The sequence below is a fragment of the Lepisosteus oculatus genome, chromosome 7, assembly GCF_040954835.1.
Source record: "Lepisosteus oculatus isolate fLepOcu1 chromosome 7, fLepOcu1.hap2, whole genome shotgun sequence".
Taxonomy (NCBI): Eukaryota; Metazoa; Chordata; class Actinopteri; order Semionotiformes; family Lepisosteidae; genus Lepisosteus; species Lepisosteus oculatus.
Genome location: NC_090702.1, coordinates 5970344 through 7050103, shown reverse-complemented (window position 1 = coordinate 7050103; position 1079760 = coordinate 5970344). Strand labels below are relative to the sequence as shown.

At 38.9% G+C, this 1079760-nt stretch overlaps 17 protein-coding genes and 3 long non-coding RNA genes across 61 annotated transcripts; 11 read left to right on the top strand and 9 right to left on the bottom strand.

Annotated features, from left to right (window-relative positions):
- Positions 1-1604: 1604 nt before the first annotated feature.
- dyrk4 (dual-specificity tyrosine-(Y)-phosphorylation regulated kinase 4) lies at positions 1605-67293 on the bottom strand. 3 transcript variants are annotated; one of them, XM_015353114.2, is made up of 15 exons: positions 67104-67293; positions 59591-59690; positions 19963-20043; positions 18543-18692; positions 15322-15463; positions 14249-14412; positions 13045-13181; positions 11536-11676; positions 9215-9353; positions 7622-7703; positions 6732-6904; positions 5188-5248; positions 4692-4821; positions 3800-3978; positions 1605-2440 (listed from the first exon to the last, which is right to left on the bottom strand). In XM_015353114.2, exons 1-15 carry the CDS (start codon positions 67136-67138, stop codon positions 2178-2180), a joined length of 1977 nt encoding a protein of 658 aa, XP_015208600.2. In that variant the 5' UTR covers positions 67139-67293; the 3' UTR covers positions 1605-2177. The 3 variants fall into 3 exon arrangements, with proteins under 3 accessions (XP_015208600.2, XP_015208602.2, XP_015208603.2); XM_015353116.2 differs by lacking the exons at positions 59591-59690; positions 67104-67293 and adding an exon at positions 37670-38133; XM_015353117.2 differs by lacking the exons at positions 59591-59690; positions 67104-67293 and adding an exon at positions 23300-24157.
- A 7043-nt stretch (positions 67294-74336) lies between these two features.
- On the bottom strand, positions 74337-86023 carry rad51ap1 (RAD51 associated protein 1). 2 transcript variants are annotated; one of them, XM_015353014.2, is made up of 9 exons: positions 85736-86023; positions 84690-84736; positions 83085-83229; positions 81121-81230; positions 80277-80363; positions 79248-79403; positions 77163-77336; positions 76670-76822; positions 74337-75681 (listed from the first exon to the last, which is right to left on the bottom strand). In XM_015353014.2, exons 1-9 carry the CDS (start codon positions 85750-85752, stop codon positions 75554-75556), a joined length of 1017 nt encoding a protein of 338 aa, XP_015208500.2. In that variant the 5' UTR covers positions 85753-86023; the 3' UTR covers positions 74337-75553. The 2 variants fall into 2 exon arrangements, with proteins under 2 accessions (XP_015208500.2, XP_006633776.2); XM_006633713.3 differs by having other exon boundaries at positions 77163-77330.
- A 234-nt stretch (positions 86024-86257) lies between these two features.
- ferry3 (FERRY endosomal RAB5 effector complex subunit 3) lies at positions 86258-112272 on the top strand. The gene is made up of 14 exons (XM_006633679.3): positions 86258-86448; positions 86629-86822; positions 88659-88804; positions 91191-91372; positions 91992-92091; positions 92685-92806; positions 93162-93268; positions 94452-94649; positions 97040-97168; positions 98991-99062; positions 99982-100184; positions 103861-103918; positions 104693-104760; positions 107256-112272. The coding sequence occupies exons 2-14, from the start codon at positions 86645-86647 to the stop codon at positions 107346-107348; spliced, it is 1656 nt and encodes a 551-aa protein (XP_006633742.1). The 5' UTR covers positions 86258-86448; positions 86629-86644; the 3' UTR covers positions 107349-112272.
- A 3840-nt stretch (positions 112273-116112) lies between these two features.
- LOC102686012 (solute carrier family 45 member 3) lies at positions 116113-155249 on the top strand. Of its 5 annotated transcripts, none has more exons than XM_069192081.1 (6): positions 116113-116352; positions 136821-136867; positions 140484-140779; positions 144963-145793; positions 148170-148435; positions 149417-155249. In XM_069192081.1, exons 3-6 carry the CDS (start codon positions 140581-140583, stop codon positions 149876-149878), a joined length of 1758 nt encoding a protein of 585 aa, XP_069048182.1. In that variant the 5' UTR covers positions 116113-116352; positions 136821-136867; positions 140484-140580; the 3' UTR covers positions 149879-155249. The 5 variants fall into 5 exon arrangements, with proteins under 5 accessions (XP_069048182.1, XP_015208592.2, XP_069048183.1 ...); XM_069192082.1 differs by lacking the exon at positions 116113-116352 and adding an exon at positions 116358-116449; XM_069192083.1 differs by lacking the exon at positions 116113-116352 and adding an exon at positions 125461-126292.
- A 7403-nt stretch (positions 155250-162652) lies between these two features.
- fgf6b (fibroblast growth factor 6b) lies at positions 162653-172404 on the top strand. Its single transcript, XM_006633680.3, has 3 exons — positions 162653-163352; positions 163865-163968; positions 168901-172404. Exons 1-3 carry the CDS (start codon positions 163013-163015, stop codon positions 169075-169077), a joined length of 621 nt encoding a protein of 206 aa, XP_006633743.1. The 5' UTR covers positions 162653-163012; the 3' UTR covers positions 169078-172404.
- Positions 172405-179758: 7354 nt separating this feature from the next.
- Positions 179759-182856, top strand: fgf23 (fibroblast growth factor 23). Its single transcript, XM_006633715.3, has 3 exons — positions 179759-180078; positions 180354-180457; positions 180925-182856. The coding sequence occupies exons 1-3, from the start codon at positions 179841-179843 to the stop codon at positions 181417-181419; spliced, it is 837 nt and encodes a 278-aa protein (XP_006633778.2). The 5' UTR covers positions 179759-179840; the 3' UTR covers positions 181420-182856.
- Positions 182857-191731: 8875 nt separating this feature from the next.
- Positions 191732-205027, bottom strand: tigarb (TP53 induced glycolysis regulatory phosphatase b). The gene is made up of 6 exons (XM_069192080.1): positions 204873-205027; positions 203802-203839; positions 201418-201539; positions 197774-197851; positions 196052-196162; positions 191732-193957 (listed from the first exon to the last, which is right to left on the bottom strand). The coding sequence occupies exons 1-6, from the start codon at positions 204902-204904 to the stop codon at positions 193547-193549; spliced, it is 792 nt and encodes a 263-aa protein (XP_069048181.1). The 5' UTR covers positions 204905-205027; the 3' UTR covers positions 191732-193546.
- A 4961-nt stretch (positions 205028-209988) lies between these two features.
- Positions 209989-242662, bottom strand: ccnd2a (cyclin D2, a). Of its 2 annotated transcripts, none has more exons than XM_006633681.3 (5): positions 242264-242662; positions 240611-240826; positions 233210-233369; positions 225759-225907; positions 209989-216687 (listed from the first exon to the last, which is right to left on the bottom strand). In XM_006633681.3, exons 1-5 carry the CDS (start codon positions 242456-242458, stop codon positions 216526-216528), a joined length of 882 nt encoding a protein of 293 aa, XP_006633744.1. In that variant the 5' UTR covers positions 242459-242662; the 3' UTR covers positions 209989-216525. The 2 variants fall into 2 exon arrangements, with proteins under 2 accessions (XP_006633744.1, XP_015208583.1); XM_015353097.2 differs by having other exon boundaries at positions 240752-240826.
- A 4619-nt stretch (positions 242663-247281) lies between these two features.
- LOC107078070 (uncharacterized) lies at positions 247282-511581 on the bottom strand. 18 transcript variants are annotated; one of them, XR_001479061.2, is made up of 11 exons: positions 511437-511581; positions 508770-508861; positions 467735-467810; positions 437827-437896; positions 352253-352335; positions 311100-311213; positions 284371-284399; positions 283276-283348; positions 264195-264321; positions 263976-264031; positions 247282-250596 (listed from the first exon to the last, which is right to left on the bottom strand). It is a non-coding gene; the product is annotated as an uncharacterized lncRNA (long non-coding RNA). The 18 variants fall into 18 exon arrangements; XR_001479054.2 differs by lacking the exons at positions 467735-467810; positions 508770-508861 and adding exons at positions 265296-265431; positions 276498-276730; XR_001479059.2 differs by lacking the exons at positions 467735-467810; positions 508770-508861 and adding exons at positions 265296-265431; positions 276498-276730 and having other exon boundaries at positions 283276-283344.
- Positions 511582-524703: 13122 nt separating this feature from the next.
- kdm7ab (lysine (K)-specific demethylase 7Ab) lies at positions 524704-578163 on the top strand. Its single transcript, XM_015353028.2, has 20 exons — positions 524704-524844; positions 548587-548672; positions 549792-549909; positions 553257-553417; positions 557917-558058; positions 558842-559028; positions 559800-559962; positions 563266-563353; positions 563736-563842; positions 564436-564527; positions 565410-565496; positions 566089-566298; positions 567045-567172; positions 567579-567736; positions 569040-569140; positions 569644-569792; positions 570473-570651; positions 571178-571236; positions 571631-571922; positions 573326-578163. The coding sequence occupies exons 1-20, from the start codon at positions 524747-524749 to the stop codon at positions 573412-573414; spliced, it is 2694 nt and encodes an 897-aa protein (XP_015208514.1). The 5' UTR covers positions 524704-524746; the 3' UTR covers positions 573415-578163.
- Positions 578164-578479: 316 nt separating this feature from the next.
- Positions 578480-584575, bottom strand: ndufb2 (NADH:ubiquinone oxidoreductase subunit B2). Of its 2 annotated transcripts, none has more exons than XM_069192078.1 (4): positions 584390-584575; positions 580975-581119; positions 579731-579834; positions 578480-578662 (listed from the first exon to the last, which is right to left on the bottom strand). In XM_069192078.1, the coding sequence occupies exons 1-3, from the start codon at positions 584455-584457 to the stop codon at positions 579760-579762; spliced, it is 288 nt and encodes a 95-aa protein (XP_069048179.1). In that variant the 5' UTR covers positions 584458-584575; the 3' UTR covers positions 578480-578662; positions 579731-579759. The 2 variants fall into 2 exon arrangements, with proteins under 2 accessions (XP_069048179.1, XP_015208519.1); XM_015353033.2 differs by having other exon boundaries at positions 578480-578586; positions 584390-584574.
- Positions 584576-585311: 736 nt separating this feature from the next.
- LOC107078066 (uncharacterized) lies at positions 585312-598095 on the top strand. 11 transcript variants are annotated; one of them, XR_011190045.1, is made up of 9 exons: positions 585312-585960; positions 588136-588477; positions 589013-589110; positions 589364-589505; positions 590754-590982; positions 591636-592147; positions 592227-592640; positions 593011-593148; positions 593654-593744. XR_011190045.1 is itself a non-coding variant. In XM_015353030.2 (9 exons), coding segments are annotated over exons 1-9 (1869 nt in total). In that variant the 5' UTR covers positions 585312-585747; the 3' UTR covers positions 596665-598095. The 11 variants fall into 11 exon arrangements, 2 of the variants coding, with proteins under 2 accessions (XP_015208516.2, XP_015208515.2); XR_011190050.1 differs by having other exon boundaries at positions 593011-593034; positions 593654-593727; XR_011190048.1 differs by having other exon boundaries at positions 593011-593085; positions 593654-593720.
- On the bottom strand, positions 595481-605790 carry adck2 (aarF domain containing kinase 2). The gene is made up of 8 exons (XM_015353032.2): positions 604874-605790; positions 603829-603975; positions 603342-603470; positions 602692-602787; positions 601671-601916; positions 600152-600280; positions 599326-599379; positions 595481-598623 (listed from the first exon to the last, which is right to left on the bottom strand). Exons 1-8 carry the CDS (start codon positions 605783-605785, stop codon positions 598483-598485), a joined length of 1854 nt encoding a protein of 617 aa, XP_015208518.2. The 5' UTR covers positions 605786-605790; the 3' UTR covers positions 595481-598482.
- Positions 605791-610080: 4290 nt separating this feature from the next.
- si:dkey-82f1.1 (DENN domain-containing protein 2A) lies at positions 610081-683677 on the top strand. Of its 3 annotated transcripts, none has more exons than XM_015353113.2 (20): positions 610081-610169; positions 644180-644278; positions 649414-650382; positions 651727-651854; positions 656183-656298; positions 657259-657456; positions 660683-660776; positions 661019-661069; positions 664035-664222; positions 665610-665719; positions 668933-669002; positions 670030-670107; positions 671048-671188; positions 672386-672459; positions 675807-675984; positions 677057-677098; positions 678025-678121; positions 678640-678885; positions 680339-680425; positions 682406-683677. In XM_015353113.2, exons 1-20 carry the CDS (start codon positions 610159-610161, stop codon positions 682435-682437), a joined length of 3009 nt encoding a protein of 1002 aa, XP_015208599.1. In that variant the 5' UTR covers positions 610081-610158; the 3' UTR covers positions 682438-683677. The 3 variants fall into 3 exon arrangements, with proteins under 3 accessions (XP_015208599.1, XP_006633745.2, XP_015208598.1); XM_006633682.3 differs by having other exon boundaries at positions 672311-672459; XM_015353112.2 differs by lacking the exon at positions 610081-610169 and adding an exon at positions 616505-616885 and having other exon boundaries at positions 672311-672459.
- A 3700-nt stretch (positions 683678-687377) lies between these two features.
- On the top strand, positions 687378-698610 carry LOC107078072 (uncharacterized). Its single transcript, XR_011190042.1, has 3 exons — positions 687378-687653; positions 688045-688172; positions 698521-698610. It is a non-coding gene; the product is annotated as an uncharacterized lncRNA (long non-coding RNA).
- A 34-nt stretch (positions 698611-698644) lies between these two features.
- Positions 698645-735926, top strand: LOC102687229 (transcriptional enhancer factor TEF-3). 4 transcript variants are annotated; one of them, XM_069192075.1, is made up of 11 exons: positions 698645-698865; positions 714745-714809; positions 716431-716493; positions 718454-718588; positions 720113-720156; positions 721128-721189; positions 721865-721995; positions 726037-726210; positions 731462-731602; positions 733982-734134; positions 734730-735926. In XM_069192075.1, exons 1-11 carry the CDS (start codon positions 698736-698738, stop codon positions 734841-734843), a joined length of 1212 nt encoding a protein of 403 aa, XP_069048176.1. In that variant the 5' UTR covers positions 698645-698735; the 3' UTR covers positions 734844-735926. The 4 variants fall into 4 exon arrangements, with proteins under 4 accessions (XP_069048176.1, XP_069048177.1, XP_015208512.2 ...); XM_015353026.2 differs by having other exon boundaries at positions 698747-698836; XM_069192076.1 differs by lacking the exon at positions 718454-718588.
- On the bottom strand, positions 708251-715316 carry LOC138240809 (uncharacterized). The gene is made up of 3 exons (XR_011190043.1): positions 715177-715316; positions 713855-714015; positions 708251-708558 (listed from the first exon to the last, which is right to left on the bottom strand). It is a non-coding gene; the product is annotated as an uncharacterized lncRNA (long non-coding RNA).
- A 12400-nt stretch (positions 735927-748326) lies between the features above and the next one.
- Positions 748327-755659, top strand: LOC102687436 (MANSC domain-containing protein 4). Its single transcript, XM_006633721.3, has 3 exons — positions 748327-748712; positions 750018-750152; positions 752935-755659. The coding sequence occupies exons 1-3, from the start codon at positions 748445-748447 to the stop codon at positions 753624-753626; spliced, it is 1095 nt and encodes a 364-aa protein (XP_006633784.3). The 5' UTR covers positions 748327-748444; the 3' UTR covers positions 753627-755659.
- Positions 755660-760004: 4345 nt separating this feature from the next.
- On the bottom strand, positions 760005-777360 carry mrps35 (mitochondrial ribosomal protein S35). The gene is made up of 8 exons (XM_006633722.3): positions 777181-777360; positions 776636-776688; positions 774952-775119; positions 774071-774131; positions 773295-773434; positions 770118-770227; positions 769541-769610; positions 760005-761254 (listed from the first exon to the last, which is right to left on the bottom strand). Exons 1-8 carry the CDS (start codon positions 777314-777316, stop codon positions 760988-760990), a joined length of 1005 nt encoding a protein of 334 aa, XP_006633785.2. The 5' UTR covers positions 777317-777360; the 3' UTR covers positions 760005-760987.
- A 3833-nt stretch (positions 777361-781193) lies between these two features.
- On the top strand, positions 781194-1072446 carry kcnq1.2 (potassium voltage-gated channel, KQT-like subfamily, member 1.2). Its single transcript, XM_069192074.1, has 18 exons — positions 781194-781299; positions 786516-787098; positions 808513-808603; positions 819280-819406; positions 820469-820547; positions 824212-824308; positions 827398-827538; positions 831942-832052; positions 833472-833567; positions 836730-836858; positions 844842-845004; positions 870307-870421; positions 873991-874059; positions 983762-983837; positions 986888-986982; positions 992344-992384; positions 997047-997108; positions 1069777-1072446. Exons 2-18 carry the CDS (start codon positions 786692-786694, stop codon positions 1069930-1069932), a joined length of 2055 nt encoding a protein of 684 aa, XP_069048175.1. The 5' UTR covers positions 781194-781299; positions 786516-786691; the 3' UTR covers positions 1069933-1072446.
- Positions 1072447-1079760: the final 7314 nt, after the last annotated feature.

The window sequence follows — 1079760 nt, the reverse complement described above, 5'->3', positions numbered from 1 at the left end:
TATAAAAAGATTTTTAGTTTTCATTTTATACATTTTATCTTATATGTTTGTGCAAGACATGTTTTTGTTCTTTCTTAAGGATTCAGGTTTCAACTCCTTAAACAATAATACATCCCCTCTGATTATTTTTAGGAATTATTTTTCAAATTTACAGAAAACAATGTAATACATTGCTCATCATAGTAAAGGTTGTATGAATACATAACCAGTGGCAGCGATTAATATTACCATTCAAACTTTAGCTTAGCTTGAGAGCTTAAGAGCTTCCACTCATTAGTCATTTGATGTTGCTTTGCTGCTTTCTCCCTTAACCTGCCTCCTAATGACCCTTTCCGTCACTAGAGATCCACACTAATCACCTTCCTATGTCCACATTCCTATGAAACAATTAGTGACACAATATTAAGGAAACATTTATCTTTTAAAACAAATTCATACTTTTCTGTTTTGAAATAATAAAAAACCATTATCGTTTCATTGTTTCTGCAGACAGTGGATTTCCTACAGTACTTCTCTCTGTTACTAATGTACAGTAATTCTTGTTCTTGTGATCAGTGCACTGCAAATTAATGTCTGGATTTCACCAGGTAAGGGCTACTTTTATGAAAAACCATTAAAGTGCTTTTCAGTGTTTTTCTGATTAAATTAACGTAAACCTGAAGTGGTGCAATATTTGATAGCTACCACTGATATATGTATGGTATATGAAAGTAGTTGAGTTGGAGAGCTGTGTGTGAGTGCTCACTAGGCATGGTCCTACAGTACATATTAAAGTTAATGACATTATACATATTAAAGTGCATGGTTTCTAATACTGCAAGGCACAATCTATTCATTAAAGCATTCATCTTTAAGACCAACCATAAATGACAAATATGTTGTTTTTCTCTAGAAGTCACTGGCATAAAAACAGCATTTTTATCTTTGATATCACACCTTTAAAAGTCAAACACGGCTGTCTACATTTTTCATTAACATCATATACATAAATGACACCGTGATGTCAAGCATGGTGTTCAAAACACAGGTGTTGTACTGTTGTACAAAAAGCAAAGCTCAACATTACATTTATATCATTAACTGTTGACAATTTTTTTTACAAACTATGCTGTATGCTAAGCATTAAACAATAACAATTCACATTACAATATAATCAACAAAAGATAAACAATGCACCAAAATACAGTAGCACATATACCATGCTTGTGTAATAAATAACAAAAATGCACAGGATACAGGATGAATCAGGATGAAGACTTGTCCATACCAAATCATTTGTAAGTGTTAACAAATTATTCTGGTGAAGAGAAACTATGTACCCAAATGATTTTACTACTTTTAACAGCATAATGAAAAGCCATAAATCGGAGATTGTGCTCAAAATCATCCAAATCAAGATGAAAAAGATGAGACTTTTCTTTTACTTTCACTCTTGTGTTTCTTTTTTTAAACAAAGAGAAACAACATTTGAATGAAGAGGTTGACCACTCTCCAGTTTTTGGATACCAAGTAATAATAACCACTGTAGCTGTTTCATTCTATATTTGTGTGTGAACGCGTGTTGTGTTGTAAAAAAAACTGAGCCCCTGCTGTACGCTAAAATATAAAGGCTATAAAATAAAGTCTTTATTAAAGAAATTACCTACACTGTGTCACACACAATTTGTTAAGACCTGTTTAAGAAAACTGTCACTGAAATCCCGACTTAATATTCTTAACCAGGAAAATATCACTGTTTTGAGAAAAAAAAACACTCCTGACTGATGTCACAAAAGAAACAAATTCATCCAATGGCGTGTTCATTAAAATACAAGTGATGATAACTAAGGCTTAAAATCTAACTTTTTGTTTGGCTCAGCCTTCAGGAGTCCTATTTTGCAATCTCTTAAACATGAAAAACCCCATTGTCTTTGAAGTTCTTGGGTGATTTTGCTATGAAAAAACACCCTTGAAGTCAAACAAACACAATAGGTATTGCACATTGGGGATGCTTTGGCATCCAGGCTAAAATCCAGACCAAATTCTGGTCTCTTCAGGCAGAACATTGGAGGTTATTGACCATTTCCGATTCTAAAACTAATAAAATGAACCATGTTGCCAACTACTGCAAATCCCTGAGCCAAACTGATGTGTAAGGACCAGAGAAACGAGAGCTCCTGGTGCCCTCGTACTGGCTGTTATGCAGTAGGGGGCAGAGTCTGTGCTGGCCCTCGTGGCTCTTCCTCTGCGCTCTGGCCTGCAGGCTGGGGTTTCATAATGAGCTGGACAGGGCGCTCCCCCGCTGACTTCATCCTCCCAGTGTCTCGGGGTTCACTCTCGGTGACCTCCTCCTCCGCGGAGGCCCCTAGGGGCCTGAGGCGCTCCGCCTCAGGCATCTTTTCTGCTTTTCCGGAGTTCTGCCTCCTGGCTTTGTCGGCGTCATCGGGAACCCCTTTTTCGGCTGCAACGACAGCACAGGACAACAAGAAGTGTTGCACTCGAGGCAGTACGCAAGAGAGCAGTGAAAGGGAAGCTACAAAGATCCAGATTATCCTGCTGTAGTCGTGGGTATTTTAACACCCACCCTCCACAGCAGACACTGTTCTCTGTGTATGAGATAATAATAATAATTGCTTACACTTATATAGCGCTTTTCTGGACACTCCACTCAAAGCGCTTTACAGGTAATGGGGACTCCCCTCCACCACCACCAATGTGCAGAATCCACCTGGATGATGCGACGGCAGACATAGTACACCAGAACACTCACCACACATCAGCTATCAGTGGGGAGGAGAGCAGAGTGATGAAGCCAATTCACAGATGGGGATTATTAGGAGGCCATGATTGGTAAAGGCCAATGGGAAATTTGGCCAGGAGATATGTGTACGTTTCAGACGAATATTAGTGTATCATTACCGAGCTCTGTTTCTACTTTTTACATTCCGGACCGCTACAGACACGGCTAATCTTAGCTAAGACCGCTAGTACCACTAGTATTTTTTGCACAAGGCGCATGTCAACGTTTGCTCAAAAGTAGTGTGGTTTTGCCTTCTCAACCTTCTCTCTCTTCCCAGAACGCTGCACGTATCACAACGGTCGTGGCCAATGTAAAACCGGCTTAGATTACAATATCCCTTCTATGGTACTCTCCGAAAAAACTCAAGATGAGCGTTGCAAGCATCTAGATAAACCTGATGAATATGTCACGTCATTTGCCAAACCGCTTGATACCATACAGTGTTGCGGGAAGCCGGTGCCTACCCGGTAAGCATCGAGCGCAAGGCAGGGTACACCCTGGACGGGCTGGCACTCCATCGTAGGGCAAGTGCAAGCCAATCATACATGGGAACAATTTTTAAGCCACGGTAAAGGCTGAGGGGGGGAAATTTGGCCTGGACACCTGGATAACTCCCTACTCTTATCAAGAAATGCCCGGGGATCTTTAATGACCACTGAGTCAGGACCTCGGTTTAACTTCTCATCTGAAAGGAGATCCCAGGAGGTCTCCAACCAGGTACTGACCAGGCTCCACCCTGCTGAGCTTCAGTGGGTAGCCAGTTGAGAGCTGCAGGGTGATATAGCTGCTGGCACCCTGATGAATATGATCAAATTTAAAAAATTTCTAGCGACGTTTTGATATTAAGATCACAAACACAAAACCCCATGATGGCATTTTCTTACACATGTTCATCTACGACACAAGATCAGTGTTAAAAATCACTTCAATAAATGTCATTATAGTGGAAGACAAAAGCAGTAAGACGTTGTTGAGGGGAAGCAGGAGGTGTCGTGGAAATGTGGGAGAAGGGGCCTGTACCTGTCCTGTTGCTTGGCATCTTGCGGTAGCTGTGCTCCTTATTGTTGTCTGTGATGGGGGCGGTCTCAGCGGTTCTTCTCACTGGACGCGTTTTGGGGCGCCCCTTGTGTGAACGCCCTTCCTGGATCCATTCGTGCTGCATGGCCTCGTCTGGCGTCATACGCTTTTGAGGGTCCCACCTGCAAAACACAGGACAAGAGGTCCGTTAGAACAGGAACTCCATCCCACTCCATCCCAGCTGCCACTGTCGTACGGCAAGGGCCAGCCCACCTAGAGAGGCTGTTGGCACGCATTTCAATCAAATCTGTTCCACCCCTCATCCTTACACAAGCACACTAGTAATGTAGCCAATTCATATAATTGCATATAACTCTCTGTGGTCATTAAAAATCCCAGGGCGTTTCTCAAAAAGAGTGGGGGTGTAACCCTGGCGTCCTGGCCAAATTTCCCATTGGCCCTTACCAATCATGGCCTCCTAATAATCCCCATCTATGAACTGGCTTCATTACTCTGCTCTCCTCCCCACTAATAGCTGATGTGTGGTGAGCGTTCTGGCGCACTATGGCTGCCGTCGCATCACCCAGGTGGATGCTGCACATTAGTGGTGGTGGAGGGGAGTCCCCATTACCTGGAAAGCGCTTTGAGTGCAGTCTCCAGAAAAGAGCTATATAAGTGTGAGGATAATTCATTATTTATTAATTGGTTAAGATGCAGATGTGGCAATTCTGCTAATCAAAATATGACCGAGGACTCCAGTGTTCTGCAATGATATTTTTTTGTTCAAGTCAGTCTTGAATATCTGATTGCTAGCGAGCAGAAACAAAATCAAGTCTAATTCCTTTTTTTTAAAAAATCAGCCCAGTCTTCAGTGAGTCAACATGGCTTTACGTACGTGAGGCATCGTCTCAGGAAGTCCAGGAAAAGGGGGTCGTTGGTTTTCAACACACTGGCAAGATCTTTGGAGTTAGGTCGTCTTTTTCGCCCTTTGCTATTTGTAATGTTTCTGGGGTTCCCCTTTGAGTCTGCCGGAGAAAAAGAAAACCCAACATCATCTTTTGGATTGGTTTTCATTTTACTCACACAATGTTGACTTGTTGTGTAATGAAAGTTGTTCTGAATACAGAGGCTTACTGGAGCACCCACGTGTACAGCATGAGCACACAACATGCTAATTGAAAACTTAAAAGGTTTCAAAAGCATGTTCCCAAGGATATCCCAAGTAAGGGGGAATATCCCAAGGATCTGCACATCAATTCAATTAAGAAATGTTTGCTTTTGACTAATGAGAACAGAATTTAAACGTGCTTTCAGTAGTTAAATTATGATGCTCCTGTCTTTATTATATAACAGAAGAAAATGAAGATCAGAGAAAACATTCAGCGTCTTACCAAAAAATAATCGGCGTCTTGATGCTGTTTGAAGAAACTCATTAGGAGGCAGTCCAAGTACCTGAAAAACATCACATATTCTCATTTAAAATATGCCAGCCCGAAAGACAGCTTGTCCTCCCAACATATAGCTTGAAAACAACATTTCTTAAAAGCTTTAAGAGTCTCTGGCTTTTCAAACAAAAAAGGTTGGAAACAAGGAACTTTTTGGCAAAGGTTATTGAAAACATACCATGACTTCCATTACCAAGAATTTTTTTTTTAACTGTATGATATCAGTAAAACTCATGACAAGAGAACCACATTTTAACTTATTTGATTCTGAGAAAGTTATAACATTTAAGTGGAAGGACTGAGGCACAGGTACAGCACAGCTATACATCAGTTAAAACATTTCAGCTTTATGTGTTTCTAACTATTGCATCAAAATTTCATCTTCAGTTGAAACGTGTGTTTCTACCATAAATATAAATACCCCAAGATAAGTAGGCAGGGACCAATTTTTTACATTTTAGCCCGTTATTTCAGCCTTTTGTATTTAGCACATTTAGCAGGTAAGTCTGTTACAAAAAGCGTTAAAAAATATGTCAGTATAGAAGATTAAGGTTGCCTTGTAAATCAATGCAATACAGATTAGAACATTTATTTTTAAAGACAAACGGGAAATTGTATTGAAAGAGGGTTTGAGTCAGGCTGGAGCTGCTGACAGTGTGTCTCTCTGAGCTCATGCCCCATCGCTCTTTCTGCTCCGATCGTCTGACATGGACTCATGCAAGTACAGTATGTTGTTGAGAAAAGCTCAAGCTCTGACTGAAACAGCACCTAACTTTCTATTTTGGGATCTCTTTTCTATCCATCCCTTCTGAGGTGGACTGTCTGGAGGCCCAGATCCAGAATCCAGCTCCATCTACCGGTCGTAAAATCAACAACCGATCCTCTGTAAAGCCCATCCTCGCCTACCTCTAAAGCCGATATTGCAGTCCTGCTCACGTGAGGACCTGCCAGACTGGACTCTACAAGAACTGGCCGACCCTGGCCCACTCTCCCCTGCCCCCCACCCCCGAACTCAACTTCCCAGTGAAAATCACCACCGAAGGAAACTAACTGAACATTCTGGACACTGTTGGACATTGACTGAGCTAAAAACACTAGTCTGCCTTTCCCACCATGTCATACAAAACAGACGCCTTTCATAGCTGCACGTTTTAAACCCGGTGCTGGCCAGAGGAGGATGGGCTCTCCCTTTTGAGCCTTGGTTCCACTCAAGGTTTCTTCCTACTTTAATCTGAGGGAGTTGTTCCTTGCCACTGTCGCCTTAGGCTTGCTCAATGGGGGTTCGGGCCCGGAAATCTGTAAAGCTGCTTTGTGACAATCTCCATTGTAAAAAGCGTTATAGAAATAAAACTGAGCTGAATTGAATGGAATATTTCCTTTCTCTCACATACGACTCCAGGGTTCGTTCCTGACGGTGCCACGCTATACCGCAGGGGCCCACTGGCAAGGCACCACTGCTGGATCTGATGTCCCTGAAGTACAGATCATACCTCCATGATGCAGGCAATCTGCTCCACCTCATTCTCCCCAGGGAACAGGGGGTACCCAGTGTACAGCTCTGCGAGGATGCAGCCCAGACTCCACATGTCAATGGCCATGCTGTAGGGGTGTCCCAGGATTACCTCTGGAGACCGGTAGAACCTACTCTGTATGTACGTGTACACTGCAACACCACAAAGAGTGAGAAGAAGAGCGTCAGAGCGACAGGCATGCCTCGGTCCTTCTGGAGGGCGAGACCTGACTCTTATGGTCCTTGGTTGGAGTGGTGTTTTTTCTCATTGCTTTCTCCTCTTTTCCCAGGTGTTGCCAATTCATTAATTAAGTAAGTGAGCAGACGAGGCGGGAGCATTTAGAAGGGGAAGACAAGACTGCAAATGGGGGGGGGGGGAGGGAGTGCTGAGAGATTGGTTATGGGGAACGGAGGTAGTTGAGTTGAATGAATTTGTCTTCCCAGGGGAATCCGATCTATCGACTGTTCTTTTTACGTTGCGGCTTTTGGTCAAACCCTAGATGTATTGTTAAGGTCGTAACCCTGACCCTTTGGTGATTTTTATGAACGCAAATACAAGCTTCTTCACGTTGGCATTCCGATTGCAAACGTCGGAACTAGCAGAGCAAGACTGGGCCTGGTCAGTACTGGGATGAGAAACCTCTAAGGACACCCATGTTGCTGCTGTAAGAGATGTTGGTGGACCAGTAGATATTGTGCTGTGGGGCTACTCAGGCATAATGTCTGCTGTGTGTCACTCTGCTGGGTGCTGTGCTTCCTTGGGGGATGATAGGGTGGCACCCCTGGGAGTAAGGTGTTTTCTAATCCCATTGAATGAAAAGCAATTATTGTCTGCTGTGCTGACAAAGGTAAAAACAAACAACTGCTCACCTCTTTGCTGTTCATAGCAGCTTGATCCAAAGTCAACCACTTTTATATTCCCTTGTCCTTTCTGGGACAACAGAATATTCTCCTTTTAAAAAGAAAAAAAAACACATAGGTTTTATAACCAGCACTACTGTGAAAGACAGTAAAGAACTGCTGTCTTTTTTCTCCTGCACGCCTTTGAGTCTTGATAGGTCTTCACTACAGGGACGGATTTTGGTGTCCGTACGCCCTAGGCACTTTCACTCCGACACGTGCAAAAAGAGGGGTAAACGGCAATTGAATTCCGCCGATTGACATGAGGCACTTTAAACTATTCTAATGCTAAACCACGTGATTGATGGAGCTTCGATACTTCTAGTTTCTAGAACGGCCACTAGATGGCGTATAATTATCGATTTGGAGCACCTACAGTTGTTCGCAAGTAGGTTGTTTCAGCTCCCTTTTCGTTTCGTAGTGTTTCCCTCCTTCATAGGCCCTAGAAAACTTTGTAGGCCCTAAGCACTGTGCCTACAGTGCCTAATAGGAAATCTGGCACTAGATATGATCAATGCAGCCTTGTATACATACATACACAAGCACAGTTGTGTATCATCTTCTAGTCAGAATTACAGAAAGTTAAATCTATAACTATAGCTATAACAGCTGGCAACCCTGTGGGGCCTGGGATTCACTGCAAAGGTGGCTCATAAAATTATCCACGCAGAACTCTGGAGGCCGGCAAGACCAAACTGAACATGACAGCACTGTTCCCTGCGGAGATTGTGACCACGCTGGTACTGCCATGTCCATTCATCTTAGAGAAATTCATAGACATTCATAACCATTCATACTTCATTCATAACCATTGAAAGAAGTATGGGCAGGACGATACAGTATGACTTTTTGCCTTGCAAGAGGAGTAGGGAAGAGAATAATTTATTCTGCAGGAGCCATATCACCCTGCAACTCACAACTGGCAACCCACAGAAAGATGAGGAGAACGTACAACCTCCAGAACTGAACTCAGGACCCAAAAGCTGTGAGCTGGCAATTCTAACCTCTGCGCTGCTGTTCTGCCAATTTATTTATAAAGATATAAGTAAATTTTAAATGTAAATTTTAATAAAGATTTCCCATTGGCCCTGACCAATCATGGCCTCCTAATAATCCCCCTCTATGAATTGGCTTCATTACTCTGCTCTCCTCCCCACTGATAGCTGATATGTGGTTAGCGTTCTGGCGCACAATGGCTGCCGTCGCATCATCCAGGTGGGGCTGCACATTGGTGATTGGTGGAGGGGAGTCCCCATTACCTGTAAAGCGCTTTAAGTGGAGTGTCTAGAAAAGCGCTACGTAAGTGTAATCAATTATTATTATTAATTATTATTTATTATTATTATTATTATTATTATTATTATTATTATTATTATATGACATCACAATTTAAGAAACTGCCATAAAAGCATAACAAACAATTGCATTTTTTGTTTGAGAACATGCTTCTGTTTGTTAACATACTGAAAACCAAGGATTGTCAAATAGACATATAAATAAATTAATATTACTGTACACAGGTACACAGGACCAACATGAGCACAGCAGTAAAGTATTGCTTACGGGTTTCAGATCACAGTGGATGATCTTCTCTCGATGGAGCATTTGCAAGCATTTCAGTAATGCATAGGCAAAGCGTCGAATCAGAGCCAAGCTGAATCCTTGAAAGCTGTTTTTCTTAATGAGCTCATACAAATTCAACCTGCGGAGACATCAGAGTTTCAGGGTGAAGTTCAAAACCAATTATAAAAGTGAGTCAATGTTACATGTGGTGCTGATATCCGTCAAACATAAACATGCAGTATTTTGTAAGTTTTGCTTAATGAATGAAAGCATGTATATTGTGCAATATCATAAAATTTATAACTTGATATGAAAAAAACGTATTTACAATATTTGCCTCATAATGCAACACAAAACCAAGCCACCAGAGGGCAACAAAAATTCAATAACATTCCCAGCCAAGCTTGCTCTCATTTAGATAGATAAGACTTTATTAATCCTGTAGGGAAATTGATGTGTTACAGCATTTAAAGCTGTGAACTTGAATGTAACCAATGCCTGTCTCATACCCATACTGTACTGACAGCGTTTATAATGGCTAAATGTTAGCTCAGTAAAGGATGGATATTTTCAACCTCTCGTTCCATCCACACCTAGATGTTACTGGAATTCATTTTAAAACTCTCAATTGCTGAGTCCCAGCTGTTCCACTGTTAAATCATCTTGCTTCTGAAAGTTCACTCTATCACTGTCCACTTTTGCTGACAAGGTTGGTGAATTTGCTTAAGCATTTTTAAAAGCTGTGCGTTGTAAAAAATGGTGTCACGTAGTGAGATGGTAATAATTCAAATTTGGCTTTTTTCTGGCCATGCATACCATACTGCATTCAATTCAGCCCACATCAGAATTTCAATTAGAATTCAAATTGTAATTATTCTAATAATAATGTTCTCTACAGCACTACAGATTCGGTCTTTACATCTGTTTTTGATTACACTGATCATGTGCTGTTATAAATTTATTTTAGTGCACAATAAGAAGACTAAAATTAAAATTGCTCTAGGATAATTTTTCTTAGAGTCCGATTGTTTATAGCCCTAACAGTGCATACTCGGAATATGTCTTTTTAAAGAGGGACCAAAATTCTACTTTATAACATCTCATTAGTTTTATTTTTAGCAAGCACTCCTACGTGAAAACAGCAGCAAGTTATAGATGATATAATCTTAGTAAAAATGGAAATGTGTACATTATTACAGCACTATAAACATACACACTGGGCTTTTAATTCTCAAGTGAAAGAATATTGTTCCATGGCTTATAACCATAATATTGTATCTTTTGATATAATCAATTACTGTACATAATTACATCCAAGAAATGCATTAACATCAGTTCAGAAAGCTGCATTTTTCTGGTAAGGGTTAGTGCACAAGACAGGGCTACACCCCTGGATCAGATGCCAAGAAAGACACACGACCTCTACATCACCACCACAACGTAATCATCCCACACATTTGTTCAGCATTAGCAACAGACAGGTTGAATTCATATCCTTTACGTCTTTCTATGCTGTAACTGGAACCTTCATGGTAGCAACAGGTAGAGACAGGGACCTAATTAAGGCATTAACTAAAGTATTCAGTTTCTGTAACACAATACATCATCACAATATTAGCCGTCTCATAAAGGTTGGTCCTGCTGCTAGATGTTGCCTGTTTACTTTGTTTTTAAAGCTGATGAGATCTCAGGATAAGGAAAACCTGAACCTTCAGGCCCAAGTAAAAACACTCTCACTGACATCAGTTCTTCATGTCAGTCATACACTGCCTGCTATCAACCACTACTGCCTTTTCGCGCTGTCCCTGTCAATGTCACAGCAAAACCAGGATGACTAATGGACTGATTCCTGTGTGACTTCAGATATCAAACATTCATAAGGTGAGAATCTGCATGTATTACGTATAGCTCTACGTCTTATCCTTGATTTAGCATGATATATAAAAAAAGCAACTTTTAAAGAGCATGATAAGACCAGTGCGTCTTCTTTGCAAAAATAAAATAACAAGAGCCTTGACGTCAATCAATTTAAATTGCATAAAGTATGATGCACTCTTAGATACCAGCAGCTACTGCTGCACTGCCTATGTGTTGCAGGAAGAAAAATCAACATGCATGAATGTGATATATAGAAACCTTGTATTTTAAAACTGGAGTGCTGTAACCTTATAGCAACTAATTTATGAAGAGATTAAATGCTACCTGCTTTTCGTGATCATCTCTTATTGTTTTGATCCATCAATACATATGCAGCAAACACATGCACATTCCAAGGGATAGAAACACTGTGCAGTGGGCCCCTTTATTTGAACAGTGCTTACCCTAAAAGCTCAAAGGAGATGCAGAGGTGATTGCGGAAGTAGAAGTATTCCTTCATGTGGATGACATTGTGGCTGTTCTCTTTGTCTTTCCTTCTCAGAGCATCTAGGATTTTCAACTCTACCAAGGCTTGATGATGAAATCTGTATTGGAAAAACAACAATGTGACTCTAAATGCGCATTCACTATGAGCAGACCACCAGCAACACAGTTTCTCTGTACTCTGTATCACCTTTGACAAACACTGTGTGCTAGTCCACAGTGTTGAAGGGTATGTGCATATGCAACTGGCTTTTGAGAACCACAGTCAAGGGTATCTCTTCAAGGCATGTCAGTACAATCACTTCAGCTCTTAACTGCGTGGTCAGGGAGCAAGTGTGAGGTAGGAATTGTGATAATGTGAACAAAAGCACAAATGACACATTCATTTCACACCTCTGAACAACAACACATTTGACTAGAGAGAGTTTTCTGAACAGGGAAATAGTGGGAGTGTTGCTTGTGAATATGAATCAACTGGAAGAGGGAAGACAATTAATATCAGGTCTGTTTTTTTGCAAGTACTATTTTTGTTCTTCTACAACACAATGACACTTCTCTCATGTTCCAGACAGCAATATAATACTGGCAAAAAAAACAATGAGACTCATCCAATTGAAAATATGCTTTCAAGCCTCCAGCAGAATCATTAACAGAATGACAAAAACCCACACACAGCTCCCCTGTCTGATGTAACTCTGACGTCGATGAAACTACTTGTTTTGTGCTCTGCATTATTGATTGGCATTAAGATGGAGAGCATCACTGTTAGAGGATGAGAAAATGACAGAGAGAGCCTTATCAGCTGCAAGAATTAGGCAACCTGATACAGATGAATCTTGCATGATCACAATGGCTGTATTCTTTGCCGTGAGAAAAGTGAAGACTTATGCATGATTTTATCTTGGAAAAGTGGTTGATATGATATAACTAATGTCAGGGAACATATAAATAACTCAATTTAACTGGTTGATATGATATAACTAATGTCAGGAAACATATAAATAACTCAATTTAACTGAGTCTTTGGTTTAAGTATGATTCAGAAGTACGTCCATTTTGACTAAGTCCTTATGCTTCTTACGTCAGAATATTGAAATAGCCAATTCCTTTGTTTTTCTTGCATACCCCTCCATTTGAAATAGTGCCATGTTACACAACTCATCATTGCGTTCACTGTATCAGTCTGAAGTGCACATTCATCCTCAAAGACAAGGCAAACAAAAAGTCAATCTGCTTGTTCTCAGTCTGTGATCCTCCACTGCAAACAAATGTTTGTGTTGGCTGGAAAACAAATACAGCCCCTATTAACAACAGAGGCTTTTATTAGGAGAGATGCTTAAGAATCCTCTAATTGGTATTCATGTTTTCAATTTACATTTACAATACCCAGAAAGCTACTGGGCAAAACCTGAATCCTATACTATAGATAACTGGAGCAAAGTGTTATTACTATTAACAGGTTGTGTTACCTCTTTTTGTTGCGAATTATTTTGACAGCCACTAGCTCCTTTGTTTTGTGATCCAGGCACTTTAGGACCTGTCCAAACGAGCCTTTTCCGATTACCTCAAGCACCTCAAAGCGATAAGCAATGTGGTCATGGAGAACCTGAAACCAGAAGAGTCAAGATCCAGATTCTTAAAAAATAAAATCGACTTCACATGTGGCAGATATATCGTAGAGCGAACTGAGAACTCAAACAATACTACAGTTGCAAAGGTTGTGAATTCTGGAGAACAGAAGGCAGTTCCTCACAAAGGTAGTCTGGGACAAGCTACTCATATGGTTGTCAAAGCTGATTCAAGAAATAGCTGGATGAAATCCTCAAATTATTGAGCGGCTAGTGATAATTGTGGATAGTAATATAATGCTACTAATCCTTCTTATAGTCCCTGTATGTTTAAATAATCCATTTCAACAGTCTGAAATAATACAAAATTTGCCCAGGTGAGCCAGTAAGACCAATTATGTTAATGAAGAGATGGAATGAAAAACAAACCCTGTTGCTCTGGGAACTGGGCTTGACAAGTGAGGGAACCTTATTCCAGGGTTCAACAATTTAAACATCTCAAAAACAGAAAAAAATAACTTTGGTGTGACAGACTCAAATGTGAGACTGTAAAAACCAGATGTGAGGACACCCAAATGGTACAAGACAGTGGTCTGAGTTACTTATCGTTGTGTAACAATTAAGCAAGAGCTTTCCTCCATCTTCAAGAACCTTTTCCCATCCATCTCCCTCTTAGGGATGCAGCTTCCGGTGTCACGATCGTAAACCCCTCCTCTTAAGGACGCTCCAGCCCTTCCTTGTTTTATACTTAACTTCACAACGCCGTCCTGACCATCTGGGTCCGGGATCAGGGAGCGTCTGGTCCCGTTACCCCCCTTCGATTCCCCCGACCCTCCGCCGGATCCCGCTCCGGGTTTTAACTTTGTTCATCTTCGTCAGGAGGGATCACCCGGTCTTGGACTAATGCTACATTCATGGATTTGCCTCGGACTCCCTTGGACTGTTTGCCTCGGCCTCACCTCCCTTGAACACCAGCGCACCGTGGACACGCCCCCTGTTTTCCTTCCAGCCCCTAGCATGCCTTTTTCCCCATGTTTTCTTCATCCCCCCAGATTGTGTTGTCTGCATAGGGTCCTGAAAGAACGCAGCATGACATCTGGCCTACCTTGATGTAGCTGCCCTGCTCGTCGTCATAGCCATAGTTCTGCTGCGTTCCATGGCTCCCTTCGATCTTCTTGGAGTCCAGTCCCAGGTACCACAGCTCCGAATAGTCCATTATCTCCTCCTGTTCATACTCTGTCAGACGGTCCTGGAAGTGCTTTAGCGCCTCTAAAACAAGAACAGGGTGCCCTCAAGTCTCCCAGCTGGCTACAGCCTTGTAATGCAACAAGACATCTGGCCTACAAATTTGTTTTATGATTTTTGAGTCACTGTATATCTCAATAAGAAAAGAGACAACAAAAACACCATGTTGTCTTTCTTGTTTCAGTTTTGCAGTTTTTCCCTTTTTTCAGTTTTTTTGTCTCCAAATGTTAAACTGTGTTGTGATCTTTAAAAATTCCTATACTACATAATAATGTTTTGACTTTTAAATATAAATATATATATTAACATTGTCAGGTACCATCTTTTTTTACTTTTAGGAACAAAAAAATCAAAAGGTTATTTTACAGGGTCCTTACTGGCTTACATTTTGCTTTTAAATTTTCCTGTTTCCCCTTTCAACAAAATAATGGTGAAAAAAGCCACAAGGAAAATTGTACTGTAGGCCATTGCCTGTAGGTGTGTCTGGCCTGAACCACAGAATGACACTTGTTTGGTCTGTGTCAGCCAAGCTCTCGCGGAAAATTCACTTGCCTCACAGTGAATTAAAAATTCTTTGCAGACCATTTTCACAGAACCACTCACAAAAGGGTAGTAGGAACCAAAAAGCCTTTTCTTCAGGACAAAATTAATTTGGGGGACACTGCATGGATCTGAGAACAACAATTCTCTCTGCTCAAGTGCTTCTTCCCCTTCTGTGAGGACACTCAAACTCTCAAGCAAAGCAAAAAATATTACCTAGCAATTTTTCTTTTTCTTTCTCTTTCTTCTGTCAGTCTGGATTTCCAGACAATATAAATGGAAGTTAAACAGGAGTGCTCTCAAAGATGATTAAGCTGTTCTGCTAACTCCATACTGTGAAGGTTGTTAATAATCAATCATTAACCAGAACTATAATAGATGCCCCCTCCTTACCTGCTGGTGTGAGAGGTAGCTTTTGTCCTTCCAGTGTCCTCTCCTTCTCCTGCTTGTTAGAATGGCTCTTGCTCGTGGAGTCTGAGAGACTCTCCACGGAGCTAAATCTTGTCGGGTACTGCAAGCCCTTGTGTCTCTCCTCCTGCCAATCAACAGGACAGTCATTACACTATTTTCAACCCTGGACTGACAGTCTCTGTGGAAACATTCCCCAAGCAAAAGAGGCCATATTCAAGTCCAAGTACGCTAAACATTCTATGAGCTTTAGATTAATGTCTCTTACAAAACACTGAGAAAGAAAAAAGAAATTGGTGGTACAGATGTGTCTTCCTTTCAGTCCACTACTCTAAAGACAAATAAGTATTGCTGTGATGGAGTAACTTTGCTAAAAGATAACTTGAAACTTGGCCTGTCGCAACAACAGAAAGAGATCTGCTTACTTGATATCTGTGTTTCATTGAAAATGGTATTTTTTTTAATTAACCAAAAAGATTTATATTTAACTATTCATTGTCTTTTTTAGATGAAATGGTGTATGAAGCAGAAAGAAAGAACAGTTTTTGCTTAAGGATCCGCAGCCCTCTCTAGCTGTGGCTTTTTTATGTCCGTTTTATTGCCTCAACCATCAGGAAAAGACTGAGCGGGAACTTCTTTCCTGGGAGGATAGCCAGGAAGAAACTATTGCTGTCACAATCACTCCTCTTAAGGGCGCTCCAGCCCTTCCTCGTTCTGTCCCATTACCCGCACCTGTTTCTTATTTCAGCCCCTCTTCAGTTCCACCTTAAAAGCCAGACGCAGACGTCACTCGAGGCTCTTCATTGAATCCCGTTTCGTGAGAGCCCGGGTCCTGGTGCGTCTGGCTCCGTTATGATTTTAACTTTCTGTTCCTGATCCCCTCCCGCCGGTTCCTACCCGGTTCCCGTGTTTTATTCCCCAGATGGATCGCCTGGCCATGGACTTTAGCTTCTGTCTTGAATTACCCGTTTGGACTTCTTCATGGATTGTTGGCCCTGGAATCACTACCCCTGGACACCTGCACCCCTTGGACACACCCATACCCATACCCTCTCCTGCATGACTTTTTCCTAGCGTTTCCTCACTCCCTTCCGGATTGTATCGTCTGCATAGGGCCCACAAAGAACTGTGCTTGACAATTGCTCTCTAAAAAGAAAAAAAATATTTCCCCTCTCAAGTTTGACAAAGAGCGCCTGGACATTCCAAGACCACTGGAAGAATGATCTCTGGAGAGATGATTCAAAAGCTGGACTTTTCAGCCACAATGACAAACATTTTGTGCGGCGAATATCAAACACTGCCTTCCAGCTGAAGAACAGGAGAACTTGATCTGGGACTTCTTGACTGCCTCGGGATCCAGATGGTTTACCATCATTGAACCATGTACTAGAACATTCTAGAAAAGAATGTCAGGACCTCCATTGATCAGCTCAATCTGAGCCAAAAATGGGATATGAAGCAAGACAATAATCCTAAACATCAAGCAGATCTCACAACATTTGCATTTTGAATAGGCAAAGTCAAAGTGTGGATCTAAGCTCCACGGAAATGTTATGTCAGAAGCAGGTGTGACCTGTCAAGCAAGGAAACCCAAAAATGACATCAATTTGGAGCAGTTCTGTTAGGAAGAATGGGCCAAAATTGCTAAAATCCCTTCACTTTTATTTTCTTACACTGCAACATTAGGAGAGTGCATACAACATGCTTGTTGAATTAAGAAATGAATTTGTAAAACTTGTTGGAAGTTTAAAAACGGTTTATAATACTGAAAATAATAGATTTCAAAACAATAAATCAATACCTGATTACTTAAAATTTCAAGTGACCTCCAAACAGAGTGTAAGAAAAAGTTACAGTAGAATAATTGAAATATCAGGAGCATTCTGAATCTCCTCTGACGTTTACCCTTTCAGGAAATTGTTCGACACAAACCACTGGCAGCTGATGCAGTGCATTTTCAAAACGGTTTGAAAAATTCCAGCTTTTTCTAAAAAGGGTAGAAAGCCATTGTAGAAAAGCTCTTAAAATAAAAAAGAAAAAAATCTTAAATTTGCAGCGTGTGATGGCCTGTCTGCTTTGTAGATAGATACTTTATTAATCCCGTGAGGGAAATTGCAGGAACCTCATAAAGTATAAAAATGACAAAAAAGCGAAAAAGCTTAAGGTTTACATTTCTCCTTCATTGCTCTTGGCTGTCATGCTAGATATTGTGAGAAGAGGTTCAAGTACTGGAGGTCCACGCCTGAAGAAGGCTCCAAAAACCAAAACATTGTGTCTCTTTTCTTTTCCTTTCAGCATGGAATAAGCCTTCACCTGTTCCTTTGCAGCCTACGCATGCTGACGCAGCTCCCTACTTGAACTTCTTCACCTATTTCTGCTGCAACCCACTATGCCTTCCGCTAAATCTTTTTCTAGATCTCTTCGTCATTCCTTCTCCTCCTTCCTGGGCTACTTGCCCCCTTCTCTTACTAAACCAGCATTTCGTCTCTTCACAGAGATCTGTTGCAAGACCAGGCTTTCTAACCACCTCCTACTCCTTTACAGATGTCGTTGTTATAATATAATTCCTAAAGGCTTTCGTTTGCAATTTAACACCTTTTCCTTTGACTCGGACATCACCCAGGGTAACACTCAGAGACTTCTTCAACAATTTTCAAAGAAACCGATGCTTTTTCTCCCTCAAACAGCAGATTACTCATTCTGACAAAAAAAAAACATTCAATTCACACCTGAAGAAAGCTGCACAGTCGAAACGTTGTGTCTCTTTTCTTTTCTTTTCAGCACGGAATAAACCTTTACCTGTTCCACTGTGAGAAGAGATAATGTATATCTACTCTAGGAGGAACCAGATTGTGGAATTGTGCAGAGCTCTTGTTACAGATTAATCTGCCCCCAATTTTTTAACATTTTGTTTTTGCTTTAGAGTCATGTATTTGGGTGTTTTTATTTTGTATACATCAATGAATACCCAAAGGCATTGCTTCAAAAATCAAATGTACATCAGAGCATTTTAAAATCAAAGGAGAAGAGCGGTGTCTTTAATAGAAATTTAGCAGTGATTTGGCAAGCCACCCAGGTCATACAGTAAGTGAGGCTCTAGCCCAAATAAATAAATAAACTAAATAAAACCTGTCCACACATTCACACACTCATTAGGTTGCACTCCACATACTGTACATCCTCAGCACTTGGCCTTTTGGCCTCACCTGGTGAGCTGGATACCCATTCGGTAGGCCCTTGTTGACAATGTGTGGGAGAATGCTTTCGTGCTGGTGATGGGGCTTGGCGTTTGTCACCACCATTTGCTTGATGGGGACCTCCAGCTGGGGCAGGGTGCCCACATTGGAACTGAACTTCTAGAGGTGGGGAAGCAAAAGAGGGACAGATATGATAAACCGTACTTGTCCTCTGCACCAGCTATCAATAAAAGGCCCAGAACCAGACCCCTCCAGGGTAGATGGAATTACCTGGATTAGCGTGCTTGAAAATGGAACAATGTGAGGAGAGCTTGGTCTGTGACAGACTGTCAGTCCGCACGACGTGGGAGAGCTTAACCTGAGCAATGTTTTCAGGCCTGTGAGCTTAACAACCCGCTTAACAGATTCCTGTGCCTAGAGTGCAATATGTGATCCACCATTGGACTACTGCTCCTCTGCTGTATCTAGCTGAGCTGTAGCTGAAGGCAGGTCATCAAAAAAGTAACTAAAAAACTCAAATGAAAAAAGTAAAGGTTCCAGAAAAGATGTCTTTTGTCTTTTTACTTAAAAAAATATATGAAAGAATCATTTTTGCTTCATCACATCTTAAGGGTACAAATTACATAGCACTGTTCAATCTATACATCATTCTCCCTTGATTTAAAATAGTAAAAAGAAATTAGATCACAATGAGCTTGTTTTTTTTTAAGTGAAGGCTTGTTCAATGCATTTTCAAACATTCTGTTGCTTTCGTAAACCTCTACAGTACCACGGAAAGATAACAGTCCAATTAAATCTGACACACGTTTTTGGCCTTTCTACAAGGGTTACAGAAGAAAGCTGAGAACAAAATCACAAACAGTATAAAAAAAACGGCACACACTTAAGAAAGCAGATTTTCATTTGATTAATAGCAGGTCTCCATCAGCCTTCTATATCCTCTGTTCTGTTTTTTTAATTTGCTCTGTTCAATTCAGTTAGTAATGAACACTCTGCATTTCTTTGTTTACGTTGATGAACTGATGGGATTCTTGAGACATTAATTAAACATCAAAGATGGCTTTAAATGAATTAGAGCTGCTGGAAGAAGTCTGGTCCTGGAGGGTTGGTAGATCTGTAGGTTTGTATTCCAATCTTGCTCTTAGTGACCTAAAACAGCTTTTAATTGACTTAATTGGACACATTTCCCAACTTCAGCACCTCTTAAGGAGCTGCTGTTTACAGAGACCTAGAATACCTTTAAATAAACAGTTCTCCTTCATTGGTAAATAAGTAGTTCAAGTTTCTCTCAGTGAACACACCTGAAGAAGGCTCCACGACCAAAACGTTGTGTTTTCTTTCTTCTCTTTTCAGCATGGAATAAATGTATTACTTGTTCCTTTGCAGCCTACGCATGCTGACACAGCCACCCACCTGAACTACTACATACCTGTTGGTAGGCTTTGTTGGTAACAAGTCGGTTGGTGTCAGCCTGTTGTAACCTATGCACAATGGCATCTGGTCGAGATGGCTAAAGACATAGGATGAGACAAAAATCAGAAAGGCAACACACCATTTTCTGATCTGTATTTTAAAATTACAGTACAGTATCAGACCATTTCACTCTGCCGAGTCAGGAAGCTACAGGAAAGATGTCCTTACTTTGCAACAACACTCATCACTGCCTTGTTTGTCAAATTACTTTTTGATTGTCTTACTTACAGTATGAAGGAAACCAAACCAAGTTAAAATTCAGAAGGATCACCCGCCCACAACCAAAGGTGAGGGTCCACCTGTCTGACTGGCCACAGCTGCCCGTCTGGAGGGGTGAAGTGATACAGTAGGTCTTAAAGTTAAAAGATGTAAGTGAGCCACTGCATTGAGGGCAAGCTGCCAAACGTGCCCACTGGCACAGATGGGCATCGGCTCAGCCATAGGAAATCTGTGAATTCCACAAGTCCTTATCAGGGTTGATAAGAGCAAATCAGCCACTGAGCTCGACCTGACTGGGGAGTTAGATTAAGTACTGTACGTCCACAGAAAACAGGGAAACACACAATTGTGTTCTTTGATTGAACAGTTAAATGGATTCCCCTGTGGGAGAATGCAAAGTAAGGTATTCTACAGGCCAATCTGACAAGGAGACCTGTGCACTGGCTAGCTTGTGTTTGCCTGAGGCTTAAGAAACAGCGCCGGATCCTGAATTTGCTGACTGAGAACTCAGTGACAGGCTCTGAATCTGCTCACGGGCAGAAGCGTTTATGAAGGTAGATTTCACGGGCTCCCAACACGCTCAAGATCAGAGCCCAGCCAGTTATTCATTAAAATATTTATACACGCAAGATTCTATGTAACATAAGCCTGCATGACCACAGGGCATTGGATCAGGAAAATAAGTAGGTCATGTGACAGGATCATGTTGATAGCAAAGACAGAATTTATCAGGGGATAAACGCAACGGCTGGGACACAACCAAACATAAAGGCAAAGAGTGAACACGAATGTGATTTCATGGAACTGAAAATCCATCTAAGGGTTAATTGTATTATTAAACAGAAATTGAAGTTCCCAATCATGTTAGCATTTCCAGACTAGGCAATGAAAGAGCCACCAAATGTATGTTTTTAAATAAACATGACTCAGGATCATCTTAGGTTTTCTATTCTTTTTAATTATGCATTATAATATACTTAAAATAAAGACCTCCATATAATGACTGGTTTACCAGTTTCCATCATTCAGGTTTATGAAAAGAGAAAAAAAATAGAAAAAACAAATCAGGATCAATTTATCAATCAGGGTAAGCTGATTTAACAGCCCGGTGATTTCTGTGACGTTTTAACCGATATGCGCTATGCTCTGAAAAAGGAATTTGGGTTTACACACACTGAAAGCCAAGAAGAAAATCATGAATATCAGTGTTTTGTGGTATGGCTCCTACCTCTTGTTAAGGAAAAAAAACTCAAATTAACTTAAGTATACATTAAAAGATAATGCACTACACTTTGCATTTGTGTTGGAACCTGTAAGGACATGGAATAAGTCAGAAAAATGTTAGTAGGGGGTTTAACCTAATCTTGAACCTGATCTTGAATCCTCCTTGTTGTTTTATCATGGATGACTGCTTTCAATCATCTTAACCCACTTGAACAGGGGACTGTGGTGGGTAGGGGAGGGGTTGGATGGCAGTTGTCAGGGAGTGGAAAAGCAATGAACTTTGAAGATCAATGAGGATAAAGTGGGTCAGGCTGTCTGCAGGTCGGTCAAGCACAGACATGCTTACTTACTGTATACTGTACATGACCTCAGATACCCCATCAGGAATGAATATTTAAACAAATTCACTTTTGTGGAGGCTTGTTTTTGTTATCTTCTTTTATTTTTTAGAAAAAAGATGGTTCTCAGGATACATATACTGTATAAGGGACACTCTCCTGCTCTCCCTAAGAACTTTTGGCACTGTATATTTTCTGCAACAACCCAAACAAATGTTCCGGTCTCTAACCAATGTGATTTCTTTCCTTTAAGTACTACCAATTACTTATTAACAAGCGATTCACAAACAAACATAAGGGTTGGTGAAAATGTATATTTTATGGTCGCTAAAATTAAAGTTGGACAACCGGCAAGCAAGCTTATTACAATGAAAATAACCCTTGTGTTACTTTCTCAGAAGTATTTTTCAATGTGAACATGACAGGAGGATACACAGACTTCTTGTATATGGTACCAGAAGAAGAGTAATGGCACATGCCAGAACAGGAAAAGAATTGTTCTCTCTCTATCCCATTCCCTGCCCCTCTCTGCTAAACGTTTTTGTGCTTACCCCTCATAGCTTTCGATGAAATGCAGTAACCTATAGCAGTGAAGCCCATGTTTACTGAAATCAAAGTGTCATGGAGTTCAAGCTAACTGCTGCTGTGTAGGCTATTTGTGCAACCACACTTTGCAGTCAGATGTGATTCGTGTCGGAAAAAAACACTTTGTCCCTGTAAAGTCCATCATAACTGTAATTATTATTAGTAGAAGCAGCAGTTTGATAGTTGCAGCCATTAGAATGTATTGGTCTTCGATTTGGACAAAAGCCTTAATTCCCAATTCTTGGAATTATATGTACAAATAATTAACAGGATAATGTGCGCGGTTCTTAGATCTTTGGTTTATATTTCAAACAAAAGGGGACACGTACAAGTCTACCTTAGTTGTCCAGTAAGAAGAGGTCTAAACAGCTCAATTAGGTTTCTGTTTGAGATGTATTTTTGCATAAAAACTATTAAGATTTCCTTAATTGTTATCATCGTCATCATCATAATCGATCAAAGCCATCATAAAACTAAAGACGTAAAAAAAATTGTATTTATATTTTTAAGAATAACAATTACATTAACAGTAGCAACTTTCGATAGTCTGTATAACAAGTTAATAAAATAAGCATGCGAAACTATTTAAATGTGTAAAATTATCACAATAAAGTATATTTAATTTTACTGCGAATTCCACATGATATTTTATTGCAATAATAACGGTAATTTATTTACAACTGTAATAACGTCGAAAACGTTGTGAATACTACTGGGAAATATTCAGATCTCTCGTTTCTTTGACACAAAATCCTTCTGTATTCAAAAATCGTATCTAAAAGTTAATTATACTGTCCAAGCTTCATTCATAAATCGCCAGACTGCAGTACTGTACATCTAAACTACTCGGCGGCCAAAACACAATGAGTCTCAGTTTTAGGGAAGTGATCAAACAACCGAGGATACGCGAAGACAGTTATTGCTCACCTTATTGTTTATTTCAGGTAACATGCCCGCTGGAAAGATCTATAACATCCCGGGAACAATTAACGTTGGCGACAGTTTCCAGAGGTCCCGGTGTTTCGGAATCCAAGCAGACGCACAGCGCAAAACCATCTCATCTCATACCTCCGCAGATGTGAACTTCAGCTCCTCCGGAGACAGCAGAAGGGTGACAGCAGAGTGCGCACCGAGAAACTATTCACAAACAAATGCTGTGCGGGCTGGCCAAGTGAGAGCTTACTGCTGTTCTGCACTTCGGGTTAAACAGGCTACCGTCAGCAGAAGATTAGCGAAAAAAGAAACAAGCTGTTGGTCTTTTCGCCCTGACGCGTGTGCGTCTGCAGTGGCCACCTGTTTTGTTTCCTAACTGACAGCTGGGCTCCCGATATACAGTAGATCTGTTTTTTCTCAATCTGACCGCCAGTACCGTGGAAAGAAGGCAGTGAAAGAAAACTATCGTTTCGCACAGCAATTTCCGATTGAGTCCGAAGGTGTTTCAGAGCGATGCACACCCGATAACAGTACACCCAATGATTAACACAAAAGCCCTGCTTCAGCCAAGTGTTAAGAGCGTGGCTGCTATCATACAGTATGAACAGACGCGCACTTAATCTCGGCTACAAAACACAGTGTTATTCAGGAAAACTCAAAAATGAAGTTAATATAATTTATGACTCAGCTTTACGGGTTTTTTTTTGCCCCGGTCACTGCTCCAGATGAATCTATATCATACAGTACGTGCTCAGCTCAGTGGTCTCATGGTCGCGTCTTACTTAGAACTGATTCAGCGGAAACGGACGTAACACGGTACAAAACCGAGGGACTGTCAAAGATGCGCAACAGAAAAAGATTAAGGACGGGCGGCTTATGTCTATAATTACTCTGATTTTGGACTGATAGCAAAAAAAGACCGCTAAAACCCTTCTGATACTGAGATTTCGAAATGTGTAATTAACCCTGACCTTCAGGAGATGTATAAAAAATGTTATGTGTTTAAGCAGGGAGTTCTTATTTCCAAACTATTTCTCATTATACAGAATGTCATACATAAAATCGTGTAAGTCAGGTATCTTGGCAAAAGCTAACAAAACAGAAATTCCCAGCAACTTGTTACAGTCGCTTAGTTTGCTCTTTGAATCTGTGAATGATTAATTTTTAATTGCCTCCCCCATGAAGACAAGGTGTATTCCATTTCAAGGGACAATTTTCTTTATTTTTTTTTTGAGGTCATACAAAGTCTAAGATGACATTGGCTAATATAAAGGGAAGATATTAGTATACCACAAGACCTGAAAAATATGAAATTTAATCAAAAATAGTCATTTAAAAAGGACAGGAGATGTGGCAAAGCTAGAAAATGTGAACAGATAAAAGTTGGAAAGGGGGGATTTGGTTATGTTCTCCGTGAGCCTGTAGTTATAACACAACTGTATCAGCCCTATACAATTTCTTGCATTAGAAATTCACCTTTTCGCATACCCCAGCTTGCTCTCCATGAGAGAAAGACAGGGAAAGAAGCCTGGGGTCAGAGCACAGGGTCAGCTATTGTACAGCATCCCTGGAGCAGTTGGGGTTAAGGGCCTTGCTCAGGGGCCCAACAGAGTAGGATTCCTCTGCCAGCCCTGGGATACGAACTGGCAACCTTCCAGCCACAGGGGCAGAGCCTTAGCCACAGAACCACCACTCTATTGATAGTGCCAGAAATTATTCTGACCCTATGTGTACAAAATACTTGACCATTGGAAGTCACCACCCAGCAAATACAGATACATATTTTTACAGCTGGGTGAACTGGAGCAGTAATATCTGTTTAAGGGACTGAACCCACAATCTTCTTTAATTTCCTTGCTGGGGCTCCTTGGTGCATCCTAGCCAAAATGTGTAGGGGCTGGCTGGAAAACATAAAAAGTTTGATTTCGTCATCTACAGGTTTTTTAATTCAGCCTATTAACAGCAATCTGAGAAGGGCTACCCTTATGCATTCTGAACACATTGTGGGAGTTCTTCCTGGATTTCTTTTATTTCACAATTTTATTTCACGGGCTCCACTGGGAGACCATGTACTTGTGCTGTTGCTCCAGGGCTGCGGAATGATCTCACAAGTCAGTCGCCATCTTCAGATTCCCTCTTAAAACCCACTTCAGTACTCTGGTGTAACGTCACAGAGTAATTATGACACTCACCCCTGCTTTTTCTCCAGATGACTTGAACATGAGGTCATTGCTTTTTGGTGGACTACATGTGGAGTGAATGGATGTTTTTTTTAATACACTGTGACCATAATCACCTCCTTTGTGGGAAGGTTATGAATGCACTTTACAAATACACTTTGTTCCCCTGGTTAAAAAGTAAACTACACTCAACCCCCCCCCCCTGCAGGTCATAAACAGTACACAGCAGTCAACCATGCACAAAATTACCTTTTATGAATATCAAATGGTAGTTTTGGAGCTTTATCACATTGCTAGGCAGCGAGATTGTCATTTCTCCCCAGCACGCTCAATCTCACATACTGTACCTTCTTACCTAACTCTGTTCCCAAATCTCCTAAACAAATGCAGTGTGTGCTCTTTGGCAATAACCACAAAATAGTTGATGCTACATTCAAAACTATAACCTGTTTTTCTCAAACTGTATTCAGGTTTCAATGTGGTATAACCAAACATACAAGTATGCAATCGAGTTAGGGTATTTACTTTTGAAGGGCTGTTATTTCAGACCAAGCCAATATTCAATAACAGGTATAATCCTACTACTGCAGCCAGACAATGCAGTAAAGACAACAAAAAAAAACTTTTATGTTATAGAAAAGATATTGATGTTATGGAATCTGTCCAGGGAGGATCAGCCAGACATTGTACATTCTGGGGCTTAAGGGAATTTCAAAGACATGCTCAAAGAAGTGAACTTTTCCAATGCTGAACAGAGTGGAAGTGCATCGAAAACTATCAGTACTCACAAGCCTCAAAGGCATTGATAACATCACTTCAGCAGATTTCTTCAAAGTGAACAGTGATACACGAACCCAAAAAACACAAGAGGACACAAGTGGACACTATGTGGAAGGGTGTTTAAAACCAACAACAGGGGGCACATCTTTACCCAAAAGGTTGTGGGTGTATGAAACAAGCTACCCAGCCATGCTGTTGAAGCTGATACTTCGGTTTCGTGCAGTGCTATAGTATATGAAAGTATTTCATGACATGATAATATTTTTCTTTATATGCCTGTATTTGAATATAAATGCCTGATTTTGTCATTTATCAAATTGAATTTTCCAAATATGTTTATATGCACTAAACACTAAAACTATTGGGTAATAAAAAATCAGCATATTACAATAAATGAAACAATGGATCACATTGAAATTATTGCTGTGCTGGGATGAATCATAGAATCTCCAGGCAAATTCTGAACAGGCTGCATTAGAAGAGACACTGAAGGGATTCAGGGATGACAGTCCTGATATACTGTAATAATTGGCATTATTACGGGTTGGGTATGGTATGGAAGTGAAGACAGAGGTGGATAATATCGGACAGTGCCTTCACAGATGGGGGTGATCTGATCAGAGCAGCCCCAACCAAACTGCGACCCTAGATGATAACCTTAGAGGCTGGAGTTTCCCGGGTCTAACCAATCAAAAGCCATTGGACTTTAAATGATAAATCACTAAAGACAAATATAGCATAGCACTTAAGCAGAGGTGAACCAGAAGGACAGGTGTCATAGTGCTGCAGACAATCTTTACCACTTTCTCACTGGGAAATCACCACATTGTGCGCAGGAGAGACTTGGTTAAATTTAGGGAAAGGAGATGCACTTTTTTCGAATTGTGGAAATATTTAATTTCTCTTTTTAAATCTACCAGGCACAGTTTATCATTTTTGCTTCTGTTCAAATGCATTTTTATACAGAGAGCAAATGTCTCGCTTTAGCACTTCAGCATTTAGCTTGTGTGCTTACCTGCGCAGTATTTTGCGGATACAGTCTTACTTTTTATAAGTATAAATATTTGTGCCTACGGTATGTCTAAGAGTATTAGCTTTCAAAAGATGGATGCACAGTGGTGCTTTAGGCTCTGGAAGTTTCTCCAATGGTACAGTATATAATTGTCTGTACTGTAAATATCAGTCCATGTGCATACATACCTGTCTTTTTAAACGTATTTATATTTATTTCTCAATCACCAGATTTTTCACAGAAAATGAAAGAAGCCAAGAGACTTTGCTTCGCCTTCACTGACCAGTGATGGTGTTATTTTATTATAAAGAAATTATCATTTGCTTGTACTGTATTTTTGCTGGAGTCTGTGGATAAGTGGCTAATTGGATTGCATGTCAACAGATACTACATATATACTGTAAAGTCCACTTCTATTTGTAATAACTAGTGACATAGTATGTCCTATAATTTCACACACATTTATTTTTAGATAAAAAAATAAAACATTCCTGGAGTGTTAAAATCTATTAAGTCCTGTAGGCCACCTTTTTCTAAAGATTGATATCACCTGCTACTGACTAAAACAAGTGACTGTTTAATTAAGAGAACTCTGGTCCATGAAGAGTTCTTACATTTGGGTTCCCCATGACATCTAAATGTCTCAATTTAATAAATGACCTCAGTGATTGAATTTAAAATGAAATTGTTCCTGTTTTAATGGACTGCTGTTTTAGATGGACAGTAGAAAAAACACAAGTAAGCATTGATTCTTTTTATTTTGCAAAGAACTTGAAGATAGATTTGACAGTGTACTGTACCTACATTTACATACTCATTTACAGTACCAGGAAGCACATATTACAAGCTAATTTCTTATGCATGTTAAATGGAGAAAAGAGTTTATCCTGAATAGGTGGTGGTGGGGCCCTTTCATTAATGCACCATTCATAATAATGCTCTTTAGATCAGCTAGGTGGAAGATATTTTTAGTTTGGCACAGTCATCATCTTCGACTGACCATCTGCAGTAGCACATGGATTCCTGTGTCTGTTGCAACATGACAATCACAGGCAAAGAGTCATACGTTACAGACAAACCGAAAATGTAGCAAAGTGGTCTTTCCATTTCTGGATTTGTGTACAGCTCCTGTGGGTTGTAATGTAGGAAATGCATTATTTTTGCTAAGGAATATTTAAATGTTATGCACTTTTCAGTATTGTAAGATTTGCAGTCTACACATGCTGACATAGATCCTTACTTGAACTTTTTCAATATATTTTTATTCGTTCAGTTAGATTCACAGTGCTTACCTGGGAGACTCAGATACATATGCTAAAAGAAATCTCAATAGAGAAAAAAAATACCCAAAACAAGAACTAGAGATAGAGACAAGAATTGTCAGAAGGCTACGAGTTACATAACCTTAATGTCCTGAATTCACATGGTCCAGCATGTGAAAGAGTATTTTTTTTTAATTTGTTTCCACATTTGATGCTCTTCAATCTTTTACATAATCCTGCTAGATTTCTCTGGCACCAGCATCTTCCAAATTCCACAATGCTTCTGTTTTGCTAAACACAGAAACATAGTGAAAATGTAATCATACAGTATGAGCAAAATCGTTTTGTGACTCCATGAATGTTCATGTGGCAGATTCATGACTTGCTTAGGAGAACAGAGAACAGACAGAGGTGTGTGAATTGGCTGTGATGTTACGAACGTCATTAGAAACACGTAGGAGCTGTGTTAAAAGATAAGTGACGCCAGTCATGATATAACCAAAAAATGGTGATTCTAAATTAAAAACAGAACATTGAGCGGTCATTTTGCCCGATTACAGGTCTTACCAAGGTGTGCCCCCAACACATTCCTGAAGTCCACAAAGCACTTAACGCATTGTGGTAGAGCTTTCCAAAGACCCTGCAAGGCATGCAACAGCTCTTCGATGCCCTGTGGTAGAGGAAATTACTGTCACACAGGTCAACCAGGTCCCACAAGTATTCATTTGGGTACGTAATGGGTGATCTTAAATGGCACTTACTCTAAATGGAATATTGTCTGAAAGAAGGAATGCTCTGTTTTGTATACAGAAAAGGAGGTGATAACTAAAATAACTTTTTTTTAAAGGAGAGGATGTGGTGTTACATTAAAGCATGTTTTCCTGACTTCGCTACTCATAAACTCTCTCATCATGGCTACCAGCGGAAATATAAATTGAACACACTGTTGTACTAACGTGGTAACTGCTGAAAACACTGGAACACTAAGAACATAACACTGTGGGACCCTGGATGTCATGTCAAAACAGAATGCCAAGATATACAGCAGAAAACGCAGAATCACACAACTTTGGTCCCCACACTACCAAACGATATTGTTGCTTTGGAATTAGTGTGTTTTGAGGTACAGCACATCCCTAGGCCTGAAGAAAAGTTCTACTCTGACTGGATAATTGAATGAGATCAATCTTTTTTTTAGTCTTGATCAGAGCAAGACTATGAGGGGATCTGAAGATTTTAAGTACAGCAGGTCCCTGACATCTCCAAAATTAACATTCACAGATTTTAATATTCACGATTCAGTCCTGTATGGAACAGGAGGAGAAAATGATGGTACCAAACTTATGGCTGTTAAGTGCAATTTTTAAATTAGCTGTGTAATAGACTAGGATCAGGAGATGAATCTAGCTGCTGAGTGTTTTATTTTTGTCCTGTCCAAGAACTATCTGCCCAGCATCTCAAAGTGAAGCTCAACATGGTGCTGTTTCTATATTGTCCCATACACTGCTGGTTCTGTGGAATGACAGGTTGGAGACGACTTTACACTCACTCACTGGCGGTTTTATTTCCCTTTTCATGTCACGTACAGTTCTTTCCGGGCCCTATGCAGATGACACGATCTGGATTTGTGAGGTAACACTGGGGAAAAAATCATGCAGGAGAGGGTATGGAGACAGGGGGTGTGTCCAAGGGGTGCAGGTGTCCAGGGGTAGTGATTCTGGGGTGAACAATCCATGTAGAAGTCCAAACGGGTAATCCAAAACAGAAGCTAAAGTCCATGGCCAGGCGATCCATCTGGGGGATAAAGAACTGGAACCGGGTCGGAACCGGCGGGGGGGATCAGGAACAGAAATTGAAAATCATAACGGAGCCAGACACAGCAGGACCCGGGCTCTCACGAAACGGGATTCAATGAAGAGACTCAAATGACGTCTGCGTCTGGCTTTTAAGGGGGAACTGAAGAGGGGCTGGAATAAGGAACAGGTGCGGGTAATGGGGCAGAACAAGGAAGGGCTGGAGCGCTCTTTAGAGGAGGAGTAGCGATTGTGACATTTCATTACAGTGGGCTGTGCTAGTCACAGAGACAAAGAGAGAAACTGCAGACACTCAGTGGACACCGATGTTTATTTTAGCTTATTAGATAAGCTTGTGGATACTGTTGTTTCTTATAGTTGATCAATGTTATTTTAATTAACCTAAAGCCAATACAATAGTATTTTTATTATCATATAAGGGAGGGTAACTTACTGTTTGTCATTTAACCATTCAATCTGCTGTGTATATTGTAGTGCATTTTGCAACGGTATTTAGTTGGACTTGGTTATACTGTACAGTCTGTAAATTTGGCTTCTCTGCATCAAACCGTCACAAATGTCTTGACCCTGCTATATTAAAAATTTTCAAAGGCATTGAAAAAAGGCAACTATGAACTTCCTCACAATCAACAGTGAAACAAAAAACAGAAGTCAAAACTAAGGGGAGAATACTACCAAAATGTAGAATACAAACCACTTTTTTTTACACAAAGGGTCGATGGAGTCAGGAACCTGGTACCCAGACCTGCTGTTAAAACTGATAACCTAACGTCCTTTCAGAAATAGTGGGGTAAGATTCTCATATCATTATTGGTTACTAAAAACAAAACACATTCCTTTAGACAGGCCATGTGGCATCCTTTTGTTTGCAAACTTTAAGTTGTCCTGTTTGTACAATATCTGTTTTGTCCAAATCAGTCCATACTAAAGCCATCTTTCCCTTCGGTGACTGGATTGGAAAACCAAACCAAGCAATGTATTTATTTAAGTATTTTAATCACTGAGCTGCATTTTCATTGTCTCTTGGTTCATTCTGGTATAGCTTTTGTCTGTACAAAAGCAGTCCTTTTCTTTTTAAAGAATATGGCTTCATTGTGCAACGAAAGCATTCTTTCAGGACCCTATGCAGACGACACAATCCGGGGTAGAGTGAGGAAAACACGGGGGAAAAAGCATGCAGGGGTCAGGAATGGAAAGAGGGGGCGTGTTCATGGTGTGCTGGTGTTCGGGGGAGGTGTGGCCGAGGCAAACAGTCCAAGACAAGGCAAAAGTCCAGAGCCGGGCGGTCCATCCGAGACAAAAACAGGAACCGGGTCAGAACCGGCACAGGAACAGGAACTAAAAATTTGACGGGACCAGGCGCTCCAGGTCCCAGACTCGCCTGGTACAAGAACCAATGCAGAGCCCGGAACATAGTGAGCATCTGGCTTTTATAGGACGGGGGGCAGGAGCCGGAGGCAGGGAATGAGTACAGAACAAGGAAGGGCTGGAGTGTCCTTAAGAGGAGGGGTTTACGATGACACATTGTTTCTTTGGTCAATAATGAAAAGAATTCCAATGATTAACTTTATATATTATACTTTTACTTTCACTGTACATTGTTACATACAGTATTAGGGGTTTAACAAACCAATGAAATGGAAGGACCATGCAGTCTCGCCCAGAAAAGGAATAACATGTAAGAGCTAGCATTCTGGAGGAGAAAGACAAAGATGGACCACTTAAATTGCAAAAAACTAAGATGACACACTGGAAATGTTGGGATTTGAGTGACGTGTGGGTCGTGATTGTCACCAAGTCTCTGAAAAATACTATGATTTGTGTCATAGATACAAATGGTTGGATTTACATCCACCTGCTCACTACAGCAATGCATATTTAAGAGAGTGTATAACACTTCTTGAACACTACTTTGCCTCCTCTGTGATACAACTGCAATCACATACTCGCATCCTGTGCCATAAGGCAATGTTCGCAGTTAATGCAGTCAATGTATAAGTGAATTACACACAGCTAAAGAAAGGAACCAAAGGAACATTCAAAGAGGTGTTACACAACAATAAGGCACTCCAGTAATCAGCCATGGCAGGAGTGCTATCGGCTTCCGTCAGGGCACTTAATCAACACAGTAAGTATCTTCCCGTATAAAGTGTTGGGTTTAATCAACCCAAGCTCGGACGGCGCTTATGCTTTCTGTGATTAGTCTCTTAAAATCCACACAACAACACTTCAGCTGATTAAAAGGGCTGACATCCCAAGGTGTTTATCGGGTACTTTTCCTGTGTGCATTTCTAACCCCGTGAAGCCTTGTTATGTTAATAATAATAATAATAATAATAATAATAATAATAATAAACTTTATTTTATATAGCGCCTTTAAAGGTGGCTTCTCAAAGCGCTTTACAGGATGACAACAACAATAAGAAGAATACACAACATAAAACACAATTACAATATATAGAGGAGACCGTGGATGGTGGTACTAAGAAAAGCAGAGGGGTGAAGAGTGGAACCAGTTAAGTAAAGGCTTTTCTGAAGAAGAGGGTTTTGAGTCTGAGTCTGTTTGAGACTGAGTTTGAGTCTGACCTTTCTATGTTCACAAACATTCAGAGCCGGGCAACAACAAGCTTCAGGATGGATGACTCCACAATAACATTTAATCTTAAAGGGCTGCTAAATATGTACGGAACATGAAACAGGAGTTTTTGCGATGGCTCACTTTTATAGAAGTGTGGTTCTTCCTTCTTCAGTAGAGGTGATTCCCTAACACATGTGTCCACTCTTGCATTCTTTACTCTGTGCCTTTTCTATGCTGTGACATTTGATTCAGTCTTAGTTTTACTCATTCAGCGTTCAGTGACAAAAGCCCTTCAGCTGCACTGAAAATGAAATGAACTCATGCAGAGCAGACACCTAGTATTGTTGTGTGGTAATAAATAATTCTGCAGCAGTAAATACAAAGTATGTTTGGTGAATTAAATCATACACATTGTCATGTTTTTCTTTCTAGATAATCTAATACTGCTACTGAGGATGACAGGTATCATTAGAACTTTAGGAGGATGTTGGTTAATTTTAGAAAACGCCTCATTTCATGAGGATTCTAGAAAGCTTGTGACGTCTGGAGACAAACTTGTCATCGTTTCATTACTCTGAAAAACCTGTTTCACTAGGAACGACAACACCCAGGATCAAAGCGTGATGAACTATTATGGAGCGGATATCAGCTTAACCAGCTTGGCTGAGGGCCGACCTTCTGGCCAGAGGACAAGGAGGCCAGGACCCCCACGCAGGGTGACCAAGGGGTAGCTACAGAAGTGGAGCTGGGGTGGAGGTGGGATGCAAAAGTCGTACGTGAGGGAGAGTAGGAAATCGCGTTGGTATTTATAGTGTTTGGTGGAGGAAGGATGACGGGAGCAAATGCTGATTACTGACAGCTGAGTATGACTGAGTGTGGTTGTTGTCATCCCTCCTGTTATAAATTCCATTTCTTGAGAAGGAGGATTGCAGTGTTATCTCTTGGTAGAGCTGATGAATGCCACACTCTCGTGCTTAGCTGTCTAACTACTGTAACTAAATGCGCCAAAGGCGTCACTCCAAACTCAACACAAATCACAACCAGCTTGCCTGCTTCAAGAGTCACATCTACTGAGAGTTCCTGCTCACTGACTACAGACACAATAATCTCCCTAATGGCTGAACTGACGGTGTGATTTGCCAGACTACGTAGTGTAAATAAAATAAAGAGGCAATTACCTGAAAGTCATTGATGCGAGCTTTTCCCTTAAGGGCTCATGTACAAAGGAAATGAGTGAGCAGTCAAAACAATCTCAGTACAGTATCTCATATCGCAATGTTCTAATATCTTTTTGTTATTAAGCAAAGCTCCTAGAAATCTCGTATTGCATTTCTGGTGCATGTTAATTTTTCTCAGTGAGGTTTCCCTAACCAAACTGTATTTTTGAATTGGCTTATTTCTTTTTTTTTGTCTCTTGTTAAAGTCTACATCCTCATAATCTACTTCCTCTCCATTTCATACTAACTCACCTTGCATTGACAGTGTTTCACCATGTGTTAATTCCCTGGTTGATAACTTTCATGTAATTTACTATATTTTCTCAAGGATAATACAACAGATTGCACTAGCACATGGTTTTTGCACTCCAGTTACTGTCTTTAATTTGCTTTCCAGAATTTCATATTTAAATCTTTCTCTGCAGTAATATGGAATAGCATTGAAGTTGGAGTTTCTTTTCTGACATTTTCTGATCAAACTGCTGCCACATTTCTAGCCTTTTGCTACTGTACTGTAAAGAACAACATTAAAATACGCTGATGCTACAAAGCTGGTGCTGGTTGTGTGGTATTCCAGTACACTTTTAGGACTATGTATGGTATACAGTACATTCAAAATACAGTGTTGTCCTAACTTTCTTTTTCTAGATAATGTAAATTTAATTCTAGAAACAAGCAGAAATTTGCAAGCTAGTATACTGTAGTTCACCAATAAGTATTGTACAGTACAATCATCAGCAAGGATAAATGCAACAGTATGTATATTAACATTGGAGTGTGTCCTGGAATGCTTTAAGGCAGTGAATGAAGTTCCACTGAAAGTGTCCTCTGGACGGTCACAGATTTCACTCACTGGTTGAACAAATTGCCAAACTAAAAGAGCCGGGGCTCTGTTAACGAAGCAATATATGCCAAAATTTTGCCACACTGCTGGTGAAATTACAAAGGTATGACAAGGGCCTCATGACAACAATTGTAGAGACTGGCCCACTGGCACTAAGGTACAACGGCAACAATTACAATATTTCTGAGAATTTAGAAGAAATTAATCAACAACTCAACTCAGTTGCATGAACGACTGCTTCTGCAAAGTCACTTACTCTATAGTGGGACCTCATTTTCATGCTTCTTCCAAAACAGGGGGTGAAAGAAAAGGTTCAGTATGTTTCCCAAAGATACACAGGAACACAACTCTGGCTTGGGAAAAGAGCACAAAAGACCTTTACTTAATATACTTGATGAGATCTTTTGGCTTCCTGTTGGGCTACTCTGTTATTACAGGATCCACGTGTCCTTGGGGCTTTCCTGTGTAGTGTACAACTGTTTCTTGGTGAATTTATTCATCATCGTGGACTTGGACTTTTCAATTAATGCATCTTGATCAGATATGACTATTACAGGTAATAGTATTAAGTACTTCTGTTACTGGTACTGGTACTGATGTTAAAATATGGATACAACAGAACTTGCAGAAGTTCCGTTAGATCCTAATGAATGCAATAGTGAGACAAAATATGTATAAAGTATTTGCTGTGACTTGCCTAGCAGAATGACTGAGCAAGGTAGTTTTGCTGCAGGGATGTTGATGTCAGACGTATACAGTATGCATAGTCAAGTGGAAGTGTGTGAGATTAGGATCTAATCTTCCTCCCGAACCTCTGTTATAATCTACATTCCTCCGCGGCTATGCTTATTGGCTTTCACAAATATCTACACAAAGCTAGTGGCTTTAGTGTTGGTATTGAAAGTGCTGAAATTAATCACTTGACTGAATTTAGAAACTTTAGCATTATTTTTGACCCCGTGTCATTTGAAGCTCACGCCAGGAACCTCATAAATATATTTTTTTTCAGCTGCATACTGTAATATTGCTCCACTGGAAATATTGATAGACGCCTTTATTGAATCACAGAGCAAGACTGTGTTAATGATTCACATAATTGGGTATCTGTACTGCTTCAGTACCTACAGAATTCTAGAGCTTAGATGCTAACCAAAATTGCTTTTCTTTATCATATCATGTTTGTCTTGTGTAAAGTGCTTTAGCTCCCTGTGAAATCTGCAATGGATTTAAAGGTTTCCCTGCTTATAACTAAGGATTGAAGGGTCTTGTTCCTAGTAACCATACAGATTTATTGAATGAGTTTATTCCAACATACTGTACTACTACTCAATATACAATATACTGTATTGGTTCTAATTTTCTAATTTAGATCAGACTCCACACAATGGGTGAAAGAGCTTTTTCTTTTCACAGTGCACAGATTGTGGGATTCCTTGCCCACATCCATTCGAGATTGTTCTGAGGCTGTGGACATTACAAAAAACACACTTTATATTTTTCCAATGCTGTGCAACTCTTTGAGTTTTTTTTTAATCACTTATAAATATAATTGATAAGTTCTGTAACTATAATAAAATTACAGAACAAGAGACAACCACACAGACGACACACAGAATCAAGTCTCGATAAATCAGTCCTGAGATGTGTTAATAATTAACATCCCCCCCAAGAAAGTGTTTCAAAAGACGAGAGGCTAATATAGGCTCAGATGGAGGCAGCAGAGGTCATTCTGTACTGCTATGGTGCACAGTGTTGCTCTAGTAACACAGGGCTTAGCAGTGTGATATTTTATAATTCAACCCAGATTTCCTGGCACAGACAGAAGTGTTGCAAAACCTTTCCTCATGAGTATCATAATTGAATGCCAAAGCTACAAACATACCTCCTCATCACAAAAAATGTGCTGCCCAAATAATTGAAATATTTTGCTAATTTCGAATTCTAAGAATATCTAAGGCGCCCCAACTTAAAATATTTCTCTTTGACTAGAACAATCCATCTGACAGCCCTTGAGATGGCTTGCTTTAATTTAAAAACATATTTCAGCCTGTTCAAGGACGTACAGCACTGATCATCAAAGGACACCTCATAACAGACTTTTTTAGACGTGCGTGGAAGTTTTCATCTAAAACTGTTGTCGCGGAGAATTCGTGGCACACACTTTTCATTATGCTTCTCAACCTCCATAAAATAATGAAATCACAAAAGCTTTTTAAACAGTACTAAAATCAATATTTAGGATGCATGCAAGGGCTTTATAACAAGTCCCACTGATTTTTTTCTTATCAATACAGTATTCCCTCGGGAAATCGTCATTAGGAGTCATTAACGCATCAGGAAAACAGGTTTAAAACACAATTGTCTATGGAATGAAATCCCAGAGGTTTTCTTCCTACCTTAGCATAAACGTAAAAGGCACAAAGCTCTATCACTCCAAACAAAAAAAAACAACAGAGCACACAATCCAAGATGCCCCAAAGCAGCAAGTTAAACAAAACGATGGTGTTTTCCTTTCTTGTTCCTTTTTGTTTTTGTGCCTGAGTTGGATTAATTTTTGTTTTGTTTGTTTACAGGTTCCGATCTGATGGGCACGCCCCTGTTTACGGCTTTCAAACCTGCCCGGGGCTGCCGCGAACTGGCAGCCCTCCCCGCTCTCTGGTCCCAGTCTGATAATTACCTCAGGCTGCACTCTCCGGTTTCTCCTTCTCCAGCAGCTGTGCAGGAAGCTAAATGCGCAGCAGCCCAGCGAGGTCCCGTCTCCCCCCATCACAAGGTTGCTCCATGATGTACACCTGGCCCGAAAGCTCTCCCTCACATGTCACACAAGAACTGCCGCCTTCCAGAACTTTCCGCAGGGGTGGGGGCACCTCAAGACCAGTGAATTGTGCTTCGCTGTATATTTGTTTTCCCCCCTTCTCTCTCTTCTCTCCAGTGGAAACGCAGGGAGTTCTGACAGCTTTTTCTGCTACCTAAATATATTACCTACTCCTTGTCAGCTTGGAAGATTCTTCCTCGGTCTGAGGAGCAAGGAGGGATTGCTGGTAAGCTCTGCTGGTGCATGAGGTTGTTTGGTGACGTGCAGTGGCAGCTTAGCGAGGAACTCTTCCGAGCATAGAGAACAGCCTAGCCTAGCGAGACACCCTGGTCCTTCCTTTGGGAAACAAAAGATGAGCTGTTCCTTGCTCAGAGGTGTGCCACAACTTCGTAGGTCTACAACAAGGGGCGCAGAGCAGCAGGCGCATCTTCAGAAGTTCCCTGGCAGTGCTGAATAACACATCTGCAACCTCCAGGGGACTGAGATAACGCAATGCTCCCACAGCACCGACTTTTCCATTGAAATCCCCACAGGAAGGGGTTCATCCAGCCAGATTCGCAAACAGCCACAATTAAAGAAACGATATCTGTCGTTATTGCTGAGCGCCTGTGGAACCGCCACATCTGCTTCCAGCTTCGCAGGGACTGAGAGTTTCTGCAGTCTTTAGCCATAAAGGCTATTTCAGTCCACACAGCAGGTGGATCCATACTCCTTTAATGTCTCTTGATGTAGCCACCAAGAAAGAAGATAAAAGGCTGGCCAATCTGGGCCTGAAGCTGATTCTATGCCACTCAGGTGTATTAATATGATCGTTCCCCTTCCCACTCCCCTGGCAGCAAAACATTGCATTTACAGAGCAGTGGTGAGAGTGAAAACCTGAGCTTGTCTACTGTCTGATGTCTTGTTCTCCACTTTATCGACTCCCACACTTAAACTTGGGGTCCCAAAAGAAGATGTACGCCTTCAGGCCAGAATATAGTCAGAGAGTCAATGGGGAATGAGAGCTCTGCTGTTTCAGGAGGCTTTTGAGACTGTTCTTCTTAAATCACTCTCTAAAGCCAGGATAGTTTATATTGGAACAACAGCATTTTGGACGGGTTACAAAATGTAATCATCTACAGTATAATGATGTGCTAATCAAGGGTTAACAAAATGATAATGTCACATTGACAATCTTTTCTAGCCACTTCATGCAATATGGGGTCGTGGGGAAGCCATGGGCACAAAGCAGGAGATACCCTGGACTGGACAACAGTCCATTGAAGGGCACACACAGACACAAACACACATGCTCACACCATGGCCAATTTTTCCTGAAGCCAATTAACCCACATAAAGTGCACACAGATAGCAATCCAGGTCCAGAATTGAACCTTGGACCCTAGTACTGTAAACCATGAATGCAACCACAGTGCCTCCATGCTACCCCCATATTGTCACGCCCAGTACACCTAGAGGTTGCTCTACTTCTGTCCAGTTCCTAGTTCACTGTGATTAATTATGTCTTTCTGGTGTGTCTTGTTGTGTAGCCTATTTACTTCCTGCTTCTGCTCTGCTCCTCGCTCAGCCCTCAAGTTCGGATGTCCTGAGACCCGCCAAGCACCAGGTCGCCCCACGTCCGCTACCTGAGGGCATAGGTTTCTATACGGCATTTCCTGAACAGCTGAGCCCAGGCTAATCCCTGTCTCGCCGCTACACATAGGGTCTTTTTCGCTCTCCTGCCATTCCACGGTTCGTCCTTTCCGACATCCTTGACAGAATGCTGAGCCTACTCTAGACCCCGCAAGCGTTTTTTTTTGTTTCCTGGCTTTTGGTATTTTTTTTCTTTACTCCTGGTTCTGGGCTTCTGTGCCCCCTGCGCTCCCTCTCTGTTGTGGGTTGTTTTCTATTGTCACGCCCAGTACACCTAGAGGTTGCTCTACTTCTGTCCAGTTCCTAGTTCACTGTGATTAATTATGTCTTTCTGGTGTGTCTTGTTGTGTAGCCTATTTACTTCCTGCTTCTGCTCTGCTCCTCGCTCAGCCCTCAAGTTCGGATGTCCTGAGACCCGCCAAGCACCAGGTCGCCCCACGTCCGCTACCTGAGGGCATAGGTTTCTATACGGCATTTCCTGAACAGCTGAGCCCAGGCTAATCCCTGTCTCGCCGCTACACATAGGGTCTTTTTCGCTCTCCTGCCATTCCACGGTTCGTCCTTTCCGACATCCTTGACAGAATGCTGAGCCTACTCTAGACCCCGCAAGCGTTTTTTTTTGTTTCCTGGCTTTTGGTATTTTTTTTCTTTACTCCTGGTTCTGGGCTTCTGTGCCCCCTGCGCTCCCTCTCTGTTGTGGGTTGTTTTCTATTGTCACGCCCAGTACACCTAGAGGTTGCTCTACTTCTGTCCAGTTCCTAGTTCACTGTGATTAATTATGTCTTTCTGGTGTGTCTTGTTGTGTAGCCTATTTACTTCCTGCTTCTGCTCTGCTCCTCGCTCAGCCCTCAAGTTCGGATGTCCTGAGACCCGCCAAGCACCAGGTCGCCCCACGTCCGCTACCTGAGGGCATAGGTTTCTATACGGCATTTCCTGAACAGCTGAGCCCAGGCTAATCCCTGTCTCGCCGCTACACATAGGGTCTTTTTCGCTCTCCTGCCATTCCACGGTTCGTCCTTTCCGACATCCTTGACAGAATGCTGAGCCTACTCTAGACCCCGCAAGCGTTTTTTTTTGTTTCCTGGCTTTTGGTATTTTTTTTCTTTACTCCTGGTTCTGGGCTTCTGTGCCCCCTGCGCTCCCTCTCTGTTGTGGGTTGTTTTCTTTAACGTGTTGTTTGTTCCTCTGTACTGTCAGGGTTTATTTTCGTTGTTCGTGACTTTTTGCTTGTTCTGTCTGGTTTTATTTTTGTCTTGCTCCTCCTGAGCCCAGTTTGCCCTCCCCCCCCCCACCCTTCTCTACTCTCAGCAATGGACTCCCAGAGGTTTCCTTTCAGTTAAATGAGGTTTTTCCTCCCCCCAGTGCTGTGCAGCTCTTTTTTGGGCGTCAGGAGACGCCCTTAAAGGGGGGTACTGTCACGCCCAGTACACCTAGAGGGCGCTCTACCTCTCTCCTGTTCCTAGTTCCCTGTGATTATTCATGTTTTTCTGGTGTGTCTTGTTGTGTAGCCTATTTACTTCCTGTTTCTGCTCTGCTCCTTGCTCAGCCCTCAGGCTCAGATGTCCTGAAACCTGCCTAGCATCAGGTCACCCCACATCTGCTACCTGAGGGCATAGGTTTCTATACGGTATTTCCTGAACAGCTGAGCCCGGGCTAACCCCCATCTCGCCGCTACGCATCTTTTTCGCTCTCCTGCCACTCCACGGTTCGTCCCTTCCGACATCCGTAACACATATGCTGGAAAATTTTAAATGGTTTCAAAGAAAAATAAAGCAGACTATTTTGACTGAATAGTATATAAGCATCTGATGTTGAAAACTATGTCTCTCACATCTCACAAAGCAGATTTTTTTCTGGCAGCATGTTTCTTTCTCTCTCACTGTATGTTAAACTCATCCCATAGATCTTCAAAAGTTTAACATCAGGCAGCTGGCAAATACTGTAGCAGTACAGTCATTTTTAAAAGCTGTTTTTCTGTCTACGTAAAAGTAATCCAGGTAAAATCTGCTTGAGCGTTCATGCTTTGTTAATGAATAATAGCCTTACAAAAAAACCTCCACATGAACTTATGATACAATATTTAGAATGATCAATATAGACAATAAACCTACAGTATACTGTAAGATGCCATTTTATCATTCAGGTTTTATTTCAGTTTTGAAAATAATCACATCATGCCAAACCAGACATCAACAAAGAATTTAAAAGAACTAGTATCTTTCATCACTGACTGCGATCACAGAATTCTGAAAAAGACTTAGGTGTTTATATTGGCACATTGTTTCGTTTACATCTTCTAGACAGCAGGGAAGCAATAAAAAAGACAAACAGAATATCACTGTATACTATACAGTTTATAGTCTAAAATGTAGATTGTAGAATTTTCTATCAAGTAATATTTTGTCAAATTGGTTCATTTAAAATATTGTGTACATATTGTGTACATTTAAAAGATATAAAAAGATATTGTAGCTTTGTAACCAGTCTATAGAAAAACAGCCAGATACTGTACCTGATTCACGATTCCTGGAATTTCCTACTCCGACAGGCTAAGAGAACTGAATTGTTTAAACCCTGTTATTGGATCTTTCATGCCAGGAGTTAACTGACTTAACAGAGCAGTGGTTGACAGCTTCAAAAATGTTAGAAAACGATTACCCATAGACATACAATGCCTGTTTCCATCTGTGTGCTGGTCAGCTTAGAGCTATCAGCTCTGCAGAGAGTGTGACGGTATCCTACTGTACCTCTGCATGTCTGCTGAGGTCTTGTTAACAGATAAGTCTACACCTCACTCGAGCTTTATTCCCAGTTATGGAGACACCATTAATTTTGGGACCATCATTGAACACATTGAACCATATTTTGTTTGCAATGTGTCCAAAACAGTTCCAATTTATTTACCTTACCTTTTTCAGGTAACCCCAAACTCTGTTTGAAAGAGAACAAGACATACGCCTTCTAAAACCACAAACACTGCCAGTACCAACAGACCTATCCAGTGCTTTCCAGTGGCTGAACCACAAGATTTGCTTGTTCAAAGTGCACATTGGACACTAAGGCCCTGTTAGTCCAGCATGAATGTAATCTAGTTCTTCATGTGACTGTGACCAGGCTTCCCCTAGTTTGTAGAGGGTTTTTATTGCTGTATGGGCTTGAATTAAGCTAGGTTTTGAATTGAATTGAGACTTTTGTTTGACACTTATTTTTGGCCAGCAGTCATATCACCCTGCAATTCACAACTGGAACTCCCTGAAACTATGCAGGTGTGAGCCTGGTCAGTACCTGAAACGGAGACCTCCTGGGAAAAAACTAAGGTTGCTGATAGACGTGGTGTTAGTGGGGTCAGTAGGGGATGCTCACCCTATGATTTGTGTGGGTCCTAGCTGATGTCTGGTTAGCGTACTGGTGCACTATGGCTGCCGTCGCATCATCCAGGTGGGGCTGCACATTGGAGGTGGAGTGGAGTCCCTTTTACCCGTTAAGTGCTTTGAGTGGGGTATCCAGAAAAGCGCTATATCAATGTAAAGAATGATTATTATTACATATGAGTTTAGAATGTTTTTAGTGAGATCTGTACTACCCCTCCACTTAGTAGTTTACTGTATAGCCATTCATATAGTATATACTGTAGACCTGTGCCACTCCTTCACTTCAGTATACAGCCATCTAAGGTTGAAAAGCTACTCTATATCTGCTTTTAGGAAAATAACCTATTGATAAAAAAGAACACCAGGGTAACATTTATCTTCTCACATGGGTACAATCTCTGGCAATATCCCCAGCTATCAAAGAAGGAAAGAGCATTTTTCAGATGCTTGTGAATTGCATGATGTGTAATTTATATGGGACAAATACCACAGCTGTCAATATTGACAGAGACAGTACCAACTACCTTGCTAGGTAATTGTTATTTATCTTACTATCTGGTTTGGTTTTAACATAATCTCATACTTAATAACATTATATTTGAAAACAATAATGAGTCTTGATCATCTCCATCAAATTAATTTAGCAATCCAACAATAGAAATATTAGCTTTTACTGCTGCTCATCCCTTGGCATTCATTTTTAAGAAATTGATGTGTACAGCTAAGAGCCTAAGTATTTTTACAATTACAGAAGCTCTATGTGACTATTGCACACTGAGGTGTATAATAATAACAAGCGACATGCTGGGTTTCTCTTATAATGGAAAAAACAGTGACAGGCTGTTTCTTGTTTTGGGGTTTTTATTTTTTTGGAAGTGCCCTTTACTTAAAACCTTTTTTATTTCATATTTAAAAAACCGTTTCATGCCATTGCACATCCACTCCATTGCTTCAGAAATGTGTCCGAATCACAGAGAATAATGAGTAGTGTGGCAGAATGACAGCTCAGCAGCAAAATCTATTTTAAGACTTTATCCGAATCCTATTAGGGTGGCGTAATACTCTGTAAGTGCACAGAGAAGGGACAAAAATCTCACAGTTGGCAAAACCAGGAGACAAACTTGCCATATGGCTATACTACGCCACTGGGAAAATCTCCCCACCAGCCCCAGAAATAGTCATGAACGCATCATTTCTCCTGTCAATGACCAAAATGTGTACTTACAAAATCAAGATAATCACCTAAAATACATTAAATGGTACCTTCATGTCACAGTCTCCTCCTTGCAGAGTGTAGATAGAAGATAACAATAATGATGGCACAGCCACAACTGCAAAGATATGCAATGGTGTTTATTATGAGGAACTATGTTCCCAAAGTCCACACCCCAAAAAAACAATAATATATACATTAATTATGATACAAAAAAAACACTAGATTGTTGTAGGCAGCTCCAATTTTACCCCCACAATCCCCCTCAAAATATGTACACTTCACTTTATATGCATCTAGACAACTGTATGTTCTAACATAGAACAATTCCCCCACACAATATGCCATTAACAAGATATAAACAATAATACTTGAAATGACATTACAAATGTAATGTATATGCATATGTTAGAATAAGTAAGTAGTTTACTAGTATACTTGTAGATTTTTATTATTATTGTGTGCTGCAGGTAATGTTATGGTAACTACCTAGTATACTAAGGGGCTAAAAATAAACTGGCAACTGTTTATTTTATTAACTAGTTAATTGTAATAATTAGCAGCAATACAGTTTTTAGACCCATTTTAATACACTCTAAGACTTTTATTTCTATTTTAATATAGACTTTACACGAGATAACAATATATAGGTATCAGAAAATCCAAATATATAAGTCTTAAAGTGTTTGTTTATGTCTTGTTAGTTTTGTTTTAGCCCAAAATAAAAAAACAACTAAATAAAAATCAAGATTTTGAACTGAATGTAAACAAACTAAGCAAGGCAAAACTACTGAGATGGTCACTACTGGGATGAGAGACTTCAGATGAACTACGACAAACATAACATAAGTATTATAATTTCTGTCATTTATACACAAATGTTTTGAATCACAAAGTTTTCTTAATCACAAAGTGTTTTGAAACTCTAAAAACCACCTACATATTCCCAGTATTTAAATATCTACTTCATTACAAAGAAGGCATTGCATTTCCATACACGCACGATGATTCCATCAGTACCATTTGACAGAGAGCTGTAATTTCCAAATATTGGAATTCAAATAAACTGCAGTTTCTAAAACACATTCTGTTTTAAGTTCCCCCAAGGGAACATGCAGCCCAATCCAGCATGAGTATCGAGTTCAGTTCTCAAATGCAGCAATCCAGCATATTACGTGGGTCTCTTCAGCAGTTAAACATGAGTGAAAAGGGTAAAACATTTTTGATACTCATCTTGAAGGTAGCCCTGCTACCAGAATTGGATGGGGAATAGATCACAAATCAGTTCAGAACCTTGTGGAATATGTGTCACATCCCAAGCAAACTGTTTTCACTCCTCACAGGGGCCCAGCGTGGTATTTGATGGTTTCAGATACTGTATTTTAGTGCAACAGACATAAATGCGACCCCCTGTTCTCATGGAGTTTTTCATCTCACTTTTACATTTGTGCCAGCTGACACGGAACTTGAGAGGTCAGGAAAACCGTACAACAGGCGACACAGATTCCTTTTCAAACAGCAGATGTCTGCATTTTTGGCCGCCATTATAATGACTCAAACTCATATGCTTTGCCTGTATTAAGATAATCTATCTTTTTGTGCCGCGTGATTCCCTTGGAAGATCAATCTTTATCGAGCTATCATCGGGTATATGTGCTTCTTTATAAAAAAACACAATATCAGACAGGCATAACTTTAGATATCGAGGTCAGAAATCTGGCCCACTGCTCGCAGACCTAACATAATCCTTCGGTGCTGAGTAAATTCAACCTTACATAAAGAATATTCACACACGGTATTTGAACGTCAATGTTTACAGGGGCAGACCCTGACCAAGACCTAGATATTACCATGATAAAAGCTCTGCCAACACATCGTTTAAAACTTCATTTAAAAAACAGACTTATTTTTCATGAGCCATCAGCATCATCATAACATTCAGCAGCCTGTGCTGTGATCTCTGAAAAAGTCTGTGAAGCCCGTTTGACCCAGCCAATGTCTGGCTGCGGTTGCACTTTCTTGCCCTTCCGACATTAAAGCCTCTACTTTAAAATGCAGACACAAGGTCATGAGAAATCAATAGCCCTGCTAGCAGACCTCTTGCTTGAGCAGTTGGATCCATCAGCCCCAGCGCCTCTTGCCTGCACCCACGTTCCAGTTTAAACTTACGTCAATTACCAAGCGCGAGCAGCACAAATGTATTGCAAAACAACATGCCAATTTAAGGTAGCATGGTGGTGCAGCGGTTAGTTATTCAGTTCCTGGGGTGCTGTCTGTGTGGAGTTTGCATGTTCTCCCCATGTTCGTGTGGGTTTCCTCCGGGTGCTCCAGTTTCCTCCCACAGTCCAAAGACATGCTGGGAGGTTAATTGGCTTCTGGAAAAATTGGTCCTGGTGTGAGTTTGTGCGTGCCCACGATGGACGCCCCTTGCTTCCTCTGTGCCCCTGTGTTGGATAAAGCAGCTAGAAAAGAGATAGATGGAAATCCCGTTGATGGGACTGCTCAGAGAGAGGGAGGCAGTGCTGGGATACAGCTCCAATTGTGGGGTGCACAGATTAACGCCTTCAGATTATTGTCTCAGCCTGGGAACTGAATGAACATTCCCAACACATTTATGCAGAGACGCTGACGTCTACAGTACATACATCTGGAACAGCTGGGAAACATATATACTATTTATAACAAGTAATAGGTTTATTCCATGCTGAAAAAAAGAAGAAAGAGAACACAACGTTTCGGCCGTGGAGCCTTCTTCAGGTGTGTGTACTATTTATAAGTATCATTGACTGGTATGAATGCACTGGGCTTTGAGATTACACAAGCTTTAAAGAAGTAATCCTTCACATTTATTCAGATTGAAATTCGTAATCTGATTACGTTTACTATGGTTAATTTAGAGAGTATTTAGAGAGCAACCTGAAATATTGTTGACCATACAGATTCGCAATGGCTGGAATATACTCATCTTTCATGTTGATGGTGCAAAAGCAATGGGCATAAAAGATTAATTGCCAAGGCACTACACCTCTGGAGTCTGAATTCTTGTCTTTTTTTTGCCAAAAAATGATGAAAACAATGGTGTGCATTTCAGGCTATGAATTGTTTTTCCAGGTTAAGAGATGCAAGAGGACTTTATAAAACCCACTGAAACAAGAATGATATATTACATTTTGCCAAGCTACCAAAATATGATCAGTCAGTAAGTCAGTAAATAAGCAATACAATTACATCAAAAGTGAAAAGAGAATCTCTAGAATGATACACTACTATTATCCAAGCTAAAAAGACCATAAACAGCAGACATATATGCTATAATTGAAATCATGCTCTTATACATTATACTGTATGTGTAACTGCTGAAAATATTTCCTGATGATAGAATCTTCCTTGCTAATGTTAGAGTAATTCCAAAACAAATTTAGCAATTAGTAGCTAAATTCTGCAAATGGTTTGAATGGAAAGGGCTTTTTTATGTCACAAATCAATACAAAACTTTATGTGCCCTCATGTCTTTTTGTTCCAAATTGATTTATGGTGATGTTATTATCAGTAATATTAGGTATTAACGTGCCTTTGGTTTCTTCACTGCTGGAGTCTTATTGAGGGTTTTTGTCACGCCCCCTGCAGCCAGAGGGCGCTCCTTCTCTGTCCTGTCCCTAGTTTCCGGTCTGCTGTCCTTCCGGTCCCTCTCTTTCCCTTGGGCTATATATTTCCGTGTCTTGCACTCTGTCCTCGCTCAGCATTGACGTTCGGATGTCCTGAGACCCGTCTAGCACCAGGGCGCCCCACGTCCGCTCCCTGAGGGCATAGGTTTCTATACGGCATTCCTGAACTCTTTGCACTATGAGCCCGGGCCTTTTTCCCGTCTCGCCGCTACGCATATGGGTCTTTTCCCGCTCTCCTGCTTCCCACGGTTAGTCCCTTTGGACGTCCGTGACAGTTTTTAAGTCAATCGCAAAGAAACCTGTCATGTTGGGGAATAATTTATTTTCAAACTAGCATAAAAGTAACTTAACTGCACTGGCTCAATAATACAGTATATCACATCAATTTTCTCAACTCCCCCACAGAAAGAAACTCATGCAGTTGTCTTATTAAGTTCTTATTAAATCATAAACAACCATAAACTGCTCCCTACAATACAGAAAGTACAGGAATTCTCTCACCTCGGAAATACTCTGTCCTTGCAGCACAGTTTCAGAAGGAAGGTCCTCTGAGTCCTTCGACTCTGATCTGGCCCAAGGACACATACTGAACTCGTGAGGCCTGGGGAGCACAATTCAGGCGGGGCTAGATCCCCTCTCAGGCCCACAGCATCGCCTACCCAGCAGGTCCAGAGGTGAGACCAGGTACAGTTTGAGTCCCCTTGTAAAGTGCAGGTTGCAGTGGACTCTGGTGATGTTACATGATCAAGCAGCCCTCACACATACTTGTCTGCATTCCAATTAGGCACCCTTAACTTTGAAAGAAGGGTGTAACACAAAAGAGGTAGGTCCATTTATATGTACAGATATTTTTCTACTGAACATGTTAACAGTAAGTATGATCCAGCGGAGCATGGAAAATGTCTGAATAGGTTACAGTTTTGAATGGTGTTGATGGTGGAACCAACACAGATAAAAAGCATAAGGTGGCAGTGCTTCTACTATCTTAAAATCTCTTGGTGATTGATGGCCTGTCCACACTTCTCGCGGCAAGAATACTGTCTACTCCTGCTGCACCACCTAGAGCCCAGGACATGTAGCTCTGTAAGGCGAGAAGCCTTACGTCACTTATCTCTCCAGCACATAAACACTGTCAGCAACTGAATACAAAGCCCTGAAAGGTTATCGCATTAATCAGCCGTTTCAACAGGTTCGACTGGAGGATTCCTCTGCTACTCTGTGTAAGTGAGTCACCGGAATGAGCTTTGATTACCAAAAAAAAAAAAGGCGATCAACTATTCATGGCTTAGGTACATAAAAGCATTTAAGTAAGGGGGGGAAGTTAACTGTAAATGAGCACAAAATGAACAACCAAGCATTGAATACGGCTGTGTTCAAACAAGGCCCTCCAAAATGTTGTGGGGTTGTCCTGTTTGCAAGTCGTATAAGTATCACCATATGATTCACACCCGAAGAAGGCTCTACAGCCGAAACATTGTTTTGCTTTCTTCTCTTTTCAGCATGGAATAAACCTACTGTATTACTTGTTCTTAGGTATCACCACTGTATATAAATGTCTATGTCAGGCCCTGCAGGATGGTATAGACCAATAAGTCATGTTTTGGTGTATTGGTGTAATTCAGAATTTGGGATGTCGGGACATGTGTAATGATGTTCTTTCGCAATGGGGATGGACATTATGTGGGCCTCAGGACTCAGCAAATCAAACTCTTCAGGGTTCATTTTGAAGATGAAGGTTTTGATTCTGTCAGAGTTTTTCTGGTAAATATGTCGACTGTACAACGCCATAACAGCAAATGACATAAAGACAGAAGTACTGTATGTTTCTCTTCTTGAAGGCTCTATCAGTAGGATTAATACATTAAATTAAAAAGGATTTGGAGAGAACAGGCTACCAGTTCCAGAGCTTATTCACCTCTCCAAACCTCACAAACCCTCCTCTTACTCAGCGAAGGAGCAAGGAGGCCAGGTTGAGAATAATTCAGCTGAGCCCCATCTGCCCAGGTTAAGCAGCTTAGTAACATCTGCTAATGGGTTACAGGGATCAAAGGAAGATCCACTCATGCTAATACTTAGAAGGCATCAGTTCCCAGATCTGCTTGTCCTGGTCTTGGTAACCCCAGTATCTGCCAGCTTTCAATTTAGCTGAGCACTTTTTTTTTAATCGTTCTTTGACTGATAAAACAATATTTTATCATTTTTACCTGCGTATTGTTACAGATTTACAAATACGCACATCTGCCTCATTTTACAAAACAAGAATTGATTTTAGACCTATCTCCCTTACAGAAGCTGCTCAAGTATCATGAAAATAAAATAAAAATTATTCATTTAAATTCATTTGTGGTTGTTTTGGCTTTTTATCTGTTGCCTGCTGAGAAAAAAAAGCAATAAATATTCAATCACGTAATGTACGGAATAACTTAAAGACCTGTAAACTAATTCAGGGAATCCCAGGTCCAGTTTTTGATTACTATAGTCCAGGAGGTTTCTCCTTAGCCCAAAAAGTTCCTTCATACTTAGGCAGGTGGGATACTGTACGTTAGTCCAGTTAAGCTTTAATATTCTGCATTTCCGCAGGCTATATCCTATAGGTGTCAAGATCAAAATCCATCCTCTTAAGGGCGCTCTGGCTCTTTTGTATTCTAGTTGATTTCATGCACCTGCCCCCTGTTTCGTCTGTCTTTATTTAAGGCGGGCGCTCTTGCTAGTCCGGGCTCTGCATTGGAAGACGGACGCCCAGAAGCCCACATACCATCAAGTCACCCTACGTCTTGAGGGTTTAGGCTTCCAATTGGCCTCCAGACCTGCTGAGTCTGGGGCTCGGAGTGCCTGGCCTGGTTACTGTTTTTATCCTCCTGGTTCCCTGTCCCTGTTCCTGTCCGTTCTGGTTTAAATCTTGTCTGTCTCAGATTGGATCTCCCGGCTTTCTGGACTTTGGATTGGGCCTACTTTTCCCCTTTTGGATTCCCACTGGACTTGTTCGCCTGCCCCATGCCCCCTGAGCACCAGATCATAGCCTTCACGCCCCCCTGTCTGTCACCCCGTCCTGCTCCTGCTGTGTTGTCCTAGAAGTCTTTTTCCAGTGACTTCCAGATTATACCGTCTGCACAGGGTCCTAAACTACGCATTGTAACAATAGGAAGACTGCTATGACTTCATATTCACCTATAGGCTATAGCTGGCAGAAGGACTTGTTTTTTGAGTCAATACCTTTGGAGCAAGAACCTCTGATGACTTGTAAGGCTTGTGCCCCTTCTCTTAATGCCAAAAACCTAAAACTGAGATCTGTTAAGAAATGAGAATCCATTCTTCATCATAGTAATGGTGATCAAAGATATAGAAAAGCTTCTTTCTAAATGTGTTCCAATTATTCTAATATTCTTTCTTGTGCTTTAAAGGTCCATCAGAAAAAATACATTGACAGTAGGTACCATACAGGTACATAGCAGCCAATTCTAATTTAAAGAACAGTGAGCAGACTCTGTTGTCCTACTGTATAAAACTATAGTGGTAGGAGGCAGTATATTGTATTGGGTAGGTCTCTGGACATGTGACTGGAGGGTTGTGGGTTCAAGGCCCTGCTGTGGAGTCTACTATTGCACGGTACCTTGCATGAGGTACAACAGTAGTTCAATTGTGTTCAGTATTGATCCAATCACTGAGCTGTGTGAATGGGGAGCAGTGTTTTCAGGGGGTTGGCCTTGTGACAGACTGGCGTCCCATCCAGCAGGGGAATCTTATGCTCTCTGTTCAGTTAATGCCACAGAAACCAAGATAATCTCTGGACTGATGGGCTGTTGCATCTTGAATACAGAATTACAATACTACTATGTAATACTATGTTCTGTATTTGGTATATCATGCTCATTGCCGCTCCTGCAGGACTGCTACCAAGCAGCCAAAGGCAAAACAGATGAAGGTGAGGCACAGGGTGTTAAACTAAGTTACAAATGACAACATTGGCACAAAGGCCTACAGAATTGCAAATAAGTTGCAGAGAAAGAGACACCCACTGTTGGAACATAACTTTGTTACTGTCCACAGACTTTATCTGCAGTGCTTAACCCACGATCCTGAGTTTTACACCTTTGCTGTCAACCAACACACTGGATAACATTACACCTCACCTTGCCCATCTCTGCATCCTGCCTTTGGTTTCCTCGCTGTTAAAGGAAACTTCTCTGTATCCTGATAGAGGCAAATAGAAAAGCTTTTCTCCTTAGAAGCTCAGGTTCTGAACGTAATTTAAGACTGGGATATCCTGGGATAGTCTCTTCCAATACATTATTACAAATTACAAACATGTATGTTTTGTCATCATTTTCAGTTAGCATGTTTCAGCATCATGGGTTCATCAAGTGTTGATAAAGCACTATCTATGAGCAGTAAAGATAGTGACTTTCCTAAAGGCTTTTCCAGTCAACCATCAAATTAATACAGTGGCTCACCAATGTCTGGGGTATCCTGTTGCAGTTCTATTCAGCAGTGGTCATATTAGAAGCACAGTTCATAACTGTCAGAAGCGTAATCAGAAAGTTTTCTTTATAGCGCATCAGTATTTGGACTGCAAACAAAGGAGAGTCCAGACTTGCTGTCTGCTTGGGTTAAGTATCAGAGAAACCGATACAGTTACATGTCAATCAATTAATTTCTTTTTCTTTCAATGCCAGATTTAAAGATATATCTACATCTGAAAAATAATTCCAAATTATTAACCCTAATCCAGCAGTAAGGAAAGGAATGTGTGGCTACCAAAGAGCAAACAGCTCTTTGCAAATGCAAACGTACTGTAAGTAACTTTAGATAAAAGCATCAGCCCAGATAAAACAGTAACAATACAGAAATTTAGATGTACTAAGGATATAGTTGCTAGAGGTAACGCTGTTAATCCTGCTACTGTTTAACTGCAGTTGCTATAAATAATATTGCCACTACTGACAATAGCAAATCAAATACAATGCAAGGTGCAACTAACAGGCCACAAGGCATGAAAAGGCCGTAGGAACCAAAGCTCAGTGACACTGATACAATAGTACAACTCTGCAAAGGTGATGTCTAAATAAAGTGCTCCGATTTAATTTGGAGTCTCAAATGTCAGCAATAACAAAGCATCATGAGAAACCTTACCAGGTAAGACGTTCACCTTGATAATGACTGACTTGTGAGTCTTTAGTCTCCTAAGGCAACAGCAGAATGGAAATACCCGCAGTATGAGAAAGAGAATTCCATTGAGTAACTCAATAGACCATTAGTAACTGCTGCCAAACCCTCTACCTCTTTTATAAGAAATAAAAAATTATTGGCCGCATGCTTGTGTGTGTTGAACACTGATATTGTCACTCGCATGATTTTTGTCGTTTCATCACATCTCATAGTTAGGAATAAAGCTTGAGAATTAAGACAACATGGGTAACTATAAAAAATGGGTTATTAACCCCCTCATCCCAGTGCTCTCCTTCAGTTCTCCTGTAACTGCTCCTGAAATTGTCCTGGGCTTACTTTCCATAAAGCAGAGAGGAGAGTCTAATTACAATTAATTGTTCAAATGGTCAGACTATCGTCCTTCAGCCTAGCCAAGACAGCCAAGAAAAATGCCTGTGATCTCTTGGCACACCTACAAATAAAACATTGAAACACATCGGGCCTAATTTTTCCACAGTGGGAAAAATGACAATCCACTTAATTTAAAGTTAAAAACTGAAAGAAGTACATACATGGAATGTAACCCAATACAAGCAATAATACATGGAATGCAAAAATGGTGTCAAACAAGGACCAATAAATTCTGGGATGAGGCCTTTATATCAGTTTGTTTCAGAACAGTGAATATTGCTCTGTTCAAAGCCATTGGGTTACTCTGTTCCATGAAATTTGCAATTCAGCATATTTGCATGCAAGTTTGTGGTCCTTCTCTGTTTTTTAGGGTGGTTTGGCTAAATTTTCCAAAAACCATAGAAAACAAAATCTGTTAATAAGATTGTTGCTTCAGGAGTTTGGTGTAGAGAAGCTTAATGGAGTGAAAAAAGGGAATTTCCATGAAAAGTTTAACTGAATATATTAATAACATGTTTTTCTTACCTATTGATCCCAAAACACCTTATTAATAATAGGGGACTCATTTTATCTGCTACTGTCATACAACACCCCAATGTTTTTCACTGTCTGCTCCATAATGAGATATGCCAGTGACCAGTTTACTTAAAATGTGTCCACTTTGGAAAATAAGGGAACAAGGTTTTGTGATGCTAGGCAGAAAACCTCACAACAGAGTATCAGAACTTGAATGGCACAGTTGTTGTTTTTTTTTAAGTTTTGCGATGATCAATCATATTAAATTCATTTTCTGTATGTGACTTTTGACATTAAAAACATCTTTGTGTTTTTGGAGTACATGCAGAACAACAGGACTTCCCCTTCCAACATCACAAACTCTACATAATTGTAAAAGCCCTGTTTTTTTATCAATAATTACACGTACATTTTCAAAGGGGTTGTTATACAAGACCACTCACATGTTTGCATTCCCACTAAGTTATGTGAGCAGTCACTATCAGCTCTATCATAAAGTACTATCCTTCATGTACAAATCCCTGTCACTTAATTTAGATAAGATAAGATCACTTTATTGGCCATATACAATTTCTTGTTTTAGGAATTTGTCTTTTTGCATACCCATGCTCTCCATGAGACACACAGACACACAGACAGGGAGAGAAGCTTGGGGTCAGAGTGCAGGGTCACCCATTTATACAGAGCCCCTGCAGCAGTTGGGCTTAAGAGTCCTTCTCAGTGGTCCAATGGAGTAGGATTCCTCTGCCAGTCGCAGGATAAACCGGCAACCTTCCAGACACAGGTGCAGATCCTTAGCTACAGAGCCACCGCACCGCAGTGTTGTACCCCAAAACCTGGAGGAACTTACAACCCCTATGCAATACTTATCACAAACAATGACAAATAACATTACAGGTAACATCATGTTTGGGTGTGCTGCCTTCAATACTTTGTGCTGTCAGATACTGCACATATTATCTCTATATCATAGCCATTCATTTTATTGAGGTAAGACTCTAGATAACAGATGCTGTGGGGGTCAACTGAATGTAGTCCAGCAGTCTGTAGCAGTTGAGTTAGTAAGTCTTATACTGGATTGTTATTACTTTGCAGCCTGACCTTTGAGAAATTAGAAAAGGTATTGGTGGACCAGGTGGTGGCACTGTTCCCTCTAGACCAATATTCCATATTAATGCACATTGTACACTGTGTAGTAGGAGATGCAGTCGTTCAGAGGTTGCATTAAACCAAGGTCCTAACTACTTGGACAATGGCACTGTGCCCGAACACTGGCCCATGGCACTGTTTGAAAGTGAAGATGTGTTAACCTCAGTGTCCTGGTTGAATTCCACTTCGGTCTGGCAAAATCTGGCCTACCTAATGTTCCCCTTTAATTCAACTAGTGAAGCAATTTTTCATTTTTCCACCTGTTCTGTTGCATAGTGGGGCTGTTCGCTGATATAAAATCCAGTTTGGTGCTGAACTTCAGTGGTGGATGAGTAGGTATCCTCCTTTATGTACAGTGCTTTGGGATTGTCATGGATAAACTCAAGGAATTATTATTCATTCAATTAACACCTGCAGCTTACTTGACACTCTGGCCTGATGCGGCCTGTAAAATGAAGTTCTTAGTACAAATATATTTTGGAGACCTTCAGATAAAAGAACATGGATAGGGGAAACCATGGGGAAAGCAGATGTGACTGTCACGATATTGGTTCTACCTCCTTAAGGGTGCTCCAGCCCTTTCACTTGTGACTTTATTCTGTGCACCTGCTCCCTATTCCCAGCCCACCTTAAAAGCCAGGCGCTGACGCTCATCCGGGCTCTGCATCTGATTTCCATATCGTGCGAGTCCGGGACCTGGAAGCGCCTGGTCCCGTTAAGGTTTTAACCTCTGTTCCCGTTCCTGTTCCCCGTCCCCCGGTTCCGACCCGGCCTTCGTGGTTTTTAACTTGTTCTGATGGATCTTCTGGTTTTGGACTTTCTCGTGTGTTTTTGGATATTCCCTAGGACTACTCTTTTGGATTGTTCGCCTCGGCCACACCTCCCCCGTGCACCAGCGCACCTTGGACACGCCCCCCTGTCTTCTGCCCCGTATTCCTGCATGATGTTTCCCTATTGTTTCCCCACTCCGTCGGACTGTGTCGTCCGCTTAGGGTCCGGAAAGAACTGTTCGTTACAGTGACACAGCAAAATAAATGTTAGTTTAAACAGACTGCAATGTTAAATGGCAGGCAATCACTCAAAAATGACATGAATCCATATTTTAAAACATAATTCAATCATGTGTTCAAATGTCTCAAATAGGTACATAGTTCCAAGGCTCTTAAGCCTATAACCCTTATCTACACGTGTCCCTTCAACCTTGTATGTAGGCAAGAACAAACTAAGTAAGTTTGTAACAGAAGTGTAGGATGTGGCCTTGTCTTAAGTGAGGTGGATAAAGTTAAGCCTGTACCAACATTAAATCCATAAACACTAACAATCTGGCTGGGTATCATTCTCTTGGCTCATGTTCAGTAGGTAGTTCCCAAGGCTCTGTCTGAGAATAGCAACAACACCTCCTGTTACAAGAGTGTGAAAGGATATCAGCCACTGCTTTGTGGCTCACGGTTTCCATAACAACTACGCTTATTCAACATAACTAGTCCTTTCAGCGCAAGAGACACCAGAGCTTTCCGCTGCTATTTTGCAGCAATACCTTCTCTGTGGAGAAAGCTGTTTTAACACAAAATGCTCATAGTTCCTTTGCCAGCTAATAAAAATATCCCAGCAAGAGCCGCTAATTCCATGGTAGAGCACAATGGAGTTATGGATGGGGAGGTCATGACCATTTTGTAAGGCACCGAGGCAAACTATAACCTTTCAGACAAAAAGAATACTGACCTTCAAAAATAACAGCAGTTGGTTTAAACGCTGCTAATTTTTCAGTCCTGTCTTAGGATTTTCAATTGAAAAACAGTAGTTCATAACCTGTCAATTATCTTTGAAGCCTTAAGTAAACTTTCGTTCGGCCTAGACAGAGTGAAGAAACATTTAGCTATGATTGCCAGCATCACATACAAACCACACTAATAGAATAAGGCAAAATTAAAAGATGGTTAAAGTATTTTATATAGTTTTCATTTACTAAAGTTAAGTTTGAAATTTCTCTGCACATTTCCAGTTTTTTAGCATACCTGTATATGTGATTAATATGCAGTCTTGGATTTAAAAAGATATTATCTGGGATTAAACTGAACAATGATATGCACTTAGAATGAAAATCAATTAGAATTGATCAAACGTTTTTTTCTGAACTAATTTGCAAAGGTATTTCATTCAATAACTGATCCACCATACTATCCTATTGAGAAAAACATACTGTATACTTAAAAAAAAACATACTATAAGTACAAAGAGAGTAATACCCAAAGCTGATGTACAGTAAAAAGCATACATTTTGGGAAAGTGAAGTGAAAATTAAATTAACTTTACTTCGTCCTAAAACCTATGCTTTCCTGAAATGGGGGGACTGAACACACCAAATTATTCATTTCACAACATTGTTCAAACATGGCTAAACATGTATACAAAACCAAACCCAGAAACATAAGTTGACATTCTGTACATTTGACTCATATTAATATTTTGATCTGAAACACAGTACACACTCCATTAGTACAAAAATGACCAATTTCTTTTTACTGTCCCAGTACTGTAGGTCCCAAAATATGTGAGAGCTTAGATCTGAAAGTATTTTGAATAATTTGATAGTGGGTTAAACAGAAACTTGGACTGTATGTTTGGCCCAAGGCTAGAGTTTTGTGGAAATCCATCATTACCTTTCTTACATGAGGAAGCTTCTATAGATACTTTACATATTTAACAGCCTTTATGTTTTTTTTTTAATTAACATCTTCACCGGACTCCTGCTGTATCTTTCAATTTTATACTTGAATATTGCAATTGCTTTTGCACTAAACGCAGTTTAAAGAATACTGATTATCCTTTCAAAAAACATACTGCTAAATAAGGTTATTTTCTTTAATGGAGTTTAAGTTTGGTGAATCAAGGATTAAAACAAATCTTCCTTCCTACGGTTACTATGTATTTAATTCCAGGTATGTACATTTTCGCCCTCTTTATGCTATTTATAGGATGTTTCAAGTGAGGTGATTTTATGCATCTGTCAGTATAATGCTCTGCAATTTCACTTCAAAGGAACATTACTACCTATCTCTGATAGGTACAGGACCAATTTTACATTGACGCACCCAGCATGAAACCTTAATCAGCTCAATGTCAACCTATTACTGCTTTGAAGGTCATCTGTGGGGATTAATGGTATATCTATTAATCATGTAAAAAATTATAGCCATCATGCCTGTTGAGCTCATTTCTCTATATATAGTACCAGAGGTAGCCAACTTTGGTCCCTTAATTCCATACTATTATAGGACTTTGGAATTAAGTACTAAAATTGCACCTTAATAGCACTAATCCAGCTACTGCAGATCACTTTTGATAATTAAAAATTAGTTGGAGCAAAGACCTGATTAGTTGGATGGCACAATTCAATGCCACAAGATGGCATTGAATTTTGTAGCCAGACTACACTACATCTGCTACAATATAAATGCATACATACTGTATGCATGTATATTATATACTGTATATAAAAAGAGGGCAAGGTTAAGCAGTACATACAGTATTTGCATACTGTAAAAATAAATCAGCAAGCTGACACACAATGGAGAGAAATGTTTCTTTTAAAGCAAATACATTGGTACTGTAAGTAGCACAAAAAAAAAACAGAAAACCAGCACATGAGCTCTTCAGTTCTAGAAATCTGATAACCGAGCAGGCTTTGAACAAGGAAGGGAACATTATTAACAGAAATGTTTCCTCCCATGAATTTAAATGCAACTGAAGATACAATACATTGAAGTGAAGCAGACTTTGAAAAAGACGCCATTTTCTCCATAATGTGCACATTTCCACACTTTTACAGAGGTACATTAATATAAGGGCCCTGAGCCTTTGAATTAGTCAGACAAATTTCCAGAAATTCACTGAAAGGAAAAGCAAAAGTGACAAATGTAACAATCACTATGATTTCATGAAATCAAAATATCAACATAAATATTAACGATATACTAAATCATGTAAATCATGTTACTGTTATCATTCTTTGAGTAATGTGATATTACTGTGGCTGAGAAAACCCATAGACTGTTCACTTTAGTCTTGCACATTTTTACAAGTTTTTTTCATTAAAGCAACCACCAACGTATTATCATCAATCATAACAATTTTATATCTGAACTTTTTTCAAGACTCCAATGTATTGAATTTGCAACAGAAGCGAAACAAATGATCATTCAAGTCACCATTCCTAGGTAACTATACGATCAGAATAAAATTATTTGGACATCATTTTTTGAAAGTGTCATTACTCCAAAAAATCACAGCTACTAGAGGGTCCCTCTCTCTTGATTAATGTGTGAAAGAAATAATTGAGAAATAATTGGGAAAAGCCTTCCCACTGAGCTCAAAATGGTTCAGAGTTCACTGGTTCAAATCTAGGCTTTGCCACTCACTAGTTGTGCTCACTCAGTTACCACTCACTTAGGAATCTTACTGATACTGCATATGGGTACGTCCCAACCAAATTTAGGTTTACATTAAAAGTTGCTTAATCAATTGTTGCTTAATCTTGCAACAAGTACTGGTAACCCTTCTAGCAAAAGTGGTTGAACTACATAATGTGGGAACTCACAAAGAGGCTTGTAATAGTTAAAAAACATCCCCCACGATCACACCTTGAAACTGAACTCAAACAGCAAAGAACCACCCTTTCTACCTGAACTGAGGTGTGCTGCTGTTGCCCAGACTTCATAAGTGCGGGAAACCGAGAGTCATTTTCCTTTATGAGTTTTTCAAGCTTTGCCTTCATTGCCTTCCTGTGGGAGACAAAGAAAACTATTTCAGTTTTATTTACAGTACAGACAACAGGATCAGATTTGCTGTTTTCCTTCTGTGTAAACATTGCACTTCTTTAAATCCAGAAGAAAAGCTTTTGCATTTCCCTCTGAGCATGTTTGCACAGAACCTATTGGAATTTTTTGTTCTTCAAGTTTTTGTGAACCTTATTTCAACTACTGTATATTGGTACGGGCACTGCAGTAGAGGTGATCCAGACCGGGTGGATTAATGAGGAAGAGGCCTCAGTCCTGCAAATCATTAAAAAAAGGCCAATAATATACTGTACACTTCCACCCTACCACTTTGGAAGGTGGAAAGAAACCGGAGTACCTGTAGAAAACAAATATAACCACAAGAGAAAACATGCAAACCCCACACAGAAGGTCCTCACTGTTGAACCCAGGACCCTAAAGCTGTTTACCACAATAACAATGACAGATATGACCAGGTTAAAACGAGAGTGAAACCCAATCATGTTGAGTATGTGTAAATACTATCTAGCAACATGGCCGCTGTGAATTTGACTATACATGTGCATCATTCTGTGTGGTTCATATTTCAAACATTAAACTTCATCAGAAGAAGATGGCATATACTGTAATTATATAATGGCAGGACAGACAGAACAATACTATATATTTGTATTTTTAGGAAACTGTCTCCCCTTTTATAATAAACTGCATACAGTACATACAGTATCTGTAACACTTTATACTTGGGGTTGCATATGGTATTTAGAAATGTCATATAAATAAAATATATTATACAGTATGAACAGAATGACATAAGTGCTTTAAGTGCATACATTTATAATAATAAATAAAATCTACTGTACTGTAACTTATTTTTATTTTAGTGCCAAAACCCTAATTGTGAGCACAATCGAATTGTAATCCTAGGATTACTGTTTTATAATAATTTGCCATAACTTCTTTATTAACTTGTTAATAGTTATTGTTAATTGTAAAGATATTAATATGAATAGTGATAGACAGTTATAAGAGATGCCTGGACTAATATCATGCCAACCTAAGACGTGAGGTTACACTTTACAGTGATTTTGTTAATTTTGTTGATAGTAGCTTATTGATCCCAGAATATCATTTTTATTTTTCTTTATTTATGAATTTACATACAGTAAGCAACATTTTTTTTTTCATCAACGTGGCTGGGACATCTTCCCTGATTATCAAGTGTGTAACGAAGAGCTCTTTCAGTCCTGAATGTACTTGTATTCTTGGGTCCTGAAGCAGCTCTCTCACAGCGTTGTCATTATAAATGCATATTAGGATTTGAAAGATTCAATTTTGGCAGTTCCTGCAATGTCATCACTCAAGACTAAAATAATTCGCCTTTAATATTTTGGCATAAAATTGTTCCTTACATACAGTACACATAGCACGTTTATATGTGCACCATTTCAACATGACTTTCCTTGATTTTAATACTACACTATTCACAATCAATCCTAACATGAGGAACGAGAACACTGAATTCATTAATTAAAAATCTTGTATTTTAGTGACATACATTTTGCATTTAAAATGCACACCCTAATCAACTGCATCAAATGTAACAATTTGCACTTGTCTGTATTGAATTCTGGCCAGTTTTGAAGGGTGCCAGAAGCTTTTTCAGATGCCTTTGCTGCTTCTAAAGAGTTTGCCACACAACCTATTTTTTTACAAGTCTAATAACAAAGAGGATTTTTATCTTTATCAGATTATTTCCATGACGTGGAAAGAGCTGTAGACCCAGAGCTGATTCCTGCGGTTCTTATGACCTCAACCCAATTCGATTTCTCTCCCTTAATTCTAACTTGGATTTTTGCTATTTTGCACACTACAGTATGTCTATCTTTTGTTACCTCACATTTTCCAAAATAAGCATCAGTTAACGATCAGTTAACCTCATAAATTCCCTGCTTACAATTTCTGAAATTATTATTCTAAAGATGATATTATATTAGCTATTGTTTTCCAGCCTGTGTGCACCTTTATAAGAGACAGATGTAAACCTGATTGGATTGTAGCTCCCTGTATCTCTTTAGGCTCTTTTTCAAAGAATAGCTATAACGTTCCAGTCAGTGGGAGCCAGCTGTATATTATGAGACTGTTGAAGTATCCTACAAAGGGGAGCATCTATCACTACGATTTGACATCTAGATCTAAAACTCTTCTATGAAACCTGCTCAACTGTGATGGGAGTGTTGTCATGGCCCCCTGTAATTAGAAACAAGCCCCTTCCAGTTCCTGCAAATGCTGGCATAGAAACTAATTATCCAATGACACTCATTGATCAACATCGCACCTCCCGGTTCTCAGGATACTTAAGGGAGCTTTATCACCACCACGGTGCTCAGTATTGGCTATCCCAGTGGAGCTCCTAGTTAACGTCCTCGCGTCTACTTGATTGCTGTTCAACTCTTGAATCTCTGGCTTCCTGACCTGTGCTTCCCTTTGACTACGATTCCAGATTCTACGATTTGGCTAAGTACACCCTGCTCTCTCTCAAACCCTGTGCTTGATATTGTCACGATTGTAGTCCCTCCTCCTTAAGGGCGCTCTGGCTCTTTCACTTCGGTCCTGATTTTGTGCACCTGCCCCTTGTTCCAGCCTCCTTCCAACCCCCCTTAAAAGCCAGACACCCACTCAGTTCGGGGCCCTGCACTGATTCCCATATCATGTGAGGCTGGGACCTGTAATCGTCTGGCTCCATTATGTTTTTAAGTTTCTGTTCCTGTTTCCCCTGCCGGTTCCGACCAGGTTCCTGTTTTTAACCTGTCTGTTCTCGGATGGACTGCCCGGCTTTGGACTTTGCCCATTTTTGGATTCCCCGTTTGCATTACCTCTGGATCGTTTGCCCCGGACTTACCCCCCTGGACACCTGCGTACTTTGGACACGCCCCCCCGTATTCATTCCCGATTCCTGCATGGCTTTTTCCCCTGTGTTTCTCACTCAACCCTGGATTGTGTTGCCCGCATAGGGTCTGGAAAGAACCTATCGTTGGTTACAGATATTTAACCTGCTACGGCATAGGGTCCAGTTTTACATTAATTTTTGGCCATCGTGCCATTACAAGTGTGTGTGTTTTTCCTGATATATCAATTTAAGACGCCTGCACATTAAATAAGCTACAGGTAGTTTATTTAAGTTTATCCACCCACCCATCCATTTTCTAATCTCTATATCAGGTACAAGGCGTAAGGCAGGATACACCCTAGATGGCACAGCAGTCCATCGCAGGGCACACACAGAGACACACAGAGGCAAACACAGACACAGTGAAGTAGATCAAGTAGGGAGCTGCATCAGCATGTGAAGTCTGCAAAGAAATAAGTTAAAGGTTACTTCCATGCTGAAATGAGTAGAAAGGAAACACAACGTTTTGACTGTGGAGCCTTCTTCGGGTGTCACACCTGAAGAAGGCTCCACAGCCAAAACGTTGTGTTTCCTTTCTTCTCTTTTCAGCATGGAACAGACGCACTGATACCAGGGCCAGTTTTTCCCAGAAGCCAATTAGCCTACCAGTCTGTCTTTGGACTGTGGGCGGAAACCAGAGCTCCTGAAGGAAACCGACACAAACACAGAGAGAACATACAGGCACCAGGCAGAGAGTACCCTTTGAATTGAACCCTATGCCACGCCCTGTACACCTAAAGGTTGCTCTACTTCTGTCCAGTTCCTAGTTACCTGTGATTATTCATGTCTTTCTGGTGTATCTTGTTGTGTAGCCTATTTACTTCCTGTGTCTGCTCTGCTCCTGGCTCAGCATTGAAGGTGTGGATGTCCTGAGATCCGCCTACTACCAGTTCGCCCCCCGTCCATGGCCTGAGGGCACAGGTTTCTATACCGACATCGTCCAACCCCCTGAGCCTGGGCTAACCTCCATATTGCCACTTTTTGCCGCTACACATAGGGTCTCTACTGCTCTCTTTGTCATTCTACGGCATACCCTTCCGACATCCATGACACCTTGGGCCCCGATGCTGAGAGGAACCTATGCTAACCACTGTGCCACCATGATGCCCTCTCTTAGTCTAAAGTTGTTTAAACTTTTGCTGTTGTAGAGGTTTTAAGGTGCAGTCTTTGCGCAGCAGTTCATATATAAAATGGTTCAATTAAGAAAATCACACACCCTCTTTGGTTTCACAGGTTTCCTGTGTTTCCTGGACTAAGAAGAACAAATTTGGCTGTAATTCCATTTGCGAGAGCACTTACTCATCATTGTCCATAATACATTTTAAAGACAAGTCAGCTGGAGGTTTTAGTAATCAAGGGATCAGAGTGGCGGAGAACCCTATAACCATCACCAAAAATGTCTCTAGCCTCTTTCTGTAATGAACAGTTCTTTCCGGACCCTATGGGGACGACACAATCCGGGGTTGAGTGAGAAACACAGGGGTAAAAGGCATGCAGGAAGCGGGGAAGAAAACCGGGGGGGTGGGGGGGTGTCCATGAAGTGCTGGGGGTCGGAGGAGGTGTGGCCGAGGCAAACGATCCAAAACAGAGTCCAATGCGAAGTCCAGGACGAAAGCAAAAGGTCGAAGGCCGGGCGGTTCATCCGAGACTGACTTTTAAAAACAGGAACCGGGTCAGAACCGGCAGGGGGAGAGGTAACAGGAACAGAAACTTAAAACCATAACGGAGCCAGGCGCTTCCAGGTCCCTGGATTGCAAGATCCGGAAATCAATGCAGAGCCCCGAACTGTGTGGGTGTCTGGCTTTTAAGGGGGGCTGGAAGGAGGCTGGAACAAGGGGCAGGTGCACAAAATCAGGTCTGAAGTGAAAGAGCCGGAGCGCCCTTAAGGAGGAGGGAATACAATCGTGACACTTTCAACATGGTGTTTTACAATTAGGAGAACGTAACTCTGTCATGGACAGTAATCATGAATATTAAAGTTCAGTGCTCCAGCACTTGTTTTCCCCCACAGAACTGCATTTGTTATAAATATTTATCATAGTGCATTCCTGGTTTAGCAAACCTAGCTGATATAACTACTATACCCACCCACACAAATGGTAGGTTTTGGCATCTGAGCAGCAGAATCCACAATCACAATGCACAGTAAATGAAATGAGCGCATTTCACTGCATTGTCAAAAAAATAATTAAACACAGATTTGTGTCCTCTCACAACAATGACCTTGAATTGGATGAGGAAGTTTGAAAACGGATGGATGGGTGTCACTGTTCACTTGCCATCCCCAAAAGCCCTAAAACAAATGAAAAACGAGTTCGGTGGAGAAGAACATCAGCCATCATCTATCAATGGTATACCACACAGCAGATAAGATGGAGCAGGTTCTGCTGGAGAGGATGCTGAAGGTCAACCCACCAGAGAAAGTCAGAGTTTGAATTTATTCAGGTGACCACAGCTGAGCTAATCTTGACTGTCATCTGGTCCAGAAGGCTCAAACAGGAAAAAAAAAATGGGACGGTGCAAAACTGACAAAACCTGCACACTTACATGGGCAGGTTTCTATTCATAGTTCCTAAGCAACATAAAGTCCTAGGGGGGGGGGATCCCATTTAGCAACCATACACAGTATTTCTCTGGGAGAATTATTTTTGCACTCTTCCTCTTGACTGCCAGTGCCACAAGCTCCCTCTAATGCTTCTCCCTTCCCCCAAAGGTGTACTTGTAACTCTTCAATACTGCAGGATTCATCATAACAGATTATCTGGAGTTCCGTGTACAAATGTAGGTCATGAAACAATACAGAAGAACTGCTTTCTGCCACAAAATATGCAATGGCTGATCTTCAACCATGTGCTGTTTGTCCGGCCTGATGATTTGATGAAGAATCACTGTTCAGCACGAATGCACCAGCTGCGTTCTGCAATTAACATGCCGGCAGCACTTGAAGCTTCAGGGAACAAAATGTGAAATTGATGGTCATAAATAAGTTTGTCTGTGGCTCCGTTATATCAGCAACTGATTTTCTTTTATATTTCTAAGAAATTGAAAACATTTATTATTTCCAATATCTTCGCTGTCCTTCATTGAATATTTTATAGAAGAACACAATACAAATTCTGTGGATGTGGCAAATTACAGTATGTGGTTTGATGGCACAGTGGTTAGCTTGGCTGCATTGCAGCACTAGGTACCCTGAGTTTCATTCTGGACCTGGGGTGCTATCTGTGTGGAGCTTGTATGTGGAGCTTGAGTTTTAAAAGTACTCGAACATTATATTATTTGAACCTGATTGTAATTGTTTCCCCTCAGTCTGAGTGTGGTTATGCCTGCCCACTGTAAGCGGTTTAATTTTAGACTGGAGCGTGTTTTTTTATTGTTTAAGAGTGTTTCCTCCCACAGTCTTTTTGTGGTCACAGTCCAAAAACTTATAAAGTTGGTAGGTTAATTGGCTTCTGGGAAAATTAGCCCTGGTGTGAGTGTTTGTGTCTGTCTGCCCTGTGATGGACTGGTCCCTCAGTCTAGGGTGTACCCTGCCTTGCACCTGGTGCTTGTTGGGATACATTTCCAGCTCCCCCTAGGAACCTGACCTGCCTCTCAGAGGATGGATGGATGTTGCGAACAAACATAAAAGGACTTTTTTTTATCAGTTCATTCAGTCACTGTTTTATGATATAGACAACATTCTCTCAGAGCACATCGCAGAACTACAAAGAACTACAAATGTTGACAAAATATAAAAATATAAAAATTTTATAAAAATATAATGACTAAAGCAATTTATGTATAAAAAAACCCAAGACTACCAATGACTTTATACTGCTTTGGTCACTTCATCATTTCAGAAAAAAAAAAACTTTTTCTATTGTAATGGTATAAAAATACAGCATTAAATTTACATGATTACAGTAATGGAATATATAACAAGAATATTTATACAGTTTGGTAGCTAAAGCTTTTTTGGTAGCACATACTTTGCATATATTACCATATGGATTTTTTTATTGTGGTGTTGGGGATTTTTCATTAATTTTAAAGCATAAAATTTTAAAGCAGAATGAGGACATGTTGTTTAGTTGTTTATTTCTATAGGGGGCGGACATTCAGAATAAACTTTCTTATTGACAATCAAACCACATCTGAAAGTCTAAAGGATACGGTTATTGCCTCATACTATTGCAAAAGAAACATTTACTGTACGTATATAGGCAGAAGGAAAATAAAACTGTATTATTATTATTTTAACTTGTAAATAAATTAAAACATGACATGGTAATGTAGCTTGGAAAACTCAATTTCCTAAAAACGCTCCAGTTTGATAATTAGTCAAGCAGTTAGTCAATTAGTTTTTTTAAGCAATTCATACAGGTGTGTACTTCAATTCAGTGAGACGCATGCTCCCTCTTGACGTCCAGAAACTAAACTAAAAACAGCGCACTTTTCCCTACCAAGTGCATAAACGCATTACTTACTTCCTGTCACTTCTTCTGCCCGGTACGCTCATCATTGCCAGTGCTGTGTTACAGAATGATGAGCCAGGGATTCTATCCTTTCCATAACCGGGTACCTCGCTAGGTTCTTTTACTTGGAGCTGACACAAAGGTTTGATCTGAGGGCAGGAGGACTCCTCGCGAACGCCTGTCAAACTGCGACGCGACTCCCTCTCCAGCGAGCACATGTTCAGCGCCCGGCTTGGCGACGTTTGTCAGTTACCACGGCAACGGCCCTGGACTCCAAACAATCGCGCTTGTGATGTCATGGGCGCTCCTGCTGCCCCAGCAGTTCCCGAGATGATGTACTGTACCATCCAGGATAACCACCTCATCAGTCGTTTCATCGGCAGCTGCTCCTGTATCAAGCAGGCAATGGTTCTGAAGCTCCAATGCTCAGCACGTTGTTTTTCAACGTATCATTTTTAACTTTCATTCCATTGGATGAGTCTCTTTACCATGATCCTGGCAATGTTTCAGCTCACAGACTTTAGCATTTGTTAAAGGCTTGTCAGTTCTCTGCAAATCAAGTATCCCAGATTTCCACACACCTCTCCTCAACTACTTTTAAACCATGAACATGCACTTCTTTGAAAAGTAGCTGCTACTGGTTATTAATACATAGCTTTCTTCATCGTTTGAATAAAGTACTGAATATTAAAATGAGTTCCCAAGTTATTTTTTTTCCTTTGGAGTCATTACACTATATAATGCTTGGATTTGTCTAAACCTCAAACATTTGCAATATTCCTTTTGCTGGTGTATAATAAATGTTGAGGAACGTTTGTCACAGCATTACCTGTCAACATTCACCAAGTCACACCACAAAACAGTAGAGAATATACATATACAGTACATGTCACTTAGCTTTTTCCCTTATGTTATGTATTATTACACAACTCAAGGACTAACTCGTTCTTATCACCAGGACTAGTGATAATTAATAAAAAAGCATGCAACTAACAGATGTCGTTTAAAGATGTTGATAACATTGTATTAAAATTGAACTCCTTCTGCCACATTTGATGGTTTTCTTGCAACTGCAAACGGATTGCATTGGAACTAAGTTTAAGGTCATCTTCACTTACCTACCGTATATGGAGCACTGATACGTTCGCGCAATTAATTTGTTTAATTTGTGCAACTGTGGTCATGAGGGGATTAAGGGGATTCAGATTCTTGTTCTAAACAATCTCCAAATTACTCTATGTAAGCTATCACTTTCTAAATTGTTCTCAATTCCATTGTCAGGTTATTATAATACCATAATGCTGTCCCAACAGTGCACGTTTTGCTTTCTTAATTGCTTCTAATCAACCACCATTGAAGGGCACCCTGTTACCCTTGAGTGTGTGTGCGCTCTTTCACCTTTTTTTTTGAATATCCCTAACCAAACCTGCAAGGGCAAAGGCCAAAGATGTACTTTTAAAAATTGTTCTGTTTGCAAGGGATTCCTGTTGGACTTACTGACCCCCTGAGCCTCTGAACTCAGGCTCCAGTTTCTAGGCACTCTTCAATTGTTTTCATGAATAGGTCATCAATATTTTAAAGCATACATTTGACAGCCAGTAGGGGAATTCACACAGCTGTCAGACAGGAAAAAGTAATGTAAACAAATACCGTATGTTAAACACTTGTAACTGATACAACGGGCTTCTTTCATAGGGGGAATTTCCATTAGGTTTCTGAAATCAAATCCAGCATTACCCTCCTTAACTGTGCATCAGTATCTCTCAAGCCTATTATAGGTGGTCATAGACAATTAACCGCTTTTAGGGCTTCATCTTAAATGCCACACAATACAGTTAACAAACAGGGCTTCATTCAGAGCTACAGGGTTTCATCCTCTTGTTTATTTGTTAATTATAACCTGAAAGCCCCTGAGTTTTAATTGGCTCCACACAGTAGAAGGGACCAGAGACTTCTTTTGCAGACCTTTACGGACGAATTACGTCTCCCGCCGAAACGGGAGCGTCTGAAAGTGGATGGTGAAATCGTTAAATTAAGTCTGCCACAGAGGGTTTTTGGCTGTTAAAGCTCTAATTATTGTTGTTTAAGTGAGTAACATAGTAGGCCCAGCTTCTTCAGACATGTACCCACCATGCTTGGTGTGTGTATTTGTCCTTGAACAAATACAAAGAACTGGCAAAGAGGTGTGTGAAGTGTCAGAGAGAAGAAGTTTTTGTCGTCAGTTTATGTGTCTTTTTATCTTGCAGCGGTAGAATCCAGTTTTGTGAACAAGAGTGGCCTTGAAGTGCTCAAGGACACCAGTACGCACGCCAGTAGAACAAAAATAGAAAAAAATGATTCATATGCTGCTATGGTACCCAGCTCATGAGTAATTCAACTGTCATTTTTACACCTCACTACGTCAGGAAGGCTAGGATGGTACACGGTCTTAGGTACTGCTGGGACAGCATGACTGCCCATGACATCACATTATTGTGAGTGTTTTGAAGCCCAATTTTTCAAAATTAGACCTGGACTACACTGAACATACTAAATTACATCTTGATTTTAAAGGCTGAAGCAGTAAATGTCTTACTTTATCACCATCAAAACACTTCACGTGCTACCAGTGAACTGTGCACAAAAGGTCACTGTGAAGTCAACGTAAGGCATGCTCCTTCTCTGTCCTGTCTCTCATTTCCGGTTCTTTGCTGTCCTTCCAGTGTTTCTCTGGGGCTGGGGCTCTGGGGCTATATATTTCCGGATCTTTCATTCTGCCTTTGCTCAGCATTGACGTTCAGATGTCCTGAAACCCGCCTAGCACCAGGTCGCCCCACATCCGCTACCTGAGGGCATAGGTTTCTATACGGCATTCCCTGAATAGCTAAGCCCAGGCTTACCCCCGTCTCGCCGCTACGTATAGGGTCTTTTCGCTCTCCTGCCATTCCACGGTTCGCCCCTTTCCGACATCCGTGACAGCGTGTCTACCTTGGAAGTTAACAACAGTGCGTCTGAACATTGACTGGAATTCAATTAAACTTCCTGCCACCCTAAGGCAGACTTGGGAAGACAGTGTCACAGAGCAGCTGAAGGCTTAATCACCCATAAAATGATCTTTGGAAAACAAAACAGTAGAATAAGTGGCTCAGAATAAGCAAGGTCTTATATACTATCAAGCCTAAACTTAAAAGGGTCTTAAAAGGGTTAAATTGCAGTAATGAAAGCCGATGTTATTCAGAAAAGCAAAGTAAAGCATTAATAATGAAGTGCCTTCATCAAAACAGTATAAAATTAGTTTTCTGAATCACAGCACATGTCAATTTATGCAACTGTATTACACATCGTTAACAATTTACCATCAAAATCATTCCATCCATTCATCCATTTTCTAATTGCTTCATGCAATTCTGGGTCACCTATCCCAGCAAGCAACGGGAGCAAGACAGGATGCCAGTCCATGGCAGGGCACACACAGGCACAGACACACACTCTCATCAGGGGCAATTTTCCCAAAAGTGGATTAACCTACCATTTTGTCTTTGGACTGGGAGAAAACCAGAGCACCTGGCAAAAACCCATGTAAACATAAGGATAACATGCAGACTCCACACAGATAGGAGCCTTGGCCCCAGGCGCCACTATCCTGCCCTCTGTTATTGACTGCTTTAATTTCTATCTGCCTGTGAAAAAACACAGGGTTAAACAACCAAACTTCTCTACAGAAGAACGTTATCAATAGAACAGTATTGTTATGCAAAATGTGTTGTATACAGCTATATATTCATGTTCGCCCAATGTAAATGAAAAAAGTCAATGGTAAATTTAGTCAGTTTAGTCAGTCAAAACAGAAACCATTTGTGGTAAATGAACACCCACTTAATACAAAAAACATGCCATTGGTAAAAAACTGTTTAAAATATATACTTACCGAAAATAAAAGATTTCAGAACAGGATAACTGAAGCCAGATCATACAAAACATGATTTAAATATAAGCTAGGTCAGAAAAACTCAAGCAAAGAAACAAACATTTGACAAATATTTACATTTAGGAATTTCTCTGGGACCAGATTTGCATAAATTATGTTTTAAGTCATGTCATTCCACATTTGATTTAAAAATCTAACCTTTTATTCACTTGATGCCTTTTAACTTGGATTGAAACCTGAATTGCCTGTTTTCATGCAGAGAAAACGTTTTGGTTGTGTGTCTGTATATTACCATTGCTTTACACTTTTTGTTGAAGTTCTACCACAATACTGGATGGTCTAAACTCCTGTGTTGCGCAATAACAACGAAGGCACTTTTTACTGGTATTTAGCTCATTTCACTTTGCATAAATAATGCATGACATAATCTTTGTAAGACATCCGTACAGTTTGGGTTTATACAGCACATCAGTAGGAATTTAGTATCTCACTGAAGATAAAAATGAAATATTATTTGTATTAAGACATGATACTCAAGAAACAGCACCCTCATCAGGCTGCTAACAAAATGTCAAGTTTGAATTTTCTTGAACCCAGGCTGCAGAATAATATCAGCCAATAGGGGGTAGTGTGAGCACATAGATCTTAATCTATACCATCTATGTGTAAATGACCATAATAGTAATCATATTTGCTTACACTTATATAGCGCTTTTCTGGACACTCCACTCAAAGCGCTTTACAGGTAATGGGGACTCCCCTCTATCACAATGTGCGGCCCCACCTGGATGACGCGACCGCAGCCATAGTGCACCATAACACCCACCACACATCAGCTATTAGTGGGAAGGAGAGCAGAGTGATGAAGCCAATTCATAGAGGGGGATTATTAGGAGGCCATGATAGGTAAGGGCCAATGGGAAATTTGGCCAGGACACTAGGGTTACACCCCTACTCTTCTCGAGAAACGCCCTGGGATTTTTAATGACCACAGAGAGTCAGGACCTTGGTCTTACGTCTCATCCGAAGGATGGCACCTGTTTACAGTATAGTGTCCCTGTCACTATACTAGGGTATTAGGACCCACATGGGCCACAGGGTGAGCGCCCCCTGCTGGCCCCACTAACACCTCTTCCAGCAGCAACCTTAGTTTTTCCCAGGAGGTCCCAGGAGGTCTTCCATCCAGGTACTGACCATTCCATCCAGGTACTGACATCTGCTGAGCTTCAGGGGTCTGCCAGTTGTGAGTTGCAGGGTGATATGGGTGCTGGCAAAACAAGACACCCCAGATGGGACCAATAATGGACCATTGGTGGTGGTGGAGGGGAGTTCCCATTACCTGTAAAGCGGTTTGAGTGGAGTGTCCAGAAAAGCGCTATATAAGTGTAAGCAATTATTATTATTATTATTATTATTATTATTATTATAATAATAATGACCAAAGTAGCCAGAACCTTGGTTTAACACTTCATCTGAAGTATGACCTCCTACAGCTCAGTGCCCTCCATGCCTTTACTGGAGCATTAGCTTAAAAAACCTTATGCAGCATGAACAGCACAGCCTCCTAGTACTCCATTACCACATATACCAACAAGTATAAGTGCCCTTTTATAGAGGTCACCCATTCCCAGTAATGTCCAGGCTCCGCATTGCTGTGCTTTCAAGGTCTGATATGCTCAAGCTACAGGGTGCTGTCTAAATTATTTTCCTATTCCCTCAAGAGAGAAGGCTTATCTTGCTTCATGTTCTAAAACAACAAAACATCTAAAGATCTAGGCAGATTTGACTTTCAGTCTTAAAATTACAACGTAATTCATTTTTTTAAACAGTTCCCAATGATATTCATGTTCGGCAATTGCACTATGACAGAGCTCTCATACCCTGTTTCTGTTTCCCCTTTTGTGTTGCATAGCAGGTGCAAGAGGGAGAAAAAAGCTCCATACAGATTCCGTAACTACTGTACAGACCAGTTCATAAAGCTTAAGGGGAGGGCTCTGCCTTTTAGGTTTTTTAACCTTTGTGCAAAATCAGATATACATGCATTGCACACACGTGTTGAAATAACACAGAAGCATCTGCTTTATTCACACACTAAATATAACACTCGTTTCTCTGAAGCAGGATATGCAGGAGCACTTTACTCTCATGTCATAATGTCCATAAACATTCCCTGAAGTTCTGGTGGGCTTGAGGGACATAGTGGATTAATCACAATTGTCAGGCATTTGGGTTTGGGTTATCATCACTGGGTCCTGGAAAAGAGCCTGCTCATAACATAGACGAATAGATTTTGGCTTGATACCTAATATGCTTCAAGTTATGAGTCATCAAATATATGAGAATTTAGGAAAACATCTGACATCAAGGATATTGAGGTATGAAAATAATAAAAGTAGTTGGAAAACAGTAATAACAAAAGAGAGGGGTTACATGTAGCAGAAAATAATCAAAGACAGGACTGGTCTATTAACAACACATTGATCTGACCTTGGTGGAGCAGAAAACTCTGTGGAAAGAGGTGGACATCAGTGACGATGGAAGATTGTAACCACATTCTTTAAAATGCGTGTGGAAGGTTTACAAAAGGGATGTGTCCTCTAAAGCTGACTGAACAAAAAAAGAAACATAAAAGCATTTAAACAGAAAAGTTCTACAGAGGAAGACATCCAATATGTGGCTCTTCTAGAGCAGTAATGAGCAGCTATAATATTTTTTATCATACATTCATCACTTTCGGCCACCCAGGTTATAAAATTCAGATTCATGAATGACGGGGAGTCATGTATTGTATCTAACTTCCTTGAAGGATTATCCTGTTGTGAAAATTATACTTTAAACTGATTTACACATTTAAAAACAGTCCTTTGTTCTGCAAAAGGTGCACTAAAATGCCACCATTTTATACAGATCAACAACAACAAAGATTTGCAGGGACTTTAGGGAAGATTTTAATCTATTTAACTCTATCCATCCATAATCAGTTAGCCCCTTATCCTGGCGAGGGTCACAGTACTGGGACTGAGCCTCTCCCATAATCACAGGGCTCAAGGCAGGACTGAGAGCACACCAGAACCTACCTTCTTAATGGGATGCCAATCCATAGCAGGGAGAAAGGGGCAATTTAAAACAGTCAATCATATCTATCCAGCATGTCTTTGGAAGCTGGGAATTCAGAGCACTTGATGGAATCCCATGTGAACAAAGTGAGAACATGCAAACTCCACACAGACAAACACTCAAGGCTAGAGTCGAGCTTAAGACCCTGGATCTGTGAAACCATAAAACTAACCACGACATCCACCTTACCAGTATTGATTAATAAAAAGCAGACATTTTCAATCACTATTTTTATTAGAAATTTCTCTTTCTGTACACAAAACTGATACAAAAATACAAAACTGTTTGACAAAGACTGAAACCTGCACACCTATAGAACAGCTCACACAAAACCAGAAATTCTCAGAATAGGCTTTGCAAAAGGGGCAAACTGCATTCAAGTTGAATCACTCTGCTCACACATTTTGGTTGGAAACACCAAAGCGTCTCTCATTATCACTGTTTATGAAGACAGTTTTGACCCACATATAAAAAGAAACTTTCTGTTTATGCAAGGAATTACATCCCATGTTGATTAACAAGCGCAGCTAAGTCATTTCTTTCTAGGTTGACTTGTTACCAAAAAAAGATTTACCTAAGATGGAGCATATTTGATATTACTGCTATAGAAATAAAAACATAAAAATAAAAGTTTATAAATTGGGTATAGTGCTGGTATCTAATTTTCAATTAAAAACGGCTGGTTTGTACATATTGTTATAAAAGGCCTGATTATCAGGATTTTACAGGTTTAAAACAAATCATGAAGTTTGATATACTTATTTCCAACATCAATTATAGTCTACCAGCACAAAATGGTTAACCAAGCAATGTACAGTATTACCACATGTCCGTATTCAAAATGCACTAAAAACAACTGCATTCAACTCTTCCAGCACATCTTGCCCAGTAACAAAAACCACAGAAGGTATGAACCAGCAATTTCCGATTCACCAGACAAGATACAAGGAAGGTTGTGTCAAGGCACGACATACAGTTCTGCAAACAACAAGCCCAGGATTTATTTTGACAAACATGAATCAATACTGGAGTCATGACAAAACAGCAGTGAGACCCCCAGTGATGGCTAAAAATGTTTTTTTTTTAAATAAAATAATTTGAGGATTTTGGAATTATAGTAGGAATCAGTTTGGTTAGGGATAGTTATAAAGGTAAAAAGAGATGATGTTGACACCTACCTCAGAAGCAGAAAAACATTGCCCCTGACATGATCTCTTTTATCAGGAATTGGGAACTTCAGCAAAACTATCACAAAAAGTCTGGAAAAAAGCCTTTAAAGTGGAGGTCTAGCAATAAATAATAGAGGATAATAAAACTACAGAATATACCGGGGGCTGCACTTGTTGCAGAAGCATTTCAAGAAGATGTTGTGATTTGTCTGTGCCGTGACCGGTACTACACTGGCAAGGAAGAGAGGGTCTCTGGAGATGAGTGAAGTTCAGTTCACAGCAGCACTGGGGTGCAGAGGCTTCACTCTGGCCAATCTGGACAGTCCCAGGCGTAATCCCTGCCCCGGAGACCTGGCTGGGAGACTTTTCGGCACTTCTGGGCTTTTCCCGATTTGACCTGGAGCACGAGAGGTTGGAGAACAGGACTGCTTTAGATGCAAAGATTCAGCAAGATCACAATCTGTGCCTGTGAAGAACACGTCCATCCCTGCTCACTGGAAGGGAGAGGAGCACCAGTGGTGATCCCTCCTCAGTAAACTCTGGGACCTGATTCAAACACGAGAGCTTTTCTTTTAGGAAAAGTCCTAATGTAACAAAATGAAAAAGAAAAACCTTAAGCAACAAAATCTACAATGCTTTACAACTTTACTTTCATTGGTGTTGGAATAAAGTTGGAGTAAACCATGCACTAAAAAAAACGTTCTACAAATACAGTCTTTGATTTGTTGTCTATTGAAATGAAGCTTCTTTACAAATGTTAAACCACCTCTGAGCTGCTCATTTGTCTACCACATTCCAGGCAGCATGGCATCACATGGTGGCTCTGTGGCTAAGGATCTGCACCTGTGGCTGGAAGGTTGCCAGTTCAAATCCCATGGCCAGCAGAGGGATCCTACTCCATTGGGGCTCTGAGCAAGGCCCTTAACCCCAACTACTCCAGGGGCGGCGTATAAATGGCTGACCCTGCGCTCTGACCCCAGGCTTCTCTCCCTGTCTGTGTGTCTCATGGAAAGCAAGCTGGGGTATGCGAAAAGACAAATTCTTAATACAAGAAATTGTATATGGGCAATAAAGCGATCTTATCTTATCACATCCCCACTGGAGGGGAGCCACACGCCTCACTGATACAAACCTGAGCTGGAGAGCCCTGGCTGACTGCTCCCTCCCCGGTCTCAGAGCTCAGGGCGATTCTGTTTCTTCCAATTCCCAAATTTTTTAACGCCCCCTTGCGGTCTTTGGCCGCACAACCTCATCTGGGCGTGCGCAACATTTGAGGGGCATTTTCATCTCCAATGTGCGTTCTTCGGTGACCTCGGCTTGCCTGGCCACGCTTCCTGAGGCGACAGCTACACGCACCCGACACGTGTTCTGCTGGGTTCGCTCACCTGGTGGGGTCCACTTCGGTATCCTCCCTCCGCCCGGACTCCCACTGACCGAGGACTTAGAGGCGGTCAGGGGAGGAGTAGATGGCACCATTTTTTTCGGGACTGGACTAGGCCTGGCGGCTGTGGGGCTGGGAGTCCCAGATGAAGGAGTCACTTGAGTGGAAGGAGGGATTTAGGATTTACTACATAAACTCTGGCTGCATTATCCGAAAATTTCTTTCAGACTTATTTTGGAGTGATCATATGAAAAGACCAAAGACAGTTAATTAGTATAAATGAAACAAAAGGAATGAGATAAATGATAAATGAATCAGCAGAAAACTGTTCTAGCACTTGTCTATAATTTAAAGAACTTAAACACAGCTGACTCATACTTTTATACTATCCTATAAGGAACACAAATAAACCCTAAATAAGAGCGAGAGGAATAAGACATAGAAGTTTTGATTATACATAAAGAAAGTCAATTGCCAGAGTTGAAGTTGAAAATCACCTGTTGCACGAGGTTTGGATTTTGAAGGCTTCTTTTCCTTTTTTGAGCTCTGCGGCTGTCCTTTTTTCTCCTTTTTATTTGGCTTCTTTGGCACGTTCTTTCTCACCGCAAATTCTTCGTCGTTCTCCTCTTCATTGCTGAAATCGGCATCGCTTTCTGAACCTCCATCTGAAACTACAGACAACTAGTACCGACGCCCCATCTCTGACAGCAGCTATTAAAGATACCCTTCAGCCAGAGGGACCACGTTTTCATCTATTACACGGAAAGAACAAAGCACTATATGAAAGATGATGCAAAGTGTGCTTTCAGATCTGTGCTGACAGGCATGACAGTGCTGGATTTTCTCAGACGCAAAGCAAAAAAATTAAGTGTGGTGAAGAGGTGACACTACTGGAATTTTCCTGTTTCCACCACTACATTAAAAACCTCATTTTATTAAACATGATAATAAAGACATGCAATGCACACACAACAGTCATTTGACATGTGTACATGTGAGCTGCACAGAACATGAAAAAAACAGGTCCCTTGACTGTGTTCAGTAGTTAAAAGATGCCTCTTAGTGGCAGTAATGAGAAATGACAGTGAGGACTTTTTTGTAATTACGAACTTTGGATTTAACAGTAGAAATGCAGACGAAAATTCAACAATGAAAGAAAATTAAGCGACATGCATTGGGGTTATTTCTTTCCATGTGGACTTCCTTACTGTAGTAACACTACATACTATTCAGCTTCTAAAGATCGGAATTTTATAATACAGGCAATTACAGAAAGGGTTAATAAAAAAGATGGCAATTACAATCTGACAAACTAATGTGCTATATCCACTGATTAATGTTTTCTAGACTATTTTAACCTGTTTGGATTTTATACATCATTTCTCAGCTGCATCATGTTTTCAAGGCTGTTGCAAGGACTCAGATTATGATTATTTTTGCCAGCAGCTGTGATTTTCTACAGCCTCCAGTGTGACTCCTGACATTACCACGAGCTCGGTTTTGACTATATACTGTCAGTCAGAATAAACGTCAGGACACATTTAGTAACTGAAAGATATAGCTCAAGGATCCTGAAACATCTGTTAAAGGCATATAGCTACTGATTACAAACCCCAAGATGAATAACTAGAGTGAAAAGTAAATGTCAACAGCACTTATTTTAATCTGAGGCAAAATATTTATTAGGAATGACTGCCTCGTCTTTACTGACAGCTTCTGGAAAGCTCTTTTTTTTTACAGTACCGCTTATTCCAGTAAATGTAATCTAAATGTTTTCTTACAACATCCACATTTATTCCATTGCAATATCTTGGATTATATGTATATCCAAACATATTTGTGTGTGTGCCCCACGTATAACAATTACTGTAGGTATATTATTCCAACTTTGCTAATGTACTATTTAAATGTAAAATTTAAATCAAATTCAGCCAAGTCACTTCACTTCAACTAATCAATCTCCTTCACTTTAGTCCTTTTAGAATCTTTCAAAGATTTAAACTCATTGCTAAATTTAAAAACAAGTTAATGATGACTGAGTCTGTCAAGTTGCCCATTTTAAAAGGAGAAAGAGCTAAGCATTTCAAGTCACCTTCTAAAGGGAAACTTGTTTAATATTTCCAGGTTAATCAAATTCATTTAAAGATATCATTAACCTGGGCTACAGCAAAATATCTGTACAACAAACAGGCTAATTTTTCTAAAACTAAGCAGTTACCCTAAAACTCCACCTCTTCCCAACCTTAACGGGTATCAACACAGGAAACTGTGGGGGAAAAAAGAGCTGCGAGATGAATTTTAAGTGCCATTTTTTATTTTTACAAACCCAAGAAATAACACATTGTTTATTACGCTGAAATAAATAACCTATAATGAAAGCAACCAATGCAAGATGTTCTTTAAATAGCAAAAAGCATTATTATTGTCGCAATTCTCTAAAAAATAATAAGATGACATGACTGGACTTCTCTGAAACAGAGCTGCCTAAGAACTGACCAATAAATAAAATGAAGAGTCTTAACCAGGGTGGGATGTTATAGACATGTTCAACAGTGAAAGCTTTGGTGTGTGAAGACAATTACCTGGAGTACAGGTGGGCAGGTACTCTTCATCTGCCTCAGCATCGCTGCCTTCATCATCCATCAAAATCTTCTTCTGCCTTTCGGTCGCCTTTGAGGCTGCTCTCCTCTGCCTGGGACCAGAAGTAGAGCTCTTCTCGTCTGTAATCTTATCTAACCCTGTAAGATGGGCAACAACGAAAAACACAGCCATTAACACCTGCCAGTGCTAGACCTGGGGTGCTATGTGTGTGGAGTCTGTATGTTCTCTTCATGTTCGCTTGGGTTTCCCCTGGGTGCTCCCTTTCCCTCCCACAGTCCTATTGCAGATTAAGGCTGGCCTCTGGGAAAACTGGTCGTGGTATGTGTGTGTATTTGCTCTGCAGCAGATTAGCGTTCCACCCTCCCTTGCACTACAGCTTGCTATGATAGACTGTGGCTCCCCTGCTAGCCTGTATTGGATAAAGTGGATCGATATCGGCTGGACAAAACAAAATCTCTTTCTTTTGCACCTTTTCCATTTTTTTTTTATATAATTACTATACTACCACAGCCATTTACACAAAGCTGTTAGGCATAGGATAAGGCATCCTGTACTATACAATTTAGACAATCTCCATGACAATAATAACTATTTTTGTCGTTATTATTATTATATTAATAATAATATTTAATAGTTAATAATAAAAATAATAGTAAAAAGCCTTAATTTTAACACATATGGTTAATCCTGAGCAATTGATATGCAGTAACATTTTTAAAGGGAAAAAAGAACAACAATTCAGTTGTACTGAAGAATAACATGAAGATTCTATAGCATTTAATCACTAAACATTGGTCTACTAAATCAGTTATTTTCTGTTTTCTAGCTATAACTAATTTAACTATAACTAATTCACTTTGATAGTATAGAGTGTTTAGTGACAACCAATGGCAAAACAATTAAACACACAATTACATATTTCGATAGCCACTGTAGAAGTGTTAATGGGCACACACACAAAATGTTTCTGAATATGAAGTCCTGAATTATGACAATTTAAAGAATGTTACCAAGAAGGTTGATATCCACACTGCAGTTTGAGAGTAAAGGAGGTCCGTTCATATTTTCAGATTCTCCTTCAGGATGACTCCCGTTTCCTTTATTAAATACACATATGCACATCTTTGTTGAAATTTTAACAGTTTTTTGAATAGCTAACACACTTTGAGGGAAAAGCTCTTCCATTTTTTTAATTGTACCATCTAACAGATAAATAGATCAAACCAACTGTAAAACTTTAATGAGCACTCTTTCTAAAATACTTAACACAATCAGTTTTCTGCGGCTGTAAAGCAACTCGATGGATGGTTTACATTTCAGTTTAATTACTGAGAGCACTGCTGCTCGTGCCAGCATAGTATTACCTCTCTGAAGAGTGGGACAGATATCTCTGTAAACACCTGTGCATGAATTGAAAAAGAAATTGTGTACTAAGCCCCTATGACTTATTTATGCATTGATCATATGTTTGTGAAATTACTGTGCTAAGGAGAAGCACTCAACATAAACACTGGGCAGCGAAAGAAAAAAAATGTTCAGGATATGAGTAGTATCTGCAGTACAAGTAGATGATTGGATTATAAAATACATTTATTCACTTTACTGAAATAAGAAAAATATATATGGAGCCTAAGCATATGTGTTAACCGAATTATTAAGTAGGTTTTCAGAATTATGACTAATTAAAGTTAACAAGACACTAAGTTGTCTAACCTCTTGGTTAATGGGCAAGATCATTAAACAGAACAAACAGACAATGTGCAAGCCCGCAAGAGTCATCATTTACTGTATGTTGTGTGATGAAAGACAATCTTATTGTCATATAAAATCAGGCTTAATGTCATTAATGCTTACCTTTTGCCTCAGGTGAAAGGGCCTCACAAGGTTCTTCAGCTGACTGAAGCATAGACAAGACAAGAGCTGCTTCTAAGTCTCTGTTATACACTTTGTCATGCACAGATAATCTGGAAGAGAATTGTGAATTCTAATTCAGTATTATTAATCAGTGCTCGTCCTATCCATTCTCTGCTGAAGCCTTCTGTCTTCAGAGGGCGGAGCGGTGGCTCTGTGGCTAAGGATCTGCAGCTGTGGCTGGAAGGTTGCCAGTTCGTATCCCACAGCCGGCAGAGGAATCCTAATCCATTGGGCCCCTGAGCGAGGCCCTTAACCCCAACTGCTCCAGGGGCGCCGTATAAATGGCTGACCCTGCACTCTGACCCCAAGCTTCTCTCTCCTCGTCTGTGTGTCTCATGGAGAGCAAGTTGGGGAATGCGAAAAAGATTCCTAATACAAGAAATTGTATATGGCCAATAAAGTGATCTTATCTTATCTAAAACCGTAATCCTGGTTATTTAATATTTCAGAGTATGACATAGAATAATGAAAAATAACATCAATATAAAAATAATTGCAATACTGTAAACTGTGTACACTGGTTGGATCTATTTGACTATTATCTATTGAAACAAGAACATGTATTTTTGTAACTTAATTTCTTTATACTGCTTCAAGTAGGTATTTAATCAATATACAACCCCTAAAGCTGTATATTGAAATAATGAAAATCTACTATTCTGCAAAATGAAAAAAGTACCAAATTCCAAAATGATTTCTAATCCTTTGCATCTGATATAGGAGAGCCTCATGTCTTGAGAGCCAATTATCTTCTACCTTGGACAGGACAATAACACCTCTCAGGGCCACCATTTAGTAACTGCACTGAAATCTAGCCTGCATGTCTTTGGAAAATAGGAGGAAACCACACCACCTGGATGACATACATGCAAACTCCCCCAAGAAGAAGCACCAGGCCTGAATTGAACACCAGAACCCAAGATCTGTGAGGCACCAACGATACTGTAACTGTTATGCAACCCTGTTAAGTGTTATGTTAATATTTATTTAGAACCCCACACAGACACACTGCTGAAAAAAGAAACTTAGCGGTTCTGATTAACACAACTGTGTCTATGGAGATGCAAGATGCTAGATTTCATGTCTTGTATGTAGAGTTGCTAAACTATTAGTCTTTAGCCAACCTTTTATTCCAAATTGAACGCTACTGTCACTGAAAGATCACTACTCAAAAGGCAGCCTTTCTGCTGCAGTGGTACACTCAGTGATAATATTCCAATTTAATTCCACCAATTAGCAACACTGGAGGCTTAATACAGTAGCTCAACAGCTTGAGCACTGCCTTGTAAAGCAGGGGATGCTGTCACTAGAGCCTTAATGTTATAAAGTATGTTGAAAATGCAAGTAAACATGGCTTTGGCTTTCTCTTCTCTCTCCTGGGAAGGACTGTCAAGTAGTGGTTAGCGCTCTGAATTCCTGACAGGAAGGTCCCGGGTTCAAATCCCAGGTGGGATGCTGTTGTTGTACTCTTGAAGATCAAGGTACGTCACTCAAAGGATTTCTACTCTAAATGGTTCTCCAGGTCATCACATTAAATGAGAATTTGTTCCGAATTATCTTTAAAAACGACCACCAAATGGGCTAGCTGGGCCAAATGGTCCCCTCTTGTTTATAACTGTTCTTAAATAAATATTTAAGTAGTGAAAGAGATACAAGATGTGAAGAAAGGGTTAACTGAGTCCCTTCTGCATGAGGACTGGACTTCTAAGTAACACGTTAGAGTTATGGCAGAAAAGGGGGATAACTGATAAGGATTCCAGATGCCAGCTAGGGTTACAACAGTAGCCAGGTGCCGCAAAATTCTACAACAGAGCAAAATGAAAGTGTAACGATGGAAGGAGAGAACAGGTTTTTTTACCATCATATTTGCTATGCAGGGCAAAACAAAGCCACCATCAAATTACCGCTCATTTCCATGTTCGGGCTGCGAACCGGACCCCTCATTCGAGACTCTGGCAGGCGCTTTTGGCGTTCTCTCTCGCTCCTGCTCCGTCGTTGCCCCTCTTGGCTTCTTGCTTGGAGGAGCTTTCACGCAGGCAAAATCGTCGTCTAAATGCGAATGATTCAAAAGTGGGGAATGAGCGCTTCTGTCGCTGTCAGTTCCAAGGCGACATCTGCCGTCTTCGAACTTTGGGGTCCCCAGCTCCACTCCTCAGGGCCTTGGAACCTGCGGGTTTTCTATCTCACTTGAAACCATCACCAGCTCATGGCTGTGAAGCAGAGGTCAACCTGCCCAGTTCCACCTTAAATTCCTTCAACACATTAAATGGGTCAATTTAAAGCTCTCCCAGGTGAAGAGCTGTGTATAACTTGTGGAGAGATAGGCCGTGTCCCGATATGCACTTTCCAGCTCAAGTCTGAAAGAGCTTAGGGCGTCCCATTTCTAAATTTGTGTTTCACAAAGGCGCTCACGAGCACCTCCAATGCGCCCTTCTCTGAATCCTGCATCGGAGTGGACTTCACTGAAAGGAATTACTCTTAATTCTTTGCGGAATGGTGACGTTTCATATGTTAGCCTATCAAAGTGGAGAGAAGTTGCCATGGAGATAAAAATATTCATCAAGCATTAGCAAGATTGAACTTTTTTTTGCCAATTTTGAAAGTCATATTTTACGTAAAAACTAAATTTCATTAGGCGATGTATATATTGTTGGTATGAAGTTTTGACATAAAGATTTTATTTAGTCACCTCTTTTTGACTGATGAATATTTGTTTACCTGCGGTGTATTTTGTACATGGGCTATTCAATAGTACACATATTTAATAATACAAAGCTTTGAGGTAAACTTGAGATGGCCAAGTTTACCTTATTTACTTTACTTTGAATGAACGTGTTATGGTCCTCAGACTGTCATTTTTGTACAGGGACAGACGCCATGAAATGCATGTAGTAATACAAAGCTTTGAAGAAAGAGAAAGTGGTAATGCCAAGTTTTCCTTAGATTGCTTTGCTCATTTTGAGTCGAGCCTGCTCCACATGAATGAACACGATGATGTGGCAGTACTTTTGTGCAGGTATAGACGGGATGGAATTCATTTTCCTCTGCGAGCGCAGAATGAAACATTCTTGAAAAAATGATCAGCCAACAGCCACTGGAAAAGAAGCATCAACAAAAAAAAACTATTTTGACCCTGAGCCATAACGGTGTCCCCGTTACCGTGTTTAAAATGATGACCCCTCAAGTACTCACGCACTTGAAGTCCAGAAGAAGTGTGGACTTGGAGGAAGGGGCTGAGGGCTCAGTATGAGAATTGGGACACAGCAATAGAAAGGCCCTTGAATTCTGCACCTGTCAGGACCCTCTGTCCTAACTACTTTATTAATGCAAAGCCAAGAGGAACAGCAGTTATTAATTTAAGCCTCATCAGAGAAGGCTGAAGTCAGAAGCCATCTATTTTATTACTTTTGGATTATTAATGTCACTCCAATAGCCTTGGACCAGGGGACTGCACTAAAATAAAACATGGCATTAGGTACTAATTATTTTTATGACTCCAAAATACCTACCGTCATCAAGATCCCCAAACTGTGAATAATCCACAGGTTTCTTGGTCCTGCAAAACCAGAACAGGAAAAAGGTGATCAAAATGGGCGCACAATTAAATAAAAAAAAAAGAATTCCATGAATCACAGGTCAGCCATTCTCAACTTGGGGCACTCAGAGGTAGTGATCACCAGAAACAGGGGAAAACATGCAAGCCCAAGTCTCTTCATGTGTAATAACTGCCCTGTTTATGCCAACTCCATTTACTCCATTTCAGAGCTTTGAAGATCTATAAAGAATTCAGCATTATTTATGATCATTTCAATTTAACTGAATGCGGAAATTGGGTTTTCTAATTAGAAGCTAATTGCTGCAAAGGACTGTGCTACCCATAAGTTAGTTGTGTGCATGATGGTGAATTTGTGCCTGCAAACCCAAGGCAAAGACTGTGTCCATTTGTCAAACAAACGGAACAACGCGGTGAAACTGTTGTGCAGTAGCTGTTGCAATGTAAAGTCACATCGAAAGTGACAAAACCATTCAATGAAGCCTGCGACAACCCAGAGAGCCTCACACAATTATCGATTATACCTCTTCAGAAACCAGCTCTAAAAAATGAGACGGTTACCCTTTTAAGCGCTGGTATGGTAAATCCTAACTAAGCATTTATTGGGAAATCTCATCACTGATAACAAGGCACTGGGTCAATAATTAATTTATTAACATAACGAACATGTCAAGGCAATAGGAGGCTATATGATACAGGTGACAGTGATCAGAATCTACGTTTTGGAGGCCACACATATTAACATTAATAGGCAAGATACCGTGTTTGAGCAAAATTGATGCGACTTCTATTAATTATATGCAGAAATAACTAATTTTACGTAATTACCACTGTTTAAACATCTTTGATACTATTGCTCTAAGAAATATAGTTATCGTCACCAGTAATAATTTAGAAATGGGACGCCCTAAGCTCTTTAATCTTCATAAACCCTTGTACAGCCAGTTGCAACATAAAGTTTTTTTAAGCCAGTTTAAAAAACTTTGCTGAATATTTACAAACCTTGAAGGTCTTGCCATGACTGCTTTATGAAGACCGTGGATACAAGAATTACAGAAAGCTCAACATGTCACGAAACACAACAACAAAACGCAAAGCTAACGTGACAGCCTACACCAATGATCGCCAGCTCACGGATGATAAAGCAGCCACCTCAGCTTTCAGGATGAATACAAAAAAACTATTATTATTTCGCTCATAATTAAAAGGATGCGTTTTTCCTGCACATAAAGATACTTTCCACTAAACCTTCTTCCCTGAGAAACCAGCACCGTCCCGCCTGAAAATGAATGTAACACTATTAAGTTGTGATTTCATAATTTGCAATTCGCCATTAGCTTTCAACTTTTTTAATGACACACAAAAAACTACAGAACATAAATAAACAATCAAATCTGGGTTTTCTTTTTAATTATTCATAAAATGTAAACACTTTTATCACTTTTTTGGAGAGATGCGAGTCTGAAAAGTTTGAAAAGTCGAAAGTGCTTTTCACAATCTGCAGCTTAACCAATATGTCAGCTGATAGAGTCACGTGTTCATTCGTCCTGCCGGAATTGTAAATAGAAGTTTTGTGAATTATATAGGAAGAAATAAACATTTTTTTACACCCAAGTATAAAGTGAGAAAAATCCCTTTAGTACGTTATACTACAACGTCTGCAACTTCTAATAGTTGAATGTCGTATCTCTGAGATAAAGGTTTGCATTTTCAAGGTAACTACAGTCTTTGTCGGTGATTTTTATTCCGAAGACGGTATTTGGTCCCTATTTATCTTTTTTTTTTGTCATAAATGATCATATTTCAACCCCGACAGATTTCTTCCTTGATTTAAATGTAGGAGAAAGTGTGACTTATTTTGTTTTCTTGTGCTGCTTGTTTCTCGTTCTCGACAGAACCGAATAATCAAGAATGAAAAGAAACAAAGGCAAAGGCTCCACCTCAGAGAAGGAATTTGTGTTTCAGTTCACGGCAGGGCGACAGTCCTGTACCCTTACGGTTCCTTTGAAATTCCCAGTGCAGGAAAACCTCAGCGATCTTCACGGCAGGCTAATGCTGTTGCACAGACTGCCTTGCTTCGTCGAAGATGGTGAGTTCACTGTCATATACCGAATACTCGGGACAACAGGCTTTGTTTAGTGTTTAAAAGATGCCTTCGGGGATAAAAAAATCAACTAAAATCAGGACCAATTTAATTTTGCACATACTGTTCAAATAGGCTGCAAAGGAACAAGTAATAGGTTTATGCGCCACAATTAAAGAAGGCTCCACGGCCGAGACGTTGTGTTTTCTTTCTTCTTTTATTCAGCATGGAATAAACCTATTGTTCCTTTGCAGCCTACGCATTCTGACGCAGCTACCCACCTGAACTACTGTTCAGATAGGGTCAAGTAGTGACCTGTGTCAGGAATGGGAGACTGCAAAGGAGGAAGTAGAGGTTCATTCCTGAAGAAGGAATCCTAAGAAGGCTCAACAGTCCATATCAGATTAGGCCAAACATATTATTATGGTGTTCTTCAGCCTACCCAGTCAGTGAATTAAGAAGATCTTAAGTTATTTTATTAGAATACATTTATTTTAAGAAATTGCATTTTTTTTCTCCCTAGATCAAAAAAGAGCAATCTTTTGAGGGTTAGGCTTTCTGGTGAAGCAATGAAATTCATTGCCAGCCTTCATCATTCGCTTGGAATTTGTTTTTTCAAAAATGAGCCAAGAGTTTTGGAACAAAGATTATGCACGGGTGCAACCAAGATAAGTAGTAGAGGCAGAGGATTTCATTGCCATAAGTACATGCACATTGGAACTCTTATTCGTGCTGATCTCTCGGGACACACACAGTACAACAGACAACACCACACAATGTAGACAGTACATTACATGCAGAATAAGTAATAACGACCAGAACAATAAATATGTTGTAAAACACAATAAATACGTGGTATTGAAAAAAACATGGCAGTCCATGCAGTGCAGCGGTAGTTCTGAGGCATTGCAGTTAGCTGTTGAGGATGCTCACTGCAGTAGGGCAGAAGCTGTTCTTAAGCCTGGTGCTTCGTGCCTTAATAGTGCCGTACTGCTTGCCAGAGCACGGGAGGGGGGGAGACCAGTTTATGGCCAGGATGGTTGGGATCCTGAAAACGTCAAAACTGCTGTTTGGGTTGGGACCATGGCACATTGGTTACCATTGCTGACTCGCAGTGCATTCTGGACCTGGGAAGCTGTCTGTGTGGAGTTTGTATGTTCTTTCCATGCTCACGTAAGTTTCCTCCAGATGCTCCAGATTTCTCCCGCCGTCCCAAGACATGGTGGTAGGTTAATCGGCTCCTGGGAATATTGTCTATGTTGTGAGTGTGTGCATGTCTGTGTGTGTGTGACCTGACACAGGGTACTGGGTACGGACTGGGTGTACCCTGTCATGCGCTTCTTGCTTGCCAGGATAGGCTCTGGCTCCCCGGAGATGACCCTGAATTAAAAGTGGTTCGAAAATGGATTGAATTGCTGCTATTGTTAAATTGTTCATTTCCTTTGTTAAAATAATACAAATAGATCCCGAAGTCCAGCTACAGGCTAATTTCAAAGCTGACGATTTTTAAGTTGCCCGTGTTCTTTAGCATATTGTGACAATTCAAATGCAGGCTGATTTAATGAGAAATCTTTGAACGCTGTCTGTCAGGTTCTACACTTAGTGGATTACATAGTACTTCATGTTTACCGTAAGAAAATCATGAAATTCAACATACTTTACTGGATCCGATGAGCCCTTATCCATACTAGATTACAGAGCAGTCAATCCTTAATTGTCGGAAATATACCAGGTAGCTTCTACCAATAAATAGAAAGTCTGACAACAGCAGGTAATGCACATGGTGGTTTGTATGACAGAATTGTCTAACATGTCTGATTCGTCTGTTTTTGTCTTTGTTAGATTTAAAGGATGCTCTTTGCAAGTTTATTGAGGAACAAACTATTAAGGACTATGACAGAGAGGCAGAATTAGCCTTGGAAAGACTCAGGACTGGAGACTTGGACATTGACCTACTTACCAGCGCTTGGGAGAAAGCTTATACCGAGGTAAGCGACTCAGCCAATAATAGAAAAGGCAGCATGTTGCACTCAGAACACTACCCTGTGGTTTATGGGGCTGCTTCCCAAAGAGCTTGGCTGAAGAAGATTATGGAACTCCTTTTTTCATCTTTTTAAGTCTTTAAAAGATCGGTTTTGTGCTGTTGATTGGTTATCCTGTGATTTGCAAGGACGCATTTCAGTGGAATTCAGTTCAATGCTAAGGTTCCCTTCAGCTCTGAATTTACTATGAGTGTTAATTTCAGTTGGGCAATACGGCAGCCCAGTGGTTAACAAAGCTGCCTCGCCACACTGAGGCCCTGGGTTCAATTCCGGAGCTGAAGTACTATCAGCATGGAGTTTGCTTGTTCTCCACATGTTCTCATGGGGTTCCTCAAGGTGCTCTGATTTCTTTCCACGCTACATACTGGTAGATTAAGTGGCCTCGTGGAAAATTGGCTCTGGTGTGAGTGTATGTGTGACTGTGTATCTGCCCTGTAGGTGAATCCTACACTCCTTTCTTGCCGGGATAGGGAATGGATGGATGGATGTTCATTCCAGTCATTCCATGTTTGGAATTACCTCAAGGAAAATAAATTCCAAAAGGCAAAGAGATTTGTTCTAGATTTAGTTCAATAGGTTGTCTTGTTGAAAGGAGAGATTCTTCAACCCTGCATTTCACCAGACATACAGACGCACAGATGACGGAATTCAGAAGTGATCCTAAAACGTTTCAGAAGCTGACATAAACCACTGCTCTGCTGTTTTTGAGAAGTTTTGCAGATCTGTGGTCATAAGCAAAGTAATAGGAAGATACAACAGTAAAATCGCCTTTAGTTGAGCTAAAAAGAATTAATTAAGCCAGAAAAGGTTATTTAAAGTATACCATAAAGCAATTCTGAAATGGACATCCATAGCTCCTTTTTCGCAGGCCTGTCATTCTTAGCTTCAACTCTTGTAGTTGAAATTCTGAAGCCACACGGTCAGGCACTTTAAAAAGAAAGCAGAGTGTTCCAATAAAGTCGTGTTGGCTTGCTATTGCATTCAGGATAGCTACTGCTGTTGCAAATAAATATTTATGGAAGCGATCCAGCTTATTTAAAGTGGCTTTAAATGTTTAAATGTCCTTCATGTTGCTCACGGTTAGGTTTCAAAGATTCTCAAACTCAAAAGGAATATGAAAGATTGATGGCCCGTGAATGTTTTAAATATTGCCAGAAAAGTTCATCTCCCTCTTCCTTGATCCATTTTAAAGTTTGTATTAATATGTGCCCTTTTATATAGATGTACTCTTCTTATGTAGTAAGATTAGGAATCAGATCTTCTGTTAAAGTAAAAGACTCCAGAACGTTTCTCATTTTAATTTGTGTTTCAATTCTTCGTGTTAGAAAGTTAAAGTCTCCATTCTCTTTCTTTTTTTGTTATTACTTTTTGGAATGTTTAAATTATTTGTTTTTCACTTGGAGGATGTTTGTTAAAATGTGTATAAATTACATTTATTTATTTACAATAAATGTGTAAATGAATACATTTTGATTGAACATGTTGTGATTTCAGGCAGTTAGGACACAAAATGTGTTACTTTGGAAAGGATGTGTATATCTTTTGTGGGCTGTGTTATTGTAAATAAATGGGTTTGTATTAACATATTGTTTCATGATTCAGTCCACAAAACTAATTTCCTTTATCAAAAACTGTGCTGAAGTTTTTCCTGCATGAAATATTTGTTGGAAGAAGACATTTACATCTTCTGAAGCAAGGACCTTGTAAGAGTCTTAATAAAAAGTAATGTTAACATGAGGGTGGTATACACAGGTTAGGTACTGTAAGAGGCTACCTCACCACCTCCGTTGTTAAATACTATAACATTACCAGGTAAAAAACATATTTTAAACTCCTTGTGTCTTTAATAATTCAGAAGCAGCAATTATTTTTTATTTACCAGATAAAGTTAGAATTGCCAAATGTATTTGTTTAATCATTCGTTTTTTGACAGCTTACGAGCTCTGCAGTGGAGTACAGGAAGCTCAACGCCAATTAGAGAAGATGTCTTTCACTGATGTTACAGTGGGGCTACTGGCACTTGGGAGGTCACATGAGTCAGTGCTGCACCAGCTGGCTGCTGCGCAATGGGTGGAACTGACAAAAAGATCATTTGGGATTTGCAATTTTTCTAAAAAATAAGGCATTGTTCACTGGATCTGAACAGGCTGTTCTTTGTGGTTAGGAAAGATACATGCATCTAAAGCCTCCCTGTTTCCATACGTTTGACATCACAGCGTGATACGACAGATCGGGGTGACAAAGTGGTTTCTGCACTCAAATACTGTATCGTGATTTTGCGGGTAATGCATGTTGAGTTTTCTCTACTTAATTTTTTTTATTCTTGGCACAGACTACACTGGAACACGTCCGACCAGAGGAGCCCAACTGGGATGAAGATTTTGCTGACGTTTATCACGACCTGATCCATTCACCCGCCTCTGAGACTCTGCTGAACCTGGAGCACAACTACTTTGTCAGCATTTCTGAGCTCATAAGTGAAAGAGACATGGAGCTGAAGAAATTACAGGAAAGGTTTGTTTATTGCTTAAGAATACGGCAACCATGCACAGTACTTGTGTCTACATATACAAAAGTATTGTTAAATTCTGTTTAATTGTTAATTGGAGCAGTTGGAGTTGGCAGTGTATGCTATTGGAGATTAGTTATTCACTTTGTTGGTATCTATTTCCTTTTTTAAAAATGTGGTATACAATAACATTGTAAAAACTGCTTACAGTGTCACTGTTGTATGAAGCGTACATTTCTTTTATTGAAATAGATTTAGCTAAAAACTATCATGGTTAAACTATAGTTTAAAATACTGTAAAATAGTTTTCATAGCTTTTGTTTTAGAATTTTAATGGAAAAAAATAGGTAATGTAAGATTTTTTTAACCTGAATTGTATTTTGTATTCACTTTATATAAATTCTGTGAAGCTCTGGAACTTTCCGGACCCGTTTTATTTTGTATTTAATTGTTCTTAAATGCCATTCTGCTCCGTATTGATAAGGATGATGTATAGAACAGGTATCATGAGTTCATGTTAGGAATTATATTGAAAACAAACATTGTAAGGAAAGCAATGACATACCAGTTCAGATTTTAAAAGGTTTGCTTGGATTCTCTGCGCATCTGTGCTGTGTTGAGCAGACAATCAGTAGAAATGGATAAAGTGATGCAAGAGCTGGGGAAAACGTTGAGTGACCAGGATGTGAATGCAGTTGCTGCTCAGCATTTTGACGCCCAACAGGTAGGGAAGACTGTATGCTGCCTGTATGATTCTGTCTGCTGTTCTGTACAAGTGGGGCGAAGCAGTGGCTCTGTGGCTAAGGATCTGCGCCTGTGACTGGAAGGTTGCCGGTTCAAATCCTGAACAAGGAGTAAGCCCTTTAACCCCAACTGCTCCAGGGGTGCTGGACAATGGCTGACCCTGTGCTCTGACCCCAAGCTTCTCTCCCTGTCTGTGTGTCTATGTCTCATGGAGAGCAAGCTGGGGTATGCGAAAAGACAAATTCCTAATGCAAGAAATTCTATAGGGCTAATAAAGTGATGTTATGTTTTGTTATAAGTCATGACCCTCAGATCTCAAGACAGTGAGAAAGACTGGGTTTGGGAATAAGGTCTCAGCCTGCTTAACTTTGTATACTGTTGAACAAGTATGTAGCAGAGGTTTATTCAAAGAGGGAAATCGAAGTGGATCTTGGTGAGGTACAGTAATTCCACCTAAAAGCTGCTTGTAACATGGCCCAGTGGATTTATTTAATCTTCTTCATTACATCTCCTTACTTCTTCATATGCACCTTCTTCCATTTGTAAAATGTTTGGTTCATGGTTTGTGTTTAGGATCTGGAAAACAAATGGGCCAATGAACTGAAACATGTAACAACGATCCAGAAGCAAGAGTACCAGGAGTGGGTGATGAAACTGCACCAGGATTTACAGAACCCCAACAACAGTACCATCAGGTAGGGTTTGTTGGACATCTCCCATTTCTTTGTGTTCTGCTCATACAGACTGCTGTGTTTTCTCTGCTTAGTGCTGGCTTTCAGTATATTATTACTTGGAATGAATAAACTTTGTTTATTGCTACATGTAAAATGCTATATTAGTGTTAGATTACGTCTGATAGAAGTCTTGTGTCCAACTAGTTTAGGAATGATATCATTGTAAACAAAGTATGGATTAACATAGAATATCACACTATTAGCAAGTGACATGCTAAAGAAGTTTCTGTATACAGTATCTGTGACTATTATAGTCACATTATCTGTTTAAAATCAAGATGTTATCACAACACTGTTTTCTTTTCTGTTTTTGAAGTGAAGAGATTAAGGTCCAACCAAGCCAGCTGAGTGAATCTCAGGAACCTAGTGAAAGATTGTTTGAAGACCAGAGACAACTAGAGGAGAGTTTTACAATTCACTTAGGTACTGCTATTTGCCTCAATAACACCATTAATTGTCAGCAGGGATTATTGCCGTGTTGAGAAGTACTGATCTCACTCATATCTGTGTAAATGTGTGTAATCATAAAATCATTATATTATAAAATCATAAATCATAAAATGCAGGCGCGGTTTTTTACAGTGATTATACCAAAACTACACCACACTGACAACCAGAGGATTTTCTCTTGTAAGTTTGCAAGATACTCCAGACCTGACACAAGCAGAGCCTTCTGTCCTATCAAAAATGTCAGTGCAAGGCCAAGAAATGGTGAAAAAATCGAAACGTTGTGTGGACTTTGCAACTTGTGCTACTGGATATTAGGGCCTAGGACTATTAAAGATTTCAATGTAAAGTTTTAAACATTTTAATCAAATGCAACCACTTTTTGCGAGGGGTTGCACTCAAATGATTTCTTTACAGAGACTGTAGATTTTGGCCATAAATAATTTTGCATGAGGACATATGGGTGGCAGGTTTCCAACAGTTTAAAATGGACGCAAAATCCACGATTCCCTCTTCCAGCAATTGCCTCCCACAAAAACAAACCCGACCTCACGTGATGTCCATTACGTGTTAAGAAAGGCTTTAATTCATTTACAGAGCCCATTATATTACGGGCTAATAATTATATTAGAAGATCATAACTGGCTTCCCACACCCAGATAGGCTCAGGTTCTCCTGTGACCCTGAACGGGATGAAGCCGTTACAGCATTCAGTCCAAGTCCAACAGATTACGGAGCAGCTTCTACCTCCAGGCAGTAAGACTGCTTAATAGCCAACCTGCAGCTCCTTTAGCAAATCACCTGTAATGGCTGCATGGACACACAGTTTTCACTGTATTCAGCATAACTGCACTACTTGTATATATTGCATACACCATGGACACACAGCAGCTCTACTCGTATTGAGTTTTATTCAATTTCTATTACATCTGTTTATCATGTAACCTTATTTTTGTAACCTCAGTTTTGTGATTCTTGTGATTCTTGTGATTGTTGTGATTCTTGTGAGCTCGCAGAAAAGACATTTCATTGCCAGCAACTACTGATGCACGCTGTATTGCTGTGCATTTGATAAATTTTGATTTGATTTGCAATGGATGGATGCAGGGAACTACAGAAAACCAAAATCTGACTTCCTTCTCATTTCTTTTCCTTTAAGGGGCGCAGCTGAAGACGATGCACAACCTGCGTCTGGTGCGAGCCCACGTGCTGGATTTCTGCAAACACAAGCGGCACCACCGCAGCGGGGTGAAACTGCAGCGGCTGCAGACGGCGCTGTCCCTCTACTCCTCCTCGCTGTGCGGCCTGGTGCTGCTGGTGGACAACCGCATCAACTCCTACAGCGGCATCAAGAGAGGTGAGCCTGGGTGAGGCTCAGTGGCCCACGTCTGCAGTTCAAACGTCTATCAGCAGAAAGAGCAAAGAGTTGCCTATTGCCCATCTTCCTCGCCTGATGGCTGGTAGATTGATCTGGAGTTCTTATCCACTTATTTCTCATTATTTTCCAGTGAATATGCTTTAATATTGTGGCTGCATGGCTTCTTTTGTGTTACAAATACATTTAGAGATTATAGATACAGCAGCCATATCACCAGGCAACTCACAACTGGCAGCTCACTGAAGCTCAGCAGGTATGAGCCTGGTCAGTACCTGGATGGGAGACCTGGGAAAAACTAAGGTTGCTGCTGGAAGAGGTATTAGTGGAGCCAGCAGGGGGCGCTCACCCCATTGTCTGTGTGGGTCCTAATGCCCCAGTATAGTGACGGGGACACTGTACTGTAAAAATGCACAGTCCTTCAAATGAGATGTTAAACCAAGTTCCTGACTCTCTGTGGTCATTAAAAGTCCCAAATTTCCCTTTGGCCCTTACCAATCATGGCCTCCTAATATTTCCCATCTATCAACTGGCTTCATCCCCACTGATAGCTGGTGTGTGGTAAGTGTTGTGTTGCAACACTATGGCTGCCGTCGCATCATCCAGGTGGGCCTGCACACTGGTGGTGGTGGGGTGGAGTCCCCATTAACTGTAAAGTGCTTTGAGTGGAGTGTCCAGAAAAGATAGAGAGGTAAGACTTTATTGATCCCGAAGGGAAATTGATGAGTTACAGCAGCCCAAGACGAGCAAAAAAAAAAACAGACATCAGGATAGACAAACAAATTAGAATACCTACAGTAATACAAAATAAATCTAAAATAAATAAATAAAAATAAATCCATAGGTGTGTGCAAAATATGATCATAGTCACTGTAAAAACAGTAACATGTGCAAAATGTGCATAGGTATATACAGATTGAGTGTCCAAAAAGTACAATGGAGCAACATGCTGTCCATAGACGAGCAAATGAAGGGCTAACAGTACTAGCCTAGGGCAGCGTTATACACCCTGTAAGTGCTGTATAAGTATAAGCAAATAGTATTATTATTATTGTTAATTTTATTATTATTGTTCTCTCTGCCTTAAAAGCAGCATTCCAATGATTTACACCTGAATCTGCTTGTCAGGCGGCATGATGGCGGAGTGGTTAGCATTGCTGTCTCACAGCTCTGGGGCCCCGGGTTCAATTCCTGGGGTGCTATCTGAGTGGAGTTTGTATGTTCTCGTATTTGCATTCGTCGAGTGGTCCGGTTTCCTCCCATAACAAAAGCTTACTGGCAGGTTAATCGGCTTCTGGGAAGGTTGGCCCTGGTGTGAGTATTTGTGTGTCTGTCTCTGTGCCCTGTGATGGACTGGCATCCCGTGCAACATGAATCCCACTTTGCTTGCCAGGATAGGGTCCAGTTTCCTGCAACACTGTATGAGGTAAAACGCTTAGAAAATTGATGGATGGATGGATCGCCTTGTCCGTCCTTCATCTCTAGTTCTAAACTGGCCCTGTGGGTTTTGCTATGTCAGGTTAATATCTTGGGCAGGCGCTGAAAGGTTTTCACGTAACAAATTGTTTAACAGTCAACATCCTCCATCAAGTACGATGCTTGTAATCTCTGTTCTGCTAGTATATATCATTCATGTGCTGTGGTCTAATCTACTTCCTGCTATAAAATTAATATTTTTAAGAAGAATTCAGATACCCATTTTACAATGCATTGAGTTAAGTGTATGTCTAAATGAAATAATATCAATAATTAATTTTTAGATTTATATTTAAATGTTTCAACTTTTTCACTTTTTCTGTTTTTAAGTTCCATAATAGATTCTATAACAAGCTGCATTGATCCTGTTCTAGTTGCACTCTTGAAAAGAACCATTTGTCTTTCTGGATGTGTTTGTGTGTATGAATGTGATGTGTAATAATAACGAGAGCTCAGTGCAATTGATTACAGTAACTACAGACATCGTTTAGTATTTTTAATTCATTGGTGTACCATTGTGTGTCTAAGAGCACCCAATCATTACATCAACCACGTCCATGCAATTGAGAGGATACTGCTGTAGTATCCTCTCAACTGGGGCGGAGCGGTGGCTCTGTGGCTCAGGATCTGTGCCTGTGGCTGGAAGGTTGCCGGTTCAAATCCTGCAGCCGGCAGAGGAATCCTACTCCGTTGGGCCCCTGAGCAAGGCCCTTAACCGCTCCAGGGGTGCTGTACAATGGCAGACCCTGTGCTCTCTCCCTATCTGTGTGTGTGTGTGTCTCATGGAGAGCAAGCTGGGGTCTGCGAAAAGATAATTCCTAATGCAAGAAATTGTTAAGGGTTAATAAAGTGATGTTATTATTATTAGTTGAGTGGCCGCTCTGTGTCTGTCCCAGATTTTGCTACTGTGTCAAAGGAGTGCACCGACTTCCATTTCCCTCGGCTGGAGGAGCAGTTGGAGGTGTTCCAGCAGGTGGTGCTGTATGCCCGAGCACAGCGAAACAGCAAGCTGAGGGAGCAGCCTGGTAGGTTCCTTGGATCTCCTGGTCTGTACAACGGCGGAGGATACTGCAGTGTGGGCCCCCCTCACTCTGCCTTGCTTCCACAACTGTGTGTGTGTGGGGTGGGTGTGTCGCATCGCTCCCGCGCAGTTTGGGCCCGTGTTGTGCACAGACGAGTCGATTTGATCTTTTTAAAGAAAATATCCGAACCTTAAAAGAGGGAGCGGGATAAGTCTTTCTTTAGTTTTGCAGGTAGGGCAGATTGTCTCTTCCCAGGTGTATCTGCAGTCAGGTGTCGGTTCACCAGCTTTTTGACGTTTGTTCCCCGGCCAATTTCGCATTGGCCTTTACCAATCGTGGCCTCATAATCCCCATCGATGAACTGGCTTCATCACTCCCCACTGATAGTGAGCGTACCAGTGCACTTTGGCTGCCCTCACGTCATCCAGGTGGGGGCTACAAATTGGAGGTGGTGGTTGAGGGGAGATCCTCATGATCTTTAATACACTTTGAGTGGAGTGTCTAGAAAAATTTCAGATAATGATGATGATCACTACTACTGCTAATAATAAAATCTGGACCGTTTTATATGCATCTTTATTGATGAAATGGTATTGACATATTCTGGTAGATTTAATGGTGAAGGTCCACATACAAAGCTAACAATTGTATTACATTACAGATTATGAATCGCATTCTTCATTGTTGAATTATACAGTGTTTTTTTCTCCACATTAATGAAAGGATCTGTGTAGCCTATTAAAAAACTGTTCTTATTCTTATGTATGTATTTTATGCAATGCGACATATATTAAAATATAAAAACCTACAACATCTTAAAGCATCTTAAAGTATTAGAACATATTAGAAAAAAAAACATAATTCTACTTTTTGAAATTGTCTACCATGTTGCTCTTTCATGATCATAAAGATTTGATATGATTTTCAAAAAGTTGAATAGGCATGTTGGAATATCATGAACAATTTAATTGTGATAGTTTAGGCTATCGTAATGCTACATTCATTTTAATGTTCGTACTATGCAGGTAAGTCATGTGATTATGTGATTCATTGTGGAGGTCAGTGAGTTACTTCCAGGATTTAAAGTGAGAATAAACAGTCAACCACACACCATAGTATTTATTTATCAAGCAATAAAAGAAGAGTGATGTCAGCTTTGTTGAAAAGAGAAATTTGGAAGTGGTCAGGATTGATGAGGCTTTTCTGTTTCATTGCTCGTAGGCTCTGAAAACCGCTACATAATTCTTATGACTTATTACACAATTTGAACTAAATGACTTTTTTTGTGTTTTGTGTTGGGATGTGCTCAAAACCCTGTATAAGAAACTTTTCTCTTATATGGGGTTTCGTTGTGACTGTTAATACACGTTATTTTGATTCATTTGATTTTTAATTTTGAATTCATTTTTTAAACTATGTAGTATTTTTTTACATTTGGGTCGTGTAATATGCCTCAAGTTCTATAAGAAGCACCATGTTTTGTCAGTTACTAAACCATTATCTTGAGATTTTAGGTGCATGCTTCTTTATTAGTTAAAAGTCAGAATATACACTTATGTTTTTAAAAAATATTACACATTTCCATTCCCTGGTTAGATTTGTGTATTGTATGTCATTAGGGAAACTTGTGATATTCAGAAATGAGAATGTTATTTAAATATTCAAATGAGTTCTTCTCCTTTGTTTTTCAGCAGGCAACAGCATAATTGAATATCTTTATTTTGTACTGCATTTTGACATATGCTTATTACATTTTTTGCCATTTTGTATGTGAAAAGTTTGTATGTGAAAACTGACGTCATGTTTACCTTTCTTTTCCTTTAAGATCTCTCCAGAAATGGAACCTGTGAAGATAAGTCCAAAAATCTTGAAAGAAATCCTTCAAATATTCTTCCAGGTTGGAAAGCACCTTTTCCCCCATTTGTTTAACATTTTGTAGAGATCAATTTGGAATAATCAGATTTCTTCAGCTAGTTATCACTGGAACAGCCCCAGCACCTGTCTGAGAAAACAGATGCTTGTCTTTTCAAATGTGCTAAAGCCACTTCCTGTGACACTGCAAGCAGAAAGGTTCTGTGCTATGTTCAGGAGAGGACAGTTGAGGCCCCAAGTGATCATGCGTCAATCTTTTTTATAAAAAAAAATTAAATTCACAATTTTGTAAGTTCATCTAATATAAGCCAACAGGTTGCTCCAGCAGCCAAAAACTCCATAATAGCATTTTAAAGACACTATCTAAGATATGACAGGGATACTGTACCTTTCTGGATATGTAATTCAAAGGGGGACTTGCCTGAGGCTATAGGAGCTGCCAGACGTGTGTTATGAGCTAAACTAATTAACTTGGATACCTCTTGCAGATTATTCAGAGCTGTCCATGGTGCTGAACTCTATTACTGCAATTGTGTTGCTTTACAGAAACAATACAATAAGGTCTATAGAACTGGGACAGATAGACCTTCCCTTGCTGACAGCAATGGACCACATATATCAATATGTGAATCCTATGTGATGGATAATGCTGTAATAGTTGTGTCTTCCATGTATATCGAAATATTACAAACATTTCTTATATGTGGTTTGAAGTAAAAAAAAATAATTAAAAAGTGCCTCAATACATAAAAAAAAATTATACTGAATTTCACAAATAACTAATGTAAGTCTAATTAAATGTCTGTTCTACATTTTGCAAGGAGACCCCAGAGACCTAATTATTTGAATGTGGGCTTGTGTATCTGCTCGTATAATTATCCTCACACTTGTTATCTGAAATGATCTTTTATTTCATTTATATCACTGCATCTTTTTCTTGTTAGGTGAATTTTACATCTCCCGCCACTCTAACCTCTCTGAAGTACATATTGTTTTCCATCTCTGCGTTGATGACAACGTGAGGTCTGGGAATATCACAGCACGGGACCCTGCTATAATGGGCCTCAGAAACATACTCAAAGTCTGCTGCACACATGACATCACGACGATTACCATTCCTCTGCTTCTTGTGCATGACATGTCTGAGGTGAGCAAAAGCAGACAAACTACCTTCTGATGGCATTTTAGTTAACTGGAAATCCAAATATGCTGCATTCTTCTGCTTTCGTTACAGCTGAAATGAAAATTTACAATTAACCTTTAAATACATGGCAAAGGGACTTTCCAAAGGTAAAATATATCACAAAAGAAAGACATGGTATTTCACTTTTAAGATTCATGTTGTAACCTTAAAAATAAATTTATCGGATTTAATAATGAGAAATGAGAAATTGAATAATGAGAAACTCATTAGAAACTGTGGGGATTCAGATATCAGCTGCATGAAACTATTATCAAATTACAGTACTGAGAAGAGCTGCACTGAATAGGAAGATTAACATTTAATAGTGAAGATGTCAAATTCTGAGAATTAATATTGATTAAATCTGCTGGAGCCTGTAGGATGAAACAAATGAGTTCTGTAAATTGTTAAATAGAGTGATTATGATGTTTTCCCCCTTGTAAGATGGAGGTGAAAATTCTAAAGCACACGTTTGTGAGGTTTCATTTATTGGTCTTTATCAACTGTGGAAAAGTTGTTACAAAATTTTAAAATTTTGCGCTTGGATGCTGTAACAGAGCTGCCAGGTCTGCAGTGTCACAACTAAATAAAAAAGGAATTTACTGGGCTCTTACAGAGTTCTTGGGGGACTGGCTTCACTTGCTGGGAAGCGTGTTCCCTATTTAAGGACTCAGAGACTAGTCTGTAGTTGTGTGCTTAATGTCTTTAAGAGACATAAAATTTCACGGTTTACGAAGCTGTAGCAGCCTTGGTTGTTGCCTTGGTAGCTTGTTAGTAAAAAGAAGCAAGTAAAAGAATGAGACTGGTCAAACAGTATCGAATGGAACAAGGTAGTTGCCACTGTCACTGGTCCTAAAGATCATAAAGGCATAGGGCACGCAAGAGATGGACCACCATCGGGTAACTGGGGGGGCTCTGTTATAGTTAACGTTTTTCCTTGGCTTGTGTTCTGGAAAAAGAAAAAAAAATTCAATTTAACGATACAGGTCTTCAGGTTTTCGTGTTCTTTATACCTGAAGATAAAACAACAACAAAAAAAGAAAATCGTTTGGAATTGTTTAGGGTAAGAGAGTATCATCCTATTAAATAGTCACCTACATGTTATGTGGCTGACATACGCCACCGTTACGTTGCCTGTAAGATTTCACAACATGAGTTTAAAGCTCTTGAACCTGCGACCTCAATTACTTTGCTGAAGAAAAAACAAATCAAAAGACAAAGAAACCATTAATGCATCTGACCTTTGATTCCACAAAAAAATACATTGAGCCTGGTGCCACCTACAAATAAACAATGGTTAACTGGCCAGCTGACAGGAACTCTTTCCCTTGCGGTAGATTCTCCACATGAATGTGTTTTCTGTACATCTGATGCTTCTAATTTTATCGCCTTGTCTCAATCTACGTTGTTTCGGTTACACAATACCGGCTGAAATGCAGTGTGTGCTGTGGAGAGCAAAAGCATTTCCTTATGGAGGATATCAAACACCACACCTACTTGGAAGTCACAAACTTCTTTTTTTTAATTTTTATTGACCTTTCCAACTGGGATGTGGGGTAAATGAGTATAGTGGTATGCTAACCAATCGTGGACGGTTTGATAAACTGAAGGCTTTAGCTGATGGTATTCATGATACACAGACATATATTCTGTGATACAAACCTCGAAGGTATGTCCTGAAAGCCTGTTCATAGATTACGCTGCCATCTGCTTAGCCAGGATTTGCTGGGACACATCTAAGTAACAATTTAATGAAATTCAAAATACTTTATTCACATAATTAAATACCAATCTTAAAAGTGTAGCAGCAACATGTTACAAATTAAACTGGAAAAAAATTCATGGTATCACTGCATTTCTTTGAAAAAATTAAAACATAAACAAAACATTAAAAGGATCATAAACTGATTATGAAGGCAACAGAGTGCACTCCTATTGCTAATCCTATTATTTATTTTGCCCTGTTACAAAATAGTCACAATTAGTTCTTTAGATATTTAAGAAAGTATTAATGTACATATACTTTTGTAGAGGAAGCTCATATTGCTAAAACTTTCTTTATGCCCATTGTTCGCTTGCCTGATGGCCTTTAAGTGTTAGTATTTATCAACATTGAAGTCTAACACTCGGCGTAGCTACGTGCTCCTGTGGGCTCAAGTGCTCACAGTATATTTCTGCTCTGTGGTTAAATTGACTTACAGTTTTTCACTCTGGAAGATTTTAGCACTTAACAGCTCTAGTGCTATATTACCACAGAAGGTGACAGAAGTGTGGAGTCGTGCCTTGGAATTGGGACTAACTGTGTGGTCAGGGGTTTAAGTTTCAGGTGGGTAGTTTTGTCGCTGTATGTTTGTGCAAAGTACATTACCGAGATTTCTTCACCAAACCCAATTGAAGAAGTTGGTATAAAATATGCATTTAAAGAACAGCTATAATTCTAAGATGTGTGTCTGTTTGTATTAAAATGGTAGTCCAATAACTAAATGAAGACAATGAAAGCATATGGCTTTTATCTAATGACAGCTATACATGACATTCTGAATATAGGCGAGATACGGCGAGATACGGTAGGTTCAGCCATGTCTAGTTCATTTTGCTATTAGGAACTTGGTGGTCCAGGGGTCTTTTTGAGAACCTGCTTGAATGTTTGAATTGTCCCTTTCACAGGGTCTACATTTTTGCATTTCTTCCTGAATTCCCTTGACTGTTTCTATAAACAAATGCCCACTGTTCTCAAATGTAGATGCTCCCTGACCTGGTGTGTCTGTGTTATGTTTCAAGAAAGATCTAAAGATTTTTTCATCTAGATGTGCTACTGCGGACATTCATTGTACTTCTCTTATTAAAAGTTTTCCCATAAATGCTGTTTTGTTCTTCTAAGGTAGAAATCGATTTCGAACCCACACATGCAATCTCACATTATAGTCCTTATATCACTCTTGCATTTCTCTGATCTCTATTTATCATGCATATCTTTTATATCATATGGAGATGAGAGACAACAAGAAATGTACCAAGACAAAAGCAGAACCAAGTAGATTGGCTGCTGATATTGAAAATTATGATTGTTGGACATGCAAGCTTTTTTTCAGTACTAGGAGGTGGGTCATGATTCAGACTGTGTACATGCATTAATAACAGTTTCACATACAGTCTGGGCACTTAGATTTTTCCCCCTGTCTGAACTAAAGGGTTCTCCAGAGAAGGAAGAGAGGTCTCTACCGCTTGTCTTTTTTTTTTGCCAAAAATTATTTTAAGCTTGGTTTCATTCTTAGTTTGCGGATGTTGTGTTTAAGAGTTGATGGTGGAACGATATTTTAAGTCAGCTGAGTTTCAGATTTCTTTTGGCCAAAACCCATTATTACCAGTCTAAAACCACACGGATCCCTGTTCTTCATTATCACGACAGACATGTCTTAAGTCCAAGTGGGCAGATAAATGATGAAAGTAGGTGGTGTCTTCCGGCAGTGTTTTCATTTATTATTATTGCTTTCAAACTAACATATACACAGCTGTTACAGTACAGTATTACTCATTGTTAGAGGATGTGATGCAAGGAGAAAATAAACAGAGGAAGAGGTTTTCACTTGTCATGCTAGTTAATGGCACTTTCTTTGATGTGTGTCATTTCCCCTCACAGGAGATGACCATACCTTGGTGCCTCAAACGTGCAGAGTTAGTATTCAAATGTGTGAAAGGTGAGTATCACATGAATTTGCATTGGCTGCGTTCTGAGGACAGAATGTGCTTTCTCTTGTGTTTCATCTTGTTAACAGAATGCAATGCTTAGCTTAACCATCAGGTAATCGTGTCATGTCATCATGAGGTAAATGTTTTTATAATGAGATTTTCTGTGACATCTAACTTGTGACAGGTTTATCTTCTTTTTTTGCTTAAATCTGCAAAACCGCCATAAACCAAATGCTTAAACGCTAGAATTACCCTTCTCGACCTTTCAACTTGTCTTTCAGTATTCTGTGGAATTAAGTGTCCTGGACAAAATGGTACAACATGATTTTCAAGTCATGAGTATTTTGTTCAGAGTATTTGCCATAAAATTACAGTTTAAATTTAAATTTGTTTTATCTGCAAGTAACATGAATACAGGTGTCTACAAATTGGACTCTAAGCTAAGACTTTGTTTAATATTGTAAGAAAAATATGGCTGGGGGGTTTCATGTCTTATAGAAAACCATGCACAGATACTTTCAGGTATAGTCATTAAATAATTTTCCTTGCTGGGTTTACACTTGTTTTTATGAACAAGAAAGCATCACACTGGGGTTGTAAACTGACTCAAGAGCTGATTAAGGATGTGTTTTTCATTTACTTTTTTGAAACAAATGTCCTTATTCAGAGATGTATTGAAAGTTTAGTGTTACAGGGAGATGTGTTATGATTAGAGTATTGATTGGACTGAACTCATGAGAAAAATAAGCAAATTTTATCATGATGTACATTTGCCATTTCAGGCTTTATGATGGAGATGGCATCATGGGATGGAGGAATCTCACGGACTGTGCAGTTTCTTGTTCCTCAGGTATGCCGTTTGATCAAATGTAACACATTTTACAATGAAGAAGCTGTAATACTATAACAGTGCAAGTCTGAAAGTTACAGTATATACCAGTCAGAATGGATAGTACATATTTTGCACATTGTCACATTTTTTACTGCCTTTCTGGCATGCAAGGGGAATGTCATTCTGACTTTTGTCTTTAATGAGTATATTGTTTTTCGCAAAATACTGCTATGCATTGATGCTTAATGGGATCGTATTCTGATCCAGGTAGTTGGATTAAAATGAAAGCCTTCATAGTTTAAACTGTAACAATTTTAATAATAACTTACACTGAATTAAATGTAGGTTTTAATAGTTCAGATGGGTAGCTGTGTCAGCATGCGTAGGCTGCAAAGGAACAAGTAATAGGTTTATTCCATGCTGAAAAGAGAAGAAAACACACAGTGTTTCGTCCGTGAAGCCTTCTTCAGGTTTTAATTTGCATTTTTATAGTGTTTTTTGACTATAAAAATCAGTTTTCAAGTGTGATTTTTGATGTTTTAATTGCTGAACAGTAACAGTAACATTTAGATGTTTTTTATCCATACTCTTACAAGAATACAAAAAGTATTCTCCTAACTGTAAACTTAAACATTTGATGTTCAATGACATGAGCAAGCTTTATGGACAAAATACAATTTAACCTGTATTTCAGGTTAGGCTTTTAATTTTATAGTGCTTCTCAGTCTCTGTTTGGTGCTGATCATTCTCATCATAAATTGTATTTAAATAGCTCTTTCCACTCAAATTAAAATTCAGGTTAATTGGAATTCATTTTGGATAAAATTCAGGTTTGTGAGATTGTGTAAGCTTTGTAAGATGTGTCCAGTGTGTGCATCCACAAATCACATTTTTTACAATGATTAACTGGAGTATGTGACTATTGGTGTAATCTAACATTTAACATGTTAAATGCCACTCATAATTTTATCATCCTTTTTTAAGTGAAACATTTTTTAATAAACACAACCCACAGACTTTAAACAGTAAAACTGCTACACATTAAAAGCAAGGTCAACAGTTATTCGGGAGAAGTTAGATTTATACTAACATTTCCCAAAATCCACCCCTGGGAGTTTTGTATACATTTGCATTTGAGTTTCCTACCAGCTGTTCCTGAATTTGCAGGACAACAACAGGCTGTGAATAGATTCCTGTAATAGGAACCAGAAGCCCTTGTACTCTTTGAGAAATACAGTATTAGGGCATTATGAACCAAAAAAAGGGAGGGCTATTGGAGTTCAGAGGGAAGTCATGATGTTTTATTTCTGAGAAAAAAGAGCATTTCTAAAGAAATTCAAATATATTTTCAGTTCTTATTTACATTCTCAATATACATTTGAAACCATGAAAATAGTCCTACTTCCAATGCTGAAAGTACTTTGAGCACGTTGCAACAAGCAAATGTTACTCACATTATTAGAGAAATTTAAAAACTGCTATTCAGTGGTGTGCAATAACATACAAGTACCCATATCAATCTAGAGGTATGTAAGAAAAAAGCAACATAGATGATAACATCCACAGCCCACATATTATGATTAGAATGCTTTATTAATAACTAATCTCAGTGGTGTTTTTGTGTTTTAGTGTACTGTGGGTGTTTCTTAAGTGTAGTTTTATTTATTTATGATTAGTCATTAAATGTGAATAATAGATTGACTATGAAATTTTGAGCATGACTTCACAGCATCATACTGGGATTGTGGGGCTTTAAATCACATTTGACTGGAGCTGTTTCAGGAGTATTTAGAGCAGGCGTCTGCAAAGTATGATTTAGCATGGTGATGCGTTCAGGGCCAAGGCCAGTAAGAGTCCTTACCAGCATTGGGTGACTGTAGCTTTGCTTTCTGACAGCGTTGGAAATAGAAACTGCAAAGCACGATTGTTTCATGTGTTACCCCAGCACCATATATATACAGTATATAAATTAATCTCATATATACTGTGTTAATAAGAAGAACAATTATCTTAAGTTTTAACTTGTGATTGGCTGTGGCTCACCAGTTATAGTCATGGTAAATGGGCTCTTTTCTAGGTTCACTGCAAAACAGTACGTTATGACTGTACCCACAGTATGCTGTTCCTTTGGTGTTTTATGCATGAATTCATGAATAACTCAATCCAGATATAGATTTTTCCATTTGCTAACATTTTCTTGTAATGAAAAGTGTACAATTTAAAATGTATATTATTGTCACATTTCATTGCATTTTTTTTGTATTGTCATCTTAAGCCAAGCTCCCAAAAATATCCTTATATAAAACTACAAAGGAAAAAGTAGTCCTTTTGAAGCGATGTTCTGATTAAAAAGTTTCTTGAAACATTCTGTAGCTGCTGTATGTGAAGATAGTGGATCATCGGTTTTGATTGTGCTGAAATGCCAGACATTTGCTATCTTTTACATCAGAATACCAGATACTGACCTTTTCATGAAAGTGATCTTTGCACTCTTTAATTTTCTCTGTTAACAGAGCATCTCTGAGGAAATGTTTTACCAGCTGAGCAACATGCTGCCACAGATCTTCAGAGTGTCCTCTACCTTGACGTTAACCTCTAAACGGTGAAACTGGGAAGAATTCACATTCTAAGGCAGGGTCCTGGTGTTTCAACAGAAGAATCCAGATTATTTCCAGATGCAAAGCCTGACATAGTACTGCATAGTGTTATGAAGCTATTATATCAGTAGTTTCTGTGAAGGTGAAGTATTCCACAAATCCCCCAGTGTGTCACATCCATCGTGGGTTTATGTGTTCAGAGCAAGGTAGTTTATACGTTCAACAGTAATGTTTGTTTATGCTGAGGTTTTTCACTTGCCTTTTAATTAGAAAGTGCACTGGATAAATTCCAGTATAAAGACTTTTTCCTCTGTTTCTGCACTTTAATTTGAACAGTCAGGAGTCAAAGATGAAACAAAACGGATCTTTGTCTGAAGGTGTAGCTGTGGTGCTGCACAGAGAGGGTTTCTGGTATTGTCACAGCTATTATCAATTCTTCAGGTTACTTTAATCCCAAATTATTGTCATCCTTCCCCTCTCCACCAGGGGACAGTGTTACTACCATATACAGAAGATGCTGGGTCAGTTAAAGTTCAGCAAACCTGTGACTTCTGTAATTTTCCTTTTCTTTCAGGGCTGCACTTTTAATTTTTAAGCTTATCATGCTTAATGTGTAACAGAATTTAAAACTAGTTTATGTGGTATATGTGGCAATTTAGGTTTTATTCCTCAAATTTATAAAAAGTACATGTAAGTCATTGTATCAAATATTATGGTCCTAGAAAAATAAAGATTTTATAATTGAAAGGAAACTGAGACTAATTAATTGGCCACTATTAACTTCTTAAAATGTCTAGGTACTTTCAAATTGCATTTATGTGTTTCAGTTAATTTAATAACAAAAATGTGCCCATTTTTAATAACAGAAGTAGAAGAATTACGGTCATCAGAGTATAATGTTAAAATCCTTCTAAAATTCAGTTTAACAAAAGCTCATATAAACATACAGCTGTTTTCATATGTGTTGAATCTTAATTCCCTGCAGTTTACCCTACTAGGTTGTGTAGCAAAATCAACTTGTTGGTTTTAAATAAGCAATTGATTTTGTTGTAGTTAGAACTATAGTGAAGCAGTGACATTCTTCCATGTCTGCCACAGATCGCTGCATTGCTCTGCTGTGAGTAAACACAGATAGTACAGGCTTACCCATCACCATCATCATCTAACACATGATGCAGAAGAAATGGATCTGAAGCACCTCTGTCCACGAATTCTGTAGGGCTCTGGTAAGTTAGCCATGTCAGCTTACAGTGCGTTTGCACTGAAAGGATTGAAATGGTTATAGTAATATCTATTTATGAACTACTTTATGTTAATGTAAAAAAATGCATTATTACCTGAATCTTTTCTATAGTAAGCATTTAAAATCTTTACCATGTAATTCTTTTAAAATGTGAATGGCATGCAATGCTGTATCCTGTCTGCTCATATGTGACAGACACTTGTAATCCAAAACAACAGCAAAGAGTACAGGTGAAGATCAAATCAGAGGAAGTACAGTTTGAAAGACTTGGTGCCACTTGTGAGAAACCAAAGAACCAAATGCATAATGTATTTTATTTCTCTGTAAGACCTATAGTACATTACATTTTAAGCTAAAAGCAATTGGGCAAAACCGATTACAATAATACAATACAATACCTGCAATATAATACAATGATAAAACAGAAAGCATTACAGTGACTGATAAACACAAAGTACTGTTGCTGTCAGTTAATCTATTTGGCCCACTGACTAGCAAAATGATATCCAAATCACTGTCCCACAACAGGGTTTAGGGACAGAGGCTTAAGGCACTTAAACACTTAAACAAATCCGTTTCAGCGGAATACAGAAGGAGAAGTTCATGTTAGTTATTTACTGAGGAAATCCAGACTGAAAATGGGCAAATGATATGATTATTTTTGGGCTCTATGACATTAAGTACTCAACTCCTTTCTGTTTTCAAATTGTGGAAAGCGATTCAGAAAAAAAATCTCTTCTGTCTCTCTGGACTGCAAAGAAATGACATAGATTGACAGCTGTTGTTGTTGTTGTTGTTTTTTAAAATGGCTGGAAGATGGTGGAAAGGCTTCAGAGTACTGTACATTACCATGACATATTTCTAATTATATTGTGTCACAAGTTGTCTATCCATTCATTATCAGAAAGCTGCTTCTGCTAAAGGTTGTGGCAAAATGGATTATATCCTGGATTGGGTGTAATATGACACAATGGGACCACAACCCGCAGTCCTTATACTGTCCACCACACATAGTTTAACTGATTTAACATAGTTAAATCCCAGTTATAATACAGTACTTATTCATGAAAATTACTTTTTCTATTATGTTTAGGTTATGGGGAGGCATAGTATTCTGTTGGATACTGGACTTGATTAAAAAATGTTAATTGATTTTGAGCATATAGTATAGATACATTTAGGTATAATTGCTTACACTTATATAGTGCTTTCCTGGACACTCCACTCAAAGCGGTTTACAGGTAATGGGGACTCCCCTCCACCACCACCAGTGTGCAGCATCCACCTGAAAAGCTCACCACACATCAGCTATCAGTGGGGAGGAGAGCAGAGTGATGAAGCCAGTTCATAGATGGGGATTATTAGGAGGCCATGATTGGTAAGGGCCAATGGGAAATTTGGCAAGGATACCGGGAAACACCCTAGGATGACCACGGAGATTCAGGACCTCAGTTTTACATCTCATCCGAAGGACGGCACCTGTTTACAGTATAGTGTCCCTGTCACTATACTGGAGCATTAGGACCCACCCAGACCGCAGGGTGAGTGCCCCCTGCTGGCTCCACTAACACCTCCACCAGCAGCAACCTTAGTTTTTCCCAGGAGGTCTCCCATCCAGGTACTGACCAGGCTCACACCTGCTTAGCTTCAGTGGGTTGCCTGTTGTGAGTTGCAGGGTGATATAGCTGCTGGTACAGGTATATGGATTTTAAGAAGTGGTCACAGTCACACTTTCTTTAACATGTACATAGATTACATACCTGAAACAAAACGTTCCTTTTTTGCTTAATTCCCTTCCTTTTTGGAATCCCCCTTCCTTGCTTGAATAAATGGGGGAAATTTCCTCTTCATGTATAAGTCATGTAAGGAACACAAGCTCATATAGAGCAAATAGTTCACTGTCAAAAGCAGGCCAAGTACTCAAACCCTGAGCTTCTTTTCTAGCGCTGCCAAACTCGCTGACACCTGGTTTACCCTTGTGTAGTGTGAGGAGCCATGCATAATCATTGTTCTCATTCCTGACATGCACTTGCTTTTACCTACTGTATATCGGATCATGTGTACCAAACTGCTATTCAAAAGTTATCTCATCTGAAAGGCTCACTGACATAATAGTAGCCCGGTCAGCCTGATATCCTACTACAATCATGAGCATACAAGCTGAAGTGTGATCCCCTGGCACAGGGGCTTTGAACATTACCATAGCCATCTGACTTTACACTGTTGAGTCTTGTTCCACTCTTTGGCTCTTAAACAGCATACTCAGTGACTGTCTGTGACAGACTTAAGTCTGACCTATCCCATTCAGTGCATTAGTGCAGTGTGTTTTGGCTCGACACTCTTTTTAAACGTCTGCATCTACACAAACCCACCATATGAAAAGACTAGCCTCCTGATTTAAAGCCCCAAGGTTGTGCTTTGTAGCCTTCCAGTGTGACAGAACAGACCGGAGAAAAGCTGATGACTCATACATGTATATGAAAGCAGTGCTTCACTCAGGTGTTCACAAAGTAAAAATATGTCAACACCATACCTCGGAAGGAGAGGTACAGTATACAAAGTTCTGTAATAGTATTAGCACAGAAGATGCAGAGGGCTACTAGAAACAGTCAAGATCAATAAATCCCCAGGAGCTTTCCAATTGTTATTCAGAAGCCACTGACATAACTCTTATGACAGTCATTCAAGACGTGTGGTGTACAGTATATACTGTATAATTAGTATAGCACATATATAGTGTAGATACTGCGTTTACAAATACAGGTTATAGGTAGTACCTCTGTACACAGTAGAAGCATAAACTGCAGTAACTGTGCATCTGAGGTAAAGCTAAATGATTATGATACAGCAGAGGGCCTTAGAATGAAACAATTTTTTTTAATATATTTGCTGGAGTTTCAGTTTCTCACGCTTCCTTCTGAAAGCAAGCACAAGCTGGTGATGTTCAAATGTGTGTAGGAGTTTGCTGAATGTTGGGTGTCAGTATTTGATCTCACTTAGTCAGAAATGACTGATGTATGTGTAAAATAGATTAGATTTAAAAAGCGGAAGGATATAAGGGCCACATATATATGCACTATACACACACATATACATGCATTGTCAAAACATTACCCGGTTAATTTTACTGACTCACACACAAAGACTGGATTAACCATCATATACTTTTAAATTGCAGAAAAAAAATATAAAGAAGAAATACCAGTAGTATAAATCCTGTTTTGCTGCTCACTGTTGTCATTTAAGTAGCTTCCTTTGTTTGCTTGTGTGCTAGGACACCCACACAGACAATCCCTTCTGTGACTGAATTTCAGCTTTGTATTACTGTGCGTTTTCATTCGCACAGTCATAATTTCTCAGAAACTTCTCACATTGGTAAAACTTTCTTTCCTGCTTTCCTGTCACGTTCATCCTGTAGCACTGTAGAGGGGTTGTGGTCAGGCTGCTTTTTTTCCTCTGTGTCACAGATAAATATGTACCTGTACAAAATTTACAGGTGACAATGTCTGTCAACACATTACAGTTCTCATAAAAAACACGAGGAAATATTTTGTTCGCAGGTGGTTAATAGGGTTCAATGGGCTTTCAGTCAATAATTCTTGACATGAATATGTATATAAGCTGTATTGCATATGTATATAAAATGTCCTGTGTAGTACATTAAAAAAAAACATTTTCCTGTTTCCATCATTATCTGGGACACTTGTAAGCTTCGTAATGTGGCAGTCATATTCTGTTTGAAACAGAAAAACTGAAATGCATCATTTTGGATTTGAGACATTTTAAGTTAATTGAAGACACACTGATTGAATTGTAGGCACTCTGATTTAATGTGGAGGACACATGAGAAGAATCTTATCAACCTGTGTGTACCTTTCTCCACTGCTGTTGATTGCCATAAGATGTTATTTTCTGGTGATCACATCTAGGAGAGCACAGCATTTCATGGGTGACAAATGTGTGACAAAGTACGGTTTTCCCCGTAAACTGATCCCCAAGAGTATAGTGTCCATCAGGTGATCATGTCCAGTAAAGCACAGTTTCTCTGGTGATCGCGTCTAACTGTGTACAATCTTCCTCTTCCAATATTCCACTGGTTCTATTGGTGATCACGTGTAACATGTAACAGAGTACATCATTCCTTAGAAATTAACAGTCAAGATCAACAGTATCCCGCATTCCTGTAATGACTGTGTTCAACAGCTTACAGCATTCCTCTAGTAACCTTTTCTAACTGTACAATGCTCATGTCCACCAGAGTACAATGATACTTCAGTGATCACGTCCAATAGAGTACATTGTTCCCCTGGTTATTACAGTATGTCCAACACTACACCGTTTCTCTGGTGATCATGGCCAATAGAGTACACTGTTCTCATAGTAGTTGTTTCCAACAATATACAGTCATTCTCCAGTGATCATGTCCAACAGGGTACACTGTTCCTCTGAAATGAATGGTCATGTTCAATAGTGTACAGCATTACTATGATGATTATGTTCAACAGTTTAGTGTTTCTCTGGTAAATTCTCTGGCGACTGCGCAGTCCTCATGTGCAACACTGATAGTGATAGTAAAGCACTGGCATGGATGCTGGCTGTCAGAAAATCTGATGTTTGGATTCATGTCTTTCTCTCATTTCTCTTTCATTGTAAGGAAAAATTATTCTTAACAAGTTCTGAAATATACTTCCATTATAAATAAGTTTTCAATAATGTGCAAAGTATGTTCTACACAATGTACAATGAATTCTACAAATTTGGTAAAAACTGTCAGATATAATAAAACAACGGCACTACATATAATGTCTATCCATTCATTTCATGCCCAGTGAAGAGATTTCAACAGATTATTCACTGTCATTAATGGTTTTGGTGGGATTGAATTCATGCACCTAGTGTAAATCCATTAAATTCAGATTTTGAAATCCATAGTAATCCAAGGAAATCCATAGATCTCTGAAACACACCGACAAATCATCACCTTCAGCTCATTACTAATCTCATAAAAATACATCTGAATGATCAAGGAGCACCTTATAATGATAGCATCCTTAAAGCAGTATTAACTGTAAAGGTAATAGACATGAAAAGGAGTGGATCCATGAGCTTTAGAGATATGTTTAGTTGCTTCCATTTTAGTCTTTAAAACATCATTATAGTGTGAAACCCCTGATGTCAGACATATTTCCTATCTGGGTTTTGAAAAGGTACGATGAATTGAACTCTCTTTACTTTCTTTAAGGTTCTACAAGGGAACAGCAAAACAGAAATTTAGCTCTGAGGCTCAAAGAGAAGACTTGCTATTTGTGTTCTGGTATACGAATAGGAGATACAGTCAAAGCATAATATCATTCTACTCTCCAGCATCATTTAAAGCCCTGAAGAAAGCATTATGTTGGTGATCTTTATCGACAAGGTTGTGTTTGCAAATGCAGCATTCATTAGACAAGAAAAAAATGAAGGAGTTCTAAAATGGATGCACTGATCTCATTGATCTCCTGACCTACTGACCTTAAAGCCACTGAACTGCTGTAGGGTAAAGAGACAAAACTGTGAAAATGCTACACATGTGGCTGAATGGGAGATAACAGTAATGTTCACCAATATTTTATTAAGTTATCCTTGTAATGAAGAGTTTAGGTATACTCAGGTGATAACATAATTTTTACCTACACCGCATGCATTTTTAGATGTGCTACAATTGTACTAAACTTTTTTTTTTACAGATGCCTGTTTTTCTAACGCCTAAATTATGTTTCTGAAGGGAGACAACACTTCTTTTAAATATCTTGATTGTGTTCATAGGACCTAATGTATTAAATGAAAATAAAATGCAACCAAATTAAAGCTTTTAATCCTCTTCCACCTTGTGAGACTGAAAGGTCAGACATGACACATCTTATCTTCCAGCAGCTTTCAGACCTCTTAACCGAGATAAATAGTTTTGTAAATGGTAAATCCATTCTCATTTAACGGAGAGATATGATACAATTTACTTATGAAGCAATGCTCGAAACGCTGATGTCAACTGCCGGTGAAACAGAAATATGCAAGAGCCAGGAAATTTGATATCTGCAAAAATGAAGAAGAACTTTGCAGTGAATGTCATAGAGATAGCAGCAATCGCTCTGAGTTATTCTAAAAATAAAGCATTGCTAAAAAGCTGTAATATTGCAAGGAATTGCTCGTAATGCACATTACTTTTCTTCGGACTTGTTCAGCAAATATTACAATGATCACTTCCCTTTTTTATGATTTACTCGGGGGGGAATTCTCTTTCCGATGTTTTAACTATGGCTTAGTCTACACAGTGGTGATGAAGATTTAAAATGTAGAAAATGGCTTTTCTGTGTTGAATAGTTGAATTTAGTGCTGTTTATTTAATTGCTGTAAATTGTTCCCAGTGGTTCTCTGCCAGGTATGACGAACTGGTGCACATGAGCAAGGGTTGAACACCAACAAGGCAGGAAATGATTAATGTGCTAGTTAATGTAGGAAAAATCACCCAATGTGAAATACAGAGATTTTCAACGTCAACAAATATAATTGTTTCTGAGCATGGACTTCATTTGACACCTGAAAATATTTGCATCCAGTTTTCCTAATCGCTTTTTCCAGTTCAGGGCCGCTGAAGAGCCAGAGCCTATCTCGACCAGCAATGGGTGCAAGACGGGACTCCAGCCAGTCCATCACAGGGCGCACACAAACACGCACACACTCACCCCAGGGCCAGTTTTCTAGATGCTAATTAACCTAGCAATATATTTTTGGATTGTGGGAGGAAACCGTGGCACCCGGAGATAACCCATGCATACACGAAGAGCTCATACAAACTCCACGCTGATACCAGAAATTGGACCCGAGCAATACCAATCACTGCGCCACTAAGATCTACATTTATGCTCAAAATGTTTTTTTAAGATGTTAATCGTTAATGTGCACGTTTTCTGCATAGTTATTGTATGCAACAGTTGTACTGTAAATATTGCCCCCAAAAACGGTTCCCTGAATATACTTAAGGTGTGACAACAGTGAAAATGAAGTCTGATTGTCCCAAAAAGTTTTTTCATTGTGGATTTAAAATATATAATTGAAATACTTATCATGAATAGGAATTACGAGAATAGTGTATTTAAAACATTACATTCGTATTATACGAATGTTAATGGTACGATTTAGTTAAAATATTTTTTGTGAGTTATACTGTATATGTTGTATTGTGCTGTAAGTGCAATAGAGAAATCTCTAGAAACCGGCAAGTTAAATATTGAGTTATATTACATATATTTTTTTTCCTAATTACAAATGGAAAAGGCTTAAATGTCCATTATCATATAATAATAATAATAATAATAATAATAATAATAATAATAATAATAATAATACAACTGTTGAAAGCACGAAGAAATGGAAATACATGCCCCATTTTAAGATGAGAAAAAGTGAAATACAGTACATTTAGTGAATGGGTTTGCAAGTTAGAACGATACAGTTCAATAAATCCAGGTGTTTTTCATTTAATGCCAAGGAATGTGGGGGAAAAGCGCTATTCTTTAGTTCGGGGATTAGACACGTCACACGAGAAGAAGAGGAGAAACACAATCCCCGTCCTTTTCAAAGGGCTCTTCCTTGTTCTCCACAGTTCCTCTTATTCACCCCTCTAGAGAATCTTTTCACGTCAGCGAGTCCTTCCCACAAGCTGGCCAGAGACACCAGAGCGGGTGGAAAAGTGAACAAGTTGCATGGACGAACGGGAGCCGCATTCACAAGGTAATCCCGACTGCTTCCAGTTTCGATTGGCAGGGGTTTCAGGTAAAATCTAAAAAAAAAAAACAAACAAACAAGAAAAAGAGAACAGACAATTAAGGTAAATCACGGCTCGTCGCTACGCAAGCAAGTTTCTAAATATAAATCAAAGTAGAAATACTACTTGGCTGTCGTATACTTTTAATAACTTCCGCTTCCTGCACCATGCTGTTTAGGGTATGTTGTTTTTTCTTCAGTTAGTCCGGTTATTGTTTTCTATGAGCTGTGTGTAACTTGTTAAAATGTAACAGAACTGGTAGCAAATGTTTACTGCACTACGCGCGGCGCTGGGTGTCGTGAGCCGCTTTGAATGGGATTGTTTTAAACATTTCGTACACGTACAGTCATATAAAAGTGTTTTTATTTTTATGGACTGGTGTTGTGCCAAGTGCCAGGGTGGCAGTACGCGCTTAAAGGTTATCTTGAGAAGCGAGAGCAAGCAGTTTGGTTTTCTACCGAAAAACAACCGAAACATTTTAGACAAGCTGCTGGCTTGTCTGAAAACACTGCGTTTTCTGCCTGTCTTGGTAAAAAAAAATCCCGCTGTTTTGACACATGGTACATTGGGGGTGAGTTTCGGGTTAGCCTATTTTGAGACTTTGGTGAGATTTATTTATTTTTAAACTTTGCACCTTTGCACCACCACTCTCATGTTTAACGCACGACCTACGGTACTGTATATTGTGGTAAAGGTGAGGACTGCGAACATTTATAAGTAGCTTACTCCACTCATCATGAATCGTGAGGGTAAAATTACGATGTCGTGTTTTAAAACGGAGATCACGACCATGTACCTGAAAAAGGCTTGAACCCCACATTACTCTGCTCGATGAACAGCAAGGAAACGCAATTGAGTTGCTTAGATCTTTGAATCTATAAAATGCCAAGGATTCCAATTAATAAACGTAACGACTCAGCTGGGTCGTATACCCACACGATTTCTGCATTTATACAATGCGCGTTTTGAAGGAGCATGTTCTTGGGTTGAAAACATGCAAGATATGAATGAGATTAGTAGCTCGATGCCCTCCTGATGCTTATGTGTTTAGCCTCTATGCAGACAGCAGACAATTCTCTTTTGCAGGATTTCTGCCCATTCCAAGATCCCAACCTGTAAGAGTGAATCCTTCAAGTAGACACATTTGTGTTTTCTTTCTTCTTTTTTTCCCCAGCATGGAATAAACCTATTACTTGTTCCTTTGCAGCCTACGCATGCTGACACAGCTACCCACCTGAACTACTACATTTTACATATGTCTACTGGCGTTCTTGTCTACTACAGTAACTGGTTTAGACTTGGGAAGGTTGTGATAGTTTGATTCTGACTGTTCTGGAGTTGAACAGATCTGCGCCAGCGTATAGTTACCACGAACAGTCTTTTTTTCCCTCTCAAAAATGACATCCTGCATTATAAGGCTTCTCTGAGGGTGGCTTCTGCCAGTATATGCCAGACGCACATGGAAGATCTTTGCACTAGCCATGCAAAGACAGAACACAAGGCCTGTCTGCTTAACAGACAGTGCAATGAGGACATGTCGGCCTCTTGTCTGGCCCCACGTTTTAAATCAGGAGTTCACAGCTAGAATGGTTCCTGATTTCCCAAGCATTGGGTATGTGTTTGAAGGTGTCAGGCAGTCAAGGTGTGGAGTTCTGAAAGACAAGAGTTAATTATCACTAGGCACTGACTTTTTGCATGGATCTTTAGAGGGAGTATTATATGTTTGTCACTCTGCTTTGGGGGATTATAGCTAATTAACATGAACACCTTATAAAACGCTTACTACTGGTGCCAGACGAAATTTGCTACATCAACAATGAAGCTTTTCAGGCTGTAATGGTGGTGTGCTGTTCACCGTGTGCTGGCGGGGGTGGGGGTATCAGATTTGATGTTCGTTTTTCGAACGTTTCATGGCTAGGATCTGGTCCTAAATTGCTGGCAGCTGTCTTTCCCTCACCTGTTGCCTCACGGAGGTGCACGTCCAAGCAGGTGAAAAAAGGCTGCCGGCGAGCACAAAATCAGGATGAGAAGCGGACCTGACAATGAACAAAATCATGGAAGTGTAGTGATTGGTCTAGTTTGTTGCATGAGTCTCATTGCCCTTTATGGAAATTGCTAGGCACAGAAGGCTTACTTCATCCTGCTTTGAGCTAAACTGTGACCAAGGCCTTCCCACACTAGTCATTATGTTAATTAAAGGTTAAACTATCTCCGTTTTACGCAGAACATTTTTATTGTCACTGTGGTAATGGCTTTGCCACTGGACAAAGGCTGTCTTGCAGCTGTGTGAGAGGACAAGTTTTTTTACTTTGGTTAGATTGTATTATGTATATTTTTTAGCCTCTCAGGTTTTTCTAAGTGTTGTGTGTTTGCTTTGAACAGATTTTGAAATAGATTAGTTATACTAATAATGTGGTGGGTTTCTCCATGTTTCCCAAATCAAGATGTCCCTACTGTGTTCAAGGAAAAACTAGTTGAATAAACTGCATTACCATGGGAACAGTTGATTGGTAATTATCTGACGTATGAGTCTGATTCCAGAGCAGAAGCTTTCATGAGTTTTATATCATATGCATGTAGACTAATGTGTAAGGAGTACATGAGGACAGTCTTTTCAAAGTGACTTCTCAAAATTTAAAGTATTTTAATTTTTTCTGCATCTTACAGCAGCAGATAAATATTTGTGGTGTCTCTATTAGTGAAATTGAACAATTTAAGCATCACACATACAGTTGTGTTAAACTGTGATTATTTGAAAGTTACAGAACTCAACCCAGGATGTGTTAATAAAGTATTTTTTTGTGAATGAACTAAACTAAAAAATAGCTTGTCTGTCTCCACAGTTCCACCGGCCTCTATTGAGTCCTCAAATGACAATTGTTTGAGAGGATGAAGGAATGTTCACTAAATTTGGAACATACAGAACTGTGAATAAGTTTTAGCTTGACAGCCAGTTGACATATTTCTTAGACTTAACTTAATAAGTGCCATTTTTGGGAGATAGTGAGGATGACTAGCTCATGAAGGAAGCACATTTATGTACAGCATATACAATGTTTTGCATTAAAGGTGAGATTGTTTATAATGTCGCAGTTCTGGCCATTCCGTAATTGTCTGCTTTCTCATCCTTTTATGGTTTCTTAATCCCTAGCAGTATGACCTTTAATGCCGTTTACTTGTTATTACATTATTATCCTCACTCACAATTCGAGGAGATAATTTGTTACCTGTTTGATTTGTTGAACTCTTGTTTTTCTCTTTATAATGTAGCTGCTTTGTTGAGGTTCAGAACAAAATACGAAGTCGCAATTATACATTGTCATGTAGAATATGTAAAAAAAGACTGAGTATTTAATAAAAGCCTTTTTAATGTTCAAATTTGTCTGCAATTCAGCTTTCCCAGAAAATAATTACAACTAAAAATATGCATCTCATTAGATGGTACAGTACATTGGATGCTGTTCCACAGAGGCAAGTTTCCTGACCTCAGATGAAAAAATTCCATATATGTCTTTTTAAATAGTTTCCATTCTGATGTTCAAAGCAACCCACAAACATAAACAATCCAGGAAGCGTTTTAACAGTCAGATAAGAAAATTCCAGTCATTGTGTTTTAGTGAGTATAATTAACTAATACTTTTGACCTTCTCTTCTGTTATCATGTACTGTAGGTACCACATAGTTGTCTCACACCCTGGCCTGTGTTGCTGTAATTGGACTCCTTAGTAGCATGGCTTCAGAAGTCTTGCTAAATCTGGTCAACAAATTGCCTGTGCCTATACAGCATCTTTAACACAGCACATGTGGGGGTCATGAGATCTTCACAGTCTTTTATAAAGTCAAACGGCTTTCCAGTACATTCTTCATTTAGATAGCTTTGGTTTAAAAATGGAAAGAAAAGGCACCTGACACATCTCGTAAATTTTCAGGATAGGCTTAGCAGTAACGTGTTTTTGCCTTTTACAGTATATCAGGCCACAATCACTGCTGTAGTTGCAGTGCTGTACTGTATATCCTCTCTGTGAAGCAAAAAAGGGTGATAAAAGTGACTTGAATTCATTTGATTTGAGCAGTTTTGTGCATTATATATTGAGATGGACCACATCTCTGTGTCACTTCCTCCCCAAGTTCATTTTGAGCTGAGCCGTGTCTTCAGGGTTGTAATTTAATTTTGCGACGATGATGCAGTTTCAGTCAAATCGCAAGAGGCACTTTTATGTGGCTCTTTGGATATGAAGGGCGTTGAATTTCTGATGGTCTACAGGGGAAAAACAGTAACAGTACTGTCAGCATTCTGCTAGTAATCAAAAGCATAAAGTCTTCCAATATAGATTGGTTTATGTCTGCACATCTGCCTTGGTGTTCCAGTCAATCAACTCTCTGAGACCTGTTATTAAAGTCTTTACAAGTGTATGGCTTTTGACTCAGATTGCTGTGAGACATCGAAGAAGAAAACAACTACAGTACATACAAGAACACATGAGCTGTGGAAAAAATGAGATTTCAGTAGTGTGTGATAAATGTTCTTTTTTACTTCTGAGGAGAACTGGATGAAATTCTAGGGTGTTAAGTAGTTACAAAGCTTTCATAAATTCCCACCCACTGAATGCAAATGACTAAGGCCTGAAAGTTAAACATAGCAACGCAAATGTTCTTTTCTGTTTTGGCGTTTCCGATGGACTTTAAAGAAAGGCTTCCCTGGTTCGTTTACTGTAGCTTTGGTGGTCTTTCATTTAGTTCATGGCAGTGGAAAGAGTGAGTAACTGTATCTGGGCAAGGGCCTGTTCAAGGTACTGAACATTAGTGTATTAGTTTCCAGAAATCTCAAGGGGACAGGAGTGTAGTTTGTGAGTCTTTTGATATGTGATCCACGTCTACCTGCAAATGGGATGACTTTGTGATTTAGGCGATTCTATTGCACAGCTTTTGGGCGGAGCGGTGGCTCTGTGGCTAAGGGTCTGCACCTGTGGCTGGAAGGTTGCCGGTTCAAATCCCACTGCCGGCAGAGGAATCCTACTCTGTTGGGCCCCTGAGCAAGGCCCTTAACCCCAACTGCTCCAGGGGCACTGTACAATGGCTGACCCTGCGCTCCAACCCCAAGCTTCTCTTCCTGTCTGTGTCTCATGGAGAGCAAGCTGGGGTATGTGAAAAGACGAATTCTTAATGCATGAAATTGTATATGGCTAATAAAGTGATCTTATCTTAATGCTCTGAATTATACGTACAAAAGCTTTGCATAGCCTGTTTTCTGATTAAATATTTGTTTGGTTTCACCTATATGTACGACGGAATGTATTCTGCTTTAAGTGTGTAATTCATCCAGTTGAAATTTTAATGTAACTTAAGCAGCAAAATAATCTAGATAGGTTACAAACAAGAGAAGAGCATTCAGCTATGTGGGCAAATCCATTATTCATCTGGTTACCAGTGATTCTCCTTGACTTTCGTGATGAACCACAAAAAGTGTGGGAGGTTAAAGCAGATTAATTCAATCCTTGTTATCCATTAATGGGAAGAGCCGTACTGGCAATAATGTTGTCCTGCATGTAACCCTGCAGTTCTGAAAATAGTTTTGCTGTTGATATTCCATGTTTCTCCTGTTTACTGGAATTTTCCACTCCATGGTGGCGAAGCTTTCATATTACTCAGTGCTCCAGTGAGCAGTTGTTCGGAGCCAGACCGTGAGATTTTACCAGAACTCCAACATTGCATTTGGTGGAGTAAAGAATCATTTTGACTCCCTGTCTGCCAATTAGTATGCAGAAAAATCAGTAAGTGGCATACTTCTGCAGCTTTTGGTGGGGAGAAGGAAATTTACAGAGCGTACTTGTCCCACAATTGTAGCTTCTTTTGCAAGGGCTCACCTAACTGTAGTGTTGAAATTAGACCATGCGGGAGTGCACAGTAATGATTGTCAGAATTTTACTTCCGTCTGGCTTGCCTGTGATCATGAAAATGGAAGACCAAGAAAATGGAAATGGAGAGTCACTCCTGCTGTAAGCAATGCTGTTTATAAATGACTCACCGTTTAACATGATTTGTTATAGCCCACAACAGATTAATGGAAAGGTTTAGTTAATGGATAATCTGGAGAAGGCAGTGAGGGGAACAGTGTCAGCATGCGATCTACAGAGGAAAAGCTACAGTATGAGTTAATTCCAAGCTGGAAAATATGAAGAGAAATGCCAGCTGTGAAGTCTTTTTCAGGTGTGTGATGGGTTAATGGGTAATACTTAGTGAATTTTATATTGTCTGTAACTACTGTACTTCATAATATTTACATAAGCATATATAACAGGATGAAGGGAGAATTAGAAGCCTCTTTATCACTTTAGTTTCATTTGTGATTGTATCTTAAGCAGTTTACTGACCTGAATGCTAATACTTTAAGACTTAAGTCCAGGTTGAGGGTGCAAAATGTCTTCCCACAGTGCCTTTTGCTGTCTATGCTCGTACATACAAGAGATCCTGCAGGTAAAAGGGTAGGGCAGTTCTGTGTAAAAAAAAGTAGGCTTAAAAGATACTTTTGAAGGTCACCATTTCAGATTGAAAAAGGTACATGAAACAAAAGCCATTGCCAGGTAGGAGACACTTGCTTGAAATTGTGCAAATAAACCAGTTATTCTTATTTCCCAGTAGATGTTTAAAATACCCACCCTGTCTCAGGAGGAATAAGCCTCCCCTGCCTTGTTTGCAGTTGTTTCCTTCTCTTAAGTGTTAAAATGATACAGCCTGCTCTTAAATTAGAGCATGTGTCCCATAATCGCAGTGTATCTCCTGATTCTTAACCATCTGGTTTATTTTAGAGTTCCTAAAGGATGTCTTTAGCATATATCCCTCAGGCTGTATTTTGTGAAAATACCAGCCAAAGCAAACCTTGTTGCAGGTAGCAGCAGCTAAATTTAGAGACACTGAACATTTTTGGTTTTGTGGATTAAGCTGTGAGCGCTATTGCACAAGCGTGTGAAAGATTACAAGGGAGAAGAGGCCTCTTAGCCAGTCTAGTCTGTTTAACTAGTTAACAGTTAAGGATTTAATCTGGCTGTAAGGGTATTGCCTTCACCTACATGACTGAATGGCTTGTTCCATACACCCACAACTCTCTGGGTAAAGTCATGGCTCTTGTTCTTAGTTTTCAGTGCACTTGCATGTAGTTTCCACTTGTGCACCTTAGTTGTCATTTCCCTGTTCCTTCTAAAGAAATCTGCTGGGTTGACTGTGACTTTGTCAGAGCTTTTTAGGATTTGGAATACTTGTAACCGGTCCACTCCTTCAGTCTTCTCCGTTAAAGACCAAAAAAGTTCAGTTTCTTCTGTCTATCAGTGCACGGCATTTCCTTAAGTCCTGTAATGTCTCTGGTTGCTCTGCTCTGGACAGCCTCTAGGCCTTACTATTGTTTAATACAATTTTAACATGAAATCCCTTGATTTAAATTCTGTTCTTTTAACTATATATCCTAACATTTTGCCTTTGTAAGTGCTTCCCCACATTTTCTGAAAGATGTAAGTGATTGCGTTCAACTCCTAAGCTGCCCCTGCTCTCTGTATCTATACTGTATCAGTTGTTTTTGTTACCTGCATGAAAAACCCTATACTTGTCTACATTAAATGTCATCTGCCATGTGTTTGGCCCGTCTGGTATTTTATCAGAATCTTTTTTTAAATTGCGTTTGCTGTTTCCACTGTGTTGGGTGTCATCTGCAAACTCGACTAGTTCTTCTTAGTTCAACTCTTAACAATTTGGTTAGGCAACACCTTCCTTTTCTAAATGTGGACTATTTCTTAGCATATCATTTCCATATTGGTGATCTTCTAGTTGAGTTTTTATCACAGCTTCCATAACCTTACATTCCTTGAGCACAGTTGGTAAGATAACACTGGGTCTTGGGGATTTATAAATCTTATGTGCTTTTAGTACCCAAAACACTTCTGCGTATCTATTCTTATTTAAGACGGAACTTTGTCCTTCCTGAGTCTGAAGCGTGGTGTCTACTTTTTCCTTAGTACAGTACCTGAGTGAAATACTTGTTTAGTACATCCCTTTCTTTCTCTAGAATTTCCCCATTTTTGTCTTGGATTTAATTTTCTTCATTTTTTATCGTTCTTTTGCTGTTATAGTACTGTAGTTCACAAACCTGAGACCTGCCATTTTTGTAAGTGCAGTTATTTGCTGAAGAGTACAGGGAAATTTATCTTGGCTGTTGCATCTTTATACTGTAGATGTTACACTGATTTAGTGGCAATCAGAATTCAGGTAGTGTGAGGCGTTCTGATAGGCAGATCTTCTCTTGTCAGTTGTGATATCACCTCTTTCTTTTGTTTGATAGCTGAATCTGGTTTTAAATAAAAACGTAGGATTCTCTCATTAGTCTTTTTAAAGGCAAGAATAACTCCACTAAAAAAACAGCCATCCATTCTCGGAAGGAAATAGAGAAAAACTCTCGGATTCTGGAATGTCGGTTTAATGATGTTTGGCGAAACACACAAGGAGGTGCTGTGGAAATATGTTTTTAACCTTCCTGCTTGAGTAGTTTACCTGCGAGAAAGAGACACAACAGTCCACTCAAGCCACTTTCTTTTCCAAGCTGTAAGTGACAGAGAGAGTATTTACTAAGTCTTATTTTTATTGATCAGCATGGGCTTGCTAAAGAGGTTCCTTTAAATGGATAAACACTTAATGAGGGCGGCCTGCAAATAACTTGACAAATTTACTGGAGCTTCACAAAACCTTCTGTTTATCCCCCTCCCTCCCCTACCCCTTGTATTAGAGACCACAGCGGGCTGAGCTTTGTCACAGAACAGGGTGCACCAGCGAAAATGAGGTGTTACTCAATGGCCTTGTGATGAACTGAAAGGGGAACTTTTTTCGGAGTTAGAAAGAATCAGCATTGATGAGTGCCTTTCAAACCACAATAAATGTAAAATGTACACAGTAATTCTTAAAATCTCCAATTTATGTCACAAAATAGACTAAATTTCCAGGTACGCACAGCGCCATAGTCTGCTATTCAGAATTAAGCAACAAAATGTCCGGTGATATGATGCAGCCCTATGACATTGTAAATAAGAACATTCTGTGGTGAAACGTTTCCTGCACAACCTGTACTTCTTCGCTCGTACGTCACGTGACATTAGTCATTCTGAAGACTAGTGAGCAGGAAGGGCCGCATCATGTCGCAATCTGTGGGAACTCGAACGCGGGTTTGCGTCAACACGGCGGCTCACAGTACTTTCACAACGTTTGCGATTTTGTGCTCAATTCCAGATTTGTCCATTTCTTCTATAGCGTCAACAAATTAATTTTGTTTCCGAGATTTAGTAACCGGTCTGAGAAATAGGGACTGTAGTTCCTCTTTCATAAAGACTGTGCCTCCACTTCCATGGGGTTTGATTTTAAGGCCGAGGCTGAGGGTTAATGTTTGGGGTGTGTATGTGGGGGGTGAATCAGAAGTAGTGTGAGGCGTTCCTGATAGGCAGTTAAACATGATACCAGGTCAGGGATTATTGTGCAGGGTGTTGTGGTGGTGGTGGAGGGGGAGTATGGTGGAATTGATATGAATTCACTCTTTGTTTCAGCCAAGCCTATGCTGTGAGTGCAAAACCCAACCGGCAGGGCTTTTGGGAATCTCAGGAGAGGGAGAATTCCTGAAGTGCTCGGAGGGTTTTCCCACAAGCCAGGACAGAGATTTTAGGGTTGTCAATTACAGAGCAAAGCATAAAAAATTTGCCGGAGACTGGGTCAAAGTTCCCTTTTGGGGGAGGAGGGGGGGACTGTGGTGGGAAGGGAGAGGGGGGTCGAGAGGAGTTTTGGGGGAGCATCCTGAAGAAGGACTTTCCTGCCCTCTGACTTCTTTATGGCACAAAGTGAAAAAGGACTGCAGTGCAACTCCAGCCCTTACATTGTACAGTAAGTAACTTAAGTATTGTTTAATGGTGTCATTGTAAAAGAGATTGTGACAGTTTTATTTTGTATGTTTTACAATGGTTTTCCTTTCCAGGTTTTCCTGTTTAAACAGACTGCATTTTGAGGCAGATACGGTATAAAATATGTGGTTGGGGGGTTTCTTCTATACTTTGTGTAACAATCATTTCCAATTTGTAAGATGAGACTCTCAAAAGTCCAGTACACGTCCTTTGGAACCCTCTTTGGAAGTTTATTGTTCTGGATTCATTGAAAGATTTCTCAAGTGTTAAAACATTAATGCACAAAAACATTATAATTTTAATATTATAATGACAAATGCAGATGAAGTTATATTATTACACTTAGATTAAATTATAAAAGTACTAGTTTTATGAGAGTTTGAGGTCAGCACCTAATACAACCATTATATGAATGGTCCACATAATGCATTTCCACTGCAGAATCCTGTCCTGTTTAAATGGAGACACATATTTCTCTCTACACAACTGTGGCTGCAGTACATTTATAATGCTGACAGTCTTTTTCAGTCCCTGAGTGATTTGCCAGAGGAGTTCCCTAATATTAAAGTTTATGTCTGGTCCACTTCATGTTTGGTGTTGCCACTATTGTGTTATCAGTGTTTCTCCTTTTAATTGGGCAGTTGTAATTATATTTCCATTCTTTTTCCTCTTAACATTTAATGTCATTGATACTTTTTAATTAATGAATTCTTAAAACAGTGTTAAAGGGGAACTGCAGTCTCAGACCAGCTATTAAATCTTGGTAACACAATACATTCAGTGATGTGCTAGAAAAATGTACACATTTTGAATTAAGATCAAAATCCTGAACTTTGTGAAAGTGCTGTAATTCGCCATGCTGTCTCAAACTCGCATTGGAGCTTCCACGAATTGCGATGTGATGTGGCCCCTACCTGCTCACTAGTCACCGTACTGACTAATGTAATGCAATCTACGAGCAAATAAGTACAGGCTGTGTGGCAGACATTTCTCCGCAGACAAGTAGTAAGTAGTATTTGTCCATAAAACGGTCTATTGGATTAAAAGATGTATTCACAAGCCTGATTGTTTGCAAGGTGATAGGACCACATCACATCACTGTACATTTTGTTGCCTCATTCTGAATCACAGAACATGGTGCTGTACATACAGTACCTGGAAACTGAGTCTATTTTGAAATGAAAATTGGAGGTTTTACCAGTTACTGTGTACATTGAACTTTTATTGCAGTTTGAAGTGCACTCATCAATGCTGATTCTTTCTAACCCTGAAATATGAAAATAGCATTGCAGTTTTCGTTTAAGATTTGGGTTTTTCCATTGAAAACTATTTTATTTTGTAATATTTGTTTGTAATGTCATCATATTATCCTTTTCGACATAATTTTTAACAGTAATGTTAGATGAGTAATTGGCACATTTGCACAGTACTTTGTATGTGTACTTTTTGCTGTGTCCTTGAATGGAATGCTGTACTACATGTCCTGTAAAATAGACCGTTAGTATGCTAGGTTTGTTGGGCTCTTTATTCCTGATTGCAGCTGGTCTTGTGTGGCCTCAGACATAACAACTGCTTTCACAAATGCCAGCTTTCACTTGACCCAAGATTGCTAGTGTTATATCTGAAGGAATTTATGGTATGAAGTTCAAAATAACCCAATTTTTACTCAGTCCTCTATAGAATATGTGGATATGTTTTAAAAGGCTGCATCATTTTACAAACCTATCAGTCCATCCTGTTGAATATTGATACATTTTATATAACCAAGAAAGGAGGCTCTCTCATTTGTAATTTAATGTAGTGTTAATAAAGTGTTGCAACTGAGGAGCTTAGCCCTCAATGACACTGCATTGAAACAAGATGAAACCTCTGGCAAGAAAGCACACAAGCGGCATCGTTTCTCAGAGGCTCATGTCTAAATATTTATTATGGGACTAACCTCTAAAAAATTCTAATGTTTAGATTTTTTTTCTGTCCTCCATAATTTTCGTTTACTTAGGCCCTGTCTGGAAATCTTGACCTTTTGTGAAAAATGGAACGCAGTGACCAAAATGTCAAAACCATAATCTCCTGCTTCATGCAAGTGCAAGAGCATTTGCAAAACCAAAAGCCCCAATGTATTTATAACTGTATGCAAGTGCTAAGAAAACATCATTTAAAAAGGTGGTTGCTAAGGAACTCTGGTGATTTGGGATGATTTATCTTGACTGTATAACCCTTGGAGCTGTCGTCACTGTGTTTATGCGCTATTGTTACTGTGAAGTCAGGAATGGATTTTTATACACCCATATTTCAATTAACATTTGTTTCATGTCTTTAGAGAGCTTTCTTTCTTTTGCTTAATGCTTAATTATTTTGGAATATTACAGAAGTACGCAGGACCCTAACAGCATTTCCATTGTACACAGAATGCAGTCTTGTACAAATAAAATGACATTTTAATTTTGTTATCCATCCTCAGGGGTTCAGTGTAAAGACATTGAGACATTTTTGTTTAATTTTGAATTGTACGTTGGCTGTAGATATGATAGGCCGCCACAGGAGTGGCCAGCAAATAGCAGTGGGAGAAATGGAGGGCCTGACAGGTATTGTCTGCTCCAATGTTTTTGACTCTGCAGCGGTACTGTTACTAGTGCCTTACATTTTGGCCCACTGTCCACCACTACCATGAGTTCTTTCAAACCCCGTGATCGTTACTGCATTATGATGGTTTCATATGTAGAGCAGGGGGGGTCCTCAGTCTTCATCCTGGAGGCCTGGTGTGTCTGAAGGTTTTCCAGGGTTTACTACAGCAGCAGCACCCAAGGGACTGGGAAATGCTGAAAAATGGTCAATTTAAGCCAATAATTATTTGGTTAAGAGCACAGCTGGACTGAAAACCCAGAGAGACACCAGCTCTCCAGTACCAGGTTTAGGGAACCCTAATGTATTGAGATGAACAAAACATGGTGCATAATAGTGCATAATAAGCACTGCCTTTGTAGAATTATTTGAAAGAAAGGAGACTTGTAGTAATTTTTCTGTCACGTTTACAGACTGGTTTTAGATTAAGACATTTTTCTACAGATTGGGGAAAACACTTGAAACCATCACAACAGTGGCTTGAACTGACGCCGCGATGTCAGCGCAAATCAGTAAAGTTGAGCCTGTCAATGTAATTAATCCCTTTGTGGTGCTGAAAAGAATCCTGATTGCAGTGTTCAACTTGTTTCATCGCTTTCTCGCACTTATCCATAAACAGCGCCAGCCAAAGGAAGACCCTTTTAATCAGATCACCAAGCAGAAATCAAAATGCCCTCTTCATGTGGAATTGTTAGTCCTTGCTGCTTTGATCACATTTCTCATAGTTCTCAATATGGATTGCGGATATGAATTTGTTCAGATCAGAGATCTCCCCTTGTATTTTAAAAAGATAGTGTTGGTGCAATGAGCATACATTTTCTAGTGTTTTGCCAAATAAGAATAGGATTTATTTCCAAATCTTTGTTAGTGTTGGGATTCCCTTTTTTAGCTCAGTACTGTTTATTGCTAGGCTTCTTCCCTGAAACTACGGAACTTGTTACAATTAACCATCATGCCATTACCAAGTTTATGTTCAAGGGAAGTGAAAGACCTACTGATGTTCCTTAGGGAGTGGTGGGTGTATATGGTGGCAGACCTCCCCCTCCACACCCACACACGTTTGAACCCTTGAAAATGACCTGAAGTACAGGAGGATGGCGTGATCACCCCAATTAGAAACAAAAATAGTGGATTGTTGCGTGAAGATAAAATGGTAACGTAGTCATGCTTTTCCTGTGAAGTGTTGCAGTGATCATCCATGAGCATTTGGGTATGTCTGACTCCCATGGTTCCCTGAACCCTAGGATACCCAGAACCGCATTGTTCAATGGGGAAGAAAGAAAGAAATTGAGTCCTAGAAACTCTCATTGAGAATCCAGTCAGATTTCATTCAGATGGTGAGACACCTACCACTTAAACCCTGAAACAAAGCATGTGATTTTGGGTGGAAGCACCAGAGGTGATCCCAAACCGCAGATATTTCCAGTCCAGCTGGTCACAAGCTTTCTTGGTGTCCCGTGGAAGAACAATAGAAGGGGAGACAATTTATGTTGCCATGTGTATTTAAGGTAGAAGAGGCAACAGAAATGATCAGATGCAAAGGCCCCCTTAAATAAAGTCTGGCTGAACTTGGTGTGCTATTTTGGACGTGGAGGTCAGCAGACAGCTAGGCATCAGAGCAATTCAGAGAGATGATCTTGCATAAGTGTGGGATCTTTTTTTTTTAAATAGTAGGTTAATACAACCATTCTAGCCCTTTCTCAGTGGCAGTATATGTCATGCCATGCAGAAGGAGAGCAAATTAAGTTGGAAAGGTGGATAAAAGTTAGATGGAATGCCAGTTGAATTAACCTTTTGAGGTAAACTGGAGCCCCCAACTCGTCATGCATGGCCACATGATCTAAAGCATAACCATTGTTGCTTATTCCATCTCGCCTTACCTAGAAGGTACCAAAAAATATTCTGGTAAAGATACAGTAAGTTTTTGGAACAGTCAACGCAGTGGATTTTAAGGAGACTGCAGTGTGTTTTTCTTCTGTATTACTGTCCCAGCCTAGAGTGTAGGCCACTTGCTTTGCCTTGTTTAGCAGCTGGTGGTTCACCGATTATCATATATTATGATAAGCGTGGTAAAAGCCAGAAGCATCACAGACACTTCTTCAACATAAAAGCAATGCTCTTGGATGGATAGGGCTATGTACTGTTATTTATTGCTTGAGCTGTGCTGACAATTAAAGCATATGGCATCGAGAAACTGGGATCTATATTTAAATAACTTTAAAAGCTACATTTTTGTGATTACGTTGCCCTCCACATATGGCAGGCACACTTGGGGAAAATTATTGCCTTGAACCGGTTTGTTTGATCACAGCAATTTTTGTTTGTGAGAGACCAATCTCATTCAGATAGAGATACAGTTTCACTTTGGACTAGTACCTGGCATTGTCATCTGAGGCTGTTTAAATGATCTTGTTGTAGGAGTCTGCAACTCCGCTCCTGGAAAGCTGTAACAGGATTTCTCTGCAGCCTGAAATTGTCAGTGAGCAAAGACCTAGAAAAAGTATATCGACTCCCTTCTGATCAAGCACCTGATTGATTCAGTTAAGTCATTCTGAGCTCGGCTGGAAGTAAAACCAGAAGGCGCCGTGGTTCTCCAGGACTGGAGTTGCAGATCCCTGATCTCTTGTGATTGAACTAGAAAGTGGGGGGACTTTGGACACGGGACACAGGCCTTTGCACCTTGAACAAAAAGGTATCCTCTGTTTCGTTTGTTTAAGTTAGAAGGATTTTTTGTGCCGAGTAATGATATTCTTATAGGAAAGGCTGTGTGGTGCACAAAACATCCATTAAAATGAAGTCAATAACAGCCCACAGCTTTAATTTCGGCTGTCGGATAGCTGCTGTAACATAGCTTGTGATTCTGATGTCACCACTGAGCAATTTGCTAGAGCTGGCCCAGATGGAGGCATTGCAGTTGCTTTTTACCTACTAACCCAATGTTAATAGAAGCATAATTGAGAGTGCTAGCAGTCCCAGCTAGATCAAGTTACTTCTCTGGCGAAGTGTGTACAAAGCTTGTGTTGTGCCATAATATCCTGCAGGGCCATTAAATCAGTTTTCAGGTTTTGTTGAATAGACAAAAAAAAAGGACATACAGTACTGACACAGCAAAGGAGCTAAATACTGCTTCCCGTATCAAAAAAAGAAAACTGTGAATGTTAAGATTTCTGAGTTGTCTTTTGGAAGTATTTTAGGCAAATTTAAGATGGTTGCTGGGTATGAATGGCCTGCTTTCGGTGCGCTAAGAAGCAAGGGAACATTTATGATGTTTCTGAGGCGGGGGTATCGTGTTTGGTCTGTTAACTTTATTCCAAAGATATCTTAATAAAAAACTTAACAAGAACTCTACTCTGTTATGTAAGTATAATGAGACATGTGTGAGTTCTTTTTAAAAAACACCAAAAGTGCAGATTTCATACGATGGCTTTTCTTTTTATCAGCTGTCAAATACTGTAGTTTACCCGATATCACTAACACAAATAGCGTGTTTGGGATGAAGTCTTTTCATTCACGGGTTTGACCTTGGGGATCTGATCAAGAGAAAAAAAAGACCTCTCTGCTGTATGAGTTCGGTGCCCTGGAGGGTTCTCAGAGCCGAGAAGGGGCTGGGAACTTTGTGCTGCAAAGAAATATAAAAATTGCCAATTGAGGACAGACATTTTTGTAAACGTCTCCTCACAATACAGGTCAGCGCAGCTGGTGACCTCCAGGCGGCTCAGTCTGGGCGGGGGGAGGGGGCTGTGAGTGGCCACGCAGGAAAACCCCAGGCTCCCCGATGGGCTCTTTTCAGGGCCTCTGCTGCCTGATCAAATGGGATATGACGGCTGTGAAGGGCTTTCGCTGTCCCAGTCTCGCAGATTGATCAGTATTATTTAGCCCCGGTAAAGTTGGAGAGTTCCCTTAAAACTGGTGCAACGCCTTTTTGCAGCTTTTGTATTCTGGACCTTGTCCAATATTATAATAATAATAATTCTGTATGTGTCTCATTTCATGCTTACCTATTCAGCTCTAAAAAGTGGGAATTAAAAGATGTTCATGCGGAGGCCAACAAGTTTTATAAAGGAAAGTAAAATGATGGAAAAGTGTCCTCATTTCTAGCTGATAATTTTAAGGCCTGATTTGTGTATGAGTAGATGATTACGTAAAGGTTTTTACTTTTATAACAGAAGCACAGATGGGCCCATATTAGTGGCAGGGCTTTATGCCAAATCACAGTTTTGCACTTTTTTTTTCCCTTGGTAAAAGAATGTGTTCCGCCAGTTGGGAATACTTAATACAAATTTCACACCTTATCGTCCCGGCATCTGTGTGCTTGCTGCAGCCTAGCGAGTGAATGCAACCTGGGAAGTTTCTCAGAACTTCTGAGCAGAACCTCGATGCCCATTTTGTTTCCCAGTCAAGAACATGAATTCTTGTCTTGATGACATGATTTAACATACTCCATGTTCACCAAGGGGTGACCTACAGGTATTACAGGTGTAAGAGTTTCTCCTTTCATAATGAAAGTGGAACTTGGTGTCGTGCTTTTCAGCTTCACCTTTCACCATTGGTGTTTTGAACCTGATGAAGACCAACATTAACAATGTGCTCTCTTTTCCCCCCTGAAGGTCTTCTGCCTGTGACAGATGTGTGCCATAGATTTTGTCATGAGAACAGAGATCTCTTTTGGTTTATTGATTAATTGAAATGTAATTAGCCTACCAAGTGATCTTTTTCTTTTCTGCCACTAATGCCTTCTTAATGATTTTTGTACGACTGGCGGGGGAATTCATTGCGGCTAACCCTATTTGGGAGTTCATGCCCATTTGAACATCTGCCTCAACCATTATTTTGCTTTTGCGTTTTTTTTTTGTGTTTTGTGCTGTTAAAAAAGTAGCTTATTAAAAAAAAGCTTTGAGGACCTCTTTTGGATGGAATGAATGATATTTTCCTTGTCATTATAAACAGAGTTTATGACTCTACGTGTGTTTCTCCCAGGAAATGTGCTTCATGGAACTCTCTCTTTTGGCGGTGTTATTAACACTATTAACACTTGTTTTATAGTGTTATTGTTTATCCACATGGTTTTGGAGAATGAGAATTGGCTCAGATGTTCTATTTGGGATTAAGGAAATAGGAAATAATAGAAATACTAATCTGGCCTTTACGCTCTGCTTTTAACGTGCTAATGTAATAATTTAAACATACTACTTTTTAAGCTGTACACTGTGAAATTACACTTCGTTGGAAAAACGTTACATTAATGGCATCTAATTTATTATATCGAATTGGACATTATTTTGAACACCTCTCCCCAAGGGGTGGGACAAAATAAGAGTGTAAATAGATCTTTGAGCAGTGAACTGGGTGGCAATCGTCTAGAAGTTGTCCTTCACCCTAGATTTCATTGTGGAAGGCAGTCCAAAATGTGTGGCAGGAAAAACTGGGCCTAAGCTGGTGGTGTGGTGTCCCATTACATGTGGAAAGTGAAAGCTGCATCTCCAATCACTGGTACTTCACAGAGCGACAAGGTTTGGGGGCTAGCACACCACCAGAGAAAACCCCTTGGAAGAGTGCTTGATGAATTATGTATGTCTGTTGATTTTATTATAATTGCATTTTCTGCATAATAAACCTAATGGTCAGCCCCTTAATGGTATATGTGCAGATTGTAGGCATACCATTCATCCATTACCAGGAAGCTACTTATTCCTAGTGGGGGTTGTGACATCCAAGTGACTATCCTGGCAGCACAGGGTACAAGGCAGGGCTACACCCTGAACAGGATAGGATACCAGTCGACTGTATGACAGGCACCCTCACACACGTAAGCACACTGGACTATTTTAACAATGTCTCACCGCTAACAACCACATCACCATGCAAACCTTAATACTTTATATCAAAAAAAGGACTTCAAATACAGGGTCAGTCTAAATGCCGTCGCCAAATTTGACAGTTTATTACAAATGAATTACAGTACATGGGTTACTGTGGCAAAAAAGGTTTCAAGCAAAAGCGTAAATATCAAAGTTTCTAACAGTTACCTTACAATCCTGTGCCATCTGTGGAGGAGAAAACAAAACTTTAGTGAAATAATTGGCATTTATATTTGTCGACAACATTTTGACTCGGCCTGTATATAGGAAATGTAAATGTAACTCTTAAAGTTCCTGTCCCAAGGCGTACATACTGTACACCTACTGTATTTAGTAACCTTATAGGAAACTTTGTTGAAAATCTGAACTAGTGGCAACTCCTTATATCCCAGGGTTTCAAAATTTTAGAACTGGAGAAGGGATAACATTTAAGAGGATTGAATGAGTTTTGTACACCAAACCTACACATATTGTACATGTATGTCTAGGACTGAATGGATAAAAGTGCGTTAAGGATTTAGATGTAGTTATTAAATATATGTGTTCACGTTACTCTCATGACTATATTGAATTAATTGAATAAATCATTAATCGTGCAGGAAACCCAGCCTATGACACAGCACTTTGCAATACCCTGGAAACAAATGTGTGATGAACATTGTACGATTCTTGTGTTTGTGCCATTCTTTTTCTTTTTAACAGAATTCACATTTCACCTCTTGATATTTTTTGAAGTTATCTTGTTTTACATTGTGGTCCGCTCTACATTTGTCACTCTGATGAAACATGCTTCAACAGAAATATATAAAACTACTTGGAGCCATTTGTATAGTTGTGTGTAGTTACAGCTTTTGTGTTAACTTGGGCAGTGCCAAAAGCTTTTTGAAAGATAATGAGCCATTGTATCTGCCCGCTGATTCAGTTCAGTTTTCAAAGACTTCTCTTGCTTTCTTCTAAAAATTCAGTGTTGTCTTGAAATAGATTTATTTCAAAATAGTAATATAACTATCTTTTCTTCTCCTGCCAGGAAAGCCTACCAATTTAGCTTACCAAACATGATGACATTACCTTGTTCTTTAACCGCCTTGGTTTAATAATAGAAAAATAGCATCAGTATAGCATCACCACACCTGTTGCTGTGGTGTGGGCGAAGTCTGATGGAACGGGTTGGTTTCAGCTGAAATAAAATAAGAAATGACTATCAAATTGTTCGCCTAGACAAAGTCTAACTTCGTTTTCAGCTTGTAGTGTCTGTCAATGTAACTTTCTTTATGATGGCTTTTCAAGACTGTACATACTGTGCTCTGTGTAAATTTGAAAGCTGCAAGTCAATGTTATTGGTGAGTTCCAGATTCCAGTGTTCATCACTGAACCAGCATGAATGCACTTCTGCTTAACCTGTCAAGCTAATCAATACTTGGCTGTTCCTGCAACAAACAGCCTTCATTTAAACTTTGTTGCTTTGCATTGAATACCAGGACATTGATTCAATAACACATCAACCATAGCCCTTTCCTTTTGTTAGGTTGAAGCAAAACTTTTCATTGTTGGTACTGATATGACGGGTGGGTTGTCTCTTATTGTAGAAGAACCAACAGTTCTTCTATGGGGTGAAGAAAGCACGTGTTGTAATTAGGCAATGTGGATTTCAGGCCGGTACAATATTCTTCTGTTTTCAGTGAAACTATTGCTCTTCCTAAAGTAAAGCCATGATTTTCTGGTATAAGAGATGATTCTAAAGTAGGAGGAATTACAAATGCTACAAGCAGGAAAAAAATTCTAATATACTTCAAAGTATATTTTGTATATACACTTTACAAACAACATCTTATGTAAAAGTGCAGAATATTTAACAAATATTTTTTTTAATTTGTGATGAATTGATCTTACAAGACTGTGACACTGACTTTGACTGTTATATAAGCACTAAATCGCCTCATTAATTAGAGGATGATTGCACCCAAGTGATGGGATGAATTAACCTGTTGACTGTTACTTCTGAAAAATGTTTTTTTTATTTACATTTTCTAGACAAGCCAAGTAAACGTCAGGAAGGAAAAAGTCGCAGGAAGGGACCGGTATGTACTGCTAATGAAGAGACTAATGCTTTTGTTTCATTACGTTGTTGGGTGGATTAAGTTGGTTCTTCAACATTTGGGGTGTTCGCAACCTATAATTTAAAAGATAATTAAGCCGAATAGTGTGCTTTAATGATTTGGCCATAATCTGGGAGACCATAACTCCTGGTATCCAGTGTGATGGTCTTGTCTGCAGTATCTTTTTGCTCCCCTTGCAGTAATTGATGCAACTTGATTACATGGTGCTACACATTGATCAAGTCCTGGGACATCTGTTGCTACAGTACATTTCTCTGCTACACGTCTTGATGTAAAAAACCCTCTAGCAGTACAGTATGCATCCCCATGCTGCCAGTGTAACAGGAACTTTAACCCTCCAGCAGTACAGTATATGTCCCTGTGCTGCCAGTGTAACAGGAACTTTAACCCTCCAGCAGTACAGTACGTGTACAGTAAAGTTTTGATCATTATGCTACAAAAACATCATGCTGCTCTGTATTCAGTCCAGAGGAGCAGTTTGAGATAAATTTCTAGGCTTTGAAATGTCCCAACACAGACAGACTAGAAAAACTAAACCTTTTTATTTTGCTACAGCGAAGACTATAATGAGACCTGATTTAAGCATTCAGAATCCTCAAGATGTATAAAGCCGATACAGTGGATGTACTTAGAATTAATTAAATCTGAGGTCAAAAATGGAAACGTTTGGAAATCAGGAGGCCCTTTTTTTACACAAAGGGTTGGGGGAGTCTGGAACAAGCCTTGTTATTGAACCTGATACCCTGGTTTATTTTAGGATGCTGCTAGATGATGTTCTTAAATTATTAGGAATTAGTTCCTAGGAGCAACATGAGCTTGATAGGCTCTTATTACCATTCTTATGTCTTCTCAGGTATTCTATTTTTCTATACACTTAAAAGGTTTTGTTTGCCTTTAAACTGTAAGAGGTTATCCTGTTTCATTGGTCTTAAATTGCGGAACCTAAATGTGTTTGGTATGACTGATATTTACTATACAACATTTTTTCTGTCCTGGAATATGTTGACTGCTGTTTTTTTACTAACTGACCTATTTTTAATATTTAATATATTTTTAATATAAAATAAAAGTTTGTCATTAGAAAATGTTCTTTATTTAAATCGAAGTTATTTGTGGCTATGTGAAGTTTGACCATTTTAAATTGCATAAAAAATTATGCACATACAGTGAATTTCCAACCTTTTAAGAGCAAGAATCTAAATTTGAAGTTGAATCAAGTGGAACAAATTGGTTCACTTGACAAATGGCAGCAGACAAAGTGTCAAAATTTCTTCCTCCAGAAGAAATAATGAACCTGGTTCAGATGTAATTCTTACAAGTCAGATAAGGCCTAGATGATCAAATACATAGAACTATTTCAGATGACTGTTTTCATGATTCCCAGGACAGTTTGAAATGGGCTTACAGTGCCACCTTTCACAGATATTGAGCAGCAGATCTGAGACATTTGTAATATTAATTAATGAAAATAGTGACCAATGTATCTGTATACACAAAGATCAATTAAGGAAATCTTAATATTTTGTTAGGTTGACTGTTATTGCTGTTGTAGTGTGGTATAATTAATCATATTCAGTTTGACAAAGAAGTCATTTTTTAAATTATGCAAGTTTGAAGGGTATTTTTAAAATCCATGACCTGCATTAAACGTGGTGCGCTAAATGTTGCAATCCACAGATTTGGAAGGTAAAGGCTTGTAGTGCACCATTGTACGATATTGTAATGTAATTTTCCACTGGATTATACCCGTTTTGTTTAATCTTGACAGTTTTTGAATATTAGTTTAAAGTGTGCGTTAGAGTGTCATCTGTTTCAAAGGCCTAGTGTTCTTATGTTGGACGACATGATGCTTGTTGAATTTGGAGTTTGATACCTAAGCTTTTTTTTTTTAACAGGGGCACCTTGAAATTTCAGAACAAACTGACACTCAGGCTGCTATCTTGATTTGAGCAGGAGCCTACTTTTACCACATGTTAATTTTACTGTCATTAGACTGATGACAACCAAGTTTATGAGTTTGTTAGCTAAACAGGGTTAGCTAAACAGGGTTGGGAAGAGAGCAGGTTTGGGGTGAGTGCTGCATTCTGACCAGAACTTGACCTGGCATGCCCATAAATATTGTAGTGAGATAGACATCTGGGGAATGCATGACATCTGCCAAGTTTCAATTCAATTGACGCAGTTTTACCAAATTAAATTGAAAGGTTTTTCAAATACTTTGGTCAAGCCACCATCTTGGTTGACACGCTCGGTGTCTACTCTGCTAAATCTGCTAAATTGGTTGACTTGCATTGTCTGCATCTTGATCAGATAAAAAAAATCGTTCAGATCGTAAGGTTTCAGTTTTTGGAAGCCTTAAAACAAATATGACAATATGGTGGCAACTGTTGTTTACTTTATAGATAACAGTGCACACATGATGAAGGTTGCACTGTGATTCATAATCTGGCGTCATTATCTAAATTCTTTTTGCATGAGTTTGGCTTTGAGAAGGACTGTTCATGAGCAAAATAAACTAATCCAAATATAGCTGGGTCTCAACATTTGCTAGTGTTTGATGCAGAGGACTGTTGCAAATAGCAAATTTTGCATATATCCACCAGTATTGCATCACATAATGTACTACTGGATATAGTATTTAAGGTTAAAAGACATTAAAGTACTTTTAATGACAATTAAAGTGCTAATGTATTGTCTCTAAGTGAACTGAAATAACATTGATCCCCTAAAACAAACCACAGTGATCACAAACATATATGGTAGTAATCATTTTAAATAAACAACATGAATCCCTCTTCTGTGTCCAGCCTGCACTTTCTCTCCCTGCCTCTGTTATTAACACGCCGCACTGTAATGAAAAGGGCAATAAAACTGTCAGGGAGCCTGTAAAGTCGTCTCCAGCCTGTCATTCCACATGCTGCTGACCCAGAACCTGGAGCGTTCTGTACAATATAAAAACAAGACCGCACTGAGATGCGCGTGCTAGGTAGTGGGTACTTGGGCAGGGGGCAGGGGGAGGCTCACTCACAGCCTGCATTCGTCTCATAATCCTGGTCTTTTGCTCTTCTGATTTGAAAGTAGAGCATAACAACCTTCTAATCGGTTTCGTTCTGGTTTCATCACTCTGTTCTCCTCCCCATTGATAGCTGCTGTGTCATGAGTCGCAACATCCAGGTGGGGTTACACATTCCTGGTGGAGGGGAGTCCCCATGACCTTTGACTAGAGTGTCCAGAAAAGCGCTATAGAAGTGTAAGCAATTAATTAATTAAATCCACTTTGAGTGGAGTGTTCAGAAAAGCGCTATACAGTATAAGTGTAAGGAATTATTATTAACCGAGAAGCAGTAGCGTTTAATGGAAAAAGCCACTTCTGAGGGTGACATTACAGGTAGTAAAGGATAGTGGGATATCCCAGGTAGTGGGATATCCATGGTAGTTGATTCTCACACAGTGCTGAAAATTTTTTTTTTTGACATCCTTCCCTTAACCCCTGCCGTAGGTGGCGCACGCAGAAGCTATTGAACTGCTCCCCTTCCTCTGAATAACTTCTTGCCTTTCTGTGTCTTTCCAAAACCAGCATGCCTCCTGAAGGATGGAGCTCCCGGGATGTTCAGAAGAGGTCCCTGCTTTCCTAAGGTCTCGGCCAGAGAGCACCGGAACGCTGAGAGCACCATATGGTGTTCAGAACCCCCAGTAATAGCTGCCAGCAAAAGAACGTTCTAAATATGCTTCGATGCAATTTGCAGTGGCATCTCGTCTTGCTAAATTTTCTGACCTGTGGCCTCGAGATCTGTGTGGCAGCTGGAATTACATATGTCCCTCCATTACTGCTGGAAGCTGGAGTTGAGGAGCAGTATATGACCATGGTCTTAGGTAAGCTCTCGTTACACGGTGCAAAATGAGGGGGAGTTCATTAAATATGAAAAAGGCCTTCGGGGGGAACCAGAATACCCGAATATATATTTTTCTTCATTGATTCGCAAAGATTTCCTTTTGTGCCGTTTTAAAAAAATAAGCTTTTTTTCCTCCATTTTATTAGTATGTACTGTAAAATTGAAAATTGATAATTCTCAGTCATCTCGGGGTTGTTTTTAATGATGTTGCTCCATTTTTGCTTTGAATGTGGCTCGGAAAAATACAATTGAAACTTGACTGACATTACGTTTTTCGGTACTGCATTACAAAATTCATTTCTTTTAAGAAAAAGCCAATTCTGGCTTTTAAGCTTAATATTTGTTATTGTTATAACATTGCTTGGTACGGCTGTACTTGAATGAGACTAAAAGAATACAGTCACATCTCATCTGTAAATAGTATACCACCTGATAAAATAAGATGCATTATAACCATATAATAAGATAAATTTGTGAAAAGGGCTGAACTCCATCAATAGAAAGTCCTTGTTAGCTCTCAAGGACAAAACATAAGTGTCTCTTTCATCATTTTTACCTGACTTCTCTCAACCTGGAATCTCTGCTCTTATCTTGTGACTGAAGGTACTGTAGGTCTCTCATGAGCCCTTCTGTAATCGAATGGGAAATCATGTTCCTATAATGTAAATGATGTATAAATAATTAGAAACGATTATGCATGCAGTTCTATCATGTCGTGTTGCGTTTATGAAAGAGATATTTTGGTATTTTGTAATTGTATTCAAGTAAAGGATTACATGTGCCTGTATGAATCGGTACAGAAATGCAAAGAAAATTGAAGGGGACTAAATAATATTGTTAAATTCCCTGCATTTTATCATTCTGTGTATGTTTGCTAGAAATGGAGAACTCATTTAGAATGTGGATTTAAGATTATAAGCAGTATTTTTAGAATAAACTTGAGGAATTTGGGACCTGGGCTGCTGTCTGCGTGGAGTTTGTATGTTCTTCTACTGTTCACTTGGGTTTCCTCCAGGTGCTCTGGGTTCCTCCCTCAGTCTGAGAACATAATGCTAGGTTGATTGGCTTCTGGGAAAATGGGCCCTGTGCATGTCTGTTTGTCTGTGTGCCTGCGATGGACTGGCATCCCATCAGGAGTGTATCCTTCCTTGTGCTCGCTGCTTGCAGTCCTGCTCCTCCTCGAACCTAAATTGGATGAAGCAGTTAGAAAATGGAGTGTCAGTTTTGAAAGTTGGCTAGTTTTTGCTTTGTATAAATGAATGTAAACTTACTAGGAGTGCAATAATGACGTGACTTCCTGTTGAGAACCGAGAGCAAAATGTGCAGTTTTACTTCATAAACGGTCAGGAGATTCTACAGTAGCGGCCTTGGTTGGACTTAAGGTTTTCTTGACAGTTTCTGCTTTGCTCCAGGTAGACATTTCATTTTTGTCATTCCAGTGGTTGGTGACATTTCACTGCTATTCGTTCTTGCAGGATTGTGTCTAAATGGCAGTGGGGATTCATGTGAGTAGTGAGGTTGTAGAAATTATAACAGGAAAAACAATGTTGGGCTTCTGGATGCCGTCACAATTCCAGATGTTATTATCCCTTACCTCTTTCAAGACTTAATTTTCCCTTTTTTCTAGTCTGCAAAGTATAAATAACGACAGCTGTAGCTAAAATTGTATATCGGACTCTGCTTGTATGAACAATCTTAGGCTGTCTTTCCAAACCTGTGGTGGATTTCCAAGCGCTCGGCTCCGTTTTGAGACTCGTCGTGGTGGAGGCAGCGGCAGCCAGGAGCCGCCTTATGAAGATGTGTGGAAAGGTTACAAGCCGCAAAAGATAATTGCAAATTATTTCAAGTCATCGCTGATGAAAGAACCCTAATGGAGCAGATACTCCAAGTGGCCATCTGCTTCTGGTGTGTGCTGTTTTACACAGCCTTCTGAAGGAGCTGGGCTCACGTTGTTAAAAGACATCTTGTGTCGGTTTATCAGGAGTTACTTTTGATGATATTCCTTGCTTAAGACGCACATGAAACCAAAATGTAAGGAGCTATTATTCCTTCAGTTAAGGTTAGACAGAGTGGAAAAAATGGGTCAGAGTTTTTTTTTTGTTTTCTGGAAAGGCCCATTGACAGCCCTTTTGATCAATTTGATGACGGTTTAATTAGACAACTCACCTTTTGTCAAGTGTTGGCAAGAGAGGATCTTATATAGTGCTTTCCCAGTGTGATGTGTTTTTTATAGCCAGGTCCCAGGAGAGCAGAGAGAAATGTAATCACAAGGTACAAACAGGGCTCTTTATTTACACTGCAGTAACACAAAACCAGAACCAAAACAAAGCATTTCTTCTCGTTCAGCTTCTGGCTAGTTTCTTCATGTCTCTCCGTATCATTACCAGGCAGCTCTGACTGCTTTGCCGGTTTCACAATGGAAACTCTTAAACTCAATTCAAACATCAAACAGACTTTATGGTTCCACACAAGATGATCCTCTATTCCCCCCCACAAAGAGTCTTGTATCGCACAGACTTCTGGCTCCACACAGAATCCTTCTACAGTTCCACACAGGGTACTTTTTTCTCTCTCTCCTCTTTCTCTGGTTTTTAAAGCATCGCCTGACCTGTTACCTTCCAGCTACTGGTCAGGTGACTGATAAGTAATGTAATTCAGGCTAAAGCCCTAATCTTGCCTGACTATGCCGACCTCGCACAAGGTAAATGGTTACATTCTTTCTGGAGGAACCTGAGATTTTTTCTGCATCTACTGCTTGAATACTATAAAGAAAGAAAAACTAGTGTTGAAGTATAGAGCACATATCACTGTATGTGTTATATACTGTATATAAGTCAAGAATGTCTACTTTTTTTACAAAACTTCCCAGAAGTATTCAGTCCCTGCCTGTGGTGTCCCATTTTGTGAAATTTAAAAACTTTCCATACACATTTTCTAAACTTTTATTTGAAGGCTTCTAAGGAGTGTATGATACTGTAAATTGCAGTAAATGTCAGCAAAATCTAAAAAGACCAAATTAAAATGCACTGATTGCATTAACCGATGAGTATTTGTTGAAAGCATATTTGGCAGTTACAGACTGACAAACCTTTTTGTCTCTACCGCCTTAACACACTGGCTTCGTGTAGATTTTGCCCATTTATTTCACAGATTTGCTCAAGCACTCTCAAATTGCTGGGGTATCGCTTATAGACGGCAACTTTGAAGGTTTCATCACGTTCTTGACAAATCTGACATTTTTGAGTGCATGTGTGGTGCTCATCTAAAAACCTCTACAGATCTGAATGCTAGGTTCCAGCATTGAAGGGTTCTGTTGGTTCTGCAGTATTGTGAGGCGCATTTTGGTTTGGGAGCACTAATTCCCTTAGGAGGCAAGGTGAATGCTAATCAGTACTTAATAGTATTGAGTGATGATCTTCAATGCAGATATGGGCCCCTAATGTTACTGATGTTCTCCATATCATGTTTGATTTTTAGAACTCCGAGTAAAGCATCCCTCAGTTAAAAATGGCCTTTCCTGGTTTGTGTGAGAATTTCAAAACGGAGATAGGTTCCCATTTATTTTGTTGCATTCGGGTTTTCCGAGAGAGAGATTTAACCACAGATTGTGTTCTATTTAGTTTGGAAGGCAGCTGATCTTTAATCATCTTTTATTCTGGCGTTTGTAAACACTAAGAGTTGAATACTTGGTTAGAGTCTAGGGTTTTTCTGCTAGGTTAGGATGTTAGGCCTCTGGGAGGACTTGACTGTAAACTTGTACTGTGCACAGGGAAACTCGTGCGTTGCATGTTTATGTAGTGTGTAGTATAGTGAGTGTATTGTCAATGTTAATAAATATTTGTTCAACCAAGTGTGCCTGAATTATGACTTTGTTCACCAAAACTGTGCCAAAGAACAAAGAATCCATGTGCTTCTAATTAAACCACTCTGGTTTATTCTCGGCAAAATCATTTACAAGTTGGGGGTTATGATTATTTATTTTACTTATTGACAATCGGTCAGTTTTTGATTTTCTCTGATGGCATAACCCCCCACAGTTGTAAGAATATATTAAAATGCTCAAGAAACCGCTAATAAGTCAGTCCTAAAAGCTTGTAATAGCGATATTACGTAGCGAATAAGTGAGCATGACCACACTCTTCTCCTCCTCTTTGTTTTTGCAGGAATCGGACCCGTCTTGGGGCTCCTGTTCATACCTCTGATTGGCTCGGCCAGCGACCACTGCTCCAGCCGTTACGGCCGGAGGCGGCCCTTCATCTGGCTGCTGTCGCTGGGAGTGCTGCTGGCCCTCTTCATCATCCCCCACGCCGACGTCTTCGCGTCCTTCATCGGCTGGGGCGGCCGGGCCCTGCAGGTGGCCTTCCTCATCCTGGGCGTGGCTCTGCTGGACTTCTGCGGCCAGGTCTGCTTCACCCCCCTGGAAGCCCTGCTCTCGGACCTGTACCACGACGAGGAGACCTGCGGCCAGGCCTTCGCCATGTTCTCCTTCATGGTCAGCCTGGGCGGCTGCGTTGGGTATCTGCTGCCAGCCCTGGACTGGAGTGAGAGCTACCTCTCTGTCTACCTCGGCGGCCAGGAGGAGTGCCTCTTCGCCCTGCTCACTGGCATCTTTATCGTAAGTGTCCTTGTCACCATGAAGATGTCGGAGGAGCCCGGCTACCCTCCCCAATGCCCCGTGCTGGAAACGAAGCCCTTGGAGGGCGCCAGATGTGTCCCCCGCTCCTGCTGCTATCTGCTCAAGTACAAGTTCAGGATCTCAAAGTCAGGGCCTCTGATGTGCCTGGTGCGGACATGTTGGTCGATGACCCCTGCCATCTACCGCAGCTACTGCCACGTCCCGCGGGTCATGAGACAGCTGTGTGTGGCTCAGCTGTGCAGCTGGATGGCCGTCATGTCTTTCATGCTCTTCTACACAGACTTTGTGGGCGAAGGCCTTTATCAGGGGGTGCCCAGCGCTGCCCCGGGCACAGCATCAAGGCTGCGCTACGATGAAGGTAGGGTCCCCCGGCTCTCGTCTCCGCTGCGTGAAATAACCCAGTGCCTTGCAACTTCTGGGCTGCCGTCGGAAAGTTCTGTGTGGGTCTGCTGATGGAAAGTGTGAACTTGGGTGGGCTTAAGAACTCGAGAATTTTCAGCAATTGGTCAGTAACAGATCTTTCTTGAATTGTTAGTATGTTCGGTACTTTATTAAGTTAATATTCTTCAGTGCGCACACCACCATAACTAGGCACTCGAGTTAATAGTTTTTAGAGGTGCTGTTGGCACCTGATAGTTGCTTTCTAAGTCTGATCACAGACTGGGGTGCTTCTCCTTTTTGAGTTGAACAGGTCTTGTGTATGTGCATGGTCATCATAAAATGAAAGCAGCGTTTCATCACTTAACTTGTCACAGTAGTCATCTGAGTTGCTCACTTTTTCTGAAAAGTCTCTAGTTTCCAAGTCTCGTTGATTCATTGCAAGTTGAAAGTAGTTTTGAATGGTGAGTGACTTCTTTTACATTGCTAAGAGCTCACAACATTGCGCACTTCATAACGGTGCATCATAACATTCACAAAAAGTCAGCCATTCAGCCCATCTAACTTTTCTTTAGAGTGCCATAACCAGTGCTGGTTTTATTGGTAAAAAATCTCCAGAGTATGAAATCCCCTTGAAGCTTGCAAGGGGACAATTTAGTGTAGTTGCTCAAACTGAACTTGCGTGCCTTTGGGAGATGGGAGGAAACTGGAGTTCCTGGTGAAAATCCATGCAAACATCCCCCAAAACCTTTGAGATCTAAGGAAGTATCCATTCTCTTCCACACTGCCAAAATTATTGTGTGAAATGACATAATTCCTGTTCAACGAGTTTCTTTCTGTATTGTAATACAATATAATGCATTAAGGGGCTGTGTAAGTACTGTATCTAAGAGTATGAGGATGCCTAGAATCATTATCTAAGTAAGCTTGGGTTACAAGACACTTAATTTCTGTAGAACTTTTTCGATCAAAGCCTTTCAGCCTTTTCTCTAGTTTTCCTGAAGAAAAACTTGGCAGTTCTCCTTGGCGACATACAGTACAGTATCTACAGCTGGGAAAATCCTGTTCCACACATACACCCATACAATGGAGATACCATCTACTGTAACACAAATCTCTCCTGACGTTTGCAGGATGCTTGGAAAATTAGTGTATGGCAGGTTAATGGCAGGTTTAACTCGTATCGCTCTTCAACGACTAAAAACTTTAGGGATATAGAATGGATAAAGAGAACATTTGAACTTTGTTTAACCCTTGAGTCCAAACCCACTGTATCAACATGCCTTATTTTTTACATGCTAAGAATCGTCCCTTTTAGGTGTGAGGAATAACCCGATTTTGACTTGTTTTTCAGTATTCTGATTTGGACTCCTAGCTTTCTCCTTAACGTGCTTTTTTCACTAGACTAGTTAACAAAAGGACAGGACACAAAGGGGAGCACTAAAAAACTCCTCTCTCTTTCCCACGGCAAAAGAACAGATTTAATGTGTTATTGTATATATTTAACAAAAGGCGGCAATATATTCAAAGCACTCTAATTATGTGCGAAAGAACAGAAGAAAATGAACAGGGAAAAAGATGTGAAAGGGAGCCTCATATCTTTTTCACGTTAGGTATCTATGAATATCTCTGTCCTTGAGTTGAACTTACTGTACACAACAGTCTGCAGTTTCTGAGAGACAGAATGTAAATGTTAATCTCAATTGATCTACAGTACCATTGTGCTACATTTTGGAGGCATCTTCCTAGAGTTCCTCCCATCATGTACTGTATGTGTGCATGGTTTTGTGAAAGGGTACTTCTAAGTAACCTATTACATCTCCATGCTACTTGGGTAAAGGATTTTAAAACATCATCAGTTAGAGCGATCTATGTAGTGTGTAAAATAATTCGACCATCCATTTTCCAACAGCTGTATCCAATACAGGGCTGCAAAGGAGCTGGAGCCTATCTCAGTAAGCAATAGCTGCAAGGCAGGTTACGCCCTGGATGGGGCACTAGTCCATCAGACTCATAGCAGGGCCAGTTTTCCCAGTATTCCCACTTAACCTACCCTTATGGTTTTGGAGTGTGGGAGGGAACCCACACAAACTCAGGGAGAATATACAAACTGCACACAGACATCACCCCAGGAATTGAACCCAGGGCCCTGGTGCTGTGAGGCAGCAGTGGCAACCACTGTACCACCCTGCCACCCTGTAAAGTAAATACAGTGTTTTAAAGCTTCTTAATTTACTTTAAAAACTTAATCCTTTACACTGGTACATTCAGCTGTAATGGATTGTTTTTTTAAGTACCTGTCCCCACCACAGTCTGTCCTCAATTTTCATGCTTAGTACTGTTTTACCCCCTGCAGGCATTCGGATGGGGAGTCTTGGACTTTTCCTGCAATGTGCTACCTCAACGTTTTTCTCACTGGTGATGAGTAAGCTGGTTAAACTGTTTGGCTCCAGGAGGGTCTATTTGACCAGCATGGTGAGCTTCACCTTGTCTGCACTAGTAATCTGCCTCTCGAAGAGCATCGTACTGGTTACCATGATGTCTGCCCTCACAGGATTCGCCTACGCCACTTTACAGACTTTACCTTACACGCTGACCTGCCACTACCACAAGGAAAAGGAAGTAAGTGTTCTCTCCTTCTCTCCATCTATGCAATAGTAACAAAAGATGTCATTCAGTGAGAGATAGTCATTCATTCAGTCCTTAAAACAATCCTAAAAATGTGGCACTGTCATTGAAACACAGCAAAGTCATATTTATCTGTCCTTTAATGAATAATGTTAATTACTGTATTATTACAGAGCAATCCACACTTGCTCCCAGAAACTGGTAGCTTTAACATTCAAATGAATGTCAAGTTTTTCATGTGAAAACAACAGCTTAATGGTGATTTGCTTGCTTAACGTCTGATAAGTTCAGGCAGATAAAGGAGTCAAATCAAGTAAGAAATAAAGCTACTGTCACATTAACACGTTGTCCTGGGTCTCAACCTGGAAACCTGGTTTTTGTAAGTATTTATTGCACTGTATAAGTGGGCTGGCTTGGACAAGCAGGGACTCCCTTCAGAAGTTGTGTTCATCCAGGTCAAGCAAGACAATGGAACAGAATTAAACGTATTTTACTTACAACAGTGCAATTCACCAAAATGCATGGCTCAGGGGGAAAATGCTGTATTACTTAAAATGTATTATACATTATTGTGTTAGCATTGAGCCCTGCAGAGAGCTGTGGGAAATTGTTGTTGAGCGGTACCAGTGTTATAAAAAACCTTGGATTTTATAAGCAGAACAAACTGTACCAGTGATGTAAAAAGGTAAATGCCCATGTTTATGTTTCGTATTAAAAGAGTCAACATCCTGCGCTTGCGTATCTATTAAGTGCCTTTAGATAGTAAAATATGAAATGCTTGAGAATTCTCTGTACAGTAAAATGATGTAAATTGACTTTAACATCCAAACCCTGTAATATACATACCCTGTTTTGAAGGGCATTTTGTTCTCTTACACCTGCCTGTGTGTGTATTTTACTAAACAAACTGTTGTTGTATAAGTCTATATACTTATACAACCTAATTTTTTCTCTCCCTTTGTGTTGGCCTTTCAGGTTTACATGCCAAAAGCAAAAACCAAAAATCTGCAGAATAATGGAATCACAATCACGCGGGAGTCTGTGTATCTCGCGCCAGAAGAGGAATGCACCATGAACCACCCAGAGAACACGCACCACTGCTTCAGACCAGACAGTGCCAGCTACTACACTGCTTGTAATGGTTCCGCCCCAAGTCCCAGCTTCTCCAGCGAGGCCACACTTGGCCATGGCACAGGCCTTAGCAACGGGGAAGAAGGGAAACAGGAGGATTATGGGAAGCGTGGCGTGGGGCTGGACTTTGCAATTTTGGACAGCACTTTCCTACTCTCTCAGGTCTTTCCCTCTCTCTTCATGGGCATGATAGTCCAGTTTACTGAGTCAGTGACGGCGTACATAGCCTCTTCCACCATCTTCGGCTTTATCTCAATTTATTTAACCAACCACATCGTATTTGACCAAAAGGATCTGAGGTTCTGACAGGAGAATGGAACCAGGTGATCAGCACAGTAAAATGCCAACTGATGGGCCTGACTTTTTGGAAAGGTCAAGTGTTGTTGGAACGCTTTGCTGTCTTACTATTTTTTTAAAATGGGATGCATCTCTTCCAGTTTGTCCGATTTATGTGATGTCAGTGAAATTTTGTTGCCCCTTAAGTTTACACCACCTTTTCTTGTATTTGTGTGTATGTGTGTGTGACCGTAGATGTCTACCCAAGTTAGCGTTTGTATCCAGTGTTCTTACTTAAAATTAGAATTTCTTCCCATCTTGTTTCGTTAAGCTTGGTTTCACATTATCAAATATTAGAAGTCCGTGGAATTCAGAAGGCATTATCCTGGTTACAAGCATTCAAACCTGCAGTATTTGGGTAGCGATTGTTTCTTGGTGACTGCAATCATTTGGGTGAATGTGCATGTGCTAATACAATCTGAAATAATAAGCCAACCAATACTGTTGTAGTACCTAGTCAATAATTCTAGAATGAAGAAAGTTGTTTTTTATATTTTTGTAGGAAATTTGATCTAAAGTTTGTTAGAACAGTTCTCTCTATTTTTATATGGAAATGCATATATTTCTATCCATATGGGAGGGTTTCACACAACCTTTTGGAGCAAGCTAGTGACTGTACTGTATTAGTGCCATTGCTAGCATGAGGTTGGTGTGGAGAAAAAAGAAAAAAAACACAGCTTGTGTGTAACTTATTTTAGATAGAAATATGGCCTGGTAGACATACTTTCTAAGGATTATTTTTTGCATCTTCTATTGAAAGCAAATGTAATTGTGGTTACATTAATCTGTAGTATAATCATCATACATTTTGTGGTGTTAAAGTGTAAAAATGTACAATTTTTACATGCATGATCATTCATTTTAACTAGAGTGTGAAATATTTAAAGTCCACGGTATAAAATATTTTTTAGAGAAAGTATACCATCATTTGTTTTAGTAAATGTCTACAGGATGGTCATTTTTACACAGATATCACGGTTTAGTGCTGTGTGTGATTTCTTTAAGGACTTCCCTGAGTAAAAGCAGGGGTGACAATCTGAACTGTTCTGTAAACATCTTCAGAAGGTCATGCTCAGGCTAGCTCAGAAAGTATATGTATGAGACAGACTAATAGTTCTGGAAACTCAAAAAGCAAAGAATCCAAGGCAGTAGAGATTGTTTTCGGTACTGTTTCACAAAGCAAACAAAACAAAAACATTTCTTAATATAATCTTAAATACAAGTATGCAAACATATTGCTCAAAATTGTCAGAATTTCTTTACTTGTACTTGAAACCCCACCTACTGACCCAGGCCAACACATACAGTTTCTGAAAACTGCATTCAGTGGGTTTGGATGCCAATAAATGCTGCACCAAGCTGAAAAGTGGACTTCCTAAAAATATTTTAGTTTGCTATAAAAATATCTATCTTTTAAAACCTGTTGTACTGAGAATGTTACAAATCAGACAGTCCCAGTTGAGAGAGAAGGTGCATTCTTATGCCCTTAATGCTCTTAACTGTGTCAGTTGTGTGTTAAATTGGCCTCTAAATTCTTTTTAATTCAGTCTGTTTAGCATTTATTCTGGTCCATCCAATGAAACACAAAGCAATGGTTTTTCTATGCTGCTCCAGCCTTCCAGACTTGATTAGTTACAGTGTCTTTGCAGGAACCCTGGAGGATGTAGGAAATAGGAATCTGTTAATTTCTTGCAGAGGCACCCAAGCTGTCAGTGTTTGTTTTTAAGGACATCATTTCTGATCTCATACAGCACAAAATGACTAATTTAGTATGTTTTCTCTCTTCCCTTGACGTTTGTACAGTATTTTTCTGTATGAATACAGACTAAAAGTGGTGTTTGAAGAACTGTTTCTATATACAAAACCATTTGAAAACCTATGCACTTGGCCAAATAATGTAAAAACACTGTTTGACAACACTTGACCTTCAAATATATGTATGTACATAGTCTATGTCTTTTTAAGCCTTACGTCTTGCAGGTCTTTCATCTCGGCTCCTAAATCTTTCAGTACTTCATTTTGTTATTAACAATTAATCATTCTAATAATTAACTATTTCCAGATGATATTTATAATACTACCACAGTACACATTTAATCTCAGAGACTGCGATTTCCCATATGTATTAAAATGCACTTGTGTTAAAAAAATATGAAACCTCTAGAACTGAAAGAGGGTAGTAAAGTTCAACATGTTAAAAAGTGCCTGAACATATTTCAACATATTTTTGTAAATATTTATTTATTATCATGATTATAAGCACATATTACAAACTATTTTGCCTACTTATTTTTTTTACATCTGTAAGGGTGTAAGGGCAACAAGGGCTTGTTTCTGTGAAAAGAGGTTGTTATTACTGTTTTTTTGTCTTTAGTCATGGTACAGAAGGCAGCTTTTTCAATGCTATAATTTATTTTAAAATTCATACACCCTATATTCATGCTGTCTGCCCATGATTTCAAGGTACTTTCCTGAACGAGCTAGCAATGTCCGCTGCTACAATTTATTCTGAGAGATCTCAGGAAGAAACAACCAGAAAACAGTAGGACCAATTTTTTTTACTGACAAAATACATTGAAAATTGTTGTTTGTCCTTGACTGGAATGGTATAAATAAAAAATAAAGTGTTTGTAATGGATAAATACTATGTGTAATACGGTGCTAACCAACCTAAAAATGAAAACTGAATCTTTTCATTTTAAGCCTTTAAAAAAAAACCTAAATTAAAATTTATTATCCAGTATACAGGTTCAATGATGTAGCGCTGCTAACTTGTGGACTGAAAATGATCATGAATAGGGAAGATAAATCTGAATTCAAGTTTTCAGAAACCATACATTTAGTTACATTTATGAATGTGGTATGTTTCGATTAATTTCTGTGTAAATCCCTTCTTAATGATTATATATATATATTACATTTTTGGTCACCTGCCCAAGGATATTTTTTTCCCCAAAACTTAAATCAGGAAAAAAGTTCATTTTAATTTTGTGGTACCCTTTGTTTATGCTTCTTTGATAATTCACATTGTTTAGGAAAATCGTTTAAAAGACATCCAGTTTGATTTTGTTAAAACAAAAGCCTAGCTCCTTGCTGGGATCTGAAACTAAACTCTTCAGAGTCACTTTCTGGTTGTCAGGCAGCTAATCTGCTTGCCTGCTTTCTAAAAAAAAAAAGTCCAGTTTCTTAAAACACAAATTCAAAAGCCAAAACAGGCTTTACCACTATTTCTCTCTCTCCTTGCTTAAGGCCTTTCCCTTTTGTTTCCGTCTTGGATCTGGGACAATTACACTGGTGACACTTCCCTTCAAACCCAAGGAAAGTTTTCTCCTTAATGTTCACTCAGTACCTATGGGCCTCCAGGCTTGGCCATTGAGGGGAATTTATGTGGCAGTCTGTTCCCATCTGTTAGGTGTTTCTGCCACTTATAGTGTCTTCAAAAGTACTGACAAAGACAACCCACTGGGCTTTCTCAGGATCAAGAGTGAAACACTGACCAAAGGAAACGGGTAGAAACTAAGAGAGAGCATTTAAAGGGGAACTGCAACACTATTTTTATATTTTGGGGTTAGAAAGAATCACCATTGATGAGTGCCTTTCAAACCACAGTAAAAGTAATGTATACAGTAACGTAAACAGTCAGATGATGTGTGCGGCCTTATGACATTGCAAACAGGCATGCTTGTGAATGCAGCTCTTTTAATCCCATAGAAATATTGCTTTCAATTTTGATACACTTTAGCCAATAAATACTACCTGCTTGTTAACGTTGCATGCAAATCATGTTGAAACGTTTCTGTGGTGAAATGTCTGCTGTCTTTTATTTGCTCGTACATTGCATTAATCATTACAGTGACTAGTGAGCAAGAAGGGCTGATTCACGTCGTCATTTGTGGGAAGTCAACTGCCAGTTTGCCCAACATGGAGACTTGCAGTACTTTCACAAAGTTAACGATTTTATGCCTAATTCTCAATTTATAAAATTTTTCTATAACGTATATGAATTAATTTTGTTACCAAGATTTAATAAGGAATTGGGACTGCAGTTCCCCTTTAAGAGCCAGAAAAGGCATTTTTGAACACAAAGGGTTGTGAGAATGTAGAACAAGCTAATTTCTTCAGTAAAGGGTTCAATGAGGTTCTCTTATTGTATGAACCATTCTTATGTTTTCACACACATTTGATCCTTAGCCTTAGTTTGTTGCTTACTGCCTCACTAGTAAGTATGGGATTTTAGTAAGGTGAATAAGAGGACTGAGGAAATGAAACGATTCAAAGACTCTAAAGTTTGTAATGGTTGTTTTTCTCACTTATTTCCAAAGTTTCTGTACTATTTGATTATCCTTTTTGAGCTCAAACAGTACATCATTTTCCTTTTGGCCATCTCCTTACCACATTTCACTTCTAGTTCCCATATTGAAGATCAGTGGTCCCTGCTCTTCTTCATAGTTTATCTGAACAGAAAAACAACACTTCTGTGAAAGACTTCATAGCCTATGATTAATTCAGGAGGTATTTTATCATTCTAAAATGACTGGCTAAACTTCTGGAACTATTGGAAGTTTTAAGAGTAATTTTAAAATGACTTTCTTGAAAATTATGAGACTCATTTTAGGATTTAGTTAATTTGAATAACACAAAGATGGGCAGAAAGTACTTAGAAATGTAATTTTGTTGAAGAACACAGTACCTTTTGAATATACAATTTTAGATTAGGGTATGTTACAATGATTCTGATCCTGTGTCTTTATATTCTTTAACCACTTTATCTGGATAATTTATAGTACAAATGAATTTTTAAAAATTGGCTAAAAGGCTACTTTTTTTAAACACTTTTAAATTTATTTTCAAGGATGTCGCTTAACCCTGCTTGTGTGTAACTTTTTTCTTATTCTAATTTACCGGCAGCAACTTTTTTCTCTTTTGCTCAAAGGTCCACATCAAAGTATTGTGGGTGGTATGCCAACAGCCAGTGATGTTCAAAATAGTTTATTTGATTATTTTTAATTAGTTACTTAAACGTCTGTGTTATGTGCCAGGCTGATCGAATCAGGGAACTTTATAAGAAGGGCCTACTCATTATAAAAGACCTTTAAGTTATCAAATAAGGTTGTTTTTTGCAACATGGTATTTCAAATGTGTTAGCATAACACCTACTGTCTTTCGTATTTGCAGGGTCTGTAAGTTGCAGTATTGTCTTGAAAATATTGTGGGCCTATATTTTATAGCACAAGTAATGTTATGCACAACAGCCTGTGTCATTTTGTTCTGGGTTGTCCGTACAACAATGCTTTCACCACAAATCATTTAAGTGGCAATAAATCTATTGAAATATGGAAAATGTTCTGCTTGTCTCATCTCAAGTTCATTTGCCTCTGTAAAATCACAGGATACAGGAATATAATGCGCTTTAAAAGCAACCAAACTTGATTTTTGACTACAATCTTCTGTTGCCCATTGTTTACAGGTAAGGTATATTTGCAATACTTTGGTGCACATGGTCCTCATATAGGCTACATTATAGAAGAAAGATATCAAATGCATTATGCGATTAGAAGCTGTGATGTCCCTGGATAACAATAACATTCAATTCAACTTTGTCATTATACTTACACGGGTGCATATTATAGTGAAAAGTGTTCCTCATTAGTCTCTCAGATGTAGTATATACTGTATATAGAACAGCAGACAAGACAATAGACAGAAATACAATAACATTTGATAACATGACATTGTGATGACATCATCTGGCATGAAAGCCAATCCTGTACAGATTGTGTTGTTGAACTTCTCAGGCTTGCTTTCCCATTGCAAGATCAGCTGACATCATCATACCTACAGGCTTCTGGTCAAGGATGAGATGTGTCTCAGCTGTGTAACATCTGTGCTCTGTTTGCAGATGCCTATAACTACCACATCTAGGGACACGATTATGGTGGCAGTTTGCCACGTTGCAATACATCTTAAAATGGTTTTTGATCATCACAAGGTCCTGTATGTATTGAACAGTTCCAATATGGGGTGCCCCAACATTGGTGGGGGGCAAATGTCTTTTGCTGTGCTGCTACACCCACTTGCTCTTGATTTCACCTTTGTGTGATGTGATCTTGAAGTGAAAAGCACACTTGGTTTCAAAGCTCTTCCTAGGTGATTGCAAGATTTTATGACCACTCCATCAACTTACTATACTAATGAAAATCAGAAAATGGCAGAATATATTGCCGACCTGCTGGGAAACGGACCCCAAACTGGCCGTAGACATTAATGCATGTTACTCTTTACATATGTATTCTCTGCATATATATATACACACACAGAGTACCGTATATACAGTATATTAACCTTGAAATCTGAGAAAAGCCTGAAGATGTGAAAGCGTGAGAAAGGAACCTGGAACATAGTACTGGATTTTGTAAACAAAGTCCCACGAGGGGGGAAAACAATGAATCATTAATAGACAGCACAGTGCCTTTCAGGTGTATTCAAACCCTTGCACATCTTTCACATTTTGTTGCTTTAAAGCTTATAGAGGCAATTTGTTATATAAACAACCTACTCCCTACATTCAAAGCAAAAAATAAAAAGACAAAAGCAGTGGTCGTCGAGTCGGTATCGGCTCACAGCGACTCTATGGATAGTGACGGTGGAACTGTCCATAATGGAGTTTTCATGGCAAGATTGCCAGGCTGTTCTTCCACACAGATACTGCCAACACCACCCCCCCCCCCCAAACTCCTGCTGCCCAGTGTGGGTTATTAGACCACCTTGCGCCCGACGTGGGACAGGAACCCACTGCCCTGAGATTATGAGTCTCATGCGCTACCAACAGAGCTAGTCGGGGGAAAAGACAAAAGTAGATAACATGAAAGAAAAATCACACCTGCCGCTGTACGTCTCTTCAGTCAGTGAATTTCAAGCAATATATAGCCCGTAATATCATCATTAATACAATAATCCCCTCTCCCTTATTATTCAGCTTAAATCATATTGATCCCTTTATAAATGGTTAAGTTCTCTTGAAAATACATTTTGAAATAGCACAGGAGGGTTTTGAGATTTACTGCGCCACCATACTATCAAGCAACCAGTGAGTCCAATTAAGGCTTCACTTTGGTAATTACTGTAGAATTGGATGAAATGAAAGCCAACAGGTGTATGGTCAGAACGTTTGCTCGCTGATATGTGCCTCTGCTCCTGAATTACTGCTGTCTCTTCTGGTTTTCTTTCCACCCTGGACTCTGCATGACCCGATTTGAATCATTTGTTCACTGAACTTCTCTCCATCGTGACTCAGCCATTCAGTCCTTCCACTACAAGATCAACAGCCCGGAGAACTTCCTTCACATACAATAGCACCTCTTCAGTTTCTCCTATCCTTATGATTAACACCAGTAAAACAATCTTCTTCTTGAGGCACATTTAAGACACTCCTGTATCATCATTATTAGCTTCTAGTGCAGTAATCATAATAATTATAATAATAATTGCTTACACTTATATAGCGCTTTTCTGTACACTCCACTCAAAGCGCTTTACAGGTAATGGGGACTCCCCTCCACCACCACCAATGTAGGCACTAGTTCCAATATGTATTGACTTCTCTTAGTATTTGGATTCTATCTTTCATTTGCATGTGTATAATCCAAGTGTTGCATAGTCTTAAGTACAGATGGAAAAATAGACCATTGAAGCTCTTTTCCTCACATTTCAAGAAAACCCATGGGCACCGAAATCAGTAAAAGGCAGGGCCATAACCAGATGGTGAAGCCTCATACCTGCACAATATGAAACATCACATTTTTTTTAACTTTAATGAGTATTTACCAACTGCTGTTAGACAAAGAATTTCCTTTGGCTGTTTTATTAAAGCAAGCAGCTGCTTTCATATCAGAAGTTAAATTAAAAATAAAGGTATGTTTCACACAATACAATATATTTCACACTTGTACAGCGCCTTGCAAAAGCAGTCGGACCCTTTAAAGTTTTCAGATGCTGCTGGACCACAAATGATACGTACACACCATTTTTTCAATCTGTAATGTTATGGCAAACTATGGCAAAATGTGACAGTCTCTTCAATGGTGCACAGGAAGAGGTCAACTGAAAGGCAGTTATGTCCTTGGGAGGCCAATTTCTTTCATTTGTCTAAACTTAGAGCTACCAGAGCACATGGGTCTGAATACCTATACAAGCAGCAATTCCCAGTGTTTGATTTTCTTCAAGATATCTGAAGACAAATAACCCATTTTGTCTTTAAAATTGTTCTGCTTCAGCATGTGAGTGTACAATAACTGATTGGAAAATGGTGTGTAACTATAATTTGCAATCCAGCAACATTTGGAAGCTGGTAAAGGGTCTGAATACTTTTGCAAGGCCCTGTTGAACCTTAATTGACCGGTAGTGTAGAAGAAAAAATGAAACAGAAAGCAAAAATAAAAATAATGGAATCTAATAGAGAGAATGTATGAAGAAACAACCAAACCGATGTCACTATTTATCTACATAACCCAATTCCGAAAGAAATTAGTTCTATCAAGTCCTTGCATCATGTATTAAATTGTTCTAAAACCCCACTGCTCCCCCTAGCGAAAATGTTTTGCCAGTTCAGTTAAGGCAGATCAGAAAAGGTAGTGCTGGCACATTTATGTCTCTCTATTACAATAATAATAACAACAACGTTTAACCCCTTTTAGTTATGCATTTCATTTAAGATCCTCTTATTCCTAACTCAATTACATAGGTCCATATACAGTTAATAAATTCTATCCATGCAGTACTAATACATCAGTATTTTGAATCTTATTCTGAAATCCACAGGAACCCAAAGCAAGGAAGCAAAAACAGGCAATAAATGCCCATGCATAATGGTTTTGGTTAAAACTCGTGACACTAAGTTCTATAAAACCTGAATAGTCAGCTGATAAGCTTGTCTGCATCAAAGTAGGAGAGATGTGCACGTTATGCGCAGTGGCACTTAATTTTTTTTTGTCGTATCATTTCACTTAATACAACAGTATTAATTATCGCCCAATGCAACAAAAAGCAAGACCATTTAGTCGAAAACATTTCGCTAAAATAAAAATAATCGGTAATAAAAGATAAGAAAATATTTCAAGAGCCAAGCAATTTCAGCATTTACCGATGGACAGTCTACAACTAATATTTTTAATTTTCAAACAAATCTGCAATGCATTCATGAGCAGAACAAATGGGTTAACCATAAAAAATAATACTGTTGAAATACTACAGTACATCTCCTATTAGTTGATTCAATTGCTTGAACGTTGTTACTAATAAAAAACAAAAATCCAGTTGGAATTAATTATTTACCACAGTCAATTAACATTTTTAATATTAAATTTCAGTATGCCTGCAAATCTCACTAATTGATCATTTGACCTTTTAGAGTCTTGGGTATTGTAATTTTAATGTGGAATAAATTCACTTATTACGAAGTGTTACAAGAATAACTATTGCTTTCACTGCAGATTCAGGTCTCAAGTTGTTACTTTTAAACAGTTTGAAAGCACAGTAAAATAGCAGCGAGGACAATACTGTTACTGTCACTGGCCTGACATAAATTCTGTGGTGGGCCAAAAGAAAAAGATCTCTGCTGATTTTCTGACCTAAATTGGAAGTAGTAATAACAATAATTGCTTACACTTATATAGCGCTTTTCTGGACACTCCACTCAAAGCGCTTTACAGGTAATGGGGATCCCTTCCACCACCACCACCACCAATGTGCAGCCCCACCTGGATGATGCGACGGCAGCCATAGTGCACCAGAACGCTCACCACACATCAGCTATCAGTGGGGAGGAGAGCAGAGTAATGAAGCCGGGACACCGGGGTTACACCCCTACTCTTTTCGTAAGTACTACATAAACTTTGTTCAAATTTGAACACCAGAAGCATTTCCAGAAAAAATCCCCAAAAAGTGACCTCCATGATACTGGTAAGAATATAAGAATGCTTACAGAAGAGAGGAGGCCATTTTGCTCATTTGATAGCAAATTGATCTAAGGATCTCATTGAAGCCAGGTTTTGATAGAAGCCAGGGTTATCATCTTCAACTTGTTTAACTACTCCCAGATCCCTCCTTGTGCCTTAAGTTGTGCCTCCTGTCCTCAGTTTCAAATACACTTCCACATCATTTCCAAATGAGTTATCTAGCTCTTACTTGACACATTTTTCCACTGGTTTGGCTTCATCAATGTCTGTGAGGATTCCCTTTTCAAGATATTGCTTTAAGCCTGGGAATGTATCTAGTTACTTTTCTCTGGATGGATTCTAGGAGATTTATATATTTTTATAAGTGATGAGCATAATTCTAAATGTGGCCTTACTTGTACACTTTATAAGTGATATGAGTTACAAATACAGATAAATCTCCATAACTTCAAGCGGTGGAAATCCTTACAGCTTTAACTGCACAGTGTAAAACCATCAAATCTTAAGAAGTAAATGTTTCTCCTTTTGCTTTTTGAATTAACTATTCCTTAACTCCTAATTTATTGAGGTGGGCTACTCTATGATATAGGGCGAAGCACTCCCGTACCCTTGAGTAATCACAAACCAGTTTAGAACAAAAAATCCAAATTAAGAAACAAACAGGTTTCAACAATCACCGAGTTAGCTACTATTAAATTACTATTTAAATATTAATATTACCGGAATTCACATTTAGGATCTCTGTATGCCACACATACAGTATTACTATATAACCAGAATCAGCAGATTTTTTTCAATTATTTTCTTTATTGTTATAGTTGGACAACATAGAATAAATTTAAAGAAATCTTAAACCAAAATGTCCAAGTATCTCCCCATTTAATCAGCTGCCATATCAAAGGGTAGTCCAAGCCAGACTTATATACTGTATGTGAAAATATACTGTAGTACAATAGCTCTATTGCCGTAACTCGCTATCGTCTGCAGTGTTTTCCAACATATTCCCCGTACCTCTCCAAACCGTGAATTACTTCGCAGAAGACCATGACAAACCCATTCTCCTGCATGAAATTAAATTGAAATATTCTTGATAGTTTGCAGTCACCTCTGAGTGAGATTATTTTTCAACCGAGTACACATCTACGAAAGTCATTACAGTGCAGTCATTGTTAGGGTGTCTGCTATCGCGACAGGCGCAGGTTTACAGTAGGTGTAATTCAAAAACGCTAACGTCAGCTAAAAGTATCAGCATCTCTTTTCACAATGCAAGTCTGAAGTTGCTCTAGGTGAGTTTGCTGTCCATCAAACCTAAATATACCGGGGGTTTAAGAGTTAAGACGTATACCAACCCCGTGTCTTGAGAAAAGCATTTTCAAATATATTCAATCCTTAGTTTAAATGGCGTTGGAAAAAAAAAGGTTTTCTTATTGATTCTAACGTCATGAATAACAATACAATGACTAATAGTACTACTGTATACTGGTAACACCAATACAGACAGCGGTTCTAATAAAACACCAGCATTACAATATAGAGAGAATATTAAGTATACAATCAAGGAGGTCTGTATTACAAACTTAACAGATATACGATTGCAATGAAATATCGTATTATGCACACCTTCTCTAAAACGTTTACACTCCCTTCCAACAAGTGTGACCAGATCCAAACCCATTTAACCCATACTGAAAGAATAAAATGTCGTAATTAGGTTTCAGTGCCTCCAATTAATGCTATTTAATTTTGATATGTCGTCAATTTCTTATTCGGCTTCGGAATCTGACATTGAATGTGAAGTAACTCAGCCCTGTCTTCTACGGTATATTCTTATTCCTCATGTTTTTAACCGATATTTCCCACAGAGTATATGACGAATATATTCACGGATCACTGAATAATAATATACATTCACGGATCACGGAATGGAGCAGACATAGAAGATACAGCTTCTGGTAACTTGGTCAAACGCTGTGCTTGGCTTTGCACACAGGCTCTGCATAAGGTTAACATTTATACCACGTGTTGTGGGATATTTAAGCGGTGCTGTATATTGGTGATGGCTATTTTGATATGAGAGCAGGTCCGTGTTTGCTTTGGAATACACAGAATCCTTTTGATCTTAATTTAAATTGAAATCCGATTGAATTATTTTGAGTGCCACATCCCACATTTGGGAGAAAAAAAACGTGTATTCCCTAGCTCGGAAGCAGAAGCTCTCCCAAGTAAAATCAGTTGGAGATGACGGCACCTACGCGTTTTAATTTCAGTCGTATATGAGCTAGGATCAATGGTTGGTTTTTATTAACACTGTGAAATAGTAGACTTTAAATCGGGCTACAAAGTACAACACGTCAACTGCACAATGGATCACCTTGCGCAAAGAAACAGGCACCTTTATCAATGTGGTATTATAAAAAAAAACACATTGTAGCTCTACAACATTGCAGTGTATGTGACATTCCATAAATACCTTTAAGCCACGCATTCCAAGACAGTGATTTTAACTAAAGGTCTTATTTGAACACTTTTTTTTTCAGAAGCGAAAAATGCTAAGTATCCTAATGTAAACTTACTGGATAAACAGCACAGGAAGTTGCTTACGGGATTATCATTGCTCTCTGGTGACCACTGGACTGTTTTTACACCTTCTTTCTAAATAAGGAAGCAGCCTGTCAGACATATGACCACCGGCCCAATTTGGGCTCTTCCAAAGTGCCCATCATGTCCCATGATCGCTCAAAGCCATCCAATGAGGCTCCTCTCTGTCCTCTCGCACGTGGAATGACAGCATTCATCCGAACTCCCAGAAGACTTGGCATTGCTGATCAGCGCTGCCGTTCTTGCTGGCTTGCAACTTTTACTTTTGATGGGGGGGCCGCGCAGAAGTCACCGTGATGTCATAAAAAAGATGCGGACGCCTGGCATCCTCTCCGACCGGAGCTTCAAAACATGGTAATCGTCACCAACTTAAACTCTGCCGCTCTCTCTCCGTTTCCAACTCCAACACTGCGCTCGGGCTATCGTTTCATGCCCGAAACCCTGATCTGCCTTCCAAAAATAAGCCTCTGCCACCATGCCGAAGGAAGGAAAACAAGAAGAGTGGTATTTTTAGGGCCATTAATTCTGACCACGTGCCCCGAAGGTAAACCGGATGGGCATTGCGCAAAGGCTCCTCATCAGTATGTCCTACGAGGCCAACACTCACTGGACGTTGCCTGCGATTCTTCTCCTGGGACACCTGGTGGGGATTGTGTCATCATATCCGATTCCAAATAGGACTGATGGAACGTTACTGGACAAAAGATGGGAGACTCTGTCCTCCGGCTCCATTCTTGGGATCTCAGGGGAGAGATCAGAACTGAACTGGGAGAGAGACTATTTGCTGGGTATCAAGAGAGTGCGGAGGCTCTACTGCAACGTGGGAATCGGGTTTCACCTTCAGATCCTCCCGGACGGAAGGATAAACGGTGTACATAATGAAAACCAGTACAGTGAGTTGCATCCAGAAATGTCATGCAAATGACAACGCATAACATGAGCATTCATTAATACTTATCGACATAAGCAGCACCTGTATTCTTATTTGCATGACATTTAAATGGGCCACTGGCAGACCGCGGGTGTCTTTTTAAACCAAAGACAAATCTATTAAAAAACCCAGTATCAATCAGTGCTAAATATCTTTCCAGGCTCAAACACGACATGAATGCTTGGACGAATTTAGACGCCAACTTATTTTTACACTGCCTCCTTCCACTGGCCCAGAAACGCGTCATAATGCACGCCTGAAACTGTAACTTGTCATTAACGGAATTAAACCCTTTGGATAAAAAAAAATCGTAGTTTTTTTTTCCTCCCGGTAGCAAGATTATTAATCACAATACTCCTTACCTTTATAACATCCTTAACTGCACAGTGCATGCTCACTTTTGTGAGTCACTCTGCATTATACTGCTTCGTCTTTCTTTTGCAATGTGTAACATCTGATGTTTTGTTTAATTAGGTCTGTTAGAAATCTCAACTGTAGAGCGAGGAGTGGTTAGCTTGTATGGGATGAAAAGTGACCTCTTTGTGGCAATGAATAACAAAGGAAGATTGTATGGAACGGTAGGTGTTAAACTGCATGTCTACCTTGAGCTGTCACATACTGTAGTTACCGCAGAGCTACTGTGAGATAAACGAATCATACGTTTTTATTTAAACAACACCTTCATTATATCTAGTTTCAAGGAAAGAAATACGCATGGTAAAGATATTAATTAATTTGTGTGGGGGGAAAAGAAAATTCAAATTTATGAAAAACATTACAACTTGACCATGTGTTCACAGTTTTTTTTTAAACTCTTGACTAAGGTTTAGCAAAATGACTTGTATACAGTGAAGTATATTGCATAAATAAAAATCGATATTCATTATTTATGATGTGCCTGCTTAATTTGCATAAACATACGTGAGGGAACTCAAATTTAAAAGTGGATTGCTGTACCCTTAACATTACATGGAGACAAATGTCTTATTCTGATGTACCAAAATAAGCTTCATAAGTCCAGAAAAAAGTCAAATTTAAGTTTACCAAGGTCCAATACAAGATGTTACTTAATATTAGAATACAAAGCCTATTACATGTGATAACAAGGACTCCAGCTGCATGGCAGTGTAGATTGGTAGTAGTTTTGTGGACTCCTTCAGCCACAGTTTAGATTTTGGTACTGAAACAGTGCATAGCTGTGTTTGTGTCAGTCAAGGAGCTGAAGTACTTTAGTCCGATGCCATACTAGTGTATTAGCATCCCCTCTCCTTTTGTCTTTCTCTAATTCTGAGAAGGGGATCACAAAACTGTTTTTGCTGCAGGTAAGGTGGAATAGAAACTGAGAAACCATGAAAGAGTGAGGTGAACACAGTGAATAGAGGAAGGTGTTTTAAAAACCTTAATAGTTGACCTGTTCTCCCCAGATCACCTCATCTAGTGTGTATGATAAAGACTGTATCTTATTTCTAAAGTTTATGAAATATATGAATATATATATATAATGAATGTAAATAGTCAGGGTGTGGCTCCTTCACAGCTTTAAAGTAAAAAAAAAAAGAATGAAAACCTAAAGGCTTAGCTTTGGACTAAATTGAGATTTTTGCATTTTAGCGTAAGGAATCCAACAATCATTTGTATGGACAGGTACTGTATCTAGGTACAGCTAGATGTAAAATACAGTATGTACATTTTCCATACTAAAATGTATCTAAAGTTCAGGACAATACAAATTATGAATATTACCCTAATTTATGGGCTCATGAATTCAGAAGGGTCCGTACAGTAGTGTGGTGGATAGAGTTACTGTTGGGAACTCCTGGGTTCTGAGTTTGCATTGAAAACGAGGTACAGTCTGTGTGGAGTTCACATGTTGTCACTGTTTTTTTTTCTCTCGGCCGTTTCCCACATTACAAAGACACGCTGCTTATATTCATTTGTCTCTCTGAACTGTACCTGTGTGTGTGCTCTCTGGATTGCTATAAACAATGCGCTCTCATATCAAGATAACTACAGCCCTTACCGCACCAGGAATGAATGGATAGCGTCACAAGATAAGAAATCACATGAACTGATAAACTTTCTGTTACAATTTTTTCCCACTTTCCTTCCCCTGTTCTCTAAGAAATTTGCTAAGCACACAAGCGATGACCCCAGACAGCTCTGATGTACCCAGTCAAAGTTAATACTGCTGCAAGTCTCTGTGAGACTGTATAGGTAGTCCCCTCACACACACACTGTAAGGTTACAGTAGACCTGTACTGGAGAATAGCTTGCTTTTATCATCTGAAAGACTCTGTTTCTTACATATCACTGTCCCCTTTTACTTTCTTTTTTATGTCTTTTACCTCTCACCAGTACAGCAACAAGGCCTTAACACTCTTGGTAAAGGCGTGTCATTGATAATTAAGTAACAGACATGTAAGTATATATGATCTCTATCAGTCCAAACATGATCTCGCAGAAAGAAAATGGAACACTTTTACAGTACAGTACATGTGGCCATTGTGACCTGCTGTATGTTAGTGACCAAAAACAAATTTGGGGCATAATATGTTCCACTCCGGGCAACATTATTCTGTTAATAACATAATAATAGGAAGTGGAAGAAAGAGAAAGGTGGTACCAGCAGCCGATAGTGGACAGCTCCATCCATCCATTTTCTAACCCATACTGGGTCGTGGTGGATGTGTAGTTTATCTGGACAAGCAACAAGCCCAAGGCAAACTCACAACAGGACCAATGTTCCCAGAAGTTCATTGACCTACAGTATATCTCTGGACTGTGCAAGGAAACCAGAGTACCTGGAGGAAACCCACACGAACACAGGGAGAACACACAAACTCCACACAGACAGCATCCCCAGTCTGGAATTGAACCTAGGGACCCAGCTCTAGAATCACTGCCTCCCAGTTATAAATTAAGGCAGTTTAGAAATCTAGAATTCTCTGTTTTCTTTCTAGTTTGCAATGAAAGAAAGTGATAATAAAGACAATTATAATAAGTGTCAAGGGTATTTTGTAGCTAGCACAGGAATTTGTACAGTTAAAATGTGGACTACATATTCGAAACATGATTCCATTCAATTTGTCAGAATCAGGAAAACCTAATATTGCTTCAAGTATAAATACGTGAGAAGTTAAGATACAGAATTGTTACTGTGAAATCCTTGCATGAATTGGACGACTATAGACAAACTAATCTAAAACTGCCCTGTAGAATTTTCAGTTTGCTTCCAGAAGCCAAGCATAACTATAGGTTTGTTAGTCTAGTGCAACCTTTTTCTTAAAAGTCAGTCATTTGTTAATTTATGAGTGGCTCATCCTGCAACCGATGGCTAGTTTCTGCTAGAATTCTGGGGAATAAAAATGGTGAGGACTTGTTAACATATCTGCTCTCTGAGCAATGCTTGAAGTCTGTCTATGTGACCCTTGAACTCAATGACTCCAATGTTTTGTTCAGAAATGGTTGTCATTGAATGGGAAATTTTACTTTTAAGATACAGATCTTCAGCCCTCTTTGATGAAACATATCAAAATTGTTTTATTATAATTTAGTTTGTACCAATTGTACAATATTTAATACATTGTAGCGTCCACCTGTATACTGTACATTAACCTGAGTGGCTGAAAAATGTTATCCAATGTAGTTTTATCTGAAAATTAATTGACATTTTATTTTAGATTTTTAATCTTATATTATAGGTTCAGTCTTAATGGACTGATCTTAAAGAAGATTTATTGAAAACTACCAACATTAACAACTACTGCTGTGGCTCGTAGCTTAAATCTACTGCCAAGGTTTTTATTTCAATCCATTTGGCTGATTCATTGATGATTTCGATAAATGAGACATTTCAATTTCTTAATGTTTTAGATAATTTAATTATTAATAATGTAAAAGGTACAGTTGATACTTTTATTATTTTTGATTATCTGGAATTGACCAAACTAAAACGTACAGTTCAGACTTTCTATGATGACATGATATATAAAAAAGAACAGCTCTATATCACTATGCTTCTTTGTGCTTCACAGCATTTAATATTGGAAAACAATTTGATAAAATTTGTTAACAGGATTCTGAGTAGCTAAGATAGACGGTAACTGGTTTATTACATGGTAAAAGCACAGTAGAGAACAGTGAAATTGGGATAAAGCCTATGGAAGTAGATAGGTGTAGTAAAGCATGAAAACTGAAGGAAAAAATGAAGGAAGTCACAATATATCAAGGAAATTGCTACGTACAAGAATGGAAAAACTGTGGGGTAGTGCAAAGTTACATGTTGGAAATTGATTGGGATAAACTTGCTGGAGGGCAAGGACGCGTAGCCTCAGAGAAAATCAAGATGTGGTGTTAGTGACAATGACAGGGTACTTCAGAAACGCCACAGAGAATTGGAGATATGCATGTCACCTGGGTTAAAACCGGATAACATTACTCAGACAGGTGGCTTGGACTTTTAGCTTTAGCAGAAAAGAGAGATTTATTGTTAGAGAAAGAGTGACAGAAGACAGATTGGCACCAGCTGCCATTTGTTATGACACTCAGGCAGTCATAATACGTGTGTGTCATGTATGTGCATATGCAGAAGGACCAGCTCTCAGGGTTAAAAGTGTGTATAAGAGCAAACAGAAGTTACTAGAAAAGATATATGAATATTAATTTTGTATATAATGTTTATGCATTTATTTTTAATGTCTACACAAGGATTAAATCTCTACAATTTTGCTCCAGGACCTAAAGTCCTTTTTCCATCAGTCACCATTGTTAATTTTTTTTGCCAAGCAGCCCCAGAAAGACTTTTGTCCTGAAACAAGTGATTTTTCAATCATTTCAATTTCACTTAAATCTTGTACACAATATAAAAACATCCTTATCTTTTACAGGGATTCATTTATGCACTCAAGTTCAACCTACTCTAGAATCTAGAATCAAATACAGTACATGAAGGTTCATTTTCTGGATCTGATATCTTTGAGTTTACTTTCACAAAATCATAATTCACAAAAGGCAATAATACAATAAAATGGGCATCCATGACGAATTTAAAGCACTACTTCACAGCTCATTATTGAGATAGGTAACATTATTCAGCATGACAGAGAATTGGAACTCAGTTTGAATGTGTCCACTCTTAATTACCGGAAAAACCTGGAATAATTTAATCATTTTAATCTAAGGAAGTGATGAACTCCAGTAACTTAAGAAGTAGTAGGACAGAAATCTGAATGTCTTTTATCCCTCAAAGACCAGAGTTACCTTGATTTTTTGATTAAGTAACCTGTTAACTTACAGTGCTCCCTAACTACAGAAACAAGTGATATAGGGGGAGTTATAGGACATATTGAATTGGCATTCTCCAGGACCAGAAGTGGACATCTCTGGGGTCGATTACGCAAAACAAAATAAGTGCACTGGACATACAAACATGCACACGCCACCGTACTGCTCTTTTCATTATGAAAGGCAGAGCTCATCTCCCACTGACGTTTTTATTTTCTTCCACGCAGGCCACTTTCCAAGATGAGTGCAAGTTCAAAGAAATCCTGCTGCCCAATAATTACAATGCCTACGAGTCCTCAGTCTATGGCGGCGCCTACATAGCACTTAGCAAACACGGACGGGTGAAGAGAGGCAACAAGGTCTCGCCAGCGATAACTGTGACGCATTTTCTTCCCAGAATCTGAGGAAAGCACCAACAGTAACTCATTATTTTGCACATGTGAATATTCTCCCAGGTAAACATTAACATGCAAACTGACTGCAAAACTGCAGTATTTATGATAGTATTTATTTTGTCTTTTATATGTATATTTGGTTAGTACACTTTGTATTAGAACTTGTATATGCCAAATATTGCTGCTTATAATTATATATTACAGGGAAGAGGCTTAAATGACCTCTTTAGTTTATATGGGTGCTTGCCATAACTGGTAGAGACTTAACCCTGTCATTGGGATGACTAATATACTTAGCTTTTAGGAGTGAAATGGATACTTTTTATTACCTCAAACAGCAACCTCATAATTGGAAAGGATATATGGAGTTGCGCTGAATAGAATTTCCATTGACTTTTCTGCTGCTTAACCCCTGGGGGGCTGGAAGGTTTTCTCTTCAATGTTTTAAGGGGAAATCCTGTTCCCTAACTGGGCTGGTTTGATTTTTGCCAACGCACTGTTAACACACTCGCGAGAGTCAGAAATAGGGTTGACACTCAGCCACGCATTTCTTCTGCTGCTATGAAGAACTTTCAGGTAATCTTGGCCAAATCATCATTTTGATTCACCACGAGAGAGCTGTACTTTTGTTCAGGACTGCTCGAGCAGAGCAATACCTTCATGAAAGAAGCCAAACACCAGTTTTAATATGTCAATGACTGAAAATCCACACCCACAGTATATATACACACACACACTAAGAAAAGTACATCGTTCTGTTTCATCCAAACGGACCTCTCAAATAGCCTTTTCAAACATTGTCACTTGGGTTCCATTTCTTTCTCAGAACTGCAAGCAAAAAAGCAGACTTGTTACACATTTTCTTTTTTGCTTTTCAGTTTACTTCTTATTTAGTATAATTTGCGGAAGCTGTTTTTTTTTTAAGACAATGTCAGGGAGTTGTGCGTCTGGGTGTCAATCCCAGACTTGCTGCCAGTTCTCGGTGGTCCTTTCATACTCCTGCCACTAGGGAACTGGCAGATGTGTCGTTGTGCGGGTGCTGAAACGTATAGGAAAGCAGTGTGATTTCGTAAAGAATGTGAATTGATAATACTTGAATTGTAAAAAAAAATGCATTAAAAGGAAGCCCTCAAGGGGTTAGAGACACAGAAGCAGCCATGACACTGAGATAACGTGTATGCAATACAATGTCAAGCTGATAAAACAGCAGATTCAGAAACACGGCACTATCCGGCAGGCTTAGCTGCAGATGCAGAAGCTGTTGCCAAGGGCTGACATTAATTCTGAGGCCTGGATATGTGTTGTGGGAATAATAACCTCCTCTATGTAGGGGGAGTGCTTATTTCGATACAAAGCGGTGACAGTGACAACCGGGCTGTGTGTAACATGCATTATCTGTACTTGCATGCAAAGGCCGTTCTTTGCCCAGAATAGCTGTCCTTTTTTGGAACTGGAAAAAAAAAGGCCTAATCTAGAAGAGACTTATGGGACACCACATGCACCGCCCATTGTTTGTTTAACCCCAGGAGAATGCTAGTCATGCAGGGGTGGAGGCTCCTTCCCAAATACCTGAGAAGACTTCACCGCTCGGTTGTCTCTATAAAAACGGCCGGTTCACAGGAGCTTTGAAATTCCTGCAGTAATGGGGTGCTTCGCTCCCCATTTAAACCATTTTTAGTACAAGGTCAGAGCTGTTCACGCAAGCACTGCCCATTCCTTGCAGCTCAAGGGTTAGCTCTTCAGGTTGCAGGGATAACATTACTAGACGCTGCTATGTCTTAGGGATTAACTTCAGCCTTTTTCCCCGACACTGTGTAAGACTCATCCATGAACACACTGAGACCCTCATGGTTCAGTTGTTGTGCACAGCCTATATGCATTACAAGTACTGAGCGAACGGAATTCAGGGGCTGTTTTGTAGACAGCCTTGCACCTTCAGCTGAATGTGAGAAGGATATGCTTACCTGCTTGTCAAAAGACTAAAGGCTGCTAAAAGAGTATCCATTGGTGTACCTTCCTTACTAGTGTATAACTGCTGAGTTCACACACACCCCAGATACACCCAGCAGATATTTCCCTCAGTTCAAACCTGGGGTGGCTTGAAAATAAATTACCGAAGGACGTTACAAGATAAGTATTAGCAGGCCACACTATGTCACATTTTCTGACATGCAATAAAATCTCATATGTGTACGGAATCAAATTTCTTTTCTGGTGACATGGTTTTGATGTCCCCTGAAAGTCACGTCTCCCCCCGCCCCAATAGTTTTGAATCCTGTATCTCTAATTGGACATTTAAACAGAAAAATAACTTTGAAAATAGCATAATGGTACTACGTTGGCTGTTCGGATTTTCCAATTTTTTTATTGGTCTTTGTCTATGCTCCTTTTGTGTCAAAAACAAGAAAAACACTCATTCTGATCTGTCATACCTCCACCGATTTTAAAAGCTTTCGGCAGGGTACTGCAACACTTGATTACAGTTACAGTTGAGGGCACCTCGAAATACTGATTCTTGCATCTGTTCCAAACTCAGAGGAAATGCAATTGAAAAGCTTTCAGGCTGGTCTACTCTGTGTGTCTCAACATTTGTAAGCGGGATATGTCTTTGACAGTGTGGAGTTTATCAGGGTTTTGTTATCGCAGGCGGGTGGATTGGAGTTCCAAGTTTGGAAAGAACCTTTCACCCTTTTTGAGATAATTTTGCTGTCATTTGGCTGTTTCATATGTAAAAGTAGTTTGGGGTTCATAAGTCTCTCGAGAGCCTGCAGAGGTGTTTATGAAAAGGCTAGCAAGTCCTGTAAAAGGCTTCATTACAATGCCCTACAGCCCGTTAGCATGAGACTTTGCTGGATTCTGCTTGATCGTTTTGTAGAAAATGTGAAATTACCTTGAATTGTGTGAGCAAGCTTTTTTCTTAAAAAAGTCCCATTAGGTAGAGGGCTTTAGGGATTTGCTTCACATCATTCATGGAGATCCCCCTGCACTGTGAACTAATTAAACAAAAAGGTGAAGTTTCTCCTTAGCTAGGTGCATAAAAAAGGCTTTTTTGTAAGGCTTATAACTACATAAATAACACTAGAGAGTGCAAGTGTCATGGTGAATTTTTAAAGTGGACTGTAATCAGGAAAGTCGATGTTAGTGTGATTAAATAATTGAGTTGGAATTACAAGCACGTTCAGACATAATGGCTTGAGGTAATTTGGGACAAGGCATTATAGACACAAATTCATTTTCTTCTCTGATAACACTTGTTTCTTGTAGGCTGTTTGATGGGTATTGGTGGTGAATGTGAAAAGAAGGGCATCTAATGAGTTATCGAACTGTGGAAAATGAGAGGTCAAAACAAAGTAATGGCGGGTTGTGGTGTTCCAGTTGATCTCTTTCCCTTGTTTTTCAGGGACACTCCCAAGTTAGAAGGCCACTCAGGTTAATCCAAGTTCAAAGTTGAAAGAACTTGTTCTGTTGTTGACGTTGTTCCAGTGACTCGAAAGCAGTGATTGTGCCCGAAAGCGATAACAATGATAACTGTGCCTGCTTCTGTGGTACACTTTCTCTCTTCACACAATATAAAGAGTTTGTGTTACTGTTATTCCAAAAGGTGCTTGAAAGTGCAGCAACGTAGTACAGCCACTGGGTGCCACAGAATGCTTGCTGAGTGGGGACAAAAAGGGATTATTATGCATTTGGGGACATTCTCAATAAAACCTTTGGCTTTAATTAAGTTACTTTTATCTGCACCACTAATATCCACTAAGTGTCCCACACTTAATGACTTTTTGTTGACAATTGAACAGCATACTTGCAAAACTAGGGAGTGTGTGAACAGTATGTGTAAAAAGGAGAGTGCAACCAAACTCAAGAGCAGCCTTTGTACATTATATCTCCTCAGAATTTTGTATTCCTGCACTGAAGAAGAGTGCCATCTCAAATTTCCTTTTTTTTGTTAACATATACCTCACCTTCTGCCTTAGTACTGATTTGTTATTATTGTAAATTTGTAGGAAACACAGAATTATCTGATAATTTGTTTCTAAACAAATATGTATATGAAATGTTTTCCTTCTATTTTTGTACGTATGTGCTGTGCACAGCAGTCTAATGTATTCCTAAAATAACAATAAAAGTTTGTTTTTTACGGGTTCATTTTTGTGTTATTCTCTTCCAGTACCTAACACTGAGCCATCATTTATTTTAGTATCTTACAGTATGTTAAGACCACAAAGTCTGTTTTAACAGTCATCTATCCAAAGTTTCAACACCAAATAACAACAAGGGTATACATTTTGTATTTGATTAATTAAACATCTTAAGTAAGACTGTCACTGTCTGACTGAATTGACTGACTGTTAAATTTTGTATTTTCTTTTAACAGGATATTCGAGTCATACTGTTTGACACTTTTACACTGCAGTATGTAGAGTTTACTTTAAAAGTTGTTGAAAGTGTCTTACTGTTTGTGCCATGAAGGCTTGGAGACCTTGATTAAAAAAGAAAGCAGGTAAAAAACAACACATCCTGACAGAAACATTGGCCATTATATGCGTAAAGCAAACATACACTCCAGGCCACTGCCCTACACCCCCTTTCATCACTCTGTAACAATATATTTTCCTTTCTTTTTTATGCTGTTTGACCTTTGGTCAATGTCTGGGATATTTTTGACAAGTTACTCTTGCAACTGTCATTTTGGCAGTTTTGTATGATAGGATGTTTGGTGCTTTGCTTCATTGACTGCATAACTGTAAGGTTGACCCCCTTACAGGGGTGGGGGGCAGGGCGTGAAGTGGGTTGGGCTTCAGTCAATGGGTAGGTGGAAGTCATGTCTCCAAATCAGCTGTTGATAGGGTTTTTTTTTTCTGGCAAAATAAATCTAGAGCAATTTAAAAGGGGGCTGCTGCAGTTTCCGAAAAACAGTGCCACACAGCCTCCTTTGTAGTCAATGTTTCAAAGAATAGAAATCCCCATCACATCATTTCTTGCAAGAAATTCCAGTTGATGCACCAGTGTGGCCTATAAGTCATATAACTCCAACATTGTGGTAGGGAACTTTTCACAATAACAAACAACAGCATGGTCATGATAACATTTGTTATCATACTTGACGAGTTCAATTACTGATCACATACATTACAGACTAGCTTCAAAATGTAATTACACTTTTAATACACCATCACACACTGTTGATAATTTTGCCAACGCAAGACAGGGTCATCTTCAAAGATGAAGAACTTGGAAGTGATACTTGATCCAGACTTGACATTTGCCCTACATGTAAAAAGAAATTGAAAAAGCATTCTTCCACCTCAGAAATATTGCGAGACTATGGCCTATGTCTCTCACTGGAGCTGAAAAGCTGTTTAACAAAGTCGTCAACACATTTCTAGAATTGATTACTGAGGTGTCTATATCCACTCTGAACACAATTCAGAATGTCTAGAATTCAGCAGCCAGAATCCTGAAAAGGCCTAGTGCAAGTGATCACATTACTTCTGTCCTGGAGTCCTTGTACTGGCTTCCTATCAGGTTTCCTGCCAACTTCAAACTCCTCATGCTCATCTATAAGGCTTGGATGCAGAATAGCTGTCTGACTTATTTTCTCACTACTCTCCACCTCACAACCTTTGTTAGTCTGACACTGGTCTCCTGCTTGTCACCCAGGTTCATCTACACTCTGTATGGGTGACAGGGCATGCAGGTTGCTGTGTACCCAACCACAGAACTCATATCAGGGATTCTCCCAAATGAGAGCCCTCATTGCAATCAACCCCAAAGAAGACAGCCAGTCCACCTCTGGGACTTTGAATTGTCTCTTGGGAGGGGCAGGTGGGATATAAGGGACCCTGGTGCTAGACTGCCAAGGACTGACCTCTGACCTCTCACCTGTAACCTTTTATGCATAGTCACTCCCTACCTTACTCTCCCCTCAGGAGGTTTTTTCCTCTCTCTCCACCTACTGTATCTTATGGACCGTTAGCTGTTGGTATTGTACAGTTCGTCCTCTCTCCTGCGCTCAACTCAACAGCACTGTTTGCACACACACCTGTTAATCAGTAAAGGACAATAAACCCTACTGAGCCTGTTCTTCTGCTTCGCCTTCTTTTCTCACCGAAAAGGTTGGGGAATAGAATAGGGAGAAACACCGCAGCGCGTATCTTAGCATGGGAGAAACCCGAACAATCCAAACGCGTTATTAAGTCACGCATTTAAAACAAGTTTTTCAGCAAAAGACAGTCTTTTAGTGGGAATAACAATTTAAAGTAGCTACTGCATAACTTTCCGATAAGAAAAACAGCTTTCCCACGCGAGAAAGCCAGGTCGCGCTATATATTTATCCAAAGAAAGACAGATATATGGTTTAAGAAATGTGGTCTTTCTCATACAGTACCTTTGCAATATGTTACACCTAACAAACGCAAAGCGTTAAAAAAGTCTTTACCATGTTTGGAGACCTCATACATCTGGAGAATTCAGAAACCTATCCAAACAAACAGCGCTACTACAGACTTTGAAAAATGCGAGAGCAAGCTCGAGTGGATGAAGTACTTAGCATCCTAAACCGCAAAGGAAACAAAATCGCTACAGAAGCAACTCTGAAAAAATGAAATTGAATTAAGAATTAAAATAAAAATGGAAGCACGCTCAATTAAGAACCACAAAACTCACCCTGCTGCCATTTTGTTAAGCACACCTGCGGGACAGGTGAGCGGGGCGTATCTGCTCATTAAAGGTCATTCTGGTAGCTTTTTGTTCTAATTAACAGCTGGGAATTTCACTCAAGAGCTCGATGTACTGTAGGAATGAAGTTACATTTCCTAGGATTGTGCCGTAACACACCAAATGGTGCTACATTTTCTTCCCAAATTTCTTGTTCCTGTCTGGCTCTGTAGTCGGACTTCGGTAGCGTATTTGGTCTATAAATCATCATTATTTAAATTATAAACAGGATGATGAGGTAGAAAGCTAAGGTTCTCAAATACATTTATGTACCACACAACAAGGAGAAAGTTACAAAGCTAAATATACAGTAATGTGAAGCGACACTATGCTTTAGGACTATCCTGTATCTAAAATACTGGATTGTTACTACCAGTATTAACAATGTGTGTTATGTACGGTAAAGAGCAATACAGTAAGTTAATTCAATTCTTGTAGTCAGGTATCCCAGAAAAATGCCCCCCAGGTTTTGGACAAATCTGGTAAACGTGTGCGGTTGAAAAAGAACATAATGACAAAACCCATTTTAAGTTTTGACTCTGCATCAGATATACAGTAAAAGCTCAGCTTTTGTTATTTGCAGAGTGAGCTCATCTAGTTTTCCCCGCACTGCTAACTCTCTGTACCCTGTACTGCAGGAGAGCTCTAAAGATGTCCCTGTGACAAATAAGCGCACAAACTTCGCTGTAAGCATTATGCTGTAAATATAGGCAGAATGCAAGAATGGTTGTGCATCAAGCAAAAAGTGCGAGCGTAAACCGTTCAATAAGGTTAACCGATTTATGTTTGGCTTTCATAAACGTTATTAGGTCCTCTGCTTTAATAAAGAGCTGTGGAGCCCTCTTCGTATCTAGATGTATCTTAATTAGATAATTTTCAATTAAAGCCAAATTACTTGAACACAGCAGCCGGGTATTTTTTCCTCTATATGAGAAGATCCAAAACCTGCCGGGAATTTAAAGATATAAAACTTATAGATCGGTCAAGAAAAACAAGAAACGAAGTCAAATTAAGATGCATTTACAAATCGCAAAACTGGAGGCGATCTTGTTTACTCGAAGAAATAAGGGCACACCAAATTTTGTCTGACAAAAAGACCGTTCATTTTAATAGGATTTAGTCAGGTGATGCTATGGTCTTCTCTTTTTTGTTGTCTAAATTCCGTTTAACTTCTGCATACAGCATTGTAGATCTAAATGACCAGTGCGGCACACACTCAATCAGCTACCGTACGGTGACAGTTCCGCAGACACAGCTGTATCATAATAAGTGATAAAAGACTTGAGAATGACGTTCATCTACGAATAGTAAAAGATTTTGCAATCGGATTACCATTTGCTTGGTGATATGTGTCTATAATAAAGGCAAATGTTCAATAAAATATTGTGAAAAAATTAAAAAATAGGAAAATAGATTAGCTTCATATGCGAAAAACCTGCCCTCCCATACACAAGCACATGCCGAAACGACTCTGGCATCCCCGATAGGAAACGCAAAATATTTAAATGCCGCATTTCCAGTTTATATTTTTTCTAGAACAGTTTCACGTTTAAAAAGTCTATTTTTCACACCATTAATACACTACATCGATCCACGCTGGCAAAACTCGTAGTTAAATGTGTTCCTTTTACAGGTGTCTAGGGCACGTTCCCCTGTTCTGAGGACGTTCGCCCAGTGCTGTCACTAACCAAGGGCATGGCTCCCTCTTCGGGCAGAAGCCTGCAATGAGGAAATTGAATTTGCTGGGGGTTTTTTTCTGAGGAGCTCGTAAACACACAACGACCATATGCAGTTCTGACTATAACAGATTTGAAAAAGAGAGCTACGATGAGAATGAGTATAAGAATACGTTTATAAAGCAGTACACATTTTTATTTTGCCCTGTCACTCTTTTTCCCACCTGCTTTGGAGTACTGTCTCTTGAAATATTAAATAAATTAGCGAATTAAAGCCCCCCACCCAAAATACTAGTTTAAATGATGCAATTACAGAATTAAGTCTTCAAATCTGTTAGAAACTCCAAACATACCAACTGACAACCTCGTTGCAAATGCAGGCTCTAATACAATTGGCGGTGATAGTTTGACTCTTGTCTTCTTCGCGTGGAAGATATGAACTGGGTACAGGATCTCTCCTCGCTTTCAATTAGCGATTATCCAATTCACGGTCACGGGATGCGACACTGGCAAGCATTGTGCTCAAGGCCGGTTACACAGTGGACGGGACGCCAGTCCATCGCTGGGCACACACCACACACCAGCATGACCAATCCGAGGACCTGAATGAAACTCAAGCAATTACGAAGGGGACATGCTACTGTAACCCCGCGCAGATAGCAAAGCTTAGAGCAATGTAGCATAGAAATATTGTCTTTTTTGCATAGGCGACTTACTGTATAGCGAAAGACCACACGGAACGGCGTACACAGTGTCCTCAGAGAATGACTATACTGTGCCATGACTATACGTAGAGAATGACTATACTTAGACTGTAAGATGTACCGAGCAGAAGACGGAATCTATTTCGTTTGCCGATAACCGCATGCTCAAGCTAAGAGCATCAAGATATCTGCGCTCTGTGGCGGCTAGGTGAAAGGTATTAAACCCATGGATACAAAATGGACAGTTCATAAATATAAAGGTTTCTTATAAACCCACAACATCACTATTACAACATCTATCTAGGGATTAAGCTAAATTCTGGCAGAACACAACTGCTTGCATTATCAGATCAATAGCAAGGCAAAGCTTTGGTTGTGTATAAGGTGTGTATCGTGCATACAGTATATGGGGTTCTTATTAACTAATGTGCTAATCCATCATTGCTTACTCGGGGTTCTGGTCCATGTTTTGTAAGGTACTGCATAGCTAGTTATGAAAAACCAGAGAAGTAGCACAAAGTTTGAATTACAAATTTGGACTCTTTTGGAAGATGGATTAATTAAATTACCCTTGATTGAATTTGCAGTATATAGCGCCTGTTACAATATATCTCAAAGCCCTTAATCATTAATAGACATATTGTTGGTTTAATTTCGCTGGCGTATTTTACCTAGGAAAATCCGTTATTAAAAACAAAAATAAAGCCTAACATTTAATATCAAAACCGCGATATGAAGACCGAATTAACTAATCGTCTTTCTAATGCTTTTTAAAAGTAGTATCAAAATTCTAGCGGAGGCAAACATAAACTGGCTTTCGAAAGAGTCCTATTTTATTCCTTTCGAAATAGCAAAATTGTCAACATGTCTCTATGATTGTTTATTCTGCTTCAGAAACAGTACCTGAGAAAAATAATGAATACTAAAACGCTGTACAGTAGTTACACTATTAGCCATAATTAAAAAGACTATTCTGAAAATCTTTAATAACTTTAATATTAAAAAAAGACTTTACTTAAGATTGGAACGGAAGGAAATTTGGATGTACGTAAGAAAGGTTTAATTTAAAATCTTAATATAATAATGGTTTCAGTTGATTTCATTATAATTATAAAAATCACCATACAGTATGCAGCAACAGTCTCGCCGAATGGCACATCAAGACATACTGTATGTATTTCACTATAACATTTTGTTCGTTTTTATTCTTAAAAAAACAAACAACAACGTGAATCACTTTCTTTCTACCATCAGCTATCGGTGTATGATCCCATCTTCACGCTTCTGCCCGCTGAACAGGGCCTGGCTCCTCAGGAGAGAGAAGTGACAAACTTTCAATGCAAGTCCGGAGGGCCAGGAAGGTCTGCGTGGGAGACGCCGGTAGCGTGATGTAAAACAGAGATTGCTCAATGAAACCGCTGGGCTATTGGGCAATGAAATCCAGTCGGAACCTTCCTCCCCTTTCCTCCTCTCCGTTGGCCCACTGGGACCTCCACATCTGTGCAGGGGGTTGAGAAGGATGCGGGCAACCAAGGGGGGGCGCCGGCCCGGCTTTAAATAGCAGTCACCAAAACGTGGAAGCACCAGATCGACCTCGGGCTCGGGATAAAGCAAACCAGGCCTTTGCGGCTTCAAAGTAAACCCTTGGGTCCAGACTAACACCGTACAGAATCTGATGTGGAGCGCAGCCTCTCGCCCGAACATGCACTCGTGTTTCCTTGCGCTGTGCCTGGCTGTGTTGCAGGGTTTGAAGATTGTGCATTCATTCCCTAATCCATCCCCGCTCCTCAGCTCCAACTGGGGCAACCCGAAGAGATACGTGCACCTGCAGACGTCTTCAGAAACCAGGAGCTTTTACCTGGAGATCGATGAGGATGGGCAAGTGGGAAAAACAGCCACCCAGAACGCCTTCAGTATGTATAATTTTCTTTCCAGTTTATTAATCCAGTTTATTTCAAAGTTTGATGCAAACCAACACAGTGCGTAGAAAACATCACGGGAACCACAGTTAACTGTTTTTTTAATGATTTTCTTTTCACGTTCGTACAAGGTTTATTTAAAACCTGGACACAAACATCTTTTTCGAATAGCATTACCTTTTCGCTTGAGATCAGGTACTTTTAATGTCATGTTGTGGCCGTGGATCGAAAAAGCAAGCCTATGATTTAATCTTTATTTTTTTTAACAGGTGTGTTGCTACTCAAGGCGGAAACAAGAGACCGTTTGGCGATCTTCGGAGTGAAAAGTAAACGCTTTCTGTGTATGGATGCAGAAGGAAAGACTTTCACCTCGGTAAGTGTAAAAGTCTCATGCTTTTAATATAATTTATTATTATTATTCACCTACCTGTAACAACAAAATTTTCATTTTGAACAGGCTTAATAGCCTGTGCATTAAACATCAAACACGTCAAAGAGTACTCAACTTTATTGATGAGGCAGATCAACCACCATTCCCTCTTAAATACTTACAGGGGTCTAGACAAGCGATGTAGAAACGGATTTGTGAGCTCGTGAGCAAAAGATGGAGAAAAGTAGACAGTAACGCTGAATGCCGTTCCTTTTTTAAGTACAAAATCGACAATAATCGTCCGTTTTTAGAGGCAATTTCCAAGCTAATTTAAAAAAAACAGACTGAAGAGATGTGTGTCATATAATAACTGTATTTACCAAAGGTCCTAAGGTCTTCTGTTCCCTTCGCCGAATGCCGGCAGTCTTCATGGCAATATTAACAGCCCTTTATCGTTTTGTCCATTTTAGACCATCTGCAACAAAGAGGACTGCCTATTTCACCACAAGCTTTTGGAAAATAACCAAGATGTGTACTATTCCTGCAAGAACAATCTGGTGCTCAACCTCGAAGGAGTCAAGCACATTTTTGTCCCTGGACAGAATCTCCCCGCCTATTCCCTGTTTCTGTCTGAAAAGAACACCATCCCACTGGAACACCTGTTGCACAGGGACAAGAGAAATGGCCATGTCGGTCCTTTGGAGTATATCAGCCACTCAGACCACGTCGACCCTTCAGATCCCTTAGCTTTATTCAAGCCCCGCAATATCTATTACGGGGAAACCTCCGACTCGCGGGCCATCAACACCAACCCAGAGCATGGTTTTAACGGAGAAGCTCACGTTGTGTCCCGAGAGAGCCTTGGACCGACGTACAATGAAGAGGTGGACCCAAACGATCCCCTGAGGCTTCTGGAACCCAGAGAAAACTTCAGCCCACGCTACTTCCAGAACATGAGAACATAAGAGAGGGCACAGTCCAAACCACACGTGCTCTTAATTCCTACTTTTGACCCTCCATCCTCACTGAAGTCATCCCCTCGGTTCAACTTTTGTCAGATAACTTGGAGGCCTTAAAATAGTCCAGTCCCATCCCATTCAACTCAGCTCTGCTTTTGCGGGTGAACAAAAGTGTTTCAAGGGGCTAAGTTAGAAAAAGGAATAGTGTCAAATTCTTGTAGGGTTCTTCTACAGCTGGTCTGAAAACCCACTACTGTATGTATGTCAGTAAAATGTTATCCAGAGGTGTCTGTGACATATTGTCTCTGTCTTTCAGACTTACTGATTTACCTGGACAGGCTAAAACCATGCAATTCGGCAGGATAACTTGATGTGCCATGCCTCTGTGCTGTTGAACTTTTATTTAGCACCTAGCTGAGAATGATTCTTAGAGAGTTTATGCTAGCGACAGAAGCCTCAACGTGCCTGATATCCAAGACTGGATCAAGGCCAGATAGAACAGAGAGATGTCTGGGACAGGAATCGGCTTCTCTGCCGTGCCATAAGACACAATGCACAGCACCGCATATGTTATCCCAGGTAGATACAATTTTACAATGCATTACTTTTATCAATACAGAAATGCCTTCTGAAACTGAGATATCTTCAAAAGGGATGTTTTCGCAAAAAAGAGAAAGGGAGAGAGATTAATTTCAACAGGAAATCACCATTTTCATTGTGCGTTGACAACAAAACTGTAGCCCACAACTATCCAATAAGGACAAGCTTCAATTAAGCACACACTTGCTTTCTTCTGCTATTCACTTTGCCTTGGTTAAATTTTAAACAGTAGATGGAATATAACTTAAAACTAAACACAATCATTTTCAGAATAGTGTTAAGAAGTGTTTTAAGAATTTTGCAAAAACTCAGTATGACACTGATTTTTGTTGTTGGAAATCATTTATCGTGATTTACGTTTATTAACTAATTTTTTACAGTAATAGAGTACTTCAATAGTTAGAACCAGCAAAACAGTTAAACACCTTTACCTTAGTGCTATATTAGAATGAAAACGTTTCATATGAGAACTTTTACAGTACTCATTTCTGTTGATAGCATTATTAAAAATATTGTTCTCTGCTTTTAATTATAATGGGCCTCTGAACTTAACTGTTACCTCCATATGTCAGTTTTAGATACTGACATCTTGTACTTGGTAAATCCAATGAACTATGTATGATTTATTCAGACTTAACTAGGAAACAAATATATTTATCGGTGCTGGACACCACCAGCAAATTAAATCAAAACCAAATAATGAAAATGTATTTATTTATATGTATTCACTTTTTCTTATTTATTATATTTATATAGATGCTTAATATTTATTGATAAATACGATCAGAAAACCTGTTTTGTTCCTTAAATTTTGTTCAAAATAAAAACTACTTTTTGCAATGTTTAAAAGACTGAAATGTTGTTTTTTCCCTCTAATTTTTCATAATCTGTGTTGAGAACATACAAATACAAAACTAGAAAACGAGAATAGGCAATTCATCTCACCTTGTCTTGACCCAGAGACACAACAAAGTCATCCAACAGTATTTTAGAGGATTTGTGAGTTTGAACTGAGCCCAGCACTATTGTCTATTTTAAGTGTTTGAATAGAAGACAATTAAAGCTAGTGGTTGAAAATTTTGTTTTTCAGTTTGAACAATATGGTATCAGTCAAAATACTAAGAGTCACAGTCTAAGAATTACAGTAAATGTCATTTCTGTAGAAATTTCTAAGTTATGAAATAACAAATTATGATTATTCCAACTACTGATCAACTGGTATAGGCTGAAAACTCTAATTAATGTTGTAAATTGTATACTTTCCCTAACGACATTTTATTTAGTGCCTTTCATGAAAAGGTTTGTATAAACATCTGACATGCTTCCTGTATGATAATGTTCACAGAGGTGATTAGTAAACACACATAACTCTGTGGACAGGTTTCTGCATGGGAAATCTAGAATTATTGTGAAAACTCGAAAATCTCCTCAAGCCCTAAATTCATGCATCACAGATTTTCGACAACTACCTTCTCTTAATCTTGTCAGTGGCGCTCACCCTTATAGAAAGGGGGCACATTTCTTTTTAACATGCTGACATGCCCATTGTCACACAGTGCAGTGATTGGGTCCTTAGCATTTCTTTGAGTATGAGATCTCATTTTATTTCACTTTTAACTTTTCCGCTCAGAAACTCACAGCATGGTAAGAGAATGAGATGAGACAGAGATTCACTTCCTGCAGAGTGCAGAAGTGGTCATGGGAGACTAAATGACACTATTTATTGGGCTCTTTGCTCCATTATGTTAATTAGTTCATATAAGGACTATTGGGTAAGTAAAACAATATGGAATAATTAATTTTGTTGCATTACATTGCTGTTTTTTATGTTTCTCTTTGTGATAAACATTATCAAATGGATAACAAAGCTTACATAATGTGTCTATTAATAAAATAACCTTGATGTTTATATAATACCTCTCATCATACATCATCTCAAAGTGCCATGCATTAAATCAAAACAATTGTGGACAGGAATTCCTGACAAAAATGGAAATTAAACAAAATCAAGGGCTATAGTATAAAAGTGAGTTTTAAGACAGGACTTGAGAGTGAGGACTGACAGATTTAATGTGGGCTGGGTGATCTGCCCACTGTCTTGAATCAACAGCACAGAAAATTTGGTATCCCACCGTTTGGAGACTTGACTGGGAACAGCAAATGGGATAAAGGTTTAGGATTTGGAACAAGTAAAAGTTTATTCCATGCTAAAAGAGAGGAAAGGAAACACAACGTTTCAGCTGTGGAGCCTTCTACGGGTGTGAGGTTTCGATTAATGAAGTAATGGACTGGTGGAAAACAGCTGGAAGGGGGAGTCGAACAGCTCTGGTTAGGACTGATATTGTTAATGGCGTCAATAATCGGGTTGTTGTCAGTTGCCGGTGAAGAGAAGTCATCAGCAAAATATGCTCTGAGCCGAATCCTGCGGTAAAAATGGTTGAAGTCAACTTTGGTTTGGGGGATGTCCAGCTTCTTGGGGACTGGTACAAAACCGAGCCCTTTGCTGAGAAGAGATCGCACATCCTGTGAAAGGGAAAGGTCTGAGCAGTTACAACAAGGTTAGGATTAGTGGAGGTAGTAGGGGTGTTGATGGTTTTTTTCTGTCAAAGATGAATGTTTTTTATCCTTCTCTGAGGCGAGGAACTGGTAAAGCTTGGAGTTGAGGGATCTGATGAGGTTAGTTATAAAGGGAAGATGATGAGGAGCTGTTAGCCGTAAAAATTGCTTACACCCGAAGAAGGCTCCACAGCAGAAACTTTCTTCTCTTTTCAGCATGGAATAAACCTTTATTTGTTTCTTTGCAGCCTACGCATGCTGACGCAGCTACCTACTTGAACTACTAGGTTTAGAATTTGTTCACTGTACTGATTTAGTCAGAAGCCAAACTGTTCAAGCCCTTCAGGGTGAGCAGCAGAATTTTGAATCTCATTCCGAAATCCACAGGGAGCCAGTGCAGGGAAGCTTTAACTGGTGATACTGTATATGCTCATGCGTTCTAGTTTGGTTAAAATCCAAGCTGCTCAGCTCAGTACAAGTGGAATAATACAACCAAAGAATGTGTCTGGATACACCAGCAAGCACGGCTTTTAAAAAAAACCGAGCCTGAAAAAGAACAAAAAAAGACACTATCTTTTCTGTATCAGACTGGGGGAGATGTGAAATGATATGAGTGAACACCAGCTCAAAAAGAAAGACTCCAGTCAAAGGATCTTGATGTCAGGAATCCTAATCTGAGTGATTGTACTGATTCTAGGACCATCAATATTCCAGCTACACCTGATACATTTGCAGAAATGAAAAGTCAGCAAAACTTTGGTCTTATTGAAGGTCAGATACAACAGGTTTTGTTGGATCTGTTTTCTAACCTCAGCTGCACAGTGTGACAAGGTGAATAGTGCTTAATTACGTGAGGATTTTTGTAAGCCTAAATCTGGAGGTCATTTGCATAGAAACATAAAAAGTATGCAGTCCCTTTGGAGAGTCTGACCCAACGGTAACATTCATCCATTTTCCAACTGCTTCATTCAGTTCAGAGTTGCAGGGGAGCTGGAGCGAGCCACAGACACAGGACAGGATACAGCCTGGACAGGGCACCAGACCATCACAGGAAACACTCAGACATGCACATACAGTACTCACACCCAGGCCAATTTTCCTAGAAGCCAATTAACCTACCAGCGTGTCTTTCAACAGTGGGAGGAAACCAGAGCACCAGGAAGAAACCCACACAAACCTGGGGAGAACATACAAAACTCCATATAGCATACAGCACCCAATAACTTATCCCAGGGCCCCAGCATTGCGAGAAAGCAATATTAACCATTAAGCCACCATGGTGCCCCAAATAACATAATATTCGACTCTATTACACAACCAAATTTTCATAACATTGAGATGTGAGGATGCTTTTGGCCAAAATATTTTACACCTCAAGCTCCCTATGTATTTGGTTCCAGCCATCAGTAAAGCCTATAGATGAAACCAAAAACTCCTCATATCTTGGCAGGAATTAAAATTCAATTCTCAGCCATATTTTGTGGTTCTGGGTTAAAATGATAATTCTCAAAATGTTCAGTTATAGAATCTAGAAAAAGGAATTTCTTGATATTCAGCATGCATTTAAACTGGCGAATAAAACCATTAATTTGCATTCCAGACAAATTCAACGACTAGTAAGTCCAAAATATGCATACAGTATTTATTTATTGCTCTTTTTGCAGACTGGTGTCTTTTTTTTAAACCTTTTAAATTTAAACTTGGTTATATGCAACACACAGTGAAAAAGGTCGAGAGGAGTAATGGGCTTCAATAAAAGCATTTAAATGAAGGAACAATGTCAGTTCTTCCACTGTTACCTGTAATGGATATTCCAAGTGGCCTGTATCTGTGATGTAACGGAATCAAGATTCTAATCGCATCTCGGAGAGCTGCAGAGAGTTCAGTGGACATTTACCATCTATCAGCTGCCACCTCAGTAGTAAGAAGCCACATTAAGGACCAGATCAACAATAACACCAAAAATAGTTTTTATGATCGTGCTCGTTTTATGCACGAGCTACTCTGGTCACGTGATGACAAAAACGCTGACACCTTTAAAGGACAAAAGCAGTCAACGGAAAACCGTTTGTATCAAAGTACTGCCAATATTTTAACTTTTACAAACAACTCAACACGGGCATCCAAAACTGTATGTAATACCTGCTTTTGGAATTATTCAGGTATTAGATCGGATGCCCGCTGTTATGAGCAGGAGAATAAATGTCCTGGAGTCTAAATGATACTTTGGAAGATGATCAGAAATTAAGTGGCAAAACCAGATCTCGAGAACCTGCTGACATTGTGCTCCCTGGCTTGGTGGGTAGCATTGCTGGCTCATGGCAATGGGTTCAGTTCCGGACCTGGAGTGCTATCTGTTTGTATGCTCTTTCTGTGTTCACATGGGTTTCCTCTGGGTGCTCTTGTTTACTCCCACATACTACCATATTCTTCCTCTCAGAGATATACTAGAGGTTTAGTTGGCTTCTGGGAAAATTGGCCTTGGTATGAGCACATGTGTTTGTGTCTGTGTGTGTGCCCTGCAACGGACAGGTGTCCCGTCCAAGGTGTATTCTGCCTTGTGCCTCATCGCTTGCCGAGATATGCTCTGGCTCCCCCTCAACCCTGAATTGGATGAAGCGATTGGAAAATTGATGGATATTTACAGACAATGCTGTTTCATGGTATGGGCAACAGAGATTAGCGGCGGTAGAAAGGGGCAGTTGTTTAACAGTTTTTAGAAAGTGGTACATTATTATTCCAATTGTATTACTATTCTTATTTGTATTCCACATACTTCCAAGGGCATTCAACTGGCTGCTTACAGGGCGGAACAGTTGATTGAGGCCAGGGAGAAGAGGTGGCGTAACACAACATTGAAAATGGTCACGTTACTTATTTGTTGACATCAGCAAGCATAATTTTTAGCGGTTGATAATATGCATCGATGTTCTTCGCTTTTTTAAATCAGATTTCAAAATATTGGGGGTTTGAAGGAATTTTTTTTAAAAATCTCTTCTTATTTTTTAGGTTTCTGGCCCTAACACATTATTTGAAATTATTCTTAATCCAATCAATAACCAGTCAGCGTTGCCACTAACTTCTTAGAGTAATCCTCCCAATTCTTTGTGTGTGAATGATATCCCATCAGCTCTGTTGGAATAAAACAAGCCAATGGGACAATGGGGAAGTGGGTCTGGGAAGAAAGGGCAAAAACGGAGTGGGCAGCGTTATGACGCAGACGCTACTGAGCAGTACTGAGCTGAGCTCACAGACTTAAACCAAAATGCAGGACTTCCTGCCTCTCTGGGAGACTTCAGGTAGCCGAGGAGGCTGCAAGACTGCAGTGGCTTTAGCAAAAAGAGAAGAGCAGGCAGGCTGGATTTAAGGGGTTTCATATTGGGCTGCTGGAAAGCTGGCTGCGGGCTGCCTGGATTGTAGTGAGGTAGTGAGCTACCTGGATTTTGGGCAAAGACAATGGGGCCAGCGGGTCCAGCTGGTGGAGAACTTCCGGAAAAAAACCAGAGAGGTGATTCTCTGCAGGATCGGCGCTTCGGGAGCTAGTCAGGTAGTAGTGATTGGAGAGTGAAACGCAGAGAGCCCGATGGCTCTAAGGAGCTCAATGTCAGATCGCTGATCGAACGGAAAAATAGCCAGATTAAGTGGCAGATTGGACTGACTGATTGATTGGATGACTGGCTGCCTGATTGAGAGGACAAGCGGCCTGACCTCTTCCTCGCGGGACCGGCCAGACACTGAAGGCTCATGCGGATGTTAGGGTCACCTGTGGCGATGGGACACTGTGCGCCGGTCCCAGCTCAGGCACAACAAGTAGTACATGTGTGTAGTGACCCCCCCCCCCATGCAGGAACTCTAGCTGACTATGCCACCTAGCAATTTTAAGGGTTCTAGGACCCTGTTCCTCACAACAGGCTCATAGTTTCCCCAGAACCACCACCACAGTCCCAGACCAGCACAAGGCAGTTAGACTACATTGTAGTTTTTATTTTGTACAATTCTACTGCAATCAGTTATCCCTGTCAACAGCAATCAAGAACACAAAAAATGCATCCACAAGTGGCACACACACACACATAAGCAAACATATTAATCTTATGGTCCCGAGTAACCCAAAACAAAAGGTCCCAGAATAAAAACAAAAGAGTCCAACAGCACCACTCTCACTAATACAGCCTGTCTGGGCATCCTGGTGTACTTCCTACTGCCACACCGAAGAAAGGCGGGAAACTCTGCGTTGGTTGCCAATAGCATCGCGTTCAGTTCCATAAGCCCCGAACATGGTCGTCCATTTCTCTCCCCCCTTCCTGGTCACTCTGCAACCAATAAGAGTGCAGGGAGGGAAGAAGACGATGTCTGAACCTTTCTCTGCTGCTCTCCGTCATGTCCCCCCTCATCTCTGTGTCCTCTCCTGCTTACAGTGCTGCAAAATCGTTGTCCCAAATCCTGTTCTCTAGTGCCCCCACTCACGCAGACATAAAACCTAAAAAAGTGAGGGCTGATTTGATGAACAGATTGAATGAACAGACCAGGTGTTACTGGGCATTGTCCCTTTCTCCTTTGCTTGTGTGCTTCCTTTCTTACTCCCCTCTAAGGAAGCCACTTCCAAAACCCCATGCCATTACTGACGGCATGGTAATCAACAGGCATACTAGGCAAACAGTGTTGTTCATGGATTGTGGTTTAGCAGCTATCCTACAGTCAGCGCCAGAAAGGTTTGGAGACCTTGGCTCAATGATGGAAGCAAAAGAAAAGAGCACATTACAGTAAATCTCGACTGAAACCCTGTGTGTAACATTGTATGTATACTTGCATACAATACCACCCAGCAGCCATATCAACTTGCAACTCACAACTGGCAACCCACTGAAGCTCAGCAGGTGTGAGCCTGGTCAGTACCTGGATGAGAGACCTCCTGGGAAAAACATCCAGTTGCTGCTGGAAGTGGTGTTACCAGGGGGCGCTCACCCTGCGGTCCACATGGGTCCTAATGCCCCAGTATAGTGACAGGGACACTATACTGTAAACAGGCGCCGTCCTTCGGATGAGACGCAAAACCGAGGTCCTGACTCTCTGTGGTTATTAAAAATCCCTGGGGTTTCTGGTAAAGAGTAGGGTTGCAACTCCGGCATCCTGGCCAAATTTCCCATTGGCCCTTACCAATCGTGGCCTCCTAATAATCCCCATCTATGAATTGGCTTCATTACTCTGCTCTCCTCCCCACTGATAGCTGATGTGTGGTGAGCGTTCTGGCGCACTATGGCTGCCGTCGCATCATCCAGGTGGGGCTGCACATTGGTGGTGGTGGAGGGGAGTCCCCATTACCTGTAAAGTGCTTTGAGTGGCGTGTCCAGAAAAGTGTAAGCAATTATTATTATTAACTAAGTAACTAGAGCCCCTGAGCTACTGAACTGCACCCACTTTATTCACTCCAACAGTTGTAGTAAGCACATCTGTTGCTATTGATTTTCATTGAAGTCAAACCAAACTAGCATCAATGTGTGAAAATCGAGCACTGTTGCTTCTCAAGGCCGGAAAAGTTGCATTTACAGCAAGGACTCCATGCATTAAGGGGCTTCAAATAAGCTTTAATTTAGCTCAAATAATATGTATTTTATACCAGTACAAAATATTTTTTGGCCTTAGTTCAATTTATCTATCCTGTTCTTCCTTACAAACGTACTCGTTGTTAATCTTGATTACTACATTTATTTTGGGGTCACAATGTAATACTGACAATCTCTTGGGTATCTAACAATATGTACAGTGTATTGCATTTTTTACTTTGGAGATTAATTTCCATAAGGTTTTTAAATAGGAGTCTGTGAGGACAAATACAGAAGGTGAAACAAAAAAATCCAACAGCAGCAATACTCCCAAAAGGTGCTGTATGATGATGCAATGTAATTCTGGGTTGTTAAGAATTGTAAAGAGCAGAGGTCAAAGATAAAACCTGTAAGTCACAGGAACAGAAGTTATAATTTATAACTCCACAATAGTAACATTATTTGATTCCCAAAGTATTTTTGATTTTTTAGGTCTTCTTCCATAACATTTGTTAGTCTGTGATTGGCATTGCCATTGGCTTTACACGAACCACCTGAACATCAATGATTGTTTCCTTATAGTAAGTATAGGCATATAATACTTTGGAATAAAATTTAGTATAATCGTTATACTGTAACCTTCACATGTAGATAATTTTTTACCACTCTCTCTTCTTGTTTTCTCTGCTCTGAATTGTTTTGACATTGGCTTTTGCATCCTGCAGTCAAATAGCTTTTCTGAATACTGTATGCCTGAAAAATGAATCTAAAAGCATTAAGAAAAATAAACTGTTTATATAAAACATTATATACAGTACCTAATACATGTATTTCTGAATATACTAGGTTTTCTACTAATGGTAACTATGGACACTATGTTATGTTTGCTAGACACAATTTTCTTCTATATCGAATTTGACTTTACTGACTGTATTGCATGTATTGTATTGTTATATTATTGTAACATTTCGTTACACTGTGCTGAGCTGCTGTTGCACTGCAATTTCCCTCACGGGATCAATAAAGTATCTAACTGGTTCTGAAGAGATAGGCAAACTAGGAGATATAAGAAAAAGAAAAACAAAACCACATTAAACTGTCAAGATCATCAAATACCTTTACCACTACAAATTCATTAGGAAGGCTTTTCTGAACTGTGTGATTATTCGGCCTTAAAATTCATATTTCCCACGTACTCCCTGCTACACATCTTCTTTTTGTGAAAGTCAATTTAAACATATGTGTGTTTCAGGGGCAGATGATGTAATTCAAAGATCGCAGATGGAATCTTTTTGGCATCACAGAAGAGACGGATTTAAACACATTCTGTAGACCCAAGTCACTGTGAATAGCTACTAGCAGGTTCATTCTAAGCAAACTTTGATTTAAATTGCTCGATGTGAATAAAAACTGCAGAGCAGCTCACATTATGAAAAGATTTAACAGTCGTCTCAATTGGCATAGATAACATGGTCTGCAATATTTGCTTAGCATATTTGCTTTAGATTATTAAGGAAATCTCCATTGTCTCCCCCACTACACATACCAATACCTCCTCTCTGCTCCCTCCCATAAAACACTAAAGGGAAAAACATTACTTTAATAAAAGTTTATTAAATTAAAATGTCTGGTACAGGTTAAAAGTTTTTTTCCATGAAGGAAACAAAAACAGTCAAATATGCTTTCCCCAGTGGAAATTTTGCTTAGAGCTGGGTGGAATTTCATAATTTTTTAATACATGCTAAATGCAGTTATAGATATAAACACTGGCATTCTCCATCTCCAAGCAATTGTATTCAATACTTAATTCATTACAATGTATTAAATGTAATACTGTAGTGCTTTTAAACCATATGGGAATGCTCTAAATTAGGGGTGTGAAAGGCAGTAATGAAAGGTTCATAAATGGAATAGATTAAATGTTATCAGTGTGACAACTGTAATAACCTATACTGTAGATTGATTGGATATTACAGTAAACCCTCAGTTTAACGGACTTATGGTGGTGTCTGTTATTGCTGAATGTCCATTAAATTATGAATGACATTTCTTACAATTGCAATTAACACAGTCAATGAAAATTGTTCCCACGCCTTTTTCATCATAAAGATACAATTATATCTTTATTTCATATTATTATATTCTATAAAATTCCCTAAAACATAAAAAACACAAACACAAATTGCAAGCAACTGACCTACAGTACACCTCTAGGGATATGCCTTAAACTCTACATATTGGTAGAAATTCAATGTATATTTTTTAAAATGATCGTTTAACAATTCAAAGCACAAACACACCACCCATCATGAGCAATTCACAAATTCCTATACCAATTGCAATACACCTTACCTGTTATTTTATAGACGAAATCCCTCGTTAGTAAATTTTGTCTGTTAAATCTAAAGACTGTTAAAGAGAGATTAGCTGAACCAAAGGTTTACTGTAATAACAAAAGTTAGATCTTGATCATAAACTGAATCACAATGTTTAAACACACATAGAGTGACAAGTTTATTTTGATGCTAAACATATTTAAGATACTTAAAAATCATGATATTGGAGATGGAGAATGCCAATATTTAGGTCTCCTACTGTACACACATGTTATTTTCATCGGAAAAGATCTCAATGGGGTTTAACAAGATTCCACATCTTTTAACAACAGTTTTCCTAGAAGTACTGTAGTTGAGATCATTTTTCTTTTCTGAAATCATTTTTCTAAGCAATTATGGTAAATCTAGTGTTTGGGGAAAAAAAAAAGCTTTGTGAATAGGGCCCTTTGTTTTGTAGTGCATAACTCCGATTATTAAGAATGTGATAAAAACACACTGGGAAGACATTAAAACCAACCATATGATAAAAATAACTTAATCACTTGGCTCTATGTTAAGCGGCCAGTTTAACATCAAGACACCCTAACTTATACTCCATGACAATACCTCCAAGTATTTCCAGGAAGCAGTGGGAAAACACTTTAAGATTTAGGATTTTACAACAAGATTGCTTTTGAATTTGATGGAAATAACTGAGCCTGGGCCGTGGATGGAACTGTGCAGCTTCATTCAGGCTTTAATTTCATTTTTAGAGTCGGTTTGTTTCTATATTGGCATTCCTGTGAAAAGGGTCAAATATTTAATTCAGAAGACTCCTAGTTTAGTCATCCTGTAATCTTGTTTCCACTGGGGTACGCTAAACCAACCCAGAAAACATGGAGGTGTTAATACTGTGCCAAGGGGACTCTTGAATTACATAAGAACCCGCCGTTGAGCAGAATGGGAAAGTGCTGTATCATCGAAAAGGTAGCGGACGGATTTTAATAGGGGGTGGCCAACTAATCTGAGGGCACTCTGAATTTCAAAAGTCTAACCCACACTGTTTCCGTGCTTGTTTACCAGCTGCTAACAGACAGGCCTCCGAGTTTGAACACTCAGCTATTTTTCCTCACGAAGGGCTTCGAGGTGATCAGTCCTGTTGATAAAGACGCACTGGGCCGCCGGCAGCAGCTTCTCCCCACGGCGCACAGTGATGACAAAACGGCACATCCCCGTGTTGGGGCAGGCAGAGAAGACCTGGGACATCTTGAGGTGGGGGGGAAGAGCGCACTGCAGCTCCTCCACGAAGTACTTCATCGTGTCCCTCATGTACGCGCCGTGGCTGACCACGAGGGCGTGGGGCAGCGGGCCCAGGAGTCCGTCCGCGGGGAGCCCCTCAGGGCGGGGGGCTTCCTCATTGGGCACCGTTATCTGCCCCTCTGGGGCCCCTTGGCGGCCGCTTTGGGAAAGGTGCTCCGACAACATCTGCTGGCACAGGGACTGCACGAAATCTCTCACTCGGGACCTCACCTGAAAAAGCCAAACCAAACCACAACAAGGCCTCACCGCCATGTCCAGTGATGCGCATTGTCTTCGCGGAAGATAAGATCACTTTATTGGCCATATACAATTTCTTGTATTAGGAATTTGTCTTTTCGCATACCCCAGCTTGCTCTCCATGAGACACACAGGGAGAGAAGCTGGGGGTCAGAGCGCAGGGTCAGTTATTTATACGGCGCCCCTGGAGCAGCTGGGGTTAAGGGCCTTACTCAGGGACCCACCGGAGAAGGATTCCTCTGCCGGCCGCGGGATACGAACTGGCAACCTTCGAGGAACAGGCATAGATCTTTAGCCACAGAGCCACCGCTCCACCAAAGCAGCAGCATCAGTGATGAAACTTACGGGCTGAAGCGACACGTGACTATATTTCACTTCCCTCCTCTCTGTGAGCATAAGCATGGGATTTATCCTTTGGGATGTACCCGTCATGTAGTCGAGGCTCCTGTGCCCAAGACGAAACCATATGAGGGGCCGTAACAAGCAAATCCCCTGGTTTCCTTGAACCGTTTCAAAATGATTTCTTCTAGTTTTCTAACAGGGGAGAGGATGCAGAAAGTGCACTGCGTTTCGGTATTAAACTAGGATAAAAAAGGAAAAACTGTATCAATTACCATACTATAAACGGCAGCTGTATTACTGCTTTCTATAATTGGGTGCTCACAATATGGCTGCGCTTACACTTGTGTATACTGTAGGTGTTAAAAGAGCAACTGTTTCAAAAGCTTCCTCTCTATTACCTAGGCGTCCCCTTCAGTTACTCAATATATAAATTCTTCAGCATAAATATAGAGAAGAGATCTTGCTTTCCATATGAAATGAACAAATTACACATAAAGAGTGTACAAATTCAGGCTGGTTAGGCTGTATTTAGCTTTCTTGGTTGCATATCGCCATCTTGTGGTGAATCCTGCTAAGCACCCCCACCCCCCCCAAAGTGCACAGAAAACCGTTTTTTTTATTATTTGGAAGTTTACATATGCACTATTTTAAGGGTTTGTATATTATTCAGAGCAACAGACACTATAAGAATGGCTGATTATTTTAGATCTATGCCTTGTGTTGTACAATTTTAAGTCTATTACTTCAATAAAGAAACCACAGTCAAATGGTGGTTAGCACAATTTCCTAATGGTTCCAAGGTCCGTGGCTTGGGCACTGGTCTGTATGGAGTTTGCATGTTCTCCCGCATTTGCATGGGTTTTTAGCTGGGTGCTCCAGTTTTCTATCACCTCTCAAAAGACAAGCTGGTCAAAATTATTTCAAATGATCTCTTTCGCCAAGACTCTTCCAACACACTGAGACGTCCCAGCAAAGGGGCCAGAGTGGTCCTGCTCTTGATTGTGCACCTGCGGCTTCTGGGATAGACTCCCAGAAGCCTTATCAAACATGCAGGGATGGAGGCTGACTCCAGTCAGTGGCAGCCTTTCCCGAGCGAGAGAACACTAAAAATAAAAAAAGAAGCCATTTACTGTCCTCCTCTCTACTGCCACTTCCCCGAGATGAGCAGATTATAGAACCAACTGAAGCTAAGCAGGTGTGAACCTTGTCAGAACCTGGATGGGAGACCTCCTGGGAAAAACTAAGGTTGCTGCTGGAAGAGGTGTTAGTGGGGCCAGCAGGGGGCGCTCACCCTGCAGTCCATGTGGGTCCTAATGCCCCAGTATAGTGACGGGGACACTATACTGTAAACAGGCGCCGTCCTTCGGATGAGACGTAAAACTGAGGTCCTGACTCTCTGTGGTCATTAAAGGCGTTTCTCGAAAAGAGTAGGGGTGTAACCCAGGCGTCCTGACCAAATTTCCCGTTGGCCCTTACCAATCATGGCCTCCTAATAATCCCCCTCTATGAATTGGCTACATTACTCTGCTCTCCTCCCCACTGATATCTGATGTGTTGTGAGCGTTCTGGCGCACTATGGCTGCCGTCGCATCATCCAGGTGGATGCTGCACATTGGTGGTGGTGGAGGGGAGTCCCCATTACCTGTAAAGCGCTTTGAGTGGAGTGTCCAGAAAAGCGCTATATAAGTGTAAGCAATTATTATTAATTATTATTATTATTATTACCTGTTCCTGAGTCTCCCCCCCGGGAGGAGTGAAGTGTGGACATTGCTGGCCTGCTGCTTTGGCCATATTCTTCATTTCGTTCACTGGCTTCCCTTCCGCGATCCCAAAGCTCTGCGAAGGAACGACACACGTCATACACGGGCTTCGCTAATGCACTGCCAACGGCATCTCTGGAATAAAATCTAGCCGAAACAAATGAAGGTTTTGGTGTCATTCTTTTGCGTGCTTCTGACTCACTGTGATACTCTGAAGTGACTGTTGCATAACCGATAAATTGGGTGGGTCGCTGCGTCAGTGTGCGTAGGCTGCAAAGGAACAAGTAATAGGTTTCTTCCATGCTGAAAAGAGAAGAAAGAAAACACAACCTTTCGACCGAAATGTTGTGTTTTCTTTCTTCTCTTTTCGGCATGGAATAAACCTATTACTTGTAACCCATAAATAGCCTGTTTTAGTGAGCGAGCTGACTGGGTGCAGGCGATTTAACTTTTTGAATGACAAGTGTGGCGAAAATCAAGAAAGAAAAATAAACAGGATCCAATTTGTTACACTAATTTGTGGGATGCACTTAATCATTCCTTACACTTATATAGCGCTTTTCTGGACACTCCACTCAAAGTGCGTTACAGGTAGTAGGGACTCTCCTCCACCACCACCAATGTGTACCCCACCTGGATGATGCGACGGCAGCCATAGTGAGCCAGTACGCTCACCACACACCAGCTACCAGTGGGGAGGAAAACAGAGTTCAGAGATGGGGATTATGGGGAGGCCATGATTGGTAAAGGCCAATGGGAAATTTAGCCAGGACACAGAACACCCCTACTCTCTTTGAGAAACACCCTGGGATTTTTCCAGCCCTTTTACAGTATAGCGTCCCTGTCACTATACTGAGGCATTAGGGCCCACACAGACCACAGGGTGAGCACCCCCTTCTGGCCCCACTAACACCTATTTCAGTAGGAGCCTTAGCATTCCCAGGAGGTCTCCCATCCAGGTACTGACCAGGCTCACACCTGTTGAGCTTCAGAGGGTCGCCAGCTGTGAGTTGCAGGGCGATATGGCTGTTGGCACTTGGTAAAACAGGTGGCATCTACTGTATGTCTCAGAGACCAGTCAAAACGTTTTTGTTTTTCAGGCCCTATCCAAGTAATAGGAGAGAATTCAGCAAGACTGTAATTGCTAACTGGTGTAAAGCATGCGTGAGTGATATACAATACAGCTAGCATTCCTTTCAACAATAGCCACACATGTGAATAGTTTAGTGTTAAAAGTCTCAGCCCTGTGTTGATCAGCTCTGTTGATGACAAATGTTAATTAGTCCAATTAATTTACCCATGTATGTCCAATAAAATGTCAGCACACCTGCTCCAAAAATTATTCCTGATACAGTATTAACTAAATTTGTTAAAGGTTTAAGTGGTAAATATTCTGATGCTCAGTAAACTATGAGCTCAGTCCTCTGCAAGAAACCTTTCTCTGAACTATTTCTTTAAAAGGCTATCACTTACACTTCGCATCTTTTACTCTCAATGTTTTCATTGACGTTCACAAAGACTGTACTACAAGTTATCCTACTACTTTCAAAATAACAGCACGAGTAGGGGACAATCTTTACAGGAGGTCCAGACTATATATATGACTGTTCATCTTATTTTATTATTTTTTTTATTTCAAGAAAATAAATAACTGATATAAAAAATACAAATGAAGGGTGAAGCTCACTTTTTCTCGGAGTCTGTGATCGCAGACTATTTCCACACCGTGGCTGTGTCTGCTTTTCCGAATGATTATGTCCGCTGTCTGAAAGGCAGAAATGACACATCAAATCAACAGAATGCCCTTTAAAAATGTCCTTTAAATTAAACACCTTGGGTTCTCTTAGGATTCATCTATTCCTAGTCCAGAAATTAACAACAATTACAAGAAACTCCTTTCTTTTTTTTATCAAAGTCACTTTCCATTAGGAACAGCTCTGCGGTTACAAAATGATGCAATAAAGGCACTCAAACGAAACACTATAAATGTACATGAATGTTCCTATTGTGGCTTAGAATATACAGTTGTCTTTTATCTTAAATTGAATTAACTCCTATCTTAAAAGAGTGAATTAATGTCGCTAGTTCATTGTGAACTATTACTTCCATATTTCAATTGTTCACCCAGTATTAAGAAGCCTGAGGAAAACTCTGGGGCTGTTTATTCTATCAAACTTTCCCATAAAACCTATACTTTCTTTTATAGTTTCATACTTTGTTTTAAGAGTTTCTTTAGTTGAACTATTTCTGGGCTGTTTAGGGAGCAAATCAAGAATTTGGAAAGAGGAGGCAGGTTATTTATGTGTGCATAAATAACTGGTCAATACTCTCATCCTCTTGTTGGAGTCCAGGGGTGTATTCCCCCTCATGCATTGTTTTGCATTGTGGGGAATTCTAGAACAGGTCTGGCCTAATATAAACTGATGTTCCTTAAAACATATCTTTATGCACAAAACATAAGAAACGTTACTAACAAGAGGGCCTTCTGGCCTGGTAGGAAGTTAACAGCTTACTGATCCAAGGATCTCATGTAGGCGACAGGGCTTGTTCCACACTCCCACAACGCTTTGTGTAAAGAATTGGCTCCTATTCTTAGGTTTAAAATGTACTTTTACGTAATTTCCACTTGTGCCCTCTGGTGGGTGTTTCAATGGTCATTTTAAAGAAATCTGCTGCGTTCACTTTATCTAAAAAGGTTTATTTGTTTCAGTCTGTCATTCCTATGAGTTTAAATGCTACCTTGATGGTTGCTCTAAAGGCTTCTTGAAGATGAATCTTGAAGATATTTGGCGAGTTTTTTCAAATACCAACATAAAGACACTTTTTATATATCATTGCGCCCGCCCAATGAATACGTCAGTAAGTATTTTAGTAAAGATAAATAAATCTAGAATACAAATCAAGACTGACAAATGCTAACCAGCTACTTTAATGAGAAGTCATACACTGCAAAGAATTCAACAAGAAATCCCATGATTTCAGAAATATCATAGTACATCTACAATATATTGGATAAAATAGATGAAAAGCTTTTATCTAAGCTCACTGGGTCACAACAGTAGAGATCTGTAGCCAGAAATGCAGTATCTTTGATGTATACTCTTTCATTACAAGAAGAAATGTCATTTCATTATATTGCACATACATTTAAGTTTTTTTATGCTTTCATTTTTCTATTATTATTTGGAATTTAATCTGAAACATATTTCTGTATAATGGAACACAGTTTCCTCTACAGCACACTACTTACAGATGTTTCTTGCAATTTGAATGACAGTGGTGCTGCTGTAGTTAGTATAAAATACATTTTCTGGCAAATTGCTGTTTGTACCATGGTGAATAATTACTAGCGGCAGAAAAAAGAATCTGCCTTTCCACAATATATCCCTGCAAACAGACTAATGAAAGTCAAAAACAGATAAGCCAACTAATTATTGTTTGGAGTAACCCAAAGGAAATTTTGCTAGTAGCTAATCCTTCTGTGGTGTCCCTTTAAGGTTAACATTCAGATTTTGTAGGTATATACAGGCACCAAAATGCTTTTGACGGCGCCTTCTTCACAACCACATTTCAAATTCTGACAACATATCTAAGAACAGGATGAAAAAAGGCCAAAATACTTCATTTTTTATTTTTTTTAAATCTTTAAAGGACTATACGTTTAGAGGCGTAATTAAACTTTAAGCCCTTTACCATGCTGCCCGACCTGCTAAGGTGGAAAACTTAAGCACTACGACAGCTTCTGCACTATTCCAGGGTCTCTGGCATAACACCTCACAACCGTCTGTGAATGGAAACTCTACCAGGCTTCTCACATCACGTCAAAGCCCAGTTTCCGTGACAGTTACGCATATTTAAATAAGTTAGTTGTTCTAGGCAGGCATTAACAGCACTTACGTAGATACAAATAGCACTCTGCTACCTAAATCTTTACTTTCCATCCTGGAACTGATGTTTTCTATATTTACAGATTTTCCGGGGCATGTACTGTAGGAACCCTGTTTACTAAAAGGAGGTAAAAGGTTTTTCATCAGAGCAACATGGACGCGAGGAGTCAATTTAAATTAATGTGAGAAAGGAGATGGAGCACAACCAGAGATCCTGTGGCGATATGTTTTACAAGACACATTTTCCCCATAATTACCATTGTGATGATGAAGGATATGCAAATTAGAAAACCAGCAGAAGTTATTTAAAATGTAGGCATACAAACCTGGGCTGTTGTACAGCAACTTGTATGCCTGACTTAAAACTACGTTCGACATACAAAAATATTTTAGTCTTAAAACGTGTGCCTCGTGTACCCACCAAACATACATGTGTTTTTTAAGATACAAACAGGCTTAACTCACACCCCTAATAAAGAGTAGACCTAAGTATTTAGTCTGAGGCATCAATTATTTTTATACAGGAAGAATGTCCTGTATATGAAATCGAAACACTTAAAGTAAAAGAATGTTGCATTTAATACTTAAGACTTCAGTACCAGCAAGCAATGAGATGAGAACTCAATTAAACCTTTGGACAAATTCTAACACATTTCATTGATGAGACTTCATGGAATTAACAGAGATGCTAAGACTGGCTGCACTTAAAGTACTTAAAAATATAGATTACAGTTCCAAAGCTGTTGATTTAAGGACAAATATTGGGGATTTTGCCTTTTCACTTTTTAACAGAGGCATCTCTCACAATTCATCTTTGAGGAAATTTCAGATTACTGTTCTATTTAAACATATTTTATTAAAGATACACTGTTGTAGTATATAAAAGTCATTTCTCTATTCAAAAACTTTAATTCCTACAGCTGCAAAACACCCATATCAGATAGTAAGAAATTGCGACAGCCTTGCATGTGATGAGTTCTGATCCTGACTTCCCGAAAGCAAGACCCTTCATCAGTCAGTGACTATTACTCAAAACAATGCATAGCTTGTAAAGGAAGACAACTGAGTCCTGTAATAAAAAAAACGCCAGTCTTAAATATCTATATAGTATTCACATGAATGAATCTTGCATACATACGTTGATATCTCAATGTTTGAGATTGACCAGCATTTGTTCAATCCCTAAGAACTATCGTGGCCAGAACAGTTGACAGACATCTGTCAAATACTGTTCCAAGTCAAGAACACACTGCTTGCCAAACAGAATCTACTCATTAAACTGAGAGTTCCTCATATTTGATAAACCTATAAACCTGAGTATTTAACTGTTTAAGCCTACCTATACATTAATAAAACTCTATATTTGAGCCTCCTTAGAGACTTAGTACATATCAGTGCTACTAAACCTATTGCATGTAAAAAGCATTGCATGTTTCTTACTCACCTGCTTGGCACGCTGCAGATCACTTGAGAACACATTCGTGAACTTCAAATCCTTGAGGTACTGACCTGCGGCTTCTGCTTGCCTCACCCCCAGTGCAGACAACAGCTCATCCACACCCTGACCTTAAGTGACAAGAGCAGTAAAAAGCACAGCGGTTACCAACCAGTTTAACAACGTTAAGATTCCAGACCCAGAGAGGCCAAAACCTCACTCATCAACTGTGCTCAGACTTACAAGATGTGGATATGTTCATAATTGCACAAATCATGTGCTTGTCCATACAACTGATTCAAGATTGATGATTTAAGGGCGACCCATAAACCTGCCTGATAGTAGCTTATGAGGATAAAACACTTTTTGGTCACCCTGCTTTATTCAGAGCTAGAAGTAAACTTAATGGGCTTATGTCCCCCATCCACTGCTGAGAAGACAAAACACGATTTGTCGGTGGAAACTGATCCACAAAGATTTCTTTCTGGCCTGTTTAGGGAATTGGTCAAAAACATACCTTCAGAAAATTCTCCCGAGCACAAGCAACAAAAGAGGCCAACAAAGCAGTTGTTAACTAACTTACAGTCTTCATCTGATTGCACTTTTCATCCTGAAGGATTCCAAAACTGCTGACATACAGAAGACCCACTTCAAAATTGACGTGCAGCACCCACCTGGGTGACTTGTGGCAGGCATTACGTATCAACAGCCCGACTATACAGCACATCAAGAAGAGAAGTGAGAATCCCTCATTATCTGAATTAAGGGGGGAAACTTCGATGAGCGTGCAACCGTGTCGGAAAAGCAGGATGGATCCTACAAGGATCACATCCTTGTGACGGCATGGGCATAATGCGAATAGCACTGCATGACGTGCACTTTAAGTTAAAAGCAAATAATACAACGACCATACAATGGGTTTGAGATTTTGATCCTAAGGTTTTGCCAGAACACTGCCAACACAATAGCAGCACTAGATACTGTCCATCCATCCATTTTCTAACACTTTATCCAATTCAACATCGCAGGGGAACCAGAGCCTACCCTGGCAAGTCATGGGCGCAAAGCAGGATACACCCTGGATGGGATGCCAGTTCATTACAGGGCAATAGATACTGTCCTCAGTCAGAAAACTTTGAGAGTTTCCAGTTGTCGTTTCCATTTAGATAGAAAGTTTTTTTAAAGTTTCTTATGTTTGCAGCAAAAGACAAGCAAAGGTTCCAGGGGAGACTGTGGTATCGATCAAGCCTACGTCGCTGATGCGTTCGACAACAACGTGGAACTACTTGCCATCACCAAGTTGCGCACATTCCCCAGCCCTGGCAACGCAGATATCAGTTCAGTTCAGTTTATTGTCATCTGCACAAGTGCAATGAAATGCTGATTTGCGCGTATGCTCCAATACAAAGACATTAGGGAAACACCAAAAACATAAACACAGAGCATCAGGAGCAGCAACAAGTTATATAACATACAGCTTAAAGAACAAAACACCAGTGGGAGCCAGGGGTGGGGGGTAGAGTTCAGTAATCTGCCAGCCTGTGGGAAGAAACTGTCTCTGAACCTGGATGTTCATGCCTTTATAGTCCTATAACGCTTACCAGAGGGAAGGGGAGAGGAAAAAAAATGACTGGTATCCTTAGCGATACTTCCAGCCTTCCATCCTGAGACAGCGAGTTGTAAAAATGTCAGAAATAGAGGGGAGCTGTACTCCAATGATGGACTGGGCTGACCTGATCACCCCCTGTAAGGCCTTCCAGTCAGACAACGAGCTGCTGCCAAACCACACTGTAATACCACACGTGAGCACACTTTCGGAAGCGCACCTGTAAAAGGTGGTAAGGACAGTTGGTAAGGACAGATAGCTTGGGGGTAGGACATTCTCACACAACTTGTAGGGTTGCAATGCCACTGTCCTGTCTGTTATGGCACCAGAGGAGGACATCGGGGGGGGGATGGTTGTTGACTGAAATGAAACCCATGTCTACAGAAACGTCTATAACTACAAGACTACTTATCCAGAATTGCAGATTATTGTCTCAGCTTTCATTCATATTCTTGGGTGCAACAGAATGGATTCTACTGTGGCTGGAGAATAGTTCCAACTACTGCAGTCTGAAAGCTACAAACAGTAATTTAGAGGACATCTCCAGTAAAGACAACTTTCAATTAATCAGCGAATAGGCTTAAGTGATTAGTTATACTGATGTCATAACAGGTACTCCACCCTCAACATGCTATAAAATCTGATAATCTGATATTTCCTCACGTAGAAGTCGTCATATCCATGATAATCGGCCGCTAATCCCCCAAAAATCTCTACTACACATTTACTACACAAATTTCCCCAAGAGCAAAAGTTAGAAAAAATATAATATTAAAACTACAATTACCTTGCAGCAGTCTCTCCTTATTGTACCTTGTTTCGCCACTAAGAGAAAATGATAGGACAGGAAAACAGGTCAACAGAAGATTCTATTAATTCTACTGCCAGCTAAATTAAGCCTCATTTCCTTACCGACTCCATCATTATCTCCTATACGGGAATTCCGAGTTTAAAATCACTGAATCACCCATTAATTTATAACAAGATCTTTTTATAATGTGAAAGATCATTTAAAAGTCCTATAGTTTAAAGTTCCAGTCGTGGAACATTAAAATGTCGATGAACCTCACGAATAAATCATTCTCACATTATATATAAGGAAGACAGTAATTAAAATTAATAACCCTGTGGAAGGCTGTTTTTCCCTCTAGCGTAAAAATATGCTTTAACATTGTACATTTGTTTTAAAATCACCGCCTCATTACTTTTACATACTGAAACCAAGCAACGGTCTTTCAAATCTCCTCACGTTTATTCAGATTTTTCATTCGTTTTCGGTTTGGCATACTATCGCAGATGCTTGAGGTCAAACAGAATGAAACTCCTCAATGAATAGTCGGTAAGGAAATTAACACAAAATATATACAGTGTATATATATATGCAGCCAGCTCCACATTTCGGAAGAACTTCCATTCTACGTAGTGAGTAGCAGACCAAAATGCCACCGGTTTGACAACCTGTCATTCATGTTAAAACAGGACATTCATTTGACCTTACAGCGTGTAACATTTCACAGCAACGTTGAGGTTTGTCATGCGGCTGCTACAGTACAAAGACTCCAACACGTACAATACCAACCCAATGTTGTTAACCCATGCATACGATTTAAGTATCATCGCTTTCATCAATTTGCGTTGGATATCCTTCTTTTGGGGGGGATGGGGGCTTTTTTTTTTACAAATTCATTTTCAATTTTAAAAGGAAAGCCCGAAATGCAATATTACAGTAGTCGCTCTGCGCCTATTTCTGGTTCACCTAAGGAAGCTAATCGAGCTGAACGTTCACGCCGGACCCTCTTAACCTCTGAAACTGTGTGCATTTCCTCCGAGCAGCTGCTCACTGAGGGACTGTACTTACTGTCGGACAACTGTTAAGCCAAATTTAAGCATTTTTCATGGAGTTACAATCTTGTGGAAATGCTTTTACTCCCGACCCTCTTCTCCACAGATCCCCGGTGTGGTGCAGTGCAGGGTTTGGACGGATGGACGCTTACTGAAGTTTTAGCTATTGACTATAGTCCCTGCGTGAGGTAGCCAAGCCAAAATAGACCAATTATATTAAAGGCAAAGAAGGAAGCCATTGTATTTAAAGGAGCCGTCAATTTTTTTTTATCGTGGAAGTGTGTTCAATGGAAATGCTCTGAATAATGTTGGCACTAATTGAAAAAAACAACAACACACACAAACGAATAAAAACAATGACAAATCATAGATTACGCAGAAATCGGGTTTTCATTCTTGGGTTCAGTATGTTTTTTCTGTGCTCAAAAAAGAAGCTTTGTTGCCACCGTGTGGTAACTTGTGAAACAGCAGCTGCCTGTGGAGTTGGTTTGCTTGAACTGCAATTTCAGAACGAGAGGCCAAGCCCACCGTTAGGAAAATACCAGCGAGCATTGAGATGCTTTAACATAGTCTATTTGAAAGCCCGGATCCTTTACTTTTTAATGACGCCTGTTGCACTGTGAAAATGAGTTTCCACAATTATGAAAACGAGCTGCACAGTCAACAACCTCATTACTTCGGTTTGACTGTCTGGGCATCCAGGTAACCTGGGAAGCACATTTCTTTATTGCTCTATTTAGCCAGTTAATTTAGAACAAAGTCTCATTTACAGTCTTGTCCTAGAGAGTATCTGTTTACACAGAAGGGCAATAACGTCAGCCAAATGAGTGAAGTTCTTTGTTGAAAGCTGCAACAACGGAGGAACTGAAAATGTTTCTTTGGCAAAGAGTCAAGTCCAGAGTCCTCAACAATACTCCCAAACTGATGCATTATACCTTCACCTTTTCATCATCACTCAGAAAGCAGCAACAAACATATAGTAAAGAAAATACGTCAAGAAGAAATAATGTCACAGTAAACAAGCACAGTGCAGTTAATTAATGTTGATAGACATAATAGATAGGTTTGGAAACAACACTCAGTGTAACACTAGCCAAAAACCACGGGGGGTTGTTACTGTAATTTATGGCAACACCTTTTTGAACCATACTAATGCACCTAAAATCAACAATCCTGGCACTCAGGAACTCAGATCATCTCTGTTACAGGAGCTGAGCCCAGGACATACAGCAGCTATCAGACGTATTCACCTCCCTTGTGCTTTTCCAAATCCTGTTGGTACAATAGGGAATAATCATGCATCTAATTGGGATTTTTCACCAACTGTTGACACAAATCACATTAATGTCAAAGGTAAAATAGAGTTTATCTACTGATACTCCTAAATTAATAGAAACACAAACACAACGTTTCGGCTGTGGAGCCTTCTTCGGGTGTGACACATTGTACCGAAATGCTGGGTTTCTTTTCTTATCTTTTCAGCATGGAATAGACCTTTACTTGTTCCTTTTGTAGCCTACGCATGCTGACACAGCTACCTACTTGAACTACGCCCAAATTTATGATAAATATAAAACAGAAAATAACTGACTGCACACCCCTTGAGTCAATACACCTTTTTGAACCACACTAAATCACCTGAAAGTAGCAATTCAGGTGCTCAGGAACACACCATTTTTTTTTAAACAAACATTTATTAATAATACACACAATAAGCAACACATAACATAAACATACAATATACAAGTTGCAATATTTACAAACAAGGTACTGTATGCATCTTGACTAAACAGAGATACCAAGACCACTGCCAAGTATTCAAATCCTTTTTTTTCCCCAGTTGATTCTTTATTAGAATTTACTTTCCCCAAAAGTAAAAATTGGGACCGTCCCCAAGAGACATTGCTGGGTCCTGGTTTAACCTGTCCCTCAGTCTTTAAGGGCTACATCTCTTCCAGGACAGGGTGGGAGCACATCATTTCTGTTACAGAAACTAAGCTGAGGATGTGCATACAGAAGTTCAAGTAGGTAGCTGTCAGCATGTGTAGGCTGCAAAGGAACAGGTAAAGGTTTATTCCATGCTGAAAAGATAAGAAAAACATTTAGGAACAACGTGTCACACCTGAAGAACGCTCCACAGCTGAAACATCGTGTTTCTTGTCTTCTCTTTTCAGCATGGAATAAACATTTATCTGTTCTGAGGATGTACATACTAGGATGTTTTCACAGAGATGAGCAAATGTTTGCCCTTTCACGCTCAGCGATATACTAATTCATCCATGCTTTTTCTAACCACTTCATTCAATTCAGGACTGAATGAAGTCTGAGCCTGAGCCTATCCCAGCAAGCAACAGGTGCAAGGCAGGATACACCCTGGATGGGATACCAGTTTATCGTAGGGAACACACAGACACACACCAGGACCAATTTTCCCAGAAACCAATTAGCCTACCAGTGTGTCTTCAGACTGTGGGAGGAAACCGGAGCATCTGGAGGACACTCACGTGAGTACTGGGAGACCATACAAACTCCACGCAGACAGCACCCCAGGAATTGAACCCCAAGGCCCCAGCGCTGTGAGGCAGCAATGCTAATCACTGCACCACAGTGCCACCCTGAAGTACTAGTCTGCTATGTACAGAATAAGTGTTTGCTCTATAACATAGACAGTAAAAACTACTGGCAGTGGGAAAACAAAATGAAACGGCAATCTACCAATCTACAGTCATTTAATATGGTGTTGGGCTACCATGTACCAGCTAGAATGGCCTGTATGAGCCATGGTTTACTCAAGTCTTGAAATCTCCAAGAGGGATGCAGCACCTTTCTTCCACGAGTATGTCAATCAGCTCACGCTTGATGGCAATGGAAAACGTTGTGTTGAGCATCCTTCCAAAACATTACATAAACACTCAGTATCACGCTCATCAAACCACTGAGGAAGTACGCCTGATCTATGGATGGAGGTGTTGTCACCCTGGAAGACACTCCCCCTCTTGGCAGGAAGGAAATACTGCAACATAGGGAGAAGACGATCACAGCTACCTACCTTTCACAGCTGGAATCAAGCTCTTCGGGTTTATTCGGGTTGGCGCCACACGTAAACATAGTAAAAATGACTCATCTGACCACATTGCTCAGCTTGTGCTCTTTGCAAACTTGCATTGCCAGGCGTGATGAGCGATTTGTACGCTGCAGCCCGACTGTGGTTGATGATATCCTCTTGGATTTCCACGCAGACATCAGTAAGTTGAGTTGTCTTGGTCACTGAAGCTCTTGCCAAATGCATCACAACAGTCATCCCTCTTTCAAACATGATCTAGATGTCTCCTCTTACAGACAAGTCAGTCATAATTTTAGACTACATAATTTTAGCCCACTGAAGCTCAGCAGGTGTGATCCTGGTCGGTACCTGGATGGGAGTCCTCCTGGGAAAAACTAAGGTTGCTGCTTGAAGACGTGTTAGTGGGGCCAGCAAGGGGGCGCTTACCCTGCTGTCTATGTGGGTCCCAATGCCCCATATAGTGGACATGTGGACACTATACTGTAAAAAGGCGCCGTCCTTTGGATAAGACGTAAAACCGAGGTCCTGACTCTCTGTGGTCATTAAAAATCCCAGGGCGTTTCTCGAAAAGAGTGGGGGTGTAACCCCGGCGTCCTGGCCAAATTCCCCATTGGCCCTTACCAGTCATGGCCTCCTAATAACCCCCATCTATGAACTGGCTTCATCACTGTTCTCCTCCCCACTAATAGCTGATGTGTGGTGACCATTCTGGTGCATCCAGGTGGGGCTGCACACTAGTGGTGGTGGAGGGGAGTCCCCATTACCTGTAAAGTGCTTTGAATGGTGTGTCCAAATAAGGGCTATATAAGTGTAAGCAATTATTATTTGCGTGATGGGACATTTCGTGCTTAATACATGAGCCACTCCTATGTGGATACTGTTGCTTTCAGTACATTTGGTGTCCTGCATTGTCCCAGGTGTTTATATTTTTTCCACTACCTGTAGCCTGCAGCGTTTGTCTTGGACTGCTGACCACTGGGAGAAGTCCATTTTGCAGAATCCTTATGTTGTCCTTTAAGGACAATCTATTTACACAAGTCGCGCAATATTAAACACAGATCTGTGTGTTGGTTTTCATCTTATTTTCTTACGTAAGGGCCTTAGGGGGCTTTGCTACTCAGCTTGCAACTTATATGCTTGGAAGGTGTGAAGACAAAACACTTAACCACCCCTGAAACAATCTTACTCAAGCCATCCATTTTCATTCACACTTGAATAAAATCTCAATTCTAAGACCAGAAAATATAAAAAAATAAAAATGAAAACTGCAACATAACAGAGAATAAAAATAACGAATCGAGTAACAGGCTACCAAGCAGTGAGAGAGTTAAGATGAGGGAAGAACAGTCATACGTCTCACACACAAAGGTCATGGTCCTGACAAGTGGCTTTTAATGGCGCAAATATTAAATATTTTGAAAAAGAATACAAACAAAAATAACCTGAAAGCTACACAATGCAGAATTGTGTCACAAGTTTTATACACACAGGGCATTGGCTAAAACTAAAACGTTTTTGTCTGGACAAATAATGCAATAGATATATTAAGTAATGGAAAAATTAATACTTTTATTTTATTTTGATTCTTTTTAAAACTGAAATAGTTACCATTGTAATTATTATATGAATGTATTGATGAAATAATACAGGGTTTTCTAACACTAGAATATGGTGTATTGTTACCAATACTGGAAATCAACCCCAAATACAAGCCTATTTCGCAAGGTGAAAGCAAATGCTGAAGATCGATCCATGAGGAATTTATATTTTCTTTCAGGACTGAAAACAGAGGCCATGTCCATTGTGGAATTGTGGGTGTCCAGAACAAGAGAACTAGCTAAACAAATAAAGAAGATTCTAAGAAATGAATGGTTTTTGATACTGAATGGTTTACGATAATAGCTTTTTAAAAGATTAAGATAACAGCCTTTTGTCATTTATCAGTCCTTAGTGTGGCCTTTTTAGTTTTTACTGAAATCGCTATAAAAAGATCAGTCCATCCATTTTTAACAGCTTTTTTTTTGCAGATACAAATTAACAGTTGGTGAAAAAAGGAATAAAAGCCATGTTTCATTCATGGTGAGTTTATTGACCGTACAGCATGCCTATATCCTTCACAACACTTAAAAAGAATCCCCTTAAAACAGATCAATAAAGAACTGGTTATTCATAATGAAACCTTTTCAATACTGAACATGAACTATCTCTTCCACAGAACGTATTAACTTACTACCAGGTTATGTGTAACCATTTTTATTCACTGGCCTGGAACAGAACATCTTAGGATAACAGAAAAGCCCAAATACCTTTTTATCCATTCCTCCCAGCACTGTTTAAACAAGGTGTTGTCTATAAAACACAGTCACAAGAAATTCAATGACTTAGCATTTAAACCACCAAAAACATAAGAGCATTGGGAATGAAATGCTTAAGAGTGCAATATGAAGCTTGATAATATTCTGAAGACTAGTGCAATCTTCCATTGAAATACAAGAACAATCAAAAGATCCTGTATTTTCTTATTGTCTTCATTTTTTCAGCAAAAATGATTTTAGGACCATCTGTGTAGTTATTTCCCTGTTTACAACACCTTTTATTTTAAACAGTGTCTTCACCGTGCTTTCATGGAGATGAAAAGCCAAACCTGAACAAAACTCTCCATGCACATTGAGGAATCAGGATGTTCTGTTTCTGCCCGTTTTGCTAACAGTAACAGGAAATCTACTTCTGGAAATGTTACCCACTTGGCGACACTCACTTAAAACTTTTCCTTCTCCTCCCCCTGACAAAATCCACATGCATTTCAAAACTACATTAACTTGCTCGTTACCATATTTACATCATCCACACTGCTTTGCTTTTTTAGTCACTTCGACGGAGAGAAAAAAGTGAGAACAAAATTAAACTGATATGGCATCACACTCTTTAAAGCAGACGTTTATTGAACAGAGGTTGTGCAACTGACAGTACTTGAGGTACATGATATGGTTATAGGTGGAAGGGGAGTAGAGAGCCATTTTGCTGTATCTTGTTAATGTAACACATCACAGGAAGGTGATGCTATTTCTGTGGTGACACAGCAGATTGTATGAAGCAGGACTCCCAATGTCTCTCATTCTTGCTGCTCACCTTTGTGTCTGGAGCTTGTGATTCTAGCCGAGCTTAACGTCAGCATTAATTGAACAAGGCATTCCCGCAATTGTCAAAATTCTAAACTCTTCCAGGTGACTTGAAATCTCTGCATCAAAGCAGCAAGCAATGTAAAGAGATTTAAGTTTAAATGATTAATTATCTCAATTAAGGCCTCAATTAAGCTCATTTGGAACAACATCCAGAAAACACAAGGACAACAACTGGGAACTACATGATTTTAAAGATACCAGGGTAGCCTGTTACCTCTGACTTAGTTATAATAAGGCATGCTTTTTTGCTTGTATTATGTAAGAAGTACAGTATAGCCCACTTAACAAAGACTTTGTGAGTACAATTCCTACAGTGAAGTGGAAAATGAAAACCCTGCTTCTTCAAACATCTTCAAAACCAAACGCTTTTATGGAGTTTTACCAAACCCAAATCGTCCGTTGTTCAGTGTCATTTAACCAACAGCTTAGCAGAGAAAACAATACACCTTTTTCTGGTGATGGCACCATTTGGTTTCTCAATCAGCAGATGCATATTACAACTTTAGCACCTTCAGTATTAATGACATGAACTCCTAGTTCTCTACCAACACTTTCCACATTAATGCCCATTCATTCTTTTACAAAGTTTATCGTTCACTTATACAATGGGCGCTCATTGGCTCAATATTCTGTTTGTTCCCCCCTCCACTATGTTTAAGTCCAGATGGGAGCTTCATGCCCTTCAAATCCTCTCGCTGGAAAAAAGTTTTTCCTCTTAAGAAGAAAGCGAGTCCTTCTGTTTCAGCTCGATACTAGGCTCCCTGAAAACAGTAGCTGTGAGGTATTGAAATATGGATTTTTTTTGTCCAGTAAACCTGAGGTAAATATACTGTAATTGCAGAAGGTGAAAGGACAGAAAGAAAAAAAAATACAGGAAAAAACCCAAAAGGAAAACATGCTATCAGAGCAAACTGTACAAAGAGCATTTCCAGTCGAATACTCGTTTTCATGTTCTTCGTTTACCATCTACTTCAGTATTCTGAGACTTTTTCTTAAGCAGTAAAATAATTATATTATACAAATGTTTATAAAATAGCAGCACACTCAGTGAAACATCACAGCTAAGTACTGTTAATGTGTATAAGGATGAAACAAATCATAGCTTTTTAGCAGCGCAAAAAAAAAAAAATACAGATTCTTTATTACGTCAAAACACTCCTGTCTGCACGAATCACTTTGGAATATCTAACCCCTCATAAAACCTCCATCTATCTCACCTTTTTCCCCATAAACCCCTGCACACCCCCCCAAAAAAATACACAACCCAAAAAATAAAACTGCTCATCTACTGTTTTATTTTTTCATAGCAACTTAAAGGTCTTATGGTTACCTAGTTTAAAAAGCATTATTTCTCCCATGATAATTTGGCAATTGCACGGAAACCTCAGTTTTAGCACGTGTGACGGAGTCACATCCACGTTGAAGAAATGAAAAAGGAGTGTGTGATAAATCTGCAGGCTGAGCAGAGAAGAATAGCTGACCGGTCCTTGAATTCAAAAGCTTTCTTTTGGTTTTCTTTTTTTTTACAACTATACCATTTAAAGTATAATAGTAAAACCATCTTCTGTGATGGTGGGGTCTTCACCCAGTGAATATCACCATAATTGAATTGGTGACCTAAAATGGTCACGAATATGTACAGGTGGCTGCTAACTCTGAGATGGTATCGTACTTTACACCTTAATTTCTTTGTTCATTACTTTATACTACTGTATGTCATCTGAATATGTGCATTTCAGGAAGCGAATATGTACAGGGATCAGTTTCTCTATCATTTTTACTTTCGCTCGGGCCTGAACTGCTTTCAGTGAATTCCAGAGACTAAATTTAGTTTGAGATACCTCTTAACATCGCCAAACTTGGAATTCCAGGTTACAACAGCAAAACAAGAAAGGAAATAAGATGTTAAGTATTCACAATTTTTTGCACTTGAGTGACCGTAAGACCTTTAACGAACAGCTTCAATTTTGTTTTCAGAAATCGACCAACTGTTATCATAACATGTGCAAAAACAGACAAAAAAGTTGTTGCAACTTTTTTTTTGTATATCATCCAAGTGACTTAGTCATGGAGCAGACAAAAAAATTCAAGTAAAACAAATAAACTTTATTATTTGATCAATAAAAAAATAAACCTAAAAAAAAACTAAATTAAAATTGCGAACCTTTTCGGTAGCCATTTTTTTTTGCATTGGCACATATTATCTTGTCTTTTTTCTTTATATGTAATCATTTCTTTTAAATAACACATGAAATGGTCAGACTTTTCTCTTTTTTGGAATGTTTTCAGATGGAATGTCTTCTAGAACAGGTGTTAAAAATCACTACAACACCTTGAGCTATCACCATGGGAACACCTGACATAGGAAACCAGCCCTACAAAACAGTTCAAAAAAACAAAACGAAAAAACATTACATCCCTACTGTAAGTCTCCCTCAGCAGACTTCCAAAACCCATTCCATTCATCCCTAGGGAGTTTGGTTCAAAAGTGCTTTGCTAATGAAATGGTTTGCAACATCAGTAACTGTGGACCAACACCCCGGACTACAAGAGACTAATGAAAGGTGTTCCACCATTTTTAACTGCCCAATGCGTTAAAAAAAAGAACAAGCACAAGGAAGAATATGGCTGTGTTAAATCTGGTCTGATCTGCTGCCGTTCAGAATGTGCATGTTGAAAATGGTCCAGAAAACATAACCTTAAAATAAAGGAACACAAACATACACATAAAAAAATCAGTTTATTGCTGGGAAAGGCTCTGGGACTTGAGCTTTAGCTTGACCACATCCCCACCTCTATGCCCCTTCACCTTTTAACCCAGCCACTGCCTTTAAAACCTCTTGCCCTCATTAAGCAGCATGCCCGGTGACAACCAGTGAGGGATATGACCAAATTCTGCAAAACTGAGCATTCCCTTGGCCAGCACTAACTCACGTCTGCAACCTCAAATGGAGACTTTGCTACCATGGGCGCTATATGATCCCTTACTAGCCAAGCCCACACCCTGCATGGCATAGGTACACGTTGTGGTGCTCATCTCAGAAGACGGAAAACGAAAAAGTCACCTGGATTGCAAAACCGGCAGGGAAACACAGTTCACTCCCACCCCACACAACGATTACAGTACTCCCCTCACCGTGCGCACTGCAGAGTACGCCATTCCACCACTGGTGATTACTCTGCACTCTCCTCATTTCTCCACCACCTCTATTTTCTTTCCCCTGGACTGCACAGTACGTACTGCCCCCACCCCACCCCGGCCCCACCCCCTCCCCCGGCACTCTGTGGAGCGAGCGGGCTCAGCCCCCCCCTCCCCTAAAGCGAGGTCATCTCCACAAGCCCCATTTTTTTCCCCACAAAGACAAAGCGCACGAGTGGAGCACAATGACACAGGTGCACTAACAAGCAGGCTGCAGAAGCAACCCTCGCCTCCGACACCCACCCTCAGACGCGCGCAGGCACGTAAACGCACACTGAAGAAGCAGCTATTTCCTGACACTACAAAAAAAAAAACAACAACAAGAAAAGCTTATTGAAGTCACTATTAGTGACAAAGCATTCACCGTGACAGAAGTAGTTGCTTAACAACAACAAAAAACAACACTTATAATAATATTATTAATAATAAAATAATAATAATAAAAATAATAGATTTAACATTCCGTACTGAAAACCTTTTTTTTTCTGTATCAAAAATTGGTTCAGCCCACTCAGGGGCTTTTCCCCCTGTCTGGAACCTTCCCTAATTTCTCTCAAGTCTATTGCTTCGCAATCTAACGACGCTGCAAACCGCACAGTCACAAACACACGCATCTGAGCGGAAGTTTCTTTTTACACGCAGGAGAAAAGGCTGTACTGGGCGCTCCGTTTGCACCGAATGGAAAAACACAAGGTGTCCGATAATGATGGTTACGCACACGCCAAGATAGAAATAAAACTAGGGGCCAGATGTACCCTACCCAGACTGCGCCTGTTGTAGGAGTCGCCGATGTGTTTTAAAAAAACCTTCCAAGCGACGGGCTATGCGGGCACAATGATACGTGCGAGGTTTCGAGAAATATTTCGCTGCGGCAAAATCATTCTTTGCAGTTCGATTGTATGCTTAATTTCGGGGATTCCTGTGAGGAGTTGCAAAATCTGGGCGGAGTCCACAACAAAAAGTAATTTCTCAAGAATTTGAATAAGAGGCAGTGCAGCTGCTACCAAGTGCGACACTTCAAAACGTGTCAATTTGTTGAGAACATTTCTTTTCTGGTCCCTGACCATGGCAGTTGTGACAAGTTGACATCATGTTCAGCAGCAATGGGTGAATCGAAGGAAAAAATGTATTTACTGTATATATAGGCATAGGCACTGGATAATCTACTTAATGAGACTAAAGCACAAATTCCTATTTTCCCCTATAAGCAGGTTTCACTTGCCAGCACTGAACAAAAAATCTTTGGCATGTCTAGTTTCCCCAGTGTATTGGGAGCAAAAACTGTACACATACACATGCACAGGTGCTTCTGGAACCTTCAGCTCACTCTGAACATGTGTAGAGCAATAGGAAATGCACCTAACCTAAGAGTGTGTACTGTAGGTGGTATGTGATTCAACCGTAGTAATTACAAATGTTATAATCAAGTATTACAAGTCCGCTCACAGCTTGGTTACTTTTATAAACAGATGCGTATTTACCCAGCTGTGGGAAAGGGTATGACATTTCCAGCACCTCGATAGGAAAAAAAACAACAAGATTCTTCTCCTGTCTCCCTTTCCACTTCAAGTGCAAGTTTGTTTTCCTGATCAGACGTTTTTCCAGGACACTTCTTAGTTTCTGCTCGACAACACACAGGTGGGCTAGCAGGCTATACAGTTCAGCCTTAACCACAAGTTACCTACTGCTATTCCTTTGGAAACGTGTCGCAAAGCTCTCACAAGGCTTATTAGCACACAATGTTTACTGTGCGAAGTGTCCCAACAGAAACACAATGTTTGCCTTGCAAGTGGCCCGGCCCATCTTCGTACATCTGGCCCTTAGCCCCTTCACTCATACACACAGCCTTGTAATTCTCCTGCTATTTTTTACAAGCTTTTTTTAAGCTTTTATCTTTTTTTTTTTAACTGGAACTTTACTGCGGCTATACAACTTAAAAACAATTGAGTATGCAAAATAGTTTATGGCAGGTTATCCTTCTGCAGAACCACAGACTTTATTGGTTTTTTAAATTTCATTTTAATTTTTTTTTAAATATCTAAAATAGCTTTTTTTCCCCTCTATATAAACGGGAGCACACGTTTGTTGTAATTTTTAAGGAAAATAAAAAAATAAGGTCTTTGTAGAAAGACTAGCAAGCACACTTTGTTGTTGGGGGGGGGGTCGGCTGTTATTTTAATTTCTCCAGCTCTACGCTCTCCTGTGAGGTTTCCAGGCAACCAGCTCACAGGTTGATGTCTCGGACGTCTGTTGGGGTGCTGGCCTGGTCCAGCTCGTCCATCTCCTTGCGGGGGCCTCTCGGATCCTGCTGCTGCTGCTGGCGCACCTGTCTCAAGTTGCGGACCAGAACCGATTCGATCTGCTCTTGACAAGCTTTCAGGCAGTCCTGGAATGTAAAGCAGAAAAAAGAGGTTTGTGGATGCAGGTCCCCTCTTGGAAAAAAAAGAGGCAAAATCACTTGGAAAAACAGCATTCCATTTTCAATTTACATTGTTCTACAGAAACGTCTCCACAACTGAACCTCCTTCTATTACTGTCTGCTCAGCACTTCCTATGTGTTTCAGAAAGATCGCCATACAAAGATATTCTGTGCAACTGTGGTGTCAATTTCCAGAATTCTAAAGAACACCTGACAGGACATTTCAAAGAAAGAACAATTTGTCAGGATGTAGGCCCCTGTGATCCTGCAGGAGTTTCTGCAGCAACCAGGAATATATTTTTTAGGATTTCCTCTTCCCTAAAATGCTCACACTGAATTCCTAGACAGATATGAAAAGGGCAGCCTTCAGAATACGAGAATCTGAAAGGTGAGGGTCTTTCAGTCTTACCTAAAATGGACACACTTAGTAAGGAACAATGTCAGAAAACCAGAAGCTAGCATGTGACTTTCATGTGAAAATCCACACAAAAAAAAAATCAGCAGAAAAGGATTCCAAAGTTCACTTATTCTCTTGGCTCTAAGTAACCTTGGGAAAAACACGAGAAGAATGCAGCAAGTAATGACTTGTGACAAAAACAAAAATCTTCGGAAAGCTTTCAGCAGCTGCAGAATGGCAACAGGGATATTCCCCTCCCCCCACAAAACTTCACTCTTGAAGAAGAATCAGAGGTCCTTACAGTACATCATGACTCCTGAAGTTTAAGTGTTCCATGAATTACACAAGGCTGTAAGAAGCTACAGTGTGGCACAGTGACGCAGTAGGTAGAATTGCTGCCTAGGTTCAATTCCAGGGGTGCCATCTGCATGGAGTGTGTGCATGTCTGTGTCTGTCTGGTTGGACTGGTGTTCCATCCAGGGTGTACCCTGCCTTGTGCCTAATCCCAGCTGAGATAGGCACGCCATGAGCCCTACTGGACAAAGCACTTAGAAAATGGATGGAGGTTAAGAAGCTAGAATTCAGGGGAAAAAAAATAAATATATTAATCCTTGTAAGCTCAAAGAACAGCCATCTAACTGTGCTTCTTCAAAACCCTAAATGGGTTCATTTCAAGGCCAATAATACCAGATCATTTAATGGTCAGCTCTGTTTTTGTGTAACATATGGTAGGACACTTTAATACAGAGAACAACATCCACCAAGAGACAGATTCCAGTTATACAGAATCCCACATTTGAAAGTGAACAAGAAACGGTAGGCCTGCACTCTGTCACAAGTAATAGTCAAGAGCTCGGTCAGGAGCTAGATTTCCTGGACCCTGCATTCCACAGTGACCTCCTGTGGGCAGATGCCTGTTGAAGCCTGTACAGACAGCTAGGGCTGTGCCTTCTCCTCCCAAATTCCCTAACCAGATGATTCATCATGAGAATACCGAATGTGGTTACACAATGGGATTGAAAGGCGTTCATCTATTATCCTTTGTCACTGGAGTAACAGTCTTGAGTTAGGCATTTTGATATAAGGAAAAAAAACCAGCCAATGCAGAAAAACAATTGTGTATTACATCTCAGACACTAACCGTAACGGTAAGTCACAAGCATCTTAAAAGCATTCTAATTCAAATACAAATGAGACATAGAAAACGTCATGCAGTTTTACCGGTTTCTAAGAAAGATTTAACCATCCAATTCAGGGTCACGGAGGAGCCAGAGCCTATCCCAGCAAGCAACATGTGCAAGACAGGGTACACCCTGGACAGGATGCCAGTCTGCCAGTCCATCACAGGGCAGACAGACACAATCACACAAACACAGTGTTTCCAGAAGCCAATTAACCTACCAGCATGTGTTTGGACTGTGAGAAGAAACCCAGGCGAACACAGATAGAACATACTGTACAAACTCCTTGCAGCTAGCTCTCCAGCTCTGTAATTGAACCCAGCACTATGATGCAGAAATTTTGCGTCACTGTGTCATCCTCAAGTTCCACAGTCATGAAATACTATAGTAAAAAAAACACGGTTGGCGATACATTTTCAGGCCTTCACAATACAAGCCATGTAACAACAACAGAAATAAATGGCCATCTTGGTTTGGGCAGAAACAAATCAGTTCACCATTATGTGGCCAGTGCGGGCATAAAAGTATAGTTGCAATTTATGCAGTGCAGAACGTGTTAAAATTTGTTAATGTTCAAAGCACTCCAGTTAGTGGCTCTAAAGACAGGAAGTTTGAACTTCCCCCTGCAAAACTGGCAGCCAGACAGCTGTCTTCATTTTCCAGTGGAACCCCTTTTCACAATATTTCAATTGTATTTTTTTTTTACAAAAAATGACACCTATCTAGTTTGGAGTTAATTAGCCAAGCAGGTTTCGCACAGGAGCAGTTTGTGGCACGGGGCATGTATCAACAAGAGAATACAAAGGCGGGCAGAAAGCCAGCCTGTTTTAAGCAGCAATCCTCTTTTGACACATCGCAACTTCATTGTCACAGCAATGACTCCGGACATTTTGTGGAGTACATTGGCCCAGCAGGTTTTGAACAAGTGGACTTAGCCCTTTGTCCTATGTGTCCAAAAAATGTCCCTGACACATGTTGCTGATCTGAAACAGGTTTTATTGTGATCAAACCTGCCAAGTTTCAATTTCACCAAAACTCTGGATCCTAAAACTGGTATTCTGAAGTTTTATGGGCAGTCATCTTGGGTTAAGCAAAAACCCAGTTATGACCTGTGTTTGTTGTGTTTTCAGTAAATTAATACCTACTATATTTAGAATTAAATCAAACAGGTGGCTAAGTAAAGGTAGCTAGCTACCCGATTTCACTGGATTGTGCCTACAATATTTGTTTGGAGTTCGGAACAGTTGGGATTATAAGGCATGTTTTTGCCAAGCACTTGGTGACCTGGTGTGTACGCATGTTTGTGACAAGTTCTTTTCTTGGGTATTTTTGAAGCAGACACAGTCTGAAAAGTAATTTCCCAGCTTTAGTAAGCAAGTTTGAGCTTTAACGATGCCATGTTTAAACTCAACTGTCACCAAACAGATGATATTTGAATTTAGCAAACAAAATGGCTGTTAAGTGACCACTGGTTTATGCAGGAACTCCTTTCAGTTCGTATACTGTTAAGTAAGAGGTTCAAGTGGAAAGTTGTGTCCTGACTCGAAGGAACACGAAGAGGTTAATTCCACACTGAAAAGTAGCAAGAAAGAAGAAAAAAGAGAACATTTCAACTGTGAAGCCTTCTTTAGGTGTGTGGTACACCTGGACCACACACCTAAAGAAGGCTCAACAGCCAAAACATTGTCTTTTTCTCTTTCCACTTTTTCCACTTTTCAGCATGGAACTGAATATGTTTGGAGCTAAATTTTCGAGCAAATATTTGAACATTTTTGCTTTACAGGCCACATTTTCTTGCCAAGCAGTTAATGACCATATACAGTACAGTAAGAGTGGTATCTTAACTCTAGAATTACACCTGTAGATTAGGCGCTAACCAGTCTAACAGCTTTAAAACAGACAGAGTTTGCACAATGGGTCACTTTTTTCAAAGTAGTTTATGGTCTATTGTGGGACTAAAGAATACTGTACCGATAAATCAGGCCTAGAAGTTCCCAAAAAGACTACTTTGAAAAGGTTTTTAACTACGTGGGTCAGGCCACCAATTAATTTGATGCAGAAACCCTGGCTTTTCTCAAACATTTAATGACTCATCTGTCCCAGTATACCTGCCTGGTTATGGAGCTGTGCAGCCACAAGGTCCCTCAGCACAACCCCTTTCAAAGGCGTGAAGCATAGAAGCCAAATTACGAGGTAAACACACATTTGTAAATATAAACATACATAAACACTCATGTAAGTGACCACTGAGAGGTTAACAACCTGTGTCAGGCCTACTTGCAGCAGGCAGGCCAAGCGTTACATCAGCCAAGCAGAGCTGAGTGCTTCTTGCAGGCCTGTATCCTGACCAGGAAAAAAAAAACTAGAGATTACCAAAACTATGTTAATTATATCCATGTCTTTTCAATACATAAAAGACGTTTAATGAGACAGCAGCCTGCAGGGACCACCTGAGCCCATTTATACTCACATTACAGCTTCAAAGTGAGAGGCAGAAACTGAGACGTTCCTGAGAATCTATACACCCAAATTATCCATTACCGATCCATTATGGATGACTGAAAACAACTCCACAGTTTAGCAGACGGAATGGGAACTGGGGAGGCCATGGGGCTAGAGGTGAAAGCTGAAAAGCTGCCAAAGACTGGAGGGGGTGGGGTGTGGTGTGTGACACTGTGGTCTTGTGTACTGGTTCAGATTGAAGGCTACTATAATAAGGGCTGCTGGGATATAAATGCCACCTGGATAACTCCAACTGAGCTCTTACGCATAATTACAGGTCTCGTGAATCCTGTACCACCAGGCAATTGTGGGATGCATTATATAAAGTTTTGAATTATCAATAAGAACCATACAGTGGGTGCAGCTTTTGTACAGCTTGCAGAGAGGCGAGCAACTTTGAAAATAATTAAAACATCATGGGTCACAGTATGCGTCTAGGCACTGCTCCTGCTGAAGACTGTAAGATCGGATGAAGTACAACATAAAACTGTTTTGTAGAAGTTTTCTTTTTCTGCTAGGAAATGAAGGAATTATTGGTGGGCTATTAGCCCACATCAAAAGAAGCTCCCCATTAAGAGGATCATAGAGGAAGTTTTAAAACTGTTAAAAGAGGCATTGCTGCAAGTCGTTATATCTGCAGAGCAATGGAGGTTAGGAGAAATAAAACATGGTGTCAAGGTGTACTGCTGTCACTAAGAAGCTCCAATTAATTTTATTATGGCAATGCTGTATACGCTATGAGAATAAATATGTTTTCCTGGGTACGGATGAGTAAAGGGAGGCAATAATGTCTCAAAGAGGGTGCCGACACATTACCTTTCAGGTCATCTTAAAACCAAAAGAAGCATCATAAGCTCTACCAGAGCTTCCCACTTCCCAACAAGATGTGGTCCATTAGTCATAAAAAATAAATTCCTCTGAGAAAATTAACTAAAGCATAAAACATGTAAAGGAACTGCCTGTGTCTTACCACAAAAATGTGTGCTCTTTTTTTCTTAAAAGACATTCCCTCGGCTGCTCTTTATAGAAACAGTTCGCATCCCGTGCCAAAACCCAGAGGCTTAATTCAAGAAACTTTAATAGTTTCAATGTGCGACTACTGGAAACATGAATGTATTCTTCATGTTCAGACACTTGGGTGAGTTTTGGAAGAGTTAAGAAACACGTTGGGTTTTTGGCTTTCTTGTTTTGTTTGTACTTCTGTGTGTTTTAATATTTCTAGCAGGCCTTAACAAGTTTTTTTTTTTTAAAAAAGGCTGAATCACCCATGTTAATGCCACTTTTTTCTGGATCCACAAAAAAAAAGCTTCCTTTCACTCTGTCTGTTGTCACACCCTAAGCCACGCAAAAAGTCTGACAAAACCAGTGGTAGAAATTAACTCTATAGAGAAAAGTATTTCTAGTCTTAAAAACCTCCTCTAAATCTTCTTAATGTGTTCTGAAGCCACTGTTTTTGATCTCTATGGATCGACTCACAGAAATCGCACAGGAAAGATTGAAACTTTCTAATTTATGATTCTGTCTAACACCTTTTAAGTATTTAGTGAAGGTCGTACCAAAAGCAAATTGAAACTGTTTCAACTGTGTGAACATTCATTTTTGGGGGTATGTCTGAAAAGAACAGCAGTGTGCAAGAAAGAAATTGAAACCCTTTCTCCATAGATATTCAGCAAAACTACTATTATCCAGATAGTCCTTAAATCCTTTCTGAAGTGGAAGCTAGCACTTTGTGACAACAAATTGTATTAGCCCACAGATAATCCCCATCCAAGAACTGGCCTCCAATCCCATCCTGTACTCTCCAAGTAATATACGAATACCTGGACTGCTCTTCTCCTAGTGAAAAATTGACGTCTGAGCAGTTGTAGGAGACGCACTTGCAAGCAGCTGTAAAACTCTGCTGGGGAGTTTTTAATCTCTGATATCTGACTGCCTCAAAACTAGGTCCCATCTTTGATCAGCTCGCCGTAGAGCACTCTGGGTGCCATGTTGTAAAGAGGAAGATGAAAGAGGCTGTGAATGCTATTTTAAGAGAAGAGCACTAAAACCATCACACACACACACATACGGGAACACAAAAAAGCGCAGGGCCGCACTTCTCATTCAGTTAAAATATGCTGCCTCAACTTCCTGTGTGAGCTGGCGCACTTTCAATGGCACTGCAGAACTTCCTCCTCTTTCTGAATGGGACTCTAAGCGACCCAGAAGAAGGCCATGTTGTGAGATGCATCCCCCCTTATTGTAAGAGCGCATGCATCACGCTGATTGGGGGGAGTGAACATGGTGTGTGTGTGTGTGGAGGGGAAAAGGGAGGAGGAGAGGGGAGAGGTGGGAGGGGGTGCTGCTACTGCTGTTGAGAGCGAGAAAGATGAATGAGCCTACTGGCTGCTGCCAACTCAAGCAAAGACAAACTAGGAAACCATCTCATTCTTCCCCTTTCCCCTTTGAGGCTGTTTTGTCTGCTGCTTCCTTGCATTTGAAATGCGGCTGCCTGCAACAAATAGGACAGGATGAGGGGAGAGTGAGTCTTGTCACATGCTTCCAAACCGCAGGCATTCAACACCACAAAAGCCTGGATGGTGCCGTTTTGTGTGTGTGTGGGGGGGGGGGGAGTTGTGGGGGAGGCAGGAGTTGGGGAAGTAGTGGTGGTGATGGTGGTGGTGGTGGTGGTGGTGAGGGAGTGGACTTTTTTCAGAGCCGGCCTGCTAGTTTTAGTTTTCCACATTTTTAAAGCACAGATCTCCAACTACCCTCCCCCCCCACCACCACCACCCCTTCCTCCTCCTATCCCAATGTTTTAAAATTGTACACAAAACAACTGCGAGAGGGTGGAAACACGTTGGGGGCCAGAGGTTGTCATCCTGTGTGGCCTTCATATCTCCACTGAGCTACTCAGAAATCGCTGGGATTTTAATCAATGTACGGTCAGGGACTCAGTGACTAAACTTTTGCAAGGACTAATGAAAAAGACAATGGACACAAAACAAAATCACATCCCTTGTCCACACAGGGGAACTGAACGACAAACTGCACAGCGCATACGATTAAAATATTAAAGGCTCGGCTAGTTTGAACCGTTTGACTTCCTTTTTCCAGGATTTTTACAGCGTCGTAGGGGCGGTCCTGTTGTTATTGGATGTCACACCGAAGTTCTTTGTGGGCCTCGGTATGATGTAAAATGCTACATTCAGGAGATGTGAGCTTTTCTGTGTTGCACTGCTGCACAAATGCTCTGGCTTTGGGACCAGACAGGCTGATCCATGTTTTTTTTTTCATTCCAAAGCTTTCCTAGCGTACTTTCCAATCCATAGCCCCTTGATGTCCAGGAATTTGCAAAGTTGAGGAGGAGGTCGGCAGCTGAGCCCACTGACTTCAACACTGCCCCTGAAACGCTGTTTTATTGCTGAAGCAGAGTTTCGTCTACTGCAGCGCACTTCTTCAACCAACAGGTTGTGGAGGGATCGTTTCCTGTGCTACGCTCTCCCCCTCTGTGGGACTGAGCGGTAATGTGTTACAAGGCTGTCTGGGAAGGGGGCAGCTACAGGTCAGGCCACCGCCACTTGCCAAAGCCTTTGTTTACTTTTACATGTGGCACGCCATTTCCTCTCCCGGCCAAATAGGCTTTCTTTTCCTTCAATGCCTTTTACCGGGCTCACAGAACTGGCAAACACGGAACACCTTTGCCTCTGTGGCCATCGCTATTCAAGCCTGAGGGTGCATCTTCTCCACACCCCATCACTCGACTTCACTTCCCATGACATTTCCAAGCTCCATTGTGTCGAGACTCGTAGGCCTTTGATGCCGAGTCCAGATCACAGGTCACTGGAGGCACTTCATGCATCTTAAAGTGCCACAGACTAAGGGCAGGCCTGTCACTGGAGATTCTGTTTCTAATTTAAAAAGTTTTTTTTTTTGCTTCAATCCACTATCGCAGCTAAACACAGGCCCGAGTGAAGGCTCTCATTGCTCCACTTTGCAGTACACAGAATCAGGTTGCCACAAGGCTTGTAAGGTCCAAAACAAAGTCTTGGCTTCATCATGTGAGGACTGATGAGATGTATTCAGTGAAATTTAGTACATCCATGCTTGTGGGCAGCAGGCTACAATTTGCAGCGTATATGTTGACTTCCATTCCACCACTACTTGAACATTTACTTCATGAAAACACCAAGGTCACGTGGCTGAGCCTCAGCTGCGACAGAAGAGAGTGACTGGAAAAGGAGGCTCTTACTGACAACTTGGTTCTCATTTCGCTCTGGTTTCAAATCCTGCCAAAAGGCAAAGAAGATGAAGAAGAAGCAACTAGGCCTGTTAACATAACTAAAGCTCACATATCACCCTGCAACTCAGAACTGGAACTAAGCAGGTGCGAGCCAGTACCTGGATGGGAGAGAAAAACTAAGGTTGCTGCTGGAAGAGATATTAGGGGGCCAGTAGGGAGTGCTCACTCTGCAGACTGTGTGGGTCCTAATGCCCCAGTATAGTGACGGGGAAACTGTACTGTAAAAAGGTGCTGTCCTTCGGATGTGATGTAAAACCGAGGTTCTGACTCTTTGTGGTCATTAAAAACCCCACTGTGTTTCTCGAGAAGAGTAGGGTGTTACCCCGGTGTCCTGGCCAAATTTCCCATTGGCCCTTACCAATCATGGCCTCCTAATAATCCCCATGTATGAACTGGTTTCATCACTCTGCTCTCCTCCCCACTGATAGCTGATGTGTGGTGAGCATACTGGTGAGTGTAAATCCAGCTGGGGCTACACACTGGTGGTGGTGGAGGGGAGTCCCCATTATCTGTAAGGCGCTGTGAGTGGAGCGTCCAGAAAAGTGCTTTATAAGCGTAAGGAATTATCACATTATAAGAAGAAAAGGCAGTGAAAGAAAGGTTTTGAAGACAGGAGAAAACTTCACAAAGTTCTCCGCTGGCTACAGAGGTCACATTAACTATATGTGTTACTTACCACTTCTGTGTTGGTAATTTTAGCCAGCAAGTCTGTCAAGTTGTCTCCCCACTGGGACCGGTCCCCATCGTCGAGCTGAAGTCCACAGATCGCTGCTCCGACACTTCCAGTTGCTATCATTGATGGAGGGTACATAGCAAAGCTGAAATCTGGGAAGAAAGAAGTGAAAACACACCTGTGCTGTTATTCCGAAAGAGTGACAACTATAACTAACTGGTCTGAGTCAGGAAAACAAGAATGGAAACCACAGTCCTCTCGAACAAGCAAGCAAGGACACCAAGGAACACAAGAGTCCACAAACCTTGGTTTTTAGAGGGCAAAGGCCACTTAAATAGAAGATCTGAGCGACAGTATATACTGCAAATCTGCTGGGTTTCTCAGATATGTTCTGTACCACACTGTAAAAAAAACAATACGCTCAGAGTTTTGTTGTCATCTGTTTTGCTGAATTGATTAAAGAAGTAGCTGTAAGGGGAATATCTTGATGCAGTATATTTGCCCTCTGTAAATGAGTAAATACAATAAACTTAACAAGACAACAAAGAAGAGGGAGGACTCTCAATTCAGCTCTGATGCGCTCAGCCTGCGTCCCAACACAAACACAGCTCACGTGCTGCCTCAGATAACTGTGGAATGTAGCTGAGAGCAACTTTCTATCTGTAATTGCTATGGCCTGCAGAGCATGGTGCTTTTGAAGTGAACACATCTTTGCGAAAATTATCTGGACAACTTGAAGTAAATAACTTCACTAATACTTAAAATCTAAAGCAACAAAGAAAATTCCAAACAACTTGCACAGACACACACAGCTCAATGTAATATCCTTTGGTCCTTTTTGTGTTTTCAGGAGGACGTCTGTGCTGGGCTTTAAGGCTACACACGCAGAAAAGGTTTGGTTGGTGACACGAAATTAAAAACAAAATTGTTTAAGGCCTTTTCAGCCAGTGTTGCCTTAATAGCCGACAGAGTACATGATCATTTCCCGATGATAAATAACTAAGTTTTTCATTAGGCTGCTGAGTGGGTCTGGTAATGACTAGCTGAGGCTAATGAGGGTTCACTTGGCTTGTATACAAGTTGAAAAACATCCCCCCCTCCCTCCCCCCCCATCCCAAATCCACCCCCTTTTCTTCCTTCTCCTAAGTAAATCGTGTGCTCTGTGAAAAACTCCAACCTTGGAAGGTAGAATAAAGAGCCACAGTCCCCCTGCCAATGGCCACTGCTGTAGGTCCTTTTACAACGTGTGGTCACAAGAATGCGTCTGAAAGCCCAATAACCTTGTTAGCTCCCCTCACTGTCATTCATAATGCAAATAAGACAGCTTGCAAATGGGCCAGGATCCCGAAAGGCGAGTGGAAAAAAAAAAAAAAGCCTAGGCTTTTCCACAGAAGTCTCGCAGTCTCTCTCTCTCTCGCCTCTCGCCTCTCGCTCAAACGTCCCAGTGTAACAAGCCCCACGGGTTTGGCTTCTTTATGGGTGCACATGCCCGGTCTTTGTTGTGCAGTCGGCAATGATTTGTATTAACAGCCCCCCTATTTTTTAGCATATTAATTAAGTGCAGCAAACTGGCAAGGCAAGTGTCGTGGGCAGGAGAGTGTGGCACCATTGTCTGAAGTCATCACCTCATCTCGCGCCATTGAAAATCACGGCAGTGACCCTTCTGCCGATATGGATTGAACCCGACGGGCCTACAAAGGAGAAACGGGGGTGGGGTGGGGGAGGCAGGCCACCGACTTGGCGCACATGATTTTCTAGTTTGTCTCTACAGCCTGTTAGGGGAAGGGGCAAAGCTTTTTTTCTCTTTCCCCCCCGGTTTTTGTTTTCGGGAAAGAAAAGACGCCACTCACTGTTGCCGGGCCACCTATGGGGTTGAGGACAGGACGCGGGAATGAAAAGCCCGCAAATTAACATATTGCCATATTCAATTGCAAAGCAAACTGTGTGCAATGATTCTAAAAGAGATTTTTCTTTTTTAATAAAGTACCCAAAGAGGTACCTTTGATAGCTGTGGAGACAGCCCCTTCATGGTCTTTTTAACATTCAGAACCAGCCTCTTTCTCTTCTTGTGAGTCTGTGTTGACAAATAAATGAACTTATTATACACCCCTACTGTATGTCAAGAACTGGGATTCTGCCAGGGAAGTATTTATTAACGACAAGCCTGAACAACTTGGACAAATAAAAAAGGAAAACAGCAGTATTGCATCACAATTTTTAAATACACTTGCTACATTACACATTTCATTTAAGAAACACACAGTTAAGAATGTACTCAACTGAGAGAAGCCAGAGAAATGAAAGAAGACCATTTAAAAACGCAATAAATTTGCTTCTTGAGCAGTTTCTTGTACTGGGCAGTGGAAGATAGTTATCAAACCAAAGGAATGCTTTACGCAATCAGTGCCTGTCCAGTAATGGATAATCATTGTGAAGAATGTGGCGAGTAGGACACTAGACACATCCTACCCCAATTAATAGATTAGTGATGGCAGCAGGAGCTTTAACTCATGAAAGACAAATGTAAAAGTGTCATTTCCATCTAGAAACCGAGGAATATCAAAAAAAGAGTATAATTTTTATAATGACAGGAGGACGTGCACACACTATGCTCTTCCACGTTACAGAATGTTCACGTGTGTCCTACAAATCCACTTGTACAAGGGTGTTGCCTACTACAAAATGGCAGACTCCTATCACATCAACCCTGTCCCTATAAGTCGTATGCGACAGGATTTTCATTCAAATCATCAATGAAACCACATACTACCCTATCCTCATTATTTCTACCCTTGTGAGTGAGAGAGGACAAATATGTCCTGTAATGTGAGTAATATTGTTTAACATTCTAATCAAAAGGGTTCCCATAATGGTAAACCAAAACAATAAATATGGCTAACGCAATTTCATAATCCGCAAGACCATAACTTTAGCATTTTTGCACCGCTGTTCACCATAACTCACAAATATCACGAGTGTCTCCTTCTATCAAGAGGTTTTATTTTATTGTATCAATTTTCCAAAAAAGCAATAAAAAATATTTTTAACTTATTAACAGGATACCATCCAACTTTACCAACATACTTTTATGTTACTTAATTTATGTATTAAATATCTCATTGCAGACCTCAAAGACCAAGAAAAAGCAGTCTCCTTGCAGATCAATAGCAGCACCGGAGGGACAGAACATTACATTTTTGCTGCCAGTATTGAGGGGCGCCTGTGTTGACTAATTTAACCTGGAAGTTCTTCTGTCAACAATCATTAATAAAATAACAAAACTGGAGCCCAGCTGCAACTGATTCATACTTCACAGGCTGGGGGGTCACATTCCTGGTCATAAGGTCTAAATGCAAGCCAGTCATTTAAAAGAAAAACAAATCCAAACATTATTGCATGAGTGAAGAAGCCTCCATACACAAAAGATGACAAATCTCCTTCAGCCTTCTCATAACACACAGATGAAACTGGGCCTCGCTTTTACATTTAGTAAAAATGAGGCCTCCAACCTATAATTGATTATAACTGCCTTTATGGAGCACACCAGGTTATCTCTAAGTGAACCTACACCTTTTGACCTCTTAGAAGTAAAACGGATATCACAGACAGTAAAAGATCTTTTACAAGGCCTGTACCTTTAGATTAGATCATTTTTACCTAAGCCTGGCATTATTATCTGACAAATAATTCTTTAGAACAACAACCTTAGCATAGAGTATATCTTGAAAATACCGAAAAGGAACAAGACAAGTCTCATCTTGAAAAAAGAGACAAAGTAAAGGCTGTCTGTTTGGTTTCCTGCCCATAGGTGTCTAAAAGATTGCACTGAAAACAAGTGCATTTTGGACATTTTCAACAGCTCTACATCCATTGAAAGAATAAAATGGATTGGCATTTATGGTTAGAAGGTTAGAAGAAGGATGCTTGATTAAGTCTCACAGTCTACCAAGACTGCATTCGACTATAATATAAACTACAGCAACACGTGTGATGTGGACAATCCAGACGTTGTTTGTCTATCCTTGATATCCTTTTTTTTGCATACATTTCCCAATTTACTTTTTTACACTTTACTTTACTGGAAGTGTTTTGCTTCGCCTCTGCTTTGACATTTCCTTTCCACAGAAAATCAGTTTCCCAGCACAATGGACACCTCATCTGTAGAACAGAAAGTCTGAAAGGCAGGCTTTCGACAGAGCTCAAAAGGGCAAAGAAACTGGGAGAAGGAAGGAGTTACGCTGTTAAAAGAACAACAGAACAGATACAAATGACAAAAAGCTACTTGATCAAGGAACTCCAGCACCAGGCAACTTTTTTTTTAATTTTAATCCCAGCAGATCAGCTAATGTATCATAAGGACATTGGTTCCCATCACCTGAATGTACGCACCCAGTCCTAAACACACACATACTTAGAAAATGTCTCAAATTTCTTGTCCTAGTTTCCCAAAGAAGCTAGAAGTGGGTTAACTTTGTGAGTATCTTTCAGGATTCTGAGTACCTGGATCTACTTGTGATTATGTACAGCCACAAGAAAAGCTCAAGCAGCAGACGTGCACATGGGTATCACCCCTATTTACCTCCCTGAAAGCTGCACAAGAAAACAAGAAACACTGGTGTCTCTCTTTAAGTGCTCAGTATAATCTTCCTTAATGAGCTTGTTTCCTCTCTATTATCCTCTGGCTGCCAAAGAATAGATGATGGTTCCTACAAAGTGCTCCCCCTGATCTGACCCTTACATGCCTCTGCATATAAAATGTAGGGCTGCCCATTGTCTCCTTTCTTCTGTTTTCTAACCAAGCTCCAGACAATTTGCATAGTACTGGAAGACTCCCAGAGTTATTAATTAATACTCAATCAGCTTCCACAGCCTAATAAAGTTCCAACAAGGACCTCAAACGGAACTGGTTTTTTTTTTCCCAAAGGCTAGGAACCATTTAAAAAGGGCCTCCTATTCACCCCAGAAGTTTTGTTCATAAAAGTTGGAAGAGACAAAAAAAGGAAAATACAGCTTAAAACTGAATTTGAATGGACACAAAGCTGAAGTTACGGCTACCAGCCTGCCAAGCCTTTTCAATAAAATTCTTCAGCAATTCATGACCAGGCCCCTCACATGTATATGGCTTCACATAAAGAGATATTAAGGCCTTTAGAGAAAATACGATATGGTTCTGGAACAGATTTTTTAAGAGCTACAGACAGACACAATCCTTTTAAAACCATATTCTCCTGTGCCTTGAGAGCTCATATCACCAATTCCCTTACGCACTCATAAATGAAGGGAGAAGAACATTTTTGTTCAAAGTTGCTCTGTCACAAATCGGTTGACTTTACTAAGACATAAAGCAATACAGAACCTAAGCACTTTTAATCAATTAACAGCTGAAATTTTAAGACAGGTTATGCATCAAAGCATTTCTAAATGACTTAGTTCCAACTAAAGGAATTTACTTGACCAAATATGCTTTTTTTTTTAACACGCTCCAAGTCTGGAACTAACTTCTGGTGATCTTGGCTCACTGTACTTGACACCTGTACTGGCACAGGGAGAATGAAGTCTGTGCAAGTCTCTCCACTGACTTGCTCACAGTCAAGTTGCTTGTCATTTGACAAACTGCCATGCCCGACGGTACATGATGAGTGAGTCAATACCCATCTGAAACATGATGTAGCTCAGCGCTGGAAACACTTCAAGCTCCTATACCCCCAGACTATCAACGCACATCACTACAGATCAGATCAGAATGAGAATCTGACCAATGCTCCTGACCCAGCCCCAGAGCTGCCTGGATAGTAGCACACCATCACCCAGGCAATCCCAGTCACAGCTGCATCATGCCCAGAGCGGAACCACAGATTCACACAAATCAATGAGAACCGGTTACCTGAAAATCATCGTCGAGGCAGTTTTGCCTTCGACAGCCACTTCAGGGTGGATGAAACCCTCAAACACTAAGAGCAATCTCTATCATAAACACAGCTGTCAACCACCGCACAACTAACATGGGAATCCATCCTCCTTCATTAATCTATCACTTCCAGTGCTGAGGAAAACCGTTTCTAGAACTAACACCAACGCCAATAATCAATCCACACTCAGATGCATTCCCATGTTTTTAGCTTGACAAATACATCTAATCAAATTACTTTTAAGCTGTTTGTAACAACAGCAATAAATATATTTAGAAGTTGTTTTACTTTTGCATTTTCAGGTGTCTCTGACAGGGACAGTCATTCCATTTGCCTACATGGAGATTATTACGAAACTCGCGAAAGAATGTCCAACGAGGACTCACTGCCATTGAGTGAGAATCCCATTGTTTAGGTTTGTTTAACAGCAGTGTACTGTACCTTGCTAGACAAGACGCACTGCAGCAGACAAGAGCCTTCAAGAGAGCGGAAAATCTTGCCAAAGGGCCCCAGCTACATTGCTGGATTTCATTACCCCTGCTCAAGAGGAGGCCAGCGCAGGCATCTTCACAATTGAGACAGAACATGGGAAAGTCAACGCGCCCTAGAGCTGCTGGGAGGCGTGAGAAGAGATAGATATGAAAACATGACATGCTCTTCATTTTATTTTGCAAGAACAATATCCTCCTTTTTTTTCTTCTCTTCCCAAACACATTAGATCATATTTAAGCCTTCCCCCCTCCCACGACTCCGTTTGATCTCCAAGAAGCGATCTACCTTGTGAAAAAGGAAAATACCCTCTTCCCAAGTACTAGAAGTTCAGCCACTGATCCTCGGAAAAAATGCCTTCACTGTGCTCAAGTGTGCAGTACAGCCCTTTGAAGTGTCACTGTATTAAATTCCATCCTACCTATACCTCCAAAACACAGAGAAAAAAAAAAGTACTCGACACAGTTGAAACAATGCTCACAAATGTTAATTTTGTATTGTTCCTTTCCTCACCTGCAATTTTAGATCTGTGCTGCACTTACAACCCCTTAAAACAGCACAACAAGTTGTAACATTTTATAGCAATATCAAACACACGGGGGTCACCCACCACTAATGAAAAGCTTGTTTTTATGCTGTGCTAGTCTCCACGGCGATCAAAACAGAAAGCTGTTACTTATTTACACCCGAATCTGATCCAACCTCTCAGCGGTACCGAAACTGAGGATGTATGTGTCACGCACAACATAAAAGGAGTCCGATTCATTCCCTCAACTTGCCACTGGTTGGAATCGCAAGCGCCTCTCGGCAACTACTGTTCAATGAACTGACAAGAGCACGAGAGTTTCCAAGACAATTCTCTTCCTAAGGCGTAAGGGGTAAGAACTGAAGAGGGCTAGCTGGAAGTGTGTGGGTACAGGGGGAGCGGGGGACTGCTTTCAAATTACAACAGGAAAGACAAAACAGCTGGCAACAGCGTCCCTAGAAATGTGCCCGGGTGCACTGCAAGTAACACTCGCCAGCACTTGGCAGAGCCCAAAGCAAAGCTTCTCATACCTGTGGCACAAAGGGCGATGAAGGTCTGCGCGTGTTTGCGGATTAAGGGCAGCTTTTCACTGGGCAAGGGCAGCTTTTTCATGATGTGTTCGATGAAGTCGTGGGGAGTCACTGCAGCCAGGTTCCACTTCAATTTTCCAAGGACCACCAGCTCCCACTCCTAAAATTGGGGGGGGGGGGGAGAAAAGGACAAGGACCATTGGCACCCATCTGGCAACTTTCAACAAACTGGCGTCACAGGTACAGGACAGTTTCAGCTGACTGAAGAACATCACACTTCTGCCAGATAGCATCTCAAATACATGCTCTGTGTCGAGGCCGGAGTAGAGAGAGACAGAGCAAAGCAAACCTGAACTTCTGGGGCAACAGAAACCCCACTGTAGATGAATATCTATCAGAATGAAGCCTAACGTGCAGAGCCGAGCTGGTTGACAATTTGAAGGCTTTTTTTGGCTTTTCACCATCGATAACGCTCGAGCGTAAACAGAGAAAACAAAGAGAAAGGCAGGAAATCACAGCTTGCAGATACCATAACATGTTTTTAACAGGTACCGAACTTCCCCATTTTAGGTGATAATCAATTTGAACTGACAGTCTCATGTGTTGAAAGTGGTGAAAATTCCTAAATCCCCTTTATCTTATCAGAGGGGCACCTCCTGGACATTATACCTCACAAACAGATGCCGCACTGCCTCAATTCAGGGGCATATGCCAGGGAGAGAAGCATGTGTTGTGTAAGAACTAAAACTTGGCACAAAGCAAAGGTAGCCCAGCCCACAGCAGTCATGATTACAGCTGGCACATCCAACCACACAGAAAGCTCAAGCTTACTTAACAACCTGTCACGGTGTGCCCAATTTCCCCATTTCATCAGATCACCACATGCCCACCTGAGTTCACATTTTTAACTGGTCGCTTGGAAACCCAAAAGTGCCCAATTGCACAGACTTCTGACCCGTTCCAGGTTTGGTACGTTACAGGCACTTTCACAGGTTTCTACATGTTTCAAGCTTATTACTTTATATGAAGCAAATCTGCTTTTTCAGTCCCGGTGTTGAAATACTGTAACATTTCCACCTAGGCATTTCTGCTCCGTTGGTACAATTCAGTACAGCTTGTATCAGAGCTGACATCTCAAAAACCCCTGGAGCAGATCAACTCGTTACAGAAAGGAATTCTTATGAGGTTTTGAAAAGAATTACATATTTTCCTCCTTTTTCACTTTTTCTTCGCTAACCTTCAGTACAGACCTGGGGGTGGTGGTGCTGAGGTGGTGAGGTAGGTGGGAGAAGACAAACAAAGCACCATGTCAGATGCGTGTTTTTATTAAACTGGGACATTACCTCATTTTGTGCTGTGCCCCAAAACACAGAGAAAACAGTCAGGAAAAAAGTAGAGCTCACTTAAACCAATAGCCCAAACTTTGCATCCTGGCCCAGTCCAGGCATACACTGTTCATAGTAAGCAGAGAAACAAGCTAAACCAATTCTAATGTAGGCAGGAGTTAGGACCAATGGAGACAACCACTTAAGGGTCACTCACCACAGACGGACACAACTTGTATTCACAACTGCAGTATCCAGAATACAAACCTCATCCAACCACTGCACTGTCAGTATGTAACATAATACTAAATGTGGTGATTTGGACATTTATGACCCCAATATAAAGAATGGCATCAAAGTCAAGTTTCATTACAGTTGCTAGATTAACCATACAGATATGAAAATATTCTGAATTCCCTTTTCCTTACATATGTGGATCAAAATGGGTCATTAGAGCAAAAACGTCCATTAAAAACAATCTGCTGTCATGGCAGATTTTATGCTTTTTAAGCCAATCTGGCACAAGTCTTAATTGAGCAGGTATTCTTGTCTCTGCTAGGTTTTTGTAAAGTAAATTGTAAAGTATATTTCCCCTCCTGGGGCATTAAAGTTACTTTTAGTTAGTGCTGGGATGGTGACAGCATACAGTGAACTCTGAAGTACCAGAGTATACAAAACATGAACCTGCGGGTCTTGGAAAATCAAATCTTTGCATGCATACCCTTGACTCATCAAATGTTCTAAGGTCACTTATCCAAGAAACTTTGAATGTCAGTATTATCATACCTGCAGCCTTGCGATCAGAGAGTCTACTGTATATATGTTATAAACTTTTTCTTGCACTGCAGTCCTTCCTGAGTACATCAGATTAATGCTACTCCTCCATAAGTTACTCCCAGGTAATATGATGAAGTATTAGCTTCTGTGGGCAGTCTGCGTAATTTCCATTTCTGCATATATATATAATTGCTTGCAATTGAAATACATGGTCTCTGTGCCATTATTCATATAGGAGGGTGACAGTGAACAATTAGTAGAAAAAGAACAAGAAAGCTCTAAACCCAAAAGCAAGCCATTTCTTTTGGCTGGCTTGGTTGAACTGTAAGGCATGGCTTACAGCTTATTTTGCAGAGCCCTTATCTGAAACATGAAAATTTTTCTTAACATACTATTCATTCAGAAGGGGGAGGCTTCATAATGCCAGGACTCTGACCTAGAGTCCAAGTGAACATTAATGTCAGATTCTGCAAGCAACTTCTAAAGTTCTGCAGCAGAAAAGTGTGCATTTGCACTCAAGAAATGATTCAAACCTCAGTTTTAGTATGACATCTCACGACAACTGAAATCACATGAGAAGAGATGGTGTGTTTAAAACAGGTTTCCTGGAAAACTGGCCAGAAAACCTTTAAGAACACCAATGCAAAAAAAATAAAAAAAACAGAGTAGGGACTATGAATCCATCTCCTCTATTTATCAGACTATGTAAATGGAATTTTCTACCGTCAGTACAAAATTACTCTTAGAAATGTAATTAAGGTGATCACAAAGAAAGAACAAGTATTTCTAAGCAACAATTTTGCATCATTTGCCATGATTTGTACGAAAAAAAATACTGTTTTTTTAAAAACAATTATGTCTGTTGTCTGAGGATATTCTTTTGATAGCTATAAGGATGTACATATGGCCAGCACCCACATCACCCTGCAACTCACAACTGGTAACCCACTGAAGCTCAGCAGGTGTGAGCCTGGTCAGTACCTGGATGGGAGACCTACGGGGAAAAACTAACGTTGCTGTTGGAAGAGGTGTTAGTGGGGCCAGCAGGGGGCGCTCACCCTGCAGCCTTTGTGGGTATAGTGATGGGGATACAACACAGTAAAAAGGTACTGTCCTTTGGATGAGACGTAAAACTGAGGTTCTGACTTTCTGTAATCATATAAAAATCCCAGGGCGTCTCTCGAAAAAAGTAGGGGTAACCCCCACGTCCTGCCCAAATTTCCCATTGTCCCTTACCTCCTAATAATCCCCATTTATGAAAAGGCTTCATTACTCTGTTCTCCTCCCCACTGATACCTGATGTGTGGTGAGCGTTCTGGCACACTATGGCTGCCATCGCATCATCTGGGTGGGGCTGCACATTGGTGGTGGTGGAGGGGAGTCCCCATTACTGTAAAGCGCTTTGAGTGGAGTGTCCAGAAATTATTATTATTACATGTTGCTGTATGCCATCTGATATGTCTCAGAAACCAATTAAAAACATCTAAAAAACAAAGAAATTTACGGAAAACCATGAACCTGCATGCAATTTGAAGGAATCTTCAAACTGAACACTTGTGACATGGGCACTTCTACTGATTTCATCACCAGTACACCACATCCCCTTGGTCATGAGACTGCAAAATGCGGTAACCGTTAAGTTCACAGTATCTTCCGAAGCTAAGACGTACCATCCCAAACAGCTGACAAGAGTTTTTTTAAGAGTTTCATGATGAGTACCTTGTTAGAATCTGGGTTTATAAACACCACTAAAAGTGCTGGCCACCTTGGCAATTACTTATTGTAGACAAATTCACTCAATTTACAATACAGTGCTGGATCCAGGAAAGAGACATTGAAATTGAGTCAAGAATAACTGTTAAAACTGAGCACTGTATCAAAACGTGGCCAGAATTTCAGAAAGTACTGACATGAAACCTTGTCAAAAAAGGGGATAATTTCCAAATACATATTCTGATGATCAATCCGAATCTCAAAACTGACATGCTGTTCAGCCAGGAATGACTTATTATTACATATCTCACAGCAACATTCATAACTGGAGGACTGCTTAACATCAAAGGCAGCAACTCATTCATTTTTCCTCTGCCTTACCCACTTGCCCCTGAATAAAAAGACATCCTGACCTACACTCACAAAATAGGTATTGTCAGAGATCTAGAACAACAGCTTCCCTTAAAAAGAGAGCTGGCACACCTTTACATGAGGAGACGAAAAGAGACAATACCTTAGGGCATAAATGCCACATTTTATCATCACTATTACCTTTTAACTGTTACACTCCAGCTTGACCCACATCCTTCAGTCTCTCTCTGTACTTTGCTCATTCACATATAAATAAATATCTATGTACAAACAGCACGCTCGGTATGCTTACAGGCTCAAAGAGTGAGCACTTAATAAGCATTCAAGCATGTCTGAGCAAAAAGAATACTAATAAAACATGTTTCTTAACATGCATGGAATAATAGTCAAGTGATATGCACCCCAAGCAACTGTTATTCTGGCTTGTCATACAAGTCTATCTCCCTGTTGCTCTCTGGCAGAATATTTTACCATTCACACCAAAAGAAAGACACAACAGCAGCCTGGCTCACTCCTCTTCAACTCCTAAATCACCATCTGCTTTCTTGTAGCTGTGCAGTCTGCAGTGGCCAGACCTGTCCGCCACCTCGCCGAACACTTCAGAAGCGGCATTCTACAGCGCGGTATGAACGCACAGGCTCAATCTCCCGTTTCTGCAGGGCGTCAGAAGCTGCGAAAGCCAGTCTTACTCATTGTGGGGGGCTTTACAAGAAAGCGTTGCCATTTCTTCTGCCAAATGTGATGAAATAATAGGAAGACGTGACCTGTTTGGCTGATCATCGGTTTCAGGTCTTTGGTTCTAATACTTTTAAGTCATTTAGAGAGACAGAACACTACTGGTGAATAAACCACTGTTCAGCTGGGAAAACCCCTCCCCACAACCACTTATCTGAAGACTATGAAATTCCTTGCAACTTTCAGCAACAGTTTCAAGACTATTTATAAGCAACTGAGAGTACATTCTTTCTCAACCCTGCACAGTATAAAATCAAAAGTCTTGCATTAAAATTAAGATACTGAGGGGCTCCGCGAGATTGGTACTACCCATTACTTCAACGACTGCCCAGACAAAGTTCTCCTTTAGTTCTACACAAAGTAACTGTTATCACATGTACAGTATATATTGTATCTATGTCTATCTGTATTCTGTGCATGAACAAATGTGTGTTCATTAATAATTCAGGTCAAAAGGTGTTTCAACATTTCTGAAGAGATCAATATTTTGTCCCAGAAATTATGCATGTTTTAACAAGCCAAACCTCAGCAGAGCCTCGCATATCTAATCAGAAACCATGGACAAAGGATGACTTTAAACATCTGAATTGTTTGAACTCCGAAAGATGACTCCTGTCATAAATATAATGCTATAAGCACTGAAGTACGCTGTGACTCACAGTGGGATTCATCAAACAATTATTTATATCAGTAAAAGAAAACATATACTAAAATTCAGCATTAATAGGCAGTGAATGATGTCTGGTGGATAACTCCATGGGTGGGATAGGCTGCTAACCAAAAATGTTTACAGAGCTTTAAAGAGGAAATATCTCTCTGATGTCAGTAACCAACATATTTTATTTCAAGTCCCTCATGTTGATTTATCAGACATCTCTCAGACCCACCTCCGATGTCATGTTTCCAAGATCTATAATTATGCTTATGACTAAAATAAAAATGTGCAAAGTGAAAAAAAAGAGTTCTCCAGGGATGTTACAACACTGGTAAATCAGGGGTCTTGAATGAAAAGGCTACATTTGCACAAAGAATTACATGTACGGATAGGCAGATGAACATAAAAAAACTGATGTCATGAGTCATCTAGGCAATTCACAATGAGAAATTAAGCTCTCTTAGTTCATACCAGGGACAATCAGTTATTTGTTCTCACAGAAAACAATAAAAAAACTGCATTAACAAGTAAAACTGTATTGATCGAGATTGATATCACCATATACCGGTGAGCCATTTACAGAGTATTGTATCACAGGAACTGAAGTTATAGCTCCCAGTGAAGAACATTACAACACCCACATTCCATTTCAAGAGGTTAACTGTTGTAGCCATATGAGATGTATTCCCTATTCAAAAAATCGCTTGATGCAATCAGATGGAACTACCCCCAGACAGCCCTCTATCTCTTGATTTCCGATAAACGGAGCATATCCACTTAATAAGCTCATCAGGTGAAAAGTTCTGGCTTATTTTCAGAAATTAGAGGTCACCCACTGACCACTGGCCCTGCCCTTTCATACTCTGGCCACAGAAGTAAGCAGGCAAACATTCAGCGTGACATTAAGAAATCCGTAGGGCGGAATTTAAAGATATGAAGAAACTAGCTAAACTAATTGTAGAACAAAAACCCAACAAACATCCCAGACCTTAATTACGGTTCAGCTGCTGCCACAAACGTTTAGTAGATTTCGTCGGCAAACGGGGGTTTTGACGACAGCGAGCTCAAACCCTAAACAAACAAAAAGTCCCTTAGACTTCTCTTTCGATTGTCAATCCAAATCAGTAAGCCGTGCACCACTTTAACGTGGCGGGCTATTTTTATCGACCCATTTTTAGTCCTAAAGAATTAATCCTGAATATTGTGACGCGAACAAGATTCAAGGCGTCCTTCTTTTCCGTAATCCACCTCCGGGAGGTTGGAATCCAGACACTGGCTTCCACTCAATACTGAAGTCACCACTAAAGACTTCCGAATATCTAACGCTAGATGGCAATAAAGACCGCCTCAACAAAAACACTCCAAGCCTTGTTTTTTTTAGCTTCACCGCACCATGTTTTCTTCCACGTGATTGATGGTCCCAATACATCGGACTTCGAAAAGGAAAATGCTGCTCTTATTTGCATGACTTATTTGTGCGTATAACTCTAGTTATAAATGCCTAATTGTGTGACTGGGATCAAAATGGCATTTATAAATCTATATGTAATAACCGTTACAATTAACCCCCCGATCACACACACTGTCATATACAGAAATACACAAGAGAGACATGCAACGCACACACAGGTATACGCAATCAGAAAAAGTGCAAAAAAAATAAAATGATACAGACAGGATATAGTGAGCTATTCCATTTTAAAACTCTATACTTCAAAAACCTTCATTTTTAAAACTCTTCAAATTCATCAGACGTCTATATTTGATAAAGAATTTACTCAAACTGAGCTTAAGAACTTTCTGCAGAATCAAACTGTTGCTTACCAGCAACTCCTGTGGTTTGATGGAGTTGTCAGTATAGATACAGAGTTTCTCTGCAGTTAATGGACGCGTCTCTTTCAATTTTGACGCAAGAAACATGCACACCGCTCCCAATAATTGCAGATTACACTTTTTGGTAGGTACCACTGCTAGAAATCTGTCCAAGTAGTTCATAGCCAGAGGGAAAACTTCTTCCTCGCACTTCTGCTCTTCACAAACCTAAAGAAAAAGAGAGAACGAATAGCCGGATGAACAAAAACACAGGGCACGCAAACTTCGGTATAACAAGTTTTATAGATTCCAATATTTCAAATACCTGTTAAATCAAATACAAAGGTACTTAAAGGATAAACTGAACTTGTTTTCCTTCAAAATCTCGATAGACAATATAATTTCCGTGTTTTATATTTCGTTAGAAATCGTTGTTTTTTTACAACGGGCGGATCCGGACCATATAGGGGCCAATATTATCGATAACGTCCAGATATGTTATTTTTGAAGGTTGGAACAAGGTCTCTGGCACAGACTGTCAATAGACTCGCATTCCTTCGGTTCATTCAGTAAGAAATGAATTCAAGTCACAATCACCCCAGCCAAAAAACACCCATGCAGCAGACTTCGGGAGCTCTTTTTTACATTTCGTCATATTTTCAGAAAATATTTAAAAATATTAAAAAAATATCTAGACCCCGGATTTTCACTTCCAAATGTTCGCAAAGGCTTCCCACATCATTCCCGACAATTGATACGCTTGGAAACCGAGATTAAACACGATAAAAACTTTGAAATCAGAGCATAGTGTCATGTGTTCGCCGTTGAACGTCTGGGAGCCGAACCGCAATAATTATTTCAAAAAATTATATAAAATCGCACAGAGTGAAAACATGAACACTTTTTATACGAAAATAAAGTACAACGGGTTAACTTCATTTTCTGACCACAAAAGATAAGAAATGTCCAAGCGATGGTCAAATATCGAACATAAATCTAGGCTGGCGGATTTTGGAGAGAGGATAGAAAGTAAAAGAGGAGTTAAGGGCCCGCACCCCTGTTGCGGACAAATGCTTTACAAAAAATATACAAAATATGTCCGGTTTTTCCGGGGTCAGTTTTAAGAGGACAGTGAAGTTCAACGTTTCTCCTATTGAGACATATCTAATTTAATAGTTGTTATCGCGTTTTAGTTAGTGATAAACCCGTCGGAAAAAAACACGAACTGCCTCAATAGTTCAAAACCAACATGGCGTTATATTATAGGATGGGGGTACGTATTGAACTGCATACGTGTGCATGGAAATATTTATTCGAGGAAAAAATAAAATTAATCACCGAAGCACCTCTTTCAGGGCCCCGATGATCACTTTTATTCGAAACAGACAGCCTTCTGTTCAGTTTTATAAACCCCTTCTGATCAGCTTTCCTCTCTGAACATAAGAACTTCAGAACACGCCTCGGCTCTCCGCACAGAACAGCATAAAATGTATTTAAAAAACACAGACACGTGTAATTCCGGGAAAGTCTCGTCGGAAAACAAAAAACAGACTCTTCTTCATTTTGAGCTTGAAAGTTCAGTGATATTAAGCACGAAACGAGGCTTTAAAAGTTTTAGAAGGAGGTGTGGGTTACAATGCAATTCTGCCTGCATACAGTACAAACCTCAAGCATCCAAGTTGCAACCATCTTCCGCATAAAAGGTTGAATATCCTTTTGAAAGCATTTGAAATAAGAACACTGGGGTAAAAATCTCTCTTCAATGGATAACAGGTTTTGCAAAACCCGGTCATCGTACAGAAGATTCGGGTCTGGATGAGCTCTTCGTACGGTGTCCGCCTCGTAGCAAAGGAGTTCCATGGTTTAAGCTTTAAGAATATATATATTTATTATCTATTAAATATTTATAATGATAGAAAATACAAAAACGACTGGAAATAAAGTATTTTAGAGACATATAATTGGGACTGCAGGACTATCCAGCCGAGTCCTGCCTCCCTTGAAACTTTTTTCCCCCTCTCCTATCCCTCTTGCTCTTCGCTTAACTTGTGCTCTCGTTTTGAAGCCTACTGAAGGCAGAGTGACGCAAGCTAACAGGGCCGATCTCTTATTATGTAGAACAGTTGGCCAGACTACACACATCAAAGGTTTTTTTTTTCTTGTTCAGTAAGCTAATAAGGAGCCAGAGGCCCCCAGACAGGGTACAAAATGACACCTTTTTATGGATATAATTTTTAATTCTTATAACCAAATGACTGATCTAAAACACCCCCCCCCCATCAACCACCCCCCCGCAAACACACATCTTAAGACCCCCGGACGCACATAAAAAGTGTAAAAAGCCATAAAAAACGGGAATATTGCGTTCATATGAAATTTGACGGTGAATTATGGTTGTGTGTGTGTAAAACGATATTTTTTGTGTTGGTTTTTTTTCACACCACCTGCATTTAAAAAACCGAGAGAGAATTTAGAGGTGAAGGATTTTCTGCAGACCAACTACCGAGTGATGGAAACAGGGAAACAACTCCTCAGTTGTTGAAAAGGTCGAAAACGTAAGGTTTGCAGTTTTATTTGTTGCTTATATATAGGCTGTAGCTATTTTGGTGACTTTTCTAGACGCCTGGAAACGTGCATCAGAAACTACAGGGAAACTCAGAAAGCTCGCTCTTCGGATATATAAAATTCTTTTTTTTTTCATCTTCCTGACTGCACGACTGTGTCGTTTTTCTTTTCCTCCCCACCCCCATGAAAAAGAGCTAACCAGAACTATCTTTTATATAGCAACAACTCTTGTGGTCGGTGAGATAGCTTTCTAGGAAATGGCGAGCTAGAAACGTTGTATAGGCTTGTTATAGATAGTACTATTAAGCCTTCCACCAGTTGCTAGGCAGCAGATTTTCAGGTTTTATTTGTGCAATGAATGAAAAAAAATGAGGATGTTTCAAAGCATACTTCCAAGTCGGATATTTTCTTTGGCTTTCATTTAGTTACAATTAGGGTTTCCTAAATGAAATTTCACTGTAAGAAGAACACCATAGATGGTAGAGCAGCGAATGGCAGAACTGAACAATCTAGCTTGATTATATATATATATGCCATTTCATTCTTTCATGTACACCAGTTAATTAATATAAAATCCATAGAAACCCCTATATTTCTGATATCCATTTCCTGTCAAGATTCAGCCTTGAGCTGTTGAGTTTTACATTGGATCATACCATATACGAGACCATTCATCTGAACACTTCGAGCTCTGGTACGGCTCCAGCAATAAAATACACGAAGAAACCCATGTATAAGAAGAGGGTTTTGTACTGGGGATTGGAGAAATAGTGGCAGAATAGTTCCGTTTCTATTGTTCCAAAGCCTGCGAGTTGGGTTGGATAAGAAAGGTAGAAATAATGCACGGTTCTGGTAGCTTCACACTACATTATGTTAATAATATCATCGAGGCAAACCACTTCATCTTGAAAAGACATATTCATTTAAAGTACACCGCGAGTGTACATTATTGAGCACATGTATACCTCTAGAAAGCGTGCAACAACCAAAGCTTGGATGAAGATCAGTTTGGTCCACCAGCTCGGCAACATATGTCTAGAGTTTGCAACGACGGCTCTCTCATTTTTTTTTTTTTGCAGTTTTAAAACATTAGCGACCAGAGCAAATGCTTCAACGCTTTTCATGAAGTGGGAAATGTCTCTTTAAACAAGAATTTTTTGGTTTCTAGATTGTTTCCACCCCCAGTCTCTATTTGCATAGCCAATAGCTCTTCTGCGCGCGTCCGCAGCACGCTGATTGTTACCGGGCAGAATAACTACTGGCTTTATGCATTCCTTCTCAGGCTACTAGGAGGAGAACCTACAATAACCTTAATATTAATTACCCATAAGATTAAGCAATAATCTAATGCGCACATCAATGCACTCCGACAACAGAGCGCAGGGACACATAAAACTCAGGCATACTCCGATTATTGTGCCATTTATCGCGAGGGTATTCTAAACGAAATAGTACCTTGTCTTTAAATATTCCGTTCGGAAAGGAAAGTGAAAGAAATGCCAAAATTAAGCCGGTTAATTGAGTCGATTTCTTAATCTGTGGGATCCACCACACCGAGTCTCAAGCTTCGCCTTTTAACTTGTTTCATGTTTCAATTGTGTTAATGAACAATGTACAGTCTACAGTATACCGTCTCGCAAAGAGCATGAACGGATTCATCAGATCTTAAATCACGCGCTACAGAGACTTCCTTAGAAAACACACTTTTGACTTAAAACGACTGTGTTTTACCGACTTTATATATAGTGACACTTTTACAGTCATCTTAAAGAGTCGCTTTTAAAGGGTTGGATGCAAATCAACGTGTTTTTTTTTTTGCACGTCAATTGACCAAGGTGTTTCCTGAACAGTTAGCAGTTCATCGTCATTGTTCTCAATGGAACACGGAATAAATGGAATAAAATAAGATGATACTAGAAATGTTTGATGTTTGAGTAAGCGACTTAGGAGCACTCAGTGGCAATTTAGTGGCAGAATACAAGCTTCCCGTTCATTTTCAATGCAGTAGTTCAGTGGCTATAGGCTCTTTTTTTAGCATAATTCTAGCTCTGCTCCATCCTATTGCTGTGTTACAACAGTACTGTACTGTGCCCACTGTGCCTTACATTTGAAGAGTTACGACGCGCTTTATAGCAACTTAAGTTAAATCGTAATGTGAACATGAAAAAAGAAGGGGTTTCATACAAGAAAGCCCCCTAAATGTTGTGATTCTCTGTTTAGCTAAGTGGGAATGAACCAAAACTAATCCGACACCTTTTCAACTTGAACCCTTAACGCAGCAGTCCTGTGTTTTACTCCATGTATGTATAAAGGCTATATGATGTCTGTGCCTGTGTGATACATAAAACCCCACTGTTTACACGGCAAGGATTTGTATCGTATGAGTTGATCACGATGCGATTATTTACGTTTCCTGTGGATCTATTCATTAAGGCATTGGATGATCTTATCTGTAAATTAGGCAAACCGATAAAAATGGTTTCCCAGCACAATTCAGTGACTCAGGTAACAAATATGATGCGATTTTATTGTTATTTTACTATTCATTCACGTGCCAGGGGCTTCACATGAATGCTTTTTTTTCATATTTAATGACATTTTTGAGACAGCAGATGTTTAACAGTCTAGGCTCGAAGATAAAAGTACGCCATATGCTATCCCCCCTCCAGAAACAGGGGAAAGAAGTTCAGCGCATCTATTTCAAATATGGACAATTGGGGTTAAATGACACAAAGTATAGTTTTAACAACGTAGAAGAACAGCTGTCGGTGAAATAAAATCATATAAAAAGCATTACTCGCCGTCTTATAGTATTTTTTTTTTCATTTCCACAGTCTATGCTTCAAAAGACTCGGGTTTGAAACGTTTAACCTGACATCTATGCTTATTTGGAATTTAAATCAACAACTATTGGAAAATGTACCTCTTTTCATGTATTGCGTTTGATACGTACAGCACATGATTTAATAAATTAGATGAGAAAATGTTCCATTTCCTTCCCACGTGTACTGCTCGGTACAGCCTACTGCAGGCTTGGTACAGCCTACTTTATGGTTTCGTTTGAGATAGCAACATGCTGTATTTTCGCGGATTTATGACGTCACGACACTTGATAAAAGTGGGCATGTGCTGAGAGACGGTTTTAGACGCAAACGCTGGAAAGCTTGGTTTTTCGTGTGTGATCAGTCCTGCTCGTTGACTCGTTGAAGGCGAGGTATTGATTCCTGAAGAATTCTCCCATTGAAAGTCCCCGCTCATTCAATATTTTAATGTGCATCTACCAAGTTTGTAATTCGGTACATCTGCAAATTCAAAGAGCTAAACAGCGCTATTTTACAGCACTTCGGAAACGTCTTACAATCTTATAAGCATTGAATTCGATACCTCCAGCGATTTTTAAAAACGACGTAACAAGATAGTATAATCGTTATAATGTGGTTCACCTCAGTTGTCGACTATTTTTAACCTAATGTATATTCTTTGTAACCTGGCGTGCGTGACGTCCCTTTTTATTGTATGTTTGCAAACGATGACGCACAGCGCACAAACAGCACACTTTGGTACAGCTCGGTCTGTTTTAGAAGTATTTGACTTTGACACGCTAAGAAGAATTTCGGATATCGATGGGAAAATTAAAATAGTAATTGAAACAGCCGACATTGGTTTGTTTGTTTTTTTTCTGTAAAGTTAAGGGGAAGCTGGTTCAGGTTTGTTTTTCTGTAAAATAGTTTTCGACTTTTATAGTCGATTATGTTAAAATGTGGTACTTAAATACGCATAATTTGAATGGTAAAGTTGAACATGAAAAATAAATGCAGTATCACATCATCTTGTTCCAGTGTGGATGTAGATTACAGGTACGGATTATCACCATACAATTTTAAGCATATGGTATGTCTAAGAGGCTACTTTCCTCAAATTTGATTACACTTTTTATTTTATAATTTCATTCTGAAACATATATTGTATGTCCACAATACCTCACAGTTGTTCAAGTGAATGTCAAAAAAATAATTTGTATTGAGAGTTGTATCATCCAATGATTATGAGTTATAGTATTTCTGTATACTGTATATGCTGTAAAGAAAACTGTTTTCTTGTCATTTAATAATCATAAATCAACAAAACTAAATATTACGTTTATTCTTTAGCCATTATTCATGTAACAATTCATACATATTCCATGCTTAAATGCAAGTATTGCAAAACATTAATATCTGACTTATATTCATACAACTCACAATATTCAGTTCTTATTTAATGAACAGAACGACTGTTACTTTACAACAGAAAAACAGTGTCCAGAAAGGACACAATATTCCTTACAAAACCTGAATACACATAATATCAATTTTAATAACACAGTCTGGTTATGTTTTTTTCTCAATACATTTCTGTTTAATCTAAAAACATATATTCAGACACACATTTTCTAAACGTATAGGCAAACAGCTGCAGTCTGTGTGGGTTTTATGCTGTGTTACTGAAAACATCCACATCTATGTCCTTAATTTCAAAGTGAAACTGAGCATTCAAATGTTATGTAAGTATGACAGCAGTAAAGACAGAGCAGCAGATGTGTAGACCAGATGTGTAGATTAAGTTTTTTTTATTCAAAGTGAAATAAAGCAACTAGAAAAGGCCATTTTGTATACAATATATTTATTTAGACTTTTATTTTCAAACACTAGTTTTACCAACAAATCATTATCCTTGTAAACAATGAATTAAGTCATATTTTGTGATGAATAGACTTTCCATAAGTTTTATTGAAGTGACTTGGGAAGTACATTTTAATCAGAAATAAAATACTTCACTGCTGTATAAATGTATTATGTGCTGGATGAGCTAATGGTTTTCTGTAAAATCCCTTGGTGTACAGCTTTTTTTTTAGATTGGATTTATGATACAATTTGTATTTGAATCATTCCTAAACTGAACCAGTAATTCAGAAAGTTTGAATCACTGTATCATTTTACACTTTTATGAATTCATAGATGGATTAAAATATTTAAGGGACTATACAGAAATCTTGGATTATCACTATTTTATATTGGTTGATGAGAATAAAATGGTAAATCACAGCAAATCATTGTTTATAACCCACCTGAAAATCATTATTTAAAGCCCATTACATAGCTTAACTTTCTTTCGCAGCATCTACAATGTATCCCCAAGGATACGATTGTGGTCTGAGGATTTCATAAGGAATTCCTAACAATTTTTTGACACATGTAATTCGTATTTAAAGTAACAAAATTGTTCTTTTGATTTAATTGCAATCCACACATTTCAAGAGTTTTGTTTTTTCCAGGTGAATAACATATGCATAAAACATATAGGACTTGTTTGCGTTCAAGCCAAACGGGACTATTATTACACAATTCAATTATCCTGTTTTATTACATTACATTGAACTTTGTAAAAAAATAGAGGAATGTAAAAGAACAAAGAATTTTAATTTAGGAAAATAACAATCATCAGTAAGTACAAATCTTTACTAATTTCATAGGAATTACACAAATAAAACCAAATTATTTAAATAGAAATAATAAGGCACACATAACTTTAAGATATGGTTCCATCAATTTCCTGTCTTAATGACTTAAGGTGAACAGATTGAAAAGGTTTGAGAAACAGTCTTATTTACTGTTTATAGTGTTAAAGCAGTTAAAGAAACTAACCTAACAAGCAACAAAACAGCTTCAAAGTTATTCAAAAAACAGCTCAGATTAAAGTTAATAGATTGATTTCTCTAATGGCTTACAAATTAAACATTTAATTCCATTCAAAAACTACTCTTTTGTAATTTCCTTAGTTAAAATTAACGGCATTTACCTGAATACCTGTTAGCATTTAACACAGCAAGTGTAACCCAAATCTTCTAATGTCAAAAGGGAATAAGGTGTTTTGTGACATGTTCTGAACTCGTGTAACTGTTCATTATTGAAATATTTAATCTTTCATTATATTTCTAACACTGGCACATTATCTCTGGCTTTCAGGAGGAAATCACAAAAAAGTGCGTACTGTAGCTAAAGTGAAGGGAAAAAATCGACAGTTTAAAAACTGGAAGAATAAAGACAATGAAAAGAGAAACTAAAATATCAAGGAATGGAGTACTGAGAGCAAAACATAGCTTTCACTTGTTCATTTGTGCCTTTTTTCAAGTATCTTTAATAGTCTGTTGGGTCGAAAGATGTAAGAAAATATTTGTGACAATAAATGTTAATGTGTTTACTATTACAGGGAAATAGGTTCCCCGACTGAACTCTGAGATGCATCATGGCTCTTTAAAGTTTTGGTAACCTTTCTCGTTCTGGTCTTCATCATATCCTGTGACTACTAAACCATTCCCCTTTGTGCTGAAGTCAGTTAGGTCTGTTATAAGCACCTCATCTTGCTTGTAGTCACATGCGTGTATTCACATCAAATCCTCATTCACAGAGTGGGATTTAAAAATGCGGACTATTCTCCAAAAATGTGCAGAAGTGCCCCAGCAAAATGAGCAACAGCTAATCTATTTTTATTTCACGTGCTTCCTTTTCATTGTCAGTAACACCTCAAAGCGCTCTTGACAAATAAAACAGCCTTTTCAGAAAGTTATGCAAGACCAAACAAATAGCCTTAGAGAAATCACAGAACAACTGTTGTGTCACCATCGGGATACACAACATATGTGTTTTTCATTTCTGCATTTTGTTTAAAGAATCACTTAAAACTTTATTCACATCTAATTTGAAAACAGCAAATAGCAGACTAACAAGCGCAATTGAAATGGTTATTTTGATGTGCAATTAACAGCCTTAAGACATTCTGGAATTCTTACCTGTGTGTGTTGAGTGACTATCTGAGCTTAACCTTAACTCTTAGTTTGTCTAAAATGTTTGGGGAACTGAAGAAGAATCCCATCACTGTTGCAGTCCTTCATCACACATCCCCAGTCTTGTCACTGTAAACTCCATTTGCCTCGGTTGTTGATTTGTGAATAAAAAAAAATGGTTGATGAGATGACAAAGCAGGAGCGCTATGCCCAGTTGGGCTTAAAAGTAACTTCTGCCTCATTCCATTAGTTTCTAGACAAAAAAAAAAACCTCTATATCAGGATTGAAAATTCCATCCTTCCCAGAGCTCCTGAATGTACGGTCCATGGTCCCTCAGTATCCGATGGAATCAATCGGATCCATGCAAAAGATGTGGGAGCGTGTCTCCCAGGAAAGCAGAAACATCTCTGGAGCTTCACGGGATTGTGGGATGTCTGTGCGTAATGTCTTCAGCGTGGCGGGAGCCTCCTCTCCGACACAACAGAGTCCCAAGGTATTTGCAATGTGGGATAGAAGTCTGCCGCCAAAAGCCATCCCCAGAAAGCAAAGAAGAGATTTCCTGATGCCGATGCCACGATGAGTTGGGTTTAAAGAAGAAGCACAGACAACCTGAAGAGGGGACAAGGTGGCACAGTGAGATCTTAAGTATAAAACTTTTCAGAACATCCTCCTTAGATATCAGGCTTTAGTGCTTAGAGTTCACAATACTTAAAGCTGCCCTTTACTCCCACTTCCCTGCAAATTTATACTGTGTATATACATGAACCCTCTGCATTTAACATAATAACAGAAATATGACCAAATACCACAGTATGTGACTTCTTTATTTTGATTCAGCAAACCTATATAACACTTATATATATATATGATAACATACGGACTGATTTTGTGCTGTTAATATATTACTGTGTTGGTGTTCTCATTCATCTTAATATTAGATTAACTGAATTATCGTCATTTCAGGAGCTGAGTATGTTTGTATGAAATAAAAGGGACTTTGATGAGAATCAAAATAGACTTCGACTTTGATCAATAAAACCTGAAAAACTATTAATATATAATATTAATATTAATACACAAATCTTACACTTCTTCCCTCACTTTAGATATTCTATACCTTAACTGAAGACAACATGAGGTTATTTTGCAGCAGTGCAAACTGCAGGTATGTGATTCACATGTTTTCTCTCTTCAGGTGGTGCCCATTTAAAATCACCAGTCAATAATAAAATGAATTTCTGTAATTTTTGCTTTACACTTATTGTCTAGCTTGTTTGGCAGCTTCATACTGTACTTCTACAGCAAAACTGACACAAATACAGAAAATACTTTACATTCAAAGGCATAAGGAGACACTAAAGAAAAAAAAACTGTGACAATTCTCCATTATGTTTTGCTGTGAGTGAACTAAATGAAACAGGAAGTTTTATGTTTGCTAATGCAACAAAACACCTTGAATAAACTGAAAACACAAAAGAGATGTATTGTACTGTAACTGTCACAGATATTACAATGTATCCTAACACAGCATACAAGGGCTGAAAGGACTTTTGTCTCCAGAAAAAAAATACAGGATAGGAAATTGTTTATTCCTTCATTCCGTCTTCGAAAAGCTGTCGATTCATGGCATTGCCACATCAACCCAGAGCTGATTCAGGAAGCGCAGGGGGTAAAGAGGATGGATGGGATGCCTGTCTATCATAGGACACACCACAAATAAGGCACATCAATTAACTTCACCAACAGGTTTTTACTGGTTGTCAGAAAACCAGAATAACCAGCAAAACCGGGAGAATAGGCAGACACCACAATAGAAGGTACCACAATCTAGAATTGAACTCCAGAACTAAGAGTGGGAAAGCAGGAACACTAAGCTTCACACTGCCGTGTTTCACGCAGCCTTTTCAAACAAAGTAATCCATGTTCCTTTTGCATGCAGCTTGAATGTTTGGAACTGACAGCCCAGAACGCTTTCCTCAGCTCTCTTTATCACTACGTAACATTCTGTGGGGCGTGATTGGTTCTTTATCATCTCTTGAAAGTATCGGTATGTACATCTGCTATGCACTTTGATAGGCTGAATGTTTAGAAACAGGCAGACGCCTAAAATCGTTCAAGATACACTTGCGTTTTTGCTGATTATATTAGTAGTTAAAAGGGTAGAATGAAAAGGACACTTTCTGAAAGACAGATCAACAAAATGAGGACCCCACAGAACAGGTGAAGACTGAAACATATTGATTTAAGGTCATATTTACAGCATATTTTTATGCATATTCATACCAAGTAACACAAGTATCTTTCTTTTTTTCTTGGATTGTGTTCTCCCAGTCCTGCATTCTCTAGGCCCCTGTAGATGTATTTAAACATCTGCTTACCAAAGTCAGTCATTTTCTTTAGGCTGAAAGCTCCTTTCAAATGGGACTTGTAGATTTGCAGCTTGGAGGTTGGGCCAACCCTGTGCTTTTACCAATGGCGGAATTTTAGCATGCTCTGTCAAAACAGTAGATCTTAAACTTTCATCTTAAAGGATAAAAAATATTTTAAGGAACATTCTTCCTACCTGCTGTGGATATGAATGTGTCTCCTGATGAAGAGACTTCAGATGCTGATAATGCATATTAAATAATGGTGCTCCCAGTTCACTAGTGACACAACTGCTATTATTAATTGCTGTTATTAATTTCTCAGACAGTCCGACCATGTAGCATGTAGCTCTAAACTCTGCATCTTCATGTCATCATTGTTCACAAGACTTATGTCTCCAGCAGTGTTAACTACAGGTGTTACCTTGTACCATCTATATTACCTCATAAATACACACGTGATGCTGCATGTGACGTATTTATTATTGATTTTAAACCTGGCATCCTGGAAACATACAGTGGCTTAGTTACTATCTGATACCTAAGCAGGTGTAGCATGGATTCAAAACAGAGAAGCTTTCTGATTTTTTTAAATGGAAGTGGAGTGAAGACAGTGTGCTCTGGTTTTATTTTATATCAGAATACAGTAAAGACCTGATGTGTTTTTCTACTATGCGTCACTGAAAAGCAAAATGTTCACATTCTAAAACCTAAATTCTTTTTTTTAAACGTCATTGCTTAACAAGCACTATAGTGCAGAATAGAAGGGAAGGGTTTCCCTGTTGTCTCCGGTCCTGGCTGGGGAAATGTTGTCTTGTCTTTCAGCAAGGTCCTTCATTCAGATCGCTGCATTAAAATGCTCTGCTGTCACATTGGATATAAGTACCAGCAAACTGAAGTAAGTGACATTAGCTGCCACACATTGTTAAAGCATCTGCATTAAATTTAGGCTGTCAGCATCAATTAAGTATTTGGGATCTAAGTGAAAATTATTGTTTTTTCCATTTTTTTCTTGAAGGAAAAGAAAGAGCATTACAGATCTTTCAATTTAAAATCAACACCCCTGCACCAAATACTGGCTTGAATTACCAGTGTTTTTGGCATTACAGAACTCCCTCAGACATTCTTTATATACAAAGACATCCTCCCAAATTCTTCATAATGCACTCGTATTAACTCAATAAAACAAGAAAAAAGGAACAAAGTTGAGTTGTCTCTTCTGTGCTTCTAAACAGTCAAGATGCAGTTTATAACGGGCCCATTTCAGATTGGGACCCAGGCCTTGTTCGGTCTGCCATTAGCGAGAAAGAAACAGGTAATCACAGCTGTTTGTCCGAAAAATCAGTTCTGTTCCTTCAGAGTAAGCCTGCATTATCAACTTTCTTTCCTCAGTCAAACACAAGAAGACGTCAGTGATTAACTTACCTTTTGCTAACCCCATTTGGGAATTTGTGTGACCTTCACATGTGTAAAAAAGTCTAGCATACCACTTTCCTGCAGACAGCTACCTAAGTGTAGAGTCTGCCAGTAAGCCAAATATTTCCCCCTGAGCTGAAGATACTTAGTATAAGTTTTGCTTTCTTTCTCACACTCATGTAACACAACAGCGCATTTTTGTGTCATGCGGCTCAGCTGTTGCTGTGTCTTCATCCCCCCTTCGGTCGGATTTTCCCATGTTCATATCGATAGCCCTTGAGTTCCTTCTGTCATACAACAGCTGCTCGCTGATATCACACAAGAGTCCAATTTTTTTTTCTCCCTTCGCAACCCCCAAAGTGAGATTGTGAACAAAGACATTGTTAGTGGAGGCTGATAGGGAAACAAGGACTTCTGGGTCAGGTTGTGTCGCTCAAGAATTTATCCCCCCCACCCCACCCCTCCAAAAAATGCCTGACCGCTGACTGTCAGGCAATTTAACTTCTGCTCCGAAATCAAGGGAAAATTCTTACTTTTTTACAGCTGTCCTTCTGTTACTTAACGAATCCTGCCTTTGTGATGGGTGAAGTCAAACTAAATGTGCCATATTAACCACTATAGAGTATAGAGAAGGATTCGCAAACTACAATAATTTTATGTTTGATAGCTTTCACACACCCTCCTGGGATAAAGCTGAAGTAATCATTTTTGCTTCCTGTTGATGTTTCCCATTTTTCCAACTCTGTTCCTCTTTCAAGCAAACGATACGCCTGAATAGCACCAAATGGCGATTTAAGTCCTGGGAAAATGACAATGAAACCCTATTAAATAAAATCAGAAGTAATTATATTTCACCTACAGAGTCAGAATACATGGTTCTCCAATTCAGCACTGTTTTCTGGTTACAAACTGCAATCACAGTGTCAAAGTTATCACTATCAATTTAACAAATTGTTAATTGCCAGTAACAATTTAACAGATTACAAAATGTCAATAAAAATCCACACCATAGTTAAATCTATGGGATTATAAATGTTGCTAGATTTTAGCTGCCATCTTCAAATTAGTTTTATTGAAGGTATTGCTCTTGAAAATGACAATGTGTATATTTTTCCCTTACTAGCATGTGCTCATTGAGATTTCTGTATCTTTAAAAATTTAAATCATATATGTGTTAAGTTCTTAATTACTTGTGCTATTCTGATTACATTTCTCCATAACATATAGACATACAATCAATGTCTATTTTTCCCATTTCCATTTCTGACTGGATCTGCTCTGGATCTGCTCTTGTTGCTCAGCATCGTGTATTGATATATTTTTTTATGAATGATAGCAACTGGGTCAGGTGAATTCCAATTTTACCCAATCAACATTAAAAACAGCCTAAAAAAAGGAACCATTTCAATCATTCACAATAAATTGCATGAGTTGTTATGAGAACAGAATGTCTCAAAATTGTTATGGTTAGCAGGAATGTTGTAATTAGGCAGACTGTTTTTGCTCAAAAGAGGATTTACTTGAAGCAGCCTTTTTATGATACAAAAACATGCAATACATATACGTGGTCCGCTTGAGCAATAATTTATTTCATCTGATGATCTAATTTCTTTATTGTTGCATTTGTTTTATCACTGCATTAAACACAAGTCAGTTTCAATTAGAAAATAATCTTGCTAATTAAGCAGTCAGCCACATTAATGGCTGAAAATTCAAATATTCAAATATTAAATGACAGATAGAGATGGGCTTACTCTGAGGGAAAAAAACATATCTGCTATGTTTTTGAGGTAATAGACATGTGGTAATACACATACTTAGAAGTGTATTATTTGAAGACAGAAATATATTTGATTATTTTTTTAATATTGGAGTTTATAAGCCTCACTAGCCAAATACTTTATCCTGACTAAAGTCCTGTTTGAGTAATAGTGTAGGAACTGAAAGAACTATTTGCACAATCGGAAAATGGAACGAAAAACATCAAAATGAGATTATATTCAAAATATCGCATATTTCACCCTACTTTGTCCAGTGCTTCTAAAGGAAAAACAACTGGCTGGTGAGTTTATGAATTCAGAATCATTTGACTGATTGTTACTCAGATGAGAACACTTACGGTTTCTATATACGTATTCCATTGTTTAGTATATGCAGTAGAATGCTTCCCTGCCAGTCTTTAAACTGGATTTATCTTAAACTGAATATATATTGCCAGTTGTGGAGCCAATGTACTTCCCCTCTCAGACAAATTTAAGATTTTCTCACACTTTTTTCTGGAAATGTCAGCTTCCCGGGCAATTGATAATCTTAACAACAACAGGAAGACTGCAGAAAAAACGAAACCTTGCTATTAGGTCCACTTATAGTGGAACAACGGACTTACATGTCTTCATTCATCCATTGCTTCTCTTTGTGCTTTCTCCAGTACAGGGTTGCAGGGTAGCCAGTGCCTATCCCAGCAAGCAACAGGCCAGGGCAGGATACGCTCGGGACTGTACGCCAGTTCATCGCAGGACACAGACACAAATACACACACACAGCACTGCCAATTTTCCCAGAAGGCAATTAACCTACCAGTATGTCTTTGGACTGTGAGAGGAAACTGGAGCACCCGGAGGAAAACCTTGGGTACATGGGGAGAACGTACAAACTCCCCACAGACAGCAACCCGTGGCCATAATTCAATGCAGGGCCCCAGTGCTCTACGAGGCAGCAAAACTAACGACTGCCCCACTATGTCTACATCATAATAACCAATATAGTAACTGAATAGGAGTGAGAGGCCACATCACTTATTTATTATCTTATAAAGATATACATCTTGTTAGTCATTATTTGAGTTATGATCTATTAATCCTACCTCTATCATTAACTAAGTGTTAATTATCATAGTTCCCAACATTATAATATGTCTTCAAGGTCTGTAATGCTCTGTTCTATGTGGGCAATTAAAGAAAGTAAATGACTGGATACTTCTTACATCAACGGCACTTGATTTTTCATTATGTAGAAACATTTACACACATTACAATGTACCAGTGCAACTCAATATACTTCCCTTTTACACGGTGCCTTTTCATGAAAGAATCATTCACAAAGAGAAAAAAGTCCAATCGCTCCAGCTAAAAATAAGCAAACCATGATGATATATATTTGAATTTAATTTAATATGTTCAAGCAGTATTTCTGATATGGATATGGATGGAATTTTCACAGACAGAAAACACAGCTCCCGTTTCCTGGGGCATAATCGAGTGTTCGAGATTCACAGATCTTGGTGTACAACCAGGAGCACAAGGTGTCAATATTTCCTAAACTTTTACGAACCCCACGGATGGTCGTGAAAGGGCACAAAGAAAGATAATAAAACAACACTCTGAATGTTGCAGAAAACAATTTGCCTTTCATTTACCACCTGCTTCCAATCAAGCAGAATAAGAACCGTTTGAAACAACTGATGCGTTCATCCTATCGTCCATGCATGTGTTTGTAAGTTTATGTACAGTATGTGAAACGCGGCTAAATTAAGCGCAAGAAGATAAATTTGATTTAAAAACAAACAAACAAGAGTACACAAAAAGGAGGAGGTGTGAAAGATTACACCAGTCAGCGAAATTTCTCTGTAAACGTAACAAAACAGTGGCAGACGAATATAATACACTAGGGCCTAAATCAGGAAAATACTTCCATCAGGCTGTGCATATTTGTATCAGAGCAGGTGAATGCACTCAAGGACACAAAAACAGAAAATATTAGAACAATGTCTAGTTTTTCTGGTAGTAGTGTTTCTCAGTGCACTTATCTCTTACTTTAAAATGACTCCAAGCTAGATCTTCACCTAAATGTGAGGAAGATTTTGCTAGCTATGTGAATAGAGTTGGCCCCTAGTTAAAAATTGGTTACATTCTTTTCTGGACATCAAGGATATGGAGACAGGCACCTCCAGTTTACGTACTGTAGTACTAATGTCAGCTTCTGGGCTGTTGCAACTTCTAATTCTTCATTATTAGTTTGGTTTAACTAATAGGCGCCTCTACCCGGTTTATGTTTTTATAAAAGGGATGATTAAGATACAGTACATCGATAAAGGGTGCTGGGTCCTATATTTTAACATAACTTTTGGCCCTATAGTTTAACATAACTCTCGGCCCAATCTCACTTGTCTCACTGTCTTATGCTTCCCTTTTGACATTAAAGTTTAACATCTACATCACCATGTAACACATAACTTTCAAGACTGGCATCCTAATATACAATCTTGTAGGAATTACAAGGAATATATAAAATGAAACCACTTGTTTATGTGGTTTAGGCTTTTAGTTTTATATAACTTTTATAGGCTTTTAGTTTTATATAAATAAATGCCTTCTTTTGAAACACTTATATCCATATAATGCAATGCTTTATATTCATAGGGGTAATTGCAAGAAATAAGAATCGGAACAAATATCATTTGTTGTGTTTCTAATGCCATCCAGTATATTTATAACTTTATGCATGTGCAAAGTGGGAAAAATACTGACCATGAAAAATCCACGATATACAGTATGTTAACTATAGGGACAATTGTGGTCTGTAACACAGCAAGCCTAGGAACACACTAAACCCTTACATGTGCAAACTCACATGTGCTCTTACTCTATATTTGACCTTCTCTATATTCTTTTTTACCTTCAATCTTTCTGTGCTGTAGGTGACAGTGATAGCAACACATAGCATCACAAATCACCTTCAGACATCTTCCTAATCAATGTCTGACAGGAGTCAGGAGACAGGAGTTTGTTCGGAGGTGCGCAGATATTAGTGATACTGAGTTTTACAGTGAAGAAAAAAGAATGACAATTTCTCCTCCAGCTTTTTAAAGAATCCACTCATTTTCTATGAAAGCTGCTTGTATTTGTATTGGAAGCACAGGCTGGATGGAACATTGACCATCATAGAACACACACATAGTAAAGTTTAGAGACTCTGGTTAAGACAGCCAGCATTCAGAAGGTGGGAGAAAATGGGGGGCGGATAGAGAAAAACCACATGAACACAGACAGAATGTGCAAATTCCGCACAACAGGTACCCCAACCTAGTATTAAACCCAGGACCCGAAAGCTGTGAGCCAGCATCACTAACCACCTCACCACTGTGCTGCTTCTGTTTAAAAAATAATATTTCCAAACTGTATATTTTGCCCCAACCTTACTTGGACTGAAAGTCCAGAACCCAGCAAGCTACAAAAGGAAGAGACCTTTTTACTAATTTCTTTAAATGAGGCAGAGGGGGATTAAGGGGGTGACAATTTTAAAGATGGTGATGTAAATGCAGATTTGCTGCTTTAAAAAGGGTGTGATGGATCTTATAGACTGATATGTAAATTACTGTATGAGTGAACTGGGGCTGTCCCTCCTGCTCAACAAAAGTTAAAATGTCCAAAAAGAAGAAGAGTATGAACATCTAAAATCTAATTTAAATCTAAAAATTCACTGTGATTTCCTTTATCTCTTTATCTATTTAAAAAAACACCCCATTCTGCCCACAATGGAAGATTCACATCCTGTGTTTGCCCAGATTATTAATTGGAAAAGTAACAAACAAGGAAATGTGGGAGTATGCAGAGGATATGATCTCTAAAAGCTGAGATAGTGAAACGACTTTGCAAAAAAATAAATGGTTTTCCCAGCTGTATGGGGAAGCATTAAATGTTGCTTTGAAAGTTGATATCACACCCCTCTTCATTTGTCAATTAACAGCCGTTGATTAAGTTTGCCGATTGAAAAGAAGACAAAGTTAGAGAGACCTCAGTACGTCGGCTTGTCTTCCTGTAAAGGCTGCAGAGACGGAGTGAAATTTGAATTAGACATTTTAAACTAGATGAGAAGAAATAAGAACTCAAACAGGTCAGGTTAGATTAAGAAATATAATGAGGAGCATCTGAGTGAAATATTGTTGGAAAGTACATCAGGCACAGAGCACAAAGCCGTGTGTGCAGGTTATTCTTACAAACATCTTACTACTTCTTCAGCAGCTTTTTTTAAGAAAACTTGGCAAAAAAAACTTGTCCCCTGAGCTGTGTGTTTTCTATCTTTATCTGTGACTAAACACGGCCATTATAAATCACGTTCCCCTAATAATTATTACGAAACTCTGCATGAATTCGCTGGATGACCCCATGCTTGGACAGACTGCAATAATATGATCCTTTTGGGAAACTGAAGTGTCAAAACTAATTTACGACCTTGCAGGACTTGACAACTTTCAAGTGTTTTTTTTTTCCCTCCACTAGCTGCGAGAGCCCTGGAGTCTGTGTCAGCACTAATGGCAACATGTGTCGTTTGCTATCTCACTCGCTGAGTGGTACAAAGGTAAAAGGAAGCTTAAAGGCCTGGGAAATGTGGAACAGTGTGAAATTACCTTGATCCAAGGATTCCTGGCGCATACCAGCACAATGAGCCCATAACTGCACACGCTGAAAAACAGCCGCGCTGTGAATGGATAGTTGAAACAGGCAGACAGCCACAGTGCGCAAAACACAAGACAAGCAAGGGCATCCCTCAACTCCAGTGTATTTTCCGAGGACAGCTACAGTCAGCAGATCATAATTAACTAATGCGCATCCTGTGATGAAGTGAATAACGTTCCACAAGCAAAGTCTTTGAAAAATTAACTGAATTGATTGGCATGACGTCAACTTGGATCAGTTCATCCTCGTTAGGTGTTGAAAGGCATGGTATCCTGACACTCCTGGGGATTATTTTTATGCAAAGTGCTTCTCGTGGCTGAAATGTGCTTCTGGACAGTAGTACTGTATGGCAAAACATAATATCGCATTGTTTCTGACACAAATGTTGCAGGAAAAATGCCAACAAAACAATAGCAACTCTGTGGCCCTTCGGTAGAGTAGTCAATTAAAGAAATTATATATCCTCATTTACATATAAAGCCTCTCCATCCTTTTTTGTTAGGCTGATTCATAGTTGTGGGTAAGTAACAACCTAATGAGGTAAATGAGATTCTGACATGCACTAGCTACAGTAATAAAGAAGAGGATAGGAAACATGTTATTGATAGACATTTATTTTCAACATTTGAGTTGGTCAAAAGGCAATGCAACAATATACTTTGATCGGTCACCAACCTGTGTATTTGAATTTTTAGCAGGAGCTATTTATGTAGATTTAGCAAACAAAACATGTTTTTATGTGACATGTATCTAGGAAACAGCCCAAGCTGTATTTTTCCGGCCTAGTATTACTTTTTTGTGGTACTTGTTGTTTTGTTGTACTTTTTAATGTTTTTGCAAAGTTAACAGGAAGGTAAAACAAAAAGTCAAACATGTATCCCAAAACAATACACAGACAAAACAGCTCCTCTTGAATCTCTCTGTGATTCAATCCCTATGTTCAATGCCATACCAGACAGATTCCTAGACAGTTTCACTGCACTTTAAAGCAAATCTAAGTAAAACAACATTACCGTGAAGAACAACAAAAAAACAAAGCAATTTTAATTTCTTTAGAACAATAGAACCTTTCCACAAGAATGGCACCTGTGCATTTCCACAACTACACTGTGACTGGATTGTTCCTTATCTCTTATCTCAAAACTGAATGTGCTTCCTTGTAACTGGTATTTATATCTCACTCCATATATATATACACACGCATATATATCACCACACATTGTTGACACACATTGTTAGATTTCTGCTTAACAAATTTCCGACGACGTGCTAAATTATGCGTAAATAATGACTCAAGTTGGAGAAGTAAATCGGATTACCATTTTATTTTTCTAGATTGTAAAATATCCATGCTACAAATCTATCAAGATGCAACAGCCACGGAAAAGGACAATACTAATATTACAATAATTATTTTAAACATAAATATATTTTGGTGGAGAGACAAAAGTAGATTCAAATGTTCCCATTCTAGTAAAATACTTTGAAACTTTCCCTGAGTTCCGTTGTCACATACAATTCTCCTTAATTAATTGATGGAAATAAATAAACCAAGACAGTACCATTCTCATGCCACAGTGCAGCAAAGCAAGGAGATACAAAGGTTGCTATAGAATTACTGTTATAACAGTTAGGGTTATTGGAAAGAAACAATGCAGCCAACTGATATACTGTATTGTTGGATTGGTTAACGTACGTATTGCCTGAATATGGGCAACTTTTTAAACAAGAAACAGAATTTTGGAAAACATGAATCTCTGAAGACTACACAGGGTATAAAAGGAATATAAAAGTCAAAGGAATGTTTTTTTTCCAACTGTTTAAATACGCTGTCTCTTGGCTGCCAGCTGCCATCTTAGATTTACTTACTTTGACTATTCCAGCTGTTCAGTCAAATTCTAACCATGATGAAATAAGCCTAGGAATATGAAGGGATACTTCCTTAGCTAGACGAGTCAATACCAAGTTATAAATAGGAAATGAGGAAATCTCAGTGCTGAAGATCAGCGCTGTCAAACCTTTCTCACTTATCAGGAATGATCCAGGGAGGTAGCTGCAAGAGTGCAGTAAGAGAGCAGAAGTGCGAGATTAGAATTTGATCACCTGAACTGCTGTTAAATAACACTATTTTTCAGAAGATGCAACCTTTTGAGAAGAGTAAGTCAGTCTTCCCAAGCTAACCTAATTCCACCGTGATAACTGCTACACTACAATGTTGCATGTCTGTTGTAACAATAGCACGATAAGATGTACCTACACAAATCTGTAGACTCCAGGAGATGTAGTACGGCATTGTAAATCAACATTGTATCATGGCATTCCTCCAATCATATGATCATGTTATCACTTAATTACCTATGTGTTGCGACAATAGAACAGTATGACGCTTGCGAAACACTAATTTGTAGCCTCTAGGTGACGTTTGTCACAGTATTACACAATGACAGTAAATTCCCCTTCAATAATGATATCCAAGTGTTATCAGAAAGCTGCTTATTCCTATTAAGGGTTGCAGCAATTTGAAGTCTACCACAGAAACAAGGGGTGCAATACTGAGCAGCTCCCTTGGATGGGATATCAATGCACACAAACACACAAGCGAACAGAGACACGTTAGAGAGACTAGTTAACCTAACCAACATGCCATAAGAAGGTACACGGAAACACACAAAAACAAAGAGAACATGCAAAATCCATATGGAATGCACACAATCCAGAAACAGATCCAGGATCCCAGAGCTGTGAGACAGTAATGGTAACTATTGTGCTGCCGTGGTACTGCAAAACTGTATTCTTGTAAAAAAATATTCCCATATCAAACACAGAGATCGAAACGTTGTTTTAATTAAAATGAATACAGTCATGATGGGAGGTTACCATGGAACAATCCAGCAATGACTACTTAGCTGGATCTGGGTTTTGAGGGAAAAAAGAAAGATCTTAAACTTAACTACTTACTTTCTTTATGTTTATAGTCATTAACCTTGATGTGCATTTTGCTCTTGATTGAGGAACGTAACATTGTGGGAATGAATATAACCAAACTTATTTTAAATTACAGATACCCCAAATATAATAACCATTATAAATATTCACCAGTATCCATTTTCTAAATGCTTTATCCAATAAAGGTTTGCTGGGGATACCGGAGCCTAACCTGGAAGACAGTGGGCACAAGGCGGGATACTTCCTGGGTGGCCCATTCCAAACAGAGAAACACACTCAGTCACACCAGGGGCATTTTTTCTCAGAAGCCAATAAACCTACCAGTACTGTATGTCTTTGGAGTGCTGGCCCAGCACCACATGTCCACGATACTTACCACTGCACCACCATGCTAAGCAGTGACACAATCATATTTATTAGGTATAAATATCAGAGACAATGAGGGAGAACACTCAAGAAAACATTATAGGTATTTATAGGGATAAAATATTAAAATTTATCCCAACCCACCTGACTGAGGAAACAGAAGCTTGACCCCCTTCCCTGCAAGGAATGAACCAGGGAGCAGCTGAAAAGGTGAAGATGGGGTGGAGGAAGAGGTGCAAGACAAGATGCACGCAAAGAGTGCAAGGAGGCAAGGTATTTAGACTAAGATAGTGGAAGTTGGTGAGATTGGCAATTTGACCTCCTCCTGCGTTGTTGTTCACAAACTGCATCCGTGTTCAGAGTGAGCTTCTGAGGAAGTAAGTTCTGAGTATTACGTTTCTCCTTGGTTCTCTCACTTACAAACCTCACATCCTCTCACCTGTATTGGTCTTGAAGCAGCCACTCTTCAACCGGTGAAACAGGGTTTTGTTCTCTCTAAAATGAATGAGAAGCATTCAATTATTATTATCAACAAACTTTGCACCACACAGGAATCAGACAGGATGAATGCCAATTAAATTAAGCGAATAAAAATATAATATAAATTAACTGAGCAAAATGGTGAATATTTGAAGGCTAATTGCGCTGTTATATTTACCTTCAAATGTTTCTTTTACCATACTTTTCACTTTTACCTTCCAAGACTTTTTGGGAAAAAAAAGCCCGTCTTCACTGCACATCCTTTGCAGACCTGAACTGTCCTGTGTCCGACATGACGAGCTGACCTTGAAATTTAGGAAGAACAAAAAAAAAAGAAGAAAAACCTTCAAACCACATAATTACAGACTGGAAGCCAACATTTCAAGATTCAGCATGCAGTTATAACTTTGTATACACTCAGCAATATAAAACAAAGCATAATAACCTAAATGGTCATGGTCTATTCGCTTTGCCCTCGATCCACACCAGCGGATTTCTGATAAGCCATTTCAGAGTTTTACTGAGTTATGCCCAAGTGGTGAACATGAGAACACTTAAACCCAAAGTCCACCCTCCTGTCACGGCAAATGATTCATGACAGCACCTCCTGCTAATTCCCTCACGTCATGCTTGTCTTGAAAGGAGGTCTCAGAACATACTGGCAAGCATGCTAAAATACAGAACATAAACCCAGCCAGTAATCGATATCCGAATGCAGGGTTTATGCTTGTTACAGCAAAAATCGCTCATACTAGACATAATCTTGCATATTTTGTATCAAAAATTTGGAAACTGGTTATTCATAAAGAGATTTTCTCTATATTAGCAACTAGCATCACTCCAATCTATAAAATGAAAAGTTACAGTATGTGCTGCTTTGAACGGAAAATGAATGAAAAACGTTTTTCATGAATTAAAAAGTGATTTGGGCGGCATTGCTAACCCCAGGGGTTCAATCTCAGACCTGGGGTGCTATGGAGTTTGTGTGTTCTACCCCATGTCTGCAGAGATTTCCTCCAGGTGCTCTAGTTTCCAATTCAGGCATGTGCTTATCACAACCAACAGGCACACGGTGGGACACCACTCCATCTCAGGGGATAGACTGAAGGAGAAAACCCACACGAGCACAGGGAGATGATACAAACTAGGCAGATAGCACTCCAGGTCTGGAATTGAACCTAGGGCTTCAATACTGTGAGGCAGCATTCCTAACCACTATACCATCATGCTGCCCCATATACCGTATACTGTATATACTGCATAATATACATTTACACACATTCAAATCTCTGGCCGTTTAACAATGTGAAGTAAATTCTCATCTCCCAACGTGCTGTGCTGTGTAGTGGAGTGTCAATAGCTGTCATCCAGGAGGCTCCTGTACTTCTGTGAAGGATGAATTGGGAATCCTATAGCTAAAAGAATTAGGTTGGAATAAAAGTAATACCTAAAATTACTAATATTATGCTGGCTTACACGATACCCAGTAAGTTATTCCCTATGAATATCCTAACAGGTTCTGAAGACACACACATACTGAAAGCATGAAGGAATGCCGTTTGTCTTAAATTGATTTTATCGGTGGCTACTGAATGAAAATAAAACTTGAAAAGGTATCAAGGGAAGAAATTCTGAGCCAAAGCCGGTGTACGTCAGAACTGTACATGAGCTTCCTCAAATGTAAGACCTGCTTAGCAAGGTTTTTTTAAAACAGCTAGGATTATTAGTGACATTTGTTAACACAACAATGGTAACAATGACCTTAAAACCTGCATGAGAAAATGAAAACGTGTGATTGACACACACCCCCTCTGATTCATGTCTCTTAAAACATACAGATTTAGTGATTTTTTTAATGCTCTCAGCAGTGAAGTCCATTAATATTTGGTTTTGCTTTTCTTTCTTTAAAGGTTTTTTCCTCTCTTGGCAATCTTGAAGGATTTTACTCCTGCAAGCTTTTTCCCCAAGAAAGATTGTCTTGTTTTAGCTGTAAGTCTCTGAACTGAGCCAGGGGCAACTGTTGAATTTCACGCATATCTTTTTATGAGGTACACGTTTGTTAATAAAGAACAAACACAACTTTTAAGCTGTGTGAATGTGTGCAATAAATGGCCTGGCTTCCTAATCTTTTTGCAGTAAGTACTTTATATAGTCTTGTCAGTTAATCTTTCTTGACCTATTTTGTATGAATTCCATGAATTCAGTTCTTGGGAGTGCACATCAGAGAAAACTAGAGTTGTTATTTCTCTCAATACAAAGAATTCATGAATGAATGTACATACACAAAACATAGATCTATACCATCACTAATTACAAGCCATAAAGTGTGAGAATTTATCAGCTAAGCTGAACTAAGCAGAGAGCTATGTTATTTTAATCATTACATTCACTGGTAGAATAGTTATTACAACAGTCTTCTACAGCAACAGCTTTGTTCAAACATCCACTCTATATGTTAAGAATTTAGGATTTGATATGGGAGTAAAATAGCAGGTTAAAACTCTGGGAAATTAAAATGACATAGAGGTATTGCAACTGGGATGTTGTACCAAGCACAGAAAGAGACGTCATTGATCATCTTGACCACTTGTAGGACCTTATGCCGGTGTACCCCGGCATCCTGGCCAAATTTCCCCATCGGCCTTTATCAATCATGGCCTCCTAACAATCCCCCTCTATAAATTGGTTTCATTACTCTGCTCTCCTCCCCACTGATCGCTGATGTGTGGTGAGCGTTCTGGCGCATTATGGCTGCCATCGCATCATCCAGGTGGATGCTGCACATTGGTGGTGGTGGAAGGGAGTCCCCATTACCTGTAAAGCACTTTGAGTGGAGTGTCCAGAAAAGCGCTATATAAGTGTAAGCAATTATTATTATAATTATTATGCATATGGTGATGAAGTCACATGTCTGTGCCACAGGTTTTACAGCACTTTGGGAGTAGTGGAGCCTCGAACTGTTGGTTTTCCATTTTAATGTGTTTCCGAGATGTTGAACAATTCTAATTATAATAATAATAAATGCTTACACTTACTGTATATTGTACTTTTCTGGACACTCCACTCAAAGCGCTTTACAGGTAGTACTCCCCCCCACCACCACCAATGTGTAGCCCCACCTGGATGATGCGACGGCAGCCATATTGCAGAGAAATTAAGCCAGTTCACAGATGGGAATTATTAGGAGGCCATGACTGGTAAGGGCCAATTGGAAATTTGGCCAGGACACTGGGGTTACACCCTTACTTGTATTCGAGAAACACCCTGGGATTTGTAATCACCACAGAGAGTCAAGACCTCCGTTTTACGTCTCATCCGAAGGACAGGGCTTTTTTACAGTAGAGTGTCCCCGTCACTATACTTGGGCATTAGGACCCACATAGGCTGCAGGGTGAGCGCCCCCTACTGGCCCCAATAACACCTCTTCCAGCAGCAACCTTAGTTTTTCCCAGGAGGTCTCCTATTCAGGTACTGAGCAGGCTCACACCTGCCTAGCTTTCAATGGGTTGTCAGTTGTGAGTTACAGGGTGATATGGCTGCTGGCTAGTTGTTTGCCAACAAGTTTCCAAGGGAAAATGATAAAATTACAATGAGTCAACAACAGATCCACATTAACAGTCAGCCTGGTGGTGAATGTAAAGAATGTCCTGAGATTTAGGAGTGTAGACTACTGAAGCATCTCATTTCAATGATAACCGTACATTTTTTCAGTTGATTTTGAGCTTTAACATTTCTGTGTATTCATACTATTTGTATAACAATAGGTACAGTACATAGCTTTATACTGACTGTGCACACACTTCTTGAGCTCTAAACGTCCAGCTGCTTCTTTTCTCATTTGCACTTGTCCTACAGTGGTAAGATGTCTTTTCTCAGCCCTGCCCAAAGCCACACTGACTGACCTTCTATTTACTTTGGCTCGGGAATCAATCATATTTTTATTTCCTTTTGAAGTTCATTTTGAAGTTATCATCACATTCACTAGAACTGCATTGTTGCAAACTAATTTGCCCTAAGACATTTGATAGTACAGTAATAACTGAAATTATGATGCACTAGTTTAGCAAACATAACGAAAACAAACAAGGAAAAATATATTTATGAAAATTTTAAATATTTGACCTACTTTTAGTGAATAACTGAATTCAAATATATCAATATATTTAAAAAGTAAATGCTTTCTATCTTATTATTATGTTTTGGAAACAAATCTAATTGATGAATTGCTAAACTATGTCTGACATAATCTGAATATCTATGATCTTGTCAAACTTTATCTGAAACAATGCATTCATAAGAAAAATAAACAAATATGCTGAGTGAGGCACAAATAATGAGCATCAGTTTAATAACATCAGCAAAATATGACACAAAGGCTGGTTTGCCCACCGTTAAAGCAGGACACACAAAATTTATTTTCCTGACCTGTAAATATGATTACACTTCATTTGCAAGTTCTGGGTAGCTGGGTGTTGGCAGTCTATGCTTTGTGGTTTCATGTCCCAATTGAATTCTGTACTGTGGTAGAATTGAAACACGCATGATATCTCCTTCTCTATCTGCTTAATATGTAGCACAACCCCCATCTCCCACCGCTATACGCTGATGGGCAGTAAAACTGTCATTTAAATAAAGCTACAATAAGACTTGTCGATGTTTCTTTCACTTTAGAGTAAAAACATACTTTTAAATAGAATAAGGAATGTGGCAAAGTGTTCTGAGGGACGTTAAACCGAATAAAATGATTGTTTAATTAATTAATAAACCTACAAAAGGGACAGGAAATAACCTTCTGACATTTTACTTGGTAAAACTCCTCTGAGTTACACAATAATTCTCTTACAATTTATTACGTTAGAATAAACAGTATATCGCATGCCAAATAAATTCTTTAATAAAAATGAAACTGGAACCAATTCTGAGTTAGGTAAGACATTGAGTACAATGGCAATGAGAAAAAAAGCCGTGCACATCCAAAACTAAAATTAGCAAACAATAATGTGAACAATAGCTGGGAGAACATAATTTAGAGGAAATATATTGCCATTAAGGCTCTTTTTCTATATAATCTATCGACTACCATGACACATATGTTGGAACCTTTGAATCTATATATTAAAATATCGACATTTTATGTTTTTCAACATACCCGATAAAGAAAAAATTAATATTTTTTAAGTTATGTTACACAAACACTTTAATCCTTTATTAAAGGAAACATTAGATTGATACTCATGGAGGCAAGCAGATTTCCTAGGATGTATAACAGGCATTTTTACCACAGGTCTTTTAAGAAAGAATGTAACTTTTTTTTTTCATGTGAGTAAATCTTTGCTGGCATATTGCATGTCATCATATACAGTTGCAGTTGGTGTTGGTGCAACAGGGAAAAAAAACAGACTCAAAAGTATTTTCCAATATGGGGAAGAAAAAAAAAATGTTTAATGTAATTTGCTTACTGTAGGAAATTAGTGAGTTACCAAGAATAGGAAATATTTATATATGAAAGACATATCCAGAAAGTACATTTAAGAATTGTGAAGACATGGACATGTAAAAAAAAAAATTGACAATGACAATGACAATGATATTCTTATACTCACTTACATAGGTATGTAAAAACAGATAACGTTTGAGTTTAAAATGATTGATTTGATAAGAATAATATATATGAATAATATATAGAAATAAGAATAATATATAATATGAATAACAATATTTAATACCTACACTATGTATATAGTATAAAGCTACTACAACAGTCTCAGGAAATAATTATTTCCTGATATTCACAATAAGTGAATAAAAACGATAGTTAACACATTTCAAAAGAAAAACGGTTTGCTCTGTTTCAGTTTTGAGAACCAAGTAATTTTTAAACCATCTTTATTCATCATGCAGGTAGTGGCAACACATAGGCACTTTTTCCAAGCAAATACAGCAGTGTAAAAAGCTGAAATTGCCTGATAATAATGTTGAATGTCCATTCCGTATTACGTTATTCACAGTTTAATTTAAAAAAGTACATTTCACAAGAACTATGTGGTGGAACTGCTGTATTTTCAAAAGTCTTTACAATGATGTAAATAGCAAAAAAAGCAACTCCATCATTTATTTTTAAAATAATTTCACAAAAATATGGAGTTCACATGGCATCCAATAAATAATAACAATAATGAAGTTGGTTTCTGCAGTTCTTAATGGAAGGAATACCAAGAAGACAATGTAAGGACCCCAAAAATATAATATCACACACAGTTTTGCATAGATACTGTATATATAGATATTGCAACAGAGGAATCTAGTACGAAGGTTTGATAAGTGCTATTTTATAATCTTTGATGTTTGTTGCAATCATATCCAAAGCTGACTGAGAAGAAAGACAAGGAAAGGTCCCAGACTGTTTTTGGCTGTGTCTCAGGTTGTAGGTCTTATAACTTGTACTTGTAATTGGCATGTATGTTTACAGACATTACTCATATCAACATCGTATTGAAATTAAAAAAAAATGAAATTGCAATGATAAAAATGCAACATCAGCTAACCAGCTCAAATAGTACGTTGGTTTCAATGTGACTGCAATGAGAAGGTTTATTTCACACACAATACAAAGTTAAAACATGTTACCATCAGAACACCATCAATTAAATTTATCTGTGTGGGATTTGCATGTTGTCGCTGTGTTCACATGGATTAGGTGACCTCCTGGTACTCCAGTTTCCTCCCACATTCCAAAAACATACTGGTAGTGAATTGGCTTCTTGGACAATTGGCCCTGATGTGAGTGTCTCTCTATGTCTGTGTCTGCCCTGGACCCTGGCGTACTGTCCAGGGTGTACCCTACCTTGCACCCGTTGCTTGCTGGGATAGGCTCAGGCTCCCCATGACCGTGAATTGGATGAAACGTTTAAAAGTGGAGAGATGTTACAAGAAAATTATTGCTGGACTTAAACCAGTCCAGAGAAGAGTAATTTGATACATTCCCAAACATAAAGGAGTGTCCAATATAGAATGGAACCTTCATAATCACAAACGGTAAAGATTGTGAGGAGTCCTGATTCAAGTTTTCAAAACCCTCACAGGCATTGACAAAGACAACTCAATGGCAATCTTCAGAATTCACTGTGAAGCATGAATCGGAGGACATACAGTAAGTGGAACTTACGTGCTAAGATTTTAATAATGAAAACAGGAGTCATTTATGTACACAAAGGGTTGTGCGGCTCTTGAGGAACAAGCTACTCAGCTATGGTTTTGAAGCCCATACCCTGGAGTCATTTGACTTTTGGATCAAAGCTCTCATATGTATTTTATTTCTGTTTCCATGTAAGCGTGTGTTTATAAACTTGTAATACAAGTTCCTGGTAGGATTCAGACAAGGTACCCTGACTTTTAGAGACCTTCAGTCAAGCCCAGCCTTAAAAGTATTCTTTTTGCCATGTCATTAAGATCCACTTGTTTTAAGTTCAGTGTTTACAATGCTTTTCAGTCTTAACAGTTTTATGTGATGATGCACTGATCATATCCATTCATTCATTTTTTATAATGGCTTCATTCAGTAAAGAGTTGCATGGAGCTGTAGCTTAACCCAGAAGAAAATGCATGCAAACCAGGCTGGGATCCCAATCCCTCGCAAGACAAACTGTACAGTACCCCCAGCAGACAATTTAGAGATGCCAATTAAACATGGAATGTTTTTGAATGCCACACAGAAGGTGCGCTAGGCCAGAATCCTACCCAGAATTATTTATAAAATAGTAAGTTTGACATTTTACACAGATGCTAATACATCAAGCACAGAAAGTGACATGCATAGTGAGACTTTTCCCATTAAACTATCCTGGACATAAGGCTAAGGTTCACTGTTCACTGTTTAGAATTACTGTTAATGTTAATTAATGTTAACACATTCCCTTGGTTATGTTCCAAAATGATCAAAGATCTGGTGAAATTGTTAGATGGTCAGCTTTTTATGGATTCACGAATGAGCTGGTAAAACTGTGAATTAACAAGTTAATTTAAAGATGGATTCATTTTGCAAACTGTACATGTATATACACATTTAAACTCTAAGTGTACAGTAGTGCAATTCAGATTTGCGCATACTGTAAGACTGAATTCGCATTATCACCAGTCGAGAAGAACTTGAGAATCCAGTTGTTTCCATGCAGTTGCTGTCTTTGGTACTTTGCCATGGCAGAGCTGATATCTATAAAGGGATACTGAAATTCCCAAGAAAACCTTTCTGCAGAACAATATATTACCATTGTTTCACGAAAGGTAATATTCCGTTTGAAATCGAAACTGCAACTTGATGCTTCCACCTGTCACAAAGTCAGACAGCATCTGCCGGAGAGTACTGAAAAGGAGGTCAGCTTCTTCTGAGAGCAAATCAGAACCTGTATGTGAAACTGCATAGGAATGTCTTAACAGGAAGCTCAGAAAGCTAAGAACATATCCATATCCACGCCCGCCTTCTGCCCCCTACCAAACTGAAGTAAGATATGAGTTTAATACAAAGGTTCGAAGAGGTAAAACAACAGCCAGCTTCGATCGGCCTCAGCAATCACTGCTGACGTTATTTCCACACTTAAAACATTATAAATACTATACGTGACCCCCTTCTCTCTCATGTATGTCTTTTTGCCTCCCATCTCCACCCCATCTTCACAATTGCAGCTACCCCTTGCTCTCTCCTCAATCGCTTGGTGTGGGGATCCGAGACTCTTTGTCCTACTGTGTGGCCAGGAGGTTAGCCCTCAGCCAAAGACAGCTAAACCAAATTTTGACGAAAACACTCCATAATCCTTTCAGTACACTTATAAAGGTAATGAGGAAGATGAGGGCATGTAGTGGGTTTGCGTGTTTGTTTACTTGAACAGTAGATAATGGATCATGAAATCTCACCCAGCTACGGTATGTCCTATGGATACCTTGGGTTTCTGGAAGCTTGTTCCAGACGCCTCTTTGTGTTTTAAGTTAGAAATGCCTCTCCTATTTGTTTTCCTTTGTGACACAGCTTCAAGAAACAAAAAATTAACATTTCTGTGGCTAGGTCATGTCATGGAATTTGCCAAACCGCTTTATACCATACATTGTTGTGGGGAGCCGGAGCCTACCCGGCAAGCATCAAGCACAAGTCAGGGTACACTCTGGACGGGGTGCCAGTCCATCGCAGGGCAAGTGCAAGCCAATCACACGTGGGGGCAATTTGGAGGATGAGGATGAAAATTTGGCCCGACATTACTCTTATCGAGAAATGACCGGGGATCTTTAATGACCGCAGAGAGTCAGGACCTCGGTTTAACATTTCATCTGAAAGACGGCGCCTACTACGGTATAGTGCCCCCGCTACTATACTGGGGCATTAGGACCCATTAGGACCCTGCGGTCAGTGTGGGGGCCCCCCTCGGGTCTCACTAACAGCACCTCCATCAGTAACCATAGCTTCCCAGGAGGTCTTCTATCATGGTACTGACCAGGCTCAACCCTGCTTAGCCTCAGTGGGTTGCCAGTTGAGAGCTGCAGGGTGATATAGCTGTTGGCTATTCTGTGGCTAGGTCTAAACAAAAAATCCATCCCTCTATTTTCTAACTGCTTCTTCCAATTAAGGGGTGTGGGGGAGCCAGAGCCTATCCAGGCAAGCAATGGGCGCGAGGCAGGATACAGCCTGGATGGGACACCAGTCTATCACAGAAAAGACACAAGATGCGCACACAATCTCAGCTCAGGCAAATATTCCTAGAAGCTAATTAACCAACTACAGTACAGTCTCGATTATCCGACATTCTGTTTTATCAGACGTAGCAATCAACATGTTATAAACATATATGCTATGTACTGTATGTGTGCGCATGCATGATATTTTGCCCAATCCCATGCTGCTTTGTGTCTCGGAGCGTCAAATACTGCCATTGATGTAGCTTCGCTTGTTCATTTGCGCTCGTAAATATAATTTTATTATTGGAGAAACATGACAAGTGGGAAGAGAACGAAAGTAGTTCTTTCAAAGGAGCAAAAGCTTGAAGCGTTAAAAAGACCAGACAAAGGCAAGTCCATGCAAAAACGTGCATCTGAATTCGGTGTGGGGCACGTTACAGGTGGTGACTGGACGAGGACAAAAAAATGAGATAGAAAAGTGGTGCTCTGATCGGGCCTCAGTTGAAGGACTGAGGGACAGAAAAACGATGAACACAGGGAGCACATACAGATAGCACCCCAGGTCCAGAACCGAGCCCAGGTCCCCAGCATTGTAAGGAACCAATGCTAAGTACTGAGTCAGCGTGCCACCCAAATAAAAAAATCTTAAAAAGAAAAAAAATGTTAAGACACTATGTGTTGCAAGGGCAGAATAAAATGCAATTCTTTAAATGAGCAATGAATTGTTAGAGGATTAGCAATGAACAGAATTTTTTACCTATATATTATATTCTCCAACTGTATTATTAACTGTCTTGCACTTTTTCTTGCATTCCAAATAAAAATAAAACTGTTTGGATTGCCTCCAAACCCTATCTGAAGTGCAAACCTTCCTCCAGTTCCAGTTACATAATTTGCATATCTTCCAGTTAATAGTGATTCAAACAGCATAAAGCACAATTCATTCTAGAATTTTGGTCTTCTACGTACAGTAGCGTGCCAGCAACAAAAAAAATATACAGTGGATAATATAGTTAATTATATACAGTGACAACTCCAGCACAAATGGCCAGCAGCCATATCACCCTGCAACTCACAACAGGCAACCCACTGGCAACCCACTGAAGCTGTTGCATCATCCAGGTGGATGCTGCACATTGGTGGTGTTGGAGGGGAGTCCCCATTACCTGTAAAGCGCTTTGAGTGGAGTGTCCATGAAAGCGCTATATAAGTGTAAGCAATTATTATTATAATTAAAAATGTTATGACGGGCCACCAATTTCTGAAGAAGTAGAAAAATCTATTGGCAGAAAGGTGGTAAGAGCTCTTGGTGGAAATCTTGTGAAAGTCCGTGTAGGGATTTCCTCTCCTGTAGCTATGTCCGACCGAGTTCCTGTTGCATTGCATTCGGTTGTTTCCAAGTCGACTCTGGTGTGCACTGACATGTTGTGGCTCATGTCGCTCTGTCAAACGTGAACGCAACTTTATGTTCTCATATCCTATGTACTATCTTCCCGAGACCCACGTTCCTGATTGAGAATGTGAATGCGCTTGTGTTAGCGCAAAGCAGTGGTACGAGACACTTCGATGTGCAGGTGCCCCAGCTCCTTTGAATGAGGAGTCAGGGAACAATCAGCACTTGGCTGCAATGCTTTGAGCCGCGACGCAGATGCGGGATGAAAATTTAGTTCCAAAATTGCTATATCTATCTGTTACCCATTAGTGTGGTGCAAACGCACTTCATCAACTGCTCAGCAAGGGGGAAGGGGCTTTCATCATACTACCCACCACTCACACGCGGTTCAGGGAGAACAAACGAGGATGTCTTGGCAGCTGAATTGACTCGAGACCATTATTTGCTTTGTTCTGAGACCAATTCTCAAGACCCGAGGTGGTCCATTTCTATCGTCGTGAACCCAAGCATTTAATGTTTTTCATTCTGTCTTAATAAATCACCACCAGTTTGGTCAAAATGAACACTCTTCTCCCTGACTGCTCTCCATCGACAGACAACTTTAATACCTGTAGGATTGCCTGGCTTAGGGTATATAAACCATATTCCAAAATATTTAAAGAAAGAACATCAGTGAAGTGGAAAAAGTCCAGGATTTAAAACAAAAACCATACATTCTGCCACCCCTCATCCTCTTTAAATAACAAGCTAGTCATGATCTGAAAACCGCAGAATTTTATTACATAAGTACAACATATGACAGAGTGGCATTCGCCTTTACTCATCAGGTAATCTTACGCAACATACGCAACTACATTTGAATTATTAACAGACATGACTTCTATCCTCTAATTTACTACATGTGTAGCCCGAAAGGCAGAGGCATGTAGTCTAAGCTGTACATGCTGTCTCATGTACAGGCTCAAAAAAGGATGCAAACTTTCCTAAATCAGGAGGAATGGCTATTTGTAGTGCTTGCAGGGATGAGGGAATTATAAGGCTCACATGTACTGAAGAGACCTCCAATGAAAAATAACTTTTACATTGTATTGGCTATGGAATCCTTGTCTCACAGCAGCTTTTGAAGGAGATTTGTGGCTCAGGGGAAAGGAATGCAGGGCCGCCAAAGCAGATAAAACAGGCTGTTAATGGTGTCAGCCCCTTGGCGAGCTCCCTCCTGATTTTTTTTTAACTATCCGGGCATCGTTTTGCATAAACAACCTGCCAGCTTTCAGGTCGGCCTCCATTAAGGGCAAGTTGTGTGAAGGCTAACATTCCGTTTATCACCCACTGTCTTTGCTACATCACAATTAGAAAAAAAAACATGGTCTCGGCTTAACTATGGTGGCATTCTCCAAGTTTCTGCAGGTCAGAGGCTAGACCTCCTACCTGATGAGAATTTCTCCGCTGTCACCAGGAAGAGGAAGGATCAGTCAGCCACAAAGAAGAGTTTACTCCAGTCCTGGAGGGCCGCAGTGCTGAGTGTCGGCACTTCTCCCCGTTGACCAAAATCAGCTAATGGTCACCTTAATTTGACCAGTTTTCCTAAATGTTAAACACCTCTTTTCATCCAGGAGTTTTCTAAGACTTGTGGAGCTGCAGGTCGTGGGTTGGGTACTGTGCTGTACAGAAAAAAAAACCAAATATTTCCAGGTTCACAGAGACAGAAAAAAGATAAGTTTCCATCTCAATTTCTAAAGCTAGGTTCAGTGGCACCTAAAGAGTTATCTAATATGCAAAAAACTGAGCAAGCATCCCTGTAAGTTACTGCCCTCCATAAAAGCAGGAGATAAATTTCTAAATATTGGTTTGCTGATATACCTTAACAGTATAACTGTTCATTTTCTTAATTAGCTTGATATGTTTGTCCAAAGTGTCATACAATTGCACTCATTTATACAGCATAAAATACTTGACTTCAATATTACAGGAATAATTAGGCAAAGTATCTTACTCAGTACAACAGTACTGTTTTAGCTGGGTTTTGAACCTATAACTTCCCGTTACAAGTCCAGAGCCCTAACCATTTTTCCACATAACTGCTTGCAAATATTTTCATTCTTTTCACATTATCAATTGGAGAAATCTCAGAGCTTGTTTTAATTAAAAGTACTGGATTAGCACAGCATTTTTTAATTAAAAGTCATTTAACAGAAAGCAAAGGGTTAAGAATTGCCTGGGTCCTTGTACAACATACAACTGCCATACTGCACTGATGACAGCAGTGACAAAGTGCCAGTAACAAAAATAAACAACAATGCAGGAATATAATGTGTTTCTTCCTGAAGGTCTCTTTGTCTGCTGTTCCTGTTAATCCCACAAGTAAACAAGCTGAAGGGATCATTATTGCTTTTACCATGTTTCACAAACTGACCATAAACGTGCAATGGCATCTCTATAACAGAGCAATGAAAAAAAATAGTCAATCATAAATAGCACAGAGAGTGACATTAGAGGTGTTAGTGCCAGTTCTTAATTATACCAATTACACCTTCAGCACAAATGTGCTCCTGAGCTTGCCTCGAGTGTAAGGTCAAGTATTTCCTGTGTCTCTAAATCACTTACATCAGGGGATTAGTGATACTGAATTTTCCTCACATGCAACTAACCCACTCCCAGTGGTTAAGCACATACACAGGTCACATTGTGTGTGAGTTCGCCTTTATCGTCTTCCTCCACAGCCCTCTGCTTTTTCCACTGTGCAGCTCTGTATATGAAGTGCTGAGTGCTGTACATAGGAGCCACCTTTGTGAGAGGATCCCTGATTTCTGAAGCGCCTTTCTCAGTGCAATTTTCAGGGTTATTGTCCAATAAGAAGCTGATTCTTTGAATGAAAAAAAAAGGCGCAAAACTAAAATTTAAATGACAAAGTGGTACAAAAGAAGGAACGCGGTGCGTTCAAAATTTCTGTTTGGGTTAAAAAATTTTAGCTACATTTACATTTTTTTATAAGAAAAAAATGAGCTGTGGAGAAAAAAAAAGTGCCAATAAGCTGTTAAATGAACAAATTGAAGAGTTCTCATATCTTGTAAAAAAAGTGTTATGCATTTATCTGCGATGTAATTGCCTGTCATTTTTCATAATACAGTACATTCTTACTTAGGCAAATGCCTGGTTACTGGCTGTACCAATTGGGGAAACAAACACAACTCAAATCGCACAACAATCGGGGCCAATTTTAGTCATTGTATGAGCCAACACTGATTTCTGGTTGGTTTTAGCTTTGTTGCTCATTCTGAGAAACGTACATGGGCAGACATATGATTTTTTCAGCAGTACAATGGAGGTTGAAAGACTCAAAACGCTGTCATGTAACGGAAGCCTTCCCTCAAGGCGCCTTCCATTCTAGGTGCATCTCCAAGCCACCTGCTTCTTGTCATGCTGTGGGGTTGGTGCTCACACAGGATTCTCATTTCCGGAGCAGGGTGGAGAGTAACACCACAGAGTCGAAAGTGACAGGAGCCGAAGGTCTGCAGGGAATTGGGGATTACCGTCTTCACCCAGCTGGACCTACTGTAACTTATCCAACTAGGGCAGTGCGCAGTCAGCTGTGTACTGCCCACCTGGGAGCTAAGAACCAAAGTCTATTTATGGCATGGTTGGATTTGAACCAGCAGTCTCCAGCGCTGATCCACCATGCTGACCACATTCTACTGCACCCCCTGCTCACCCGCTACAACTTGAATCCAAGTTTTTTAAAAATGTCTCCATTTTATGAAGGGATGAAAAACAGATTTGTTCCAGAGCAACAAAAGCTAGATTTTCTTACTCCCCAATATACAGATCCAGTCGTTCCAAATGTGCGAAGTACGCTGTGTTAATACACGGTAGGCGTGGCGCATCAGAACACATCATACTGCATCATACCGCATGTTATGATAATAGTATCCAGAAGCACCTTGTAAAACCGCCTGGTGGAGCTAATAAAGCTTAACATCTCACTAACAGCATACGAGCTTTCGCCAGAAAACGCCTGGTTTTCGAATCCCGGTCACTGCTGAAGGACAATCTTCTTCCAATTAAGAATTGAAGTTGTATACTCTTTAGACTTTTAATAATTTTAAACTGTGTATTACAGCATGTTAATCATTAAGCATTAAAAAGTCTGTATATTTTATAAAAGCAAGATTGCTCAGTTGGACAAAAGTACACAACCTTCCACCTTAATCATAAATATTTTAATTATGCATAAATATTTCATGCATCAAAGTCTTTACAGAGATATTATTAATAGTAATAATAATGGTCTGGCCTGAAGCATTGTATTGTCAGACAAACAGCACCCAAAACGCTGAGAATATAATTCAAGTGAGGTGAAGACTTCCTAGTGATTCATCAAACAAGTCAATCTGCAAAGATGGAAGGGCTGAATATAACATTCCAAAGAAATTCAAATTATTATTGTTAGTTTGAAAAATCATAACGTTCTACCACACTACAGGATTTTTTTTTCTCTTTTGAAATACTGCAGATGCCCTCATAGATCTGTCTTTTGTAAGCCTATATTATGGGAGATATTCATCATGTAATGGTAAGGACAGTAGTGACAAATGTACATTAACCTCCTATTTAGATGATAAAAGATTAGTGCAGAGTGACAATTGGTAAAAAATATTTGAATTCATCAATGGATAAGCATTTTTTGCTAATTCCATGCCAGAGGACAGGTGGAGAGGGTGCTGGTATAAAGACGGTTACACAGGAACCTTTCTCAATAAATGAAAGGTGTTTTTTATTTCATTCCAGAGATATTTTGAGCAGCAATATACAGTACCAATAATTAAAAACTGGTAGCAAAAGTAAAAAATTATAGTGTAGTAGCATGAAAACAGCTGTGTGTAGCAGTCAGAGTCACTTGAGGGGACTGTTTATTAATGGGGCACTCTTCTGCTTCACAGTATCCGTGTTATCAAAATTATTGTTCGCTTGTCTTGAAAAGCAGAAGACAAAGATACATATGATTTTGATTTCAATTAATACAGAATGATCTTAATTAAGCATAGAAGTAATGGATTGCACAGTGTCATGGTGGGTAGCGCTCTTTCCTCACAGTTCTTCAATCCTGGATTCAATTAAGGATAACCTTCTGTGTGGAGTTTGCATGTTCTCATCTCATTGTATGGACTTGCTTCAGGTACTCTGACTTACTTCTGCATTGCTACAACAATGCTACTTAGATTAATAGCTGTCTGCCAGGACAGACACTGTGGTGCCACAGACTATACCAGGAAAAAGCAGCTTTCTGAGAATAGATAAGTAAAAAATTCAAAAACAATAGTTTCTGAAAAATAGTGACATAAAAGGCAAATATGAAAAAGAGAAGGCACAACCCTTAGCACATATGAGCTGAGTTAGAAATTACAGGATTATAGGTTCCTTAGTCTTGAGCAGAGAGGCAACAACTCTTCTCAAGAAAGAAAGGCACTGCAGAGAATGGTCAATATGGCCCAGAAGATCATCGTCTGTGGTCTCACCGAGATTAAACAGCTCTATGAGGACCGCTGCTGTGGTAGAATTCTGGCCATCACAGAGGACAGTCACCACCCAGGGCATGAGCTCTTCACCCCACTGCCCTCAGGTAAGAGATACAAGAGCATACGGACACTGACCAGTAGATTCTTCAATAGATTCTATCCACAAGCAGTGATTGGTGAACACATTTAGCCATGCCCCTCGGACCACACCAACACCCTCTACCTCATTATGATTTCTTAATTATTGCACATCTCCTGTCATTGTTTACATGTCTGCATTGTTTACATTCAAACTGTTTACTTGTTTACTTGTACATTGTCTACTGTTTGTATATTGTCTTGATGCACCGTCTGCACTTTGTGTTTTTACACTTGTTTTAACAATCGAGAGACTTTCTGTAAGTTAGAATTCCATTGTACCAGTACATGTACCGGTTACATATGGCAATAAAGTTCAAGTTCAAGTTTAGAAGTGATAACTGAAAATAATTTCACGTGGTCAGCAGAGCAACAAAGAGAGCAAAGTATCTTTATCATAATATCCTATTGATATTCACAAGATCTTTAAAAATATTTATTTTCAATTATGCTTTCTTGGGGAAGTTTCTCTTAAAATTATTTATTCAATAAGGTTATATGAAGAAATTCAGTGTGCTTTTGAGTTCAAGAGAAAAACAAATTGAGGGCTGTTTAAGAGTAATTACCGGAGTTTTTTGTTCCTGAGTAATACCTATCAGTCTTTCCAGGGGTTTGAAAAAACAAACAAAATGAACCTGTATGAGCTATTGTGGTTAATAAAATCTAAGGTAAGCTGCAAGACCCAAAAAGGTACCCAACAGGTTTGGTTCCCACAGTCAGATCCAGTTATACCAGTCTAGAAAACAAATACTCCCACAAGCACTAGTTATTAAGTGTCATAGAGCATACACTGGACCACTCACATGAAAATACACATTCCAGAGAATATACTGGCAACTCACAGAAGCAAGCACGTCACTGCATGTTCAAAGTTGCAATTAAAGAAACAAGATATGCTAACGGATAACATGGGAAAGTCAAGGTATCTATTGATAAACCCAGACAATTTACTTCAGAAATCAAAATGTTTTGGTACACATACAGTCCAAACGTCTGCAATGAATGCAAGGTGATTCAATTTTGATTCTGTGCAGAAAACCCCTAAGGTACCTCTAAGGTAAGCAGGCAGTGCTTGGTAGACTAATTTCCAAGCACTAAATAAGCAAAAAAAAGCTCCTTAAGGGGAAATAAGATGGTGGGTATTAGGTACTCTTCAAGGAATATAAGATCTTATTCATAGAAGTTGCAGAACTGGATTTGATCATCTCTCTTGGCCAAAAAAATAGGTTTCCTAAGGTCAAATTTAGAACTGATCAAGACCTAATTTAAAAGTCTCTAAAATACCAAAAGAAGAAATAGTATTTAGAGCAAAGTTTTTCAACTGAGACAAGTTGCGATTTACAGTAAGAGACGGAACTCCAGACACTGGTAGGTGCTAGACTGAACACTATGTCACGATCGCAACCCCTCCTCTTAAGGGAGCTCCAGCCCTTCCTTGTTTATTTCATCTCCCGCACCTGTTCCCTGTTCCAGCCCCTTTTCAGTTCCCCCTTAAAAGCCAGACGCAGACGCTAATCCGGGCTCTGCATTGGTTCCCGTATCATGCAAACCAGGGATTTGGATGCGCCTGGCTCCGTTATGCTTTAGTTTCTGTTTCTTGTTCCCGTTCCCGTGCCCTCTGCCGGTCCCGACACGGTTCTGGATTTTACTCGTCTGTCTTTGATGGATCGCCTGGCCTTGGACTTTTGCCCTGTTTTTGGATTTCCCGTTTGTCTCATCCCTGGATCGTTTGCCTCGGCCACACCTCCCCCGACCACCAGCACTCCATGGACACTGTTTTCATCCCCGTATCCTGCAAGCCTTTTTTCGTAGTGTTTCCTCACTCTACCCTGGATTGTGTAGTCTGCATAAGGTCCAGAAAGAACTCTCCCAGACACACTATGGATTTCACTGGGCTGCAGTGGTAATGAAACAAGTCTTCTAGTTACTTCCGCTGAATGGCTGTACAAATATGCTGTGGAAAATTAAAACCCTTAATAACACATCATGAGTAAGCCTCTATTCTTTACGACCAGTGCTGGCAACAAGCAACTTTTATAAATGGCTAGTTGTCTATTAAAAGATAGAAAATGTATGGAAAAACATCTGTTAAGTGTCCAGAGAAGTGGATACTAATCTTATAGGATTTGATTTCAAGTTGTAGACTGAGTTATACTGTACTTTAAAACCTATATTTTAATACCGTCTTAATATAACCATTCTTAGTTTTTCAGATCTAATTTTAATTTTTACAGCTACACAATTATAATGTTAAAAATACTGCTGCTAAATGGAAGAAATATTTCTATATCACTTCAGACATTTTTAACCTTCATATTTAATACTGTACATAGTTACTGTAGCTTAGTACTTGCATTAACGGGGCCAGAGCCAGGAAAACTAGAGCTCCGAGCTCAAGTCCTTTGAGGAGGGCCATCGAATAGGGAATTCACTCAGTGTGTAAAGCCACAAAGGAACAGGAGGTTAAATTTCCTGTTTAAAAAATAGAAAAAAAAAAGAACAAAAACTCGTTTGGACCTGAAGTCATCTTTATGAGTATAAAGAAAGATACACACCTGAAACATGGTGTTGCTCCTTTTACTTCTCAGCATGGAATCCAATCATACTTGTTCCATTGATAGAATCTGCCTTCAAAAGGCTGAAGTTATTGAGATGCAAACAAAATCATGTATTCGAGTAAGACAATATTCTGAGTACTTTGAAGTACTATATGTTAATATCCTGTGTTCTATATCTTAATTAAGGACTTCATAAAGATCAGCAATGCAAACAACATTTCTAAAACTTAGAACATGTCTATGGCAGAACTCATTCCTATTTACCTGAAAGGACAAAATTTGTTGGGACTGCAGGATTTAGGAGGCATGTTTGCAAGTCCATACCGCTGAGAATAAAACCTAATTCTGCTAGGGCACTGCAGTCTAGAGGAACACAGTGAAACTTTGGGGTATGGGGTATGTCTCACAGACTGATCTATTGCTTAAGAGAGCTTGATGAATGGATCCAGTCACACATTTTCATATAAAAGAGAACTGCACAGGCTGAAAACTGTTCATACTCCAACTACTCGAGATGAACGCAACGTTGAAATGAACAATTCCAAACGATGGCAAACATATCTGTCTCGAGCACTACACTACAAAGTGGCGTAGCCTCGTGGGCTTTGATCCTACAAGCAGGCCAGCTTTCCAGAACAATCATTCTGATTGTGGTGAAGGGGTTTTGTAAATCAGTCGGAACTGTTCTCGGGAATGTAACAAAATACATTAAAACAAATGTTCTGCTTCAAGATAACTGTGAGGCTTTGAAAAGAAAGTGTTTGACATTTACCATGCTGGTCCATGGGACAGCTGGAGTGCCACTGAAATTCCCTTTATATACTATTTAACCGACAGGGCCTAGTTTTTCAAATCCTGGGCTTATCCCACGTTCGGGATTTAAAAGAAGAAGAGCTTGAAAGACCTTTACAGTTATTTTTGAAATAATATTTTACAGAGTATAACAAGGGCACTTCTCTGAGTTAACCAGGTTTGTGCAGGACAGTATGTGATAACTTGGTTATCTTGATATCTTGCTTGATACCTACAGTTGTAGCCCATGTTGGCAGAAGCCAGCAGAGTTGTCAAACAAGACACAGAATTCAGTCTTACCAGGGCACAGCTGAAGTGGAGCTCCAGTTCTAAAAGACACAAACAAAAGAACAAAAAATTTTAAGTGTCATCGCTTGTAGGATCACAGACATGCTTAATGGAAGACTTCACTCTTTATCTATTTTTAACACCCTCCTCCCTCTCAATTCAGAGGCCTGCTGAGGAGCAGATAGAGTTACAATTGTGAGCTCACAAACTGCTGCCAGAACAACATAAGTGGAAAGAAAAAGGGTGCTGAGTAGCTGAGTTTAGTTATTATTGGAAAAAATGAAAGAGGTCATTCATGACAAAAAGCCAAGATATGAGGAAACAGCTCTAAAACAGTCAGTTTCGGCCAATTCCTGCCTCAGCTGCTGTTCCAGGCTACACATTTATCACACAGTCATTCCCCCAACAGAAAAAAAGACAGCCATTCACAGGGCCAGATTGTACTGAGCATAGTACAGATACAACTTGTTTTTTTTTTCATCTCATTTTAAATGCAAGTTTTAAAATGAGCTGAAAACATGTTGAGTCTGAAGGTATATTTAGTGGCAAGAAACACATAATGATACACAAACACAAAGAAACAGCATTCTAGCTTACTAGAACTGGGGTGTCATCTCTTTGCATTTATTGGTTGTAGTCAATTTAGAGTAGTACATTTAAGGGGTCCTGCCTTACATCTGGAGGGAGTCACAGTACTTGGCCAAAATTATGAATTAACATCTTGAGTAAGACTGAAGTTACACAGAGGTTTGTTAAAGGTGCCTTCAAGCCATGCAGAACAGTCTTTGTTTTTTCATTCATTACTTTAAAAAAACCCCCACAGATAGCCTTGAATGAAGCACACCAAAGGCTAATGATTATAAGAAAGCTTTTCCAGGTTTTCGCCATCTGTCAGTTTTCCGAAAAGCGGGATAGGAAATTGGCTCTTTTGGTCGCTGCTTGCGTATAACAAGCAAGTGAAAATGATTGTTATAGATGACCTTTCAACACCACTCTCATATGGGCTTAATTGACTGGTACCCCCACACTGCTTAAGCCAAACCGAGAAAAATCAGTGGCAAATTATGACAGGAAAAAAAAAATCACAGGAACACTGTAATGAGAGGGGCGACATCCCGTCTCACATGCGGCAGGTGCAGTAAACCTTTCAGTGTTGGACCGGACTGGAAAACTACTGGAAACGAGATAGAATCTGACTCCTTTTAGGGGGCTGGAATCATTCATAAAGTTCACGTTTCATAGCAAATAGTGGCATGGGAGCCAAGGCAAAGGAGGCCAGAGACAAAACACAAGATAAAGCAAAGGAGAAAAGACTTCTTCTATAGTACATTCCAAAAATATTTATGACCACTGCGAGCAAGCACATCGGGCCATTGCACATACAGTATAGTACAGCCACACAATGTGGAGTGTACAGGAAGGAGGTACAGCCCCAGGTTTTTAGTATAACATTCCCGGTGACGTAAACAATATTAAATGGGTGGGAAATCAGTTGAGAATGGCAAGGTGGGACAGCACTCTGGCCCTGGGTTAAGTTCCTGTGGTGCAATCTGCGTGAAGTTTGTATGTTCTCCCTGTGTCTGCGAAGGTTTCCTCTGGGTGCTCCAGTTTCCTCCCACTGTCCAAAGACATACTGGTAGATCAATTGGCTACTAGGAAAATTGACCCCGGTTTATCTGTGTCTATATCTGGATGTGCCCTGCGATGGACTGGTGTCCCATCCAGGGTGTATCCTGCCTTGGACCCATTACTTGTCGGGATAGGTTCCGACTCCCCCTGCGACCCTGAAATGGATAAAGCAGTTAGAAAATAGATAGAAGTACCTCAAAATGCTCAGTAATAACATCTTCAGATTCCTTCTGAACAGCAGGACATTTCTGGATATGATATTTCTAAGTTCCCATTTATTCCTCCCTCCCTCTCTTCCGCTGGATGATGTTTGGAATGACTCCAACAGCTTTGTTCGTCCCATCCACAATATTGAAGAGCTCCTTCAGTAGCTTCTAACTTTTTAACCCTAAACAGTGGAGACACCACTGGAGGTAGTGGCGGTGAGGGGGTCAAAAATGGGCTTGCTTAAATAATGGGTGGGGATGTGGAGAAACCTTTGAATGTTTTTGTCAGTTTGTTTGATTTTAAGGGTAGAGGATGGGGGTGGGGTGATAAATCCATCTTTTTTTAACTTTCCAAATGTTTGTGGGGGGGAGTGGTATTGTGGAAGATTTTAGAGAAAGCACAAGGACAAGGAAATAGGTACATTTCAGAGAAGGGGCTTGCCCTCTTTCTCCTGCCTTTGACTTTTTAATTGCTCCTACTGTATGTATATCTTTCAATTTGTCATAAAAGTTCTTACCTTTCAGGCCTTCACTTCATTGAGGTAGCCCCAATTTAGGTATCCTTAAAAAGTTTAAGAAATGTATTGGTCCTCATCCCAGCCACTCACATACACTAGTAAGAGGAAAGGGGCTGGCAAACAACTCTGCAGCATTCCACGTTTTGCACCACACATGTCTGATACTGTGTTTCAGTCGATTCAGAAAGCTCCCCTATTCTTGTCATTCGAGGCTAGAAAAAACGGTTTAGAGAACTGCATCCTCAGAATTAAAGAGCAGAATGTTCAGGAGCAGTCAGAAACATCTAGTGACATTTCCAATGAAGCCATGTAAATGAGTGAAACATGTTTCCGATCTACACAATCTGATTATCTGTGACAAAGAATATGCCCTAGAAGTGCCTAGAGTTTATTTATTTTTACTGATTCTAGGAGTGTACGTACAACACATGTTAAAATGGATGGCCTGTTGCTTCCTGTGTCAGCGCGATCTTGAAACTTGAGCCCTCTGCACACACCATTTGCTCGGGACGTTTGCATGTTTCACTGGATTCAATATGATCCATCGACTAAAGGCTTGCGGATTTTTACTTATCTTGTTAAAAAATGTGGGGAAATACTATCAGGAGCCGGAAGCTAATTTAGTTATTATTTTGAAGAACCAGAATGACTGATAAAGACATCAGAAACCTATTCATTAAACCTAGCTTGGAACGTTATTAACATCAGCCAAGAAAATGATTAACATTAGCCAATAATTTGGTGTCTTCGCTAGTGAAGATTCATACTGGATAGAACATTTATATAATGTAATAATATTACCTACTACTGTATATATTTACTTTCGTTCTGGGCAGCTTTAAAATCCATTACAGCTAGTCAAAACCAGTTTGTTGTTTACTCCACATTGTTATAGTTTATTCATTCATTTTTATTGTACCAGAATGCACTTCCTTCAAGGTAAGGAACAACCGGTGTTAAAATAATGAACTACAAGCATATGGAGTTCTGTGTGTGCAACTGACTGTTTTTACCTAATTTTAATGCAATTATTTTTGTCGGCACTTTAGTATCTTCACGGTTATTTCAACTATAAAAGTCACCGAACCCTTGGGGAACATAAGGCACTGTACAATAACCCTTGGAGAGTCCCAATCAGAGTCGACCACAGCCCAGTAGACACATTCAAATTTATTAATGTAAGCATTCTTCTATTTACATTTAATTGCTGCACTAACAGGCAGTTTTTCCTGTTTTCTGTTTTAACATGCAATATAATTGTTTTATTTGGCAATAAAACTTTTCTGTGATTTACCCTCCCTATCCCTGAGGTCTCCTGTTTCATTTATATGTACTTTTTTACATTAATAGTTGCATGTCCAACCTGTTCCAAAAGGATGTGCATTTAAACATATTCAAATTAATTTAAAAAACAGTTAACAGTGCTTCTTTATCCAAAGATACATGGAAATATACTATTTTTAGAGCCTGAACATCACTGTTCTATAATTTAAAGCAAATTGGTTTACTTAATGTATATGCTTTATATATATTACATACTTACTATATGATAGCTCACTACAGTATATCTAAATGGTTATTAACGTGAGCAAATGAACCAGATGGATTGAATAGCCTCCTCTCATTTGTAACCTTTTTTGTTTTTCATTACGCTAAGGTTAAAAAGCATATCTGTCAGCTTTTTAAAAAAAAAAACACATTGGATTATAACATAAAAACAAATGACTTCAACACCATTTGAAAACTGATAAAAAAACTGCTTTCTCTTTTGGGACTTTCACCAATCAAAAGAGAAACCCCTTTCTTAACAAGTGTCAACTGTAGCTTGAAATTCCGCAGGGAATATGCCAAGTTCTATCTATTTGGAAATGCTGTTTGGATACTGGCAAATTCAAATTTGCATCTCATGCAAGTCATAAGACTCTATAAAACTTAAAAAAGCATCTGTAGAAAACACTGAAGATACACAACTTTAACTCTACGTACGCCTTTGAATTTAAGCTCCGGAAGCAAATAATAGCACACAGTATGTCTTTGCCTGAAATGTTGCAATCCCTCAGCCCAAAAAAATGTGGTGCCTTTTCTTCACATCTAACGTACATTTACATTGACAACCGAACCTCATAACACTAACTACTTGTACAAAGGTATCATGAAGAGCCAGACATAGAGGGCCAAGCACTGAGAAGCAAGGCAATGCTAATATAAACTCAGGCAACAGTCAATATCAATTTGCCAGTTACAAATGTACATTCTGAGAGTCATGCATCCATTTTCTAATTCCTGTCACCAATACAGGGTCGTGGTGGTGCTGAAGCCTACCCTGGCTAGCCATGGGCACAAGGCAGATTACAACCTGGATAAGATGCCAGTTCATCAGAGGTCAGCATTCTAAGAGCCAATTTTGTTTAATTAATTAGAAAACGTGAATCTGTCAGCTTCATTCTTAGGTAGTTTCCCACACATCATCGCCACAATATACTTTATTGTTTGCTGTCACACATTTCTATGCTAATAAGGAGCCTGAATTGTGTTTAAACATTATTAAACCTTTAATAGTAAGGTATTAAAAGTGCAATATTAAACAGTATGAGTGCAGTGTTAAATTATTTAATGTGGTTCAACTTGGGGTCATTTTTGGTTGATTCCAAATGACCCTAAGTTGAAAGACGTTAAATAATACAAGGGAAAATAAAAGTAAAGAGTTTCAGGGTGCTGAACTGAATTCATTTGTGTGTTTCATTCATTCCAATGACTGCAATAAACTGGTATTAATAAAACCCATCTTGCAATTTGATACTGTTCTTCTGTATCGATACGTCCAGGTGTGTGCTTTATTTTTGTCAGGAGGATTTGTATATCAATCAGTTCTTGCTGAAAAATATTCTGCAACATCTCATGTGATGCTAACACAGGCAGACATGTCTTTGTAAGATCAATTTTCTTTATGAAAGACTTAATTAGAAAGGCATTTAGCACTACCATAAAAATGCTAACATACTCAAAAATAGGCCATGTACAGAACCTAGTCGGTCTTATTCACATTTTGAAGCATAATCTTAGAATGGTACTTTCCAGGTTTTGTGAAAGAAGTACTACTTGCTGGTATCTGAATCCTTCACAGCTGGTTTACTTCAGATTGTTTATTCTTGTTTCTCTCAAAATAATTTACACAAAAAACATCGCTCTATTCTTCCCCTGGATTTAGCATGACGAACACTGCTTTTGTCACAGACATTCCCGATTAAACCACTAGTCAAATTCCTGACTAATGATGCTGTGTGATTGAAAAGAAAAACACTTACGTTTTAGCTATAAATAATCGTTAAAAAATCCCAGTGTCTCGATAACTAGAAATGTGCTACCATTTGATCTTAAATTGAAGACATACATAACAAACGCATTAGCTGAACAGATGTATTTGGTTTTTATTATTGAAACTGAAATGCATATTAATTACAGCTTTGGCTTAGGGATGCCCTGTTCTGTCACTGTGGGAAACCCCTTTCTAATGAAATATTTGCCAAAGTGCGGATTTAAACAGGTGTGCAGAGTGTGGATACAGAATGAAACATCACATCTGAGGCAAGACAAGCACAAAGCTCTTTCATACAGTATCTGATGTAGTGACTGACGGCAACCTGTTGCCTCCAGACAACCATCAAAATCAAGATATCCACAAGTTAACAACCACCACCACTACAACAATTCCTTACACTTGCATAGCCCTTTCCTGGACACTCCACTCAAAACACCTTACAGGTAATGGGGACTCCCCTCCACCACCACCAATGTGTAGCTCCCACCTCATTGATGCGACAGCAGCCATAGTGCACTAGTGAGCTCACCACACATGTCAGTGGGGAGGAGTGATGAAGCCAATTCATAGATGGGGATTATTAGGAGGCCATAAGTGGTAAAGGCCAGGGGGAAATTTGGCCAAGACACCATGGTAACATCCCTACTCTTCTCAAGAAACACTCTGGGATTTTTTAATGACCACATTGAGTGAGGACCTTGGTTTTACATCTTATCTGAAAGACGGTGCCTTTTTTTTACAGTATAGTGACTGCGCCATTTTCCTGGAGCACTAGGACCCACACAGACTGCATGATGACCTCTTCCAGCAGCAACACTAGCTTTCCCAGGAGGTCTCCCATCCAGGTACTGGCCAGGCTGCTGAGCTTTAGTGAGTTGCCAGTTGCCTTTGTTAAATACATTCTGGCTCATTTCCAATTAAATGTTTGTCCTCAGCAGGTGTTCTCCTAGTTCCGAATAAGCGAGTGACTGTAGAGAGATGGATGCAAAAGTCCTGAAATGTAACAGTCTTTGCTTCAGAAGTTGAAAGTTCTCTTCTAAACAGTTTGTTCCCAATATTAAAATCAAAAGTAACAGCTCAAATTGTATGTTGGTGGAACATCTTCGAGTGAGGCTAAAAAAATTGAACAAAGACTAAATATAATTTTGACACTTGCTTTTAAGGACCCCCACATAACCTTTCCATCATCCATCCATTTTCATAATAGCTTTATCCAATATGGAGTTGTGGGGGAGCCAGAGCCTAATTTGGCAAGCAATACGTACAAGATGGACACCAGTCATCATCTCTTTGCTTATTTTTATTAAAAATACATCCTTTTATAACCAGTTTCTGAAAAAACTGGTTTATATCCCATATTACTATGCTTGCATTCTTACATGATTCCTCAGGCTGAGGTCCAGTATAGGGTTAACCATGTTTTTTTACCCTTTGACTCTCAGCATGGGACATGACTAAGTTTCTGATTTGCGTTCACAACAACCAAAAGCACATCTTCTTTCGAAAGTGTGGGCTGGAGGGATATTCGGAGAGACTGTGCAGTGTGGTTCACTTTCCTCTGCCGTTGGAGAGCCTGAGCTCAGCTCCAGTGAGCGTCGCCCAGAACATTGTATTCCACTGTTTTTATACCGATGGAGATGGGGAGGGAGGAAGGGGGGAAACTTTAAAACAAAGGAGAAGCCTGGATTAAGTCATGAGCAGCAAACTACATAGGTTGGATTTTTAACAGATGAGATCATATCCTTTCCCCAAACTGCAAGGAACTCCTTTTCATCAGCGACCAGCAACACGGATATTCGTAACAACACAGAACATCCATAGCTGGGGCCGGTGACTTCCTGCATGGCCAGAAAACCATCAGCAATCACTCATTTACTAATTTTGCAGAGCTCCTCTGCCCAGGACGAGAGATTCACAAGATTCTCCTCCTTGTTTTCCAGCTAAAACGAATCGCCAGAGAGAAAGAGAGAGCAAGAGAGAGAGTGGACGAAAGCATCTATCTGTGCTGGCACAAATTCTCTCTTCCTTCCTAAACAGGCCCTGTTTTACAAGACTCCTGGCCAAGTACTGGTGATTGTTTCAAATGCCGATTTAACACACAGTGACATTTCAGAGACTTTCCTTAAACATGATAACTAGGCTATAAACCAGCATGTGTATTAGAAGTCACGTGAGCATGTGTCTGATGTGAATACTCCAGCGCGGAAGTTCATGTTCACGCATGGGATTTTAACTTTTAAAACACACCCTGTTAGGCAATAACCCAGCAGCACTTTTACCATAGAATTACCAGTTTACCATAGGATTTTTGCACTTTGGCTTAGATTTTATCATAGTCTTGCACTGACTTCCTATTGTTCTCAACATGTCTGTACTGCACTTTTCAAATCTAAATTACGAGCAAAAAAGCATGTAGACTAAGACAACAGAGAGGTAAACTGTGTTTAACGGGCAAAAATGGGACATAGCAGATATACATTTGACTTTATTTCTTATCCATTATGCAAACATCAGCACTACGGAGTGCAACATATTTGTTTCTTAATTTCTCTCAGCTCTCGAGAACCTAAACTGCAGCTAAACAAGTTCCTTTTTGAAGCAGCAACCGGAACCTATACAGGATGCATTTTCATTCCTGGCCCCTGATAGACATGCAAACATCACATATCAATACAAGCATGCACCCACATGCAGCGACAAACACCCACATATTCCGTCTCTGTCTCTTAGGTGGCTGCGTCAAACAAAGGTTTGCCTTTTCTGTTTACTCACAATTTGGCAAGTTGCTACTTTCTGATTGCTCAACGTGAAACTGGGCTTGGACCGTATTCCAGGAGGGAAGTCATGGCACATGCACACACACACACACAAAACTGAACCTTCAGGATTTTGATTAGCTAAATGAATGAAAATACAATAAAGAGAAAAGGTAAAGTACGTGTCGATGTCATGGCAATGGTCCCTATTAGAACTTTAAAAGAAAAAAACAAACTACGGTCCCCCGAATGACAGGACTCAAGATACCAAGTGGCTGTTTTTTTTTTCATCCACAATTTTCTCAATGTCCTCGAGTTCCCTTTTATTCATCCTGCATATCCCAGACCCTCCAGACTAGTTTTCACTTAGGGGGCCTCAAACATTCTCTATTTTTTTTCCGCTGCAAAAGCTCTCAAGACACTCTGATGGATGCTATTGCCTCAGCCTTTCATATCATTTTACAGCCCGGCCCTTTGATCTGCCAGCAGCCTTTATGTCAGGCCTGGGTGTTCTAAGAAGACAGAGCATGGACAAAATGCCAATCCCTTCCTGCCGCCACCTGTGGAAAAACAAAAATGTCTGTGGAGACCCCCAGCACGAGTAGCGAGAGTGTAGGAAGAGGGCAGAGAAAGAGGCAGAAACAGAAGGCCCGGGAAAGAAAGAGAGCAAGTCACAGGCAGGCACGGATGTGCCTGTGCAGTTAGAATTAGGAAGGAAGAATCGAAAAAAAAGGAACTCCGGTAAAGGAACTGACAGCAGTTAGCACATTTTGAATCGGAACAGGGCTGGACAGCTGGAGCAAGCTGATTGGCTGGGGCGCTGTGAAACACAGGCTTCCTGTGACCAGCTGCTGGGCTGAACTATGAATGACAAGGGTAATAATTGATTACTAGCTGGCAGCTCAATAGGAAGACAGAATGAACAGGAAAGATGAGGTACTGTACAGCTGCCTCACTGTATCCTGATTGAAAAAAAAAATCTACTTGACTCCTTTTGATTGCTTTCAATGCATAAGCTGTAATTACAACAGCGTTCTGCAAGCCCTTTTCTAAATTTAGTGCCGGTCGGGGTGCTCTTGAAATTGCTGTTGGAAAATGACATCATAGCTCTGTGAATGCATTTTAATTTAGTGCTGTTAGGACTATTAGGCGAAGACATGTAACATCTTTGTGAACTTTGTGTACAAGTCTTGCCAAAGGTGTCTGGTGATTATTTAAGTGGATTATAGTCCAATAGTGTTTAAGGTGAGAACTGCTAACTTTGTTTCACTTCTGAATGGAGACACAATTCCACTCACAGCTCTTAATTGCGCAGAGAGGTAGAGTAATTTGTTAATGACCTTGCCAACCAATTCCATAATTATTTAGTTACCTAAGGATCACAATTTATTAATTTTTCCTGTTTATATATTTACATCTTCATCTCTACAGTTTCATGTGAACATAACAATTAACATCTCCAAGCTGCATCTATATACAGTAGGAGACTGTATAACTGTGTGAAAGTATCTAATATTTATTGAAGAGGTGAACAACAGCTGTTGAGATTTAGATAGATTTAACAATAGTATAACATCTGGAAAACAAACATGCCTTTTTCAATGGAAGAAGCTTTTAATTAATCACAGCATGGATGTTTTCACCTATAGTATGTTACATATTAAAGCAGGAATCAAAGATTTACTTTGTTACAAAACCTCTTTCGTCATTATCGTCATCAAAGCTTTCAATTGCTCAGACTTTTAAAATATTTTTTAATATGTCAAAACCAACACAGAGTAAACGGAGATAACACTTTATTAAATTTCACTGTGTTCACTGTACATTTGACTGCTGGCAAAAACCCCAGTTCACTTGCTTTCATAATGAATACATTTATTTATTTAAAGTCCTTCAGGCAGGTACGTATTGTTAAGCAAAGACTCAATCCTGAAGATCAAGGAGCTTTTAAAATAACACAGGGGAAGATACAGATATGGATATATAAAGTAAAATTATTTCAAAGATTCTTAAAATCACTTTGACCATGGTATAGTCAGTCAAGAGGAAGTTGAAGGCACCTAGACTCTATCTAGATCACATAAAAAAACATCTTAATTTCCTGTTGGTGTACCTACAGTATATCTAATTGATACTGCTAATATTAGGCAAAAGGTTGTGAAGTCAGACAAGACAATACTGCAACCTTTTTAGTCTAAATGCAAAAAAGCAGTATATCTGACACAAACCCAGCTTGGTGTATCATTCCGTCAACACCATCCCTACTATCAAGCATAATAGTGGAACCATTATGTGTTAGTTCTTCAGTTAATCAGCAGTTCAACCAGTTTTGTACCATTGTTTTGTTTGGGTAATTGGCATCCACAGTTAACTAAACTAATGGCAATTCCCAAGATCAAATCACTTAATCATCACTACAGGCAAGTGACGGTACTGGTCGAGCTATTCAGGAACCCTCAGACACGGCTTTGCAATGACTTGATTTGCCATCTAATAGAGCATATTTGCTATTGCCCAAAGGAAATGCAATAAAGTGTTGCACAACAATGCAAATACCTTTGATAAAGCAATATACAGTATTAGCACCTCTGAATTAATAGCTTCACATTCTTCCTTTATAATTTTCAGCTGCAAATGTGGTCATTTCCTTTTTGAAAACAGGAAGAGGCAGATAGTTGCTTTATATACAGTACCAATAGATTGCCAGTATAATTCATTCTGCTGAACACAATCTGTGCAGGAGGATTTACAAGAAAAAACTTACAGAATGAAAATCTATAAATATGTACTTTTTTATAATTTCCCATAAATACAGTCAAGACTTACATGCAAAAAAGTTCATAGTGGTTAAACTGTACACACCATCGGATACAGCAGTCAGGAAACAGCAGCATACAGAAAGCATTTTCTTTGCTAAACATAGTCTGAGGCTTTGTATGGGGTGGGGTGGGAATTCTTAAAACAGAATTTACCTAATCTTTTGTCAGACAGAGGTGGCCTTAATTAGCCTCAAGTGATCTGTAGCACACAACGTCTCCACAGAAGCCTTTGTGAAGAAGATAAATATCTGAGTCTAATCTAGGGACACAATTAAATCTCCTTGCCTTTGGCAAGTTGCATATCTATATGCAGAAAATTAATCTTTCTCTCCTTCTCAGCTTGATCATTTTCTTTCTCTCGTATTTAAGTTTCTCATGCCCTTCTCCAAGATACCTTACCAAGAAGAAATGGAAAAAAATCACATCAATAGAAATCAGCAAAGCTCTTCAAGGTACAGCAGTGATAGAACAAAAAACTGCATTTTGACCAAGGAGAAATCAGGAAGGCACCAGAAGCTGGTTAGAGCAGTAAGTTACTGGTACATTCTTCCAGATATCCCCTTGTTCTCTAGGAACAGGATACCTGGAAGAAAAGAGTGAGTGTCCCAGAACAAGAAAGACCAGCAACTTAGTGACCAGCACACAGTAAGTGGTGAAGATGAGTCATGTCGAAACAAAATAAAAAGGTGACACCTTCTCAGAGGTTTGTCAATCCGTAGTGAGGCTAATTTCTTTGTGTGGATAATTACTGAGAGCAAGTAATTTGTATAAAGATGCATCAATTTGGAATACAACTCTGCTGGGGAATTAATATAGCTTCATTGCAAAGACAAATGCAATTTATGGTTAAATAATCCAACGAGAGAATATGAATCTAACAGGTAATCAGACTTCAACAGTGAAACTTCAAATGGAAATTCCTTCTCTTGGCATGACTCACTCCTTGTGTTAAACAATGACGGTTGCTGCTGCCCCAGCTCTGATTTCCTCTGTAATACCTCGACAAAGAATGGCTTACTCCTACACCTTTCAGAAATGGTGCGGGACATAACGTCTGAGTAATAAGAAATGTGTGATGCATGAGAAAAAAAAAAAATTACACTTGACAGAATCTTCTGTCATTAGTGCATCATTAGATATGCTTCGCAGTGAATACATGACAAGGCATGTGTAAGAGGATGCAGTTTATGCTTTATACTGGAGGGTTCTGCAAGGTAAGAAATCACTGGAATAAAAAAGGAACTCTTCCAGTTCAAAGCTTTAAATTCTTAATGTCTTGTTGAATTTTACTTAGCGCACTTTGTTTTGTACGTCCGCAATACGGTAAAAACAAAAGACAGGGGTCATTGTTGTGAGCCAAGATGTTATGATACAATTGGCAATTTCATGGGCTGGGTCTATGATACCAAACAAGTAGGTGAATTATATTTTTCGGGGGAAAGAAGGACAATAAAGGAGAAAGAAATGTCTTTACAAGATCACCTCTCTTCAAATGCTATGGACAAAAAAAAACAACAACAGCCAGTGCTGAAGTATAGCCTCAGAAGTTCCTTTTTTAGAGTAATTTCTTTTCAATAATTTAGGAGGTTTTGGCGGGGAGGGAAGGGAGAGTGTAGCCAAGGAAACTGACATTTTTTCTCTATATACAGAATGTATTCTATAATACATTTGCAGATACACAATGGTTACACAGGGGTACACTGACTGTCTGTCTGCAACTACACAGACAGGAAATCCTTCTGGTTGCAGGCCAAGTGGGGAGCCTGAGCCATCACAAGCCTTCCTTTTGATCTTGGCATTCTCACCCTTGTTTTAGATCTGAAAAGTTTGAACCTGCCCCTCTCTTGCTTCACCTCCCTAACAGGGTGTCTCTCACACTCATTTCAGTACTGCTCCACCCTGCCTCTTCTCACATCTCTCTAGGGTGCTGCAAGGCGGGGACTGGTGCACAAGCTAATAGCTTATGGGTGGTCATAGGCAGGGAAGTCAGGTTGTCTCTGAGGGCAACTTTGGGTCACAAATCTAAGTCCTTTAAGTCATTTTCAGAAGTGTGTACTTCTTTTTTTTCTTGTTAAAATGTGGGCAGGGGTGGTACACCCCCTTGTTTCTTTTCCGTTTCTAAAAATTCCTCTTGGGCTATTTAAAAATGTGTTTACAGCTTTAGTATTTTAGGGTCGAGGCGGCTGTATTACTCAGTATTACTCATATTTTTTTCTTTATGTAACGACAGGGGATTTCACTATGTATATTTGTTTGTAAACAGGACGGCTTAGTGTCAGGCGTGATCACCCAGTTTTTTAACTTTCTAATGAAGATTCTCAGAAAAATACTGGAAAAGTATGACCCACCATCGAGTACAGTTGTTTTACTGTTGGTGACTGGAAACTCTGTTATGATCTTTCCCACAGTTACATTGAAAAAAATGGCATAAAATGCTGTCTCCAAAGCAAGGTGAATGGAAAATAACAATTTAAAGTACAAATTAAAGCTACAGTATTTTTATCGATCATTCTTTAAGTAAAAAAGTTCCCATTCAGTTAATCAGATAATAACAAAACTGTTTACTTCAAAACCAGTACATAGCATTAAAGTTTCTAACTAAGTAAGTTTAGGGTGTGAATTTTTGTTTGCTGAATAAGATGTTGAAAGGCAGCTTTATAAAAAAAATATTAAGGCAACGGTATGATTTCACAGATTAATGGAGCTGTTAAACAGAAGCTTGAGGGAAGGTCAATTTGTAATCTCCCACTTCCGCTCTCTTATGCATAAATATTTTATCTGCTGGGCACTGTTTGACTGTATTTCTCCTGTCACCCCGTCCTCCATCCCATCTTCACTGTGGTAGCAGCATCCCTGGTTCATTCCTCACATTTGTGTAAGTGAGGGTTTGTTGGCTGATTTGACCTCATGGCGAATGCTAGCCGATGTTAAACATTAAAACATTAAGTACATTATCCCTTTATGTTCTTCATCTTGTTGTGACAAGTGAATTGGAATGTGACCAAACTACTGCATAATGGTTTGTTATCTCTTTTAGGAAATTAGGAAAAATATGGGATTTATTTGTAAGACTGAGCCGAAATGATCAGGCCAAAGTCTGCATAAAACGTTTTTCACCAAATATGGTCTGTTGGTCTTACACATATTAGATGCAAAGTGGGGCCATGATCTGGTGAAGTTCTATTGTCTAAGCACAGCAGACTGATTTAGGAACCATAGTCACCAGAGCTGTCTACAACACTAGAACCATAGAAACATTAAGAAAGCATTAGTTCAGACAAGGTCAAACTAATTCATATTTTTATACACCTATAAAGAGTCAAGAAATTCTTTATGTAGCCCTACTCTATATAAAACTCACAGACTGGCTCTCATCATCATAGTGTAGTTCTTACCACACAGAATCTAGAGGCACATCCTGCCCTGCTTGAAAGATATTTTTGAAGACCTCATGGCCATTGACGCCAATCAGTCTGGAAAATGTTACAACCATTTCAACCATGGGAAATGTTTAGAAACCATTTCTAAATCTCTGGGTTTCCACTGTTCCACAGCCAACAGCATAAAATCTGTAGGAATCTGTAGGATTCTCTTGAGTTGGTTACAGTCAGTGCTCTTGACACCAAAATCTGAAAAACACTGGGTAAAACTTCATGGGAGAGTAACAAGGCAGAAACCATTGCTCAATAAGAAGAACATTGATGCTCATCTCAAGTTTGTCAAAAAGCACTTGGATAACCTTCCAGACTTCTGCAGAAATGTTCTATGGACAGATGAGTTGAAAGTGGAACTTACGGGCTACATGGGTGCCAGTATGCCTGGTGAAAACCAAATACTGCATTCCACAATAAGAACCTCATACCAAATGTCAAGCTTTGTATCAAAAAACCCTGCAGGAGAATATCAGGCTGCTTGTCCGTCAGTTGAAGCTGAATGTAACTGTGTCATGCTGCAAGACAATCATCCCAAACATGCAAGAGAATGGATGAAGAAGAAATTCAGTTTTAGAAGGTCAAGGTCCAAATGTGATAAGACCTGAAAGGATTTGACATTTTTTTTAGCAGTTCATGCTAGAAAACCTGTCACGATCGGAATCCCTCCTCTTAACGGTGCTCCAGCCCTTTTGTATTTTAGTTGATTTCATGCACCTGCCACATGTTTAGTCCATCTTCATTTAAGACAGGCGCTCCTGCTATGCCTGGCTCAGCACTGGGAGATGGATGCCCAGAATCCCACCTACCAGTGGATCCAGGAGAGACCCGACGTCATAGGCTTCATCATGACGTCCTGACCATCTGAGTCCGGGGCTCAGAGCGCCTGGCCTTGTTAACCTGTTTTTATTCCCTGTCCCTGTTCCGGATCCCATCCCGGATTTTAACCATGTTTTGTCTCATCTTGGGTGGATCACCCGGTTTTGGACTTTGGACAGCTCCCCGGATCTCCCCCCCTGGACTCACTGGAGAATTGTCCCCTTGGAGAATTCAGAATTCACCCAAAAACTACCAAAAAACCCAACATTGGGTTCTGGGTGACAGAAATATACAAAATTATTTTAAAAACTAGCTACGAAAAGGAGGGGGGGGGGGGGGCAGGGCAATCTTTAAGAATGACCAACAGAGTTCCACATTGAGGATGACACTTAGATGAAATTCTCTTACAGTTAATGCAGAAGTTACAAACAGCCAAAACCAAGGGGTCTCTGCTGCCTCACATTTACACAATGAAAGATCAGTAAGAGTCAGACAGTCAGTGGGAATCAGAAGAAACCTGTGAATGCCTTGTTAGATAGAACAGAATTCCTGAATTGAAGGCACAGCAGGAGAAGCAGAAATGGAGAAAAGAACATAGGTCCCCTGAGTTACAGTTCTGGTTTCTGCCCTTTGTTTTAGCTGGGGACCTTTAACAGAGTGTGAGAAAAGTCTGGATGGTCCAAACAAATGGAGGTGCCAGCATGATCCAAAGACACATTGTCTCAGAAATAGGCATGAGAACATGTCTTGGTGATCTTTTTAAGATGGCAGAAGGAATAAGGAATACTGGTAATGAAACACCTTGGTATTATTATTTTTTAGAAGTATTTGCTTAGCAGAGATGCCACTATCCAGGTTGAATTGCAGAATGTACAATAATATACAGGTATAAAACCAAAGTGTCCATACATTCTGGTTCAAAACCCACCAGCTCAATGTGGCAGACATCCAGATTCTGGACATTTACTCCTGTTTACCCTATCTGTTTATAATAAAAAGGAAAATGAAAAATTGAAATTCCACAAAAGACAAAAAACTTTTTGGACATAAAAATGAAAAGCTTATATGTCCATTACAGTACGTGGACAAAGCCTAAAGTAAATGGTAAGGGTCATTTGCACTAACAGTCCTGTAAATTTGTATTTTACCAGTATCTAATCAACTAATAAATTATTTACACACAATTCTCATACATTCAGGTACAATAAAGCACACAAAGAACATAGATAAAAAGCAAACGAAACCACTGTGAAATCCGTCATTTGCATCACAATTTTTTTTATCGAGTTGGGGTGTTTTAGATTTAATTTTTTCACTGCAGTGCAACAAAAAAAAGAGACATTTGAAAACGAAATGATCACAGCTCTTTTTCTTCTGTTTTTGCAAAACGGGAATACCCCTGAACGTGTGAAAAAAAGCAACTGCCATTAATTCATGTAAGGTTTTGTCTTTCTGTTGCAGCCGCAATAAAGTGTTAATATGACCCTTTGACTCAACATTACATCAGAGCCCAGATGTGATGAGTTTTCACTGCAAAAGGAGACACACTAGTCACCCTGTCTTGATGTTGCAACGGTTTGTATTAGTTAACAAAAATTAATAGTAGAAATTGAATGTAACTCACAGCGTCAATTTGACAGATCATTATTTTTATTGTTATATGCTTATGTACTGACTTTGAAAAGATGAGGAAGTGATCTGTACAATGTAACTTTGTAGCTGGGATTCTTACTCTCAGTCCTTATCCTCACCAGCTATGGTGAATTCTGTTCTGCCATTATATTGGTCTCTCAGTGCTACTGAGAGGTCTATGGGGTTGTGAGTGAGGCCTGTTACATATGTCCCCAATTACATGTAGCCTTAAAGTAAGGCTATCCATTTCTTATTCACAATGCAAACTCACAATGGGAATCAAAGGGATAGGGCATCAGAGGAAGGACAGTCAGAGCACCTATTAAACTCTACTAAGTTTTGCTTATATAGCTAGATAGATGAGACTTTATTGATCCCGAAGGGAAATTGACGTGTTACAGCAGTCCAGCCCAAGACAAGCAAAAACAGACATCAGAATAGATGGAAAATTATACAGAATAAATATAAAATAAATAAATAAAAATAATATTCCTAAAATATTAAAATATTCCTTCTGCAGAAGGCAATGTTGATGGCAAATTGAGGATGCAAGGGAGATCTGTCCCCCTAAATTGTGGTGGGTGTTATCTAATTAAGCACTACCCCTGACGTATACTGTATGAACCATGGATTGTGAGATACACAGCCTGGTATTGAAACTGTACTATCCAGGTTGTGGGGCTCATTCCATAATCTGTTGAAGGTTTTTGCAATGATGGCCACATCATTGCAATAACACCAATGATCACGTCCACATCAATCAATGGCCACCTCACAACATAAAGAGAACCCCTTTATGTTCGCTGTGTAAATCCAAAATGGACGAATACTTTATCTTTTGTACCTCCGAACTGTAATCGAGAACAAGCAGGAAACTCAGCTAACCACAGCCTCCCGCACACCAGCCTAGGAGGGATGAGGCCGTCTCCGCTTTCCTCTGAATTGTGCTCCGTTCAGCCATTCGCTACTTTTCACACCATGAGAGCCACAGCGCTTAGAGCAGAGTGTGTAATGAAGTGTGTGATGTAGGCTTTACTGATAATACTGAGATCTCACATATGCCAAGGAAACCAAAGGGGTCACTGTTACATAGCTACCTGAGTGTCCCTGGCTTACCCAACTCCAGGCAGCTTTGGTGATCAATTCATTCTGAAATGAAGTCCCAGTAACAGACAGATGAAGACCAAACCCAGACCTGAATCAACAGTGTCTAGACCATAATACACAATTTGGGCTGAAAACGTATGGCTTTGCTACTAACCTCAATGGGATCCCGGCTCATTCTCCTTGAATAGATAATAAGTCTTAAACTGCCTTTCTATACAAGGATAAAAAAGCTGCTGCTAAAGAGTTTTATTTTTAATTATGGCAAGAATAAAACAAACGCACTGCTAAACGGAAAGTGTTCCTATACAAGCAGTATTAAAAAAATACTGTTCCTTCTTCACTAATAACCTTTTACAATACAGTAATCCATCTGGTTCTGTCGCCTTATCTAGGAGACTATTTATACTGGTTCCCCATGAGAAGAGTTTTTGTCCCAGGAGCTCTCTAGAGGAAGTTATGGGTTCTTCCCACCATCAAACAACGAGAAAACAAGTTGCTGGGAAAATATTTTTTTTTAACATCTTATTTTAAAATTCTCAAAGCCTTCCCACATCTTCCTATTTCTGAATCTGGTTATCGAGAGGGTGAGACCAAAAGTTTCTACTAGTGAACATCACCACCCACGTCTTGCAAAGAATAAGTGAGTTCCAGGACAAATCTGTCTGGATGTCACCAAGGCTTGGTCAGCTAAAGAAACACTGACTACTGAATGTGGGTTATCTCAAGATACAGTTCATATTTGTAATACCCTACTGCACTGGCAAACAACAGTAAAATTATAATTAAATCATAATAATATTGTGAATTCACCTCCGTGCTAGGGTCCAATCTGGCAGTTAGACTCATGCTTTGTTATACTGCAGAACATCAGCACAGTTGCATGGAGTTAAGTACAGCTGTCTCTTGCTGGATCAAATAGCTCTTAGATCCTGGGTTCAGTTCCTGGGTGGGGGGCAGCCTGTGTTTAGTTTACATATCCTCCCCATGTCCACATGTTGTCCTGCCTGTCTTGCCCTTTTTAAGATGGACTGACTACAGGTGATGAATAGGTGAAGAAGCTACAGTAGGTGGCTTCTTCACCTACTGGCAACTGCGCCACCTTTAGCTCCAGACGTGTTTGAGACGTGTTGCTTTAGTGTTACCCCCTTCTTTTGGATGCTCAATCAGACTGATAAATGTCACATTATTTTATGTTCTGACAAGCCAGCACCACCCCCTTCAGCACTGCAAATCAATACCCTGAGCAGGTAAATACTGTTGAAACCAGGCAGAGATGCATCTGACTCAGCCCTGAGATGCTATGATACACACTGGCAAGAATTACTTGAAACCCCAGCAAGAAGAGGTGGTCTCGTTCCTTGGTTCTCAGACTGTGGTACGTGCCCCCAGGTGGTATGCCAGATGAATACTGGCCTTCTGTACTGAGCATAGGTCAGATTGGTATACTAGCCTACACCACATTTACACACTACACTCACTTCTAAACAAATAAAAGTTCAAGGAAAAAATATTTGCCCATTTTATTGGTTTTGGCTTAATCTGGAATGAAGGAATACTTTACAAACTTCTTCAAAGTGGTGTAGAAGATACGGTCCATGAGTACAAAGGAGTACAAAGTCCATCTCAATGACTAAAGGTACAGTACTTGGAGAACAAATGCATAATGAAAAACCTGAAACAAAAGGACCCAGTTCTCCACCGGGGTGAGGTGAGACAGGTGTACAAGCCGAGCTCAACACTGTTTGAAACTTACTATACGCCGATGAGCTAACAGGCGGTGAGAGATTAGTCAAGAATCTGTGCCGATGACCTGGTCCTGCTGTTTCCCATGGAACAGGAACTGCAGTGTTGTCAAATCTGAACACTGACTGTTAATATGGACAAGACCAAAGTTTTGGTTTCCAGAAAAAAGGAACCATTAAACATTGACTAACACATTAGAACGCACAATCAGCTACACATACCTTGGTTGAAACCAGTTCTTTGATTTTTTAAAATCTCTTTCTTTAGTTTTGAGACGTCCAACTGGGATCGGGAAAGTGGAAGTGATGGGAGGCGATGAGCAACGCTTCTTTGAAAAACACAATGTACATCAACATTCCGGTAAATCCGGAGAATAATCAGTCTGATTAAGAACGACTTTGAGACGAGCTGAGAGAACTTTTAACAGAAGGGGCTGTTTATATTGGAGTGTTACGCAGAAGCAGTGATGATCTTAATTTAGATTTATTGTACTACAATGCATATTGTATGCCTCCATCAGTGCCCATTGTAATCCATGGCCGTACTGGAGGTCATGGCAGTGCTGAGCTTGCTGGGAGATGGCCATCTGGTGGAAGCCTGTGTATGGTACAGTTAATGAAATGGAATATGCAACAATCTGCTACTTACTAGCTAGAGGGGTGTGCAATGAGGAAATGAGCTGGCCTTCTGACCTGGTAACCTGGATTTGATGCCCCATTTTGAACACAATGACGCTACCCCTCTAGGCTGTAGCACAAACACATTTCCCGTTTTATGTTCTGTGAGGCTGGTTTTTAAAGTTTTAGTAAAGCTACTGTAGGCTGCACAAGGCGCTTGTGGCTTTCCTGCCAGAGAGATCATCAGACAGCTGTTCTCTCTGAGGCAGCAGTTGCTCTTCATACTGGACTCACACAACAACGTTTCCTCTTTAATTCCCCTTACAATCTGGCACATTAGAACAGCAGAGCAACAGATGTTTCCTTTATTTAGCTACTGATCATAGGCAAATTGAGGCTAATCTACAAAACTCTCACTGACGAAGTTTTCTTGAAACACAAGGCTAATTTAAAGGAGGATTCTGGCTGTTCTCACCTCCTATGTTATGTAAAGTTCCACAACAGGAAGTTGCAAGACATGTGTTTAGTGTCTAGTATTTGTCAGGATTCTCATTGTTGTTTGGGAATCACACTTGTTAAACCTCAGGCATTTTTCAAATGCAAGATTGATCTTTTTGAATTCCACGTTTGCTGATATGGGTATCTCAATAGATAACTCATATTCAAGACCGTCGTCAGTGCTTTCAATAACAGATACCCTTCAAGTCTTGAAAGAGATGCAAGCAGTAACAGAACTAGATTTAGTTTTCTAGAGATAGGCATCACTACAGTAGCAGTGAGGCTAAAGCTGATAAAATCAGACAAAGCTGCTGCTAAAAAAAATCTGACGATCTTTAGATAATTAATGTAGATAGAGGATATTTTTACATGCATTACACAATACATTGAAGAACTGACTTTGGCTGTAGAAACTGTTGGTATGGATTGGAGGATAAACTCCACCAGCAAAAGCCAAGGTCTTCAAAGACTCACTTTGCGCCCAAGAAACTATTTAAAAATTCCATAAAATGGATTTCAGGAAGCAGCTGCAGAAGCTAATCCATGATGAGTCAATTGTCAGCGACAAGCAACATATTGCAGTCTTCACCACTTTTACCACTTGCCATATTTGAAGGTAGCCATTTGCAACAACCAAAAACTATCTTCCACTTTCGAAGATTTCTATGATGAAGGCCTTGCTTATACCATGACTCTCATGCTATTTCCAGCAGAATCAGATGTTTGCACCTGCTTGCATGGTGAAACATCAGAAAGAGTGTGCCTTAAAGTTCGTTAAAGCACATTTACATCAATTTCCTTTATCTCTGATTTGCAGTCAGTCTGAAAATCAGGTTCATGTCTAATATATGCTTATTTGCTACATCACCTGCCTCATTTAGCCAACCAGATGTATTAACACCTGCATACCTAATACAAGCACTGTACAATGCATTTCAGAGATTGAGCCTTTAAACTTCAGTCATGCAGAACATGCGATTATCTCAAAATCTAGATTAAGAAATGTTATTGCTTAGTAAATAGTTTCATTAAACAATGCAAAAAGCCCAAACATTTTTTTCCAAGATCAAGAGAAAAGAGAGACACGAACATCAAAACCAGTTTCTATTTTTTTAAATAGATCATATGTCTTAAATAATCGTATAAAGAAGAATTCATTGAGAATTTCTCAAGGAAAGCAAGTAAGGGACAATTTATAGCAGTAAAACAACCTTTACAGCAAAAACAAAGCCTTATACTTTGGTATGAAAGCACACAACATTTAAAACTGTCACAAGTTCAGTGATCAAGTTTGTTCATAATTTATTAACTGTTAATTACACTTAAATTCAAACTATTCAAAATTTCTGAAGAGCCAAGGAAAGTAGATTTGCTAGGTAAAATGTAATTAAATTGAACCTCCCAAATTGCTTTCAGGTTTAAACTTGAAATAACGAGGTTGTTATTATTGGGGCATGTATATAGATGTGTGTACATGTACAACATGTGCGGGAGGAGGTTAAGGATGCCAGGAGTCAAACAGAATTAAAGGAAATGTCGCTGAAACAGTTACCTTACAAAAGACAGTTTAACACACACTAAAAATAGTTGCAAGGCTCCTGTTTTTTAACTACAATTTTCTATTTTTCATTTGGCAGGAAGTAACTTAATGTCTCCAGAATTTCCAAGAAGAGAAAAACTCTGGCACTGAAGAAAGGATGTTGGAGAATGTTTCATGAATGAGGATGAGTTGTTCTCAGGTCTCACAGGGGCTGCATTTCTTTCCTCCTTGTGTTCCTGAAGCTCCCAAATCGGAAATGCTGTTCACATTCTGGTGGGCACAGAAATGCCACCTTTGAAACTCTGGTCTTGGCTCAGCACTGGTGACACAGGTTAACCCTAAATGACACACCCTTTCATTCTTCTTTAACTGGCCATGCCATATTAAAATAAGCAGGCTTGATACAGAGGTAATGATACAGCAAGTGAAGGATGTGGCACAGGTAGCTTAGAGTTTGTACAGCATTGAAGATGTCCAAACAGATGTTCTAATATTTTGCTTAAGTGAATTACTATAGGTAGGGCCCTGAAAAATAAAGATAAAGACTCTTTCTTTGATTAATGATGACTGTGTTTAATTTAAGACACCTTTAATTTCTTTTTTTAAGCTCAATTAGGGACTTTTTTTTAAATTTATGCAAACGATTGAAAGCTAGTGACTCATGTCCTGGATCTACTGCATGCTTGACACATGTCATTGGCTTTATGAAACTCAGCTGTTAAGTTAATTGAAGCCTAAATTATCCTTCATTTATATTCATATATCCACAGGAAAATATTTTTTGCAGGAATAAATATGGGGAGTTTGACAGAAAAGAAGCAGAATTGATTGCCAAAGATTTGTACTGTTTCCTCAAAACAATATCGCAGACTCATTTTTTTTTGCAGAAAAAGACAAGGCAAGGCAAGACAATGACAAGACACATATAGAGTATGACTGGTATTCATGAAAAACAATTTATAGCAAGAAGCAATCTGAATTTATTCAGTACAGCAGATGTCAGCTGAAAATACCCGAAAATAGCATATGCTTTTAGTAGGTCATACGAAACAGCTCATTGACTTATATTTCTGCCAGGACTACATTTTAAGCAAATGACATGAAAATATCTGGTCTTCTATAGGGACACTGTATGTGGAGACTGCAAAGTTTTTTTTTTTACTTTAAATTAGTTCAGTTTTTCCTATGCACACATAAAACAGGTGTTCCAGATTACCAAAATATCTTGCATAAGAAAATAGGCTTCAAGGGTTATAGGTGTTACATAGCTATATAAGAGTACATTTTTTAAACAACTTGGTTTAAGGGTCAACTGAAACAGCTGGTGGAAGAGGTGCTGATCCTTCCTTGCTGGTGCTTTTGAACTCAGTATTGGATTACATTAAAAAAGAAAATGTGTGATAAGGATTTGTCTTCAGACCGTCTTCACTGCTGTCGCATTGTAAAGAAATTAGGTCCCACTGTGGCTCTCCAGATGAAACTGTCAGCAGCTCGAACCACATCTCGTTTTTCCACAATGTCCTAATGAATTAATGACTGCAACATGGTAGTCTTGTCTGTTCCAATGATGACCAAAGAGATAAGTCTCCTGTGGCTGCAGAATGGAAACTCTGCATTGCAAAATTACATGTGCATGGTAAGAATGATCATTACACTTTTGCATTACAGTATATTGCATAAATCTCCATTTCCTTTGTTGTTACAAATGCAACATCTAAATTAAACATCAGTGACTGGAATATTGTTCTTCTTAGCTACTGCTTATCCCAGAACATATTTTTGTAGTGTTTTAATCTCTCTACACCTTTAGCATGTACATTTCGTTAAAAATTGGTTTGCTCAGCTGTAACAACTTAATTCTCAGTCCCCCAAAATTGACATGAAAATCAATTGCAAATTGTTAATTGTGACACATTCTCTCGAATAACAGATTAAAATCTAACATTTATACTAAAACTGTGAAGTGATCAACAACCTAATACAACTTTCAATGCACTGTGATTAAAAACTCATGAGTTTTTTATTTGATCTTTTTGTGTCAAGATTCAACTTTTGTGCTTCAACACAAACTTCTTTCACCATCACCAAGACTGCATTCTCCATATTATTTCATCTTGAAACAGAAATCATTCTCTGTGCTACTTGAAAATACAGGCTGTTCTTATGTCAGCTCATAGTAACTGATTCTCAATATTCCTAAACAAGTAAAAGGAGTTGCCGACTGACATGGATGTACATGTTTTGCCCAGGTCAGAGTGTAATCTGTCCTGCCACGTTCCAGGAACATCTTGAGTGTAGTAGCATTGTTGGAAGGAAATGATCTTAGGGATGATGCAAGTAGACACCATCTAGCGGAGCAGAAAAGGTGAAGACACCAACCATGAGATTTACACAGCTTTGCAAAGTTTAGAGCTGGTGATCTTTTTGGGAGGGCTGATGCAGTAGCATTAATTACCCCAACAGACATTGAAGTTCTAAACACGTAGTACCTGTTGCAACAAGCAAGTCTGACATGCTTGATCTCCAGTCTTTTGTGCTTCCTTCTTGATTGTTGCTGATGTTAGTTAAAAAAACCCACTGGCTTTCATTGCCATATAGTAACAATGTTACAATGTCAAACATCTTTAACAACTCATTTCATATCAGATTCAGTACTTTGTTGATAATTTAAGTTGTAAGATGTTTTCTGCAGTCAGTTCCTTGGCTGAGGTATGTCACCAGCATGTTTATGTGCTTTGAAACCCCACTAGGCATGCCCTAATGCATTCTTAAAAATGGGTTGGACAACAGACACATTCATAAACAGCTGTAAGGTTAAATAACAGAGCTCTTTAATCACAGAGAGAGAAATGAAGGAAAACCAAGCAAAACATGAAAAACAAATTAACCAAACACATAGCTCCTTTTTGAGCTCCTGATTGACTTCTTCAAGTCCCTAACTATCATGGCTGGGCTACACAGCTACTTACTAGCTTAAAAACAGTATTTCAGTCTTCACAAATGACCTCTAGGCACTCTTCACAAGAGAACTTCCAAATGTTCCTTGGTCCACAGTTACACCATGACTTGGTTGGTAATTCTACCTCTGGTGAATGGAGCACATAAAGGATATGCCTTCTAGCCAATAGACAGCAGATAAACACCAATCCAGAAAGCACCTGCTTCCTGCTTTTTAAAGTGTCACCTGATCAGTTGTCCTACAGCAACAGGTCAGGTGACAAAGTAGTAGCTTATTCCTCCAAAGGATTCTGGGAAATGTAGTTCAGACAGGGCAGCCATCTTGTCTGAGCCAACTGAGCTCTTACAGTGCTGATTGGAAGAAATTAAAATTTTCATCTGCGTGTGCTTGAAAGGGCATTTTCCCTGTACAACTAAATACTGCAACAATATCCTTTACCAATGAAACACATTGCATGCTGCTAGCCACTTTCTCTGCCTGCTGACTAAAGACAGTGGCAGTACAATGTACAAGCAACTCTGACAGTAACATCTTACTAAGGCTTTACTCTCTGAACAAAAAACGTTATTCTGAAAACTCAATAGCGTTTTTTCCGATTCTGGCATCATCCTATAAATGTATGCAATACCTACTCGAAAGCCAAGCACTCATGAAACAGAATTAAGCTGCCCGGTAGTGTCAGCTCACTTTTAAGTTCCAATGGGAAGAGGTCACAACTACGGAAATTGCAAAATAAAACTCAATGAAACGAAAAGAAAAATAGAATAAAGCATTAAAACACATTTCCCTTTTTTCATTACTATACGGCCTTACACCCATTCCCCGACTTACATAAAAGTTACATTCCTTCAAGTCTTTACGCAACCTGATATGTACAGTATGTAATTTGGAAGCGACACTTTCTCAGCCATTGCATGAACCCAAATGGAAAATGATCAGTCCTGATATTTATCACTGCAAACAACTTTTAAAGAAAATCATTCACTTCTAGAACTTTACATCAGAGCAAGTAAACTCACAGCCGCCCCATGGTGCTGATCCTACTTTCAGAAAGCTTTTTAGCACAGCTGCCAAAATAATTACTTTTAAATTAGTTACAGTTAAAGCTTTATTCTCCTGCGTTTTACTAACGGGAACGCTCCACTTACTTGCATTTTCTCCATAAGCCAACACAAAATCATCCTTTATCATCCTGTAACAGAAGATGTTCTATCCATCCTCCGTCACAGCCCTCTTCTGATATACTCAGTTACTGCAAATATCTGCAATAGACAAGAGATACGGTTTTGAATAATCTTTACCTAGTTCTATCTCAAGATCTGTACAACCCTATGACATTACGTGTGCGGCTGTAGTCTTGTCCTTGCTTGTATTCCATTGCTTCTCTCATGCGTGCAATGTCTGCTGTGTGCTTGCTGTGTTAACCTTTTAGTCATGACCGTGTGAAGAGCAACCCAACGGTAGAAATTAAGATATGTGAAATTCCTTATTGCATTAATTTTTTGGAAAAACTCTTTGCCTGAATTACTGTTTTATTAATGTACTGCACAATATAATGTGCAATGTAATATCATGTAAATGATATACATACGTTTATACATACTATACGTTTATACATACTATAATGATATAATACTGTCACTTATTGTGACAGTGTAGGCTTGTATTATGACAGTACTGCAAAAATAATGATAAGAGTCATAAGTGTCAGTGTGTGTTCTGATGTGTGTAAACTTCAGCTTCTGTATGGTTGTACAGGAAGTTGGTATTATCGATTATGTGATAACATACTTACATCTTCCTCATAACCCTCCCCCATACCGCTCTTTAATTAATTCGATCCATAATTCATTTATTAATTAGTTTGACATGTACTGTACATTCAAAGCCCTTTCTTATATTAAAACAAGCTATAGTTGACGTGGCCTGTGCACAACAAATAATGTGGTAAACATTCAAAGAGTGTGTCAGAGATTAGTACATGTGGTTTTTTTACATAATTATGCAATTAATGCTAGGGTGGTCAAAGGGAGATTTGTGAATGTTGAAAATGCTTGCACACTTGTGATGCTTGAAAACAAATACACCACTCTCCAAGGTTGGCTTTAACAATTTAGTTAACTAGCCCTCAGATATCTCCAGTAGCTCATATGCTGTTCTTGTATACCAAAAAAAACAGGTAAAACAGTATAAATTACTATATAATAAATGCACATGTGAATCATTCATAATGGGTCTTGGAATCACTCCCATTGAGTCATGCGACCAAGTTCATAATCATTCATGCACAGCAAATAAATGATAAATTGGAAATGGAAACTATCGTGCTCAATGGTCTCTCTGAGGCTATTTACAAAAAAAAACACTTTTTCAAAAATGGATGACACTAGGAAAGACTGAGTAATCTATTTTCTTTATTGATTTTATTTCAACAACACTTCCTTTGCACTGTAATACTGCACAAATGTGTACTGCCTCCCGGGAATATATATATTCTTAAAAGAGTTCATGATTATTTAAACATGATGTACAGTATGTTAAATGATTGTGCACCGCTTCAAACAGGACAAAGCAACATTTTTGGTACTTCACTTTAATTACTGCTGCAACACTGCAGGAATAAAAAAACGCCCTGCAACACCACTGATTGCAGGCTCAAAAATGTTTTCAGCATCTGCACGCAACCAAACATTTGCACACACTTTTCTAACAGCAGAAGCGGAACTCAGAAGAAGTGTCAAAATTTCCTTGGAGACCACGTCCTGAACAGAAAACTAAAACAACCAAGATAACACATCAAAAACATTTCCCTGCGATGATTCCCACACCCCTCAATGACACAAAACCTTACAGGAGTTCAAACTTCATTCCAATGACTGTATATCATGACATGAAGAAAACACCAAAAACACATACCTTAAACGGACCTGACCTCCTCCAGATTTTCAGAAAAGTCATACATAAATATAACAACATAAGAAGCCCCGGAAAACATTTCCAATTTACATTTGAGTTCTTTACAGATCTTGCTCCAATAATCATTCTTTGTCTTCTCCTTGAGTAGCACTACAGCTTATTTGAGGTTGGCTCTCTTAATGGTACAATTAATGGACTGCCCAGTGTGTAAAAATGTTTACTGTGCAATGTGTCTGCCTGTATGCAATTTTCTGTAGTTTCATGGGAAGTTCTAACTCAGTCAAATCTCTGTTTTTGTAACCTCTGGAAATTCCCACCCATTTCAAACCAGTGAAGAGTCAGACGAATATAAACTACAACATATCATGCTGTGAACATCCAGGAAACAGCAACTTATAAAACGTATAACTTAAAAAATAAATAGCAAATAAATAGCTAATAAATTACTGTATAATGACAAAATACTGTCCTTTTTTAAGATGCGAACAGTTTGCCACCTGACTACGTGAGTGAAATAACAGTGTAGTGTATATTCAGTACATTCAGTACCTATAACTTGTTTTTTTTCTTCTGATTCTGGTCTTTGTTCAGTTACCAATATGAAGGTCTGAACACTAGAAGACCATCTGTCTGTGCTGTTGTTCCAAGCACTTTTAAAACCTGCCTTACAGTCTCTGTTTTAATTATTTCTACCCTACTGCTTTGATTTATGTAAATCTGTTTTATTGTTCATTGGTTTTAGGTTATGGTGACATGAGTTTCAAGAAATTAAAAGCACTGAATGTATTTTACACAGCTCCTTCAAAAGCAATACCTGCTTACTTCACATAAAGTCCAACATTTAGCATATTTGACATTTGTTAGGCTATTTTACATTCATTTTAATAAAAGTCTACATCAAGGGTTCCCAAATATTGTACAAAAATGCATTTTACCTAATAGACTCATACATGATTTACTTAATACGCAAAAGAACTTTCATGCCCTATTTGCTGTTCTTATTTTCTTTGGACACACTTCCATACCATATTTGATTTACTTCAGTTTTCTTGAATAATGCTGAACACCTATAGTATTCAAAATCAAAGGTTTGTTACAGTCTGCATCCTAATCTTTGTTAGAGTTATAGTTTTTTCTGGGTTTACTGCAAGCACATACAAAGAAGGAGTACATTCTGTTAAAATTTCAGCCCAATTTTCCCCCCATAATTTGACTTGAAAGCATCTGCCACATCTTCAGACATTTTTTCTGGGTGAAAAGAGCTTTAATGATCCTCTTGGAGGGAACATTTCTTTATACTGTTCCCCTCGCTGTTCTAGTGCACTGACAATATCAGCTTTAGGTGAATGATGCTGATTAGGCTGCTGGCCAGTTCTTTGCAAAGCCCTGACTCCTTATCATATCCCAAACAAACGGTATGCAAATGTAATCAAAACCTTTCTTATAAAATATTAATCATACCTGTTCTGGCAAATCACACTCATTGGAAAGCTAAATTACTAGTCCTGCTTCTTGAATATGGTTAATGGTGTTGAACTAGTGTACCTCATGAATCCTGCTGCTTCTTTTAATTTTCCTGGTAGTCCGTTTGAAATTACAGTAATGAATCATCTTGTCATTGAAAAAAGGCGGTAGCCTCAAACTCTGCCTGTTGCCTTAGCAAAAAGGTGATGGACAATGTTTACGTTCTGAGTGTAGAACACAAGTACCAGCTTATAAAACTACACAGATTCAGCTGCCTACACGTACTTTAAATTTAGTCAGTGCAAGAAAAGCGATTTCCCATAAGACACACTGTCCAGCCACTGAGTGTATAGGCTGATTGCACTGCCATGTCTGAGTCTGAGGCACACATGACAGAAACTAGTAGCTCTTAGTGTGTTTTAGAGTTATATGTCAATGTACTGACTCTTACAGTAGTTCCAAACTCTGGAATGGTGAAATGACCAAGCAGAAAGGTAATGTTTCCTATTTCGCTATGCTTTGAAGCTAAAAAATGTGGTGAATTGATGAGTGGAGGAAAGATAATTCCCCATTGTACCTTAAAGATAATCTTAGATGTTTATAAGCTTTCAGGTAACTTGCTTCTTTTTTATACTGTATGTCACAACAGAATTATTCCAAAATGACACTTTTACATACATTATATATAGTAGGCTGCAAAGGAACAAGTAATAGGCTGAAAAAAAGAAGAAAGAAAACACAACGTTTTGGCCGTGGAGCCTTCTTCAGGTGTGAGAGAGACAAGGCAGTAGGCAAAGGTAAAGTAGTGGGAGAACAAAGGCTGGGAGAGAGGAGGAGTGAGAGGTGGGAGCAGGGGACAGAAAGAGAGGCCAATCAAGAGGTGTGAAGTCAGGATAGGTGTAGGGAGGTGTGAAATGAAACTTCCAATGAATGGAGAAAATTTAAAAGAAGAGTATTCTGTCGTTAAGAGAAGGGGGAATGTGTGATCCTATCTGCAGGATAAGTTTGGTTTCGGTAGGCTTTCTGATGTATGAGTTCGGAAAACCGTCTTTGAGAACACAGACGGAGAGATTAGAGTGGTCACGGCCGTCAGAGGTGAAATGAGAAACAATGGGCTTGGAGAGATCTTTTATCTTCACAGCCCTGACATGTTCTGAACTTATATATAGTAGTATGTAAAAGTCCTTTCTTCATGCAGGTCAGTTATTTTCTAGGTCCATTAAGTGTCCCTTTTTACCTGTGATTTCCGGTGAGTATTGTACATTTTTGTGCCATTGATTTGATTTCTGTCAAGCCTTTCTTCTACGTCTCAGATTGTGTTGAATGGATTTTTGCGTCGTATTTGGAACAAAGGTGCTTGGCTTGCTTTTGCAAGGTCGAAAGTGATCCAAACCCTTTCTTTCAGTGAAATGTGTGACATAAACCATCTGCAGTTTTTTAGCTGGGAACATCAGCTGCTGGGAGGAAAAAGCCATCCTATGAACTAAATGTAAGTCAAACACACGCCTTTAATAATGCATTTTTTTTACCTTAGCTTTCATAAATACTGCCTACACACAAAGATAATTGGAGCCCAGCCTGTCTGCCTTTAGGGGTCTTAGTAAGCAGGTCAAAAAGCAACTTTAACTTCCGAAAGTTAATGCACCAAATCAAGCGAAGGAGGAGTGCCTTCATTTAACTGTAAGACAAGGTTCAGTTCACCTGGAAGCAATGCAAAAAAGGTGTGTGTGTGTGGGTATTTCTTTAAAAGGAGAGGAAGGGGTTATTATGAAACTCGCTGAAATGTAAAGCTGTCAAAACACACGCTTCTTTTGAAACAAAGTGCGACATGAGTGCAAATATAAAGACCTCAAATGAAAAAACAAACAAACCATATCTTGCTGCCACAGAATGCAGGAAATTGTTGAAAAATAAATTGTTTGGACGTCTAAGACTGATGTATATTCTTGTGTTTTGTCTCTCTTTTTTGTAGTTCTTTCACACTCCAGTGCCTGAAGCTCTACATGGGTAACATCACAAGTCTTTATGTGGTACTATCTGCAACGAGCATGACAGACATGTGCTTTCATTGCTGCACATTAATTTTATTATTAGCTTTGGCATCTTGGATTGCTCTCAGGATGACATTCAATCCTTTTAAACCTACTGCATAGATTTGTGCATGCAATTATTAAATTAGCTGAACCGTATTATGTATAATACTGTATACTCGTTTCCTCAATGGTTTCTTGGTAGATATACTGTACGTACAGTAGAACTTAGAATAAAGGTCCTTCTGCTATGTAGACTTTAGAATGAAGAATTTGAGCATTTATGTTTAATTTGAGCATCTATGCACATGTAAACGTTATGACAAAATGAACTGCAAAGTTAAAATTCTACCATGTATTAACCTAACACCAGTGTTTTGAAAGATAACACTCCCTGAAACCACTGTCTTATCCTTTTGGTTCCTAAGAAATGTCATTTCATTTCTGTTATGATAACTGATACCTCATTTCACCGTTTTTACCAAAATGATCCTTATTTGCACAGTTGTTCAGTAAACGTTGTCTATACAATGCAGTTCCCAATATCCTGGTGTTTGAACAAAGTAGACTTGCATCGGACTCAAAACATTTTCTAATTTTTTTGGGCCCTTGTCTTGCTTCTACGCAGCTAGAATCACTGAGAAAAATTTAAGAGACATGGTTCATCATGGCCCACTTGTCCGTCTACTATGCTGATCATCACCGACTAAATTTTAAACCCGATTTCCCAACACATGTATACTTAGTATATACAGACAAAATCTGCAGGCATAATATTACTCAGTATTTACTGTACATAAATTCAACTAGAAAGTAAAAAGAATTATTTTTTTTATAGTTTCTGCTTGTAAGGGACTCTCCCTGAGCTCAGAAGCCCACTATATTTGTTCTCTTATCTTTCCCTCATCATATCACAAATGAACAGTACTTTCCTTCACATATTCATTTGACAAGCGCATTTCATTCAAATAAATCTGACTTTTCTAATTATCAGAACTCTGAACAATCCCATGCCAGTCAACTACCTATTCATAAGAATATAAGAAAACATATAAGAGTTACAATCAGTTTGGGGCTGATTTGCTGAGCTCGTGTGGTTTCCTTCCTCTGTGGGAACCATTCACAGCATGTTTTCAATGTTTGTGAAGCATCACTGAAAGTGTAAGTAGACTAAGAGTTCAACAAGGACAACATACAGTAGTCTGAATTCCTGAATTCAAGATGGCACAATTTGTCGAAAATGCAGTATAAGGTGCAAAAGTATACTGCAACATTTATTGATACAAAACAATGTACAAGTACTGTATTCTGTGATGTCATACAGGGACAGTACGCATTTGCACAAAACTAAACCTGTTTTAACACAGGTAACCACAGTGTTTGTTATATGATGGTAGTCTATTCATATGAAACTTAACCAACATGAAAAGGATGCAGCACTCTTATCATAGATTTAGGAAAATAATTCCATTTCGTCCCATGTACCTAATTACTTATTATCAATCATAATATGAAACTCGTCTGTCTGCATTTCATTTTAAAATCTATACTATATTATATACAATACATATTTGAACAGATAATTCCTCGCATGATGACGTATAAGTTGCTTTTTTCACAGGCACTTAGATATTAAGGGTGAATCACAATGCTTGCAATATTTTCTCATACTCCGTGATTCACCGCATGTTTTATATTTGCACTGTAACGTGTTGCTGCCTAAATGCAGCTGCATGTCAAGTATGAGATGGGTGATTCATGTCTTTTGATACTGCAGCAATAGGAAATCTTTTAAGCCATCCTCTAACTGCTTAATCCAATAGAGAGTCATGAGGAAGCCAGAGCCTATTCCAGCAAGCAACGGGCACAAGGCAAGATACACCCTGGACAGGATGTCAGTTCATCGCAGGTTCAGACAGATACAAACACTCACACACACAGTCAATTAACTTACCAGCATGACCTACCAGGGAGACTGAGAGAAAACCCATGCAAACATACAAACTCCACACAGACAGCACCCCAGAACTTAAACCCAGGGTCCCAGTGCTGTGAGGCATAAATGCTAACCATTGAGGCACCTTGCCTGTCCAAATAGGACATAAACAACACAAACTGAATTAATGGGAGAATGCAAATCTATTCTTGGTAATTGTTCATAATTATTGTTATTTTCAAATGAATGTGCTGATTTAACCAGCAGCATTCACAGACCCGGCTGCACGCACATTTACTGCAGTACAAAGCAAATCAAATATCTAATGATAACCTGTGGTTGTAATATTATGCTGCTTTTTTAATGAGAAGCCTTGCTTATTGGACTTTGCATTGGACCTTCTTCCTTTGGACTTCCCAGCACTGGCCCACTACCCAATTTTTCCTCAACACCTTAAGATCAAATGTTTGGACAACTATGTGATGACTGTATATCAAATGTCTTCCGAGGTGCATTCATCCTCATCCTAACCCTATGGAATCCACGACCTTATCAATGTGGCACCACTCAACTTTTATTGACACGTCACAGACTTTATGAAGCCAGCACAGAGTTTCAGCCTTCAAACCGAACGTAAAACATTTTCGTGTTGAGCGAACTGAATGTCTTTTGAGGGTCTTGCAGCAAAGCATGTCCTATTCCCCTATTTCACAAAGCGGATGAATTTCACAAAACAGTTCATTCGGAGTTCATTCTGTCACACAATATGGAAAAGACTATCACAGAATCAAGTAACTTCAATGCAAAGGGGGATTTCTCAGTCGAGGAATGGGGAAGGGGAATCCACAAAGATACGAACAATGCTTTAGTTATTACTTACCATGCTTAACAAAACCTTTTTAGGCCCCCGAATGAAAGCATATTTCATTTCTTTTAAACAGATAAAGACAGTCTTATTTTTCAGGATACCCAGTATACAACTCTTTTTTTGTTAGTGGAAAGGAATGCTATAGAGCTATCCAGGTGGATGTCAATAAAGAACAGGCTACAAGGCATAAACCTTCTTAGTAATGCTTAATCTTTCCATTTAAACATTGGCTTTGATTTCTATTTTTCAAAGACACAGTAAACAGTGTCAAATGCCACCTGAGTGTGGGCGTTAAGACAGTCCGACCCAACGTGGTAAAAACACTGTCTTTTGCACATTTGTTCTCATTCAACACCACAAACGGGTTGTATCAATGGATTATAGAGGGACCATTTTGCATCTTTGTGCATTTGTTTGCTTATACCATTCCAGCGGCTTCTATGTCCAACAGATGTTGGCTGTTCAGGAAATTCATGCCGACAACTTGTGTAAATGTTTCACTTCATCAGGAAGGCTTTAAAAGGTAGGGAGGCACATTAACCATTAAGAAAAGCCACATTCCTTTGACTGTTTTTGCTGTCTCCTGTATCCTTTGTTCTGTGGGAGTAAGCACTGACACGCCACATGAAGAGAGTAGTTAAGCCTGGGCAAAGATGAGTGAGCAGAGCCATATGTTCCCGTCTTCCTCAAAGTCATAACCAGGGGTCAAGATCTCATGCTTACCAAGTCCTCTATAATGATTAGGCAAGGCGTTCCATTGGATTGGCACATAAAACACAGTGCAGTTGCCTTAGTTGTCTCCCAGCTTCATGACTGACATCTAAGCTGTGAAATGCAGTTGAGCATTACAGTACGTGTTGACGAGCTTGTCTCTGACCGAGCTTGGCCTCTTTCTACCTCGGGACCTTAACAATCTAATTTTGCTCTCCCCTCACTTCTAAACAAATCTAAGAATGCTGAGCTTCCTTAACACACTTACATCCACTGCTGACACTGAGTGTGACACCTGCTAACAAAAGAATAATTATTCTGAACTCAATGAGGGAACTTAGATTCAAACACACCAGTGTAAATAAAGCACTACGTGTCTTACAATCCAAAGGCAGGATGCAGTTTTTCACTCAAACAGATATTTACAACAAACCAGCCAACCATGCTGTGAAACCAACTGACTTAACAGCTTCCTTTTGTTTCGAACTCTCTTAAATTATAATGATCATTATTTTACTTCGAAAATGTAGTCTGTCGTGGTTTGAATGTGGAATTTTGTTGTGTACCTATTCAATTTGGAAACAGCAACTATTTTGTCTTTGTTTCGTATCGGACTCCTGCACTTGCGTGAAAAACAGGAGGACCTACACACATACCTATCAGGGCGGTTTGTTTCGGGACATACTGCAAGCTCCATTGTGCTTTGCAGGAAATTTGCTGCCAAAACTGAGGAGTGGGAGGCCACTCACTTACTGCAAGCTTGCTAATGCTTGGCACATCACAGGAATTTCAGTGTCGCCAAAAGCCAAGAGAACTAGCTTCTACCCTACACATGTGGTGCACTGCTAATGATGTGCCTCTGCTTGAGAAATTTTTATCACTTTTTTGGGTAAAAGTAACATGACTCAGGCTTGAACTCGTGACTCCTGGACCACAGACCAAAAACAACACTTTTAACGATAGTGCCTTTACTGGTAAGATAAGATAAGATATAATAAGATCTCTTTATTAGCCATATACAATTTCTTGCATTAGGAATTTGTCTTTTCACATACCCCAGCTTGCTCTCCATGAGACACACAGACAGGGAGAGAAACTTGGTGTCAGAGCACAGGGTCAGCCATTGTACAGCACCCCTAGAGCAGTTGGGGTTAAGGGCCTTGCTACATAGGCCAACAGAGTAGGATTCCTCTGCCAGCCGTGGTATTTGAACCGGCCACCTTCCAGCCACAGGCACAGATCCTTAGCCACAGAGCCACTGCTCCACCCAAAAAAATGCTTTGGGATGTGTGGAGACCCACAGATTTGAACCCGGATTCTCACCTCCCACAGACCAGCACCCTACAGGACGAGCCACAGTGCTGGGGGAAGTAATCCACTTAGGAGCCTTGCTTTTGAGTTTTTGAGGCAGCACTGTCATCTTTTGTCCAAAGGATCCAAACTGGATTCCTTGTCACGTTCGTAAACCCCTCCTCTTAAGGACGCTCCAGCCCTTCCTTGTTCTTTACTCATCTCCCGCACCTGTTCCCTGTTCCAGCCCCCTTTTCAGTTCCCCTTAAAAGCCAGTTGCCTACTCTGTTCCGGGCTCTGCATTGGTACCCGTACCAGGTGAGTCCGGGACCTGAAAGTGCCTGGTCCCGTCAAGCTTTTAAGTTCCTGTTCCTGCCGGTTCTGACCCGGTTCCCGTTTTTATTCTGTTTGTCTTGGATGGACCGCCCAGTTTTGGATTTTCGCCTTCTCATGGATTCTCCCTTGGACTTATTTCTGGATTGTTTGCCTCGGCCACACTTCCCCGAACACCAGTGCACCATGGACACGCCCCCCGTTTTCATTCCCGACTCCCGTGTGCTTTTTCCCCGTGTTTTTCTCACTCTACTCCGGATCGTGTCGTCTGCATAGTGTCCTGAAAGAACGCTTTCGTTACATTCCCAGTCACTGACTCTAAGATATAAAGACAAATAGGTTGGCTATTACCTTGGAAGGCTCCAAGAACATTCATTAATAACAAATTACACTGAAACATGATTGTGTTGGTGCACCACTTCTTCTGATCAGTAGTCAGAATTGTTCTGAAAGAAAACAGTCCAGAGAGACAAGTAATTATACATTTATCTCTCTGGGCACTGAAATGATTATGAAACACAAAACAAATGGCAATGGGGAAACAAAAATTAAACTTTCAATTCCTACATCCTGAAACCTTGCAGATTAAATAAACAGCACCTGCCTGAAACTGTAATCATTTTTTTCTGTTTGTTCAGGTTCTTTCTTAATTACTAAGGGGTTAATTTTAAATTCTTTACGGTTCATTTGGGGCTTCAGTCCAGATGTTTTTTGATAGTACAATACAAAAAAAAAATGAAAACTCCAAGTTAGAGCAAAAACAATTACAGGAAGCTGACATCAAAAAACAGAATATTTAATATTGCAAGAACATTACTTCGGTAATAGACTTTTTGGTAAGAGAATTTGAAATGTTACCTTGTCTCACAAACATCTGTTTTCGGTACATTACTGTACTGTATATACTGTAAAAATGTTCTGTACAAAGCAACTCAAGAGATTAACAACTCTAAAGAAATGGATTAGCTATGTATTTCCAAAGAACAGAATAAACAAAATCTTCCCCAAGTTTTAAGGAATAAAAAGAAATGGCAACAAATCAGTATGAAAAGTTCACGAACTCTCGCATACCCATGAGATCTGTAAACTTAAACACATCAAATCCTGATGAACTGAAGCATATTCAAGGACAGAACATTTTCAGTCAGTTCAGTTATTACTACTTTGTAGTTCACTTTTTTATCCTCATCTTTCAAGTGTTTTATCAGGTTTTTGTGAAGAAATTTGCCTGCACTAAAAGGAATTAACTGTGTTCTTAAGCTCAAGTGAAATACAGAATGGATTGTACATAATAGTACAGCAAGTCTATGCTCGTTTTCAAAGGGGCCAAATGGGAAACAAAATCATATCCTCTTAGGGCTAGGGAACCCATTATAATCTGCTCACTTTTGTTTACAAAAGTATTTTTATTAAGTTAAAAAAAATACCTACTGTATATAGCGACATTGTCTGGAGTGCTGTTAATAAAAAAAAGAGATTTAAATGATAATTACAAAACCATGTTTCTTTGTTTGAGCTATTAAAAATATCATCACAAGAGTACACACGCTGTAGCCGGGAGTTGTGGGAGGGTCAAAGTCTTGTGAAACACCTGTGGAGTGTCTCTCTGGTAAGAAATAGTCTTTTCAAGTAACATACAAACATTTAATTCATTGTTCCATTGTGTTTTTGCAGATCTTTGTCTGTTTTAACCAGGAAATACATTGTTTGGTAGAGGACATAGTGATAATAAAAAATCAAGCCTAGAATACAGACAAAAATGATATGTAATATTTCCTAGGATTGCTGATATGAGGTTTTTGTGTGTAGTTTTCTATAAGACTTCCATGAGAAACCTTTCTGTTGCTGGTCACTAAGACTGTAATTTCTACATCAAATGCAGAAATGTACCCTCCTCACTTCCAGACTTCAACATCTGGGACATAGTGGAGAAGTATGCTTTTCATTTAAAGTAGTTTAGGTTCTAGGCTGTTTCTCTGGAAAAAATTAAAGTGAGAGTATTTGTATATTGTATTAATATGTGGACTCTTTGCGCACACCCTGACACTAGTCAATTGCAAAAGGCTCTTCCTCATTTGTTTCTGGGGCCAATTTTCCCAGAAGCCAAATAACCAACCAGTATGTCTTTGGATTGTCGGGAGTAACCAAAACACCCAGAGGAAACCCATTTGAAGATAAGAAGAACATACTTTAAAAGCTCCACGTACGTAGCACCCTGGAAATTAAACACTGTGCCCTCAGCTCTGCGAGGCAGCACTGCTAACCTCTGTGCCACCATACTGCCCTTGCAATATTTAAGGAAAGTCTTCAATGATAATTAGATATTCTCTGTCTGATGAGATGCCATGTTGTGTAGAGGATAGATCTCTGGACTCATGACTGTTGTACACTGAGCGAGGTACTTTAGCTCAGTTGCTCCAGTCCATCCTGCTATATAAATAGGGACCAGCATTGCTTGAGGTTTATCCCTGTGATGGGCTGGCGTTCCATTCAGCAGGGCAGTCATGTGCTCTCATGTCTGCTTATCACCATGGTGTTGAGATCTGGGGCTGACCCTGAGCATGCCACATCTGTAAGACAGGCTGAGGAATCCAATACCTAGGTTCAGGTGAAGCAGGCAAGGTAGAGAATGCACCAGACAGACAAGCTGAGCTGGGGTTGTGTTGGGCAGGCAAACAAAACGGAATACTCTGTGTAGCCAGGCAGATCGGAATATTTGCTAATGACGCTATCTGTGGTCATGTAACTTGGAAACAGATGGGGATTCAGCTGATCGGCAGTATTGCTCAGACTCAGAATAGACGGTTTAGACGGGTTCAAACAGAGTGCAGGGCAAGTGGCCGACAAGCTGTTTCGTGTAAGCAGTACTTCTTTACACAGGGACGAAGCTCAATGACAGAGCACCTGACTGCGGACAGGACAGGGTTTTTGCATCCAGCGCTAATGAGTTACAGTAATTAACTATTAAGCAGGGGCAGGTGGCAAGGACAGCAGCCCGATCATGTCCTCACGGCTTCAGTTGCTTTGGATACTGGGGGTTGTGAGATCTGATTCCCCTGGGCTACACAAATATCGTGTATCGTGTTAACACATTCCAAGTGATGGATATTGTAACAAACAGTTCTTTCTGGACCCTATGCAGACGACACAATCCGAAGAAGTGAGGAAACAATGGGGAAAAAGTCTTGCAGAAATACAGGGATGAAAACAGGGGAGGCGTGTCCATGCAGTGCTGGTGATCCGGGGAGGTGTGGCCAAAGCAAACAATCCTAGAAAAGGCCAAAGGAGAATCCAAACGAAAGCAAAAGTCCATGGCTGCGTGATCCATCCAAAACAAGAGATTAAAAACAGGTGCCGGGTCAGAACCGGCAGGGGGAACAGGAACAGGAGCAGAGAGTTAAAAGCATAACGGAGCCAGACGAATCCAGGTCACGGGCTCGCGCGATGCGGAAATCATGCAGGGCCTTGATTGGCGACTGCGTCTGCCTTTTAAAGGGGGACAGGAAGGAGGCTGGAACAAGGGACTGGTGCGGGTAATAAGGCAAACGAGGAAGGACTGGAGTGCCCTTAAGGAGGAGGGACTACAATCGTGGCAGATATCTTTTTTTTTTTTTTTTAATCGCCAGCAAAACTGTATCCTTTAGATATCTTCCCAAAGTGTAGTGGTCAATGTATCTTTCGTAGTCAAAGGTTTCTCCACAGCCCTGTTTGTGTCTGAATATTTAGGTAGACTTAATGCACTAAGGAACTGTTATGCTTTACAACAAGAGTCTCCCTATAAAGAATGCTTCTCATACAAATCTCAGAAACAATCTCTGATTTCCCGATTTACTCCTATCTTCCATTTTAGTTATTCAACCATAAAATTTATTCATGTATGCCTGTTTTTACGTCAACTTGTTTCTTAAAGAAATTTTCTTAATCTCCAGTGTAACCAATTCACATTTTGAAGTTGTTTGTAAAAACATCTTTTTCCATTCCATTCTTACAGCCACAAGCTCAGCATAGTTGAATTCTTTACCTAGAGACTCCGCCATTACTGCAAACAGTGCCAGCCTTATAAAATCAATTTGAAGAGTGTTAGAAAAGTTACACATCAACTCAAATCCTGCTTTTAGTTCTCCTCTCAGGCATGGGATGGTCAATCTGCCTGCTGACATTTTGTTTAAAAATGTAGAAAAATGTACATACAGTACAGTATAATATATCTATATTGAGTGAGAGCCTTTTAATTACATCAGTCTCTCAATCCGATATCAAGTGACCTCAGAAATGCTCACTCAAGGCCAGTTTTAAAATCGGTGCCTTTTTCTTCCTATAAAGTGTGATGATCTTTAACAATATTGGGTTGTTGTCTACTGACCCCCATAAGGAAGATGCATTTTGAAAACTATAGGGCTATAATATATGGACTGTCACTATATTGTGTTTCTTCAAAGCCTGAGGAATCTGTAAAGACTTGGTGGGGAGGTTGGGAGAATGAAGACAAGTCAAACTTAAGCTTTGGATAGAAAGTATTTGTTTACACTCACCCTTACACTCAAGATCAATTGCTTAAACTAGTACATAATGTAGTGTAGTATTATTAATTGAGTACTAAGGAGCAGCAAACAAGACACCCTGTTCAAACTGTAACCAAAGGCAACTATGACAATAACCTTCTGAACAGATTAAAGGATACAATGTATTCTCAAACTGTGGTTCTGACTCACTAATTGCTTCAGGTACAGCATGTCTTACCATGGAGAGAGGTTGGTCCAGTTTTGTCAATTACAGGATTTTACCCCACAACGGTATTAAGAAGAAATCTTTTCACTACCATTCACAAAAGAAACATAAAAGAAATCAGCATCGCTACTTTATAAATTAATATATATAGTATATGGAATGAGAGCAAGGAATCTTATAGCCTGGTACACTGATAATCTTTTTATGCACTCTGATTCCTTGATATACCTACTCATTTTAGGTTAAAATTAATCCTTCAAACACATATGTGCATTTTAAACTAATTTTACTGTTCAAGGTTGTAACGAACAGTTCTTTCCGGACCCTATGCGGACGACACAATCCGAAGAAGTGGGAAACACTAGGCAAAGGTCATGCAGGGATACGGGGCTGAAAACAGGGGGGCATGTCCAAAGTGCGCTGGTGCACGGGTAAGGTGTGGCCGTGGCAAACAATCCAGAAGTAATCCATAGAGGGAATCCAAAAACACAAAAATAAGTCCATAGCCAGGTGATCCATCCAAACTAGGAATTAAAACAATGAACCGGGTTGGAACCGGCGGACAAGGAACGGAAACAGAGGTTAAAACCTTAACGGGTCTTGGACTCGCACGGTACAGAAACCAGATGCAGAGCCAGGATGAACGGCAGCGCCTGGCTTTTAAGGTGGGCTGGGAAAAGGGGTCAGGTGCACAGAATTAAGTCTAAAGTGAAAGGGCTGCACCCTTAAGGAGGGTGGACTATAATCGTTACAAAGGTTCAGTAGTTAAATCAAGATTAAACGGTAATGAACACAATGGAGGTCTGATATACGTAAAATGCATTTGGTGTTGCCTGGCTGGGGGAATGGTAGACTGATTGTAACGTACCCAGACCCCACTCACTCTTGACAAGACATGAGCTAGAGAGCTGCTGCAAAGGTGTAGATTGGGATGGAAGAAGGCTGTGTGAGAGATACGCAGAATTAAGTCTTGGGTGCAAGATTTATATATGCAGGCGAACATAAGTGCACAAGATTAGGATATAACATTCCTCCCAAACTTCCTTTATAAACCTAATTAATCCTGGGATAGTTTGCAAAATTGTTGTATACTCTCAAGCGGAACGCACAGTCAAAGAAATCTCCAATCATGACATAACCTCAAGTTTCACATCAAGGATATATGACTGTATGAAGATACGTCCATGTAATCAACGGGAAATGGCGCCATTATTGGGCCGATCCAGAGTCAAATATTAGAGAAAACCCACAAGAGACAGCCACTTATTTGATTTTAAAGGATATACAGAGTCCAAATGGCACTGGTGGTACTGTCTTTCTCTTCACAATGGATATCTAGTGAGCTAAGCAAGTCTCAGTGAAAGCTTGGGGTTTCCTCCTTCGGATAGGCCAGCCATACACTAGGCCCGACACAGAGGCCTCCGTCACTTGTGAGCAGCTGCAGATCAGGGCCTGGAACTGGACCAAGCATCACCCTAGCACAAAGAGCTTGTTGTACCAAACTTCAGCAGAACATGAAATAAAAAGAGATAAGCTCTGTTATATGGCTTGCCAGAACGAGGGACTTCCCAAATCATGAACAGAAAACAAGGCCTAAGACACACATTGCTGGCTCGGGCTGGAATGTCTAATTGTCCAGAAGAATTCACTGTTTCTTTAACCGGTTTATACTAAAAAGACCTCAGACAGGCAAGCAAGTTGTAGGATCAGAGATATGCAAATAAAGTCTCAGGCAAGTGGAACCTGTCCTGATCAAGTTAGAACTTGCTTTGAGAGAATGTAGTTTTATTTTTTGTTGTTTTCACAGCAATGAAATAAACCATGGGGATATTAATCAAAACAGTCATTTCGAAGGATTGATTTCCAAGCCAAGATTACAGTTAAAATGCAAAATGGGATTTTAGTAATACATAGTTTTAAAACCGAACATAAAATTTACTTTTCTTTGAAGTACTCAAAAAAAAAAAAGACAGTAGAAGCGGGATATCACAAACACTAAAAAAGACAGAAAATGTTGTCAAAAGCTGAAATTAAAAAAACAAGATTTTGAAAGATTTTCAAAGAAATGAAATACATTCATATACAAAATATGACATGAATTAATTAGAAGCAAAAGACAAGAGGTCACCACTTTGTATTGTTTCATTTGTAATGGTGAAAACATTGAAGCTGTTTCTAGAATCCACCAATAAGGATTTTCCGTAAGATCATTTTGTGTCAACTTCAAAACTTTGTGTCCCATGAAGAAGCAGAGAAATCATGTGCTGTCTTCCTTGTTTTGATCAATACAGAACTACACTGTACAGATACAGAACCAATACCATCACATAGTTCAGGTCCAAATGAAAAATTACTGAGGCAACAGTCTCAGTTGATTCTGTGTGTACAGTACTATACATATGATCTGTGGTTGACCAGTAAGATGTTATTCCAATGTAACAGATGTATGCCCGTATAAAAATATACAGTAATACAGTGCAATTCTGAGATGACTCACATCTCTTTGGGTTTGTATGAATTTGTACAACCTATTGAGTAGGCAGCTGTGTCAGCATGCGTAGGTTGCAAAGGAACAAGTAAAGGTTTATTCCATGCTGAAAAGAGAAGAAAAAAGCCTTCTTCGGGTGTCATTATTGCTATTGAGTACTCACTGCACAACAGATTGCACACAGCAAGGGGAAATGTAAAATTTTCGGCCTGCACCTTCCTAAGCACAATTCCTAGTTTCAGATTCCTCATTCTTCCAGATCCTTGAATCTTCCAGATTACACTATAACAGTTTTATAATGGAGGGCTGGAATGCAGCAAGCTGCAAAGTTGTAATGGTTCCATATGCAATGTTTGATTTCGTTCCACCAAAATGGAAAATATTAGGATAAATGAAAGTTAACATTTTCTTCCAGGCCATAAATATTAAGAATTTTCAAACATGTAGAACAGTTGTTGTAGTACATCTATAGTCGAAGCTTTGATGTGTGTGCTTACAATGCATCTACATGCTTTGTTCTTGTGCCATGCATACAAGGAGGTTAAAGACCTGCCTATGTGCCAAAGTACATAATGAGCTTTAGATATCCTGAAAGCTCGATTTCAATAACCAAAAATGTGTCATCAATGTGTCATCAGTCCTTTTTCATCCCATGGGAATGAGACAATAGTAAAAGGGTACAGCTCTAAGGAACAGGAATGATATAACACCTAATTTGTATCTCACTCCTTAAAAAAGAAAGAAGTAGACAGGTTAATCACACTGTATCTGGGACAATTTCTTTTTAAAACAGAATTCAGTGATGAGCAGGTGTTTATGAAACAAAAGACGGGTCAGTTAGGCAGAATTAGATTTCACCTCACACAGGGATTGTGGAAAACAATGTCTTACATCACACTGAAGGAAAAAGGAGAATGTTCCTCTCAGAGCTCTCAGCTGCTCACAGATATTCTGTCCTCTGTGTTACACCTTCTACAGTAAATTATGCGAACACAGATCACGTGACTCACCATATACAGTAAGACTTTGGCCACATTCAGCCATATTTCTATCAGCACATGAAAGTGAGATGAGGATTTTTGCCTTGTGCAGGTGTTTGTAGCACCTCAACAACACTTCCATCTACCACCCATATCCTGCCGGTGCTTTTATAACCCAGGATGACAAGTTTATTGTTGCTTATTATTTCAGTATTTTAACGACTCATGCAGTACATTGTGGATATCAAGTATTTTTCTACGTTTCAGAATGGCATAAACATTTCTGTTTACGATGAAAATGATTTTTTCCAAAAATGCAAACCCAGTATAAAGTCTCTTATCTTTAATTGTCACCATGACATGAAAAAACCAAAGAACTGACTTCCGACAAGATTTATTAAAAACTTTTTTTCATTTTTCCAGTGGAAGCCAAGGCACGACTTGGACTTGAATAAAACATGACATCAGCTAATTCCTAACATCAGCTAGAGTAGCTTATTTTAGTCCTTTCCTAAAAATGTATTCTGATTTCTGTCTTCAAACTACACATATTTGTATGAAGATGCTCAGTTGAGAAAAAGATATCTGAACATTGAATCCTTGGAAGACATCATTGAGATTATGTGAAAAGATAAATTGTATGGATCAGGGGATATGTAATGTTATCAAAACGACCAAATAGAGGTATATTATATATTACTGAGTAAACTTCAGGACTATCTGCACTTACTTTGCTTTTTCTTAAGACTGTTAATTTAAAAGGCTCGTTTCAAGTTGGGTAGAATGAGTAAACAGCTTTCATTCACACAGTTAATGTATCTTCACAAAATTTTACAGTGGTCGTTCTTTTACAGGCAGTAGGACCTGTTTGACATCCGTCTTGTGATGCCTGTGTTAAAATGGTAAAACGAATTATTTCAATACCTCCAAATAACGTTGCAGCACATTGACATGCACCGATGAATGTAGAATTGAAGTGAACGCAGAGAGCTTCCCCTCATTTCTCACTTAGCAGCCCATACTGTAAATGCCTAGCCATTACTAAATCTGTTCACTAGTTCATCCTCAAGGCCCTTGAAAAACCTAGGTTCTGACTATAGTATATTGTAAACTGATGTACAATCACTAAAATCATACAAATGTAACACATGTCCAAAATATAGATAAGATTTTGTGGAAATCTCCGAACACCTAAGAGATTGAAGGCACATACAGTACAATCTGGATTTATCCCGATTTGTAGAATTTTTTCTCACTGCTGTGAAGCCAGCTAAAAGCAGTCTTTTCTAAATTAAAGTTTAATTTACCTGTGAACAAGTTTCATGCCTGCTTCCTTATTTCTTTATTTTACTAAAGATAATGGTAAGGTACCATCTGAAGCAATGTGAGAATAAACCAGTTTAGGCACAACAACTTTTAACAGAAAAAAAAGGATACTCAGATTTCAATATATTGCAAAACAGATAGAATTAATAAGGAAAATCCTAAAACAATCCAGTCTTGAGAAGGGATTTCCACACCTTTTAGAAATATGCTTGTTTCTTAAAAGAGCAATACACATATAGTGTACTCTTGTGTATTCAGCTTGTATTACAGCTTTGGATACAATTGTATGATTGATTTGGTACTTTAATTTTGGCTGGTATGTTGATGTTTTTGTTTGTCAAATCTACTTTGAGAATGAAATGAAAATGTTGATCACAAAAAGTGCTGTTCATAGGAAGAAAATAAGACTTTTAATAGTATAACAATAACAACCATAACCACATGCTGATTGATGATGTGGGCTGTCATTGTTAAATGGAGACAGTCAGTGTTTTTGAAAACACATCTCTCCAACCCATTTAGTAACGATGTTTTCACTTTTGTTTTTCAGTAAAAAAGAGCAAAAACAAAGCTCTGTCCAGAGCTGCTGTGAATATGGAATGGTTTAGTGGGGGGAAAAAAAATACTTTGTATTCTCTATAACCTGAAACGGAACAAATAAAATCTACAACTCATTTAACTAAATCAAATTTGTAATGCATGTGATTATTGTATTAATGCATGTAACTATTATGACTATAGTCATGCATGGTTAACTTGTTTGATCGATTCTGTTAGTTTTAATTTTAAAATTAAAATTAGATTGCGTTATTTTCTGTTGCTGGTCTTGTTCTTACCATTTTTCAAAGAATCACACATGCAATTGAAATGAAATCATGACCGCTGATTTCACAGCTGTAGTGTAAAAACATGGTCACGATTGTGACCAGCAAGAACATACATTTCATTGGCACACTACAGCAATTTGCAGTGACCATGACAACACACACCCAATTTATCACCGTAAAAATATATCCTTATATCTATATATCTAAAAAAAAAAGTATTTCATTACCAGCACTGAATTCATTGAACATTGTGAAGAATTTGAGCTCAAAATGGAAAAAAATAAAGTTTAAGTTAGACAGGAAATACCACACACCCTCCCTCTCCATCAAAAATGAAAATTTCTGCTCTTTATTAAGTGGAGAAAGGAATGATAGAGTATGAACCTTTTGACTGACACTAAACATTAGTGGTCCAAGCTCCATTTTAATCTGTTCCCCTTAAGCAAGCGATTCAAAACTAGAATGAATGTGATATACTGTACTTTGTAAGTTTGTAATTTAGAGCACAAACTTATTATTTATTATTTAAGATATTATTTTCCGTACATTATCATATCTCTAGGTTTTATATTTTGTATCATAACTGATTTTAGCATCTTTATGTCTACCATTATTAGCTGAAACTGAACCGGTACCTATTTTTAGCTCCTTAATTCAACTTTTTACTTTTAAAGATAAATGTTCTTTGTTGATGTTTCCAGATTTTCAAACTAATACTTAAAGTTATGTACCTCATTTTTAAATTGTAATGACTATAAAACTGTTATTGTTTTTCAAAATTTTAAGAAAACTACTTTTCTCAAAATTGAATGTTCTGAAACAGAAAAAATGCAAAACATACTGTTACTTTGAAAAAGATTGAAAGCAAGAGAAATTTATCACATTTTTGTCTGTTTTTAACAGTTTATTCCTTAAAAAACACAAATCTTTTTATAATATCAATCCATACTGTAGTGAATTAATACAAAGTATAAATCTGGATTATAATCTGACGACAGAACATTAAAATCTTGTTATTAGATTTGATTAAGATTAAAGACTGCATTAACATAACAAAGAATCAATTTGTATTTCTTCCTTGAATGATTTTAAATTCACTAAACTATCAAATGTACCCTCCAGGACAAAGCTACTGCCTGTGAAACTAAAAGGAACTAATTTTGAACCATAAAACATTTGCATTTACATCAGTGATTAGTATAATACTGAGTCATACACTGTTAAACAGCTACTTTTATCTCCATGTATACAATATTTCCAAAGTACTCATACATATAAAGAACGTTATTTAAAGAATTCAATAACATGTATGCTGCCTTTTAATTTCAATTACACATTTTTCAAGTTATTGAATTTTGTGTTTACAATTGTTTTACACTAGAGAAAGTCTGTGATTCTACTTATCCTGTTAAAGTGATCATATTAATTACAAGATACAGTATATACTCACATTTTCTTTTCTTTTTTTAAGTTTAAAGTAACAGGATTAATACCAGACAACAATACACTTCCAGACAAGCTCTCAAAAACAGAAAAAAAAATAATCTTTCTTTCAAGAATATACAGAGGTAAATCAGAATCATCGAAATGGATCAAAAACGAAAAAATCTTCAGATGACTCTTTTCATGAAACTGATTAACTACAGAATATTAACTACATATTCTGAACCTGTTTTCACTTGGTATGCTTTTTATGTTAAAAAACAACAGAGGAACTTATGGAATAAGCAGTTAAAGTAAACCATATTAGAGCTGATGACAATTAAACCAACAGAACAAGAGAAAGATGCCTCTACACAGCAGTTCTAATCGTGTATTCCTGCTACACACCTGTCAGTCCCACTGTCTAATACCATTGATCCATTTCACTGCATTGATATTACTCTGCACATCTCTGTACAACATCATGTGAACTATGGAATTTTGTAACCAATAAAAATGGTTAAAAATGTCTTTACTCATACAGTATTTACACTGGGTCATATTTTCATATGTTGGACCTTGTGATTAGCTTGTAGTAAAAGCATTTGCAAATTGGATATACTGTACGTATTTCCAATATACTAAAAAAGTGAAAATACTAATCACCCACATGCTATTGGGTTTGTCATCTTTCGTGATGTTTTTCTCTACTGCTGTTGGGTAATGCTGGTTTGCTTGTGCAGAACAGTTCGACTCTCTGGGAATCTTATACCTTGTGGAAAGAAGGGATAAAGAATAGGAAACAGTTCAGAGTGGCAATTATTTTTGAGGTCTCGAACTCTTTTTGTGCCTGCCATTTAAACCTGCAAGAAAACATTGCATTATATAGTATGGAGTTTGCAGAAATGCTTGTGTTTTAACACTCTGTAGTAAACAGGGTGGAGGTCATGTCTTGAAGATCTAAAAAGATGCATAGACAACAATAATAGAAGATGCAACTACTGCATTTAAATAAGTATTAATTTAAGTATTACTTTGTATTTCTATGATGTGTATAACAAATAAAGTATAGCACACATGGTTGAAACACACTTTTTCAAATGCAATCCAGAATGGATAATTAATTGCACAGCAAACTTTCAGCTGCTTTTTAATATAATAATGAGAATGAATCTGTATGTGAATGGATTCAGTTTCAGGGATTAAGGTTATAACTGACAAATAACCTGTAAAATGTTGGTTCTGTTTCTTTTTTCAATATTTCTACTCAGTTGTAGATTTGGTTTAAGCTTTATTCTACATTGAAACACGAAATGCTTTGTCAGGCATGTCTAAAATGTATTTTATTCACAATTTTACTTATATTAATTTTCATGTGAACCTTTTAATAAAAGCATTGTTAATAGTAGTCCTAAAAGTAGAAGTAGATACTGTATATTGCACTCCCATTTTAATAAACAATGCACTACATACAGTATGCAATAAGGAACAAAACTGCAGTTTTGTTCTAACATTTAGATCTGCTTATGGGAGCAGTTATAGCACAAAGAAGACTGAGAAGTAGCAGTGTGGTATTAACGGAGGTCATGGTGAGAAATTAATTTCTGTAAAAAAAATTGAAGGGAATTTCAAAGTTCTTTCTTCAGTTCAAAATTTGACTTAGTTTTCAACGAACGTCTGAAAATACTTTCAGAAATCCAATATTTGCTTTCTTTTATTAAACGGATGACATTTCAGTTTGTTTTCCTCTTTCTGCATATAATTTCAATAAGTGCTTTCAGGAAACAGAAACACTTTAGAAAGCATTGTACGTGTTTAAAGCCATCCTTTTGGTTTGCCCTGAAAGAACAAATAAAAAACAAAACTTCTGTGTAGGATAAAAATGTTGCATTCCATATAAGATGTTACATGTCATGGTAAGTAAGGCAAATCAACAAAATACTCAAGTCAGCAGTTCCTATAAAGGTGACATTATTTAAAATAGAAAAATCCCCTTTTTGATATTGTTTTGTTTAGGGTTATCCTCAAATTAATTAGGTTTTCTCTTTACATATAGTGTAGATGTTTATTGTGGAGGAGCAGACAAAAAGGAAATTGAAAGAGCAGTCCTCCCCAGTTTTGCTTTTTAACCATAAACCTTCCTGACTACATAAAACATCAGCCAAGATCCCCTGACTCAGCAGCTCACTTGACAAAACTGAAACTAGTCTGGCCTGGTGAGCAAAATGCCAGTGATTGACTCGTGCATCTTCCTGCGCCCTCTATGGGCGTATATCAAAGTTAACTGTCAGTTTCCCATTGCCCGCAAAGGTTTTACATGAACCCCATGGCTTTTAAAACAGGATGACATTGACAGAAAAATGAATAAAAGGAGTGTTTTGTGCAACTGAATTTCATTTGCAGGTTCATCAGATTATTTTGTGCCAGAGAAACAAGAAATGAGCAATAAAGAAAAAGTTATGCAATGTGGTCATTCATATTCAGGACTTTAAATAAATGTATTAAGTGTAAGGGACTAATGTCCTATCCAGGATGTACAGTATCGTACTTTGTGCCTGTTGCTTGCCAGGATCAGCCCTGGCTTCCCCAAGATGCAGAATTAGATGAAGTGGTTAGAAAATGGATGATTAGAGTCACTAAACTATTACTCACATTGCACAGCATAGCGTAATGTGCATTTTAACTTTTGAAAGCTTTTTTTTCTTTCTGTAAACCACAGTTGAGGAAGTCCACAGCCATAACTGCTGTATTTGCGAAAACAGAAGTCTTGATGACGATCATCAGCTTAATAATTTCACATTTCCATGTCCTGCCTCTGTTTGTATGCACAGTGTTATGCTTGCTAGGCTACCGTAAAATCCATAATAGATGAAAGAGAATCCGTGTTCTTGAAGCAGGAAACAGCAGAGCAGGTGTAGTGTTTCAGATAACAATATCAACGTAACAAAATGTTGTTCAATAGCAAACAAAAAAATAAAAAATCAACACATACTGTACAATTAAAAACAACACTGAGCTCAGGACAAAATCATATGTCATCCACATGTAAGAAAGTGTCTCTGTTCGGAAAGGATTACACGTTTGCATTTGAGCAGTATTTGCCGTATGAAAACATTGTTTTTTGTGTGTGTGTGCTCATTAAAAGTTTGTCTAGAAAAAAAAATGACTATATTAAATAAAAATATTTGCAAAAGTGTTTCATAGACATATCCTGCATCAGTTATCATCTGCAAAACATTAAATGCCTGCAACTATAGTAAAAGCAGTTCATTATAAGAACATATCCTTAAGATCCCTTGGGAAGATATATTACATATTAATTGCAGGGTCACATGATAACTGTAAGTTCATAGTTTGGAAAAAAAAGGATGAACAACTGGAAAAGTACATTTGAACTGTTATTGTTTTTGTGTTTTTAATAATATCATTTAGAAGTATTCTATCTTGAAGCTCCACCCAAGTTTCAGTATTGCTCGATGATCCACTGTAAATAAGTTCTTTTTTTGGGGGGGTTCAGTGCATCTTGAGATGCCTACTGTCTCTCAGTGCCTCACCCTAACTGAACCTTGGTATTCAGTGCTGGGTGCCACTTCTGAACTGCACACACCACCACAGGACCACAGACAAACAACCCTTTTAGGGTAAAATGCTAGAGATCAGTGGGAGTGCCAGTGTGTGGGTGAGCGAGCGAGGGGGAGTGGGAGTGGGAGTGAATCTCGAAGAACTTCAAAGCTCCGGCACAGGTTGTTTCGTTTTCTTTTCAAACGTGATTTCATTTTGCGCGAAGTATAGACACTTTAACAACCTTTCAAAGTTCTACCTTAGCTCTGGGCACCAGGACAAATGACCTTTTTGCTAATCAGTTGGCCTTTGTATCAAGTTTCCTGTACATCCGAGCATAAGGCTGTTACTTTAGACAGGTGTCTTTCCTTTCAAGGGAGTGTTCTAACTCTGCTGCAGTTTTGTTTTTTTTATCGGGGACTGCACCTTATGTGTAATGGCAATAGAATTACTTAAAAGAAAGAAAAAATGGGAAATAAACAAAACCTGGGAAGAAAAATGCTGCTACAAAACACAACCAAATTATTCTTTTAATTCTATGAAAAAGACTTCGTTTAAAGGAAAACTTGTGAAAGCATAACATTAAAAATCAGCAATATTATATTAACCATCATTTTTTCCGGTGTATATGACACTCATCATGTAGTTACACCAGAACATAACAGCTTTTGACAATAGATAGTCTCCGTTTCCTGAAATTCAGAATTCATCATAAGTGATCATTTCTTTTTTTACTCAACTTGTTAACCGCAACGGATAGGTTTCTTTTTAGATTCCCATGCCTTTTAGAATGCCATTTCGTCAGTGTTTTTTCTCCTCACTTTCATTTTAGGAGAGCTCATCAATTAGAAATAGGTGTATGTCCCTCCAAAACAAAAAGTTGTATCACAGAATTAACCGCTGAACAATATCTGAAATTAAAACAAAGTAAAAATAACATAACATTCCTCACTCCCACTGCAAAAAAGAACCTAAGTGTATGCTGGTTTTCAATGACACATTCTTAAAAATGCCCCAGAAAAAAAAAAAGGTCAAGAGCTTTAGTTCCCTCACTTAAGAAAGTAAATGAGAGAAGGTGGGCGGGGATTTTACTTGCAGATGAGACATATTCCATTTGGTTAAAAAAAATCCTGAAACCTGGGATGTATCAAAAACCTCTGCATGTGAAAAACAAAAGACAGAAATACTGACCTGATCCCTAAGTTTGTTTTCATTGCCCTTGCTTCTTTTTTTCTTGCACACGATTTCAAAAGCAAATACCGTTTTCAAATTCTAAATCTACTCAAAGCACGAGTCATACCTTTTTGTTTTTCTAATCCATGCGTATCATTAACTGAAATTTGTGACAGTTGAAAATGGTTTTGGTTTGCTACAACATATTTTCCTCTTCATTATTTTTTCATTCTTACTTTTTAAAAAAAATCAGAACAAGAGGTTAGTCATGAACTTACAAAAGGAGAACCTGCTGGTGAAACTCGATCCTACAGTGTGGATTTTAATTTCTCAATCTTTTTCTCAAGTTCATTCATTTCTTAATGTTTTCATAGTATTTTTAGGAGCAGATAAACTGTAATTATAATTTAATGAGTACCTGCACATTTATACAAAGAACAAATCTTTCAACAAAGAACAGTAAAGTCGGGCATTTCACATACATCAGACATACATCCTTTTGTTTTCAGAATATTAGATTTTTTCTTTATTAATTAATTATCCTTCTATAGGTGACCAGTACAACGTTATTAATTATAAATAAGCTAATATTAAAAAATAATAAAGGTGTTATTGTATCAAGAAGAAAATATCCTATTGCTTTACAAAAAGGTGAAAACATTTTCTTCTGTAACTTTAGATTTGTTTTAGTTTGTAAGTTGCCCCAAATACAAAACACAAATAATTGTTTTACAATTGTTTACAATTACAAATAATTGTAAGTCATGTCTATAGAGTATTTAAGATATTTGTGACACCTCAAAAAAAAAAATAAGGCACATTATTTTTAAGGTGCAGAAATCTAAAAAATGGGAAAGATTAGTTTAAAGCAATAAATTACATTCATTTCTGTGACACAGAAACAAACAACATATAAAATAGTTCAGGTGGGTAGCTGTGTCAGCATGCGTAGGCTGCAAAGGAACAAGTGATAGGTTTATTCCATGCTGAAAAAAAAAGAAGAAAAAAAAACACAACGTTTCAGCCGTGGAGCCTTCTTCAGGCTCCACGCCTGAAACGTTGTATTTTCATTCTTGTTTTTTTCAGCATGGAATAAACCTATTACTTGTTCCTTTGCAACATATAAAATACATTGATGAAGACTTCCAGTTTTCTAAGGAACATAATTTATTCTATTTTAATGTGTTTATTATGATTATTTAGGCAAGATCCTTAATTTACACCTATCCAGCCATCCCATTTCAGCCTTACAACAACACAACATCCTTCCTTTAAATGAAATTTTGAGTTCTGGAGTTCTCACTGCATTCAGCACCCTCCTCTTATGATTGCGATTATCACCTGGAGAATAGAGAAGGACAGGCTTGCCAGAGTACAAAGAGTCAGGAGGGGTGAGGCCATGCCAACTGACTGACCGGTTTCTCATGGGGAATCTTTTATCACCAAATAAATTGTGCACTAGGAAAACCGTCAGGTGACAGCTACAGCTACTGTACAGTATATCACTTGCTCCTTGGGCAGCACTGCCCTGTAGCTCTTCTGTTCCTTTCTATGATCTTGTTAACGCTGTATTTCTTTTAGTTTGAAGGTGGACGGACAGTATGTTATTATTATAGCATATACTGTAGTGCATCTTTCAATCTATTACATTAAACTGCTACATTATAGCTGTTTCATTAAAAAAAAGAGTAAATATTGCGACAGAACTGAAATTCAGAGTTTTAACCGTGTGCTAATGAAAAGTGTATTTCAGATCGATAGGAGATAACAATATAGAATTTCAGCTGTTGTGTTTGGCTATTATTTTGCCCACAGAACATGTTTAGCCATGGTAGAACAATGTCATTTGTTGTGTTCAACCCCGTTATTGAAGAAGAACAAATGTAGCAGGACAAATGGCTGACAGGTGTTCCTAATTGCTGAGGTGTCCCATCTTGTATTAATTAAGAGCTGTGGATGTACAGTATAGCTTCGGTTTCAGCTATTGAAGTTACTGTAACTTTTTGAGTCTGCCTTTGAGTTAGAAGGCATAAACTAAGATGAAGACTAGAAAGCTGTCCATGACAAAAAAGCAAGCAATTGTGAAGATGAGAGCGAAGAAAATTCATAACCATGGCAGAAAGATTGGGCATCTCAAAATCAACAATGTGGAATATCCAGAAAAAGAAAGACAGTACTAGAGGAGCTGGAAATCAGCAAAGACCTGGTTATTCAAGGAATATGGCAGCAGAGTGAAGCAATGAAATTATTACTGTGCACAGAAGTCTTTGACAGAAGAATGTCATAGGCCACACTACAAGATCCTAACCTCTCTTCAACAATGACACAGAAAAGTCAGTTTAGAATTTGCAAAAATACAGTATAAAAATGAGGCACAACAATTCTGGAAGTTTTATGAACAGATGAGTCTAAGATAAACCTTACGTTTAAGCAAAAGTGTGGAGGAAGAGAGGAACCGCAAATGATTTTAAACAAACCACCTCATTTGTGAGGTCATCTGGAACTGGCTCACTGGTTTTTATTGATGATGTAATTAATGATGGAAGAGGCAGAATGAATTCTGAAGAGGAAGAGGAACTTGTACTTGTCTGTCCATGTTCAAAAACTTCTCCAAACATATTGGCGGGTATTTCAACCTACAGTAAGACAGTAACTCAAAACCCACTGCACTCTTAACCAAGGAGTTCATCTCCTTCAATCTCCGGATTTTAATCCTATTGAGAAGTATTTCACCTGTTGAAGATGAATCTAAAGTCAGAAACCACCACAAGAAGCCCCAAAAGTGCATAGTCATGTCACGCCCCACACTCTCCCTCGCAAATGCCATTACATTCCCAAACCCACTGTTTCACAACCTCATTCCTAACTGAACCCATCACCTTCTCACAGGCACCAGATTCCACAGATTCTCAGTCCTGGACCAATTATCCAACCACATCCCCCTCCCTCCAGTATTTAAAGTTCCCTCACGCACCAAACCTCGCTCACTATTGAGAAGCCTCCTTTAGCGTTCTCTAGTGCGTGTTTTTGTCTCATTGGATTTCCCTTTTCGATCTGGTCTCTTGGATTTAGCCTTTTGGATTGTCTTCTCCGTTTGATCTTTCTGATCTCTAGCTTCTCCTCTTGACCTTGCTTCTGGATTATGATTTTGGAATGTTTGCCTCTGCATCCTGCAGAATTCACGGCTATGCACGGGATCCCTGGAAAACTACCTGCCGGTTCCCTGACAAGTCAAGGATGTAAAGATTACATGTAAAGATTATGTTCCCAAATAAAAGCTTAAAAAGTTAATTTGTCCTGAAACTGGGAAGAATGTTTTGAACAGAAAAATGTTTTCGTTCTAACATTGTTTAACATGTAGGCACAACAGTTTTCAGAAATAAAAACTGGCATTAAAAATTCACTTTACTGTGCCAATATGTATTTTTTGCACTGAATTTATACTCTTTATCTGCTTCTGGGGCTGAGAGTGAAAATCCTTGTTATTTGTGAACATAAAAACACTCCCAGATTCTTGATCACATTTTGGGTGGCACCAGCTTCACACAAGTTATAAAAACGGATGATCACTGTCACACCAATGACTCTCTAGACAGGAAGATACAGAAAACATTTCTCTTCTGGATACTTTATACTATTGGCTTAGACATATTCTCTTTGGATTTTCGTTCAAATAGAATCTCATTCCCTCACAGTAATCTTTTTGCACTTAGTGCTTTGCATTAAATAAAGTGTAAATGTGCATTCAGAACTGAGCTTTAACACTTAAATTTCCCAACCCATACATATACTCATCACAGTTTTCAGAAAGGTCTCAATGCTCTAGTAGCACCTCTATGACATTTCTGATCCAGTCAATCTTCCAGAATAATTTCCATTATCCAAGATAATTGCTGCTACTGTTTTTTTATACAACTTACATTGCAGCCACACTTCTGAAGACCTTGCATGTATAGGGCTCCTCGAACTATTAAAATTGCACTGAAGCTGCAATTGCAATTGGAGCTATGATTTCATGTCTTTAAGACAAAGTGGAAGTTCACGTTTGACCTCCGTGAAAAATGTGCAAAGCCGAAACTACCTTTGACATTTCTCACGTTTTGTTTCCCCCTTCAAACTGTCTGGACTCTGGAATTTAATTTGTAAGTTATGAGAAGCAACTGAAGCACTGGAGAAGTTCACCCCAGGAGAAGGCACCACTCCTGAAATGTTGTGTTTCTTTTCCTCTATTTTCAGCATGGAATAGACCTTTACTTGTTCCTTTGCAGCCTGAGCATGCTGACGCAGCTAGCTACTTGAACTACTTTTACCAATCATGGCCTCCTAATAATTCCAATCTATGAATTGGCTTCATCACTCCGTTCTCCTCCCCAATGATACTGTAGCTGATATGTTGTGAGCATAGTGGCGCACTTTGGCTGCTGTCATATCACTTAGAAGGGAGAAGGGTGGTACAGTGCAGGTTTGAGCGGTGTGTTCAGAAAAGCACTAAAGCACTAAATGTAAGGATATTATTATTATTATTATTATTATTATTATAGCAGCCCAGGAATTGTAGCCAGGACTCCAGTGGTGAAGTAGTGATACAGCCACCTCAGTATGCTCAGACTCTACACTGGCAACATAAGCAGTGAGTCAGCAGTGCCACAAGGCACAAGACTCAGCATCCTGTTACTGTTTTGGCACTTTAATTGTAGTTTTAAAGTATCCCCACACAGTGAGCAAATAAGGAATTTCTCCTGGAAACGTAAACAAGCAACTAACAAGATAAAACAAAGACCGTCTTTACAGTTCTTTTGAAATTGATTGTTAAATGTTTCACGTCAAAAGAATGCACCGGAGATGTGCTTAAACATCCTGGAGTGCAGACAGTCTGAAATTAAGAGGACCGGTGAGCTCCAGCACAAATTCAACAAAACACAAAATGCATAATGAGAAGAAACATTGTTTTAAACTGTATTCATTTATGGTGCATTCCAGACATAACTAGGAAAGAAATCAGCCTTCGTGAAATGAGCAGTAACATCAAGGAATTTAGACCACAATTCTGACCACTGGAGGAACATCTGCCTTTTTATGATTGATTGTTAGACTGGAAATAAAGAAAAAGTCACTAAACTTCAAATGAACATGTTTTTAGCAGGTTCCTTTCCATTTGAAGTGATAGCTGTTGATTGAAAAAAGGGGTAAAGAGGAAATCTGGAAAACTTTCAGAGCAAAAAACCAAACCCCACCGGCTAATCAGGTATTCTAGCCCTGTGTAAAAGAAAAAAAAACAGTATATCACCCTTCTGTGGCTTGATTCATCTTCAGTGCACCTGATTACCGATTCCTTATTCCTAATTCATGTCATCAGCAAGGTATAATTGGAAGACCTGTCAAAATCTATATAGTAATAGAACACTCATGACACCAAAAGCAGTATTTTATTATTTATTATTTATTTATTATTATTTAATAGTAACAACAGCTGTATTTTTATTTATGGAATGGTATTTTTTTATAGCTCTGTTAACCACAAGATCATAGGAAATGTAACAGATAAAGACTGTGTGCTTCTTATCCACTGTAAACCTGATGTTATTTCCGCTGACCGCCCATTAACGATGTTTGCTCTGCAATGGGAGCTCTAAACTGACTTGTGGAAGGATTTTGTTATCGGTCTTAACAAAGTGCTGGAAACTGAAATCTAACTCCTTCAATAAGAGAGGCAAACAAAGCGCATATCAATGTAAGGTGTCCGACAATTCATAAATACTTCCCTTAACGCACTCTTGTGTAAAAGGAAGAAAAAAAGGGCAGTGTAGTGCTTTCATTGTGAGAGCGTGCTAATTGGTATGTTCACACACAGTGGTACCCATGCGCACATATTTGCAAAGTGATTGATAACAGTGCAGTAAAAGCACACAGGATAGAATTCACAGGGAAGCTTTAAAAAAATTGCTTGGGAAAGAAACGCAAAATGTACCATCAAGCATAGTAGACTTAAGGGAATGGGTCTGATTTGAACACTTCAACAAAAGTCCTTCATTTTCAAGCCACTAAAGACAGTTATATTGTTTTTTCTGCACCTCAGGTGCAGTAGTTGATGATAAGGCTTTTCAAAAACATTGTCATTCCCCCACACACAAAAGAAAACAGGTTCTCCAAGTTCTGAATATATTTCTAGGTCTGCAGATGAACAACTACAAGAAGAAAAAGAAAAGACAAACGTAATGATAACAACAGTGATTATATGTGTGCTAGCCTTCATGGTTAGAAAACAGAGAGGCTGTCAATAATAACAGTGTTTGGTTTAAAAATGTGAGCATTTGAATAGCTCAGTTTCATTAAAATGTTAAATGTCTTGCATATGTGACTTATAATAATTCCTTATACTTATATAGTGCTTTTCTGGACACTTCACTCAAAGCGCTTTACAGGTAATTGGGACTCCCCTCCACCACCACACATGTGCAGCATCCACCTGGATGATTCGACAGCAGCCATAATGCGCCAGTATGCTCACCACAAACCAGCTATCACTGGGTAGAATAACAGAGTGATGAATCCAGTTCATAGGTGGGGATTACTAGGAGACCATAATTGGTAGAGGCCAATGGGAAATTATACTCTTACTCTTTTTCAAGAAACATCCTAGGATTTTTTAAATGAACACAGAGGCTCTTCCGAAGGACAGCATCTTTTTACAGTATAGTGTCACTATACTGGGGCATTAGGACCCACACAGGACTCACTAAGACATTTCCCAGCAGCAACCTTTTTCCCATGAGGTCTCCCATCCAGGACCTGCCAGGCTCATACCTGCTTAGCTTCAACAGGTTATCAGTTGTAAGATGTAGAGTGATATGGCTGCTGGATGCTGCCATATCTACAAGGCTACAAGGCTTAACTGCACTGGCACAAGACCTATAGGAAGCAGCTATGCAAATGTATCATTGATGAGGCCAATGAAATTTCAAATAGTCTTTCAACACTATTACAAGGCAGGGGTCCTAAAGCAGCCCAAGAAGGCCACATAGTGCTGGTTTTCATTGCATGGTTTTATTGCCTAAGCATTGCTTAATTAGACCATCCATCTTCTCACCCTTTCATCTAATTCAGGGTCAGAGGGGAGCAGAAATCTATCCTGTCAAGTAATGGGCACAAGGCAGGATACACCTTGGACAGGACACAAGTCCATCACAGGGCATACACAGACACTAGCACAGACAAAGACAAAGACACGCATACAGTACCAGGTCTGTTTTTTCTCAGAAGCCAATTAATCTAGTAGTACATACAAACACCATGCAGACAGCACTCCATATCTAGAATTAAACCCAGGGATCCAGCACTGCAAAACAGCACTGCTAACCACAGCACCGCTGTGCCATCCATTTAATAAGGTCAATTTAACTCTATTTCCTAGGTCATAGGAATTTTGAAGACTCAAAACTCCTGTTAAGTCTTTACACATTTGGTATATGCTGCTTACCTGCTGGGCAGTTTCCTCTGCCTGTCAGGCAGACTTCTATCTTTGCGACTTTTGAGGTTTTCATGCCCTGTAGCAAACGTCCGAAAGAGCATCATCGACCCTGAACACGGACACACTGAGGTCTTTAAAGTTTCTTTTTCAGAGTCTACAATGCAGTCTACAATGCAGGAATTCGCCATTTTTTTAAAGTAGCCCCCAGATGTCTCCCTCAATAAAAAAGGAAACTTTTCAAACCTTGCTAGAAAACACACACGCACAAAAATTACTTTGTGCTCAAAGAGTATTTTCTAAAATTCAGGAAATTGGAAAACTGGGTCCCAATAGATGATAACCTTATTCCAGCCCCCAGCTCCTACTATATATACACTCGTTCATCCGTGGTAAAATGACTTCCAGTGAACTCGACTCTGTTCTCTCCCATTCAGTTTTTTTCCCGTTACTAGCAGGATTTCATTCAAACAAAGCAAAACAAGCTGCCTTGTGTCTCCCCCTGCTCTTTCACAGGTACCACATCTGCAGCTATTTATACCACACAGAGTCACACAGAGCCAATGGTCTCTCTCTGGAAATGAAGGGAATGTGCGATACAATCTTTTCAACAGCATAAGGACCTGGTGAGCCATCGAGGCACAAGAGGAAGTCAGTTCATAGGATCGGCTTGGAAGTATTGAATTTTTGTCTGCAGGCGCTCGTTTTTTTATGACAAAAAAACGATAAAATAATAAGCTATGTTCGTGCCTAGTGAGCTGTGAACATCCAAAATAAGCATTTGCCTACAGTTTTATATGGCACATTCTTGCTGTATTACCACTGAAGAGGAGCTGTAGTGACTGTGCTTCATCTTTGAAATCAAATCACTGACTAGAGTGACTTTTGCATTGCTTGTAACATCTTGTCTCGTGAGCCATGGGGAGTAAAACACTTCAAGAAACAAACGTCACCAAAAAGAGGAAAAAACACATATCTGGAAATAAAACATCTTTCAATGGAGACAGCTGTAGAGCTACTGGCTACTGCTTCTCTCCACTTATTGTGGCTATACAGTACATGGAACCCAGAGCACAGTGATGCAAGCACCGAAAAAGTCTTTGCTACAGATGCAGCCATTCAAAACAAGCGGGTTATACCGCGTTAAAACATGGTGCGCTTGTCGCAGTATAACACGGGTTACTGTATAATACCGTATAATCCCGCATAATACCGCAAGTAAGATAATAGTATCCGGAATTACCGCCAGGTGGAGCTTATAAGGCTCAACCTCTCATTTACAGCGTTTGAGCTGTCGCCATCAAAGTCTTTACTAATAGTATTAATAATGAATGACCTTGGACAAGCTGTAAACTCAAAGTTTTACCCTGGTCCACATTCTTTATAACTGTCTTTGTAAACGAAAACTTATTTGAAATCATATGAAAGGTGGGCTGTAAATGTTGTCAAAAAAGCATCTGATAATGTCTCTCACTACTGACACCCTCAAGAATTGATGCAGTTTTCAAAATGGAGCCCAAAGCAATTTGAGCTTGATTTCTGCACTTTTCAGTTTCTGGAAGCAGAAGGGGTAGCCATGGCTGAAGTAATAGTGATAGACACTACTGCTACTCTGTCGGTACAAAAGTATGACAATGCTTCATCAAAAGAAAACTGGTGCTCAGTATTGGTCTACATACAGTAACACACTGGCTTTAAAGAGGCCATAGATATACATGTATGTTCATCTAGAGGAACAAACATACTGTATTAACCACACTGTCCAGAAATGTTAAAGTACAATAAGAAATAGCTTTGGCACCCAATTTCAAGATCATTCCAAAGTTTTGCATTTAGTTTTGTTAATTTTTATCAATATAGCCTTATAAAGTTAGTTCACTTGAGAAATAATATAAATTTTCCAAATCAGAAACACAGGGCTGTAAACTAACCTTAAAGAACTTTTTTTAGGATGTCAGAAATATCCTGGTTTGCTCCTGTGCAAACAGTACTCTCGCTAAAAAGTAAAACTAACTGACGCATTGGTCCTGTCTCTCATCCTGCTCTGAAGAATTACTGTGGTTTAGGTAGAAAGGTTTATGATTTTTAGTTTTTGTTTCACATGTGTTTCAGATTAACTGATAAACTGAATCAAGTGAAAACACACAGTGAGCTTCCAGACTTTTTTAAAGGTCAAAACAACAACATTAACAAAAATAATTTAAAAAGAACGAGCCCAGTCCACGCTTGCTTCAGAATTTTATTAAATAAAGTGTATTAATCAATATGTTGACAAGGGATAAAACAAATTCATTTTGGTAGGAAATCTGACTAGGTTCTTAAAAGGAAACCACATACTATTAATGAAATCAAATCCTACTTTTTTATATGGTATACAGTATATGTGACAACTCATTTAGTCCTTTTACCTTGAATATAAATCTTTTAAGACTTCTGCATGAGATTGTTGCTTGAAAGCATGATCATTTTGCATGAGATTGTTGTTTGAAAGCATGATCGTTTTGCATGAGATTGTTGTTTGAAAGCACAATAATGATTATTAGAAATTAAAAAAATGAAGAAATTGTAACTTTGGAAGCTGTAATCACACACTGGAAGAAAAGGAGGCTAAAATAAACACACTTACTGTACGTACTGTAATTATTTGATATTATTTTTCTTCCAAAGAAAAGAAACCTGTATTATGAAAATGCTTACTTTTTTTCCATGGTAGGAATAACAAAAGAAGCAGTTTTCATCACATCACGAGAGTAGCATTAAGAACAATTACAATATGCTGTGTTAACAGAGGGAACCTTACCGAAAGAGATAGCTGGTGGCCCATTTAACTTGCATTAAAGTTACTGTTTTAGTTCAGCTATGCCTTGCATTTTGAGGCATTAGAAGGAAGGATGCAACTCTTAATTAGTTGTTTCTCATAAGTTAAATACATTAATACATGTACTAATACTAGATTTTGTTTTCACTGAGAATAATTTATGTATCAATCTACCAAGATCTTGCAGTAGTACACTGTTGTAATCAATATCAGGACCTGTGCTGCCATTGTATAGTGTGAAGGAAATTAGTTCTTGTCATTAGTGGTTCTTCTGTATTTTGGGGTATTCCCTGTTCCTTTATCCACAGATTTACCACATATACTAGGTCCCTGCACATGGGAGCACCTGTTATTTAGTGTTTGCTAGAACATCATTCTGCTTTTCATAGAAGTGTTATATTGGCTAAGAGCTCTAATGTAGTACCATGAGTTCATAACAAAATACCCATTTTACAGAAGGGCAGGCAGCTGCTTCCCATTACCTGTATCTAGAAGAGTGATATGCATGTACAGTAAGTCGAGCACTTTTGAGAACTAGGTCCCAGTTTGTTAACACAAAGACGTGTAATGCAATACATCAGAAATTTCGAGTCTGTAGCGGGAATTTGAGTGAGATTCGCTCACCTGATGTCTCGGTGAAATGTCTTTAGTTTATGTCGTGATTAGTTAGAGGAGTTGTAATATAGAGATGTTCTAAACTGAATGAGGTAGTTGGAAGTGAGGAAACACCGAGTGAGGCTTCCCTTGCCCTTCGGTAGCAGGTTTGTCTCGTCTAGATTTTTCAGAAACTGTAAAAAGCATCCACACAATCCAGTTCACACAAAAGGCTTTTGGCAAAAGCACAAACACTTTAGCCAAACATATTGCAGTCACAGCAAAATATTAGCTATAAGTGCAGCTGTAGCATACCATAGTGACACCCACAAAGTTAGATACTGTAGCTTGCAGGACAACTCTAGATGCCTTTCTTAGGTCTTAAAACTCTGATGTCCTGCAGTAACAACATTGACGGTTTCCCATTTTCCTAACCAGAAACCTTATATCGTAAGGGTTGCCTTAATTCACCACAAAGCTGTGAATCTCTTTACTAGATTAAAAAAAAATGTTAGAAATGAACTGAAAGAACTACAAAATCACCATCTACCAGAGATAATTCCTTGTCATTTTTAAAATTACGTGTAGAAGTTTAAGCTCGCAAGTGACCCTTTTCTTTACTCGTTAGGGAATACTGATCCTCAAAATTATACGCACACAGGCATGATCTTTTAGTGGTGTTTCAGTAGTGTGTGCTTCACTAGGAAATTGATTTTCCACCTGGGATTCTCTGTGAACTGTGGACTTCAGATCTGTGGTTCTGATTCAGATTTAATCATGTCAGACAGTGGCTTAGAGAACGGTACATTTGCTTCACAGCTCCTGGCTCCTGGGCTCAGCTCTTTGTGGAGTTTGCATGCTTTCATCTGGAAAGATGGGTTTTCCTGGGATAACTGATGTCTCTAAGTGCAGTCTGTATAAACAGTCTGTATATGTTTGACAAAATCTGTATGTGTACCCTGAGATGGACTAGCATCCTTTCCAGAGAATATGTCATGTCATGTCATGTCATTTGCCAAACTGTTTTATAACATATGGTGGGAAACGGGAAGCCGGAGTCTACCTGGCAAGCAACGGGCGCAAGTCAGGGTACACCCTGGACAGGGGCACCAGTCCATCGCAGGGCAAGTGCAAGTGAATCATAAATGGGAAAATTTGGAGGCCACGGTAAAGGCCAATTGGGGAAGTTTGGCCCTGACACAGGGATAACTCCCTACTCTTATCGAGAGATGCCCAGGGATCTTTAATGACCACTGAGAGTCAGGACCTCAGTTTAATGTCTCATCCAAAAGACAGCACCCACTGCAGTATAGTTTCCTCCCACTATAACGGCCCATTAGGACCCACACAGACCGCAGGGTGGGCACCCCCCGCTGGACCCAATAACACCTCTTCCAGGAGCAACCATAGTTTCCCTGGAAGTCTCCATCCAGGTACTGACCAGGCTCAGACCTGCTTAGCTTCAGTGGGAAGCCAGCTGAGAGCTGCAGGGTGATATAGCTGCTGGCTCCAGAGAGTATTATACATTAAAATAATTGTGTATGGGGTTAGACCCTGATTCACTGTGCCCCTGTATTGCATTAAGTGGGCATTGAAAATGGATGCCTTTTTTATGACATTATAAAGATTTGTATTATATTTTGTATGTCTGTTCATTGCGTTGAGGCACACATTACATGTACATTTGATATATGGGGTTTATATATAAATATATATTTAAATATGGTTAAGCATACGTCAGGGGTCCTTACAAATAATGATTTCTTGACTTGGTCTCACAACCAAAATCATTTGATGTCTCCCAGGTACCCCTAATATTTTTGTGATGACCATACTATTCTCCCACACCTCCTTGATAACATGCCAAGATCAAAATCAATCCAATTAGTTAATTAAATCCAATTAGTATTGTTCTACTTGTTATACACAAAAAGTGCCATGTCATACAGCAGGGTCTCTTCTTGCCTTTCCAAGAACACCACATCATTAGGCAGCCCAGGTTAAACCTTATCTAGAAGCAGTACATTGAACTGTTGCAGAAGAAAGCAATGGCAAACAACATAACTATCTCTTAATTATCAGTGCCTTTTTTTGGAAAAAATACTCCATTTTTAGTATGCTGGTGTTTAATCTGGCAGAAGATTAAAAATGTCAGTGATAAAGGCTGGATCAGGAAAAAAGGTCATTGCATTTTCCTTTCTATTTAAAGATTCAGTGGGAGCTCATCAGGGTTTCTGAGCTGTGGATAATTTGGTTAAAGGTCAAACAGGCACTTAAAAAAACACTGATTTAAATATCATTACTCACATCGCACTTTTTCTGGTTAGTTCACCCACCTTGCTTTGTGCAGCTTCTAGTGCTCAGAAACAGAATGATTGACTTCCACATCTGTAAATGAATTCCTCCTCAGATTTTCACTTTTCAAATATGCTGTTATTTTAGCTTTTCTTCTATCCCCAAGATACTAATTAATAATAATAAGTGCTTACACTTAAATAGCGCTTTTCTGGACACTCCACTCAAAGCGCCTTACGGGTAATGGGGACTCCCCTCCACCACCACCAATGTGCAGCATCAACCTGGATGATGCGACGGCAGCCATAGTGCGCCAGAACTTTCACCACACATCAGCTATCAGTGGGGAGGACAGCAGAGTAATGAAGCCAGTTCATAGATGGGGGTAATTAGGAGGCCATGAATGGTCAATGGGAAATTTAAGTGTGTAAGTGTAAGCAATTATTATTATTTATTATATCTTTACACAAAGGTTTGGAAGAAGCTACAGAACCATGCTGTTGTAGCTGATGCCCTGGACTGTCTCAAGGAATGGGTGGATGACATCCGCAAATTATTAAGATGCTAACTAGCAGGCAATACAATGAATAGTTTTTTCGTATTTTATAACCATTCTTTTGTCCTTCGTATTTATCCCACTGTCTGCAGAAGACCATTCCTTTTAACCTGAAAGGTGCTGTGCTCAGTCTACTTGCTTAAAGGATGAAAAACTGATTTTATTATGCCTATTACTTCCACATTCCAATAATTCTGTTATGGAAACGCTAACTTTAAGAAAATCCTTCCCTCGTCCTTTCAAAAACTGAAAAGGTTAACATAGGTCTCACGTAAAATTTCTAGCCTAATTTAAATTGAGCTATAATGAATGCATTTGTAGTTCAGGCCCACAATGAAAATTCATTTCATACATTGAAGTGATCTTCAACAAAACCTAACACAACTTTTCAAGATGGCACGAGAAAATCATTATCACTGCATTAAGGATTATAAAGAACAAACAGCCCAGTCCTGAAAAATACAGTACAAGCATCACATGTCACCACTTTCTACCAGAATTGTTAAATCCCATGTCTTACCTATCATGTTTCCTCAACTTATGCACAATCTTCCAAGACTTCAGCCTGTATGCACTGGGAGTGCTGTCTAATGTCGCTTGCAGCTGAAAAAAGAAATGCCAGTTACAAACACTTCCGTCATATTGAATTTTGGAGAAAAACAGTTCAACTGCCTTGAATCAATATTCAGTAGAAGCATCTCTGAGAGAAATTCCAGCCATGAGTCTTATGGGATTTGTCTCTACCGGATTTGCACATAAGGACACTATAGTTTTTGACCATCCTTCTTTGCAAAATTGCTCAGGCTCCCTCAGGTTGAATGGGGATGCAAGTGAACAGAGATAGTGAGATGGACCTCTATACACCAAAATATGCTGAAACACAAAACATACTTTATAGCCATGTCAATTAGCCATAGACCAATACTGATCCCATGAGTACTGAAGAAATTGCTCTGAACATTGTCTGCATATATGAAAGGGTAACAGACTTAGTGTAATTGTGGGGAAACTCAGTTTACAGGGTTCTGCTATAGGTTTGTGGATTCCTATACAAGTGGTATGAAATGGACATGTATGGTCTGTAACATAATGTTATATTTATGTTTACTTGTACTGTTTGTATGTTTTATAAGTTTCTATGTATGTGCTTTGACATGGTTTGATGCAAGACACATTTCTGAAAAAATCAGACAATAAAGTATTATCGCATCATATTGTATCTTGAAACTTAAATCATAGTAAGTTCTCCTCAGCGACAGTGTTCTTACTGCAAAAATGTTAAGGAGTTGTGACCTGGTTACCATATAAACTAGTATGTCAGGGTCATTGTTCAGTACTGGAACTGCAAATAATATTGATTTTCTCTAATTCATTGAAGTCCTGGGACTTCCCTGGTCACTTACCTACTGTTTACTATCAGTAAACTATCGCTTTTTAATAATAAGATTAGCATTGGTCTTGATACTGTCTGACACCAAGTTATTTGCTATTTTTCTTCAAGCAGAGCACAGGAGTTGCCTTTGCACTACAACAGGAAGTAGATACATAAACATAAAAAATAAAGAAAGTTAACAAAAGCCAAGCCTAATGTCCCAGCAGGACGACTAGGGGTATTGCACATTAAGGATCTTATGGCCCAGCTTGCTGAAGTAGAGGTGTTAATGCCTGTGTCTAAAGCTTATTTCAGCTCTAGCCTGCCTAACTAATTGGTGAAGGAAAAGGGTCCTACCTTGTATGTAATGCCTGAGACATGTACTAATTTGTCATTAAATTCCTTGGCACTCTTTGTCAGAATTTATAGCACTGTCAACTCTGGTGAAATGACTAAATTCTATGTGGTGTTTGCACAATCTAGCCTCCCAAAATTTAATTAAAACAGGTTAAGCAATTTCTTACTTCTTACTTCAAGTGCTTAATTTTTTTTACTTCAACTTCTGCGTTGTAGGACTGTTTGCACATACTGGTTGCGTTGACCAGGTATAGTAGGTGCTGACATTCAGTGGTGGCTGAAGTGAGTCCCATTCTGATTTGGGATAATCTGGGATTAAAAAAACTAAAGAGCAAGCAATCACCTTTAAATATTAGTCAAAAAATGAGAAATAAAATATGATGTTTTTTCATTGCACTTCTTTGTAAAGTTCCAAAACCCCTTTGGTAGGCCATAACGCAGTTTAATCTGTAAGATATCTGAAGTCTGTGCCTGTGTTGCAATCAGTGCAGTGAAAGACTTGCATAATATGTGGTTATAGAACTTTTTTTAAATGCCTTTCATTTATATTGCGCAAATTGCATTCAGTACTGTGCAGCATCAAAGTCGGTGAAGTCTGAAGTTGCTTCAGGTAAGGTTAGCCTCTGTTAAACTGGTCTGATAACACTGACAAGTGCAGCACTTATGCTGTAACATAACTTGTACCGCAGAATTTTATTAGTTTTTTTTATGTCACCACATCCACGAAGGAAAAAAAATAATAGTGAATTCTGTCTCTTTATTATTATCGTCTTTTTAACAACAGTGCCTTCTGCACTTTGCCCTCCTCTGCTGATTTGCACTTTGTCTTTGGCAGGAACTACAAAACACTTTCCACCCCCATCCGACACATTCTGACCCTCATTTACCATTTGGGCGGGTTCAGCATGTGGGTCAATGTTTTCAAGCAAGCCGACTGCCACAGGCAACAGGCAAGAGCAAACACATGGAATTTCCTGACTGGCTTTTTCTTTTTGACATTCAACAGTGTCGAGTGCCTCCCAGCAGCCACAGTGGCAACAGAAGCCCACAGCAGTCCCTTTCCACACACCCTGCAATACTTCTGCTGCCTACCATGAAGCTTTGTAATGTTCAAAAGCTCCAATAAAATAAACATCAATAAACGTTTCCCTCATTAAAAAAAAAATCAAATGAACAAACTCAGTTAGTAGGCACTTTTAAGTTAAAAACACAACATCAACTTTTAAGTTGATGAAGGGATGAGCAGGAAAGAATATTTGTTAAATTTCTGTCACTGATGTGGGCAAGGGCGGCACATTGGCGCAGTGGTTAGCATTGCAGCATTGCTGCCTTGTAGCACTGGGGCCTTGGTTTCAATGTGTGGAGCTGTATCTGTGTGGAGTTTGTATGTTGTGCCCATGTTTGTGTGGGTCTCCATCTGGTGCTTCGGTTTCCTCCCACAGTCCAAGGACATGCCGGTAAGAGCTTCTGTTTAATTGGCTCTGGTGTGAGTGTGTGTATCTGTGCGTCCCAGTGATGGCGTGGCGTCCTGTGCAGGGAGTATCCCACCTTGTACTCATTGCTTGCTGGGTTATTTTGTACTTGTACATGGAAATCCCATGGATTTGTTTGTATTTGTATTTGTTCGCCTGATCTCACACAGTTGTACCATGGATGGGCAAAGTGTGTATCTCACATTTTCACACCACAATAGCTGACAAAAGTCTTTGCTAGACATAAAGATAAGCTGAAGTCTACCTGAACACAAATCACAAAAATACAGCATCAGAACTTCCATCACATTAGCCCCTTGTCTTTATCAAGCCTATGACAGATACGTTACCTTTGGTTGACCTCTAGAGTGTTTCTCATGTCCACACCTGGACAATAAGCTTCAAAGGCCATTTTTCAAAGGCCATTCATTTCATGAAGTAGTTAAGTAGTTAACAAAAGTTGACAAAATTTCAATCAAGCTTGAATGCACAGCAACAGCTGGCAAGCATGAAACAAAAAGACTGGAGAATAAAGACCATACTAATCATCGCCCCATAAAAACATCTACTCTGAGAAACATACGAACAAAAAATAATGATGGAGGAATGACTGAATTTATCACATGCTGAAGAGCACTTGCAGAAGTGTACGGAAACATAATTTTAGGGCTTTTATACAAGGGTGCATGTAGAATGTGCCGAAGACTAGCTTTTCAAAAAACAAATATTCGTCTTAGCTTCTATTCCCCTTCACTACCATGAACTTCAGATGTTACTTTCTGACAGACTTGAAGGACCTGCTGGTTATCCTGCTCACCCAGCAAGCGGATGGCATAAGCTTTGTGACCAGGGGCCAGGGAAAGGAGGCATAGCCTCTCAGTCAAAATTCTTTGAAGCCTGTCACCCCTTCCCTCCGCCCCACACCTCACTCTGAGGTCTGGCTCAACCGACACCAGTTTCACTTCAATCCCAACAAGAAAAAGCATCTCTGGAAAAAAAAATCTGCAGATCTGGAGGACTGCTGGGCTCAGCAAGTTACCGATTACTGATTAGCCAGTTTTTTCCTGTGGTCCTGCTTGTCTGTCCTTGGCTGGGAAAGGAACATGAAAGGGAGCCGGCTGTTTTGAGAAGGGACTTGAAAGCACAGTAGCTATCTGAGACATTAGCCTTATCAATGGCTGGTGCACTAGAGCTGAGCTATATGAAGCAACAAGGGCACAGCATTTCCAGCAGGGAGATAACAGCACATACCTCAGCCCCAATTTGCATGCACCACGGCAACCAGCTCAACAATAAAAGTACCAGGACAATTTCTCTGCCAGCCGAGTTCCAAATGCCAGTCTGTATCCCTAAAAGACTGGCACACGGCTGATATTCAGATTAGTTGGGTCTGCTTACTCTAGCTTTGTTGCCTTTGTGCCTGTTCAGATGCAGGGAGCTCATACAGTTGAGAGATAAATGGAATGAACTCAGAACATCAAAGGAGATCCCTTTAATTTTCTGAGATCTCTCCCCCGACATGAAAAGCACCCCAAACAGGAAGTCTTTCTTTAAAACAAAAGGGTGCACTTTGATCTGACAGGTTGCAGGGGTTTTCAAGAAGGAAAGCACCATTGAGAATGTTCTGTCTGAGGCACAATGAAAGGCAGACAAAAAAGCAATATGGAAGAATTAAGTAATAATATAAAGCCCTGTTCATGCCTTCGGTTGTCACACTGTTCATCAGTGTCACCAGTTGTTAATTAACTTGACTGCACTTTCTCAGCTCCCATACAGTCATAGAGAGGGATGAAGACCAGGAACATTTCTCAACACAACTCAAATCGTCCAGGGCCATTCTCCGTTTCTCACACCGAGAGTCCAGGAGTATTTGCAGCGCAGTGTACATTCATTAGAAAAAGCAGAGCTGCTCTTGTTCAGAACAATTCAAGCCCCCGGCAAGTCAAAGGGTTTGCATTTCCACACCAATCCAAGGATATCCTGGCCGATTTTAACCCACCCAATGTCAATGGCTCGTAGCCAGTTGTGTGCAACATCTTAGGAAATACTGATCACAGCTGGCTAATGGCACAGTTGAAGGGGTTTGAACAAGGTCTGAACTAGAACACTCTACTGTTTGAAGCAGCCTTGAACCCCTGTTCAAATCACTTTCTATAATATGTTTTATAAACTCTCATCTATGAATGGAGGCATTCTGTGTGTTTATTCTAGAGAAAACAACTTTATCTGACAAACGTAGATTAGATGAAAACCGTATCCAAGAGCCTTTTTCCCCTACAGACTTATGTGGAAACATTAGGTTTTTAACTTTAGGGATTATTTTATCAAAAGGCTAATAGCACATACTGTATCACAGTGCATCTGAGTGGTGTTCACAGATGAAAGGTTAATAAACTACAGTAGATACCTCTAAAAGCTGAAAAGAATACTTCAGTTGATGAACAATACAGATACTATGCATGCCCGTTGTTGGCTGACAGTGCTCTAGCTCCTTTAGATACACTGCAGCTCATGAATCCAGGTTGAATTGTCACTTGTGTGTTTTAGTATTACTTTTAGATTTGCTCTCATGGGCTCATCCAGTAGATTTTTATAATGCTGTGTCGCCTAATACAAGTTCCCATCTATACTCAGCATTTGTGCTGTTGATGTCAAAAACAATTTCTGACTGTAGCTTGCTTCAAGAGAAGGCTGGATGAAATCCTTGGATTGGACTTTTAAAGCTCTAAAAGGCTTAAGTTCTTTTGATCCTATGCTGCTATAGTTAATTTGTATTAAGCAATGTATAAGTACATGAATGATAGGATATATTGTGTTTGACAGAGCCAACAAAATCAGTGTTATACAAAGGTGGCATTTTAGTATTTGCTTTGTGCAAACAACAGGAACAAAGTACACACAAGTGTCTCCATGGGCTGGCGCCACGTCTTACACCTTTGATAATAAAGTCTTCAGTGGTTTTCACCTTCCCAGCTGACAACAGGCACACCTTTGAAAGGACAGAGCGTTTGAATTAAAAAAAACAAAATCATCTCTAACCTATTTTGCCCTTTGCCTACACCAGATAAGCTTCTGACGCAGAAGAAACACGAAGATTTTATTGTCCAGCAGTCCTAGTTAAATAACATAAACAGCATAGCTACATAGTATAAACAAAAAACCATAAACAGTTTCGCCCAGTCCCGGTTGTGTGAATCCAGACTCTAGTGTTTAACAGAAGGATGATTACTGTATTGTTTGAGAAATTAGTTGTAAAATTACAGAACAATTGAATGTTAGCTCACATTGCCCCCCAGACTGCTGCATTATACTGTATATGTCACATTTTCAGTGTCATTGGCCTCCATGTCATTAAACTAAATGCCTAATATATAAATATAAATATAAATACAAAATATCATTTTTCGCACAAATAGAACTGTTTACTCTTTCTGACTAAAATCATCACAACTGGAAATGATCAGATAAGAAACACAAAAAGATGGCAGAAACTGTGCCCTCCTTTGGATTTTGGGGAGCAAACACAGAAGTCCAAGGCAGTTTCACTTTCGCTTTGAAGAGAGACAAGCAAGCCAAGTCAGAAGCTCAGGTTTAAGGGTAAAGCACAAAAATGTGGAAAAGTTCCATTTGTACAGTATTTCCCATTTTGTATCACAGCTCAAATGAAAGGAAGGCTAAGCAGAACCTAAACTATTATAAACACACAGGTATTTCAGGTCTTCTGTTAACAGGCGGTTTGACCACATCTCTAAAGTTTACTTCCAAGATTCCAGCAAAATTTCTTCTTGCAAATATCCTTATTTCGGGGGGGGTCGTATCAGTAAAATCTAAACATCCTGGGTATGGCTACTTTAAAACTGTCTTTTACAATTCCTCTGCAGTGTAAAGAAAAAAAAAACAGCACAGACAACTGACAGTGAAGCATCAGATTTTGGAAGAAAGAGTTACATATCAAAACCTTCACACTGACATAATGTATTGTTAATTATTGCTAATAATGTCTCCATAAATGCTGCAGAACTACAGTAAATGAGTACTAAGAATTTGTATCTTTATTTCTAAGCAATAGAAATCAAGAGGTTTGTAGATAACAACATTATTAAAAAAATAATTTAATTAATATCAGATTCACAGGGTCACACTGATGATGTTCTCTATTACTGTCACCCTGATAGAAACGCAGTGGTCTTCAGGAAGTGACATTGGACTTGTGGACTGATTTGACTGATGACGTTTGATTAACCCTTGCCAAAACATATATCAGATTTTCTTTTTCTTTTGATTGAAAAGTTCTGTGTGTAAAGGGAGTTTCGTTCAAGGGTATAATTTCCCCTGGTGCCTTCAGGTTTGACTCACAGACTCCCTCTCAGAGTTGTGTGTGGTTGAGCCAGCCTTCCCAATACTGTCACTGAGCTGCTGTGGGCATTGATAAATACTTGAATAATGGGATACACTTTATAGAATTACTCATCATCTTGGAAGATCAGTGAGTCCCACACAAACAACTATACGCTGGCAAGGTTAAGAAAAAATGCGGTCTGTATTTAACTTTAACATTCTTATAAAATCAGTACTTTGAGGCATTACCCAGTAACGCATCAAACGGAAAGCTGAGATGGGGTTCACAGACCCTTTCCTACCTGTCAGCTCCATTTTTAAGCTTCTCCCTTTGGGGAGAAGGTTACAAAGCATCAAATGTACTACTGTTCAGTTCGTAAATAGCACCTCAATATGTTGTGTGTGTGTGAGTGTAGTACAGTATATGTTTTTGTTGTTTTTTTCTGGGCTGCAAATTCCAATCAACTTTGTTGACAATAACATAACAATAAAGTATTGAATTCAATACTTCACAAGAGTGTTTCCATTTGGCAGAAGCAGAAACTCTCTTGCAAATACTGCTGCAAATTACTTGGTTTGTTATCTGTGACCTGTGGGTGGGTCAACTTTTTAATGAAAAGCATAAACAGTTGTAATTTCTTTGATTGAATTAATTTAGCTTGCCATTTGCAGTTCTGCACTGCAGATTACGCAGTATTATTGTTCTTCTTTTTTAGATCATGGATTGATTGATTCATTGACTTTCAAAATCAAGCTGTTTAGTGATAGCACACAATCTCTTTTGAGTTGTAGAGAAAGTAGACAAGTCACATATATCCTTTGATTTCTTACGATCTTAATGTAGTACTGTATGTGGACAGAAATGACCACTAGCCATCCCTGTTTTTTTTCAACTTGGAAGATATTTTTGAAAAAAATAATTCAACCTTAATGCCTCAGAGTTCACCAGATGGGCTGCTAAGAAAAATAAAACAAGTGCTATAAATTGAAACATAAGTAATGATTTTAAAAGTATTGGGGTGGGTTACACTGGGAACAACGCCATCACATATTTTCTTACTAAGCTTTTTAAGATATTTTTAAGCCAGCTGTTCAAGTCAAAGGAAGTCATGATAAAAGTAAACAATGCATTGGGATGGCCTCACTTAAAACACTTTTGAATTTTATTACAATTTTGGGCAACAGGATATAAAAAGGATATCACTGCTTTGGAATTAGTTCAAAGAAGAGCAACAAGATTAATTCTTAACTTTAAAGAAGTGGCTGCAAAATTGGTTAAATGACTTGAACCTCTTTATTCTTAAAGAGAGAATGTTGATGGTTTGATGTTCAAGGACCCTGACAGAATTATTCAAATATTATATGGTAATGACAAAGTTGCATCATTCCACGACTTTGTGAGCAAACCCAGGACTCAGAAATTAAATAAAAAGTAAGAGTGGAACAACAGAACATCAGGAAGATTAAGAACATCAAAACAATTAACAGGTTGTAGATTTTTAATCCCTGTATTAATCCCTGTATTAATAAACAAATTGTAAAATAAAAACAAAATGTTGGGTTGAATGTCCTTTCTTGTTGAATAATCATAAACAATTGTATGCAGTTTTTCTTGTGATGTGCAACAGAAAAATGAGAAATAGATTCACCAATAAGTTACTTGTGCAATACTGAGGTGAAATCTCTTACCAATCATGGCCTCCTAATAATCCCCCTCTATGAATTGACTTCATTACTCTGCTCTCCTCCCTACTGATATCTGATGTGTGGTGAGTGTTCTGGCGCACTATGGCTGCCGTCGCATCATCCAGGTGGGGCTGCACATTGGTGGTGGTGGGGAGTCCAGAAAAGAGTGTCCAGAAAAGCGCTATATAAGTGTAAGCAATTATTATTTTTAATTAAGCCTTAAGATTAATAAGCCTTAATCGCTGGGATTAACTCACTCGATTTTCATGATTGAGGTCATGAGATCCTTAATCACCAAGCAGTTAGGATCTGTGACTTAAATTAAGCTATCTTAAAATCTCCCAATGCAAAGTTGACTTTGGCATTTGTTACCTTTCTTCTCGTGTTCTTTAGTTTATTTCCTGTTTGCAGTACCAGGGCAAACCCAGAGCTCTGCTTGCAGAAGACATGCAAAGAGTTTTTTGTCAGATATTATCAAGACAGATGTCAATCTTATTCATTAAGTGACAGTTTACTAATAGTAATTATTTACTATTAGTAAACAGCCAGTAAGTAAAGGAGCAGGGCAGTCCCAGGTCTTCAATGAATCTAAGCAATTAACATGAGTTGACACACTCATTTATAGTACAGCAAACAGACCATTTGCTCCTCACATTTTCGGCAGTAAGAACATTGTCGTTAAGGAGAACTGGCAATTCATGATTTCAGTATAGGGATATAGTTATTCTATTTCCGCTCCGCCTCAAGTGTAAAGGGGAGTTTTCTTTCGTCTTGACAATTAGAGCCCCAAAACTGACCTGGAAAACTCTTACAGCTCTTGCTCAGTCTAGGCTAAAACCGTACAAGAGCAGACAGGCAAGTACATAAATCAGGATCTTATGCTTACAACGTTTTTCCCTGTTGTCAACCCATGTTGTTGCATTTCACTAGCAACAGAAAAGTGTAGGAATTCTACAATAACTTGTTTGTTCCCAACAGTATGCCTGCTGTGTACTCTATGTCTGTGACCATGCTCTAAATAGTAGCAAATGGATCCCACATCGAGTGCACTCAATCACAGTGGCAACATATGATGGCCATACATCCGCATTCACTTGTTTCCACAGCCCAGTCAATTAGTAACTATGAAAGAAAATAAACTTAGGCCTCTGAAGGCCTCCCAGCAGGCTGGGTTTAACAGATTGGCCAAGGAAAAAGATCTGTATTTAAAAAAAGAGGATTAGGAGTTCACTGATAGTAATCTGATTTTAATTTAACTAAGGATAATTAAGACCACGCTTTCAGACAAAATGAGATCTTGGCCCAACCACGTCCGCCCAAACATATATCATACAACAGACCGTGCTGTGTTTCACTTTTATGGCAGTTTTATGTTGTTTTGATATTGGGAGTATGGAGGATTGTTTGCCTCTGAGTGGTTGCGTGAAACTAATTAACATTTATTTCTGGAAATGTAAAGCCGATACAGCTTTAAGTAATGAAGTAGATTTAGGAAGCTCTGTTGGTCACATTGGACATGGAACAATATTTCAAAACTGTAGCCAAAAAGGGAGACAAAATTACAAAAAATAAATAGCTGCTGACAAAAAGTCGAGACCATCTATAGTACGTTTTAAATAATGTTTTTTTTAATTTTGATCTTTGGTGGAAACCTGAGAAAATATTTATATTTAATGAATAATATTATTTCCATTTATCTATCTGTCATTTTAGTTAGAGAACCACACTTCCCATTTTAAATGGAATGCTAAAGGAAAAGGTGTGCTTTTTATGCTTTTACATATTTACATATTTTTGCAACTTGTCAGACGTTGTGCAACTGAGACATTTCATGCCAGAGTTCTTATTGTAATTAAAATTTTCAGGTACTTAAAGGAATTTTTCATACAGTGAACATACTTATGTAAATAAATGTAAATTAATTCCTTTTATGTTAAGTATTAATGATACTGATGAAACCAGGATGCTAGACTCTTATTGGTTACCACAGAATTGTTTTTACTAAAATAATAAAAAGCAAAAGGACCCTCTTCCTGTTACGAAAACCTAACCTTAAAGCCACAGAAGTGCAATTCTTATGAATTTGAACTTGTTAAATTCTGACAGCCAGTAGGATGTTATTGACATTTTTCTGGGTGTAGAGATTAAGTTATTTTGTCATCCTGTCAGAAAATCTTCCTGGTAATTGTATTTTTTCTAAAAAGCAGAAGCTCAAATATCCCCTGCAACTCACAACTGGCAACCCACTGAAGCTAAGCAGGTGTGAGCAGAGCCAATGTTTGGATGGGAGACTTCTAGACTGACAATATAGATTGTGCAGTTGTCCATGTGAATGTAGGTCCATTAGATTCATTTCATTTAAATAGAAAGCACATGACCTCTTACATCTTAGGAACGTACAGATGGAATTTTGAGATCCACAATAAAAAGGCCAAGTAAAAAAAAAAATTTAACCATAGCTATGAAACAATTTAATGGGAACACAGTAAAAACCATGCTTTACAGAAAACCTCATAAAACCTTATATGACAAATGCTAGAAAAACACTTATAAATTTATTCCATGCGTCAGAAAATAAACATCATGAAATGACATTCTATAAGAACATACTGCATGTTATAATTCCTTTATACTGTTTCGGTAGGGGTAGGCATTTGCTTTGGCTGGGCTTATTGGCTGCCTTTATTCTTCACGGATAGAAACTGTAAATTGTGCTTGGCATAGATAACCACTAATTACTTGCAGAGAATTTATTTTATGATTTTTAAAATATGTTTTTATAAATACTGTAGCCATTGAAGTTTATTGTCCTCTCTTATGTTGATGGCTGTTTAAATTTCCTTCCGCATACTAGTCAAATAACTTTAATGCCAGATCTGTCTACTGTATATGTGAACAAAAGAAAACACAAGAAAGGTTACAAACAAGGGGCTATTCATGCCATCTGCTTTATTAATTGCTTGAAAGGAGGTAATTGACCTGAGTATCTTATCCAGCCTCACAGAACTTTTGTATAAAGAAATGCATTCTGTTGTTTACTTGTACTTAACCATAGTCTCCATCTCACTTAAGCCCTCTGGTTCACATTTTAATATTGACTCTGAAAAATGTTGTATTCACATTGTAATATGGAAACCAAAATCATACACAATATTCTAAATGTCTCCTGTACTAATTTGTTTAATTCACCAAATGTACAAACTGTAGATCATTTATTTACATTTAGGAGAATACTGGTCCTAATACAGATGCCTGGGGCACTCCACCAATGACATCACCTCAATTTGAACACTCACCAATTATCTATACTTTTTTTAAATCCAAAAATCAGTCCTCAATACAAAATAAAAGCATTACCTTAAGTGCCCATCACTTACAATTTGAGAATATTTAATGTGGAACTATGTCAAAAGTCATCTGAAAGTCTGAACACACTTGTAGTTGGCTAAAGAAGAGTCTGCAGTTCCAGCTGATTTGCCACTAGAGGCTGCTGTATAGCCTCTAAGTGCTGTAAATAGCCACACTGGGTGTCAATTGCCTGATTATTAGTGATGTGCCTAGAAATGCACATTTTAACATTGGTGAGAATAAGCCTTTGGTTGATATAATGTTTGAAGTGCATGCATGGTTCTAGTAGGGATTTTGAGTGTTGTTGTTTTGTTACATAACCTGAAGAAGCCTGCTTTACACTGATATTAATAGCATTTGTTGGTTTTATGTGTGAAGACATTTTTGACTAGCCTAGCTCATTGTAGGGTTTGTCACAATACTGTATCACTTTTGTTATTGTTGTTGCTCCTTCTTAAAATAGCTTATCAAGTCTATAAAACAAGACTTACCTATTCTAAATCTATTCTGCCTGTTACATAGACCCACTGTACCATAGTGTCATAGATATGATCTGCTAGTTTAGTTCTGATTACTGTTTCCATAAACTGAAATGTTGAAGAGATATGAGACACATTACTCTATAATTCATGATTCAGTTTTGCCACACTTTTAGCAATGAGTGCTACTTTACCAATTTTCCACTCAATGGGTACTACCCCTGTCTTGATTGACTATTTAATTTGGTAGATTTGGTAGTAGCCTATAAATACCAGGAGACATTTTTTTAAATGCTCCCTAAACATTTTTGCTTTTTTTGCTTTAATATAGAAATGTGTTGCTTATACAGGAAGACTGAGATGTGTTTTCAGTGTTTTTATTGGTAACCTCCTGATTGACTTTAACACTTCATTTATTTTACTTTAATTGTCTAAATGTTCACCATTGCTATCTCTGAGGCAACTGATTTAATCCATTAACAGTTTATCCCTTTCCTGTTGTAATCAAAACATTCATTATGATTTGTTTTTATCCTCAATTGCAATCTTAGTTTCTATTTCTTTCTTAATAAATCTCACGGTCATGGGGGGTCAAAATATGCAGATAAGGCATGTCTTTATTGTTATAGTTACAAATTGAAGTTATACATTATTTTAAATAACAGCAATAAAGGACTTAATCTGAAATCTGTCATCTTCTGATTGATCAATAAACTGCAGAACAGCTGTGCCAAGATCCATTAAACACCAGATAGATAGATATATATATATTAGTGTACATTTCATGATGAAAGTGCAAGGGATTGCACAGAATAACGACCATTTCTATACTTTGTTTTCTTGTTTTCATTAGCTATCTTGGCATAATATTATTCAATTCAAAGATCCGCATACAAGATCCCAATATAGTAGTTGTGGTTACAGTTAGATTACAAGGGTAGATATCTTCAAAAGCCCTTTAAAGGCAGAAAACAACTATTACTTTCGCTTTGCCATACATGTGCAGCAGCTTTTGTGTTTTGGGCTCAGAACCTAAATTAATGCTGTGACATAAAAACATTACAGTCCTTTAATTATAACATTATTTCAAATGATATCTTACTGTACATCTTTAACCCTAGGGCCCAGATGATTCAATTTAACTTAAGAAGTTATTTCCAGAATTCACAAGCTAGCCCTGAGGCTCACCTGACTAAAATATACATTGCAAGGAGTATTGTGTGAGTCAAGAGTTTGCAATGTCAGTTCAAAGGAGATAAGAACTAAAGATTGCAAACTAGAGGAAGCCATTTTATTTACATGGTTACTAATTGATCTAATATGTCATAAAGATTTTTTTTTTAAGAATCCAGAGAATCAGCTTAAACAACATGGGTAGTTTGCTAATAGAGGCAGTAGTGTGGAGCAATAATGAAGATTTATTTCCTACAGGTTGTTGGTTCAAATCTCATCTGAGACACTGCTAATGTACTATTGAGCAAGGTACATCACTAAAGATTGTTTCAGTTTAAGTGAGTGCAAATATAAATCACTTTCAGAAGAAGTGTTAGGTATATAACACCATTCGTGTAAAAAAGTATCTGCTGATCATAGTATTAAATCTATTTCTATACATCCTGTACAAGTCCTTGTTTCACTTGTTGATTTTGAGGTCCACTGGCATAACATTGCCAATATCTTTCAGGATTTCGAGTACTTGTGGCAATATCAGTTTCAAACTTTAGTTTCCATTTCTGTCTTCAGGGTGGACATATAATCTGATTGGAGGATAATAATAAGTCAACACACATTTCCTTAAGGAGGACAATGATGAATCACGATAAACACTTAAATTGAAGTCACTAAATATTTAATACCTGAGTTGATTTCCTTACATTTATCTACAACTTTAACACAGTCCTGAAATCTATATACAGTAGCTATTCTATAGCTTTTTGAACTTCCTGCTTCAATAATCTTTGTATTTCCTGACTTTGGTATCACCTGCAGATTTGACTAATGCTCTCTTTGCTAGAGCTGAGGTAATTTATATAAAGAAAGGACAAATAAAAAAAATCCTCAATCATCAGACTTTAATAGTCCTCAAGCCAAAGACATGCATCACCTTTAATGCCTAAAACCTTCAATTTATGAATTAATATTTTCCAAGGAAATTAATTAAAAAAATGTTTAACAAATCTAATTTTACCATATTATATGCTCTGTTGGTATATATTACTGATTCTACTGGTTTTAATAATCCCTGGAAATCAGTTAAATCAGATCAAATCCATGCTTAATATTCTTTAGAATCCTGTTACCTAGTAATCCTCTAGTATAGCTCTAGTTACAAAAAGCTGACCTGAGCCTGAGAAACAATTTGGAGCTATAACTGCACATATATTTTGCTACCATTTGCTGTCAAAATATTTGAATATTTTACATAAAAATATGTTTTTCTATCAAGGTTTGTGAGCTAAATCTAGGATTATCCTCAGTTATATACCACACAGCAAGATAAATGCCACAGATCTCCTGGGATGAAGCATTGGACATTTGATAATGATAACATTTTCTCATTTCCCTCCATCATCATTCACAAGAAAATGTGTAATATCCAGCAGATATTGTCATCAACCAATCTATGAACACTAAATGAATGAACTTTCAACCATTCAAAACTCTAAAAGATTAAAGCTTAAAACTCTTAAAGTTAAATTTATTTGACAAAAAGCAATAAAAAAATTAAACAAATAATCAAAAATATCTGAATCAAAAATCTCAACAGAATCCAGATAACACTCTCTGGACGCTGTGATTTGCTACCCAGAAAAAACACAGCTACAGTATGTAGAAATACCTACAGGGAGATCTTATACTGTAAGTCTATTGCAGTTCAAGTGAAGCATTAATAAACGGTGGATACACTAATCTCATTCACTGTGTCATTAAAAATTTCAAAGAACACACTCAATTCTGTAAAATATGCACTTAAACTGTATGGGAGACCATCTTAAACAAACTCATAGAAATTAGGGCAAGTGAAAGTTTGGATAATGCTAGCAAAAGTCATCTCTGTGATAAAGAAAGACAGGGCCAATAAAAAATTCAGAGAAGTCACCTGTAGAACTGCCTCAGAAAAGAAGTTACTACTCAGGTTCTCTCAGGTTTTGTGATATTTCATCTCAACATCATCTGGTAACATTGACCTCTTCTAGATTGTACTCTCAATTTTTCGAGTCAGCTGACAGATCAATGTTTAATAAATAGAGCTCTTGTAAATTCTTCATTTATTTAATCATATTTGAATTTCTGTAAAAAAAAGTATTAATCTATTAATCTAACTATTAAAACGATTAATCTGATTCATACAATTGCTGTGCCATTTTGTAGTCCTGTTATGGACACAGAACTTTCAACAGATACTGTATGACACAAGGGGCAGCCCCCTGCTGGTGATGGAAAAGATGACTAGTCTCTGTTAATAAACTCCTCACAGGGCCCAGAACTGAGTCATCCAATAAATGAATATATATTGCTTCTGTAGTACATGTTAAAGACAGTGCCACAGTGTTAGTGATGTAAGTATGCTTCAAATGCTGGTTTCTATTTTGATTCCATTTTTTCATACCTAGCATATTTTGACAAAACTAAAAGGGTAGCTAAGGCGTCATTAATCCCATTGTTCCCACCATGTGTGATAAAATAAGTTAGTGTGTCAGACCTTCTTTTAACCCCTTAACCCTTTAAGGGTTTAGAAATCATTATTACATATTAATAGTTCAGTTGGTGTCCTCTATGACATATGAAACATAACCTTTGATCCAAAAAGTGGACACATTACTGCAGAAGACAACCACTACAGAGTTTCCAATGTATGTTCTCCAATGTATAGTACTTTTCCCCTCCACAAGTGACTAAGCTTGCTCTTGTTACAGACTAACTACCTGATATGGCAAATGGAGGAGACACACCTGTCGTAATTCTCTCAGAAGGCAGCAGGGATCGTAGTGCCTAATTTTCCAGAACAGCATTCTCTCAATACTTTGTAACTTTCTTGTACGCAAGAAATATAAGACACAATAACAAATATAATTAAGACACAACAAAAGATCAAAGTGGCAACTCCATTCTGGAGTGGAGTGTTATTGGCTATCTTCTCATTACTGTAACACATCGTTTCTTAAGACTGCAATTTTACTAAAATGTATAATTGGCTCAAAGGTCCCATCAAAATTTACTGAACTTAAACATCTCTGAACTCTTTGCAATCTGTGAACTGGATTCTTTTGTGTTTGCTTTTACAAGAATACATATTTGTTTATACCATCCAAACTGTCACGATTGACCCGCTGAGCAATCGGGGGGATGGACCCTGTGCAGTACCTCCAGTGGTCAGGAGACGGAAGGGTTCGAGCAGGTAGCTTCCAAAGCAAGAGAAAGCTAGGAGAGTGACGTGGTCAAGGGCAAGTTCCGTGGTTCGTAATTGAAGAGCGAAGAGAAGGCTAGACATAGAAGGCGAGGAACGAGCTCCGAAGGGCGACCAATACCAGGCAAAGAGAAGAGGCTTGTGGAGGGTTTAAATATTGCGAGAGGAGGAAGGCGCGCTGATTGATGGAGCGTCGTGGTTGGCTGATTGACAGGAACGGTGTCGTTTAGAAGAAGTGCTCAGGGGTGGAGTGTTATTAGCACGAGTGTGTGACACAAACCTAATGATCCTGGTGAGTACTGTACATTATATGATTGTAGTCACCAAGTCATACAGTATATATTGCAGTAATTGTTCTTTTTTTCTGTTCAGTTCAAGATTGCCTCTACCTGTGTTTAATTCCATGTTGCTCCAGATTACAACTGGAAAACGGACTAAAAAAAAAATCTCTGTTGAAGCTATGCTACCAAGTTGTTTGGCCAATTCCTTACCAGGTACATCGCAACCAATCAAGCATCAAAAAGAGGGCAATAACAAACATGTCCACCTCATACCATGTGATGAACAGAAAGGTCGGTGCCCCCCCAGTAGAATTTTTGTGTTTCAAAGCATTTCCATGCACATTATTCCATTTTTGTAAATCATGTAATTCTCTTCAAAAGGCAACATTTGGAATTACTGACTTTTCAATTCAACGGCTATATTATGATCAGATTAGATACAAATCACTTAAATTAATAAAGAAGAAGGAAAGGTTTTAGAATGCAAATGCTTAATATTAATCTGATTATCTGGTCTAATATAATTATTATAATAATCTGTGCCGTAAGAAAACGAAGCAGATTTTCATCAAATGAATTTATGGGGGTAATCAGTCAACCGATAAATTATTTTCCTAAGAATACGATGCACTCTCCAATGCAGTCCTATTGCAGATAAAAGTCAAAATAGGTTAGTAGTGATTGTCAACAGGCAGCCCATTGAAAATAGCAATCTTGATTTTAGGTGATCTTTTTTGGTGCAAATTTCCTGTTTGTTGGTTTGCAAAAAAAATTCTGAACCCGTATTTAAGTACCTTAACAGTACATCAGACTCATTAAACAGGAACAACAACTGATATGTGCTGTACAGAAGTACTTTAATCTGTGGTTTTACACAGGCCCTATTACTGTAAGCCATCTGTTAATGGAGCAGTTATAACATTACAAGCTGGGTGGCCCTTTTTTGATCTCTCAGTCCAATGGTATATCACGCATACTGTATGTATTAATAACCAGTTCCCCAGGTACATTTTTAAAATATGTTATTTAAACAATTTAATACAGTGTGACAAAACCAAACTTAGATGGGTAGAGGTTGTCACAGCACAACCTTTGATGTCCACAGCTGGTGTACTCATTTACAGTATGTACTACTGCTACAGTACTTCAATAGAATGAAGACCTGTGACGTGGTATTTGACCCCAAATTCCTCAAATTAATTTAATGTATTTAGCAGCCAGTGGAATACATTAAAATTATTTAATGTATAATTTAATGAAAAAATTAAACTTGCTCATATGAATGACCTACAAATTTACAGACGTAATCAACAGAGCCATGCAAACCTTTTCAGATCCTTTCTATAGTTTCCCTTTTTGTGAAACTACAATATGATGCATGTGCATTGTTTAAACTTAATATTTTATTCAAAGCCTGAATGCTCAGACTGAAGACTTCTAAGGTTCAGGTAAGTTACAGCAAATGTCAACAAAAACTAAAGAGAAAAAAAAGTATTTGTGAACTCGATATTTGGTGTAAGAACCTCTCTCATGTTTTGGGGGGATGCACAACATTTTCAGCTCTTTCCAAAGATTCTCAATATAAATCAAGCCAGGAATTTGACTGGGCCATATATGACATTTACTGTTTATTATTAAGTGAGGGACAATGGAGTGGTTTGCACGGCTGCTTTGCAGTGCAGAGGCTCTGTTTAATATGTGCATGGAGTTTGTATGTTCTCCCTGCGTTTGCATTAGTCTCTTCTAGGTGTTTTGGTTACCTCCCACAAAGAAATTAACCCAGGGAAGAATGTGTGTTTATGTGTCTGCTGTATATTTGTCTGTCCGCCCCTGCCTTCTCTTCCTGTCACCTATCACAAACGCTGCTTACATAGGGCCTCCAGTATAGTAGATGACCCCTCCCACCCCTCCCATAAACTCTTTGCCCTCCTACCATCTGGCAAAAGATATCGCAGTGTACGGGCTAGCTCCGCCAGACTCTGTAACAGCTTCTTCCTGCAGGCTGCCAGGCTCCTCAACACACTGGAATCTACCTGCACCCACTCCAATTCCAGAAACAGAGTTTAAATCCCCCCAGCGTCGTGTATATATTGTATTATGTATTTACCTTGTAATTTGCACTATCTGCACTTTGGACTATGCGTATCCTGTCTACAATGTCTATGTCAATGTCCTGTCTGTATTTGCACCGTGGACCAGGAGGAACGATATTTCGTTCCACTGTATACTTGTACAGTATATGGCTAGAATGACAAATAAACGTGAACTTGAACTTGAACTTGACGTGTCCTAGGCTGTGCACCCTTTGTTTGCTGGGATAGGGTCTGGCTCCTCCTCAACCCTGAATGGGAAGAAGCAATTAGAAAATGGATGGCTAGATGGATTCTTAAACCACTCCAGTGTTTCTTTAGATCACTGCCTGGCTGAAAGGTGAATTCTTGTTTTAAGCCTGATGCGAGTTTTCCTCTAATGTTTGTCAGTACTTTGCTGCATCTTTTTTTCCCCTCAGTTTGGACAAGCACCCCTGTCTGTGACGATAAGAAGCAGAACTCGAACAAGATGCTGCCACTACCATGCTTGACAGTAGAGAAACTGTTGAGTTTGTCTCAGATGTAAAACATTCCACTTAAACCAAATGGAAAACAAGACAACATTTTTAATTTTGTCTGACCATAAAAACATTGACCACATTTGCAGTATCACCTAAATGCTTTGTTGTACACTCCATGTGGGATCTGAGATGTGTTTTCCACAGCTTTGTGGAGTGAGTGGGATATTATTGACTCATGCACATTTTCTCCAATCTCAGCCTCTGAACTCTGTAACTCTTTGAAAGTCACTCACAGTCACCCACAGTTGTGTACCTAAGGAGCTTCCTGCATAGCTGGTCAAGAAGGAGGGACAGCCATATCTAGGCAGTGCTTGGGTGGTATGATACACTCCCCACTTCTTAATGATCATTTTCCCAGTGTGCAAAGGGATATACAGTTATATTACTCAGTTGTTACATTTTTCCTGATCTATGCTCTATGCTTTTTAAAATAATTTTATCTCTGAATTGTTTTGAAAGCTCCATGGTCTTTATGGTTGAATCCTTGCACGAAATTCATTACCTGACTGAGGGTCCTTATACAGACAGGTGTATGTCTTGTGAAATCATGCAAACCATGATTATTGCACACAGAGGCAACTCAACTGACTGTGTAGCTTGATAAGGTCATTTTTGTGCACTTACATTATTTGACATTTGCCACAGCAATAGCTATGGCTATTTTTGTCTTTATTTCTTTTTCATGCTTTGAATTGTTTGGTGTTGGTTGTGTATATACTGTATCAAATATTAACTGCAACTTCAAAGTGTCAAACAGACAGCTTCAAAGCAAGACCATGTAAAAACTGTGCAGGAGTCAGAAACACTTTAAATCAGGACTTTTAGAATGTCACACCACTAAATGAATACGAACAAATTTGAGAAGAAATCTTTTAAGATTCAGATTCAGGACATCAATATTTTTGCATATATTGTATTAATATAGTTTATTACATGGTTAATTTCAGTAATTTGTCAGGATCGTAAATGAGACATTCATCACTTCTAAATGCTGTGGACCGAGCAAGGAGGGTACAATAAAACTACCATTTTATTCAAGGCTGTTATACTATAAAGAAAAATGAACATATAGGCTATTTTAAGCAGTATCCTCCCAAATGTCAATTCAGTAGTTAATTTAGATCCTAATAAATGGGACAGAGAGATGACAGAATAAAGTATTTGGCCTGACTTGCCTTGCTTAGGGACTTGCAGTGTATCTAAGAGGACAGGATGCCCAAACTCGCAAGGAGTGAGTAAGGGAGTTGCTGCAGTGATGTAGATAGCGAGGTACGAGTGAATACAAGAAGTGAAGACTTCGATGTGAGACTTTTATACGTAGGCGATTGGAACTGTGCGAAATTAGGATCTAATCTTCCTCCTGAACTTCAGTTCTGAAACTCCATTTAACAATACATTGTTTCTCCCTTAGCTAAGCTTGGTGTTCGCGTGTTGAAACCCACTAAAAATTAAACCTCACACAGTGTCTATCCTGAAAATCATAGTGGAGGCTTATCATGCCTTTTTCTGATATGATAAGTGGCACCTTCACTTCACGATTCAGGAAACCCTGTGAAATCCCAGTCTTTTATCCTGAAGCCTTTTTTTGTTTTCTATCCGAGAAATTCCAGCGTATAAAACTCTGGAGTACGGAGGAATGCCAAAGGCTAGGATGTTGAAGTGCCTCCGCACACTATACTAATTATGGATTTCAGTTCAGACAGGCTGATAAGCCTATTCCCTGCACATGTCCAAACTGATGAAGGAAAGAGGTGGAATAGTGTGAATAGTTGTGTAAACCCCGTTGTTGAGATGCACCAATGATTATACTCTGCTGGTTCATGAAAAAAGACACAGCAAAGAAACATTTGGAAGACACCGAATATCTTAGATGGACTCATTGGAAAAGGTGGAACACCTTAAATTAGAAGAGAACTGCCTACACAGCAAACCACCATTATAATTTAATCCAAACAATAAATATAGTACAGGAAATGTTTTATTTAATTCCATAAAGCCAAGTCTTAGACAGCAAAGGGGGAAAACCCTATTCACACCTGCCCTACTCATCACTAAAATGCTTTTGAAGCTGTCCTGTGCTCTTCAGAAATGAAGTAGGTTCTGACCCAAGAGGGAACATCAGAGACTGGGCTGGAAAAACTGTCAGTTTCCTTTGTGTCCCTGACATTTGGACAATTGAGCTTTTCAAAGGATTATGTCCCTTTTCTAGTGAAATTTTCCTTTTAGTTGAAAGGTTTTTACTTCTTCCTGTTACAGATGGGGCAAGATTAGCAACATAAAGGGTTTTAGCTGAGCTTTTTTTATTTTTGCTGATCTGAACAGAAGTTTTTATGAAGAAAGGTTCTTCAGCTGGGACAACAGAAGATTCTTTATCAAATCTTCCCAATCTTACTCTATAATCTTTTAACGACTGTATGTATTTAATATTGACCAGGTAGGAGGAAGAGACAAGCAGATTTATTCATGTACTAAATATAATTACTTGCTTTTTTTGTGACCTGTGGGAAAATACTCAATTTGGTTGGTTATGGAAAAGTGTAACAACATTTTAACTTAATACATTAAATACACATACAATTTTATAATGGTTTAAGTGCAGCATTGAAATACGTGTAGATCAAACAGAGTAGCCCAGGGCAAATTATATCAAGTTCCAGAATGTTATGAAGCTCCACATTTATTTTTGACATTTGCAGTTCATTTATCCCCTCAAGCTTTCAGAGTCCTTTGAGAAACGTACTGGCAACTTGTGACTAAAAAGCCAGAAATCTGATTTCTGCAGCAAAACATAGCTTGTGCGGTCCACCCAGACACAGTCATATGAAAACACATACAAAAAAATGTTACCAGAAAGGTTTTTCAAAGGCAAATGATGTTATATCAATGTGGGGCACTTAACATTTTAAGGTAATATATTCCTATTGAAGTAAGAAAAATCAGAGGAGACCTACTGATGCTTGTTGAGTGATAAAACAGTATATATCATCACCCTGAATCTAAACTTTAAAATGAGCAGGAAATAAAAAGAAGGAATGTTACCCTTATGTGAGCAGAAATGCAGTTTCTACAGTAGAAATACATGACGTTTATGAATTTTGTCATTTCAAGGCAGTTGTGGCAGCAGAACAAGGACCATGTGAAATGTTCTTTCAGGTTCAGGTTACACTCATCATCAACACATTAACTTTGGTGTCTCTTGTAGGTTTCTGTCTTCTCAGGAAGTCTACAGCTGATACTTTCTTGAAAGCACAAATGAGTAACGAAATAGTTCCTGGAGCCCTTGCCAAATGACTCTTCTATGAAAACCTAAGTATTCATTTACTTAAAAATTTGGTCCCATTATTCAGCTTGTAGTGCTATGGGTGTGTTCAACTTTTTTTTAACTTTTAAAAACATAGTTGATTGAATTCTGAGATAGAGCTGGTGAGAGCTCCCACTTATCCGTGTTCACACGACGTTAATCTGTGAAATATGTATTGTCAACAATACTTCAGGCATGGTTTATGGAAAGGTACACTGCTCAATTAGAGATTTAGAGAACAGAGAAGGTATTCAGACACTCGCTCTATGAGGCTACACAACTATAAATAAATAGAAAACGACACCAAATACAGTGCCTTGTAAAAGTATTCACCCCCTTCCAATGATGTCCCATTTTGTTGAATTACAAACGATCAACACAAATCTTTTAAAACTAATTTTTTTAAAAAAAACCTCAAGCCACACACTGCTGTGGGTGAAAGACGTAAAACTGTAAATTGTAAAAAACAATCAGTCAATTCCAGGTGGAAACAATATGACAGTAAGTACAACTGCATATCCTTTTTGGATATGTCTCTAACGCTTTTGCATACAAGGATGATACACTTTTCTCCCATTCTTCTTTTCAAAGCTCTGTCAAGCTAATTAAGGATTGTAGACGTACAGCAATTTTCAAGTATTGCCATTCATTTTCCATTGGATTCAAGTAAGGACTTTGACTGGGACACTCAAAGACATTCATTTTCTTATTGAACCACTCAAGTCTAGAGCAGTTCACCAAAAAGTAGCTGATGCTCATTAGTCTGGAGAGCATTACAAATTTCCCATTTCTAAACATTTGGAGCTCCATCCATCCCCTGAAAATATTCATGATCATGGTGATTCTACCCAGGACCAGTCAACATCCAAAACTCCCAAACAGCATCTTGTAAAATCATTCAGGAATTACAAAGAACCTAAGAATCTAAGAATTTGCAGGTCTCTACTGCTGTGACTTATGTCAGTGTTCATGCCAGAAAGCAAAGAAGAAGCCCTAGATCTCTAAAATGAAAATTGCTTCCAGTCTCAGGTTCACCAAAGAGTGCCTATATGATCCACAAGACTAGACTGAATAGACAAGTCCAAAGCTGAACATTTTGATAAAATAAGAAACATTTTGAATGGTGAAAACCAAATACTGCCTTCCAAAGGAAGAAACTGACAGCTAAGCATGATGTTGGGAGTTTTAAGGTTTGTGTCAGGACCAAAACTTCACTGAAATGTTATGACAGGACCCAAAATGAACTGTGAATGCAAGGAAACTTTCAAACGTCACTGACTTAACGCAAAGAAGGAAGTAAGGAAGAATTGGCCAAAATTCACAAAAGCCAATGTGAGAGACTGATAAACGGTTACAGGAAACATTTAGTTGAAGTCATTGCTGCTCAATTACATTACTTCATCTAAGGGTTCACATACTGTACATATTCACAGGAGGATATTTTCTGTTGGACCATTTTGTTAATTAAATAAGCTAAATATATCTCAGGTCTTTGTCAGATTATCCTCATCTTTCATTAAGACTTAATTATATTTTAGATCTAAAATACAGAATACAGACTAACAGGGTAGACACAAACACACCAAATACATTAAATACACATTGGTAGAGAGTGTATAATAAGGATATGCCTTCTGAAGTAAAGCATAAATATAAGCAGAGCAATACTGCACAAAAATAGGTGTGTGAAATAAAGGACAGGTATTCTGAAAGACAAAGGTGAGGTAGTAGAGAAAAATATGTCAGGGATTAATAAGAATGTGTGATGAATCACTCCTTTCAAGTGCTGTAAGGGAGGAATGTTCCTTTTTACCATTCTTTACATTTGAGTGTGGGATGAGCTGCTGAGAAACTGTTGGCAGCTCTCTTGGAAGGCAAGAGAGAACCACAGACAAACACATTCCAGGGAGAAGGAGACGCCCATCATGAAACATGTGATATACTGTACACAGCATGTTCCATATGACATCGGCCTCCTGGAACTGTTTAAAAAAAAAAGCATTGGTTGCCCCCTTGAGATGAAGCGGCCCACTATCTGAAGAATTATTGTTTTTAATCTTGATCTGAGAGATCCTGTAGGGTAACCTGGATTCCGGTCAAAAAGACAAACCTGCAAACAAAACAATTGCAACTGAGCACCACAGCTCAGGATGACAGCGAAGGTAAATCGGGGCCTTTCATCTGCTTCCTTCATAATACTTCTTGTTTGTTTCAATATCCAGGATACGCGAGTCACTTTGATGTTCGGGAGAAGCAGCACTGTAGGTGCTGGCTCGAAGGGGGAGGCAGGGGAACTGAGGCCTGGGAGCGCACTGCAGCGGAGCAGGAGCTCCACCAGGTTGCAGCTGCTGGGCCCTGGCTGTGCATTTGGTGGCAAGTGCCAGGCAGACACGGCCTAGCTGGAGAGAGGCCAAAGAGAGTGGGAGGAGGTATGGTACAGAAAATGCCAAAAATAATGTCTGGGCCTATATAAAGCAAAACCTCATGAGGCTGACAATGCTTAGTCATAAGAAACTCACAGACCCTCTGAAACGTTTTTACGAAAAGCACCCAGTAAGAAAAACAGAAAATATTTTCATATTTAAAAAATATATATATTTTTTTGTTGTTGTTGTTGTTGTTGTTGCTTACAATTATTCTGAATGTTGTCTTGTTAATATTGCCACTATCCAGGGGTGATTTAGAAAGACCCCAGAAGACCAAATTTCAGACAAAAATGCATTTGAGTGGTCAGATTGATTCGTTTTATTTTTGAATCAGGCAAAGTACATCACTTTAATATACATCTAATTGAACTAAACAAAAATGTGGAGTCAATTTGACTTATGTGAAATATACCATTTGCACTTCATGTTGAGTATTAGAAATGCAAGCAATGTAATGCATCTTAGATTTTATAGTATATGTTTTGTCATACTTGATATTTAAAATGAAAAGGTCGGATATTCTGGAATACAGAATTTAATTCAAATGACATTAAATGTGCATTACAACACAGTACGTATTTTGAAATAACAGCAACATAATCATCATAATGACAACTAATGTTCACCGTCAAGGGGCAACTCCAGTTTGTCCTGTCTTGTGCCATATTTGTAGCTCAGTATTTTTGCAGGATCTGCTGTATTACACTTTTTTTTTATCTGGAAATGTTTAATGCATTATTTGTCTAACAATCAAGGGAGAAAGTTTATTTTGCAGATAATTATAGCTTTTGTTGAGCTGAAGCCTGAGTTCTGAGCCATTAACTGGAGCGCTTGTTCTGGCAGATATAAACCTAGGGTTTGCAGAATGGGAAACCATTTTTGATGTGGTGTGTTTTGGGATTCCTGCATCCTACTGGAAATTCCTGACACTAGGAGGTAATTGGAGGTAACACCCTTCTGCCTGGCTTGGCAGCAGACTGCATTTCCGCATGGCGCAAGCGACACACAGGCAAAACCACACAGGGAGGAGCCCCACTAGGGCTTAACTCACAACTTCTCAAAGAGGTGTCAGGTGGGCACCATATTCAACGTCATGCTTTATGTTCATTGCCCTTTCTACAGATTTATCTGATACCCTTTCTTTTTTCTTCACCCATAGCTCGCTCTGATTGCTTGACTTGGCACAGTGCTCAACAGGTTTCACAGAGGCCCTTAGAGAATGCCCTTCCGTTTGGCCTGGGTAATTAAACATCATAGCCCACTCGAAAGCGCCATTATCCTCCATGTCACGCTGTGCTGACTTTCATGTTCAGGGAAAAAAGAAACACCCCCTCTGTGAATGTGACATACTGCATTCTAGATTCTGCGTTGCGAAATACTTCAGGATGTTTAGGGAGTCTCAGATCTACAAACCAGTTTTCCATCATTCACTTTGGGGCTATACTGGGAAATGCCTGTTTTGTGTTATAGAGTTTAGAATGGGATAATAAATTAAGTACAAAAACTCTTGTTTTGACCCCGCCTAAATGAGATTTCCATAAAGAAAGCAAAATGTAACATGTACATAAGAAATAAGACCACTGAATATGAGCATGAAATGTCAGTACAGATTCTGCTGTCAGCATTTTTGAAAAAGAACTACTCATTGTTACTCAGCTCAGCTCATAATGTGTAATGCACCAGCACAGGGGAAAAATGAGGACCCAGTGCACTCTCCTATAGGCCATGTGCCATGGGAATACTCCTGACTCCACAAAAGCTCCTGCAAAAATCAAGTGAATCCCAATAGTCAAGTCATCACCATTTGGAGCTGATTATGAAGTACCTGTGGCTGTTACCAGCTCATTGTGCAAGAGCTGACCCCTGGGGCAAGCTCAATGAGCTGTCAGAGAGAGACACATCACTCTTTCAGTTGGTGCTAACTCTCCCTTGAACTAGCACTAGGACTTGCAGCATGCAAAAAGTCAACAGTGGAGGTGTCAGAGACGGGTCTGCAAAGGAGCTCTTCCCTCCTGTGCTGGCGGAGGGGCCAGAGCACCTGCTTAACTTGATCAATAGCTAGAAAATTCAAATTGGGGAAAAAAGAAATAAACGAGAAGCCTTAATATAACTGATACTTCTACAAATATAGCTGATTATAGTGTATTACTGTAGGGCATTCCTTACAAAGCTTATACAGTACAGTACTTTCCAGCTCTGTTTCCCAACCCATGGCTATGAAATGTAAAAAGTCATGCCAAACTAGCAATCACTTCATCCCTGTGGACCTTAGGTTTCTACATTTGATCCCCCAAAGCATAAATGCGATGGTAGGCCTACCATGTAGGGTATACTGAAATTGACTTAAATATTCACAACTACTTCTTTATGAAGTGCATTCTTTCATTTTTATTGATTAGTTAATTGATTGAAGATAAGAAACTGAAAATTGTTACGAGCTTTAAGTAAATTACCATTTACTCATGTATTAAACTATTTACAGAACTAGTTTGGGAGGAAATAATCCAAGTTGGACGTTTAGACGTATTTAATTCACATTGCTCAGAATTGTCAAAATGTGTCAATGTGACCATAATAACACAAAGTATCCAAGACACAGTATAGATGAGTAGCCAACACAAGGTGATATAGTGGCTAATCCTTCACATTTACCAAACAGATCCTACTGATAACAGTACAGTACTCTATTTAGCGTGCATATGTTGCTGTCTCTAGATGCCTTAAGCTAAAAGGTTACATTTGCCATACAAAGACAGGTCTGCCCGGATCCAAAAAGGTTCTGTATAAAAGAGGAAAACGTATAAGTGAAGAATTATTTTGCAGAATAGTGTAAATTTCTTATTTTATGTTAGTGATATTTTCTAAATGGTAAACCTTTTAGTAGACCTGTCCGTGTACTTTCTATGAAATATACCTCTTCCTAAGGGGTTAAAACCATTACCAGAAAGCTCACTTATTCATTCCAGACACTTGAGTCTATGAACAGGAACAAAAAATCAAGAGATACACAAAAGTGTATCCAAAGTTCAGAAATGATATTATGCTTGAAATCTAAGGTGGGCATTGACCATGTCTGATTATTAAAACATGAGAATATTATGACCAAGCATTTCACTGACATTTTATTTATTGGAAATTGCAATGAGCTTTTTAACCCCCTAAAAAGGTAACAACAAATCAAAAAGTAAAGAGAGAAATCTCTTAAAGATGAACATCATAGTTGAATCTACAATGCTCAGAAGCTGAGATACATTTAAGACTGAAAATAAGAAGCACTCTTGCACACAGTGGGTTCTTGAGACTTGGAATAAACTACCCAGATGAACCTGATGAAGCTGAGATTCTGAGATTATTCAAGAAACAGATGGATGATATTTTGCTATAAAGTAGTTCTTACCAATCACAAAATAAGGATGAGTTGAAGGCATTTCTATCATTTGAAAGCTTTCTTTCTTTGTCATTCTTATTCTCCCATTCTAAGAAGATAATGACATTCGCTTGTTGCATTTTGACGACCAATAAGGCAAACATACTGTACAAACAGTGGCACACAGCAGTAATCTGACCACCCCATAAATGAATGTCATTTAAGATACACAAAGTATGATATGGCATAGCAGGAAAAATTCACTGTCCATTACACTTTTTGTTTTGTTTTGGAATGGCTCAATACTTAATGATTAATCACATTAAGATTTAATGAATTCACTGTACAGAAAATGCCTATCCAGGAAATGACAGCGCTAGGGAAACTGGACACATTTGGCAAGGTGTATTCTCCATTAAATGAATGGTCTTTCAAATAAGAACTGCCAATACAAAAATAACAAAGACCATGCTTCACAGCCCTAAAGGAAGGGATCTGAAAGTAATTGCTCGAGTGGTAAAAAATAAAACTGCCGTTTGACTTCCAAGCAAAACACTTGACAAAAAAAAATCAAGAGAAGGGACAATTTTAGAAATATTCATTTCAAAATAATTAGTCTCTAAAATAAATAACAGAGTGACTATATATATAAATTATGAATTAATTATATACTAACTTCTGAATGAATATGTTGGTCTCCTGCTCTCCAAATAAATGTGATGACTAATTTAGGACAATCTACATGAAGGGAAATGTCAATTAAATTTTATACTGATTGTTGTGTACATTAACTGTTACTGTAAATGTAAATATCAGTCTCTTTTTCTTGCATGATCTGTAATGATTAATATACTTTGGATGTTTTTTCAAACCAGAAGACCATTTTAATAAGACCAAATTCAAATAATTTCAAAAAGGTTTCCGATATTTTGGAAACAATCAAGAAATTATGGCGTATAAATTGTTGTCATTGAATTTCTTGAATCCGTGGAAGTGTTTAGTTTAATCGTGCGTCTTTTGATAAAAACTTTTCACTTTACAAAATGTGTGTTCAACATACACATCATGTACTGTATCAACAAAAGGGGGCTTCACTGTAAAAGTGTGAATTTTCTGTATGACACTGTATGTGCATACTGTATAATAAAAGAAAGAAAATGTTAAATGGGTCACAGGATAGAAGTGACTGAAAGGAAATTTACTTACTGTAAAATACAGTAAAGAGAACAGGTGTGCCTGCTACTGCAGTTGTATTTTGAGTCAATGTTTTTTTTTTACTTGAGTCTTTGAGGTTTTCACTTTTATTCAAGTAGTGAAATAAATACTTGTGTGCTTCTTAATTTACTGGAAAACATCACAATGTATCTAACAGATGGTGATGGTGATGATGATGATGATGCACACAAGATATGGGACAAATATTGTACTTATTTAACTGTAGGCCTGATTTATGACTTATGATTTTTGGAAAACATACGTATAATAATATATAGACCAGAAAGTAGTGGAATTTGGCAAAAGGTTTTTGTTTGGTTAAATTAACATTAACTGTAATAATGTGGGGACATTGGCTCTTGTAAACTTGTTTTTTTTTGAATGACTAGAACTAAAAGCAAGCTTACTGTTTCACTGTTCTGTCCAGCTTTCTACAATAGTTCAATGTTAGGGGAATTATGAATCACAGACTTCAATTATCTATTAGTTATTATCTACTTTGATAATGTTGTTTTACTCAAGGTGGGAAAATAAGCATAATCTTTGCTAGCCATACTGTATACTTCTGGAAGTGTGGGTTGCCTCAGAACTATCTACTTTTAAACATGTCATGTTTCTATGTATAATTTGGAATGTGTACTGTATATACATACTGTATACTATACAGAACACTTTGTGAAATTGCAAAAGCTAAATCATGTCCATTCTTATAATTTTGAGAGATAAGATAGCCCTGAAAAATGTGTTCATAGAAAGATATTGAGTTTTTAATGTCTCACTGTGGTCATCTTCTCTTTTAATATACAGTACATTTAGATACAAATATCACTGGAAAACCAAACTGCATGACTTTATTGGATAACTGGACTTTTTACCTTGGTTGATTGGTCCATTCTTTGAATAAAAAAGTTCTGAAAAAATATATTGCCTATAATCTACAATAGAAACTATTTGTGTTAATGTTGTTATATTTATTATCATTATTATTGTAGTAAGATATTTTACTAAAGGACAGTACAGTGTAAAGGCAGCTAGTGATGTTGCCTCACAGCTTTTGTCTTGGTTATTAATTACAGACCAGGGTACATGAGTTTGAATGTTCCACCATTGTTTCAACTTGAGTTTCTCCAGGTGGTCAAGCTAGTTAAGCTAATTGTTGTCTCTAAAGTAATCCTAATTTGCCCTTCTCAGGCTTGCTTCTGCAAGCCACAGTTTGGCTTGGTAACCAGCCACACCTCCACTCATTCAGTGGTAGTTACCATGGAAACACATTTTGGCAGGAAACCTCTGTCACCTGTGGGCAATTTACAGTCATGCCCACTTCAGGTGGTGCAGAATGTTTAAGGTCTGCTCAGACAAAACTTGTGGGATCTGGTACAGAGTTTATTTCCAAGTGTTGCTCAGAGTCCCCCAAGTTTATAATTCCCGTGTTTTCTCTCTTGTTCTAGCTTGGCTTTCTGGCACAGCTTTGTTCTCTACCACATCTTTCAGGTCATCCCCTGTGCTACTTATTCTCTACGATGTTCGTGTCGGTTTGGACCCTGTGTTGTCTCGTTTTGTCTCCCGCTTTGCTACAGTGTCTTCCGAGCTTTGACTCCCACTAGTGTCTGACAATAGACTCTAGATGGTTGTTTCTTTGTCTACACCATGTTTTGCTTGTGTTGCCAGCCTGCTATTGTATCGCACTTGCCTGCATGCTCAGTACTGCTCTGCCTGTGTCCCAAGTCGCTGCCTAGCAAGTGAATTCATCTTACATCTCGCAGCCTCTGCTTAATTCCACTTTAAGCAGTGGCTATGGCAGCCCCTTTTGCTTCTAGGACAGGAACAAGTAGCTTTCTGATCATGGATGGATGTATTATGAAACAGAAACATATTACTTTGCATAGTATCAGGTTTTGTTACTATGTGGACATGACGTTTTCATGCCATGAAATGCGTAACTGCACAAGGAAACTGCTTAACTGGAATTATTTAAGAAATCAAACAAGTGCAAAAAACAGTGTATAATACACGGAGCATCTCTGAGATCCATGAGCAGAACTTGAGACCCAGCCTGTTGCCTAAGACCCCTGATTCAGAGCTGTGTTTATTGTTCCTCATGACACATCCTTCTGTAGCGAATGTATTTAAACAAATCATATTCCAGATGAAGATTAAAATAGGAACTGCTGTAACAAAAATATTCAAATTATATCTGAAAATGTCAATTCCGCAAGATGTATTAGCACAACATGATATCGGCTTGAAAATGACAGGGGGTTATATTTAGCTCATACGTTAATTTTCACTCAAGCAAATAAAGCCAGTTGGTTCCCACAACTAAGCAGAAGGTCCCAATTTCAGTGGCTTGTGCATACTTTAGTAATATATACGTTAAAGCCTTTCTGATTGATCCATTGCCAAGCCACTTTCTTCTTTTCCAGTTCCTAGTGATTTTCTGATAAACTTCCCAGTGTGCAGCACCATGGAAAAACTCATTTCCTTGGGAGAAAACAAAACAAAAACAAGTCATTAAAAAAAAAAGTTTAAAGGATATTGAGGGGGAAAACAGGAAAAAATGCTTACTAAATATTATGAACAAGATGATCGTGTGTAAAATTAAGGATCAAACAGACATTTCATCAAACCATATATAGAAAGCACTTTAGGGTATTCCTTCATTTCGAAGTTTGAAAGACAAAATGGCGAGAGAAGTCCCACAGATCAAGTTTGGTCATGAAGCGCCTTGGGGCAACCTTGTTGTGAAAGGCGCTATATAAAAATATTGAATAGAATAGAATAGTAAAGCCTTCCCAGGCTGTGGTCCCAACAATATCCTAAGATGGCAAGCTTGAAAGTGACTCCCTGGAATATTACTAATAACCACGTTCTGCTAACAATGCTTTTTCCTTCAGGGACTCAATAATCTTCTCACCAGAGATCGATATTATTTGACCTGTGCTTTTCTTTTCACAAATACGTCTATCCACCCTATCTACTGTCAGACTGCTGCTTACCTTGGTAAGAGCCATGGGAACATAGGACATCAGGTGGGTATTGAGAGCACATGACTTTCTGAATGTCAAATACTGTATGACTTCAGTTAACATACAGTTAACAAATTAATCATTAATAAGGGTCACTGCCTAGCAGGTTAGTGATAAAATATTAATTTTCCCCTTCATGAAAAGGAAGTTATGAGGGGTTTACATATGACTTTGTAGCCCCTATGTTGAATTGTTTCTAAAGCTTTTGTTTTGAAAAGGTTTTGTGGAAACTAATGAAAGATCCAACTAGCTAAGAATGTCCTCTTAAAAAAAATTGTTCATCAAAACACCATTTCTTTGGGGGTCCTGGAGTGGCTCAGAATAATAATAATAATAATAATAATAATAATAATAATAATAATAATAATAATAATTGCCTACACTTATATAGCGCTTTTCTGGACACTCCACTCAAAGCGCTTTATAGGTAATGGGGACTCCTCTCCACCACCACCAATGTGCAGCATCCACCTGGATGATGCGATGGCAGCCATAGTGTGCCAGAAAGTTAAGGTGAGTCTTCACAGAGCAGTTTGAGACCAACAGTGCTGATGTTTCCAGTTCAGGTCTTTTTCACTTGCCAAATACCATCCAAAGGTTTGAACACTTGTTTGGCTGCTTCTTTGAATGGTTCTTTAATCCCACCGATGCAGTAGAAGCCCCTAAACCTCTGCTGCCTGGTTTTTAAAATGTTATCCATTTTGCTAAAGTCTTTGACCAGCTGGTCAGATGACAATAGGTGACACATCACTAAATTTTGGTTAAGGTTGAGGCAATGTCCTCCTTCTTGCCTCTTGGCTCAAACCATGGTTCTTTGCTGGGTACTTACGAGCCTGCAATGTCATAGGAAGAGAGCTGCATCACTCCTTTACTCTGCTGTAGGCGCTGTTGGATAAGGTGCATTAAAAATGCCAGATAGCTTTGCAGAAAAGTCCGCTTATTGTCACCTGCCCCAAGCTGGTCAGAGGGCCAGAATGGTAAAGCTCAGTTGATTAATACTTGCCAGAGAACATTATCAAAAGAAAAAATAATTTCTAATTCCAAATTTTAAGTAACAGAAGATGCTCTTTTCATATGGTAAAAGCTTTGAGTAAGTATTCCCTGGAGTATGGGATATGCGAAAAGACAAATTCCAAATACAAGAAATTGTTTATGGCCAATAAAGTGATCTTATCTTCAAGTGATCTTATTCAAAAATCAGTTACCAGGTAGTAAATTAATTGCCCCCTTGTTTCTATTACTAAGCTTACTATGTCTCGTTAAAGAAAAGTTACTGTCAGGCTACCCACCACTTGCTGCTACTGCTTGCTGTATAAAGATGTCTTACAGTCTGGCATCCAGGCTAACATCTGTAAATAGGACAAATCTGTCCAAACAGTGGAAAGTGAAATGGGAGTTTATAACAAAAGTTCGGGAGGGATGACAGCAACCAAGCTTAATCACACTCAGCTGTCAGTAACTAGCAATCGCTCCTGACTATCCATTCCTCTCCCAAACGCTATAAATATCTACAAGATACCTATCTCTCTCTCTTGCATGAAACACCTCCACCCCATCTCCACCTCTGCAGCTACCCCTTGGTCACCCTGCATGGGGGTCCTGGTCTCCTTGTCCTATGGCCGGGAGGTCAGTCCTCAGCCACACGGGTTAAGCCACTATTTCGCTCCCTGATGCTTTATTCTTGGGTGTTTGTCATTCCTCGTGAAATCATATCATTAAGACATTCAAGGATTGTTCAGTGTTTAAACATTCTGCAAAGCAATTAAATGTGACAAACTTCCACTTCAATAAGCTAGCTCTTTTAAAATACTCTTCCTGAAAATTGGGCTCTTCAAATAAAATTCAGCTTTTTCCAAAGCTTTGCTGTTGTGTAGTGTATTAACCTTAGTCTGTCTTGCCATCTTGTAACTGTATATTTACCACCATCACATTCGGGAAAACCTCAAACTAACTTCTCAAGCCATTCATCTATTCCAAATCAAATCATGCTTGGGGATATACAGTATGAAAACCTTGGACAACTTCAGCTTCTGCAGTGGCATCCTGAAACAGTTATTTGTATGCTCGCACATGAACGGCAGTAAGCTTTTGCTGGTCACTTTTACAAGTGGCTTAGTGGCTTGTCATTACAGAATTTCTGTTGCATTCTGCAACGCAGGGTTCACTGAGGACAAGTGACAAAACAACAGATGAGAAGCTGCTAATCCAATGAGCTCCAGAGACCTTAACCATACCTCACTGAAGCACCGTAGACTAATGTATTCTAAACTCTAGCCAGCATGAAGACAGCCTGATTGAAGGCTTGGCAAAACCCTTTATCAAGCAGACCCACTGTTCCTGCAGACAAGCCATTCAGATACTACACCGTGTCTGATTAAGAGCACCGGCTGCAATATTAGGACTGAAGTCTATAAGATGTTTGAAACAAGGTCATCAAAAAAAACACAGAAAAAAGGAACTAAATCAGCCCTTCCTGTAACCAAGGGCACCCCTGGGAACACTGCAAAGGGGAATTTGTTATGAGTTTTTAGTTTAAAACTAACTGCCTTTTATTTGAACCTTTTCAGGTCATTACCACTCAAAGGTCTAATGGCTACCTCCCTTAAAAAATATGGTTTACTATATATACTTTGGTACATAATGTCAAATTTCTTTTTTTCTGCACATACTGTAAATTTTGCTTGTGTGCTCTGTTTAGGATTTAAAGCGCAATTGCTCTTGGCTTAAATGCATATGTCATTCTATAACACATAAAAATCTAAAATCTTACAAAGCGGAATTCTGAATTGTAGGCGCTCATTCTGTTCTCTGACTCCATGCTGTCTGAATGCAGAAAGAGCACGGCAAGTAACGTAAGGCATAAAACCAAGAGTTCCTTTTACTTTCCAAGACACGTTCCAAGAGACATTTGCATATTCACATACATACTGTACCTGCAAAACAGTTCACAACTGTGAACGTTAATGCAAGGACAAGAGCTTCCACATCATGGGATGCGTAAAATAATGAGGAACGGAAAAAAAATATTTTTGGCATTTTACTATAGCAACTACTCTAGCTAATCCAGACGTTTACCAGCTGTTAAATGAGTAAATACAGTAACTGGTCCGTGCTTCTTATTGGCCTGTCAATGCGACAGCTTCTATCAGGATATTATAATTAGATATATAGGAGTATGGGGTTTTACAGTCAGCTTTGGCTCTGACATTAGGTTTCATCCATAAAACCTTCTGTTCATGGCTGCATACGCTGTAGTCCCTGGGTTGCTAATACTGCTCTGTCTCTCATTTCAGAGCCCTTCACACACACTGTCCTGGAGACTTCCCCACTCCACAGGGAATTACTGGGCTGTCCAGCCACAGTGCCCACACAAATCTTGGCTTGAGGCAAGAAAGCTGACAGACATTATTTACTTCAATGCTCGGCAAGCAAGCTGACAGTTAGTATTTATCCGGCTGCTTTGCTTTACAGAAAAGCTGTGGGGCATAGCATGCAGTGAAGCCTGGGAAAGGAGTACATAGGAGCATTGTTAACCTCTAACAGTAATCTTAAGACAGAAACTGTGCAAGGCCGGTGTCATTCCTTAAAGTAGTGCATTGCTCAGATGTTCTCCACTTTTGACTTGAAAGCACAGCATATAAAAAAGCTTTAAAAGTGTACTAAACATAGTAAAAAGTAAATATTCATTTGTGTGTGTGTGTGTCTGTGAGAGAGGGAGACCTACGTCAGATTTTGCCTCAAGCAAGTTCCTGAAAAGCTTTCTATGCTACATAAGTATGATGAACAGAGACAAAACAGTGATTATGGCTCCTTTAGAGTTTGTAAAAAAAAATTAAATAGCTGCACTTAGAAGTAATCGTAAAACACTTTTGGAAGACATATATACAGCATGACAGAGTCTGCAATATATAGTGCATATATTGTTATGAACTAAAGGTGGTAGTGTAATTTGAAATGGAAAGACTGTGTTTTATTTAATTTTAATGCTGTCGGCCTTTATTACACGTTGAATTGAGGATGCTGGCTGTGGTCAGGAAATCTGAAGAACACATGAACAGAATTAGAACACCGCAGCTGTCAGTGCTCAGTGTCAAGAACCTGCAGTCTTGGACTATAGAAAAAGTGTCAAGAACCTGCAGTCTTGGACTATAGAAAAAATAATTTAGATGCCCAACCCAAAGGTGATTTTAGTCATGATTTGGGAAAAAGGTCACCTCAATGCTTTGGTCCCTGTTTAATCTACTACGCTCAGCTCTGTGCTGCTGATGTAATGGAGGAAGTTACATTGACCTCAACATTAGGAGTCAGGAGCTATCTAGTAATATACCCCAGCTGTACACAAACAGAAAATTGGCAATATGTTTTTAAAAGGCCAATAAAAGTTTTATCATTCTTTTTCTGCTGGGAACTGGGTGGCTGCGCTTTGATCTCGGAGAACCTGGATTTACCACGTAACAGTGAAACCTTATTTTGCTCAGTAAGCTTATTCATGACCAGAGGGTAATATATCCCACAAGGGCAAAGGTCAAGACAAATGACTTCTGGAAAGCAGCACCAGTGACAGTAGAAAAGATTCACAAGCTACCAAATCTCAAGAATACAGAGCAGAGAGCATTCTGGGAGGAAGATCTCTTCAGTGGGAAAGCCAAGCTTATTGCACAGTTCAGCTGGGAAGAGTGCATGAGAAACAGACTGGAAATGCTTTGTGCTCTGCGTAGGCTGGAAGGCAACAAAAAGCTTGTTCAGTTCTAATCCAAAATAATCAATACATCCTGACAGTGTACATATTTTGTCAGATATTAAATGGCAAGCTAAAAAGCAATACAGACTGGCAACATATTGGCAAACATGCTTTAAAATCCTGAACACTAAATCCACATAAAAACTCAAAAGCAATGAATATTATTATTATCAATTATGTAATTATTAACTATAATGACATACTGCCACATCCTTACCCTAATTTTCTTCATTGTAAAGATTAAAAAATTAAGAACTGCACTGCAAATGTACACAGAAGATACTGATTAGAGTTTCAGAGTTGAAAATAGCAGATGTAATTATATATTTTATCAAATAGAATAAAATATTTTGAGTAATAATAATGACAATAGCCACAGGTGAATAAGCACAACAGTTAACACTGCAGTGAAGCATTTGAGAGGAAAAACCTTTGATTAAACCTGCAATATAAGTCTTCTTTTGTTCCATAAAAGATCCTAACATTTGAAACACCATATACAGTACAAAAGGACGATTTAATATTTGCTATAAATCAGCAGAAACAAGTATTCAAAAAGTGGTGAGATGTCTGTTCCTTTCTGAGATGAACAACCAAATGTAGAGGACTAAGCTTTATATCATCTGACAGATCAGCTTAAACTGGATCATGCCTTTTCTTGTCTGATGCTGAGAAGTTAGTTCATACCTTTATCTTGACTGGATGGCTGAAATATCATGTTTTCTGGTATTACAGGTAAGGCATAATTCAACTGTTAGGGTTTTAACTAAACTAAATGAATGAATATTACTACATCTATGATGACAGCTCTGCTGTAGCTTCAGGTATATTACAGGAATGACTTTAAAGTTTATTGCTAACATAAAACACTTTCTGCTTTACACATTCAATTCAAATGATAACTAATTCGGATGATAACTCCATACGCTGGAACCCTGCACGTACTCCCTGACATTTGAAAGTGTTACAATCTGCATTCCAATTGCACAAACAAAAAGGGAGCAGTTGCATTTTTTTCTCATGTTACAAAATGTTGGTATTCACTACCACCCTTTACTAGAAATGCTGGCAATTCTTAATATCATGGAACATTATCACAAAATATTTTAAAAAACACAAAATCATTTAACAGAGTTTTTGTTTTTGTTGCTTTAAGAAATTACAAATAGAAGAAGCAGAAAGATCAAAAAGTGGGTAGATGATTTTTACACAACATTTAACATAGTGTAATTTTAGCTTGAATTTGAGCAATCCATTTCACTTTCTCTGTATTGTAAACATATTTACATTATGTTTGTACAGTGCTTTGTCTAGTCATTATTACTGTGTATGGGTACATAATAGTGTACAGTGCTAAGAAAATGTTTGTTAACCCCCTATTATTTGAATTACAATTTCTTACCAGAATAGTTTTATTTAATCAAAACATCCATCCATTTTCTAACTACTTCATTCAATTCAGGGTCATGGGGTAGCTGGAGCCTATCCTATCAAGCAAGGCGCACAAGGCAGGATACACCCTGGATGAGATGCTAGTACATCACAAGGCAGACACACACAACCACGTGCCAGGGTCAATTTTCCCAGAACCAAATTAACCTTCCAGTAATGTCTTTTGACTGGCAGGAAACCAGAGCATATGGTGGAAATCCACCAGAATATGAGGAGAACATACAAACTCCATGCAGATAGTACCCCAGGTCTATAATTGAACCCAGAGCTCCAGTAATGTGAGACAGCAATGCTAACCACTGCACAACATGCTGCCCCTTAATCAAAACCAAAGAGTTTATGTTGACCAGTTTAATGTTTTTGAGACACAATTCTTTATGAAGCAAAAAACGATAATTAAGAATCAGTGCATGTAAATAATAACATCACTTTTTTAACCCTTTACAATTTCTTGCATTAGGAATTATCTTCTCACATACCCCAGCTTGCTCTCCATGAGACACACAGACAGCAAGAGAGCCTGGGGTCAGAGCACAGGGTCTGCTATTGTACAGCGCCCCTGGAGCAGTGGGGGTTAAGGGCCTTGCTCAGGAGCCCAACAGAGTAGGACTCGTCTGCAGGCTGCAGGATTTGAACCAGCAACCTTCTAGCCACAGGCACAGATCCTTAGCCACAGAGCCACCACTCCGTCCCAAAAGTAATAAGTAAACCCCCACAATATCTAGCATAATTAAAGCAGTAATTAGAATCAGGTGGTGAAACTATTGGGTGACAAGTAAATGAGAAATGAGAGTGGGCAGCACTCTTGTGTTTAATGGCTGTAAAATGCAAAGGAACAAGGAATAGGTTTATTCCATGCTGAAAAGAGAAGAGAGAAAACACAACATTTAGTGAAGTACTACACAGCACTGAATTAAGATAATTATATTTCTTAATTTATATCAGAGTTTGGTATATTAACTGGTATCAGTTAAACTGTAAATTAGGAACCTGCAAACACTGAAGGTGAAGGTGCAAAAAATAAATTGTGTAGATGCCTCATTGGTAACATTTGATCAAGACATGAGAAGTGTAGGCTGGCATTGTGGCATAGTGCTTAGTATTTCTGCCTTACAGCACACTACTGGGACAATACAGGACCTGGAGTGCTATCATTGCCCTGTTCGAGTGGGTGCTCCAGTTTTACCCATAGTTAAAAAACTTACTGGTAATTTAATTAAACTGGTAAAACTGGCCCCGGTGTGGGTGTGTGTCTGTGTCCGTTTCTGTCCTGTGTTGGACTAGCATCCCATCCAGGATGTATTCTGCTTTGTACCAGCTGTCACATAATATGTAAGGAAATACAGTTAGGGGGGTTGAATTTAAATCAAGGTAGTTTATAACCAAAATATGCAAATGTGTACTAGTAGTATTTAAGAATACTGTTTTGGTTGCCTCTTTTCAACCAAAAAGAACAGAATAATCCCTGGTTTTAAAAGAATGTCCTACAGGAGCAAAGCAAACAGAGAGGATTATGAGAAGACTATTGACAATGCTGGGCACCCCCTTTCCTCAAAAGGTTATGAAAATTAGGAAGCAGCTTCTGACTTCGTAAGCCACAACTGCATACACAGCAGTTTCCAATGATGACTCACTTGGACAAGAATTACAATAGCGTTTTAATGCACGGCTTCATTCATTAAGAGATTTTATTTTGGGGTGCCACAAAGACTGTCTGAAAACCGATCTTCTTGCTGATGTTAGAGCTGTCAGTCCCACTTTAACACATTTTAACACATCCATAAAATAACATTTTTGCAAAACCAGGCTGACCTTCAGATGTTGGAGAAGATGATACTTTCTCTTCTGCTGACAAACATAAGCACACAGACATTATGCAGGTGATGCAGTGCCCACATCAGACTACGGAGAAATAAGACATCTCTGACTAAGTTCCATCTGTCAGATGGATGGAAGAGGATGGAAGATATCAGTCTATTTCTTTCTTAGGAACAAGTAATAGGTTTATTCCATGCTGAAAAAAAAGAAGAAAGAAAACACAACGTTTTGGCCGTGGAGCCTTCTTCAGGTGTGAGAATTGTTTCAGATGTGAGCAAATGTTTATGTTTACTTTCTTATCAGCCTGCTGGAGGATGCTGGGAGGTTTATTTTACAAACATTTGTACCAAAAAGGCTACCGTCATTTACTACCATCAGACTTATTAAAGTCAAAAGGTCATGATGAATACCATTTGTTGGAGTTACAGAGATTGTATATTCATCTTTAAGTTATTTGTTAGACTGACTTAACAGTTCATCCTTCAGGTGACCAGAATATTAAATTATGCTTTTTTAGATGCTCTCGCTTCTTATCTCAACAAACAATTTACAATTATAAACCCAGATTCTGCAGTTGTAACCAGAACAATGCTGTAACTCAGACAAAAACATATTTACCCATGTTCTTTATAATCAAATGTATGTGTCATCTAATGGAACGTGACAAGAGGTTTTTCAAAAGGCCAATTTATTTTGATAGTATAACTATGCTTTTTGTGCTTTCTTTAGATGCAGATAACACATTTGGCTTTAGTCATTCATTTATACAGTCTGTAACCTATAAAAGAGTCTTACTAATAAGGTGTAGTAGTTCAGGTGGGTAGCTGCGTCAGCATGCGTAGACTGCAAAGGAACAAGTAATAGGTTTATTCCATGCTGAAAAAAGTAAGAAAGAAAACACAACGTTTCGGCCGTGGAGGCTCTACAGCCGAAATGTTGTGTTTTCTTTCTTCTTTTTTTCAGCATGGAATAAACCTATTACTTGTTCCTTTACTAATAAGGTGCAGACTGTGTCAGTCGTAATTCTTTAGATTGCACTGTGCAAAGGTAATTGATTTCTTGTCTTTACATTATCACCATAATTCTTTGTTCTTTACTAGAAACACTGGCACAGGCTATTAGACCAAATTTTAGAATCACTCAATCATATCATTTTTCTCCTTGTATTCCTGTTCAGTTACAATCCTCAGTTTTTAATTATTTTGGTATTAGGATTACACTTAAGTTTCCAAAAATAAGAGAAAGTGCTGAAATTGAATGAAATTAAAGCAGAGCTGTCTATTTTTGTTCTTAAAGGCAGCACTACATAGTTTTGTTCTCCATTATAAAACAGAACATATTCCCACACTAATTTCTTAGTTTTCATAATTCCTATTTCAGTACCTTGAGTAAATGAACTCTACTTTCAGAAGTAGTACTGTATAGCTGGAACAAAATACCACATTCTTATGGTTTTGGTGGTTTTGGCTATTTGCATTTTTCGGTTTTTCAGTTGAGGCTGCTGGATTGGATGGAGGGTGTCACGGTTGGATCTGGGGGCATCGAGTTAAAGGAGAGGACTTTCACCCTTTGATTGGACCCAATCATTGCAGACTCACTGGGCATTTCGGAGAAGAGGCAACCATTTCATTTGCAGACCTCAGAAATGTCTTAAGCTTTCATGAGGAACCATTTCTTTTTACTTTGGGTTCTCTGCCCTATCCCTGACTCAACCTGGGCTACACAAAACATTCACATTCTTGTTGAGATTTTTGACAACAGTACTTCAAATCCTGAGGGAAACACAAACTCTGCCTATTTCATCTCTGCTCAGCCCTACATGGTGACATGGGACGCTGCAGATGTTTTGAGATGTGAAAGCTGTGGGGCGGAGTGGTGGCTCTGTGGCTAAGGATCTGTGCCTGTGACTGGAAGGTTGCTGGTTCAAATCCTGCAGCTGGCAGAGTAATCCTACTCTGTTGGGCCCCTGACCAAGGCCCTTAACCCCAACTGCTCCACGAGCGCTGTACAATGGCTGACCCTGTGCTCTGACACCAAGCTTCTCTCTGTGTCTCATGGAGAGCAAGCTGGGGTCTGCAAAAAGATGAATTCTTAATACAAGATGTTGTATAGGGCTTATAAACCAACACTACTTTATTAAGAGAACTACACACACTCGATTATACATTAATCTATACATTATTATCCTATGGTATACTACTAGTTATAATAAATATTCCTCCCAGACGCTCTCTGTCACAAAGGTACCCATGCTTTTGGGTGAAGTGCTTATGCTGCTTAAGGAATAGGAGGCTGTTCCACGTAGGCTCCGTCTCAGTGAAGATTTCCAAGTTACTTTTACAATTAGAGCACAAAGTCTTACTGTATGTTTGAGTCTTTCAAAGCTTTTGTTGTGGGTTTAACTGCAGCCAAAAACCATTTAAGAGTTATTTTTGACTTCTTGAACCACACTGAGTTGCAACCATGTGCAGAAACTGGATTAGATATGACTGGAGCAACAACTGTGACAGTGTAGTCAGATGTTTTTTATAATGTTTTTTTTTATTAGTCACCTTTTCCTCCCTGTTTCTTTTTTGTGTGTACCCATTTTTGTATGATCTTGGGTATTGTGTATATTGTTGGATATTGTAAAATAATCATTACTGTATATGAAAACATTCTAGAGTGAGAGAGGGTGAGAGAACAGAAACTTCTGCAGCAGAAACATAACTCTTCTCCACCTACAGAAACATTCCAGGTGCAGCCATCAGCTAGGAAGATCAATTTTTGTGACAAGAATCTGAAGACACTGAGCTGTTTTGTTTTGATTTGCAAGCCACCCGTACTGTATTAACAACAGAGCTGTTGCTGCCAAATTTGAAAAATTTAAAAGACCGTGCCGTCACAGAGCAATGGCATGAAAAGATAAATCTCTCCAGATCTTGCCCCTAGCGAATGGCTTCTATTCCAAAATATGAAGGTACGTACCCAGATTCAACTTTTTTGTTTCATTTAATGAAGTCAAAGTGGCTATTTCTGGGTGGGATGAACAGCAAAACATCCACAAAAAGTGGACTTCTTTATTCTGAGGATGACACTCTACCGGGGTCACTCAAACACAGAGAAATAACATCTTTCACAGCTTTTGTTGTTTTAATAAGAATCTGAAAATCTGAAAATTAGAAAATGTTGAAATTATTAAAATTCTGTTAAACACAACTATAGCTTATTAAACTGTTTACATTACAGTATATGACAACATTGTCTGAAAATAAGTAAAGTAGGCATTAGTAAGGAATATTTCGTTTCAAAACAACATACTGTACAATGGCAATGATAATACTCACATAGAATTTACACAGTACAGTGAAATGAACGCATGTCACCAAATATCTTTTTTTGTAAAATGAACACCTTCCACAGAAGACTGAATTTTGCCATGCCTTGCAAAGCTAAAAGAATTCTCAGGTTTGATTTTAAACAGAGCTGAGAAATACGAGTCAAAAAGATTTGCAAGTAACAGAAAACAAATATTTACACGATAGAGCCTCTGACTCTCTGAACAGAACAGAACTGTGTTTTCACATCACGATTTCCACAGCAACACATGTGAAGAGTGTATGAGTGGTTATACGAGAAGGTTCACAGGAAATGCGGTGTCGAGTTGCTTTTGATTTTGTTTTAGTGGCCAAGTCGTGTCCAAGTGAAGATGAAAGAAGGAGAGCCAGTGGAATGTGTCAGAGTGGATACACTAACAGTTACACACCTGTAGAGCTGTTAACTCCCACAATCTTTCACCATGCACTGATGGTATCAAATCCAAATCTGACATCTTATTGATTGACCCCATAGGCACATATGATTCACCAGGAAGGACTTACAGATCACTACGGGTGCAGAGTGAAAGACCACAAAATGCAAGACAACAAATACAAAAGGCTCCAGAAGACATCTTCTCAGACAAAACCATCAGAAGTTGCCTGCACATTCCAAACCAAAGAACTCGTCAGTCCTGCTCTGCAAAGATGCCAGAAATCTGCAACCATGGGCAGACAGGTGCAGAGACCATCAGCTATGGACCCCAGTCAAACCAACAATCTACCAATAATCTGAGATGAGTTAAACTCACGCTCGACTTCCACAGTATCCATGCTGGGGTGTCAAAATATGCGCAGGAATCATTTAATCCTGGTAGGGTTGCAGAGGAGTATCCTCATTATTTCACATACTGTAGTAAAGCATTATGACTGGCAGATCAATTCTCTACCATTTGTCTATCTCATGTCTTTGCTGCATACTACCAAGACAAACATCATTGAGGGTTGCATGGTTGGACTCATTCTGTTAGACAACTTGCAGGTTCACGGAACATGTTCTTAATGGAGTTATGCACTTACCAGGTGTTGACCTCTTGGTAAATATCACTGATCGCTATATGCATATACACAGTAGTTGATATATGCAGTATATTTATGATTGTAAATGTACATACATACTGTATATAAAGAAATGTAGATACACAGATATCCAGGCATAATAATCATGCATTATAGCATTACTGGTGTGTACTGTATCAGTCCTCGTGTTCAAATATAAGTCCATTGCTATATGCATGTGCACATTTCCTGATTTACAATGCAAAACGCTGAGTTTTAAAATGTATTTTGCATGATTGATTTTCATTTTATTGAAAAGGATGTTGCTTGTCTTATTTTAAATTCTCTTAGCATCTCTATTGCTCTACATGTGTCCCACAATCTCCAGACTCACCCTTCTTCTCTACCTTATAAAAATAGGAAAGTCCAATATTGGTCCAATTAAGTTCAAAAATCACTTTTGTTGTCCAAACAGAAATTAAGGCTATAATATAACGAACCATCACTCTTTCTTGCAGACAATTTGTGAATAATCCATGATTACACAGATGGAAAAAACTGTATCAGATCCTTTTTTATATTAATTCTTAATTCTGAATATCAGCTTCTTCCAGAAATGTTTTAAGGTTTCCAAATGTACATCAATTGAATACAAATATTCATTTGTTCCCTTATCTATTATTAAAACAGTTAATACAAATAAGTGGCAAGGGTAAATGCAATTAGATCAGTGTAAATATATACCATACTACAGTATATACATCATGACTTTTTTGTAATGAGTTGTGCATGTATGCATGTGCAATTAATGTGATGTGTAATATTTTGTGATGTATTCAGATGTACAGATGCAATGTGTGTCCATAACAATATTCCCCTAGAGGACAATACATTCAAGATGTGCTCCTGCCTCTACCCCAGGATTTGCTTCAAGCTTGGCTCGTGAACCTAATAGCCAGCGCGTGTGAACAGATGGAAACAGAGACTCTCAACTTTTTTTTAAGTCCTCTGCTTTTTTTTTCTGGGAACGGGTCACAGGCCCCGTGCCTAGTGAAGGTGGGTTTAGACGGGACCCAGCAGCAGGGGATGTCTCTCCTGTGACACTCAGGAGTCTGAGCAGGCTGTTCTGGTCTTACACCTCTGCAGGCACTCAGCAGCCCGGCACCAGAAGTGACTCAGGCTTGTATAGGCACTTCAACTTTAAAAGCATGTCTAATCCAATCCCCAGTAGATTGGAAGCTATCTGTGTACCTCCCATACAGCATATTCTGGATGGCTTAAAACAAGCTCCCCCCCTCCCTCCTCAGTCTTTTCTGTGGTTGCTCCGTCAGTCCTGTAGCACTGATCTGTCCCCTTGGGGCATACCAAACTAATCCTATTTACTCACTCTCTCTGTGTCTCCGGCCCATCAGACTATCTTAAATATTCATAACTTTTTTTGGGGGGGATGAGCATACTAAATAAGTGTCGCGATGACTTGGAGACAAGAAGAGATTGTCTTTTAATAAGCAGATAATAAAAGAGAAAGAAATAAACAGTCTTGCCAGTTACCCCACCACCCCCCTCCCCACAGTATGGTTTGGAAGTCCCCCCTGTCCAAAAAGGAGAGTTAACTTAGTCAGTTGTGGGGTCAGGTTTGCGTGATTGAAAAGCCTGGGAACCTACCTCCCTTTGTCACATTTTGCAACGAGTTAAAATTCCTCAGCTGACCAAACCTGTGAACGATTGGAAAATGATTCTATTTGTAATTCAAATTCTGCAAGGAATCTAAACGCGTTCTACAGTAGACAAACACGGCTTCCAATATATACTCCTTTTTTTCTTCCCAGACCTCCGAGCTAACCTGTTCCCTTTTGTTCCCAGTCAAAAAGGTTCTGGGAGGCAAGATCACAGTGGGGTCACAATATGAGATAGACAGAAGATTGCTCAGATTTCATTTTCTACTCTCTTCCCAACCATCCGCTTGTGTGAAAATGTAACATAAATTGCATGGAACACGTATTCCACTCAAGTTCAATTTATTTCTTATTTAAATGATGACATTCTGTCACAACTGGTGGGTTGGGTACTACCCTGATTTGTACATTTAGTATCAACAAATATGATATATTTTTAACTATGACTTACAATCCCCTCTTGATTACTTTCTTAAATCAGAAATAATATAGAGTTGGGAGCAGCCATATTTTTCCAGCAGAATGACAGAATACACATGTTGTTCATCTAATTATTTTTTTTCTGGCATATCTAAAAATTATCTAACCAGAAGGCCTTTGAGTATGTGGATAATTCACTCTTCTGCATTTTCACTGCTCTTGTTCTTGTTTTAATTGTGTCATTACTCTTATAATGTACTTGAGCTGTTACCCCAAATACCAGAAAATCATTTTCATATTCCCCTCAATAGCATGCACCATGTTCCACAAAGTCTTCAAACAAAGCTGACGTTTTTGAATTAACTGAAGCATACTAACTTCTTTCTATAGCCATTCTTAAGTCTAACCATTTTAACCCATATTTACATAAAATAAAGCGAATGCAATCCCCAACACTTTCTTTGCTAAATACAAAAATGCAATGTATTATGATCTAGTTTATGTAACAGAGATTCTTTCATAGTTTTGACACTCATTTTTATCAAAATATTTTATGTTTCCATCTGGTTGGTTATGTCCAAAAACTGATCAGTATTATTTGTGCCTAGCACTCTCTATTTTAATCTATCCTTTAGGCTTAAATCTATCCCTTAGGCATAAAGGCCACAGACAACTAGTCTATAAATGGATAATAAATAATTGGAAGTTATGTGACACAACACAATATACTGCAAATGTTCCCTAGCACTGGGGATGCAGCAAATAGGCTTTTCTTTTTATGGAAATAAAATTAAGGCTTCCCTTCAGAGAAATGGAGAGGCTGTACTTTAATCCAGCACCACTGGTAGTGCTGGCAGTTGTGATCAAACTTGTGTCGTGAAGACTGTGTTTCCATGAAAGTGTCTGCGTACTTTCTTCTGGTCTGTTGGAAGAGCTTTCCATGTAGAAGTCATGCACATCTAGTTACACAAAGCTGGCATCACAAACAAAACAAACTGGACCATTTCTGGCTATGAGAGGCTGGGGAGTACCCTCTAGAAACAGGCACCATCTTCAGAGTACACAGCAGTCCACAGCTAGGAGTTACAACGGTGGAGACAGGTGGTCTGCATAAAACAGTCACCACATTGGGGTGATGCTTAATGGAGACAGTGAGGTGAATAGATGCACTGCTGACATCACAGTCCCATGCCAAAAGGGCACACGTCCTGCAAGTGTGTTCATCTGCTACTGTTCCGTCTGCCCTGCCTCCAAAAAATAATCCACACCAAGGGTGTTTGCTGATGCTTCAAAAAACTTGTAAAAGGCATTACAGGGTGTTTGATTCATTAGAGATAGTTGTAGGAGGAGTGCCCTTAAGACAATTAGTCATCAAAATGCTTATTTCCAGTCAAATTCAAGTTGCATTCAGTCAGTAATATTATGCGCCACAGACAATGTAAAGAATTGAGTTGATAAAATTACTCCTGGGCTTGTACAAGATATGCTACTTCCTTTAGATGCATCTGTAAAAAGAAATGTGTTTTTATGAATGGAAATATCAGGAAACTTGACACTATAATGAAAAATTCTTTCCATTCGTAATCATGTGATTTTAACATACTGTATATAGTTTCAAGCTGCTTAAGAAAGTAATGTATAGTAACTTCTGTATTCATGTCTCACACCTGAAGACAGGAAAAGCAATACAGGAACAGTATAAGACCATCAAGTTCTTTAATGGGATAGTTACAGTAACGCGTTTATAAATTAAAAGATAAATGTCAACAAAATGGGCGAAGAAAATTGAAACATTAAAATATGTTGATTGCAAAAGTGTTCAGCTCCCTGGGTCAAAATGTGTTGGAAGCACCTTTGGCAGCAAATACAGTGGTCTGTTTGGATAAGTCTCTATGAATTTTACACACCAGGATGATGCATTTTTCTCTCATTCCTCTTCACCAACTTCCTCAAGCTCTTTCAGCTTGAGTGGGTATCACTGAGGAACTGCAATTTTCAAGTTTTGTCAGGAGTTTTCCTATTGGATTCAAATCACTCTTGTGCTTTTGCCCATTGCCCTATCAAAATGTAGATTTTGATCTCCATTTTAGGTGATGCAGGTTTTCTTCTTTGATTTTCCTTTATTATGCTCCACACTGTTCATTTTACCCTCAGCCTTGACAAGCTTCTATGTCCATTCTGATGAGTAGCAGCCCCATAACATAATCCTTCCTCTACCATGCTTAACAGTAGGGTTGGTGTTGACTGGGTGACACATTTGCCCCACCCATAATGCTTTGTATTGAGACCAAAAAGTTCCAAGTTTGTCTTCCCTGACAAGAAAATATTTTGCCACATGTTTTTGGTATTAGAGTACTTAAATGTTTTGTTGCAAACTCCATGTGGGATTTGAGATCCAATCCGAAACAGCCAAGTTTAAAACTGGAACGGGAACAGTAACAAGGACAGTAACAAGGACAGGGAACCAGAAGGATAAAAACAGTTATGATCCAGGAACTCTGAGCCCTCAGATGGTCAGGATGCCGTGACGAAGCCTATGTCGTCGGGTCTCTCCAGGACCCACTGGTAGGCGGGCTTCCAGGCGGCTCTGAAGCCCTAAACAAAAAAGGGTCCAAAGGGGAAAAAATAAAGAAATGGAGTCCCGGACTTCCAGACTACCGTCAGTGGAGTCCAAGTTGTGGCTCTGCATTCTGTCACATGAACCGGTCCAAGCTCCCGCGAAGCACAGTTCAGCACACTATGCAGACGGTATAATCCGGAAGTGACTGGAATAAGACTTCAAGGGAAACACAGCAGGAGCAGGACGGGAAGACAGACAGGGGGGCTGTAATCTGGTGCTCAGGGGGAGTGGCACAGGCGAACAAGTCCTAAGGTAATCCAAAGGGGAAACTGGGGCACAGTCCACAGTCCAGGAGCCGGGAGATCCAATCTGAGACAGACAAGATTAAAACCTGAACGGGATCTGGAACAGGAACAGGGACAGGGAACCAGGAGGATAAAAACAGCAACGAGGCCAGGGGCTCCGAGCCCCAGACTCAGCAGGTCAGGACGCCCTGATGAAGCCTATGCCATCAGGTCTCTCCAGGACCCACTGGTCGGTTGGCTTCCAGGCGTCCATCTTCCATTGCAGAGCCGGGAATAGCGAGAGCGCCAGGCTTAAATAAGGAAACAAAACAGTGGGCAGGTGCACATACTCAACTAAAATACAAAAGGGCCGGAGCACCCTTAAGAGGAGGGATTGCGATCGTGACAGATACGAACCGGCAACCTTCCAGCCACAGGCACAGATCCTTAGCCACAGAGCCACCGCACTGCCTCATTTAAGTGTTCCAGTAAATTCACACAACTCTTACACACAGAGGACATTCAGCTGTGTGACTTGGGAAAATATATGTGCACACCTGAACTAATTTGAGTTTGCCATGGTGGGTATGCAATCAATATATTTTAGTTTTTGAAATTTGCCTGCAGTTTCAACTGATCTTTATTTTCTTTCACCCACAAACGTTTGAGCATTAAAGCTTCGATTAAACTTAGCTACGTCAAAAAATATGTATACATTATTTATAATTCAACAAAATGCACCATCATGAGAAGGTGATGAATAATTTTGCAAGGCCCTGTAGGTGGGTTTCTGTGAAAAGGGTGCTGCTTCCTCGAAAGATTAGCTGAACATGGGGAAATGTCTACATCAGCTTTCAAGACTGACAGGCAGTTCCTCTGCAATCCAGTCACCAGAGGTTTGCAATGTTGGCATAGTTGGCATTGCATCTCCTGTCAGGCTCATGTGAGCAATTCATCTCACAGTGCTATTGGAAACAACAACACTTGACTCCAACAATTCCGCCCACCCTCAGCAATCCCAACATCCCCTGCTCCCACAGGGACCATGCACCTTGTAGCCCACACAGCTCAATAGGAAGTGGGAAATAGGAGAATTCCTCTCTAATCTGTATTCAATTTGTCTTGCCTGCTTTATCTGTCTTTTGTTATCAATGCTCAGTCTCATGAATAGAAAAAAGGTCACAGGGGTATGATTTCTATTCCTTCCTCTGCTTCAAGCAAAGAATGTAGGGGAAAGGCCCCTCTCAGATATTTTGGGCGATTTTTTTTCTGTTCCTTTTTTCCCCTCTAAACCCAAATAAAGTGTGTGATGGATGAGTGAGCAGAGGCTAAACCGCCCCCATCAATCTTGGAAACCTGTATTTTCTGTAGGGGCAGTTTTAGAAAGCTTAGTCCCTTTACCGGCCTCAGAAACACTCCCTCACCAACACCACCACCGCTGCCACTACCGCCAACACACACACTCAGCTTCCCCCAGATATACACCCCCCCACAGCCCCAATTAGCTGAAAGCTGAATTGAAACTACATAACTTAGGTCTAACCCAGACAGAAAGGATGACAAAAAAGAATAAGACCGAAATAGGACACAAAATGGCCCTGGTTAACCGCAGCAAAACAGACGATTTGGGATCCTCGGTTCTTGGTCTTTTTGTACACCAGTACAAGCAGGCGAATTCCAAGAGGATGCAGTCATCAGAGCTATGCGAAGACGGGGAAGTGGTTTGTAACTACGGGCTTTCACATGGGATCCAGAGAAGATACAGAGGAAAGGAGACCCTGACAGCCAGAGCGCGGTTCTCCAAGCTTAATCTAATCTCAGTTATGTCACAACCAGCCTTGATCTTGTCTTCACATCAGCTCATAAACAGATAACGAAAACAAAAGCAAACACACCAGGAAGGCATCAGCAGCTGCAATAAAAGAGGGAATGAAATGCATAAAACTACAGACAGTACAGCTGTAATTTTTATCACGGCCTTCCTGCAGGACAATAAAACAGGAGAGCCTAGCTGAAGTGATTTACTCAGGACACCGGCCATCTAAGATAAAATAACAATCTTTATTTTTCTGCTCCTGGGTACTTATATTTTAATGAAATTTCAGATATCGGAGCATGATCGTCACACAAGATCAACCAAATAAAATAATAATAATAATAATAATAATTGCTTACACTTACATAGCGCTTTTCTGGACACTCCACTCAAAGCACTTTACAGATAATGGGGACTCCCCTCCACCACCAATGTGCAGCATCCACCTGGATAATGCGACGGCAGCCATAGTGCACCAGAACGCTCACCACACACCAGCTCTCAGTGGGGAGGAGAGCAGAGTAATGAAGCCAATTCATACATTTAAAGAAGATTTACTTTAAATTGCTTTGCTCCATGAATGGAGTATGTCTAAAAGTCATGGCAGTGCTGTGTGTAAAATTGAACAAAAAATACACCTCTTTAAAATAGTTTTTTATTATTGTTCTTTTATTAAGGCACTTTCCAAAAAAAAGCACGTTTATTCTTTTTTTAATTATTAATAGAACAATTCTTTCAAACTTGCCAATGGCGCGCACTGTCAACAGGACAACATAGCCATTCTGAGCAATTCCTTTTGTCTTATACTGTACAGTATTTTATCTTATATTAATCTGCCAAATTGCTGGTGGTCAAAATATGTCACCGCCTCCTCACATGTTTTAATTCATATTGCACATGTTCCCAGAATGCAGAGTGATTTCAGGAATGGACTGTACTTTCTACTGGAAATTATCTCCTTGATGGGCTGCTGCTGATAGTAACCCAAAAGAGGGTACATACCATAGAAAACCATCAAATAAATGTAGAAATACATAGTTGAACTCTAGTATTGTGATTGTTGTGTTATTTTTTTTGTGGTGATACAAAAAGCAAATAGCAGGTTCAAAAGATTAATTTCTTTGTACTGTATCATATAATGACCCTGACTTGTAGATTGAGGAGGATATACATATGAAGGATAGCCTCATTCATCAGGAACCAGCTACAAGAAGAGAAATCATGTGTAAAAACAGTCTGAAAGCACAGAGAAATATTTACATTTGTGCATATAGTAGTAAAAACAAGGATCACTCATCAAGCCTGCTTTTTCAAAAGCACTATTTACGTTTTATAAATTACCAAAAAACGTGCAATGCCTAAGCACAAACCCGACAAACACAGCTGAAGGCATAAGTTGCATGGGTATGCAATTAAAATAAAGGCTCTGCAGTCATTAAAAGAGATGAACGCTGTTCTGCTACAGTTGCTGAATGCCTGCATAAACTGTATGTAACTTCAGCCCATTTTACAGTCATTTAGGTCTGTATAAACTGCAAGGCATAGGCAGCTTCGGCAACTACTAGCATTGTGTAACTGCTTGGCCGATCTGAATACAGGAATTGTGCAAGCCCTTCACAGGAAACAGGACAGTGAGGCAAGGAAAGGGGATTTGCAGAATATCAATCCAGATTAAAGATCCATACAGAGCAAAAAAAAGAGGGACAGAAAAAAAACTGTATAACAGCTGCAAACTTTTTCCATTTGAACTGAAACATTCCTGCACACAGCACTCTCACTAACACAGGCTTCCTCTCAATGCCATGTGGTATTTGTCCCCAGCTGAGATCCAGATAATGCAAGGGAGCTGCAAACTTTCTCATAGATACCACTCAACCACACACTGCACTCTACTGAAGAAATTAATTCACACATACTGGAGCAATTCTAAATCCATAAAACTTTTTTTCAGAATGACAATAACCTCTCTGTACTTAAACATGAGCTAAAATACAATGTTGTTGTTGGGCTGTCCATTTTTCACTGTATTTACAAATACACAAATACTTTTTTCAGTTCTGAGAGCTGGAGCCTATCCCAGCAAGCAATGGGCACAAGGCAGGATTCACCCTGGATGTGTATTGCTACTCTATCCCAGGGAACACACAGACACAGACATGCACATAGACTTACACCAGATTCAGTTTTCCCTGAAGCCAATTAACATGTCGGTATGTTTCTGGACTGTGGGAGCAGACTGGAGCACCCAGAGGAAACGCAAGTGAGACCATGACAAATTTCACACCGATTCCATCCAAGTAATTGAACCCAGGGCTCCAGTGCTGTGAGATAGCAATGCTAACCACTGCACTTGTGTTGACTACAGTATACAGCAGGTCATTCACATTCAGCCAGGACTTTGATTCCTAAGGTTAACAAGGCAAATTCATTTCTCTGATTATCAACCTAGTGTGGAATCAACCCAGTCAGAGAACAGACACAAAGTGCTATTTGCTATTTCTTTTTCTATTCCAGCTGATTTATTAATAAAGTAGTAACATACATCAGACAATAACAAGCCTTAGCTGTATTTTAATTGCATGTTAGTTACAAAACCCTAATCTTAGACAATTTGCGGATGGAATGTTGTTTCATCTATACAATTTTATAAACGTGTTAACAGCTGATCTGTTATCCGTAAATAAAGTGTAATTTTGCAATCCCTAAACTCAAATGTGACCCATCTACAGTAGGACTAATTTTTGACAGCACAGATAGAAGAGGAAGCTGCTGTGGTACTAGCTGGCATTGTGCCCAGTCCTAAAGCAAGTAAATTGAAAGCGATATTAGCATATGTGTGTGGGCGTGCATACCAGCAAGTGTAGGTGTGTAGCAGTGCATGTGAGTGGCCTTTTAAAAATACGAACAACAAATAACACCCACACTGTAGCTGCTCCATGGAGCTTCAAAATCTATTTATGTTTGTGCTAGTTAATCAAAATAAACATTGATGAAACCATTGATGAAGCTATGCACCAAGCGTCAAGTGAGGGACTTAACATTTGATTAATTTTATTATTTTTCTAAGCATCATCTTTTGGACACTGCTCCTATAAAACTAGATGATCAAAGCATGAAAAAGCATGACTTTATCCCAACAGAAATGCAATATCTACAGTTGGGCGTGGCACACAGGTAGTGTACCTTTCATTCCTTGATTTCCCTATTCCCTTCACACATATTTTCTGGAATTGTGATTAGGAGGTGCTGAGTAGTTGAAGGCTGTGAACAAATACATACAAACTGTTGAATAAAAACAGGTGTAATCTAACTGACAATAAGTGAAGACAACAAGTCGAATAAATCAAGTGAGTGAAGTCGAATGGCTTTTAATTTTAATAAAATGTACTGAACAGGATAACTGGTATCAAATATACGGAAGCCTGAAATGGACAAAGAACAGATGTTTTATGGTATGTCCCTCCCTTTTTTAATGAGTCAGTTGCTTCAGTAAATTATATATACAGAATAACAGACAGGCTTCAGTAAGTTACCGGAAAATGATTTGGTCTGGGGGTTCTGAAACACCATAAACCCGAAAGAGATAAACTTCAAGTGGCTTATCAACTGTGGAATTGATGTTTTCTTGTGAAACATGCGTTAAACATAACATGCGTCGACCTCTATTTTTTAACAAAATGAATACTGCTTTCTCAAAATGCTGTGCAATGTCTCCCTGGTGTTCTGTTTTTTACGTTTCTTGGAGACGCAGCTCAGCTCAGCTGCAGTCTACCTTCTGGATTCGCCTTTTCCAAAGGCCACGTCTCTGCGTAGCCCTTTTGACTTTTCTGTCTTCCACTAATTCTGACCAGCTAAATCTCTACCATTCCTTCCAGTCTCTGTTCTCTGTATTCTCTTCTCATCGCAGTGCTTACAGTATCTCTGCACTTCACACCCCCTGACCAGGCTTCATCTTCTGAAAAATGGGCACTACTTTTGCCCACGTGTCTGTGTGAGTGTGTGTCTTACATTCACTTTCCTCTAAACCTTTAACTGGTTATTTCATCTCAGTAACAATATAAATTAATTGATGGTATTACAAAATTTTACCATTTCTGAATTAAGCATAAAACCGTGAACTTTATGAAAGTAATGCCTGGTCACCATGCTGTCACAAACCGCTAGTCAAAAGTTTGCAAGAATTGTGACTGAAACTGGCCCTTCCTGCTCACTAGTCACTGTACTGATTAATGTAATGCAATGTACAGTATGAATACTCTAAGTACAGGTTGGTCAGTAGACAATTTAACACAGAAATGTTCTGACGTGATCTGCATGCAGAGTTAACAAGTAGTATTTATCGGCAAAACTGTCTCGAAGTTGAGAGCAGTTTGCAGGAGTGCTTCTTCACAATGTAAAGTAATAGGGCTGCTTCAAGCCACCGCAAGTTTTGTAGCCTTGTTCTGAATCGCAGACAATAGTGGCAAAATGGCACTGTGCACGCCTAGAAACTCCTTCTATTTTGTGATGTAAATTGTGTAGGTTTTACACATTACTGTGTAAAGTTTTCTTTCATTGTGGTTTGAAAAGCACTCATCAGTGCCGATTATTTCTAACCCCAATATATAAATATAGTGTTGCAGTTCCTCTTTAATACCCCCTCTCTGGATTCCCATCATTCCTTTCAACATTTTCATCTCCATCATTGCGATTATCTGCATATGCTCCTTCCTCATGTTACAGCACTCCACTCTTCATCTATCAGGTTCGTATAGTAGAAGTGACTTACCATAGCTCCTACTGACACTTTTCATGCTGCAGGACCTTCTTTAAATGACATAAAAATACACTCAATATGTTGGTTTAGCAATGGACCCAGACCATCAGTTCATTAAAATACTTTTTAAGCTGGGTATCCACATTGCTTGAAGTAAAAATGTTTTGCGTCACACTTCTTTCACATTTTCTCTGAAGTAAAAGTTTACTAGGATAAGAGCAAACTTTCTTGTGTTCCTTGTAATAAAGTATTTCTTTGGTATTGTATTTCATGGTGGCTTTTAATAGAATGTTTTCCCTGTGCCAGAGGAATGACTTGATGTTAAGCAATTTTTCTGAGTTTGTCGAGTGAGCAGTGGTTTTGTATATACAGACATTGGAAGGGCTTTATCAATGTATAGTTACTGGTCTTGTGTCTGAAGTCTGACTGGTCTGTCAGTCTTCAGGGTCTGTTGTTATGCTCAGTGTATTCAGGTTGTAACTACTATTGTAATCAACACTAATTAACTTTGTAGTTTAAAACGTCCTCTATGTAAGAAACGGAAGGATTTGATAGTCATAATGTTAACAGTTGCGTAATTAATACATCTATTCACATCAATAGAGTGTCGCTAGCACAGATTCAGAACACAAAAGCAGTTTTCTGAGGAATACCACAGCCACATACAGTACATTCTTCTTACAAAACTGAAAGAACTGTGTATTCAATTTTTGATTGTGTTTTCCATTCGTATTTTTTTTAATTTTTATGTAATTTATTAGAGATGAATAAACCATAAGAGCTGTTTGCCATGGGGTTGAATTGTAAATCAATATACAGTATTGCAGTCTAAATCTACTATTCCTTGAAACGGAACGAGTTTTCATTGTATGTCTGAATTTGGAGGAGTTCAACATCATGATTCACCAGTTTCCTCCCACAGTGCAAAGACATACTGGTAGGTTAAATGGTTTCTGGGAAAATGGGCCCTGGTGTGTTTGTACGTGTGTTTTTGTGTCTGTTTCTGACTGCCCCGTGACAGACAGGCATCTGTGTATCCAGGGTGTATCCTGCCTTGTGCCCGTTGCTTGCCAGGATAAATAATAAGTAATCCTTACACTTACAGTATATAGTGCTTTTCTGGACACTCAACTCAAAGGACTCCCCTCCACCACCACCAATGTGCAGAACTCACCTGGATGATGCATCGACAGGCATTTTGCTCCAGTGCTCTCACCACACACCAGCTATCAGTGGGGAAGAGAACAGAGTAATGAAGCCAGTTCATCAATGGAGATTATTAGGAGGCCATGATTGATAAAGGTCAGGGGGTTCAAGAAACGCCCTTGAATTTTTAATGACCACAGAGAGTCAAGACCTCAGTTTTACTTCTCACTGTGACTTTTTTTTCAATATAGTGTCACCATCACTATACTTGGGTCCACACAGACTGCAGGGTGAGTGCTCCCTACTATTTTGACTAGCATCTCTTCCAGCAGCGACCTTAGTTTTTTCCAGGAGGTCTCCCATCCAGGTACTGACCAGGCTCACACCTGCTTAGCTTGAGTAGGTTGCCAGTTGTGAGTTGCAGGGTGATATAGCTGCTGGATATAAGGTAGGCTCTAGCTCCACTATGACTCTGTATTGGACAAAGCAGTAGGAAAATGGATGGCAACCAAATATGATGTTGACAATACATGTCATGTGATGTATAAGATTAAGGGTTTTCTCATCCTGGAAGTCGAGCATGAACAGGAGGAATTTATATTTAGAACTGGTTCCCAGCTCTTTTAACAGTCAACAGCCATTTGGTTTGAAATCAAGAGAAGAATAGAACACAAAACAAGAATACACTATTCTTAAATAAAGAAATGGCGGCTCTTGTTTTTACGTCCTGTAATTTGGAACAGCCAAGTCGCAATCAACTCAGTTGACCGCAGAAACCCTGCTGCTAGTACAAAAGAGGTGAAGGCAATGCTTGGAGGAGTGGTTAGGAATGTGGACTTGACTGGGAGGTTGTGGGCTCATAAATATATATAAATGGGTATAAATGTAAGTCACTTTGGATAAAACTGTCAGCCAAATAAGTGAATAATAATATGTATTCTCCAAAATATGTGCGGTCAAGACGTTCACTTTTTCATTCACACAAACGCGACTTCCACTGTATACTTGCAAGCACATCCCACAGAAGGCAATGTCATACATTAAGCCACCTACTAAGCTACTCAGACTCAGGCAATAGTCTATAGTCTACCAGTCGTCCTCTGGTGCTTTTGGAGATTTCAGATAAAAAACAGATTAACCTTTGCTCTTAACAGGTGTCTTTCTGGGCCTGCTTGTGAGTCTCTCACACAAGCGCCTTTAACTAAACATTGTTGGCTCAAGGGGTGAATTAATGAATATTCTTGTACTGAAAAAATAATAATAATTAATCGTGTGATCTTAAGGTCTGGCTCCTAGATGACACTGAATTGGAAGAAGTGGTTCGAAAATGTAAGGATGGTTTAGAAAAGGGAAGGATGTGTAGATGGAAGTTTTCCAAGAACTTTCATGCATCCTACTGTATATTTGTGTAGACACAAATGCAAGGAAAGCAATGCCTTGGGAAATTAAAATAATTTGGGTAATTAGAAAATGAATCTGCCTCAGTACACATACACATCCATTTTAACATATTTCACATTTAGGGGGCTGTTTAAAAAAAATCGGCCCACGGTGTCATTCAGGGCGAAGACAAGAAAAACTTGTTTTTAAGGCTTAAAGAAAGAATTGTTCAGTTTGGTTGAGTCAATTTGCATTTCCCCAGATAGAGGGGGAACAAAGCAGATTCTAAACCAAATATCGAGGTGAAAAAAACAACTATCAAAACAAAACATAAAAACAACAGAAAAAGAAAGAGCATCAACCCTTCCTTAAACAGATGAAGAGGTTTAGAATTCCCCTAACCTGATGGCCAAAAGCATATCAACATAAAAAAGGAAGTGCAAACCACTTTCTTCTTGATAAAAAAAGATTTACATAGACTTTAGGTGCCTGTCACAACTAATAATACTGGAGGGCTTTCTGCATTTAATAATTTTAAAAACCTTGTAGCACACGTTGGACTGACCAGTTTCACCACTAGAAATTATGCTGCAAGGGACAGGCTAAAGGTCAGAGATGCCAGAGTTAATGAATGTGTGCAATCATCCTTATTTCTTGAATATGCTTTCATTTTCGAACATCTACACATACTATATCACGTTTTTTTAGTATTCCATGTACAGTATAGCACCAGAACTCAATTATTCAATTTAAAAAGAAAATCAACAATAAGGACCCTCCCTGAAATGTGCTTGAGAGTCTAAGTGTAAGGTAAAAAGAATATGATTCCAGTCTTCACTTTTTTTAAAACTACATTTTGTTAGAAAATGTTGCAGCACATTTTACATTGTTTACATGAACAATAACATTACAGCACAACCAATGCAGTTAGAATTAGGTAAGAAGTCAAGAAACTCGTAATCATTTGGAGGTAATAGTAAAAACTTAAAAGTACAAAAGTGATACAGCCCTAAAAAACAAACTTAAAATATTAAGCCAAACTTGTGACTATTTTTATGTTATGTTTCATATATTAACATATAATATTTACATATAATCTTCAAAGACAAATGCTTGAAATGACTCATAATGCATAGCAAAATACAGCATGTTTTAAATACAATATTTAATAGTTTACTGTCAGATGTAATTAAAATAGCTGTTTTTGCATCTAACCCATTTACAAAAGTGTGACCTCTCTTTTAATTAGATATTACATATGAATTTGACTTACAATACTTATCTTTCAAAGAATTACAATTAAAAAAACTTTTTAGATATTACAAAGTATTATATACTAATACTGTGGAATGCTGCTTGAATAATTTCGATCACAAAATACAACACATCATTTTCCCTATTAAATATATAAAAAGTGATACAGTACATAATTTGGCACACCTTAATTTATTTTTTAAAACTGGAATCTAACAGATCGTATGTGGATACAACAGATATTTATAGAGAAACAGACAACATTTTAACAGATGTTAATAACTGTATATAACTAATCTAATCTATTGACAGGCACTTAATGATATTATTTTTTCCTAACCCTAGTGCCAAATGTTCCTTTATTCTCACATACATGTACAGTACAGTAAAAACTATTTATTTGCAAAGCTTATGCACACTTTATTAATAAACACTTATATTTTGGATTGTTAAATTAATGTAAAACTGTTTTACATCATGCTCTGATCTGCATTTTTACATTATGTTTGACAAAAATGCTCTTAACTGCATTTTTATTCATTTAAAAATAAATGAAAGATTTTAAAATTATCTTCAAAATATCTATGCATTCCAGTATACTTTATTCAGTATAGTAACAATGTATTATTCTTTATAATCAAAACATGGATTCTGAACACAATGATTCTAATTCCAGTGTTTTTTTTAAGTTTTAAACTATTTTAATATATGTGGTATATGTTATTGTGTTAAAATGTAGAATCATTTTGAAAAAATATTCAGCTTGTGAAATATGTAGATCTTTTTATTTTGTTAAAATTGTACAAATTCATACATTCATAATAATAAACTCCATTTAAAATATGTTCAAAAATAGCAATATTTATAAATATCTAGTTTTCTGAAAAAAAGACAAGCAATACAATTTTATCCATGAGAAAACAAAATAGGATTAAAAGCAAACTAAAAATTTAGTACAAAACAGATATGAGCTCCTGACATCATTTAAGCCTTTAAAGACCAATAACAAGAAAAAATTGTTCTTTGTGTACGGACTTCTTTACAATGTTTTTTTTCTGAATAAACAGACTTCCAAGGGAATAAAGAATTTTAATCAAGTTTCGATATAATGCTGAGCTGTTTTTAATCGATTTTGGAAAAAACAGGACTTAAGCATGAATGGTTATCAGAGTAAATCAAACTGAACTCTGCTAGAATGTTAAATAAGAACCACATATCCAGTAGATGTTTGATTTCCTTGATATGGAGAAGAGAGTGCAGGTGAGGTTGAGAGATCAATGTCAGTTGTTAATAAGAACAATAAATTGTAAAAAAAATGTTTTCTTCTACTAGGTGCATTTGGCTTTTGAAAACATAAAAACAATTCCTAACAAACATACTAAGACAAGAAAAATAATCATAACCCAGTTGCCAATAAAGACCCCTCTTCTCTCTAGTCAAAGGAATCAGGAGTCTAGGAGGAGTCAGAAGCTGCCAGGAGACTGTGAAAACTCTACCCTACCTATGGATTGTAGTATTAAACACAGATAAACAACCCTCTCACTATCACTATGAATATCAATATTGATAAGAATGTGTCATAATAAATATTATATGGCAATTTGCAAAAAATAAAATAAAAACGATTTTCCATGTCACAATTCCATACAAAGTTATTACCTTATTAACGGTGTTTTGATTCAAAACCTTATATGACATGCTAACACTCCAGCAAAATCTGCCTCTCACTGCAGAATGACATGACAACGTACAGTACACTGTATACATGTTGAACTGTAACTGTAATGTCTGTGCAGTGGACAGAAAGAAACACAACAAGCGTCCTTTGTATTCACTGACACTTCCTGGGAATAAATCTCTCAAGAAACAATCTCTCAAGAAGTGTTATAAATCATCTATATTATTATTTATCCTAATTGAGAACCATTTTGTCTGTCGTACATAAAAAGCAGCTTCTTTTAATTTTCATGTTTCCTTTATCTTATGGCACGTTCTTAAAACGTTAAACATACAGTCAAATGAACAGCATCTAATTGTATTTGCTTCTTGGACAAATGATTAAACCAAGAGTACAACATATTGGAGGTTGTGTACTAACATGCAATGTAAGTTAGAACTGAAATAGTTAGCTAGCAAAAATATTTATAAAAGTTGCCCAAAGTAGCATTTTTAAAAGGTCATCTTTAAAATTCCTAAAGTAAAGGATTTAATACTTCAGTAATGCCAGTCAGGATATGGGGTAGCATTGCAGAGAGGAGTTCAGTGCTCCTGTCTCACAATTCTAGCGTTCTGGACTTAATGGCAGACAGGATCACCTGTTTTGTGAAGTTTGAAAGTTTGCCTGCTATTCTTGTGTTCACATGGGTTTCCTACAAGCACACTGGTTTCCTCCCAACTTGCAAAGACATGTAGATGGACAGAAAATTCTTCAGCCTTTTGTATTTCAACACAGGAATGAAACCTCTACAAAGACTCATGATGAATGATTAAAAATATGTCCAACAGCTAGAAACAATAGCTAGTATAATGATATATAATTGCTAATGTAATTGTGCATTATATACAGTATTACAAATCTGAATTTCAAGAAACTTCAGTTCAGCCACTGAGAACCTTTAAATTTCCATTTGTCTCCAATGGTCAACAAATGGAAAGAACCTTAATTTGTCGTTCAGACACCTTTCAAATTATGGATTTGTCAAGGACCCTATAATACAGATGTATTAGTTAACATAATCGAAATACAACATGATATTGGGTTGGGGATATCAGCAATCTCGGATGGATTGCCCTCTTCAGAAGGTTTGGAACAGTTTGGCTGGATTTACCCAGTTGTCTGTCAGATAGGACACAGATATACATGGAAAAAGACACAGATGATCAATGTTTTTTTTTCTAATTAATGTACTCCGGTTACTTAACGTCAACACAACATTCAGTTTTGGACCGTAATTACAGGAACGGAGATACAGGACAGAAGAACAGGGAAGAGAGAAGAAGAAAACAAGAAAAGAAGAAACTTTGTTACCATTCATCATCATCCTCTTCTTCCAAAGCCTGACTCATTAGAGAGATCCAATTCAGTCTTGGAACCCGATTTTGGCTTGGAAATCTTAATATTATTCTATATAATATTATAAACTTTGTTGTCTTATTCATTTTTTTGGAAATCCCAGTTTCCGATATTATAGAATCCTAAGGCTAAAATGCTCTCCCTTGTTTTTGTGATACACTATTAAAATAGGAAAACTGGTTCCCATTCACTTGCTGGCAACTGTGGTTAAGAGAGGGAGATTTAGTTCTGTGTAAGATCCATTATTAAAAACCATGTTTCCTCCCTTTGACCAGGGCAGAATTCTGGATTGTCTAGGTCTATAAGAATTTGGACTCTGGAAGGCATCCATTTCTGTCTTAATGTGTTGCTGTTATAATATTTGGTCCTATATCTCACTTAATTGAAGCATTCGTTTAGGTTGAGTAAATGTTGACTACAGATATATTATATCTTAGCTACAATAATATGATTTCCAGCACCATCAGTAAAAGGCAAATAATCTAGGAAGATCTTAATTTTCATACATGTGTGTATGCATTATAATTGCTATGTCTGGAAATCGTTTAAGGAAACAATGTTTTATACCCAATAATTATCTTGCATCCTCTGGCTTAAAGCATTTTTTGCTTCAAAGCCCAAAGCTTAATTACAATTACCAGACAACAACTATTTAATCTTATTACATCCTATAGTTCATTCTTGGTATGAGGGAATGCTTAAAGGTTTGTTCTTAGCAATTGTCCTTTGTACAGACTTTTCTTGTAGACGTGGGAATCACTTCAGTTCATATGCTAGTAACGTGGCGCCACATTTCTGTAAGTAACCCAACAAATTAAATCTTATTCTAGAGCCCCCTTATTTTAAAAAGTGTTAAATATGCATTGTTAATATAAGGTATTTCTGGCATACAGTAGGTACTAATTATACAATGAACAAACAAGAATTCAGTTTTAAAAACTAACAAGGATTAGGTAAAGCTTGTGTGACATGTAGAGAGTACATCTTATTTCCAGTTTTTTCTTTAACTTTGCTTTTCTCGTTATAGAATCTACTGATATTCTGTTGAATCTGCCTATTTAAGACAGGTTTAAATACTGAAAATACAAAAATACTGGACTCATGCTATATACTACTGAACCATCATCTTTGTCATTCTGCAATGTCTATGTACATAACAAGGATTATGGTGCATTGCTAACAGGATCTTAGTTTTAAACTGTTACTCCACTCTCCACATAGCAGAAATTCATGGTTGTATTTTCAGGTCTTTCGTCCAATAAAAGGAAGCTTTCCGAACTCAAAATTTCTTTGACTACAATGGGAAGGAAGCAGCATCTCAAAGGATAACCCAACATCATTTCAGTATAGGGGCATCCTTAGTTATAATTCAGAACAATGAATTGCATTTGTACAGTGCTTCTCATCTCAAAGAATTCCAAAGCACTTTATATTCACTGAGGAGACCCACTGAGACCCACCACTGAAATGCAGCACCCATCTGGGTGATGCCTGGTAGTCATTAAGTGCTGACAGCTCCAATACACTGCAGTTTGAGTATACCAGTGAGCAGAGGCTTTACAATTAAATTAAGGGGAGATTTAGGCAGACCCTGCTCTTTAGAAATGCTCAATGGAGCCTTTAGTGCCAAAGTAATCAAGAACTCTAACAGCACACCCAGAGGTAAGCCCTCACCTCTTTTAAAACAGGTTCTCTAGTCACCATACTGGAACATAGGTTTGGAAATTCTGGAGGGAAGAGTGCCATCTACTGGTCTACCAGTGCTACTTACAGCAATAACTTGGAGGTCTCAAATCCAAGTATTGATCAGGTCCACTATTGCAGGCTTCTACAACCTACGATATTGGCTTAAAAGGCAGTATAACTGTATGAAGTGGCAACACTGTGTTATCTGGTAGATACTATAATTCCCAAAGTCACTTTACTAATTTACTTCACCTTGAAATCTTAAGAACTCAGCAAAGTTTGGATAATTGAAACAGGCTCTTCAGTGTGTACCACATTTTTTCCTTAGAATGTAGAATTAAAATATATATTCATTAGCATTCCCAGATGTATGGTAATAACTGAAGATTAAGACAAACCGGGACTTTCTGCAGCATGTGAAGTATCTAATTCTGTGTGCAATTAAATTACTACACTTAAAAAGCCACAAATCATAATTCAAACAATCAGTCCTAATAGTTATGTATTATGTAGGTATCACAAAAGCTGTAAGCACAGATTATTGTTGTTAAAAAGTAAAATAACATTTCCTTTACTTCTAAAAATGTCTAGTGTAGATTATGACTAAATATACAGAAAAAAGTACAAATTAGCTATGAAAAGAACTCTATCTATGAAAGAACGTGGTAACTGTTACTTCTGGCCGGCCTTAATATAAATTGGACGATGTGCGGTGTAGAGGAGAGAACTAGGAAAATGAGAGATTTCTTCAGGCGACAAGAATCCGATCCGTGAGACTGAGGTCGTGGTTTAAGGACGAGGTCAGGTTCAAAGCTGTGATTTCAATTCAGAAAAGTTTTAGCGAAGGCGAGGTATGAACTCCAGAGAGAGAGACCAATGCCGGGCACAGTGTGATGTGAAGCGAGGGTTTAAATGGGAAGTAAGCTGATGGTAAAAAACTGGGGATAATTAGTTAATTAGTAGCAGCCATAACAGTAACAGAGAATGTCTTTGGCTGTGCTTTTTTTTAAATAATTTCAAATAACGTGGAATGACTATGAAAGTATTGTATGTGTGCTGTACTTATCACAAAAAATAATTTGGTAAATCTTTGTCAGCTTATGGCATTTTACTGCTTGATTTCAAAGCACAACAAACGTTTATGTACAGTATGACAAGTTTATGTAAGGGATATTAAATCAAAGCTTCATATGATAGAGGAATCACACATACACTTTTACAATGCAAAAAATATATTGTTTTGTGGTCAGTTCTGATAATATATTTTGATCCAGGGAAGACATATTTTTCAATTGTTTCTCTTCACCTTCACCTTCACATTTTTAAATGTTAAATCTGCTGATATTTTTTTACCTTTCTTTCTTAGAAATTACATGTGTGAAAGGTATACTTTGCATATAAAGATATGTTAACCGATTGAGCACAGTCTGGTTTGTAATCTTTACCAATTTATTTGCATGCCTCTTTCAAGTCACTGAGTAGCTCTTTCAGGGTGTCACATCAGAAAAACTGATGGTACAGTAGATCAGGTGTTTGATTCTTGCTCCTGTTAACTCTGATCAGAACTTTGAACACCCTGTGAAACAGGAAAAACATTTATTCCACATCTTTGAAATGGAAAGAAGTAATCAATTAAACACAAATTAAACACAAAAAACATTTATACAGCAAGTGGGACTTCAGTGGGAACACAGTCTACCAGCTCTTTGTGTTTGGCGATCATTTGGAGGTCAGTGGAGTGAGCCATAGTCCACTGCGTTCTGGTAAAAAATTAAGGAAATATAAGTTTTGATGTTCAATAGTACAACTTCCAGTATTTCATAATGTTCTCTTTTTCAATTTTGTTGAGAAGTCGAGCCACAAAAGGTCATTGGCATGGGGTAAGAGGAAGACTTTCCGCAAAGCTAAAAATGAAGGAATGGGGGAAAATCTAAATGTATTAGACTAAAATATCACATTTGAAAATAAATAGAAACACCTGAAGGAAAGGAAATTGAACTGGTGATTCTAAGAATAGCTTAATCTTCTGCCATCAATCCAGATCTTTGAACACAAAGGCACATAAACTGAAAAAACACCTAGTTTTTCTGCTTTGAAAAGCAGGTGCTTGTGGAACAAAAGGCTGCCCCTGAGCTGATGTGCTATTTATCAAAAGACAGCCAGATAAAATGGTAAATGAATCAGACTGTAAAATACAATTGTATGAAACAAAGAAAATCAGGCATTACTTCCCTGATCTGGATATTACTTTTTCCTTTGTTTCACTGCAAATCCATTTAGGGAATACATTCAGCAGAATACAGTGTCATATGGGAAAGAGTTTCAAATCTGCATTTACCACTCATCTAATGGTATTGTAGACGGCTTATGCTAATAAACAGGGTTCAACACTTGACCCTAGCTTTAATTAATTTAACACATAAATTAAGAAATAACCTTTCCTAAATTGATTTATTTGAAATTCAAATAAAAAATCATCTTTAACAGTATTTCATTGCAATGTTTATGTTTTTTATGCAATCATTCAGTTTCTCCTCATTTTGTTTTATTTAATAATGTATCATATTACCCTGTTCTTCTTCATTTAAATCTTAAATCTTAACTCTTGGTCCTCTTGGTTTTTTAAATTTTAGTTCAGGCTGGGGGCCGATCACTTTAAAAAAAAAACTTGTGCTGTCTCTTTCCTCTCAGTTGAAAAATAAAGATGTGAACATCTGCCGCTAACATCAGCTCAAACAATATGCTAGCAGAACCCCTTAAACAGAAAACAAATAATAAAAATTTGACAGTCCTGAATTTTAATGGTCCTCTCCAATCAGGTAATACATACTGGGATGAGAATGAGAGCTTTTAGAATTCAACAATTGAATCCTTCCCTAAAGGTGGAAAGACAAAATACTTCTTGTATTAATATTTGTAACTAATACCTCCTTCCCTAAAGTGGTAAAGTATTATATTTGTACTCTTTGTATGTAAGGGAAATTCCAGTCTGTGAAACTGGATGATTGGGAACACACAGTCTTCCTTTGGGCAGTATTGCTCTGTGAATGGATGAAACAGACACAGTCGGCGATTATATGATGGGAAAGACATAAATTCTTCCCTGGTGACATAAAGGCCCATCCACTGTATACCCTGTTCATCTCCATCTTAAGATCTGGGGCACAGCACAACACAATGTGATAGACAAAGAGCTCTAAATACACCTCCATGCAAAAGATGCTAACAGGTGCGGTTTTCCTCTGCCAACTTTCATCACAAATACACTTTTTCGCAAATTCATCACAAAAAAAAACACTAGCAGAGCACCTCACTTGAGAAAAACATTAATTTCAAACATGAAATGTATGCTACATAAATGAATATGTACACTATCAAAACATGTGGTCATGTACATCTGAAATTAAATTACAGAAAGGCATACTGTAGGTATGGCATGAGTTTTGTCAAGGATAATACAAGGCTTGGACAATACAGTAGTTAAATGTAACAAATCTGAACTCAATCCAATTCTTTAGATGCAGCTTTCAGCTTTAGGAGGGGACCACTGAAAAAGCTTATGTATTAATGTATTAACGTTCAGCCATTTTCTATCTGCTTTATCCAGTAAAAGTTCACAGCGGTGACAGAGCGAGTCCCAGCAAGCAACATGCCCAAGGCAAGATACAGTCTGGACGGGATGCCAGTCCATCACAGGGTACACGCAGACACAAATACGCACACACTCACACCAGGACCAATTTTCCCAGAAACCAATTAACTTATCGTTACGTCTTTGGACTGTGAGAGGAAACCAGAGCACCTGAAGGAAACCTACCCAAACACAGGGAGAACATTCAGACTCCACACAGACAGCACCCCAGGTGAAAATTGAAAGAACCTGAGTACCTGGGACTGTACTTTGTGAGGAAATCAGTGTTATTAACCTTATTAAAAATTCCAGCCTGGGTGGCTTCTATGACTTGCATATCCAAAAATCAGTCATGAAAAGATTAGATTTACTCAACTTTTTGTCTTCACATACAGTGTATAAGTGCTACCATGGTTTATACACCAATGGACGAGTTAATCTTGCTACAAGCAAAAAAAAAACACTTCAGTTTCAGGTACTGAATCATTACCTTCAAAACACATTAGCATTTTTCTCTTTCAGACCTCACCGCAAGTCATACACAACATGAAGGGAAAAACACTGTCAGTATGGGTACAATTATCCTAAAAGGAAAAACATTCTCCGAACATCACATACTTCTTCAGGGACTTAACCTGAAACACTTCAACGTTTCTTCTAATTAATATATGGGCCACTCATAAAGAGACAGCAAAATGATGACACCCAAAGAACCATCCAGCAATATTATTGAGGTGAGTTTAACTTTGAAATCAATATGTACTTTTTCTGAATGACAATGATGTTTCAGTCCCCAGTCAGATCAATCAGATCAGCTTTTTACAGGACTACAATAATAATTCCTTTGTGAAAAATACCTTATTTATGGAAAAAAAGGATTGATTGATAAAGCACAGAAAACCACAGGAGTGAAAATAAAATGTGTTTTTAAAATACAAGCTATAATTATATCTTCATTAGAAGCAGAGACACGTTTTTAATTAGCACTATTGCCTGTTTTGTCAAATACCGGTATAAATATTAGCAGAATATGTGTATTGGACACAGAATTGAAAGATGGAAACAGAATCCAAGCTCAGTCACTGTTGTTCCAATGTTTTGAAAATCATATTTACTGTATGTAATAGCTCTTGGTAATTTGTGTTAATCAAATTTAGTCCAGAACCCCAAAGGAAACTGTCCTTAGCTGGTTTAAAACAAACATCAGAATATAAGGAAACCAAAACCGACTACTTATGAGCTGAAGTTTTCTTGTTTTTACAATACGACACAGATGCTGTTGCCGATTGGCCAATCCTTAGGTAAGTAAGGTATCGTGGCAGTTAAATAAAACATTTTTATCATGTCTAAAGGAAATTGCTCATTTTTCCGACTGACAGCCTAAGCATCATTTTTAACACTATGTGTGAACCTTTGAAGCCAGCTGCCTGCTACTCCAGGATCCCACACCAGGTGCAAATAGCCTAAACAGATGCAGCCTGACATGTTGGTAAGTTGACTGTTATTGTTTTTTTTTAAAAAGACTCATTAAAATATAAATATGCTTTGTTGTCTTATCATTAGATTATGGTTTTCTTGTTTCCTTTATACTCTTTGTAATAACACAAAAATATACACAGTACATTGCAAAATAATACTGGAAACAAGACACAGTACTCAACAGCAGTTACCAAGCATTTAGAACACAGCTGTTAGCACCTGAAGTTACTGTGTAGATGATTAACAGTTTCCTTACTGTACATATAAGGGGTACACGGACGGGGTTTCAAAATTGTTTAAACTTATGGAAATCCGAGAAATTTGTCATGATTTTATAGAGCATCTTCCCAAATCACAAGACGTTCTAATTATAATAATAACAGTACAGCAAAGGAGATGACAAACAGTAATAAACAACTGGAGATGGTTCAGCCTATCTGGTGCTTTTGTTAGCAGCTAAAGGATCCAAGTATCTCTTTCAACCACTTCTTGAAAGAAGCCAGGGTACTGACTTCAAGAGCACGGCTTGTTCCATAATCTGACAACCAGTTTGAGTGAAGAACTGACTCCAGTTCTCAGCACAGCAGTTGCCAGTATAGAAGCCGAGCAAACAGAAGCAAAGTGGATTGGATTGTTTAAAAGAAATGGAAAATTTGAGGTACCTCTGCATATTTGCAGCCGTTATGAATGTCTGAAAAGAATAAAACTACCTGTGAAAACATTTCCAGTAAGAGCTTATTTGCTGTTTTTGAAGTACAAAAGCGTCAAACCTTGCACTGAAATGTCACTCAGGGCTTTTGTGTTCTGAGTATATGACCTCTCTGCTAAATACATTTAACAGCTGAGACTTCTTACTTAAGTAAATGGCATAAAACATTCATAACATTCCTGTGCCCTGATAAAAACAATGAGTTAAATATTTAATTGAGATAAGGCAAACTTAATTAAACTGAGGCAGAACCACATCAATATTAGAGGGCAAAAATAATGTAAATGTAAACAGTATTGGCATTTTAATGCTTACCTTGGAAGTGACAGGGGAAAAATGTGGAACATTCCTGTAGTGACCATAAGATCCCATAGCCATGTGAATTGTTTTAACAAGCTATTTTTTAATTTCAAAATGAAGCATTACAATACAATACAGTCAACGTTATTACTAAAATGGTAAAGCATGGGTTATACATACAGTATGTACTGCATATATACAAACATAAGCAGGACAAAGCTGCCTAACTATTTTAGAACAGGTAGTGAAAACTGGTCATGTCATGATAAAACAGGCTGGAGGTTAGACAGGAAAATTTGCAGAGCATATTGAGTGTAATTCCATGCTGATGTTTACAGTTAGAAACCCTTACACCCTGGCTAAAACATGCTATCTTAATGAGGCATATTAACACTTCACCTATTGCTATATCTAATACAGTTATGCTGTAACATATGTTGGCACCCCACTCTATATCAGTATGAATAATTATTTGATTAAATTTCTATCTGATGCAACAGAAGAGGTAAAATTAACAGATAAACCTGGTTTAAAAAAATAACGCAATGCCATAATAATGATAAGTCTTGTTTTAAATATCAGTATGCAGGATGCCTGTATAATTATTTTTGCAACTCTTAGTTCAAAATGAAAAAACAACCCCCTCAACTGAATATACATTTTGATCAATTTTGCAAGTTGAATGGGCTTAATTTTCTGATATGATAGGCCTTGACCATTTTTCATAATGTAATGGCAATTATGAAGGAAGCATCAACTAAGTCCCAGTAACTAATTTTGTAACGACTGTCAGATATCAGATAACAAAACATTATTACACATCCATTAAGTGGAATTACATCTGACTGTACAATGATTACACTGTCATCTGGGTCATGTAGCACTATAATGAATTTGTTAAAGTATTGTACACTGTGTAGTTCTAAAACAAAGATGATGTTGTGTTTCAAAAAGGGTATAAATATTTGAAGGGAAGCACAGATCATGCACAAAACATTATATAAATATATAATCACAGCCGAGTATATGATGTTGATGCTGATGCTGTTCAGAGGTGACCATACTGTCCTCATTCATCAGCATTCTTCTCCAGAAAAAGACAGAGTAGTGCAAAATACAGTAAGTACAAGGAAAAGGATGGTTCACCTTCTACACATAAAACTCTTATCCTTGCCCCTTACAAAAATCAAAACTATGGAAGCAGATCATTCTCTCTGTGTTTAAATCAAAATAAAACCAATAAGAAGAATGGTGGAACTTCTCAAACACAGAAATAGACTTCTATACCTCGAGCAAACTATGGTTGTCAGACGTCACTGTCATAATGTCAGTTTAAGTTTTTTTTTTGTCAAGTCAAATGAATCGACAATTCAAAAATGGAAAAACTGCTTTTGCAACTGCCTGACTCAACAGCCCGAGAATGTAAGATGCTATTTCTTTTTCACTCGCTTTTGTTTCTGTGCAGCAAAGTATTGCTCGCTGTCGCATCGATTAAATCTCCTTAAAGGTGCAGTTAGTCTTGGCCCAGAGCTCACAGGTTCTTGCCGGCAGCTATATCACCCTGCAACTCACACTGAAGCTCAGCAGGTGTGAGCCTGGTCAGTACCTGAATGAGAGACCTCCTGGGAAAAACTAAGGTTTCTGCTGAAAGAGATGTCAGTGGGGCCAGCAGGGGGACTCACCCTGCAGTCAATGTGGGTCCTAATGCCCCAATATAGTGACAGGGACACTATACAGTAAAAAGGCGCCGTCCTTCGGATGAGATGTAAAACTGAGGTCCTGACTCTGTGGTCCTTAAAAATCACAGAAAGTTTCTTGAAAAGAGTAGGAGTGTAACCCTGGCGTCCTGGCAAAATTTTCCATTGGCCTTTGCCAATCATGGCCCTCCTAATAATCCCCATCTCTGAATTGGCTTCATTACTCTGCTCTCCTCCCCACTGATAGCTGGAGTGTGGTGAGCATTCTGGTGCACTATGGCTGCCGTTGCATCATCCAGATGGGGGCTGCACATTGGTGGTGGAGGGGAGTCCCCATTATCTGTAAAGTGCCTTGAGTGGAGTGAACCAGAAAAGCGCTTTATACTGTCTGATTATTATTCTCAAGCTCTAGCTTAACTGCTTCTGCGAGCTCTCCTATTGGGTGAGGGGCTGGGGATAGAGGGGAGAGGAACTGACATAACGCGCAGCAATATACCATGAGCACACTCCTATTCAGGCTCCAGCAAAGCCCAGTACATAGCAGTGGTACATCCAGGTCATGTTCAATGGTTTTCTTTAACACAACACATAACATTTTGTTAATCTGCCTTCATCTATGTCTCAGCAATATGGACTAGCTACCCCATCTCCCTCTGTTTAAAGGCATGGCAGGTAAGTCCATTTGTTCTGCTCTCTTACTCCAAAGTTTCTAAGGATCAGAACTTACTCCACTGCACTTTTTTCAAGGTTCTTAAAGCATTACTTGAAACGGCTTATATTTACAGCAGGTGTACCTTTTACAGCATTTGATGAAGGGATTTTAAAAACTTCTACTGTACCTAACGAACACCAAAGTCAGATTCAAAGAACTTCATTGGCTGATGGATTGTAGTGTTGCCAAAGCAGTGTCAATCAGTAAAAATAAATATATAAAGATTTACAATAAAACACATTATTATAAGACATTTACAGATGGAGCCAGTTTCACATGCATCCATCCAGTTTCTCAATGCTGTTCCCACTTAGGGGCATGGGGAAGGCAGAGTCTATCCTGGTGACAAAGAGAGTCAGGCAGGATACACGTCCATTGCAGAGCCCGCCCACACACCAGGGGGCAATTTACCCAGAAGCCACTTAACCAACCAGTATATCTTTGGACTGTGGGAGGGAACTGGAGCTCTCAAAAACCCATGCAAACACAGGGAGGACACACAAACTCCAAAATAGCATGGAGTTGAACTCAGGGTCCCAGTGCTGACAGGCAGCAATGGTAACCACTGCACCACTGTGCCACCCAGCCAGATATCATTTTATATTTTCCAAGTACCCATTTATTGGTCACTTGCTTTCTCACCTATCGTTATTTTTAACTCTTTGTACTGTAACCGATCAGATTTCACAATTCTTCCTGAAGTTGGCTGCTCAAACCACAGATAATACATGAAGATTTATGTTTTGAAGACAAAAAGGATCTGATTAAGAAGTGAGAAAAACCAGCCAGAGAACCAGAGGTTTTCAATAATGGAATGCAACTTCATTGGAGCTTATAAAATGTGACAATAAAAGAATATTAACGACACAAACTGCACACAATAGCTTGTGAAACATGTAACATTAATCATTTGATCAGATCAAAGTTACATGGAAAACAAATGAATATCTTATCCGCATGTTTGCAAAACAATTTTAAAGCCTCATATCCGGATTGGTTTAATTTCTAAATGGAGCACATACCATTCTCGAAGAGTTAATTATCAAACCCTAGGCCTTTATTTCTTTGAAAAAGACTTCCCCTTTGTTATGTGAATTGTCCATACCCTAGCAACTTCAAGAACCTGGAGTGCTATTGGTATTTCAGTGACTTGCTGCCAATTCTGCTACCTGGTTAAGCAGATTAGCACAGCTTTGTCCACTGTAAGGAATGTGGAATGACTGAGTCTCTGTTCACACCAGGAAAGGTTATCTTTTACTGTTAACCTGCACACTTTTCGGAGTGGGCGATTGATAATGAATCTGCTTTTGGCATTGGATTGCATTTAGTGAAGGGAGGATGAAGACTGATCATGTCTTTTTTCTGAAATATGTTGTATTCTCTGCTGCTTCTAAGTTCAAAACCCCACCCAGCTTAGTCCCTCTTCGTGAAGCCTTTTACCCTCACTGCCATTAGCCTCCACATTCATTTAAATGACAAGCCCACTGAACCCCACCCATGGCACTTAAAAAAATATGAAAAATGACCCCTGATTGTCAGGCATTCTTCTAAGCAGATGAGCCACAAAGCCCAGAGAAGCTCCAAAACCACTATAGAAAAGAGCGTTCCATTGCTGAGGGGTGAAAACTCCTTTGAATGCTCCTTCATTATAAGGAATAAGGAATGCTATAGGGGACTATAAACTCCTTTCATGCACCAGTGATTTCATTTCATTTTAATATTCTATGAGATTCTTTCTTGTTGCCTCATAGTTTTATGTTATGTTGTGTTTAATGTTTATGCTGTTATTGTCTTATTGTTTAACTTTAATGAGCACACTGTTCCTTACAACAAAATGCACAAATTCCTAACAACTAAATTGGTATGGCAATAAATCTTGAATCTTGAATCTTAGAGGTCTTTGGAGTCTCCACATTGTATCTCCTTCCAGTATGAGCTCCGTTCGTCTTAAAGGAGAGTCACCTTCAATGGAAAGAGGGGCGCAGCTCTCACTGACAGTATTAGAAGCGGATATTTCCCGCAAAACATTAGCTCACAATTCTCACTATGCACTATGCATTAAAATTCAAACATTCAGTGGAGTTGAGATGAACAATAAGGAAGGGGCTTATGGGGAAACCTGAAATGTCAGATCGTGGAAAGGGTTATTACTTTGAAACAAGAAGCCCACAATTTCTGAAAGTTACAGTACAAACCGTCATACACAGTTGTGTGTATGAAATAAAATAGTTTTTATCTATGACCAACCTAGAATACAAACATCCTCTAGTGTTGATAAAAAAAAACAACAAAAAAAAGGTTTGCTTACTTAACACTTCACTGGTTTCAAACAAGCTAAAGGGCCTAGGACAAAAGAAAACCTTCTTAAAACAGTGCTCCAGAGCCACAAAAGAATGCAGCTCTCTTTTCTGTCAACTTAAAAAAATGTGGTAGTGTGAATAAGTCATGGGAACTGGCAAATATTTTCACAGCGTGCTGAGGCAGGACTGTTCAGAAGCTCTGCTTTAACTTGCAGTGGCACCCAGGCCACCGGAGTCCTTCCTTCTAAAGCAAGAGGATGTTTTTCATTGTAACTGGAGAAGCTATGGAAATCTGACTAAAGCCCTCCTAAACTTAATAAATCTGATGAATAGTTGAAATGAAATGCACTGAGGGCAAACCGGGACAGCCCACTACAACAGAAATCTGTCTGCATTCTTTCGGAGGACTTTAAGGCCGCTGTGCATCCTGTGCTACCTGCATGTGTGGTCAGAGATCAGTAGACATTCGTGAGGCTCACAGACCCCCGTCCAGCCTACATTACTCACATGCCCAAAATGTAGGGTGAGAGGAAACAACATAACCATGACTGCACAAGGGTTTACATTGCTCTGTTTCAATGATGACACTGGTGCTCAGAGTTAACCCTCCTATTAATAAACCATTCTTTTTTTTTTTTACTTACAGGACGTGCTCAAATACCTTGTTAAATGTTTTTGAAGGCCGCCGATTGGCTGGGCTTTTACCTCATCAAAGCCGAGGCTCGTGCATTTCGGCATTAGTAACACTCACCAAATCCTTCTTTCTTTTATTGTCGAGTCCAGACAAGACAACATGTATTACACTATACTGGGGTATAAACATTAAAAGAGTTAAGTTAAGTTTTTAACCAACTTAAATCAAATCAGAACACAAACAGCTATGGGACAGCATGACAAATATTGTAAACCAAATTAAATATATGCGCATTTTCAGTAAGTACACCAGTGATGATGCAATCTACAGGCTAATGGATTCTTTTACAACAGAAAGCTTAGTGGTGAATAGCTACAATTCAGCTGATGTGGATATAAGAATTTAAAGAATTTAAAATATATGTATACGTTTAAAAGATATTGGTGCAGACTGGATATCAATGGTGCCTAAAATAAAGAAGTCAGAATATTCATTTCAGAAATATTAGGTAGAGCGAAATCAAGCAGCAACCAGTGTTGTTTTTTGCTCTCTACTTTCATTCATTTTTTCATATATAAAACAAATGTTGAGAAGGGAATTGTTTAAATTTGACAGAAGCCCTTCTTTGGCCTGTGTTGACTGATGTTCAAGCTCATTCTACTTTCATATTCAATCTTTTCATCAATCTTTCTTACAGTTATCACAAAGGCTTGAAAACAAACATTTGTTCAAGACCAAAAGAGGATCTGTTCATTGACGTTTGCAGTTTAACTCATTCCCTTAGGTCCAGGATATATCTGCCCCACTATTCTTCGGATTGAGCTTAAACGGAAGTAAAAAGAAAATAAATAGTAAAATACATAGTGTTTTGACTCAAAAGACATCTTCAGGTGTATGCACAGTATATGTAACAAGGTCACATGGTGATGTCACAGGAGTGGGGAGTAGTGTGCTTGAACAGACTGGTAGTTAGTTTCTCACTATCAGCTGCAGTACTTATGCCTTGTGCCATCTGGAGAAAAAGTCTGGAAGCCCTCCTGTTGTAATTTCTCATTGTTTTAGAAAATAAAGCTTTAAACAAGGGGTCCTGAGTGAATTGATTCTCAGCTCACACCTGTCACAACAGAGTATCACTGCTAAGTCTACCGGGCTGGAGCAGGATCTGCAGGACATCACAACTGCCAGGCATTAGTGACTCGTGACATAAACACACATCGGTGGTTTATGGGAAGTGTAGTTCTCATAGGCAATGCAGCATCTCTGAGCTACTGTACACTAGCCCAGTTTCTGGCTCTCCACAATTTATGCTATATCCGTGTAGGCAATGTATACAAGCACCCACTGCCTACTTTTGGGAAACTGTAATACAGGGTTACTTATAGATATAAGTAAAGTTTACTACTTTTTAAGTTGCTGCCAGAATATCTAATTTGCTGTTTTCGTTATGATTATGTTTATGTTATGAGCATGTTTAACATAGCTAGCAGGGGAAAACCTGGGACGTGGAAAAAAGCTGACCAAATTAAAGATGTCTAATATTCTCATTTTCTTCACAACTTTGTAGGTGTTCCTTTCACTCAGCTGGGGTCCCATCCTTCTGGGTGAAGCTTCTTAATACAGCAAAAACATGTATCCCAAAGTTAATAAAAAATGGTTATGTCTTTTTAATAACATCAGCACTGTTACAGTCAAAATCAAGGAATCAGACAGCTACCTTCGAAAGGAAATTTTAAAAAATGTGTTGATTATAGTAGACAATATAAAACCTATTAAAGCAAAGGATACATTATTGATTCTTTCTGTTTTACTTTCAGTCGACGTAAAAAATAAAAATGAATATGTAGCTATATAGGATACATAATAAATATGTGCTTTATATAATGTGGGGATTGTCCTCCTAGTTTCCTAAGATTCATTTGTGTTCAGAATGATATGGGGCTCTCAGCAGAAGGGAGCAGAGACATTCATGCTATTCTAAGAATTTCCAAGGAGTGTTTAGAAGAGTGAACTAATTTGTTTCTATTCTCCCACTGACTTTTTAAATTTTTTTAACAAAATATGAAACCCCAATTCTTTTTTACCAAATATGTACCAACCCTGTCTGGAATTGCCATTAGTTTTAATGACCCTCTGCACTGCTCTGGGGAGAACTAGGAAAGCTCATTAATATTAAAAATATTTTTTGCATTTAAACAAGAGAATATTTTGTATAAACAAGACATTTTTGCATTTATACTAGATAGAATTGTGTTAAAAAGTGATGATTAATTTGTCAACAATACTGTTATTGTTCATCAATTATTGAATCTTTAAGCACAAAAACCTCAAAGGCTTTTAGACCATGCTTATATCAAATACATCGGAATTTGGAAGTGCACAGCAAAATACAGGAAAAGTGTCATTTAAAAGGAGAAAAAAACAGTATTTCTGTGTTTGCACATCCATGAATGTGAAGTGATTTTGGAACAAAAAGAAAAACAATTCTTGAACAAAAAGGAGCGTGATGATATTCTTCTGTTTTTAAAGTCAATGTAAGTTTGTATGGGACAGTATTACTGCATATAGAGTATATTGCAAGATATTAATATAGTAGTCAATATTATTCACAAATTATCGCATTTTCATGCAATTTCGCTATCTACGTTATCTCGTATAAACACAAAAAGTATCTTGTTTAAATGCAATGCTATCTTGCTTAAACGCAACAAATATTTTTTCGCTGTGACGCCAATAAGCTTCTGTTAAGTAGAGAACAGCACAATTGCGAACATATATTTCTCTGACTGGCCTGCATGTGAAGCTGTTTGACATGTGACAGGCTGAAAGCTCCCCCACACCTTACAGGAGAATTAGCACTGACTGACGGAATGGCTCATCTGTCACTGACATCATCATAAGCCTGCAGGGACCTGGCCAGGCACAGAAGTTACTACTGCCTGCCAAAAAGCAGAGACACCCTCGGGTGACTACCATGGTGGTGCTCTGCCACATGGGTCATCCTGGTCCTAGCTGGCCAGCAACATGACTCAGACATGAACTATTGCTGTCTGGAGAATCAATCCAATCCTTGTTTGATAATAAACTCCCTTGTTATCCTATAGCCTGCTGAAAGGCATACTGGTAGCACTCGATTCCATATTGCCTGTCCTGCAATACTTCAGGACATAGTTCTCTTCAAGGTGAGAGGTGTTTCGGCTTGGGTGAAGGCGAGCACCCATTTAAAAGGTGCACACAAACACCATCACCTCCGGCATCTTTCGTTTTTTGTCAGTGTATAAGAGTAGGCCCAGCTGCTTCAACATTTCGGACTGAGGATGGTAGAATGTAAGCCGGTGGTGATTTGTCCTTCATTAAAAAGGAAAACACCTGCGAGTGGGACGCTCCCAGCCTTGCTTGGTTTTAAGAGTCCAGCTGACAGCTCTGTCAAGGGAAGCAAGTCAAGGCTGGTCAAAGCGAAAGTTAAATTCATTGCTTACACAGATATCCTCCTTCACCATGACACCATTCTTTGGTACGTTTTATGTAAGTTATCAAATGTAATGTTTGCACGCTGAAGTACCAGGATGATGTGGTCTTTTATGTATGCATGGAATGTAAGCATCTGGTTTGCTGCCTACAGGGAGGGAAAAAAAAAGCTACTGATAAGACTGCTTCTAAAGGCTAACCCCACTTTCCCTCCCCCCAAAAAATATTCCCCAGAAGGTTTTTCCATAACACAAGGGCTTGCCATAACATCTGCCAGCCTCCCTTGCAATTCTCTGGGAAATGGGCTTTTCTAAGTCAGATTCCTAGAAAGCACAGGTCCAGCCAAAAATGGTCAAACTGCTTAGGATTATTTCTTTCTGACTTTTCATTTTGTGGTTATTTAAATGCAGTCTAAGACCAAAGGACAAAGGTCAAGATTAAAACACTGGTTTCAAATTCTGTGTTATCGTGCACTGGAAACTATGCATCTTATGACTAACTGAATTTGTGTCCTTGTGTGCTGGGCTTTATACTACTGTCACAGGAAATACAAAATTGTGCCAAAAGTACAAAAGCTATTGGAACGAAGTGCAGGAGAACAGAAAACAGTCAAAACACTCAAAGGCCTGAAGTACTTTTTAAAAGAATTAACATAATTTCAGTTTTAATTTGTATATCACACCTCCATTATAGCTTTGAAAGAAAGTCAATGGGAAAACCTGACTCACTGAAAGAACTGTCAAGCTTCAAAGTAAGTAAGTATATATATATACACACTTACTCTGAAGTATATATATATATTCAATAAGTCCTAGAAGCACTTGCTGCATGTCTTCTTGCTGCTCCTATAACAATAGCTCTTGCAAGATGAGACTGATTTATAAAGACTTTGGGAAGCACCTTGTAGATAAGGGATAGATAAGATAAGATCACTCTATTGGTCATATACAATTCATTGTATTAGGAATTTGTCTTTTTTCAGACACTAACTTGCTCTCCATGAGACACACAGACAGGGAGAGAAGCTTGGGGTCAGAGCGCAGGGTCAGCCATGTTTACGACGCCCCTGGAGCAGTTGGGGTTAAGGGCATTGCTCAGGGCCCCAACAGAGTGGGTTTACTCTGCCTGACGCAGGATACAAACCGGCAACCTTCCAGCCACAGGCGCAGATCCACACAGCCATCTCACCGCCCCAACAGTAGAACATGTGGCCTCTAGGGCTCAGAGACCAGTGAACAGGCTTGTCCAGGTTCTAATTTCCATATCTGAGTCACATTGACCCATCAGGACAAAGGATACCCTCGTGTCAAAGGCATTAACTGAACAAGAGTGCCATGACTCACCTCAGATGGGAGCCTGTCTGTGGCAGAGATTACCCCCTGGAATGCTGGTTACCATTTATTCAGATGGGTGTACAGGAGAAACTAGAGAAAAGTACCTCACTCAAGGTACAACAGCAGTGTCTGCAGTAGGGACTTGAACCCACAGTCTACCTGTTAGAAGTCTGTTAGAGATTTACCCACTAAGCCAACCTGTCCCCAATGCATGTTGAAATAGTGTAAAAAATAGTTCTATTTCTTCTTTCAGGCACTTGAAATGTTTCTTTGTAATTTGTGAGAGTTCACATAAAATATAAACACTTACCGCTCTACCTCAGTTAAAAAATAATTTTACTCAATGTCTGATGCTTGATCTTGTCTATTTGCATTGTCCATTTATTTCCCATTTTTAACATTAACAACTTCTAAGAGAGCAGAATTTTGTGTGGGGGGGGGGATACCTGTTTTTTTTTCAGAATCCATCAAGACTAAAAGAAACAGAAACTCTAAATAATAGAAAAATACTGTATCACACTACAACTCACAACTGGAAACCCACTGAAGCTCAGCAGGTGTGAGCCAGGTCAGTACCTGGATGAGAGACCTCCTGGGAAAAACTAAGATTGCTGCAGGAAGGCGTTAGTGGGGCCAGCAGGGGGTGCTCACCCTGTGGTCTGTGTAGGTCCTAATGCCCCAGCATAGTGACGGGGACACTATACTGTAAAAAGGTGCCGTCCTTCAGATGAGACCGAAAAACCGACAGCCCAATCTCTGTGGTCATCAAAAATCACAGAGCATTTCTCAAAGAGTAGGGGTCTAACCCCAGCATCCTGGCCAAATTTCCCATTGGCCCTTACCAATCATGGGCATCTAATAATCCCCATCTATGAACTGGCTTCATCACTCTGTTCTACTCCCCATTAATAGCTGATGTGTGGTGAGTGTACTGGCGCACTATGGCTGCTGTCACATCATCCAGGTGGAGGCTGCACATTGGTGGTGGTGGTGGAGGGGAGTCTCCTGTTCCTGTAAAGCATTCTGAGTGGAGTGTCCAGAAAAGTGCTATATAAGTGTAAGCAATTAATTAATTACTATTTATTTCCTTTAAAATGTCTTAACCCCCAAATGACTAATGCATCTCTTAAAACCATCACTTGTCTTATCAATATGGCTGTATTATTTCATACAGACCTTTCAGTAACACTGGTCTAGCATTTAAACAAAAGCTGACCAAGGATAGATGAAACTCGAACAGCACACCATTTTAATGCATTTATTGGACTGACAATTTTATCCAAAGTGATTTACTTTGGAACCCATTTATGCAAGAGACATTTTACTGGACCAATCTCAGCAAAGTACTTTGCTCAAGCTTACAAAAGCAGTGTACCATCCAAGAAACATAATCTAGTTACATCTTCAGAGTCCTAACCACTACCCCACACTGCTCTCCTGGTGTAGCATCTTTAACTGGTGTAGTGTCACAAGTTGTCCCAATATAATTTCCTGTTAAAAAACATTGAGAACCCTTTCCAGAGCTTGTTTGTGCCAAACAACAACCGTAAGGAGAAAAAACAGAGTGCCATGCAGAAGAAAAGTGATTGGAAATGCAGCATGTAAAAAACCTCCAAGTCAACACTATATAAGCAGTTCCTTATAATAACACAACAGTGAAGCCAATGAGAAGGTGTCAGAGCTGGCCACTGAATCCTGTTTGTGGGTTGAGTTGTATTCGGACAAAAGGATGGGATCTAACCCTATCCAGATGGGCACAGGTTTGCTGAGGATGGACCAGGTCAAAACAGAAACTGGAGTATCAAAGGAACGAGCAGTAGTTCAGAAACTTGGCACTTTCAAGTAGCACTTACCAAGAGTATCATATAAACTTAACCCTGCTGTCAAAATTGCTGCTGAGAAGGAAATGAGGTGAAGGTCATGACCTGGAAAGCAGAGGTCAAATGTTGCAGGCCGCCACTCAAAGGAAGTCACTAGGTAAAAAGTTCCCCCTTAACAATAAGGTACCAGATGGCTGTTAAACCTGAGTCCGGGCTGATGGAAAAGCAGACAAATCTCAGAAGACTGTCGTCTAGGTCTTATAAATTAGAGGGATATATAAGTTACTCAGCAACTGTCACTCCAGGACCACACACTGCATAGTTATCTTCTGTTTACCTTTCCACTAAATCCAAAAACTCTAGTTGAAACTAAAAAAACCCTAGTTAGGGGTGCATCAAACCATATGTTTTGACAAAACTGAAAGCCTACATTTATACTTTATAAAGTTACATCTTATTTTTTAATCCTATCTTAAAAGGCCTAAAATATTAACAACAATAAATAACAACCTACAGAAAATAACTTTCACATACTATATTTCATACAAGCTACAAATTCCATTCAATAAAGTCCATTCTTACTGTTGCTTAAGCTATGCATTACTCCTCTCCACACAAAAAAACAAGAGTTGCTGTTACCACAGATGGCTCATCCATTATTTAAAACAAGTACTATTACAGAACAAAATACAGACATCCAAATTTTTTATTTTTCTTCACCTGTATGTCTGTGTCTAAGGAATGCATATTTAACATCTCCTAAAAGGCCCAAAGTCTTTTAGGCTCTAGGTGTGACTGCACTCAAAAAAATGGAACACACAGAACAAGCATATACTGTATAAGTAGCACTATTATCAATAATCCCTAAAGAAAACAAATGAACTCAGGACTTAAGGAAGACATAACAGCTTAGTGCCCCACTCAACAGGTCAACCTCAACAAGGGAAAAGCTAGCTGTTCTACATCTTGCTTACAGAACATCAAACACAGAATGGCTGACAAGATGTCAATACTTCAACATTAAAAGTCATGACAGAGAGACCTCAGTGGATCAGTGTATTTGCTTTTGACACCTGCACATTTGCACTAATCCATTAGGATCCTGAGATCTGTGTAACATTATGGTGACTACTAAAGATTCAGAATGTTCTGTTTTAGCTTTTTTTGCTGTACAGTCCTTTTAAAATAGGTTCTGCACAACAGTGTCAATTCCTGTGAATACAGACCTTCTTTGAAGATCAATATGGTACATTAGTTTGCTTTTCACAGAGGGATAAGCATTTCCTTGGTCAGTCTGGACTAATCCCTTATGATAACTTATTCACAATGATAATGCACAAACATCAAGAGGAACTAATCTTCACTCTTGATGAGGAATAAACCCTGGAGCCTAAACACCTTTCAGATGAGGTTTTCTTTTTTTTTAGTTTTGAAAAAACAAGAACTCTTAATGCAAGGATGTGCACATGCCACATAAAAGTATGGCTAAACAAATCAAAATACTGTTAGCAAGAGAGCAATGTTTGTATACTTTTCAAAAAACAAAAAAACTACAGTAAACTATGTTCTGAAGAAGTTCCATGTTTTCATGTAGTTTTCAATTGGAATATTAGCAAATCTTTTTCCACTTTCCTCATTCCTTTCATGGTCTTTAAAAACTGGCAGTCTGCTATGGCTTGGCAAGGTGTTCTTTATCATCAGGAAGCACAATATCTCCCACCCATTTTGGAACGATCTCCATAATGCCATAGCTTACAAATTCAAGTTTTACAACATCTATTTCGGTACAATCTGAATACTGTTTGCCATTCAAAATGTAATTACTCAGAAGATCTGAGTCCACATGGAAGCCATAGAGTTAACCAAAACACAAGAGCATGTCAGTTTTTCCACAGGATGGATAACTTACTTGTCATCCTTCTAGTAAGATCTTCAGGTCTCACAATCTCTAATCACATGTTGCTGTGTGTCAAGTAAATCTGTGAAAAGAAGACCAAAAAAAATGGCTTGCTTACACAAAGAAGTAACATGCCTGCAGTAAACAAAACTTCTTTGTGAGTAACACAGGAATGTGTCTTCAGCATTTTCCGGCTGCTACCATCACAAATGTCATCTATACAGTCAGGGGATGTCTAGTTCATGTCATTACCTCTACTGTGCTTCAGAAATTGCTTGAAAGTACATAGATGAAGCAGGAGTATTTTGGAACAAAATTTTGTGGACAGATGAGACCAAGATAAACCTTTACCATAGTGATGGAAGAGTTAAAGTAAGTAAAAAGAAAGGAACTGCACATGCCTAAAAAATACTACCATCTGCTATGATGGGTGGACTGACTTTGGTATGGTTTTATCTGCAACTGGCTCACTCACCTATATTGACAATCTAACTAAAGGTGACACAAAAATAATTACTTCTGAAGCTTACAGTGTACACTTGTCTGTTTATATACTGTAGACATCAGTGCTTCTTTACTTATTTGGCAGCACTTCACCAAGTATCATGACAATGACCCAAAACATAGTCAATGCACCCATGGAGTTCAATAGTACAAAAAGAGGAAAATCAAGTCAGTCTCCAAATTGAAATCAAGATGACCAAGAACTTCACATGCTGAAGAAAAAACTGAAGAACATCCCAAGAATAGGCAAGACCTCGAAGTGGTTGCTACAAGGGCTTGGCAAAGCATCTCGGATAATTTCGGAGTTTGGCGAGCTCTGTGGGTTGCAGACTTCATGTGCTTGTTGCATCAAAGTGATGTACAACCAAATACTGACTTTTACACTCTGAAATATGTGTCCTAACATTCTGGTCACTTGAAATCACTGGGCTGAACTCGAAATATGCTTTTTGCTCAAATATGATCAACTCTGTGCATTAAATTACTAAAAAATAAAACACATATCGTATTGAATTTATAATTCAGATTGATTAGTCATGATCACAAATTACAAACTCCAGGATTATAAAGCAAAACTAACAAATAAGACTTTACTGTCTCAATAATTTTGGAGGGTGCACTATAAAAGTTATCAAAATGTTTAAAGTTAATATGGAATGGTAACGAACATTATGAACTGGCAGACCATGACAAGTAATCATTATACCAGCACTTTAATAAGATGTCTCTGTTAAAGTCATTAACAGCAGGATTTTTACTAATTTGAGAGGAGTAAACCACACTATTCATAGCCCAGGTTTACTTAACATATCTGTTGTTTAGATAAGTCTGACTTGGCTGAATATATTCACCAAAATATATTTTTTGTGGCTGTTTTATACAACCAATTTTGCTGTTTCGCTGCTATGTAATAAACACAAGCTTATTGTTTATCATTGATTTTAACACAAATTGTAAACTTTTAACAGAAGAGTAGATTCTAAGAGAGAAAATATTTTCACACCAAGAGATTTACTGGTTGTAACCTTAGAGAAATGTTCTTAATGAATTTCACACCAGCAAGAGAGGGACAGAGATAAAAGGAGTCTTGAGGAAATGACTATGTGCTCAAGCTCTTCAATAACAACGCAGTGTATAGCTTACTTTCAAAGGGCTTGGTACTGAACTCTGCTAAGTGCACTTTGAGGACACATAATTTTATCAATGGGACATTCTGTCACGAAGTGTTCTTTCAGGACCCTATGCAGACAGTACAATCCGGGGAGGCATGAGGAAAACACGGGCCTGGAAGGAAAACAGGGGGCATGGTGGTCCGGTTTTCATGGGGGGGGTGTCCAAGGCAAACATGTCCAGGGGAATCCATAGCAAATCCAAGAGAGTAGCAATTGTCCCAGACCGGGTGATCCATCCTGACAAAGACGAACAGAGTTAAAAGGCAGAGCGGAATCCGGCGGAGGGTCGGGGGAATAAAAGAGGGGTCATGGGACCAGATGCTCCATAGTCCCAGACTCAGAAGGTCAGGACGTCATTGAAGCCGAGTCGCTCCTGGACTCGCGGATAGACGGGCTTCAGGGCGTCCATCTTCCAAAGCTGAGCCAAGATTGGCAGGAACGCCTGGCTTTTATAGGACGGGGGGCAGGAACCGGAGTCAGGTGCGGGAGATGAGTATAAAACAAGGAAGGGCTGGAGCATCCTTAAGAGGAGGGGTTTACGAGTGTGACCCATTCTTTCCCTTTCCCTCAAATTTAAGCATGCTACTCTCTGTACTGACAGTTCTGAATGTAGCTTTACCTTCTGTGTTGTGAACAATAAAAAATAAATTGTTTTTTGTCTGGTTTATTTTTTCTTACACACTAAAACTAGAATCTGAAATACTTTTTTAAAATATTGTGACAAGAAAGTTCATTTTATAAGTTAAGGGGCACACCTAGTCAAAAAGACCATTTCTTTTATTCCTTATATAAAATAACAACTCTGTTATTTAAATACAATAAACAGTGTTAAAAACACTCTAGGACCAAAAGCAGTTGTTGTGTTTTTAATGCATCTTTGGATTTTCACAAGCCTACGCAAATAGACGACAAAATACTTTTAATGACTGTTTTTAATAGAATTAAACTGTTTTTGCACAAAACAGGTGCAGCTGGATTAAAATGGCTGTCTGAGGGAGGGTGTAATTTTATGTTATTGATGTATCACCTGTATGAAGATTAACACACACTGTCAAAAAGGAAAGTCCCTGTTCTACAAATTCCTGCTAGAAGATTCTAGATTATACAGATCAGACACCACAAAGTTAATTATTATTGGTGCTTCGACTCAAGTCTGTATTATTTTTACTTTTAAAAAATGTTTTACATCCTCTTAAGAAGCTGTATTATTTCCAGACTCGTGTTTCTATTTTCATCAGTTGGACATGACACTACAAAAAGAAAGAAAAGGTAGGTGGTCTAAAAGACTGCAAATCACACATTTTCAGCTCACTGATCATAGAGGCCTGCATCTACAGTATATACACACACATACACACATCTGCCAACCCCTTCTGTCACATGGCCTAATATCCTTGATTGTATTTATCTTGCATAGCTCTTCAATTCCTTAAGTTGTGAAGAAGAAAGACATTTGTTTGATTTAATGCCCAAATAATTTTATATCTTTAATCTTTTCCCTTTTGTGGGAAGGACAGTGAAAGGGACAGAGGAAGTTTAAGGTTAAGGACAATGTTTTCTGTTTATCTGAATTCCCATGGCTAAAGACTAGTAATGAGATCTCAAAAGGGAATATGGTTTTAGTACTCACTTCCTGTGGTACTGAGATAATGCAGCATAGTTTATAAACTCCATGTCAACTCATCATACACTTGAACCCAAGCATTCCACTGAAAGAGCCTGATGATCAGTTTTCCATTTGAAAATCAATAAAAATTTCATCTGATTTTCCTGGAATGTGTTTTTTCCACAGTTTTCAGACTGCAAAGGATGGTAGAAAAAAATCTCACTTCCAATGGATATAAAGGAAAAGGTTTTTGCAGCAAGACGGAGAAAAATCATTCCCAATTTTATTTCGGTGTGAGCGTAATGCCAACAAAGACTGATCCACAGATTGAAGGGATATTTAGGAAAGATTTTTGGATAATGATCTGTCAATAGCTAACAACGCTAGATCACAGATGGCCCCTAAAGCAAGCAAGGAAGGAACACACAGTTGTCAGATAACTGTTGCTTTCAGACAATACAGAAATAGGAATAAGCTATAGATGACCTGTTTGTTGTGATCTGAGGAGATGACACGAACGGTGTTCTGTCTGTGCATTGCAGCACATGGAGCAGTGGAACCTACATTTCTTCATTGATGATTTATTGCAGGAGGACTGATGAGGCATTCCAGTTTGACCACCGTGTCGTCAGAACAAACTGTTTAGCAGCAGTCACACATTTTTTCTATTCTGTATGCTCAACCAGTTGCCTCTTGTTCCTTGGACTGATCAATGCCAGACACAAAGTAATCCACCAGGACTGTATTCTGAGGCTGCCTGATCTCAATTCCACTGAATATGTGTGGACCACAAGCCCACTAATGACCACCTGGAGCCATTCCCAGGCTGCTGACAGCCCCAGGAGAACAGGGATGGAGAATCCCACAAGAACTGCTTGTTCACTACTTGACTGTAGCTCTATCTCTTCTTTCCCAGGCTTGTACCACAGCTCACAATGACCCCCCACACTACATTGTGTTTCCGACTTCCAGGTCATCAGCAAAAAATTTCTTTTTTGCTTTTTCTACTTCTTATGTTTTTGGCATACAGTTCTGTTGACACACAAGCAAAAACTGTTCAAAATGAAAAATACTGGTGGTATCTTAAAATTGAATTGATTATTAACAGTAATAAGAAAGCACTACAGCATACAGAATGAGACTTGATGGCATAATCATTATGTCAATATGATAGAAATTCAACATATTTATATTTTGCTTTTCAGCCCAAAGGATCTCAAAGCACTTTACATATAAGAGGGGACCCACTGTATCCATTGCTGAAGTTAAGAACCCACTTAAGGCAATACTCAGCAGACTCTCTCACCAGCAGATTCCAACTGGTGTGGTGAGAAATTGCTTCAACAAGCCCCAAACTGAATTTAATCAGGAACCTGAAGATAATACCCCTAATCGCTTAACCAGCACCAAGGAATCTTCAATGACCAATTAGTTAAGATCTCAGTTTAATGAATCATTTATAGAACATCACCTGCTGCAGTGTCCTCAGTCACCGTACTGGGGCTCTGGGTTAGAAATACTGGTCCAGAGGGTAAGAGTGCTACATAGTTGTCCACTAAAACTACTCAAAGCTGCAACATGGTTTTCTACAGAGGTCCAGATTTAGCCTCTCTCAGCTTCTGAGACCTGATGAGATCAGGCTTCAAGGTGACAATGCTATATGATTTCTTCAATATGCCCAACAAAGTTTATTTAATTTTAATTATGGCTTCAGCTACACACTAAGTAGAAATAAGTAAAGAGTAGTAGAAACTGACTTTGGGAATGTCGTTTTGGCCTGAGGGGGGACTCTATGGAAGAAACTGATTGCCACATTAAAGCCTTACATAACTCCTTTTTTGTGATCTGTCAGATGCCACAGCTAGAGCTCAGTGACCTATTCACCTGTGGTTTTATTTAAATACTGTATTGCTGTTTTCCCATACATATCTTTCATATTTAAGACCAAACAAAAGAGCCAAATGTATTATTACCTCATATTTTCTAAGTGCTGAAGCCCAAATGATTTGTCTACACGTAAAACCCCAGATCTTTCCCACAGTGAGCAAAGTTTTATTCTTACTACCTGACCAGTAAAATGAATTGCTGTATTTCCTGTGTGTGATGTCTATTTTTGTATATTCTCAGTTGCAAGAACTTTAGTCTTTCTTTCACAGGAATTTCCTAACAGTTCTGCATTTACTGACTGATTCTCAGAGAAGGAAATACTATGTTAGTCACAAAATTCTAAGAATAGATTTATGTTTTATTGAGAAACATGAACTTAAAGAAATTAAGACAAAACAAAATGTCTATTAACATAGCAAATCACTTCACAGAAGGTCAATTCCTTCCTATATAGCAAACAGCTCTTCTGGAGGTCAAGTCAATTTGATGTACAGTAAGCGGTTGTGATAATAACTTAGTAATTTTCAGATCTGAGGACATTCCCCGAAATGCAGAAGGCTGAGGTCATTTCATTGGAGTGCTTGTTTACTAAATACTTAAAACTGTAAGCTTTATGGCAGAAGAAACAAAAACATAACAAAAAAAAAACATATTTCATGACAATATTTAAAGAAACTTAGCTTTGAGAAAGTAAAAAATCTAAACAAATTAAAGTGGCCAACAGTACATTCAATTAAACTGCAATCAAAAAAGAACAAAACTAGTTTCGGTTTTACTGCAGTCTACCTTAAAAAAGTTGGACAGGGAAATGTTTAAAGTGTTTTAAGGCTTCACTTACAGTGTATCTTTTCTTTCTTTTATGTGAGATCCAATGAGATTCACAGCTGAACTAGAATGACTTCAGAATGAATGTGATTCAGCCAAAACGTTAAGGTGCCCATCTGCTTTTTCCAATTAAAATGAAAAGAATGATTAAGTAATTCATGCATCAAATTTTGGCAAAAATTTAAAATATCCCCTACTAATGAGGGACAATTATGTCCATTCTACAACCGATGTACTTAAGATAAAAGCTTACAATATGACATCAGAAAAGCAAAGAACGAAAAAACGATATTCAAAGCAATACTTTTCAATTTGACAGGTGCCTTTCCATGTTAATAAATTCTACTCAAAACTCATACAAAATCTAAAGCTTCACAAATACCCAATAAATACGTGACCGTAAAACCGGCAGAAAATCACAGTGCGTTGTAAAATCTGTATTTTAACAATAGAATTGTGTCTGACCACACAAGTGACAGAAAATACTGTAGGTTTACAATTACAATCTTCAAGACCAGAGACCAAATTTTTAATTCAGTTGAATTCTAATACATACATCCTCTGTCTAGCCATTGCTGATGCATTCTGACTGTTGCACATAAATGCTTTAAAAACTGTCTCACTCTTTCTGGTATTCCAGTAAATGACATACAGTATACGTAAGGATTAGTAAAAGCCTTTGAAGGAACACACATTGATAACTAAACTTGGAAGCACAACAAATGAAATTACAACTGGTATTGCCTATTTTAAGCAATAAAATAACCAAGGGAATATTTGGAGTTAAGAAGAAGGGATGCTGATGATTTATTTCTGTTTTTATGACTCTGTCCCCTCAATGATCTTGAAGTGTACATTATAAATAATCAAATTTATGAACAAATCAAATCACTTTATGTTCTTAAAACACTTGTTTCCTATTGGTTAAGATTTTAAACATAAAAAGTGATAAAAGGAGAATTAATGGAAGTGCCCATTGCAGATGATGTGCACACATTGTTACTGACCACAAGGTGACAAATTTGAAGGGTGCACAATTTCAAAACAGCGAATGTGTTATAAACAGGAACTGTAAAAGAAATCATGCAGTTTCAAAACCATTTCCTCTGAATAACGTTTTCTTTTTTCATTTGGTCTTCTTTTTCTTTAAATACTGTAATCCTTGTGCAAGTAGTATTTGCGCATTGCATCAGAGTATGCAGGAAAGTGGAACGTGAATGCGCATGGAATATTACAAAGCCCGATGATTTATTTAATTTAAAGGCATAGTAACCAGGGACAGAAAGCCATTCAGCATTTTAATATTTCCTTCCAATGAAATCTTGAGCATTCTAAAAAACTTTCACTGCAGAATCTTGTCGTCCTTAAATTGACGAAAATTTACAAACGTAAAAGTTAATACACAAAATGTCTCAAAAAGTAAGGCTCGTTAATATACGCATAAAGTGTTTAATTATGGTTCCAATGTATTTATAGGCCTTTCTGGAATTTTGTTGCACTCTCACTCAAAACATACTGAGTCAAAAAATTGTGAATTCTTCATTAAGAGAAAAAAAAATTGCCAAATGCCTGTAAAACATGTAGGCAAAATTATTTTAGTCAACTACACTTGAAGGTATCACATTTGATGGTAAGAAGGTAAATATATTTTAAGACTCCTGCTGTTCATTTTTTCCTTTAATTTAATTAAACTAAATATGGCTTGTAGTGAAGTCTTTTAACTATCTATATGACAGTCTCATATCTCTTTCATATGTGTATTAATTACTGCATATGAATGTTGTCATATTTGTTCTCTTCAAGCAAAAGAAAGCTACTGTATTGTATGTAAACTACTGAACAATATTCTGTAGGAAAGATCATTTATCTTTTCCCCTTCATAAATTAAGAACTAAAAATAGTTTCCTTCAAAGCATTGTATCAGTGTTGATAATTATTTCTTTATCATTCAGATGATGATGTGCAAAAATGTTCATGTAAAAAAGGTATTACTATTCAAAAGATCATGTCATATTTCCTATTTTCAACATGTTGCCTTTTGTATTAAAGGCATTAAAAGCATTAAAAATTATTATAGCATTAATAGCAATTATAGCATTATAATTAAAGCATTAAAAAGAATGATAAAATAATAAAAAATAATCAGCTAAAAAAGTAAGCAACATGTATAGATAATCTTTCATTTCCTTGATGAACCAAAGTCTTAACAATGGAATTTCATTTAAACCAACAAAATAACACAAATGTGTTTCTTAAGCTATAGAAGTGAAGAATATAGAAGCTTTAAAATACCGACCCATATTATATAGCACAAGCAGTATGATATATAAATGAATATAAACATAGTTTTTGGAAAAATCACTTCCAGAAAATCAATCAGTTGACATTACAAAAACTTTTAACTTTTATTCCTGAACATTATTATTCTACACTCTACATACAGTATTCTCTGCTTTTTGGTGTTGCCTGTTATTTAAAAAGATCAATAAAAGAATGCAAAGAGATTTCACACAACAAATCAGTTGACTGATGAGTAGTAATAAGACAGCTCATGACTACTTCAGGAAAAAGTAGAGGTTAATTCAATGCAGTAAAATGACAGGGTACAATAATACAACATTTTGGCTGTGGACCTTTCCTAGCCAATTCCTAGAAAGAGGACAAAATAAAGAGTATATTAAGAGTAGAGTGTCTGGGAAGGAAGAAAATGTTGATATCACATTTGAAATGCTGTGTATTTAATTCAAACACTAGACTCTTAAGTGTGGAATTAACCTCCTTTTGACCCTTTGCAGTCCTGATGCCGGTTCAGCTCCCCTGGTACTAAAGGTACATCAGTTCTGCAGCAGCCCTATTTATGTTTACTGAGAACTGACTCATTGGAGCAGAAATGTACATCTACCAAGTACAAAGATAATTGATGAGCTTCAGAATTAAGAGTACCTAGGGTATTTTTAAGGAATTGACTAAAGGATAGTACATTGTTGGCATCCTTCAACATTACGTATATACATGTCCTCCATTCATTGGAAGTTTCATTGCACACCTCTCTACACCTATTCTAACTTCACACCTCTTGATTGGCCTGTCTTTCTGTCCCCTGCTCCCGCCTCTCGCTCCTCCTCTCTCCCAGCCTTTGTTCTCCCGCTACATTACCTTTGCCTACTGCCCTGTCTTTCTCACACCTGAAGAAGGCTCCACAGCCGAAACGTTGTGTTTTCTTTCTTCTTTTTTTCAGCATGGAATAAACCTATTACTTTTTCCTTTGCAGCCTATGCATGCTGACGCAGCTACCCACCTGAACTATTATATATATACATACAACATACTGTATTCGCAAAAGATTGGCTTTTTGACGCTGCATGTTATTTTAAAAAAGATCAATAAAAGAATGGAAAGAGATTTCACTCAACAATAAGCTGAATGTTGACACCTGAAGAAGGCTCCACAGCCGAAACATTGTGTTTCTTTTCAGCATGGAATAAACCTTTACCTGCTCCTTTGCAGCCTACGCATGCTGACGCAGCTCCCTGCTTGAACTTCTTCATCCCTCAACATTGTCAAACTGTAAGTGATAATAATAATTCCCACAATCCACGACAATTGAATGCTTATAAGCCACACCATAAACCTGAATGGAGTTCCTCCTAAAATATATGTCCTTTTCACTAGCCAAAGCTAGAAGGGTGAAGCAGCTGTGCATGGCTGCTATGTTTATACAGTACACAAAGATAGGCAGAATTAGAAGTCTCTTTAGACAATTCTGCCCTTGTCAGTGTTGTGAAATGACAAGAGATTACATGTATTCCCGCAATTCAGAGAATTCATTGCTTGAATACACCATTGGGGAGAGAAATCGACTCAGCTTTTAATACATGGTTAAGCACGCAATCCAGGCTTGGACTACATAGATCTAACAAGAAAACCCCCATAGATCAAATACAGCAAGCATTAGTGTACATACTGGGTAGTAGCAATGATCAATTTGAGTTTTAATGTTTGTTTGAGTTCACGTTTGATTACAGTTAACAGGCCATCTGTGAACTGTGACACCTTATTCTTGTTTAAAAACAGCTGTGCTGTATTCTTTAGACTCAGAGACTGCTGAAGTATTTAAAGGCAACAAAAAATACAAAAAACAGTGATTCCACAAATCCTAACAGAACGATATCATCCATACCACATTCTTTCCACACTGTAATATTCACAGTGAAACAATGTTTGATTGGGACATGTTTTTCTTGCCCAAATACCTATGTACCTGTATATTACTGAAAACAATTGCTTCCTTGTTCATACAGATGTAAGATATTAAACAACAAGCAGCATCACACAACACTCCAGATAGCTTATAGAAACAGATCTGATGCAGGTGCTCATTTTATTCTGCCAGGTCATAATTACAAATTGCACTCCCAAGTGCACCTTTCCTCTTATGTCTCAAGATATTTGATTTTCCTCAGGTTTTGTCAAATGCAGTAAATTGATAAGCCTGCCTTTTAAAAAAAAATTACACCTAATTCTGGAAATGCTGAAACATGAATTCTACAATTTCCCTTTTCTCTATGTCCCTGTGACAGTCTAGGGTGACAATCAGTAGGAGAGTGGTTGTGTGCTGTCAGTACTGTATATAATTCCCATAATTCCTGGAAAGACTCAAACTCGTCACAACTCAGGCCAGGATAAACGAATGCCAGTAAATGGAAGAATGGGCCACTCCGCTGCTTCTGAAGAAATTAATAAAGCCTGCAGACTCCAGAAAAGCTTTTAGGAGTTGCCATGCTGTAGCCAATAGGATAAGAATAACCAGTCAAATCCATAAAGTGAAACTTACTTTTCACTGTCCAGATAAAATAAAAATGTACATACACGTAAGAACCTGTGTTATGGGTGATATCTGGGTGGCCAAGAGGTGTGATGGTTAAGATTTCTACCTGATAGCTCCAGGGTTCAGCAGTGGGCTGGCATGCTGTCTGTGTGGAGTTTGCATGTTCTCTCCTTATTCGCATAGATTTTCCTTGGGTATTCTCCTTTCCTCCCACCCACCCCGCCAGGAAACATGATCATAGTTTGACCGGCTCTACTAATCTCCCTTTTCCATGGTACAAAAGAGTGTGGTCTTTTCTTCATTTATCTGCCTTTCCTTGAGTAGTGTACTATGCTGATCACAAAATTAATGGTGTTTATAACGAAAGTTCGGGAGGGATGACAACAACCACGTTCAATCGTACTCAGCTGTCAGTAATCAGCAATTGCTCCCGTCATCCTTCCTCCACCAAACACTATAAATACCAACGTGATTTCCTACTCTCCCTCACATATGACTTTTGCATCCCACCTCCACCTCTGCAGTGACCCCTTGGTCACCCTGCGTGGGGGTTCTGGCCTCCTTGTCCTATGGCCAGGAGGTCAGCCCTCAGCCAAGCGGGTTAAGCCGATATCCACTCCATAATAGTTCATCAAACTCTGATCTTGTGTTGTCGTTCCTAGTGAATTGGGATAAGATGCCGGTGAAGAAGTCGTTTTATGGCCACATCTAAACAAGTTCAATTTCAAACATATCTGCAATGACTCAGAATGTGACACTTATATATCATTATGCTGCAACTGTGATATTTATTCCAATTCTAACATCCAGCAGGGTGTCTCTGAGGGCCACATGCTCCGTATTATCACTCATATCGTTTGGTGAGATGACAGATAGTCCTTAACCCCAAAAGCAGCGCGTGTAAAAAATAAAACATTCAAACTTCAAAAGCTGAAAAATCTAATGGTGCTAAAAGGGGTGAATCTGTGTCTAATGTTTTATTTAGGTAAAATATTGTGCTTTTATATTAATCACTGTGCATCGCAAAAGAAGCTATGTTTTCCATTTTGTTAATATGGGGAGCAAGGGGAACTTTCATCCACTTGATTGCAACTCTACATTTTATGTCCAAAAACAGTTTTTCAGCTTTCTCTTTTCGTTTCATCTGTTCGAAATCTCTCATTCTGTTTTCATACATTGCCCTGCCAAATATCTTGTTTGAAGTTCACATGGTGGTAAATATGTCAGTTGTAAATCTATAGGAATTCAGTGTGTGCTTAAAATCTCTGCTTTATGAATACGGTAGGTATACAATATGGAAACGCAAAGATGTTAATGATTATTCTTGAGATAAAGACAAGCTAATCACTTAAATTTGTTATAAGATCTTATTTTGGGAAACCTAAAATTACACTTGTAGTGATTTTACTACAAATGGTTTCTACACAGGAAACCCTACAGTGCCCAGACCTCCATGGGTGAATTATCTGTCCAGATCTTAACTTCCACTCAGACAGGGATATGTTGTTACACAAACATCCAGCCATCCATTTTCCAAACACTTCATCCAATTCAGGATCGTGGCGGAGCTGGAGCCTATCCCAGCAAGCAACAGGTGACAGGCAGGATAACAATCCAAACACACTGACCTAAATAATGCCACAATTTGAAAAAGTAATAAAGGAGTAGAGGATGAGAGAGTAAACTGTGCCTGTCATGTATTTTACATTTGAGATCAGGACTTAAAATCCAAGACTAAACACTAGTGAGGAGATTACACACGTGTAATGTGTAGCAATATTATGAACACAGAAGAACCTCATTGCCTTGTGTTAGTCAGCCTGTAGACACTGTGTGTGTGGACTCTCTGAGCATAGAGGGGGTTGCGAATTAATGCTCTATGTTGCTTAACTTAATGACCTATTGTCACGATATTGGTTCCCCCTCCTTAAGGGTGCTCCAGCCCTTTCACTCAAGACTTTATTCTGTGCACCTGTTTCACATTCCCAGCCCACCTTAAAAGCCAGGCGCTGACGCTCATCCGGGCTCTGCATCTGATTTCCATATCGTGCGAGTCCGGGACCTGGAAGCGCCTGGTCCCATTAAGGTTTTAACCTCTGTTCCCGTTCCTGTTCCCCGTCCACCGGTTCTGACCCGGCCTTCGTGGTTTTTAATTCTTTGTTCTGATGGATCTCCTGGTTTTGGACTTACCCTTGTGTTTTGGATATTCCCTAAGGACTACTCTTTTGGATTGTTCTCCTCGGCCACACCTCCCCCGTGCACCAGCGCACCTTGGACACGCCCCCCTGTCTTCTGCCCCGTATTCCTGCATGACGTTTCCCTAGTGTTTCCCCACTCCGTCGGACTGTGTCGTCCGCATAGGGTCCGGAAAGAACTGTTCGTTACACCTATTTGCTTCTGCATGGTTGTCTAGTGATGTCAAGAAACATGGAGTTGTCCTAGGGTTCAGTTATTACTGGAGATGAGTGGGCCTTGTGGTGACTCAGTCAAGGAAATGTATCATCATACTTCAGAGTCTGGTCTTCAGTTACAGGGCAGTTTCTTCAGAACCACAAAGTGGCTGGATAGGCTGTCCATTAGTACATCCTCACCTATAAGCAATTGAATTACTTCTGAGAGTGAATATACAGTTTGCTAAGGTGACTCTCTCCATCGGCATAACTACCGTAGTTGCTACAATTAAGCAAGACTGTGAGACAAGACAAGGTAGTACTAACTGGGCAGTGTAGATATGCCATCTGCAGTTGTCAGAAAACTGGTTTGAACTCACGAGCCACTCACAACTGAACAACTAAACCAAATTTCCCATGAAAAGGCTCCTAGCATAATCTCAGAAGATTTTACAGGGGATTTCCAGAAAACTGTCACATGTATCGACGTGCATCTTAGTTTGCATAAGATCTTGACCAAATAAGGTAGCCATGAACTTAAAAATACTGACAGACATAATTCAATTCAATGTATTAAATATTTTTTTTGTAAATAACACAAGAAAAAATGGTTCTCCAGTACGATTCTGGAACTTTCAATTTCTGTATATTTCATCAATATTGTACAAAATAACTAAAAATACAAGAGAAAAAAATAAGATTTGAGAAAAGATGAGTAAAACATTGCTGTGAGCCTACTGCATCATTGGAATGATAATTCAGGATCTGTCACTCAATTAAAACTCAAAGAGTTTATTGTTGCACCTAGAAAAATGCTCAAATGTCTGTTACAAGGCATCAGAAACAATATTCTGCATGTACAGTACTAAAGCTGGTGAAAGAATTAATGAAATTCATCTTTATTTATTTCAGTACTGAAGTAAAAGAAAAAACAAGGTAGAAGCACCATATCAGAATACTAAGCAATTATTTCATTAATAAGATAAGGATAATAAAAAAAAAACAGCTCACTCACATTATCCACTTTCCAAAGTGTTTATGATTGCATGGATATTCATCCATTACTGTTTCAGACTGTTGGAGGGAACAGCTATCGAGCAATGTTGGCATTGAACTCTGAGCTTAAATCACTAGCATGGACTGTGGACTGTGGACATCTGGATGTCTCCCTTAAGGTTAGACAAGTATGAAACTGGTTCCAACTAATTCACATTGCAAGCTGGAGTGCGACCTGTGGATACTTGTGGATTGTGAAGTATTGCATCTAAATAGAAACATCTTAGATTCTATTTAACATTTTCAACCACCTCAATGTCTTAAATACACCATTATATATCCTGAACATTGCATTATTTAGTAAAAGGATTCAACTTTTAATTACAATGCCAAATTTTAGGGTGGGACTCCAGTTTTTAAACAGAGACCAGCTGTTGGGTATATATTGTCCTATTTATATTTAATTGAAAAAAAAAACACTTAGAGAAATTATTTTAACTGTGAACACAAACAGAAGATAACGGCAAATATATGAGGCATGCTGAACAAGCAGAATCTATTAAAAATAATAAGATACTTCCCATTTTGCTCAATGTATTCTACATTGCATAGTGTTTCTTTATTCCTGGAAGGGTGATGTTTAATATAAAATGAGTGCATCGTGTGATTTGAGCATACAGCTGCTTTTTTTTTCTCATTACACAAAACCTGCAACTTCAAGGTACGTGCAGTTTGAAAACAAGGGCAAAACACCTCAGCACCTCAGCAAAAGGGTGACCAAATATGTTGCATTTCTCTCTGGAAAACTGAGTTTTACAGTAACTTTGTTTGAGAGCTGAATCTCTCTGAAAGTGTCCCACCCAAGGCATGCAAAAAAACTGGTCGTTACCTATTGATATGCACACTCTCTCCACCACCACTGTAGGAGAAGAAAAAAAACCCAAGATAACATCAATTGCTTCACATTCGAAGAAATGTGCTAAAGAACAGAAATTAAAATACCAAGAACAGGAAGTCTGTGATGCTGGTTTGGCCTTTAGGAAAACTGGTGGTTGACATCCTTTTTACATCACTACATACTACAGCACCCACAATAACTCAGGTATGTGGCAAGGTGTTGGCTAGACTGCATTGTGTAGCCTGATGGCTATTTTTAGGCTGTAAACAGCATTTGTGGAAAGGTTATCTCAGAAAGAGGTGGGAAGTAAGGGCATGTTCCACTTTATGTAAACAAGAACTCTTATAGGTGACATACCCCTCTAAGTTGGCTTGGTGATGAAATTCATTATGCAGGCAAAACCTTTTTTTTGGGTAACTGGAACCTGTCCTACTGGATATGATGTGTACTACAACCCTTTTAGAAATAGACATTGATAAATGCTTTCTCTGGCTGGAAAAATTATCTCTCTGTAGATCTTACTGACACTCTTCCAATCAACCTGGAAAGCTGTTGCTCATTTATTAACCACATAATATTTCTTAGATTCTGGTGCTGTGACATAATTTTGTACATTGTGAAACTCTTTTATAGGGGGGTTTCAATGATGCAAACCAGAGTCTTAGCAGGAGAACCTGAGACTTGCTGAGACTCCAGCAACTTACCAGCACAAGTTCCCAGGTGCTTCAGCAGCAAAATAGCAATAAGTAGCAAGTTCATATTAAGTGTTGTGGATGATTTTGAATGAAGTGTTTCCACCCTTGAAATGTGCAAGGCTGTGCTATGAGTAATGTTTGAGAGATCACCTAAAATTAAACATCTTAATGTCGATGTTTTAAACCAGAAAATACAACTAATGCCATTTGCAATCATATTTAATATAACATTCGAAGACTATTTATAATAACTTTAGTGGCTGTGATGAACTCCTCTGGACGGTATATACAGAACAAAACAAGCAAGGAAAAGTCTTTGATGAACACTTTGGGAAAAATACTTATATTCTCCCTCTTGATCACAGCACAAAGATTTGAGATTACTATCATTTGCTGGAAATAGCAACACTGAGACTGGATTCACACTGTAAAGTCGCTACAAAGCAAAGTACAGTTAACAACAGAGTTTGTATTCATTTTAAATTATATGTTAAATGAGCCTTTGAATTTGGAGCATAGGTGGGGTTAATATTTGACTACACAAGTTCTTGTGAACTGCGTGGTTAACAAAAGGAAACAACTATGTGCTGCAGTGTGAGACCTGTGAGAGGTAGCTTTTTTTTAATCATCCAAGGCACAGAAGCTGTAACAGTTTCAAAGAAAGTGAAGCTGTCATCCAAATGCTACAACACACACTTTCCATTGATTGGTTCCAGTCTACAGTGCGGTCCTTGTTACCGCTAGAGTTTGCAGTTATCAGCTGGAAAAGTGGCGGACCTGGTTGGTCTTTCTACTGCAGATGAGGCTGTTCAATGTAGACTGAATCAGAACACTACAACTGCGTAGTGCCTTGTATGCTATGACGCCATTATTAAGAACATTTCCCAGTCATCGCTGTATCCATATCCACTGTGCATCAAATGTTGTACCACCGTATGGTGTGCCAATACATTTTGCCAATTCACATTTTTCGTGAAACAGAAGCAAAAACATTTAAAAACCACAGTTTAGGCCAGTTCCTTGCTAAAACGATTAACTGTTATCATTTCTTAGAAATTCGTATTTCACTCTTTACATGAACAACGCCACACCCCGAACATCAGTTCCTCAAGAAGAAAAGCAAAACAAGCAAAACAGAAGGGTCGGCGAAGGAAGATAATGAGAGCTTAACTGACAATGTTCAAGTATGATGCAAGACCTCCAGGGTAGAGCCTTGTTCTAAAGTTCAATTGCAACATTAGCCTACATAAAAAGAAAGTACGACTAACAACACTACAGCCCAGTCAAAAACAAGTATGATTCAGTCACAATGTTTATCATTTCCAGTACCTCCTCGGCCATTTAGCTTAGCAAAAGTTTGATTAAAAAAATGCACTATTTTGTAATTCTACATTGTGGCTACAGTCTTATTAATGAATGTCAGTTTTAATCAGGAATAATTCCAAATGCATAATATCCTTCTGCTGTGGTGCCAATGTAGGATATTGTGCATTGTTCTTTTTTAATGAATCCATCTCAAAAGGTGTTCTTGTTCTCTCCTGCAGAAATCTCTTTTTCAGGTATATGAATAATAATTTCTATTTGGAAATTCAGTTGCAAAATTGTCACTGTGTTGTAAATGCAAGCCTGCAAGCATCAGCGCAAGTAAGTTTGAATATGTGCCCTAAAAAAACATGCCTAAAATTATTTTTAAGAGCTACCATTTTACATTTTACTTTGGAAAGGCCAACTGCCCTGTAATCTACTTTCATGCAGACCCACAATCTGAAGCGACAGAATCAAAGAAGCATGTTTTTGTGAAGATTGGAGCAGTACAGCTTCTGTGTGAACAGCATGGTAGACTCAGCCTGTACTTTACTCTGATAGCCACAGGAGCATGACCAGCAACATGGGTCACTGCTGCGTGCCTTGCTGGATTTACCTAGCACATCATTTCTGGACGGAAATCATGGTGCTATGGAAATTGAGATATTAGAATGAGCTCTCCACACTGTGCAGGACACAGTGAAGTCATAAGATAACTGTTTATATCAGTTAGCAAAGCCTACCTCTCAAGATCTCCTTGAGTTGCAGCATCTCAAAACGCCCACCATCTTAGCTCAATTTACATGGAAAGCCTTAGAGTGTTTAAAAGGAACTCCTGAATAAACACTCACATGCTATGAAAACTCAAGTCTCAATTTTACACGAATGGCTTACTGAGCATTTGCAGACTGTCGTACCCACATGAGAACTGGAAATAACTTGGTACTCTTGGTACTTTACTCTTGGTACTCAGGCTGAAGCTGACCTGTCTGTGAAAGAGAAATGCTTGGAGAATTCTGCACCACAGATGAATCTAGAGAAATCATTTAATCGGTTCAATATGAGACAGTTGAGTAGGTAAGAGCTCTAGAAATTCTCATGGAGTAACAAATCCTGTTTCTGACATTGCTGTAGTATTGAACAAGGTAAAATCCTCAAATTGCTCTATTAAATACTCTACTGAACATAAGGGTACTCTTCAGTTCATTGCTGCAAATGAGAAGTTTTCCTCAATTAACTGAATAAAATAAAGGATTAATTAGCAGAACAACAGCAGGTCGCTGTCTGCTTAAACATGATGTGTACGCTTGAGTGCCATTCACCAGAAACACTGGCAGCCCAGAGACAACAATTGCATCCTCTGTGGGCCACAGCACATCTGCAGTGCTATCAGGAAGAGTATTTAAGTCTTTTATTCATCAATAAATGTCATTTTGCCCTTGACAAACTCAGACAATATGTGTGGAAACATTACAGTGAGAATTATGCTGACTGTTACACCATTCAAGCCAACAGATGGGGCAGTGAAAGTGCCTTGTGTGGAGGTTGAGGGTAACCATACTGCTTCACGATACATTAACAAAGTCCTTCTACAAACAGTGTTTCCGTTCCTGCAATATATCCAGAAGTGTTGTAGCAGGACACTTATATAACATGTTGTAGCAGGACACTGTATATAAAACCACACAGTTTTAAGACTCCAAAGGCTTTTCATTGCTCCAAGAAACCAAACTCTTGCGAAAGCCACCATCTTCTCCTGATCTACGTGCAGTAGAAGATCTTTTGGACCTCACTCACATCATCAAGAGACATCAACATCAACCAACCAGTCTTCACAGGAAGAGTGAAATGACATCCCAGAGCATTCTGTCCAGAGGCTGATTTGGTGTTAATGCTACAGGAGGTATACTCATTATAAATGTTGTTGTTTTCATTTTGTTTTGAATTCATTTTTGAAGTTTGCCCCAATTCATGCTGTTTTTCAAATTTCCTTTGATTTTGATTATTTTATTATCTATTTTGAACACATCTATGTCTACATCTTGTTTCTTTTGTTCATATGTTGAAATGTTTAATCTTATTCTAATAGACATATATTAATTTCGTTTTTTAATTTTAGAAACATGGATAATAATTGCATCTTGCACCATACAAGGGGAACAACAGCCGTCCCAAAAATATGTATTGGCACCCATTATCTGAACTGAAGTAGTTCAAGGTCCATCTTTACCTCTACTCAATAGGAAGGATAAGTATGAATTAATAAGTAAAATGTATTAAACTAAATTAATCTGTGAATCGTGAATAGTTTTTGCCTGTACATTTTTTGTACAGCACCTTGGGAAACTTAATATGTAAGACTTCATCCATTCAAGGATCCAGATTATATAGTTGTTTTAGAAATGTACTTCCTGCAGTTTGCACTCATTTCAGACATTGTGACCGGGACTATAAAGACCACAGCTTTAACAAGCTCTTATTCAAACATTCATATTCACCTGCAGCTCGTAAGATACACTCAGCTCATGACATTCTTCCTTTGTTCCTACAGCATAACACATTGACGCTGGTAAGGACTCTGAATTGTGTATTTTAAGCCTTCTGAAGCAAACCATCAAAAGAAAAAGAGGAAGTGTCATCAGCTTGCAAGGATATAAAACAAGCCCTGTGCTTGATCAGAGTTTATGATTGGGTTCGGTGACAAAGCAGTGATACGCAGAGGGGCTCCCCTAAGAAGATAGTCAACCGAAGAGTGGAGGGCAACATGGGGGAAGTCAGTTGAACGGTTAGCCCAGCTGGCAAAGGCACCTGTGAAGTATTAAAACAGATCAACATTGGATTTCTATGCTGAATATAATAAACCTAATGGGTTTGTGTGACGTACAAACTTTATGGGACACCAGAATAAAAACTGTGACTGTGGTGATGGAAAGGCAACAGGAAAATAGTCTTTGTTTTCCTGGCACAGGAGAAATCGGAAGTTATTTTAAACGCTTGCAGGAACCCCAGAGAAAACTATTTTCGATTGTTCCAGGAACGCCAATGTGTTTAAGCAATTAAACATCAATTATTTTTTCAGGTATTTAATGACCTCATTCTTGTAGGCTGGAATATAGACATTCACATACAGTACATGCCCCTGGTGTTTCCTGAAATAAACTGAGAGGCATTAAAAACACTGGAACCAATGCCACTTGTTTGAATATTTTATACCCTTCAGTACTGTATATAGGAGTTCAGAACTGCATACATTAAAAAACAACCTATTTTTTCTTGGTAGAAAAAGAAATCTTTTTCTATCTTCTACCTCTAGAAATCGTTAGCTTTTTTGTACTACTCAAAGAGCCCAGGATTCACTGTATGCTCCATTTACCAGTCTGCCTAGTAATCCATCAACTTTATGTGCGATGTGTACATATGGATCACGTCTAAAGTTAAAATATAGTAGGCTTTTGCTATTTTTTCCCTTACATAATGCTTTCTTTCATCAAAGTCATCAACTATAGTCTTACAGCCTTATTGTTGCTTTTGAAAGTCCAGCAAGGGTCTGTCATGCTGCAAATGTCTCATACGATGCAGCACATTCATTTTATATTTTTCCCAGTAACGTGCTGAATGTACAAGGACAAGAACCAAATTAACAGACACCTCTCTAACTAGTAAGGAAGGAACTACAATCATCTTGTAAAATGAATGCAGTTGTGCCATCTACAGGACAGAAGCTGGTACTTCACTCTGATAAATATTAAAAAAGAAACAACAAATGTTTTAAAAGGATTGCGCATACAAATGTAATATTTGTGTTTGTTACACCCTTAAAATGCGATTTGCACCCCTTAAAACAGAGTATTACCAAACAGTGTACATTCCATTTCATTAGAATGCATTGATTAATCTCAACAATACTATAATATGTTTTATATATATTTTTAAAATTTAACACTACATTCTTTTATGCAAAGTTACTTGTGAGTCTAACGCAGGGATCTCTGGGGATGGTTCTGTATGTCTGTATATAGGTTTTCTATCTCATCATTAAATCACCAGTTTCTAAAGATGTGGAACAATAAAGAGATAATTTAGGACCAGAGGTCTCTTCATTGTCTTAATAATCAGATTATTTACTTGATTTACCAATAACCAGCAGGCATTTCCTTAAAAATTGGTGGCCTATTAGACTAACTGAAATGTGGCTCCCCAGGACCAGGGTAGGAGACCCTTAAAAGATAAAGAAAAGATATGTTGAGTTTAACATTGTTGTGGTTAAATGCATAGACTTACATCAGCACTGCAACCCCATTGCAATTTCTCTGAAGCTTGGCCTGACTGACTCGATAATCTAAATGAAAGGAAACTGATAAAAACAATGTTCGAATTGACTTGACTGAAATTAAATATGTCTACGCTGGACGTCTGCAACGCCACCTTGCTGCATGTGTGAGTCAAACCTGTGCAAGTGAGAGCTGCCACAACTTGGGTGAACTTAGGAAATGTCACAGACATCTCTTCCCACCAGCTCAGTGGGCACTTGCCCCGGGGAAATGATGACAAAACCAACCGCAAGAACTGACTTCATCATCCCAAACAAGAGTCTAACTACTGTAGTGAACAGTATCCGCCATCCTGTCTCCATGCCATTGGTATGCCACCATGGGCAGCAGTTCATACTTTTAAGATGACTGTACACGTTCACACAGGATGAAACTGGTCTCTTTTCCTCAATACCACATACAGGGAGGGATGTTCAGTAATGTGTGATCTAGAGAATACGGATGCCTAAATCAGTAACTCCAGCAGTTTATTCTTGACTTCTATTTTCTCATTGTTTGTGTTAACACGGAATATAGGAAATATCCTTCCAGCCTGCGATAGAACCATGGTGATACAACTGCATAGTAACGATGTAGCTATTTCATAGAATACTGGATTATTCCATCATTTGTCCATGGTCTCTCTGCCCCAAATACATTTCTTGTTATTCCTGAAATATGGATCTTTTTAAGCAATTTATAAGTGATCACATTCTTTCAACTGAATGTCTATATTTCTCAAAATCAAAACTAAAATGCTTAAAAAAACAATGGTGGTCCACTCCTTTAAGTACAGCACATGAATCAGAGAGTTTGTGCATTTTTTGGAAACACCTGTCCCAGTGCTGAGAGAAAACAGTTCATTTTTCTGTTGTTCAAGCAGAGAGCTGCACCAGTGTGTGGGCTGCAAAGCAATAGAGTAAATACATGTCAATTCCTCTACTTGATCCTTCTTCGGGTTCCACTTTTCCACTCTTTAGTGTGAAATCAGCTCCTGCTTGTTCCTTTAAGTCCTATGTGGCTTCCTAACCTGAACAACCTTAATTCAACAGGAGCTGTAGAAAATCATTTCAGTTGTGGACTGAAGATTTTCAGCACCCCTCTGAGCCACCACACCTTTCTCATTAGGGTACAGGGGGCCTTGTCACAGTGCTGGAAACAAAATATTTTGCCAACATTAATTGTAATCACTAGGTAGTTTCCTTCCATGCGTATAGATAATTAATATGTGTACTGTATGCGTCTGTTCACAAGGTTACTCTCTGTACACTTTTTAACAGTCTGACAATAAAAAAGCTTTCTCCCAGCCCACAGGCTCAATTTGAAGAGTGTCCCACCATAGACTGTTTACTTTAATTTCATTGCTCTGAAATGAAGTCACTTTTGTAACGGTCAGGACTGTTTTGTATTGAAAACCATTATGCATTGTACTTTATATATTTTATACTGTACAAGTGCTTTGTAAACCATTTTGTTTTATACTAGCACAGTCCAGGACTGTAAGAAATATGAGATTTGCAGTGGGAAGCACATTGGTCCTTAATGGTGAGTAAGGGAGACTTTGAGAGATAGGATTCTGTAATGTACTGAAACCAATAAGCATGAGCAAGACAAGTTTTTTTTTAAGATCTACCACTGAAAACTTATTATCTCTCCTACCACCATAGTAGTCTAATATTTCTGTAGCTAAGCAGCTCATTTTATTTGATGAGCACAATATACAATAATAATAGCCCCATTTTCCTGTACATTTCCTGGAACAGGATTCTTTTTTAAACATGTAAATATGTTACAAATATGTTTAAAAACAGTATTCACAATGTAACCTGAGAAAGTCAATTCCTATTTTTTGGTGTTGATCACATTTTAAATTCAGCTATGGAGTACAGCACTCTGGTTCTGCTCAGTAGCCTTAGTAAAAGTGTTAGAAGAAGAAACAGAGAATGCAGAAATTGGCAAACTGAAGAAACTTGCAAAATTGTGCTGTTAATAGGTAGTCCTGTTATAAGGTAAGTATAGTCTACCTCATGGTTTTAGAGAGCAAGAGGGAAAAAAGTGCTACCTGAAAGTTATGAGCTCTAAGTATGTTCCATTCTTCTCACAGATTTAGTGATCCCTAGTTAAATTTTACGTTTTTAAATAATCAGAGTTGAATGACGGGACATGCAAATGGTTAACAACATAATGTGAGCCAGATCACCACTTCAAATCTGGCAAATGAAGATAAATAAGACCGGAAAAATATTTCATTCATTTACAGCATTTAGATCAGGTGAGATGAAATTTAAATGTAAAACATTATGCAGGAGGGTTATTTTCTCACTGGAATCTATAAAACTGTATCTCTACATCACTGAGCGATTTCACTCACATTACATGTCAAATAAAAAGTCACATTTTCTATTTTAGGAGTCCATGCCTAGATAATATCAGAGAAATCACAATAGTTTTGACAAAAGATAAAGAGATAGATAAGACTTTATTGATCCTGAAGGGAAACTGATGAATTGATGAATAAAGTTCCAATACTGGGTGTGTCCACCTCTTTCAGAAAGACCAAGTAGCATCAATGCTCATTGACCTGATCAAGGGTTCAAGTTTGACCTTAGAGAATGCCGGAGATTGAAATTCCCACATTGACGAGCTCCTACCCAATCTCTTTTAGGGTTTGGGAATAGGCTTGGTATCACGAACCTGTGACATCATGATGTCCCACAGATATGTGGCTTAGCACACTGAAGTTGGGCTTAGAGGTATGCAAGAGAAAAGTATGGTTGTGGAATAACTTAATGAGCGTGGATTTCACGTTCATGCTGATGTCATAGGACACTAGAGGCACAAACACTATTTTGATCAAGGCGTGTCAGCACCATGGATGCAACTATGAAGATGCATTTTTATAACAAAATGGACTTAGGCAGATGACATACCTCAGCAGTCATAGCTCTGCATCCCTGCACTTTGTGGCAGCTCACATGCAGGGATGCAGAGCTTTGAAAGTCTTCAGGGAAAGGGACAACTTGTATAATGCTTGTGGGTATATCTAGAAAGGAGAATCTAGAAAGAATTGGAGGACTGCAGTAGTGAGCAGGAGGACAAATCTGTGATCTGTTAAGTAAAATATTGGTGCAGGCAGGGGAACTTTATATTGCACACAAACCTTTGGTTTTCTATAAAGACGTTGGGGGCTTTGTTTCAAATTGCAAAACACAAACCTTTGGTTCCCGGCACAAAAAAACATTCTGTGCAATAATTCTGCACTCCTGGTCACATGTGGTCTCACTTGATTACCATCATCATCTGTGGCTTTAAACAGTTGCACGTTTAAAGGTTTTGCAAAGCTGAGGAGCCTATCATTTCACGTCCTGGAAGTTCATTTGTTTAATCCTCCAAAAAGCTACGATAATGCAATGACATTAGAAATGAAAGAATGCTCTTTAAAGAGCATTAGGCATACACCAAATTCCTGTCTTCACACCTTCTATGTTTAAGTTCAAAGCTGTATGCAGCCACCTGAGCTGACAGAAGAATGCATAACTGCACCTTCAGCACATCATGCTCCAACAGCTGAGTGGTGACCTCATAAGTGGGTAGTTAAAAAAATGTTCACTAGCTTTAAATAATAGGCATTGAGTATTTCAACTATACTGGGTGACAATACGTGGATGTCTATGCATATACAATTTATGCTTGTTGATTTGTTTTCTTTTTTATACACATAGAAGATAAAAGAGGGTGATGCGTGTTGTTTAATGAGACAGATGCAGCTTCATCGCTGCTATATACAGAGTTCCTGAAATTCACAAGGAATTTCTTTAGGACTTAAAGTTGGCAGATACATCTAGAATACAATGAGGGAAAGAACACTGCAATGCTAGAACAGCTGGCACGTTCACAATTTCACAAGCTAACTGTAGCTTTTTTTTTCTTAGCTTTGAGTGTCATTAATTATTTCCAAAAAAACCTAAAAAAAAAACGAGGCAGGAGAGTTTTCTAACGCAAGACTCAGTGCTGTGAGGCCGGCATTACAAAAGCACTTAATGCGCAACTGTTGCAAGATGTCAAAACCAGAAAGGACCCTTTGGATAAGAAACTCTGGAGGCCTGGAGCACATTTCACCTTCCAACAGCTGTCATTTGGACTGGGCCTCCTTTTTTCCCTCCTCAAAAGGGAAATGCTGAAGCAAGCTAGCAAGGACAAGACAGCTATGTCTGGTGAGAAGGGACTGGGTGGGAGCAGTGGAGCTTCGCTTTGCACTGCCTCACATTGGTAATGCAACAAGTCTCCCCCTTCTTGCGTTGTACAATGACATATTATTGCAAAAGAGCCCAACAGGGAAGTTGCAGGGTCCTGCACATATAAAAAAAAAAAGGCAGAAAAATTTATAATCGGATGGATTATGTAACAGGAAGCCATATCTCCATCTGCTCGACTTCTGCACTTGGAGACAGGAAAAGTTACAGTGCCCAATTTTTTATGGCTTGCAGCCAGATTTGTCAGAAATCTGAAATCAGAAATGTATGCATCTTAGAGAAACAGAGGAGAATTAAAATATAGAGAGAGAACAGCGCTTTGCCACAAAATGGAGCAGAAAAGGTTGTGGGACGTTATGTGGCATGCCATGTGTAGAAACACAATTACTAGAAACTACCTCGTCTTGCAAGCCGCTGTCTCTATGAAGCAATTTAATCTGCCTAAATTCAGCTGATTCTCTAACCAGCTGACTTCCTCCCCTGAACCACTTAACGTGAGCTAGCCATCTTCCATCTCCACTTTGTATCTTCACACTACAGGGAAACAACACTAAACAGCCACAGTTTTAGCAAGAGGGTTTTCTACAAAGTCAGTGCCCTACATTACCCTACAGATTTACAAATTAAACCTAATTTATTTGGTGATACTAAAGGGATGCTTTCCAAAAGGTCAGAGACATGCCAAGACGTGATTCACGCCTTCATAACTGCAAAAATAATTAAAGAATCACCTATGTCCTAAATCAAAATGGTCCATTTATTTACTTGACAAACGTGTGCCAAAAGAAATTCAATTACTGCAGAAGGAGATTGCACAAGTGCAAACAACAAAAAAAATCCAGCAGCAGAAACTAAGAGAAAGAGTGGTTGTATTGCACTGGAGAAAAAATATTTCCCTCATATCTCCACAATACAAATAAAAATGAAAACCCACAACGGGAACGAACTCTTAAGTTATCCACATTTAACTTTAATGCAGGTTTAGACACAATTTCTCCAATGTGACATTCTTACATTGTAGAAAATGAGTCATGTGTGTAAAACATAGTCAGCCAGCAGGATATTCAGTATTCAATGAAACTGAGATGTTGGTTTTTTATTTGTATACTTGGAAAGCATTTGCTTGTCTCCTTTTGGCACATACTGCAAGCTTCCCTTCTTCTGTTGCAGATACGCTGAATAGACAGGACCGACTGACTTCCTCAGAGCTCACAATTTTGCATCTTCTGATGCCCTGCGCTTGGCGATGCCAGGGCAAGACAGGTTCAGCCACAGCTGCTGGCTGTTCAAAACTGGGCAAAGAGAAGTTTGAAAAGCGAGAACCGCTAATCTTCTTTAACCATAAACAGATACGTATAGAAGAGAAGGAATCCGGAGTGAAACAGCTTGAAAGAGGCTTGACATGGGTGAACCCTGTAATCTGGAGAATGCTAACGTAATGCCTTACTAACTGTGACAGGATTCCCAATGGCACACTGCAGGAGCAGGCAACCTTGAAACTCTCATTCCTTTATAATGCGGGACTTGAATGTACAGTTGCTGGGTTTTACCTGCTCAGCTATTGAATGATTGATTGTTGAACATACCATAGAAATAAATGACTAGTACTGTATATACTGTACAGTAGTATAGAATAAAATTTAGGGGCCAAGATTGCCTGCTCCTGGAATTCCTCCTCTTCTATTGAATGTAACGCAAGGTCTGAACAAATGTTTTCCAACTGACCTCATGTGAACACTTCTGAGCCTGAAGCTAGGACCTTTCAGAGCACACATTTTTTACCTACAATTAGAAGAAATACTCTAATTTCTTAATATACTCTGATAGAAATCAAATAAAGTGAGCAATAGTGAGGAGTATGTTTTTGGTTAACCCCAAGTTAACCTCTTTTCCTTTTTTGACTAAGCAAGCAGACATGAGACCTTAACTAAGAATTTTTTTTTAAATGTCAGTATGTTCATTTTGACCATTTCCTTCATATAGTTATATCTGTTAGGTATTATCTGTTCTAAACAAACAAGCAACAAAATATACTGGTTCCAATTCTGAGTAATACCTATTTACATAAATATTGTAAGGGTCAAATAGACCCCTATCAGTAGTTCTAGGGGTGGGTGAAATTGCAGTAGTTCTAGTGTTAAAGGATGGTAAAATCATTTTTTAACAACAATTTTCAGATCTATGAAACAAAGAAATTCAAAAGGTCAGCTGAAACAACATGAATCAGTTTTGGATCGCTATTAAAACACATAAAGCTTAGCTTGACCATAAATAAATAAACTGGAGTTTTTTTTTTTCACAGAAGGCACAGTAAATCTTTTAGGAGAAGATACATCTTGCTTTAGCACTTTATAACAACAAAAAAAATACTTTTATGGGTAGAAAAAGGGGTATAATGTTAGTTTAACACACTGGGGCTTTTTAAAAAGGGTATTTGTTTGATAAATTATGTTTTGCAAACAGCCTTTGAAAAATGTGTGGTGTGCCATTTAGCAGAGATGTGCCTCAACAAATTCAAAGATGAACCTGGGCTTCATGAGCTATAGTTTTCAATGACTTCTGACATTAAAAGGAGCCAAAGAAAAAATGAATCATTTGATTATTCATTTAAAGAAGCATTTTTGAAGATTCTGTGAGTGTGTATTGAAGAAAACACTACCATGCAATAATCAGTTTTGTTTTGCTTAAGAATTATATACTCCTAAATTGCAATTCATAATTATATTTTAAAGCTCCAAGAAAACTTTGTTTCTGTTTTAAACAGTTTAAAACCAACTTTATTTAAAAACCCTATATTCGACATAATCTTGTTTATGTCAAGCACCTATCGTGTGTTATCTGAAATATGAAGATTTCAATTAATATTGTAACAGATTTTATATTAACAGAACAAAAAAAGCTTTCCAAAATTGTGAACAGAAATCTTGAAGTGTTTAATTCATTTGTGTTGCTATTAGCCTGAGAAAAATCTGTTGTCATGCTAATTTGTTTGATCTTGAATGGGACTGAAAACAACAGGTGCAGATCACACAGCAATCTTCAGATTGAAAGGGTGGGAGAATCAAGGTTTTTTATCTGTTTTTCTCAGTATCACTTTCCCTCAATTTAATTTCCTCCAGTTTTCCCTCAATTTAATTTCTCTTTCACAAATGACATAAAAAGTTACAAAAATCCAAACTGAAAAAGAAAAAAAAATAACCTAATTTAAATTTACATTTTTCCAGGACTATTTCAGAAAGGCATGGTAATGCAAAATATGTACGCTATCACTCACCTTTACGTCAAATACTTCACCAGAATTTCTATACATGTATATAATAGTGAAGAAAGTCTTTTTTATTTGTTCATAATAGAACCTTCTAGAAAAGCAATGTATTACCTGCAGTTAGCTGCAATAATCAGTCAGAACAGAAAAAAAAATATTTCTAAAAAAATATATACTATTCTTATGCACTTCATATAATTTTCTGAAGATCCAGTTGACCTTATTTGGTCAATTAAAATCACTATATAATCCACAATTTGCTTCATACTATATTTTAACCAAATTATTAGCCATTTGTGCCTTTTCCTTTGCAAAATGTATTCCTTTTGCCACTCAGTTCTGTACATTTTTACCTTGTACTGGTATCACAGTATAGTGACAAATGTTATAAATAATAGGTTATTAACAACAAAATAAGCAAGAGTAACAAAAGAAAAAGAACTGCATTGGCCTATAAAGTAATTAATCTTTATATGTGGCTTTATACTACTTTAAAAAATGAACTTCTTAAGTTAAGGTTTGGTTGAACTGAGTACGTAATCCATCATCATCTATTTTGCCATAATTTTATTTGTCTTGTCAGTCTAACATGTCAGTATCAGACCAACAGATATTTGTATACAGAGCATTAAAAGAAACATATCTGTTTTTGTGAGTGGGTTTAACAAAATATAAAATATATAGATTGTCGATGTTGATTAAATGGTTTGGAGTTATTTTGATTCTGACCATGGGAAAATGAAAGACCAAATAACAAGTATTATGTTAGACATTATGTTTCCATATAGCCAGCAATGGTCCATATTAGGTCTGCAACAAATTTTAGTCAAGAAGTCAGTTAACAAAACCAGACGTATTTATTTAGATGATGATAATAATAATAAACCACCTTTCCAAACCCAAGAATGCAGTGTATAGTGAATACACAAAGAGACAAAACAGTACAATAAGAAATAAAAAATGTTAAATAAGGAACTCATATCTACCTAATTGGCAAATAATCCTCTTTTTTGGGATGCTTAGAAAAAATGTCATCTGATTTTATTCCACGTGATACAATCCCTGAATAAAAAAAAAACATTATATTGGTGGGTTAAAGAAGTTTGGGTTTAATTCTAATGGTTATCCAAAGCTTTCACAGACCCTTATTATCACTTGTCCTGGACACTTTTTTGGGTTATCTCTTATAAGATTATGGTCAATCATACTCTGAAGAAAATACTGCTTCATTACTGCAAAATTGAATTCTGGGGATGAGCTGTCAAAAAAAAAATCTGACTTAAAGTGGCATCAGCAATTGCAGATGTGTAAAATAGTTTTCAGAATTTACCGACAAAATTGATTTACATTTTTAGTTCTACTATTAAGCTTTAATAATCTAGGCCAAAAGTCAGTCACTTGGGTAGATGTACTAGCCTCTAACCTAAAATACTGACTTAAAAGCTGACAACCCCCTGAAGCTAAGCAGGTGTGAGGTTGCTGCTGGAAGAGGTGTTAGTGGGGCCTGTATGAGGCTCAACATGCAGTGTGTGTGGGTCCTTACTCCCCAATATACAGTAGAGACACTATACTGTAAAAAGATGCCATCCTTTGGATGAGATGTAACACTGAAGTCCTGACTCTCTATAGTCATTAAAAATCCCAGGGCGTTTCTCAAAAAGAGTAGGGGTGTTACCCTGGAATCCTGGCCAAATTTCCCATTGGCCTTCCCACTTTTATCATCCCCATCTATGAATTGGCTTCACTACTCTGTTCTCCTTCCCACTGATAGCTAATGTGTGGTGAGCATACTGGCACACTATGGCATTATCCAGGTGTGGGTTACACATAAGATAAGATCACTTTATTGGCAATATACAATTTATTGTATTAGGAATTTGACTTTTTCGCATACCCCAACTTGCTCTCCATGAGACACACAGACAGGCAGAGAAGCTTGGGGCCAGAGTGCAGGGTCAGCCATGTTTACGACGCTCCTGGAGCAGTTGGGGTTAGGGCCTTGCTCAGGGGCCCAACGGAGTAGGATTCCTCTGCCGGCTACAGGATACAAACCGGCTACCTTCCAGCCAGAGACACTGATCCTTAGCCACAGAGCCACTGCACCGCCCACATTGGCGGTGGTGGAAGTGAGTCCCCATAACGTGTAAAGTTCTTTGAGGGTAGTGGCCAAAAAAGCATTATACAAATGGAATTATTATTATTAAACATTTAAAGATCTGTCTGTTATTAATACTGACTTAGTTTTGTTTCACAAATGGAAAAGTATGTAAGGTAAACATTGCACACTTCAGCTAGTTGTGTAATAATACTTGCTTCCTCTTATGAGGTTCTTGTTGTAGCTGTTGAAAGGGTTATCAAATATAAGCCTGGGTATGGTGTAACCAGAAGGTTTTTGAAAGTTTTTTCCCCCTCTCCCTTACTTTAAGACGAAACCTATCAAATAAAGTCAATTTGTATTGAAATGGTGAGTGGAAAATGTGTTGAAAAAATTAAGCTAAGAAATTGAAACCTTAATTTGATCACATCTGCAGACATTATCATGAATGCTTTATTTGTGATATTCATTCCATTATTCACAGTATACGTCACTTTTAACTCTTCATTCAATTGTTTGAAATTTAGTGTATTCCAGTTAGGAACATACATGTTTAAGTGTTTAGCTTACAAATAAAAATTTAATTCCCTAACAAATCCCAGTAAAATGTGCAAATTTTTCTTGAGGTGCTTCAGATGCTTTTATAGGAGTTTCAGTTAGCTACAGACTGGGCAGAGTGGAGCCAATGTCTTTCAGAATTACAGTACCTACATTACATCACAACTGGGGCCAATTAATGTCAAATCAACTAGAACTCACTGTGACAGGATCTGGATTTTCTTTATGTTTTGTGGAAAATGCAAGTCAGATGTGAAACCAAGATAAACATATTTAAGCTCAAAGATCAATATTTGCTAAGATCAGCAGCATCACTGGACACGAGTTACAGTACATGAAAGTCACCTGCTCTGTCCAACATACAGAATTATTTTGTACAGCCAGTCCCACTCTGAAACGTCAGGGGAGTCTTATGAATTTAATGTGGAATATTTTGACCTAGCTGTAATGTCTTCTAGAGAAGAAGCCACAAGTAGCAGCAGTCTTGCAGAGGAGGAAGTGGACAACATGAATACCATTATGACACTAAGGTTCTCTCCAACTGAAAGTGAAAATATTGATTCAGAAAACTGAAGGTGGGTTACAAAAAACAGAAGCCAAAGCTGAAGTCTCCCACATAACAAGAATTTACAACCTCCCACCAGCCATTTTAGGTCCCTCACATAACTAAGTGTGGACTGTAAAACATGCTGATTTGCACAATCTCATACATGCTATTAAGGGCAGGATGAACTGCACAGTACCAAGCAGAAGACATTTAGCTGAACCACAGATAAAACTGCAGTAGGCATCCCAGTACAGTGAACAATGCAAGATATATACAGTGAACAAGGCCAGCATCAGTGTCACCCTGCAATTCACAACTTGCAACGCACTAATGGCCAGAATCTAGATGGGAGACCTTGTGGGAAAACACAGCAACCAGGTTGCTGCTCGAAGAGGTATTAGTGGGGCCAGCAGGGTGAACTCACCCTGTGGTCTGTGTGGGTCCTAATGCCCCAGTATAGTGATGGGGACACTGGACTGCAAAAAGGCATGTCCTTCGGATGAGACGTAAAACCGAGGTCCTGACTCTCTGTGGTCATTAAAATTTCAAGGGTGTTTCGTGAAAAGAGTAGGAGTGTTACCCCAGTGTGCTGGCTAAATTTCCCCTTGGCTTTTACCAGTCATGACCTAATAATCCCCATCTATCAATTGCCTTCATTACTCTGTTCTCCTCCACACATGGAGCGCAGGTTCAGCTCAGGAGATTTCAAACAAGAGCGACCCATTTTGATCTCCTGCTCTTTTTGCAGTTTAATAGCTACATTAATCTAACATTTCATCCAGCTTTTTTTACTTTCTAATGGAAATTACACAACAGACTGCAGGCATGTGGGTCTGTCAGTGAGAGAAGTGCTTCTTCTCCAATTGTTAACTCGCAGTACAAGGGTGTGTTGCCTGTTACATGTTAAAAGACAAATGGCCTTAAAGTTAGATGGGATGGAGGAGTCTGCCTACACTTACCCATTCTCAAAGACGTCTGCATTTTAACCTGAAGGACATGTATGTGAACATCAGATAGATCCACCTGTACATGATTCGATTTTCCAGATTTTGTCAACTCTGGCCACAGTTTTGTGTTATAGCTGACTCTGGTCAGAGGCTGTTAGATTCCCTTTGTCCAACATTTTGCAGCATACAGGCTTCCAACAGTACAAAGAAAGCATGAAGACATGGTCTGTAATTCCATTCGTACCACTCAGTGAAAGTCACCCTGTGATGGAATTGGTAGAATATTGATACCAGCTTGGGCATGTGGACAAGCCCCTATACGGCTCATATTTTGATCCAACTACACCTCTTTCAGCAGACAAGCATTCCCACACATTAAATTTCACAGGTGGACATATGCCCATCCCTCTCTTGCTTATCTGTGGCTCCTGGACCATTTTTACATTCAGGGTGCTGGCTGAACAAGGATATATTACCAAAAAATAACAAAGACTTTCCTTTTACGTTTTCCCATAGTTCTAGCTAATTTTCCAAAATGACTCTGCTTCTTCCTTTTTATTTTATACCATCTAATATCCATCTTTGCCACAAATGTGTAACGAACAGTTCTTTCGGACCCTATGCGGACAACACAATCCGGAGAAGTGAGGAAACACTGGGGAAAAAGTCATGCAGGAATACGGGGATGAAAACAGGGGGGCGTGTCCATGCAGTGCTGGTGATCAGGGGAGGTGAGGCCGAGGCAAACAATCCAAAGAATAAGTCCAAGGGAGAATCCAAAAAACAAGTAAAAGTCCACGGCCGGGTAATCCATCCAAAACAAGGGATTAAAAACAGGTGCCGGGTCGGGACCGGCGGGGAGAACAGGAACAGAAGCAGGAATTTAAAAGCATAACGGAGCCAGGCGAGTCCAGGTCCCGGGCTCGCACGGTGTGGAAATCAGATGCAGAGCCTCGATTGGCGACTGCGTCTGGCTTTTAAAGGGAAACAGGAAGGAGACTGGAACAAGGGGCAGGTGCGAGGAATAGGGCAAACAAGGAAGAGCACCCTTAAGGAGGGGGGACTACAATCGTGACAAAATGCACATAACAGATCACACATTCAAGTTTGATTTGCCTTTAATGCCAAAGGGAAATTATAGAAAGAGCGTTCTTGGAAAAGAGTGTCATGAGTTCTATAATAACCAAGTGGTAAGGACCTGAGACCAACAACAGCAGTGTCCCCAGTCACCAAACTTCTGGGTTGTTTTTTTCCTGGGGAAAATTCAGTAACATAGGAAAGAATGCCACCTTCTCGTCAACAATCAACGTTTACAACAGAAACTCTAGGATAAACTTCCCTACTCTCGTGGAAAAAAAGCTGTAAATGTATTATATGAAAAGCACATGGAAGTCATAATTACCGTAAAGCCTATCAAGCAAGAGTTTAAAGGGGAACTGCGTTCTCAATTTCTCAGACTGGTTATTAAATTCAATAACCAAAATAAATTAATTAAAGAAAAAAATTACAAATTTCAAATTAAGCAGAAAATTGTGAACTTTGCCGCAACGTTGTCGCAAACCCGCACTCGAGTTCCCATGACGTGATGTGGCCTTCCTGCTCACTAGTCACAGTAATGACTGATGTAATGTGATATATGAGCAAATAAATACAGGTTCTACAGCAGATGTTTCACTGCTTTAATGTTCCAACGTGATCTGCTTCCGGATCTAACAAGTAAATTAGATTTGTCCAGCAAAACCATCTCAAAATCAAAAGCAATATTTCTATTGGATTAAAAGAGATGTATTCACAAGCCGGCTTGTTTACAATGTAATAAGGCTTTATCACATCAGATTTTGTTGCCTTGTTCTGAATCACAGAACATGGCGCTGTATACACCTGGAAATTTTGTCTAGTTTGTAATGTAAATTGAAGGTACTTTTAGTGTAGTTTGAAATGCACCTATCAGTGCTGATTCTTTCTAACCCCAAAATATAAAAATAGCATTGCAGTTCCCCTTTAACTAGTCTTCTACAATTGTCATTAACAGAGCTTTGGAATGTGTATGTTGGAACGTTAGACAATGCACTGACTTTTGTTGAGCCTCTTAGTTCCTCATAGCAAAGGTGCCATACAAACCAATACCAGATTCTTAGAAGAGTTGAAAATGGAGAACAAGACCACTGTGGCCACTGAAGCCAGGCACTTCTTTAATTCTTTGCTGCCACCCTGTGTACATCTTTGTTTGTTTTTTCCGAAATTAAAGTTAGATATTTTATGGACCTACATTTGTACCTTTGTCGGCTACCTTTGTCTGTATGACTTAACAAAACAAGCTGTCTACTGATTTGACAGCTGAAAATACAGTGTCCCGTTCTTACTGTCCCCACAGAACATGTGAGTTGCTTCTGCAAATACTAAACTGAATTTACTGAATATTAAATACTCCAACCCCAAGAAAAACTCCCATTTAATCTCTTGAAAAGGTCAACATTCCCTACATTAAAGGCAAAATGAATTTATATTCTAAAATCAGAGGATATATCGTGATTTTAATGTACAAAGGAAAGAAGCAACCAGAGATTTGAGATGAGATGAGAATATAGAGATGATTGTCTGTATGATGTTAATACTTTAATTTTAAGTGGGTTGTCTTGAATACACAGTGCACAGTGCCAGTGAAACAGCACCTGACACATTTTACTTTTTTAACGCATTTTCGGTCCTATGACAAAAAATAAATGCATCTGTGTATTGAAAGCATTGAAAGAAGAATGTGGAAGGAAAGGAGAGGGAAAGTTCTTTTTCTAGACATTTTCGTTTTGCTTTGATACAGCATGGCAGGGTGACAGGAACTTCACAAATGCAAGTGTTTTTCAATATAAAGCATTACACTGTGTGTGTGAGTTGCTCACGCAGCTAAAAGATTTTTCATTATTGGGCCTAATGAAATCTTGTACTTGTCAATTCATGCCTTTTGGTATTGCCCATCAATCATTTTGAAAACATCTATTGATTTGTCATTGAACTATTTCACTTTTTACTCCAGTCACTCACAATATTAGAAAAGCTGAATTAAGGAGCTCACTGCATCTTTACAGGATGAAATAAATGAATTTAACAGTATCTGGAATCCTCAATTATCTTTTCTTTAACTGTGACAGCAACCAAACAGCTTCTGTTTATGTAAAAGCGGCTCTATAAATTAAACACTGAAAACACTACTATCTTCAATGTTGGAGGGCATGGTTTTGTTGAGTTTCGTTTTCCTGCACTTGTGCCTGACTGACCTTGCTGTTGAAATGGAGATTGGAAAGTTTTTCTTCCTCTCATCTCGTCCTTTTATTCTCTGTGCACCATGACAAATGGAACACAGCTTCAAAAAGACTAGACTTCAGTGGAAATTAGGTGCCATTTAAATGACACAAAAAGTTGAGTCAAATGACTCAAACTATTGAGCATTTTTCACAACAGGCAATACAAAACGTTTGCTTATCCATTTTTTTTTTAAATTTGACCTTAATTACCCACAGGACAAAGTTTTTTCTTATCTTGAAGTAGCCAGATGACTGCAGAAAATTATCCCATTGAGCCATTGTATTGACACGGGTTGCAGGACTTTTTCCAATTGTATCCACTCTCTTCATTTAAGCAAAACTACTGTCTACTTTATGTGCCTGGGGCTATTTTTAGCTTTTCCTCTAGACCTCTCTTAGCAGGTGGTTGCTAAAACCATGTCTATAACACATGCAAGTCATTATACGTCGGATGACTCATATAACATGAAGCCTGCTTAGCGCTCTCGCTGTTATTATTTAACAGCGGAGACAAAGCAGTTGTGCCAGTGAAAGAAAGAAAAAGAGACAGCAAAAACATGAAAGTAATACTTTTGTTATTTGGTGAGAAGGCAGAACAGGAACAATGTATTAGCCTAGCCTCCGCACGAGCCATTAAGAGTCCTCTGGGGACTGTACCTAGAGGGCAAAGAACTTAATCTAATAATTAATTTAAAAGGTTCTACTTTTCTGCAGGCCTCGCAGATGCATCAAACGAACAGAAATGTGGTCGCAAATAAGTTATTTTGTATGGTATTGTTATTTTTGGATGTGCAGTCAAACCATTTTTGTTTCGCGTTTTTCTCTGGGGCTTGTTTAGCTAGCCTGTATAGCGCAAGACAGCTGCTGCCCAGGAGCTCAAGGTGTTGGTCCGGTCTCCCCCCTCCACCCCCCAAGAAATGTCTCAGGGCAGACGGCAGCTGTGCGCTGAGGAAATCAACGCCACTGGGGCACCTCTCTTCCTGTAAAGACACCTCCTGCGCCCACCTGCTGAGAAGAACGAGCATTTCAGAGTAATAACAGAAGAGGGGAAAGGAAAAACTAAAACCTCCTGCAAGTACAGTAACAGCGTGCAGATGTCAATATGATTCTATATATAGTGTGAAGGGTTTTTTAGCTACTGCCTCATATTTGATCCCAAAACCACATGGATACCAAATCATTTTCAATTTATGAACGAACGTTATCTCTGATGTCTTATAAAAAGCACAGAGACAGGTCCATACGTCTAGCAGCTAGCACATGACCTCCAGGTTCAATCTGAAGAATCAAACCCCTGGCATGGTCCAGTAGAGAAATCATTTCCTCATGAAAATTGCTGACAGGAATTTGCATTTATCTTCTCAAAGAAGATAGCTATGCAACAGTAAAAAAGAAAACACAAACAATTATTTCTAGAATTTCCTGTCTTCAGATTGCAAATTTTGCCTCCTGACTTTTATTTTACCTAGCACCCCTTGAGTACAAAGTTTTTTTCCCGTCCTTCGGATGAGACGTGAAACCGAGGTCCGGACTCTCTGTGGTCATTAAAAATCCCAGGGTGTTTCTCGAAAAGAGTAAGGGTGTAACCCCGGTGTCCTGGCCAAATTTCCCATTGGCCTTTACCAATCATGGCCTCCTAAAAATCCCCATCTATGAATTGGCTTCATTACTCTGATAGCTGATAGCTGGTGTGTGGTGAGCATTCTGGCGCACTATGGCTGCCGTCGCATCATCCAGGTGGAAGCTGCACATTGGTGGTGGTGGAGGGGAGTCCCCATTACCTGTAAAGCGCTTTGAGTGTCCAGAAAAGCGCTATATAAGTGTAAGCAATTATTATTAATTAATTATTTATGTGGACCACTGGAGTGACTTTTTTCTAGGAGGCAGTAACCTGACAAGTCTTAAAAAAAGGAACTGGACGAACCCCTATTAGATATCAAATAAAATGAGATGTAAAAGCCAAAACATAAAAGTAAATGTTTCATAATTACAATGGAAAGCACAAGCTCACTAAATTTAACTTTGAAATGTATGAAAATGAGCCCATTTATTGTTAAGGCACACAAATACACCCAGAGCCACACAGTAGACTTCTGTTTATACAGAAACTCAGTTTGGTTCACTTTGAAATAAACCATATGTAAAAAGATATGCATAAATGTTACCCTTGCTATCATTTGCAATTACTGCCTTGTCTGTTTACTCTCTTTTAACTACAACATAAGCCTTGAACTAGTTTCAGGACAGTTACTGTAACTTCCTCAAATGAGTCATTATTCCTGTGGTAATAAAGCCGCCCTAACAAGTATTACAACCATGATATGCAACTTCTTTCACTTATACACAAGTCAATTGTGTTATTTTTCTAAAATAAACCAAACTGCTATGTTGAAGCGAAACTGAACTGTTAAAGATGAACAATACATGACAACGTAAACAAAAAAGTCTTCTGTAACCATTTACAGAAAAATAATACACCTATAGTTTAATTGGATTATATTACTGTCCATAAGGTTTGGCCAAATAACCAGATGTGCCCTTCAAACCTTTCTGTTTTTTTGAGTATTATTATTTTTATCAAATAATTGAAATGTAACGCCTTCAGAAAACGCTGGTATTTTTATTATACCAGACCTTATTTCGTTTAGGTTGTTTTATAATTTACCATGTTCAGGGAATTTGATAAAATTATTTATGAAGCTATTTATGCAGGTCATTTAATCAACCCATCAATAAAGCACACTGTTAAAAGTGTGGAAAAGGCAGTACTAGTAATGCAGCTGGCAATCATGTGGTTTGTTATTAAGTAATACACACTAAGCCTATTGGCACCACATAATGTGACATTCAGACTCTCTATGTAATCTTTTAAATGGCCACTGGAAGAAAACACTAATGCCAATCTAGTGGTTTAAAACCACATTTGGCAGGTGTTGCTGAGGTTGTGTGGATAAATGTATCAGAGAATCTTCCCCTTACAAACTTCAACAACTGGCTTCTTACAGCCAAAGATAAGGTAGTTCCCTGGAACTTTGTACAAATAGAAGAGCAAAACAGAGGTTCCCAGTCTAGGTCCTGTAGGGCCACACAACCTTAATTGAATTAATAATACAATTGATTTGAAGTATTTGACTCCAGCATTTACATATAATGGAGGGTGCCTACATAAAATACAATGCCATACCTCAGGGTAAAAACAAGTAACTTGCATCCATCAACCAACTTTGTAGTTCAAATAATGTCTTCCAATGAAGTAAATAAACTTGGCTGGATTAAAAAACCAATTCAAGTGGGATCTCCCATGACCCGGTTTGTTAACTCCTGGTGAAAATTCACGAAATCCCAGCCAAGAAAGTTAATGTGAGGAACAGATTGCTGGTAATGCAGACTAATGATAATAATGATAATGTTGCTTTATTAGCCCTATACAATTTCTTGCATTAGGAATTCATCTTTTCACATCCCCCAGCTTGCTCTACATGTGTCCACAGACACACAGACAGGGAGAGAAGCTTGGGGTCAGAGCACAGGGTTAGCCATTGTACAGCACTCCTGGAGCAGTTGGGGGTAAAGGGCCTTGCTCAGGGGCCCAACGGAGTAGGATTCCTCTGCCAGCCACGGGATTTGAACCAGCAACCTTCCAGTCACAGGCACAGATCCTTAGCCACAGAGCCACCACTCCGCCCTAGATCAAAAAGCAATGGGCACAACTGTGCGCAAGAGTAGAGCATGACAAGTAAGGGTGGAAAACAAAAACCAGAAAAATCACTGTTATCTACCACCTTTAATTTTACAGTAAGAAAAGGCCGGCTATTCCCCCGTTGTGGTTTTACAATTCTTTCCCGAAAATCTGACTACTCTACAGCAAACTGTAAAAACAAAGAACAATTTGGTTTATTACAGGAAGAACTATGTTGTTTACATTCTAAATGTGCCCCACTGAGTTACAGAAATTGACTGTATAAGGAAGACAGATTTACAGTCTAAATTGGCAAGGGAGAGGTACACCTGAAGTATAACAGTTGGTAGATGTGTTATAAACAGTAAGAATGCAGTAGCCTTATACAGTCAATATAGTTTCATAATTATGATGTGACAAGAGGGGTAACAACACTGTGCTCTATTTGAAGAACAGGCTTGTGTTACTTCACCTAGAAACATAAGGTCAAGGGCTACATACACCACACTTCCTTTGGCTAGATTTACCTAGTCACTCAGTTCCTCAAGCATGTGTATATAGTGGCAGAAAGCATTCGCCCAATGTTAAATATACTGACTTTGCATACAGGCATTCTGCAAAAGCTTATATGGTCTTTAAGTATAAGCAGACTCCTTTGTCTCTTTGCCAGAAGCAATTTATATCTCCAGGAATACAAAGAGCAACAGTGCACTGCACCAAAGTACTATAAACAGATTGCCATGTAAGAGATCTTTTTTAAACCATTCTCTTCTGGTGGATTTCTGGGAAAGGACACCTAGCAACGGGAATCAAAGAACACTGAGAAACTGGAAGGCAAAAGAATTTTGTGTTTAGTGCGGGAACAAAAAACACATCATGAAGTCACTGACTAAATAGCTCCCCCTTTAAAGAACTGCAATCTACATGTTTCTTCTCGAGAAAGCAGGCTAAGGTCATCTTCCTCCATATTTGAAAGTGAACTGAAAATAAAAAGTGTTGCTCTCTTTTCTAGAGCATTGCACCAAGGGCTGGCCTGCAGTTCGGAAATGTTTCTTCAATCTGAGCAGCGTTATTTGTGGTCCGGCACCTTCTTTTAGGAGGACTGGTCAACTTATTCTGACAGAGCACTAGACCATTCTTAACTCATATTTCAGTGTTTTTGGTTTGCTTTATTAACAGGATCATTCTGACATGAAACACAGGTTTAATGTTTGTCATACCTTTGAGCAAATAACAAATTTTACAGGCCTCATACATTTTCATTGGATTCACTGTGTTAATTTTTCCAAAACATTCCTGTACTTCTCCCTTCCATTGAAACAAAATGCAATCCAACTCACTGTGAGGTACAAGCATTTCAGAGTCTCGTCCACTGGTTATAATTGCCCCAGTGAAGACAATCACTATACCTTATCTGCTCCACTTGCTTGGAAAAATCACTAAAAGAAACTGGTCACAAACAATTTGCATAAGCTCTCTTCTGCGCTTGGAACCATTTTGAACGTATCGCAAATTCCTCACTCTTGGCAGGCTGTCAGGGGTTTTCTTTTTTCCATCAGAACTGGCTGTAGAACTGTAGTCCGCATTCTGCACTAATTAACAACCTTCAGAAGAAGACCACCAAACTGGTGAACTGGCACACTCTGTACACACTTTTATTCTCTCCCATAAAAGAGGGAATCAAACATGCCTGAAATGTCTTTTTAAGGGGGAGACAGTACAGGGACTCTATTCTTTAATTTGATTTGTTAACTCTTTGTGCAACAAAAAAACCACAACCTTTCAAAGCATAGCCAAAACAAATGGTAAGCAACATGTGTTAGCCATTCAAGAGCATTTATCGCAAGATCGCCCACACCTCCTGATTTTATCAGGTATCTGACTTTAAATTAAACTGTAAAAAGGCTACTTTCCCAGCCAGAAACATAATTTGCAAATTTGGCCTAGTTGAAGAGAAAAGCATAAATATCAGTAAAAAAGACAACCATACCTGTTACCAACATATTCAAAAAGTACAATAGACATTTATAGCATTGCTCTACTGTATATGTCACGGCCACACATAATCAGACATAAGCCTCCACTAATTCCTGCTAACTCATTAGCTAATCATCTAATCGGTCACCATTGAACCAGAGTACTTAAGCGCTCTTTCCCATCATCTCGGTGCTCAGTATTGGGTATCCCACTGGAGCTCCTAAACCTTCGTGTTTTCTCGCTACCTGTGTGCTGTCTGTTTCCTGAAACTCCGGCTTACTGACCTGAGCTTGCTACGACGACGACTTCGACTTCAGATACTGCGTATTGGTTAAAGGACGCCTGGCTCTCACGAAACCAGTGCTTCAGATAATATCATTCATCGCATAGGGTCCAGCTTGAATCTTGGCTGCTGCGCCGTAACATTATAAGTAAGTGTTTTAGTGGAAAAACTATACTTACGGAAAAAACAATCACCATTAAAAACGATTAATCAATTAAAGTGGGAAAAAATATATGCATTGATGCGGTAGATCCTAGCATACATTTTTTTATGTTTGACTACTTTTCTGCATTTACATTTTAGGAATTTCAAAACGATGGCTTACTCTGCATGTCCTATTATTGTAATCTTATACATTAAACTTTAACACTTATCCCTTAGATTCTCAGAGGAAAGGTTTCACTTTTCCAGGATAACTGGAGCTCATACATATTCACAGGTGAAGAAGATCCTGTGTTCCACAGTCATGGCTGGAGACACATAGCAACATAGCTTTCAATCACAAATTCTGTTAAAAAAATGAACATTAATTTGTTTTTTAATTTATGATGCAGGTACAGTAGGTTTTTGTTCTCTAGAATAGAATAACCTCTCTCTCTGCTACTCATTCATCATTTGCGCAGGAAATTTGGTCAACAGGTACGTGCAAACATTTGTTGGGTTTCCTACTGATGTCTCTAACATAATGTATCAAAGAAGCATTAAGAGAATTATTTTACCAATTATATCTGTTGACTTGCATTAGTCCACATAACTGAGATTTTTCATGTACAGAATTGCTAAAAATAATAATATGCTTCTTATAAATAATATATTTTCATTACATGTTCTTGGCTGTACACACAAATCCTGTGTTTATATAATACATATGCTATAGCATCTTTTCATAAAACCTGTCCAGTTTTCTTGCAGTTTAAAGGGAACACTTTTTTATGTAAATAAATAAAAAAGGCCCAGCAGCTCCCAGCATATTTAGGAAATGCTTTTCAGCTCAAGCCACAACATTCTTTATTTCAGATATCGTTCCAGGGTGAAATTCCACAGAGAGAAAATGCAGTTTGCTTTCTATAACGTCTTTATTAAGTCACAGGATCTGCCTGTTTATCAGTCTCATAGGCCATATGCATACAGTAATTAATGCTCTGTTAGTCAAGATCTAAGTCAAATGTAAAAGGTAGGTTGGGTGTTCAACCAAGGTAAGCGGTCAACCAAACATCTTACATAAGGCCAATCCTGGCTCAACTTCTATTGTTCTCTGTGGTAAGTTTATCTTCAGGGGGGTCCCAGACGTGGTATCTGGCTCAAGTTCTTGAGATTACATACCATAAGTAGCAGCATATACAAACAAATATAATGAAAACAGGAACTGAGAAAGGTCAAAGGCACAAACAACAATAAAACAGTAAAAAAATAACTTTGTTATATACACTTTATGTAGAACGTTAATTTAAGACGGTATATACCTTTATCACACACATATTAAATGCTCATACTACAGCAATTACATGACACTCCAGAATTTATCACCAGGAAAACAAAAACAGATTCGTACCATGTCCTGTTTGCGTGAAATTCTTAGACCCAAAAGTTACTTACACAATCTGGCATTGTGCTACAAAACAAAAATACTTTAATATTAACTTTATCATTTTTAAAAGTATTAATCATTTGCTCATTTCTTTCTGTTAAACGTGGGTTATATGCAATTTGTTCAAGTTGTTATTACCTTAGTGCTTTATAAGTATGGAAAGAAACAAACAAACAAGCTGTCTACTAGGCTTTCTTGTAAAAGGTATCAAATCTGCTTTCTTCCATGTCCAGATGTTGTGGTTGGGATCTAAAATGAGATTACACAAAGAACTGATTAGCTACCAATTTGAAACTGTAGTGGGGTGTACATGTTGTTTTCTTGAAATGGGCACCATCAATTCAGACATTACACTGACAAGTTTCTCAACATGATACAGTATTTCTGAAAATTGAAACAATGAGCAAACTATAATCTACGGATCCCAAGTATAGGGCTATTATTTGACATTAAATTACCTTTTTTTTCCACGTATGTTCCTTGAGCAATATGTTAGAATCTTTAATAGAAAAATCTTCTTCGTTTTTGAACCAGCAGAGGGAACTTCCTGATATTCTTCTCTTTTGGTCAAAAGCTGGTCAATGAATCTCGAAGAGGATTCCCTAGTTCATACCCATTTCCTTGAGTTTTGTCCATGAAGGACACCCGCCGCTGTCGATGTGCTTTCTTAAATGTTCAAATATCGTAAGACTTTGCCAGCACACTCTTATAAATTAACCACCGCCCTTAGAATGTATACTAGCTGTTCTAAGATGATCATTAGCTAAAAGACTCTCTTCCAATTATAGTGTAAATGGGCCTCTCAGTCTAGATACTGTAAATTCATAGATGGAAGTTAGTCTTCAGAGCTCATTGTGAAGAAGCCTAAGTGAATTGAGGTTGTGAAGAGTAGGTAGGGTCTTATCTTGGCACACAACAGGGATCCTGTGGATTAAATAGCTGTCTGCTACATCACATGGCACAACACCCAGTTGTACTTGTAATGCATCGAGGAGTTGAAAAGGAGTGTAACTCTTCTGGCCCCCTGTACGTACATGAGTCGCCTAATGGACATTGAGGTTTGTTGTGGCAGTCTGGCCATTATAGCAAAAAACAATACATAGCAAATGAATTTAAATCGATTTGCTACTCTCATTCTTATGAAACCCACATCTACACTTTACAAATGCCCACTTGTACAGCTGCAAAGTGAAGAGCGAACGTTGGCCCAACGTTCGCAGGCTGCCTCCAGTTTTGCCTCATACTGTGGAACACGGGAATATCTTTGAGTGCGGCAAATGTTATACGCGTGCTCCTCTTAGAAAGCGGCATGAATTATTTCATACCACTATATTATCATCAACATGCCTCATTAGGAAAGGACAACTGCTCCAGTGAAGTGCTGCGTCCCTGCAACTACCACACAACGGCAGATGCAAACAGAATGTCTGTGGCTCTGAAAAGCCTTGGACAAAAACACATTGTGTGTGGATTTAAAAGGGCTTACAGCTTCTATGAAATGTGATTTTAAAAGTAGAAAGATTCTTCCCTCCAATGCACACTGAGAAAAAGAGGCACGCTGTACACAAAAAATGAAAGGGCTGAAATCTGATGCAACTGACACAAGTATTTTAAACAAACAGAAATGGAACAATTGAAGGGAATGAGAGAGTGATACGACTTTAAAGTCTTAGAGAATTTTAATATAAGTAGATATTGCAGATGAGCTTCTTAAAACAAATGGTACTTGAGAGAAACAACTAAACGATAGACTAGTTAAGAGTGGCAATGATAGTTACTATGGATACCGAGCAAGTAAACATTCAAAATCATAACAACACTGAGCCAGCTACCCATATTATTTTTCATCTTGTGATTTTATTTTTGGGGAGCCTAGAGAATGATGCTCTTTCAGTAAAAAGGGCATTTCTCTTCATTCTGTAAAGTATGATTCTCTGAAGGCTCTGTGTATAAGTGCTCCTTCTCCGAGGCTGTATTAGTACAGACATTTTCCATTCTGTCAGTCCAAACACATAGGCTCCTTCCATAACTTTTAGCCCAAACTCTGCGCCACTTCATAAAATGACTTAAGACTCTTGGCACAGTCAGTGGGAAAATCTATATTAACTGTGTGTGAGATCCACTGAACTCCCAACAAAGAGAGCAGTTGTTTCTGCACAGTACTTGTTAACATTTTAAGCTTCACCTATACAGCAATGCTGTGGCACTCACAGACGGCATCTGCTAGTTAGGGCTGAGGTGCTCCCAGCTCTCCATCAGCCTTTGATTATAGCACTGTACCTCCCATGCTGTAAAAGCAGTCAGTAATGAAATTTTATAAAGTGCCTGTAGAATTTCCCTTCAAGCATACTGAGATCAGCACCTTCATCAAAAATGGGACTCAGCAATAAAATAGCGACTTATTTCGTAATTAATGCACTTCCAATATCTTGGCATTTTATTATGAAGATGTTAAAACCCTAGCCTTCTGTATTATGCCTTAAGGGTAACATAGAGAGGTCTACTTTGCTTCTGGGATAGTTGTCAGCTTTTGCAACATGGCCCTGCGCAAAGCAGGCTCTGCATTTCTTTGCCAGGAATTTTCAGAAAATGAATGACTGGAAGATTTACGTCTCAAGACATTTTCTAGCTGAAAAAATAAAATGGACAAAACAAATTAGTTGGGCAAAACAAAGATGCCCAAAAAGCTTAGGGTAAAATACATTAAAAAATGGGGTACTTTATTAGACTTTGTGCACCAGATCAGTTTTTAATATTTCAAAGAAGAAAGACTGGCATAATCAATAGTAAAGATAATGTGAGCATTTTCCAATAAAAGTGGTTACAAGCCAAAAAAATCTGAGCTCTTTCACAAGAGTGAACAGGCTGAGGTAATGACAACAGATGTACGCCATGCCATCTCCTGTGCTTGATGAAAATAAAATTACATTATATAGTCCTGCTGTAGTAAGTATAAGAGAAAACCACTGTGAGCAAATGGCTGTCTTTTTCAATAATCCAAAATCAAGACAACAACCTCCAATAATCCAGTCCAACTCCTGTTAGAAAAAACACTAAAGCGATAAAGATGGTTAAGGTAATAACCATGGTAATCTCAAATACAGGCAATCAGAAGTGATCCAGGGTCTTTAAGATCAATCCCTTGAAAACAGAGATGTTGACAGATTTCCTCTTTGCGGCAAAATAACTATTATGTAGTCTTACGGTTGCACAACAAATTCTGAGGTATGGTTGCGGACTCTTTGTCAAATGTCTTTTTGCACCTTCTTACAACCAAATGTTAGCCCAAATTTTGCAGCTTGCATTTTGATAAATAGTAAAGGTTCCTTTTCTTCTGTAATAGCACTGCTCACAAAGCCACTGGCAATAAATGAGTGTGAAGGCACCAAGTTACCATCTGGAATGAGCTCCCTTCGCTGAAAGATACAGTTTTAGCTGCAGTAGTGCGAGAGCACAGGGAGAGATCCTTCTTGATTACTATGCTAAAGATCAAAACTTTGAGATGCAGCAGCTGAGGAAACTGAAAGACATTCTTCTGTGGTTCTTCATACTCGCATGACCACTTTCGACTGTCGTGCTGTCATAACTGTTTGCAGCTGCTGTTGGTCAACATTTTCTTTTGGTGGAAGACATCCCTGGCCTTCACCCAGCTGGACTAGATTGTTCTTCACCTAGATTGTTAACTTTTCAGAAGTAAGAAAAAATTCTAAAGGAAAATTGTGCTTTGAGGTGATGTTAACACTACTCAAATATCCGGCTGTCACGATCGCTCCTCCTCCTCTTAAGGGCGCTCCAGCTCTTCCTCGTTTGCCTTATTCCCCGCACCTGTCCCTTGGTCCAGCCTCCTTCCTATCCCCCTTTAAAAGCCAGACGCAGTCGCCAATCGGGGCTCCGCATCTGATTTCCACATCTTGCAAGCCTGGGACCTGGATTCGTCTGGCTCGGTTATGCTTTTAACTCTCTGCTCCTGTTCCTGTTCCCCCTGCCGGTTCCGACCCGGCACCTGTTTTTAATCTCTTGTTTTGGATGGATCACCCAGCCATGGACTTTTGCTTTCGTTTGGATTCTCCTTTGGACTTTTTCTAGGATTGTTTGCCTCGGCCACACCTCCCCGGATCACCAGCACTGCATGGACACACCTCCCCTGTTTTCATCCCCATATTCCTGCAGAACTTTTTCCCCAGTGTTTCCTCACTTCTTCGGATTGTGTCGTCTGCATAGGGTCCAGAAAGAACTGTTTGTTACACTGGCACGTGCACAAGTTGAAACAGTCTGCTAATAAAAAGAGGGTTGAGGCCTGTGTTGTGGAAGAGCGATCTCCATCCTGATTAGAGTTCCCAAACTTCTGAAAGGACAGAAAATAGCTGCCTGCATTGATCTCTAACAGAGATGTTTTCACAGGTTTACGCACGCAGTTCTGCTGGAACCCGGAAGACACATCCTTAATTTGTCAATGCGCCACTGATAATTTCTAATGAACCCCCTACCATTATTACACAATGGTTTTATGGGTCTTTATTCTGGGGCAACCGCTTTCGACTGATGTATTGTGTGCAATTTGGGAAGTTTATTTTGCCAAGTGCATGTATGAAATTTACCATTGATCCTGGAATCAACGTTGAGTATTAGAAAACAAAACCACATAATAAAAAAATAAATGCTTACATTGAAAGGACAGTCTTGAATGGCATCCAGTCATAGGAATTCTGTTCACTGGAGACTGGCAGGAACACACTTCAGAGAATGTTGTGCAGGGTCAGGAATTCATCACTGCCCACCAGTTGCCAGACTGCCTTGTGGTTCTCATATCTTGGCAGCACTAAACACTACGGTACATCTTGCAAAGGCAGCTAAGAGGCTTTCAACACATTCTAAGGATGGAAACACTAAAATTATTATGAAAAAAACAGTAAATCATACTAGGCAAGGGGCTGTGCTGTAGTTCAGAAAGATGCTTTGGACAGGGAAACAGCAGACAGATCTCTTTCAAACTGCAGGTCAAAATGTGGGGTTTTTAAGTCTCCGGGTTACTGTCGCCTTGTTTTGACCTTCCCTGAAACTCAATCAAAATATTTCCTCTAATTAATTTTGCGCTGTATAGACAAAAGGATCGGCCTATTACCGGCAGGAAGGTACTAGTTCCCCGTCTGGAGAAGGTCTGCAAGAGAGGGTTAATTCAAAACTAAAACACAAGAGTCCCACTGTGAGGAACTATGGGAGAAACAATTTAAGTTCCCAGTGCTGTTTACACAGGCTGGTAAAGAAACCATTTCAATGAGTTAGTTCAGGGCAAGCAAGCTCCTGGTGGCTCCAGCCTCTGTTTATATAGACTTTGTGGACTAATTTCAAGCCATAAGCCATGCAATATTTCGGTCATTTGAGCAAATGTATACATCTTTCTGCTGTAAACCTAGGCTGCAGTGCTCAAGTCCTGACTCTCTGGGAGGGCCTTCTGAAGATTTAATTCTGATTTTCTTTTACTTTAAGCCATTTCACCACAAAACTCAGGTCAAATAATGTGTAAGATAAGTTAGATTAAGGATAATAATTTCTTGGAGCAACTAATGATCACACTTTTTAATAAAACACTGATTAAAGCAGGCATGTACTGTGTAACAAATAATTAGTCTCTGTCCTTAGACGTTGTATTTTTTTAAGGAAAATGGCCTACTGGGATTCTAATACCCCTACTGGCAGAGCTATTGAATTGCAAATATACCTGGAGGGATTGTTTTTTTTTAGGTTGAATTTTTGGTTCTTCCTGTTAAGCTTCACAATGAATTTAAACATTGCTGCCAGACCTGTACATTAAAAAGCAGGACATAAGTGTGAACAAATTCAGTTCAAGATTCTGTCTTTTGAGTCCCTGACAAGTGCTTGAGGACTACATTTTCAGCTTGAAAAAAAGATGAAAAGGCTCTGTAAATCACTTGGTATATTTTGTTAAAGTACAATTGTCCGTTTTCCAAACTTTCACCCACAACTTACACATATTCAAAGATTACATTGCACAGTTGCCTCTATGATTGTTTGGCTTGCTCTTTTATAATTTTATAAATTAGAGATTAAAGTTTTTAAGATGACCTGTGTTTGCCACATGCTGAAAAACTGCAGAATTAACTAAACCTGTTTTTTAATGGCTGTGTGGAACGTTTATTAACGTTATCTTTCTGGCCAAGCAAAAAGCCAAAGATTCGGTTTTCATAATCCATGGAAATTGACAATTCTGTAACATTTAATATTCATAGTATGCTTACTTAAACCCTATCAAGTTCCCAGCCTTCGAAAAAGAGAAAAAGGACAATATTGTAAAGGAAGGTTTTAGTGGGAAAAGGGGTCCCCTTCAAAGAGGCTGACCTACTCAGCCTTAATCAGACTCTTCAATTTAGGTATGTTATTTTCTTTTCCAGGGCAGCATTAAGGCACATTGGTTAGCTCTGCTGCCACACAGCACTGGACCTCTGGGTTCAATTCCTTGAATGCTATCTATGTGGAGTTTGTATGTTCTCCTTGTGTTCATGTGGGTTTCCTCTAGGTGCTCCGGTTTCCTCCCACAGTCCAAAGGCATGCTGGACATTAAGTGGCTTCTGGGAAAACTGGCCCTAGTTTGACTGTGTGCATGTCTGTGTCTTTGTGTCTGCCCTGCAATGGACTGGTGTTCCATCCAGAGTGTACCCTGCCATTTGCCATATTGAGATGGGCTCCCGACTCCCCTGTGACCCTGAAGTGGTTGGAAAATGCATCTTGGATCTTCTTCTTCATTCACTGTTTGACAAGTTGCTAAACAAACCTGGGGACTTCTGCTAGCTTTGCAATTAGTAAAAATCTCTTTTGCTCCATTCACAGCCAAAACCACTGGCTGCACTGAATAAGAGGTTAAAGTTTAATACTTGTCCAAAACCTGCTGTGTTTGTCTGGCTTCCTACTGTACATGGCCAGTTGTCCATACCATTAGAAACTGCTTAATGGAAAACCTATTTGTAAAATACACCCAGAACACTGAGTTCACATCAGGTTCCCTTCTTGGAAACCGCCCTGGCTCTTGATTTTACACCAACCCAAAATGCATTTTGTAGGAGACGTAAAAGAGGGGCTCCTCTCAGGAGTTTGAAAGACCTACTAGTACCTAGTAGTTATTAATAAAACGGTATACCAGCCACCTGAATAATGCACATGTATTTGGAAGATAGGTACCTGTGGCTGAAGCCAAGTCACAGTGAGGCACTGGTCATAAGGGAGAGATTCTCTGGCACAGAACCCGCCAGACGCTGAAGAGGGGTTATTGTTGGAAGGTGGCATGCCTCATGTTGGCACAAGTAGCTCTGAGGAGGGGTAGCTAGCCACATGCTTCATTAGAGGTGCAGGTTGCCAATCCGTCTGCTTAAAAAAAAAAATATCCAGGAGTACCCAAGAAGCTTCAAGTCCTGCACACACTGTCTGTATTTGTTTGGCCACCCCGATTATTTTGTATCGTATACCCACCCAATTTGGAATCGCTGCTTACTTTAAAGCCCAGCTTTCAGGAAACCATGCCTGTGTGGACTTGGGACAGAACAGGACATGGAGAAGTGGTCGTCCAGCCCGCCCACCTTCAGAGTCATCTGTTATTGGCCACACTGTGAGCACCATGGCGCACGTCTCAAACTGAGGTCACCAAAAGCCAGCAGACACCCACCAAGCAGTAGGAGTCGCAGTAGCAGCTTGCCAGAGAAATCCCTGGATGAGTTATTCCCAGTGCTACGCTGGCGGTACTCTGCGGTAGTCGGCTAGTGACATGACTGATTGAACCGATGAAAGATTGAACCTTGCAGCGCCTAGGGCCTGTTGTACTAGCTGGAGCTGATCCTGGATCGAAACCCAAATCTTAATCCAGCTGGGATGTACAAAACGGATCAGGGTTCATTTTGAACTCAGATTCTAATCCTACGTTCAAGGCATAGCAGAAGTCTACTCTCTCAGAAATACAGAACTGAAAACTGCAGAACTAAAACTGAAGAACCAAGAACTACAGAATTAAAAATAAAACAATGACAATTTAGGTATACATAACATGACATTCAAACTTCATTGGAGGAGATGTAACAGGCTGATATTATTATGTTGACTCTAAGCACAAGACTAACAATTACTTAAATATTTTAATCAGAACAAAGATAAGAATATAGCCGTATAAAGCTGTCGTTTTTTAAAAAGTCTTGAAACAAGAGTTTTCATTCTGTGGAAAGTACATTTCTGGGAAAACCTTCACTTTCACCTGAATTCTCGAAATTCACCTGCAACTCTTTTGTCAGAAAAGGTCTATTTCCTAAGACTGATTTGTGATGTAAAATATAATATTTTTTAGCGCTATGGAAAACTGCTTTGTGTTGTATACAGACACTGCCACTGAATGTCTGCAATTGACATTCACAGTAGCATTCCCTATTAACAAGGAACAAAACTACACATGAGCAAAAGAAAAAACCTTCTCACTACAATTTTATATTTGAAGACAGGGTACAGTGGACAGAATTATATGGCTTTTCAGCACCTGGACATTTTATTCTTCACATAATACTACTACTACCACTACTACTACTATTAATGATAATAATAATAACTTAGTAGGCTGACATTTTTATCCAAACATGTATCAGAACCCAAATTACTAGATATTGTACTGGACAACATTTGAACCTACAACCTACATTTAAGAATCACAGCATATTCAATGACTTTACTATTACTGTTTACAGTGTGAGAAATCAGTATTGCACAGAAAGTGATTGAAAGTAATGACATTCTTAAAATTAGATGTTTATCTACAGTTATACAGATGCAATATGACCTAATAAATTAAGACAATCCACTCAAACAGCTTTGCCCAAAACCAGAATTTAAGGCTCCTACTCTCCAAGTCCCAAAAGATGAGTCTTAGGATCTGTATCTAAAAATAACTATACACTGTCAAAATGCACATCAGACAACGCTGGGTTTTTTTGAGAGAGATGTCATAAAAATCAGTTGCTGTTTCTTCTACATATCTGGGCAGGTATTTAAGTATAAATGCGCATCATTACCATCCATTTTTAATCTATAGGATGAAGTAATTCATGATGTTCCATGTATCTGATGTTCCATAGATCCTTACATACAACACACGGGTGAGCTCAGGTTGATCAAAGACATTCCTCTTAACGCACAAAGACAGTTTTCTTTTCAGGATTGTGTAGCGCTTCAAAGTATCTCCCGTTTTGACTCTTCCTTTAAATTCTCCCACCTGGTTGGCGACACTAATTTCCCAAATGAGAGAAACTGGTCACCAAACATACTTCCAATGGATCCAATAACCAGAGAATTAACACATTTGTTAAGCACTGATCTTGACTTCCTAAATTTCATTTTCAGCTCCATTTCGCTGCCAGTTTCATTCAGCTCTTATGTACAGATGTGCATTTGTATCATGGTTGGTGGTACAGGAAGGAGGACACCTCCAGACTGAGGTTAAGAAGGTGAATCATTCTGTTAATATTCTTAAACTTCATTTGGGCTGCAGGTTCAGGGCTACTGTATTATACATACTGGGTCTAAACAGCACCCGCTGAGTGACTTTAAAACCTTAGCAAGGTTTCATTTCTGCTTTTAAGTAACACCAGCTCAATGTCAATTACCACAGCTTGCATTGACTTACTGGCTTTTCACAGGTTCCTCAACACTGTGCAGCTCAAATGTCTAGCATTCAGCATTAGCAAAACCACATCTAGATTTCTTAATTCAATGGAATAGTGCTTCATTTTGCTTGATCTTTCACTTCCTCTGCATTCTCTTATCATTCTCTCTCAATTCGCCATTTTTGCATAACCCTTTTTCCATTAAAGAAAGAAATTTGGAACTTGGTCCCCACTTCTCTGTCACTTGAATTAAGATGGGTTGAAACTGAGCCTCTGCTGCCACCTGGTGGCTGATATTAGACATAACAGGACTGATTCCTTTGGCTGCGATGTTTGAAATGAAAATCTTATTAACCACACAGTCCCATAAAATCTCAATTTTACAGCATATCAAATTCATTTTCTATTTATATGTGTATTAAAAAACACCGCAAAAGTTATTATAATAATCTGATGTGATTGAATTAATTAACATACATAAAATACACATAAAACTAAAAAAACAATATACAGTTTTGATAAACTTTATAATAATAAGTAATTTAATAATGTTTTAGGCTGTGATTCTAAGAAAAATAGTTTCTCTTAATGCCCATTATTAAGTTAAAAATTTAGTTTTAGTTATTTTTCATCATACATTTAACAATATAATCAAACAGATTTTTAATACAATTGGGAAAAATGAAATCAAATTATATGATTATATTATTTTATTATAAATTAGTTAGAATTACTTAACACCATAAAGTTATTTCAATTTAAAGAATCAAATGCAAATGAAGAAAATTTAAAAGAGATTAAACCCAAACAAATTATTTGATCTGTTTGTTTTAGATTACTTTTCTATTTTATTTCCAGTACAATGCAGTTTATTTATTTGCTTCAGCTTCAGCAAGAAAACTGAAACAATGGCTGTGAGTTTATAAAAAAAAACAAGTTACCTAAGAAAAACTGAATAATATTACCAAGAGTAAAGACTTAACATTTTACCCATTGTTTAAATAAATCAGCTTGGTTTCATAACCAAATTAGACCAGTGAAACTAAAAGCACTCATCCTGACCACAGAATCAGTTTCTATTTTACACGTTATTATTATTTTCACTTTTAAGTCCAGCCCCTTATAGAAAACAACAAAAAAAATCTACAAATTCTACAAATGAGCTACAAAAAATACTCAAGAATTAAAAATGTTGAATAACTGACAGGGCACCTTTCAAAGGTATATTTTTCTTCAGGTGACAAATTTCTTTACTTTTTCCTAAACTGAGAAAAAATAATAATTTCTCTTTTCCACATGTACATTGTGTCTTGTTAGATTTAGGTTGAAAGGAAATAATGCACCCTGTACCTTGAAACTGAAATAAAAATCTGTTTGTCTCATTTAAGCATTGAGATTATTTTACTGAAATCAAAAAGTGTTATAACGTCTGCATCTCCTCTTTAAAGGGACCTTGCAAAAGGAGAATTTAATTGTAGAGATATTATTATATGTTTTATAGCACTACATTTATCAACCATCATATATCACAAAAGTTATGTGCATTTGTTGCAAACATCTTCAAAGGAAATCAAAGAGAAATTGAATGTAAAATAAATTGTAAATTATATCAGTCTTAATATAATATGTAGCTTCTACAGCTTAAATAGTAGAAATAATTACATTGATTTATTCTTCTGCAGCTATGACCAACACAACAATAAGTTTAATAAAATGTCCAACATGTACACTTATGAGGCTCAAAACAATTGGCCACAGCACATTAAACAATTTATTTGAAAATGTAATGATTTTAATCTATATCCCTACAATAAACCAAATCACTACATTTAATTTATAAACTAAAGGATTTAAGAAATACATACAAGACTCAATTTAAAAGCCTTACATTTTTAATGTTAAATTAATAAGCATAATTATAACTAATAAGAATGAATAATCATATAAAGAATTAATAATCACATTCAAAAGAATAGGGATTTTTACATTTTCTGCACAAAGCAAAAGGTTAATTATGTCCATTTTTCTACTTAACACTTTTTCTGCTCAATTCAGGAAAAAGGCACTTTCACCATTAAGTGATTTTTCCCAACTTCTGTCCAGGAAATGAACAAAAAATGGACATAAAACCTGTGCAGGAAATGTCAGCTAATAATGTTTGCAGTTTTCCGTCTTAACACAGGGGTCTATTAGTGACCATTAACCACTTAACCTGAGTAGCAATTAGCAAAAAAACACTGAAAACCTTTTTTGACAATAATAATCATCTCATCTGATTAATGCATCAGATAAATCTTATGTAACTTCAGTTTAATGTCCCAGGCTCTTAACTTCCAATTACAACCTAAATAAAATAGACATGCAAAATCAAAACACACATAAAGGACTTGACTTTTTGAAGGTTTTATTTTACCTTTTCAAATGGCCCTTACTTCTTTTAAATGTATCGTCACAGATGGTAGATATAATACTATACCTACACTGAATGTAGGTCACAGTTGTTTTTGACTATTGTTCCATAAAATAATAACATACAGTAAGTATGTGTGCAATGATGCATACTATTTGCCAGGGTTGAGGGTCATGACATGTGTTAAACGTTAAGCTAGGATTACGATTAGGGTCATCATGAATAGCTAAGCACCTGGAAAAGGATTCCAAAGGATTATGGATGTTATTGTAACTTGGTTATGTAGCCTCTATGAAGCTGTTGTGCAGGAGACATAACAGTACATTAAAATTAATCTTTTTTACTTGTTTGCTGTTTATACTATTTAAACCTGTAGCTTGTGCTACAGCAGTAGCAACACAAATTGAACATATAAAGAAAGATGTAAGTGGGGCAACGTTTTCTAAAAATATGTCAAGTTACTGTGTTTGTCACTGTTTCCCAAATTAGTAAAATTAGTGACTTGTTTCCAAAGCACAGGAGAGCAGTGTGTCTGCTTCTGTACAACAATGCTTGTTGAGTTGTGTATGTGTGTATGTGATTAGGTAACTTATCTAGATCTAACATATATGTCCCACAAAAAAGGGATCAACCGTAAACTCGAGTTGGACAAATGCTTTTGTTTTCTTAAAAGACTCAGAGGGGTGGCACATTTACATATAATATAAACCTACAAATTTAATCTTGCAAACCTGAAATGATGCTGATGAACGCAGTCTTAACATGAAACCACCGCTCAACAAGCTTCAGCAAAACTCTGCTGCATCAGCCTAATTGTACGTAAATACTAAATGTTGTTTCATTTATCAAAACAAGTAATAAGATATACATCCAATATATTCTAATACTAAAAGACCAAAAACTTTTTATTGGCAAAAATCATCCATGACAAATAAGGCATGAAGCCAATGGGAATTAACGCCTGAGTAACTTCCAATTCAGTCAAAATCCTCCAGGTGCCAGAAACACAAAAACAGCTGGCAAAATAAGTACTTATTTACTCAAGAACTACTGACTAAAGTAATCATTACTATTGCATACAATTCTAGTCACCTTAACAGTTTTGAAGCTAAAGATGAACACTTAATACTACAAAAAATGAATATTCCAAATGGTACGGTGATTCTTAAATATCATATTTCACCTAAAACACATCTGCATATACCGTGGTAAACCTGTACATGTCCTCTATATGCCCCGCCAGTTTAGATTTAAAAGCACTAGTTCACGTCACCTTACTCCCCCTAGAGGTGCTTGCACTAATAGCAGGGAGGGGTTTCAGGTCTGTGTGCAGATAATGCTCATAGACTCTCTACAGTCTTCCAGGATGATCTTCTACAGTGTTCCAGAATGATCTTTTTTCAGGCTTGGGCAGGTATAACATCCCAAACCCTGACCACGTATAAACAACCTGGACACTTCTCCATCCTTTCTCAAACTCACCTGAAGACAGCTTTTCTCAAAAAAAATCAAATATACGATACTACGATTTTAGATAAGTCTAAGTGAAATATAAATGGTTGCTCTATGTAGACAGACATATCTGGTCTCAACAAGAACATAATTCGGTCTCAGGAGCAGAGGATAGTACTGACATTGAGAATTATTCAGTCTTTGATTGAAAGAGTACATCTTCCACTAGATGTCGCAATTTCCTTTTTTAAGCTCTGTTGAGAAAGCCTACTGGCAGAACATTTCATCATCAAAATGTGAAAATCAGATATATAATTTACTTTTTATATAGAATGTCACATATATCACATTTCTGCAGTTCTTCATAGATGATCAGCTCAAGTCATAGACAAAAGGTAAGATCTATATCCACCCAATAACAATAATTGCTTACATTTACATAGCACTTTTCTGGCACTCCACTCAAAGGGCTTTACAGGTAGTGGAGACTCCCCTTCACCACCATAAGCATGTAGTCCCCACCTGGATGATGCAACCACAGCCATAGTGTGCCAGTACTCTCACCACACATTAGCTATCACTGGGGAGAACAGAGTGATTGGTAAAGGCCAGGGGGAAAATCTGGCCAGAACACCAGAGTAACACCCCTACTCTTTTAAAAAAACACCCTGTAATTTTTAATGACCACAGAGAGTCAGGGCCTCAGTTTTACGTCTCATCCGATGGACAGCACCTTTTTAGAATATAGTTTCCCCATCACTATACTGGGGCAAAAGGACCCACACAGACTGCAGGGTGAGCGCCCTCTACCGGCCCTACTAACACCTCTTCCAGCAGCAACCTTAGTTTTTCCCAGGAGGTCTCCCATTCAATAATGACCAGGCTCACACCTGCTGAGCTCCAGTGGGTTGCCAGTTGTGAGTTACAGGGTGATAAGGCTGCCGGCTTGAAACAGTGCAGTAGTATCTGGTATCCAGTATCTGGTCTACATATTCATACACATGGTACAGATAAACTAGAGGACACCAAAAATCATTGAAACTCTCAAATGATAAATTAAAACAATCCATTAACGGCATTCTTAAGTTTTAATTTTAGAATTAGCTGTAAGCGTTATAAAGAGATTTAACTCAAAATGGTTTAATGGTGGGATACGTTGAGACTAGGGAATTGTGTCACCTCAATCACCATCAATGGAGTTACAGCTGACAGTTTATATCTGAGAACCTCAAAGAATTGTCCAGAGGGATTTCCACCTATCTGTTATAAAGTCAAAGGCTTGATCAGAGGAAGCAGCATTTTGTTACACGTTACACATGTTCGAATGGCTTGTGAATAAAGGAAGGATGAAGAGAGTCAGTCAATGCAGTTCAGGGAAGGTGTGTAAACTATTCATAAATGGTCACCAAAAAACGCCAGAAGGAATCTATGGCATTCTGTGCCAGGACTGGGCTGTACTCTTGCAGACCAGGAATGTACAGTACGTCTACCACACAATGAGGCTAAAGGTGTACTGCAAAGTAGTAACCCTCTCATATTTGCTAGTGTTTGGTGGCACTGTGGCATCCTGGGTTCAATACTTGGGGTGCTATCTGTGTGGAGTTTGTATGTTCCAGTGTTCAAGTGGATTTCCTCCAGGTGCTCCGGTTTCCTCCCACAGTCCCAAGACATACTGGTAGGTTAATTGGCGTCTGTGAAAATTGGCCCTGGTGTGAGCTGATAACTCCTACATTGGAAACTCCAGCATCTTCCTTTCTATCAGTACATTACGTGATGATCTTAAACAACACAGCGCGTGTGATGTGTGTGTCTGTTTGCGCTAAGATGGACTGTGCCCCTTCCAGGGTGCACCCGCTGCTTGCTGGGATAGGCTCCAGCTTTTCTGCAACTCTGAATTGGATAAAGCCGTTAGAAAATGGAAGGATGGATATTTGTGTGCGCTATGGTTGGCTACCAAATAAAAAGGATTTAGTTACAAAAGTGGCTATTTATTATTTAGGTTTGAGTGGGGGAGCTGCATCAGTGTATATTGGCAGCAAAAGAACAAGTATAGTTTAATTCCACTCTGAAACGTAACACAATACATTTAAGCTTCTGAGTCTTCTCACACCTGAAGAACACTCAACAGACTAAATGCTGTTTCTTCTACTTTTCAGCGTGGAATAAACCTTTACTCATTTATCACTTATTTGAGACGGTTTGTACCGTTGAGACAGTTGGTACTTCTTTGAGATGGTTTGATGCACAAGGGCTTACCAAAACACCAGCATCACCGGTGCTAAAGTGTCTTTCTTCTCTAATTAAGCAAAACAAAAAACAATGAACACAAAACTCTGGCATGCGCTAAAGTTGGGGTTTGCACTGTGCTTTAAGTGTGACCTACTTTACCATGGTCTGGAACAAAGCAACAAACCAATGACACGTCTGCAACAAAGGAACTAGTGCAGTTATATCATATGACATTGCACTATATATAGATTTCAATTCAGGGCAAAACAAAACAAGTTTTGTTGACAGCTGTTCTTTTTTTTCTGTCACATTAAAACTCTATTAAACTGGGTACAAGTGGATGCTGCACATTGGTGGTGGTGGAGGGGAGTCCCCATTACTTGTAAAGCGCTTTGAGTGGAAAAGCGCTATATAAGTGTAAGCAATTATTATTATTAAAAGATATTTCTCTGTGCTACCTTACCAGTTTTAAAAGACATAAGAACAAGTAAAACAATAAGTTTCAGTTCAGTACTGGTGTTACAGATGCTCACTGTATGCAAACATTTCATTTCAATTTCAAACATTTCTTCACTTTACTAACAGGCTTTGAGGAAAGAGCCCGTTCAACAGAGCACATGATGAGCTGCAGGAAGCACTGATGTCATATCATTTCTGGTAACCTTCAGGTGGCCGCGGTGTACTGTTAATCAGCTGCTTCTGAGATAGCTTCACATGTCATATCCTGCTCATTGACAGACTGGTTAACCCAGGGAAATTTTCTCCAAAATCACACTAAAAAAAAAAAGAGGCACTGACATTGCTGAAAGGAGAAGCACGATTTCCATGTTTTACATTTAAACATCATTAAGTCCATTAAAAAAAAGAGCCAAAGTCTGTGTGATTATTTCAGACAAGAAAGGCACTTTTTCAAATTGCCTTTCAACCCACTGTTTCAAAATAAATTCAACAGATATCTCTATCCTTAGATTTTGAAGTTTACTAATCTTCCTAATGCTTGGGGAAAACAAAACGTGGAATGACAGAATATTTCAGGTTTTGTGATAACTTTCAAATAGAATACTGATAAGGGAACCCAAAATCAATAGGAAATTATGGTTTAAGAATGATCTTTTTAAAACTAAGACCTTAGGCTGTCTTACAATTAATTCAATTACGGATGACATTTTTAAATGGCACACTGCACTTTATACACATTTCATTCAACAACACATGCACTGTGTACGTTAGATTACAGCACATTTCAAATGCCATATGCATCAAACACAAAATAAACTTCACTTCGGAATTTTTACTTCGGAAAACTCAATAGCAATACCAATCATTATATCAATTTAATCTGAGTCTTCAAGTTGTGCTTACATACACATTAATATGTGTTTGTCTGCGTGTCTCTGTGTCCACATTATCACTATTAAAAAAGTGTAGCATTCTTGCAAGAACTAACTGATGTTAGTCAACTGCAAACAAGATTTAACTATTTCTTGTCAACAGGAATAAACTTCCCCTGTCAGTACTTAGGAACTTCCTCTCTGCCTGTATTGAACTGAATTGCAGTTTCTCGTAAATGTGTGATTTGCTCAGTCACTTCTGTAAACTGAAAGCCATTGGTAGTTCTCAGTAAGGGATGTTTTTGATGTTTATTTTAAATGGTCTTAATTGATTATTGAATGATAACAATATCACTCTCTACATGATTGAAAACTTACTAGGGGGGTTGAAACAGAAAAGCATTGGATAGATTTACCAAGTGGCAAGAGATTCAAAACTGGGTCCAGCTTTTAAGCCACAGACTCTGATTTCCAAGAAAGATTCTGCCCTTGGAAACTTCACCATACTTTCAGGTCAAACAAACATCACAAAACAGGGGAAGGCGGGGGTGTGGTTGCGTTTTTGTTCACTTTGTTCTCTTCTTTTTGGGTAACAACCCTAACATATTTATTGAAACAAAAAAGGAGAAAAGGTCGTTCAGCCCACAAACGTTTGAAATGCCGTGCCATGAAACATAAATGTTTATAGTTTTGTAAAAGGGACATATCTTTCAGTGTTACTTTATATACACAAAGATATAGACTTTAGACACTCATACATCCAGTTTCACTTTGTTTTTGACTTTGTAGCTTTCAGTCAATCTGATGCAGACAGCTCAGAGTTCAAACACTCCACAGAAGTGAAGTTGACTCTGGTTTCACACCTCAGTGGAAACTCAATAGAAAAGCCCTGCTCACTGAACCAACTAGTAACCGTCACTCAACCCTCCAGCTGTCACATAAAAAACCTGCACTTGCTATTTAATATTTGTTATATATTTGTGTGCCCTTCTGACAGCTGATAATGTTGCTTCGGTTGCTACTTCATGTGTGAAGTGCACGGAATTAAAATACTAATATTCATAGACAAGAAAACACAGCAGGAGTTACAAAATGGAAGGAAACTATTTCTGGGATTAACACTTTGTGTTTCTTCCCACACAACAGTAGTTTGTGCCATGTGCCCCTGGGATTTGGCCAAAAAAGTAAATAAATCCACCGAAGTCAGTCAAATTTCGGGGAAGCTGAAGCTCAGTAAAAGTAGCCATTAATAATAATTGCTTACACTTATATAGCACTTTTCTGAACACTCCACTCAAAGCACTTTACAGGTAATGCCCTTCTACTACCACCAATGTTCAGAATTCACCTGGATGATGCAACAGCAGCCATAGTGCGTCACTATACTTGGGCATTAGGACCAACATGGACCTCAGGGTGAGTGCCCCCTGCTGGCCCAATTACACCTCTTCCAGCAGCAACCTTAATTTTTCCCAGTAGGTCTCCTATCCAGGCACTGACCAGGCTCACACCTGCTGAACTTCAGTGGGTTGCCAGTTGTGAGTTGCAGTGTGATATGGCTGCTGGCCATAAGTGTAAAATTAAGTGTAAGTTTAAATGTCCTCAGTGTAAAAACACCCTTTTTTTCACATTAACCCAGACTTTACAGTGCCTCTTCAGCTCAGTGCAGCAATGAGCCTTGCAGACCTTGAGCTTTGGTTTACAACTGCACAGGACCATCTCATGTGGTGAGGTAGGTGCTATATTGTCTAAGGCAATCAATTGATTCCTGCACTTTCTTCTGGGGTTGCAGAAGTGATGGTTTAGGAAAGGAGGGCTTTTATATCATTATGCAGAAGAGGATTTCTCCTTCTTCTTCACTCCTAGGTGAGAGCATCACTCCTTTAGGATTGCTGGAGGTGTGCCATAATTTCCTTGACACACATTGTGCACAAGCCAATGCAAGTGAAAGTCTAGACAGATACAGGTCTACACCACTTACTATGAAACCTTATGGACTATCCCACATCATAATCGTGGGCACAATTATGGACTATCAATCAAGCAAGGGCTTATGATAAACACTGGTCAATTTGCAGAACTAAATCCTGCTACAATGCTATCCGAGTAAACATAATACATTTTTAGGCTGAATGTAATAAAATATGGAGTTGAATAGGCTAAGGAGTAGAATGTGGATTGACCAAAGTAACACAAAGTGCGGGACTTTCTTGATCACACAGGCTCAGAGCAGTTGTCAGCCTCAAAAGATTCAAAGCAAATTACAGAACTTAAAATTAGCAGAGAATGTCCATCTCAGATGTATCTCTGACTCGTACACCAGTTGCACAATTATTTGATTTTAACCTCTGTACATGGGCAAAGGGGAGGCATGATTCAGGTTCTCGTTTAACAGGGGGTTGAAAGCTTCAAATAACCGGCTGCATCAAGAAACGGTTCACCTGGCTCCGTATGCGTATTGTGTGGACAGCCAGCTGGCACTCTGGTAATACTCAATATAAGAAACCACAAACAAAGCCGTGAGAAGCAGGCGCAATGTCAATGTCTGCAGACAGCAGTTCCAGCCCAAGCTGTACAGCACTTTGCATGACTCATGTAGAGCCTTTTAACACAACAGCAAAGGTGTTAAATTCATTGTTGTTATTGACTTGGTTTCAGAGTATATTCAGGCAGTAGGTCCCAAATTTCTTCCCATTACAGCAAAACAACTCAAATTAACTACAGATTAAATTGTGAACAAAGTAATTCAGAAACCCATTTTAGTTTTATTCAGTAAATGAGCAACTGTTTTCCTATTATAATCTCAGTCACAGTTGCAGACCTTATTTTCACCCCTTAACCACCTTTTATTTTTCCGTCATGCTGAAGATAATCATAAATATAAATAACTGACTGTAAATGAACCTTGATCACTACAAGTATTTGCTGACAGGTTGTATGGAACATTAACCATGGGAGTTTTATGTTCATATCATGGTTTTAGAGAAGTTTCACTATGGCTTTTCTGTTTACCTATGAATTCACTATCTTTAGCTACACTGGTCCATAGGATATCTAAAAAGAAGAGAACCCATAGGAAATCACTGTGGTCTAAATCACAGTAAAACTGTGGCAAGAATGTTGATATTCTACAATAAATATACCAAGGTTTACAGTCATAAAGATAATGTAATCTTTGATCATAAAATGGTTTCTCAAAATCCTGCATCCTAGCACTATATGAGAAATGACATTTGAAGCCATTTTTGGGTTTTTTTTTCATGTTATCTTTACAACGGTTGCAGTTTCACATTCTATTTGTCATTTAACCCAGAAATTGGTTAACGTTTAACGGTTCTGTTGTTAATCTGGACAAATGTCACATGGCTACTGAAATTACAAAACTCTATTCCCAAGCAGAGTCCCCAGTGGGGTGTTAGGAACTATTTTATGGACAACGTCGATGATTTTACATTTGGTGTGGTGGCATGGCATGGTAGTACAGTGGTTAACATTGCTGCTTCGCAGTTCTGGAGCTCTGGGTCCAATTCTGGACCTGGGGTGCTATCTGCATGGAGTTTGTATGTTCTTGTGGGCACATGGGTTTTTCCTGAGTGCTCTGGTTTCCCCTCCGACATACTGGTAGTTAACTGACTTCTGGGAAAATTGGCCCTGGTGTGAGTGTGTGCATGTCTGTGTCTCTATGTGCCTTTCGATCGACTCTTGTCCTGTTTAGAGCGTGTTCTGCCTTGCACGCCATCCATAGCTGGAACAATTGTCCCTTTTGTGCGTGGCTGTGTTTCTGTCTGTCTGTCCTGTGATGGACTGACACTCAATCCAGGGTGCACCCTACCTTGAACCCCTAGCTTGCTGAGATAGGCTCTGGCTCCCCCCTGTGACCATGAATAGGAAGAAATGGTTAGAAAATGTGTGGATGGGCTTTCATTCTAATCCATTTCATACCTTAGCATAATACTCTGCACCTTTAACATCTGCACATAATCAAGAGACAATTATCAAGCAGACATTTACCCTTTCACAACTTCCAGACCACATTTACATCACAAGTGTGCTAACATTTTATCTATTCTGTCATTACAGCCAGGTGCCATTTTCAGAGCCATTTTTTATTCAGGAAGCAGCTTCTCAACTGCCTCTCTAAAGAGGGATCTGTAGTCGAAATATGTTCACTAAATTTATCCGTGCAAAAGAAACAGTCTGTGCTAAAGCCTGTGCCCACATCCTGTGCAGGGGTGTAAAAAACATGTAAACACATCTGCCCTCATCTCTCATCTCCATGTCGCACCAGTCATGTCAGCTGGCTGAAGTGAAACCTTGTTTGTATTTTTTTTTTAAAACATAATGTGGTCGAAACTGAAATCTTGACGATGAAAATCAGAAAAGTTTAGCTAAGCACCTTATCACAAACACAGATGTCACTTTAAATAAGTGGTGGCTCACTGCTCACATGTACACAAAGGAACATATGTCCTAATAATTGTTGCTTTAAGCAGAGAGGTTAGGTTCCATACATCGTCCATAGGTGTCATTTCTTTTTCCTCTCGTACTCTGATTGACTGCTTGCCAAATATTCTAAACTGAGAAATTTGAAGGAAATTGGAAACCTGGGACTTCTTGCAAGAGCAAGTTTTTCTTCAGTAGACTCAAACCTTCAAGCATCATAATTCTCTGAAGCAGGAGTCTCCCAGTCCATTTCTGGATAACCTAGTGTCTTCCAGTCTACTATTTCTTCCACCAGAACTCTGACACGTGTTTGAATTGCCAGGTGTTTAAACTGAATTTGAAATAGTTGTGTAACTTTAATATTTCCAACTAGGCTCAGAGGTGCTTCATAGGACACTGGATCTTTATTGAAGTGAATATTTAAAGTAACCAGCTTTCAGAAATATCCTATATATGTATAATTAAGTTAAATGTTAAATTTCCTGCTCACATCAGGCAATTAAAATAGAATACTAGGCCCTTCAGGAATTCAATCTGAGACGCCTGAATTAAGGGCTATAAGCAAACTGACACTACAAAAACTTGTGCACCAAACACATCCTTTCTAGATACTGCCCACAACAAAATGACATTAACTTAGTTATTTTGGTAGCATTGCACTTTAAAAGGAACTGTGCTGCATAAGTGCATCAGCAAAGTTAGCTACTGAAAAAGGAAGTGTAGATTAATGATGAATATTCCACTTCTTTGATGAAGTGCTATGCATTTATATTTATTTTTCAGTGCCATTTCATCCCAATCAAATCAGCAACATTTTCAGGCATTTCAGGAAGAGACCAAGGAGTCATTAAAATTGAGAACACGTTCTATTTGTAAGGCATTTTAAAAACATCATCAATTGATTGTGGGTGTAATTAATACATAAGATATTAGTTAAAATACTACTAAGAAACATGCCTACAATGATTTATAAATCTCTAAATATGATAATACTACAAATGCAGACTACTTCAATGGAACCATTCATCCTGTACAATACCAGAGAGTTCAGTGGACAAGAACTACAGTTCACACATTGGAAAGTTGTTATAGTACAGTGATTTGTTTTGTTTTGTAGACAGAATGAAACACTGGAAAATAACTATTACATGCAGTGTCAATGTCAGGTCTGCAAGTATAATGTCATTTAGCAAAATCAAATCTGAGAATCAACCCTTAAGCGAGTTAGAAAAATCTAATATGACACACATTTCTGAGTGTGATTCTGAAAAGGCTGATATTGAAGCTGTGACAAAGAGACTTGAGGAAAAATGAATGCACTCATCTAGTGACTAATTTATGAAAAGCTCTCTCACTAGTAGTGCAATGAGAGTTAGTGATTCATTTTTGCATCTATAGTACTTGCAGGTTAGGGTCATAGCTCTATTTGTTTATAGCTGTATGGTAACAGAAATGGGTAGGACTAGACTACTTTGTACCACAAATCTTCGCTCTGAAAGTGTACTGACTGCTGTAAAAGTTTACTGAGTCTAGGTTGTGTTAGCTAAAACGATTTTCATGATGACTTTGTGAAGCATGCCTCAGAGCACTGTGCTAAAATGAACAGGTTGATTTTATTATCAGGGCTCATGTGGTCTTTTTTAATTGAGGACTAGTTGTCCAATTGTAACCAGATTCCCTGAATTGTATGGACATCATGGCCAAAGGTTTTGTCACGTTCCCCAGGGTATAATCTACCTGCAATTCAGTGCAGGTTTTGAAAGTACAAAAGTTAACGTTTCTTTAAAAACAGTATGCACATTAGCACAAAACAGTATCAATCAGAGGACAGTAGCTGCTTGGAAATATTTGGAAACCAGGTAATAACACAGACTAACAAATTATTTATTCATTGGGTGAAATTTTCTTCCTAGGAGCTTCAGACTTTACCACACAATTAAAATCCTACAATGGTATCACTGCCTATACATCTAAATGCCTTGATGCAGAGTGGCATTTTCTGATGGGTTGCCTGGTAGACACTGAAGCACATTGACATAATCTGAACAGTATATAAAACTAATTTAACCACCTTTGAGAGCCCAGCCCTGTTGGGACCAGATTTCCCAGAAACCTCCAAGAGCATGAGCAGCCGCTCATGGTCACCTGACCAGTAGTAGGAATACAATTGGTCAGGTGACCATTTAAAAGCAGGAAACGGAGGCAGAGGGCAGAGGGCAGAGGACAGAACCTTTCTGTGTGCTGCCCACAGGAGGGGGTAGGACTGACTGTGGATCGAAGGAACTGGTGACTTTTCTGGGGGGTTGATAAGGTTGGGAAGTGCTTCTTTTTTGGTGAAGAGTTTTGATGGAGAAAACTGGGAATTGTTTGTTTGAGGCCAGAAAGCAGGTTTAGCTGCTTGGCTGTATTAGATAGGGACTTCAAAAAGAAGTTAATCAGAAGCTCAGAGAGGAGCTTAGGCTTTTGTTTTACTTTTTGGCTGGGGTGTATTGATTTTTCCTGCAACCTTACAGGATGTCTGAATGTTTTGTGTCTCCATTGGCCTGGACCCACCTATTTTAAAGATCCTGTTATGTCCAAAGGGTTGACACACATCTTAATACTTCATTTTACACAAAACCTATTAACTTAGTTCACATGATTTGCATGATATACTTCTGCTTTTTAACATTCCCAATACTCTATATACTTTACGATAAACACAATATGTTAATGTGATATTCTAAGCTGCAGCTGAACACATCATAGAACACATAGCATTAATGCATGCTATTAATAGTAATATTACTTAACTTTTGATCAAAGAAACAAAGCAGGTCTTTGAAATCAGGCCAGTTATCTGTGAGAATATAGAATAGAATATCTTTACAATATTTCTAAGACAGACAATATATGAGGCAGCGTGATAGTGTGGTAGTATTCAGCCTATTAGCCTCCTGTGTATTAGGTTCAATTTCAGCCTGGGGTAGGTCCTTCTGTATGGAGTTTGCATGTTTTCCCTCTTATATGGGTTTTATCTGAGTGTTCTGCTTTGTCCCTGTTTGTGTGTGATCCCTGCAATAGCCTACCATCCTCTTCAATGTGTGACCCTTCCTTTAAATTCTTTCCTTCCAGGATTGCTTTAGGTTGCTGTGACCCTAACCAGGAACAAACAGTTCATGTGTTTATCCATGGATGGATAATGCAGCATACATCTCCTCAAATTAGCTTGTATAAGGAAAAGAAAATACTTGCACTGTTCTTACAATTGTTACTTTTCATTAGTATTTCAAAGTGTGTCATTAGTCAGGCAGCCTGCCTTAAGAACTGTGCAAAACAATATCTTTCTATACATCCAGATTTAGTGGTTTGAGTGCACAGTGACTGGCATTTTTTTTTCCCTGAAGCATGACTGCTCAAAAAACGTTTTCTTGATCATAAAGTAAATGAATCCTTAGAATGGAAAATCCCCAATTACAAACAGAAATGCCCTGGTGACACAGAATGGTACAATATCTGCATCATTCTTTTACTAATCATTGAAGATTCAAAGTATGACAGCGATGTTGTATATTTGTTTTCTCCGTTGTATCAGAAACCAGCTATTGATCTAGCCTGAAGGCACTTTAAGACTGTCACTATGAAACTCTGGTTTCTGCCAGAGTCTGTCAGAGCTTGTCAGCAGCAGGCTAAGTACTATACTGTATCTTCTCTGTGATAGTCAATGGACACTGCTCGGCTTCCATGCAATGTAATAATTCTGGCAAAAGTGAATAAGGGTTTACAACAAAGAGACAATCCAGAGACAACCCAAAAGTACCAGAGAAGTCTGTCGTGATGGAAATGGAGCAACATTTCAGCTTGGGCGTAATGTGCAAGTTGCCCGTCGGTTATCTGTGGCAAGAAAAACACTCTGAGTATTGAGAATCACTGGACGTGCTTCAGTCACTTGTAAACAGAAGATCAAAAACATGGATGGATGGCAAGGTACTGAATAGTTGCAACTTAAGGAACAAAGTATTCAATAAGCTCTGTAAGGTACGTCATTCCACCTTCTACTTGATCTGACTTACAAAGAGCGTCCACTTGCCCCAGAAGGTCGTCATCTTATCAAATGCATCTGGATGATTCAAACAAGGAAAACAGTTTCTGTGAGTATTGATGGGCCCCTCAGTATTTACTCATTTGCTCATTTAAGTGAGATAGTATGTTATAAGCCGATAACACAATGGTTGCAAGTTTCACTTGTTCTATAAGTACCGTACCTCCATTTTCTAACCACTTTTTCCAATTCAGGGGAAGACGGAGCCTATCCTTGCCTGCAATGGGCACAAGGCAGAGTACTTTTGGACAGGATGCCAGTCCACCGCAGGGCAAACACAGGCACACACTCACACCAGAGCTTACATTCCCAGAAGCCAATTAACCTACCAGTAGATATCCGGACTATGGGAGGAAACTGAACCACCTGGAAGGAACCCACGCGAACACAGGGTGAACACACAAACTCCACACAGTTAGCACCCTAGGTCCGAAATTGAACCCAAGGCCCCAGTGCTGTGAGGCAGCAATACAAACCACTGTGCCACTGTACCACCCATCTTCTCTAAGTATGGTACTATAGATATAGTGCATAAGACATTTTAAATTACTATATTTATATTTACTAATCTGGTATGGATGGAAATGGTACAGACATGGTATTTTTTACAGTTGTATAGATGGTTCCAATGGCCTTCACCCTGGGGCTGGTTCACACACGCACACCATGCTTGGTTCATGTCAAACAATGTTAGCATCACTTTATTAGCCATATACTATTTCTTGCATTAGGAATTTGTCTTTTCACATACCCCAGCTTGCTCTCCATGAGACACACAGACACACGGACAGGGAGAGAGCCTGGGGTCAGAGCACAGGGTCAGTCATTGTACGGCGCCCCTGGAGCAGTTGGGGTTAAGGGCCTTGCTCAGGGGCCCAACGGGGTAGGATTCCTCTGCTGGCAGCGGGATTTGAACTGGCAACCTTCCAGCCACGGCCGCAGATCCTTAGACACAGAGATCCGCCCCCAACTAAATACATCTCTAAAAGGACTAATTGTTTTACAAATATCTCTACATAATTTTCAGGTAAGTTGGCTTGTCATAGAAGACAGAATTCACTTGGAACCAAAAGTAAATCCATATATTTTGAACTTGTCCCCGTTTTTTCCAGGACTGAATCCATTGTAATTTGCACTTGGTTTATCATAAAATGTATACTCTCATCATACAAAACATATATATTGAGAGGCATTAAAAACAAAAATGATTAATTCTCAATACCTGTTTGTTGCAAATGTAATAACTCCATATTTACTGTATATGGAACACTGACTGCAGCATTTGTGTGATGTCTCTACTTATAGATTATTTAGGATAATCAAAGTATGTTATATCACCATCATATAGGTATGAAAGATATTTCTATAGAGATTTCCAACAAGAATTATCACCACCAAACATCAAGCTATCACTGCCAATTGAAGTAATGTAAAATCATTATTTGTTATTACCTCGTGTATCCAAGTGTAGTATCCTCGTGTCTGGTTCTATGTTCATTTCAGAGTTTGGAGAATCAATAATATATTTAGAGTCCCAACAGCATCTGAGATAAAAAAAACTTTTGACTCAATCATATTTAACAATATGTGCACCAGTTCCTTTTAACATTAATCCCATTTGCTGTTCTCCTGGACTGTCCACATACTGTGTATTTATAGGCTTCCTTTAGCACTCACATAGTGCTACAACAGCCATATCACTCTGCAACTCAGAACTGGCACCCCACAGAAGCTAAGCAGGTGTGATCCTGGCCAGTACCTGAATGGGAGAACTCCTGGGAAAAACTAAGGTTGCTGCTGGAAGAGGTGTTAGTGGGACCAGCAGGGGGCGCTCACTCTGCAGTCTGTGTGGGTCCTAATGCCCCAGTATGGTGACGGGGACACTATACTGTAAAAAGGTGCCGTCCTTTGGATGAGACATAAAATCTAGGTTCTGACTCTCTGTGGTCATTAAAAATCCCAGGGCATTTCTCGAAAAGAGTAGAGGTGTAACCCTGGTACAAATTTTCCATTGGCCCTTACCAATCATGGCCTCCTGATAATCCCCCTCTATGAATTGGCTTCATCACTCTGCTCTCCTCCCCACTGATAGCTGGTGTGTGGTGAGTATGCAGTATGGCTGCCATCGCATTATCCAGGTGGGGCTGCACATTGGTGGTGGTGGAGGAGAATGTTCAGAAAAGCGCTATATAAGTGTAAGCAATTATTATTATTATTATTATTATTATTATTATTATTATTAAGAATAGAGCAAGAGTACCATTATTCTCTGAGTGTTCCATTTTTAGTATGGATAGAACATATCAAAAGATCTACAGGTCACTAGATCTACCATTAGTACTTTTCCAGCAGATCTCTGGTGTAAGAATGTGATTTTCCACACTCGCAAAGGTTTATTGTTTCTGAGAAACCACAGGGGGTCTTGAACCCTTGAATGATAGACACTGGGCTATACTATTAAGCAGTCAGTCTCCCTACTTTGGTAATCCAACAGGGTGTCTTGTTTTTTTTTTTCAAACCATCCACATCTGACAAAAAATGAAAAATAAGTAACACTAGCCTAAGTAAAGTGGAACTGGAATGATTCAATCCCTCTCTGAATGTATTAAACCACAGAAACTTTCAAATGCCTAGAACACCTATCACACTTGCATAGACAAGATATTTGAAACCTTTGCTTTAGGGAGTGAATAGGTCCAGTGTGATACATTTTTTTTAAAAGAAAGAAAATAAAGGCTGTGTGGCTAGAAAAACATTATTACGAGATGAAAAACACAACTTTTCCCCAAAACTGCATATACTGTAGAATACAGACTAACAGCAGTTATTTGATTAGACAACTCAAAATACAATTTGTTTGGTTCAGGGAGGAAAGAGTATCCCAGAATTAAACAGGAGCTTCCATAGCAGAATAAATAAATTCACAAAGTTACATTGTGAGTTCATTTTTGCTTTGAATGGAAAACCCAGTCAACTAAAAGTAAAATAAGTGCTGTTATAACTACACCATTTCCATATTCTATTAATACCACTAAAGCTACATACTAAAATGCTTGTAAGCTGAATTTTTATTTTCTTTATCACAGCCATTTATGTACAGCACCATATATACTGAAAATGAAATAAGACACGATCAGTTCATGACCTCTTAATGTCACTCATTCGATAACTAAATATAAAGCATCTGTATAAATAAATATGAGTTTAGTGAGGAAACCACAATGCATTTATACAAACCAGAAAACATCGACAATCGTACAGATTTTTTTTCTATAACCTAATTATGCCCGCTCAAAAAATCTGGCTGCATAGTAGTTTTCAACAATTTTACAAAAAAAAATCTGACGAAAGTTATAAAACATCTCGGGTTTCACAATTATTTAATGTTTCCATATTTTTTTAATATTTCGGATTCGGGATTCTAATTATATTTAGCTACAGTGACTAGGATGCACGTTTTTAATTGAAGGTTTTATAATACGGATGATGGAGATGAAGATATGAAACACCAATAAACTGTCGGTGCATAAATCAACATGCTGTAACTGTAAACCTGTTTTCATAGCTATATGTTACAACGCCGGAAAGACAACTACATTAAGGATTTGGCTTTGTCGATTTGCGCATTTTTAGGAAGCAACACCGTCTGAATGTGAAGTTTCCTACTTTTAAACAAGGTTCTATAAAAAGACAAATGACAGGTAGACAAGCGAGGACAGTCGCTTCGGCGCACAGCGATTTAAATGCCCAAGCGCCAAAACAAATTGCGCAACACCACTTGCTGGCTATGGTTAAGGTTGTAACTTAGTAACGAAAGGTCCGATATTACTGTGGAAGAAAAAAACCCAAAGCATTCAAATAAGACTATATGCATTCTGCAGTCAAGAACCTTTGGTGGAAACTAGTTTTTTTTTCCACTGAAGCCAGACTTTCTGGTCTAAACGTTTACTTCTTTTTCATCACGGAACGTCCCGGATGTCTGCCAACATCACAATACGTGCTCTTAAGCGGAGAATAACATGAGACACCAGGCAGCTACTGTTACGCGTGTTGCCTTTGTAGATCGCACGCAAGACCTTAACATACAGAAACGTGAGAGAATCCAACACATGGACTTACCTTAACGCTCCTTCGACTTCCGGACGATCCCTGTGATACTCTATTCGCTTTGTTTTAGCTGTTAAAAGACAGCGTGCAACTCCGTTGTTTACAAAGTTTCTGCCAGAACTCCGATTGGTCACTGTAATGTAAAGACGACGCCCCAACTTACTATCCTTTTTTTCCATGAATTGCAATGCACTACTGAGACAGCACGCTAGGTGGTGGTCGTCATCACATTGATGGGATCGATTTTAATCTATACAATTTACTGGCAAGCATTACCTCTTATTAAAAAAAACTGAAGCCACGACTTAGCATTTCAATGTAACTTCACAATGTCCTGTAATATCCTATACAGATTTAAAAAATACAGCAGTAGTTCTGGGATTTTTTTATTCTATGATGAATGAATTTGAACGGAAAGAGGAACTGTCAAATCAATTACACTTATCAATGACAATTATCCCAAAGCTCAAAGGATTAACAAAGTAAGAGTTCATTAAGGTCTTATCGAAATGGCATGATAATAAAGTAGTCAAAGAAGACTACTTTATTATACAAGTATGAAGTATAAAATCCAGTTATAATACAGAGCAGTACTTTTATATCACGTTGAAATAAAATGCAGGCTTTAAAGAAATGGGTGTTTTATATACAATATTTTTGTTCTGTTCCTACCTATTCTCGTGTCTGTGAAATATCCTCCAGAAGAGGGAAGATACACTTTTGCAGAATCGATAGGTTTACGGAAGTCTTTACTTGGATTGCATTTAACACATACAGGCTCATCACCACAGCAGAATAATGCGCTCAGGTGTTGAATTACAGTGTAATTTTAAACGCTCTTATACTGCAATGAATAAGGAGCAAGTCTCTCAACAAAAGTGAAGTGATGCACTAGGCTTCTTCTAGTGGCATAATCCAACTGTTAACTATTGGGATTTCCATTCCAGCAAGCAGAAAGTGTCTGAAAAAAAAGAGAAGCGACGGAATAACCATTTTATAGCATCCCTACCAGTGCAAAGTCTCTCTCGCCACCTGTTCAATTTTAGAATCCAATTTTGTGTTCATGTATGTAAGTAAACGTATATGTGTAACAGTCTATATTTTGTACATGCTAACCAGAAGCCTAATATACCAGGGCATAAAAAGTGAAAAATGCATTAAAATTAGTTTTTGTTCCAGTTTAATCATGTATACAATTTGTAAAATAACACATGAAAAGTATCTGCGTATCAGCCTCTATGAAACAAATATTTCTCTACAGCTTTAAAATCAAAGTATTTTGAAATGCACATGCACCTACTGACATTTAATGGCAGCAGAATATGAGAATTCTATTAATCATTCTAAGAAATATGACAAATATGGAACAAATTTCTTGTTGTGTTTGAAGCAAAGCTGAACATCATTTTTTGTGTCCTTCAGTTATTTTTGTCAAGTTGTTTCATCATGAAATGCTGTAACAGTTCAGACAATGATCCATTTAATGTGATATATTATTGTCGGCCTACCAGGATGAATTGAAATGTTTCTTTGTGGACAGCAGAGACCCATTATGGACAAATAATGGAAAAGTCTGCCCCCAGGTCAAAGTCAGTGTTGTGACATTCCAGACTCCATGATGGCAAGCTGAAGCTATCTGTGAAGTTGTTGTTGAGTCTCACCCAGGATTGACTTTCAGAATCCAACATCTGAAACCTGAAGCCTTCAAAGAATAACGTGTACCTGTGATCCTGTGGAGTCTCTCTAGACAATCCCTGACCAAATCCTTCACATCCTTTTATTCCTGCAGGACAACACATACGATGTGTGGTGCACTTTCTTGAAGTTAAGCTGTAGTGAAGATCAATTCTTGGTCTCATCTCTTTGGCATGGGTGATATCAGAGTGAGAACATTAGCATTTAGAAAATATATCTGAGATAGGGCACATATTTGCTGTGGTATCATCACAGCTCTTTTCTAAGATTTATAAGACTCTAAGATTTCTAAGATTTTCTCCTGAAACTGCAACATCTTCCACACCCATAAGAATAAAGGTCATTACCATTTTTTTTATTATTCTAAGTAGTAGCAGTAGCATTTACAAGCATCATTATCTACAGCCTATTTTATTAGAAGTCATTTTGAATCTTGGGATTTGGAAATTTCACATTCCAAGTCTGGGACGTAAATTTCAGGATTTGTAGATCACCTGGGAATTTATTGGCTCAGATACGCATATGACCTCGACTTCCAGTACTTTGTAATTGAGAATCTTTTATCTTCTTCCTACAGTATGTTCTTTTGAGAATGAAAGTTTCTAATTTCATACACTTTAAAATAGTCTCTTATAGGTATTATTTTAAATAGCATCTTTATAAATACCTGCAGTATATTAATATTACATTCAAGACATGGCATATATGACTTGAAATTCCTCTGTTTCTCTGCACTTTCACCTGGTTTTCTTCATGCTTACCTGCAACTCACAAATGACAATCCACTGAAGCTCAGCAGGTGTGAGTCTGGTCAGTACCTGGATGGGAGACCTCCTGGGAAAAACTAAGGTTGCTGCTGGAATAGGTGTTAGTGGGGCCAGCAGGGAGCGCTCACTCTGTGGTCTGTGTGGGTCCTAATGCCCCAGTATAGTGACGGGGACACTATACTGTAAACAGGCGCCATCCTTCGGAACAGACGTAAAACCGAGGTCCTGACTCTCTGTGGTCATTAAAAATCCCAGGGCGTTTCTCGAATAAGAGTAGGGGTGTAACCCCAGTGTCCTGGCCAAATCTCCCATTGGCCCTTACCAGTCATGGCCTCCTAATAATCCCCATCTCTGAACTGGATTGATCACTCTGTTTTCCTCCCCACTGATAGCTGGTGTGTGGTGAGTATGCACTATGGCTGCCGTTGTATCATCCAGTTGGGGCTATACATTGGTGGTGGTGGAAAGGACTCCCCATTACCTGTAAAACGCGTGTTGGTCTTATTCTTCTTAATATTATTCTATTAAATGTTTTACTCAAACACTGTTTGTGATGTGTGGCATGATGGTGTAGAGGTTAGCATTGCTGCTTTCCTGTGCTGGAGCCTTGGGTTTTTGGTGTGGAGTTTGTATTTTCTCCCTGTGGTGATGTGGGTTTTCTGCCCACAGTCCAGAGACGTGCTGGTAGGGTTATTGGCTTCTTACAAATTTTGCTCCTGGGTGAGTGTCTGCATGTCTGTGTTAGGGTCTGTCTGCCCTGCAATGGACTGATGTCCTCTCCAGGGTGTATCCTGCCTTGTGCCTGTTGCTTGCTGGGATAGGCTCTGTCTCCCATGTACTGGACAAAACAGTTAGAAAATGGGTAGATGGATATTTTCTCAGACATCTCAGACACTTTTTCAGTGGTCAATTAATTAGACACCATGAAGACAATGCTTGCTACAAAATGTACAACAAAAAAGTTAAAAAAAAATATCTCTTTGAGTAGAATATTTCCCTAGGCGAATTTCCCCCTGGCCTTTACAAATCATGACCTCCTAATAATCCCCATCTATGAATTGACTTCATCACTCCTTCTCACTGATAGCTGGTGTGTGGTGAGTGTACTGTGAACACTTTGCTGCCATCGCATCATCCAGGTGGATGCTGCACACTGGTGGTGGTGGAGGGGAGTCCCCATTACCTGTAGAGCGCTTTGAGTGGAGTGTCCAGGAGATTGCTATATAAGTAAGGAATTATTGTTAACATTTCTTTGCATTACATCCCCAGACTGTCATCGATGGCATGCAGATTTAAACAGTAGGAGGTGCTGTTTACTATTCAAAAATGTTAAGAGTAAGTCTCTCCCTTTTAAAATATCAGATTCAATTTAAAAATCAAAACCACAGTTAAAAATAGCATTTTTCTTTTTCTTGTTATTTTTTTTACCATAAAAGAAACAATTTAAATGAATCACTATTCAATGTGCTTTTATCTGAAAATAGATTGCAGCCAAGCTTTGGAGAAACTATTCCAGTGAAATAAATCTGGAACATCTGTCATTATTTTAAGGCATACATGGCTAATCTGTTAAGCAGACATCAATACAGATAACTGCAGTATTTCACTCTGATTATTTTTGTATAAGTATTACTTAGAGTCCTTACAAACACAAAAGAACACTATGGCAATATCATAGTATTCCTCATAGTGACATGCATTAAGACATCTTTAACTTTTCTACTTGTCCCAAATCACAACAACTTACATTCTCCATATACCATATATGAAATATTCTAAGTAAAAATAAGTAAGAGCATGATAGTCCCCTTGATAAACAGCAGAGTCAGAAAAGTTAATAATTTTCTCATTATTATGTCTAATCTAATACATATTATCATGCATTTTAAAGATGTCTAGTTCCTTTTGAAATGCTTGGATGTCAGAATATAAATACATACATAGTCCTATATTTTCACACTTACACACTGGTAGTATTCCAACATATAAAAAAGGTTGTTCACTGATACAAGTGAAAAAAAGCAGAGGTTTCCGTGGAAACAGACACCTGCTCAGATTATGGTTTATTTTTCAAATTTCTGCCAAGCATGAGTCCACTAATCTTTCTCTTGAAAGCAGTGAAAGGAAAAACAAAGCAATTAAGCCTGTTATTATTACAGTATGTGTGGTGTAAGAAGGCCTTTTATTTTATATACAATATGTGTGGTGCATATACTGGTGATTGAATTTACAGTATATGTTGTGTAGTTAAGACCATATATATACTAGTTAGTATATGAACAGTAGGTGAGGTGTATGTAAAAACATATATATGATATATAAACATAAAGACACCTTTTATTGTATTGTTGTTATTTACGTATAGTATGTTTGATGCATAAGAACATAAGACAGCCCATTATTGTACAGTAAACATGTATGATATGTCTGGTGTACTTAGGAATACAAAACCATTTTATGGACAAAAGGACTCTATTAATCACATCTTGCTAATTTGGCGGCTAGCAGGCAGTTGCTAATTTACAGCTGAGAAAACATACCAAAAATGTTGGTAATGTACAGAATGTTAAAAACATAATATGTATTTAAATATGCAGATTTAAATGTATCTACATACTGTACATTGTCCCCTGTTTTCCCCACTCTGACATGTCCTTTTACTGTATCTTCACAAAAGCTTCAGAAATAAAAAGTTTAATGCTCGTTAATAGGGATTATTTAAAATTCTTATTGGGTTTGATTTTTTTAACAGCTTTTGGAAGAAATGCCATTTATTCCAAAAGCAGTAAAGGGATGGTACAAATACAAAATAGATTTACTATTTTATTGCAACCAGATTTGAATATCTGTATTGATCTTTTTAAATAGCAATTAAAACACTTGAAACACTAGAACATATAATTGTTCTTGATTAGAGTGAGCAAATTAAAAACAGTCATAGTTGCAGTTCCTGTATTTCTGTTATAGTTTCACTAGCAGTGATGCAAGCTTTTTTTTAACTCCATGTTTTTTAAATTGCGAAACCATGAAAATGAACCATAAAACAGAGAAGTAATGATGTCTGAGAATAGGGATTTTGTTCAGCGCCAAACTGTTATCTTCTGTATGAGTGAAAACATTGTTTCCAACCAGGAGATTGAATGGTGTGGGGGGTTATATCTCTAAGGCATAAGCCTAACTTTGAGTCATGTGTGACCTTTTGAAAATGCTACTCAACTGGGAAACGACCTTCAAAATATAACAGGGAGTAGATTTTCTGCAGGCTCTGTGAACAGATCACTTCATGGAGCTGGAATGAGGTCCAGAAAGCCTTATTGTTTACTTCAACCACTACAGCACACCCAAGAAGATCTGGGATGGGCTAAGGATTTCTAAAATTATGTCATAGACTGGATCACAGTCTACTTGTTGAATACATTCATCTATTAAATTCCTTAACTGATGAATCAATATCCCTTAAATAAGGCATTAACTTTCAAAATCTTAGTGCAATTCCCTTCAATTTATGAAACATTTAAGTTGCAAGTTAATGGAAAATCTCAAGATGTTTTATGCAGCTGGCCGTAGGTTCTGTTCTTATATACTGAAAGGGGTCTGGAAGTTAGTGGAAGCTAGTTAGTAAGGGGTGGAGTGGTGTCACTGTGGCTAAGGATCTGCAGCTGTGGCTGAAAGGTTGCCAGTTCAGATCCTGTGGCTGGCAGAGGAATCCTACTCCAGTGGGCCCCTGAGCAAGACCCTTAACCCCAACTGCTCCAGGGGCGCCATATGAATGGCTGACCCTGCGCTCTGACCCCAGGCTTCTCTCTCTCTGTCTGTGTGCCTGTGTATTTCATGGAGAGCAAGCTGGGTTATGTGAAAAAGACAAATTCCTAATGCAAGAAATTGTATATGGCTAATAAAGTGATGCTAACATAAAGTGATCTTATCTTATCTCTTATAGACATTGAATGGTATAATGGGAGGTTGTTGGGAATAATGGAGCCATAAGACATCCAGGAGAATACCCTTGTGACTATTAGGCACCAAGATGTGATCCTCCATTTAACAGTAAGACTGCAGCTAACTGAAACTCTTCCATAAAGGTTCACAGACCCTCTTGTCTGAAAACAGGCACTTCCCTCAATAACATGCTTAGATTAGTAGGATTTTGATTTCCATAGTAGCAGAATGATTGTGCGGTGGTGAGGCACTGCTGCTTTGCAGCACTGTGCCCCTGAGTCCAGTTTAGGACCTGGGGTGCTGTCTGCGTGGAGTTTGTATGTTATGAGCTTGCATTTTTTTCTGTGTCCCGTGTGGGTTTCCTCTACGTGCTCCGTTTTCCTGTAAGAAAAGCGGAAGCCAACTGTACGTTATGAAATGTGTGGTATTTGTGATACAGATTTTAAATCGGCAATTTTAGAGCTCCTTTATTCACCACTAAAGTGTTCATCTGTCATATGACAACATGATCATTTCTGTTTGAACCATTAATTAACACGCAGGAAAATGTGAAAAAAAAATGCAATTGCTGTCCCCGACTTTTTAATTAATTGCTGTTTATGATAGCACTTCATGACGATGTATTTAGCTAGAAACTGATTTTATGATGTGATGTGTAAAGGGGTAAAATAATTCCTTCCTTTCTAGAGCAATGGAATAAATTGGAAGGCACAAAGACTGAAAATTACTCCACGTCATGCCATGCCACCATTTCTTACTGGGATAGGCTCCACCGCAACCTTGAGTTTGATGCAGCGGTAAGAAAACGGATGGTTGAATGATTAATTAGCCCACATTAAACATTCTTTAATGTTCTTTAAAATGCAGCAACTGCAAATGTAAAAAGTTCTTTAATGCAGCTCATTCGGTTTGAATTTTGACAGACAGACATGTGAAGGGTGTAGACTTTTACACTGTTATCAGACTCAGATAGTCCTACATTGCCCTCTAAAACTACTGGAACAGCAAAGTCGCATCGGCTTTTTTTTATTTCCAGTTTGGCACATTTGTATCTGTGATCTTATGATTAACATGAAAGGTAAGCAGAATAGAATGTACCGTATGTTTCAGTTTCGGCTATGTCCATACAACATTTGATCATAACGAAACAAAAATGTTCTTTGTATCCAACTAAGTGATTTGAAATGATCACGTATTTAGGAACAAATTTACTTTGAGTAGATTTCATAGTATCTGGTTAGTTTTGGACTTACTCCAAAATCAAACGGATTATAGCGTACCTCGTTCGTCCGCCCATCGATGTCGATGAAGACCATGACTTTCAAGAGGTTATTAAGATTGATTTAAATGTGTCCTGAGGTGACCGATGACTCTTATCTGGGCATGGATGTCTCTACCACCCATATGGCCTGTACGACCAGTGTTTGCTGTGGTGGAGGTGCTGACAGCCCCGGCTTTTTGTGTCTCATGCTTGCTTTCAGACTCGGCTATGCGGCGTTTTTCTGCAGCCTCCATTCCTTTCAGGATCTGGCTCCGCCATGCTGTGCCATCAGATGCACAAGGCTTTCCCAAATGTCAATGGAGATTTCTAGGCTTTTCAAGGAGGTTTTTAGACTGTCCTTAAGCATGCCCGAGTCATGTTGAATCACCTCATCCACCATCTCGAGCAAGATCTTCCCCCAGAGAGTCAATCCGGCTTCCGCGCAGGGCATGGTACAGTGGCCATGACCTTTGCAGCCAGGCAACTTCAGGAAACGTGTCAAGAGCAGAACAGGGATTTGTACACCATATTCATGGACCTGACTAAGGCTTTCGACACCGTCCGTAGGGACGGACCCTGAAAGATAATGTCCAAGTTCAGATGTCCTCACCGGGTCATCACCATTACACACCATGGCATGATGGCTCGTGTGCTGGATGATGGTGAGACCTCAGAAGCCTTCCCTGTGACAAGCGGAGTAAAGCAGGAGTGTGTGCTTGCCCCAACACCGTTCAGGATGATGTTCTCAGCCGTGCTGTCTGAAGCATTTCACAACAGTGCGGAAGACATCCACATCAGATACAGGACAGACGGGAATCTGTATAACCAGCGCCACCTGCAAGCAGTCACCAAGGTGAAGGAGACAGTTATCAGGGACTTCCTCTTTGCCGATCACTGCGCACTCAATGCCACCAGCGAGCAGGACATGCAAGCCAGCATGGACAGGTTCTCTGCAGCATTTGACAACTTCGGTCTCACAGAAGTGATGTACCAGCTCGCCCCTGGTACAGTAAGCCCTATCAGAAACCCTGTATCACAGTGAAGGGATCGACACTCAACGTTGTAGATAGCTTCACCTATCTGGGCAGTAATCTATCCAGGCATGTGAACATACATGAAGAAATTAACTGCAGAATTGCTAAGGCCAGCAGTGCGTTTGGAAGGTTGGGCGCCAGCGTCTGGGAACGTAGTGGTATTAGTGTCAACACAAGGCTGAAAGTCTACCAGGCTATAGTATTTCCAACGTTACTTTCTGCATGCGAAACATGGACCACCTACAGCAGACACGCCAGACAATTGAATCACGTCAACATGACGTGCCTACGCAAACTGCTGCAAATCAGGTGGCATGATAAGGTCCCTGACACTGATGTTCTCACCTGCAAAGGTCTGCACAGCATCCACACCTTGATGCAGAAGACTCGGGCCAGCTGGGAGGCCCAAGATGTGCTTTAAGGACAGTCTAGTGTACTTATCACACACAGTAATGTCATTATCAAAAATGTCCTTTTTTGTTGCTCAACATCCAGCATAGGTTAAACTGCATATTGATCCAAATAACTACTCCGCAGATCAAACAGTATGAACAAATGAAATCCTTGAAATCGGATCATTACTGTGTATACTGAATAGCACATTCCTTGCGCTCAGAGCTGAAGAAAAAGCCATTGTAATCATTTTTCAGATACTTATTACCTAGTGTTAGCAAATAGGTATTACTATTGTTAAACCAAAGAGGATCAATTGAAATAAGAGGAGAAGAAATAAAGTGTAATAATACGCAAATATCTCTTTGACAGGGGCAGAACAGCAGAATGCGTAAGACTGGAGGTATAAATTCCTGTTTCAGACACTGTTGTTGGCCCCTAGAAAAAGTAAAGATCTTGTGCTCTTCAGTGATGAGCTCTGGCATAATGAGCTGCTGTGGTTCTGATATAGATTGCATCCTTTTTTGACCAATTAGTACCAGATTAGTAATGCAATGATTCCAGATTCAAGATCCAATCCTTTTTTGCCATGTCAGCAAAGTTGATTGGAATTTGCCCCAATGCAGCCCAGATAAAAACAACAAAGATACACATATTACACTTACACATACTGTACACAGTACGCATTATTCAACCAATCAATCTTAACTGCAAAGTTTAAAATGAAAAAATCAAAAGATCTATTACATTTAGATTTATATTCATGTTCTTATCATGCTGGCAGCTTCCAGGATCTAAATATCATGATCTGGATGACCAGCAATATTCCTTGGAGGAAGTGTTCAGGCAAGACTTTGGTTTGACTGCACTATTGTGCATTTATCTTTCAGCAGATGCAATACGTTGAGCAAGCAGAGGTTAAAACTAAAATAGACGGGGAATTCAATTTACAGTTTATTAGCTGTGGAGACATCCTTGTCTTAATTTTTAGGGCACATCCTTGTCTGATCTCAGAAGCTAAAATAAGATGTGTATTAACTGGCCTCACTGGACTAGGAGACCACCAGCAAAAATCAGGCTGTGTCAGTGAGTGAAGATAACAAAACAGTAGGTGGCACTCTCCCCAAATTTCCAAACCAATGTCTTAGAATTGTGATATGAGATAACTGCAGTAATTACAGTACTTTTTAATTATATATCCCATAGATCCCATACCACTTTTCCTAAGAAGAACTGATGTTGCCTCACAGAGATCCACTATTATATTTCACATGGAATAAACCCCTACTTTTTTACAGTTCCCCACACTAACTTATAACTAACCCTAAGGTAAAGGTAAAAATCAATTTCAGTGATACATATAGCCTTTGTAGCCATTGTAAAAAATAAAAGTTCTGCTGACCTTTTTAATGTAAGAAAAGCGGAAGCCAACTGTACGTTATGAAATGCGTGGTATTTGTGATACATATATTAAATGGGTTCTTTAAGAGCTTCTTTATTTACCACTTCAAGTGTTCATCTGTCATATAACCACATTGTCATTACTGTTTAAACCCTTAATTACCACTCAGGAAAATGTGAACAAATGCTATCGGTGTCCCAGACACATTACCAATTAAAGACACTTTTCAATTAATTGCTGTTTGTAATAACGATTTACGGTAATGTCTTTAGGTTGAAACTGATTTTATGATGATGTAAGGGGGTAAAACAATTTCTTCCTTTCTATTTTTTTCTGACAGTAATGGAATGAATTGGAAGGTACAAAGACTGAAAATTACTTTGTGCTCCACGCTCAAGCAAGCGCGCAGAAGCTGAGAAGCTCAATGGGTGGGTTTCGGACAAGCACGAATATCACAACACACCTGTCTCTTTTGAAATGGTCAGGGCGAATAACCTGAATAAAAGCACTATATTTTTTTATACCAAGGCATCCTTTCTTTTGTATTTTGCATAGTTCTTGTGTCTGAGTCCAAGGTACAACAACTTTCTGAATGTGAGGTCAATAATTCGTTTCCACTATTGTATATATTATTCATTATTCATGGTACGCAGTGAATTGTCTATATACTTACACGTACCGATGGATAGCTTTTTAAAGAACAGATTCATGATAAAATCTTCCAGTTGCGGAAATTTGTCGGCGATTTGTTTTCTCAAGAAACACTGGTAACCACACTGCAGATCCGTTTTCGGTTACTGCCTTTAACCTACTGTGTGTGTCCGTGCTACGCATCCAGGAGTAAGGCTATCCGATACTGTACATTATCTACTGGCCACGGTCATAAAAGACAATAAAACTGGAGCAACGAGCAGGATCAGAAAGTTTAATAAAATAAAAAAAGGAATTTGTCATTTACTCGGTAACATGTTTCTATAGGTTGAATGTGTCAAACATTGGTCTGGAGATAATGTTAGATAAGTCATTCTTCTGACATACGTATGTACATTTAGGTGTTATACAATCTCGGTGTGCTGTATGAAGAAGGGGTTTGGGCCAGTTTTGAAAACCCGAGCGAAGATAAGTGCACAACTCCGCCAGACACATATGCCCCCCAGCGTCGATAACAGTTCTAGCATTTTTCTTTTGTTTGCGCTAAAAAGCTGATTTACCCTGTTACTTGTGGACTGGGGGACATAACGCGCTTCCAAGATATTTGGAGGGGGAAGACAATGGTATTGGGAGAACATATTTCATAATTCGTGGCCACAAAAAAAAAACGTGAATCATTCTAGACTGTGCATCAGGCAACGGTGCACAAGCGAAAGACGCAGTCACAGCATGACAAACCGAAGCTAGCAGACACGAACACTCCCACACACGGACGTATGTTTGCATCGCCACCCCAACCACAGGCGCACGCACAAAAGGCTGTCGCTCGGATGAAGGCATTTCACAGAAGAAGGGGAGATTCTAACGCACGCCCCCGCCGTTCAGCACTTGGTCAGTCACACACCTCGGCCTTGATGCAGGCGAGGGAGGCGTGACTCGAATCGTGTAGATCTGATGGCTCACAAACCCCCAGTGGGGATTCACAACATATAAACCCTTTTCTTCGCAGACAGGCACGTAGAACACGGCTCACACGCATGGCTGGTATCAGCGCCTACAACACACACACACATATATATCAAGACCCGTCTGCAAATCCAGGCGACCGTCACACAGGAAAACTGTCCCAGTTCAACAAAAGACGCGACTCAGTGCTTACGAATTCAGACACTGCAGCTGAAATAAGAGACTTAATATTAGAAGATAAACTACGTGCCCGAACTCAATAGGAGCGGAGAGAGTAGCTCTTAAATCACTATTAGTGCAAAATGTATAAGACGTGAAAGCAAACGCCTGGAATAGTGAAAGGCTGGTGTTTGCCTTGGGACAGAAAGCGGATAAAAAGATTACTCTTGCCTGGTAACCAGTCCTGGCATGTCTCTGTAAATCTAACCCCGGGCACCGAGTTCACAGTATGTCAGTTCCTATTCTGTCTCGATGCTGTTTGTAGGTCAGTGTACAACAATGCTATTTCGCAGCAATTCAGTAAACGGCGTTCACTTGTCCCTGTATTGATTTATTTTTGCATTATCCGCTTTACTAGGCTGACATTGCTCTGGCGTACACTTTGAAAACTTTAAAGGTAAACATTTAGTATCGCTTAGGTAAAATAAAAACACCCCTTAAACACACCAACAAATCTCATTGAGCGTTTCTTATAATTTCAATACAGTATTGTAAGTTACAGTATGTTATTTGCAATGAACGTGTTCCTGGCAATACATACGTAGTTCAGTCTCCAATGCCCTTTAAGTCTCCGCTTCCTATGTGTATTACCATTTAAATATAATAATCATCAATAGCAATTAAATCAAAGATCTGATTTAAGTTGTAGAGTACCGCTGCAGTTCATTTCGCATATGCTAATAAAAAACCGGGAAGTTTATTCATCACTTTATCAGCTCAATGGACTTATTTAATCTCATCATCTAACACTCCTATTTAATGCTGCTGCGATAAGTCATATTTTTCATAGTACAACGATTTTTGTGTTGTTGTTTTTGTTTTTGAAGGCTGCGGTTCAGAAGACAGGTACAGAAACTGTGCAGAATGGGATGGGCATGACGTCAGGGCCTGGGGCAGGCTGCCTCAGTACTTCGGGCTTCCGCTCGGCTGTTTCCGGCCCCGAGCGCTGAGTCCCGCCCCGCTCGAGCGCTGCGTTGTTTGGGGACAGTAGGAAGATGGCGGCGGCCCCGCTGTACTGTGTCTGCCGGCAGCCCTACGATGTGAGCCGGTTTATGATCGAGTGCGACATTTGCAAAGACTGGTTTCATGGCAGGTAAGGGGACAGTCCGGTTATTTCGTTACGCGGCTGAAGGCGGGGGTGAGCGTCCCTGTTTACAGCCCCGGCGAACCCCCGAGGAGATTTAATGCGATGTCAAACGCGATCCCTAGGCTTTGGGGGGGGGGGGTTCTTCGTGTTTGTATTTCATTGGCATCATCTACCCCTAATCGGAGCACAGGCGAAACTGACCGTTGGGATTTTAATATTTTATTCTCACAAGGCGATCACGAAGACTGGCGTAACCCCTCGCCCCCCCCCTCCCCAACCCATCGGTCTTAGCTTCTAGCCTGCAGTCTTTTTATTTCATATATCGCTTTTTGCCCTCGGGGACGAAAAAGAAAAAGAAAACAGCCCAACGTGATTCTGTTCTGGGGTAGCTCACAGCGTTGGTGTGCCGATCGCCGTGTAACGCGGAGCTGTAAATGTGGAGAAAGACACAGTTTGGGGGACTTTGGGACAGTTGTACCAAGTTATTGATTTCCGAGGCGCTCCTCCTTTGTAGCTTGAATGTTTCGGAGCTGTCACTGACCGGGGATGGTGTTTGTACACAGTCCCCGGGAGCTTGTGTGTGTCCCACGACCGCAACTACAAGTTCAGAAATTACTACCGTGAGGAGGGGGGACAACTGCGTCGAAATCGCCGAGTCTAGTATTTGTTTGTTCGTTCGAGTCAAAAAATAAATGGCCAAAATAAACGCAACAAAAGGATCGGGCGATCTTAGAGGGGGGGATTTGGTCAAGTGCTAACGTCCGTGATGAAACTAAGGGGGGTCTACTTGGTCAAGTTGGTAGCTGATAAAACCCCGTTTCACTGCCTCTTTTGTAACCCCCGTCGGCTGGATGTGTCAAGACGGTCGTGTGGCGATTGGAAAAACAAAACGACCCAAGTTAACGTCGAAGACCGGGGCGACCGGTTTAAAAAACGTCGAGAAACGTGCTGGACGTGTCAACTTTTTTTCATGTACGGCGTCCAGCTTCCCTTTAGAAGTTTCAATTCGGCATTGATTGACGGGGAGGCTCTACAGCGAGGCATCCAAATAAGTTGACCGGAGGTCCAAACGAAACGATTTGCCCCCCTTTTAAATTGGGGCTTTAAAGCGGTAATGATATGGTTAGCCGTAGTTCGTTTTGTGTTTTTGTTTTGTAACTGAAAGCCGCGGTTGAGCAAGGGGAGTAGGGGGTGTCTTTCTGTAGGGATTTGGGGAACTAAACAAAAGACGCGTGTGTTTTGGGAGTTGAGACGCGGCGAAAGTTGACTTTCCCTCGTCTCCTTCGGCTTCAGAACCTGTTTTTTTAATGTTTCGCGTTGTTGTTTATTTTTGTTGGGTGTGGGGGGGGATAAAAAGACGCGAGACGAAGGGGGAAAGAAAAGCTTGTTGTGATTGTTGATCTTTTTGATTGACAGGGTGGACATTTAAATACCCCCCTTTAAACAAAAATACTCTCGGGTAGACGGAGGGGCGCCATCTAGCGGCCGAAGGAGGAATGTTTAAAGAGATAGCAGCGTTTCTGACGTGTCCATGAGGGAAAAAAAAACACACGGAAGCTTCCATGACCAAAATTTATGAACTAATATCCTCCTGGCAGTCCATACCCAATTCCGTAGTACCTTCGACTTTTGACAGATAACACATAAGCCTGGAAACTATCTGAAATTTGTCAGCTTTCAAAAACGGTACAAACAAATGAAACGGGTTAGCTTGTGAAGCACTTTGAGTGGAGCCTTGTTTTGAATATGGTGAAAATTACGGCAGCAGGCTGAGTTCTTTCCAGGGGCAATTTGGAAAAGCATTTATCGCGGTTAGTGAATCACAGCTTTTGTAAATGTCGCCCTTTATTCCCTCTTTCTTGTTGTTGTGAAGTAGCAGGCGACTGACGCCAAAACAATGCTTGGAAAGTTCTCAAATATGGTCACTGACTCGCGGAACAGGTTTTCACGCCCGCGAACTAACGAAAACACGACTTCACGCCAAGAAACAATTTATCAGGTGACAAAAAAAGACTTTCAGCTTACCTGGCGCACACAGATCTCTTCTGCAGCTGCTGTCTGATTCTTCCTGGGCTGTTGTGATTTTTAAGGGATAAAGATGGTTTGGCCAATAAGGCAAATATGAAAATAACCTTAGCCTTGAGTGCCAAATAGTTTTTTTGTTTTAATTTGAACACTTGACACAAGACATTTGATTTGCTTAGGAGTTTCAGTTTTTATTTTGATTAGTTCTGGCTGATCAGTATTCGTTTTGAGGACTTTATATATTTCTAGGTAGGGCTGCATTGTATGAGGTTGCCGGTATTGTTAACTATGTAGTTTTAATGGTCTTCAGTATCATTCATCCCTTTTATAACTGCTTCATCCAATTAAGGGTTGTGGGTGAAAAGAGCCTATCTCGGCAAGTTAACGGGTACAAAATAGGTTTACAGCCTGGATGGGATGCCAGTCCGTCGCAAGGCACTCAGAAGCACACAGTCACCCCAGGGCCAGCTGTTTCAGCAGACAATTAACCTTCCAGTAAGTCTTTGGACTGTAGCAGGAAACCCATGCAAACTTGGAGTGAACATGCAGGCTCCAAACAGATAGGTCTACCAAGGTCTTGATTTGAACTCGGGGCCTACAAGGCAGCAATGCTAATCACTATGCCACCTCAAGTATCGTTCAAAGACGAATTTCAAGCAATTCCACACAAAATGAGCGTATCTTTATCGCTTGTTCATTTCTGTCAATTCTTGCAACCAGATTAACCATAGTTCAGACAGTTTTTTGCCCTGCCTCTTCCAGATTTGAGTGAACACTTTCTCGGAGTCTCTGAATCAACTGCACTGCGCACATTACATAAGTTTTGGTCTGTTCACTATTATAAGTTGTTGAGTAATTCATGCCAACAAGTTTAACCTGCTTGGGCTTTGTGAATACATAAAGATGGATTTCAATACCATCAAGAGCTTTCTGCTCCTGCCCTCTAACAGATGAACCTCTGACTTGATTTAAAATTCAAGTTAAAATTGCCTGTTCTATTCCCAAAATGGACTCGCCAAATGTATCTCTCTGTCTCTGCTCAGAGCGTTTATCCCTGGTTCCACTTGGGGAGAATGGGGCATTTTGTTTTCTGACTTGTACTGGTGATGGGGACACTATACTGTAAACAGGTGCCGTCCTTCGGATGAGGCGTAAAACCGAGATCCTGACTCTCTGTGGTCATTAAAAATCCCAGGGTGCTTCTCGAAAAGAGTAGGGGTGCAACCCTGGCGTCCTGGCCAAATTTCCCATTGGCCCTTACCAATCATGGCTTACTAATAACCCCCATCTCTGAACTGGCTTCATTACTCTGCTCTCCTCCCCACTGATAGCTGATGTGTGGTGAGCGTTCTGGAGCACTATGGCTGCCGTCGCATCATCCAGGTGGGGCTGCACATTGGTGGTGGTGGAGGGGAGTCCCCATTACCTGTAAAGCGCTTTGAGTGGAGTGTCCAGAAAAGCACTATATAAGTGTAAGCAATTATTATTATTATTATTGATGGACAGGAAGCAGGTTCCACGCTGATTGGAAGGGAGCTGTGACCCTCGTCGATTGAGTGCTGCAGCTCGCCAAATCTTGTGGCATGATGCAGGCGTCAGAACTGCAGCTGCACCTACTGCGCTTTGAAAGACAGAGTTGGTCCGGTTGGCTCGATACAATTCCAGACAGCGTTTCTTTAATGTCGTGTTTCGGCTGTCAAAATACTTTTTTTTTCCCCATTCTGAGAAAATACAGGACAGAGTCATTCCCGCAAGAATGCACTGGAGAACGTTGCCCTTTGTGCAAATACCAGATGTGTTTGTTTGAAGAACTCTGTATCTTAAGATACCAGTTACAGATAAGGGCCTGGTACTTTCACCCAAGTAGGCATGCTGTATTTAGAAAGAGAAATCAAGGAGAGGCAACGTTTTGAAAGGCTGAAAGGTTAATGTACAATAGTTAGGTCTTGTCCTAGACCTGCAGTTCCTTGATTGTGGTTTCTGATTAATCCTTAGTAATCTCTGTGGGCCATTAGATATATATATATACAATACGAGACAAAATCAGTTGCATCCTGTTCAGCTTTTACATCTAAAACACTAACTTTAAAGATCTGTCCAATGTGCGAAGATGTAGATCTGAGGTTTGCAAGCAGATAATAAATAAAAAAAGAAACGTCTACTGAAAAATCCTCCAGTGCAACTAACTGCCTGCTATAAAAGCCCCCGTAAGTATTTTTAAGTTTTTGGGCTTAGCCACTGGCCGTCAACTGTGTAATAACGCAGCGTATCACTGAACGTCAGTCTTACTTTCACTCTTATTCCTTTAAACTCAAGTCACATGCAGGCCGAAGTACAGCTGTCGGAGTTTGATTGCGGTTGAAGTGATGACAGAAATTCCCGCTGTATCACTGAAGCACGAAAAATGGATTACGACTCGTAATCCTCTACAGTAGAGCACAGAAGGGTCATACATAGTTAAGGCTCTACACAGGCCTTTGGACTTATTATTTTTATATGTGTAGCCTAATTACTACTCCTATGTTCCCGATGAGCTGGCTGTTTTAGAAGGCACTCAACCAGATTTGAGGGGGCGTCTGGTCGTGACCCATTGTGCCTTCCAAACTGAAGTAGGTTTTAGAAGAAAAGTACGCACAGCACACTGTGTACTCTTTACATGTTTGGCTGTACAGTAACCATTTGGAAATTCTATTTTGTTTGTGTTGTAATAGCAAGTCTTACATAACCAGTGTGGGCTGCCAAGAATTCTAAGCTTGGAGTACAGGATGTATGAGCTCGAAACCTCAGTACAACATTTGGCATAAGATTTGCTGAACCTTTCTTAAAGGGAAAAAAAAAACCCTTAATAGGCAGAATGTAGGAGTAGGTCTACAAATCTGTGCTCTTACTCCCATCTTCTATCTGCTTGTAAAATGGGAAGAAAGGTTTGCGCGATGCATAATTGCACAGTTAACGGAAGTTTTAATATCTTGCGCGTTGATAATAAAAAGGTTGCCCTTTTTGGTTTGGGATCATTGTAAGGTTTGCATTTGTTTTAAACAGGGGAGTTGAAAAATAGTTGGTTTTGGAGATGGCGCCCTGACCAGCCTTACTTTCAGCGTGAATGAAAGTGTTTAAATAAATGAAAATGATTTCATAAGCGGTCATCTGATAACAAATATCCCTGTGTGATAAAGATGGCATCTCTTTAGACTCAGTAACTGGTTGCACCACCTTTGGCTAAAATAACTGTAATAACTTCATTACTTGTGCACTCCCATTCCCTCTGTATATCACTAGAACTCATGTGAAGCTCTGATAGCACTCCACGATGAAAATATGCTAAAATTCAGAGCGAATACTTTTTCACCCAGCTTTACCTTCGGCCTGGTGCGGTATTATTTGGAGAAAATGGGTTTCCGGTAAAAAAAAAGTTGATATGGCTGTACTGTCCCACATTGTATTCCGCGTGTACAGACTCTGTCAGAAATGCCCAGGGTATTTCTAATGTCTTTGTTCAAACCAGACAACCTTGAGGTTGTGCTCAGCTTTGTTTCTTATCATTATTGCAATAAATATACACACCCCTGCTTTTAAAGGAAGGCTTAAAACTTCAGCCCTCCGTGAACTGATATGTATATTACGTGAATGTGTTTTTTTTTCCTTGTGCAAATTAAAAATCTCAATTTTTAGGCCATTGTCACAAGATTTGATGCTACTGAGCAAAACTGTAATTTCTTTGAGCAGCTGTCAAATTTTCAATGGTGCACGGGCTCAAAGATGGGGAACTATGAGAAGAGGTTTTTTTTTCTCTGATCACGCACTCCTTGGGAAAGGAAGTCTGGGAAGATTTCACACCCGAACAAACAGCGATGAAACTTATTCGCTTTGGTTTGATGCGTTCTTGATTCCTTGTACAGATGTCACAAAACGCTGACAGAAGCCCAAAACGGGATGTTCTTCCTTTTTTTTTTAAGCAATCAGATTGTCTACCTTGTAGCACTGAAGAAAATGTGCAGGGTGATTGAGGAGGGATTGCTTCATTGTAAGAGGATTGCAAATGAGGTTTTTTTTTTTTGCCTTCTCAGCAGCCTCCCAAAGACCTGGCCTGCTTCTGGGTAGAGTCGATTAAGTGGGTTAGGCATCTTTTGGTCCCTGTTCTTCTGCAGTGTGTTCCTATTGTTCATACTCCCTTGTCTGCAACTCAGCTCACCACCAATAGGATTATACTGTCTAGCCAGTCAGTGGGATGTGTTATTATCAGGCTGTGAACACAGGCCCGTCAGGGGTTTTGAAGGATTATAAGCCTCTTTGCAACTCCTGTCAAAGCTTAGGATGTGCCAAGATTTCTCTGTTCCATACTGTATTTATTACAGTAACACCTGGAGTATATGTCAAAGACTTAACTCTCTGTCATTGCCTTTTTGTGATCCCCAAAGGACTGGATTACAAAACGTGCAAATCGGGACTAAATTCAAAAGGACTTGATATTTCTTTTTTAACACATGCACTGTATGACCGTTTGACCTAATCAGAGAGCTTTTAAGGCATTCGATTATTCACAGTTTTAAGAGATTCTGTCCAGTCCAGTAAGTCCTATAGGTCACCCAAAATCTTGGGAATATTTGCACATTATGGAGTCCTTCAGGAACTTTTCAACTAAGGCGGTCTGATCCTTGAAGGTTGAAGTTTTGTTTCCTCTCCCCAAGGATTGTTAATTGAACACACAAGTGGCACATTTCCACAAACTGTTCCAAGTTTTTTTCAAGTAAGGAAGTGGCAATGACAAGTTTTCTTATTAATCTCGCTCTGCTGGGGCTCTCCGGGAGCCTGAGTTGGAGATTCCAAATTTAAGGCCTACAGACTGGTGGTTTCCCAACTCAGGGTCCTCTTTTTCAAGTCATACTTCCAATAGAAACTCCCCAAATCTAAAAAAGTGAACATCCAGTATCCTGCTAATGTTGGGAATTCAACAGAAACAAAAGTCAAGGTTAAGATGGCTCTCTAGAAACCCAAGTGGTTGTGGAGCGAGTCTTGGAATTTGGTGTGGGGAAATGTTTCTACTGTTCTTAAAGTTAGCATCCCCGGGTTCCAGTTAGTGATAGAGTGATAGGCTTCAGTGGTGATGGATGCTGACTTTGGTGGCATGTTGGTGCAGTGGTTAACATTCCTTCCTCGCAGACTAGGTTCAGTTCCAAGGGTGCTGTCTGTGTAGAGTTTGTATGTTCTCCCTGTGTTCACATGGATGTTCACGAGGTGCTCTGGTTCCCTCCCACAGTTCAAAGACAAGCTGGTAGGTCAGTTGGCTTCTGGGCACACTTGCCCCTGACATGAGTGTGTGGCCTGCGGTGGACTGGCATTTCATCCAGGGCGTACCCTGTCTTGCGCCTGTTGCCTGCTGGGATAAGCTCCGGCCCCCCCCCCACCCCCCCCCAGACCCTGTACTGGATAAAGAGTTTAGAAAATGGCTAGATGGAAGCTGTCATGCTGATGCGTGTCAGTCAAATCTCAAACTGGACCGTTCACAAATCTGCTCAGGTTGTGTGGGTGTCCGTGTTCCGGAAAAATCTTCTCAGAGGCGCGGTGTGCTTGTGCTCCGGTTGTTTCCGGAGGCCCTTTTGGTGTCCGGCTCCGAGACGTGCCTTTGCGATCGCACTAAAGCACGCCGCCCGCCTTGTGCAAGTTCAAAGCTCCATCCATCACAGCCCCCCGCCGCAAGGAAGTGCTGAACAGAGATGGATGGAGTCAGTCATCCATTCTCCTTAATCATGGGTTTTGACGTGCGGTTGGTTCAGTATTGGTTTAAAAAGAAACAGCAGAGCTCCAGAATGCTCAGTCCTCCTCAGTCGGTGGTTTCTTTTTAAGTCCGGGTGTCTTGTTTGATCCGGTGTCGTGCCGATTCAGTCCCGCGGCGGCACGTCCCTGCGTTTCCCTAAAATGGGCCAAGTCCTCCTTTGAATTCTCTCAGTCTGTTTCTCTCTCTTCACCAGTTGCATGTTTACCTGTTCATATCCCTGTGACTGAAGGGTGGCAGTTCGTGTTCCTGTTCTGCAGTATGACAGTGCGTATCCGATTGAGAGGCTGTGGGCCAGCCACCTTTGAAATTCATTTTTAGGCCCTTATTGCTAGGAGAAAAAAGCCTTGTTCGTTCCAGGTGTACGCTTTTGTCAGAGAGGCCTGCCGATGATGATATTAAAAAAAGATCCATTTGGCATTATCCCGCATTCCTTGCCTTTGCGACAACGATGCGCCTGGCATTCATTCCCCTTTTCTTTCTAATCTTTCTGGTTCTATGGCTTTATCCGTGGCACAATTTCCTTCCCTTTTGAATAGTATAGAACTCCGATCTGTCCCACGAGAGTTCCCTATCGGGATAATTCTACTTTCTCACAGCAAAAGCCAATTGTGCTTGAGTGAGACAAACTTTTAAGTGGTTTTGTGCCCGTCAGTGTGCCTTTACGTCCCAGAAACGGAAACCTAACAGAAACTGAAGAAAAGGACCTGCACGCTCAAAATGCTCACTGTTTTTGTGCGGTCAAACACTCCAGTGTCTGCCTCAGTGGGTTCATCGGTTCATGAGATTAACTCTCGGTGAGCTGAGGGAGTGTATACCGCGGAATACAAACGTGATTCCAAATTGAAAGTTATTTGACAGGTAGGTAAATTCTTTTAAGTTTTAACACTTACTTAAAAATGCCTTTAGGGGTTTGGTTTTAGCTCTTTAACTGTAGCTTGTACTGCGGTTCACAAATCCAAGCATTATGCATTGCTGCGAACCCAGGAATTTGCTTTCTGAGGTTCTTGACCTTGTCAGCCCAGGGTTTAGTTGTGTATCGAACAGCAAGGTTCGGACTTCAGAGGTGATGGCCTCCCTGGCACGTTTATTTTCTCAAGCCGAGCTCGAGCCTGGGGGGCTGTCTGGGTCCTGAAGAGGAAGTCTCCTTTTGTATTTCCTGTCCTCCTTCTTCGGCTCATTTCCTGCTGCACAATTAACTGTTGAACGGACTCTTTTGTAAGCTGTGCTCCACAAACAGCCTCTGTACGGAAGGACCATAAGTAATGTTAGATGATAAGAGCTGCTTTTTAGCGGGTTAGGCCAGCGGCTTCCTCGGGGATGAAGGATTGGCTCTCAAGCTTGCCTGATCTCAATCTGCCTGAACATGTCTGGGATACCCCTGGGAGAGACTGCAATATCTCAAGTACTCAAATAGGTCCGTGCGTGATCTTTTGCGACCTTGTCACACAGCTCGGTGTGATGCAATCTGTATTAATGGTGGGCCAAGAGACTTTTCTGTCTCCAGGTTTTACTTTCTCTTCAAGCCGCGGTGCAGTTTTCTGCTTGCCCGCTGATGTTTGTCAACCATACAGCGCGCACTACGCAACATGATGCAACAGCTTGTTGTCCTTCCTTAGACACACGTGTCCTTTTGATTTGTTTGTGTGTGACATTTGCAGAATGTTTTGAACACAAAAAAAATGTCCTGTATGCCACTTGGGACTCCATCAGCACACCAGGGTAAATACCAATGGTTTTACAGTCTATCTGAAGTCTTAACACTTTCATAGTTATCACCATCCTGTAGGCAGTCGGCTGTGAGGCTTTTTCAGGCATCACCGAGCTGATGGTACAGCCTCCCTTTTAAAGTTAATCTTTGTTTACTCCTGAATTGCCCTGCCTTGTGTCCTGCAGTATAGGCGCACCACAGAAACCGTACCGCACTCTACAACTTGTTAAAACTCGGGATTAGAAAAAGGCTGAAGAACTGTAAGGGGATGTGTGCATCGTTGTAAGGCCTGTGCCATAAGGTTTGGGCTGGCACACACGTCTGTTGCCACCATATCACCCTGCAACTCACAACTGGCAACCCACTGAAGGTCAGCAGGTGTGAGCCTGGCCAGTACCTGGATGGGAGACCTCCTGGGGAAAAACTAAGGTTGCTGCTGGAAGAGATGTTAGTGGGGCCAGCAGGGGGCACTCACCCTGTGGGCTGTGTGGGTCCTTATTTCCCAGTATAGTGACACTATACTGTAAGGAAGCGCCGTCCTTCGGATGAGACGTAAAACCGAGGTCCTGACTCTGTGGTCATTAAAAATCCCAGGGCGTTTCTCAAAAAGAGTGGGGGTGTCCTGGCCAAATTTCCCATTGGCCCTTACCAATCATGGCCTCCTAATAACCCCCATCTATGAACCTGTAAAGGTTGCCTGTAAAGCGCTGTGAGGGAGTATCCAGAAAAGCGCTATATAAGTATAAGGAATTATAATTATTAATTACCATTATAACACCTGCATTGTGCGGTGGCTCGAGCAGAAGCCCTGTAACCTCTTCCCACTGCGGTTTCCCCCCTCCCATCGAGTCTCAAGCAGAGTAGTGTTGTGCTAAATCGTGGTTATTAGTACAATACCTTGCAATTAATCTATCTGCTGCTGGTGGGTTGAATGGGCTGCCTGGGCTTTGTGGGAATTCTCTGTGTTGCCAGGTGTGTGCTATCTCTCAGAGATTCCCTCCTCCCTCCCCCCCCCATCTGAAAGCTATCTTCAGTGCCATCAGAGATCTTAGGCTCCTATTTCAGCCGTTGTTAAAGCCCCTGTTGTGGGGTTGCTATTTAGACAGTCAACTATTTCCCCTTCTCTGCCATTGTCAGTCTCTGCTGGCTGCCCCTGGAAAACACAATGACCCTTTGAAGCCGGGCTGCCGAATGAATAACGTGACTTCACAGATCGCTAGCTTGCCCGGCTTTCAGAGCCGCTGCTCGCCATTTGTCTTTGGCAGGAGCCTTGAATTCGTGGCGTTCTTCCCCTTTGTGAAGCGGTCTGGCGCAGTGGTTAGTCTCGCTGGGTTCCCATCTGCGTGGAGTTTGCACGTTCTTCACGGTGTTCCTGTGAGTTCGAAAGCCTGAGGAGTAGTTAGCGGGGGGGGAAAGTTGGCCCTGGTGTGCGTGTCCTGTAATGGACAAGTGTCCGATCCAGGATATACCCATTGCGCCCACTGTTTGCCAGTATTTTGACTACTGCAATGCTCTGCTCCCTGGGGTATCTAAATCTACTCTGAACAAGCTGCAATATGTCCAAAATTCAGCAGCCAGAATCCTGACCAGATCTAGTGCAAGTGTTCACATTACTCCTATCCTGGAGTCCTTGCACTGGCTTCCGGTCAAATTCCACGTAGACTTTAAAATCCTCATGCTCACCTACAAGGCTTTACATGGCTTGGCACCTCAATACCTGTCTGAACTTTTATCGCCCTACTCCCCACCTCGCAACCTCCGCTCTTCAAATTCTGCCCTCCTTACTGTCCCCCAAGCCCCTCTACATTGTATGGGCGACAGGACCTTCTCCTGCTATGCCCCCAAGCTCTGGAACTCCTTGCCCAAGGATATTAGAGAGTCACCTTCTCTAAACTCCTTCAAATCCAGACTCAAAACCCTCCTTTTCAGAAAAGCCTTTACTTAACTGCTTCCATTCTTCACCCCTCTGCTCTTCTTAATACCATCTTCCACGGTCTCCTCTATTGTTATTGTTGTATTGTTGTAATTATAATTGTGTCCTGTCTTGTGAAATTTTCTTATTTATTGTTGTAGTCTTCTTATTTATTGTTATTGTCATCCTGTAAAGCGCTTTGAGAAGCCACCTTTAAAGGCGCTATATAAAATAAAGTTTATTATTATTATTATTATTATTATTATTATTATTATTATTATTATTATTATTATTTTCTCCGGCTCCCCCCTGCAGCTCCGGGTTCAATAGAGAAGTAAGAAAATGGATGGATGGAGTTTACGTTTGACGCAAATACTCTTGGAGGGGGGGCCAAGAGGTTACTGTGGCGTTTTCCTGTATTTTGAATGCTTTTCTCCGAGGTGTGTGCTAGTGTCAATGCACAGGGAAAGCGCGGAGGACGTTTTCATGGGAGGCACAGTACTGCCAATCGTATTGCTACCTTTCCATTATTCCTTCTGGTCCGTGACGAGAGAAAAGCAGCAGAGACACATAAACAGCTACTTTTTAAAGTTGTAAGGTAGATATGAATTGTTTACCTTGTGATCTTTCTCCCAATCGTTTTACACCCCTTTACGAAATGTGACCTACTTCTGTGCTGCCGTCATGTAGTAATAATTATATATAGTAGTTCAGGTGGGTAGCTGCGTCAGCATGCGTAGGCTGCAAAGGAACAAGTAATAGGTTTATTCCATGCTGGAAAAAAAAGAAGAAAGAGAACACAACGTTTCGGCCGTGGAGCCTTCTTCAGGTGTGAAGAAACCTGAAGAAGGCTCCACGGCCGAAACGTTGTGTTCTCTTTCTTCTTTTTTTTTCAGCATGGAATAAACCTATTAATAATTATATATATATATGTATTTGATTTTTAACAGATAACCTGCTAACTAATGCTTTTGTCCAATATCAAGACATGGATATGCAGCCTTTCTTTAGTTAAATTGTGACGGGACAAATTCCACTTCTAGGCTACAAACAGATTTGGAAATCTGAAGCTCATGACAGATATATTACTTCTCCACCTCCATAAAATTGCCTGGTTTGGGGTCAGACCTATGAAGACCAGACTTCAGCAGTAGAGACTTTGTGTGTGCTTGTGGATCTTGCTGCCAAATTCCTCAGAAACACGGCCACTTTTTAATCTCATTTAAAGACTCTTCGGAGTGGCTTTTATTGTGTAACTGCTTTACTAGGTCAGTTGTGCTTTTCTTTCTTTTGACTTATTTGTACCGTTCTTGGAAGGTCTTGAAAAGTGCACAGAAACGATATGCGATAAATAAAAACTGCATCCCTGTGACAGACCCAAGAGTTTCCAAAATTGAGGTATGTGCCTCTGGCATGTTTATCCAGCTGAGGGGGAAGAGGTGTCCTGTCTTTTTATGGTCAATGGTGTCGTAGAGAAGTTCTGAAAACCATTTGTGCTTCTTTGCAGCCTTTGAGGTTGGCTTGCAAAGTGCAATCAGTCTGTGTCTGTTGTACACCCTTCTAAAAGGAAACCAAAGCAAATTGAATTGGAGTCATTCAGTTCTTCATCTGCTTCACAGACTCACTTTGGGGCCCTTTATCAGACTGAAAATATAGTATGGGAATGAGTGTTTGTAGTATCACAGCAGACAGGGAAATGCTCTGCATTTTTATTGTATAATCAGCGTGGATGATTACTGGCAATTTTCACACTGTGCTGCAGCAGCTTTTGAGTGCTTAAATAAAGCCTGTGAGGTGCAGAGGGAATTTTCCATGGCTTATAACTTAACAGGAAGGCACTGTTACAATGCAAATGGATGATAAAAATACAGAATTATGTGTGTTAACCCCCCCACCCCCCACAAAAATACCAATAATTGTTTTTTTCTTTGAGTAGGCATGTGTAAAAAAAAATGTCACATGCAAGCCTTTAATATTGTAGCCTTCAGCCTAAGGTAGCTAGTGCAGTTGCTTGAGTTTCGATTATTTCTTAGATATTTTTCTGTAATCGTTTTGCGGTGCACTTAAAAGGCCTTTCCTGATATATCGGTGAGAAATTTCCCGGCCTGTAGTTTTGCTCTGTGCATTTGGGCTTAATTCTTTCCGGTAGCTCTTGCAGGAGCATCTACTTTGCTTTAGAAATCTCACTGGGGGCAACAATAGAAAAGGAAATGGACGGTGGTTTTGATTTTAAAATAATTATTTTTTCATGTGCGGCGTATTTTCTGCCTGGAGCGGCTTTTAACAGGAAGCTGAAGTCTAAAAATAGACTGGTGTGTGTGGGTAGGAGCTGTGACCCCAGCAATGAGAGGGACAGTATGCAGTGGGTGAACAGAGCCTTTCTAGAGAAACATTAGTTAAAGGCTCCCCTCTCGCTGATGTTTCTGTGGAGAGTCAACAGGGAGAGGCTGACCTGAGGGCCACATTTGCTTTCGGGGGTGATGGTTCTCGTGTGCATGGAAGTTTAAAACCTCCAGACCCGTGTTTTGTACAAACTTTGAGGTCTGTAACATATTTTGTGAATTTTTAAAGACAGAAAATGTTGTGCAGGTTTCCATCGTCTGTGGATTTTTCTCTTCTGGAAGTAATAATAATTAATAAATGCTTACACTTACAAAGCGCTTTTCTGGACACTCCACTCAAAGCCTTTTACAGGTGATGGGGACTCCCTTCCACCACCACCAATGTGCAGCATCCACCTGGATGATGCGACGGCAGCCATAATGCGCCAGAACGCTCACCACACACCAGCTCTCAGTGGGGAGGAGAGCAGAGTAATAAAGCCAATTCATAGAGAAGTAGTGTTTTTCCTGTGCTGTTAGGTGCTGTGCCCTAAGTTAACCGATAGTTGAATTGTTAACTGGGCAGCACGGTGTTGTTCGAGTTAGCATGGGCTTGATTCTGAGAGCCTGCTGAAATGAGCTTGCATGTTCATGTCTGTTTTCTACAGGTGTTATAGCTGCTCCCTATCTCATAAAGATGCAGGATAACTTGGCTATTCGGCTGCTCTAAATTGCCCCGTTACCTGTGTTTCTCCAGGGAGTATTTATTTGTGTGTGTAGGGAGAGTTTCGATCCATCCGAAAAGAAACAAAGCAATAAATCAGTTGAAGCACAACACATTGCAGTTTATATCCGCCTGCTGACATTAAGGACTAACACTATTCAGTGCTTTAATGAAGTAGTCAATGGCTGCAGAATTAATGGAATACAGACTATTGTATTAAGTGGGCCTACTGTAGCTGGCAAACACAGATCTGCGGTTTCTCTTCCCTTAATGTGGTTGTACATTGGATGGACCCTTGTTTTTGGATATCTGGAAAAGTTGGGAGGGTAGTTCACTGGCATCACAGTGTGGTTTATACATCAGGCACCCCAGCCAGGGGAAAACCTTGTTCAGCTTCCCTGCTCCTTTTAGCCCTTTGCTTTGTTGGGCAGTCAGGTTTAGTTTCCCTAGAGCTGCATAGTATTTTCTGATTCAAGTACTCAGGGACAGTGCGTCATGCCCCAGAGCCCTGCTTTTGAAATGCCTACCTCCTCTGTGTTTTTCCGAGCGTCTTTTGGAGGTATAGAACAACAAAAAAAAAAGCATTGCACTCAAATAAAGCAGTCAATACTGTAGAAAGCACTGTAGCCCCACAGTGTTTCAAAGATGTAAAACTCTTCAGCAGCAATATCTCTGGAATTACCGAAGAGCTTTACAGCTGTGAATCACTGATACTTTACTGTAGCAGTCACTATCACCTTGTATATATGGAGGTACTGTGCAGCTTTCGTGCCTTTTTTTACACAATAAAATGTGACGTCTCTGCCTACTGACAACTATTTTTGTGTGGTCTTTTATACAAAGTTTGACTTGTCCAGAACTGATCAGTTTATTGGCTTGGTACTGTTGGAGTGTTCCTGCGCTATTTAAATGTTTCATAAGATCGCTAGGAGGTCATCCAAGAGTCACCAAATAGACTGGGACTCTCCGGTCCCCTTCCTCTATGCTGACATGGCCTAGCTGAAGTGTGGTAAAACCCTGTGAGGGCTTTCTCACTCTGGGCCTGCAATACTATGATAATAATCAATCTCCCATCTGTGAACTGGCTTCATCACTCTGTGCTCCTCCCCACTGAGAGCTGATGTTCGGGGAGCGTACTGGCGCACTTTGGCTGCCATCACATCATCCAGGTGGGGGCTACACATTGGTAGTGGTGGTGGAGGGGAGTCCGAGAAAGCACTATATAAGTGTGAGCAACTGCTATTATTATTACTAATCCTTGGCAATGGCAGTGAGAATGAGCTGAGCGGTGCTGAAAACCGTTTAGTTCCACCTTTGTTAAGGACGAAGCTGCTTTCTGGGGCCAGCAGGAAACCAGGGGGGCTCTGGGCTTGTGCGGCCTGTAGGGCGTCACAGGATTCACGAGGCTCGGCCGCTCGCTGTCCTCTGGGTGACATGTAAGCTCCATTGTTTCTGTTCCTGATCATAAGGTCAGCAGGCAGCAGGGCCAGAGGGGCACATGTCTCGGAGGAAGAATACGGAACAGCGCTTAGTGGAAGATTGCCTTTAGTTCGTCCTCATCTGTTAGGAGTATGTGTGGTGTGCTCTGTCGAGTAAGATAAGAGATAAGGCCACTTTATTGGCCATATGCAATTTCTTGCATTAGGAATTGGTCTTTTTGCATACCCCAGCTTGCTCTCCATGAGACACACAGACAGGGAGAAAAGCTTGGGGTCAGAGCGCAGGGTCCAACGGAGTAGAATTCCACTGCCAGCAGTGGGATTTGTACCTGCAACCTTCCAGCCACAGGCGCAGATCCTTAGCAACTGTGCCACCGCTCCGCTCCATATTATAGTTACTAGTAACTGCAGACTTGACTTTCAAGAAACTGCTTCAGTTTTGTATGGGTCTTTCTGCTTTGTATATTGGGGATCCCAGCGGTCTGACACTTCCTGACACTTCCTCGCAGCTTTTAAAGCTGTTTTTGTTTTGTGACTCCCCACACCCCCTCCCACCCCCCCCACCAAACACACTTCCTGCAATTCCACCTAGATCAAAGTGCCCAGAGGATTTCCGAGCTCCCTCCTCCAGGCAGTTTCTCCCTTTTAAAGAAGCCCTGTTTGAGTTTCAAAGGTAGTTTCCTCTCCTGATCGCTTCCCACCCACAATGGTGAGGAGTCAGCTCTCAGAGCTTTGATGTGGGCATCACCCCCCTCCTAGTCGATCAGTGGGGCTTCCCCCAAACCAGGGAAGGCGTGCTGCCTCAATCCCTGTAAGCCCAGTCTGGAATTTTAACTGCAACGTCTCCAAACGGATCTGATCCTTAGGGATCGGGGCCTGCTCAGTCCGGCATGTCCGATTGGCTAGCAGACTAAGTATCTGTCTGGCTAACTGGCTATCTGACAAAAAATTCAAATCAAAAGTTTCAGCGTTAAAATCAGCATGATATTCATCCTGCCCCTAATGCCTGTTAGACTTGGTTTCTTACGTGTTTGAGTGGGAAGCTGTCAGGTTGTGTTGGCAGCCAAGAAACAAGTAAAGTTTAATTCCACGCTGAAAAACAAAGTTGAAAGGCTCAGTTTTGCTATTAAGCTTTCTTCAGGTGTGAGAGAGAGACTAAAGTTGTACTTGAACTGTACCTTCCTGAATGCCGAAAAGGTTTATGAAAATCAGTGAAGAGCTAACATTACAAGAGACTCATTTTCTTTCCAAGTAACAGCCTCTTTCTGGTAATGAACCATAGTTCTACAGCTGAATTCCGCTCCCTTCTCCCAGCTTATTTTGGTGTTATACATTGGACTTATAACAATGAGTCATTCGGTTTTTGTATGTCCCTGTTTGCGAGTTGTTTGCAACATCTTAACGTTATATTTATAGTATTTAGAGATAGAGCTGCAGCTACCATTACTGTAGACATTTTTCTGAATTTGAGGAAATAATCCAATTTGAGTAAAAATCCTGTTTTCAATCCATCCTTTATTGTGTAGCGGACAGTATAACTTTGTCCACTGAAAAACCTTTCAATTTCAGAAGACATCTTTACTGTAAATGTGTGTAAGACATGATCCCCGTGGTTTTTAGCTAGAAAAACAAGCAAATACTTCTTGGATTGTGCCATGAAGCAGTTTGCTTTCATCTTGGTATGTGTGCATAATCGTTTAAGCCCCCTTTCTCCCTTGGTGAATTTTTCTCAAATTCAGAAACTTGGCTGAATATAGTGGGCATTGTATGGACAGAATAGTTATCAGTGTTGCGCCACGAAATCATTTCTAACGGCTCGTAATAGCATCATTTAAGGTTGGCTTTGTCTGCAGCACACTTTTTTCCCCGAGTGTCTGTGCTGTACAGCAGTCTTTTAAGTGTCACTGGACATACAGTTCATTTTCAGCGTGACCTTATTTCACCTGTTGCTCTTATTTCTCAGGCACGATCGATTTAGCCACAGCTAAATTAACCCTCTCCACCCTCGGAGACCTGTTGTTTGGAGAGACCAAATCATTTACTGTGGAAACGACAACAAAAAAAAAGTAGTAAAGGAGCAAGTAATAGGTTTATTCTATGCTGAAAAGAGAAGAGGAGACAGTGTATGGCTGTGAAGCCTTCTTCAAGTGTATCCGAAACATTTTTTCTCTCTTCTCTTTTCAGCATGGAGTAAACCTATTACTTGTTCCTTTGCAGATCACGCATGCTGACGCAGCTACCCACCTGAACTACAAAAAAAACAAAGTAGCTCCCTTTGCTCCCAAATTAGTGTGAAAGATGCCACAGGTGACTTCCTAGCGATAAAGAGAGCCCAAACACTCCTGTGGGTGCATGCAGTTTCTTTTCAATAAACATTCTGCCTGAGTTTCTTAGTAAATTGCTAGCTTGCCTTCAGGACAAGATCTCAGGCATGTGAACAAGGTGGTCAAAGAAGACCGAGCCAGTTCTATATTTGTTGCTCACTTGAAGGCAGCTGAAAGTGTCGAAGGAGGTAGAATCATCCAGGCATTTTTTTTTTTACCACTTCTGACACTATCCCGGCAAGCAATGGGTACATCCTAGATGGGACACCAGGCCACTGCATGGCAGACAGACACAAGCACACACTCACACCAGGTCCATTTTTCCTAGAAGCCAAATAAGCTATCAAGTATCAAGCCTCGCACCCGAAGAAGGCTCCACAGCCGAAACGTTGAGTTTCCTTTCTTCTCCTTCCGGCATGGAATAAACTTTTTACTTGTTCCTTTGCAATCTACAAGTATGTTTTTGGACAGTGGGGGGGAAACTGGAGCATCTGGATTACACCCAGGGGAGCACAGGGATCACATACAAACTCCACGCAGACAGCAGACCCGGAATTGAACCCAGGGTCCCCACGCTGCCAGGGGCTGTGCGGCACAGAGGTGAAAACCACTTCTCCTTATTGAGGACCAAACTGAATGGAAGCTTCCAGAGCAAAAAGGCTATTGTGTTCAAAAAGCTCTGTGTGAAATCTGAGCTCCTTATCTCCGTCCCTACGGTTTTATTTACCTTGCTGGTGCTTCGGGCTGGTCAGCTGCTCTCTGCCGGTGTCGGGTTAAAGTTGGCTTCAATGTTTGTCGGAGCCCGTGCGTGGAATCTGTCGGCAGAGTGGGAAATGATTTTGGGGAGAGAAGACTCGGGGCAGCAGGTGTGTGGGAGGGCAAGCCTCAGGTCTGGGCCCTAGTGCCGCCTCTCGCTTGTCATTCTCTCTGCAGCCGGAATGACGCTGCACTCCAGAGTAGAATATTAAAAAAAAAGTTTGAAGGGATGTGCGCTACAGCTCATTTCGCAGAAGGGTGTTGGTGGGTTTGCTTTCTGTTTCCCGAGCAGGGCTCTTCATTTTGTGAATGGCCTGGTGAGGGGGTCGCCCTTCCCCCTCTTTCCTTCTCCTTTAAGACTGTCGCTGTGGTGCTGGGGGTCAGGCAGGGGGGGCCCACGGGGGTTGTGACCTCCCCCTCCCCCCCCCACTGTCGCCCCAGCCTCTGTTCACAAGGTGTCACAGAAAGAAGATACTTCTGGATTTGACTTCATCCCAGGACCTTTCTCGAAAAGAGTAGGGGTGTTAATCCCGGTGCCAGATTCCCGGCCTTTACCAGTCATGGCCTCCTAATAAATCCCCATCTCAGAACTGGCTTCATCACTCTGTTCTCCTCCGCGCCGATAGCTGATGTGTGGTGAGCGTACTGGTGCTCTTGCATCATCCAGGTGGGGCTACACATTGGCGCTGGTGGAGTAGGGTCTCCTTTACCTGTAAAGCGCTTCGAGTGGACTGTTCAGAAGAGCTACGTCTAAGGAGTTCATCGTTATCATTTTTTTTAACAGTGGCTACTCAAGCAAACACATTGCTATATGGCTTTCCAGACTTTTAAACATCAGGCCTAACCAAGTGAGCTTCCACAGCACGGCAAAAAGCACAACTGGGGAAAATACGAATCTCGGCACTAAAAGAAATCTTTTTGGATTGGAAACAAGAAACAAGAAGTGTTGCATTTCTGGATTCAAATTGCTGTCTGGTTATTGGCCTATAGAGGAAAGCAGGGGTAAGGACTGAATTGATGAATGTTTTTTTTTTATCCTGTTCTGTAATCTTTGATTAAATTAGATGAAAGAGCTGACTGCATAGCTTGTAGAGAAGGAGGTGTCTTGACTCTGGGTCAGCACAGACAAGATTGTAATTCTAACATTAATTAAATAAAATTAATTATTTTAGTAGAAACACCTAAATTAGATTCGTATCATTGCCGTTGTGAATCTTTTCCGCCCAGTAAAAGCTTCCCTTCTTTTAACAAGGCACAATTTGATGGTGCAGTGTGTACATCCCAGCAGAAAAACAGGGGGGAAAATGATCAAATGAGTTCAACCGTGTTCACTAGGGAAGAGCGCTGTGCCGTATAATTGTCCACAACTGTGAAGCTCGGTCGATTAAAACCATTGAGCCCATTTGCATTTTATATATCAAAATATTCCATCTGATCACACAACAGACTTGGCAAAGAGAAAGCAGTACAGGACCTTCAGCAATCCTTTCATCCAAATTTCTTGATGTTAATGTCCTCCCAGTAAATACATCTACTGGACCTTTCACCAGGCTGTTACTGGAACTGGTGACTCCTTTGTTTTTCCACTAAAACGCGCCCCTGGTGTTGTCTTAATCTTAATCCCACTACCCGGCTGCTCTGATAAAGCTCACTGAGACCATCAGCCTTGTACTGTATGTTGTCACACAGCAGGGAGACGCTCGATATGTGGTTGATGCTTTGTTTGTCCAGAACTAAGGTGGTTTATGCTAGTTTTTGTCGGTAAAGCCAAAGACTGATGAAGCTTTGGAAATCTGCATCATGCATTTTTTTTATGTCAGTGCTATGCTGTCTTTCACTTTTGCAGCCCACTTCTTTTGCAAAGCCCTTTGTTCTCTGGAAAGTGTTGCCATTAGCTTTGGCTAAGTAAGCCCCTTTTGAAGTCCAATCAGTTTCTCTTCATTTGAACAGTAAGTTGCTGAGAGTTGAAAGTCACAGATGACTGCAGCCACAGGTCAGAGTTGATTTTCCTGTCCTGCTGTGCTTCAGAACGTGAGTTCTTGTGCCGCACAGTAGAGGACGCACTGCTACTCCTTGGAATTTCCATATCTTTCATTATGGTCAATGGTCCTTTTTCTAGCAATTTTCCTTTGCCTTGCCCCAGATGGCTGCCATTAACATGGTGTTGTACCGTGTACTTTAAAGAGTGTTTCAGTAAAGTTGTGACTAATCCGTTTGCCTTTTTTTGCTCTTCATCGACTAATACAAGTTATGTATTGAATTATGTCCTTTTCCTTGTTTTTCTCATCTGTTTTCTGCTCATGATATGTCCTTTAGTAATGCAATTCCTCTTTGAGCATCTAAAATATGTAATAAGACAAATTAGTCTTCAGTTATGGTTTATTTTATGGATAATCCCCCTACAGATAGAGCAAAAAAAGTTAATTGTATGTACTGTTTAGTTCAATGAGTATGAACATCCAGTTTCAGCTGTTGTGATTACTGTAATAAAATTTCAGTCTTCACTGCATCTAACCTGATTCACTGGTTTACTAACCCTCTGACTTGTGTCTGTGAATACACGTTAAGCCTGAAAAACTGGGAAAAGCAGCAAACCAGCTTCTGATTTTGAGTTGGCATTTGCACAACTTTTAGCATTTGAAATGACTATACAGAGAAAGCATAGCTGGCACTCATGTGGAAGCATAAACGTAATTCCAAAGTTTCTGTAAGTAGGTTGCTTTTGAAACAAGAGCTAAACCTCAACTCATTAAGACTAGATAGTACGGCCAGCAGCCATATCACCCTGCAACTCACAACTGGCAACCCACTGAAGCTCAGCAGGTGTGAGCCTGGTCAGTACCTGGATGGGAGACCTCCTGGGAAAAACTAAGGTTAGTGGGGCCAGCAGGTGGCACTCACCCTGCGGTCCATGTGGATCCTAATGCCCCAGTATAGTGACGGGGACATGGCCCCCTAATAATCCCCATCTATGAATTGGCTTCATTACTCTGCTCTCCTCCCCACTGATAGCTGATGTGTGGTGAGCATTCTGGCGTACTATGGCTGCCGTTGCATCATCCAGGTGGATGCTGCACATTGGTGGTGGTGGAGGGGAGTCCCCATTACCTGTAAAGCGCTTTGAGTGGAGTGTCCAGGAAAGCACTATATAAGTTTAAGCAATTATTATTATTATTATTATTATTATTATTATTATTATTATTACAGTACTGTAGCTTTGACGCACAATACTGTATATGTACTGTATTACACAACATTCTCTGTTTCAATTTACAAATTCTCATGGTTCCTTAGAACAAGAAGCATATACAGTTTGTTAACTTCTGTGTACTGCTTCATTTTAGTGATATCAACTGAACTTGTAAGCTTTGTTTCTGGATTTTTAGGCGGTTGGTATGCATGCATATAAACAATTCGTGACAGTTTAATGGATCTGTGAGCTACCTTGTTGATTTGCGCTGGTTGGTACTGCTGTGCCTACTAAGCTGACTGGCGTAGCTCCGACAGTGCTGTGTCTGGAAATTGGTATAAAACAGCAGCTGCTGAGCCTTAAATGGGGCAATTTTTTTGTTGTTTGGAATAAGACGGGACCCAGGAGACCCTCTGTGAGACAGAGCCCACACCAGCCAGGAAGAAGAAACGTACAGTGACTGTACAGGGACTGAGGCGATTTCATGTCTGCACAGAGACTTACACAAAAGTTAATGATCAAATGCATTCAGTTGAGTAGCCACTGTTTAGGTAAGGTTTCTCAAGTTTCATTTTAAAATCCTGTTACGAATTAACAAAATTACCCCCCCCGGATTACTCATAATTAAGATGACTATGATATTCATAATAAGATGACAGTCAAAAACCTTCATATAGGTAAGCTTTGACAGAGTGAAATGGTATTTGTCCTGTGTATCCTGATTCCTATGTTTGGACATTCTTAATTTATGCTTTTAACTTCTTCACACATAGTGGCTACAGTACATACCTCGCAGTAATTCAGTTCAGTTTGGCAGTTGTTTACGTGACTATACATCTCTTCAGACAACAGAACTGTGCAACTCAAGAATGTACTGCTTAAACATTAAACTCCATTTAGGTACTCTGTGCTGTTTAGGAGTAGTTATAGGAGTCCGTGCATCTAAGCGTAACAGTCCTCCGGCCTTCTGTATTGAATAGTTTGACTTTAATGTATTATTCAAAATTTTTAAGGCACTACTAAGATGTCCACGTAGACAAAGTTCCACATAAGTTGTTTGTAAATGAGCAAATAAGGAGAGTTCTGCTTTAATCCATTGCAGATTGCAATATCCTTTGATTACATTTTCTATAAAGCACCCGGTGTTTGGCAACATTTTTTACTTAGTTCATTAATGGGCTGTGAAATATGAACAGCCTACATACAAGTCCAACATATGGTATTTTGGTAAACCTTGACTCTTGACTACTGAAGATTTGTTCCATAAGAGAAGGGGTAGCGCAGCTCTTTGAGGAGAAGTTGGTGTTTATAACATTCGTACACACACTTTATCTCTCTTAGAATGGCATCTCATTTTGGTTTGAAAGTTGTCTGTTAACCGCCATTGTGAAATGGCGGTTAACATCTCTAGGTGGTTCACATAAGAACAGCTGTACTAATTGACTCAGTAAGACCAGATAGTCCTGTAGCTCTCTGCTACCTGCGACACTTTGGTCATCATAGCATGCTTTTGTTGTGATGGTTGTTAGCAGAATTTCTTCTCATGACTGCTTTTGTTGTTTCCCCTCTTCAGCTGTGTTCAAGTGGAGGAGCACCATGCTGTTGATATTGACGTCTACCACTGTCCTAACTGTGACAAAATACATGGACCCTCCCTGAGTAAGTGCCTTCTCTTTGTTATTCGGCGCACGCGGTAATGGTCGCAGGGGTATAACGAGTGTTAACGAGCTCTCCCTCCTTTGATTTACGCTTCCAAGAACCGGTAAGCCCTCCGAGAATCTGTCATGGGTCAGTATGAGTGAACGATGGGTAATTGAATAGCTCTCTAATCAATGAATAAGAATAAAAATGCCTTTATTGTAAAAGGGGTGGTGACTCTTCTGATGTTCACAGACCTTTTTCACTGCTTAATGATCCCGATTGCAAGAGACATAAAAAAATCCTAATAAATCAGATTTGAAGATCGTGGTACTGTTCAATGCAAGAGGATGCATGAGGACAACAATCCTTTTACCAAATAAAAAGCAAATCACCATTCTGTTCCTAATTCTTTATAAATCAAAAATCACATCAAAGTTTATTTACGAAATGCACAGAAATACAGCGTGCAGCAGTCGTTGCTGGCAATGAAATGTCTTTTCTGCGAGCTCGCAAAAATCACAAAAACACAAAAATCACAAAATTGAGGTTATGAAAATAAGGTTACATAATAATAGATGTAATAGAAATTGAATAAAAGTCAATATGAGTAGAGCTGCTCTGTGTTCAACAATAAGCTAACTGACTCTTAGCTAATTTATTTTCTCAGAAAGCCCTTTTGGCCACTGAATTATTACAGGAGGAGGAATGACTTCACAAACTGTGGACACATCTACAAAATGCTCTTCTTGGTCTAAAAAAACAGAGGAATTTTGTAGCACTCTTTTGTGTTAAGACTTTTATCTGCGTTATGTGGAAAAAGGTCCATTTGAAGAATTTCTATTCCATATTTTACGAAAAGGGGATTTTTGTTTTATTTGGCCACCTGTTATATGCTTCTTTACAGATGTCTGAATATTCAGTCACATAGAGGAATCATTCCACCACAAACTGGGACCATATTTGGAGTTTTGGGAATCTAAAAGGTCATAGATACAGCTTCCTTAAATATAGTTTTTTTGGGCTTTCCCGGTTTTGCTGTGGAATTGATTTCACCGACGTCGTTGACGTAAAACGGAGAGAAAGCGGAATGCGTTTCGCGCGTTTAAATGGAACTGACCTCCCTGTGTCCTCTTTCAGTGAAGAAGCGCAATAATTGGCACCGACACGACTACACTGAGCCCGACGATGGCACCAAACCAGTTCAGGCTGGGACCTCTGTGTTTGTCCGGCAGCTACAGGCCCGGACCTTTCCAAGGTAGGGGATGAAAGTTCTGTGCTGTTAGACCTTGGCAGCGGGGACTAAACAGCTTAGTACCCTGATACACCCTGGGATGTCATTTTCCTGCCGTACCACAGCCTTCTTTTTGCAGTAGAACAACTGAGATTCGCGTCTTGTCATGGAAACCATCACCGAACGGTGCACATATGTTCATTTTAATGGCACATTTGAAACTTTTGTCTCTCTGTTGATACATTACCACACCTGGTAAATTCAGGCTAGCAACTCTACTGATCTCTGAGTTTGACGCTTAAAAGCGTATTCCACGGTAGGCGATTTTAATATTTCTATTCCATTGCAGGTCCTTTAAACAGTCTGTACAATACTCAGTAATTTCTGGAAATGTTTTGATAACTCAGAAGCTTCTAGATGGATTTTTATGGAATGTAAAAAGCTTTCACTTAGCACAATAAATGCAGTGATCCGTTTTGAAACAGCTGAGGTAAACTACCCCTGAAAAATGAGTTTAAGACTCTATTAGCTGCCTTTACCTATAGTGTACTTATAATTAAGCATCTGATCCTGCTTGGAAGAACACTAGGTGTCAAGATGGCTTCATGCCACAACCTGCATTCTAATTCTACTTAGTATACTGCCTTTTTTGTAGCTTAACCTGTTAAGTGGGAATTGTTCATTGTAGGTGCATTTGTTTGAAAATCTGTTCCTGGAAAAAAAAACAGCTCCCAGTGCTGAAAGGTTCTTCCAGGTGCTGACAGAAATTGTATAAGGCGTCATGTCAGCTTTGAGCACATTTTTAATGAAGCTGGTCTTCAGTGGGATTCGTGTTTGCCTTCGAGTTTTCTCTGCATCTCCTTAGAAGAAGTCTTGCATCCTGTCGAAGGGTATTTGTCAGCTCTCATCATATTTGGGGACAGGTTCAACATTTCCACCATCTTTCGTAACGCAATAAAGATCAGGTAGGGAGTTGAAATCATAATTGTTCTTTTGTTTCCCTGAAGGCAAACTGGGCCAATGGCCAACCATACAGGAGAAGAATTACCCAGGCAATTTGCCCAGACATTGCCCATTGGGAAATTCCAGTCCAATTTTGATAAAATTGCCTTACCTTTTAAAGAACTGGGTGCCCAGGAGGACACTAAGGACTGGAGTTTTAAAAATAAGTTGGTAGTTTCTATCTTCCATCAGTGCCTTCTCTGTCGTTATCATACCCAAGTTCAGTTAGGTTGGGGTGTTAGCACTTGAAAGATTGAAAAAGTTGTCACATAGATACTTGTTGTTGTATCAGAAAGGTTGAAGTGGGCCCTGTCAGTTTTTGCACTCGATTTATTGTACACTCTGAGGTAGGAAGGGCCTCGTAGGGCGTACGTAGGGCGGAGCGGTGGCTCTGTGGCTAAGGATCTGTGCCTGTGACTGGAAGGTTGCCAGTTCAAATCCCGCAGCCGGGAGAGGAATCCTACTCCGTTGGGCCCCTAAGCAAGGCCCTCAACCCCAACTGCTCCAGGGGCGCTGTACAATGGCTGACCCTGCGCTCTGATCCCAAGCTTCTCTCCCTGTCTGTGTGCCTGTGTCTCATGGAGAGCAAGCTAGGGTATGCAAAAAGACGAATTCCTAATGCAAGAAATTGTATATAGCCAATAAAGCAATATTATCATTATTATTACATGGTGTTGCAATGGGCACAGACAGATTGTCCTGTAAAGGACACACCGTTTGATTCTTCGGTTGTTACAATTACTGCTGCGTAAATATCCATATGAACAGGTACAGGTTTATTCCATGCAGAAAGGAAAAGTAAAGAGACGCAACGTTTCGGTGGTGAAGCCCTTTTCAGGTGAAGTTGAAGAAGTCTCCACAGCCGAAACAGTTTTTTTTTACTTTTCCTTTCAGCATGGAAAAAAACCTTTAGGTTTTCCTTTGCGGCCTAAGCACGCTGCCACAGCTACTTAAAGCCCAGGCATCCCAGCTGAGATTCGGTGTTGAATTTGGGAGTACTAGCATATAGATTGCTTCCCTTCACTGGAAATGACTACATATTTTACTGGACATTTGCATTTCTGTAATAGTAATTGTGCTTTAAATATGATGTGCGCACCTAACAAGGAATATCCTTGTTGGCCAGAAAATAAATTTATAACTGCTGTATAAATGCCTACCATGAGGCTCCCAGGGTTCAATCTAAGATGGCAGAAAATGGGAATAGTACAGGGACTATTTTGTTTGCTTAATAGAGATGACTGCAAGGTCTCTCAGAAATAAAACAGGAGTTTTCTGTGCTCCCGTCTTCAATGTTTTGAGTGCCACGAGACCTTAACAGACAAAAATAAATTGCGTGTTTTGAGTAAATGAGTGTTTTGGGCCACTGGCTGTTTTTTTGGAAGAACTGTCTTCTTGGCATGATCCTGCCTTCAGGGAAATAAAGAATAAAACGCACAAAATAAATATTTGGTGAGACAAGTTTTTCAGTCTGGGCTCTTCGTTAAGAATAATGAAAACCAGAGTGAAGTTAAGGCCAGGGTGAACAGACATGAATGTAACAGTGTTTCTGTTAGTGTTCTAGCCATCAGTTCACATTCTCACTCCTTCTTGTTCGGGGTACACCCTGGACAGGACGCCAGTTCACCACAGGGCTTTCAGTTAGTCTTTTCATTTAAGCCAGCAGCCATATCACAATTGGTAACCCACTGAAGCTCAGCAGGTGTGAGCCTGGTCAGTACCTGGATGGGAGACCTCTTGGGAAAAACTAAGGTTCCTGCTGGAAGTGGTGTTAGTGGGGTGCTAGGGGGGCCAGCAGGGGGCGCTTACCCTGCGGTCTGTGTGGTTCCTAATGCCCCAGTATAGTGACGGGGACACTATACTGTAAACAGGCGCCGTCCTTCAGATGAGACGTAAAACCGAGGTCCTGACTCTCTGTGGTCATTAAAAATCCCAGGGCGTTTCTCGTAAAGAGTAGGGGTGTAACCCCGGCATCCTGGCCAAATTTCCCATTGGCCCTTACCAATCATGGCCTCCTAATAATCCCCCTCTCTGAATTGGCTTCATTACTCTGCTCTCCTCCCCACTGATAGCTGATGTGTGGCGAGCATTCAGGCGCACTATGGCTGCCGTCGCATCATCCAGGTGGGGCTGCACATTGGTGGTGGTGGAGGGGAGTCTCCATTACCTGTAAAGCGCTTTTAGGGGAGTGTCCAGAAAAGCGCTGTATAAGTGTAAGCAGTTATTATTATTATTATTATTATTATTATTATTATTATTAGAAAATGGACGGACTCTTAAAAACCTGACATGATTTTCAAAGTAAAGAATTGCGAACTGAAGTGATGGAACCCTTTGGTTTTTCTGTGTTCTGTTTCCCCCTGTGGTAGTGCCGATGAGATGGTGGTGAAGATGCAAGGGAGCCAGGTGACGCAGCGCTACCTGGAGAAGCAGGGCTTTGACTACCCCATCGCGGTGCACAAACTGGACGGCCTGGGACTCAGACTGCCTCCCCCCACCTTTTCTGTCAAAGACGTGCAGCACTATGTGGGTGAGTACTCTCCGATGGATTTACATGTTAAGGAAAAACAAATACAGTCCATAAAGAGGATTTCTGCTCTACTGGCAAAATATAGTGGCTATAAATAGTAGTTTTTCCCCTTGGACTTTTAAACATCCAGTTGTGTTCAGTAAGGAATCATAAAGTAATTATTTCACTTCTAAAGACAATTGGTTGCACTCCAGCTTGTTTAGGTGTGTCTTAGCAAAGGGGGTGAATACCTCAGCAGTTATTTTCTGTTTGAGATTTAACTAGGAGGATCTTTAGAATTGTGAATTAATTTCAATGGGGGGGAAAAATCCTAATTAAATACAGTATTATAACATCATAAAAAAGTCCAAGAGAGCTGAATACTCTCTACTAACTTACATCAAAAGTACTGTGACTAGTTCTGAACAGTGACTTAGTTATTCATACATGGGTAAAGATATTTATTTAGGTGTTATTTTGGAAAAAAAAATGTCTACTTTCTTGAGTCCTTCAGTCCACTAAAGTAATTTGTTTCCATCTTTGAAAAGTGTATGCTTGTGAAATTGTGGACCACCCTCTGTGGAATTCCAGTCACAGTCAGCTAGTGACATGGCTCAAACCCTCAACACCTGGATCAGAAGGAGACATTTGTACTCGGGCCACCCAGAAGGCCACTTTGATTGAAGATTTGCAGGACAAACCAGGACAATGGCGTCTAGAGCAGAGACACTTTTCTAGGGTCTGAGAGAAATGGGTCAGAATTCTGGAAGCACAGGATCTACAATCCTGCAAAGTTCGCATCATAGATTAAAGGGGAACTGCAATGCTATTTTTATATTTCAGGGTTAGAAAGAATCAACATTGAGTGCATTTCAGACCACAGTGAAAGTCAAATGTACACAGTTACATGTAAAACCTCCAATTTACATCGCAAAATAGACGGAATTTCCAAGTATACACAGCGCCATATTGTCATCATCATCTGCAGTTCAGAATGAGTATAAAAAAACAGTTTTGCTGTAAGCAAATACTACTTACTTACTCTGCATGTAGATCACCTTGGATTAGCTCAGAGGTGAAATAACTGCTGCACAGCCTGTACATATTCGCTGCTACATCGGATTACATTAGTTATTACATTGACTAGTGAGCAGGAAGGGCTGATTTAGGTCACAATTCTCTTAAACTCTCTACAGCACAGGGACCATACATTAATTTCACAACCTTTGCGCTTTTGTGCTCAATTCAGAATTTGTCGAATTTTTTGCGATACCATGAGTGGATTTATTTTGTTACTGAGATTTAATAACCAGTCTGAGAAACATTGAGAGACTGCAGTTGTTGATCCTGTTGATGACAATTATCAATGTCAGTGCGCCTGCTCCCCAGAATGCCATTATCCTGGTAATAACATAGTGCCTTTTGTTGCAATTATGAGCGATAGGTTTCTTTTGATGCTCAGTTTATTTCCTTGTTATCTTTGTTGACTCTTTATTAAGTGATTATCATTCTTTTATCATTTTAAAAAGCATACATTGAAGTTTAAACACAACATATGACAGGTGATTAAAATGTGGTGGATATGTTGTTGCCGTCTCTATTGGAAATGATACATATGGCTTAGAGTACGTAGCCAATTTTTGAAAAAAACGTCGAATAGGCTTTGAGTTCTCATAGTACTGTGCTGTACTATCTTGCTCCTCATAGAAATTGCGGTTTGCTTGAGGTTCCATTATATCCTACAAGATTTTTTTAAATCTCAGATCAGCCTTCCATTGATTTTTATCTTGAATTACAGAAGCCACCAGACAAGTACGCTCATAATAGTAATTTTTATTTCAAGGAAGCCAGGCACTGAAAGGTTTAGCAGTTCAGAACAAGACTGCACTGCACACCCACAGCTGTGAGGCTCAGTACCTGCTGGGCCTGACCACAGCTAACTCTGCTGTCACGCCTTTTTCAACAGGAAACGTTTTGATTCTGTTTTTGCTGTGAGAAATGGAACCTGCAGTCTTGCCTGCTCTGTGCTTGTTGTTTCAATGTTTCAATTGCATTTTCAGACTGAAGAAGGTTAGAGTTCCAAGCAGAAACAGTTAGTTAGGGGAGTACCTTCTGTCTGGATGCTACCCTTTTAAGTTTGGGAATGAAAATCTGTGTCTGAAGGGAAAAGGAGACCCAAGATTCTGTCTAGGTGAAAAAAGTGTAGTTTGTCACACATAAGCAGTCTGTTTTTTTTTTTAATTTGTGCTAGTCTCATTGGTTCGGAGAATGTAAAGAGTGCAGTAGCCTGTGTGAATTGTTTCCATTTTAAACTGTGGCTGCTGTAACATTTTTATGTTTTTAAATCTCAGTGATTGCCTGGTCTTCAGCCTAGAGTTGAAAAACACGAACTCGTTGTCAGGGATAGCATTTACCATTGCAAAGATAAATAGCAAGTGAACAATTCTTAGGTTTCTTGTAACCATGCAGTGTACACGTTCATGTTTGAATCCAGCGCGGACACCATTAGTTTTGATGCTTCTCAGTAAAAATGAGGTAAGGTGTCTTGAACTCAACTTTGTTTGACTTTGAACACTTAAACAACCCATCTGCTAGCCCAGCGAATACCAAACATGAGCTGGTTATATTTTCCAGGATCTATTTTTCATAGCTGTCTCGGTATTAACTATGTAGATGTACCAGGATCATAGGTTTATGCTTCATGTAGAAAGTTTTCCGTCCATCTATTTCCTCACCACTTTATCCAGTTCAGGGTCGTGGGGGGAGCTGGAGCCTATTCCGTCAAGCAACGGGCACGTGGCAGGGTACACCGTGGACAGGACGCCAGTCCACCTCCGGGCAGACAGTCACAAACACATGCACTCACTCATACCACGGCCATTTTTTCCCCAGTAGCCCGTGAACCTACCAGTATGTTTTTGGACTGTAGAGCACCCGGTGGAAACCCATATGAACATTCGGAGAACATACAAGGTCCAGAATTGAACTTGGGGCCCTAGCGCTGTGAGGCAGCAAAAAGCACTCAGTCACTGTACAACCGTTTAGAACGTTTTATTCCCCCCCTTATAATGTAAAACAAAAAGTAGCCCTTTTTCCACTTTGGGAACGTTACACAGAAAATGTGCTTAGGTGGAAACACAGATTTGAGAAACCTTGGTGGCATTCTGGGTTTGTTAAACCTTTCTCTTGGCTCTAAAAAGGGGGGATTTCAGGATTTACTGCCCTGAAATGTCAGTTGCCTTCAGTGCGTCCAGTATTTCCCTCTGCACCTCGGCCGTGACTCTGTTCAGCCTCCGAACACTGCAGTCTCTTTGTGGAGGCTTCACTCCAGCTGTTCCTGTCCCGGCTTAGGCTGGTGACTAGCTGGGCTGATCGGGGAGGCCTTTTACAGCTGCCAGCTGTCCTGTTAGCTTTACACTGGACTTGTCCGTGGTGCCCAACCTCCCTGCCATATTGATTTGCTGCTTCACAGCTGTCTACTAGTAATGTTATCTACACAAGAAGACATGTGCATGTCCCCCCCTTCCCCCCTCGCTGTCTGTACCCTTCTCATCTTTGTAAGTAATGCGATCTGGAAACATTGGGTTCTGCCTTTCATTAGATCTCCTGCAGGACCTTGAAAATGTCAGTGAGCTTGTACGAGTACTTTCCATGAGCTCCTTCAAATGTAAGCGGGGTAGATGGGCATTTCTGCTCATTTGACACAGCTTGGCAGCTGCCTGCTACATGGCTTGAGAGAACAGGGGAAAGCTTTTTTTTTTCTTTTTGCACAACAGTTGTTAAACCCAAATTATTTCTTGGCTGAGAGTGTAGGGGAACTATGCAACTCCAGATTTAAGACAAGCCCAGCTTTATCCGGTTTAATAAAGATGTTTTCGACAATTTTGATAGGTGCAGTAGGTTACACTGCGAAGCTGATCGGCACGAGCATTTGTTAGTGATATGATGTGATCATTTCTGGTGCATCGGAATCGGGTTTGTAAGAACGTAAGATTGAGGGCAGGTATTAGGCCCAGTGTGTTTTGTTTTCCAATATGTTATATGTTAGAATTGGTCATTTCTCCTAGCCTTTGCTTGGAGGGAGTCCAGGCTACCAACCTCAAAAACATGGCTTTACACTCTGTGTAAAGAAGTGCCTTCTGTTCTCAGTCTTTCACTGCCTCCTAAATTCCAGATGCGTCCTCTGGTTCATGCTACTGTTGATCTTAAAGTCTATTGGATTGACTTTTTAGGAACCAACAGGAAAGAGATTTGTTTATCTAAGCCTTTAACGAGAGCAAAGAGATCTGGATCTGATTTAATCCCCAGAAATAATGGTTGCCACAGATGGACGTCCGTCACATCTGCGAAGTGAATTTAGCCGTTTCATGCTCAACCATTTGAAAAACAGCAGTGTGTTTTTTTTTATTTTATTGGCGTGTACACTAAAGACCGATTTGCTTTTTATAATATGAAAACCTGACTTGTGGTCTCATCCTCTTTGTTTTGATAATTACCGTGGGGACGCTTGTTGTTTCCAGGCGGTGATAAAGTGATTGATGTCATTGATGTGGCCCGGCAAGCAGACAGCAAAATAAAACTCAGTGAGTTTGTGAAGTATTACTACAGTTCCCACCGGCCAAAAGTGTTAAATGTCATCAGTCTGGAGTTCTCGGACACAAGGTAAGTTCTTGCTGTGCGTTTATGAATGCAGGCCCCACATCTTGGCTGAAGGCTTCAGATATTCTGAATAAATGTAGTGTTCAGGTTAGAGCATGCTTGGCTGTTTTTCGTCTCATTTAAAGCAGAGATCCTCCTGTTCTACCTGCTCACAGTGCGTGTAATAAGCATGGCCTCACCCCTTAATGTGAGTCAGACCTGCCACCTGGTTGAAAAACAGGGATCAGTGTTTTTCCCAAGTAACCATATCTAATATAAAACAATTTGTGGTAGCCAGGGCTCGGACTGTCTCCCTCACACAGGAGGACATATTTAGTCTGCTACAATCCCTTCAACTCTACCTGCTGTCCTTTCTTTCATTGTTCTGCCAACACAATGGTCCTGATGTGTCTACAATTCAAAACTGTGACTCTCCTTGTGGATAGTTGTCTGATTTGGATTGAGTTGAATTGTTTGTATTTCAAATTCTCACTGCATAGTTTGGAGGGATGATAATATAAACGGCTTGATCATACTCAGACCTGTATTGACCTATCTATCGCCCTAATGCTAGTGTCTAATGTTTCTCCAATTAATGCTGCTCAAAACGTTGAGTGTTTGTGCACTCTGTACACCTCCTAAAGTAAACTAATATTATTGTGCATGAAGGAGGTAAAAAAGCATGTTGAGTTGCCGGTGAAATAAAAAATTTGCAAACAGTTATTAAAAGCTCTGTTGAAATTTAAAAAAATAATGTTAAGTGTAAAAAGATCAATAACTTGAATCTTCTGTCGCCCGTCCGCCCAGAATGGCAGATCTGGTTGTGGTTCCGGATATAGCTCAAAAGATGTCCTGGGTGGAGAACTACTGGCCCGATGACTCTGTCTTCCCAAAGCCCTTTGTGCAGAAGTACTGCTTGATGGGGGTGAAAGATAGTTACACAGACTTCCACATAGACTTCGGGGGCACTTCAGTCTGGTACCATGTCCTCTGGGTAAGCAAACGGACACCCTGTTGTCTAATCTTATACAAATACCGACATTTCTGTAATGGTGGAGCCAGGAAAGGATAAATTTTAAGAGGTTTCAAAGCAGGGGAGGCCATTCAACCCATCTGGCTCATTTAGTTGCCAGTCAGCTTATCTGGGGATCTCATCCTGCTGTTTCTTGAAGAAAGGCACAGTGTCAACTTCAGCAACAAAGGCCCGGCTGGTTTGTTTTCAATTCCAAAAGCCCTCTGTGTCAAGAAGTGCCTGCTAACCCAGTTTGAAATGCACTTCTCCTTAATTTCCCTTTGTCCCCTCTTTTTGTGTGTGGATTTGTTTTGTCTCCTGCTTTGAAAAGGTGAACACAAATAAAGCCAAACCTAAGCAAAGAGGGATATTTGAGTGCGAGAGGAAACAAGTGGTTTGAAGGTTGGGGCTTGTCAGCGACATGATTTTTCCAAACCTTTTCCGTGTTGCAGTTTGCCTCAAAAAAAAAAAATTAGGGTATGGAATTATTTCCAGCGGTTTAATTCTTGACTCCAGTGTGTCTTCAACTCTTAATCCTGGAGCCGGACAGGATTAATCCCTTTAATTGCAGTGCGTCATGGTAAAAGAGTTCCTTTTATAGAATAACCCCAGAAGATGAGATTCCTCACATGAAAAGAACATCCAGAGTCATTCTTGTTGCTCATTGCAAATGCAGTGGATTTGACGGTGTTTCACACTCCGCAGGAATGGTTCTTGATCCGGCGTGTATCTGTTGTTGTTGTTTTTTTTAAGGGTGAAAAGATTTTTTACTTGATAAAGCCCACCGAGGCGAATCTTGCACTATACGAGGCGTGGAGTTCGTCCCCCAATCAGAGCGAGGTGTTCTTCGGGGAGAAGGTGGACAAGTGCTACAAGTGTGTGGTGCGGCAGGGGACGACACTTCTCATTCCCACGGGTAAGGGGAGAGGCCCTCTTCCAGTCCTGTTTCTCCTGCTCCTCCTCATTGCTTTGACCTTGTACTGTGTTGTTATGATGGCTGTTCTTTTTTTTTTTTTAAATGACTGATGTGTCCTGTGCCGCCTCCTTGACCAGGTCCCTTAACTCTTTTCAGGCTGAAGCAGACGTCTTGGACGTTGTGTTTCCTACCGCAGCTCTAGGCAAGCGAAAGCAGACAGGGACTCTATACTTTTCCTGCTGAAGAATACGCATTGTAATTACTCTTTATATACCTCAGCGACGCACAAACATGTCGCAGAACACAGGCCTTTAAAGGTGGTTTTCTACTCGGCGAGGAAAATTCAGGTCGTTTGTGCATTTCGAACGGTCGAATTCCCGTGTCGCTGCCAAGGAAAAAAAAAATTTCTGGCTGGCTGTTAGATTTTTTTTTAGGAGTCCAAAGTCAAATTAAGACTATTCAGCCTTAAAGGGAACTGGAGTTTTATTTACGAAAATCTGTTTTTTTTAAATGACTAGCCTCCAGTCTTCCACAGCAGCACGGTGATTTTGTGTTAATATGGAATTCTGCAGTTCTTTTAGTTTATTGGCATTTCTTGTAAATATTTAGATTCGCACAGAGAGAGGCCGGTGCTAAGTTGTTTAATAAGAGAGTAGGTGAGGAATTAAAACAAAGATGTTTTTTTTAGAAAATCTCATGTAAATGGTGTAAAAATGCCACATCAGGTGTCACCTATGATTGTCAAATGCTGCAAACCAGTTAACCAGTTTATTTATGCTATTTTATAATTGGGTGGAATGAAAGTTTGATTCTGAAAGTAGTTGAGGCTTTTGGTAATCTTCTCATCCTTTTTTAAGGTATTTTTATTTAGGTGGGTAGTTTTTTAAATTGATGTATTTTTAAACAAATTACTTATCGAAGGGTGTCAGGGGAGTGCGATGGTTGTATTGCTGCCTCACAGCACAGGGACCCTGGGTTCAGTTCCTCGGATCCATCCATTTTCAAACCTCTTCTTCCAAATCGGGGTCGTGGGAGTACAGGAGAGGCCAAGGTGGGATGCCACAAACAGATGCACACACTCACACTTGCACTAGGGGGCAATGTTAATTGCCTTCTGGAAATAAACCTTCCAGCATTTCTTTAGACTCGGACAGTAAATTGGAGCAAGCACGGAGAGCACATACAAACTGCACACAGACAGCACCCCAGGTCTGGAATCGAACCCAGGGCCCCAGCGCTGCAAGGCAGCAGTGCTAACTACTGTGCCACAGCCCCACCAGGAATTGTAATTAGAATTTCTAAAATAGTGATCGCTGTAATGTAGAATGTTGGATTAGTAGTATTAGTATCATTGCGCATTTGTATCACAATCAGAAAATCCCAAAGTTTCACCAGTGAGTATCATATAGGCACAAGGTGGAAGCTACCTACACTTAAGTCCTTGATACTTGATACAGTTGTTGATTTTTTCTGCAGCTGGTTGTCACATTTCCTTTTGACGGCACTTGAATATATTTTATCCTTGGAGTCGCAAAACAGCAAAGCCGGGATTTGGCGCTTTTTGTGCGGCTATTTTTTTTTCTATTTCGATTCTAAATGAGGGCTCTTCTCTGCCGGCGAAGGGCATCAGTTGTTAGACAGTCGTGAAAATTGTATGAAAATCAGTGTTTCCTGCTTTGTAGCTCTGGGTCTGACCTGGCCAGGATACTCAGCCCTTCCCTGGAAGAATTCCTCTTCCCACCTGCTGTTCCCAAATGCTAACAAACAAAAATCCCGATAGCAAACAGATTTCAGTCAGAGCCACGTGGAAAGCCATCTTAAAATGTCTTCCTAACATAAAGATGGTGTTTTACTTCTGCATTAAAAATGTGCAAAATGTTGTCTTCTGCATTGAAAACCTTCCTTTTGCCAGCTAAACAAAACATGTTGCATGACTCTTGGCAAAATATTGAAAAATATGTTCCTAGTTTAATTTTGCCATGACGAATCCAGTTTCTACTTAGTGATTTTTCATTGAAGGGAATAAAATATGAAGATTTTTCTTTACCATCACTTTTAAATGGCTATGTTATTGCAGTTTTTATGTTTTTCTGTTGTCTATCTATGAGGACTATGAGAAGGCACATTGTATCAGAAGCTAGAGGGTATAATATATTGGTTTAAAGAAACATTTGTTGAGTTATCGGTTAGGTATAATTTGTTCCGTTGAGTGGTTAATGAAAAAGTGGTTAATTGAGCACTGATACCAGGACTGTCTTGTTTTCTCAGACATTGGTTATCCCAGCATTTTTGAACAATAAGCACAAAACGCTTTTTTCAGATTCAGCTTTCCTTTGACTGACACAGACAGTAACTCCCCCTACTTTTTAAATTTGAGTAGCAGGCTTTAGGCCACAGCAAGTAAACAGTACTTGTTCGAGATGGAATCTTTTCCTGAGCACAGTCAGCATGACAAACATGTGCTAAATTACTAGTGTAGTAAACATCAGCAGGGTGTCGAATTCCACTCGCCACCAACTCTTTCACGTCATCACTATAGTAAACAGCCTCCTTGGAAGCATTCATTAAGTTTACCATTATTATGGTTATTAGAATGTGTGGCCACATAAAGAAGGGGTTTAAAGACTTCAGTGCTGAACCTCTGTGCTGTTGAACTGATTCTCAACTTTTTTATTGGAAACTCCCCTCCCAAGAAAGGCTGACTCTTGTTTAAGTTGACCTGGGGCTATTTTACCGATGCTTGTCATTTTCCTGTCCACTCTTTGTCCTCTTACTTTGTCCCCTTACTTAGACATTCAGCCTACTGCAGGAGCCAGCCTCCTGACTAACAGAGATTGGAAAGAGCTTTCCCACCTCAGTCTCAGGTTACATACTAACTGGTCCTCTCTTCTTTCTGTGGAGGTAATAAAAGAACTCAAAAGGGGACCTTCACACAGCCTGAGAAATCTCCATCTAGCCTTGTCTTTTGCTGCTCAAAATGCGTACTCTGTCCTTCTGAGAAGTTACCTCATCCACATGTCCATGTTTGGTGTATTTGCAGTCTTAAGAGCCACTGAAACCCCTAATATCAATTGCAGAGCAATGTGTATAAATGTTCTGGATCCATTGTACCAGGATACACTGACAGAAATATAGGTTTCAAAATAGTCCTTTGCAGACATCATTGTGGACTTGCTTCACGAGGTAGGGAATTGAATAGCTTGAGGCTTCATAACAATCGTGTACACTGTGCATTCAATTACTCATGTCTCAAAGATGCCCACTTGGTTTTGGCGAACAACTAATGCATTTTTGTTTAAACAGGGTGGATCCATGCTGTTCTCACCTCTCAGGATTGCATGGCTTTTGGCGGGAATTTCTTACACAATCTTAATATTGAAATGCAGCTCAGGTAAGATGATGAAGTGCAGTTTTTGTGTCTAAATGTGTTCCTTTGCTTTTGTCCAGTTCTGCTGTCATTTCACTTTTCACATCAGACCTTGTCGTTAAATCTTTATTGAGTCGCTTGCAGACTTTGTGTAATTGATAGAAAATGGACTTTAAATTGGTTGTTGCATTTTAACTAAGCATTGAAAAATCTTTGTTGTTATTGCTTACAAAAATTAAGAGATATGTTTTGGAAAATTCTCAATTTTGTACATAATCTTGTATCTACAACTGCACTAGAAACTATATTTGTTTGATTTATGTATTTTTATGACTGTGTCAAGCTTTTGGTTGAGATTGAAATGTGGCCCTGTGTCCACGGTGTTAATGCCCCTCTCTCCTGGCAGGTGTTACGAGATGGAGAGACGGTTAAAGACACCTGATCTCTTTAAATTCCCTTACTTTGAGGCTATCTGCTGGTATGTGGCAAAGAACTTGCTGGAAACACTTAAAGGTAATGAAAACCCACAAATGTAGTCATCATCTGCACAGTAAAAGTCATCCATACATCCTTTTTATGACTGTTTCACCTAGTACCTGTATCACCCTGCAACTCATATCTGGTAACCCACTGAAGCTCAGCAGGTGTGAAACTGGCCAGTACCTGGGAAAAACTAAGGTTGCTGCTAGAAGAGGTGTTAGTGGGACCAGTAGGAGGTGCTCACCCTGCAGTCTGTGTGGGTCCTAATGCCCCAGTATAGTGATGGGGACACAACAGTTGCAAGAAAAAGATTGTGAACCCTTTGGAATTACCTGGATTTCTGCATTAATTACTCATAAAAAATGTGGTCTGATCGTCAACTAAGTCACAATAATAGACAAACACAAAAAGGTTTATAGTATTCACAAACAGTTTTGTATTCTTCCTTTTTTTTTAAACTTCATATACTATAGGTAACACGAGGTAGTAAAGGATTAGGGCTAAAGTTTTAACTCAGGAAGACAGCAGAGTCCTTAGAAGTATCTTTTCCAAACACATTCCAATCTTCTCCACTGTGTGTGCTGTGCAGCTTTATAAACATTGTTGATTTACCGATGATCTTGCAGAGTTGAGAGAAGACAACTGCCAGCCTCCTGCCTACTTGATACAGGGAGTGAAAGCTTTAGCTACTGCACTGAAGTCCTGGCTAAAGAGAGAGGTAGGTCACCGTGTAGAGTAACAGACATTCATGTGTGCAAGGAAGCTAGTTAAGGGGATCTGCAGCCCCAGTTTCCCAGACCAGTTCTTAAATCTCGGTCACCAAATAAATTAGTTGATGGTATCGCAAAATATGACAAATTCCGAATTAAGCAGAAAATCATGAGCTTTGTGAAAGTACTGTATGGTCGCCATGCGGTCGCAAACCCCTGATCTCTCCGTGGGTGAGAGCAAGAGTTTGTAGGAGCGAATAAGTACAGGTTGTGCAGCAAGTATTTCACCGCAGAAATGTTCCAGTGTGTTCTGCATGCAGATTCAACAAGTTAGTAGTATTTGTCGGCAAAACCATCTCGACATTTGATTTTGTGAGCTCCGTTCAGTTGCACTCATTCCAATCGGCAGTCTAGTTAAAGTATCTGAAAAACATGTTGCATATGCATTGGTTTCATAACATATGTAAATGAATACAGTAGCAAATTGTGTTTTGTTGAAGCATGTGCTTTATTGTAAACAGAAATGGATTGTTTAAAGATATTATTTTGGGATAGGATGTGTATTGAAATTTTCATTTACGTGATTATGAAGCCTATGATATGAAATTAAAATCTCAGATACTGAACCAAAACTTGAGCTCAAGCTAGGTGTCATTCCTAGCATTTTGCCCATAAAAGCAACCGATGAAAAGAGAACACAGTAAAAGGGTGATATCAGTGCTTGATAGAAAAATAGAAAATAATCTATCTTCACATTTTAAGTGATCCTTTTTTATCATAATTACCGAAGTTAAGATCTGCCTTAAATATGGTTTAGAGGCTGATATTTGTGTCCTTGAGGCTAGAGCTCTAACTCTTCCTCGTTAACCAGCTTTGTTTTCTCTCCACAGGCTACAGAGCCAACCGGTGAAGTTCCAGACCATATCAGGCCCAACCATCTCATTAAAGAACTCAATAAGGAAATCCGCTACCAAGAGGTGAGCCCTGACTAGGCTACAGTGGGAAAACAAGGCCTTAGGACCAGCCTTTACCATAAGTACCAGCATTCTGTGAAATTGAGAAATCGTACTAATTTCTCAAAACTGAGGTCCTGACTCTCTGTGGTAAAAATCCCAGGGTTTTTCTTAAAAAAGAGTAGGGGTGTAACCTTGGCGTCCTGGCCAAATTTCCCATTGGCCCTTACCAATCATGGCCTCCTACTAATTCCCATCTCTTTCATTGCTCTGTTCTCCTCCCCATTGATAGCTGATGTGTGATGAGTGTACTGGCGGTCTATGGTTGCTGTCGCATCAACCAGGTGGTGGTGGAGGAGAGTCCCCATCACCTGTAAAGCGCTTTGAGTGGAGTATCAAGAAAAGCGCTATATAAGTGTTATTTTAATTAAATTTTTGACTAAGCAGTGGTCAGAACAGACCATCTTTGGTTGTATAAAATGTCGAGGGCTTCCTGCCCAGCTTGTATTGGGCGGCACTTTCTATCCCACACACTTGGCCTTTGAGGGAGGGTCGACTGAGCGCCTAGCCAGCCGGTCAGCAGGGTTTCTAACCCCACTCTTGTGGTCGGCAACAGGAGGACCAGAGCGGCAGCAGGCCAGCGAAATCTCAGGGAATGGGGAGCTCGTGCCCCATGACGCGCTCCTCGCTGGAGAGGGGCTCCCAGGCCCGGAGGAATGCCCGGCGGCTCCGTGACCACAGCACCAAAACGCCTTCCAACCTGGACATCCTGGAGCTGCACACCAGGGAGGTGCTGCGGCGCCTGGAGATGTCGCCCTGGGAGGAGGTAGCGGGGAGAGGGCCCGGGGCCTGCACCTTTCCTGTTGACGGCTTGCAGCACACAACACACTCCTTCTTCTTAAAAAGGACAGGCCCGTCGCCTTGTCCTTTTTAAGAATTTTTTGAAAAACAAAAGAGGGTGCAAAATATCCTTCAAAGGACCAAGTTTAAGGTTTATTCCATGCTGAAAAGAGGAGAAAGGAAAGGCAGGGAGGAGGCTCTGTGGCCGAAACGTTGCGTTTTCTTCTTCTCTTTTCAGCACGGATTAAACCCTGAGCTTGTTCCTTTGCAGCCTGCGTATGCGGACGCAGCTACCTGCTTGAACTGCAAAATATCCTTGTCGTGCTTCACAAAAAGGAATGCCTGCCCCCCTTTTAAATATCCATCCCATCAGTCTAGCAACTTTCCAACCATTTTAGCTAAATGCGGGTAACCGGAGAGCATCCCTGCATGCAGTGGGTGCAAGGCAGGATACACCCTGGACGGGACGCCAGTCTATCGAAGGGCACACATAGATACAGATGCACACGAGACCAATTTTCCCAGAAGCCAGTTTCCCAGTATGTTTTTGGACTGTGGGAGGAAACCCATGTGAAGACGTGTTCTGCGTGGTTTCGTTCAATTATGCAAACACTAGCATGTCTAATTCGTATTTAAATTCCACTCAGAAGACAATGTATTATAGCATGTAGAGTGTACTCTTCTACTCTAAAAAGACAATTCTGTAATAAATTATTGTTTTATACCCCATAGGATCTGGTGTACAGCTCCAGGATGAATGGAAAGTATAATAAGGTCTTCCAGGCCACGTCCTCAACACCTGAGCGGAGAACCTTTGACAATAATCTGCGCTTAGTTCTTTCAAATGGCAGGATTATGAGGCAAGCAGAAACTTCTTGAATATCAAAGACGAAATGACATAGACAGTTCTCTGACTGACTGATCTGAGACTTCTGGGCTCGCTAAACGCATGTAGACCTTTTCTCATCAGTTCAAATATCTTTTGTCTGTGTTTTAACGTTGAAACGATGATTGGTGACATGTCTGCCTAATTTTTAGGTCTTTTATCTTTAGCTGTGAGCAGTGGTGAGAACGCACTAATTGTACTTTGAGGTTATTTAAAAAAAGATGACGCTCAGATTCCTCAGAAGTCATCAGATAGAAAATGGGTATATAGGATTACTCCCAGCCCCAGGACAATTTCTTCACTAGCATCTTGTTGACCGTATGACCTGGTTGCTCTTTCTTGATGGGCCCAACTCACCTGTGTCTGTGTCCCTGTGTCAGAGATGAAAGGCAGCAAGTCCCAGACAAGAGCTCGAGTGCTGCCGGTGGTGAAGGTAACACAGGAAGTCCAAAAGAGGCCAGCAAGATCAAGAACGAGAAGGAGGAGTGGGAGGAGGAGAGCATCGGGGAAAAACACGCCAAGCAGAATCCACTCAACAGTAAGTGCAGGACAGCGCAGACTGTAATCTCCACCGTGGGGCCTTGAAAAGCTGCTGTAGTCAAAGTCTTTCCCTGACCTGTGCAATGAGTCCTTCCTCCAGGGGACTGCAGGTTCAGATCCAGAGTGGCCAGCTTTTAATCCTCATTGGATTTCATCAGGTGCCATTAGGTCAGGATGTATGAGAGTATGTATATATACTATATTATATAGCACTTTTCTGGACACTCCACTCAACAAAGCACTTAATAAATAATGGGGACTCCCCTCCACCACCAATGTGTAGACCCCACCTGGATGATGCAACGGCAGCCACAGTGTGCACAGTGTGCTCACCACACATCAGCTCTCAGTGGGGAGGAGAACAGAATGATGAAGCCGATTCATAGATGGGGATTATTAGGAGGCCATGATTGGTAAGGGCCGGAGGGTTAACATCCCTGCTCTTTTTGAGAAACGCCCTGGAATTTTTAATGAGTATGGAGAGTCAGGACCTCAGTTTTACATCTCATCTGAAGGACGGTGCCTTTTTTCAAATGTGCTATATTGTGGCATTAGGACCCACACAGACTAAAGGGTGAGCGCCCCCTACTGGCTCCACTTCTAGCAGCAACCTTAGCTTTCCCAGGAGGTCTCCCATCCAGATACTGACCAGGCTCACACCAGTGGTCTGCCAGTGATTGCAGGGTGATATAGTTGCTAGCAATCAGGATTTAGTGTAGGACTGTGCAGTTATCAATTACCCATTTGCTGGGTTGGGATATAAAATTCTACTGTTAAAATGGTCTATTTCTATGTGGGCTATTGCTGTTTTTTTATTGACCAAGCTAATAACAGATTTGATCATTGCACTTTTGCATTTCTGTATTTAACACCCCACCCCCTGTACATTTATGTTGGCCCCATATAAAAAGTTCTAAACTTTTAAAAAGTAAAAATTTGTAAATATCAGAAAACAAATTACTGATGAAAGCTGATCACTTTATGTTTGAGGTTTTACTTATTAACCTTTTCTACAATAAACAAGTATAAATACAAACATTTTCAGTCCTCCCTTACTGTAGTGGATATGTGGATATGAGAAACGAGCCCAATTGAATGACTGAAAAGTTAATGGTATAAAATAAGAAACTACAATGTGTGGCACTTGATTGTTTATGAAGTTCATTGTAATCGTGAATACATATATTCTTATGTTATAAAGTGGCTTATTTGAATACTTGACTTATGACGGAAGTATAAAAATGTTAAGTTGCATTCTTACTGCTCTCATAGTTATAAAACCTGTCTAATTTTGCTTTCAGAGTTTTTTGAAAGTGTGAAATCTGAACTCAGGAATGGAGCATCAGGGCACTCTGATACTTCTGACTCAGAAGCAGAGTCTGAAGACAGTTGCACTATAAAGGTATGTGTCCAGACTTCATATCCTATGTTGAGATTAAAAACCCTGTCATTACCTCTGCGAAAAGGCATTCTGAGGCTGAAGCTTCTGGCAATATATAGCACTTACAAAGTAATTTTGGCAAGATTTTTAAATTTCATAATGGAATGAATATGCTGTATGTAAAATTGAATATTGATTCCCTATATAGGGCAATGGCTGGAAAAAGATTAAATGTTTTTAGATTCAGCATATGATTAGATGTGCTGTCATTCATTTTACTTTAGTGTTTGGAATTCCTCTTTTTGCATTTCTGGAATTCTTCATAAAAGTATACTTGATTAAATGCAGCTTTCACGCTACAGCTGTGCTTAATGTCATCTGGATATCAAATTAAAACACAGCTGCCTTGTTTCAGTTTTGCAGTCTTGAGAAACAAAAAGAGAGAAGCAATTTAAATGAAAGCGTGCTGTCCTTCCGAAATGCTGACAAACGGACGAAGTTACCTTTGGTGTCCTTTTCCCCAGCAAAAAGATTCTTCTGAGGAAGAGTCAGGTAGCTCTGAGGAAGACGAGAAGGTTTCCTCAAAGAGTGAGACCCAGAGAGACTCAGGGGGCATCATGGACCTGTACCAGGCCAGCCAGAGACTCAGTGACCAGGAGAAACCACTCAAACTGTAAGCATACAATGACTATATAAGGGCTTTTATCAGCTAATCCTAACTACTGTGATGTACAGCAGTGTAACACAGCCTAAAGTAGCTTTAATTGAGTTTTAGCAGTTTTCCTTTTCACATTTAAAACTGTGTGTGAGGAATCAGCAGCTGTAACAGATTCTATTTATTGTAGTATGTCCAAATAAATCTACTATATTCTTGAATTTTATCCTGCTGGTCTGAAACAATATTATTCCATCATTTTAGAATATGTTTGTATCTAAATTATTCTCAGAAGGTATGGCTGGAATACGTTTTAGGCCTGATCTAAAGGACGGAGCACAAGAGGTTAACCTGCTTAGAGGAACACAAAATTAATTGGAGACATTGAGGGCTTGAGCTTCCAAGCTGCTGGTAACAAGCCCTTCTTTAATCATGGTTGTAGTTTGTAAATGTATTCATAATGCTCCTTTCGTTGTTGTTAAAAAAAATGGAGTAAATACTAAGAGTTCTAGGCCTTTTCCAGTGCGATATTGGGTTGAAAAAAGTGAAACGGGTTTCACAGTATGTTTTTGGACTGTGGGAGGAAACCCATGTGAAGACGTGTTCTGCATGGTTTCGTTCAATTATGCAAACACTAGCAGGTCTAAGTGTGCACCTTTGTGGTGCCTTGTCCGTAAAAAACCCCCTTGTGATTACAGAGAACGTCCTACCTCGCCAAGCACAGAAGAAGCTATTCAGGGCATGCTGTCAATGGCAGGGCTGCTGTACCCTCAGTGTTTACCTGGGCATCTGGAGGAGAGTGGGAGCTCCCAGGAGCCCTGGGACTCCTCAAGGGAGCAGTGGTGGTCAAGCCCAGCTCACAGAACAGCAGACAGCGGTATGCCTCTCCTTCCACCCAAACCCGGGGGCCCACACTCCGGACACGTTCAGGGCAAGAGCCGAGACCTGGGACGAACTTGGTCTCGGCCTGTGCTTTTCTTTATTTTTTCGTTAGCGGAGGAGGTTATTTCCAGTGATTAGATAGCCCGCTTTCCCAAAAATCTTGCTGAAGCAACCAAACGCATTGAGAAGATTCACGGTTCCTAGCTTTCTTTATGCCTACTTTCCTGTAAAATAGGGACCAAATTAATAAGTTAAGAATTTGTGATCCAGGTCTGAAGGCATAGGAGAGGATCACCTCTGAGCTCTTTCTTCTCCTTGAATCAATTGACTTCGATTTTCCTCTGCCTTACCTGCATCGAGCCCTCTGACAGAGATTCTCTCCCTGTGTAAGCTGTTGAGGATGGGGGCGGAAGCTGTCTACCAGTTCTGAAACCTCAAATTCTGCCTGTTATGTGAGGCACCGGAGAGGAATGACCGGGGCTCTACGGGATCTGACTTCATTTCTCCTTGGTGTCCTTCAGGTGGAGGAGAGCCAGCGTCAGGGGAGGACAGCCTAGGTGGCTTTGGCACCAGTCACCAGGTAAGGCTGAATCTTAGGCCATAGGTTTACTGGGATGCTCCACACACCCTCCATTGGACCGGTCCTGCTAGGTTTCTTCAAGCATCATTGTAATCGGGACAAGATGTACTCTGTATAGGGTTGTTGTAAAGTTAGTTGGTTTATTCTGGCACACTTCTAAGTCTGTGAAGTAATAAACTCCGGTGCACACACGAACGGGATCACGAGGATCGTGTCCACGTGCGAGAGCACCAGCAGAGCATTCCTAAGACATAAAATTGCCGGAATACCTGTTGACGTAGCGTTCTGCCAAACCTTCCTTTCCTTCTCGCGCCAGTCTCTTAAGTCCGCCAGCGGACCTGCTGCCCCGTTCCCGCCTCACGGCGTCCTCCCTCCCCCGTGTCTCTCCCGGCAGGATGAAACGAAGGCACAGAAGCACCTGAGGAAGGAGTGCACTGCCGAGCTGAGCCAGAGAATCCAGGAGAACAAGAACTTCATGGACAGCGAGAGCAGCAGCAACAGCAGTGGCAGCGACGCCTGGGTCAACCACAGGCACCCCCTCACCTCCTCCTCCTCCAGCCCCCTGCGGGACGACTGCAGCCTGGGGGCAGAGTTCCAGTACAGCGAGACCTCCCTGTCGCCACCCCTGCACCCCTCCAAGAGGCCTGCCTCCAACCCCCCTCCCATCAGCAACCAAGCTACAAAGGGTCAGTGATGTTCATCTGTTGTGTTGTGTGACAAAGCACCAGTGCGTCTCATGAGCTTTCCAGTCCATTACCATTGAGGGATGTGAAAGACAGTGACAGGAGCCAGTAAAATGTGAATGTTAATTTCATGATTTCCCTTAATAATAATGCATTTCATTGTATATGGCACCTTTCAAGGTGCCTTCACAAAGTGCTTGACAGCAAAGGGGGAAAAAAACACAATGAGTGGAGAGAGAAAGATCACACAGTTACAATAAGGGTTTGGAATACAGAAGGAAGGCAAAGCAGAAGAGGAATTTGAGTCTGGATTTAAAGGCGCTTGGGGAAGGTGACTCTTTGATATCCTGAGGGATAGAATTCCAGAGCTTTGGGGTATAGCAGGAAATGGCCCCGTTGTCCTTAGAGTGTAGACGGGCTTGGAGGACAGACAGGAGATTTAAATAAACAAAGGTTGCGAGGTGAGGACAATACGTCAGGCAGGTATTGGGGTGTCAAGCCATGTAGAGCCTTATAAGTGAGCATGAGGATTTTGAAGTTGACACGCAACCTGATTTGGAAGCCTGTGCAAGGACCCCAGCACAGGAGTAATGTTGCTTCATTCAGACCTTCCAGGCAGTACTTTGCCCTGGTTGTATTTATCATCTAGCTGACTTTAGACCTTGCACTTTCAACTAGTAAGCATTTGATGCATCACAAACATCTAGTCTACTAGATGTAGTTGCGTGCACCGTGTTTTGGTTTTGGACGTTTTGTCACAATTTTGGCATTAATTTAATAACAACAATAATAATAATAATAATAATTGCTTACACTTATATAGCGCTTTTCTGGACACTCCACTCACAGCGCTTTACAGGTAATGGGGACTCCCCTCCACCACCACCAATGTGCAGCATCCACCTGGATGATGCGACGGCAGCCATAGTGCGCCAGAACGCTCACCACACATCAGCTATCAGTGGGGAGGAGAGCAGAGTAATGAAGCCAATTCATAGACAGGGATTATTAGGAGGCCATGATTGGTAAGGGCCAATGGGAAGTTTGGCCAGGACGCCGGGGTTACACCCCTACTCTTTACGAGAAACGCCCTGGGTTTTTTAATGACCACAGAGAGTCAGGACTTCGGTTTTACGTCTCATCCGAAGGACAGCGCCTGTTTACGGTATTGTCCCCGTCACTATACTGGGGCATTAGGACCCACATGGACCTCAGGGGGAGCGCCCCCTGCTGGCCCCACTAACACCTCTTCCAGCAGCAACCTTAGTTTTTCCCAGGAGGTCTCCCATCCAGATACTGACCAGGCTCACACCTGCTGAGCTTCAGTGGGCTGCCAGTTGTGAGTTGCAGAGTGAGAGACAGGTCACTTTTCACATCCATGGTTTTTCTTCTTTTTTTTTTTGCAGGCAAGCGGCCTAAAAAGGGCATGGCTACCGCGAAGCAGAGACTGGGGAAAATCCTCAAGCTGAATCGGCACAGCCGCTTCTTCGTTTAACCACAAACGGAGGGGACTCTGGGAGGAAAAAGGTCGAAAAAAAAGACACTGGTTTTTCCAGTTTGAGCTGGTGGGTGGGGGTGGGTGGGGAGTAGTGGGGTGGGTTTCGGGTCCTGACAGGCCCTGAGGGTTTATCTGTCCTGTTGTTGAGAGACACATGTGCTGTAGAATCACTGCCTGGAGCACAGAAGAGGAATGACCTTAACACTACACGTTCACTGTGCAAGTTTAGGTGACAGGGTATCAGATTTACACTAGCGAGCACACAGCTGCACACTACACAATTCAGACCAGACAAAGGAGAGGAAAAAAAAAGGCAGCATGTGGAATCTTCGGCAGCCGTATTACGGGAGGAGACTCATCTCGGAAATCTGTGCGTCACAAAGCTGACTCTGGGAGAGAAGAACGGATCTGAGCTCAAGGAAACATGCTTGGAATCTCTCCACTGAAAGAGGAGGACTCTGTTGCCCCTGGCTTCTACAGTGGGGATATGGAATGGAAGATGAATTCTGCTCTTATATTGCCAACTCCGTATTGATGCCACGTCTTTGCATTCTAGTCACAGGCTGCTTTCGGCATTGACTTTTTCTTTCTCTGGGGAAGATCTATGTCAGAGGAAGGGGAAAAAAACCCTGCAAATTGCAATACCATGAAAGTGCTGCGCTTTAGCCAGTAAAAGGCTGTTCTGTGCAGCCCTGAGAAACGCTACCTGAGACTGGGTATGTTTGTCTGTCACCCTGAAATTCACAGCCCTGGGCAAACAGTGGTGCCTCGTCTGTACCTGCAAGGTGCAGGGCTGGTTTAGAATGGTGCTGTTTTCTCATCCCTCATTCCCTTGCTCTCGTTTTTTGCATTCAAACCAGCAATAAGATACAGGAGAGGTGGTTGGACAGGATAAAAGCACTCCCTAGACTCCCAAAAGGTCTTCCTGCTCCTGCATCACTGTCAGTGTTACAAGTGCTTCACGTTTCCCCGAACGGGGGGGGCGACGGCATCATTTTCATTGACAAAACTAAAGCTACATGTAGAAATATAATCTTGCCCACACAGAGTCTTCAAAATCTAAATGGCTTTTAAAAATGTATTTGTCAAAATATCAAGGTGGTTTCTATCATCGAACTACGAGGTACCTGTTACTGAGACAGGCCATTCATTGGATCTGTCTTTTTTAATATTTTGGACAGTGGTTATACTGTAAGTCATGGTTGAGTTACAGTATATAGTAGCTCTTAAATAAATGCCCTGAATGGCTTTATGATGTAACTCTTCAAAGCCATACACTGCAGTTATACTATATACCATAGCCATATTCTAGTGGCAGAACAGTTTCAGAAAGCCCCAGGAGTAGACATAATTTGCAATTGGTATTTTAGTAGAGTAAGGCTACTCTGGGAAATCGTAGACGGGCTGGTTTCATTTCATCCACTGTGAAGGCAGAGCAGTGATGTCTGGGAGTGCTGCTGTCAAAATGATTTGTGAAATGGCAAAAAAAAAAAACTGGTTTACTTTTGCCGAAAGCATTACATTATAGAGGGGAGAAACGAAGCCGTGGTTTTCCAGTTAATTTATTTCAGTCAGAGTTTTAATTTTTCTGTTTGTTTTTATTTTTTTTTTTTGATGACTTTTGAATTATTTATTTAAAAAAGGTGAATGATGTCTATTTTAGTTTTCATTTTCTTTCAGGTTCCGGTTTTGATGTGAAACCTTTTCTCTTGTCTTTGGGTTTGTGGTAGAGAGAAAAATGCTTCTGTTTTTCATGCATTCATACCCAAGCTGCTGGACATGAACAGCAACTCAGTCCCTGTCAGATTCACAGAAATAATTACTGCTCATCCAGTCTTTTCTGCTTTCAACGCCAAGCCCTCCTCAGCTTGTGTAGCTGATATTTTGAATTGCTTTGTTGTATAAGCTCAGTTTTGTTCTAGGATTTTACTACTGTTTCTGTTTGTTTCTCTTTCTTTCGTAGTGAACATCATATAATCAAGAAAGCATTTGCTTAATTGGCTACCAGCCTGAAAAAAACTTGGAAGTGCAAATTCCCCTTTTACACTGTAATGAAGAGCTGAAATAAGACAACATTGAACATCAGTTCTTCAAAGTTTCCTCACTTTTTTATTTCTCCTTCTAATTGCTAAGGAGATATGTGGAAAAAGATAACCAAATGTGCTGCACTGTTAGATGTCCGATTCTGTTATTGCTCCAGTCTACAAATTTGCAAAACAAATGTCATTATAATTAATGACCTTTATTTCCATTTCTATAATATTGGATTCTTTTCTCATGGTACATTTACAGTACAAAAGCATAACTAAATGGGGAAAAAAATCTATTTTAAGTTGATTGCTCCTGAACGTCTGGAGCTTGTAAAGAGATTTGTTTTAATGTGTAGCATACATTAGCCTGCATTCTTAATATATCCCTTTTGATTTTCATATCAGAAAGCTACTTATTGCTTTGGACATTTTATTGTTTTCATGTTCCTTCTGTGACGCAGCATGGCACTGCTGCAGATCCAGGTGTAGTTCTTACTCAGTATTAGGATTTATGCATTTAGGATGCAGTTTTCAAGCCAATGTGTGCTGATTTCAGGTGATTACATTGCTTTATTAAGGTTTTCTGTTTTCTTCATGCTATTCAGAGCATTGTCTTTTGATGATGGCAGGTCTTTCTCAGGGACTGATAGTCATTGAAGAAATTCATTTTGTTGAATGAATATGACAGAAGGTTGACATTATTAAAGTCTCTTTGTTAGTAGCTTAAATGTCAGAGTGGAGCCCTTTCATCGGATTCCTGGCTTGGTTTTGTTTTCACTTTACAGTCAGAGCATCCGAAAAACTTTGATCCTCAGTAGCTGTTCCTTAAAGTTTTAAAACCATTTGTAAGCAAGTAAAAAGGATTTTTTAGATAGTAATACAGCCCTATTTGAATGAGAATCATATTCATCTTGAGTGTTATACATTTTTTAGTATAATTAGAGCATTCAAATAAGATATGAATCATTAAGATTGTATTATGTAATTAAGAATAAATTTAGTGTGGGCGGCTGTCATCCCATACTGCAGAGACACCCAAGAGAATTTTACCCCAAGAAGACTTTTGAATATTTTCTGGTAATGAAAGTTACAAGTTGCTTTGGCATGTAAGTGGATCTGTAGACTGCACAATACTCGGCTGTACTAGCTACCTTTCTAGATCTGCATTTTTAGGCACTGGTTTATCTCTGTAGGCCCTTGAAATTGTGGATTCTGTTTTAAGGAAAGCTACGTGGGAGGTATTATTTCCTTCCTACTTGATCATGGAGATAACTGCATGATGGAGGAGTTCTGGTGGCTGAAAGAAACTGTTGTGCTACGTCCATCACTTTTGAATCGTCTTTCATTATACAGTCACAACCACAAGAGAACAGAGCGAGTGGTAATAAAGCCACAAGTGTACCTGAAGCCTAGTTGTCATCCTGCATGGCAGTAATTAGTAGCACTATTTTAGTACATTCCCATCATCCCTTGTTTAGCAAAGCCTTCATTTCAGTCAGCCAGCGGTGATCATGGTAATCATGATACAAGTTTTTAACAGAACACCTGGCTCAGTTAAACATAAATAGAATGAGAACAGAAATGTGCGAAATCTTTCCATGACCAGTTGGGCATTGCTACCCTAATGGGATAGATATTTACAAGTCTTCATTGGCATAGTATGGCACTTATCGGGCCCATCTTCTCCATGTCAAGTTGTATTTCAGTATAATGAGGTTAATCAAACAACGTTTTAATGTTAGTCTTCATACATTATATAAAGGTATATATTTCCATTTTCCTAGTACATGACATTTTTGCTTCAGACGAATGTTACAACTTGATGGTGATCCTTAGTTAAAGGATGCGAGTGAGTTGTAAAAACCCACGCCAACTTGCATGAGAAAACCACAGTCATCACAATGCTTGCTGATCTGGTGCAGTCTGTCCAGATAGCATATGACCATTTGGTGCTTTCTGGTACTGCAAGTGTAGAAAATCAGTGCATTGCCTGCCATCTGTAGACCTGGCCACTTTTGAGATCATTGCGACAAAGTAGATATTAAACTTGGAAGAGCAGTTTTTTTTTTTTTCTACCTAAGATCTTTAGACTTCCTCTTTACCCAAGATGTAAAATGAGGTGTTCAGGCTTGATCACGCACTGTGGTTTTTAACTGGCAACATATATTGCACTAACTTCTCCTAAGCTTGAGCCTGTCAAGTGGCTTTTGAACTCCCTGTTATTAGGCTAGAACAAGGACCTCCTAGCATGACCTGCCACACTGTATGCTCTGTGATCACTGCTGCAATTGTCAGGGCTGTCAACTTGTTGGCCTCAAGGGAAAGGACTGGCTCTACTGCTTAGTACTGTATTGTATGCCTGCTCCACAAATCAGAAGCCTGATACAAAGCAGAGTATATATAATGCTTTTCCCATAAACGTATGCTGCATTGAAGTGTTAAAATTCACATTGCCAATTTCTTCTTCTAGCTCTGAATTGAGTTTCACTGAACACTAATTGCTTTTCACATATCACATTCAAATAATTTCCTCTTTGGTCATATCTTTTGATAGAGCTTATGTACATCAATGACTGGCCTGCAGGCAGGGTATGTATTATGCAGTACTATGAATTGTACAGTATTTATTTGGCTTTTAATTCTGTTTTTAGATCAATTTAATTGCAAGTTTTGTGTTAACTATTGATGGTCATTGTGTATTCTCTTCCTTTTTTTTGGTTTTCTAAAATTGTTTGGATGTTTTAAAGGTATTTTCATATTTTGATTTGGGAAAAAAACGTTTTAGGTCTTGTGACTTTGTTACTCATTGCAATGCATCTTTGAATATTTTAATTTTTATGTATTTGACAAAATTGCCTGTAAATATTAAAAAAGATTTCTTAGTAACCAGTTTCATTTCTTGAATCCAATTGTCACTAAAAACAGACCATTAGCTCAGTTCTATTTAAGTTAAGTAACTTTAGTCAGAAAGCAGAAAAACACACTCAATTACTGAACTATAATGTAAGAAAAAACAGCATATGCAAAGCAAGTTACAGAACCAAAATTTAATATAATATATACAATATTGAAGATCTGAAGACAGTCTGGGTGGAGGCCACTTCCTTCATTCTTCAACATCAACCCCCAGCAGGAGAATCTAAAGTAATGTAACAATATTAAGATATTTCCTATGAACAGCAGTTAAGGTGGGTAGCTGCGTCAGCATGCGTAGTCTGCAGAGGAACAAGTAATAGGCCTATAAGTAATGTTTAGAGTCATCCCTTGTTATACCATACTTAGGTGTAGGAACTACATTAAGTAGAAATCCACTCTAAATTATTCTAAATCAATGCAACAAGACTAAACATATCATTGTTTATGCTGCTATCATGTATTTGTTGGATACCACTGAAATCAAACAATGAGACTAAATGTTTTGCAAAATCCAGAGTAATACATTTAATGCAAATCTCACCTGCTGTATATATTTTTCAGAAGATTTAGTTCACAAGATTTGTGTTAAAAAAGGTTGGTAACTGAGCAGCAAGAATAAGGATATCATCAGTAGCAGATCAAAAGTGAAATATTACACAAAAACATGCGAACATGTCACTAGTATCAAATATCAAAAGACCACTACTGTATCAGACTTTTTTAATCATGCTCTAGAAAAAAATTCAAACTTCCACAAACTGTCAGTCAAGGCGTCCAATGCTTATGTAACAACAGCTGCGCAAGCACACCTATACAAAGAGATTGCAGCTTCACTTGCTGTAAACGCACATGGTTGAGAGGTGCTTGGATGTTAAGACAAATATCATAAACACCAAGTAGAGTGAGCCAAGAAAATGTGGTGACACTCAAACCTCTTCAAAGTGGCACACAAATCTGACAAATTCAATGTAATGACTAATCTAAGCAATCCACTACACCCCCTAAGAAACAGAAATTTGACAACAGCTTTATTTTTTTCTTTCTTTCCTGGAGAGCACACTAACTGCTTGGCAAATAAACTTTTTTGGGGGTTTATTTTAATCTATCTTGTTCACAAGCGTTTGGGTTAATCTATAATGCTGTCAGGCAGAGCTGCAGTGGGAGGCATGTCTTCTTTTCATCTTACAGAAAACAGAAAAGGAAAACTTCTAAAAATATCAATGACACTTTTACCCCCAAAACCAGTATGGTGTCAACAGGTGTGGCTCACAGTGACAGACATTTTGCTGGATCTCAATCAGCAAATCAAGCAGTTATAGCAAAGGAATATTGGAGAGAACTCAAGCAATACTGCAGAACACTTTTACCTTTGTGACAACTGAAGTAAGAATCTTCTTCACTCCACATCATCGGGTGGGATCCCGAGTTCCTCATCAGTCCATTCTGATGGGTCAGGCCAGGGGAAGTGACCCTAACAAGAATTAAAAAAATAACTTGTTTTCTTACCTGATCACATAACACCCTCTATACTCTGGTAATACTTTAAACAGACATCCTGCAACATACTATCAGCATCAAGAATGTCTTCCTTATCTATAATATCCACACACATTCATACGTATGTTCTCTGCATTAAGGTGTTAAGCACACTCATAAAATATACAGTGCAGTCCGTAAGTATTTGGACAGTGTTACAATTTTTGTTGTTTTGACTCTGTACTCCAGCGCACTGGATTTTAAATGAAACAATGACTATGAAGTTAAAGTGCAGAATGTTAGCTTTAAGTTGAGGGTATTTACATCTATATTGTGTGAACCATATAGGAATCAAAGCATAGTCTTCTCCTTTTAGGAGACCAAAAGTAATTGGACACATTGACATAATCTTAAATAAAATTGTCATGTTTTGTACTTGGTTGCAAATCCTTTGACCAACTGATTCAAACATCGGATTCAAAGTGAAGCCATTCCATCAATAGACACACATCCAGTGAAATGGCAGGATACGTGGTTCGACAAGATATCACTGGACAGGAAAAATGTCTCATTTTTACATAGACATATCTAGTTAGACAACTGTCAACTAGAATAGTACGCAAGAGACACGCTGCACTGAGGTATGTCTGCAGAATTCCTCAGGGTGATGGTGTCACAAGACAGATCTTGCATGTGACAACTGTCTGATAACGGAGTAAAAACAATTTACATCTTCCCTGGCTAGTCCAAAGACGTGCATCCAATCAGTACCTTAATCTTCAGTGTTTGGCAACTGGTCCACATCAACACCAATATATTCTAATTAGATTCAATTCACCCAAAATTTTTAAAAAACACAGGGATAGTGAGCTACAACATCTAGTCGATACAATACCAAGAAGAATACAGGCAGTTAGTGCAGTGAGAGTTTGTCCAAGTAAAGAGGTAACAAACAGAGAAAGGTGTTTCAGCCATCTTAGTATCTTACTAAGGGAGTTTCAACAATTAGTCTGTAACAAAGTCCCAGCTATTTTCAGCTCCACAGTGTCCTCTTTGTGTGAAGTGTGCTGCCGTTTTCTACACCAAACGGATTTTATTTCCCCCATTTTGAATCTCAACGTTAAATATAACTCACCGTCACTTCATCCGGGTCATGCCAGCAGTGCCACAAAATCCAGAACCACATGGCACCACTGATTAACTCCGCGTGGAACGTCTCCTTTCGGGAGATGTATGGGAACTCCCTGTACCGAAACCCGACGTGAACGGCTCCTCCGGCACTGAAACACAAGAACCAGCGCGGAAATCAGAAGGGCCGAAACACGTAACGCTGGAATAAATCCATCCCCGTTTCTGCGCCAGGGGTCCTGCATTCTCAAGACAAACATTAGAAAGTACTCTTATGTTCACAGGCTTAGGATTCTTAGAATTTGTTTTTCCAGTTTACACTGGTGACGAAGTGGATTTTACCGTCTTGACAGTAGGCCCGATTCTTCCGGGACCTCACATAGAAAATGAAACATATTAACACGTAGGAAATCGCGCCGGCAGGCGGAGCGACGCGCTGGTTGGAGTATTTCTCGGTCGCATTTAATGGCAGCGTCAGCTTAAAGACTGGGTTCAAACCACCAAATGGAGACGGGCGTGCCGACAAGCGGACCCTGTTGAGGCGGGATTAAACGCTGGGATGAGAGAACACGTAGGAAATCAGCCATCCATCATTTTCAAATCGCTTCTTCCACTCCAGGGTAATTGGGGAGCAACGGGCAAGAGGTGGGGTACACCTTAGATGGGATGCCAATACATTCCAGGACAGTCCCACAAACACACACTTACACCAGGGCCAATTTTCCAAGAAGTCAATAATCCTACTAGTATGTATTTGGACTGTGGGAGGAAACTGGAGCATCTAGAGGAAATCCACACAAACACGGGGAGAACATACAGATTCCAGGCGTATAGCACCTATGGAATTGAACCCAGGCCCGAGCTCTGCAAGTCAACAATGCTAACCACCTCGCTGCCTGGTCTTTATTATTTATCTCTATTTAGTGAAAAAAACTTAATTAGTCCATTTTACATGTCCTTGAATAGCAACATATCTCCAAAGAGGCAGAATTATGCACTCTAATTTGACTGTTCTGTGCATTGTGCACTGTCATAGACTTAAATGTGGTGTGTGGGAGCAACAGAGGGATGTTGTTTTTAATCCAAGCCTCATCCCTAGCTTTCACACACGTACTCACCCTTATTCCCCTAACCACCAATGAAAATACTGTAAAATTCAGAGTTGGTGCAACCTGAATGAAGGTTTGAACTGAATTATGTGTTCAGTCACTACATATTCCTCTTCCTTGATCAGTTCACATTCATCCCAGGGCCAGTTTTCCCAAAGGTCAAATAACTTTCTAGTATGTTCTTGGATTGTGGGAAGAAACCCACACTGACACAGGAAGAACATCCAAACTCTACACAGATGGCAGCCTAGGTCCAGAAGTGAACCCAGGGCTCCAGCACTGCGAGACAGCAATGTTCATCATTGTGACACTGCGCCACCCCACAGCAAATAATTCTTCTTTGGTGTTGAGTCTGAATTCACCAATACCCTCTGCACGTTGAGCTTTGCACTGAAATGATCACTCTCGCCTTTTATTAAATATTAAATATTAAACAAAATATTAAATAAATTGTATTTAAAAAATGGATGAGGAAGTTGTCTGGTGTCAGCCCAATCTGCATTTCTTTTACTGGAAACTCAGAACCAGCCATCTGAGATACAATAATAGTATTGGTTTAAGCTTGTACAATTAAACCATGTTTGTTACATGTTATCCCTATAACAATATTTGGAGACACAAACATTTTGACTGGATAGCGCTAACCATTAAAACTGCACTTTATTTTAGAAGATAAAAGTGTGCTACGAGAACTCAACATTTTTAATACACATAATCCTTTAGAGAAAAGCCTAACTTAACCCCCAGATGTACATTGTTCCTGGTAAAATGCCAACATAATTTGAGTGCCAATGTCAACTACATTCTGACCTACAGTGAAGAATGAAGAGTGTTTTGCTCTTCACCAGCTTTTCTGCTGAGGATACCACACACACACACATATATATAAAATTACAAAATATTTAAAAAGACTGATAACAATTACTTTTCTTGAAGGACAGGTAAGTATTCAAAATTCCCATGAAAATATTGAAAAAAGTCAGATGAGAAGAAAACAGTCAAGATAATAAAGAGGTGGAGGATAACTCTTCTACATGCTCTCAATGCTTTTAAAATAACCATGCACCCTTAGTAATCTTTACACTTACAGAGCATTTTTCTGGACACTCCACTCAAAGAGCTTTACAGATAATGGGGACTCCCCACCTGGATAATGCAATGGCAGCCAAAGTGCACCAGTGTGGAGGAGAGCAGAGTGATGAAGCCAATTCATAAATGGGGATTATTTTGAGGCCATGTCTGGTAAAGGCCGGGGGAAATTTGGCCAGGACACCGGGGTTAACATTCCTACACTATTTGAGAAACACCCTGGGATTTTTTAGTAACAGTCAGGGCCTTGGTTTTACTTCTTATCTAAAGGACAGACCCTTTTTTTAAAAAAATTATAGTGTCCCCATCACTATACTGCAGCTAACACCTTCTCCAACAGCAACCTTAGCTTTTCCAGGAGGTCTCTCATCCAGGTACTGACCTGGCTCACACCTGCTTAGCTTTAGTGGGTTACCAGTTGTGAGTTGCAGGGTGATATAACTGCTGGGCTACTTCACAACACTAAACCATTATAACCTATATTGTGAATAACCTTCCATAAATGTACTTTGTATTGCATTGCTGAAAAATGCTTAGCTTTTTATGATATGATTTAAGGAGCTTTATGCAAATACTTGAAATATACAGCATTCTGAATTGTCTCCAGGACATTTTCCTAAACCCCTACTACATGATCTTTAAGTATGGCATGGCACTGTTCAGTAGTGTCAAGGTGTTAACCCCAATGTCCTGGTTAAATCCAATTTCATGTTTGTAATATCGGACATGCCCAAAGCTCGCCCTTAAATCAACTGGTGAAGCAACTTCACCATCTGACCTATTGTGTAGCCAGGATACTGCACTTCAGTGGTGGATGATGTGGGTATCCTCTTATGTAAAGCGTTTTGGAATCCTAGGGGATGAAAAGCGCATTAGAAATGCACGTTGTTATCATTACACATCACATTAGAGGCAGCTGAAGCAAAGACAAATATATAAGAAAGGTGATACAAAAAAAGCCTCCTCGATAACGTTCTCAGACAATAATCTCATATCTAAAGCTTAATGCAGCTGTTGTTCTTTCAATAAACACATATTAGATGACATAACCAAATGGAAGACAGTTAATTTTTTCTTGTTAGAAGCGTATTTGGATAACTAACAACTACATTAAGGATCACACGTATGTATAAGTGTGTATATATATACATGCAAGTCGTGAAAATAACACTCCACTGTCTATTGCATTTGAGCGGTTTCATACAAGCCTTAAATTAAACTTACTTCGTCCCTCCCGCTCTCGAGGCTCCGCGACGAAACAGCTGCGCCACAGCCCTCACAAGAGAAGACATGGTGCTTTCTTAGCTCGCTCTATCCTGCTGGTTTTCAAGGGTTATTCACTCTTGAAACTCCTGCTGTAGCAAAATGTCACCTTCCTTTCGCTATTGAAGCGACCTCTCAATAACGAGCGCTGTTATTGGTCCGCTCCACACAGCGACTGGGGTCAAAGTTCAAGTGTTGAGCTTTAATAAAATCTGTATCATTATATAGGAATTACCGAAGACTTTTATTTAGTGATCTTAGGCAGGCTGTATGGTAAACGTATTTCTTACATTGTTCTCGTTTAAATAGCTGTTTAAGAAAAGGGATGGTCAGTTTTTGTTTTTAAAATTGTGTCAAGTCTTTATAATACTTTTATTAATAATAATAAACTCCTTGGGAGTTTTTAGCTCGGGCGAAATTTTGCACTGGACAAATCAAAATGTGTCCCACATCCAAAAGAACACATAAAGTTTTGTTTTGGATGCCTGTCATTAAAAATGTCATTTCTTATTGATTTTTACATTACGCCCCCGTAATACCATTGAAACGCACGTCGCATTTAAAAAAAAGGAAACTGCAAGGTGTTTTTTTTAAGTATTTCATGTTATCAATTTTTCAGGTCTCAGACTTAGCATCCTTTAAATGCTGGGGAACTGCTAAAACTCCTGACATCGCCTGACATCATTAAAATGCTAAAAACGGCAAATCTCTTACTTAAAATATGTATTATGTTTAAATATAAAAAATAATATTATGTTGGGTTTTTGTCCGTCAAAAGCCCACCTTTCCTTACTGTACCTACTTTATCACCTCCCCTTGATAGTTTTCAGTCCCTATGGGCGAGTCTTCGGTCACCTGGCAACAGTCAACAGACACACACGGCTTCAGTTCACTCAGCGACATCTGGACAAAAACACCAAGAAACATTTTTGTAAAAAGAACTAATTCCTGATGTGACTTATTTCGGAACTAGTAACGAAAGAACCACATTTACCCTATAAATTACCCCCGTTAGTCAAGCGGGACATAAAAGTTTTTTTACGAGCTCAACTCATAAAGTCTGTGTAAATTGCTAGTTGCACAAATTTGCCTGGATCACCGGTGTAAATGGGATTGTTAATTCAGGCGTGACCTAAACCCTGATGGACTGCACTCCTCTTCAGCAACAAGATCAATCGAGTCCATCTTGATGTAACACCAGATTGGGAGAGTTCACGGGGATTTTGTTGTATTTTTATTTTTATTTTCACAGCTCAGCATTCTCGGTGCAGGTTTCGGGGTGCACCCGTCCCCGTGGTGTCAGGCTGGACCCCATCGCCATGCTGGCGCATCAGCCGCTGCAGTGCCTTGCCTGCGGCCCCCCGAACCTTTTTGAGACGATTGTGGGAGATGGCATCACGTTTGTGCTCGACACCTCGGGAAGCATGTACCTGCGGCTGCGGGGCGTCAAGGAGCAGCTCGTCCGGGCGCTGTTCCGCAGGGCGGGTGCGCAGCCGCAGTTCAGCTTCAACATCGTGGAGTTCAACAGCGAGGTACTGCACACCCGCATCTGCACAGAAACATTCAAAAACAAAAAAAAAAACTTTTTGCCTTTGCTATATCCATCATGTGGGTTTCGGATTTATTTACACCGGCATTAAAAACACAGTGTTTGCCCTGAAGTTAGGCATTTCTGGGTTCTGGGTATTTCTGTAACGGGATCTACTAAAGCTGTAGATCACGGAGCCTTAAAATCTGATTTTAGATGGGCTTTTTTAAAATCGTACTTAGTATTACTTGTATTTTTTTTAAAAAGGGTTAATTATTAATAGTGCATGTACGCGTTCTCTGCATTTATGTCCTGAATGTCTGAATACTTCTAAGGTAAGTTAAACACCATGAATGATGCTATTAACATGCTCATTTTCGACCTGATGTTTTATCAGGGCGCAAAATACCGGAGCAAAACACCGTCCTCTTACCCTAAAATGACTGTTGATTTGCTTAATGTGTTTAACTACTTAAGTTTAACTACGCTCTGCAATGTGAGCGAATATCAGACTAAAAACACTTGCATCGTATTTAAGAACTACCACAGAATATTTATTGTATACAGGTTTTACAAATATATTCACAAAAGTCCCAGTCTTCGATTTCCTCACGCTCTCGTTTGGCTGATCCCAAGTCTCGTAAGCCGCCTCGACTGAATTAAGGGATTCGAGGCATCTTTAATTTCCTGATTAATAACAAGAGTATATTAAGTCACAATAGGCTGTTATTTTAAATGGAGAATCTCCGCATCCTCTATTCTGATAAAGACATACGGCATCTCCAGATAAAGGTTTGTACTGCATTTTGTTTATTTAAACAAAAATAATTGTCAGTAAATGTTTGCAAAAGAAGTGCGAAACATGAAGTTTGTTTATAAACATAATTGGATTCTTCATTTTTTTATTTACACTTTGTATTATTATACACCTAAACAGTTTCGTTGAAAGAGCAATTTAAGTTAAACTTACATGTAGTATACTAAGCTCACTTATGGGCATTGTAGATAATTTAAGGACCAAAACATGCACTCATCATTATCGTTGTCACCCGAAACACAACTAGCACATTCTGCTATTGTAATGTACTGTTTATCACACTGTAGTTTCACATAAAACACATACAAGCATTTACAGCTCACTGGCAGTTCTTCTTCTCTGATTTATGCATTAGAATTTAATATGTGTTTTGATCCCAAGTGCGTCTATAAATGAGCCTTGTTTACTTTTTTGTCTCTATGTGTTGTTTAAAACCTTTTATAGACCAATTATTTGATATTTGTACTAATCTTATTCAGTTTTTGTGTCAGGGGAGATTTGCACCTATTTTGTCTGAATGATCAAATGGATCTTCCATCTATGATCTGTTTTATTTTTAACTACCCTCCTCTAGGTTTGTGCCATTTAATTCATTTGTCAAATGGATTACAGTACACTTTATTACTCCCCAGGAGAGAAATCAAGTTGCCAGCACAGCTCATAGACATACAGTAAAAGAGCATGCAAACACTACACAGACATGACAGTTACTCCAAAACAGACATATAATGCCTTACATTGACACCACGACATGTAGTACACTCTTCTTAAAACAACAGTCAAAAAACAGTAAACGTCCAAGATAAAAAATCTTGAAAATCTCACGAGCTACTCAGGGCACAGATGGTCATGGGTAAAAATTATCTCCTAAACCACTCTGTGGTGCATCAGGGAGCTTAACAGCGACGCTGATGAGGCTTTTGTGATCCAAAATCACTGTGTGGAGAGGATGACACACATTCCCCACTATAAGTGTGGTCTTCCTCAGGTTCTGCTTTTGTACAGTGTCCTGCACAGACTTCAGCTGTGTCCCAAGGATGACGCCCGTCCTCTTAAGAAACCACACTTATGTAGATACACCAGTGTGCAAAGACAGTTAAAACTGCCGGTGGCGTGATTTGAATTTGAAGGCTGGGAGAAACACTGCAGCTCATGAGATGGAAACAAAGAGACATACAGAAAGCTAGAGTTAATGAAATGAAGGATAGAGCCTTATGCGTGTGGTCAAAGACAAGTGGATCGAAAGTACTGCTGGTATTATTTCAAAATGAAAACTTTGAAAGCCAATTGTTATTTGGAATATCTCTTTCCTTGGCAAAAATGCAAGGAACAAAACGACCTTCTCTTCTGCCGTTCTGCTAGGTCAGGAAGTGGAGGAACCGCTGTGTCCCGAGCAGTTTGCTCGCTCTGTCACAAGCTGCCTCCTGGATTCACTGCCTGGAGAGTCAGTCTGTCTCGGACTCCAGGGCCACCCTCACTGCCCTTAGAGCTGCCCAGGAGGACCCAGCCTGCCATTCTGTGTGCCTGGTCACAGATGGGCTGCCAGACAGCCCCCTTTGCGCAGTGAACACTTGGCTACAACCCAGGCCCCCAGTCCACGTGATCTATCTCAGCTATGAGAGAGGCCAGAGCTCCCCCACCTGGCTGCTGCAGGAAATTGCATCTAGAACGGGAGGTACTTTCAGTGTGTCGGCCCTGGCAGAGGTGTGTATCTCCATTTCTGAATCTCACTACTCTTACATGTGTCGGGCCTTCGCTATTGTTTTGTCTCTGTGCCCTTATTCAAAGCACACACATCAGCAAGCAAAAGAAGAAAGGCCCTTTGTGCCTCAAAATGAACTTAAAAGAACATAAACAGGATGAACTGTGCACTAATTTTCTTGAAAGGCCACATGAAGACTACGTACTTAGAATTACTACTTCATTACTATCATATCATGCACAAAATATAGCTAATTTGATTAACAGTCTGACCATTTTCAGATTATAGTTGTTATTTACATGTAAATTCTGCACATTTAGGACTTGGGTTGTACAGTGTTTTGCGGTGTATAAAAAACACAGTAGAACAAAACTTTAAAGCTGATATCCCAGATCATTAACTGATATATTTATTCTTCCTTTTAGTCATTTTATTTTCCGCTTTCCAAAACGTTGAATCTGCAGGGGGTTTGAATTGTAGATCGTGGTTTTCCTCACATGTCTGTCTTAGATCTGATTGTCTCTGTTGCCTGTACAGGGCATTGCAGTGCCCTGGGTTTGCATCCCTACATGTTGTTCAAGATTCGGTGGAGCAGGGCTGCCAGTAACAGACATGTGCAAAAGTCTCCATTCACAGTGAGTCAACTGAGAGAAGTGTCACAGTGCCTGTGGGGTGATCAATGATATCAATAGCGATGTCCTTTCTAGTATTTTACTGTAGATATGCATGTAGATAAGATATGAATGTGGTAAAACATTGCTCATCATTAGTGTAATGAAGAAAAAAAGACAAACCATAAATTGGGATGTAAATTGAGGATTTTATAAAAGCCTAAATGTTTGCAGTTCTTTTTTAACAACATTATTAGCTACATATTTTGATCTGCAGGCTGCCTGTGACTTCAGCAGTAGAAAGCTCTTCTTTTGATGGTGCCTCTGGAGGGTTCAAACTTGTCAGGGGTGCCCGCGTCCTGGCTAGGAGACACCAGGATGGATTATACTACCTTGGATACCTCTGCCAGGAGGTCCAGGTAGGCACGCTGAAATCCACCGAGGAACGGTGAGAAATCTCATCGCAGGGATGTTTGGACAAGCATAAAAGACTGCAGGGGAGGTCATGATGATAATAATAATAATAATAATAATAATGATAATGTTGCTTTATTAGCCCTTTACAATTTCTTGCATTAGGAATTTGTCTTTTTGCATAACCCAGCTTGCTCTACATGAGACACAGACACACAGACAGGGAGAGAAGCTTGGGGTCAGAGAGCAGGATCAGCCATTGTACAGCACTCCTGGAGCAATTGGGGTTAAGGGCCTTGCTCAGGGGCCCAACAGAGTAGGATTCCTCTGCTGGCTGCGGGATTTGAACCAGCAACCTTCCAGTCACAGGCACAGGTCCTTAGCCACAGAGCCACTGCTCTGCCCCATTGGTAAAGTCCGGGAGAATTTTGGCCACGACACCAGGGTAACACCCCTACTGTTTTTGAGGAACTTCCAGGAAAGTTTAATGACCACGAAGAGTTTGGACCTCAGTTTTACGTCTCATTCAAAGGATGACACAGACCTCAGGGTGAGATCCCCCTACTGGTCCCACCAACACCTCTTCCAGCAGCAACCTTAGTTATGGAAGAGGTGTTAGTGGGGCCAGCAGGGGGCGCTCACCCTGCGGTCCATGTGGGTCCTAATGCCCCAGTATAGTGATGGGGACACTATACTGCGAACAGGTGCCGTCCTTCGGATGAGACGTAAAACCGAGGTCCTGACTCTCTGTGGTCATTAAAAATCCCAGGGCGTTTCTCGAAAAGAGTAGGGGTGTAACCCCGGCGTCCTGGCCAAATTTCCCATTGGCCCTTACCAATCATGGCCTCTTAATAATCCCCATATATGAACTGGCTTCATTACTCTGCTCTCCTACCCACTGAGAGCTGATGTGTGGTGAGCGTTCTGGCGCACTATGGCTGCCGTCGCATCATCCAGGTGGGGCTGCACATTGGTGGTGGTGGAGGGGAGACCCCATTACCTGTAAAGCGCTTTGAGTGGAGTGTCCAGAAAAGCGCTATATAAGTGTAAGCAATTATTATAATTATTATTATTCCCAGGAGGTCTCCTATCCAGGTGCTGGCCAGGCTCACACCTGCTGAGCTTCAGTTAGGAGTTTCAAGGTGTTTTAGCGGCAGACATAAGTACGTTGCCACCATTCACACCCATGACATCTAAGCTGTGGGACGGTGAAAAAGGACAGACAGTAAACCCCAGGGTCTCTCTCTCCACAGGGGGTAGAAAAGCGGTTCGTGGTAGAGTTTGACCAAGGGAGGTGGTTCAGAAGCAGAGCAGGCGGTCGACTGCAGGAGATTCGGCTGAGTGACCTCCTGCACCTGGCCGAGGCCCAGCGGCACCCTGTGTCCCCAGGAGACGCTGTCCTGGCTCCCTGGGAAGCCAGCGCATGTCGGTACGGACCAGGAACTGTCCTGCTAGGGCGGGAGAGTAGAAGCCCCCTGTCAGGTACTTGTGCCGGGTCTTGCCCACCGTCTTTGTTTGGCTCTCAAGAACTAATGATCACCAGATCTAATGGTGATCCAGAACGAATGGCACCAGATTGGCTCTGGTGATCCAGAACCAGTAGCACCAGAACTAATGATGTCAGATCTGGACACATCAGAAATGGAAATAAATATGCACAATATTACCTGTAAAACTTAGGAAAACAGCATAATGTTGATGAAATTGAACATCATTTAAGTAAATGAACTTTAAAGCTACAGAGAACCCAGAAGGTCGTGACATGAAAAGTGATTTAGGAAAATCTAGACGGAGAACTCCAATAATAATCGTTAGTGCTGCGAACAAATAATATTTCAGACTTTGCTTTTCCTGTCACTTTTTTCAGGAAAGAATAAGAAGATCTGATGTATAAAGGGTGTAATACTGTCACCTATACAATATACATTTTCTAAGTTGTGTGCAGCTCTTTGCCTCCTATGGAACAGGACACTGGGGTAATGGAGATGTTTCTCAATTATGGGAATAAATAACGTAATTGCACCACAAAACGTTCACATGTACTTAAACTGAATGTTACTTTGATATGGTTATCAAGATAAATGGAAGCTTTAAATGCCTCACTGTCGCCATTATTAACCTCTGATTTTACACAGATTCGCAAGGTGAGGAGCAGGGGCTGGTGGTGAATTTTTGGAATGGGCGCACAGAGAGCGTGCCTCAGAGGAAGGCCATAAAAATCCCCCGCCAGCTGTACGACTTCCTCGTCCTGGAGCTCCAGATGCCTGCCTCCGCCAGGAGGAGTCTCCTCCAGTCCGTGCAGGATTTCCCAAGGGAAGCGCCCCCCGGGTACCGATCCTGGGGATCGAGGAGTGCCCCACCTCCGTTTGCAGGTGGCTGCCGGACTCGGACTGCCTCGGAGACGCAGTGCCGCCCGGGAGCTACCGTCTCTGATTGCCCCATGGGTTCATGGGAGATGGCCCAGTCTGTTGGAGACACGAGGGCACGGGGACAAGGACGCTCGCCTCGGGAGAGTGAACCTGACACCAGCAAGCCCTCTGTGTCTGTGAAGAAGGCCAGCGTGGTGAGATTCCAGGGGGGAAAGTCTGAGAGAGGAGTCAGCAGAGGAACAAAGCAGCAGCGAAAAGAATACAAACGCACAAAAAACGTAAATTCCCTTTGACTTACTTATTTCCTGAACATAAAATCCCATCTAAGAACATATTGTCACGAACAGTTCTTTTCAGACCCTATGCAGATGACACAATCTGGAATAGTGAGAAAACACGAGGGGAAAAGTCATGCAGGAGAAGGGAACAAAGACGGGGGGCATGTCCATTGAGTGCTGGTGATCCGGGGAGGTGTGGCCGAGGCAAACAATCCTAGAAAAAGTCCAAAGGAGAATCCAAATGAAAGCAAAAGTCCATGGCTGGGTGATCCATCCAAAACAAGAGATTCAAAACAGGTGCCGGGTCAGAACCGGCGGGGGGAGCAGGAGCAGGAGCAGGAGCAGGAGCAGGAGCAGGGAGTTAAAAGCATAACGGAGCCAGACGAATCCAGGTCCCGGGCTCGCACGATGTGGAAATCAGATGTAGGGCCTTGATTGGCGACTGCGTCTGGCTTTTAAAGGGGGACAGGAAGGAGGCTGGAACAAGGGACAGGTGCGGGGAATAAGGCAAACGAGGAAGGGCTGGAGCGCCCTTAAGAGGAGGAATAGCGATCGTGACACATATTAGCTGTGAAAGAATGATCTCTTTTACTCTAAAATAAACAGAGGCTATGAGAAAATGGGAAATAAAGCAGCAATGAATTAAGGACATGCTGTGTAGCATCTGTTATAACAGATCCAGAAAGGCAACTATATAAGACCAATTTGCTTTATATGGAGTATAAAACAAAAGCTCAGGAGGGGGTCTAACCCTAATCTCACCCACCTCCTCCTACTTAGGTATAAATATAATTTTCCAGCTGATTCACTTGCATGTTTCATATTGCAAACCGCTCTCTTCCCCCATCTTCGCCCTGGCACAGGCTCTCTTCTTCATCTGAGAAAAGGTTAATCTTCCTCTGAAAGGGAAGTGGGATTCTGGAGGCCTTTACAGACAGGTTGTCGTTCTCCTCAGCCAGACAAGTTACACCAAAAAGCTCATAACCTCCAACTTAATCGGGGTTTGTCCAGCCTCCTTAATTGAAGTTTATAAACCTAGCCTTGGGGAAGTTCATGAAAGTTAATATAACCTGCCAACACATGGAATGAAAGCCATTCTTAGTGGATGTTCTTTGACATTTTGCCATGAAAAGTGTTGATCAGCTTTGTCGGTTGCTTTGAAATAATGAGTAAATATACATCAAGTCTTTCAAGACACATGCCATCATCTGCCTAATTAATCCTGACATAAATTAGCCAACAAGGCCTAAGTTAACACTGCAAAAACACAAGGAAAATACAATTCTAAACCATCTTAAATAGCATATTCTATACGAAAGTTTAAGATTTACTCAAGAGCTATGCACAGCTCTTTATGATGATTTATTTACTTAACCTTAGAAATCAGGACAATCGGGTAAAACAGAAGACTAAAATGATATCCTTCTTCAGAGTATATTGTAGCATGGCGCCACGTTGGGTTCTGATGATGCAGATACGCTGTGAATCTATGTTCCTTGTTTGCAGAGAGAGTATGCTGCTCCTCCGGGGAGCCATGGTGCACAAAATACCGCGGTAAAGAGGGCGGAGAACAAAGGTGGGAGTCAGGGGCAGTGTGTGGAGCCCAGAGTTGAGAAGGCACATGATGAGTGGAGGCAGTGGGACTGTCCAAACTTGTCCTCGTTTAGCCGAACATCTAGTGAGGAACCTATGGAGTCTTACAAAGCAACCACAGGTAAATAACAAGACAAAGTGCCGCAATGAACCCCCTTTTCCTGAGATGTGGGATGATTCTTTCTAATATATCAAGGACAGGAGATTGTATACAGGACAAGACATTGTTTTACACATGTGGACTAAACATATACAGTGATCCACAGTGTTCTGGTGTCAGTCCATTACATAAAAAGTATTTCCTTATAACAGATGTTAGGAGTTACAGAAAGGCAAAAAGTATATCATTTAAACGCTAAATTATCTTGTTCAAATGCAATTTGTTTCTCTGCGGTGCTAATAATCTTCCTGAGCAATGCACAGAAATTGCTTCCCTTTCTTATTTTGAGAGAAGTAAACCTATTGAGGTAATTTGCCAATATCTCCTTTGCCGGGGGTTCCCATTTGGAGCCCCAAGGGCTAAAGTGTCATATGAAAAGACATTGCAAGAAACACTCACCTAATTTATGGTGTATATAAAAATTTATATTCAAAAAGTTGAAAAAGAAATATTTATTTTTATCATTGATTATCCTGTTAGTTATTTCTGTAATTCTCTATTTTTCGTAACCCCTTGTTTATAACAATATATTTTATTGAAAATCAGACAAAAAATATTAAATGCTCTGGAGGGGAACCCTGATTTATTACTCCCATTTGTAATTATCAGCATATGTTTTAATCATCTCCACTATATTTAATTGTTGGTAGGATTGCTATGGATTTTAACACAAGATTTGTTTTTCTACTGTTAAATTAGATGAACTGGTTTTCCCTTTGGCCTCCTGTGATTCATCTAATTTATTTTAAACGGCAGTGATATTATGCACACAATAAATGCACAGAAACACACTGTCCGCAGTGTTGCAAGTGATCCTACTTTGCATGTCATGCTCAGTAATCGGACTAACAAACAAGTATTGTGAGAATAAGAACATAAGAGAACATACAAATACAAGGAGACAAGGGCATGACTGTCCCATATGTTTGCCATCAAATGATTGTCCTTAGGGTCTCGTGTAGCCATTTCTTTAAAGAATCCAGGCACCACTTTCAGAGTAGTGGCTGGGTAGCCTCCTCCACATTCCCATTTTGCTGTCCAGTTCTCAGTCATAAAGACACTACTAGGTTTCCACTTCTGTAATCTTGTGTTTCACTTTTGAGAGAAGTGCCAAGTAGAAACCCACACTACGGTTTGCAATAATAGTAATAATAATGAAACTGCTTTCACTTTTATAGCGCTTTTCTGGACACTCCACTCAAAGCGCTTTACAGGTAATGGGGACTCCCCTCCACCACCACCAATGTGCAGCATCCACATGGATGATGCGACAGCAGCCATAGTGCGCTAGAACGCTCACCACACATCAGCTATCAGTAGGGAGGAGAGCAGAATAATGAAGCCAATTCATAGTATGTCACTTATTCTAGATAGATCCAACTCAAAGAGATGACTCACTTTTAAATTAAATTGTGAAAATTGAAAAAAAAAGGAGAGGAAGCCTTACTGTATTTAATGAAATGGTAGATCATTTTTAAATTGCCCACTAAATAGCATGATTTGTAGAACTTTTTGTTAAAGTGGGAAGCTTCATTTTTGCTGAAAAAACTCTATTAAAGACTGACAGGTATGAGAAAAAGTTTTTGTCAAATCAAATCAAAGTTTATTTATCAAATGCACAACAATACAGCATGCAGCAGTAGGTGCTGGCAATGAAATGTCTTAAGCTGCTAGTTTCTCCCTGGATTTGAACCCATAACCTCTCTTAAGCCATTACTGACCATGTGCAGTGAAAGTCTACTTGTAGCTGCAGTTTATTGGTTTGAAACATGTGGAATACGTTTTACTCTAAAGAAAACAGCTTCAGAAGTTGTTTTGTAGGTGTGTGCGCTACCAGCTAGTATGGAGTTGTTTGAAAGATGACCATTGTCAGCATTATAATGAGCAACAGTAGTGACTTCAGTGACAATTAAGCCTGTCTCACTCATACAAAGTTCAATAGGGGGTTGGGTCTTTAATGACTATGTTTTGCTCAATTGTGAAAAATGAATAAAAAATAATACCACATGGTAGCCTGGCAGAGGAAGACCATAGGACAGAAAAGACTAAGAGGAACAAAAACAGCGTCTCTTTCCACACAAGGAGAAAATATGACTCTGAAAAGTCTGTACCAACTGTCTTTTCAGGATTTCCTTTATCCCATGTCGAGAGACACAGACAAATGTTTGACAGAGTCCATGAGGCTCTCAAAAGGGATCAGAAAGCGATGGAGGCAGCAGTGGGGAGAGTCTTGGAAGGCAGGCCTCATTGTAAGGTTTGGAAGCAGTGACTTGGACATTAACACAGTGGCTAAAATTATACACCGCCATATGTGAAATTCAAGGAAAAGGGTTGCATTTATCGCTTTTTGAAAACTGTTTAGGGCAGGGTGTCCAATTCTGGTCCTGATGGCCACTGTGCCTGCAGGTTTTCATTCAACGTCAGTTCTTAATAATCTGTGACTGTCATAATTGATCCAAGTAGCTCCCATTATTCAGATGCTTTGGCTTTAAAGAGATCTTGAAAACCTGCAGACATTCTTGCTCTCCAGGATCAGGCCTCTATTTTGGGATATCAAGTGCTAATGCTAATGACAAAAACATGTCAGTGGGTCTGTGTATTTATTACCTTGAGGGCATATTAACTTTTCCTGTGACGGTCAGATTTGGGAACTTAGCCACTCAGGAGAGGAAAGAGCTGAACAGTCCACAGTGCTTCTAGAATAACTGGCTGAGACTGACCACTCCCACCCGGCTTTTCCCTTCTTGAACTCCTTCCCTCAGGAAGAAGGCTAAGATGTATCAAATACCGAACAGATCTGTTCCGAACGGATCGTCCCTGAGGCAGTTCGCTCTCTCAACTCAACACCGTTATAAAAGTATTAAAGTATTTATTCGTAAATGTGTAAATACTATCTTTACTGTACATGTAATGTCATTATGTATTCTGTATATGATACGTGTGTGTTATTTAGTATTTTGCTTTCTCTTGTATCTGTCTTTTTGGTATCTGTTATTTTGAGCACACCACATAAAATTCACAACAACCCACAAGTCTGTTTTAGGAATAAATCTGACTTTGTTACTTAATAAAAATATCCATATTACATACACACACATACATATACATACAAACCTATTTTTTTTTCCCAAAAAGGTCATTTTATTTATTTGCCAGTTTGCTAGTGCAACGGTTCTTGGGGTTTCCGCCCTCGCTGTTCCTGCACAGCCAGTTCGTCCCTCACAGCCTGGGTGCGAACCCAGGTCTCCGGCGTCACGCGACAGGGAAAAGACTTCCCAGCTGAGCTAAAGGAGAACTCCCCCAGCCTGGGCGGCTGAGATCCCCGTTATACGCAGGGGCATATTTATTACACCAGCTAGTACATAAGTGTTCCAAGAGTCTTTTCAAGGCATTTCCTGAAGAACAGACGGAGTGTCAGCTTTGACAGCAATGCTGGGTAATTTTTCTCACATACTGTACACTGAAAATAGGATCTGACAAGGCTACAAAGTTCGCTACCGTCTGGATCAACTAGAAGTGCAATGGGAAACATGACATTACAGTAAATCTGGAAAAAGTAACAGATTTAATAAAAGAGATGAAAACTAAAAGATTGAATTAAAAGAGATTTTTTTAGTATCCACATTCATATGAATGTACTAGTGGACTGATTTGTGGAGACCGAATGTCGGTAAAAAAGGCAAAAAGATCATAAATCTACACATTGCATAAGTATTCAGCCCCCTAAATTTTCCACTTTGTAGAAGTACCTTTGGCAATAATTAGCTTCTCTCAGTAATTTGAATAGGTTTCTAGCAGGTATGCATGTCATTTTATTCATTCTTTCAGGGAGAATTGATACAATTGTAACATGTTTATCGAGGATAGTTGATGAACTGCAATTTTTAAGCCGTGTCTCCATTTTTGACTGGATTCAAATGAGGATTTTGACTCGGGAAAATTCACTTTCTTCTTGTCAGATCAGTCCGGTGTGACTTTGGACCGAAGCTTCATTGTCATTGGTCATCGTGCTGCTGAAATGTGAATTTCCAGTCCAGATTTAGATCACTGCCTAACTTAGGCAGCTTAAGTGATTCACTCATACGTGTCCTGTGAACACACTTGAAAGAATTAGGACAATTATTTGTATCTATTTGTTTTTCTTTTGAATTTTGTCGGTTGCAAGGTAGCATTAAAGATGGAAAAATGTCTGACATGATTTATCTTGATTTCTGGCTTTACATCACAAAAACCTGCAATTTCAATAAGGGTGTGTAGACTTTTTATATCCACTGTATCTGAATACCTGACCCATCAAAAATCTCCAGAAACGTTTAATTTTCGAGGATGGATTTTGGATAACGGTGATTCGAAATCTACCTATCCATTTTTAAGCCACCTTATGCAATTAGACTTCAAGATATGCGAGCCCATCAATTAGACAAAATGACACAATATAGGCTCTTCTTTTTCTAAGGAACAGAAGCAGAAAATTAAGTTATTCTTCAGGCGAACAACCAAGGAAACGTTTTCTTTAACAAGTACTGTACAACACTCACTTTTCAGACCCCAAAAGAGGGAGATGGGGTGAAAACAGGACATTTCAGAGGGTAGAGGCAGAGTTTTTGAGCAGGAGGGGCTTGGCGATCTCCAGGATGTCCAGATCAGGGTCAAGAGATCTTCCCAGCCCCTCCAGGACCATGATTGCAAACACGATGGAGGCGAAGTTACTCTCCAGCTTGACCTGCAAGTCAGAATAAAGATGTAAGAACAAAGGTTAACTTAACTAAAATTCACATTTAGATTTAAAATACTCAATGCACAACACAGCTCAACGTAAACTAGGTCAAATACGCCGGTGTCCTCTAAAGTGATTTGGAAAGATGCTACAAAATTTTCATGCAAACGGCATGGTGATCAAGTCAATGCTGCACAGACACCTGCTGTAGTACTTTAATGATGAAGAACATTGGATCACAAAGTAAAACAGGCCAAGGACTTTCCTGGCTATGAAATATGTCAATGCGAATTGTGTCATGCATGTAACTATGAAATAATTTGTTTCTGATATTCCCGTAGACATTATGCTTCTGTGGTCCAGAAGAAAAAAAAGAAAACATAGAAATCTAAGATCAGATTTTGCTTAAAACTGCATGACAAGGGAGGAAAATATGAAGGATTGCTTTATTTTTTGTATTCTGCACCAAAAGAAAAAAAAATAACAGTTCCCTAGGTTACAAAATAAAAGTCAGCAGGACTCTAAAAGTCAGTCCATATTCTAGTCATCACTTCCAGCCAACTGAAACAATGATTGTCTCTTTTCGCTGTCATTAATCATATAATCAATACAGTATGCTGCAAATTAGCTTGAAACCGTAAATGTTTTTAAATCAATCTTTTATTACAAACTGTTCTTAGCGCTCAATAGTGTTAAAAGCCAGTGTACCTTATGTGTAATGAGCAGCTTGAAGACCCGAGAGAGCAATTTCCCAACTTGAACCTTAAGGAGATAAAAAACAATCATCTTTCAGAGAAATGTTTAAGCTTACAGCGCCATCAAGTGACCAATGGCAAGAGTGACAAAAAATGCATTTGTATACCTTATATATCCTCTTTTTCACTGCTGTGGTGAAAGTGATATGTATTTCTTGGCTTATGTGGACAAACACAGCTCCAAAGTGTTGTCAGGCTGGATACAGGATTCATCCACAATGTTTATAATGGAGGAAAATAAGGCAGCCCTGATGGTGTTTTCCAGGTGGGGGCTACACATTGGTAATGATGGAGGAAGGTCCCCACTACCTGTAAAGCATTTTGAGTGTCCAGAAAAGTGCTATTTATGTCTAAGGAATCATCATCATTAGTAGTAGTAGTAGTATTAGAGAGCAGAGAGGAGGGGTACATGTACATTGGAATTCTTATCCACGTTGATCTCTCAGGATACACACAGTACAACAGACAACACCACAATGTAGACAGTACATTACAAACAAACTCAAAAATAATAACAGAACAACAAAAATGTTGTGGAGAACAGTGGTTCTACTACTAGTGTAGGACTGAAAAAAACATGGTAAACCAAGCAAAAAATGCATAGTGCAGATGTGCATTGAGTTCTGAGGTATTGCAGTTAGCTGTTGAGGATGCGCACTGCAGTAGGGCATTATTATTACAATAATAAATAATTATAAATTCAAGAGACCACAAATACTGAAAGCTAGAAAGACAAAAGGAAAAGACAGAGGAATTACAGGCCAGTGGCTGGCAGTTACCTTGCCCAGGGTAACCGTGTTGCTCCGGGCCTCGTTCACCAGCTCCGCCATCTCCTGCTTGAACCGCTCCACGCTTCGGCACTCGCTGGCACGGGCGTGGTGCAGGATCAGCTCTGCCACCCTGTCCCCCTGCCAACCCAACAAGAGAAGGGGCCCTCATTCACTGTTGATCATTTTCCAACACTGGGCGTTAGGGGTCCACATCTAGAGGGCACTCAGGTTAGTCGGAACAGGACCGAGAAGGAAGAACGCGAAGGGTTTATTGGTATAGTTGGTAAATTCTTGTATTTAATTTATTGTGGTTGTAATTTCATGTACTTCATGAGACTTTACATGCTTGTTGGTTTTGTAATTTAATGAGAGAAGCTACTGACAAATTTCCACTGTAGAGGACAATAAAGTATCTACCCAGCGGGCATCTGAAGCAAGCACCCACAGCTCTGAAGAGAGACCAAATTCTCCTCAAAAGGAGTTAAACAGGTTACGGTCAAGACTAGTAGATTAGTAGACTAGTGCGGCAACGGAGGCCCTCTATAGATCTTCACTGTGAGATAAGAGATGGCAAAATGTACTAACAGGGAAAGGGGCTGTTTGTGTACAGGGCAAAAATGACTGCTAGTTACAACTTCCATGTCCTTAACCCTACTTATAACCTAGACACTGAATGTCCGGTAAATTCCTGCTGATTCTGACTAATTGTAATCTCAATTGTCAGTAATCTCAAGCTCCACCTCAAGCAGAACAGAGAGGCTAAGGAAGACCTTCAACACAGATCGTTCATGCCAAAACAATCGGGCAGTGCCATAATCACTGATTTATGCTCACCTGAACGAATTATTAACCAGGTGCTTCCAAAAGCCTTTTCTCAAAATATACACCACTAAATTATGAATTAAAAATGTTTTGCAAAAAAAAAAGAGGATAAAAATAAAATGAGGATGACATAGCTGCCTCGCAGTGCTGGGGCCCTGGGTTCAGTTCCAGACCTGGGGTCCTATCTGCGTGGAGTTTTTATGTTCTCCCCGTGTTCACGTGGGTTTCCTCCAGGTGCTCCTTTTTGTTTTAACTGAAGGGTTGCACGGTGGCGTGATGTTAGCATGGTAGCCGTGCCGCGCTGAGGCCATGGGTTCAATTTCTGGGGTGCTATCAGTGTTGTCCCAGCTCCAGTATCCTGGAGTCCAAAAACATACTGGTAAGTTAGTTGGCTTCTGGGAAAACCGGTCCTGGTGTGTGCGTGTCTGCATTTGTGTGTGTGGACTGGCGTCCCCCCCAGGGTGTACCCTGCCTTGCGCTCACTGCTTGCCGCAATAGCTACGCCTCCGTGACCCTGAATTGGAAGGAGAGGTCAGACGATGGATGGATAGATGAAAAAATAAAATGGACCCTCTGGAAAAATGCCAATAAAATCGTCACACGTCTCTGCTTTATATCACCGGTTAAAGACAACGGAAGCATTTCTGTAATGGAATGCCTTCGGGCGGCGGGACAGCAGGAGCCGAGACAGCTCGTGCGATTTTACCTGTCCGAGCACGACAGCCGTGAAGACGGACCGGAAGTTCTGAAGGTCCTTCTCGCTCAGCTGAGCCACGATCCCGGCGTCCAGCAGGACGAGGTGCAGGGGGGCCAGGGGGGGCCTCACGCTCACGATCACCGTGTCCCACAGGTCTGTCAGAGCCGCCGTGCCCAGGGGGTCGCAGCGTTTCTCCTCTTGGACCAGGATGTTCCCTGGGTGCAGGTCTCCGTGCACAAAGTTATCCACAAACACCTGGTCAAAGGAACGCACGTCCAAAGGACATATTCGAGTGGACCTGGGCAACCGCAGCACCACAGTTTTTAAAAGAAGCTCAGTGAGTAGACATCTAGAAAACATGTCGACGTGCACTAATTAAAAGTAAGAACAGAACTGTTCTAATTACGTTAGCTTAAACTAAAATGTGAAGGCACTGTAGCTTCGGTCAAGGCTGCAGATACCTGTGGTAGCACAGCAGTGCAAGGAAACAACCACTGGATTTGGACATAATGGTGCCAAAGATATATATTATATAGTATTTATTTTTAATAAAGATATATAATAAAAACCAGGGAACAAGGGCCTGGGCTCAATTCCAGAGGTGCCTTACGCCTGGAATCTGTATGTTCTCCCCGTGTTTGTGTGGGTTTCCTCTGGGGGCTCCGGTTTCCTCCCACAGTCCAAAGACAGACTGGTAGGTTGGCTGGCTTCTGGGAAAATTGGCCTTGATGTGAGTGTGTGCGTGTTTGTGGTGTCCATTTCAGAGTGTATCCCACCTCACACCTGTTGACTACCGGGATAGGCTTCGGCTCCCCTATGACCCTAAACTGGATGAAGCGGACCCTGTTAGTACCACTCTAAAATGATTGGGTAGGTTGGGTGGAAATTTTAAAGGGGCATTTCAATAAAACATGAGCGGCACCTCAATAAGTTCACTCAAAAAACTCTCAATTAATTCAATTCTTATACTACTGATCTCTCCATGACACTGTACTGACTTCCTTCAAAGTGTCTTCTAGATACCCCTTACCATCTTCAGGATAGTTTCAACACCCATCCTGGCTATCCTGTGCTTCAGTTCTCCTGGGACGCCTTGAGTAAGATAACTGGAAATGGGCTGACTCTCCTAAAAGAACAAAAAAGGTAGAAACTGACATCATAACAGAAATTGGATGCATATTGTCAGTCTTCTTTGTGACTCCTTCTCATGAGCATATCGGTCATTTACAACTGATTTAATTACTGACAGGTGTTTTAATTAAAGGGAGGCAACAATGATGCCTCACAGTGCGGAGGCAATGGGTCCAATTTATGGGGTGCTATCAGTGTAGAGATTGAATGTTCTCCTAGTGTTCATATGGGTTTCCTGTGTGAGCTCTGGTATCCTTCCAGTGTCCAAAGACATAGTGGTAGGTTAACTGGTTTCTGAGAAAATTGGCCCTGGTGCGAGTGTGTTCTTGTTCGTGTCTGTGCCCTGCAACAGACTGGTGACCTGTTCAGGGTGTATCCTGGATGAAGAGGTTAGAATGGATGGATATTTTAACAGAGTAAACTTCCTTTCTGCTTGGTAGACTCTGCTATGGTTATAGGGGATGTGTGCATTTAAAGCAGGTCGTTGTCTAGTTCGGGAAAAGCACCAGCCACAATTTCTGCTCTGCATTTCATGCCCAACTTCATTACCTCAAAGGTTTCTACTAGAATGTTCCTTGTCACAAAGGGCCGGAGAGGTGTAGGGAACTTCACGTAGTCCACATCCTGGAAATTTTCCCGGAAACGCTCGATGTTCTTGGCTTCGTATCTCAGGTCTATCTGGAACGCCAGGGACATGAGTTCAGAAACCATGCATCATCCAGTACTGTATATTCCACCCAATTTTGAAGGCTGTTTGCTGGCATTTTAGAAACCGAGGTAAACGATCCAGAAAGGTTGATAATGGAGATGCATAACTACTTCACACTGCTTGAGCATAGGAAGTCTAGGGAATTAATTATATGACGTAAATAACGGGAAGGCCCTGTCTATCACAGATAGGGGATGGATACTGAAATAGTGTAACCTGAAAAGGTGGAGGGAAATGATCTTCACGTGGAAAGGTTAACTGACTTTGTAAGGGTTTCTGGCAGGTAGCAATATCGCATTTAGATAAAAGAGTAAAATCAGGTTTTACCTGCCGGGTCATGAGTTTCTCAAACTCCTCCACAATCTCCAGCAGGCTGAGCCACTTCATCCCGGGAAGAAAGCCAACCAGCCTGCTACCCAGCTTCATGAGGAGCAGGTCTATCTGCACCTGGCGCGCAATCCCAGGGTGCAGGACCTACAGGCAGCCAGACAGAGAGAAGCTTGGCAAGGCTAACACCTCTCTGCACAGACATCTTGTGTAGGAGGCCAGTAACAAAATCCAATATGTGTCAAATCCTATTGATGAACAAATATAAGGTAACCCGTTTGGTTTGCTTGTCATCATTTTCATTTGCCAAACTGCTTTATACCATAAGGTGTCGCGGGAAGCCGGAACCTACCCAGCAAGGAACGAACGCAAGGCAGGGTACACCCTGGATGGGGCGCCAGTCCATTGCAGGGCAAGTGCAAGCCAATCATACATCTGGACAATTTGGAGACCACGGTAAAGGCCGAGGGGGGAACTGGGATAACTCCCTACTCTTATCGAGAAATGCCTGGGGATCTTTAATGACCACTGAGAGTCAGGACCTCGGTTTAACATCTCATCTGCAAGACTGCGGTTTGCTTGTTTTATCCACAAGTCACTGAGAGTTAATTCAATTTAAAAAGAAAATCATTCTGCCACCAAAACACAAAGGGGAACAAATCTTTAGAATGACCCACAAAGCAACCAACCACACACTATAAAAAGTCATAGAGACCCCTAACATCTTCATGATTGTCACACAATAAACCAGGAACATCTTATCCATATCTGCTTCTTCTTAGTTCTTAAAAAGGTCCACCTTTCTCATTCATTTATGGTACTTACAGTATTTATCCCATGTTTCAGAACAAGAAACAAATCAAATATCAGTACATTAAATCTTTTAAGGAACCCACTGACAATTTTCCGTTTAATAACAGTTATTCTGGGTACAGTATATCAAATTGAATAACTGTAACCAGCTTTTAAGTTATTTATCTAGGAACAAAGGTCCAATCTCAGCAGCAGAATCTCCTGTTTTTTTTGTTGCATGCTTTTAACATACCTTAATAGCTACTGGAATGAGATGCTCCTTGTCGTTGTAGCCCTGAGCAGACTTGTCTGGTATCAGGGGACGTTCGTCTGGCGGATTCCCAACCTCTGTGCCGACGCCTTCGTTGTCATCTTCTGCCTGCTTCCCCCACAGGGCCCCCCAGGACCCAGCCAGCCCAGGGATCTCCCAGGCCTCCAACAGGTCCTCCTTCTCCAGCTCCTCTACCAGCTGGTGGAACCCAGCGTCCCCCACGCTGTCCACGTTGATGGAGGCTCTGTAGACCTGGGCCACGCAGCCTGAGCCCACCGGCTCCGTGCTGTCGAAGTGAAACACCTTCTTCCAGGTGTCCCCGAAGGCCCTCTTCAGGCAGTTTTTCGTGTGGGCCCAGGCGTGGGGGCAGACGCGCCCGTGCAGCCGCGAGAACTTGTCACAGAACTCCCCCGAGAAAAGGTCCCGCCTCGTGCTGGCCCACTGGCCCAGCTTGACGAAGGCGGGACCACACGACTCTGTCACCCGCAGGAGCAGCTCCAACCAGAGAGAGTTCAGCTGTTGAGACACCAGGCACAGGGGGTACAGCAACAACAGGGGGCCGAACTTCAGCATCAGGACGAAGGCCCGGAGGCCCAGGCGCAGGCCGTAGGCTAGTCGGTGCACCTGCAGCTTCAGGATCGAGTTCTGGTCCTGCCGTCCTGCCGCAGGCTGCTTCGGAATAGCATCCTGGCAACCAGCTGCAGGAAATACGGTCTTCTCTACACCCCAACACAATAATGCAAACTTGGGAACCTGAACCAGGGTCAGGCTTTTGGTTTTATTCCAGCACAATGGAACAGGCCTGTAGCAAAGTCTTGCAATGGGAGAGCCAGTGACCTTATGGACAGAACACCTCAACTTTAATAGGAAACGTCTGGCACTTAAGGAAGCCATTATGAAGAAACGGAGATCGTGTCCGCTTTTTTTTCTCAAAATGATACCTTATTTATCATCATCTCTATCATTCGTATTGTAAGCAGTTAAACTTTAAGTTGTATAAATGCACAGTTGTTATATGTAAACGAGCTACATAGATTTTTACGTTCATTTCTAGCTAAAAACAGCGTCGAAATGTGGAATCACTTTCTAGACAAACGAATATTTACGTATTTTAATGTTTAAATCATCATGGGTGCTGTTAACACAGAGAGTTTGTATTTCTGCCAACAAACCTTAAATTCATGTCGATCAGCTCTTTCGTGCTGTCGTAGTAGTCATAATATGCACAATACGTATTCTCATTATAAGAGATCACTTTATTAGCCATATACAATTTCTTGCATTAGGAATTTGTCTTTTGTAATATACAGAATATGAGTAACTTACTGCGCATTTATTAGACTAAATGACTTAGGCACTGAAAAATGCAGCTGCCATTTACTAACATTGGGAGATTCATACATTCAAAGCTCATTCTATTTTCATGTAGCTATTGCTACGAGGTTAACGACTATAGGACTTAACATTCATTTGCAGCCGATAAGAGGTTGAAACGCTGTGTTCGGTTTAAGAGCATTCATCTGTAAACTTGCCGAAACGACTTATGGCAATTTACCAATTGAAATTAAACATGTCGTATACACTTTGCCTATAATTTTTCCGTAATAGTGTTATAACACCCCCTAACCTTTAACTTGCGTTTAAGGGCTGCTAGATAAACATCAGCAATTATTTTCCTCTCCTCTCTTTTCGTCTCCAAGGAGCACGATGGTCATTCACAGTGTGAAGTGCACAAGCGCAAACGGGTCACCGATCCAGCGTTGTTTTACGGATGCATAGAAAGTGTATACAAATGTCTGAGCAAAAATGTCCTTCGAAATGCCAAAGCTCTCCTCTTCCCCATTGGGGACACTCCACTGCGACTGGGAGTGAATTTCAGCAATGACAACAAACATGTAATGCGGAACATCCAGACACACTTTTTACTTGTTTCCTATTGCAGTTCTTCGTGGCATAACACACCATCCAGTTTCTGTAGTAACGATGAAACGCGTTTCTTCTTGCATATTTTTAAACTGCTTTCTCACAGTGTCTCTCTCCACCTACTTCCTGCACATCTAACAAAGTGTTCCGGACAGCAGCTGAAGCCTTAAAGGAGCAAGGTACACATTCATTTCTGAGAAATGTGGTTTTGCTTAATTACCACTAAAACTACTGGAAGCAATTGCCGGCTGTAATCATATAGTTTTTACACTACACCCACTGCCACAGACTTTGAAATTCTATCATTTTAGTGAAAAACTGCAGGAAACGTTTAACGTTTTAACGAGTGGTTCTTAAAATTATGTAATCGTATGCAATTATCAAAAACACGTAATCGAATGTTTATAAGCATAAGAGTCTGCCTTTATCAGAAAGGGTCAACTCTGGCAAAATTATCATAAATATAATAAAATATAAAGCAATAAAAAATGACAGATTAAAGAGAAACTCCCAAGAATATAACTGTCGCTGTAACGATAAAATTGATAAAAAGATTGTTTTTCTGACCACTGTTCTACCTGGACTCTGATATTCGTGTTTTGAAAAAGAAATCCTCTATACTCCCCAAACTCTAAATATCAAGCAAATGTTTTATGTTTTATGCTGAAATAATAAAATCATTTTTATTATTATCTCTGGATTACAAAAAAACCCATTTAATTTCATTTTTGACAATGATTTTTTTAAATAAAACATATTCCTAAAAAAAGGAATTAATAGTAGATGTCTGTCCAAACTTGCACAGTTGTGGATGGAACCTAGAGTATTATTGTACTGTATGACAGCCTCAGCTCTTCTCCAGTGGTTATAGAGCTGCCCGAAATAGAAAAGTAACACGATAAGCTGATAGAGAGAAGTGTTTTTCCTTAGTCAAAGCCGGGAATACTGTTTGACTTCCTTACATGTCTTTTTTAAGCTGTAAAGACAAAAATTACAGCTGTTGGCCACCAGCCCAGACCTGAAGGTATGGAAGCTCTCCTTTTATGGAAGATAGCAACAGCTTCTTATTTTTAAAAGAGCAGATGATGTATCATTTCAAAGACATAGGTTTATGACACTGCTAGTGTGGCTGGGTTAGTTGTGCTGGCTCACAGCCCTGGGGCCCTGAGTTTAATTCTGGAGCTGAGGTGCTGTCTGTGTGGAGTTTGTCTGTTCACCCTGTGTTCACATTGGTTTCCTCTGGGAACTCCTGTAGTAGGTTAATTGGCTTCTGGGAAAATTGTCCCTGGCATGAGTGTGTCTGTGTCTGTATGTCCTCTGTGATGGCCTGCTGTCCTGTCCAGGGCGTATCCTGCCTTGCGCCTGTTGCTTGCTCCTGTGACTGTAAATTGGACAAAGTAAACATTGTTCGTAGGCTTTGTCATAGCCATATATACAATACACAGTATACAGTAACCTGATTTTGCTCTATTTTTATTGGCCGCTATTTTTAAAAGAACTGACGCCTTTTACGTTGAAGTGAATGATATTTCACATTTTAATTTCGATTAATTAAATGTTTTTGTCCTCGAAAATCCTCGATTTTACAGGACAATCTGAATGAAAATCTAAAGGTTTGGGTGTATACAATGGTATATGCCTGAAGTTTTTAACCAGTTTTAGGGTATATGTACTCATTAGCACAGGTCTGTACTTATATAGTACATGTTTGTAAGAAAGGGGTAATGTTCTGAGAATTCTAATCTTCCTGTTTTCTGTTTTTCCAGACCGGTATCAACAAACATTACATTCCTCTCCATCATTTTCAGTTAGCCATGTTTCTAATATTCCAATAAAGTCATAATTGCCTTCTAATGTGGCACCATCTATCTTGTTTAATTTGTTTCTGGTATTCTAAGTGTTTATGAGCACTTAATTATTTAATAATCATTTTTTATTTCTCTTTGGTTCTCGTTTGGTCTTTTTTTCCAATATAACTTCCTTTTAGATCATCTTTGCCATTCTTGTTTAAATGTTGCTGGATTGGTCTGTGGACTCTTGGGCCCAGGTGACTAGTTCTCATCTTATTTTGATGTCTTCTGTCACATCCCCTCAGATGTCCTTTGCCATAGAAAGGTCTGCAGTGGCCCTGAAAGCTGACATATTTTTCTGTCCACTTTGTCCTCATCTAAGTGTTGTGCTGATGGATTAACATTTGAAAATGTTTCATTTTGATTCATTAAAATTTGACTCATTTATAAAAACAAATTCCCAGTAATGGTGTTGGGCTGCTTTGGATAGTAATGTGGATTAAGAAAATATTAGATTTGCTCTGTCTGAGACTCTGCATCTCGGTTCATGTACTGTTAAAAGAGTAACAACCCACAGAGATCCATAGGTTTGGAATATTGATGTTCTCACCTGATGGTCAATATTCACTTTTCATACAATAACAGCACAGGGTATCTATTGTTACTGTATTACATGCATCTGGGATGAATAGAAATATTAATCTTTTGGCCTGTGTGATATTTCTAGCAGGCAACAGCATGAAATGTACAAAAATGGATGGATGATTATACTATTCCAATTGCCTTCATATTGTAATTATTGATGTTTTGAGTAACTGATAATTATATAGTAAGATATGTTTCTTTAATCGTTGATACTAGAATCACAATATTTTGGCAAACAATTTTTATTGATATCAATAAAGTCACCATTTATCGCTCGTTTTATTTTTTTCAAAATAAGAAAAATACTTATAAGAAATTATAAGAAAACTAGCTTCTAATATAGTGTCACCGCTCTGTTAATAGACTGTAAGGCACATAATGGCCATTGTCAGTTCCTTTACGTATAAAACCACCGATTCGTAGAAAAAAAAACAGATTATTTCCGCTGATAGCGCATGAGTGATGATCGGGAATTAAATGACTGCTGATTACTAACGCTATAAATATCATTAAATGGCAGTAACGCTAACACTATAAGTCTCATTCAATATATGATCATAAACCAATCTGCAGGGTCAGCTCGGGATTAAATCATGCATTTAAATTTATAAAGGGAAAAAAGCGTGCCTAAAGAGATTAAACTTAATACTACGTGGAGCCATCCCAGCATTTTAATTTGAGGGTTTAATATGGGGCTGGTGATAGGACAAAACTGCATTCACTGTAGACCAGCCTCCTTCCCGCTGTCCCGCAGTCCTGCCTCACACCTGTTGCAGTGCGCTGTTTCGCCTCGCCTTTGATTGGCTTGTCCGCAGCGCCTTGCTCGCAATAAACTAGCGCGCAACAGGGACAGGGAGAAAGCGCGGGGATTTTCCATTTAATTGAAAAGATATCCGTCCTGTGTGAGGTATGGAAAACAGGTAAGGCTTGTATTTTACTTTTTAAAGCAAGGATCTCGCTTATTTTCTTGCGCTGCTTCGTACCAAAAGCGGATAGGGGAGGAGGCGTCTTAACATTACTCAATATATTTATTAATTGGAGAATTGCAAGGCATATGCAAATCAGTGTAATCATTTTTCGCATCGGCTGATTTGACCTTTTCCTATTATTTGACTATTTGACTACAAACATTACATAGGACTGTATTTTCGTTGCTCTACAAGGACAATACAAGGTGATGTGGGGAAGCTGCATAACATTAGTTTTAATTTGAGAATTGCGAAACTAGTCCAACATTCGTATGGATATATATCCATGGGTATGTATCCAGTGTACTCAGAAATTAGCGGGAGACAGCTGACATACCACGGCCTTCATGCTTTAGAGTGGGCAGCCAGCTGTTCCATTCAAAGATATAATTTGGAGGGAAGGAAAGTCGATTTCATATTTAAACATAGATCCAAAATATATTTTAAATAGCCCCTACAATAGCACTGACACCAATTAATCTACCAGAACATTGTTAAATGGACATATTCATTAACAATTTAAAGCTGCGTGCATTTCAGTAGTTATGGACTAGCAAGAGAACTATGAGTCTTTAAAACAGCTCTAGCGGTAAATTAGCGACCGTTTCAAAACAAACGTCTTTTTATTTCAGTTTGTATGACAAAAATTCAATTTGCTCTGTTTCTGTAGTTGCAATTCTTGTGTTAGAAATGTTACAACCGCGCGTGTGGATTATATTAAACCGAAAAGTAGTCTCTACCTACCTGCAGAGATTTGTGTAAAATCTTTTCTTCATCAGATGTCCAGTATTCTTTCTGAATAATATTTCGCAAGATGTCAAATTGATGCATTGATTTGGCATATCCCTATTTGCATGGCTATAACACAGGAGATGAATCTATCCCTGATTTGTGACTTGGGTCAAAATTACATTTATATGTATGGTACATACTGTAGATAGAAATATAACTTACACTTCACTCTCTTTCATAACTTCGTACACTGATATACACAGAAAACAACTAAACACATGGACCACACAAACATATTCATCCTATATGCATTCAGAGGAAATGCGATCAACTCGGATAAAAGTCACTGGATAGGGTGAGATATTCTATGTGATAACGTAAGAGTCAAATTAAGTCCCTTAAATCCTTCAGATTTGTTAGACGTTTACATTTGATCAAACGTTTATTTTAACGGAGCTCAAGAGATTTCTGTAAAATGTGACTTTGGTTTCTCAACAACTCGTGTTTGACGCAGTTGTCAGTAGTTTCTTCTCTGCTCAAGGAGCGTCATCTGTTTCAATGCTGACGCAAAAACCACGGAAACCGCACTAAGCAATAAGAGACTGCACTGTTTCTGGTATGTAACAATAGGCATTTGTCCACAACTCGGACTTCTATTTCTCCGCATTTCAGAGGAATAACTGGATAAAATAAAAAACACGGCAAACAAGTGTTAGTGTGACAAATAAGTAATTGATTGTCAGTTAGTGTGTTAAAATGGTAAGTACTTTTTTAAAGATCGGTAAACATTTGCATGTTCCGTATTTCAGTATAAAAAAAAAACTTTTTTTGTTGTTTTCCACAAGCTAACTGGACATCGGAAATAATGGGTTTTAATGGATATTGTAATTACAAGATTGGTTCTTATTTTAGAGTTGGGAATATAGTATAGACATTCAATTGACATAGCAGTGTATTTGCTCATTTAATTTTTGAAATATAATGGAAATACTGTATGTATACCCTCTGTTTTTTTTTCTCTTTATTCCTAAAGTCTTTTAAAACGTACCAATAATTGATCATAATTGGCAGTTGTCATCAAACGGATTGAGCCTGCAGGAACCTTCTGCTACTGTTAAAGTCATAAGCAAATACTGTTCGTGGCCACAACTGGGATCAATACAAGATGTATTGTATCTGTGATGCTGTTTTGAAGGCTCTTTCCCATTTCTAAATCGCGGGAATGCAGCTCATTCAATTCCAGCTCATTCCTCGAGTGTTCAAAGGATTCAAGTGTGGCGGGAAGAGGCTTCAGTGCATGTTTGAGCTGTAACATTCTCCTGTCGCAAAAAAAAAAAGCCGTTTTCATACGCGAGCAGCAGATGAGATTCCAGGACTGTAGTATATCGATACTCCGTACAGTCAGGTTGCTATCAACCGCTACAAGTAACGTTCTGTAGGAACTACTCACTCCTGTCCAGAACCCTATGCCCAATCAACATTGATTGCTCTTACTAACGAGGCGGTCAGCCATGAACAATCACGATTGTTCTCTGAATGGGACTGTAATGATTAATCAATTACTCTAAATGACGCCAAAACATTTAATCGATACCTCCAAATCCAAATCCAAATGTATCGACTTAATTCCATTTTTTGAAACTATATTCAATATGAAATAAGGAACAACTCGTTTTTTTTTTTTTAGTAACGCAGCCTAAACTCTAATAACAATTGTAATACTTAGATGTCGCTACTTGCATTTCGTTTTTCATGAAATCAGTCCAATAGATGTCTCGGAGAAGAAAAGAAATTATGTAACAGCTTTAAATTAATTTACAAAAATTACGACTCAAGAGTTTAAATAGCGGAATATTCCCGCCAGGGGGCTCCAGAGTAGATAACATTCAGACTTCATAACATCTAACCTAGAATTGTGTGTTCCAAGTGCAGTTTATTCTAGTATATCAGTAAAAACAGAACATATCGCGTTACGGTGATTGCATGAAGTGATGTGTTCTCATTTTTAGTCTTTAGGAGACAGGGTTTGATCTCTAGTTTTCTTAAAATGTCAAGTGTTAGGTATAAACTTTGGCAAAGACCACCTCGATTTACAGGACGTGCTGAAGTTTGCATGGCCCGTTGTCTCCTGTGAAAAGATACATGTTACAATTTCCTTTTAATGACTGTAGACCTCTGTTTCTTTAGAGTCTAACTGAGTAGCTTGAGTACGCTGTTCAATCTGAAATATGTAAGAGGCAAAGATCATATTCATGTAAATGAGGAGAGGCAAACCAGTAAGGTATTCTCTGCAATAGAATGCACATTTTTGAAAAGTGTCTTAAAAGAATGTCTGCCTTGCTCTTCTATGAGTTGCTGTGCCAGGAGCTCTTCAAATTAGGAAACAAATTGCACTAGGTATCAAAAGAAGAAAAGTAAGCCATTTCTGTAGAATACAGTGACACAACACGTCTTCTAAAAACCTTTTTTCAGCTATTTATACTGTTTTTGTCTCTGCTTGAACTCTAAGTTAACTGAATTGACCCACCTTGGTGTTTGTCATTCCAAGTTTTTTTTTTTTCATGAAGTTATTATTTATTTATTATCTCCAGTCATTTAATATTATTTTAAATGCCTGTGGTACACCCAGTAGTCTTTACAATTCTGTCCCACTGTAGTGGCTATACTCTGATAACCTTAAAAGTACTGTAAATGGGGGGGGAAAAGCTCTTATGTTTCTCTTACCTTGGAAAAAACTAAAGGTATACAGTAGCTAGTAAATTCTGCAAACCTGAAGGAAAATGAAGACCAGGAGCAGACAATGTACTAAAATCTATCTTAATCCAAACAGGTTAGATTGCTTCATATTTGAATTTGAAGATAGTTCTCTAGGATTTCTATTCCTTAATCAGGAATTAATACATTAAGAAGCAAAACAAGTTTCAGATGTCAGTACAATAGAATGTGACAGCATTTATAGCTTAATTTAAAATAATGTAATGTAAATTGGATCCTGATGACAATTGAAATTGAACAAATATCTTTTTGAGAAAATGCATATGTGCACTGCAAAGAAATCCAAAAAAACGAGGTCAATGATTACCCTCAATTGTAAAATAATTACTAATAGTGGCTGTGTGTGTACAGTACATAGCTATGTGTGGATAAAGTGGTATTGTACTATGTAGGCACCCCTTGAGATTCAAACAGGCCATTTTGGTGACACAATGAAGGAAGTTTGACTGCTGACAGGAACAGCACCAACAGGAAGTTCATGAGAACTGGCTGACCTTGATAAGGAGTAGACTGGCTGGACCGTATGATGTTGAGAGAAATCAGTTGTCAGAAAACAAGGGGGGATCAGTCACTAGCTTAGTTCATTCCAAACATATTTCTAACATTCACATGTCCTAGCTTTTACAGTGTGACATATGTGCAAGAAGAAGGCCTAAACATGGTGCACTAGACATGTACACGTAAGTAAATAGCACCACCAGGCAATTTGAATCTAAGTAGATTAACCGCGATCTGTCATGCTAATGGATATCCTTCTGTTAGAATTCACATGCTGGCCATCCATCATCTAAACACTTCTTCCAATTCAGGGTTGCAGGAGAACTGGAAAGCACTGGCAGCACTGGGGCTCTGGATTCAATTCCAGACCTGGGGTGCTCTACCTGCATGGAGTTTGTATGTTCTCTCATTGCTTGCATAGATATTTCTCCAGGTTCTCCCGTTTCCTCCCAGTGTCCAAAAATATACTGGTAGGTTAATTGGCTTCTAGGAAAACTGGCCCTGGTGTGAATGTCACTGTGTGTCTGCCCTCTGATGTACTGGTGTCCCATTCAGGGTGTACCCTGCCTTGTGCCCATTGCTTGCCTGGATAGACTCCAGCTCCCTAGTGACCCTGAATTGGTAGAAGCAGTTAGAAAATGGATGGATGGATTTTCCTAGGCCAAAATATACAGGATGTTACGTAGGGTCTGTTAGAGTGGCTCAAAACAATTAAAAAACCCAACTTCATTAGTGAAGTGGGCAAAAGATTCTATGCGTACAATTTTCCCAGATGCAACACATAATTCAAAATGTATAATTTCTGGAAGGAAATAATTTGAAGAGATAGGTATGAACATTTAATGTATAAACAAAACCCCTCAGTACAAGGCACAAGTATTTTCTTATGCAGTTAATTAAATTATTAGTCCCAATGTAACTGTATCTCAGTCTGGGTAGGGGGTGGTGACCCAGAGGACACTTGGTCTCATTGAAACTAAGTCTGATACAGCCACCAAAGAGTGCAAGAAATGGAAGTTTGTTTGAGAACAACAAACAATGTGATCTTCTTGTGATATGAGTTTATCATCCTTTTCATCCAGGGTCCAAAGGGCATGTTTTAGGTTTTCCCAGCACCTTTTGTCAAATCAAAAATGGGTTTAGGACAATGACTTTAACACACTGGAAAAAGCTTCAAAACAAGAGAACAAATGAACACTGCAGACATCATCATTGCCTATATCAGAAGAAAAGATACATTACATGTATGTTACTATATTCTAAGCTGGTTTCAAGTTGGCTCATATGGAATCGCAGTGTCATTAATTAATGAATTGTGCACTTTGGTATCTGTTATCTGTCTGCACTAAGCTGTACAGTAGGAAACTTGCTGTAACTTGATACTATTGTTGAGTGACAGTGAAGATATTATTTGTCAAAGTTATTCCTCTTTGACAAAATCTGCTTGTAGTTCTGTTAGAGGAGGGATCATCATCACTACAGTATGTAGTTTTTCAGCCCAACAATCTTGATCCTCTTCTTATGAGGCTTTCAATTTGGGTGACTGATTAGATGAAATTAAGATAACTTATGTAATGCTGCAGACTCAGTTCTATCTGCTACTCTCATTTCAGTCGAAGTCTGAATGATTTCTGTCCAGACCACCAAAAATCAGATCAAATTTATTTTTTTCATTTTTGTTTGAACCTGCAAAGTAGGCAAGACACCACCTCTTATTTCCAGATTCAAAAGAACGCCTTTTGTTTAGAGATAAACGTCCCGCCTCTCTGGGTTTCAAAAACTGTAAGAAAGGCTGGCAGAAGCACACATAACCACTTAATGCATCAGAGAACAAGAAAGAAAACAAATATGCCTTTCAAAAGCTCGCACCTGTGGTGGAAAAAGTAAAAAAAAAAAGTGAAAGATAAGGTGTGGAATTTTTCTCTGGCAGTGTCTGCTGGAGTAGTTTGGAGGGGAGAAAAAAAGGAGAGAAAGAGAAAAAGTAAATAATGAAAAGAAGTACTTGGCACGAAAACTGGACTTTTTAAGTCCTTTCAAGAAGGAAAACCTTCTGTGCTTTTAATTTGCTCCCAGAAGAGCCGGTTATTTATGTATTCAGTTACGCTTAGCTTGCTCCTTCCTGCTCTGTTCCTCTTTGAGCAGGACACTGGGTTTCCGTGGCAACCGTGGCTCCATTTGCACAGCCAGCTGCAGATTAGCTCTGTTGTGGGGGGTGGGGGTGGTGTTGATGATGGAAAGGGGAGGGAGGGGTGGGAAAAGTCCAGAGAAAGAAAAGAGAGAGAAGCGACGTCATAGCAAGGAAAGATAGCCACATAGTCAGAGTAGGGGAGAGAGAGAGAGAAAAAGGAACTGAAAACTAGCTGAAGCCTGAGGCAGGAAACAAAGTGGGAAGAGTCTGCATTGTTGGAATCTGCCTTGGATTTGTTCAGAAGTTGAGGTCTGTGCTTCTGTGAGGGATGAACTGGAAGATCTTCAAGTCAGTGGCAGGAGAGTGAAGAAGAAAAATAAGTTTTTCTTTTTTTTGTGGGGGGGGGGGGGGGAGAGAGAAAAAACTGCTTGAAAAGGAAATCATGCGAGCAGATGCTGCCTTATCCAGTGTCAGGTTTCAGAAAATGAGAGCCTACTGCAACTGTGCTGCTGCAGGGTCCATTGAGCTGAGAAAGGTAGGGGACCTGGGGTGGAGGAGAAACTCCCTCCTTTGCTTTGTTTCTGTGTACTTATTTTTTCCTTCAATCTCTAGACCTAAGTGTGTTTGCATAAGGCTCAAGTGGGCTCCTTCTGGTCTGTCATTTGGTGGCTAAATGCGGTGTGTTTATGACACCTATTGGAATGTTTAGAACCCAAAAAACTCTCATAAGCCAACATAACCAATGAATGTCAGTTGCTCTCATAACTTTTCCTTTACGTCAAAACATGCTTTCTTAAACTGTCTCTGTTTTGCGTGTTGTATATGCACTGTGCAGACATTCAGTTTTCCTAGCAAGCTTGATACATTTTAAAGCCATCTGTTTTAATTAGACAATTAGTTATTTAAAACCCACGAGCTTGTAAACGTTTCTTGAGTAGTTTTGTTTTTTTTAAAGCGACCAGCTTTTTCCCCCGGCTATGCCAAGGTGAGAGTTTATACTTGACGAGATGGCGAATCCTGATGAATTTCGGCTCAGTATAAATATGCTTTCATTCAAGGTACAAGATTGCCAAACAATGATAAAAGTGGGAACAAATCAATTTTTTCAATGAAAAAGTTTAGAATGAACCAATGCAGTGTATAATCCCAATTCCACCTTTACTTATTTTAAGGTGTACTGTAGGTTGTGTTGATGTAGTCTATCCAGCAGTATTGTTCCTGACACTTCTCCCTGATTTGGGATGCCAAATCCAGATCTCAAGCAGGAATGGAGGACTTGGATCAGGGATTTTTTTGTGTCAACCTTCTCGTTGTCTGATTAAATAATTTGATGTTCCCTGGACCAGAACAGACTTTGAGAGGATGATATGTGGTATGGGTTGGGAAAATCTGTCTCGTCTTACCTGGTTCTGTGCAAGGGGTCACTGTGACCCGAAAAAGCTAATTTATTCACACTTGCTTTTGTTTCTAACCTTAATTTGTTTGGAACAATAAAACTGGTGTGACAGTGCTTCCATATGGGTTTCCCACCAATATCAAAAACCTAGAATAGCACATAAATCAAAACGCACTTTAGTGTGGCAGTAAACGTTTTACAATAGGAAGCAAACTAAGCATTGAAGATAATGAAGCACAACAGAAGTTCAACCAGCATGCTAAGTAAGAGGTTGAAATAGACAACTTTTTCTATTTGGTTTTTATAACCGTTAAAAAGAAGTGCCATTCATTTTTTGTCAGAAAAAAGGCCCACGTCATCTGTTAAGCCTATCAGCTTCCAGTAATATAAACGTAATTTCCTGTCTATTCCTTCTTAATTATTGTTAAGTTCCTTGGCTTCTGTTTTTTATTTAAACTTTTTCTTTCATAGATATTACATTTCGATTCACTATAATGAAATGTACTATATAAGTGAAACGTTATTATTAATCATGATCATCACCTAGCAGGAATTGATTAATTCCTGTAACGCTTATAAATCACTTTAGGTTGTGCTTTAAACTGAGTGAAGTAAACATCGAAAAACCTCTTTAAATGATGCACCAATGTACATTTTTACTGAAGACTGTGTTAACAGTCAAATCAAGCAATTAAGAATGGAAGGTTTACTCAGGGAACAAAAAAAGATTTGTACTATATTTGATAAAAGATTTAATAAAAAATTAAATTCTGCAGTGTGTACAAGTGTTGTTTTACATTGGTCTAAGCTAAGAAGTGCTCAAGTTGTGAAAATACAGACCCCAATGAAACATGGCTTTGTGTAGGTTTTGTAGAAAATAAGTTTGTCTTAAGGATGTGATTTGCATTAAATAATACTTCATGAAAAGATTGTCTATATAATTGTTTAAGGTACATTTGACATTGTGTGTTTTGAGCTCATACTTGGTAATATAGATTACAAAAAATCAATTCCGGTTACAAGAATTTCCGGATACACTAACTTGTTAATTATATCGAACAGGTACTGTAGCTGCTTCAGGATGCGGAGGCTGCAAAGGACGTAGTAAAGGTTTATTCCGTGCTGAAAAGAGAAGAAAAGAAACGCAACGTTTTGGCAGTGGAGCCTTTTTCAGGTTCTTCACAGACTCGAAGAAGGCTTCACAGTTGAAATATTCTGTTTCTTTTCGTCTCTTTTCAGCATGGAATAAACCTTTACTTCTTCCTTTGTTAGTTATACTGTATGTTTAAGTGGCCTTAGTTTGGCCAAAAGACATGAGTCGACTAAAACTGATTTTAAAATGCATGTTTCTTTAGTCAAATCTTGACGCAATTTCTTAAAAACAGGCCACTTTTTCCTTTCCTTAATTTAACGGATTTCATCTTTAAAAAGGATGCCAAAATAGGTGCTTTTGTTGTTGTAACGACAAGCAGAGACCATCTCCAATTGCAGCTTTGGTTATTCCTGTAATTGGTGAGACACTATGGAAAGATTGTGAAAGGGCAAATTGAATTAACTGATGATAGGAGGGGAAGGAAGACAAAGAAACTGTGAATCCTCTTCCATCAAGTGGCCTGTGTTTACCAACTGCTTCTTGGAGGGGGGGAGAATTCTTTAAGAAAGTGAATTGCCTTTAAAAAATACATCTAATCCTTTCTCGGTCTTGAGAAACCAAGTCCCTGGTAGCAATATATTTTCTCTGGTTTAATTCAGATCTTCCAGCTGAGTTTTTTTTTTTTTAAGGCAATTTTAGTCTCTGAGATTTCAGTACAGTGGAAGATGTAACTTGGTCTCCTGCTGATTTAAATTAAGCGAACCTTGCCTCTCTGTCGGAGCCATCCCGCAGGAATTCCAATGTCTTGTTAAGGAAAAAAAGAAAAGGGGGGGGGGGGATGTTTCTTTGGTTGTGAGACAAGCCCGGTGCAGCAGCTTGAGCTAAATCATGAGAAGAGTCGTTTTTTGCTCCTTAATGGTCTTTATCTGTCTGGAACAGAACACAGTTCATGAGTCAGCTGAACCCTTCTTCCATTCCCTCTGCCATAACTGTACTTGTCACCCGCTCTGTTCTAACCACGTCTGTTCACAGTACACATATTTGTAACCATTTTACCACACCACTGAGGGAGTGTGGTTTGGCTGGAATTAGCTCATGTCAGTCAAGGCTCATCAGACTGGCCTTTACAGAATATTTACAGATGCTAAGTCCCTCGAGTCATGGCCACCGAGACAAAAACCCTGTCATTTTGGCTGCCTGTTGACTGTATTTGTGTGTAACCGACACATATGTTGAGTGTTATCATTGATTAACTGGCTTCATTAATGGGCTGTATTGTTTACATACTCATCCGAGAGGTTAGCTACACAGAGACGGTATGTTTGAAGGCTTTTGTTCAAGCTGCGAATCAACAGGCCCCCACAAAAAGAAAGAGGTGCGATTACTGTGAGAGATCAATGCAGGTTTGAAGAAAGGAACAAACTTTTGAAGCCCGAGTGAGAACCGTGTTTCAAAGAGCTGCTTGTAACAAAAACCAGCAAAATGGCGGAAATAACCTTTCCTCATTTTGTAGCTTTTCATGTTATTGAAATCTGAAATGTAATTTGAACCTGTACTAATCTGTTTCTGCTTTCATGTTATCAAACAAATCGCCAATAGCAAGGAAACATGATGATATCCTTTGAGATCTAGCTAGAAACCAGGATTTGTTTAGATGGTGTTATATTTATCTCCTGAATTGGCTAGGACTTTTTTGGCCATTTTCAGTTCATTGGAAAGCCAGAAGTGAACCTGTCCCCCTCTCTTCTAGCATACCACATGTAGTACACCCAACCTAATACAATCATTTATTTTCTTAGTCGACACCTTTATCTAAGGTGACTTCCAACATGCAAAAATACAAAAAAACAACTCCTTCCAATAGGGTAAAAAAATAATAATAATACAATTGGTAAGAAATGCAGAACAGAGAGGCAGGCACATGTTTGAATCACCGAGCAGAGTAAAAATGATGATCATCCAGGCAGTAATCAGATACAATAGAGGTGTGCAGTATTGCTCGGAGGTAAAAAGTTCACGAAATTCCACGAGAGATCACAGGTGAGGTCTAAACATTTCTCAATAATGCACATGGGAATCGAAGACTGTTGTTTACTGTAAAGTAAGAGAAACCCATCATTACCTCTCTTGTCTAGTTTATTTTTACCCTAGTTACCTCTGGGTGTAACCATGTGTCTTCTTGCTAACATTTCAAATTTGCCTTTGGTTCAAAGGCTTAGGAATATGTTAGAGTGGGCAGCTGCATTAGTGTGCAGTCAGCAAAGAAAGAGCAGAGGTGAACCCCTCCCTGGAAAGTAAGAAGGAAGAAAAAAAATGTTTTGTGAAGCCGTCTACAGGCGTAAAGTAAGGAGAAATGCTGCCAAAGAATTCTGAAAATGGAAGATTTGGGCTAGCCATACTTCACTGCGATAAATGCCGTAAGATGCAAGGCATCGAAGGGTTAAGCGAGTGTTGATTCACATGTGCACACTGGCCTGACAACTGGCATCAAGACCGGGCTCTGCAGGAGGCCTTCAAGGAGTGCCTGTTGCCGGGGGAGACCAGTTTGTCAAGGAGGCCCAGATGTTTCTATGGTGAGGCTGGTTGAATGGTCCCATGGCGGGCCTGAGAGTTTCGGCTCCCAGGAATTCCTGGAGTCCCCGTGCATTGTTTGCGTCAGGAGATGGCCAGATGCAGTTATTGTCAGCTCTCTGTCCTTAGCTGTCCTCCCCCACCTCCTCTCCTCGACCTTTCTCGGAGGGCTCTTCCTTGCAAGCTGTTATTGTGAGCGGGGCTGGACCTAGGAGGAGATGGCAAAATTAGTTCCCAGTCATCCTGTATGTTAGTCGCTTGAGTACCGGTAGAAGACTCTTTAAGAAAGCCTTTTTGCCTCCAAAATACCTTTTGGCATCAATTGTTTCATTTAAAAAAAGACAAATTATTATTTTAAGAAAACAAGTGTTAAACAGCTCAAAATATATAGTGCCACACAGAAGGATTTGGCAGAGTGGCTACCCACAGGGTATGTTAATAAACAGGTGGTGTAAGGTTGTGGTGCAAGACCAGATAAAAATGGAACTTTTTGGTCTATGTGGAAAATGTCTGGCACAGAAACCCAACACAAAGCATCAACCAGTCAACTCTTTCCCTGATGTCAAGCATTCTGGTATCAGCATTATGTTATAGGACTGCTTCTCATCTGCAGGGACTGGGAAGCTTGTAAGGTCTGAGGGCTAAATGGGTAGAAAAAAGTACAGGCAAATGTTAAAAGAAAACCAGCTTCAGTTGGTGCTAAAGACCTGAAACGTGGATGAAAACTCACCTTTCAGCAGGCTAGTGACCCAAAAGTTACTCTGGGCCAAAGGGTCCTTGAGCTGTATGTTAACAATCCCCAACCAACAAGCGGCAGTATATAACTTGCAGCTATATCACCCTGCAACTCATAACTGGCAAACCGCTGAAGCTCAGCAGGTGTGAGCCTGGCCAGTACCTGGATGGGAGACCTCCTGGGAAAGCTAAGGCTGCTGCTGGATGAGGTGATGGAAGTGGTGCTGTCCTTCGGATGAGATGTAAAACTGAAGTCCTCTGTGGTCATTAAAAATCCCAGGGATTTTCTGGAAATAAGAGGGGTGTCAACCCTGTGTCCTGACTAAATTTAATTAAACTTAAATGGTGTATATGGTTGAGACCTGTCCGTAAAGATTCACTCCTGTAATTACTGTCAAAGGTGCTTCCACAAAGTATTAACTCAGGAGGTTTGTGCACTCAAGATTTATTTAGTTTTTAATCTTTGTGTTTTTGTTTGCTAACCTCTCACATCTTAAACCAGTTTAGTTTGAGCATCCAAGTTTTGATTAAAAGTATTCACTGTAGCAAAGTATGTGCAGCATTTGAATTCCAACAAAATGAGACCTTATTGGAAGGCGGTGAATAAGTTTGCAAGGTGTTGTATGTAAGCATTTTATTTTTTGGAAGGCTTTACAAGTGTGTGGCAAAATGTATTATAACTGATAATTATTAAGTTATGTGTGTGCTTCAGCTTGGAAGGAATTTTTTAGTTTGGGGAAAAAAAGATGAAGAGAGTGGGATGTCTTATCCCTGTGGCTCCAGTTTTCCTAGCTTTGGCTACCTTTTAAAACGGAAAATGTTTTGAGTTATTAATGGTGACTCATGAGCGTATAGTATTTGTGATCTTTGCAGTGGTGGTTTGATGGCATGTTTTTTAAAGTCCTGTAAATGTGAACCACACTAGAGACACAAATAGATCATAAAATGTTGGATTGTTTTAGCAGATCTGAAAGTCTAGAACAAATTGTATTCGGTGAATATACTCGTATACAGTATGCCCCCTTTTTAATGAAATAGGTACTCTTGGTTGCAAGTGGGATATTATTGACTTATATGGTTACATAAAGATTTAATAAAGGTTTAAATACACAACAAATAGCCTAAAGAGTTTGAGAACGAAGAGGAAAATGGGACAGTGTTTCTCATAAAATCAACTTTGTTGTCATTGTAACGACTAAAAAAGAAGTCACAGCATTTCACACTGTAATGAAAAGGCTGATCTGAAAAACAAACTCTGGAGCTGATAACTACATTTGTTCCTGTGTAACGTTCGTCTTGCAGTGAATTAATCCATAGGGCTGTCTCCTCCTTTACTCACAAATGGTTTATCGTTAAGTTTTTTTTTCCCAGAAAAAAAAAACCTCCCATCTGTAGCTCACGTCAAATAAAGTACACTGGATTATTGTGTCCAGAAGATCGCTTTCCCAAGCTTTTGCCTTGTACAACCCTATTGGGAATAGCAGGGAATTAGAAAAATCTGTTCTCCACATAAATGCAAATTGGGGGCTTAGAACAGTGATGGGAAGTACAATACAGATCCCCGGAATAACAGAGATACCACAGGGAAGTGGTAGCACTAAACATTCATTACAATGAGGAACTGACAAGCTTCACAGAAAATTGAATTGTCCTACTTTTAACAATTCAACTTCAGGTGAGAAAAATAAGAACCTAGTTTACACAATTCAGTTGTTTTATCACTGAAACATTTTTTTATACACACAATGACTTCTTATGCAATATACTGTACTTAAGGGCTTAGTCCGTGGACTAAGTTAACATGAAGTAAAAATGTTCTAAAACTGGCCTACAGAAACTAAGCGCGTTAAAATATGTGTACTTTTGTAAACCCATACTTTAAAGGCTTGAAATTGGTGGTATTAAGAACTTTGGGATAAAACTCCTGTTTCTAGGGTTTTGTTTCCAAACTCTTTTGGAAGTGACTCTTAGAAACCTTTTGATTGGGCATGGCATTGTTTTGATCTCCAGAGTATTATTTAATAATACATTTTCTTAGAAACCAGTCATTTTTTTTCTCCCATTCATTCAAACACATAAACCTGCTTCTGTCCCTCTCTCATATCAGAATATTCACATAGATGTATATGTTGCATCTGGTACTTTAAGTAGCTCTCATGTGCTGTCTTACTACTGCTATTGAAGAAATCTAATCTTGGCAGAATAACAGTTTGGAACCAATATCTTGGAACAGAGAAACAGCTAAGGGAGCTGTTATACTGGTTAAAAACTGAAACAAATGAAGGAATGTGCAGATCTCTGACTACAGCACAGCACATTGTCTTTTAACCTGTTAGGGGCTCCATTTTAAGAATGAAATATCACTTACTGTACATAATAAATGGTAAAGAAGATATGGTCTTTAACATTTTTATTTCCACCAAATAGGTGTCAGGTACTTTTTTACAATAAAGTCAAAAAACAAAGCCGGAGAAGGAGGAGAGATTTTATTTACAGTTTTAATTAGCAAAAATAATAACCACAGCTTGTTTCAAAATTTGGCCTTTGATGTTTGATCTTGAACTCAAATCCATAGAATTTCAGCACTGTTTTAGGACTGGATTGACAGCAGCAGTTTTGGATGTTTACCTCTAGAATTGTTCTACACTTCTACTAGTTTCTGTTAACACTCCAGAAATCTGTTTACATCTACTGTCCTGCACAAACAGTAGTAAGGTCCCTCCCAATGAAGCATCACACATTACATGAAAGTGTATTGCATCTGTCGTGAGAATACCATAATCCAGTGGGTTTGTAGAATTGCTTATTATTGTTTGGCTTGTGTGTAAAAGGCAAAAATCACTAGTTCCTGGATGAATGGGATGAGTACTCCTGATAGCGAAATTAAATTTGGTCTGTTGAAAACCATAATCTCCTGTTTTACTAGGATTAGGAATGTCACAATGACATATCTGGGTGCTACTTCATCATTTGAGAACGTTTCTCAAATCATCTTGACTATAATATTTTGTTTAAACTGAAGTTATTCTCATAAAATGTATTCTTGGTCTTGTTTTTGTCTCTCTTCATTGTGTCCTTCATCTTATTCTGAATTTCAGTACGTTATGTCCATTACATAAGAAATTATCTTTTAAATGTACACTTAAAATTAATGGGGACATTTTAATTTATGAAAAGGAAAAATATTTTCTCAAGATAAGATAGAGGACAGTGGCTCAGTGCTTATCACTGCTGCCTGATGCCCTAGGGTTCAATTCTGGACCTGGGGTGCTCTCTGTGTGCAGTTTTTGTGTTCTCCCCATGTTCATGTAGCTTTCAAATGGGTGAACTGGTTTCCCCCCACATCCAAAGACATACTTAGTGACATTATCAAAGACTTTGGCAAAATGGGGGAAATAATATAGGTTGTGGCTTTTAGGAAAATTGTCCCTGGTGTGAGTGTGTGCACAGCATCCTCACTAAGTTTTTCTGTAGCAAACAAAGGTTAAAAGATCCAACGTATACAGTTATACATAGTTATACCTTATACCTTATACCTTCTTAATAGAATTTGAGTATTTTTTTACAAACCGCACTGATCAACAAATGCAGTTTGTTCAAATCCACAAACATAGGAAAATCTTGTCTTTGAATGACATATTGAATGTCTCAGGCACTGTACCTGTGCTTTATGCAAATCTAGTTTGATCAGAAGAATAATGGTTTGGGAGAATTTTATCTTGGTGTGCCAGTGAAAATTAATTCATGGGTTAGCATGTTGTCCAGGGACTGCAGCCTAGTGTACAGCTCTGTAAAGACAATATATGGAACTGTATGCATACAGAAAAAGGAAACTAGGACAAGCACTACACCTAAAAACAACAGTCCTAAAAAATGAGAAATGGACAAATTGTTCTTAACCTCTGAAGCTTCTTTTTAAACCCAAAAGCAAATTTTATTTCTGCTCCTGGCTTCTGATCCAAACTGGTCTTCACAATGCTGGGAGATTGATCTTCTCTAATATGAGCGTTCAGTATTTTTTCCCTGGTTTTTCACATGCATGAAATGGACTAAAGGAATGTCAGTGGTCTCTCTTTGATCTGGATTCACATTCTTTCCTGGCTCAAACACCAAAGGTGTCTATTCCTATACTATTGAGCCCTAGAGTACTGTGCTCAACTCTAGGGAATAAGGGAGCACTGGCTTTCTGATTTGTTTGTAGCGAGATCCGAAATGCATTTTCAGCAAGGTGAAACTGGAAAATGGTTTGCAATTTGGTCTCATGTGGCACCAAGCTTATATGCAGCCTGTAGACCCAGGAATTCAGCAGCAGGAATTAGTTTATTGGAACAAAGTGTAAGTCTTAAATAAACCCTTAAAGAACTCAACCTATGAAAAGCAAGCTTGAACAAATCCAATAAAAGGTGAGACTGTACAACTGTTTTGGGAATTGATTAAAGTCATGCTGATCATTTTCTGGTTATGGTGACTTCAAATGTTATCTTTGACCAGTTTCCTGATAAAGAGTATAATTCTCTTTGAATCAAAGAAAATAACCAAAATCAGCCAATGCCAGCAGAGATTAAATATGATTGTCCTCAAATTCTGGAGTGATTCAACATGAAGCAGGAAAAATGGTAGTGATTTTATGCAGTATATGAGCTACCTGATGGTGAAGGGTGTTGCAGGATATTTCACTCCGTATGGTTACCAAGTCCAAACCTAAAGCTTTATACCCTACTGAGAATGATTCTGAAAAAAAGATGTGAGAAACACGTGCTTACACTTACATAGCACTTTTCTGGAAACTCCACTCAAAGCACTGTACAGGTAATAGGGACTCCCCTCCACCACCACCAGTGTGCAGCCCCACCTAGATGATGCAACAGCAGCCAAAGTTTCACCAGAACACTCACCACACGTCAGCTATTAGTGGGGAGGAGAGCAGAGTAATGAAGCCAGTTTGTAAATGGGGGTTATTAGGAGGCCATGACTGGTAAGGGCCAATGGGAAATTTGGCCAGGGAACCAGGGTTACACCCCTACTCTTTTCGAGAAACGCCCTTTTTATTTTAATGACCATAAAGAGTCAGGACCTTGGTTTTACGTCTCATTCAAAGGACGGTACCTTTTTGCAGTATAGTGTCCCTGTCACTATGCTGGGGCATTAAGACCCACACAGACTGTAGGTTGAGTGCCCTCTGCTGGCCCCACTAACACCTCTTCCAGCAGCAACCTTAGTTTTTCCCAGGAGGTCTCCTATCCAGGTACTGATCAGGCTCACACCTGCTGAGCCTAAGTGGGTTGCCAGTTGTGAGTTGCAGGGTGATATTGTTGCTGGCTGAGTGGACAAGAACAGAGCACCTGAGGTTTGGTAACTCGGTAGGTTGTAGATTTAATTAATGTGAATATGAATTTCATACTGTACCTATTCATATTAATCAAATGATCACAAATACAAGTTGCTAATCTGTAAAGGTGCACAGGGCTGTCTGGCAATCACAATACATTGTGTGGCATGCAACAAATCAAGTTCCAGGTAGTGTTATTTACCGTTGTCTTAACTATATCATGTTTTCTACTCTTGAATGCTGCAAAACGTTCACAACACTGCAAAAGCAAATTATAATGGAAACATATATTTGCCTTCTATATGTGTGTGTGTGTAAAAACATCTACTTCCAAAGGATATTCACAAAGGGTATTTCATAATGTAAAGTAAAATGGCCCAAGCATATTTTCTACCTTCGTGATCCATAATGCACAAAAAAATAACTTGTCTGGATACACCAACAACAAATTTGAAGCCAATCTTTCACATGAATTTTCATCATGATGTTGAGCAGGGTGGGCAACATGGGGGTGCCGCCGTGAGACTGTACTGTATGAGGGCAATGCTAACAAACTCCACACGTTGGCACCCCAGGTCAATTCAGGAAACTGTGGTGCTATCTGTGTGGTGTTTGTATGTTCTCCCAATGTGTTTGTGTAGGTTTCATCTGTGTGTTCCTCCCACTGTCTAAGGATGTGCAGGATATGTGATATGTGATGTTCATGTGCTTGTGCAGAAAAGAATTGGCGGAGAAAAAAAATAGACCTGCTGAAAAACACCCAAGCTAGGGTTCGACAAATGAGATCATAATGCTCTAGTAGTGCAGAAATTCCATCTTAAGCAGAAGAAAGCACATTGCAGGAATGGTTTGATGGAATGTTTTTAACAGAGGTTAGGCACTGAAAAGGAGTTCACTGCTATATTAAGAACTTTGGATGGGCTGTGTGTTCGAGATATGTGTATGTTTCAGGCTTCTAAATGATTTAAACGAAGAAGACTACAGGCTTTATCTCTTAATTCCCCCATTAGCATTATTGTATACCTTAATCAATGCTCCCAATGAAAGACTTGTATGTATACCCTGTGACATAGCTATCTCCAGTTCCTTCAAAATATTCATTTATATCATTCAGATACTAGTGAATGCCTTTTTATAAAGATTATATAGTTTTTAACAAGCAAAAAAGAGCATGTTATAAGAAAGTTTGCCAACACATTCTTCAGCATATTCTGCTTATCTAGTATTATATGGCTGATGAGAAAGCTAAGGCTTTGGGGGTGACAGATGCAGTTGCCGCCTTATGCTCTCAGTGCCATTTGTTATATATCTGGGTGAGCACGCAGGATTCTTTTGCTAAAGGAAGAATTATTCAGCTTGTGAAGGCTCAAGGTACTGTGGTGGGGGGAGCAGGAGCTGCACCCAGTGTTGGAAGATGACCCACCGGGTCTGAGAAGACCTGGTTGACTTTGGAAGGCGGATGAAAGGCAATGAGCTCGACGAGCTGCCGTGGTGGGCTGAAGTCGAGCCGTGACCCTCGAGTACGGTTTTCCCTCTTCCTACAGGCCGACCACTCCACAACAGCTGAACAAACTTTCTGGCTCTCATTCTCAGGTGTAGTGGGCGGCCTTGGCGAAGATCACAGAGGAAGCAAACCAGACCCCAAGCAGTCTAAATATTATTTTTCTTCCAGTTAGGCCTTTAAAAGCAACGCTTGCATAGAATGGAAAAATAGCATAGTCTGTTAGCCAACAGTCCTTTTTCTTATGGAAACGGCTTCTTCCATTTTTCATCTTGAGATGATTTTGGGTGAGTTACATTACACAAAAGTACACACTCTGCATCATCTTGCTTGGCAAGAAAATGGGTGCTATTTACAATGGCAAATCTTAGCATCCTCAGACGGATAAATGCTTCTTTTTGGATGGAAGGATACAGTTTAAGAGAAAGAGGACACAGATTTGATTCTGTGATGTGACACTTCAGCACACTGGACGTTAAGAATAGTTTTCACAGCAGGCAAAAGCAGTGTGTAATTTGGCGTTTACTGCAAAACCTAATAAGGCAGTATCAGTCTGTCTACTGGGGCACTGCATGGGAGAAACACAAGTTTATGCATGCTGTGTTTTATTACGCTAGTGAGCAAAGCTTAGACACCAGATAACAGGTTGAACAATGAAAATTCAGGATGCAAATTTCCCAGCCAAATGCGTTTTTTTTTATTTTGATACATATTTTCATTAAATAAGGTCAGAATCAGTCCTTCAGACAAGCACAGAACACTTAATTTAAATTTAAGTTTATAATTCAGTCTTACCAAACGATTCAATTTTACTTTGTGTTAAACAAGCTGACATAATGTGTACTATACAGCACTCTTTCAGAAATACTGTAATTTAAATGTAGTCTTTTTGTGTGTTTTTAAATGCTCCATGCTTCATAACACACACTTTCCAAAAACTATTGATATAACAATGATATAAAAGAATCTGCAAAAATAAGCTACTATAGACTCTTGATGAGATTATCTGGCATTTTCTAAATCCAGCAACCTGCAAGGGTGCCGTATAATTGATGATCCACTGTACCCTGAATGAAGGGGGCTGAAAACCGAGCAAAAAAAAGAGGTAGTGAGATCTTTGGTCTTCCATACTGCCCCAGCTTCCAGTTCGCCGAAACAGTGTCAGTGCTCCTCTCTATTCCAATGCCATGATTTCTTTTGAAAGTTTCAGTAATTCCTTCCTTTCGTTAACTTAGCAGTCCCATGAAGGCAAAAAGTCAGATGAGAGCACGTGAATCAGCTGATGCAGGCACAGTCCATTCCAACCAATTTGCTAATTGGTAACAGATTGTCCTGTAGGGGGATGATTGAAAAGCAAAATACAGAGCTGTATGGGCAGCAGAGGGGAGGGGGAGAGCTTTAGCCTCCTCTACACTGTAGGCAAGTGAAACCTGATCCATTGCTCCAGATGGGAGATGGGATCGTTTCTGCTGCCACCCTCCCTCTTCCTCACCAGTAACAAGTATTCACTCACACTCAGAAGAAACCCCGCTTTGCCTTTAGCTCTGCGTGCAGTGGAGCCAATGTTTCTTTCTTTCTTTCGTCCCTGTCTTTTGCTTTGGCTCTGGAGGTCTTGCCTCGGACACTCGCTGTGCTGCGATGTCCAAGCTGTTTGCTGCTGTCTGCGTCTCTTCACCGAAACGCTGCGAAAAACCTTTGAGGACGGGGAGAATATGGAATTGTCTGTATTTTAGGGGGCTGTCAGCTGAAGTTTACAAGTTATGGTATATAACGTGGCACCTCCTAGCAAAATGAAAGTAGTTTAAAATGTCTTTATACAAAAAAAGAAAATTATGTAAATTACTTAGTATGTGATATCAGTGTGAACAGTGGCAGGGTTACAGCTGAGTTATTGTACAGCCTTCAGCCTATACAGCATTCTCTATGCAACACCAGAGTATTTCTGATGATCTCAATCTCTCAAAGAAGCTTATTAGTTTCACAGGTGTGTCGGAGTTGCTCTTTTGCCTGTTTGCAAGGTCGTAATCCTGTAACACCAGCTGTGAAACAACCTAGGAATAGAACAGGAGGACATGGGAGCATCCAGCTAGGTCCTCTAGGTTTGAGTGTAGATGCCACGGGCTTTCATGTTATTGTGATTGTGATTCCCAATAGCTTACTGAAAGTGGTGATTACCATCCGCCAGCGCAGGAAGAATCGATCCCCAAAGTGAGAGGTGAGCTACATGCACACACAGTGCTTGGCTGGGCTCCAGAAGCCAGCTATGAGACCTGCTTGGGAAATATGGGCCCCAGACCGAAAAGACCAGTCTCTGCTGAGGAGAGATAAAACTCCATTGTTTATGTCTTAACCACTCCTTTTTTAACAAAACCAGCTCTTTGCCAAACCCTGCCGGGTTAAAATATATAGAGGATATTTAGGGTTCCCTAAGGAAACAATAGCTCACATACAGCATGTGTATTTAAATCCATAACATACAAAAACCTGTACTATATGACCAACGTTCAAAATTACACCAACTTTTCTTGGTGTAATTTTAGAAAACCTACACAATGATCCTTACTAGCTGGGGCCTGCCTGCCTTCAATTTGAGAAAAAAAAGACTAATCTTTCCCTTTAGAAATGAATAATCCTTTATCAAACAGTTCAAAAACTATTAGAAAGCGCTGAGCTAAACATTAACACAGAACACTACATGACAACATTGGTGGCTAGCACTTCAGTCATCTCTAACTCATTCTTTTTGACTCTCATAGTATTGCGGAGTATTGCACTCTTCACTGTGGTTTTATAATTCATTGATGATTTATATCACTTGGCTGTAGATATTCATTTTTGAGTTCCGGTTTGATTTCATTGTGTTTTACAAGACATTATGCAGCTTTTTCCAACGGCATAGTCCGTCCATCCGTTTTCCAACCGCTTCTCCTAATTCCGGCTTGCGGGAGAGCCGGAGCCGATCCCGGCAAACAGCGGGTGCAAGGCAGGATACTCCCTGGGTGGGACGCGAGGGTGAACACACAGACACACACACTCTCGCACAGGATCAACCTTCTCAGAAGCTAACCTACCAATATGGACTGTGGGAACAAACCACAGCACCTGTGTGAGCACAGTGATAACATACAAATTCCTTGCAGATAGCACCTCAGGTCCTGAATTGAACCTAGGGCTCCAGTGCTGCAAGGCAGCAATGTTAATCACTGAGAATGCCATGGTATAATAACAAATATGAGTGATCAGAAGAAGGTTTTATTTTTGTGATTAGGTGTTTGCCATTTTAATGTATCCTAATATTGTGCCTTAGTATTTAATTTCAATGTGACTTTACCACCTCCTTGTACAAGGAAAGGGGAACTGTGCCTGTTTTTCTTCAAAATGTGCACTTTTTGGAATCATCTGCTTCACACCCCACAGTTAGCCTAAAGCAGAAGGAGCTTTAAATAACATTTGCAATACCAGAAGTTCAGATGTTCCTGCAGGTCACGGGAGTCGCTAATACACAGTGAGCTGAAGTTGCCTAGGCCAATTTAAACACACCCAAACCACAAATATAGTGCCTGGGGATTCCTGGTTATAGTCAGCTAATGACATAGCCTAGAACCAAACCAATGATGTCTGGACTACAGGGCTCAGCATATACCTGTTCTGAATAAGCAAACCCTGAAGCCTCAATTTAATGAAGTGTTTTAAACTTATGACCTGTTCAGCACTCCTGTGGCCATCTGTACTGTATATAGGCTGTCTTTGCTTAAGACACTTTCCTTGCTTACAGTGTATGGATCATAGAAAGACAAAACAGTTACAAAACATTCATAGACTTCGTCCACGTCGATTTTGTTTGTAGCACATTGTGACATGCTCACAGCCTGAGTTTCAAACCTTTAATCTGTATGGTTTCTAAACCACTAGAGATGCCACTGAGGATTGTTAAATTACATTACAGGATTGTTTTTAAACTAGAACTCTTTCTCTAATGCTACAGGATCAAGACCATAACAAAACCTGTTTTTCTCTTTAAACCCAACAGCTAAATTTCATTTGAGATGCATCTTGCTTAACGAAAACACCTTGTTCTGTCCACAAAGAGTCTGATGGATGTGAAGTGACACAAAACTTTGTTTCAGTCCTAATCTCCACTGCATGGTGGTTCACCCCCTGGTGGGAGAATAGCTTGGATGATGCACTCCACCGTAACTTCAGAGTCTATCCAGCCAGTTCCTAACTATTTCATCCAATTCAGGGTTCAAACACAAGTCAGAAGACCCTCTGGTTGGGACGCCAGTCCATCTCAGGGCACACACAGACACGCACATGCTCACAGTTAGGGTAGGTTTTCCAAGAAGCCAATTACCCTACTGTAGTATGTCTTTGGACTGTGGGAGGAACACACAGCACCCAGAGAGAACCCACATGAACATGGGAGGACTTACAAGCCCCCTGCAGGAGTCTGTGTTTGTTTGAACCCTGGTAACCGGCACTGTGAGGTAGACCTGTTAATCATAACCTGTGTCTTTCTAAAAAAAAATCTAAACAGAATTTACAGAAGACTATTTTTTTTGGGGGGGGAAAAGGTCCATTATTAAGTAACAGATATAAAAAAAAGCATCTGGTGAGGTCCCTAATAATAATAATAATAATAATAAAAAGTTTTTTAAAAAAGCAAAAGGTTTCTAAATTAATGCATGCACAAGGATTGAGAACTAGTGAGCAAAAACAATTGTAATTTTAAAGGTCATAAACCCTTACTGCGCAGATGTGAGCACTGTCGAAATGCGCATTAAGACCATTGTGTTTGCAGACAGAAAATGTGATAAGGGAATTACAGAAAGATCTGGATAAGCTTTGGACTGGGCAGGCAAGGTGGAAACATACGCTACACTTTTTGTGTGGGCAATTCCAAGTGCAGGAAGCTACACTTAATAAGGGTCTGGGTGTCTATGCAGAGTCTTGAATGTCCTCATTAAGACGATGAAGGGAAGCATTAGAAAAAGCCAACATAATGTTTGGGTATATAACAAAAGGTGTGGAATTAAAATAAAGGCAAGTTACATTCAAAGTTTACAATGCACTGATAGGACTCTTTTCTGATATATTCTGTTCAGTTTTGGTTATCATAAAAAGAAAAGGATATTCTAGCTGTTCAAAGCAGAATGGAAGAAAGATTCCTAGCCTTAAGAAGACTGCTATACAGTATAAGGACAGGATAAAGATGTGAAAACTAGTCTAAATGAAAGACGTATTGGAGGAGATTGGATCTACTTATACAAATTTCTAAAGGCAAAGTATCTGGAACATATTTCTCGGCCAGGTGATTGAGTCTCTGGGTTTCCTGCAAGAAAACGCTAGATGAAAATTTAAATTCACTAAGTTTCTAAACCACCCAAATGAGCCAGGTGGATCGATCACCCTCTTGTTTGAATCCTTTCATCTTATGTTATAATGCATACAAAACCTGTTTTGAACTGACTCATATCTCAACCTCCTGGTATAATCACCATTCTTACTTTAGATGGTGCTCCTTATCGTGAGAAATAAACAAAAGAGAAATTTGTGTAGGATGACAGACAAGCGTGTGGAGGTGTACTGGTTTATAATGTGTGGCTCCTGGGCTTATAATAACTGAAGTATATTTCTGAGGTATGTGAAAATTACAGTACTTTGTTTGCAGGATGTATGCCCCTTCTGAGAAACAGTGAAGTCATCCTGTTAGTTATTCCTTTAGGGACTGGTGTTGAAAGATGACATCTTTATTCAATGCAGATGTGAGCAGCAAGAGCAATGTGTTTTATGAAAGGGTTGAAAAATGTATTACCTTTTTCTTTTTAAGAACTGTTAATGATTTAATTGTGGAGGTTAGCAGTCAGGCAGTGGGTTATGAAATCCGAAGTGTGCTATAGTAGTCTAAACTGTGCCTGTAGTTAGAACTGAGAGACTGTGAGATATTGTAATCTGGAAAGCCACAACATCAAAACATTCAGGAGGAGCATGTAATACACTGTGTAGTACTCACTCGCATTTTCTTTCTTTTATAAGCAGCTCTGGGCATTAGCTGCTTCATTAGAGTGAAAGGATTTTGCTACAAAATTTTGCAGTGAATACTTGTGCAATATAAACTGGGAAACTATAATTATTCAATAACCAAATGTGTGGTGTATTATTAAAAAGAAACTTACATTTTTCTCTTTGTGAAATAACTTATGCACCTGATTTTCTCTCGGTCATCTGTACATGAACAAAGATTGTAATTCCCTCTTATCTGTCTGATCTTAGTGTGTTGTCAGCACTCATTTATGATGTTTGTTTTCACAAGTTTGGGTGCTGAAAAACAAAGTGTGCGGTGAGAAATGAAGAGTGGTTGAAAACAATAAAGCTGGTAGCACGCCAAAGGAATGGAATGAAAATACGATTTTTGGAAAGGGGTGTTTCAAAAAGGGCAAAGCAGTTGGCTGATTTAACTAAAGGCATGCACTGGAGCTCGACTGATTAGAAGATATCAGCTTCACCTCATTTCTACTGGCATCCTTGCAAGAAATGCTGAAAGGAAAAGTGAAATGGGATGTTTTGACCATACTGTGCACAACCATTGATAATGATCCTCTGGGTTCCTGCCACAGAAATTGCTGTGTATGAACATCAGCATTCTCTTGCCTTTGACCAAAATGATTAACACTTGGAATACTATAAATTAATAATGCTAAGAGACATTAAACCAACTTAAAAGGCAATCAGCCCATTACAAAAAATAACTTATTTCTATAACACCCATTGTTACCTTTTACATAGTAAAAAATTGAATAATGTGTAGTAGTTGTGCAATAACAGTTGTCTGTGTTACTCTTGCTCAACTATCTGTAGTCTGCCTTTCATAGGACATACCCAGCTAACACTGCCTTCCTCCCTGTTACTGATTCTTTTTTGGGCAGTGAGGTAGTTCTGTGGCTAAGGTTCGTATCCCGTGGCTGGCAGAGGGATCCTACTCCGTTGGACCCCTCAGCAAGGTTCTTAACCCCAACTGCTCCAGGGGCGCTGTATAAGTGGCTGACCCTGCGCTCTGACCCCAAGCTTCTGTGTGTCTCATGGAGATCAAGCTGGGGTATGCGAAAAGACAAATTCCTAATGCAAGAAATTGTATATGGCCAATAAAGTGACCTTATCTTATCTTTTCACTCGGTTTCAGTGGACTCTCTCTCCTCTATCCTAATGTTTCTCAATCTATCTACTCCCTTAAATACAATTATCCTACCGACACTCCCAACCTCCAGGTGTCCTGGTGAAACTCACTTGTTTCTTTCTCTCTGTCCACTGTTGTGAACATGGTTGTTTGTATCACCTTGTAGGGAACCGTAGTCCCAAGTTCTCAGGCCAGTTATCCAATTTTGGTAACAAAATAAATTCATTGACGTTATAGAAAAAAATTACAAATTTCAAATTTAAGCACAAAATCATAAACTTTGTGAAAGCACTGTTAAGTCTCCATGTTGACACAAACTCGCATTCGACTGCCTACAAATTCTGATATGAAGTGGCCCTGGTCAATAGCCCAATAAGCTACTGAAAACCAAACAAGCTACTGTAGATGGTAGAAGAGAAGCATCTTATGTCCTTAATACTTTATAATTTATATAATCTTACAGTTGCTTAATGTGCTGGACCTGGTCTTTGTTTGTAGTGGCTGGTGGCTGTTGTGGGACAGGGGGGATTTGTGATGTGCATGCAGCTGGTCGAAGGCTCAAGACGCCCACACATCTTTGCACACAAACCCTTTGTGTTGGACCGCTGCAAGTTTCTGGAGAAACGAAGATCAGTGCAAAACCCTCCACACTATCGTGCAGTGAATTCTTTTGCACAGATGCCAATGATGAGTTCATAGGTCCATAGAGGGGAACAAAAACAACCAAAGAACTCCGCACGCAGACAAGGTCCAGACGAAAGATCTCATGCACAGCCTTGAGTACTTACTCAGGTCTCAGACAAAGAACTAGATGCATAGATATTAATTTCCAGACCAGTTTCTTTGAAGGTTCTGTAGGATCCCCTGAGAAATGGCTTGATGAAGTTTGAAGCCAATAGGTTCCTTTGCAACCATTTGGGCAAGATGAGAATTACCCAATTTTTGCATTTTTTACTTTGAATACATCTACAGTATCTATTGTGCACAACCCCAGAATGTTAATACCATTTTGCATTATGTTGTTTTTATAACATGCTTTTCTTGTCATTTGATTTAGGCCACATATGGTCCATTTTTGAATTTCAACATTTTCCCATTTTGGGCACAGTTTTTATAGTTTTGTGTGAAAAGTTTGGATTTATAATGGGGTTTATACGGCTATTAATTTGATCTGCAAGCTACAATTTGAGGTGTTTGTTACTAATTAAAGGGAATTGGCCAATAACTTTAGCTAATCTGAAAATGACCGAATAGAAACAAAAATAAACAGTAAATTTACCTTTTAAAAGAATTTACCTTGGTTATGTAAAACTGTTTAAATCATTGTGCGTCTCTGTAATAACAAACTATATTTTTATCCTTGGTAAAAAAAAAATGCTAGCATTACTGAAAGCAGTGCTAAAACTCACTAAAGAACAGTAAAACTTTCCAAAATTTTTGGATGTTTCTCTGCATCAGGCCACTGAAACATTCTACTGTCAAGACCTACACACTCTGTCAAACCAATCAGATTTCAGGGAGAGGGAACAAGAGAGTGAGACAGGTAGGGGTCAGAGAGGTCAAAGTGCCCTAAAGGGTTGTATAGGCCAGAGCAGATGGTGCCTCTCCACTAATTCAGTGTGAAACAGCCCTTTTTTCTGCCATGGTGCAACAAAGGTACGTTTTAACAAAAAGGTGGCCAGGACTGGACTTATTCTCAACAGGAAAATGAAGTTACCATAGAAACAGAAGCAATAAAAATGGCAATGTTGTCAGATTTACTGCTTTACATGATTACGGGCTCACACCCTTTCCCATTCCCTTTCTTTGTATCTGATTTTCTTTTGCTGCTCCAACTCAATAACTTCCATTCCGCAGCTCAAACAAAGTTTAGTAATCTGTATAATCTCCAACCCAAAACCTGAATCGCAAACTACAGTTTTCTTCCATAATATTCAAGTATTTGATATTTAATGCTTTTTAACCTAGTCATCTACTAACGTGGCTTCAAGAGATATGTGACATTTGTCGGATGTGTTGGAGTTGCAGGTATACGTACCTTTGCTAGCGTTAAACAGTTTTAATTTTTTTTTTACCACATACTCCTGCCTTCATGTGTAACTAATGAGAATTTCCACACCAAAGCCATTCACCGTGCAACCTAAAAAACATTTCTTTCTGTAATTGTAGTTGCTCACACCCTAAGGCTTCCAAACGGAGGCCCAGCACTTTCTCTTTCTGTACCTTAGAGGTACTAAACAAACCCCCCCCCCCCTCCACAGCCTAGCATTCCAAAATATTTCTTCATTTATCTGGAGTTATGTACATTCTCCAGGCCCCACTCAACAGCAGTCTTCTGGTTTTCATTTGTTCAGCCTCTCTCGTTCTCAGAAGAGAAAAGTTTACGATTTTATCGAGCATGTGACCTATCACAGCTGAAAGCCATTTTTTCCCCAAAGGACCTTAATGCGCTGATGCAACCCTTTCCCCACTCTCAGTGGGGGCTGAGGCAAATTTAAGGAGGGTTAAGCATCAGCAGTGAGAGGGGAGGGATTGGGGTTTTCTTGACTCATCTGATGCACTGGGAAAGAATCCAGAAAGAGAGGCTGCTCACATGTTCTTCAGAAGAGGCAAAGAGAAAGATCAAAAAAGAGAGAAAGTGTTGAATAGGAAAAAAAATACTAGGAAATATGTTTTGATTAACAGCAAAAATGTAAAACTACCCCAGAATAAGAAATTAAAGAAGAAACTCAGGGCCATTTTACAGAAATAACTGCCTTCAATTTATTTTTTTAAATGTGCACTTAATGCTTTGCAGCATTTCAAAGCTCAGCGTTTTTAACACAGATGAGACTCAGCTGCAATGTGTTTAGAGGTAATTATTTCCAAGAAAGATTGAGCAGAATTTCCTTGCAGTTCATGCCAGGGTATAACAAAACAGTTTTGGTCTTCCTTTAAAATGATCTTTTCAATTGCTCTGTCCCAGCTAACATCTAGCTAAGAAAGAATGAAAGATACACCGATTCATATTGGCAGAGGCCAAGAAACATTGTTAAAATTATATTTTTTTATAAAATTAAAATGGCATTTCTTTAATATATTTAAGTATTATTCTACAGTAACAAAATGCAAGGAATGAAAAGGTACATTAATTTTAATGAATTCGGTCAAACAAAATGGGTTCTGCGGTCATTCATTATTAGATGTGGTTAACATGACATGCTCCAGCACAGGCTATTTAGCTAGATTCAAGTATGCTTTAAAAAATAACTTATTTTACCAAGTTATTTCCCAAGGTGAGAGGCTTTTGGAGAAATGTGTTTTTGGATATAGAATTCGTTAATAGAAAACAGAGTTGAGGGGAGAATGCTCAAATATTGCTAATATAATTAGTGGAGTACCATGGTACTAGGACCACTGCTCTTCTAATATATATAAAAGTTCACTGATCTAGATTCTGATAAAGTTTGGAAATTAGTCATGTTTGCAACCATGCCAATATTTAACATTGTAGAAACAGCAAATGAAATTCCAAAAGATTTAGATAAAATTAAAGACAGGGCAAACATGACAGTTAACATTTAAAGTAGACAAGTGGAAAATGTTACATTTGAATAACAAAAACATAAACAAAAGCTGCAAAAAATAGGAAGTACCAATCTTGAAGAGGGCTCTTATGAAAATGACAAGAGTTCATGTTGACATCATTTACTTTTACTCAGCATGAAGAAGCAATAGAAAACACAATCTATAATAATGATATATTGTTAAAGCATAGAATTGAATCAAAGGATGTTATACTTCCATCCATTTTCTAATCCCTTCTTCCAATTCAGGGACATGGGGGAGCTGGAGCCTATCCCAGCAAGCAGTGGGTGCAAGGCAGGGTACACCCTGGATGGGATGCCAGTCCGTCACCAGGGCTGATTTTTCCACAACCCAATTCACCTACTAGTATGTCATTGGACTGTGGGAGGAAACCGGAGCCGCCGGAGGAAACCCACAAGAACGTATTCTCCATTCAGACAGCACCCCAGGTCTCGAATTGAAACCAGGGCCCGAGTTCTGTGAGGCAGGAATACTAAACACTGCATCACCGCCCAAAGGGATGTTATATTATACAGTAAATGTACAGTGCGCTAGTAAGATCTCCTTGAGGATATTCTACACAATTTTGGTCATAATATGACAACAAAGATATGGTTGCTCTGGAATCTGTCCAGAGAAAAGCAAGCAGATACAGTGAAAAGCTTATGTATTGCAACAATACATGACATTTGTCATTTATGCTGTGTACTAATAAAATATATATGTTAGATTTTAGATCAAAAGATTAATATCTTTGCAAAAGTGTGGCATTTCTGATTTGGCTTCTGGATATAATTTTGCATACATATGGGAACATTGTCGTTTGTTGTATACAATCTCCCCATATCTGCTGAACATAAGTATAAAGATAAATCAAACTAAACTAGTGTAAATCTTTTAAGTAAAATATTCGGTCACATGCAACGACTGCTTCACTTCTGCACCCTACTGCACATCACCAGAGAACTTTGAGATGCTTTGACTAGCCTTAACTGCAGCCACTGTTGTTTCTTTGTGGGTCCTATGACAGGTAATGGGGACTCCCCTTCCCCCACCATGATCTGGTGGTAGAACCAACCTGGATGATGCGACAACAGCCAAAGTGTGCCAGAAAGCTCAGCTATCAGTGGGAAGGAGAACATAGTAAATAAGCCATTTCTTAGATGATTATTAGGAAACCATGATTGGTAAAGGCCAGGGGGAAATGTGGCTAGGACACCGGGGCAACCTTCGCTCTTCTTATTCTGGTCTCCTAACTGTCCCCCAAGCCCGTCTACATTGTGTGGGTGACAGGGCCTTCTCCTGTTATGCCCCCAAGCTCTGGAACTCTCTCCCCAAGGATATCAGAGAGTCACCTTCTCTAAACTCCTTCAAATCCAGACTCAAAACCTTCTTTAGAAGAGCCTTTACTTCCATTCTTCACCCCTCTGCTTTTCTTAGTACCACAATCCATGGTCTCCTCTATATATTGTAATTGTGTTTTATCTTGTGTATTCTTTTTATTTATTGCTGTTGTCATTCTGTAAAGCGCTTTGAGAAGCCACCTTTAAAGGTGCTATATCAAATCAAGTTTATTATTATTATTATTATTAATACTCCTATTCTTTCTGAGAAGCAACCTGCAATTTTAAATGACCAAATGACCTAGTTTTTGTCTTCAACAAACTTCATCGTCCTTTGATGATCTGGTCATTTACCAGTTGTATAATTTCTTTATTCATGAAGACATTCCGTCTTGTGGCTTTTGAGATGCCCAATCTCTCTTCAATGGATCTAAATTGAATTTTCTTTACTTTCATCCTAGTTGCTTGCTTTCCTGAGTATACACCTCTGTAGTCTTCATTTTGGTTTATTGATTTTCTCTGTACATTACGAGTCCTAAAAGAATGTTATCCATTGACAGGCTAAAATAACTAATTGCAAGTATTCAAAATCCTCAAGAGCATTGATAAAGTCAACAAATTGAACTGTCAACCCCATGGAACGTATTCAATAAAGGTAAACAATTAAAAGGTATATTTGCTGTTAGGTAAATTGTTTTACGAAGTGTTTGCTCCTTTGTCCAGGTAGGGGTTAGGAGGGAGCAATTGTTTGGTAGCAAGGTAGCATCATACTTTCTCCTCAAAGCGGAGATAGAGAATGGCACAGGTTGAGTTCTGAGTTCTTGCACACTGAGTGGAAGGCCCAGAGGGCTGAGATAGAAAAAAGCAAACTGCCTTCTCCTTTGTCAGGAACACAAGTGGTACATACAGAGTGGAGTCCGTGGCCAAACAGGATCAGCCACTGAAAGTTCGTGACCAGAAGAGTTGCTGGTAGAGTTTGGTTCTCGTGTACAGTGAAGTGTATCTGTGAAGTGTTGGAGTGGTTATTGTGGTGAACAGAATTAATCTGATTGAATACTTGAATGTCCAATTGTGTTGAAGTTACTAGTGAAGCAAGATTGTGAGCTAATCAGGTGAATACTCTAGTGTCTGGAGATTAATGAAGGCAAAATATGAAGGGTAAATGTGATGATCTAGTGACATTTGTGAGTATATCAAATTAAAGAACAACCTAGAACAAAGAGGACCATGTTGTGTTCCCTGAAAAGGAAATACTATTAAAATACTAAGTTCTTTGATGGGCTCAGAAAGATAAAGACAGACCACCTAATACACATAAAGATAAGGTGATACTTTTGCAGGGCTGGAATTAGGGTGTGTATGCTGGCATTTGTCACACTATAATTGTGTTATATAGTTGTCAAACTACATTTGTCACAATAACAGCTATAATTATAGTTGTTAAACCATCTCTTCAGTTTTATATAATTCTGTTATGTTGTAAGTGAACTACATTGTTACAATGTTCACACACCACTGATCAGTAATGTCACCATTTGATAGTATATCAATTTGCATTTGCTTACAGTGCTTTTGATGTATTTTCTAAATGTCCTGGTATGTCACACCACTATATTATGTCACACCATTGTTAATTGTACATTTTGCAGTTTTAAAATGATTCTTTACAACATCGTCACAATCACAGTCTAACATTAAGGTGATGTTGCTGCACTGCCCAGTTGCAAGTTCTGGATTGGGTACCATTTTGACATGCTAACAATGTCTATACAACAACCCAAAGTTGAATCTGTGAAAAACACTTGGCATAAAGAGAAGCAGTAGTATATCTTCACTTTCCATTTTGCATTTTTGGATGCAACATGCGAAAAACTCATTAAGAGTGACTCCATGCCTACAGAATGCAAACCGTTGTTTTGCTTTCTAGATCCAAAGAATAAGGAGTACACTTTGGCATATATTTATAAGCATTCTATAAACCTATTTAGTTCAGAGGTGTTCCATTTGACTCAAAAAAAAAATTCAAGCACCAGAAACACCAATATGTTTTTTTGTGTCCTTTAAAGTTTCTGGTGAGAGCATTTCTGGAATCTTGTTTTATCACTTTATATTGGTTTTAACACATCACTGTGCCCCAGCAACTTTTTAAGAGGTTATTGGTGATGTTACACATCACATCAGTTTAATTGGATCTACAAATCTGATGTCAGAGGCACTTTGTACTTTGTCACAATTTCCATGTGTTTGAAGAATAACTTTGCTTTGAAGGAGAAATAACATTTTATCCAACTGGCACTGCAGAGGGCTGGATGTGGTTCAGAATTAATATGTATATAATGCACTTGACTTTCCACAATTATTAAAATGCATTTACATTGAGATTGACTTGGTGTTTTTTCAGACATCAATGTGGCTTGCCAAATGCTGACTGTCATTTTCCATCACTTGTTATAATAATTGCTGTTCTATAAACCACTCTTTACAGAATTAAAGTGTGGTTTTGAATCCTGTGAGGTTTCTTCCATTTGTACTTTTACATAACTGTAACTGTTATGGTGGGGTCTGATAATATACTGATTGTTTTCCAGCACCTAACTGAGGTAGAATTTGGTTGTTTATATTTTAATGTACAAGTGAAAGAATGTAGGCTTTTAAATGTAAGCTTTTGCACATTAGTTTGAAAACCATCATTGGCAATTATTTACTTAAGATGGCAGTGCAGAGACTCTGGGTTCAATTCCTGACCTGATGCTGTCTTTGTGGACTTTGAATGTTCTCCCTGTGTTTGCATGAGTCTCCTCTGTGTGCTCTGGCTACCTCACACAGTCCAGTTACATATGGGTAGGTTAATTGACTTCTGGAAAAATTGGCCCGAGTGTAAATGTGGGCTGTGCACTGTATATATTTTGTGTAGCTTGTAAAGTACTATAAAGCAACATCAACATCCCTTCCATAGGGTTCAATTTAGTGCCTGTACTGTACCACCCATCAGGACGTCAAAATGTGTGGCAGTATTGGTACTTAAATGATACTCTTTCCCAAGACCTTAAACACAGGCTGGGTAATATGACCGTAAGTGTAAGGCTGACCTATATCTCTCTCTTTGTTTTGTACCCATAGGCGTGTGCTGACGATGCCTGCTGCTAACACCATGACTGGCGGTAGGGTGCTACTGCTCTGTCGGGATTCTGAAAATTGCATCTACCAATCTGTGAACGGGTAAGGGCAATGTGAGCATGGGAGGAGTGGGGAAGCAACAGCCTCAGAGCTCCCTTTTATGATAAAGTAAACCAAACTCGGGTAGAAATTGTGAAGACGTGCTAGAGGTGATCGAAGTGCATTCAGATGAAATAGCAGTTAAGTTTGGTCTTTTTTCAAAGGGAACTTTATTTCCTTGTAGTTTTGCTAGAATGCAGCACAGACTACAACACCATGCCTTTTAGGAAAGGTTCTGGGATCAGACTGAAGAAACTGAAAAGCACCACGATAATGCTAAAGATAATTTCACCATGAAACTACTAGGAGTCAATTATCTGAAGATGTTTAAGGGGTATTGATTAGGGAAATACCATAAGTAAGAAGCTGTTTCTTGAATAGTCCCTAAGAAAAGCTGTTAAGACTTTAACAGATTCTTAGCTTAATTGCATCATCTAGCACTAAATGTCTGAAATAAGAGCTATAATATGTTGCAGTAGTATAATGTTATGGTAAGTTTCTTTATGATTTTTAAAGAGATGGCACATTGTGGCCATATTGTGGGATACTACAACTGTCCTGTATTTTATTGGGTTTTACTGCGTTTCTATAGCATGAAGGTAACCAAGAGTAAAATGGATGTATTGAATGGGCCAAGAGTAGTTTTCTGGTTAAATATTGATTCCCAAGTATCCAACAATGTCAGCTACAGTAATAAGAAGAACTCCTATAAGGCTGTCAGGATATTGCTGCCCAGTAGCTCAACCTTTAACCTATATGATGTATACAGCACAACTAATATGATTTTCCTGCTTTCTTTGTGTTAAGATATAAACTAGCATTGACCAGTCTTATTTTCATGCGAGTTTTTTGTTATTCTCACTGATTGTTCAACTCAAATTGGCAATGCTAATTAATGCTACTAAACTATGTAATTATGTTAATACGAATACTAATACTTTGTTAATATTGTGCATCATCCAGGTGGGGCTGCACATTGGTAATGGTGGAGTAGAGTCCCCACTACCTACAGTATAAGGTGCTTTGAGTGGAGTGTCCAGAAAAGTGCTATAGAAATATAAGGTATAATTAAAGTAATTTAAAGAAGCAACATGTAACCTTGTTACACAGAATATATACACATAATACATACTAATATTATGTATTATGTATACAAACTAATACATAAGAAATATATATTAAAAAAGAAATAAGAAAAGCTCTATATAAGTGTAAGGATATGTTGCTCATAGCTTATGTAACAGGAGAGAGCAGGTTTTCTGCTAGTACTGCAGAAACCTGCAATGCAGTGTGGGAAACCCAATGTAACTATGTAATTAGCTCCATCTATCCATTTACTTATCACTTCATCCAAATCAGAATCACAGTGGAGCTGGAGCCTATCCAGGAAAGCAAGACAGGATATATCCTGGATCGGATACCAGTCCCATGCAGAGCGCACAAAGACAAACACAGACACAATCACACCTGGGGCCAATTTTCTCAGAAGTCAATTAACCTCCCAATATTCTCTGGACTGCAGGAGGAAACTGGGGTTTTCTGTTGAAAACCCACGCAAACACAGGGAGATCATGCATGCTCCACACGTTTAGAGCCCCAGGTCTGGAATCGAACCCAGGGCATCAGCATTTGCAAGGCAGCAATGCTAGACACTGTACTACCCACCATTGTCACCACTCTTGTGCTGACATTTGCTTTGTCACACACTGTAATTAGGAAGCCACTGCAGTAGTGCCTGAGTTCTGGGATTTTTCACTGGACAGTACCGCCTCTGCAACCATATGGGACATCCTTCCTGCCAGTGTTGCCCGCTGACATGCTGCTTTGTGACCACAGCTGAAAGCTTGTCCAACACAGTGCTTCTAATGTGGCTTGTCATGACCACAGTAGTTCAGCTGTCCGGCGCTGTCAACCCCCAACAGTGAGATCTGCCTAACGAGTCTGGGTTTCTAGCTCCTGTGTTTGGCTCTTGCATTGGCATCCTGTGCCCAGCTAATGTCACTCGTTGGCTTGGGAGATTTCAGAAAATCCTTGTTTACTGTAATTTCAAAAACCCTGGGAACTCTAAACTCTAAGCCAGCAGCCTTCAGCTGACCAACATAAGAGGGCTATTCCGAATTCAGATGGTACGCAGACTACAAATTCGGGGCTGAGACACTGCTGGCATTCCAGACAGATTTTTACTTTGACGCAGTAAATTGCGGAGTTTAGTTGGATAATAAGGGCCAAAGCCATTCTTTTAAAGAAACATTTCTCTTCGATTACGTACAGATTCAAAGGTGCAGTCATATTCTGAGAGGGGATTTAAAATGGGAGAATGAAAAAAAATGTGCAAATTTCAAGACTGATATCTGATGATGATATCATACAGTATAAATACCAATATGTCTTAAAAACTACTATATTGGTAAAAATGTACACCAATTGGACAAAAAATGTCCTTCTCCTAACTGGAATGCTTCAAATCTTCTATTAATTCTATAATTGCTTATTATCAAATCATGTTTTGGGTATTGAAAAAGGAGGTGTTGCCTTTTCTGTTATTTTCCTATTTGCAATAGAATTTTCTTCTCCAAAAATATCTTCAGGACATTGTCATCAGAGAGATCACTGCAAGGGAATGCGGACTAGCAAAACACAGTGCTCTGAAGTTCATCTGTGTACAGAAGCCTGGGTTGACACTGAGAATTTTCTGCCACTTCCTGCTTTGTTGCTTTGGGAAGATTTGGGATTTTGTGAAGAACTGCAGAGTCCTACAGAAAACATATGGCAAAAGTAAACAAAATGACAGAAGGGGAACATCACAGCTTCTACAAAGCTTTTAAAGTAATGTTTTCACATTAAGAAACTGGCCAATACCAACACAAAATACAAATTCAAATAAAGACATGAAAATCATGTTATAGGAGAAATTCTGATATTTAGCCTATAGCCAAACACCATTGCCATTTTATGTTATCTTTCGTGTGTAATTCACAATTTTGGACTGGTTTGGTTGGCTTAGATTGGAGTTAAAAAGGCCAAGCAAAAGACCATTTTTTCAAATGTTCTTGAGTATCGACTCTAAGCTGCTCTCAAATCCTATGCCCATTCTACCTCGACTCCCGGTAGTTCTCCTGTTATGGCCCTTTACTCACAGGGAAAGTTGGCCTTCCCACAACATCTGTTTTGTGGGCTGGACTTTTCTTTTACTAAATAGTCTTTTTTTTTTGCTGAAAAGAAGATTGCCTTCTCTCCCCAATTGTCCCCTCCCCTCTTTTTCTTGGCTGAAGCATTTGACCTAGATTTCCAATCCAGTATGGTCATCATGTCTTGAATAAACACTGGTTACAAAAACACAGAGGGAATTCACATAAACCTGATCTGCTCCCAAATGCCATTGTCTTTCAAAAATGGCAAAAATGTCCAACAAAGGGAGACACTAAACAACAAATGCACCCCATAGAAAGATACAGTTATGTCCATAAGATGTTTAATTTGTGTGGGTTTGTAATTAATGTTTCTCATTCCGTGAATAAGGTTAAATGGAACTAACAGCATGTGTGTCATCTATTGTTTTGTGAAAAGAAAGTATTCATGGCAAAACACAAGAGTAATTTATTTAGGTTTTCAGTATTACTCTTTCACTTCTTCAATTTCTCTTGCTACTTTTCATTTTTTACAAAATAAAAACTAACAAGGAGTTTCTCTCTTCTGCACTGTGTTCAGGGGGACATAGTTTTCTCCTCTGGTGTGCCCAGGAACCCCTTTAAAATTAGGTTTTTGTTGTATGACATCACAGGCCATTGTTTGCGTGTTCAGGAAAATTATCAAAAATAATCCAACAAAGAAAGTATTGTAGTCACTAGCTATAATAGAATCACACACCCTCGATATTTTGTGTGAGTGAGGGTATCTTTGTAATGGATCAAGATCTTTGTAAAAAAAGGTTACAATGTTATCAAAGCATCTCAATCTGATGGGTAAATGAATGATTTAAAATAACCCCCATAATAAACAATATTTAGCTTTTTTTTAGTTCAATATGCCAGTTTGCATTTGGAAACTAAAGAGGTTGTGGATGATCAATGTGGTGGTCCTAATAAGGCAAAGCATTCACTTTGTAATGCTTGTATTTGGTGGCTGAGTGCCATGCAGAGCTGTGAAATGACAGGAGAGGTGAAAAATGTATATAATTAATTATTTTTCAATACCTCATATTAAAATGACAGTATTCCTGAAAAAAGAATGTGGTATAAGCTGATGGAGCATACAGTTGCTTCACCACATTGCTCCAGGGTTAAAATATATTGCACATAAGGCATATATTTTATAAAGCATATAAAGATACAAATTGTGGGGTAATAGGTTTGCAAATGACTTATAAATAACCCTTAATAAAATCTATAGATTGTTTATGAAATTCTTGTGGCTTTCACAAGAACTCTTCATCAAAGTGCACTGCATGATATTTTGCAACAGGTATGGAGTAACAAGCACTTAATGTACCGCTTATGACCACAACAAATTCTAAACGTTATCAGGAAAAGTGCTGGTGCTTTTTTAGCACCAGCACTGGCATTTTGTTGAACTGTCAGCTAAACTAGCATTCTGATTTCTTATCAAAAAGGGATCTGCTATGAAAATTCCGATCTAGTGGTGTGTGCTGCTACATGCTTTGTACCATGTTTCAGATGATGTCTCGAGAGATTTTGCTCTATTGCTCCTGTAGCGTCTGGAAAAGAATGTTCCAGCTTATCCCACCAAAGGGAATGTCAGACATTCAGGCTATAACTGTCACTTTCTTATCTTGCAAACAAAGTAATTATTAAATGGGTTACATATGGATGAGCATTGTCCTGTGTGAATATTGGAGTGTCAGAATGAGCCTACAGGATGGGTGGTCCCAGGACAAGTTGAATGTAGAGCTGTGCAGTAAGATTATTATTTGTCACTACAGGGTATCTGTAGCGACATTCCTGCCCAGATCATCATACTTGGATATTCCCATCTATTGATCTACTGTATAGTACATGACAAACAGGGTATCCAATTGTATATCTACACCACGCCCGCTGACATCCATCAATGGCCAGCTTCCTTTGTGAGTAAAGGACCAATGAGCAGCTTCTGTAATGTTATTTCTGTTCTTCTTGCAGGCTTCAGTGCTGCGGATTGAAGATAGGGGAGATTCCGACTGCAGTCCCTCAGAGACAGGGCCTGCAGCGGGACGGGGAAACTAAGACCCCATTGTCCTCCTTGGACAACCTAAGTGACAGCCTGGGGCGTAGCACTATGCTTGCCCAAAAGAATACGGCCATGGACCCCCGGACCAATGAGAACGGACTGGCTGGCAGCAATAAACACCCCAAAAACGTGGCTGGTCTCAAAATTAACGCCAGCATACGAGACAAAATATCCCAGTGGGAAGGTAAAAAAGAATGTTCTGCGTCCTCTCCTCTGATGGCTAGGAAGGAGCCCGAAACTGTGCGAAACAAGGAGACCAAAACTGTTGATATCCTGAGGGGAGATAATAAGAGGTTTGTGAGCTGGGAGAGACAAGACTCTGGGAAGGAGAATGCAGGCAAGCTGGGGGATTTTAGGCCTAAATCCCCAGAGGCTCCTGGAAAGGGCAAAGAGGGAAAATTAGAGAGAGGGAACAGTGGGAAAGACGCAGAAGGCACCCAGGATAAGAAGTCCGTTCTGACCCACATCAAAAAGTTGGAGCAAGCGATGAAGGAGAGCCCCAGCAAACCTCCACTGGTATTGCCTGGCAATTACTTCAGCCCACCTTCCAAGGAAGAGCAGGAGGAGGCCGAGAGGAGAGCGGCAGAGCCTATTTTTGGGACACTGGACGTGGTGAGGGGTGGCGTAAGACGTAGGCAGGACCAGGAGAATGTATACACTGAGCCAGGGGCACCTTCCATTAATCCTCTCCCCAAACCTCAGCGGACCTTCCAGCACCACACACAGGGGGCAGCTTCAGGCTCTGCCCTGGGGCTTGGGAAAGGACGAAGGAACCTGCCCCCATTGCCCTCAGTCCCCCCACCACCACTGCCCACCTGTCCTCCGCCTAGTGTCAGCCGGAGACCCTGCACAGACCGACAGAGGAGTAATGCCAGCAACAGGTAACATAGCAACAGGGGGCAAAGCCATGGGATGGATAGGTATCTTCTACTTGGCCCTGTGCTCTTGGACATATTCGCCACATGTTAAGGAATGGCTGACATTGACAATCATTCAAGTAACTACAAGTGATCTAGGAAGCAGAACCAAGGTTCAAAATTATTTCCCTCCTGGAAAACAAAAGCTTGGAATTTGCATAAGCAACAGTCCCATTTCTGTTTAAATATTGGGCCTTTTTAAAGTACCGTTTTAAGCCAGTCGGAAATATACTTTTATTTTTAGTGGAGGTGAAAAGAAGTGACCTGTCAAACAGTATATTTCATAAAATTTTCACAGAGCTCTTCTTTGTCTCTGGAAAACAGGTTGTTTCTATTGAAACAGCCAAGCAAAACCCAGATCGGAGAGGCTCAGACAGTGAGTGCTAAAACGAGTGGAAAGCTGAGAGTGGGAGGCGCACTGCTCAAGTATTAAAGGGGAACTGCAATGCTATTTTTTATATTTTTGAGTTAGAAAAAAATCACCATTGATTCTGTGCATTTCAAACCACTATAAATTATATTATACAAGGAAACTGTAAGAAATAAAATGTACTCCGTAATTTGTAAAACTTCCAATTTACATCACAAAATTTCCAGGTATGCACAGCACCATATTCTGTGATGCAGAACGAGGCAACAAAACATCTGGTAATGTGAACAATTACATTGTAAACAACCGGGCTTCAAGTCTATCAATCTAGCAGAAATATTGCTCTCGACTTTGAGACAAATCTTGCCGGCAAATGCTGCTTGTTAACTCTTCATGCAGATCACATTTCTGCAGGGAAATGCCTGCTGCACAACTTGTACTTATTCGCTCGCACATTACGTTAGTCATTACAGTGACTAGTGAGCAGGAAGGGCCACTTCATGTCTCGCTCTAAGTGATAGTGAGATCATGAGTTTGCAACAGCATGGCCACTTAGAGTACTTTCCCTAAGATCACGATTTTGTGCTTAATTCGAAACTTTGTAAAGCTTTTCAACACCGTCAATGAATTTATTTTGTTACAGAGATTTGATAACTGGTCTGAGAAATTAGGACTGCAGTTTCCCTTTAAAAAAGACCGCGAAAGGAAACAGAGTAATAGTTCTAAAGAGATGAGGGATCAAGGGTGTTTCAGGCAGGCCTGTCTTTTTTTCTGTACAAGAAATGGCGAATCAAAAGAAAATGTTAATTCTGTAAATTTAAATAAATGACAGTCTCCAAGATTCTTACACATTCCCTCTTTAAATCGCCACACGTCTCCTTGTTTTGGCCTAATCTTTTGTGTATGTTTTTGTGCTCTCTGTGTTTTTATTGATTTAGGAAATCTTACGAGTTTGAGGATGTCCTCCAGTCCTCTACAGAAGGATGCAGAGTTGATTGGTATGCCCAGTCCAAGCTGTCACTTACTCGCACTTTATCAGAGGAGAATGTCTATGAAGACATCCTGGGTAAGTTGCTCAGTACCTTAACATCAGGGTTGATGGACTGTTTCTTCTTCATTAATATCAAATTGACATCAGGAATCTATTGTATTTCAGCTGTATATAGATGTCATATTAACTCAGTATTTGATCATTTCAAAATTGTGACAAAACTGTACCTTGGCTGTACCTTAACTGTACCTTAATTTTTCATCTGAGAAAGTGAGAATGTCCAACAAGGGTTTGTAAACTTTACTTAAATTTAGTATTTACTTAAACTTATTACTATTGATCCATTAAATTAAGATTTTTTTATGCTAAAGTATTTTATCCCTCCAAGTTAGCATCAAATTTTGATTTATCATGTTGCCCATCCCAAAAATTGGTTTATTTATAAAATAAATAAAGACATAGTACTTTAGAATAGAATTCAACATATTTTTTACTTAAACTGTATTTGCCTGTACTTGTTTGTGTGCTTGTTTTAGATTAATATTATACATAATAACTTATTTCATTGTTTTTTGAAGTGTGTATGGTAATGTCTAAATAAAATCTGCATGCAACCTTTAATATAAGGCTGTGAGGCATGGTGTTATTTTTGAATACCTGCTTTTAAAAGTGTTTAGGTGCTTACTCTCTTGTAACTGTTGTCCTCGGGCAATCCAATGAACTTGAAGGGGAAATCTAGACCAAACTTAGGTCCAACACAAAGATCAAACATAAATTGTACTAAACTGTAATTCAGAATGTATTAAGTAATTTTAGAATAGCTGTGTGCTCCAAAATTAACCAAAAAATCAGTAAAATTCCACTCAGATACTTTGGTGTTTATTTGTAAGCTGCAAATGACATGATTTGTCAGAATATGGTGGTAAAAGTACGTCTCCTTGTTTTTCTGAAAAGTATCTCTTCTCTTGGACTGAGAGAACCAATTTTTGAGATTAGCATTGTGGCATTACAGAAATCTTTTGAAGCATGTGCTTAGTATACAATACCTAATACATTTGAAACAGTAGCTTGGTGTGATTTATATTTAATTTTGTTTTCCATCCAATTTCCACTTCCAATTTCCAAAAGTTATCCACTTTTACCCCACTTCTAGAATGTATTGAACTTCACAAACCTCAGAAACCTCACCAATGCTCAACAAATTGTACTCAATGCTGTTTTTTTTCTCTGTACTTGCAAAAAAAACCCTTCTGTTATTTATATAATGATCTGTACGGTCAGCCTCTCAGCAAAAACAATAAATGTGGTTTAAAAAAAAATCGGACAACTGAGGGAGGTTTGAAATACAAACTACCAGCCTAACTGTCTTCCTTTTATCCCTGGTCAAAGAAAATAGCTGTCTGGCTAGAGTTTATGTTAAAAACAGCTTATAATTATCACTGTCTACTGCAGAGGGGGTGCCCTGAAGTAACAAGCAGTCTGGTACCTTAAAGTATTCTTCTCTGCCTGAGCCTTTTACACATTACTTAAGTTAATTTTAGATCAGACTATGCCATCACACCCGGGACACTGTCTAAATTCACCCTGTTGCTTCACTTTCAAAGTCAAATTGGTCTGTGCACAGGGGTGTGCTTGGGTTCGAGACAGAGGCCAAGCCCATGGGTTTATGGGATTTTTTTGTTGTGATTGATGTATCAAGCTCCTTCCTTATAAACCCTCAGAGAAATGGTCTCTGCTGAGCAACTTAAGCAAAAGTGAAATTAATGTTTTGCTTACAGAATTCAATTTTTTTTTACTTCAGTACATCGGAGTTAGTGTGGTTCTAGTCGAAAATATCCCCAGAGAAAGCAGTGTGCCATCTTAATTACATTTCATAAAATACAATTAGTGTGGTTCACTGCATCGCCTAAAGTTTAGTATAGCTCAGTCTTATGGTAATTACTCGAACAAATCTGAGTGCTGTGGAACTGGCATGTATTGTGGAAGTTTTACTATGATTTAGCTTCACATGTCATGGTTTTTTTATGGTTTGTTACAGTATATCAGTCTTCATAGCTGGACAGATGTTAAAGCCATTACAGTTTCACAACACACTCAGCATAATCAATTTGAAACGGCAAAACTGGAATATTCTTCAATCTGGTACTTCTCTGCATTCAGAGTGTTTGGGTTTTTATCTCCTTTATGCCCGTTGTATGGTAAACGGGGGCCATATCCAAAATGTTTAGCTTTAAACCCTTTCAGGCTTGCATTTTCCAGAATCCCTGTCAAGTACATACATTTATTGATAACAGTGTTTGAGAATGTGTTACCATGCAGTTGTGAGCTGTTTTGCTTTTTGTTCTACACTAATATATTTGCTTAACCTTGAATAAATCAATGCCTCTTGTGTGTTATAGACCAGTTCTCAAAAAGCAAATATTTTAAAATATAAAAGACTGAGATACTGTGTTGTGTAAGGTATTATTTTATGTGAGGCTGAACAAAGATGTATTTTCATGTCAGGTCAATTACATTTTTCCATTATCAGAATATTTATACCTGCTAAGGATAGTTTAGAGACAGAAGTAAACCAAACAAGCATGTTTTAAGAATGGGGGAGGAAACTTAAGCATCAGGAGTATACCCATGTAGGTGTCGGAGAGAACATGCAAACTCCACACATAAAGTGGAGGAACAAACCGTGGACTGAGACAGCAGCATTACCTGTCATGCCACCATGCTGACTGTCAGTATACATCTACAGGGCTGAGAAAATGTTAGTCGGCATATTAGTGTCTATTAGACCTAAACAGTAATCAGATCATTGTGTGTGTATAGCACAAAGCCAATAAGATTGACCATTGAGCAGACATGACTTCATGTATCTCATATCTGTTTTTATATGAATTTTGCATTCTTTTCCATGCATAACTGTTTCGGGTCTGTGACGTGAGGGTTTCCTTGCATGAACAACTTGCTTTAGATATTGCCATAACATTGCAGTGGGGTTTAAACTTTGCTCTGGCCACTCCAAAATGCATAATTTTTGTTTCCTTAGCCATTCTGCTATAGATCTGCTTGTACGTTTAGGATCATTATCTTGCTGCGTGACCCACTTTTGGCTCTGAATTTGCTATACAACCCTGAATTCATGGTTCCTTCAATGATGTCAAGCAGTCCAGGTCCTGAGGCAGAAAAGCAGCACAAACTACGATACTCTTCCCACCATACTTGATGGACGGGATGAGGTTCTTCTGTTGGAGTTTGCTCTTTTGCCAAACAAAATGTTTCTCATTGTAGATAAAAGATCTAGGTGCCCTTCGGTGGACTTGAGACATATTCTCTGCACTGTATAGAATCCAACTACACATTTATCACTAGTAACAATGAGACGACATACAGGGATGAGGTCAGGAACCCTCAATTTTTCCCTCAATGTCGGCAAATCCAAATAGCTAGTTATCGATTTCAGAAAGGAGGGTGGGGACCACATCCCTGTTCACATAAGTGGGGTGGCTGTAGAGATTGTTAGTAGGTTCACGTTCCTGGGTACCTTCATCACTAACGATTTAACGTGATCCCAGCATGTAACTAGAGCTACAAAGAACGTGCAATTGCACCCTTTACTTCCTCAGACAATTCTGCAGGTGCGCTACTGAAAGTGTACTCACATGTAGTAGTGCAGTGTGGTTTGGCAGCAACTTGTTTTCTGACCGAAAGGCATTATAGGAGGTGGTCAGGTCAGCCCAGTCCATTACTGGAGTACAGCTCCCCTCTGTTGTGGACATCTTTACAACTTGCTGTCTCAGGAAGGCAGGAGGTATTGCTAAGGATAACAATCATTCTGGTTTCTCACTGTTCTCTCCACTGCCCTCTGGTAATCGTTATAGTAGCATAAAGGCGTGTACCTCCAGATTCAGAGACTGCTTCTTCCTGCAAGCTGTCGGGTTACTGAATTCTGCCTCTACCACTGACTCGCACTGATGTTTTGTTTTTCTTTTGTACATTGTGTTGACTTTTAACACACGCATGCTATTTAACTTCGTTGTTGCCACTGCTGTTCTGTGTTTTAGCTTGGTGTTTCCTTAATGTCTTGTATTGGAACATACATGCCAATAAGCATTGTACTGCACTTGTGCATGTGACAAATAGACTGAACTGATTTTAGTGAAAACCAATCATTGCCTTATCCAGTAATTGTGAAGACTCAGAAATAATAAGAAAAGCTATTTCAAAAGGGAAGTATTGATTATATCATGTATACTTGCCATGTATACACCAGTGTTATAGTAAATTGTACTCCATGGTACTAATATATGCAAAAGTAGTGAAAATACGAAGACAGACCTAGCCTATTTTTGCTCGCATTTCAGTGCTGCTGTTCCATTGCTTAAATGTTTGCATTTTTTCCATCTATATAGATCTTCCATCAAAGGAAAATCCCTATGAAGACATAGAGATGGAGAGCCGCTGCCATGGAAACAAGTTCCCCCTTCCCCTCACGCCATCATCGCCAGCTCCAGACACGCCCACAAAGGTAACGTCTGGAAAGTATACTCTTCTTTGTTTTAGCCATGTTGTTAAAATATAAAGGTAGTAGACATTTTTGGAAGATTATTGGACAGGCCTTCATCCATTGGTGGATCAATAAAATCTGAAGGGGATAATGAGATTTATTGTATATTATATTAGATTTCACCTATCCAACCATTCATTTTTTAACCGCTTTATCCAAGTCATGGGCATGAGAGCAGGGTACACCCTGTATCGGATGCTGGTCCATCACAGGGCACACACAGACACAAACACACACTCACAACCAGGACCGAAATTCCCAGAAGCCAATGAAACTACTAGCATGTGTTTGGACTGTGATAGAAAATCGGAACACTTTGACGAAACCCATGTGAACATGCAAACTCCACACAGACAGCACCCCGGGAATTAAACACAGGGGTTCAGCACTGTGAGGCAGCAATGATAATCACTGTACCACTGCACTGGCAATATCATATCACATCACAACGAGATGGGTATGGTGCAATACTGAATATTTGAGACTATGGGATATATGCCAATATATTACTGGCACAATCACAATCTAGCAATTAATTAATAGTAAAATTAAATTACCAGGTTTTTATTGATGGGGACACCTGCAAATATTTCATGGGTACATATTGATACAAACTAATGTACAATCCTAAAAATAAATTGGTCAACTGTTGCTTGAACTCACAACAAGCTTATTTCAGTGACATTTTAGAAGAGGCTTAATCAATTGTACAGCAAATTTTGGTTTCTTCATAGAAATGAAAGTTTTGCAGTGAGGCCACACTCTTTAAAAAAGGAGATAGGGAAGTAAACAGGACAGCTTGCCACAAGCATGAGCAGACAGCTGACAGGAGTTAAAGGAAAACTGCACGTTGTTTCTCAAAAGAACTCGGTCAGCTTTGTCTGCGGCGCCTGGACATGGTCTCTCAACGTCTCTCCCCAGCTCTCCTCCAAACCCGGGTTCTTCAGGCAGAACTCGGAACGCCGCAGCTTCAAGCTGCTCGAGCTGCGCAAGATCAACCGGGATGGCGGTGGGGTGTCGCCCTCCAAAATCAGCCCCCCCTCCACTCCCAGCAGCCCCGATGACACCCCCTGCCTCTCAGGAGACCCCAACAACCGCCGGCGACGGAAGATCCCAAAGGTAGGGGGGTCGCACAGGGAATAGGGGCTGACGCATACAGGACTAGAGATGTAGAAAATTAAGAACATCATTATCCTATTTGGGGGTAAGAGCTGCAAGGCTTATATTTTAAGAGCATTGTCTTTACTTTTGTATCATCCATCCATTCTCTAACCTGTTTATCCAATACTGGGTTACAGAGAGCCAGAGCCTGGCAGGGTTCACCCCTGGGCAAACGCAGAGACAAACACTGAAATATACTCACACACCAGGGCCAGGAGCAACCTAATGTGATCCTGGGGAGAACTTGGAAACTCTGCACTGATAGCTCCCCAGGAACTGAACCCAAGGCCTCAGCACAGCGAGACAGCAATGCTAAATGGTGCGCCACTGTGCTGCCTCGCTTTTTCATCACAATCTTACAAACACTTAGCAAGTATTTTTTAATAATAATCCCTTTCACTTATATAGCGCTTTTCCCGACACTTCACTCAAAGGGCTTTACAGGTAATGGGGACTCCGCTCCACCACCATATTGGCTCCCACGTGGAAGATGCAACAGCAGCCAAAGTGCCCCAGAACGCTCACCACACATCAGCTACCAGTGGGGAGGAGAAAAGAGTGATGAAGCCAGTTCAGAGATGGGAATTATTAGAAGGCCATGATTGGTAAAGGCCAAAGGGAGATTTGGCCAGGATGCTAGCGTAACACCCCTACTCTTTTTGAGATACACCCTGGGATTTTTAATGACCACGGAGTGTCAGGACCTTGATTTTTCGTCTCATCCAAAGTTTAAAGTATAGTGTCCCCATCACTATACTGGGGCATTAGGACCCACACAGACCACAGGGTGAGCACCCCCTACTGGCCCCTCTAATCTCTCTTCCAGCAGCAATCTTAGCTTTTCCCAGGAGGTCTCCAATCCAGGTACTGACCAGGCTCACACCCTCTGAGCTTCAGTGGGTTGCCAGTCATGAGTTGCAGGGTGATATGGCTGCTGACCATAACTCGCCTCTAATTCATAATTTGCCTCTAGTTACAGTGCCTTGCGAAAGTATTCGGCCCCCTTGAACTTTTCAACCTTTTGCCACATTTCAGGCTTCAAACATAAAGATATAATTTTTTTATTTTATGTGAAGAATCACCAACAAGTGGGACACAATTGTGAAGTGGAACGAAATCTATTGGATTTTTGAAACTTTTTTAACTAATAAAAAAATGAAAAGTGGGGCGTGCAAAATTATTCGGCCCCCTTGCGTTAATACTTTGTAGAGCCACCTTTTGCTGCGATTACAGCTGCAAGTCGCTTGGGGTATGTCTCTATCAGTTTTGCACATCGAGAGACTGAAATTCTTGCCCATTCTTCCTTGCAAAACAGCTCGAGCTCAGTGAGGTTGGATGGAGAGCGTTTGTGAACAGCAGTTTTCAGCTCTTTCCACAGATTCTCGATTGGATTCAGGTCTGGACTTTGACTTGGCCATTCAAACACCTGGATACGTTTATTTGTGAACCATTCCTTTGTAGATTTTGCTGTATGTTTGGGATCATTGTCTTGTTGGAAGATAAATCTCCGTCCCAGTTTCAGGTCTTTTGCAGACTCCAACAGGTTTTCATCCAGAATGGTCCTGTATTTGGCTGCATCCATCTTCCCCTCAATTTTAACCAACTTCCCTGTCCCTGCTGAAGAAAAGCAGGCCCAAACCATGATGCTGCCACCACCATGTTTGACAGTGGGGATGGTGTGTTGAGGGTGATGAGCTGTGTTGCTTTTACGCCAAACATATCGTTTTGCATTGTGGCCAAAAAGTTCGATTTTGGTTTCATCTGACCAGAGCACCTTCTTCCACATGTTTGGGGTGTCTCCCAGGTGGCTTGTGGCAAACTTTAGACGAGACTTTTTATGGATATCTTTGAGAAATGGCTTTCTTCTTGCCACTCTTCCATAAAGGCCAGATTTGTGCAGTGTAAGACTGATTGTTGTCCTATGGACAGACTCTCCCACCTCAGCTGTAGTTCTCTGCAGTTCATCCAGAGTGATCATGGGCCTCTTGGCTGCATCTCTGATCAGTCTTCTCCTTGTCTGAGCTGAAAGTTTAGAGGGACGGCCAGGTCTTGGTAGATTTGCAGTGGTCTGATACTCCTTCCATTTCAAGATGATCGCTTGCACAGTGCTCCTTGGGATGTTTGAAGCTTGGGAAATCTTTTTGTATCCAAATCCGGCTTTAAACTTCTCCACAACAGTATTACGGACCTGCCTGGTGTGTTCCTTGGTCTTCATGATGCTCTCTGCGCTTTCAACAGAACCTTGAGACTATCACAGAGCAGGTGCATTTATACAGAGACTTGATTACACACAGGTGGATTCTATTTATCACCATCAGTCATTTAGGACAACATTGGATCATTCAGAGATCCTCGCTGAACTTCTGGAGTGAGTTTGCTGCACTGAAAGTAAAGGGGCCGAATAATTTTGCACGCCCCACTTTTCATTTTTTTATTAGTTAAAAAAGTTTCAAAAATCCAATAGATTTCGTTCCACTTCACAATTGTGTCCCACTTGTTGGTGATTCTTCACATAAAATAAAAAATTTATATCTTTATGTTTGAAGCCTGAAATGTGGCAAAAGGTTGAAAAGTTCAAGGGGGCCGAATACTTTCGCAAGGCACTGTACATAGTGATTGAAATGTATGTTGGCATGCCATACACTTCCCCTCGAAAATCAGAACCCGGCACGATGGTTTAAGGATTCTAACTTGTCAGAACTGCCTTCTTTTGTAACAGTTGCTTAATTAAATGCATGTTAATCAGGTGGGAACTAAAGTCACCGTGAATTTCTTTTGGAAAATATGGTACAATGCGGTATTGTGGACTCCTGCCACTGGAGGTCTACAGTAATCTCTGGCTGGCTCTGATCAGATTTCATAGCTTGTGTTTCCTAGGTTACCACTCTTAAAAATAACCTAATTCAATAAATGTTTTTAGAAAAATATCTCTGCCGGAAAGTTGTATAGTCACAGCACTGACTAATCGTGAAAAGCAAGCCCTGTAAAGAATATATTTCTAAATATACTGTAAAATCTTAATTTGTTTTAAGAAGTGTGTTTTGAGCTATTGATTTAAAGCTGGGATCTTTACGTGAGAAAAAGAGGCTTTCTTGGTTTTCAGAGAAGTTAAGGACATTTTTTGATCGAGCTGAGATACGTTGGATATGCGTGTCGTGTTCACGATGTGTCTCTCTGCTGGCAGCTTGTGTTGAAGATCAATGGGATTTTTGAGGCCCGCAGAGGGAAGAAACGCATGAAGAGAGTCTCGCAGTCCACGGAGACTAGCTCTGGCAGAGGTATGTGTCGGTTCAGAAAGAGCAGCAGGAGGGCCAGAGGGCCTACAAGCATTTTGGGGCCTTTCTGCTGTGCCAAAGTCAAATATCTATCCCCGAAGCAGTGTTTTAATTCTGTTTATATTCTAGTTCGAGGTATCAACCACTGAACCACTGATGTGTCTAGAACATGACAGTCGAAAAGAAATGGTTGTGGAATATCTATCCTATTGCCGTTTGTCCATATATTAACTTTTCTTTTGCAGTAACAGATGAAAACAGCGAGTCTGAGAGCGACACAGAAGAAAAGCTGAAAGGTAAGAAAAATGATCTGTCGTTCAAGAGCGCTTTTGTTCCTGGTGAGTCTTGTTTTTACACTAAGATTGAAAGCGGTGACAAACAAAAGAACTGGATTTAATTACACTTTTTTTGAATTAGCTCCAAAACCACAATACATGCATCACCCAGGTAAAAACAGAGTTAAACTGGAAAGTATGATTTACTTTATAGTGCCTACTTTCTTTCAAGTGAGAACTTGTCAGCACACAGAAATGAACCACCCTGCTCTTGAGAAACTTAACAAAAGCAGCTTAAAGAAATCTATAATGCTACTACTGTGGAATTAGTCTCATAGTATAAGTCTTGGATGCCTACAGGACAATGTGGTTTCAACACCATAAAGTAAACAAATTATTTTTCAATTGTTCCACAGAGTATTGCACATACAGTGCCTTGCGAAAGTATTCGGCCCCCTTGAACTTTTCAACCTTTTGCCACATTTCAGGCTTCAAACATAAAGATATAAATTTTTTATTTTAGGTGAAGAATCACCAACAAGTGGGACACAATTGTGAAGTGGAACGAAATCTATTGGATTTTTGAAACTTTTTTAACTAATAAAAAAATGAAAAGTGGGGCGTGCAAAATTATTCGGCCCCTTTACTTTCAGTGCAGCAAACTCACTCCAGAAGTTCAGCAAGGATCTCTGAATGATCCAATGTTGTCCTAAATGACTGATGGTGATAAATAGAATCCACCTGTGTGTAATCAAGTCTCTGTATAAATGCACCTGCTCTGTGATAGTCTCAAGGTTCTGTTGAAAGCGCAGAGAGCATCATGAAGACCAAGGAACACGCCAGGCAGGTCCGTAATACTGTTGTGGAGAAGTTTAAAGCCGGATTTGGATACAAAAAGATTTCCCAAGCTTCAAACATCCCAAGGAGCACTGTACAAGCGATCATCTTGAAATGGAAGGAGTATCAGACCACTGCAAATCTACCAAGACCTGGCCGTCCCTCTAAACTTTCAGCTCAGACAAGGAGAAGACTGATCAGAGATGCAGCCAAGAGGCCCATGATCACTCTGGATGAACTGCAGAGAACTACAGCTGAGGTGGGAGAGTCTGTCCATAGGACAACAATCAGTCTTACACTGCACAAATCTGGCCTTTATGGAAGAGTGGCAAGAAGAAAGCCATTTCTCAAAGATATCCATAAAAAGTCTCGTCTAAAGTTTGCCACAAGCCACCTGGGAGACACCCCAAACATGTGGAAGAAGGTGCTCTGGTCAGATGAAACCAAAATCGAACTTTTTGGCCACAATGCAAAACGATATGTTTGGCGTAAAAGCAACACAGCTCATCACCCTCAACACACCATCCCCACTGTCAAACATGGTGGTGGCAGCATCATGGTTTGGCCCTGCTTTTCTTCAGCAGGGACAGGGAAGATGGTTAACATTGAGGGGAAGATGGATGCAGCCAAATACAGGACCATTCTGGATGAAAACCTGTTGGAGTCTGCAAAAGACCTGAAACTGGGACGGAGATTTATCTTCCAACAAGACAATGATCCCAAACATACAGCAAAATCTACAAAGGAATGGTTCACAAATAAACGTATCCAGGTGTTTGAATGGCCAAGTCAAAGTCCAGACCTGAATCCAATCGAGAATCTGTGGAAAGAGCTGAAAACTGCTGTTCACAAACGCTCTCCATCCAACCTCACTGAGCTCGAGCTGTTTTGCAAGGAAGAATGGGCAAGAATTTCAGTCTCTCGATGTGCAAAACTGATAGAGACATACCCCAAGCGACTTGCAGCTGTAATCGCAGCAAAAGGTGGCTCTACAAAGTATTAACGCAAGGGGGCCGAATAATTTTGCACGCCCCACTTTTCATTTTTTTATTAGTTAAAAAAGTTTCAAAAATCCAATAGATTTCGTTCCACTTCACAATTGTGTCCCACTTGTTGGTGATTCTTCACATAAAATAAAAAATTTATATCTTTATGTTTGAAGCCTGAAATGTGGCAAAAGGTTGAAAAGTTCAAGGGGGCCGAATACTTTCGCAAGGCACTGTATAAGTACCTCCAATTGTCTCTAAACTCAGCCATTAACTTTCTTTTCAAAACATATTAGTTAAGTTTGTTGGATTTTGCTCTGTACAAAGATTTGTGTTTGTGACAATTCAGTTCAATAGGCATCACTCTGTCTAAGCTCAGTGGCCACTCATGGTCTTAGAGAACCGTGCCGAAGAGTTTAGAAAAAGTCACTTTCAGTTAATCAATTTATAGGTATGGGTAGCAATTATCTTGCACAATCTCAGGTGATGGGCCAAATTAAGGAATTCTGAGATCATTTATACCAAAAACATTAATACACTGCAGCTTTCCCGAGCCAGAGTTGACTCCATGGAATGAACTACTTGCTCAAGTGAATGAAAACATAAGTAAAGAACGTGTCAAGGTTTATTCCATGCCAAAAGGAAAAGAAAAGAGACACAACCGTTAGGCTGTGGAGCCTTTTTCAGGTGCGTGCCCTTCAGGTATGAAGAAGGCTCCCCAGCCAAAACTTTGTCTCTCTTTTCTTTTCCTTTCAACTTGGAATAAACCTTGACCCGTTCCTTTGCAGCCTGCACATGCTGACACAGCTCCCTACTAGAACTTCAAAAACCTAAGTTTGTTATAAATCTTCCCTAAGTAATAATTCAGGAGAACTCTTGCTTAAGACTTTCAAGAACTAAAATAGCATTTGGAGAGAAGTTCACAACATGCCCCTCTTTATTCATTTCAACTCGGAATACAGTACTTTATTTATCCCCAAGGGGGCAATTTAAGCTCATGGCTGCGCTGTGTGTCTCTCTGTGTGTATGTTTGTGCAGTGCTTCTGTAGCTGTTCTGTTAAATGCAATGTCACAATCACACCCTCTCTTTTCCATTTCATTGCCGCCCTGTCCTACTCTCTGATGACTCTCCTTCCTCTCCCTCTCTTCTCTCTCTCCCCCAGCTCACAGCCAGCGCCTGGTGTCAGTGCAGTCCATGCTGAAGCAGACAGGCCGCTACCGCACCCTGGAGAGAGACCTGATGGAGCTACAGGAGCGCAGGCTCTTTGAGTACTTTCTGGTGGTGGCGCTCCACAAGAAGCAGGCTGGAGCGCCCTACCTGCCTGAGGTCACACAACAGTTTCCCCTGAAGGTGAGAGTGGTTTGCTGGAGCTAAGGGGTTGTTGCACAGTAGTGACGTGTACAGTAATAGCGCTTTGGCATTTTGTCAGTGATGTAGTACCGTGCTCATTCACACAGGGAACTCTGTTTAACCTATCATCTATAATCATGAGTGATGGCAGAGTGGTTACCATTGCCACCTTGCGACCCCTGGTTCAATTCTGGAGCTGGGGTGCTATCTGCGTGGAGTTTGTATGTTCTCCCCAGGTCTGTGCCCCAACTAGCTCTGTTGGTAGAGCATGAGACTCATAATCTCAGTGTAGTAGGTTCGTGTCCCACATCGGGTGCAAGGTTCTTTAATAACCTGTACTGGGCAGCAGGAGTATGAGGAAGTGTTGGCGGCAGAGGATCACGTTTCTGTGACAACGGCAACAACACTAGCACTATCTGCGCGGAACAAAGGCCTGGCAATCTACCTCCGTATCCTGCCATGAAAACTCCATGGATAGTGATGGGGGAACTATCCATAGGGTCCCCTTGAGTCGACACCAATTTAACGGCACCCCAGCCCCGCCCCCCCTCGATGTCTGCTGAGATTTCCTTTGGGTGTTCCATTTTCCTCCCCCAGTTGAAAAACATACTACATAGGTTACTTGTTTCCTGGGAAAATTGGCCCTGGTGTGAGTGTGTGCGTGTCTGTGTTTGTGTCTTCTGTGTGTGCCCTGAGATGGACAGTTCAGGGTTTATTCTGCCTTGTGCCCACTGCTTGCTGGGATTGGCTCCAGCTCCCCCACAACCCTGAGTTGATTGAAAGGGTGAGAAAATAGATGAAATGAAATGCTGGGAAACCAACACTGAGATGGATTCAGATTCTTTAAGTTGAGAACTTTAACTCGCCTCCAACTAGTTCTTAAATGACGTTTATCTGAAGGTAAAGAAGTAATGGGTTTTCAACAACATACTAAATTTTGTTTCCTGAGATGTGTCCAATAAAAAATAACACCAGGATAATGTAATACTATTACCCAGTTATCAAAAAAGGTGCTATGGACTTTAAAGATTGACAATGAGCTATTTGAAAGGCATTTGTGAGATTCGATCTAGTGCTTTCTTAAGTAGTTTTGCTTAATGCTTTAAGTTTCATCAATATGACCAATGACTTATTACTGTAACAAACATAAGACATATTATAATGTTAGCAAGAACAAATGCATTCCTTTGAACAATGTATTTCTTAAGTAGGTCATACCTAAAATTTCTTTCTGAATTTTGGTTTATAGTATTTTTGTGTATGGTGACATTAGACAGCTGTTCACCTGATGGCGTCTGGAGAGAAAGGCTGCTTCTGAGGTATAGGAGTGTCAGTGGTGAGTGTGTGGCAGTGTTGGACTCATAGGAAGCTGCTTTTGTGTTAACAGCTGGAGCGAAGCTTCAAGTTCATGCGGGAGGCTGAGGACCAGTTGAAAGTCATCCCTCAGTTCTGTTTCCCTGACGCCAAGGACTGGGTGCCAGTGGAGAACTTTGCCAGGTTAGAGCTACTTTTCTACACTTCCCTCTCTCAGCTGTGGCTGCCTTTACAAAGTGTGAAATAAATCTGTGGTTAAAAGTCTTTATAGCCATCTCCTTCTCTTTCCAAAAATATCCAGCATTAATACTTGCATTTTTTGTATTTCCTCATGGCTTACATTGTCCATTTTGAACCTTTTACATGCATTCTGGGCACTTTACAAATCTGCCACTGAGTATCTGCCCAAACATTTCTAGGATCACGCAGATCCCAAATATAAATGCTATAAAATTACTGTGCTTCTTAAAAATACATCCCAAGAACTTGGAGACATAGTTTTGCTCATTTAAGATCCCATGGCATTGTTTGTAAAAGCAGAGTTTCTAACATGAGTTTCTAACTTCCGCTGTGGGCTTGCATGAACTGGCTCACCTAAAATTCCCCTTTACTTTAACCTTCACCCTTTACTTTAACCCAATTCACCTTTTACTTTAAGGTGTAGTCATTTCCTCATGGGGTTTGTAGTGGGGCTGCTGATGCATAATGGCAGCCACATGTCAAGGTGAATGTTGTTTTTTAGGCTCAGAAAACATTGATCCTCTCCTATACGTAAAGTGCTTTGGTGTCTTTTGAGATGATGATGATAATAATAATAATAATAACATCACTTTATTAACCCTATACAATTTCTTGCATTAGGAATTCATCTTTTCGCATACCCCAGCTTGCTCTCCATGAGACACACACACACACAGATAGGGAGAGAGCCTGGGGTCAGAGCGCAGGGTCTGCCGTTGTATGGTGCCCCGGGAGCAGTTGGGGTTAAGGGCCTTGCTCAGGAGCCCAACGGAGTAGGATTCCTCTGCCGGCTGCGGGATTTGAACTGGCAACCTTCCAGCTACAGGCACAGATCCTTAGCCACAGGGCTACCGCTTCGCCCCAAACAAGTTATAGAAATGAAAAGAATTAATTCCGCTTATTATTTAAATGTAATTCTATGGTTTAATGCTCAATAGCGATAAATAACAGCACTTACACACCTACATTCTACAGCACAATCTCCTGTACCTTCAGATTCTGCATGTAGTGATTTTTGCATTCTGGATTGTTAAAACTACATAAACATAGGAAAACTTATTTATAAAGCATTTGCTAAAGGGCTACAACATATTTCAACCTGCCCTCAAATAGTTTCACCTACAGAGATTTACAGTGTATGATGCTTAAAAACCTCTTTTGTTGTTTTTGTATCAGAAAATATATTATTCATATGGAGCTTACTATCTCGGCTGATGAAAACAAACCCTGTACAGGCATGACACATCCATACCAAAATAATATTTTCAGAATAATGATATTCTCCTCTCTCTTTCAGAATATGCCATTCATCATAAACTGGTTTTTTTACTTAATGCCTTTTCATGCAGTTGTTTGGAAAGATAATCTCTCCCCCGAGGAGACTGTGGAGATTGTAAATGCCGGCCTCATTTTCTTGACTGACAAAGTGTGGCTTGGTTCTCTTTGTTGAGATGATGGTATGGCTTTAAACTCAGTATTGCTTAACCTGTGGGTGACCTAGGCTTAGGAAACATTAAGAAGAGGCCAAAAGAAATACTTTTGGAATTGTTTTTTTAATATGCAATATTAGACTATTTTGGGCTTTTTTTCTGAAAATATGGCAGCAAAGGTTGGAATTGAAACTGCTGCAAGTATGAAGGAAATACTGAGCAAAATGTAGACATTCAGTGTTATGTGTCTGTTGTGTAAGCTCAGGTCATTCTATAACTGTTGCAAATGTTAACTATCAATGTTTACTAGCATTAAGTTCTTAGAAGTAAGTCAGTGTTCTCAGATTATTTTTTTCTCTTATCATTTAGATATCCAAGGAGTAGCACATGTGCGCATTGGCAACATCTGAATGAAAATAATTTATATGGTTAACTAGGAGTAAAAAGTGTTCAGAACATCGATCTTATCCACCCATCCAATTTCAAACCCAATTATCCAAATCGGGAATGCAGGGGAGCTGCAGCTTATTCTAGCAAACAACGGGCACAAAGCAGGGTACACCCTGGATAAGACGCCAGTCCATTGCAGGGCACATCCAGACACAGACACAGTCTGCGACAGTGAAGCACTACAAAGGGTTGTGGCAGGATTATAGGATATGATTCACCATCAATCAGTGAGATTCACACCATCTTCTGTCTTAATGAAGCCCAATCCATCATTCAGGATACCAATTATCCCAGCCACAGGACTGTTCTCCCTCCTGCACTCTGGCAAACGGTACCGCACTATTAAAGCACGGAGCACCAGGCTTTAAGATCAGCTTTTACCGACTGCATCCTTAACAACTCACTGCAATGCCTCGTAACTCAATGCATGTCTGCACTATGCACTTTTTGCACCATGTACTACATATTTATTGTCTCACAACATATTTATTGTTCCTGATGTTATTATTTATTATGTTCGTAATGTACTGTCTACATTGTGTGGTGTTGTCTGTTGTACTGTGAGTATCCTGAGAGATCCACGCGAATTCCAATGTATATGTACATACTGTATGGCGATAAACTCCTCTACTATTACTCTACTTTACACACACAGACTCACACCAATTTTCCTAGACGTCCATTAGCCTCCCAGTATGTCTTTGGACTGTTGGAGGAAACCAGTGCAAACACTGGGGAAAAAATACAAACTCCTCACAGGTAGCAGTCCAGGAATTGAACACATTGCTGCAAGGACACAACGCTAACCATTGTGACACTGTGCTACCCACGTCAACTTTATTTCTTTCATAAATAAGTTTAATAATTCCTGTTAAACTAAATACACAAAAGTTGAGGATCAAAGTTCAGGAGGAGGCTGGCCCCAATTCCTATCAATCACCCACTCTACTGTATAAATGGGGACTTTTAGATCAGTGTTTCCTGGAGTTCTCACTCCTTCCATCACCTCCAGATCCATGCCAATGCAACAGCATTGTGTCATATCATGGAGATGCATTCTGAAGTCCAGCCATAAGGACAGGTAGCTGTCCCTGAGGTTTTGTCTGTATCTTCTGATCTTCATAAAATGCATTTTCTTGTGCCAGTGACAGTATTTTGGTAGTGACTGCCGGCAGAAGGATATCCCAGAGAGAAATGAAAAAAAAAAAGAAGTAAATTTGACCACTTCCAAGTTGGTAGTGCACGCCAGTAAAATGGTTTTGGCTTGGTTTTTCAGCGAAACGTTCTCTTTTGTCTTGACTGGTGAGGATGGGAGTAGGAGGTTTGGATATTGCCGACGTTTACTGGTAAGTGAAAATTTGACTCATTCTAATTGAGTGAAGTAGTGATGCACATCATCTGCTTTGCCATGTAAACTTGCCACAGTGAGTTCTGCAGACAGCTGGGGAATAACTTTCCTAACCTGATGTGACAGGGCTACAGCTTCATCCATACAGAATCTAGGGCAGGAGAGTCCAATCTAGGTCCTAGAGGGCAAGTGTGTCTTCAAAGTTTCAAAGCAGCACCTGAGTAGCTGTAAGAAGCTGTTTAATTGATCAATTTAAGCCAGTAGTCAGCTGGTTTAGCTTGTTAAGAGCGAGGCTGTAATGCAAGCTACATTAAAACTAACATAAAAGTGGTGTCAATTATATACATCTTATTTCTACGATTTAAGTGGAATAAACTTTACTCTCTCAATCTCATTTGCTTAATTCTTATATGAAGACACACATATGCCCCCAGTTTTAAGTTTTCTGCTAACTTAAAACTAAACTGTAAAAGTAGTCTGCCTCAATATACATCTGTGGAATAAGTAGCCTAGAGAAATGTTCCTGCTAACCAAGCCTCACAGACATAGGACTGATAGAAGCCTGAGCACTTGCTTTGTTTTTCTGTGGGTGAAATTACTGATGATTATACAATGGCCAATGGCAAGAAAAAAAGCTCTGATCGGTTAGTCTGGGACTGAATCCATAATGGTATCCTTTCATAGATAATAACAGACTTATACTGTACATCCAGCCATCCAAAACCAAGAGGCATGAAAAGATTTGCCTTTCTGAAGGACCAGGCTTACTGCCTCTCATTTCAAATTTAGAAAGCACACACAAACTTACATTTCTTTCTTTTACTTAAACAATCCTTTGCATTGGAAGAATTCAATCCAGAGTGTATGTTGAAAAATGCTGAGTCCTAGAATGTACATCATAATGCTTGTGGTATTGTGCCCAGTGACCTAGGTATGATGTCATTATAGCACCATGTGCGTCTTGTGATGTATTATGTCTTCACTATCTCAGATGAGGTCACCCTTGTGCTCTGTTGTCATTGCAGCCCAGTGGAAAGGGAAGGCGTCTGCCTGAGGTGTACTGTATTGTGAGCCGGCTGGGGTGTTTTGACCTTTTTTCAAAGGTAATGACAGTTTCCATGACTGTCTGCAGTGCAGGTCGTATCCCCCAGAAATCGGAGGGGAAAATGCTGGTCTTTGATTGGTCTGTCTAGGACTGGATCAGTATTGTAATCCATTAATGTATAATAACATATTCACACCTCCACAACTCCAAAACCAACAGGCATGATAGCATCAATTGCATGAGGTGAAAGCATTTGTCATTTAATTTATTTGTCTAAAATATTTAGAAAGCACACACTCAAATACTTTATTTCCTTTACTGGAACAATCAGTTGAATAATAGGAATTATTTGCTTTAGGGTGTCTACTGGTGTGTTTTTTTTGGACAAACCAAAGTCAAGCAGGGGCAATAATTGCATAGGTATTTCCACTTTAATATCATGGTAACTCTTATTGAGATTATAAATGATTGTGGTGAACACCCCCCCCCAAAAAAAAAACCAAAGCAACTAGAAAAGATAAAGTCCACACTGAAAAACAGAATTTTCAAATCATGTTTTCTATAACTACCCCGAAGTTTTTTGGGGTTAATTGCGGTGTACAAGCAGAAAGAATGAGTTTCTAAACCACAGTGTTTTTTATAACATCAGTACTCATTAAAGGACTACAGTGCTTAAATATTCAATAAGGAATTATTACCAAAATGTAACATCCTTTTTAGTATCATTATCTTGTGTCATTTTGTTCTGTTTTGGTGTTTAATTTGTAATGAGCTACAAATTTAGGTTGCCGGGAAGAGCTTAGATTGCATTTATGAAAGGGAGTCGCTTGTTATAACAATAGAGTATGGTAATAGTGAACACCCGCAGAGGAAATAGAGAAATCCAGTTTCTCCCCAGGGCTGTAGCATAGTTCTTTGCAGACTGCTCTGCAGGAGGGTGGCTTGTGCTGTGTACCACTGTCCAGAGCTGAGGTGTCTGTGCTGCTCTTTCACAACAGATCTTGGATGAGGTGGAGAAGCGACGGGCGATTTCTCCTGCCCTCGTGCAGCCCTTCATGAGAAGCATCATGGAGGCTCCATTCCCTGCCCCTGGCAGGACCATTACTGTCAAGAACTTCCTGCCGGGCTCTGGGACTGAGGTGCGTGCCCTTGTGCTCCAAAATGGAGCTTGTGACCTTTGTCAAAAATAATGTCAAGGCCCGACATCTTTGTCAGTGAGAGCCTATAGCCATGTCATGACTGATATCAACAGTGATCTCTGCACTCAGTCCGAACCACCCAGGCACAATTGTGAGCAGCATCTGCACACATCTTATTCATATCTTTGCTTTTTCTTGTGTGGGGTTCTGTGTGTGGATACAGTACTGTATATTGAGTTAAAAGAGGCCGGTTCTTGCAACCTAGCCAATTTCTGGAACGTTTTGTAGAAAACCAACTGGCCATTCCTATATATCTGTATTAATTAAAAGGTTCGTCAAGTGTAATTCTTTTTACTACAAACATTAAAGCGCACGGTCTGGGATAAAAATTTAACCCTTTATTTGTTTGATGTGAGTGAGTAAAGGGTTAGGGTTCATTTTACATAAAGGGTAACAGTATAGTCCAGTAATGAAACCTTAAAAGGAGAACTGCTACATAAAGAAATACAAAAATCTATTATTATTATTTTTTTATTAATAATAAAAATAATAATAATATTATTGGGGAGGAGAACAGAATGATGAAGCCAACTCAGAGATGGGGATTATTAGGAAGACATGATTGGTAAGGGCCAATGGGAAAGTTGGCCAGGACACCGGGGTAACAGCCCTATTTTTACACACATGCTGAGCTTCAGTAGGTTGCCAGTTGTGAGTTGCAATACAAGGCAACTGAAAACCTAACATCAATGAAAGAGGTCTTGCCTACACCTTACTATAACAACACCAATTATCATCATAAGCCTATTCCATGCTTCCATGATCCTTTGTGGTCTTTTGACATACAGTAAATGAGTAAGGAGTTAAGGTTTATTTTAAAGAAAGGGTAACAGGTTAGCCCACTACTGAAACCTACATAAAGACACATGAAAACGAAATACAAAGTGACCGAAACTTTAACGTCAATAAAAGAGGTATTGCCTACAACTAATTACAACAACATTGATTCTCATCATAAACCTATTCCATGCTTCTGTGACACTAATCCTTTGCATTTCAGCTTGCATTAGACAGCTTGTGCCAGGGGGTTAGTGAATCTGCTGTGCTTTGCCCTGTCCTCAGGTTATTGAGCTGTGTCGACCCTCAGACTCGCGTCTGGAACACGTGGATTTTGAATGCCTGTTCTCCTCACTACAGCTTCGCCTCTTGATTCGGGTCTTTGCTTCCTTGCTATTGGAGAGGAGGGTCATTTTCACCGCGGACAAGCTGAGGTGAGGTGTGGGGTCCCCCAGGGGACTAGAGAACCCTTTTAATTCAGTTTTAGGGACTGAGGTGTATGTGCCTGGGCCATGGTTTTAAGACAAGCATTGGTTCAGGCAAGAGAAGGATAAATGTGAAGCAGAAACATATTTTTGTTCACTTGTGTGTCTGCAGAGGAAGTTAAGAAGTTTTTAATGCTCTTTGTTACAGGAATTATCCAGAATGAACCACGCTTCTAATTTTGGTGGATTTGTATTACAACACATTTTTTTGAAGATTATTCAGTCTAAAGCTGTTTTATTTGACCTTGTTAGACCAGCTGGTCAATGTGAATTGTTTAATCTGGGAATTTCTCTGACAGTTTAAAAGAAAGTCTGTGCAATATATTAAAATAAGAGGAATTTCACTTAATTTCATAAACAATAAAAAAAACCAATGTTTTCATCATAGTTTTGTCTGATGCGAAATTCTATTGTCAGTTTAGGAAGAGCTTGACATTCACTTTATACGGTATGTGAAATTCAGATTGTGAGAAAGTGTCAGGGTCAGTTTCACTGGGATTCAATGATATTCAACTCAATGATATTCAAGGATTGTTTTGCATCATGTACATTTTACGAAAAGGGCAAATTCCACACATTATTAGCAATGCCATTTCCTGTTATCATGCGTGTCAGAATGCCAGAAACGGGATTTTCTAAGAATTCAGCATTTCTCCTGGTTTAATGTGTGCAGAACATTCTGCAGTCCAGATGTGGAGGCAGTTTGGCTGCAGCTAAGCCGTATGATATTATTTAACTTGGCTGATGCTTTTATCCCTGGCAACTCGCAGTTTGTAGGGCAATTGCATTGTATAGCAGGGGACATTTTACACATGCGGTTAAACATGAAAAATGCCTTAATGCAAAGCTGAATGATCTTAACAGATGGCGGGATGCATCTTAAGCCTAACGTAGTGGGTGACAGTAATGAAAAAAACAAATATTAGATAAAGAAAATACATTCCGGACTGCTGGATCAGTGCAATCATTTTTTTCTCCTTCAAAGAATAAGCCCTTTGGCTGTTTGTTTCAGACTTGTGCAAAACAGGAAAGAATGTGACACTATCATAAAACGTAAGAAATGACAGGCAGTTTTTGGGGTCCTTTTTTGTTTTTTTCTTACTTCTGCCGGGTGAGCTAGGAAAGAATGCTGTTGTGTTTTTGGAGTTGCCGTGGGAACAATCATTTTGGAAAAACCACACAGAAGCCAGAGAGATGGTTTGTGAAGTGGCTCTGAGGCCTAGTGGCCAAGGGCCAGGGCAGTGGCTGACTGTGGATCTGCCTTCTTGGCAGTCGGCTGAAAAACTGGAAAATGAATTCCTTGAATTTGCACTTGGACTCACATGACATCATCATGTGTCGTTTCGTTCTGTGACATTAAAACAATGTGCCCTAGAAGAATCTCAGAGCTTTGCTGCATTTAGAAGAGATTTTTAGCAAATTTAAAGACATTTAATTTTAGTCATATACCTTTCCAGATACATACTGTAAATTGGGGACCTTGCCTTCTCAAGTCTACCTTAAAAACTGAATACTACCTGGATATGAGACCTATTCTGTACTCGCTTCATGGATCTTAAGGTGTTTTCAGTGACTTCTTATTTAAAGTTGTTTATTTATTTATTTGATGCTAGATAATAATAATATCAATCAGGTCTTCTGCAAAATTTAGGATTTAATTCACTTCTCTGAATTTGTTTTGGATTTTATTGCTCTGGGTCCTAGGCTCTAGATTCTAGATGATGGTACCTTCTGTGTGTGGAGTTTGCATGGTGAATTTTCAGTTGATGCAGCAGACCCCATCCAAATTCCAAAAACATTCTCGTGTAGCTAATTGAGACTTCTAAATTGTCTATGCATCCTGCGAGATAGTGTTCTATCGTGTGCTCTGTCCTCTCACTGATCACAAATGAATCGTTTTTTTTATTATGGATTGGTAGCATGCTGCCACCTTCTGGGGTGAAAGGCAAAAACCTAAATGTACAGCTGTGTGTGCATGTGGTTTTCATCAAGAGTTTTCAAACCTCCCCTCCCTTCAGAATGATGGGCGTACTAATACAATGTGACTGAATTGCAATATTCTGAGAAAGGAACTATGCATAACTATGCCAAATAGTTGTAATACTGCACATGAATGCTGGGTTATGAAAGCCATAGCAAGAATGTAACACACTCCACGCTCTTTTTGAAATCTGCCTCTCGCGTTATACAGGTGATCACATTTCCTAGTAAAATATGTTGCCCATCTTTTCTGCCATTTGTTGTACTGTTGCAAAAAAATGTTTGTTGCTTTATTGATTTTAGATTGAAATATACATCAGTTAGTTTCTAAATAAAGAAACATTCAGTTGTGGTGTAGACTTCAGCATTATCAGGTTACATTTAAACGTGGAGCATGTTTACCCGCTAACCTAGTAATGTTAGAAATGTAGTGTAACGCATCTTGGCTTAAGTACAGTATGTGGATAAACTGTGGTTTTTCACTTGTCATATAGAGATGGCCTTCCTCAGATATTGCAAGCATAGTGACAAATTAATGGATTGCTTAGCATGACTAGAGTGACCCCTGTTGGAAGGAGGTTTGAGGTTTCACTGGTTGAATGCCTTATGAGAAAAGATAGACACTTTATTGATCCTGTGAGGGAAATTGCAGTGCAACAGCAGCTTAGCACAGTCAACACAGCAACAGTGTAACGAAATAGTACAATACATCCAGTACTGTCAGTAAAGTCAGTGAGAAGTGCACTTAAAAAAAAGTTGCTCACGGTACAGAATATACAAAATACAGAACAGTACACAAAAAGTTGTATTGCACATTATAAATCTAAAAATATATTGCACAAGTCCCTAGCATATATTACACAAAAATCGGTTGTAAATGGGGGAAAAAACAGATGTAAGCAGAGAGTTTAATGTTTAGTCCAAAAACAGGTCAATGTCAATGTTGCCCCTGCCCAGACACACAATGGATGAGTTGTACAGAAAAGCCTTTGGACATGCGTGCTAAAATCCGCATTGCTAAAGATACTTAGAAATCGCAACCAGCACTTTTGTCTCGCGGCAAACCTCGTGCACTTACTATTTCATTACGGAGGAGGAAATCTGTCAGTAGTTGACCCACAGTGAAAATAAGAACAACCTACCCCAAAAAATGCAGCCGTCATGATAAAATACTGGGCAAAACTGTCATTATAACCGAAACTCCTTATCAACCTCTGTGCTGCTTGACTTAATGTGGAAATTAAATTCTCCTCATGCGGTGAGAGTGACCCCGACTGGCTGACGGTGACACCGTTGTCACTCCCTCTCTTTTGCAGCACGCTGTCCCAGTGCTGCCATGCGATGGTGGCCCTGCTCTACCCCTTTGCCTGGCAGCACACCTACATCCCAGTGCTGCCGCCCTCCATGATCGACATCGTCTGCACGCCCACCCCGTTCATCGTGGGCTTGCTCTCCAGCTCCCTGCCCAGACTCAAAGAGCTGCCCATTGAGGAGGTGAGTCACGTCTTCACAACGTAAGAAAGGGTTACAAGCGAGACGAGAGCAGCCTATTCTTCCTCATCCTGCTGCTTCTTGAAGGATCCCAGGGAATAAGCTTTAGCAACATGTCTGGAAATGGCTTCCTGCCAAACACCCACCACACGTTATTTAAAGAAGAGCTTCCTGTTTTTAACCCTTAATACACCACCACATAACTTCCACTTGTACCTCCAGTTCTCTGTCTCATTGCTGAGCAATGGATGTTCCATTGGGTTGACTTGCTCTCTTTGAGTTTTCCTGGGAACTTGTCAAAATCTCCTGCATTCAAGACTGAAAGAGGAGCCTTTCCTTTAACCTGTATGTGTGTAACATTCCTATAAAACTTGGCTTTAGTCTGGTCATTGTTCTTTGAAGTCTTGCCAGGTCAGCAATGTCTTTTTTTGTACAGAGTTGACCAGAGGCCCACTCTTCCCTCTCAGGGAAAAAAAGAAATGTCTCCTGCTGTCCGGAAGTACTGTTTTTGCACTGTGCACATTCCATTTCCAAGATGTTTTTAATGTAAACACCGTTATTATTTCTGCAGCTCTAAACTGACAGCTCTTGTTTCTTGCTGACTGTATAAGTAGGCACATAACCACCTTTATAATTAGTGTGCACAGTGGTACAAGTACAGTTGCAAATGGAGCTGAAATTACAATTGGATGGTATAATTCTTTGTCTTTTAACCCTACTCCAGTATTTCCAAAATATTTACAGAAGTTTCACATATATCCCAGGATTCTCTTTGACACATTTATTTTCAATTTTAGTTATTGTGGAGAGTGGGGTATTCTACATAAAGAATAAAAATAATGAATTGCGTTATGTTCACATGTTGTGCGTAAGATAAAAGGCGTTGGTTCTTTCCTTTTATGTGATCTTCCAGCTATAGGCATTGTGTACCATAGTGATTTACTTTAGACATCAAAGGTCCTTGGCTCTTTCCTCCTCAAAACAATGGCCAAGATGGGCATTAAGCACAGGAAAAGGGCTGAGTTCATTCACTCGCAGGAAATTACATAATCTTTCCTACTGTTCTAATTCCCAGGTTTTGGTGGTTGACCTTGGTAACAATCGCTTCCTCAGACAGGTAGGCTGGCCTTGTGTGTGATTCACTCTTGCTTGAGTCATAGCCAATACATCTGAACAGACACCTGCTCCCATGTCACATGCATAGCTGTTTCACATTTGTCAGGCAAACAGTCCTTTTTTACTAAAGCAGCCACCTGGAACAAGATAAGTCAGTATTTTCAATTCCATAATCACTAAAATGGTTGTTGGCAATAAAGAGGTGGTCCTGTAGTAAATGAAACTACAGGACAGGCTTCACTTGATGTAGATTTGTACACAGAACTTATTTAGGTAAAGATGGTTTTTGAACACTTAAAACCAAATTGGAATTTTGCAAGAAAAAATCTAGATTTTTTATCAGCAAATCACAAAAGCAAAGTCAGTCAAATAGTAATTTATGTTCCTATAACAGTTTACAATCTTTTCGGTCAATTGTCTCACTGAAAAGGGGAAAAAAGAAGAACATGATTCAAAGAGTTCTGTTTTAGCAGTAATATATTTTATTTACAAGTTCTATTCTCATATTACAATTTTGTCGAATTTCTTACTCCTAATTTACTCTAAAGTAAGAAATTATGACCGTTACTCTCAAACGTGTAGGTGCTGGAGCAGTATATAAAATATATTACTTATCTGAAAAATCTCCAAAAACACTTTACAAAATCATTTTTTCAGAGAAATTATTTTTTAAAATATGATTTTACTAGACTCATTCTAAGTAAAGCTGTTCAGAATTTTCTTGGACTGAACACACAATTTATGTTGAGTCAACAGTAGAGAATTCCTTTACTGTTTTTGATCAGGACTTTTGTCCACCTCAAAATTGGTTAATACAATCAGCTGGTGAGAGATTGCTGATCTCAAGAAATGTTAAGCTTGAAGTCCATTCAAAATAAAGTCTACCTGATAACTCATTCTAGGCCTTTCCTTTTATCTTTCTCTCAGATGGATGATGAAGACTCTATTTTACCTCACAAACTCCAAGCTGCTCTCGAGCATGTTCTAGAAAAGAGGAAAGAACTAGCATGTGAGACCTCAAATGGTGAGTATTTGTATTAAATATCTGACCATGTTTCAAAGCCGTTTTTGCATAATTGTTTTGGCCTTTACATTCTGACATCAAATCCAGAGAAAAATGTAGAATTGTACTGGGAGGAAATTCTCTTTTCCTCAACAAAATTACTGAAATTATTTAAATTATGTTTCAGAAGTGAAATGTATCCTTTCAATCCAGTTTCACTGTAAATCTAGGCTAGCAACCCACTTTGAGTATTTAAATTTACAGCAGCTAACAGAATTGCAATGCAGATTTTTAACAAACTTAAAAAATAAACAGTTTAAGGTTTATTCCATGCTGAAAGTGTCACCTGAAAAAGACTCCACGGCTGAAACATCGTGAATCTTTTCTTTTCCTTTCAGCATTGAATAAACCGTTACCTGATCCTTTGCATGCTGACACATCTCCCTACTTGAACTTCTTTAAAAAAATAAACACTAAGTGTGAACTAACTTAAAAATGTACTAAGTGTGACTTTCAATTTGATCCCTCTTCCCAATTAGACTCCAGCTCTCTTAGCACGGTGGTGTCTGAGGCCTTTGTGCGTTTCTTTGTGGAAATGATGGGTCACTACCCACTCTTCCTGAGCGTGGCTGAACGGGAGGACGAGGCCGCCACCTTCCAGCGGGAGGCCTTCCGCAAAGCCATCTCCTCCAAGAGCCTGCGGCGTTTCCTGGAGGTCTTCATGGAGACGCAGATGTTCACTGGCTTCATCCAAGAGCGGGAGCTGAGGCGCCAGGGCCTGCGAGGTAACATAGAGTCAGGAAAACACTGCAAGAAATGGTTGCCTAGCAGCGCTAGGGGGCTGGCTCCACTTCTGGACCTGGGATTCTGTCTGCGTGGAGTTTGTATGTTTTCCATGTGTTTATGTGGGTTTCCTCTGGGTGCTGTGGTTTCCTCCCACAGTCCAGAGACATGGTGTTGGGTTAATTGGCTTCTGGGAAAACTGGCGCTGGTGTGAGTATGTGTGTCTGTGTCTGTGTGCCCTACTGGTGTCCTGCCCAGGGTGTATCCTTCCTTGTGCCCAGTGCTTGCTGGAATAGACCCTAGCTGCCCTGTCATCCTGAACTGGATGAGGCATTGGGAAAATGGATGGATGGAAATTTTATTTGAACTGAAGGTTGTTTGAATTGAAAATTGTCTCAATTTTCCCACTCAGAAGAAAGATCGTGTGGGGAAAAAAAAACATCTATAATCATGTAATTTAATTGGAAACGTTACAAACATCAGGTGGCCATTCAACTTTTATCTAGCCTGTTTGGTAATTGATCTGAGGACCTTAACCAGCTGCATCTTGAAAGAAGACAAAATATTGGCTTCAACAACGGGGTTGAATACTTGTTAACTTGAATCAGTGGATATAAAATGCAGGTCTTATTCTTTAAAAAAATATTATATTAATATTACTCTGTAGAGCTATTAGTAAGAAGGGACAGTAACTCTTAAAAGTGATTGAATAAAATGCAAAGGTGCAACATAGACCAGACTGACAACACAGAGAGAAATCTGTACAAAAAATTTATTTTGTTGATTTAATAACATTTTATTTGAATGTGTCATAATTTACACTAGAAATAATCAGCTCAAACCTTGGTGAAAAAATGAGAGGTCTACTCTAGTTGTGAAGTATAGAATTAAAATCATGGGATAAAGTATTAAAATTGTATAAAGGCCTCTTTTAGTACAATCTTGGTCACCAGATTAAACAAAGACTGCTTTGGAACCAGTCCAGAGAATAGCAACCAGATGCATTCTGGGACTTAAAGGAATGTTCTCCACCAACATGTTTCAAGAACTGAACCTTTTCAGTCCTGAACTTAAAATACTACTACCAGGAAGCCTGATACAAGTATAAATCCTCAAAGGCATTGACAAAGTCACAACACCAAGAACTTCTTCAGAATGAACAGTGAAATACAAACCAGAGGAAACAAATGGAAACTACATGGAACTGGATTTAAAATCCAGAACAGGAGGCACTTCTTTACCCAAAGGGTTGTGGGAGTGTGGAACAAGCTACCAAGGCATGTGGTAGAAGCCAATACTATGGCTTCCTTCAAGAAATGGCTTGAGATGAGATCCCCAGATCAATTAACTACTATCATACAGTCTAGATATGTTAGCAACTACTAATTAAGTAATACTTTAATTTTTATTTTTGGCTCATCCATCTTTCACAGAACGCCATGTTTCTCTTTCCAGGCCTGTTCGAGGTGCGGGCACAGGACTATCTGGATTCCCTGCCAGGGAGTGAGCAGAGTGGAGTCAATAAATTTCTCAAAGGTCTAGGTGAGGAAGCAGTTCAAACTCCTAATTAGCAGTAGTGGTTCGTTATGCTAATTACATAATAACAAAAAAATCTAAAGATCACTTCTTTAGTAAGAGAGAAACTCGGGCTTGGCATTGCTGCAGAGGAAAAGCTGCGTGGTTATTCCACTGCTCGTAAAAATCTGTCATCCTTACGTACCAGGTTAAGCTCATTGGTCCTGCGCTCACTAGTGGTAAAGTTAGCATAATAAGATAAAGCTCATGATGAAAATGAATACCATCCCTTCTGTAAAAAATTGAGTTCTTTGTCCAAAGTACTTTATACAGTATATTAGACCCTTTATACAGCTTGATATTTTACTAAATCAATAAGAGTGCTATCCACTGTCCAAAGGTATGACACTAGTATCCCACCTAGGTTTCGCACCCCCAACCTTCCAGTTCTAAGTACAGAGCCATAACCACTCCTTCTATGCTGTTTTCTGTTCTCTGCTCCTCAAGCCCTTATTAGAACATAGTTCCCAAAGTATAACATCATGTTTTATTCAAATAACTTGTTCTGCCTGTAATGTTGCACTCAGTGGCAGAGGAGCTACAGCCTTAAGACAGGGGGTGGTGTTCAACGGGGACAAAACCCAAAGTGAACTTTGCCTGGGAAAAAAAAATAACTGTCGAGGGGTAGACCTGTGAATATTAAGAGGGCAACTTACAGGGAACTTCCAAGGGTCGTCTGAGAGCCAGTTAAGTTCGGGACATGAAAAGACGGTCCGCAAACCATTGTCAGCAATCGGGAATAAGGGACAATCCAAGAACTGAAATCTGAGTAACATACACTAGAAAGCCGCTAAAACTCGGGGGGAAACACATGCAAAGGCACAAGTGGAACTCTATGGCAGAGTGAGGGGTACTGTCTTCAGGAGGATTAAATATCCGCTGATGAACAAGGTAATTAATAGATTCATTACATTCAGGTGGTAGTGATCTCCATCCTGATCGTGTTACTATGGTAACTGGTGCAGTGGGTGGTTGCCTCGAGACTGAGGAATCATGGTTGTGTGTACCAGTGGAATTTCGGCTGTGGTTATGTACACCCCCTTTTAAAAAGCTCAAGTTTGGTACCAATTTACACTTTCAGGAAATTAACCTGAAAAATGCCACAAAAGAAAATCGCTGTATGATCTAAAATAGGCAGTTTCAAAACTCAAGTCTTTTGGTACAATGACCATTTTATCCATTGTATGAAATATATGCAAGTGTTTTTGATTTGATTTTGTAGTTTCCAGTACAAGTAGCCTTAATGTTTTCCAAATTTTCATTTCTGAAACAAATACTGACCAAACACTTGCTTTTTTTGGCTAATTATATCGTCGGAAGAAATGTCAAGGATAAATCAAGGATATGAGTAAATTTGGAACCAGCTGTGCCTAGTTATCTGTTGAAGCTGAGAAAATCACAGATTTCAAACAGTTAATATTTCAAATGATATATTAAAATTAAATGTAAAGGGTTAAATTATGTATAGAAAATCAAAAGGCTATAAAATATACTATTATAAATGACACAAATGCCCTGGCTCCCTCCTGACCCTGTATTGGATAAAGTGGTTAGAAAATGATGGATAGATACACTACAAATGCAAGTTATATGGAGAAAATAGTAGACAAAATATAAATAAATTTATTGAAATATATAATATATTATCAATATGTATCATAGCTCTGGGCTATTTTTTAAAGTACTCATCCATAATAAACCTAAAAAAAAAAAAACATTTTTAACGAAAGTATAATATGCAACGTTTGGAATGGTTAAAGGTTACGTAGCACAATCCAAAATTACAAAACAAGACTGCTGTTTGAAAATGTATGTTTTTGTGCACATTTATATTGCTTTAGGAATTATCAGGTGTTTACGAAGAACCACAGTAATACGTTCACATTTCTTTGGAATTGATTGTGTTTGCCAATACAATAATCTCTTATTTTCTTCTTGTATTTCTAGGTAACAAAATGAAGTTCCTGTCCAAAAAATGATGACGAATTGGGGACAAATAGATATTTATATGTATGGATCCTTCATATTTCTCGATTTTGGATTTGTTTTTCATCTGTAAATTGAATTGGGAAGCAGCCTGACGAATTACAATCATCTGGTTTCGATATATGGCTTTGGAGACACTGGCAATGAAATAACAGGCTTGTGTCCTGTGAAGGGATGTGTTGAGTACCGAATGAGACATGGAAGAAAGAGACAGCCCTTCTACTGCAGCCCTCCTGGGGAAACTCAGAATACACTGTTAGAGCCTTTCTGCTGTCAGCTTGTACACAACTTCTACAGTGGGATGAAGCCGAAGAATCTCTAGGAGTATCACAACGATTACAGACTAACATCTCGGATATGAAAGCTCTCCAAGTGTAATCCAGATCACAGCCTCAAATTGTCAATATGGTCCTAATTTCAGGTCTCCAGTATATGATCCCTGTCTCCAACAACGTCCCAGACTTCACCGTGCAGTGTGTGGCTGTTGCAGTTCAACAGCTTGCACTGAATATTGACTTGCTCATCATTCCACCTTCGACATCACCTCTGACAGCCATCCTCCTTCTCCGAACCACTGGGAAGTTCCTTGATCTGAATCAAAGAGTTTACCGTTTCGCAAAAGTGGGCTCATGTATAGCATTTTTCTACTAAACGGGATTTTACTTTTTAACATTGTACAACTTCTTCTGCAACAGGAGGCTACAATTTAATTTATGTTACCTTTTTGACATTTTTTTTTCTGTCCATTTAAAAAAAAAACATTTATTGTAATTTCTCACAAAGAAACTTATGAGCTTTTATTTATCAAGTCTTAGCGCATATTTGGAAGGAAGACCACTCTGGCTAGGCAATGGACTGTACCACTATGTCTAAACAAAGGACAGTGTATCTGATATTTTTGAGAATGTACCAAAGGGATTGAGGTGAAAGGAAAAGTATGAACAGTGTTGCAGTATGCTTTTTAAAGACATGTTTTAGAAATGCCTAGAAACTTCTAGAAAAAGTGGAGCGTGTGGTTGACTTAAAGAAGGTTAAATGATTTTTTTTCAGAATGAATAAGCTGTAGAGATGGGGGTGTCAGCTCCCTAAGACTTACTTTGTATGACTATTTGCCAGTTATTGCCTATTTTGAAAGACCACTAGATTTCTTTTAAACCTAATTTGATTTTAAGGAGCAAAGAAACTGTATCAAATAAACCAATTTTTAAAAAGAAAGGTGTTGACCATGGAAAAGTCTGCATTCATGGCTTTGTTTCAGAGCACTTTTTTTCATTGTACTGTACCATAAGGCTGTTCACATCTGTGGTTCTCTTTATTAACATTGTAGGATAATTTTTCATTGCAGGAGAATTTTTAAATTTAGAAGAATGGAGGTGAAGTATTATTCCTTACAGGTAAAAAAAACAAACATTGTACGATACAATCTAAGGTTCTCAGAAACAAGCAATCACAGGGTTGAAAAATTTAATCATAAATCCATGTATATCTTTAAATGACTTGCAGTTTAAATTAAATAATCAGATTTCATCATAAATGTCATGCAATTCTTTCCATTTCCAGGGGCTCTACCACTATGGATCTCTCATTATAATCTTTGAATGCGAAAACCTTTTGATATAAAAACTAGAACCAAACCACGATGTGGATAATGTTTCTCAAGAATGTTTGAGAAAAAAAAAAGAATCCTTTGCTAGTTTCAATTCTGTCTTTACAATACGGACCTGCTGATACACTGTTTTGACTCTACTTCATGAGAGGCGAGAGAAATACAAAATAAATGTGTTATTTGCTCATTTTTTGTAACTCCCGGTGAACTCGGCTTTAAAGTTTAGAGCCCCCCATTTTAAAAAAAATAGGACATTTATACAAAACAATTAAAAAAATTATGCAGATGTGCAATCAATCAGATGACATCTTAGCGATGACAGACATCTCTAAGTCCAATTGGGGATCAAAGGCTTTTGCTTATGCGGTCATAGAAACCCATGTCTATGTCACGTCCGTTTGGCCTCTGGTTTAACCCACTAATTACAGGGGGTAACTGACAGTCAGTTGCAACTCAAGGGATTATTCCTGAAATAGCTCCTTTACTATTGTACAATATAGAACATAAAAAAGGGTACTGCTGAGTAGAGGCTGTTTGAGCCGTAGATCTTTTTGTTTCTTGCAAGTGATGTGGGCGTCATTAACAGGACATCAGCTTCAACAGTATTATGCCAGCATCCTTCGCTCACCCTGCAGTCTGTGGTTTCCAAATGTCCCAGTATACAGTTGAGGACACTGTACTGTAAAAAAAACCCAGTAAACAGGTCTAAAAAAATCTTTCCTTCGAATGAGATATAAAACTGAGGTCCTGACTCTCCCTGTCAATTAAAATCCTGGGGCATTTCACAAACACAGTAGGGGTGTCAACCAAATTTCCCTGGCTTTTAGGGCTCATGGCCTCCTAATAATCCCTAATATATGAATTGGCTTCATCACTGTTCTCCTCCCCACTGATAGCTGATGTGTAGGGAGTATATTGGCGACTTTGGCTGCTGTTGCATCATCCAGGTGGGGGCTGCATGGTGGTGGTGGTGGAGGGGAGTCCCCATTACCTGTAAAGTGCCATGAGAGTAAGTATTATTATTATATAATAACACTATATAAGTGTAAGTTATTATTATTATTACCCATAATATCAATATTAATAATAATAAACATCACCAGGTGCTGTTGCATTCTCTTGCCAACCCTTTGCTTTAAGTCATTTGGATTGCTTTGGCAATACATTTGAAGGTTTTTAACATTTGAATCAAATACCCTCATAGCGTTCTCTTTTTGGGAATAAAACATTTTTTAAATTAGTGCCTGCACAATTAACATCCATTGCCGGAGCATTGCTACAGTACATTTTAAAACCCTTGATGACCAATGTTCCCCTACTGGGAATTCTCATTCCCCCAGACATTCTATAGATCCATCCAGCCATTTTCTTAATGCTATATTGAATCCAGGGTTGTCAAGGAGCTGAAGCTTATCCTACTGTAGCAAGCCACAGGCACAAGGCAGGTACAGGGTGCCAGTCCCTCACAGAGCACACACACACACACACACACACACACTCACAAAAGAGCCAGTTTTCCTAGAAACCAATTAACCAGCCATTATGTCTTTGGACTGTGGGAGGAAACCAGAGCACCCAGAGGAAACCACATATGGATTGCAAATAAAAGCCTTTCTCAATTCACAGTGAGTGTCATTACTCCCACTATCCAAGCTGTCCATCCAATTTCACTGTAATACACAACATGACCCAAACAAAATGACTGAGCTTAATGAAAGCTTCATAAGCACTTCTACTCACGTCGACATTAAACACATTTACTGCATTCATTGGAGACAGCTGAGGCCGTTTTGCCTTTTGACTTTTAATAGCCAGCAGCCATATCACTATGTAACTCACAACTGGCACCCCACTGAGGCTCAACAGGTGTGAGCCTGGTCAGTACCTGGATGGGAGACCTCCTGGGAAAAACGCTTATAGCGAAATATAGAGCTTTTCTGGACACTCCCCTCAAAGCGCTTTACAGTAATGGGGACTCCCCTCCACCACCACCAGTGTGCAGCCCCACCTGCATGATGCGACGGCAGCCATAGTGCGCCAGAACGCTCACCACACATCAGCTATCAGTGGGGAGGAGAGCAAGGTAATGAAGACAATTCATAGATGTGGATTATTAGGAGGCCATGACTGGTAAGGGCCAATGGGAAATCTGTCCAGGAAGCCAGGGTTACACCCCTACTCTTTTTGAGAAACGCCCTGGGATTTTTAATGACCACAGAGAGTCAGGTCCTCGGTTTTACGTCTCATCCGTAGGATAGCGCCTGTTTACAGTATAGTGTGCCCGTCGCTATACTGGGGCATTAGGATTCACACAGACCGCAGGGTGAGCACCCCCTGCGGGTCCCACTAACACCTCTTCCAGGAGCAACCTTTGTTTTTCCCAGGAGGTCTCCCATCCAGGTACTGACCAGGTGCACACCTGCTGAGCTTCAGTGCGTTGCCAGCTGTGAGTTGCAGGGTGATCTAGCTGCTGGCAAAAACATTCTGATTTCATTCTTATAGGTTATGAACATTCCTATTTTAAATATAACCTGAAAATTACTTTCAAAACAATTAACCATAACATTTCGCAGATATGCATTCTGCCGCTATGCAATCATTAATACATATTAATTCGGAATGTATAAAAATGAGAAGACTTAATTCACAAATACATGTATAATGTTTTTTTTTTACCGTTGACTTATTGTAGATCTATCATCATTACTCTACCACTTATTTGCAAAATAATTACCGCACCCAATAAACATTTCCGCTTTTTATAGTTTTTTTTTTCTTTGTGCCTCTTCTTTCTGGGATTTATCTCAATATGTTATTAATTTTATCTTGTTTTGGGGTAGTTTCAAATACTGTCCACTAGGCGGCTTCACCCCTAGGGCGACCTCCTAGTAAAAATACGAAAGAAATTGCTACGTCATGGCTTTCCGAAATGCTGAGATTGAAGCGGAAAAATTATCTTCGATTTGCTGGAAATCGAAAACTGGAAGAGAATAAGCGTATTTTAACGGGGTTTTTTTTTCATTTAGTTATGAAAACATTATTATAACTAGCCATTATTAAACCATCAATAAAATAAATTAGGGATTTCCTCTCAGGCGGTTATAACACTTTGAGATTCTTTTTTTTTTCAGTCCAGAGGGTAGGAATTATTCCACAGGGCCTGAATTAAATTCATTTGTTTTTCTCTGTATTCAATTGATGCAATTGTTTCTCAGTAGTAGGGTGTGTTTACTTTTATCCACCTATGACAATCCCTCCCAGCCTTGTCTGTTTTTCTTCATGTAATTTCCTTTTTTTCCCCCTGCCGGCCACGATCTCTTTTTTCCTTTTGAGATCCCGGAGACCTCCCCTCGCAAACCTCCCTTCTGCATTACGTGCTACCGGTCGATCCTGCTTCTCTCTCTCTCTTTCCTCTCCCCTCTGCCTTTCTCTCCAGCTTCATTCCATACCAGAGCTAATTCCTGAAATTCCAACCTTCATTGCGCTCCAAACGACATAGGAAGGGGGGGGGGGAGACAAAACTCCGCTATTCCATTCAAAATCTATACCCCCAAATCAATTTTACCTGGCAGCTCCCAGCTCTTTGTTCTTAAGTTTCAACAGGTGAGTTTTCTCAAAAGTTTTTATTGTCATTGATCTTCATTAAACCCATTGTTTGTTTCAGTACTAACTCTATTAAAAGTGTGAAAGAAGCACTTACAAATGCCTCACAAACTTCACTCATTTCGCAATTAGCTCTCTGTTTTTTTTTTCTTCTCGCTCTCCAAGAAATCTCGGGTCTTTGACATTTTTTACATTTTTGGACGAATCCTTGTGATTCCTTTCCTATGTACTCGTTACGTTTATGCCGGAACTGCAAGAAAGCTCGAAACGTCATCGACACGCACTTTAACCAACATGCGATGCTAATAAAAACAATGCAAATTGCTTTCGTGCGTGTTTATAGAAGTGTTGCTTCTTTATCAAATAATTGTATATATATATATTTTTTTAGATGCACAGAATCTATTTCTACATCTTGTACCTGAAAGGAGCGCAAAACTGGACACCACATGAAAATATCTTGAAAGAAATCAGCTGACTGTGCTATCGTCCAAGTGTAGTTAAGTTATTCGTCTACAGGTGGGTACAATCTTGGAATATTTTGCTGTACAGGCTTCCTTTGTGATACAAAAATAAATTCTTCCTCCTTATTACAATTATGTAGAGCAGAGATAGTAATAATTATTATTTTAAACTTAATTTCTTAAACAAAATGATTTATTTTTAGTAAAACCTATTTGTGCTAGTAACAGTTTACACAGAGATAGCTAATAGTTTATTTTGCATCATGTTTTTGTTTCTGATACTGAGGCATAAATAAAAGCATTGTGTTCGCAGGTGGGAAAGAGTTGCAAACCTTGTTTTGAAAGCAAACTGATTGTACAAAAAGTAAATATTTTCCAGAAAAGTGACGTTCATAAATTGGAAAAACGTAACATTGTTGTAACATGGGCCACATTACTGAGCTGGAAACAAAGCTCACAGCAGTAACAGCTTCGGAAGAAGTCTTGTTGTAATATCACACAGTACAAATCGTAACATGCGTTATTTTGATTTCCGTATATTTTGAAAACAACCGAGATTCTGTTATAACCACTGATGGCTGGAGGTCTAATCTCTAAAAACGTGATTATCGTATTTTTAAATTTTTATTCGGGTTTTCGTTCTCGTAAAATTTTACCAAATGAGTAAACGTAAACCTAATGCTTTATGGCTGAATTTTCCAGTAGCGATTGTTATATTGAAAAAGGCAGCGTGTGTTGATTTAAGTTTATTAAATGAAAGATCTGAAGTCTTTTTACGGGAAACTCATTGGTAAAATTTAGGTGGAGGCCTGGTTTACAAACTTTGCTTGCTCCAAGTAGATGAACTGAACTAATAACAGAATTTGAAAGTACTTTAAAACTTAAAAAAATCACGCTGCCCTTAAAAGTGTCTTGCATCAAAATGCACATAGCGCACGTGTATTTCAAAAACAGTATTAAAGTGGTGAACAATGTATTAATTGTAACGATGTCAATAAGCAACTATAAGTATAAGTACTACTGGAACTTCTGTTGAGTACTTATCCCACGGTATTATCTTATCTACCACAAACATATTGTGGATAAGAAAGCTGTTAACTGTGAATATAGTTTGCTGTGAATCCTCTTGAAGGAATACGGCTGATCAATTTTCATATTTTGTTTTCTTGAGAGTGCTGAGGCAGTTAAGGTCTGTTTTGTTTTTTTACTGGCAAGTATAAATTACATTATATACCACAAATCTGTGTTTGTGTTTGGTCCTTATGGACCACGGTGTTTCTTATTGAGTTCCCATGTTCTAAACTAAGTATTTGCTTAAGCTGACTGATTTTAACACTTCCTTAACAATTCCTGAGGTACTGTGTTCCTAGGGATTCGGAGAAACCCTTGGAACATGTTGGTCTGTGGCTCTCACAGACAGGAATTGGGAAGCAGCTGGTGTCTGTATTCTCACTTATGTTTATAATAAAAAGAGAGATTACAGAATGAAAGCTGATTTAATCTGACAATGAATGTGTCCATTTAAATATTTAACAATATTAGCAAGGAACTCTGGGGATTAAGGCATTTGGAAAGCCACTTAAACTCACTGCTTATGTTGAATCAGTTGAATTCAGTTTGAATCAGCAATACATTTTATGTTTAACGAGCTCATTGTATGTTGAACACCATTTCACAGCAAAGATGGAAGTAGAAGAGTTATTTGGGAAGCACGAACCAGTTATAATGAAATATCTACTGATCTACTGAACGCAGAAAAAAAGGTGTTGCAGGGAAAAAAAAATCTAGCACTTATATACAACGTTTTAGATTAGCTAAAATAATCAATGCATAAAACAAAAGAAACAACCCTGATTTTTCAAATTTGAAATTTCATTGTTTGGAACCGGTTAAGGGAGCAAATATTTCGGTGGTTAGGATAAGTGCAAGACGTTTAGGGAAAGTCCGAGAGAACAGATGTGCTTTAAGTTTAGATTTGAACTAGAGGGGGTAAGGGCTTCTCTGACAGCAACAGGCACAGAGATCTAGAACAATAAAATAGAAAAAAAATGCTGTGTGTGTGTTAGAGGGAGATGTATGTCTTCAGACCTTGAGGGCAGGAGTGAGTATTATGACACTGTTTCATAATGCATAGAATATCACAAGAAACTTAGCACCTTACTTACGCATGTGTGCTTTCAGAAAAATTAAGTATGTTTGTTTCTCGTCTTTTATTATGTTTTTGTTTTTTGGTGTTATTTTGATTATCCGTTACTTTCTGTATATATTGATATACCAGGGTGAGAGATTTGTGGTCACAGGTGATAAGGTGATTTATCCTGTTGTGAATGTCATTCTTGGTTAAATTTCTGTAAGAACAACAGAACTTGGAAGATCAGGAAAACAACAACAATTTTGTGCCATCAGGTTGCCTTAAACTGGCTCACTGTCCCTTGTCATCTGGGTTGAGCACAGCTGACATTTATTTCTTTACCTGGCAAGATGTGAAAGTCAGACATAGACCCGTCAATGACAGATCACGATCCGGCAGTGATGATGAGCCCTGACACCTTGCCAAGATTGATGGGAGGGCCCGAGTGTGAAGGGTTTGGCCAGGGGTGTCTAGTTTCTGCAGAACTCCATTTGTGGTGATTGATGGCAACCTGACTGAATGGCGCTATGTTGATCACGCCCTGGGACCTCACCTGTTTCCCTGCCTTTGAACTCATTCTGCCTGTCCTCATGTTGCTAATGTAAAAGCAGCTTTCTTGCAAGATGAGAATGTGAGGGCTATACTGTAATTGCCAAGACCTAAGCCCCATTGAACATCTGGAGGATGATATTGGATGACATGTGGCATCCAGGGCACAGAGAAGAGTGTTTCCAGGCTTATTTCAGGAAAGAGAGGATTCTACAAGACACCATATGAAACCTGATGTATGGCACAACAGTTTCCAACAGTGGCCACACATCACTGTGTGGAAAGGTGTGTTCACTGGGAGCACAGAGTCGTCATTTTCCATTTTCCTTTAGTTGTCCAAACTTTGCATTTCGTTTTCCTGTATGGCCTTAAACCATTTTGTGTGTGGCAAGGGATCAAACCTGTAGATCTCTAAGAAGGTTATATAATGAGATCTGGCTTGAATGAGTTACACGATGCATTACTAAATGGTAAATGATCATCTTAAATTCTTTCCTGTGTATTGCGTACTGTAAGATTCCCAGATTTGACTTTTTTTGTCACAGTTTAAGAGTTGCTCCATTTTTGAGTCAATGTGCATTTTTCTCTTAATGGAACAAGTAATAGGTTTATTCCATGCTGAAAAGAGAAGAAAGGAAAAACGTTTCGGGCTGTGGAGCCTTCTTCTGGTGGCAAGACTCCACAGCCCAAACGTTGTGTTTTCTTTCGTCTCTTTTTCAGCATGGAATAAACCTTTAACATGTTCCTTTTGCAGCCCACACATGCTGACGCAGCTACCCACCTGAACTACTTTTCTCTTAATGTCAATCAATGGAGACTTCCTGGGAATTTAATATATAAGAATACTTACAAGCAATGGCTGTTCTAGCCCGTTTGCTAGTTGGTAATTAGTAGCAGTAACTGTTTCCTAAAGGGAACCAGGGTATTCTCTTCAACGACATGACTGGGCAGCTTGTCCTATACTCTTGCAATCCTTTAGGCGAGGAGCTGCCTCCTGTTCTCAGAACAAAACAAATTCTAAACAAATGGAAAGTGGAAAGAGCTAATTCTAAATGCCGAAGAGCTTAGAACTAAGCTCCAGTAACATACATCTGCAGTGTGAGAGAATTCTGCCTTAGAAAGCCGTTATAAAAGGAACCGTGCTAGTGCTTCAAAGTTGAGTTTTACAGTTTTACAGTCAAGCCTACTATTGCTTACACTGGGAGTATCGTATAGCAACCTGAGTAAGAGACAGAGTATATTTTTGGGAAGGCCTTAGTGGCGCGTTGGTCGTTAACTGTCTGGAAGGTCCCCTGTGGTTTTCCTTTTTATGAATCTGGTTGCCAGTTAGGCTGTATTTTCCGGCGCTTACAACAGGTGGAAGGTGCCTTGGACAGAGAAGTGAGGACAGCTGTGAGACACTCCAATTATGAAAAGAGTATTTTTCTCTTTTCTTTTACTTTTGTTCTGAAATCTCTTTCATGCCCTTTCAGCTACAAGGGTCCCAGATTCTGTTTTCTTGCCTTTATACCGCAGTTCTTGAAGATGTATTTGCATAAAGGTACAAACTTTCCTTGCAGTTCTTTTTCTAAAAATATTTGCAAATGATCAGTCAATCATTATAACCAATTATTATATGATCTTCCAACTTCCCATTCAACTTAAAAAGTTGTGAAAATGAAGTCTTTGAAACACGATTACTGAATGTTATCATAGGTTTAGATTAAGTGTACGGCTTGAACAATTGTCTTTTTAAAAGACTGGATTATTATCATTACACAATTGAAACCTTAATTGATCTTCATTGGAATATTTTTATTTTTTTTCTAGTCATAAAACTGGGGCTTATTACTTAGAAAAAATGTTGTTACCTGGAAGTGCAAAGTTGGTAAATTTGCTTTGAGTACTGTTGCCAAACAGGATGAATCAATGAACTAAACAGGATGTTGCCAAAGAATGAATCATAAAATATCTACTTGCATTAGGTTTTTCTCGTTTGTTTTATTCTTCTGTTCTGCACTTCATTAATTACTTCACTATATGCTGCAACTCCAATTTGTAATGTTTAAATATTGCAAAATGTTTATGTTGGCTAAACAACATTTCTTTGGGGGAAATAATAAGTTCTGATTTTGTCACTTTAATTTAGAGGTAGATACTTTCCACCCATCCACTTATCCCGGTGAATGTTGGTGCAAGGTAAAATGTAAAAGCCTGGGATTGTGAACCACTGGTGCCCCACACACCTTCCCACATTAAGATAAGATCAATTAATTCGCCCTGTACAATTTCTTGCACTAGGAATTTGTCTTTTCACACACCACAGCTTGCTCTCCATGAGACACACAGATAGGGGGCCTGGGGTCAGAGCGCAGGGTCAGCCATTGTACAGCGCCCCTGGAGCAGTTGGGGTTAAGGGCCTTGCTCAGGGGCCCAGCGGAGTAGGATTCCTCTGCCAGCCACGGGATTTGAACTGGCAACTTTCAAGCCACAGGTGCAGATCCTTAGCCACAGTGCCATCGCTCTGCCCCCTGTTTTTTTTTTTTAAGATTATGTAGTTATCTACATTGATTAATTCATTCATATCTACATTCAAATGTAGTTATCTACATTCATTAGATAACTGAAGCCTTTAATTGATCTAAGAAATTGCTTCATTAGAATATTGGCATTTTGTTTCTTATCACAAATTTGGGGCTTTTTTCATGTATAAAATCCAACGGTTAAGATGTTTAAGAGCTGGGAACACGCAGTTCACCAGACCCAGAATTGGTATCCACTGCCATAGATGAACTTGAATCCAGGAACCTGAAACTCTAAGGCAACAATGCAACTGTATATTGAATGTCACACCGTCATGCCGTCCTGTGCATGGGGGGGAAAAAAAAGCCTTCTTATATTCACTCTAACAAAATAATGGAGTGGGAATCAAATATTATTTTTATAAATATATTGTTGATCGTGTGATAAACTGTTCATGGAGATCTTTTGTCTTCCTCTGCAAGTCCATGGTTCTGTGCATGTTTTTTGGTTTATAAGCAAGTAGGCGTTGAAACATAATTGTAATGAAAAGTTTTAAATGAACTTTCTTCTTGTCAGTGCAAAGTGAAAAAATTCCGGGCTTCAGCAGTCGTAGTTATTAGAATACTGCAGTATTTGCAGTTAGAAAGTTTATCGCACAAGCCGTTAAATGTCTTCAGTGCTCACCATCATAGTAAAGTAAAACAAAATGTGTCCCTGAACCTGACATGTTTTTAATGCTTATGTAAGATATTGTATTTATTCCATCTTTCTTTCTTTTAAGTGGCGGATTGTGGCAGTGACTTCCTGCCACAGGTAAAGTAAAGCTGAGAAGTGTTTTTTTTTTCCTCTAGACATTTCAGGAAAATCAAGTGTGTCCTGTAAAAATGTATATACAGTATATTTTGAATAAGCATGCCTTGTTAATGATTATGTGTTGCACTGCAGAATAGAAGCGCTGTTTTATTTTTGAAAACCCAAGTGAAAAATGTCTGGTTTTCAAACCCATTTCACTTGAATTCAATCCGTTTTCAGGTTTGTTGAATGATGATCGGGAAAGGCACAGAGCAGAATACAAAGCACATCTTGATTGAAAGAATACCCTTACAAACTCTTTACACAGTGGTTATTTACAATTTTTTTTTTATTTAAACAGATTTGTATTACTCATTCATTCAAGGTCATATTTAGATGTTTTTCTTCTTCTCTCCTGCCTAGCTAGCATTGTCCTCCTGTACTGCAGCAGTCCAGTGGGGTTTATGTGGTTCAGCATACATATGATTTCAGTTTGGATCTAGTTGAATAAAGTTGTTCCTGGAGCACACAGGAACAGAGACTGAATGTCGTCAAAGAGAGGCTTGTCAAACAGTGGCATAAAGAAAATTGTTTCAGTGGAATAGTTTATTTAGCAAATACAAGTTCCTGAGCCTGTAGCTTCTCGTTGGGCTGTGTTGAGGGTGTGTAGTCCTCCTCTGAGTCTGGGGGTTGGGCAGTCCTCTAGGGTGTGGTGTGTAGTTTGCTCCATCCCACAGGAGCATAGATGCTTACGCTGATGCCCCATCTATAGAGCTTGGCAAGGTATGAACCATGGCCAGTCACAGAGCAGTTCTGAGTGGACCACTCTTTCCTTGGAAGGTGAAAGCCAGGGGGTTGTGCGGTTGGGCAGGCGATGAGGTGCTTGATTGTTATGTCCAGTGATTCCCATTCTTGAGCCCAGGTGGAGTCTGCATTGAAATGTTATTGGGGAGGGTTTTTCCAGATTGGGTTTCCTGATGGCAGAGGTGTCTTTGTTAGATTAAATATCTCCTGGAGCAGTGGCAGATGAAGGGTGTTTTGGATATTTTGAGCATTTTGTGGGTGACTGCGAGTCATTAGACTATTGTTTGCTAGGACCAGGAGCCAGGAGAAAGGTGCAGTGAAGGGTTCCAGTGATGATGTGCATGGTGACATCCAGCTGGGTGTCTACTCTGTGAATGTGTGGTGATCTTGACCAGATGCGGGTATAGTATTATGCGTCTGAGAAAGACAGTGCAAAGACTGAGGTCTGGAGGGTGGTAGTGGCAGTGCCAGCAAGTTTGGAGATCAGATTGTTCCCCGATTTGACCTTAGCTGCTGTTGTCTTTAAGTACTTCTGGAAGATAAGTGTGCTTTTTAGGGTCACCAAGGAATGTTGGAGTAGGCCCCATGTACCTAGGCCCCTTGCCTGTGGAAGCTAATGATTCAAGTAGCAGACTAAATTCTAAGGGAAGCTTCAGGAGAGGAGTCTCAAAGAGTCCTAGTCCAAGTCTCAAAGCCAAGATGAAAAACAAAATGGATTAGTAAAGAGACGCTAAAAGGGAATAGTTAACATTTCTGTCCGCTTGTTCTGAAAGGTTTTCTAAAAAAACTCTTTCTGTTTCCATATTTGAATCCAGCGTGGATGCAAAAACTGAGTGAAGTTTTAATTGACTGAGTGAACAATTTGATGTTGCTCTTTCTGTGTTTTCCATGTTGGAGTATCTTCCATTTCTGTTGTTCTTGCTGCCAAACATTCTTAAACATTCTAAGAATTCTAACAGACAACTTCCAAAAATATTTTTTATAATTTCAACTGGATTCCAAGATCTATTATTTTTAGATTCATTTGTTTAGTAGATCTCCTTTCCAGATCGAGCTATTGACAAAGGATGGAATCCCAAAGACTAGAAATTAGTATAAATGGATTGGATTCAGTGCAGTAGAGTCTGTACAGAGCAAATCCCACCCTCCAATATTGTTAAGGGAAAGCGCACTCCTTTTCTGCTATTCCCAGGGTCCAAAATGAAGTAGTTCTTGGGTCCAGATAAAAAACAACCCAGCCATGTACTGTACATGGTAAATCAGGGAAGCCAGACATTTGTGCTCAATGTTTTTGGTCTACCTAAAGAATCAGTCATGACCATTGAACTAGGGATGTGTCTGAGCTTTCAGTTTTTAGCATGACAAATCCTCCTTGGACAAATCATTATCCTATCATAAATTATCAATCAAGCCTCATGGTGACTGTTTTAATTAAATAGAGCAGGCTTGGAATTTAGTAATGCTGAAATAACACACAAGTTATGGGAATTTCCTTTAGAAGATTGGTTTCCCATAACATCAATGTTTTCAAGTGCAGTTAATCATTTTTGATGTTATCATAATAAACTAGCTGTAATTTCAAAATCGAATTGATGCCACAGATTGATGTTGCCGTCTCTAAACGTCTGCGAATGCCAACTTCTTGCTCCAGCACAGCAGTACTGCACTCGGCTAAATCCACTACAAAATGAATAGTCTCTTTGTGTCCCTGTTGCAGAGAACAAATGGGCAACTGAACTGAAGTTAACACAGCACTGTCTGTCCGGCTTTACGGGAAGCACTGAGATGAGTGTGCTGAGAGGAAAAGGGTTGATTACCAATTGTTGATTGCGCTCAGACATGACGCACTCTGCCAGAGGTCTGACTCACTCCTCTGGCTGTCCCTCCCCTTACTCTGTTGTTCTAGGACCATTAACCCCTCCATCTTATCTGCATACAAATAGGCAAAAAGAAATCATGACCAGCACATCAGGACAAGTACTACACCACCCCTTTCGAAGTTAAGTATTTGTGAAGGAGCTATGCTGCCGATGTTATAAATATTTACAGTAGTATTGTATTAAAACTGCAGCATTTGCCAGTGATATTAACTTCTGGTCTTGGCGTCCTGCTGTCATCCAGTTTTTATTTTGGTAACTTGTCATTCTCAATGAGTAAAAAAAAATTGGAAACAGCTTAAAGAGAGCAAGATAAGATCACTTTATTGGCCATATACAATTTCTTGTATCAGGAATTTGTCTTTTCACATACCCTAACTTGCTCTCCATGAGACACACAGACAGGGAGAGAAGCTTGGGGTCAGAGCGTAGGGTCAGCCATTTATACGGCGCCCCTGGAGCAGTTGGGGTGAAGGGCCTTGCTCAGGGGCCCAATGGAATAGGATTCCTCTGCCGGCCGTGGGATACGAACCAGCAACCTTCCAACCACAGTCACAGATCCTTAGCCACAGAGCCACCTCACCGCCCAATTCACAAACAATTGCTGTGAACAATTGTTCACAATTAAGTGATTGTGTCTGTAGTGAAGTGACAGTTAATCACAATTAATCACAATTAAGTGAACAATTGTTTCCAATTAAGTCATAAAGACTCCAGAATTAAATGAAAACTAGAGGACAGATGACCCTCCAGGCAGATTACAATTAGGTATGATGCATATTTTATTGTAAACAATATCTATTTACTGTAGTAAACAGATGGAAGAATGCTGACAATGAAGTTTCAGTATAAACATCTAAGTATTTTTCATACATCTAAGGTAGCTTCTTTTGGCTCATTCCCAAATATCCCATCTTTAATTTATAACTTGTTTCTGCTACCTGCGTGTAACAGTTGTCTGCTTTGTCTTGAGGTTTGTCTAAATCATTTTGAATTCCCTTTGCAGTTTCTACAATGTTTGCTTCTCTATCTATTTTCTTTCCTGCTAAATTAACTAGATTACTTATTAAGTACGGTACTAATAGAATCTACATCATTGATAGAAATTAGAGAAGTAGATTTGTAATTTAGGATGCAGTGAACACCTTCTTCATTACCACTTTTATGAACTATATTATCCTTGTCTGTTTATGACAGGATAATAAGTGGATGTCTGGTTGAATCCTCTATTTTAAAGCCTCTATTTAAATAGCATGTTCTCAGAATCAGATTGCATTTAAAGATGAGAAAAAACCATTAACCTTTAGGTTTTACCTTTTTAAACCTAAACTTAAAGCCTAGTAAATTACTTTTCTCACCTAAAAAAAAAGTCATTTCTGTCTCAGGTTCGCTGAGTTACACTCCTCAGATTTTGTCCATGATCTGTTTCAAATGACCAGAAGTCATTGGGAAAGCACATGCAGTATGTACAGTAGGAAGGAGATGTAATGGGTCTGCTCCTTGAAGAACGCAATTTTAAAATCAAATCAGTTTTAGAAGAAACGGGCAGGCCTTGAAATCTTTGTAATACGGGCGTGTCTGCAGTGTGTTTCCATCCAGTGAAGCAGAGCCAGTAGTTTTCTTTTGTTATCTGGATGGTTTAGTAATAATAAAGTCATATCAGCTACATGTAGTCTTTTTTTTCTGTTGGATTAAAGTTTGATAAAAAAAAACACATGGGGCCATAACCCTCTTTCTGATCTCCCCAGGAACTCCAGTGCCTGCCCATCCCCACCTCAAATCTCTACCACCCTCACCTACCCCCGCCCCTCCTCCCCATCACCTCCACCCTCATCACGTCACCCTCCCCCCATCCCAGCGGCACCACGTCGGCAGACTGGGTCCAAGCCCCCTCTCCCGGGGGGAACAGCGAGGAGCTGAACGAGTCGCTCGACAAGCCCCTGGAGAATGACGCCGAGGGGGTATGGAGCCCCGACATCGAGCAGAGCTTCCAGGAGGCCCTGGCCATCTACCCCCCTTGCGGCCGCCGCAAGATCATCCTCTCCGACGAGGGCAAGATGTACGGTACGCCATGACCCTTATGCCACACACAGGTGTGTGGCTTTGTAACGACATAGTTCACCTAATATCTTGATTGAGGCGGACTGTGAGGCCTGTACCCTCACATCTTCACTACTGGTAGGGATTGCTCCCTAAGAATGTGTCTCATACAAGTTCAGACAGCCCTGGTTTCTGCCATTCCAGTCGATTGCACGTCCTTGTTCTAAGTGCTTTGAATTTATTTGGATGGTCTTCAGCAGCATGGATGTTAAGGGCCAGTTGCGTATCTGAAGCAGTGGATGGAAGAGTTTCATGCTCATCTGCTTTCTTCTTTATCTACTTCTCTACAAAATTCATTGAGCCGCCAAAGGTTTATTCTTAATAAACTGCTTTAAATTGAGATTAAAATCTTTACTGAGCACCATGTACTGTGTATCAAGGAGCAATGAAGTTGTGAGGTGCTGTATGTCTTTTTATAATCTTATGGTTCAAAGTGGTTCAGACTTTATGGCCAGCATGTGTTACTCAGATGCCTGGAGAGGTTGCAGCCATACTGTCTAAACTTTATCATAAACGCAGACCGCAGCATACTTCAGGCGCAGATTCCCCATGGATAGGGTCGTTGTACTGGAGTTTGTGTTTGAAGTTAGTTTGAGATGTTAGGAGACGGCATCCTCAGCAAGCTGGATTTTAAGGAAGGGAGAATGTCCTTCCACAAGGGAATGGTGATGAATGCTACGCTCTTTACCCATAGAATCTGGATTATTGCAAGTTAACGCCTGCCAGTTGTGTCATTTCTCTTGGGGGTCATAAAAAATGTGTCGGTTCACGATGGCACAAGTGTTTTATTTGGGGGAAAGAAAACGTCTAGCTTGGGAACACCAAAATTGAGAATATAGGCAGTACTTCAGCCAGGTTACAAATGAGGGGAAGACATTCAACCCATCTACTGTAGCTTGTTTGGTTGCTTGAAAGAACCTGACCTGAGAATCTCATCCAGCCATTTTGAGAAAGAAGCCATCTTTCTTGTTAAAGGCTCCCACATCACTTTGTGTAAAGAAACTCCACATGTTTAAAGACCTCGTTGGACTGTTAGTGTGCTGCTGTTCTAATAGTTGCTCTGTTTCTACTGTGGCCAAGAGAATCGGTGTCCTTCTTTCATCGCATCCTACATAGTGCTGCTTTTTTGTGTTTTAGTGGTAATAGCCTCAGTGAAAGTCATCCTGGAGCTCCTGGTGTGTATTCAAATAATTGTTTAACACTGCCCTGAGGTTAACGATTTTTATTTCAAGCCGTGTAAAGTAATGGGTTATTATATCAAAGATTATGTCCCTGTCACTGTGTTCACTCTGCACAGGTGTATGTTACAACAATAAAATATGAGCAGCATGCCTCGTGTCTGGAAATTAATCTTTCCCTTTATCTAGTTCACTATAAAAGAGGAAAAGTTCAATGGTATTTTTTATTTCCCTGAAGTATACACAATGTCGCTTTCCACTGAACATTCCTCCAATGTTTTTCGAAAAGGTATGTTGATGGTATCTTTATTTAGAGGTCGGTGTTCAAAATGCTAAATTATTGTGTGCAGGCTTATGCTGTGTAAGGTAAAATGTTGAGGTGAAATTAAAATTGACTCTTTAGTATAATTTCCTCTTTTTTAAGATTAAAGATTCATTTCTCTTCTCTGGATTCAAAAGGGAGGACCGAGGTCAAGCCAGAATGCCAGAAATGCCAGAAAGACAGAATGAGTAAAAAACGTTTTACTGCAATTCTTAGAGACTTTTTTTCCCATGTAATATTACAAAGAAAATGTTAACTTGATATCATTTAGCATCACATTCCTTACTGGAGGGGATATTTCCCTTATTCTCTATAAAACACAAAAGATTTTCAAGAGGTAGTCCCCAAAGTCACAATGCACAGCTGGGTTTATACAGTATGCCCCAAATAATGTGAACCACCTCCACCGAGTAAAACGTTCCAATTCCATTATGTACTAGGCTATGTGCTTTTCACCGTATTAAGTGAAATACACACATAAGGCATTGACCTTAAACAAAGACGTGACATTTTAACACTTTTGTGAACATAGCTAAATGCCTTGAAGCAATCAGTTAACACGAGAAGAAAAAAAACTACATATGGTAAATTACAATCAAACAGTAAAGGTTTAAGAAAATAATAATTAGGAATGTATGTATTGATAGGTAAGAAAAATGCATGGAAAAATATAAGTAAAGAAAAAAAAGCATATTAATGTTGTGTGTAAATTATTAGTTTTTAACAACCACGGAGAGTCAGGGACTCGGTTTTAATGTCACATCCACAGTAAAGCCTTTTAACACTGTAGTGTTCCCGTCGCTATACTGGGGACATTAGGACCCCACCGACCGCAGAGTGAGTGAATCTCCCTTCTGGCCCCACTAACACCTCTTCCAGCTGCAGTCTTAGCTTTCCCAGGAGTTTCCCATTCAGGTACTTGCCAACCTCACACCTGCTGAGCTTCAGGAGGTTGCCAGTTGTGAGTTGCAGGGTGATATACAGTAGATGCTGGCTGGTTAGTTACTCCTTGTGTTCAGCAGAATTCCATTGATATAGAAGTATTATTTTTCCAGAAAAGTTTACTGCGTATAATGCATTTTCCTTGGCTTAGAATGGAAATTGGGTGCTTGAGACTTAAATAAGATTGCATGATAAACACTATCACTGCTGTTACTTGTCTAAAGTATTGTACTATAATTAGGTTGAATAGAACAGACTAAGACTGTAGGAGATGTTAATTTTAGCCAACTATGCAGGTCTAGTTAGTACCCAAGATGAGGCTGTGTCAAGCAATTTCTTAGAAAAAAGATTCCTGTTCTTCATTGTCTGCTATAGTTGTCTTGAAGCTGAAGCAAGTTTAAATTTGTAATGTGTTTTATTCAATAATCTTCAATTTACTGCTTCTTCTGCATCTTATGAATCTGGTGAATTTTATGGTATTTTGCAAAGCTATGTTGACTTCTACTGGAACTCATGTTAGTATTAAATTGACTTACAGTCAAGTTGTGATCGTTAAGTTTCTTTATGATGTCTGAAAAATGTATCTAGCTGACCTCTTTATCTAAAGTAACAATTAATTACATAGTTATATAAATTGCGATTGTATGTTTAACTCATAAGAAAAGGTGTAGTATACAGTACCATTAAACTGAATCTGCTCGTGGTTGAGAGCAATCAGATAGCTGGATGAAACTAATATTGATAGTTACAAAGTGAAGGAAAAACACATTATAGGTAACCACTGTAAGTAAGATTTAAGACTACAATGCAGTCAGCTTCAATTATCAGTCAGCATAACAAGGAATTGAGTAAGGAATTGCTCATTTGTGGGTTGTGAGATTGTGGTGCTTTTTGTATGTTGCAAGGCAGAGTATTATCTGAATAACCACAGCTACAGGTCTTGTTATACTTACAGTATAGTCTTCTTGTGGTTTGGGTGCAATGCAGTGTACAGGGAAAGGATTGATCTCTATCCGATCCAGAACAGCGTCTTCATTGCTTTTAGGTAGTGAGAAGAGGTATTCCATTCAATGCTCATTTTTTTCTGGAGCTTACATCGGCTTATATTTCAACTTATCTTCAGCAAAAGGTGTCCGAGTAAATGAATTGGCCAGCAAGATCACCTGACTCTGTTCAGTGCAACCCGTGATTATTAGGCGCTTTCATCAGGAACAAAAACACCTACAACTGCGTATGTAGTACAAGATCTCACTTGACTTCACAGTTACAGTTGTGAGTTTGTGAACCCTTTGGATATATCTGGATTTTTGCATTAATGGCTCCTAAAATGTGATCTGATCTTCATCTAAGTCATAAAATTCAAGCAAGCATCATCTTCAAGCAAGACATCCCAAAAATATACATGAACTGAAACAGTTTTGTATAAAGGAATGGGCCAAAATACCTCTTAACTCCACTAGTTAGTAAATATAAGGGTTCACATATTTTTTCCATCTCTTACCTTGATTATTCAATAAAGATATGACAGTGTAAAATGTTGTATGTGTTGTTTGTTAAATAAGACTATTTATTATTATGACTTAGATGATGATCAAATCACATTTTAGGAGCCATTCAAACTGCCTTGTTATGTCATGGTAGATGTGTCTTGGTGCAGATTCATAAAATAGAAACTTCCTTCTTTAAAATGTGTTCAATTGATGTGTCCTTTTTTATTTAGAGGCCGCAATCAGTCTAATTTATGTAGTCTCCTCACTTTTCTTTTGTCTAAGTTTCCAAGATTAAACTACAGTATATTAACACTAATGTTCAATAACAGAGTGACACCACAGGAGATACACTGTACAGATAATGTCAACCAAGTCACAGGTTAAGGAAGACAGTGTCACTGGTTCCTAAATTCCTGGTCTAGCTAGTAAAGAACATTTGCAAGCATTTTTGAGCCCCTCGGTTCCAATTGTAGTACTTGACAGTACTTCTGAACCGACAGAAGTGACAAAACCAGAGGTTTTGCAAAAGCACTGTACCTTTCAGTGGCTTTTAAAAGGTTCGATCCATTTAAAAATGAGACAGACATTTTTAAAACATTTCTATGCAAATGGACAAAAACAACAATCTGAGCCAGTATGAGCCTGTAAGGAAGATGGTACAAAACCACTTGTTTTCCATCCTTCACTGTGACTTTGGAGCTCAAGGCCAGATCAGACCCTTAGTAATTCCTCCAACCTTATAAAGCCTGTAGTAATGATGGCAGTGAAGTGCCAGGCAGGTGTGACATTCTGCAATGGGGTAGGCCTTTGAGCAGCCTGCTCACACACCCCACTCAAGGGTTACAGCAGGGTGAACCCTGGTGAAGAGTAGAGGCTCATTGAGGAATGGTATGTGGTTCGAACTCGGTTCAAGGCAGCACTGGGTGTAACTCTAAACCAGAATAGACATTTACCCTTTGAGTGTTTGGTAGGGGGAGGGTGAAGCAAATAAACACCAAGGTACTTGTCATGTCTTGTGCTGTATCTGTTCCTCGCTTTGCACCTGTCCCTGTTGTGTGTCTTTTCAGCCCCCTGCTATTTCTGTGATTCACCGGCTCCCCTCAACTTCCCCTCCTCCTCACTTTGCTCTACGAGTTCCCCGTCTGCCCTCCATCTCTCTGTTATTCGCTCGGTCTGTCCGTGTCTGCCTTGTAACTCACTTGTCACTGTTTCCCGGCATTATGGGAACCCCTCTGCACTCTGAATTATGGCATTAAAACACTTTTACCACAGCATTTTTAAGCTATTCAAACCTGTAAAAATCTGTTTTGTATTTTTTTGTTCTGGAGATTTTTCAAACGGCTGGACCATCTGTTCTATGCACTGAAACAAGATATGACTTTCTTTTTGGTGCACTGGACGGCTGTCAACAATGAAACACAAGCCAGCAGACACAAATGGAAACTATGGACAAGTGCGTTTAAAACTAAAAACGTTTTTACGCAAAGGGTTGTAGAAGCCTGTATCAAGCTAACCAGCTGCCCAGACAGTTTTTGACAAGTTGATGCCGTTGCTTCTATCAAGAAAACATCTGAACTCCACAGGTTGCTGAGATGCTAGCAATCAAACACACTAGGATGGGCTGAATGTCCTCATTTTTGCTTCATCAAAACAATTTCCAGGCAACAACAGTCAAAAAACATACCTGTTACTTGTATTAGAATTTCATTAGGTTCATATATATAATGTTTCTTTAGGATTGTTCATATATATGTTATTAGATATACAGTACTGTGTAGTAGTTTGGATTATTTTAATGAAGTCTAAACGTTTGCCATCTGACTTATTACCAGTTTTTTTATAAAACATTATTGTGAACTTTTAAAACGTGAATTGTTTGAATGATGCGGATATATTATCAAATAAGTTCCTATGTAGTAGTTCACATACTTTGTATGTGCACATTTTGCTACTTGTTAAATTTACGTGTTTATAGTTTGAATTTGGAAATTCATGTTGGTGTGCAAGTAAGGTACTGTAGGTGGAGTATGTCTAGTAAAACATTCACATGTCTGGGAACTTCCTCTCAATCGTCTCAATCCCTTTCAGTGCTCCGTTTTTAAGTATATTAGCGATATGTTTTAGGTCATTGTTATGGGAAAATTACAAATAACCCAAACATTTGAATATTGGTGGTGGTGGAGGGGAGTTCCCATTTCCTGTAAAGCGCTTTGAGTGGAGTGTCCAGAAAAGCACTATATAAGTGTAAGCTATTATTATTATTATTATTATTATTATTATTATTATTACTGTAAACTAATTTCCCATTATAGATCTTTTCATTTGTGTACATATTTCTGAATTTGCAATCAGTAATTGTTTTCACTCTTTTATTGTCCCAGACAATTTGGAATGGCTGTTTCATTCTGCCATGAAAACCTTTGAGAGATGGCACACACAAATCCTCTCAGAAAATCCACCTAGTGTTTTTCACAAGCTGGGAAACGGAAACTGCAAAACTTAATTGCCAGCCAGGAGTTAGATGCACCTCTTGCTGTTAACTTGTTAAGACGGGACTGCTGTTGTACGGTAAGCTCTGAGTGCCACAGCTGATTCCACTCTCAAGCCCTGGCAGCGTTCAAGTCAGTTTGCCATTATCCACTGGTACTTTCTGGTCCCACTTAGCCAGTGACAGAGCCTCAGCTGGAATCTGACATATTCCAGGCCTGCAGGTCCCACTGAACTCCCACAGCCCGTTTCTTTTTATCAGTTCGTCTGCCAGATGTTGTCAGACGTTTTAGTGACAATTAAACATTTGTCAGGTTCTGTGTTTCTCCTTTTTGAACACAGAGTTCTGCATCTTTCCATACAATAATTGTTTTATTGCAGAAGATGGATATTTTACCTTGCATTACTTTGTGATTTTGCCACTCGTGAACTTGCTATTACTTTGCTGTACAGTATATTCCCAATTTTGTTCGCCATGTTATTGAAAAGATATTGCTGCTTTGGTATCTGTCCAGAGTAGAGCAACCAGGTACATTTTGCAACTTAAGGAAATATGCTACACCGTCAAGATGAAGAAACAAAACCCCTTTAGCTCTGAATAGAGAGGTTTAAGAGGGGACATGGTACAAGTGCTTATAATCCTCAGAGGCACTGACAAACTCAACCCAGCAGATCTCTTCAGAATGAACAGTGAAACACGGAGCAGAGAACATAAATTGAAAACGAGCAGATGTTTTTAGAACCAAGATCAGGAGGCATATCTTTACTCAAAGAGTTGTGGGACTATGGAACAAGCTACCCAGACAGGTGTGATAAAGTGAGATTAATTCATTACTAACTACCAAGTGGGCTAGTTGGGTCAAGTGGGCTTTCTAGGTTTTTGGATTTTTGGACGATGCTGATGTGAACGAATCACATAGAAATTGTTCCTGGTGGGTTGGCTATGTTTCAGGGACCCCTGTGACTTGCTGGATCTCTGTGAGCTGTCGACGAGAGCTGCATTAATCCTCCACCCACCCTGCTGTGGTAGTGTAGGTCTCTGTTTGGCGTGGGGTGAGTGGCTTGGATGTCCATATTTTGGCATAGAGGATAGATGTTGTTTTCATCAGTCTTGTGCTAGTAGAACATTCATAACTGCAGGCTGAGTTGATTGACAGTCACTAAGTGGGGTTGGAGGAATACCGGTGATAAAAATGCCAATTTTATTTTCATGACAAACAAGCTGCTGTTAATGGGGAAAACAGATGGATGAAAAAAAAAACACACCAAGTAAACATAATTCCTAAAACTGCCAAGCAGGTGAGTGCAGAGCTCCAGGCCCTTATCGGAGCTCTTTCTCACGGATGCTTAAGGCTCCTCCAGCATGCCTCCTCATCACCGCTGAAGTTGCCAGGCAATCCGAAAGGTAATGAAATTAAAGTCAGAGCCAGAGAGGAAGCAGATAGCTGGCTGCCGATAGCACTGGGGAGCGAAATAGCTGGATATTTAAAATGTGCTTGTCTGGAGCCGCTTCACTGGTATCTGAGGGGAAATCACAGGGAGCCAACAGATTCCTTCTCAGTAAATGTGACCTTTGTTTTCTACCCAGAGAGATAGGAGCATGTGGTGTGGGAAACCGTATGGGCAGCAGATGTGCATCTGTCAGAGCTTAAGCATTAATATGGATAAGCTATAGCAATAAAGGCTTTGTTACTCATAACAGGGTGTTATTATTTTATGAAAAATGGGCCGCAGATTCCAACTGTGATAGTCTTCGGCGCTTTCGCAACTGTTAGGCCATCCGCCATGAGCACATTCTCAATATGAACTTAATGTATTCTGTTTTTACAAGTATTTTTGTGCTTTTTAAGACCGTTCCTGTCTTTATAGTTTTTCCATTGTCTTGTCCTGGCTTTCCTTGAATGATTTGAGGTCTGCGTTAATATCCTAATACCTCCTTTCGTGAATAATGTCAGTGGCAATCTAGAATTGCACTGGTCATGTTCTTCTATGCTGCAGTGGTTATAAATAGGCTTGACACTGTAGTTCAGTCTCGTACATTCACAGCCCCTAGGGTTTTGCAATAATGGCCGTGATTCCCATCAATAAAGGTTAGCAATAAACTACCGGGGATTTTGCTGATCAGCATGTACCACTTTATGACTGGCTAAAAAAGAAAAGAATTGGGGGGAATAAAAGAGGATTTAGCATTTGTCCTTTAGGAATTCAGTTGATGAGATGAGAAAATAATTGTCCAAATATGTGTATCATAACAATGGTAATTTGTACAGCTTTTGTAATATTGCAAAGAATAGCAGTCTTACGCATTCTTACAAGACACTTCAAAATCTCTTTAATTTTTCTCCAACGTCTTTTGACAAAGATGAGGATTATGGCATTATAGTGATTTCATCTGGACTCATCCTCACTGAAACATTTAGCTATGGCAGTCAAACATCTGTCAACATCATCAGCACTGATAATTACACCTCATTATAATACCAAGATTTTATTAGTGGTTTCAGTGGTGGGCAGCTTGAAGACATTTGTTCAACTGAGTGTTCTTGAGGGATTTCAGCAGAATGAAATATTACATCCTCTTTATATCGCTGTACATTGTTTGCATATGTAAATAAGTGTACAAGAAACACCTGCTTCAGATGTTTTTTTATGCAGTAACTATAGCACAGACTAGGAAAATGTGCGATAACTAATAGCTTTCTTATTCGTCTTTCCTCTCGTATAAAAAAAAAACAGATTTGGAACCAATTTGGACAAGTGAATTGCTTGGAAACATTTGATAAGCATTATTTCTTGTACTGACAACATATAGAATAACTTAAAACTGTGAATCATGAGCAGATTAATAATCCTAATAATAATACTCCCACAGTATTAAAGGAGCAGATGAAATAAGTATTATCTGTGACACATAATGATGATATCATGCAAGTTAAATATTAGAAAATTAATTGGTCATTTAAAATTTAAAATAATATATACACACTAGGGCAGCAGACTGGAGCTGTTGTTAGCATTTCCGCCACAGTATTGGGTTCAATTCCTGGGGTGCTGTCTGTGTGGAGTTTGCATGTTCTCTCCTGTTCGTGTGGGTTTCCTCCAGGTGCTCTGGTTTCCTCCCACAGTTCGAAGACATACTGGTGGAAAACTTGTAGAACAAGTCGTCCTGGTCGGAGTGTATGTGTCTGTGTGTGCTTTGCGATGGACTGGCATCTCGTCCAGTATTTATCCTGCCTTGCTCCCATTGCTTGAGGGGATAGGATCCACCTGTATTGGATAAAGCGGTAAGAAAATTAATGGATGGATACATACACTTAAGCTTCATTGGCACTTAGCTGAGAGAATCACGCCGCCCCACAGCCGTTTTGTGCATTATTGCACAGACACATTTTATGTGATGTTTCACTTATGACTGGGGGGAAGGCACATGCTTTCTACACACACTCAAGACTGTGTGTGCTTTAGAGGGCATCCAGTGGGGTTTTGTGTTCCCTCTTGCTTTTAGCTGTCCTTTCTGAGCGCAGCAGATGCACTGTACAGTCAGCGGGCAGGAATGCCTGGAATGTGTTGGGGAGGACAGCGGCAGTGATGCAAAGGGCCAGAGAGAACTGCTGCAGGGAAGGAGATTTATTACAGCCTGATGCGAGTGCGCTACCTTCGCGTGACACTGCCTGAGCAAAGCAGCCCCTGCAAGACAGATCGGTGACCTTTCGGTGCCCTGGACCGGGGGTGTGATGTGTCAGGGGTTTTGGGGGGTGGGGGTGGGGGCTGAGCGTTCTACATGCCCTGTCTGTCTCTCTCAGTTTCATGAGGTGTCTGTTAGGACTAATTAAAATTTCCTTCTATAGTGAAAAGACAAAGCGCCCTGCTCTTACACGAAGGGTACGTATGGTGAAATTCGACATCTGAGAACAATGCCAGGAGTCCCATGATTAAGCAGTATCGTTAAAATGTTTTCAAATAAAATCTTGCAGATTAAGTAAAGTCAAGGGTCGCAATGCACTGTAGTTAACTGTTAGTGAGTCAGCCAATAACTGAAAGGGATTGTTCTGTTCATATGAAAAAATTTTCACTTTGTTTCATTAAACTTTTTGCTTTAATTTTTAATTTGTGTTTAATTTCATGTACTGTTAAGCTCTTTGATATTTTAATGGAACTATATAAAAGGTTATTGTTATTGTTAGTATTTTTATTGTTAGTGTTATTAATAACCTACTCTTGGCTTTAGTCTCTATTATGCAGAGGCAGTGTCTATCAAAGATCATTTTAAACTAAATCCTTAAAACAAATATTAAATGACAGTACTTATTTTTGTTCTATAGGTCTATAAAACTGGACTCTCAATGTGGATGAATTACAGAAGCCACAGAATAAAGTATCTGTAAAGTTTTTTTTGTTCATTCTAATAAACTGAAGTAAAAGTGAAATATGTATTGTGTTCTGCTGCAGTTTTACAGAGAGATGCCCATAAGCTGCCAAACATTCCAAGAATTCCAGTTAAAACTGATGTCACATGAAACAATTGTGTTTCAATAAGACATTTCTAGACCCAAACATCATGATAGGCAGTGGACTTTACAGTGTTGTCAAAGTAATGTACTGAAAACTAGCCAAAAAAGTGAGTGTCTTCAGATCTGCTGTTCTCTTGTCAGGAAGTCTGAATGGTGTAGCTTTGATTGCCTTCACAATGTTTCTAGTGCATGATATTTTGTCAAGTTCTACTGCCTTTGTCACTTTATAAATGTCTCCACTCACACCGAAGCAGCCACTCAGTGGTATACACATTTTTAAGATCTTTAATTTTTTATTATGTGCTCTCACCAGGGCAGCACAGTAGTGCAGTGGTTCGTATTGCCGCTATGCACTGCTAGGGTACTGGGTTCAGTCCTGGATCTGAGGTACTGTCTGCGTGGAGTTTGTATGTTCTCCCCACGTTTGTGTAGGTTTCCTCTGGGTGATCCAGCTTCCTCCCACAGTCCAAAAACATACTGGAAGGTTAAGTGGGTTCTGGAAAATTGGCCTTGGTCTTCGTGTGTGCGTGTCTGTCTGTGTGTGCCCCGTGATGGACTGGCATCCTATCCGGGGTGTACCCTGGCTTGTGCCCGTTGCTTGCTGGCATAGGCTCCATCTCCCACTTGATGCTGGATTGGATAAAGAGGTTAGAAAAAAGGATGGACATTCACTCCCTAGAGTTAGAAACCCCAAACTGCCATCAGCTCCAGTAAAAGTATGGGGAAAGTATGGAAGTTCCTTTTCCTCATCCTCTGTACGAATTATTTATCTTTTGACACACTTAAAACAATACGGAATCCTCCGGTATGTGGAAGCTCTAAGCCATTTGGAGGAGAGGAGTGGCCATGTTGTCACCACAAGCCAGGAGACTCCTGGGACAGAGTCATCACTGATAGTCATGAGAGCTTGCACAATTAATCTGAAATCTGTCCCAGGTGGCGATCAGCCATTTGTTGTCATTGCATGGGGGTATCCCAGTTTAGGATGTCCTGATTTTGGACATGCACTGTCTAGATTAAGGAGATCAGTTTGTCTCTTGGAAGAGAATTATCCCTTCAAATCACAAAAGAAAGCGATGCCCTTCATTTTGTTTCATATATAGAAAGTCCAATATAATACATGTTTTTTAGATGAGAAGCACACACACACATTTTAAGTGTTGTTATTATTATTATTTTATGCAAAGTTACTAGTTACTAAATTTTGCATAAGGAACAATGCTTATCCGTAACTAATTTGTCACTTAAAAGATGACGTGGATTAGCAATGTGTGGCTCATTTGTTTTACCGTGTGAGAAGGAAACCTCATTGTATAGTGGATCATTGTATCTTGTATAAGAGATCCAACCCTTTGCTTTAACAGTGTGTTCACTTCATATATGTAATTTAGACAGTAGATCACAAGAATATGAGAAAGGCTATAAGGTGTATTTAAGGCATTAAAGGCTAGTAATGCCTAGATATTACTATAGTAAGTTTTCTCATGAATCATGATAAGTGTTACACTTGCTAAAAAAATTAACATGCGGAAACATGACCCTTCAAGTCATGCATATAATAAAAACAGGAGTATAAAGGAACATTTAAAATGATTAGATATTTTATGAAGCCTTTGCCCTTTGCTGATATGAGAATCTCGTGACTATATTTGAAATAGCACTGTCTGGTATGACAGTATGATCTTCATACAGCGAACCCTGTAGGAAATGGAACAGCCTGTTTGCTGTTTACTGCAATTCCCAGTTTAGTACATCCCATCACTACCTAATCTCGGGGGGCACAGCATTCAGATAATAAAAATGCTTATGTTCCCATGTAATAAATCTCAATTTACAAAAGGTTTGTCAGTTACTCAGAGTATGGAGTTATTAAAAACCTGCAAAGTGACAGTGTTTTTAAACACTACATTTTAAAGTGAATTTGTTTTGAAACTGACAATTTTTCACATTAAATGCTGCTTAGATGTTAAAAGTGGGAGACCAAAAATTACAAAGCTCGCAATTGCGGATTTTCTGTCTTTGTTCTGTTCCAAACACTAAAACCCTTCTGGCTTTTGCAGGTAGTTGGAGACATAATAAATGCATCTAAAAGTAAAATGGGAAACATCCCTTTGCTTAAAACAACGAAGCTTGATTGCACTCTCTATAAGCCAATGTCTCACTAAGTAGATCAAACAGGAACGGTGCTCCTGCAGAACACAGGTTGAGACCTATGGCCCAGATATCACTGATTCAAGATGGGCATATCATTAGTTGACTGGACTGTGCTGGCAAGCTCACAGTGTCATCATTGAGAGATGCATTCCTCCTCCATTCATCGCTAAATATCCTATACAGGACTGTGAGGCTTGTAGCTTTTTAAAAGATGAATGGTACTGACAGGTGGTTATTTTGGAGATACTGTACATGTCTACAGGTCTTTGTTCTCCCACAAGCACTACAAGGTTGATAGTTGTAAAGCCGGTTTTAAAAACAGCATGGAGATTCTCAATTTGGAGAAATACTATTTTGCCAGATCCAATTTTTTTTAAACAAAAGAGGTCTACCAATACAACACAACACAAATTCCTGACTTTCAGAAAGTGCTTCTTTCTTTAAATTATACAATTTTAGTAGTTTAGCTAAGTCTGATCTTGATTCAAAGTGCAGTACTTTTGTAAATCAGAGGGTCATAGCGCCATAGAACAGCACAGAGTGTAACAACTGAAAATGTAAGTTTGAACCAAAAAATTCCCAGTGCCCTCAAACCATAGCGTAGAGCGTAAACCAGAGCGTAAATCTGTCATTGTTACGCTCAGTTAAATGATGTTTTGAAGTAGCTGATTTTTTCTATGAGAGGAAATTGAAGTGAAAATGACTTCTCATCTGAGAATCTGGTATAGGACTGAAGAAGATGGTTAAGGCTAATGTGATATGTTAAGTGGAAGGTCTCTTAACCTCTTAAGAGACCAGAAGCCACTATCAACTATTTCATCATCAATAATGAGCCTAAAACTGAAGTTCTATTTGAATAACAGATTTGAAAACATAGTACCTTGATAGACACATTGTCAAAGAAAAATGCCCCATCAATATCCTTACAGTGAAGAAAACAGGCTTAGTGCCCCTGAGTGACTAATCTTGTTAAAGACTGGAGTGTGTAAAGATCTCCGAGAATTGTGCAGGATTGTACTGGCTGGAGATGACTGAGAAGCCTTCACGTTACTGCTTAATGGCAATCACTGTGGTTAGATGGAGATCAGAAGAGTCTTACCTTTGTTTTAATCTCTGTGAGAAGCCACCTTTAAATCTGCTATATAAAATAAACTTTATTATTAGTTTCTTGTAGTAGAGTACATTTGATGCACAACAAAGCTGAATAAGGTATGGTAAATCATGATTCATACTGTGGGAAAACATGGTACAAAAAGGCAAGGTTTAAACACAGCCAAACTATGAAACTAATGTGCTGCTATATTTGCTACCAGTAAGAGTTTAGGGAGGTCAACTTGGTAATAGACGTCTTATATAGCGCCTTTAAAGGTAGCTTCTCAAAGCGTTTTACAGGATGACAACAACAATAAATAAGAAGAATACACAAGATAAAACACAATTAGAATATATGGAGGAGACCGTGGATGGTGGTACTAAGAAGAGCAGAGGGGTTAATATAGTTACTGAAGGTTGTGCATTACAGGTTGAAGAAACAATGGTAGGGACTAGACCTTAGTTTGCAGGCAGTTTAATATTGGTCCCCGGCACTTTGGGCTGAGGGAACTGGGGCTTGTTTAAGAGGTCTACACACACACCTCGAACCCCCTCATGGTGGGAGGGAAGAAGGCCACGTGACCGTCACACTGAACCCCCACCCCCCCTTTGAAACCCGAGTCCTGACGGAGGAACAAGCCGAAGATTTACTGCCCCCGTTAAAGGCATATTCTATAAACATTGACACACAGGCAGCTGCCACGGCCCTTTCAGCACCAGGGCCTTCATCGGCGTAAGCTCCAGCATGGCTCCTTTGAGGAGAGCTGAACCCGGGGGGATCGCATAGCAGAGAGCCTGCCACTCACCTGCTCCGCCAATGTGACCCATCTGTCAGCAGCGTCTTCGTTTGGACCAAATGATGTCTGTGAGAAAACTCATCCCCTGACGTCTCTTGTCAGTTTCTCCTGGCCGGGGAGCTCTCTTCGACAAACATTTTTAATTCCACACAGCGGCGACCAACGTTTGTCTGAAAAGCGTTAGAAAAAGAAGAGCGAGGCATTTAAGTGATGCCAGAATTGCTAATAAAGATTTCTGTATTTGTAGATGCATGTCCAAGATCCTTTTTATAGGTTCCCTGGGTTAGAAAAACATGACCCTCTTTGCTTAGAAGCTCAAACCATTACTGATTTGATTCTTAGGGACTAGAATCTTCTAAGAATGTATACTGAGGGCGCAGAAAAGCAAATGTACTCTTTTGAATCCCTATGTCTGTCTATGTAAGTGTATTTGCAAACAATAACAAGAATGAAATATGGGACACCTGGTGTTTACTGCATTAAAAAAGCTTACAGCTCAGAAATATGAACTCAGTCTGACTGATATATGCCAGTGGAATCATCTTTCCAGTCCTGATTTTATGGGGAAGTTAAGTCACATCTTTTAAATTTATTTTGCTTTGTTGGTTTTTGGGAAATTGTTTTGCATTTTATAGAACATATTGGCAAGTAAAATACAACACTGAAAACCATTCAAGTGGTAATCGGAGTCTGGGAAGTCAAAGGAAAATTCCTGAATATGCTTTTCACATTTTTGAGCCATATAGTATAGCATCACCATAAAGCCCTGGCTATAAAAATACATCATTTTGTTTGTTAATGAGGAAAATTTAATTTGCCACATGCAGTCTATCTAATATCCAGTCTAGTATCCTGAACTGCTTTATTTTGTTTAAAATATTTTCCATTTGCACTTTCAGGGCGAAATGAGCTGATAGCAAGATACATAAAGCTGCGAACAGGAAAGACCCGAACAAGGAAACAGGTGAGAAGGGAATGAAGTATCATCTTCCGTTTCGAAGTGATTCGTTTGTTAAACTGCGCATCTAGAGCAAATGCATGTGTTATACTAGTATTGGTTATTCATTGGATAATGTGTCTACCCCAGTGCACAAGTATACAAAAAAATAGGGAAATCTTCATTAACATTTGCTTTTTATGTAGGAAAGGCCTTCACACAGACGTGGTAAAGGCGCTGGGGCATTTAACAGTCAATGGATATAATCCAAATAACGTCATGAATAAAAAAACTGGGCGTTACTAAAGGTTTGCAATTCAGTAGCATGTGACACCAATTAAACTTTTGAAAGCTTGTTGGGAATTTACCAAAAAATGAAGGGATCCATACTCACAGCTGTGCAGACTGATTGTCATGAATACTGAGTGTCCCAACTGACTTTCTCCCGTTCCTCCCGTTCCCCTGTTTACAAGCGCCTTAGGGAAGGAATGTCAGCCCCCTCCTCTCTGGCACACCAGGCAACAGCTCAAAAGGGTTAGGAAATATGTTTCTGAAAAACAAGAATCAAGATTGAGGAACTGATTGAGGAACTCTAAGCAGGCCTGATTTTGTGAATATGTATGGAAATTGGCTGTAGATTTAATACCTTTGCTTTCAAAACAATGAGCGTTCATAGAAAGGACACTGGGTCTCATTAAAACAAAGGTACTTACTGCCCATGATAGTATATCTAATACATGTCTGAGGACCATGCAACTCTAGAAAAGCCTGAACCCACCCTGTTGTTTGACACCATAGTGTTATGACAGGTTTGAATCTTACGTGCTCATAGCCTCCATCAGACAGGTATCCATCTTAAGCAGGAAGCTAAAACAGCCAAAAAGTCTCTCCAGTTTAATGAGCTCAGCGCTGCCTGCATTGAGGAATGCATGAAAAAAGTCACAGCAGTGATACTCTTCTCAAGTTACAAAATAAAATTTGCATGCTGAAATAGGCACCAAAGAAGGAAGAGTTAAGTAAAGGCTATCAGTATTTGAATGTGTGTCCGTGCATGCTATCAGCTCTAGCATTTTGGTTGGGAATATATTGTTATAATGTTCCATAGTTTTCATTTTCAAATGATATTTTAACTTTTATTACATTCTGCTTTTGCATTATTTATGTTGTACATGGCACGTACCTGAAATATTACAGTGGATTTTGAGCAAATTGATTATTAAACAGATAAGAATGTATTGTGTGCTGTGATACAGTGATGAATGCAAGGTTGTTGGTCTGGCTCTGTAATACATCACATTTCAGAACAAATGGACAGAATAAAATACAATCTTCAAAAGAGTGTGACTGAGTGGAATGCTCCCTAATGTGTATCAACTCCGTTATCTACTTGCCATGAGAGATAAGGGGAGCCAGGATCTAATAATAGCGTTGCTTCCAGGACAAAAACAGCTTCCTCCTGTTTTTGCTTCTACGTCCCAGTTTTGTTACAGCAGAGTGTACTGCAGAATCTCAATGTTGTATTTTTGTAACCTTTTCAACTAGTGTTTCTCCCAATCATTCGTGTCAGAAATGATTCCAGGGTTGGACTGAGCTCAGACTGAATCATGTGACTTTTTTTAACTTGCCTTTCTGTGTCTTTGTCATCCAGGTGTCTAGTCACATTCAGGTGCTGGCTCGACGGAAGGCCAGGGAAATCCAAGTTAAGCTTAAGGTAAACGCTGGCGGCTTTCTTCAGTTCACAGTGTTCTCTTGAACATCCCACCACAGGATTTACAGTCTGTGGTGCCTTGTGGGAAGCATAGCTGATGAGACTGGGAAGAATGGCTACGTTCTTCAACTTGCATCAATGTCGTGTGCCTTGAGCAATGCGTGCACCACAAAGAGCTACAGTGCTAGATCTGCTTGCAGTATAACGTAACACAAAGTAAAACATTCACCACAAGTGGCGAATTCTATTTCTGAATAAAAATGTGCCTTTCTGTTTTATGGAGTCATTGAAGTGATTTTCTGTGAAATTGCCCTGATGTGCTGTGACCCACAATTCCTTTTGCCTTTTTTAGCCGTCTCTGTTCATAATAAAGCAGGACACTCGGTCATAGACATTATATAAGCATAACTAAACACCAGAAAAAACATCTAGCAACTTTGTCGTTTGCATAATCCTAAAGTCTGATCAAAATGGCTATCCTGAAAGCTAATATTTAGACGATGGCATCATTTATGTATCTTTTTGTCAGTGTACTGACTAAAAGTGATCATTTGATTTATTCCTATTATTCATTGCACCCTGTTCAGCCAAGAGGCCAAGAATTATGACTCTGCTCACAACTCCTAGTATTTCACGACACCAGGTATTTCAAACACCAGGTATTTCCTGGCATTTCATTAATGAATATTTATTTCCAGATTGAATTAACTGTAACTAATTACATGTTATAGAAAACACTGTAGGGTGAAGTCCAGTGCTTCACTTTCTGCAATATTGGGTAAAACCTGTCACATTTTATTATTTTGTAAAAAGGTAACAGGGCAATATTGCACTGTATTTGGTGTGTTACGTTAATTCTTTCACTATTTAAGACATTCAATGTGTTATTTAACACAGCAATCAATATGCAACAGGTCACAGCTCTGATTGTAGCCATTTCCTTTACAGCAAAGTGGTGGGTTACACTGGTTGCACTACATGACAAAAATATCAGGTCACCCCCCCCACCAATAATGTATTGGCCCTCTTCAATCAATAAGAACAGATGGAAGAGGATGTGGCATGTACCTCACAAGGGTCTGAAATTTTTGTAGTCCAATTCCATCCCTTTCTTCTTGCACGGGGATTTCACTTGAGGTTGTGATGAAGGTAGAGCTGACCTGCCCATATCACTAATTTTCAATAGGATTGAGATCTGGGGTTTGTGTTCCGGTAGGTGATGGAAGTCTGTTTAGTGCTCCTCAAGTCCACACCTTTCGTGCCAGTAGCTATATCACCCTACAACTCACAACTGGCAACCCACTGAAGCTCAGCAGGTGTGAGCCTGGTCAGTACCTGGATGGGAGACCTCCTGGGAAAAACTAAGGTTGCTGCTGGAAGAGGTGTTAGTGGGGCCAGCAGGGGAGGCTCACTTTGCGGTCTGTGTGGGTCCTAATGCCCCAGTATAGTGATGATGAGCTATAATGTAAACAGGCGCCGTCCTTCGGATGAGACGTAAAACCGAGGTCCCGACTCTCTGTGGTCATTAAAAATCCCAAGGTGTTTCTTGTGAAAAGTAGGGGTGTTACCCCGGCATCCTGGCCAAAATTTCCCATTGGCCCTTACCAATCATGGCCTCTTAAAAATCCCCATCTATAAATCAGCTTCATCACTCTGTTCTCCTCCCCACTGATAGCTGGTGTGTGGTGAGAGTCCTGGAGCATCATCCAGGTGGATGCTGCACATTGGTGGAGTGAAGTATCTAGAAAAGCGCTATATAAGTGTAAGGCATTATTATTATTAATTATTATTATTATTTTCTGCTACTGAGTGTATTAATTTGATGGAGGTTCCTCGTATTTTGGCCAATGTGTGCTGTGTTCTATAATGGACCCCTAAGCTAAATCACTCCATGTTCAGTGGCCACCCAGCCGGTGATACAATGCCCTTGCTCTTACTCTTGGCTCTTTATGGCTTTTTGCAGGACCAGGCAGCCAAGGACAAGGCTCTACAGAGCATGGCCACCATGTCCTCTGCCCAGATCATCTCTGCCTCTGCCTTCCAGAATAAAATAACATTGCAGGGGCTGCCCCGTCCGGCTTACCCCTCTGCAACTGGGGTGAGCGTTCCTGATCGCTCGGAAGACTATCGGTTCTGCACTGAGGCAATGAGGCGTCAGTGTGAAAATAAAAAAAAGGAGTGAGCAACCCTGGTCCTGGAGTGGAACCAGGAAACCCTGTTTATGTTCGGCGTGGCACATAACTGAGAAGTTGGCCTAAGGGAATACTACAGAGCCTGTGTGCCATGATCTCTAGGTTCATAGAGTATACTGCTACTGTGGCGGGATTAGGACAATAGAAGAGGCAGTGCTGTTCTGATGTGTCCCAAGTGTTACCTTGAGTAACATTAAAATACTGCCTGTCATCTATTTTCTTGGGCGGCACAGTCATTAGCATTGCTGTCTCGTGGCACAGTGGCTCCGAGTTCAATTTCAGACCTGAGTTGCTGTCTGTGTGGAGTTTGTATGTTCTCCTCAGGTTTCAGTGGGTTTCCTCCCACAGTCCAAAGATATACTGGGAGATTAATTGGCTCGTGGGAAAATTCGCTCTGGTGTGAGTGTCTGTGTGTCTGCCCTAGACACCGGCGACCCCTCCAGGATATATACGCTAACTTACACGTGTTGCTTGCTGGAATAGGCTCTGGATACCCCGTGACCCTGAACTGGATGAAGCAGTTAGAAAACGGATGGATGGATCTACTTTATTTTCTTTCAAAATGCTGATCAATTATTAATGAGTATATACTGTATATTACTATTAGCAAATATGAATACTTCCTGGCCAAAGTAAACTCCAAAATCCAATCAAAAACACTTGGCCAGCAGCACAACACCTCTTGGGAAATTTTGGTCACAATTGCTTTACATGCAAACAGGATTTGTCATTTTTGTCAACTTGGAGATCATTGCAGTTACAGAGACACTGCAGCCCTGATATTTTGACCTTGTCTGAGTCTTGGGGCGGTGACTGTTTTGTGAAATGATGAAATAAAATAATTAATCAAATGGACTTCTGTGGCATCTGCAGAGCTTGAATAATTGACATTGTTCTTTTGGGATTTCTGTGTAGATGTATTCAACAGTGGGTTGGCAAACAGAAATCACTACTGAGCAATTAAATCCCAGTTTCTGCAATCTGCAGTTTTTTTAAAATAAAATGACAGGACCAATCTGTTGTGGCTTGTTGCAAAATATACCATATTCCGTACTAAATATATTAAGCTGTTTAAGTGAATGTGGGGGTACAGAGGTCTCAATACCTCGAGATAATAGTTTTGAAGGAAAACTTAGATGTGTACAGTTTCAATCATAGGATTAAATATGTTCAAGGTTGGGCACAAAACTTTTTTTTTAAAAGTCAAGTCAGTTGCACAAAAGACAGATCTGTGTCAAAGGTAAAATACATACTGTATCTTTAAGCACAAAAAATTAAAATGGAAGCTGGGCACTAAGCATTTTGTACAGAGTCCACAGCCAAAAAGTGACCCTTTTGCAATTACTTAGCACCTGATAGGTCTTACAGTATGTGTCATTTTTGTATGTTTTTGCACATAAGCTAATGATGGAAATTTATTTCCATTTTAGTTTTGGCATGGAGCACTACCAGGACAACCAACAGCTTCTGAAGAGTAGGTGAAATGTGTGCTGTGGATATTTTGTTTGTTTTTTTGAGGTTTTTACACGCATAACCTTTAAAAATCAATAACATGATTGAAATCATCAGAGGGTGACTGCCTAAATATATTCCCCCAAGCCAATGAGCAGATAGACCAGTTTCTGTCTTTCAGGAAACCAGTACAGGTACTTTTGGGTTCACAGTAGCGACAGGCACATAGATAAGTATCATAGATAAGAGAGAGTCTTCTCTCCATTATTTTCCTCATGTACAAACGTTTCACACAGTGAGAAACTGATAGAAAACAAATTTCAAATAAAGTTTTAACCTAGTTCATAAAGTTGTGTGGCACATAAATCTGCCGGGCAATATGCTAAGCAAGGAGCAGACATGCAAACATTTGTGCCTTTTATTCAGAGCAGAATATTATACAGCAGCTTCCAGAAGTTTACATCTGATAAACATCGCTGAGATGCCAGACTTAGATATCAAGTGAACTCCAGACTTGGTGGAGAGGGAGGGGAACAGAGAGAGACCCCTAACACCCCCTGGCCACCAGTTGTCCTTACTCGGAGGGGCTGGACACCTGACTTGCGAGTGAGACAGAGAGAAGAGATGTGAAAGGACAGGGGGCATATGCAGTATAGTTTGCAATTACAATTAAAAAAAAGCTTCTCTGAAACACTGTTATTCCCTGTGTCCAGAGTCTATATTGGTCTGGAATGCCCAGTTCATCCTGGCACAGTGTGACAATGTTCTGCCGACAGCTCAAGGACACTGATGTTGTTCTCTTGAGCGAGCTACTTCAGTTAAATGTTCAGTTGTGTTATTTGGGTACAAATGTGAGAGGCTTTGGACAACAGACACATGTTGCATTCTCATTCAATATGGTCATTTAGACATTTAGGCTTTTACATTTAGAGAGAGGGGGGAGCATTATCATTTGAAGCAAGGCTCATGCAGTATTTTAACTTGTTTTTCCAGTGTCAAGCCTTTCTCACAACATAACTACACCATTCAAGGAACTGGGCCACCTACAATAACAGGTAAAGACTTTTGACAAGATAATTTTTACAAAGTATGATGAAATTATCACTCGTTGAGATGCTTGCAAGGCTCCCTTTCGTTTTGAAATAGAGTGCCCATTTGTTTCTGCCATTTTCTTCATTTTTTTTTTACCGGACAGCACATCTGCATTCTTTTTTCCTTTCTTCTTAAGTGAATCGCATGTTACAGTACAACACTGTATATTTTTAAATGACCAGGAGTTCATTTATTAATTCCAAAATTTTGGGGATTTTAGTTTACATGATTTTCTTTTTTTGTATTTGTTTTGAATTTTACTTGCTCGCGAAACACACCTTTAAAGCATTATTTTTAAGGTCTCTGTAGAAGTAAAACCTTACAACACCTGTATTTTGCTTCAGCTGGTAGGTAGAGGACATCTTTTAATCAATGTTTTATCCTTCAGTTTCCTGTTTGATGTAAAGCCTGTGAGAGGACGGTAGGTTCAGACGAGATGAAGACTTCTGTCTGAACTACATTCCCCAGAAGGGGAATAACCCGTCATCCTTAGTCACATGACCCGTTGGCACAATACAATTGGCTGGCTGACTGAGGATGACAGGTCATTTCTCACAGCCTACTGGGGAATGTAGTTCAGATGCGAGTCTCTTATCTTTTCTGAACCTACCTCTCATGCCAGCGTTCTGTCTTCACAGGGTATGAGAGCACAGTAGGCCTCACAGCATCCCCTGCTGCACCCTCCTGGCAGGGTCGGAGCATCGGGAGCTGCAAACTCCGCATGTTGGAATTCTCCGCTTTCTTGGAGCATCAGCAAGACCCTGACACAGTAAGCAGAGGCTCCTTGACGATTAGAAGTATGATAAAAGAACTCCCTAGATCAGTGGTTCTCGAACTGTGGGACGGAGCGCCCACAGGTGACGCAAGATGACCCTGGAAATGTGTTGTGTGCACTGAAAAATTGGGAATTGAAAAATGGAATAATAAAAAATTAGGTACATTTTTCATCTGTAATTGACCTAATTGGTTTCAGAAAGACGGGTTTTCATATTTTCTATTTTAATCAAGTTAGTTTGTGTGTCAGATACGCAGCTGACATACTGTACTTGGCTACGTCGATACAGTGCGCGCTAATATCTGAGTGTTCATACTCCTCTCGAGCTTTCAGAGAGACAGCTTTGCGCCACATTCGCCAACAGAACAAGTGATCGAAAATGAATACTTCGCCATAATCACGTATTATGTCATGGCTGAAAGGAATAGACGCCAAGAGTACTGACGCCAGGTCTGATAGATCACGCACACCTGTTGAGAATGAAGAGGATTATACATCAGCCACTAGGGTTACCATATTTGAACATCAAAAAATGAGGACACCCTGAGGAACTTTAATATTGCCTTATCTGGGAAGGGGGTCGGGATGGAGAGTCTTTTCAAAATATCCCACGTTTTATGTTCATTGGTAAAGGAACTGTGATGATGTTTAACTGTGTGAAATGCACAAGTCCTCCTCAATAACAGTATCCTCTGTTTTGCTGCCAGATTTTACAAAAGAATCTGTTAATTTGGTTGAGGAACTCTATCCTCGAATTGCCTTTTTATGTTTACCTGAGTCAACGTGAGCTTGCAAGTCAAGTACACCTTTATTTGCCACGGAAGCAAAAGTACCAGGCTGCCACACCAAACATTCAGCTTCCCAGTCTTCTCTGCCACTTCGAAAACATGGAAATTTAATTTTAAGTTCTGTTGTGAATTTGTATTTTCACTTTGAGGGTAGGAAAACTAGAAACAGAATAGGGAGCCTTTCGAGGGAATGCTTCTGCACTGCACAGACTGAGTAAAGACACTGGTATTGACGCCCGCTTTCGCTCTCCCATGACATAATCATACACGTACAGGACGAAAAGTGCTCAGTGCTATTTTTATTATATGTGTGTGTGTGCGCACGCTCATGTTGGTCATTGAGATTTTCTGGGGGTCCTATGAGAAGATGACTTGTAGGTGGTATTTGGATGCTTTGGTTTGATCAGGGGTGGTACTTTGTTCAAAATGTTTGGGAACCACTGCCCTAGATACTGAAGTAAGAGACAAGATGTAAAAAGGGTTAACTTAAGTCAGCTCTGCCTGAAAATTAGACTTCTAAGCAACAGGGGTTTATGGCAGGAAAGGGGGTTAACTGATAAGGATTCCAGATGCGAGCAAGGAACCCCCTGGGGGCATAATCTTAAACTGACCATTTGGCCAGGGTCTCTTAACTGGCCAAATACCATGACCCCCCACCATAAAACCGAATGACGTCAGAAGCAGCAAGGAAGGACTATATAACCTAAAAGTTTGTACCGGCACATCGAACAATACTTCGGTTTTGTTGTTTCTTGCAGGAAACAAGACTTCAGCTTTATTGTTCCTTGCATGCAAGAAACTCATCTGTTTTACTTCATCTCGGGATCCAGAACCTTATTCTTTCTTTTACAACAATACCCTAGGCAAGATTAGCCTGAGCCACCTACAGTATAATCCAGTAGGCATGCACTAGATCCACATTAAAAGACATGGTTTATGTTTTGGAGCTTATGTTTAAGGTAACATTCATTACAGCATTTTACAATCATGGTTTCATGGTGTCATGGTTTATATATTGGTTTATACTAAAATAATTAAGAAGAGCAAATAGAAGAATGCTTTTTAAATAGAAAAGTCAAACAGGTAGACCCTTGCCTGTCTTCTCTTAAAGGACTGTGAGGCTAGTTAAGCCACTGATAAGGATATTGTTATTGATATTGTTCAAATGTGGTCAGCAGACACATGGTATGTCTGAGATCTGGAAAGAGATCAGTTCAATGTACAGACCTTCAGCTGGCCTCTGATGGTGTCAGTTAAGTATCATAGGCTTATTTTACTTTCATACATTGAAAATGTGCCAGCTACCTCCATTAAGCCACATATGGACCCCTGCCCAACTGACTGAGGCACTCTGTCCTGAATGCGAACCTTCGCAGAGATGGTGTACTACTGTTTGTGTCTCCTCTTTCTGTGTAGGAGGCCTGAGTGATCGAATTTAGATAAGTTTCACTTTGGCAAAATGAAAAGTGATGGCCTCATAGATTTGCTAAAACATAGCATAACATACTAAAGGAAGACTTGACTGAAGTTTTGCAGTTTGAAGGAGAAAGCTGATTCCAGTTGTCAATCCAAATTAATCTCAACAAGCAGAGAGCAGGGAGTGTTTTTGAGTGTCCATTTTGCATCAGTTTTAGGCAAATATTTTACAACACAAGGAAATTATTATTTCATGAAATGGACTACCAAGCTATAGCCCAGAAGCTATTGTGTTGGCATTTTTTAAAATGAGTCCTTTGTATTTTATGGAATTCAGTTCAGTTTATTTATCATATGCACAGGTGCAATGAAATGCTTATTTGCATGACAAATAAACTGAACTGAACTGAATTTCATGGTGTATGGTAAAAGAGATACCTTTGAAGGCCTCGATGTCTGGTTTTCATTGTAAAATGATTTTCTTAGATCACTGATTTAATCGCAGTGAATAGCAAAGTATAACATGCCCCACTTTTTGCCTCTATGTTGTTCTGAGGAAGTGACCATTGATGAAAAGCCTGGCTGATTCTAAGGAAAAACACTCAGTACTGCTGGTGTTGGGGTATTTATTTTATAACACAGCCAGACATTGAGGCCCCAACTAGCTCTGTTGGTAGAGCATGAGACCCATAATCTCAGGGTTCGTGTCCCACGTTGGGCGCCAGGTCCTCCATGTTGGAGGTTGGGCCCAAGGCTAACAACCCTGTCCTGTAAAAAACTAATGTTACGGAAACAGCAACAGGATGTTGCTGCCCCTACATGCCGGGAGGCATAATGGGCAAAACATCCACATCCACAGCCAGACATTATTTAGGTGCTAATCCTTACTGAGGACCTTATGGTCAGCAGACAACTGGGATAGCATTCTGTTGTTCACCCACTCGTGTTCCATTGAGTTGTGTGAGTCACCTTAGGTGAACCTGTCGCCCTGACAGCGCATGTATTTTGGGGATTATACATTATAGCATTTTTTACTGTACAGTTGACTACACATGATGTATTATTCCAATACACGGACTGTTGAAATAAAATAAATAATTAAAATTAAAAATAATGTAATAATTTATATTATAATGTAATATTATACTGTATATAATGTAAAATAATGTAATAATTAAATAGATGTCATAATTAAAATTATGACAATGTTCTTTTTTTCCTTTGATGCAAAAAGGCCAGTCATTCGTTTATACTTGCTTTTCTTCGAATACTTTGAAGATGAGAAAAGTTGCTGAGGGACTCCTGTCATTACGACAGTAAATGTGATTGCAGCAGACATTAATCATATGTACATCTTTACAAACTATGGTACACGCTTCTATATATTCACAGCCACCACAGCCTCTGGTTCAGGTCAGCATTTTTCATGCAGAGCATAGAGGTGTTAAGAACTGATCAGGTATCCAAGTGTCATATTTAAGTCACATGAAATGTTATACATTAGGTTGGTGTTTTACTGTAATTCAGGGTTGTGCCCATGTATTAATCCATAACCTCTTCTTTACTCGGAGCAAGTAAAGGTTAATTCCATGCTGAAAAGAAAAGAAACACAATGTTTGGGCTGTGGAGCCTTCTTTAAGGGTGTTCTTTACTATGTACATAAAAACACTCTTGAGTTACCCAAATATTTGTCTTATAAAAAGAAGCGAAACTTTATCAAATGAACAACCAAGACTACAATTTGTTTTGTTTTTTTCTGTGATTTGTTATTTCCTCTGACGGCTCCATGACAGTTTCTGAAACAAAGTGCCTTCTCCCTTGTATTTTCTAGTACAACAAGCATTTGTTTGTCCACATTGGCCAGTCCAACCCAACGTTCAGTGACCCTTACCTGGAAGCTGTTGACATCCGGCAGATTTATGATAAATTCCCAGAGAAGAAAGGAGGCCTCAAAGAGCTGTTTGAGAAGGGACCCTCCAATGCGTTCTTCTTGGTCAAGTTTTGGGTGAGTTTGTTTCATTTGTTTGCCCCAGATGAATTGAAAATGGATGTCCCTCCTCTTTCATGTTTAGGTGTTGAGGGTCCAATTCTGAATTCTTCCAAAGGTTTAAGCTGGAAGTCTCAGTGAGCTTTTGAGTCTGTCATAAATAAGAAAAAGATATTGCTATGAACAAGTAGATTAGACTGATCTGTAGACTGTTTTTTAACAAACGTTAAAAGACATTGCAGGCAGTAGTAATTCCATACATCCACTTTATCCAATGCAGGTTTGTGGGAGAGCCAGAGCCTATCCCAGCAAGCAATGAGCTCAAGGCAGGATACACCCTGGACAGAACACCAGTCCATCGCAGGGCACACACATACTGTTCAAAAACACATGCATACCAGAAACAAATGATCCTACCAGTATGTCTTTGGACTTTGGGAAGAATCCCATGCAAATTCAGGGAGACCAAACAAACTCCACTAGATAGCCACCCATGAATTGAATCCAGCGGCCAGTGCTGTGAGGCTGTGCTGCCCTAATTCAAGACAGTAGGTAAATATAAAATTGCCATGACAAAAAGCACACATTTTTGTGTTGTGTTCAATGTTCATTCAGTAATTTTATAGTGCTTTTGACCCAGTCAGTAAGAATTGCAAGAAACCTGCGTCATCATTGAAGGATCTGAACTGACAATGTCCACCAAGTACATGCAGTATCTCTAAAACTAAGTCCAGTCGTTTAAGAGACAGGATTAAGAAGGACAAGGTTTATATATTAAAATGACCTTTTTAGGTAATTTAGAATTCATTATGACATATTTCCATCAAACACAGAACTAGAATTACCAAGAACTGCATGACAACTAACATTAAACTGAGTTGAGAAAAAAAAAATAAAGCAATGCTTAACAAGTAGATGGCATAAAGCTATAAGAGGTCAACATTTGTGTGTCTGGTTTACAACTCAGCTAAATCTGAAAATTATGTTTTAAGCTATTTTTTCTGTTTTTGGGGCACGTTTTTCTACAGCTGGTAATATAGAATATAGAATAATGGAAGTTACAGCATGTGGATAGTTTGTACTCTTTATATGCAGAAATACAGGTTTGAGGTAATTGCATGAAGCATATTGAAAGAAAAGCTTTGAGTGCGGGCAGTAATGTATTTTACTGTGTTTAAGTGAGGTCAAGAACTAGTACAGTTTACGTAATACTCTATTTCTTTACTTGTGGGGGTAGAGAATTGACACCTCGGTTTTCCGTTGTCATGGCGATGTCACAGTGCGCTTGACTGGCAGCTTTTTTAAGCCGTGCTGTGTGGTATCCCAAGGTCTGGTGGGCTCACATTCCCCATCACTACAATGTTGAGGAGCACGATGTGCGTATTGGATCAGAATGTAGCCGAGGGGAGAATGGGAGGGCTGCTCTTTGAGAGGGAAACTCGAGCTCAGACACCTGTCCCACTGCTCTCAGACTGAACTCTTTCTACACGCACACTTATTTATAGGACCCAGGCCCTGAACAAGCACAGTAAGGGGGAACAGGGACACACACTGTACAAAAGGCCAGCCACCGGCCTACTTATATAGAGGTTCCTGTCTCGACTCCTGTGTCATGTCCTCGCACCACTCCTAATCTAGCTATAGACTAGCTACACTCCTAATAAGTAACACTAGCTACACTCCAAATAAGTAAGCAGACAACAATCTCTTAAAGTGAGGGATATCACTAGGCTTTTTTCATCATATTATCAGAGTTGAAATAACATTTTTAAATTATTAACAACCATTAACATTAACAAAGATATTCTGTTGAAGACACGTGTGATAGCTATTGAATGGTGATCGTATTATGATCGTAATATTTTATATTTAAAGTAACCTTCCTTAAATAACTGTAAACTTTTATTCTCTGAGTTTTCAATGGAAGCAAACCTATATATATATTTTTTTTAGTTATATGTATTGTGATATGGAAGAGGTAAAGGTTCATTCCATGGTGATAGGAAACGAAAAGAAACAACATTTCGGCTATGAAGCCTTCTTCAGGTGAGAGGGAGAGAGGGAAAGCCAAGAAGCAAATAAATAAGGCATAGGGGAACAAAAGACAGTAGGCAAGAATCAGAATCACTTTTATTCACCAATATGTTTCAGGTACAGGAATTTGCCTTGGCACATTTGCAACCTGCTCAACACAAAAATCACACAGGTGCAAAAGGAGCATTAACAATTACATTTCCTTACATTACATTGGACAATAAATAAAAGACATAAAAGACACAAAAACACAGTCCCAATATGTGCTCACAGTACAGTACAGATGTGTGGAACATGAAGACATTACAATACATACAAGACACAAGTACATTCACATTCTACATTACAGTGGAAATGACAAACAATAGACACTATAGTATGTGTAAAATCCTTGGTTCGGTAAAATGTTTCAGGCATTCATGTGAAGGACAACAGAGCTTTCACTGGCCAATTATCAAACTTTATTGATAAAACAAAAACCAAAACTAGCTGACCAAACCAGAAGAAGAAAAAAAAGAATCAAGAATAACGGACACATTCTCGAGCCTGCATTCTCTCCTCAGCTGTCCACACCACACTTTTCCCTGGGTCAGAGATTAAATAAAACTTCACTCGCACCAAACACATGACCACACACTGAACACTGAACATGTTGACCCAAATATGTCTCACATATGTAATGAAGGGAAGGGGACAGGTGATAATGATGCAGATCCCTCCTAGAACATGTATTGTGATATAATTTTATAGATACCCATGGCTCTTTGAGTGACGAAGCTTTTCTTCTTGTTCATTCAAATTCATTCCCCTTCATTTGACCTACCTAGTTTCACTTCTGAGTCTGGAATGGTCCCCTGGATTAACTCTATCTACACACCTGTATAATTGTATTTATGTGTAGTACAAATCTCTCAATCTCCTTTATTCAAGGCTGAAGAGATCTAGATCTTTTTTTAAGATCATTCCTTGAGCCCAAGAATTATCCATAAACCTCTTTGAACTTTTATAAGGATATAATACCAATTTTGTTGTGTGATGACCATTGCTGAACACAATATTCTAAATGAAGTCATTGTAATACATTGTATAATTGAATCTAACATCCATCTGTCCATTTGCTTACTGCTTCTTCCAATTCATGGTCACAAGGGACCCAGAGCCTTTCCCAGGTGCAAGGCAGGGTACACCCTGGATGGGACACCAGTCCATCACAGGGCAGACACACAGACACAGACTCACACCTAGGGTCTGTTGTCTCAGAAGCCAATTAACTTGCCAGTTTGTTTAAATGAGAATATACCATCGTTAAAAAAATACTGAATTATTTTAGATTTGTTCTTTTTATTTCAATTAACTGGACAGAAGTACATTTAATAAATGACAATTTAGTTTTCCTTTCATTTTTTATTTTCAGAACCTCTGAAACATTCAGGAGTTTGATAAAGCAAATCCTGTGAAACGCGCTTTTTCAAAACAAAAAGAAAACAATTGTTTTAACACGGGCAAGTCACAGGTCTGCCCTCTGGGGTCCTGAGGTGTGGGTTGGCATGGTGATAGTGACAGGTTGCTGACCTACCTGGAAAGTGATGGCATTCTGTATTGAATTTCATTTTCTACCTTCCATCTGCAGAGTTGCCACTGGCCCTGTTTTAGCAGATCGTCTTGCACCTTAGAAGTGTTGAGAGAATTGGATTTCTGCCAGCTATTGTAAATTGTTACACAGGGGCTGGCCTAGGTGATTCAATTTACAAATCGTGGGGTTTTGATTGTAATCGGATGAATTCCCTTGCAGGGCATTGAAGCCCTTCTATTAAAGAGGGGTGGCCTGGGTCATAGGAAGTTAACGGGCTACAGAAATCAAGACAAATGAGCAAATTATCTGGTAGTAAAGATGAAAAGGAAATAAAGGGAGCCAGCAAGTGATTTAAAGGGCCTTTATTAAAGAAGATAACTGAGGGGAAAAGGTAAAACCTGACTATAATGTTACTAATGCCCCAGATGACACCACCTGGCTAATAGGCCAGGTCTGCAATAAATTGTAGTAGAAGCATCTGGAGACAAAGCCTGGATAAGGTCTGAGAGCCATATGGTTATACCAGTGCTAACCTATGTCAGTGTGAAGGCAACTGGAGTACATATTCCTGAGTGCTAGCCTCTTGATAATATTGGAATAGCACTCAAGAATATGTATCATTGTTCTGTATCCCAGTGAGGATATATTGCCTTTTACATATTACTATAAAGTGTAATGGTGAGAGTTTGTGCTGTATTTCTAATGTTTCCTTATTAATCTGGATCTCACAGGTCATATTATTCAAATTCGTGAATCATTGCCAATATTTTTGGTATAACATTATTTGTATTAATGCTATTTTTATTTCAAAACAGACAAAAGTATATTATTTATTATCCGTTGTTACCATTGTTTTGAAAGCTTTTTAAATACATATTTTTTCCACATTTATTGTTTGATATACATAGAATCTTTTTGTGATATTATTGAAAACTCTTTGATTTTGCTCATGTTTTGTATGTATTGATTTGGCTTACAGATCCTGTTGACTGTTTTTGGTACGAGTAGGGTGGGTCAAAATGTTAATTTACTGTAAGCCTTGCTTCTGAGCATTAGTCTTTCATATTCAGTCTGCATGTTTTTGGCATACAACACTTAATGTAACCATAGAGAAGAACTGGCTCTCCATTAAGAGGAAGTCATCTGACGTTATCAGAACCAGCACTATCTTGGTTGCCTGTGCCACTACTTTTTGTGTAAAACATTGTGCTTGTTTCTTTGGCAGATGTCCTCTATTTTGGAGTTTGATAACTTTGATCAATTCCCCTTGCAAAGTTTCTCTTTTTTTAAAAATAAAAGTATAAATAATATATAATCATATGCAATATATGTGGAAATAATATTTAATTGCACATTAAATATGCATCTGATCCAGTCTGATTTCTTAATTAATCCTTTCATTACTTCCTGCAAGTGATGAAGCAACTGCATCTGCAGAGGATGTGATTGTTAAAATCATTAGAACATCATTGAAGTCTGAAGTCCATTATTATCTACTGCATAAAGTAAGAAACTGTGTATTATTGGAAAGGAAAGGCCGATAGATTTAGCAATACCTTGGCTTCTTTGATGCAAAGATCAAAAGCTTTAAATCTTGTAAAAATGCAGCTGTAAACTGGGATTAAGATGCATTTTTGCTCTGTTCTTTTTGCAATTCTGCAGGCCGATCTGAGCATGAACATCCAAGATGACAGTGGCTCCTTCTATGGCGTTTCTAGTCAGTACGAGAGCTCAGAAAACATGATCATCACCTCTTCAACCAAAGTGTGCTCCTTTGGCAAGCAAGTGGTGGAAAAAGTGGAGGTAAGGAGGACAGGGCAACTGTGCTCAGGAACCAGCAGGTAGGTGTGTTTGTTCAGTGAGCTGCAACAGAGAACAGACAGAAGGAAAAGAAGAGTATTCTCCATTTAAAGTAACACAGAACTGCTGTACTGGAGTGAACCTTAACTTCACCTTGCTTAAGGGTTCCAAGCTTTGCTATCAGTGAAATATACCTTCTTTCTGCTCTTTATTAAATGTATGCAATATTTTCTGTCTAGATATTTTGTAGACATTTGCTTGCAAAACAAACATTAATAAAACATCAGGTGTGTAAATATTATTAATTGAATAATTTTGTTTAATTTTTTCAATTGGGGGTAATGGAGAACAGGACTGCATCATTCCAGCTCATTACTGTTCTGATTCAGAAGGAAAAGTACAGTATGATCCATTTCTCCACCATTTCATCCTCCGGACACCTCCTTGCTGTCTTAACTAACTAGAACAAGAGAAAAAAAAACAACATTTAGTGGTTAATACCTGAGGGCAAAACTATCTATTTTTAATTTCTGAAACAGCCTTTTCTAAGTAGAACAAGTTTGACCATGGATCTTCAACACCGTCCAGTCAGTCTTGTTTTGTAGGTAAAGTGTCAAAGAAGTATTAAAGTAAGTAATTAGTTCAGTTAAGACAACTTTGGTCCTTGAGGGCTAGAAAGTATTTACAGTACATTTTAGTTCTAGATGATCTCTAAATTACGTAACTCATCGGGTGTTTAATTGAAATTGATAGATATCTTTAAAATGTTGCTATCTTATAGTGATCTACAAAACCTGCTGGCATGGGGCTCTTCAGAGCAAGCTGTTACTAGACTCTAATGTACATACAGGTTCTCTGACAGCTCTGTGAAAAGCGCTTATCTACAGCACACACGCAAATACTCACATGATGTCTAATTTTGTAAGATTCTGTGAAATTTCGTTGTTGGTGGAAAACAGAAAAAAGTAGTTATGGAAACGGTTTGGATTGGCATGTGAATGTGAATTTATAGAAAGGGTTTGCAGTTTTTCACATCTGTTGTGTTACGGATTCAAAATGTATTTATTTGGATCTTTTTGCCATTGTTCAAGACAAAACTTTATATAAACATCATAGTGAAAATATATGATCTACAGATCCTCCTAAATTAATTAGGAATATAAAACAGAATACAAGCAGTTTCATATAAATGCACTCCCTACCATGGCACACCTAAATGTGTGTGAATACATTTGATAGCCACTGTATAGATAAACATACTTAGCTGTGACACAAGCTGTGTCTGAAATGCAGTACACTAGGAATTGAATGTCTGTGCAATCAGAATTAGTTTACAAATCCACCACCTTTAAACTATTCTTGATGAGACTCCTGTAGGCACTTGATTATGCCACGTGAATCGCCGTTGATTCTCGTGATCTAGGGGTCCGTGCAAGAACTGTGACGGAACGATCTGTGCAAAACTCCTTTTTTTAGACTGTTCTTCCAACTCCTCCTAGCTGCACAGTCTGGAATCAATCTAGCCTCCATGCTTAACTTGCACTGCTTTTGGCAGCTCTTAGTACTGTATATTAATCCTTAACCATTCCTTTGGTTTTTGCAAAAATATCTGATGTATGATTTGAGAATTGTTTATATTGCTCTGCAGATATTGACAAAGGAAGGAGGAAATGACAAAAGTGGTATTGAATTAGAAGGGGCAAATGGGGTTAAGTATGGCATGATACCTGTCTGTATGTTCACTATAGCACATTGTGCCTCACAATCAGAATTATATAACAACATATGTCAAAAAAGAAATGCATTTCAGTTTTTCACGACGACACTTGGCAGCACGGTATTACAGTGGTTAGCATTGCTGCCTTGCAGTGCTGGGGGCCCGGGTTCGATTTCCTGCAGTGCCATCTGCAAGGAGTGTGTGTATTCTCCATGTTTTGGCATGGGTTTCCTCTGGGTGCTCCAGTTTCCTCTCATAGCCCGCTGGTAGGTTAATTGGTTTGTGGGAAAACTTTCCCTCGTGTGCATGCGTGTGTCTGTGTATGCCCTGAGATGGACTGATGTCCCATCCGTGGGGTATCCAGTCTCGCTTTCATTGGGAGACACCAGCTACCCTGCAACCCTGTATTGGATAAAGTGATACGAAAATGTCTGTGTGGATGGATGACAGTACTGAAGAGAGGAGTCATTTATATTCTAAACTTCGTGTCTAGATTTATTAAAACCTTTTGTGTGTTTCACATCAGAACGTTCAGAGCACTTTTAGAACCCTTAGAGCACATTCTCTACTCACTGCAGCTTTGCCTGTCCATGATACTCTTGTCCAAAGCCCTGGCTGTAATCTTTCCTAAATGTAGCCTCCATCTTCCTGTTTTGTCCCGGCAGACAGAGTATGCGCGGTTTGAAAACGGACGCTATGTGTTTCGGATCCATCGCTCTCCGCTTTGTGAATACATGATCAACTTTATCCATAAGCTGAAGCACCTTCCAGAGAAATACATGATGAACAGTGTGCTGGAGAACTTCACTATCCTACAGGTTTGTAACCCCAGACAGCACCAGCATGTTTTAATCAGTTTTATCATGACGGAAACACAAGAGATCGTTAGCACTCAGCAACTCTGTTTACACATTTACACTGAAACGCCGATGCGCAATATTCTGTCTAGATTGCCCTTTTCTCTTTTTTAGTGCTTCATTTGTTTTTTGAAGTAGTGTATATTGAAAGAACTGCTTAAAGTGAATTCCAATAGTTAAGTTCTTTGCTCTAACTTTTTTTCAGTAATTCAGTGCGAACTTGCTGCTAAATGTATTGGCTGTCTGCATTTGTATATTGTATTGAACCAGTAAACAATGCATTAATAAGGCATTGAGGAGTTTAGAATATATTACGTGATATTACACTGGCCTGGTTAAAACAAACCATGTTTGCAAACACGTAGTATAATAAAGTAGTACAAAAAAATTAACTGCAGTGTTAACTGCAGCACACAGAATGCATTATTAAAAGACATGAGGCAATGAGCATGTTTAACACACAGTGGTTCATGTTTTGTATTATATAAAAAAAGATTGAAGATGTGTAGTGTTTTTGCCAGTACACAGTAGAGTAATGAACTGTACTTGTTTTCAGGTAGTGACAAACAGAGACACACAGGAGACACTACTTTGCATCGCCTATGTGTTTGAAGTATCCACCAGTGAACATGGTGCTCAGCATCACATCTACAGGCTTGTCAAAGACTGAGGCATTGTGGGACAGATATGGCTCCTCTTTTACACTCGAATGCCATGGCAACCTGCTGCTGTTGACCTCAGTGGAATCACATTTTCTTTGTTGAATGCCTGGACATTGTTTTCCACAAAAGGATAAATGGAACCAGAAATAAGAGATGGAACATTTAACGAAAATGAAGCATTTACATTTTGATAACTAATTTGAATTTTCAAATTTCTCTGGATTATTTTAGTTATGAAAGCGAACACCAGACAAATTGCATGGACTAATTTTTTTTAGTTTTATAGTTTTTTTTTCTTTTGTTGGTTTAATTCAATTTTTACACAATTGCATGTGAGGATATGCAGTGCTGGGAGTGCCCAGAAAAAAAAAGTTTCCTGGGCTACAGAAAGAAACCTGAAAGGATGTTTTCTGACCTCAGATGGATTTTAATTCTCTGACTGAAACTTTTCTGTTTTAAAACCACTTTGTCCTGCCATCTCTTCTGAATCTGTTACAAATCATGGAGCTTTGGTCTACCCTACTGAAAATATTTTTAGCAAATGAATAAGACTTACCAGGACAACCTACTGAATATCATTTTTTGTTTTACAGATTTTAAAATATATATATTTTCACATACGAAAGACAACATAATGAATGGTATTTTAATTGCCCTACCTGTCAGTGTTATTTATCGACCGATCAAGGAGGGCTTTAGCTAAACGTAATATGGAAATGAATGTCGAAGGAGAGACAACTGAAACTGGTGATGGAATTGTAATGTGTCAGCGTGTTTAGTTGTAAAGGGCTGCACTGAACCACTTTATTGATCTATCTCATGGTTTAGATTAAATCTGAGGTTCACTGGGAATGATCTAAAAACAAAAACCCTTTGCAAATATTTCACTTCAACTTCTGGTTTAAAAGCAAGTCAAATAAAGTTGAATGAGAAAAGAAAGAAATGTTCTTTCAATGTTTCAATTTGTCTGCCTATGGGATGTTTCCTTTCCAAGAAATCCATACAAAATGTTTTCGTAAGTATAGAGTTTCATAGCATATTAAAAAATGTCAACATTTGGAAATAAAGCTACAAAACTCATTCTCGTTAAATTAGTGTGTGTTTCCTGTCCAACTCTACTCTTAGCTGTTCCTATAGACCAGCTGCTGTCTTGGGCTTATACTGTCACATTACGCCAGAGATGTAGGGCTCATTATTGTTGGCTCAGCTGGGGCCGAATTGTGCAACAGTGTGAGAGCCTTGCTTATGATAGAAAGCATTGCATTTGATAAAAGTGGTAGATGTTATTTAAAGCAATACTAAACAGATCACATACATGATACTGTATGACTGACAATTATAGCTTTACACATTGACTGCCACCTTTCTTTACCTATCCTGTTGATCCCTTGTTCCCAAAAAATATTCTACCGATGACAATAAATGTGTATTTTCACATTAACTATCTTCACATACTTCACAGTTGACACAGCTGTAGAAATACATTGACTTAACATATTTTTTTGGGGGGGGTGTAATTTATCAAAGTGCTTTGTTAAATTACGGTATGACTCCCCAAGTCTTCCATTAGGAATTTGCCAACCCTGGTCATGCTAAAATGAACTGTCCTGACAGACAAAGTGACAGGCAGACGTGTATCTTGAGCACAGTTTCATGCTGCTAAAGGAACAAACAGAGAATAATTCCAATGTAAAAAAAACAAAAACACATTTTGGCTGTGGAGTATTCTTCACACACCTGAAGAAGATTCTACAGTATAGCTGAAATGTTTTTTAGTGTGCTTTACTTTTCAGTTTGGAATTAACCTCTGCTTATTCCTTCCCCTACATTTGTGTCTAGTAGCTTGTTGATGTGTGTCAGCAAGCATGCAGAAGGCAGATATACAGCATGTGTGCTAATTGATTAGAAGTTATGTGGGAAAAATTATCTGATTGTTTCTAATGATTTCTTCGTTCACATTACACACAAGTTGGTAATCAAGAAAATACTAACTTACATTTGTGTCTGTAGTGGTTTAACTTTTTTGTTAGGTCCTATCTGCTGACCTCAATGGACGCGTGGTGTTCTATTCCGAATGCTTATCCTGCTAGACCTTTTGTATCCTGCATTACAGCACTGCTGTGTGTTGCAAGGCAGCAGTGGTGGTTAGCAGGCTGAAACCCAAGCGCTAGGGCTCGGGGAGTTTCATTGGTTGCCAAGACGGGCTGAAGTCGGAGGGCCCAGAGCTCACTGAAGGCGGTCGAGGTGCTGTGAGGAACAAGGAGAGTGATGGCCAACTGGAAGACAGGCAGACACAGGTATTGAAGATGGCAGCAGGCAGGGAAAGACACCACTAGGTAGGTGCTTGCTGTCCTGGCTCCAGGCGGGTTCGGGGATTCTAAGTCTGGGGATCTGTGGGAGATTAGGGATTCCATAGGAATTGGCTGGTTTGGCCTACCTGTCCTGTGACGTGCTGAGTGCTATACTGCTACAGGTGGCTCAATGAGGGAGCACTTTTCCAGTGGCATTTAGGAAATTAAACAGAGCCTTGTGATTTTTTTATTAATTAGAAGATTGGGTGCCGATTAGTAGGTGGATGTTTATATCGAAAGGCAGCCTGAATGCGTCCCGAGAACCTTGGGAGGACAATAAGCTCTTGGGGATGTTGCGGTCTCCCGGGGGCAACTATGGGCTGTGAGCTGCTGCCAGTCTGGTTTTACATCTTCTGTATAAGGCAAGCAGCTGAACTCTATACAGCCAGCTTCCCAGTACTTCTTACCATACACTTCTTTATGGCTTTTTAACAAAAGTTCCTCTCCACCTCAAAGAACTCATCCTTAGGATTTAATGGATACATTTCCATCGTTAACTAAGCTGCATTTAGTACTGAGAACAAGAAGCACATTTTGCACAAATTAGTTGAACAACCTACAGTACCCTGACTGTTTCTAAAGAAACAGATCTTTAGATTAATTATGTTCTAGCACCTAAATGAGAATGGCGGACTGATTGGGCTCTTGTTGTATTACATTTCTAAGGTTCTAGTGTACAGTAGGAAATGAAGGTTCTTGCATTCCTCTTGCTTATTGTGTCACAAATATATCTTCCCAATGGAATAGGTTCTGTTTTATCATTGTTTTATCATTTTCTTGTTATTTTACCATCTCCCAGAATTAGTTGTGACAAAGTTTTCACAGAGCTGGACCCACCTGTGTTACAGTTCCAGCATCCTGCCACCAGAGGGCACCCCAACCTCAAGTGTCTACTTCATCTGTGCAGCAGAGTTGCAGCTCAACCCAGCCACACCACACCTCACCTCTCCAAACCTTTTTAAACCCTGCTCTTTATTCGAGCTGTGCTTAGTATTGTTTTCAAGTCTTTGAGCTCTTGAGATAGCTTTTACTGAATTCTTTTCGGACTCTTTGCCTGACTTTTGGATCTTGGCCTGTTTCCTGACCTTTTTTGGATTGTGTTTCAGGTGCTTGATACTAAAATTGTCATCTGGCTTTGGACTTTCGCTCACCTCTTGACCCTGACCTTGGAACCCGCATAGGTTCCATTCCCAGACTTCTGACTTGTGAATCAACCTAACAACCTGGGGAAGTCTTTTAAAACTGAATGACGCAGAGCACTATTTTCTTTGCTGAACATTGATGCTGTTCTGGTGCTGTGCTGGTATGTGGGCTCATCATTTATGAGCAAACAGGAGTCAAAATGTCTAGCTTTGCTTAGCTTACTAAAACCTTTGAAAGCTTTGTTCACCATAATGAAAATGGTTGAAAACAGGTTCCTATTGTTTTTACTTTTTTTGTAATGATGAGCACAAGTCAGCACTCCAGAAAAGGCTTTCCCAGTTCTACTTCATGTGACTCCAATTTCTTGTAGTTTGTCTTCCAAAAGTGCTCTTGGCGATTAAACCAATACCTAAACTGAACAAGTAAGTTGGTAATTGGACCTTTAAAAACTGTTTTCAGTTCCTTAAAAGATGAAGATTTCAAGTTTTTGTGGACTTGTATGGAAGCTCATTAGTGCCACGAAGAAAAAAAAACTCATTTATATGAGATAGTATTGTCTTTATACGAGGTTATTGTCTTTATACGAGAAAAGTATCTTGAGAAAATTGTTTAAACAACAGTTTGTGAACAAGGTCGCCTACTATATTAGTACTGTTTATTGCATTGTACTGTACAGTATATGCAATAATATTGTCCAACTCTTATTTTTTTGGGAAAAAAAAAATCTAAAGGAGCATGTGTATACATGAAGTACAACACCGTTTCAGTAAGGATTCCCACGTTAAATGCGTATTGTTTTAGTCGTTTCTGTGACAAATAGAAATGGCACAACTTTCCAAACGTATGCTCTTTTCCAAAAAAAGAGGAGTGTGACGATATTCTACTGTTGTTAAAGTCAGTGCTACTGTACTTTGCATAGCACAATATTACTGCATACGACGTACAATGGATTATACAGTATTAATATAGCAGGCAACATTAACAAATTAAGTATTGTGTTTAAATGGGATACTTCTCTCATTCAAACGCAATAATGTTCTCATATAAACGAGATACTATCTTGTATAAACAAGATTTTTTTTTCTTAGTGGTGCTAATAAGCTTCCATAGACTTGATTGGTGCAGTGGCCTAAAGGTTTAAAGTGGAAATACTTATAAAGCTCTAACTTGAGGTGCCTTTGGGTGGCATGGGCTGTAAAGTTTCCTGCTAAGAGTGTATTGTAGGACTTATAAATAACGCAGACATTGTTGGACAAAGTCAGGGCTGTTGTGCAGCTATGACTGGGATAACCCAAGCAGTGGTGCACAGCAGCCAGAGCACTGCCAGTGTTGGGCGGGCTGGAATTGCCAAAGACATCCACCGTCTGCTGCAAAACACCAACAGTTTCCAGGGTGTTTGCGATACACTCAGCTGGAATCACAATTTTTATTAAAAGTCTCCTGTTGGCACAGAGGAGTTTTCAGTTGATAAATCTGAAAGTGGCTACAGAGCAGCTAGTGTATTTGAAGAATGTCTGAGCCCTAACCTAACCCAACCCTTAGCTAGGTTTAGGGTTAGGATTCCCACAACAGGATGACATGCTATGAAAACGTGGCTATGTTTTACGACAGAAATGATATCAGGAAAATTGATACTGTATTTAAGTGTTATCTCAACTTTAACTTTCTTGCATACTGTATATGGCTATATACACAGCATTGCCTGAAAGGGAGTAACCTAAAAGCTATGGCTTGAAAGAAAGTGATTGTACTTTTGAAACTCTTGAATTGGGAATACATTGCCATATTAACAATATCAAATCAAAATGTATTGGGTATTCCTGACTAACCTACAGTATTTAACCCTGAAACCATGCTTATTGAGATCTCCACTCTCCAAATTTCCAAATGTCCATTTCTTTGGTTCGGCAAGGCTGCTTAGTGTTTTCAAATTAATGTTTCTATGCCCTGAGTTATTTTGTCCGCCCAAATGAGTAGAAGGTTATATTAATTCTTAGAAGAAAATCTAAACCCTAACCCTAATCTACCCAAAGCCTTTCTAGGGTTAGAAAACATAGAGGATGTTTGATGGTATGGCTGTGCTATAGGACAGAAAGATATTTAGGAAAAGTGATACAGTATTTCAATGTTACCTTCACATTTGTTTCTTGTGTGTGGTGTATGGCTCTATACACTGCAGTGCCCTAAATGAGAATGTTCTAAATTGCCCTAAAAGCAAGACTTTGAACGAAAGTGGTTAAACTTTTAGAACTGTCATATTTGACATTGAATGGACTGGCATTTTAACAGATAGAGCTAAAATGTATTGGGTATCCCTAGTTATTTCATACTAATGTTTTGATGTCCTGAGTTATATTTTCTGCTCAAATGACTGCAATACAGGGTTAGGGTTAGGATTATTAGAAAACATAGAGGATGTTTGATTGCATGGCTGTGTTATAGGACAGAAATTATATTTAGGAAAAGTGATGTTTTAATGTTATCTTCACTTTTTTTTTCTTGCATATATGGCTCTATACACTGCATTGCCCGAAAGGGGAAGGTTCTAAATCGCCCTAAAAGCAAGAGTCTGAAAGAAAGTATTTAAATGTTTCAAACTGTTGCATTTGGCATTGAATGCACTGGTATTTTAACAGATAAAGCTTAAATTTATGGGGTATTCCTGACTCTTAACCCATTGAACCCTGAAACCATGCTCATTTAGATCACCCTTCAACGTGAAATATCCAATAACAGAATAATTGTCAAGAAATAAAGTTGTACCATAGTTGATACATTTTCTTTGGTTTGACAAGGCTGCTTCGTTTTTTGAAACTAATATTTTGATGTCCTGAGTTATATTTTCTACTCAAATGACTGCAATACGCCTTATAGAAAATCTGAACCTTAATCCTAACCTGCCCAAACCCTAGCTAGGGTTAGGGTAAGGATTATTAGAAAACATAGAGGATGTTTGATTGCATGGCTGTGTTGTAGGACAGAAATTATATTTAGGAAAAGTTGTATTTTAATGTTATCTTCACTATCTTATCTCACAAGGTTCTAAATTGTCCTAAAAGGAAGAGTTTGAATGAAACTGGTTAAATGTTTCAAAATGTTGCATTTGGTATTGAATACACTGGCATTTTAAGAGATACAGCTTAAATTTATTAGGCATTCCTGAGTCTAAACCTATTTCGCCCAGAAACCATGATCATTAATAACACCTTTCAACACAAAATTTCCAATAACAGTATAGTTAGCAATAAAAATAAAATGTTACCGTAGCTGATACTTTTCACTTTAAGCAAGGTTTCTTAGTCTTTTGAAACTAATGTTTTGATGTCCTGAGTTATATTTTCCACTCAAATGACTGGAAGGTTGAATGAATTCTTTGAAGAAACTCTGGACCCTAACTATAATCTACTCAAATCCTTCACTACAGTTAGTGTTAGGATTCTTGGAAACCATAGAGGAACTGGTATGGCTGTGCATTAGGATAGAAATGAAATTTAGGAAATGTGATATTTCAATGTTATCTTCACATTGTTTTCTTGCATATGTGGCTCTCTACACTGCATTGCCCTAAAAGGAATTGTTCTAAAATATTTTAAAAGCAAGACTTTGAAGAATGTGGTTACTCTTATGAAACTGTTGCATTTGATATGTTCAATTTGAATGCACCGTATTTTAACTTTGTATCCTGACTACAACTGATTAACACATTAAAATGAACAACAAAAAAAAAATATTTGGTTGTATGTTTTTGGATTCCTCTAGCCAAAGTAGTGGTGGCAAATCTTCTTTGTTCCCATCCTAAAGCTTAGGATAGCAAATTCCCCTGTTTGTGAATACTTTGTGAGCTCTGAAAGAAAGACAGAAAACTTTCACTACTGCAAATGTGGCTCGACAATGATGTTGATCAGTGCAATTGCAAGATATGTCCGTGCATTTCTATATTTACTATTGTACTGTAAATGAAAGGAAACAAATGAAACAGTTAATAATAATACAGTGCATAAATATTTTAAAGAAATTGGTACATTACATTCCAGTTTATAAGAGTGAATCATAAAAAAACACATCAATACATCTTTTCTTCCACAAGATGTCCCTGTTTAACAGCAAAATGGAGGTGTGTTTTTTCTATTTACAAACACAACATTTATTGCATTTTAGAGAGTAGATGAAGTATGTACTGTATATTACTTGTCTAAAAACAATTACAGAAGCTGCTATTAAGGAAATGTAGAAAACTTGATATAAATCTATTTGGGACCTAAAACAGTTCAATCAGTGAAGCATCTTTGCAGAAACATGGAGGTTGTTAATTATTAGGTACACTACATGTATATGGTATATAGTATACTAGCATGTATATTATAAACCTGTGATCCTCATTCTTGGACAATGTACTGTATACAGAAATAGGTTTACTTTAGAATCTCTTTGTACTCCTTGCTGTTGACAGCAGTGTCGTAAATTAAACACCCTTTTACATAAACACTATGCTCAAAATTAAAATTAATTTGTAGGTTTCTGCAGGGACATTGATATGTGAAGAATTATTTTCCTCTCTTGTCTCTTGTAAGTATGGGTTCCTGTTTTTGTTTGTTTTCTGTGACTAATAAATACAATTCCTTGGTTTGTTAGTTCATTCTAAAGTCCTCACAGAAGGCCCAATCCTTTAACTTTAACAAGCAACGTTACATAAACTTAAAAGGTATTTATTGAAGGGTACTGTATATCTGATGGACGTGTGTATAAGAGGAAACAAAGTAACAGAAAACTGCATCTTAAAACTTGTTTCTTAATGCAGTACAGTTCCATCCATTTTTTAAACTGCATATCCAGCAAAGGGTTGCAGGGGAGCCAGAGTCTATCCTAGACAGCAATGGGCGCATGGCAGGACACACCCTGGAAAGGACACCTGTCCATCACAGACACACACTCACACCTGGGCCAATTTCCCAGAAGCCAATTAAACTACAGTACCAGCATGGCTTTGGATTGTGGGAGGAAACCAGAGGACCTGAAGGAAACCCACGTGAATGCAGGGAGACAATACAAAGTTCATGCATATACAGTAGAACCCAAAGAATTTAGCCAAGGACCACAGAACTGTGAAATGTATGTTATTGTTCAGAAAAAATAGGAATGGTTAGTAAGAAAAGAACAGCCATTCTCTGGAAACTGTTTCATTAGATATGGACATTTCTCCGATAAATAATGAGTTGCTGGAGGGGAATATGGTTATAAACAAATGTGCAATGGAAACGTTGAAAAAGTGCATGTACGTTTACTTTCATCGGTATCATTTGTTTGAAAACCTGAAATGGATCTAATCAGATGGTGCTCCTAATAAATGTTTGTGCGTCCAGTGAGCTCTGCATAGAAAGAAAGAAAACTTCAGTTCTAAAAAAGCTGAGGGAAATTCCTTTGCTCTGCGTTCTTTGCATTACACACCTGCGATTAGATCAGATTTCGGCCTCTCAGTGGTTTAAATGCTCGTGTTGACAGCTTCAGTGTTTGTGCTGTGGATGCAGCGCAAATGACTGTAAAGCTTCTATACCCATTCTTAAAACGGCTCTGATCTGTGAAAGGAATGTACTGTATGTGCTGTAATTAAAACAATGAACAAAGCTACTGCACAGCTCTCTTTAATAACACACTTTGGTTGCAGTTCCTTTATCATTGTAATTAAATTACAGGCATCATGCTTGCCTCTTTAAAACAAAAACAAATTTTAAATGGTCAGACACTAAAAATACAGATAAGGATCTGTATGAATGGTGTGAATGACGATCTCAGATAAGGATCTCATGAATGGGCTGAAACCTTATCTTCTTTTCAAGGAGAGCTGCTTAAAAGTAGGAAACAAAATGTACTCATTTTTAAGCTATTGTAGAAAAAAATTAAATGTTACTGAAAACTGACGATCTGTGAATCTGGGAGTTAATTATGGTCAAGTAAGACTTTATCATTTATTAAAAGGGGTGCACATCAATCATGCTGCCACAATTCTTAAACTTTAGGCAGATTGACAAGAGTTTACTTTTGTGAAGAAAAGGGGAAGAAAAATACTCCAATATTAAAGACTGTAAAAGTAACCGGCATTTGCAGAGAACAACAGGAAAGCAGGACCCTTCCTAGCTTGACAAATTCCTATAACCCACTAACCCACTTGTCAATGACTTAGCTTTATAGTTATGACTATTACACAGGAGAATGAGGACTTGTGGACTCCAACATTTCCACTATTTCTGTTTCTTGACGATGCAAGCTCCACTATGCCATACAGGAGAGTTACCAGACACTGGACGAGCACTATGTCACTGCAAGCTCGCAGACATACACAAGGGGTCGCTGTTGTGCCAAAATCCTAGTTTAGTCAGGTGATGGCTGACTAAAGGCCACCCAAACCAATTAGGGAAACAATATCTCATTCTAACCATCAACACTCAGTATAAACCCCACACCTGGCTCCTCTGTAGCTTTCCCTCAGCCCACCGATTACCAGTAAATGCAGATACAGCCATCTTCACAGCCCTCAAACCATCCGTCAATCCAATCCAGTGTTTGTGACGTTATACCCTCTCCTGGATTCAATATCAGTCACACTTGATTCAATCAATTCAATTCAGAGAGAAATACTTCCTAAGACCTGCCTATTGCTGCTTGTAGAATATTCATTAACATTCAGAGTAAGATACAGCTCTTCTCTTGTCAAAAAAGCACACATACCCCAGTTATTATAAGAAGCTTGTGAGCCTGTTCCTCGTGTCACCAGTGCTAGACCTAAAAAGAGATTGTGAGTTTTCAAGGAAATTCTGATTAAAGCTTCTTAATATACAGTAATTCATTAATAGCTCTTGTAGAAGTAAAAGTTAGGCACCTCAACAAACAGTTTTATCCCTCCCATATTTTATACAGTAAGTATCAGTTTATTGCATGTAAACTACCTTCAGGTACTGGATACTTCATGTTGGTTATTTTAAGGAAATTAGCATAAACACATGTGGAATTGAAATGTTAAGCAAGTACAGATACATTTACTTTTTTCAGCACCATTGGTTTGCAGCTCTAAAACCTGAAATGCTGAAACTATCTATTTCTGTCCCTAATCTGATTTGGACTTCAAATTCCCCGGTTCCTAAGGAAGTCAAATTTAATTCAGCTCTTCTGTTTTCCTTTAGAAGAACAAAATGCTGAGGCAGGGGCCAAGTCAGTCTCAGGCCAGCGTTTTTGGCAGACCGAATGTAGCTTAAACTGATTCCAAGCTTTCTTTAAGCAAAGAGGGTCTTTCATCTGTTTTGCGTTCTGACTTCATTGCCTGCTAAATGCTACATTTTGTAGGCTTTTTAACTGAACTCAGAAAAGGTGGCAGCTATTCAGAAGTGCCAGTGACTCTGGGGAACACAAACTGCAGAATAAAGGACACAAATGGGCACAGAAGTTCTGGAACAAAGATGGAAAAGGAAAGAAAGTAGCATTCTCTGAAAGAGCCAAGCAACTCAAGGTTTGGATTTTTTTTTAAAATCCTCCTAATCTTTCTTGAAAGAATCTGGGCTGCTGCAGATATAGTAATCCTTTCTCAGATTCCCTCTGAAAAAAACAGACAGGTCTCTTATTATTGCAACAAAGGATTGCTCCACTGTGCTTCAGCCCTGTCTTTGAAGAAGAGTGCCTTTGTGATGTGGATCTCTTTCCAGAGATTCATGCCCTTGGAGAATTGGCACCAAGACAGCTCTGGGCACAGACACAGAATAGAAAAAAACATTGGTTCCCCTAAGATGCCCTCAAAAGATGTTCAATAGCACAGAACATGGGGTTTTAAGTGGGTTTCAAGCTTTTTTTTTTTTCAAGACCCCATTTCAAGAAAGCCCTAGCAATAAGAATCTATAATTTAAACATACACCAAAATGAAATTATCACAACTGTGATGAATTTGTAATTGATTACTTAAAGCAGAATGCAGGGTAACAGTGTTGATTTTGCTCCCTGACTGGGAAACAAACTGGGGACTGGGGAGTGAAAATGTCTCTTTGTTCTCTATGTCCTAAAAGATCTCTGAGGAACATCAGATGGTTCTTGAATGTACTGTAGGCATTATTTTTTGCTGTCGGCATCCAAAGATTGAGATCCATTGCCCCCCAGGTTTTTTCTAGTTGTTGTTTCTTAACTGCACTGCACACGGGCAAGTAGCAGCAGAGTCTGACGCACTCTGTGTTCAGTGTTCATTCACTGTGTTCATTTAAGTGTTACAGAAAATCTCGTTTTACGTCTGAGCTCCTTTCAGCACAGGTAAATAAAACTTTACCTGTCCCTTAAAAGAATATGTGTTTCATGCTGAATTGTTCTGTTAAAATGACAAATAGCAAATTGTTTTACTACTAAGTTAGTTAAAACTTAGTTTTGCTACTTAGTTTTCTCACAGTACATCACTAAATATCAGTCATTGCTGTGTGTATTTGTGCCATGCTCTATCCTGTACTCGGTGCTCTTTTTTATATGACCCAATGGCGTTTTCTACGAGAGTCTGTGAAATTATCTAGATATTTGTGTAAAATCAGATAAAAACTATTTAGACTCACCTGTGGACAACATGCTGCACAAGTCTTTCTCATTGAAACATTAGGAGTGAGCAATGCTGATTTCATTTCATATTTATTATTAATTGAAAATTAATACATTCTCCATGTGTTACTAACATAACTGTTTCAAAATTAAAATATGATATCATAGGTTGTGCAAATATTTGACCATGTGTGCATATACGTACAATAGCTCCGATATGTTTAGATTACAGAGCACTTTTAGAATACAGGCTAGCATTAAGAAGGTACTGCAGTATTTAAACCTCAAAAACCCAAACACGGAAAGATGTATTACACATCTGCCTTATATTGTAAATATCAAAGTAAACCAACCAAGCTTCTAAATAACCAAGCTTATTTTAACACAAGAGAAAGTAAGAGAACATAGTGAAAACAAAATAACAAATGCTTATTTCCAGACGCGTGTAAGAAAGTAAAGATTGCAGATCATGGCTTTCACTGATCTGAGGTGCTTCCTATCTATTCATATCCCATAATTTAAAACCGTAATAACACCCAGGACTGTAAGGTCATGTATTTATTCTGGAAGCACTAGCAAAATGTAGGGCATGTTTAATACTTTGTTGTACCTCTGCCTCTGGTCTCATACAAAACAGCAGTAGCATTATGACCTTCTAGCCCGACTTCTCTCAGAAGGTAAGAAAGACTGGACCTGGTCAGTACTGGGATGGAAGGCCTCTGTGGAACTCCAGGGTGCTGTGACAAGTGGTGTTGGGACTTTCCACCTCTGAACGAAGATTTTAAAACCAAGGCCATGGTATGGTGACCAAGAACACGATGCTACAAGAGGTGTTGTTCTTTGATTGAGCTGTTACACTGAGGCTCTGACCTCATGGTGTTTAAAAAGCCCAAAATACCTTTTCTAAAATATAGGAGTGTAAACGTCCCTCTTTAATCCATTGGTGTAACAATTTCTCATTTCTCTGCATGATCTGCTGAGTAGTGGGTCAGAGGTAAATCATAGCTGTTTGTTACAGTATGCTGAGGTAGTAGGTTAAAAGCACAATATAAGCACAAGCCATTGTTATTAGTAGTAGTATTATCACATTTCTTTCCAAGAAGTAGAATGTTTGTGAAGTGATGGATTTTTTAATTTTAAATAATATTAAATAGGAAGTATGTAGAGAAATGAAATCACAGTTGAACTGGGACATTATATTAGAAAGAAAATATTCTGAAAAAAAAAGTAGTTTTAGAGGATTATGTTTTTTTTATTCCAGTGAAAGCATTTCATAATTGATTATAACTCCTCACAAAATGATAAGAGGGTGCAGGAATTGAAGTTTTCCTCAAGTGTTCTGACGTCGAATTGCAAATGAGGTTTCTGGAATCCGCATGTGACTGAGATCAGCAGGTACTGGCCAGTGGATTAACAGAGAGTGGACAAAGGCGGGTATCCATCCACTCGGCGATACATTATGAGCACACCTGTTAAAAACATCCAAAGACGTTAAAGCGCGCACCTTAGTCTAAATGAAAATAACAGCAAACGCCTGATGCCAGAGAAAAGACACGTACATGTTTTCAACTTCAAAACATGATTTGATGCTCTGGCATACACCAGCAATGACAGCTACATGGGGAGTTTTAATGATTCTAGGTTTGCTGTGCAATACGGAGTCGAAGTGTTCACCTACCACTTTTTACAAAAATTGCTGGATTCGTCGTTTTCCTGGGATTTTTATTGACCTTGTCGAGTCTCAAAGAAAAGGTGCACAGCTACTGAAGTTTTACCAGGAAGACACTGCTATGAACTGTAGTAAAGCGTGCTGCCTCACAAGAAATGGTGAGTTGGTAATTGCGCATTTTCTAATCTCGGAGAACACCATTTCATTTAAAAGCGAAAGGCTTTAAAATAATTTTACGACTTGCTGTGCCAATGTCAGTCATTAAAACTACCCAACATACTAAATAAAAAATGATGTTAAATTAAGCAATGCACCTTCGGTGGGACTTCGTGCGTACCGCTCAAGGTTGGACAGTCGCCGTGTAATCTTTCAGTCAAAACTAAATAACTCATTTTCTGTTTTTATATTCAACACATACTCTTAGCTATTACTAGCTAAGCAATGATCTAGAACTAGCAAGTTTTTAAATCTAAAGTAAAGGAATCGGATCTAACAACTTTTATTTTACATTTATTGATTTATTACAATTAATATGAACAATATTAATTAATATGAATTAATATGCTTTGTGTTTAACAAACTGTTTAAGGCATGTTGTATACTTTTTTTGTTTTACATACAGTACCATTGGTTTCAGTTATTGCAAACAATTTGAAGCATGGTGAACATAAAGCTGTTTATATTTGTTTTTTTTAAATGTTTATTTTAAAAGAAACAGAAGGGAACATTCCTGTTAACTACTGTTTACCTTTTTTATTACAGAAATTATATTTGAAAGAATGTTTTCGATTATGGCAGTTGGAATTGATGATATTTCACTAATGTAACAGCATTGACCAAAACTTTCCTGTCAATGTTTATCATTATTAGTTGCCTTTATATTTGCCTTTTTATTAATAAATTGCCTAACATACTGTCTGCAAAGGATGTACTGTGTACTTATTATTCCAAAGTAGGACTACCATTGGATCTGTTGGGATTTCAGTATACATGAACTCTTAATGACTAAAATTGATTTTATGGTTTTAAATGACCAATGTTTCCAACTCTTTGCCCGTTGAGTGTTGGAAATTGCCTGTAAAATATACAGGGTCTGTCCTGGAGTCCTAGAGTCTGTTATTACTGGCACAGACTGCATATTAAAGTAAAATGAGTAACTGGTTGACTCGGTTGTGTAGTGTCCTGAACTGGACTAAGAATAGGATTAATCTAAATACTTTGATTATTTTTAGTTCCTAAACATGTTAGAGATTCCCTTTCATAAGATCTTCAGCTTTTAAGTAGAAACAAAAACCTGCAAAGGTACCAGTTAGACAGCTTGTTTGTTCAATGAAGGTTTTTATTAAGTAAAACTTTCTTTGACTGGAAGAAAACAATCAGGTGTGTGGTGTGTGGACCCCCCAGGGTTGTCTCACTAGAATGCCATTTGAGGTTATTAAAAAACACATTTGTCTCTCTGACAGTCTCCTGTAATCTTGCGGTGTTTCATTACGAGACCACAGAGAACAGTGTCAACTGCTTCCACTTCAACTGTCCAACGCTGGAGAGCTGCATCCTGAGAAGGAGGAGCAATGTCATCCTGTACAACATTACAAAAGGTGAATAGGAACGCCAGTGTGTGCTGAATATTATTACTCCTCTTTATGGCAAAACAATGATGTCATTCCAGTCACTTTTTCAAACTGATGTCATTACAACAAGCAGTACCAGTATTTCCATTTTTTTTATCTTTGAGTGTAGGAAGTTCTTGTGCATTATTATTTACTGTGAGTAATTTTATCATCTGCTTTACCATAAAGCAGGTTTTAAAGAGCACAGAGTCTGGATTCAAAGAGAACATATTATCACATTGGAAATGATTCCTAAAGAAGACTCTAATACCCACCATATATTGCTAAAAAAAGAACTCTTGCATGGTTTGTATGTTTTGTATGCAATACAAAAGGAGATAATGTAATAAGAGATACTACTTATGTACAGTATAATACTGTATTCTGTATGTCTGGGCAGCTTGAAGTAATGGTTTAGTTTTGTTTGTTGTGTGGTTATAATAGTAATAAACATTATTTTAAATACAGTTGTTCCTTTAAGAGTAGCTTCTCAACTCACAGGCATGGACATCGAATAAATAAAAGACTTTCTGAAGAAGGTTTTGAGTCTGGATTTGAAAGTGCTTAGGGAAGGTGTCTATCCTTGGGGATAGAATTCCGGAGGTTTGGGGTATAGCAAAAGAATACCCTGCCATCTATAGTACAGTATGTAGACAAGCTTTGGGGATAAAGAAGAGACCAGAGTCAAATGAATAAAGGTAACGAGGTGGGTACTAGAAAGAGTGTCATACAGGTACTAAGATGCCAAGCCATGTAGAGACTTATAAGTAAGCATGGGGATTCTGAAGTCAACACAAAACCTGATAGGAAGCCAGTGCAAAGACTCCAGGACAGGAGTAATGCGATCACTTACTCCCAACCTGGTCAGAATTTTGGCTGCTAGATTTTGTATATACTGAAGTGTTTTCAGTGTGGATTTAGATACTCCACCGACACAACATAGAACATAATCCTCCAATTTTTCTGAGATGGAAGAATTATGTTTTTACAATATTTTGCACATGTGGCTCAAATGTCAAGCCTTCATCAAATCTCAACCCCCAAGTTCTTCAATTTAGATGAAATAATTTAGCTTGACATAGTTGATGTCTGTTGGTCAACCATAGTTGATGGTAGGTGCCAAGAAGCATGATTTCAGTCTTGTTACAATTTAAATGAAGGAAGAGAATACAGAGACAGCCACTTCAGTGTCAGGTTTAATATGGATGTAGATTTGAGTATCATCAGCATAGAAATGAGTAACTGGTCAACCCAGGTGTATGATATTTAAGAACATGTGATCTGAATAGCTGACCAAGTGAGAACATGCGGAATGGTAGGAGGCCCAGTATTGTCACGGATGCCGGAAAGGACGAACTGTAGAATGGCAGGAGAGCGTAAAAGACCCTATGCGTAGCAGCGAGACAGGGGTTAGCCCGGGCTTAGCTGTTCAGGAAATGCCGTATAGAGACCTATGCCCTCAGGTAGCGGGCGTGGGGCGACCTGGTGCTAGGCGGGTCTCAGGACATCCAAACGTTAATGCTGAGCGAAGGCAGAATGAAAGACCCGGAAATATATAGCCCCAGAGAGAGAGAAACATCGGAAGGACAGCAAAGAACCGGAAATGAGAGACAGGACAGAGAAGGAGCAACCTCTGGCTGCTGGGGGTGTGACAAGTATCAAACCCCGAGGAACAGCAGACTTAACAAACCGAACTTCAGCACTGAAACTCCCAAGAGAGACAAAGTGTTGATGATCAGTAAGGTACTGGAAGAGTTCAACCATTTAAGAACAATGTCAGAAACTGCATTTACAGCCTTAAGATGAGAGAGCAAGAAGTCATGGTTAATAGTGTGAAAAGCAGCCCTGGGGTCTAGGAGAATAACAATAGATAGAGAACTGGAATCAGAAGCCAGAGGAAGATCGTTAGTGACTTTAGGGCTGGTTCAGTGTTGTGTAATTGTCAGAACCCAAATTGGAAAAGTTAGTAGAAGAGGTTAGAAAAAAGATAAAAAGCTAAATCGTATGTCCAAAATATATGTATAAAAGTGTGTTTTCCACGTTAAATGAACTTTTATTACGTGGTACTGTTCATAATTCATTCATTATTATTAATAATTTCAATATTATAAGGACCAAATAGCATGCACTCCAGATGAGTTTTGGGAATCTTATCTAATGTAAACAAGTTTTAAAACGAAAGCTTCAAAAATGAACGTTTAAGTGCAACAGGAGATTAAATGGAGAAGACTAAAGCATCAAATAAAACAAATGTGAATGCATTGGTTTACATCACTTGGGAGTTCTACCTCCTCTAGGATCAGGTGTCTTTGACCGTGGGATAAAGATTTATCCCAGGAAATGTTTTAATTAATATAGAGATCCATTGAACTGTGGGTACTGTGGGAACATGGCTTCTTCACATGGACCTTTCTGCTATGTACTGTACATCTGCAAAAAAGCCGTTTTATATGCTTCCTGACAATCAGTTTTGTGGTGTTGTCCGAGAAAAAATCCTCACATTCAAACGTGGCTTTAATGCTGGTTGCTGTGTAACAGATTTATGACAGCAATGACCAGCTCTAGTTCGTGAATGCCAGGTTCTTGCAGCGACCAGGAAAAAGGAAATAATCCCTGATTTACCTCGTTAACTTTGTGACCTGTTAAAACACGCTTTTCCCTGACACTTATTGAGCACCTTGGAAAGATGGAATAAGTCTATCCCTAGTACTGACGATACAAAGCAGGCATCAAAATCTGTCGTAAGATTTTGTCTCATCTATTCCCACAGGCGTTGATCCAGACCTGCTTGTTTTTGGCAAGTATTTTACATCGAGCCTTCGACTGTGGCCCAACCTCTCAACCTCGAGATCCAACACCTCTGAGTCCTCATCCTTGGACAAGCGCCAGTTTCACCGGCCACCCCTTTCTTCCTTCACTTCCCAGACTTCCCCTGACATGAAGGTCTTGACATCCCCACAGCAAGTGGACTGGGGGATGAGGAAAACCACTCAAACAACCTCTATCTTTGTCAGCACGCCGCAGGCCAGTATACACAGCACAGTGAATACTTTGGCAGTGGAGGCTGTTATGGGCAATACTACACTGCAGACGATTCTGAACACCTCCCCAGCAGGGAACCTCACAGCAGTGTCTGCTGTAACTAAGCCCTACTCCAATATTGTGGTACCAGTCAATTTTGACAGCAGCAAGCAATACCCCAATGATACCAAGGGTTATGTCATGAGGAACCACACTTCTGAGGAGGCACCTGGCCATCTGAGGCCAGTCTGGGAGTTGGCCACAGGAGCGCTGCTGGCCCCAGTGATCATCTGCTCCAGTATTCTTCTGGCCTGTTGCTGCACCATCCTGTTTGCAGTAGGCTGGCGTAGCCGGAAGAGGGGTCATTACAAGACAACCTGGAGAATCAAGAGGGGCTCAATGCGTTTGATAAAGTATGTCATTGTGAGGGAAAGCTTGTGATGGGGGGGAAACCCAAGTCTCTAGTCAATAAAAAAAACATCCGGCCGAGTCCAAGCAAAACCTGGGTCTCCCACCATTTACTGCTTCCAGATCAGTCCTGTCAATGTCCTATAAACAGAATAAAGTAAATGAAAAAATAGAACAGAAAGTAAATTAAAAATATACAGTATACAATCGCTCCTTATCTTTTCATTCATGAAAGTGTGTTCTTTATCTGAGCGATATTAACTGCCGGTCCAGTATTTAGAAATGGTTGCTGTATGGAAGGAATGGGATGATTTAATGGTTCCCGAAACAGAACCTACAGTACAACTGATGATGCATCTGCAGTTTGATATGGGAAAGGAAGATCAATCCTTGATGATATTTCAGAATACACTGATGCAAAATAAAAATGCTCTAGGACCTTATATTATTTCAAATGCATGTGGTTGTGGTAAACATTTCAAGAAATTTCAAGTCATCTTCACTTAAACACTTAATTCACCCAGGGGACTTGACCTTAGATCTGGAAGGACCACCCTCAGTGCCATTGACAAGAGAAGCTTTCACTTCCCATGGTAAATTTGATATACAAGTCTTTTCTGTTTGAAACGAAATCCACTTGAAAGTGCTTTCTACAGCGGGCCTTTCCGTCACACAAGATGGCGTGTGAGTTTTCCCTGAAACTGCAAAATGAAAGGCAAAGCTGTGTTGTATTCATAGATGAAGAGGCAATAATTCCAGTGTTGTGGATCAAGGAACAAGCTTGCACTGTAGCTTTAGTCTAGGAAAAGACGGTATTTGAGAAAAGAAAATCATGTCTCACAATATTTCATTTTAGGTGGGAAAATTGTACTTTTTCATCTTCAGTTTGGGACAATCATTCTGTTGTTAGTAGACTTCCCTTCAGAAAGATTTTTAGCTGTTGTGAGAAGCACAATCTTTGTTCTGTCAATTGAGTAATACGTTAAAGTGCTCTGTTTTTTTTCTTTATTTAAAGAATCCTTTGCACTAAATCAGTGTCAGTGTTTGTAGCTTATTCTTTAAATCACTATCTGAATGTATTAAAATGTACAGTATATACTGTGTTGAAATGCTTGTTTTATTCCCATTACAGATACAAAACAATTCTAAACAGTAGAATAGTGCTATACAAATGTATTCTAAAGTACATCAGTACATCCGTGGGCTTAAGCAAGTACTTTGCTCTCTAGCCAGATTTTCATTATATTATGAATTTTTTTACTTTTAAAAAATAACACAAATGATGTAGTCATTCACAGAATGTCTTTGAAATGAAAGACTGCTGCATATATGTACAACTATAGCATGATACAGTACTTGTAATGGGCTTTTAAAGGAACCAGCCTGTGAATGGAATGGAATTGTTACATGTCTAGATATTGAAGTTACTCTTATTTACTTTAGAACTGCAAGGTTGTATATGGTGGTGTTTGTGCTGCTACTTCACAGCTTTGAGCTGTGGGATTTTATGCTAGCCTGTGTTTGGAGTTTGAATGTTCTTTTCAAGTCTCCAGTATGTGGATTTTCTATGTGTTTTCTTCTGTACTGTTTAGGTTATTGGGTGTTCCTGTCTGTTTGAGTACAGTATGTAAGTACAGTATGTCCCCTACAGTGAACTGTTGTCCTGATCATGGTGTAGTCTTGCCTTGTGTCTTCCAGGATAGCATCTTTCTGATGATAGATGGATGTTCCTGCCACTACTTCTGATGTCTCTGTGTATTGAACTCTGCTGCTTATTGTAAAGTTGCTGCTAATGACAAAGCGAGGAATGTGACTGGTTTGTTAACCTTTGGTATGGAGACTTCAATATCAAAAATATGGAAAAGAGACCTGATATTTCATGTCGCATTGCTGCATTAAATGTTTTGTTTGTGAAAAGTGAAGGCTAGCACTATACTGCACAGTCACTTTCATTTATATTGATCACTTGTGTTATCATGTTGTTGTGGATATTTTATCACAGTTAATTTTCTTAAATCCGTTACAAAATTTTAAAATGCTATTGCTACTGCTTATGTTGTACTAATAAATGTGTTTCATTACATTAAATTAAATGGAATGACTAAATGATTATTTAATTACCAGACTGAGACTTTGGTTTAACAAACCTGATGAATACACAACGGTATTCACATTATTAAATGAGATCAGCAATATTATACTAGGGTCGGGTTGTGATAAAGCAGAGTTTGGCCAGGTATTTTCTATTACTAAATAGTGGAGCGTTGCATCTGGGGAGAAGCAGAGATACTGTACTACAGAGGGTTTCAAACGTGAGATTTCATTGGCACACTGTGAAGGTCTTATTCTGGAATACCAGATTGAACGAGTCCAGTGGTACATCCTAGAGTTGAGGTAGTGGGATTTCCACAGCCACCCTGTCTAACCTCTCACAACAAGTGGGAATGACTGTGAAGTTTTCCCTAGGGTGGATGTCCAGGATCACCGACAGCGAGCGTAGCCTATGATCAAGTCTTTGAATTAGGCGGAGCGTCACTTATCAAAGATCCCCACTTGTAAAAATACCATATGCTTTTAAGTGGATGCAAAGCATTGTGGGATAGTGCCGACCACTGATTGCAGAGCTAATACCCTGACCATGAGCTGAAAATGAACATTTGGGAACATTCAGACTGGCATCCTATCCAGGTTGTTCCCCTTCTTGTGCATGTTGCTTGCTGGGTTGTGCTCTAGTATCCCCTGCACTGGATCAAGCAGTTGAGAAATAGAAGGATGGATCTAACTGTATATCAGAAAGTGGATATGAGAAAAAAGAAAGCCCTGCAGGGCTTCCAGGTGGGGGAAATAGACTGTTAGAATAACAGAGTAGCTGACAATTCAGGACAACTGTAGTGATGCCTTGTAGGCCTTATAAAGGAGGGACTGGAAGAACTGAAGGAAACTAGAGTCTTCCTCAGCACAGAAACGGTTGGACTGTGATGGGATCTCCAAGGCATGAGAACTGACCCATGCTAGCTACCCCTTTGTTGTCATGCGGGGGTGGTGGCCAACTCTTTCCATGATGACTGCACATCAATTGGGCTTGTGGTGTGAGCTACTGTAGCTGGGGCACAGCGCTGGCGATGTCCTGCTTGACCTGTCTCCCATCTCCGGGTGCCACAGGAAACGAATCACCTGGAGATTCGGAAAACCTGGAAGCAGTTTATGACCATGCCCCATCCAGGTGCTCCTTAGAATAAATACTTGGACCCCACCGAGCTGAAGGTTTGAACGCTGAGCACCTCAAGCTCTGTTGCTCTCAGTGTTTATTCCCATGCTTGACCCTTTTTTGTTACTACCACATCTCCCGGATCACCTCTTGGTTTTGACCCTGACTCCTGATACTTGACTATGACTCCCAGATTCGCCCTTGTGCTTTCTCCTAGTTTCTCCCTGGCTTTAATCCTGACTTGTACGACCACAGACTTGAACTTGATTTGCCTGCACCATGCTCTGGACTCCCTAACTAGCACCACGCTCCCTCTGGTCTCAGTAATGTGCAGCTCTGGCCTTTCCCTGTATGCTGGTTTTGCAGCCTCTCCAACTCCGCTGCCAGTTTTTCAAACAAGTGGGTTCTTAACACTCCTGGATCTCCAGCCGAATTCCACATCGGGAGCGTGACATTACAATATCTCTGGAGGCTGGGAAAAAAATGGGATAATGTGTGGTTATGGCATTATTTGTGGGGGGGGCACTGAGGAAGACTGAACACCACCATGGTTAGGCAGGTGGGTAAATGGTTCTTGACCACTGCCATGGGATCAAAGGTAAAGTTCTGTCTGTCTCTAGGGAGTAAAGGAGTAGGATGGGCTTCTCGGCAAGCCACTCGGTGATGAATATATGTGATAAATATCTGGGTGGGGAGGGTGGCCAAAACATTTGAATGAATGGCCTTGGATGGTGTTGGAGCGTATCCTGAAGAGATTTTGTGTTTATACTGCTGGTGCGATCAGGGAATGAGGGTGTGGATGTGGTGTGGTCCAGACACCTACAGTAGATCTGTGGTAGTGCCAAGGGGATACACTGGTGCTGAAATGTTTGAAGGACAGAAAAGATGAGTGCTGCCAGTCAACCTCACCACCATCTTCTTTCTTGTCTTGTCATTACAAGTCAAAGCGGGTGATGTGGCCTGATGTGTGTCAGTCAAATGAACAGAAGGGAAGGGGGTTAGTGACACTAGGCTACCACTAGGGGCTGTCAAAACTGGCCACCCATGTCAAATAGTTCATCTGTTATCTCTAATTGAATGATGAGTGCTAATTTATTGGAATGTAGGATTTGCATATGGGAATTTTTGTATAAAAGAGTTTCAATAGAGTGGAGTTAGTTGATGACAGAAAAGGATAGCAGCAGCTGCAGCTGCACTTTTTAGGTGAGTATATTCAGTGCATGTTTGTGTTGTAGCTGCTCCACCTTGTAGACAGTGAAGTGTCCTTTAGATTTAGGCTAAATTGCATCTAATGTCTGGCTGGTTAATGTATGAAGATCCCCACAGCTCTGCTCCCACATGCAGGGGTTTAGTTTAGGATTTAGTTGTTGGCTTGAGGTTTCTATGTCAATGTAATATATGGTGTAATAGTATTAAAAGAGTTGGCCTCAATGTGTAGGTTTCCTCATTACAAACCCTTCAGAAAGGACAACTTTGTCAGCCAGTTCTGACCAGTATCTGTTGGAAGCAGAACTTTCTAGGAGCCTTTATTGAATGGAGGACGCCTGCAAACTGACAAAAGGACTTTGGTGGGCTGCAATGCATAAGCTGAAGAAAATGCTGTAGAAGAGATGCATGCATGTCTCCTGGACAGAGGTAAGCCAGCTCAGTGGGAACTGCTAATGGTGTAGGCAATCTGAAGAAAACATTCTGAGGAAAATATCCTCAAGACATTTTGCAGAATCTCAACAGATGAGCCATCACTTGGACTTCTGGGAAAAGGGTGAAGGCTGGTGAAGTTAGGCCATTAATGGGTGGTTTTGCTTTACCCTCTTGGTAAAAGGAAATGAGGGGGAACTTACCCACTGGTATGACTGTATTGCACATGAAGCGGAATTGGATGTAACCTCCTACTGTGAATTAGTCTTTTTAGTCATTTTTACATGTTTAAAGTATTTGCTATAAATAATATGAGCTATATGTTCTGGTTAATCCTCTCCTAATGTATTTGCTGAAGTATCCTGTGCATGCAAACTTTTGTAACTCTAATATAAAGGATATAAATGGTTCAGTCAATGTCCTTATGTTTAAAGTTGAGAACCATTGTCAACAGATTAGTAGCTTGCTTTTCAGACTACCTTTAACTAAGTAGACCCCCCATTAAAATTGCTATTTTTGTGTAGTTGTGGTATTATGAACATAATCAATCAATCAATCAATCAATCATTAAATGTTTAAGTCAAACCAAAATTTGAGCAATACACTCAAAACTGAGTGGGACTTCAATGTATAGGCTATGTTTAAATATAATTAGTGACTACTGGGTGTAATGGACAATCTGAGTAACGGTATTTGCTGCCGAGTTTGAAATTATCATGTAACAATATACACTAATTTAAGGAGGAAATATGACGCTGTCATTACCTTTTAAAGAGAAAATTGGACTCAGGTATTATCATACTGATATCTTTGGCATTTTAATGTGGTTTTTGAGTTGACTTGGGGGAGGGGGTTGGAGAATCTAACTTATGAAAAGCACACTTGTATGGCTGAGCTGCAGAATGGTACAGTAAAACTGCATTTTTACACTACTTATCGGAGCACTTTTCTTCCATGTAGCTGCAGAGAATCAAATGCCATTGGTTTATAATGAAACGGCTGAGATAATCGGTGAACTCGAGATCTTGACTTTAAACAAGTTCTCAGTCCCTCCCACAGGTCTTGGGAATGCTTCTGATGATTAGTTGGCTATTATGCCAAGTTGACAACCTGGAGTTATTTTTATTTTGCCAGAACACCTGCTTTGTAATGATTGCTGGATATTTACAATAATGTTATCCTTAATAGATGGGATATCACAAAGATATTATGAAATGCAGTTCTTAAAAATATATACATGCTGGCAGTTTGAGACAAAGAGTAAAATATTTAATTTTAGAGAAAGATGGAGTTAAAGTTTTACCCAGCTCTAATCCTGAAATGCTGTTTGCCTGTTGAAAGAATGGAACTGCCTGTGGGGGGTGGGGGTGGGGTGGGGTAAACTAATGCTGTCATCCCTTTAAATATAGCAGAAACATAGCCCTGGAAATCCAGGAATAAGAATCCATGTTACAATTCTTTGTGGGTAAATTCTATAAACTTCCCCAGTTGAACACTATAAAAGCTTTAGTCTGTCTCCACTATGATTAATGCAGTATTACAGAAATGTTTTTTTTTAAACCCAAAAAATAAAAAACACCTGGAAAGTTCCAGAAACACCACTACTAGAAGGCTTCAATGGTTTTGGCAGCAGTGACGTAATGTCTGAGGGCTTCTGTACAGTAGATTGTTTGCATCTTCCAATCAAGATCACAAACTTTCTTCTCTTCCATGACCTTGGTAATCTGCTTAACACGGAGATTAAAGTAGCAGTATTTGTTGTTCAGGTTTGGCTTTTCTCTCTTATGACTTCCCTGGGCCTTGGGACATCAAGAGTACAATTAGTTCAGAGGACCAAGATTAAATTTCCCTCTGTGCTGCCTAAAGAGTTTGTGGGGAGTGGCAGGGAATCTCATGGGGTCTGGTGTGTATTCCACCATTGCTGAATGCATCCTTTCTTTTTTTTTCCCCTCTCCTCCCCGTTTCTTCTTACTGGGCAGCGGTAAGGGAGGTTCAGTACCGAGACTGTTGCACAAATGTGTTTTCTAGGGCTAGAAACCCAACTTTCAAATGTTTGAGAAGCTGTGTGCTATTTTAGGTCTAAAGGGCAATTAAGATAGGAGAGGGGGAAATGAAAAGCTTCACTTAAAATTCAATGCAAAAGAAAGTGAGGTTGGTATAGAAGAGTAACAGTTGTAAAATGAAGAAGCCCTGCACTGCAGAGTGAATTTCAGTTCTTCCTATATAGCATCCAACTCGTGGTCCAACCTGAGCAACAGAAAGCAATGAGTGTCACTGAAGAACTCCCCCCCAGTATATTTTTATATACAATAGAATAACTTTTTTTTTCCCAAAACCTCATTTTACTATCATTATTGTAACACTGAAAACAACATACAGGACGTTACATTTGAAGGTTCAAATCCATGAGAAAGATTGGCTGCAGGAGCCAAGACACGGTGCCTCAGGTTGGCTTCCAGATGCATCACTGTACTCTTCAGAAATTTTCCCTATAATGCACTGCTAGCTGACTAATGGGGGGCTCCAGCCAGTCCCTGTGTTCAGATGGCTACAGGCAGAGCAGCTTCTTCACAGACTCTCTGTATTGCCGGATGGTGCTCTCGCTCTCCCCCTCATTCTTTAGCTTGGTCATGGACTCTCCGTAGTCCTGTACAACCTTGGACTTCAGAAGCTCCTCCTGGGCTGCTGTCGAGGCCTCCTCTTGCCCCTTCATCCGTAAGAGAGTGTCCAGCACATTCCTCTGGGAGGTGCTGTTGTCCCAACAGTACTCCTCCATGTCTGCCTCAGTCTTCTCACTCTCCCACCCCTCTGTTTTCTGGAAAAGGCAAAACATTGTCAGGTGGGAATCTGTGGGCAATATATGCATAAACTGTTTAACAAGCTCTACTGAATACTTTTATATAGAAAACATCCAGCTACATTTCAGCATTCAGCTTCTCTCTGAATCAGGATTCAGTCATAAATCCAGAGAGCTGTTCAAAATCACACATTCTGCCCAATGAAACAATGCAGAGGTCAACAATGACTTTCATAAACCTGACAACACATTGATCATTTCTGCTTGGTAGAATCCCTGTAAATGATAACTCACAGTTGTGCTGAAGCAGGTTCTCATGCTTTATTTTTACATATTTTGCTTGATTACTTCATTCAGCAATTAATAAGAGAATGAATACAGTGCAGAGAGTTCCCTTCAAAGTTAAAAGCACTCTAAAGTTTCAAGACATATCTTGTCCAAGTCAAACCAGTCAGTGGTATTTGCAATAAAATGAATTTTAACAGGCTCTACTAGGTATTTAGTACTAGGTAATGAAGTAGTTCAAGTAGGTAGCTGCGTCAGCATACGTAGGCTGCAAAGGAACAAGTAAAGAGTGAAACTTCTCTTTTCAGCATGGAATAAGCCTTTAAAATAAATTTTAAAAAGATGGCTGGTTGTGAATAAAATTGACTGTCCCTCTCATTAGCCATGGAAGAACGTGCTCAGACTGCAGCACGGTTTTTCATATTCAACATCACCTGAATCGCAGCCTAGAGGTAAAACATTACACTCTCTTGCTGGGAAAGGTCACTCCTACATTTTATCAAGAATCTGTAATGTAAAGTGATCTGCAAGCATCCCTCACATAGAGCGAGTTTCCATTACTCACCAGACACCCTCTACCTGGGTACAAAGTGCCTCTTCATATTTCTACAGTCACGTCATTTTATACACTGACAAAAGCGCAATTGTTTGCCCTCTTATAGCGTGCCCGAGCCGCAGCTTTTTCTAGCCATCGTAATCAGAACTAATGACCATCATTACATCTATCTAGTCAGGAAAATCCTCTGTGGCGAGGGCCTCCTTCCCTTGGGATTTTGTAGATGAGGTCTGATAACGGGATTAACCTTCTCTCCTTGCCTGTAGCCCTACCGTCGGCCACTGATAAGATCAACTCAACCGGCAGAGAGAGAAAAATACAGGGCGGACAGTTCTTTTGCAGTCCTGAATTATAAAACCTTTAGTTGGAAGACCAAATCTCATGGAGCAATAAGGACTAAAGAAAAAGTATTTCTACACCCCCCCCCCCCAACCACAATAGTTTCATATTAAAAAGTGGGTAAGGATCTTTCATTACCACAACATTCCTTTCTTGCAATCTGAGATTCCTGTGACTTAATGAGAGGGGAAAACAACAGAACAGAAATGCAAAATTGATCCTGTTCTACTGTAGCTGGAAAGGTCCACAATTTAATGATGAGTTCTCCACCATAAAGGTGATCTCAATTTAAAGAGCAACGCATTTTGATCTCTTCAGAAGTTTGTAAAGGATTGTTGTGTAAAACGCTAGTGATAGGGAAAAGATTTAGTGAAGCAACTCAAAAGGGTTCGAGAGAATTTCCTATAGTAATTCCAAACAAAGACAGAAAATGGTAGAAAAATATTTACCCCTTTTCTGTAAGTTTCACTTTTCCAATAAAGTTCTTTTCACTAATGCATTAACATTTTAACTGGGGCACCCTCTCCTACAAAAATCCTCTAGTTTGATTTACCATGAATAAAACCTAACATGTTAAGCTGGGTGTTCACGGTCTGCACGCTTGTTCGATTTGACCACGTGAGCTATACAGAAAATGCAGGGGCTGTCTTTGACCAATCTCTGTAAGCTTCCTTTCTCTAACCCGATGATATAATTCTCCTGTTAAGAATTAACTGCTAACTTAAAGAATACTTCTATGCAACATTTAGTGCATTGCAGTGTTGAACAAAGCACTTTAACATCACTTCTATGAATTCTAGACTTTTTTGGGTTGGTTACAGAAAGAAATAGGCATTATTTTTAAAACTGACATCAAGTATCTTTCTCTCAATATACTGTATACAAACACCACATACAGATACAGTATTGGGACAGCAAAGGCACATTGTTGCCACTGGGAAAGCTTTCAAATTATTTTTGGTCCATCTTTGCTGTTATATCTGTAGTCTTCCTAATCGTGTTCTTTGACATGACTAAATAATATGGCACTTGCAAAACTATTACTTTCCAGTCAAGCATTTTGTGTTTTTAATCCTCAACTTAAAATAAATAAGAACTACATCATAAAAACCTGTATCCTATTAGAATAAAACCATACTTCATGTTCAACCCTTTCAAACACTCTACATTTCAGACTGTAAACGTCGGTGTTTGTTTACATTTCCCTTTGAGGAAATAACTGCATACTGGCTGAGCCACTGAGCTCTCCTGTTATTTGACATGCTTTGCCACAGAGACCTTAAGCTCTTACCTGTTCTAATGGTGAAGTCAGAACTCCCCCAACATATGCTTCAGAACCTACCATATGCTTCAGAATTAGCTTAAAATGCATAACGGAATCATTTATAAAATCCAATTTCATCATTTTTAACTTTGGATTAATGTAATTTATAATAACCTCATGATCACAAATACAACTTGCAAAGATTATAGTGTTGAAATTGCTGTTCTAATATGTTTGCAGGACACAATATAATTGTTTTGAGCATGTGATCAGTATTGATTCACACTTATGGGAAGAAATAACAGGTTGGTCCCACTCTTTGCTGCTATAAGTTTAGATCTAATTATGCTGGTACTGGAAAAGGAGTTTTTCCAGACCTATCGCAAGAATGGGCTGTAACGATCCTGATTTGTATCCCTTCCTACCACCCTAACTTCCCTGTTCCAGTTAAGTGAGCAGATGGGACTGTGATCCAGATTAGCACATTACGGATTTAGCAGGAAAGAGGGCTGTATTACACTGCAGTACGGAGTTACAATCAATCAAAGAGTACCTAACAAAGGGCTCTTTTAGTTGATTAAATTACCCTACTCCAAGGTGTTCTCGGTCTGCTTCCATCATGTTTTACCAACACCGTACCCACCATTGTATCCAAAAGGCATGAGACAATATAATGCCCATTAACCATTTCATAACATGCAGGGCTCTTGTGCCACTCAGCATCTGGTAAATGGTGCTTACCAGAAATAAACTGAATTTCCCACAAGGGTTTAATGAAGTTCCTACCTATGAACATTTTATGACCACAATGACAAAGCTTAAAATGGTGTACGTGTAGCATATGAGTTTTGTAATGGATACATTTCAGTGTTAGAAATGCTTGTATAAATCCAGTCTAGTATTAAATGTTTTTTTTTATTTCTTCCATACAAATTCAATGCCGACATTGGTAATCCAGCAGTTTTAAAAAATCTCAAAATAAGAGGATTCTATATTAAACTGAAATCGCAGCAAGGACAAAGTCAAGGTATAATAAAAATTGAATAAATCTGGCTACTGGCCTGCATATTAAATAACTTAATGCTTTTAATAGCAATTTATTATTTATTTAAGGGCAGGAGTTTTCAGTATGATACAGAATCACACGTGCTTCTGAGTGAACAGATTCCATTTTGTTTAAATCTTTATGACCATTTCATTTTTTTGCTTTATATAGATTTTATGTGGGCTACCTTATTTTCTACCGTCTCAATTTGCATTAAAGTCAATGCCTTGCTAGTTGGGAATTGCAAAACCTCTACAGCACTCAAAAGGCATAATGGTTATGCATGTGGGAAAAAATGACAAAACTGAAGATTTAAATTGATCTCTTCTGTTGTCACAAGTTTTGCAAAGCTGTGAAGCAGTAGCATATGGAGAAAGAAACCTCAAATGAGATCTAAATTAGATCCATGACTTATACTGTAAGTACTAAAGAGCTTTCCAACACAAACTTTGTGTGCTACTGTAGGTCGCATCCACTTGAGGGCAGTATACCAATTGAAATACTGTACAGTTTAATAAAGCCACAAGCACCAGATCAGGACTGACTGTTGCTCACAAATAATAAAAACAGCTCTGTTGCTCAGCTTGTTAAATGCACAGCAATATCTACAGTATCTACTGAAATTAACTAACAGTTTAAATGCCTTCAGAAGCACACCTCTCATGCTATACAAACGGCACAGACATTAGAAAATGGGTTTAAAAAATAACACCAAAATACTGAACTCTTTCCCCTCTGAGTAGTAGAAGTAAAGAAAACATTCAAATCACTCCTTGCTCTTTCACAGCACTAGAGCCCTGGGTTCAATTTCAGAGCTGGTGTGCTATCTGTGTGGAGTTTGCATGTCCCCCCCCCACGTTGGCATGAGTTTCTTCTGGGTGCTCTGGTTTTTACCCACAGTTCAAAGGTTAGAATCGGGGAAAAATCAGCCCAGGTGTGAGTATTTGCATGTACTGGCTCTCCCATGACCCTGAATTGGATAAAGTGGTTAGAAAATGGATGGGAGTTAACTTCCCCTGCCAATACAAAAGCTCCATATGTGTACCTAATCTTTCCAGCTTAATTTATCCTTTATCTTGGCTGTCGTTAACTTAACAGTAGCTACGATGGTATTGTACTAGTTAAAGTATAGAATTATGCATTCAAAGGTTTTGTAAAATTGATTTCCAAATTAACATTGTATAAAATTTTCACTATTGCCAGGCTGATTGATCAATCATTTTTACAGTTATGGGTTTTATTCTGCGAATGCACCAGATCTATTAGATATATAATTCTTTTCAGGAAGAAATTCATTTAGTTCATCACGTATGTGCATTTTATACATCATGCAACGAGTAGAATTTACCAACACTATATCCACGTGAGCTGTTATGTTTCAATGTATTATGAAACAGACACTTAATGTATGGCGTCAAACTATTGAAATTCATCAGAAAGTACCTCAATTCAACTGGTTCATGTTCAGTAACTGGCTCTTGGAATGAATCAGATTTTTTTTTATATTTCTTTTGAGTCAATGTGTTCTAAATAAATGGGTTAAGACTGCACAACGTTGCCCCCTTTTTTCTATTTGCCTGCGGCCGTTTTTTCCCACTAAATGAAATGTCGCTGTCACAAGGTCCAAAAACCAGCAGCGATTATAGTACTCTCGCATTGCTTGTTCAATCAAACAAGAGCCCGGCGCCTGACCTGCAACATGTCACTCACTTGTCAGCTCAGTAACTGGTTCTGGCACATCATTGCTGCCTGTCTCCAGTTTCTCCACTTAAATAGTAACATGCATCTTGGTGATTGAGTTACTCCTTGATGATGTTCTGCTGATGGTATAATCGCCAACGTATCCCAGAAGCATTAACACTGTGTACTGTATGCATCACCCTATTATTCTTTTAAGTGAAGCAACCAAGTAGAGTATTTTTACATCACGTAAAAAGCCCCAGCTAAATCCTTATTTGCTGCATTAATTAGAAATGAAAGTGGTAATGCACCATTGCAGCAATTCCTTACAGGAATTGTAAGGAATTACAATTACTGCACTGGGAATGGAGCCTTTCAATGTCTATAAATGCAGGACTGTACAGAATATCCATTAATTCATAATTAATAATTGCTTACACTTATATAATGCTTTTCTGGACACTCCACTCAAAGCGCTTTACAGGTAATTTGGACTCCCCTCCACCACCACCAATGTGCAGCATCCACCTGGATGATGCGACGGCAGCCATAGTGCGCCAGAATGCTCACCAAACATCAGCTCTCAGTGGGGAGGAGAGCAGAGTAATGAAGCCAATTCATAGATGGGGATTATTAGGAGGCCATGATTGGTAAGGGCCAATGGGAAATTTGGCCAGGACACCAGGGTTACACCCCTACTCTTTACGAGAAACGCCCTGGGATTTTTAATGACCACAGAGAGTCAGGACCTCTGTTTTGTCTCATCCGAAGGATGGCACCTGTTTAAAGTATAGGGTCCCCTTCACTATACTGGGGCATTAGGACCCACATGGACTGCAGGGTGAGCGCCCCCTGCTGGCCCCACTAACACCTCTTCCACAACAACCTTAGCTTTTCCCAGGAGGCCTCCCATCCAGGTACTGACCAGGCTCACACCTGCTGAGCTTCAGTGGGTTGCCAGTTGTGAGTTGCAGAGTGATATGGCTGCACAAGTTCTAAGAGAGAATTCTAAAACAAGTTCTAAGAGATAAGAGTATAGTTTAACTACAATATATTCATCTCCAACTAAAAGATGCACTTAATAGATCATTAAATGATGTTTCTTGTTTTCAGTTTTAAGAACAAAAAAGGGATTCTTTCAGTTTACTAATTTTGCAACCTTCCTCTAAAACGGTGGCTACATTTTACAGTCCCCCTGGGATTTAGATGCAATGACCACACTGGCAAAAAAAAAGCCTTGAACATTCACATAACTAAATGGATTTTCCATGTTGATACCGGCAGTGTATATTCTGTGATTGTAAACAATGTTGTGCTCTCCTTTGTTTTTACATCTTTTTTTTTTTTGGCTCGGAGACAGGGCAGGTAAGGGGATTAGTGCCGCTCCAATTTAAAAACTGGCGCTGCGGACGCCACTTCAGCTCCGAGTAATGCTGCCATCTTTTCATGGAGTCTGTTAGCAAAGGGATTACAACGACCATGGAAAAAATCACACGTGTCACAGCAATCCCAGTTAATGTTTTATGGGAATCAAACACAATTACAGGTGATTGATGCCCCTGTGAAATATTCATGTAGTTGCTGAAAGGTTACAAAAAGATGGCCTTTTAACCAAGAAGCTTTTAATGTGTATATTCAATCCCTGGGAAGCCATCAGCCAGAATGTATCGGGTAACCACGTTCTGTGTAACCCAGTAATGTTAGAGGCACAGGAAGATGACTGCCTGTAAACGAGTGCAAGGAGTAAGGCTTTCTTTCAATACCGACTCTTCTCTCAGACTGGAAACTTGAATCTGTCAGCACTTCCTACGAGCATTGGTTCCTAGTCTTTGAGCAATTAAACGGGTTTATGAACACTCTTAACTGGAGAAGGCTGCAAAGGTGAAGGTGAAAGTGTAAACGCATGGCTTATAGGTTGGAAAACAAGGTTTTTTCAAGCTAGGAAAATGCTTTTTGAGAAAAAGAACCCCCTATTTACACTTGACTCTTGAATAGTCAGATCTATGTCTTATTACTACAAATAATGTTTGTTAACTAAACTTTTTAAAAGAACAACTGTGTGTTGGTAGAATCATTACTGCTGTCCATAGCAGATTTTTCCATGTAACCAGAAATGCAATGGAGCGTTTTCATTCTCTTTTTAGGGATCTCCTAGAGTTCTATGGACCCGTTTTTTTAACCACATGGGTTTTTGGAGAAACTGCTTAAAAAGGTGCAAGCCTTCAGCTTTGGGGGGGAAATCAAAGAACAGCCATTTTGTTGGATCTGTATGGGCATTAATCAGTTTAGGTGACACAAATTAATATCTTGGTATAAGTTGTTCAATCCTGGTCTCGGTTTGGCCGGTGTCAAAGCAGCAGCTTTGAAGCTGGACCTGAAGAGCTGGTCCAGCTAAGTCCGTAACCAGCTGGTTTACAGCGTTAAAAAAAAAAAACAAGCTGAAATGAAGAACCTGCTGCCACTATGTCCCCCCAGGACCAGGTCAGGACATCCCAGGACTTCGACAATTCTACTGAAACCACTTTTGGTAACTTGAGGAGTGGTGCCCTTAAGTTTCACTGACTATCTTTATATGCTTATAAAGGACAATTTTTAAAAAACAGTTGGGTTTCATTTACCAACTTCAGTCTTCAATTAAACTAATAATGCCTGTGCTACGTACAAGCACAATACACATTAGCTGGTGTTTCTGGGTAATAAAAAGCCATGTTTGTCTACAGAAATCTTGCTTTTCTGGAATCCGTTTTTGAAAAATAAACTAAAATGTTACATGTGGTACTGTGTCAGATAGATTTAATAAGGTGATAAACAGTAGCAGTTTAGCGGTGTATTTTATACAGTATAATTGTAGGTAAATGGTTTCAGAATTTGATTTACTAAGTATTTACTTTTTGTGTACTTGTGGTAGGTGTTCAATTCCAGTTTGAGATGTAAAATGTCACTGAGAAAAGCAACCAATTTAGTGAATAACAACTGTAAGTGTTTACTTGCTTGTATAATCAAATAATACAAAAACAGTTTTCTGTGCTATACCAATACATTTGGTAAAACTACCAAATTAATATAACGTGTAGATTTAAAAAAATATTTAATTGAAGGTAAAAGAACTTCAGAGGCAAAAAGAAACATCCTTACCCAGGATTCATGATATAAAACAGTCAGGAGATACATTGCATAGTCATTATTCTGCTGTCTCAGTGGACACCTAGAAAAACAAGTACATTTTGGTATCTTACATATTCCACATTTTAGCTCTGTGAGTGATTTATGAATCTTAAAATCAACATACACAACATCAAACAGGCTTAATCTCAACAGATTGTGACAAAGCATTGTGTCAGACAAACAGAGGTTTGCCATATAATTGTAAAACCTTTGGCTCAGCTTGTATAATCAAATAATACAAAGGCAAGATATAATTTCAAGATATAATTTCATCAGGTGACTGGTGGGGGGGGTTCTGTACAATACAAATACCTTTGGCAAAACTGATAAATAAAACATTTTGATAAATGGTAAGACATGAAAATTAACATTTTGCAGGTGGGGCATAACCACACTACTGTCTTAAGAACATGCTTTGTACAGACAAATGTGGAACAAAAAAAGTTTTGTAAACTGGAGAAAACATTTTAAAAGAGCTGGATAGCATGGGTCCAGACAATCTTCCCAACAAGGTTATGGAGGTGGTGTGTGCTACCACATGTCATACCTGTCTGCGGTGATGGTAAGCATGTCTGTCTTCTTGTTGTATCGGTCTCCCACAAGTTTAATGAGCTTCTTCCGCGCATGGTCATCGATGTTCAGGCTGGACAACCTGACCTTCAAAATGCAAATGCAGTCCTGGTTCTTATTTGTTGCTCATTGTGATTTATCTGCTACGGCTTATTAATGAGTGTCAGGGTGAGTTAAAACAGTATATCCCCATACATGGTATTATTTCTTGCTAAGTGGACACTAGGGAAGACTAGTTCTATTGAAAATCATAGGACAATGGAGAGACATTTTATCTCCACAAATGTGTAAAAAAACAATCAAGCAGATAATGCTATAAAAACTTTCTGGCTTCTCCGGTTGTCTTCAAAGAATGACTCAGCACTGCTTTACATTACAATATTAAAAGGGACGCATGCTTAATATAAACAATGCATACTATTCACTGCAAAACTTGGCAGGACAAATTAAAGCTTCCATAACACTGATGTAATATGGATAGAGTATGTGGATATTTTGGATCCAAAAGCTCTTATAACACGCCTTTTTGATATCCATGAGATTGTAACAAAAATGCATTCGCTATTGGCCCATTATATGAAATAATATTTAATGGTGCATAGCACAGTGATGTCAGGGTTCACAGCCAAGAAGCTCTTTATTAATTGCATACTATTTTTTACTAGTCATGTCTTCCATATTTCTTAAGTGTGCAGGATGGATTGCTAGAAACAAAATGCTGTACCTGTGCTAAAACACTACACTGCTTATTATCTGTGTAAAACCACATGTTTCAGGCAAAACAACTACATTTAAGGACTTTAGACTTCTAATTGTTTACTTAAAGTAAAACTACCGTGCCAGTAGTTTTTAAAAGACACTGTTTATTAAGGTCAAGATTGCTACTCAAGTAATTCAGATGAGATGAAAAGATGAATATAAGGCAAAGGAACAGAATATCACATTTTATACTGTTAGTGTATATACATTTTAGAACAGTACCATGTTTTGTGTTCCATCCCCCATTTTATGCAAGCATAGTTACTGGGACAAAGTTACTTAAAGCCGTATAGAACTTAGTATTTGGTTGCAAATCCTTTGCACTCAATAGCTGCATCAAACCAGCAACCCATTGACAAACCTCTTGGTTTCTTTAGAGATGCTTTGCTGCAGCCATTTTCAGTTGCTATTCGTTTTGGGGGATTTCTGATTTCAATCTCCTTTTCAGCAAGTGAAATGCATGCTCGACTTAAATCAAGAGATTGACTTGGCCCATTTTAAGAGAAAAAGGGGTGGAAGATCTTAACTCCTTGGTTGTGTTGGCAGTTTTTTTTTAGTCATTTTCTTGCTGCATGATGCAGTGCTGACCAATGAGTCTGGAGGTATTTTCTGGTCTGCAGTTCGTTCCTTTCTCTATACTTTCAACTTGCCATCACTTTGGTAGAGGTTTATCCTGGTCTCATCTGTCCATAACACACTGTTCTAGAACTGCAATGGCTCATCTCTGTACTTTTTAGCAAACTGCAATCTGGCCTCTGCAATCTATGTTGGCTGCTGATGACGACAGAATTTTAAAGCCTACTGTTAACAAAAGACTTTGGCAGGTGTAAATTGTGACCCCTTCACCCCCGTATTTTGGAGGTAGCTAATTTCAGTGCCAACTGTTTAAAAAGATTTTCCTCACAGCTCTGATCTTTATCATCAACTGCCATGGTTTCCTAGGCCAACCTAGTCATTGACTAAGTAAACCAGTGGTTTCTTTCTCTTTCAAGATATTCAAATTTGTTGATTTTTTTTTTTGTTATGCCAGTTTCTCTGCTATAGTTCTAACTGAATTCTTTTTTTCCCCCATGTTGGTTTAGACCTACTGACCTCAAAGGGAAGATTAAAGGCTAAATCCAACACTTCACATTAACAGCTCTTTTACATGCATAATCTGCAAGACAAAAACACCCAACTGATGATAAACACCTGGCACCCAATTGCCCCAATACTTATGTTCACCTGAAATGGGGAGATTGAACACCAAAAGTGCAACTATTTTAAAATGGCATAACGTATAAGCACAGAAACACCAAGAAATACTAGGTGACATTCTGTACTTTGCCTCATTCATCTTTCACCTCATATTCAAATATACAGAAAATAATGATTTTGACTTCAGTGTCCCAATACTTATAGAGGGCACTGTATACACCTCTTGGAAATAGGGGGATAATGGCAAAGTGATGTGCCAAATGGAATATTTTCTCCAAGATTATTCCCCACAAGGGAAAATGAGTGTCTCGTATATACTGAGTGAATTACACAGCTTCCTGTGGAATAAAACCAGCTGGATTGAACCTGTAGATTAATGCTACAATCCTCTTTAAGGCAGCTGTTTTTAGTGCATAGACGATTTTAACTTAAGGTTAGCTCTAAACCTTGACCTTTGGGTTACTTTTAGCATGTATCCATGTAAACGACGTGTTTGAAAAATAACTTTTGAAGTGATTAAAAATACTCAGTGTAGAATTCTTCAAATTTGACGTTTTAATCTGAAACAATATATATGTGCATGGGAATGTCCTTTGTGTCTTAAGCTCTGAGATGGTAACAGACACAGTTTCCCTTTAAGGATGTCATATTTATAAAGGAATTCAAGAATGGCTGCTGTCACATCACTGCATAGATTTGAACAAACCACTCTTTTTAGATGGTTTCTTAGGTTGTGATAAGACCATGTCATTAACTAAGGTACTTCATGCAAAATAAAGTATTGTGGTATGACAATGGGCTCTTCACGTGTGAGCTAAGGCAAAACTTGTTCAGAAAATTCACATTTTACAGATGCTAGGGGAGAGAATCCTAAATCCCAAATCCTAAACTAGGTAAAGGCAGCACAGAGTTCCGAGAGGACCATATTTCTTTACAGTCCGTATCATCATGGCACGTGCATATTGGAGCCATCAACTTTTCAAGCTGTGAAAACTTTCATTCCAACTTGACCAGCAGTGACCAGCTGGTTACTGCCTTAATTGGACCAATTTAACAACTCCTAGCCCTTTCAGGTGCTGCTACTCTAAGGAGAACTTTTTAAACTTGCAAACACAACATCCCTCCAGGTCCAAGACACCTCTGCATTTAAACAAAGCTTAAAGCCTGCTGCCAAAAGTCACCCAATGTTTATACTTACAGTCAGAGTTACCACTCTGGCTTTTGGGTTCCTAAGAGAGAGTCCTGCCGACACATAGTCTGTGGTCTTCACTTGGATAGGAAAGTGTTCCTCACACTTAGCGCTGCTGTCCAAAGCTTCAGGCCACTCTGTACAGAACGCTAGAAATAGGGAAGTATAGATTCAGACTTACGAAGCTGTAGCTGTTGTTGCCTAGTAGTTGTAACTATAGGTCCATTACAAATTGCACCGTTTTGTGAAGAATCCTGTGGCGTCAGACTACCTGACATTACAGTTCTTGACAAGTATAATTGTCAATGGCTATAATATTATTCTCAGTAGCTGTCTCAGTATAATGAAATGCATCACCCAGAAAATTAATATTTAAGACCTTCTTTAAAACAACGGATTTTTTTAAAGACTCTGTTCCACATACAGTATATATATGTTTTAAAGAGGCCAGTAATCTAAGGCAGGGTTCCCCTCCCTAGTCCTGAAAGCCCATGTGCCTGCTGGTTTTAGTTTTAGATGAGCTTGAATCAATCAAGTGAAACCTTAATTGAACTATCAATGTGTCTGACTGGCAGATCTGAATGTTTAATTTTATTCAGAAGTATGGAATTTTCACAATATGTATGTAAATAAATGCAATAATTATGACAACCACATAATTAAAATGAAGTCTGTTAAGGGTTTATTTTTATAATTGAGAGGTTAACTGTAACAAAACAGTAGAAGAGTGATCCTCCAGGACCATGGCAAATGAGCTCTCCAAAATGATGTAAAGTTTTACTCACGTTTTAAAGCTGCGCAGTGTTTTTTTATAGCTGCTGGCGTCAAATGCAGGAAGTTTGGAATCTGAAAGATATTTTTTTGGGGTAAAAAAAAAGTAAGTACAACTGAAAGATTTTCTGTCCTGTGACTATTCACAACCTAGGCCCAAACTGGGGTCCAAAAAATAATAATCTTTGTACACAATGTCGCAATTTCTGATTACAATCCTTTCTCCTTCTGAACTTGCAGAACCTTAGGGAAACACTACAGAAGCAACAACTGTTGTTTATATGCTATCTGCATCACAATATTGCTTCTCTCTTGCTGGTCAATCTTTTTATTACTTTAAAATCAAACTAATGATGTTAGCAGCACCAGACAAATCTACTGTAACTTGGGGCAGTGGAATATTGAGAAGACCCAATGACTGCTTTCTATATTTTTTAAAGTCTTAAATTCTCAAAGCTGAAACAAAAATCAATTGCAAAGATCTCCTTACAAATTAAAGAAACATGAAAATGCAACAGCAACAAAGGATATTGGCAATATTATTCTTGTACAAAATACCCTTATGGGGAAAAAAATGTAAACAAATGTTAAAACTTAAGGACATTGGTTTTTACTGCCTTTAATAGTACTGTATTTAGTAATTAACAAAATGTGTTACATAATTTTAAGTATAAAACTGAAACAAATGTGTTAAATCTGGCAAAATCAGCAACACTAGCTTCTTTTTTTGCCAAAACATGTAAATTGAGTTTAACAGATTTTCTAATACTGCCCTCGACCAACTCATGAAGACAAAGCAAAAATGATTAAATGATGCAAAAACAGAAAGAAGGCATGAGAAAAAGATCAAACTACACAAGTATGCAACCCAGGGTGAGGGAAGCAATCCACTTACTTTAATGAGCTCCAGATTTCCCTTCTTCTCTGGGGGAACTCCCCTATTGACAGGGTAGCCCATACGCACGGGCAAAGGCACTGTGCCGTGCTTGAAAGGTGCTGCCGTAGGGTACACACTGGTCCAGTCTTGGTCCACCGCCATCTTTTCAGTCCTGGGCTCTCCAGGCTGTGCACGAACATGTCATGAATTGATTAAGAAGAGTATCTTCGTATGGTTCAGATCTCAGATCGGGTAAATCACACAGTTAATGGCTCAAAATGACACAACTGTTCTAAGGAGATCTAGTAAAACAAACAGCCTAATGCACCACATGACGTTTGCGTCTTCCACGCTATATTTTTACGTAGAAAAGAATCATTTTACAGATTTCAGTCCTCACTACATTTTGATTATAGACTCATATTAAAAGTTTAAATAAACATTAATCCACCCACAGAAGAAAGCATCTCATATCTAGAAATGCTACCAAGTGGTTTTCTGAATGTTAACATATTGTAACTGATCGGGGAAAATATATGCTCTTTACGACTGAATTTATGAAGAAATCCTTTAATTTAAACTGAGAAACTCTCACAGGTTAATTTGTGTTTATTGCTTCACTGTTCTTACCATGAAGTTGTTGTTAAACTATTTTGGAATTGTGTACTGTAGATTTTTTAAATTGGGGCCATTACTGTAATCTCCAAATCTGCATGCATAGTTCCACAAGATTAATTTAAATATTCTGCAGATTTAGTCAATTAAACAAAAGTGTTATGCAAAGATAAGACCAAGATCAAACTTAACCAAAGTTATGGAATGGTTAACATGTGATGAAAAGAATGGAACACGCTTCAAATATATCTACCTCATCTGTGAAGCATGGTGGAAGTAATGGACTGGACATGGATGAATGTCTACCTATGGAAACTGGATCACTTAACCTAATCCTAATGATAACGGAAAATAATTAGAAGAAACCACATGTAGCATCACTCAAAATATGGCCAATGCTATCGGGTTTTTCATGAGGGGAAGAAAAAGTGACAAATCTGTCTGGCCAAGTCAATACTCCGATTGTAATCAAAGTGAGAACACATTTTAGTTTTTGCTTAAGGAAAATGAAATCTGTAAACAGGCAAGCATTCAAAGGGACTGCAGTGGAGGCTTAGAACAGCATTTCAAGTTTCAAGCACAAGTTTTATAAATTCAATGGGTCACAGACTTCATGTACTTATTGCCTTAAAGGGATATACAAGAAAATACTGAGGTTTACAATCTGAAGTAGATCTGAATGTACCTTAATGCTTATGATCTTAATCTCTGGATCAAGCATGAAGTATGCTTTTGTCCTGATATGATTAATGCATGCATGGAATTAGTCTAAAAGTTGTTGCACACTTCATATTAACCTCATGATTACTTTATTTTAAAACTAACAATGTAAAAATAAGTGTTGCCCTAGTAGCCCCAATACATGCAGAAGGCACTGCAGATCAAAACTGGAAAAATAAAGGCAGTTAGAATGGATTCTCTCTCATAACTAGTTGCACATTTTGCTGAACTTGAACAGTGTTAAGACGGTTTCCGTCTCCACATGGCATATAAATCTTAGCTGTTTCCATGACTGTCAGGGCAAAGGTTTGTGGGTTACAAAACAGTGGAAGAATACAACTTAAACAACAGACAAGATGTTTCTCACCTCTCTTCTTGATCTTTGTCCCAGGTGCCCTCGGCTGCCCCTTGTTGTAACGCCTATTTATAGAAGAAAAACGTTATTTTGCTAGATACGACCATTAGTCTATACAGTGTACTTTCTGGTATCAATTTCCCCTTTGGTTTGCACAGACTACCTCAAGCGTCAGCGTTTGAAATGATTTATCACAAAGGAAGTGTTAAAACAACAGCATATAATACCGTAAGATGGTCTATAGGCAACATGCTAAGCCATAGACAGCATAAAGGTAAGAGCAATCGAAAGAGAAACGTAAATTCTATTAACTATTACGTACAACTACAGTACACAGTCTAAAATCTGACTTAAACATATTCATGCAATTAAAGCGTTGTTTCCACAAATACTCTGAAAACTGACTTCAGTCCCTTTTTTAACTCAAAAAGGACATATTACATACAGTACAAGCATATTCTTATACGGTTTTTTTTGAGCCACCACCTCTACTCATTCAATATCGTGGCAGTAAAAGCCATGACACGACCTTACACAACTACAGCTGTGATACTCACCTGTATTCGTACTGAGGAAGCGTGCCGTGGAATTAACAGAACCTCTGTAGATGGGATTTAATGTATGCATTCCCAAAAAATGACAATTTATACGGTACAAGGACGAAGCTGCTGTACACATTGTAGAAGTAGCCATTGTTGAACTACGGCAGGCCGACGCGGACAAACTTAGAAGAAAGTCTGACTTCACCTCAATACGCCCCCCAATGGCAGGCATTAACTACAGTACTGTATATAATAATAATACTTTTAAAAGTACAATTACGGCAGATTCATTTTAAATATTTTTTTCAGATAGTTTTCTTTAAAATCTAAACAAACCCACTTCAAAACGCCTGTAATCTGGTACACGACTTAATAAAATAAGGAAAGCGAATAGAAGTAGACAAATAAGTTTAACTTATGCAAAGGAACAAGTAATAGGCTTATTCCATGCTGAAAAGAGAAGCAAGAAAACCCAACGTTTCGGCTGTGAAGCCTTCTTCAGGTGTGAGCTAATAAGTTTGACTTATTATTATTAATAATAATAATTAATTAATATGTGATAAGTAACTTATTTTGCCTAACCGTTTATGGATCATCAGGAAGAATATAAACCTCTACCTAAAATTAACTACTATACCACACGTCTGCCTTAGGTTATTTGGGGAAACAAGAACATAATATGAAAAAAATATATTAAATTATTTTAAATCTCTGAAATCGACGCAGAGTCATTTTGATCGGTAATTTTTCTTAATAATTGTATCTATTTTGACACTGTTGCTGTGAAATTCATTCAGCGTGAGAATGGAGTGGCAGAGTTCCACACGCGTCTACCCGTAGTCGCCCAAACGGAATACTAATATTTTCACATAGTGCTTAATTGACCAACAGCCTGGGGTGTTTGAATTTTCACGTGGGTGGTAGATTTTTTTATTGTATATAAGGGGGGGGTTAGCTATTTACTAGTATTTGTTTGGGGAGTGTAGGTAGCTAATAGCAATGGTAGTAGCATCTATGTAAGAAGGTATTTAAGAATGGTTAGCTGCCTTATATGTTAACTAAAGGGTTAAACAAAAGTTATAAACAATCCAAAACTTAGGGTCTTGCATAGTACAGAGTGATTAATGTGTGGAGGTACCCAGAGCCTTGCTATTGCAAATGGAGACTGCCCACAAAAAGTAACATGACTGCTTAAATGAACTTGTGCCGCTTATTGATAAGACTGCCTGTTTTATGAATTCTGAGTTCTTGGCAGCCAATTGAATCCAAAACTGTGTGGCTACCCATTTCCATGCAATAGAAGGTTTAAGAGCTGAGTTCGCAACCAAAATTGTGGTTGCCTTTGGTATGGCCTGTTAATTTAAAAGCTGTAGAATGAGGGTTGAGTGTGAGACTAGCAGATGGAAATGGTCCATATTGTCCCTGAAAAAAGACAAATGAGTGAGTTATGATCCCAGGGGGGTCCTAAACTGGCCTTTTTCTCTTGCACAACTGTTAAGACACACAAAGGAAAGGTTGTGCTTTGGTAGTGTTAGGTTGGTCAAGGAACATAATGGAGTGTGACCCAGGGTTGTTACTGTACCACAACTAGTCATAAGCCATTGACATCATCCTTTTCTTTTCTGCTAAGTTTCTCCCTTCCATAACAGTCAGTTTGGGACCTTTTCTGTGTCATTGGCTTGTGAATATGGTGCCTGACAAACTACAATTCATCAAGTAAATTGGTCTCAAATAGCACTAACCTGAATAACTTAAATGTATTGAGAAAAAAACTTTATGCAATGATTAAACAGCATGTGCAATAGTTAACATATGGACAGACTGTGAACAAAAGAATATTAGAAGGTTTAAGAGGCAAAAAACTAAAGTTACGTTTTTCACTTTTGAAACGGGAAAAGAACAATCCTTTGAACTTCTGTGGTGCGTCTCTGAGATAACAGGCAGCTTATTTCTTTATTTCTTGGACCGCAAAAAGGAAATAACTGCAGTATTGTCAATTTTACCAAAATGTTTAGCAAAGAGGAAATTAACGTTGGGATGAGTAAAGGAAGATTTGTCTAATAACTTGAACAGTAGAAGTACTAGTTACTGAAGTGTCTGAAAACAATTTGATCAGACCTTGGAGATTTATGGACAATGTCTTCTTTAGATTAGTAATTGTTCCAGAAATATCTTAAGATATCCCCCAAAAAAACTAAATTTCTGTTGAACTGGAGCACTTGCCCATAGAAGTGTAGCAAAGACTTTGCTCTTTGCATGCAAGTCTATGGATGCACCTATAATTTAAATGGAATTAGGATCCAAGCAGCAACAGCAGTGGATAGAATGAATTCATGTGGTGTGTTTCCTTAATATTTTTAGAAGGCTCTTGATGGCGTTCTTCGTAAGAAACTCTTGCATGCTATAAGCAATAGGGTCAGAGTGATAATTCAGTATCTGGAATGGTGAACTGGTTAAATTTAAAATAGGCAAGAGTGCAGAGCAGGAAGTGATTTCCCAATGGAATTGAGCTACTGTACAATGGTGAGCCCTGAGTTTGAAAAAGCTGCTAGTGGTGGGAGGGGGTGGGGAAGGACTTGCTTGACTTGGTACATCAATGCAAGACAAAATCAGTCCTAGATGGGTGTGCCAAAGGGAGCATTGTTGCCACTGGAGGTTTTGCGGTCATAGGTAAGAACTTTCCTTGGGGCCTAATTCCTATTAGCTGTACCCCAGTATGTGGATGGGATGCATTGTTGTGGAGGGCGCTGCTTTTCTGATGAGATGTTGACTTCAGCTCCCTGATGTAGTCAAAGTTTCAAGACAATGTTTGGGGGGAAAAAGTAAGAGTATTAACACCAGAGTTGTGGTTCAATTCCACTTTAAATTTGTAAGTCCAGGATAACTCAACTCAACTCAAGTTCCCAACTGATAATTCCTCTCGGATCTACCTGATCTGCTATGCTATGGAACATAGTCTGCCAAGCATCCCCCTTGCGTGCTTTGCGATCCTTTGGGGTTAAAAGTTTGCATAAATGTAAGTAATTATTGACATCTTTTAGACAATGAGAAGTTTAAAAAGCAGTGTACAGTATTGGTGTATAGATCAGTCAAAAGATGTTTAATTATTACAAAGTAACAGATCTTGCATAGAATAGTGTACAGTACAATTGTTGTGTCCATGTTACCCAAAAGAGAAGTATGATTTTAGGGGTGCTCTGTAAAGCATGCATTAGTACATTGACATGGTTTTAGTGCAATGTCTTATAAGTAAAGCATTTGGGGTATGTATTTATGACAATGGACTGAACTGGGATTCTAGGGTTTCTCCAAGGGTGGTCCAGCAGTTGTTACTGTACATGTCACTCCTAAAATGAGGCTTTAAAATAGTTTGTATGCAACCCCCACCCCCAAGACAGAAGGTGCTTTTTACTACAAGGTTGTTGGGGGGTGTGGAACAAGCTTCCATGGAATAAGAAAATGGTTGCATGAGATCAAACAATCCTCACATCAGTTAGCTACTATCAAATGAGCTGGAGAGCTACAGTATCTCGCTAGATAATCTTTCTATTACAATGTGCTGGGCACATCAGAAAAGATTGCAGGTTAAGAAAAGGAAATTAACCAAAATAGGGAATTCGCCCCCCAAAATAAACTGCCTGTGACTAACTTCGAAGCTGGTGATGGTATACTTACGTTTTATTGTGAGAATTGCGTACTCGTCTTTGTAAAACTGTGGTACACAGTGACTTGCCTGTAGTTATAACCTAAAGTTAGCATTTCGAAGCGTTTTACCAGACAAAACGGGTGCAATGTCCAATAAGCACTAAAATGAAATGCTGTGCAGCTTCCTACAGTAGTTCGATGCATCAGGTACGAACACAACGCGCTGAAAAGATCTGTCCGCATGCGGTCTCTAACGTTTATCAACATCAGCAGCTGCTGATCTAGAAGATAGAAATATTACACAAGAGACCGCATGAAGAGAGGGAGGGAGATGTGTATACAACGAAGACTGCCTGGGATGATCTTTGTTTCGCTCTCCACGGTCCTGAACTGATGATTTCTACCGGTCTCAGTTTAGTCTTGTCCTGTTCCTGCGGTAGGCGAAATCATGTTTTCAGCCTCAGGAATTTGTTAAAAACACGGACGAAGGTAAATCCGTTTTCTAATAATTTATACTGTATATCTTAGATGTTGATATAATGCATATATTATGAAAATACGATAACTGATGTGATATACAGTAATTTTGGAGCAATTACCGTACAGTACGTGTGCAGGTACACAGTATACGTTTTTCATGTTTCGTTTTGTGCCTTGTTAAAACTTTAATATACAGTATGATTCACTATAAAAACACAATCAACCGAAATAAAGCTACAATCCGGTCCACTTTAATAGGATTTCGTGAACTAGTAAAGTTAGCTTTTTCTTGTGGCACACACGATTTTACATTAATTCAAAGACGAGAATACATTCACTGCCAGTTAACTCATCTTAATCTTGCATTCACCATCCATCGCATAACGTCATCGAATACATCACAGGGGATTTAGTTTTAAGCATATTGTTTGCGAGCTATAAATCCTGGGATGAAAACTCGTTTGATTTTAAAATGATAAAGATATTGACATGATACGGTTATTTCAAGTCAACTTATGAATGGGGTGAACGTTATTTAGTCCTCAGACCTCCTACAGTATGCCGCTATTTCTTTTGCAGCACGAATAAACGAAATAAGAAATTAGAACCGATTCATCTTTGTTTTAACGAGAAAGCATTTGGGCAACGCTACAGTATGTATTGGCGATAATACAACGGTTTGCTCGAAATCGGTAACCATTGATATTTTGTAGCTAGTAAAATTTAACTACTATCTCCATCGAGGAACATCTTACAGTAGATGTGACCCTCTCAATTAAAAAGTAATATCCAAATGAGTTTATGGGTATTTCTGTTATTGGTTTTGTTTCAATCGTTTAAAGGCAAAAACCGTGTCTACATACTGCTATAAAGATTTTAAAATTATTTTCCCTCTCGGATACTTTCATACTGTAAGTTGTTTGTAGACAACTTTTGAAAGAATGCTATTGTATCAGGGTAAAGTTGGGGAATGTGAAGGTTTTGATTTAACTTTGTGCTCGAAAAGCCATGGTATAGCAGCCACTTATTATATTGTACATGATTCTATAACTGTGGCGAAGTAAAAATAGTCTTATTTTACTTCAGTGGATTAATGGAAAACTGCTGTTTTCTTTGTTTCAGTTGGTGTTTATTAACCTTGCTGATTAATCGGGGCATTGTATTCGATTGTTTGACAGCCACTTTTATTGTAAAAAAAAAACAATCGTGCACGGTTTCCAAGGAATCCCTGTTGGAAATTGATCTCGCCTACAGGGTGTCCTTCACGTGTAATACGGAGAAGAAACCGAATACATATCAAAGAAAGTGTTGCCGTTAGCTGTCATCACAACGGGCAAGTTGCAGGACAGACACGCGAGGGAAAAACTGGTTTCTATTACCTTTTATGCCTTCAGTAGTACAGTAAAACAAGCCATTTGTCTTGTTGAGCCATTGCGTAGTGTTTGGGGGGGACAGACTTTACAAAGTCGTCTTTGTGCACTTTACATAATTCACTGGAACGGATGACGATTGACCACTTGTTTTGATAAAGTCTCTTATTGATCCAAACATTATTCGTGGTGATCTTGATAAATCGGGGACTACAAGAAAAAATTACCAGGACTTTCATAACTATTTTATTTTTTAACTTAACATCCTGGTTCTTATATTTGAATGAGTTTTGCTTCGTTGTGCACTTAAGCATTGTCACATCACAGTAGGCATAAATGGGCCTGATCCTGTCAGGCTAAAAAATACTTCCATTAAGTCTCTTTGATCTTTGTTGTACAGTACAAACATCATATATGAAGTATTCCTGTCTTCATTACTTGGGTTGTATTATACCATTGACTCCTTTTATAACAATGATGTTAAAAAAAAAACTATCGCAATTGATCCAGGTTATTCAATACAGAATGGACCCTCTGATAAGTTGGGGAGAAACGGAAGGCAATTTCTATGAGATATAAAAGTGTTTTCTAAGTTATTAATCGTAAAAACTTAGTTGGAATTTTTCAGCAGTTTGATAATTTGATATTGCATTAAATTGGGATGAATACTGTTTTACATCTGAGATACAAATGCAGTTTTTATTTTCTCCAAGTGAAGAGCCTGTTCTGTACAGTGTACAGCAAATGTAGTCCAATTTCAAGTACTATATTAATGAAGTTGCAAAACTCCCATCCATCCCCTACCCTCTTTAGCTATTTTGTTTTTAATTTGCCTTGATTTGTAGATGCCTGAAAAAGTCCTAAATTACAGGTTTTCCAGACTGTCATTTCCTTGTTTTTTTTTTTTTGGCAGTATCTCTTAGGTTGCATTTCAGCTGTGAGAACTGGATTATCAAAAACGCATTTCTTAGTGGATTATAATCTCTACTTCTTTGTCAGGGAGTAGAACAGCTGCCAAGGATTGCTTTGCATTTTATTTTTAACAAGTTTCTTTTGTGTTGAGTAATTTTTGAGTAGTCAATTGCATGTTTTCTTCCTATTGCTCTGCAGTGACTTGGGGGGGTGTGTCTCACTGAAGTTGTTGCAAAGTTTGCAGAGTCCCAGAAAGTTGCAGCAATTTGTGTCACCAGGAATGGAGAAGGTCCTGATTAATCCCAACCATTCCCCTGCAGGCTCTCTACCTGGGGAATCCTGGTCACATCTGATGAATGACAAGACCCAGACTTCAACTATCAATGTTTAAGACCTAGAGCACAACCAGCATTTAGAGCGAGTGGTTTTATTGATGGGATCCCTTTACAATTTCTGAAGATTTGGTTTTTTGGGAACCATTTTTTTTTTTGTGGGTAGGTAATGGTAGGAACCTAGAAAAACTCCAAATACCCATCCCTACCTAGAATGAGAACATACCCCATACTTGCAAATCTTCAAAAATCAAAAGCATAAGAATGTAATTATTTTTGCCATCATACATCAGAAACTTTTGTGATGTAACATTTTGTGTTACCAATTACCAGGAATAAACAGGCAGGTCTCTAGTTCCACGAATCTGGGCTGTGGAAAGTACCAGAAACAAAATAGTCCAAAAAGGACAGTGCTCGTAGGTGCCAGGAAAGCATGCCAGCTGATTGCTAGTGCAGGGCTATCATATTCCCAGTTGGTGCAGTACCTGTGTGCCAACTTCTTTTTTTTTTTGTGAAGTACTGTAGTTTCAGTTGAGAAATTGAGGTGGTTGTAGAAGGCAGGGGAATATTTCCCTCAAGTTTTTTTTTTTAATTTCAGAAGAGCCATTTTTGTTATACCAAACTGGACATTTCTACTTTTGTGTAGGAGGAGTCTTCCTACACATCTGACTTGAGTCATGCATGTTACAGGCTGTGAAGCCCCCTGCAGGATATTCACCAGTGATTGGGAAAAGTGTGTTCCTCACCAAAAGCAATAGCACTTGGTTGGTTGTTTTACAGTATGGTATTTGGGGAAATCCTGGACAATTATCAGTAGCTAGATCACCCTGCAACTTGCCATTTGCACCCACTGAAGCTCAGCAGATGTGAGTCTGGCCAGTATTTGGATGGGAGACCTTTGGGGAAAGCTAAGGTTGCTGGTTGAAAAGATGTTAGTTGGACCAGTAAGTGCAATCACCATGTGGTCTACTGTATGTGGGTCCTAATGCTTCTTTATAGTGATGGGGATACTACAGTATACTGTAAAAAAGGTGCCATCCTTTGGATGGGATATAAAACCAAGGTCCTGACTCTCCATTGCCATTTCCCTAAAATAAGAGGGGTATTGCCTCAATGTCCTGGCCAAATTTCCCCCTGGCCCCTAGGAATCATAGCTTCTTAATCTCATCTCTGAGTTGGCTTCATCACTCTGTTCTCCTCCCCACTGATAGCTGATGAGTGTACTGGTGCACTTTGGCTGTGATCACATCATCCAGGTGGTAGCTACACATTGGTGGTGTAGGAAAGTCCCTATTACCTGTAAAGTGCTTTGAGTGGAGTGTCCAGAAAACTGGTATATACTGTAAGTGTAAGGAATTATTAGTCTATTTGCTACTAGAAGATGTCTACTATCCAGATGGGAATAACAAAGAAAAGCCTACTGTATATATTTGCTGGTGTGTAGTGCTGTTTATACTGTATGAGTATTTATTGGTGAGGCTGGAAGATAGCAGAGAATGTAACTGAAACATTAGCTTAGGTTGAATGTTTCTTTAAGAAGTAACTGGTGGACATCCAGTTACTCTTCCTCTGAAACACCAGGGTGCCATGTAGCTGTGAGGAGGCTATACTCCATAAAATATATACTAGCTACCCTCAGGTATGTTTTAGAAAATTGGATTAAACAAATGTTTATCCATGATGGTTTTTGTTTGAGAGGTGTTTGAGAGGTGTGATTGTTAGTAAGGTACTGATGTCTTTGTGATTTCTGTATGTAGGCCTTTAAGAGCTTGTTTAATTAAAACAAGGCTCCAACTCCACGTATAGCAGTTCGGAGAAAGAGAGATTGTCTCTGGGATTTATTGTACTGTCTTAGACATCTTTGCTTTATAACAATCCTGTGCTGTAAATCAACTTTTGTGGACTAAGTATTTTATTGCAGTTGGCCACCCAACATCCTAGACACACGGAAGACAGATTTCTGTAAGGGGCTCTTGATAATCTCAATTTGGGGTCCTCCCATGTGGGTTCTTTTGCACTACAATTTTTGAATTACTCAGTATTTGAGGAACACGCAGTGAGTGGATTTTTAAATTCTAAACCACTAACACGAAGTGATCTCAAGTGAGGTGATGCGAACTCGAGCTTGGCCTGTCTTTTGAGGTCTCTGCTGGCGCTGGCCTGTCAGTCACCAAAAGTCCTTTGTGATAATTGTGTGAGTGCAAATCACATCAATTTTCTGGTTTGTTAAACTACAGTACATGTTATGCTCCCTTTTTTTAATCTGATGAACTGGAAATTATCAAAAAATTCAAAGTACTATGCAGAATACTCATCTTTTGAAATGAAGCAGTTCCAATATGTTATGAGCATCAGCAATCTGAACACGTCCACTGGTGTTTTCTGCTATTAGAACAATTTATAAAAGCATTTGTCTTGTGACTGAGTAAGTAACCTTTGACTAGCAGGTGATAATGCTGACAGGTGAAATTTACTAGTTGTATAGTCAGATCTGTGCACAGATTCACTAATTATGTATTAATGCAATATTGTCTTCCATAAAGGTCATAATAGGATGTACAGCTTTTGGTTCTTTTAATGATCTGTAATCATTGTGCATCTCTTCCTCTAGGAACACAGTGTGTTTTTGGCATGTGACACATTCTGAAGAGTCCATGTCCTACAAAAGGACTTCTTCCTGCTGTATTCTCAGAGGCAACTTGTTGGCGAAAGTGAGAAACCGGCCCCGGTTTCCTCTGAACTGAATCTACCTGACGAGGACTCTGTGGCTTCCCTAATCCTTGCATCATGGGAGATGGGGAGGGTTTCCCCATGTATGATGTTGGCTCCAACAAGGCGGGCAGCACCAGAGCTCAGCTCTCGGCCCAAGTGACGGGCCCCAATGGCCATTCCAGAAATGCTCAGAGTCCGGAGACGAGCAGGGAGCCTGCTGACATGCGGTACTCTCCTGTTTCACTGGAACAGGACCCTGCGGTGAATAATGGATCAGGCATTCCCTCTAGCCCGCAGACAGACACAAAGGACCCAGCCTTCCAGATCGACAGCCAGCGCTCATCAGCCAGTGAGCTCCGCAGGAACTACTCTCCCAAGCACTTCCACCATCCTTACCTGACCAAAACTAGCATGCAGGGGGATGTCTACAACTTCCTTGAGCGACCGAGTGGACTGAAATGCTTCCTGTATCATTTTACAGTGTAAGTAAACCTCAGGTGTTCATTTTCTCTCTGTCATTACCGAAATATTCTGTAATTTCAGAAAAAACAAACATGGCATTTATCACTTTGACTTATTGTCACAAGTTGGTTGTGCTGTGGGGTATTCAATACCTTGCTTGGTACGTTTTTTTTGTAAAATGTGAAAGCGCAAGTGCTGAGGTAAAAGTGAAATTAATTGGTAAATGAAACTTACATTTGTATGAGATTAACTGCATTTCAAGACAAAGTTCAGTGAAAAGAACTGGAGGTTGTAGAGCAGATGTGGAAGTTAAACTAGAATGACTTAAAATTGCAGGGTTGTTTTGACATGAGCCAGTTACTTGTACTTAAGTATAATCAATATACTGTGTATTCCCACCCTCATACTGCTTTGCAGAATAGAAAGTTAAAATGGAAAATTGAGATTTGTATTATGACCATTAACAATTTGCCTAAGGTCTTCACCAGACTTGCCTAATTCTACAAAAACTATTAAAGAATCGTTTTTGGGTAAAAATGATCCACACTTGCTTTTTAATAATTGCTTACACTTGCAGCGCTTTTCTGGACACTCCACTCAAAGCGCTTAACAGGTAATGGGGACTCCCCTCCACCACCACCAATGTGCAGCCACCTGGAGGTCTTTAATTCCCATTGATCAGAATCGTCAAAAACAAGATCATATCAGCTCAAGAAACTATGCATGAGCAGTCAAGTGCTGCAGCAGCTAATCTGATGCATTCTACCAATCCAATATAATTGCTGAATTGTTACTTCCTTTAACATTAACATTATTAGTTTCTTTCTAATCCCTACTATACATCTAAAAGGATTTGTTGACCCACAGAATTCTAATCTAGTAGGATTAGTAGTTAATGTGACAAAGTTCCTATAATTCCATTTGAAGATTGTCATAGAATTATAGTATTTCTGCATGAAGAATAAAAAACATTGTTCTGTTCTGTAGTGCAGTTGTCAAATGCTCAAAGATACCCCATGTCCATATTTTTCAAGGTGAAGAGAACAAAAAGGTCCACTAAAAGATGGAAAATTGTCAAAACCCTCAGAAAAGTCTCTAATTTTATCACTCTAAATTGCTGTAATCTGTTGGAGCAGAAAAGTAGCATTTTGCTAAACCTCAAGTGTTGCAAAATGGGGAGCTATTAAAGGTATCATTACATCAAATTGAGTGTAAATGTTTGTTCCAGCCTGATTAAATACTCTGTAAACTTGGTGGTTCCTCTCCACATGTATGTAACATTCAAATAGCGCAGTCACCACTTCTTTTGACTCCTGAATTTTTTAAAAACATTCATAGTGATCCCGTTAAGTTTCTTACTGGACCAATATTCACTCCTGATCCTAGATACTGTAACTGTAGACCATGGGTTTTTTTTTAGGTAACCTAAAATCCTCAGTGAGTAACAACCTGGAAATTGTTAATAGACAAATGAAGTGAACAATTCAAATCAAGTCCATAGGAGTCCAGGGTGGAATGGAAACCAGCTGACATGTCTGGCTTCTCCCAAAATTCAGGAATAAATGTGTTTTCTAAGCTTAGAACAATGGTTCCTGGTCCTGGTGATACACCTGCTGGCTTTCATTCCATTCCACCTTCATTAGATAATTGAATCCTTGCTTGATCTAAGAAGTTGCTTCCATTGAATATTTGCATTTTGTTTTGAGTCGCAAGATTGGGGGTTTTATTTTACTTGCAAAATACAATGGTTAAAGCTCCTACATGTTTAAGGGCTGAGCACAAGCAGTTCAAATGAATCTTACTTGACCTAATACACTAAGTCACTGGAGGGTTTGATTGACAAACTGAGGTTTGGACTGGAACAAATACCAACAGGTGTATGGGTCATTAGGATCAGGATCGGGGGGTGGGGAACTAACCGTGATCGTCACTGTTGGTCAGATGTGTATATACTGTAGTGTACTAGTCGCACATTAAGTATTTATTTCTAGCTATGAATCTAGTCTGTGAGAATAATGTTGGGATTGAAACTCATGGTCCAATTAAATAAACACTGCATTATTCTATAGTTCTATGGTTCCTTAGTCAAGTAAAGGTTTGATCTCAGTGAAGAGTCATTGCAGAAAAAGAAAAGGTCATATCTAGTCTTCTCTTTTATAGAGCCTCTACATTGAATTGGAAACGTGTTCTAATGCAAGCTCATCCAATTTAATAGGATCTGTTTTTTTTTTTTAAATAGCCTGTAGTCTTTTACTGAGGTTATAGGTCACATTTACTGGGCTCAGTGTAGGTTACAGCTAATATGGGCAGGTGTAAACAATATGTGTTTGTTTACTGTAACAGAAGTAGCATTGTCATTAATTGAGCTGTGTTCATGTCCAGGGCTGCCCTTAGGTGGTTATTTTAATCCTATTAAACTGACCTCTTCTTAAGGCAGGTCTCTTACACTCATTAGAATGTTATTAGGTCTCGTTCATGAAATCTCAACTCATTATATACATTATACAAATGCTAGGTCAATCCATTTGTTTTCTAAATTGCTTGATCCAGTACAGGGTTGCGTGAAAGCCAGAGCCTAACCTAGCAAGCAAAGAGCTCAAAGTAGGATACACTCTGGATGGGACAAAGTGTAATTTTTACAAATCATTGTATGACCTAATGCTATTTACAGTTTAAATAGTGAGCAGCTAGGTTTTTTCCATGGGATAAGAAATTTACTATTTTTTATAAAAATGTAAGGTGGCTATTTATAAAGAAAGAAGCATAAGGTTTCATTTCACACCTCTCTTCACCTATCCTGACTTCACACTACCTGATTAGCCACTCTGTCCCCTGCTCCCGCCTCTCGCTCCTCCTCTCTCCCAGCTTTTGTTCTTCTATGCTACATTCTTTGCTTACTGCCCTGTCCTTCTCACACCTGAAGAAGGCTCCATGGCCAAAACTTTTTTTTTAGCATAGAATAAACCTATTACTTGTTCCTTTGCAGCCTATGTATGCCAACGCAGCTACCCATCTGAACTACATTTGATATAGTTGCAACATCTCCTGCTTAAGTAATGAATTCTACTGGTAGTAACTAGTGTACGTGGAAGTGGTCTGTTCTAGAACTTCCATCTTTATTTCTGTTCTGTATGATCTATCTGCATTGTCCCATTTGGACTGCAGTGGCTACACCATGAGAAACCCCAGGAAAAAATATTCTCCACCTTAGAATGTTTGTAGCTTTGAATATGATCTGAAGGCTATAAAATTCAGCTTGCTCTCCATGAGACAGACAGGGAGGGAGAGAAGCTTGGGGGTGAGAGTGTAGGGTCAGCCATTGTACAGCAGTTAAGGGGCCCAATGGAGTAGGATTCCTCTGCCGGCTGCGGGATTTAAACCGGCAAGCTTCCAGTGACAGGCGGAGATCCTTAACCACAGAGCCACTGGTCCATCCCATTAGCCAGTTACTTACAGTATGTCATGCTGTTGAACATAATCTACTCTAGAGTAGATGGTTGTCTCCCAAGTGTTACAGTATGGCAATATTCAGACTCATAATTAGCTGATACAGTAGATCTTATTTTGATATGTCTGTGTTTATAAAAGATGGGATGTCAACCTTTGCAACACCAAATAAGAAAAGAATAGATGTTTTAACTAGTTTTCATTGCTGACCTTTTAGTATTTGTAGTTTCACAATTCCAAAGCAACCCAAATTGTGATTCACATTTTTTTTCTTGTAGAGAACAGATCTTCTTGAAGGGAAATGTACAGTACTTTGCCTATCATTTCTTCTCACAGCTCCAGCATCTCTTCAGGATTATGATGTCAAGGAATTAGTAAGAAGTGAGCCGATTAGACTAGCTTTCAAAGTTTCTATCTGGCTATACTTTATAAAGTACCTTTCAATTTGAAGAAACATGTGGACTGTCACAAGCTAATGAGCAAGCCCTTCATCAAATAGAAAACATGTATTGTGATGGAAATCTGTATAGCCAAGGGTTATTGTTTTTTTTTGCTTTAGGTTTCAAGCCACCCCTTTAGATGGTAATTGAGACTATCATATTTCATTGATTTGAATGGAGCTGGAACCCAGACGATAACAAAATTAAACCTCTGTGATAGCTGCACTTTAGGGCTCCTTTGAGTAACTCTTAAGGGTCAATGGGTATCTGTAGTGGTGGCTATACACCTAGACAGGCTGCCAAAGCAATATTTGATCATCTCGGGCAGATAAGATGGCTTTTCATTAAGCATGACAGACTAATAAAGGTGTTCATTGAGATCTCTAGTGCAGTTTTCTTATGGACCAATCTTGTCATGGGTTTGCCAGTTTTATTAGTCAATCATTGTGATGAGTTTGGTCTGTTCTTCCTGGTTTTAGGGATGCTCTACATCACTTTATAAAGAATTGTACAGAATAAGGCACTGCTGTCCACCCAAATAAGTAAAAAAAACATCTTTCTTTACTTTCTGTTATCTTTTGATTGACAATGCTCACTGTCATTAGTGTGGCTTTAAATGTGACAAGCACGCTTGCAACACTTGTTTTAAATGTGAACGTCTGATCACAAAAGCAAACAATCTGTGCTTGACTTATTCTGTTTACTTCTGCTCATTTTTTTGTTTCAGTAATGCCTAAGCACAAATGATACACAACACTTACCCTCAATTCATTTATTAAAACTTGGATGCATATGAATCACAAGTACATTTCAGATGGGTCTATTTAACCCAGCTAAGCTCACACACGGCTTGGAATAACTTGCATTCTGAGACCACAATCTGCTCAAGCGGAATTTAACTTAATAGTCAAAGCTTGGTAGCTGTATTACCTTAAATGCCTAAGCTTGAGCCTTTGTACACAACATGGCAAAAACAAATGAATAAACAACTTTCCACCAACTCTGTTAAGGACAAGAGTAAAAGTTCACCTGTTAAATGTATTTGAATTCGGTATTCACAATGTATGAAAATGACATGGCAAGGAACAAATTACTTGAATGTATGACTGATAGGCTGCTTCCAAGGGCACAATTGTTTTACTGTAAATAGCCATACTGGATGTCGGTTATTTAATTGAGATTATTGGTGATGGGTGCAAAAAGCTCATTCTGGGACAGGAGTAATCTATTTTATTTGGTATTAAAGAGGTGCACAAGGTACTATGGTGCTCTGTTTTTTTGAGTCTTTTATGATGCTTAAAAAGCCCTGCAATTGAGTCTCTTGCTCTTACTTTCACTTGGCATTGTAGCATCGGAACCTTGGGATCACTCTAGGAAAGGCAAGGCTATATGTACTGCCTTCATGATGCACAAAAAACGTTAAAAGGCAGGTTCTGGTTTGCAGGCGAGTGAGCTCTGGCTGCTACTGCTTCACCTCCACCTTATTCTTTGATTACTTTTTCTGTTTTGAGATGTTCAGTCTTTCTCCTTATTTCTTTATACTGTCACCTGTGAGCACTGAAGCTGCTTGCATGATCAGTTAGGAACTTCCTTTTAACTCTTTTCTCAATTCTGTTCCTGCCTGAATACCTGACTTAATATTTTTTGTTGCCCTCTGGCTTGAGATTTCCACTGGATTCTGTATGCGTGTTTGCTGTCATGGTTTATAGTCATTGTCAGCTATGGGTGTCTCTTCTAATGGAGAATACTTTAGTGTTTAAAATCCAGTGATGCTGTTTTATTGATACAGCTAATCCAGAGCAATTTATGTTTATGGTTCATCACGATGAGTCACTTCCTTTGTTACTATACACTGATACATAATTACTCCCACAGTAAAAAGATTGCTGTGCAACTGTCCATATCTGGTGGCAACATAATCTATACAATCATATTTCTAGATGGCAGTTTTCTGCACTATTTTATCCCATTGGCTCTGGCATTCATATGAGGTGCATGTTGTATATTGCAACTAATTGCTCTCCCTGCACTAGCTGGGCATGTGCTGCCTCTAGGCTACACCAGATTTTGGGTTATTCCCTATAGGTAGGGCAATATTAAAGTCTTGCACCTCCTGGTCAGGGTGCTGATTTTTCAGTTATAAATCACTTAGATCTTATCTAACATTCTGCACAGGAATCTTTTGAGCACTGAATTCTATCTTTTTTGTTGGTATGTCTGCTTTTCAATCCTTTTAATAAATCTCCTTACTGACATTGCATTTGTTTTTTTTGATATACCACTAATGTTTATTTTATTCCAGAATGTAACAATATAGAATCCTTTAACAAACATGTTAACTCTTTAGAAATACTGTGAAAGATTTAGATACAGTATCACCATGATCCAATCATTTGAACCAATCAAGGAAAGTTGGTACAGTATATATTGTAATAAGCATTACTTAGTGTAAAGTGTCTACTGTATATTGGGGGTCAGTGTGTGGTAATCTAGGAAAACTGGAATATTTGAATTAACTCTCGGTTTCAAACCTGTTTGAAATTATGCCCCTAAAATGTTAAAACCAGACAATACAAAGTAAGAAAATTGGCAGTACCTGAGCAATTATGAAAAGTAATAAAATAGTTGAATGGAAAAAGCAGAATCAGTAGCTCAGACAAATCTGGTAGAAACTCGGTTGAAGAACTAAAACTTTGCAGCTGTAAAACAAAAGTGAAGAGACTGATATAGCAGAGTACCACTGTACCACCTTTCTCATTTTGTGCTACCTAATTTTCCCCAAAGGGAAAAGCCAATTAAAGAACTATTAGATCAAACCCAAGACCTAATTTTTCCTCCTACCACTAATAAAAAAGGACAAATTTTGGGAACTCAACTACTTAAGCGATATAGATCTGAAAAACTAAACTGAGCATATCCCAAACTGTCTTGGTGTCTAGCAAAGTCCTATGAAATAAAGAAGATCCAAGGCTCTCTACAGCATGGTTACATGCAATGGTGAAGGAAATCAACGTTTTTTAAAATAGTTTGTGTGACTAAGTCTCATACTACATCAATGCATGTCATTGTTTCTTTGCAGTGATCGTCACTACTACAGTATGTCTTTCTGGTTTTGAGGGAATAGTTTGGCAGATGAGATTCCAAAAAACTATTTAGTGACACTATATGGCATACTGTACATCATGCTAGTGTCTCTTTATAATGACACCCTAGCATACATTAGTCAATCTGGTTCCTACAAAAATAATGTACGGTTTCTAGCTCTTAATCTAAATCTGTATTAATCTAATATCTAAAATCTGATTCAGTACTTCTTAATGTTACAGAAGACAAGACTGTGCACAATGGGTGATAGTTTTGAAGAGGTCGCTACTCCAGTCCCTTGGAGATATTAAAAATGGATCTTTTCAAAAAGTCATTCACTTGATTTACTTCAAATTGTACCGATACAATTGAACCGACTTTATTCAGTTTGGTAAAGGTTGTTTACACAATTTTAACTGATATATAATTGTTAAAGGCTGAAATACAGTAGGAGACAATAGAGGTGTTTAAGAAGCTAATTAAAGTTTGTAATGCCTAGCAATATCAACATTTCAGGCTTCAAAACTGAAGTGATGTTTGCTGAGATGTAGGGAGTCCAGAGTCTGCAAAGCATTTGAAGTTTACTTGAATTGTTTATGGCAAAACATAACTAAGAGTCAATCAACCATCCAGAAACACACCATGTAAGATGAGATCAAGAAAAGGAAAATAGGAAAGGCTTAGACCACAAGAGGAGAAGAGATGGAACTTGAAACTTGTGCCAGGTGGGAGTACCTACAGTAGTTCATGATCATCTGGGGAAAAGAAATGATTGGGGCTGCTGTCCATATTTAAACCTTACTTGAGAGGTTTTAGGGATCTTGGGTTTCCTGAGTAAAGAGTACTTTGGTTAAAGACAGCCTTCCCTGGGATGCATTTTTAGGACAGTAAGCTTAGTCTCCCATTTACTTTGGTGCATTCAGGTTTATGGAAACTTTTACCTGTAGATTGAGTTGCATTAAATTAGAAGACGGCTTCTCTCTTTGGCCTCTTGGCATTAAAGAGACAAACACTCAGTAGCACCCTGGGGTTTTCTGGGTGTCTTAGATGTAGGACTCCTTGTCTCTAAACTTGTGATTACAGTAACTTGTAATTAATTTGATATATCGTATATAATGCTTTTCTGGACACTCCAATCAAAGTATTTTACAGGTAATGGGGACTCACCTTCACCACCACCAATGTGTAGCCCCCACCTAGATAATGTGAAAAGTACACTGATAGGCTCACCACAGATCAGCTATCAGTAGGGAGAAGATCAGTGATGAAGCTAATTCATAGATGGGGGATATTAGGAGGCCATGAATGGTAACGACATGAACCAAAGTCAAGACCTCCATTTTACATTACATCTATACATTTAAGAAATGAACACTAATTCTGAGCTTGGAAACCAAAATGGCAGAAATCCAAGGCACAAGAACAACAATTATAACTTCACATTTTATGATAACATACTCATTAAGTGATGCACTAAACCATATTGCATGTGTATTAGTCTTTCTAGTTTTGCAGTGATCTGGGAGAGAACAAGAAAAACATTGATTACCCCCAAGGAATCAAGCACAGTTGTTGACCGTAACCAGCTAATGTTAGTGCTCTGAGGACACGCAAAGCCTTCACTAATTAATAGCAAGGATGAGGCTCAGCTTTGCTGCGGTCTCACTTGGCTACAGCACGAACACATGGCTGTGGGGGAAGAAAATCTATAAACAGGAAGGCTTTCTCACGTACCATTGTTGGTTAACATTAAGTCTGCTGCAGAAAGTCCCAATGGTGCATAAATTCTTTAGTAGGGTATACTGTAATTAACGGATTAAACTAAAGGATATCTGCACCCACTCCTAGCTTCATCTAAATACACCAGTTGACTTTTGAGATTGGAATGAAAGGTTTTATAGACATTATACCATAGTTACATGATGGTAATTTTTCAACTTGTAAATGGGTTCCAAATCATAGCCTTCTCTTAAATAGACTTATTTCTTTGGATTGAGAAACTGCCATACAGCTTTCCAAAAAAGTTTCTTAGTAATGGTGGGCCAAATTTTGGAGATGTTTAAGCTCCTTTCTGATACTGACCCATTACAGTATGATATGGTTGCAACAAATGAAATGGTGAATTGAATAGAAGAGTCGTTTTCAGCGTGGTCTCCCTGGAATAACCCTTTGCAACAGAGCTATTCATGGTTTTTAGTTTGAAAAATGTGAATTGCTTATTGGGAGTGGAGGGGGGGGGGGGGTTCTGCTGTTCATAATGCTGGATAAACCACCAGCTGTTTTATTTTAATCTGCCTCCAGGGGTTTGTCTAGTACTTTAAGATTCTTAAATAGTGACCTGGTTTGTTTTGAAGCCACTTGAGGGACAGTCTATAAAAAGGTTTTCTGAGTTAAGTGGGGGGAAACAAATCAGTTGGGTTGTCTCGGTAGTGGCCTCTTATTTTTGTTTTTTGAAGGGCAAATTAATCTGATTGTAATCCAATGATTCCCAATGTACAGTGCCTGGTTGTCTGTAAGGTATAGAATGTGAATACAGACAAGTGCAGTATTGCCATACTGTAGAATTCCCTGGTACAGTAGATTCTGATACATTGACTCTGACAGTTTTAATCCCTAATGAAAATGGCTAAATCTATATTCATGTAAGTAAGAATTAGAAACCCACCTAACAAATACTGCATGTCAGTGAGCACGGGGATAGAGCGGTGTGTGAGGATTAAGATGCTGATTGGTGGAGTGGAAGTTTTTTCTGTGGATTATCTCTGGTCACATTAATGCATCCCTGGAGAGAGGGCAAAATATACTGTACATACAGTGACAAAATGGATTTCTCCACAAGTAGTGTGGAGTGTAGTCAATAAAATCCAATGGGGGAAGACGGTCTTATCTCCTGATAAGTCTTGTCTAGCAAGCTGATTTAGAAAGAAATCACCAATCAGGGTATGGTCCCTTGCAAGTGGCAGTGAGTATCATCTGTCCAGCAGGCAATGGGTTCCTGTTAAAATGTGCCTTTAGTTGCTGGCATAATAAAAGAACAGACTATAAAGTGAGAAAGGGTAGCTGAATAAATCTGCCAAGTTGCTTTGCAGATCAAGTTCAAGTTTGTCATTATACTCATATACAGGTATATGGTATAACAAAATGCTATTTAGCTAGCTCTCGGACATAAGTAGTACAAAGAAAAAAAACATCAACAATACAATTGTATAACAAAAGAAAGACCGAGACAACAGGCAGTGTGCAAAAAAACAACAATGGGTAATGTGCAAAACAGCAAAAGGTAACAGGTTATGTGCAAAAACATTCATCAACAGAATGAAATAAAGGGATAGAAGTTATGAAATGATGGGGAGTGCGCTTTTGACATGTATGGTAGAGGTAGATTTTCAATGTGTGTTTTTGGGTTTTTGGTAAGAAAGAAATAAGGCACTGTGAGGTTCAGATCATAGGTGAGAGTGAGAGAGGCTTTAATAGTTTGATAGTGCGGGGGTAAAAATTGTCTCTGAGTCTGGTAGTCCGGGCCCACCGGTACCGTTTTCCAGATGGTAGCAGATCATAAAGTCTGTAGCTGTGGTGTGTGAGGTCTTTGATGATGCTTAGAGCTTTCCTCAAGTACCGTCTGTCATAAATGTCCTTTATAGATGGGAGGGCAACCCCAGTGATGGACTGGGCAGTTTTCACCACCCGCTGTAGGGCTTTGCGGTCAGCAATACTGCAGTTGCCATACCACACTGTGATGCAGCCTGTCAGTGTGCTTTCTGTAATGCATCTGTAAAAGTTAGTGAGGATCTGGGGACATATCTTAGCCTTCTTCAACCGTCTTAGGAAGTACAGGCGCTGTTGCGCTTTCTTGATCAGACAGGTGGTGTTGAGAGACCATGTGAGTTCCTCGGTGATATGGACACCAAGGAATTTGAAGTTACTGAGCCTTTCCACTTTAGTCCCATTGATTTGGATAGGGGCATGTCCGGTTTGCAGTTTCCTGAAATCAACGATCAGCTCCTTGGTTTTGCTGACCTTGAGGGTGAGGTTGTTGTCATCAAACCACGTTGTAAGGAGATTGACCTCCTCCCTGTAGGCCCTCTCATCACTGTCTGTGATCAGACCTACAACTGTGGTGTCATCGGCAAACTTGATGATGGAGTTGGTGTTGTGTTTGGCTTTACAGTCGTGGGTATAGAGGGAGTAGAGCAATGGACTAAGCACACACCCCTGGGGGACCCCAGTGTTCAGAGTTAGTGTGCCGGAGGTGTGGTTTCCAAGCCTGACAGCCTGAGGTCTGTCTGTCAGAAAGTCCCGAATCCAGTTGCAGAGGGTGGTGTTGAGACCCAGTGCACTGAGTTTCTTGACTAGTTTCTCTCGGATGATAGTGTTAAAAGCTGAGCTGAAGTAGATGAATAGTAGTCTTGTGTATGTGTTCTTTTTGTCCAGATGGGATAGGGCAGTGTGTATGGCAATGGAGATTGTGTCGTCTGTGGATCTGTTGGACCGGTAGGCAAACTTTTACAGGTCCACTGTGTTTGGAATGGTGTCTATTAAAGACACCATTCCAAACACAGTGGACCTGTAAAAGTTCACTAAAAGTGCTTCATGACCAGCCTCTGGAAGCACTTCATGATGACAGGTGTTAGTGCCACTGGTCGGTAGTCATTAAGACATGTCACTGAGTTTTCTTTGGTATTGGGATGATGGTGGTTGTCTTGAAGCAGGTGGGGACTACGGCTTGGTCCAGAGACATGTTGAAAATGTCTGTGAATACACCCGCCAGTTGATAGGCGCAGGCTCTGAGGACACGACTGGGTATGCCGTCGGGTCCTGCAGCCTTGCATGTGTTCACTTTTAGCAGAGATCTCCTCACCTCATTTGCAGACAGTGAGAGCAGCTGGTCAGCTGCGGAGTGTGCAGTTCTGATGACTGGTTCTGTGTTGTTGGCTTCAAACCGAGCATAGAAGGTGTTGAGCTCGTTAGGCAGGGAGGCATCATGGGCAGGTACACAGATGTTCTTCCTCTTGTAGTCTGTGAGGGCCTGTATACCTTGCCACATACGCCTTGGGTCATTAGTGGTGAAGTGTTCCTCTAATTCCTGTTTGAGCATGTTTTTTGCATGTTTAATACCATTGTTAAGATTGATCCTGGCTGATCTTTGTTCTGATTTATTGCCTGATTTGAATGCTGCATCCCTTGGTTTGATTAGGGTGCGAACCTCACTGTTCATCCATGGTTTCTGGTTAGGAAAAGTTCTTATTTCTTTTGTGAGTGTGACATCAGCACATTTCCTGATATAGCTAGTGACTGATGATGCATATTCCTGTATGTCGGTGTATGATCCTTGTGTGGATGCCTCTTTAAACACATTCCAGTCAGTGCATTTAAAACAGTCCTGAAGGATTCAGCTCCTTCAGGCCACACTCACCGCCCTGACCACTAGTTTCACTCGCCTGTGCAGCTGTCTGTATGCCGGGAGGAGAAAAAGAGTGATGTGGTCTGAGTTTCCACAGTGGGGGAGGGGTCCTGCCTTGTAAGCGTTCTGAATCTTGGTGTAAATGTGGTCCAGAGTGTTTTCTCCTCTCGTTGGGAAGGAGACATGCTGATGGTATTTTGGGAGAACGGATTTGAGATTTGTTTGATTGAAGTCACCCGCGACGATAAAGGTCGCGTCGGGATGTGCAGATTCCTGTTTGTTTATTGCAGTGTGCAGTACCTCTAGCGCTTCTTTGCCATTAGCGTCAGGGACGATGTAGACGGTGGTGATAACACCACTGTGTTACCGTTGTGATTACACAACAGATAATGTTGTGTAAACTAATTACAGTGACTGTGGAGAAAAGTGAACTTAAGTCTTGTGGTAACTCATCCAGTATATTAGGTTATATACTGTAGTAAACCTTGTTTACCCAGGTCTTGCTCCTGCTTTTCCTAAGCTATAGTTATCATAGTATCTTTGCTTCAAACATGAAGACCGTTTTTAAAAGCTAATGGACAGGTTGTCTCCTCTTGAATTGCAAAAGTGGTGCATGACAGCACTGGATCATGGAAAAATGCTCTTTGCTCTTGTACTAACCTGTGTGTTTATGGAATTTTAGTTGCTCCAATTTTGATGAACACCATTCTACTGTGCAAATCTTATTTTGGAAGGATATAAAAGATGCTCAGATTATCTACTGAAACTATGGGTTGCAAGGAGAAACAAAATTCATTTTCTTAAATATAACAGGCATCTGGGGATACTGTACCACAGCTGCTATAATGTATTCAGTTCTGGTCCCGCAAGCCATGAAAATGGATGCAAATTCAGAGAAGGGTAACCAGGCTTATACTGGGACTTTAAGCATACTTGCATACAAAACCGCTTTAGCCTTCTCAAGAAAATGATGCTTGGCTTTTTTTGTAACCAAAGGTTTCAATAAGATTGAGGATATCCCCAGTTTTCATTTTCACATTAGTTGGCAAAATCTGAACATGTAAGATCCATTCATCCATTTTCTCTTTGCATCTTCCAATTCAGGGTAGCAGAAGAGCTGGAGCTTATCCAGGCAAGTAGCAGGCACAAGGCATGGCACACCCTGGACCAGATGTCATCGTGTAAATCTATCAGCTGAAGTGCTGGCTTAAGATGGCTAAAATGTCAGTAGTTGACCAAACTGTTTGTATAAAGAAAAATGGAGTGGAAAGATAGAGATGATTAAGAGTTTTATTGTGCATGTGCAATACGAAAGTAACAAATTGCTTTAAGTAGCCTCAATGACCACAGAATCAAGTTTGTCCATTCTACTGTAGCATCCTAAATTGGTGTTCGACACTGTCCTTAGATGTTCCCAGTGAGCAGGAGCCTTTTCCCAGGACACGAGAAAGGAGTACACATTGTAACATTTCTGCGTTGGAAGAGCAATTTCATTCAGTTTTACATAATACCTTTAGTTTTGTGTTTAGATTAAATATTTAATGCATAATATTTGTTTTGCATAAGGTGATGTTCCTGTGTTGCAGGCTGGCCCAGTGAATGGCGTAGCTCTTTAACCTGACCAGATAGTGCAGCCAGCAGTGCAAATGGTGTATTAGCAGATCAACCATCTGGTCGTGGATAAAGCACGCTGGCCGTCTCTCCATCCAGCTTCTGTGTTGCTGATACTGTGTAGATAAGATTGATCCTGATTTTGGCATCATTAATTTCTTCATGAAATTGCATTTCAATAACTTCTAGGATTTTAACAGGATACTGTATATGCAGAGAGTAATGCATCCATCCATTGTCTAACCTTATCCCAGCAAACAATAGGCACAAGGCAGGATACACCCAGATACATAGACACACACACAGTCACTCCAGGGTCTCGGAAGCCAATTATCCTACTAGTGTGTCTTAAGTGTTACACCTAAACTCTAGAATTCTTGACTTTTTCTTTGCATGTTACTTAAATTTGGAAAACCAAAAGAAGAATATGCATTGTCTCTTATCTTAAGAGAAATCTATTCTCTATTAAGACTCATCCTAAATTAAGAATAAATAGGTTTATTCCATGCTGGAAAAAAAAGAGAAAAAAGAAAACACGTTTCGGCCGTGGAGTCGTCTTCAGGTGTGCTCCACGGCCAAAACGTTGTTTTAGTTTTTTTCCAGCATGGAATAAACCTATTACTTGTTCCTTTGCAGCCTACGCATGCTGATGCAGCCACTCACCTGAACTACCAAATTAAGAATGATGTACATCTCTGAAAACATTTGCTGACTTGATATGTAAGGATTAAAGTTTATTATCATTACTGTACTACCACACTGAGACTTAAAAATACACAGTTGAATGTGCTCTTCATTTATTTTGTGATCAGTATATACTGTACATATGATACAACTAGAACAATATCGTATTAGGCACATACCGCAGAAGTTACCAACAACAGCAAAAAATTAGAAATGTGAAAGATGAACCAAAAGAGAACACCGTACCAGATATTGCATGCTGTAGTAAGGGATGAAATTTGACATCTGTCGTCTTGAAAAATACCTATTCAAAGATCAGAGTAATTAAAGTGAGGGCATTTTAAAATCTGGTGGCAGTAGATTACTGAACCTGATCTGGAGATTTTATTTTGCTTTAGTTCTGTGACTACCAAGCAGGATCCCTAAAATTTCTGAATTCCCTCACCTTTTTTAAACAAACCGTCAACCTAATACTATAGCTTTTGTGAAAGATTCTTTTGCTGCTCATAAATTCATTTTATTTTTTACTTCCTGTCATTTAATGCTCTGCTTGCTCTATTATCGGCTGGATGCTATTCAGAAACAAAGTTTTATGAATTCTCTAAGATTTGTGTTTTAGATGTAAAATTCTCAGTCATGTCATGGGTTGGCCCTATGTTGTACGCTCTGTATAGTAATCATAAAGCCCTGCTTTCGTTGCCTTATTTTCTAATGCAAAATTATTTGATGTTGCCAGTGAGTGATTTTTCACTTTAACCAATAAGATATGAAATGAAACCATAAAGTAATGGCAACCAAAATGTACAGTAATGTCAAGCAGCAAGAATAAAAATAAATGGGGAAAAATGTATAAAATATTCCTGAATCTTTTACCACTAAACTTCCATTGCAAAATCATAATTCCTTTCCTATAATCTTACAGACTCTGAAATTCAGTCCCTTAAGGCAATATGTTTAGAATTGAAATTCTAAATTCTAATTTTTGTTTAAAAAAGATAGATACTGAAATCTATCTACTTCTGAGGACTTATTCACTAACTCCTTGGCAGTTGATTTTGTGGCTGAAGACCAAAGCAAAACATGATAGTCAAAGTTAATCTCCCACTCTCACCAGAGGTGGTGCATGCTGCACTATTTCCTTAGTTTCCTTCGGTATAGCTGGTGTCCTCTTATTGTTTTACCTGGTGAAATACTGTAAGATTTGTTGGGTTGAAAATACCTTCTACAAAATCTCACTGTAGTGTCCCTGGACTTCTGTCCTTTTATTAATGAATGCTACTAGAATGGGTATCACTGTCCTCTACTGGTGGAATAAGGCAACTGTGAGATTAGAGACCAAAGGTAAATTAAATTACTAGGATATCCAATCTTTTAGCACAATTGAAATGTGTTTAGGGAATGTATCCGATTTATTTCAGATTCCCCAGCAAGCGACAGTGTTGCCACACTGTGATCTGGCTGTTTTACATCTCTATATCCTTCAACAGCATCATGCCAAGAACACAAAGCCCCTCCAATTATGAGGGCAATGGGGGTGGGGTGGGTTGGGGGGGTAAATTTCACACATTTCTCTTTAACGACAAAGTCCAACTGCTTTACAGAGGTGCATGTTGGGAGAAGAGGATTGTATAACCAGTGTAGATGGCATCTGGTGCAATGTCACCCCTACTTAAAAAGGGATAATCTTAAATATATGGATGTATCCCAAACACACACTGCGAAATATGTAAAAATAAAGGCTCATTACAGTCCACATGTTACTTGCTTGGAATTTATGGGAAAATTGTGACTCATTACACATTAAATTTATTAGGATCACTAACTTAAAGAAGTGAGGGTTTATGTGCTTTTGAATGGTATAATCTTTAATAAAACAGCTATGCTAACCAGAATCAAAATAAGGAGCTTTTTTTATTGTTCTAACATTTGCGACCCAGACACTTTTTTATTTAAAAAAAATAGGTTGAGACCGAAGTTTAGGATCTCACATGATGAGTATGATTGAGATGGTTTATTATATTTACTGTACATGTAATATCTGGTAGCTGAGACAAATTTTAAGTACTTGGGCATACCAGTAACACAAAATGACATTCTTAAATGAAAGGCTCCCCACCTAGAAAGTTAAGGGCAAGCCCATTGTGAAACAACAGTATTAACAACAGTACAGCATTTATAACATTTACTATTATGACAGGCCAATGTACTGTATAATAAGGCTTACAAAAATCTATTGTTAAACTAAAAGGTCTTCTCAGTGCAGCTTCCTGAACCTTGAAAGATGCTACCTTCTCACGTCAAAAGGAAGAGCACTTCCAGGTTGTATGCCCATTACAGCGTTTGTGGAAACTGATATGATTGACAAAACTATCTCCCACCAAAGCTAGGGTGTAAACAGCATGGAGCATAATGATCCTTTGCGAGATACTAAGTTTTTTTTTTTTACTCATAAATTGAATCTTGGGCCCTTTGTCCTTAAATGTCAAATACTGTATCACTACCATAAGCTGTGACCTTTGGCATGTGTACTGTAAGTCTCAATGGACAGTTAAGCACTGTAAACAAAGTCTTTGTTTCCTTTTAATTTCATTCATCGTGTGAATACTCCTCTGGTTTGATTTTATGCTGTACAGTTTGTAATGAGAATTTACTCTCATTTCCCATTTTCCCTGACTTGGGAAAAATCCTGTGCAACACGTTTTCTTTGTGACAAACCTCACCAGGTTTTCCTGAATTGTCTTTGGTTTGTTCTAGCCCGTTTCTGGAATGGATTAAATACATTGTGATAATGCAAATCTATGTTAGGACTGCCCATTTCATGGATTTTTATCATTTGTTTTTATTCATAAAGTTTTCAAAACTGGCAAAAATGGCGGCACAGTTGTGCTGCATCAGTTCTTTGGTTCAATTGCTGGGATGCTATACGGCTTGAGTTTGTACAGTATGTTCTTTGAATGTTTGCACATTTCTTCTAACCAGTTTCAGTCCACAGTCCAAAGACGCGCTGGTAGGTTAATTGTGGTTCGTGGAAAATTGGCCTCATGTAAGTGCATGCCTGTCTATGTACAGTATGTGTGCCATGCGGTGGACTGGTGTCCCACTGCTTGCGGGGTTGGGCTCCATCTCCACTGCTACCCTGTGCTGGATAAAGTGCTTAGAAATTGGATGGATGGGTGGGTTTCAGTACAGACTATCCTACTTCATGCAAATGTTCTAAAGGTTTACAAGCCAGTATGCCAAAATTCATGTCTACCAATATTATAAATTCATATTTTAGTATATAACTGGGGGATTCACAACAGTATTTCTTTCTAAGTAAAAGAAAATGATTATTAACATGCAATATCATTGTTACAAAGGTTAGCAGATAGTTTGTATCTACAATGTACACTGGGGGGCTTGTACTTGGGTGCAAACATTTCTAGAGTATTACATTACCAAGGTACTGTACTGACTAACATTACTAGTATAAGAGTAAGCTGGGAACCATTACTGAGAAGAAGCAGTCCTAAAACAGGCACATCAGTGAGAGCCAGCAGTAATTTTATTCCTTTCTTTGCTTCTCTGCTTAAATTCCATTGTTCACCGTACTGCAGATATGGTATTACTAACATTCATGGTATTACTAGCTGAAGAACTAGGTTGTTAGAGCGAGGAAAAAGTACAGTTCCAGACTACATTACAATTGGTTCTACCATCCCAATTTACAGTTGTTCTATATCCCATATAGAGGAACTGAAGAAGAAGGGACTGTCTCATTGTAAAACCCTTGAGCTGAAAATAAAGATTGCGCTGTCCAAATGACTTTATTAAATCTTCCTCAATGGGACACTCTGAAGCTGATGTTCTGAAATTGAGCCCTGTCCCTAAACACCCACAACTGAAAAGCCCATTAGTAAATTTAAAATTAAGTACAGCTGGCCAACTAAAAGCTTTGGAGCTTTATCAAACAGGTTTAAGGTGGAACTGAACTAGAAGTATCAGAGAGAACCAGGAGAATGCAATTGCATAGGGTAATATGATGCGTGGACCTCGGTATGTCAAAAAGAATACAGCATTCTAGAACACTTTTGATATAATTGTGGAATCAGTGCATATGCTTTGTGTGAAGTACACATGTATTGAATTGCTTCCATCTCTTTTTGTATAAAGACACCAAAATTCCTTGTACAAGTAGTTGGCAAATAAAGTAATTCTGATTCTGAGCAGCCCCTTTACTGTAACGTTCTGTTCTAGGCAATCGCATAACTTCACTGTCCATAAAATACTATCTGCTGAGGTGCAATATCCAGAAAATGGAAAAGGTACCATCAGAACAAAAAACTGTCTGCATCTGCTTAGAATATCTGTCTGCTGTTGCAAATATATTTTTTTTGTTTTGTTCGGAGGACATTCACACAAAGCTTATTTGAAATATTTTAATAAAGAATAATGCAGTTACAAGAACTGGGAATGAACTTGGGATGTAATGTCTGCACAATCTGCTCAATTTGAACTGTCATATTATTCATACAACAGTATGTACTGTACCTGGGTTCATGGCTGTCGGTAACTAAATTACTTTTTGAACAGAAGGCTCTAGCTAAATTGAAACATGTTGACAAGACCTGATGCCAAGGTGATTTTTCTTTTTAAAAAGGACACCACGCCGGAATGCAATTGCATATTACTTTGAGAGCTGTACAATTTGAAAATATGGTGTACATGGAGTATTATGAATAGAATGATGCTGGAGAATGAAGATCTTCAAAAATGTGGAAGAGAGAGTCTGATTTAGTTAATTCATTCCTTTGTGATGATGCTACAATATACTGTACATTAACATTTTCTGTTATAAAATTTTTTTGCAGCATTAGTAATTATGGGGAAATTAATGAACAAACTGAATTAACATATCATTCAGACAATCCTAACTTATAAAAAATCCCCAGATGTGCCCCTTTAACTACCTTAGCCTTAATTTCTGTAATCCAAAGTTTTTATACTCCTTTCCATGAAGAAATTGTTTTTTCAAACAGTGAGTAAACAATGTTGACCTTTATTTAGCTTTCATGCATATGTTCAAAACTAATGGAATCTGACCTTAGCATGGACTAGTTAGACAAAAAATATCTCCTGTAAGTGCTAAAGGAACACAAGGTCATGCAGCATCTGGGAGAATGATGTAATTGCTGTTTTATAAAAAAAAAAGGATCATTTTTGTTCTTTATCTCTGCAGTAATGCAGATGGAACATTTTGATCACAAAGCTCTATGTGCTTTGCTAGTAACTCTTAATCCTAGTAGTGGAAAATACAAGCCCATCTGGCCGAATGTGTTGTAGAAAAAGGGAAATCCTACATGAAGAGAGGGAATAAAGGGTGAAATGGGAGGAGACTTCTTATATCTCATGAAACCAAGTAATTTCTAACTGTATTCAGTGTCCTCTGGCTTTTTTTTTCTGTGGTTGTACATTAGCTTAAATAGATTGTGTCTGTGATAAAGTATTTGAAATGTGCACCATGGTAGATGAGGAGAAGGCAAGGCAGACTGGTACTGTAAAACAAGAGCTGCGTTTGTTTATTTTACTAGATTGCCACTTTATAAAGAACTTCATTCACTTTCCTTTTCAGTTTCGGGTTAGCCAGAGCAGTAGGTGCAATAAGTGCTGTTTATTGAATGCTTGCTAGTGCTTGTGGTCAGATCCTACATGGGGGATCTATTTGCTGCTGTGGAAGCTGACGAGAGACTTCTCTTAACAGGCTAATTATGCAGTAATGTAAATCCAGCTCGTACACATTGCATGATAACATATATAGTACTCTCGATGGAAGCTGGCAGGCGCAAGTAAATAAATTGAATTGGTTGTTCTTAAATTAAAGCTATACTGCAAAGCAGAACCCACCCAAAATAATGACACTGGCCGTGCTTGAATTATCTAAATATATGCTACTATGGGCCAGCATAATATAGTAGTTCTTAACCAGGAATGTATTGTTCTTAACATTAACTAAATTACAGTAAGTGAAGGTTATTGCTGCACCTGGATGACTTGTTGGTATGGTGTCCCTGAATTGGATGAAGTTGTTAGAAAAGGGATGGATGAAAGTCTTCTTTCAGTATTTCCAAACTTAATGTTAATACTTAATGTTAGCTGCTATATCAACCTGTAACTCACAACTGGCAATGCATTGAAGCTCTGCAGGTCTGAGCCTGTTCAGTACCTGGATGGAAGACCTCTTGGGAAAGCTAAGGTTGCTGCTGGAAGAGGTGTCAGTGGGACCAGTAGGGGGTGCTCACCATGCATTCTGTGTGGATCCTAATTCCCCAGTATAGTAGTGGGAACACTACTCTGTAAAAAAGGCTCTGTCAATTGGATGGGACATAAAACTGAAGTCCTGACTCTCCATGGTCATTAATAATCCTTGGGTGTTTTTCAAAATATGTCCCCATGGCTTCATCCCTCTGTTCTCCTCCCCACTAATAGCTGGTGTATGGTGAGCATACTGGCGCACCTCGGCTGTCATCACATCATCCAGGTGGGGTAGCACATTGGTGGTGGAGGGGAGTCCCCATTACCTACAGTACATAAGTGCTTTAAGTGGAGTGTCCAAAGAACCGCTATACAAGTGTAAGCATTATTATTACTTTTGTTCTCGTTACCACATTTCAAAGAACTAACCCTGGTTGAGTTGCGCATTGGTGTTTTGTTCTGTAATTGCAACTGACGTGACTGATATTGCTACTATTATGAAGCTTGTGTTTCAGATGCATATTTTTTATTTTCAGGTTTTTAATGGTGCTAGTCTGTCTCATCTTCAGTGTCCTGTCTACGATAGAACAGTATGCTGAATTTGCCAGTGGCACACTCTTTTGGATGGTAAGAGCCTTTGTCGGGTAATGAAGGGCTTTTTTTACAGGTTTTAAAGGTTTTTTTACAGCATTGTCAAGGGTAAATCGAGCTATTTTTTGTCCATCTATTTCTCTTTAAATACTCTGGAGTACGTTAACGGAACTTGGGTTATGAATTTCGATAATTGCATCTTCAAGATTCGAATAAAAACAAGGCAATATTAATAAGACCTCTGCAGTTATAGCTGCAGACTTGCAGTATCTTCTTATTCACTTATTCAAGTCAGTGTTTTGCAAGTCCTGGCCTTGAGGTACCACTGTCTCTTCAGTTATCATTCCAGATGAACTGAGAGTCATACTCAAACTGAACTCTTTGTACTTTTAAAACCATTTCTGTTCTAAAAAAATTTTTTAAAAAGGCCAGGAATTTGAGTAATACTTTTTCCTGGTACTCTTTCAGCTCAAATTTTTAGCTAATTTAACTAATATGGTACAAAAATGCTAATTGAGACTCTCATTCTTGCCTGTCTGCAGCATTATTAATTGCTAAGTAATATGAGTTATTTAGAAAGATATAGGAGAGCACTGTATCTGCTCAGTTTCTTGGAAATGACTGTCCTAAGTATATACAGTACATTAATAGTTAAAAATCAATTGATTGGTTCAATTATTGATTTAATAAGCTTAATTGATCAAGACTTTGGAATGCAAAAAGTATTAGTGAAGTACTAAAAAAGGTACCAGGGGAACACTGCTTGAGACATTCCGCATAAAAATATCTTCTAGGTTTTATAATGAATCACATATTGATCTTAAGGGCAGGATATGGCTAACACAATTCTGAACTATATGTTCAGGCACTCGGAGTTTGGCCGAACTAGGTAATTTAAGATTTTGGAGAACTTTTTGTAGAATTAATGAGATGAGAGTTGAGTTCTTGGATCCTTTTTTAATGAATAAATTAAAATGTAAGAAAATGAAATGCTATTGAAAACTTGAATTCTTGGAGTTGTATACTTTATGCATGTTGCTGTTCCCAAGGTTAATATAGACTTGAGATTGACAGCTTTTCTTGATTGGAATATTCATACTGGGCATGGCTTGCTTTTTCTGACTCTTGACACAGTCCCATTCTTAATTGTTTTCTGCTTTATACTTTAAATCCTCATTTCCTTTCGAAGCTAAATGACTTCGATTTTTAAACAACACCTGTCAGTTTCTGTGTAATGTATTTTGTATTAAAGTACTGTATGTTTTGAATTCGTTTTATAAGGAGATGTGCAAATGATTGTGTATTTGTATATGACAGCAGTGTTTTTTGAGAACTGATATGGAAGTCAGAGATGTCAGTAGAACTTTTTATATTACTGTTACATGTGAATTGTTTTAGAGTTCTCCAAAAGTGTGGCTAAATTAGCACAGCTACAAGAGTAGTTTTTTTTTTTTCCTCAGGAGTAACACGTCTGGCTATAAATCTTGAGATTAAGGAATTCCTACTGTATGTAAAATACACTACATATTTATTTTATTCTGTAATACAATGAGCCACCACATGAGGGTAGCATTTCATTGGGATATCGAAGACATCCTTGCTAAAGCCCAAGCTACTGTAATTCAGAAGGTGGAGGTCTTATACTGGTAGTGGCAATGACTGCATTTGTAATAATTATAGTAATCTCAGTACAATCAGTCTGACTTGTTGTTTGAGCATACTTGTTGGCATACAGTTTGAGAGAAGGTTAGTAGCATAAAAGTCAAGCTTTCTGATTTAGTTTTAACTCAAATTGTAACTAAAATTGTGTGTATATCTATTAATAGGGAAAATAAGGCAAGGCTTTGCAGTATGTCCCATTTTGTTGAATTGCATATGATGAATACACTGAAACTTAATTTTATGAACACGAAAATGCTCATTTTCAACAAATATGGGCCAATTAAATGACATATTGCAAAGACAAATTCCACATGAAAATGTTTATTGCACAAGCATAACCGCATTTGGTATTGCAAACCTAAATTAGTGCAGGTGCACACATTTACTTTGACAGCTCATGCAATTTAGCTTGCAGGCCTCTCTCTTGCAATTATAGTTGATCACAGATTACAGTATAAATAAAAACACCTGTCTCTGCCAGGTTCCTCAGTCAAGTACTGAAGTTCAGGCAAATATTTAAGCATGCCATTTTCAAAATAATTTTCAAAACAAACAGAGGTGAAGCTGCAGAACTGCATAGATCAGGAGAATGGTATAAATGGTATATTCCTTTGAGTATTGTGAACTCAGTCATTAACAACTCAAGTATATCATACCGGCCAGTATCTTCAAACTGAGCAAATGGCAAAAATGGAACTGGTAAGGCCAATGACATCTTTGAAAGAGCTAGAGTTCAGTGGCTGAGATGAAAGAAAATGTCCATGAGTCAACAGGACTTAGGTCATCGCAGAGAGGCAAATCCATCTCAAATCCCACATGGATGTCAGTGATACTGCAAACATTGGGGAAACAGGATTATAGTCACATGAAATGAATCTGAAAAATGTTGGGCTAAATGTAAGGTCTTACATCTGCTGCAAACCTCCTGCAGTACATTAGCCAGTCAGTACCTTCCCTACTATCATGCATGGTGATGGTAATGTACTGTAGTGTGGGGCTGCTTCTCATCAGAGACTGGGAAGCTTGTCAAGAGTGAGGATGGAGCAAAGTGCAGGAAAATCCTAGAGGAAATCCTGCTTCAGTCTGCTGAAAACCTGCAACTAGGATGAGATTTCACAGTAACCTGAGAAAAAAATAAATGTCTTTGAAAGTCCTGATTTGAGTCTGACAAAGTTGTGGCAGGACTTGAAAACTGCTGTCCCTTAACAATTTCAAACCAACTGGATGGACCCGGAGCAAGTGGGTGAATAAGAAAGGGTAAACTTTGTACCATCCTGGTTTGCAAACGTGGTAGAGACTGTAACTTCTGCCAAAAGGGCAATCATTGTTTTACCTGTAAAAGTATTCAGTTTATGCCTTAATAATTTTACATATTTGATTGTAAATATTCCCCTTTAAAAAGATGCATACAGTATGCATTAATTAGTAATTCAGCAAAATGGGACATTATGTGAAGGGTGTGTATAGATTTGCAAGGCATTGCATACATATTTAGGTGACATATTCTGCCCCTGTTTTGGACAGCTACAGTACATGAAAGCAAAGTAATTGATAACAGGATACTTTTAACACACTAAACTGGAACTGGAAATCGAATTGAATTGAACTTTTTAACCCCGCTCTAAGTTTTATAGAACTGAATTTCCAAATGTGGAGAATTTTTTTTATTTTGCACAATCAGAATCCATTAAGTGCCTTGAGTTGGTCCTTGTCTCTCAAAAGTGTGTATAGTATATTACTGTATTTGCCTTGACCATATGTACTGTAAGAGGATATGGGCACCAGCTGAATCTATATAAGATCAAGGATGATACAGACTCATGCAATGAGTGCTCCTTTTAGGCACAGTAAATCTGGGATTTTCACACAGTAGAATCCTTCATTCATTCCAGCCAAAAGAAGAAACATGAGACTAGAGTTGATTTGTTTTTAAAGACCTATTGATTGTGGTTTCATGTGTTACCTCCAATCGTGTAATTGTTTTTGCTATTTTGTTTCCTTGTTGAAATATTTAAATGATAAGATTTCTTCTTATCATTTTCAATTTATGGTACCTGTTTTGCAAAAGTAAACATAGAAAATAAGGGATAACGCACATCAAAAGTTTACTGGCTGTGTAGTAACAAGTTTGGATTGATTGGATTCAGTTTTATATTCAATTTTGAATGTAATTTTTTGGTATATTCTCTTAATACTTGAGTAAGTGGATATAAGGTAATAATAACCTTAGACAAACATCTTTGTGACATACAATAAGAAACACCCCTTTAATAGAAGAGGTAAAACCGCCACTATCTAAGAAATAATGCAAAAAGTTAGTCATAGAAAATGTCGTTTTGAATGCACTCGAAAAAAATGAGGGGCATAATGTTTAAACTATCATGTGTATATTTACTACTGTTAAATTGCAAAGATTTTTTGGAATGGGAAAAGTAATGATTTGATTCAGATGTTTGAAGGTGACCAACACTTTTCTTAACCAGGCTCACTAAGGACACTGATGACTAGAGGGCACCCATGGATGTTCTATATACTGTACAATACTGTATGTACGGTATATGAAACAATAGAAGACAATTTCTCCTCACATGCCTATTATTCTCTGGAATAAACATCCATTACTCTATTACTCATCCATTACTTTTTCACTCAATGTTCTCCAAACTGTTTCCAGCATCTTTTAGTATTTTACTATATGACTTGGATTTATTTTTCATTTCTGAATTGTTTTGTTATACCAAGTTATAACATTAATGCGATTATGCTTTAATCTCACTCCAGTTAAGCAGCTTAAAGCAAAATATGGTCCTGGAACTAATAAAAAAAAACATAGTTATTTTACCTCTGCTACATCTTTGCGTGCACCTGTGAGCTGCCTATATAAGTGTTGTGGATCATACTTTGTACATTCAGGGTTAGCTGACATGCATGAATCAAAGCTTGTTTGTGTTGGATTCCAGAGAGCACGTTGGTCCCCCAGGATATTTAACTTTCAGGATGCTTGCCAAGATAAAGTTGCCTAGTGCATGTAGACATCTTATCACGTGAATATTTTTTATATAGATTAAAGATTTGTAACACCTACTGTACTGCTGCTTATGACCTGAGTGCAGCTGTGAAACAGCTAAACATACCCCAAGGCTTGTTAATCAAACAAAGTTCAAGTTGTAGTTTATGGGGTGTGTGCAAGCATTATTCAGACAGTGCAGCATTCATTTTGTAAAGATGTAATGGATTTGACAGATTCTACATATAAGTAAGTGGTATATGTTGGGGGGCATACATAAATACACTTAAAATACTTTCAGTTTTATTTCACTTAGTTTTCTAGGCAGGTGGGACAAACTTTTTTCAAGATGTCACAATAATTACAGTATATATAGATATCAGACAAGAATATTATGTGGCACACCAAAATGTACCCCTTGAAAAGATTTAATATCTGCACAATTTTCACTTTTAACTGTGTTCCATTAAATTCTCCATAAAAATTGGTGTTTGGTACTGTAGGTACAGTGTGCACTATCCCTCACTTTTCACTCATTTGTAAATATCAACATTGAGTAGAAAACCTTACAGTGCTCTCATAAATTCTTTACAAAACACAGATTTACAACCTGAAAAATGTAATAGATTTACAGTGTATACAGTGGGTATAGAAAGTCACCACCCCCTTTCAAAATGTCTACATTGTTTTGTGTGATGCTGGGAAAACAAACTTTTTGTACTGTTTTCATGTTTTTGAATGGATGGCAGAAATAATGGATTCTTAAACCGTTATTTTGTATAGCTAGGTAAATTAAATTTTGAATACATAAGTAGAACATATCGCAATGAAAGAAATCTTATGGTTTGAGTTGAACCCATTCCCTTAATTCATAATTCTCTTAAAAAACACATTTCACACAGAAAGGAGCATTGGCTGACAAAGAAATGATTTAAAATGAAAAGATTAAATGATCTTGTGCTTCAAATTATAGACATGACTTTTCAAGACAATTCAGGCTTAATTAATGTGTTAATTTGTTTGGTTGTCTGTCAGTGCTTTTCCATAATCCTTAAAAATAAATCAAACATTTCACTTAAAGCAAGCTGAAGTATTCATCGTTGAAATAGAGGATGTCAAATGTTTTACATGTCTCCTTCAAATTGCTTTTTGCTTGATTCTTCTTTAATCAAGTTTTTTTTCCTGCAGAGCAATATAAATAGTTCCAGTCATGTGCTTTATGTAAAAAGCTATTGAGGATTTTTTTTTCTTGAAAAAGAAAGTTATCAGAGGCACAATATACAGTATCATTTATTTTCAGTTTAAAAATTTGAAAATTAATTCTAATTTTTCTTCTAACATACAGTAAGTACTAATGCTTTTTAAAATATGACCTATTCTGGAAACTATTTGCAGAAATGCTACTATCGACCATTTTTTTTCTTCATGGTTGGAAACACGATCTGCAAAAAAATTGTAACTCTTTCTACTAAGAATTGTTTTTTCCCACTTTAGATACGCTATGACTTCAGATTGAAGAACTTAACACTCTGTATCTGAACCATACTTAAACTCGGGTAATGAAGAATTAAAAACTAAAATGAAGTAGTCTTTCTGATTTTAGGTTTTACCGTTGTTACCTTACTATTATCTCCTTATTTTCCAAACTTCTGAAACAAAACAACCAAAATGGAATGAATTCTCCTTTTGAGATCACATCTTCAAATAAAATACTTTTGAAATACAGTATGCTTTAAGAGGTACAAATAGGCGCACTTTAGTGGTAAAATAAGATCACTAAAAGAGAAAACGATTAATTGCATCACTGTATACTGTATATAGTATACAGTTTGCTGTATTCAGAGGTAGCAGGACATAATGTAAACATTTTTATAACATGCCCAGTTATCCTTTGAACTCTTAGAAGTGATAACTCTGTGAACTATTGTGTAAAGATGTAGTTGCATTTTCTGTACAGTTTTCCTCTTATATTCTGAGTTTGACTCAGAATTATGCCACAGTTCTTGCTTAATTACAGTAGTGAGTATTTACCAGGAGTGGACACACACTGAGTTTGCTTCCTTCGGATTCATTTCCCTCACGTTAGAAAAGCCATAAACGTGGTATTTAACGAAGGAGTCTGAAAAGGTGGGACTATATTAAAAGCATACATTGACACCTTGATTACTTCTCGGGCGATGTTAAAAATCCTGACGGTAAAACTGTAAAGGAGGAGAAGTACTGAATTTACTGCAAAGGTCTGGCTAGACACATGTGCAAACAGCACCGCAGGGACAGCTGTGAGTGCTCGATTGTTCAGGGCCTCCATTCCACCAAACCACTTCCTCCAGAGGGCGAGGAGGTCTTCAAGGCCTGTTGGCTGTCACAGGAGCCACAGACCCAGCTGTGCAAATGGTGCAGGGCTGCGTGGTGTGGGGCTTGAGAAAAATAGCCATTTATAGGAAAGTGAGCAGGGGTTTCTAAGGGTGAGGAAGATTAAAAATTAGATACAGTACACTGTACCTTTCTTTGAGATGTTTTCTAAAAATTCACGCTGAGCTTCATTACCTTCAGTCTGGCACCACCTGAGTCAAGGTCAGAAACGGAGTACAGAAACTGTATTATTATGAGTAGTATTATTTTCAATGTTTCCCTGTCGTATTTCACACTAATGTATTATGGTGAAGTACAGAAACAAAAGATTGAGCTGTAAGTCTTGGGTGTGGACCCTGAATAACTTTTTTTGTTGTATTGTGTAGTGATTTTTTTTTTCTAAAAAAAACAGAAGTCTTCTTTTTTGGCATCCCTCTTTCAGTTGGGAATAAATTAAAGGCTGTGTTCAAAAAAATATTTTTTATTCAGTCATGGAAAATGCAGAGTAAATCCAGCCAAATTTCAAGTTAACAAATGACAAATCCCCCTGCATTCTAATTATGTGCCATGCCTTTTTGAGGTTTAGATGACAATGGAATTAGGAAGCTAAATTGTTTCCATTTACATGCAAACATGTGTTCCATCTTTACAATGCTTTGGGAGGTAATGTAGCATTTTGGATTTACTGTATGACTAGCAGGTTGTTAGGTTCATGTCCCTTTTGCAGACACTTGACCAATGCAAACCATTTGCTCAACAGTTACTCAGCTGTATAAAATGAGGACCAAAATTTCAGGAAGTCAAGCCACCATTTTGTGGCAGAAAGCTTGGCAAAGGCAAAGAGGCCTAAGCCCGGCTCTACTTTATGGGGAAAGTACGGCCCTTTGAGGACCCTGCCCCTGGTGGCATTACAAAAGTTAAACCAATGAAATGCTCAAATATGTCAACTCTAAACTTGGTCAGCCACTAAATCCAAAAATACAGTCTATCAAAAGTGTTCTCCTCCGCCTTGGACTTCTGCATTTTATTGTTAAAATATGAAGTTATGATGTGTTTAATTGGGATTTTTGGCCATTGATTGAAACAAAACACTATATAATGTCAGGCAATATAGAGTTGCCGTAGGCCCCTCATTAGTCTGCCTTACTTGTGCCCTTCTCTTCCAGATACTTAGTTTTTGAGGACGCCCTGTTCTGCACAGTTTCACAGTTGGAGTTAAACTCAGAAATCTAAATGTTAAAACTTTGAACTATTTTCTACTATATGTATTATACCCATACTATAAATTTGTATTGAAAGGGATTGCAAGGGACGGTATATAGTACAACACTCTGCATCAGCCACTAATACAAACAGTGCATAAGTTCCTGAGAATCAGATTTCGGAAACCCTGGCTTAGCACCTTCCCCTATTCTCTTTGATGCTGGACCGAAGATCAGCATGTTACAGCAAGTAAGAACAGGAGACCACCCACGTAGGTTTGTTCACTGTGTCACTTACGATATGGGGCAGCACATTTCTCTATAAAGACTCTGTAGGTGTCGGATGAGATGCATGACTGTCAGAAAAGCAGAAGTTCATTTTTAAGGGTGTTTAACCACCTGGCATATGAAGTCAAGAATAAGTAATTTATTAAACAATTAATTTAAATGGGACATTGAATCACAGATTGAAACTTTTTGAAAGTCTTGAAAGTCACCTAAGATTGGTGGTTACATGTTTGCCAAAAAAGGAAGGAAGACTTTTAGCAAGCTTCTTTACAGTACTGTATACAGTATGTTCCGTAACTCCTCAAATCTAAACTTTAAACTTACCCTTTTACCAAGGTCTACTTCTGATTGCCTATGGTCATTTTGTAAAAACCTATATGCTGTTGGTTACTTTTATTGTCTTTTTTTTATTATTCAGGATGGGTTTGGAAAGGAGCTTTGTAAAGGTTATTGTTTTTATGTTCTGTATAGAACAGTTTTTTTTTTCTGAGAAACAGGTTTCATAACATTTTAATTAAAAAAAAACATTGTCCTCCAGAGTTGGCTCAGAGATGGGTAAACTGTTTCATTATAAGGTACATTAGCAATGTAGTTTAATCAAACTTGTTCTTCTGGACAATTAAGTGAAAAATTGTCATACAGTATAATGGCAATAGTTATAGCCAGAGATAAGGAAAATTCTGTTCACATAATATATACCCGTCTTGTTTTCCACAGGTGATGTTATAGTGCTTTTAATCCAATGAATTGAATCAACAGTTATGTGTTGATTGTAGAGACTAACAAAAGACAAGAATTGTACCATAATTATAACCAAACAAAATTTTAAAACAAGTGACATTACATTTATGAGAATAACAAAAATGGAATCACAAACATCACCTTGCCGGATTTCTACTGTATGAATGCAAGATTCCTCTGTCAAACAACAATCTGCCAGGATATGCCATTTTTCAAAAAATTTTAAATAGACTTTTACAGAAGGCCCTAAACCTACATTACATTTTAAGATATTAATTTACAGTCAATGAAAATAAACCATTTCTCTCATAAATGTTAGTGCAACACTCCTTCTCATTCTTCCCACTAACAAGAGTCTTTTTTTCTATAACGTTTCATCCATTCAATGGCGAAAAGTGATGGAATGAGTCAAGTGACTGTGATATGCTGGTTCCATAGTAAAGTTTTTTCAGCAACTCCCTTTCAAGCCTTGACACTTACTGTACACGGGTCAGTGAAAACTTTATTAGATAACCTTATTCACCTTTTCTGTAAAAATACAGATGCAATTGGGCTGCTGGGGCGATATACAAGTATGGTGCAGTATATTGAAAACCTTTTACAGACATTTACATACATAGTACATTTCACATCTACAGTAGTTAGCTAGAATTCCAAAGAAAATTTAATTATCTGAAAGTACATTCTATTTTTTTTATAAACTTCAACCCTTGTTGAGATAAGTGAGGAACATGCGGTAAACTGTGGCTGTTTTAAATTGACAAGTTTCGGACATGACTTTTGGGTTTTAACTTACCTAAGTTCCTCCCTTAACAACTACGTTTTCAAATGAAATAGATTGCGTCTATCTGATATAGAGTTTTTATTGCTATCAACATGAAACTCAAAAATTAGCTATTTGAGATTATCCTTTGTATTCTTACTGTTAGCAGTTTTGAAAGGCCACCTAATTCCAGTGGCACTCATCTACTGTATGCAAATTGCATATTATTTAATTAATAATAAATTTTTTCTTCCCCCTTTTACCCACTAGTTTGGAATACCCAATGGCCATTCATCCTGACTTGTGGATACAACTCCTGTGACACATTTCTAGAGATTCTAAAAGTACAGATGTCCTCCACACTATATTTCTGTTTTATTGCAAGGCTGTGGAATACCTCAATGTTTAATGAAGCTTCCGATCTCCCTAGAACTTAATCAGCAGCATTTGACTTTAGCCTGCTCTGGATTCCCACTGTTTCCAGCCCTATTGCTGCCTGTAGTCAGTGGGACCTCTTGGCTATTATCAGCTAGTGGCACAGCTAGTCTTTGAAACAGCACCATCCCGAGCTTCATGCTCTTACTAGATGATAAAATGGTCGTCCATTTCCAGATGTACTGTATGCCTGGTTTTATCTTTTTACCTTGAAACCAGATGGACTAAAAAAAGATCTGTTTTCTTTCTTTTTTTTTTGCAGGAAATAGTTCTGGTGGTGTTTTTTGGTTCAGAATATGTGGTTCGTCTGTGGTCAGCAGGATGCCGAAGTAAATATGTTGGCATCAAAGGCAGACTTCGCTTTGCCAGAAAGCCAATTTCTATTATTGGTAAGATAGGCTTTTTTTTTTTGCACGGTTGTTATGGAGTAAATTAAAGACATTTAAGGTTGTTGTAACACAATATAGAGATGGGGTGGCGCAGTGGCTAGCATTGTTGCTTTTCAAAACTGGGGCCCTGGGTTCCATTTCTGGGGTGCTTTCTGTGTGGAGTTTGTATGTCCTCCCTGTGTTTGCATGAGTTCCCTTCTGGTTATCTCCCATTTCCTCCCACAATCCAAACATATAGAGTACTGGTAGGTTAATTGGCTTCTGGGAAAATTGGCCCTGGTGTGAGTGTGCATGTCTGTGTGTGCCCTGCGATGGACTAGGGTCCCTTCCAGGGTGTATCTTGCACATTCCCAATGCTTGCTGGGATAGGCTTTGGCTGCCCTACAACCCTGTTTTGGATAAAACAGTTTGATGGATGAAATATCGAGATGTGTATATCACAAATCTAATATGACAGTCTGAGCATGAAGTGCTACAGTAGGTGCTAGTGAAACACTACTGCCATGCTCTGTGGCTTCTTCTTCAATCTTTATGCAGTGATTCACCTACTGTATAAGTTCTCAGTCCGGAGAGGTCTGTTATTCGTGACGGCAACAGCAGGGGTTCCTGACTTCAGGTCATTTGCTAGGGCCCATGCTCAACTAACCACTTTTCAACTGTCAGTTTTGTTTCTGAGTAATGCAAGCAGATGCCAAACAGTTTCCTGTTATCTGTATCTTCATTTTGACCTGTTAAGTATACATTCTGCATGCAGAGAGAGAGAGGGCGAGATCCTCCAGAGATTTGCAGTATTGCATGTACAATATAAATAGAAAATCATTGTTCTGTGCAATACAGTACAGTCATTGGTGGGATTTGGAGAACATTGTTGTCAACCCTAATGATGTGTTGTGACTGGCAGGTCCTTATGTACACAGTTAATGTGGACAGACAAAACATTTTATCTTGCTTATATACAGTATAGGGATAAAATGGTAGCTAGCTTCAGGCCATGCAAAGTCTGGAGATGTATGTGCCTGAAGTTTTCCTTTTTTCAACTGTGCTTGTTTTTTTGTTTCGCAGATTTGATTGTGGTTATCGCTTCAGTTATTGTGCTGAGTGTGGGCTCCAATGGCCAGGTTTTTGCAACTTCTGCCATAAGGTATGTGCTGCGGATTAAAAGTGACTTCATTGTGTCTCATCTTTGGAGTGCGCGTGCCTTTTGTGCAGATACTGGTTTCATGAAAGCGTAGTTTTTGCGATTTCTTTTTCTAAGCTAACGCTGACTTTGCCAAAGTAGCAGGCCTAGAATTTATTTAAATTAAACAACTGCAAGAAAAATCCCAATCAATTCAATCAAGAGCAAGGAAATAGAATTTATATTCTATTAATTCTGAAGCCACTCGCATTATAGTCTAAAAATTAACGTTTATCCTGTAACATGAAAGCCTAATCTACAGACAGATGAATACCATTTGAATACTGTAACCACAAAGCTAACCTACTTACATCAATAGGTTAAGGGGTACTGTTTATTCCTGCATTCTTTGTGCAGCTGTTCGATGCGTTTTTTCTTGCCTTGAGGCCACTTTGCAAGCTAATAGCAGCCACATTATAAAGGCTGATTGCACATACTGTAATTCAATAACTGCCCTGAAGTAATATGGAAAAAATCATACCAGAGGTTCATCTACCTAGTATGTTATAATACCCTTGTATTAAGGGGGTTAAATATGGTGAATATATAAGAGCTAAATATGGTGAGAAGCCATTTTATATACTGTACTGTACATATGTGTATTTTAAAAACTAATTTAAGGTGCTTAGTAATAATACATTAAACCTAATTTCAGATAAAGTAAGACACAACAATTTTTCTGTCTGCAGCTGTATGTGAGGTCAGTAGGTAGAAATAAATTGGATAAAATGATTAATTGAAACCAATAATTTAAGACACTGTATGACTGTCTTAAAGAAGCCAGAGATCCATGCTGAACATATCCCCTTTCTGTATTCTTAGGGCTGGCCTTACGATTTCATTACAGTGCATTACATATGGCTTACATATGCCCCTTAGTTACCTGAGCCCATACTTCAGTATGACCTTGCATGTCTTTCTGAGATGAGGTGGTCAGCTGGAGAGAAGTCTCACATTTGTTTTACATCTATATTAATATAATAGTAAATAACTATGAATCTGTTCATGTATGGTGTCAGTCCTGCTCTTGATGTACAGCATCACTAATCACAGGTGACCCGTTGCTCCTCACAATAGCTCTGTTTTAGGCTGTAGTTACAATTTTGTTTGAACTGAACCTTTTTCAAATTAAAGTTATTTCAGGATACAATCAATCCACTACAGTATTTGATTTTGACAAACCATATCAAATACCGAAGTAAAAATAAACTAGAGGAAAAACCAAAACCTCTTTCATGCAATATTTTTTTCAACCTGTTGCACACCGTGGCAACCTTCTGTTGCTAATTCTTTATCTGAAAGCTGATGATTAAATATAAATTAATGTCATGAAGGAACAAGTAATAGGTTTATTCCATGCTGAAAAGAGAAGTAAGAAAACACAACATTTCGGCTGTGGAGCTGACGCAGCTACCCACCTGAACTACCTAATATCATGATTGTTTCTTTTAAACAAATGCCATGTGCCACAGTTCACGTTTGCAAGCTCAGTCACATCTCCTGGCAACTCATGTGACTTACCTTTTCTTAAGAAAGAGAGACAACTATGCTACCCACTGCCCCTAGAAATCATGAACAAGCTGTATTTAATTATTTCAGTGTGTTAATAAAAATGAGATAAGGATACGTCTTAAGTGTACCCTTCCTGGTACCTTCCTTGTTACCATGGAAGACATAACTGGATTTGGGAATGTAACATTTTCCAGATAATACTAAGTTAGACTGTCTTAATCCAATACAATAACGTATAATACCAAAAAATCCCTATTCACTTACACTGTCATTTATAGACCAGAACACATTATTTTATTATTAGTTTTGCAGACGCATAAGTAAAGGAAATATCAATATGCACCCTTCAAGTCTGCCTTTATTTCAGGTCTCCCTTTCTGCAGTCAATGTGATCCATGCTCTGTTAAAAAAAAAGTTGTATTATGGCATGGTGGAAATATAATCAGTGTAAAGGAACTCAACAAACACAATCAAATGGATTACACAGACCAGCAGAAATACCTTCATGCTCACTTCTTTAATACGTTGTTGAAAAAGTATTTTAAATTTTTTCTTCATTATATGTTAATTTCCTTTGATCTTGTTATGCCAGATTTTCTGGAACACTTGGAGCTCTAAATATGACTGTCTGAATTTTAACATGGCCTTGAGTGATTGATGATTGACTTTAGTCTAGCCAGCTGAAGAAAGAAGAAAATGACTCATAAAAAGAAACAGGCTACTAAACGTGTGCTGAGGTGTTCTTAATTCATTGTAAAAATCGAGTGTGGATAAGTCAAGGTCTTGATGAATTCATGTATCATCTTGGCATGATTGTGCAGAAAATGAGACATGCCAGGATCAAGCTCACATTCATAAAGATGTTTTCCTGTACAAGGGAATATAATGTCAGTCATGCAGATACAGATACTGTAAGCTGTAAGTCGGGAGACTCTCCATCCATTCAGGATCGGAAGCGTACTTTTTGCTTCTGACATCTTTTTCTTTTGTTAAATATGCTTAACTTTATTATCAGGTTTTTTTTAGAAAGGTGGTACTTCACAATTCCTTGGCAAGCTTGTGTTTCCATATCCTACACTTCCTAATGGCATGAATATAGAATTTTATCTGATGCTTGCCAGTGTACAGTTGGTCTGACAGACCTGGAGGTCTAATAATTTCAAGGCTGATGTCGTGTAGTTTTAGACATTTGAAATTCTTTATAAAAGCACACAAAAAAGCTCAAATGACATGAACGGCAGGTATCCTGTTTTGTTAAAGAATGAACCTGCTATACAAGGTGTAGTAAAGGTCAAGCAGATATTTTTCAATCTGTTACCCAGCCTGTTGGTTGCAATTATTTTGTTCAGTAATATCAGAGCTCTTCTCATTGTAAGAGGATCTGGCTAAACAGTAATGGGTTTGTCATTAATCATTATGCTATTTGAATATAGCTTTTAATAAAACGGTGAATGTGGAGATGTGAAAGCAACAAAAATGTGATTACAGTCTGTCAGTGGGCCAGAGTTCCAGCCTGAGGTGACTAGATACTGTTTGGGATTTAGGAAGAGGTTTCTGGTTTGATTTCAGTTCTCTTGGGCTGTTCTCTAGTGATGGGATTCAAACAGAAGAGCTGAGTATGAAAAATGAGTAGAGGACCCCATGCCACAAGAGATGTAGAACTGTGCTTTAAATCTGCCAATAATCTGGAATGTGTCTGGGCCAAAGGTTTTTAGTTTTCCTATTTAAAACATACAGATAGACACTACATTTTAATCGTGGGACACATACTATAGTATTTAAACAGTGGCACATCAAGGACAATGTTTAAGGGGTGATGTGGTGGTAATAGATCTGTATGAAAATAAATCCTAATTTAAACATACAGTACATTCACCACTGATTTTCTTGGGGGTGCTTCGAAACCCCAAAAGTAACCTATACTAGTTCTTTACAGTGACTATTATAATCTCTAAATTATTTACAGCAGCTAACCAGAGTATTTTATATGGGCAGTTATATTAATTTCTGGAGAGATGATGCATATTGAACTTATGAATGGAATGGAAAAATATTGTGCTGTCAGGCCCTGATACATGCGTGTCACTGTGTTACAACAGTGTCACTGTTTTTTCAGGGGTATTCGCTTTCTGCAAATTCTTCGCATGCTGCATGTGGATCGTCAGGGGGGCACCTGGAGGCTTCTGGGATCTGTTGTTTTTATTCATCGGCAGGTAATACTAAGAACACTGTTTACCAAGCCCTTCCACAACCTACAGAACTAAAGATAAAGAAAAACAAGCCACATGCAAGGCAGCCAAAATCATCTTCCCATAACCAAATCTATGTACTGTATATCTCTTACTCTATATCTATATATTTATATTTCTTTTCAGATAATCTCTGTGCTTCTAAAACTTCAGCCAGTATCCAATTATGCAACGTGTTCCTCTACACAATGCTGTAGCTGTAAAGCAAGTCAACAATGATAATGATCAGAAAACATTTTATGTGGCATCTCCCATATTGTTAGTTATGTTTCTGTTTAATTTTTAGCAGTGGATGGGTGCCATTTATTTGAGTTTTTGTGCTTTTCTCATTTATAACGTCATTAGTCTTAACACTTTCACAGAACAAAGACAAAATCTTTCGGACAGATTTTGTACATTACTACTGTATCTCTGAATCAACACCACAGGCCTTTCATCAGCGAAGTGCTTAGCAGCATAATTAATTCCACATAATGTTTATTAAGTCATGAATGTTGGCCTTTTCAGTACAATTTGTTTTTGTGCAGTGATATTTAATGCAGTTGGAGGTCAGGTCTTGAGTGTTTAGACTCTGCTATCCTTCTGAATGTGTAAGTCAATGCTTTTTAATGCCACACAGTGGAACACACATTATTTTCAATGCCATTTATGAGGGCTTCAGTTATAAAAACTACAAATGTATCAACCTTTATTTGAAGAGTTTGTGTTACATTGTGCCTTATGTGCAGTAGACATGAAGTGAAGGAAAAAATTTAGATACCATTGCAGGAGTTGCTTGCAAAAATGCCACATAATACACTACTATAGATATAGAAAGTTGATAAAAGTAGGTGCAGAGTAAGTAATTGGTTAAGAACTGGATTGCAAATTTCATAACATGAAGTACAGAAGAGCATAGCAACAGTACTTGTGGAGGTGCCTAGCTGTGGAGTGCCGTAGATAACAAATGCAAAGCAAATGGTTATATGACAGTTTTGACTGGAAGATGAGAGAAAGTACAATCATTAATTTAACTGGTAGGTGCACAATAGGAAGAGGGAAAAGTGATGAGCACTAGAATATTCAGGTGCCTGCAGAAAATGTCTGAGGGCACAGAGCCTGCGGTGAGGAAGTTGTGAGCCAGCTGTCTTCTTGCGATCCCACAGCTGGGCTTGACAACAGGAAATGGTTCAAAGGATTTTGCTGTCCTTGATTTTTCTAAAGAGAGACATGGTGGTTTGGCAGTAAGTGCTGTTTTGTGGGTCTTGGGTGCAATCGCACGACTCATAACAGTTTTCACTCAGATTTCTGTGACTCTTATGGCATTAATATAATCAGCAGTGGCAGGAAAGTCGAGTTTACAGTGTAGTGGTATCACAATACAAATTCTCTGGAAGCTAAAAGCTATACCCCTAAGGTACTGTAATACTTAATATACTGTAGGAAATGCGTTGGTTTTTTTTAGGTTTTAATTGTCCAAATCATAAAGTACTTGAATTAGAACAAGTAATTCCTAGCATTTATATTTGTACTACCTCACCATTTATGGCCGGCAGAGGAATCCTACTCCGTTGGGCCCCTGAGCAAGGCCCTTAACCCCAACTGCTCCAGGGGCGCCATACAATGGCTGACCCTGCGCTCTGATCCCAAGCTTCTCTCCCTGTCTGTGTGTCTGTATCTCCTTGGAGAAAAAAAGCTGGGGTATGCGAAAAGACAAATTCCTAATGCAAGAAATTGTATAGGGCTAACAAAGAAACATTATTATTATTTATTACAGTACGTGACATTATTAAAGTTGATTAAAATAAATCCATCCATCCATTATGCAGTGCTACCCTACACATTTGGTGACAATTATTTTGCTGTAGTGATTCCTGTCCTAGACAGGATGGTGCCATTGCAGAGCACACACGGGGACAATTCAGAGACAATAACTGAACCATAATGTCTTTAGGAGGTGAAAGTAAACTGGACCCTTAGTTCAGAATCAGGATCTAGGTGCACTGAGGCAACATTTCTGAAATCCATATCATTAGACAAGAAGGAAATACACTGCCAAAGGTGAAATGCCAATGGTGATAAATTGGTTCACTTCACCTGTTTTGTTTTACCTCATTTTCTTCCCCAATTTAACTCATATCGATTCTTGAGCCAGAAAGTGCAGGACATGGACTGGTTTTGTTTGAAAGAACAACTGTCAATCTGAAACTCAATTTGTTGAAAGAAAACAAGCTATTAATATTATTTTGCTGTCATTTAAAAAAAAAGATGGCAAGAGTTCTTGAAATCTGAGAAAGGAAATTGCTCTATGTTGCTGTAGCTGCTAATGTTACTGCATGAAACTGTATGGTTTACAACTTCAAAAGTGTCTTGGGGAGATCCAATTGCACACTGGTTGTAGGGTAAATTCAAATTTAAGAGTCTAGAGCTTTTTCTGCATTTTCCAGGAGGCTCTAATTGAAATTTCTTTATAGGATGCAGCAGTCAGAAAAGTCAACTTTTATTTTGATCTTCAGAACATTTGCTGAATTTATTTCAAGCCAACTTCAAATGAAACGCTAGTGTCTAATTCATTTTTAACCTCCTTCTGCTAATTTCCATAAAGATTACAAAGAGTACACAAGGAGAAACACTTCTTTCCTTTTAAGAAGTCATTACTAGGCAGACTAAAAGAAAGAATAATAAATGTTAATTATATTTAAATATAATTACAGGATTATCTTAGCTTGAACTTAGTTTGAAGGTAGGGGTTCAGCTTCAGATTTACAAACTAAATTAAATTAAATTGCAATTTATAATTTATATACTGTTCAGTGGCTATCAAAATTATTCACCCTACATGGACTTTGAGTTACACTTTGAGTTACAACATGAAATCATGCTTTAAATTGGGATTTTCTGACATTGTTTGACTCAAACCTCTTATACTTTCAAAGTGAAAACAAAATTGTACAGAACCTCCTAAAATAATTACAGAATAAAAGTGTAACAGGTTTCAACACTAATGCATTTTCGGTTTGTAATACTAGATATTTTTCTTTTACTTTTTAAATGCCTTCCACTTCTCTTTTTAGGAACTGATAACTACCCTCTACATAGGTTTCCTGGGACTTATTTTCTCATCCTACTTTGTGTATTTGGCGGAAAAGGATGCTGTGGATGAGGAGGGCAAAACAGGTTTTGCGAGCTATGCTGATGCCTTGTGGTGGGGAGTGGTAAGTCAGCTTTCTCTCCTGTTTTTATTTTAGAGCTGTGGTACCAAGCATTGGACCGCATCGGATGGATCACCACAGGTCCCTGTCCTGAAATTCTGGAACTCATGTAGCTTCTCCTTCGTATTAAAAAAAATTGGCTGCTGGTTCAATGCTGTTAGATTAATGTTTTTGTGAAAGAAATATATATATGTAAATTGATTTACTGTACAGTAGCATTGCTGCCTCACAGAACTGGTGTCCTGGGTTCAATTCTGGACCTGAGGTGCTGTGTGTGGAGTTTACATGTTCACCCATTGATTGCAATCAAGATAAAATAAACTGCCCCAGGCATAAATCGGTCCTTTGCACCTTTTGTTCTATGACTTTTTCTTCCACAATTTCCTCTGGGTGTCCCAGTTTCCTCCCACAGTCCAAACAATAAATATACTGTAGGTTAATTGGCTTCTGGGAAAAAATGGCCCTGGTGTGAGTGTCCATGTTTGTTTCTGTGTCTGTGTGTGCACTGTGATGGGCTGACGTCATGTCCAGGATCTATCCAGTGTTGTGCCCATTGCTTGCCAGGATAGACTCTGACTCCTCTGAGACCCTGAATTTGAAGAAGGGGTTAGAACATGAATGGAGGAATGGTTTTATTTTGTACTACTTGAGGATCCTGAACTAGTTAACAGAAAAAATGGAGAAAACCCCCTGGTTTTGTTTATGCAGTCCTAAAAAGTGACTGAGTCTGTATTGAATGTAGAATAATAACAGCAGATCTTGGGCCAGATACTGTTGCACAAAATTGAGGAGCGCTGAGATCAACCTCACAGTAAGAAGCTCAAAACAAATGGGTTTTGGGAGTGATAACAGGAGTGTTATTGTGTATTTTGTGCCAAAAAGGAAGTTGTGTCTGAGAGCACAACAATCATAAGGGTCCTTCAAGGAGTTTCAATGATTCATGTGCCCCAGAGTGACTTTTAATGTTATTAATTTTCCTGTTTGCACAGGGAGTGCCAATGCTGAGTTTACAAAAGATTCAATCTTCCTCGTTATCGTCTCTCCCTCCCTCTCTGAGGGTTTGACACTGTCCTTTATCTCCTTTGCTCATGTCATCATAAAATATTAAATTAGTCCCATTAAAGTTGTTTCCTCTACTAATTAAATGGGATAGATTTTGAGAATGTGAAAAAAAGAAGAATACAGGCCAAGATTCTGTTTTGAACCCACCATCTATGTAGATACAGCAGTTGACATTTAATTTCTCCTTTCCAAAATGGAATTGAAGTATTTTAATACAGTAGATATGACTTGGGATGTCTATTCATGGATGGGGAGTTTTAGTGACTAATTGGGCATGCATCAGGATTTGAAACCTGATGCCCAGCACATTGCGTGCATCACTTGGAGTCTCAGCTATCGGATGTTATTAAATTCCAAAATACTAGGGGAAATTTGTCTTACGGCAGAGTCCAACACAGTCACACAAAAACCACCCTCACCAACGAACACCTCAGGACAAAGAAAATAAAAGACGATTATTTCACAGCATTCTAAAGTGAAATTGCAGATGGGATACAAAATACCCTTTTTTTCCTGGCAGGTTAATTTGGTTCCTGGAAAATTGGCCTTGGTGTGAGTGTGCGCAAGTCTTTTTGTGCCCCATGACGGACTGGAATCCCATCCAGTGTACCCTGTCTTATGCCATTGCTTGCATTGCTGTTGCTAGCTTACTACTTGGGACACAGAGGCATCATCCCTCTCAATGGGAGAAGTACAAATTACAGGTGTGGCACGGACTCCATAATGATGTTAGTCCTCCATAGAATCCGTTGCTTGTAGAGTGCATCTAGGTTGGACTAATTTACCACAACAATCTGGGGACAGTACTTTATTTTCAATGTTTTCCTCTACTACTTGCAATTTGCAGTAGTGATGTTACCAGTACATTAAGATACTAAGACACTTTCAATAAAAGATTCATGGATAGTATTAAAATAGTTTTGCCGCCTTAAAAAAGCTAAACTTCCTTAGGAAAAGAGTTTTCCTGAGGATGTTTTCAAAACATTTAACTCCAAACTCATTGCACTGTTCTGTGAAATCATTTAGAATGGGCTCATGATGCTGATCTGAGTTCATGAAATAGTTAACAAGGGCTGCATAGTCAGCAAATTTAATAAGACATCTATTTACATATTTGCTTTTGCAATCATCAATGTACAAAATGTACAGTAAATGGGACAAGACAGCCCTGTGGTCCAATCAATGCATTGGACAACATGCTGTACATCAATCTGTTGAGGTGTTTGCTGAAAAGATCTAAACCCCGTCTAATCAAGTCCCGCTTTTAATTCGGAATTCCTTGCGAGGTTTCTGTACCACTAACCAGTGGTTGAATCATGTTACAGGCAAGGAAAAACCATCAATGCGATTCTATCAGATGATTTTGCTTTATCAAGATGTTTATGAAGCAAGTATTGCATTGTCCACTCACTTTTCTCTATATGCAAGCATCAAGAATCTCCCGGCTGTCCTTTTCCAATATGTCACTTTACAACTCTCTCCAGACTTTTCAGAGATCAGTCTCTTGGACTCACTTGGACTTGGGTTTTTGGGATGACAATAGTAACAGTTCTCCCCCCACCCCAAACACACACAGAGGGGGTTACTTGTAAACATGAAGACACCTAAAAATGTAGATTGCTCCAGGTTATCCTGAAAAACGGAAGTAAATGCTTTTAAAAAATCCCTAAAGAAGACATTTCAGTCCAATTGTAAATCCTTCTTTAGGTTAAATATTTCCATATCCCTTGGTAATCAGTAATAAGTCCTTTAATTTGAGATGCAATGGTCTTATAATGCCCAAAAGAAAACAAGTTTATTTGGGGGTTTTTATTTTAAATCCCACAAAATGAAATACAAATAAGCTTGTTTTGGAATTATGCAGGCATCTGTCCGTTTCATATGAGCCTGTAAAACATGCCAGTTGCTTTGGCTTGCTGGTATGTTTACAGAAATCAATTAGCTATGTAGAGAAGGAAGTCTGACGGGAGAGAGGCTGTTTCCTTTCAGGCTCCTGTCAACTTGTTTTTGACTGTGGCTGCAGGTGCACTACACAGCTGCACCCATCGCAAGCCAACAGAATGAATCATAGTCCTCCTCTTGAAGTACACAATCAAAGCAGATGGAGGGTCATTAAGGAGGGATGTTTGATCTGGATCCTAACCATCTTTTGTGCACACCACATTACGGTCAAAAAAAAAAGGAAGAAAACCGAGGTTTCTTGCATTTCACAACCATGTCTGTTCTTCCATCAGTCTACACTGTCATTATTAAAGCCCCAAGGAGATGAATTTGTGTGGTGAGGAAGAGTGCATTCAAGAGTGATGATAATAACTTGGTTCATTTACACCACACACGTACAGTAGAATGTGGCCTCAGGTGGTTAAGGTCTGGGGTACAATGCCTGGCTATTCTTTCCTTATGTTAGATGCCTTTTACTCAGCAGATTTGACGATAAGGATTAAATTGCCTTTTCTCCTGACAAAGATGGAACATCATGTACTGTAGCTGTCACCCCTAAATTAAAAGGCAAACCTCCCTAGTAGGTGGTCAATGGAAAACCAAGTTCCCATGTGTACGTTTGGCCACCTTGAACTCATTGTTTAGTTCTCTGCTTGGGGGATACAACATGTTTACATTGTGTTCTGTGTGTTTAATACTGTTAGTGGTATTATTAGAACTCAACATATTGCATACTGGTGAAATTAAAATGACACAGAAATTGCTGTTCTCCACACATTTCAGATACATACAGTATACTGTATCTCCACATATGTTGGAAACGTACTGTAGGTCTGAAGCAGGGTAATTCCAATTAATATAATAAACCTGATTGTTTTGCAATAGTTAGCACTACTATTTATTTCACTTTAGGTACATTTCTGTGTAAATAGAGCATATGAACATTGTGCACGCTGAAGGTATAAGAATGGAAATCGGATCACCCAGAGAATAACCAACAAACCCAAAATGGCTACAGCAAGGCAACTCAATTGATCATACAAAGTGTTTTGCTGAGCTTGGTGTGTCACAAAGTAATTGTAAAAGCCAGTAGCTGGTTGCTCTTTGAAGCACTTGGGTACTTTTGATACGTTTTTTTTATTTAAAGTGAATGTCGCAGTACTCAGATCACCTGAAATCTGAGTTGTGCATGAAGTTTCTTTTGTTTATGGTCAAACATACAGTACAGTATGTATGGAAATACCCTGAAATAACATACATATTACATTGTGCTTATCGTTCTTATTAATCTCATTGTCAAAAGTGGAAATTACTTGACTGGAAAGCAAAAAAAAAAGTTTTGACAGCACTGTATGTTTCATAAAAACTTCTAATGTGTGATATGCTTTTACTTTTCTTTCCAGGTCACAGTGACTACAATTGGATATGGAGACAAAGTGCCACAGACATGGATTGGAAAGACGATAGCCTCTTGTTTCAGTGTATTCGCAATCTCCTTCTTCGCGCTCCCTGCAGTAATTACACTTTTCGCCACTTGCAAATCTGCTTAATGACCTTAGGGTTGCACTGTTATAAGGACCACTGAGACATTTTGCATTTGGGGGACTAAGGTAGTTACAGGCAAGGTGATACTAATTGGGTTTTCCCTCACAGGAAGAGACTGATCACTGTCCCAAATGTAAAGACAAATGGCGACCGAGAGATTGCTGTTCTGCCCATGCCTCTGTGAGAACAGTCTAGACTTTTTTCGCAGTCTAAATTTGCAATTAAAATGTACTGTATTGCTGGAGCTCAGAGTACAGGGTGATTATGATCTGGATTAGATCACAAAGTAATCCTCTCCCCTCCTGCCCATCATTAATTTCATTCATTTAACAGGAAGGAGCTTTTCTGCTTCCCAGATACTTCCATATCTCAATGAACCTAGACTACACTCCTGTCTCATTACTATTAATGCTTCTGTATGCAAATCTGTTAAAGTAGGGTGACTATATGATTGCATGTTCCCAAGCAAAGTTTGTGATACAGTTATGTAGGGATGATCACAACCTTATTCAGCCCAATTCTGGATTCTGCAGCTGAACTTTTAAATCTCCCTTAAACCAAAGGAAAACCAAAAGAAACTGAAGACTGAACCTAGCACCTCTGCTGTTAAGAAATGTGGTGCTCAATAAGCTCTTCTATTGATTCATCATGGTGGTATCATTCTGCCAAATCTTGTTTGGGAGAGTTGTTGAAATTTAGGATTATCAACCAAAAAGCTTTCTAGTCACATCATCAATTGCAAAAAAAAAGGAATCGCAGGAAATTAATAATAAACATGGACATTTAGAATGAAAGGTTTCAGCATTTTTTTAACATTAGTGAGGCCAAAGTAGAATTTAGCCAGGACACTGCGGCGTACACCCTAGCTCTTGAGTGGTGCTGTGAAATGTACTGTATAATGACCAAGCAGTCCGAACTTTGGTTTAAAGTCTCATTTGAAGGAGGGTACCTCCACATGACAGCACAGTGCTCCATATCACCTTACTTACTTACTAATTAGCAATGCAAGTCCGTAGTGAAGTGTGCCACCTACTGGTCCAACAACAGTACATACACCAATTTGTTTTTCCTTAGAGACTCCCTGACCAGTACTGATCAGCCCCAGCCTTGCTTAGCTCCCGAGATCTCATGAGATGGCATAAGTGGAGAAATGGATAACGCTGCAGTACAACCAGTTTTTATTATCAACATTCATGTCTTTTCAACAGAAAAGTTTGTGTAGTCTATGCTACGGTATGTCTTGTTTCCTCTCACTGCGCAAAGTATACATTAAGCTAAAAGCCTGGAAAGGGGTAAAATTAGTTGTCTGGCGATCCCCTCCAGAATTCAGTGTTTTTACTGATGTGGAGTTCTTCCCCAAATAACATTCTGCAAATGTTTGATTTCAGGGTATTCTGGGCTCCGGATTTGCCCTCAAAGTTCAACAGAAGCAACGCCAGAAGCATTTCAACCGACAGATTCCCGCTGCTGCTTCACTAATCCAGGTAGAGCGATAAAACATGCGAATTAGGTTTGGCAACAGCATATTGGCCTCTAGTGGCACACTGGCTGTAACTGCAAAGCCTTTTAAGTTGGCCATCTCCAAAACATGCAGCTGCTATTTCCACCTGGAATTCAACTTCATGATTTTTTATAGTCTGGGAATGTATTACAAGCTAATTTCACACCAATGCTAGAATTTTTTTTTTATGTGATGAATTGCATCCTTAGTTACGTCCTCTCATTCTCTCTAGTTTGCATAAACACTACAAGCCATGTAGTAGCCAGAAGCCAAATGCAACTGAAAATATATTTAGACCAGTATTCTTAAATGGTTTATGATGTCCGTTGCATATTATACATTTTACTTTTTATCTTCAGTTTTTATTGTACTTGTTTTGTTTTAATGTTTGATATGCATTTTACAGAAAAGGTGCTTTATATCTTCATCATTAATGGAATGGATTACATACAGGGCAAAGATGGTGGACAGTGTCACCTGTAGTCTTGATGCTCTAAAACACCTAAATGTAGTCTGTAGGACAAAAAGCACTGAATGGCTAATTCTTACTATTATCTTTTTTTATGTTCTTATGTTTTAATTATAAATAGGACAACCAGATTCAAGAGTATGTGCTTTTTAAATAAATGGTGAAGCTGCAAACTAACTACCTTGCTCTAATTACCTGATATGTAAGGGTACTGTGGTTACTACTGCTAACAAAGAATTGTAACTGCTTGAATGTAAATGAAACAAATTTCTACACTGATACAGAAATCTACATCCGTATTAAACCTGACACTGAAGTGTGGCTCTGCTGTCTAATTGCATCTTTGACATGGATGACTCAACATTTTCCTTTTATTTAAACTGCGACAAGACTGAAGTCATGCTTCTTGGCACCTCCCATCATCTACAGTAACCCTGTATCGGCAGTTGACAATGTACTTGAACTTCTAAATTGAACTAAAAAGAACAACCTGGGTGAGATAATCCAGGCCTGACATTTGACCCACGTGTAAAATATTGTAAAAGCATTCTTCCAACAGAAATATTGCCAGACTATGTCCTATGTTGTCACTTACTGTTGCTGGTCAACGCTTTCATCTTCTCTAGAAGACTCTTGACTACTGTAACGCCCTACTTGCGGGGGTTCCAACAGTACATCCACATTGAACAAACGTCAGTATGTCCAGAATTTGGCTGCTCGAATCCTGACCAGGTCTTTAATTACTCTTGTCCTGGAGTCCTTGCATTAGCTTTCTAGCAGGTTTCGTGACCTCATGATCACCTATAATGCTCTACATGGCTTGGTCCGTAATTTCCCTTCGGGATCAATGGTCTTCTCTCTCTCTCTCTAAGCACCTGTCTGACTTACTATCCTCCTACTCCACACCTCGCAGCCTTTGTTTGACTATTCTGATCCCCTGTCTTTCCCCCAAGCCTGTCTGTATCCCAGAGGTGACAGGGCCATCTCCTGCTGCAGTACTGTATGTCCCAAAGCTCTTGAAATCTATCCCTATGGATATCAGACAGTCACCCTTCCTGAGCTCTTTCAAATTAAGATTAAAAACTTTACACTTTAGAGGTGTCTGCCCCTTTGCTTTTCTACTGTATTCCAATACAGTATTGTACAAGAATATACTCCGTAATTGTGTAATTCTGCTTTCTTCTCTCATTGTGTATTGTTGCTTTCTGTACAGATCTTTGAAATGTCCCTTTTAAAGGTGCTGTATAAAGCAGTTTTTTTATTTTTTTGAGCCGATATAAAAATGCTTTCTGACTTTTTCGTTTGTCAGCAGCGACTAAAATGAAATGTCCTTTATGCTTAAATACTACACATGCTTTAGTGAGTGCTTGCCACTTGGGAAGTATTACAAACAGAGTGAATCAGAGTTGCTGCAATCTGAATGAGAAATTTTAGAATTTAGAAATGCACTAATTATTCCAGTTCTGGGCTGTGGGGGAGCTGGAGCCTAACCCAGAAAGCAAAGTGTAATGCAGGGGACACTGTGGATGGGATGTCAGTATATTGCAGGGCACTCACAGACATGCACAGGTATGTACTCACAACTAAGGCCAATTTTCCTGGAAGCCGCTATGATATTTTGGGACTGGGGGAGGAAATTGGAGCACCTGGAGGAAACCTACGCAAACCCGGGCAGACCATACAAACTCCTCACATATACTAGCCCAGTGCACCAGCACAACACTAGGTGTGCCACCCACCCTTAAATGCTAAACCAGTGGTTCTACTTGTTTAGGAACTTTGTGGAATCCCTAGTTTTTAATTCTTACTGCGACATAAACGCACCTCGACAAAATGTGACAACGCATTTGTTACAGTATGTAATAATCGTTTTATTCCATATTAAATCAAGACCCTGATCTAAATAGGGAGCAGACATTGATCCCATGATGCATTGGAGGGTGTCTGTATGTCCCCGTAAAAAGTAGAAGATTAGAATTTGGCTGAGAATTTCTTGGCTTCAGTACTTGAGCATCATACCTGCAGTATAATATGGAGGAAATATCTCTGAAGAAATACTGCATGTTCCTCCCTTTATTTGGGATTTCAATCTATTGTATGTAAGAGCAAATATACATTGATTTAAAAAGCTGTTTTAGGTGAGCAATGATTTATATGTTGGTAATTTATTTCTCATATTTAATTTAAGCAATTCAATGTGTAAAATTAGTGCTTTTGTTTTGTATTTTTCTTATTGTTGCTTGCTGTTCATGTGTGTATGGCCAATATCTGCTGTCTTGTGAACTACAAGACACCTTTCTTCCCCTTGTAAAATAGTGGTCCTCTTTTGCTGTCACACAAATAAGTGCAGTAAGCCACACTTCTGTACAGTCTCAGAACACTTTACCTTAGTCTGATAGCAAATGCATTGATTAATAAGTTTTTCATGAGGGCAGCTGACCATGTTAAATTAATGCCAACCGAGGAGCAAGGTGCTGTAGTACATTCAGAACTAAAAATCTATATATTTCCCATTACATTCAATGCAGCTGTGACACTGTTGTTTTGAACTGGGCATTCTGTGGTGTTTCCTTAGTCATTTTAGCTCTCTTTTTTAATATTGTAATATGGACATATATATTATATTACTTATGTTTTGTTATATGATATATGATGCAGTATATTGTGCTGTTCCAGACACTCTGGCGGTGTTATGCTGCAGAGAAGCCCGGCGGCTGCCCAGCGACTTGGAAGATCTATGTGATGCCTTGTGAATATCTGCCCACTATCACCCCTGAACCCTCCAGCCCCAACCTCAGGAAACTGGTAAGTGTCCTTTTTTTGGGAGAAGCCTGTTCGTCTAAAAAACACTCCAGAAATATCCGTGAGTCCATGGTTCCAGCAAGTATGTATGCCAGCTATGGGAGGCTTCAAGTGAAAGGTTTAGGGGACAACGTCTAATTTCAGTTTAATGTAATGTTACATTTACTGTATATACTGTACAGTGCCTTGTAGCTATCTTGTATATGTAATGTAGTTAACATTCCTGGGAGTGTGTGATCACTTTTTTTATATTTTCTTATATCCTGTGTTATATATTTCAAAGAAAATATAATCTAATAATAGTATCTTTAATTATATTGAAATGTATCTATTTTACATTTTTAAAGGCCGATTTTTCCCAATACTGTACTCTGGGGGGAAAAGAACTTAAAATGCATCATTGATATCCCCCTTTACTCCTCCAGTTCTTTACATTTAAAGTCTTGTCAGAAGATATTTCTCCACCGGTAAAGACCTGTAGTCTAGATATGACAGAAGTGACAGAATGCCATTTGGGGTAGTAACCTTTAGGGGAGTCAGGATATCTTAGGCATGCAACCCTGACTTTGCATGTTCTGTAGCTATAGACTGTGTATATCCTCCTGTGATAATGTATTGTTTGTGAGCTGATATGACTGATTTGCTGTGAGCTGAATCCAAACTAGGGGGACACAAAGTGATGGTATAAAAAGAGAAAAAAATGAATTTCAAATTTACAGTGAGTATTTTCAGAATTGGTTTTGCTGTGCGATTTAAGTTAACCTGGATAGTACAATTATATTCCATACTACACGCCTGATACACGTAAGTTCTTTTTTACAGATAAGACCAAAGAGTAAGACTGATTCGTCAAACAAATATACGACTGAGGTCTTAATTTCTTATTTTTCTATCCCAATTTGCATGATCGCTTTGTACAGGCAGTCTCTGTCCAGATATCTCTTGGAAACATGTTTTGAAGGATAGAGAGGGATTATGATGTGTCACTTCAACTCTGCATTTGGCAAACAAAAGTGCTGTGCTGTCAGAGGGCAGAAGTTGACAAAATGGTTTCCAAGGGCTGTTTTAGAAAGGGTCTCATTTGCATATGTGTAAATTGATCCACCATCGCCCCTCAGAGCATGGAACATGTCCAAAAATAATAGGAAATGATGCCATTTAAGTGAGAAAAGATACACTGGGGTGCAGACATAAGACTCCTAAAACTATTGCACATATGTTTTCTTATTACAGACGGTTCTGTGAACCTGTGGAAACGTAAATGTGATTTAAGAAGAAGTGCCAACAAAGAATTCAAAAATGTAACTGGCAATGCGGCAAGGGAGAGTTTTATTGAATGGATGATGTGAACTTTCTCTGTAAAAAATCTACTCGCCAATTTGAAATAACGAGCCGAAGAGTTCAAACATCTGCCTCCATTTCTTCCTCGGCCTGTGACTGAGCCGTTTTATAGCGCTACGGGTCTGGGATTAATCTTCAACAACGGGTCAGCTTAGTAGGACCAGTTGTGGAGCAGTGAGATACTGTAAATGAGGAGCATAGGAGCCAAACTGAATGCGTCCCCTAACCAGATTGGCAACGTGCTGCGATTTGAGATTGAGACAAGTAATCTACCATTTACCATGTCCAAACTAACATATCAGCCTACCTAAGTTGTTCTTTGATTTGGGAAGTCTCAGAGCTTCCTGGTGGATGATGCTCAGAGGTTAGCCCAGTACATTAAAAATACTACCAACCCACTGTGTTTGTTCTTTTATGGTGAAGCAAGCTGTTTTATCACTATCGGTTGAACCAGACAAATATTTGATATTTTTTTTCCCTGCAATGTGGGAGATGAGGTTTCTTAGAGGGATTCTGGGCTCTGCTGACGTGAGGGATCTGGCTGTGAAAAGACTAAGTGTTTTCTTCTCCATCGGCACTGCTCCCGTCTTTGTCTGACCCACACAAAGGCACAGTCAGATGAGATGATGTAATGCCCCCTTTTCTCATGGGAGTAAATCCTTGTGAAGTAAGAAAAAATAAAAAATCTTTGTTTTGCATTGTATCCATATATCGAGGGACTGAAAAGAGCTTCTCTTCTTTTTCCCCCTTTCTCCTTTCTTCCTGTTTTTTTAATCAATCACAGACAAATAGCTTTGGCCACTACTGTAGTTCAGTGTTGCCTTGACTTTGTTTCACTGAGGTGAATAAGTAACAGGATGGCCACTGTTTTAGCTAGTGAAGACAATTTGTCAGTGACATATTTATATGTAGATTCTTGTGCAGCAAGTATGAAAGCTTCAAAGCCATTTGTTAGTCCACACAACCTAAAAAGGGAATATCGACGTCCGCAGCAATTTGAACCAAAAATATCTGAGGATCAGAACACGGTGTTATCAAGTATTTTGTCCAAAAAGTATTTTCAGCAGCTGTATTTGTAGAACAGCTGTAATATGAGTAAATCCTTTTTGTTATAGAGGGCACATATTCTCCATACAAATATGCATAAACATTTTAACATTATTGGTCCCTATTTTGTATGGTGGTCAAAGTCCACACCAATGTATGTTAACTGAAAGGCCAGTTTGAACACTGTCTGCCCTGATTGTTCCTTTTTGTCAGTGATTCTATTACCATTAACAGACAGATTTTAAACTGTCAAGCTAATTAGCTCTTAAACATTTTGAATGCAGGTCCAAATGGAGGAGCATAAAACTGCTGGTGGGTTTAAATGCTGCAGGTATCTTTACTGTACCTGAATTTTTACATTAATTGAAAATTAACAACTCATTGAGATGCAGCATAACTAAAAGAACATGCAGCCAGTATTGTAAGAAATAATATGCTGAATACTTTATTGATGTATAATCAGAATCAAAAGAAGGGTGTTTCTAACTCCTCAGATCACCATCTAGATGGGGCGGCTCAAAATTTGATGAAGTTCTATAACTCAGGACTTATCTTTCCATCTCACCATGACTTGCCCTGAGGAATATCTCTGGTCCTCTCAGACAGCACGATGATGCCAAACCTTTAGATGTTAATAACTTGTTGATTCTTAGTTTAATTATTGTACATATCAAATACTGTAAATAAGCCAAAAGAGAGACAAGAAAAAAAATCCAGACCTTTCTTCAATTGAAGCTATTTTATTTCTCTGAACATTTGAAACATTGAAACATTAATTGCATGTCTCATAATTAAAATGAAATCCATTTATGCTATAGTAAATATATACTGTATGTGTTTGTTTTTGTAGTATATTATTTTACAGATGTTTCATTTTGTGTGCACAGCACATACAGTATACACATACTGTAGGCACCAGTTTCCTGTTCAATTAGAACATGTGCAGTACAGCTAGAAAATAGTGATCATGACAAGCAACAATACATTGACCTGGGTCATTCAGAACTGTACACGTGTGTAAATTAATAATTACTTACACTTATATAGCGCTTTTCTGGACACCACCAATGTGCATTATCCACTTAGAAATTATATTCCAAGTTTTACAAGAGATTTTAGCATACTGTGATTGATTATAAGGAGGAGGGTTGATGCAGAGGAGAGACTTTGGAATCCAGATAGATTAGGGGAAGTCTTGTAGAGAACCAATAAATTAGAATCTTTAGTACATCCAACATTTTTTAAATGTATTACAATACAACTGACTTGCTCCCATGAGAAAATCCACCATTTTAAATGGGATATTGTAATCCTTTGTAAAAACCCATTAAGAGATATTATCTCTAAATGTAAGTCTGCAAAAGAACATTGTAGGGGAAAATACAGTATACAGTACTTAGAAATTAGAGCACAGTCAGGTCCATCTTTGGGAAGTGGAAAGAATATGGGCCATCCAAACTTCCTAAAGTAGGGGTCCTGACAAACCGGGCAGTTAAGAAGGACTTTGGTCAGAGAAATAACCAGGGACTCAATGACCACCCTAATAGAATTAGAGAGATCCATGGCAGAGACTGGTGGATCTGTCCAAGGTTAACATATTCTGTAGCACTCCACAGATTTAGCATCTATGGCACAGTGACTAGATGAAAGCTAGGAGTTTATAATACGCCTGGAGTTTGCAAGAAGGCCCAAGGCAGACCCCATGTGGCCAAAGATTCTCTGGTCCAATTAATCAAAAAGTGAACTCTTTGGTCTGAATGCCTGGCACAAACAGAAGACAGCTCAACACCTGTGTAACCCCATCCATACCATGAAGCATGCTGCTGGCAGCAGCATTCTTTGCAGAGGTGTTAGTGGGACCAGCAGGGAGAGCTCAACCTGCGGTCTGTGTGGGTCCTAACACCCCAATATAGTGATGGAAACACTGCACTGTAAAAAAAAGATGCTGTCCTTTGGTGAAACATAAAACAGAGGTTCTGAGTCTTTGTGGTCATTAAAAATCCCAGGGCATTCCTGGCTATATTTTCCATTGGCCTTTACCAGTCATGGCCTCCTAACAATCCCTATCTCTGAATTGGCTTCATCACTCTGTTCTCCTCCCCACTGATAGCTTATGTGTGGGGAGCATACTGGTGCTCTTTGGCTGCTGTAACATTATCCAGGTGGAGGGGAGTCCCCATTACCTGTAAAGTACTTTGAATGCAGTATCCAGAAAAGCACTATATAAAAAGAAGAATTAATAACTTGGCAGAGCAAGGAAGAATAGGCAAAAAACAAACTAAAATAGTTTTGCCCCTGTAAATAAATCTTTGAAATGTGTTAAGCATTCTGATCATAACAATACTGGCAGTTGTTCAGGAGGCTGAATACTTTCTAAAGGCTCTGACCTGGCAAGGTTTTCTACGTGCAACTAATTGACAAAGAAATGTATGAAGATGAGCAGCAAGCTATGCAGAAATACTGCGTGTTGACATCCTTTTAACTGCCAAACAGCATCATAGCCATATCACCCTGCAACTCACAACTGGCAATCCACTGATGCTAAGCAGGTGTGAGCCTGGTCAGTACCTGGATAGGAGACCTCCTGGGAAAAACTAAGGTTGCTGCTGGAAGAGGTGTTAGTGGGGCCAGCAGGGGGTGCTCACCCTGTGGTCCACGTGGGTCCAAATGCCCCAGTATAGTGATGGGGACACTATACTGTAAACAGATGCCGTCCTTCAGATGAGACATAAAACCGAGGTCCTGACTCTCTGTGGTCATTAAAAATCCCAGGGCGTTTCTCAAAAAGAGTAGGGGTGTAACCCTGGCGTCCTGGCAATATTTCCCATTGGCCCTTACCAATCATGGGCTCCTAATAATCCCCATCTATGAATTGGCTTCTTTGCTCTCATCCCCACTGATAACTGATGTGTGGTGAGCGTTCTGGCGCACTATGGCTGCCGTCACATCATCCAGGTGGATGCTGCACACTGGTGGTGGTGGAGGGGAGTCCCCATTACCTGTAAAGCGCTTTGAGTGGAGTGTCCAGAAAAGCGCTATATAAGTGTAAGCAATTATTATTATTATTATTATTATTATTATTATTATTATTATTATTATTATTATTATTATTATTATAGCCCACAGGTAGTCACAACATTGGGCAAAAAAGAAAATAGTAAAGAAAAGCTGCCCAGGTTATGCTTGTGCCCAATAACATCCAAGTGTTCTTTGTGATAACTGGTCTTGCAATGTTTTAAAAATGGAATGAAGTGACCAAAAGATACTGAATGTGATACAAAAAATTAAAAAAGTTATAATTAGAAAAAGTACAAATCTGGAACTGTAGTGTTTTGCATCCTACATTACCTATAGACACATAGCATCTGATAGCTGCATTCATGTAGTGTAACAATGAATTCTCTATCACACTCCCCCTTCTGCTCTTTAGTGTTCTATCAGATAACTCAGCATGCTTTAATGTCCTCAGTTATTAGGTAGTCTTACCAGCATAGAAATCTTAAGGGTGACAGTCCAAATGCATAAATTATCATTAAGGGAAAGGAAAAACAGTTGAAAATTATTTTAATAATTCTTTAATTTAGTAGATTGGGTGGCACAATGGTTAGCATTGCTACATTCCAAGACTGGGGCCCTGGGTTCAATTATTGGGGTGCTGTCTGCATGGAGTTTGCATGTTCTTGCTATGCTCATCTCGGTTTCCTCTGGCATGGTTGTGTTCCCACAGTCCAAAGGCATAGGTAGGTAGGTTCAGTGGCTTCTGGGAAACTTGACCCTGTTGTGAGGCTGTGTTTTTGTGCATTGTGATGAACTGATCAAATGTAATACAGTACATCTATTCACGGTGTATCCTGCCTTGTGTCCAGTGTTTCATGGGATAGGCTCTGGACCGCCATGACCCTGAAATGGATAAGTGGTTATTGAAACTGATGTGGTGTGGAACAGATAAGGCCAGAAGGCTTATATCATTGACGAATAGACAGAAATAGCACAAAAGTCAATAAAATAGAATAACATAACAGGATCCGCTATGTTAAAGTGCAAGTATCAGGTGCAAGAGATTTAAACATACAATTGAAAATCCCTGCAGATACAAAGATGGGTAGTTTCAGCTTACTCTGCTCCAGTCATTGGCAGAAGCTGAGTACTGTAGCTGTTTGTGGAGGTAAAGTTTGGGGTGCACGAATCGTATAAGATATGTTCAAAATAGCCATTGTGAATTACTACAGTATGAGATAGATGGTAATGAAATTATACTTAGTGTGTACCTAGAGGAATTTATAAGACCTGACTTGTTGCTCTTAAGGGAAACAAGTATAACCACATATTGACTTTAACTTGTACAGTAATTAATGATTATTGAAAGTTAAAGGACAATCTTGCCAGATGCAGAGACATTTACAAACTGCAACTTTCTTCAACGTTGCTTACTTAAAGTAACAGTACTTGTACCTGAAGCAATATGTTTGATATGCTAAAGCTAGATGATTTATTAGTTTTTTGCTGATTTCTGAAAGAAATAGTCAAATATTGTTTTTTAGAAAGATTCGATTTCCCACTTTTCTTCTTGCTGTGTTTGTGTAATCAATAGTTTACAATAGTTTAATCAATAGTTTAGTGAGTGAAGAAAATGTCAGTTTGTAAATTGACCAGGTTAGGTAAAGCATTTGCCCACAATTATTTTACAGTTGTTGCAAAATCTTGCCTTGAGTGTTTTCACTTTTGAATATGTAACTCTATCTGATATGATGCTTTTTAAGTCCATTCTGATTGATAATAATAATTGTTTACACTTATATAGCGGGCACTCCACTCAAAGTGCTTTACAGGTAATGGGGACTCCCCTCCACCACCACCTGGATGTGCAGCCCCACCTGGATGATGCAACGGCAGCCATAGTGCGCTCATCACACATCAGCTATCAGTGGGGAGGAGAGCAGAGTAATGAAACCAGTTTAGAGATGGGGATTATTAGGAGGTCATGATTAGTAAGGGCTAATTGGAAATTTGGCCAGGACGCTGGGGTTGCAGCCCTACTCTTTTTGAGAAACTGCCTGGGATTTTTAATGACCACAGAGAGTCAGGACCTCGGTTTTACGTCTCATCCGAAGGATGGATTGATTGGTGCAGTAGATTCTATTGAGCCTTAATCTTTTTTATCTTTTTTTTACCCTTAACTTAGATTCTTCCCAAAGTCTAAACATTCCCAGATTAAATAAATGGCTACACTACAACATAGTGAAACCATATTTAATTTTGCTGTACTGTAACTCTTGTGCCTTGGTTTGTGGACCTGGGGTGCTGTCTGGGTGGAGCTTGTATGTTCTCCCTGTGTTCATGTGGTTTTCCTCCAGGTGTTCCGGTTTCCTTCCACAATCCAAAAACATACTGGTAGGTTAATTGGTTTCTGAGAAAATTGGCCCTGGTGTACATCCGTATCTGCCTGTCCTGCGATGGACTGGCATCCTGTCCAGGTTGTACCCTGCCTTGCTCCCCTTGTTTGCTGGGATAGGCTCTGGCTCCCCTATGTCCGTGAATTGAAGGAAGCAGAAAAAAAGGCCAATCGTAACTGTGCTCTACCGTTTTCTCATTTTACAGAGCAAACGGTACAAACGAAAACTGAAGACCTCACGTGACAATGGATCAACTAGTCTGATGAACCCTGGGGAAAATGCCTTATCTATTCCCCAGATCACCTATGATCACATTGAGGAGAAGGATGGCAAGAGGGAGATTGCATTCTATGTTGATGAGCCAGCAGGTAACGCGTGAAGCATTATTTTTTACCAGAGGCTATAGCCATCCACATAAAATGTAAAAAAAACAAAAAACAAAATTGAATAATATACTAGTACACAGCTTCAATATAACTATAGGTACCATGACTTTCTTTTTTAATGTTTTCCTTTTCTTTTATTCCTAAACAGTGTTGGTGATGATGAATTTGAGGTAAAACCTTTATAAATAGAGACCAATAACTCTAGGTTATAATTAGAAAACACATACTGTTACTATGATCCCAATAACTACAATTAAAAAAACCAAAGCAGTTAATCACTCACCTTTCAAGACGAGAATATTTGGACAACTAAAATGAAAGGATTCTGTCGGGCGTTTTTCACATTTTTGGTTTTACATTGCAATACTCTCCTAAGCCTCCAGAGGACAGTATAGGCACTTCCATTTTCAATTAGCTCCTAAATGATTGTGTTCCAGTTTTATCTTTCATATTTTTATTATCCCACTCTTTAGTATTATATACACATGTTTCAAGGTGAATACACCTTCAGATTTATATTTCCAATCCCTTTTTTTATTAAGCCAGCAAACAATGCTGTTCTGGCTTGAATGAATTAGGGAAATTGCACATCTTTGTTCTCTACATAGTCGTGTCAGATGCCTTTCCCAGTAGTTTTAAAAGACTGTATTGGCTAAAAAACTGTTACAGCTAGTTCTTCCTTTTACCTCCAACCTTTAACTGATTTTTTGAGTGTTACATGGACCTGAAAGTTATTTAAAAAAAATATGTAATCATTCTTCAGACCAAAAATATTGCTGAAAAAATAGTAAGCAAATGCTTTGTTAATAGTTTTCATGACATTAAAGAAGACCTTACCAATTTCTGCAACCCTGCCTTTCATACAAAATGAAACAATATTTTTGTCTGTTGGGTCTTATATTTCTACAGGGAATAAAGGTTTTCAGCCTGCAGCTCAAAGCTACAGAAACCTTTCCTTTAGACTCGACACCAGGCACTTGATATCTAGTGTGCTTGGTATTTGCTTGATAGTTACTTTAAACAGGAAAAAGGTGGATGTGATATGAAAAGAAAATAACAGTGGGAATTTCTAGGGAAGAATCCCATTTTTGACATTCTGGAAGGTGTGATGAAATTTAACATCTGTCTGTTAGTCTTTATGTAAGATAGCTTTAACTTTTTCTCCAGTCATTCTTAATGCGGGATTGTTAATTTTATTTTTACATCATGTTCATAATTCCATAAAACACTTCTTGCGTTAAGAGGTTGTCAAATGCTATTATTGCATTTTTATTTCCTTTATTTTTTTTGTCTAGGGATTAATGCTAGAAATAAAAAAAAGTGTTAATAACATTAATGTGATAATATTGTCCATTAAAAGTCCAGTTATTCTGTTGGAGGTCAAGGTCCGTAGCCCATATACAAAGTTATTTTATTTATACATTATTGCTTAGAATGTGGTTTGATGCAATACTTTGGTTGCTGGCAGAATGAATTATGGGTTAAAAAAGCAGGTCTTACTGTAAATCACAAGACAAGCCCCCGTCACATAATGACCATCAGAAGTAGACAATAGCAGAAATGACAAAGATGACAAAATCATCCATCCTGAGACTCTGGAATGTGTAGGAAAAAGTACATGTAACTTTATTAAATCAACATTTCTACAGTGTGCAGTCTTACACAAAAAAAGATTAATTGGGTCTCTTAGTTGTAAATCAGAATGAAAGGAGATTAAACTAGTTATCTCTACTTTCAACCTTCGTTCACTTTCTCTTTCATGTGGACACGTTCCTGTAAAATTAAGTCCCACTTTTGATTTTGTTTTTTAGTTTTAGCTCAAGGAAAGAAAAAAAAAACGTTTTCTGCTTTGCAGTCAGCACATTTTTCTTTAATCTTTCGGTTCAACTTGTTTCTTAGAATTAGTAAGAAAAGTAAAAACAGTACAAAATTATTTCTCCGTCTTTCAGGACGGATAGCACAAGACTTTGTATTTAATTGTCTTGTACAAAATGTCCCTGCCAAGTTCTCTTCAGTTGCAAAGGGATATTGAGAGCTGTGTCTTGGACAGTAATAAAAGTGACGTGCTAGAAATGAGGTGTGGTTCCGTTCTTATTTGTAAAGACTAATTTTCTTTTTTTGGGGTATGTGGGATTAGTTAAAGGAAACGGCTGTCACGTTATTATAATTGTGATGGTGAGATATTGAAGTACTTGGAAATATCTAAGATAATTTCATTTTTTGGGGGGGTGGTAAGGTGTGTGTGGGGGGTGGGGGAGACAGGAAAAACAATTCTAGTATCAGGAAACCCAGTGCAAATACTGTATGAGTCAAACAATGCTGACTGGAGAAATAATTCTGAAATACATATACATAAACACTGAATGTGATGATGATGCATTTCAATTTCATTGCAAATTGGTTAACTGTACTGCTACAGTATGCACTACACTAAAACTGGACCTAAAATATCAGTATATTATAAAATAAAGAATAAAATATCCTACTTTGGGGAAATTGAGAATGGAGGGGGAATCAGAAAAGAAAAAGAAACGAGCAGAAAATGTCTGGCAGTGAGAAAACACAACACTGGCATGTGTTCCCAAGGATGGGGCTGGAAATGAAAATTTGAGGACATCGATCTTGGCTCACACCCAAGAACATTAGAGGATTCTTGTAAATGTTATTACGATCTCTGCTTTATGTGGCCATCGTTCATCTTGGAGACAGCCCCCATTGTCAGGGACACAGTGGAAATACGAGCGAGCAGTGCAGACACAAGGCAAGGCAGCTCCCTCTTGATGGATAGTATCCTACAATTCAGCGAACAATCGGGCATCTGACATTAATCTCTTTTTCTCATGTGCATATCCTTTTTTTTTGCCAGGCAGTGTTCAGCGCTCAATTTATAATTTGAATGCCTGGATGTTTTAATGGTCGGCTTTTATTTTTCTACACTTCTGCTTTATATTCGTGCTTTGTGACAAAGGCGTTTGTCCGTGACTCATATGCCCACATGCTTTTGTTCTCTCTTGGTGAAATCAGTGGCGTTCGCCGTCTTTTTATACTGTGGGGTTCTGTCGGAGCTTGTTTTTTTTTTAGTTTGCACATGGCAATGCGCTGACAAAGTGAGTTTTAGAAACAAAACGGTTTCAAATACTGTTAGTCCCACCTAGAGGCTGCAGCAGTGTCTGTGAGGCTTATCATTGAGAAGTAAATTGTAATACACTTGATGAAATGGTCAGCACTTCTACTTTGGTACATATTGGAAGCCTTGGAAACACTTTAACTTCAAGTTCCATTTAAAATTATTTTTTGACCTGTAATGGATAAACAAATCAGTGTTTATGACCTATAATACCTATGCTGGATATGTCACGAGGAAAATTATCTTGGTTTGCATTGGTGAGATTAGACCATTGCCTGTCTGTTGCTTAAATATTGATACATGGTAAGATTAGACAACTGTAACACAACTTGAAGGCAGATCTCAGTATGTCCAGAAAACGAATTAATAGTTTCCTGCATCAGCACATGTGTTACATAGCCTCTAACAGCTTGGCAACGCAATATAGAATTGAGAAATATTGCATGGTAAAATTGAGCAAATTACCTGATTAAAGAAGTGAGTTATTCTGATGGTTAATGTCAAGTTTCGAATAGACATTCCTGAACACACCATTTACTCTACAAATCAACTCTAGCATCAATACGTGTGTGGACTGAGGTATGTGGTGGTGAAGGCTCTGGTAAACATTAGTTAAAAGTGAAAAGGGCATCTTATCACTTATTGAGCTTTTTTCACAGCAAAGTGAATACAAAGCCATGCAAAGAACAATAACCTACAGTATCTCTAATCTTATAAAAAAGAGAAATGACCAAATATAGGATGAATGTTAGAACCTTAATATCAATAATGATACATCTGACATCCCATTAACTATTGCTCTGTGCACACGTTCAGCAAGATAAATGTTTTTTTAAGTCTTGCGGGCAAACTACTAAGCTAGAAAGTGGCCTTAATTTAATGCATTGAACAGGCTTTCATGACGTTAGTAATTCACAAAACGGATACTGTAATTTTAGGAAGAATCATACTTAAAAAAATATAACTTGGTACAATGTTTAATTATTTTGAATGAAACAAAACCAGGGACAATCAGAAATGTTCATCTTGCATGCCCCCTCTGCTCCTCTATGCCCCCAGGGGATTCATTCAGCTTGAGATGATGTTGGTTGTTTATGAGTGTTTTAACCTTTATAAAAACAGGACCTGCAAGAGCTCTGCATGTGTAAGATTGATGCCACATGGATTTAATCAGGCAGATGGAAGTCATTACTCACCACTAGTGATTGCAGGTCATGTATACAACTCATTACTGTTGAACTTGTCAGAGTCACAAGCCCTTGCGATTGACACCATGATAAATAGTTGCTGGAAAAACTTACTCAAGCTGCTTGCCCTTTTTTCCTCACAACAGAGTGCTTTTATCTCCCTAGCGTAATCTCCCTGCTTGTTCTCCTCCAAGTGCCAGAGATAGTGGTCAGACTTTTTACTAACTGTAAAAAAACAGGTGGGTGTCCAGCTCATTGCGTTTTCATAAACCATTCTGAACGTTTCAAACATTTCACTTGAAAGTTGGTCGGGATCTTGTTTAGACATGATTGGGTATTCTTAATTATTAGTGAATTACCAGACACCTAGACACTCGATATTTTAGGTAATTGTACAGTTAAAGTTGAAATGTCAAGCAAGAAAGTTTTGTGGATTTAATCTACAAAAAATATATTTATCCATATAGATTGATGATGAAGCTACATATGTATTCATAAATATGTGATGCTATTCATGCACTGAAATGTAAAAAGAGAGAAAGGCATATATTCCTATACAGTATGTCAATATAGAACTATACTGTATATTTACTTCCCATTTTAAGCAGAAGTGTGGTTCTTTCTGCAAAAGTGTTGTCTTTTTCTGGCTTCTTCAGAACTAATTTCAACTAATTTGACGTTGGTGTAACTGATGGCTACCCTGGCTCTGAACTAGAGTATCCAAAAGCCACCTGCTTCTACCACATACCTGTAGAACACATCTCTCCTCACACTGCTGACTCACACCTGGAAAATAAGAAGAAAAGTGGATCCAAAACATAAACAAAAGTATACACATGAATTCTGATGCTTACTCAATGCAATTTCTGTAGAGACAACAGCTTGGACCTGTTGACAGCTTTGAGCACAACCGGTCACATGCAGGACAGTAGTAGGCAGCAATGTTCTGTGTTCAAACGTTCCTCACAGGTCCCTGACCCTTGATTGAATAGTCCCCCTCCCCTTGAACAGTGTGCACACTAGTTGCTTTCCACAATCTTTTCCTTCTCTGCTGTCTGTCACCATTTTGTCGGTCAGCAGAACCCTGATGCTCCTCTTGTTCAATTGGAGACTGACCTTGTCCACCAAGAGGTGCTGGGAGTGGAGCTTAGAGCATTTAACCTGGCAGTCATAGTGTGGCCATCACATCACATGTTTTTGTTTACTGTACTGTAGGTCTAGTCAGTGTAATCTTGTCTGTAATTGTTATGGTAGTTTGATTTGTCTTAAGTCTGTGCTGTTTAAGACTATTGGTAGTGAATCAGGTGGGTAGCTCCGTCAGCATGCGTAGGCTCCAAAGGAACAAGTAATAGGTTTATTCCATGCTGGAAAAAAGAAGAAAGAAAACACAACGTTTCGGCCGTGGAGCCTTCTTCAGGTGTGAGAGAGACAGGGCAGTAAGCAAAGGTAATATAGCGGGAGAACAAAGGCTGGGAGAGAGGAGGAGCGAGAGGCGGGATCAGGGGACTCTCACTCCTCCTCTCTCCCAGCCTTTGTTCTCCCGCTACATAACCTTTGCTTACTGCCTTGTCTTTCTCGCACCTATTAGTAGTGAATTACCTGCAAAATAAAAAATAAAAAAATAAAAATAAGAAAAGGCTTTCATCTCCCAAGAAGAGGATGGGATCCTTCTGAATTGCTTTAGGACTGGTCATGGTCCATTTTTTGCCAACCTCTATTGATGGGGAAAGACCTAAATAGTCTGCAGAAGCACAGTTTCGCTACTTATCCATCATTGCCTCATTCTTTTGTATACTGTATATTTTTCTTGCTCTAGGTCACATAGTTTTGTGCTTCATTTTGGGATCCAGTTTATTTTTAATTCTTTCTGTGACCACCTTTGGACTTAAAGCCAGATGGTCTGGTCGCAGTCATAGTTTGGGGACTCTGTGTAGATGTTCATACCACCACAGGACACTATATAATAATTATATTGTATAATTAAAATATTTTAAATGTTGTATTAGTTCAATTGTACCCCATCAATGTCCATAACATGAGCCATGACATTGATTGATTTATCATTGCCCCACTACATGTCCCCACAATGTCTCAAAATCTAAGCTATCTTTAAGGACCTCTACTAGATTTGCTCTCTTTAATATTCTACATAACATTCAATAATAATGTATGGATTCGCATTGAATTTATTCAGGACTGAAAAGATGATATACATGTTCCTGGTGCATAATGTTATAGTCTTTGAATGTTTGATTTTAACAGTAGTTCTGGCTTAAGAAAACTATTTTCAGAGATACTGTGCTAGCTCTGCTTTATCCCACAAACTAGATGTAATCATTTCGGTACATTAAGATAGTTTGGACTCTCCTCACTGCTCAGCTACTATTGACTTTCTAGATATTCTGGATTATTTTGACTTGTGTGTGAGAACAAATATTGGCTTAATCAGTACTTGAGTGCTTGGAACCTCTACCCCAGAAGCATTTGAACTGGACATCTCTGACTCAAGGTTGTCTTACTAAAGCTACCATCCTTGAGGTGTAAACAGCCTTTGAACTTCTATAGAATTAATTTAGCAAGTTTGACTAGTTTGGGGCAGGGGATCCACTAATTCACTGTTTTATGTATCTCAGTCTATGAAACGTGATCATGTGCCCATAGGTTAAATAATTCTGGGAATGTACTAAATAAAATTATGAAAGTGTAATAAATCTAAAAATCAGCTCTATCAGTGGAAGATTTTTATCCTCAAAATTATAATCGTTAACGATGAGGGGGAACTATATTCTGTACACAAGCCCTTTGATTTTGGCAGCAAGAATACGCTGATGTGTCAGCCAGACCTATAAAATAACAGGCTAAAATTCTTTTCTAAGGTCAGAGAGTACGGCAATTAAAACAATAACAATAAATAAAAAACACATGTAAAGCATCGCATTTCGTATTGTAGTGGAAAATAGAATGTTCTGGTATCATAGGGAGGAATTCAAATATGGGGCAATCCCCTATCGCCCCCTCCCTTTCACAATCAGACAGCTGTGTTTTTATAGGCTGGGATATGAACCATTCCCTACAATGGTTGGCACAGTGAATTGTTCTTCTGTCCTACAGGCATGGAACCTGGCGCACACTTTGAAATATCACAATAACGCGTGACCTGCCGAGATCCCCAGCTTCAAAGAACAAAAAGGAAATGTTAAAACCTGACCCAAACAACAGAAAATAAGAACCTGGCCCATGCCAAATTAAAGTAATATCCTTCTAAAATCCATTAGCTGTTGCATGAGGATTGCTACAAAAAAAGGAACAGTGACATGCAGAAAGTTTTTTCAATTGGTAGTTCATTGTGGTGAGAAAAACGAAGCTGTGAGAATGATTAGGGAATTATTATTATCAACATTTGAATATTTACAGGCAGAGTCCAATACAAAGGTTTACAGAGTTAGGACAGCATACTATGAGGAAATGAGAAAGGGGAGAAGTGAAACAGAATGTGATACAATATATTAAATATTGATTTAGTGGAGAATGCTTGGCAGCACAGATTCACCTGTGTTAACCAAAGAAGGAAATTTCTTTATCTATTAAATATTAACCAAGAATAAGCATGTGTTACAGGTACAGTACTAGACAACAAATATCCATGTTTTTTTGGTATTCTACCAATTGTACCAAAGGAAGGAAGCGTTGGTATTCATAGGTTACTAAAACTTTCAAAAAGAATGAAATGAAATTCAAAACTGAGTAAAAAAAAGATATATTTTATGGTCACCATTGAAGAATATTAAACACAAGTAGCATAAATTGTATGTGTGAAATAAGAAACACTGAGATGGAAAAGCTATTACAAGTCTTGTTACAAATAGAATGTTACAGTATGTTAACAATATACAGTTAAAGGCACTAGTAAAACTTAATTTAGCATTTTTTGGTCACCCTAATACAACAAAGATGTTTTTTTTCTCTTTAATAGATTCAGAGAAGAGTAACAAGATACATTCTCAGGCCCAAAGAATGTCTTACACTGACAGGCGGAAATAATTGAATCTTTATGTTCATAATTGTTTACAAAATGCATAACAAGAATAAACAGATGAAAAATAATAAAACACCAAAGAAGTAGCAACAGTATTTAAAACAAAGGAAAAAAATGTTTCCATGCAAAATGTCATAAAAATATTCTGTACATGTTAAGTCTGAATTAAAAAGTGCAGAGTTCCCAAAAGGGAACTGTACAGTAAGTCTTGTAAGTGATTAACAAATCATTTGTAAGAACCAGTTACATTAACAGAAAGTGACTCAAGAAATCTGGAAATTGACCATCTGGGACTATGAAATGAAGGAGTGTTAAGCTCGACTGTAAATTCAAGCTACCCCCGATGATATGTAGGTGAGCTAGAAAAGTACTGTAGTTAAATGTTCATGGAAAATGTTTCTTAGCAAAATGTGTAAGTGTATTCTTGGCATTCAGAACTTTAGGAGCCTTCATTTTCTCTTAAAGAATGCTCTTTGCATGCACCCATATCACCTTGCAACTCACAGCTGGCAGCCCCACTGAAGCTAAACAGGTGTGCGCCTGGCCCGTACCTGGATGGGAGACCTCAGAAAGCTAAGATTGCTTCCGGAAGAGACCAGTAGGGAGCGCTCACCCTGCTGTCCTATTGGGTCCTAATGCTCCAATATAGTGATGGGAATACTTTTATAAAAAAAGGTGCTGTCCTTCGGATGAGATGTAAAACTGGAGTCCTGACTTTCTGTGGCTATTAAAAATCCCAGGGCATTCCTCAAAAGGAGTAAGGGTGGAACCCTGGTGTCCTGGCTGTATTTTTACTTACCTTGACAAATCATGACTTCCTAACACTTCCAATTCATGAACAGGCTTCATTACTCTGTTCTCCTCCCCACTGACAGCTCGTGTTTGGTGAGCATACTGGCACACTGCTGTCGAATACCATTGGTAGTGGTGGAGGGGAGTCCCCATTACCTCTGACGAGCTTTAAGTGGAGTGTCTAGATATTGCGAGTGCTACAGTATTTAAGTGTAAGGAATTATTAATAGTATTTAGCAAGATTTTTGTTGTGTGGTGCATATCTCAAAAGATCACGAAACAATTTAAGTATAGAAGGGGACCCAGTTATCCTTCAGTGACATACAGCTCTTATGTGGGAGATGTGCAATAGCTGTACAGGAACCAAGACACAGCAAGTAGAAAAGATAGAAATGGCATCAGCTGAATTGAAGGGGAATGTTATGTACAGTGGGCCATTTTGTTTAATACTCCTACTCTTGCCAACATGCCATGAGATCTTTAATGACCACTCAGGACACCTGCAAGTAAAGACTTGCAGTAGTGATTGGCACCTATCCAGAAACACTAAAGAGCTGATGAGAAACTTGAAAGAAGTTTGATTTTTGTTTGTCTTTGTGAAAAGCCCTCCTGTCTCAAGCTAGCCTTTGTGTTTTTATGTATTGGAGCATTGTCCCACATTGATAGCTGGCACAAGGTTGTTTCTTCCAAGAAAATGAAAGAGATAAACAAGAAACAAGTCCTGTTGTTTGCTTATACGAATCATGACAGTGATCAAACTGGTTATTTTCCTAAGCCAAAATAATAAACACAATATGATTAAACAAATAACACAAACAGTTGTACTTTTTCTTGTACAACTGGCTCCCCTTTATCCGGTGCATTTAGAACAAAATTTTACACTTAACTTTGAAATCCCTACGCATTGAAAACCAGCAATACCGAACATTTCTCCTCACTCCTTTAGGTTACGCTCTGCTGAGGTACTGTACATCTTTTCATAGTGGCTTGGAGTGCACACTTTCAGCCACCTCCACAATTGTGGACCTCACCCCTGTAAACCCTTTTAAGGTTTTTAAATCTACTATCAAGACAAATCTTTTCCTTTGGCTTTTAATTAGTACCTTCCTTGTGTCATTTTTCAAAAATTTTAATCTATGTCTTTACTTTATTTCGCTTTAAAGTTATTTGGATTTTATTTTCTTGTTTCTGTGTGGTTTTGTTTTTACCGTGTAAAGTGCCCCAGACACTGTTTGGTGTATATGGGCACTGGGATAAATCTTTGTTAAACAAACACAAGATGATCCTTGGCTCTTCAGTAATTAAGTCTGATACCCCTCCTTAAAGGCGTTGACAAAGTCAATGTAAAGAACTTGGGCTTTTCTCACAAGTTAGATTGCGATCTCTTCTGGGAAGAAACTGTTGATCAACTGGGTGACACAACGAGAAATACTCTTCTTTTTGTGGTCCTTCTGCGATAGCATTATGGGATCTCTTAAAACAATAGGGACCTGAGTTCACATTTCCCTGCCACTAATCTCTTGTTCTGTAACTCGCAGAGGACCGGCCCTTTAGTAGAATTTTCTCACAGTTCAGGATATATAATCAAACATGACACAGCATTACTAAATTGCATTAGATTTCACAAAACTCCATGTAATGTAAAACCACTGAATACACGCCTTCATTATTACCGTTTACAAAATGAAAAAAAACAAACTTTCCCTCGTTTTCTTTTGTTATCATGGAGATCATGCTTCCTCCTTGAAAGTAAACATTCGCTGTATAATTGCGTTACTCATTCTTGTTACTTGAGAATAATGATATATTTAACTTCCCAACTGTGAGCATGAGCTTATATCCCTTGAGTTTCCCCTGTAAAACCAACTGGCTGCCAAATGAATCCTGTGTGAGGAATTTGATGATTAATAAGTTCTTTTTATGAGTTTTTTCCTTTCAAACTGCATAATGGTAAAAATAATGGCTTCATTGGAAGCTGGTCTGAGTGAGTGAAAGTGTTATGGGAAGACAAAATGGTGTCTCATTTGCTATTTAATTGGAAGTACAAAGCAGGTTTCAGAGATAATGGGGAGGAACACATGCCTCAGTGTCTTTGAACTTCGAACAAAATCACAACATGAAATAATTTTGTCAAGTATTTTCCATATAGAGGTAGCTGGTATATCTGTGTGTGTAAGCTGTGTTTACCAACCTAATTAACCTGAAACAACAAGCAAACTTCTGAAATTGCTGGAGGGTAAATGGAGCGATGTCTTGACCTTCACAGTTACAGAGACTTATGCAATAAAATGCCAGGTAAGTTAGTTTAGTGGGTTTTTTTATTGCCGTGCTGAGCTTTGAGAGAAATGACAGTTTTATGTCCAAATGCACTAGATGTGTTTGCAAGTGTTCTTATAATGCAGTAATTCCTTTTTGGAAACCAAACAAAAATCCCATAAACCCACAAATGATGATTCTTTGCATTAATCATTCAATACCTATTTTGCTTGTCTTTTTTTTTTAAATTATTACACTGTGTAACCTACCGGGCATTTGATGAATGGAAAAAAAGCTTTTACATTTCAGAATGGATTTTTACCTTAGGCAAGCTGCTGTTAGCTAACCCAATTTTTTTTCCAATCTCCTCAAACAAGCATTTGCATTGATTTTCATCTGTGTTATTGCCTTGCAGGGGTGGGCCTTAATCTCTCTTAATCAAGCTGTGAACCTGATACAGACAGAAAATACTAGAATAATCCTTATTATAATAATTATTATAATCTTTATAATAATGCTCAGAAAGCCAAGTGTCAGTTTGGTTTGTTTTTCCTTATTTGCAGTTATTTAGTGTTCGAATTTTGCATTTGGACTCTAATGACTGCTGTATACTCTATATTTATAACAAATCAAATTATTGATCCTTGAGAAGAATGTAAATAAGCAGCATCTTTATTAGTGCATGTTAGCACTGTTAAGATAAATATTGAGGATTCCTAAGATCCTTTAAAAAACATTTTTGGGGGCTGGCTTTTTAGTGGTAGAATGTGTGCTGTTTGTAAGAGCTGTGTGTTGAGAGACAGCAGTTTCAATCCATAATCTGACTATGAGATATACACATTCTTTTGTTGTTTTTTTGTGTTCTCTAGTGTAAATTACTTCAGGGTGACAGTGTGTACAGTGTGTGATTGCATTTAATTGTTTTTTAATGGCATTGCTTAATTGCAAAGGACAAAAAAGTCTAGGGTGTTGTGACGAGACTGAAATAACACACTCACCTATTTCCTTTATTCTATGCCATTTATGACATTTAAGAGTAACTATAAAAAGACTTGTTTCACCACAGACTATCCTTGATTTGACTTCATAGAGCTCCTGCTTGACATGTAGGAATAGGGAATGTCCAAAAATGGTTTGAAGAAAATTTGCCTCAAGTTCTCTTGTTCACAAAAAAGAATGCTCACGCTGAAATTTAGGTTAGGTCATATTATTCAAACCTATGGGAGCATTTAGCCACGACACTGGCTACCTTTGTAAACATGTCATGATCTTTATAGACCTCACAGGACGAAGTTGCAAATAAAGAATTGTGGTAATGATGTGAACTTGGTCAGAAACAATAAAGAGCTTGAGAAAAATTGGAAAGAAGTTCGCTTTTTCTCATTGCCTTTGTATGGAAAACACTTCTGTCTCAAGCTAGCCCTTGCGCTACATTTTTATGTGCTTTAACATTGTCCTACATTGAAAGCTGTCACATGGTTATTTCCTCTGAGAAAATGGAAGAGGACAACGAGAAACAGACACTTCTAGAAGTCCTCTTGTTTGTTTATACAGATTATTACAATGATAAAACTGGTGATGTTCCCTAAGGTAAAGGTTAGGTACTTTTAGTCCCAATAGAAAGCATTTGTCCCATACAGTATGTACTGTAGTAATGAATGTTATATTAATCCTTGAAGAGACAGAATACTGCAATTAGAATCCTTGCTTGTAGTTTGATTCTGCACTCAAGTTCAGGTTCAATTCTTTATTGCCATAACAACCAGTTGCATGGAATTTGGTTTGGAGAGCTTATACAATTAAAGCCATATAATAGAAATAGTTCAGGTGGGTAGCTGCATCAGCATGCGTAGGCTGTAAAGGAACAAGTAATAGGTTTTTTCCATGCTGAAAAGAGAAGAAAGAAAACGCAACGTTTTGGCCGTGGAGCCTTCTTCAGGTAATAGAAATAAACAACATAAACCCAATAATAGAAAACCTCCTTCTATCTGTAGGGTTGTGTAGGGTTTATAACAATAATTGCTTACACTTATAGTGTAATGTGCAGCCCCACCTGGATGATGCAATGTTAGCCATAGTGCACCAGTACGCTCACCACACACCATCTATTAGTGGAGAACAGAGTAATGAAGCCAGTTCATAGATAGGAATTATTAGGAGGCCATGATTGGTAAGGGCAAATGGGAAATTTGGCCAGGATACACCCCCACTCTTTTTGAGAAATGCCCTGGGATTTTTAATGACCACAGAGTCAGGACCTCAGTTTTACATCTCATCTGAAGGACAGCACCTTTTAACAGTATAGTGTCCCCATCACTATACTGGGGCATTAGGACCCATATAGACTGCAGGGTGAGCGCCCCCTGCTGGCCCCACTAACACCTCTTCCAGCAGCAACCTTAGTTTTTCCCAGGAGGTCTCCTATCCAGGTACTGACCAGGCTCACACCTGCTTAGCTTCAGTGGGGCTGTTAAAAATCCCATGGCATTTCTTGAAAAGAGTGGGGTTGTATCCTGGCCAAATTTTCCATTGGCCCTTACCAATCATGGCCTCCTAATAATCCCCATTTATGAATTTGCTTAATTACTCTGCTCTCCTCCCCACTGATAGCTGATGTGTAGTGAGCGTTCTGGCGCACTATGGCTGCTGTCTCATCATCCAGGTGGGGCTGCACATTGGTGGTGGAGGGGAGTCCCCATTACCTGTAAAGTGCTTTGAGTAAAGTGTCCAGAAAAGCTCTATATAAGTGTAAGCAATTATTAATTATTATTATATGGAGAATATAGACAGCATTAAAAAAAACAAATCAGAGGATGTTTTTTAATTCAAAGACTCATTAACTTTAATGTTAGTCAACATGTCCTAGAGATGGCATATAAAAGGTTTGTTGAAAGCATCCTGGCATTTAACATGACAGTTTGGTGTGGGAAACCTGGGGTTGAAAAGCAAAACCGAACTGTCCAGGATTGTGAAAATGGCAGGAAAAATAATTGGGATACAGCAGCCCCAGCTCTGCGACACATCCACTTTATTCTCAATTCATAATACTCCCATCAGGCAGACAGTATAGAGTATCAAGTTCAAATAAAAAACATTTATAAGAAGTCATTTTTCCACTCTGCAATAAAACTACTAAATGAATGTATGTAAACGTAGTCCCCCCATTACATTTATATTTATCACATACTGTACTGTTGTGGTGACTTTATGTGACTCTTATGTTTTATGTGTTGGTGGCCAGGAACTTAAAATTCTCCACCACCTCTGCAACCTGACCATCAATGACTAGTGGTGAGAGTGGTCTCTTGCTTTGCCTAAAGTCCAAGAAGATTTTAAAGAAGATTTTTTTCCTGACATGCATAGTTCTAGATTGGTGAGGCGGCACCATTCAACTAAATCAGCTCCATTCCTGCATACTGACTTGTTGTTTATGATGAGGCCTATGAAGGGGACATTTTGACTGTGTAAGTCAAAGTTTTGAGTGTGAAAGCTGTCATTTGTGAACGGAGAGTAAAGGAAAGCTGATAAGACACAACCTGAGGAGCACCTGTGCTCTGGGAGAGAGACTTAGAGTATCGTTCAGCTTTACCACCTGCTTCCTATCAGAAAGGAAATCCAGTAGCAAACAACAGAGTCTGATTGAGAGGGATGAGTGTGTTAAAATCAGAAGTATAGTCAAGAAATAGGATCTGGGCAGACCCACCAAGTTCTTTTTAGATGTTGAAATAGATCATGGGATATCCAGGAAGACTGCATCATTCACTGACTTGTTCGCTGTCTAGGCAAACTAGAATGAGTCCAAGTACATTTCAGACAAGAAATAGGCTATGAGCCGCTCAAAAACGTTCATTATATTGATGCCATAATTTGAATGCTATCAAGGGTGTATCTGAATAAATCAACAACCATACATTAGTAACCTAAAATATGTACAGAGGTATTTTTCTGTAAAAAGGATGTTTTGAAATTTAAACTTGGGACCCAATTAATTCTACAAGCTGTAAAGTATCTTTCAAAAATCTCAAAAAGGCCAAATAGTATATTTTCAATCTTTCCATCCTTGAAAACATTGTCTTATGCAGCTGGCTTCATTCAGCTTTAAGGTTCAGCAAGTGTACACATACATACACATATAAACCTCTTCAGTTTTAACTTTCCAATGAATCGAGTATTCACATTTATCCCTCATTAACCCATTTTTAGGCACAGACAGCACATTAATTACAGAGCTAGTTTGTTGTGAACTGTATTATTCTGGAAGCAAACCCAGCTCCTTCACAACGCATGGACATTTGGCTCTTTACATTACATCAAAATTGTTTTCTTTTCTCTTAACATAGACAAATTTGGGGTTGGGGGGGGGGGGGGATTAATTGGGGTTTTGGTGATAAGCAAGTTTTGTGGAACTCCACTGGTCAGAAATAAACCCAGCGTTGTTTCAATTAGTCAAAGTCCCTGTAATCACATTGCTTATCTGTCTGGCTTCCTGTCTGAAAGTTTCTGAATGGCCTTTCTCTGGCTCTCTTCTTTGGTTAGGCCTCTTGTTTTCATTGCCTAGCTTCCAAACCAACCTGTTTTTACAAGCAGGGAAGATATTAATAAGCCAGTTTTGTTTTTACAGCCGATAACCCCTTTTGCTGAATGAAAACTGGAGGATGTACTGGTTGCTTTTCTCTCCTCTTGTTTCACTCTTTTCAGAAAGCCACGGCCCAGCATAACTTATGCTTCCTGACTCAACTGTGTAAAACAAACTTTATTAAAAATCCAAAGACTATTGTCTTTGCTGGGGTGAAAATAATCGCTCAAAATGTTTCAGTTCCTCTGCTAAACAATGGACGTGCTTCAGTCTACTTTTAAAGGGAATCTGGGCACGTTCTTTCAGAAGTACTGCATTCCGCTTTCGTAGTAATTCAGTGTCTGAATTGAATATTCTATTTTAATTTGCCTTGCTCATACTATATTTTAAGCTATGAAACATACCCATATACCAGGCCATTTAAGGTTAATTCTCTAATTAAATATTTGATTGTCCATTAGTTCTTGATGTGCTGATTTGTGTCTTCTCATTTCTTAACCATGTGTATGTTTTATCACTGTATGGCTTGTAAAAGATCACTCTTTTCATTATGCATTCATCTAAAATTTTCAGATACCCTTTTAGGTCGAAGCATAGTTAATCAGATTATGGCACATTATATACTTTACACGTTCTGATTTATAATTTGCAGTGCTCACCTTCACCTGTTTGCAATCACATTTTTATGGATCTTGTTTCTCACCCCAGAAATATTTCCTGCTGCTTCTCCTCTACGTTTCCTCCCAATGGACATGAGCAGTAAAATCATGAAATAGTACAAGCACAATGTGACAAAGACACAAACGTGTCTGCACCAGAGCTCTCTAAGCCTTTACTGCACATCTAACCAACATCATTAACCCAAGTTCTAGAAAGCGCCATATAATTAATATCAAGACATGCTAGAACCTAATGAAACCAGGGAAGGGATTGTTGAGGTTTTCAACAAAGTACTAGTATTGTTTTAGCAGCTGTGAATTCAGCTGTCCATATCTACGTACTTCTGCTGCACTGAAAGACCAGTGTTGGAGTCTTTGTTTTAAAAGTGCCAACTGCCAGCAAGCAATTGTGTCTTAGAAACAGAATTGCACAAGGTACAGTACTAAGCCCAAATGGCATTACCACATGAAAATGAAGGAAAATATACTCTTTGTGGGGAAAAGTTAAATGAATCATTGTAGGGGTGGCATGATGACAGAATGTGAGGAAGCAATGCTAGCCAGTACTGGGTTCAATTCTGGGGGTGCTTGGAGTTTCTGGTCTCATTTTGTCCTCCCTCAGTCCAAAGACATACTGGTAGGTTCCTTAGCTTGTGTCTGTGTGTGTTCTATGATGGACTGGCGACCTGTCCAGGACGTATCCCAGGCTGCTCAGTGACCTTGTATTAGTTAAGGTGGTTAGAAAATGGATGAATCATTCAACAGGATTTTTAAACACATTTAAATCGTCTCAGGAAATATTATCTACAATATACTAATCTAAGCCTTATCCCAAATACTAACAGTTGCTAAAGATTTGTATGGAAAAAAAAATATATATACAGTATATTTGAAGCTAATCCTTCTTTGGTCCTGAAATCTAGTAGATGTGAGTATGAAGAAAGCCTTGTCCCTTGTCCCTAGGCCATAGAGCTGTATGCATGCATTATTAAATGGAGATCTGTAAGTCATTTGTTAGAATGTGCATCCCTTTGTTCTTTCAATTTAGAAAACAGAAAGCAACATACTGTACCTAAGGAGTTTATGATTATGGAAAACAAGTGAATTGGGATGTCATGCCTGGCATTTTGTGAACATTCCTATTAAATGGCAAGATGTAATTATAGGGCCAACATTCCATCTATGTTTTAGGATAACAAAATTAACATTTTAAATTCTACATGGGGAGACCAGGACAAGACTTTCCTGAAGTGGATGCTAAGATAAAGAACTGTCAGGTTTATTCTAAACTGGCTACGAAGAACATAAATGTTGTTTGGCAGCATCTTCAATGTTTTACTCAGCAGACTGAATTTGAATGTCAGCATTCATTTTTATACTGTATGTGGTCATTTCCTCTTTCCCTATTGTGGACTACTGTGGCTCACGGATACAGATATCAGAGTTCCGTAAATTAAACCTGATGGCATTTCCAGAACTTAAACCAGCTGCAGATTGGAGCTGAATCAAAGAAAGGGTTAAAATCTGCACACTCCCTTCCCAGCCTCAGACTAGAAGATTTTTCAGGATCAATTAAGAAAAACCCATACAAGAAATTGAGAGGGTTGGCATTGTCTTACTTGTCTGCTTTCAGACCTGCAGAAAAAAAACCTGTTGAGGAAATTCCTTTTTTGGGTGTTTTCATCCAACGTAGGGTGTTATTTCTTTCTTCTAGTACTTTGGTCCAAAAAGACCAAAGAGCATTGTGTTGGATGAAATGCTGATTTGCCCATATTGCTGTATACTTTCACTGATATGAGCTGATACATTCTAGCATCCAAATGACAAGAGAAAGGGATCATATAGCTAAAAAATCAAGCAAGAAAGTCCATTCATTTTTACAATGAAATTGCACATTTGAAAGGATGGACACACTTTTACAATTCACTCCAACCAGGCACTCACTTGATTAAAAAATTGTTTAAATGGATGGGGATGTCATGAGAAGATGAATAAAAATGAATAACTTAATATTTAAACCTTTTGACCAATCTGGCTTTTGAATCCAGGCCATGGTTATCTATGATAAAATGTAAAAGCAGTAATACAGATTTGTGTATTGACCCATGTTGTGTACTGAAATATTCAAATCATGGGTAGCAGATGAGTAAGGAGTCTAATACTGTACATTGTCTACATATGAACACATAACATCGCACAGAGAGATGTATTGCTGCCAGAAATAGGATGAAGAGTGTAAATTCATGAACTGGTTGAACTAGTGGATTCAGAGACCAAGCAAGCAGCATAGGTGAACAGGTAAAGGTTTATCCCATGCTGAAAGGAAAAGAAACCCACTTCAGGTTTTTAGAAATAATACGATAAGAGGAATTTTCTAATTCTATACTCAAGGAAATGAGCTGTCATCCCATCCAGAAGCCACTGACACCTCTCAGTCATTGAAAACAGGCGTACTACTAATGGACTGAAAAAATTATCAAGCAGTGCCTTTCTGTAAGAATGGTGACTAAAGTGAATCAAATAATTACTGAGTTCTGTTCACTCAGGTAATTGATATGGAGCTAAATTAGGAGTGTAACCTACTGTACAGCATATTGCAATCAGATAGTAGGAGCTAGTCAACATAGAAGAGGTAGAATTATTTTAACAAAAATCAGAAACAACAGTAAAGGACACACTCAGAGCATATGATATGACGTGTTTAGATGTCCAGAAGGATTTTACAAAACTTCGTAATAGATTAATTCTCAAAGTTGAAGCATTTGTCATTCAAGGAAAGAGATTTAGAACTGGCTAACTGAAAACAAGGGTAGAAAAGATAAGGAGTGAATGTTGGGGGTGATGTAATATATGGATTATCATAAGGATCTAGGTTCTGGTATATGTAGTAAAACATCAAGTTTATGGATGATACCGAAGGAGTTTTGTCGGAGAAAGAAATTGTTCCTTTATTTTTGACTAAACGGTTCATAATGAGTTCAGGCCAATTGATGATGGACACACACAGGTGGAAAAGACACCATATCAAGCAACTCCCTACTGTGGGTGATTTTCTTCTGCTTTAGTTCATTTGGTTATATTTGGATATATACAGTAGGTGATTGACTGCTGACATGGGTCCTTACAGCATTATTTACAACAAGAACTAAGAGATAATTCTAGAGTACAATCTATGTCTAGCATTAAAAAGAAAAAAGTTATCTGGAGGAGAATGTAAATACACAATATACTGTATCTACCACACTTGCATCAAACACTTCTTTAATGGTGTGGATAGCACACTAGGCATTCTTCTGCTTTGACTTGGATCTGTTGGGGATGGTACTGTAGTATATGATTTATGACATCATTCAAATCTGCACACACAACCACAGTAACCTCAGTGAGTTCCAACATGGACATGGTCACCAGCTTTTGTTTTCATGAATTCAATGAACACAAAACCGTAAAAATTAATTTGCAGCACAGAGTTGTTTTGTTCAATGCAAATTAAGAAGCAAGCACATATTTATTAGTATTTTGTGTTTTGAGACTGTATCTTAGCAAGATCTTTTTTTTCTTAACTTAATGGATCTAATTAATTAGCTCAGATTATGAGAAGTTACCTTGCATGCACTCCAGGAGTCAATAGAAACATTTGTCATAGGAATCAGAGATCAAATCTAATCTCAGGAATTCTATATTATGTGATAATATGTTGAGTAATTCCTGTCTTGCACCTGTTGCTTGCCAGAATAGGCTCCAGGTACTCTGTAGACCTGTATTGGATAAGGTGGTTAGAGAGTGGATACATTGACAGGGTGTTGAGTGAATATACAAAGCAGTACTGTAACTAGAAGAAAATAGAGATTAAAAGACAGAAATGAGTACCATGAATATCATCAGTCTCACCCAATTCCATGCCTACTCCTTGCTTCATTACAATCTTAGAGTATATATTACAGTATATGGTATATATTTAATATATACAACAATTGACATTGAAACCTTCAAGGACTGTATTCACTATATATTTATTGGTTCGCATCAAAATATGTATGCAGAAATTAGAATTGTAGATTTGGCCAGAAGATCCTCAGGTCTTTTAATGTACAGTATGTTGATGTGTATGAATTCAGAATTCTAAATTTCATTTAAGATGAAACTTTCAGTGTTTTTCCTCTATCAATGTTTTTTTTTCCCCCATTTCCTGTCAACTGATTATTTTCCTAATGCAGGAGCATGTTACCATTGCACTCTTCTGTTACCCAATTGAATGTTGCTGTTGTTTTTTTTAAATCGTTGAATCCCAGTGATTGCTTTCCAACACAATTGTTCTTTGTTTCTCTTTTCTGCCGTGTCTTTGTGCGCCTTTGGCTCTGCCTGTGCTGTCCGGGTTGTAAACAGGCCAACAGCTCTCCTGGTCTTCCTTAAGCCTTTACTCTGCAAGCTGTCCCTCCTCCCCAGGTACAACTCCAAAGTAGGCATTTTCAAAGTGGGCCTCATTGAAACAGTTTGTATCTCAGTTTTTAAGTCAAAGGGGATATAATAATATTAGTTCAGTGACTAATTTCACACTACGTGCAAGAACGTTATGTATTGTATGCGGGACTGTTTGTCAAAAACAAGCATCCATTTTTCACTTTTTTCCCTGCAGGTCCCTTGTATTTTTTGACAGACTTCAAAAACATGACTATTGTTCTCCGTAGTTATCCAGCTGCATGAAAAAAACATTTACTGTACATGTGTCCACATCTACACATGAAATAAATATTTAAATGTTTCAAAATCTAGACTTTTGAAAAAGATGTAGCTTTTAAATCCACATTTAGGTTAAATTCTAAACCTGTGTTTTTCAAAATATTGAAATCTAAAATCAGTTTTTTTATGCAAATAGCAATACACATTAATGAAGCAAAAATAACAGCTCAGTATTTAATGTTTAAAGTTTCTGAGCTCAATATTCACATCTAAGCTTACAGTATATTGACAGTATATTTTAAGCTCTATTTATGCACCACACTAAAGCAATTTTTCCAATATTATTTTTTCTGAGTAAGTGATATTTACATAACTGTTGCTCGAGATCATCTGAAAATTGAGACGATCTTTGGTTACATGCATCAATTCCTTGATTTTACCATTTCCGTCATTTGAGAATTGTTCATATCATGCACATTTCATATCATGACAGAATGTTCTACCATGTGGAGATTATTAAGCACAAGAGCACATACTGTACATTTTTGTATAAATCTGAGGGGATAAAGTATACCAAGCAAGAAGCTGTGGTAACATCTTGATTTTGTTAATTTTGAAGTTACTGGATTCCCATATACATGTATGTAAGAAACGAACACCATGATTTACAGGATAATATGCTTTTTTATCTGTAACTAAACAAGAAATGTATAATATATTAATATACTGTATGCATTCTTAGAAAGAAATGATTTTGGATATGGATTAAATGTTTTTGTGTTGCTTTGAATATATAAGATTTGCACCCCTTATCATGAGAACAATGCCTTTGTGCCATTGATACATTGGAATAATACCTTACTGTAGATCTGCTCATTATTTACAGTGAATGATCAAGTTCTGGTGTCCCATTTGCTTTCTTTGTGGGTTCATCCAAATGTAACAGCCTTGTAGCATGACACCACACAACCTTAGACCACTGATGTAACAATGTCTGTCTTGCAGTGAGATTAGTTATGCTGTGCATGCCCTACTCACTGGACCTGTTCCCTGTTGACCAATGGGGCAATATGGCATTTAGGACTCAAATAACAGACACATATTGTACTTGTTTTGCTTTTGGAAGTGGGCACACACATTGCTAACCTGGAAATTTCACAGCAGGTCCCTTTTTATTTACCAATGTGGTACAGCATAATGAATTTACATATATCTGGTCAACAAAAGTTAATTTTCTAAATTAGTCTTACAGTTTATATGTGATTAAAATTTTTTTATGTTCAGTATAGAATAGCATTTGGGTACCAACGATCCTCGATTTCCTTTTGTAAAATCTGGACAATGATTAATGTGGGCTCAATGCTGACAGGGTGATATACAGAAGTGGCTCCAGTCTTGGAGTCATATTGCATATTGTGAAGGCCTCTTACTGTGAAAGACCTGGGGCTCTGGTAATCACATCCTCACTAGTAGTACAGGCAGAAGAAAAATAACCCATTAAGACCCCTTGGACCAAGGCTGCAGCAGAATGAGTCATTCGGGGTGTTCATGCCATGGGTTCAGAGCCTGTTCTCTCAGAATTTGTATGGAAGCTTGTGTGCAGTGCTTTCTCAAACAGTCAAGCATAGGCATTTCCCATCTCCAGCCCGCTGTCAAATCCGTGTGGAAACAAGAGAATTGAGATGGGACATGATAGTGTCACTCCTTTCAGGAAGCAGGCTTAAAAGTAGTGATTTAATCACAGTCTACTTCAATGAAATATAACTGGATAGCCATATCAAGAGGGATCACCCTTCTGCTGTGGGAAAAAAAAACAGAACACTGCGGTTCTCATTGACTGAGGGTCATTGACTGATTTATTCCATGCTACACCTTCATAGACCATAGACCGAGAGCCATTGTCCACACCATGACTGGCCAGAATGTGTTTATGGCCCAAGAGCTCCAGGGATATGAGATTTACATCGCCTCCCTCCGTCGAAACCCGATGAACTAGAGAAGACCAGCTCAAGGAACACGGTGGTGGCTCTAAAGCTTCTGCCAGGGAAAATCATAGGAAGAAAGTCAGATTTATGGAGTTGGATTTGACATAAAAAATAATCTACTTTATGAGTTGAATCGGTGTCAGTATTGTAATCATATGGTACATGCTAGTCTACTTTATAATCAGATAATGAAACTAACGGCGATATTTGTGTCAGGTTAAATTAAACTGTTTGTAAAATCCCAAAGGAGGATGCACTTATTCTACCCATAAGCGAAGCAAAGGTTAGAAATGTCAACTTCAATTGCTTTCTTCTCCTTATCACAAATGCCTTGTTTGGCAGAAAAAAAGTGTTCTGCCAGCACTAGAATCTGAAGGCGGATGGATCAGCTCACAAGCACAAAGCTATGTACTGTTAATGGAAAAGTGACCCAAACACGAAGCGGAAGAAGCTGGCCCACCCACAGCCAAAGGCAGAGCTTCAAAGGAGAACTTGAAGAGCAGGTGGTGGACAGACAAGTCAAAGGAAAGGTTTCATCACCTGCCCAAATTCCCAAGGGCCAGTCCTTTTGAGGTGGCCTAAGGAAGATGAAGACCTGATCAGGGAAAGGGAAGCAGTTAATGCTTTTTCCAAGGAACATTTTGAGGATCTTTTCTATTAGCTATCCTCCATCATGATTAGTCTATTAGATTAAATCCCACATCACTAAGTTAGGGAGTAATGCGGGCAATTGAGCAATGAAAGGAACAGCAAAGCAGGAGGAAAGGATGGAATTTTCACTGACCTTTTTAATCATTGTGGACAGGAACTAGCACTACACCTCCACACCATCCTCATACGAATATGGAATAAGGAGGAAATCTGATTAGCTAAAGGTAAAATCTCATCTGATATGGGTCACATGGTACAAAAAAGTCAAGTACCCATAATGAATTAGTACCTGGTGTGCCCACCATGAACTTGAACATAGGGATCTTGATGGAGTACCATAGTATGTGCCATAGTTCATTTATGAAAAGCAGTCAGTCATTAAAAAGATCAAACTGTTTGACGTTTCTCCTATATGAATGTGCTCTACAATAATCAATCAGAGAATAAAGGTTCATCTGAAAATGGATTTGCCCATATAAAGGAGCACCATCTGCAAGTTCACAATCTGCAGTCCTTTGGTGGTACTGAATCCCAATGAAACCCTGCCTGAATCGGGCATTGGAAGCTCTGAGTCATGTGATGGCTGTAAACAGGGTTTACTTCCACAATGCCCAGTTTGTTTGCAACCATAGCTGTTGCTGTGCAGGAGTGATAAGGCTCCAAATGTAACAATCCCACATCTGAGTCATTACATGATTAATTGAGTCTGATAACAAATGCTGCTACATGGTGGACATTTATCATGCGTCCTGTTGTGACTTCATGTTGTAACATTCCTGAAGGCATTACTCTCAAAGCATATTGTCTCTCTGTCTTTCAGTGTATTGTGTTTGTGTTGCATTGTGACTGAATCAACTATTTACAGTATGGTTGCATGCACCACACTTTGTATGTGAAAACACATGTATAGATTTTTCTACCATATATTATTTTTGTGCTATTTCATACAAATGGCATACAAGTTTGAGTATTTTCTGCTGTTATATCTACATCTCTCAGACTATCATATCTCAAGAGCTCAAAGAAGTGATGGTTTGCACTGTGTGATTCGAGACTGATGAGAGAGTGAGAAAGTGTTACAGTGTTGTAGAAGTGTATAGGTACAGTACATACTAATATTCTCAATTTTTGTAGATTTTTTAAACTTTATATAATATATAAAAGTGTATCACATTAATCTGTTCAAAAAGTATAATTCTGTAATTATATATTTTACAAAAAACCCTCATACTCATCATATCGAGCCATACTCATACTCATTTACTTATGACATGTTTTAGAAAGGTAATGTATTATTTTTTTTAATTTTCCCCCATCTTGTTTAAAATAATGCAGTCAAGAAACAACCTGAGGGTCCGCCTATTGATATCTCCCGGACAAACAGCTTTGTAGACGAGATGGACTTTGTTGGTGAAGACATCCCACTGCCTGTTGTGACTGATGCTTCCCAGTAAGTAAATGTTCTCGAGGTTTTAACATTCCCTCCATTGAGTGACTGGTGAGTCACATTAATTTGCAAGTCCCAAAAGATTTGAAAAACAAAAGCGGTATAAAATAGACACCTTGTTTTTCAAATCATCCAAAGGATTTCAAAACATTATTCAGTGAAGTTTATAAATTAAATTTGTAACAAAATTGAAATAAGGATCTATTTCAGCAAACAGAAGGGAATAAGACAATAAGGAGCTTATTCACAGAGTCAGAGAAAATATTATCCTTCTTCTGAAACAGTAATATTTGTTAGTATGTAGGCTTTTTAAATACTTATTAATCTTAGTATACAGTATAGCACTAGCAGAAGAGTGTAGAAAAATTCAAGGTGAATTAATAAACTATTATTATTCCCTATAACAGTAATTCATTTTTCTAGCATATTAATACAATATGCTAATTTGTCTTTGCATCTCTACTGTCTGCTGGGATGTATCTCTGTTTCAAGGTGGTAATAAACTGCAAATAAAGTGAAAATTTTATTAAGTGAATTATTAATATTGTATCTACTTTACAGTATAACAACTCTGTAAAGATTGTTATATAGATTGTTTAGTGCAGATACTGCACATGAAACAGTATAATAACCAGAAGCAACTCAGCAAAAAATAATTTTTGGCTGGCAGGAGGTTGTTTTTGAAGATGTGGATAACTTTTAACATAATTATAAGACTTACAGTACTGTATGTTCACATTTATTGGATATGCCTTAAGAGTTTGTATAAAGTCTTGAATTCTGGAATGACAGCTTTGATTAACATGTGCTACAGATTAGCTCTTTCAGTTACTGAATAACACATGGACAATTTAAAGTGCACTGAAACATTGACTGTGGTGAGCTAGCTTTGTATAATATATTTTTACAGGCTAGAATACAGAGAACTCTATGCTTATGATTGTAAAAAACAAATGCTTTTTGGTGTTGTCTTATAACCTTTAGAATCGTATAACTTTTTCTTCTTGACCTATTCGCTATATTATGAACAAATGTCTTGAGTCTTACCTGACCTGTTATATTTTATATTTGATTCAGTGATGGCTGGTTTCTGTCAGAAATTTCCGAAAATGATCAGTCTGAAAACATGACATTATCAGCACCCTACCTGTGCAAAATAAGTTTCTCTTAAAGTTACTTTTAGATGGAAATTTGTGACAGATTGCAAAGTTCAAACTTATGCCCTGCGCTCATCTAATTTTAGTACTTGGAAATTTAAAAAGTTAAAAATTTTAAAAATTCTCAATGTCACACGACCATATTGCCTTGCTTACCCTGCAGGTGTCAAAGTTGATGGCCGCATGGTACTGTACACATTCACCTTAAAATGTGTAAAACAAACTGGCATTTTTGTGTTTGACAAGCTATAAACTATTTTTAGAATTGGGAAGAGGTTCTATAGTAGGGCGACACTTCCAAAATCAACCGTGCACAAGACAAAGATACTTTACATATACTTTTATTTATATATTCAGTACAGTACTAGCTGCTATTTGGTCCCATTTCCTGCCTCTAAATGACCCAGAAAAGATGGTTTCTCTGGGTAGGAAATGAAAGAGGCAACATGAGGCAACATTAGCCAACATGTAGGCTACATATTGGAAACCGAATTATTGCATGTAAGCTCTTGTACTATGTAGTACCATGTTAGATATGTTTCATAATTATACAGTACTTTTGTAGCAATACCTCAGGACATCATAGCCTTAGAATATGGTATTTTAGTGAAAAAGGATATTTGTAACTCAGTGATTAGTCATCTTCTCTGCTCTTAGTAATATTTTTGAAGTTATATTTCCATGCCAAACAATGACCTTGAAGTGAACCTAAATGATACTGCGATGAATGTATGTACATACAGTACTGTATGTTTGCGTAAAGTGCAATATAGAGAATTGTGTCATTTCCCCCCAAATCTTGTAATCAGAAACTATCATGTTTGGGAAATGTCTTCTTCTGGTAGACCTCCTTCTGACTTCTCAACTTAGTGTTTTTATAATGCTCTTGATTTCCCAATCGAGAGAGGGCCAAGAAAAAGCAGCAAGAGTGTGAAAAGGAAAATGAAACATGTTTCAGTGGCATTACCTGAAGATGTATGTCTTGTACAGTACTTTAAACAATCTGGTTAAAAAGAAGACCATTGAATATCTCTGAACTAGCATCACAGAAGTAGCATGTTTACTTTTGATTAACCGATTTCACAATTTACATGTATTTTTTTAATTATTGGTCATATGTATAGCATATCTGACATTCATAAAAGCAACACCTATTAGCAAGACACACGCTGTATCATGGAAAATGAAATAAAGCAGAAATGTTTACAAGCTTTGCTTGATCACATGCATTAAACATGATAAAATTAAAATGGTCAAAAAGCATACAGTATCTATTAATGTGTATACAGGTATTATTCTCTTCACATAATTGCTTTGATTTGAGTAAAGCATCTTTGTGTCCTCAAGCTCTTTGGGCTCTTGGTCCTGTTTTGTTCAGTCGTTTTAGATAACCAACTTTATTTTGCTTCAGTTGCATCGTTGTCTTCATTTTCTAAGTGTTTGAGCTGTCGGACCACTTTTATTTTTTACAGGACCTCAAGTTAACTAGAACAAATATTAAATTTTATTTGCAGTGGATCATAAGAAGAATATTTTGAGCTCCCTGAAAGATGGATGTGAGCATCCTTTAACCTCCTTCCAGATTTGCACGCTGTGTTTTTCTTTTTTAAAACCTTTTAAAAGTTAAAATGATGTGTGGGCCTTGAAACAAAGCTTAATGAGATTCTCAGGTCAATAAACTACTAATAATCAAAGAGATAAAAATTGTGGTCCCCTCCTGTTTGGATTTTTTTTGTGTTAACATAATTGATAATTTGCTAAATATCAACATCTTTAAGTAAAATATCAGGAAATTAAGTCAATACCAGTTTGAAAAGTGTCATACTGATAAAACTATACATACTAAGTAAAAGAACAAACTGAACCACAGTTTTCAGTGCTGTAGGGTGAACTAATATTTCCATAGATCTTCTTCAAGAGAGGAGGAATACTTATTTAGCAAAATCATTTTTGTTTTCTACAAATGGTTTTCCATGCATTAATATCTTAAATGTACTCTATTTAAATTGGTCTGCATTCTTATTACACATAATGTTATCTTCCTATAGACTAATAACTTTTAAATGAGTAATGTGGGAAATGCAATTGAAACATTAAAATGGAAAAGGAAGCAATTACTGCAGGCTGTTGAGTTTTATTTTTCCATCTTGCAGCCTTCTTGTTACTTTTATTTTAATATTTTCAGTGCGGCATGTTCTTCTGCTGGCTAAAACTAACTTTTTACTTAACCAGTTCTTACCATGATGCTTCTCAATGCCTATTATCGAGGCAGAAGACAGAACTGTGAACCTCACCTTACCGATCATCTTATCCCAATGTATGCAAGGGTTTTCTGAATTCCACAAAGGCTCAGTAACTTTGCCATGTTCTTAACTGCGGGTTTTTTAAAGGAAGACAAATGCTTCTCTCTTACAGTCTGTTGACAAGTCCGTTCATGGCAAAGATCCAGGATTCACTCTCCACACAGCAGTTGAATTCGACAAGGTATTTGTTTGTTTTATTTCTTGTTTATCTTGGCTTACATCATCCGATGGCTTATCAAAAAAAGTGTCATTGCTTAAACATCTATTTATATCCCATTAGATTTGTAACAACATTAAATTACATAACCTTGTGTTGTATGTGTGCAAACCTTTCCCTGCAGTAAATTGAATATTCATTTTTTGGGCTTTGACATACAGTACTTCCCATGCCAAGCTGTGTGCTGCAGTATCAATTTCTGGGTTCTAGTTCACCATTTCTTTGAGAAGCTGGAGATAAAACCGTCTCAGTTCGTTTTCAATACTTCAGCCTCTTTCACACAAGTTTCCATCAGCAATGACATGCTACAAAGTAATGAACTGAGTATTTGGAGTCAGTGCTTCTGCTTGGCATTACTGCATCAGGTGTCAAAAAGAAATATTAGATGCCCTTTGCCAGATATCTAATATTTCTTGAGTAATGTCTGTCACGTTCAATATATTTGCTTGGAATATTAGAAGGAATATTTACCTATTATTTAGAAAAAATGGTAACTGTGTCCTATGATATATTACAGTAAAGGCAAAGTGTAGGATGTAATTAAAAAGTTAATATAAGCTAGAACACCACAAAATACTGTAAGAATAAAAGGTATAAATGTTAAGGGATTCTTCTGGTTTGCAAGTGTTCCACAAAATGCAAAGGAATTAATATTGCTGTTATTGCAAGTACAATAAAATGGTGACAAAACTGGAAAAATTGTCAGCTTACCCTGAGGTTTCATGTACTCTAGTTGGTGACTGGATTTGAGAAGTTGGTGACGATGTACGACTCTGTGTGGTTAAGACAGGATAGCAAAAACTTGGAATCTGTTATTTTCATTGCAATTCAAGAAGCACTGGTAATAATAATAATAATAATAATAATAATAATAATAATAATAATAATAATAATTACTTACACTTATATAGCGCTTTTCTGGACACTCCACTCAAAGCGCTTTACATGTAATGGGGACTCCCCTCCACCACCACCAATGTGCAGCATCCACCTGGATGCTGCACCTGGGCACCCGATCCTCGCACTCCTCGATCGGCGTCGGGAAACTGGAACGGAGAGTGTAATGGCAGTCCATTAAAGGTCAAAGATCCTTGCTTTAAATTAGTGTGACAGTGTTACTACCCTGTATGATCAAGTGCCATGTTGAGTCAGATCTCTAGGTATCCGAGTCTAGATATGGATAATATAGCTTATCTTTTTTAGAAGGTCATTGTGTGCTTTGCATGGGGATACCAAATCATTTCAGTTTCTTTCTGTCAGAATATTTGATACTGCCCTGCACTTTTTGCTCAGTAACTGGTTTTATAAACAAAGGCAACAGAAGAGAGCAGATTAAAAGTGGATACAACTTGTCACTCAGCTTTGCCTTTGTAACTGTAAACCACGCGCTGTATGAGCAAACATGTCAGTGAACACACCCACTCCTCTACTTTCAAACCAGCTTTTTTTGTTGTTTTATTAAGAACCATTTAACTTCACAGGGACATGAAAAGCAAGCCTTTCTGTTTGTTGTTTTGCAGACAGATGATGACACCATAATAGGAAGCCGAATTTATTTCTGTTATAATGTTGTATTAATAGTTACAACAGTTTTACGCTCTGTGTGTGGTTATGCCTGTTAATGACAGTAGGTGGCAGTGTTCTGTAAAAGAATACCTAAACGTATTGACGATTACTGAGAACACTTGGGGTTTCTGTTTTAAAAATGGTCCTCACAAGTCAAATTAAATGTTGATAATATAAAATAAGCTACCTCACCTTTGAGTATAATCCACGACCAGCCCTTTTTCACAAAGCCTGAAGATGACAAGATTATGGGTTGCTTTTCAACATTTAATTTGACTTGTGAGGAACATTTTTTAAACTCATTTGAATTTCAGAACTGAAGTGAATCGAAGCAGATCCCATTGCTGCTGTGCAACTAAATTTAGGTTATTATACAGCTTTACCAGAGGAAACAATTATAAGCCATTTGACTATTAAAATACTTTAGATCGAAATATACTGTTTACCTCCTTTTCCTTCATAAATCTAGATATCAACTAGTACTTGAAATATTTGTGGGCATCACTGAGAACACAACCTTCATGGTTGTAGTCACTGCATGCTGTGTTGAATTGTGGACTTCATCATGTACTGTAGCTTTATAGATGTGCATGTAGTTTGGTCTTGAGATGGATCATGACCGCTTTTGCCAGGACAGACAAGATGCTATTGTTATCTCAACAAAACATTCAACATTCACAATCCATTTGTAAAAATACTGGATGTGAACTGCAAATCTTCTGTGAAGAAAGTGTTATCTTTAAAGATCAAATATGAAAAATACATGGGTACGGTTTGTCTTCCAAATGAGTCTAAATGAATAGTTAAAATATTCCCCTTTTTACCTGCTTTAATCCCTTTCTTCTTTCGGCAGTGATTGTATAAAAAGCGACATACTGTAAGATAAAGATAGGGATATTTTCTGCTTTTTATTGCATTGCGGCAAGAAACCTTTTAACAGAATCTTCCAAATCTAATTTTTATCATTACTTTCCCACAAAAGAAAATTGACCACTAATCGTATTTTGTACCATTAAAAACCGATTATTCTTTGATTAATAAGTGAAGTAAAAGGAATTGTTCTGTAAAGGGCAAACTGTATTACAATTGGGGAAAAAAATCATATTAAGATGCTTTTATAACTAAGTTTGGTCTCATTGTTTTGATATTTAGAAAATGTAATCCATATGAGGCCTCATTAATTTTACAGGTTTTGGCACTGATTTAAACTATTATGAGGTATGTTTCGCAACACTGCTAACGCACTGTCAAAAAAAGATATTGAATTTTTAGCCCATAAAAGGCGTGAAACACATCCATTCTATTAAATCACTCCAGAAACTGTTGTCAAATATAACAGCCTAGAACTACTTCAATTTATTTGTTTCTGAAGGCTAGAAGTCAACTGGGAACAACAAACAACATCATTGATAAGCACTTTTAAAATTGTTCCCGTCTCTAAAAATAAAGAATGCTGATGTGGCACGGGACTCTGAGGGATGTAGCTGTGACAGCAGTTTAGATTTCAGAGAAATATAAACAACTAAATGAAATGCATTCTCCCTGGATCCACAGATATCGAACTATACAGTAACCACTGACTTTCATTTGACTGCTGTGCCCTCTTGTACTAGCACGATACTACTGTATTCCTACAGCATGCAACAATTTATACTCTGTATGATCTTACTCTGTCTGTCTTTTGTCTATTCTGTTTCACATCGCTTTCCCTATTAATCTGGTTACAGATCCATAACATCATGCAGCTGTATATGAATAGCCAGATAACCCTAACCTTAATTCTAATTTATTTCCTAAGCCTAGTTCTACTTACTGTATGATCCTCGTTCTAACCACCATCCAAATTTAAACCCTAATTCTTCAGCGGCATGGAAGATATTAACGATAGTTTTTACTTTTCAGATACTCCAGGAGAAGTTTTAAATTGATAGTAGATCAGTAAACTGTATCATCCAACTCCACCAGAATAAGATTCCAAGGATCCTGTTGCCACAGTGCTCCTATTGATATCAAATCATTAATTTGCTGTTTTTATTCCAATTGCGTTTTTTACTCTAAATTGGGGAGCCACATTTCAACACATTGAATATTTAAAAAACAAAAAACAAACCACAGTTGTGACTGATTGCAGTTTCCTTATCTTTTTAGCCAAGAAGATGAGAATAACAAATTATTATAACCGGTGTATAACCAGGGTGTTGTTATAACTGGTCATACTGGCCTTTTGTGACGGTGATTTTCAAAACATAGAAAAATAACTTTTTACCTTTTTTATTGTCGTACAGTGACAAACAAAATGAACATGCTTGCTTTTCTATCTGAAGAAAAGTATTTTTATACTAACTGCTGTATTGTTTCTAACTATTTTTGTTAGCAAAGACCAGGACTGTAGTACTGTATAAGATCATCATATCGCAAATGGAAGTCTCTCTAATCCATGATATTTGCCCATGGAAAGGATGCACGACTCTGTACACTGAGGAAATGTTAAGTGAGCAGAGTAATGTTTATTCTGGAGTCACATTAATTCCAGCAGTTTCTGCAGGATATGAAAGCATCCATAAAAATAAGTCTGATGCAGTTCAAGTGAGATGTTCTGACAGATTAGACATCAAACGGATTTGTTCACTTTGCCTTCAGACGTGCGCTGGATTTGCCAAAGGAGGAAATGAAACAGAGAACGATTTTATTAGATTTTTGTTTTCATTCACTGGGCAGTACCAAAATATCAGAGAAACAATCATTTGTATTAACTGGTTGTAGATAAAATACAAGGATGGGGAGCACTGAAATCCTGTTTTAATGATATTTGAACCTTTTCTAAACATGATCAGAGTCAAGAGATCTTCTCGTGACTTGGGGCATAGTCACTTCCTCCCACTTCATTGCAGATTTATGTTTACTTCATACTGCTTTTAGATGTTCTGGTGACTTCTTAACACACTCATAAATGTCCGAGTGGGACGCCTGCAGCTCTGCTTTGTCGGCCTGCTAATTGGTTCCTGTGCTTCCAAGCTAGACTTAGGATTAATTGATGCCTACTCTCTGTCTACAGGGCCTTCAAGAAAGGACCGTTCACTTCTTTTTATCACAAGCACAGTTCAACTCGAGGAGTTGTTCACCCTGCAGGAACTGTCAGTTGAAATGTCCAAGGTTGTAATGAACTGCTTGTGGCAATGCGGGTTTGAACTTAAAATTGGTTCGAGTTCTCAAAGTGGATGGTGCATTTAATAATAATAATAATAATAAAAACTTTATTTTATATAACTCCTTTACAGAAAAACAAGATACACTACAAAGTGGGAGGAAATAGCAGAATTAAACTGATACACTGAGGGTTTGAAACACTGAAGGAAAGAGATTCAGAACCAGCTAAGTAAATCCCTTCTAAAGAGGGCTTCTAATTAGCTCAGGGAAGATGACTCTCTAACATCCTTAGGCATAGAATTCCAGAGCTTTGGAGCACAACAGGAAAAGGCCCTGTCACCCTTAGAGTGTAGACAGGCTTGGGGGACAGACAGGAGACCAAAAATAGATAAACCTATAAATACTGTGTAAGTAAAACAATGTTTGTTATTTTTGATGGAGGGTGAAGGCAGAGAGTAGTAGTTATGGCTCTGGACAAACTGGAGGATTGAAGTGCTGTAGTTCCCCTGTGCAAAGTAAAGTACAGGTACAGTACAGTGGGCACCATTACTGCAGGTGGGGATACACTAGATTAACATTACATTAAACTTGCATAAACTCAAGTCCTGCTTGCACTTGCTGGTAAAAGTTATAAGCAAAAAAAAGGATCTGCCCATTAATGTATACATAAGCGAACCATTAAAGCTTGCAGCAGTATGAAAATTAAATTCAGCAAGTAGAATTTGCAGTGGATTAGGATTTATTCACCCTTTCTATCCACTGCAGTTGACCATAACAGAATCACTGAAATCTGATATTGTTAAACTTCAGCTCTGTGCCCAAAGGGCTAACTTCGAAGCACCGTAAGCTTCTTCAGCCATAACTTGAATAGTGTAGCTCCGTCATTCGACAATCCCCCCCCCCCCCCAAAATAAATTGGAACTGGATAAGAAAATACAGGTTTAATGCTAATATGTCTCTGTACTAGTTATTTAAATGTTCTGAGAATAAGGAAAGGGTACACAGTGGCTCAGTGGTGGTTACTGCAGCCACATCAGATTGGTTCTTTGTTGATTCTGTGCTGGGGGACCTTTGGAGTGGAGTTTGCATGATCTCCTCATGATCGTGTGGTTTTCCTGTGAGTGTATTGCTTTTCTCTGGCATCTGATTGACTGGTATCTCGAAGTTACCCTGCCAGAGAAGGCATTTCTTACAGTACATTTCTTAAAATTTAGTGTATATCAAAAAATATGCCGAGAATATGAAAAGGGTAATAAGTTACTCAAGATTCAAGAAGATATGAGGAAATTGAGACACATGATGGTTTTGGGGGGAGTGGGGTGGGATTGATGATAATTGCTTTGAAAACCGCTATCTCTTAGACATTTTTATGTCCCGATAGATGACTCAGTATGTGCCGGTTTTGTTTCCACACGACAGCTATGATTTTTTTTTTTTATTTGGCAGCATTTCACAGGATTGTGCCATGATGTGATTATTTCAGTGTTTCTCTCTGCTGCTCTTTGTGGATTTCACAAAATAATGCAACAGTTGTACTTTAGGTTGGATCAAAATGTATTTAAATGAATTGTGCTCTCGAGTGGAATGTGGCATGAATACTTGTTTAATTATTTTAAATATCTGCAAAACAAGGGAATGGTTTTGTAGAGGAAGTAGAATTTAAAAAGGCCAGCATTCTTACCCCACGTTTTAAAGCAGTTATTTATAGTTGGGTCGACGCGAAGAATTTTGAGATAAAATACATTCCATATTTTGGACTGTTATATTGAGTCTTCTGAATGTGGAATTTTAACGTTTATCATAGACCTCCAAAATAAATATTTGAACTATGTGATTTACTGTTATTTTCATTTAAAGCATGGCCTAGAGCTTTGTGGAGTATCAGAAAAAGCACTTGGCTGGCGTGTTTTGGAATAGTTTGTGGCCCAAATGCACTATCAGTAAAAAAGTATTTGACTTTTTAAGGTGTGGTGCTTGCAGTGGACTGATGGGTTGAGTGGCTAGGAGTGTTCAGTCATTGGTCTTAAGTGGATTCTAAGTAATCCAAAGCATGTTTTCTACTACAGTACAGTATATTGCTTAATGTAAAATTTAAATGCTTTGCTGAGAGTCCTTTATGTCTTTTTTTTGTTTTTTTTTTACATCCTTTTAGTAGTTACTCGTACACACTGGAAAAATAAAGAACTGTTTGTTGTTGTTTTTTACTTTTGTACTTTATGTTCAAAGAAGTAGCTTACAGTACATCAGTTCAAATCCTTTGACTTCAAGTTTCATCAAATGAAGAAATTTGATGAAGAGGTCAACCCAAAAAAAAACGGGGAACACCAGGGGAACTTCGGGACATGGTCCGAAAAGCTCATATTTAACAAATTGTGTCACAAATTGACTGCAGATCAAGCTGTTTTTATTGTAGCATAGCTCAAGACAAGCTTGAGCTTGGAATAGCTCTAGAGCACATCTTTTTTTAACCTGATTTTTGTTTTTTTTTATTCTTTGATGACTTTGTTTAATAACCGCTTTTATTAGGAGTTTTATTGTGCCAGAAAATGATAAATCTCAAAAACACAGTCGCAGGAGACTGGTGTTGAAGGCAAGAATACAGTACATGAAGTGAAGTTATCGCAGACAACTGTGTGTAGCTGTGAGCAGATGCAATGATTAAAGCAGGAAAAGAGAGGGTTAAGGAAGCAATAAAAAGAGAGCGAGAGAGTATTGTGACGTGGAATCTGTTGGCCTCTGTCTTCTTTCATAAAAAAATTAAGAACTATTTTCACAAAGTAGTGATATGTACTGTATGTGAGGAGCTGGTCTCTGTTCCAAACAAGAACTTCACATTTTACTTCTTAGGTAGAAGAACACACTTGTCATAGCTCATTAACTGTCTACTACTAATTAGTGGACAGGCTTGGGCTCATCTGGGACAAAGACACTGGAATGTCTTATTGACATCTACAGTCCATAAGACTATTTTAGGTCCAAAACATTGCAGTCACTTAATGACAAATCTGTCGCTTAAGGTCTATAATCTCTTTGATTGGATGTTTTTTTTTTTCAAAATAAGTCCTATGGCCATGGATTGGCATCCCATTCAGTGTGTATCCCACCTTGCACCTCTTGCTTCTCTTGCCAGTACAGGCTCCAGCTCCCCCACCACCCTGAATTGAAAGAAGCAGTCAGGAAATGGATGGATGGATGAGTCCTGTGGCCATTCAAATTGTTTTGTTTTCCTGAGGACCAACAAAACTCAGCTTGGTCTGAGAAGCATAAGGAGGTAGATGGCAAACAATCATTCAAGGCTCAGTGACTTCCAAATGAGCCTTAAATGAAGGTTGGCAACTGTTTTATTATATAAAAGTGCCAGACTAAAGTATTTAAATGACACTCCATAGAAAATAAAAAAAGTAAATTTGTGCATCAGTATTTGTTGAAGTAAAGAAAAGCCTCCTCTTGTTCATAAATCTTGTATGCAAATACTCACAGCTCCCCGGGATTCAGTCACTGCTACCGCCAATCTCAGATGACAAAGGGCTCTACAAATGGGCATTGGAGGAGCTGGGCAAGTCCTCACATTTTATTCTCACATGCCACCGAGCCTATTCCTAAATCCACTGTCAATGTTAGCTTGACATGGTACAGTGTGTCCTAAAAAAATGGACAGTTCCACATATTTTTGAAATTATTTGTCACGAAAGATCAATAAGGTGAAAAAACAAGTTAACTCAATAGGTATCTAAAGGTATCCGACCAGCTATAGGTTTTAGGGGCCAGCTAGAGAGTTGATTCAAATGAATTGAGGAGTTGTCTATAAGAGGAATGTCATTGTGTCAGTTGCACAGTCACTCCCAGAAAGCACATTTGTTACAGCACACCAAGGAGCACTCTCCTGTGACAGAGAGGGTCAAGAAGAATCTACATCAGGAACACCTGGTATAATGTAGTGTTGCTCACAAGCTAAGTGGGCGGTTTAAATGGAATAGCTGACATGTTTAAGGGAAAAAGAAAATACATGGATCAAGTTACTGTCTTGGCCGATCCCAACTTTGTCATAAATTTAATGGTTTATCTGTTTCAGTTCACTTACAGAGCACATGATATGGTGTATTTAGATTTTCAGAAGACTTTTGATAATCTTCACCAGAAAAGATTTACAGTACTCTTAACTTGCAGGCAGAAGGCATTCAGTGAAATGTGTGCAATTGTATTCAGAACTGGTACTGAAAACCTAGCAAGTAAAACTTGAGAGCTACAAATTAAAAGGAATCTGGTGTGGATCAGACATACTGTAATGTAAGTCATAACTATGGGAGGCAAAGGCTTAAGAATTGTTTTTGGATAATGTACGTTGTAATAAGAAAATTACTAAATAATTTTTACTTAAATAACCGAGCTGATATAACTAGAAGAGTACTTCAGGACTAGACTAAATAAGTATTCTGGTTAGTCCCAATTGAACTAAGAGCTATCAGATTATACCTTGGTGTATCTTAATTACAAAAGCAGGTAATGTTGATGATGTAAATTACTAAATTAAATTGTGGAATAAGTAGGATGATACATACCATATACAGTTGTTGGTAGCTGCAAGTAATAGGTTTATTCCATGCTGAAAAGAGAAGAAAGAAAACACACTCACACCTGAAGAAGGCTCCACAGCCAAAACGTTGCGATTTCAGCATGGAATAAACATACAGTATTACTTGTATACAGTATATACTGATTTGAGAATTTTTTAAAACATTTGGTGGAAGTGACAAATTTCAAACATAACAAGGCATAAATAGCTGTAGAGCAAGGAAACAATATGTTTTTCAAACATCTGGTTTCTAAAAGTACTGTGACAATTAATTTAGAAAAAGGCCCACAATGAGATTTGGGAGATTTAATCCTGGTGCTGCATAAAAAAAGAGGCACAAATTTGAGCACATAAGCAGAAGAGCTTAATCCTGTAAACAAAATGAGCAAAGAGGAGCCAGTTTTATTGCAAGCCTTTCATTCCCCCTTCTTTATTAACCCTGCTTCTGTTTTTTACAGGGCTGCTCTTAAACCGCAAGAGGTAATATATTTCCAGCCTAGCGAGATCCTAAGCTAACAAACTGATGAGGCAGCTTTGGCAGCAGAATCTGTTCTTTCCCCGGTACAGATCGTTCCGTACCGCGACAAGTCTTACAAAAATCAAAAGCGGAAAAGAAAAATAAACACAGGAAGCCACTGTTTTTGCAACATGCCGTGCACAGAGCTGGATGATGTCACTTTTTTGGGGGAATAATGGTGAAATTAGCAATGTGTTTATTTGACTTTTGCTTAAGCACTATTAACAATTACAGTACAAAATGAGTGTAGCTGGAGAGCTGAGGAGTCTTAAAAAAAAGGGATTTTCGTCACCCTTTGTGTGCGGTTCATTTTAAGTAAAGTTCTGTGCATAAGATAATTGCAATATTTATGCTCTTTACTTCCTTTTAGAATCATTGTATTGTGGTTTTGACATTAAAATGACTTATTTTTGTTTTTTTTCTTCAGGCAGGATGGTCTTAGAGCAGATACAGATACAGCAGATGCTAAAACTTGCTTTGTAATCACCCCCCTACCTTTGATGGGAGTGTCATTGTTCAGCAATCTATCTTGTTTACAAATGTTTAACATGTAAATAACTCGAGAATTGCTAATATTACTGTTACAAATTGGAGTTGAAATGGGTATTTTAGTTATTAGACTTTGTGCCTTTTTTAAAATACGGGTGTCTTTTCAATAGCGGTCAAGTGTGTCGTTGGTGAGATACATCAGCCAATCTCCTGGCATCGCTGTTGCTGTGGTTTGCCATTAGTCTGGCAGGGTGATATCCTGGGATTTTAGCATTCAAGTTCTCATTCACTGACAAAGCTGGGCAGAGCGGAAAGGGAGCTGGACATTCTGGTGGCATTACTCAGTAGACATACTGAGACAACCCCTTTTTTTTTTCATTTCTGCATTTAAAACTGAAGCGTGCTACATAAAAGCTCCAATAGGAGATGACAATGTGAATGTGACCCATGTACTGTAGCACCCTTAGGGTGATGACATGGACTGCATTTTGTGCCAAAGCTGTGGGCACACATTACTGAGAAGTAAAAAGTACATGAGCTATTTAGAAAAAAGATCACTTGAATGAACAGTAAATACTGGACAGAGGTCAGCCTTTTACCAAAAGTGTTGGTAACATGAATAGTTAATGAACACAAATAACGAGGCATGTTTATATAATGGTCTGAGAGTAAAAAAAAAGGTTTCAAACTTCAACTGAATTTGGGTTTGGTGGTTGTTTTTAGCATTGGTATGCAATATTGTCCCCTTTCAAAGATATATGTGCATTACGGGAGTCTTTAAATGCCATTAAAAATCATTCCTGGTGGATGACACATTTTTTGGATTGTAATCCAATGGTTTAAGGATTGAGCTGGAACCGTGAAAGAAAGGTGCAAAATAGTTTTTTTTTGCTCATTCAGAATTATGCTCGGTAGAGATGTTTGTTCAAAACACCTGTATAAATAAACGCTTTCTTCATGGTTTTGATTTTCAGTTTTGGATGGGGGAAAAAAAAAACAAGCAATTCCGGGAACACCTGAGTTTTTTATTCATCTGCATAACTTGTACTCTTAATTTGTCTCATAAACTAATTGGGCGTTCAGATCCATTTCAGACAGTTATGCTGAGCCTTCATGTGGCCCATTAAATTTATTCAGGTGTAACCACAGCAGGAATGCCTCTGATGTAGCTGTTCCATTGCTGGGTGCCTGGAATTCCCTTCGAACATCCGTCTGAGAGCTACACAGCTCAGTGAGTGAACTGTTTTAACATTTAACATTCTTGAAAAGAGTAGGGGTGTTACTCCGGTGTTCTAGCCAAAATTTTCCCTGGCTTTTACCGATTTTGGCTTCCTAATAATCCTCGTCTATGAATTGGCTTCATCACCCTGTTCTCCTCCCCACTGATAAGGTCATGTGTGGTGAGTGTACTGGTGGCCTTGGGCTGCCATCACATCATCCAGGTGGGGGCTACACACTGAGTGCAGTGTCCAGGAAAACACTCTATAAGTGAAAGGATGATTATTTTGTGGAAACAGGAAATAAACTGAGGAATGTGAGTTTTCAGTGCGAATGAAACAGAATGAACAGTCATTTATCTCAACTGTCCTTGCTTACAGTAATGCTAAAACAGATACAGTAAGTACACTTCTGGCTATTTATTATTCTTTGTTTGAGTTGATCAAACAGTTCATAAATAGCGGTAGCTCTTCTTAACCTTGTAGCTCTCAAGCATTTGACTGAAAAACATAATTTGGAAAATGTCAAGGTAAAAGAGGCACCACTTTGTCCCACTATTCATTTTATTTTGCCTTTGTATGGACAGTCAAATGAGTACCTAATCAAAATAAGGCATTTAAATTTTAAGAATGTATGTTGCAGATTAGTTCTTAGTCTTTTTTTTTACATACTGTAAACGCATGTCTTCAGACAACAAATGGATGTCTCTACAACCAAGTAAGCTGTGGCTGAGAAATTTCAGATAGCATTACTCTTTACAAACGTGTTTTATACTTATCAACATTCACTCTCAATGCAGGGCAGAGGAGAACCGCAATTCTGCTGTAGTGATATGCTTTCTTGTACTGTATTGTACTTGTATTTGTATTTCAAAGATATTTATAAAAATATTATAAAATACTTCATCTTTAACACTTGCAAACTATAAAACACTGGACATAATAACAATGTAAGTATTATTATGCTTAAATTATTATTAAATTAAATAATATTTTTTTCCTTCCATGCTGAAAGGAGAATAAGAGACACAATAAGAAACAACTCTTTTAGTATCGGTGATAACTGATGATACACCTTCTTTAGGTGCAATAATTGATAACACAGGTGGTATGCTGGTGTAGTGATTGGAATTTCTGCGTCACTAAGCCCTGGGTTCAAGTCCTGGAGTGCTATTTGTGTGGAGTTTGTATGTTCTCCCCAGGTTTCACTTGGTTTTCTACCAGGTGTTCCAGTTTCCACCCGGAAAAAAACAAAAACAAAAGCAGACTGATAGGTTAACTGGCTCCGTGTCTTCCCTGCAATGGACTGTTTTAGTCATAATTAACTAGAGGCACAAGGTACGGTTTTCCAGACCATTATACTTAGTTTTCCATCTGTGGCAAGCTGTAGCTGTTAGTTTAAAAACTCTCATATCTGCAAAAGAAAAAGCAATATGACCATGTTCAGACTGGACTCAGGTCAATGCTTATCACAGCTATGATGATTTTTTCTTCATTTATGGCCTTCTTGCTGAATAGATTAGAGGCTCTTGGTAATTACTGGGGCTGCCTTACTGTGTCATCTACTATAACTTGTAGAATACACTCTGTTGATGTTTCTTTGTCACAGTTGTTTGTTCAGAAGTTGGTTGCATCGGCCTTGGTCCACAAAGCTCTGGTCGTGATCCAAGTTTTCTACATTGCCGTTAGTCAGATTCAGAGGTATTTTACTTCTATTATTTTTTTATTGTAATGCTAACTACTTTGCCACACTGTCACTCTCCACTCTGTATAGATATGTTTTTATTTGTAATACAGCATGTACATATTTAGTGTATGCTATGAATTACATGCTGTAATTGTGTTTATGTAATATGTATATAAATATTTACAATGTACAGTAAGTACAGTATGTGCACATTCACACACAGTCACACATCTTTTGACAAAATGCATCAGCAAGAAGCTTTGCACCAAAATCATTTCACGTGGAAATGTTAACGAGCCAAGGTGTCAGAAGTCATGCTGACCACGGATGTAATGCAAGTTTAACTAGTCTGAACAAACAGTCATATCATCCTGCAACTCAAGGGTTGCAGCCCACTGAAGCTCAGCAAGTGTGAGCCTCACCAGTACCTGGATGGGAGACCTCCCGAAAAAAAATGAAGGCTGCTGCTGGAAGACGTGTTAGTGGTCTGTAATGGCGTAATGGTGTGTGGGTCCCAATGCCCCAGTATAGTGACGGGGACACTATAAAAAGGCGACACCCTTCGGATGAGACGTTAAACAGAGGTCCTGAGTCTCTGTGGTCATTAAAAATCCCAGGGCATTTCTCGAAAACAGAAGGGAGGTAATAATAATTAAATAATAATATAATAATAATAATTGCTTACACTTATATAGCGCTTTTCTTGACACTCCACTCAAAGCACTTTACAGGTAATGGGGACTCCCCTCAACCAGCACCAGTGGTTCCACTTGATGATGCGATGGCAGCCATAGTGTGCCAGAACGCTCACCACACATCAGCTAGGTAACCTCAGTTTCCTGGTCAAAATTCCCATTGGCCTTTACCAATCATAGCCTCCTAATAACCCCCATCTCTGAACTGGCTTCATCACTCTGTTCTCCCCCCCACTAAGAGCTGGTGTGTGGTGAGAGTACTGGAGCATCATCCAGGTGGATGCTGCACATTGGTGGTGGAGGGGAGTCCCCATTACCTGTGTTCAGAAAAGCGCTATATAAGTGTAAGCAATTTATTCTTATTATTATCAAACCTTTGCTTCAAAATGGCATTGCTGTGCAAATACTTCTTTGCCCCGACTTTGAGCTTGGTAATCAGGTGCTGATTTGTTTGCCCAAGTGCTTTGTATCATGATCAGAATCATCTTATTTTGAAAAAAGCACATAGACTATAGAAACTAACATGAAAGTGTACAGCTGAACTCCTGTCATATGGCATACTGTACACCATACAGTATGTACTGTATACTGTTTGTTCTGCCTTTCATCTAACTCACACATTGGGTGTGGAATTTAATTTAAATTTTAAGCAGTAGTGGGAACATGTTATACCACAACTGACAAATACATGACTCATGATATCTACCTGTATTTACATAAAAAATAACCTGCTTCAGACAAATTTTTGTATTATTTTTGTTTTTTACCTTGTAAAATTCTAAAGAATCATTTTGTGAACTTTTGTTGGTGTGTTATATAAATGAAAGCTGAATTAATAACTTTAAATGACTAGTTGTTTGTGATCCTGAAGCCTGAAGGCTATTCAAATAACCTGTTCTTAATTAGTTGTACAGAGGATCATGAGGATAAGCAGGCCATTTGAGTAGACTGTCCGCTTATTTTATGAGGCTGTTATTGTTTGTTCATCACAAAATGTTCTTGGGTTTACAGGAACTTTATTTCTTCATAAATGTCAAGACCTTGCAGCCTGGTGGTTTTATAGTACATGTACATCCTTGATTTTCTTTTCTTGCCTTAAAAGACATGCTCGCAGGCACATTAGTTTGAATCATTAGGTTTAATCTCGAAACAGGATTGATTAAATCCCCTTATTCTTGAACACAGTTCACATTTAAAAGGATTTCTAGCACAATCTTTGACTTGAGCTACCCTATGACTTGTGGTCATGATAGATGGTTCCCGTGCCATATTGCCCGGATTATACTCATTAGTGATCAGTGTTATTTTAAAAAGGTTCATGGCACGAAACAACTTTACTTACCTAAAGTTAATGCAGAAATATTTTAGCTTTATTTTCATTGGACATAAAAGAAACCTCAGTTAATCTTCTCAGTTCGGCAGTATAATGAGATTGCAATTGAAGACTTTGGGGGTTTAAAAACTTATCTTGTGTCACAGTGTCCAGGCGATGTGGATCACAACAGTCACACTATCTGATATGTGGGTTTCTAGTGAATTTTTACCACTTTATTATTACAAGTAGGGAGCTGTGTCAACATGAGTAGGCTGCAAAGGAACAGGTAACAAGTTTATTCCATTCTGAAAAGAGAAGAAGCCTTCTTCGGGTGTCACACCTAAAGAAGGCTCCACAGCCGAAACGTTGCGTTTCCTTTCTTTTCTTTTCAGCATGGAATAAACCCATTTCTGGTTGCTTTATTATTACTATTGACAAGTACTGTAAGTATAATTATATATATCATCTGTGGTTTCCTGTTGGCAATACCATTATTTTGTGTAATTCTGTATGAAATAACAGATGTTTCAGCATTTGCTGTTCCACGAGAGCAACACGTGACAACTTTTGTATTTTGTATTTTTAAGCAATATGCATAGTAACTCAGCTCAAACTATTAGGTTCAGATCTCCAAATCTCATTTTTTCCAAGTGTAAAAAAGAAAAAGTTTCTCTTATCTCCCTATGTCACCCATATTTTATGCCTTGTCTTCTTGAAACGTCTGTTTTTTGTTTATATAGTGAAAACAATAACAACTATTCATACTTATTCTATGATACATACTCAAATAACTCAGATGGACCATAACAATCAGGTACTGTTTATAAAACATACCTTAATTTTGTACTACAGTATAAACCCAATTACATTAGATGTCTCAGCATATTTAGATTAAAAATATAAAATTTGAACATAGAAAATATTTCATCTGAGGAGATGTCTTCACAATTTTTTTTGCTCCCATTCTAAGTTCATGTCTTAGTATCTTCCTAGTAGAAAAGCAATAGCCTGGTGTCTTGGTGATCTCTATCAGAGTGATACAGTATGTTAGCTTGGAGACATGAGTAATGGCTACAGATGCTGCTGTTTTACTGCCATTTAAGCCAGATGTTAAAGAAAACAAGATCATTTGGGGTAACAGGTAGGGCTATAAGTGTTTTGCACTATTTCAGACTTCATAGTAATCTTAATTAGGCACATGTAGTCTTAATTAAAGGCAGACTAAAGGGCACATTCCTAATTGGAACCAATAATGCTCAAAACAAGTCCCTGAGAGTGATTAAATTGATTTTTGAGTTGAGTTAGAAATCTAACTTTAAAGTTAATTTACACATCTGTGCAAAACAGTAAATTTCCATATTCAATTAAGTAATCATATTACATACTTTGTCCCTAAGAATAAAAACGGTCATTTATGTGATTGAAGTTTTACAAATATATTAAACATAAAGGATATCTTTGACCTACAAAAATAGTTTGATTGACTTAATAGTGGAGTGATACTTTTTGTATTTTATGCTGTTTTATTGCTTTGGCATGAAATGACTTTTGAAGCTGCACTTTTTTCTTTATTAAAATATATACAGTAGTGTTAAACCTAATATTTAATTTCTAAGTAGTAATTAAATGAAGATTGAATTATTAATTAAGGTTTTCATAAGAGGACGAATTGGAGAAAATGGTCGAATAAACAGAATGGTAATAGAAACTGTTTACCCAAAACTGTTCTCAGGTGGTTTGTGTTAAATGCAGAACAAATTGAATTAAAGAACAAAATACTCCTATGTGGATAAGCCTTCCACACTTAATCGATGTTATACGCAATGGAGTACATTCTGAATTATTTACAGATTAGAAAAAACTGAATTTGTCAGCAATACAGGGTATTTTCAGTTCACAGTCAGTAATATAGACAGTTCTGGCTGAGGCAGTCTCACTTATATGATCTCCTTCAGCAGAGACCAACCCATTTTCTTCTGTACTGAGTTCCATTTCTGCAGGTTTTCAGCAACAATTAATAGGGTTTATCAAGCTCCAGTATATTTTCATTACAAAGTCTGTGACAGAGTTTTCTGTGGTTTGTTCCCATACTGGAGAATGTCTTACCCAAACTTGATAGAAACTCTGAATCTTTAGGTTGTTTTGCATCATCTTGAAATCATACTTTGTTTAGGCCTTTCAACACCCTGAATAAACTTTTCTTCCTTCATTGTATACAGTATGAGATGTGATATTGTTGCATTTATAGTTTCATAGCCTCCCGATGGGGACATCTTATTTAAATAAAAGGTTTTGGCTGTTACCACATCATAAGTTTACTGAAAATGACTTGTAAGTGTATTTTGTGTTTAGAAGACAATGCACAGCCAAAGCTCAAAGCGCTTTACAGGTAATGGGGTCTCCCCTCCACCACCACCAATGTGCAGCATCCATCATCCAGGTGGGGCTGCACATTGGTGGTGGTGGAGGGGAGACCCCATTACCTGTAAAGCGCTTTGAGTGGAGTGTCCAGAAAAGCGCTATATAAGTGTTAGTTGTTGTTGTTATTATTATTATTATTATTATTATTATTATTATTAAAACCCTTATATCAAAGAAGTCCACCTTAGTCAGTAAGGGTGTTCTGTCATAATTATAGATGGATAAAAAAGAAAGGATTCTCTTTTCTGAAGCGCTGTTCTGGAAACTGTAGCCGCTGAATTCTGTCAAGTCTGCAGGGAGACGACAGATTTTCACTTTGTCTTTCACTTGACCGGTCTGGCAAAGAATATCACGGAGCACGAGTTGCGTGACATGCGTCCGTCTGCAGATCAAGCTGTGGAGGCCCCAGGGGGAGTGTTGAGGCCGTCATTAATTTTCCTCTGAACTCTCCAAACTTGTGATCTCTCGGCGCGAGCCCTGTGATCGCAGCAGCGCGCATCGTAAAACCTCAGCTTAATTGCTCAGGCTTGCAGAAACTTTTCTTCGGCGCAGCGTTCAGACACAAAGACGAGCGCTGAGCCCATCCTGCTCGGACCCCCACAAGGTCAATTGTGTGGGTCAATAGGAAGATGTTACCACATGCTTGTGAATGGGAATGCAGCCTGGTTTCAGGAGACCTCTCACTGGCTCACTTAAGGATCCATTTGATTCCTCCTTGATCTGAAATTCGGAAGCTAGGATTTCGAAGCCTCTTGGCATGGGGAGCCCCAATCCCGGGGTCAGTGTAAGCAGGGCCAACCAGTTTAAAATTAAATTGAAATGTGAAAAGTACTGTATACACAAATACTAGCTCTTAACAACCTATAACTAAATTTCCCCACAATGTCTGGGTGAGGCACCTTCAGCACAGTAAAACCTTAATAAATGTATAAACGGCTTTTAAAAACAAACTAGAATAATTATTTTGATTGGATGCAAAATTCCAAACTGTATTGCAGGACAGCCCTATTAATTTAATAGCGGCATTTACATTCATGAGAGGAAATGGATTATGGACAGTTTCAGTCTTGGGCCAAAACATTGAGAGGATTCTCGATCCCAGTTCTGTTAGAATATAGCAGTCATTCACCTCCTAACACTTTCTTTCACCACATCAATGAAAACTATTATATCACACTTGGAGGTATACATATTGTTTGTGCTTTCCCTATTCTAACATTTCCATCATTATTTGAAGAATGACCTTCAGTGGCCCTTGTCAAAGCATTTGCACTGTAAGCCTCCTGTATCTATTGTAGCAGTGGATCTGTGTAACCTTTGGCCAGTATAGCGTGAGTGGTCTGTCCTTCAGTGCAGTATTTCTTACACAAGTTCAGTGGGATGTTTTAACAAATCACTTTATAGAAATCAATTTGATTTCTTCGCCAACACGCATCTAAATAAGTCTGAGTGCAGTTCTGCATCAGCATATGTTGACTGAAAATGCACAAGTAAAAATTTAATCCCACATTGAAATGTAGAAAGACCTTTACTTTTTTTGTTACTTTGTGTCTAAATAAGACCATTAGGAATCTCTGTGTGTATATATACAGTACAGTACATAACCACAGGAAGTAACAAACATAGGATTAAAGACTTTATATTTACAGTGATTCGCAAGAGAAAATAATCTTTACAGTAATAAACATTGCAAAAAACTCCCTGCCAACAACCATGACAAATCACATTACTGCACACCACTTTGTTCTCTGTCTTATTAGCAGTAGCATAACTGGTTAATTACATTATTCCAATAAAACAACCTAATTTTAAGTACTACACATTAACAACTGTAAAATACACAACATAGTTGAAAATGTACTGTAAAACCTATTGATCAGCTACATTCAGTATTTCAAGCCTCTTTATATGGAGGTATTTTGAAATATTAAATTATTTGTCACGTCAATTTTCCAAAGACTAAATACGACCTACTGTATAGCATGGAACCCACGTTTTGTATTAACAAGAGAGCTGGGTGTAGATGGCTGTTTATAATGTATCTGCATGTTTGTCTGAATCACAGAAATAAAAATGCTTGGATGAGTTTGAATGGTGTCAAATGGTTAACAGAGCAGAATGTGACTTTAACATACAGTATGCACACTTTCTAGCAAAAAACCTGTTTTTCAATTAAAAAAACAGCACTACTCTTTCAGGCCGTAAGTGGGACTGAAATAAGCATCACAGCAGAAAGTGTATGGGCTTGTGTTGCAACAGCTTTCTTTCTGCCAGCTTGCCAAGTGCTAAATAAGCTTTCTCTGGCAATCCTGTTTTATTACATCATCTCTACCACAATTGGAAATGTGACATTACTTGGCTTAAGATAAGGCTGCCTGGAATTTGAACAAAGCTTTTGTTTTTTTGCTGGTTTCTAAAATTATATAGTCGCTGTTAATCCTGTATTGGAGGTGGGGAAGAGAGTGTTAGTAGTTTAGTCTGTTTTAGTTTGAAGACGTTTCTGTGACCTGTAAGGCCCTAAAGGCAATAAATGCTTGTCAACTTCGTACGTACCTGAAGGGAATGAAGAAGCATCATCTTCTTATTATTATGCTTGATTATCTAAACTGATATTGTGTTTTTCTAAAACCAAGTCGCATATGCCCTCGTTTTGTACAATTGCAAACTGGGTCCGAAAAACAGAGTAACAGTGCTGGAGGGATTTTCTGCATATAGGAGACTGGTACAGAGTAGATCTATCCATTGTGAGGGATGTAATAAACCTATTACTTTAGTATAGTATAGCAGTAGAGTATAGTTCAGTATAGTATAGCAGTATAGTTGGTGGAACTCTGAGTTCCATCCATCCATTTTCTAACTGCCTTATCCAGGGCATGGTTGCGTGGGAGAAAATAATCTAACACTGCAAACAATAGGCACAAGGCAGGATATACCTTGGATGGGACGCTAGTCCATCACAAGGCACACACATACCAAGACCAGCTTTCCCAGAAGTCAATTAACCTACCAGCAAGTCTTTGGACTGTGAGAGGAAACCCACATGAACATGGGGAGAACATATAAACTCCACACAGACAGCACCCCAGGATTTGAACCAGGGCCCCAGCACCATGAGGCAGCAATCCAAACCACTGCGCCACGGTGCCACCCAGCTCTGAGTTACATGAACAACTCAATTACAACACATGTTTTACTACTATCTGCAGTATATACTGTGCAATGCCATAGTTTACATTCCATTTGGAAGGTTGAATGTGACAAATGAAAGAAGCTTTTATGGTGGTGAAGAAAATTCCAGGGGTATTAAAAAAGATAATTTGCTCCTGTCTCATGTAACCTTACAAAAACTGGGTTACATGATCTAGTAGTCGGGACATCTGCAAAGTGTGCCATACAGTACATTTAATTTCTGCTATGTAAGTTGGTGCAGGCCATGTTTAATGATACAATACATGCTGTATGTTATGTTCCTTGCATCCAGTTCTTCTTGCCTGGTTTCAAAACACCGTTATTGAACAAAATTATTCATGTAAAGCTCAATATACTGACATTTTTTACGAGTAAGTTTCTTGTTGTGGTTATGCACTGTATATGCTTTTTGAAGTTATTCCTTTCACAGACTCTATATAATAATAATAATAATAATAATAATAAACTTTATTTTATATAGCGCCTTTAAAGGTGGCTTCTCAATGCGCTTTACAGGATGACAATAACAATAAATAAGACTACAACAATAAATAAGAAGATTTCACAAGATAAGACACAATTATAATTAAAACAATACAACAATAACAATAGAGGAGACCGTGGAAGGTGGTACTAAGAAGAGCAGAGGGGTGAAGATTGGAACCAGTTAAGTAAAGGCTTTTCTGAAGAAGAAGGTTTTGAGTCTGGATTTGAAGGAGTTTAGAGAAGGTGACTCTCTGATATCCTTGAGCAAAGAGTTCCAGAGCTTGGGGGCATAGCAGGAGAAGGCCCTGTCGCCCATACAATGTAGACAGGCTTGGGGGACAGTAAGGAGGGCAGAATTTGAAGAGCGGAGGTTCAAATTCTGAAGGATATAAAACCTTATCATTATAGTCATTGAGCACATAGGAAAATGGCAAGCTCTGATATGGTGAATGGCCTTATCCCAATATAAACAGTTCTAATATCCTTAATAGTTTTCTCAAATATTGTACAAATTAAGAACTGCTTGGTGCATCACATTTTGTAAAAAAAAAAAGACCATGGACCTAACTTATTGAGAACGTCTTGCTAAAGTGAAAACATTTTAAGTGCCTAGAGTTCAGCTAGCCAAAATCCAATCATGTGAGGGATGCAAACTATACAATTTGTTTCAATAAGATGCAGAAAAAACAGACATATAATAATAATTCCTTACACTTATAAAGCACTTTTCTGGACACTCCACTCACAACGCTTTACAGGTAATGGGGATCCCCTCCACCACCACCAATGGAGCCCCACCTGGGTGATGCAACAGCAGCCATAGTGCACCAGTCCACTCACCTTACATCAGCTATTAGGGGGGAGGAGAACAGAGTGATGAAGCCAGTTCATGGATGGGGATTATTTGGAGGTCATGGCTGGTAAGGGCCAATTGTAAATTTGGCCAGGACACTGGGCTTACACCCCTACTCTTTTCAAGAAACTGTTTGGGATTTTTAACGACCACAGAGAGTCAGGACCTCAGTTTTACGTCTCATCCGAAGGATGGCACCTTTTTACAGTATAGTGTCCCCGTCACTATACTGGAGCATTAGTACCACATAGACCACAGGGTGAGCACCCCCTGCTGGCCCCACTTACACCTCTTCCGGCAGCAACCTTAGTTTTTCCCATGAGGTCTCCCATCCAGGTTCTGACCAGGCTCACACCTGCTGAGCTTTAGTGGGTTGCCAGTTGTGAGCTGCAGGGTGATATGGCTGTTGGCTATAAAAATAGGTGAATTTATTTAATAACTTTGACCAGACTTAGGCTTCTAAAGGAAGACTTGCAGTAGAGCTGTGAGTACCGTAGTTCATAAGAAGGTCTGGGGGTAAGTTCATATTTCCATCTGTCATCTTTCAGAATTAGTGCTCTTGAAATACATAATCATCAAAGTAAAGAACTGACCACCAGGGTGCGCTGCTGTGCCATGTTAATGCATCAGGAGCTCCCGGGCATTGGAGTGCAGATGACATTATATGATAGCATATGATGATTAATATATGCCATCTGCTACTAATAAGGTGTTTTCCCAGTGCTTATTTGAAGAGTTATGTTCTTCAACATGGATCAGTTTTGCTTGGCTGTATTATAACATATAAAATATATAAATATATAAAAATATATAAAAAACAATAAGCGTTTGTAAATATAGCAATTAACCATGGCACTCATGTGAATTCAACTGCAGCCCATAGATGGAGAAATTAATACAACAATGCTACAAATCATATGTAATAATGGAACCCCTGTGCATTTGCTAGCTAATGACAGAGGGCTGATTATAGGATAGTTAGTGTCACTGCTAATGCTATACAATAATATATATATTATTATAATGATAATGTTTCTTTATTAGCCCTATACAATTTCTTGCATTAGGAATGTGTCTTTGCACATACCCCAGCTTTTCTCCATGGAGACACAGACACAGAGACAGGGAGAGAAGCTTGGGATCAGAGTGTAGAGTCTGCCATTGTACGGCACCCCTGGAGCAGTTAGGGTTAAGGGCCTTGCTCAGGGGCCCAACAGAGTAGGATTCCTCTGCCAGCCACGGGATTTGAACCGGCAACCTTCCAGTCACAGGCGCAGATCCTTAGCCACAGAGCCACCGCTCCGCCCAGTATATAGTCTTTGTAAAAAAAAGTCCACATTTTCTTGAGATCAGGAAAAAGTTGTTGTATTGCAATACACAACAAAACTTCAAATGCATTTTTAATTATTCGGAATGCAGCTAGTGCCTCATTTTAGTAAATGTGTCCCAGTGTCATAAAGCAAATGGGCTGTAAGATCACTGAAACCTGAATAAAATATTTTAACAGATATAGGAACAAGCAGCACAAAAGGGCATTTCTTAACCATGCATGGACGTTTTGCTGGGAGAAAGCCTGAAAGCTGAGGTTCTGTGTATCAATGGAAAATGTGCTTCTGTTACATTCTGAGCCAAGACTGCTGTGAGGCTTGTGACTATTGCAGTTCAGACACCTACAGTAGGCCTCAGAGCCCTTTCCCAAGTGCAGGGGGGCCTTGATAATTATTGCAGTACCTCCAGGCACACATACATACACACACAAGATGTGACGGAAGACTCTTAGTTTCATCAAGAGTGAAGCCTGGGTCGGGGATGTGTCATCACTCTCCTTGTGTCGTCACAGCTGTCCATTTTTTCCAACTTTGAGAATCCTGAGCTTAACCTACACACCTGGCTGCTCCCAAGGACTCTCAACAGTTGTCAACAGATGCTTTATCTATCTGGGGGAGTCTTAAATTATTACATTATTTGTACAGTATATCCTTTAAAACTGCAACCTGGAGCACAGTGTTTCAGGAATGTAACATAATATTGTTATGTTGGCACACAGTATTGTTTGTGGTTATGACACTGTTGTGCTAATGTTTGGGATGCTGCATTACCGCACGACAGTTTTTTGACGGCTCAGCCAGTTTGTGTCAGTTCTTTGAAATGCACAATAAAGGGCGGACGTGCCAAACATGTCCACTACAGTCTCTGTGATATAACAAATACAAGGCCGCACTTTCTGACATTTCTAGTTTCTTCACTGACTAAATGTTTGACCTTTCTAACAGCTGTTGTGTGGTTGGGTTAGGTTTTTTAACTTGGTTATGAACAAACATTTAATCCAAAAGAAAGAGGAGATAAAGGAAATCAAGTTCAGTGTGAGGTTTGGGGCACATTCTCTCTTTCCACCATCTCTTGTGTCCATCTCTTCTGTCTTCTTGTCTCCATGGCCACAGGTGCTAAGGTGGACCTAACTGAATGTCTGTCCCCTTAAGCTATATGCTATCAAAAAAAGGAGGTATTGGTGAGGGTACATATCCTATTTACAGTACTTCAAGCTTGGGTAAAATTTCCTTTAAGAACGTATGAGTTTCAAATGAGTATCTTTTTAAGAAATGTTAGATTGCTGATTCTACCATTGCACACTTAAAGAGAGCCACAGTCATTGTCTTGTATACTGCTCTCTCCAGCAGATGCTCAATTTAAGTCTAAATTGAAAACCTCTTTTGTCAAAGGAGTTTTATATAACCAATTTGCTAAACCCACGTTTTTTTTCCCCTTCCAGGGACAGAGAACGAGAGACATGATACCAAAATAAATGGTTAAGTTTGTTAAAACAGCTGGAAAATAACTCAGAGGCTTGGATGCAAGCGATCCATCAGTTCATCAGATCTTTGATGCACTCCAAAAATAGGCTCTGTTACACTGAATGCTTTTGTCAAGTAGGTCTTAAAGGCACAGCTAAGCGTCCAAGTTTTGTTTTATTTTTGGTTACTTCTGAGTTGCTTATCTGGCAAGCCCTCTTTTTTGAGGAAGAAAAATAGAACTTTTTTGTTATGAAAGCACCAAGTTGTTTGGTGGTGTCAGCATATAAGTACATGAAAAAAGACACATCGAGTTTTTTTCAGACTTTAAGGCTCTTGAACAAGAAAAATAGCTAGAAAAGGAAAGCATGTGGTCTGATGCAGTTCAGCTCTCACCAGATATACAGTAGTACACAGGGCTAAATGCCTTTAAACCCCTTTCAGAAGATTTATTCTGTAAGAAATCTTAGAGACAATTTGCCCAGAATATGTATAAAATAATTGAAGTGATCATTAAAAAGAAGAAAGTCCCTTATGTTAGATTCAAATATTTAAATAAATCTGCCAACAAGTCTGAGACGTTTTACCTTTTGGTAGGTTCAAAAAGTGCCAATATCATTTTCCATTTTGCATATTATTCTTGGGACAGGTGTTATTAATATTAGGAAAAATATGATGCCATTCTAAAATAGACTCTGATTTCCTGGAACAAAATGATAAACACACAATCATGATTTGGTCTGTTTTAAACACAGAAGCGTTCCCCTTAAGAGACATCCTAGCTTTGCTTTGGCTAATATGAGGAAGAGCACAAGTACTGCTTACTGCAGTCTACAGAGTGGAACTACTGCAGTTCTCTGCTTGTGGAGCATTTCAATTTACAGAGTGGAAAAAAATCAATTTTCATTTCCCAATGTTATGTTGTTTTCTGATGTCCCAGAGGAAACTACTGTAGAGACTCATATTTAGCACTTATCCTGCTCTATGTATGTTAAATTAGTAAGAGTAATTGTAGACATGGTCTACATTTCTAAATAGTATTTTCTATTAATGGTGCAATATATTAGAGTACTTCATGAAATGTTGTTTTCTGCAATGTTGTGGTTGACAAATGAGAGCTTTGTGGCTATTCTATTCTATTTGGCTATTTTTATTTACGTTTTCCTCTATTTTCTTTTTGAAAAAAAAAACTTTATTTGTATTAACAAACAAATCCTACTCAAGAGTAACCAAAGATAAAAATGCAAGATGGAGATTTGGATTCTACGCACTGTTTCTGTGAGAGTTATCATATGAGAGTAAAGTCGTGTTATTTTCCTAATCTAACCAGAATCATTACAGGGGCTTTGTATATCTTAAAGTCATATAGAGCAATGAAATGAAAACCTAGATCCTTGTGTAGTATGCCCTAGAGCTCTTGTCTGTCTGTTATGTCTATTACTCATATATTAACCAGGAGGACAACACCAGGGTGAGGAATTTCAGTGTGGATTGACTTTCTTTAGCAAATATCCCACTCATTTATGGTGTCAAAACAAATGAAACAGAACAGGTTTGTCTCTATTAGTTTTCTGTTCCATTATTTGGTGCTAAAGCCCACACACTTTATGTACAGCACTGTACGTGTAAATTAAGTGTTTCTGCTGGTGTTCTTTTTACTCATTTCATGCTCAACTTTGAACCTGGCTAATCCTAAGGGCTTTCCTACATTGGGAACCAGTTTGCAATCTTCAAACTCTCACTTACAGTAATAATTAAATTTAAAATGGAGCTGACAGGGTAAGCTCCGTGAAATAGTTCATATACCATTATTGGCTTGCCTTTCAGAACACAAATGCAAAATTAATACAAGTTTTAAATCCTGTGGGGTCCGCAACAGGCAGAACTCATTTCAGGGACCTTATAACCCCATACAGTATATCAAGAAGAAGAAGAGGGAATGAGTTGAGTTTTAAACAAAGTAGAGAGTAGTTGCACAGGAAAAAAAACAGAGGTCAGAGAAAATAGTGATGTTGCTAGGATACTCTTTACAAGGGTAACAATGAACAGAAAAAAACCTTTATCATACTGTGTCCTCTTTAAATCATTTAAACCTTAATGAGAAGAGTGGCAGTATGTTAGAAAGGGGAAAATCGGTTTAAGGTGGGAGAGACTTATTTCTTACTTAATTTTCTGAATGGAAAGAGAGAGATTAGTAAGCAAAGAAAGGAAGAATTGTCTTGTCCCTTTTAACTCACAGCTTTTCTTAGAGTTTCATACAGTATAGAAGAGCTTCTTTCTCCAGGTAAAGATCTTTATGGAAAAGGAAATACTTGTGACGGTGGTAATGGGGCAATCGTTGCCTTTGTCAATGATGATAAGCTTTCTATCTGGCTCGTGGCAAATAATTTCTTTGAAATTAGGGGCAGGTATTGTTTTTCAGTTGGTAACTGACATGCAGTATGAGCCACAGTTAGAACGACTCTGTGGTGATTTAACATTTTAAATGATCCCTCCATATTTTTCTTTGCTGGAAAAGAATTTGCTTCTCTATCCATCATGTTAAAGTTCAGCTCTTGCTTTGCCGTATTTTCTATAAAGAGGGGATGACGTCACCTTTGTAACTTTCTCTTTACACTCAGTACACAAGAGGTGATGTTTATGTGCCTAAGACAAATTGCAGCCTACCCAAACATTAAAATGTCATTGCCCTTAAAAAATCGTATTGCATTTTATAATCAGTTCAGGTCCTGTCATATTTTTATGCATGTTCCTGCATATGTGATGAGAGCAACGTGTTACTCCCTGCTGGGAAGTTCTGGGCTCCAAACTTGCATAGCTCCAGTTCCTAGACAGCAGATAACTTGGCCATTCCAAATGCAGGGGTAGAGTTCTCTACAGTCCAAATTTCAGAGGGGGGCAATGCCACTTCTGTAACTGTCTCAGCGCATGAGCCCTGTTACATTCTCTCCTTCTAAATTCCTCCTCCTCTCCTCCCAGTCGCTCATGGGCGCCAAACGTGCACAGCACCGCCCTCTAGACAGCAGATAATTCTGGCACTTTGAAAGGCAGAGTCCTTTTCTAAACTGTCTAGATTTCTTAGAGGGATAACGTTACTTCTGTAACTGTGTCAGTGCATGGGCCCTGTTACATACACAAGAAGTGACATTTATGCATTTATGGCTTCTTGTGTGTGCTGAAGATAAATTGCAGCCTACCGAAACATTAAAATACCTTTGCCCTTAAGAAATCCCTTTCTGTTTTGTTTTCAGTCTGGGTCTTGTCATTGAGCCAATGATGTGCAGTGTCCTTAACACATTGCTCAGAAATGAAAAGATAGTTCTCTAGAAGGCATAACTTTGGATTAGGATGGTTATATTATGAATGGTGCAATTACCAGCCTGGTTTCCACCTGCACTGGGGGCTGTGCTTGTATGGAGTGCTGTATCACGTGAATGTGGTCCATGATACAAATCTCTCACTGCAAGACTACTTCTCCGATGTGAACTCGATGTGATCAGAAAGTTAGTTTAGTTTTGGAGTAGAACCACATGCTGCGAGTACATACTATCAAAACACAGCTGCTTTGTAGAGATGTACAGTAGTTCAAATTGCTAACTACTCATAACTGAGTAAATAGTAACAGATACAGTACAGTAACATAACTGAGAAACAGATAAAATCATTTTAAAAGTTTATATTGCAGCTGATATAAGAGGATACATTCTTTTTAATTTGCAGTATTAAGTTCAAGCTCAAGTTTATTGTCATCATACTCATATACAGCTATAACGAAATGCTATTTAGCTAGCTCTCAGATGGTAAGAAGTACAAAAAAAAACAACAACAATACAATTGTATAAGAAAAGAAAGACAACAGGCAATGTGCAAAACAACAACAGGTAACAACAGGTAATGTGCAAAACAACATCAGGTAACAGGTAATGTGAAAACAACATCAGATGTGCAAAATCATACATCAACAGAATAAAATAAAGGATAGAAAATTATGGGGAGTGAGCTTCTTGACATGTGAAGTAGAGGTAGATTTCAATGTGTGTTTGAGTTTTGGTAAAGAGAGAAGGCACTGTGAGGTTCAGATCGTGGGAAAAACTAAGGTTGCTGCTGGAAGAGGTGTTAGTGGGGCCAGCAGGGGGCGCTCACCCTGCGGTCCATGTGGGTCCTAATGCCCCAGTGTAGTGACGGGGACACTATACTGTAAACAGGCGCCGTCCTTCGGATGAGACGTAAAACCGAGGTCCTGACTCTCTGTGGTCATTAAAAATCCCAGGGTGTTTCTCGAAAAGAGTAGGGGTGTAACCCCGGCATCCTGGCCAAATTTCCCCATCGGCTGTTATCAATCATGGCCTCCTAACAATCCCCCTCTGTGAATTGGCTTCATTACTCTGCTCTCCTCCCCACTGGTAGCTGATGTGTGGTGAGCGTTCTGGCGCACTATGGCTGCCGTCGCATCATCCAGGTGGATGCTGCACATTGGTGGTGGCGGAGGGGAGTCCCCATTACCTGTAAAGCGCTTTGAGTGGAGTGTCCAGAAAAAGCGCTATATAAGTGTAAGCAATTATTATTATTATTATTATCGTAGGTGAAAGAGGCTGAGAGTTTAAAAGTTTGATAGTGCAGGGGTAAAAACTGTCTCTGGGTCTGGTAGTCCAGGCCCAAATGCTCCGGTACTGTTTTCCAGATGGAAGAGGGTCAAACAGTCTGTAGCTGGAGTGTGTGTGGTCTTTGATGATGCTTAGAGCTTTCCTCAAGCACCGTCTGTCGTAAATGTCCTGGATGGATGGGAGAGCATCCCCAGTGATGGACTGGGCAGTTTTCACCACTCGCTGTAGGGCTTTGCGGTCAGCAATACTGCAGTTGCTATACCACACTGTGATGCAGCCTGTCAGAGTGCTTTCTGTAGTGCATCTGTAAAAGTTAGTGAGGATCTGGGGGCATATGTTAGCCTTCTTCAACTGTCTTAGGAAGTACAGGCGCTGTTGCGCTTTCTTGATCAGACATGTGGCGTTGAGAGACCATGTGAGGTCCTCGGTGATATTGACGCCAAGGAATTTGAAGTTACTGAGCCTTTCCACTTCAGTCCCATTGATTTGGATAGGGGCATGTCCATTTTGCAGTTTCCTGAAATCAACAATCAGCTCCTTGGTTTTGCTGACGTTGAGGGTGAGGTTGTTGACTTCACACCACGTTGTAAGGAGATTGACCTCCTCCCTGTAGGCCCTCTCATCATTGTCTGTGATCAGACCTACAACTGTGGTGTCATCGGCAAACTTGATGATGGAGTTGGTGTTGTGTTTGGCCTTACAGTTGTGGGTGTAGAGGGAGTAGAGCAATGGACTAAGCACACACCCCTGGGGGACCCCAGTGTTCAGAGTTAGTGTGCCTGTCAGAAAGTCCCGAATCCAGTTGCAGAGGGTGGTGTTGAGACCCAGTGCACTGAGTTTCTTGACTAGTTTCTCTGGAATGACAGTGTTAAAAGCTGAGCTGAAGTCAATGAATAGTTGCCTTGCGTATGTGTTCTTTTTATCCAGATGGGATAGAGCAGTGTGTATTCCTGTATGCTCTTACAGATGTGATACTTAATACTTAATAGGTGGAGAGAAACTCCAAGAAATTTGACTGATGTAAGTGAAAGGATATACAGTACAATAAACAATACTCTGATTGATTTGAGCTGCCGTCTAGAGAGGTAGTTCAAACTGCTAACTACTCATAACTGGAAGGTTGTGGGTTCATATCCCTAATGGAGCTCTTCTCTTGCACTTTCCTGTGAGGTGCTTCACTTTACTTCAGTAAAATATTCAGCTCTGTAAATGGGGAGAAGTCAGGCACTGAATGAAAGCATTGGCCAAGTTAATATTGAGAGCCATTTGCAAGTGCGTGTGATGGGAAAATCGGTTTCTTCACATAAATCACTCTTCATCCACATCTCTTAGTAACTTATTTGGCTTCAGTGTTTTTGAAGCAACTACAGCTTCTGTTGTCATTTAATAATGATATAATAACAACACATTTCCTAAGAATGTGAGAAAGGTAAAAAAAAAATAGATGTGGCCATTTGCCCCCAGCTCATTTGGTAGTTTAGTAGCTAACTGAATCTAAATTCTCATCCAGCTGCTTCTTGTTCTTATCCACGTTTCTCAATCTTTTTGAAAATCTTTTGCTGGTGTTTCTGTGTTTCCCACAAACGCTGTTTCTTTTTAATTTACTGCCTTGCCTAGCTGATCCAAATTATCCAAATCATTGATATTAATTGGGAAGAGCAGTTGTCCTCAAAAGTATCCCTGTAGTGCATCACTACCTTACATCTGTCTTGTTAGAGTTTATGCCCCCTTAAATGACAAACTGTGTCCTTGGATTACTATAGATTTTTTTTTTTAATTCAGAGTGATTTTCAAGAGCATTCTGGAAACCTAAATATATCATATTGTATCTCAATTGTTCTTGTTGCTTGTGCAATAAATTCTAACAGGTTAAACAAGTAATTTCCTTTGTACAGTACATCCATGTTGGCTAGCTCTTAAGATTCCATTATTTTGTTAGTATGCTCAAATTTTGCTTGTTTCCATAATGTCACCAATTATAGAAGCAAAACTGATTGATATAATCAACTAGTTAAATTTTCCATATTTTTTAAAATGTGATGCTACAGATGCAGTTCTTTTTTTCTGTGACTATCATTCTCATCCTGAGATGTGAGATACAGTATCCTAGCTATGGGACTATGACTAACAGTCCTTTTTTCTTCTACAGGGTATGACTGTGAAAATACCACCAGAACCTGATGATTTATTACATTATATTTCTAAGCACTCTTCAGATTTAAATCGCAACAGTTTTGCATTTTGAAGCACAGAGAAAAATCATTTTAAAAGCTTATATTACAGCCGATATAAGACAATACAGCATACATTCTGAAGAATATCAGTTTGGCAGTTCTGCCCCCTTTTTAATGTCCAGTATTAATGTACAGTATGTTCTTACAGATGTGATACTATATACCTCAAAAGGTGGACAGAAACCCCAAGTAATTTGACTGATGTAAATGAAAGAGTATACAGCACAGTAAACAATACTCTGATAAAAATGTATATTTTGATTTGAACCTACTCGGATTTTGAGAGGCCAATGAGTTGGTAATGTAGACGAGTCCGATCCCCCCAATATGGAAAACAAAGGGTCCGTTATGTTGATGGTGGTGGTGAGGTTGATGGAGGGGTGATTCAGTTGGGATACACACTCTGAAGGGCCTGTATTTGCACTCCAGTGAGCTGGGAATGGATGGGAGTCTTCTTACAATGTGTCATCATACACCCCTTGGAGGTCTGTTAACACTACAGTGTAGATTAAGCACAGGCAACATGAAGAAATATCGGTGTATGTAAAGAAATAGTCAGCAAAGAGAACCAAACCGGACTGGTGGTCCAAAAAGCCCAGCTAATATTTCCTGTGACAGTAAATGTCTTTTACAGTATGACGGCCAACCTATACAGTATAAATCTGTTGCGATTTGAACTTTTGAAACTTTCTATTTATTACATTTCCTCTGCTGTCTTCACATTTTGCATTCAAGCTGAAATTATCCCCTACCTCGAGCTCTGCGGAGCCTTAATTCAGCAATACTGAAACGGAGTTATTACTTTTAATCCTCCTAATTGTTCAGTTTCTTAGAATGGTTCTCAGTGTGCTTGGAACTAATTCTGTCTGGGTTTTCAATTTAATTCGCCACACTGGGTATAAGCTCTTTTAAAGCACTCCTAAGAATATAAAGGCCTTATCTTCCCGCATTTCAAAACAGGGAGTGAGTTGTGCAGAAAGTAATTTCTCAAGAGTCCATAAAACATTCTTCTGACATTTTGACATTTATACTAATAAATCATGATACACTGGTGAATTATCGTGTTGTACTTCAATGGCACAGTTAAAAAATGTCAAACAAAACGCACAGAAAATGTGAAGCTAGTGAAGAAATAAAAATAACTGTCCTTACCATAATGAAATTGAATCAATTTGAAATACAGTGCAGCCAGTACATGGGTCCATGCCCTGAATATCTCATTTTTGTTTTATAATAGCCAAGGTTAGTCCAATTTATTCTCATTTTGTCATCCATCCTTCCTTTTTAAAAACACAGAATGTAAGAATTTAAAAGCATAGAGAAAGCTTCTAAAAAAGTGTGATTGTTTCCAAATGATCAGATAATTACATTTGAGACTGCCATGAAAGAAAGAGTAAGAGAAGAAATACAGTACATCTGTATTATTTATAATATTTTTTCTTATTGTCAGTCACAAGTCACATGTCATTGGCTTTAGGTAAATTGTCCTTACACAGTAATTAGGTGTAGGTGTATTATAATGCTAAGGTGGTTAGCATTATAATAAATTAATAATATAAATAAAATACCTCTTAATCTGACTAATGGCAATGTAGAAAATCTGGATCAAGACCAGAGCTTTGTGGATCAAGATTGATGCAACCAACATCTGAACAAATAAAAACTGACAATATCAACAGATTGTATTCTAAAAGTTAGATGACACAATTAACATTGATTTTGAAAATATTGCAAGGAAGAAGACTGTAGCAGACTGTAGTTGTAGCAATATCCATCCATCCACCAGTTGGTTCTAAATCTCAATTGCCCCACAGAGAGCTACTGGTTTTACAGGAAACAACCACCCTGAAAAAAATAACATAATCTTGAGTCTGCCCTCCTAGAAAGCATAGCCAACCAAATCTAATCTACAAGTCTTTGATAGTTTAGAGAGTAGAAGGAAAAAAGAGCACAGAACGGCATCCCAAACTGAAAATGAACCCACAATGTATTATCTTAGTAGTAGCAATATCATGACAATTTTTTAATCTTGTAAAAAGGCCCGTCATTACTTGAAAGCTGTTTTCTATTGCCTCTCACATATCTTGTTTTGTTCAGCTTATACAGTGCAAAGGTCAGTTTAGCATGCTGTGCAAGTTAGTTCAATGAGTGCTGATTGTCTAATCTGAAGTAGCACTACAGAATGACAAGATGAAGAGGTAGAGGGGAAGGATTTGGGGATAATTCTAATCCGTACGGGCGAACGCTGTGCTTAAGCATTTAATGCAATTAATTCAAAACCCAAGACTTCCATTTAACCCTTCCAGTGTGTGCTCACCTCAGGAAAGACTGAACGGTTCTGTTCAGGCAATTCTAAATTATAAATGTTCCCCCTGTTTGGATATATGCCATTTCTTCCATCTATTTATTCCCAGAAAACCTTGGTAAGGGTCACACAGCCCAAGACCTATCCATAGACCAAATCACACAGACACTGGGAGGACATGCAAACTCCACACAGAAGGTACTCCAGTCTGGAACTGACCCCTGTATCCAAGAGCTGTAAGGCAGCAGCGCTAACCACACTACCCTCTGTTCTTTTAGTTTGAAGTATGTAATTTGTGGTTGACACACAGACAATGCAATGAATTTCACACTATTGCTATGACATAAAAACACTGTAAGTACATTAGTGTGATGTACAATCTTTGCATCTCCTCCACCCTCAGGGTGGAAATCAGTGAGGCCCACAGGTGACCAAGACTTTTACATTTTACAGTTACCACGTGGATACAGTATATAGTTAACATATAACTATCACACAGTCTAAATTTTGACCATATTAAAAGGGTGCCAATGAAGAGAGCCTAATTAAACATCTGTCCCATGACAAAATAAGAACCATGGAGCAGTTGAATTTGATGTCAAACACAATCCTGCGGACGCTGGCTGCACATGACGTACCACAGAGAGCTAATATTATCAGATCTTGTCTGGGTTTCATATTAGATTTCTGAGAAAAACAAGGGTAGGAGGAGAAAGTCAAGCCTACAGCCAGACGGACTCAACAGCAGGCCTTTGGAGAGCCTCCGTGAACACCTCTTCTGCTCTACATTGAAAAGGGTAATTTTGCCTCCTGAAGACAACCAGGCACCAAATGCCTTCTTCAGAGGCTCCACGGCTGAAACATTGTGTTTTCTTTCTTCTCTTTTCAAAATGGAATAAACCTATTACAATTTCTGTGTAGTATTACTTTTCCTATGTTTTTAGTACTTAAAGGCATGTTTTCCTGTTGCTGGCATGGGCCTCTGTCCTCTCTTTTGAATCTAAAGAAGGAGCATTAATCTTAACAAGGGCTGCTAGTGTTATGTGTTCTGTACTATCACTGTATAGGACAATGCATGTAGAAAAATTAATTCCATGTTGCATAATTTTCACGCTACAGTTTTTTTTTCCTTAAAAGGCCTCCTAACTTTACACATATCCTTGTCTAGTTTCACACTATATTTTCTGCAATCCAGTGCTGGTTTGTTGAGGATCTTCTTCATCGTGCAATAACATGTTAGGTAGTAAAATAACCATCAAAGACACATATACAGTAGGATATATAGTAGGCACAAATGACTATACATGCCTTTGTGAAAGGTTTGTTTCTGTAGTAGAAACACAATTGAAAATTGAAATACAAGCCTACAAAAAGCTAAACAAAACTGATAGAACATATTGCTCAAATATTTTATATTTCTAAAATATATATAAAGTAATCAATTAAGAATGTTTATTTTCTTCTTAGTAGGTAAAACAAGAAAATGTCGAGTATAAAAAATAAAATATATGGTATTACATGTTAGGAAAGGATTCTGTGAAAGTAATTTAGTTTGTTTTTACTGTATTTTTGTAAAATACAAAGTGGAATTCATGGATATGCTGTGTATGGCTTTCCCTTGAGACATACTGTATGGTTTCAGTTTTTATTTTTTGCATCTTTTTTTTTTCTGGTCATTTCAAGCATAGATTGTGAAATCACCCCTTATTTTCTGGCTCGCCGAAAACGAGACCTATACTCCCATCCACACACAGCCACAAACGCAAACGCACACAATACCAATTGGGTTTTAATCTTATTTCTCTTGCACTCTGTTTCTCTAAGTAACTCACTGGCGTGCCTTTGATGGGAATCTTAGATGAGCTGAAAATCCTTTTGATGTGGGGGGCTTAGAGGTTACAGGAGGCAAGGGGAGACAGAGCAGCTCTTTGATGTTGTGCTTGAGTAGTGCGCCGCATGCTTTGCACTTATCTGTCAGTAGCCCAGCTGCTGCAGTCCTGAACTGGAGTCTTTCAGCCTGCTGAGTTAGACAATATCTTTACCTGACTCCTGAACTTACATCACACTGCTTTCAATCAACTGACAATGACCAGTCTTTCTGCTTGGTTTGCATTAGTAGTGATTGAAAAAAAAAAAAACATGGACAAGCTGTTGTTTTGCTGAGATCGCAAGTGAAGGCTTGAACCTAATCCTTACTGGATACATGTAAACCATGTTTGTCCCACAGTCAGGTCGTGTTTGGAGTCTAAAGACCAGGTCAACACTTGATGAGCTTTGAGATTGAACTGTACTCTCACTTTTTGAATGTTGCAGTCCTGAAAACTGGAAAGTGATAAGCCCCTGTTTTCGTGTGGAACATATGGGATTCTTACTGTTGTTATTTGTACTTGCTTTGGGACTCCACAGAACATTTTGGTTTCAGTTGCCTATATAGTATATCAATCGATAGATGATATTTCTACTCATTAGAGAAAAGGGTAAGCATTTGAAAGAAAAAAACAACACAGTTATGGACTACAGAACATGCAGGGACTGTATAAGAGAAAGAAATAAAAATGTCTTACAAACAGTTCACTGAATTGTTTATATACAGTACTGTATTTTGCACAACATGTTCTGTATCTTGATTTCCAGCATGGTGTCCTTTTGGTTTTATGAGGATTTAATCATTTATCATGCTTTCCCTAAGCTTTATCAAAAACTGCTATGAGAACATAATAATGTACTCTAACAAACACCTACAAATCTACAGAGTAATACACAGGAAAATAAAAATGTAATTACTATGTGTGCTTTAAATAGTACAGAGAGTAACCAAGAGAGCACACACAAGCTTTTTATGGTCTGCTTTTCTCATTTAAAATATAGTAATTTTTTTCATCTTAAAATGATGTTTTCTTTGGTTTCAAAGAAAATTGCAGGAAATTCTTCAGTTTCCTCAAAATGAAAAGTCTGTGACATTCTTTCTGCTAACACATTCTTTTCCCTTAATTTCTCACTAAAGTATTGCTCATGTCTTAGTAGAAATGCTGTTATTCTTTGCTGGAAAAATTATAATAAAGGACTTTGTTTCCAGGAAATCCAATTCAATAGGCCTAATTAAAAACCACAAGTGGCTAGTATTCATCACTGCTAGATCCGGATACAGCTCCTTTACCCTGAACTCAATATCTGGATTTTATTTGCAATTAACATCTGTTAGTTTGGGAGAAAATATCCAGAAGCTGCAATAGCATTAACTGTACTTCCCACTGGCAATTGCAAAAGCGGACTGCAAGATCCATGTTGAAAAGCCATCATAGGCTTGAATGTACAACTGGGTTTGGGAAAATAATCCTCTAGGTTTATCATACATTATGCACAGTATTTAAAGAAGGTTTAACACGTTCCAAGATTCCAAAGGTTCATGACAGGAATGACATACTTTCATTTCTTTGTCTACAGAATTGTCTTTTGATTAAAAGAAACTAAAAGATAATTGTTCATATTGAATCTAAACTCAGAGGTGGTGCCCTTCAGGTCAGGCTGTTCCTGCAGGGCTATCAGTACATATTCTAAAGAAATTCCAGCACTGCAGTGGAATACTGAGTTTTCTGTCAATATATTCCACCTTCTAGGCAGCATATTAAAAAATTAAAAGTGTTCTGAATCTTTTGAGGTGGGATATTCCGCAGGAATTTAAAATATTAGAGGGCTATCAAGTCATGTAAACAGCTCATTCTGAATGGAATTCTAAGACTACAAAATATGTACAAAAGTTTCATAGTGCATATTTTATAGTTTCTTTAGAAATATGTTACCTTCACCATTTGTCTCCTTTTAGTATAACAAAAGAGTGTCTAAATGGCTGGTCTTATGGGGAATGTTAAAGACAGAAGGATTTTTATTTATGTACAGCATAGATCTGAGAATCTGTAGTTGTCATTAATTCCCATCATTTTGCCAATTCTTCTGTATGTTTTATAATTACTTTATTTAGTTTTTTCATACTGATCATACAATTGTGTGTCTGAACTCTTAGATTTTAACATGGCAAACCTACGTATGATTGTTTAGGCTTTGTGCTATTAAAACAGGAATGTGAATGCTCCAAACTTGGTTACTCTCTCCAACACAAATTCTTGTACTTGCTTTGGGACTCTCACATCAGCTTCAACAACATTTTATGAAACAACTGGGTTTATGGGTTAATTCCTATGATTTTCTTTCTGGATTTTCACCAGGATTATTCATAAGATTAGAACACCTCATCCCCTGTGTCCAGTAAATACTCTCACTGATGAGGTGGATTAGTGATAACAGTCAAAACTAAGATCATCTTGGTCAGTACGCACTTAAAAGATATACTTTTAATAAACCAAAAACTTTTCCCTAAAACATACATTTATATACTGTATAGATATATAAATAATAAAATGATTGTTATTGTTGCTGCCGCTGTTTTTGTTAATTAACATTTATGACATCATCAGCTATGTCTATGTCTACTTATGCAATATTAAGAGGAAATGGAAATAGACCTTGTCAAATATTAAAAGTAAGAGCTGAATGATATTTCTGATAGTGCTAATCAGCCATAAATATTAAAGGATTCAAGCATCAGTGCAGCATAAAAATCAGAATGAACAGAAAAAGGTCTCATATTTACTAAACTGCGTGTAATATATAGTTACACAGTGCAAAATGACAATATTATCTGAATGATGTAAAAGCAAATTGTTGATTACTGTGTTTTTTTGTAGGGTTATTTTGGATTATAATAAGAATATATTTTCTGTTAACAAAATATAAACAAAAACGTTTACCTCCTGTGAAAAACCTGTTCAGCTGGCATTACCTTTCGGATTGAATTAATATTTCGGAAAAGAAAACTTTTCATTTTGGTTGTGTCCTGGCCTTGAAACAGTTTCTCCATTCTCGTGTTTTTTTTTTTTTTAATCCCTAGTCCATTGAGATTAAGACAGATCATGGCTTTATATAATCTTCCTTTCATGTGTTGGTATTAAGTTGAAGAGTCCCTGATGCTGAAAAGGGATACAAAGAAACCATAGAAATTTGATTATGACTAAAGGCTTTATGCCTACCAGAAATCCACAATAATTACAAAGGTTTCCTATGCAGGCTTCTTTGAATCAGAAGCAATATAATACCACCCAAAATGAGTCAATTGAGTAAAATAAATAACATTCTTACAAATACTGTATATTTTCATTATTGAAATGTTGAAAGCCTACAGTACATTAACATAAAACATGCTAGCAGTCTATATGCATGAATAGTGGCAATCATTCTAGAAAGGCCCTTCACTGGACATGACAGTGTGAGAGTTCTATTATAAATGTGTTTGTTGAAGCAGTTATACATTAAATCTGTTGTAGTCAGCTACATGTCACTGTGTTTTGTAATTGGGGTTCAGTTTTCCCAGTGTTGGCTGTAGATTACTCTGCTTCTTAACAATAAGTAGCTTTCTAAATTTATCTCAAATGTATCTTTTGATTGATCCAAGGATTCCTGAATTGATTAATTTATTAAATTGTATTGTGGAGCATCATAAGGAGCTAATTACTTTTTCCCTTAAACTATATATTGTTAGTAGTTCAACTAATGAATCTATCCGAGACACAATAAACCTGTGGCTTCTTATAAGACTGTATTTTGGTAGGCATGTGAAACTTATACTGTGAATAATTCTTTCAGCATTGAAAATGACAGGAGCTTGTAGTTAAAGTAAAATGCACAAAAGCCTAGTTCCTTAATCATTATTTCCATTTTGGGAAGTCTAGTTTGTGCAATGCAGATCCTCCAGCTAATTTTAAGGCACTGCAAGCCCAGCTTGAACAGAACTGTAGGAGGGCCATAATAACTAGTGATTGGTTCAGTGTTTACCTCTGTTTTATGAAATTTTTGTTATATCAACACAACAGTTATGTCTTTGGATGATAGGACTATGCTAATATGCAGTGTTGAACAGGCATATTTTTCCTCATTAGTTTGTGAAATGTCTGATCTTTTTATAGCTCACAAACATATATACAGTAGCATATAGTTGGCAATATATTTTGGTTAAGTTTATTTCAAAATCAAATGAGTGTATCCCTTAAGGAATGGATTTCTCTTTATCTCTTAATCACATTAGCCTCTTAAAACATACAAGGAAGGTAAATACAGTGTTGGTAGAAATTGTAAAGTTGCTTCTCTGAATTGTCATTTTGAAAATGTATTCCAAATAATGAGCTCAACCGAGCTCATACTCAAATTGAGGGATACGTGCCAATACGTGTCTCCAGGTGTCTCCAGATATGATAGTAGCTTCTGTCTAGACGTCTGAGAAGCAGGTGAGAAAGTGCTTGTTAATATTTCAACAGCTATATCGACAGGGTCAGAGATCTGCTTTGTGACCTTAAAGGAACTCTTCATGAGGCCAGAAGGCACTGGTATGCAAAGACCCACTTTTCCATTTTTATTAAAATGTGTTGGTAAAGAATACAGTAAGTGGTGTTGTCTGTTCAGTGCAAATAACTGAAGGAAGGACCACAGCATGAGCCCTTGAATCTTATTTGAATCTGAGATTCCAAATTGGACCAAAGCTGAATTTTGAGAAGCTCAAAGACCCAAACAGCTGCTCTATTGATGCGATTCTTTTTTTTAGCATTTGTGTTTGAAGGATATACAGTATTCATGGGCACTAGGTAAAATGTTACTAAATATAGCACATTTTCTTAGTTGGCAGGATACCTAAATGAATTAATAGGATTCTCCTGTTGTCCAAAATGTTCATTCTGTGGAACAAACCATGCCCCTGTCATTTTGGCATTTACAGTTGCTTGGAATCAATCTATAGAAATGTTATGTATATCATTCTAAATGTCAAGATGCATTTGCAATAATGTTACAATCGGTTCTTGAAGCAATTAGACTGTACGAGCATTTTTTTTACTTTCTTTCTCTTCAGCTGAACAGACATCTGAAACAGTGCTGAAAGCATTTGGTCCTTTCGGGTAGAACAAGTGGATGTTGCCTTTGAAATGATACACCTATTTGTGTTTACATATCAATAAACGTTGCCCTCCTGAACTTAGAAAATTATTGATTCATATAAAATAATTTAGGAATCCTGACTTGTAAGGAAAGATATTAAATATTTAATTAATAGCTATAAATGAACAATTTAAGATAAACATACTTGGGATGATTCCCCAATCTCTATGAGAAAATGTCTGGCTTTTACTGTACAGTATATACAGTATTTGTGTTAGCAGTGCACTGTCCCTTAACTGGAAGGCAAGAATCATTTTGAATCAAAAGCAAAAACGAATTCCCTCAAGATCAGATGTCTGGTACATCCCTGTTAGTAAACACAAAAAATCTAGACTATTTGTAATACTGTATTTTCCCTCGTGGAAAAGTCATTATAAACATTAAACATTTTCTTCAACAGGCAAGTAATCTTCCAGTAAAAATTTTGATCATCGAGACTACCATTATCCTCTTTCTTGGTATTTGTATACTTTTCTAAGAGTCTTATAGACCCTATTTATGCATTTTTAATTACGTTTATTAACATCAATGACAGTGTTTTTTCAACAGTACCAGAACTGTGCATGCTGTTGGTATTTTTTATCATCAACATACAGTATCTTTTAAAGCCTTGAGACTGTCTGAACTGACACACTAACCAGGTCTGCTGTTACACATTTGATGCACAGTTGATGCTTTACAGTGATGCACCAGAGGCACCAACAATCATGCTTCTTGTGAGTTCACTTACATCAGCCTTCTTTCCCATAGCACAACAAACTGAGGAAAAGGCCTGGTGTGCTACTACTTTACAAGCCTCAGGAATCATGGGACATACCAAGTGCTGGGCCATCCCCACTGCTTTGGACAGGATGGATCACTCCTATGGAGCAGACCATTCTCTAAAAAGTTGGTAGGGGAGTTTAGTATTTACTCTTTAAATAAAATATTAATAGAGGACTGGAAATGGTCCTGGGTTCATTTCTGGACCTAGGCCTCTTGTGTTGTGGAATTTGCATGTTCTGTCCATGTTTATGTGAGTTTTCACTTCAGTTTCCTCTCATGTCCTAAAGACATGCTTGCTAAATTTGAATGACTATTCTAAATTGTCCCTTTCTCTCTGGTCCTTCAGTGGACTCAAGGAAGAGAGCAGTTGTGTCCTCTCAATTCTGTTTTGCTTCTTGGATGCTCCAGTCTTCTACAATCCTCACCAGATTCATTGCCTTTCTGATAATGAATGGGATATTAATGGACAGAAGTTAGGTTCAAAGTATCTGTTTCAGCAGTAACCAATTAAGAAAATAGAGCTGAAATTGAAAACTTAAACCTTCTATGCAAAAAATAGCAGGTCTTAGGAATGCATTTTGTTTCAGCTAAACTGTTATTAATTATGAGATACAGTAATAACTTAAATATTTACAGTAAGTATCTGAAGTATTAAAATTATTTTAAAATGTAAGCATTTTATTTATGGAAAATTATATGTAATACAGTCCCTTTCTGTATCTACAGAGAAATATTTTAAGAATTGCAGCTCTCAAAACAACTTGTGATTAATTGCGGTGTTTTGTCTATGATTATAACATGTCCAGTACTGAAAGGGGGGAATAAAGAGAGTGTCAAGAAATCTATCATAAAAAAATATGCAAAACACCAGTGTTTCAGAGTGGAAAAATTAATAGTGGCCTGAAATTTAATAAACAGTGAAGGTTTGTAGCAAGACTTCTTTGAGAAATATTGTCTTTGGGTCCCATCCAGTTTTTCTCCAACAAATTCTTGCCAGATGAAGGTTCTTCCAAACCTAAAGTATTCTCAAGTGGGCTTTGTGTTGTTTTGGAAAGTGCTGGAAGCTGCTGCACAAAAAGGGGGGAAAAATATGGAGTACGTAGTGATTATAATTTATACAACAGGAATAAGTACTAAAATAAAAAGAAAGGCATCATGTTTTAATTACTTCTTTTTGCAATTTGAAGCATGCTAATATTTTCCAGATGGCACTTCTGTAGGCTCTTATCACAAGAACGCGGGGAAGATTTAATAGTGACCCGTGGATTTGGTCTATGCCCTGTGCAATGTTTGCCAAAGAAGGTGATTGGAGTTGTCTGTATTGAATCAGATTTTTTTAACAAATAAATAAACTGAATATTGAATCAGTGCTTGGCTTTTTCACCTCATCGGTTGTTTTGAGACCTAGGGTGCTGTCTGTGTGGAGCTTGTATGTTCTCCCTCTGTTTGCGTGGGTTTCCTCCGGTCACTCTGGTATGTTCCCACAGTCCAAAGATAGGCTGGTAGGTTAATAGGCTTTTGTAGAAATTGTACGCATACTGTATGTCTGTGTTTTCCCTGTGATGGGCAGGCATCTGATCCACAATGTATCCTGCCATCAGCTCATTGCTTGCTCTGGTGTCTGGCGACCCTGCACTGGGATAGTGGATTAGAAGCTGAATGGGTGAATATTTTAGAACGTATTGCAGCGCTATCAGGTTCACGTGGGTATGCGCCCTCGCCGCTGCTGCCTCAGGTCGGCCCCCCACCACTGGGGACTCGAACCTGGGCCTCTGGTGTCACTCAACAGGGAACCAGCCAGCTGAGCTAAAGGGAGATCTCCCCTCAGCCGCGCAGCTGAGGTCCCTGCTATTCACAGGGAAGGGCAGTGACGTCACCACGCTGGCAAGCCGGCTCACACAACCTGCAATGTCGGCCGTATGCGTTACAGTATTTCATACAAGTCCCATACAAGTCCCTCAATTTGTCTTACTTTTTTAAAACAATAATAGTAGGCTATTAAATGGTATTATGTTTGAGACATTAATCATAACAATTCGAGTATACATTGAATGCCACACAGATCTTCGTACAGTATCAGAAACAGAGTCACTGTTTATCAAGTTTAGCAAGAATCACTTGTACGATCCAAGTACAATACGCAGAATTTGATCTTGAATTTATCAAGTGTGAACTTGAACAGGATGTTAAACCCAGCATGGGAAAGCTAGAGGTCTCTGTATTTCCTAATTACACAGAACCTGCTTATTGATAAAAAGATATAATTTAGAGGAAGCAGAAAAGTCCAGTTCTAAAATGTAAAGGCAACATCTTTTGTTGTTTCAGCATTCATTCTCTTAGATATCTGTTGCATGCAAACTGTGTACAAGACTCTGTTACTATTTCTCAAAGTCATGTTCTCACATTAATGGCAAAGTTAACTGCAGTAGGAGATAACTTACAGTACAAAATTGTATCTTACATTTTCTGCTGAGGATATGTGCTTCAACTGAAGAGACATTGAGTCGTAGCTTGATTTGGCCAAGGAAGCAACAGACTAATCTTAATTTCAGGTCCTGAACCCCCTCGCTGTCACTGTAAGCTCTGAACTATTGAAGACTCTTCTGCCGTATGGGAGAAGGTATGCATTGATGAATTCACTAATCTTCATGTCATGGACAAATGTTGCTGGTTCACAATTGCTGTTAAAGATGGATACATATCATCAGGTCATCTTGACCCATGGTCCACTCTGAAAACCAAGTATCACCCACATGTACAGTATTTGTGTAGGAGATCTCTTGATATTTGAACCTTGAGTTTTTTGGATCTTGGTGGACAGTTCAGCCATTACAATGCCAGTGAGTAAAAGAAATCAATCTGAAACTCACTTATAGATCTAATCTAAAAATGAAAGAGATAGTATTGTTTTACATGCTGTTACAGTACTATATGCAAACATGGGAATATGCTGTACAGTATGTAACACATTAATAATTTAGTATTTGGATTTAGTCATCAATAACTAAAATGTCTGCTTATTGGCTGAGTAACGTAACTTTTAAAGAAGAATCTGTTTTGAAATAAGTGAGTAAAAATGGCTAAACTTACAGTACTTGGACAATCTACACTTCAGTAGTTTTGCCACACTTGAGGAAAAGACTGCCACAAGGGATCAAACTCAGACCACCAGCACTGCAGGCAAGCTCATTATTGCTTGTCAAAGAGCATGGTCGGTTTGATGAAAGTTAATGGCTGATGTGTGTTCAGCCTTTTGTATTCAGCACGTTGATTACCAAGATGATGTCAGACATAGCACCTACATTTTTTGGATTTCGTTTCTCTTTTTCAAGAAACTAAAAGGAAATTGCATGATAGGGTAGGAAAGAAGATATATTCATCTGGGTTCCAGATCTAAATCAACAACAGCAAGTAAAAGAAATAAAAAACAAACGCTAGCACCTGTTAAGAGGAAGTGTGGCCCACAGAAGACTGAGACAAGTTGGTTTTCAAACTTGCAGAGGTCAGTTGCGGGGCATGTTTATTTATGTGATAGTGGAAAGACCTTGCTGGTACAGACTGTGGTTTCTTGTTTTCGTAGCTTACTGTTGATGTAAGAGCACTTGTTAGGTTTGTCATTTCAAACCTATAGCAGGGGACACATTGAACACCAAATGTGTTAGCAGTAGTGTTGTGAGAATCCGACAATTTGAAGAAAATGTTTGCATCTGTCTGTTTCGAAGCTTAATTATGCTTTTTATTCATTTTGGATGTTTCTTCACTAGTTTGCCTCCGGTATTCTGTCAAATTAAAGGTGTTTTCCCATATTCCAGCCTGTATTCAGAAAGTATGAGCTGCAGCATCATTGTTCTTTCCATGAACAGATTATTCTCAGCATGCCTCAAGAAGCGGTTGTGGTAGCATAATATTAATACTGCCTGTCGCATATAAACACAGGAGTGGAAAATTGCGTTCTTTTGAGTTGCTCTTGTTTTTGAGAGTGCTGCCCACGCTTCTGTTTCTTAAAAAGTGATTTTTATGTGGTTTACCTCAGTAACACGCAATCTCAATCAATGCACGAGTGCATATCTTGCTACTGTTCTGAAGGACACATTTTGATGTTAAATGTAAGGGCTCAAGTCTTTCAGTTATGGTTACATTTTTTACAGTGTGTTAGATGTTAATGTAATGAAAAATAAAATAGCGGAATCAGCAAAAGTCTTCTCAAAACATTCTATTTTCTTTCTTGTCTTGGCCAAAGTGTATGTGTACTCTCCGTATCTCCTTAAGAGTAAAACCTTTGAAATAAAAATTCAAACATTGGTCCATACTTTTTAAGCTGCTTCCTTCTATGAGCATTTCATATCATTTTGGGTGAAGTTCCCTTCTGCTTAGAAACCATGCAGCCTACGCTAATTAAGAACTGATACAGTATATGTAGTACAGACTATTGTACTGTATACTGTATGTATATGCTGCGAGTGGCTATTTTCTGATGTGTTATAATGTAATCCACATAAAAGAGAGTAAACAAGTTATGAATAAGCCTGCTATGAATGTGAAATGAAAGTCAACTAAAGCTTAATGAAACATGCACTTTGAGTGAGTTGTGTTGGAAAGCGGATAAATATACTTTTTAATGCACATTTTGTGACTACTGTTCATCCACACTTTTCATTAGATATTTGTCAGAAGAGGGATCACCACAGAGCAGCACAGGGCTGCTAAACTAATAAAGAAGCAGTCTAAATTCTGTGAGCTGAGGTTAGTGGCTTGTTTGGGCCTGTAGAGACCTCTGAGGGCAGTCACAGTTTGAGAACTGGGGCTTTTTGACTCACCACTGTCTCCTGTCAGGAAATGTTGCAGGCTTGTGGCTGCATGTCAGCACCTTGTGTTAGAGCTCACAATGTTGCACACAAAGAGAATCTTTGGAAGACATTTCCAAACCGCCCTAAGAGAAACATATACTGGATCTTACACATGAAAAACACAGACTTGTAACACTGAATGTCTTGCAAAATTCTAATACCAATTAAACCTGTACCAATATTTAAGCAAAAACAATATTAATTACATGCCATCTTTTGCTAATCGTACACTTCTGTTTGTTTTTTCCTCAGGAGCAAAAGCTGTGAAAATCACCTTGTTAAGTCGATTAAAATAGAATGTAAACACTAAACTATTCCCAAGAAATATGCCTATCTTTATGGAGATTTTACAGTACTACACTTTCAGATTTTGCCTATGCATATCATAAATGAAAGATGCATGGTGTGAGGGAGCAAAAAGTGTACATTGAGCTCATTGTGTGTGTATATATACAGTACAGTATGTCACTAAAAATAATTAACAGCATTCACGGAGATCAGAAATATTTCATCAGAAATATTTTTCCACTCTGTCAAAACATAGATCACAATGGTTGTGTGGACAGATATCTTTAGTCACTATATACAGTTTCAGTCTTTAACACAATATAGGTTGTGCTTGTTCACTGTGAGTTATTAGTATCTCTATATACTGTAGTGTACAAGAATTCAGGATATGAAAATGAGTCATCATACTAATAAAGTATGCTATACAGTATATGTAGAATTGCATTTGAACTTCAAGCCAAATAAAAGTAAATCACAAGGTTCATCACATAATAGAATCCAGCTGGACCAGAAAGCCTAGTTAAGAACCCAAAAATCAGAAAGTTGACAGCTATGATTCATTTACTGGCAGCACACATACTATAGTTGCAAGTATTTATAAAGTGGTGAATGCAGCTCTTATTAATTTTACTACTATTAATAAGCACTATTAATAACTTTAATTTTTCCGGCAATGGAATCAACACGTCTAAAAAAGAAAATGTTGTGCTGTTGAAATTATATCAACAAACTCATGAAGGGGCAGTTCGGTTCAGCGGTTTCAGGAAATTTGTTTCAAGGTTTCAGCTACCATTGCTGCCAGGTGCATTGCACATCAACTTTATTCATTTTCACATGGCGTGACTTTATGTATACAATCAAAGGCACATTTTTAAAGAAGAAATACTGAGCTGTTTTTGAAAAAGTGGAGCTAAGAGCGTCCAAAGTTTATTGTTGTACATTTGGGTGGGAGTGCTGTCTCGTGTCGTACTCAGAGCTACATTTACTGTATATTGGAACAACTATCTACAGCGTCAACATTGTCCTCTGCTCCAGATACTGTAAATGGTGTCAGAGACAATTTCTCAGAACAACTAATAAATGACTTAAAGTTCTTTATATTTGTTTCCAAATCTCATTTTAGACACTGTTAAAAAAGAACATTAGAAAATTCAAATAGGTGCCTTTAACATAATTGTTTCTGCCTGAATGGACTCTCTTTACTGATTATTCATTTGTAGTCATTATTACACTCAAACATAAAGCTACTCCAGAAAGGTTCTCTTTAATTGAATGGAAATGTGGATGGATCTTGTGTCATTGAACACATCATGACCAGACAGTGTCTTTGAAGGGACGGTTCTGTTTCCTTTCTTCTCTTTTCAGCATAGAACAAACCCGTTACCTGTTCCTTTGCAGTCTACGCATGCTGACGCAGCTACCTACTTGATATATTTATATATATATTTATGGATGTTAAATAATTTTTTTAATTCCTTATGTCTTTGAATTCTCTCTTTTTTCATCCTGTTTTCCTATTCATTTGAAGTCCTGCAGGTTTGTTGTTTTTTTTGTATGATAATTTCTAGCAGTCAGAAAAAGAATATGATTAAAGTCCTGAAAAAAATCAAGCAGATTTCACAAGACAAAATGGGTTTTAAAAACAGAAGAACATTATGTGGCAGGACCCTCATTATACAAACCAATGTCCTTCTTCACATTAATTTCACAGTCACCATGATCCCATTATAACTGTAGCCCAAAAAGGAAAGCACCCATATGTCAAAAAACAGACATAATTTCTAAACAGTATCTTTATATTTCTGTTAGAATTAAATATAATAGATGTTACTAAGTAAATGCAAACATATTCTTCCACTTAAATGTTAAGTTTTTACTATAAGAGGACTTTTACTTAATCCATAAAAAAATTGTGTCAAGAATTTAACTCAGAAAACACAGTTCCTACAGAAGATTAAAATTTCACATTACACAGAGTTCTGACTGAATGTCAGAAAAGGAAAGAACATACTGTATTACACTGAATAATGTAGAAGATCCCATACAGAGGGGTGGAATACAATAGAGATTATATATTTGTATTGTACTGTATTTGTAGTAATTGTATGAATTCACCAAACCAAATTCCACGCAACTAGTTGTTAATAACAATTATGTTTTGAATTTGAGCTTGAATTTTGTGTTGTGTGTTGGGGGACCAAGATGATGACTTTAGGACATGCCATCCTTTGAAGGAGACATTAAACTGAAGTTCTGACTGATCTGTCACTATGATACAGTAGTAGTGTTGGAAGGGGTAGTGGAGTTAAGCCCGGTATGCTGGCTAAATATAATTTGGACGTATAAACACTGGCCCCATTAATAAAATTAGTGAAGAAATTTCCCACTTTCCCACTTCCCCACCTGGGCTGCTACATACTGAAGCTTGTGGTACAGTACTGTATGTATTAGGCAGGAGCATCTAACCAAGATTGTGCTACATTTCAGAAGTGGGTGAAAGTTGTCCTCTTTTGTATCTGTAAAGTGGTTTGTGATTCTGTAGGATGAAACACGCTATATAAATGCAGATAGTTATTATTAATATAAGTAACACTAAGACTGTGAGATCATGCATATAGACCCTTTCAGCATCAAAGTCGTCTGAATTCTGAACTATCACCGATTTACAGGAATTAATTCGGATTGTATTACCTAGTAGTGATGGCTTTGGCTCTCACTCCTGTGCCATCCCAGAATACAGATAATCGCAGATCTGTGTATGAAAGACATTTTTTTTATAGCTTGCTGACCTACTTAGATGTCTTTTGAGAAAGGTCAGACCACTAGGGAATGCTTAAAAGTGTTCCCACTTCAAACCAAAAAGAAACCTGAATGGAGTAGCGGATTGAATACTCCTCAAGACATGCCTGTGAGACCAACTTCAAAAGAGTGGACTGCCCAGGTGGAGGCAAAGATGTGGAAATATTAGAAAGTCTCAAAAGACAAAAATATGGAAAAAGTGGAATCTCCTTTGAGTCACTGCTGCTGATCTTAAATATTCATTTTACGTCTCATTTATAGTCCCGTTTCTCTTTTCATTTCCTGTCTACTTTTCATTTCCCCAGAGACAAAAAAAGGATGAAAGTGTATCGTCTTAAAAAATAAAATAAAAAATGTTCTGTTTCTGCCTATAGTAAAATAAATGTCATTGGAACATTACTAAAATTTGGGTAAGGAAGGGGTGAAGGTTCGGTTCACAGCCAACTTTTTTTCTGTAGAAACTCTAAAAAATATATAGCATTAAAGGCAGGAAAAGTGATTCTTTGCTTCATTGTTTTTTTTTTTTACTCCTAACATTCATTTCTTGTAAATTTACACTTCTTTTAACAGATTAACCTAAAATATGGTTTTTGAATATGGGTGAATTTCATTAACAGTACTGTATTTGATGCAAAAATTCAAATTGTTCATATCAAACAAATATCTTTGTTTTGTCCTCTCACTTTCACAACAACAACCACACTGATTCATTAAAGGTATTATATTTACAGGTACTGTAAATAACTAGGTAATTACAGCAGAGAGCCTTGTTGTGTCATTTACAGAATATTTTTTGTCAGTTACGTATTGACACATTTTTGTAGAAGCACTCTACAGATACAGTACTGTACTTACTCCAGTTCTGAAATACTGTTATTTATAACATCCAAAGCAAGAAGAATAAGAAGGTAAAAAATTCTTAAAGCTTTAACTTGGTAGGTGTATTTTAACCACTTTAAACTACAGCTGTTTGAATTGTCAGACACCACTCTGCTGCAGAAAGTACACTTAGAATAGTCTTTTGTCTGTTTTTTTCGGGAGCACTTTCATTTCAAAGGGAAAAGATTGTCTCAGATGTAAAATGCAGGAGTGAGTCCCTCTCTGTAAAGAGACATGCACCAAATACAAAACGGCAAATGGTTCTGACTAAAAATAATGAAAAATGTGTGCGCTGTCTCCATTCCCCACATAAATGAGAACAGTAGTATTTAACCAGTTTTTTTTTTTACATTTTATTATTCCAAATTGAAGGAGGTACAGTATAAAAAGAAAAACAATAACTGTCATTGGAAAGCTTTTACAAAGAAATGTACTATGGGCTAAAATTTATCATTTTCAAATACTTCCTTCGAAGAACTTTGTTTTTCCTTCTCCCAGCAACAGGCATCGCCCCATCAACCACCATTTTAATGAAATCCAAAATGAGAACAAGGACAATTTGCCTCAATACATAATTTAATCCAGATTGTGTACTAGAGAAGTCACAGGATGACTTTGTGTATTTTTTTTTCTTGTCAGGCAGTTCAAAACTTTCCTCTCTGATTTTAAACTCCCAATATTTTGCCGTGATGAGAACAGGTGTTTATATTTCTCTTTTCCATTACCACATTGCTTCTACCTTTCATCTTTATAGTGTAGCATTACTTTTCAAAAAAGAGAAGTTTCCTTTTTTTTTAATTCTATACTTTTTTTTTTGCCAATGACCGAAAACATACTGGAGTTTTATTCTTTTCAAATGGCATTTACCCTTTCCCACTGCCACCTTGGGTTAAAATGATGAGAAGAATCCAGTAACCACCAGTCAATTGAAAGGCTGTCAGGACTGACTAATTTTATTGGCAATTGCTCCGTCGCTAGGCACCCCCATTTCTAAGAGAAACCCTTCTTTTTCTTGTCGGGTAATTGAAAGGGGTCAATGCTTCTGCATGCAGAAACCACAGTCAAAAAGTCTGAGGATAGAGACTGGAGGAGTCTTTTACAAATTGCTCTGGGAGCATTGTTGCCATTGTCCTTGTTTTATTTTATTTGAATTTGAATGGCTCAGTCTAGCTGGTGCCCGGAGTGTAAGGTAAACAAATTACTGTCATTGGCGATAGATATCATTAGAGCTGTATCCCTTCCGCAGCTTGCAAAGTTGACTTTTTAGTTCAGCATCAACAGCTTTGCACTTCATATGGGCTTTAAAGCATCCAAAAAACACAGTGAGACAAAGCACTGCAATAAATAAGAGCAACGGTTTATTAATTAAGCAATTTGTTAAACTTCTATAATGAGAATAGAAATAATTCGCATTATAGTAAGTAGTTCTAATTGCACTTTAAGTTATAAATTCATATAATATTTCCTGATATTATGCTATTGTTATATGGTAATGTATCATATCACAATATGGCATTGCTTATAGTTTAACTGTTAATTAATTGGTTTTCAACTGTACCATATATGTAAAATGTTTGGCTTTTTTCCTTTTATCATTTTAGTATTGCATTTTTTAAAAAACTACAGTGCAGCAAAGGTGTGTTTGGGGAGGTTTCTTACTTGTCTTTTGATTTACTACTGCATTTACTGAACTCTTGGAGGTAAAAGCACTGGTCTACATTATAATTTTTATTGTATATAGGCTGATGTTGTATATTATTCATAAAAGATGAGCGTATGGCACATTGTGAAAACACGGAAATTCCTTAGTCACAAAGGATTGAAATGAGACTCACTATTGCCAGCACTTTTTCTGCAGAGAAAATAAAATGCAGATGTAATGCGATATTTTACGGCTTATTCTGCACATGTTGCATAGGAGTAGATGGGTCTTAATTAATGTTGTGGCTTTTATGTACCTTTATAGCTATAGAAAAACTACTGCTAAAAACGAATAGGGGGAAAATTCATGAAGGAGCTTTAAAATAGTAATTGTAAGCTTGAGTTGCAGTGAAATAATAAAGAGAATCACAACATTTGCATGTTGGTGCTCAGTTTTGGGCAGTTTGTTGTGGAAAAACCACAACATGGTGTATATACTATGTTAAAAAACATTCAGCTTACTGTGAATAATCAATACAAAATATTTACAAATTCAATTACAATATTGTAAAGCTTAAGGATGCATATTAAGCTCTTAATTTGTTATTAAACTTCCAGTGTGTTTGACACTAAATGACGCCTTTGGTCGCAGTTATAGAATTTACTGTCTCTCCAAGAAAGAGTGCTCTAGATAGTTTTTTAAGTGAATTTTAAAGAGTGATTTTTTTCTTACTCAGTAAAATCATTCAACCTTATTGAGACCGAAGAAAAAAAAAACGCACATTTCTGACAGACAGAAACGTGAATCATTTTCTGTGCCGAGCGAACAACTGAATTGCTGACATATCGCCATCACCCCCCTGTTCACTAGTGCTTAATTGAGCCTTTGCCATGAGTTCCATTCATTAGCTTCATTTGTCAAAGCCTCCAGGCCTGAATGGAGCAGGAGACATTAAGCAAATCAAAACCTGCCTGTGCTTCTCCCCTGCTCCGTGCGCAAACAGCAAAGCACTGTCCTAACAAATGCAAACAGTGGGCAAACAAAAGAGGTATACTGGTGTGTTTTGCAGCAGAAGGTCCCCTGACTTTTTCATGCCCCTCGCTGAATTGCTGGGGAGTGTGTGATTCATTGAGATCATATCAGAATGCTGTATCCTTTTCCTGAGATGGTAGCTGGGGAAACTGCCACACTATGCCTCCTGTCTCATTGTGTTACCTATCTCACTCAAAACCTGTTTGAACAGATTTTAAAAAGCAGCGCAAAAAAACGTGGGGTACATGTTTCTTCCTAAAGACCGCTGTCAGTCTCATGTGTGCTATCATCTGTGCTATCACATCAGACACAAAAGACAAATACGACCATTCAAAGGTTTTTCTTTGCTTAGTCAACATTCATGAATAAAAGCTCTACCGACCAGCAAAGCAAATAGAAATACAGAAATAGAGTTCTTGACTTTTAGCAATTTATAACACTTTTTTCCTGCTTGGCCAGCAGAAGTGGATGTAATTGCATCTGTTTCCTTGCAGAAAGTTCTGATGTCCCCTTTATGTCTGTCCAATGTGTTGCCACTGATAGGAATTCCTCTTTAACCTCTTTAATCACTTTCATCACTGTCACTGCAGAACCAGTACGCCTGTACTATAGGGTGAAGACATCTAAATAATCAAATCATTTGAGTGTTCAGGCTCTTTTCATGTTAAAAATAACCTGACTTCAGTTTTGCTCAAACAAGGTGTCTGTGTGGCCTTCTAAATTGCAGATTGCTTTTCCTTCTGTTTGAGTAGTATCATGTTAGAAACTTGATTCATTCCAGTGGGTAGACACAGTGATGTGTTGACTAGGTTAACCAACTTATCCAAGTGGGAGACTTTAACACCCAGTTTTTCTATGCTTGAGAATGCTGTGCTCTTGCCCCTTTTAAGTATGTCAACTCAAGTAAAAGACGTTGCACTCCTTACACTATTAAAATCCCTGTAACAGCTGGAATAACATTTTATGCTTGTGGATCACCCTACCCTGAATATCTGTCAGACTTTGACTAAACATCTTAGAACAATGCACGTCTTTCCTATTGTAGGTATTTTAAATAACCTGCACTTGGGAGGATTTCTGGATCTGTTTAAATTGTGTTGAAAATGTGTATTGTACAGTAGTGGCCAGTTTATGTAACCTCAAATCAAACACATCTGGCTTTTTTTTTGGGTTACAATATCTGATCCTTATTCAGAATCTTTCTTTTTAAACCAAGTCATATTCTTTCTGTATCTGTTGTTGCAGCTCTCAGCTCACAGTGATCAATTAATTTGCAGGAAGCTGACTTCGGCCCTTTCAAGATGCATTCGTTTTGCTGTGGAAAATCTGCTTCATTGAGTAACCATTCTACGAACTGGGTTCCAAGATGGAATAACACATTTGGTGAAGTTAAAGAGCTTTCGATTTGCCACTGACCCTATCCTAGGCTGTACTCTAGAAGTGAAGGGCTGTTCTGAAAGCAACAGTTATTGTCCTTCCCTGATCTTTTTCAATCTAGTGCCTGAAGAGAGAATACATGTTTTTTTTTTTAGTGGGAAAAGTCAACTCAACAGCCCGGACATATGGACTCAACAGCACATATGATGTTCACGCAGAAAATCACGCAGCACATGTGATTTTGGTGTCATTTACAAAAAAAAAGTCATAATCCAGAAGAGGTTGTTATGAACTGAACCCTTAGGGATCAGTTCCAGGCTTACATCCGCATACATATTTTAAAATGACCTGTAGAATTGATTAAGAATGATTAATCAGCCTTAAGATGTTACCTAAAGGTGTTCTAGGTTCTATGCGAGAAAGTAAGAGAGGGAGAAACTGATACTCTAAAATGTGAAAACCAAATTGTCCAAATTCAAGGATTAGCATCACTGGCTTCAGCGTAGTGGGTAGGTCTTTACAAGTATGCCATCTGGTAGCAGTGCCCCAGACGTTCAGGGAAGTGGGGAAGTTTAAAGGGAAGGATGGACTTTGAAATCCCATGTTTCGGGAGGACAGATATATCGCGGAAAAAAAGGGGGCCTTTATTAGTCATTCAGGGAACAATACTGTCGAGGCAGGCAGAGGAGATGAGTTAACTCTTTGTGTTAAGCAGTTTAGTGAATGGATGAATGGGAAGAGGGAATAGGGAATGAAACACAAGATCTCCTTGTGGATTCTGTATGTTGTAGGAGTTGGCCATGGAAAGATACCATCAATTACGTTTGTCCAAGCTACCATATGGCCGATATCCCTATAAGAGAGCCCACCTCCCAGGCCTGCATATGTTTCAGGCAAACCACTGCATAAAAGATGCTGTTACATGTTTGTCAGGTACTGTCGGAAGGCTAGTGTTACAGCCCAGTTCACAATTCGGGGGTCAGTATTGGGTTACACAGGGAGAGAAAGGGGATCAGAGACCTCCAGCTCTCAGCTGCTGCTTATTCGTAATTTAAAGGCAATTTGAAACTGAGTTCAAGTCTGAATTAGAACGGGGCTTGAGAGCAGAAAGAGGGTTGATGTGGAAAGCAGGGATCCAAAGAAAAATGGAAGATTGGAAAGTAAAGCTGTTTTACCAAGAATTCAAAAAAAAGAATCTGCTTTAGAATTACAAACAAAAAAAAACGTTTAAAAGTACCTTAAAATGAAATATACACGATAGAATGTTGTTATGGGAGGGGTTCCATTAGTGTTTTGAGTAGTAATATATTGTAACAGCTCTAAAAAGCACTGTGATTTGAATTAATTATCGTCAAGTTCAAAGTGATGGTGTTTTGTTTTTAAAAAGAAAGCTTCATTTTCACCATTAAATACAGACACCATTTCAGTTGGTGAGTCCAAGCAGATCCTTTACTGGTTCTGGGGTGGAACAGTCTATATGGACAGTTGTCTATTATTATCTACTGTACACTGCTGTGCAGATATTTTTTGATCTTGTAGACTGTATAGTATGTGCTATGAGAATCAAAAACATATTCAAGGCCTTCTTTACTGTTTTACATTATTATAACTTTGACTGTTAATACAGTTCAGTATGAATGAGAACAAACCAAGCTTGTCCTTTAACAATCTATAAATCACAATAGCTTGCGAAAAAATTTTTTTACAACAACTTAACATCTTGACATAATTCCGTCTGCTCTCACATCCATAAGTGAAAAGATTACTGTTATATGGACTAACAAACTAACAATATGGACTGTTAGTTTGAAACAAAAGGTGGTTAAGTGTCAGTAGAAGATGGCCATAGAATTTTGTTTCTGCATAAAGACAGAAAGACATTGAGTTAAAAGATTAGAATAATGAAAAAAAATATTTTAGTGCACAGATTTGCTATTTCTTTTCAAAGTTACTGACTGCCCTTGTGGTGCCTCTGTTGGCCTCTGTCATCATTGTTTAACCAGCCCCAGCTTTCACCTGATCACATTTTGCAGTATGTTTGGCCCTTTCTCTTTCCCTTTGGCTATGTCACAGAAGAACAAATTAATCCCTCATTTATCTCCCCTTCTTGTAGCCTGTAGCCATGTGGCACTCCTTAAGCTATCTAAATAAAGATGTACTAAAAGGACATGGAAATACTTTGGGGTGGAGTGGTGGCTCTGTGGCTAAGGATCTGTGCCTGTGGCTGGAAGGTTGCTGGTTCAAATCCCACGGCTGGCAAAGGAATAATACTCTGTTGGGCCTCTGAGCAAGGCCCTTAACCCCAGCTGCTCCAGGGGTGCCGTATAAATGGCTTACCGTGTGCTCTGACCCCAAGCTTCTCTCCCTGTATGTGTACCTGTGTTTTGTGGAGAGCAAGCTGGGGTATGCGAAAAGAGAAATTCCTAATGCAAGAAATTGTATACTGTATGGCCAATAATGTGATCTTATCTTAAAACTGATCAAATTATTTCTGAGGACATTGTTTTTTCTAGTAATTTTTCTTAGTGCAATAAATAGGGATTTGTTTTCCATTCTTTACAATTCCTTGCAAAATATTATTTACTTTTGAGCCTACGTTTTCATTTGTGTTAATACTGTAAATGATCCATCACATATAGTTACATGCCTTGACAGTTTTTTAAAGCTTGTGGGTGGTTGAAAACCTCTACCATTTTAAATGCATACTAACATTGTATCTTTATTATAAAGCAAATTGTCTCCCTTTTGCAAAATGTAGAGAGCTGTAAAGTAGATACTGTAGATATTTTTTTACAGTCTTACAATCATTCCTTAGTATTAGGGTTGGTTAGAGTGAAAGGTTGTTAATAGTCTTTTTATTACTTGCACTCTTGCAGTTTTACTTTTAAAGCACGCACCTTTATACTCTACATTTGAGAATGTTTGCAATTAGCACTCCAGCATGCAAAGAGGGATATAAAAATGAAAGACAAGAGGGTTCCCAAATGGCTCAGCTGGCAAAGAGCCTCACTCGGAGCACATGTTGAGCTCCATGACCCACGCATCTCAAGGTCGAGACTGGGTCATGTCTCTCGCTGATCAAGACCGGGATTCTCTGTGTGTTGGCTCATGATTAGCTACTGGGAGTGGGGGGGGGTCTGATTCCTTGGCCTGGCCTCTCTTGGCTCGCAACGAAACAGTGACCCCTTTAGACCTCCTGGACTCCTTCCTGGGTGACTCTCCTATAATCAAGTGCTAAGTGCCTGGTCACTGTGGATTCTGCAGCTTGTCAAAAGCCCTATTTCTCAACAGGTGGAGCAGAATAGCCAGTCGGCAGTTTCTCATTCTTTCGGTGTGTCAGAATAATTGGCAATTCTACATTTCTAAAAACAATCAAAAGAGAGATCTAGCACATAGGTGAGATTTTAACATTTAAATACAAGTCGGGGAGGAGGGGTGCTGTTCTACTGTAGACCAAGACCAGCAAAAGGTAATTATTTCTATGTTCTATGTTAAGAAAGCATTATAAAAAATAATATATCCTACTAATGTAGATACAAAATTAGAGCTTCTAAAAGTGTGTAAATATTAAAAGGTTCGAATTTTTACTGTATGTTAAGTAATAGATTAAATATTGTGGTTTTGGACACACATACAACACGCTTTTATGTGTAAGGAGATATTTAATTATATACTTAATTTGCTAAGATGAATTTGGTCAAACAATTTTTATATAGAAAATCAACAAAAAAATCTGAAATTAATAAGAATTGTTTTTTTAATTGTGAAAAATGAGCTATTTTCTGAAAGATGTCTGCTGCCTTAATTTTCGTTTACCAGTTTCTTTCATTTCTAGCTAAAATGTCTGTTTCATGTGGCTGAAAAATCTGGAAATTCATTTTCATTCGACCTAGCACTTTACAAATGGATATGTAAATTGTGGAATATGAGAGTTCAATTGTTTCAAATCCCCCGCTAATGAAAAACACATTTCCTGCAGCTTTACTCAGTGGCTTCAATGACAGATTTTTTGTTTAATATATAATGTGAAAAGGAGAGAACAAAAAAAAAAGAAATAAGGAAACATCTGGACAGTTAATCTTTTCAGCCCAAGGAGGAAAATTTCTGCAGTGTGCGAGAGATTACCATCGCCAACCTAGATTGGTGACAGACTTGAGCAGCTGTTAAACTGGACAGCAAATTATCATTTTACAAGCAAAGCATCCTGAGCATTAATACTTAATGAGCGTCTGATAAATGGTTGGACCCTACAGATGAGAAAGAAGGAAAAAAAAAGCTGGATACAAGATTGAGAGGCAGTTGGCAAGGCTGTGTCATGTGTTTTTCACTTTGCCATGACAAAACGATGAATCATGCTTACCGCACCATTTAGAAGGCTTTTTATTTTAAGTAAGCACGCATTAATGCAGTATATGGAAAAAAAAAAGATCTTTGGACTGATTTGTTTTCGGATTACTGAGATACTATAGTGCAGATCCCCATTCCAGCAAAGTTTGTATTATAGGTCACCATTAAATCAACATTTTTCTAAAAATCCATCCTATTGTGATTAATCAAACAGGGATTTGTTTAGTTAAGTAAATAAGAGATCATTTAGGACTAAAATCTAATTACTCTTCATCCACTAAGGACCAGAGGTCTCTTAATTGAAAGTATGACTAGCTTGATTTATCAGTACAGTAGCTTACAGGTTTTGCTAGCCTTGCATGCCATTTAAGAATAATTGGGTTGGGGCTCTACCAGGATCTGGTTGAAGAGTAAAACAAAGCAAGACCTTCTGTACTGGTGGAAAGAAAGGAGTTGTTTCCACCTTGCAAGTTTTTAAATAAAATAAAGTGCCATTATTAAGGTTATGTAAGCTTATGACTTAGTTTCTTGCAAAATAAGCTTGCATTTATCTTATTTTAACCCTGCTGTTTGTCACTGTTGCCTTTGTTTGTACTTTTCACATAGTTTTTTTAAACATATATATATTTGTGATTTGGATTAAGACTTCTATAAATTCAGAAGTAATATAATCTTCAATTTTTCCTACTGTAACAGAGCATATGAGATATTTACCATCTTTCTCATTATAACTAATTAAAATGGTGTGGATTTGCGTTTTGTAAGTGTTTTAGAATGAAACACATTTAAAAGAAGAAAAAAAAATCTCTACTCTGTGAAATGGTATGACATTAATAAGTCAATTCCTTGCCATCCACTTACATACAAATGGTGATTTTTTAAAAGTTGTGTATGGTACAGTAAATTCTGCAATTCTAAAAAAAATGCCACAAAAAGAAAACCTTATATACAATAGACATCCTTCAATTTAAAGATTCTGCAACTTTTTTAGACTCATATTTAAAAAAAATAATCCTTCATTGGAGAGTATTCTATAGTAGGCAGAGGAATACATTTGATGCTAGTGTGGGTTAAAACATCCTATATTGTCCACTGTGCTTGTATTACGAATTTTGCAACAATGAACTGTAAAAAACATATACAGTACATATTTATGAAATATTGACCTGTTTCTGCCATAATGAGTATAATTCACTTCATTAACACCCTACTGTAGGCAGAGGAAATTTTCATTAGTATATAGCATCTCAGAGGTTTAGACACCCGACCCCAGTGTTTTCTTTATTATATGTAGTATATGCAATTTTTAAAATAATTCAGTTTACTATATCTTTTAGCTATTACATTAATAATTAAGATTTTATTTAAGAAACTTATTATATTAATTAATAATTACAAATTTTTATATTTGTATTGCTAAGTTTTGTTTACTACTTTAAATAGTATAACTACTGTACTATGTGAATATCATTTAATATACAGGAAGTACCATATCATAAGTTTGTTAAGTAGGTTAACAGTGGCCAGTAGTTAAAATAAGAAATAATATTGCCGTCATTGGAATGCTTTGTACATCACAGAAAGTATGTTTGAAAAGTACTGTACGATTTTCCTGGAATTTGGGAACCAAACCAAAGGATTTATTTATAATGCAAATTCCATTTTGATTTATGAAGTTTTGCCTTATCTACAGTTTTCATGGAATAAATTACATTTTGAAATTGAGGGATGCCTGTACACCCAAAGGTGCTATAGCACTGGATTTTACACACTATTGAACATATTACTGAGAGCCGTTGGGTCTGTCTGCAGGATTCTTACTCATCATTTGTTTTAAAAACACGGAAAGCTGTGCTATCCTATTTCTAAAACGTGGAATCATCTTCTCTGTGGAAGAGGAGAATTGACACATACTTTTGTGTCAGAATTGACTTTTGTGTCTCTCAAAACACTATTAAATGTCTACAAATTAATGGAAAATTAAAACAAACACAATTCCAGAGTAACTAGCAAATTCCTCAAATCTTCTCTAGTCCCTTGACCACTTGCTATCTGACAGTATTGGAGGAAAAAAATAAATATAAAATAGCAGATCCAATGTTTCAGTAAAAGCTTTCTATTTAGCCATTAACATAGATTTTAATAAACAGGATTTTGTCATGATACTGGAAAGCAACCTGTTCTTATCACCATTGAAAGTAGGAAATAGGAGTAAGAAGATCTTAAATCTATAGTTTGTGAATGCAGATGCATAAAATAAATAATATACCTTTACTGTAGATAGAAAGTGCTAACTGGAAATTTGGCTAAGATTTTAATGACCTGGGAAACTTGGCATGTAAACAGAAGCATCTGCCATCGCTTTGAAATTAATGGCTAGTGTTAATTAAAAGAGGGAAAACGGGAAACTACAGTAAAACCTCATCAACTAGAGTTCTCATCAGTGTGGAAAGGCAACTGGTGAGCTGTGTAAAAGCCAGTGTTGAGCCATTGTTGAGGGATTTTCCACTCAGATGGAGACTCATTGTAGATGCCTGTGTGAAACAGCTCCATTGATTGGACTGCAGACTGGAGAGGACATCTATTGCAACACTCTCATTTTCTTGGCTAGCACATCAAAATCAAAGTCCCCTGTTTTTCTAATACTTGTCAAAACAGCTGATGAGCACAACAAACCAGAATGCAGGGATTTAGCACCCAAGCACTTGTTTGCATGTGTTCACTTGTTTGTTATGTCAACTGGAAGCTTAGTAAGGTAACCCAGGGTATGTATTTTAGGTTTTTCGACCCTTTGCTGTTTGAGCCAAGCAGCTCCATTACTGATGCTCTGCAACATAAGTCTCACAGAGCAGATTCTTTATCTCAACTGACTATTGATCTTATGTCTAAGCAATCAATCATAGCTCATATGAAGTACACCAAAAGCTGTGGTCAGCTTAGCTACTGACTTCCATTACAGTACACAGATGCACACACAGGACTTATCAATGATTATCACTTACGGTAATTTTTTAATTATTCTTTTTTTTTATTTAGCATTATTTCTCTCACTACTGATACCATATCCATAAATTCATTTTACATGCAAAACAGTGATGGACACAGACAGACCATACAGTAGCTGCAATGGCATTGTTATTTCAGAGCAATCTACCCATGTAAATGGTGGCAAACCCCTTGTTAAAGAATCGTATACCAAAATCCTCTGGATTGAAAGACTGGTCTTTATTGGCTTTTGGATATAGTAGCTTCCAGCTTGTAATTTCAGCCTTGTGTGCCTCCACACAAAATTATAAAATTACATCATTGTGTGGCTACGTGGGGTTGAAGCACTGGTTTCAGTTTTGTTGCTTCAACGAAATCCCTATTATCCTAACCATAGCCATAACAGTGGATACAATATCTGTTGCAAATGTGTAAAGACAGGCATTGTTGCATGAAAGAATGAGCTGTGGCACTGGCATTGATAAGTATAATGACCTCGCGTCTCACACTTGTATAAACTATCGGAGCAATGTAATCAACATTTTTTTCCAGTAAAGAGTTTTGAAAAGCATGGAGTGCAATTCTAAGCAAAACATGGTGCTATTTTTGCACATCCTCTAGTTTCTGGTAGGACTTAAGCTACAATGTGCAAACCAAATAAACATGTGAAAATCACCTTGGCCTCAGGTGGCTCCAAGGATCTGAGCACACCAATGAGTGAGATACTAGAATGTGTGAGAAGCTCTATTTCAGGGATTATACAGGTCTTTAGAACAAACAGATTCTTCAGCAGCTTCCCCAGGACTATCAAACAGCCAACCATTAACTTGAACTGCAAGGTCCATTATAGCTCAGGCATTCTCAAATCAAATCAAAGTTTATTTATCAAATGCACAACAATATGGCGTGCAGCAGTAGTTGCTGACAATTAAATGTCTTTTCTTCGAGCTCACAAAAATCACAAAATTCACAAAATTGAGGTTACGTTTTTTGAAATTGAATAAAACTCAATATGAGTAGAGCTGCTATGTGTCTATGTGCTATGTGTCCATGGTGTAGGCAATATACTGTATACAAGTAGTGCAGTTATGCTGAATACAGTGAAAACTGTGTGTCCATGTAGCCATTACAGGTGATTTGCTAAAGGAGCTGCAGGTTGGCTATTTAGCAGTCTTATTGCCTGGAGGTAGAAGCTGTTCCATAGTCTGTTGGATTTGGACCGAATGCTTCAGTACTGCTTACCGGATGGTAGGAGGGAAAACAGTTTGTGACTGGGATGACTGGGGTCCTTGAGAATGGACCTGGTCTTCTTCAGGCCAGCCTTCTTCTTCTGCGAATAAAGTCCCGCAGCCAGCAGCTACAGTATATCATCCTGCAACTCACGATTGGCCACCAATTGAAGCTCAGCAGGTGTGAGCCTGGCCAGTACCTGGATGGGAGACCTCCTGGGAAAGCTAAGGTGGCTGCTGGAAGAGGTGTTAGTGGGAGCACTCATCCTGCGTTCTGTGTGGGTCCTAATTTCCCAGTATAGCGATGGAGATGCAATACTGTAAAAAGGCACCATCCTTTGAATGAGATGTGAAACTGAGGTCCTGATTCTTTGTGGTCAAATAAAAATCCTGGGGCATTTCTCAAAGATAGTAGGGGTGTAAACTCAGTGTTCTGGACAAATTTCCCCCTGGCCTTAATCAGTCATTCCAATCTCTGAATTGCCTTAACAGCTCTGTTCTTCTCCCCACTGAGAGTTGATGTTCATATGTTCACCTTAGTAATGAACGCCTTTGTCTTCATAAGCCCAGCCTAAACTGCCCTTAAAGGGGAACTGGCATGCTTTTTTTATACAGTATTTCAGCATTAGAAAGAATCATCACTGATGAATGCACTTCAAGCCACAATAAAAGTAAAATTTACACAGTACCGTGTAAAACCTCCAATTTCGCTGTATTCCAGTGACATGAACCGGCCTTATTGCATTGTAAACAACCAGACTTGCGAATGCATCTCTAAATCCAGTAGAAATATTTCTCTCAACTTAGAGTTTTGCCCACAAATACTATTTACTCGTTAGATCTGCGTTGCGTGCTGATCACATTGGAACATTTCTGCATTGAAACGTCTGCTGCACAATCTGTACATATTTGCTCGTACTGTATATCACATTACATTAGTCTATAGAGTGACTAGTGATCAGGAAGGACCGCATCACGTCACAATTCATGGGAACTCGCACTTTCGCCCGTGGTGAGGTTGGGTCTTTAAGCGACCATATGGGCTTATACGGTCAATTTTTCTATCCAGGGAATTAATTTATGTTGTTAATTTATGTAAAATGCACCAACTCACTGGCTTTGACAGAATCACTTCTGTGAAACGTGATAGGTAGGCCACTGTTTAAATTTAAAACGCTTTCATTTTCTGAAAAGCTCAAATGTTTCGGTCCACTTGAGCCCCTTACTTGACGTTTTACACTTGGATATGTTGCTTTGATTCTTCAACTTCCATTTTCTCTCATATATGAATCCTTGTTTCCCTCTCAACACTTGAAAATGTCTTGAAAAGGCATCACAAGAATGGACCCAAAGCAATTTTGAGATTTGAAAGGACTTTTTGATTTTTTAATGTTTTTTATTTTTTTTATTTTTAAATAAAACAAGATCAGAATGAAGATGCAGTTCAAAGGCAACACAAGATGAGATTTTCACACATCCATTGGTTATAATAATAATAAACTTTATTTTATATAGCGCCTTTAAAGCGCTTTACAGGATGACAATAACAATAAATAAGAAGATTTCACAAGATATGACAGAATTATAATTACAACAATACAACAATAACAATAGAGGAGACCGTGGAAGGTGGTATTAAGAAAAGCAGAGGGGTGAAGAATGGAACCAGTTAAGTAAAGGCTTTTCTGAAGAAGAAGGTTTTGAGTCTAGATTTGAAGGAATTTAGAGAAGGTGACTCTCTAATATCCTTGGGCAAAGAGTTGCAGAGCTTGGGGGCATAGCAGGAGAAGGCCCTGTCGCCCATACAATGTAGACGGGCTTGGGGGACAGTAAGAAGGGCAGAATTTGAAGAACAGAGGTTGCAAGGTGGGGAGTAGGGCGATAAAAGTTCAGACAGGTATTGAGGTGCCAAGCCATGTAAAGCCTTATAGGTGAACATGAGGATTTTAAAGTCTACGCGGAATTTGACCGGAAGCCAGTGCAAGAACTCCAGGATAGGAGTAATGTGAACACTTGCACTAGACCTGGTCAGGATTCTGGCTGCTGAATTTTGGACATACTGCAGCTTGTTCAGAGTACATTTAAAATGTTCAGGTTAGGATACCTTAACTAGGAAGTAAGTATAATGACATGTCTCCGGACAAAAGTATAACTTGTTTAAATGCCTGTCTGACCATTCATTCACACTAATTTTTTTAATAGTGAGACAAGATAACTTTGCATAGGTATCAGCAGCTTACAATGCACCATAACAGATGATACTCAATATCCTTGCAGCAGTAGAAAAAAACAAAAAGAACCTAGGCACCTACTAGCCATTGGCATAAATCCACGCATTCTAAAAAAAGAATTGGATACATTTTAATAGTTACATAACAGGATCGCTTTTCATGCACACCAGAAGACTGGCAGATGATACTCAATATCTATGCAGCAGCAGCACTAATAAACAGTAAAGAACACAGAAGCCCACTATCCATTGGTGTCAATTCATACATATCTAAAAATAAGAAATGGCCAAGTAAGGTTCAAAGGTTCAAAGAATTGATAAAATTGATAACTGAGGTGAAACTTTCCATAAGTAGAATACACCCTTATTCCTTTACACATAGTCTTTGTGTTGGCACTCCTAATGTTAATAATAATAATAATAATAATAATAATAATAATAATAATAATAATAATAATAAACTTTATTTTATATATAATATATATATCTCTTTTAAAGGTGGCTTCTCAAAGGGCTTTACAGGATGACAATAACAATAAATAAGAAGACTACAACAATAAATAAGAAGAATACACAAGATAAGACACAATTACAATTACAACAATACAACAATAACGATAGAGGAAACTGTGGAAGGTGGTACTAAGAAGAGCAGAGGGGTGAAGAATGGAACCAGTTCAGTAAAGGCTTTTCTGAAGAAGAAGGTTTTGAGTCTGGATTTGAAGGAGTTTAGAGAAGGTGACTCTCTGATATCCTTGGGATAATGCTTTCAGAAGGTTGCTCAGCCCAGTTTTTTTCTTTTCACTCTGAACGGCTAACAATAAGAGTTTGACCCATGGTAACGCAATCAAAGAGTTAAGTATTGATTCGTTTGCCATCAGGTTTTATTGTAACGTTTCCCCCAAACATAAATAAAACCTTGTGTTTTTGGTAGGATAAGGATTACGTTGGCTGGGATGAAATTGAAGAAACACTACTATCACATTACATGATGTTATTAAACCACAGACTGTATGCACTGTGAATATGTTAGTATTTTCAAATATTTAAGCTGTAATTAATACCTTGCACAATATGTTTTTTTTCCTTCAATTTTAGACGTGACAACTTGTCACGCAAGATATTGCAAAATATAGTACTTCTGAGATTTGAAACATCCCTAAAACCTAAAAAATAGAAGTTATCAGCAATTAGGCCACTTCCTAACTTAAACTCACAACAAAAAAGCTGCTTCAAAGCTGATGTTTTTGAGTAAAAGTTACTGGCATTAAATTGCTAAATTAAATTGTTTGTTTTAAAATATAAAATATGAATTTATGTATTGAATTTATTTTATCTACATAAAAAAGCTGGGCTCCAAGCTGCATTTAGGCCATCTATATCTGTAAGATGACATTTCTTTCGGCTGTAATAATAGTGTAGATAATTATATGTTTTTAGAAAGTAAAGTAAATTCTTTATAACTTTCATTGCATGAAAACTTGTCTGGAAAAACATTGCCTTCTGCTAAAAATAGAGTAAAAGGTTTATCCCAGCAAGGGTATTCCTTAACAGGAAAAGCAAGTTCCTGTAAACAGGTGGAAATGTTTTTTTTTTTTTGCTCATTTTTTTTTTCTTTCAGGAAAAGCTGCTTATTTGAAAAAGGGAGTTTTATTCTGTCAAATTTGAATCGGTTAATCTGAATATACTTTACATTAACTATGTTGTTCAAAAAGGCTTTCCTCATATATAATATTTTATTCATTTAAAAATAGATTTCTAAGGTGATGGTACTGTATATGTTAAGAACTTAATACAGATGAAGACACTAGAGAACATTAGGTGAAATTAACTGAATAACCATTATTGTTTACATGAATGCAGAATTAAACAATACTGTTTTTTTTTGTGGTTAACTCTTTTATTTGTGTTTAATCAAAGGAAGTATAGTAGCACAGTGTTTGTTTTTATTATTTCTGGCATACATTTTGGTATGTACTCACAAAACATAAAGCATGACTAAGAAACAAGGCGTATGAGAATGCAGTATTTTCTCTTTCTGGGTTTTCTTACTAGTAATTTTTTACAAATTCAATAATAAAAAGAGGTCTCTGACTCAAAAAGAATATTTTAACACCCTGATACTTGTAATGCTTGGTTTTAGTTATCCTGTAGTTATAATAGTAGTTGATCTTATCATCACGTTCATGATCATTATTGTCTTTTCTTTTTTTTAATTCTCTGGGGATGTTGCTTTTTCTATTACTATTTGCAGTAAAATTTTTGCCCTAAAGTAAGTAAGCTACACTACTTCCTTCTGTAACAGTATTCAGTGTTCAGGGTGACAATTTAAATAGAAAAACTTCAGAGAACATCACATAATGTAAAAAGTAATGTAATGCATATAACTGGATAAGTAAGAAATTCAATAAGAGACTGCAGTGAGTCGTATAAATTTGTATTTTAATTGTTGACTAATTAAACCACAAACATAAAAGCAAGTGTATCTGGTCAAGTTTTTGATGTGCTTGTCTGGTTAATTAACTTTAAAAATAAATGCTGAGGGCCAAAATCCAAATAAAATTACTGTAATCTCTTTCTTTTGGTTTAACCTCCGTTTAAAGGGGATATGATCATGCTGTGTGTTATTAAGAAGCAAAATTCAAAACACATATGTTTTTCATTTAGACTTTAAAGCAAACGATTATAAGATTAAATCTGGAACTTGTGATATTCTACTAAAAACCTTTCTTGTTCCAGCCTTAGTCACGCAGATAGTCTTTAAAGCCTTTAGATGATATTACAACATCGCTTGCTTGCCAATGTATAATCAGAAAGGATGAAAAAGCCTGTTTCTTTTTATCCCTATTTGGGGCTTAAACAGGATAACAGGGAATGCCATGGATAGCTGTATCAGAATATTTAAAAGAACTCATTTATCAATTATCAAAGAACGATCATAGATGGAAACAAACTGGAATTTGCAGAACTACTGTATTACTGCTTCAAGATAAGTTGGCAGGGAGCAGAAGCCTGATTTTAAGCACTCCTAAGCAGGATAAGTCTACTATGAAAAAGAGGGTTTAATTAATTTCACCCACAGAAGTAAAGTTGACTGATAAAGACGTTTACATCATGCTTGTTTTTATTAGAATCATTTGTAGTCATGCATCTTCCCATTAAACTGTCTGTTTGTGAAGCTGTGTCAGCTGAGTCTTCACACAGTTTACAGTCCCACAGGAGATGGAATAGTTTGTCTTAAATGCGATGTGGATTCAGCAAAAAAATGCCTTTGACTTCTCATTTGAGAGCAGCTAATTATTGCATCATTAAAGTCCTTTGATGTTGAATGATTAGATTCTTTTGAACTCATGTCTTGGTTATTATTGTTTTTTGATCCTGAAGCTTGAAAATGTTCTTTTTCACTCACCTATAATGTTGACTTATACCATACAAATAACAATTATAAATAGTCAGCAGCTAATTAATTTAAATGTTACTGTACTGTTGGTCATGCTAATGCAACTGTTGTACAAGTTAGAACTGCACAATTTCTGTATTGATAAAATATAAATTCATCTGCAGCATCCTTCGTGCAAAAACTTTTTAATGTTTTTTACAGCAGAGTTCTGAGTTCAAACTGAGTTCAGATTATTCCCCTGACAGTATAATGACCTCTGTTGCTCATATATTGTTATACTGTGTTCAGCCTGTGTGCTTATCTGTAATAATACTTCTCTAGAATGTCACTAGTCAGGTTGTAGTGTCTTCCAGAGGTATTATAAAGTATATGAATAATACAGTTGTATAAACTGTTATGCTGCATTTCAGCAGAAAGACCCAGCTCATTGGGTTATCAGGCATAACTGAATGGTGATGTGGCTCGGGATGATAAAATTAAACAATGATAAAGTTAGTTAGAAATCTGTGAAAGAAAGGAAGGAAGCACTTGTATACAACCAAGAAAAGTATAATACAGTATAGACGAATGAAAAACAAGAAACTACAACATCCTAGGAAAATACAATCAGCTTGGCTGATTCTGTTTTTTTAAAAGTAGTAGACTAAAATTTAATTTTGTGACAGTATGACACTGGTAAGTATGAAAAGGAGATAGCAAGCTGGAAAATCAAGAAAGATCAAGAATGTTGAAATAAATGACCATAACCTCTCATAAGTGAACTACAGCATAGAGTCTTAAAGGAAACACTTGCTACAGGTACATTATATCCTGTGATTTCTTAATTGTTGAGCACAGAATTTTTTCATTGAAGTATAAACTATAATAAAGGATTGATCATTATATCATGTAGTGGACTAAAATGATCACTATTGTAAAAAGGGGTTAGTATTATCCTTCAATGTTTATTACATTCATAACACTGTTTTCATTATTTGTACACCTAACCTCATTTTATTTAAAATTACTGTTTAACTTTCTTTCATTTTACCTCCCTCCAAATTTGATTTGGCAAAAATTCAGATAAACAGAATACTTAAACCCTTGTAGTAGTCTGGGAAAACTGAGATACTATACACCGCGCACACATCCTCCTGTGATATTGCATCTATTCCTCTTTCATGCAGCAAGCCTACACTAAAACATAGACAAATAAGGGAGGAGACAGTTATCATGGCAAGCTAACATGCACTTTGGAAACTTCAGAGACTGCTGTTGTGAATCTAGTGAAAGCGCAGGTGTTGAGTTTGTAGACTGGACTCTTTCCTGCTCGTGTCACCTCAGAAAACTAGTGCTCCTGGTATCCACCTGGAAATATGTCCTCAGTGATGTATAAAGAAGCATGAATACGACCAAAAGCTGAAACTTCCCTTGGGGAAGCATTAAAGATCTGTGTCTTAGTGCATGTGCCTCTTTTGTTTGTTTTTCTGTTGCTTTTCCAGATTCACGTGACATTAATTTCCTTCCCCGAGCACTTTACAGTATGTCAGACCAGACTGACAATGCCATTTTAGGAGCTTTTTTTTCCACGAGAACAGTTAGTTATCTTGCCAAATCGTAATCAAAAGAGAAACACAGAAAACCACATAGGGGATTTATAACAGGATATGCAACAACTGAGTACCAAAATAATAAGCAGCAGCAGATGTTCATTACTACTGTTGTAAGGGGCATGGAGTACTGATAGAAGATAGGTTGTTGGTGACCTGTGAAGGTCACCATCAGGAGAAAACTACTCCACTTCTAATGGTAGAGTTTGCTAGGTGATGGACCAAGCTAAACAGGAGTATTTATAAATATGATCTCACATTCTCAGAGCGCACTACAGGTTCTTCCTTCACCACCTCAAGACATTGGATAGAAAACTGTGTTGTGAATCACTGTCCTCCGTAATATAATGATGAAATCTATTTTTTATTAACATCTTTGCAATGGCTGCAGACTAAAGAAATTCACACACAGTCCAAGCAGCAGTAAAAGCTGAAGGTGTTTATTTTGTCTCGCAAAGGCTTATGTTATAGTATGTTCTGACAGGCTACAAACAGTGTTGCACTGATATTGCTCTGCCTGTTAAATAGAGTGCAGGTGGTTTGTATTTGGCCAGTTCTGCTTGTGATAAGGAAGAGCATGCAGCCCTATAAAATGCTTCTTGTCATGTATGGCAATTAAGTGATGAATGACTATGTAGTAAAGATCTGACAGGGTTTTCTAATAATTTGTGTGACTGCTCTTAATGTGCAGTTTTAAGAGGCAGCTGATGTCATGTCACTTGACAATATGTTATTCTAAGGAGGATGGGAGAAGTCAGAGCAGGGAAAAGACTAAGGTGAACATCTGGGAACTGTAAATCTGCAGAGTGTTTCAACAGGGGTGGACTTTTGAACCAGACTGAAGGTTTCACGTTAACAAGACAGAAAAGGTCTTCTGCAATTCATTCCGCCTTATTCTCTGGTGAATAAAAATGACTTAGAGCTGCCAACTGGTCTGAATCCAACCATCAGTGAGGAGAAATCCAACATTTCAACATTTACTGTACGTTCATAATGCAACAGCCACCCATCTATTTTCACTTTCACTAATTTAGCTTTGTGGTGGACTCTAGATGCTCCAAGGTTAGATTTAACCTAGATGGGATGCCAGTCCATCTCAGGGCAGACAGACACAAACCCACACACACTTACCATCTGTACTTCCATCCATTTTCTAGCAGCTTCCTCCAATTTAAGAGGGATCCAGTCAATGGGTGCAAGGCGGGATACACCCTGGTAGGGATGCCTGTCCATCACAGGGCACTCACCAATACAGACACACTCACACTCACAGCAGGGCCAAGTTTCCAAAAAGCCAATTCACTTAACAGTGTGGCTTTGGGATACCCCAGGAATTAAACCGAGGGCACCAGTCCTGTAATGCAGAAATGCTAACCATGGCGGGACTATGCTGCCTCATAATGAATCATTTTATTTGATATCTGTGACTTGATCTCCCCCAGGAAAAGGCTCGTCCAGCTTAATATTCAAGCCTTTTTTAAAAAGCAAACTTTCATTGTCATATTCTTTCAAACATGTTCAGGTTGTAAAGTATGTCTACAAACAAAGAAGGAAAAGTTGGGTATGACTCTTTTTAAGCCACACTTTGGAACATTAATATTGGGACCAAATCTAACCTCAAAGACCCTGTGTTTGACAGGGCAGGTGACAATTTAATGCTTTAGAAATGGATAGGAAACAATCTATTATTGTATCTATTATTCATTGTTTGCCTGTATTATGAGGTAGTTACCTCTGTTGAGAAAGAAAATGTGCTTTATCTGTATAGTACACTTGAACACTGAATAAAAACTGTTTATTATGCTTGTTAACAAATTGTGTTCATAGATATAATAAAACCCATAACGCATACATAATAGAGCATCAATCTGTCTGCTGATATTTCCTGTGCTCCCATAGTGTGGATTGTCAAAATAACATTAAAGGTAAAACATTTTGTTGTATAAAATATTAAAATATAAGATGTGAACTTTGTTAAAATGGGAAAAGCAATCTCAAAATATTTTGATTATGGAATCATAATATTATTCTGCACCATAACTTGAATAATTCCTTTGCAATTTCTGTTAAGACAGTTTAAGAAGACAGCCAAGAGGAAAATTAAAATTGGAAGAACAAGCTCCTATTAGTGATGGAAGTTAAAGGAGAACTGCAGTCCCAATTTCTCAGACTGGTTATTAAATCTCTGTAACAAAATAAATTAACTGACGGTATTTGCAAAATTCTAAATTCTAAAATTTTTCGAATTAAGTGGAAAATCGTGTCTTTTTAAAAGAATTGTATGGTGGCCATGTTGTTGCAGGCAGAAGAGAAACCACACAAATGATGACATGAAAGTGTCCCTTCCTGCTCACTAGTTGCTGTAAGGAAATGAGGAATATGGTCTTCTAACAATGTTAATCCTTTTTGTGTTTTTGAACTGACATACTGTACCTGTATATATTTTAAACAATTCCTCACAGTTGAGTATTTGACTGTTTAGATCATAGTGGTCACACACAAAACTTGGATTGAATCAGCCAAGAAATGGGTAACATGGACACTATGGATATGTTGGTCCCATGACAGGTTTCTCGATGAGATTCAGCATGATGTACAATCAAATAAGTACAGGTTTTGCAGCAGATACTGTATTTCACCCCATAAGTGTCTGAAGGTGAGCTAACAAGTGAGTAATATTTGTCAGCCAAACCGTCTCGAAGGGGATATGTTAAATTCAATTCAATTGCACTCATTTGAATCAGCTGTTCAGGTGATGGTACAGGTTAAGAAGCAGCCAGTCCTCCAAAAATATACTGTAAATCCTGCTTGAATATTACTTGAAGGTGTGATTTACCATGGATTAACCTCCCAATGTAAATGACAGAGTACTTTTGCAAAACTTGAAAATGACTGTGAGTGTATTTTAGTTGGTTGGCATGTTACTCTTTTTTGCAATACTTAGATGAAGTATCTAAAAGACATATTGCTTTGTACAGTATGTGTTGGTTTAATGAAAATATTTCAAATTAATATCTTAGCAAAATTTGCTTGTTCTAAAGCATGTTTACAATGTAATAGGGTCATTTCCACTATCACTGGAGGTTTTTTTTTGCCTCATTCTGAATCGCAAACAAGTATATTGACACATCATCTTTTTTGTGTTGTAATTTGAGGTTCGTACATGTTGCTGTGTATTTGGTAGTTTTAGTGTGGTATGAAATGCACTCTTCATTGCCGATTCATTATAACCCTGAAATATAAAATAGCATTGCAGTTCCTCTTTGACTAGTATACAAAAAAATAGCTTGTATACTGTATGTTTGACTTGTTATATCAAGTACCCGTAAGTGAAGTGCTTGTTTAACAAACAATGAGTGTATATTAGAAACAGAGGGGAAGTGAACATTCAGGTGACTGATCTGTAATCCAGCAATACAGGTCCTGAAAGCTGCTATCTTAGGATGAGACTTTAGCCAGTCAAAACTGAAAACATGATATCTCCCCTAGTCCTTTTTCTGGACCCAGGGACCTGATTTCTAAACTTGAACCCTGTTAGGCTTCAATAAATATTTTGCCTAGTCAATAAAAATGTTCTTCCATTATATAAACCTTCTTATCTGTTGATAGTTATATATATTTGTTGGTCTTGACACGAATGTATTTATGTTTATGAGTTATTAATGTTTTGCTTATCACAGAGTTATTTGCTCTTTATCTAGTATTGCCTAAATGTAAAAATGTACACTTGGCAGCAGCAGTGAGCAGTGAAGAGTGCCTGGGTTAATAGTGAATTCATTCAAAGAAAGGCAGGAATTTATACTGCATAATCCATGTCGTATCAGCACTTTTAAGGGAGGGGGACAATGGTGATTTCATAGAATTTCAACATAAAGAAGCTTGGCTGAGGTGATGCCAAACAATTATTCTTTACTTGCCCATAAGTGCTAGCATCCTGAGACTCCCCTTTAAGCTGGATAGCGAATGAAAGCAAAAAGTCCTGTTCATGACGTTAAAGCTATCCTATAGTGGCAGGATTAAAGAAAATCAGGACTAACAAACATACACCAAGAAAACAAAGAACTGCATCTGCAATCACTCAACCTCAGTCAGATTGTCAGGTTGCAGTATATGAACCTCTGTATGTTTACAAATGTTTTTCTTTTATAGAGGCATTTCTCAGATTGTTTAGTGGCATTTAAAAGCATTTAAAAGAAGGGAACAGGAGCCTTATTTTATCTCCCTACACATCTGAAATTATTTTTTCAAAGAAAGTCAGATTGTACTCAGCAGCCCCCCCACACACACACCATACACCACAAACTGCAGCAGAAAAAAAGATAACAATGTTTTCTGTCAGCATGTCAGTAGAGACAAAATTACATGGCTGCCAATCCTGGTGTGGAGCCAATGATTTATAAGCCTCTGTACAGATGGAGTATTTGTTCAGAAACATGGCCACGTTATTCAAAGCCCATGTACGGTACCTTATTGTCATACGATCCCTTATAAATGTTTCTTTGCAGTATACAGTATACTGCAGCATGATGAGTGGGAAAACAAAAATGAAAGCCCAGTAATCTTTGTAGCACAAATTCAAGGAAAGAAAATGTATGATATAGAGAAGGTAAAGCCTTTTGAACACGTAAAAAAAAAAAACATCATCCAAATTAACAGTGAGAAACCTTTATAAGGGAACCTGCTAACAAGACGTCTCTGATGCTCTGACCCTAGCAGTGAAATCTAAATTTGAACATGATCTGCGTTTGTTTCAGTCAGTGCTGCTCTTCATGCCTTCTTGTTTATGAAGTGTTGGTCTTCTTAACTGAGTTATTAACTGATTCCTTAATTGCTGAGGCTTGTGATTTTTAGACACTTCTCTTGCTGGTTGGCTCTTTCACAGAGCAAGCAATGAAGTAGTCCAGGGTGCTGTAAAGAACATTGTCAGTAGGGGGCTGTGTTGCCAAAGGCCTCACCCAAAACATGACCACACACTGAGCAAATGTTTGTCTTCCCTGCATGGACATTTCCAATTGTCTGCTTGTTCTCATTATGTATTTCATAGCTCTTTAATCACGTGTCATGCTAGTTTGAACCTCAGTAGAAACACCTATTTTCAATTACATTACTGCCTATTGTTGAGGTTTAAAAGAAGAAACTTTGGTTCCCCTTTACATCCCAGCTTCTCTAAGCAGATGGAAATAGTTATTTGCAGAAAAGTGCCCTTTTGGGGCCATTCTTCTTTGGTCACCAACAGATTTTTCTATTTATGTGAGCAAGATAATGACAATAAACAGTGAAAACAAACAGAAAAAAGCAACGGAAAACAGACCTCAGTAAGTTAGGGTTTGTTTTTCAAATAGTGGTCAGAGATGCATACAATGCCCTCCAGTTTTAGTCCCAATGACATGGGAAAAATAAACAGCTTATATTAGAAATATTTTCAAATAGGGTAACGCTTCCTGCTGAAAAAATATATGTCATACTTTATATTGATAGCCTTGCACAGAGCAAAGTCATAATTGTCATAATTTAAGTCTAGGAAACATGACAGTAACATTTAATCACACCACTGCAGTTAGTATCTTCCTCTGGCCTTACATCCACTGACAAGAGCCCTCCAGTAGTGTTTGGTACAGTTCTGGGACTTTGGAGGAGGGATTTCGGAATATTCCTCCAAGCAGAATCGCTCTAGATCCTTCAAAATCATCTGTAACCTGCCTTCATGAGGTCAAGCACATGTTTGATTTTGATTGTGATGGCTAGCTGAGAACTGTATGTTTGTTTTGTATCCAATTAACCATGTCTTTGTCAATTTGGATGTGCTATGCAGCGTGCCCTGGGAGGCAGCACAGTGCAGCATTCCTTGTGGACCTGGAGTGCTATCTGTATGGAGTTTGTTAGGTCTTTCCAAAGTCGTGTATATTTTCTCCAGGTGTTCTGGTTTCCTCCCACTGGTTTTCCCACTGGTGTGAGTGTGTGTGTCGGTGTGTGCCCTTCAATGGATTGGCATCTTGTCCGGGAGATACCTCACCTATGCCTGTTATTTGCCAGAATGCACTCTGACTCCCCTGTAGCACTGAATTGGAAGTAGCTCATGTTGAGCTTTCAAATAGAAGGATATTCTTGCAAATTTGTTGGCCGTTATTTCAAATAACTTTTGAGCCAATGTGGCCTTCGCGTTTTCTGAAATTCAGTTGCCAGCAACAGGTATGACTTTACTCTGTACAAATCTCTTATGAGTGGAGTGTAGCATTTTAGGACTGTTTTAAGCAAGGCACATTATCCAATCTGTTATGTGATGTTTTGTTGCTGTTTGCTTACGAGTATTTAATGGGTATTGCGCATACCTAGAAATATACAGAAACTCTTATTTCTGAAGATCTATTTAGAAATACTCTTATTTCTGAAGAATATTGGTAAAGTTTCATGCATATTAGAAATCCCGCACAACGGATATTTCAAACAGTAAATCTTAATGTAAAAATGAGTGTACAGTACATATCAGGACTGGTGTTCTTGATTTTACTGGATCCCATGAGTGCAATGCTTACTGCTCATTTATGTTTTTTGTAGAGAAAACTATAAAAACTTCAAAACTATCTGGTACTAGAAGACACTTATGGCATAATTTTAGACATTAGACAGCTGATATACTGTAACTCTGTAACATTTAAATTCTTTGTGGTGCCTTTTTGGAACCATCATACTGCATTGTTTTTATCAATGCTACAAGCACTAAATATGATTTAAGAACAAACTGCCAGAGACTGCAACTCCATCTGAAACCCCTTGCACAACCATTCAAATGATTTTAAATTTCAGCACTATTATCTGTGATGAGCTGTTACTTCAGTTTTGGATGTTTAAAACTTCAATGCTGGCCCACATCTGCTCCGTATTTTTTTTTAAATTTCTTCTAACATCTGTCTGGCAGAGATGGTGACAGTTTCTTTGTTGCCATGCGAGGAACGCCTGTCTGTTGGGACTAAACAGTAAATTATATAAATTGAGCGAATACAAATCTTTTGTGAGACCTGTAAGAAAACATGGTCTCTGTCTTCATCCTGTGGGTTCTGGCTGAGAACTAATCATTACTTTTTCAGTCACCTGGGTTGCGACTCAGGTATGTGCGTCACAGTATGTAATTTTCATTCTGTTCCAAGGAAAAAATAAATATTTACATTCCAGCACTGGGTCCCCCTCCACTGCCTTGGGCTTATGAGCAGCAGGGGAGGAGCCAGAAATGAAAAAGCATAATCTGTTGTTTGACCCCTGTATTTCCAAGCAGCAAAACAGGATGACCCTCTTACAGTTTGTCTCAGTCAGTCTGCTTCAAGCATCAGGTGCTGTCAAGTACAAGTGATTGGGCCTTTATTGTTTTCAGGAAACCACTGACTCTGTTTTGAAGCCAGAATTCATTTCCCGTCTGTATAATACCAGAGAGAAAATTCCTGAACATTGAGTAGTAGCCTGACTCTTCCACTTCACATTTGTATACAATATATGAGTGTGATAGAAATGTTTTTCTTTTATGTGAACACCAAAAATGTCTTCAAACTGTCAATTAAAAAATCTTACAGAACTGTTTTAAAAAACATGTAGTGATGTGACTATGCTTTCCAAAGCTAATATATATATATTACAGATGTGTTGTTTGTTTTCCAAACTGAAATTAATTGATAAGTTTCCAACTTTCAACATCTTTTTGGAATGCTTTTAAATTTTCATTTGTCTTAAATGTACGTCTGCTACAGTAATTCACTTAAATAATGTTTTTGGTGGTATAAGAGTAAAAACAAATACTACTGTATATACATGCATGAAAATGATAACACTTCCCCCACAAATAAATAGTAGAGCTGACCAGTGTAATGCTTGCCCCGGCTGGTGCTGTCACAGCTCTGGTTATCATGGATACCTGTCTGACAGGTGACCTGGTCCACCTGGAGGCAATTTACTACCTCACCCGCTTCAGGTGGTTCAGGATATTTAAGGGCTGCTCTGACACTGCCTGGGGCTCTGCTATCGAGTTTTGTCTCTTAGCCTCTTGAGTTCATGGTCCCAGTATTTCCTAGCTTTATTCCCTAGCTGTGATGCGTTTGGAATCCTGATCTCTACTTGGGTTTACACCCTCGTTCACCCCTTGGCTTGTTACTTTTTGGTGCAACCCTGACCCTGCTTGTTAAACTATGATTTCATCTTAGAATTCCCTTGTGCTTCGATACAATGCTTCCCTGGGTCTGACCTTCACTTTGCTTCACTCTGACCATGACTCTTGGATTCTTCCTTGTGCTTTTTACAGTCTACATGTTTATGAATTCAGCTTTGTTCCTGTCTTCGGCTCTGAACTGTGTTCCCTAATTCGTCAGCCTGCTAAAGCACCACGTCTGCCTGTGTGCTCAGTGCAGCTCAGCCCCTGTCAGCACTCTCTGCAGTTTCCCTGTGTCGGCTCTCTCTCTCACCCACCATGTGGATCTTTTGCTCATAGATCTGCTGCTTGGTTCCATCTTTAGTGTTTTCATTGGACCCTGTATGATGCATCGGACAAGATTCTGTGCTGTTTCAGGCTGTTCCCATTTGTGCTTGGTGTTGTGCCATTTCCTGGCATTGAAATACTTAGTCCTTATTTGCCCTGAGGAGAGATTGCCCACTGTGTGGTAAATAAATTAGTTGGGCAATATGCCTATAAAGAAAACTGAACTGAAAATGCAGTGAAACCAGCAAACGTTTTTGGCTGAGTCACCTTTGGCAGTGCATTTAGCCTTTATCTTATTTTTTACTGAATCAGAAAGATATTGTGTCACTCTATGATTCATGTTTCTTCTAGTCTGTGCAAGAGTCTCTTCGTGACAATGAAATCACAGAGACTTCGTAAATACTGTACATCCTCACCTGATTCCAAAATTCCATGTCATCACCACATGATTTATTGTCAACAGATGAGGTATGTGTATAATCAAGGAAAACACCTATTCAATGACAAACAAAACCACAAACACAAACATATCTCCATCCGCTTATTTTGTGTTGCCAGTTAAATCCTGATCAGAAGTATGTGATTCTTTTCAGTGTTACAGACCTCTGTTTTCAGGTTCAAATAGTAGCACACAAATCTATGATTGGTTGGACTTCAACAAGTCATAGACCTTGTGTTTAAATGTGTACGCACAAGTCCTGTGTTAATTGTCAGGATAGGAGGAGTTTTGGGGAGTTGAAAGAGTTAGTTGGAAAAAAAAAGATTGAAAACATTTTGTAGAGTTGGAGTTAATAGCTGGTGGTAAAGAGTGCAGACAGCTGGAATGTAAGTGCTATTGTTTCCTTTTGACAGGCTAACATATCTGAAATCAGCACATAGTTTGTATTCATCAGGTTTAAAAAATTGTGGTGGTTTCATAATGAGAAGGTGGTTTCTCAGTCACACTAAGTCAGACTCCTTTAGGCTTGTAGGTGACTTCTCATTATGACTCATATCTTACACTTTTGGGAACCAGGGGAAGAAGACTAAAGCTTTGATTCCACTTACAGCCAACAGTCATGTATAAATTGAGGCATGTAACATCATCCTCTTATGATATAATGATATCCACCCATACTGTAGTTTTACCATCTGTTGGAATGTTTATGTAAAACATTAGCTTTCACAATTAAGAGTTTGAAAAACACAAAGTCTCTTTCCAGGGGGTGTCCAGTGATGTACAGTAATTGTTAGAGCTCTGATCTTTTTACCAGAAATGTGTTGGAATTCAGATCCTCCCTATGGGTTGGGAAGTATACAAACTACTGTTTTATGTTATGCCTAGGCGAGCCAAAGCTCATAGCAATGGGTCTCCTCCAGCTTTGTAGAAGGTGTCAACCACTTCCTGGTGCCATGAGGACTCATTCAGGTCACTTAATGGGTAATCATCCCATTTATCCAGGATATTTAGACCCTAATCTGCCTATGGTCCAGTGCTGTGTCATTAAGCTTCCTTCTTGTTAGAGAAGTGCTCACAGCACAACCAGCCTACTTAAGAGAAGGGTAACTCACGAAATTCAGCCCGTGAATCTGTCCAGTTTCAGAACCATACTGCAGGTCGGCTCCCTCTCTGTCACCCATCCCCACATTGGCCCAGCTATGTATTGGACCAGTAGCATTGTGCTAATCCCCTGCCTTCCAGCCTTGCTTGATGACGCAGCCTCTCTGTCCAGCTCTGTTAGCTACTGTATACCTAGATTTCAGTCTTTGATCAACCTGACTGCTTAGTGCATACAGTATTTTGCTAGGCAATCACCGTGCACCCTTGCAGGACTCATCCTATTTGCTTATCTCTGCCAGCTCTTACATCTCCTCATGCCTTCACTGGAATCCTGCACTTATATTCCTCAGACTGTCCAGCAGACATGGCTTTTTCGATCTTACCACAGCTTTGTAACATTTTATTCTTGAACTTGGTGCCCACATTACTTTCTACTTGTATTTACAATACGACAGGTATTCAGCTGAAGATTAACCTGCAAAAGTAGATGCCACGTCTCTTTGGAAGTGATATACTGTACTCTTAATTTGGTGTTACAGGTGCCAGGATAACCTCTGGCACAGTGAAACAATTTCTGGAAGGAAAAATTGGTTTCTCATTCTGCTGTATTAACACCATATCTAAAAACTGTCAAGGCAGAACATTTTTATGAGATTTAAATTCCTTTGAAAGAGCACTTGATTCCAATCTAAACAAATCTGGCAAAGCTTCTGCCTTGAATGAAATCTTATTTTTATCATATTGTTACAAATGAGGGTTATGAAAATGGAGAAAATCAAAAATTGACCAGATGGTGTAATCAATTATAAAATTAAAAATCATAATTAATAATTGGGGGTTGTTAAACCCCCAACTTGTAAATTATTTCTGCTAAGAAGATATCTGAACAGTTAGTATGATTAGAGGAACATGAGTCCTTTGTGCTCTGGAACAGTTTGGTGAAAAATGTAGTAATTCCGACACACTTGGTAAAACAAATATTTATTAACACAATGACAATACACACACTAATCTACACAAACATACTGTATACATACAAGTTACCTTATATCCAACATTATTGGGCATCCCAGAAACCTAATGTCCTAACCACCCAGAAAAACACCAGACTGTTACCAAGTATTCAACTTTTAAATAGTGTCTGCAAAGCCAAAATAAGAGATAAGCTGCCTTCTAAACTAAATAGAATACAACCTGCGGTTACTTTTCTCTGTAAGCCCAGAGTGGAAGCCTATCTCCCTATTCTAAAAATGCACTCACTAACCAGGAGAGGCCATTTTTAACAGAGGGATTCTTTACACATGAAATCAGAGTTCGCCAAAACCATAGAATAACAAGCTCTCTTAACAGAGTTCAAATACTTTGCCCCAGTCTGGTCTTTTCAGGTGATCTGGAACAAGGAGCTCTCTCGTCTTGAATAAATCTCTGGCGGTCTTGTCTGTTCTTCTCTTTTTCTCCTACTTGTCTCCCCTTTTTGTGCTCTGCTCCTGGACACTTGATCATTTACCCAGAACTCAATTAAGTATGGCAAACCGTGGTAATCTTTACGATTGCTTTGATCACTAAACCTGCATTCCCTACATCTCAGCCAAATATCCCTTTGTTTTAAAGGTGGCAATGTTGGTACTAGACAGGTGTTACCCAATGTATTTAGATTCTTAAAGACACTTTCCTCGTCACCTATAGCTGTGACAGTATTGTAAGGGATCTCCCACATCCTACGCAGACTGCACTGCCAATACATTGTGGTTAATCAAGCACTCGTTTTGAATGGCTGCATCTGTAGCTGCTTGGACTTTGATCTTTTAATACTGCATTTAGCGTTTTCATGCATCTCTCCACCATGATTCCTGACCCGACACATTTTTTCCAAAGGCATCAATGTTCTTGGAACAATACTTCTGTAGTGATGTACTCCTATGAAACAGAAAGGACCTCCACCAAACTTCACAGACTCCATAACCAAGACGGAGGACAGGACCACAGGATCGTTTCTCTTGCCTGTGTAATGTCAGCAATAGAATCTTGTCAGTGAGTGCAGACGTGACAAATGTGAGTGCGTTCCAGCGATGGCATGGCTGCTGAAGGCGTTCCAGGTTCCTTTGTTACTGTGGTGACATTTTCAGTGCTGAACTGCGTCATCAGGCTGGCCATGGATTGATGAAAAAGTTAATACGTTTGCCAGTCAATCACTGACACATGTCAGGCTCTGAATGATCTATAATAAGACCATGCTAAACAGAGATATTGTGGGAGCTACCTATTTTGGGCTTGGTGATAAACCACACGTCATAGCTGCCCAGCCACAGATCCTATATTTCTAAACGTATCCCTTTATGACATTTCTATTTTAGATTTACTGAAATACTCTAATATACCTCCAACCTTTTACTCTAAACTGTTTCAGTTTTGTTCTTAATTTAAGCCTAATTAATTGACTAAGTCAAATTATACAATGTGACAGCATTTCGAAGGACTGCAATTATGATTCCCCTCTTATTATTGACCAAACAAAGTGATGCGAAAGTTGGGGACATTTCCCCCCAAAAATCCAGTTAGCTGAAGTGCTCTAGCTTAAAATAGATAACCTCCCTGCCCCTTTGGTCTGAACAAGAACAGGCACCAGAGATAACAGAAATACACTTAAAAAGTCTTCTTACAAAAATTTTCTGTGCTTCTAATATTTTAAGCAGAAAAGCTTAGACTTTAGAAACACACACGTACCTAAGTAACTACTGTAGTTAGTTAACTAGTTAGCCTACTGTACATAATTCATTAAACAAAGATAAATGATATACTGTACTTGTTTGTGTGGTGTTATAAAATGCTGTGATATGAGGAAATTTGAGTATATATATGATGAGTTTTCATCATATATATACAGTATATAGGCATTACACTGTAGATCATATCATTGTGGTTATTAATACGGTAAACGATTGTGGTTTCTTGTGAATCTTGATCCTTAATCTCATTTTGATCAGACAGAACATGTACTGTATGCAGGTTGAACAGAGAAATGTTTACTAAGATCGAAGCAAGCTTATACAATGTTTACATCACACTCAGCAGCTCATAGTTTCATTTTGGCATTCAGGCCTCCAAGAAGAGAAAGAGTATTCAGTTTAGGAATGATTCACACTGAGTCACTTCACGGGATTCATTTTCTTTTTATTTAGTCTTCTAGGCAAGGTAAGAAATGTGTTTCATGGAACTGACCACATTTTGAGAGGTATGCTCCACTTGTTCTTACCGCAAAAACAAAAATGAATGCAAATCTTTGAACACATTTGTGCATGAAGGTCACTCCAGACTGTGCAATATGTTGTATTTTAACCCAGATGACCACTTATGGGATGAGTAACATAAGTGCGTGTGTATTAACTCCATCTGCATCTGGTGGACAGTCCAAACATTGATCATTAGATAAATGTTCCAGACTTGACTGTACCATGTGATATTAATGACTTCCAAATTGTCTTGTTAGGAAGTTGTTTGTTAATGATGATACTGTCTCAAAGCCAAAACATATGGAGCAAAACCCAAAATCATCCTCTCTAACTTTTGTCATGAATATTCAGCTGTACTTCTAACAAGATTTCAGATTGTAATATGCATACTCCTAGGGCTGAATGTTGTGAAGAGAATGTGTTTCCACCTCATAACAGGGTCCAGACCTTGTGACGGTGATGTAATATTCTTGCCTTTGGCACTAGACGGTGAGGTTTGAATCCCTAACAGGACCTTCTTACCTCCTGAGGATATCAGCATATTTTCTTGTGCATTTAAAATGTATTAACATAATGTGATACATTTAGGAATAAGAGTGGCCAAATTTGTATTACGGAGCACTGAATGCATGTAAATATATCTGAGATGGAAAAAAAATGGTTTTATATGCTGAGTGGCTTTGCTTAACCCCTTTTTATATAAAATAAAAACTTGGGAAGACTCGAAATTTTACAAATAGTTTCCGAAGAAACCTATCAAATCCCTATAATCTGAATAGCCAAAATAATGTTCTTTTGTGCTGTGTGTTATTGTAAAGGTTAAAAAAACCACTCACATTTTCTTTACTTTATAATTCACAAGGGAAAACAAAGAGCACTCTGTTTTGTATCCAGAGGAATTAATTCTTTTCCTAATTAACATCACGCCTGTTTTGCTTCAGTGGTTTATTTTTTTAAGCAATTTAGGTTCATTACTTAACCAATGAAGCCAAGCATCTGTGCTTCAAGCATGCTGAAATCTCGCACTTTGCTTTTCGAGGAAGTGAAGGAAACTGTTCCAGTATTTTGCCGTAAAACGAAACAGATTTACAGAAGCTAGTTGGAAATTTCTGGATTTAATGCATCGATTCATTTAAAATGCACGCTTTTGTGAATTGCACAATGTCATTTATAAGTTTAGTTCTATAAATTCACAGTGGAACAATCCACATTATAATAAGATTTTTCAATTCTGGTCATGATGCATGTGCACTATGATAACATTTGGCTTGAAAAGGAATGTCAGTGCTGTAGATGAGACCAAAAGAATCAATGCCCTTCAAAAAACCTATAGGTTTTTGGGTGCCTTTCTGAACTTTTGGGATAATATGGCATTCCTTAAATTTTCATGCCTCTCAACTTTCCAGTTAGCCCAGTCCAGGTAGTCACCACACTGTCCTACAACAGGGTGGGAGAGGTAAACTTCACCCCAGTTTCCCTAGCGATAAGGCAGAGCAGCAAAGTCTATTGGCATTAACTGTGTATAAATAAATACAGACATGTATTTTTAACATTTACGAGCAATACCTTTCAGGGTTATTGTCTGTTTTGAGATTAGACAGTTGCTATGAATTGTGGGAATGATTATCAGCTAGGTCCCACTATTTCACAATACTGGCATGTAGCAATCAGAAATCTATTTATGTAGCCCTAAGGTTTTAAAATCCGTATCGGAAAGGATAAAGCATGTCAAAGTTGACCTGTCCATCAGTAGTTCTACAGTTTAAGGATGCTACAGTTTAACTCTGACAGTACTGACAGTCTAGTAAAAGAAAACCCCCTCATACAGTCTATTTTGTAGTTAAGCCAGGCCTTCCGAATTTCCGTGCTGGTGATCTCTGCATCTGCTGGTTTTATTTTCAGCTGAGAATTTAGCTTATTTAGGCCTGTGCTGAACTGATGATTTGATTTAATAACATTTCCATATCCTCACCTGGAAGGAAAACCAAATACTAGGGTTATCTGGACTAGGAATGGAAAGCCCTGACTTAGGTTCTATGGTGCTTAATGATATTTGAGTAGGCAGATCCAGCAAATCCCTGTGTGTTTTGTAAACCTAGCAGAATAAAAGGATGATTGTTTTGATGCAACTCCCAAATTCACTGATATATTTTAGAATACTGTATCAATTAAAATATATTTCATATTCAGTTTTTCTTTTTTTAAACAGTTAACATTGTATCATTTAGAACAATCCTGTAATCTTAACATACTATATAGTATTAGCACAGGCAATTTACAATAATTTTAACAGTATTATACTTGTGCAAATGTATGTGTAATGTACAGTAAAGGGAGCAGTTACATATCACATTATACAGTCAACTAAAAAAATTACAACTTAAATTAAAAGTTCTAAGGTAGGAGCTGAAAAACAAGGTCCTGTGATTCCAAGAATAATTCATAGAAATCTAAATCAATCCAAATAATTTAATGAAAAACATGGGAAGAGCGAAGTATGGGTGGTAGTGTAAGGGCTAAGTACTATAGGTTTAGTTAAAAGATGCTGAACAGAAAAGCTATTAAGACACATGCCTTTCTCACAAAAATCTTTCCTAATATTATTTATTAATATTATTAAAATATAAATATTAAACTCATATTTATCAAAAACATTAACTGTCATAAAGTATCGCATTTAAACCACTGCAAACACTGGATCTGAAAATGAGCTTAGCATGTTGGACAAAGTTTCTACTCTGTCATTAAGTAGATTAATTAATCACTTACCAGGATGCTGTTCCTGCTTTATCTATTCCGGAAAAAAAATAAAGCTGAGTATTCCAGCATTCAAAATAGTTCATTATGGTTTAGTAGCATTGCACAACTGAGCTGTAATTTTTTTCAGGGGATAAATTTGATAGAAGACAAGCCAAAGTTTTTTTTTCTGTTCATCTTCAGTAATAGTTAAATACGTCTCCATTGCAACAGACGGCCTATGAGTTTGACCTTACGAGTGCACCTGTATTTGGGTGTTCATTACATTCACCTGAGTGAGTGATGGTTTGGCCTATGATAGTGCCTTGTTCATTGTCGTTCCTGAACTTAATTAACTCTCAGTCATGGGTCAAGAACACTTTTAATACACTGCCAGCATTACATCGTTAAAAGGGAACATATTCAAATACATAGGGATCTGAATCATGGTCATCTTAGCTGAATGGGCAAATCATTCAAAATAGGATGTTAAAGGCACTGTGAGACCCACTGCCTTCCCTGTTAAATCCACCTGTTTAATTCTTGTTTTAGTATATAATTTATACATTATCTGAGAAACCTTCAAGAGCATACATCATAGTGCATCGATTCCCAAACTTGCCATTCTGATTAGTGACTACACTGAATGTACTCTATTTATAGTATGAGTATGGGCCATGGTTAGTCCCTCAGTAGTGTCTTAAAATCTGTGAAGGCATAGTGAGTTGCTCTTTTCCTAGTTTCAAGATGTGGAGAAAACGAATCCACAAAAATGCATTAGTTTTTTGTTTGTTGTTATTGCTAAAAGACATGAAACTGGTAGAACACCTTAAATCTTACATCAATTAAGTATATTTATAAGTACTGTATATTAATATTAAGTATATAATATTATATTAGATATTACTGTATATCAAGTATAGTATATCAAGTATCATCACATATGTAATATCACAAATATTACATATGTAAAGTATCACACAAGTATCATTCCTGAACTAGGTGTGAAACCCAAAGATGGCTCCACAGCCAAAAAGTTGTGTGTTTTTGGTTCTCTTTTCAGCATGGAGTAAACTTCCACTTTGCTTGTTCCTTTGCAGCCTACACATGCTGACGCAGCCACCTACGTGAACTATTAGGTATAGACTTTAGTGTTAAGTAAACTGAATGGTGAAAAATGCAACACCATTGAACTCAAAGAACATCTTGAAAAAAAAGACAGGAGAATATGGCTCCTAATGCCGTAATGGAGATATTGCACATCTGAATAAATCAGACTATTTATAGAGTATCAAATGGCACCTTTCTGACTTGGATGATCTAATGGTGAATGTGAAGAGCTTATGAGCTCTTCACTAGATTGCCAAAGGCCACTGGTTTATCAGCTGACTGCAACCAGAATTCCCCAAGGATCCAATCACAATTAATCAAATGATGCTAACATTGAGTAAGGACAGTCCAAAGCTGATTGACTTTGGGACTCTTGGGATCAAGAACTGATTCCACAAATGTCCACAATATAAATGAACTCCAATTTATTATATTGTAGACAGCATATTAGTAGTAGTAGTTAAAAGATTTAATAAACAGTCTCTGAAATTGGGACTGGTGTTTCCCTTTAAATGTCCTCCACCAACTCAGAATCAACAGCATTGAGGCAGACACAGCCACAGTTTAGATCAAAGCTGACTACCGGAGGACAGAACTATAGTATAATGGTCTGTCCACTGGTTTCTGGATTTCAAACCAGATAACCTTAATAGACAAAAATAATAAAACTCATGAAGAACAAATTTAGTTTCTGTCCGATACACATGAAAACTGTACAAAATAAAGTGGTGTTTAAAAGGACTAAATAATTTATATATTTATATCGGAGTATGCTGGTTTTAGAAAATATATTTTCAAACTGGCATACATAATAATACCATACAGTATATCCTTCCTCAAACTTCCTCACTCCTAGATGTTTTGGGGATCTATTTACACTATAATTTCATACCCAGGAACCAAACTTAATTTGACCCCAAAAATTAGCAATGCTACAACGCATAAATCATGGTAAGAATACTAGTCAGTATATTTGTGAAACAGACAAATACCCCAGGCTAAGGAAAGGCAAAGTTCCATGTTAAATAATATTAGAATAGACGATGCTGGAAACAACAGATGTTTTCCATCGCCCATAGACCATAGTCGTTCTGGATTAATTAATAAGTGTAATACTTATTGAAAGGGAAATTGTTAATTCACCACTCGTCCATAAAAAGGTTGACCCCTGGCACTCAGTGATGTGAATATTCATGTTTAGGATTGCAAAGATGACCATATCACTGGCAAGTGCTTGCCCAGTCATGCTCAGCCATGTCTATTAAATTGTCACCCAAGCAATAGTAGCTGCAAATACAAGGCAAACAGAAGATCAAAGTCGAAGGACTCAAAGCCCAAATCAATTGAGGCCACTTTCATCTCAGTGAGATGAAACTCCTTATACTCATTGAAAGAGGCACTCAGTTTAATGATATTTAATGATATTTTATATTATTGATTTAGATTCTGGTATACTGTATGTGCTAAATTAGTTTTGTTTGTAGATAACATTAAGATAAGAGGATACAACTAAAAAAACGTCAAAATAACATGTAATGTATGTACAACAAATATAAATCTAATTGAACCTGAAAAATATGGAGCCTGAAAAAGCTACAGAAAGGTACTGATGATTTGGGTGTTTCTATTGGCATCATGTGTTGCATCTCGACAAAGACGCAAGAAAACAGCATTTAGAAAATTAGGATGTAGAGTTATGAATTTAGAAATTAAATAAAGGTTAGGTTAAAGTATGCTAAAAGGGCAGTATACTAATAAGATCTCATTTAGAATATTTTGTACTGTTGTGGTCACCACATTATACTGTAGATATTGCAGCTGTGGAACACAGTATGTGCAGAAAAGAGTTGCCAGATACTATCCTGGTCTCAATCTAATGACTCATACGGGCAGGATAAAAGAAATGATGTTTTATATACAGTAGCTGAGCAGAGAAAACCTCATGAGGAGACCTGATTCGAGTATTCTTCAAAAGCATTGGGACCCAACCCCATAGACCTCTGAATTAACAGTCAGTCGTGACCTAGAAAGCACAGATGAAAACTACAGGAAAAGGCTTTTAAAACTGAGTAGAAGAGGTACTTTTTTAGTACCTACAGTACAGTACAGTAGTAGTGTGAGTCAATCTTCTCTTTGACATGTAGTCAAATCTGATATAATGTCTTCCTTTTAATAAATGTCTAGAAACATGTTAGCAAGGAGTTGGTGAACCAGGTCTCTCAATGTCTGTGTTTGTAATGTTATAATGTAATTATAATTCTTATGTAATGTTTGAGGCAAGTATTCACCATTCTACAAAGCTGGTGTGGGGCACATATATCCCCACTTAGCAAGGATGAGTATTAATGCTATTGATCATATTGCTTATAACTTGATTTTGTTCACATATTTTGAATATGTATGCAGTTCATATCTAATGCAGTTAGTAGACATTTACCCTCATTAATCAAGCATGCATGGTGGTAATTATGAATGCATTCTTTATTCTTAGACCATATTAAAACATCTTGCCCACATTAATGTGTGAATAACCCCAGAATTGTTTCTATTTGTTTACTGTTTCTATACCAGGATTCTCTGTCACACTCTTGTGAGGACAAAGAAAGATGTGGTATGAGTCAGCCTTTAGTATAGCCTTATTTCATTGTGACCTGCATTAAGATTTGGGAAAGCCAGAGAGCAGCTGAAAAAATGTGCTGATCTATTGTGATTGGGTCATCAATGAAGCTTTGTGTTTTGGATTGTTCTCTGTGTCAAAGTTATTTTTATTTTTCCCTCTGCATGTGAGTTCTTCTAAAAAAAACAACAACACTTCATTGCTAACACGTACATATACTGTAGTATGCGGGAACAATTTGACTTTACTGCAGCATTACTGTGATGAAATGACCTGTCCGAGTCTCCATACACGCAAATACAAGTGAAAAAACAGTGATGGTTTATTGGAGTTCTGTCTCGGATAGGCAGCCGATTTAATTAAATTTCTCTCCACTTCGACTCGTTCCAGTTTGCTCAATAGAAGAAAAGAGCAAGAAAAAAAGAACAAGGTCTCACACAGAGGAGTGTGTCTTGTGCTGTCTGGGGGAGGCAGTGATCGAGAGGAATGAGCTATGGGGGGGGGTCTAGATAGCGGGGGCAGGACAGCGCACTTGGAGAAAGAGAAATCAGGAGTCTGTCTCCTGTTAATAACATTTAATTTGATGCAGTTTGCTCTTTCCTCTGGCTCTGCTCACATGTGTTATCGCATACCTTCCCCTCAGTCCGTGCTCGTTTTGTGGAACCTGTCAGGCATAGAGCCAGAGAGTAATGTGAAAATATGGCTTGCTGGCGTCGGGTTGATTAAGTCTGTGCACGTGTCTGGAGAGAGGAGACACAAAGTTTAATCACCCTGGCTCAGAGTTTTGTTTTCCCCTCCCTCTGTCCCTCCCTCTCTTTTTCTCTCTCTCTCTCACTCCCTGGCTTTCTCTTTCTCCCCGACTCCCTCTCCTGTGATAAACAGTTTCTGAATTCCTTTGCACAGCAATGGAGCCCTCTGTGTCAGAGATACTGCATCCCTCAGCAGACCAATAATTCTGTCAGAGCAGAAAAATGATGCAGCCATATCAATGAGACCAGCTATGAAAAATTAATTTTGTCATGAAAAGCCTGGATCACACTGACATTTTATTTAATAAATGATTTACATAATGACTTATTCAAGTCGTTAAAGCTATTTTATGGTACCCTTTAACAGTTTGTCTCTTTTTTCTGAAAGAAATGTTCCACAAACTCACTTTTTTCTTAAGCTTTACTGAATGTCTTCCACATGGAGACCAAAACAGGTCAAGAACCATTATATATACAGTATATATCTCAACTGGGCAGCAATTTAGCCTTTAAAACAGAACATTACACATACCCATGTGTAAAATTAATTTCCTTTCTACAACCTTCCAAATTAGACATGAGCTTTGTGATTTTGCCACATTTTTTCAGGCATTAAGTGGAGGTATATCAGAATTTACTGCTCCCTTTTTTTAGAGGCTTTCACATTAAAAAAAGAGAAGGTTGCCGATTTGAGGAGCAGTCATTTCAAACCAAGGGTTTGACACTGACATTTTGTAAGTTTTACACTGCAAATTGAAGACTTCAAAAACAAATAGCTCCATACATTACAACAACAATGTAGGTGGAGATGGAGATACTGTAGGTATGGCCTGACCCATACGTTTTTGCTAATGAATTTGCTGTTTGTGGGCATCCAATACTGACAAGATTATTAAAATGCTTTCCATCTTGTCTGTAACATCACGGCCAGATGTTCATTAACGAAAACAGGCTTTAGCTAACACTTCCTCATATCCTTCTACTTTATCGTATTTTTGGTTTGTGATCTCTCATTTTGCAATCTCAAAGAATGCATTTGTCTTGCCACGCAGCACATTAAGTCTTCACATCCAGTTTGTTCGATTGAGAAATCCAATAGGTTTGTTAGGCATTAGTGAAAGTGCCCAGTCATTTAAAGGTGTTCAACAAATTGCACTAATTTGTTATTCTAGTAGTTAACAGTATATGCAGTATACAAATAATGCAATTGCAAACATATTTTCAATTATTCCAAAAATGGGCTTTAAATTAAAAAATGAGGTGTGTCAAGAATCCAAAACCCTAAGGAGTTGTTCTAATTTCCAAAAAAATCTTTTAATCTGAAACCTTTTATATACCTTTTAAATATTGTATCTCTTGTCATACATCTGAAAATGGGATGTATACAAACCCAAAACAACAAGAGGTGGAAAACATATGACCTGAAAAGCCAGCATGAATAGTTAGGAGTTGATGGCTGTCAATGGAGTCTCTTAATGCCAGAAAACTACCAGGGTGATATATATATTTTTTTGAAATACACACCAATTACAGTAGTGTGTAAATGAACTCATTGACTCATTGCTTTCACATGAGATTTTAATTATATCTTACCAGGCGGCGCGTGTTAATTGCAGACCAAAAATCGAGGGGATAATGTATAAGAACTTGTCTGCCAGAACTTGCACAACTGATGCAATAAATCTTCACTCCCTTTCTCTCCTATACTGTTATAGAGTGGTTCACTAGACATATTTGTTTCCACCATAAAACATACTGTTTGTCTACTTGGACTCACAGCGAGGATGTGTAAGTGCCACAGCTGTTTGAAAGAGAAATATAACTCTTCCCACCATCACGTGCCTGATAAATGAGAATATATCAGGAGCTGGTAGCAGTCAGAGAACCACTGAAAAACAAACACTCTGAGGTGTGTCTGGATAACATATATTTTCCTGTATCGTGTCTGCTAGCTGATATGCAGTAGTCTTCCTCTTTATTTTGACCCAAAAATTGCTAGATAAAGGCATCAGCTCGGTCAGCTTTGGTACCCTTTGACAATTTTCAATTCAAGTTAAAACACAGCTGTCAATTATAGTGGGAATGCAAACAGACAGCACAGTACCAAACCTATCCCTCCACTCTTTTTTCAGCCCCGCAAGAAGGATTAACCTTCAGTGAATGGCGGTAGATGTATATCGCTACTAGTATTTATGTTTCAGTCCAAACTGTTTGCCAATTTAATACAGTAACTGGAGAAACCCATGTACACGTCCCTTGCCTGAAAATGCCGAAACTTGAATAAATATTTACGATACGATAATACTTTGTCTGATTTCTCAGAAATTTGTGTTGCATCCGAAGTTGTTTTACTTCCAAAAAAACATAAGACCCAAAACAAAAAAAACTGTAAGTTTACTCTATTCACAATCACCCTAAGCCTCCATAATTGCAATTGCAATTTTATAGCAAAATTATATTTCTTTTTTTCCCAAAACTGAAATCATGGCTTTGTAAGTCTATATATACAGTGTGCTTAAGTGGGGAGTTGTGGACTGGGTGCAGTGGAACAGTAGAAGCATCAGCAGCTGAAACGTGGGATTTATTCTTTCTGCTTTTCATCATGGAATTAACCTTTGCTCGTTCTCATACTGTATGTACAGTGTACATACATATTTATAAAACAATTACTTCATCATAGTACCCTCGCTACCCTTGTACACACAGTGTAGTTCTCATGCCCGGAGACAGTGAAGTTCCTTTTCGGGAACAAAAAAAAAATTGTTTTTGTTCAACAAATTTGCTGACATAATTGTTAGATTTTTATTTCCAGTCAAGCAGTTTAAGATAATTGAAGAGAAACTCTCACAGCCTCTCAATATAAGCAATGAAAATGTGTGAAGTCTTGTTTCAGGAAATATTTAACTCTAGTTTAACACTCTGTTTGAGGAGTAATCGTTTTTCCCCCTAGTTAGTCCTGCTGTTACAATTGTTTCCATTGTTTCCAGTTGTTTCTTATTGTTAAAATAGAGTTTTGCTGTGACTGCATGTCATGTGTTTTGTGTTTTCAGTAATATGACAAGGCAGATTAGAGCCTTTGCAAGAGCAGTAACAAACACACTCACATCTCTACTGACTCCCTGAATGCCAACAGAATACCAAACTATTAATTAACATGCAAATATTCAATTGCTGTTATTTTTTTTCCTTCCCATGATCTCCCATAATGTGGCATTTTGTTACCGACTCCAAAGCGTGGTTGATCTTTCCAGAACTGTGCGCTCCAGACGACAATTATCCCTCTCTCTGTCTGGAGACATGAGGCACGTCCTTGCCACCACATTTCTCAACACAATGGGAGGGAGGAGGACTATGCCACACGAAGGCGTAGCTGTTTCTATAGAATGCCATGCTGTCCTTGAAATCCCTGGCATACATTTCCCACAATAGGGACTTTGCCACAGAAAATACTTATATAACTCCCTGTTTAACTAAGTGGGAATGCCTCTAATTACCCACTTCAAAATAAACTCATTGTTTGGGCTTGATGGATGACTGGAGCTGAATGTCTTCTGGCCCACAGCAAGCCAGAGTTGGCTATACAGTTGAAGGTCGGGAGGGAATCTCCAAGCGGGATTTATATGTATTTTCTCAAACCTTTGAAACAAACCTCTTTCCTGTTTGGCTGTCATGGCATCAATACGAACGATGCAAGACGTCGGATATGAGAAATGCAGAGGATGGAGGGATTTGTGGGTCAACTTCGTGAAAGCATGGAAGGCCTGGTAACCCAACAAAACTAGTTTTCAAAGTTGGCATGGTGAAAATCACCATCATATGAGGAACTCACATTGAGAGACCAGGAAAACCTTCATCCAGACACACACAAAGGTAAAGATCAGGCATTTCAACAACAATAATGTGATATTAGCAAAAGTGACCGCAGTCATAGTAAAAGATAAACTAAAGAGTCCCAGAAGTCTTTCCTTTTACTTTTTTTATCTAAAGCAGGGTCTGACAATTCCATTCCTTGAAGGCCAGAGTCCTGCAGGTTTTATACAGTATGTAGTTTGCAAGTAGCAAATTACTATAACCTAAAAAAAATCAGGTGGTTCATCTTCATATAAAAATAATTAGCTCAATTTAGTAGTGAAGACCAGAAATAGAATGAAAACCAGATGACCCTGTGGCAGCTGAGCACTAGAGTTTACATCCCTGATGTACAGTACAGTATCTCAGGCAAATACCAAAACCTTAATAAATATATTAATGAAAAGTTTCTTCTTGTTATCATTTAACTAATTCAACTAATTTTTTTTCAACCCTATTGTAATAATAGTTGCAAGATCCCAAAGGATCGCAATGACATTCCCACACAGAAATCTATGTACCGTGAGGAATCTACATGACGTGATATCCATTATGCACTAGCAGTCTTGCCACAAAGCAGATTAAAAAAGTGAGGGTTTCCTTCAACAATTGGATTAAGGAAGAAATTCAGCTAAGCCAGTTTTTGCAAACACAAAATGGAATTCAGCCAGGCCACCAAGGTTAACCCATCTAATTTTAAAGAGAACATTAATGACTAAGACAACATCCATCACAGAAGGTGGTAACAGTTATTTCATATCCAACTAACACTGAACACAAAATGATAGCTTGAAGTGCCTAGTATTATTCTAATACCTTATCACTCAGAAATCAGTTTCTGCTACATCAGAGAACCAAAAAAAATTCAGTGAACAACTCAGCTTTGTAGGAGAAATAGCAGTCTGTAAGAAGAAATAATGGAGAATAATAAAATTGGGTATATAAGGTAACACTTAAGAGTTTTTTTCCATTTATTTGGTATACTTGGATCTCGCTGTTAAACATCTTTTTCTTTTCTATCTTTAGAAAGTAAACTTGGGAGTGCTTGCACTCTGCCATTGTAGAATCTGGCCTGATATGGGTTCATTCTTGACCTGGCCTGAGCATTTCAGAAATAACTGAAAATCGGGGATAACGATATCAGAAATAGCCATGTGTGGAACTGTTGCTTTTTGTACATGCAGTGATCACTTCTAAAGATTCATGGTAATAACAGAGGATGATTGGAGCTGTATGTAGACTATAAAACTACCTGCAAAACCATGGCACCATGGTGGACACACCTTGCCTGTGTCCTCACTGGTGGGTGTTCTCTTCCTTTTTCGTGACAAATTAAAACTGATTTCAAACCTTCACTGAGCTGGACTGAGTCTTCGTGCATCCTGTACCTTGTCTTTGGTCACCACATATAGATTGACTGCTTAGTCTGGTGGTTCTGCTCAACTGTACTAGAGACATTCAGAGGCATTTTGATGTGGTGTTAACAATTCTTCTTAAACCTTTTATACTGAAATGATGGTAGACAGTTAGGCTTTTCAAGCCATTTGAATTCAGTGACATCACTTTCCAGTTACGCTTGGTGTCAACCCAGATAGGGGGAAAGTGATCAGAACATACTGTAAGTTAATCATCTTTATCATCTTTGCTGCTTTTAACCACAGAAACCCGGTCGGGAGAGCATGTCATCAAATGGTGTGAAAGCTTGACAACGCAGTCGATTATTCAATGCAAACTTCTAAGAGGAAAAGAAAAGTGTAGAAAATGACGAATTTGGGTGGGACCTTTCAATACCAAAAATAGAATCGTTTCATAATCCTCTCTCCATATGAAAAGAGGCTGTCACTCACAAAGCAGAGGGTCAGCTCCATTATTTGAAATGCCTAAAAGAAAGTGTTAAGCCAGGCAGAACGCCGTTGGATGTAAAAGGCAGCCCTGGTTCTACACAAGAAGGTGTTTTTAATTGTTCTTTGAACACCCCACTCCCGCTCAGTGGTCAGTGTAGGGCTCATGTGCCTGGATTATCAGACTGCATTAAAAGAAACTAATTTAATCTGAATATTGCTGTATAACGGAGACACTTTATGGATGGGGGAGCTGAAGCAGGCAACAGCTGAAGGGTAATCCTGTAAATTGCTTAAAATAACAACGGTCCTATGTGGTTTTACGACCCCCTGACAGGCAGTGATAAATAGATTCTTTCTCTAACATGCTTAATCCTTCTAAACAGTACAAAATCCTATTACTCGATGAATTATAAATCCTGCTTCAGCACCTCGCTTGTCCTCGAGTGTTTCATTGTACAGAAGAGAAACTCAATACCCCTTTAGAGTTCTCCATAATCAGCAGGCCTTTTAGATTTTCTGAGAATGTAAGACAATCCTCACGTATGGGGCATTGAGCTGCGGCTGCAGACCAGGCAAGTGTGAGTGTGTTAGAAGAATGCTCTCCGTATGCATTATCACCCTGTCACGTGTCAGCCATTTTTTTATGTCTTCTAGAAGCATTGCAAAGGAGATTCATTGCAGAATATCGCAATTGCTTCATTGAGTAGGGTACAGCGTTGTGTTTCTTAGACACGTTTAAGCCACACCATGTATAGAGAAACATCCAGTAGCTCCCTAAAAGATTCAGTGTGCTGTGTACCTAACAAACAGTCAAGGTACAGTATCTACTGTATGTACTGTAGTTTGATTTGAAAGTTAAGTAGACACCCCGTTTTGTTTTACCTTTTGAGGTGAAGTAGGGTTGTGTAATCCATTAGCCCTCAGTAAAGAGCAAATGCTGCCTCGTTTTTGTGAAAAGCAGATCTAGCTTGTTTGGGATAATTCTGGAATTCCAGACCTGGCATACTATCTGTAAGGTATTTGCAGGTTCTCTCCATGTTTGGTTGGGTTCGGTTCTTGTTTCCTCCCACAGACATACTGGTGGGTTAATTGGTTTCTGGGAAAATTGGCCCTGGTGTGAGTGTGTGTGTCTGTGTGTGCCCTGAGATGGACTGTGTCTCGTCCATTGATTTTCCATTGATCCCCATAACCCTGTACTGGACAAAGGGGTTAGAAAATGGATGGATGGATTGCTACCTCACAGTTCTTGCACCCTGGAATTAAGTCCATTATGAGTTGTTCTCTGCATGGGTTTTGCTGGTTGTCACAAAGGCCATGTGAGTTTACGTTTGGTGCTCTGGTTGCCCCCCAGAGGCCAATGTGCTATTTTGGTGAGTTGGCATTACTGGACTGCCCTCCCCCCTCTGACCCTGTGTGTTTACCATGCTGTGAACCGGCATGACCATTATCTGCCATGTCTGGTTCTGGCTCAACTACAAACGGATACTAAACTAAGTGGTTATAGACAATGTCATAACAATTATAGTTGTACAATTGTACAGTATAATTAACAATTATATTTGTAATTACAATGATAATTGTACCCCATACAATTATTGTAAATATTTCTGTAGGGTTTTCGAATCTGGAGGATGCTGGAATGTACTAAATTGCTGTCTGGTGAAATGAAGCTCCTTCTGGAGTGGCATACAAGAGGCAGTCTGTCACCACAGAGGGAAGAGAACCAGCACCACCAGTACCACTTCCATGGATCTATAGTTATCTTCAGCATTGCCCAGCCCTGCTTCATAAATCTGGGATATACAGTAGAAGACAGATTATTTTGCAGAGCCTGATGTGATAGGGTTGTCATTTGAAACTATAAAGGGGAACTGCGGCCCCAATTTCTTAGAGCAGCTATCAAATCTCAGTAACAGAATAAATTCATTGACGTTATAGAAAAAAAAAGGACAAATTTCGATTAAAGCACAAAATCGCAGAGTTTATGAAAGTAATGTAAGTCTTGTCGCAAACTCGCATTTGAGCTCCCACGAACTGTGATGTGATGGGGCCCCTTCCTGCTCACTAGTCATTGTAATGACTAATGCAATGAGATGTGCGAATGAGTAAGTACAAGTTGGGCCGCAGACATTTCACCGAAGAAATGTTCCAGCGCGATCTACAGGTTTTGTTCTGAATTGCAGAACACGGTGCTGTGTATACCTGGAAATTTTGTCTATTTTATGATGTAAAGTGGAGGTTTTACAAGTTGCTGTGTTCACTTTACTTTTATAGCAGTTTAACATGCACCCATCAGTGCACTCCCTTAAGCTGGAGTAGGCAGCTGTGTCAGCTTGCGTAGGCTGCAAAGGAACAGGTAAAGATTTATTCCATGCTGAATGGGAAAGAAAATGTGACACAACGTGTCGGCAGTGGAGCCTTCTTCAGATGCGAGGGAGAGAGGAGAACGTGCACATAAATAAAGCGAGGGAGAACAAAAGGATAGTAATGAATGGGTGGGGAGTGGGGAAAAAAGTGTATCAAAACTCAGGGAGAAAAGGAGGAGAGGTGTGAAGCAAATGAATAGAGAGGATTTGAGGAGATTTGAAACATTAATACTTTTTGCCTCTAAAATTGACATGTTTATCTTTCTTCCCTCTACTCTGAAAAAGTTTAGTTGCTTTACTCTAATTGCAGTTGGTAATTGGGCCTCATTTTCTTTTTGCATTCATTAAAAAGAGAGGTGGGTCCATTAGAAAATGATATACTGCTTTTGGGTGCTTAACCTTCAGCTATTTGGTAACTCTAGAAAGATTATTTCTAGAGTTTATTTTTTTCCCTTCCATATTCACCTAACCGCTGCATTCCTTCAGCGTTGAGGGGGTAAAGATGTGTACGTGTGAGTACTCGGGTGTTTGAGCAACAGGCTTGGGGGACACAAATGTGTCACAGATGTGCTTAGTTGTTACCCATTTCTGTGGCACAAGAGCGTGCTAAAAAGTACAGTATTTCTCTTTGTTGTTGATTTCCAAAGCTGACTTTGATCTTGAAGGGCTCTCATCTTGCCTATTAAATTGTTTGAAATGAGCTCTCCATTGTTTAAACTATCTTGGGGATCAAGGCCTGTGGACATATCTCTGCTTTGTAAAACATCCCCAGCTATGTACAAAATTGTAGCAGGCAGCAATTAAAACTTAGTGTTTCAAGTTTAAATTATAAACACCTAATACAATACCAATGCAATAAAGCTGGTGTTATTGGAACCAGCGCGTTTTTGCAGGTGTAAAAGAGTAAAAAAGACACATTTGACAAAAACTTGAGTGTTTTATTAATAACAAAAATATACTTCAGTGCTCAGAAGGCCAGTTTTCAAGACAAAAAGTGAAAACGCCAGTTATTGTAAATGTTTTGTCCAGGCTTACCAGCTGTCAACATAATTGGAAGTGTGTGTTTTTCCCCATGTGCTATTGTGGGCAATGAAGTGTGTGCTCAGGAAGGGTGGAAAAGGCCACCGACTGACTTTCCTGAACATGGGGAACATGTTTTCAGAAAGCTCTCTGTCCTACTCATTTTTTAAATATTTCTGCCTGCCTGAATTGAATACACAGGAAAAATGGGAACTTAAGAAATATTCATACAAGGCAAAGCTTTCCTGAGATGAGCTTTTAACACAGCAACAGACTTTAGAGGGTGCAAATCTGTAAACTTGAGTTCCATTAAGTGAAGGAAGAGTCCATCAGCCTGGAGGCTGCAGATCCTCAGAACGGTAGTTAAATTAATAAGGGGCAGCTCAGGGATCAGTTGCATGTTAGTACATCTCCATGGCAACAGTTTGGTGTTTCTCTACCAGGTGCAATTGACTATTATTTATTATTCATGCTTATTTCTGGATGTTTATGAAGAGCATGTAATAGTCAAATGCATCTGTTTGAAAATTCTGAGGAATGGAAGTTTAATAGATAAGACTTTATTGATCCCGGAGGGAAATTGATGTGTTACAGCAGCCCAAGACAAACAAAAAGCAGACGTCAGAATATAAATAATTAGAGAATAATTTATCCTAACTACTGTAAGTACTATGTTGCCTGTGGATATAGACTGATATTGACAAAATGTTAGTTGCAACTTTGATTATACAGTTGAATAGACCCTTCTTGCTTACTTTTATATGTAGACGGATAAAGCTATTAAGTTTTTAGAAATGTATGAAATCATTAGGAAGTCAATCATCCACAGTGATCAATAAAGTGCACTAAAATCTTGTGAACTGCTTCCTGTTTTGAGAGTAAAATATCATTAAAATGTCAGAGTAATAGAGTTAATGCAATAAATATACAGACAGCCTATATATAAGCACATTGTGTGTTTATTACATTAATGTAGTGTATGAAGCATAAAATGCATGTTTGAAAAAATAGGACAAAGAGAGAGAGAAAAAAAGCATGTATTGTAGTTTCTTTCCACATGTGTTTAGTGGCAAAACTGTGGTCTGCAGAACAAAGATCCAGAATCACTTGTACTTTGGCTCCAGGATATATGGGCTGGCTTTATAATAGATGACCCTAGTTACCCAGATAGGCAAATGGCACATGTACTGTAAAAGTGTGTAGACGCTAACTAGTTGCATGCCAAAGAGGGGAATTTCCTCCTTTTGGTTAAGCAGTGTCAGTCTGCATCCAGGGCAGGGGGTCACCAGCTTATATCCCAGCTGGGGATGATAAAAATTCAAACTAAATTAATTCTTTACAGGTTTCAAATCAGCTTGTGGGTCCTCAGATCCTTGTGCAACAGGGACTCTGGAGACTTACTGGGCGCCTGGAGGACTATGTGGTGTTCATTAGGAGCTATGTCTTTCTCACAGATGACAATCAAGCTCCATTGTTTTAATTCTGGACTGCACTGCAAAAAAGAAAAGGCAACCAGGCTGGGAAGCACATGGCTCAGAGGACACACATCAGCATTTTCTTCCTTCAGGCCGTTGCAGGAGTTAACTGGACAGCCATGTTGACAATGCCAAATTAGCTTTTAAAAAACCCAAAATAACAGGCTTTCTCCACACTCCACCAATATTAGTGGCCATCAGAATATCTCCAGAAAAAAAATCCTTGGAAGTAATAAAACCCCCTTTTTTTAAAGCAGAAGTTCAAATAGAAAGCATGCAGAGAAATCCTCAGCAAATGCTGGGCTGCATTAATCTCTGCAAACTGTACACAATGTCTGTGCTAAACCTTGAAAAGAATAGCAACTCTGTGGATTGTTCCATGGTCATAAGCCTTGTATTCACATGAGACAACAATCTTTCTATTCAGGCCATAATCATATGGTGGAGGACAAAAACAATAATAAAGTCTTACGAGATGAAAGCTTTGCTGACTTAAGAGGGATCATACATTGCGGTATGACTGGTTATTTAATACACACACTGTGGGGCTCTCAAAACATCTCTGGCATATATTGCAGACTCAGATTTTAGCAAGTGTCACCAGTCATCATGCAGAAGTTCTTATGTTCTGAGATCTGCATTTCTCAATGAAGACAGTCGAGTGCACGTTTCTGCTAGTGAGATTTGAAATTTACTCCGTGCAATCAATCATAGGGAAGTGCCATCAGTTTATCGGCGTGAGAGGACCATTTTATACTGATCGGAGTGGGGAGCTACATCAGCATTTACTTACGTAGTCCTTACTTGTTTCATTAATATGGACTACCTACTTTATTTAAAATACAAAATTAAAATTACCAGGAATAGATTCTACTTTCTCAGCGCAAACCACTGATATGATTTTAGATGGGCAGCATAATTTTCAAAAATCTATTATTGATCTTGCAGTATGTACATAGTATATTTTTTACGTTGTTAAAAATAAATTAGTGTTATTAAAGCTTGAATTCCTTGGAAAAATGTCATTGACATTTTAATTATGTGTATGTTTAATTTAATGTGTAAACATTACATGTTTATATTTTGCTCATTTTTTCCACTAGGAGAGAAACTGCTGGTAATGTTTTATTAAGGTGGAGTCTGTACCTATACATTCTTTGAATATGATGTTACTTTAGTTTCAAGATTTTGAGATTTTGAATCCATACAAGCATGACTATCAGGACGATCAATACAGCAGGTTCGTCAGGAAAAATTTGTGATTACTGTATACTGAAGTGGTTCATTGTCAGCATAGCAGACTTTATAAATACGATTATCTCAGATTGAGACATCATGTGAGATTCACTGGGAGAGCAGAGAGTATTTTCTCTGGCCTCACAAATTTATTTTTTCCCTTTTCATCTTTGTTGACATAACTGTTATGACACAGACATATTGTAACTTTACAGCTGGCGAAAAATGTACTGACAATTATAAGCATAGCCCTTTCATGTTTAATTTAAGCACATCCCACAAATGGCACACATCTGTAATTCAATTTTATGAGCATAGCACTTTGGTTTTAAAAAACCCCAAATCTCTACTGGGCTAGGAACATTTATACATACACATTGATTTTTTTGAAAGATACAAAAGTTGACTCATTGACAGTCAATTTATTTAAGAGACATAAAAGGTTTTACAAGTGTGTTATTTACAGAGTAAATTTATTCTTTCAAAAATACATAATTTCTTGCTAGATGTACTGCATAATGTGCAATAAGTGTGTTTTAACTGCTAAAATAATCACATAATATATTGTTATGCTATATATCCACCTGAAGAAGGCTCCACGGCCAAAACATTGTGTTTTCTTTCTTCTTTTTTTCAGCATGGAATAAACCTATTACTTGTTCCTTTGCAGCCTACGCATGCTGATGCAGCTACCCACCTGAACTATATACAGTATAGTATTCAGATAGTGCTCCATTTTCTGAAATTCCAAAATGCATACACAGTAATTTTAAAATTAGCATTTTAATCAAAACCTGAATGCTCAAACTGAAAACTTATAAGGATAAGTCAATGAAGTATATTGTACAGACCCATGAGCTCCAAATTTGGTGCAAGCCCCATTAGCAGCAATCACAAGCCATTTTGGGTAAGTTTATGACAGATTTATGCCCATCATTCTTGTCTGATTTGCTCAAGCTTTCTGAAGTTGCCTGGTGATCGCTTATGCAGTGCAGTTTTTAAGTCTTTCCACAATTCTCACAACATCGGAACTCAGACTGGGCCATTCAAGGACATTTACCTTCTCATGCTTAGGCTACTTTAGTATTGTTTTGGATCATTGTCCTGCTGAAAGGTGAAGTCCTTAGCATACTGAAACAGCTTTACACCCTTTACCTATGTCTTCTACTTTGCTCCATCCATTTTTCCTTCAATCCTAACAACCTTTCCAATCCCTCCCAGTTGAACAGAAACATCTCCACAGCACCCCATGGGACATACTTGACCACAGAGATGGTAGTGACGGAGAGATATGCTGTGTTGGGTCTGCCCTAAACCCAATGCCTGGCATCTAGATCAAATAAAGTATTCCAATTTGGTCTCATCTGACTATAAGGCTTTTGCCACACTTTTATAGGATGACTCCAGAGCTTTGTTTCATGCTTCATGTGGGACATGAGATGAGATTTCCACCTTTGGTGGTGTGATCAGGATTTTGTTGGCTGATTCACACATTCCCCTATCTAAGCCATGGATTTCTAGCTCTTTCAAAGTTGTCATTCAAAGTGGTATTTCTCACCAGTCTCCTCCTTTCATAACTGCTCAGTTTAGGGGAAAGGCTCCATTAGACAGTGTCTAAGGGGGTATGATGCACCTTCCATGTTTGTTACTCCATGGCCAGATGGAAGAATAGCTTGTTGTATTTTGAGCAAGGAAGGGATCCATATGCATGATCAGGGCTGGTTTATTGAGGAGGAGGTGGTTGTACAAGAAGCAAAGAGGAGAAGTAGCTGACAGGATGATCAGGAAGCAGGACTAGACTGGAAAACAGGAACAAGACTGAACAGACCACCAGGTAACCGCGAGCAGAAGTGAGACCTGTTGCTGGATCACCAGAAAGGAAGATGTGACTGAAACACAGAACTCACAGATCAGGGCAGACCAAGACTGTGGTGCTATGGGGCTTAAATACTGTGCTCATTAATGTTAACGAGCAGTAGGTGGCTGGGGAAGCTTGCTGAATCTAGTGCCTGTAGCACCGGGCTATGTTGAGCCCTTCCTGCGAATGTGACCAGTCTCCGAGCAGACCGGAGGCAGAAAGCTTGGGCCCGTCTGGGAGTAACACCATTTCTTTAGAATTAATTAAACTGTGCTTGCAGGGATATTCCAATACACTATGTCAGAACCATTATTATTGCACAAAGCAGAGGCCACTCATCTGATTGTATGGCTTGTTAAGGAATTTTTGTGCACGACCTAGAGGGTGAATACTAGTGCAATCATGATTTTTCCATTTTTCTTTTCCTTTAATCATCTCTTTACTTCTTTCTTTTTGTTTGCTTTGTATGTGTGTACAGAAGTTTGGGTATATAATAAATATGAATCACTGCTTCAAAGTTTCATAACTGCAAGGTCTAAAACAACACAATGTGGAAACTGTGCAAGGTTCTGAATGCTTTTGCAAGGCAATGTACAGTACATCAGGTGGGTAGCTGCGTCAGCATGCGTAGGCTCCTCCTCCCTCTCAACCTTTGTTCTCCCGCTACTTTACCTTTGCCTACTGCCCTGTCTCTCTCACACCTGAAGAAGGCTCCACGGCCGAAACGTTGTGTTCTCTTTCTTCTTTTTTTCAGCATGGAATAAACCTATTACTTGTTCCAATGTACAGTACATGACATTCCATGAGGTGCTGTATCACATATCCATTTTCCAACAGGAGTTATTAGTTTCTGAACTGACTTGTAAACTGTGCAATTTAACTCTCCCACAGTGCCACACTGTATCATGTAAAGGGCCCTGACCATGAAACAGGAAACAAATTCCAAACAGTACAAATTAATTTTACTCAATGTGCTTCTGACAGTTTCTAATGCAGTCATTTTATGAGATGGGTAAACTATTTTGGAAATGTTTTATCAGCAGTCTAAAAATATTTGGAGTGGTATTTCCTCCCTTCCTGTAGTTTTGACAAATTTTAGTTATTAGCATTTACTTCATTAGCTGAATGTTTTTGTTTTTTTTGTTCTCTAAAATAAGGGAATATCACGTAAAGGAGGAAGTGCTGAGCTGTGAAAGAACTGGCTGGATCACAACTTAAAATCCTTTGGGTCCAAAAGACTCTAAACACCAGGTTTTAGCCTTAACTGCACACTTTGATGTCGGAGATATGCCTTTGGGACTGATGTCATATTTCATGCATGGAGCTGAGCAGATATTTGTGGTCACTTTTCAAAGTAAAAATCTGATGTTTGAATGATTTCATTTTCTTTGAACCAATGGCTGTGTTACTGTCTGAGCTGCAGGACATAAAAAACTCTCCTTGGCCAGAGTTGGCAGAGTTAGACTCTGAGAATTGAACAACTACTTTGTCTTAGGGTCTGGATAAGGACATAGCCATACAGTACTCTGCTAAGCAAATTTTGCTTGTTGTTAGCTCATATCACATGTTATTCTGGTGTGAGATTCAGTATGGCTGGTCACATTGAGCTACGTGATTCCAACATGCTTGAAATGGGAAGTATCAAGTGAGTAAAAGATTATTATTTTTTGGGGAAAATACAATAGTTATCCTAAATTACATGTGTGTGGAATGATACTGCACACACATTTCTTCTGCTCCTATCCAGCAAGGAACATATCTGCAGAAAGAGGTTGTTTTTATTTCTCAATGCTTTTTATTGTTTTATATATAGAACTGATGTCCATCCTTGTCATCTAATGTGATAGCCTAAGATCACAAAAGAGTTACAGGGCAGACTGTTCTGGATTTCAGGAATTACAGATTTAATTATCTACTTGACTCAATAATAATCATTTGCAGTTCTGATGTATTGGAAAGGTAGAATTAATTCTTTCACCATTTTTTTTTACCGCATCAATTTGTTATGTTGAATTTGGTCTTTGGTGGGATAATTTATTTTTTCTTACTTTTCTATTGTGGTGTAACGGTTTATCCTTGTGACTTCAAAAAAATAGATTCAGTGGTTCATGGCCTTCAAGAAAAGATACAGCCGTATTTAATTCGGTTACGTTTGAAAGTGGGAAATGCAGAACAACGACTTGTCACAGAATCTGATGTTTTGATATTATCTAGAGTTAAATATTAAAGAGGAGCTTTGCCAGGAACTGATCTGACCAGCAGGCACGTGGGTTGATGAACAGCACAGGGTTGTTGAAAGGTCACGAAAGCTGTACTTTCCACAGCTTCCTGTCTGCGGCTGCCCCCCCACAAACCCCCCCCCCCCCCCCCAAACATCAAGTCTGTAACAAATCCATCCAAGTGCCAGAGGGCACACAGAAGTGAAGTTATTCTTCTATTTTTCAACTCTTTGCTCATCGTTTTAAAACCGTTTCCATAATCTGTAAACAATGTGACCTTCAAATGTGTCACCCATAACACAAAAAAGTGGAGAAGCTTTTTTTTTTACAAATAGAATATGCTCTAGTAGTAGGGTTGTACTACTAGATGATATTCTATTTGTAAAGCAGAATATCCTCTAGTAGTTTCCTATTTGTAAAGTAGGATTGGCAGTTAAATATCAAATCTTCCAGCACATTGGAACTGCGGTAGCTTAACAGCTTGTATAATTTAAACAAGTGAGACAACATTGACAGTTTTTTATAAATGGAGAAAAAAAGCTAAATTAAACTATGAAATGAGTAATAGTTTAAAAACATAAAGTGGAAACAATAGATATAATATTTGTTTTATTTATCTGTTATCCCCTATCCTTTCTGAGAATGACCTCCTGTATCTCAGTTGTGAAGTATGAAACCCTCTGAAAAGGATTTTATGCATTTTAGATAAGCCAAGAAAATGTAACTTGTTTGTCTATAAAAAGATCATACCACCCAGCAAAACCCACATGAACACAGGGCAAATCAAGATGGAATTGAACCCGGGGAACTGGATCATGATGTTGAGAGGCTATAGTCCAAACAACTATATTATGCTAATAGAAGTAGCTGGTAATAATGGTAATTGTGTCTTATTGGGAAGGGAGGTCCTGCATATTAGTTACTGTATATCAATCCACTCTCTTAGGATGTTAGAAAAACTGGACTAGTTTCAAACCAAATGAGAACTAGGAAGGATTTAAATGCTTCAGGAAATAAAATGGCACCATTGCAGTGGGGTCTTGCTCCAGTGCTAGAAAGCTGACATTCAGTATGTTTTAGTGGTGTATTTAAATCATGAAATGTCTGTGACTTTAGAACAATGATAAATTGCCTCAGTTATTTAAATGAATTAATTCAGGAAATTAACAACTTAGGTGAAACTGAGTATTTGGCAGTTGGGCATTCTGTGACAGACTCAGTGTACCACGATGAATGAAAGGCATTATGGCAAGACCTTCACAAAAAAATATGAAATGATACATTACACATCGAATTGTTCTCTATGAAATGGATTACAGTACATTTCATCTTCATCATACACTTTACTGCATTTTTAATTTTTGAATGGTCTGAAAATAAGCAATCTTTCTAATGAAACAGTGTCCAGATTTAACATACTACACTGTAAATGTTCTTTGAATGTGTATGTTCCTATTTGTGTTTGTAATGATGGGTATAACTTAAATACGATGATTATCATTATTACAGGTAAACTGAAGCCCTTTTAAAAGTGACTGAATTTAATGTAAAGTTTTTCCCACAGGACTCTTTTCGTCATATTAAAGAATAAACTTTCAATTTTATTAAATATTCTTTAGAGATGTACACTAGTTAAGAATGGATGAAACCAAAATTAGACCTTCAATAAATATGCCGAAATTTTAGTCTGACAGTTTCATGATTAGCAAAATATGATATCGTAGGGATACTGTACCTTGTTTTGTTCTGGGTGAAGAGGTGGAATTAAAAATGCATATACAGTACAATACAAAGACAAATCTGGGTAATTGTGTGAAGAATGTTTGGCGATTTTTACTGTAATTTAGTAAGATTTGAGAATGCTTCAAATGTATTTTTCTTAATTTTGCATGTTTCTCATTCTGAACTCTGTAACCCTCTTTGAGTAAGCATCGCTGAAAATGAAAAATACTCCATTAGGGACTGAATTCACTTGGCCTCAGAATTCAAAAATGCACTATAGTGACCCCCCTCAAGCATTATATCCAATGCAGGAAAATCAGAAAACTGTCAACTCTCCTCCTGAGAAGTGTTTGAACAAAACATCTATTGTAGTTCGACAATCAGTTCACAGGACACAACCCAGAGTCTTCAAGCCGGTCTGACATTTGGGCTCATGAATTTGGTACTAGAGGCTTGTTTGTATGTGTACAATAAAAAATGAGAAGTTGTTTTAAACATGAACAAATTCAGTTTAAATCATATGTAAGTCACCACATACACAGTAACAGGTTATAGAATTGTGTGCATAATATGCATTTGCATGGTTTGGGAAACTAGAAATGCAATGAACTGTACTGTATAGTACATGCACTGACTGGAGGAGAAGCACAGCCATTAGCTTTGAGATATGAGCAGACTGTAGGATATACAAGTGCAGTCTGAATGGGTACTAGGGTTGGAATTCTGAGAGCAGCAAAATGAACTGGGTTATTTCTATTAGGATCATCTCCCGCTGGGGCTGTGATGAGAGCAGTGTTGTGTGGAACTTTTCACTTTTAGTGTCGTACTGATTGAGCAGGAAAAATCTGCTTCATGGTCCTTTAGTCAACATTACCTGCTTCTGAGAGAATCCATTCATTAATAACATTTTAGCCAGTGATTGTACAGTATATTGCACTAATTGCAAATGTGTGACAGATATGAATTAAATCACCAGCAGTACACGTACAGTAGCAGATGTACAGTATGTGCGCACAAAATAATTTATATGACAGGGAATAAGTGATTGTGAGACAACCTCAATTCATGCTGAAAACGTTTTTTTTTTCCTTTTTTTTTGGCAGACTGACAGAGGCACACCGGGCAGCAGTCAAAGTCATCCGAAGAATGCAGTACTTTGTGGCCAGGCGGAAATTTCAGGTAAGAGGGAAATTGGTTCAATAAATTGCCAGAATAAGGGAAGCAGTCAGCCTGAGGGAACTTGTGGCGACAGCCTTCGTAGAAATCCGCTGTCATGCTTCTGTCTTGCTTCGGCGGGGATGGAAGTCAGGGGGTTTCAACTTCTCTCAGCTGACCTCTCTGATTTGTCTCTGTTCAAAAACATTAAGGTTATCTGCCTCACTTGTCCAGCCTGTATCCATGCTCTTAATAGTGTGCTTGCCGGTTTGCTGCCTTCTATTACAGCAGCTCATGAATTGTATTGATGTACTCGTTATTTGACATTGGGGGAGGCAGATGTCCTGTGGGCCTGAGTTTTGAGAGCACACCAAAAACACACTGGGAAGCAATTGTGTTTGTGTATTGCGTAGAAAAGTACAAGACGAACACACCATGAAAGGCTAGTTTTTATTTGCGTAGGAAAAATGCTTGCTTTTCACTCAAAACTGAATATAAAAACATCCGGTGAAAGCACGTCTGCCTCTCAGAGAGAGTGACGCCGCGTTTCCCCGGTCGTCGCCAGTCTTTGCCCCCTGGAAGAATTTTTAAACACAACATTTATACACACGGTGAATTAGTTACTGTCAGTTTGCCTTTTAACATAAATCATTCAAGTGTAGTTTATTCCAACAGGCTCAAAGTAAAACCTGAATTTAACATAATGCCACAGAGCAAAGGGAGTTCTGATGATGCTCTGGTTGGAGTCCTTGTTGAAAACAAGGAAACAAAATTGTAATTAGTGAACAAGATGGTTTTTTTCTGCAGAAAAACAACTCAAAGATGCCCGTAGAACAGTTAAGAAATATAAAACCGCTTGAAAGTTTACACATCGTGACTGTCTGGACCATCTAACCCATTTGGTTGTTAGTAGTTAACTGATCCCAGGATCTTATCCCCCCATTTCTTGAAAGGAGCAGGGGCATCAGCTTCAACAACTTGGATGGGCACCTTGTTTCATGCTCCCACAGCCCTTGGAAACTGTGCTTATTGTTCTCAGTAATTGCACATCTACGTAATTATCACTTGTGTCCTCTGGTTTGTGTGTCAGTACTGTACAGTAGGATTTTCAGTGTATTTGATCATTTTGAATACTTACATCAGGTCCCCTCGTTGTCTACCCTCTGTTTGTAACATGGTGACCAAAGTTCTACATGATATTCTTACAAGTGCTGTGGCCGACTCATTGTACAACTTTATCATAATAATTCTATATTGAAGTTCTATGCTTTGAACTACACCATTGTACTATTTTGTTTGCCTTATTGTTTCCCGTGATCTCATTGTGTAAGCATTGATGTGTCACCATAAACATCTAAAAGACACATAAGCATTTCTTCAAGTTGGAAGAGTTGTGTTATTGGCCTGTGAATAACATTTCTTGTTTCCTGAAGTACAATTGGTAGCATACCATTAGGCCCAGGAGATGCGTTAATCTGTCCCAGCTTCACATAAATCCTGCCCCTTATACAGAAATAAGGAAATTTTGCTTGTATGTTTATATGATGGACAAACACAAATTGTATGCTACTCTGAGATGTAAATTCAGCCTCTCAGTCTGTGGTAAGCTCAGGGAACCTTTTTCTGATTATTCTACACCACAAACTTCTCAAAAACCGTTTTGAGATTCTGCAGGGAGCCCTGTTTGAAAATAGTATCTGTTTCCAGGTTTTATCTATCATTTTGAAATCTAAACTGAGGTTATCTAAAGTATAAGTCATCCAGGAATCTGGACATACTAGATTGTGCTTCTCAGTTTTCACAAATATATTTTTTTAACTTACACAAGACTTTGACTAATATTTTTTACAAATATTTTTTAAACTATGAATCATAACATCCATTATCCAGAGCAGTGGCATTTCTTGACTTGATAAGGCCTAAGACATCAAAATCAAGTATTAATAGCAATTCTGAATAAAATGAAGAAACTAGGGCTGCTCCGTGGTGCAGTGGTTAGTAATGCTATTGTAGCACTGGGACCTCAGGTTAAATTCCTTACCTGGGGTGCTATCTGTGTGGAGTTTGTATGTGTTCCACATCTTTGCATGAGTTTCCTCTGGATTTTCCATTATCATCGCGAAGTCCATAGACCTACAGTATTGATAGGTTAATGGCTTCTGGGAAAAATGGCTCTGGGATGAGTGTTTGTGTCTGTGTGTGCTCTGCAATGGACTGGTATCCCATCCAGTGAGTACTCTGCCTTGTGCCAGTTGCCTGCCAGGATGGGTTCCAGCTCCAGCTCCTACGCAGCCCTGTATTGGATAAAGGGGTTAGAAAATTGATGGCTGAATGACAATAGTTACCTCACAGCACTTGTTCCCTGGGGTTTAGTCCATTATGACTAACATTCTTCCCAAGGTCATGTGAGTTTTCGTTAGGTGCTCCGGTTTCCTCTCGAAGTCCGGATGGTGGTATTTTGGTTGAAAATGGATGGATGAAGAAATTAACCTTTTATGGTCTTCCAAACACTTATTTTCCATTATTCATTTTAAGCACATTGTACTACCAACTACCACAGATGCTACCATTATAGTTAGAAAAAGCTTATTAATACCAACTTATTTTGGAACCGTTATTTTTCAAAAAAATATTCTTTCAGCACCAGTTACAGTATATACCTAGTTATTTAGGTAGTGCTCACGTTCAACAACAACAACAGGGTTTTCTGGTTTTCAGAATTTGCAAATGTGGGAACGTTTCACGATATTATGAATTTCAAAAATTGCGAATTTGCACCTTGTTCAAGGTATATTGTATGATAGAATGAAATGTGCAGTCTGTCCTGAATTGAACAACTACTGTAGGTCTTTATAAACTAAGGTACATAGTTTTTTCCTGAAAGCCTGAAGACAAATTCTAATGTGTATCTTTGGTGGTGTTTTAGCCATATTAGGGGAGAGCTGTTTCTAGTCTTGCTTCAGATCTGTCTGCTTTCTGACAGTCTTGTTGATTAGATGTTGCCACCTGTCAAGGTTTAAAAGGTTAAGGGAAAACATGACTTTGTTCTTTCGTGTTTTTTTTTTAATTCACAGCAAGCAAGAAAACCGTATGACGTACGAGATGTGATTGAACAATACTCTCAGGGACACCTCAACATGATGGTACGGATTAAAGAACTGCAAAGAAGGTGTGAGTTTTCTCTTTTTGGAATCTTCACACAATGTTCAAGAACACCATTGCTACCCCCCTGAAGGCCATTCAGAATGTTCATTCTTGTACTTCTACATTGAACCATGTGTATCTGCATGACCCTTTGCTTTTTGTGTCTCCTCCTGTGACATAATGACTGACTTTTCCAGCAAAAGTAGCTTCTGCGCCAATTTCTCAAAGATGGCAGGGAATAAAGCAGAGTGTAAAGGTTAATCCCAGCTGGCTGGATATGACAGAAATATAAACACATTAACTGCAAACTTATAGAAGGGAAATATTTCTGTATTTGCAGTGTAGGCTCCCCCCAGAATGCATTTTGTATCCTTGGTTACAGAAAATAGGCAATTAAGAAAATTGGATTATTAGGCTTGGCAGCAGACTTTGCTTTAGGTCTTATGCTTAGTTGACTTGGCATGGGTCAATCTTCGATGCTGCACTGCAATGCTGCACTGCAATCAGTGCACTCAGGGATGAGATTTCTTTACATGTGGGTTGGGTGTAGATTACAGGCTAATGGTTAACTGCACTTGGCGTTACTGTATATGGCAGACATGTAAAAACTGCTGACTAAATCTGCTGAGGGGGCATTGCATCATTTGCAAAGTCTGTCAATAATCAAGGAGCAGTCTCAGATTTTCATCCAAACTGAGAACATATCGTTGAACTTAATTGATCCTTTACATTGTGTACACAGCTGAATCTCCCTGCTGAGATTGTATTGTAACGCATATGGCCACCAGTGAGTGTGTAAGAGCCGGCTTACCAGAGACGTCACCGCCCTTCTCTGTAGTAGCAGGGCCAACAGCCGCGGGGCTGAGGGGAGATCTTCCTTTGGCTCAAGCGGCTGGGTCCCTGTTGAGCTACGCTGGCGGCCCAGTTTCGAGTCCCCGACGGTGGGGGGCTGACTTAAGCAGCAACGGCAAGGGCGCCCGCCTGAACCCCGGAGCGTTACAGTATTCTGGTCACCTTATTTTTCTGCCTGAAGGATCATTTTTACCAGAACGTCATGGAAGAGACACTGTATGTTTGATTGCTTGTCAGACAGGGCACAAGAAGGAAAGGGGATACAAATGTGCTGTTGTTGTGTCTGCCAAAATGTTGCATTTCTGACTCTGGGGCAGGACAGTCCTGGTGCAATACTGGGGCATTAGAAAAAAATAATTTGTCCGTGGATTGATTCTTGACAAGAGTACAGAGCTTGGAAACATTCGTTGAATTCCACCCAAAACAGACACAATCTCTGATATCATCGTTTCATATCTTTTACTCTGCCTTGAGGACTTTTTGCAAAAGTCCCATTTGCTGGAAATTATAGTAAGACAGCCCTGTGTATTTGTTTGTTTAAAGGTGAAGTCTTATAGTGTGACCCAAACTCATATCACAATGCTATGAACTTTTCACAATATGGTTGACAGCTTCAAGTTCATAAGACCTTTTCCTTTTTTTAAGACATTAACTTTATTGTGAATGTAATGTAAGTGCAAAAGTAGCATCTCTTGGTGCTTGTCTTGGCTTGTCTTGTTCATTTGTTAATTGATAATCTTAAGAGAACACAAAAAACAATTTTAGCACGAAATGCACAAACGGATGTGGAAGCATAAAGTAGGCAAAAATAAAGATATACATTTATTTGCTCTAATAATGATTGTGTTAATATTCTCAAATGAAGGCATTAATAAGCATTATTATACATCTACTGTATGTCTTAGTTCTTCAACCATGTCTGTATCATGTGATCTGAAAAACAACTGTTATGGACTGAGACTCTGAACATTTTTCACTGACTCATGGTCCCAGTGTACAGTAAGTTACTTTGCTATAGATTTTTGGGAGAGTTTTATTTTTAGTATTATCACTTACATACTGTATGGGTGCATAAGGAAAACCAAAAAGTAGATGACTTTATTCAATTGATTGATTGGTATTTTGTAGTTCAACCATTTGAGCTGAAAGTATTGTTTTTAAAACACTTTCATTGCAATGATTTGAATCCATGTAGTCAGCATGTACTGTATAAAACATTTAATCTCAGCCTGGCACGAGAGATTGTAAGTGTAATTTCTTCTCGTAATTTTTTTATATATCCTTAACAGAAGCACCTTTTTAGTTTATTGCTGCTGGTGTATTTGTCTTTATTGCAGGTATATCAGACCCAAGCGAAAGTGAGTTTTTTTAGCCTTTGTAAAGGGAGATGCTAGGCTTTAGAATGTATTCCTCATTGGTGAGCACTTCTCTCTCATTGAACTGGACTAATAAAATAATAAGAATGGAATAAATCATACTCTTTATACAGGGACTAATTTTTAGAAAATATTATTTGATCACCTCTGTAATGCGTATTGTTTTTTTTTCCAAAGACAGAATTTACCTTTACACGTATACAATATTAAGTATACAATATTAAGAAATATGCAATGACCCAGTGGTCTAAATGGAAACTTGGGCATAATGTTTCTTCTCTCCAGCTTTGAATATTGCTAGTCACTTGACTAATGATCAGAAGATGTGCATTAGATCTCTACATGAAAAGTGCTTTGCAAAAGTGTTCAGACCCTTGTTATGGTATTCAGTTGAAAAATGATGCATACACATTATATTTAATATTTTATTCAGGCCCCCTCTATATTCATTCATAACTGTAGTCCCATGAAGGTAAGAAAAGTAAAAATAAATATCAGAAGAAACTAAAGAGTAAGACTAAAATATGTTGATTGCATAACTACTAATTGCTATTATTATAATACTACTATTTTTATACTACTATTCTTAATAAGTATTAACTACTAAGCCCAGAATACGACAGCCAAAATCCTGACCAGGTCTTGTGCAAGTGATCACATTACTCCTATCCTAGAGTCCTTGCACTGGCTTCCTATCAGGTTTTGATATCTTCAAAATCCTCACGCTCACCTACAGTATAAGGCTCTACATGGCTTGGTACCTCACTACTTCTCTGACTTAATATCGCCATGCTACCATCCTCCCAACCTTTGTTCATCTAATTCTTTTCTCCTGTCTGACCCCCCAAGCCCATCTACATACTATGGGTAACCAGGCCTTCTCTACCCATGCCCTGAAGCTCTGGAATTCTATTCCCAAAGACATCAGAGAGTCACCTTCCCTGAGCACTTTCAAATCCAGAAGTGTTTGACTAGAAAACTAAAGACATTCACTTTCTTATTTACAAGCCACTCCCATGCAGCTTTATATCATAGTCCTTCTGAAAAGTGAAGTTTTGTCCTAGTTCTCAGAAGCAATTTTCCCCCCAAGATTCGCCATCACTGTGCTCCATCTGTTCTGACCCAAAATCTTTCGATACATGTTTTCAATATCACTTAAGTTCTTTGTTGCAAACTCTGAGTGGGATTTGAGATGGGTTTTTTGTGCCAGTCCCAAAAGTACAGAACCTTTTTTGTGGAGGGACTGAGATATTGTTGATTCAAGGACATTTTCTCGCCTTTTTATCTACTGAAGTCTGTTCCTCTTTCAAAGTTGCTGCTGGCCTCACTATGGCCAATGATTGTATCCATAACCAGTTTCCTCCTCACCCAGCTGCACAGTTTGGAGGGAGAGCCTACCCCGATCTAGGGAGTGCCTGGGTGCCTTACACACTTCTTATCTATTAATGTCACCATTCTCAAAGAGATATAAAAGGTTTTTAAAACCGTTTTACACCTTTCTCCTGATCTGTGCACTACTCGGTCTTCACGGTTGAACCCGTGTACACCAAACAATGTTTAGGGTGCTTTACGGTACATGGCACTGTAAAAATGAGAATACACAAAAAAGAAATTCAAAATTAAGGATGACTTTATTAACATTTTGGTAACAAACACAAACAAAGAGACGTGATACGAGAAATTAATTTAGGTTTGCCTCAGTAAAAGGCTTGAATACTTATGCATAATAGAAGCATGTTACCAATTTTGAGGGATATATATATATAGAAAGTGGAAGGTTTTAGATGTACTTTAACAGCAACTGAATACTGACAATGAATATACACAGTCTTTATAAATATAAGGGATTAATTTCACATCAGTTTTTCTGGTGTAATAGTAAAATTTATACAGTAAATGTATCCAAACCTGTTGGCAAACGTGTTCAAACTTCTCATTTATTAAACATTATTAAAGAATTATGTCAATCAGTTAGTATACTGTAACTTTAACAACAATGTTGGAGTCTTAGCAATTTCTTCTTAAAACCTAGGATTTTAACTTGTAATGTTTTATTAACAATAGTAGGTTATATTTTTCAATAGAATGTGTGTGGAAGTGGAGGAACAATCTATGATAAATGTAATTGTGGATTGCTGTTTATTTTCATCATGCTTTGAATACTAGAGATACACACTATACTGTATGTATTAAGAAAATAAGCTGTCATTTTATTAACTTACTTGCCAATGTTCTTCTTAATTTTGATTATTTTGTAGTGTTTCAGCAAATACCAGGTGAGGCCAAGAAAAAGGCAAAAAAAAAGTTAGCAAATGACCTTTGAACAGCCCATTAAGCTAATAATTATCAGCAAGCCTCACCCATTTCTACATTTATCAGTGCGATTTCAGCCATAAACCTTGAGTTTCTATTTGTGTTTACCCTGTGCAAATAACATAGATTTGTGATTAGGCCATGTAAGTTGCAACTTCCAAAAGCAGAGCATGGTATAAAAAGAAACAAAATGTGAGACAATAGTATAGAGATTTAGGAGTTGCAAATGATAATAAATAATAATGTTTCTTTATTAGCCCTATACAATTTCTTGCATTAGGAATGCGTCTTTTCGCATACCCCAGCTTTTATCCATGGAGACACAGACACAGAGACAGGGAGAGAAGCTTGGGGTCAGAGCGCAGGGTCTGCCATTGTACGGCACCCCTGGAGCAGTTAGGGTTAAGGGCCTTGCTCAGGGGCCCAACGGAGTAGGATTCCTCTGCCAGCCACGGGATTTGAACCGGCAACCTTCCAGTCACAGGCGCAGATCCTTAGCCACAGAGCCACCGCTCCGCCCTGAATGAAAGACAAAAGAAATGTATTTATACTGTTAAAGAGAATAGTGGGACACCTCATGAAAAACATTATTCATTAGTATATGTCAATTTCTCATTATTAGTTATTTTCATTCTATTAATGGTCTGAAAATATTTTACCCAGTATTAATGACATTTGCACTTTAACCTCCAAATCATTATACTGTGGAATTTATTTTTTTCAATCTTTAATGCCATCTGACCTGACCTAGTAGTAGAGCTCTCATTAAAATCTGTATATCTGTGTTTAAGCACACCATCTCGGTTGTATAAAATAACACTTCTCATTTCTTCCATTTGCCCCAGATTGGACCACTCCTTGGGAAAACCAGGAATGTTTCTGTCAGGTAAAGTAACCTAGGGGGGAATGAATCAGCATCCTGACCTGTGAATGCTTTTATTAGCTTTACACTGACTATACATGATTTATTGTTTCGGGTTAGACAGGCAAAAAGGCTTCCTCTCGTTTGTAAAAGTTTCTTATGTTATTTTTTAGTGCTGGTCAGTCTTGTGCTTCTCGTTAAACTCATCCTCTGAAATGGGAATGTGAAACAAAAGGTATTTCCAAGAAGCATATTATATAGGGCTATTGAAGCCCCCATTGTGTTAATTTCAAGGGAGCTAATATTTTCATTGTACTGTAAGTTTTTGTGAAATAAGCTTTGATATTTCCAGTATATTCACACACCCAAGTTTTTAAATCAAGGACCACTTTCTTACTACTTTATGCCCAGAATTGGCAAATGGTTTAATTGAATTAGCTTTCCTCTTGAAGCAATTATTAAATAGGTTTTGTGTTCCCACTAAGCTGTACTGATGATTATATTTTGCTACCCATTATGACTTGAAGTAAGACTCAGGGTGTGTAAATTGAATGTGATGTGGATGCTGCACATTGGTGTTGGTGGAGGGGAGTCCAAATTACCTGTAAAGCGCTTTGAGTGGAGTGTCCAGAAAAGCGCTATATAAGTGTAAGAACTTATTATTATTATTATTATTATTATTATTATTATTATTATTATTATTATGTGTCAGGAGCACACACAATCGAAATTATATTAATGATTTCGTTGAGTGCAACATGGTGGCCCAGTGATTAGCATTGCTGTCTTACAGCACTGGGGGCCTGGGTTCAATTCTGGATGGTTTGTATGTTCTCCCCATGTTTGTGTAAGTTTCCTCGGAGTGCACCACTTTCCTCACAACAGTCCAAAAACAAGCTTGGATAATTGGCTTTTGGGAAAACTGTCCCTGGTGTGAGTGTGTGGGTGTCTGTGTTTGCCCAATGATGGACTGGCATCCCACTCAGGGTGTAACCCACCTTGTGCCTGTTGCTTCACAGGAGAGACTCCAGCTCCCCTATAACCTTGAATTGGAAGAAGCAGTTAGAAAATGGATGAATGGATGGGTTTAGTTGTTTAGTTTAATTATTGTTTTACTTACACAAAAATAGGACAAATTTAATATAAGCATGAGCTGTCTTACCATAACTTTACTTCAAAAGGTTTTCCTGGTGGGTCCAATTTTATGTTGCGCTTAAAACTGACCTATTATCTTTGGCGTAACCCACCACCCTCACCCACCCTTTTTTCATGTAATTCTACAGAAATCTGAGTCCTTGCAAAAAAGAATCCACTGAATTCCAACTTGCAGCTAGGAAGCTTCATCTTAAGCTGCAATCATGAAACCTTTTTTTCTAACTCCCAGATCGAAAATGTCAGTTATCACTCAACTCAACTCACTCCTACAACCCCGATTGTAGCACTTGGATGCCTTTTCTGTCCCTCCTTCTCTTTGAACCCTTGTGCTTCTGCTTCCATGCAGAATGGAGACAGACGCTGCTCACAGCGTTTACACCGTAGGCACTGGGATCAAGTCAAAGGCATTGTCAGGTTGAGGAAACCCTCTCTGGGTGAACATAGATCCCACAACTCTGGTCGTTCTTGTGGATTCAACGTGTTATGGCCTCAACGTGAGTCTCAGTAGTCTGGACTGCAGGACTCGACTTGAATGGCTGTCTTCACTGACAAAGACCCTTGAAAGCTTTAAACAGCTTAAACAATTTTTGATCAGGTACAATACCCTTTATGAATACAGTTAATCAACCACAATGGCACTTATGACGGCTCATCATGGATTCTCCAAAAAGTTTGTGACGCTGGAATGGTTTGCTTTGTCCTTTTTAACCCGTGCATTTTATGACATCCTGAAAGCAATCAGCCATGCCATGCTAGGAATTGTTGAACTGTTGCTGTTGATGGTTCATAAATAAATTATACCCTTAACGGATGTTGAAAACCAGGGTAATTATCTCATTCTGAGTTTTTGATGCTGAAAAATTAATACATGGCTTTATTTCATCAACATTAAGCTGATATCTGTTATTTCCAAAAAAATGAAATAAGCTTCAGTTCATCTATAACCCCAAGGCTCATATACAGTACTAAATAAAAATACCGTACACTGTCTCAGCAGCAATAAGATACCTGTCCTGTGTAAATTGTACCAGATTTCAGATAAATTTGGACTGGATTTTAAGATTCTCCTGTTCATTTGTAAAAGGCTGAAAGATCTAGTTCGAGGTACCTTTAGGACTTACTGCATTAGTATACTCCAACACTTAATCTTACATTTTTCTACCCAATTGCAGTATGCATCCTTAAAAGCTAACTCCTATGCCTCAGACTCAATGCACATCTGCACAATACACTTTTTGCATGGACTACCATATATTTTTTTTAATACTACATATTTATTGCTCTGCACAGCATATTTATTGTTCTGTTATTATCATTTATTATGTTTGTAATGTATTGTCTGCATTGTGTGGTGCTGTCTATTGTGTTCTGTCATCTGCTGTACTGTGTATGTCCCGAGAGATCAGAGCAAATAAGAATTCCAATGTACATGTACATACAGTATGGCAATAAACTCCTCTACTCTACTATAATCTGAGATCTGCTGATTCAGGTCTTCTTAACCTGCCTAAGACCAGCCTTTACACAATGGGACATGGAAACATCTTTTGTTACAGCTCCAAAATTGTGGAACTCAATGCCCAGAAACATTAGATACTCTGCAATGCCACTGGCTCTAAGCCAAATGCTATCGAGAGCACATGGCTTTTATGGTATGTAAATGATACTCACAGCAGAAGAATTAGAGTTAGAAGTAAGTGGATATGGTTAATGATTAGTGTTATAATATTTTAAAAAATCTAAGATAATTTTAGTATGACAGCATCTAATAGTTACTTATTCTATACAAATTGCAGATGGGAGGAATATTATATCTGCAAATGATTGCAAAGCAGATGATTAAATCAAAATACTTTAGGAACACAAATTAGATTGAATGAAATGACATGAATTCTACAATTTGTTGGTCAGTTAAGATCTGGCAGTACAGAAGGCGAGAGCATTAAAGGTGTTCCCAGATAGATGCTCACAGACTGACTCTGACTGATGCCATGTGGGTGTGAGCAGTGTCATGTGGAAAGACTATGGAATTGTATTGAAGCTGATTTTACTACAAGTAGACTGCAAACTTCAAAATGTGATCAGCACAACACTGAATAGTTAGAAACTAGCAGGGTAACAGTCTGGAGTAGTAGTTAGGTAATTGAAAGGACATGGGTTCAAATCACAGGTGTGATACTGCTACTGTACTCTTGAGCAAGGTAATTCTCCCAAAATTGCTTTTGTAAAATATCCAACTTTATGAATGGGTGCAAATCTTAGATGTTTTTGATATATTCATCAGCCAAATAAATCTAATTTATATATAAATGTGGAGACCATGTACTGCTGTCAAAAAGGCATAAATTACCCCTCAAACTATAGCACTTGTGACTCAAATTATATCTCATCACACCCTCCATGCTATACTGTGCATGTTAAAGTAAGACTGTGAAAAAAGTCAGCAAGTTCAATCATCCCTGATTAAATATTTAACACTTTCAATCTCTGACTTAACATTCTTATTGAAACATACTGTATATGCAATATGCAGCCAATTTTTAATTTTCATAGTAGATGTAAAAAGAAAAACGTTACATACTGTATCTGTCATAGCTTTGTCTGCCTAAGGCCATACAGGTATTAATAAAGACAGCCAGGGATCTGGTAAGCACATCAACGGCATTTCTGTGTATAAACCCAGTAGACGAAAATCAGAATCATTATTCTCGGTCTGGCTGACACAAGTGAAAGTAATGGGTTTTAATCCATGTTGAAAGGCACAATTCATCACAGCCTCTTACCCATGCAGAGCAGCAATTAGCAGTGGGATTCTAAGGGGTCTAGCTATATAAAGTCAGTTACAAAGAATCCAGAGAAAGCCTGTTGAAGCATCTCACTGCTGGGTGCTTCCTTACATTTCGCCTCCTGGCATTGTCTTTGAGAAACAACACCAATGTTAAACACGTGTCCTGTGTGTTATTGTAGAGACTGGGATGAAGATGGAAAACACACTGGTTGAGTTGAATGTTCCATTGCAATTTTCCAGTCACCTCCCTAAAATCACACACAAAGTAAAATCATTAATAAACACTATTTGTGAACAATATTTTATCAATTTTGCTTTATAAAATAGATACAGTATGAGAATGCACTGGATTTGAAATAATCAGATGGTGCAATGCACTTACTGTGCCTGGTAATGCTTATGCAAATTCTCATGGCAAAATGACCCCTTACCTGCACTTACTTAATACCACAGACTTAATGCCATAGACATGAGTGTTAAAGATTATATTTTTATGTACTGCCTACTGCCAAGCAACTAGAGAATACATACAATAGAATCCAACACAGATTCATCTTTTACTGTCTTTGCATGGGTTTGTTGAGTATGCTATAATTTGCCATTTACCATTTGCTTCCTAGAGATTACTACTACTCCTGCAACTACTACTAATAATAATTCATTTACAATTGAAAGTATTAAAACTGAAATTGAAAGCATTGGAATGTGATAAACTAAGCAATGTATTCTTTCTTTTCTTTTAGAAAAGGGCCTGGACAAAGGATATTACACGGTTGGAGCCAGACTGATTCGTTTGGAGGATAAGGTAGTCAAACAGCCCTTTTCTTCACTTTTGTTTTTCCCGATTTGTGCCTGATAAGCTAGTGTTTTGATGTTATCTAATGCGCAGTATGCATTGTAGTTGAACGCAGCCTATTTGAAGATGCAAAACAAAATACCTCTCTCCAGCCCATACAGTAATATGCGGCATATCTTACAATCTCTTTTCTTGACTGTATTGCTGTCAGCTGTGCAACAGGAGAGCAGGTTTTCCACTTGTTTTGTTTTGAACCATTAACAATAGAGAGTTGACTTGGAAGCCAAAATCAACAGAAATCTCCTCATCTTGTCAACATTTAAAAGTGATGCTGACGCCCTCCTGGAGTTTGGTCTAGTATTGCTCTCTACCCCAGCAAATACTGGCCTTTAGGGAGGTTCCAGTGAACGTTCAGAATCCAAGACAGCCTGACGTTCAAAGCCAGCAATCCAGTTTCTCACCATTTGGGTTGGGTCATTTACTTACACGAATGTCTTTTGACATCAATAATTAGACTAGAATCACGAATGGAACAATGCAAAAAATGATAGGATTTAGTTGCCCTTCCTACAAAAATAAAACACTAACCAAGCCAAGAAGGAATGCTACAGTCACCAAATGTCACCAAGAGACTCCTACTTGGTGTGTGGAATGTTGTGTAACATTTTTTTGTAATAATATGGACTGGTTGTGGCATCCTATACAAAAACATTCTTCTTGTTTAAAGCAGCATATGTCAGTGTTTCCTGAAATGTATATAGATTTCACACATTTAAGATTTCTGATTCTGTTACATTGCTTTTGAGGGGAACTGCAACACTATATAATCTGGGTTGGGAAAGTATCTCCATTTGATGAGTACATGTCAAACTACAAAGAAAGTAAATGTAATGTAGTATACAGTAGCATGTAAAACCTCCAAGTTACACCACAAAATAGACTCAATTTCCATGTTCAGTGCCACGTTTTGTGATTCAAAATGAGGCAACAAGTGTTCTGATGAGTCTATTACATTGTAAGAAAGTAGGCTTGAGAATACTGTACATCTCTTTCAATCTAATAGAAACATTGCTCTCAACTTCGAGATGGTTTTTTTGCTGACAAATACAACTTACTTGTTAAGATCACGTTGGAACATTTCTGCGGTAAAAGGTGTACCTCACAACCTGTACTTACTTGCTCGTACATGGCATAACATTAGTCTTTAAAGAGACTAGCGAGCAGGAAAGGCCGCTTCATGTCACAATTCGTGCAAAATCCCTCTATTGCCCATGGTGAGACTAGGGGTTTGCAACAAGATGGTGAATATACAGTACTTTATTGAAGTTCATGATTTTGTGCTTAATTTGGAATTTGTAAACTTCCATCAATGAATTATTTTGTTCTGAAATGTTATAACCAGTCTGAGAAATTGGGACTGCTACATTAAGCATAGACAAATCTCACATTATAAAATAAAATCAGTTTGCAAGTTTGCATAATAAGGTGTTTAGAGTATAAATAAAAAATACATTCAAATTAGATTAATATCTAACTTAAATGTTAGATTGCCCTGAATCACACTGAACATATGAAATCCTGTGAATGATAGTTATGATGAACTTTGTGAATAAAAACAGAGAAATTGCAACTCCAGTAAATTATAGATGTTAGATGAAAACAGAGGTTTGAATACTGGAAACTGACTGTGATCCCTAGGATTATTTGTGTTACCCTTCATAATATATCCTTACATCCAATCTAATTATATAGGAAGCAGAACAGGATTTCCTGTTGAGTTCATACTGAAGGAGTATGAAGTCATCCTGTATTCATGACACCCACATTCATTTACAGTGTATTGTTTCCTTTATACAGCATGAATTAATCATTTCCCTGCCCTCATAATAAACTGTTGCCATATAATCGCATAAAACGTTCAATTTCCTAGATCCTGAAATGCTTCTTAGTGACAGCTTTGCACGTCTATTACGTTTTTTAAATTTATAATACTCTACACCGCAAACCTAAGGCAGTTGAAAAGATACACACTGTAAATTCAGTGGGTTTCCTACATTCACATCAGTCTCATGAAAATCAAAATCTCGTGACCTTTATGTTCATAAAAAAAGCAAGAGTAGAGATATGTTGATGCTGGGTTAGAGGTAGTGTAAAGCCCAGCTGTGATGTGTCAAGGAAGCCAGCTGCTAGTAGGTGTGGACTACGCACCAGAACATTTCTAATTATGAAGCAGGTGGCACACTGAGAAGCTCAGTTGACAGATGTTCAGTCTTTAGTTATTGCTGACCTATTTCTCGTGTCAAGTTATGTGTGTGCTCAGGTGCTGTTGATAAGAGCTATCAGACATGCAATTCTCAGACAATTCTACCTTCATGGCTGTAAATGTGTCAACTTTCCCAAAAGGAAAGACACTCTGAACAGTTTAAAGTGAAATGGTTAGCATGAGCATATTTCTCTAAGCTGGAAACTTGGAACTTAACTGACATTCAGCTCTCTCCCAGAAATAAAATGAAAAGCAAGCAAAAGTGACCTAGAAATGGTGGACAAACACTAAGATTACTGTACATATTAAAAATAAATTATAAATTGTATTTTAACAACTGCTTAAGTTCACCCAGAAATCTTTAAGTAGACTAACAGAGTGTTGCAGGTAAAGCCAAGTAACTTTTTATTCAGTCACATTTTTATGAATGCAAAAATAAAATGCCAGCACACAGAACAGGCAGTGACACGAAGAAGAATACGCAAATGTTGTGGGAGTTGGCGGTGAGAAGGAATAGCAGGCATATTACAGTCACATCTGAAAACACATTAGTCACTCTTTTAGAGTACACTCCCTCTAAAAAAATGAGATACACACAATGAGTAGTTTCTGTATTAGAGAAGGTTCTTTTTCTGTCAGTCTTCCCCTTTCAGCTACGGGTGTAGTAGTGCATCTTTTAAATGGTCCATAGAAACTACAGCAGGTTAGCTGGTATTTTAAGCAAGTGAATATTCTATATACAGTAGGGAGTCTCTTTATCACCCCCAAGGAACAACTTGTTTTACAGCAGCCAATAATATAAAGAAAAAGCACCCAAAAACAAAAATGCACGTAAACCCGAAGAAGAGAATCATCTGTTGAGCAAGATTACAGCCGTGGTCATAAATGAGAACTTGAGCCTGGTTGTTTTTCAACTGGGAAACCTGTATCTATGTTCTGAGACGGGTAATTGGAATTGATTATTTCAAAGGGCGCGGAGGGTCATCTAGGATAGAATATGCTTTGCATACAGTATGTTAATAGACTGATAGACGTGGAGTAGGGCTGAAAGATCAACACCAGTAACATACTGTACAGTTTGTTCTTAGTCCTCAGATTCAGATTCCCAAACCAGCAGATCTAGACATATATCTTTAAGGCATCTTACAATTTCCTTACCATGTGATATACTGATATCTTTTAAATGGCTTGATTTAATTTTTGTATTTTTAAAATAGCTGTGTCTGTAATTTTGCTTTACATGTAAGAACGTGTGAAATCTAGACTTTGGTATAAACCAGCTGTAATGACACATAATGAGACAATATGCTTGAATAAACTCTCTACCATTTGTCTACCTTAAGAAATGGGAAAAAAAGACACAAGGATCTAAAGGGCAGTTCTAAAAGCTTACAGAGTTTGGTTTATGGCCCATTTACAGTACTCGTTTTGATTGCAATCTCCTGATTGGTAACATAACCTAAGTTTTAAAAATATAATTTCCATCAGCTGGCACATACACTGCTGTGAAAAACAGAGCTAAATTGAATTTGATAGTCCCTAATGAGCAGAGCTTTCCTTGGAGTGAAATGAATTATAAAAGCTGCCCAATGTGAGCTGTTGGAGGAAATGAACTGAATTCAATCATCGCTCTGCAGCTTCAGTGTGTGTTTTTAAGACATTTCATATTCTCGCAGTGATTATTCCAAAAAAGAAAGCGATCCTTAAAGCCCTATTATCTTTCCCCCTCATTCCCTTCTTTAAGGTTGACTTTGAAAAGCCAAATGCCATTTCTCAGCAGTCGCCGACACACCTGTCAGTGCTCTGTTATAAATGCCCTTGAGGCTGCAGGTGTAGAAACTGCAAGGCCTTGAGTCACTGACGTTCCATTGCACGCCTCAGTCTCAAGGTCAAAGGTCGGCACCTTTACAAAAATAGCGGACATTTTTAAACAACAACAGCTTTCAAACAAAGTGTGTGTGTGGGGGGGGGGGGGGGGTTGGGGCAGGGGTTTCCTAAAAACTTTTACAACCTTTAGGAGGGAGGAAGGGCTGACTTGGAATTATTTTTGCTTATCTGCAAGGGGCAGGAAAAGTGTCTGTGTATGGCAAACTTACCAACCCCTACTCATGATAGGCAGTTGCCTGGAAACACAGCTTGTTTCTCTAGGCAAGTGTCTCTCATCTGTTCAAAATGAAGTTCCTGGAGGGTAGTGGCTGACATAGCAGTTGACAAAGCTACTACACCTAGCATAACCTACTGTATGTTCTTTCACAGAGATCTTTTAATTTTATTTCTTTCCTAAAGGGACCCTAATATTGTATTCTCATCATGCATATCTTGTGTATTTTTTAATGATTTTGTTGTAATTCTGTAAAGCACTTTGAGAAGCCACCTTTAAAGGTGCTATATAAAATAAAGTTTATTATTATTATAATATTACAGTTGATATTACAAATACAGTGTGAAAATTAAATAGTTATCAACAATGACTTCCACAAAATGAGAGATGCAGTTACCAAATGGTTAGTTTCTAACATTGGTATATTAGTAGTTCTTGATAAAATGTTTTTTTATGACTTCATGTCTTCATACATTTAAATAATAAAAGTTTATATGTATATAGCAGGCTAATCAACCTATCCTGATTGTTTAGCCACAGTTAGCTTATTTATTATTCATACTCCCCCGTGCTTAGCATGCTGTTACATGCTGTGACTAGTTGCTGTTTTTCAAAAATGTTTTGCGTGAGTTGTAATACTGTAGCTCCTGGCACTTTACAGTGAAAAACAATTTTACAACTTTCTATTTTGAGTAAACTATTATATATCTGCATTTCAATTTGAAATGGCCCGTGTGTGATTTAAATATATACAGTATTCATACAGTATGTACTCTTCAGCTTATCAGAACACTTGGAATTATAAGGATGACTTGCATTGTGTTTATCATAAACATCAACACTTCTCTAACAAAATAAAAACCGTCAGGTTCCTGCTTTGAATATTTCTTGTACAGATGATTCCAGCTGTTACTGATCCTAAAGGCAGTGAAGAGAATGAAGTATAGTGTAGCTCATCACAAATGCCCATATTGTATCCGAATGTAACCATTCAGTGCATATCCATGTGCTTCCCTTTACCTGTGAATGATGGATGTATTCCAGATAATAAGATTTGCTCTCATTTTTTGGCAGCCATAGTTTTCACAAACATCAGACAATGAGAACTGTTTCACTGACTCCAAGTTATTGGGGCCAGTTTTTCTTTTGCTGCACTTCTCAAATAAGCATTCATCTTTTTCACTGAGAGATTTTAAAACATATTAGCGTTACAGTGTGAGTAATACTTTGTTAATGTCACTGTCCTGTACAGAAGCAGACAGCGAATTATGCTATCCAGGCAATGCAATACACAGTAAAAATGTTTGTTTTTTGGAGGGTGGGGAAGGGCTGAATACAGTATATAGAGAGCAGATTCTGCAACCTGCACAGTCAGATTAAGAAGGAATATAATATAATATAGGAATATATATTAAGGAATATACTACAATACAATATAAGAAGGAACTCTTGATGATTCTAGCTCCTTATTTTGCTGAAGTCCAAGTGCAATCAAGAAAGAACAAAAGAACATTAAAGATGTTTAGAGAGAAAAAAGTGATGTAAAGTTTCATAACTTTTGTTGTGAGTAAAGCAAAGTATGTTATTAATACTCTTATGTAAGAAAAAAAACAACTGAAATTGTCAATACAGCTCAGTTGGACAAAGTGGTTAGAAAATTCATAACTGGTTGATACAGCAATTTATTTTTAGATACAGCACCGGAAATTAAAAAGTGCTAATGGGTTTTGTAGTTTTAGACTTGCAGTCGGAAGTTTAATCAATATTTGTAGTGTATTTCTACTCGATTGTAAACTTCACCAGTCAACCAGTTATTCACCAGTTAACCTTTGATCTCTCAAATATCTCAACATGTTATTTCAGCTTCAAACACACCCCTGGGGACTAAGAAATTTACTTTGTTCAGTAACAGCAGTTTATTGAAAGGAAAATCTTGCTAAAATCCCATCTGTAGTCTTTTTAAAGGTGTCAACCTGTATATTGGTATACTACTGTATGTATTCAATATATAGGATAACCAAGAGATTTCCATTGGTGAGTCAACAGTATTGAAACAGATCCAGTGGTTTCATATACATTGATCTCTTGTTCACTGCCTCACTGTGTAAAGTGTATAGTTAAACACAAATATACTGTAGTTCCATGAAAAAGTACTCGCCCCTTTTAAATTTTCAGATCTTCATGGTGGTCCAAGTGATTACATAAAGGGGGACTGAGTCTACAGATAACACCAATGTTTGGTGATAATTGTTTGAAGTCAGTGGGCAAAGATAATGCCCCTGACTTCAAACAATTCAATTAAAGGGATAACTAGGACCAGCTGAGTGATTACTTTATGGGGTGATCAAAGCAGAATTGAGCCTGCCCTGCACCATATAAGACTCACCACCTTTCCCAGATTTTCAGGCTCATCTTGAGGGTAAAGGTAAACACTAGTAACTTTGGAGTTACAGAATATACTGCACCGACATATTGAAAAAACGAGCTGGAGATCTTGAGAGGCAGAGGTGTTCAATTTGAGGGGTGTGTGGTGCCAACGTACAGTGTGTGGGATAGACAACATACAGAAAATGGAGAAAGTCTTTTTTTCCCTTTTTGTTTCTTTAAAGAGTTATTTTAGAGTTTCTACTGCTTTATTTATCACTGCGTCTTACAACAACATAAACCATTGCAATGCTCATAAACACCAGTAAAATAAACAACAGACTGTGAAGATCAGGCAACCAGGAAAAAATAGAAGGAAAATACAGGATCTTCTAGCACTCATCTCTTACAGTAAAAATGTCATTTCATGTCATTTGCCAAACTGCTTTATACCATACTGTGTAGCGGAAAGCCGGAGCCTACCCAGCAAGCAACAAGTGCAAGGCAGGGTACACCCTGGAGTGCAAGCCAATCATACATGGGGACAATTTGGAGGCCACGGTAAAGGCCGGGGGGGCAAATTTGGCCTGGACACCAGGATAACTCCTTACTCTTATCAAGAAATTCCCGGGGATCTTTAAAAACCACTGAGAGTCAGGACCTTGGTTTAACGTCTCATCTGAAACATGGCACCTACTACAGTACAGTATATTGTCTCCGCCGCTATACTGGGGCATTAGGACTGACACAGACCACAGGGTGGGTACCCCCCACTGGTCCCACTAACACCACTTCCAGTGGAAACCATAGCTTCCCAGGAGGTCCCCCATCCAGGTACCTACCAGGCTCAACCCTGCTTAGCTTCAGTGGGTAGCAAGATGAGAGATATGGCTGCTGACATCTTACAGTAAAAATCTTCTAACAAAATACACAGACTACAGAATCTAGTGAATGTTAGAGCTTATAGTCTGATTGCCTAATAGCAGCAACTATTTTGTGGCGACAGTGTGGGTTTAAAAGAGCCTTCTTCAAAGCTAAAGAAATAAAAAACATTTACTGGAAGAAGCCTAATCACAAAGAGAAAGGCTCCTTTAATTATTACACTGTGCAGTTTTTAAGTCAACAGTTAGGGGATTGTTATTCTTTCAATCGGAATATAATAAGGATGCACAAAAAACACTACTTGCGTGCCACAAAGGTAATCACAATTAAGAAAATGGTTATGGTTAAAAATGACACTGGTGAGATAGTGTGTAAATTATGTACAGTAACTATGCATTTTAGAGATTTAGTTGTTCTTACGGTTTAAATTGTGTGGGTTTTTTTTTTAAAGATCCCTCACAACATCTGTAGTATGAGTCCCCAGGGATAGAAATAATGACGCTCATTCATAATATTTCTACATACCTGACTTAGGCAAGCTAACAAATCCTTCTCTGACAAAAAAGGAAGAGAGCTGGATTGCTTCAGCTAGATTTGCTGCTTCTGGTACTGTGTTAGTTTGATTTGGCTGAGGCAGAATTCTGTAGTTGTAAATGTTTTTTTATATATTATAATATATGTGTTTGGTTGCCAGAAAGGAGCTGGGCTGAGTATAGTGAACGAAACAACGAAAAAAAAAAACTTGGCAAGGAAACTGGCCTGCAGTGCTGAAGAACCTGTGTGGTTGTAGACAGAAATAAAGGGCAGTGTGCAAATTAACGCACCTCAAAAGCATTTCACCCTTAAGAAGTACAAGTTAGAAACTGTGGTGGAAACCAATGAGTCTTTCAACCTATAAGGATGTTTACTAAGTAAAAGGAGCTTCAAAAAGCTTTCTAGAAAAATGAAAGTAAAGTTTATATGAAAAAATATGGGTTATTGTCAGAAGATAAGTAGTACATAATTCCAGTTCTTAAGGGCCACATATTTTAGAGATTTAACACATCTGCAAAGCATTAAATGGGTGAAATGAAGCTAAGAATTATTACCAGTAATCATTAGACTATTTGGAATCAATACCTGAAGAGTCTGCGTGTTTCCTGTTTGTATTTTTACTGTATATCAAGAAATATTCAGCTTTTACATTACATTTCCATCTGAGGCTCTGAAAATGTCTGCTGCTTGTCCAAGATTGTAGAACCGATGTGAAAACAAAAGTCTTCTAAGGCACATCTTAGATTACAGCACACTGAACGGCAGGCAGCTCCACAGTGGGCATGTTAAAGAAATGGTGTGAGCCATGTTGATTAACAGTCATCCACCCATTAATTTCAAATGCTTTATCCTATACAGAGTCACTCCCTAGCTGACGGAGCTACCCACCTGAACTATACAGTCACACGCACAAGGCTGGATACACCCTGGGCAGGACACCAGTCCATCACACAAAGACACACAAACTCACACACGCCCTAGGGCCTATTTTCCCAGAAGCCATTTAACTTACCAGTATCTGTTTGGACTGTGGAGGAAACTCAAAGGAATTCTAGGAGACCATACAAACCGCACACAAATAACACCTCAGGTCTGGAATTCAACCCAGCACTACTTACCACTGCACCGTGCTGCCCTGATTAACAATCCTTTTTTTCCAAATTAGGGGAAATTACAACAGAAAAATTACTGCTGATTCCAACTTGAAAAGAAAACAATTAACCACTGTTATTCCAAGAAAAGTTCTCGGAACAGTTGTCCTAGAGACACCACTTCTTGATAAAGGTCATTATTGCTGGTTCACAGCTGGTCTTGCACCTCCAGATCTTTAGGCAATAAAAGATTGTCATTAATTTGAAACAGTCAGTTCAACTAACAAGGTGCTAGAGCTTTGCAATATTTTAGATATAAAGGGGTGAGACTTTTGTGTTGATATTTACAAGTTCAGCAGCTCTGCAAGAGAGGGATGCAATGTTTTATTTTTCCTAAAGTAACAGAAAGGTATTGTCAGTCTCTCAGTTCTGTGGTTTTTCTGATAAGAAAATAACTTATTATTTCCCTTTAGTGAATCTTAGTTCTGTAAGTAATGTTTTTTTAATAGTGTAACTATATACATGTAAAACGTAAAAAAAATGAGATTTTAAGAAAAAGTTGCCTGCAGCTTTTCCAAGAGAAAAAAATGGCAAATGTCAGGAATCAATACAGACAACGTAGCAAGATAACCTCCATCTTGCAGATAATGTTTAACTAATACAAAACTGCCCTGCATGCCATTCTTATTTCATTTCAGTTTTCTTCAGTATCTGTATGACAAGAACAATAAAATGAATATCTTGAAAGTTGTTAATTACCTCTCGCTACTTCACAATCCACAGTGGTGTTAAATCCCACATTTTCTACAGTATATACAAAGTCAATGTCGGTAGCCCAGACATATTGAATCTGGTACATACTGTATATGCATCTTACTAATTTCAGGTTTAGCGTAAAAAGAACATGCAGTTTCTCTTAAGTATTGAAAACATATTCTGTATTATACAGTGTATATTTAGTGCCTATAGAGACTCAATTCAATTAAATACAATTATATTCAGTATCTCCAAGGGGGTCAATCAAAGTTTATACACTCTGGCCAAAGTAAACGATTTTGTGGCCTAACTGCCTGAGATCAAAACGCATGAAATCAAACTCATTTTGCCTTTATTTACACATTATAACACATAACCTCCAAGTGAAAAATAAGTGCCCAGTAATTACAAAATGTGTTAGTTTAGAAAGAGTGTGCAGGCCTTCCAGGGACACTGTATATAAGATTAACATTGTAAGGTACTTACCGTATATACTGTATGTCTGTTTACTGTTGAAACTTTCTATACAAAAATGGAGGAACGTTTTAGACAGTTTTGCCTCACTATTGTGAAAGTGTAGAAATAATTATCTCAACCAGACATACAGTAATTAATATATATTCCTAATAACTCACAGCAACTGCATTTTCTTAATGCACACCATACACTTGTTAGGTGGTTAACAGAATATTTAATTTTGTCAATTATTTTTATGTTAATTGTTGAAGTCTGTATAATGGCAAAAAATATGCTGAGAAAGCACAGAGGAAGTCTCAACTCCGTGTATCAGAATCAATGCATACAACATTTTTAACTCCATACAGATTCCATGTCTTGAACTATGTTAGTATTTAAGATTGCCATTGTGCTATATTCCTATTATTATTATTCAGGTCATATGTTGCCTCATACCAAGAGCTTCAGATGAATGCTACAATAAACGTTATGACCTCTTATGCACAGGTTATATCATTTGTGCATCTCCCTGTAAAGCATCATGCATATGATTATAATGTCGTGTGTAAAAGTTCCAATGGATTATGAAGCCATTATCCAGTAACTTTAAAATGTTATTCCCAATATCAGTATGATGACACATTTGTGTATGTCAGTATGAGCCATCATAAATATTACCAATGCATGTTTCATTCATTTGACCATTAAAGGTAGTTTTCACCTATGTTAGAGATTCACATTTCTAAAATAATTGAAATATTTAATACGCAAAAGGCTTATTATGAACAGAGAATCTGTTCCAACATTTTGATGCCTAATAATGTGTGCAAACATGAAGCGACCATTTTAAGTCAGTCCTAACTGGCTTCATAGCCTGTCTGTATTAAATCCAATTTGTTCTGACCAGAGACATTTTACCAAACGTGTCTCAGAGATCTGATTCGGTGTTTTCAAGGTTAGCAAAACCGTAATAGATGATTCATCCAGTCAAAGAGTGAATTGACTTCATTTTCATTGTTCAGGACCTCAAGTTTTTTAACAGCTGGTCTGCCTTAATTATGCACTCCATTGTTTGATTTAGAATGCAGTGGTGGGTTTTTTTAATTGCCTTTAGCCTTCTATTACACTGACAGCTAAAGTGAATTCTGCAAGAAATGCATGAAAAAAAAAATACTGGTACTCCCTTGAATTTTTGTCTTGTTTAAAAGGCTTTCAATTACTTTCCCCATTTGTTTTATGTTTTTATAGGTCCTATATAAAATCTTTGACTGCCTCCCTGAGACCCATTGTGTATGAACCGGTCACAGTGAGATGAAGGAAACAATACTTAGGAGGCAAATGCGATGGTATTTACGACAGAGAGAAAAGACCCACTGCTTTAGGGGTCTATATTATTTAAACTTTGACAGCAAAACACCCTTGGCGGTGCACCAGAATCCAGGGCTTTTAATTATTTTTTCCTCTGGATAAAAAGGAAAGGCTCCTAAATTTTATAACAGTGATAAAAGTAAATTTAAGTTAAGGCTTTATTCAACTTTATTTTCAAGAAGTAGGAAAAAATAACCTGCCACCTCTAACAGATGTAAACTAGCTGCTGCAGACTCCAAATATATACTATATATATATACTGTATACCCGTTATGTATACACTGACTTTGCATGCACAAAACAAGCTTAAAAACTCAGTCATTCATTCATACAGAGTCCCAGCTGAAATAAAACTAAAGAGCTAAGAACTAAAAACGTCTACAGTACGTGCATACTACAAGGAAGTTTGGAATTAGGATTAAGAATTGTCACTATTAGAGTACTCCTCTAGTAATACAACAACATGTAATGGTAAGACTACTTAGAGACATACAACAGTTAAAGGGACTCAAAAGTAAACAACATCAATCTCCTTTTCCTACACTGTAGTCGTTCAGTGTTGAACTTACTGTAAATAACTTCCTGTGGGATTTGTTTTGGCTCTTTTGCTCTTTACAGTATGTACACAATTTGCCTTGTTATCCAAACTGGAGTTTAATCAATTTCAGGCATAACCCACACTCTCAAGTTTAACTACACTCTCTAAAGGGGCTCGAATAACATAAGAGATTCATATTCTAAGGATTTTTTATTTGAGACAAAAATGTTAAGTACATCATGAATTCATAAAAATGTTTTATCACCATAAGAAAGCACATTTTTATCATTTAAACTGTGTATGTAGAATTAAATCATCCTGGAGATACAGAGATGCAGTATACAGTACAGTAGTGTATGATCAAAGTTAATTATTTAGTGGAGTTCTTTGCCTGTAAAATAAACATACATTTTTAGGGGCATAATAATAGAAGAAAAAAATGACAAAGGATTAAATACAGATGCAGTCTTCTGTCTTTAAAGTTAAACCCTGAGATTTAATGTTTCTGACAGACAGATCCAACATACTTTTTTTGCCTTTAGAAGAAAATAAATTGGTGTCCCCTCCGATGTTATTATGTTTTACAGTACAGTATGTTCAATTCCAAAACAACATAATTAGTCATGAAGTGCCCCCCTTGCAAATATGAACTAATCCAAGACTGGTCTGACAGTTTATTTTCATGCACTCCAATGTTCACTAATTTTAGCTCTTGAGCTACAGAATGTGCTATCATTGTCCCATGACCCTTTGTGATTTTGGATTTTAATAATAATAATAATAAAAATAATAATAATAATAATAATAATAATAATAATAATAATAATAATAATAATAACATCACTTTATTAACCCTTTACAATTTCTTGCATTAGGAATTTGTCTTTTCACATACCCTAGCTTGCTCATCATGAGACACACAGACCCACAGATAGGGAGAGAGCCTGGGGTCAGAGCACAGGGTCAGCCATTGTACAGCACCCCTGGAGCAGTTGGGGGTTAAGGGCCTTGCTCAGGGGCCCAACGGAGTAGGATTCCTCTGCCAGCTGTGGGATTTGAACCGGCAACCTTCCAGCCACAGGCGCAGATCCTTAGCCAAATTTGTTTTGACCCCTTTTTGACCTCTGACCCCAAGCTTCTCTCCCTGTCTGTCTGTCTCCATGGAGAAAAGCTGGGGTATGCAAAAAGATGAATTCCTAATGCAAGAAATTGTATAGGGCTAATAAAGAAACATTATTATTATTATTATTATTATTATTATTATTATTATTATTATTATTATTTGAGTGAATATATGGTAGTTTTCTTCTTTGGTTACTCATTACTTTATGGCTGTGCCTGAAATCCCTTCATGCCTTTTGTAAAAGACATGCAAGGCAGAAAAAAGGATGTCATTCATGAATCTGTATTTAAATTCTGACAGATCTTTTTTTTTCTGATTGTTGGACTAATAAAAAATCATTTTAAAACAAGACCAGGGGTGGAATGGTGGCACAGTGGTTACAGCCCTGTGCCCCTGGTTCGTGGGGTGCTGTCTGCATGGGGTTTGTACGTTCTCCCCCATATTAGCTTAGATTTCCACCGGGCATTCTGGTTTCCTCTCACAGTCCACAGACATACTGATTGGCTTCTGGCAAAACTGACCCTGAGGGGAGTGTGTGTGTGTTTGTATCTGTGTGTGCCTTGCAATGGACCCGTGTCCTGTCTAGGGCGTATCCTGCCTGGTGCCCATTGTTTGCCAAGACAGGCTCCATCTCCCTCATGACCCTGAATTAGATAAAGCAGGTAAAAAATGGATAGATGGATAAAATAAGATCTGTTCACTTTCTAATAAGAACATTTTTTGCTAGGATCAAACAAGTCTTCCTTCCTGGTGGAAGTCTTAAGATCCAAGGTCTTTTAAATTTTGAGATCCAAAAGCTGGGTCTTTTTTCACTGAGATATATCATCCATCCTTTCTATGCAACACACTGGATTTCTTCCCTGTGCCTGGCACCTTAGTAAGAGTGTAAAAGAAACTACATAGATGAATGCAATGTGCTGCAACACAACAAAAATGCAGTATGTAATCGTTATAGATCTACATCATTAACAGTTGTGGTCTTTTTGTTCCTGGATGCAATAGTTTATAAGCATGTTAAATGCAGTCTTGTAAATATTTTTTCCTCCCTCCTTCTTCTGTCTTGTGTTTCTTCTGTCTTGAGTTCTGTGCTTGTTTCTCTTGGTTCCTAGTTATGACCCAGGGTCATTCAAGTCTGTTTTATAGACAGACACAGTTTTTAATGGTTCATTGCTTGTGCCTGAGAGAGACGGGGGGGAGGAAAAGATTCATTGCCTGTGTGACTTTAAAGTTAAGCTGTTAAGTGACAAAAAATGCCTTAGGTTTGTTTCTGCAATTACTAAAATAATGTTTTTCATATGCTTTCCACATGAGCTTTTAAAACAAAAATAATCTTTAAAGTAAGAACAATATCACAAGCATTTGCAGACTAAAACATGTCCTGAATACTTACTGTACCAAAAGGATTCTAAAAACTAGATTATTCTCTAATATTGAAAACGTGTGCCTTCAATAATCTTTTTTGATAGTAATTCACAGACATGTGATAATGATCACACATAACAGAAAAAGGCTCAGTTCCTGCTCTGCATTCATGCCTAGCTTGTGTGAGTTAAAAAACTAACAAAAAAATGAACAATTTGTTGGGTGTTCCTACTATAATGCAAGAAAATTTTAGCTCACTTTATTAGTTTAAGTGGATGGTGCCAACCAGACTCATTTTATGTTATATCGATGAGCAAGGTCATGGTACTACAGGAGAATACCCATAATTTCACTTAATTCCATTTAATCAAATTCTTTATTGGAAGAGATCTGTCGCCTACTAGTTTTTTCATTATAGTTTGTATGTTCCCCCTTTGTTCATGTGGGTTTCCTCTGGGTGCTCCGCTTTCCTCCCACAGTCCGAAAACATGCTGGTAGGTTAATTGGCTTCAGGGAAAACTTGCAGTGGTGTGAATGTGTGTTTCTGTGTTTTTGTCTGTCTGCCCTGTGAAGGACTGGCAACCTGTCCAGGATGTACTCTGCTTTGTGCCAGTTGCCTGCCAGAGTAGGCTTTGGCTCCTCCTGACCCTGAATTGGAAAAAGCAGTTAGAAAATGAATGGAAGAACGGATATTTTTCCTTCAAGGACGGCCTTTTTTTAAAGTCTGCAGCTTCACAAATCCATTTTACTGGGGACCTTATTCTTTTGTTGTCCAGATCATAAAGTCAACTTAATGTACTAGTCTGGTACTAATGACTTTCTTTTTGTTCTGTCTCTTTCTCTAGTTCATCAAAGGTGAGGAGCCAATTACAGAGTCCCTCACCTTTATTGATTAGTATTGTATTGTTTCTTTGTTGTTTTTTATGTTTTTGTTGAATGCTTTTCTTCGGCATTTCGTCGGGCTTTGGTGATGCCACAGATGAAATGTCTTTAAAACACCCTGGTAAATCAATGTTTAAGGTAGTGAGCACTTAAATATGTTAGTGTCCCCTCCAGGCTTGGGGAATATAAGGTAAAGGTTGCTTGATTTATTTTTAGAACTGTTTCAAAAAACATGTTTCTTCCTGCCACCTTTGGCAATCAATCTTTTTCAAGCTTTACATTAGTTATAATATCAAGTAGTTGCGTCAGCATACGGAGGCTGCAGAGGAACAGGTAAAGGTTTGTTCCATGCTGAAAGGAGAAGAAAATAGACACAATGTTTCTTTTGTGGAGCCTTCTTCACAACTGAAGAAGGCTCCACAGCTGAAACCTTGTCTCTCCTTTCTTTTCCTTTCAGTATGGAATAAACCATTCACTATAATTATCAAGTATTTTATTGAAATATATCCTTCAAACTGTAAAGTACTGTATGTATGAACTTTCATTATTGAGAGTTAGATGCCTCCTAAGTCTAGCCTTTCAGTTGTAAACTTTTATTGTTCTCTTACGTACTCTAATCTGGGCTTCTGTGTCCTCATTTAGAATTCTTCTGTGTGGATATTGACTGGTCAGGAAAAGATCTTTTAATTAAGGGCCATGTGAAAATGTTGTTAAGCAGTATGGGCAGTATTCTGGGAATATAAGTGGGGTTTATTAAAGCACGGAACCAACTTAATAGTGGCACTGAGCTTTCTTGATTTCTTCCCTAAAGTTAACCATAAAGTTGAAGGCAAGATTTCTTTATTCACTTTTTTACATCATGTCCCAAATTTAGCTAACAATTGGAACATTTTCAGGTATCGTATTGGTGTCGATTTGTAGGATTCAGTTTGACTCCACCTCACTCTTTCTGATGTCTGGGGTTCACTCAGCACCTCACAACTGGCACTTCAGCTTTGCGGCTTTGTCTTGAAAACTCTCCCTTACTGCCTTGTGTTGGGCCATAGGCATCAGCCTGACCTTTCCCAGAAGAAGAAAAGAACATTGAACCCATTCATTCCTTGTCTTGAAATCGTTTGACCAGTCAGGGTTGCTGCAGCGTTTGCAAAAAGCAGCTGAACCACAGTGTGTGTACAGTACATGTGCCTGTAACCTTCCTCATTCTATCCAGAGCTAATGCTCTGAAGGAATCCTCTGCATGTTGGAGGGCACTCTATACCCACTAGAGCCTCAATCATGGTGCCAAAGGGTCCTGAATTGCCACATTTTCTTTCTGAGACACGAAAAAGGTCAAACTGCCTCTGTTCAGCATGAAGGAACCAATGTTAGCAAATGTAGTCAGACTTTTTAAGAATTCGGACACCTCTTTTTCACAACTGAACTGCTACTATTTCCAGTACATATTTTTACTCAAGGAGCAGAACTGAAATTGTCACAGAGTGAAAAAGTCTAGTTATTTCTATTAGTTTCACTTCTTGTTGTGTAGGGTATCTTCTACTAGGTTCCAAAAATATTGAATAGCTGTTTTCTTACTCTCTCTCTAGTTATTGTTGTTTTGTTAAGTAATGTATTAGACAGCAAAGGAACAAGTAATAGGTTGATTCCTATTCCTGAACATGTCAGGGCTGTGAAGATTAAAGATCTCTCCGAGCCCATTGTTTCTCATTTCACCTCTGACGGTCACGACAACTCTAATCTCTCCGTTTGTTTTCTCAAAGACGGTTTTCCGAACTCATACATCAGAAAGACCACCAAAACTAAAATTATTCTGCAGCTAGGATCACACATTTTCCCTTCCCTTAACGACAGACTACTGTTCTTTTAAATTTTCTCCATTCATTGGAAGTTTCATTTCACACCTCTCTGCACCCATTCTGACTTCACACCTCTTGATTGGCTTCTCTTTCTGTCCCCTGCTCCCGCCTCTCACTCCTCCTCCCTCCCAACCTTTGTTCTCCCACTACTTTACCTTTGCCTACTGCCCTGTCTCTCTCACACCTGAAGAAGGCTCCACGGCCGAAATTTTGTGTTCTCTTTCTTCTTCTTTTCAGCATGGAATAAACCTATTACTTGTTCCTTTGCAGCCTACCCATGCTGACGCAGCTACCCACCTGAATGTATTAGACATGCAATCTCATGCAAAAATATATTTTCTGACAGGATGCAGGTGGTAACAGTTGTACAGCAGTTTTCAGGTTCATATTAAAATTAAAGTGTCCTTATTGAAAAAAAACTTTTATTCTATCTGCTATATATTAACTGAAAAGCAGATTTCTTAAATAAACAAAAGAATAAAATGGACAATAATGCAACTGGGGGTAGAAGTATGATTCTAAAATATCATCTGCCTTCGGGACTTAAAAATAAGTAAAGTCTTTGACCAGTGTGTGATGCCCATGCTAGTGTAATTGTGTGAAAGGTGGACTCTGAATACAGAAATGATCTGAAAAATACAGACTGTCCAAAGAAATAAGGAGGAAAGATGTCTGCTTGAAATCATAAGGAGAGTGAGACAAACAAAAGAAGGTGTTGCAGGACAAGTAAATGTTTGAGACTTCACTTGAGAATGTAAAATATGACTAGGCCACAAACACAGTTAAGAAGAATGAATTATTGTTGGACAGAACACTGGAAATATTCTTGAATGGAAATCTGACTAAAGCAGAGACCTGCTGGAAGAAGAGTCGAAGATCAGAGAACTGGGCTTTGGGGATGAATCTTGATGAGGCTTTCATTTAGCAGGATGATGATGAAACCAGTGGTACAGTACTGCTGGGCAACTGTTCTAATTCTGAATAACTGTATTGATTCCTTGAGTATCTGACAATTCTAAACATTTGGTGCTTGCATCACATGTTCTTGGTACTGTCATAAACTGGAAAATAAAAGTACAATGTAATATCTTATGGTTTTAAGGTCAGGGACATTGCTTTCATATGAAATTATACAGTACATTGCAGAGATACAGGCAGATCTCTGTGATCTGAAACCAGACAAAGGGCATCCTAAGTCTGAATTAGGCGAAAGCAAATGAAACAGTAGCTATTTTCATAATGCTGTTAAAGGCAGCCTCTTGTCTACATCCCAGACCACTGTGGTTAACCACTGCTTGTATTACACTGCATTACAGTTCTGCAACAATGTATTCAACATTGTCAGATTCTTATGATTTTTGTTTTAAACAAAAAGGCAAAAATTAGTTACTTGGCAATCAAAGCCTTCATCCACCCTCAAGATTATATGGTGATGAAGATGAAGAATGGGAATAACATTAGAAGGCTTCTTTCTTTACAGGGTAAACAGCTCCCATAATTGCAACCAGCCATAAACAAGCAAAGGGACGTGTCTCGATCCCCCATGACATGAATATCAGGTTTCTTTCTCCATTAGGGCCGAACACCTGGTTCCCTGCCATAGAAACTGAATCTGCAACCTGCATGAGTTTCTTTGCCTTATTATAAGGCCACTCTCTGCCCCTCCTCCCTCCCTGTTTCTTTTATTTCTAAAGTATGTGCTGGGTTTGTGTAGTTCTGTCTCATGGCTGTGCTACAGTATATGGAACCATCTCTCCCCACATTTCACCACCCCTTCCATTAATACATAGACTGTTGCCAAGACAGACTGACAGATTGTGTGGTGACTGTGTGATGTGTCCACTGGGGCTTCAGCTGAGAGAATTTACACTGCAGTCTTTTACCATGAGGCCTAAAACGTTTTCAGCTAACGTTACCAGATGCTAGTGAGCTGTGCAATGTATGTTCTCTGCTTTGCCTTCTAATAATTCTAACATTTCATGAAATTAAAAACAAATTCAGACATTATGCACAAGTCGTAGAATATTAGAGGTTTATTAGTGATACACTGATGTGTCTATAATTCTCTTGATTTTCTGTATTCCTGGCATTTCAAACACTGCAAAGAGAATTCTGGGCTTGATACTTGGAGACTTGATTTTGGGCTGATATTCAAGTAAAATATCGTTATATTCCCATAATAACATTAAGCAAAATCCTGATAGAATTAGTCAGTATTTTGCAACATAAATCCCAGTGAACAAAAGGAACAAAAACAGTATTATTCTTATGCATTTTTTGTCCATTTCAGTACTCATTTTGGAGATCATACCGTGCCTTTGTCATCAGATCTCTGTTACACATGGAAGTCATTCTGTTCTGTCCTTCTGACTTCAGTACTGTCCTGTGTGCAGAAAACCCTGTTTGAACCAATATACCAGGGCACTTGAGAAAGAGGAAATATATGCTAAAAAGTGAGAACATGTACAGTAGTACAATTACATGCACACATCAGGGAAGATAATGGCTTCTCCTGGAAAGGTCTTCATTAAGGGTAGAAAAACTACAAGCTCTAAAGAAAAGGAATTCTGTTAGGAGACTCCTGTTTGAAGAAAAAATTCTGCACACTAAAAGCATTGAAACCAAGACTGGTTTTGATAAGGGCTGGCGTATGCTCATAATGTGATGCGCAAACGTTCGTCTGTGGGTAAGAGGAGGACCGGGCAAAGCTACTGCTGGGACAGACGTCTAGTCTTAATCAGGAGGAGTTGGTTTTGGCTGTGCCCTCCCTCCCACTGGGAGATAAGGCTGGATGTTTCGTGTCAGTGACCAGAAGCAGCCACAGAACATTATACAGGCTCCTGTCTGTCGAACAGTCAACAAGGCCCCGAGACTGCAGGGTCAGTCTAGTATTATCTCATTAGTGGTTGAGTTTATTGGAGGAAAACAGGGGAGTGCTAAAAGCAGAGAAAGAGAATGAAAACTTTTAACTCTTTTATGCCACAGCGCTTACGTTGCGCGTCTTCCTTTGGGTTTGGCATGCAGGGATTTTTTTTAAAAAGCAAGATTCAGGCTCTGTGAAATAGAGAAACATATTATGAAGCCTGATTCTTACAGCTGTGGGAAATATTTGTAGGTGCACGCTTTCAAGATGCTTTGACGGGATTTTGAAAGTGCAGCTAAATGGAGAATTTTATTTTAAAAACCCTTTTTTAATCACTCTTAATTTTTAATCCACAGACAACTATTTACTTCATAGTAATTAATAGTAATAGTACTTAATGACTAGAGTGCTGATGTTTCTTTCCTTTGGAATATAGATATGTTCGTTTCAGTGGCAAAAGAAAAAAAGACATCGCAGGGGACAGAAAATTGTTATTTCATTATAAGATTGTTTTGTTTTCAGCTAGTCTCATAGGGACCTGTTTAAATAATCAAAGTGGCACTGGAATAGAAATGCTGAGCAAACAATATGTACTACTGTACATATGCCAAGTAAAAAAAAATCAAAGCAAACATGATAGAGGGTATATTCTCTTTATAGCATGAGTGTTTTAGATCCAAGTAAGAGCAATAAGAGTTGAGCAAATACACACATTTACCTTAGTTGACTGACTACTGGCATTATCAGTAATCTGTTAATTGCTTTGGATTTGTGACATAATTACCCTTGGAATTGCAGTATTACTGCTTTGATATATGAGTCATGGAGTTTAAATAGACAGATGGAGCTTGGAAGATGGTTACTATAAATGTTTTTTTTTAAATCAATCAAGTCAGAGTTCTATTTTTGTATACTATTTTTATTACATTATAAAAGTTCTTAAAAACCCATTGTTTGCGTTGTTGGAGCAAACAGCTACGTTGGCCTGCACTTCCAGTGCGGTGTGCTATTTCCCTGAAGCTCATAGTGAGCCTGCAAAAGCCTGAAACAGGATGAAACGGTGATCTAACAGAACAGAGATGTGACAGTTGGCGCTACTTTGCTATTGTCTCAGTGCTACTTTGTAGGGTTCGGTGTCAGAGAAAAAACAAAACCAAAGCAGAAGAGTCATCAAGGGAGTCTTTGAAGATAAGGATGATGAAGAGATTTGGAAAGATTTGTCACCTCAGACTCTTAAGGAAGTTTGAATGTTGGCAGTTTAATGTGCAGGGTATCCCCCACCCTGTCTTGAGCAACATGGGATTATGGTAAATAGCTGCCCAACCTGATGTCAGGAACAAATTCAAACTAAGGGATGGGGCACAAGTGACCTGACTTGAAAAGCTTGTGAAGCAAGAGCTTCTACTTACTTAGTTGTATAGCAAGATTTTCCAGCTGATTAACTAACTGCTTAATCAGTTATATTCTAGAAAAGAAACAAATCCGTTCTTGGCCCTAAGGACATTCACAAGTTTGTTACATGCAGTATGTGCACATGGTCGAAGATTAGAAGGAATCATGAAAAAACGCTGGTCTAATTAAAAACATCATCAAAAACTTGATATAGTGTCTTTAATGACACATTATCACAAGCAGCAGAAAGACAATGCACCTTTTAAAACCCTAAATTAAACCAAATTAAAAGATAAAGCACAAAGCTAAGTTTTAATTAGCTTAATTAGTTTTAATTAGGGGATTTAGGGACTGACTGACTTGCAAGATCTGACATGAGGTGGAAGGTCATTAGACAGACAAGTCCCAAGTTTCAGTGTCTACAGTCGTTTTTGGGAATTCAAAGAGGGCCAAGTCTGAGCAGCACAAATGATATGTAGGTGTAAAGCAAGTTAGCATTACACAGGTGTAATTAGGAGCCAAACCACCAAAGCCCTAACTGAAATTCATAGTGAGTTATTGCACTGAAATGCAAACAGGAGAGGTATGCTCCTGCATTGTTAGTTTTAGTTTCGATCTAGGCAACTGATTTAAAAAAATACTCCAAATGTATTAACAGCAGATAACAAGCAATAACGAGTCATGAAAAAAAACAAATGCATGAAAAACAGATATTTTTATTTCCCAGTAAATTAATGTTAATAATATCAAATATACAGTGCCTCAAAAGTCTTCATACTCTATCATTTGTAATCATCACTGTATTATCTTTCGTTTCCAGTAAAACACTAGGAATCAGGACAACATAAGGATTCTATCACATTTAAAGAGATGGCTAAAGAAAATAAACACCAGCGTTACTAGTTAAGATATATCTTTTTCAGATATTTTTCTTACTGTGATGTCATAGTCGGCTCTACTCTGCAATGGCAAGTTAATTTGGTAAAAGGAAAATTCTTGACATCTTTGGTAAGCTTCAAAAGTACAAATGCAAGAGCTTTCCTATGTATTTAGACAGATGTCTTTTAAAAAAAACATTGCATACCATTGTGTTGTGGTCTGAGGTTTATGCTGAAGTTAATTCTTCACTTTCAGAAATAAATGCTATTCTGTTTAAAAAATTAAGACTCTTTCAGGACAATTTATTAAAAACCCTTATGGAAAATTGTATTAAAATAATTCCATTTGTATTTCTTTAATTATTTTCCGCGCCTGAAAACACATGGGCTACATATACATAATGAATGGCCTTCCTCTCATTTGTAACCTTTTTTATGTTCTTGAAATATTATTTACAGAGGCAAAGAGAGAGGTCTTACAGTGCAGGTTTGTCTCTTAACACCAACAAGTTTGTAAGGACTCAAACCTGTTAAGAAATTAAACTGCAAGGACTTGAATGACTTTTAAAACTAAATGCCAGGTGAAGAAAGGTTTGCACATAGAAGAGACTTGTCCTCATTACTGGACACAAATATTTGTATTTATGAACCATGGTTCGAGATAAAGGGTAGCACAGTAACACAGTGCTGGGGCCTTATGTTCAAATCTGGACATGGGATCTATGTGCTTGGAGTTTTAAACTTCTCCCTGTGTTCAAGTGGGTTTCCTCTGGGTGCTCCAGTTTCCTTCCACAGTTTAAGAGACACTGGTACTGTAGGTCAATTGGCCTCTGGGAAAATTGGCCCTGGTGTGAGTGTGTGCATGTCTCATGTCTTTGTGTGCTCTGCGATGGACTGACGTACCATTCAGGGTATACTGTATCCTGCCTTACGCCTGTTGTTCTTCCAAGACCCTGAATTTAAATAATTGGTTAGAAAAGGCTAAATAGGGAGACTGTCACAGGGCCCATTCTTCCAAGTAAAATGGATTAAAACCAAAATAATGTCTCTTTTGATGAGAGTGGTATAACACTGGTATAACGCTTGATCGTTTTTGAAGTTGCAAAAGACCTAACGCCCTGCAAATTCTGTAATCTTTCTAATGTTTATACTATCTACGATATTTTCTTAACACTGCATTTCAAGTGAATAATTACACACTGACATATCATTTTCATCTTCTAGACCAGTGGTTTTTAACCCCTGTTCTGAAGTGCCCTGGGTTTTTATAGCTTACCTTTAATTTACCAAGAAATAAAGACAAGGAGCACTTGTGAGTTCTCTTCAGCCCTCACAAATCAGAATTGCTTAAATTAAAATGAATTCCTTATTTGATCAATAACCCACACATGTTCCTAATCTTTAGAAACAGGTGAAGTACAGTATTAGTATTAGACTTACTACAGACAGTAAGTCTACCAGTGCTGGTTCCCCTGTGACCCTGTATTGGATAAAGTTGTTAGAAAATGGATGAATGGGTTCAAGCTGATAGTATGCCCAGTTTGTTCTTCTACTTTGATACATTAACCAGGATTTTACAAATGAATCACCTTTTTATTATTCTGTCTAAATTTTTTTAAGTGCCTCTGGCCAAGCATAGAAAAAGCATAACTAATTTTGCTGCCAGACCAGACATTCAGTCTCCCAGAAAGGGGAAGGAGGGGAGCACTGTTCAGTTAAGAAAGGGAAGGGCTCATTAATGTATTTTGACATTCATTCTCAGTTTAAATTAAGAAGACATTCACTGTTCGGTCTTGCATAGGTGTTTATTGTTTGGTTTCCTGCTTCCTGACTTATCCGTGGTGGATCTTATGCAACGCCAGCCTTGGTTACCATTATTTTACCACTGTTGCTGTAACTAAGGGTCTGCTATTGTTTTCAACAAACAAAGAAAATAAAAAAAGACCTATAGAGGGCTGTGTTTATAAAGCCACTCCATTCACTTTTCCAAGCACACTGAAGAGCGCTACGCCTCTGTCCTGGTTGTAACTTTAAAGAGTTATTCTGTTTCCAGTTCATAAAAGCATAAAAAATACATCTTAAAGTACAAGCTGAATTTCCATGCACCAGTCTCTTCCCACCAAACTGTCCCATCCCTCCCACTATTTACCCCTTCCACTGTGGCGTTCTGTATAAAGGTCTTGGCTAAAGCATTTTCAGTGAAGCCCAGCCAGGACTGTACCACATAACCTGGGATGCTGCAATCAAGAACAGTATTTGATAGCAGCATTCAATCTAACTGCTGGTGCAAACCCTTTTTAAAGGTGTCATAAGACTTTGGACTTTTGTTTTATTTAATTGGTTTATTTGTCAGATAGCGCTCTTTCGGTCATATTCATACCTGCTGAGTGTCACCTGACCTTCTGAGAGTTGCTTTCACTGTGCCCATACAGTGTAGAAGATCATCATGAAGAAGGCGAATGTTAAGAATCAGCCCTGTGTGAAGGCCACTTTGAAGGGAGCTTGATGCCCACATCAATAAAGCTGGCTCTCTTACAAAAGTCAAAACAGACGTCGGTTGAGATTGACTCTGCTGAACTTGCTGGTTGTACCCTAGCATGTCTGGTGTGGAAATGCTTATATACTGTAGCTTCAAACTAGGGAACTGTTGTGCAAAGGCGTAATATGCTACTGCTTTTTATAAATGACTGAGAAGCTTCACAAAATACAAAGCATTCCTTTTGTATTTTAGAGAATCATATTTTTAAGATTAATTTGTGATGGGTGGGTGTCTGCTTATTTAACATGGAGGGAGTTTCCATTTGCACCAAGATTAGTACTTCTAAAAGTACAGTCTGGGGACTTCTGAACTGGTCTTGACGTGGAGAGACAGTGGTTGGTGTGGCAGCTTCCTTTGTCTGCTTTGTTGAAGTATAATTTTGTGCCTTCCTGTGTGGTGGCAGACACCATAATAATGGAGCTTTGGGCCATCAAAACAATACTTAGGCAATCGACAGACTGCAAGCCTTTAGCAAGTTGTCTGTGATTTTCTACGACTCTCAGGTGAGGACACATAATCTGAGGCTGCAATGAAGAGCTATTCCTAAACATTAATTGTCACATTGAAATGTAAGCAGTAGTCACTGGCATAAAGCGGTCAGCTCTTAACTACAGAAAATGTTTCCTAAACAGGAGCCCTTTCAATTTAAAACAGTCTCTTTAAAACTTAAGGGATGCTCAGGCCTGCGTGTTTCAAATTCAGCACAGCTCTTATTATTCTGATTTTCTCTTGGGGTTCCAGGTACTACTTTTATAGGGAAAGACATTAAAAAGGCCAAAAATACCTGCCGTTACAAATATTCTTTTGTTGCATTTTTAATACCTCTCAGTTTTTAAACATTCCAAAATACAGTATTTCAGAACACTTCACCTATATTTGAATACAGCACGTCTTGCATTTGGAAACAGAAATGAGAGCCTTAGGATAAAGCTAATATTCCTGGTTAATATAATTCAGTAATTTTATGTTTAATCAATTTTATTAAAGGACAGAAATGTAATAAGACTTCGATTTTACTAAAAGGTATTTTTTTTTTTTTTTTTAAATATGTTTACAGTATAGTGTCCCCATCACTATACTGGGGCATTAGGACCCACATAGACCACAGGGTGAGCACCCCCTGCTGGCCCCACTAACACCTCTTCCAGCAGCAACCTTAGTTTTTCCCAGGAGGTCTCCCATCTAGGTACTGGCCAGGCTCACACCTGCTTAGCTTCAGTTGGTTGCCAGTTGTGAGTTGCAGGGTGATATGGCTGCTGGCTGTCTTCCTTAGGTCTGCAAACGGGATTGAACTGAATGGGCAAACTCTCATGATCCCTCTAAAATTTGCAAAAAACCTGGTCAGTTAAACATACTGTATAACATGGTTGGAAAGTTAAATTGACAGATGGACAGTCTCCTCTCAACTACTTTTTCATAAGCTTTGTCAGCTAATGAAAATGCAGGGGAATACAAAACCCTTGTGATTGGAATATACTCTCTCATCACCTTTCATGGACCATCGTACCAATTTCCAATTTCCAATGTAGTCCACAAATGTATACCTTGTAACACTGAAGAGCCACATTAACCATGACACCTGAATGTAGTTCAATGCTTTTAATGTCTCATCTCATCCTTCCCTATTGCTTTACCACTTTAAAGATATTTCCCTGCTGTGGAGGCCTGAGGAACTGTGATAGATCACAGGACGTTTCTGGCACTGTTTCTTGTATCTATGGGTGTACTCAGGTTTGTGGTGATCCTCAAAGAGCCAGTTCTACTTTTCAACAGTCATGCTCAACATGTCACCATCCTGGATTAAAAACCTGGACAGCATCCTCGTTCAATGGTCATTCCCCACAGCCTCTTTGAATTCAGATCATTGTCCTTTTGTCACAATTCATAGATTACTTAAATCACAATCCTCTTGGCCATCTCAGTCAAATCAGAAGACCTACTGTATTGAGTAGCATTTTCAAAAAGGCCTTATTCTTTAACTTGATTGCTTCCATCACCACTAGGGTCCACTATAGAGTTCTAGGGCTGTCACAATGAAAGGCACCAACCACCTTTATAACATAACATCACTTAATTAGCCTTGTACAATTTCTTGCATGAGGAATTCAACTTTTCGCATACCCCAGCTTGCTCTTCATGAGACACAGACACACAGACAGGGAGAGAGAAGCTTGGGGTCAGAGCACAGGGTCAGCCATTGTGCAGCGCCCCTGGAGCAGTCGGGGTTAAGGGCCTTGCTCAGGGGCCCAATGGAGTAGGATTTCTGTGGGATTTGAACCGGGAACCTTAGAGCCAAAGGCACAGAGCCATTACTCCACCCCATTATGGCCCTGATATTAACAAACATCTGAACAATTTAGGTCCAAGAAATGGTTCCCGAAGACCCAATACTGTACCTATGACTTCACCCTAGATGGAAGAGAACTTATGGAGGAGGCACCTTTTGCACAGGATCATTCACCAGCCCAACTCCATGGACTTATTCTGGGATTAGTCTCACCAGTCCAGGCCTACTGGATAATGCCTCACAAGTGCATCACAACGTTCCTAAAAAATCTAAAATCAAATCTGTTTTTTTTACTAAAGGATGTTCATTAACCAGGGTTCAGTAAAGCTACAGCAACTCTTCAAAACGTATTTATTACTTTCCTACAATATTCAGAAATTAATAATTATACAATTTATTTTATACAAGCAATTACAGATTTATTCATCTCAAATTGTAGAATGTCCCAAAGGGTTTCAGAAAAAAATATCTAGTAATGCTGGAGTGTGGCCTATTATCTTAAAGAGCACATTCATAATGAGAGAAGAATCTAAAAAAATCTCTATTTTCTCTTCCTTGCTTGGCCTGGAGATTAGATTGGTCATGTTGCCTTATTGAAACTAGGGTATGTGTTTAGCATAATCTTGCAAAGTCTATGTGTTTACTTGTTCTATGTGTTTTTACCTCAGACTGAAAAACACTACTCTACTCAGGCCAATGTCATCACCCCATCAATATGGAGATTTTTTTCATTCTCAGCCTCATCAAAATTCATTAAAAATCAAAAAGGGGTTATTCAGGGACCCTTTAACCAAAAGGTAGACCTTTATTCACTGTAGACTACTATAGGCAACTCCTATCAGAAACTCCACCTACACACTTTTTATGCTTTTCAAGCTACAAAACAAGTCTCTTTTGTTTGTGCTCTCCTTATGAATCAGCACCTGCTCATCATTTTCCCTCTCCCTGTGTAGCCAGACACATCTATGTGTGTGTATCCGAAAAGGATCAATGAGACAGGTCAGAATTAAGACGATTGAAAGCCTTCGACTTGTGCCTTTGATTTGCAGCTCTCCCGTTGTCTTTTAGACCAAAAGAAAGGCACTAGGCGTCAACCTTTTTTTATTTTTATTTTACTTTTTTTTAATTTAATGTCAGTCATCGTTTTGGTGCGTCCAAAATTTACATTCCCCGTGTCTTCTTTACAGAGCTGTCGTGACAGCCTGTTGCTTGTTTTGGCAACCGTATTGCAATTGTGGATAAAAAAAACAAAACAAAGAGCAGTTTGTGAGGGAACTCGCAACCAAGTAAGCGCTGTGCGCTTTCTGAAACAAGATCCTGCCTACAAGTTCATTCACAAGGAGCCCTGTACAGAGGGCCTTCCACAGGGATTGCATTTCCCAGCCCTTGACTGGTTGCCAGTCAAGCACAGAGTGCTTAGAACGTAAGAAAGTTTGCAAACGGGAGGACCCCCTTCTGCCTTTTGAATTTGGTACTTTCGTAGTCTTTGCTGTTCAAGGCCGAAAAGGATTCATTTCAGATTCAGCCTGTTAGAGCAAGACATTCTTTTAGGCTCAGGAATGTAACCAGTCATTCTTCTCTTGACTGATTCCAGACCAGGCACATGGTGACCAAACCTCTACACAATATTCTCAATAAAGTATTACTTGAATTGTACAGTTTTGATAAAAGATAACGTCATTTAAAGCCTACACTTCTCATTATACAGTGCCCTGAAACTTTATGCATACACTCCTTATTTATATATATATGCTACATTATATGTTTTATGTTATATGTTACCCTCCTTTGTTCTTTTGAGAGCTCTGGTCTTCACGGTTGAATCTTTTGCTTGAACTTCATCACCCAGCTGAGACACCTTACAGAGATACAGTAAGTGTTTTGTTCTGAAATCATATGAATCACTATTACTGCATACAGACTCTAAGTCTCAAATGTGTGGCTTGATAAGGTCATTCTGTACGTCTAAATAAATTTAGGTTTGCCACAGCAAAGGATTTTAATACTTATGCAATCTTTCTGTTTTATTTTCACATTAATTCCCGATTTACTTGTTTCTGTGTTTCCTGTAAATGTGTGATGTAACTTGTATATATAAGAAATATGAATTGCTATTTCAAAGTGTCATTACTGCTTTAAAGCAAAAAATTGTGAAAACTTTGCAAAACAGTGCATATCCCACCATTCTATTTGCCTTTTTTTGCTTCCACACATTGGTTTGAAGATGGAAAGGACATAACAAAAACACAAAATTCCAACAGTCTAATCTGAGCATTATTTCTTCATCTGTACTTATTATTTCGGCTCCATTAACAAGTTCTTAAAATGCAATGTATTATATTTGAGCGTGACTGGCGCAGTAGCACAGTCGTTAACCCAGGCATCCTGGCTAAATTTCCCATTGGCCCATATCAATCATGGCCTCTTAATAATCCCCATCTATGAACTGGCTTCATTACTCTCCTCCCCACTGATAGCTGATGTGTGGTGAGCGTTCTGGCGCACTATGGCTGCCGTCGCATCATCCAGGTGGAAGCTGCACATTGGTGGTGGTGGAGGGGAGTCCCCATTACCTGTAAAGCACTTTGAGTGGATTGTCCAGAAAAGCACTATATAAGTGTGAGCAAATCTAAATAAATAATATTGCTTTTGTCACAGCACGGGGGCCCAGGGTTCAATTCCAGACCTGTGGTGCTATCTGTGTGGAGTTTATATGTTCTTCCCATGCTTGCATGGATGCTCTGGTTTCCTGCTATGGACCGAAGATCAAACTCCAGTCAAGGTTGATTGGCTTCTGGAAAATTTGGCCCAGGTGTAAGTGTGTGTGTCTATGTGCACCCTACAATGGACTGGCGTCCTCCTCAGGGTGTGTCCTGCTTCGTGCCTGCTTCTTGCTGGGATAGGCTCTGACTCCCCTGCGACCCTATACTGGATAAAGCATAACTATATAATTAACTAATAACTTTTACACAATTAGATGATGAATTCTAATATTTCTGGATGCTGTAAAAAGAAGTTACTTACTGTAGATGTTTTTTTATATCTACATATACAGTGAGATGTCCAAAATATAATTATTCTTATATTTTTTTAACCTGTGACTTGTGACTTTCTGTCATGTTTGCCTGATGAATTAACGCGACAAAACAATTATGCAGGAGGCAACTAATTACTGATCAATACCTTGTCAAACATAACCTGTGTAGGCCACTATAAGCATTTTCCTCACCCAATATCACATGCTTATGCTGCACTGGGAGAACAGGCTGGATTTCCCATTTTTGGGCTGTTAGTGGAGAGGAAGCATACAGTAGGAGGTCATCTCAATTATCATCAACAAATAATTAATATTATTGGAAAACACATTCCCCATCGAGTCCCAGTTACATATCGTCAAACATCGCCATTGCCCTGAAAAGAAGTGTTTTGGCAAGACTTTGCATCTTTCCCCAGATGAAAATCCCCCATTCGTCTTGCTTTCAATGGCTGAAAAGCTCTCATTTTCAGATATAGGTTTCCTTCTTACTCAGAAGATAAATAAATGGTGCATTCTTACCACTAACTGTAATGTTTAAACGTCAAAATGACAGTGACTATTCTGGTTTTACCTGTATTACTTCTTTAGGTATGCAGGTTACCTTCAAAGTGTATCCCACTAGGGATAGGATCCAGGTAGATCAGGTTCTGTCTGGCATTTTGCCCTCTAACAAGCCAGCCCCAGGCCATTTCTTTTCTTACTCAACATGTAAGCAAAAGCAACAGCATTTGCTGCCCGTGAGTTCAAAGCCAAAGTCAATCAAAAAAATAATTCTTATGAAGCTCATTCTTAAGGTTTGTTAAAAAATGACTTAACTAAACATGTACTGCACATCTGGTATTTAACTTAATGGGTCTTTAACAGTAAGTAGAGACTAGTAATAAACGCAGTGCCTTTATAATACATTGCAGTTCTCTTTGTGTATTCTAAAGCTTTCAATGTACAAATACACAGTGTGTGATGTTTGTTTGGAAGCCCAGAGTTTAATTTTGTGCAGTGCAAAGTCAATCTAGCTGATAATGGTTTGTAAACAGAATGTTGGAAGAGAAGAGAATAAAACTAAAAATGAAGTTTAATAAAGTTTAAAAAGCAAAAGAAGGTTTCAATTGTGGGGATACTAATTGTCTCATTTACAGTGCCTAGAAAACCTATTCACCTATAGTATTGTATAAGTATTCACTCCCTGAGTCAATAGTTTTCTAACTAAAACAGTTATTCACCATTGCCTTTACATTTTAAACCAATGCGTTCAGGGAAAACAATAATACAAACACTAAACAGATTGTAATATAAAGCACAATGATATGGTATGAACTAGGATCAAAAAGGTAATACAAAACTTCACCTCTTCTCAAATACTTTATATAGCTTTATTATACATTATCATATCATATAATGAGTTACCATTATATTATTTTATGACCCATATTTATTTTAAAATAACAAACTTGTTATTTAAAATATATGGTTTAATAATCTCCTTCACTTTAAAATTCATCCACTACCCATGTAACTGTAACATCTTTAATCCACTAAAAACCCAAAATGCAGTATGATGGCCTAAAGAAAATATTATTACTTTAATTTTTTTTTAAAACTCATCCTGGTATGAGTGTTATCAACAAAACGTTATCATAGGTTCTTCTTAGTTACAATGAAACAACCTTTTGTAAACCAGGGTTGAGTAATGGAATTTGTTTTCATGACAATTAGTCACGAAGGAGGCGACAAGAGATCTTCTTTGTAATCCAGCTTCTTGTCTGACTTTTTTCCTAAAGCTACTTTTCAGAACCCCACTCGTACAGTAAGCTAGCAGCTGCAACAAGGAATCACGCACAGTCATGATAACTTCAGCTCTTTATTTCACAATAGAGCTCTTTTAGCAAAACACTTCAGTCATGTAGTCTCACAGCAGCCACAAGTGTGAATCAGAAACTTCGCCAGTGCCTTTCTCTCCCTTGCAATCGTTTTCAAATCCAGACCTAAGGGAGCTATGCGGAGCTTGGTTGTTCTCCCTGTGTTTACATGGGTTTCCACCTGGTGCTTCAGTTTCCTTGTACAGTCCCAAGACATGCTAATAGGTTAATAGGCTTCTGGGTAAAATGGTCCTGGTGTGAGTGTGTGTATTAGTGTGTGCCCTGCGATAGGCTAATGTCCCTCCCAGGGTCGGTATTTGCCAATAGCTTGTTCCGGTTAGAAAATGAATGAATGGATGGATGAATGATTCTGCCCTTTTAGGACTAACATGGTGCGTGTATATTGAGGAACATCATTGACCTAAATCCCCCCTGGACTTGTGGTTTTCATTTGCTGCAGTATGACGCATATCATCTGAAAGTGCACATAAGTTTTGTGTGTATGCAGTCAGCAGCACAATAGGGAGATGTTTGCACAAATCTCCTTGTACTTTTTGAAACTGGTTTCACAACTAGATCCCACATAAATTAAAAAAGGTCAAGAATAGTAATTCCCCTGAGCCATAATCAAGTATGTCAAAATCAAAAATCATTTTATTTTTAATTTAAGTTTTTTAGGGACAAAAAAACAACACAAACTGAAGCTCAATATTTGTGCTCATATCTCTGTCTCATTTCTGGGTGTACAGTTTGGACCATTTTCAGTATGTTAATTTTTCTATACCGATAGCATACAGTCACTGAAAATGACAGGTCATGATGTGTAATACATGATACAGCACAATAACATTTGATGCACTTCATGTCATTCCAAGGAAAAGAGTGGAGTAAATTTAAAACTGCTCTGTGGTGCTGAAGAACAGAATTATTAATAGTATAAATCAAAACCTTCTTGTTAAAGAGGTAAAGTCTTAATTTTCTGAGCACGATCTTTATCTAAAATACCAAAGCACTTCATAAAAATAAGACGCAAAAGAGGCAGAAAAGATTATACAAATCATAAACTAACTGAAACAAACAGTAAGAGCCAAAGCATAAAACACAAATGGATTTTAGTCTGGTTTTAAGAAGGACATAAAGATTCTGAATGAGAAGAGGTCATTCAGCCCATCTAAGCTCATTTGATAGTTTGTAGCTCATGGATCCATTGACCCATCCAGCCACGTCTTGAAAGAAGCCAGAATTCCAGCATCAACAACATGACTCGGTAGCTTGTTCACACTCCTACCACCCCTTGGGTAAGGAAGTGCCATGTGCCTCCTGTTCTCGGTTCTAAATGCCCTTCCACATCATTTCCCCTTCACTGTTCATTCTGAAGAAATCCACTGGGTTGGCTTTGTCAATGCCTTTAAAATGTATCTGCTTACTTTTCTCCAGACGGACTCCAAAGCATATTTTCTATAACTCAGTGTCCAAAATTCTACAGAGTATTTGAAATGAGGCAATTTACTATACAATTTTTGCATACTGTAACGTCCTGCGATTTATATTCTAGATCTACATAGTCCTACACCACTACTACTGTATTACTACTACTAAGAACAAACATATATAATTTAATTCCTTATATTTACAGTTAATCATACTTGTCGTCATCAAAGATACCTAATAATGTTACATCTAACAGGAGGTTCATTTTATTTGCTGCTGAAGTGAAGCACTCCTGGGTAATGTGTGGAAGCCATTAGGTAACACCAGCTTCCCTGCACAGGAGTTCAGGTTGAATCCTTTCCTGATCATTCTGCAAAATAGGAAAGCAGAGGAAAGCAGGCTGGCTAAAGAATCGCAAGTTTTGGGACACATACTGTACTGTAGCAAGCCAGACTGCAGAAACAGAAGACTGGACTCCAACAGTCCAGACATATGGAAGAGTATATAGTGAAAATAGATCATAGTCTGGTACTAAATCATTCAGAGCTCTTAATGTTAAAAGTAGAGATTTAAAATTGACTCTGAACTCCTGGGGGAGTGAATGCTGAGACTAAAAGATTGGAGTAATAGTTCATAAGCCTTTGTTTTTAATCTCAGAATAAATTGCATCTTTCTAAGGACATGTTTTGGAAACCCCTTGAGAATAAAGCAGCGCAGGAGTCTTTTTACAAAAATAGAAACAATTTGACTCTCCTCTGGCAGTGAAAGAAATGGAAGCAGTTGTTATAGCTATGCCCTGTGAGTTGTCGCTGTGAATGGTTCTCCTGCTGTTTAAGCAAAAAGGAATGCACCCGTTTGCAACTCCCGAAATTGTACAGGGCTGCTTTCTAAGAAAAAGACCATCCTTTGATCTAGTATTGTTTGTTTAAACGTTGTGACATTCACAATTCTCTGCCTGCTCTGTCCTTCCTTCCAAGAATAAACAACTGGGTACTACAGTGCAAAAGATGCCAGTTTAATTGTGAAGAGAGTGCAAGAAACAGGAAAGTACTACATGAAGTTATCAAGAGCTAGACTGATTGCTTACATGGGTCATAATGATGTTTGGAACTCCTTATACCTACTGAAGATTTGTTTAAAAGTCACAGTAGAGCTGCCTTGAACTATTTCATTACTCCAGCAGAAATCTTATAAAGCCTCTCCAGTTTAAAGCCAGTCTCTGGGTTTTGCTTTTCAGTCTTTACTAAGCAAGGCAGCTGTTATGGCTCAAGTTACAGCGACTGACGTTCAGGTAACAATGGAGGGGCATTCACTGTTTGGCAGGTGCTGTCTCATATGGAGGGCTGGGGGGTGCTGTTCTGAACCCAATAAATATGGGCTTTTAAGGGACTGTTTTTTTAAAGGGCCACAAAGGATAGTGGGGAATGCTCTTTAGTTTGGGGAGGGAAGACTTCTGTTTCATTACCACCGTTAACAAACTAAATGAGTAGGAATGGAATAATAACTAGCCTATCTGACAGGAAACTAATAAGGCTGTGATTATGAACAAATGTCTGAAGGTAATTGCCATGAAAATGTACAGTACACAAGGAAAAAGGGTAACGTAGAGTTAGACCAGAATGTTTCACCACATAGTGATTATATAAACAAAATCAGAGACATTTAAATGGCACCTGTGCAAATTGGCACAGCCCATTGTGAAGGGTCAGTTCACTAGCTATGATTTGCATGAGTTCTGCATTTCAATAGGGGAAAACCTAGGGATGGGGTTTACTTGTTTTTACTTTACAACTGTAACACTGAGTTTTTCATGCTTTGGCATCTGTGGGGCACATAATTTGTTTTTCCTCAACAAAGAACAAGTCAGCTTCTTTAAATGCCAGGTTATTGGAGTCATTTGGCCGTTCAGAATGCGCCTACTGTACCAAGAAGCTGACTTCCTAATAATCTTTTCTGCATTAATCCAGGAAGCATATTTTATCCAATGCTGATTTGTATTTATTCCTTCCTGTGCCCATTATTTACAGTATATGGCGCTTTTTAAAGCTTTTTAAAAAATTTAACAGACCAACCTGACCATAGCTCACGTTGTGCACCAAACAGAAATGTTTTTGCCCTCATCTGGATACGAAACCAGGCCAGCAAACATGAAAGATGCTGTAAACTTGGGGGCATACAGTACATGTACTGTACACGTCTTTAAGCTGTCAGCTTTGCAGTTGCTCGGACGCCATTTGAAGTTGGCTTGTGTAGCCTGCTTGGGGAGGAGCTCTGCTTGAAAAACAAGGAGGAGGCAAGATTGCTCCGAGGTGTTCCCCCTTGGTGGTTTGTGGTAACGAAACATGAACGAAAAGAGACGTGACTGCTCAATTCAATCAGATCGAATTTGTTGCCAGTTAATTACACTTTCCGAGCTTACCAAGAGAGGGATGACACCCCTGCAGGAAATGACCCAGTCTAGATATCATGGAACTTTGCCTTTGCCTGTGAATTCTGCACGCATCATGTGCAATTTAAGCCGAGGCAGAAATACCTCTCCTGGTCCGTAGTAATCGGCTCTGCCCAGCATTTACGAAACAACAGGCTTCTGTTTGCTAACCAAGTCTAGATGGTGGCACTCTCATATAACCCAGATTAAACTGCTATGTACACTGTACTGTATGTGGTGGCAGGTGCCCCAGGCAGTGAGAGAGGGGAAGCTTTGTGTAACTGTGCAGGCTACACAGACTTGGTTCCAAGGGAAAGAAAAAACAAACTTGTAAGCATCTCTAGACACCAGACTGACGACACTCTAATTACAGAGTGAAGGGCCAGTGCTTTAGAGTTTCCTGGTGCAGAACAGCTGAAACTTCTAGAAGACGCAGAGAGCTCCTTTTTAATTACAGCCAATTACCTGCTTTTGCGCACCACTGCTTATTACAATTTACACGGCCCCTGTTGTATACGTTTGTGTACTTGAACTGGTTATTATACCAGTTTACTCTTGCGAAACCCTGGCTTCCCTTCTGCTTCATGGTGTCTTTGTTGGCTTAATAAGAAATGAAAAGTATCAGAAAAGGGCCATCTTTTGAAATCTCATTTCCACACTCTTGCCCCCTAGCTAAGGGGGATGCAGATAATCTCTAATAACTTCCTCTACCAGCAATTTTAAATGTTTTTTTTTGTTAACTATTTTTATATGGGTATTTTTCTGAGTGTATACAAAATTTAAGAATTTAAAAGATTTTTTAAGAAAGCCTATCATTTAAAAAAACATATCCCTGTGCAGTACAGAACAGTAACTTATTCTGAGTTCAAAATTTGATTATAGAATACACTCACATAACCAGAAACCAGAGATTCATTTTCTTTCTTTTCAAATTGACACAACAAGCTATAAATATGCCTCCCCTGTTTATTTTCTAACAGTCTTGCCCTTTATAAACATATCACTTTTTACACAATTTTTACATTTTGTCTCTTAACACTTTTGCATGTGTACAAATCTACATTTTTTAAGACTGGACAGTGATTCTTTAGAACTCAGAAACTGTTTGATTTTTTTACATGTTTTCTTGAATCAGCAGCAGTAATGTTATGGTCTGTCAGGCCCTAGACAGTCCAGTCCTTTCATAGCTTGTCACTTTACTTTATAATATTGTGTTTAAAATTAAGCATCTGAAGTGAGACACATAGTACCATAATTATAATTCTTTTTCTCTCCTCCCTGAAAGCAGCTATGAAGTCAGCAGGAGACCGAGCTCCGCTATAAGAGTAAAGAATGCTTGATGCTGTGGAGGATGTGGTTAACAAAAATGAGAAAAAAAAGTGCAGAGTATCACGACAAAAAAGGGTTTTAAAATTACACTTTGAGAGCTCGTTATATGTAGCATTTTATTCTGCTTTCTGTTTCTTTTCACTGAGGATGAACTGGGCCTAAGCCTGATCAGCTGCTGCCAAAATCGGACTGAAGTTTGCAAATTATTAGTTTTTCCACTTTTTATGTTTTGAGTTTGTTTTTATTGTTCAGATATACTAAGAACTATTAAAACACAAGACATGCTCTTGAGTTTAAAACACATTTGTTGCCTTGGTAATGTCTCTGTACTTCTAATGTCTAATTGTTTTGACAGTAGTGTACTTTAACCTGTTATCTGTTATGAAATTGGATATAAATTAGTTCTCACCATTTTACAGCTGTAGGATGCAGAACCATCTACACTGACCTTTGTTTCCTCTTGTGTGTATATAAAGTTAAAGATTAAAACTACAGACATGGCCATTTTTAGGGCACATTGGCATGATGTAGCTAATTTTAACAAAGGAAAAAGATCAGTTTAGATGGCTCAGATGAATACATTTGCATTTAATCACTTAATAAATAATGTTAGTTGCTATTGCAAGCTGATTGGGAATGTGTCTTTGGAAATTGTAATGTGTAATTGGAAAATTAGAACTACAAAAAGGCTGCCAAGAGTCTAATGATTTTTTTAATTTATGAAGTCCTTTTTGTGATCATTAACGCAGAGCCAATTCAATAAACAAAACCAAACATCCACAGCCAATAGACTTCTTCTATGTTAAGTCAGTATTTATTAAGGCCTCTGTATAAGAAAACATTTATTAACAAGTCACACTGTTGATTCTTTACAAAAATCCATTTAAATATATTTTTTAGCATTTTTAGACCGTGGTCCCATAAGTAATGGTACATTTTGGTTCCAAACAACTTTTTATAGCCAATGTATGCTAATCTTACAGTGCCCGGTAAGTGATATTAAATAGACACTATATGTATGATTTTAGAAAAAAACACATTGTGTTTCAAGCAAAATCGTTGTATTGATATTTTGCAACATTTTGTTAGAGAAATATGTATGTGTGTATGCATTGGACTGATGGTAATATGTGTGAATGCAAATGTGTACTGCACATATAAGTTGATTTTCAAAATATGTAAACTTCTTCTCATTCTTCTCTTAAGTATAGTTCGTTCACAAATTAGGTGTTCTGTAAGAATCCCTTGACAAATTATTGAACATACAGTAATCAGACATGTTTGCCAACATATGTGAATAGCTCTTATAGCAGTCAAGGTCTTGGTGTTTTTTTACTTGCACTGTTAACTCTTGAGAAAACATACTTAGGATGGCTTTAGTACTGTATATATAAATGGGAGGGGAGTGGTGAATGACGTGAATATCTGTGTTTGCTTTTAGGTAGACAACGTCATTTATACTTTGTAATTCAAACCATCAGAAATTATAAGATCTGTGTCCTGTATTTTTGTTTAATTTTCCCTGGTGAAGTCATTGCTACTTGAAGGACAAATGCATTACCATTACATACTGTAATAACAACGGTAACATATGAAAAGGCTGCTCTCTAAATATTAGTGCTGGAAATAGAATTTTGTTTTCCGTAGTTAAGCTCTGACCTTCTGATGGTTTTAATGTCCTGCCAAATCCCTCACCTAAAACTACAAACCTGGCTGTATCCACAAGGCCTGGGAGATGAGATCTTCCACGACAGGGTGTCATTGAATAGCCTGCATAGTCCTGGAGCAGATGTAGCAGATTAAAAGGTCCACAGACAGGACCATACGCACACATCTATCCCAAATTCTCCCTTTTAAAAAAATCAGTGCCTTAAGTTTACTGTGAGAAAAGAAACCATGAACTGCAATGCATGCACTGCAATTTGACAACCTGATCTAGATAGGAGTTCTAGAGAAAAACAGGTCCATTTGTGGTCCTTTCTTAACAAACACAGGTTTAAGACTTGGCAGATAGGAACTCTGCTGGGTTTAATTGACTTATGAGGTTTCCGGTCCCAATGGTCCCATTTAGTACTACTACAGTAAGTGAGTTTCACTTCTTGCAATGTTCTCAAACTGTAGGGTCATAGGACCATTTCTCAAGCTTATTAGCTTTCTCTTGGGCTTTATTTAGTTTATTTTCACTTGTGTTGATTAGATACTCCCTGGTTCAGGTCAAATTCTAATAATGACGAACTGAGGAGATGAATATAAAGAGATAGCAGTGTGCTTAATATTTTGGTTTTCACCTGGCTGAGGAAATGACAGCACTGTCACATCGCCCCCCAAAAAGGTCAGTTAAAAAAAGACACTGATTTAAAACACTAAGCTAAGAGAAAGTCAGGTCTGGTTGCAGATTTGCAGGACAGAGGAGTATGTGTGTGTAGCATGAAACGAATGAAAAGTACAGTATGTGTGATGCGGGCTGTGATGTTAAGTCAAGTGGATTCAAGCAGGCAGTACATGAATACCATGTGTGATGCAGGTGACAGAACAGCAATCAGCAAACAGGTGGCAGGACTAGCATCTAGCAGCACTAGCAGAACCTAACAGGTCTGGAGTGACCAGAAGAGTAGCCTGACACAAAAGCAGGAAGGAAGCTAACAGATAACAGCTAGCATCACTGGCAAGTTTGAAGTTGAAACTCTGTAGTGGGCATTAGAAAACGCTGTGGTGGCCTGTAAGAGTAGCCTGAAGTGGAAACCTGAGGAGAGCTGTCACTTGCTGAAATTTGCTGGATGGAATGGACGAGGCTGAATTCCAAGCTGAACAGAAAGAGAAGCAATATCAGGTACATATATGGCTGGGAGCTTTGGAAAGGAAAAGAGTCGAGGGCTGACAGTGGTCAGTTGGACGCCAGCTGAAGGAGGGCACAATGGGGGAGGGGGGGGAGGCTAGCACTACAGCAGCCTAAGCCTCACCCGTGGGACAGGGGCTCCTCCGGAAATAGTGAAAAAAAAAAACCTGAGGAGAGGGCAGAGACAAAACAACATTCATAACATTTGAGGTAGACTCTCCTTGAGGTAAACAGAGAGAAACAAAGGAAACCGGGAGACAGGTGCAGTTATTCAGAGTTTCAGGAAGGCTTGACAAAAAGTGCAGGTGGCATGGCGGTAGTAGGGCCACTTGTTCTGGGTGCATAATTGAGGATGAAAAGGCAAGAAAGTATGGTGGTACTGAAGTGGAAAAGACAGGCAAATAAAACATACTGTATGTGCAACAAATAAAAAAGATGTGGGGGCCAACTAAAAAACTTAAAAAAGCCTGACATTCAAATTCATGAGATGTTGTACAAACTAAAAAGAGCAGATGTGCACACCAAAATCGAGTAGACTTTCAATCTAGAAACATGTGGATGTGCAAAACAAAAAGTGTGGACAGGCATTCCAAAGAGCATGGTTGTGAAAACTTAAAATGTCCACGTACACTATAAAAAGTGACAGCGCAGATTCTAAAAAGAGGGGGCATGCAATCTAAAAGAGTATGCCGGAAATGGTAGGGATTTGATGGTGTTATAAAAAATAACCTGCATCCAGGTAGGATTTGTACTGTAGCGCTCTCGGGTTCACGTGGGTATGCGCCCTCGCCGCTGCTGCCTCAGGTCGGCCCCTCACTGCTGAGGACTCGAACCCGGGCCTCCGGTGTCACTCAACAGGGACCCAGCCAATTAAGCTAAAGGGAAATCTTCCGTCAGCTCGGCGGCTGAGGTCCCTGCTATTCACATGGAAGGGCGGTGACGTCACCACGCCGGTAAGCCGGCTCGCACAACCTGTAATGTCGGACGTATGCGTTACAGTATCTACCCTATCCTTGTCTGCTTGGTTTACTAATCTGAGTGTGGATTAATGGTTCTCTGTGAAGGACAGCAGGGTGGCAAAGGGTGGCCCCTCGCAGTTTTGGGGCCCTGGGATGCTATCTGCATGGAATTTGTATGTTCTCTCCGTGTTCATATGGGTTCCTATTGGTGCCCCAGTTTCCTGTTACAGCCCAAAGACATAAAGGCAGGTTATTTGGCTTCTGGGAAAACAGGTCCTGGTATGAGAGCGTGCGAGTCTGTGTTTGTATCTGCCCTGTGATGGACTGGCATCCCATCTAGTGTGAACCCTGCCTTGTGCTTGTTGCTTGCCGGGATGGGCTTCTGCTCTCACACAACCTTAAATTGGAAGAAGCAGTTAGAGAATGGATGGAGGGTTCTCTATTACTGAAACACTGATCCCTGGCCTACATCATGTTCGTCAGAGGGTTAACTATTCAGCTAGCCAGATAGCAAGATGCCCATGGATATTTATCACTGTGCTGAGCTCGAACATATGATGTCAGTAACTGCACACAGCACTAAGACCAAGGTATTTCTGTTATTAAATCACCTCATCACAAGCTTACTGACCAAAGAGAAGAATGCAGGGTGATTATGAGCTGTGATTTATGGAGCACAGTGGCACACAGCAGATGAATGGCTTCCAATAAGTGGCCTGTTGTTAAGGCAAACTGCAGAAAAAAATGAAGCATGGCAAAGAGGAACCTGTTCGAAAGTTAGAACACATATTCTCAAGTACTCAAGTCTTAATAAGACAGACTATTGTTGTTTTACCTTCAATTAAAGTGTCATTTTGTTTTCAGCTAAACCCCCACCACCACCACCGCCAAATAAAGAATATTTGTTTTGTACAAAGTACTACATATCTTGTCCGTTATCAATTTTGACATCATTTCATGTTATTTTACACCTTGTCCCACGGCAGAAATCCCTGTATCCACCTGAGGAGAATAAAGAAGGCCAAACAGGCAGGCTTCTGACCTCTGACCTCTGACCTCTGATCTCTGACCCACACATGAAGCCCTTTCATTATCTGACACTCTTAAGCTCCACAGAGATATAATGGAAGGTTGGCACTTTCTTCCCTGATGTAACCATGAACCTGCAGGTGCTATGGAAATGATTTGTTGATAATAGGATTTTTAACATTTTCGTTCTGATTTAAACAATCAGAAAAATCTTTAACTTATTACCTATACCCAGTTTTTATATCTCCTAATATCCCAGTGAATATAAGGTTCCATTCTAATCTGATATTCAGTTGTTTATTACGTTCATTCTTTCCCTGTTTGTTTCACAAGTCAGTGACCTGAAAATAATACAGGATTTGAAATTCACTGTCTCCCTTCTTATGAAGAAAATGTCAAATGCTTCTACAGCTGGCCAAATGTCATGAAAATAAGCAAGGTAACGTCATTACGGTATACTTGCATCGTCAGTCATAATCATGCTGTTCACACAGAAGTCTGCACCGATACTAGGTGTGGTAATTTATTTTAGTTTTTTCTTTTTAGGCTGTGGAAAGAAAAACATTTTTTTGTTTCCTTTTCGTATGAGAGCTGAATTTATTTCCAGGCCTGCGTGTATAAAGAAATTTGTGGTCCAGTAGTTTGATCAGATGTGAGGTAAAAACAGTTGAAAAATGAGTCGACTGGAGGAAGCAGGTTACAAAGTCCCAACCCCCTGCTAAGAAAACACACAAACTCGGATATCTAAGCAGAAAATGAGTCAAGTAATAATGCACACTTAAATTTGGAAATTCATTGAAGTTCTAAAAAAGCCATATGAATGAAGGAGGTTTTAAAACATCCACACATTCAAATAACTCTTGTCTTGCCCTGATTTTGTTAGATTTTTTTCCTTTTAGGTTCACACATAGTGTACATAATGCAGACAGTGTCATATATGATCAAAGCTTTACTGTGTTTGGTTGTGAATCATCTTTTTCAGTATTAATGAGAGTAACTGTATATTAACTGAAGACAAGTTTGCCATATTTTTGAGACATGAAAGAAACCCACAAAGAGACCAAACGTTATTCAAAACCGAAGTGAAATCAAGAGCCTTGTCACAATGGATCTCACTGTTAAAGTGAGATCTCAACAGCTTCATGAAACAGAGATACAGGTGAGCCAAACACCCTGAAACATGAATAAGAAAACAAGAGCCACTGTTTTTTTGAAAGTCCTTTCCCTTAAAGAACAGTCTCTGGGCTTCAAAGAGATCACTCTTTAGGCACACAGCAACCAAATTTCGTTTAAGAAACTATTCAAGTTGCAAACACTGCTGTGCCATTAAAGATAGATACTGCTATTATATGTTACCATATAAAAGTTTTGAAATCTGTCATTAAAGTAAAGGACAGGATGTCACTTCCATCCAACTTTTCGTTAGTGTCAGGCCAGTTGGTAAAAGATGAGCTGTGTCCATATAGTTATTAAACTCTCTTTTTAGTTCCCCACAAAACAAACAGAACAAAATTATGTTTTATTACATTTTAGAACTATAGTCCTTTTAGCAGTTACTAGTTAGTACTGTTTTATAAGATGATTTCTTTAGTTTAGACATCCTGATTTAATTATCGTTAATGTTCTCACTAAATAGGCCCTACCTTGATTGATATTGATTATTGGAACTAATCTGTCTGCTGCATCTTGTCAGAATGAATAGAGTTTGTAAAAGAAAATTGAGAGGAAGGCCCAAAACACAAATTACCCTGCTTCTATGCTATCCTTACTTGTCATCCACTGTGATGTCATTTCCTGAAATGCTGTAAAAGATTACAGTGAACCTCCATCTTCCTCACATTAATTTTCCCTTCCCCTCATCTCCATCTCTCCAGCTACCCCTGGGTTAATTTCAGTCTGCATGGGGCTCTTAACTTCTTTGTCCTATGGCTACACAGTTGTCCTTTAGCCAAGTGGGTTAAGCCAAAACTCTTTATGTCTAATATTTTCAGTAAACATTCATAATGCATTTTCTGATTGGGTGCCCCGATTCCAAACTGATTCGGCTGGCGTGCTGCAGCAGAACAGCAGGTTTGATTTCCACGCTGAAAAATGTAATAGTTACGACAGCATTATGAAATCATTACTCAATCTTTATTAACCCAAAAAAACCTGACAGGGTGGTAAGGCTAAAGCCCATGACAAAGAAACTTTCGACACGCATTTCACAACAGAAACCCGCCCGAGAAAAAAAGAAAGATTTGTCATTTTTGGTTGTACGGTGGCATTAACTGATATTTGCTCACCATTTTAAGACGCAAAGGGTTTCAGAATGAGCCGTTCGACTCGAGTAATGTTTAGACCGTGCCTTTGGAACCTGCTCTTTGAGGCACAAAGCTCTAAAGAACCACACAAGTGTGGAAGTGAGAAGCTGAGTGTTGCTTTTGGAAAGATGAAGCTTATGTAGGTCTTTCATTAGGCCCAAGCTGGTGTGACGTGTCCACAAATTGGAGCTTGATTTTCCCCTGGAAGATTTATACAGCTGTGAGAGGCAAGCTCTCCAGTGTGTAAAATATTAGCCCTCGCTGTGAAGCGCTTTCCAAAACACATATATGAAGAAAGTGTTTCTGCGGCTTTTGCCTGCAAGTTCAGCCTTGAATAAACAAGGTCCAGGGGCTGGATTTCATTTTTATGTTATTTATTTAATTTTACTTCACATTAACTTTATTTATGAGAAAAAAAACTGCATAAAGCCTTTTAGGTTCAAGTTTTTTTTCTAGTATTCCTACTTAAAGATTTAGACCCTTTTTTGTATTTGCCATGGATTATGTCGATTTTTTTTCCTCCTTCAACACATTGCCCTTCTTCCAGAAATCATTTACAGATGAGACTTCCAGGAGATCTACAACGGCACACGTATTAAAAAGCAGCAAAGTCGGCTTTCCTAAAAAGAAAGATGTTACACTTAATACTTTTCACGTAAACGTTATGGTTATATTTAACCTTAATGAGCTGATTTATGCAGTTAAGAGTTGGAATGAAAACCTGCAAAATTATTGGCCCTTCAGATCATAATTACTGGTACTGTAAAAGCGTTTCTTCATAGGATAAAAGTGGCACTGACAGCCAAACGATCAACAAAGAAACCCCAAGATAACAGTCTTCGAAATACAGCTGAGCTACAGTATGAAAAAACAAAACAGTTCATTGTCTTTTGAACACTGTGGTGACTGGTTATCTATCGTGGTCAGCTAACCAGTTGGCCGAAGAGAATTTGGCTTACCTTATGTACTAATTTTTCTCAGTCATACAGAACAGGCAGTCACCACCCAGTCTATTAAAAAGACAAGTGCAGACACCATCACTGTCACTTGCCCTCATATTTGATTTTCAAACAAAACACAGATCTCTCAAGCCAAATCTCGATCTCTCTAATGTGCTGCAGAGAACACAATGTTTATGTACAGACCTATCGTCTTTTTGTACAGGTTATTACATTAAAATGGCAGTTCACACTTTCTTCTCAGTTTTACAAAGGGAACTGATTTTTTTTTCAAAATAACTGAGCGCAGTGCAAGAGGCACTGTATAATAGAAATGAAAGGGCATTCCTTGTAAAAAGTTTTAGCAGTTGGGGAATTGTGATGTCAAGAAGCAAAGAAGCATAGAGTGTTTAAGGCTTACAGTACAGTATGATACACCAATGAAACAGTCCTTCAGACAGGTTCCCTGGTATCCATAGCAAAGGACTGGCCTGTCAACCCTTGTCAGCTATTCTGCATCCACGTTCAGGACCACTAGGTACCACACATCAAGTGGTGAGCCCCAGAAAACAAATGGAGTATTCCAGTAATTTTTGAGGGGCACCATGTGATGGACAAATTAAGAAGTATGAATTGGTAGCATGCTGGTTTAAAAAACTGTGGTTATACAGTACCTTTCATTTTCTTATCCCATTGAATGCTGAGTGCAGGAGGTTCTTAAAATACATTCTGAGAAATGTATTTTGCTCCTGACATTGTATTAAAAGTAATATAACAAGGTAATTAATAAGTAATTCAGGTACCAGGAAAAATTTCCATCTCTTCTAATCTATTTGATCTCACATGGATAAGTAATCATTTTGTCTATTCTCAAGAATTGGAATTTGGAAAATCTGAACCAGTTTATACACAAACAGGTCAGACAAAGATCCTGCAATGATCAGCAGATATCAATTTATTGGCAATCACATTACAAATATTGCAAACAAGGGGATTTAATTAAACTGCTTAGTTTGCAACTTATCATTAAAAGTGACATAAAGTGCTTTATCAAAGATGTCATAAAAGGATGTTCTGACATCTATAATAATAATAATAATAATAATAATAATAATAATAATAATAATAATAATAATAAAATATTATTACCACAATGTAATAATACATAATAATTGTTTGTTTAGCACTCATTCTCATTCAGAACCAATTTAGAAAGGTTCAACATACTAATCAGATAAGGACAATAATACAATTCAAATACAAAACCAATAATGCAGTAGTCCAATTTCAATTGGGGCAACAATCAAAACCGATTTACTGTTGCCATGTCAATATGGTTTGTAGGCATAGAATAAGTTTAAGTGCACTAACCCGGGGATGTCCATAGGTGCTGTCTGTATGTTATTTGGGACTGCTTAGTCCTGATATCTGTTGATAGTTTGTTCCACCACATTGAGTTGTAAGGCTGAAGCTCTGAAAAATGGATAATGGAGGGGAGGTAGGGTTAATCTACCAACAGAATAAAAACAGATGAGCGAGAGAACGTGTTGAGAATTACAATGGAGTTTGGAAGGATTGACAGCTACTGTAAGTATCTTTCCAAAAAGAAAAAAAATAGCAGAGGAGTGCCACGGAAAAAAGTTATATTGGACCACAATAGTGTCTGGAAAACAGTCTGTTGTGATGTACAAGAGCTGGTAGTGAGCTGCTGCTCTCCTCATGCTATAAGGAATGGCTGAAGGTTACAGGGCTGGGACTTGACCTTAAAATTCACTAAGATTGCATTTTGTTTATTTGGAAAATAAGTCACCCGACAGGCCTCTTTCGCCTGCTTTACGTTGTGTCTCTCTCTGTGCTGTGCAGGGCCTGACTCAAACAAGAAAGAAAAATCACTGGACTATGGTGAAAGGTTGCCGAGAATAATTAGTCATCTCTGTAAACTGGAAATACTAAAGCTTCGAATGAGGAAGTCTGGCCAACAATATAATCTCTTCTGTTTAGTCATGCTTATACTGTAGTTGAAAACAAGTTGTACCCCAGCCAAGGGAATCTAAGGAAATAATATTGCAAATATTGGGCTTTTTGAAAAATAGATTCCTGCTACAATCTTACAAATTCTAGCCTATGTGAGTCTGGCCCTCATGTGCCCAACATGAAATATATCAACAAATAATGTGTAACAACATATAATAATGCAATAAATAAAAAAAGAGGCATTAGTAGCTAAGAAAAGCTGGGATTTGTTTGTACTGTGATGGGAGTCCTCCATGAAAGAACATATAGCTGTGGTGTTAGTAGACCAGTATTCAGCATTCTTACCACTGCAGCAGAATTTCGAAATCCAGTGGTGCCTTATGATGAATGTGGACACTGTGCAAGAGCAGGTGCTGACATTTACATTAAACTAAGATCCGACTCACTTAGCAATTAACGATCCCATGGCACCGCTTGTAGGAAAACTAACTCTGGTGTCCTAAATAAATACCACTTCACAGGCTTGCACCATCAGGCCTACCTAAAGTTTCCCCATAATTTAAGGGGGGCTTGGTGAAGCAGTTTTTCTCTTCTGTACCTGATCTACTATGTAGGGGGTCTAGTGGTACATAATAGGCTTTAAGTAACTGAAGTGAGTGTTGCAATAGAGTGTTAAATAAAATATGTTTCCTCTTACTATGTATACAAAGCATTATGGAATCTTGTGGGTTTCATGTTCTATGCTCCTGCTGCTACTCTTGTTCCTGTTCTTGTTCTCGAGCACCCTGTTTATATCACCTACAAATTAGACTCAGAATGATACGGATCCCTCACTATCTCTTTTCGGAACCACCCGCACTCCGTGTCCTCTGTAATACAGCAAAAACTTCCAGATCTGTACTGATTTTACACAAAATAGAAAATAATATACCATACGACTGCATTTAAGATGAACGGCGAAAAGGATCGAATTTCCTAACAAAGAGATGCTTTAAACGGTCCACTCATGGGGACCACCTTTATCAACAATTCAAGCAGCTAAGAAGAAGGCGCTCCCTGTATTCTATTTCCTTTTTGGTATTAACATCGGATTGTGGTTACCTGATATTGTGATACAAGAATGTAACAGAAGAACTGAGGTTCCTAGATATTCTGTTTACCACAATCACCTGAGCACGGGGAGCTCTAGAATGACGAGGTCAATGACCCCGATGCTGCTTAAGCATGGCAACCCTGTCAGCTGATACCTCACAGTTTTGGAAGGGTGGGAGGACCAGGTTTGACCACAGCAGTCTGCATGGCTGCCTGCTGTACAACGCAGGTTCAGGCCTCTTGAATCTAATCAGCATCATGATGTGTTCACTGCCTAATATAAATGTTCTGATGTACTCTAGCAAAAGGCAATTTGCTTATGAAGGCTATATGGCTTTAAAGTCTGTTGGCACCAGATCTCAGAAGGGTGAACAAGACTGGGGCTTGGTCATATTAGAAAGAACAGCATCCAAGGAACGTATGATTTATGCTGTTTGGCTTTAAACAAAGAAAAATACTGTACATGGGGACTCGATACTTGATTTGATTATTTTTAAATCCTCAAAGTTATTGACAGTGATAAGCCAGAAGACTACTTCAGAGAGTGAGAAAAGCCCCAAAGACTCAAGCATAAGATTACAGATTTTGCATTAAAAACTGCAGGCATGTTTTACACAAGGGACTGAGGTTGTAGGGCACAATATACCCAGACATGCTGTTGAAATTTACTCAGCAATCCTTCCTGAAGGACTGGATGATGTCCTAAGATCAAGGATAACCTACTAGCAAATAAATAAGCCAGATGGACCAGAAGGCCTCCTCTTGCTTGAAATATTTCTTATCGAGTTGACAACACAGTCAGTGTCAATTTCAACCTGAAGCATCTGACGTCCACACCACAGTTTGCTTGAATGTATTAATAACTTCGTACTACAGTATATGTTTTCATATCTACTAAACACATTCATAACTACTTTGAAAAACAGATCTGAGCTTTAGGGAAAGCACACAGGTAAATAAAAGTTAAAGAAATGTGGAAATTTTAACAGATACTCTACTGGTGAAGACACATGTTGCTGCCTTGAAACAAAGCTCAAGTTAATCAGTCTTAGGATTACAATTTATATCCATTTTTGCAGTCAATTAGCTCAGCCTCCTATGGTACCTTCTTGAAATATGAGAGACAGTGAGGTCTGGTGGGTTATAGCACTTTAATGAAGCTTTCATGCTTCTGTACTTATAATCTTTCTGGTTGTCAGCTGGAATAGCTGGAATTGAGAACCATGAAGCCAAAGGTATTAGAAGAAGCTTTGGTGGTGTTCACTACCAAAGTCATATGAATCATATAACTTGAATGTAGTTCTATAGGCTGATAAATTAATGTAAATTTGAGGAAATGAAATTTGCAAACAGTGTTCTAGAAGAGGAAAGCACAGTTTTGAACAAAACATTTTATTGTGAAATTCTTAAGGGTTTAGAATCTGTTCCTTTCACTGTAGACATTTGCTTTGCATCTTTCTAATAAGCAAACTGGACCTTAAAAAAGGTCAGACTGTTCTTCAAAAAAATGACTCATCTTTAAACCTGTATATTTACCCTGACTGGAAAAGGATGGCAGCCACTGGAAATCACAAGGAGAGCAGTATAGCTGTTTTTAAGACATCAATTTAAAAATAGACAAACAACTATAGCACAGGGAAACATGAAAAGAAATTGTATGGTCACTTCCTGAGTGGGTTTTTTTCTTAAATCACAGCATTCAAAACATCATCCCTCTGATCTATCCTGGCCGTTTCCTTCCAGGACTTGCAGCTATGAAAGCATGGCTATGTGTGATGGACATTCCAGTATGCGCCGTATTTACTTTGAGCTAAAAATACCTTATAGTTGTAAATTTGTTTTCCAAACCAGCAGCTGAGTCCCATCTCCTGGGAATGCTCTCCATTCCACTGTCAAAGGAAGGAACAGGTGGAAAAAAAAGCTGCCAGCAGTGAAATCCAAAGTTAGCAAGGGCTAATCGTGAACCTAATCTTGCTGCTCATAAGGCGAAATACTTGGAGTAAAAAAGAAAACACAAACATGAAAGAAATATATTTTTAAAAAGCAGCAGGGCAATGTTTTTAAACTGTTCCCATGAGAGGAATTCAAGATGACTAGTTGTAACCCATGACTTTATTGCCTTTTATTATTTAATCCCTTTTAATGATGTTCCATCCATTCATTTTCTAACCACTTTATCCAATACAGGGTTGAAAGGGAAGCCTAAGCAGGCAAGCAGTAGGCACAAGGTCGAATACTCCCTGGATGGGATGCCAGTCCATCACAGGGCACACACAGACACAAACATGTACACTCTCACACCTGGGCCAATTTTTACAGGAGTCAATTAACCTAGCAATATATCTTTGCACTGTGGGAGGAAACCAGAATACCTGGAGAAAGACAAACATAAGGAGAACATATAATCCACAGGTGTGAACGTTGAACCCAGGGCCCAAGAGCCACAGGGCTGCAGTATGTGACACAAAATGAAAAGATGGGGTTATTGGGAACATTTTCCAGAATACTGCAGCAGAAATATGCACCAGGTGAGTCAACCACACTTTGTTCTCTACATGAAGCTAAGGTGGCTCATAGAGTTGATAGGCTTCTACCTGAAGCAGGTAACCCTTAAGAACATCCCAGTTGTTCTTATCCATGTAGGTACAAATAACATTGCGTAAACCTGTAACAGTCTCACACAATTTGGCAACAAACTAAAGAACAGGGCAGGATCTGTGACATTCGGAATTCCAGCCAAATCTTTCATTTAAGCCATTAACCAGCTTTCTACTGTATAAACATCTAGAGATATTCCAACATGTTTAATGGGAACATCATACCAAGCAGAAAATTGACTTTTTTCCAGTGGCAATAAAGTGTTAATCTGTCAACTCAACACATGGATGAGGACATGGTGTGCACTTCAGCTGTCTTTGCCACTGGAGATTTTTGTATGGAAAAGGCAAATAGTTACACAATATGTGAGCTATAAGCTACCACAATAGCAAGAAATTCTATTACAGGAATTATAGAAAATTATAGAGATTAATGTATCATTGGTTGAGAGACAGGAAAGACTGACATAGCAGAGGTGCAGCATTATATATAAAAAATGTACTGTACCTAGAAGAATGCAGAAGAATTGATATGGACCAGACTCATCAAAAACATGCTAGTGTAATATTATAAGTATGTCATAGACTACAGAAAAGCTGATGCTGATTATAATTCACCACTGTATAATGAAATTAAGTAATGAGGCTGCAATTTTTCTCACACAGGCTGGGAGACCTTCAGTAACAAGAAACGTTTGTGAACCCCCTAGATTGGTCAATATTCTGCAAATATATTTTCAAAGCAATGCATAGATATTTTCCATTCAAATTGTTCTTTATACTGTAAAAAAAGTTCCAAATTTCAGAGATAGGCTGAATGGCTACCTTTTTAATACAATCTTATTTGGACTATTGACATAGGAAAATGACAGTTCCCAAGAAATAGACATTTCACAACTTAGGAAGAAGTTTATCTGATCTGCTTTAAATATAGACATGACTAGACATGATTATCATTCTTCAAAATGTGTTTCAAGCCATTTTAGTTTAAGTTAAAAATGTGTTCTAATGATTTGAAAACACTCCACAAAGCTCTGTCACTAAAAAAATGTTATTAACCAAGATTTCACGTCTTCCCTAACCTTAACTGTAACAATAAGATAATAATAAGATGAATAGAGAAATTTAGCAGAGGAATAAGTTATTTTATTTTCAAATACAGTATGCTACACTCATTCACCAGATAACACAAATGCACTTTTCTTTCGTAGCCAAAAAGATCACTTTAAGATGAAAGTCATCAGTTCCTGCAGTATACTTTTAAGTGCAAGATGCTATAGTCATGCTGTCTTAACGGGGACTGTGTACTGTAAAGTACAGTACATACTGTAGAATATTATACTCATCCCCATTTACCACAGTACAAATGTTCCTTGTGTACACAATTACGTGTACAAAAGTTAAAAAAGTGTACAAAGCTCACCTAAAAACAAGTAAACTACTGTGCATGAAATGTATTACAAAGTGGGATGGGTGAGTACACATACTTTGCAGAGATATAGTCACTCAGAGAAAACAGCACCACAGAGAAAACACATTTGCAGACATCATAGGCAACCACATTACTACATTGTCAAAAGGCCCAGATTGCCTTTCAAGACATTACAGCTGTTGTTACAGTATGTACACCTTTGGGCCAACACCAGAGGGTGTGGAAGCTGCAATATAGCTTTTTAAAATCAGAAGTAACTTAACCTGTTTACCATTACTACTGCACATACTTTGGGCATCCTGTCACAGATCGTGAATGGGCAAATCGCGCCTGTTCAGTTCCCTCCTAGAAGAGGGCTTTTCAACTCCAAAGATCTGTAGGACCCCTGTGATTGCTGGTTTTCATTCCAACAAAAGATTCAGTTGCCAATTGAAACCATAACTGCAATAATAACGAGTGTTTGGCTTTTTTTTTTACTTTGTGCTGATTATTTCAGCTGAAAAATATTCGAAAATGGTCTTGTAGAGGAAATTATCGTGTCATTTCTATAACTCAGAGATTAACTGATACGAAAACAAATTGTCAGGTTGAAAACCCCTGTCTTTGAGCACTCTTATGCTGTTTGCAATTTTATGTTTCGCTTTGCTGACATACCATACCATTTACTAATGTTAAGTTTAGGGCACTGGCAAGACCAGCTCGGCACTATCAAAACCTGCTGCAAGTCTTTCTACATTCAGAAACGTCTGGTTAGTCTGCCTAAGTGCTTCGAGTCATTATCATGAGTGCTTAACGTGAAAATGAGGAATGGAATGACATAGTCGCTTCCTAAATCTTGCCTCTCGTATTACCATGCTATATATCTAGTTTTATCACTGGAAATATTTTTTTTTTTATTGTTGATACTACAGAGCATTTTCTCTATATTTTGCAGGCTTGTCTTCTTGTATTTTTCCATGAGAACTGAAAGGTTCAAACATTGTTTTTCCTCTCCTTAGTTGTTTGGTCGGTGTCTGTGGTTAACTGCCCTTACTAGATATTTTGTATGGTTTCCTGGTGTTAAGACCACAGAGAGACAGAAGTAGGAGAAGGACTTAAACTTGGACATCCTATAGAGTATAGCTAGTTAAGTCTATATTGGCCAGTGCTTTTGTTGGGTATGGTGTGTTTGTCTCTTTTGTGTTCACATACTTCTTCTTTTAAGGTCTTCCCATAGAGTACAGCAGATGGCAATCATTATAGATTAAGTGGCACATTGTAGGCACTAGGAAGACCTTAAAATAGTCACCTGTCAATTACTACTCTTCATTGTTTCTTTTTTCTCTTGGTTCCATTATTTTGGAATCTGAGACAAAGGGGTTCTTTAAAACTGAAAATTGAGAGTAGCAGGTTGAATAAGAACTGCAATGATTGGATATACAGTATCTGTCATGTTTGTGAGTAGCTGTCACTGGTAGCTCTGGGGGATGTGACTGCTGTGTGGGGAAAAAAGGGTCCTAAGACCTGTAAAATTGCTAAGTAGCACAGTCAACTAGAGTTTTATTGTCTTTAGACAAGCATCTTTTAAATGTGTCTGTTTTAAATGTTCCTTTCCATTTGGTGAGATTTCACTTAGAGCTGAGATAAGCAAATGACCAAATTAAAATCCGGGGTGTATCTGGGCTTGCAATTAACCGCTCTGTTGTCTCTGTTGTTTTTATAGCTCATTCTGTCTGTTGATTGTGTCCAATAGTCTATGATATGCAACATTGACTTTTTTTTATAATTTCCTTCACAGAATACATTCACAGATGCAATTATTCAATTGTATCTCCCTCCTTCGTATCATGGTAATTTGCCACATGGTCTTCCTGTAAAAATAATTTGCCATCTTTACTGCTTAAGTACAAAATTTGTTCCATTTTGTTTTCTCTCCCATTCCTTGTGTCACATGTGGCATTTACCAAACATTAATGGACAGCATAACTACTTCTTACCTGTTTTTCAAGCTGCTACCTGCTTCCTCTTTTCCTTTATCACATGACTTCCAGTTTCCAGAATATAAAAGTAGTGATTCAGCACTTGCTAGCTAGCTTATTAGCTCCTTGGCAGCCTTTTTGAGTTTTTTCACAGTTTCTTTTTTCCTAATCCCTCAAAATAGGTGCTCTTTAGTTTGAACCAAAAGGTTTGTGGGGAAATATACTGTATTTTGCAGCTGGCTGGGTGGCTAGTTTTGTGTTTTCTGTTTCTTTACTTCTTATTGTTTGTAATAAATTACAGTAGGTGTTTCAGAACTTGGAGTATATTTTCCTCGTTTTCATCACCTGCTTGGTTCCTGATGAATTACAACTAAGAAAACATCTCTGGAAATACTAACTCAATTCTATTAAGTCCAGGAAAGGACTAGCCGAAGGGTCAGCTGTCATCTTCCATCTGTACTCTCTTAATAGGGAAAAGATCCAACTAGATTTTATTCATCTTAAGCCTGGAAAAAATCAAGTTTCATGATTCATTTTACCTTGTCTGAAAGAAATCAAACTGTCATTCAGTACTGAGTTGAAGGACATTCTCCTGTAGAGACTTAGTCATAGACTCTTATGTGTGTCTGCCTCTGTGTTTTTTTAGAATATAATACTCTGCTGTTTAGTTGAAGTATTAAAGAATGTTTCTCAGGGAATTGTTATACTTCCATCAACATAGACATATCAGCACTATCTTGTCAGTCTTAGGCTAAAAGTCTACTTCCTAAAAACTGCTTGAATTTAAACTTTTGTTTTCTTCATCCTGGTTCATGTACAGAATAAGATAGTGGTGTGATGGAAAATCAGTTCAGATGGTCCTGAAAATGTGCCGCAAAAATGGTTTAAAAAAAGGAAAAGATAATTATTTAAGTTATCAAGATAACTACATTAACTTTAAAAAAAAGCCATGGTTTATAAAATACAGCAATAGTGTTGTTACAAATTGTGGCATATGTAATTAACTTTTGCCACTTTTACCTACAGACCTGTAGCATACTATCCTTTACTCGTCACTTTTCCTCTCTTCAGTAGTACAGAGCATTTAAAATGTGCATTTTGCTTCTACACTATATTTAATAGCTTCCTAGCATGTGTGTTTCTAGGTAATTTTGTGCTCTTGCAAAAGAGTATGTATTTTGGAACCTGACATTTACACTAACGTGATTTACATGACGTGGTTAAGCTACACAGCATTTGTTCCCACAGTTTTTAAATGTTAGTTGTTAACATACAGTATACAGTATAAGAGAATTTGACCTGTAGTATAATGACAAGATTGCGTACCAACAACTTAGTTTTCCTGTGATTTTGTGTATTTCGATTGGTTGTTAGCATTTTAAACTAATTTGCTGGTGTTTGCACTCTATCAGGTCAGGAATTATGGAATCAGGAAAGTTATGAAAGGTAACCTAGCACAAGGGTCTGTACCACATACACACTCTTCATTTCAAAGTGACATCAGTTCACAGCTGTTGCCTTGTCCCTGGTTTTCATGTGGCTCTCCTGTCTTATTTTGCTCTGAAACAGATCCTATCTTCTCCCTGAAATGGAAATGTACAATCCATTAAAACTGGTAACAGGATGAATCAGGTTTCAGATGAAAGGGGTGGTAAATGTTTGTATGAAGCATATGTGAATATGTGAAGATTTCATCCCTTGTTTATGTTTCTGTAACGTTTTTAGGTGCTCCAACAATTTTGACTGATAGTAAATTGATAGTATAGTTAGTAGTTATTTCAGGCCAGCTTTTGACACATCAAGAAATGCTATACCTCTAAACATTTGTTACTTTGATAAAGAAGCAAGATACCTGATTTTATTACCAAAATAATGCTTTTCTTTTTCAAAGTGATTAAAGCTTTACTTGCTGGAAAACAGAAACAGTAATCTCAACCCCAGCACAACAATTTAAAACATGACATTATGCCTGTATGGCTTGTTATGTCTGTATACTTTCATGTAGGCACTCCAGCAATCCAATAGTCATTACTCAAAGAATTTAAGTTGCCAATGCGTGGAAGAAAACAAATTATTAAGAGGATGGTATTTGTAGTCCTCAGAACAAAGAGTTGCTATTAATGTCTTCAGACTCAAGGTTGGTCTTTCAAAATCCATAGCATGAATAAATTGAATATGTTATCCGGTCAGGCGGCACAGTGACAGAGTAGTCAGCATTACTGCCTCTCAGCGCAGGGGCACTGGGCTCAGTTCCTGGCCTACTATCTGTGTGGAGTTTGTATGTTATTCCTGTGTTCATGTGGGTTTCCTCTGAGGGCTCCAGTTTCCCATGATCTAAAAAACATACTGATATAGGTTAATTGGCCCTGGTGTGAGTGTGTGCCTGTGTTTTGTATCTGCCCTGTGATGGATAGGCATCCATGTCAAGGGTGTATTCCACCTTCCACTAATTACTAGCTCCAGGTCCCCCGTGACCCTGAATTGGAACATGCAGTTAGAAAATGGATGGTATTATCCAGTCTCACCTAAACCACCTGTACTAACCAGCAACTTGCTGAGTTTCGAAAAACATCACATTCTGTTGTAATTCAGTTCCCATTTGGAACAAGCATTTGTACGTATATATCTATCAAATGCTATCTATCAAATGATATATCTATCAATGAAACATTGTGTCTTTTCAGAATGGGATAAACCTATTACTTGTTCCTTTGCAGCCTACGCATGTTGACACAGCCGCCCACCTGAACTATCTATCAAAGTATTGTTTCTTTCCTTCTTGGCTCCCAGCTCAACCTCTTTACCCACATGTGATGTGCCCGTCTATTGAGCTTTTTATACTCCAAGCCCCACTGAGCTAACAGGAGGGTAGGCACTGAATGGAGCAGTGGACATCAGAATTAAGAGTCAGCAGGTGTCTGCGAAATGTCAGGAGTCACTCTCTGGCCAGGAACACAGGAGTCTGATTAATCCCAACCCCATCTACAGCAGCATTCAGCCTGTTTGAGGCTTTATTCATTATAAATCAATTGCTAGTTTCCCTGTAAAAAAAAAACATGATTTATTTTTCAAATTTGACTGGTAAACTTATGTTATCTTTACATGTTTAATCAAAGGGTAAATTTCCAGATTTTAACACTGGAGGCCAGTGGAAATACGCTGACTTTAAAATCTATCAGGCCAAAGAACTGTTTCATTATCTTAGTGGCAAAAGCTGAAGGCCTTGGATAGATTTCCTGTGCCTAACTGAACATAAGTTTTATTAAAACTAGTTGTCTACATGGCAGATACTATAAAACAGATTTTGTGCAGCATTTTCCCTATTGGACTCAAGGTACACGTCTGCAGCAAAAAATGTATGTGCTTATTTTTAATGTGTGGCACATGTATTTTATGAATAACATTTTCCATGGCACATTGCTCTCGGGATTTTAATAAGCATGAAATTACTAAAACCTTCTTGCTCAAAAATTGTTTTACATTGCTCTAAATTACAATCAACTTAAGCAGGCGTATACTTGTTTCTGCACAGCTGAGTAAAACCAATAGTAAAAAAAATAGTAAAATTAGTTTAAAAAAATGTCTGTTTCAGCATATACCAAAAAGTCTTCAACTTCAAGTATGAATGCTTTGCATATTTTGTATGTAACAGGTTTGGGGTTTATCTGGCTGCAAAATATGAAGACTCAGACCCTACAAACTGAAAATAATATCATGCCTGCATTTCACAACAACCAGAATATGTCAGCACTCTGTAATGAGCTATACAGTGCCCATAGAACATCTACACCCCCCTTGGACTTTTTCACATTTTATTGTGTTACAGCATGGAGCCATGATGTATTGAACTGAGAATGTTTGCCACTCATCCACACAAAGTACTCTATAATGTCAAAGTAAAAATAATCCAGACATTTTACTAAATTAATTAAAAATAATTGAATGCATAAGTATTCACCGCCCCAGTGAGCGGTAAGTATGTGTGTGAGTCTCTTTGGGTAAGTATCAGTGTTGCACATCAAGTCTGATGGGAGTCCATTTGTGAACAGCAATTTATAAGTCACTCCACAGATGCTCAGTTGGATTGAGGTCAAGGCTTTGACTGGGCCACTCCAGAACATTAACCTTTTTTGGTTAAGGGGGTGTAGACTTTCTATAGGTACTGTATTTCTGTTTTACATTTCACCTTCAGGTGAGGTCAAAGGTCATGCAGAAGATCATTTTTGCATTGGATATGTATGTGTTCCTAAGCATATTCCAGAGTAGTGCTGACATTTTTGCGCCTTATAAGGCTATATGACCCGGTTTGGCACGTGACCTTTGAGTGAAATCAAAGGTTATAGGAAAATATTTTCAATTACTGTGATCTTATGTTCACTCTGTGAAAAGTTATGAGAAGATTTCAAAGTTGAGTATTCCTATTTGTCCTCCATAGCAACCATGACTGTTTTTTACTTTCATTATGGACTGATCAAACATAGCTTTCTAGATTGAGAACAAATGGTCACCATGAGCCCATAAAATGTCAAGTCTCATATACTGTATAGTATGGGCTACAACATGTATCTGTGGTAGAAATGTGTGGGTTTATGAATTATCAGAGAAGAATAGTTGCCTATGGGATTTCAAATAAAATAAGCAAAATTGGTTTGTCATGATGAATAACAACTTTGACAGAATCAGGTTCTGTAGACTCCATTTGAAATGTATTCATATTCACAATATTGTACACAGGCTGCTGCATGTGTCTAAATGATCTCCTGCATGCTCTATTACTATAATATGGCTCACATGCTTCTCAGAGCACCCAAGGACTCAGATAGTTGCTCATATGGCTTGCCATCTGAAACATATGAAGTGACGTCTCCCTCCAAAGTACAATGAATCTCTTGCAGGTACATCCTGGTCAAAGTGAGCTGTCCAGGTTATGGTGCTAAAGCTCTGCTTGAAGCAAGCATGTATACCATTTGAGCCTTTTTGGAATCACAAATTTCCAACAGATTGAAAACTCTGTTGTCTCCAAAAGGTCTGGTCCTAGAGCACCACAAGGTCTACTGGTTTTTATTCCAATAAAGTGACAACTTTATTAAGTCAACTGTGAGCAAATAATCTTAGTTAAAAACATCTTCTGACTAGGATCTGTTTAGGATGCTAAATTGTTTAAAACTCTTGCTGGGGTTGGCTTTCCAGACCTATGAGTGAGTATCACCACTTAAGACTGTCGTTTTCAGAATTTCCTCAGCCTGACAAAACCTGTGCTTCTCTTGAGCACCGTAGGTGCATTTCATAGGGTCAGATAGTTTTTCTTTCTCCTTTCTTCCTTGTGGGCTGGTGATGGGAGGTTAAACTGAAATTGCACTTATCCAAATCAAACTAAGGAGTGAGGAGTGTGCATTGTCATATTCATCCACACACACCCAAAGACATAGTGATGCCATGTAGCTTATGTACCTATATTTGGAAACAGAACACCGCCTAGCCAGCAAGAAGTCAATTTTCCCTTCCACAGCTGTGTGTCCAAGGCGATATAACATAAAACAGGCTTTATTTGATTTAATGCTTCTTAGGAAATGGCAGTCTCCAATCAGGAAGGATCAGCTGGCACGCATGCCCTGGCACAGAGATTAGTGTCGTGCGGTCTTGGAATTTCATCAGCAGCATAGATATGCTTGGAGCAGCTGATAGCTGCAGGCAGAATGTATCTTGTGCATTTGCTTCTGGATCAAAATGTTAAACAAAGATGTCATTGAAAAGTGTAATTCTTTTGCAAAATGAATTTATTTTGGAGAAATTTGTAGTACTGACATAAACGGTATTTGGTATTCGCTGGAAATTATGGCAAACACCTTGTGTTTCAGGCAGATCTCGGGCTCACTAAAGACATCAGCAGGAGTGGCAGTCGTTAAAACCATGTTTTCATTTATCGGTAAAATGAAATGGTAGCACGAACATCTGGCTTCAACAAAATGTTGTAATGGAAGATGTATCTGAAACTAAACATCATATTTTACTTATTAAATTACTGAAAATGAATTGAAGCATTGATATTTGAATTCCAAAAAACAATTAATTGTGATGCAATAAATCTTGCAAAGCAGGTTTTCCATTCATTGCATATTAGGTCCTTTGTGGTTGTTGGAGCGTGTGTTTGTCTTACGTTCAGCATTGGAAAAATGAATCTAAATCCACTCTGTCCTAGAAATCAGGAACTGAAGACTAATTGTTTTCATTTCATTTAATAATTACATTTCATTTTACCTGTTATGCACCTGTTCATTCTAAGTCCCATACTGACCAGGAGAGAACAACACGTCCCTATTGTAAGGACATGACTGAAAGTGCTTGTGAGACTGTGTCAGGTATCAGCTTTTATGGCTGGCCCAGTGATTCCAGATCCGCAGGGGCCCTGAGTTCCTGACCTGGGATGCTATCTGTATGGAGTTTCTGTGTTCTTCCTGTGTTTCAGTGGGTTTCGTCCAAGTGCTCTGGTTTCCTCCCACAGTCCATGAACATGCTGGTAGGTTCATTGGCTACTGAGAAAACTGGCCATCAGTGGAAGGGTGTGTGTGCTCTGTGATGGACTGACGTCCTCTCCAGAGTGTATCCTGTCATGGTCCAATTGCTTGCCTTGATAGGCTCCAGCTAAATTGCGACCCTGAATTGGAAGATGTGGTTAGAAAATGGATGGATTGATGGGACAGCTTTTACTTTCAGTCTTCACTGAGTGCCTCTGGGAAAGAATGCCAGTACTGAAGTCTCCCAGCCACAAGTAACCATTATGAAATATGTTTTTTAAATAATGAGAATTGGACATTTCCTATACCCAACATATAAAAGCTTACTTAAATATCACCCCAGTCTCACGAATAATCACAGTAGAAGGCAGCATAAATCACTGACTGTATGGTGAAACATTCGAATCAGGAGCGAAGGATAACATTGTGGAAACAATGTAAATGTCTTAGAAAAACATTGACAAAAACATTGATAATTTGAGGAATAATCTAAATAAAAAAACTAAACTTTCCAACCTTAAACAATTTATAAGCAGCATTTATTTCAATTTAAAATTTGTGTAACAAACAGAACTAGTTTTTCTGAATCATAGCCTGGACATAGTATAAAGTTTCCATAGTGAAATGGCTTCTAAATAATATATTTCAAAGTTCTAACCAATAGCTAGTTCAACTGATGACAAAGCCTTTAGATAAAACCCCTTTAGTTTCTACGTAAAAATAATTATCTGTGAGCTCTATGTCCACAAATTTGGTATATTTTGTAGCAACTACATCTTTGTAAAAGTCATTTGGAGCATTTTAGTTAGTCTCCACTCCTGTCTTCCGTTTGACAAAAACATATACAGTGCAACAACACAAAATCATTTTCTTTTAACCAGCCCTTAATTTAGAATCAGGAAGGGTGGGAGAAAAATCTAACATACACATGTAGTTGGTAAAAACATAACATATCATACAAGGACAGCCCTAGCCACCCGAGGTGGATGGAAACAAATGTCAGTGAACAGCTGGAACAAGAAAAACAGTTTTATAATGGCACTCCTGTTGGACAGGCAACCACTAATGGTCTTTTCAGAAATGGTGGAGCTCTCAGTGTCTGCCAGTTTTCTTTGAACATTTACAAATAAAGAACATCCCTGGCCATCACCAGACATTGAATCCTCTTCTTCTGCCTTTTCAGACTTTTTCAACCACTGTAACGCTACATTTTTAAAAAATAACCAGAAAATGTATTTAAAAATAAAACTTATCCATTCCCCTTACTTTCAGTTTTCGGCAATACGAACTGTGCATGATGGGTTCTCATTTCAATTTCACAGGGTTGTCCTTCTGCTCTTTTATTGTAGCTCTGAAAGAAAGTGGGGATTTTCATTTGGAACTGTAAATTTCATTTATACTGCAAATACAATTTGCAGCCATCCTGTTAAAATAGAGCAGGAGCAACATAATATGAGGACAAGGGAAAGATATAAGATGCAGTCTCGTGAGCTCTATCTACTAGTTCTCCTGTCTGAAAAGGAACTCGTCCTACTCTTCTTTTAATTTACATCCATAATGTTGTAAATGTGGAGGTGGGGTGACATAGTGGTCAGTATTGCTGGCTCACAGTGGGTGGCTTTGTTCCTGGAGCTTGTATGTTTTCTCTCCATGTTTGTGTGGATTTCTGGCAGGTGCTCTGGTTTCCTCCCACAGTCCAAAGACATACTATAAGATTAATTGGCTTCTAAGAAATTTAGCCCCGGTATGAGTGTGTGTATTTTTATGTCCTGTGCGTGTCCTGCAATGGACTGGCGTCCCATCCAGGGTATATCCTGCCTTGCACTCTTTGCCTACTGATATAGGTATATTCGTGCTCCCCTGCGACCCTATTTCAGAGAGCAGTTAGGAAATTCATGGAAAATGCATGGATGGATGTTGTGAATGATTAAAGAAAAGAGGGAGCCACAGCTGTTACTGAAACAAATGTTGAAAAGGCAACTGGCTGTTATTTCCAGACCCTTTGAAAACCAAGAAAAGTGGTTGACCCCCTGCTTGTTTTCAAGTCTTCAGAGTGACTCTGAAGCCCACAATTCTTTCTGCTTAAGCTCACTGTTACCAAGAAAGGCAGGAAGATATTATTGTCACAAGGAGCTATAAGCTCTTGTGCAAAAAAAAAACTGATGACAAACAACAAAGGAAACTTAACCATTTATGGTTTGCTGTGTGCTGCCAGATGTGATATCTGTCAGTCAAACCCTCGGCTCAGTTCAGGCTCAGAATTTAGGTAGGCCACTGCCTACGTTCGGAGTGCAGCTGTGGCTTGCATGTCAAGACAGTGAACTGACACCTTGCAGTGCATTGAGGGAGTAGTTAAGTTGACAAATGGAACATTTATTTAGCTTTTCTTAAACAGAAAAGTGCCTTCTTGTATTCTTTGTGAATTAAAATTAAGACACTTTTTCAGTGGGTAAGTGAAGAGTTAAAATGGTTTCTGCGTAAAGTATTGTATATAACTGCAAGGTACTTGAATCACATAATCTCTGTGATCACCCATACAAGCTATGATATTAAAAAAGAATCAAAAGAAAGTTGTGAAATTCACTTATTACTGTGTTCCTTAGGTCGGGGATAAACGCTACAATGTGTTGTCAGATTTAACTTTCATCCTTCATTTGAAACTTATAGAACATTTGAGAGAGACTAATCCTTGAAACAAAACTTTAAATAACTGTTTTCTGATGGTTTGGCCACTCTTTCTTGTGGGTTTTATTCAGGAATCCGTAATTCACTTTCAGAAGCAGTCAGTGTCTCTCTTCAAATTTCAAACCAAGAGGATTTTAAATGAGTGTGTAAGGCCAGGAAAACATTCATTGCATACAATTTGCCAATATTGAATCACCAACAACTTTGAAGGAAACTAATAATGAGAAGCCAAAAGTTCCACAAGCTATAAAACACAATAAAAAATAAATTATAGATCTAATATATTTAATGTCATATGACATATTTTAACTCCTGTGTTCACTGTAGTTTATTTTTGGTTTCACTGGGTTATAATACATACAGTATAACTGTAAAATGCTGTAATCATTTGTCAAAAGTTTTTTTTTTTTAAATGCGTATTCTTTCCTTAAGGAAACATTTTCACAAAGTTACATTTCTGCCTTCAAATATTTTAAAGAAACAATTCTGTCTTCTGTTCTCCTGCCTTTGAACTATGATGGTTGAAAGCGTTTTTTAAGACAGTAACCAGCTCTGTGTCATGGGTATAATTTAGCACAGTTGTCACTCGCATGCTTTTGTTGTTGTTTTTTACACCACATAGGCCATTCAAAATAACTTTGACAAACCATAAGCTTAAATAAATAAATTCTGCATGTACTATGAAAATCCCTTACTGGGTCCTAAGTATGTCCTTTTCTTTTGGTCAACAAAACTCTGAATTGCCACTATAAAGAAGAAAAAAAAACTGTTTTGATTATTTGTTTGTCTAATGTTTTAGTGAAATTGAGCATGCTCTCCAACAGTGCTTCACAAGTAGTACTGTGGAACCCCACAGTATTGAAGCTCCTTCTGAAACTTGCTACGAAACAAAAGGCACTTTCAACACACACCCACTTACAGAGATTGGAAAGATGTGGTGTGCTACAAAGGAGCCAGGCTTTGGCTACAGTTTAATGGCACGTGGTCCTTGATACTTATCATGTGTGTCAGGTGCTCTTGGTTGGTTTTCTACTCTCTAAAACATACCCCCTCCCCTTTTTTCCCTTTGCAAATACAAAGAGCATATTGTATCTGCCAATTTTAAACTGAATCAAGTCTTCTGGGGAGAGATGATTCAAAAATAAGAATCCAATCCCATGTGTTGCAAGTTTTAAGTCAAATTACAAGCCAAAAACGTCAGCCATGTGGATATGTGTTTACTACACTCTCCTTCACTGGATCAGAATATACACACCAAGCCTGAATCCATTAGTTTGGAGCACGAAATTCTATTTTAATGGCATTCTAATGTAGTCTTGGCTTGCACTCCTAAAACATTTTCACTGTTTCTGGGCTCCCAAGAGCACCGTGCATTAAAGACCTCCACTTTGTCTTTACTACAGCTAAGCAAAAGGGCCAGCAGATGTTTTAGTGTCGTTAGTGCTTTTCCTTTTCATAAAAAGGAAACCACTGCTCTTTTACTAACCAAAGACCTTATTTTAGAGCCTTACAAAATGTTCCCTTTGAAAATTCTAAATTAAAAGAGTGAATTTCCCATATAGCTATTGTGTGAGATGTTTTTTTTTCTAGGCTACTAAGTGCATGGAGTACATTGTACATTGTCTATTGTTTTGGAATGCTGGGATACTCACTTTTACACAAAGGGAAACCAAAACAATAAGAAGTAATAGTCAGACGACATTCCACTCACCTGACCTGAATCACCAGTGCTTGCCATAAAAAGGAAGGGCAGCTGACAGGAGGGTAAACTAATTTTCAATAGTACGTTTCACGGGACAAATGAGAATATAATGTCAGAAAAAAAATTCAGAAATGATCTCCTGTAGAACGGAATCATGCTGCTTGTGTTCATAAAGTGCACAATTCCATCACAGTCCTTTTCAGGGTGAGGAATTTGGAAAATAATAATAAAACATGAGTTGGCTGTAAGCAATTTTAAATGCAGATGAACATAAGATTCTTAAAAAATAATGCTCTGACTTTAATGCTGGACCTTCATTTGTTCAAAGTAGGCTAGTTAATTGGGATTTAGGTGTGTAGGTATCATTGCTTGCCAAATAGTCATCAGGAAATTCAGATTATTGTTTTTATTGAATTTCTTCTAATACTTTTTAAATAATCAGTTTACCTATATTTTTCTAAACTCAAAGATCCCAGTGTTTTAACTAAAAAAATAACTTTAAATAATTTTCTCACGTATACTTACGTCACATGCAACAAATAGTTAAATTGGTCGGAATTGACATCCCTTTGCAAGCTTTGAACGACAGCAATCATACTTTTAAAATGCGTTAATCGGAGCTAAAATACCCTCACCCAAAATAATTCCACATTCATGACTTCCAACAGATGGCAGTGTGAATCATGCAAACAGCAAATCCCAGCCACAACCTTCATAACTCATATTGTATGTAGTCATAATTGTTTGTTGGTATAATGGAATCTCCAGTGGTTCCAATTAATTATTTTTGATGTGAATATCAGATTTATAGACAGAAAATCACATAATGCATATTCTAAATACAGTGGTGATACATCATTCCAGAAGTCTTCCAACTTAGCATTTTCATTTATTTCATTTTTTTGCACACTGTACCTTAATTTCAGAATACTAGAAAGAAAAGTTTGATTTTTTAACATTAAAAACCTCAGGACAGCATGACAATGTTGGGCTTCCTCACAGATCCTGAGGCTTGGGTTTCAAGCCTGTACTGGGACACCTTCTATGTGGAGCCCTTGTAACGCAGGCTGCAAGTCACTGTGACTATTGGAATAAGCTGCTTTCTGATTAAAGATGGATACATCAATCAAAACCTACCTCAAGAAGTCATTTTATTTGTCTTGTGAGCAGATATATAATTGTGTAATTCCAGGCCAGGTCACTGTGGAGTTTCTCTGAGACACTGAAGTAAGCAGTGCACTCAGGTCTAGAAGAACCTATACTGTACCTCTGGAAATGTGTCACAGTTGTCCATAACAATATCCATAAATTTATTCCCAGTTTTACATCCAAGGAAAAGGCCTTATACCTCCACTGGTATCCTCACCTAATAGTACTACACTGGGGTGTTTTGTGACTAGATTCCAGCTCCTTCTGGGACACTGCACAGACTGCAGGTAGAGTACAAAAATAAAGCAGCAGAAGCCAAAGTACAGCTTTTGGCACTCCAAAGTGGGCCTGTAGCACTGTCTTCCTCAGTGGCTTTTCACAGTTTGAACCTCAGCTTTTCTAAAATCCTAACTGTGTCTACCAGACCCAGATCCAGGCCTGCAGCACATCAGTGTGTTATTACACACGTATTATATTTTGTACTGAAGTTTGGCATAGTTTTGTTTGTGAGAGGAAGCCTAGTGGGAAATGACACTACACCAAAAGATAGTCATTCTTCTTATACTGTATACTTAACATCTGTGTAAAAAGATATCAACAACGACATGATTTTAAAAAAAGAAGCCAATCGAAGTACTGCAGCTAACTACTGCAGTAGTTTTACAAATTATGCTGGCAATCCCCAAAGCAAAAAATCTCCCATTGAGGTTTAAGTGAACTGTTCAACTCAATTTCAAATGCAAGCAGAAAATTGAGAAATTAGTTCTACTTCCAGGCAATGTGACTAATTGAGGTAGTGCACTATTTTGCTGAGGATTAAACCAAGAGTTTCTTTTGTTTCGGGACTGAAGTGTGCAAAAAAATAGATCCAATTTTAAAATGTGTTCACTGCCATCATCGTTATTGTCCTTCTCATTTCATTAGCATTCAAACATGCATGCAATAGAAATGCTGAAAAGCATGTTTGGTAAGGTTGATCTTTGCCAAAAACCCTTGAGGACAGTACAGAGATGTATTTAAAGCCCATTATACACAAAGAAGCTGCTCAGAGTCAGCGGCGATCTTTTCTGACAATGTTTTCTTAATTATAAATCAATAAATCTAGCATATTTATAATCTTTCTCGAGGCCACATACAGCAGATCGCCCAACAAACTCAAAAGTCAAAACAATCTCAACAGCTGACTGCAATAATCACCTCTACTGTTTATTATGGAGCTTTTCATGTTACATCTAGGGGCACTACACAATAAAACAAACACTATACAATAGAACAAATTAGTTATAAATTAAAACTTCATTTTTATATAGAGCCTTCAAACGGGGCTTCACAAAGCACTTTACAGGAAACAAAATACACAGTGGGAGGAGGTAGCAGAATTAAACAGTTACAGTGAGGGTTTGAACACAGAAGGAAAACAAAGGGGCAGACTCAGAAACAGTTAAATTAAAGCCCTTCCAACTCAAAATCAGGAGATTTTAAGTCCTGATTTGAAAGCACTCAGGAAAGGTGCCTATATAATATCCTTAGGGATAGAATTCCAGAGTACCAGGAAATAACAGCAGAAAGCCCTATCAACAGTGGAGTGTAGATGGGCTTGGAGGACAGACAGGAGACCACATTAAGATGAACAAAGGTTGTGAGGTCAGGAGTAGGACAATAGTAATTCAGACAGGTACTGAGGTCCCGAGCCATGTAGAGCCTTATAGGTGAGCATGAGGATTTTGAAATTGAAATGAAACCCGATAGGAAGCCAGTGCATGCACTCCAGGACAGGAGTAATGTGATCACCTTCACTAGACCTGATTGGGATACTGGCTGCCATACTGGACCTACTGAAGTATGTTAAATGTGGATTGAGATACCGCAGCGAGTAGGATGTTACAATATACACACTGCCATGAAATACAAGCATTTTAGGCTGTGGTGTTTAAATACTGAAGAAAGGCATGCCATCGCGTTATTTGATTGAACGCTTTATATCTCTACTCTGGGTTAATCTGTGTGCCTAAAGACTTTCCCTAGATAACTTTAATTTTGGACCTAAACACTTGGCATAAATATTCATTATTTCATGTCATCGTCAGTGTGCTAATATTCACGAAGGGCTGGGCACTTAGTGGCACTTAGGTGGAGACCTCACAAAAGGTGTTTCCTCTAAATGCTTAAACACTGAATTTCAGGATGTAAAAGCACCTGAAAGCAAGCCAGGAAATGGAGATTTCTGCTTTATTTCATATTGCTGGTAATGATGGTTTCGGGGTGTTAAGGATTTTTGATAAGGCATTCATTGACTTCTGCCTCTCCCAGATCAATCACAGTATGCAATGCTATATTTTCTAATTTTGCATAGTCAGATGAAGCTAGCCAGTATTACCAAGACATCTGTTGAGACTGTAGTGTTTGATTAGTAATAAATTACAGTTACACAACTATTGTGGTTTAGGTTTTAGTGTTATTTTCTGGGTTATTTAGTATATGTGCCAGTCCTGTTGTTCGCAGACAGATAAGGAATGTTGGGGGTGGGAGAGTATGGCTGCCATAGCAACGTAACCTCTGGGCCATTTGCTTATGAGCAGCTGACAGTTCACCTGTCCTCCTATCACATGTCTACAGTACATGCTGCTGCAGGCGTAATATTTCACAGCTATATGGTACATTCAAATTAAATCAGACCAATAACTGAATAAAGTTTCTTTAAGGTGTATGAAACTCTATATGGTACATAAAGCATGGTACATTCAAATGAAATCAGACCAATAACTGAATAAAGTTTCTTTAATGTGTATGAAACCTGCTGGAGAGCCTTACCCACCTAAGACAGTTTGTAATGCAAACATTGAAGTACAGGTGTTTTGTTTTGTTCTTTTATTGCTTTTCACACATCTACAAAGACTACAAAGAGGAAAGGACTCTGTATCGACTCAAACTCAGGGCAGCACAAGACTGAAATACAGACGATCTTTATATTTCCTTAACTAATGCTGTAGCTCCGGATTTTCGTTGAATAACACACACAATTTCTCTGTTGGTTTTTGCAAATATTTTACATTGTTTGTAGTCCTTTCCTTATGAGACAAAGCTCTTTTAACAGCTTCTGTTTTATTGTCTGGGCTAGCCCAATGTCTGATGGTAAAAGAAAGTGATTGTAATCAAAGCACACTGTGAGTTATCATTGCCTTGGTGACTGGAGAGCATTCAGTTCTCATTTTCCGTATATTGACATGAAAATCCTGCTTCTCCTTCAACTTTTAAGGAATGAATATCTCATATGTGACTATGATCCTTGCCGTTTTGCCAAAAGGTTATGGTTGAGTGTTATTGGGATACTGGCTGCCATACTGGACCTACTGAAGTTTGTTAAATGTGGATTGAGATACCGTGATAAAAGTAGCACTTTTGGATGTATCCAAAAATTGCACTTTTGTGGACTCTTAGATCCATGCATCCTTGAAATGACCATTGATATGGAAACTCAAATGAAGGAAATCCTCTAGTTTCCTGCAATACTTAATTGTCGGAAAATAACAAGCAAACAGCCATGTTTCCCCACTTCCTGATTGGTTTAAGCATGGGTTTTGAGGATTGGAGTGTTCTACCAAACCCGTTTTCTGTAGATGTTATGCTGCAAATCCGTATTGCTGTATACTAGTGTTTTAGTGACTTGGACATTAAATTAATGCCCTGATCAATTGAACAATCTGGGATTGACTCTAGGATCTCCACCATAGGACAGATCTGACCCGACACCAAGTACTTGCGTAACAGTGAAAACAAAGAAGCTTCTATCCATTTTCCTATCCATAGTCATCGATAACCAAACCAAACCAAACCAATCTTTGACAAAAATGGCAATTATTTCAAATTCTCTTGTCTCCTAGTTTTGCTACTACATTCACTGCTCTTACAGTAAAGCTCACTATCAATACTACATCTAATAGTAAATGTAATAATAGTCCACTTCTTCTACTAACATCACAGGACAGAGAATCTACAGTATAACCCCTACAGTCACATTATATTCTCAAATACATATATCACTTAAAAAGTACTAACTTAGTTATTACAGTGCCCACGTTCATCAGAACTAGATTTGTCTACATTTTTTGTTTCTTTTAAAAAACACAGCTTTAGGTACCTACTGATGCAGCAACACTGTAAAAGATCTTACACTGTGATACCTCATACCTCATATTCTGTCTGACATTTCAAGAGCCGAGAAATCGTGCAATTCCATTTTACAGTTAAATGTAGGCGTTAGTGAGACGCACAGTGAATGACATATTAGCCTGCTGAAGATCCTGCAGCTTGTTTCGATTATTTTTTCTTGTAAAGCACAAAGAGGAAGGGTTACAAAAGAAAATAAAAAAAATTGTCTGGAATTTAACGTTCAAATTCAAATAGCAGAAATGACCTTCGGGCTTTGAGGTGAACACGTGATTAACACAGGAGTCCCGTTGTATAATATTTTAATTCCATTTTGTCCAAGATTATTCATCCATCCATTTTCTTACAGGTTTATCTAAGACAAAGTTACCAGAGAGCCTTGGACAAGTGCAAGGCAAGATACACACTAGATAGGATGCCAGTCAATCCCAGGGCACACACAGACACAGACACTCACACCGGGGCCACATTTTCCATAAGCTAATTAAACCAACCAGTACAGTATGTCTTTGGACTGTGGAGGAAACCCATATGAACAAAAGGAGAACATTCAAAGTTCACACAGCAGCCCAAGACCTGAACCTTGGACTCTAGCACTGCAAGGCAGCAATGTTAGCCACTGTGCCACCACGCTCTCCCTCCAAAGAAGATAACTGTAAATTTTAAGTATGGCTAGCAAAATGTTGTTTTGCCATCCTTTTGTAATGCGAGACAATAATCGTTGAATATTGTACCCTTTTATGATAAAGACACTGCCTGTTAAATTTGGCATTACATCACTTTGCAGTTTGAAATGTGACTGCCATGTGCAATTATATAGTCCTGAAGGCTGAAGCTGGCTGAAGATCAGCAAAAGATGTGAGGTTTCAGTACAACTGATGTAACAGGTCCCAAGACAGTGGTAGTTTGAATTTTGAACCTCCGTTTTACCATAATGCTGTTATGAGGTCACAAGAATAATGCCTAATAAGTTTGGAATTTATTAGCCAGATAGTTTTTGTTTGCAGTTTGCATTTCACATAATTTTGAAAAGGATATCCAATATGTTGCAAGGCCACTGTTATAGGACCCAATACTATACTGTAAAAAGCCATTGTTCTTCGGATGAGACGTAAAACTGACGTCATTAAAGACCACAGGGCGTTTCTCGAAAAGAGTGGGGGGTGTTACACAGGAGTCCTGGCCAAATTTCCCCCTGGCCTTTTTCAATCATGGCCTCCTAATAATGTCCATCTATGAACTGGCTTCGTCACTGTGTTCTCCTCCCCACTGATAGCTGTTGTGTGGTGAGTGTACTGGCACACTATGGCTGCCATCTCCATTATCCAGGTGGGGCTACAGAGTGGCAGTAGTGGAGGAGAGTCCCATTTGCTTGTAGAGCTCCTTGAGTGGAGTGTCCAGACAAGTGTTATTTAAGCATAAGGATAATTATTATTTTATATCAAGAATGTAATGGCTTGTGTGTTCCAGAATGCCTGCTTAGTATGAAACGAGCTGTTTCAAAAGTCATAAATTAAAATCCTTAAAATCAATGGTTGGCACTGCTTGGAAACCTAATAATAAATAAGCCATCTAGAAAGTTGTAACATTGAAGGCTATTTCAGTATACTTATAAGTATAATAGTTGCAATGATTACAGCATTTTCCTCTAGCTTCAGGACTTTTTAAGTTTCTATACATATCATAAATGTACAGTATGTAGTTACAGATTGTTTTTTTTTAAATAAGGTCACACAGATGGACCAGAAGGTAGAGGACATCCTGAAGATCTTGATGGAGCAGTTCAAGCCACAGCCAGAGCTACTACAGAAGCCCAGTACTCCAGTCAGCTCCAGGTTGTCAGTTATGAAGCGTATGGGATGCACTTTTGATGATGGCCAGTGATCACACTGGGCCTCCCTCCTCAACGGCTGCTGTTTAATCCTCCAGGTGACACCTACTGAAGGAAGAAAGCCTCCAGTTCCTCCAAAGTATGTTTCACTATGAGCGCAAAGAACTCTGCCTCGTCAACAGCAATTGTGAAATCGCAACACTCTTAAAATGAAACTAGGCTGTTTCTAATTAAAGAGAATTCCAAGAGCAACACTTGCACAGCGACCAAAGAACACCTCAATAAGACGATTTGCATTTTTGTTTTTCTTTCTTTTTCTTTCTGTCTTTCTGAGGAATGGACAAATAAAAAAATCTCTAACTGGATTGAAAGTGTTTTTTTTCTATCATAGGGCATTGTATTAAACTTTCTCAGAGTCTCTTGAATGTGGTTAACAGATGTTTAGCTTATGCCCCATGTGGAAGTGGCATATTTTAAACATTTCATTCTGAAATGTATAGTTGAAAAAAAAACGTGTTTTTTAAATTATTTCTGAAAGCCATTTATTACAAATTTGTGAAGGTATGGGAACTTCTCTGGAGGGTGTTCAAAATATTTTGCTCGAGACCAAGAAAAAAGTTGTTGTTAAAGATTAAAGATGCAAATTTAGTAGTAATGTAGTGCTGAAACGGTCATTTTTTATCATTTACAAAAAAGATATATAACCCTGTGTTCCTATGAAACCTTGGTATAAGTTTGATTTAATAAAGGAATAGGCCATTTTTTTGCCAGTGATTTTGTCAATGAAGAGAGTTTTTTTCACAAAACAGTTTGTAAAATCATGATCTCATTGTTTCCAAGGTAATTATGTCCTGGGGGTTGATTTCAATAATATTAGTCATTAAAAACAGTTTTAACTAAATTGTTAAGCTCATACTGAGCCAGAAAGGTATCCAATTGAAGAACTAATAAGGAAGTTGAATGTTAAAATTCACAGCTCCGAAATATTTCAGACTTTAGACTCTGCTGAAAACTTTGGCACTGTTGAAAAAAACAGCAATTCTTTTTATGGTTATTTGAAGCTGTCACTATCGTTATCACAGTGCTCATATGGCAGAAATGTAACAAAATGCCATCCTTAAAACTCAATATAGTAATGAAAATGAGTCGTAGGACATTATGCTGTTGATTTATGGCTCAGCTTGAACTAATAAAAATAGCAAACCAGCCATGTCAGAGACTGATAAAGCATTCCAGGTAAATAAAGAGGAACAGTGAGAGTTATGGTTAATGGGTTTATTGCTATTATTTTCAGTAGAACATTCTGATGAATAAATACAAAGCGACTAAATGAACTTTGCCCCCAAAAACAGACCTGTCACAAATGGTAGAGGTTTACACAAAAAACGTCACTAAACCTTGGTGTGTCTGAGCCCGCACCTTTATGTGCTTGGTGTAAGGTTCCAGTTCGATAATTTTATTTATCAACAGTGCTCAAGATCATGGAGCAGGAATCTGTGTAGAAAAGTACATGAAGATCAAGGAAACAACACAGTTCCTCTGAGTTCATCTGTACCAGTGAAGTACCAGTGAGTCCATCAGTGCTGTTCCCATTGAGCTTGGCCATAACAAAGCAAAATGCTTTGACCATTACGACTACTTATGTCATTATGTTATTATTTATGTTAAATCAAAAATGAATCTGGTCATAATTAATTACCAAAGCTTAAAAGAGTTCAGTTGTCCTACATTGTCTGCTCAGAATTCTAAAGCCCAAGACTTTGTAAAGTCCTAAGACCCAAGAATTTTAAAGGCCAAATAATACAATTACTGTAGTATGGTATTCTATATTTTGTGTTGATTGCCATGAATAAAACAAATAAAATGTAAAATACTGCAATGAGATTAAATGTTGGAAAAGAAAAAGTGAAGAACAAGTCCAAGATTCAATCTGTCTATATGTCCATTCATTTTCCCATTCAGTGCTTCGGTCAAATACACAAGTAATCTGTTCATAGAATAATGAAACTCTAAAAATGGAATAAAGAAACCTGTTTTACAAGTATCAATGCATTACTTACTGTAATTGTTGGCCAGTAACCATTCCTGAAATCTGAGAGAAGCATTTCACTGATATGTGAAAACATCTCTCACAAAAGCACATAAACACTTGTCACTAGTAGTCCATTAGGCATGTGTGAAATGTCTGATGTGTGATGCAAGAAAATATGTCTCTTATTTTTTATTACATTCTTAAAATGTATTTTAATTCTGAGGGTGAAGAAGTGAAGCTCTCTGGATATGTAGAAATAAATTATTAGATGACTAATAAGCATGCAAATGTTGTTAGAAATGGGTAAGAAATTAAATATGTCCACTTGGTCATTTGTACAGTTTTTTAAGTGATGTAAATAATGTTGCCTTATATAAATGGTTGAAAGGTATCTCACAAATTTTAATCATTTTTTGTTGTCGATTGCTAGACAAATATAGCTGTAAAGCTGTCATGGAGAAAGCACAAACAAACCAGATTTCTAGGCTTTAAAACAGTCACAAAATATATGTACAGTGCATTTATTGCTTACTGAACAATTATGTAAATAAAATAAAATGACAAATTGCCTACTGTTTATGAAAATGTTTTCTTCCATGACTCAGCACAGCACTTGAACAGGGCTCTCTCTTGATTTCCTACATTTGTGTGGCATTATAAAAAAGTGACTTAAACTAAACACTTTTTCTGGTTTTGCACTGTTTCAAGGTAAACAAATATTCTTTTTCCATCATTTTTGTGCCAGTGAACTGCAGAAAAAAAATGCACAAAATACACGGTTGTGTCAAGCAGACGTTACAGTGGTAACTCTTTCAAAATACAATAACCTAATTCTGTTTGAACATAATCTGTTTAACTATTAGGTTAACGGAAGGGAATATGTACTGTATCGTTATCCATATTCACTGAGCCCACTTTCTTTGTATAGTAAATGCAGATAGGACCTCACATATTGAAGAACAGTACATCATTCTGCATTGACAGCATAACTTTGTTGACCATATGTTCAACAAGTTACATTTGCCTTCCCAAGAAGCATGTTAAAGTAATTAAATAAATTTAATGAGGAATAACACCCAATAAGAAACAAGCAGGACTCCAAAACCTCCAATGCTGAAAGACAAAATGAGAGGAACTTGCAGTCACTAGGAAATAACGAGCTGGGAAGTTTTCCCTGGGGGACCGTATTCTTCGAGCACTGACATGAATGCTGTTTATGGATGTGAAAGTAAATTCTGATGTATGTGTGGTATGCCTCTGAAGACCGGTGACAAGGGTGCTCTATATGTTATTGGGAAAGCCTTAAAGAGTGGTTGAGGAGGCTGCAAAGACCTGTCCAAAGACCAGCAAATTGTTCTGTAGAGAAACCAGACTTTTTGCTCACAACTATGAAAGAGGAACCATTACTGTGCCATGGGTCTGTGTTTTATCTCTTCTGTTCGTGACTTTTTGTGACCCAGCTTTCAGTTTATTGGTCAATCCACGAACTCATCCTCATCTATTGTCCTCACCTCACATATTGGGTAGCGACTGAAAGAATGAGATTGCAGGTACAAGTGGTGGAAATTAAGTTTCTCTGTAGGGCTGCTCGGCTTACTCTCCGTGACAGGGTGAGGACGTTAGCAATCTTTGAGGACTACGGAAAAGAGGATCAAGAGGATCCAGTTGAGGTGGTTCAAGGCCACAGGTGAAGACTCCTCCCAAGCACAGCTCTCTAAGAAAAGGCTCCAGATTCCATCCCAAGACACGCTAGAGGGATTATACTTTTCAGATGGTCTGGGTGCGCCTGGAAATCTCCCAGGAGGAACTGAAGGCTGTTGCTGGGGAAAGAGAAGTCTGGTCTGCCCTGCTACCACCATGACCCTCACCAGGAGTAAGTATTCTTAATTGAAAGCCATAAAAGAACAGTGACAAATTTCATGATTAACCTGGCACATGGTCAACCTTCATTGATGATGCGGATGACTATAAGGTCATCTGAATGACTGAGAACAGCTTTATTTCCAGTTGTGGCAACAAAAAACGGTACCTATGATAATTGGGTAGAATTAGAATACAGCAGAAAACCACCGAACCCAAATATGTAACCTAGATTAATTGTTCTCGAATGTTTTGGACCAAGTACCACCCCCGATCAAACCAAAGCATCAAAGTACCACCTCCAAGTCATCATCTCATAGGAACCACAGAAAATCTCAATGACCAACATGATCACCAGATTCTGAGTGAGCATTTTAGTGATCTGACACTGGTGGCTTGTAGAACCCCTCAGGCTTCTAAGATGTATCAGGTTATCCTCTTTCGGAGAAGCCCACTCAGTCCCAAAAACCAGTCACCGAGGTATTAGTCCCCAAAAGATCTTCAGCTTGTCTGCTCACATTGAACAGCTCTTCAGTCCTCTATTCCACTGAGAGAGCTGGAACAGATGTGTTTCTGATGATCTCCCAAATTCTCATCCTTTCAAAATATAACTCTTTCCTTTCGTTCTGTGGTACCCCTGGCACACTCAGTCAGGTTCTCCCCTCCAATGCCAGTCTTCCCTTTACCATTCTTACTCCAGGACCCTTGGCACACTCAGTTGGGCTTACAAGTTCCCTGTCTCTTCAAAGACTTGCTGGTACACCTTCTCCTTGGTGCCCAGTTTCCAACAATAAATGCCATTAATCTACTCCACTATGAAGACTATAGAGGACTAATTTATTCTACAATACACAGTTACTACATATTAAATTGTATAGATGAGGTTAGATGAGATTCAGATTTATGATAAAACTTCTTCCCTTTCTGGTCTCCCCCCTCCATCATGTATCTTTTGTTTGCATGACATCAAATCCCCTGAAGCTAACTAGTGAAAAACAGAACTTTTCTTAGTGGGCAGCAAATTTCAGCTGGAAAAAACTCAAGGGCTTCACAGTAATGGTGGATGGCTTCTCCATTCACTTGTGAGCCACAGCTAGGAATCTGGGAGTCACACTTGATCCTCTCCTGTCTTTTGAGACTCATGCGAAGAAATTGATTATGACATCTTTCTTTCACCTTAGAAATATTGCCTGACATTTTTTCTGTCAATGTCCAAGTGTCTGATTCATGCATTTATAACATCAGGCCTTGATTTCTATGGGCTCCCTAACTCTCTTCCCAACAAGTTGCAGTATGTTCACAACTAGCAGCTAGACTGTTAATTCACACCAGACCCTGGCAGCATATCACTCCTACACTTAAGTCTCTACATTGGTTGCCTAAAGAGTGATGTATTCAATATAAGATCTTTTTACTGACTTTCAAGGCTCTTAACAATTTGGCTTCATCATACATCTCTGACCTCCTCCATGTTTACACTCCCCCCCCATAGGCTCTGGTCAGCTGAGGCTGGTCCTCTGCTCACAGACATTTGATGACCATGCCTTTTCTGGTGTTGCTGCAGTGCTATGGGATGACCCTCCTCTTGAAATCCAAAATCGAAAAATTCCCTTTATACCAAGGTCAGATTACCAGACATCTGTAAAAACCTGTATGCTCTTGATTATGTTTTTCTTCTTTTACTTTTAGCGTACTTTTTATCTTTTTCTTTACTCACAACGTACAGTGTTCTTGGGTTTGGAAAGATGCTTTATTAAGAAGAAGATAATAATAATAAATAATATAATGACAACACATATTATATTAAGTATTATTTTTATTACTACTACTACTCTGGTCATATCAATCACTAGTTTAAAACCACTGCAAAACAAATACTTGCAAGCCTCTTCTACAGCACTCTGAAATCTATTTTTTATGATTAGGATTAGGATTATAGTCTAGATGCTGATATTAAATCACAAGAGTCAGATATCAACTCCTGTGCTATCTAAACTCTCTGTTGTTATTCTTTTCTTAATTCTCTCCCTGAATTGCAAAAGCTTAGACACAGTTCCCATGGCCTGTATCATGTTATACTGTTATACTGGTATACTGATCACTGCTACTGCTGAGTAGCCAATTAAGCACAGGGCCGATCTGCTGAACGCTTTTCTGCCTGTGGAATTCCATTCCACAGGAGTCCAATCAGTCAATCCAGGCAGGTGTGTCCAATTTACTCCAGTGACGGAAGAGGCTTTAACTAAGATAGGTAAAAACTCAGAATGTTGGAGTTCTACAAATTAATGACCTTGATAATAGTTTTCAAAGCTATGTGTGTCTGTAAAAGTTGTAGGCCTTCTGAAGATGACAACTCTACAGGTAAATCCAGTTCTCCAAATATAAATGCCACAAAAGTGCAGTGAAGTGAATGCTACAAATGTGATGGGAGTGTCTGATGAGACAAGCTCAAAATGAGTGAGATTTTAAACAATTGGAACTGTGGAATGATTAGTATATGAAGGTTAAGTTGGTCAGCCAGGAGAAGGGCTCCTTTATTTCTGTGTGTGATTTTAGATGACAAGAAGGTGGAATGTTATAAATGAATGAGGTTAAGCATATCCTGAGGCATGTAGGCAGAAACGTTGGACTTGAGAATCTTTCCTTACTGTGTAAGGACCAGGTATTATATCCATTTTAATAAGGACACCCAATTGGTTGTAAAACAAAGATTGGAGTTGATTAGGTTTTTGTGAGGGAGTGCATGGAAAATCGGTTGAAAGTAGTTGAAGAAAGTGGAATTTCTAGTTATTCTAGATGAACCAGTAGGTGTTCACTAAAGGGATAAACTCTGTGCATGGCATTAAACATTTAATACTAGGAATGGGAAAGATGCTGGGGGTTAATGGGTTAATTATCATAGTTTTTTACTTGAAGAATTGCAGATGATCCAATGGGGCCAATATAGTAAAAGGAGAAAAATAGCAGAATCAAGGGAAATGATAATTAAGCAGCTGTTTACTTGGGCCATAAACCTTGTTTATGGAATGAAGGTTGGAGGTTAGATAGAGGATGGGAAAGCAAAACTGTACACAGAGTAGATAATAAGTGACGATAAGATCAGAGTGAAATGGTAATTCAGTGGAAAAGTCAGGAATATTTATCAGGTTAGAGAAATGAACCAGCACTTATCTGTGATTTGGGATATAAATTGACAAATTGAGAGGTGGAAGGATGGCAGTGACGTGCAAAGTATGAAACTACAGATGCTGTGGAAACTGGACAAAAAAAAACACTTGAAACAGAAAGATCAAGAATGAAGTTTATGCACTGTATCGGGGAAACTGAGCACCCATAGAGATGCTGAAAGGGACAATTCTTTGTGGGGGAAAAAAGTGGTGAAAGGTTGATAGATCTGAGCATGACCGGGAGAGGGCCACTATCAACAGCTTTAGTTTGAAAGGAGCTGATGGTGGGAATACAAATATAGTTGGAAAGCCTGTTTTAAGTAGATAGTATTACAACATGGAGAACCTTCACTGTGCTGTGCTGGACTGTGAACATTTTGTAGGAAAATAGTCAGAAAATGGTGAACAATATGTAAGACACCTAATGACTTAACCAGAGACGGAGAGAGCAAATATATTTGTGAAATGAGGATGAAATGGCTTCAGTAGGATGGGATTTTCTTTGTGCAGAGCTTGAAAGTGACGAGCAGAAAAAAGCATTGCAAGTGTACTTGGTAGGAGAAGGTAATTGACGGGTGATAAAAGTTCCACACCCACAACATTGTTTCTTTTCTCCTCTTTTCTGCATGGAATAAACCTTTAACTTGTTCCTTTGCAGCCTACGCATACTGACACAGCTCCCTACGTGAACTACTTATTGACAGGTGATGCTGAGTGCTGGAGAAATAATTGACCATTTTTAAATGGTTATTTTGATTGAGAGCTACAATTTCTAGAAAATGAGTCACTGAACCATTTTTCCTAGAAGATATCACCAGTCTATCACAGGCCATACACACATACGCACTCAGAGAGAACTTTAAGGTACAACTTAACCTCATCAGCATGTCTTTGGAAGGTAGGAGGAAACGTGTATCTGCAAAAAAAAACTAAGCCTAGGAAGAAGGTGCCCCAAACTGGAACTGAACTCGGAATAATATTGTTTTTATTGGGGTTTCTAAATTCTAAGTAAAACTACAAAAGACCTGAAAATATGTTCAGTTTCCTCTTGATAAGGAGGATCTTTGAAAACCTTGGCAAATCTGTCATTAGGTAAAACAACTCAGATGAATGTATTCAGTTCATATTCATTTATTAAATATAAAGTTCTCAACAATACAGAATTAATAATTAAATCACAATTTCACACTGTTGAGTGTAATAAATGAATAAATATATTGGTGGATATGTGGTGTACTATATACATACTGTATAGGCCAGGTGAATATTACCCCTTGGGTATGGGATAATCAGGCACTATAATAAAATAAATTTTAATAGACAATAAAGCTAAGAATACAAAAAAACATTAGACATGAAAGAAAGACAATCTCCTTGGTATCCAAGGCCTATTGTTTGCCTCCTATCCAGACAACGGGAGAAAATTCAGTGGAGAGCTTGGTTTATATCCAGCATGGTGTAGTGTCTCCCACTAGTGTGGACAAGGCAGTTATGTAATTTGCTAGACAGATTTTATTTTTAACACGGCAGCTTACAACATGTAAATGGTGGTGAGAGATGGGGCTTCCTTAACACGTGGTGATAAATCATTCCAGAATTTAGGAATCCTCTACCACCTGCCTTCTGTTTGAAATGTTTTTTGTAGAATTTCAGATCACCTGCAAAATTTTAGGGTATTCTAGTTGCAACACGTGGATTTTTTTTTTGATGGTGCTAATAACTCCAGCAATAAGCAGTACCTGACGGTCTTTACCCATCTGGCCTCCTCTTCTCCTTAACTAAATATTTAATATCAGCATGTGCCGAAACAAAAACTGACAACAATTTTAAGTTGATGCTAAAACCTGACAAAATCTGGTTTATTTAAACAAATTACTTTCTGCGGTTCTCCACTTGTATTTCCACATGATATCACAGATTTGCTCACACAAGCGTTTGTTTTCTGACGATATAAAAAGAGCTGCAGGAAAGCGGCACAGATCCAAATTATCTTGTGGAAATAAGATTTCTTTCCAAACAGCCTTCCACATTGCCAGTCATTCTTTGCACAGGATCCAAGGTGAGAGGACACAATCTTTGATAATATGACGGCACCAATGTGATTTAAGTTCAAACACATTATGAAAAAGGACCCTACCATAAGCCATTTTGCAATGCAGAATATTCAAATCTAAATGTAAACAGTTCAGAGCAATTTGTGCAGCAGTGACTAAGCCAGAACCACATTGAGCTGTTATATTATTAGAATTTCACTTTATAGTTACTTAACTACTTAATCTTATTTACTTAAATGATTAGAGCTTCTCATAATGAATTGATCATTTAAATGCTCCATTCATGCGGTTGCAGGGAAGATTGAAATTCTAGTGTGATCTTCTGCTTGCATTACTGTACCATGCTGTTTTTGTCTGTGTTGACAGTCTTTGTGTCTGTAGTTAGTGGATTTATTGTGATGCCCCGGTTGGATGTGGAGTAACAGGATCTGTGAAAATAAGCAGGCTTAAGAAAACAAACACGTAAACACAGCCAAAAGGTACAAACCAAGTGCTCTTTATTTACTCTGTGAAGGGAAATAAGCCAATCAAACAAAATTCTAGGTTCTCTTTGAGCTTTTGCTAGGCTCCATGTCCCTCTCTATCAAAACTGGGTACTGTAGCTAAGCTGCTTAACCGTTTTCCAAAACGGGTCCCTCCAACACTTTCACAAAATGCAATCTCTCTCTAAGACTCTAAATCAACACGCAGTTTCTCAAAAAATATCTGCCCTCAAGACACAAGCTTTATCAAGCTTTGCACAGTTTCTTGGTCAGTCACTCATTCTTC

Coding starts and splice junctions, on each gene's coding strand:
- ccnd2a (XM_006633681.3), bottom strand. CDS start 242,458: ATGGAACTCCTTTGCTACGAGGCGGACACCGTACGAAGAGCTCATCCA. Junction 233,370..240,610: donor TCAAACCACAGGAGTTGCTG/GTAAGCAACAGT, acceptor CCCCAATTTTAG/GAGTGGGAGCTGGTGGTCCT. Junction 216,688..225,758: donor AAATTACCAACACAGAAGTG/GTAAGTAACACA, acceptor TTTACATTCCAG/GACTGCCTGAAAGCTTGTCA.
- dyrk4 (XM_015353114.2), bottom strand. CDS start 67,138: ATGATGAGCGTACCGGGCAGAAGAAGTGACAGGAA. Junction 20,044..59,590: donor AGCAGCACACCTCAGTTCAG/GTAGAAAGGGTG, acceptor CTATGTCTTTAG/CCATCTCGACCAGATGCCAT. Junction 4,822..5,187: donor AAGACGCCGATTATTTTTTG/GTAAGACGCTGA, acceptor TTTCTCCGGCAG/ACTCAAAGGGGAACCCCAGA.
- kcnq1.2 (XM_069192074.1), top strand. CDS start 786,692: ATGGGAGATGGGGAGGGTTTCCCCATGTATGATGTTGGCTCCAACAAG. Junction 824,309..827,397: donor TTGTTTTTATTCATCGGCAG/GTAATACTAAGA, acceptor TTCTCTTTTTAG/GAACTGATAACTACCCTCTA. Junction 836,859..844,841: donor GCCCCAACCTCAGGAAACTG/GTAAGTGTCCTT, acceptor CTCATTTTACAG/AGCAAACGGTACAAACGAAA.
- si:dkey-82f1.1 (XM_006633682.3), top strand. Junction 660,777..661,018: donor GGAGACTAGCTCTGGCAGAG/GTATGTGTCGGT, acceptor TTTCTTTTGCAG/TAACAGATGAAAACAGCGAG. Junction 670,108..671,047: donor GTTTTGACCTTTTTTCAAAG/GTAATGACAGTT, acceptor CTTTCACAACAG/ATCTTGGATGAGGTGGAGAA.
- LOC107078066 (XM_015353029.2), top strand. CDS start 585,748: ATGCTGGCGCATCAGCCGCTGCAGTGCCTTGCCTGCGGCCCCCCGAAC. Junction 585,961..588,135: donor TCGTGGAGTTCAACAGCGAG/GTACTGCACACC, acceptor CCGTTCTGCTAG/GTCAGGAAGTGGAGGAACCG. Junction 588,478..589,012: donor GTGTGTCGGCCCTGGCAGAG/GTGTGTATCTCC, acceptor TTGCCTGTACAG/GGCATTGCAGTGCCCTGGGT.
- fgf23 (XM_006633715.3), top strand. CDS start 179,841: ATGTGGAGCGCAGCCTCTCGCCCGAACATGCACTCGTGTTTCCTTGCG. Junction 180,079..180,353: donor AGCCACCCAGAACGCCTTCA/GTATGTATAATT, acceptor TTTTTTTAACAG/GTGTGTTGCTACTCAAGGCG. Junction 180,458..180,924: donor AAGGAAAGACTTTCACCTCG/GTAAGTGTAAAA, acceptor TGTCCATTTTAG/ACCATCTGCAACAAAGAGGA.
- LOC102687229 (XM_069192075.1), top strand. CDS start 698,736: ATGGAGCCCCGACATCGAGCAGAGCTTCCAGGAGGCCCTGGCCATCTA. Junction 731,603..733,981: donor AAGTGGTGGAAAAAGTGGAG/GTAAGGAGGACA, acceptor TTGTCCCGGCAG/ACAGAGTATGCGCGGTTTGA. Junction 734,135..734,729: donor AGAACTTCACTATCCTACAG/GTTTGTAACCCC, acceptor ACTTGTTTTCAG/GTAGTGACAAACAGAGACAC.
- kdm7ab (XM_015353028.2), top strand. CDS start 524,747: ATGGCGGCGGCCCCGCTGTACTGTGTCTGCCGGCAGCCCTACGATGTG. Junction 567,173..567,578: donor TCAAATGGCAGGATTATGAG/GCAAGCAGAAAC, acceptor TCCCTGTGTCAG/AGATGAAAGGCAGCAAGTCC. Junction 569,141..569,643: donor AAGACAGTTGCACTATAAAG/GTATGTGTCCAG, acceptor CCTTTTCCCCAG/CAAAAAGATTCTTCTGAGGA.
- rad51ap1 (XM_015353014.2), bottom strand. Junction 79,404..80,276: donor TGTGGATATCAACCTTCTTG/GTAACATTCTTT, acceptor CCCATCTTACAG/GGTTAGATAAGATTACAGAC. Junction 76,823..77,162: donor ATCCAAACCTCGTGCAACAG/GTGATTTTCAAC, acceptor CTTCCACTCAAG/TGACTCCTTCATCTGGGACT.
- fgf6b (XM_006633680.3), top strand. CDS start 163,013: ATGGGCATTGCGCAAAGGCTCCTCATCAGTATGTCCTACGAGGCCAAC. Junction 163,353..163,864: donor ACATAATGAAAACCAGTACA/GTGAGTTGCATC, acceptor TTGTTTAATTAG/GTCTGTTAGAAATCTCAACT. Junction 163,969..168,900: donor AAGGAAGATTGTATGGAACG/GTAGGTGTTAAA, acceptor TCTTCCACGCAG/GCCACTTTCCAAGATGAGTG.
- ndufb2 (XM_069192078.1), bottom strand. CDS start 584,457: ATGTCTTCTCTTGTGAGGGCTGTGGCGCAGCTGTTTCGTCGCGGAGCC. Junction 581,120..584,389: donor TCGAGAGCGGGAGGGACGAA/GTAAGTTTAATT, acceptor CTTGTGTTTCAG/TGCCGGAGGAGCCGTTCACG. Junction 579,835..580,974: donor ATGACCCGGATGAAGTGACG/GTGAGTTATATT, acceptor AATTCTTGTTAG/GGTCACTTCCCCTGGCCTGA.
- LOC102687436 (XM_006633721.3), top strand. CDS start 748,445: ATGTTTTCAACTTCAAAACATGATTTGATGCTCTGGCATACACCAGCA. Junction 748,713..750,017: donor GTGCTGCCTCACAAGAAATG/GTGAGTTGGTAA, acceptor TCTCTCTGACAG/TCTCCTGTAATCTTGCGGTG. Junction 750,153..752,934: donor CCTGTACAACATTACAAAAG/GTGAATAGGAAC, acceptor CTATTCCCACAG/GCGTTGATCCAGACCTGCTT.
- ferry3 (XM_006633679.3), top strand. CDS start 86,645: ATGAAAAGAAACAAAGGCAAAGGCTCCACCTCAGAGAAGGAATTTGTG. Junction 86,823..88,658: donor GCCTTGCTTCGTCGAAGATG/GTGAGTTCACTG, acceptor TGTCTTTGTTAG/ATTTAAAGGATGCTCTTTGC. Junction 88,805..91,190: donor GGGAGAAAGCTTATACCGAG/GTAAGCGACTCA, acceptor TTCTTGGCACAG/ACTACACTGGAACACGTCCG.
- adck2 (XM_015353032.2), bottom strand. CDS start 605,785: ATGGCTTCCTTAAGTGCCAGACGTTTCCTATTAAAGTTGAGGTGTTCT. Junction 603,471..603,828: donor AGAAACTCATGACCCGGCAG/GTAAAACCTGAT, acceptor CTGGCGTTCCAG/ATAGACCTGAGATACGAAGC. Junction 601,917..602,691: donor TTGAAACTATCCTGAAGATG/GTAAGGGGTATC, acceptor TCCTTTGACCAG/GTGTTTGTGGATAACTTTGT.
- tigarb (XM_069192080.1), bottom strand. CDS start 204,904: ATGCTTAAATTTGGCTTAACAGTTGTCCGACA. Junction 203,840..204,872: donor GGCTTAACAGTTGTCCGACA/GTAAGTACAGTC, acceptor ATTTTCTCTTAG/TGGCGAAACAAGGTACAATA. Junction 201,540..203,801: donor TAAGGAGAGACTGCTGCAAG/GTAATTGTAGTT, acceptor TTGTCACTTAAG/GTCAGGGTGTGGATGAGCTG.
- mrps35 (XM_006633722.3), bottom strand. CDS start 777,316: ATGGCTACTTCTACAATGTGTACAGCAGCTTCGTCCTTGTACCGTATA. Junction 773,435..774,070: donor ACACTGCGCAGCTTTAAAAC/GTGAGTAAAACT, acceptor CCCTATTTCTAG/CGTTCTGTACAGAGTGGCCT. Junction 770,228..773,294: donor CCAGAGTGGTAACTCTGACT/GTAAGTATAAAC, acceptor TGCATTTTGAAG/GTCAGGTTGTCCAGCCTGAA.
- LOC102686012 (XM_015353106.2), top strand. CDS start 140,581: ATGGTGTTCAGAACCCCCAGTAATAGCTGCCAGCAAAAGAACGTTCTA. Junction 145,794..148,169: donor AAGGCTGCGCTACGATGAAG/GTAGGGTCCCCC, acceptor TACCCCCTGCAG/GCATTCGGATGGGGAGTCTT. Junction 148,436..149,416: donor ACTACCACAAGGAAAAGGAA/GTAAGTGTTCTC, acceptor TTGGCCTTTCAG/GTTTACATGCCAAAAGCAAA.